Raw genomic sequence first — 915000 nt, forward strand, 5'->3', positions numbered from 1 at the left:
GTCCCTGAAAATTTCAAACATGCAGTAGTACAACCCCTGATTAAAAAACCTGCAGTTCTTGGAAATTTCAGGCCTATCTCCAAACTGCCTTTTCTTTCAAAAACCCTGGAGAAGATCATGCACAGTCAATTAATGGCCTTTCTGGAAGAACATAATATTCTAGAAGTTTTCCAATCCGGTTTTAAAACCCTGCACAGCACCGAATCAGCCCTTTTAAGAGTTTTAAATGATATTTTCTTAGCTACTGACCTTGGTGACTGTGTTATCCTTGTGCTTTTAGATTTGACTGCTGCTTTTGACACAGTGGATCATGAAATATTGATCTCACGTTTGAAGCAGTGGGTGGGTATCAGGGGCATAGCACTGGAGTGGTTCAGGTCGTACCTGGCTGATCGAACTTTCTGTGTCAGCCTTGGGGACTCTGTATCCTCCTCTGCTCCTCTCTCGTGTGGGGTCCCACAGGGCTCAGTTCTTGGCCCTCTCATCTTCTCTCTCTATTTGCTCCCACTTGGTTCCATACTTAGGAAGCACGGAATTTCATTCCACTTTTATGCAGACGACAGTCAGATTTATGTGCCTCTTAAAAAGAAGGATGGACACTCTGTCAGACTGTTACTTGAGTGTCTCAACGACATAAAGGCCTGGATGGCTCTGAACTTTTTTAATTTAAATGATAAAAAGACGGAAGTAATGGTTTTTGGTGGCACCACTGTGGCCCCCCCTGTAGATCTGGGCTCAATGGCCCAGTATATCAAACCAAGCATCAAAAACCTAGGGGTTAAAGTGGACCCTGAGCTTAAATTTGACAGTCAGATCAAGGCTGTTGTTAAATCAAACTTTTTCCATTTGAGGCAGCTGGCCAAAATAAAGCCAATTCTGTCAAGGCAGCACTTTGAGACGGTAATCCACGCCTTTGTTACCACTCGGCTGGATTACTGCAATGCACTGTATGTGGGGGTTAGTGGGTCCTCCATCGCCCGTCTCCAGATGGTACAGAATGCAGCTGTACGTCTTTTAACTGGCACACGTAAACATGAGCACATTTCGCACATTTTAGCCTCACTCCATTGGTTGCCTATTCAGTTTAGGATCCATTTTAAAATTCTTTTATTTGCTTTTAAATCCCTGAACGGTCTTGCCCCGCCCTATCTATCTGAGCTTCTACACCCTTATACACCCGCCCGCTCTCTCAGGTCAGATAATCAGCTGCTCCTGAGTGGGCCTAAAACTAAGCTGAAGCTCAGAGGGGACCGTGCCTTTGCTGTGTCGGCACCCAAATTATGGAACAATCTGCCTCTCCACATTAAACAGGCCTCTTCTCTGTCTGTTTTTAAATCACTTCTTAAAACCCATCTCTTCTCCGTGGCCTTTGATACCCAGTACGATGTCGACTTTATTTACTTGATTTAATTTCTTATTTTGATTGCTTTTATTGCGTGGCTATTATTTTTACTCATGTTTTATGTCTTTTAATTTATTGTTGTATTTCATATGTAATTTATGCGCCTCATGTGAGCTGTTATGTTGTCTGTTTATGATGTCTTGTTTATTCTTCTGTACAGCACTTTGGTCAACATTGGTTGTTTTAAAGAAATTAAACAAATAAAGTTGGATTGGATTGGACAGACAAATTTACAAACTCTTTACAACAAATGCATTTCATTTTCTATAAACATTCATTTCAAAGACAATAGAGACAATTTTGCAAACTCTTTACAACAAATACTAAAATGCCAAGTAACTTCAGACCATGGTAAACAAAATACATATCAATTGGCTGAAAAAGCACATGGAGGGGACTCACCGTGGAGTAGAGCCGCAGCTCAGAGAACCGTGACCTTTTTGCTTCGTGGGTCCGGCAGAGAATGACTGGGGCAGGACACTTCCGGGTTTTATAGTCCCTCCCTCCCCCCTGCCGCCAGCAGGGGCAGCAGAGAGAATGGGGAATTTTGTAAAAACATTTATATCTCTGTCATTTTTCATCGACGGGAAAGATCCTCGGCACACATGCGGCGGAGGGGGGCTCTGAGCGAGGTGGCCAAAAATGACGGCCCTAGGTGGTGGCGTTCTCTCGGAAATCGCAGCACAGTCGGCCAAAAGCGGTCAAGAACAAGATTTAGTAATATAGATATCTATTTGTAATTTCAAAATCAGGAGAGAAAATCTCAAGATTTTTTAAACACTAATAAGTCTTTTATTTTTCATCGGTGGGAAAAATCCTCGGGGCCTGCGCAGCGAAGGAGGACTCTGAGTAAGATGGCCAAAAAAATCACAGCCATATGTGGTAGCGTTTTTTCTAAAATCAAACAAACCACAGTGCAAACAGGAAGTGGTCAAGATGACACTTTTAATTATATAGATAGTTTGTGAAAACATGGTGCATTGTAAAGAGATTAAAATACACTGAAAATATTCCAGTAATTTTCTGGGGTTCTGGCTTGCATTTAACTGGATTGCACTCCTCAGGGGCGGTGATGGCACAGAGGTAGAGTTGGTGCCTTACAGCGCCAGAGACCTGGGTTCGATCCTGACCACAGGTCCTGTCTGTACGGAGTTTATATGTTCTCCCCGTGACCTGCATGGGTTTACTCCGAGATCTTCTGTTTCCTCCCACATTCTAAAGACGCACAGGTTTGTAGGTTAATTGGCACGGTATAAATGTTTTACCTTCTCCCCAAAATCCATAAACACAACTGCCCTGGCAGAACCATTGTTTCTACCTGCTCCTACCCCACTGAAATAATTTCCATGTACCTCGACACCATCCTATACCCCCCCCCCCCCCCCCCCCCCCCCCCCCACTGGTCCAATCCCTCCCAACCTGTCCAAGATATCTCACACCCCCTTAGTCTCTTTAATGACTTCCATTTTCCAGACCCTCATTCCCTTGTCTTTATTCAGGATGTTCAGTCACTTTACACCTTCATCCCCCATCGGGAAGGGTTTAAAGCCCGGCCCTGTCCCCAAACTCTATCTCTGCTACATTGACGACTGCATCAGTGATATCTCCTGCACCCACGCAGAACTCATGGACTTTATTAACTTCACTACCAATCTCCATTCTGCACATAAATTCAATTGGACCATCTCCGACACCTCCCTTCCCTTTCCATCCCGTCCCATCACAGGAGATAGAGTATCGAATGACGTTTATTATAAACCTATTGACTCCCACAACTATCTAGACTACACTTCCTCCCACCCTGCCTCCTGCAAAGACTCTATCTCCTATTCCCAATTTCTTCTTCTGCCGCATCTGCGTCCAAGATTAGGTGTTCCATAACGGGACACCCAAGATGTTCTTATTCTTTAAGGAACAGGGGTTCCCCTCTTCCATCATTGATGAGGCCCTCACACGTGTCTCCTCGGTCCCCACAGCTCTCCTCTTGCTCCCCCTCCCCTCAGTCACAACAGGGACAGAGTCCCCCTAGTCCTTACCTTCCACTCCATCAGCCGTCGCATACAACACATAATCCTCCGACCTCCTCATGAACTCCAATGGGATCACATCTTCCCATCTCCAACCCTTTCTTTCCGCTTTCCACAGAGACTGTTCTCTCTGCAACTCCCTGGTTGACTCCCACCCAAACATCAGATACACCAGACACCAGAAGGAAAACTGTGACTTGTGCTGCCAGCTAGCTTCAATCATTTGATTTTGAGAAGCTGGTTAAGCCTTTAGATTTTGACAAGTTTTCAAAATGAGAGATCACTGCATTAGGGTTTAGAGTTTTCCTGGTTGCCACATGGTGAAACAAGTTGCTCAATGTTCTACTTGTCCGAGTTATGGGCAAAATTAATCCCATCTATTTGAATACCTACCCCCTTTCTGACTATTCTACCTAATTTTAAGCAAAGGCTATGCCGCTCCGTTTTCATAAAGCCCAAGAGGATTAAGTCAAAAAGAGAAAACATTGGCCACATTTAGAATATCGTGTATGATTCTGGTCACCGCATTGCAGGAAGAATGTGTAGGCTTTGGAGATGGAAAGATAGATCAGCCATGATTGAATGGCGGAGTAGACATGATGGGCGATTGACCTAATTCTGCTCCTATGACATGAACATATGACCTTTGTTTTGGAGGTTCCTTGATGACTTTGGCCTGCATCTATCATGGACATACTCTTTCTTCTGTTCATACCACCCCATTTCTGCAACTTTAAACACATTTTTTCCAGCCCTATCCACTTGGCCACTGACCTGTAATGGTGACTTTATTTCTCTCTGTCTAGATGCTACCCGATCTGTTGAGTGCTGCTGCTCCTGTTTTGGATTTTCAGTATTTGCAGGTTCTTGCACCACTTACTGTGTTCCTGTGTACCAGGTACTAGAATATACCCGTCTGAAGAAGGGTCTCGACCACAATCGTCACCTATCCCTTTTCTCCAGAGATGCTGTCTGACCCGCTGAATTACTCCAGCCTTTTGTGTCTATCTTCGGTTTAAACCAGCATCTGTAGTTCCTTCCTACACACTAGAATATAGGCTTTTGGTTTCATGTTGGAAGAGAAACGGATAAGGTGCAGGGAAGTATTTCACCAATTCCCTGCCCCTACATGCATACTTGCAAAGATTTTCCACAACCACTGTCAGACCAGGAGCAGGGAATCTGGCAATGCAATCTTCTCTTTGTGATAAAAGGGACTGTTCCCTGTGTTGCTGCATCAAATGTATGGAGGGATGAGATCACCAATTGAAAGCTCTGCTGCAAAGTGTTGATAAAAATTGCCCTGAATATTTAATCACCAACTAAGTTTTAAATGATTTTATAAAATTGAATTTTCTGTCAATTTCTTCAGCTTATAACTATGTACTCCAACTCTCCACTCTAAATTTAAATAAACCATAACTCTATGTTTTCTTTATGAAGCCACAGGAGGCATTGAAAGAGTCTGGCCTTCAAAATAATACCCTTAGGAAGTGCTTCTTTATTACTTATGTGTTGTGCTCATTATTATGTTGAAATATTAGAGGGTCTGCCAAGGCAGACCTGAATCTCCTTGTTTTAGTATTATTTATCATATTCTGTTAGGAGGTACAGATCACAAACTATTTCTCAACCATGAAATTAAAACATTAATACATGAGAAATGATTTGTGATTTACATAACAATTGTTAATAGTGAACAGAATCGTGAGGAAAATGTGGAAAATAGTTGGTATTGATTCACGTTGATGCAAATTAGATATGCATAATCTTTAAATTAGTAATTTATAATGAGCTAAACACATCACTTGTTGCAGTACATATAGTAAAATATGTGGGGGGAGAAAATAACGGGACCAAATCTCTCCAATGCTGTTTTTCTCTTTACATTCTGGGCATGGGGCAAAGGGAAAGATAAAGTCTGCTCCATCGGTACATCAATTTTAAGAATAGCATGCATATTAAACTCTTCCCCATGGAACATAATGAGCCTGAATATAACCGAGAAATATCTGCAGTGAACCAGTCTAAATGTTGAACTACAGTACCATTATTAAAGATAAATAGCATATTTATAAATCCAGCTGTGTAATACTTTACATACCTTCACTCCTTCAAATTAAACTATTTAACAATACCAATAATTTTAGATGGCAAGCTGCTCTCTGGCATCTTCAGGAATGGAGTATGGGAGGATGTGTTTACTTATTCCGGTGTAAATAATTTCTGCTGTATTTATTTACATTCTAATTATATTGTGGATAGTATTTTATTCAAAATATGCTGATGCATTAAGAATTCTGTCAGCAGGCTGCAAAATGAGTCCACAGTGGCTTCATCAGCAGAAATATATTGTAAACTAGTAATACCTGTGTAAATATTTGCACAGGTTATTTGAATGATAAAATAATACCTCTCTTGGAAAAAGTGAGCAAAGAAAAAAATCTGTGACCATTGATTGGAAGACGTGCATCTTGGTCAAACAAAGTTTATCACAATGTCTCAGTGCATGTGATAATAATAAACTAACACAAAAAATCACCGATTAGATGCAATAGTGCAGGGGAGTTGGACAAGAGAAAGCATTCCCATTTCATCGGTCACAGAGAGAACTTAAATTGAACCAGAATGGGGTTATTTTGCCAAAGGACCATGTGGGTGCACTGATGTCCAACACAAAAGATAGACACAAAATGCTGGAGTAACTCAGCGGGATAGGCAGCATCTCTGGAGAGAAGGAATAGGTGACGTAAATAGGTTTCGGGCCACGACCCTTATTCAGCACTACATTGTCTCACCTGGGCTAGGAAAGCCCTCACTGCACAGCTCTTGCATCACAATCCAGCATCCACAATCCAGCCCTCTGAAAAGCTGCTATAGATTCACTTCCAGGCTAAGACTGCATTGGTGCAATAGCTTGTATATTTTATAGGCTAATATGCAATTTTTTTTAATGTATTTTTGTATCTTCTTGTTTTTCTGTTTGATGTGTTATATGGACCCGTGTCTGTAATAAAGCTTTAATAATAATTGCTGGACCTTGAAAGAATTGCCAAGTGAGCAAGTGATACTTCAACGAGGAAGAGAAACGGAATTTCTGGGAGGACCTTGGGGTAGCTCCGCTGGTAAGGAATGAAATTCAGCCCTTAGCAAGGGATGACATAGATGTTGCATCCTATTGGGTAGAATTAAGACACTGCAGGGGTAAAAATGGAGTTACATATGGGCCTCTGAACAGTAGCCAGGATGCTGGGAACAAATTACATCAGGAGATACAATCGGCATGTAAGGAAGGCCATGCTGCAGTGGTCATGGGGGATTTTAATGTGAAGGTAGACTGGGAAAAATCAGGTTTGTACTGGATTCCAATAAAATGAATTTGTAGAATGAGATGGCTTCTTAAAGTAGCTTATAGTGGAGCCTACTAGGGAAAAGGCAATTCTGGATTTGGTATTGTGTAACGAACTGGATTTGATTAAAGGAACCTCTAGGACAGGGGTCGGCAACCTTGTTCTGCATAGGGGCCAGGATGCATGTCTGTGAGCGGATGGTGGGCCACATCTATTACGTGTACACATGGATCCCGCCCCGGATGGCAGGCACTAAATCACGTATTCATATAGATCCCGCCCCTTCTAGGACGCCACCCGGAGCACTGGCCCCTAGTTACGATTGCTCATGAAAATGGCGTACCTACGGACACTCACACTCACTTGTCCTGGCCTAATGACAACCCCGATCCAGACAGTGAAGCGCAGATACAGAAGGTGCGCGGCCGTGCCGGTGGCTTTGCGCAGGATGCGGTACAGCCAGAGCTTGGCGCTGCTCGGCGGCTCCGCCATTGCGGCCGCCAGCGCAGGACGTCTTGCGTCCTTATGTCACCGCGCCTGGGCGCCGTGGCTTTGGGCCCGGGAGGTGCCGGAGATGATGGAAGTCTGCAGGCCGGATGATTATGGAAAAAATACGCCTGCGGGCCGGATGATTTCGGGTTACGGGCCGCATTCGGCCCGGGGGCCGTAGGTTGCCGACCCTTGCTCTAGGATGTAGTGACCATGATATGTTAACATTCAAACCTGCAGTTTGAGAGGGAGAAGATGAAATTAGATGTGTCGTTATTACTGTTGAGTAAAGTCGACTACAGAGACATGAGGGAGGAGCTGGCTAAAGTTGAGCACAAGGAACCCTAGCAGGAATAACGGCAGAAGAGCAATGGCAGCAGATTCTGGGAATCATTTGGAAGATGCAGGATCTTTTCATCCCAAAGAGGAGGAAAGATTCCAAGGAGAGAATGTGGTGACTGTGGCTGACAAGGGAAGTCAAAGGCAGCATAAAAATAAAAGAGAAGGCATCATGGGGGTATGGTTGGAGGTCAGACAGGTTCTGCATTTATTAATGAATCTTTCACTCAAATCTAATGGGAAGCTTATCTGCAGCTAAAACCAGCAATGTTAGGACTACAGATTGGCAGGAATGGAGCTGTGTTTTTTTTTAGTATTTCCCTATAGCCACAGAGTTTGGAAGGGCTGTGCAACTAATTATTTTCCTGATCTTATCAGTCATATAGCTACTCCCCCCCCCCACCCCCAAGATTCTGGCTATTAAATAAAGTAGTTCAACAAATCTTATTTCTCCAAAATGTCTGTAATCTCCCAATTGAAAGATTGGTATCAGAGGGGTAACCCACAAAATGAGTTTGGTACTGTTTGGTACTGGATCCACAGAAAGCGATTAGTACTTAGCCACAGGTTTTGATGTTCATTAGACTGCCTAATGTAATCAATTTATAGATCCTCTCGTCAATGTGGAACTCAAGAAAACTTGGGATTGCATTTATATGTAGTTGAGAGAAAAGGGGCTGTCCCACTTGGGCAACCTAATCCGCCAGTTAAGAAGAGTGTCTTCGACCTTCAAGCTCGAGGGCATTCGCCTGAAAAGCCTTGAGCTGGATCGACTGTCCGTGTTGAAACCGTGAGCTAGATCGACCGACCGCGCGCACACACACACAAACACATCGCAAAGGCGGGGGCCAGGGAAAGCAGGGGAGCGCTGTCTGAAATACACACCCGCGATGAACAGACGGCTGCACAATGTACGGTAAGTCCTTTAGAGAGTGGGGGGGGTGGGGGGAGCGAGAAGGGGAGAGAAGGGGAGAGAAGGGGAGAGAAGGGGAGAGAAGGAGTGGAGACACTTTTAAGAAGTATAATAAAGTTTAGCGGGCATTTTACCTGCCAGTAGGTTTTCCTTAGTCCTGAAAACTCCAATGAGCCAATCAAAATGCCCGGTCAGCGAAGGAGATTGCCCTCAACTGCCTGTAACTGAATAGCGACCCCACTCCACTGAACTACGAGTTAAAAAGAACCATGCCGACCAAATTTTACTCACGGAAAATTTTCCGTGACCTTGCTGAGGCTTAAGTATTCGGGAACTTCCCTCGAGCATGAAGGAGTTCCAGCAACCTCATAGGACCACGTGTCGACCATGCTGCGAGTTTGGAGATCGAAGACACTCTTCTAAATTCACAGATTAGGTTGCCCAAGTGGGACAGCCCCTTCATTGTGTGCTGGCACAGAGGAGTGTAGCAAAGGCAAATTTTGTGAAGAAGTCTCCTCACAATTTGTTATAGTTGAAGACTCAAACATTTACCTCTGCTTCTGCAGGTTTATAATTGTACTCAAATTTACATTATTTTAAACCATGGCACTCAAAACTCAAATAATTCCCCTCTTTTCTGGAAAAAAGCTTAAACCTGGAAAGTCGACTGTTTTTACACAATTTGGAAAATGTGTTGATCTACGCAACATCGCCAAGTTTGCGGATGACACGGAGCTGGGTGGCAGTATGAGTTGCAAGGAGGCTGCAGGGTGACTTGGATAGGTTAGGGGAGTGGACAGATACATGGCAAATATAGTATAATGTGGATAAATGTGAGGTTATCCACTTTGGTGGCAAGAATAAGAAGGCAAATTATTATCTGAATGGTGTCAGATTAGGAAAAGGGGAGGTGCAACGAGACCTGGGTGTCCTTGTACATCAGTCACTGAAAGTCAGCATGCAGGTACAGCAGGCAGTGAAGAAAGCAAATGGCATGTTGGCCTTCATAGCGAGAGGATTTGACTACAGGAGCAAAGCGGTCCTACTGCAGTTGTACAGAGCCCTGGTGAGACCACACCTGGAGTATTGTGTATAGTTTTGGTCTCCTAATATGAGGAAGGACATTCTTACTATTGAGGGAGTGCAGCATAGGTTCACCAGGTTAATTGCCGGATGGTGGGACTGACATATGATGAAAAAATGGATCGACTGGGCTTATATTCACGGGAATTTAGAAGGATGAGAGGGCATCTTATAGAAACATAAAATTCTTAAGGGATTGGGCAGGCTAGATGCAGGAAAAATGTTCAGATGTTGGGGGAGTCTAGAATCAGGGGTCACAGTTTAAGAATAAGGGGTAGGCCATTTAGGACTGAGATGAGGAAAATCCTTTTTCTCCCAGAGAGTTGTGAATCTGTGGAATACTCTGCCACAGAAGGCAGTGGAGGCCAATTCACTGGATGTATTCAAGAGAGAGTTAGATATAGCTATTAGGGCTAACGGAATCAAGGGATAAGGGGAGAAAGCAGGAACGGGGTACTGATTTTGGACAATCAGCCATGATTTTATAAGAACACCGCATTCCATTTTAGGTTTGGGTTTTTCACAATTAATCATTATTATTCATTCCTTAAAGAATCTTGTTGCCGAGTGTCAGTTACCATGCCTCCAAATTCACCTTCAATATTGTTCCTGAAGAGTGTAAATCAACAAAGTATGTGACCAGTTCCTAGCTTTTACACTCTTTCTATAATAATAATATACTTTATTACACTCAAGGTCCAGACAAGGGGCAACATTACATTAAAAATGCATTGCATATCAAATATCATAAATACATATAAAATCTTGGTATATCACTTATGAAAACATCATAATTTATATATATTTAAAAAAAAAACACAATACATAAGTTAAAAATCCAGATTAAAAGATGATCAATGTCCTACAACGAGACAACAATACCAGTGTCTCCACAGCTGGGATTCGTAGCGTGTAGTGCTAACCCTTGTGCTTGACAAGGCCACAATAAGCACATTTTTCGAGTCATTTATCCTGCAAATGAATTTATACATGTGGTGTCTTACGATAGCTTCTAAAGTACTGACTCCTGCAGCCACAAACATATTACTGGCACTACACCATCTAGGTTGCCTTAGCAGTGTTCTCATGGCATCATTATATGCCACCTTTAGTCTCTGCATACAAGTCTTAAATAGTTCGACCACAGGTGCGCAGTGTAGAGTGGTGTGCAGTATGCTCTAAATAGCAACATCTTCAGCACATCTGCACCAAATTTACGCAAGAGAATATTCGCCTGTACATACAGCATGTGTCGTTGCCTATAAATATCCTCATCATCTGTCATTTGTTCTGTAATAATATGCCCTAGATATTTTATCTTATTACAGACACTGAGATTATTGTCAGACAATTTAAAATCAGGATATTTTAGACATTTATCCTCTTTGGTTCTACAGACCATAACAGCACTCTTACTAGCATTATATTTAATGTCATGTTCCACACCATACACAGAACATATAGTAAGGAGCTGCTGGAGACCAGCGCTAGATGGACTTAAGACCACAAGATCATCTGCATACATAATATGGTTCACTAAAATATTACCAATCACGCACCCAGTGTTACAGGCTTTCAATTGTTTAGACAGATCATCAATATAAAGATTAAAAAGGAATGGGGACAAAATTCCCCTTGTCTAACACCATTGCTAACCCCAAAAGGGGCTGAGACCCTATTGCCCCATTTTATTTGCATAGTCTGGTGGGCATACCAGTAGGCCAGAATTCTAACAATGTATTCAGGCACCCCTCTTTGACTCATTTTACCAAACAGCTTTCTGTGATTAACGCGGTCAAAGGCTTTGGAAGCATCAATAAAGCACATAAGGATTGAAGAGTTTTTGCCTCTATATTTGTTTACAATCTCCTTTAGGGCATATATGCATAAGTCAGTGCCATGTTTAGCTTTAAAGCCAAACTGGTTATCTGTGGAGTTAACAAACTCATTTATTCTATCCAGCAGAACTCTTTCTAAAACTTTTGACAATATGCTGGCTAAAGCTATGGGCCTGTAATTATTTAGGCTGCCTACTTTACCAGCTTTGTCCTTAATGACCGGCACTAACAGAATAGACAACATTGAGTCTGGTAACAAGCCATGAATCATAAAGCCAGTAAAACAAATAGCTAGGAGAGGAGCTATCCTCATTAGATTAGATTAGATTAGACTTTATTAATCCCCTTATTCAGGGGAAATTCAGATGTCCTTGCAGCACACTAATAAAAAATACAACATAGCATTCAAGAAGAAGTTCAACACCAAAACACAAAAACATCCCCCCACAGTGGTTCCCACTGTGGGGGAAGGCACAAAGTCCAGTCCCCATCCTCTTGTCCACCCAAAGTCGGGCCTATTGAGGCCTCCACAGTCGCCGCCACGGCGCCCGATGTTCTCGCCGGGTGATGGTGCTCCGGCGTCTCATGCTCGCATACTTAAGATGTTCAGCAGAGATATGATCCAAGCCACTTGCTTTGTTGTTGGACAGCTTGTTCATGGCATGATACACCTCATGTGACATAATCACCATCGAGTCATTACTCTCAATATTTTCCACCCTACACAAGTCACCTTGGACACAGTTGAATAAAGTGCTATAATGTTGTCGCCATAACTCCACGATATTAGCTGTTCCGGAGATTCCATCTACAGTACATGGTAGAGATGTTTTGCAACTGCTAAGAGCTCTCGCTGCCTTCCAAAAATCTGTAGCATTGTTACTTAGGAGCTTCTTAGCCATGGAATCAGCCCTCATAGCTTGCTCATTTTTACAGATGAAGCGAACAGCATACTTATACCTTGCATTAGTGAGCTTCTTGTGCTCAAACACAGGCCCCTGTCTGGGTCTACCTGCCATAGCCCATGATTTGGTGGCTTCACGGGCTTCAGTATGATACTCAGCTACATACTTATTCCAGCCAGGTCTGATGTTATGTGTCTTATTTTTATGCTTGCAGTAGGGCTTACTGCCTACATATAAAGCGCTTACTATATCATTATACATGGAGCAGATATCTCTCCTATGCTTCATATCTTTACAATTAACATTACTACATATTATTACATCTTTAGGTAGATGAATATTGCTTAAGGATTTATCTGTATGGGCATAATAGTCTAGGATGACTTCCTTTGTAAACGTTGACCAGTCCAGTTTTTCTGTATTAAAGCTATTTCTATCTCTGGATACCACAGGTATGTGTTCAACATTTATTGTCATAGCAACAGGTATATGATCAGTCATTGCTGCCCCATACAGAATGCTCATACACCCCAATGAGGCATGCGCATCAGCTGTACTAATACAGTGGTCCAGCCATGATGTGATTGTCTATAATTGTCAGCTGCCATAATTATGGTGTAACGCATGTTTTCAAAGATATGGTGGTAGATAGAATAATCTTTAAGTTTAACTTCATTGCAGGTGTGATGCTGAAAACTATACTGAAGTCAAAAACAGCAATTAAGTCATTCCCAGACTGGCAATTATACCCAAATCCAACAGTAGCTATTAGTATGGTTTGTCAAATTTTACAGTTTGCAGTCAATGAGCTCACAAGCCATATTTCCTGCAAATAATTGTCCAAATGAGTAGATCAGTTAAAATGACGGAAGGAGACTCGAAACATTTGACACTCGCTGCTCTTATCTAACCCCATACCCATATTTATGTGCAAACAAATGCTTATGTCATGTACCTCTACATTTTATCTACCTATTGGAGCATTGGCCTGTTTTATTATCTGGCTGTCAATGACTTTTGATTTGCAACACACATAGCTAATTATCAGAACTAAGTTTGTTAACAACTTAAAGAATTTAAGAAAGCTCATTGTAAATGGCAAGTCAGTAGACATTCTCTACTTTCAGAACTTTTTTTTTAAATTAGTTTATAGATAAGCGTGGAAACAGGCCCTTTGCCCACCAAGTGTGTGGTGTTGCATTTTGGGACATCGACCAAGGGCAGGTGCCGCAGGACCTACACAGTGAATGGTAGGCCTCTGTGGAGTGTTGTAAAGCAGAGGGATCTCGAAGTGTAGGTGCATAGTGCCTTGAAGGTCGAGTAGCAGGTAGATAAAGTGGTCAAAAAGGCTTTTGGCACATTGGCCTTCATCAGTCAGAGTATTGAGCATAGAAATTGGGAGGTCATGTTGCAGTTGTATAAGACGTTGGTGAGAGCACATTTAGAATATTGTGTTCAGTTCTCGGGCGCCATGTTATGGAAAATATGTTGTCTAGCTTGAAAGGGTTCAGAAAAGATTAATGAGGTGTTGCCAGGACTAGAGGGTGTGAGCTATAGGGAGAGGTTGAGCAGGCTGGGTCTCTATTCCTTGGAGCACAGGAGGATGAGGGGTGATCTTATAGAGGTGTACAAAATCATGAGAGGAATAGATCGGGTAGATGCACAGAGTCTTTTGTCCAGAGTAGGGGAATCGAGGACTGGAGAACATAGGTTCAAGGTGAAGGGGAAAGAATTTAATTGGAATCCGAGGGGTAATCTTTTCACACAAAGGGTGGTGGGTGTATGGAACAAGCTCCCAGAGGAGGTTGTTAAGGCTGGGACTATCCCATAATTTAAGAAACATTTAGACAGGTACATGGATAGCACATGTTTAGAGGGATGTGGACTACGCGCATGCAGGTGGGACTAGTGTAATAATAATAATAATAAATTTTATTTTTATAGCGCTTTTCTAAGACTCAAAGTCGCTTTACAATAGTAACAGACAATAGCAAACGGAGAAGCGGCGAACAAACAGCGCCAGCGTCCTCTCCGTGCAGCACATAAAGAAAGAATACAGACATAACAATAATAGACAATTAATCGGAATAACATATAATCGGAATATAACAAATAATAAAGACATCACAGAGACACAAATTAAAAACAGAATTCAATCCAAAAACAGAAAATCAAAAACATAGTGTGTAGCTGGGGCATTGTTGGCTGAAGGGCTTTTTCCACACTGTATCACTCTATGACTATAAATCTATGACCGCGCCGACCAGTGGTCATCCCGTACACTAGCATTATCCTACACACTAGGAACAATTTACAATTCTTACCGAAGCCAATTAACCTACATTCCTGCACATTTTTGGAATGTGGGAGGAAACCGGCACACCCATAGAAAACCCAGGTAGTCACAGAGAGAACGTACAAATTCCACACAAACAGCACCTGTATTCAGGATCGAGCCTAGGTCTCTGGCACTGGAAGGCTGCAACTCTATCGATGCGTCACCGTATTGTATTGCATTGAATTGTTTCATATTGAATGTGCAATTCTAGTGATGTGTGAAATAAATTCAAAACCGAAATACAGTATGTCAGTATGAATTTGTGAAGGCAGATTATGCCATTGTACATGAATCCTTCAATGAAAATCTAATAATTCTTTAAATTGTTAAAAAAAACATTAAATTCTGCAAATAAATGTTATGTAAAGGATTATGTCTTACTTTCACAGGCAAGTCACAAAGGTGACACTAATACCTGGATGGCATCCAAAAATGAAACTTGCACCACTAAACCTAAAGGTTGTGCCTTTAAATTCAACAAAGAAACCTTGAATAATGTGCACCTGCATATTTGGGACACTAGACGTTCATTGAGTCCCTTGAACATATATGCAATGCATTGAGCTCCACTAAGTCTCCATTAAACTAAGGCAGGAAATCATCAGTATCATTACTCAGAATGCCTCAGATTCCTGATCAGTTCTGAATCTCAGCGGATTGTGGAAAGTAGCGAGTTGGAGAGCTTAAAGAGAGTAATGAAACTGGCACTCTGGACAGTTTCAGGAATGTTTTGTACCCAAGACGCTGCAGTTTCAATGAATGGAGAAACATCACCAGATGAGCCAAAGGCCAACCCATCTAACTGTACATTTTTTCTCATACAAAATCTATATGGTTTTCATAGAAACAGAAGGCATTGCTAGTATGTAAATTAAAATATAAAACTGTGTGACTCCAGAGTTGTTAAATATAGATGAAATCAAAGAGGGTCCAACTTGTATTAAACAAATGTTTTATAGGAAAGTCATAAGTTTTCATGCTCATTTTTTTTCTTTCTAAATAATCATATCAATTCCAACCCTCCGTGATAAAGCTACGGTTGTGCAGGGCACCAGAAATTATCTTTGAATTAAAATTATGTTGGAATATAAATTTACCTTTTGATATATTACTAAGAATGGAATGTCTGTTAATCTTTGATATGTATTGCTCTCTTGTCTATGTCATTATGTAATGAAATAATCTGTAAATCTGATGGACTCAGGCTCTTTAAAGTCACAATGGAACTAAATAATTGAATCCATTTGTAGTAGCAATCAGTGAGAACCAAAATAATTTGCTGCCTTTGATCAAATTACTAGTGGAAAGCAATTGGACTGTTCACAGATTAAATAAAAGATACAAAACTACTCATTTACTTGCAATTGATGGAATTGAGAGATGTCCAGTGTTGAATGGTTATGAATTGCACACATTAGATCAGTGTCGACAAAAGCAGTGCTGTTTAAGCAAGATCAAAGGGGGAGTGGATACGATAAATAAACCAGAAGTTGCCATTCAGCCCCTTGTATCTTCCCAGTCATTCAATAAGATTGTGGCTGACCAACTTCACTTTCCTGCAACTATGTCCCTCACTTCCCATTATATTCATAAAGATGATCTCTTTCATTACTCTCAACTACATCTTGTTGGAAAAATTCTGAAATTCAGAGTGAAGTGTTTTCTCGTCTTGGTCCTGACTGGCTGTGCCCTTTGAACCTCACCCAGTGAAATGAAATCAAGTCGTCAAGAGAGTTTTTTGTCATGTGTCCCTGATAGGACAATGACATTTTTGCTTACTGCAGCACAACAGAATATTGTAACCATAATACAGAACAGTTCAGTATGTCTATATACAGTGGCTTGCAAAAGTATTCATACCCCTTGAACTTTTCCACATTTTGTCACGTTACAACCACAAACGTAAATGTATTTTATTGGGATTTTATGTGATAGACCAACACAAAGTGGCACATAATTGTGAAGTGGAAGGAAAATGATACATGGTTTTCAAATTTTTTTACAAATAAAAAACTGAAAAGTGTAGCGTGCAAAAGTATTCAGCCCCCTTTACTCTGATACCCATAAATAAAATCCAGTGCAACCAATTGCCTTCAGAAATCACCTAATTAGTAAATAGAGTCCACTTGTGTGTAATCTAATCTCAGTATATATACAGCTGTTCTGTGAAGGCCTCAGAGGTTTGTTAGAGAGCATTAGTGAACAAACAGCATCATGAAGCCCAAGGAACACACAAGACAGGTCATGGATAAAGTTGTGGAGAAGTTTAAAGCAGGGTTAGGTTATAAAAAAATATCCCAAGCTTTGAACATCTCACGGAGCACTGTTCAATCCATCATGCGAAAATGGAAAGAGTATGGCACAACTGCAAACCTACCAAGACATGGCCGTCCACCTAAACTGACAGGCCGGGCAAGGAGAGCATTGATCAGAGAAGCAGCCAAGAGGCCCATGGTAACTTTGGAGGAGCTGCAGAGATCCACAGCTCAGGTGGGAGAATCTGTCCACAGGACAACTATTAGTCGTGCACTCCACAAATCGGGCCTTTATGGAAGAGTGGCAAGAAGAAAGCCATTGTTGAAAAAAAGCCATAAGAAGTCCCGTTTGCAGTTTGCCACTAGCCATGTGGGGGACACAGCAAACATGTGGAAGAAGGTGCTCTGGTCAGATGAGGCCAAAATGGAAGTTTTTGGCCTAAATGCAAAACGCTATGTGTGGCGGAAAACTTACACTGCACATCACCCTGAACACACCATCCCCACTGTGAAACATGGTGGTGGCAGCATCATGCTGTGGGGATGCTTTTCTTCAGCAGGGACAGGGAAGCTGGTCAGAGTTGATGGGAAGATGGATGGAGCCAAATACAGGGCAATCTTGGAAGAAAACCTGTTAGAGTCTATAAAAGACTTGAGACTGGGGCGGAGGTTCACCTTCCAGCAGGACAACGACCCTAAACATACAGCCAGAGCTACAATGGAATGGTTTAGATCAAAGCATATTCATGTGTTAGAATGGCCCAGTCAAAGTCCAGACCTAAATCCAATTGAGAATCTCTGGCAAGACTTGAAAATTGCTGTTCACAGACGCTCTCCATCCAATCTGACTGAGTTTGAGCTATTTTGCAAAGAAGAATGGGCAAAATTTCAGTCTCTAGATGTGCAAAGCTGGTAGAGACATACCCCGAAAGACTTGAAGCTGTAATTGCAGCGAAAGGTGGTTCTACAAAGTATTGACTCAGGGGGGCTGAATACTTTTGCACGCCACACTTTCCTGTTTTTTATTTGAAAAAAAATTTGAAAATCATGTATCATTTTCCTTCCACTTCACAATTATGCACCACTTTGTGTTGGTCTATCACATAAAATCCCAATAAAATACATTTACGTTTGTGGTTGTAACGTGACAAAATGTGGAAAAGTTCAAGGGGTATGAATACTTTTGCAAGCCACTGTACCATAGACCACATATATACACACATAAATAAACAGATAAAGTGCAATAGGCTGTTATAGTTCAGAGTTTGTTTGATGTTGTGTTTAATAGCCTGATGGCAGTGGGGAAGAAGCTGTTCCTGAACCTGGATGTTCCAGATTTCAAGCTCCTGTACCTTCTTCCCGATGGCAACGGAGAAATGAGTGTGTGGCCAGGATGGTGTGGGTCTTTGATGATGTTGGCAGCATTTTTGAGGCAGCGACTGCAATAGATCCCTTCGATGGTGGGGAGGTCAGAGCCAATGATGGTCAGTGGACTGGTCAGTGGTCACAACTTTCTGCATTATTTTCCGCTCATGGATGTTCAAGTTGCCGAACCATGCCACGATGCAACCAGTCAGCATGCTCTCTAATGTGCACCTGTAGAAGTTCGAGAGAGTCCTCCTTGACATACCGACTCTCTGTAATCTTCTCATGAAGTAGAGGTGCTAATGTGCCTTCTTTATAATTGCATCTGTGTGCTGGGACCAGGAAAGATCTTTGGAAATATGCACGCCCAGGAATTTGAAGTTCTTGACCCTTTCCACCATCGTCCCGTTGATATACACGGGATTGTGGGTACCTATCCTACCTCTCCCAAAGTCCACAATCAGTTCCTTGGTTTTGCTGGTGTTGAGAGCCAGGTTGTTGTGCTGGCACCATTTGGTCAATCGGTCGATCTCACTTCTATACTCTGACTCATCACCATGAGTGATTCATCCCACAACAGAGGTGTTGTCAGTGAACTTGATGATGGAGTTTGCACGATGTCAGGCTACGCAGTCATGAGTATAGAGTGAGTACAGCAGGGGGCTGAGCACGCAGCCTTGAGGTGCTCCCGTGCTGATTGTTATCGAGGATGACACATTTCCACCAATACGGACAGACTGTGGTCTGTGGATGAGGAAGTCGAGGATCCAATTGCAGAGAGTTGCGCAGAGACCCAGATCTGAGAGCTTGGTAACCAGCTTGGAGGGGATGATGGTATTAAACGCTGAGCTGTAGTCAATGAATAACAGCCTAACATATGAGTTTTTGTTGTCCAAGTGGTCCAGAGCGGAGTGGAGAGCCAGTGAGATCGCATCCACCGTTGATCTGTTGTGGCGGTAAGCGAACTGCAGTGGGTCGAGGTTGGAGTTGATATGTGCCAAAATCAACCTCTCACAGCGCTTCATCACCACAGACATTAGTGCCACTGGTCGATAGTAATTGAAATTCAGAGCGAAGTGAATCACAACATCTACCTCTCAAGTCTAACAATGTTGTGCCTTTCGATAAGATTGCCTTTCACTCCTAAACTGTTGACTTCAGATTTTTCCATGTTATATTCGATCTGCCATTTCCTTGCCCATTTGCTTAGCCTATCTAAATTGTCTGAAGCTTTCTCACAACCCACACCACCATAGCTTTGGCAAAGTTGAATACAAACATACACTTGTTCCCCTCATCCATATCTTTGAACAGATGGGATCTGTGTCACCAATCCCTACAGCACCTCCAGATGATGGAAAGCCGTCACCCTTACCCAATCGAGCCTGCACATGACCCCAAGTCTGTCAAATTTTGTTGACTCCCAAATGGCCTCTGAAATGACCTAGCAAGCCACTTCACAAGCACATTTAGCCACATGCCAAATATTCAATATGGCTTCTTCCCGAGATTGCCAGCATAACAGAAGCAAAACCATGTAATTCAATCCATTCCATATGAAGTCAAGTAATGGCTCAGAGCACAAAACACAATAAAGGCTAAGGGGTGGGAGATTGCGATCTTCATGTGGTCCACCCTGTTTCGACTAATGTAATCAACCCAACATGCACAAACAAATAGATCAAGTTGACCTACAACTTTAGGCTGTGCACGCCATACGCAAGATGAAGAAGTAAAGGCTTAGGCACAAGATATCTCAGCAGTTGTAGTAAAGGCCTGCACCACAGTACTAGCTTTGTCTCTAACCAAGCTGTTCCTGTAGTTATGATAATGAGATCTGCCTGACAATGTGGAAAATGACTCAGATAAATCTTGTTCACAAAAGGTTGAACAAATTCATTCTTGTTAATTGCTATCTATTCAGCACACTCTCAATTATAAGCCGTGATGGAAGCTGGGGTTGATAGTGATATCACAGGGAAATTACTCACCAATTATATTGGACAATAGGTGCAGGAGTAGGCTATTCGGCCCTTCGAGCCAGCACCGCCATTCAATGTGATCATGGCTGATCATCCCCAATCAGTACCCCATTCCTGCCTTCTCCCCATATGACTCCGCTATCTTTAAGGGCCCTATCTAGCTCTCTCTTGAAAGTATCCAGAGAACCGGCCTCCACCGCCCTCTGAGGCAGAGAATTCCACAGACTCACAACTCTCTGTGAGAAAACGTGTTTTCTCGTCTCCGTTCTAAATGGCTTACCCCTTATTCTTAAACAGTGGCCCCTGGTTCTGGACACCCCCAACATCGGGAACATATTTCCTGCCTCTAGTGTGTCCAAACCCTTAATAATCTTATATGCCAAATAAACGGTATTGTATTATATTGTATTGTATTGTATTGTATTGTATTGTATTGTATGTTTCAATAAGATTCCCACTCATCCTTCTAAACTCCAGAATATACAAGCCCAGCCGCTCCATTCTCTCAACGTATGACAGCGAATCCCGGGAATTAACCTTGTAAACCTACGCTGCACTCCCTCAATGGCAAGAATGTCCTTCCTCAAATTAGGGGACCAAAACTGCACACAATACTCCAGGTGTGGTCTCACTAGGGCCCTATACAACTGCAGGAGCTCTTTGCTCCTATACTCAACTAGGCCAATATGCCATTCGCTTTCTTCACTGCCTGCTGTACCTGCATGCTTACTTTCATTGACTGATGAACAAGGACCCCCAGAACCCGTTGTACTTCCCCTTTTCCCAACTTGACACCATTTAGATAGTAATCTGCCTTCCTGTTTTTGCTATCAAAGTGGATAACCTCACATTTATCCACAATAAACTGCATCTGCCATGCATCTGCCCACTCACCCAACCTTCCAAGTCACCCTGCATTCTCATAGCATCCTCCTCACAGTTCACACTGCCACCCAGCTTTGTGTCATCTGCAAATTTGCTAATGTTACTTTGAATCCTTTCATCTAAATCATTGATGTATATTGTAAATAGCTGTGGTCCCAGCACCGAGCCTTGCGATACCCCACTAGTCACTGCCTGCCATTTTGAAAGGGTCCCGTTAATCCCTACTCTTTGTTTCCTGTCTGCCAACCAATTTTCTATCCATGTCAGCACTCTACCCCCAATACCATGTGCCCCAATTGTGCCCACTTATCTCCTATGTGGGACCTTATCAAATGCTTTCTGAAAGTCCAGGTACACTACATCCACTGGCTCTCACTTGTCCATTTTCCTAGTTACATCCTCAAAAAGTTCCAGAAGATTAATCAGGAATATGATTTCCCCTTCATAAATCCATGCTGACTCGGACCGATCCTGTTACTGCTAACCAAATGTGCCGCTATTTCATCTTTTATAATTGACTCCAGCATCTTCCCCACCACTGATGTCAGGCTAACTGGTCTATAATTCCCTGTTTTCTCTCTCCCGCCATTCTTAAAAAGTGGGATAACATTAGCTACCCTCCAATCCACAGAAACTGATCCTGAATATATACAACATTGGAAAATGATCACCAAAGCATCCACGATTTCTAGAGCTACTTCCTTAAATACCCTGGGGTGCAGCCCATCAGACCCTGGGGATTTATCTGCCTTCAGTTCCATCAGTCTACCCAACACCATTTCCTGCCTAATGTGGATTTCCTTCCATTCTTCCGCCACCCCAGATCCTCTGGCCACTAGTATATCAGGATTGTTTGTGTCCTCCTTAGTGAAGACGGATCCAAAGTACCTGTTCAACTCACCTGCCATTTCCTTGTTCCCCATAATAAATTCACCTGTTTCTATCTTCAAGGGTCCAGCTTTGGTCTTAACTAATTTTTGCTCTTTACATACCTAAAGAAGCTTTTACTATCCTCCTTTATATTCTTGTCTAGCTTACCTTCGTACCTCATCTTTTCTCCCCGTATTGCCTTTAGTTATCTTCTGTTGCTCTTTAAACATTATCCAATCCTCTTGCTTCCCGCTCATCTTTGCTACGTTGTACTTCTCTTTTATTTTTATACTGTCCCTGACGTCTCTTGTTAGCCACGGTCGCCCCTTGGAATCTTTCCTCCTCTTTGGAATGAACTGATCCTGCACCTTCTGTATTATTCCCAGAAATACCTGCCATTGTTGTTCAACTGTCACCCCTGCTAGGGTATCTTTCCAGTCAACTTTGGCCAGCTCCTCCCTCATGGCTCCATCGTCCCCTTTATTCAACTGTAACACCGACACCTCCAATTTACTCTTCTCCCTCTACAATTGTAGATTAAACTTCACCATATTATTGTCACTACCTCCTAATGGCTCATTAACCTCAAGTTCCTTTATCAAATCCGGTTCATTACATAACACTAAATCCAGAATTGCCTAGTCCCTGGTAGGCTCCAATACAAACTGCTCAAAGAATACATCACAGAGGCACTCCACAAACTCCCTTTCTTGGGGTCCAGTACCAACCTGATTTTCCCAGTCTACCTGCATGTTGAAATCTCCCATAACAACCGTAGCATTATCTTTACTACATGCCAATTTTAACTCCTGATTCAACTTGCACCCTGTAAAGGAGTGATTACTGACACACTGTAAGCTTTACTGTGAGTTTAATATAGCACATGGCACACACGTCCCAGCACTGACTGCATCCAGCCTTCAGGCGTACTGGAACCTAGTGGGAGGAACAAAGGGAGGATACTACAGTTATACTAATATGATGGGGCGTGGTTAGTGGTGATGAGGTAACTACATTATAGGTTGCATGCATAACCCATCTACACACCCTATATCCAGGCTACTGTTTTGGGGCCTGTAGAGGGTCCCATTAGGGTATTTTTACCCTTACAATTCCTTAGTTCTATCCACACTGACCACGTCTCCTGTTTCAATGTCACCCCTTACAAGGGACTGAATTTCATTCCTCACCAACAGAGCTACCCCATCCCCTTTGCCCACCTGTCTGTCTTTTCGATAGGAGGTATACCCTTGAATATTCAGTTCCCAGCCCTGGCCCTCTTGCAGCCATGTCTCTGTAATTCCCACATCAACTTCGCACATTCATTTTCAACACTTTGACCTAAGTTTTCACCTCCCCTCTCGCACCGCTCACAATTGGCCCTGACCTTACTCTCTTATCCCTTCTCGAACTTTCTTTCCCATTAATTTGAGTCTTTTGTAACTTTTCCTGTACTCACTTCCCCTTCAACTCCATCTTTATACGCCCAATTTGTCAAACTTCCCCCACTATTTAGTTTAAACCCATACGTGTAGTCCTAGCAAACCTGCCTGCCAAAATGTCGGTCCTCCTCCAGTTAAGGTGTAACCCGTCCCTTTTGTACAGGTCACCCCTACCCCAGAAGAGATCCCAGTGGTCTATAAATCTAAATCCTTGCTCCCTGCTCCAGCCCCTCAGCCACACATTCAGATCCCCTATTTCCCTGTTCCTGTCCTCATTAGCACGAGGTACTGGAAGCAATCCAGAGATATCCACCCGAGAAGTCCTGCTTTTCAGTCTTCTTCCTAACTCTCTGAACTCATGTTGCAGAAACTCCTACCACTTCTTCCCGATGTTGTTTGTGCCCACGTGCACAACTACTGCCGGCTGTTCACCTTCCCTCTCGAGGATGTTCTGAATTCGGCTTGTGACACCTTGAACCCTGGCACCAGGGAGGCAATAGACTATCCACGCGTCTCGTCTGCCACCACAGTATCTCCTGTTCGCTCCTCGGACATTGGAACCACCCACCACTATGGCTCTGCCCGACCTCGGTCTCACTGGTTGAGTCCCATCTCTCGGATTGGAGCCAACGACGTGTCCGCCGCTCGGACTGGAAGCGTCGTCTCCTCCAACAGTTCCTAAGAGGGCGTACCTGTTTTCATTAGTCACAGCCACCTCGGTCTCCTGCACTCCACGGTTACCACCCTTTCTCTCAGTCACACACCTTTGTTCTTCCCGTATCCTCAGCGTGACAACTTCACTGTAGGTCCTGTCCAGGAAACTCTTGTTTTCCTGGATGGCATGAGGTCATCCAGCTGCTTCTCCAGTGCCCCGACATGGTCCTTCAGGAGCAGAACCTGGACGCACTTGCCACAGTTGTCGCAGGCAGAGGCTCCAACCGTGTCCCTGGGCTCCCATATCCTGCAAGCATCACATTGTCTCACCTTACCCGTCATGTGTTCACCGCATCCCGACCTCTACAGCTTTTTGCGTGGTCTCCTCTCCTAAGACTCTCAAGCCAAAGACTCACACTTTACTCACAAGGCCACTCCCTCACTGCCGCTCCCCTAGAGCAGCCTTGCTTATTGACTGATAAATTGCCTAATTTGCCAATTTACAAATCAAATTCCTCAGTTTTAAACTGTTTTTCCCCTCTGACTCACCTTTCCCCCCGGGTTTCAGCCAATAAGATCTTCTCGCTGCTTCTCTTTGATTGCTGCTTCTCCGAGATCCACTAATTGCCTACTCACTAATGCCCAATTTGTGTTTTTCCACAGCTCCAGACCTGTTCATACCCTTGGGTCTTAAACCCCTGTCTCACGGTGCGAGTCCACCCACGTGTGATCCCGAGTTTAAAACAAATCAAACTCGTGGTAATCACATAGAGTTAACGTAGCGGGAACGTAGGAACTCGTGGACGTAACTTAGCGACTCGTAATGCTAACGGCAGGTACTCGGGAAACTTGTTAACTCGTGAAAAATTTTCAACATGATGAAAGATTTCCACGAGTCAAATTTACTCTTGAAGTAAAAAATTTAAATTCATTGTAAGAACGTAGTAGCCCGTGAGTTTACCGTAGTGACTCGTGAGTCCACCGTGGGCGAAATTGTTCCTGCCGTCCAAAGTATTTAATTGGTTGGAATGGGTCCTGAGGTCAAGCAAGATGCTTTTAAATAAATATTATTTTTTTTGTTTGTGACATTAAAAGATGGAGACATGGAGATATTCTCGACCCGAAACTTCACCCATTCCTTCTCGCCAGATATACAGCCTGGCCCGCCGAGTTACTCCAGCATTTTGTGTCTATCTTTGGAGATATGTGAACTGTTTCAGGGGTTTTGACAAACGTGTCGATCTAGTTAGTGAAAACAATGTTTAGCAAGAGATAAACACAAAATGCTGGAGTAACTCAAACTGAACTCAAATGCTTCAGTAACTCAAACTGAAGAAGGGTCTCGGCCCAAAACGTCACCCATTCCTTCTCTCCAGAGATGTTGCTGTCCCACTGAGTTACTCCAGCATTTTGTGTCTATGTTCGGTTTAAACCAGCCTCTGCAGTTCCTTCCTGCACATAATGTTCAGCAGGGTGTGGTCGGAGGGTGTTGATGGAGGGAGATGCAGTGCACAATGAGATCAAACCTGCCAACCTGCTCTAGCTGAACTTCAGCGTCGAGAATCCCCCCCTTACAAGGGAAAATAACCGTGCACAAAATGTGTTAAACCCCCTGAATAAGATTAAAAAACAATGGCGGGCAATGTTATCAGAAACACAATAAATAAATCGCTCAGCACTGGCATAAATGTAAAACCTAGATCCAAACAACAGCAAAAAAACTAATAAGATTGCCAGAAGATATTCCCATTCAATCTCGCTTCTTTTAATCATTTATTTTTATTAAACATTGATGAAAGTCTTCGCTTCAGAGGCGGGGGTCTGTCTGTTCCTAAAATCGACGATAAATGAAGATTGGTGTGCATCAAGTATTTTTTTAATCAAATATCTGGCGTTAGATATCTGACAGCTTGTTTCTGGTGATTGTATTAACGTGACTCCAACCTCTTGCAGGCGGAGGAGTGACCAGGGCAGCGCTGAACAGCTTTATCCCCGTAGAAAGAAAGAACTGCGGATGCTGGTTTGTACCAATGTTAGAAGGGTCCCGACCCGAAACGTCACCCATCCCTTATCTCCAAAGATGCTTCCTGACCCACTGAGTTACTCCAGCACTTCGTGTCTAACTCTAGCACCGTCGTATCTGAACCGACGGATGGGCTGACTCAATGAGGAAAATGGAGGCACAAGGAAGGAACTGCAGTTGCTGGAATCTTGAGCAAAACACAAGGCGCTGGAAAATCTGAAGAAGTGTCCCGACCCGAGTCGTCTTCTGTCGATTCCCTCCACAGATGCTGCCAGATCCGCTGGGTTCCTCTAGCACTTTGAGTTTCCTCCAGAACTTGCAGTTTTGCTAGATCAATCACCTCAGGCCAAACTTAACGAAGATGGAATATATATAGACAATATCTTATCTATATTACTAAAAGTCTGTTCTTGACCGGTTTTGGCCATCTTTGCTGCGATTTCCGAGAGAACGCCGCCACCTACGGCCGTCATTTTTGGCCACCTTGCTCAGAGCCCCCCTCCGCCGCATGTGTACCGAGGATTTTTCCCGTCAATTAAAAATGACAGAGATATTAATGTTTTTACAAAATTCCCCATTCTCTCTGCTGCCCCCGCTGGCGGCAGGGGGGGAGGGACTATAAAACCAGGAAGTGGTGTGCCACACAGTCTCTTCAAGATGGAGGAAGGCAGAGGGTCACGTTTCTCTGAGCTGTGAATAACACTGAACACATGTCTACTCAAATGTAAATGCCCTTAGTGGTTCTAAAATGCTTGCAGAATGTGTCTATTGGTTCTAAAGCTTGCAAAAAGTGTCTATTGGTTCTAAAGCTTGCAAAAAGTGTCTCTATTGGTTCTAAAGCTTGCAAAAAGTGTCTCTATTGGTTCTAAAGCTTGCAAAAAGTGTCTCTATTGGTTCTAAAGGCTTGAAGTTGAAAGACACCACTTACTGCAAATGGTGGCTTGGGAGCTTTGAAGTTGAAAGTCACTACTTACTGCAAATGATGGCTTGGGTGTGGCTTGAAGTTGAAATACACCACTTACTGCAAATGATGGCGGGTGTGGCTTGAAGTTGAAAGACACCACACTGCAAATGGTGGCATGAAGTTGAAGGGCACTACTTACTGCAAATGGTGGCTTGGAAGCTTTGGCTTGAAGTTGAAAGGCACTATTACTGCAAATGGTGGCTTGGTTGCTTTGGCTTGAAGTTGAAAGGCACTACTTACTGCAAATGGTGGCTTGGTTGCTTTGGCTTGAAGTTGAAAGGCACTACTTACTGCAAATGGTGGCTTGTTGCTTTGGCTGGAAGTTGAAAGGCACTACTTACTGCAAATGGTGGCTTGGTTGTGGCTTGAAGTTGAAAGACACCACTTACTGCAAATGGTGGCATGAAGTTGAAAGGCACTACTTACTGCAAATGGTGGATTGGTTGCTTTGGCTTGAAGTTGAAAGGCACTACTTACTGCAAATGGTGGCTTGGGAGCTTTCACTTGAAGTTGAAAGGCACTATGTCCTGCAAATGATGGCTTGGGTGTGGCTTGAAGTTGAAAGGCACTACTTACTGCAAATGGGGTGCGTGGGTGCATTGGCTTGAAGTTGAAAGGCACTACTTACTGCAAATTGTGGCTTGAAGTTGAAAGGCACTACTTACTGCAAATGGTGGCATGAAGTTGAAAGGCACTACTTACTGCAAATTGTGGCTTGAAGTTGAAAGGCACTACTTACTGCAAATGGTGGCATGAAGTTGAAAGGCACTACTTACTGCAAATGGTGGCATGCAGTTGAAAGGCACTACTTACTGCAAATGGTGGCTTGGGTGCTTTGGCTTGCAGTTGAAAGGCAGTACTTACTGCAAATGGTGGCTTGGGTGCAATGGCTTGAAGTTGAAAGGCATTACTTACTGCAAATGGTGGCATGAAGTTGAAAGGCACTACTTACTGCAAATGGTGGCTTGGGTGTGGCATGGGTGTGGCTTGAAGTTGAAAGACACCACTTACTGCAAATGATGGCTTGGGTGTGGCTTGAAGTTGAAAGACACCACTTACTGCAAATGGTGGCTTGGGAGCTTTGAAGTTGAAAGGCACTACTTACTGCAAATGATGGTTTGGGTGTGGCTTGAAGTTGAAAGACACCACTTACTGCAAATGGTGGCATGAAGTTGAAGGGCACTACTTACTGCAAATGGTGGCATGCAGTTGAAAGGCACTACTTACTGCAAATGGTGGCTTGGTTGCTTTGGCTTGAAGTTGAAAGGCACTACTTACTGCAGATGGTGGCTTGGGTGCAATGGCTTGAAGTTAAAATGCATTACTTACTGCAAATGGGGGCGTGGGTGCATTGGCTTGAAGTTGAAAGGCACTACTTACTGCAAATTGTGGCTTGCAGTTGAAAGGCACTACTTATTGCAAATTGTAGCTTGGGTGCTTTGGCATTAAGTTGAAAGGCATTGCTTACTGCAAGTGTAGGCTTGGGAGCTTTGGTTTGAAGGTGAAAGGCACTAACTGCAAATGGTGGCTTGGGAGCATAGGCTTGAAGTTGACAGGCACTACTTACTGCAAATGGTGGCTTGGGTGCATTGGCTTGAAGTTGAAAGGCACTATTTACTGCTAATGGTAGCATGAAGTTGAAAGGCACTATTACTGCAAATGGTGGCTTGGTTGCTTTGGCTTGAAGTTGAAAGGCACTACTTACTGCAAATGGTGGCTTGGGAGCTTTGACTTGAAGTTGAAAGGCAACTCTTACTGCTAATGGTGGCTTGGGTGTGGTTTGAAGTTGAAAGCCACTACTTACTGCAAATGGTGGCTTGGATGCATTGGCTTGAAGTTGAAAGGCACCACTTACTGCAAATGGTGGCATGGTGTTGAAATGCACTACTTACTGCAAACGGTGGCTTGGGTGCTTTGGCTTGAAGTTGAAAGGCACCACTTACTGCAAATGGTGGCATGAAGTTGAAATGCACTACTTACTGCAAATGGTGGCTTGGGTGCTTTGGCTTGAAGTTAAAAGGCACTACTGTAAATGCACTTACTTCCTGTTTGCACTGTATATTGATTTTAGATAAAACGTTACCACTTACAGCTGTGATTTTTGGCCATCTTACTCAGTCCCCCTCCGCTGAGCAGGTGCAGAGAATTCTTCCCATCAATGTAAAAATAAAAGTGTTATTAGTTTTTTTTTTAAATGTTGAGAATCTCTCTCCTGTCAATCACTCCATGAAAGCCACACCTTTTCCGGTGGGGGGGGGAGGGGTTATAAAACCCGGAAATGTGGGTGTGGCTCAGTCTCTGCAAGATGGAGGAGGGAGAGGTCACGACCCGCTGTCTTTAGTGGCTTTGCACCCTACTTCAAATGGTATGAAACTGCACTTGAATTTGGTGGCCTTGCACCCTGCTAGAAGTGGTAAGAAACTGCACTTGAATTTGGTGGCCTTATACCCTGCTTAAAATAGAATTTCAAGGATTAGCCGTGAGTCAACTGCCAGCCCACCAGCCGTGAGTGAGTGAGTTGCCAGCACAACAGGCTTGATTGACTGAGACGCCAGCCCAATAATCCATTTGGCGCACAATTTGCATACTAGCCCTCTGGAAACCAGTCACTTCAGCCCACAACACCCATACTAGCGCTCCAGAAAGCCCCCCCCAACTGGCCACCAATATTAGAATTGGTGGAGAGGTGGAATATTGCGTTGGATGACCAGCCCTCCTGTGTGATGCTGGGACCCAACGGGTCCCACTTAGTCTAGTATATGTATAAATATAACAGTCCATATATGTATATAAGATTTTTTTTAAATTGTGTGCTTGCGTGTGTGAGGTTAGGGCTGAGAATGCGAGCTGTGGAGCAATTAACCCTGGAAAGGGGGGAGACTTCTCGCCGAGTTGGACCCAGGAAACTGAAGCAGGCTCACGTAGACTTAATATTTTCTTGAGGTTATTAACGACAGATAAATGGGAAGGGTTTTGAGGGCTATGGGCCACATGCAAGCAAATAGGACTACCCCAAGACGCCAACTTGGACGGCACGGCCAAGCTGGGCCAAAGGACCTGTTTCCGTGTTGTACAGCACCATGACTAAGGCCTATCCAGTGGGATTGACATGTTTTGTATTTTTCCTTTCTAAAGATGCAGTGTATTTTGGTGACTATTGCACACTGCAGACCAGAAGCGCCTTCAATATCCAGATATACCAGATCCACACAAAATCTTTTTTTGTGGCAACTGTTTATAATGCTCTCTGCATTATGAAGTCCTCGAAGTGAACCCCATGGGCAATCACTACCAAAGTGTCTGCCCAGTCAGTACACCTCTCCTACACTTGTCTCTCGTACTAAGTCACTCCAACCCCCCCCCCCTCCTCCCCCCCCACCCCCCCATCATCATGTTGAAAAATGTTCACGAGTTAACAAGTTTCCCGAGTACCTGCCGTTAGCGTTACGAGTTGCTAAGTTACGTCCACGAGTTCCGACGTTCCCGCTACGTTAATTCTACTTGATTACCACGAGTTTGGTTTGCTTTAAACTCGGGATCACTCGTGGGTGGACTCGCACCATGAGACAGGGCCATTAGTATGGAACAAAGTGAATTCCAGAGGTGAGGTGAAAGTGGCATGAAGTCTGCATCTGATCGAGTGTGCCATCAAGGAGCCCTATAAAACTGAACTCAAGGGGAAAATACTCCAATGTTTGGAGTCTTACCGTGCACAAAGGATGTTGGAGATCAATCATCCCAGCCCAGGACATCATTCAGCAATTCAGTGTCCTGAGCCAGACCAGCACTAGATCAGAAAGGGAATGTGTGCTGGTGATTGCATCCCCTCAGTAAACAAAACAGTATACACCTGCATTTAGCAAAACCTAGACAACATTCATTAATGGATGGTAAGTGCAGGTGATATTTGCATCACAGGAGTGTCAATAAGCATTTCAAACAAGAGAGACCATAACTACTTACCCATGGCATCCAATAGCCTTGCCACCACCGAGCTCCCCGCTATCAATGTCCTGCGGGTCACCATTTGTTTTAAAATCCACTGAGGCAATTCAACCAAGAACAGGTCTGAGGCTAGAACACGTCACCTCCTGACTTCCAAAGCTTTTCTTGCGCCTACTAGTTTCAAATCAGAAACTTATAACCATTCAGGACCAAGAAGCCTGATTGATTGGCACACTCATTCTCTCAAACTCCAGTGCACACTGTCTGTGATGTAGATACCTACAAAATGAACTGAAGTTACTCATATAAGTCATTCTTGGAGACTCCCAAACCTGCGACTCCTACTACCAAAGACAAGGCCAGCGGGTGCCTATGAACACCACCACTGTCAGTACATCTTCAAGTTACATACCATCCTCTACCAACCATACCATAAGGGCGGCATGGTTGCGCAGTGGTAGAGTTGCTGCCTTACAGCACCGGAAACCCAGGTTCGATCCCGACTACGGGTGTTGTCTGTACAGAGTTTGTACGTTCTCCCTGTGACCACGTGGGTTTTGTCCGAGATCTTCGGTTTCCTCCCACACTCCAAAGACGTACAAGTTTGTAGGTTAATTGGCTTGGTTAGAGTGTAAAAATTGTCCCTAGTGTGTATAGGATAGTGTTAATGTGCGAGGTTCGCTGGTCGGTGCAGACTTGGAGGGCCTTTTTCCGCGCTGTGTCTCTAAACTAAACTAAACATCCAGCCTTGGAAATGTAACTCCCTCCCAAACAGAAGTGTGGGGGGCATCTTAACCAGTAGAAGGGATCTCATCATTTTCTTGCGATAATTAGGTTTCTCCAGGAAATGCTGGCCTTCCCAGTTCTGGGATGCACAGATCTCAGAACATGTACTTTTTTTTTTTAACTCACTCCTTCCTAACCTTCAAATAAATCACTAACTTTTTTCTGCATATTAATTAAACCTCAATGGCATTTGTACTGATATGTTACTGGACCTTTTCAGTGACATAAATAAATTCAGGTCAGTTCAGTAAACAGTGGGTAGTGACAATCAAACATCACCTTTAAAGAGTGTTGTGATGTACAAGGAATGAGGAAATACTGCAGTAGAACTTGGAACTTTATCTAACCTCAAACAAGGTCATCTTCTTATTGATTAATTCTGAATTATATCATCTGCAATGAGAAGAGATGGCAAGGATGGTTTTTAACTTAATTAGATAATTTGAAAAATTAAAGCATCCCTATGGAAATTTACTGTGACATTCCAATCATTTTTTCTTCAACACACATCTGATTACACTACTTTCCTTCACGGTTATTTTTGAATTGAATTATTTTTCAACAGTGATTTGGTATATTTTGGATTTCTGGATTATTGCGTTTGCTTTCCATGATTTTCAAAGCAAATTATTTAATTTTCTTCTTTCTCTTAGAATATTTTCAATGTGAAAAATCTTCCAATTTGGTTGAGAATTATTATTCAACCTTGCTAAGTGACATTTTTGGATGATAATGTTGTACATCTGCCAAAGAATGAAAAAAAGAGCTGAATTTACAATAAAAATACAACAGAATATGCAGCAAGACTTGGACTTCATTCAGTGACCATGCATCTACAGTATCTCTCCCCTCCCTCTCTACCCACATCCTAAACAATTCCCACCTTGTCAAACCTTTAGCTACTCAATTTACATCTCTGTAATCCTTGTTTTACACCTTGTGTGCGTTCTTCTCTGGCCTTCATCCACTACCTGCTTATTCACCACCCCTTTCCCCCCCTTCCTCACCTGTGTTTGCTTATGCTTTGTCCTGCCCCTCCACTCTTCTGGCTTTCTTTTTCTTCCCCATTCCACAATCAGTTTTATATAATCTCGTTGGATTTTCCTTAATAATATCTGCCAGAGTTAACTCCTGCCCCCCTTTTTCCCTCCTTATTTCCTTCTTAAATATGCTCCTCAGTTCCCAAAACTCCTCCAGGGATACACTTGATCCAAGATGCCTGTACCTGTCCCATGCCTCCTTTTTCCTGACCAGAGCCTTAATCTTTCTCGATATCAAAGCGTCCTTACTCCCACTTGCCTTGCTCATCACCCTAATGGAAACATGCACACCCTGAACTCTTGTCAGCCCACTGATAAAAGGGTCCAATTTGATTGCAAACAACCTACACTCAACTTTACCAAGGTCCTGTCTAATACCATGCAAGTAGGCCTTGCCCCAAATCAACATTTCAACTTGTGGGCCCACCCTCTCTTTATCCATAAATATTTTAAAGCTGAGAGAGCCTTGGTATCTGGTCCCAAAAGGCTCGCCCTCCAATACTTTAGTCATTTGCCCTTTCCAATTTCCTGAGAATAGACCAAGCATTTCCTCCCCCTTGTAGGCCCATCTTCATATTGCCTGAGGAAACTTTCCTGAACACATTTGAGAAATTCCACCACGTCTAAGCCCTTAGCACTATGACAGTCCTAGTCTTTATTGGCAAAGTTAAAATCCTCTAATGTAACCTTATTTGTATTGCAGCTGCCTGCAATATTTGCTCTTCTAACCTGTTGACTATTTGGGGGCCTCTTGAACACTCCCAACAAGGAGACCATCTTCTTTTTATTTCTCAGCTCCACCATATAGCCTTACTGGACAAACCATCAGTCATGTCATTGCGGACTACTGCTGTGATATTCTTTTACCTCCACCTCTATCTTTCTGTAGCATCTTCACTGTGGAACACTAAACTATCAGTCTGGATCCCTTCTCAGCCACTTTTCTGTAATGGCTACAAGTCCCAGTCGCATGTAACTATTCACACCCTGAGTTCACTTACCTTACCCGTAGGTCCCCTTGCCATAAAATAAATGCAAAAAATGCACCAGTCCTTCCTCCTCCCTGCCATTATGTCAACTGAATTATGTTTCAACATCTTCCATACTAACCTTGAGCCTTTTGTCTGCTTCAGTTCTGCATTGGATTCCGCCGCCCCCGACAATCTAGTTTAAACCAACTTGTGTAGCAATAGCAAATCTACCTGCTAGTCAGGATATTGGTTTCTCTCCAGTTTTCGTGCAACAAACTTCTAGATCGAGTAGGCGTTGTACTTGCAGCATAATGGGTGTGCAGGAGGTAGAGCAATGGACTAGGCACACAATCCTGAGAGGCACCAGTGTTGAGGGTCAGGGATTGTGTAGAAAGGGCACATTGCTGATTCTGTGTCATGATTATAATAATGCTTGTAGTTGTGCCAGAGTCCATAAGGTTTACTCAATACTATTATTTTTGTTCCTAATATTGATTTTTAAATGCACGCTTATGAAGCAGTTTACATTATGATATATGTTATCAGAAGCAGCACCAGAAACATTATAAGGAAAATTGTTTATTACTGAGAAAGAAAATTCAAAATAAAATTTCATTTTAGCAAAGAACTGGTGCTTTATCTAGGACCTTCACCAATCATTTTCCTGCTCCATAGGAACATCATTATATTGCAGAACAGTGTATCTATTCTGCAGAGAATTATTAGCATAACTAACTAAAACTGAACACACATTAATTAATGAATATGGTCCTACCTGTTTATTCTACTGCTGCTTAAATAATTTGCTATTCCTGCAAAGGTTGGTTCTTGATTTTATTTTGTAAGATGTGGTTGTAGAAATGCTGTTCACAAATCCTATTGGCTTAAAGCAGCTGCAAGCAAATCTAAATGATTTTTTAAAAATCTTCCTGCAACTTTACCCACCCACCAGTTAGGTCAGCATGAACCACAAACTTCAGAACAGGAGGAGCTCAGAATGGTTAATGTGACTCTTCAACACCTCAGCCTCACAGGTTGAGAGCGACCAGTAATTCCATATCAAATCCTGTACCAACAAGTACCCAATGATTGATAGAGTTTGAGTTTAGTTTATTGTCATGTGTACCGAGACACAGTGAAAAGCTTTTGTTGCATGCTAACCAGTCAGCGGAAAGACAATACATGATTACAATCGAGCCATCCAGTGTACATGATAAAGGGAATAACGTGAATTACGCCTAGTGCAAGATAAAGCCTGTAAAGTCTGATCAAAGATATCCAGACTCAAACTAAACTCAAACTCAAAATTTCCTGGGCAGCCACAGATGGTATTGTGTGTGAAGCGCTCTCTTGCAGGACATGTCCCTCCGTCCCAAAATCATAATTTGCTTACATCTACAGTTGTTGGTGGTGATCCCTCGGGTTTGTGTAATTCTTAGCCTATTTTGCTTACATTTAACCTTAGCATTGGTTTCAAAGCATGGTCCAAGTGACAATCATGGTGCGATGCATAAGCACATTTAATATTTGTTTTATTTAAGTTTCTAGCAAGGCCATGGTGCTTTAAAGATGCGGGATGAGGTATAATTAGTAGGTCAGAAGTGCATTGTTGTTTCATTAGTATGTGACCTCTGTCGGTCCGGCAATATGGATAACCCGGCAAGGCTCTGGAACCAAAAGGTGTCGTAAAATCGGTGGCGGATCTGTAGTTCTATAAAGGTGCCTTGCTATGTTATAGGTGCAAGTTCAAAGACATCTGGAGAAAGTTAATTTAATTTCTCCTGTTTCCAAATCCAGGAGGTGGAATATTTTGTTCGTAACCGTAGAGTTCGCCATTTCCTGATGGGCTTAAAAGCAATGCTGCATTCCCAAACTGCATTGATGTAGTACCTTTCACATTCTCAAGAATCATAAACTTCAGTCACTTGTGGAAGACAGTAATAACATGTTAATCCTTTAGAACTGTGGACACGCCACACTTTGAGTTGCCAAATGTAAGATCACTTTTTAAGTCTTTCCACTGTTTAATTTCCAGTGACATTTTAGCACCACCGCAGCAAAATACAACTCTTGTCCTTTCCCTTGTTTTAATTAGGACATTCTTCTCTTGCAATGGTTTTAAATGATTTTGCATCATACAACCAGGCTGTATCGATTCCTTTTCCAGATTCATGAACAGAAATCCAGCTGGGGAATGGAAAGCGACAGGCTACAATTTTGGCATCGTCTTTCAGCTCTTTCTGTAGTTTCTTCTCTAAGGACTCCATCTGGAACAACAGTAAACCCAGATGTAAACTTCAAAGCATAGCCTGTTCCTAATTTCAAATTAAAATCTTCTAAATTCAGAGCTCACAGCTCAGGGAAAAAAAGATTGAATTAATGCTATTTTGCCATCACAAGCCATTCTTGGACACAGGGCAAAACGATTCAACCAAATCCTGATTTTTAATAGAAAATTATACTTTTCATGCCAATCCTTGCACCAAGAACACAAAATTCTTCAGATACTAATTACACCTGTCTGTGTGCCTTGAAAAAATATTTGCCTACTGATGGTGGATCTAAGATTAATATTTGTGTTAAAAGGAACTGCAGATGCTGGTTTAAACCGAAGATAGGCACAAAAAGGCTGGAGTAACTCAGCAGGACAGGCAGCATCTCTTGAAGATCTCAACCCGAAACGTCACCCATTCCTTCTCCCCAGAGATGCTGCCTGTCCCGCTGAGTTAATATTTCTGTTTATTATAATATCTGAAAACACTAATTAGTGTTTTTTACCATCTGCCACACCAGCATAAACTTTGCTTTTATCCATCCATAAACCTTGACTGCAAGATGAACAGCAGTTGTGTGTTACAAACCTGTGTCCACCAGGTACTAGGTCAGGCAGGTGAACTGATTTCAATTAAGACTCTTACAATTTGACTGAGACCCAACATACTGGTCTAGATTTAAACTCAAAATTCAAGGTGCAAAAAGTGTACTAATCCACTTCGAACCTTATCATTAAACTCAACCTCAAATATATGGAGTTTACCTCAATTTTTTTCAGTTCTAATCTAACAAACTTTATACATTTTTGGAAACTTTCATAAAAATGTGTTCGATGTATATTCATAGCATACTCGGTGCTGCCCTGGGAGTAGAGTGATGCACTATTTACCAGCAAACAATCAGCAGTTTGTTTTTAACTCACCATCTGGGGAACTCCAAATATAACAACATTATTAAATTCGGAGAAATTCACCTGAAAGTATAGGACAAAAAAAAATTATCCTCTGCATTAAATAAATATAATTCGAAAATATATTGAATGGAATTGTCTGTGTGAATGATGCAAAAGCATCTGTACCTTCCAAATGTCAGAGATATAAAACCTGGCATTGTGGTGCACTCCTTGCTGCCTTGCTCTGTATCTGGAATACCAAACCAGCCAAGGGTTCAGTTCATAACCAACGGCTCGAAAACCTTGCTTTGCTGCTGCAATTACCTATGATTAAAATACAGGTAAAACAACAAAAGTTTAAAAGTCATAGAGTTATAGTGATACAGTGTGGAAACAGGCCCTTCAGCCCAACTTGCCCACATCGCCCAACATGTCCCAGCTACACTAGTCCCAGCTGCACCAGTCCCACCTGCATTGGTCCATATCCCTCCAAACCTGTCCTGTCCACATCCCAGTCTAATTGTTTCTTAAATGTTGCAATAGTCCCTGCCTCAACTACCTCCTCTGGCAGCTTTTTCCATGCGCCGCCACCCTTTGTTTGAAAAAGTTACCCATCAGATTCCTATTAGTATATTAATATATAATCCGACAAACAGTTACTTAGTTTATAATTCTCTATCAACCTTTTGTAGAATAATTTCAACGTTACAAATTAACTTTGATGCTTCCACATTACTATAAAAGTTGCTTTGCAAATTTGTTTTTGATGTGAACAGTATACCCACATTTCCTTACAAAACAATCCAAAGAAAAAGTTAGAAATAAAATAGTCTATATTTACTATTGTAATATTCCAACTTGAACATTCCAGCTGTCAAGATGCATCAAGTTTCTATCTGGTGAAAAGCTCTCACTTCTACAACACTATTTAGTATGTTGTATCCAAGAACTATATTTAGCTAGCAAATCTCTACAGCAGGATTTGCCAACAAATCAAATATGTAGTGCAATATAGATTGGTTTCTCATTGAATAGCACAGGACCCAATATTGTGTGATGCCATGAGAAAGCACTGTTTTCAGTTGTTTATTCACTGTAATTTTTGCATTTTTATTAGAAATTCCTACATCCACATTTATGCAAACTCAGCACGTAGTTAAAACCTTCTCAAGTTATTAGATTTTTATGATCTTTGGGAATGTGCGAGATACAGTACAAATAAAGGATCATTCTTTCCATCCACCTTATTGTTAATAGATATTTAAGGAAACAAAATAGCTAGTGTTTCTCTTTAGCTTTTGCTTTTTTTCCTTAATCATCCGATTAAATCATTGATATGTATTCATTCTCATCTATCACTTGTATGCATGTTTCAAGAAAGTTCAGAAGTGGCTTACTCAAACCTCATTAAACACTAATTCACAATTATTTACAGCATTCTGATATTTTCCGGAACTCACAGCTGTATTTCCTTGCACAAGGACCAGAGAATGTATGCTTACTGCAATTAATACCCGTTTTAATAGAATCCTAAATACACATCAATGCAAAAATCAATAAAATCAAATAATTTTACCCTTAAACTTAGATGCCAATTCTAACTTTTGCTACTGAATAGCATTTTTCTAAAAATGATCACCACTGTATTTTGGATAGTTATAACCACTTTGCTAAAATTGGATGAAGAAATTCAACCTTCCCCTTCCATTTTGACATCTAATCTTCAATGCTTCTCTTGTTAATGGGTGTGAATTATGCCTGCAGTATAGGGGGGTTGCACGTAAGGTCGCTGGGTCATAGGGCTTGATGCACGGAGCCGCTCAATCCATCTGGAGGACATCCGTAACTTCCGGTATATGTTACTAATGCAAGAAACGCGTACTTTCCTACCTGTTAAAAACTGCCAAAATGTTGAATTTTTGCGCTGTAAAAAATTGTGGAAATCGGGGTAAGCGTGAGAGACATGTACCCAACTTCAGAATTCCAAAAGTGAAGCGAAATGAGGGTAAAGAGAAGCGAGAGCTGAAGGGACAACAACAGCTAAAGTGGTTGGCGAACATTGGCCGTGCAGATATCGGAATTGAAAATATTGGGAATGATCGCGTTTGCTCACTGCATTTCATCAACAGTAAGGCATTATTTGTGTTTTTTCTTGATTCCTTTGGTATCTAAAAAGTCTCAGATGCCAAAGGAATCAAGAAAAAACACAATGTCTTACTGTTGATGAAATGCAGTGAGCAAACGGCCAATGTTCGCCAAGCACTCTGGCTGTTGTTGTCCCTTCGCTCTCGCTTCTATCTACCGTCATTTCTCCTCACTTTTGGAATTCTGAAGTAGGCTAAATGTCTCTCACGCTTATCCCGATTTCCATAATTATTTACAGCGCAGAAATTGACCATTTCGGCGTTTTTTAACGGGCCTGCTACGCTGGAAACAATGGTCAGTGCTTACCTGCAGTTCATCGCGTGTACTCCACTTGGCGCAGCGTAGCAACAGTACGGGTCATGGGTCGTGACCCGACTGCCGTGAAACCTCCCTATCCAAGAAGTGACGCTAGAAAGTTTAGTATCTTTCTGCTCTTAGAAAAGTCATAATTCTTATTTATGTACAGGACTCTGTGTCCAAATTGTCGTACTGTTTGCTGGATATATAATTGAAGAAAGCAATTATCTCCAACTAAATGTGGGGAACTCTGATATGCTCCCTTGCCATTAACTCTTCCTCAGACTCTATCCCATGCTCCAACAATTGTCTGATACTTCTTCTTATCGAGTCCACACACAAGATTAGAGGTTGTTCAGCCACAGCTGAACACACTTCTCGGCATCTGCATACAATGGTGTCTGTCTTGTCGCTTCTTGAGCGTGGTGGTGAAAAGATTGGTGGAAACAGGGCCGTGACGTGAACGCTCTTTCTTTGACCCCTATCTGATACTGAACCAAGTAATTTGCAACCTTTGCATCAATTTCTATTTGCTACGGTTGTTATAGGAGATTTCAACATGCAGGCAGACTGGGAAGGCAGTGGATGCCGATTCACTGGATGCAGTCAAAAGAGAGTTAGATAGAGCAAGTAGCATGGCTAGCGGAATCAAGGGATATGGGGAGAAGGCAGGAACGGGGTACTGATTGTGGACGATTAGCCATGGCGGTGCTTGCTCGAAGAGCCGAATGGCTTACTCCTGCACTTATTTGTCTATGTATCTTAAGGTCATAAGTGATAGGAGTATAATTAGGCCATTTGGCTGATCGAGTCTACTTCGCCACTCAATCATGGCTGATCTATCTCTCCCTCTTAATCCCATTCTCCTGCCTTCTCCCCATAACCCCTATAGGGAGGTTTCACGGCAGTCGGGTCACGACCCATGACCCGTACTATTGCTAGGCTACTCCAAATGGATTACACGCGATGTACTGCAGGTAGGCACTTACCATTGTTTCCAGCGTAGCGGGCCCGTTAAAACCCGCTGAAATTGTCCATTTTCGCGCTATAAATAATTATGGAAATCTGGATAAGCATGTGAGACATTTAGCCCACTTCAGAATTCCAAAAGTGAGGAGAAATGACGGTAGATAAAATCGAGAGCTGAAGGGACAACAACAGCCAGAGTGCTTGGCGAACATTGGCCGTTTGCTCACTGCATTTCATCAACAGTAAGGCATTATTTGTGTTTTTTCTTGATTCCTTTGGCATCTAAAAAGTTTCAGAAGTGATAAATCTGGCTGTAATTTTTTTAAATCTCCCACGGTTCTCGTGGGTTTTTACATACAAAATGAAAACGCCTCTGAAGAAAAATTTACAGCCAGATTTATCACTTCTGAGAATTTTTAGATACCAAAGGAATCAAGAAAAAACACAAATAATGCCTTACTTGATGAAATGCAGTGAGCAAACGCGATAATTCCCAATATTTTCAATGTTTACCAAGCACTTTAGCTGCTGTAGTCCCTTCAGTTCTCGCTTCTCTATACCTTCATTTCGCTTCACGTTTGGAATTATAAAGTTGTGTACATGTCTCTCACACTTACCCCGACTCCCACAATTTTTTTCAGCGCAAAAATTCAACATTTTGGCGGTTTTTAACAGGTGGGAAAGTACGCGTTTCTACGGAAGGGACGGATGTCTTCCAGTTGGATTTAGCGGCTCCGTGCATCGAGCCCTATGACCCAGTGACCTTTCGTGCAACCACCCTATACTAATCAACTATCTATCTATCAGTCTGAAGAAGGGTTTCGGCCCGAAACGTTACCTATTTCCTTCGCTCCATAGATGCTGCTGCACCCGCTGAGTTTCTCCAGCATTTTTGTGTACCCTATCTATCTATCTATCTATCTATCTCTGCCTCAAAAACATCCACTGCCTTGGCCTCTACAGCCTTCTGTGGCAAAGACTCTACAGATTCAGACTAAATAAATTCTTCCTCATCTCCTTCCTAGACTCTCCCACTCGTGGAAACATCCTCTCCACCAAAGATACTGGAGGAGCTATCTTTGCTCTCCACATCCACTCCATCCAAGGACCTTCTCCAGGTCGGTCTTCTCCCCTCCCTTGGTCTCCACCATGGCCACATCTACCCAGCCCATCTCCATCACCACCACCACCTGCTGAGCCCCAGAGACTCACGATTCTGCCGTCGCCGCTGCCGATGTCCACCAGCGGCCCCCGGCGGCCGCTCAGCAGCTGCAGCACATTCCCCACCTGGGCCGGAGTGGCCGGGACGAAGGGTAGACAGACCCGCCTCAGCGCAGGAGCCACAAAGGGAGCGGCCACCGCGTACAGAGCAAGGACAGCGCCGCCCGCAGCGCCCAGCAGCACCAGCCCCCAGCGCGGCCGGGTCGGCCTCGGTCCCCTCCCTACCCCGGGGGCCGGGTCGTGAGCCGCGGTGCCCGCCGACATCCAGCAGGGCCGGGCCGTGCCGGCCAGCCGGGTAATTTACCGCGACGGAACGCTTGCACCGAGATGGTGCCACAGGGAATGCGGTCCGGCGCTGCAAAGCAGATCCTCTGTCCCGGGAGAGAAAATAAACCTCAAAATATATATACCGTGGCCCACATTTCCTTCTCAACACCATGTCGACGAGGCTGTGACATGTGGAGGGGAAACCGAGGTTGCCGACTTGCCAACCTAACATTTAAAAACGGGGGGCTTTTCTTAAAGCAATCTCTTCCCGCTGTGTTAATCTTGCACTGCTGTTTGCAATCGGCAGCCCATGGGTTTAACGTTGTTTCTATTGAGGCCATACAGGCCCTGGAGTCTGATTGTCATCCTGCTTGGAAACGATTGTGAATGGCCGGATTGGTGTCCTCAACTGTTCGCATTCATCGATGTTTCCGACTAGTTTAAAAGCAATCTGTGCCGTTCACATCATTAATGACTCGGTATCTACAGCTGTCTGGGGATGAAAGTTCCAAAGGTCTATAAACCTCATTGAGGGGTAAAAAATATCCTTCACTTCTGAATTAAATGGGTGACTTTTTCGTACGATTATACTTCCTATACCTATGTTCATCTACCATAGTAAACAACTCAGCATCCAACCTATCTATCCACCATCAGGACAATATGTTTCAATAAGAAGATCTCATTCTTTGAAAGAAGCGAATAAAAGCCACATCTATACAATCCTTCATTAGGCAACTGGTTCAACTCAGGATTCAATCCAATGAACCTTATCATCCCAAATAAGACCAAAACTGTACACAGTCCTTCAAATGTGATCTCTTCAATTCCCTTGACGGCTGTAGCAATTTACAACGAAGCCCACAATTCAATTGAATGAATGAATGAATGAATGAATGAATGAATGAATGAATGAATGAATGAATACGTTTATTGTCATTGCACAATACTGTGCAACGAAATTCCATTGCATCTCCTCCGGTTAAAAAAATACAAACACGACAACCATTGACACATATGTACACTTATTAGCAAAATAATAAATAAGTATTTAAAAAGAATTAAAAAGAATTTGGCGGCATTTCTTGGAATTACATTTTGCTTCCCCAGTGTTCTCTGATGGAATTAAGCTCTTTTATCGCACATGGGTAGAAACTATTTTTTAGTCTACCTTTTCAGAGACCTGAATCGCCTCCCAGAGGGTAGCAGAGTGAAAAGGTGGTTGGCAGGGTGGGATGTGTCCTGCTTGATATTTGTGGCCCGGCGCAAGCATCGGGCCCTATATATATCATCCAAGGAGGGCAGTTGAGCGTTTGTAATGCTCTGTGCAGTTTTTATAATTCCCTGCAGCACCCTCCTCTCCGCCACAGTACAGCTAGCAAACCACACCAGGATTCCATAGGAGAGGATACTTTCCACGGCGCATCGGTAGAAGGACAGCAGCAGCGGCTGTGAGACGTTTGCTCTCCGCAGAGACCTCAGGAAATACAGCCGCTGATGTGACTTCTTCACGAGAGTGACGGTGTTCATTTGCCATTTGAGGTCCTGGGAGATGTTTATTCCCAGGAACTTAAAGCCAGTGACTCTCTCCACCATGTCTCCTTTGATGTATAAGGGAGCAGGTTCCTCTCTCCTCTTCCTCCTGAAGTCGACGACCAGTTCTTTTGTCTTTGATGGGTTGAGTACCAGGTTGTTTTTGGTACACCAGACAGTCAGTTTTTGGACTTCATCCCTGTAGGCAGACTCGTCGTTGTTGTTTATCAGTCCCACCACAGTCGTGTCGTCCGCAAACTTGATGATCCTGTTTGTACTGTGTGTTGGTATACAGTCATAAGTGTATATTGTATACAAGATGGGACTCAGCACACAACCTTGTGGCGCTCCTGTGCTGAGCGTCAGGACTGGGGAGTAATTGGACCCCATCCTGACAGTCTGTGGTCGGTCTGTTAAAAAGTCCTTAATCCATCCGCATGTGTTTGCATTAACACCCAGATCAGACAGTTTGTCCACCATTCTGCTGGGGATGATGGAATTAAATGCAGAACTAAAATCTACAAATAACATCCTCACATATGAGCCAGGACGCTCCAGATGTGTCAGTGCAGAATGTAGAGCTATGTTGATGGCATCCTCCATTGACCTATTAGCTCTATATGCAAACTGATGCTGATCCAGGGTGGATGGGAGTGAGGACTTAATGTGGGCCAGGACCAGCCATTCAAAACACTTCATCACCGTTGAAGTGAGAGCAACAGGTCTATAGTCATTCAAGCTGGTAATGCATGTTTTTTTGGGTACAGGCACGATGGTAGCAGTCTTAAAGCATTTAGGGACAGTGCACGTTGACAGAGAGAGGTTAAAGATGTCGCTAAAAACCTCCGCTAACTGGTCTGCACAGTCCCGCAATACTCTCCCTGGGATGCCATCTGGGCCAGCAGCCTTCCTGGGGTTGACCCTGCGGAGTGTTCTTCTGACGTCCTCCGTACTCACAGTGAGTGGTACAGTGAGTGCCAGGTCGTCAGTGCTGGGTGCGGCTGCAGGTGCAGGCTCCGCCTCATTCAGCTCAAAACGGGCGAAAAAGTGGTTGAGCTCCTCAGCTAGCGAGTTGTTACTGCTGCTGATGATCGGCCCCCCCTTGCCCTTGTAGTTTGTGAGTCGCTGAATGCCCTGCCAGACACGCCGAGGGTCCCTCTCATTGGGTCTGGAGAATAATGCAATGGTCCTTTTCATGTTTCATCCCAAGCAGATCTGCAACTGAGGACTCTCTGATTTACGGTCTGTTCCTGGGGACACATTTGGAGACAGACATCAACTGGAATATCATCAACTCGGTGAAAAATATTCTTGGTCTGCCTGAAAGTTGCTGGTCTCCCAGCATGGCGACATTTCCATCAGAGAATATTCAAGACTGCAAGAGTACATGTTGAGGGACTTACTGAAGCTTGGTGCAGTCAAAGCTAAAGCTCTGTGGGGAAGAACCACAGTGTAGGGTCCTTCCATTGGCCGAAATTAAAGGGCAGAGTGTGGTGGGGAACCATGGGAAGGAATATCACTCCCGGGAGCCACATGAGAGGCAAGGGTGCTTGGTTTAAAGGTAGTTGTTTTTTGAACATGACTCTAATTAATGTATAGATGCTGAGAATGTCTGAGGAGTTATTGCACAGTTCTTGTGTATCATAATTTTTATTCCGCTTAAACTTTAATTTTGAAATGAAAATCAATTGCCTTCTTAATCACTTGCTGCACATATGTGCTAACCTTCTGTCATTTTTGTACACGCAAACTGACATTTTTAGTCATAGAGTCATACAGTGCGGAAGCAGGTTCTTCAGTCCGACTCGTTCATACCAACCAAGATGCCACAACAATGTACTATGATCTGCTGTTTTATTATATTCTCCATTTCCCTTCTGTTCATTGTACAGGCCCTTTGATCCACAATGTCTGTGCCAAACATGATGTCAGATTAAACTAATCTCCCCTACCTGCACATAACTCTATCCCTCCAGTCCCTGCAAATCCATGTGCCTATCTAAAAGACTCTTAAATGCCACTATCGTATCTGACTCCAACACCACCCTTAACAGCGTGTTCCATGGAAACTTCACACTCTGCGTAAAAAAGATAGATACAAATTGCTGGAGTAACTCAGTGGCAGCATCTCGAGAAAAAGGATGGGTGACGTTTCGGGTCGGGACACTTCTTCAGACTGCAACTAGGGAGTGGGGGTGAAATGCTGGGGACGAGGAAAGACCAAGACCAATCTGGGTTGCCCACAGAGTGGTGCCTGGTAGGCCCATTGTTGCCTAGGGAGGGTGTGTGTAAGGAGAGTTAGATAGAAGTTACTTAAAATTAGAGAATTCAATGTTTATACCACTGGGTTGTAAGCTACCCAAGCAAAATATGAGGTGCTGTTCCTCCAATTTGTGTGTGACCTCATTCTGGTAATGGAGGAGGTCCAGAACAGAAAGAGCAGTTTGTGAATGGGTGTTGAAATGGTTGGCAACCAGGAGATCACGTAGGCCAAGCCAGACCGAGCGTAAGTGTTCAGCAAAACGGTCGCCAGGGCTACGTTTTGTCTTGCCGATGTCCAGGAACATCAGGTGCAGTAACTGAGGTTAGAGGAGGTACCTCTACCGGAAAGGACTATTGGGGTCCGTGAATAGTTGAGAGATCGAGAGAATAGTCGTCTTTAAACTAGAACGGTTGGGGGGAGGAACTCAAATTGGGAAAGCTAGCAGTCAGTGTGTGAGGCAGGAGGCAGTGAATGGTAGCACTCAGACCCAAAATGTAGGGGAGAAAGAAGAAAAAGACAATAAACAGAGAATAAGAGGGGGTGGGTTTCTTAAATGTGTATAATTTAATGCTAGGAGCATTGTAAGAAAGGTGGATGAGCTTAGAGCCTGGATTGACACCTGGAAGTATGATGTGGCGATCAGTGAAACATGGTTGCAGGGGGGCTGTGATTGGAAACTAAATATTCCAGGATTTTGTTGCTTCAGGTGTGATAGAATTGGAGGGGCAAGAGGTGGAGGTGTTGCATTGCTTGACAGGGAAGATATTACAGCAGTGCTTTGGCAGGATAGATTAGAAGGCTCGTCTAGGGAGGCTATTTGGGTGGAACAGAGAAATGGGAAAGGGGTAGCAACACTTATAGGGGTGTATTATAGACCGCCAAATGGGGAGCGAGAATTGGAAGAGCAAATATGTAAGGAGATCGCAGATATTAGTAGTAAGCACAAGGTAGTGATTGTGGGAGATTTCAATTTTCCACACTTAGACTGGGAAACACATTCTGTAAATGGGCTGGATGGTTTTGAGTTTGTAAAATGTGTGCAGGATAGTTTTTTGCAGCAATACTTAGAGGTACCTACTAGAGAAGGGGCGGTGCTGGACCTCCTGTTAGGAAATGAGACAGGTCAGGTGGCAGGGGTATGTGTTGGGGAACAGTTATGGTCCAGTGATCACAATACCATTAGTTTCAATATAATTATGGAGAGGGTCAGAACTGGACCTAGGGTTGAGATTTTTGATTGGAGAAAGGCTAACTTTGAGGAGATGCGAAAGGATTTAAAGGAGTGAATTGGAACATTTTGTTTTATGGGAAAGATGTGGAAGAGAAATGGAGGACATTTAAAGGTGAAATTTTAAGAGTACAGAATCTTTATGTCCCTGTTCGGTTGAAAGGAAAAAGTAAAAATTGGAAAGAGCCATGGTTTTCAAGGGAAATTGGACACTTGGTTCGGAAAAAGAGAGAGATCTACAATAATTACTAGACTAAGTGGGACCCGTTGGGTCCCAGCATCACACAGGAGGGCTGGTCATCCAACGCAATATTCCACCTCTCCACCAATTCTAATATTGGTGGCCAGTTGGGGGGGGGGGGGGGGGGGGGGGCTTTCTGGAGCGCTAGTATGGGTGTTGTGGGCTGAAGGGACTGGTTTCCAGAGGGCTAGTATGCAAATTGTGCGCCAAATGGATTCTTGGGCTGGCGTCTCATTCAATCAAGCCTGTTGTGCTGGCAACTCACTCACTCACGGCTGGTGGGCTGGCAGTTGACTCACGGCTAATCCTTGAAATTCTATTTCAAGCAGGGTATAAGGCCACCAAATTCAAGTGCAGATTCTTACCACTTCTAGCAGGGTGCAAGGCCACCAAATTCAAGTGCAGTTTCATACCATTTGAAGTAGGGTGCAAAGCCACTAAAGACAGCGGGTCGTGACCTCTCCCTCCTCCATCTTGCAACGACTGAGCCACACCCACATTTCCGGGTTTTATAACCCCTCCCCCCCACCGGAAAAGGTGTGGCTTTAATGGAGTGATTGACAGGAGAGAGATTCTCAACATTTTTTTAAAAAATTAATAACACTTTTATTTTTACATTGATCGGAAGAATTCTCTGCACCTGCTCAGCGGATTTACAGTAGTGCCTTTTAACTTCAAGCCAAAGCACCCAAGCCACCATTTGCAGTAAGTAGTGCATTTCAACTTCATGCCACCATTTGCAGTAAGTGGTGCCTTTCAACTGCAAGCCAAAGCACCCAAGCCACCATTTGCAGTAAGTAGTGCATTTCAACTTCATGCCACCATTTGCAGTAAGTGGTGCCTTTCAACTTCAAGTCAATGCATCCAAGCCACCATTTGCAGTAAGTAGTGGCTTTCAACTTCAAACCACACCCAAGCCACCATTAGCAGTAAGAGTTGCCTTTCAACTTCAAGTCAAAGCTCCCAAGCCACCATTTGCAGTAAGTAGTGCCTTTCAACTTCAAGCCAAAGCAACCAAGCCACTATTTGCAGTAATAGTGCCTTTCAACTTCAAGCCAAAGCAACCAAGCCACCATTTGCAGTAAGTAGTGCATTTCAACTTCAAAGCTCCCAAGCCACCATTTGCAGTAAGTGGTGTCTTTCAACTTCAAGCCACACCCAAGCCATCATTTGCAGTAAGTGGTGTCTTTCAACTTCAAGCCACACCCATGCCACCATTTGCAGTAAGTAGTGCCTTTCAACTTCAAGCCAAAGCAACCAAGCCACCATTTGCAGTAATAGTGCCTTTCAACTTCAAGCCAATGCACCCAAGCCACCATTTGCAGTAAGTAGTGCCTGTCAACCTCATGCCACCATTTGCAGTAAGTAGTGCCTGTCAACCTCATGCTACCATTTGCAGTAAGTAGTGCCTTTCAACTTCAAGCCAAAGCAACCAATCCACCATGTGCAGTAAGTAGTGCCTTTCAACTTCATGCCACCATTTGCAGTAAGTGGTGTCTTTCAACTTCAAGCCACACCCAAGCCACCATTTGCAGTAAGTAGTGCCTTTCAACGTCAAGCCAAAGCAACCAAGCCACCATTTGCAGTAAGTAGTGCCTTTCAACTTCAAGCTGGCTTTCTGGAGCGCTAGTATGAACCATTTTAGAACCAATAAACATTTTATTTGCAAGCTTTAGAACCAATAGACATTTTTTTGCAAGCTTTAGAACCAATAGACATTGTTTGCAAGGTTTAGAACCAATTGACATTGTTTTGCAAGGTTTAGAACCAATAGGCATTGTTTTGCAAGCTTTAGAACCAATAGACATTGTTTGCAAGGTTTAGAACCAATAGGCATTGTTTTGCAAGCTTTAGAACCAATAGACATTGTTTTGCAAGCTTTAGAACCAATAGACATTGTTTTGCAAGCTTTAGAACCAATAGAGACACATTTTGCAAGCTTTAGAACCAATATACATTTTGCAAGCTTTAGAACCAATAGACATTTTTTGCAAGCTTTAGAACCAATAGACATTTTTTTGCCAGCTTTAGAACCAATAGACTTTTTTTGCCAGCTTTAGAACCAATAGACATTTTTTTGCCAGCTTTAGAACCAATAGACATTTTTTTACAAGCTTTAGAACCAATAGACATTTTTTTTGCAAGCTTTAGAACCAATAGACATTTTTTTGCCAGCTTTAGAACCAATAGACATTTTTTTGCCAGCTTTAGAACCAATAGATACTTTTTGCAAGCTTTAGAACCAATAGACACATTCTGCAAGCATTTTAGAACCACTAAGGGCACTTACATTTGAGTAGACATGTGTTCAGTGTTATTCACAGCTCAGAGAAACGTGACCCTCTGCCTTCCTCCATCTTGAAGAGACTGTGTGGCACATCACTTCCTGGTTTTATAGTCCCTCCCCCCCTGCTGCCAGCCGGGGCAGCAGAGAGAATGGGGAATTTTGTAAAAACATTAATATCTCTGTCATTTTTAATCGACGGGGACAATCCTCGGCACACATGCGGCGGAGGGGGGCTCTGGGCAAGGTGGCCAAAATTGACGGCCGTAGGTGGCGGCGTTTTCTCGGAAATCGCAGCACAGATGGCCAAAACCGGTCAAGAACAGACTTTTAGTAATATAGAAGAAGATAGGCAGCATGGAGTAAATGAGGTGCTTGAGGTGCTCGACCGCCAGCCTGCGGCCTACACCAGCCTGAAGCCGCGGTCTCCGGTGGGGAAGAGCCGATCCTAGACTTACCTTGACTTTTCCCTTGTCCTTTTATCATCTGGACGCCCGCAGCGACGGCTGCGGAGGGTTGATGTCCCGACCACGGGGGAAAATGGAGGAGGACTGGCCAATTTCTGTGCCTTCCACCACAGTGATGAATGCTGTGGTGGATGTTTGTGTTAAATTTTTATTGTGTTTGTGTGTTCTTTATCATTGTACCGCTGCTGACAAATTCATTTCACTTGCACTTTATGTGCAATGTGACGAATAAAACTGATTGATTGATTGATTGATAAAGAATGTAAAAAGAATCTTAAGAAAGAAATTAGAAAAGCTAAAGGAAGATATGAGGTTGCTTTGGCAAGTAAGGTGAAAGTAAATCCAAAGGGTTTCTACAGCTATATTAATAGCAAAAGGATAACGAGGGATAAAATTGGTCCATTAGAGAGTCAGAGTGGACAGCTATCTGCAGAGCCAAAAGAGATGGGGGAGATATTGAACAATTTATTTTCTTCGGTATTCACCAAGGAGAAGGATATTGAATTATGTGAGGTAAGGGAACAAGTAGAGTAGCTATGGAAACTATGAGATTCAAAGAAGAGGACGTACTGACACTTTTGAAAAATATAAAAGTGGATAAGTCTCCAGGTCCGGACAGGATATTCCCATGGACATATTGGGAAGTTAGTGTAGAAATAGCAGGGGCTATGACAGAAATATTTCAAATGTCATTAGAAACGGGAATATTGCCGGAGGATTGGCGTACTGCGCATGTTGTTCCATTGTTTGAAAAGGGTTCTAAGAGTAAACCTAGCAATTATAGACCTGTTAGTTTGACGTCAGTGGTGGGCAAATTAATGGAAAGGATACTTAGAGATAATATATATAAGCATCTGGATAAACAGGGTCTGATTAGGAACAGTCAACATGGATTTGTGCCTGGAAGGTCATGTTTGACTAATCTTCTTGAATTTTTTGAAGAGGTTACTCAGGAAATTGATGAGGGTAAAGCAGTGGATGTTGTATATATGGACTTCAGTAAGGCCTTTGACAAGGTTCCTCATGGAAGGTTGGTTAAGAAGGTTCAATTGTTGGTTATTAATGGTGGAGTAGCAAGATGGATTCAACAGTGGCTGAATGGGAGATGCCAGAGAGTAATGGTGGATGGCTGTTTGTCAGGTTGGAGGCCAGTGACTAGTGGGGTGCCAAGGGATCTGTGTTGGGTCCACTGTTGTTTGTCATGTACATCAATGATCTGGATGATGGTGTGGTAAATTGGAATAGTAAGTATGCAGATGATACTAAGATAGGTGGTGTTGTGGATAATGAAGTAGATTTTCAAAGTCTACAGAGAGATTTAGGCCAGTTGGAAGAGTGGGCTGAAAGATGGCAGGTGGAGTTTAATGCTGATAAGTGTGAGGTGCTACATCTTGGCAGGACAAATCAATGTGTCGTACATGGTAAAGGGTAGGGAATTGAGGAATGCAGTTGAACAGAGGGATCTAGGAATAACTGTGCACAGTTCCCTGAAGGTGGAATCTCATGCAGATAGGGTGGTAAAGAAAGCTTTTGGTGTGCTGGCCTTTATAAATCAGAGCATTGAGTATAGAAGTTGGGATGTAATGTTAAAATTGTACAAGGCATTGGTGAGGCCAATTCTGGAGTATGGTGTACAATTTTGGTCGCCTAATTATAGGAAGGATGTCAACAAAATAGAGAGAGTACAGAGGAGATTTACTAGAATGTTGCCTGGGTTTCAGCAGACTGAGGGTCAGTCGTTACAGATCGGAAGCTTTTACCGACCACCTGACATGAAAACGGAGCCTTTTTTAGATCGTGGATCAAACATCTCCAAAATTAATGCCTCATCACGCTCTCCACTTATCATCCTGGGGGGCGATTTCAATGTCCCGGGTGTAGTTGGTCTGATGGCATACAAAGCGAACCAAAAGGGGCTCTCCAGGAAGCCCTAGCTGACCTTACTCTGGAAAATCACCTGTCCCAAAAAGTCTCTTTCCCTACCAGGCGTGATGAGACAAGTGGCACCGAAAATACTTTAGATTTACTGTTCACTTCACACCCAGATTTAATCTCGGAAGTTTCATCGTGTGCAGGAATTAGCGATCATTATATTATCCAAGCAAAACTGCACTTAAAGCTTAAAGTTCCTTCAAAACCACCGCAAAAAAATTCTCTCTGGATAAAAGTGAACAGCGAGGAATTTAAAGGCCTAGCAAAAAAACTGGCAAAAGATTTCTTCAACCTGCAAACAGATAAAAGATCCGTAGAAGACAACTGGGTGTGGCTGAAAAACTCTTTAAATAATATTGTCACAAATCATGTTCCTCAAAAACTAATCAAGGGCCGTATGCGTCCTCCTTGGTTTTCGGCAAAACTGAAACGTCTCTGCAGTAAGAAAGAGAAGTTTTATATCCGTGCCAAAAAAGGGTGTACAAAATTGGACTGGGACAATTTTACTAGTGTGCGAAAGCAAGTCGATCGTGCAATTAGGAGTGCTCATAGACAACATGTTTCCTCTATTCTTGGGGGAGAGCAACCCAAGGCTTTTTGGAGATATGTGAAATCCAGACAGACAGACAACACTGGTGTCCAGATGCTTAAAGTGAACAACTGGCTGATCACTGAGGACCAGGCGAAAGCAGAAGCTCTTGCAAACCAATTTCAACACGTTTTCACCCGGGAAGATGTGGAGCCTTCATCATTTCCAGTCCTTCCGCCCAGCCCATATGCTGATATGCCTGCTATTAAAATTGAGGTTGAAGGTGTCAAGAAGTTATTGCTCAACATTAATACCACAAAAGCAATTGGACCAGATCAGATACAGAATCAAGCCCTCAAGATCGCAGCCGAAGAACTGGCTCCAGTTTTGCAGTTCATTTTTCAACAATCGCTTGACTCGGGCGATGTTCTGCTGGATTGGAGGAAGGCCAACATCACTCCTCTCTTTAAGAAGGGTTCAATCACCAACCCAGCGAATTATCATCCTGTTTCACTAACAAGTACTTGCTGCAAATTGCTGGAGCATATCATTGATAGTAATCTGATGCGTCACGTGAGCAAACATAATATTCTGGCCGACAACCAACATGCATATAGGAGGCATAGATCATGCGAGTCTCAGCTTATCCTGACGACAAATGACCTGGCCAAGCACCTTGACAGTAACGTCATCATGGATATAGTTGTGCTGGACTTTTCTAAAGCATTTGATGTCATCCCACACCAGAGACTGCTTCGGAAGCTTGACCTCAATGGTATTCGTTCCAACACGAAACGATGGATTTCCAGTTTCCTGACAAAACGTCTTCAGCGTGTGTGTGTGAACGGAAAGAGCTCCAATTGGCATCCAGTGTTGAGTGGTACACAGTACTTGGCCCACACCTATTTTTGCTTTACATAAATGACATCCATGAAAAAGTCGCAAGTACGACCAGACTATTTGCTGATGATTGTTTGCTGTACCGTCCAATTAAGTCAACTGATGATGAAGATGCTCTCCAAAAGGATCTCGATACTATGGTCGAGTGGTCACAACAATGGGGGCATGCAGTTCAACCCTTCCAAATGTGAAACCATGCGTGTCACCAGAAAGAGGAATCCAGGCGTCACATCCTACAACATACTTGGTGTCACCCTTGAAGAATCCAAACAAACCAAGTATCTTGGCATCAAATTGCAAAATGATCTGCGTTGGAATGGTCAGACTCATCATGCAACAGTGAAAGCAACAGGTGTCCTAAACTTCCTGAGGCGCAACTTTCATCGTTGTTCAGCTTCTGTCAAGGAGAAGCTGTATTTCACCCTCGTTCGACCTCATTTGGACTACGCAGTTGCAGCTTGGGATCCATACACAGATAAAAACATTTCATCCATCGAACGTGTCCAAAGACAGGCCGCTCGATTTGTTACTAACACCTATGAGAGAGAAGGGGGTGTCACCAAACTTCTGAATTCTTTGGGGTGGAACCATCTCCAAGACAGACGTGAAGCTCACCGTTTGACCTGTTTTTACAAAATGTTAAATGGTCAGCTAGACATAGATCACAAGACCTACACCAACCCCAAACCAATTAGGAGCAGACGAGGGCATTCGATCCAATTTGTGATCCCAGCTACAAAGACAGATGTGTACAGCAATTCGTTCTTCCCACGCACAATTAAAGCATGGAATAATCTCCACCAAACTATAGTTACCCAACCAGATGCAACTAAATTTAAAGTAGCACTTTCTTCCCAATAACCCTTTCTGGCTTAATCCCTCCCTTCACCACCTCCAGTTTAAATTCCAGTTGGAATATTTTGGAGGACCAAGTAACCAAGAACCAAGAACTAAGTTACAGAGAAAGGTTGAACAAGTTAGGTCTTTATTCTTTGGAACGCAGAAAGTTAAGGGGGGACTTGATAGAGGTCTTTAAAATGATGAGAGGGATAGACAGAGTTGACGTGGATAAGCTTTTCCCACTGAGAGTAGGGAAGATTCAAACAAGAGGACATGACTTGAGAATTAAGGGACAGAAGTTTAGGGGTAACATGAGGGGGAACTTCTTTACTCAGAGAGTGGTAGCTGTGTGGAATGAGCTTCCAGTGAAGGTGGTGGAGGCAGGTTCGATTTTATCATTTAAAAATAAATTGGATAGTTATATGGACGGGAAAGGAATGGAGGGTTATGGTCTGAGTGCAGGTAGATGGGACTAGGGGAGAATACGTGTTCGGCCCGGACTAGAAGGGCCAAGATGGCCTGTTTCCGTGCTGTAATTGTTATATGGTTCTATAAGGAGGTATGAGGGCAGGTGGTTTGGGTGGGAAGGGATGAGTGAACCAAGGAGTTGCGATGGGAGTGGTCCTGCAGAGAGTGGAAAGGGGTGGAGATGGGAAGATGTGATTAGCGATGGGATCCTATAGGAGTTGTTGGAAATGTCAGAGGATAGTGTGTTGGATGCGAAGGCTGGTGGGGTGAAAGGTGAGGACCAGGGGAACACTGCCCTTGTTGCATCTGTGGGTGGAGGGGAGGGGGGAGTGAGAGCGAGAGCGAGAGCAATACTATTGTACACAGTGGAGACATGGGTGAGGGCCTCATCTATGACAGAGGAGGGGTGGATGCAACTTGTGCAAACACCAGAACCTTTTCTGCATTCACGTCGGTGAAAATGAGGATATATGAATGCACTTCTTCCTGTCACTTCACCAAATATGCTTTCTCAGTTTCAGTCAGATGCTTGATATGGTAGGGATGCCAAACTAATATTTTCTTTCATAATTAGGATATGCTTCCATTGAAGGCCAACATGTCTTGCTGTGAGAGTCAACGATAAATGAACACTCTATACAATACAATATTTATTGTAATTTGAACCTCAGTGAGGCTCAAACGAAACTCTGTTTCTACAGCCATACAATCAAAAAACGATTCCTACTAGACACACAACCAATTTAATTCACACAAACATCCATCACAGTGAACCTCCTCCTCACCGTGATGGAAGGCAAAGTCTTTTCTCTCCCCTACTCTCCATTTTTCTCCCGATGTTGAAGTCCAATGTTGAAGCCCCAGGCGGGCGATGGTAAGTCCCACGGCCATTAAAGCCAGGTCCAGGTCTAAATGTCACAAAGTTGGAGCTCCCGGTTCGAATGTCCCGCGGCCATTAAAGCCGCGCCGGGCGATGCACGGCCCCGCTCCGGGTCGTTCCAACCCCGCGACACGGGCTGGAGAAGTCGCATTGCGGGAGCTCCGGAAAGCAGTCTCCCACCCGGACCCGCGAGCTCCCGATATCCCAGTCCACCGGACATGCGGCTGCAGCTGGAGCCTCCGAACTCCGGAGTCAGGCCGCAGCAGCGAGCCACCACCGCTCCCCATGCTCCGAGGCCGGCCAGCCCCACGATGGTGAGTAGTTCGCAGCTCCGCAAACTCCGCGACTGGAGCCCCCAGGTCGTTCCGGCTGGAGGCCGCTCCTCGGTGCTAGGCCCCAACGACAACGGAGACCCGACAGGAAAAAGGTAGAGTCTCCTGTGCAGGGAAGAGATTTTTAAAGTTTCCCCCGCCCCCCCCCCCCCCAGCGAAAAAGCTCGATTAGATACTGAAGCGTATATTTTACGTTAGCCGTGGTACAGTATGAAAGCAGTGGGATGTTGTTTAGATGCATGGATAGCTTCAAGGTCAAGTATCAGCTCCTTGATACAGTTATATAATTAGTATCATTGTCCAACTTTTGAACTTAATCCTATAATTATTTTCCTTTCAGTACTTGTTGTCCACAATACACCAAACTGTGCCCCACTGCAGACATACCATCATACCTCCTACAGTCACATGTAAGTTGTATATCACAAAGAACAATGGGCCCAGCAATAATCCCTGTGGTATAACCTGGTGACCATTTTCAAGTTTCATTCAATGTGCAACTTTTTGAATATAGATGCAACTTCATTTGCCAAGTAATTAGGGACAACAGGCCATTAGATTAATGATGGACTGCATTTTGCACAATATAAATATGAACACTATTCAAATATTTTCAATAATTGGGCACAAAACACTGACAATATATATATATATATATATTGTCTTCAGATTCTTGTTGGAATATGAATTCAGTTTGTTGGTTGTATCATCTGTTTTTCGAGATATTAAACCTGGAACTCCCAGGTGTCATCAATCCTAGTAGCAACCAGCTCAACCTGCTTAATTGGGTTCTCATGGGGAACACAATGAAATTTACACAAATTATGCATCAGCCTTATTAGAAATAAAACAGGAACAAGAAGAAATATAGCATTAGCTAATTTACTGAAAAATCATTGTCCCTATAATAACAAAACCATCAAATTTCTGTTTTTAGTTCAGTTCATTACACTTTGATGTTGTCAACATCAATGAGCTGACAATTTATCTAAGATCAAACTCTCACATAGTTATCAGCAGCCAAGATTCCACCAAGATTCCACTGAAGCAATTATCCAGCGAATGGAGGGCAGGTCTTTTGAATATAAACCAAAGCAAAAACATCAGGTTATGCTGCAAGTTTATTTGAAAGTGGCCAAGCACAACACAAAACCAAGTTCCAAGATCAATGATGGAGGTTTAATTATCGTAAGAAGAAAATATATTGTTTGTTAATTTGGAACCAGAAGTAAAAAGCCTACAAAAAGCAATGTGCAGGTATTGTGAAGGAGATAGACTTGGCAATCAGTACTGTCTGGGTTCACAAAAAAACCCCGACAAACTACCAGAAGAGTAATTAAATCCCTGCTTGGTTATATTTTTTCTCCTCACTCAAGTGTTGTTCTACACAACAAGAAATCAAAAGTCAGTTCATTTACACCTCCCTGCATCAGGGTGTCAATAATGCACATGTAGTAGGTAATCTACCTTCACGTGCAAAAGATTAATTATTCGAAATTGAAAGTAGAGGCAATAGGATGTCCTAAATGACTGGGGTTTTAATCACATAGATCATTAAGGTACTATTTAAAACGTTTGCAATCAAAAGAACCATTTGAATATTTTCCATTTTGTCTCAGGTGCAAAGATATGCTGCAGATATGCTGCAACTATAAACAATATTGATTAGATCACACCAGGAATAAAGTGTGCAGTTCTGGCCTCTGCTCCTTAGGAAAGATATTTGGAAAAAGTGTGGCTTAGATTTAGCAGAATAGTGATTGGGTTCCTTTTCTATGTTAACAATAACATACTGATACCTAGGATGGCATTAGCTATACCTGAATGAAAATATGTGAATGTATGCCTCTGGTAACAAATCTATTGAATTTAAGGTACATATTGTTGTGGTGGTGTTCCTAAGAAACCTAGTGTTAAGAACATCTCGTTATAAAAACAATTATGCCAATGGAAAAAGAGGGGTTAGGGGCTGGAGATTTTCTGACTCACAATAATTATACTATTTCCTGGAGGACTTTCAAAACTAAAGGTCTTCTATAATAGCTACAAGATTTTTTTAGCTACTGCAAGTTAAAACTAATGAAGGCCATGTTACATTTTTAAAGTTCAAAGTTAAAGCACGTTCAAAAGTGATAGGAGCAGAATTAGGCCATTCGGGCCTAACAAGTCTACTCCGTCATTCAATCATGGCTGATCTATCTTTCCCTCTCAACCCCATTTTCCTGCCTTCTCCCCAAGTATCAATAGAAATGATTGCTTGTCAATTTCAGTGGCCACTCGCACTAAAAGTAACAACTATGTTCTTAGGAGACAATGTTTGATCACGCTGGGGAGGTTACATTGAAACAGTTTATTTTCGAAGGTGGCTTTTTTTTCTATTTGTCAATTTCCAAGTGGTTCTCTACAAACAAAATTGCATTATAACCAATTTGACCTGCGTAACACAAGCTGTATTTCCTCATTCATCAATCGTGTTACATCCAATTTGTGTTATGGGAACACACATTACAGCAGAACTACCTGAAAATACAGGGTTACTTACAAAAACTATACTTGTAAGAGAATAGCAAATGAAATAGGTGCTTATGGGATCTTGCGTCTTTCCTGTTATAAAATAGCATTTAGTGATGGGCACAAAGCATTGATTATTATTGTTTATTCAGACATAGGTTGGTAGTCTGGCTATAGACTGTGATGTTGTTAAATTACATGCCACACTGCTATCAGCTCAGCATTATTATTTTTTTAAATCCACAATGTTCAGTACCGATGTGGCAAATTCCTTGTGACAGATATCTACTTAATCTTGTTAGAGTTTATTATTACCATCTGGTCACTAGTACAACATAAAGCTGTGCAGAGAAACAGAAAGGAGATTACAACATCAATAAAACATTGATAATTGTCTTTTTATTCCCACAGTATGTTTGCCACAGGAGGTTTAATTAACAACAAATGCCAACATTAATTCTATGGTGCAAAACGTTTGGAAATGTACCTAGGATTGTTTTAAAATTATCCAGAAATTAGAAATGTAATCTACTGGGCCATGCTGCAGGAATACAGGAGTAAAATTGTGACTTGTAAACCACCATTGAATACGCCAGCGCATTCCATTCTCTAGGCCCTCACCCCCTCATCTTCACCATGGACGTCCAGTCACTCTACACCTCCATCCCCCACCAGGATGGCCTCAAAGCCCTCCGGTTCTTCCTCGACCAGAGTATTAGATTAGATTAGATATAATTTATTGCCACACAGCCAGGCTGGTGGAAATTTGGGTTGTCTGCAGCGATACAATAATAAAGAACACACAACCACAATAAAACTGTAACACAAACATCCACCACAGCATTCATCACTGTGGTGGAAGGCACAAAATTTGGCCAGTCCTCCTCCATTTCCCCCCCGTGGTCAGGACCAGAGTCCAGAGTCAGTCCAGGATCGGCTCTTCCTCACCGGAGACCGCGGCTTTAAGTTGTTGTAGGCCGCAGACCGGCGGTCAAGATTTAAGTCCCCGCCACAGCCAGAAGCACCGTAGACTGCAGGGCCGGCGGTCGAAGTTCCCCTCCAGGGGTGATGGTAAGTCCATGCCGGACCCGCGGTAGAAGTCGGCCGCGGGCCGGCAGTGATGGCTTCTTCTTCCCCCGGGTCCCCAACGTGAGATCCCGGGCTGTAGACGCCGCACCAGCTGGAGCTGTGCAGACCGCGGCTTCAGGCTGCCGGCTGCCCCGGGCCAGCAAAACGGAGCGCTCCCCTCCGAAACGGAGCGCTCCCCTCCAGCGAGGGCTCACCCGCTCCACGCCGAGAGTCCACGCTGCACCCGTCGCTGAAGCCCCGGGCGCGTCTCCGGGAAAGGCCGCGTCGATCCTTGATGTTAGGCCACGGGGGAGGCGACCTGGAAAAACTCGCCTCTCCGTGGAGCAACCTATACCCAGCCACTCACACTCTCCTCCGCCTAGCAGAGCTGGTCCTTACCCTCAATAACTTCACGTTTGACTCCTCCCATTTCCTCCAAGTACAAGGCGTAGCTATGGGCGCGCGCATGGGCCCCAGCTACGTCTGCCTCTTTGTCGGGTACGTCGAACAATCCTTGTTCAATACGTACCAGGGCCCCATCCCCGACCTCTACCTCCGTTACATCGACGACTGCTTTGGGACAACTGACTGACTTCATCCACTTCACCACCAACTTACATCTGGAACTCAAATACACCTGGACTATTTCCGACACTTCCCTACCATTCCTTGACCTCACTATCTCCATCGCAGGTGATAGACTTCTGACCGACATCCACTATAAACCCACTGAGTCCCATGGCTATCTGGACTACACTTCTTCCCACCCTGCTTCCTGTAAGGACTCCATCCCCTACTCCCAATTCCTCCGCCTACGCCGCATCTGCTCCCAGGACGAGGCGTTCCACACCAGGGCATCAGAAATGTCCTCATTCTTCAGGGAACGGGGGTTCCCCTCCTCCACCATAGATGAGGCTCGCACCAGGGTCTCTTCCATACCCCGCAACACTGCTCTCTCTCCCCATCCCCGCACTCGCAACAAGGGCAGAGTCCCCCTAGTCCTCACCTTTCACCCCACCAGCCGTCACATACAACAAATAATCCTCCGTCATTTCCGCCACCTCCAACGTGACCCCACCACTCGCCACATCTTCCCATCTCCCCCCATGTCTGCCTTCCGCAAAGACCGCTCCCTCCGCAACTCCCTCGTAAATTCTTCCCTTCTCTCCCGTACCACCCCCTCCCCGGGCACTTTCCGTTGCAACCGCAAGAAATGCAACATCTGTCCTTTTACCTCCCCCCTCGACTCCATTCAAGGACCCAAGCAGTCGTTCCAGGTGCGACAGAGGTTCACCTGTATCTCCTCCAACCTCATCTACTGCATCCGCTGCTCTAGATGTCAGCTGATCTACATCGGTGAGACCTAGCGGAGGTTGGACGATCATTTCGCCGAACACCTCCGCTCGGTCCGCAAGAACCTACCTGACCTCCCGGTGGCTCAGCACTTCAACTCCCCCTCCCACTCCGAATCCGACCTCTCTGGCTGGGCCAGAGCGAGCAACACCGGACATTGGAGGAACAGCACCTTATATCCCGCTTGGGAGTCTGCAGCCTGCGGGCTTGAACATTGAATTCTCCCAATTTTGTTAGTCCTTGCTGTCTCCTCCCCTTTCTTAGCCCTCGGGCTGTCTCCTCCCATCCCCCAGCCCTCGGGCTCCTCCTCCTCCTTTTTCATTCCTTCTCCCCGCCACCCCCTATCAGTCTGAAGAAGGGTTTCGGCCCGAAACGTTGCCTATTTCCTTCGCTCCATAGATGCTGCTGCACCTGCTGAGTTTCTCCAGCTTTTTTGTGTACCTTCCATTGAATACTTTATTGTTAACTAGACTAAGTGGGACCCGTTGGGTCTCAGCTTCACACGGGAGGGGTGGTCCCCCAAACAAAACATTCCACCTCTCCACCAATTCCAATATACACACTCACACACAGACTCACACACACACAGACTCACACACACACACATAAACACTCACACACATACGCTCACTCACACACACTCACACACACTCACTCAGACTCACACTCACATATACTCTCACACACACTCACACATACACTAACACACACACATACACTTACACACACATACTCACACACATACACTCACATACTCACACACATACACTCACACACATCCACTCCAGGCCCGTACAAAGCTTTTCAAAAAGGGGGGTGGCATATACAATACAATACAATACAATTTATTTGTCATTTGAACCCCATTGAGGTTCAAACTAAATGTTGTTTCTGCAGTCATACACACAAGAAAGAACCAAGACACAACACAATTTACACAACATCCATCACAGCGCATCTTCTCCTCGCTGTGATGGAAGGCAAAAACTTATCTCTTCCCTGCACTCCCCATTCCCCTCCCGATGACAGAGTCAAAGCCCCCGGTGGGCGATGGTAATTGTCCCGCGGCCATTAACGCCGCGCCGTGTGATGCAAGGCCGCGTTCCGGGTCTTGTTGTTGGAGCCCCCGGCGTGCGCTAGCCGGGCGATGATGTAAGGCCCCGCTCCAGGTACTCTTCAACCCCGCAACTCGGGCGGGTGAAGTCGCCGTTGCGGAAGCCCCGAAAAGCGGTCTCCCAGCAGGGACCTGCGGGCTCCCGGTGTTACTGTCCACCAGACCTGCGGTAAGCCTCTGAATCTCCGGGGTCAGGTCGCAGCCGAGCGCCACCACAGCTCCATCCGCTCCGAACTCGGCCAGCTCCACGATGGTGAGTAGGTCCGCAGCTCCGTGACTGGAGCCCCAGGTCGTTCCTGCTGGAGGCCGCTCCACGGTGCTAGGCCCCAACGACAACAGAGACCCGACAGAGAAAAGGTCGGGTTCTCCGTGCAGGGGATAGATTTTAAAAGTTTCCCCCACCCCCCGCCCCCCACACACATACCCACACACATACACAAAAAAAAATAATAAAAACTACATTCAAACGAGACAAAAAATAATTAAAAGACAGACGGACTGCAGAGGCCACTGCGACGTGAGTCGCGCCGCCCACCGACGACATCACGAGTGGGAAGCGTGAAGTCCCTCGATGCCGAGGTCCAGGGCCCGCTTAAGGGCCCTGGAAGTTCAGGGGTTTTAGATGCTCTCTGATGCCTTATTTTGGAGCATTTTTGCATCAAATTTATGACCAATATTTCAGAAATTAACAGGAATCTGAGAGGTAGTTTTTTCACACAAAGAGTGGTGGGTATATGGAACAAGCTGCCAGAGGAGGTAGTTAAGGCTGGGACTATCCTACTGTTTAAGAGACGTTTGGACACGTACATGGATAGGACAGATTTAGATGGATATGGGCCAAACGTGTGAGAGTGGGACTAGTTTTCAGGGTGGAGAACTGTGGAATTCATTGCCACACTCAGCTGTGGTCAAATCAATGGACATTTTTCAGGAGGAGATTGATAGATTCTTGATTAATACGGGTGTCAGAGGTAATGGGGGAGAAGGCAGGAAAATGGGTTTGAGTGGGAAAGATAGATAGTCATAGTGAAACAGTGTGTAATCAGGCCCTTCGGCCCAGCATGTCGCATCTACACTAGTCCCACCTGCCCACGTTTGATCCATATCCCTCCGAACCTGTCCTATCTGTTTCTTAAATTTTGCGATAGTCCCTGCCTCAACTACCTACTCTGGCAGCTTGTTCCATACACCGACCACCCTTTGTGTGAAAAATATACCCCTCAAATTCCTATTAAATCTTTTGCCCTTCACCTTAAATTTATGTTCTCTGCTCCTCAATTCACCTACTCTGGGCAAAAGACTCAACCATATCCATTCAAATCATGATTTTATACACCTCTAATAGATCATCCCTCATCCTCCTGTGCTCCATGAAATAGTCCCAGCCTACTCTACCTCTCCCTATAGCGCTGGCCCTCCAGTCCTGGCAACATCCTCGTAAATCTTCACTGTACCCTTTCCAGTTTTATGACATCTTTCCTATAACATGGTGCCCAGAACTGAATACAATACTCTGAATGCGGCCTCACCAACTTCTTATGCAACTGCAACATGACCTCCCAACTTCTATACTCAGCCTGACCCGCTGAGTTACTCCAGCACTCTATGAAACGTTACAGAACAGGGCAAGATTAGCAAGTTTGCTGATACAGGTGTGAGTGGTTTTGCAAATAGTGTAGATGGTTGTGAATGATTGCAACAGGATCTGGATCAATTAGCCAGGTGGGCAGAGGAATGGTTGACGGTTGCATGGTTCCTTGAAGGTCGAGTCGCAGGTATATCAGGTGGTCAAAAAGTATTTTGGTACTTTGGCCTTCATCAGTCAGAGTATTGAGTATAGAAGTTGTGAGGTCATGTTGCAGTTGAATAAGACATTGGTGAGACCGCATTTAGAATATTGTGTTCAGTTCTTGGCACCATGTTATAGGAAAGAAGTCAAACTGAAACGAGTACAGAGATCCCCATCCTGGATCAGTCCAATCAGGATTGTGTCGTCCGCAAACTTGAGAAGCTTGACAGAGGTGTCTGTGGAGGTGCAGTCATTGGTGTGGTTAGAGTAGAGGAGAGGGGAGAGTACGCATCTTGCGGTGCTCCAATGCTGAGCGTTTGCGGGTCCGAGATATGCTTTCCCGTCTCACATGCTGCTTCCTGTCTGTCAGAAAGCTGGTGATCCACCGACAGAGGGGTTCAGGCACAGTCAACTTAGAAAGTTGGGAGCGTAGTAGCTATGGCACAATGGTGTTGAATGCAGAGCTAAAATCAACAAACAAATTCCTCGCATATGTCCCCTGGTGGTCTAGATGCTGGAGGATGAAGTGCAGGTCCAGATTGACTGCGTCATCCACAGATCTATTGGCCCAATTTGGAAAATGCAGAGGATCCAGCAGGGGGGTTGTAATATTTTCCAGCACAAGCCTTTCAAGGGTCTTCATTTTTTTCCCCAAAATGTCTTCATGACTACAGAGGTCAGTGCGACAAGCCTGTAGTCATTAAGACCAGTAATCCTTGCTTTTTTGGATACAGGGACAATAGTTGAGAATTTGAAGCAGGCAGGGACAGTACGTCTTTGCACGAACTGATTAAAAATGAGTAATTGGGTGTGAAGTGGTGATTGGAGTGGGTTGGGTGTAGAAGGGCCCTTTGCAGACTGAGGTCAGGCTGTGAGTGGGTGTGAAGTGTTGGTGGGGGTGGGAAAGGGACCACTCTTTTCATACTGGAGTCTTGCCTTAAGTAGGTGTGAAGTGGTGAATGGGAAGGAGGGTGTAGGGTCCATTCTTTGCAGACTGGCTGTGTTTGTTGGGGAGGGGGTTTCAGGGTTACGTTTCTGATTTTCAAACCTGCAGTAACATGGAAAATAGGTGCAGGAGTAGGCCATTCGGCCCTTCGAGCCTGCACCGCCATTCAATATGATCATGGCTGATCATCCAACTCAGTATCCTGTACCTGCCTTCTCTCCATACCCCCTGATCCCTTTAGCCACAAGGGCCACATCTAACTCCCTCTTAAATATAGCCAATGAACTGGCCTCAACTACCTTCTGTGGCAGAGAATTCCACAGATTCACCACTCTCTGTGTGAAAAATGTTTTCCTCATCTCGGTCCTAAAAGATTTCCCCCTTATCCTTAAACTGTGACCCCTTGTTCTGGACTTCCCCAACATCGGGAACAATCTTCCTGCATCTAGCCTGTCCAACCCCTTAAGAATTTTGTAAGTTTCTATAAGACCCCCCCTCAATCTTCTAAATTCTAGCGAGTACAAACCGAGTTCATCCAGTCTTTTTTCATATGAAAGTCCTGACATCCCAGGAATCAGTCTGGTGAACCTTCTCTGTACTCCCTCTATGGCAAGAATGTCCTTCCTCAGATTAGGAGACCAAAACTGTACGCAATACTCCAGGTGTGGTCTCACCAAGACCCTGTACAACTGCAGTAGAACCTCTCTGCTCCTATACTCAAATCCTTTTGCTATGAATGCTAACATACCATTCGCCTTCTTCACTGCCTGCTGCACCTGCATGCCTACTTTCAATGACTGGTGTACCACCCAGGTCTCGTTGCATCTCCCCCTTTCCTAATCGGCCACCATTCAGATGTAATCTACTTTCCTGTTTTTGCCACCTAAGTGGATAACCTCACATTTATCCACATTATACTGCATCTGCCATGCATTTGCCCACTCACCCAGCCTATCCAAGTCATCTTGCAGCCTCCTAGCATCCTCCACACAGCTAACACTGCCCCCCAGCTTCATGTCATCCGCAAATTTGGAGATGTTGCATTCAATTCCCTCGCCCAAATCATTAATATATATCATAAATAGCTGGGGTCCCAGCACTGAGCCTTGCGGTACCCCACTAGTCACTGCCTGCCATTGTGAAAAGGACCCGTTTACTCCTACTCTTTGCTTCCTGTCTGCCAGCCAGTTCTCTATCCATATCAATAATGAACACCCAATACCGTGTGCTTTAAGTTTGTATACTAATCTCTTATGTGGGACCTTGTCGAAAGCCTTCTGAAAGTCCAGTAATAACACATCCACTGGTTCTCCCTTATCTACTCTACTAGTTACATCCTCGAAAAATTCTATAAGATTCGTCAGACATGATTTACCTTTCATAAATCCATGCTGACATTGTCCAATGATTTCACCACTTTCCAAATGTGCTGCTATCCCATCTTTAATAACTGATTCTAGCAGTTTTCCCACTACCGACGTTAGACTCACTGGTCTGTAATTCCCCGTTTTCTCTCTCCCTCCCTTTTTAAAAAGTGGGGTTACATTAGCTATCCTCCAATCCTCAGGAACTACTCCAGAATCTAAAGAGTTTTGAAAAATTATCACTAATGCATCCACTATTTCTGGGGCTACTTCCTTAAGTACTCTGGGATGCAGCCTATCTGGCCCTGGGGATTTATCGGCCTTTAATCTATTCAATTTACCTAACACCACTTCCCGGCTAACCTGGATTTCACTCAGTTCCTCCATCTCATTTGACCCCCGGTCCCCTGCTATTTCCGGCAGATTATTTATGTCTTCCTTAGTGAAGACAGAACCAAAGTAGTTTTTCAATTGGTCTGCCATGTCCTTGTTACCCATGATCAATTCACCTGTTTCTGACTGCAAGGGACCTACATTTGTTTTAACTAATCTTTTTCTCTTCACATATCTATAAAAGCTTTTGCAGTCAGTTTTTATGTTCCCTGCCAGTTTTCTTTCATAATCTATTTTCCCTTTCCTAATTAAACCCTTTGTCCTCCTCTGCTGGACTCTGAATTTCTCCCAGTCCTCTGGTAGGCTGCTTTTTCTGGCTAATTTGTACGCTTCATCTTTTGTTTTGATACTATCCCTGATTTCCCTTATTATCCACGGATGCACTACCTTCCCTGATTTATTTTTTTGCCAAACTGGGATGAACAATTATTGTAGTTCATCCATGCAGTCTTTAAATGCCCTCCATTGCATATCCACCGTCAACCCATTAAGAATCAATTGCCAGTCTATCTTGGCCAATTCACGTCTCATACCCTCAAAGTTACCTTTCTTTAAGTTCAGGACCCTTGTTTCTGAATTAACAATGTCACTCTCCATCCTAATGAAGAACTCAACCATATTATGGTCACTCTTGCCCAAGGGGCCACGCACAACAAGACTGCTAACTAACCCTTCCTCATTACTCAATACCCAATCTAGAATAGCCTTCTCTCTCGTTGGTTCCTCTACATGAATCTCGTTGGTTCCTCTACATCATGAATCAGTACAACTCATTCAGGTCGTTCATCAGCTGACGATTGTCCAAAGAGCAGGGGGCTTTCCTTTTATAGCTGGTGATTTCTTGCATGCCCTTCCAAATTGAAGAAGAGTCACTAGCTGAGAACTTGCTCCTCATTTCATTTCCTTGGCATTCCTCTTCTCAGCTCTTTTTCGATCAGACTATCTTTTAACTCTTTAACAATTAGGCTATCGGCTTGGCGCATATGTGCCCCCTCCTCAGCAGCAACATCATCAACGGACTACTACGGACAGATCCATGATGACCCTGAAAACATGCAGATTTTTGTAATATTCAAATTATATTAAAAATATGCTGCAAAAAGAGTCAAAAACTTTCATATTTTTCAGTATTATTATCAAGGCAAAGAAAGCAGTTCCAATTGTTTTGTATTATTTGATATTATTCATGAGGAAAAAATATAATAGCTTTAAAACCTACCTCAATTTTACAATCTCATTAAAGATATTCCCCCCTCCCCCATCTCTCTCTCTCCCCCTTCCCTTCCCCTCTCTCTCTCCCTCCCTCTCACATCCCCCCCTCTTTCTGGCGTGGGGGGGGTGCGAAGATGAAGGTGGCTGGGCCGGCGTGGGCCCGGCGTGGGTCAGCGTGGGCCCAGCAGGGATGGCTTGGGCCCCGGCGGCAGGGGGAGGCGAGGGCAGCGGGCCCAAGCTGGGGTTGGGGTTACAGCCGCTCCCGCCCGGCGACGGGAGGAAGGTCTCCTGGTCGCCAGGCTGGCCGGTGGCGAGGCTCTGATGCCGCGGATGGAAACGCTAGACCGTGCGGGCGGGCGGGCAGACACCACATCCCCCCGAGGATGGAAACACTGGACCAGGCACACCGCACCGCACCCCCCACCCCCGCCGCCGCAGCAGCCGCGGATGGAAACGCTGGACCCGGCGGGCGGGTGGCCTGGCAGACATCGCACCCCCCCCCCTCCCACTACTTACCTGGAGTAGACACAAGGCATCAAGCTCAATGGCTGAAGTCCAACTGGTAGTCTGATCCCGCCCCGGGCCCACTGCGCACGCGTGGATAGACAGCGCCATTTTGCATTGCTTCCCCAATTGCGCAGGCGCGGATGGGCGCATTTGTTTCTCCCCCAGCGGCCGGAACCACAATTTCGGGCGATTTCCAACAAAGTGGAAACGCTGATTGTGCTCCGATTTCAAAAAAAAAAATTCTGGGGATTTTTTCTTACTCTGGGGGGAAAAAGGGGGGTGCGGTCGCACCCAGCGCACCCCCCCTTCGGACGGCCATGCACTCACGTACATACACACACACTGACTCACTGACAAAAAGTTATGAGTGTTAAAAAAATCTTGAGATCAGCTGATTGGTTCTCTCGCCTGTCAATCACCATGATGAAGGTAACGCCCCTTCCGGGGGGTGGGGGCAGGATTGTAAAACCGCGGATGCCTGGACGTGAGTCAGTCACTCTGAAAGATCGCAAGGGAGAGTCCACAACAATGATTCTAAGCTGTGAATCAACTGAACTGTGAGTATGCAATGTTCTTGCAATAAATGATTTGTTAGCCCTTAATGGCAATGCAATGAGTTGTTTGGTCTGCCCTGTGCTTGAGACTGCAATGCAAAATGGAAATGAAATGACAATGCCATGAGTTGTTACGCCTGCCCTGTGCTTGAGACTGCAATGCAAAATAGAAATGAAATGACAATGCCATGAGTTGTTTGGCCTGCCCTGTGCTTGAAATGGCAATGCAAAATGGAAATGGAAATGAAATGAAATGAGTTGTTTGGCCTGCCCTGTGCTTGAAATGGAAATTAAATGAGTTGTTTGGCCTGCCTGAAACCACTAATTTCGGCCCACAAGACCCCTATTAACTGAGAAACCAGTCCCTTTTGCCCAAAATGCCCGTATAAGCCCAGGAGGAACATTTTGGCCCAAAAGGCCCATGTCAGGCCAGGAAAGGTCCAGAAAAAGTGCCTTTCACTGAGATTTGTTTTAAAGAGTCCCTTCGGCCCATCAGTAAGTATTCCCCCTGCAAGTATTAAACCTCACCCCAGTATTTTTCTCCCTCCCTTCATTGGCTCCCTGTGAGATCTAGGCCAGGATAGACTTTCCTCCTTCATTGCTGTGATCTACAGAAAAATATGAAAAATTTCTAAAATTGATTCTCCACCCTCTCCCCCATCTCTCTCATATAGTCTCTCACCTGTTTTGGGCAGAATTTCTGGTAGTTTCTGAGCTGCCAGCCCACCAGACCTGAGTGACTGAGCTGCCAGCACACCAGGCCTGAGTGACTGAGCTGCAAGGCCACCAGGCCTGAGTGACTGAGCTGCCAGCTCACCAGGCCTGAGTGACTGAGCTGCCAGCCCATCAGGCCTGAGTGACTGAGCAGCCAGCCCAAGAATCCATGTCCATACTAGCCTTCTGGAAACCAGTCCCTTTGGCCCAATATTGGAATTGGTGGAGAGGTGGAATGTTGCATTGGGGGAACGGCCCTCCCGTGTGAACATGGGACCCAACGGGTCCCACTTTGTCTAGTAGATAATAAAAACATTGGAGATGATGAATGGTTTTGCAGTTAAACATATGATGTCATGTTATAAATGTTAAGAAATATATCCATCCAGAATTAACACTATATATGACACTCACATGTTGTTACTGGACAGTTTTGATGTGGTGTGCTTTGGAGAGTGAATAATTGATTTTTCCAACAAAATTTTTTTTCGTTATTATAGGTGAGAATGAACTTCAAGATATTAACAGTTTCTTGTTCATGGAACAGGTTCAACATTATGGCAGAATTGTATTTGAGATTTCTGCAAGTTAGCTAGAATAACACCATTGTGAACTGTATCATTCAGGCAGCAAGCTGTTTTCTATAACTTGACAAAGCATAGCCTTGGCTTTCCATCACCACTCAACTTCCTCTTCCTCCTCCAGATGGAGTCCTCAGTAAATGTTACATTGTAGGGCATACAGCAAGTTATTAAATCTCTTCACACTCTAGTACTCATGCTTTGAAAAATGTTTTGAACTAGTGATTATTCACTGTAACCATAATCATCTAGCAGGCATTCACGCATCCGAGTACATAGAAACATAGAAACATAGAAATTAGGTGCAGGAGTAGGCCATTCGGCCCTTCGAGCCTGCACCGCCATTCAACATGATCATGGCTGATCATCCAACTCAGCATCCCGTACCCGCCTTCTCTCCATACCCTCTGATCCCCTTAGCCACAAGGGCCACATCTAACTCCCTCTTAAATATAGCCAATGAACTGGCCTCGACTACCCTCTGTGGCAGGGAGTTCCAGAGATTCACCACTCTGGAACTCAGTACGTGGTGAAAACAGTTATAGAATAATGGATTGCCAAAACAAGTCAGTGTAGTTCCAATGAATAATGAGAATGAGAGCTTGGATTATTGTACACAAATGTTATATACTGAGCATGGAAACCCATCCTATATTACGATACGATAGAACTATAGAATACGATAGAATTATACATAGGATAACAATATTTCTTCCTCAGAAAGTTAATGGAATTCAGTAAAGGATCACATTTTTCATTTTGCATGCAGTCATGGACACTATGAACATCTACCCCCCCTGATGTTCAACGTTCAAAAAGAAATATATTAACTTGCTAGTCAAAGTAAATAATGTATTGATTATTTGCTTATTGCATTAATGAAAAACAGATTGGCTGATGAACTTAGTGTCCCTCATTGCACTATAAAGGAATGATTCTAGATCTGGGCAAGCAATTCATGTGCCTCTTATAGTCTTTTGGTCTACTGTCATCTTGGGTCTTGCTTATTGTTGAGTTTGTAATAGGTACATCTAAATTTGTACTTGGAGATGGGTGGGACCACTGGTTACAGGCAAAGGGGCCACAAATACCTTATTTGTCATCCTGTAGATTTGTTCTCTGGATTTTGATATTCCTCAAGCAGAGTTCCTGTACAGTTACAACAGTGACATCTACTGACAATGAGGAACATGGCACAGCTACATCTTATTTACAAAAAGCACGACAATAGGTGCAGGAGTAGGCCATTTGGCCCTGCGAGCCAACACCGCCATTCAATGTGATCATCCCCAATCAGTACCCCTTTCCTGCCTTCCCCCCCATATCCCCTGACTCCACTATCGTTAAGAGCCCTATCTAGCTCTCTCTTGAAAGTATCCAGAGAACCGCCCTCTGAGGCAGAGAATTCCAGACTCACAACTCTCCGTGTGAAAAAGTGTTTCCTCATCTCCATTCTAAATGGCTTACCCCTTATTTCTTAAACAGTGGCCCCTGGTTCTGGACTCCCCCAACATCGGGAACATGTTTCCTGCCTCTAACGTGTCCAAACAATAATCTTATGTTTCAATAAGATACCCTCTCATCCTTCTAAACTCCAGAGTATACAAGCCCAGCCGCTCCATTCTATCAGCATATGACAGTCCCGCCATCCCGGGAATTAACCTATGCTGCACTCCCTCAATAGCAAGAATGTCCTTCCTCAAATTAGGGGACCAAAACTGCACACAATACTCCAGGTGTGGTCTCACTTGGGCAAAGCCAACCTGGCTAATTACTGCCCAACAATCTGTCTTAATCATCAAAGTAACAAAAGATCAATTGTCATTCATCAATTGTTATCTAGAAATAGGGAACTGCAGATGTCAGTCTGATGGATACCGACCATAAATATCACCTATCCATGTTCTAGAGATGTTGCCTAACCCAATGAGTTACCCCATCACTTTCTGACCCTTAAATGTAATCTAGAGCTAACCTTGCTTGCTGTGTACCTGCTTTGCAGACCAGGAAATCTTGTTGGGAGTACTATGCTTGGATTTTGCACTAATGTCTTATTATTTGCAGTGTTTTTTTCTGTCTTGCAGAATTTTGTACGTAATTCATATCTAATTTATGGTTTTGTGTGCTTGTTTTAAAAGTCTGTGTAAATGTTCTCCGGTTTTTTTACATGTGGGGGGAGGGGGTCGGGGAAGCTTTTTTTCAGTTTCTTACCTTGCCGGAGATGCAATTTTTATCGCAGGTCGCATCTTCGGTCGCTCTGCGGCCTACCATCGATGGAGCTGGAGGCCTCCTCGGACTGACCTTGAGCCCCACTGTAGGGCGTGGACTTAACATCGGAGTCGATCCCTTGCCTGGGATCGCTCCAACCACGGCCGGCGGACTTTACAAGCGCGAGCTCGCAGTCTCGGGAGAGGCTAGTTGGGAAGCTCCAACGATGGTTCGACCAGCCCCGACGTGGGATTTGATCGTCCGCCGCCAGGGAAGCTGACATTCCCCCGATGCAGGAGCTGATCGCCCTTGAGGGCCCAAACACCGCTGGCTACGGGAATCAAGATCGTCCCGTCAACGGAGAGATCGAGGCCCCCGACCGCGGGAGAACAAGGAAGAGAAGAGATTGAACTTTTTTTCACCTTCCATCACAGTGAGGAAGGTGGAGGAGTCACTGTGGTGGATGTTTATGTTAAAATGTGTTTTGTTGCTTTTTATTTGTGTGACTGACTTGGCAAATGAAATTCCTCGTACATTGGAAAACATACTTGACTAATAAAATATTATTGTGATTGTGATTATATGTGGCTGTGATTGCTTCATAGCAACTGTACCTCGCTCCACTTGTGCATATAATAAACTTGACATGAATTGTTGATGTGCATTTTGCTTAATTTATTGTGTAATTATTAATTTGTGTTGATGTTAATATTTGTAGTAAAGCAAGGGTTTGATCCATACAATTAGACTGATATGAGGCAATGAGATGGCAGCTACAGGACCAGAAGTAAGGATTACATGTTGAGGATACGTGGAATGTATCAGGCGATGTGATCTTGCTTTCCATGACACATGCAGCCACACGTGGTGGATGTTTATGCTGCTCCTTATGAGCGACTGGAGATGCGACCCGCTAAAAAAAAAAATTGCATCTCTGGCAAGGTAAGAAACTGAAAAAACAATTCAACATGGAAAGCCTCGCTTGAACAGTCAAACAATGGAAATCAGGTTAAATCACTTTTGGTTGACGGTGGTGTGGTTAACAATATGACCAAGTTTGGAAGGAATGTCTCAACACAAAGCAAAAATATATTTTCCACTTTCTCACAAAGCATAATATGTTTTGATAATACTGCTGAAATTATTTGCTCTTCTTTAATAGATAACTTATCCACTTTATTTGAAACACTGGAGCGCCAATGACGTGGTACCTTATCATAATACTAAAGTCTCAGCCAAGATTATGCATATGGGTTGAGATTACAAACTACAGACAGAGACAACCATTTTACTAATTTACAAGCATATAATCTATTTTGTTTTGGCTGTGCCGTCAGAGTTAGATATAGCTCTTAGGGCTAATGGAATCAATGGATATGGGGGATAAAGGAAGAACGGGGTACTGATTCTGGATGATCAGCCATGATCATATTGAATGGTGGTGCTGGCTCAAAGGGTCAAATGGCCTCCTCCTGCACCTGTTTTCTATGTTTCTATAACACTTTGTGTATTCAAATTGATATGAGCATCATTCTTACTGAGAAGTATAGGATATCATCTGTAGTGGTGTAGACAAATTTATTTTTCAATGGGTTTAAAGCAAAAGTTGGAAAATAACAGGTGAATAAAGTAGCGACAGTAGACTCAGTATGAAGAATTTGGAACAGCTACCTAGAAAAAGAAAGGTACAAGAATTCAGATCAAAGTGTTGCTATTGATAATGCAAACAAGATCTCAAACCACTTGATATCAACAGCAATGCGATGTCCCTTTTACAATACAATAGAACTTTATTTATTCCAGGAGGGAAATTGGTCTGCCAAGTCATAAAAACACAAAATACACAAAACATGAAATTAAAGTGACGAGTGGAAATGCTTGGGGGATGTGTACCCCACGACAGAATGGGGAGAGGTTGTAAAGTTTGATAGCCACAGGGAAGAAGGATCTCCTGTGGCATTCTGTCCTGCATCTTGGTGGAACCAGTCTGTTGCTGAAGATGTTCCTCAGGTTGACCAGTGTGTCATGGAGGGGGTGAGCTGTATTGTCCAGGATGCTCCACAGTTTGAGGAGCATCCTCTCCTCCAAGACCACCTCCCATGAATCCAAGTCCACTCCCAGGACAGAGCCAACTTTCCTGATGAGTTGATCCTATTAGTGTCCGCAGCCTTTGCCCTGCTGTCCCAGTGCACGGCAGCGAAGATGATGGCAATGGCTTCCACCAATTGGTAGAACATAGGCAGCGTCCTATTGCAGACGTTGAAGGAGCAGAGCCTTCTCAAAAAGTACAGCCGGCTCTGTCCCTTGTACAGGGCCTCAGCATTCCTGGACCAGCCCAGTTTACTGTCCAGGTACACTCCAAGATATTTGTACTCCCTGGTAAACTGCACATCCATACCATTGATGGAGAGAGGGGTATTCCTCTCCTCCTAAAGAGTAGAGTAAGTATTATAATACTAACTTAAAGCTACAAGGTACTGCCAGGAATGATGGAATGATAAAACCTGGATTGCTCGGAATCAAGGACGTGCAAAGTTTATGGAAGGTTGTTGAACTAGTGATTAGAGACACTGTTGAGGGAATGGAAGGAAGTGAGGATAATTAAAAACAAATTAAAACACTTAAACAGGAAACAGAATTTTTGATAACCTTCTTCACTGTGTACGATGCCAACTTCAAAATGATTGGTTGGTTAGTTTGATTACTGGACAGGGATCTTGGAGAACTGATGCTTGAGAATTGACATTGGTTTGTATTGTCATGTGTACCGAGTTAAAGTGAAAAGTAAAATCATACCATACATGAATGCAATGAAGTCATACACAAGTATAACAGATGGGTCCAGAACATAGTGCTACAGCATTACAGCTACAGAGAAAGCAGATAAAACAACAAATAACACGGCTGCAATGAGGTAGATTGAGAGATCAAGACTATACCCATTTTTACAAGAGGTCTGTTCAGTAGTCTGATGATAGGAGGGAAGGGGGAATCGTGACAGAGATCGCAAGGTATGTTTGTAAATATTTCACTGCTGTCAATCAAATCTAGACATAAAGTTCTTTTTCCAACAGGGTTGGGAAACAGTGATAGGGGATTCAGTAACAAGTTTCTTGCCATTCCCATATTTCAACTGAACACATTTTAAAAATTCTTATAAAAACTCAGCACAGCTCTATGTGATAGCTGACCTATGATTGGATATTTCTACATTAGAAATGGTTGAAGTAGAATGATGGAACTTGGCTTTCAAGGCTGAATTTTGCACTTTGTGCTGAAATTATGTTCTAGATAATTCATGTGCCATGTATGCCCCCTACTGTCAGGGTGTTTTATCAACTGAAACAGTGCAGGATTTCCTTCTGAATTATCACCCAATCTGATGCGAATTGATAGATTATTGCCTCCAGTAAACTATTTGTAAACTTAATTCCTCTTCATTTTCATGCCAAAAACCCTACCTTACCTTTTAGTACCCATCAATCTCATCACCTTCAAATTATACCATTCAGGTTTGACTAATGCTCATCACATAACAATCTTAAATATATTTCTCAGTGAAATCTGTTGTATGATGAATAAAACGGAAATAAATTATACTGAATATTTCATTGAAATTGCTATTAACATTCAAAATATTTTAAATTCAGATGTACCTCAGAACAACACAGTTCATTTGCTTAATGTTCTGCAGGAATCAGGTAGAAAGTACTCCTCAGGTTGACCAGTGTGTCATGGAGGGGGTGAGCTGTATTGTCCAGGATGCACCGCAGTTTGAGGAGCATCCTCCCCTCCAAGACCACCTCAACATTAGTAACAATTGCTTATATAGAGCTATCAAGATGTTTTCTTTAGATCCTTTTTTCTAGGAAGAATGCTAGCCAATTTTGGCAAGTGTACCTGTCTAAATTTTCTTTAATGTTGTGATAGTACCCGCCTCAACTACCTCCTCCGACAGCTCGTTCAATACCCCTACTACCCTTTGTGTAAAAAACGTTATCCCTGAGGTTTCTATTAAATCTTTCCCCCCACCTTAAACCTAGGTATTTGGTTCTCAATTCCTCTACTCCAGGCAAGACTCTTTTTTAATTGTTTAAGAAGGAACTGCAGATGTTGGAAAATCGAAGGTACACAAAAATGCTGGAGAAACTCAGCGGGTGCAGCAGCATCTATGGAGCGAAGGAGAAGGGTTGAAGAAGGGTTTCGGCCCAAAACGTTGCCTATCTCCTTCGCTCCATAAATGCTGCTGCACCCGCTGAGTTTCTCCAGCATTTTTGTGTACTCTTTTTTAATTGTTTACTTCACCCAACATTTGCACTTTTGGGGCACCTTTTCCTCTCTGTGCTCCTTTAAATACATGCGATGTGTACTTCTTGTCGTCCGGTTAAACATATAGTAGTTTTATTTACTTTCCCTCCCCTTTCCCTTCATTTTCTTCCATTTTTAATGTTGGACATTGACAATGTCCTCAGAATTTATAAATAATCCCATTCACAAAGTCAGTTTCCTTGGTCTCTCAAAAGGTGCTCCATGGATAGCTAAATAATATTTCACTTTCATTCAGAAAGTGACCCACAATTTGCACTACTTTTATTTCTTATGTTTTATTTTATTTATCCAACGTTATCCAACTTTTCTTTTGGTGTTGTTTGGCAAATTTCAGTCCAACGTAACATTCCCCTTAAAATACAGTGAAATGCCATGCACCTGAACAGTTCGGTCTTTCTTCTGAATCTTTACAAAAATCTTCTATTCCTTGATAATATGCGAGTTCACAATGGCACTTTATAATCACATGTGCCTAGGTGCAGCAAAATTACTTTTTGCGTACAGTTCTGTAAAATCTCTAAGGATCTCTAAAATCAGTAAGGATTCAGTAAATCCCAGCAGCGCGCCGGGAGTGTCCTGGCAAGCAGCGGCCAATCCCACCAGCAGGCCCGGCTCGCCACTGCGGACTGAAGACAGAGGACCCGTCCTCTGAACTCGGCCACAAGCCATCGGCATTGATGGGATCCTCGTCACCGAGAGCAAGGAGGATCCATCGAGAGTGAGGCGGACTGTCGAGAGTGTAGGGGGACACGTATCGCTGAGTTATCTGGTGGAAGGGGGGACTCGGCGAAGGCTGCCGAGAATGATGGGGAATCCGGCGGGGCGGTGCCGGGAATGATGGGGAGACTCTGCGTGGGGTCACCTGCGGCAACGTGCAGCTGCAGAGAAGATGGGACTGTTCAGTGAACATCTGTTAACAATGTTACAAAATTTTGAGATTTTAAATATCAAGTCTGCAATTTATCCCATCAGATAAAGCATAAAAGAAGTTTAATTTGACACCTAATTCACTTTCATATCTTCAGTATTTAAAAAGTTATGGCCATTTTCATACTCGGAAATTAGCACCTTGTTCCCTATTGCTTTTCCATTGACTTAACTCAAAAGCTGTGATCGAGGACAGTCAAAAGTCCATAACTTTCTTAAAAATTAAGAGAACTGAATGAAATTTTCAGTTATTAGATTGAAGCATTCTGAAACAAATATGAAACAATCTTACTTGGATGACCTGAAATTAAAGCATATAATTAGTTAGTTACCTAATTGTAGCTAATTACAAAATTGACCGTTGTGACGGAAATAGTAATAGACACCCAGACTGCTTTGAAAATTCAAAAATGTGATATTCTCAAGATCAGAACTTTAATATTATTGTATTATATGCTGTAAGTCTGTTATAGATAGGTAAATAATTTACAATTTCTAGCAAAAGACCAAGTCTTTATGGAGAAGATCAGCTGCTAGCTGGTACATTGGTAAATCAAAATCAGTAGCATCATCATACTCCTCAGATTGCAACCAATAAGCAACTCTGGACACCTTGTTTTTCCTCAACTTTCAATTTTGGCATTGTAAACTACAAATTTCTGCTCTTCAAACCACGCATGACATGCCTTTCTGCCCACTACTTTCCCATTAAGAATGTCCTGTAGATCATCACATTTGGAGTAGTCCAAATTTGGATCATCTCTGCGAATGCTGTTTAAATCAGTCTCTTTCAATTTTCCCCCTAGTTTTTTCCTCTTTTTCGTGTCCCGAGCATGCTCCTTGCCTTTCTGTCACTTGATGATTTCTGCTCTCAATTCCTTATGTTTTTTCTTCAGTCTGTCCTCTGTACTCTCCCCCATGTCACTGCCTTACAGAGCACCTCCTCCCTATGATGCTCCTCGAGATTATCAAGGTAATTGACTGTTCTATTCTTGCAGGCCCGCATCCTACGTGACAAATAACACATGGTGGCATTGGGAGATTTCTGTATCGATGAGCTAAACATCCCCATTATCTCCTCCACATCAATGTTGTGTGATCTTGCTGATGCAACCTCCTCCTTCAGTTTCTCAGTTACATCAAGTTCAAAGTATTTACTATACTGCCTCTCCAACACAGTGATGACAGCTTGAAGACGGCTCCTCATCTTTGAACTGAACTGTGGATGTACTGGTAGCTCCTGAAGTTTTGTCAATGTGGCATCAAGATGTACCTCCTCACTGAAGAAATCTTCCCTTGCCAATATCAAGTTGTCTGGATTTTCTGTGGCTTCCTTTAGAGCAGCAATCACCCCTTTAACCACTTTGATGCCATCAACATGGTTGATCTGATACTGGCTTGAAGTGTAGAAGCGCTTCATCCAAGGCCCAGTCAGATATTTGCCAAGTAAGCCTAATATCTGAAGTTCTACTTTTGCTTCAGCCTGGGTGAAGTCATGGAGGATGGCGCTTTTCAACCCCCCACAGGATGTTCCACTATTCAGCAGGGCAACAAAGTCATCATAATGTTCTATGAGCTTGCCACTAATATGAAACAGTATGTGCAATCTGTTGCCACGGTACCGTGGGAGGACACCTCGGGGGATGTTCCTGTCATCCAAAAATGCGACAAATCCTTTTGGGGTCCCCTTTTCCATTCTTGTACCGAAGTTTGCTCATCTGCAGTATGGCATTTATTGCTAGACAGTCTTTCCCAAACAAGAATTTTCCTCTGGATTGTTTCTGCATTTTGAGGGCTGAGCGAACTGATGTTGCAATGGAGTCAAGAGGATGCAAGTGGCAGTAGAGGTCATTCAAAGATTTACCCCAATCACTGTTCACAATCCTAATAGCAGCATGATTAGCTGCACACCTGTCACTCATTGTGTTTGAAATGTTGTCGATTATCTTTTGCCTGGTATCTTGAAAATCTGCATGCTCATTGAAATAAGTGTAAGTTTTACACAAATTGTCAACTGTTTCGCAAATATGTTGTGCATTGTCCTCAGCAGTCCCACCAGCCAATTCATCGACTGCTGCAGAAAGACATTTGTCTGTGGTGGTGAAGTATACACTGTTAATGTGGTCTCTTCCTGGGTGGTTGCATCAAAACCCACAGTCAAACCCTTTGTTGCTAGGATCATCTCTGCTGTTTGCAACTCAGTAATAGCTCCCATTTCTCGGGCCATAACTTCAACTGCACTGCGTAGAGGAACATGATCCAGATGAAGTTCACTCCGGTTGTAGAACTGGCTTATCAGGATTGGCATGTTTGCTGTGGGAGTTTTGTTTACAATACAGTCAAACACATGCATCCTTGTTGTTGAGGAGTAAGTTTTCTGGCCCACCTTTGAGTTGACAATACTGGCAGACTGCAGAGTTCCGATTGTTTCTTTGAGGACAAGATTGTCATATTCGAGGCGTCTCACATCCTCTTCCCTGTCCTTTAAATTTCATGAACTTTTCTGTACTGGTGCTTTGAAACAGCTTTCCTCTTTTTCTTACTGCCACGAAACATCAGCAATTGTGTGTGTGCTTTTTTAAGTCTCAAAAGCTCTGCCTTGGTTTCAGCAAGCTCTCGTGCTAAAGTTTTCCCACGTAATTTGGTTTTGAGTTCCTGAATCTTTCTGTCCTTTAAATCTATTTGGTTTTGGTTTCTCTTTAAGGCTTTATTAACTACACGTTTGGGAGTTCAAGTTCAAGTGAGTTTATTGTTATGTGTCCCTGTATAGGACAATGAAATTCTTGCTTTGCTTAAGCACACAGAAAATAGTAGGCATTTACTACAAAACAGATAAATGTGTCCATATACCATGATATAAATATATACACACATGAATAAATAAACTGATAAAGTGCAAATAGCAGAAAGTGGTTATTAATAATCAGAGTTTTGTCCGAGCCAGGTTTAATAGCCTGATGGCTGTGGGGAAGTAGCTATTCCTGAACCTGGTTGTTGCAGTCTTCAGGCTCCTGTACCTTCTACCTGAAGGTAGCAGGGAGATGAGTGTGTGGCCAGGATGGTGTGGGTCTTTGATGATACTGACAGCCTTTTTGAGGCAGCGACTGCGATAAATCCCCTCGATGGAAGGAAGGTCAGAGCCGATGATGGACTGGGCAGTGTTTACTACTTTTTGTAGTCTTTTCCTCTCCAGGGCGCTCAAATTGCCGAACCAAGCCACGATGCAACCGGTCAGCATGCTCTCTACTGTGCACCTGTAGAAGTTAGAGAGAGTCTTCCTTGACAAACCGACACTCCGTAATCTTCTCAGGAAGTAGAGGCACTGATGAGCTTTTTTGATAATTGCGTTAGTGTTCTCGGACCAGGAAAGATCTTCAGAGATGTGCACGCCCAGGAATTTGAAGTTCTTGACCTTTTCAACCATCGACCCGTTGATATAAATGGGGCTGTGGGTCCCCCTCCTACTCCTTCCAAAGTCCACAATCAGTTCCTTGGTTTTGCTGGTGTTGAGGGCCATGTTATTGCGCTGGCACCATATGGACAGTTGCTCGATCTCTCTTCTGTACTCTGACTCATCCCCATCAGTGATACGTCCCACAACAGTGGTGTCGTCAGCTCCCGTGCTGATTGTTATCGAGGCTGACACATTTCCACCAATACGAACAGACTGTGGTCTGTGGATGAGGAAGTCGAGGATCCAGTTGCAGAGGGATGCGCAGAGACCCAGTTCTGCGAGTTTGGTAACCAGTTTGGAGGGGATAATTGTGTTGAATGCCGAGCTGTAATCGATGAATAACAGCCTGACATATGAGTTTTTGTTGTCCAAGTGGTCCAGTGCTGAGTGGAGGGCCAGCGAGATCGCATCCACCGTTGATCTGTTGTGGCGGTAAGCGAACTGCAGTGGGTCCAGGTTTTTGTCGAGGTAGGAGTTGATTTGCTCCATGATCAGCCTCTCAAAGCACTTCATCACCACCGGCGTTAGTGCCACTGGTCGATAGTCATTGAGGCACGTCACCTTGGGCACCGGTATAATTGATGCCCTTTTAAAGCAGGTGGGGACCTCAGACCTCAGAAGTGAGAGGTTGAAAATGTCCGTAAAACCTCCCGCCAGTTGGTCCGCACAGGTTTTTAGAACACGATAGTTTTCAACTGTGCCCTAAGTTCACTGATCTTTGTGCGATACTTTAGTGCAAGAGCGACCTTTGATGTGGACAGAAAGTTTAGTCTTTTCTTCAATTTCTGTTTCCTTGGTGAAAGACTTAGAAATTCTCTGCTACATCTTGTTGAAACACTAGATGTCGATGGCATTGGTTCAGGTGAGGCAGCAGCGGTCGTTGGCGTTGCTAGATTCAGTGGAGGATGCAGACTAGGACTGTCATCGCCCATGTCCTCAGTGTCTTGAAATATGGGCACTTGGCTTTCAGGTGATGTCAAGGATTCAGGATCTTGAGCACCAGGCGGTGGAATGTCATCTAAAAAAATGTGTTGACTGCCTTCTGGAAGTTTAAAAGTTTCATCACAAATTTTCATAAATGCTCCAAGTTCCTTGGGATTGGTGAGTTTTTAAAACTTAAGCAAAGTCCGGTTAACGAGAGCCTTCACTCTTAACTTAACAGCAGCAAATGAATAGCCTTCTGCATCCGTCAGAGAGAACTGTGAACTCAGCAATTTCTGTTTCAGACAGACTTTTTCCAAACGAGGTATACAAGTACAAGATATGTCCATTTTTTAAGATCCCTCTTAGACTCGGGTATGACAGAGAAATTCACTTCAAGTTGAACTCTAGCTATGCCTGTCTGGGCTTTTGGATTGACAATTTTGCATTTCTTCTTCGGGGACATCTGTTTATAATGTAAATTTAAAAAAACACTGAACAGCATTAACAGAAACAAGTTATTATTTGCAGTTTTAGAAAAAAATGGTAGAAATGATAAAGTTAAACGCTTAAACAAATAAATACCCAACAAGAAATTCAGATTCATCAGTTTCATCTAAATTCAATTACTAGATCTAATCATCTATCCATTTCTTAAGAAAAGGTTAACATTTTTAAATAGCCTAAGTGTCCAAATAACATTCACACAAGAATTCACAATATAACATGATTTTAAAATCTCATTGTCATGAATTTATAGGCCAAATGGAAGGAATTTAATGTTTAATTCGCGTAAATCAATGGGCATTTAAATTATCTTGCGAGTGGGTTTTTGTGGAACACGATCAATTGGAACGTTGTGGTTGTGGTGAATTTGAACCCCATATCGGCAGGAAAAACACTGCCGGTTCGTATGGGGCCAAAATCACATTTTCGCAAAGTAAATTTTGATTAAAGTCATCCCAAGAAGCAAGTTTGTAACATCGCTATATCTGTAACTTTGTCGGCGCCAGACATGTGGCTGACTAGGTGAGGTCTGCTGTATGATTTTACCCAGTTGTATAGACAACAAAGTAGGTACATGTGACAATAAAGTATCATTGAATTCATTCATTGAATGGTACTATACACGAGTACTAAGAATTGTAGATTACACTGATGAAGTACACAAGAGTCGCCACATTTCTGGTGCCATGTACCCTTCAAGATCAAAGCTGTTAAAAAAAGTAGAATGTTAACTTTGCCTCAAAGGCCTGTTGCCCTGGAAGAGTTCCTTTCCCGAGAACTGTCCAAATTACCCCTTTCTCCAACATTCCTTCTCCTCTTGGAATCTCCTGGACGCCAATCTACGCGCCTGGACCTTTTTTTTAAATCTCTAACTGCTGTCTTGACTTTTCTACACCCCTTACCTACTCTAATCTCGCCCCCTCCGAACGCCAAGCCCTCCGCTGGCTTTGGAACTATCCAGAAATTATCATCAGACCCTCCGACAAGGGTGCTGTTGTAGTCTGGCGGGCTGACCACTACCGTGCTGATGCTAAATGCCAACTCGGATGCCTCCTCTTACCGACCCCTCGACCATGACCCCACAGATCAGCCATTATCTCCAAGACTATCTCTGATTTCATCACCTCTGGCAATCTGCCTTCTATTGAAGCCCTGCACGGCCTGCTTCTACCTCCTCCCAAAAATCCACAAGCAGAATTGCCATGGCCTGGTTTCTGCCTGCTCCTGCCCACTGAGCTTATCTCCACCTACCTCAATTCTTTCATTTCTCCCCCCCCCCCCTTGTCAAATCCCTTCCCACCTATGTCCAGGATACCTCCAGTGCCCTTCAACTCTTTACCAACTTTCAGTTTCCAGGCCCCTCATCTTTACCATCAGTCCTCACCCTCAACAACTTCTCCTTTGACTTCTTCCACTTTCTCCAAATCAAAGTCATAGCCATGGGCACTCACATGGGACCACGCTATGCCTGCCTTTTGCCAGGTACATCGAACAGTCCTTATTCCAGGTGTACACCAGCCTTAACTCTTTCTGTGCTACATCAATGACTGCTAACTCCTATACCAGTGGACTTTAACTTTACCACTAAATACCGCCTTGTGCACCTCTCTCTCATTTCTCAATCTCCCAGTCTCCAACATAGATTATCATATATTACAAACCTACCGGCTTCCACAGCCATCGGGGCTACACTTCCTCCCAACCTTCCTCTTGTAAAGGCGCTATTCCCTACTCTCAATTCCTGTCTTCGCCGCATCTGCTCCCAAGATGAGTTGTTCCATACTACGACATCTGTGATGTCCTCATTCTTCAGTGAATATGGATTTTCCCTCTCCGTCATAGATGAGGCCCTCATTTATATCTCCTCTCTGTCCTGTTGTTCTACTCTAGCTACCCCCCAGCCGCAACATGGACAAGTGTTCCCCTGGTCCTCACCTTTCACCTCAGCATCCAACACATTATCCTCCAACATTTCCATCATCTCCTAAGGAATTCCACCACTAATCACATCTTCCCATCTACACTCCTTTCCACCTTCCACAGGGACCACTCCCTTTGCAGCTCCTTGGTTTACTCAATCCTTTCCACCCAAACTACCAATAAGGACAATTTGCATTTTTTTACCAAAGCCAATTAACCTACAAATCTGCATGTCTTTGGAGTGTGGGAGGAAACGACAGCACCCGGAGAAAACCCGTGCGTTCATAGGGCGAACATACAAACTTCATACAGACAGCACCCATCTTCAGGATCGAACATTTGAGTGTCTGCACTGTAAGGCAGCAACTCTACCACTGCACCCCTCTCCCCATTGTTTACATCTTGAGATCACGCCTTCCTAATCGCGCGCACGGTCTGCACAGCTCCAGCTGGCGCGGCGTCTACAGCCCGGGATCCTTCGTGGGGGACCCGGGGGAAGAAGAAGCCATCACTGCCGGCCCGCGGCCAACTTCTACCGCGGGCCCGGCGTGAACTTACCATCACCCCTGTAGGGAGGTTCGACCTCCGACCCTGCAGTCTGCAGTGCTTCTGTCTGCGGCGCGGCGGGGACTTTAAATCTTCGACCGGCGGCCTACACCAACTTAAAGCCGCGGTCTCCGGTGGGGAAGAGCCGACTCTGGACTTACCTGGACTTGTACCTTGTCCTTTTACCATCTGGACGCCCGCAGCAACGGCTGCGGAGGGTTGAGGTCCCGACCACGGGGGAAAATGGAGGACTGGCCAAATTGTGTGCCTTCCACCACAGTGATGAATGCTGTGGTGGATGTTTATGTTAAATTTTTATTGTGTTTTTGTGTGTGTTCTTTATAATTGTACCGCTGCTGACATATTCATTTCACTTGCACTTATGTGCAATGTGACAAATAAACCGTATTGTATTGTAAACAATGAGCTTACCCTGCCTGAGGCTATTTGTGGCCGGCACTGCATGCTCTTCGCCTCCAGCTCCTCAATCCCCCCTTCACGTTCACTCTGAAGAAAGGGTTTCAACCTGAACCATCATCCATCTCCTTTTCTTCCTGAGATGCTGCCTAACGCTCTGAGTTACGCCAGCACTTTGCCTCTATCTTTTATGTCTTCATTAATACAGGTATCCGCGGTTATGGGGAGAAGGCAGGAGAATGGGGTTAGGAGGGAGAGATAGATCAGCCATGATTGAATGGCGGGGTAGACTTGATGGGCCGAATGGCCTTATGACAGGGACTGACTTCAACCTCGGCTCGAAAGATAGACACAAAATGCTGGAGTAACTCAGTGGGACGGGCAGCATCTCTGGAGGGAAGGAATGGATGAAGACCCGTCTTCAGACCTTCAGCTCGATGTTTTATACAGCAAGAGGTGATGCAGCCGCGCCTGGGCCCGGGTTCCATCAGCCGCGCGCTGCGACATGTCCATCCTGTTCAACCTGAGGCGCCGCCGTTATTTTGGCGGGAGGCGATCCAACCGACGTCACCTCTGCACGTCACTTGCGTCACAGGCAGCCTTGGGCGAACCGCCGCATCTCGTGATATCACGTGACCTCGGACCGGACCAAACCAATACAGACACACACAGCCTTCACCAGTTACATTTAACAATTGTCTTAATCAGATCATTAACCATTAAACTTGCTGTAAAATATATTTCCTGTTATGCAGCAAAAATATAGGGATATTGGGGATTTGATCGTGGTTTTTATTCGGCTGTAGGACGGGGTGACCTTCCCTTCCTCCCCTCCTGGGACGAGGCAGTGGTGCAGTCAGACAGACGCTTCCAGAAGCCCGTGTCCCGCCTCCCTCCCTCCCTCCCTCATCGCCATCGCCATCGAGCGCGACCGACGCACCGCCGACATGTCCGCTATCGGGACGCTCGCTTTCGATGAATATGGTCGACCCTTCATCATTATCAAAGACCAGGACAGCAAGACCCGTCTGACGGGGCTGGAGGCGCTGAAGGTAAGCGGAACAAAGCCGCATTCGGCGGAGCGTTGCTCGCTCCCATGTGCTGCCGGCTAGCCGGTCGGTGGCCGCCGCCGCATGGTCGCCGTTGGCCGGGTGAGCGGAGGCAGTGAAGGAGGGGGGGGAGGAGGAGGGGGGGGGAGATGTGGCTGCAGTCACAATGCCCGAGTCGCAGATAGATCCACGGCCCCACAGATATAATCTGCCTCATGTCGCCCCGGGCCCGAGTGAAGGCGGTTTACACCGCCCTGGGTCTCTAGCGGATGTAATGGGGAGCACGTTGAAAATGGAGTAGAGGGAGGGGGACACGGTGTGGTCCATGAGTGAGCTGAACATTTCACCCCGCAACACTGCTGGGTCCATGAGTGAGCTGAACATTTCACCCCGCAACACTGCTGGGTCCATGAGTGAGCTGAACATTTCACCCCGCAACACTGCTGGGCATAGGCTCAGCTGACCACGCTTTCTATCGGCGGAGGGTCCGAGCCGGCTAAGATGTCGCCGGTTCATCGATCCGCAGGCCGAAACAAGACCTGAAAATGGAGAGATCAAACGTGCTAATGGCTGGAATATTTAGTTACAATGGGTTTCAGTGCGTCTTTCTTTCATGTTTTTTTTTAAATCATTGATTTGGACGATTCATCAGCATAGTTAACGACGAGTGAAAAATGGAGCCGCATACAGTAGCCGTTAACAGATCTAAAATATAGTGATTGAAATTATATCCAGAAGTGAGAGGAGGCATAGTTGGTGGCACCATTATGCCATGTCTAACTAACGTAACTGCATTAAAAAAAAAACATAATCATCATTTTGGAGAAACTCAGCGGACGAGGCAGCATCTATGGAGCGAAGGAAATAGACAACGTTTCGGGTCGCGACCTTTCTTCTGACTGAAGAACCAGAAACGTTGCCTATTTCCTTCGCTCCATAGATGCTGCCTCACCCGCTGAGTTTCTCCAGCATTTTTGTCCAGCTTCGATTTTCTAGCATCTGCAGTCCTTTCTTAAACATAATCCTAATTTTGTTCACCAGTGGATCAAACATTCTGATTCTGTCGTTAGTGGATATTTATCCAGAAAATTGACAAGAACCAAATCTTTTGGCTCATTGAGTCTTTGTTATTTTGGTGGTATAGGGTGGTTGCACGAAAGGTCACTGGGTCATAGGGCTCGATGCACGGAGCCGCTAAATCCAACTGGAAGACATCCGTCCCTTCCGTAGAAACGCGTACTTTCCCACCTGTTAAAAACCGCCAAAATGTTGAATTTTTGCGCTGAAAAAAATTGTGGGAGTCGGGGTAAGTGTGAGAGACATGTACCCAACTTTATAATTCCAAACGTGAAGCGAAATGAAGGTATAGAGAAGCGAGAACTGAAGGGACTACAGCAGCTAAAGTGCTTGGTAAACATTGAAAATATTGGGAATTATCGCGTTTGCTCACTGCATTTCATCAAGTAAGGCATTATTTGTGTTTTTTCTTGATTCCTTTGGTATCTAAAAATTCTCAGAAGTGATAAATCTGGCTGTATTTTGTATGTAAACACCCACGAGAAAATTGGGCGATTAAAAAAAATTACAGCCACATTTATCACTTCTGAAACTTTTTAGATGCCAAAGGAATCAAGAAAAAACACAAATAATGCCTTACTGTTGATGAAATGCAGTGAGCAAACGGCCAATGTTCGCCAAGCACTCTGGCTGTTGTTGTCCCTTCAGATCTCGATTTTATCCGCCGTAATTTCTCCTCACTTTTGGAATTCTGAAGTATGCTAAATGTCTCACATGCTTATCACGATTTCCATAATTATTTACAGTGCATAAATTGACAATTTCAGCGGGTTTTAACGGGCCCGCTACGTTGGAAACAATGGTAAGTGCCTACCTGCAGTACATCGCGTGTAATCCATTTGGAGTAGCCTAGCAACAGTACGGGTCATGGGTCGTGACCCGACTGCCGTGAAACCTCCCTATACCTGATTTTTAATGGTATTTTTTTCCTGAGAGTGCCTATCCAGTTTACTTTTGGAAGCCCTGATTAAGTTTTTACCGTGCATGCATTAAAAAAAACAAGTTTTCCCTGCTCAAACTGTTTATAATGTCCCGTTCCCTGAAAGATTTTCTAATGGGAACAGTTTCACTCAGAAGGGTCTCGACCTGAAACGTCACCCATTCCTTCTCCAAAGATGTTGCCTGTCCCGCTGAGTTACTCCAGCTTTTTGTGTCTATCTTAAATCTTCTCTGAATCAAAGGGGAATAACCTCGAACCAGAAATCTGCAGAAATTAGAATTTTAAAATTAAAACAGAAAAAAGTGGAAATATTCAATTCGAGTAGCATCCATGAGGAGAGTGAATATTTCAGGTGAAGACCATTCTTTGGATCCATTCCAGCTGCTTCAATCGACTATGTTGGCTATATCCTTTACACCTGCAACCATTATAATATTTAATCTATATTTTTTTCCAGGTCATTCACATCCTTGCCATTATTAATAACCCCCAGATAATTAATATAATATGCACAATTCTCTTTGCAGCCAGTTCTAGGTAATGATTGCAAATGGAAATAAAGGCACACTTTATTTTTACCCTTTGAGAATAATTGCTGCTGAGATTAGCCGTCTTGGTATAATACTAATGTACATGTTATTATCACAGGGATGTGTATTTGCAGAAAAGGGTCTGAAGAAGAATATCCAGCCCAAACGTCTGTCCATTCCCTCCTCAGATGCTGCTTGACCTGCTGAGTTACTCCAGCACTTAGCGTTTTGCTTAAGCTCCCAGCATTTGCAGTTTCTTGTGATTCCTGAGGAACTGTATCTCATTTTTAATTTTTTGATGGTGTGGTGCTTGGAACTGAAAATACTTTTCGAAGTAAAATACACATCTTTGTTTATCATGAATCAATTTTCCCGCACCCAATAGAAACAAAACTATAAGAAAGATTTAAACATGTCATACGGCAAAGAAACAGTCGTCTTTCTTACAGTTTGGCTTTCTTCCCAACCAATTGTTCAAGCGCTTTGATTGCAACATGCGCCTTAATTTAGTTCAACAAAGAAACTGACAAGTTACTAAAGAACCTTTAGTTCTTAAGACCGCCTTGAAAATACTATCAAATACTGATTTAATCGTAATCCATTTACCAGCACTTAGTCTGACCCTTTTATGCGTTGGGTAGGCAAGTACACATCCAGATACTTTCATAAATGTGAATTACTGCCTCGGGCAATATATACAGATGCAACCATCATCTGGGGTTGGGGGGGGGGGGAAAGAGGTGGACACCTGAAATCCTCTAACCCTGTTGCTCCTGTAAACCTTTGGCACCTGCTTTTTGACACCTCCATTGTGGGGGGCTGGGAAGGGAAATTCTCGTTATTCAGTCTATCTTTTTCACTGTATCTCAGTGTACCAACACATGATGGTATTATTATATGATTATATTTAAGAGGGAGTTAGATGTGGCCCTTGTGGCTAAAGGGATCAGGGGGTATGGAGAGAAGGCAGGTACAGGGTACTGAGTTGGATGACCAGCCATGATCATATTGAATGGCGGTGCAGGCTCGAAGGGCCGAATGGGCTATTCCTGCATCTATTTTCTATGTTTCTATGGTAATAAATCAACAAAATAAACCAATATATGACTCATAATTTTGTATATTGCTACCTAGTCTTACCCCGCCACCTCCCAGACCTCCTCTGCTCCAAGGAATACAAACACAACCTATTTGGTCTCGTCATAAATTAAATGATCCATCCAAAACAACAGCTTAGTGAATTACCCCTTCTGCCCAATACAATTAAGCTTTCTCTATAGTGTGGTAACTGGAACTGCATACAAATACTTCAGCTGTAGGCTAACCAGAATTTTATAAAGTTGTATAGCTTCTCTTCCATTATATTGTGTTCTATGTCCTGGCAAATGGCCAGCATCTCGTAGACTTTCTTCACTGCCTTATCTACTTCTCATCGCCACCTTAAGGAATCCTGGCCCTTTATTGTTCAATGGTCGAGGGTCCTGATGTTTATGATGTACGTCCTGCCGTTGTTGGATCTGCAAATTACTTCAATTTACATTTGCCAGGATTAAATTCCATCTCTTATGCTCTTTCCTTCGACTGCCTCTGACCACCTACGAGTAAAAAGTATCTTTTTTTTCCATGTCAACTTTTTTTACCCGTGGACATTTTTTATCAGGCTAGAAAAAACGCCGCGACCTACCTGATGCCACAAGTACCTACGAGTAGCATCACGACCTGCTCCGACCTCGTGGTGACCATGCTGCGAGTATGAGTCAAATGCAAACTCGGCAGAGGTCGTGAAAGTGGGACCTAATGTGTCAAGGAGGACTCTCTCTAACTTCTACAGGTGCACAGTAGAGAGCATGCTGACCGGTTGCATTGTGGCTTGGTTCGGCAACTTGAGTGCCCAGGAGCGGAAAAGACTACAAAAAGTAGTAAACACTGCCCAGTCCATCATCAGCGCTGACCTCCATACCATCGAGGGGATCTATCGCAGTCGCGGCCTCAAAAGGGCTGGCAGCATCATCAAGGACCCACACCATCCTGGCCACACACTCATCTCCCTGCTACCTTCAAGTAGAAGGTACAGGAGCCTGAAGACTGCAACATCCATGTTCAGGAATAGCTACTTCTCCACGACCATCAGGCTATTAAACTCAACTCAAACAAAACTCGGAACATTAATAGCCAATTATCTGTTTACTTGCACTTTATCTGTTTATTTATTCATGTGTATATATTTATATAATGGTATATGGACACACGGATCTGTTCTGTATTCATGCCTACCATATTCTGTTGTGCTGAAGCAAAGCAAGAATTTCATTGTCCTATCTGGGACACATGACAATAAACTCTCTTGAATCTTGACAGGGGTTTAAGACTTTATAAGGCACTGGGCAGACCATATTTGGAGTATTGTGAGCAGTTTTGGGCCCCGTATCAGCTGGTGTTGAAGAGGGTCCAGAGGATGTTTACGAGAATTTGTACTTTGCGTTCTGCTCAAAATGTCCTTTTGCTTTGTGCTATTAACAAAGGTTTTCCAGTTGGTCCATTTGGATATTAGCATGAACAACGTTTTTTAATAAACACATGATAATTGAGAAATCTGGGTAATCAATGTGATAAGTTGAATTGATCTTAAAATAAAAAACTGCAATTTTCGTTTTGCATCCAGGATTATATTTCAAATAGAAAAGCTTTAATAAGTATTTCATAATCAAAATTCTAATAGTGTTGTTATTGCTTGTTGCAGTCGCATATCATGGCAGCAAAAGCAGTGTCAAATACACTGAGAACATCCCTTGGACCAAAAGGTAAGCTGCTTTTTTTTTTTTTTAAGACATGAGATGGCTTCAGATCTTGATGAAATAAGATTTGATGATTCACTTGTGTACCATTCAGCCAAGATGAGATCATTGTGGACCTGTAATGTAATTACATTTACCTTAAACCTATCAATATACCTTGGGCTGTTAACCTTGGATAAAATATTATTTTATACCCTTATTAATTCAATTTGACATTTAGAAAGAGCATATTACAGGCACTCACCACTTTCTGAGTGCGCCCGTGTGCAAATACAAACTTGCCCCACACATCTCCCTTAAATTTTGCCCATCTTATTTTAAAGCTATGCCCTCTAATATTTGATTGTCTGTCATGCATCATACTTTTATATATGTCTAATCAGATCTCCCCGCAATTCAATGCCTCTCATAATTTAATATACTTCCAATCAGATTTCCCTGCAACCTCCAGCATTCCAGAGAAAGGATTCCATGTCTGTCCAACCTCTCCCTGTAGCTAACACCCTCTAATCCAGGCATAATTTTGGTAAACTGAATAATTTGAGTCTGAAGAAGGGTTTCGGCCCGAAACGTTGCCTATTTCCTTCGCTCCATTGATGCTGCTGTACCTGCTGAGTTTCTCCAACATTTTTGTGTACCTATAATTTTGGTAAACCTCCTCTACTCTTTTCAAAGCCTCAACATCTTTCATGTAATGGGGCAACTAGAACTGTATGCAATACAATAAATGCGGCCTAACCAAAATCCAATAACGCTGCATCATGTCCTCCTGACATTTATACTTGGTGCCCTGACCAATGAAATCTTATGTTTTCAAATGTTGTGGAAGAGTTCCATGTTTCTTTATCCCTTTCGTGTGAATAACTGTTTCCTAATTTCTCTCTTTTGTAGAATATTTCAAGAGTCTCCATTAATTCAAAATTTGCAAATAATCAATTATCAAGTTCCTTTTATAATTCTTTGGGCCTCATAACATTTTGGTAAAACTGTTGCTTACAGTTTCCAAAGCTGATATGTTCTGTGGTACAGTTCCTATTATCAAGAAACAAAATCACTTCCCTTTTTATTTTATCGTTCTAGTTATAAAAACTAACATTCTATATGTTAATAATCTATCTAATCTGTATAAATATATGTATATGTAGACCCCATTTTCTCTTTATCTTAATTGGTGCAAACTATTCAAAGCTCTTATTCCAGTTTGCTTATTTGTCTAAATATTTTTTGGTGTATTTTAACTTCTAGTGATCACAAAGCCTTTTAAACTATATTTGAAGGGCCTCCATTACGCGATTTTTTTCGGCGACTTGCCGGCACCCGTCATAGTTGCAGCGGTTTGCCGAAAAGTTTCAACGCTGAAAATTTTCGGCAACCTGCTGCGACTGACGGGTGCCGGCAAGTCGCCGAAAAAAATCGCGTAATGGAGGCCCTTCAAATATAGTTTAAAAGGCTTTGTGATCACTAGAAGTTAAAATACACCAAAAAATATTTAGACAAATAAGCAAACTGGAATAAGAGCTTTGAATAGTTTGCACCAATTAAGATAAAGAGAAAATGGGGTCTACATATACATATATTTATACAGATTAGATAGATTATGTTTCATCAAATACATTAAGTTTTAACGTTGAAAATTTTTGGCAACCTGCTGCGACTGACGGGTGCCGACAAGTCGAATAAAAATTCTAGTAAGTGGGACAGGCCCTTTAGTCCCCAATTCTTTTAATTTAGTCTTTAAATCATGTGTGCTAATATATTAAGGTTCTGTTTGGTGTTTGAAACTCTTTAATGTTGTGACCTGATGTTCTTTTACATAATGCTGCACTGCAACAACCTGCGACAAATGACAGTTGGCTATAAACACACTCTCTGGTTTATCAAAATGAAAAATTGTTTAAATGGGTAGAGATGAGCTATCTTGGCAATATTCAATTGACCCTTTTGCTTTAGAAACGAGTCATTACACATTTACCATTTCTCTACTTCAGGGCTTGACAAAATGATGGTGGACAAGGATGGAGAAGTGACGGTCACCAATGATGGTGCCACCATTTTAAGTATGATGGATGTAGAGCATCAAGTTGCTAAATTGATGGTGGAGCTTTCAAAGTCTCAGGATGATGAAATTGGCGATGGTACCACAGGTGTGGTTGGTAAGTTGTATATGTTTTACATTTATTTATATTAATATATGTTTTGAGTTTCTAACGCTTGTCATCTACAAAACATTTGATGTAAAATACTATCCTGGCCAAATAATTAATGCAATGGAAATCTATTTGTATGAACCACACTTCTAGAATCTTAAATTGGCAATTTTTTTTCAGTTCTTGCTGGTGCCCTGTTGGAACAAGCTGAACAATTATTGGATCGTGGTATTCATCCTATACGCGTAGCTGATGGTTATGAATTGGCTGCCCGCATTGCTATGGAACAACTGGACAAGATCAGTGACCGCTTTCCTGTGGATCCAAACAACAAAGAGCCCCTGATTCAAACAGCTATGACTGCACTTGGCTCTAAAGTGTGAGTATAAATTGCATGTATTGTATCATGTAAGGCCATTCGGCCCTTCGAGCAGTTACTGAAGGTGCTAAAAGTTTAAAATGATTAAAGTAATTTGAAATTGTGATAACTTAAAAGGCATGTGATAGCAAGGTACATTACCATATACAGTGCATTCAGAAAGTCTTCAGACCCCTTCACTTTTTCCATATTTTGTTACGTTAAAGCCTTTTTTTAAATGGATTAAAATATTTTTTTTATCATCAATCTACACACAAGACCCCAGAATGAAGAAGCGAAAACCGGTGTTTAGAAATTTTTGCAATATATCTAAATGTGATATTTCAGTTATTTATTTTTAATTACTTTGCAAAAAATTCTAACCCCCTATTTTCGCTTTTTTATTATGGGGTATTGTGGGTAGATTGATGATTTAAAAAAAAAAGAATTTAATCTATTTTAGAATAACAAAATGTGGAAGAAGTGAAGGGGTCTGAATACTTTCTGAATGCACTGTATATGGTTTGATTGATCTTTTCTGGCACAGTTGTGAATTATTTATTGGCTCATTCAAGAACGTGTTTGGAGTTGCCCACAAATGATTTTGTTACTTAGTTTCTGGTTGTGGAGTGACTTGGCGTCAAAGTCAAATTTATTTGTCACATGCACCCGAAGGTAGAGTGAAATGAATTTGCCAACAGCAATACACTTTAAAAAAAAAAAAAACACACAACACACAATAGAATTTAACACAAGCATCCACCACAGCATTCTTCACTGTGGTGGAAGCCAATGAAGTTCAGCTAGTCCTCCTTTGTTCATCATTGGTCGGGGCCATAAACCCTCCATAGTTGCTGCTACGGACGGCCAGATGTATAGGCTCTCTTGTCGGGATGATCTAAACTCCGACGTCGGGACGGTCGTACACACTCCGAGGCTTGGATGGCAAGTCCACTCGATGCCTGCGGCTAGAAGCTCCGCAGACCACAGCCCCATGATGTCAAAGTCACCAGGCCAGCGATCGGAGCACTCCTTTCTGGCGACTGGGGCAAGGGTTCGCTCCCGCTCCACTATGGTAAAAGTCCACGCTGCGCCCGCAGCTGATGCACTGGGCTCGACACCAGGAAATGCCGCTTCAATCCGTGCCGTTAGGCCACGAAAGGGGAGACAGAGAAGCAACATGGAAAAAGTCGCCTCTGTCGAGTGTGACTGAAGAATGGTTTCCCGGTTTTTCTCCCCCACACCACCCCCACATAAGACACACCGAGAAACATCCATGTACATATTCCTTAAATAATTACATGTACATAGTCCTTAAATAATTCTCTTCTACTCCAGTCAGTTCCTCATTCTGAGCATTGATCACTTTTGCATAAAAAAGGATAAGGGGATCTTTGTACATTTTTCTCCACATAACTATCTTATCTATTTCATTACACCACCTCTCAAAAAATCTCAAACCTCTCACCATGTTTACCTTTTCCAGAATGAAAGTTTTGTTTCTCTACTTATAATTCATACATTTTTGACATCAATGATTAGCCTGTTCGGTCTTTCGCATTGAGTGCTTTCTAATTGCTAGCTCAGGTGACCACTTCATATGTGTGGTGACAAATTCTTCTGACTTGAAATTTATTATTTTGGTTTTATAGGTTTATCATTCTGTTGCTATCGATCACTAAATTCCAACCTGGTCATTTGAGTTGATCTGTTATTTTAGACATACTTGTGTGTGTGCACATGTCTGTAGTGGGTTTAGAATAGAAAGTTATCTATTGGGAAGCTGGACACTGAAGAAGTACGAGATGTAGAGAAGGTCATGAAGGTACAATAACCTTACATTTGTTTGTCTTGGTCTGTACAGTACCAACTTCAACGACGGGGTAGGACTGCCAGGATAATGAGCAGACAACTTCTTCATTAAGAGGGCTATTCAAGGGCTGAAGAGTAGAATATAAATGCCAGTAATGAATTCACAAATGATTCATTACAGTTGCTTTGCCCAAGTATAACCAGATAACTTGGGCAAACTGTGGTGGATGTTAATTTGTGTTTATTGTGTGTTTTTGTCATTTTTACTATATGTAGGACTGCAAGGCAACAAAATTCTGTTCCGACCGCAAGGTCTGAATGACAATAAAGGCTACTTTTACTTTGATAAGATGGAAATGGACAGAAAATGCTGGAGTAACTCAGCGGTTCAGGCAGCATCTCTGGAGAGAAGGAATGGGTGACGTTTTGGGTCAAGGCCCTTCAGTCTGAAGAAGGGTCTCGACCCGAAACGTCACACATTCCTTCTCTCCAGAGATACTGCCTGACCCGCTGAGTTACTCCAGCATTTTGTGTCTACCTTCGAACTGGGGGTATCTGCAGTTCTTTCCTACACAGGGAAATGGATGTAGCAGACAAAGAATTTGGAAAAAAATATATCCAGCTTCTTGGGTAGGAACAGAGAGCACATCTGCCACATTAAACATCCATTTCTCAGCTACCAATGACCTGTGACTGGAATGTGCAAACCACAAAATCCATTGTGCTAAATGCAGGCCACGGGTGACAGCACCTCTTACTTACGTAAGAATGCTGTTCATCGATTACAGCTCGGCATTCAACACCATTATACCATCAAAACTGATCACCAAACTCGGTAACCTGGGCATCGACCCCTCCCTCTGCAACTGGATACTGGACTTTCTAACCAACAGACCCCAGTCTATTAGGTTAGATAAGCACACCTCTTCAACCCTCACCCTGAACACCGGCGTTCCACAGGGCTGTGTGCTGAGCCCCCTCCTCTACTCCCTCTTCACCTATGACTGCACACCTGTACATGGTACTAACACCATCATCAAGTATGCAGATGATACAACGGTGATTGGCCTCATCAGCAACAACGATGAGTTGGCCTACAGGGAGGAGGTCCAGCACTTAACAGCATGGTGCGCTGACAACAACCTGGCCCTTAACTCCAAGAAGACCAAGGAGCTCATTGTAGACTTCAGGAAGTCCAGGGGCGGCACGCACACCCCCATCCACATTAACGGGACGGAGGTGGAACGTGTTTCTAGCTTCAGGTTCCTGGGAGTCAACATCTCCGATGACCTCTCTTGGACCCACAACACCTCAACTCTGATCAAGAAGGCTCACCAGTGTCTCTTCTTCCTGAGGAGACTGAAGAAGGTCCATCTGTCTCCTCAGATCCTGGTGAACTTCTACCGCTGCACCATCGAGAGCATCCTTACCAACTGCATCACAGTATGGTATGGCAACTGCTCTGTCTCCGACCGGAAGGCATTGCAGAGGGTGGTGAAAATTGCCTAACGCATCACCGGTTCCTCGCTCCCCTCCATTGAGTCTGTCCAAAGCAAGCGTTGTCTGCGGAGGGCGCTCAGCATCGCCAAGGACTGCTCTCACCCCAACCATGGACTGTTTACCCTCCTACCATCCGGGAGGCACTACAGGTCTCTCCGTTGCCGAACCAGCAGGTCCAGGAACAGCTTCTTCCCGGCGGCTGTCGCTCTACTCAACAACGTACCTCGGTGACTGCCAATCACCCCCCCGCCCCCCGGACTTATTATTATTTATTCAAATCATTTGCTATGTCGCTCTTCCAGGGAGATGCTAAATGCATTTCGTTGTCTCTGTACTGTACACTGACAATGACAATTAAAATTGAATCTGAATCTGAATCTTGAGACTTCCGCCATTAAACAGGATGAGGGTAGCAGGTGCATGGAAACAGCACCACCACCAGCACTCTGTTATTTGCCATACTAATCTGGAAGTGTGTTGTTGTTACTGGATCTAAATCCAGGAGCGTCTTCTCCAAAAAGTCTGTTTGTAGTTGTTGGTTCACCAGCATCTCGATGATTGCTAGGTTTGTGAGTTAAATGGTGACATTGTCAAAATTTCTGCCATTTCAGATTTTTACGCAGCTTTCATTTGAAAGCTGAATCTGCTGGAAATTGGTATCCTAATGGTCATCATTTTATATGTACTCAAAACTGAATACCGAAACTGAGAACTCAAGATTGTTCAACCTCAATGGTGCAGCTGGTAGCTGCTGCCTCAGTGCCAGAGCCCTGGGTTCTATTCTGACCGTGGGTGCTGTCGGTGTGGAGTTTGCACATCTGCCCTGTAATGTGGGTTTCCTCTGGGTGTTCTAGTTTCCTCCGCCATACCAAATGCTTGAGGGTTAGTGGGTTATTTGGCCTCTGTAAATTGCCCCTTGTCTGCAGGGAGTAGATATGAAAGTACGATAACATAACTAGTGTGAACATTGATGATCGGCTTGAACGAGGTGGGCTGAAGGCCTGATTCCATCCTGTTTATTTCAATGAATTAATCTTGCTGTTTTCCCTATGCTCAAAAAATCTTCTCCCTTTTGCAGTATTAATCGTTGCCATAGACAAATGGCAGAAATAGCCGTGGATGCAGTCCTATCTGTTGCTGATATGGAGCGCAAGGATGTTGATTTTGAGTTGATGAAGGTGGAAGGTAAAGTTGGTGGAAAACTTGAGGACACACAGTTAATTAAAGGAGTTGTGGTGGACAAAGAATTTAGCCATCCACAAATGCCAAAGGTATGACATTTCTGCATTGTAAAAGTGAGGCATGCACACTTCATAACTATTTGCATAACCTAAATTTGTCATTATGTTACCATCTTTTTGGAAATGCTTTAGAAATAACTTGTGCAGATTAAAATGTATTTCAGTTGTAGCCTTGAAATAATAACAAGCCTTTATAAATGTTGTAGCTTTGCTTATTACTGCCAAAAAAGATGTATATTTAAATTATACCTTGTTTCCTAGGTGGTAAAAGATGCAAAGCTTGCAATTTTGACTTGTCCATTTGAACCACCAAAACCAAAAACCAAGCATAAGCTTGATGTGACCTGTGTGGAAGATTACAAAGCCTTGCAAAAATATGAAAAGGATAAATTCGCAGAAATGATCAATCAGGTCAGTTAACGCATCCGTGATTGGACTAAAGTTTTGTGATAAACCTTGTACACTAATTCCAGGCATTATATTTTATTTATAAGGTAAAAAATACCGGTGCCAATCTAGCTATTTGCCAGTGGGGGTTTGATGATGAAGCAAACCATTTGCTCCTCCAGAATAAGCTTCCGGCTATACGTTGGGTTGGTGGGCCTGAAATTGAGGTGAGTACAGTCGCTTCACATTTTAGTAGAGTGCTAGTGTTTACAGCACAGAGTCTGTACCATTAACACTTTTTTTGTGTTACAGCTTATAGCTATTGCCACTGGGGGGCGCATTGTTCCTCGGTTTTCAGAACTTACACCTGAAAAGCTCGGCAGTGCTGGTATCGTAAAAGAATTATCTTTTGGAACTACTAAGGACAGGATGCTTGTGATTGAAGAGTGCCAGAACTCAAGGGCAGTGACTATCTTCATCAGAGGTGGAAATAAAATGGTATGTGGGATAGACATAAGAAGCTGCAGGTGCTTGAATCTTGAACTAAAAACTCACTGGGTCAGGCAGCATCTGTGGTGTCTGAAGAAGGGTCCTGATCTAAAACATTACCTGTCCTTTCATCCACGGACACTGCTTGATCCACTGGGTTCCTCCAGCACTTTCTATTTGGTATGTGTAGTATTTTAGAACATTACATTTGAATTATCCTTTCAGTTCATATAGTTTTTTTTCAAATCAGTTATTTATATTTTTGTTTTGCAGAGGATGTTAGTGATAATGAAATTTTAGATATTTATCAGTGCTTTGAACTTGTATTACAAAACAAGGCTTTCTATATGGATATGTGCAATAATATTGGTTATGGTGGCTTATTTTGGGTTATGGTGGGACCTATTTTGCAATTACAATAAGTTTGACATGTTTTTTCATATCCACAAGTATAGATTAATTGTAAAAGGTGTGTGCTTGCTTTTTGAGTAAACCAGCTTTGGGAATGTTTGATTTTGGCATTTGTGCCTCCTGTTATGTTGTGTTTTAACTTTATTGAATACACTTTGTTTTAGAGGTAATTTATCTTTCTCGCATAGCTTTTTACTGTCAAAATAATTGCCACTGTGCCATATTTCAAGATTGTTGAACCAGAATATATTTCAACGTGGAATTGTTGTTGTGATTTAATTTGCATTGATTTAATTATGACTACAATTTGTTCCAGATAATTGAAGAGGCAAAAAGAGCACTTCATGATGCATTGTGTGTAATTCGAAATCTTGTGAAAGATAATCGTGTTGTATATGGTGGTGGTGCTGCAGAGATCGCCTGTGCTTTAGCTGTAAATGAGGCAGCTGACAAGGTAAAATGCTAATTGAATGAAATATTTTTAAAAATCAGTTTCTTGTGTGATTCTATTTTCTTGTCTTCAAGGAACAAGATTTTCATTTGCTGTGACTATTTTTGTTCTTTGGTATATATGCCAAGTGTCTTCAAGAATTGTTGATTAACCTAGAGAGAATATTCCACATTTTTTTTCTGATCATTGTCTATAATACTGGTAGTTGCATTTCAGTATTTTTGTGTTCTGTCTCTCTTGTTATACAGTGTCCTACTTTCGAACAATATGCTATGAGAGCTTTTGCTGATGCCCTAGAAGTCATTCCAATGTCATTGGCAGAAAACAGTGGTTACAACCCGATCCAGACAATGACAGAAGTTCGAGCCAAACAGGTGAAGGAGAACAACCCTGCACTGGGGATAGATTGTTTACACAAGGAGACAAATGGTATGAACCTTTTAACAACTGCATATAAGGATAAATGGCTTACAATTTAGCCAATATGTATTATGGATCTTTTATTTGTTATTGTTGATGTTTTGTATTGAGATGCACCTCAATCAAAGTTGCAATGATTTAAATTGATTTAGGACCATTAACAAGGATTAACAGTTCAAAAAGCTTCAAAGGAAAATATAGATAAATGTAAATGAATTTCAGATGACCTAGTTGATAGTGTGAAATATAGGAAGAAAGTTAACAGTTATTTCCAAAGAGTCTGTTCCAAAAAGGATGAATGTGGCAGGAGCTAAAACTGACGATTAAAGTAAACTGGCAATGAAGAAGTGAAAGTGGACAGTCTTTGTAGGGATCCATAACACTAAAATTATATCAACATTACCGTATATGGGAGCATTGTGTGCAAATTACCTGCTTTGCTTTTTATCAGGTAAATATTACCCAAAAAGCTCAGTTCCGGATCGAATAGGACACTTGGTTATCATCCCGTCTGTCTAAGACGTTGCACATTGTCATAATTAGAAGCAGTTATAAGACAAAATAGTTCAGTTTTCCCATTACTTAGATGGAGCAAATCATGGCTTTCCATGTTTGGACATCCTTATGAAAACTGAGACCATGGAGTGGTCAGGATCAGCAGGTATGATAAGATTTGAGTACATGTGGAACCTGGTATTCTGGCAGATTGTCATTGAATGGCAATGTATAGTTGAGAAGCAGATGGGAGGCAGTGTCTGGTATTCTAAATTCTAAATAAATTAATGGAAGTGTTTCAGTACTAACATGGGCAAGAGAGGAAGATGGTGTGGATGACTAAAAGATTCTAAAGAGGTTTGGAGAGGATGAGAATGAGAAGTACGGCCACAATGTGTATTGTTTGATTTGATTGGACAATGTAAAGGACATGCCACGCTCTGTTGAAGGAGTTACCAATATAGTTGCAATAAAGATTGAAAATGTTCGGTGGCCAATATAGTTGAGCATTTTGGATTAAGGAAAGTCAGCAATGCATTTGACCAGCTGACCAATTGTTTTTTCATGAAGTTTTAGCTTAAATGGTGTATTGGCAAATGAAAACATCTGAGTAATTGGTACCATTTAAAATGGAATAGAAACTAGAGCGACAAATAGGATTGTCAGTCAATTTGGATAGTGTGTATTGCTGTAATATGAAAATGGGCTCTACTCAATAGTGAAAATGTAAAGCTCGAGGGAGAGGGATGGGTGGAGTGGGTTGGGGGAGATGGCGGAGAGAGGAGAAAGGGGCAGGATAGTGGGATGCAAGTGCACTGGGGTAGGGAAGATGCAAGTGCACTGGGGTAGGGAAGATGCACAGGAAAGGGGGGGGAGGGAGGGGAACAGTGGGTATAACTTAAATAGAGAATTAAATGTTCATACTGTTGAGTTGTAAGATACCCACGCTTCTCGCAAGGAGGTGTAGAGACTGGTATTACATTTCCTATGGTTGCAGGAGGAAGTACCTGGGGAGGGGGCAGTTGGGTGTGAAGGGAAGAGTCAACAAAGGAGTTGCGGAGGCAATGATCTGGAAAGAGGTATGAATGGGAATATGTGACTGGTGGTGGGAATGTTGGAGAATGATGTGTTGGATATGGAAGCCGGTACGGTAAAATGCAAGGACCAGAACACATTCCTTGTTGCGTCTGGGGGAAAGGGGAAGCAAGAGTTGAACTGCGGGACTCGGGATACATGAGTGACGGATTCATCCACAACAGCACGGGGACATGCCACATTTACTGAAGTAAAAAAGGCATCTCTGATGTCCTAGAATAGACAGCCTTATCTTGGGAGCAGATGCTTAGAAATTGAGAGTAAGAATTGTCATCCTTGCAAGAGACACGATGGGAGGATGTGTAGTCAAGGTAACTGGGACTTGGAGGGAGGGGTGTAATAGCAGTCAGTCACTCGTCTGTTCCCTATGATGGAGGCAGATTGTAAAAGTGAGAGAGGTTTCAGAGCTAGCTCAAGTGAAGACAAGTTGGGAGTGAAATTGATTAACTTAATGAGTTCTATAACACTAGGTTGCTTAGGAATGCAATTGCCTTGAATAAGTGTTGGCTTATTGTTGTCTACTGTTGATGTACAATGAAAATTAAAATGTGTATGTGACTGAGGTATTATGCATTGACTATTAATTCTTGCCTACAAATGCCAGTGAATCATTTTCATAGAAGATACATGAAAAAGAGTGAAGTATTGTGCAATAAATTATTTGCAATTATTTTCACTCAAACCAGTAATTGCTTTACTATTCGTTCTAGATATGAAAAAACAGCATGTCGTAGAGACTCTAATTGGAAAGAAGCAACAAATTTCTTTGGCTACCCAAGTGGTGAAAATGATATTAAAAATTGATGATATTCGATGCCCTGGAGAAATGCAGGAATAGAAGTACTTTTCCACTGCTGACAGGATGTGCTACAACTGGTGACCACCATTTACTGATCAGTTATTTATTTTTGCTTAACAATGTAAGCTATTTGCATTTGATCAAAAGAATTGAATAAAAGCTTCTGTACCATCTCAAGACTTTTCCTTTTGATTTTTAAATACATCGGTGGTTTCTAAGATGCTTTATTTATCTAAGATGCTTTGCACAGAATGTGTGGCACAGTGGTGCTACTGGCAGAGCTGCAACCTCACCGCGCCAAAGATCGTGACTTGGGTGTTGTCAGTGTGTCCTTATGCTACAGAGAATTTGGAACAATAAGGGAATCGAGGGCTATGGAAACGCAGGAAAATGAGAGAGGAGACTAAAGATCAAATCGGCTTAAATTTTATTACATGTTGGAGAACCAATTTAAAAGCTGATACAACCTTAATGTGAAACACTATTTCATTGTTAAACGGGTGAGAGGCGGCGCATATCTGTCCGCACTCCAGGCCAGTAGCAATCGGCACTTCACGCCAAACCGCCGCCGCGTGGACGGCGGCCAGTTATCCCAGGCCAACCAGCGAGCTGTGGCGCTAGGGGTTTGGCTCGAGGGATGACTTTCAAAATTCTTAAGGGGTTGGACAGGCTAGATGCAGGAAGATAGTTCCCAATGTTGGGGAAGTCCAGAACAAGGGGTCACAGTTTAAGGATAAGGGGGAAATCTTTTAGGACCGAGATGAGAAAAACTTTTTCACACAGAGTGGTGAATCTCTGGAATTCTCTGCCACAGAAGGTAGTTGAGGCCAGTTCATTGGCTATAAGAGAGAGTTAGGCTAAAGGGATTAATGGAGGTTTGGCTTTGCCAAATTTCTTATTTTATTTTTGGGCAGTCCATATTAAAAACATTAATTTCTGGCTGGAAGAAATGGATCGACAACCAGATTGGTTAATGATGGAAAAGGAAGACTGTCTACCTTTTGAAATAGGTCCGATCATATTTGCCCCCACAAAACTGCACAAAAAAACCTATAAAGAAAACCCCATAATACATAGTGGAATACGAATTTGGAAACAAATAAAAAAGGATTTAAAATTGAATAATATACCACTATGCCTTCCCATTGTAAATAATCCTTCATTCAAATCATCCTTTATGGACAAAGGTTTCACACAATGGAAAAATTATGGAATCAAAAATATTGGACATCTTTATGGGAAAGGCACTTTTCTTTCATTTCAAGAGTTACAACAGAATTATGGACTGCACTCAAATAATTTCTTCAGATATCTACAAATTAGAGATTATGTTAAATCTAATACACAAGTCTACAGGAGTAGGGAATCAGAAATTCTTGATGAATGTTTGAACAAGCATCCTAATACTGAAAAGCTAATAGCTTATATTTATAACACCCTACTAAACAACGAGGTACCACCGACCGAACCATATAGATACAAATGGGAAAATGAAATAGGTCACCCTATAACGAAAGATATGTGGGCCGAAAGTTTACAACAAATACATCAATGTTCATTAAATGTCAGACATACTTTAATACAATTCAAGGTATTACATAGACTACACTACTCTAAAATAAAACTAAATAGAATCTTCCCACAAATCTCTCCTATTTGTGATAAATGTCTACATCTAGAGGCTAATTTAACACATACGTTTGCAAACTGTATAAAACTTAAACATTTCTGGACTGATATTTTTGAAATAACTTCAGACGTTATTAATACAAAACTGGACCCAAACACAAAATTAATAATACTTGGAATATCAGAACAAAGTTTAACACTCACAACAAACCAAAACAACAAACCAAAGAAATTTCCTCGACTACAGTACAATAATTGGGAAAAGATTAATATTAAAAATTTGGAAAGGCCCTACAACCCCCACAATTAATATGTGGATTACAGAAATGTCGGAGACCCTATACTTAGAAAGAATTAGACTTGTCTTAATGGCCAAACAAGATATTTTCGATAAAATCTGGGCTCCATTCATTAACTATCTGAAGGGATAGATTGGCACAGTACGAGGACCCAACTGAAACTTGAACTCAGGATCAGATGAAAAGCTATACTTTATAATCTACGAACCTATCTCCATTGACGTATTACAAGTAACCCATTCCACCTCTGTTTTTCTGTTTTGTTTTAATTTGTAACTTTCTACCCTCTTTTTCTCTCTATAAAAAATAAAAACACTAGAAGCAGAAGTAATTGATAATTGAAAATTTTAATAATGTATGATTGATGTATATGAAAAGTCTTTTTACTATAATATGTAACTATACTTTATAATACGTCTACTAATAAAAATATTTAAAAAAAAATTTAAAAAAAGAGAGGCTAAAGGGATCAGGGGGTATGGAGAGAAGGCAGGTACAGGATACTGAGTTGGATGATCAGCCATGATCATATTGAATGGCGGTGCAGGCTCGAAGGGCCGAATGGCCTACTCCACCTATTTTCTATGTTTCTTGTTGCGTAATCCCAACCGTTTGCAAGTCTAAAATGCATCAAATCCTATATGCTCATTTGTATGTACGGATTGCACACTAGTTTAGTTTTGTACACTGGGAAGACCCTGGAATCTGATAGAACCTTCTCCAAATTAGGGGAGTTTTGAAAAATTGACTGATGCATTAACTATTGCATTAATTATTTATTTTAAAACCCCAGGGTGAAGTTCACCACAACTTGTCAGCTCATGCTTTTAAGAGAGAGCTAGATAGGCTCTTAAAAATAGCAGAGTCAGGGGATATGGGGAGAAGGCAGGAATGGGGTACTGATTGGGGATGATCAACCATGATCACATTGAATGGCAGTGCTGGCTCGAAGGGCCAAATGGCCTACTCCTGCATCTATTGTCTATAATTTGCTCACTGTAACAATGGAATGTTATTTTCCAGAGTTCATCCTTCCAATTCCTGGTTTGCAACTACTACTCGGATACCTGTATTCTCCATAGTGAAGTTTGATGTAAAATGCCTGCTTTCATTTGTCATCTTGTTTTCCATTAATTCCCCAGACGCTATCAATGGGACTAACACTGTACTTTAACTCTGTACTTTAAAAAAGTACATATACAAATGACCTGGAACTTTTAATTTATCTTTTTTGTAATATTCTGTCTTACCTGCCACTTATCTCTGTGCTTTTGCTCAAATTTGATACCATCTTTAACTTTACTTAATGGATGATGGGTCCTAACCCTGGAATGCTTTATCGATAAGTTGTGTATTTGATAGAGATATTTAGACGTCTGTCACCCCATGATCTAACTTGCCAATCCATTTTTGCCATCTTTCCTTTCATCCCTTAATTGCCGATACTTCAGTTCAAAATACTAGACTTAGAACATTCTTGTTTTACTCAAAGTGAACGTAAAACTGATTGCAGCTATTCTGTGGTGCCCTTATGACTAAGCTATGAATTCATCCCATCTTAATGTGCAATTTCTGATTTTATGGAGGCAGCACATCAGAATATACTGTTCTAAGAAACTACCCAAAATACTCTTATGAACTTGTACAACTGATTATTCCAGACGATAGACACAATGCTGGAGTAACTCAGTGGTACAGGAAGCATCTCTGGAGAGAAGGATTGGGTGAAGTTTTGGGTCGAGACTTCTTCGGAATATATGTAGATTAAAATCCCTGTGATTTCTGACAAGGTTCCACTAATATTTACTTTGTCCTATCATGTCCTTGCTATGAGAGCAGCACAGTGATGTAGTCAGAGACCCGGGTTCGATCCTGACTACGCATGCCCCCTCTACAAAATTTGACGTTCTCCCTGTGACCGCATGGATTTTCTCTGGGTGCTCTGGTTTCCTCCCACACTCCAAAGATACAGGTTTGTAGAATTAGTGGGGAGCATGCTCAAACTGTGGACCATCTTGGTCACGGTCAACCTGAGGAGTACCTTCAGTAACACTGGTTCCACCAAGATGTACTACAGAATGGCAAAGGAGATCCTTATTCCTGTGGCTATCAAACTACAACTCCCCCTTCTGTTGTGTGGTAGTCTGACTCCTCCCCCCTCCCCCCCCCCCCAAATCTCTGCACATACGTAACAATCACTGTTCATGGAGTACACTGGCCCAATCCCGAACTCTATCTCTGTTACATTAACGACTGCATTGGTGCTACCTCCTGCAAATGTGCAAAACTCACTGACTTAACCAACTTCACGACTAATTTCCATCCTGCACTCAAATTCACTTGGACCATCTCCGACATTTCCCTTCCAATTTAGATCCCGCCGTCTCCATCGCAGGAGACAGACTATTGACATATCTATTACAAACCCACTTGCTCCCACAGCTATTAGACTACACATCTTCTCACCCTGCTTCTGTAAAGACTATCCACTCCTCCCAATTCCTCTGTCTACGCCGCATCTGTGTCCAGGATGTGTTCCATACTAGGTCATTGGAGATGTCCTAATTTCTTAGGGAACGGTGGGGGGGTGTTCCCCTCTTCCATTATAGATGAGGCTCTCATTAGGGTTTCATTGATAGCAGCTCCGCTCTTGCTCCCCCCCCCCCCCCCCCATTCATAACAAAGACTGAGTCCTCCATGTCCCCATCAGCCGTCGCATACAGCACATAATCCTCTGACATTTTCACCACGGCCCCATCCGACACTAGCATTCTTTATGAACTTGGGTCAGTCCTCTCCAAATGTAGAAATAAAGAATTTCAGATGCTGGTTAATACACAAACGTGTAACGTGCTGGAGTAACTCAACAGGTCAGTCAGCATCTCTGCAGAACATGGATAGGTGATGTTTTGGGTCGAGACCCTATCCATTGTTTCCTACCTTCCACTGTTGTCTTAATCTCATCCTGTAGCTATGTCATTGTATTAGCTTTCAGATCGTACTGATTAATTTCTATTTGTAATCTATTTATCTTTATAACATTCTATGTTCATTATATGCATTCATAAATGAGGGAGATTTGTCAGATTGTTTCATCAAATTAGTTACAGAATAATGTACACATTAGAATTGGTCACAGGTAAAGTGGTAGGATTAATAATTTATGTTATTGCCCCCCGCCCCCCCAGTGCATAGTTATCCCAACTGTATAGTTTAAAGGTGAATACCAAGGGTTCATAGCCAATGTCCTCATCTTAAATAAGGGCAATCTTAATGGTATTAAGGTGATGTGTTCTGGAATGAGCTGGGTAAATAGGCCAAGGGATAAGTGAATGAGCAGTGGCAGATATTTAAACTAGTTCTTACGTTTTGAAACTGAAATGAATCCCAATGAGAGGAATCCCAGGAGAAAGGTCAACAAACTAAACAAGGTCAATGAAAATAGGAGGATACAAATTGGTGTTACTGATGAAGCAGAAGACAGAATTCCACAAGAACCATCAACAAGTGTCTTAAAGTTAACAAGGAAGTAGAAAATTGCTTCGAAGGAGAAAATGCCAATAATTAGCACGGGTTTAAATGGATATGTTAAAAGAAAGGTAGTTAGGATGTGTGGGTCCTCGAGAGCAAGAATGGAAATTAATTGGAAACAAGGAAAACGCAGGCACGTTAAATCATTCTTCAGTGTCTCAAAGACATCTGATGGGCTGTTTTAAAACAGTATGGAATAATTTTTAACAGTAGCATAAGACAGGGTATTATGGAAAAAGGTTCAGACAAGTCACCAAGTCCCAATGGACTGTATCTGAGGGTGTGAAAGTAAGCAGCTGTAGATTACCCATGATTGAAATAAACACACTAAAGGGCCTGTCCCACGAGCATGCGACTCGATGCGGCAAGCGCGACCTAAAGGGCCTGTCCCACGAGCATACGACTGCATGCGGCAAACGCGACCAAACCAGAAGCGGGGGTCGCGCGGAGGTCAAGTGAGTGACATGAAGTTCTAGCGAAGTTCGCGCGTGACGTACGGTGGCGAGGCGGCTGCGGGCCGGCAGGCCGTTGCCGCGTGGAATTTTTGAACACGGTCAGTTTTTCGGAGCCCTGCGCGATGTCGGGACCAGCTCCACACAACTCCATACGGCTCCGGCGATCAAAGTGGGACCGACCCCGCGAGGCCATACGGCTCAAGCGACCACGTTAGGTCACGCTTGCCGCATGGAGTCGCATGCTCGTGGGACAGGCCCTTTACTCATAAATCTCAGCATGTCCATTAACCTGACCCTTTACTTCCTTTCCGACACGTCACAACCTCAAACATCCCACTACACCCACCACTTGCTAACACGCACTGGTTCCCATCTCTCTGCCATGCCAGTTTAAAGCCCCTCAAGTAACCCTAGCAACAACCAAAGCGGTCCTGAGTTACTATCTAGCTCCTTGGAGATCCTCAGACCATCTTTAATCAGACGAGGGATGGGCCTCGCACAGATGACGCGTAGCATATCGGTTAGCTGGACATTGCTGCACCATCTGTCCTTCGTGGAAAGGTTCTTGCAGACCAACACCTTTGACTACAAGTCCATCAGGCAGGGAACATCCTGCAGGCATTGCGGAAAATGGACGCAATGGATCCTGTGGCGTGATCCTGTGTCTGGCAAAATGTCTCATCGCTAGAGTTCACTCACGAGCACCAAGACCTCATTTGGCTGGCGGTGAGGGGGGCCCTCCAAGTCAGATCCTTCCTGCACCTTTGGAATCTTACTACCAGTGCACGCTGCCCTTGGGATGACTACTACGGAGAGGAGACAGTTGCTCACCTTTTTCGCAGAGTGTGGACTTGCGAATAGAGTCTGGAGAATAATGCAAGTGCCCTTGTCACGGTTTATCCCAAACAGCTCCGTAAAAGAGGAGACTCTGATATATGGACTGTTCCCAGAGACACATTTGGAGATGGACAAGTGCTGCTGGAAGATTATCAACTCGGTGAAAGATGCTCTTTGGTCTGCATGAAAGTTGTTGATCTCCCAGCAGAGCGAGATGTCGATCAGGGAATGTCGTCCACAGGCCCATTCCAGACTGCAAGTTCCTGATTGGTCCTGGTCATTTCTTGCCTCCAGCACCTCACTCCCCCCTCCACTCCCCCTTCAGTCTGAAGAAGGTCCCTACCCGAAACGTCACCCATCCTTTTTCTCCAGATTTGATGCCTAACCAACTCAGTTACTCCACCACTTTTCTCTATTTTTTGTATAAACAGCATCTGCAGTTCTTTGTTTTTCTATATATCTTGGGTAATTTTGTATTAACTCCGAAAGTGCAGGCAGGATCTGCAAAGCAAAGGATTTCACTGTGACTTGTCACATGATAATAAAGTATCTATCTAAACAGTTATTCTCAAATAAATTAGAAACTACAAATAACTAAATCAAAATTACAGGATTTTAAAAATTCACCCCTTTACTGTACATCCTCCACAGTTTTCATTTCTGTTGCCTGGTGGAAAGCACTTTTGTCGGAAATAGACAATTTTGCTGGAGTAACTCAGTGGGACAGGCAGCATCTTTGGAGAAAAGGAATAGGTGACGTTTGAGGTCGAGACCGTTCTTCAGATTGAGAGTCAGGGGAAAGGGAATTTAGAGAAATTGAATGGTAAAGTGTGAAAAAGAAAACGACAGATCAAAGCAGACACAGGTCGAGAAATTGTCGGCGGTGCGGGGTGGCAACCAAACATACATTCAGTAAAATTAGTCAGGACCATGGAACTAGTAGGACAACTAGGGTGGGGGAGGGAATGCGAGGGTTACTTGAAGTTAGAGAAATCAATATTCATACCGCTGGGTTGTAAGCTGCTTAAGTGAAATGTGAGGTGCTGTTCCTCCAATTTGCCGCTGGCCTCACTCTGACGGTAGTGGAGGACAAAGATCCTATAGTGGAGGACAAATATCCTATAGTGGAGGAGGCCCAGGACAGAAAGGCTTTATCTTCCGTTACTCCAGCCTTTTTGTGTCGATCTTCGGTTTAAATCAAAGATCATAGCAAAGATCCTATATAGGATCTCCGGGGAATCACTATATAAGATCTTTGGATCAGAGAGCGGAGCGGTTTAAATCAGCATCTGCAGCTCCTTCCTCTGCAGATGGGATCTTTGACAGCGAGATCCTCACTCTAGGGTCTTTGGTTGTTGGCATCATTGGCTCGAGGAGGAAGTGACGGTCGGAGGAAAGCGGAAGAGGCTTCGTGATTCCCCGGAGAGACGGTTGGGAATTTGTCGGCTTGGTGTTAGTGTCGGCGTTGGTGTTGGCGTTGGTCTTGGTGTCGGCTTGGTGTTAGTGTCGGTGTCGGTGTTAATGTCGGCGTTGGTCTTGGTGTCGGCTTGGTGTTAGTGTCGGTGTTGGCGTTTGCGGCGGCGGGTCGGTGACCGACCGCGAGGTTATTCCTCACCGGCAGCGAGAGAAAACGTGAGGAAGCGTGGCGCAGCCCTTGCGTTAAGTCTGAAGAAGGGTCTCGACCCGATACATCACCTATCCCTTTTCTCCAGAGACGCTGCCTGTCCCGTTGAGTTGACTCCAGCATGTTGTGTCGATCTTCGGTTTAAACCAGCGTCTGCGGTTTCTTCCTACACACTTTGCCTTGCCGTGGGGCGGAGGTCGAGGCAGGTAGCACTACTGGATCCCGATCCTTGCTGCGCACTGTTGCCTGTTGACCGATCACATTAAACCGCCCATCCTACCCTCGTGGGTCTTGCGTGACCCCGACCTGACCTCCCTGCAATTTAAATTACACCACGAAATGAAAAAAGAAAAGCCGCTAAGAAGGCGACTTTCTCCACACCCACAACATAAACAAAGACCCGCTTGTATTTTTTCTCCAGAGTTAATGCTTTGCAATAGTATTAGAATTTGACTGAGTTATACTTTAAGTGTCCACAGTTTAAAAAATCCTTTTAATTTTTGTTATAGGTTTATCATTGAAACATGAGTGATGGAGATGAAATTGTTCATGCTCTCAAAGAAGGAGACACATTTAAGAATGATGCAAGTGACGAGCCAACTAATGATGATGAAGAAGAGATTGCAACTAAAGATTCACCTGACCTGCAACATCAAGATAATAGTGAATGTTTTGAGAACCTTGAAAGCCAAGTCCAAACTCAGTTACTGAGTGGGCAAAATGAAGTAAAGACTATTTCGGGTCAACACCAAGCTCAAGCTAGTGGTAATGGACAACAGGAGAGTGAGAGTAGCATAGAAAAAGCCCAAACTGAAGCTAACAATGGAACAAGTAATAAAGCAATGGACCAGGTGCATATTCAGGATGACACTAGTGTGGAAGACAAAGTTGGGAATAATGTGGATGAAATCCAACCTCAAAATAATAATGGTGAAAGTGATATGGCTAAGAGTGAGATTGGGCAAATCCAATTTCAAGCTTCTGATGATGGACAAGGTGAAGCTCGGAGTGAGGCAGACCAAATAAACAGAGATGTACAAGATGAAGCTCTAAGTATACCAGGTGATGTTGAAGGTCGATCCACCTATTGTGAACATACCAAAGCTCTGAGTGAGTCAAGACAAATAGTGGGTCAACCTACTTTTGGTCAAAAAGATGAAGCTCTGAATGAGTTGAACCAAAATGAATATCAGCTTGCCAGTTGTGGACATGATAAAGCTTACAGTGATTTGGAGCAAGTTGAAGATGAGCTTATCAATAAAAAAAATAAAGATCTGTGTGATTTGGATAAAGTTGAAAATCATTCTACCAATGGACAAGATGAAGCTCAGAGTGAGAAAAAACAAGGGCAGGATCAGGCTGATAGGTTGGGACAAGGTGAGGTTCAGTGTGAATCAGGCCAAGATCAAATTTATAATGATAAAGAAGGTGACACTAACAGTGGCACAAGCCAAGATCAACCTGTGACCCATGATATTAACAAAGTAAATGCTGAAGGTGCCGTGTGTGAAATGGAATCACAGCCGATGATAGGAAGAGCCGGTCTGCTTGCAGGAACAAAATCCTCAACGTCTACAGAAAAAAAGAGAACATGTACAATAAAAAAAAGTTCTGGCACACTACCTAAAACGCAAACAATAAGTACTCCAGGCCAAGCTAAGGTTAAGAATGCACCCTTCAAAACCAAATTCCAAACTAAAAGTATTGAAAATGTAAAGTTAAATGCTCCAGTGGCAGCAAAAGTTGAATCTGAGCCAGTTGGGGACAAAAAATGTTTGAGTGCTGAACCGATCAACAGTATAAATAACCCTCAAAACACTGCAACTGTGAAAACAAGTGTGAATGATAAAGACCAATTCTCAGCAAACAGAGATGTGTCTACTGTGAGCGGTGGGCCTCCTGCAAGTGATAAGACTTGGGCTACTAAAGTGGATAAACGGGTGATGATGTTTTGGTGTGATGTAAGTAGTATATCTCTTGATAAACGATTACTCCCGTTTTCTATGTCACTTGATATTTTTGATCTGGTAAATTTTGTATTGCAATATTTTAGGGTTACACCAGGCTTTTTTCATCAACTGAAATGAACAGTATAGTTATTAAGTGAATTATTTCAGTTTCTAAATATGTTCAGCTGGTTGTACGTTCTGTGTAATATTGACATGATTGCAGTATCCTTCCAACATTGTAATAGCCAATGTTCAGATTATCGGTAATATTATGATATATGATGTTAATATTAGGACTAATTCCCACTGTCTTTTTAATTGTCTTTCCCTTAACAACCAAACTCCTAGATTTAGACACCTCCATCCCTTTGGGTGTAGATATGCATGCATAGTAAAATAAAGCAAAGGAAAAGAAAGTAAATGATTAACAGAGACCTTAAAGTGTTCAGACCATGTTGGGGTGAAATTAAGAAAAATTGGAAAATTGGGAATTTAGCTAAAACCACGAAAAATCCAAGTTTATTTGTAAATAAGTGACAGGAAAGAAGATTATAAAGGAAAGAAAAATAAACCAGAATGATATCGTGGGTGTGCAGGTATAAAACATAGATATGATTCAAAAGCGTGCTTATTTTTGTCCTGTATTGTAGACAATGACATTAAGTAGGAAGAGTGTGAAATATTGATTATGTTAAACATTGTAAATATTAGGAGTCTAGCATCTTCAAAAATAGATAAATCGTTGGGATAGAATGCATTACATTCTCTCAAAAGAAGCCAGAAGAAGAAATTGTAAAGCCTCTAAGCAGAACACTCCACTGGCTGGGAGAGAGTTGGGAGCCCTGTTCACAAAATTTGTTTCGCAGCCTAAGAAACAAAATAACTGATCTAGATGCAATTAGGATGGTTACTTTGCTTTTAAACTCTTCATAAACTTGAAATCAAGTAAATCTTTGATATCAGTGGCCATACTTGCATGAAGACTTGTTTATCATTATCCAGGTTGTTAATCTCATGTTGGATTTAAATGTAGTAACAAGGAACTGCAGATGCTGGTTTACAAAAGAAAACACAAAAGTAGCAGGTCAGACAGCATCTCAGGATAACATGGATAGGTTTTAAATGTATTTGTTCATTCCATTGGCAATTATACCCCCACTTTACCAAGGCCTAAGCTCTACAATTATTTTTCTAAATCTCTTCACCTGCCCACTTTTTTTAACAAATTAAAATAAAAATACTCTTTAATAATCAGTATCTTTATTATTTCTAATATGTGGTTAATATAAAATGTTGTTTGATGATGATCCCATAAAGTCCCTTTGATGTTTTGTTATTTTAAAATTGCTACCAAATGCAAGTTGTTTAATGTGCAGTCTATTTTTATTTGAAAGACCCCTGATATAGCAATGTCAATTATTAACTTTGCAGCAATGGATAATATTTAGTTCTTTTATCCAAATCTGGTAAAACCCAATGCTCACATGTAGAAGCTTTTAGTGTAATTCATTTACATTTTCATGCTTAAAGATTTTAATTTTTCAATAATAATTTTGATGATTGAAGAAAATATTTTAATTCTAGATTTGTAAAGTATTTTGCACCTCTGCCCTGCATCTGCAAATGCATTTCCTTGGCAATAAACATAAAAAGGTAAGAAATAAATCATTCTTCTCTGTGATGTGACCACTTTACTCCTTTATTCCAGCACTGAATTCCCCCTTGGAAACAGGAGAAATATATTAATGGTCAATGGTACTTTATTGTCATGTGTACCTAAGTACAGTGAAATTCATTTTTGCATGCCGTTCAGTGACAATCTTACTATACATTAGATACAATCATTGTAAGGATAAGAGTCAGTACACAATAATTGTCACGTTTCCCGCGCCATCTAGTACCCTTCATGTACAAACGTTAAAAAAATATTAGTCTTAACTTGACCATAATATTCATAATATTTATACATAAACAGTGGTACATTAATTATTCATAATTCTTGGTTAAATCTTAATAAAGAGATGTAAACAGAGTGGCTAGGGTTGCAATAGATCTTAAGACCAATTGGGGTTGCTGGAATATCTGCTAATGATAAAACCTTTCATTCAGATTGAAAAATCAATCTTAGGTTAAAATCAGAAATAAAATTGACAGCAAATGTCCTGTTTACACTTATCAGAATTATTTTCTTCTGTTCTTCACTGTTAATTAAAATTATATTAATCTAAAGCAATCAGATAGCACTGGAATAATTTTATGCATTTGTGTGAATGGAAAACACTTGCTCATGATTAGGCGAGCAACCAACAGAGATGACTTGTTGGAACCATTAACATTTTGTTGAACAACTTTTAATAGAGTAGCAGCACTTAAGACTCAAATATGTGCTACTAAACCAGCAGTAGGTTTTTGTCAACGTGGCATGCTTGAGGTTTCATTGTACTCACTGTGCAAAACTAAATTGGTGCATTTTATAAATCTCAAAGTTTAATATAAATCTCAGGTTTCTGCTTGGATTTTTATTGAAGTTGATCAACAAAATTCTATATAATCTGTTTTCCTTTAACTTTTTATAATTTTCCAAGACAAACTGTTTAGTACTGCAAGTATTAATGTATCTGCTTTCAGATAACTAATTTATTGGAATATTTTATTGAAGAAATCTCTGGTACAGAACTAAGTAAAATAAAAATTTTGAAAATAAATCAATTATAATTTCTTCGTAGCTCCTATTGCATTATACCTCAAAAACAGACTAGATTAAATTACATCCTGACCAAGAATATTGGTGATCTTTGTTACATAAACTTTTTTAATTAATTATTTTGGCCTGGTTAGGTTTTGCTGTGCATTAAAATTAGGGGAGTAGAGTGCTTTATCAATGAAAAGGGCATTCTTGGGTTTGAGTCGTCTCTCCGTTTTACAGATTTGGTTGTGTATATCACAACTTTTAACCTTAGATCATGCTGAATATTAAATGTTAAGAATAAGATCGCCATGTATTGTATTTGTGGATTAGTTTTAGCTTCTATTGCACACATTAAGTCTAAATGTTGGGAGCTTTGTTTTTCTGTTATGTGGTTAGTACATTCTTTCATGACATTCATTGCAGTAAACTTTAGTAAATGTTATTATGGCATTGCTGTTCATTACCTAAATCAGGGGTCGGCAACCTACGGCCCACGGGCCGGATTCGGCCTGTAATCCAAAATCATCCGGCCCGCAGCCGTATTTTTTTTCAATTAGTTTTTGCGACTTGGGAACTGCGGCCAGTCCCGGGTCATGCAGGCGACCTGGGAACTGCAGCTAGTCCCAGGGACGTGAGCTGACCTGGGAACTGCAGCCAGTCGCGGGGCAGGCAGGCGACCTGGGAACTGCAGCCAATCCCGGGTCAGGTGAGCCGAACTGGGAACTGCAGCTAGTCCCAGGGACGTGAGCTGACCTGGGAACTGCAGCCAGTCAAGCAGCACGCAGGCGACCTGAGAACTGCAGCCAGTCCCGGGGCACACAGGCGACCTGAGAACTGCAGCCAGTTCCGGGGACGCGATGGATCTGGGAACTGCAGCCGGTACCGGGGCAGGCGAGCCGACCTGGGAACTGCAGCCAGTCCCAGGGCACGCAGGTGACCTGGGAACTGCAGCCAGTCCCGGGGACGGGAGCCGACCTGGGAACTGCAGTCAATCGCGGGGACGCGAGCCGACCTGGGAACTGCAGCCAGTCCCGAGGCACGCGAGCTGACCTGGGAACTGCAGCCAGTCCCAAGGCACGCGAGGGATCTGGGAACTGCAGTTAGTCCTGGGGCACGAAGGCAACCTGGGTGCTACAGCCAGTCCCGGGGCAGGCAAGGGATCTTGGAACGGCAGAAAACTAATTGAAAACACGTGAAAACTAATGCGAAAAACAACACCACGTGTCACACTAGTTAGCATGTATTATTAGTATGTATTATTACTAATTTATGTATTATTAGTATGTACCATTAATAATTACTAATTTAGTTAGTATGTATTATTATCACCTCCATTTATGAACTATGGCGATAGATGTGGCCCGTCATCCGCTCACAGACATCGGTCCTGGCCCCTATGCAGAACAAGGTTGCTGACCCCTGACCTAAATGGAGCTTTCTGATTGTTAAATTTTAACTAACAATTACTTTACATTTTTTTTAATGTTTGTTTAACCACTGTTGGTTATTCAAATGAAAACAACCTGTTTAAACATGATTGTGATTTTTGCTAATTTACGTGGAAATTTACTTTTTTTTTAATGGTTGCTGTCCACGGTGTTACTCTTGAGAGTATGTTTCAACATCGTCACCTAATTTCCAAGTTTAAAAAGATTGCAAATCATTGCTTTTATTTTATAGTTTGTAAACTTGCAATACACGTTTTTCTTGGTGCACCATTACACCATTTTGTGCATATGAATGGCCACGTAAAATGGTCATACCATTGAAAGCTGGACTGGCAGCTATGCCATCACTATCACAACGGATTTAGAGGTCTGAACGGATTGCACCATGGTTGCATAAAACAACGTAACCACCCAGATTTAAATACCCTTTTAACAGATGCTCACTCTCAGACTTCCTTCACACATCAGTTTTTGCCAACCTTCTTGAATTGTCAGCAGAAGTAGGAATCCACTGAGGGAGTTATCACCTAGCTCCTTGATGTGCCTTTTAGTTGGTTGATCAAGGAGTGGTGATAAAAGCATATGTGAAGATCTTTGTGGATAGACCATTGTACTTTCTATGCATTATGGATCATAGGGTGGAATAAAAGAAGAGGAGCTTCTGGACTCTCTCCACGAGGGCTGGATTTTCCTTGACATGCACAACAACCAGTATTGGAATCGATGATTGTTAGGTTTATTTATTGACAGAAAATAGTGCTGATAGTTTTGCATCTGTTAACTACAAGAAAGTTAAAATGTTGAATGTCAATAATGGCAGAGACTTTCCTGGGGAAAATCAAAATATGGTAGCTCACATGTATTTTTGTGTAAAATTTGTCAAAACATTTTATTTTTGAATTTGTATGAGAATTCTAAAATAACCTAGGTACTAATCCCATTTTTATTCTGAAACAAAAGTAAATACGGATTAGCCCTTTTGACCAAAATCCTTCTGCAGATTGAAGATCTTTTTGAATTTAATTAAACTGGCCTAACTATGCAGTACATATAATGATTTTAAGGAACAATGTCAATGATTTTAAGCTCTTGAGAGTTAGTATTCTCAACAAAACTACTTGGCATTTTGACTTAACGAGGATGAAATTAGAATTTGTGGTCTGAAAACTGTATTTTGGAGCTACTGCTGTGCATTCTCCTTCAGATGGTTTATCATGCTTAGTCAATTATACCTTTTCGTAGGTCAGTCTATTGCATTCATTTCAGGGTGAATGGAGATGAACTTTATTTTTTGGACTTTTAAGTAAAAGATCCTTGTGGAAATATTCACACCTTATGGCTCACTAAAAATATTTTTCATTCATAAATTTGAAGCTGCAAAGTCCCACTGATGTTGGAATATAGTTTTAAAGTTGGTCCATCTTACCTGACCCTAAATTACTTAATGCTGCATTATTATTTAAATGCAATGAAGTCACAATAAGTAAGAAAAGGTTAAATCTATACATAAATAACTAAAACTCTCATCTTGTTATCTTCTGGTTTGCGTTGTTTTTACATTTGCGCAAAAATGATACACGATAGCGCTACGATATTTCGCCACCTTACTCCCCATTCTCATGTGCTGGAAGTGCAACAAGTTTTGTTCCGATAGGTGGTATATATAAAAAGTTATTGAGGTTTTAAAATCTTTTTTTTTAAACGCACATGCGCAGATTGGTATCCTCCCCTGTCAGTCACCGCCAGGAGGGGGGGATTGAGGGACAGTAGGGGGTAGGGAGGGAGAGGGGAAACATGGGGGAGGTGAGGAGGGAGACGGGGATTGAGGGAGGGGGTAGGGAGGGAGAGGAAGGGGAAAGTGGGGAGGTATGGAGGGAGATGTGGGGGAGGAGGGGGATAGAGGAAGAGAAGGGGGGTAGGGAGGGTAGAGGAGTTATGGAGGGGGTGACTTGGTAGGGGAAAGGAGGTGAGGGACGGAATGGGGAAGGGTAGGAGGAGAGGAAGGGGGATTGGGGGAGGTAGGGAATGGGGAATAGAGGGCACTGGGGGAGGAGCGGAGGGATAGTGGGTGGATAGGGGAAGGTGGGGGACAGAGGGTTAGGAGGGGGTAGGGAGGGGAGAGGTTATGGAGGGTGGGAGTGATTGAGGGTAGGGGAAAGGAGAGGTGAGGGAGGGATTGGGTGAGGCGAGGAGGAGAGGGGAAAGATGAAGGAGGGTGAAGAGGAAGGGGAGAGAGTGCTGGGGATGCGTGGAAATGAGCCGTGTCTGCGCAGTTGGGGGCTATGGGTGAGTGGTAGAATATTGCATTGGGGGAACGGGTTGCATTGGGGGACTGTGTGACAGGGACCCAACGGGTCCCACTTAGTCCATTGTTAAATAAATCCACAATACTGCGTGGCATTTAATGGAATTTTGGATAGGCACGTACATTTGCAGGGAATAGAGGGATATGGTTTAAGTGCAAGCAGATAAAAGTTAGTCTTGGCTTCATGTTTGGCATGGACATTGTGGCCGAAAGGCCTTTTCCTGTGCTGTACTGTTCTATGTGTAAGAAAGAACTGCAGATGCCGGTCCAAATCGAAGGTGGACACAAAATGCTGGAGTTACTCAGCGGGCGAGGCAGCATCTTTGGAGAGAAGGAATGGGCGACTGTCTGAAGAAGGGTCTCGACCTGAAACGTCGCCCATTCCTCCTGAACTGTTTTATGTTCTGTAACCTTGATTTCCTCAGTGGAAGAAATTGATATGCATCTGTTGTATCAAATTCTAATTCAAATTCATTGATTGAATTAAAAGATACAGCATGGAGATTCAGCTCACCGAGTCCAAGCCGACTATCGATCAACCTATTCACATTAGTTCTATGTTATCGCACTTTCACAGCCACTCCCTACATACTTGTGCAAAACCGACAAAGATGCTTGTCTTTGGGTTTAACATAGCGTGACTCTCTCAGGTCAATCCTCAATCTTCCATTTTCAAGGGAACAAAAAACAAATTTAGACCAACTGACTTAATGGTATTGGAACCAACCATTCAAGTGAATCATTTTTACGCCTTTTCCAAAGGTGCAGTCCTAAAATCGAACACATTACTCCAGGTAGAGTCTGACCATGGCTCAGGAAAATGGAAGCATTTCTTCTTTATTACTGTGTATCCCCTCCTTGCGAATTTTGAGAAATCAATTATATCCATAGATTTTTACGAATTTATGTATACAAAATGCTTTCATTTTCTAGGGTTTTCGTTTAATATTTCTCTATAAAAAAAATGTGGGTAAAAAGGAAGATCTCCCCTTTGCTAACTGAATTTCATTTGTTGTAAGAAACTGCTCTCTTGTGTTACTTGCTCTCCTTTCTAATTAAATTTTTTTTTCACCTTGAATATAAAACTCTGTCCCTTCATTCAAATCACCTATAAAAATAAAAGGTAGAGAGCACACCTCATGGGTGGTAAATCACACATTCTGTCAATCAATATTTATTATTTTCCTTACAACCAATTTCAAAACCAAATTCAATTTTATTTTTGATCCAATCCAATCCAACTTTATTTGTTAAGCACTTTAAGACAACCAATGTTGACCAAAGTGCTGTACAGAAGAAAAAACAAGACATCATAAACAGACAACATAACAGAACATAACATAACAGCTCACATAAGGCGCATAAATCACATATGAAATACAACAATAAATCAAAAGACATAAAACATGAGTAAAAATAATAGCCATGCAATAAGCAAACAAAATAAGAAACCAATCAAGCAAATAAAGTCGACATCTTACTGGGTATCAAAGGCCACGGAGAAGAGATGGGTTTTAAGAAGAGATTTAAAAACAAACAGAGAAGAGGCCTGTTTAATGTGGAGAGGCAGATCGTTCCATAATTTGGGTGCCGACACAGCAAAGGCACGGTCCCCTCTGAGCTTCCGCTTAGTTTTAGGCCCACTCAGGAGCAGCTGATTATCTGACCTGAGAGAGCGGGCGGGTGTATAAGGGTGTAGAAGCTCAGATAGGTAGGGCGGGGCAAGACCATTTATGGATTTAAAAGCAAATAAAAGAATTTTAAAATGGATCCTAAACTGAATAGGCAACCAGTGGAGTGAGGCTAAAATGTGCGAAATGTGCTCATGTTTACGTGTGCCAGTTAAAAGACGTACAGCTGCATTCTGTACCATCTGGAGACGGGCGATGGAGGACCCACTAACCCCCACATACAGTGCATTGCAGTAATCCAGCCGAGTGGTAACAAAGGCGTGGATTACCGTCTCAAAGTGCTGCCTTGACAGAATTGGCTTTATTTTGGCCAGCTGCCTCAAATGGAAAAAGCTTGATTTAACAACAGCCTTGATCTGACTGTCAAATTTAAGCTCAGGGTCCAATTTAACCCCTAGGTTTGTGATGCTTGGTTTGATATACTGGGCCAGGGAGCCCAGATCTACAGGGGGGGCCCCAGTGTATGATCACTTTAATGCAAATTTATCGAATTCCAATTGAAGGTCCCCTATTGAGTCTGTAGATGCTTCCATAGCTATCATGGTTGTTTCTTGCTTATTCTCCTTAAACAGTGTAAAGAATACTGAGAGTGAACCTTTTGCACTCAATACACATGGTAAAAAATTAATAATACATAATAGTAATACACGTGGTGAAAATGTAATCAGTTGTCGTTTATTACAGTCATCGTTCATTCCAATGGCTGTTCATTGTTGGTTAAATTCATCCACTGAAAATTATTGCAATTAATTAATCAATTTGGTGAAGTGATGTTGAGATACGATGGAAATAATCTCTGCTGTGACTTTTGATTTAAATTTTGTCTCAGCTGAGTGAGAGGCAAATGGGCTTTGCTAGTGAGAGAGTTATTTGAGATGGCTGTGGATGGCTACAGGCACCTTGCGATTTATGCGTGTTCATTTGCATTTCAGAAATAAGGCGCTTGTTTCTTTAAGGATTTTTATGCTGGTAGTTTTGGAATAATGAGCTCAAATTTATAGCGGACAGCTTAGAAGCATATATGTTTAATTTTTGAATTGCATGCTGCTTTTCAAGCGCACGACCCTCGTGAAATATGTATTATGAGAATTTTGTAGAACGTAATAATCAAATTTGTTGGTTAAGGATTTCATTGAGGTTGCACTGTGATGCAGCTTGTGGAGCTGCTGCCTTACACCTCCAGTGACCCGGTTCAGTGCTGCCCTCCGGACTTTGCATGTTCTTCCTGTGATCATGGATTTCTTCAAATATCCCAAAGACATGTAGGATGATAAATTATTGGCCACTGTAAATTATCCCTAATAGGAAGGTGAGTGGGAGAACCTGGGGGATGTTGATGGGAATGTAATTTGGTTTAAAGAAAACCCCACGGCCTTGTAAAAATACAATAAGCGAGGGTAATCAAGGAGAAGGTACGACCGCTTAAGGATAAAGGAGGGAATTTATGTTTGGAGTCAGAAGATTTACATGAGGTACTCAATGAATAGTAAACATCTGTATTTACCAAGGAAAGGGCATGGAGAACAGTGAGATCAGTGTGGGGAATACTGATATGCTAAGGCAGTTTGAGATCAAGAAGTAGGGGATATTGGGGGTTTTGTGAAGCATTAAGGTGGATGTCAACAGGGCCTGATGGGATCATTACTACGTTAATGAGGAGGCAAGAGAGGAGATTGCAGGGATCTTGACAAATATGTTTTTTTTCCTTCACTAGCCACAGGAGAGGTACCGGAGAATTGGGGAGTAGCCAAAGTTGTTCCAATGTTAAAGAAGGAAGGTAGAGATAATACATTAAATTATTAGCCAGTGAGCCTCACGGCAGTGGTTGGGAAGTTACTGGAGAGGATTCTTTGGAGTAGAATTTGCTCTCATTTGGAAGAGGATGGGCTAAACTGGCTCAATCGAAATAGCTTTGTCCACAGCAGGCTATGCCTTATGAATGATTGAGTTTGATTGATTAGTGTAGGAATGTGGATGTGGTCTACATGGATTTAGTAAGGCATATGATAATTCCTTCACTATAGGCTGATCCAGAAGATTAAGATACATCGAATATATAGTGACTTGGTCATGTAGGATTCCGAATTGGCTTACGCATAGAAAGCAGAGGGTTGTCGTGAAAGGGTGTCATTCTGGCTCCAGGTCTCTGAACAGTGGAGTTCTGCAGGGATCTGTGCTGGGACCCCTGTTTGTGATATATTTGACGAATTAGGGATAAATGTAGATGGTTTGGTTAGTGAAGTTCTGAGAGAAGTATGTAAAATTGTGAGAGGCATAGATAGAGTAGACAGAACCTTTTTTCCCCCATGGTCCTTGACATTTCCACTTAGAAAAAAAGATTCTGACTGTCTACCTCTCTGTGCCTCTTATGATTTTACATACTTCTATCAGATCTTGAGTAACCAAACCATTTATATTTATTTACAAGGGTCTGATCCTGTGCTATCCTGTTCTATGTAGTATGTGTGCAGAACAGGTTGCCGGGGAAATCAATGGGCAAATGGGATTGTTCCATTAGTCACCCTGGAGTTAGTGGACTGAAGAGACTTCCTATGTTGTAAGGAGATGGAAAATTGCATCACTCAAAGTAAAATTAAATGATTTTAATTAATGTTAATTGATGTTTTAATTAATATCATTGTATAAAGTATTATTGACACTGTCATAAACTTCATAATATGTACATTAACAAGAATGCATACAGGAACTATATACAGGTACTGTAGGCTCGAAGTCATAATTTAAACTGAAAGCATGGTTGCTCACATTCCACACGATGGCGTGGTGGAAATCCGACATGGATTACGGATCGGGTCAGCAATAGCAAAACCAGACATGGATCAAATCAGCAATAGTAATTGATCTACATCCTACTTCTTAGGCTTTTGCCCATACAAAGCATGCAAAGACATAATATATAAGGATATAAAGTTAACTATCATCTACAGCGAAGCGGCGGAGGATGCAATATGAGTAATGTCAGTTATAGTTAGTTAGAGTCCAGGATCTGCCACTAGACAAAGTCTTTGTATCTTATCACAGGCTTGCAGACGCGTTCGGTACAGCTCCTCAGCAGTACTCTTTACAGGTGATGCCACCAGGTGATGCCGCCATAGATACAGCCTTCACAGGGAGTTTCTTCGCAAGCGATGACTCAACCAGCACAGGTTTCACGGGGGACTTCTCCACAGGCCTTACAGAAGATTTTACCATCAGCACCGGCCCCACTAGCGGTTCTTTCACAGGTGTAGAGACAAAGTCCTGATCCCAGAACTGCTCACGGCCTGCTGTCACAAGCCCACCGTTTAAACAATCGTATCCATCCTCTGTCCATAGCACTTCATCTGGGTCATCCGCACAATCTTATCGAACTTGCTGTGATGGCACCGGCTCGTTCACTGGTAGAATATGTCTTTGGTTACGTCTGTAGAGATCTCCATCTGATTGAAGCAAATGGGACCTTGGTTCTGGGCACACCTCTTTTCTGTGTCTGTTATTGGACAGTCTGTCCCTCCGTCAGAGGTTGGAGTGGACGGCTGGAACAGTCGTAGTACACCTTTTGCGTCAGTCTTCTATGTTGCAGCTGTGCCTGAAATACTTGAGGCTCGTAGACTTGTGGCTGAAGCACGTGCCATGAGATGGGAAGGGTGGTTCGGGTTTGTCTGGACATAAGTCGCAGAGCCGGTGAAACGAGCGTGGGATCGCGTGGAATATTGAGAAGATCTAAAAATATGTCAGACCCGGCTCTGCTGGACTTCTCCATAACTGCCTTAGCACTGCGGACAGCATGCTCAGCCAGTTCATTCGATTGGGGATTCTCCGGAATGTCGGTGATGTGCTTAAAGTCCCATTCTCTCGCAAAGTTCTTAAAAAACGCTGGCTAGTGAATTGTCCACCATTATCGGACAAGAGGGAGCTAGGCGCCCCATGGACTGAGAAGTGTCTTGCAAGTTTCTTGATGGTCGGTGGGGGCGTTGCGAACCGGCTGCCCTTCCAGCAGCTTGTAAGTCATTTTCTACTTTTGTTTTAGTATGTCCCAATGTGTGTTTTTAATGTTTCTTGGTGTGTCTTGTGTGGGGGGGTGGTGTGGGGGAATAAGGGGGAAAGCGCTTCAGTCACCTCCTCCACGAAGAGGTGACTTTTTCCATGTCTCCTCCGTCGCGGCCTAACACAAAGGATCAGTGCGGCCTTTTCCCGGAGATGGGCCTGGAGCTTCAGCAGCGGGCGCAGCTAGGACTTTTTCAACGTGGAGCGTGCGAGCCCTCGCCGGGGGTCGCCAGAAGGGAGTGCTCCGATCGCTGGCCAGCTGCAGCCTGAAGCCGCGGTTGGCGGAGCTTCCAGCTGGAGGGGCGTCCGGAGCTTGGGGTCTCTTGTTGGGGACCCCGGAGGAGAAGAGCTCCGACCGCCGGCCCACGGCCTACACCAGCCTGGGGCCGCGGCGTCCGGAACCTGGGATCCCTCGTTGGGGACCCCGGAGGAGAAGTGCTCCGACCGCCGGCCCGCGGCCTACATCAGCTTGAAGCCGCGGTCTGCGGTGCTCTAACGGCGGGTGTGGCAGGGACTTATCATCCGGTCGAAATGATCCGATCACCAAATCTACAGCTTCCAGCAGCTTTTTTGATCGCACACACAAATGATTCAATAGATTCTCACCCTCATTCTGGTTTTGTGAGAACTTCACCCGCTGGATGAGAGGAATGGCCTGAGGTTCACACAGCTGTTGAAACTTTATTTTGAGACATTCCGAGTTGTCGGGTGATTCAGCAGGGGTAACGACTGCAGCTGCACCATCGACAGTTTGATGAGTTATTTCATCTTCATACACAAACTGTAGTGTGCGTTCGTGAGCTTCATCTCCTGCGAGGTTGAGGAACATGTTAGCACGGGCCGCAGCCGGTTTATCATAGTAAGATGCAGCAATGAAGACATTATATTGTCGCTCAAAGAAACGCCATCGCTTTCCGATTCTGCTATCGATGGCGAGAGGTTCCGGTTTTTGGAAAGCTTCAGCCATCTCTGAGAGTGTAAAAACCCGTAAAAATAGCAGCCAAAGTTGATCCGAAGTTCACTTCTGACACCATGTATAAAGTACAATTGACACTGTCATAAAACGTCATAATATATACTTTAATAAGAACATATACAGGAACCATATAAATAGGCTCAAAGTTGTAGTTTAAACTGAAAGCATGGTTGCTCACATTCCATAAGATGGCATGGTGGAAACCCGACATGGATTACGGATCGGTTCAGCAATAGCAAAACCAAACATGGATCAAATCAGCAATAGTGATTGACAATTATTTTTCTTTGAAGAAGCATCATATGCATGATTATCCTGGTAACTGACTGATATACACGTACTAAAAAAAAAATGTCTTTTGAAACGGTCTGATATTGGCATGACCATTTCAATTAAATATGTCTACATTTATTTTCATGATAAAGCAACCTTTGTTACAAATGGTTCCAGAACCTTTAATAATGACGAAGACTTACAATTATGTAGTCAATAATTTGTCATAAAATAATTTGTAAATATGCAGAACATTTCAACATTTTCAAATAATACTGTCGAAAAAATAAACTAAATGCCCTGAAATAGAAAATATTTATTCTGAAAGGACACTTTTCATGTTTTTGCTAGATCAAAAAATTTCCAGCTACAATTGTGGTTGGCAGCAACTTTTTAATTAATTGCAATTTGGAGCACAAAATGGTCACTTCCACAAAACAGTATTGATTGATATTAAATAATGTAGAAGCATTGCAGCGAATGGTTTCCTAGTTTGTAGCTCTAACGTCCAGCCTTTTCTACAGTCTTTAATGTTCACTAGACTAAGTGCAGACCCGTTCCCCCAACGCAACCCGTTCCCTCAATGCAATATTCCACCACTCACGCATAGCCCCCAACTGCGCAGGCGTAGCCCTTTTCCACTCATCCCCAGCACTCCCTACCCCTCCTCTTCACCCTCCCTCTTCTTTCCCCTTTCCTCCTCCCCATTCCCTCTCTCATCTCTCCATCCCTCTTCTTTCCCCTCTCCTCCTCCCCATTCCCTCCCTCACCTCTCCATCCCTCTCCTTTCCCTACCCTCAATCACTCTCTCTCTCTCTCCATAACTCCTCTCCCCACCCTGCCCCACTCTATCCCCCACTCCTCACATCCCCCTATCCCCCCCCACTATCCCACCTGACCTCCCCCACTTCCCTCCTCTCCCTCTATTCCCCACTCTCTAACTCCCCCACTCCCCCCCTCATTTCCCTCTATTCCCCCTCCTCCCCCACTCTCCCGCATCACCTCCCCCACTTTCCCCTCCCCCCCCCCACCCACTCCCTCAATCCTCCCACTCTCCCTCCTCACCTTCCCAGGATCTATCCCCTCTCTTCCCCTCCCCAATCCCTCCCTCACCTCTTCCTCCCTCCCTCTCCTTTCCCCTACCCTCAGTCACTCCCTCCCTCCATAAAAAGCAGCACCTGCAGTTCCTTCCTCCATTCATTGGTAGCTGTGGTTTAGATCCCGTTGACTTGACGATTGGACCAGTTTGTATCTTGTGTGATTGTGTGCGTTACTCAAATTCCGTGCAAACTGCTCGGTCATCCTGCAACCCGACCCTCCCTCCCTCTGCCCCCTCCAGCTCAGCCGCCGCCCTTCCCCGCCCACCTTCTGCTGCCACTCGGCTGTCCCCGCCCTGCCCACCTGCCTGCCTGCCCGCTGCCGCGGGTGGGCCGGCCGGATCGGGTAACGGGTGGGAGTGGGGCGGGGTATGGATTCGGTGTTCGTCACGGTGGGACGATCTTCGAGAGGGCCGTGAGGGTGATTTACTGTGGCGGCGGTGGAGGAGACAAGGTCGCAGCCATTCACCCAGGCGACGGATTGACGGGACCGCCATTGCTGCAGAGGGCGGGCGGGGGAGAGGGGTGAGAAGGAGAGAGACAGGACCAGGTCGGGGGGGACAGTAGACAGGTTATTGTAAGGAGGGGAGAGAGGAGTTTGTGAGTGAGGCGGGAGAGGCCGCTGTGCAGGAAGGGGCGTCGCCGTTCCGGCCGTGGCGTTGACTGACAGGAGGGGAGACCAATCTGCGTGGTGCTGACTGATAGGAGAAGAGACCAATCTGCGCATGCGCGGTTTTATAGATTTTTTAACCTAAATAACTTTTTAAATGTACCATCAATCGGAACAAAACTTGTTGCACTTGCAGCACATGAGAATGGTGAGTAAGGTGGCGGAAAATGGTAGCGCTATCGTGTACCGCTTTTGCACAAATACAAATACCATGCAAACCTTAAGAGCACAAGATCAGAGTTTTAGTTATGTATTATTATTCTATGTATAGATTTGGTCTATGCATTTAGCTGTATGTGAACGTTCACTATATTCCTGCTTTTGTATAGATCAGCCACAAGGTTTTTTTTTAACTTAAAAAAGTGACAAAATGGCCCACAGATCAAAATTTGCAAAAGGGGCATTTTTAATGAAATATTTCAGTTTTATGTCCCAACAGAAACAATTTCGCTAACATTTTCTGTTCCCTTTCCTGGTTGATTCTCTCCAAACATCATTATGGCAGATTGAAGCAGCCTTAAAGTTGAATGGTAAGTATCGTAGGATTCGTTTTGGCTCCTGTTCCCATCTCTACAGATATTACACATGTAAAATCTTCATAATGTTTTGAGGCTTCAGTTTCAACTATTGCTGTTTATTATAACTAATGTGTTCATTAAGTTTTATTTTAACAGTTCTAATAAAGTGATAGACCAGCAAAAAATACAATAATTAGGACTTCTAGTTCTACTGCACAAGTCTGAAAGAAAATTAATTTCCCCAAAATTCTGCGTGGTCAATTCTTGAAATTGCTAAGATGAAATACAATGGTTTAACATTGCTCTCCACTCATACTGGCGCATTGCTTCCAATATGCAACTATTCGAGGGTAATGAAAGTTATGGTTATATTATAATGTATCTTTTTTTTTGCTTCTCAGTCGCAATTAAATTTATGAAGGAATTAAGTAAAAATTAGAAAAGGCATTTGTGATCTTTTGGGCAACCCATCAAGGCATAGGGATGCCATGTAGTAAAAACAACAATCATGGACATTTCAGAGCTTCTAATATTTAGATGAAGAAATCGTTTTTGAACTGTGAAGCACAACTATGCCCGATTCAGCCTCGATTGTTCTGCATTATTTTTTGTTATCATGCTCTTTGGTAGTCCTTTTTTCCCCAATATTCCTTAGGTAGATTAAAATTCCTTTTTTTAATATTACTAAAAGAGATGCTGCATTCCAAAAGCAGACTGGAGTAACTCTAAACAAATATGTCTAATAGAGGAATAGATATGTTAGGAAAATTATTCTGAATCTATCATGTCATTTCGTGTTTTCAGCAGTAGCAAAAATAGATAAAATATGATCACAGTATTTTAGAATTTATTCAAGAAGGAACTGCAGATGCTGGAAAATCGAAGGTACACAAAAAAGCTGTAGAAACTCAGCGGGTGCAGCAGCATCTATGGAGCGAAGGAAATAGGCAACGTTTCGGGCCGAAACCCTTCCTCAGAATTTTTGAATTTATGTTGTATTCTTTCAATTTAAAAATCACGTGGAACTAAATCTGTATCCTAATTTTTAGAAGAGTGAACTAATCTTTTGTCACTTGGACAATTGTGCTGGTTGGATTTTGTTGTTTCAGTGTGTGTTTTGAGCTACACTGAATCCCAGCTATGCTTTAAAATATTGAGGGAATTTTTTTAATCAGAAAAAAATTTGTATTTTAGGAAAGTACCCCAAATAAATTAATTTTACCGTACATTTATAAATGTAAATTCTTAAACATTTGTCAAACTATTTCTTTTTGTGGAAACTGGAAAATATTTAATTCAAATCTTCAAAAATAAATTAAAAATTGCACAGTCCTCTTCTGCAAAAGAATAAATTATCAAGTATGGTATTTTTCGTTTACAAAATGTGTTACTCAGCTATGCTAAACTTGCTAATATGCGATCAAATCCTGCTCACACCTTGAAATATTATTATTAGCTTTAAATATAGTGCAGGTTTAGAGTGTAATTAGTTTGCCTTGTAATAAACTGAATAAATAAAATTCTAAAATATTGATTAACTTTTTGTGTAGATCATAGTTGAATTCTGACAAATATAGCTAAACAAAATGTTGTGTTTCTTGTTTCTAAATTGAACACCCATTACATGGTAAAATGAACACAATGTCTGAGGAAAGTAATCTTGGATAGTTTCAAGAAACTTTCCATTGATCATCTTCCTTGTTTGGGGTGGTATCTAGTTGGGGCCGTGGTGGCAGCATACCACATGTTTGATAATATTTCTCATTTGAATCATAAAATCAAATCCATTACAGCCCATCTGCTCTCGTATATATAATTCGAACAAACGCATAAACACTTTCAAGCAAACACCTCAACAACCTCTGTTTTTTTAGCTCAAGTTTTGATGGCCCAATTCAACTTCTGATGTACCGCAGACGGCTCAGATAAAGGAAATGCATTAGGATTTAAGAAACAGACTATTTCTATAAATGAAGACATCGAGGTCAGCACTTTGGTCTTCGGCTTCATGTGGTTAAAGCTAAACTTATTTGGGTTTCTGATGTTCACAATGTTTTCTCAAGTGAACTTAAGAAGAAACCTAAAATATCAAATGGTTTAGATTTCATTGAAGCTGGCTTCCTGGTGTGCGTCCCTTTGAGTGTTGGATGCAATGTCATGTTTGGCATAGCTTAGAATTTCTAAGTTGCTGCCACTATTACTGCATTCACAGCATTCTCTCTGTGTGTGAGGAAAGTTACTGCTATGAACAAAAAAAAGTGATCACTTCAACTTCCGCAGCAAACCATTTTGCAAGCATAAAAATCATCATCAAACGCAATTATGTTTCTCTGAGCAGTTTCCTAAGCCTTAATAAGGGATTGCGCCTGAAGAGGTGGAAACCAACTTCTACAGCATATGTTGAATTGTGCTATTCACAGTGGCTCTTAAAGGGTTTCTCAGCACTTGTCCATCAAACAAGGGCTCATACATTTGCTTGACTTTACATTAATGACTACCTAATGAGGAAGGAAGAAGAGGTAGTAAACATCTTTTGAGGATTAATTTGTTCAGGTGACATGCTTGGTGATAAGAGATTGAAACTTAGTAGATCGTTTTTGGAAAATTAAGTATTCAATCCTTTTGCCAGGCAGGTCCATAGCATGATGGATGAGTCACTAACCGGCTTTACTTATTGAAAAGACTTGGTGGAATAAACCCAGGTGCTGTGATTCTTCCCATTCAGTTCCAGATAACCTTGCAAACAAATATCCTAATGGATTGAACATTAACCAGGTCGACCAATCAGCGGAGTGATTGCCATTACATATTGCTGCGCTGTTTTCGCTACCTGCATTCGAGCAAAATCATACATACACTTGAGCAGTCTCATGGGCCTGTCCCACTTAGGCGACTTTTCTGGCGACAGCCAGCGACTAGGACAATGGAAGTCACCAAAGTCAGCACCGGCGACAACCTATGTCACCTGACGACAACCTACGCTAACATGGCAACAACCTACGCTAACATGGCAACAACCTACGCTAACATGGCAACAACCTACGCTAACATGGCAACAACCTACGACAGCACCTACGACAACTTACGACAGCCGAATTATCACCATTGGTAGTCGTCTAAAAAATCGTCTAAGTGGGACAGGCCCATTAAGCTTGACACTCCCCAGTCCATGATTAATTCCTCTTTCACAGGTAGGTTGTTTGTAACCATTTAGGAAGTGTCATTATCTATACCATGAAACAGACAATATATCCCAACGTCTATATGTACAATAAATAAATACATGTGTAGGAAGGAACTACAGATGCTGACTTACACCGAAGATCGCCTATTGTTTTCTGGATTATTTTTGGAATTTAAAAAAAATTGGCAAGTTTTACATGGTACTATAAATATAGAATTTTAGCGCTAAAAATCTTTACAATCTGAAAAAATACTCTTTTATTCCCTTTTCACTGGCCTTTAAAGTTGAACTGCTAGATGTGATTAAAAATTTACCAAAACAATATCAGAAGAAGGTCAGAAATTGCTGCAAGAGATAAATCTCTTGTTCGTTTTTAAATTTACGATCATTATCAACACTTTAGGAGAAGTCTGATATTGACAACTTTTTGAAGCAAGTATTTTATTCCTAATCTAGAAGTAAATTGTATATTTTCAGTTATTACTTTTCTTATTTAATTGTACTTTTGCAATAGTATATCAAAAATTGCTACTTAAATGATTAAATCTGATATCTCATATTGCTCCTGTTAAATGCAGTGGCATATCACAGAATCCAAATGTGAATACATTCAGATAACTTAAAGGAAACATTATTGTGGGGATGTGTGCAATTACCCCTTCATAAATGTATAACTTTACTGATTGAGGGAAACGTTATTCGTAATAACAATGCTACAAATCCTTGGGATCAATTAAATGAAAACCATGCTCTGTTGGACGATAAGGGATATACTGATTTTCTCAATTGTTAATTTATTTATTAATCAGTTTAAAATATTAGATTTTTAGGAAACAAATGAGTTTGGTTTTATTGCTTTTATACTTTAGGGAAACATAGCAAGACATTCTGATAAAATTTTAATAGAATATATATCCAATTATGTTTTTGAAACTACTGCACAATGATATGCAGCGGGAAAAAAAGTTATTGGACATCATCAGTCATAGAACATTAGCAACAGTAATAATCCTAAATTGGTAGTGTCACTTGATTGTTCATGCTTTGGGTGTTATGTTGTAAAATGATGGCATGAAGAAAAAATTGTACAAAAATGCATGGTTAATTACATATGGTTAATCACAGTGTGCTAATTGTCTTTAGGTTATCCTCTGGTATGTTGTGTTCCTGTAATTTATGATATACTCCAATGGTGTATTTGTGAGTGTGTGTGTGTGAAAGAGTGAGTGTTGGAATGGGGAGTAGAACTGAAATAATTATATTGATGTTGTATTTATCTTGTCGACTGGTTATTGAATGCTATGTTTAGCAGTCTAAATACAACTTCAAGCTTTTCCAGTGCGTAGTTGGTTTATCCAGTGACTAACACACTAGAAATATTAGTTGTGAGGTTTTTAAGGAGAGTCCTAAGACAAAGAGGTGGAGGAACTTAGATGAATTCAAGTTAGAGGCTAATTCAGTGTGATGCCCATCGTTGATTATTTGAGGCATTTATGTTATAAACTGCCTGGCTCTTGCGAAGATTAAAAGGACCTAAGGGTCTACACAAGGATGTTTTTTAAACACATTTTGACATTGGGATACATAAAGAGTTAGTTACAGTTGGGAACATTTTAGATAAGCTCCCATTTATGGAAGTTATGAGTTGGGAGGCATGGGAGAACTGGAATAGAAATAAGAAAATAGAGGAATAAAGGCATTGAAAGAGATGATACATGGGTAGAATTAGGAGTCCTCTGTCTTTATATAATTAGGAGTATTCTGTGTTTAAATTGATTGAAGAGATCAATGTCTGAGCAGATATAACAAATTGAGGTTTTAAGGCTAAGCTGTTAGGAATGTATAAAAGTATTGATAGTAACTGGAGTTATTTTCTTATTCTTGGAACAAATGATGGTGATGAATGTATTTGAATTTATATGTGCCTCTCACAACTTTGGATGTCCCAAAGCATTGGGCTAGACATTTGCTAGATATTCCCCACTGCCCAGGGTCATCATGTGATATCCAATCACCCCTTGAACTTGTATGAGATGTGAAAGATTGAACTCTTTAGTCCCAGGTGATGATGTCCAGACAGTGACTAGGTTTTGGAAGCTATATTGTTAAAGCCTGCCCCTGGAATGCATTCCAACTTGGTTAGGGAGGAAGGTAGGGAGTGTAGGATTGTGGTGGTGGGGCACTGGTGCTTGAGGGTGTAGTTGAAGAGTGCTGGGTGCGTAGATGGGCTACGAGAAGGTGATGTTGTCAAAGCTCAATTATTAAAGATGTAATAACTGCGCATTTGGAAAGCAGTGACAGGATCGATCAAAGTCAACATAGATTTATGAAGGGGAAATCATGCTTAACTAATCTTCTGGAATATTTTGAGGATGTAACAAGTAGAACATATAAGGGAGAGCCAGTGGATGTGGTGTATCCAGACTTTCAAAAAGCCTTTGACAAGGCTCCACACGGGATCAGTGTGCAAAATTACAGCATATGGTATTGGGTATTGACATGGATAGAGAACTGGTTGGCAGACAGGAAGCAAAGAGTAGGAATTAACAGGTTATTTTCCAAATGGCAGGCAGTGACTAGTGTGGTGCCGCAAGGCTTGGTGCTGGACCCCAGTTATTTACAATGTATATTAATAATTTCGACAAAGGAATTATATGGAACATCTCCAAGTTTGCGGATGACACAAGTTGGGTGGCAATGTGAGCTGCGTGGAGGATGCTATGAGGCTGCAAGGTGACAAATAGGTTGGATGAGTGAGCAGATGCATGACAAATGCAGTATAATGTGGAGAAATGTGAGGTTATCCATTTTGGTGACAAGAGCAAAGAGGTAGATTATTATCTGAATGGTATCAGATTTTAAAAAACGGGAGTTGCAACGAGACCTGGTTGTCCTTGGGCATCAGTCACTGAAAGTATGCATGCAGATGAAGCAGGCAGTGAAGAAAGCAAATGGCATGTTGGCCTTCATAGCGAGAGGATTTGAGTTTAGGAGCAAGGAGGTCCTACTGCAGTTGTACAGGGCCCTGGTGAGATGGCACCTGAAGTTTTGTGTGCAGTTTTGGTCTCTTAATTTGAGGATGGACATTCTTGCTATTGAGGGGGTGCAGTGTTGGTTCACCAGGTTAATTCCCAGGATGGCGGGTCCGACATATGATGAAACAATGGGTCGACTGAGCTTTAAAATTTAGAAGGATGAGAGGGAATCTTATAGAGACATTTAAATTCTTAAGGGATTGAACAAGCTAGATGCAGGGAAAATGTTCCTGATGTTGGGGGTGTCCAGAACCGGGGGTCACAGTTTAAGAATAAGGGGTAGGCCATTTAGGACAGATTAGGAAAAACATTTTCAACCAGAAAGTTGTGAATCTGTGGAATTCTCTGCCTCAGAAGGCAGTGGAGGCCACTTCACTGGACATTTTCAAGAGAGAGTTAGATTTAGCACTCAGGGCTAAAAAAACCTAGGGTTATGGGGAAAAAGCAGGAACAGGGTACTGATTTTAGATGATCAGCCATGATCATATTGAATGACGATGCTGGGTCAAAGGGCCGAATGGCCTACTCCTGCACCTATTTTTCTATGTTTCAATGTTTTTATGAATGGTTCAAAGTGGCGAATGGCCTACTCAAGCATCTATTTTCTATGTTTCTATGCTACTTTACCATTTTAAATAGTTTTTCGAATGTTTGACTTTCAGACAGTGAAAAACTACTTTGCTTTGTGTAAAAAAAAAAAAAATTTAAAAGAGAAATTAAAACAATTAAAAACTCATTGAAGTTCTTGGAAATTAAAATCATTGAAGTAAGTTATATAAAAATGATTGTATTTAGCTGGCCAAATATCTCCATCAATACAAAGTGCCCAAGGAACTCAGTAGGTCAGACAACATCTGTGGTGGGAATGGATAGATGATGTTTTGGGTCAGGACCCTTCTTCAGACTTTAAATCTACCCAAGCTAGCACATGGATTCTTGGTGTAACTTCTTACTCTTTCAGCATCAAGATTAAGTACTCTGGAAATGTAACTCGACATGGGAGTAAAAGTATTAACACTGAGCCAAGGCTGACAGTGCTCATGTAGCTTTAAATAATCAGTGATAAGGAAATTACAGAATAGGAGGAAATCATTGAGAATGTTTATGGAGAAATCTGAGAAATTGTTTGAAGGAACATGTAATTTTGAAGAATGGAAAAAGTGGTAAGGTGTGGTGCTCGGAGATAATGAAGAAAATAACGGATAATTAACTTGGCATCATGTTCAGTGCAAACATTGGGGGCGAAGGGCCTGTCCCTTTGCCGTACTCTTCGATGTTCTATGAGTGACCTGGTGGAAAAGAAATCTTGATGAAAGTCATTGAATAATAGGGATTAATGGTACACCGGATTACTTAACTCATTCCATCTGTATATGAGCGTATTATTGAAAGTATGTCCAAATGAAAAGTCTACTAAATACATTTTTGTGTCAGCCAGGATGTTGATACATTATTCCTCTTGAGTTGATAGGCAAGATGTCAGAGATCACCCAGAGAATCTTATCCCAGCACGGAGTTCATGATTTTATGGGGGAAGAAAATAAATGGTGAAGAGCATTTATGGTGAAAATAAATGATGAATGGCGGGGGAAGCATTGCTGGTGTACAATGTTCTAATGATTTACTGATTGAGAACGTTTTGAATGTATGGCTGTTTAAATTAATGTAGAAGTTGAGATTTATAAGATTATTATTATTCTGCAGTTTCTAAGTTGTGATCCAAAAGTATGAAAATGTAAGATTTGGTCATACAGATTTTAGAGCATTAGATTGGATTTTAAGTAATAGTGTCTGTAATGTTTATCATGCGCCCGAGTTCATCTTGGCTATGTTTTAAATCTACGTAATACATAGCAGATCTAATAACGTACAAATTTTGGGTTCCAGTCAACGAAGCCAAAAAAGTTATTAAAGATAAATTTCAAGCTCCTGCGGAGGCAAGGACTGTGGAAGATCTTCTCAGTAAAATGAAGCTAAATAAAGCTGTACTAGGTATGCTGTTCAGTGCTATGTTTCTTTGTGTTTGTGTATATATACAGTATTTCTTGGTGTATCTTATGAAAACCTACACGTGTCAATTATGAAGATAATTAAAGCAACAAAATCCCATTTTTGAATTTAGTAAATAAGCTACTTAGTTTGTGGCAGACATTCAATTTGTTGGAAAACTTTAACATGATTTGCTGTAACGTTTCCTCATTTAATTTCAGAATGTAGAATTTAAAAATACTAAACCAATATTTTGTTTTCATTTTACGGAGCTCTATAACAACACATCTCATGAAGAATAAATTCTAGTCAACTGCGAGCCATCAGGCAGTTACCAATAACTAATTACTATTGAAAATGTTTAATTAAATTTTAGTTGATTATATTGATCGGTTGAATCGTGAATACTTGAAAATTGAAAGAAAATAACTGAAAGAAAATGGAATTCATTGCCACAGACGGCTGTAGAGATTGCAGGTTCTTGAGTAGTAATTTCATATATCCCAGCCTTGCTCATTCAAGTACCTGTCCAGTTGTGTCTTGAATGTTGTTACAGTTTCTGCCTCTATCGTCTCCTCTAGCAGCTCATTGCAGATGCCAACTATTCTTTGAAAATTTACTTCTCTGATCCCCTTTAAACCTCCTTCCTCTCACCCTGAACCCACACTTAGTTTTACACATTCCCATCATGAAAAGCAAACTCTGGCTATCTACCCTATCTTGGTTCTCATAATCATATATATCTCTATCATATAATCTTAGCCTCCTTTGCTCTGTGGTAAACACGCCCAATCTCTCCTTATAACTCAAACCTCCAATCCAGGCAACCTTGTGAATCTTTCCTATACCCTTCAAACTTAATCACACCTTTCCTGTGGTGTGGCGACTGGAACTGCACACAGTGGTCCACTTATGGGCTAACCAACCTTTTTTTGTTATTGTAACATGATATCCCAATTCTGGTTCCTGATGAGGAAGGCATAGAAACAGAAACGTAGAAAATGGGTGCAGGAGTAGGCCATTCGGCCATTCAATATGATCATGGCTGATCATCCAACTCAGTATCCTGTACCTGCCTTCTCTCCATACCCCCTGATCCCCTTAGCCACAAGAGCCACATCTAACTCCCTCTTAAATATAGCCAATGAACTGACCTCAACTACCTTCTGTGGCAGAGAATTCCAGAGATTCACCACTCTCTGTGTGAAAAATGGTTTTCTCATCTCGGTCCTAAAAGACTTCCCCCTTATCCTTAAACTGTGACCCCCTTGTTCTGGACTTCCCCAACATCGGGAACAATCTTCCTGCATCTAGTCTGTCCAACCCCTTAAGAATTTTGTAAGTTTCTATAAGATCCCCCCTCAATCTTCTAAATTCTAGCGAGTACAAGCCGAGTCTATCCAGTCTTTCTTCATATGAAAGTCCTGACATCCCAGGAATCAGTCTGGTGAACCTTCTCTGTACTCCCTCTATGGCAAGAATGTCTTTCCTCAGATTAGGAGACCAAAACTGTACGCAATACTCCAGATGTGGTCTCACCAAGACCCTGTACAACTGCAGTAGAACCTCCCTGCTCCTATACTCAAATCCTTTTGCTATGAATGCTACATGCCATTCGCTTTCTTCACTGCCTGCTGCACCTGCATGCCTACTTTCAATGACTGGTGTACCATGACACCCAGGTCTCATTGCATCTCCCCTTTTCCTAATCGGCCACCATTCAGATAATAGTCTACTTTCCTGTTTTTGCCACCAAAGTGGATAACCTCACATTTATCCACATTATACTGCATCTGCCATGCATTTGCCCACTCACCCATCCTATCCAAGTCACCTTGCAGCCTCCTAGCATCCTCCTCACAGCTAACACTGCCCCCCAGCTTCGTGTCATCCGCAAACTTGGAGATGTTGCATTCAATCCCCTCTTCCAAATCATTAATATATATTGTAAATAGCTGGGGTCCCAGCACTGAGCCTTGCGGTACCCCACTAGTCACTGCCTGCCATTGTGAAAAGGACCCGTTTACTCCTACTCTTTGCTTCCTGTCTGCCAGCCAGCTCTCTATCCACATCAATACTGAATCCCCAATACCGTGTGCTTTAAGTTTGCATACTAATCTCTGTGGGACCTTGTCGAAAGCCTGCATGTCTGCATGTCATGTGCAACCTTCAACTCTGTACTTATGTTTTGCCACTTTCAGAGGTTATGTACTTGTATCTTAAGATCTCTGTTCCAACACACTCCCCAGGGCCCTGCCATTTACTATACTGCCCAGGTTTATCTTCTCAAAATAAATCACTTCATACTTGTCTGAATATTTTGAAGTGTTATAGGTAAATTCCATCTACTGTTCCCTTTTCCCACTTTCACAGTTATATTTGTTGTAATCTTCGACAACATTCTTCACTGTCTACAATATCACTAACTGTAGTGTCATCTGCAAACTTTCTAATAATACCACCTCCATTCTTAATCCATATCAGTATATGTGACAAATATCAGTGGACCCAGCACTGATCTCTGTGTCACACCACTGGTCGCAGGCCTCCAATCTGGGAAAATAACCTGCCACTAGCCTCTTCTGCCTCAAACTATGCTAGATTGCAACCTTCCGGACCAGTTTACCATGCAGGACCCTGTCAAAGACCTCGCCAAAGTCCATGTTGATCATGTCTAAAACTCTGCTCCGTTCAATCTTCTTGGTCATACTTTCAAAATACTCAAATCAAATTTGTAGGATGTAATGCACAGCGTGATTTCCCATGTTGACTATCCCTAATCAGTCCTCTGCCTTTCTAAATAAAAATAAATCCTTTCTCTTTGAGTCCCTTCCAAGAACCCCCACCACTGAAGTAGTTCCCTGGCTTATCTTTGCTGTCCACCTTAAATAAAGGCACAATATTAGCTCTCCTCCAGTCTTCCAGTACCTCACCTGCGGCTAACAGACATATAAAAATCCCTGCCTCGGCCCCAGCAATCTTTTGCTTCCACTGACATCCTACAATATACTTGACCAGACTCTGGAGATTCAGCGACTTTTATGCATTTCACCTCTAAAATCTCCTCCTCCACAATGTGAACGTCACTGTTTTCTCCCCTGAGCTCGCCAAGTTTCTTGCCCTTCGCTGCAGTAAATGCAGATGAAAAGTATTAATTTAACATCACCCATGCACATATGGCTTACTACCAAATCCTTAAGGAGAACCTACTCTTTTGCCAGCTAACCTATTATTCTTAGTATACAATGCAAATCTTTCAGAATTTTTCTTTACCTTATCTGCAAAGGATATTTCATGACCCCTTTTTTGGCCCTCCTTATTTCCTACTTAAGTGTATTTCTACGTTCCTTGTACTCCCGTGGCTCTATGACTTAAAGGTATACTCCTCAAAAGGATGTTCAGGGATATTTCTTAGGGGACGTTTTTATAGGGCCTATATAGAGAACAGGAGGGCCCACCGAATCCAAGCCAGCCATCGATCCCCCGTTATCACTAGTGTTACGTATTCTATTTCTCATCCACTCCCTACACACTAGGGAAAATTTAAAGATGTCAATTAACGCACAAATCCGCATGTCTTTGGATTGGGAGTAAATCAGAGCCCTCAGAAGAAATCCATGCAGTCACAGGGAGAATATGCAAACTCCACTTCTGATTGTTATATTTAAATCCGCAGGTCTTGACTATGCGATTGAATATCGTTATGACCAAAAGAAAAATTCACACTTTATTTGTAAACTGTGCCAGTCTAAATCGGACCTCAACTGGTTTTTCTCCCACCTCCTGGGAACAAAACACATGACAAGTTATCTGGCAAGTATAAAAAAAGTTTGTGGTGTAATTGCTTTAAATATTGTGTATAAGAGTAAAAAATAGCTACTATGTGAATTTCGTTTGGTTTCATACGAACCACTTGCTCAACTGGCTATTTTAAATAAAATGTCCATGATCTATAAAGTTCCTTTCAAACTTTTCAGTTCAAATTTATTTACTTGTGCACACGAATCATGTATTTAAGTTGAGCCAACAATTTAACAGGAAACAGAATTGTTTGAGCATCCAAAATTTTGTTGCCAATGTCCTAATTTACATTCAGTCCTAATCACCCAGCACATGGTAATCTAGGTCTCCTTAATACTAAGATTCTTATCCTTGTTTTGAAATATCATCTCTACCTCAGTTTCCCATAGAATACCCTTCAGTGCAACAATGCTTTGAGATCGTACTGCTCCTCAGGCCTTCACTAACATCATTGCCATTCCCATGCTTTGAAATCCAGTCCTAGGACTCCAGCTCTTATCATTTAACCATTCCTTTGACCACATTTTTGGTCGTCTGCCGTAGCATTGGTCATGTCAAACTCTGCTTGGTTGTGCATTTGCTGAGCAACTTGAATGACTACAAGGGAAAAGGTGCAATGCAAAGTGTTGACCTGTACTTTGCCTAATCATACAGTGCCAAGCCTCGCGCTTGATGAAAGCTTTATAAAGAATAGTGAATTGTACTCAATTGCATGAGGAGAAACATTTTTCTTTATCAGTACTGTAATGAAACAGTCTTTAGTTAGTTGGCATTTGATGATCTGGTGGTTCTTTCCAGGAAAAGCATTATCCAGGTATTCTCAGTAATGATAGAGGAAAACTAAAGCCCTTTGAATGGAAAGAATTTGTGAACAAGAAAGCACTAGAAATTGAAAAAAAAGATGGAAGAGGTAAAGTAACTGTAAGTACAAAGTATACTTTGTGATAATTAATTTACAAATTATTCTGATACACGTGCGATTGTTCTAAGATTTTGCATAAGTTGTATACATTCGCAGCAGGGACCATAGGGGCAGTTCAAATTTTTAAAGTGCTCAGATAAAACTTACAACTATTTTCTATAGCTGAATATCAGTGTTCACAAACTGTTTAGTCTGCATTGCTTTATTGTGGGAAATTATATCTCATGATATAATTGATCGATGATTGTTTTTCAGATTGTAGACCTGTAGCGAGTGGTCTGCCATGTGATTAGTGCTACACTAACTGTTGTTCATTACTTAAAGTAATGATTTGGTTGTCAATGTAGGTGGCATGGTTAGTATGTTAACGGATGACACAAGAATTTGTGGCGTAATGGACAGTGAAGAATGTTATCCAAGATTACAGCAGGATCAAAATGAACTGGGGAAGTTGGCCAATGAATGGCAAATGAAGTTAATAGAACATAGACCAGTACTGCACAGAAACAGGCCCTACAGCCAACATGATGCCAAATTACATTAATCTCCTCTGTCTGCACGTGATCCATATTTTTGTAGATTATTTGCTTTGGGGTAATTGTGAAGTGTCCTTAGTGTGTGTAGGATAGCATTAGTGTGTGGGGATTGCTGGCAGGCATGGACTCCGTGGGTCGAAGGCGCCCTTTCCGGCTGAGATTTATGTACCTGTTTTGAAGAGGTGCAGCTACTGGGGTCTCCTCCATTCCACGTCTAATTTCCTTCCTCATGGTCACCCATGTTCTCTCTTCCTGGACTTCGGTATGACAACCTCGCTGTACATTCTGTCCAAGAAGCTCACATTTTCCCAGATGGTCGTGAGGTTATGGTCACTTCAGATTCTGGATTCTGAATGATTAATTGCCAAAGATCCAAGACTGTTGTCCATTGTTCAGTTCAAAATAATCCCTCCTGATGCTTAATATTGATTACTTTGTTAAAAGTAGCAAACTATTTGTTAATCTGTTTGTTTAGTTTGCTTTCACGGGTTTATGTTAATATAACCTGAAAACAATCATTGCTGGCTACCTGTCAGGAGAAAAGAAAGTTGCGAATCCACTTCCCGATGAAGAGTAAAGTGGCTTTTTCACGGGGTGACTTGACGCAAGAGTGAACCAGAGTTTAACATCGTGGGAACCTCGTGCGATAACAGTACGGCATTCGTGGACCACCGTGGCGCTAATGGCAGGTAATCGTGTAACTTGGTCACTCGGGAGAAAATTCAAGAAAGTTTGAATTTCTCCAAGAGTGACTTGTACACTTGTGGTTGAGCATTGCAACATTGTATGAACATAGTGGCCAGTGCGATATCCGTGCGATATCCGTAATATCTCTTGCGGGTACCGTGGGAACTCCTGCGAACGGTGAGTAACAGAGCAGTTTGATTGTCAGTGCTTGTTTTACCTCGTTAAATAAATATATTTTTTACTATCAGATTGATGTCTGCAATTCTTCATTAACACATCACTACAAGATGAATGTCTCTAATGTTATAATCCCTCTCATGCTGAAACACAAAATAGTTGAAGGGAGGTGAAATAATCACATTTTCATTCTTTTTCATTTTTGAGTGTGCAGGTACCTCACTTGCTGAGCTATTTTACTCCAGCAGTTTGTGTCTCTTTTTGTCTAAATCAGTTTCTAAGACTGTAGGAACTCCGCGGGCCAGGCAGCAACTACGGAGGGAAATGGACAGGCGACACTTTCTTCAGGCTGCCTTATCTCTCTCTCTCTCCCCCCCCCCTTCCCCCCTACTCCCACCCACACACACAAATGCTGGAGAAACTCAGCGGGTGCAGCAGCATCTATGGAACGAAGGAAATAGGCAACGTTTCGGCCCGAAACGTTGCCTACTTCCTTCGCTCCATAGATGCTGCTGCACCCGCTGAGTTTCTCCAGCATTATTGTGTACCTTCGATTTTCCAGCATCTGCAGTTCCTTCTTAAACACAAATGCACCGAGTTCCTCCAGCATTTCGTGTTTTGCTCAGTATTCCAACATCTGCTGTCTCCCGCGTCTCCAATAAAACAAAACTACTGTCAAAAGGGTGAAGAATAGGGGCAGAGATGGATACATTCCTGATTAGTGCGGCTGTCAGGAGGTTATGGGGAGAAGGCAAGAGAATGTGGTTGAGAGGGAGAGATAGATCAGCCACGATTGAATGGCGGAGTGGACTTAATGGACCAAATGGCCTAATTTTGCTCCTATAACTAACAAAGATAGTAATTGTTAGGGAAATGTAGTTATTAAAGACGAGGGGGAGCAGAAATGGGCAGCCTGGGATGGCTCGCGAGATACTTGCATAGAGGCACAAAAGTTAAAGAAAGGGCAGATAAACAGAGAGGAGGGGGGGGGACTTCCCTCAGTGCCCATCTGTTACCATTAATTGGACAGTTCGGTCTGTGAAACGCAACACGCCAGCCCCGACATCCAGCCCGGTGGTCAGTCCTTTGAAGATAGACACCAGTTGCTTGGAGCAACTCAGCCGGACAGGCAGCAACTCTGGAGTGAAGGAACGGGTGGCGTTTCGGGTCGAGAGCCTTCTTCAGACTGAGGTCAATCCCCTGCATGGATAACAGGAGTCCCAGCCAACACGACAATCGCCCGCTGCACAGTCTCGGAGCTTCCACTGCGAAAACGGTGCCTACATTTGAGCACTTATGTAACTGAACCATCCTAACACCAACCACAGAGCATTCCTGAACTACTACCTACCTCATTCGAGACCCTCGGACTATCTTAGATCGTATACTCACTGGCTTTATCGAGTTACAGTGTGGAAACCGGCCCTTCGGCTCAACTTGCCCATACCGGCCAAAATGTCCCATCGAAACTAGTCCCATCTGCCTGCGTCTGGTCCATATCCCTCCCAACCTGTCTTATCCATGTACCTGTCTAAATGTTTCTTAAATGTAGGGATGGACCCAGCCTCAACTACCTCCTCTGGCAGCTTGTTCCATACACCCACCACCCTTTGTGCGAAAATGTTACCCCTCACTCAGATTCCTATTAGATCTTCCCCCCTCACCTTGAACCTATGCCATCTGGTCCTCGAATCCCCTCTGTGGGCAAAGGACATATATTACCCTGGACTCTGTCTATTTCCCTGCCTGTTCGTCTCATGGTTTTGTACACCTCTCAGCCTCTGTCCCCAGTGTGGAGTTAAGGGCTTGTTTATGGGCGCCCTGGGCTGAGAACTCTGGAGGATGGGTTTTAGACTTTATCGGGAATCGAGATAGACCCCGTAATGCAGGAGCAAAGAATCGCAGACGCTAATCTGCATTGGAAAGACACAATATGCGGGAGTAACTCAGCGCTGAAGAAGAGTCCCGACCCGAAACATCATCTATCCATGTTGTCTAGCGATGCTGCCTGACCCGCTGAGTTGCTCCAGCGCTTTGTGTCTTTCCACTAGACGACAGATGGCACAATGGGCTAGGTGTTCGGCTGGCAACCGGAAGGTAGCTGGTTCGAATCCCGCTTGGAGTGCATACTGTCGTTGTGTCCTTGGGCAAGACACTTCACCCACCTTTGCCTGTGTGTGTCCTTGGGCAAGACACTTCACCCACCTTTGCCTGTGTGTGTCCTTGGGCAAGACACTTCACCCACCTTTGCCTGTGTGTGTGAATGTAATTATGTGAAGCACTTTGGGGTCAATGCAAGTTGACTAAAAATGTGCTATATAAATAAAGAAATTTAATTTAAATTTAAATTTAAATTTAAATTTTAGACCTGTAATAAGTCTCGGCTGGGTGTTTACTGGGATCTCTGGTGTTTAATAGACGTCCTGGTGTTGTTTTTGATCGGGTTTACTACTGACAGTATTTAATCAGATCCATATTAAATCATTTCCCCTTCACCTTAAACCTATGTAATCTGGTCCTCGATTCGCCTACTCTGGGCAAGAGACTGGGCATCTACCCGATCGATTCCTCGCATGATTTTAAACATTATCTTGCACACAGCGTTGTTCCCTTCACCTTGTATACACCATTTATGGCTCGATTGTTACTATTTATTGTCTGTCTACTGACTGGTTAAACGTTTGAAAGTTTCACCTCAGTAGATAATAAAATAAGACAACCATTACGGTCAATGTGAGACAAAGTCTTTATTCCTATTTGACAAAATAAAAAGACGACTTCTTGCACATATTGAGAGAAGGTGCATCACACCAAACAACATTTGTCTAAAAAAAAACCAGATTATTCTTCAGCTCATTAAAGAGCTCAGGTGAAATTCTGACAAAGTTTGTGAATGCACTTTTATCCTCTTCGCACAGCACATTAAGCAGTTGCTCATATTGTCCAAATTGAGGTCTCCGTTGAAAGATGGGCTTCACCCAGTGAGACTTCCTCTTAATTCTCTTTTTAATTAATCTCACCCTTCTGCCTTCACGCAAGCGTTCTCGATGCACATAGTGGGCTGCTGCATACAGCGCGTCAATGAAAATAACCACCATCCTGTACTCGAAAATACTTAGTATAGGCATGTCTCCAAATGAGCCAATTCAACCAAGGGAGGAATATAGTGTGTGAAAAAAAACAATATAGTGTGTGAAAACAAAGTAACATCATTTGTGCCACGTGATTAACAACACTACAGTTCACGATGTTCATTCAAGATTAACGGGAAAGCTCGGGAGACGGACAAGTCACTCGCACAAATAACAGAAATGCCGAGTACCGTGGGAACTCTTTATCTACCCCCCGTTATATCGTGCGAGACTCGTGCTGGACCACGACCACTTCACTCTGGTGACATCTTGCGTCAACTCGCCCCGTGAAAAAGCCGCTTAAAAGATGTTACCAAAATCTTTATTTCAGACAGCACTGTAGAAAAAAAGATTAGCTGATTATTTGTTACTTGTGAGATCGTGTTGTGCATTAATCGAATAGCTTTATGTATTGGCTACAAAAATAATAAGTGGTGTGAAAAAAATGGTGATATCTTGAAGATAAAAAACAAATTATTTCAAATGTTTTATTACTTTGTTGATTCCATCATGATATTCTAAATGGAATATTTATAATTCCTGTCATTTTATTCTCAGAGCTTGTTCATTTGTAAAGTCTTTGTCATTAAAGTATAAGGCATCATATAATATGTTGCAGAAATGTGGGGAGTAGAAGAAACGTCATATTCTGGAGAACTGTGATTAGTAAAAGCATTGTAGGCATTCTAAATATTTTTAAGCTAAATTCAGAACTATTACACTCTTCGTTATATTTTTAATTTCAGGTTGTCTTCAAGAAAATAGGCCCAAAGGCCAATGAAAAATCATCTGGTGTAAAAATAGTTGGTGATCAACGTAAGTTACCAGCAGCCTTCCATCAAAAACCCTATCCTGGCATTTTTTCATATTTATTTTTATTTTTATAAACTGCTTTGATTTTTTTCTATGCAAGGAATACATTTATTTCAAGCAAATTATTTTCTGTTTACTCTTTTAACACCAAGTTTAAATTCAACCTGAAATGGTTTTCTGTACACTAGCAGGATATGTTCAATTAATCCCCATTTTGACATTGATCAACATTCAAAAATTAATTAAAAAATAATGATTTTAAGCTCATCACATTTGTGAAAATGGGTTGTTACAAAGTAAAATTTCAGCATCAAAAGAGCTCCTAAAATATGACCTTAATTATTTTGAAATTACCTACATTTCATTCATAAATTTTTATTCACCCCAAGTAAAATCCTTTATTTAAGATTCATATTATCTACTCCCACCTTGTCAAATGATGCAGTTTGTGAACTTTGCCATGGCAGCGAGGAACCTTGAAAGGTTTGCAGCTGATGCGTAGTTGAATGGAGATGAATATCTTTCAGTCCGCACTGACTCATTTGAAGAACAATTCAGCTAGTTCCTAATTCCTGTTTAGTTTAGTTTAGAGATACAGCGTGGAAACTGGCCCTTCGGCCCATCGGGTCCGCACCGGCCAGTGATCCCCGCATATTAACACTATCCTACACACACTAGGGACAATTTTTACATTTACCAAGCCAATTAACCTCCAAACCTATACGTCTTTGGATTGTGGGAGGAAACCAACGCTATTGGAGAAAACCCATGCAGGTCACGGGGAGAACGTACAAACTCCGTACAGACAGCCCGTGGTTGGGATCGAACCTGGGTCTCTGGTGCTGCAAGCACTGTAAGGCAGCAACTCTATCGATGGATTATTTTTGTATATTCTAGCATGTTTTTTGCAACAGCTCAATTTTTAGGTCTATTAATTTAATTTATGTCCAGCCCCCAACTTGACAAATTAATAATGTTCACGTACATGTATTGGGTGCAGAATAAGGAGACTGACTATATGTATTCATTTGAGATTGCTGATATATTGGTAGGATGGATCTTGATGGATCATGAAAGAGTTAAATGGATAGTTAACACATAAAGGGATTATAGATTTACGATGAATCTGCATTAAATATTTCAAGGTGATCTATATGAACAGGAAAATATTTCTGTAAGATAAGACATATTATCAGAATCCTGCTTTTACCTTAAATCTTGTATTTACCTGTATTGGTTTATTATTGTAATGTGGACATTGGAAAACTTTGCATGCTATCCAGTCAAACTTCATGAGTACAATCACACCATATGTATGGGTACAACAGGTAGTGCACAGAAAAGTCGCAGAGTGCAGAATATGGTATTACGGCATTATAATATTACAATCACAAAATATAGATTAAAAAGTGCAATGTCTATTTTGAGGTAGGTTGGGAGATCGGCATAATATCTTATGGGAGGGCAATTCAGGAATCTGAATGCAGCAGGGAAAATGCTATTCCTTAATATGGTAACACTTGCTTTCAAGTGCTTGTATCTTCTGCCAGAGAGGTGAAGAGGGAATGACCGTGGTAAAATGGTCCATGATTATGTTGATCAGAATCGATGGAGGCATGCTTGAACTTCCTTCATCTTTTGAGGCATTGGTGTGCTTTGTAGGCCATGGCTTCAGTGTGGTTGGCCTGGGACAAATTGTTGGAATTTTAAGCTCTAGACTGTCTCCACTTCAGTACCAATGATGTTGCCTGACACATGTACACCTCATTATTTCCCAAAGTCAATGACTAGATAATTCATCTTGCTGACATTGAGGGAAAGGTTGTTGATTTGACAGCCTGTTGCTCAGCTCTCTTTCTCATTCCTGTACTCCGTCTCATCATTGATCAAGATTTGGTGCACTACAGTGGTGACACCTGCAACTTCATAAAATGAGAAAAGTTTTGCTGAGAGCGTATAGTGAGCATAATAAGGGGCTGAGAACAAGTGTTGAAAAATATTGTTGAGTATGTTTTCTCACCTTTCCTCACTGATAGTGGACTGTGTGTTAGGAAGTGGAGCATCCAGTTGAAGAGTTGGTAGCTGAGTCCCAGATTCTGAAGGGTCTCAATCCAAAACATTCCGATTCCCTTTCTCCAGAGTCATTCCCTGACCTGCTGAGTTTTGTGTCAATTCCCAGATTCAGGATTTTGGAGATGAGTTTGTTTACGATCATGGTGTTAAAGGCGGAGCTATCTTTAATAAGTAAGAGTGTGGTGTGGGTGGCCTTGTGATCCAGATGACTAGGGGCTGGGAGATGACATCTGCTATTGATCTGTTGCAATGGTATGCGAACTGCAGTGTATGAGCAACCTAAAGTCTAGTTTCCACAGATAAAGTCATTAGTGTGCAGCAGTGTCTACTGAAATATGTATTCTGATATCAATATCAATATTCTGAAGCTAGATGTGAAGTGATAGGGCACATCTGTATGATGCTAGGGAAGCTCACATTGTTAACAGATGCACCAAACTAAGAATAAGAATATGGAAGAAAGACCCACTGCAGTAAATTCTATCCATTCGAAGATCGGAGAATGCTAGGTTCTTTCCAACCAAATTACTTTCTTTGTCAAAAGCTCTTTGCCAGATGTTCTCTGGGTCTATTTTTCAGCTGTTGTGGAACTCGAGTGTAAACGGCAAGAAACCAAAGCTACTTCAGGTATGGTTATTGCCCCTATTAAAGGTGATCTTTGGTTACATTGCGTTTTCTTTCTGTTGTCAACTCTTCCAGCAATTCAAACGTCTCTTCTTCCACTCCTGAAAGATATATTGCGTTCCAATTTAACTCTTTCACTCTCCCTCCCTCTCTTTTGTTTTCTTTCTCTTGACGCTGCTCAAATTCCTCACACCAGGTTTCTTTCAAGAACAAGAAATACAGACATTGTCCCGTCAAGACCCAGATAGTCATCGCGACTGAACTTATGGTGCTTTCTACCTTCACATTCAATGGAATGTCTGCAGGGAATAAGATGATTGGTCATGTCCATTGCCAACTTTAACCTGACACAATCAATTCCGTAATGTCTAAGGACAATGTTTTGCTCTAACTTTCCTTAAAAACTCCAATTTTTCAGTTGAACCTTGGAAAGATGAAGGGAAATTTTCAGCTTACATTTAAAACATAGTGACTCTTCCAAGCTTCCTTTCCTCAATATATATATTTCAAGACTTGCAAATGATTTGTGATGTGCCATAAAATACTTTGGCTTAATGTGACTGCTATTTTCTATGAGAGGATCGCTGGTAAGGCCATGATTGATTATCCATCCCTAATCGCCCTACAGATTGTGGTTGCAAGTTGTCATCTTGTTGCAGTCTGGTAAATTTTGTTAAAGCCGATAGTCTTGCCAGATCATTTCAGTAAAATGTTAATTCTCCATATCACTGAAGGTTTGTAGTTAATAGAGACCAGTAGATTCCTTTAGTTATTGGAAATCAAGATGGATTTTTCATAATGATCATTTAGCTTCTTTAATATAATAATTGATGTTGCCTATTAATTATGTATTTCTTTATTTACTTACATAGATTTAAATTTATAACTATATTTCCCCATCATTATTCCAGCCTCTGGACTTTTAGTCCAGACAAATCAAGGTCATTCTGAATCAATTGCAGTGCATTATTATTTAGCAGTGCTTAGATTCAACCTTTTAATAATTTCATGAACTTCTTGTGCCTACTTTATCGTTGAAAGATGTCATCAGCTAGTACTGATGCAGCTGTTACAAATTAAAAACATATCCTACTGACTAGAGGTTTAAGCATATTCTTATATTCAAACAAGGCCGCTTGAAGCTTTCAAATTTAATTCCATAGAGCATAGAAGTTGACTTGAATCATATCAGTAATTTTTTTTATGAGTTTTCAGTTCATCTGGGATATTAAAGATGATGAGATGATATTTAAAACAATCTTACGGGAGAATTACAGTGAAGCGGATAATTTACTTGGCCAAGAGAATATTGAATGTTAAAATGCAGCAGATATCCAAAAGGGAAGATAGTCTTAGATTAGAGGCTGAAGATTGTGCAAGTGGAAGATTATGAAGAATGAGGAACGGGATCTGTTTCCATGATATATATCGAAAAAAATATTCAATCCTTCCCATCTCGCCTTAAATGTATGCCCTCTTGTTATTGAGTGCCCTATCTGAGAAAAAGACTGCATTGATATCCCAATTATTTTTATTCACTTCTATGAGATCACTCCTCTGTCTGAGGAGCCTTGATGAATTGCTAAAGTGTTTCTTGTAGTTGCGGTTGCTGGAGGAGAGTCTAAAGGAAGATTGTGAATGAGGATGAAGATTGTGCAATGTAGAAGTTAGAGGAAACACAAGTAAAGGAAATAAAAACTGCAAAATGCAGAGCTGCATTAAATCATCGGGTCTAATAACTAAATCAAAAGGCTCATTATAAGTTCTTTCAGCATTATTTTCTTGATTGAATGAATGTAAGCTTTGGAGACTGAGCCAACATTTAATTTCCCATCCATAAATGCTACCGTGTAACTTGTAGATGGTATAAACTGCTGTTATGCTAACGTGTAACTTGTACAAATGCTAACGTGTAAATTGATGAATTGCTAACGTGTAACTTGTAGATGGTATAAACTGCTATTACTAGGGTGGCGGAATGAGTGTTTGGTTATGGATGGGGTGCATATCAAGCAGGCTGCATGGTGTTGAGCTTCTTGAGTGTTCTTGAAGTTTTACTCATCCAGGCAAGTGGAGAGTATTCCATCTCACTCCTGACTTCAGCCTCGTAGATGGTGGACAGGCTTTTGGGAGTTAGGAGGTCAAGTTGAGTCAAGAGAGCTTTATTGTCATGTGTCTCAGATAGAACAATGAAATTCTTGCTTGCTGCAGCACAACAGAATATGTAAGCATAATACAGAACAGGAGATAAAAGTTCAATGTGTCTATATACCATAGACCATATATATGTACACAATAAAATAAAGTGCAGTAGGCTGTTATTGTTCAGAGGTACACAAAATTGCTGGGGAAACTCAGCGGGTGCAGCAGCATCTATGGAGCGAAGGAAATAGGCGACGTTTCGGGCCGAAACCCTTCTTCAGACTGATAGGGGGTGGGGAAAGAAAGAAGGACAAAGGGAGGAGGAGGAGGAGCCTGAGGGCGGGCGGATGGGAGGGTGGGAGGAGACAGCTAGAGGGTGAAGGAAGGGGAGGAGACAGCACGGGCTAGCCAAATTGGGAGAATTCAATGTTGATGCCATAGGGACGCAAGGACCCCAGACGGAATATGAGGTGCTGTTCCTCCAATTTCCGCTGTTGCTCACTCTGGCAATGGAGGAGACCCAGGACAGAGAGGTCGGATTGGGAATGGGAGGGGGAGTTGAAGTGCTGAGCCACCGGGAGGTCAGGTAGGTTATTGCGGACTGAGCGGAGGTGTTCGGCGAAACGGTCGCCCAACCTACGCTTGGTCTCACCGATGTAAATCAGCTATCTAGAGCAGCGGATGCAGTTATTGTTCAGAGTTTGTTTGATGGCGAGTTTAATAGTCTGATGGCTGTGGGGAAGCAGCTGTTCCTGAACCTGGATGTTCCAGATTTCAAGCTCCTGTACCTTCTTCCCGATGGCAATGGAGAGATGAGTGTGTGGCCAGGATGGTGTGGGTCTTTGATGATGTTGGTTGATTATTAATGCAGGTGGGAACCTCAGACCTCAGATGTGAGAGGTTGAAAATGTCTGTAAAAACTCCAGCCAGGTGGTCCGCACAGGTTTTTAGAACAGGACCGGGTATTACTTCAGGTCCAGGCGCTTTCCGAGGGTTCATCCCCCTGAAGGAGTGAATTTGCCACAGGATACCTCGTCTCTGACCTGCTGTTAGAGCCACATTGTCTCGACCCAAAACATCACCCATTCCTTCTCTCCAGAGATGCTGCCTGTTCCTCTGAGTTTTGTGTCTATGGTTTAAACCAGCATCTGCAGATCCTTCCTTCACATTGTGTATAAGGCTGATGCAGGATATTGACAGTGAGGGATTCAGTGATGGTAACGTTCAGAATTGCTTTTGAAGCTTTTTTACTTGTGCTTTATTTTAACTCTAGAAACAATTAAACAGCCCATGCCTGCTTCCGATGAAGATACCAAGCCAAAGTCTGAAGTAGAACCCATCTCCTCTTCAGGTATAGTTATTGATATAATGAATGGTTTTGATTTGTTCTAAATGTTATCACTTTTTATCTAAAGATTACATGGTTGGAGAACATATGTTTTATTTGAAGTAATTGCAAAAGAGGTGAACTGGGGTGGTAACTGGGGAAGCTGTTGAAAGTCCAAGGGGGCGCCGGAGGAGGGAGATGGCAGCCCTGCCGGCGGCCTGTTTGTTTTTTTCATCCTTTTGTTATTTTTAGCGTTTGTTTAAAGTTTGTTTTAATGGTCTTCTGTTTGTTTTATGTGGGGGGGGGGTCGGGTGAAACTTTTTTTTACCTTCCCGGAGAGTTGATCATTTTTCGGATCACATTCTCCGGGCTCTGCGGCCTACCATCGCTGGAGCTGGGAGCCGCCTCGGACTGTCGTGAGCCCCACCGCGGGGCTCGGACTTACCATTGGAGCAGATCCCTTGCCTGGGATCGCTCCCACTGCGATCACCATGGACTTACCAGCTAGGGCTCGCACTCGGGAGAGGCAAGTCGGGAGCTCCAACGCCGCAGAAGGTTCGTCCAACCCCGACGCAAGGTTGGATCTCCCGGCGCGGGGGTGCTGACAACCCCCCGATGCGGGAGCAGAACACCTCGACGCGGAAGGCCCGAACGCCGCCGGCTATGGGAGTCAAGACCGTCCTGTCAATGGGGGGGCATGAGGCCCCCGACCAAGGAAGAACAACAAGGGAAGGACTTGGAACTTTATTTAGCCTTCCATCACAGTGGGAAATGTGTAGGAGTCACTGTGATGGATGTTTATGTTAAAATGTCTTTTTTGAGTCTGTTGCTTTTTTAAATTGTATGGCTGACCTGGCCAGTGAATTTCACTAAACCAATTGGTGTATGTGACAATAAATGAACTTGTGATCTTGTGAAGTCCAAATGAACAATTTGAAATAATACAAATTGTTGTAATATTGATTTTGTTTTTAAATGGGAAAAACTCAATTCTTTGTGGAAGTCTCTCACATTACTTTCTCCCCCTCCTCTTCCACGACTAACTTCTGACAAAATAAACCACAATTTTGTGCCCTAGACATGTTTTCCTCTTCAGACTTTCAATCCAGTATTCTGTCACCTATTCAAGTTGTCTATGTGCAATTATCAATTTTCAAGTGAAAATTTAAAATTCTGTATTCGGAGATTCTCAGTAATTTTTCTTGATATCTTTAGTGCTCTTGAGTTGGCAGTTTTGTTCAGTTTGAAAATATTGATGTTTTTTTGGCTACTTTTCTCATTGGAAACATACTGGGGTAGAATCTAAATCCTAATGAAAAACTTTTGACTGTTTCTCACACCCCTTCCCATAAACATATTTAAATGTAAAATGTTTTGGTGATCCAAATTTCCTTTACTTTACAGTCATAGATTCATAGGATGGAAACAGGTGCTTTGGCTCAACTTGCCCACACCGACTAACATGTCCCATCTACACTCGTCCCACCTGCCTGCATTTGCCTCATATCCCTCTAAACCTATCCTATCATTGTATCTGTCTACATGTTTCTTGAATGTTGCAATTGTACCTGCCTCAACTACCTCCTCCAGCAGCTCGTTCCATGCACCCGCCACATTTTGTGTAAAAAAATAAAAAGTTAGTCCTCAGGTTCGTATTAAATCTTTCCCACCTCACCTTAAATCTATGTCCTCTGATTCTCGATTCCCCTACTCTGGGCAAGTAACTGTATGTTTACTCAATCTATTCCTTTCATTGTACACCTCTATAAGATCACCCATCATACTCCTGCCCGCCAAGCAATAGATTCCTAGTTTGCTAAACCTCTCCCTATAGCTTAAGTCCTAGAGTCCTGGCAACATGAATATTCCCTGCACCCTTTCCAGCTAGGCAACATCTTTCCTATCACATGCTGCCCAAAACTGAACACAATACTCTAAACGTGGCCTCACCAACAACTAATATAACTGCAACATGACCTCCCAACTGTATATACTCAATACTCTTGACTGATAAAGGCCATCGTGCTGAAAGCCTTTCTGAACACCCTATCGACCTGTGACCCCACTGTCAAGGAACTATATACTTACACTCCCAGGTCCCAATACTCTACAACATTCCCCAGAGCCATATCATTACACTGTGTAGATGATACCCATGATAGACTTCCAAAAATGCAGCACCTCACATTTCTCTGTATTAAGTACCATCAACCATTCCTCAGCTCACCTGCCCAACTGATCAAGATCCTGGTGCAATTTTTCACAACCATCTTCACTATCTACAATACCACTCACTTTTCTGTCATCTGCAAACTTGCAAATCATGCCATGCACGTTCTCATCCAAATCATTGATATAGATGACATCAACAAAGGGCCCAGCATCTCTCCTTGGATTCCAAAGCTTTCTTTAGTTAATTTCTCTCCGTGTAGGTAATATAATAAAATTTATCGTTCCTCTTTATTATTCATTATTTTTGTTTTCTACTGGCTCCTTTATTCTTCCTCATTTATTATCCATCTATGTATCTTAATCTTATTTCCCTTTCCATAATTCTAATAATTTATTTTGTTGTAAATGTTATATTCTTTGTCATATTACTGAATTGTGCATTTTCATTTTAAAGTCTGTAAGATCACTGGAGATGAGACTTCGACTGAGATGTATCTCTACCCAGATGGTCTTCCCATCACTCGCCAGTTGCATAAAAAAATGGTGTCCAAATCAGTGCGTGCACCTGAGGGAACCTCTGCAAAGCATGACGGTGAGGAAAAAAAAAAAAATATTATCATGAGATGGAAGAAGCCTCAAAAACTGAAAGCCTTGAGAGAATGAAAGAACTTAGAAACTGTTGTGGGCATTAGTTATGGCATCTTGGCCACTCCTGAGTTGGTGGTATAGTTTCTGAAATTCTGACTAACTGAATTTAACCAACAATATACCAGCATTTAATTTACTTAGCATAGAAGTTGAACAAGATGGATCATGTGGTTCATTCATTGTATTTAAAGAGTTGGATACATTTCGATCTTATTTGAAACTAAGACATTTTCTTATGATACTTTGTTTCAGCTATTGTATTTAGAAGAACAATTAAATTAATTTGCAAAATATACTTAATATTGAATCTGAACAGTGATTCTAGGCAAGAAAGGTTGCCATGTTGACACAGCTCTGCAATCAAGACAACATTTGGCCTCAATTTCCATCACTTTAGAAAAGAGGTCTTTGCAATTAATCCATGACTTTCCTTGAAAAGTGAATGCCAGATTATGACTGGCTTAGTGACTGCCAACTTCAGTTGTATCCTTGCATATGAAGGGTGTCTTATTGAGAGAGGTATCAATATGTTGCCTACACTTAGCATTATTGCTCCTGGGATTAATCCACTCCTGCAAGAGGGGAAGGAAAATTAGAGGGGGTGGGGTTATTTGTACTCACTCTTATGTGCCTATTATTTTTTAAACAGCTGGGACAGCAAATAACTTGCAAGGTTCATTAGGATCTAAAGTTCTAGAAGATCACATCAAACAATTGGATTTTAACGAGACAATAATAGGTTTGTGTTTTTTAATATATTTATTGTTTAATTTCTGCACAGTTTATTATGTGCTGTTTGAGTATTTTATTGAATTATGTTTATTCCAAATAATCCTCAAACTAATGTTTCAGGTTCTTAGATATCATGATAGGTTTTTTTTGATTGGTACTGAAAGTCTGTTCTTGTTCTCCTTAGAGTGGAGAAGGTGAGGAAGAGATTTAATGGAGGACTTTGAATTTATAAAGTGATTATATAGTGTAAATAAGGTGACAAAGTTCCTAAAGTGGTTTGATAGCGAGAAGTTAAAATGGCTGGAAAGGATGTAGAAAAAGCATGAATATTTTTAATGCAATGTCTGATTAGAATTTAACAAACACAACTTGAGTGTGTGGTGGGATCAGACCAGCTAAGGGTGTGATGGAAATGTAATCAGAGGCCAAAAGGTTGGTGGAAAATGTTCAGAGATTTAGAAAGTGATGGATAAGATGTGACAGTATTTTCCAAAAAATCTTTTCAATATTAGAAATAGAAGGAACAGTGGAATGTGGGGAGTGACACAATAGACAATAGGTGCAGGAGTAGGCCTTTCGGCCCTTCGAGCCAGCACCGCCATTCAATGTGATCATGGCTGATCATCCCAAATGAGTACCCCGTTCCTGCCTTCTCCCCATATCCCCTGACTCCGCTATTTTTAAGTCCTATCTTGCTCTCTCTTGAAAGCATCCAGAGAATCTGCCTCCACCGCCCTCTGAGGCAGAAAATTCCACAGACTCGCCACTCTCTGTGAGAAAAAGTGTTTCCTCATCTCCATTCTAAATGGCTTACTCCTTATTCTTAAACTTAAACTGTGGCCCCTGGTTCTGGACTCCCCCAACATCGGGAACTTGTTTCCTGCCTCTAGCGTGTCCAAACCTTTAACAATCTTATATGTTTCAATGAGATATCCTCTCATCCTTCTAAACTCCAGGCTGTAGAAGCCCAGCTGCTCCATTCTCTCAGATACCTGAAGGATTTCTCGTAAAAAGAGCCAGTGCAAAACCTTTGGTAGGGCTGGGTGAGCGGGGGTACGGAAGGGTAGTTGGATATATCTCTGCTTCTTTTACACCTTCGTTAGTTCCAGGGTTTTTTTCTTCTTTACCCATTTTTTTTCTTTTTCTTTCTTCTTTCTTTTTCTTTGTCCTTTCTTCTTTCTTTCTCTTTTCCTTTTTCTCTTTTTTCTATCTAGTTATTAGATAATAAAATGTTAAAACTGAAGCTGTATGAAAATTGTATAACTGTTATGTCGATCATTTTTTTTTGTGCAATTGGTTCTAACAAAAACTAAAAAAAAAAAAAGAACCAGTGCAGACAAAGTTAGCCAAATTACAGTCTTAAGAGCTGAAATGCCTTGTGTCTTTTTATTTAGAGACCCCTATGCAAATTTGGGATTACACTAATGAGAGTGGGAAATTATGTGTAAATGAAGATTAAAGGATGGGGAGTCATAAGACTCGAAGATTACTGGTGTTGATGCTGTCATGATTAGTTAACTATTCTGCAAACCTTTAGTTATTTTAACATTGTTACGGTATTTTTGCTTTACTTTTCAGGGCTAGATTTTTTGACTGAATATAATTATAAAGGAAAAACCGAACCATTGTATTATTGTGAGCTGTGCAATTGTGAATCGCCCCTTCGGTGTATTTTGGCACATATGTTTGGACTTAAACACAAGACGAATTATGTAGTAAGTAGACAAAATGGCAAATACATTTAAATATAATTACACTATATCAGTTGAAAAGTTGGTCTGAAATGCATTCATGTTTTTCTCTGTGCTGTTAGTGTGCATTATAAACGTCAGAATTCTCCATGTGAAACATTTAATATCTTAATTATTATTGAAAATAATTTAGCAAATAAGTAAAATGAACAATATTTTTTTGAAAAAGGCAATATATTTGACAAAGGAGCGTGACAAAGAGGCTCACAACACCAGGGAATGGGTTCAATCCTGAATTTGGGTGTTATTTTAGTGGAATTTGCATTAGCGCCCACGAACAAATGCCCTTTTTTTTGTCATAATAAGGAAGAAATACAGTTTAATATATTATACAAATTGTGATTTATATTTGCACTGTGGATTAAACTATTTAAACTATGTAATCAATAGAGCCAGGATTTTCCATAAATGCCTTTTCATGCCTTTTTTTGATGATAAGGCCTTTTTCACGATCGCGTGCCTAAATCAGCCTTTTCTTTGCCGTTTTGCTAAAAGGTCGTGCTATTTTCTCAAGTGGTACCGTGATTACAATGGCATTTTCCATGTTAACATGTTAATATTAATGTTATTATTAACGTGTTAACATAGTATAACTTACAAGAAAACTTCCACCACCGGGGCAAAACCGGGGGCGCCACTGTCGTACATTCATTCGTTTGTGCCGCTGCCCGCTGGTTCAGTCTTTTCCAAGATGTATTTAAGAAAGAACTGTAGATGCTGGAAAAATCGAAGGTAGACAAAAAATGCTGGAGAAGCTCAGTGAGTGAGGCAGCATCTATGGAGAGAAGGCATAGGCGACGTTTTGGGTCGAGACCCTTTTTCAGATTGATGTGGGGGGGCGGGAAAAAGAAAGTAAGAGGCGGAGACAGAAGGACTAGAAGGAGAGCCTGGAAGGGTAGGGGGAGGATGGAGAAGACAAGGGTTATCTAAAACTACCCAAGCAAAATACCCAAGCTTGTCTCCTCACTATATTTACTGCTGGCTCCAGTCGCAAATCTGAGTTTGAGTGATCAATGCAAGGCATTAATTGATGCTGGAATTCCACTGTGGAGATTGGATAATAAACCTCTCAGAGGTTTTTTAGAGAAATACACAGAGGAACCAAGCGAGTCATCATTACGGAAAAATGATGTTGACAGAAACTTCAACATTATTGTGCAGAAAATTAGAGATGAACTTGCATGCAACAAAATATGGATCTCAATAGATGAGACAACCAATGCTGTGGGGAGTTATGTTGCCAATGTGGTCATCGGTACACTGGAGGCAGGTCAACCATCAAAGGAGTATTTGTTTACATCGGAGGTGTTGGAGAAGTCAAACAGCTCAACTATTGCTTTGTTGTTTACATCTTCACTTGATGTACTTTGGCCAGAAGGTATAAAACATGAGAATGTTCTTCGGTTTGTGACTTAAAGTTTTATTCCCCAAAATGTTGCATTTGACATGCTTAGCTGAAGGACTTCATAGAATTGCCAAACACATATGTAGCTTGTTTCCAAATGTCGATTCCCTAGTTTCCAATGTCAAGAAAATCATCCTCAAAGCACCGTCACGTGTGCAATTGTTCAAGGAAATGGCAAGCTAAATTCCGCTACCTCCTCAGCCCATTTTGACTGGATGGGGTATATGGCTCTCTGCTGTACTCTTTATGCTGCACATTTTGAAAAGTTAAAATAAATCGTCAACAGTTTTGAAGAAGAAGAATCTGCTGCAGTCAGGATCGTCAGTGAAGTCATGCAGAAAATGTCCCTTCACCGCGATCTGGTGTTTATTGCTTCCAATTTTGCAAATTTCCCAAAAGCTATCACTTCCCTTGAGAAACATGGCAAAACATTAGTGAATAACTTGCAGGTTTTCAACAAAGTAACTGACGATATTCGTAAAGTTCCTGGCGATGTAGGTAAAGACATACAAGGAAAATGTGAGAGTGATTTTAGCTAGCAAAGATCTTGAAGATATAGAAAACATAGCTAAAGTTCTTGAAGGTAGTTGTAATGCACAAGATATCAACATGAATATAGAGTCTGTAGCTTGTTTCGGGTATGCACCAGTGACCTCAGCTGAGGTAAAAATAGGTTTTTCACAACTGAAACATATTCTGTCTGACCGACGGCATAGTTTAACACCAGATAATTTGAAAGAAATGCTAGTAATTATGTGCAACCAAGCAACTTTGATCATTTAATGTAGTATACATTTATATTATCATTTTAAACCATATTTTGGTGGTGGAAATAAATGCCTTTTTATGCCTTTTTGTCATAAGGCTTTTTCATGCCTTTTTTGTAATTTTATTATACCTTTTTGTCTGCCTATTTCGGAGTGTTTTAGTAATCAATATGTAATCAACTGATCACAATTGTGAGTTCCTTCTTATATAATAAAAAGTGTGAAGGAGATCCAGATACCTTAACCTTTTCCTACATCCAATTCTCATGCTTGCTTGATGAATCTGAGACAGCAAAATTCAAGCTGGAGATACCGACAATTGAAATGTTTGCTTGTGCATTACTGGGTGTCCACAAAGCTGCATTTTCTGCAATCCAGAAGTGCAGCTTGCTCTCCTGTAACATGCTCTATATTTGTTACATTCCAATTCTGTTACTTTTTAAGAAACACACAGACTTGCACTAATCACTGAAACAGTAGACAAGGTTTTAAAAAAGAAATTTACAATACTTCATAGTCATGAAGTCATAGTCATAGAAATGCCAACATCTCCCTATCAGCACTGATTTTCCCTCTGATTAACTTCTAAAATTTTCATTCAATACTCATTTGTTATACTTATTTGTTGCAGCTTAATAAAACTTTGGTTAGGCCAAGTTTGCAGTACTTTATGCACTTCTGGATGCCCCATTACAGGAAGAATGTGGAGGCTTTGAAAGGGTGCAGAAGAGGTTTACAAGGATACTGCCTGGATTAGAGAGATTTAGCTATCAGGAGAGGTTGGTCAAACTTGAATTTGTTTTCTCTGAAGTATCGGAGGCTGAAAGGAGACCTAATAGAAGTTTATAAAATTGTGTGACTCATAATGCATCGATTGAGTAGACAGTCACAATCTTGTTTCCAGGTTGGAAATATCAAATACCAGAGGGCATAGCTTTAATGTGAGAGGGATAAAGTTTAAATGAGATGTGTTGGGCAAGAATTTTACAGAGAGAGTGGTAGGTGCTTAAAACCCGCTTCCAGGGCTGTTGGCGGAGGTAGATACAACTGTGGCATGTACAAAACATTTAGATCTGGACCAGAATAAGTAGGGAATGGATGGATTTAGATGATGTGACTGCAGAAGGGATTTGTTTAATTGGGCATCATGTTCAGAACAGACATTATGGGTTGTAGGGCCTGTTCCTGTGCTGTACTGTTCTGTACTGTTCCATGTTTTGTGGGGGTGGTGTTGGATGTTGGGATACGATGGAAAAAGTGCTGTAAGTTTGTAGAAGATCCTTTCTCAAATTTTGGAGGTTTATGTGTTCATTTGAGCTGTGAATGGGGCCTCCAAGAACGATTGGAGATAGTTATATTTTGTGGAATCATATTATTTCTCATGAGACCACTCCGATTCAAAGATTGATCTATTGATTGGAGATAGGGCTGTGTGCTGAGCCCCCTCCTCTACTCCCTCTTCACCTATGACTGCACACCTGTACATGGTACTAACACCATCATCAAGTATGCAGATGATACAACGGTGATTGGCCTCATCAGCAACAACGATGAGTCGGCCTACAGGGAGGAGGTCCAGCACTTAACAGCATGGTGCGCTGACAACAACCTGGCCCTTAACTCCAAGAAGATCAAGGAGCTCATTGTAGACTTCAGGAAGTCCATGGGCGGCACGCACACCCCCATCCACATTAACGGGACGGAGGTGGAACGTGTTTCTAGCTTCAGGTTCCTGGGAGTCAACATCTCCGATGACCTCTCTTGGACCCACAATACCTCAACTCTGATCAAGAAGGCTCTTCTTCCTGAGGAGACTGAAGAAGGTCCATCTGTCTCCCCAGATCCTGGTGAACTTCTACCGCTGCACCATCGAGAGCATCCTTACCAACTGCATCACAGTATGGTATGGCAACTGCTCTGTCTCCGACCGGAAGGCATTGCAGAGGGTGGTGAAAATTGCCCAACGCATCACCGGTTCCTCGCTCCCCTCCATTGAGTCTGTCCAAAGCAAGCGTTGTCTGCGGAGGGCGCTCAGCATCGCCAAGGACTGCTCTCACCCCAACCATGGACTGTTTACCCTCCTACCATCCGGGAGGCGCTACAGGTCTCTCCGTTGCCGAACCAGCAGGTCCAGGAACAGCTTCTTCCCGGCGGCTGTCACTCTACTCAACAACGTACCTCGGTGACTGCCAATCACCCCCCCCCCCCCCCCCCCCCCGGAAACTTATTATTATTTATTCAAATCATTTGCTATGTCGCTCTTCCAGGGAGATGCTAAATGCATTTCGTTGTCTCTGTACTGTACACTGACAATGACAATTAAAATTGAATCTGAATCTGAATCTGATGCTGATGGCTTTCACAGTGTTGGTGGAAACAAATTTAGGTAATGAATTTGTAGTTTAGAAAATAAAAACATTTCAACTGGAGTATGATCTCTGTTCTTAGCAGCCTTGTCCCATTTCTACTTGCCAGGCCATCCGTGATTGATGACTGAGGTGAGTATCTGCAGAGTGGCACCCTCTGCCGTGCAAGCCGAACTTCCCGAGGTAATCAACCATGACCAGATATCTCTGCAGGCTGGCAACATCTGTTGGCGCTGACATCTCGCTGATAGCTGTAGTCTTGGAAGGATCTGCCTTGAGGCCGTCACTTGTGAAAACATGCCCCACGTAGCTCACCTGATTAACACGGAACCAACACATGTGGGGATTAAGTTTCAAATTCACTTCCCTGGCACACTAGAGCACTTTCTTTAAATTAGCATCATGCTGTTCCAAGTCTTTGCCGGTAACAATAATGTCGTCTACGATGATTGTACAAGGGAATCTATCAGTGAGTTGCTCCATAGAATGCTGAAACACCTCACTGGCTGAAATGATACCGAACGGGGAATCCCCGTTCCCCGTCCTCGTTCTTCAGGGAATGGGGATTCCCCTCCGCCACCATAGATGAGGCTCACACCAGGGTCTCATCCATACCCCGTAACACTGCTCTCTCTCCCCATCCCCGCACACGCAACAAGGGCAGAGTCCCTCTGGTCCTCACCTTTCACCCCACCAGCCGGCAAATACAACACATAATCCTCCACCATTTCCGCCACCTCCAACGTGACCCCACCACTCGCCACATCTTCCCATCTCCCCCCATGTCTGCCTTCCGCAAAGACCGCTCCCTCCGCAACTCCCTCGTCAAGTCTTCCCTTCCCTCCCGCACCACCCCCTCCCCGGGCACTTTCCGTTGCAACCGCAAGAAATGCAACACCTGTCCCTTCACCTCCCCCCTCGACTCCATTCAAGGTCCCAAGCAGTCGTTCCAGGTGCGACAAAGGTTCACCTGTATCTCCTCCAACCTCATCTACTGCATCCGCTGCTCTAGATGTCAGCTAATTTACATCGGTGAGACCAAGCGTAGGTTGGGCGACCGTTTCGCCGAACACCTCCGCTCAGTCCGCAATAACCTACCTGATCTCCCGGTGGCTCAGCACTTCAACTCCCCCTCCCATTCCCAATCCGACCTCTCTGTCCTGGGTCTCCTCCATTGCCAGAGTGAGCAACAGCGGAAATTGGAGGAACAGCACCTCATATTCCGTCTGGGGTCCTTGCGCCCTTACGGCATCAACATTGAATTCCCCCAATTTGGCTAGCCTGTGCTGTCCCCTCCCCTTCCTTCACCCTCTAGCTGTCTCCTCCCACCCTCCCATCCGCCCGCCCTCGGGCTCCTCCTCCACCTCCCTTTTTCCTTCTTTCTTTCCCCACCCCCCATCAGTCTGAAGAAGGGTTTCGGCCCGAAACGTCGCCTATTTCCTTCGCTCCATAGATGCTGCTGCACCCGCTGAGTTCCTCCAGCAATTTTGTGTACCTTCGATATTCCAGCATCTGCAGTTCCCTTTTGAACACTCCTCTAAGGTACGCATGGGGTGATGGGGCCTTTTAACTACAGTGTTTAGGTCCCTCAGATTAATACGTATGCGAATATCCTGTTTATACTTCTTTGTAGCAGCCACCATCGAGGACACCCAGAGGGTTCTGAAGGGTTCTCAGAGGGTTCTGAAGGACACTCAGAGGGTTCTGAAACAGGTGTGATAACTCCCAATGTCACCATTCTGTCCAGTTTGTCTTTGACCCGGTCCCGCATGCCAATGGGTACACGGTGAGCAGGACGAACCACGGGTCGTACCTCTGGGTCTAAAGTCATAGAGTAGGTTATTGGTAGCTTGCCTAGCTCCTCAGTGAAAGGATGCTGGTAATCCGTAAGGATACATTGTGTCGAATCAGCAATTGGAGTTAGTTGATGCACATGCCAGTCCCATAACTTTGCAGACATCATAGCCCTAAAGTGGTACGACCTTGCTGTCGACGACATAAAACTCCAACTTGTATGATTGATACAATCGGGTTAAGTTCACTCCCATCATATGCCACGAAACTAGTACTGCACGTTTTTAATTACTCTGCATTCCGAACATGTGAAACAAAACATTACATTTCGCTTCAGTGTCAATCTTCACTTCAATCGCATTGTTGTTTACCTTCACAGTGGCCATGGGTTTACTCTTTTGCACATTTTGTCTTGCAATGGAATGAGTTTGCCGAATCATTCCATCCACTTTAGGCTTATCATCGCTGCCTCTATCAGATAAATCAGACAAATGCTCGGCCTGTAGCAAATTCACGGATTGTTTTGTCTTCTCTCTGCTGGGCCGAGATCTGCAACATTTCCAGAAAATGTTGCGCCTTTTGCATCCATGGCAAATCTGGCCAAACGTGGGACATTTCTCCTTTTTTGTAATGAGCATCGCCACAGTTATTACATTGAGTAATAAACCGTGCCACAGGCTTATCAAACTGTGCTTGCATTGTTATCTCTTGCTTCGGTCGTCTAGGAAACGAAGCCTGGAAACTCTCAATTCCTATGGTGGAATGCTGTGCCTCTGTTAGCGTTCTGGCGTGACGAACAGACAGCTCGTAATGTTCGCGGCGACATCCCTATCCAAAGTTTTTTTCGCAGCGACATCCCTATCCAAGTTTTTTTTTGACAGATGGCGTCTGCCTGTGCCGACATTTTGCCAGCAGCTCAACGGAAGAGAATTATTTATACCTTCAATCAACTCGCCTGCATCAGAAAAACGGCAGAAGTCGGCGCCGTAGTGGACAAGCTGCTAGTGCACTTGAATGCACAAGCGATATCATGATCTCCCACAGCTGCTGGAGCCCCCGACTGCAAGCGTTCCCTCGATCGCTGGAGAACACCCTGCCCTACTGGGGATCACAGGTTCTGCACCTGGAAACACCGGGAAGACCTCCGGAGCCGACGGGCAGGATCACCCAGCAGCAACGGAGCTGGAGCTGCCGACTGTGAGGGAATCCCCGATCGCAACGGAGCTGGAGCTGCCGTCTGCAAGGGAATACCCATTCGTAGAAACAGCAGGTAGAGTAGGAACAGTACCTGGAAACAACGGAGAGGCCTCCATTGTGTCCGGAAACATGGCCGAGGGCAGGACTTCAAGTCAGACTGAAGCACAGGGGACTTCGACCCCCTCTCCCTACCAGGCAGGAAACATGTTCCCGATGTTGGGGGAGTCCAGAACCAGGGGCCACAGTTTAAGAATAAGGAGTAAGCCATTTAGAACGGAGACGAGGAAACACTTTTTCTCACAGAGAATGGTGAGTCTGTGGAATTCTCTGCCTCAGAGGGCGGTGGAGACAGGTTCTCTGGATGCGTTCAAGAGAGAGCTAGATAAGGTTCTTAAAAATAGTGGAGTCAGAAGATATGGGGCGAAGGCAGGAACGGGGTACTGATTGGGGATGATCAGCCATGATCACATTGAATGGCGGTGCTGGCTTGAAGGGCCAAATGGCCTACTCCTGCACCTATTGTCTAACCAGAAGCCTTGGATGAACCATGAGATTCGCACTCTTCTGAAGTCGAGATCCCATGCATTCAGGTTTGGAGATACAGAGGTCTACAAGAAGTCCTGATACGACCTTGGTAAGGCCATCAAAAAGGCTCAAAGGCAATTCTGCTCTAAGCTGGAGGATGAGACGGATGTTCGGCAACTGTGGCAGGGTTTGAATGCCATCAAGGCAAAATCAATCAAAAAGGCAGCAAAGCAACACTCCCTGATGAGCTCAATGCGTTTTACGCACGCTTTGATAGGGAGAACGCTGATGTGCTTTCCCCAGCCCCCATTCGATGTGATGTTATTTCAATCAGAGTCTCAGTGGCCGACGACAGAAGATCCTTCAGAGGGGTGAACCCTCGGAAAGCGCCTGGACCTGATGGCATACTTGGTCCTGTTCTAAAAACCTGTGCAGACCAACTGGCTGGAGTTTTTAACTGACATTTTCAACCTCTCACTTCTGAGCTCTGAGGTTCCCACCTGCCTTAAAAGGGCTTTAAAAATAATACCGGTGCCCAAGAAGAGCAAGTGCCTCAATGACTTCTGACCAGCGGCACTAATGTCTGTGGTGATGAAGTGCTTTGAGAGGTTGATTTTGGCGCATATCATCTCCTACCTCGACAAGAACCTCGACCCACTGCAGTTTGCATACCGCCATAACAGGTGGATGTAATCTCACTGGCTCTCCACTCCGCATTGGACCACTTGGACAACAAAAACTCATATGTCATGCTGTTATTCATTGACTAAAGCGTGGCATTTTATACATTCATCCCCTCCAAGCTCTCAGATCTGGGTCTTTGCGCATCCCTCTGCAATTGGATCCTCGACTTCCTCATTCACAGACCATGGATGTCCGTATTGTTGGAAATGTGTCATCCTCGATAACAATCAGCACGGAAGCATCTCAAGGCTGCGTGCTCAGCCCTCTGCTTTACTCACTCTATACTCATGACTGCCCAGCCGGACATAGTGCGAACTCCATCATCAAGTTCGCCGACCACACCACTGTTGTGGGACGAATCACTGATGGGGACAAGTCAGAGTATAGAAGCGAGATCGACCGATTGACCAAATGGTGCCAGCACAATAACCTGACTCTCAACACCAGTAAAACCAAGGAATTGATTGTGGACTTTGGAAGGGGTAGGATAGGGACCCACAATCCCGTTTATATCAACGGGACGATGGTGGAAAGAGTCAAGAACTTCAAATTCCTGGGCGTGCACATTTCCGAAGATCTTTCCTGGTCCCAGTACACTGATGCAATTATAATGAAAGCATATCAGGGCCTCTACTTCCTGAGAAGATTACGGAGATTCGGTATGTCAAGGAGGACTCTCTCGAACTTCTACAGGTGCACAGTAGAGAGCATGCTGACTGGTTGCATCGTGGCTTCGTTCGGCAACTTGAGCGTCCAGGAGCGGAAAAGAATGCCCAGTTCATCATTGCCCAGTCCATCATTGACCCGGACCTCCCCACCATCGAAGGGATCTATCGCAGTCGCTGCCTCAAAAAGGCTGCCAACATCATCAAGGATCCACACCATCCTGGGCACGCACTCATCTCTCCGCCACCATCGGGTAGAGGTGCAGGAGCCTGAAATCTGGTACAACCAGGTTCAGGACCAGCTTCTTCCCCACAGAGGTCAGGCTATTAAACTCGCCAACAAACAGACTCTGAACTGTAACAGCCTATTGCACTTCATCTGTATATTTATGTGCATATGTGTGGGCTATGCTATATAGACACATTGAACTGTTTTATATTTATGCTTACAATATTCTGTTGTGCTGCAGCAAGCAAGAATTTCAGTGTCCTATCTGGGACACATGACAATAAACTCTCTTGACTTGACTCTTGACTTGACAAAGTTATGGCAGGGTCACGGACAAGCTTTTTTCTTAGTTGGTCGTTAATAAGACCGCACACTAATCTGTCTCTAATAAATTCAACCCGAAGATCACCAAATCTACAGCCTCCAGCAGTTTTTTTGATCGCACACCCAAATGATTCAATAGATACAGTTGTACAGGGTCTTGGTGAGACCACACCTGGAGTATTGCGTACAGTTTTGGTCTCCTAATCTGAGGAAGGACATTCTTGCCATAGAGGGAGTACAGAGAAGGTTCACCAGACTGATTCCTGGGATGTATGGACCTTCATATGAAGAAAGACTGGATAGACTCGGCTTGTACTCGCTAGAATTTAGAAGATTGAGGGGGGACCTTATAGAAACTTACAAAATTCGTAAGGGGTTGGACAGGCTAGATGCAGGAAGATTGTTCCCAATGTTGGGGAAGTCCAGAACAAGGGGTCACAGTTTAAGGATAAGGGGGAAATCTTTTAAGACCGAGATGAAGAAAACATTTTTCACACAGAGAGTGGTGAATCTCTGGAATTCTCTGCCAGAGAAGGTAGTTGAGGCCAGTTCATTGGCTATATTTAAGAGGGAGTTAGATGTGGCCCTTGTGGCAAAAGGGATTAGGGGGTATGGAGAGAAGGCAGGTACAGGATACCGAGTTGGATGATCAGCCATGATCATATTGAATGGCGGTGCAGGCTCGAAGGGCCGAATGGCCTACTCCTGCACCTATTTTCTAAGTTTCTATGTTTCTATTCTCACCCTCATTCTGGTTTTGTGAGAAGAACTTCATCCGCTCGATGGGAGGATTGGCCTGAGGGTCACACAGCTGTCGAAACTTTATTTCACGACATTCCGGGTCGTCGGGTGATTCAGCAGGGGTAACGACCACAGCTGCACCATTAACAGGTTGATGAGTTATTTCATCTGCATACACAAACTGTAGTGTGCGTTCGTGAGCTTCATCTCCTGCGAGGTTGAGGAGCATGTTAGCACGGGCCACAGCCTGCTTATCATAGTAAGATGCAGCAATGAAGACATTATTCTGTCACTCAAAAATACGCCATCGCTCTCTGATTATGCTATCGAAGACGAGTGGGTCCAGATTTTTGGAAAGCTTCAGCCATACTTGAGAATAAAAAGTCGTATAAACAGCAGCTAAAGTTGAACCGAAGTATTACTTCTGACACCATGTATAAAGTACTATTGACACTCATAAAACTTCATAATAAGTACTTTAATAAGAATACATACAGGAACCATATATATAGGTACTGTAGGCTCGAAGTCGTAGATTAAACTGAAAGCATAGCTGCTCGCATTCCACAAGATGGCATGGTGGAAACCCGACATGGATTAGGGATTGGGTCAGCAATAGCACAACCAGGCATGGATCAAGTCAGTAAGAGTGATTGATCTGCAGCAACCTTCTCCAGCATTCTTTGCTCAAGATTCCAGTTTCTTGTGCCTTCAAGGATTTAGGTAAATGTGGGCCATGTTTGAATGCCTAACCTTTGTCACCAGCTGTGATTTTCCATTCACAGAGTACATTGTGTTTTCCAGAAATGGAAACATCCATATTTATTGGAAACAACTGTTGGAAAATACAAACAAATTGTCGAGGAAAAAGCAGCAGAAATTGAAAAGATTGATGGAAGAGGAACAGTGAAGGTAAATGTACAATATTAAATGCACATTATTACACAAGAAATGGTAGGCAATGCACCTGGTGTATTATTTAATGTTTATCTTTTTACAGTGCCACTTTGCAGTATTGGCCCAATGTCGCATTGTTTCTGTAACATTCAAAAATGTCTCCATATCTTGAATATACCGTATTTCCCGGCAATGAAGATGCTATTTTTTACCAAAAAATAAAGCACGAACATTTTCCTGTGTCTTGGAGGCCGCATTTTAAGTTGTTAGCCAAGAAAGATAGACTTGGCTATCCCTCAGTACAGCAACATCAAGAACAATGTTGCTGTACTGAGGGATAGCCAAGTCTACCCCTCATTGCTGACAGCTGATGGGAAGTGGCTGTAAAGTGGGAAGCGGGTGTAAAAGGACAGTGCGGGTGGGGGGGGGGCCTTTCACAATGTGAGGGGAATCTGGCCCGGGGAGGGAAGTAGCTCGTGTGTCTGCGAGCGGCCGCTGAAACCGGACAGCGGAACCGGCTGCCACCAAAGCGCCTAATGCCGGCCCGCACATCTCTGGCAGTGCCCTCCGTCTGAACACCTCTCTCCTACCGCTCGCTGGCCTCGCTCATGTCAGCCGCTTCCCGCAAATCCTTTAATTACGACTGCCGCCAGGGAGGGAAGTAGCTCGGGTGGCTGCGAGTGTCGTGATTACCGATACTCAAAATTAAGTCAGGCGACGCGGCGAATTCTTCAAGAAGTTCAAACCTTTATTTGCAAATCAAGGCTGGAACACTCAAAGAGTAAATTGCGTGAATGCCCGCCCCAGACAAAGAGTTGTTTCTTTTTATGGCATGTTTAACTCTGTAAGTCCCATCCCCGGTACATTTTCATACCCAATCACTTGCAGACATTCTCTTATCGATAACCAATCACTTGCAGCCATTCCCTTTCATTAACCAATTACCTGCATCCAGTTTTTCCCCTCCTTCCCCAGTTATTTTCCATTCCGTAATCCTTATTTAAACCACATGACTTCTCCTATCTTGGGCCTTCTTATCTCTTTCAGCTAGGGTTTGATACAGAGTTACAAAGGTTATATATCTGTCACAATTGATTTACGCTAATTGCTGCAAGAGAAGAACCCAAAGTTTACTCCCCTAGCTTTGACCTCCCTTATCTCTTGGTCATCCCAGCTAGGGTTGTTACAGTGTTACAAAGGTCATATAACTGTCACAATTGATTTATGCTAACTGCTGCCAGAGAAGAACCCAAACGCCTACACACACACGGTTTATATGAATAAACAAATGCACACAAAGGCGAACACAAATGGCTAATCTCAACATGGCAAAACTAATCCAAACATGCAGAGCAAAAGCTAAATCCAAACATGCAGGTCAAAACCTAAATACAAATTATAATAGATAAAGGATAATAGTTAAGTATCTCAAGCATTACTAAGAATATAAAAATATAAAGGATAATATACTCCCATACGAGCGGCTGCCGGGACTGGACAGCGAAAACGGCCGCCACCTCAACGCCTTCTGCCAGCCCGGAGATGCTGTCCAGTCCCGGCGGCAGCTCCCGTTTTGGCACTACTAATCCTTATGTTTGAATTTCCTAGTTCCTTAGCGATCCTGTTTTTACCACCATCTCTCTACCTGCCGTCACCCTCCACCTCCCACCCATTCAGTCATTCAGAATGGAGAAGATCTGGAAGTCTTGGGGAAATTAAATTGTGACTCTCGTTATCTCAATTTATTTATTTATTTATTTATTTATTTATTGCGCTCAACGTTTATTAACGAGACAAAATACACACACAAACAAGATATACAAGTCACACAGCAGCTGTCAGTAACACATCAAATCATCCTAGAGTTCTTTCGCATAAGCATCAGATTCACAGGCACCCACGCAAGCTCATCATAATTAATCCTACTTAATATATAGTCACCAGTTATGTTAAACCAGACACTTGTATGCCATTTGAAGAATTTATTATGTCTCTGATCACCCCTATGTTTGGACTTATACACAGTCACAATCATGTCTGTACATATGGTTCCAAATACGCGTATACAGTACCAATCGAACTCCTCCCCTCCAATGGGGCTATGGAGAAATCATGTCCTTAATCAGTCTTGGCAGTTGTAGTAATACCAGTGTCCACATAATGTTGAAAGCATCAGTCCTTAACTGGAGTTTAGCTGTTATACTTTCCATCAAATATACACTTTTCAATCTTTCCTTCCACTGTTGAACATTTGGTGGCTTTACATTTCTCCATGACATTGTAATCATCTTCTTTGCAATCAACAGCAACACCCCAAGCAAGTATGTCTGATTTTTGGTATCTATATTTTCTGGAGTCTCTCCTAGTATGAAGCATGCCGGCTCCAGAGGTAGATCCACCACCAAAATTAGCTTAATCTCCACCTGAATATCTCTCCAATATTGATACAATTTGGGACAATCCCAAAAAATATGGGTATGATCACCAATTTTCCCGCATTGTCTCCAGCATAAATCTGAGGTGTTGCTGTATCTTGGTAACATAAGAGGAGTCTTAAATACTCTAATTCTAGTTTTCCATTCAAACTCCCTCCAGGCTGGGCTGTTTGTTAACTTATGACCCAAAAGACTTTTGTCTTTTCCCACGTTTCGTCAGTAATAATAATATTCATTTCCAATTCCTATTTCTGTTTCATTTCTATAGTGTTTCCTTTTCCATATTATTGAAGTCCTTTATATGTAGGATATCAGATTATTTTTTATCGCTCCCTCCATAGTCAACAGGAAGATCTTTTACAAATTAGGAGGTAATTTACATATCTGCTCCCAATCTACGTGTGTCTGCAGGTAATGCCGTATTTGGAGAAATTTAAAAAAGTTTGTCCCTGACAAACCAAATTCTTTCTGAAGATGCTCAAATGATTTCAAAACTTCTCCACAAAAAAAACGATCCACAGTAGTGAGCCCTTTGTCCGCCAAATTTCCGAAACCATTGTCAATTTTGCTGGGTAAAAAATCAGGAATTTTTATTTTTTATTCTTTATTTTTTTGAGCGTCAGAAATTCTATGTCCCTCCTGCCTTTTTTCAAAATTTAGCAACTCAAAATGGGTGTGCGTCTTCGACGCAGGTGGGTCTTCATTACCGGGAAATACGGTACTTAACTAGTGAACCTCCATAGCTCTCTTGGGTAGAGAATTCAAAACATTTGGATGAAGAAAACATTCATATCTCAGCCCTGGGCACAGTGGCGCAGTGTTGTGAACATATTGTATTGTAAATGCACAGAGTCTTTTACGCAGAGTAGGGGAATCAAGAACCAGAGGGCATAGATTTAAGGTGTGGGTGGAAAGATCTAATAGGAACCTGAGAGGCAATTTTTTTACACAAAGGGTAGTAGATATATGGAACAAGCTGCCAGTGGACGTATTGAGGCAGGTTCTATCACAATGTTTAAAAAACATTTGGACAGTTACATGGCAAGGATGGATTTAGAGGGATATGTGCCAAGCACAGGCAGGTGGAACTAGTGCAATTGGGGCATGTTGGTCGGCGGGGGCAAGTTGGGCTGATGGCCAGTTTCCATGCTGTATGACTCATTCCACAGAACACAGCCAGATAGCTTAGTTTCCAAGGAGAAGGTTGTGAAGGTAAATAGAGTTCCATAGCATTGAAACAGGCCATTTGGCCCATCATATTCACTCTTGCCATTAGGCACTATTATTAAATCCATCTTCCAATTCTTGGTCTATAGCCTTGCATGCCTCGGAGAAGTAAGTGCTCATCCAGATACTTCTCAATTGCTGTCATGACAATATTCAATATTACATATTTATTAATGGTCATTCCCCATATTTGTAAATTGTGGAGTATCTTTTGAAGAAGATTTTGCTGATGAACCATGAACAATTGAATTTGTACCAACTAAATTGTTATGACATCTCTGCCAAGGCAGTGCATCTTGGCTATGCAGAAAGGCAGGAAGTGATAGATGAATGTTGCCAAATGATTTCTATAAAATTGATATTTTAATAACATTGCTTCCTCTTCAAAAGGATTTTCTTTTTAATTTTCAGATGATCCGAGATCATTATGGACTTCAACTTAGCTGAAAGGCTAGCTGGAACTTTGTTGATTCCATCATGATATTCAAAATGGAGTATTTATAATTCCAGTCATTTTATTCTCAGAGCTTGTTTATTTGTAAAGTCTTTGTCATTAAAATGTGGGTAGTAGAAGAAACGTCATATTCTGGAGAACTGTGATTAGTAAAAGCATTGTAGGCATTCTAAATACTTTTTAAGCTAAATTCAGAACTATTACACTCTTCGTTTTATTTTACATTTCAGGTTGTTTTTGACAAAATAAGCCCAATGGCCATTGAAAAATCATCTGGTGTAAAAAGAGTTGGTGATCAACGTAAGTTCCACGCAAGCAGCCTTCCATCAAAAACACTATCCTGGCATTTTTTCATATTTATTTTTATTTTTAGAAACTGCTTTGAAGTTTTTCTATGCAAGGATTAAATTTATTTAAAGCAAATTATTTTCTGTTTACTCTTAGAACACCAAGTTCAACCTGAAATGGTTTTCTGTACACTATTGATATTTTCAATTAATCCCTATATTAACATTGATCAACATTCAAAAAATAATTGAAAAATAATGATTTTAAGCTCATCACATTTGTGAAAATGGGTTAGTACTCTATTGTTACGAAGTAAAATTTCTGCATCAAAATACATTTAGAGCTAAAATATGGATTTAATTTATGGATCTACATTTAATTCATAAATTTTTATTCTCTCCAAGTAAAATCCTTTATTTAAGATTCATATTATCTACTCCCACCTTGTCAAATGATGCAGTTTGTGAACTTTGCCATGGCAGCAGGAACCTTGAAAGGTTTGCAGCTGATGTGTAGTTGAATCCTGTTCAAGGAAGAGAATGGGATAGTGTCATGGAATTGCAGAGTGCAGGTGAATATCTTTCAGTCCGCACTGACTCTTTTGAAGAACAATTCAGCTAGTTCCTAATTCCTGGTTAGTTTAGTTTATAGATACAGCATGGAAACAGGCCCATCGGGTCCGCACCGACCAGCGATCTCCGCATTTTAACACTATCCTACACACACTAGGGACAACTTTTACATTTACCAAGCCAATTAACTTACATACCTATATGTCTTTGTAGTGTGGGAGGAAACCAAAGTTATCGGAGAAAACCCACGCAGGTCACGGGTAGAATGTACAAACGCCGTACAGACAGCACCCTTGGTTGGGATCGAACCCGGGTCTCCGGTGCTGCAAACACTGTAAGGCAGCAACTCTACCGCTTGGTTCGTTTTGCATATTCCAGCATGTTTTTTGCAACAGCTCAATTTTTAGGTCTATTAATTTAATCTATGTCCAGCCCCCAACTTGACAAATTAATAATGTTCACGTACATGTATTGGGTGCAGAATAAGGAGACTGACTATATGTATTCATTTGAGGTTGCTGATATATTGGTAGGATGGATCTTGGTGGATCAAGAATGAGTTAAATGAGTAGTTAACCCATAAAGGGATTATAGATGTATGATGAATCTGCACTAAATATTTAAAGGTGATCTATTTGAAAAGGAAAATATTTCTGTAAGATAAGACATCAGAATCTTGCTTTTACCTTGAATCTTGTATTTACCTGTATTGGTTTATTATTGTAATTGGAAAACATTGCATGCTATCCAGTCAAACTTCATGAGTACAATCACACCATATGTATGGGTACAACAGGTAGTGCACAAAAAAGTCGCAGAGTGCAGAATATGGTATTACGGCATTATAATGTTACAATCACAGAGTACAGATTAAAAAAGTGCAAGGTCCATTCTTATGGGAGGGCCATTCAGGAATCTGAATACAGCAGGATTAAATGCTATTCCTTAATATGGTAATACTAGCTTTCAAGTGCTTGTATCTTCTGCCAGAGAGGCGAAGAGGGAATGACCGTGGTAAAATGGTCCATGATTATGTTGATCAGAATCGATGGATCCATGCTGAACTTCCTTCATCTTTTGAGGCATTGGTGTGCTTTGTAGGCCATGGCTTCAGTGTGGTTGGTCTGGGACAAATTGCTGGAATTTTAAGCTCTAGACTGTCTCCACTTCAGTACCACTGATGTTGCCTGACACATGTACAGCTCATTATTTCCCAAAGTCAATGACTAGATAATTCATCTTGCTGACATTGAGGGAAAGGTTGTTGATTTGACAGCCTGTTGCTCAGCTCTCTTTCTCCTTCCTGTACTCCGTCTCATCATTGATCAAGATTTGGTGCACTACAGTGGTGACACCTGCAACTTCATAAAATGAGAAAAGTTTTGCTGTGAGCGTATAGTGAGCATAATAAGGGGCTGAGAATAAGTGTTGGAAAATATCGTTGAGTATGTTTTCTTGCCTTTCCTCACTGATTGTGGTCTTTGCGTTAGGAAGTGGGCATCCAGTTGAAGAGTGGGTAGCTGAGTCCCAGATTCTGAAGATGGGTCTCAATCCAAAACATCCCGATTCCCTTTCTCCAGAATCAGTCACACTCCGGAAGTGGCGGCGCTGCCTGGCAGCTGCGGCTCGCCTGCAGTCCGTCTGTTTTTTCTTTTTTTGTTGTTTACTTTTGTCTGTTTTAGTTAATTTTAGTTTATTAGGTGTATGTGTGGGTGGGAGAAACACGGTTTTAGTCTCTTCCTTCGGAGGTTGCGACTTTTTCTTGTCGTGTCCCCCGTCTCAGTCTCCGTCTGCGCTGAGGCCTAATGGCGAAGCTGGCGGCCTTGGGGTTGTGGCGCCGTTCCGACGTTCAGGTGGTGGACCCGACTTCGGAGCAGTGGCGGCGTTCCGGCTGCGGTGGCGGCTCGACTTCGGGGCTGTGGCGGCGTTCCGGCGGCTGCGGCACGACATCGTCGGGAGCTCGCAGGTCACAGGTTGGTGACCTGTTTTTCCGGAGCTCCCGCAACAACAGCTTCGTCCGCTGGACTGGAGGGCGGCAGCTTCGACCGCCTTGGGCCGTGGAGTTTGAACCGGCCTGTTCGCGGAGCTCAGGTTCAGCCGCGGGACTTACTTACCATCACCCGGCGGGGTCACAACATCGGAGGCCTGGATCGTCTCAGCGCAGAGGGAGAACAAGGAGGGAAAAGACAAAGACTTTAAGACTTTTGCCTTCCATCACAGTGAGGAGGTGCCTGGTGAACTCACTGTGGTGGATGTTAAATTTGTGTTTATTGTGTGTTTCTGTTATTTTAAATATATGTATGACTGCAAGGCAACAAAATTTTGTTCAGACTGATAAAGGATACTTTGACTTTGACCTTTGACTTTGACCTGCTGAGTTTTGTGTCAATTCCCAGATTCAGGATTTTGGAGATGAGTTTGTTTGGGATCATGGTGTTGAAGGCGGAGCTATCTTTAATAAATAAGAGTGTGATGTGGGTGACCTTGTGATGCAGATGACTAGGGGCTGGGAGAATATATCTGCTATTAATCTGTTGCAATGGTATGCGAACTGCAGTGTATGAGCAACCTAAAGTCTAGTTTCCACAGCTAATGTCATTAGTGTGCAGCAGTGTCTACTGAAATATGTATTCTGATATCAATATCAATATTCTGAAGCTAGATGTGAAGTGATAGGGCACATCTGTATGATGCTAGGGAAGCTCACATTGTTAACAGATGCACCAAACTAACAATAAGAATATGGAAGAAAGACCCACTGCAGTAAATTCTGTCCATTGGAAGATTGGAGAATGCTAGGTTCTTTCCAACCAAATTACTTTCTTTGTCAAAAGCTCTTTGCCTGATGTTCTCTGGGTCTATTTTTCAGCTGTTGTGGAACTCGAGTGTAAGAAAACCAAAGCTACTTCAGGTATGGTTATTGACCCTATTAAAGGTGATCTTTGGTTACATTGCGTTTTCTTTCTGTTGTCAACTCTTCCAGCAATTCAAACGTCTCTTCTTCCACTCCTGAAAGATATATTGCGTTCCAATTTAACTCTTTCACTCTCCCTCCCTCTCTTTTGTTTTCTTTCTCTTGACGCTGCTCAAATTCCTCACACCAGGTTTCTTTCAAGAACAAGAAATACAGACATTGTCCCGTCAAGACCCAGATAGTCATCGCGACTGAACTTATGGTGCTTTCTACCTTCACATTCAATGGAATGTCTGCAGGGAATAAGATGATTGGTCATGTCCATTGCCAACTTTAACCTGACACAATCAATTCCGTAATGTCTAAGGACAATGTTTTGCTCTAACTTTCCTTAAAAACTCAAATTTTTCAGTTGAACCTTGGGAAGATGAAGGGAAATTTTCAGCTTACATTTAAAACATAGTGACTCTTCTAAGCTCCCTGTCCTCAATATATATTTTTCAAGACTTGCAAATGATTTGTGATGTGCCATAAAATACTTTGGCTTAATGTGACTGCTATTTTCTATGAGAGGATCACTGGTAAGGCCATGATTGATTATCCATCCCTAATCGCCCTACAGATTGTGGTTGCAAGTTGTCATCTTGTTGCAGTCTGGTACATTTTGTTAAAGCCGATAGTCTTGCCAGGTCATTTCAGTAAAATGTTAATTATCCACATTACTGAAGGTTTGTAGTTAATAGAGACCAGTGGATTCCTTTAGTTATTGGAAATCAAGATGGATTTTTCATGATGATCATTTAGCTTCTTTAATATAATAATTGATGTTATCTATTAATTATGTGTTTATTTATTTACCAACATGGATTTAAATTTATTAACTATGTTTCCCCATCATTATTCCAGCCTCTGGACCTTTAGTCCAGACAAATCAAAGTCATTCTGCAGTGCATTATTGTTTAACGGTAGACAAAAATGCTGGAGAAACTCAACGGGTGAGGCAGCATCTATGGAACGAAGGAAATAGGCAATGTTTTGGGTCGAAACCATTCTTCAAATTGATGTGAGGGGGGGGGAGAAGAAATTAAGAGGTGGAGCCAGTGGGCTGAGGGAGAGCTTAGAAGGGGAGAAGAAAGTTGGGACTACCTGAAATTAGAGAAGTCAATGTTCATACCACTGGGGTGCAAACTCCAATTTACGGTTGTCCTCACTCTGGCCATGGAGGAGGCCCAGGACAGAGAGGTCGGATTTGGAATGGGAGGGGAGTTGAAGTGCTGAGCCACCGGGAGATCAGGTTGGTTATTGCGAACTGAGCGAAGGTGTTCAGCGAAGCGATCGCCAAGCCTACGCTTGGTCTCACTGATGTAGAGCAGCTGACATCTAGGGCAGCGGATGCAATAGATGAGGTTGGAGGTGGTGCAGGTGAACCTCTGCCGCACCTGGAACGACTGCTTGCATCCTTGAATGTGGTCAAGTGGGGAGGTAAAGCGACAAATGTAGCATTTCCTGCGGTTGCAAGGGAAAGTGCCTGGAGAGGGATGAATTAACCAGGGAGTTACGGAGGGAGCGGTCTCTGTGGAAAGCAGACAAGGGAGGAGATGGGAAGAAGTGGCAAGTAGTGGGATCACGTTATAGGTGGTGAAAATGTCAGAGGATTATTTGTTGTATGTGACGTCTGGTAGGGTGGTAGGTTAAGGACAAGGGGGACTCTGCCCTTGTTACGAGTGGGGGGATGGGGAATGAGAGCAGAGTCACGGCGTATAGAAGAGACCCTGGTGAGATCCTCATCTATAGTAGAAGAGGGGAACCCCCGTTCCATGAAGAATGAGGGCATTTCTGATGCCCTGGTGTGGAACACCTCCTCCTGGGTGCAGATGCGGCGTAGACGGAAGAATTGGGAGTAGGGGATGGAGTCCTTACAGGAAGCAGGGTGGGAAGAAGTGTAGTCTAGATAGCCATGGGATTCAGTGGGTTTATATTGTTTAATGGTGCTTAGATTCAACCTTTTGATAATTTCTTGAACTTCCTGTGCCTACTTTATCGTTGAAAGATGTTATCAGCTAGTACTGATGCAGCTGTTACAAATTAAAAACATATTCTACTCACTGGAGGTGTAAGCATATTCTTATATTCAAACAAGGCAGCTTGAAGCTTTCTAATTTAATTCCATAGAGCATAGAAGTTGACGAATCATATCAGTAATTTTTTTATGGGTTTTCAGTTCATCTGGGATATTAAAGATGATGAGATGATATTTAAAACAATCTTACAGGAGAATTACAGTGAAGGGGATAATATACTTGGCCAAGGGAATATTGAATGTTAAAATGCAGCAGATGTCCAAAAGGGAAGATAGCGTTAGATTAGAGGCTGAAGATTGTGCAAGTGGAAGATTATAAAGAATGAGGAACGGGATCTGTTTCCATAATATATATCGAAAAAATATTCAATCCTTCCCATCTCGCCTTAAATGTATTCCCTCTTGTTATTGAGTGCCCAATCTGAGAAAAAGACTGCATTGATATCCCAATGATTTTTATTCACTTCTATGAGATCACTCCTGTCTGGGGAATCTTGATGAATTGCTAAAGTGTTTCTTGTCATTGCGGTTGCTGGAGGAGAGTCTAAAGGAAGATTGTGAATGAGGATGAAGATTGTGCAATGTAGAAGTTAGAGAGGAAACACAAGTATAGGAAATAAAAGTTGCAAAATGCACAGCTGCATTAAATCATAGGCTCTAATAACTAAATCAAAAGGCTCATTATGTTATTTTAGCATTAATTTTATGATTGAATGAATGTAAGCTTTGGAGACTGAGCCAGCATTTAATTTCCCATCCATAAATGCCCTTCAGAAAGCTGCTTTCTTGAACAATTGAACTGCTGCCTGACCCACTGAGTTACTCCAGCACTTTGTGTCTTTTTCTTCTTCTTCTTGAGATGTGCTATCCTTAAAGTGTGGGTGTCCCTACAACGGTGTTGGGGAGAGTTCCAGGATTTCGACTAAGCGATGGTGAAGGGGCGGTCATAGGATAGTGCATGGCTTAAATTCCAACTTTGAGATGGTGGTGTTCCCATACCTTTGCTGACCTTGTCCTTTGTGTTATTGAACCATACAGCATGGAAACGGGCCCTTCAGCCAAACATATTTACGCCAACCAAGATGCCCATCTTTGCTGGTCCCATTTGCCTGTACCTTTCCTATCCATGTACTATCTAAATGTCATTTAAATGTTATTATTGTATAGACCCACCACCGATTTTCCAGCACCCTTGGTTCCAGAGCCTTTCTGGATTATCCCTTTTGTGGGACCAACAGAGGTCATAGCCTTCAAGAGGAGTCCAGCAGTACCCGAATGGTCTGCCAAGGCCACCCAGGGGCCAAGATAGCGGCCTGCAAATTCGACATCAGAAGTCGGCTATGGGAATGAATCTGGCGTTCCAGAGCCCCAGCCGCAGGGGCCGAATTTGAGCCGCCGATCATCGAGGAAGTCCTGATGTGGTCAACATCAGCCGCCTAAGCTCCACATTTTCGGGGTGACTTCCGGGGGAGGATTTCAAGTGCATATTAACAGAGGTGCCCTAGCACCAGTTGCCGGAAAGTCAGTGGTAGCTGCCTCAACCACTTCCTCTGGCAGCTCATTCTCCATATATCACCCTCTGTGTGACATAATTGCCCTTTTGGTTCTTATTATTTAGGGCAGCACAGTGGCATAGTTGGTACAGCTGCAGTCTCACAGCGCCAAATACCCGAGTTCGATCTGGACCTCAGATGCTAGGTTTGGAGTTTGCACATTCGCCCTGTGATGCATTGGTTTCCTCCGGGTGCTCTTGTTTCCTCCAAGATCCCGAAGATGTGCAGATTTGTAGGCTAATTTGCCTCATTAAAATTGCTCATATTATGCAGGGAATGGATGAGAAAATGGGATAACATAGAACTCGTGTGAATAGGTGATTGATGGTTGTTATGGACTTGGTGGGTTGAAGGATCTATTTCCATCTTTAAAAAAAACTAAATGTATGCCCTCTTGTTATTGAGTGCCCAATTCTGGGGAAAAAAGACTGCTATGTTGCCCCTCTTTTTTAAGCTTCTATGAGATCACAACTCTGTTCAAGGAGTCTTGATGAATTGCTAACGTGTAAATTGTAGATGGTATAAACTGCTATTACTAGGGTGGCAGAATGAGTGTTTGGTTATGGATGGGGTGCATATCAAGCAGGCTGCATGGTGTTGAGCTTCTTGAGTGTTATTGAAGTTGTACTCATCCAGGCAAGTAGAGATCACACTCCTGACTTCATCCTTGTAGATGGTAAACTGGCTTTTGGGTGTTAGGAGGTCAAGTCGAGTCAAGAGAGTTTTATTGTCATGTGTCCCAGATAGGACAATGAAATTCTTGCTTGCTGCAGCACAACAGAATATGTAAACACAATACAGAACAGGAGATAAAAGTTCAGTGTCTCTATACCATAGACCATATATATACACAATGAATAAACAGATGAAGTGCAATAGGCTGTTATTGTTCAGAGTTTGGTTGATGTCGTGTTTAATAGCCTGATGGCCGTGGGGAAGAAGCTGTTCCTGAACCTGGATGTTCCAGATTTCAAGCTCCTGTACCTTCTTCCTGATGGCAACGGAGAGATGAGTGTGTGACTAGGATGGTGTGGGTTTTTGATGATGTTGGCAGCCTTTTGGAGGCAGCAACTGCGATAGATCCCTTTGATGGTGGGGAGGTCAGAGCTGATGATGGACTGGGCAGTGGTCACAACATTCTGCAATCTTTTCCGCTCCTGGACGTTCAAGTTACCGAACCAATCCACGATGCAACCAGTCAGTATGCTCTCTACTGTGCAACTGTAGAAGTTTGAGAGAGTCCTCCTTGACATACCGATTCTCCGTAATCTTTTCAAGAAATAGAGGCACTGATGTGCCTTCTTTATGATTGCATCAATGTGCTGGGACCAGGAAAGATCTTTGGAAATATGCACATCCACGAATTTGAAGTTCTTGACCCTTTCCACCATTGTTGATATAAACTGGATTGTGGGTACCTATCCTACCCCTTCGTAAGTCCACAATCAGTTCCTTGGTTTTGCTGGTGTTGAGTGCCAGGTTGTTGTGCTGGCACCATTTAGTCAGTCGATCGATCTCACTTCTATAATCTGACTCATCACCATCAGTGATTCGTCCCACAACAGTAGTGTCGTCAGCGAACTTGATGATGGAGTTTGCACTATGTCTGGCTACGCAGTCATGAATATAGAGTGGGTACAGCAGGGGGCTGAGACCCAGATCTGAGAGCTTGGTAACCAGCTTGGAGGGGATGATGGTATTAAACGCCGAGCTGTAGTCTATGAATAACAGCCTGACATATGAGTTTTTGTTGTCCAAGTGGTCCAGAGCGGAGTGGAGAGCCAGTGAGATTGCATCCAAGCGAACTGCAGTGGGTCGAGGTTCTTGTCGAGGTAGTTGATATGCGCCATAATCAACCTCTCAAAGCACTTCATCACCACAGACATTAGTGCCACTGGTCGATAGTCATTGAGGCACGTCACCTTGCTCTTCTTGGGCACCGGTATTATTGATGCCCTTGTAAAACAGGTGGGAACCCCAGACCTCAGAAGTGAGAGGTTGAAAATGTCCGTAAAAACTCCAGCCAGGTGGTCCGCACAGGTTTTTAGAACAGGACCGGGTATTACTTCAGGTCCAGGCGCTTTCCGAGGGTTCATCCCCCTGAAGGAGTGAATTTGCCACAGGATACCTCGTCTCTGACCTGCTGTTGGAGCCACATTGTCTCGACCCAAAACATCACCCATTCCTTCTCTCCAGAGATGCTGCCTGTTCCTCTGAGTTTTGTGTCTATGGTTTAAACCAGCATCTGCAGATCCTTCCTACACATTGTGTATAAGGCTGATCCAGGATATTGATATTGAGGGATTCAGTGATGGTAATGTTCAGAAATGCTTTTGAAGCTTTTTACTTGTGCTTTATTTTAACTCTAGAAAAAACTAAACAGCCCACGCCTACTTGAATGGTTTTGATTTGTTCTAAATGTTATCACTGACTTTTTAGCTAAAGATTACATGGTTGGGGGACATATGTTTTCTTTGAGGTAATTGCTAAAGAGGTGATAACTGGGACGTTATTGAAAGTCCAAATGAACAAATTGAAATAAAATTGTTGTAATATTGATTTTGTTTTTAAATGGGAAAAGCTCAATTCTTTGTGGAAGTCTCTCGCATTACTTTCTCCCCCTCGTCTTCCACGACTAGCTGTCTGCTTCTGACAAAATAAACCACAATTTTGTGACCTAGGCATGTTTTCCTCTTCAGACTTTCAATCCAGTATTTTGTCACCTATTCAAGTTGTCTATGTGCAACCAATAAATGTTCAAGTGAAAATTTAAAATTTTGTATTCGGAGATTCTCAGCAATTTTTCTTAACATCTTTAGTGCTCTTGAGTTGACAGCTTTGTTCAGTTTGAAGATATTGATGTTTTTTTGGCTACTTTTCTAATTGGAAACATATTGGGGTAGAATCTAAATCCTAATGAAAAACTTTTGACTGTTTCTCACACCCCCTCCCATAAACCTATTTAAATGTAAAATGTATTATTATGCAGTCTTGAGATGAATTAGGCTGTTTTGATGATCCAAAATTCCTTTATTTTGCAAAGTCATAGATTCATAGGATGGAAACAGGTCCTTTGGCTCAACTTGCCCACACCATTTAACGTCCCATCTGCACTCATCCCACCTGCCTGCATTTGCCTCATATCCGTCTAAACCCATCCTATCATTGTACCTGTCTACATGTTTCTTAAATGTGGCAATTGTACCTGCCTCAACTACCTCCTCCAGCAGCTTGTTCCATGCACCCGCCACATTTTGTGTAAAAAATGAAATAAAATAAAAAGTTACTCCTCAGGTTCGTATTAAATTTTTTCCTCCTCACCTTAAATCTATGTCCTCTGATTCTCGATTCCCCTACTCTGGGCAAGTAACTGTACGTTTATTCAATCTATTCCTTTCATGAATTGTACACCTCTATAAGATCACCCCTCATACTCCTGCCCTCCAAGCAATAGATTCCTAGTTTGCTAAACCTCTCCCTATAGCTTAAGTCCTCAAGTCCTGGCAACATCCTTATGAATCTTCCCTGCACCCTTTCCAGCTTGACACCATCTTTCCTATAACATGCTGCCCAAAACTGAACACAATACTCTAAACGTGGCCTCGCCAACAACTAATATAACTGCAACATGACCTCCCAACTGTATATACTCAATACTCTGACTGATGAAGGCTAACGTGCTGAAAGCCTTTTTGAACACCCTATCGACCTGTGAGCCCACTGTCAAGGAACTATGTACCTACACTCCCAGGTCCCACTACAACATTCCCCAGAGCCATACCATTACACTGTGTAGGTGCTGCCCATGTTAGACTTCCCAAAATGCAACACCTCACATTACTCTGTATTAAATTCCATCAACCGTCCTCAGCCCACCTGCCCAACTGATCAAGGTGCAATTTTTGACAACCATCTTCACTATCTACAATACCACTCACTTTTGTATCATCTGCAAACTTGCAAATCATGCCATGCACATTCTCATCCAAATCATTGATTATAGATGACATCAACAAAGGGCCCAGCACCAAACACTGAGTCACACCACTAATCCAGTCCCTAAAGCAACCTTCCACCACCCTCTGCTTCCTTCTGTGATGCCAATTTTATATGCATTCAGCATCTCTCTTCGATCCCAAAGCTTTCTTTAGTTAATTTCTCTCCGTGTTGGCAACATAATAAAATGTATCTTTCCTCTTTATTATTCATTATTTTCTACTGGCCCCTTTATTCTTCCTCATTTATTATCCATCTATGTATGTTAATCTTATTTCCCTTTGCATAATTCTCATAATTTACTTTGTCTCCTGCTGTAAATGTTATATTCTTTGTCATATTACTGAATTGTGCATTTTCATTTTAAAGTCCGTAAGACAACTGGAGATAAGATGTATCTCTACCCAGATGGTCTTCCCATCACTCGCCAGCTGCATAAAAAACTGGTGTCCAAATCAGTGCGTGCACCTGAGGGAACCTCTGCAAAGCATGACGGTGAGGAAAAAAATATCAATATTATCATGAGAGGAAGGAAGCCTCAAAAACTGAAAGCCTTGAGAGAATGAAAGAACTTAGAAATTGTTGTGGGCATTAGTTATGGCATCTTGGCCACTCCTGAGTTGGTGGTATAGTTTCTGAAATTCTGACTAACTGAATTTAACCAACAATATTAGGCTGTGGGCCGAGCAGCAAAAATGTGTCTCGAAATCCATTTTTGTGACCCGCTTCACGGAACTACATGATATTTTCCACAAGTTTAGATTAAATATAATTAAGAAGGATGTCATAACTCTTCAGTGCCAAAAGTTGCACATTACTTAATTAAACTAATTAGAAAATGAGATTGGGAAAGTAAGCGCCATCTAGTGGCCAATGCCCATATTACACCATGGGCAGCCTATTTCCATGTTGCAGTCCATTTAAACTATATTATTATACCTATATATTAATATATATATGACTTGTAAATATGACTGTAATCATATATAATTAAGTATAATTATATTATATAAAGATAATATGATGAATATAATTGTGAGTGTTTTTTTAATGACACTGTCGCAGAGGTCCTGCTCCTGAAGCAGCCTAATTAATGGGTGAGGGCAGTTCTTGTGGGTTCCTCCCTTTACTGAACCCCACTGACTGCCAGTGTGCAGAGTGGGGGTCACGGCCATAGTGGGACTGGGGCAGTGCCAGGCTGGGGGACAGACCTGTAAGAGACCTGTCTTATTTCTGATGTAAATGTCACAAGAATCGAATGCTCTGATGTTTACTCGATGAGTATTCATTTTAAGCTACAATGAGCCTATATTTATGTTAGAGACTTTGCAAATGAGGGATATTACCTTTAACCTAAAATAACCCTAAAAGTGTTGCATTGTTTGAGTATCTGTAGTTTGTGTGTGTGTCTGTGTATACCTGTCAAACGTGTATCTGTGGATGTGTGGATGTAAGTGTGTATGTATGTGTGGATGGATGTATGTGTGAATGGATGGATGTGTGCATGTATGTGTGGATATATGTGTGTGGATGTGTACATGTATGTCTGTGTGCGGATGGATGTGTGTATGTGTGTGCGGATGTATGTGTGCATGTATGTATGTGTGTGCATGCATGGAAGTGTGCGTACGGATGGATGTGTGTGTGGATGTATGTATGTGTGGATGGGTGGGCTGTCGCACTCATTCACCAGCACGCCATTATCATAACTAATTCACTCATTGTTTAAATAATTTGACCAAATAAATAGTGAAACGATCGACATTAAAATAAAACTTTATATAATCATTTATTTCCCCAATTTATTTGTTTACATTACATCTGATCTTCATCTGAATATTCTTCATCAGATTCCAAGTCTTTTGATAAGTTTTGATAAGTCCATTGATAATTTAGTTCAAGTTCAAATTGAGGGTCAGGCAGAGGCTACAAAAAACCCCATCTCATTGCATGGACTTCAATTCTGCATGGACTTCAATTCATAAAATTTCAACCTCTTCTTAATGTTAATGAGAATAACACTGTTACTACCATAGATAAATTAGTTCAAGTTCACATACACCAATTCATTTCTACATAAACATCAACCATTTCTGACCATTTCTCGATGGAAGCCTATAAAGCACCGTCAACATTCCTCCGTTGTTCTCCCGTGGTCGGGGCCTGGACACGGCCGCTACAGACAGCACTATGTACAGCCTCCCCCCCACCGTGATGATCCAAACACACACCACGGCTCCGCGTTCGCGAATCGGCCGCTTCTTAATTGAGACCGCGGCTTCACTATGTTAAGTACATAGGCCCCGCGGTCGGAGCACTTTTTCCCTGTAAGTGATCGCAGGCAGCTCCGAGATTAGATGTTAATGACTTATTAGACTACAACAAGCTGGCATTAGTGAAAATGTATAATTTACTTTGTTATGGATACACACAGTTTAGGCCCTCAACTTCATGAATGAATGAATGAGTCAATGAATGATTGTGTGACTGAATGAGTGACTGAATGAGTGAATGAACAGCCTCCAAATCTAATTTTTTCACATTATAAAAGGGTGCAATTAAATTAATTAAAGTCCATACAGATTAATTTTCATAAATTCAGACTTTAGATCTTACCTTTCAGCTCCAGTTGATTCACAATGCTTCACTGGTTTCACAACTTGGCTGTCTTGTTTGTGTTGCAGCACCTCAGCAGCGACTTTGCTTTCAAGGCTTTGTTCCACTTCTATCCACTTAGCTGCACATTCTTCAGACTTCTTAATGCTTTTCTCACTAAATTCAAATACCCTGCTGCGTTTCCACGACATGTATTCCACAGAACAACAAAGAACCTTCATCGGAATCTCCAGTAAAACAGGCATCAGTAGAAGCACTCTCAGCCATGATGTGTGCACTCTCAGCCTAGCTAGCCTGAAACAAAGCGCGTGATTGGCCAACTGGCGTCCGACTCAATGTTAAACGTGCTTTGATTGGACTAAAAATACCCGATATTTTCCAGTTTTTTCTCGAATTTAATAAAAATGTGCAAGTTTTGTTCTTGACGAGTTTCAGGGATTATTTATATAACATTTTTACACAATATGTGAAAATTTCATGTAGTTCCGTGAGTTGGGTCACAAAACTGCACAAAAAAGCTCCTCAGCCCACAGCCTATATACCAGCATTTGATTTACTTAGCATAGAAGTTGAACAAGATGGATCATGTGATTCATTCATTGGTATTTAAATAGTTGGATACATTTTGATCTCATTTGAAACTAAGACATTTTCTTATGATACTTTGTTTCAGCTATTGTATTTAGAAGAACAAATTAAATTGCAAAATATACTTAATATTGAATCTGAACAGTGATTCTAGGTGATTCTAGGCAAGAAAGGTTGCCATGTTGACACAGAGCTCTGCAATCAGAACAACATTTGGCCTCAATTTCCATCACTTTGGAAAAGAGGTCTTTGCAAATAATAATTAGAGGGGGTGTGGTTATTTGTACTCTTATGTGCCTATTATTTTTTAAACAGCTGGAATAGCGAATAACTTGCAAGGTTCATTAGGATCTAAAGTTCTTGACGATCACATCAAACAATCAGATTTTGACAAGACAATAATAGGTTTGTGTATTTTAAATATTTTTATTGTTTAATTTCTGCACGATTTCCTATGCTGCGTGCGTCTCTTTTATTGAATTATGTTTATTCCAAATAATCCCCAAACTAATGTTTCAGGTTCTTAGAAATCATGATAGGTTAATTTTGATTAGTACTGAAAGTCTGTTCTTGTTCTCCTTAGAGTGGAGAAGGTGAGGAAGAGATTTAATGGAGGACTTTCAAATCATAAAGTGATTAGATAGTGTAAATAAGGTGACAAAGTTCCTAAAGTGATTTGATACCGAGAAGGGGCAAGTTAAGATGGGTGGCAAAGGATGTAGAAAAAGCATGAATATTTTTAATGCAATGTCTGATTAGAATTTAGAAAACACAACTTGTATATGTGGTGGGAACAGACCAGCTAAGGGTGTGATGAAAATTGAATCAGAGGCCAAAAGCTTGTTGGAAAATGATCAGAGATTTAGAGAGTGATGGATAAGATGTGACAGTATTTTCAATATTGGAAATAGAAGGAACAGTGGAATGTGAGGAGTGACACTGGAAGGATTTCTCTAAAAAAGAGCCAGTGCAGAGAAAGTTAGCCAAATTACAGTCTTAAGAACTGAAATGTATTGTGTCTTTTTATTTAGAGACCCCTATGCAAATTTGGGATTACACTAATGAGAGTGGGAAATTATGTGTAAGATTAAAGGATGGGGAGTCATGAGTCTCGAAGATTCTCACGAACGGCACCAACTAGACAGGATTGTGAAGACCGCCAGCAGGATTATTGGTGCTCCACTCCCTTTCCTGCTGGACATATACAGGAAGAGATGTATCAGCAAGGCCATCTCCATCATCAAAGACCCCTACCACCCATCGCATCACATATTCTCCATCCTGCCATCTGGGAAGAGGTACAGGAGCATTAGCTGCAAAACCAGCAGGATGCTCTTCAGCTTCTTCCCGCAGGCTATAAGACTGATAAACGGACTTTGCCCCCTGCCAAAGTATCGCACACCAACCACCAACCTGGACACTGCAGCAGAGCCACTGTCGTGCCGCTGCCGATCGGAACGCCTGTTGATGTTTAGTAGAGAGTAGAGTGTTTAATTTGTTCATGATATATGTATTTTTATTTCTATTTATTTTTTACTGCACACTGAATGGACACTGGTTGAGCAACGTTTTTTTGTTTCCTCTGGGTATGTGAGTACTCAGGAAAATGACAATAAATATATACTTGATACTTGATTACTGGTGTTGATGCTGTCATGATTAGTTAACTATTCTGCAAACCTTTAGTTGTTTTAACATTGTTAAGGTATTTATGCTTTACTTTTCAGGGCTAGATTTTTTGACTGAATATCATTATAAAGGAAAAACGGAACCATTGTATTATTGTGAATTGTGCAATTGTGAATTGCCTCTTCGGTGTATTTTGGCACATATCTTTGGACTTAAACACAAGTCGAATTATGTAGTAAGTATAAAAAATGGCAAATACATTTAAATATAATTACACTATATCAGTTGAAAAGTTGGTCTGAAATGCCTTCATGGTTTAACAAACATGAATTAACTACAAATGCTGTTTTTCTGTGTTGTTCGTGTGCATTATAAACATCAGAATTTTCCATGTGAAACATTTGATATCTTAATTATTATTGAAAATAATTCAGCAAATAAGTGAACTTAATTTTTTAAACAGAAGGCAATATATTTGACATAGGAGTGTGACAAAGAGGCTCACGATACTCGAGAATGGGTTCAATCCTGAATTTGGGTGCTCATTTATTGGAATTTGCATAATCTCTCACAACCAAATGACCTTTTTTGTCATAATAAGGAAGAAAGAAAGTTTTCTATATTATACAATTTGTGATTTCTATTTGAACTGTGGATTAAACTATTTAAACTGTGTAATCAACATGTAATCAACTGATCACAATTGTGAGTTCCTTCTTATATAATAAAAGTGTGAAGGAGATCCAGATACCTTATCCTTTTCCTACATTCAATTCTCATGCTTCCTTGATGAATCTGAGACAGCAAAATTCAAACTGGAGACACCGACAATTGAAATGTTTGTTTGTGGGTTTCTGGGTGCTCACAATGCTGTATTTTTTGCAATCCAGAAATGCAGCTTGCTCTCCTGTAACGTACTCTATATTTATATTCCAATTCTGTTACTTTTTAAGCAACACACAGACTTGCACTAATCACTGAAACATTAGACAAGGTTTTAAAAACTTAATTTACAATAGTCATTGAAATGCCAACATCTTCCTTTCAGCACTGAATTTCCCTCTGCTTAATAAAATTTGTTGCAGCTCAATAAAACTTTGGTTAGGCTAGGTTTGGAGTACTTTATGCACTTCTGGATGCCCCATTGCACGAAGAATGTGGAGTCTTTGAAAGGGTGCAGAAGAGGTTTACAAAGAGGTTGGTCAAACTTGAATTTGTTTTCTCTGAAGTATCGGAGAATGAAAGGAGACCTAATAGAAGTTTATAAAATTGTGTGACTCATAATGCATCGATTGAGTAGACAGTCACAATCTTTTTTCCAAGGTGGAAATGTCAAATACCAGAGGGCATAGCTTTAATGTGAGAGGGATAAAGTTTAAATGAGATGTGTCGGGCAAGAGTTTTACACAAAGAGTGGTAGATGCTTCAAACCCGCTTCCAGGGCTGTTGGCGGAGGTAGATACACCTGTGGCATGTACAAAACATTTAGATCAGGACCAGAATAAGTAGGGAATGGATGGATATGGATGATGTGACTGCAGAATGGATTTGTTTAATTGGGCATCATGTTCAGAACAGACATGGGTTGCACGGCCTGTTCCTGTGCTGTAATGTTCCATGTTTTGTGGGGGTAGTGTTGGATGTTGGGATACGATGGTACAAGTGCTATAAGTTTGTAGAAGATCCTATCTCAAATTTTAAAGGTTTATGTGTTCATTTAGAATAGAATAAAATGCCTTTTATTGTCATTCAAACAGCTTGGTTTGAACGAAATTGCATTTTCTGCAGTCTTATGCCCCTGTCCCACTTAGGAAACCTGAATGGAAACCTCTGGAGACTTTGCGCCTCACCCAAGGTTTCCGTGCGGTTCCTGGAGGTTGCAGGTGGTTGCCGGAGGTTGCAGGTAGTGGAAGCAGATAGGGAGACTGACAAAAACCTCTGGGAACCTCCGGGAACCGCACGGAAACCTTGGGTGGGGCGCAAAGTCTCCAGAGGTTTCTATTCAGGTTTCCTAAGTGGGACAGGGGCATAACATTACAAAAAAAACAAAGACCCACACTTAACACAGTTTACACAAACATCCATCACAGTGAATCTCCAACACCTCCTCACTGTGATGGAAGGCAAAAGTCTTATCTCTTCCCTTTGTTCTTCTCCCGCGGTCCAGCAGTCCAACTGCAGCGTCGAGGCGAACTGGGGCTCCCGATGTTAAAGCCCCTGGCGGGCGATGGTAAGTCCCGTGGCCGTTTAAGCCACGCCGGGCGATGTTAGGCCCCGCTCCGAGTCCTTTAAACCCCGCGATTCCAGCGGGAGAAGCTGCCATTGCGGGAGCTCCGAAAAGCGGTCCCCCACAAGGGACCTGCGAGCTCCCGATGTTCCTGTCCACCGGGCCTGCGGCCGGAGCCTCCGAAGCTCCGAAGTCGGGTCGCAGCCGCGCGCCACCACAGCTCCTCCCGTTCAAAAGCACGTTGCTGTTGTTCGTGCCACGTCCAGGCAGTGTCTTTGTGAGTAAGCTGCCGTAGGGGAGCCGACAGCTCGTTGAAGTTGGGGGTGAACTTCCCGAGGTAATCAACCATGCCCAGATATCTCTACAGGCTGGCAACATCTGTTGGCGCTGACATCTCGCTGATAGCTGTAGTCTTGGAAGGATCTGCCTTTAGGCCGTTACTTGTGAAAGCATGCCCCACGTAGCTCACCTGGTTAACACGGAACCAACACATGTGGGGATTAAGTTTCAAATTCACTTCCCTGGCACACTAGAGCACTTTCTTTAAATTAGCATCATGCTGTTCCAAGTCTTTGCCGGTAACAATAATGTCGTCTACGATGATTGTACAAGGGAATCTATCAAAGAGTTGCTCCATTGAACGTTGAAACACCTCACTGGCTGAAATGATACCGAACGGTATCCGCAAGGATCTGTAGCGGCCTAAAGCAGTGCTGAAGGTGGTAAGGATAGATGATGCATGATCCAGGGGGATTTGCCAGAATGAGCTCTTGGTATCTAACACGGAGAACACTGCTGCCTTACCCATGTGGGCAGCTACTTCCTCCACGGTACGCAAAGGGTGATGGGGCCTTTTAACTGCGGTGTTTAGGTCCCTCGGATTAATACATATGCGAATCTCCTGTTTATACTTCTTTGCAGCAGCCACCATCGAGGACACCCAATCGGTGGGTTCTGAAACAGGTGTGATAACTCCCAATGTCACTATTCTGTCCAGTTTGTCTTTGACTTGGTTCCGCATGTCAATGGGTACACGGTGAGCAGGATGAACCAAGGGTCGTACCTCTGGGTCTAAAGTCATAGAGTAGGTTGTTGGTAGCTTGCCTAGCTCCTTAGTGAAAGGATGCTGGTAATCCGTAAGAATACATTGTGTCGAATCGGGAATTGGAGTTAGTTGATGCACAGCCTTGCTGAAGGAAACCAGTCCCATAACTTTGCAGGCATCAAGGCCCAAAAGTGGTACGACCTTTCTGTCGACGACATAAAACTCCAGTTTGTATGGTTGATACAATCGAGTTCACTCCCACCATACGCCACGGTAGTACTGCAAGTTTTTAATTACTCTGCATTCCGAACATGCCTCGCGAGAGAAAATATTACATTTCGCTCCAGTCGATCTTCATTTCAATCGCATTGTTGTTTAGCTTCACAGTGGCCACTGACGTAATGACGTAAGGTGACGTGCCTCAATGACTTATCGACCAGTGGCACTAACACCGGTGGTGATGAAGTGCTTTGAGAGGTTGATCATGGAGCAAATCAACTCCTACCTCGACAAAAACCTGGACCCACTGCAGTTCGCTTACCGCCACAACAGATCAACGGTGGATGCGATCTCGCTGGCCCTCCACTCCGCACTGGACCACTTGAACAACAAAAACTCATATGTCAGGCTGTTATTCATTGATTACAGCTTCGCATTTAACACAATCATCCCCTCCAAACTGGTTACCAAACTCGCAGAACTGGGTCTCTGCGCATCCCTCTGCAACTGGATCCTCGACTTCCTCATCCACAGACCACAGTCTGTTCGTATTGGTGGAAATGTGTCAGCCTCGATAACAATCAGCACGGGAGCACCTCAAGGCTGCGTGCTCAGCCCCCTGCTGTACTCACTCTATACCCATGACTGCGTAGCGAACCACAGTGCGAACTCCATCATCAAGTTCGCTGACGACACCACTATTGTGGGGCGTATCACTGATGGGGATGAGTCAGAATATAGAAGAGAGATCGAGCAACTGTCCATATGGTGCCAGCGCAATAACCTGGCCCTCAACACCAGCAAAACCAAGGAACTGATTGTGGACTTTGGAAGGAGTAGGAGGGGGACCCACAGCCCCATTTATATCAACGGGTCGATGGTTGAAAGGGTCAAGAACTTCAAATTCCTGGGCGTGCACATCTCTGAAGATCTTTCCTGGTCCGAGAACACTAACGCAATTAGCAAAAAAGCTCATCAGCGCCTCTACTTCCTGAGAAGATTACGGAGAGTCGGATTGTCAAGGAAGACTCTCTCTAACTTCTACAGGTGCACAGTCGAGAGCATACTGACCAGTTGCATCGTGGCTTGGTTCGGCAATTTGAGCACCCTGGAGAGGAAAAGACTACAAAAAGTAGTAAACACTGCCCAGTCCATCATCAGCTCTGACCTTCCTTCCATCGAGGGGATTTATCACAGTCGCTGCCTCAAAAAGGCTGGCAGTATCATCAAAGACCCACACCATCCTGGCCACACACTCCTCTCCCTGCTACCTTCAGGTAGAAGGTACAGGGGCCTGAAGACTGCAACAACCAGGTTCAGGAATAGCTACTTCCCCACAGCCATCAGGCTATTAAACCTGGCTCGGACAAAACTCTGATTATTAATAACCACTTTCTGTTATTTGCACTTTACCAGTTTATTTATTCATGTGTGTATATATTTATATCATGGTATATGGACACATTTATCTGTTTTGGGGTAAATGCCTACTATTTTCTGTGTGCTTAAGCAAAGCAAGAATTTCATTGTCCTATACAGGGACACATGACAATAAACTCACTTCAACTTGAACTTGATTTTGTCTTGTAATGAAATGTGTTTGCAGAATCACGCCATCCACTTTAGGCTTATCATCAATGTCTCTATCATATAAAGCAGGCAAAGGCTCAGCCTGTAGCAGATTCACGGATTGTTTTGTATTCACTCTGCTGGGCCGAGATCTGCAACATCTCCAGAAATGGTTGCGCCTTTTGCATCCATGGCAGATCTGGCCAAACGCGGGACATTTCTCCATTTTTGCAATGTGAGCACCGCCACAGTTATTGCATTGAGTAATAGATCTTGTCACAGGCTTATCAAACTGTGCTTGCATTGTTATCTCTTGCTTCGGTCGTCTAGGAAAGGAAGCCTGGACACTATCAATTCCCATGGTGGAATGCTGTGCCTCTGTTAGCGTTCTAGCGTGACGAACAGACAGCCCGGAATTTTCGCCAACAGTGACAGCCCTATCCAAAGTTATGGCAGGGTCACGGACAAGCTTTCTTCTTAGTTGGTCGTTTTTTTCATCCTTTTTGTTATTTTTAGCGTTTGTTCAAAGTTTGTTTTAATGTTCTTCTGTTTGTTTTATGTGGGGGGGTTGGGGGAAACTTTTATTTCAGGTTCTTACGTTCCTGGAGAGGTGATCATTTTTCGGATCACATTCTCCGGGCTCTGCGGCCTACCATCGCTGGAGCTGGAAGCCACCTCGGACTGTCGTGAGCCCCACCGCGGCCTGCGGACTTACCATCAAGAGCTCGCAGTCTCGGGAGAGGCAAGTCTGGAGCTCCAACGCCGCGGAACGAAGGTCCAGCCCCGACGCGAGGTTTGATCACCCGGCGCAGGGAGCTGACAACCCTCCGATGCGGGAGTTGATCGCCTCGACGCGGAGGGCCCGAACGCCGCCGGCTATGGGAATCAATCCGTCCCGTCAACAGAGGGCTCGAGGCTCCCGACCAAAGAAGAACAACAAGGGAAGGACTTGGAACTTTATTTTCACCTTCCATCACAGTGAGGAATGTGTAGTAGTCACTGTGATGGATGTTTAAGTTAAAATGTTTTTTTTTGAGTCTGTTGCTTTTTAAAATTGTATGACTGACCTGGCCAGTGAATTTCACTACACCAATTGGTGTATGTGACAATAAATGAACTTAATAAGACCGCACAATAATCTGTCTCTTATAAATTGAACCCGAAGAACTTCACCCGCTTGATGAGAGGATTGGCCTGAGGGTCACACAGCTATCGAAACTTTATTTTGAAACATTCCGGGTCGTCGGGTGATTCAGCAGGGGTAACGACCACAGCTGCACCATTGACAGGTTGATGAGTTATTTCATCTGCATACACAAACTAGTGCGCGTTCGTAAGCTTCAACTCCTGCAAGGTTGAGCATCTTAGCACTGGCTTATTATAGTAAGATACAGCAATGAAGACATTATACTGTCGCTCAAAGATATGGCATCGCTCTCTGATTCTGCTTGATCCAGGGATCAAGCAGGATCTGCTTGATCCCTGGGATGGCTGGACTGTCATATGAGGAACGATTGAAAAGACTAGGCTTGTATTCACTGGAGTTTAGAAGGATGAGTGGGAATCTTATAGAAACATATAAAATTATAAAAGGACTGGACAAACTAGATGCAGGAAAAATGTTCCCAATGTTGGGCGAGTCCAGAACCAGGGGCCACAGCCTTAGAATAAAGGGGAGGCCATTTTAGACTGAGGTGAGAAACAACTTTTTCACCCAGAGAGTTGTGAATTTGTGGAATTCCCTGCCACTGAGGGCAGTGGAGGCCAAATCACTGGATGGATTTAAGAGAGAGTTATATAGAGCTCTAGGGGCTAGTGGAATCAAGGGATATGGGGAGAAGGCAGGCACGGGTTATTGATTGGGGACGATCAGCCATGAACACAATGAATGGCGGTGCTGGCTCGAAGGGCCGAATTGCCTCCTCCTGTACCTATTTTCTATGCTATCGAAGACGAGTGGGTCTGGTTTTCGGAAAGCTTCAGCCATACTTGAGACTGTAAAAAGTCGTATAAACAGCAGCCAAAGTCAATCCGAAGTATTACTTCTGACACCATGTATAAAGTACTATTGACACTGAGTCATAAAACCTCATAATAAGTACTTTAATAATACATACCGGAACCATATACATAGGTACTGTAGGCTCGAAGTTGTAGATAAAACTGAAAGCATGGCTGCTCGCATTCCACAAGATGGCATGGTGGAAACCCGACATGGATTACGGATTGGGTCAGCAATAGTAAAACCAGACATGGATCAAGTCAGTAGTGACTGATCTACAGCAACCTTCTCCAGCAACTCATTCTTTGCTCAAGATTCCAGTTTCTTGTGCCTTCAAAGATTTTGGCAAAGGTGGACTATGTTTGAATGCCTAACCTTTGTCACCAGCTGTGATTTTCCATTCACAGAGTACATTATGTTTTCCAGAAAAGGAAACACCCAGATTTATTGAAAGCAACTGGAGGAAAATACAAACAACTTGTCAAGGAAAAAACAGCAGAAATGGAAAAGATTGATGGAAGAGGAACAGTGAAGGTAAATATACAACATTAAATGTTCATTATTACACAAGAAATGGTAGGCGATTCAAAGTCTTGCACCTGGCCTATTATTTAATGTTTATCTTTTTATAGTGCCACTTTGCAGTATTCACCCAATGTCTCTTTGTTTCTGTAACATTCAAAAATATCTCCATATCTTGAATATATGAAGAAGCTATTTTTTACCAAAAAATAAGGCACGAAAATTTACCTGTGTCTTGGAAGCCAAAGGTTAGGTTGTTAGCCAAGAAAGATAGACTTGGCTATCCCTCAGTACAGCAACATCAAGAACAATGTTGCTGTACTGAGGGATAGCCAAGTCTACCCCTCATTGCTGACAGCTGATGGGAAGCGGCTGTAAATTGGGAAGTGGCTGTAAAAGGACAGCTCCGCTGGGGGGGGAAAGAGTTCCTTTCACAGCGTGTGGGGAGTCTGGTTTGGGGAGGGAAGTCGCTTGTGTGGCTGCGAGCGGCCGCTGGGACCGAACAGCGGAACCGGCCGCCACCTCACCGCCTTCTGCCGGCCCGGGGATGCTGTCCGGTCTCGGCGGCCGATCCCGATTTGGCACTTCTTATCCTTGTGTTTGAATTTCCTAATTTCTTAGCGCTATCCTTTTTCCCACCATCTCTCCACCTGCCGTCACCCTCCACTCCCCACCCATTCAGTCATTCAGAATGGAGGAGATCTGTAAACCTTGGGCAAATTGAATTGTCACTTTCTTCATTATTTATTTATTTATTAGTTTATTTATTTTTGAGTGTGAAAAATTCTATGTCCCACCAGCCTTTATTCAAAAATTATCAACTCAAAATGGGTGTGCGTCTTCGACGCAGGTGCGTCTTCATTGCCGGGAAATACGGTACTTAACTAGTGAACCTCCATAGCTCTCTTGGGTAGAGAATTCAAAACATTTGGATGAAGAAAACATTCATATCTCAGCCCTGGGCACAGTTGCGCAGTGTTGTGAACATATTGTATTGTAAATGCACAGGGTCTTTTACGCAGAGTAGGGGAATCAAGAACCAGAGGGCATAGGTTTAAGGTGTGGGTGGAAAGATCTAATAGGAACCTGAGAGCCAACTTTTTTACACAAAGGGTAGTAGATATATGGAACGAGCTGCCAGTGGACGTAGTTGAGACAAGTACTATCACAATGTTCAAAAACATTTGGACAATTACCTGGCTAGGATAGATTTAGAGGGATATGTGCCAAGCACAGGCAGGTGGAACTAGTGCACCTGCGAGCGGCCGCTGGGACCGAACAGCGACCCCGGCATGTTGGTCGGCTGGGGCAAGTTGGGCTGATGGCCAGTTTCTATGCTGTATGACTCATTCCACAGAACACAGCCACATAGCTTAGTTTCCAAGGACAAGGTTGTGAAGGTGAAAAGAGTTCCACAGCATTGAAACAGGCCTTTTGGCCCTTCATATTCACTCTTGCCATTAGGCACTCTTTATTATTAAATCCATCTTCCAACTCTTGGTCTATAGCCTTGCATGCCTAGGAAACGTAGGTATTCATCTAGATACTTCTCAATTGCTGTCATGACAATATTCAATATTAAATATTTAATAATGGTCATTCCCCATATTTGTAAATTGTGAAGTATCTTTTGAAGAAGATTTTGCTGATGAACGATGAACCATGAACAATTGAATTTGTACCTACTAAATTGTTATGACATCTCTGCCAAGGCGATGCATCTTGGTTATGCAGAAAGGCAGGAAGTGATAGATGAATGTTACAAAATGATTTCTATAAAATTGATATTTTAATAACATTGCTTCCTCTTCAAAATTATTTGCTTTTTAATTTTCAGGTGGTCCGAGATCATTATGGAATTCCACTTAGTGAAAGGCGAGCTGGAACAAAATATGGTAAAATACACATACTTGCTGTTTTAGCTTAGGACAGTAAAAAAAATGTGCACAACAATATAAGAGTGTCTGAATGTTCCTTTATTTGAAAGATACTCCTGTTCTCATGACCCCTTAGAGGATATGCCATTTCTATGTCCCAAATTCCTTGAATTTTTCAATATATTTAAGAATAATCAGAATAAATAGGAAGGATTTGCAGAAGCTGGTTTACACCACAAAATGCTCCAGTATTTCAGTGGGACAGGCAGCATCTCTAGATAGAATGTAAGAGATTGTCATCTCTTTTGATCTCTTACGCTTCCTTATCTCTGTAACTAACTCTCCCCTGATGCTCGGTATGAAGAAGGGTCTTGACCCGAAACGTCACCCATCCCTTCTATCTAGAGATGCTGCCTGCCCGCTGAGTTACTCCAGCATTTGATGTCTAACAAATGGAATAATCTATGTTACTTTTATGAACATGTGCTTTTCTGGGTTCTTGGTGTGAAATTGTCGTCTGGGAGGAGGAAGTGCAGCACTGCACAGACAGTAAATATAATGGTAGCCTATTCTTGTACATCAATTATTTTTGCATCTGCAGTTAGACAGTAGCCAGCCCTAGTTCCATTAATTTAGCAAACTAGATGTATCTGCTTAATTTTGTCTGCTAATATTGCTACTTGAAGCTGCCATGTTTCAGTTGGTATATACATTTTTGAAAGATTAAGTTTTAATGATTTGAAAGCATGTGCCCTCTTTTTAGTTTTAGGAAATCAGCTGCCTGACACAGAATACAGTAGCTTTGACCAAGATCAGTGCACGAACATGGAAACCTCTCAGTCTTCAGATCCGAGAAATAGAAAGCCATATGCCAGTATAAGTTCCAAACCTTCTGGCAGTGTAACTTCCTCAAGAGGTAGGTTTCTTCATTTTAATATCAACTGACCCCAAGATGAAATTAAAAAAATACATTGTGCAGGTTGTTCTGAAGTGAGTTCTCTATCTTTGCTTACATAGTGCAAACCTGAAAATTCCATCCAGGTTTATTTTCGTACATGCTTGAAAATGTTTTAAACAATACTGATCAATTCAGCAATTCCTTGCTTGTCTCAATGATTGGATAAAGATAAATAAATTAAGAATGCTAAATAATTTGTCTTGGTTTGGATAGGTAACTTCTGGGTGAAATAAAGATAGAACATGATGGAAAAGCTGTTTCTCTTTTCACAGGTGCTGCTTGGCGTGTTGCGTTGTTCCAACATTTACTGCTTCTGTTTCAAATTTCCAACATCTACAGTTTCTAAGAATTGTTATTTCTGGGTGAAAATAGTCCCAATGCTTTAGCCTTGTCTGTAACGCTGGATTATCTTTACTTTGAAGCCAAGATTCTCATTGAACCACTTTTTCTTGTTATGTTTTTAATTGTCTATCACCATACACACCGACATTTCAAAGGGTCAAATAGCTTTGATCTCAGGGATTGTGTAAATCCGTTTGCAGCACGGTGTTGCAAACGGATTTATCACGGTATGCTCATTCTGCCGAGCATACGTGCTATGCTGAGGTTTCACAGCGTTGATGCCTCATTTTTAGGTGCTCCTGGTTTTCGTGGCGTGTTCCTCTAAACTCATTGAACTAAAGTCAGTCCTTTCACATGATGGCAACGATATATGTATTTTCAGGTTAGCAGGACATGTTAAAATATTGTTGAAGATTGCTGTAGTGTAACTATATTTTGTCTTGTCGTTATTATATTGATCCCCACTTGATAGTTTATTTGTCTTAAATATAAAACTGTCCACTCTCCTGCTTGTGATAACTGGCAATAACATGTCTATAAAGCTGTAGGAAACTTATGAAATAAGAATAATTTTAAAATATACAAAATAAAAAGGCATATAATTTTACAGGTGTGAGAAATAATCAAAATATGCAAAAAATGAGCTCTCATGAAGGCATATTTAACTTGAATTACCCAAGTTAATGTTGTCATAAAAAGCCCTGATTAACAGATCAACAAACATTCTCCACTTCCACATTGTATGTTGGATTCTTAGTTAACTTTGGTATCCCAGAATCTTTTCATCTATGCTTATGCATTAGGGTATTGCAGTCTGAACAAAGTTCACATACCCATCATTCACACCTTCACAGATCCTTGTTGGCAATTGCCCACCAATTTATTAACATTTAATATTTGACTTTGTCTCCCATCTAACTTGATAGTTTTCTTTGGGTTAGTCTTGCAGCATCACAGCTGAATTTTGTAGCTACCTCTATTCAAGACTGCTATTCCATTTTCAGCCTCTATTGGCAGCGCCATTAATATCAGAACCTCATCCTTCAAGTTCTGAGTTCCAGAATAATTTTCTTAAATTTGTGATACTGATGGCAATGAGAAATGCAGATGCTCGAAATCTTAAATAAAAACAGGAAATGCCAGAAAGTCTCAGTAAATCAGGCAATATCTGTGGAAAGGGAAAGTTAATGTTTCAGATCCGGGACCCTTGGTGGTAGATTTAACAATCAGTCTCTGAAACGTTAACATTATTTTTCCATATATGGCAGCTGGAATATCATGTGTGTGTCTAGTTGTTGCATTAAACAAAGGTGGTTGCACTGTAGAAGGTGCAGAGGAGACTCATCAGGATGTTGCCTGGATGGAATATATCAATTAAGAGGAGACAGTTGGAGAGGCTGGATTGTTGTTTTCCTTGCAGCAGGTATTATATATATGAAAGGTAGAGATAGGGTAAATAGAAAAAAACTATTCCTCGTGGCAGAGGTGTCTTAAGATCAGAGGGTTTAAGTGAGGTGTGCAAGGTTAGAAAGAATCATATGGTTCTGAATGATACTTTGCTTGCAACCCATCTCTTTCCCATAATCTGTTTTGGTATTCTTCAGGTTTACAAAATGAGATGCATTCAAATAATGAACATCTAATGCATCCATTAGGCACGTAAATGGCATAAGACTGAGCTAATGAATGAAATGGGATTAAACGATTTTAGATGAGAGGAAGACGGAGAGGTGATTGAAAAACAACAAAATACTGTAAATTATATCCAGGAAATGTTGTAGATAACCAGGAGGTCAGAGAAACTGTTAACTTTTCTGTTTATTAGGTGAATTGATGCTTAAAAAGAAAGATGTAAAGGATGGAGTTTGCATGTTCTCCCAGTGATTGTGTAAGTTTCTTCTGGTTGTCCCGGTTTTTTTCCACATCTCAAAGACATACAGGTTTGTAGTTTAATTGGCCTCTGTAAATTGCCCCTAGTGTGTAAGGTGTGGATGAGAAAATGGGATACCATAAAATTAGTGTGAATGAGTGATTGATGGTTGGTGTGAGCTCAGTGGACGGAAGGACCGGTTCATGCTGTATCTTTATACTAAACAAATGTAAACTCCAAAGTCTGTGTGCTTATAGATGGTGAGTAAATAGTTTTAACATGGGATAGGATATGAGCAGCAGAGCAGAAATTTGTAGCAGGTGGAAAAAATGGTGCCTCATGCAAGGCTTGATGAATTGCAATACACATAATGTGTATTATTTTAAAATGCAGGATGCTAACCACTTTTCACAACAATTAATTTGATTTCAGCTGTACCTTGGTCAGATCCCAAATATTCTCAACATGAATCCTCAACTAAATGTGAATTGACTGGGAAAAGAGACTTTAAAGGTAGTACAAATTTAATTACTATGATTGTTGATATTGTCAGATATTTAAATACCTGTATTGCCAAATTGTTTAGGAGTTAATTGATATATCTTCAAAAGTACAGTTACCCTGGTGGGATATATGTGTGTTGTTCTGTTATAAGACTATAGAGCACTTGCAAACCATTATTACCATATGGAGGGAGTAGAAAAGATATTTTTGTGTATCTCTTAGCTGGGGAATTACATGTTTGTCTCAGCCTTAATCGGTATCATCTGAATCTTGTACATATTTGGCAGGATAAATAGCCTTCTGTGCTGCACCATTTCAGTGATTATTCCAGTAGTTTATTCCAAGCATAAAATGGATATCTTAAATGTTCTATGCATGTGTTTTGTAAAAATTATGCTTCAAATGGATATTTACCTTCTAAAAAATGTTTTTGAAGACATCAGACATTCTGGAGAAGATTGGCGAGATGAATTGGAACAAACTATTAAACGGTCAAAATTACATGGGGATGATGAAAGAGAAAGAGAAAAATCTAAATATTCTGCTATAGAGAGAGACAAGTGGCAAGAAAGCAAATGTGGTTCGAGAGATGACTACATAAAAAGTGACAAATCCAGGTAATCCATTGTGTGAAAAATGACCTAGGATTCGTAATGTATAAGATAGGCCTTTTTGGCCCATCTCTTCTGTGCCGACTGCAATCTATGTATGCTAATTCATTTGCCTCCATTAGTTCTGTATACTTCTTTGCCATTCCTATCCAAGTATCTACAAATCCCTCCTGAACTTTTCAAATAGTATCTACATCTACCACCATCTCCAGCAGCTCAATCCAGATAACGACCTCGCTCAGTGTGAAAGACGTACCCTTCAGATCTCCTTTCATTTTCTCCCTGTATACTTCCAAGCTCCCCTGCAGTGGGGAAAAACCTATTCCATCGATGCCCCTCATAATTTTATAAACCCGTAGACGGTCACCCTCTCAGTCTCCTACATTCCTGTGAGAACAAACCCAACCTATTAATCTCTCCTTATAACTGTAGCCCCCCCCCCCCCACCCACCATCTTGGTGAATTTATTTTGCTCCCATTTTATTGGTACCACATCCTTGCTGCAGTTGGGCAACAGAACTGTACACAAATATGCTTTATACAGCTGCAACATAACACCACAACTATTTTACCCAAAGAAACAAACTAAAAGCCTCCTTCATTACCTCATCCATCCTTGTCGCCAATTTCAGGAATCTATTAAAATTGAGGTGTTGCCCAAATGTTATTCCGTATGGGTGATGACTGTAAGGGATTTCTTTTTTCCAAATTAAGAAAAGGGATGTTTGAATGATTTCAGGGTAAATGAGGGTATTCCAGAAATACAATGAAATGGTCAAAAGTGGAAGTCATGGATGAATGTTAAGCAGCTGATGAAGTGAGGCTGTGATGGTGTTATGAGATACTATGAGTGTGGAAGTAAATTAACTCATTAATGGTGTGGATATACTATCTGGTGCTCATGCCAGGTTCAACTGTGACTCGAAGATTGTGAGCAGTTGACAGGGTGAGGTATGGAGCTATTGCCTAATGAGCAGATGATAGCTTTGGTCTTCCTGATGGTCGGATAATGCTTTTGCTCAATGAACATCAGACAAGCTGTCTGACAATTTAGAGCAGTTATGGAGTAGTCTAGAGATGAGAGAAAGCACTAGGTTTCATAGCGTACATGTAAAAACCAAAGCCTTGCATGTTAATAGGTTGTTGAACAGTATCATGTAGGATGCAACACAAAATGCTGGAGTAACTCAGCGAGTCAGGCAGCATCTCTGGAGAAAAGGAATAGGTGATGTTTCGGGACCCTTCATCAGACTGGTATTATTTAGGATACTGTTAATCAAACATCGGAGAGGAGGCCAAAGATAGATTATTGTGTGGCACTAGCAGTAGAAGAGTGGTAAGGGGATAAGAAGCCTTTACTGTTGGTTATGTTTAGATAGAAAGATGTGGAACACAGGCAAGAGTGCTCCCAATGAACTGGACTATGGTTTATTAGCATTGCAAAAACCAGGTGTGATTACATTTAAAAAAAATTTGATGAATGCCTTGTTTTCATATCTCCACGATTTAGCTGGCAGATGGTCACTGAGCGGTAGTTTGTACTCCCTTGTTTAAGTACAGAGAGAAAAAAATATATGTAAAATTCTAATGGAAGTAATCATCTAGTTGATTTTTTGGAAAATAGTGTCTATGAGTTCTTTATGCTCTGCTTCAACCCAATATTGATAAATTGAGAACCTGAAAATGAATTTGCTTTTCTTAATAGGAGCTATCGAGACAATGATCACCAAGAACATGATGCTAGTTATTGTGCTCCAAAAAAGGTAAGTTAAACAATGAAGAAACATTCTAGTAATGCTATTATGCATTATCTTCACAAATTCTTGTAACTGGATGTTTCATTGAAAAAAACGTTTGGATTTTAATAAAATAAGTCGTCAAGTTATTTTTATGACAAGCTAATCTGCAGTTGACTCTTTCCATCTTTTAACAATCACAGCGCAGTTTTCTGCCACATATTCTACTTCATGCTTTAGTATTACTGATAATTTAGGAACTGGGAAGTAAACTGCAATAAAGAGAAAAATTACCAATTAAAATATAATGCTTGACATATTCAACATGCTAGGCTGTGCCCAGAGAAAGTGAAATATCATTTCACGTTAATGACCTTTTATCAGCATTAAAAACAATTAGAAATCAGATATGTTTTAAGATGCAAATTAAACCATGTTTGACATTAATTTAGTTCTGTTGAAAGGTCATTGATCTGAAATATTACCTCTGCTTCTCTCTCTAAAGATGCTGCCTGACTTGCTGAGTATTTTCACAATTTCCTATTTAAAATTCAATAATCTGTTTTTTCTTAGTATTTCTGCAGCTTTTTTAAAGTTAAGCTTTGTTCCACTTAGGTGGATATGACACTGGATCTCAAATGAGTTAAATTACCAAAGGGCCTGCTCCATTTGGTGATTTTTTTTCGGCGACTGCCGGCGTCATTGACTGACGTATCATGGTCGCCGAAAGATTTTGAATCTTTCAAAATCCAGTGGCGACAAATAAATGTTGCAACACTTGAGGAGACACCGCGCGTCAAGATGTCGTCACGCCGCTTCACCTCCACATCACGACGCAACTTTTTCGGTGGTCTGATACATCGGACAATAATGTTGACAGTCGGTGAAAAAAATCGCCAAGTGGGACAGGCCCTCAAATTTGTCATGTAGTGTCACCTGATATGACATTCTGAAATCACTATAACTGATTCCTTCGGATTCCCTATCCTTTTCTGTTACGGCCGGCATACTACTGCAGAACTAACCTTGTTAACCCGTTTGCCAGTCAACACATCCCAATGCATTACATTGTATTCCTTGATCAAATTGCTCTTCATCTGCCAACTCCATTTCAGTGTGGACTCTGACTTTGATTCCTCTAGTCGAGTAACTTGTAACAACATTTTGGTAGATTCTTTGTTCTTTTTCTATTTATTTACTCGCTATCCCCATGAAATCTATCTTTTACCTTTTTTTAATGTTCCTATAAAGTAATTCAGTCATTTTCTTGCATCTGACTCCACACACCCCTTATGAGTTTTGTTGATCAAAAACCTGCTGAAAGGTTGTTTTTTTCACACTATAAATCAAAATCAGAAATGAACATGTGACTCGAGACCATCTTTTGATGGATGCGAGCAGCCCAGCTCAGGGCCAAATACATGTCATGGTGGCAGCTGCCAGAATGTGTTGTACTCAGATAAACCTGTTTGTGGCACATCATGGAAGGAGTGATATGCCCAGGTTCATTTTATTTAGATTTCTGTTTTAAGCTGTCCGTATAAGGTCAAAATAATGTTAGGAGAAAAAAAACATGCATCAAAGAAAGTTTGCCAGTACTTGTGTAGTTCTCATTTAGCATCAAATTTGTCCATAACACTGGTCTTTACACCCACAGCAATAAAAAACTTTCTTTGTATTTTGCAGTATGTTCCATTGAGACCTGAAGATATAGCAAAGAAGGACATTTTGGGATTTTTGGTATGTTTAAACTATTTAACTTTTGATTTTCTTGTAAAATAAGTACTGCTTAAAATCCAAACATTTTATCTAGAGTGAATCAAGGAATTTTGTTTCATTTTAGATAAGTGAGAGTAGAAAAATATTCTACACAAATTTCCTCAATCTTGCACGATGTTGCGGGACATTTTTTAATAGCTTTCATGTTCTCTTATTGCATGTCAGGAAGTGTAGGACCCCATGAATCTGTATAATGAAACTCCTTTCACCAACTTTACTGCCCGTTAATGAGAACTATGGTTTTCACTCCGCTGCTCTTAGCTATGGGTGCTGGAAGATTTAGATATTACTGTAGCATTTACATGCTCCTCATTATGAGAAGATTCTGCTAGCACTAAGATCTACCGCATAAACAACATCAACTTACATTTATACCTCCACTCTAATGTAGTAAAACATCCAAGATGATTAACAAGTGCATGATCAAATCAAATTTGCCAACAAAGAAGTAGGTTTTCTGGAGTGACTTAAAAGGAGATAGAGATATTTGATATTGATGACATATCTACATTCTTCCGATAGTTAATTTAAAGAACCTATCCTCATTTGGCTCTGAATGTTGATCAAACAAATTGAAGACTGAAAGGGTTGATGGCAAGAAAGAACTGTTTCACTGGCTGATATATAGAACCTCACATTGTTTTTGATGAGAAATAGTTTGGATGGGTGGGAGAGGGAGGGATTAAGGAACTGAACAGGGCCATATTGGCTGAAAACTAGGAAATTCAAATGCAAAAGCTGCAACACAAAATGTAGCAGGTGAGTTCCTGGCCACGACTAGTTGGAGATGAACAGGACCAAGGAGGAACAGCCTCACCCAAGTTTGTGAGGGTGGAGTCGTCAAAAGTGGTTATTATTTTGATATGGTGACAAGGAAGAGAGATTGAGTAGTTGACCATTTAATAAAATTGTCAAGGTGAAGAATCTTGTTTCATGGACAAGATGACCAGTGGGACCTTGTTCAGATGTAGATTTATAGATTTGTAAATGTACACATTTCATTTTGAGGTCCAATAATATTTGGGAAAGTAGTTTGATAAGTACCAATTTTTGGTTTGGAAATAATCTATCCTATGTTTTCAGGCCAATCTTGAGGTTCTTAATGATACAGATGCCAGATACGTCAAAGGGATCATGTACAAGCTCAGCAACCGACTCCTGCAATTTGGTCAAAGAGCTATGCAGTTGAGGGTAAATATTTAAAAGAAAAGTTTTACTTTGTGTTATCATTATTCTTTTCCAATTTCCATGCATTTCCCTTTTTGAGGCAGTGGCCTAGGTCAAGAAACCATAGGTACACCAAACTCCATGATAGAAAGCAGAGAGTGGCGGTGGTTGTTTTTCAGATTGGAGGCCTGTGACTAATGGTGTGCCTCAGATAGTTGCTTGGCTCATTGGTGTTTCCAGATGACACTAAAATAGGTGGTATTGAAGACAGTTATCAAGAATTACAGCGGGTTTTTCGCTTATATTCCTTACTTTCAATCAGAAGGGTCCCGACCTGAAACATCACAAATCCTTTTTCTCCAGAGTTGCTGCCTGACCCGCTGAGTTACTTCAGCACTTTATGTCTATCTTTGTGATTAGCTGTGCAAGTGGGCTGAGGAATGGCTAATTGAATTGAATTTTGCTAAGTATGAGGTGTTATATTTTGGGAAGTAAAACCAGGGCAGGACTTTCACCGTGCCCCGGAGAGTTTTATGGATTAGAGGGATGTAGAAGTACATAGTTCCCCGAAAGTGGTATCACAGTGGCAGTGACAAAGACCTTCATCAGTCAGGGAATTCAATGTAGTGGTTGCAATGTTATATTGCAGTTTTCTAAGATGTGAGTTCAGACATGGAGTATTGTGTTCAGTTTTGGTTATCCTGCTATAAGAAAGATGCCACCAAGCTGGAAAGAGTACAAGCTGGAAGATTTACTAGGATGTTGTCAGGGCTCGAAAGCCTAAGCGACAGGGAGGGCTATGGCAGGCTAGGACTTTATTCCTAAGAGGCACTGATCCCTGAGGGGATAGGTCTTTTTGCCAGGGTAGAGGAATCAAAAGCTAGAGAGTTTATGGTGAGAGAAAAGATTTAATAGGCACCTGAGGGGCAAATCTTTCTTACACAAAATTATGCACATATAGAATGAGTTGCCAGAGGACGTAATTCAGGCAGGTACAATATCACTGACCTAACAATATATAAATTTATGAGGGGGCATTTATTAGGCAGATAGTCTTCTTCCCCAGTGTCCAAATGTCAAATACTGGAGATCACAGGTTCAAGGTGATAGTTTAAAGCAGATGTGCAAGGCAGGTCTTTTTTACACAGTTGTAAATGCCTGGAATGTGCTTCCAGGAGAGATGGTAGAATAAGACACAATAGCAATATTTAAGAGTTATTTAGTCAGACACATGAACAGCCAGGAAACGGAAGGATACTTACCATATGCAGGCAAATGGGGTTAGTTTGATTGACATTGTGGTCAGACTTTTTGGGTTGAAGGGCCTGTTCTTGTGCTGTACTGTTTTGTGTACCGTGTACCAAGTTGATGAGGAAAATATTCAAGGTTATGCCTAAAGCCGCATTGAAGAAATACAACTCTACTGATTCCATAATAGCTCTGGCCCAAAGTCCAGAAGGAGCATTAAGAATGGTACTGAGAAGCAGCTTGAGTTGTATGGAGAGGCTGGATAAGCTGGGACTCTTCTTTGGAACTTAGGAGCCTGAGAGGGGATCTTATTGGGGTGTACAAGATCATGAGATTTATGGATAAAACTAATCCTCAATCTTTTTCCCAGGGTAGAGGAATTTAAAACTAGAAGGAATAGGCTTAAGATGAGAGGGGAGAGATTTAAGAGGGACCTCAGGAACAATTATTTCTCTCAGAGGGTATGCCAGCTAGCCTGATATGCCAGTTTGATCAGCATGGATGAGGTAGGCCAAAGGGCCTGTTTCCGTGCTGTACAGCACGATCGCTGCATAACCTTGAGTGTACATCAGGAGCACACATAAGCCTCACACAATACTCACCTGACTTTCACTTTAGAACTTAGAAAACCAGATTCAAATCTTATGAATAATCCTTTGACATGTGGAGCAACATTGAGCTGTTCTGTTTGCAGGTCGGGGTGAGTTCCTACCACCACGGGTACCATGTAATCCCGTGTTACCTGCTCCGGGTTCGGATAGTCGGCGACTAAACCATCTCCCCCACCTGGTTTGCCAGGTGAGGAGGGGGGCTGTGGACCCCCAGCAAGACCAAAAATAAGACCTGTCAAAGGGCTGATGAAGTCCTAGTGAGCCAACGGCCACCCACACTTCAGTAGAAGTTGCGATCACTGTCGTACATAGCATTGTAAGGCACCGCGCCCGTTGATGTTTTCAACGATGATGATGTTTGCTGAGCTGTTAGGCCCTATACCTTTTTGATCATATTTTGTATCCCTTCATCCTAATACAAATACAGATTTTTTGGCAAAATCTTATTTATTTGGCTTTCAGCTCTTCATAATCTCTCCCCCCCTCCCCCCCAAATGTAGTCTGGAAGACCACATTGAAAACTCTGAATGCAGAAAGAAATGCAGGTGAATTGTTTCAGATGAAATAACTGGGCCCTTAGATGGTGAGAAGAGATGAAGTCTGTTTCAGTCGTCCATCTGTAATGTACAGATAAAAGAGTACTTTGGGTCTGTTTTCCAACAAGGAGAAGGACAGCGAGATCAATGCAGAGAATGCTAACATGCAAGGGAAATTTGACATTAAGAGAGGTGTAGCGGATCTGGAAGAGCACCAAGGTGGACAAATCCCCAGGACTTGATGGGATTTATGCCAGATTATTGAAAGAGGCAGGAGAGATGATTGTGGGAGCCTTGACAAATATTTTCTCTAGCTACAGGCAATGTCCCGGATAACTGGAGAGTAGCTAATGTTGTTCCTTTATTTAAGAAGGTCAGTAGAGAAAATACAGGGAATTACAGGTGAGCCTCATGTCAGTAATAGGAGAACTATAGGAGAGAATTATTCAGAATAGGATTTATTCGCATTTAAAAGAGATTGGGTTAATTAGGGATGGTCAGTATGGCAGGTCGTGTCTTACTAACTTGATCGAGTTTTTTGAGATGATGAAGGTAGGGCGGTCGCTGTTATCTACTTGGATTTTAGTAAACCATTTGATAAAGGTCCCCATGGTAAAATGATCCTGAAATTAAGATGCATGGGAATAATAGTGACTTGGTCATATGCGTTCAAAACTGGTTTACTGATAGAGGGTTGTGGTAGAAGGACAATATTCATGCTGGAGGTCTGTGACCAATGGAATCCGCAGAGATCTTGTGATATATATTAATGACTTGGACTTAAATGTAGACCGATTCGATAGTAAGTTTGCAGGTATCACCAAGGTTGCTGCGGCCGCAGACTGTGAGGAAGGTTGTCAAATACACAACATGATATGAATCGGCCTCTGAAATGGGCGGAGAAATGACAGGTGGAATTTAATCCGAGCAAGTGTGAGGTGTTGCACTTTCGCAGGTCAAATGCAAGGGGAAAATATATAATTAATTGCATCACCTTTAACACCATTGATGTTCAGAGGTAACTTGTGGTCCAAGTCCATAACTCCTTGAAAGTAGCAACAGAAGTAGAGAAGGCATATGATTTGCTTGCTTCGTAGGTCAGAGGATTTAGAAAAGTAAGGAAGCTGTAATGCTGCTTTATAGGATGAATGTGGAGAGGGTGGAAAAGGGTGCAGACAAGTTTACCCAAATTATGCCTGGATTGGAGAATATTAACTCCAGGGAGAGATTGGATAGACTTGGCTTTTCGCTGACAGTAGTATATACAATTATGAGACATAGATAGTGCAGTCAGAATCTTTTTCTCAGGATGGTAAAATCAAATACTAGACAGCAGCTTTAAGGCCGACAGTGCTGGTAGAAGCAGATACGTTAGTGGTATTTAAAATACTTTTGTATGGGTATCTGGCTATGCAGGAAATGAATGGATATGGGTTATTTGTAGGTGATAAGTGATGGCCAAGGCATTTTGGGCTGAAGGACCTGTTCTTGTGTTTTACTGTCCTATGTAGTATTAGGTCAACTCGTTCTTTTTCCTTTCCTAAATCTTTTGCTCTGCATTTCGCAACTTCCACATTCTTTTGTCTATGTTCCCTCTCTCTATCTGCTCCCGTTCATTAATTAACTAGATAACCTTGTTTATAGCTTATCCCATAGTCTGCCTGATTTAACTATAGGACTCTCCTTGCAGCTTTATAAGCTGTTTTGGTGTTCATTTCACTTCTGATGAAAGGTTTCTGACCTGAAATGTTGACTCTGTTGCTCGTCCCGTAGAAGCAGCTTGACCTGCTTAGTATTTCCATAATTTTCTGTTGAGATTTGAGATTTCTTGCTTCTGCAGTTTTTCCCACTTCTTGATCATGTGAGTATAGCCATGTTATTATTGTTCTGGTTGCTAGTTAGTTTGTATGGGTCGTTTCTATTTACATTTTGTGTGACATATGTACATATTAGAATCCAAAATACATCTGATAAAGAATAGACTTCTTTGTGTTTAGGGTTCTGCTGAGAAATTAAGTGAACAAATGAAAAAGCCCAGTTTGGCAGATCAACATTCCAGATATGAATGTCAAGGGGCAAGAACTTTGGTGAATTACTCAGGTAATTTGAGTTTCAAGTTCATGGAAATTAGTTTACTGAGGGTTTTTAATTGGACTTCGCAGTTAATTATCAATAAATATAATGACGTCCCAAGGATCATGAATGCATTGCTATTAGTATCACAGTCTGTACTAAGCTGAAACGTGCTAATCTCTTTTGACTGGGAAAATCAAGTTGGTACTAGACCCCAAGAAAGGGAGTGCCTTCGTGATGGATTCTTAGAGCAGCTTGTATTGGAGCCTACCAGGGAGAAGGCAATTCTGGATTTAGTGTTATGTAATGAACCGGATTTGATAAAGGAACTTGAGGTTAAGGAGCCATTAGGAGGTAGTGACCATAATATGGTCAGGTTTAATCTACAATTGGAGAGGGAGAAGGGTAGATCGGAGGTGTCAGTGTTACGGTTGAATAAAGAGGACTAGGGAGCCATGAGGGAGGAGCTGGCCAAAGTTGATACCAGGAGACAAGAGACATTTATTGTCACATGCACCAATTGGTACAGTGAAATTTGTGGTCACCATACAGCTATACGAATAAAAAAAAACACAGAACACGATAATCTTTAACATAAACATCCCCACACAGCAGAATCAAAGTTTCCCACTAAAGTGAAGCAGAAGGCCCAACACTCCGATGCTTCAAACGACGATCCAAGTAAGGCATCACCCGCTCCTCGATGTATCCAGCGCTGCGCCACCGCTGAAGCTCTGGTCGGTCACCGGCAGGAAAGGCCGCGCCAATCCAGTTGGTAGGCCGCGAGAGGGGGGCGAGGACGCGACTTGGAGAATAGTCGCATCCTTGCCAGGAAGTGACTGGGAAACGGTTTCCCCCTTACCCTACCCCCCTCCCCCACATAGAAATACTAATGAAATTCTCCAAAACATACTTTTCAAAAAAAAAAAAAAAAAAATCCAGACTGTAGGCAGAGGCTGCCGTCATGCGGTGCCTCTAGTGGCCAAGGAGGGATGACAGTGGAACAACAATGGCAGGTATTTCTAGGAATCATACAGAAGGTGCAGGATCCGTTCATTCCAAAGAGGAAGAAAGATTCCAAGGCGACTGGCTGTCAGGGACAGTATAAAAATAAAAGAGAAGTACAACGTAGCAAAGATGAGCGGGAAGCAAGAGGATTGGGTAATGTTTAACGAGCAACAGAAGATAACTAAAAAGACAATACGGGGAGAAAAGATGAGGTACGAAGGTAAGCTAGCCAAGAATATAAAGGAGGATAGTAAAAGCTTCTTTATGTATGTGAAGAGGAAAATATTTGTTAAGACCAAAGTTGGACCCTTGAAGACAGAAAAAGGTGAATTTATTATGGGGAACAAGGAAATGGCAGATGAGTTGAACAGGTCCGTCTTCACTAATAGGGATGACACAAACAATCTTCCTGATATAGCAGTGGCCAGAGGATCTGCGTGACAGAAGAACTGAAGGAATTCCATATTAGGCAGGAAATGGTGTTGGGTAGACTGATGGGACTGAAGGCTGATAAATCCCCAGGGCCTGATGGTCTGCATCCCAGGGTACTTAAGGAAGTGGCTCTAGAAATTGTGGATGCATTGGTGATAATTTTCCAATGTTCTATAGATTCAGGATCAGTTCCAGTGAATCGGAGGGTAGCTAATGTTATCCCACGTTTTAAGAATGGCGGGAGAGAGAAAACAAGGAATTATAGACCAGTTAGCCTGACATCGGTGGTGGGGAATCAGAATCAGAATCACACTTTATTCGCCAAGTATGTTTTGCAACATACAAGGAATTTTATTGGCCAGTTCAGTGAAACAATTAAAAGCAACAGATCACTCATAAACACATTTTAACATGAACATCCACCACAGTGACTCCGAAGATGCTGGAGTCAATTATAAAAGATGAGATAGCCGAACATTTGAATAGCAGTAACAGGATCGGTCAGAGTCAGCATGGATTTACGAAGGAGAAATCATGCTTGACTAATCTTCTGGAATTTTTTGAGGATGTAACTAGGAAAATGGGCGAGGGAGAGCCAGTGGATGTAGTGTACCTGGACTTTCAGAAAGCATTTGATAAGGTCCCACATAGGAGATTAGTGGGCAAAATTAGGGCACATGGTATTGGGGGTAGAGTGTTGACATGGATAGAAACTTGGTTGGTAGACAGGAAACAAAGAGTAGGGATTAACGGGTCCCTTTCAGAATGACAGGCAGTGACCGCAAGGCTCGGTGCTAGAACCGCAGCTATTTACAATATACTTCAATGATTTGGATGAAGGAATTCAAAGTAACATTAGCAAATTTGCAGATGGCACAAAGCTGGGTGGCAGTGTGAACTGTGAGGAGGATGCTATGAGAATGCAGGGTGACTTGGACAGGTTGGGGGAGTGGGCAGATGAAGTTTAATTTGGATAAATGTGAGGTTATCCACTTTGGTATCAAAAAACAGGAAGGCAGATTACTATCTAAATGGCGTCAAGTTGGGAAAAGGGGAAGTACAATGGGATCTGGGGGTCCTTGTTCATCAGTCAATGAAAGTAAGCATGCAGGTACAGCAGGCAGTGAAGAAAGCAAATGGCATGTTGGCCTTTAAAACAAGAGGAGTCGAGTGTAGGAGCAGAGTTGTACAGGGCCCTAGTGAGACCACGCCTGGAGTATTGTGTGCAGTTTTGGTCCCCTAATTTGAGGAAGGACATTCTTGCTATTGAGGGAGTTCAGCGTAGGCTTACAAGGTTAATTCCCGGGATGGCAGGACTGTCATATGCTGAGAGAATGGAGTGGCTGGGCTTGTACACTCTGGAGTTTAGATGGATGAGGGGATATCTTATTGAAACATATAAGATTGTTAATGGTTTGCACACGCTAGAGGCAGGAAACATGTTCCCGATGTTGGGGGTCCAGAACCAGGGGCCACAGTTTAAGAATAAGGGGTAAGCCATTTAGAACGGAGACGAGGAAACACTTTCGCAGAGAGTTGTGAGTCTGTGGAATTCTCTGCCTCAGGTGGAGGCAAGTTCTCTGGATACTTTCAAGAGAGAGCTAGATAGGGCTCTTAAAGATAGTCTGGGGATATGGAGAGAAGGCAGGAATGGGGTACTGATTGGGGATGATCAGCCATGATCACATTGAATGGCGGTGCTGGCTTGAAGGGCAGAATGGCCTACTCCTGCACCTATTATCATAGACTTCCTTTACATGCTTTGCTTTATTGGAAATAGCCCTATGCTTTAGAATTGAACATGCTATACAGTCGGTGCAGGTCATTTAGCCATCAGCACCATAATTGAATTCCATCTGCACCTGTTATCTCATGGTCTAGCATATCCCTCATTGAATTCAGCCAGGTGATTGTTCATGAACTTCTTAAGGATGACATACCGAAAAACCTGCCTAACGGTGTAATAAATATTGTGTGTCTTATACAGTAAAGTGCAGCATCTATCAGACGGAAGTAAGCAAATTTACATTCTATAGAAAATATCTAAATTATCCTTTGTACTCTAAACCAGTTAATCTTACATTACAGATCAACCTGCAAGACAAAATTCTGCTGCATCAATGTCATTGATACGAAACAATCTTTTGACTCCATCGTTACTGAATTCCATCCGTGGAATGGATGTGAACACAGTTACCAGTACTCTCACACGGTTGGCTGCCAACAACCCTGAATTTGAAGGTAAGCTGCCTTTTAAACTGCATTAATTAAAAATAGAACAGCAATTTTTAAGGTGTATTCATTTACAAGTGCCTTACAATCTATTGTTACGGAGAAAAGTATAATACGGTTCCACAAAGAGCAGTTAAATAAATGACCAGTGGTGCTAATTGAGGAATGAAAGTGCTCTGATGCAAGAATGTTATTTTAAATTGTTCAACCTATGTTTGTCTATCTATATTCTATAATTCAGGATATGATAAAATCACATGCAATAAAAATAGAAAATGCTGGAAAATTCACAATCAATGAATGTAACAGATGAATGATGTTTTGACCAAAGGTATTCAACCTGAAATAAGAACTCTTTCTCTTTCTACATGGGCTGCCTGATCAACGTTTCCAGCATTTTCTAGTTTCTCATTTTTTAAAATTTTCAATGGTTATATGTAATAACTGTATTCTAAGCTTTCTAACAGTAGTAATGATAGGATTTTTAAAATTTGGAATACATTTGTTATTCAGTAGTTAATGATCAGCATAATTAACAACTTGCTGTTTTATTTCTAGGCATCAGGATTTCAACCTTGGTTACAGTATTGATGGAGACCGGTGTTCTCGGCCAAAGGCCAAATTAAGATATTCTACAAGTGTCATTTTACCTGGTGATCCACAAGAAAATATGGAAATGTTGGGAAATATCGATGATTTAATTTAATAAAAATTTAAAACATTGTTCATAAGCCTAGATTAAAGAAAAAAATTGTTAGCTGCATTCCAAGATGTTGAAATGGCAGTTAAAAAGATGTAGAGCAAAATTACCTTAAATATTGTTGGTTTACAACTTTGATGCAAGTCTTTCAATTCTAACTGCAACAAAATTCTTATCACTTTCAGAATTAGCTGAAATCATTATGATTCCAAGGATAGGATAGGATTCAACAACATTTTTTTAATAGAACTGAATAATCCCATGGTTGCTTATATATTTTTTTAAATCCCATTCACTTGATTCGAATGGGGGTAAAATGAACAATCTTTGTTGCTACTGTTTTAAGTAAAATTGGGAAAAGTGGCTGGAAATATTGTTACCAGTTTTCAGAGAGATTTGAGGAGGACTAGACCAGATTGGGCCAGTGTTGTTTGTGCTGAAGCATTTTCTCAAGAGCTTTTCCACTTACATTGATTACCCTTAAGGCATTACTGAGCCAGTGACAAGTGCAGCCACTAAGTCTGAAAGTAAAGCCAAATTACCTTTTTGTGTCTGAAAACAGTTTTCAAAGCTCATTTTAATTTTTGACAGCATTTACCTTTAATAAATAATGCCCTTGTTTTTCAAATGTCACAAAAAATGACTTTCAAAACGTGGTTTATTTGTTCTGATGGTGTATTTTTACTTTGCTAATGAGTATAATAAATGACATGACTATTTCCTGTAAAGTCTATTTTCCTTTTTCTTATTGTTGAGGGTGGGAAGAGTAAGGAATGGAATATAGAAATATTTGTAGAATGAACACAAAATACATTATTGCAGGGATGCCAAGCCGGGGTGGAAGATTGCAACCTTCACATGGACCACCCTAATGCAATCAACCCAACATGCACAAACAAATAGATGTAGTGTTATCGTGCCTACAACTTTAGGCTGTGCACGCCATACACAAGAAGAAGAGAGCCAAACCATGCAATAACAAAATGCAGAGGCAGAGAATCTCAACTTGGTTTTTTTTCAGTCAGTGTCTGAGATGAATAAAGAGCAACGACAAGAGTAGTTTGAAGAAAAGGTTCATGACAGAAAGAGTGGATTTTATTCCTTGATTATGCCAGAATGCAATGTCAAATCAGAAGATAAAGCACGGCATGGTTAAAACAGAAATGGTAAATGTAAATAAACTGAGACCAATTGAATAGTGAAGCCGCGCGGCACACTGCAAAGGGGTGTTTGGTCAGAGGATCAATAAGATGAATGAGTAACAATTTATAAACAAATTAAGTAGTTGTAGAGAATGAAGAATGGTTCGTCTCCAGTTTAAATTATTTGGATATGCCTGGTAATTTTCATCATTAGAATTATTTTGTCCAAATGCATAATCTTCAGCATTAATTTCACAAAATCAAGTTTATGAAATCGCTGAAAGAAAATGTGCACACAAATTGTGTGTCATGCTTTCAGTGACGGGGTGAATAATATAATGATTCTTGGTAGAAAGTAAACCAGGTGCCTTTGCTGGATCCAAAGTTCCATTATAAATCACTGCTAACCATAATTTGATAAACAAATACATTTACAAACAGTTCACAATAAGCAAATTAATGTTAAATGTTACTAGACCAAGGGCAGACCCGCTGGGTCTGTTCCCCCCAACGTGCGGTTGGGGGGGGGGGGTGGGGTGCTGCGGCTTCACACGCACACTAACCACCCCCCACACACACCGGGCGAGGGGAGGGAGGAGAGACCATTGGGTCCCATTCCCTCAACGTGCAGTTGCGGGGGGGTGGGGGGCGCTGCGGCTTCACACTAACCACCTGCCATACACACAGGGTGGGAGAGGAGGAGAGGGAGAAAGGAAGAGAGGAGGAGGAGAGAAGGGGACAGAGTAGAGGGGAGAGAGGAGGTGGGGAGAGGTAGTGGGAGGGAAAGAGGGGGGGGGAGAGGGGTAGAGGTGAGGGGAGAGGGGGTTGGAGGAGGGGAGAGGGGGATGGAGGAGGGGAGAGAGGAAGGGTGGAGATGGGGGATTGGGGAAGAGGTGGGGGAGGGGATGTGAGTGGTGGGGGGGGGGGGTGGAGAGGGGATGGGGAGAGAGGGAAGGGAGTGGGGAGGGTGAGACGGGTAGGGGAAGGGGGGTGGTAGAGGGGGGAGGAAGGGCAGGGGAGAGGGTAGAGAGGGGGGGGGTAGAGGGGAGGGGAAGAGGAGAGGGGGAGGGGAGAGAGAGAGGGGGAGAGAGAGGAGGGGGAGAGAGAGGAGGGGGGAGAGAGAAGGGGGGAGAGAGAAGGGGGAGAGAGAGAAGGGGAGAGAGAGAAGGGGGAGGAGCGAGAGAGAAGGAGAGGGTGGGGGAAAGGCAGGGGGTCTGCGGGAGGGAGGGGTAGAGAGAGATTAGAGGGGAGAGAGATAGATGAGGGAGAGAGAGTCGAGGGGGGAGGGAGTGGAGAGAGAGATTTGAGGGAAGAGAGAGATAGATGAGGGAGAGAGAGTAGAGGGGGGAGGGAGGAGAGAAGGGGGAGTGGGGGAAAGGGAGGGGGGTGGGGGAAGAGAGGGGAGAGGTGCAGAGAGATTGGATGGGGAAAGAGAGGAGGGGAGAGAGGAGGGGTGAGAGAGAAGGGAGAAAGACATGGAGGTGGAAGGGAGGGACGGATGGGGAGAGAGTAGATGGGAGAGGGGGAGAGTTAGAGGGGGAGAGTTGGAGGGTGGAGAGAAGAGGAGAGGGAGAGGTGGAGGGGTGAGGTGGGGAGAGAAGAGGGGGAGAGGTGGAGAATAGGAGGTGGAGGGGGGTAGAGGGAGAAAGGTGGGAGGAGAGGGTGGGGGGGAGAGTGGAGGGGGAGAGAGGAAAGGGGAGAGTGGAGGGGGAGGGGGGAAGGCATAGGGAGGGAGGGGAAGAGAGAGAATAGAGGGGAGGGAGAGCATACAGGGGAGAGGGGGAGGAGAGAGAGGAGGGTGTGAGGGGGTTGGAGATGGGAGGTAGAGAGAAGAGGGTGGAGTTGGAGGGGGGAGAGAAGAGGAGGGGAGAGGTGGAGGGGAGAGAGATGAGGAGGGGGAGAGGTGGAGGGGGGTGAAAACAGGAGGGGATGTAGGAGAGGATAGGAGGGGTCGAGGTGGAGGAGTGGATGGGGTGTAGAGGGAAGGGGTTAAAGGGCCTTTTCACGGGGCGAGTTGACGCAAGATGTCACCAGAGTGAAGAGGTCGTGGTCCAGCACGAGTCTCGCACGATATAACGGCAGTAGATAAAGAGTTCCCACGGTACTCGGCATTTATGTTATTCGTGCGAGTGACTTGGCCGTTTCCCGAGCTGTCGCGTTAAATCTTGAATGAACATCGTGAACTACACGTGACACAAATGATGTAACTTTTTTTTTCACACTATATATATCCTCCCTTGGTTGAATCGGCTCATTTGGAGACATGCCTTTACGAAATAATTTCGAGTACAGGATGTTGGTTTTTTTCATTGACGCGCTGCATGCAGCTGCCCACTATGTGCATCGAAAACGCTTGCTTGAAGGCAGAAGGGAGAGATTAATTAAAAAGAGAATTAAGAGGAAGTCTCACTGGGTGAAGCCCATCTTTCAACGGAGAGCTCAATTTGGACAATATGAGCAACTGCTTAATGTGCTGTGCGAAGAGGATACAAGTGCATTCAAAAACTTTGTCAGAATTTTACCCGAGCTCTTTAATGAGTTAAAGAATAATTTGGGACCTCTGCTGAAGAAGACTGACACTGTAATGAGAAAAGCACTGGAACCAGGGTTGCGCATAGCAATCACCCTCCGCTACTTGGCCTCAGGCGATTCTTATACTGCGACTTTTTTACTTTGCAGCTGCAGGGCAGACAGACAGACTTATAAGAGAAGTTTAAGTTAACTGCAAACACAGCACTTTTACATCAATAGCAATGTATGTTTTTAAATCTTGGATAACATTAAATGGTTCTCCTCTTGATGAACTTATATATCGTTATATAAACTCACATGAGCACTCGGGAAACTCGGCAGCCTTCGTCTCCAGCAGGTTCCTTTTTCTCTCCCTGTTTCTATAATCCTCTCTGGATTTATCGTACAGAATCTCGTTAAATTGGAACCATTCTACAAGTTCCCCCTCTTGTTCCCTGGTGAAGTTATATGACTTTACCTTCTGCCATCTTCCCTTTACGTCTGTAGAGGCTATTCCTACAACGGCTACTGGGGAGGCAATCTGAATTGCACCTTGCTCACCCTCTCCCTGCTCCAAGGAGCCCACAGGCAATGTTATCTGTGGCATCTCCTGTTGCCTCTCCACCTGTCTCTCTTGCTGCGTCTCCTCCTCATTCTCCTGCATGGCAAAAACATCTCTGACCCGCTTTACCCCCTTCCTTTGAGATTTTCTGGGAGCCATCTCTGCAAGTGTTCCTGTTAAAAAGATTATCCAACAATGACAATTAGGTGGGACGTCCTCGAAGGACACATGTTCCCATGTGTCCTTTTGAGACCACCTTTTTTAGTCACCCTCTGTCCAGCTTCCGGGTTTACCGTTCGCAGGAGTTCCCACGCGCTATATCTCTAAAATCTGAAGTTATGTAATGTCTAAAGGAACTGCAGACGCTGGTTAATGCTGGTTAATATGCACAGAAGGACACAAAATGTTGGTGTAACTCAGCAGGTAAGTCAGATCTGGGAAGAAAAGCATAAAAAGCTGGAGTAAGTCAGCGGGTCAGGCATCATCTCTGGAGAAAAAGAATAGGTGACGATTCGAATCGGAGCCCTTCTTCAGACATCCTAATCGGAATTGAGTCTGAAGATGTGTCTCGTCCCGAAACATCAGCTTTTTTTCTCCAGAGATGCTGCTTGACTCGCTGAGTTACTCCAGCTTTTTGTGTCTGTCTTCGGTTTAAACCAGCATGTGCAGTTCACTCCTTACACGGGTCTCTGCACAACATTGATTGGTAGCGTTCCGGACCCCTGGACCCGAGGACTCCGACCTGTATCTCTCAAAGAAGTACATGTGAAAAATATCTCACGGACCATAAAAATGCGTAACCTTTCAGTAAAGTCCCTTTTAAAGATTATAGTTATTTTCTTGAATCTCATTAACATAACTCATGAATAAGTTGATGTCCATATGCGGATGTAAATCTTTATTTTTATTTATTTTTTAAATTCAATCCCACTGAAGATAATTTTTAATCACCTTCTGTCCCCTCTGTCCAGCTTCCGGGTTCACCGTTCGCAGGAGTTCCCACGGTACCCGCAAGAGTTATTACGGATATCGCACTGGCCACTACGTTCATATAATGTTGCAATACTCAACCACAAGTGTACAAGTCACTCTTGGAGAAATTCAAATTTTCTTGAATTTTCTCCCGAGTGACCAAGTTACACGATGACCTGCCGTTAGCGCTACGGTGGTCCACGAATGCCGTACTGTTATCGCACGAGGTTCCCACGATGTTGAACTCTGGTTAACTCTTGCGTCAAGTCGCCCCGTGTAAAAGCCGCATTAGAGAGGGAGGGGGTAGATAGGGAGAGTGGTTGGACAACTTGCTCTATTTGATTGTGCACGCCAGGTTGATTGCATTCGTGGGATCACGTGAAGGTTCCAATCACCCGCAACTGTCCCAATGAGATCCATTGTGATTAGACATCTGTGAGATGGCTCTGAGTCATGCAGCTGCTTGATTTTAGTGGGCTCACGTGAAGGTTCCAATCTCCCAGCCCTGTCCCATTGTGACGTAATATCATAGGTAAATGAGATCCATTGTGATTGGACATCTGTGAGATGGCCTTGTGACATGCAACAGTTTGATTTTAGTTGTTTTTTTTGTTGTTTTTTACTAAAAAAGCAGGGAAATTAATAACCAAATGCTCTAATTTTCAAAACTAAATGTGGAGTAGGAAAAACTCTACAGGAATATGTAAATATTTCTCCTATGGCAAAGGGTGGAGGAGTAAATTCACAAACAGCTTAAATGAATTTTCGCGAAATAGAACCCGTTACAAACAAACCAACGAACGAGTTTTAATAGCTACTAGACCAAGTGCAGACCCGTTGGGTCTGTTCCCGCAAAGCACGGTTGCAAGGGTAGGGGGCGGCCTGACATCATCGGGCAACGCCACGCGCTAGGCGTACGCTGTCAAGAGGCTGCGTACGACGTCGAGACGCTGCGTACGCCCTCAATGCGCCTGCGGGCCGACAGGCCGTTGACACGCGGGATTTTCGGACAATGCAAGCCTGCGAGCCGCCAGCGAGGACGGCAAAAAGCAGCGGGGAAGAGCCGATCTTTGGCTTCGGCCAGCGTGAAAATATGACATACACACATACATACACACACAGAGTTTTAATAGTATATAGATAAGATTGCACAAAATCAGAAGCAGTGGTTACCTATTCAAAATCAACATAAGTAGCAAATCAATAAAAACATTTCAAAAGCCATTTAATCACAACTGTAATATTGAGGCATTATAATAAAAGGCTAAATACTTAAACGAGATTTTCTTTAAAATAGCACTTTTCAAAGTGTACCGAACAATGCAACATTACATGAATTCCAATCAGCTTTTGATCTAATTAGGTCTGGTGTAACATTAGGATGCGTTTACATTAGCTGATCAATTACTGTAGACTTAAAATAGGATCTTATTGCAACTGAAGAAGGGTTTTGACCCGAAACGTTATTTATTTCCTTCGCCCCACAGATGCTGCTGCACCCGCTGAGTTTCTCCAGCACTTTTGTCTACCATCTTATTGCAACAAATGTCTACAAATTTGGATAACTCTCCATAACCATAGAATTATTACTGCACAAATTTCAATAATGCAAAATTTAGAATAGTGGCAATACCACAGTAATTTTTACCAGAGTTCTGACCTTGAAGGTTTGGTTTACAGAAGAGTAAAACGTTCTAAACGTGAAATTTATCTACTCTAAATATTAGACCATTAACCACTTCTAATCAAATAGATGTTCCTTTGACCAAATGAACAATAAACTAAGATACAACATACACAGTTATTCAAAGCTTTGTGGTACAGTATTTGCATACATATCAAATAATGTGATTGGCTGAAAAAATATTAAGATTTGCAATAAAACCTGATATTTAATCAATTTTAATAAATCTTCACCCAAAAATATGAAAGCAATCAAGGTTTTTTTTCTAACAATCTTTTCTTACTTTAGTAATGTACAGCAAATGAGAATTTCAGTGGTTAACTACAACAGAAGAGCAGCCTGAAGAAAAAGTAATGGCTTGCAACTAGCAGAACTCGACCGTTATTACAGTTGTTAATATTCTCTAGAATACACCAACTTTGGGTAATCATCGAAGGTCCTCAATCCTGAGCATGTGTCAGCATACCAGCCTCCACCAGCACATCAACCAAGGAGGAGACCTTCAAACCTAAAAACAAAACCAAGCAAAATAGAAGTTAAATGTGTGAATTTCTCAAAAATAAATGGAAAGCATTTAAATCAAATTCACCCATAATAAAAATGCAAAGACGGTCCTTGTTCTGGTAAACCAAATGCAAAAATTATAGGTGCCAGTGGACAGCATGACGGCAAAGAGGAGTATGGGTAGCGCAGCAGTAGAGTTGCTGCCTTACAGCACCAGACCAGAGTTCGATCCTGACTACGGGTACTGCCTGTACGGAGTTTGTACATTCTCCGAGATCTTCGGTTTCCTCCCACACTTCAAAGACGTACAGATTCTCACGAAGGGAACAAAGACTTGCATCACAGCAGGAGATCGCAAAGTTGGTAGGGGTGAGGCAAGCTTGTCACCAGCATTGTCAAGCAAGAATCCACAACTGGATTTTCCTGCTCACGATGGGCAGGTGCAGCCGCAAAAGGAAGACGACTCCAAGAAATGAGGCCTTGCAGATTTGGGAAAATAAGAAGGATCCGAGAAAGCCAAGTGATGCCCTGAAGAAAGATTTGAAGGCAGTGGGAGTCTCAACAAGCTAAAGCACTGTGCGCTAATTGAAGCCAATCATATAGCCAGAAGACCCGTGAAAAAAGTATTTCTAGGTGCAGCGATGAAGAAGAAACAAAACCAGTGGCCTTAAAATGTAAAGATTGGATATATGATGCCTGGAGAATGTTATTCATGATGAAAGTCATTTTCTGGTTCAGGGCCAACGTAGCCAACATGTTTGGAGATCAGTCGGTGAGAAAATCCACATTAACCAATTTGTCAAGCATCCTGAAAAGACGATGTTCTGCGGTTGTTTAAGTTACCATGGTGTTGGTCCAATGCACCCAGTTGATGGAGTGATGAGATCGCCGCAATATATTAATGGATTGCATAGAGTGGTACAGTGGTGCAGCTGGTAGAGCCGCTGCATCACAGCACCAGAGATCTGGGTTCCCTCCTGACCTCAGATGCTGTCTGTGTTTGAATGTTCCTCCTGTGACAGTGCATGTTTCCTCCACGTGCTCTGGTTTCCTCCCACATCCTATAGACATGCAGGATTGTAGATTAACTGGCCTCCGTAGATTGCCCCTAGTGTGTAGGGAGTAGATGAGAAAGTGCGAATGGGCGATCAATGGCCAGCGTGGACACAGTGGGCCAAACGCCCTGTTTCCATGCTGAATCTCTAAACGAAAGAAGATTGACGCCGGGGAGAGACGGAAAGGAAAGTCAAGGACCGTACGATGAAACAGAAGCTCGTCAAGGCCATAATTCAGCTGTGGTAAAGAGATGAAAAAATCCTCAAAATCTGGACAATTTCATGACAAATCGTGTCAATGGCTTGATAAAGAACCGTGGTAGACATATAATCTACTAAATACATAATGGTGTGATGGTAATGAATAAAAGGCAGCCCTGCAACTTTGATATCCGAGTGTAAGTTTGATTCAAATTATTTTCATACATCCTTAACCCAGTATTAAACATCAGAACAGAAAAGTTAAAATCCTATTGCAGTTATTATCTAGCAGCAATGATACCACATTAAACCTTTGTTTTAACACTCTTTTATAATGGATTTTAGTTATAGCAGACAACCACCCAAGGCTAGCACCGTCTCCCCAGCTGCTTAGAACCCTGGCTTCCGACTCCATTCCTGACTCGCTAGGTGCACAGGCGAGCCCTTCACCCACTGCAGTTGACGTGGCCGTTGTTGTGGCTCACGTTGTAGCCCCTGGGAACAGCGCTTTCTTTGGACCGTTGCCATCGACAGGACATGCCCGGTCAACGTGGGGCTCTGCTCTCACCAGATGCTGATTCTTCCTGTCAGCTTGTCGCGTTGCCCACATCCCACTCAACCCTCACTGCCTCCTTCTTCCATCGCTCCGTCCCATCAGCCTCTTACCTGCCCCCCACCCCCACCAGCTCTTCCCCCTTCTCCCCCAGTTGCCGACATAATCCACCTTGGAAGTGGCAGCAGGTGAAAGGGGAGGGAGGCCGAGTGTGTCGTGTCAGTGGCAGCGACCTGAAGAAGCGCTACCAGTCAGGAGCTACAACATGAGCCGCAACAACAGCCATGGCAACCAGATTGGGCAGCAGTTGGTGAAGAAGGGCTCACTGGTGCAAACCAGCAGCATCGGCGCCTCGTTTCAAGGTGAAACGATACAAAGTGCTGGAGTAATTCAGCAGACTGATTCAATCTGAAGAATTGGGTCCCAATTTCACCTATCTTTGTTATCCAGTGATGCTGCCTGACCCATTGAGTTACTCCAGCATTTTGTGCCCTTTTATGTATTAACCACCATCTGCAGTTCTTGGTTTCAACTATATATAATAAATAGTTTACTTGGTGGTAGTGGACAATCGGTAATAACGGACATCATCCCCCCTCCCCCCCCCAACGGTCCTTTATAACAAGGGTTCACTGTATTTTAGACTAAAGACGTGGTTAAATGCCATTCTATTTTTATGTACAAAAAAAACACCTTTTAATGATGGATTGATTTTTGATAGTTTAGTCAGTGTTTTTGTGGCCTGATTAATATCCATTCCACGAATATCCTTATGCAGGTGTGGGGTCAGATTAGGACTGCCTTTTGACTTTGTCACTCCTGTATCGCACGGTGCGGGTCTAATATTTTTACGATTTGGCGGGAAAATTTTATTTTTTCTATTTGCTTTAAACTGCAATCCAACTGCTTTCTTCCAGGTAACACCACCTGCAAAAAAAAGTACAAAGGCAATTTGATGGGTTACATTAATATATTGCTAGTGCAGCCTGTGCCATTCACAAGATAATAAATACATTTTCAACAGCACATAAGCATGACTTGAATAATTGGTGTTTAGCCAATGAAACTCTTGTACAGTCACTCTTCCATTCATAACATCCTACTCCCTTTTTAGTTATTCCCCTACCATTATTTTCGTTATTTTAATCACCTTTTGTGCAACAGTGTTAAACACGTTTTGAATTTTGTTTTCATTTACCATCTCCCTTTCAGGCCTATAATCCTTTAAGGAAGCAAATAGGATAAATGAGGTCAACTCCTTAACCATCTCTTTACACTATATAATTAGAGCATTTTTAATTATAATTCATTACTGTTTTGCTTGGGATTATTCTCAAGTTCTGTTCTGTTTTTTTCTGTTACATTTTTGTAGTTGGTGGTCAAAAATGACATTAGTCCTTCATTCGAGACTTGAAAGGAATTGCCAAAATACCAAGTGTTTAAGAAAGAACTGCAGATGCTGGAAAATTTCGCCGACCTGACCTGACCTCCCGGTGGCTCAACACTTCAACTCCCCCTCCCACTCTGTATCCGACCTCTCTGTCCTGGGTCTCCTCCATTGCCAGAGCGAGCAACACCGGAAATTGGAGGAACAGCACCTCATATTCCTCTTGGGGAGTCTGCGTCCTGGGGGCATGAACATTGAATTCTCCCAATTTTGTTAGTCCTTCCTGTCTCCTCCCCTTCCTCAGCCCTCCTGCTGTCTCCTCCCATCCCCCAGCCTTCGAGCTCCTCCTCCTTTTTCCTTTCTTCTCCCCGCCCCCCCACCCCCGATCAGTCTGAAGAAGGGTTTCGGCCCGAAACGTTGCCTTTTTCCTTTGCTCCATAGATGCTGCTGCACCCGCTGAGTTTCTCCAGCTTTTTTGTGTACCTGCCAAAATACCAAGACCGGGTGATTATGAACACCAAAACCTTTGGCATGGACCAATCACTTTGTATTTATTGTAATTTTATTCCCAAACATTTTGATTATTGCAAAATATTTTAAACAGATCAGTAGTGATTTTCAGCTAACAATTCTTTGCCCAATTATATAGCTGATTTACCAAATATTGTCTTAATGTCTGAATTAGATGCCAAAACAAGGCTTTTGGATCCTTGTATCTAGTCCACCATTCACGATCATGGTGAAAACCCTACCTGAACATCGTTTTCCTCTATTAATTCCATATGCCTGGATTCCATTACAATTCACTCAACAACTGATCTCTGCCTTGAATATACTTGCATTTGCATTCTGTTGTAGAAAGATTTGTAGCAGCTATCTAGGAATTCCAGTTTTTATTCCATTTACCTTTATATTTAGGTCCATAACCAGCGGAATTACCAGTATATCTTGGAAATCTCTGACGTGATTCTTTTGCAACTGAACGTGATTCATATCCAGAACGATAATCTATTGCACCATAGGGTTTTCTTATTCCGTCATCCATTATACCAAATGGTCGTCTTAATCCTTCATCCATTATACCAGAGGGTGATCTTCTTTCTCCATCCATTATTCCAGAGGGTGGTCTTCTGTCTCCATCCATTATTCCAGAGGGTCGTCTTATTCCTCTATCTGGTATACCAGTGGGTCTTCTTATTTCTTCATGCAATGGAGGCCTTTTCTCTTCATTCTGACAAGAAGAAAAAAAACAAAAATATGAATTCTGTAAAGTAATATTTTAAATTATAAAATTAAGTGACTTAAATCCTCTGAATAATATCCATCTGCCAAAAAAAAGAAGCATTTACCATTTCGTGCAACGAGTGAGTGCATGTGAGGCACTGAAGGCAGTCGTTCAACCTATCTTGCCCATACTGACTTAAAGTGGCGCACTTTCCAGATTTGGTCCATGGCACACCCCAAGTTCTCAAAGTTCCTGCATCTTCAATTGGAAAGCTTGAAATTGCTCACCACCAGATTAAAGAACAGTTTCTTCTACAGTTATCAGGCTTCTGAACAGTCCTTCCATGTGCAATGTACAATTCGCCTCTATTGTGAACATTACATTTTCTATGTGGAACTGATGCTCTATAATGCTGAGAACTAAATATTGTACTCGGATTAGAATTTGCTCTAATTATTGTACTTGAGTTTGACTGATTCTATTTATGTATGGTATATATGATCTGCTTGGATAGCATGCAAAATGAAGCTTTTCACTGTTCTTTGGCACACATGACAATATTATACCTAAACTCTAACAGTAATTAGAACCTAGGGAAATCATCTTAAAAGTAGTTTTATGTAGCAGATAAGAATTTGTACATTTTTGCTACAAAATAGCAATCCATTTGATCTATTAAAAGCGATATATATCGATCCCTTCAGCTGAATAGACTGTAGATGTAAACGGCAACTAAAATAAAGAATTATAAAATTCCTCACCAGAGATGAAAATATTGTTTTACTTTTTCTTATTTATAAAATGTTTCTTCTCATTTGGATTGGAACTTGAGAGAAAAAATTACAGGGCCATTGGGAATGCAAATGAAGGGATTGCTCTACTAGGAACTAATAGATTTGCCCAATGTAATGATTCTGAGAGAACTTGATGACCACATTAAGTTGATGACTTCAACCTGGTCCTGTACTTTAACTTGCATGTGAACCGTCCAAAACCAGACATTCAACCCTTTATCTCCATAAAACAAATTGCCATCTATGTTGCCATTCTATAATTTAAAAAAATAATGACTTTGTAGGCCCAACAACATTTAAAATTAATTTGCCGGTACATAACAAACATTTAAAAGTCATTTGTTCAAGTATATGGAAAGGAAAGGTTAAAAGGAATATGGGGCAAATGAGACTTTGTTAAATGAGGCACCTTGGTTGTTATGGACGAGTTGGGCAGAAGGGCCTGTTTCCATGCTGTATAAATCTATGAGGAATTTCATCACAATCAAAATACATCATCAATAGCATATTACAGTCCTTTAAAGCCTGCCATTTCACTGGTACTCCTTTCCTCAGTGAGTTTTTGCAGTGAAAGTGTTATACAAATTAGAGTGAAGATTCCCCTGCATGTAAAAAAAGATAGAAATGTATCCAATTAAAATGATATCCAATACTTACAGTGCTTGTCTTTTGGCGATATTCCATTAATCTGTCCATGAGACTCTGTATAATCTTCAAAACAAAACTTGCATCGCTATCATTGAAAATCTCAAAATCCTGCTGAAATATAAAAACATGGGGTTTTTTTTAATATTAATTATAACCTACAAGATAGGTTTTTCAAAAAGTATATATTTGAAAATTAGTAAATAAATCAAGCTAAAAATAAATTACACAATAGATTGTTATTGAGAATTATATTTTCTGGATGCTGGACAATGTCAAATCGCGTTCTCAAATGGAAAGCTCACATCTCCAGGCAATCGGATATATAGTTGGATATATAGTAAAGAATTTGCTGACAAATTAAAGTCCTCTTGAATATCTCCAACAATCTTAATCATGAATGGGGGAGAATGGGAATATGGTATTTAGATGATCAACCACGATTGTAGTGGACAACAGAGCAGACCTCAAAGGTTGAATGGTCCATTCCAGTGCTTATTTTCTAATCTATTAATAATCTATTTCAAACTAATTAACCAAAACTGTAACCAAGTAGTTGTATTGCAGCAAAATACCACAAAGGCTGATGCGCATTACTGATGCAATATGTAAATTGAATGTTATTCAAACTACTTTACTCATTGAGTAAATTCTGGAGTAAAGTATATTGGATAATGGATAAACAAATTTGATTGTGACAAACCTTTATCTCTAGTATAGTTTATTGTCACACATATCGAGGTACTGTGATAAACATTTTTGTTGTGTGCTATCCAGTCAGAGGAAAGGCTATACATGATTACAATCAAGTCGCCTACAGTGTACTGATACAGGATAAAGGGAATAACGCCTAATGCAAGATAAAGTCCAGTAAAGATAGTCCAAGGGTCTCCAATGTGGTAGATGGTAGCTCAAGACTGCTCTCGAGTGGGGGATAGGATGTTCAGTTGCCTGATAATAGCTGGGAAGAACCTGTCCCTGAATCTAGAGGTGTGAGATTTCACACTTCTGTACCTCTTGCCTGATGGGAGAGGGGAGATGAGGAAGTGGCCGGCGTGAGACTTGTCCTTGATTTTGCTGGTGGCCTTGCCCAGGCAGCGTGAAGTGTAGATGGAGTCAATGGAAGGGAGATTGGTTTGCGTGATGGCCTGGGCTGCATCCACAATTCTCTTCAATCTCATGTGTTTTTGGATAAAGCTGTTCCTTAACCATGCTGTGATAAATCCTGATGAAATGCTTTCTATGGCACATCTGTAGAAGTTCGTGAGAGTTGTTGAGTACATACCAAACTTTCAAAGCTTTCTAATGAAGTAGAGGAGTTGGTGTGCTTTAATGGCCATTACTAGTCCACATGATTATTGTATATCCATGGAGTACCTTTCATAACTCTGAATGAGTTGATAGACTGGAGAATTATTCTGGATAGGCCGACCCTGAATTAACCTATCAAACTCCTCCTCAAAATTCAATAGATTCACTTGCTCCACCTCCTTTGCTGATATTCCATTCTCATATAAGATTCTTTACCAATCCTACTCCCTCACCATCTCCATTGTAATTTCTTAAAATCTGTTTGGATCAATTCCTTCATTTTAAGTATGACAACTACAGTGCCCTCCATAATGTTTGGGACAAAGACCCATCATTTATTTATTTGCCTCTGTACTCCACAATTTGAGATTTGTAATAGAAAACAATCATATGTGGGTAAAGTGCACTTTACCAGATTTTAATAAAGGCCATTTTTATACATTAGGTTTTCAACATGTAGCAATATTTATAGAAAGTCCCCCCATTTCAGGGCACCATAATGTTTGGGACACAGCAATGTCATGTGAATGAAAGTAGTCATGTTTAGTATTTTGTTGCATATCCTTTGCATGCAATGACTGCTTTAAGTCTGCGATTCATAGACATCACCAGTTGCTGGGTGTCTCCTCGGGTGATGTTCTGCCGGGCCTGTATTGCAGTCATCTTTAGCTTCTGCTTGTTTTGGGGGCTAGTCCCCTTCAGTTTTCTCTTCAGCATATAAAAGGCATGCTCAATTGGGTTCAGATCGGGTGATTGACTTGGCCACTCAAGAATTAACCATTTTTTAGCTTTGAAAAACTCCTTTGTTGCTTTAGCAGTATGTTTGGGATCATTGTCTTGCTGTAGAATGAACTGCCGGCCAGTGAGTTTTGAGGCATTTGTTTGAACTTGAGCAGATAGGATGTGTCTGTACACTTCATAATTCATTATGCTATGCTGAGAGCTCTTTTACACCTGCATTAAGGAGGCAATTAAACACACCTGAGCAATTACAAACACCCGTGAAGCCATGTGTCCCAAACATTACGGTGCCCTGAAATGGGGGACTATGTATAAACACAGCTGTAATTTCTACATGGTAAAACCAAAATGTATAAAACTGGCGTTTATTAAAATCTGACAATGCACTTTAACCACATGTGATTTTTCTATTACCAATCTCAAATTGTGAAGTTCAGAGGCAAATGAATGAATTAAGGGTCTTTGTCCTAAACATTATAGAGGGCACTGTACATCCCCTTTGGCCTTTATACTTTGAAAACTTTTGTCAATTCTTTAATGGTGTAGCTGTTCATTTTAAGCCATCCAGCAAAAACATATCTTATCAGTAATAATTTTACAATCCGTCGTCCCTCCAGTGACAAATTTGCTTGTAACATGATCTCTCTAGCTTGCATTATCCCCTTTCGTGGTTTTTATTTCCAGAACTGTGGTTGCTCTTTTAAAGCTCTTCTTTAAGGTTTTTATTTATTTATTTTTAATTTAGGGAACTCAGATTTTAGTTTTAGTTTAGTTTAGAAATAGAGCGCAGAAACAGGCCTTTCGGTCTACTGAGTCCACACCAACCAGCGATCCTCACACACTAACACTATCCTACACCCAGGAACAATTTACAATTTTACCAAGCCAATTAATCTACAAACCTGTACGTCTTTGGAGTGTGGGAGGAAACCGAATATCTCAGAAAAAACCCACACGGTCATGGGGAGAAGGTACAAACTCCGTACAGATAGCACCCATTGTTGGGATCGAACCCGGCTTTCAAGCGCTGTAAGGCAGCAACTCTACCACTGCGCCATCTTGCCGCCCCTTTATAGGCACAACATTTAAAAAACCTCAAGATCTGCTCGAACATATCCAATGCTTTACAATGCAAACAAAATAGTGTGGATACTGAAATAAAAACTGAAATTCAATCATGGCTAATCCATCTTTCCCTTTCAACCCCATTCTCCCTTTTCCCCATAACCCACCCTTACTAATCAAGAATGTGTCAATCTCCGCCTCAAACATATCCATTGACTTGGTCTCCACAGCTGTCTGTGGCAATGAATTCCATAGATTCATCACCCTCTGATGAAAGAAATTCTTCCTCAGCTATCAAAAGGTATGTCCTTTTATTTTGAGACTATGGCCTCTGGTCCTACATTCCCACTGCTGGGATCATCCTCTCCACATCCGTTATATCTGGGCCTTTCACTATTTGGTAAATTTCAATGTCTCTCTCATCCTTCTAACTCCAGCGAATACAGGCCCAGTGCCATCAAACGCTCATCATCGGTTAACCCAATCATTCCTGGGCTCATTCTCATAAACCTCCGTTGGACCCTCTCTAACACCAGCACATCTTCCTCAGATTAGAGGCCCAAAACTGCTCACAATACTCCAAATAGGGTTTGACCAGTACCCTATAAAGCCTCAGCATTATATACTTGTTTTTTTTAATAATCTAGTCCTTTCGAAACAAATGCTTTTTGCCTTATTTTGCCTTACTACCAATTTGACTTGCAAATTAACTTTTTGGGAATCCTGCACCACTCCCAAGTCCCTTTGTACCTCCGGTTTCTGAATTCTCAATCCATTTACAAAATCGTCTACGCCTTTATTCCTACTACACAAAATACATGACTCCACCCCTTGTTATGCTGTATTCCCTCTGCCACTTATTTGTCCCCTCTGCTGCCATTTTTGTCTAGAGCCTAGATAAGAGCTGCACGAAGAGAATGGAAACATCTGCAGATCCTGACAATTAGGTGCAAATTGCATGGAATGGATTGGATGAATGCAAACCAGACATTCACATTGTATATAATGTTGCAAAGCTTTACTTTGCTGGATGTTGATTGGATTAAGTATTAAGCCTTGCCTGGTTTTCTTGCATACCAAAGCACATGTTGTGATGTTCGTTTCCTTTGAGAAGCATCGTTTGAATACATTGTATTTGTCACTGTATTGTTGGGTTAGGGAAATGTCTATCATATACTGTGTTAATCGATATGTGTTATTGGACTGTATAGAGACCACCCCTATGTGGTTCGGCCCCTCTAGGTTTGGGGACCTATAAAAGACCGCTCCCATGAGGTCCTGTGTCGATCTTCTGGGAGAACGCTTAAGACTGCGTGACCTTCTGGAGTGTGCTTGAGCAAGGCAAAAGAAGGCTTGATCAGGCAGAAACGAGGATCGAACCCGCGGTGGTTAGGTATAGTAGTGGAACTGTAATTGTGTTTTGTCAAAATAAAGTTTTGATGCGCAAATGCTTGGCTCAGTGATTTTTGACTGAAACTGGAATGGAGGGGGGGGGGGGGGAAGCATTTTAGTGTCAGCTGCAAACCTGGCCATAAAGCCTTCACCCCTCATCTAAATCATTAATATATATCATGAAGAATAGCGGCCCAGCACCGACCCCTGCAGAACACCGCAAGTCAATAGCAGCCAACCAGGGAAAGCCCTCTTGATTAACATTCTTTGCCTTCCGCCATTCAGCCAACCTGCTATACATGCAGGAATCTTCCCTCAGATGCCATGAGCTCTCACCTCCTTCAGCAGCCTCATGTGCAGCACAGTATCAAAGGCCTTGTGAAAATCCAGGTAAACAACATCCACCGACTCTGCTTTGTCTATCCTGCTATTTACTTCCTCAAATAATTCCAACAGGTTCGTCAGGCAAGATCTGCCTTTCACAAAACCATGCTGACTTCGGCCTTTTTTATTATGTGATTTTAATTACTTAGAAACCTCATCCTTTATAATGGACTAAAATCTTAACAACCACTGAAGTCAGGATAACTGGCCTATAGTTTCAATTCTTCTACTTCGCTCCCTTCTTAAACAGTGGAGTAATATTTGGAATTTTCCAATTGTCTGGACCCACTCCTGACACTGCTGCAGATGATGGTGTTCCCAGGTACTTGTTAATCTTATCCTTCATGCTGGTAGCTGTCAGTTACTTGGTCAAGAAAATGCGAGTAGATGATATACACTCAAGTCACAGTGCACTAGTTATGGAGGAGGAAATTAATGTAATTGCTAGAGTGCCAATCAAACAGGTTGGTTTGTTCTGGACGGTGATGATTCATACAGTAGGAATGGAGTTAAGAGACCCATGCTGCATCTCCTGCACTTGCATGGGAAGTTGCTGAATGGAGGGTGGAGGGGATAACAGTGGTGGGTTGGATCACGAACAATGATGAGACGGAATACAGGAAAGGAACTTAGTAGCATAGTGCCAGGACAATACGATACGATACGATACAATTTATTTGTCATTTGGACCCCTTGAGGTCCAAACGAAATGACGTTTCTGCAGCCATACATTACAAACAAATAGACCCAAGACACAACATAATTTACATAAACATCCATCACATCACTGTGATGGAAGGCCAAAAAAACTTATCTCTCCACTGCACTCCCCCCCCCCCCGATGTCAGAGTCAAAGTCAAAGCCCCCGGCGAGCGATGGCGAATTGTCCCGCGGCCATTAAAGCCACGCCGGGTGATGCAAGGTCGCACACCGGGTTCTTGGTGTTAGAGTCCTGCGGCCATTCCAAGCCACGCGGGGCGATGATGTAATGCCCCACTCCAGGAGCTCTTCAACCCCGCAACTCGGGCGGGAGAAGTCGCCGTTGCGGGAGCCCTGAAAAGCGGTCTCCCTCCAGGGACCCGCGGGCTCCCAGTGCCGCCGTCCGCCAGACCCGCAGTTGCAGCCTCCGAAACGCCGGAGGTCGGGCCGCAGCAGCGCTCCACCACCGCTCCACCCGCTCTGGACTTGGCCAGCTCCGCGACGGTGAGGTGAGTAGTCGGCACCAGAGCCCCCGGTCTTCCTGTTGGAGGCCGCTCCTCGTTGCAGCCCCAACGACAACGGAGACCCGACAAAGAAAAGGTCGGGTCTCCCGTGCAGGGAGAGATTTAAAAGTTACCCCCTCCCTCCCACCCCACCCCCACCCACGCACATACATACCCCAACAAAAATAACAAAAACTACATAAAAACATAGACATAAAATAATAAAAACGCAGACGGACTGCAGAGGCCGCTGCTGACGAGAGTCGCGCCGCCCACCAATAATCTGTCCCACAATGTCAGCAAGATGAAGGTGCTAGTTAATGACTTCAGGAAGCATCATGGACTACATGCCCCAATCAGCATCAATGGTGCTGAAGTGGAAATGGATAAGGGACTAGAGTTCCTTGCGTTAATATCAGCAATGATCTGTCATGGGCCAACCACATTGAAACGACAACCAAGAAGGCACACCAATGCCTCTACTTCCTTAGGAGACTGTGGAAATTCAGAATGTCTGTAAACTGCTACAGACACACCATAGAAAGTATACGGTTGTTTTTGCATCACAAGGTTGGTTTGGGAACAGCTTTGCCCAAGAGTGCGAGTCGTGGGTGTAGCCCAGCCCATCACATAGACCAGACTCCCCACCATTGACTGCATCTACACATCACCACTGCCTCGAAAAAACAGCCAACACAATAAAAGACTTGTCGCACCTTGTCATTCCTCCTTCTCCCTGCTTCTGTCCTGCAGAAGCTTGAGAGCACACTACCAGACTCAGGAACAGCTTCTTCCCCGCATTATTAGCCTTCTGAAGTCCCATAAGCAAGGGTACTATCCAATTCACCTCTACTACATTGTAGACAGGACTTTTTCACTGAAGCTGGTGCTCTACAATACAGAGAACTGTATTCTGCACTTTATCTTCCTTTTTGCTCTAACTATTGTACTTGAGTTTGATTTGATTGTCTTTATGTATCTTGTATCTGATCTGATTGGATGGCATGCAAAACAAAGCTTTTCACTCTCCCTCGGTGCACGTGCCAATAATAAACCTAAACCAGAAAAACAGTGATAAAGGGGAATGCTGGAGTGAAAAAATTGAGTTAATGGTAAAAGTCAGAACTGGCCCGTTTAGATATAAACAACAAGGTTGATTATCCAGAAATGTGCCCAGTCCGAAAACGAGATGCTTTTCCTTAATTTTATGTTGGGATTTGTTGGAAGAATACAAGAAGCCAAAGACAGGATTCAAAGTCTCCTTAGTATCTTTCAACCTTGAGACTTCTACTAACCCAAACAAATCACCTTGGCTAAATCTTCAAACTTCCTATTAAGGTTCACCGTTCAACCCAAATACTTAATCTAGTTATTATATCATTATATTAAAAAACAGCAAAATCAATGACACGTACAGATCAATTTAATACCAGATCTCAGTTTCGCATATCCATGTCTGTTGCAGAGAAATTCCTCCAGGGAATATTTTGGATGTAGTCACAATTTTAACAACTAGTCCTTTCTTTCAACAGTTAAAACTATTTTGTTGTTTTGAAGGCAGTATTTAGCACACATTAACAGATTACAAACAGAAAACAATCGTACTCACCAAATATTTAAAGAGCTCCTCATTTAAACGGGCAAATGCGGTAGCTTCCATTCTATCTGTTTCATACTGAAATTTACAAAAAAAAATTAAGGAAAGGCTGCAAAGGAAATTACATAAACCAAATTCACAAATTGCATCAGAAATCTCTTTCTTTGACTAGAATAAATTCACCTACAAAATCGCTAATTTGAGGCTCTGTGCCTGTACTCACAGGAGGTTAGAAGGTAGACTGTAGATCCCATTGAAACCTACTGAATGATGAAAGGCATAGATAGAGTGGACATGGAAAGGATGTTTTCATTAATGGGACCAGAAGGCATAGCCTTGGAATAAAAGGATGTACCTTCAAAATGGAGATGAGGACAACCAAGAGAATTGTATCCTTATTCTGAAGATAGATACAAAATGCTGGAGTAACTCAGCAGGATAGGCAGCATCTCTGGATAGAAGGAATGGGTGATGTTTCAGGTTGAGTCATGTTTGATGTATTTTGTGTTGTTATGACTGTTGGCAGATCAACTTCCAACCTGGGATAAATAAAGTTCTATCGTATCATACCAGACCCTTCTTCAGACTGAACTGATAGAATCTGAAGAAAAGCCTCAACCCGAAACGTCACCAATTCCTTCCATCCAGAACTGCTGCCTGTCAAGCTGAGTTACACCGTATTTTGTGTCTAACTTCGGTGTATATCAGCATCTGCAGTTCCTTCCTACATATGTATCCTTGTTCTGTGTGTGGAGAGGGGGAACGAGAGCAGAACCACTGGACAGAGGAGAGGTATCTATCTGACAGAAGAGAGGTTTATGTTTATTAAAGAAAAAGGTTCTCAATGTCCTAGAATGGAGAGCCTCATCTTGGGAGCAGATACAGTAGAGATGGAGGAATTGTGTAGGGAATAGCGCCTTTGCAAGAGGCAGAGTAGTGAATAGCGCCTTTGCAAGAGGCACGGTGGGAGGAAGTGTATCCAGATAACAGTGGGAATCAGGAGATTTGTAGTAGACATCAGTCAACAGCTTATCCCCTGTGATGGAGACAGGTCAAGAAAGAGGAGAGAGGTGTCAGAGATAGTCCTGGTGAATTTCAAGGCACGGTGGAAGATTCTGGTAAACTAAATGCAATCAACGAGTTGTGCTTGGGTGCCCCGATGCAGTCGTTGATGTAGCTGAGAAATATTCGGGGTGGTGCCAGTATACGCTTGATACAAGGGCTGTTTGACTTGCGATTCGAGTACTCATGGCTACACCTTTAACTTAGAGAAAGTGAGAGGAGTCAAAAGAGAAGTTGGTGAGGGCGTGGCCAAGTACCAGCAGGTGGAGGAGTGTTAATAGAGGGAAATTGTTTGGGTCTCTGTGTGAAGAAGATCCTGAGGGCCTTGAAACATAGAAAAATAGGTGCAGGAATAAACCATTCGGCCCTTCGAGCCAGCACCGCCATTCAATATGATCATGGCTGATCATCTAAAATCAGTATCCCGTTCCTGCTTTTTCCTCATATCCCTTGATTCCTTTAGCCCTAAGAGCTAAATCTAACTCTCTCTTGAAAACATACAGTGAATTGGCCTCCACTCCCTTCTGTGGCAGAGATTTCCACAAATTCACAACTCTGTGTGAAAAAATGTTTTCTCATCTCAGTTCTAAATGGCCTACCCCTTATTATTAAACTGAGACCCCCTGGTTCGGGACTCCCCCAACATCGGGAACATTTTTTCTGCATCTAGCCTGTCCAATCCTTTAAGAATTCTATATGTTTCTACAAGATTCCCTCTCATCCTTCTAAATTCCAGTGAATACACGACCAGTCGACACATTCTTTCATCATATGTCAGTCCCGCCATCCCGGGAATTAACCTGGTGAACCTCCGCTGCCCTCCCTCAATAGCAATAATGTCCTTCCTCAAATTAGGAGACCAAAATTGCACACAATACTCCAGGTGCGGTTTCACCAGGGCCCTGTACAACTGCAGTAGGACCTCCTTGCTCCTAAACTCAAATCCTCTTGCAATGAAGGCCAACTTCTTCATTGGCTTTCTTCATTGTCTGCTGTACCTACATGCTTACTTTCAGTGACTGATTACAAGCACAAGCACGCCTCATTGCACCTCTGCTTTTCCTAAACTGACACCACTCAGGTAATAATCTGCCTTCCTGTTCTTGCCACCAAAGTGGATAACCTCACATTTAACCACATTATACTGCTTCTGCCATGCACCTGCTCACTTACCCAAACCTATCCAAGTCACCCTGCAGCCTCATAGCATCCTCATCGCAGCTCACACTGCCCCCCAGCTTTGTGCCATCTGCAAACTTGGAGGTCACATGTAATTCCCTCGTCTAATTCGTTAATATGTACAGTAAATATCTGGGGTCCCAGCACCGAGCCTTGCGGCACCCCACTAGTCACTGTCTGCCATTCCGACAAGGACCCGTTAATTCCTACTCTTTGCTTCCTGTCTGCCAACCAGTTCTCTATCCATGTCAATACACTACCCCCAATACCATGTGCTCTAATTTTGTACACTAATCTCGTGTGGGACCTTGTCAAAGGCTTTTTAAAAGTCAAGATACACCACATCCATTGGCTCTCCCTTATCCATTCTACTTGTTACATCCTCAAAAAATTCCAGAAGACTAGTCAAGCATGATTTCCCCATCATAAATCCATGCTGACTTTGACCGATCTTGTCACTACTTTCCAAACGTGCTGCTATAACATCTTTAACAATCGACTCAAGCATCTTCCCCACTACCGATGTAAGGCAAACTGGTCTATAATTCTGCGTTTTCACTCTCCCTCCTTTCTTAAAAAGTGGAGTTACATTGGCTACCCTCCAGTCCACAGGAAATGATCCAGTCAAGAGAGCTTTGGAAAATGATCACCAATGCATCCACGATTTTTAGGGCCACCTCCTTGAGTTCTCTGGGGTGCAGACCTTCAGGCCCTGGGGATTTATCTGCCTTCAGTCCCAACAGTTTACCTAACACCATTTCCTGACTAATGTGGATTCCCTTTACTTCCTCCCTCCCACTAGATCCTCAGACCCCTAGTATTTCTGGGAGATTGTTTGTGTCTTCCTTAGTGAAGACAGACCAAAGTACTCGTTTAAATGTTTTGCCATTTCTTTGTTTCCCATTATAAATTCACCTGTCTCTGATTGTAAGGGACCCACATTTGTCTTCACCAATCTTTTCCTTTTTACATATCTAAAGAAGCTTTTAGAGTCAGTTTTTATATTCCCCGCCAGCATTCTTTCTACCCCTCTTAATGAACCCCTTTGTCCTCCTCTGTTGAGTTCTAAATTTCTCCCAGTACTCCAGTTTGCCGCTTCCTCTGGCCAATTTATGTGCCTTTTCCTTGGATTTAACACGATCCTTGATTTCCCTCATTAGCCATGGTTGAGCCGCCTTCCCAGTTTCATTTTTTCGCCAGACAGGGATGAACAATATTTGGAGTTCATCCATGCGGTCTTTAAATCTTTTCCATTGCATCTCCACCGTCAACAACTTAAGTATCATTTGCCAGTCTATCCTAGCCAATTCCCGTCTCATACCTTCAAAGCCTCCTTTCTTTAAGTCCAGGACCCTAGTCTCTGAATTAACCGTGTCACTCTCCATCCAAATGTAGAATTCCACCATATTATGGTCACAGTTGTCCAAGAGGCGCTGCACAACAAGATCGCTAACTAATCCTTCCTCATTACACAATACCCAGTTTAGGATAGCCTGTCCTCTAGTCGGTTCTTCTACATATTGGTTTAAATAACCATCTCGTATACATTCCAGGAAATCCTCCTCCTCAGCACTGCTACCAATTTGGTTGGCCCAATCTATATGTAGATTAAAGTCACCCATGATAACCGCTGCACCTTTGCTCCACGCCTCCCTAATTTTCTGCTTGATGCTATCCCCAACCTCCCTGCAGTTTGGTGGGACCCACCTTCCTAGTGGAGAGATAAAGGGACTGGATGGGGGATGGAGGTGTAAAGGGACTGGGCTAAATGTCAGAGGGTTACCAACATTCTGAAAGTTAGCAGATTGTGTGGGGAATGCATATTTTTTGCCACAGTTCCGAAACGAGCTGCACAATATACCAATCTATAAAGGCTCAACAAAATGCTTAATCACAGATCTTAATTAACTTCAATTCAGTTTGTGACGGGGTGCTGGGGAAGAATTTCCCGTATTTTCTTTTCCCACGAGATACTCAAGTTTTTTTCCGCAAATCTTTAAAAAAATCTCTTAAACTGCATTCCTGCTTGCAGAAATTAACGCTGGTAACTATGACAGCTACCTTTTTGAGGACGCGACAATCTTTCATTGTGAAGATTTTTTACATACACATGCTGGAATGTTAATGTTCCAAATCCATACCAATTTAAAAGTTCGAATGCTTATTGAAAGTACCCCTTTAGCTCACCTACTACCAACTTATAAATTCAAATGTCATACATAGCAAATTTCTAGCTGCTAGCTCATGGATAACACCCTGCTGCAGGAAAATATGATTGCGCTCCAAAGTTCTCCATAATGTGCTGATTGACACCATAGAAATATGTGAGGTCGAGCATAAATCTAAAGAAAACTGTGGAAGCTTCTATTCATTATGTCTGTACAGGATTCTACTGTAAACACAAAATGCTGGAGTAACTCAGCTCGATTGGCAGCATCTCTAGAGAGAATGAATGGGTGATGTTTTGGGTCGAGACCCTTCTTCAGACTTCAGGATTCTACTTACAGGCTTATTTTACTTTCTTTTTGTCATCTAAATTTCTGACAAAACATACATACCCAAAAGTGCTCAAGTATGGTGTTTACCAATATCAAGTGAGAACAGCTTCTGATACCATTCACTATTAACTCGATAGCAATCACCATCACAAAAGGCTGGGCACTTTATTTGTATACTGAAGGATTGTCTTTATCCCAGGATAACCATCAGCTTCAGGAATTATGGCGAGGGCAAGACATGGAAAAAAATACACTTATCATCCAAGAGGATAGGAACGGACTTCCTATAAATATCATGCTTTCTCCTTTATGTCCAATACACTTCCCAAATAGATATAAATATACCTTAATATTCCAAAAAGCAACAACCGGCATTCATAAACATATTAAAGCATTTGAATACTTAAGTGACTTTGAAAGTACTTACATACTTAAAAAAATAATTTAGATAACAAACTACTTTGGCTGAAAATACTGAAACTTATCAATGGTGACAGGTTTTCTAATCAAAAGGTGCAGCTATATAAACAAAGTATGTTCTCTATTAGAGCAACTCACAGCAGGGAGTCACTTGACACAAGTGGTCAGTAAACTGTGCCACAACTTGCCTCATTACGCATCCAACGATGATCCACGGCAGACGTCTCACTATCATTTTTTGGGAAGTCCCTAGGCAAGAAGCAAACATTATATTTCATTGCCATGATTAGGATTTTTGTTTAGAATTTTTTTTTGTTGTTGATATAAATCAACCAAATAGATATCTATATACTATTCAACTTCTATAAAAGCAGCCAGAAATAAATGTACTTGTAAATACATGGAACTGTAGATGCTGGCTTACAAAGAGAGACAAAAAAAGACTGGAGTAACTCAGCAGGTCAGGAAGGATCTCTGAAGAACATGGAAGGGTGACGATATCAGATCAGGACCCTTCTTCAGAATGATTATGCTAGAGAAGGGAAAGCTTGAGGAAAGATGGGTGCATGTCGAAGCCTTGGAAATTTTAAGTCGATATAGTTGAGGGGGAGTTTTGACAGGCAGATGTTTGGACAAATGACAGAGATGAAAAGACAAAATATGTGAGATAAGGATATAAGGGATGTGAAGTATGGGAAGTCAGAGGAAGGAATATAGAAAGGGAGGGGGAGAAATGGGTGAGTGTCCAGGTGGGGCACAGGGAAGAGGGCTGGGAGGAAGGAAGGGTGTTAGAAACATAGAAACTGTGAAAGTGGTGTTAGGTTTGTTACCTAAAATTTGTTACCTAAAATTGTTACCTAAAATTGGTGAATTAAATGTTCATACTGTTAGGTTGTAAGCTACCCTGATAGAAACATAGACATAGAAAATAGGTGCAGGAGTAGGCCATTCGGCCCTTCGAGCCTGCACCGCCATTCAATATGATCATGGCTGATCATCCAACTCAGTATCCCGTACCTGCCTTCTCTCCATACCCCCTGATCCCTTTAGCCACAAGGGCCACATCTAACTCCCTCTTAAATATAGTCAATTAACTGGCCTCAACTACCTTCTGTGGCAGAGAGTTCCAGAGATTCACCACTCTCTGTGTGATAAAGCATCTTTAATGAACAGAATAACCAAAGGTGCTTCACAAATGGTTACACAGAACATAGATTGCCACCCTACCAGCAGGCAAAGATTTAAAAGGTGCCACGAAGGAAGTTATTAAGAATTACAGTGGGATCTTGATCATCTGGGCAAGTGGGCTCATGAATTGCTAATAGAATTTAATTCCGTTAAGTGCGAAATGTGGCATTTTTGGAAGTCAAACCAGTGTAGGACCTTCACAGTGAACGGTAGAGTCCTGCGGAGTGTTGTAGAGAGATCTAGGAGTACAGGTAAATAGTTCCCTGAAAGTGGCATCACAGGTAGGAAGGCATTTGGCACATGGGCCTTCATCAGTCAGGAATTGTGTATAAACGTTAGGATGTAATGTTAAAGAAATTGTACAAGATTCAGAGAAGATTTACTGGATTTTGCCAGGACTTAAGGCCCTAAACTATAGGAAGAAGTTGGGACTTTATTCCTTGGAGTGCAGGAGGCCGAGAGATGATCTTATCGGGTGTATAAAATCATGTAGGCATTTTAAGATTCATAAATTATAAAATAGGGCACAGAGCATAATGGATGTACACATAATCTTTTTCTCAGGGGAAGGGAAATCAAGAACTAGAGTGCATAAGTTTCAGTTGAGAGGGGAAAGATTTAGTAGGAACCCGTGGGGCAGTTTTTTCACAAAAAGGGTGCTGTGTACATGGAACAAGTAGCCAGAGGAAATAGTTGAGGCAGGTACAAGAAAAACAGTTTTAAGATCTGGACAGGTACATGGATAGGAAAGGTTTAGAGGAATATGGACCAAGTGTGGATACATAGGACTAGTTTAGATAGGGCAACATGGATGAGTTGGGCCTTAACTTTAAGAGATAATAAGAGAAAATGCCAGAAGAATCCAGTTGGTCAGGCAGCATCTGTGGAAAGTGAGTTAGCATTTCAGGTTGAAGAACTTTACTGGAAATGGGGAACAAAGCAATAGGTTAAAGTTGCAACAGGGATACATGATGGTAACCCATACATGATGGTTGAATAAGGCAAACTGGACATCTATGAGATCCAAGCTGCTGTTGTGATAACCTGTAGATTTCATCTGATGAAATGTTTTTGACCAGAAATATTAACTTTGTTTATTTTTCCACAGATGTTGCCTGACGATGAGCATTTTGCATTTTATTGTGATTATTCAAGATATCATCATATTCTTCAACAAACAATATTGCCCCTAAACCTAATTTACCTCTTCAGATCTCTTCTTCTGGACTCATCATCAAAGTTACGTGTATTGTCAGAGCTCCAATCCATATCTGGCACTTCAGATTTTGCATCTTTTCTCCAACTGTCTTGCGAAACATCAGCAGAGGATCTGCAATCTTAAAAAATACAAGGGGAATGCAATTTGGAGAGAATATGGCAAGCTAACTAATTGTATACATTAATTGGAGGAAGAAGCAGAGAAAATATGCTCAGCCACATGAATGCTGGGCAAGATTGGGCAAAGTGTTGGGTAAATTAGAACATCTTCTCAATTTTGCTTATATAAATTAATGAAATATTTTTTGGACAAGTAGTATCAGACAACGTTAACCTGTTGCCAGAAGCCCAGTTACTAAAGGATCGAGCAATGTTTTTTTTAAATGTAGAAAAAGGGGTAGTTGATCAAATCTCTTGTCCAGTAATGTGATATTAGGAAAAGGGGATATGCAACGAGACCTGGGTGTCATGGTACACCAGTCATTGAAAGTAGGCATGTGATATACAACATTTTGTTGTAGTTACCCATCCAGTCTGTCTAGTCCTGTCAGAATTTTGTACATTTTAATTCAATTTAATTTCATGCTACACTATAATGCATACAAGGATACATAAGGGACTGCAGATAGAAACATAGAAAATAGGTGCAGGAGTAGGCCATTCGGCCCTTCGAGCCTGCACCGCCATTCAATATGATCATGGCTGATCATCCAACTCAGTATCCCGTACCTGCCTTCTCTCCATACCCCCTGATCCCCTTAGCCACAAGGGCCACATCTAACTCCCTCTTAAATATAGCCAATGAACTGGCCTCAACTACCTTCTGTGGCAGAGAATTCCAGAGATTCACCACTCTCTGTGTGAAAATTTATTTTCTCATCTCGGTCTTAAAAGACTTCCCCCTTATCCTTAAGCTGTGACCCCTTGTTCTGGATTTCCCCAACATCGGGAACAATCTTCCTGCATCTAGCCTGTCCAACCCCTTAAGAATTTTGTAAGTTTCTATAAGATCCCCCCTCAACCTTCTAAATTTTAGCGAGTACAAGCCGAGTCTATCCAGTCTTTTTTCATATGAAAGTCATGACATCCCAGGAATCAGTCTGGTGAACCTTCTCTGTACTCCCTCTATGGCAAGAATGTCTTTCCTCAGATTAGGAGACCAAAACTGTACGCAATATTCCAGGTGTGGTCTCACCAAGACCCTGTACAACTGCAGTAGAACCTCCCTGCTCCTATACACAAATCCTTTTGCTATGAATGCTAACATACCATTCGCTTTCTTCACTGCCTGCTGCAACTGCATGCCTACTTTCAATGACTGGTGTACCATGACACCCAGGTCTCGTTGCATCTCCCCTTTTCCTAATCGGCCACCATTAAGATAATAGTCTACTTTCCTGTTTTTGCCACCAAAGTGGATAACCTCACATTTATCCACATTATACTGCATCTGCCATGCATTTTCCCACTCACCCAGCCTATCCAAGTCACCTTGCAGCCTCCTAGCATCCTCCTCACAGCTAACATTGCCCCCCAGCTTCGTGTCATCCGCAAACTTGGAGATGTTGCATTCAATTCCCTCGTCCAAATCATTAATATATATTGTAAATAGCTGGGGTCCCAGCACCGAGCCTTGCGGTACCCCACTAATCACTGCCTGCCATTCTGAAAAGGACCCGTTTACTCCTACTCTTTGCTTCCTGTCTGCCAGCCAGTTCTCTATCCACATCAATACTGAACCCCCAATACCGTGTGCTTTAAGTTTGCATACTAATCTCTTATGTGGGACCTCGCTGAAAAATTCTATAAGATTAGTCAGACATGATTTACCTTTCATAAATCCATGCTGACTTTGTCCAATGATTTCACCACTTTCCAAATGTGCTGCTATCCCATCTTTAATAACTGACTCTAGCAGTTTCCCCACTACCGATGTTAGACTAACTGGTCTGTAATTCCCCGTTTTCTCTCTCCCTCCCTTTTTTAAAAAGTGGGGTTACATTAGCTACCCTCCAATCCTCAGGAACTACTCCAGAATCTAAAGAGTTTTGAAAAATTATCACTAATGCATCCACTATTTCTGGGGCTACTTCCTTAAGTACTCTGGGATGCAGCCTATCTGGCCCTGGGGATTTATCGGCCTTTAATCCATTCAATTTAGCTAACACCACTTCCCGGCTAACCTGGATTTCACTCAGTTCCTCCATCTCATTTGACCCCCGGTCCCCTGCTATTTCCGGCAGATTATTTATGTTTTCCTTAGTGAAGACATAACCAAAGTAGTTATTCAATTGGTCTGCCATGTCATTGTTCCCCATGATCAATTCACCTATTTCTGACTGCAAGGGACCTACATTTGTTTTAACTAAGCTTTTTCTCTTCACATATCTATAAAAACTTTTGCAGTCAGTTTTTATGTTCCCTGCCATTTTCTTTCATAATATATTTTCCTTTCCTAATTAAGCCCTTTGTCCTCCTCTGCTGGACTGAATTTCTCCCAGTCCTCTGGTAGGCTGCTTTTTCTGGCTATTTTGTATGCTTCGTCTTTTGTTTTGATACTATCCCTGATTTCCCTTGTTATCCACAGATGCACTACCTTCCCTGATTTATTATTTTGCCAAACTGGGATGAACAATTGTTGTAGTTCATCCATGCAGTCTTTAAATGCCTTCCATTGCCTATCCACCATCAACCCTTTAAGAATCAATTGCCAGTCTATCTTCGTGAATTCACTTCTCATACCCTCAAAGTTACCTTTCTTTAAGTTCAGAACCCTTGTTTCTGAATTAATTAAGTCACTCTCCATCCTAATGATGGCAGAATCTGGAGCACAAAACACTCTGCTGAAGGAACTCAGTTGTTCCTGCAGCATTCACTGTATAATGATCTAATCGCTTCTCATATTTCCAGTCCCATTATGCCAGCAATCAGTCCAGTAAGCCTATGTAACCCTCTCTGGCATTTACATCCTTCCTTCGATAGGGAGACCAGAATTGCAATATTTCAGGTGTAGTCTCACCAAGGTTCTCTCTATAATTTTGTTTGTGCACGTAAATTCTCTTGCTATGGGGGCCAACATACACTCTTAATGAATTGCATGTTTATTTTCATTGACAGGTTTACAAATACATTCAAGTCTCTGTTCACCATACTTCCTAATATAAAACCATTTAAACAATACACTGCCCTTCCGTTTCCCTGATTTTATATTTATCCATGTTACAGGGGGGACACAGTGGCGCGGTGGTCAAGTTGCTGCCTTTTTGCAACTGAGACCCAGGTTCGATCCTGTCTACGGGTGCTGTTTATGTGGGGTTTGTACATTCTCCCTGTGACTGCGTGCGTTTTCTCCGGGTGCTCCGGTTTCCTTCCACACTCCAAAGACATACAGGTTGGTATGTTAACTGGCTTTGTTTTGGCTACAAATGTAAAGTGTCCCTCGTATGTTGGATAGTGCTGGTGTACAGGGTGTACAGGGTGATCGTTGGTCAACGTGGACTCGGTGGAATAAAGGCACTGTATCTCTAAAGTCTACATTATACATGGCATGTATTGCCCACTCACTCAAACTGTCCAAGTTCCCTTGACGCCTCTTTGCATTCTCCTCACAATTCACAAACCCATCTAGTTTAGTATCAGCAGTCAGCAAATTCGAAATATTACATTATCCATCCTTCCGTTTGTGCATATATACTGAGGCCCAAGAACTCGACTGTTACAGTCTGCCATTCTAAAAAAAAAATCTAATTTGCTGCTCTGCTTTCCCTTTGGCAACTAATTTTCAATCCATGCCAATACATTATACTCAATACATAAACTTCAATTTTACATACTATCTATTTACTGTAGAATTTTATCACTTTCTGTAAATCTAAGTATTTTATCAGTTATATCGTCAGTAGGTTAGATAAATCCAGGTATTGCCTCCCAGAAATCCATCTAGGCTATTGTAATCCTTTACAATTGCATTTTCTCCACTACTGATGCAAAACTAAGTGGTCTGCAATTTCCCATTTTCACATATTAAGGAAAAAACATTTAATATCCAGGAACGGTTCTATGATTTATAACATTTCGTACTGTACTAAACCATCCACTATTTCCACTACTACTTTTAATATTCTGGGGTGGAAACTATCAAGCTCGAGTGATTTATCTACATTTAGTGTTATTTATTTCTCCACCACTATTTCCTTAAACCTGATCTTCATTAGATTATCCTTTGCTTTCATTGTGATTAACATTTCAGGAAAAAGCATCAGAAATGGAGCATTTACATCTTCAAAGAGCAAATCAAGGAGCAAGTCATCCTAACCTAGCATATTTACCGCAGTCCACATCAATGAAAACCTCATTTAATTGTGCACCATTTCCCTATTCCCTGTTATGAACTGTCCTGTTTCTGACTGTAGGGTACCTATACTTAACTTCTCTAGTCTTTTTCGTTTTACCAATTTGTAGAAGCTTTTGCAGTCCACTTCAAAACTTCCTGCAAGTTCATCCCTGTACTGTTCTTCGTTCCCCAAATCTATTCATTTGGGGGAAGATATAGAATTGCAGAAAGGAATTAAATATAGTGCGGCACTTTCCAGTTCAGTTGACGAAAAAAAGTCAAGGAGCAAGTAGTCCTAACCTAGTGTATTTTCCCCACCTAGAGATGATTTTGATTACTAATTAGAGGTATGATCTATTAGGTCCAACTGCAATAAAATCTTATATCAATGTAATCTTTAAATATGTAATCAGTCATATGCCGTTCTGAAATATCATTATTCTACCTTGAGAATATGGCCCTCTTGATTCATAGGAATTGGAATGTCCCCTGTTAAGATGACTGCCATAATTAGTTCCAAAGTTCTCATGTCTTGAAAACTTATTTTCCGACTGCCCATCTGTGGGACCGAACATAGAAAACAATTAATTACTTGCACCAACCAATTCCAACAAAAATTATTCAAAGAAAATCTTTAAACATCGTTGACAAACATGCCTTGTCGTCGCTTTCTTGCATCATAAGAATTTTCCATATCACCATGGAAACTACTTCTATAGTTTTCTCGTGGTGAAAAGTCAGCATCAAAAGGGGCATCTGAAACAATAAAAGCAGAATGTGCAGAAAAAAACTTTACTTCTGGAAGACCATGAGCTTTTTTTCTCTACATGTTAAAAAGTCTTCCCCTTGTGATCGTGATTTTCTCGACTCATAGGAATTTGAACTTGCAGTATTCCTGCTCTGTCCAAATTTATTTACGAACTTCTCACTGCATGAAAATTTGGAATATGACTGACCGTCTGAAATACACAAAGTTCATTTGATTACATGCTTTGAAAATGCCAATCCTGCTCCACTCCTTATATCATGCCTCAAAAGTATACCTTCTTCCACTGATAATTTAACTTTTTTTAATTTGCTTGGCTATATCTTCTCTAATTCGTATGTCCAAAATGGTCCCTGACATTTGTGGATCATTTCACTAAGATGCTAAAGAACTGTTGGGATAATTTGGCTTGATCTACACAAGAGTCTCTTTTTATATCACTTAATGCTTTAGTAGTTTTCTTTACAGCAGACAGAAACCGACTTGACATGTCCAAGAATCCAGTGTTGTGACAAATTTGAAAGATCAAACAAGTTACATTTTTTCCTTTAGTTTATTATTGTCACGTGTACTTATGTTTGCGTGCTATCCAGTCAGAGAAAAACTATACATGATTGAGTATGCATTTTCAAACCTTTGTACCTCTTGCCTGATGGGAGGGGAAAAGAGGGAGTGACTGGGGTGAGACTGGTCCTTGATTATGTTGGTGGCCTTGCCGAGGTAGGGTGAAGTGTACATAGAGTCAATGGAAGGGAGGCTGGTTTGTGCGATGTTCTGGTATTTGCATAATGGTTCAAATAAATAATAGATTTTCTTATGCGTTAAGAAAGTTATTCTTTCCATTCAATCAAGGGAATCAAGCATTTAGATGTGGAGAAAATAAAGTTAAATGAAGTCTTCCCAGGTAACTTACGGGTATCTGACACTCTTTTAGTAGCAGTGTTCCCACCTGGCATTTCATCAAGGACGACCTGAAATTCATACAATTGAATGTGTTAGAAGAATCATATGCACTCCGGAAAGTCCGAGAAGCAATGATCAAAACAATCTGGCTTACAGATGTGCCTTGATTTCTATCAGGCTTTAAGGGCCTGTCCCACTTGGCTGTCATTTGGGTGTAAGTTACTCGTCACAACGCGCGCGTCGTGACACGCATGGTGCGCGATGACATAGGCAGTGACGCGCGGCGTCGCTGGATTTTGTGATGTACAAAATCTTTGCGCGCCATCTGCGTGACGCACAAATGACGGCCAAGTGGGACAGGCCCTTAAAGGCCCTGTACCACTTACGTGTCCTTGGCACGCAAATTACGCGACCTTATCGTCGCGTTGAGGCGCACGGGCATCGTGTGGCCGCGCGGGGCCGGTCCCACTGAGAAGCGTGGAGGGGTATGGAGTTGTGCGCAGTATCGCGCGGCGACCCGAAATTTTGTAGCGAACGAAATTTTCGCGCGCCACCCGCCTGTCGCGTAACTGACGGCCAAAGTGGGATAGGCCCAAGACCCTGGCGCAACGCAATGTCTCACCTCCAACAGCAGCAGAAGCAGGCAAACAATCGCCGAGCTTGGCCTGGGGCTCACGTCCGTTGCGGTCCTGATCCGCCCCCACTTCTACTCCCAGAGCGGGGCCAAGAAAATTGAAGAGACACAAAATGCTGGAGTAACTCAGCGGGACCGGCAGCATCTCTGAAGAGAAGGAATGGATGAAGTTTCGGATCAAAACCCTTCTTTCAGACTGAAGAAGGGTCTCGACCCGAAACATCATCCATTGCTTCTCTCCAGAGATGCTGCCGGTCCCACTGAGTTACTCCTGCATTTTGTGTCCATCTTCAAATGACGTCACGCTCTCCAGACGGCTGTGCGGACGCATGAAGTCGCGCACGACCTTCGCGGGACCGTCGCGCCTCAACGCGACCACGAGGTCGTGTAATTAGCATGCCAAGGACACGTAAGTGAGACAGGGGCTTTACTCTACTCTACACCTCAGTTTAGTCTTTTGTCTTTGCTATCACCTCAAAAATCTCTCCTTTGCTTCCTATAGGGAAGGGAGCTCTGTTTTTTTTCGTCACAGAACTACAGTCTGAAAGATAGGTGTATATGACGTTGCAAAGATTAGTGTAGAGGCCAGAAGGGAAGCAAGGAAAATATGATGACAATAAAATAAACTGAGAGCATGCCTTCAAAACAAATTATAAAAACATCTACATTTACTATGGAGCACCTACATCTAATGTTCTTCCCATTGAGGATGAAATTGGGTAATTAATTGGTGCCCATATGTCAGATCGAGAATTTGTCAGAACTCACTTTTTAATCATGTTCAGAGTTCGTTGATGATTTTCAAAGTTTATTATTCACAGCTGACAGTTGTTACATATTCATGAGAGAGAAGTCAAGACTAACTAAAAGACCTGTAGAACACAGCCAAAGGTCTATAAATGATTAGGCTACCAATCGCTGTGGTGCTTCTTACTGGCTTAAAACCAGTCAACCCATGTTGTGTCCCTTCCTTACTGATCCTGACCCAGGGGACAGGTTGGCATTACCTTTGTCCTGAGAAGGGGTTGTTGTTCACAGTTGTATCTAAGCTTTTATCAATTATAACCTTGAGATCACAGCTGCTCTTTATCTCTGTGCTCAAATTTACAAACTGTTCTTTATCAAGGAGTCAGAAGTTTGTAACAAATTCACTCCAGCAATTCTTTGCAAACACCATCAATTTTTGGTGAATCCCTACACCAGCACAAAGGAAATTCAATAATGAGCATCTTATCTATTGCCTCTGGAGATTTACAATCATTGGCAGCATTTTGAATTTCAACAATTTTAAATATAAGCATCACTTTCATTTTCTTGTCAACAGGAGCTAAAAATAGTTCTAATACCATTTACATCTCTTGGAACACAATTGTTGCTGTACTCTAAAAAGCTTTTTAATGTGAATATATGAAATCCTTTTGTTTCATCTGTTCGTCAGAGAATATAGTTACTCTCAATAGTAATTATATTCATCATATAATTACTGTTGTACTCTCATTCATTACAGACTTTCTATTTTACTCTGTTTGTCCATCAGATGAAAGTTTTAATCCCATTATTATTGTGGCTGTAGGATTTAAATTCAAGTTGTAAAAGGCTAGTTCCTGGCATCATCATACTCAGTATAATGGTGACTACAAAACGATTTAATTACCATAAATACCCATCTGGTTTACTACGTTGTTTAGGCTGAGGATTCCATTTATGTCATCCAGTTGCATTGGATATGGCAGCTTAAGTGCCAGGTGTGAAGTCTTTTTAGCCTTCTGCTTCAAACCATTTGGATTCCATTGAGAGTTTGGAGAAGAGCAACAGATAAGTTGCATTAATATCTGGCCGTCAGCATATTCGAGAAATTCACATCATAATGTGCAGGCATTGAACATACTGACTGGTGTATTGTATCTAGCTAGTGGCTTACCATGGATAATCTGTTTGCCAGTTCCCACTGCAGTAATGGTATTTTGATATTCAAAAGAAATATATACAGTTTTGACCAAAATAAATATACACAAGAAAGCTTCTAAATATATTTACCTTAACTTTACCCCTTCCTTCAATCTTTTCAACATCTCCTGCTTTTTCTTTAACGAATGCATTCCATTCTGGATATTTTAACTTTGGTCCATCACGTTGTAGTATGTCTGGATGCATCTTTGACTGAAAGATTTATATAATGATGAATAAATGAATGGAATGACACACTTATATAATAACTCCCACAGAGCCAATGCATACCTGTGCAAGAAAATGAGGTGTAGGGCATTCAATCCTTCTAGCCTATCAGAATAATCATGACTAATCTGCCCAGGAACTCATCTCCTCCTCTGTGCGAGTTCCTCCTTGCCCTCAATTCCCTGATTCTTCAAAAAAGTATCCTCTTCCTCTTCAAACACACCTTCACTCAGCCTCCACAACTCTCCAGAATTCCAAAGATTCACTACTCTTTAGGAAAAATACCTCAGATTTGAATAACCACCCTCCTATATTGTAATTTTGCCCCCTTGTCGTGATTCTCCTACACTTCAACATCTACATTATCATGCCCACTTCAAGATTTTGTGCACCAATATGATCACCCTGATTCTTTTAATGCCAAAGAATATAAATCTGATTTTTTAGCTATTCATGAAAACGCAGACCTTTCACTCCTTTATCCTAGTAAACATAGACACAAAATGCTAGAGTAACTCAGTGAGACAGTAAATCGCTGAAGGTAGACACAAAATGCTGGAGTAACTCAGCGAGACAGGCAGCATCTCTGGAGAGGAATGTGTGATGTTTTGGGTCGATTCTGAAGAAGGATCTAGACCCGAAAGGTCACATTCCTTCTCTCTGGAGATGCTGTCTGTCCCAATGACTTATGGGCCTGTCCCACTTAGGCGCCTTTTTAGGCAACTGCAGGAGACTATGCTGTCGTCACATGTTCGCGGGGTAGTCGCCTTCATGGTTCGTGAGGCGTTCCCGCATTTTGGGAACCTTGAAAAATTAGCGGCGACCAGAATGAAGCCGCCATGGAGAGGAGCGAGAATTCTCGTGCCGTAGGTGCAGTGGTAGTGGGTCGCCAGGAGGTCGTAGGTTGTAGTCGGCGCTGACTGGTAAATTTAATTGGATCATTGGGTAAAAAAAATGTAAGCAGTAGTTTTCAGAACCAAAGATAACCATGTTAATAATAATAATAATAATAAATTTTATTTATGGGCGCCTTTCAAGAGTCTCAAGGACACCGTACAAAAATTTAGCAGGTAGAGGAAAAACATGTAAGGGGAATGAAATAAATAGTAGAGACATGACTAGTACACAAAGTAAAGACAGAATTCAATTCAAAACACAATATGAGACAATTAATGAACAGATGAAAAGGGAGGGGGACGTGGGGCTAAGGATAGGCAGAGGTGAAAAGATGGGTCTTGAGGCGGGACTGGAAGATGGTGAGGGACACGGAATTGCGGATCAGTTGGGGGAGGGAGTTTCAGAGCCTGGGAGCTGCCCTGGAGAAGGCTCTGTCCCCAAAACTGCGGAGGTTGGACTTGTGGATGGAGAGGAGACCGGCTGATGTGGATCTGAGGGCCCGTGAGGGTTGGTAGGGGGAGAGGAGATCAGTGAGATATGGGGGGGGGCCAGATGGTGGAGGGCTTTGTAGGTGAGGACCAGGATTTTGTAGGTGATCCGGTGGGAGATGGGAAGCCAGTGAAGTTGTTTGAGGACTGGAGTGATGTGATGCCAGGATTTGGTGTGGGTGATGAGTCGGGCGGCTCCGTTCTGGACCAGTTGGAGTCGGTTGATGTAGGTGAAGCTGATGCCAAGGAGAAGTGAGTTGCAATAGTCCAGTCGGGAGGAGATGAAGGCATGGATGAGTCTTTCAGCAGCGGGAGGTGTGAGAGAGGGTCTGAGTTTGGCGATGTTGCGGAGATGAAAGAAGGAGGTTTTAATGACATGGCGGATGTGAGGCTCAAGGGAGAGGGTGGAATCAAAGATCACGCCAAGGTTGCGGGCCTGGGGAGATGGGGAGATGGGGAGACAGTGGTGCCGTCGATGGTGAGAGTGGGGTTATTGATTTTGCTGAGTGTGGATTTGGAGCCTATGAGGAGGAATTCTGTCTTATCGCTGTTGAGTTTGAGGAAGTTATGTTGCATCCAGGTTTTTATAGCTGACAAACAGGAGTTGATATGGGAGAGGGGGGGGACTTTGTGGGGGGATTTGGTGCCGAGGTAGATCTGGGTGTCATCGGCGTAACAGTGGAAGTCCAGGTTGAAGTGGCGGAGTATCTGACCAAGGGGGAGGATGTAGATGATGAAGAGGAGGGGCCGAGTACAGAGCCTTGGGGAACGCCTTGAGTGACTGTGGCTGTAGCAGAGGTGTGGTTGTGGAGAGAGATGAAGTGGGATCTGTTGGAAAGGTAGGAACGGAGCCAGCTGAGTGCAGAGCCTTCAATGCCGAGGTCTTTGAGTCTGGTGAGCAGGATGTTATGGTTCACTGTATCGAAGGCTGCGCTCAGGTCGAGGAGGATGAGGATGTCCGCCGAGCTTCACAGCCGTATATCTCTGGCTTCTTAAAAGTTGTCTCCACTCCTTCTTCCCCCCCCCCCCCCCCCTTTTAAAGGACTTGTGTCCCCCACCTGCATAACGGACGGGTGAAGGAAGAGATGTGTGTGTGTGTTCCACTCTGACAGTCGCCGTTCCAGTCGCAAGTTTTTCAGGCGACTGCTGGCGACTTGATAGTCGCCTGAAAAATCGCCTAAGTGGGACAGGCCCATTACTCCAGCATTTGTCTATCAGTAAATCTCTTTGGCAGTCTTCAGTGCCAGTTTATCCTTTCTTAGATAACAAGATCAAAACCCTGCAGTCCTAGCCTCATCATACTATAGTAAAGATCAATATGCCATTTGGCTTCTTAACCACTTATACTTGTCTACAATTTGTTTTCAATTCGTGAACTAGAACAATGAGATCCTTCTGTACTTCACATTTCTACGATCTTCCTTAATTTAGATAATCAGAATGCAGAATCTTACACCTTCCCACATAAATCCATGTCAGGTTTTTATCCACTCACTCAATTTGCATCCTGTTGCAAAATCCTACTATCTTCATCACAACATCATCTCACCCATTACAGTGCCCTCAATAATGTTTGGGACAAAGACCCATCATTTATTTATTTGCCGCTGCACTCCACAATTTGAGATTTGTAAAAGAAAAAAAATCACATTTCTTTGGACATTTTAATGTAAATGAAGAACACAGATTAGTTATAAACTCAGTCAGATGATTAAAAACAAATTAAATCAGACAAAGATGTAAGAATGTCCTGAGCGTTGATTAAATCAGCATCCATATTACATATTTTAATTATCAAGTTCAAAGTATCCACATAAACTCTTTGAGCTTCTTCTGTCTCTTGTTAAGGCCAGATTGCATCTAAATGACACTCATCTCAATTTCCAAAACTCTTTTGTTCCAAGTTGTGTAAACATATGTCAGCTGATATTTAAAATTATTAACCAAACTTAGACAAGTGCTGGATCCATTGCTGCAAGACTTCCTCGATGCCTATCCATATTCTCCAGAGATAATGAATGAATGAATGAATCTCTTTATTGTCATTGCACATGGTACAACAAAATTTAAAAGTCAATCCAACGGTGCGATTCACAAGAACAATTTTAAATATATAAGAAAAGGTAAAAATATATACATATTAAAAAATTACAGATAGATAACAATAGCAGCTGAGGTATTCGGTGTTATATACAGTTATATAGTTGTGCAAATGGTTAAGTACATTCAGGATGTTTTTAAGGTGCTTGTGAGCAAGAACCATTCAGTTGAATGTGAGTGTTATTTCTTATTTTGCATTGTTAAGTTCACGTATGGCTATGGGGTAGAAGCTGTCTCTGAGTCTGTTTGTGCGAGTTTTGAAAGACCTGTACCGTCTGCCAGAGGGCAGCAGGTGGAACAGGTTGTGTCCAGGGTGGGAAGGGTCCTTCAGGATGTTGGCTGTCCTGCCAAGGCAGCGAGAGCTGAAGATGTCCTTCAGGGAGGGCAGTGGGCAGCCAGTGATTTTTTGTGCGGTGTTGATGACCCTTTAAAGGGCTCTCCTGTCCGCTGCAGAGCAGCTGGCATACCATGTGGTTATACAGTATGCCAGCACACTCTCGATGGAGCAGCGGTAGAAGGACACCAGCAGCTTCTCCTCCAGGTTGTTTTTCCTGAGGATCCTCAGAAAGTAGAGTCGCTGCTGGGCCTTCTTGACTGCTGTGGCGGTGTTTGTAGTCCAGGAGAGATCCTCCGTAATTTGTGTGCCCAGGAATCTGAAGTCTGAGACCCTTTCCACACAGTCCCCATTGATGAATAGGGGTTTGGGGGCTGCACTGTTCTTACGGAAGTCTATGATAATTTCCTTTGTTTTTGTGGTGTTTAGGATGAGGTTGTTGTCTGAACACCACGCTGCCAGTCTTTGGACTTCCTCCCTGTAGGTTGTCTCATCTCCTCCTGAGATACGTCCAACCAGTCGTGTCGTCCGCAAACCTGACGATGGTGTTGGTGGAGTGGGCTGGGGCACAATCGTGGGTGTAGAGGGTGTAGAGGAGGGGGCTCAACACACAGCCCTGTGGGGAGCCGGTGCTGAGTGTGATGGGGGTGGAGAGGTGATGGCCCAGTCTGACGGTCTGGGGGCGGTTAGACAGAAAGTCCTTGATCCAGAGGCAGATGGGTTGGGAGAGTCCTAAATCCATGAGTTTGGTGACCAGTCTGCTGGGGATGATGGTATTGAAGGCGGAGCTAAAGTCAATGAAAAGCATCCTCACATAGCTCCCCTGGTGTTCGAGGTGGGTGAGTGCAGTGTGAAGAGCAGTGGCGATGGCATCCTCAGTGGACCTATTTGCTCTGTAGGCAAACTGGTGTGGATCGAAGGTGGGCGGGAGGCTGGCTTTGATGTGCTGCTGGACCAGCCTCTCGAAACACTTCATGATGACTGGTGTGAGAGCGACCGGTCGGTAGTCGTTAAGGCCGCTGATAACAGGCTTTTTTGGTAGTGGGATGATTGTGGCAGACTTCAGGCACGGTGGGATGATGGATTTGGACAGGGACAGGTGGAAGATTTTCGTGACGACCTTGGAGAGCTGGTGTGCACATTCCTTCAGAACCCTTCCTGTCACGCCATCCGGGCCCGCAGCCTTCCTCGGGTTCACCGCCCTGAGCACCCGCCTCACTTCATGCTCCTGCACAGTGAGGGTGTAGTTGTTGTTGTTAGGGGCTGGTGGGAGAATGGTGACGAGCTCTTCTGGTTCTGCCTCGAAGCGAGCAAAGAAGCAGTTCAGCTCCTCTGCCAGTGAGGCGTCGCCGTCGGCCGTCGTGCTGTTGCTGGGCTTGTAGTTGGTGATGTGCTGGATGCCCTGCCACACCCGCCGTGGATCGTTGTTGTTAAAGTGGTCCTCTATCTTCCTCTTGTGGGCCGCTTTGGCATCCCTGATGCCTTTCTTCAGGTTGGCTCTAGCAGCGCTGTACAGGGCTCTGTCGCCAGACCTGAAGGCGGTGTTGCGGTCCTTGAGGAGAGTTTGGACCTCTTTTGTCATCCACGGCTTCTGGTTGGGGTACACCCGGATGCGTTTGTCGACGGTGACGTTGTCAACACAGTTCTGGATGTAAAAGAGTACCGTGGATGTGTACTCCTCCAAGTCCTGATTTCCAAAAATGTCCCAGTTTGTCCTTTCAAAGCAGTCCTGTAGCTGTGAGGAAGCTCCTTCAGGCCAAGTTTTAACAGTCCTGGTGGTGGGTTGAGCTTTTCTCCTGAGGGGGGTGTATGCTGGTGCTAAGTGAATGGATAGGTGATCCGACTGGCCTAAGTGGTGTGCCTGACCCTCTGAGTTACTCCAGGACTTCATGTTTTTTTTCCATTCATACTTTTCCCTGTATTCATCACAGCATTCATCATTTATTTTCTCCTCCTTTCAAATACGTTACCTCAAACAGATACATGTGCTAGTCACTTGCAAATGGTGTGCAAGTACTTTTGTAGTTCCCTAGTACTGCACTTCTCCAACTGAAACCAAATACAGGCATTTCCTGACTTACCTAATAGGTGACTTGAGTAAACTCACACATATGTAAACAATTCACTTTTGGTGGTCCCGATTCCAGAATGACCTGTGTTATTGCAACTGGAGGTTGGCAAGGGCTTCCTGTCAGCTCCATAGAAAATAAAGGCATTCCATGTGCTCGCTACTCTTCCAGTTTCAGCTACCGTCAATGCAACACTGGAAAGGAGAGTGAAAATGAGGGAAGCCGTGACCCGCTACTCCCGGCTGAGTCGTCGACATCTTCCACAAGATGCACCAGCGAACACATCTTCGCCAACTGCCGGTTGACACTGCTGTTGTTATGGCTTACATTGTCGTCCCTGGCAAAAACCTCATCCTTCAGGCCGACGCCACTGACCGAACTCGCTCAGTCACCGTGGGGCTCCCACCCTTTCACCATCTGCCGCTTCTTCCTGACAACCACCACTTGGTCCACTTCCTCGTCCACCGTTGCCTTCTCCTCCTCATCCTATCGCTTTGGTCCATCATCTCCAAGGACCTTAAGTGGGGGGCTACCATCAACTCCACAGTCAAAAAGGCACAACAGAGGATGTACTTCCTGCAGCAGCTGAGGAAGCACAATCTACCACAGGCAATGATGGTCCAATTCTATACGGCCATCGTAGAGTCTGTTCTCACCTTCTCCATCATGGTCTGGTTTGGCTCAACCACCAAGCACGACACCCGGAGGCAGCAGCAAATCGTTCGATCAGCTGAGAAAGTTATTGGCTGCAACCTTCCCTCCATTGACAAACTGTACACTGCAAGGGCGAGGAAGCGAGCGGGTAAGATCATCTCTGACTCCCCTCACCTTGGCCACAAACTCTTTGAATCACTTCCCTCTGGAAGGCAACTCCGAACTGTCAAAGCTGCCACAGCCAGACATAAAAACAGTTTTGTTCCACGAGTAGTAGCTCTACTCAATAACCAAAAATCTGTAGCCTCCTTTTGCTCTGGTATTTTATTTAATTCACGTTTAATCAATAATGTTTTATTATTAATGTTTAATGTTTTATGTACCATTCTTAACTGTCACCGTATGTCATGTTGTCACTTGTGGGCAGAGCACCAAGGCAAATTCCTTGTATGTGAATACTTGGCCAATAAACGTATTTAGCTTGACTTATTCAGCTCAGCTTCAGCTTGATCAGCTTCAGCTTGTCTACTTTGCCACTTCACCCTCCACTGGCGACTCTCCCTCATTCTCCCCGAGTCGTCAATATATTCCAAGGGCTACAAAGTGATCCATAAGAACATCCGCGTTAACTGTAAGGTGCGGCAGCTGGTGAAGAAGGGTGCAGACCAGCGCCAAGTTTTAAGATGAAATTAAACAAAGTGCTGGAGTAACTCAGCCAGTCAGGCAGCATCTCTTTGTGTCTGCATGTTGTTATGTGTAACCAGTATCTGCAGTTCTTTGTTTCTATCTAATTTTAATGTGGTTAATTTGTGTAAAACAAGAGTTTATGGAACATAACCCTTACACAAGTTGGGGAGTGTCTGTAATAGCTTCAGATTGCAGGCCACATCATGGCCCTGGTGTTTTCAAGTTACTACTTATCATTTGTAAATTGAAGGATTATAGATTTAAAGCATTTTAATGTGATTCCATAAATAAAAACTTACTATATAAGTCAACCTGTGCTTCAACCCAAATATGTGCGAAACGAAAAGTGAAAATTCTCCATGACACTTGCAAAGTTGACAAAAGAACATTGGATCTGGTGACACTTCAGATTGATATTCAATCACGTCGTTTAATCCTGTATAAAAACACACAGACAAGCTCAAAACTCATTTTCAATAACAACAATCACTACATAATAGTAATGGTTAAGGCAAATTTTAAACCCAAGTAGCATCTTAGCGACATCTTGAATAAATGTCCTCTTCTGGTATGTTCATATTTAGTCCCACATCTAAAGGTTGCTTCTGATCATAATTAGGCATAACCTACCACACCCAGTCAGCAGTAACTATGAAATTTCAATTTCTATATGATTAAAAATATTAAATGTTTAAGGGTGCCAAAATAAAAAAGTCAATGGAGTAACAATCTCGGACACCGCAAAATTCATGATCTCAGTGCACCACTACAGAAGCAGACAAAAAGAAGGCTCAACATTCTACAACAAAGAAAATTAAGTACTCTCAGTACCTTGTTTCAATCTGCAAACAGTATTAAGCCTATAGATCTAAAGGAATGCAATGCCCATTCCTAACCAAATGTGCCTGGTGACAGAAAACATTTCATTATCTACCCTGTGGCTTCTCCCATGATAAATGGATAGAAACAAACATGCCTAAGTCAAAAATGCAAACACAGTCCACTCTACCAAGATGATCTCCAGAGCAAGGGAACACAAATAACTTTTTTTTTCCCCAAGTGGAAAAATATTCCTAAACAGAGCTGGTTGATAAAAATATACTTTTTGGTTACCATGGGAAAAAACAAAGAGTATAATTTTTCTATCACCTAGATTTCTGCGTAAACAAGAAATTCACATTATTATGTGCAGACATTGAACATACTGACTGGTGTATTGTTTCTAGCTAGTGGCTTACCATGGATTATCTGTTATCCAGTACCGACTACAGTAATGGTATTTTGATATTCAAAAGAAATTGATACTTTTTTGACCAAAATAAATATACATGAGAAAGCTGCTAAATCTGAAATCTGAAGAAGGGTCTCAACGCAAAACGTCACCCATTCCTACTCTCCAGAGATGCTGTCTGTCCCTCTGATGTCTAGTTTTCCAGCATATTGTGGCTATCATCAGTTTAAACCAGCATCTGCAGTTCCTTCCTACACGTATCTTCCATGATATATTGAACATGACCATGGGGTGCACAGAGTACATCCAGGAATTACAATTTAATTCCTGGATGAAATCACATCTGATCAGAAACATGAATTTCAATATGCATTGCGAGTGGGAATGTAGAACATTACAGGAACAGGCCCATCGATTCACAATGTCTGAACCAAACAGATGCCAAGTAAACTAATATGCTCTGCCTGCCTGAGATCCACATTCTTCCATTTCCATGTGCTATAATGACACTCCTAGTCTCCACTAGATTAACTGGCTAATAAGATTTTATCATCAAATTCAGCAAAATATCAAACTTATATCCTGATTAGATACATTTTATACCGACTAATTCCATTGATCAGTTGCAATACATGTTTGGCAGCATTAATGTTGTACTCTTTGCTCATTCCCAAAATAAAATAAACACATGCAATAGAAAGTATAATTCTTAATTTAAAAGAATATTACATGGCATAAACAATGTCAATAGAAACTGAGAAATAACATACCAATTATAGGATCTTGTATATCCGCAACTCTTAAATGTTGTTCCAAAGCAGATGACCCATGGAGAAGTCGTACATCATTGGTCAGTACATTTCTTTTTACTATACAGAATACAAAATTAAATTCTGCGTAATTATAAATGAATATAGCAGCTGACAAGCATTTATCTGTTGCGGCAATTGCATTAAAATATACTCGTGCCTCACTTCATGTTCAGGATGAATTTGGTACACAATGCCACCTGCTTAGCGATACTGGAGTTTAGCTAAATATAGTTGAGTACTCTTGCTCCAGGAGTTTGAACACACGGAGGTATATTCCTCGTTTAACTTTAATAAACAACTGTGCTGTGTATCTCAGGATAGAGTGAACCATTGAATCAATGTGCAGCGGCTGCCTGTGAGGGTTAGTGTCAAGTGGGCTGAGGCCTGTGATGTGAACATTCAACAACACAAAGTGGGCTTGGTGCAACCAGCCCAAAGGCACGTGGGTGGTATGATTGAAGATGGGATCTAGGTAGTTGATTAATGTTTGGAGCAGCAATGGCCCACATGCATCATGCCATTTAGAATGCAACCCTGCGTTCTGCATTTCAGTGCTGTGGAATCACATTTCTATGTATGTACTATGATAGTGCCTTCGTTTAGTAACATTTTCATTGAACTAAATGTAAAAAAGGAATTTAATTTGGTACATGTGACAATAGCATTGAACCATTGCCGCCGAGATGTATGAGAGGGAGTCAGCTGAATTTGGGGTGATGTGCTTTGTTTCCCTCTCAAAATGGACACTAGACATATCCAGTGGAGATGTGTTGTTGCCAGAAACTGCCCATGATTTCAACATGATGCATGATGGTATTCAGGCCCTGCTACAGTGCCTAGTATCTGCTTGATCGAAAGGAGCTCTAGCTTATTTTCCAATTCTTGCTTGGCATCCCAGATAGCTTTGTGGAAATAACACTTGGTTTTCTTGTATGGTGCAGGATACACACTGTAATAATAAATACAACAAAACAGTAGAATGGTGCAAAATCCGAGTCAGGCTAAATAACATTAAAGCATAATAACAGAATAACTGAATGAGGTAGCTATGAGTAAGAGTACATGGCAGCATGGGAAACGGGTATAAAAGAGGCGATCGGTTCAGGTCGGAAGAGCAGTGGGGATGAAGCTATTCTTAAGTCTGAACATCTAGGCTTTCGAAAGGCTCCATCTTCTCCCGGAAGGTAGAAGAGAAAAAAGGGAATGGCTAGTATCCTTGACCATGCTTCTAGCTTTCCAATGGCAATGCACAATGAAGATGGACCATATGGAAGGAAGTGACAAGCCTTTGATAGAGTGGGCAGTATTCACCACTCTGCATGTTCAAGTGGTCAAGAGGAGAGTTGCTCCTACCAGGCTGAGATGCATCTTGTCAGAGATAGCATGTAGGGCTTAGAGAGAATCATGTCAAATATTCTCAGATGTGTGTATATCCATAACTACATAGCTAAGTATACCACCAACTTGATCTTCAAGTTTGCCGATGATACAACTTGTGGGTCAGACCAACTGTGATGATGCGAAGTACGGACAAGAGATCGAGAACCTACCACTCATGTCAGCAAAAATTAAGAGTTAGTTGTTGACCTAAGCAAGCAGTGGGAGGGGATGTGTGAACACAATTCTGTTTTCAGCACCAGAGCATTGTAAAGATGGTGATCAGCTTCAAGTTCCTCATCATCCATATCATCAGCAATATCATCTGCTGAGTGACTCCAGCACTTTGTCACTCCTTTTTGTAAACTAGCACCTTCAGTTCCTTTTTTCTACTTCTTCACCAGCAATCTAAACTGGTTCCCTCACACTGATACAGTAATCAAGGAAGTGGATCAGTGTATGTACTCTCTTGGGTGTCTGAAAAGATTTGAACCTTTACAAATGCGCTATAGAAAACATTGTGATAGGATGCATTTCAGTCTGGTTATAGCCTGGTGCACCACTCTCTGCCTGAAACTGCAGATGGGGTGGGAGAGGGGTGGAGTATCAGGGGTCAAGTTTGGAGAAGGGGCTCTTGATCATCCAAACGTGCAGAGAGTGGCAAGTCAAAGACAGGCTCATTCCTTCCATCCATTACAACGTTACAGTGTGTTGTGTCAAGAAGGCTGGAAGTATCGTTGAAGATGCCTGTCAGCACAGCCATTGCCTTTTCTCTCTCCGACGTTTTGAGAGAAGACACACGAGCTTGAAATAACATATGTCCTCAAGTAAGAATATATTTTTACCCATTGGTATAAGACTACCTAACCAGACACCTCTCTAACACCCCACTCCTATAGATGCTGGCAGGTACTCTTAACTCAACCTCCTGCAGTTATTCTGTTGTTGTACTTTAATATTCTTTTGCATTATTCCCACTGCACACCAACTTGCATCATTTGTGTTCAAGAAGGAACTGCAGATGCTGGGAAATCGAAGGTACACATAAATGCTGGAGAAACTCAGCGGGTGCAGCAGCATCTATGGAGCGAAGGAAATATCCATAGATGCTGCTGCACCCGCTAAGTTTCTCCAGCATTTTTGTGTAACTTGCATCATTTTACGGTTTTGCACCTGACACTTGTATTTATTATTACTGTAAATGGTCTGCATGTGGAAAGGGAATTTTGTTGCATGCTGGTATATATGACACTAACTTAAATTTGAATATAGTGCAACCATATCCATTATGCTTCCCAACTCCAGTCAAATAAATTCTGTCCATGCTCCCTTGAGGACATTCTCATTTTGCAATACAGCAACGATTTTCCTAATCATTACCAATATCCCCTTCTTTCTTCTTGGTGTCAGAATTATAAAGCGCAGAAACAGGCCCTTTAGCCTAACTCTTCAATATCACCCAAGATGCCCTAGCCCACTTTCCGGCCGTTTTATTAATGAGTTCTGAATGAATGCAGAACTTTCCCATCCATATTAATTAATATCCTGTATAAAATCAATCTGTGCTGTATTTTCTACATGCCGAAGGGCTGTATACCAGGCCGGGCCGTCTTAACGCATGGGCACGCAGGGCAGTTGCCCGAGCATAGGGGCCCCATGCTAATCTATGTATTGTAGAATGTTATTGTAGAACATGAAAAGGGAGAAGAACATTGCAAGTGCACGACGGCATATTTGATTCGGCATAAAGAAACTGGAAGTGTAGGGGCCCCAGTGCACTGCTTGCCCGGGGGCCTATAATGCTGTTAAGACGGCCCTGGTACCAGGGTACAATCAGGTGAAAACTGGTACACTTGAACTGTGAAAACTCAATTGGTTACAAGTAAAGCACCCATATCTATGACCTGACATGTGACATTAATAATTAATGCTTGAGACAGCAGGATTCACCTAGACAGTGAAAACATTAATAGGTAGTTTGTGGCATATTTAATTACATAATTAATTTTGCACTCCAGCTTTTGCGATTGCTTAGTTGTACAAGTTATTGGTGAGGTCACACTTGGATATTGTGTTCAGTTTTAGTCGCCCTGTTGTAGGGAAGATGCCACTAAGCTGGAAAGTATACAGAGAAGCTTTATGAAGAGGTTCCCAGGATTTGAAGTCCTGAGTTACAGGGTCAGGGTGGGCATGATGGGACTTTCCTCCTTGGAGCACAGAACAGTGATCTTATGCAGTGAAATAAAATCATGGAGTAGATCATAATTCACTGGAATTTAAAGGGATGAGAGGGAATCTTATAGAAACATATAAAATTCTTAAAGGATTGGACAGGCCAGATGCAGGAAAAATGTTCTCGATGTTGGAGGAGTCCAGAACCAGGGGTCACAGTTTATGAATAAGGGGTAGGCCATTTAGGACTGAGATGAGGGAAAAACGTTTTCACCCAGAAAGTTGTGAATCTGTGGAATTCTCTGCCACAGAAGGCAGTGGAGACCAATTAACTGGATGTTTGCAAGAGAGTTAGAATTAGCTCTTAGGGCTAAAGTAATCAAGGAATATGGGGGAAAAGCAGGAACGGGGTACCGACTTTAGATCAGCCATGATCATATTGAATGGCGGTGCTGGTTCGAAGGGCCGAATGGCCTACTGCTTCTATATTTCTATGTGGAGGCCAAATCACTGGATCGATTTAAGAGAGTTAGAGCTCTAGGGCTAGTGGAGTCAAGGGATATGGGGAGAAGGCAGGCACGGGTTATTGATAGGGGACGATCAGCCATGATCACAATGAATGGTGGTGCTGGCTCGAAGGGCCGAAAGGCCTCCTCCTGCACATATTTTCTATGTTTCTATATCATCAATTCTTCAAATAGTTGCTATTTTCACATTTGTAGTCACAATCTCAGAAGAAATTGCATTTGTGAAGATGTTAAATGGAGATAGTATCAATCTTTTTCTTTGGTCTACAATCCAAAGGAATTGCTATCAGAGTTGATTCAAAATAATGCAAGAAACATCATCCATTTAAAATATAATTTCCATTAAAAATAAGCAGAAAAGACATACCAAAATTAATAGTCTTTTTCCCCATGATTTTGTACTCTCCTTTTTGTCTAGGAGCTGGGAAAGAAAATCCTAAATTGAAGATAGAATGCAAATTAACAATGTTGTTTTCAACTTACAACTTGTATTCAATTTGCAAGTTGAGAGGGGCTAGAATTGGGGGTATACACATCCATGTATGGAAAGCATCCCATCTCCAACTGTAAATTGAACTATATGTAGATTGGATAGAGTGCACTATAGCCTCTTACACATGTAAATGTGGTTCCAAACATAGAAACATAGAAAAATGGGTGAAGTAGGCTATTTGGCCCTTCGAGCCAGCACTGCCATTCAATATGATCAGCTGATCATCTAAAATCAGTATCCTGTTCCTGCTTTTCCCCCAATATCCCTTGATTTTTTTAGCCCATAGAGCCAAATCTAACTCTCTCTTGAAAACATCCAGTGAATTGACCTCCACTGCATTCTGTGGCAGAGAATTCCACAGATTCACAACTCTCTGGAAGAAAAAAGTTTTTCCTCATCTCAGTCCTAAATGGCCTACCCCTTATTCTTAACGGTGACACCTGGTTCTGGACTCCCCCAACATTGGGAACACATTTCCTGCATCTTGCCTGTCCAATCCTTTAAGAAATGTATATGTTTCTATAAGATCCCATCTCATCTTTCTAAACTCCAGTGCATATAAGCCCAGTCGACCCATTCTTTCATCATATGTCAGACCCACCATCCCGGGAATTAACCTACGCTCCACTCCCTCAACAGCAAAAATGTCCTTCCTCAAATTAGGAGACCAAAATTGCACACAATACTCCAGGTGCAGTCTCATCAGGGCCCTGTACAACTACAGTAGGACCTCCTTGCTCCAAAACTCAAATCCTCCCATAATGGCCAACATGCCAACGTCTGAAGAAGGATCTCGACCTGAAATGTCACCCATTTCCTCTCTCCAGAGATGCTGCCTGTCCTGCTGAGTTACTCCAGTTTTTTGTGTCTATCTTCGGTTTAAACCAGCATCTGCAGTTCTTTCTTACACATGCTATTATCTTTCTTCACTGCCTGCTGTACCGGCATGCTTACTTTCAGTGACTGATGTACAAGCACACTCAGGCTTCGTTGCACCTCCCCTTTTCCTAATCTGACACCATTCAGATAATAATCTGCTTTCCTGTTCTTGCCACCAAACTGCATAACCTCACATTTATCCACATTATATTGCATCTGCCATGTATCTGCCAACTCACCCAACTATCCAAGTTACCCTGCAGCCTCATAGCCTCCTCCTCGCAGCTCACTGTCAACCAGCTTTGTGTCTGATTGTGGATCAGCCATGATCACATTGAATGGCGGTGCTGGCTCGAAGGGCCGAATGGCCTACTCCTGCACCTATTGTATCACCCGCAAACTTGGAGATGTTACATTTAATTCCCTCATCTAAATCGTTAATATACATTGTAAATACCTGCGGAACCAGCACTGAGCCTTGCGGCACCCCAGTAGTCATTGCCTGCCGTTCTGAAAAGGACCCGTTAATTGCTACTCTTTGCTTCCTGTCTGTCAACCAGTTCTTTATCCATGTCAATACCCTACCCCCGATACTATGTGCTCTAATTTTGCATACTACTCTCGTGTTGGACCTTATCAAAGGCTTTTTAAAAGTCCAGATACACCACATCCACGGGCTCTCCATTATCCATTCTACTTGGTACATCCTCAAAAAATTCCAGAGGATTAGTCAAGCATGATTTCCCCATCATAAATCAATGCTAACTTTGACCCCGATACTGTCACTGCTTTCCAAATGCGCTGCTGCATCATTACTAATCGACTCAAGCATCTTCCCCACTACCGGTGTAAGGCTAACTGGTGTATATTTCCCTGTTTTCTCTCTCCCCCCCTTTTAAAAAAAGTTTAGTTACGTTAGCTATCCTTCAGTCCACAGGAACTGATCCAGAGTCTCTAGAACATTGGAAAATGATCACCAATGCATCCACGATTTCTAGGGCCACCTCCTTGAGTACTCTGGGATGCACACCATCAGGCCCTGAGGATTTATCTACCATCAGTCCCAACAGTTTACCCAACACCATTTCCTGACTAATGTGGATTCCCTTCAGTTCCTCCCTTCCACTAGATTGTTTTGATATGTGATTATACTTATGATATAGATAAAACTAGCACATATTAGACGGAAAAAGATGGCTCCACACACACTCGTGTTGGGATCAAAAGCCAGAAATGATTTATTTCCAAGTTAAAGGTCACTGACCGATTTACATAATTATATGCGCGAGTCTGAGCTTGTGCGAGAATGAGTACAGCTCATATGCATAAATTACATGGATATTGTCACATTCTTTCCTTTTTGACATTTTGGGATTACATTTCCAACGATCCAAAACAAAGCAAACCTAAACACTTTTCATAGTATTACACTGCAGTAATATGGCTTAACTTAACTGAATAAAACAACTGTTCTGTTTTATTTCACAATTTCAACCATGGCCACACTTGTGATTTGTTTCAATAACACAAAATAATGTTCACATGCTTTCTTCTCATAAGCATGCAGGTACATGACGACAAACTACCTTATTTCTTGTCATACTCGCCGTATCTTTCCGGCGGTCTGACATCTCTTCCTGCCCTAGTCTTTGTGATGGTGTATCTTTCAGAAGTGTCTTTCTTTTCAGTGTGTCCATTCTATCCATCACTTCTAGTTTCTTCTCTTGTGTCACTTTGATTTTGTTTAGTTTTCTCTGTGTTATGAGTTTCACGAGTTGCATCTTTTTCTGGTGATGCATGTTGTGTTGGTTTTTCCTGTGTCAGCTGAGGTTGCAAAGGTGTCTCAGTCTTCTCCACGTCTGGTGGTTTCACTGGAGTTATGTGTGGGGGTAGTTCTTCTTCAGATCCACTCGATTACGTCGGATTAGAAGTCCTGATTCTGTCTCGACTTCATATGATCTCTCATCCAGTAGTTTCTGAACTGTTGCTCTCTGCCATCTGGTATCTCCTAGTTTATAGGGTTTGAGTCTTAATAATAATAATAATAAATTTTATTTTTATAGCGCTTTTCTAAGACTCAAAGTCGCTTTACAATAGTAACAGACAATAGCAAACGGAGAAGCGGCGAACAAACAGCGCCAGCGTCCTCTCCGTGCAGGACATAAAGAAAGAATACAGACATAACAATAATAGACATTTAATCGGAATAACATATAATCGGAATATAACAAATAATAAAGACATCACAGAGACACAAATTAAAAACAGAATTCAATCCAAAAACAGAAAATCAAAAACACAGTGTGAAGAGAGAGCAGCGGCAACCAATTCGTGCCAGCGTCCACTCTCTCTTCACGGCAGCCATCTTGGACACAGACCTACAAGACTACAGTTAGACAAAAAAAATCATCCCCCCACAGTGGATAGCACTATGGGGGAAGGCACAATGTCCAGTCCCCACCCCATGTTCACCCCAAAGTCAGGCCTATTGAGGCCACCGCAATTGCCTCTACGGAGGCCCGATGTCCCTGGCCGTTCTCACCGGGTGGTCTTGCCCCGGCGTCGGGAGAGTCCTTTCGGCGGCTGGGCCACCTGGAACGGCCGCTTCCTGGTTGGAGCCCGCGGCTGCCGAAGCCGACAAGGCCGCGCCGGTTTGGAGCTCCCAGGCTCCCGATGAAAAAGTCGGCGACCGCCTCTCCGCAGCCCACAGCCCGGAGTTGTTGCTCTCGGCGGTCCAGCTCGCCAGAGCTCCAGCGCGTCGCTCCAGCGCGGCGACCCAGGCAAGGCATCGCCCGCTCCGCTCCAGCGCTCCAATGCCGTGCCGCCGCCGAGGCCGAGGTGCTGGGCGTTTCCCGCCAGGAAACGGCGCTCCAAGCCCGCAGGTAGGCCACGAGGACGGATCGACGGGCAGCCCGGAGAAGAAGCTGCCACACCGACCAGGTAGGGACCTAGAAATTAGGTTTACACCTACCCCCCACATTAAAAAGACCATATCCCCTACAAACAAAAAACAGAACTCAGTAAAAACTATAAAAAAAACGGATTTAAAACGGACGGCTGCTGGCTAGCAGCCGTTCACCAAGATGGCTCCTCCTCCTCTTACGACATCACCTTCTTCCAGGATTCACAGATACTTGGCTTGTTGGTTGTAGATTTTTGACTATTTTCCTCGCAAATCCTTCATCCTTTTCCTCTCTTCCGTGAGTATCTCAGTACCACGTGGTTGGAGGAGGTTTGATGTAGTTGGAAGTGTCATTCTTGTTCTCCTTCCATGTAGTCTTTGTACAGGACTACTGTTCACTCCTTGCGCATGGGGTGTTGTGCAATTCCAGCATTGCCAAGTAGACATCGGTCTTGGAGTGAGTGGTTTTCTTCAGTACTCGCTTGGCTGCCTTGACTGTCGATTCCACCGTTGCCATTAGCTTGGCTATGTCTTGGAGAAATTGTGTAGTGGTCAAATTTCCATTTCCTGGCAAATTTGGCGAACTCCTCTGATGAGAAATGTGTCCCGTTGTCGCATACCAGTGCTGGGAATTCCTTATCTTGCGAAGCGGTTCTTGAGTTTCACAATGACTGTCCTGCTGCTCAGGTCATACAATCAGTCTATTTCCCAGAAATAAGATAGATAGTCAACTGTGATTAAATAATGCTTTCCCACAAGTTCAAACATATCGGTTCCCACTTTTTCCCATGAACGATCTGGGAGGTCATGGGGCATCAGAGTTTCTTTCTGATTCTGTTGTTCGTACGTCCTGCAGGCTTCAGTTTAAAATGAACTGCTTCCCATCGGAGTTCATTCTGGGCCAGAAATTCTCTAGCACGTCTGAGGGTTCCTTCTACTCCTAGTTGAGAGGCGTGGAGTGTCTCCGACATATCTTTGCGTAGAGTAATAGGGATTATAACTTTCTCTCCTCTGAATATTAGGCCGTCTTGCACATGCAACTCGTCTCTGACGTTGAAGTAAGGTTGTGCTGCCTCTGGGACTTCTACTTTGTAATCTGGCCATCCATTTTGGATTACTTTCTTAACGGTCTGTAGTTATTCGACTTCTCTTTACCCATTTGATCTCAATGTCATAGTGTAGCATCCTCATCATCATGCCCTGAAGACGTCTTGGTACTCTATGCAGAGGCTTTTTGATGATGACTTCCAATAGTTTGTAGTCACTCGCACTCCCAACAATCATTCTTTGAACATCGGCCTGAACATCGGGCCGCCGTAGTGGCGACTGCAGAGGGTTCAAAGGCCCCGACCACCAGTGAACAAAGAGGAAGATGACTGAATTTTATTGCCTCCCTCACAGTGGGAAACGATGGTCATGTTAAATTCTATCATATATTGTGTTCTTTTTATTCATATGGCTGTATGGTAACTCAAATCTCACTGTGCCAATTGGTGCATGTGACAATAAATATAACTTGAACTTGAACTGTCCGTAGGTGTACTGATGAAAACGCTCGAAGGCAAACACTATTGCTAGTGCCTCCTTCTCAATCTGAGCATATCTCTGCTTGGCGGCGTCAATACTCGACTCACATAGGACAGTGGTTGCCCTTTCTGCATAAGTGTTGCACCTAGACCTGCCTTGCTTGCATCACATTGTATGGTCAGCTGATCATCTGATGTGTAGTACACCAGGATAGGTGCCGTTGTCAACAGCTCCTTGATCTTCTGATATTGCCTAGTCATGTTCTGATGACCATTCCCACTCTGCTTCCTTGTGGGTCAATCTCCTCAAAGGCTCGAATGTGTCCAACAACATTGGCAGGAATCTTGGCAAGCAGTTTACACTGCCTTGTAATCTTTAGATTTCTGTTCAATTGCTTGTGTTGGGCATCTCTAGGATAGCCTGGATCTTCTTTGGATCCAGTTTCAGGCCACGATTTGTAACTACATGTCCTAGAAATGTGATACAAGTAGTTTTCACTGCCGACTTCTTCCGGTTCAGCTTGATGCCTTTGTCTCTGCATCGCTGAAGAAGATCTTGCAGTCTTGCATTGCAATTCCTTTCTGCATCTTACCTGGTGTCTCCTACAACGAATAGGATGATGTCTTCTGCAACACATTCTACTCCCTCTAATCCTTCTTGGGCGTGTTGCAGCTTCTTCCGTAAGATCTCTGCACTTACTTTCAGTCCAAATGGCAACCTCTTCCAGCGATAGCTCCCAAAAGGGGTGTTCATGGTTGTTAAGAAACTGCTCTCCTCATCTAATGGCCTTTAGTAAAATCTGACTGTGCACTTTAATTTACTTTGCTAGTTGGTGCAAGATTCAATTGGCTGGACAGAACATCTAAATATATTTACAAAGAGGAAACTCACATTCTTCCCTCATATTCCCTTCCAACTATGAGTCCATACTGCCCTCAGAGCATTCCCATCAGTCCCATTCCTCCACTTATTTCCCTATATCCTATTCATCAATTATTCATCATCCATATCTCATGAACGACCCCCCGAATTCTTCTGCCATTCATTAGCACTGGAATAGTTAAGGTAGCCATTTAACCTAACAACCAGCACATCTTAGGAAAGTAGTAGAAAACTGAAGAACCAGGAGGAAAAATATGCAGTCAAAGATGAGGAAGAACTTCTTCACCCAGAGGGTGGTTAGTTTGTGGAATTCACTGCCCCAGGGAGCAGTGGAAGCAGAAACGTTAAATATATTTAAGTCAAAAATAGATGGTTTTTTAGCTGCCAAGGGGATAAGGGGCTACGGGGAGAGGGCAGGGATATGGACCTAGGTATGGTTAGTATAGTAGACCTGAGTGATCTCCTGGACAAGTGTCGATCGCCTGGATTGGGGTCGGAGAGGAATTTCCCGGATTTTTTTCCCGAATTGGACCTGGGTTTTTATCCGGTTTTTTGCCTCCCCCAGGAGATCACGCGGTTCTTGGGGTGGAGAGGGGTGATAGCGGTATAAAGGGGAGGGTAGTGTCTTGTGTTCTGTGTCTTGTGTCTACTGTTTGTGGGTAAGTGTGTCTGTTTGGTGTTCAGCCATGAGTGAATGGCGGTGCGGGCTCGACGGACCTGGTGGTCTACTCTCGCACCTACTTTCTATGATTCTATGATTCTAAAGGGAGAAAATCCAACTCCACAAAGGCATCACAAATAGGTCAGAATCAAACCCATGTGTTGTGCAGCACTGATGCTTGCAGAACAAAACCAAATTAAAAACTCAAAATGTGCTCCACTGCATCATCATCTTTTATCAAAGATTCACTCCTGTGCTGCCAGGACACTACCAAGATCAGGCTTTTCAGAGATGTAAAACTTGCAAGATGGTGCCAGAATATTTTTGTGTGGTGTCACAGAAGAGGATCTATTTATAACTAGAGTAAGTGGGACCCGTTGGGTCCCAGCATCACACGGGAGGGCTGGTCACCAACGCAATATTCCACCTCTCCATCAATTCCAATACTGCTCGCCAGTGGGGGGGGGGGGTGACTGTCTGTTGCACTAGTATGGGTGTTGCGGGCTGAAGGTACTGGTTTCCAGAGGGCTAGTATAGACATTGTGGGCCTTATGGATGCTTGGGCAGGCATCCAACTGTTGCAACGATTGTAAAAGCCAAGCCAAGGCAAACAATAGGGCTGCAGCCACCCGACAACCAAAATTCATTTTGTGAGCACAAACTTGTTAAAAAGGCGAGGCAAACAATTGGGCTGCAGACACCCGACAACCAAAATTCATTTTGTGAACACAAACTTCTTAAAAAAGGAGAGGCAAACAATTCGGTTGCAGACACCCGACAACCAAAATTCATTTTGTGAACACAAACTTTGAAAAAAAAGGGCTGCAGCCACTTTACAGCCGCATCGAGGGGACTCACCGTGGAGTAGATGTGCGTTCAGTGTTATTCGCAGCTCAGAGAGCCGTGACCTTCTCGCTTCCTGGGTCTGGCAGAGACTGAGTGAGGCACGACATTTCCTGGTTTTATAGTCCCTCCCCCAGAGAGAATGGGGAATTTTGTAAAAACATTAATCTCTCTCTCATTTCTCATAGATGGAAAAAATCCTCCGCACTCATACGGCGGAGGGGGGCTCTAAGCGAGGTGGCCAAAAATGACGACCGTAGGTGGCGGCGTTCTCTCGGAAATCGCAGCACAGTCGGCCAAGATCAGCGGTCAAGATCAGAGATTTAGTAATATAGATGGTTTCACTCCTTTACTTGTATCGGATTGTACTTAGTATGATTTTACTGCATAACATGCAAAATAAGCTGTTCATTGTATCTTGGTGCATGTGAAATACTAAACTAGTTAATCAGCCATTTACCACAGACCCCAATTATCTGAAGCTGAAAAATCAATGATTGTCTCTCCATTACAAAAAATGGAAATGGGGATACTTAACAATGGAAGAGCATTCAGTTTTCTTTGCATAGAAGATTAGTTTAAGGAGACAGTTGGTAAATGAGTGAAAGCCAGCTATTATTTTGGGTCTCCATTGATAAAGTGACAGATGACATGACAGGAATTAATATCAACTGATAAAATCTCTGTCAAAGGGAAGAACAAAACTGGAGATGCCACGACTCTATTCCAAGGTCTTAAACCAGACAAAAATTTCTACAAAACCTGCCCAGAGCTGTACTTGTCTCAACTACTATAAAAAAGCAAATTAGACAGTGGATTTGGGTAGTTAGAATTGGCAATTTAATCTCTTTTAAGTCCTCCGGAGACCCCCTGTCTGGCATGGCGACCCTGTTTATAGAAGAAGAGGAATGAGGAACTAAGTCGGGTATAGTGTAGACCACCTCCTCCATATAAGATCCCATAGGGAGAGGGGAGTCTGGCACCCCTGCAGGGAAGGGCACCCCCAGAAGAAAATGATAGCGACTCGGAGACTGAAAAGGATGATAAAGAGGAAGGGAAAGGGCTGATGCCAAAAAAGAAGAGCAGTATTGAATTCAGCAGTGAGACTTAAACAACGCAGAGCACCAGAGAAACAGCAGATAAATCAAGGAAAACTGGAAAATGAAAAAAAAAAGCATGAATCAAAGCTGTCAAGAACTTTAACATTTAAGCAGCAACAGCTTGTACAGTTTAAAACAAACTTGAAAGTTTGAAAGCCAATTGTGAAAGTTTCAGACCTTATGTCTGTAGGAGAAAGATAAGGAGAGGGATAATGAGAGATAAGCAGAGGGAGAGAGAGAGAGTGAGGGAGAGAGAGAGGGAGGGAGGGAGAGAGGGAGGGAGGGAGAGAGAGACTCGACGGGTGTGGGGTGTGGCGAGACCCTGAATGACAGGGAGTCTGGCCAATCACAACCTGGATCACTGTCCAATCACAGCACCCAGGATCCTAGCCGCCCTGCATCACACCTAGCCGCCCACTCCTCGCAGATGAGGGCTTTTCTGGGCTTGGTTAATCCTTTTTCAATTTAATTCTCTCATTCCAACAAGAAGACTTTCACAACTGAAAGACATGTGGGGGTGAGTTTCAAATGTGCCTCCCTGGCACGATCGAGCATCTTTCTCAAATATAGTAATTATATTTTTTGCATGCGAAAACCACCGGCAATAACTCTTTCTCGATTTGTGCATATCGCGTCTCGGTCATAGTCCTCAAGGCATAAGCAATAGGCTGGTCTTCTCCCTGCAGGCACGCTGCGCTGAGGCCGTACTGGGATGCACTACAGATCTGTGAAACTGGTTGATTGACGTAAAAATATGACAGAGTGGGAGGGCACAACGTCTGCTGCCTGACAGTGTCAAAAGCTCGTTACTGCTACTCATGCCACATCCAGGCAGTGTTCTTATGAAGAAGTTTCATAGTGGAGCTGAGAGTTCGCTAAAGTTCAGAATGAACTTGCCAAGATAGTTTACCATGCCCAGAAACCTCTGCAGGCTGGTGACATCAGTCGGCACTGCCATCTTGCTGATGGCTGCCGTCTTCGCAGGATCAGCTATGAGGCAGTCGCTGATGAAAACATGTCCCGCATAGTTCACCTTGTTGACACGAAACTTGCACTTATGGAGGTTGAGTTTCAAATGTACCTCCCTGTTACGATCGAGCATCTTTCTCAAATTGTCATCATGCTCCTGCATGTCCTTACCCGCCACAATAATGTCATCAATGTGATGATGGTGTCTGAATGCAGTCCCTCAGGTTATACATATACGTATCTCCTGCTTGTTCTTCTTGGTACCGGCTACCATCGAGGACACCCAGTCGGTGGGCTCCGTGACAGGAGTAATAACCCTCAGAGCTTCCATCCTGTCGAGCTCTGCCTTAACTTGGTCTCACATGGCAACCGGGATCCGATGAGCAGGACGGACCACGGGTCTCAAATCCGGATCTATAATCATCGAGTACATGACAGGCAGCTTGCCAAGTTCGTCAATGAAAAGATCATTGTAATTCGCAAAGATACGCTGTGTAGAATCGGGGACCAGTGCAAGCTGATGCATGGCCTTGCAAAATGAAACCAGTCCCATGTCTAAGCAGGCATCTATACCAAGGAGAGATACGACTGTGCCTTTAACTATGAAAATTTGTAATTTATATGATCGTGGCGCCAGATGGCACTGCAGCTCCACCACTCCAATAGGAAGCACTTCGCTACCTACATATGCTAGAAGGGTTCCATTACTTGTTTTTAATTTCTCTGCATTCTCAGGAATGTTTACAGAAGCACCATCAGATAAGTGGTATGGAAGCTCAGAGTGTAGGAAGTACACAGCTGGTTTTGTCTTGTTCTTGCTTGAACGCGGTCTGCAGCAACTCCAGTAATGGTTTCTACTTTTGCAACCATGACAAATCTGTCCGAAGTCTGGGCATTTCTCCTGTTTGAGAGTTTCCACAATTACTACCATCGTTAATAAATCTCATGCCAGGCCTAACAGACTGGGCTTTTGTCGCTTCATTCGGTCGACGTTCCCTTCTGAAATACGGTCCTGAAATACGGTCAATGCTGAATGCAGACTGCGGCGTGGTGCTCAAAGTCTTTGTGTGAGCATCCGTCATTTCATGAATCCATGTTGCTGATCGCTTTAGCCAAAGTCAGGTCATAATCACGCAAAAGATCCCTCTTCAATTTATCATCAATTATGCCACACACAAGCCTGTCTCTTATAAGTTCGGTGCCGAGATCACCAAATCTACAGCACTTTGCTACATGCTTTAACAAATTTATATAAGTTTCAATTGACTCACCTGGTTTCTGGTTGCATGCGAATAATTTGTGCCGTTCCATGATGAGGTTAGTCTGTGGATCGCACAACTGTCAACATTTATTCTTGAGACATACCAGGTCATGTATTGTCTCAGTGGGTATGACGCCTGCATCATTTGCGTCCAGTATAGCCTCCGCAGAGACAAGCAACTTCACCCGTCGAATTGCTTCCAATCCTGCCAGATTGAGAATAGATGCATGTACGTGGGGAGTCTTGTCGTGGTGTACAGCATCCATGTAGACATAATACTCCTCCTCGAAGATACACCATCATTCTCCGATATCGCCTTCAAAGACAAGTGGGTCGGGCTTTCGAATAGATTCAACCATGGCCAAGACTGTCAAAAGTCATTAAAAAAAGCCGCTGATGTTGATCCGAAGTCACTTCCGTACTTCTGACATCATGTACGAAGTTGCATAAACACCGAGTCGTTCAGCTTCGTATATAAGTTCTTTACTAGCAGAACACAGAGCGAATACACACAGCTATCGTAGGTTCAAGCTCCTAGATAAATCTGAAGAATAGCCGAACCGGCCTATTGGATTACAGATCGGGTGTACAACAGTAAAACCAGACATGGATCAAATCATCTAATAGTGATTCATCTACACTATAATATCTGATGACTCTGATCTCAGTCTTTGAGGCCATTGTCAGAGCATCCTTCACGCGAGAATATCCATACAAAGCATCCAGTCGAGTTTGCATACCTACTATCTTGGGACAGTCAAGGGAAGTGTCTAGACGGCAGTCAGTGTTACAGTCGATTCAATGACGAAAGTCCCAAAGCATGTAAATGTAGAGAAATTACCCAGACGTGATCAGTTATATCCAAGTACATTGTGGGAGGTGAGAGGAAATTGCAGGTGTCCTGGCTGAGAATTATGGGTCATTAAACATGGGCGAGGGGCAACTTTTTCCCCTACAAAGTATATGGAACGAACTGCCGGAGGAGATAGTTGAGGCAGGTGCTATAACAACATTTGAGAACCATTTTAGGAGGTACATAGATTGGATAAATGTAGAGGGATGTTGGCCAAATGCAAGCAGGTTGGACTAGTGTGGACGCATGTTGGTCAGCGAGGGCAAGTTGGGCTAAAGGGCCTGTTTAGTTTAGTTTAGAGATACAGCTCGGAAACAGGCCCTTCGGCCCACCGAGTCCACGCCGACTAGCGATCCCTGCACACTCACACTATCCTACATACACTAGGGACAATGTACATTTATACCAAGCCAATTAATATATAAACTTGTGTCGGAAAGAACTGCAGATGAAGGGTCTTGACCCGAAACGTCGGCCATTCCTTCTCTCCAGGAATGCTGCCTGACCAGCTGAGTTACTCCAACATACAAACTTGTGCGTCTTTGGGGTGTGGGAGGGAACCGAAGTACTCGGAGAAAACCCACGTAGGTCACAATGCGAACATACAAACTCCATACAGACAAGTCTCTGGCACTGTAAGACACTAGCTCTACCACGAGTCACCATGTTTCTACACTGTATGATCCTATGACTATCAGATAAAGACCTGTGTAGAACACCTGGTTGGAGTATTCATGGAAATCTTCAACCTCTCACTTCTAGAGTTTAAGATTCCAACCTGCTTCAAAGGGCATCCATTGTACCATTGCCAAAGAGCATACACACGTACACCATAATGCATGATGATTTGTCTCAGAAATGTCCTGGATCCACTTCAATTTATCTAGCGCTACAACAGATCACCAGCAGATGCCATGTCACTGGCTCATCACCCTGCTCTGCACCACTGCATACTAGGAACCTGTACATCAGGCTGCTATTCATCAATTACGACTCAGTGTTCAACACAATCTTCCCCGCCAAACTGATTGCCAAACTTCAAGACCTGGGCCTCCATTGCTCCCATTTCAATTGGATCTTTGACTTCCACATGAGTGGACCTCAATCAGTGCGGATAGATGATAACACCTCACCTCAACAAATCCTCAACACTGGTGCTCCGCAAGGATGCATTTTCAGCTCTCTTCTTTACACAATGTCCACCCACGACTGTGCAGCCATGTACAAATCTAATTCAATTTACAAATTTGCAGACGACACACACCATTGTGGGCCTGATAACAAATATTAATGAGATGGAGTAGAGACAACAATCTTTCTCCCAATGTCAGCAAGACAAAGGAGATAGTGATCGACTTCAGGAAGTGATGCAGTACACATACCCCAGTTTGCAATGACGGCGCCGAAGTAGAGATGGTTGAAAGCTTCAAATTCCTTGGAGTCAATATCACCAACAAATTGTCCTGGATCATAGTGAAGCAATGCCTAAGAAAGCATACCAACGCCTCTGCTTCATTCAAAGGCTCAGGAGGTTCGGCATGTCCCCAACAACTCTCACATAATCTTCACTGCGCAACCCTCCCACCACAGAAAGCATCTACATGTGGTGCTGCTTCAAGAAGGCAGCATCTATCATCAAAGATCTGCACCATCCGGATCAGGCTGCGTTCCCTCAATTTGTATCAGGTGGGAAGTAGAGAAACTACACCATCAGGTCTAGAACAGCTACTTTCCTACAACTTTCAGGTTTTTGAAGTGACCCGGTCAACCCGAATACTTACCATCTACAGAACTCTACAGATCACCATTTGCACTATCAGAGTTTTTTTTCTTTTATAATTGTTTCACTAATGTCTTTTTTTGTAATTTTTTTCTTGTAGAATTGATGTAGAATTTGTGTGTGGTCTGATTCTATGCACCTGCCAGCCAGATTTCCATTGTACTTGTGCTTTTTTCTACTTGTGCATATGACAATAAGGTTAACTTAATTTGAGAGTGATTTCAGTTGTTTTGATTGTTAATATTGTTCCAAAAGCTCTCCTCAAATTCTCCAACTCTAACAGAGCAGTTAGTCTTGGATCACAGAACAACCATGCTGAAAATATGACTAATGATTTATAAAATTTTAGTCAACATACTTCAGCAAAAAATCTATTGCTGCATGGTGTTCCAGGATTTTGATTTACAATATTTATACTGTAAGTATTGAAAAATAATACCAAAAGTAGCCAAAATCCAGAAAGAATATGCGAAACATGTAAGTTTTGCTGCAACATTTGCATTACTGGGTGCTAGAACTTGACGGGAGAAGTCCACAACTTCATTGTCTTTCATCACATATATCTAAACAAGTTCAAATGGTTCAAAATAGGAATTGTTAAAATAATAGACCAAATAACATGAGGATTTGGGCAAAGATTTAACTTTGTTTTTGATGCAGTACTGTTATTTCTTGTTTAAAATAGGACAAGATTTTGAAAACCCAGTTGCAAACCTCTATCACTTATCTATGAGCCAGTAGTTAAGACTTGACCATGGTCAATGAACATTTTGATAGCAAGATATTTCTTGCTGAACTTTACCACTCATGGTATTCAAAATGTTATGTGACCTACTTTTTTATGAATAGGGCACACGCCCTGCCCACGTTTCTGTGCACTTTGGGACTTATTTCTTCTCCCAATAGAAGGAACCATCCAGAAAAGGGCACTACTTAACATCTGTCATTGAATAGTGAATTTTATGTATTTGCAACTGGATCTATTTATTTTAAAGCCCTGAATAATGTCACATCAACGCATAAACATTTAAGAAATGTGGGTGAAGTTGACGTCACAGCATTCTCCAGCATTTCTGGTAACAGAACAGAACAGTATTGCATTTTAATAGAATCCCATGGACTTAAATTTGGTATCAAGTCCAGATAGATATTAGTGACCTAAATTCACAATACCAGTGATAGTGGTGTTGTATTTTGAACCATGTGTAAAACCACAGCTTGCTATATCACTGGTGACATAAATTGTTATCTCAACATTGAATTTAAAAAATGATTTATTTCCCTTCACCATCAGTACTCTTAAACTGAAAGTGGAGAGGGATAAAAACATTAACACATGAAAAACCAAAGTATAACATTGTTTATTTTCAAACTTGGATAAGATTGGGATAAGGAGTAAAGTTTGGAACTATAAGACTACCTTGTGGCTTAGCTATAAACGGAGACATAAATGTTCAGTTACTCTACATGGCCAAAAATTATTAACAATATACACCACTGCATTTTCAACTAAAAGTTAACTTGCCGGGGTGCGTCATTCAGTTTATAATGAAGATTAGAAAAATCAGACTTTCTATATTGTCTGAAAAAAAGATAAGATTCTTCAAGAGTTGTGCAGTACTTACCATTTTTACGGGCTTCCTTACACTGCCATACGACGTTTGAGATGAACCATCGAAAAAATGAATAGAAAAAAAAATTAGCGGTGCTTCTGTTGGGACACAAAACTGAAAGATTTCATTAACAATGATATTTGCAGATTGTCTTTTTCTCCAGAAGAAATCATTTCTTCAACATAGGAAAAGTAACCATTGTGGACATATTCTGCAAAAATTTAAATGAGCCTTTTATATTTCAGGCCACAGCAGAAAATAAAACAAGAACATTAATTTTAAAAGTGTCCAGAAAATGGACTCTTGTATTTCAGAAAACTGATTCAGTAAAATTACTAGCATTAGTAATTACTAACATTAGTGATTTTACTATATTTTAATAACAATTTGAGCACAATTAACAGACTGAGAATTGTTAATTGCTAGATGCTGAACAAACTTCCTTACACAATTGAAGCTTAGAGGACAGTGTGGTACTAAATAGCAGCACTCCTCGGAATGGACCTCTTTGCTCAGTTAAACTCTTCACTGCATTTTGAGAATGGATGAATTGTTTGGTCTATTTGGAGGCATAGGGGGAATTGTAGTTCGGTCCAATTTGGGCCAGGAAGAAAAATTAGTGTGGACGTTTGCAAATTAAGCCAGCAACGGTTACTAGGCGAACACATCGGTGCACTAAACAGTACACCGTTAGAGTCGTGGCCATCGCTAACATTTTGCCTGTGATAGAGCAGTTGAAAGAAATGGGTGTTCTTTCTAAAACGCATTGTTCTAACACCCAGTACGGCCAGTTGGAAACCAAATGCACCTCGCAATTAACCATCGGCTATTGGAAAGCAAATCAGTATATTGATCACATGGGTCCATTAATGGCAGAACCCACTACAATCATTTCTGCACTTACATCAGAATATTGGTGACATGGCCAACAGATTTTGGTCGGTGCAATTGGCCCCAGAGGTGCAGCTTTCATAGTAAACCAACAGCAATATACCTGGACTCGACTTCCGCAGGTATTCCACAGTAGCCCAAGGTCTTCCACTTGGCATTACAGACCCATCTATGGGACTTGCCCCATATCCAATACACCATCATGCAGTATGTTGATGGTATTCTCCTTGTTTCAGTGACTGAGCGTTCACGTCGCGGCCCTGTTTCCACTAATCTTTCCACCAAGTCAAGTCAACTTTATTTGTCACATACACATACAAGATGTACAGTGAAATGAAAGTGGCAGTGCTTGCAGGATTGTGCAAAACAACAGAACAGAACGGAACCAGTATTTACATTAAAAAAAGACGCAACAGTATTTACACCCTGATGAGATCAGAGTTTACAGTCCTGATGGCCTGTACGAAGAAACTCCGTCTCAGGCAGCGGAGGCGCTTGCCTGACCGTAGCAGCTGGAACAGTCCATTGCTCGAGTGGTAGAGGTCCTTCATGATCTTGCTGGCTCTGGATCTGCATCTCCTGGTGTATAGGTCCTGCAGGAGGAGTGGGGGGGGGGTAGAAGGATTGAAGGATCTGAATTTCCTCAGCTGCCTGAGGTGGTAAAGGCGCTGCCTTGCCTTTCTCACCAGTGCGGCAGTGTGTGTTGTTCATGTCAGATCCTCTGTGATGTGGACTCCCAGGTATTTAAAGCTGCTCACCCTATCCACAGCAGTCTCATTAATCCCCAGTGGCGTGTACGTCCTTGGTTGTTCTGTCATTCTAAAGTCCACAATCAGCTCCTTATTTTTTGTGACATTTAAGAGGAGGCTGTTATACTGACACCAGAGTGCCAGGTCAGCCACCTCCTCCAGGTAGGCCTTCTCACCGTTATCGGAGATCAGGCCCAACACCACTGTGCCATCAGCAAACTTAATGATGGAGTTGGAGCTGAACCTGGCCACAGTCATGTGTCCACATGGAGTACAGTAGGGGGCTGAGGACGCAACCCTGGGGGGATCCTGTGTTCAGGGTGAGGGGGTTGGAGGTATGTCTACCCATCTTGACCACCTAGGGCCTGGCGGTCAGAAAGTCCAGGACCCAGGCACACAGGGGAGAGTTCAGCCCCAGTTCCAGCAGCTTATCAACATGTCTGGTTGGGACTATGGTGTTGAAAGCTGAAATGAACCACCATGCCCAAAAGCCAAAATTGTACAAGAAGTTATTTACCTGGGAGAAAGAAAACTCCCAGTGGAGGAGAGAGCTTACTAAGGATCAGACTGCTGCCATCCAAGAGGTGAAAAGGCCCATTACTATCCAGGAACATAGGTCCTTTCTAGGCCCATGCAACTTTAATCAGCAGTGGATTGATGCATAAACTCAGTTGGCACAGCCTCTAAATTACTTCTCGACAGGAAAACGGGTATCATGAGAAAAGATCTCCATTATTGAAAGACAACAGGACGCATTCACTTCCCTTAAGGAGGTCTTTTGCTCCACACCAGTTTCCTGATAATGGTAAACCTTTTACCTTGTACACAGGAAAGATGGATATATGACAGCAGCTCTCACTCAGGAGCACGGAAACCAATAAAGATTAATTGGCCACTATTCCACTAAATAGGATAACGTTGGACTGGGGAAGCTGTCTGCGAAGTGTTGAAGCTACTTGCCGTACTGTCATGACAACCATCAGTCTGGTACTGTATCAGAAAATAACTGTTGAGTGCCCCCACTCAGTACACATTTTGCGCTCCATGAACAGTCTCACATGTGACTGCTGCTTGTTGGACAAGATGGACGGCAGTACTGGAAGCCCCATACCTCTGCATTGTCCATTCTTGTCCAGTCAAACCATCAACTATGATCACGATTTGCGAGAAGCAAAGGGGGAAGGGAGTGGGCATGAATGAGTTAAAATTTTGGAAGAAATCGAAAAATTCAGCCGAGCAGCAGAGAAAGCGCTGGAAAATCTCGACCTGATTCTCAATACTAATGGCTCTTCCTTTGTGGATTATGGTGTCCAAAATGCAAGATAGGCAGTTACAAGCCAGCATGAGATAATAGCAAAAGGTTGTCTACCAGAGGGCATTTAAAGCAGAATTATGAGCATTAGACAAAGCATATTGGATAGAAGGAAGAACAGTCAACACCCACACCGATTCCAGATATTCCTTTGCAGTTGTCCACGACTTTGCATAGTTGTGGTGGAAACGAGCTTGCCTCACAGCAGTGTCTATCCGAATAGCAGCCAATCCTAAATGGGAAGGAAGTACAGTATCTTCTGAAAGCTATTTGCCTACCACAAGAAGTTGCTTTTTCTTAAATGCAAGCCACATAAAAAAGATGATACTCTCGAGGGCTATTAAAATGTAATGGTTGATCAAGCGACTCAGGAAGCTGCCCCTTTACTTTCCCATACTACAAGATTGAGAATCCAGATGTAGGTCGAGACTTGAAAGAAATGTGTCGAGAAAAGTAGACTTGGATTGAATTTGTTAAAGTGTGCCCCGATGGCTTACGGAGTCATGAAGAGACCGGACGACCAGTTGCTCCACAGCATTAATGCCTTATTTGGCTCACCAAATTCAATCCTGTGGACATCTGATAAATCCGTTATAAATGGTAACCCGGTTCCAAACATGCTGGTGGGGTCGTGGATTCTGAAAATATGGCCAGCAGGTCTATTTCTCCTGTGTGGCTTACCAAATGTCTAAAACAGGACCAATTTTGGCCTGCCCCCATTATGAACTCCTGCCCCAGCATGGCTTTCCCAGCATTTACATGTTGACTATATTTCTCTTCCTAAGTGCCTTGGGGAGTTTGACGTCTTGGTCATTTTCGACAGATTTGTGACCCATTCAGACGGGATACAGCCTCAAACACTGCTAAAGTGCTGTGTAAAGACTTTAGCCGACTGGGGTATCCCCTCTAACGCTGACTCTTGTCAGGGCACACACTTTACCAGTACAGTTTAAGGAAGTGTACAGACTCCTAAATATTACCTGGGATTTACACTGCACTCTTCAGCTGCAGTCTTCTGCTCTGGTTGAATGCATGAATCACACAATTACAGTACCCTCCATAATGTTTGGGACAAACACCCATCATTTATTTATTTGTCTCTGTACTCCACAATTTAAGATTTGTAATAGAAAAAAAAATCACATGTGGTTAAAGTGCACATTGTCAGATTTTATTAAAGGCCATTTTCAAAGGTTCAAAGGCTATTTATTGGCCACATACACCATAGATGTAGTGAAATGCTTATTGCCAATGTAACACATAAAAAGAATACAGACATAACAATAATAAAGAGATTTAAACATAAAAAAACATCCCCCCACAATGGTTCCCATTATGAGGGAAGGCACAATGTCCAGTCCCCATCCCATGTCCACCCATCGTCGGGCCTATTATGGCCTCCGCAGTCGCCTTTTACGGAGGCCCGATGTTCCAGGCCATTCTCGCCGGATAATGGTGCTCCGGGGTTGGGTGATTCCTCACAGCGGCATGGGAAACCTGGAACGGCTGCTTCCGAAGCCGGCAGGCCGCGCTGGATGGAGCTCCACCACTCGGCGAGAGATCCCAGGCTCCCGATGTAAAGTTCAGTGCCGCCGCCCGCGGCTGGCCGCTCCGCAATGTTTTTCTCGGCGGTCTCAGCCCACCGGAGTTCCAGCGCGGCGACCCGGGCAAGGCATCGCCTGCTCTGTGATAGTGCTCCAGCGCTGTGCTGCCGCCAAAGCCGAGGTTCTGGCCGGTCCTGACAGGAAACGCCGCTCCAGGCCTGCTGGTAGGCCGCGAGGACGGGTCGAAGACGCTGCCTCTCCGACCAGGTAGGGACCCTGAAAAGTAGTTTCCCCCTTCCCCCCCCCCCCCCCACATAATAAAGACAAGTTCAAACAAATGCCTCGAAATTCATTGGTCGTCGGTTCATTCTACAGGATCCCAAACATACTGCTAAAGCAGCAAAGGAGTTTTTCAAAGCTTAAAAATGGTCAATTCATGACTGGCCAAGTCAATCACCCGATCAGCAGAGAGTTGATGAGGTTAGTTTATTGCTTAAACTAAAAAACGTTAATTGCTTGAAATAGGTGCCAAAGAACAACTTGTCAACTCAAGGTCACCTCATAATAAAAGCCTAGACAGAGTTGTGAACAATAATTTTGCAATGGTAGTAAGGGACTTTACACATCGTAATCATCCTACAGGGAAGCCTGTTGTTCAGCAGTGTGTTCTGTTTGAAAGTATTTAGTTGAATGGCCAGCATCTTTTGTCTGTTAGTCATGTTCAGTCTTATAGTTGCAACTTTTTTTTAAACGTTGTTAACAGCTCTTAGTTAAGGTCTGCAGATCTTTTAATGCTTTGCTCTGATACTATATGACCATTGTGCCTGAATAAAAACTTTGAAAACCACATATATTGCAAATTTAGAGACCCTACACACCAAATGTCTTGGACCTTTGTCTCGTGCCTCCTCCATAGCCAGAGTGAGGCCACACACAAACAGCTCCACATATTCTGCTTGTGTACTCATAACCCAATGATATGAACATTGAATTCTCCAATTAATAGCAACTAACCAACAACAACCCCTCTTTCCCTGTGCCCAACCTGGATTCGCATCCATTTCTCCCACTATTCCACGCCCTCCTGATATTCCTTCCCCTGACTACATGTCTCGTGCATCTTCTCTCCTTATTTCACAGGCTTTCGCCTTCTTTCCATCTCTGGCCCTTGTCCACCCAACTCTAGTCTGAAGGTCCCGACCTGGAACGTCACTTATCCATGTTCCCCAGAGATGCTACCTGACTTGCTGAGTTAAGCCCGACCCACTTTCACGACCTAATTCACGACCTCTGCCAAGTTTGCCCTTTGCTCATACTCGCAGCATGGTCGCCACGAGGTCGTAGGTAGGTCGTGATGCTAGTCATAGGTACTCGTGGTATCAAGTACGTTGCGGCGTTTTTTCTAGCATGATAAAATATGTCCACAAGTTAAAAAAAGGCTGGCATGGAAAAAATCGATACTTTTTACTCGTAGGTAGTCATAGGTAATAACTCCGGGGTGAAAAAAGGTCAATATGAAAAAAAGGTTATTTAAACAGCAGAACGTCACCTCTGTCACTCCAAGGCATGTTCATTCATAGCTGGAGAGTTTTTTGGAGAGGAGACTTGTGTTTTAGAGATGGCACCAAAAAGGCAGCAGCACAGGGGGAGGGCACAACCCAACAAAAAAAAAATGGCCATGCAGGTGTTGCCCACCCAGGAGGAGGAGTGGCAGGAGGTGATGCCACAGGAGATGATAGTGCAGGAGGAGGTAGCCCTGCATGAGAGACCCCTGGAGGAGACCAGGGTAGTAGTATATGTCCCCACCACCACCCCATCCTTCACTGCCTCATTTGAAGGCCGCAAAGCTGTCTGACACAGCATCAGAGGCAGATGTCCCATTGGTGGTGAGGGAGGGCTGGAGGAAGGTTATGCCCTGCACCTTCACCAGGCAGCAGGAGGGGGACCTTGAGGAATGGTTCCAGCAGAATGTCATCTTGTACGAAAAGGATAATGAGGGGTACAGGGACAGGAATGGCATGCTTGCCATCCACTGCCCCACATGTGTGCTTAAAGTTCCATCTTTTGTCAAAGCCCAGCGCCACTCTCTTCCAGTCATCTGGTGTACTGGGACAGTCCATCACATCATCTCTATTCACCCATTGAGACCCCTTCTTGTGCTTCCTCTTCACCCTTGCTCTTCCCCTTCTGCCTTTCTTAAAAGGCTGCTGAAGCAAAAGGGCTACTGCAAACAGCAGTAAAACGTACATTGTCAAAGCCAGTCTTCAACAAAGTCGAAGGAGGTCTTCTTCATAGTCGTGGGAGGTTTTCAACATAATCGTAGGAGGTCGTAGACATAGTCGTGGAAGGTCGTAGCTTTACGCGACCGTGATATTTTTTTAGGTCGTCAGAGGTCATGAATTAGGTCGTGAAAGTGGGACAGGGGCTTTACTCCAGCACTTTGTGTCCTTTTGTGTAAACCAGTATCTGCAGTTCCTTGGTTCTGAAGACTGGGCAAATATTATAACCTGTTCAAGAAGGAACTGCAGATGCTGGAAGATCGAAGGTACACAAAAATGCTGGAGAAACTCAGCGGGTGCAGCAGCATCTATGGAGCGAAGGAAATAGGCGACGTTTCGGGCCGAAACCCTTCTTCAGACTGATAGGGGGTGGGGGGGGGGAAGAAGGAAGGAAAAAGGGAGGAGGAGGAGCCCGAGGGCGGGAGGATGGGAGGAGACAGCTCGAGGGTTAAGGAAGGGGAGGAGACAGCAAGGGCTAGCAAAACTGGGAGAATTCAACGTTCATGCCATCGGGACGCAAACAACCCAGGCGGAATATGAGGTGCTGTTCCTCCAATTTCCGGTGTTGCTCACTCTGGCAATGGAGGAGACCCAGGACAGAGAGGTCGGATTGGGAATGGGAGGGGGAGTTGAAGTGCTGAGCCATCGGGAGTTCAGGTAGGTTATTGCGGACTGAGCGGAGGTGTTCGGCGAAACGATCGCCCAACCTCCGCTCAGTCTCCCCGATGTAAATCAGCTGACATCTAGAGCAGCGGATGCAGTAATAATAATAATAATAATAATACTTTATTGATCCCCTCAGGGAAATTCAGATGTCCAGAAGCCCCCAACCAACAAACCCACAGATTCAAAACGAATGCAGACAGAAAATACATAGAATACAATGTGGACACTACCTGAGAGCAATAAATACTTAAAAAAGACCAATAATTAACAATTAAAAATTGCAAAATGCATCCCCCTACAGCCTAGCGGTCCGAATTATAAAATCTAATGGCTGCAGGGGTGAAGGATCTCCTGAACCGCTCCGTTCTACAGGGCAGGGAGAGGAGCCGGTTGTTGTTCCGAATGATCTTTTGACTCTCCAGAATTACATGGAGAGGATGCCCGGGGTTTTTCAGGATGACCTGCACCTTGTGCCTCATACGCCTCTCAAGCACATCCATCCCAGAGTCTACTCTCCCCTCCAGCACTGAGCTAGCTCGTTTAACCAGTTTGACCAGCTTCTTGTTGTTTTTTGCACTAATGCTGTTGCCCCAGCAGACAACAGCGTAGAAAATAACACTTGCAACCACAGTGTTGTAAAACATGTGCAGCATATCATTACACACTTTGAAGGATTTGAGCCTTCTGAGGAAAAAGAGTCTGCTCTGGCCTTTTTTGTAGAGGGAGTCAGAGTTGACAGACCAGTCCAGTTTGTTATCGAGGTGCACTCCAAGGTATTTATATGTCTGCACCACCTCAATGTCAGCCCCTGCAGCGTTGACCGGCTGAAGGGGGAGCTTGGACCTGCCAAAGATAACCACCATCTTCACTCCAGGCACAAAAGGAACTGGTCAAGTTCCTGTATTCCTCCTCCTGCCCGTTCCTTACACATGCCACATGCAGTAGACGAGGTTGGAGATACAGGTGAACCTTTGTCGCACCTGGAACGACTGCTTGGGTCCTTGAATGGAGTCGAGGGGGGAGGTGAAGGGACAGGTGTTGCATTTCTTGCGATTGCAACGGAAAGTGCCCGGGGAGGGGGTGGTACGGGAGGGAAGGGAAGAATTGACAAGGGAGTTGCGGAGGGAGCGGTCTTTGCGGAAGGCAGACATAGGGGGAGATGGGAAGATGTGGCTAGTGGTGGGGTCACGTTGGAGGTGGCGGAAGTGGCGGAGGATTATGTGTTGTATTTGCCGGCTGGTGGGGTGAAAGGTGAGGACTAGGGGGACTCTGCCCTTGTTGCGAGTGCGGGGATGGGGAGAGAGAGCAGTGTTGCGGGTATGGATGAGACCCTGGTGCGATCCTCATCTATGGTGGCGGAGGGGAATCCCCGTTCCCTGAAGAACGAGGACATTTCCGATGCCCTGGTGTGGAACATCTCATCCTGGGAGCAGATGCGGCGTAGGCGGAGGAATTGGGAGTAGGGGATGGAGTCTTTACAGGGGGCAGGGTGGGAAGACGTGTAGTCCAGATAACCATGTGAGTCAGTTGGTTTGTAGTGTATGTCGGTCAGAAGTCTGTCCCCTGCGATGGAGATGGTGAGGTCAAGGAATGGTAGGGAAGTGTCGGAAATGGTCCAGGTGTATTGGAGTGCCGGATGGAAGTTGATGGTGAAGTGGATGAAGTCAGTCAGTTGTGTGTGGGTGCAGGAGGTGGCCCCAAAGCAGTCGTCAATGTAACGGAGGTAGAGGTCAGGGATGGGGCCCTGGTACGTCTCGAACAAGGATTGTTCAAGGTACCCGACAAAGAGGCAGGCGTAGCTGGGGCCCATGCGTGTGCCCATAGCTACGCCTTGTGTTTGGAGGAAATGGGAGGAGTCAAACGTAAAGTTGTTGAGGGTGAGGACCAACTCCGCTAGGCGGAGGAGGGTGTCAGTGGCTGGGTATAGGTTGCTCCTCTGGTCGAGGAAGAACCGGAGGGCTTTGAGGCCATCGTGGTGGGGGATGGAGGTGTAGAGTGACTGGACATCCATGGTGAAGATGATGGGGTGAGGGCCTAGAGAGTGGAATGCGCGGAGGCGGTGGAGGGTGTCTGAGGTGTCTAGAACATAGGTGGGAAGGGATTTTACCAGGGGGGATAGTATGGAGTCAAGGTATGTGGAGATGAGTTCGGTAATATATAAATATTATAACCTACCGTTAGTAGAAGTAAATTTCATGTGAAGTGATTCATGTCTCACGATTGAAACCTGTAAGTTTCTGCACAAGAATAATATGGTCACGATTTTTGTTTCCTTGGTTAAAATGCTGGTTTTATTGTGGAGGATTATGGCAGGTTTTTTTTAATGACCTTCAACTAACAATTGTATTGGTGTATTTCTTAAGAAATCTTAAGAAATTTGATAGCACCCAGTTCCTTGTTTCTACTGTGACAATAAAGTAACAATTGAACTATTAACAAAGATTTTGCATCCAACAAGAATCCCAGGTTAGCTTGCACCTTTCAGCTCTGTCAAAAGAGGCTGCAGTTAATCTTTATCATGAAGCATTCAACTTGATGGTGGTAACAGATTTATTCCAGTAAGTATCAAACTGAGACCATATTCTTCAGCTTCAATCACAATGCACAACTTTGTTTATGAAAGTGTTTATTGATCAATTTATTCCGTTGTCATGCGTCCGTGGTTAGATTTGAGTGATGAAATGTTCAAATTATTCTTATTTTATTAGGTAACTCACTGGTCAATAATCTATTCATAACTTCTGTACTTAACTAAAAGTCTGATCTTGTTATCTTCCGGTTTACCGGTCTTTCTATTTGCGCAAAAACGGTTCGCGATAACGCTACGATTTTTCGCCAGTTCACTCACCGTTCTCCTCTGCTGAGTCCACCAAGTTTTGTTCCGATTGGTTGAAAGTTGGCGAGGTTTAAAAATCTTAAAAACCGCGCGTGCGCAGATCGATCTCTTCTCTTGCCAGTCAGCGCTGCACTGGTTAGTATCTTCACAGTCATTCCCTGGGACAGTCCGCACCTTTCTGATACATCGCATTTTTACTGGAGCCGACGGAGGTTTCCAGCTGGACCTTCGGAGGGACCCTCGCAGCCCCGCCCCACGCAGCCGTCCTGCCCCACCAGCCCCGAGCAGCCGCACCACCCACACACCCACCCCCACCCCTCTCCCCCAGTGAAAACCTCCCGCCCACACACCCCTCCTGCCCGCCCACACACCCCTCCTGCCCATATACACACCTCACCCCCACCCGACACCCCCCTCCCCACCACCCTCTCCTCCCCTCCTACACCTCCCCATCCACACACACCCCTCCTCCCCTCCCACCCCTCGCCACACACCCCACTTCCCTCCCTCCCTTCCCCTCCCACACATGAAGAAAAGTGGTAGGGAGTGCTCGGGGATGAGGGGAAATGAGCCACGCCTGCGCAGTTCGGGGCTATGGGTGAGTGGTGGAATATTGTGTTGGGAGAACGGGTTGCATTGGGGGAACGGGTGAGGGGTGGAATATTGCGTTAGGGAATGGGTTGGGTTGGGGGACCAGGCCTCCAACGGGTCCTACTTAGCCTAGTCTGTGATAACCTAGACATGGCAATTCCAAAAAATAATTTTGCAATAATGATTTAACTTTCAGAACAGGAAAAAAGGATGCCAGAGAGCCTCAGCAATAGAGGCTGAAGGTATGCCCCATCATAAATCAAAACTGTAAATTATGTTCATAAATAGAAGTAAATATAGAAGCAAATGCATCAGTTTCAAGTACCATGAACTGTACTTAGAATCAGCAAATCTATTACTTTCTATATTAAACCATAAGTGCACAAAAACAAAATAACACCTTGTCTCAGACATTATTCCCTACCATTGTTAATATTACACTTCAGATAGAGCAAAGCAAATTGCAATCAATTTAGGTACAATGTATAATAGCTTCTAAGGTACACATTTTAGTTACTTACCCTTTGGTGCTTCGCTCCAACAAAATGCATCTTAAGATTTACTGCCGATGTACACCGAATATCGCAGATCTAAAATTAAAATACAGATCTAAGGTATTTAAGCATGAAACACTAGAACAGTGCCATTCAATGGATAACCCTCAGGTCAAAACGTTTGGAAATGTTATTATTTTATAATTTGAAGCTTTTTTAATATTACAAAAATATTGTTTTATTCTTATGTGTAGCAAACATCTTCGATGATGTTGGTAAGCCTCTGGGAATATGTCAATGTCTTGAGGTCTTCAACACATGAAGTCAAAAATATATTTCACTTTAAAACCATTTGGGCAAGGAAGCCGCCCAATGGATGGTATGAAGAGCAGTTCGTCTTTATCTGCATGTTCCTTAACATTACATTGACAGACATAATCCACAATTCTGCCATCTATGTCAGTGAAATTTGTTTTATTTTCAACTTGAACTCTAAAAAGGTTTATTAGATTAGTATACACACGATTTCTATACAAATATTCAAGATTCCGGATCACAGCATGTAAAAATGAGATCTTTCACTGCCTCAAATTTCCCCCAAATCACTTAAATCTATCTGATTACATACCTATTTGCCAGCCTTTGTTATGTCAAGCATTGCCATTAAATTTACTCAATCATTATTCAAAGGAAGACATTTTATTTCTCCACTCTCATTATAATTTTAACTCCTAATCCCTGCTAGAATTCGAATACATTTTTACATCGGAAGTCTTTTGGGTTTCCTCTCCAGATTTTTAACAAATCGACGTCCAAGGCTTTGCCACTTTTTAATATGTAGTGTCAAAATGGACTCACCCAATGATCTATTCTACATTTTCCTTGAACCTCACCCCATTTGATCTCTCATTTTCATACCTTACCCTTCCAAATCTCGTTTCCCTAATTATATGCTTTAATTTCAGGTCATCCAAGTAAGATTGTGTCATATTTGTTTCAGAATGCTTCAATCTATAATAACTGAAAATGTCTTTCAGTTCTCTTAATTTTTAAGAAAGTTATGGGCTTTTGACTGTCCTCGATCACAGCTTTTGTGTTAAGTCAATGGAAAAACAATAGGGAACAAGATGTTCAAATTTATTTAGATGCTAATTAAATAATCAAAATTAACAAGATGCTAATTTCCGAGTATGAAAATGGCCATAACTTTTTTAATACTAAAGATATGAAAGTGAATTAGGTGTCAAATTAAACTTATTTTTATGCTTTATCTGATGGGATAAATTGCAGACTTCATTTTTAAAATCTCAAAATTGTGTAACATTGCTTCTTAATGCGCACCTTACAGTAGAACGATTTGGCCCAAACCTTTTGGACCTTACGAATCGGCCTGACTGGTTGTTGAGGTCCGTCGCCCATCTTTTCCGTTTCCAGCTCCAGGGCAAATTCAGCAAGAGGGCTCGGCCTTCGAGACTCAACGGAGGGGGAGGGGAACAGAACGCGTTTGTTTACACGTCGTCTGTCAATCCGATGGCTTTAACCGCACATAGAACGGATTCAATCCTCACGACAAAAGATTTTAAAAAACTGCCCGCAATAAAATGGAGGTTTTGTCTCCACTTGCCCAGCGCCACACGGCACGAACTGGCGGACCGTCACCGTCACCGTCACCGTGGTCTTCAAACGGGCTGCGTCACCGCACGGAACATCCGGGGGAAACGGAACTCGACGTCATCGCGCTTCCAGCGTAACTCGTCACCGACTAATGGAGGCGCTCGATGAATGATCCCCGCAAGTGAAGGTTCTCGATCTCCCAAAGCTGTAAGAACCAAGAACGCAATCGCCCTTTCGACAGATGATACTTTACTTGTTTTGTCCAAGAGCCAAGTTTACATAAGATTGACCTAAACAATCCTACGCGTCACTAGAGGCGAGGTAAATGATGTAAAGCCGCGCCGGGGATAATAATGCGATGAAGCCACCGGTTCACAAATAGTTTCTAGTGTGGAGGTGGCGGTTACCGATCATCGCCCGCATTGTGATCAGACGTTTTAGTGAACGTTTCGTAGTTTACTACAGTGGTGAGTGAAATGATGGCAAACAGAGGAGAGGGACAAAGCGCGTGTATTTGTTGTTGGAGAAACAGGGCCTGCCATCTTTCGGAATGACCCGACAGTGATATGTTGAACTGCCAATGCTGCATTGTGGGGAAACAACCGTGTCGTCAACATTTTGGTCCCGCAAAATATTAAGTTTTTTTTTTGTCTGCTTTGGAATTCCCTTAAAATTAACTCTATATTTGACGTTTAAGTCGCTTTTAGGTTGGCGCATGCACATGAAAAGAATGGAGGGATATGTAACATGTGCACGGAAATGAGATTGGGTTAACTTGGCATCGTGTTCGGCACAGACATTGTGGGCCGAAAGGACTGTTCCTGTACTGTTCTGTTATATATTAGCTCCAATAAATATAGTTACTCGAAATATTCCTGGATAGATATTAGATAGATAATTCCGAAGATTCATTACAGGTGCCTGCAACATACTGCCAACGGAGATAGATGGTTGAAGCAGATACAACAGCAAAAGTTAAGAGGCATTTTGACAGAAAGGGTTAGGGGTATGATCTTTAGAGAGGATAAAAGGAGGGAGAGAGAAAACATGGAATTATAGACCAGTTAGCATTAGGTCGGTAGTGGGGAAGATGCTGGAGTCGATTATTAAATAAATTAAAAAATTAGATGTTATAGCAGCGCATTTGGAAAGCAATGACGGGATCGGTCAAAGTCAGCATGGATTTATGAAGGGGAAATCATGCTTGACTAATCTTTTGGAATTTTTTGAGGATGTAACAATCAGAATGGATAATGGGAGAACTAGTGGATGTGGTGTATCTGGACTTTCAAAAAGCCTTTGACAAGGTCCCACAAGGGATTAGTATGCAAAATTAGAGCACATGGTATTGGGGGTAGAGTATTGACATGGATAGAGAACTGGTTGGCAGACAGGAAGCAAAGAGTAGGAATAAATGGGTCCTTTTCAGAATGGCAGGCAGTGACTAGTGGGGTGCCACAAGGCTTGGTGCTGGGACCCCAGTTGTTTACAATATATATTAATGATTTAGACGAGGGAATTAAATGTAACATCTCTAAATTTGCGGATGACACAAAGCTGGGTGGTAGTGTGAGCTGCGAGGACGATGCTATGAGGCTGCAGGGCGAGTTGAATAGGTTGGCTATGAACTATTTCAATGATGGAACAAACTTGAATGGATGAATGTGAGCATAAAACACAAAGTGCTGGAGTAACTTGGGTCATGCAGCATCTCCAGAGAAATGCTGCCTGACCTGCTGAATTACTCCCAACACATTTTTTTTGCTCAAGATTCCAGCATTTGCAGTTCCTTGTGTCTATGGCATTCACGAAGATAAATAGCAATAATGTTCCCATATTATTATAGCCGATCTTGGGACATGTGCATGGAGTGTATTGAAACTATTTAAAAGGCAAGGGTTGAGCAGATGAATGTGTGTTCAGTGACATTGACATCTGCGAACTTTAGGAAAATGAAATGGAGTGTGAGAAGATGAAAGATCAAGGATTCTTTGACTGGAGTTTTGTGATTAATTCAATTTTGAACTGTTAGGAACCTGAGCAGGACCTAATTCACGTTGGGGGGGAAAAGGGAATTGGAGAAGCAATAATCCTAGATTAGTAGAATGGCTTGAATATTGGCCATGTGGGATGTTGAGATCCAAATATGGCAGTAGAAGAATAAGCTACTTCAGCAGTGGGAGTACTCCACATCATATGGGCATCTAAAGTTGGATCATAAAATATCTTATATGTGAAAGTGGTGAAAATCAGTTCTTTAATATTCCTGCAATCATTACAGCCTTTTTCAGCCAGAGTTCTGATTGACAAGCTCTACTCTTCTGTGTGAATTTTCTTAAGCACCTGTTTTATTGTACCTATCAACATGTGACAATAAAGTATCATTGAAATCTTATTCCCGTCCATAATTGCAGTTTGAGAATTATAATGTAATTATTTCAATTTTCTGTCCAAAGAAATCAAACTTTTTGTTTTTGTTTTCATCATGCCCGTGGAATATTCTTGGCATGTATCTTAACAGGTTGAACACATTTTCCAAGAAACTTTAGGTGAGTATAATTGGGATCTTTAGTTGGGATATTAAAATCAATCAGTGCTTTTATAAAATAGAAAAAAACTTAAGCAACATTAAATCTCCGATCAAGATGTTTGATTTTTCAGCATTAAAGAATTTTTGGATAGATCCATAGTATATCTGGCAGGTTTCTTTCATTCATTAAATGTCATATTTTAAGATTCTGTTAATATCAGATTTTTTACTAATATTCAGGAAAACCAAAACTTGTTTGCTTTATATGACTACGGTAATCTTGATTTTATTAGTCTTGTTTCAAAATAAAATAGCTATTACAGTTTTTTGTGACTATTTAAATTGCAGGTAATAAATTGGACAATCCTTTAGATCCTGAAATGACCAGTACTAATGCACAGACCCTTGATGAGTACATTATGAATTGGAATACAGATGAACCCTTAATTGGTGAGTGTTTTTCCTTTGGAGGAGTAGATTTATGAATAAACAAATATCACCACGTGTTAGCATGATTGAAAGCTGCTCGATGAATAGTAATTTTTTTTTTTTTTTTAATCCTTAATGAATATTTAAACATCAACGATATTAGGTTTTTATCACTGGAATTAAATGAAAGTGGAATATAAATTCAGGGTATCTTTCTTTGGGGCCGTAACAAGGAAACAACAACAATAAGTAAGATTGAAATGAGAAAATCAATGTCTTTGACATAGCAAAATGCTGCGTAGAAGCTAATGGATTGCTAATTACTTGTTCTTGGGTTTGCATTATTAAAGAGGCAAACTCTTCGTCTATTCTAATCCCTGAGCTTCTGTTAGGACACTGAGGTTACAGTTTGACAGGTGTACAGCTTTGCCCATTTCCTCATTTGCCACTGTCTCCAGAGCTTGGATTTTATTCTGTGAAAGTAGATAATATAGAACGCCGTCTGGATGGCTGTGGCACTGGAACATAGAATTATGTTACATCTTTTTGGATCAAAATAAAATTAATGGCTAATCCTATCTCTATTTACGGGATAATGCACATTGTTCTGGTTTAAATATTCTTTAAGGAAGGGATTTTTAAAAATCCAATAACTGTTTATCCTGGTTGTTTATTGCATTCAGGCCATTAATCAGGCCGACTGGCACAATCATTATCCATATGTTGCCATTTCAAGAAAATGTTCAACTTTCAAGTGTCTCTTGAGAGTCATATTAGCACTGTTTATAACAAGGGCTGGCAACCTTGTTCTGCATAGGGGCCAGGACGCATGTCTGTGAGCGGGTGGTAGGCCACATCTATAACGTGTCCTGAAGGCGGTGGCTCAAATACTCACACACTCATCCCTGGCCTATTGACAACCCCGATCCCGACAGTGAAGCCCAGACACTGAAGGTGCGCGGCCGTGCCAGCAGCTTTGCGCAGAATGCGATACAGCGAGAGCTCGGCGCTGCTCCGCCAGCGCAGGCCTCCTTGTGTCCTGACGTCACCGCCCTTGGGCGCCACGGCCTCAGGCCCGGGAGGTACCGGAGATGACAGAAGTCTGTTGGCCGGATAATTACTGGGGAAAACAATACGCCTGTGGGCCGGATGATTTCGGGGTATGGGCCACATTTGGCCCGGGGACCGTAGGTTGCCGTCTCCTGGTTTATAACATTCCACCCAAATTACTTTGAATTCAGGAACAAGCAGTCATAGAAACATAGAAAATAGGTGCAGGAGTAGGCCATTCGGCCCTTCGAGCCTGCACCGCCATTCAATATGATCATGGCTGATCATCCAACTCAGTATCCTGTACCTGCCTTCTCTCCATACCCCCTGATCCCTTTAGCCACAAGGGCCACATCTAACTCCCTCTTAAATATAGCCAATGAACTGACCTCAACTACCCTCTGCGGCAGAGAATTCCAGAGATTCACCACTCTCTGTGATGAAAAATGTTTTTCTCATCTCAGTCCTAAAAGATTTCCCTCTTATCCTTAAACTGTGACCCCTTATGGACTTCCCCAACATCGGGAACAATCTTCCTGCATCTAACCCCTTAAGAATTTTGTAAGTTTCTATAAGATCCCCCCTCAATCTTCTAAATTCTAGTGAGTACAAGCCGAGTCTATCCAGTCTTTCTTTATATGAAAGTCCTGACATCCCAGGAATCAGTCTGGTGAACCTTCTCTGTACTCCCTCTATGGCAAGAATGTCTTTCCTCAGATTAGGAGACCAAAACTGTACGCAATACTCCAGGTGTCGTCTCACCAAGACCCTGTACAACTGCAGTAGAACCTCCCTGCTCCTATACTCAAATCCTTTTGCTATGAATGCTAACATACCATTCGCTTTCTTCACTGCCTGCTGCACCTGCATGCCTACTTTCAATGACTGGTGTACCATGACACCCAGGTCTCGTTGCATCTCCCCTTTTCCTAATCGGCCACCATTCAGATAATCGTCTATTTTCCTGTTTTTGCCACCAAAGTGGATAACCTCACATTTATCCACATTATACTGCATCTGCCATGCATTTGCCCACTCACCCAGCCTATCCAAGTCACCTTGCAGCCTCCTAGCATCCTCCTCACGACTAACACTGCCCCCAGCTTCGTGTCATCCGCAAACTTGGAGATGTTGCATTCAATTCCCTCGTCCAAATCATTAATATATATTGTAAATAGCTGGGCTCCCAGCACTGAGCCTTGCGGTACCCCACTAGTCACTGCCTGCCATTATGAAAAGGACCCGTTTACTCCTACTCTTTGCTTCCTGTCTGCCAGCTAGTTCTCTATCCACATCAATACTGAACCCCCAATACCGTGTGCTTTAAGTTTGCATACTAATCTTTTATGTGGGACCTTGTCGAAAGCCTTCTGAAAGTCCAGATATAACACATCCACTGATTCTCCCTTATCCACTCTACTAGTTACATCCTCGAAAAATTCTATAAGATTCGTCAGACATGATTTACCTTTCATAAATCCATGCTGACTGCCCAATGATTTCACCACTTTCCAAATGTGCTGCTATCCCATCTTTAATAACTGACTAGCAGTTTCCCCACTACCGATGTTAGACTAACTGGTCTGTAATTCCTCGTTTTCTCTCCCCTTTTTAAAAAGTGGGGTTACTGTCATAATTGACAGTTTTCAGCTTGGAACATGATTAAAGGGGCTGTCCCACTTGGGCGACCTAATTGGCGAGTTTAGTAGAGTTTGAAAAAATGTCATGTTGAAGACCTCCTTCGACTATGTTGAAGACTAGCTTCGACTAGCCACGACTAACTTCGGGAAAATTGGACACCGAATAGTGGAGAGTGAAGACTACCTCCTTCGATCTACTTCGACGTCCCTTCGACTATGATGAAGACTATCTACGACTACCTTAGACTACCCTTGATTACCGACGACTAACATTGATTTTTTTCCATGTCAACCTATTTTTACTCGCGGGCATTTTTCAACGTATTGAAAAATACGCCGAGACCTAGCTGAGGCCTCGAATCGAGTACATGGGGACTACTCTCGAGCATGAAGGATAGTTACAAAGATCTCCTACGACCTTGTGTCAACCATGCTGCGAGTATGAGTCGAGGACAAACTCGCCAGAACTCGTGGATTAGGTCGCCCAAGTGGGACAGCGCCTTTACTGTTACACTAATTTCCTCATCTGGTCTTTCCAACTCTTCTAACCCTTATAACCATATAACAATTACAGCACGGAAACAGGCCATCTCGACCGTTCTAGTCCGTGCCGAACACGTATTCACCCCTAGTCCCATATACCTGCGCTCAGACCATAACCCTCCATTCCTTTCCCGTCCATATAACTATCCAATTTATTTTTAAATGATAAAAACGAACCTGCCTCCACCACCTTCACTGGAAGCTCATTCCACACAGCCACCACTCTCTGAGTAAAGAAGTTCCCCCTCATGTTACCCCTAAACTTCAGTCCCTTAATTCTCAAGTCATGTCCCCTTGTTTGAATCTTCCCTACTCTCAGTGGGAAAAACTTATCCATGTCAACTCTGTCTATCCTTCTCATCATTTTAAAGACCTCTATCAAGTCCCCCCTTAACCTTCTGCGCTCCAAAGAATAAAGCCCTAACTTGTTCAACCTTTCTCTGTAACTTAGTTGCTGAAACCCAGGCAACATTCTAGTAAATCTCCTCTGTACTCTCTCTATTTTGTTGACATCCTTCCTATAATTAAGCGACCAAAATTGTACACCATACTCCAGGATTGGCCTCACCAATGCCTTGTACAATTTGAACATTACATCCCAACTTCTATACTCAATGCTCTGATTTATAAAGGCCAGCACACCAAAAGCTTTCTTTACTACCCTATCTACATGAGATTCTACTTTCAGGGAACTGTGCACAGTTATTCCCAGATCCCTCTGTTCACCTGCATTCTTCAATTCCCTACCATTTACCATGCACGTCCTATTTTGATTTGTCCTGCCAAGATGTAGCACCTCACACTTATCAGCATTAAACTCCATCTGCCATCTTTCAGTCCACTCTTCCAACTGGCATAAATCTCTCTGTAGACTTTGAAAATCTACTTCATTATCCACAACCCCACCTATCTTAGTATCATCTGCATACTTACTAATCCAATTTACCACACCATCATCCAGATCATTGATGTACATGACAAACAACAGTGGACCCAACACAGATCCCTGTGGCACCCCACTAGTCACTGGCCTCCAACCTGACAAACAACCATCAACCATTACTCTCTGGCATCTCCCATTCAGCCACTGTTGAATCCATCTTGCTACTCCACCATTAATACCCAACCATTGAACCTTCTTAACCAACTTTCCATGAGGAACCTTGTCAAAGGCCTTACTGAAGTCCATATATACAACATCCACTGCTTTACCCTCATCAATTTCCCGAGTAACCTCTTCAAAAAATTCAAGAAGATTAGTCAAACATGACCTTCCAGGCACAAATCCATGTTGATTGTTCCTAATCAGACCCTGTTTATCCAGATGCTTATATATATTATCTCTAAGTATCCTTTCCATTAATTTGCCCACCAAACTAACAGGTCTATAATTGCTAGGTTTACTCTTAGACCCCTTTTTAAACAATGGAACAACATGCGCAGTACGCCAATCCTCCGGTACTATTCCCGTTTCTAATGACATTTTAAATATTTCTGTCATAGCCCCTGCTATTTCTACACTAACTTCCCTCAATGTCCTAGGGAATATCCTGTCCGGACCTGGAGACTTATCCACTTTTATATTTCTCAAAAGTGTCAGTACTTCCTCTTCTTTGAATCTCATAGTTTCCATAGCTACTCTACTTGTTTCCCTTACCTCACATAATTCAATATCAAAAGAGAGCTGGGATAATCACTTACTACAGGTGCATAAATGTTCGATCAACGTACGACATACTCTCATCCAATTCAAAACATTACATAGACTATATTATTAAAAAACTAAAATAAATAAACTCTTCCCTAATGTCTCACCCATCTGTGATAAATGTCTGTGTCAAGAAGCTACCATAGCGCATTCTGGTATGAAATATTTGATATCTTTACAAAATTAATCAAAATAAAACTGGTACCAAAACCAGAATGGATCATTTTTGGAATATCGGAAGGTAACCCTGAACTAAACGTGTTTCAGAAGAAGTTACTCAATTACGGGCTAATAATGGGGAAAAAAGCTCATACTTAAATTCTGGAAAAATGCGCCCACACCAACAATAAAAATGTGGATATCAAATATGTTTGAAACACTACATCTGGAAGAGATGAGATTCCTCTTAGCAGGCAAAGCAGACCAATTCCAAAAGACGTGCTCTACGTTTTTGGAACTATTACAAGCATGAGGTGCAATAGTAATTTTAAAAATAAATAAATGGTGCCAGGATCAACAAACAGCAGAACAGCAAAAACAGACTTGGTTGGTAGTCCCCTTTCTGCGGAGTTTAATGTTATAATAGAGCGATTGTTTCTCCTTTCTTTTTCCTTCTTTTCTAGGGTCTACTTTCTTTCTTTACTTCCTTCTCTAACTTCTTTTCTAAGGGACTTTCTTTTCTCAACACTCTTGCACCTTCACGACTCTTGCGCACTTTCCTTACTTCCTTTACTTCTATCTTTTTCTTAAAGCTCACAAAATGAAGCGGTACAAAAAAATATATTAAGACATATGTGTTGTGTATTATTGTAACTTCTAATAAAAATAATAAAAAATTTAAAAAAAAATTTAAAAAATCCAATATCCTTCTCCTTGGTGAATACCGAAAAAAAAAATGTGTTCAATATCTCCCCCATCTCTTTTGGCTCGGCAGATAGCTGTCCACTCTGACTCTCTAATGGACCAATTTTATCCCTCGTTATCCTTTTGCTATTAATATAGCTGTAGAAACCCTTTGGATTTACTTTCACCTTACTTGCCAAAGCAACCTCGTATCTTATTTTTCCTTTCAACCGAACAGGGACATAAAGATTCTGTACTCTTAAAATTTCACCTTTAAATGTACTTTAAATGTACTCCATTTCTCTTCCACATCTTTCCCATAAAACAAACTGTCATAATTTACTCCTTTTAAATCCTTTCGCATCTCCTCAAAGTTAGCCTTTCTCCAATCAAAAATCTCAACCCTAGGTCCAGTTCTGACCCTCTCCATATTTATATTGAAACTAATGGTATTGTGATCACTGGTCCCGAACTGTTCCCCAACGCATACCTCTGCCACCTGACCCGTCTCATTTCCTAACAGGAGGTCCAGCACCGCCCCTTCTCTAGTAGGTACTTCTATGTATTGCTGCTAAAAACTATCCTGCACACATTTTACAAACTCCAACCCATCCAGCCCATTTACAGAATGTGTTTCCCAGTCTATGTGTGGAAAATTGAAATCTCCCACAATCACTACCTTGTGCTTACTACTAATATCTGCAATCTCCTTACATATTTGCTCTTCCAATTCTCGCTCCCCATTTGGCGGTCTATAAGTGTTGTTACCCCTTTCCCATTTCTCAGTTCCACCCAAATAGCCTCCCTAGACGAGCCCTCTAATCTATCCTGCCAAAGCACTGCTGTAATATCTTCCCTGATAAGCAATGCAACACCTCCACCTCTTGCCCCTCCAATTCTATCACACCTGAAGCAACGAAATCCTGGAATATTTAGTTTCCAATCACAGCCCTCCTGCAACCATGTTTCACTGATCGCTACAACATCATACTTCCAGGTGTCAATCCAGGCTCTAACTTCATCCACCTTTCTTACAATGCTCCTAGCATTAAAATATACACATTTAAGAAAACAAACCCTCTCTTATTCTCTGTTTATTGTCTTTTTCTTCTCTCTCCCCTACATTTTGGGTCAGAGTGCTACCATTCTCTGCCTCCTGCCTCACACACTGACTGCTAGCTTTCCCAATTTGAGTCCCTCCCCCCAACCATACTAGTTTAAAGTCTCCCCAGTAGCCTTTGCAAATCTCCCCGCCAGAATATTGGTCCCCCTCGAGTTCATGTGCAACCCGTCCTTTCTGTACAGGTCGCACCTTCCCCAAAAGAGGTCCCAACGATCCAGAAACTTGAATCCATACCCACTGCACCAGTCCCTCATCCACGCATTTATTCTCCACCTCGCTCCATTCCTACTCTCACTGTCGCGTGGCACAGGCAGTATTCCTGAGATTGTTTCCTTTGCAGTCCTTCTCCTTAACTCTCTACCTAACTCCCTAAATTCTTCTTTCAGGACCTCTTCTCTTTTTTTACCTATGTCGTTGGTACCTATATGTACCACAACCTCAGGCTCCTCTCCCTCCCATTTCAGGATTTCTTGGACACGTTCAGACACATCCCTGATCCTGGCACCAGGGAGGCAAACTACCATCCGGGTCTCCTGTCTGCGTCCACAGAATCGCCTATCCGACCCCCTGACTAAAAGAAGAGGAGGGCAATTGTAATAGGGGACTCTATAGTCCCCTATTACAATTGCCCTCCTCTTCTTTTCCTTACCCTTCTGAGCAACAGGACTGGTCTTTGTGCCAGAGGCCCGGCCGCTGTCGCTGCCCCCAGGTAGGCTGTCTCCCCCACCCTTACTCAAACATGAGTACTTATTTTCAAGGTGTACAGGCACCGGGGCACTCACCAGTCCCTGCCTCTGCCCGTTGCCCTTCCTAACTGTGACCCAGTTTTCTGTCTCCCGTGGTCTTGGAGTGACCACCTCCCTGTAACTCCTTTCTATGACCTCCTCGCTCTCCCTGAGCAGACAGAGGTCATCGAGTTGCTGTTCCAGGTTCCTAACACGGTCCCTTAGGGGCCCCATCTCGACGCACCTGGCGCAGATGTGGACGTCTGGAGGGCACTCAGACTCCATGACCTCCCACATCTGACATCCAGAACAGTAAACTGCCCTGGCCCTCATTCTCCCCCTTATCCGAATACAATAAAGCCTTACCCGGGATACAAGCCAATCAGCTGCTTCCACTAGTCCGTTCGACCAATCAGAGGCTTCCACCAGCCCCATTAATTTGAAGTGTGATCTGCGAATGGAACGTTGCCGATTTTGGTTCCTCCCTCTGTAACGGCTGCTGGGCCTCTGTTGAAACAAGCCCCGCGATGGGTTTTTTAACTCACCGCACGGAGGTCGCTCCTCCCTCACCATCGGCTCCTGGGCCTCTGTTGAAACAAGCCCCGCAATGGGGTTTTTAACTCACCGCATGGAAGTCGCTCCTCCCTCACCAACGGTTCCTGGGCCTCTGTTGAAACAAGCCCCGCGATGGGTTTTTTAACTCACCGCACGGAGGTCGCTCCTCCCTCACCAACGGCTCCTGGGCCTCTGCTGAAACAAGCCCCGCGCTGGGTTTTTTAACTCACCGCACGGAGGTCGCTCCTCCCTCACCAACGGTTCCTGGGCCTCTGTTGAAACAAGCCCCACGCTGGGTTTTTTAACTCACCGCACGGATGTCGCTCCTCCCTCACCAACGGCTCCTGGGCCTCTGCTGAAACAAGCCCCGCGATGGGTTTTTTAACTCACCGCACGAAGGTCGCTCCTCCCTCACCAACGGCTCCTGGGCCTCTGCTGAAACAAGCCCCGCTGTGGGTTTTTTAACTCACCGCACGGAGGTCGCTCCTCCCTCACCAACGGCTCCTGGGCCTCTGCTGAAACAAGCCCCGCGATGGGTTTTTTAACTCACCGCACAGAGGTCGCTCCTCCCTCACCAACGGCTCCCTTCATGAATAAACTATTTTTAATATTAAAAATGTCATCCCAGGTATATTAAACTTTTTTTCATGTGTTCAACCACAAGCCACAGAGAAGAAGGTTAAAAATAAAAACAGAAAATGCAAAAAAAGTTAGTGGGTCAGGCATCATTTATAGAAACGGGTAACATTTCAGGTCCAGGATCCTTCCTCCGAACAGACAAAAGAAATATGAAGGTAGATTCCAGAAGAGCTCAGTCAAAGAGGTAGGCTTTAAAAATAGCAGAGAATAGAATCTCCAGAAATTATTATTTTGGCAAATGTGAAGCAATTCACTGGTGTTCAAATGACTGGAACTGGAGGAGAACAGATTTTCCAAATTTTATGAGCTTGTGGAAATTATGGTGCTGACATTTGGCATGGCTATATTAATGCATTTAAGAGAAGAATGAGATAGTTGGCTGACTGGCACATTTTGTAAATCAGTAAATCTGGGAATGAACAGGGCCTGCGGTCTATTTTGAACGACCCAAGTTAATATAGAATGAGGCAGAATGTCCAGAGGTCCAATTAAATAGTCAAGTCTAATTCCACTTGTAAATGTATGTAGATGCTCTGATAAGATGCAGTATTTTGATGTTTCCCAAAAGTGTTCATGTTCTGCACCAATTGTCGGGCAATGGATGAGAATTGTTGAAATATGTGATGATGTATACTCTCTTAAACAATATTAATACAAATAAGTAACCTTTGATGAATACTAACTTAAAATCTTGTTGCTTTGTGATCACTCAGGACTCAATTTTGTAATTGAATACCAACGTGAAGAAGGAAGAGAGCCAATTTATGAATGTATGTTATGTGAATTTACAGGACACCTGCACATATTTGTTTTACACCTTTCTAGTTTCAAGCACAGAATGAATTATATGGTAAGAACATGGAATGAAGTTTGGTTTGCATGCATGCAGCTATATTACTAAGATGGGGTGAAAGAGACAAGAAGAATGGAGAGATGAGACAAACTAAAGGAGGAAGACACAAAGAGCTAGTCAGCAGGTCAGGCAGCATCTCTGAAAGACATGGATAGGTTACGTTTCAGGTCGGGAACCTTATTTAGACACAACATTTCATCCATCCTTCTCTCCGGAGATGTTGCTGACCTACTGAGTTACGCCAGCACTTTCTCTTTTTTGAAAACATCTGCAGTTCCTTGTGTCTAACCTAAATTATGTATACTGGTAATAGACACAAAAAGCTGGAGTAACCTAGCGAGACAGGCAGCATCTCTGGAGAGAAGGAATGAGTGACGTTTCAGGTCGAGACCCTTCTTCAGACTGGTTTGGGATAAGGGAAACAAGAGATATAGATGGTGATGTGGAGAGATAAAGAACAATGAATGAAAGATATGCAAAAAAGTAACGATGATAAAGGAAACAGGCTATTGTAAGCTGTTTGTAGGGTGAAAATAAGAGCTAGTGCGACTTGGATGGGGGAGGGATAGAGAGAGGGAATGCCAGGGTTACCTGAAGTGAGAGAAATCAATATTCATACCACTGGCCGTAGCGGTGCCTCACTTAACATGCAGAGTATGTTTCCAGACAAAGTGTATTAATGAAATTGATAACACTATTGTACCAGAATCTTGGTGTGAATTGTGCACAGCTCAGTGTGAAATGGCTCGAGTTAGATAGAGCTCTTAAAGATAGCGGAGTCAGGATATGGGAGAAGGCAGGAACGGGTTACTGAATGTGGATGATCAGCCATGATCACAGTGAATGGCGGTGCTGGCTCGAAGGGCCGAATGGCCTATTCGTGCACCTATTGTCTATTGGCTGCTCGGACGACTGGACCTGAGTGGCTGATGGGGGCAGCACCGATCCTTGTGTTGACAGACGGCCCGATTCTTCTGTCAACACAAGGACATTATTAGCCCAGTCTGAAGAAGAGACCCAAAACGTCTCCTACTGTTTTTTTCCAGAGATGCTGCCCGTTCCACTGTGTTAATCCAGCATTTTGTGTCTATCTTCGGTGTAAACCAGCATCTGCAGTTCCTTCCTACATTTCATTATCACCTGTTGGATATCATGGACGCTGCTGCATTTGCACTGATCTGCCCAAATCATGAGCTCTCTGTGATAACAAATGTAAGGGCCAGCATCAACCGTTGGACATGTTACCACGGGGAAATATGTTAACACATGAAATAGGTAGAAGCAAGGAACTGCAGGTGCTGGTTTACACAAAAGGCCACAAAGTGCTGGAGTAACTCAGTTGGTCAGGCAGCATCTCTGGAGAACATAGAATGGTGATATTGTGGGTCAATCCGAAGAGGGATCCTGACCTGAAACACCACCTTTATTTGTCCTCCAGAGATGCTCGTTGATCAGTTGTGTTACTTCAGCACCTTATGTCCTTTTACATGAAACGGTTATTCTGGTCACCAGCAATTTCCTGCACTCACGCACTCGGAGCCTCACATTTTAGCAGGCCACTGACCCAGCCTCATGGTCACTCTCAGACCAAGCTGTGCAGCGATTTATTGATGGATAAAGATGAGGATTAGTACCGTTGGTTTTTGGCTTAGCAGTAGACAGTGGGACCACACCAGATTCCTGGTACGACAATGTGCTTCCTGAGCAGATGTGTTTTTTAAACGACAGGGCTGCATTTTGACCGAAGGACCAAGATCCCCAAAACAAATTAACAGTCAACGAGGCAGTGGGTATTAATGGCAAAGGAATGTAAAGAAATGTTTAAAAATAAAGTAAACATTATTCTATTTTGGAAAGTGAGATAAGAAACCAGTCCTTCCTGGTATTGCAGAGATTTGTGTACACATTCTCCATTCTCATCCACCACATTGGTGTATAATTGATGATACAATTAATGATAAATAGCTCTAAAGTAGGTCAAGGAAAAGTTGATAATGCAGAGCCAGTGTGTTGTAGTGGAAGGGAAATCTGACAAATGTATTGGAATTCTTTAATGATGGGATGTGGGACTAGTGTAAATGGGGCAGTTATTTGGAAAATAGAAGATCACATTGAATGTAATATGTCCAACAGGGTGAAAATATCTTGGTGATTAATGGTGGATCTGTGGCTCTTTATAATATATTAATCTCGGGTGAAGAGATTGATTGTAATGAATCCCAAATTTACTGACAATGTCAAATTAGGTGTGAAAAATGATGTAAGGAGACCTAGGGTCTGCAAGGAAACATAGACAAGTTAGGTAAGCACATATGTGACAGAAGGAGTATGATATGAGGTGAGGGCAGATTAACCACCTGACAAGCTGGAGGGGTTGGTAGTAAACATATTTTTAGATTTTGGTGACAAAGAAAGGCCAGTTAAGAATTGTGTTACTTAGAACGAACCTGCAAGCGGCAATGTTCCTGGGTCCTCCTAGCATTGTTTTTGGTGGTAAGTTTTCTGAATTTTGTTGATCTGGTGGAGAAAGCTAGGTGAATAATTGCATTGAATTTTATAAGAATTGGCCATGGTGGATTCCACACTACAGCCAGAGTACCCCAGTGGTGGAGGGAATTAATGTCCAGGTTAGTGGGTGTGATCAAAATCAAGCAGGCTGCTGTGTCCTGGATGGCGTTACCTTCAACATTTGTAAGAGCTGCACTCATCCAGGCAAATATTTAATATTTCATTATACCTCTAACCTGTGGCCTGTAGATGGTGGATAGTCTTGAGGATGCTAGGTGATGAACTGTTCACACCCGGATGCCTGGCCCCTAACCTGTTCTTGCAGGCAGTTTTTTATGTGCAGCAAGATAAGCTTCTACCATAGATATTTCAGTTGAGTCGATACTGATTCCCATGATGTTGATTAACAATGAGGAACTGATCGAAGGTACTGCCTCTGACTATCAATGGTCATTGGACAGGTTGTCATAAGTTATAAATGGTTGATATCTTGCATTTTTTATTTTATGCCAAACTTGATAGTTGACTGAAAAATTCAGCTCCCCATGAAATCCATGGTTTTACTGGATTATCAGAATTTTCTGAAGGGGACGGCACAGTGGCGCAGTGTCTTACAGCTCCAGAGACTCTGGCTCGATACTGACCTTGGGTGCTGTCTGTATGGGATTTCTACGTTCTCTGAATGTGTTGGTTTTCCCTGGGTTCTCCGGTTTCGTCCAACACTCTAAAACGTACAGATTTGTAGGTTAATTGGTTTTAGTAAAATTGTAAGTTGTCACTAGTGTGTAGGATAGAGCTAGTGTACGGGGTGATCGCTGGTCGGCGCGGACTCAGTGGTCCAAAGGGCCTAATTCCGTGCTGTAATCTCTTAATCTGAATCTAGTGCTGCTCTTTTTCAACCAATGAGCCAAATTGCTGTTACAGTTGTTGGTGTTTATCCATTCGCATTGAATTGGGCCTGGAGTTCTTCAGTTACAGCTCTGCTGTAAGTCCAGGACTCATTGAATGAAAGATGCAGCCACATTCGTTACCGCTCTGCTGCTTTAGCCTGGTCTTGGTTGGATTCTCCACATTCAGCCTGGAGACTCCATTCATTTGAAATTCTTGGCCTCTTGAAATGTGAGATGGTTTGTTTTTAGTATTTTACTTTGTGTTAATATTTTAATGATTTTTAGGGAATTTTATCATTATAAATATTTATAGAACTTTCTTTTCTATTTTAACTTTATCTTATTCATTATTTATATGAAGTATAATAGTTTTTAAATGCCTCCAATTGTCAGAGATTTGGAAATATACATTCCTTGATATTTTGGACACTGCCCTACTTCTGCCCTCAAATTTCTGCCTTCTGTCAATGTTGGGTATATTCCAAGAACTGGGCCTTGAAATTTCAACATCTTACACCTTTTTGTGGCGATGTTGTGTTTTGGTCCATTATTTCTTTCATCTGTGTATGCTACAATTATATTTTGTTTTAATAAAGCCCATAATAACAAGTTTTTGCTCTGATTATAAAATTATGTTTACCATCTTGATGGAACATGGAGATTAAGAGTTAATAAGTACCATTATTGTAATAATCATCTTTACTGTCATTTTTATCTAAGACAAAAGAATATCCAGAAATTATGAAGTTGGATGCAAGTAAACTAAAGCACGAGGAATTGTGTGATATTATTAAAGAAAGAGCTGCGATTATTCAGAAATTGGAAGGAAAGAAGAGCATACAGGTAAATTATATTACAATAGTTCATTGACAATGATTATTAACTTCATTTTACGGGTATTATTTAGTTAAGTATAGTTGAACAACTGAATTATATTTTAATTATTAAATAATATTTACACATAAGATGTAGGCAAACAAATTTAACAGTTTAACTACCTTTCCAATCCTATACCAACTTTTCTGTTCAGGACCTCCTCCATTTCCAGAGTGAGGCCACATGCAAACTGCAGGAACAGCACTTTGTATTTCACTTGGGTTGAACATTAAATTCTCACATTTTAGGTAATAAATCATCTCCCTTCCCCCCCCTTCCCTGTGCCCCACCCACGTGCACAACATTTCTCTGATCATACCGACCCCGTTCTCGCTCTCGCTCTCGCTCCCTCCCTCATCCACCTACATCCCTTTGTCTAGCTTTACATTTCATTCCTCCTCACCTTATCTTAGTTTAACGATACAGCGCGGAAATAGGCCCCTCGACCCACCGTGTCCATGCCGATCAGCAATCCTTCACAATAGGGACAATTTGCAACTTTTACCAAAGCCAATTGACCTACAAACCTGTACGTCTTGGGAGTGTGGGAGGAAACCGGAGCACTCGGAGAAAGCACATGCGGTCACGAGGAGAACATAAAACTCCCTACAGACTGCACCTGTAGTCAGGATCGAACCCGGGTCTCTGCCCCTGTAAGTCCAACCTTTTAGAAATCCTGCACTAGCACTCTCAAGTCTCTTTACACCTCAGATTTCAGAATCCTCTCTCCATTTAAAAATAGACCATGTCTTTATTCCTACGAGCACAGTGCACGACCGTACACTTTGCTGTGCTGCATTCCATTTCCTACTTCCCTACCCAACCTGTCAAAATCTTTCTGCAGCCTTCCTGCTTCAACAACATTACCTGCCCCATCACCTATCTTTGCATCATCCGCAAACTTAGCCACAAAGCTTTCAATTCCCTCATCTAGATCGTGAATATAACGTGAAAAGTAATGAACCCAACACTGATTCCTAGGGAATACCACTTGCCAATGGCAGCCAACCAGAAAGAGCCCCCTTTATTCCCACTCTTTGCGTCTGTCACTCAGCCGATATTCTACCCATGCTTGTACTTTGCCTCTCATACTATGTGCCATCTTGTATAGCAGTCACACATGTGGTACCTTATCAAAGGTTTTCTGAAAATCCAAGTTTGTAAATCCAATCCAATCTGACTGCCAAATTAATTTCCTGGCATCTTTTGGCCATTCTAATCGCCTGCTGAGTTCTGTCCGTTTTCTTTATATTCCTCAAAGGCCCTGTCTGATTGCATCCTCTTAAACCTTGCATGTGCTTTATTTTTCTTTTTGACCAAATTTACAACCTCTGGTCATCTGAGGTTCCCTTCCTTTGCCATCCTTATCCCTCCCCCTTACTGGAACATGCCAGTTCTGAACTTCGATCAACTGGCCTTTAAACAAGCCCCTACATGTCAGATGAGGAGTTACCCAATAACAACTGCACCCTCCCGAGTTCCTGGCTAATAGCATTGCAGTTTGTATTACTCTAATTTAGTACCTTCCCACAAGGTCCAGCCTTCTCCCTATACAAATCAATCTAAATAATTATGGAGTTGTAATCACCATCCTCAAAATGCTCTTCCACTGAAACACTGAGAAACTCCCTTGGTTACGCCTCACAAATTCTGCCCTATCTCAGCCTTTGACACTGATCAAGTCCCAGTCAATATTGGTGAAAGTGAAGTTGAAGTTGCCGGCTAGGAAACTATTAAGACCTGTTGCCTTGGAATCTTTCAATAATCTGTCTACTTATCTGTTCCTCTATATCCCGCTAGCTTTTTGGGGGGGGGGGGGTGATAGAACCCAATGGAAATTCGTAGACCTTTGCCACAAATATTGTCTAACCTGTTGAGTATTTCCACCATTTTCTGTTGTTGCATTATAGTTTCATGTTGCTTGCTCCCAGGAATGATTTGACATTTTAAAACAATTAAGATAATTCTAATATTTTTGCAGTTGTAACCCATCAGCTGTTTTTCTCCAACATATTAACTGCGATAGGCATACAGTAAAAAACAGAAAAATGCAATGGGTCAACTATTTTGTTCAGTTGAATTGATTTCTGGATATTTGGTAAATACTAGGTTGTCAGAGGACACAATCCGCCCTGCACTATTAGTATGGTTGAAAGAGTTCCATTTCAAAGCAACAGTAAGTAAGCATCATCATATTGTTTTCAATATCTACCAAAATCTTATTGATAAGAAGAAATAAGTTGCGATGTTAGGATAGCAAAAATTTGAACAGAAACATTTAGTGAAATCTAGATGATTTAACAGCAATTTACATTTTAGTTAATTCTTTATATTCTTAATTGTATGTTTTCAGCACAATTTATGTATTCATTTAATGTCAAATGTAATATCAGTGACTATGAAGCCAATCGACACAGGAAATCTCTTTAACACTTGATTCCCATTGTTCGCGATCAATTTACTGTTTTTGTTGCATCGGAAAATTGCTTTGACAATTTATTTATTTTAGAAAACAAGAAGAATAGGCTGTCTAGTGCTCTGTGTCTGCTCTGCCTGACAATACAATTATGGTTGATTGTCTATGTAAATGGCATATTCTAAGCTTCCAAAGTCCTTTTTTTTCGTATAGAAATTGTCTTGTTCCTTCTTAAATATATTCAGAAATCTTCACTGACTTCTATGGTAGAGAATTCTACAGGTTCACTATCGTATGAGAGAAAACATTTCCCATCATCTCTGTTGTAAATGTCTTGCCATGTATCCTGAAATTGTCACCCTTGGTTTTCGACTTCCTGTCAGAATTGTATACGTTTTTATGAGATCTCTCTAATCTAAACTCTAATGAAACCAATTGACGTAATCTCTTCTCGTGACTAGAAATCAATCCGGTGAGCCTTCCTTGTGTGCAGCCCTAGCATTTCTTGGTCAAGAAATAAATCTACCATTTCCATAGCTTCTACATCAAGTACTCTGGGATGCAGATTATCAGGATATACCAGTTTTCAGTGCCATTTATTTCTCCAGCACTTTTTTGTACCAATACTATTTCATGACAATAAACTCACTTGAACTTGAACTTGAACTTGCAACTCATCTTTCTCATCAGAATCCTGGTTTCTTAACGATTTAGTAAGTTACTCCAAATGGCATTTAATTAATTTGGTTCTAGCTTGTTTTCTTTTACTTTATCTTGAGTTAGTCTTTTTGACAGCCAATCCCTTTGATATTGCCTCCAATCCACCGATTGTATAACTCATGGAGCAGTTAATTGCAGTTACCCGACAAATTTGGGTAGTTGTATAGCAGCATGCATTTTTTTAAAGCACCACTTGGAGCAATTGTTATTACTGAGAACTACTCTAAAAGGAGGATCTTGGAATAGCCTTGCAGATGAGGCAATGTGATCAGATAAAACATTGTTAAGATTTTAATATTACAGATATAACTATGCAGTGAAACTGGCCAGTTCAGCTGGTATCAAGAATATGTTACCTGACATTTTTGAATTTGTTAGTGAATCCTGAAGATTGCAACATTCCCAAATAGAAGACAAGACATTGATTTTTAAGCTGATGTTGGGCATCGACAAGCCAGGGTGAGAATGGAATTGAGAATTAAAGTGACAGATAATTGGAAGCTCAGGGTTGCCCTTGTGAACTGAGTTCTATGTTTAGTTTCTCTGTTTTAGAGGAGACCATCTCATGAGTTCTGAAAGTGAAGAAAGAGCAATTATTCACTGCACCACCTGTGTCCTGGATTTTGGGAAGGGACGAGATAAAGGGTTGAATGATTCCTGCACTCATGTGGAATTCAAATATTACTTTTGTTGACAATTTCCACTATGCTCTCACCTTTACTTGGTCCATCTCTGATTTTTTTTTTGTATCTCTGTCTCCATCCCAGGGAAATGATAGGCTCCCTCAGGATTCTACTCTAGCATTACGTATATTTCGTCCTATCCTGCCTCCTGAAAGAAACTCTTTTAATTCTCCCACTGCCTTAATTAATTTACCAACTCGAGGATTTGTACATGCAATTTTCATGGCAACCCTGGTCTCGCCTATCAGATATTCCCATTGTCCTATACATCCCTCCTCCATCTCCACAACTTATAACTAACTTGTTCTCTATTTTCCAGTTCTTATGAAGTATCTTCAATCAGAAATTGTAACTTTGTTGCTCTTTCCACAGATGCTGCCTGTCCTGCCGAGTGTTTCCAGTTTCCAGTATCTCTGAATTTATAAAATATAATTTTGATTTTTTATTATATCCATCTTTACATGTATTTTTTTTTTAAATTACATGCTATTTGTTGTGTATTTGGATGCTTGGAACAGACTTAAATAAGGCTCAGACACGGGAGTAATCTTACAAGCTTCTTTATTCCAGGACGCCACCTTGAGTCTCCCCCGCACATGCGTACTTGCACAAGACATCACAAGACTAATTACATATGCTAATTATCACATACCTAACAATATTTATGAGAAAATCTCTTCCAATAAGATGTTCTGATTTGAAGCTTTTCAAAAATTATCTTGGATATGCTGCTAAATTTATTAATTGTTGCTTAAAATTTTAGTAGGTGTCTCACTTTAGTAAGCTAAGGAAAAATTGTAAAGTGCCAAAAAGAGGGAGACTTTCAGGAGAGCCAGAATAGCATTAGAATAACCTAGACTATTAATCAATAATCATAGTAACTGAATTTTCAGTTTTATTGAAACATCATTTGACTGCTGTTTATTTTTTTGGATAAGGTTGGCAGCAGGAATGGGAGAAAAACCCTGTAAAAATGGAACAAAATTTGATGGAAGGTATAAGAAACCTAAGAGAGCAATCGGTGAGAAATGAGATAATGTTTTCAACTCCAAGAGATGGTGGACAGTATGGAGCAGATGTCAGAACTTCCGATACATATTCTGATTTGAGAAGGGATGGTAGAGACGTGCGTGAAGAAAATATGGGAGCTACTGTCAGATTTACATATAACAGAACGCAATACAGAGGAACAGTTTCAAGTGGTTCCACTGACTGGGATAGAGACAAAAAAGAACAATATGTAGAATCCACTGTAGGTTATGATAAATATTCTAACAAACGAATATGTGATGACAGAAGAGGACCACAGGAAGATCACGTACAAGAAGCATCTGGATATGATGATTGGAAAAACGTCCACCAACGGGAATCTGAAAATGAATTCAGAAGTTCAGATAGGTATTCGAATGTAAGAAAAAATGAGCAGCCTCAATATCAAGGTGATGGTAGAGGCACTAACTACAGGAAAGATGACCGAAAATATGAGGATGAATACAGTGCAAGAGAACAAACTGGGTAGGTTACTACTGTTCCAATCCCCTTTGTTAAAAATAAAAGAAAAGGGTATGAGCTTGTTTTACTACATTGCAGCTATTGCAAACTCTATGTTCTTTCATTAGCATGCACCTCCAGGCAATTTGTGAGAACTTAGCATTGATTGGGGAACTGAAATTGATCAGTATTGTACTTCATAAATTTGAAAATCGGATAGCTGTAAAATGACTATAAAAGTTACTGAGATTTTTAATTTTATTTCAAGAGCTGACTAGTTGAATCCAGGTAAAATGTTTTCCCTGGCTGAGCAGTCTCACAACAGTAATAGGTCTTTTAGGATTGAGATGAGGGAAAATGTATTCATGCAGAGTATGGTGAAGCTTTTCAAATTCTCTACTCCATTGCTCAGTTGTTGGGTTTGCTCAAAGATTGATCGATATCTGAATATTAAGGGAATCAAACCAAAGCAAGAAATGATGCTGAGGCGGATAATTAGCCATGATTTTGCTGATGGCAGGTTAGGCAAATGGTATTTTCCTGCTCCTGATAGAAACAAGGAACTGCAGATGCCGATTTATTTTTGTCCCCACAACCTTCCCCAACTTCATTGCCACTGAATTCTGGTATGATTCTGGAACTCTCAATGCATGCAACTACAAACCACTTAGCATATTTAGCATATATATTGTATATGCATAATTAGCATATACAAGTTTATTTGATGTACTACAGGTCCTGCTCTCAATCTGATTAACATCTTCAGCCGATATAAGACTCTAACGATAGGCACAGAATGCTGGAGTAAATCAGCGGGTCAGGCAGCATCTTTGGAGAAAAGGAATGTGATATTTTGGGATGATCTTGCAGATTGCAGTCAAGGAAGAGGGAAAGTAGAGGTATGAAAAGGTATAGAACAAATCATCCGGCACAGATGGCCAAGGAGCCCACAATGCTTCATTGTTGGCGGTAGAGGAGGTGATAACGAAGGGATATTAACTGAAACGGGATGACTAGGGTGGTAAAGGGATGAAGAGGGAATGCAAGATTTATTTAAAATTGGAGCAATTCAAACCACTGGGTTGTAAGTTGCCCAAGCGAAATATGAAGTGTTGTTCCTCCAATTTGCATGTGGCCTCACTCTGACATGGAGGAGGCCCACGACAGAACGGTCAGTTTGGGAATGTGTAGGGGAATTTAAATGTTTGGCAACCGGGAGATCGCCTAGGCCAAGGCAAATTGAGTGTAGGTGTTCAGCAAAACGATCGCCCAGTCGGCGCTTGGTCTCGCTGATATATATATATGAGTCCACGCTGAGAACAACGGATACGGTAGATGAGGTTGGAGGAGTTGCAAGTGAACCTCTGCCTCGCCTGAAAGGACTGTCGGGATTCTTGGATATAGTCGAGGGAGGAGACGGGTGTTGCATCTCCAGTGGTTGCGGGGGAAAGTAGAAGTGGGGATGGTTTGGGTGGGAAGGGATAAACAGGGAGTTCATGAGGAAACTATCTCTGTGGAAAGCGGTGAAGATGGAAAGATGTAGTAGTAGTAGTGGGATCCCGTTGGAGGTGGCGAAAATGCCAGAGGATATGTGATGGCTGATGGGGTAAAATATGAAGACCAGGGGGACTCTGTCCCAGTTGTGACTGGGGGGGGGGGGAGGGGAGCTGAACTACGGGATACTGAGGAGATGTGTGTGAGGGCCTCATCTATGATAGAAGTGGGGAACCCCCATTCAGGAAAGAATGAGGACACCTCGGGTGTCCTGGTATGGAACACCTCATCTTGGGAGCAAATGTAGTGGAGATGGAAAACGGGGAGTTGGAGCAGGAGGCAGGGTGGGAAGCAGTGTAGTCTAGATAGCTGTGGGAGTCAGGTGGTTTATAATAGACATCAGTTGATAGGCTATCAGCTGTGATGGAGACAACGATATCAATAAAGAAGAAGGAGGTTGGAGGTGGTCCAAGTGAATTTGAATGCAGGATGGAAATATTTGCTTCTTTTATGTGATAGATTCTGGGATTTATCAAGAATATTGTTTATACTATCAGTATTCAATGACAATTTTCAACTATTCTAATTGTAATCAAACTTTGGTCACTCTTATAATCAGCAATATATTTTCATTTTTGTTGTAAAATAATTTTCAAACATGATATTCTGTTGTATGCTCAAATTAATTAAATCTTCCAAATGTATGAATGTTGCTCAACATTTAATATTTATATTGCAGGAAAGTAGACTACTGCATGGAGCAGAAGGTAAGTCACAGTATAAATGGATCTAAGTGGTCTGAGTTTTCGGAAACTGTAATTATATAAGTTTGTTTATTGGGTTATAGCTGCATATCGCACAGAGTAGCCATTAGGACCATTGTTTCTATGCTTGCTTCGTTTAAAAAGCCACCCAAAATTTGTCCTTGTCTGCATTTTTCAACACATTCCTGGAACTCCCAATGTAACTACAAAGCACGTGAGTCACTCACTCATACACCTTGTTAATATAGAAAATGTGAAATCTCCCATTCAATACTCTTTGCATGTTTCATAAACTGTTAATGTTAATGAGCAACCCATTCTTTTGCTCATTGTTTAGTTGATCTATGATCTATCAGTTCAGTCTTGCATGGTCGATATATTGACAGCACATTGTTTTCTGCTCTGGCTTTGTTTCTCAATTGATGACGGCTCATAAATTTGATTGTTGCTGTTGTTTCCTATGACCTACCAACATTGCCACTAAGATTGGTAGTCTATTTGTAACCAGCTAGCGTCAGAAGGTCACTTTTTCTGCTATTATCTCAAATCAATGGAATTGCTCCTTGAAGCATATTGTCCTTTTCTTTAACATCATTTTTGATCACTTACATTTCATACTTGCCTTTTTTGTTTGCTCTGAATATATTTGAATTAAATGTTGTTTGAATTCCAGTCTTTGTCTGACCAAGGCCTTTTGAATTTGCACTACTTTTCTACTGTTGTTTGCCATGCTTATTTGCAGAAGCAAATCTTGTCACTTGTCTTGATCTGCTTTGCATTTTTCTGATCAGTCTTTTTCTCAACATATTTTTAATGTAATATGTCATTCTGCAATTTGTTTCTTCTTTCTTGCGCCTCATCTTTGACCACTTCTGCCAAATGTATTTAAATGCAGCCCAGGCCTTTGCTTATACATTCTGTTTAGCATAACTTGACCAGCATTTTAGAAACTTTTTTGATCAAATCAAACCAAAAGAGGTTAAGGCATTAAGTGGACACATTGAAAAAAGTAATTGTATAACATATTTAAACCGAATAATAAAGATTACTTGGTACCTGGAGAATTCTGGGGTTTTTTAACTTCATGTTAGGAACTGTCACATTTTCTCATTTTGTGAATCTACTGTCTATGTCAAGGTCTCTCAATAAATATTTCTCCTTGTTAATTTTCCTTGGTTTTGGTTTTGCAGTCCAATGCACAAGACATTAAAATCTATTTTTTCTGTTTTATAGATATATAGCCTTGTAATGCATCAACAGTAAAACATACTATTTAGATCGTGGAGATACAGCACGGAAACAGGCCTTTCGGCCCATAGAGTCCACGTCAACCAGTGATCCCCCGTACAGTAACTATCCTACACACAAGGGACAATTTTACAATGTTTCACAAGCCAGTTAACTTACAAACCTGCACGTCAATGGAGTGTGGGAGAAAACCAGAGCACCCAGAGAAAACCCACATGGTCACATGGAGAACGTACAAACTTCCTACAGCACAGTAGAATTGCAGATAGCACCCATAGTCAGGATTGAACCCGGGTCTTTGGTGCTGTAAGGCAACAACTGTACCACAGCACAACTGCGCTATTCTTGCACTTGAATGTACGCTTTTGTACTTGGAGGACATTTTTATATCTTGAGATGGTTGGAAGTAATATTGAAAAAAGATGACCTCGGAATACAAAAGTTAATATATTAATTTTTTTACTATAATTTTATGAAAATCCGTTCATAGTGCATTGAAGAACACAAAGAATTGTTGACTTAGCATTGTCAGAAGATCATGCCTCTGCGTTTGGGGTCCAAGCTCTCTCTGTTTTCAAATCTATTTTTATATGTAACTATTTTTGTTGATGTGGCGCATTGTCATTTATGTTGAATATATTATGAAGATATCTGGTGTAAACAAAATGTCATCTTTAAATTTTTTTTTTTCCTTCCAATTTGTAGAGTGATTTTGCCCAACCACAGATTTTTTCAGATGTGGTCGATCTTAAAAGAAAGAAACTATATGACTATTTGGTAAGCATAAATTAATGTTGCTATTGCCAGCAAAGTAATGAAACTGGGAACTGAGTTTAATCTGTTGGAATTCAAAGTATGCATATTATGCATTGCTAATTGATTGGAGGTAGAAAGTTGAATTATATTGTTTGGTCACTTTTAGCCAGATTAAGATGTGTTCTTCCCAGTAATCTCTGGTCCTTGACAATCAATCCCTCAAGCCACCGGCCTACAGTCCGATTATAATTGATCCATATCTCAACTCTGACTTGGTTCAGTACCCTTAATATACAAGGCTATCCCACTGTCCACAATAGAGCTACCTCATAAGATGCTTCGACCGCCCCGATCGCAGGAGCTCCGGCCGTGGGGGCTTCGATCTCTCCGATGCAGGAGCTTCTACCGCCCCGACTGCGGATGGTTCGATTGCCCCGACTGCGGGAGAATAAAGAGGAAGAGGAATTGACTTTATTGCCTTCCATCACAGTGAGGAATGTGGGGAATCTGCTGTGGTGGATGTTTATGTTAACTTTTATGTAGTTGTGTGTCTTTTTTTTAGTATGGCTGTATGGTAATACCACTGTACTTTAATTGAAACCTTTGTTTAAGACCTCTGTCAGCACTAAAAGTCTGCTGGGTTTTTTATGAGATGGTGGTTCTGCATGTTGAAATTCAAGTGCACTCTACCACCTAGTGGTAGATCGTGGATCTTTCATTGTCAGAAAAATAATTAGTCTGTTCTGTGAGAACTGGTGAGAATTTGTTGCAGGAATTATTTCTGGGCTTCCAGTTATTTTAAGGTTATTGTAGTTAGTTTTGCTGGCAATATGAAGATAGGTTGGAAAGCAAGCAAGAGGTATTGAGTAGGTTAAACATTTGAAATAAATATAAATTGTGGGGAAATGTGACCATGACTACTTACATCGAGAATAGTTAATGCTTATCATGTACAGATGTTAACAAGATAACTTTCTTTTGGCCATCGAGTCATGACTTGGTATTTGTCAGAATTCATGTATAAAATCAGTCCATGTTTGAACACAATGGTGTATAACTCTTGATAAAAAAAAGTACATCTCTTGATGCTCCTGAACACATCATCAGTGATGTAACCTGGGGTCATTGGGTGTTTTGGGTCTTTCAACGTCTGACACCCTCACCCAGGCAACCCAACCGTGGTTGATCAGACCACGACTTGTATTCAGGTGCCATTCGCTCCTCCATGGACCTCCTCTCTGATACAGAGCCATCTCAAGGCTTTCTCCGCTGCCTCTGTGGTGTTCTTGATGGCTCTTCTCCCCTCCATTCCGTTGATGCCCAGCGTGCTCAAGGCTTTGTAGAGCGATTGCCCTGCAAAACCTCTGCAGCCAACCTCGATGGACATACACCTCGCCTTCCAGCCATGCTTACCAGCTCTTCATACTTGCTCGTCTTCCTCTCGTGAGCCTCCTCCAGATGGTACTCCCACGGCACTGTCGGTTCCAATAAGGCAATGTTTTTGGTCGCTTCTGAGACCAGGAGGATGTCTGGCCTCACACTGGTTGTGGCAATGTGCTGTGGGAACTTCAGCTGTTTCACCAGGTCTACAGAAAGCTGCCAGTCCTGCGCAGTCGCCAGGATTCCTGACTGATTCCTGGCTGCTGTGGTCCTTGGCAGCTGCACTCCTGCCTTCACGAAGGTGATCATCTGGGTGGTGGGCAGCGCTCGTCTACAGCTGCTGATTCCCATGCTGATGGCATCTGGAATGGGTTTAAGAACCTGGTTGTGATGCCAGGTGTACCGGCCCTGCCCAAGAGCCTTTGGGCAGCAGTTCAGGATGTGTTCCAGCGTCCCCTTGTCTGACCATTGCGGGCTATCCGGAGATTCCGCTTTGCCCCAGATGAAGAGGTTCAATGGGCTGGGCAGGACATCATACACTGCCTGGACCAGGAACTTGATGCGCTGTGGTTCAGCCTGCCAGAGCTCAGTCCATGTTACTTTTCAATCCATGGCCTGCCCCCACCTTGTCCAGGCTCCCTGCTCCCTACTGCCTCAAGCCAAGCGCTCTGGTAGACCTCTCCTCCTCCACTGTTGCCCTCACTTCCTCCTGGACCAGCCTGCACCTCTCCTTCCCCTTGGCCTTGTCAAACTGGGGAGTTGGGAAGATTCCCAGGCCAGCTCTTCCCCGAGTCACTGCTCCCACCAGGACTCTGTGGCGTATCCGAGACTCCGCTTGCAGCACGGCTTCTCTGGCTCTCCACTTCCTCCCAGTTTTCATCTCTCCTCCCCCCCCCCCCCCCCCCCCCCCTGCCAGAGCCACCTTGGGGTTGCTGGAGTCCCTGTACAGCATCACCTCTCTGGCACGAGTCACCTTAAACTCCTCCTCCAGGGACTTCAGGGGCAGCTAGAGCTTGGTGTTATTTCCGTAAAGGGCGATGCTGCTAAGGCTCCTGGGCAGTCCCAGCCACCTCCTGAGAAAGCTGCTGACTTTCCTCTCCAATCTCTCTACGATGGATATTGGGACTTAGTAGACAAGCAGTGGCCAGAGTATCCTTGGCAGGATACCATGCTGGTAAATCCATGCCTTGAGCTTGCCGGGAAGCCCCGACCGGTCCACCGCTCTCAACCAGCTCTCCAGCTCCTGACAGGTTGCCTGGACAGATGCTGTATCCTTCAGGCTGCTGTTAAACACCTTGCCAAGACTCTTCACTGGCCTTTCGGAGATAGTTTGGATTGGTGTCCCTTTGATGCTGAAGTGGAACCTGTCCATGACTTTGCCCTTCTTCAGCACCAGTGACCTTGAATTTCCTGGCTTAAACCTCATCCTTGCCCATCCAATCAGTTTCTCCAACCCCTGCAGAATCCACCTGCCTCCTGGCACTGACTCAGTGGTGACAGTCAGGTCGTCCATGAAGGCTCTGATTGGTGGTTGGCACATTCCTGACTTGGTCCGAGGGCCCCGGCACTCTGGCTCAGCAGACTTGATGATCATGTTCATCGCCAAGGCAAAAAGGATCACAGAGATGGTACAGCCTATGATGATCCCAACTTCCAGTCTGTGCCACTCTAATGTTACTAACCCTGATGAGACTCTCATGCTGAACTGGTTGTAATAATCCAGGATGAGATTTGCCACGGCCCAGCACATGATGCTTGGCCATGACTCTGGATCAGCTTGTGCAGGATGGAGCCGTAGGCGTTGGCCAGGTCAAGCCAGAGCACTATCAGGTCACCCTTGTTCTCCCTGGCTTCTCTGATGAGCTGGGTCACCACTCCCGTGTGCTCTGGACACCCCAGCACTCCAGATAAGCCTCTCTTTTGCACTGAGCTGTCGATGTAGCCATTCATGGAGAGGAAGTTGGTCAGCCGCCTCGCCACGATGCTGATGAAGATCTTACCTTCAAACGCTTAACAAGGAGATGATCCTGAACTGATCGATCTTCTTGGAATCTTCTTCCTTTGGGATCCAGACTCCTTCAGCGAATCGCCACTGCTGCGCCAATTTCCCTCTCCTCCAGATGACTTTTAGGATCTTCCACAGCCGTTTCAGCAACAAGGGGCAGTTCTTGTAGACCTAGTAGGGGACTCTGCTCGGGCTAGGGGTTGAGCCAGATCGTGCTCTCTTCAGGAGTGGCCCTCTATTATCAAACTCCTTGATGGGTGGAGGTGGTTTTATCAGGGTGTGACGGGGTCACTGTAGGTCGTCTGGATGTGCCGGTCGATCACCTCCTTGGAGCAAGCCAAACTCCCACTGCGCTTCTGCCCTAGCAGTTGTTTGGTGAAGCCAAAGGGGATGTCTATGAAGGATGCTCGCTTCCTGGCTCTTTCCTTCTGGCATCTTCGGTGCCACTCAGCTCTACGGAGAGTCAGCAGCTTGTTCCTCAGGATGGTTTGCAGCTCAGCCAAGGGGGAACGTTGCTCTTCCCTGGCCTCTTTATACTACTTCTTGAGGGACTTAACCTCCTGCCGGATCTTGTGGATCTTTGTTGCTCGTTGGTTCATGGTGAAAGGTGTTCTGGCCGGCTTCTTCTCCACTGCTCCAAACCTTTCCACAGCTAGGCTGACGATAATTGTCGTCATCGTCCGCAGCCTTCGATCCATGTCTCCCTTCGCAGTTGCTTCTAGCACCTTGTCGACGTCCTCGTCGAACTGATGTCAGACTGCCGTCTTGCAGGCCTGTGGCCATTTGACTCGAACCTTCTACGGAGGTCTGTTCTGAGGGACTAGTTGCACCACTTGGAGGCTTCGGGCTCTATGGGGTGCTTCCGTGCCCAGCTCCTGCTGCATCTCACCAGATAAAATGCCTGTGCGATGTGACACTCCCTCTCCCTCCAAACACTTCATCCTGGTCTGGTGAATCTTCAGGCCTCGGCTGTTCTTGCAGACCTTTCCACATCTGCATTTGATACATAGTCGTTTGTCCATTGCCATTAGTCGTTAGCCTTTGATCCGTCAAATTAGGGTGCTCACCCTCCCCCCCCCCCCCCCCTTCTCGGTCACTCCTGGGGGTATTTTTCCATGTTTTTCTGTAGTGTGACTTGGGTCTCCTCCTCTCAGAGGATGCGGTTTGGACTGCCAACCCGCCTCGCCCCGGTTGCCGTCTTTCCGAGCTGTCCACTGTCTCTCCAGTTGTCGCCACCCTATTCTTGGTTGTCAACCAGTCTATTCCTGGTTGCCACTGGTTTCGCCAGCACAGTGATTGATAAAAAATACATCTATTGATGCTCCTGAACACATCAGTGATGTAACCTGGGGTCATTGGGTGTAAATCAATTATTAAGATTTAATTTGGATGATTCTGGCAAGTTGTGGTCAATGGAATTTCAGATCATTCATGACATTTTTTCAACTGACATTTAATAATTTATTTTCAGTTTGAAAATGTAACTATTTATTTGCAGCAAAGCTTTAAGATAAAAAGTGAAGCTGATGCCAGTTTTGTTCTGAAAGTCACAAAAGCTTTCAAGGATGCTTTAATCCGTTACTATCAAAGAAAAGGACATGTGAGTATTAAAATTATTTTACAGAATGATCCATGGGTATACATATGGTTGTGTCACAATTGTTACTTTGGAACTAGTTGCAAAATATAGTCAATCCCTGGTTGAAGAGGACATAATTGTTTTACCATTTTCATTCTACACGTACTATGAATATCTTTGAGAAATCAGAAACATATGTTTTGGTTAATGGAATGTGTACATGACATTTGAGTTGTTGAACTTCCTGTTTTATATCTGCAATTTATCCTTATTTATTAATTGTTATCTCTTTCTTTAAACCTAAACGAATAACATAAATATTTCCAATTGAGTAAATATACAAATCTTTATGGACATAAATGTGCTTTCAGTTGTGAGTTTTATGAATTTTACACTTTGGCAGAGCATCCTATAAATAGAATGGATCTTTGAAAAAGATATTTGATGTTTGATATTGCAGTTGAATTTAATATTTGAACAAATTATTAATGATAAATGGATAATATGTTAATATTTTGTAATTACTATTGCCTTTCCAAATGAAGAACATGGAAATTGTAAACCAAAAATATGAAACGCCGAAATAAACCTGAAAATATAGTCAAGCAGCATATGTGGAAAAAGAAACAGAGTGAATGTTTCGGGTCACAACCCCCACCAAAACTGGAACATGGGAAGCCAAGTTGGTTTCAAGATGAAGAGTGGATGAGGATTGATAGGACATAGGGTTTATCCCTGGTAGGGTGAGACTGGGGTTGCCATGGTGATGAACTGTTGGTTATCCATCTCGTTAGCCATCTGGTTAATAGATTAAGAAGTGAAGTGTGAGAGAGAAAATAGTGTCCGTGCAGAATTCACACCTAACTTTTCATCAGAGACACTCCAATCACAATCAGGTAATTATTTTCCCTGCGAGTGGGAAATCTGATTTTAATGACCCCACTAAATTTTGCATGTTATATATACTTGCACCAAGGCATTCGGAAAATGGAAAGATAATACAACAAAGCTGGCAAGAAGAATGAGTAGATTTGAATTTGCTGCGATGAGCGTCTTCTCCAGAGAGGGTAGCAATGCCATCAATTGTAGTGACTCATTGAGATGGTTACTGATTCCCTGTCTCTGTTACAAAGAACAAACTATTTTCCTGTGTTTCTGATAAAAAATTTGTTGAATGGTACAATATATTAGACTTAACTGTGATAATACAATATCATAAGCAGACATTATTTACTAAAGTTTAATTTTTGCAGAACCACCAAGTTGAGATGTGTGTGTGTACGGATATGTGTTACATTCTCTTGATGAAAATGGGACCTATTATTATAGTAGAGTTGCACCAAGATGTGGGTACAACCTTTACCATCTCTGCCAAGGAAAACACTCACACTTAGTTTTTCCAAAATAAAGCAAATTGCTGTTGAATGGATTATCTGTTCATTATATCTTGCAAAATTTATCAGCAATAAAGTTTTGACATTAATTCTTGGTACAGTATTCAATAAGTGGAAATCTGCCACTAAATTGAATCCTTCCTTCTGTACCATCTAGACCTAATATTTAAATTTGGAGAATACTCTTTTTTTTTTTTTGTTGTCTTGAATGGATGCTACTATTTTATTTAATTCTATATTTATTTTTTGGTTTAGATTGGTGTGAACTGCCAACATCCTTTCCCTGTTCTGACATCTTCAGAAACCTGTGCAAATGACTATTCACAATAGGTACTGCGCAGATTTCATCCTACTGCATCAATACTTGGATGGTTTTATAACTAATACGTTTTTTGAAAATCCAACCAGCCTTGAAAGCTTTTAATCAATACTATTTGATTAAGTTCAGTTTTTTGTGGAAACTTAAGAGAAAAGTATTTATTGATTAGTGTAGTTTCTGTCTTGGCGACAGTGGTGCAGCTGTAGAGCTGCTGCTGCCTTGTAACGCCAGAGACCTGGGTTTGACCCTGACTACGGATGCTGTTTGTACGGAGTTTGTATGTTCTCCCTCTGACCGCATTACTTTTCTCTGGTTTCTTTCCACACCCCAAAGATATATCGGTTTGTAGGTTTATTGGCTTTGGTCTTTTCCTTGCGTATGGCGTGCACAGCCTAAGGTTGTAGGACAACTTGTTCTATTTGATCTTATTTGATTGTGCACGCCAGGTTGATTGCATTCATTGAAACAGGGTGGACCACGTGACGGTTGCAATCTTCCACCCCATTGACTTTGGTAAAATTGTTAATTGTCCCGAGTGTGGAGGAGTGTATGGCGGGTCAGCACGGACTTGGTGTGCTGAAGGGTCTGTTTCTGCGCTGTATCTCTAAAGTCTTCTGGGGAACAGCACACGCATTGCTCTTTTTCTCATGGTGCATCAAAAATAAATTCATCGTCTTAATCCTGTTTGGGTAGGATAAAATCGCTTCCAAATTTTATTTTACACTACACTGCACTCGAGTTCTGTTCTGCAGACAACATCTTGTGTTATAAACATAGCTCTTCTGCTCAATTCAAATAGCAAATACGTGGCTTCAAGATAAAAGTTTCTTATGTTGATGTTATCCATTATGATCGCTTGATTCCACATGAGAAAAATGTCTCAACCTATGTTATTCCTAGTTTGAGTCATCGATGGGCACTAGTCCCAGTGGCACTGTAATCACAGTTGTCATGGCCGATGTCGGAAGATCCTTCATGAGGATGAATCCTCGGAAAGTGTCTGGTCCCAACGGTATACCAGGTCGCATTCAACCAACTGGCAAGAGCTTTTGCTGACATCGTCAACTGCTCATTACCAAGGTGTGAGGCTCCGCATTAAAAGGACATCCATAAAATCGATGTCCAAGAAGAGCAAGGTGACATGCCTCAAAGGCAACCAACAGGTGATACTGATGTCCGTGGTGATGAAGTACTTCCAGTGGTTGGTTATGACGCATATCAACTTCTGCCTGAGTAAGGACCTGGACTCTCACAATTTGCCTATCAACAGATGTGATATAGATGGCTCTCCATTCTGCACTAGACCACTTAGACAATAAGAGCACATATCTAAGGCTGTTGTTCATTGACTATGGCTCTGTGTTTAACACCATCATCACTTCTAAACTTATCATCAAACTCTGGGAATTGGATCCTCGGCTTCTTCATTGGAAAGCCACCATTACTAATTTGCAACAACACTCCTCGATGACCATCAACACAGGAAAACCTTAAGGTTGTGTGCTCAGCCACCTGCTCTTTTTTTTTCTATCCCATGACTGTGTAGACAGACACAGTTTTAACATTATCTTTAAATCCACTGACAATGCCTGAAAAGTTGAATGAATAATGGGCAACAATAAGTCTGAAGAAGGGTCTCGACCCAAAACGTCACCCATTCCTTCTCTCCAGGGATGCTGCCTGTCCTGCTGAGTTACTCCAGCATTTTGTGTCTACCTATGGTCAACAATGAGTCGGAGTACAGGAAGGAGATACAAAATCTAATTGAATGGTACCTGAATGACAATGTTGCTCTCAATGTTAGCAAGACGAAAGAGCTGATGTCTTCAGGGGAGGAAGGGGGGAGAGGATTTATGAACCTGCCTTCAATGTTGGGATGTTAAATGGAGAGACAACAACAAATATGTTTGGTGTACATATCTCTGAAGGACTATCCTGGGCACAGGACATGCAATCACAAAAAACCTCATCAATACCTTTACTTCCTTAGTGGTTTGAGGAGATTTGGTATGCCACCGAATGCTCTATCAAACTTCTACAGGTAGAAGTTGGTATGGTAGAGAGCATACTGACTCATTGCATCACAGCCTGGTTCTGTAACACAAAAGCCCAGGAACGAAGGAGATTACAGAGAGTGGTTGACACTGCCTGGCTTATCAAAGATACTCACCACCCCACCATCAAAAGTATCTGTAGATGGCGCTGCCTCAAAAAGGCAGCTAATGTCATTAATGATCCACATCACACTCGGGCTACACTCTTATTTCACTGCTATTATTGAAAATAATAGCCTGAGACTAGCGAGTTCCAGGTTCAAGAACAGCTTATTCTCTATGAACATCAGATTCTTGAACACTGCACAACGCTAAACACATCTCAGCAACTGTGATCTACTGTAGACATTATTTTGGTTGCACTAAACTTCAGTTATGTACTATTGTGGTCTGGTTACTGACTAATCGGCGATGACCCGGTGATATCCTGTATCGCTAAACTAAACTAAAAAAACATCTCAAACAGTTTTAACTGTTTTGTCTTCATTCAAATGATTGACTGACAGAGTGCAAATATTACCCTTTGGCCTTTCGGTTTGTTTCTTAACTGAGTTTCTTTGATTACAGAAGATTATATCCTTATGATCTAAATCCAATCATAATTTTGGTGGGTAGAGTTGAATATTTTGTCTAGTAAAGATTTCAAGCATTCTTTTTTTTTCTCGTGTTAATGGTTTCACACCAAGATCATTAAAGTAATGTCAATCATTACTTTACACAATCATGCTGCATAATCAACATAATCAAGAACCACCATGGTCATTCTCTCTTTTCCTCTCTCCCATCGGAAGGAAGATACAAAAGCGCAAACCACCAGATTCATGAACAGCTTCTTTTCCCGCTATCAGACTTTTGAAAGGACCTCATTTGCTAAGGATGTATTCCTTGATATCCCAATTTACCTCATTGTGGCCCTTGCAATTTTTTATTGCCACTTCTCTGTAACTACAACATTATATTCTACACCCTGTTTCTCTTTTCTGCACTACCTGTTGTACTTGTGTATTGAATTATCTGCTTGGATAGCATGCAAAACAATGTTTTCCAATGTACAAGTGACAATAATAAACCAATATCAATATTACTACAACTGAATAATCCATTAACCTTTTGTCTAACATGATGAAAAATGTGAAAAGAAATATAGTCTGTAAGCCAGTTTAGACTTCTGAAGAATATTCTTTGGTGTTAATTTCATCAACTTCTCTGTTGATGTTTTGCCCTGTCTCAGCCTTTCTTATAAAGAAGGGCCTTCTTAAAGAAGATTCCTGACTCAAAACATCACCCATACATCTTATCCAGAGATGCTGCCTGACCTGCTGAGTTACTCCAGCACTTTCTGTCTCTTTCTGTAAATGAGCATCTGCAGTTCCTTCTTTCTACAAATCTTTAAAAGAAGCTAGGTTGTGTGAGTGTAATGGGAATTTGTACTACCTGCTGAGTCTTTCAAAGACAACATTGTTTAAACAGAACAAAACATAGTTTTAAAGTTTTAATTTCAGAATTTCATGTTTTCAGTTAATTTCAGGTTTGCCTTTTTTCTCAATCAAACATAGTTATTGAATATAGTTTGAAAATCAATATCATTGTGCATCTGCTTTTCCTGAAAACTCAAATACCTTACTCTAATCTTATTGATTACCATAGGTACATGATGGACAATGGAAAAAAATATTGATTTACTATAAGTCTATCATGCCTTGAATATCTTAAGTTGTAATAAATAAGCTATAAACTGGATTTTTTTCTTTAGAAAAAAATTGTGCCGTGTTTTTAACCAAGCAGTGTCTACATATAGTTCTTGCTGTATCCCATTTCAAACATGTTTTCCCTTGCCCAACCTCAAAGGACCCAGCCATAATGGCAACATTTGATCAGAGAACTACAGGATCCAGATCCATCGGTGCACAGGGCGGCTATTCCAGATATAATCCTGATGTGTCAGCTTCAGCGACGCGAGACTCAGAAAGCTCCAGAGGTAATTCAGATTTCAACATTATCACCAGCATCTCTATTTACAAATGACACCATACAAATCATGTTACCTGTTAGCATATTGATGGTCTTTCCATTGACTTCAGTTGATCACTCCGGATCTTCTGAAGTCAATTTGGATTTTCTGGTAAGTAGGATGACAGGAATTGTATTCGGACAATACCCAAAGCCATGTTTCTTTAAAAAAAAAAAAAAACAATCAACGACAAACCTTCAGATTACGTCAATGTGCTTTGGCGTGATCTGGTTTGTCGTCCTGTTTCAGAAATTGTTACTAAGATGTACCCTTCTGTATCCAAGCTTCTATTCGTCTTACAAGTATCGCTGTAGTTTTGAAGATCAAGGATCAACTAGTTGATTCCAGACATCATAAGAGACATTTGCCGCTAGCTACATCATCTTGTTGTTGCAGCTTTAGCAACCCTGGATACATTCCTAGCTCACGTGGATCCACAAAGGTTTATTGATTTATTGAAAGATACAGCAAGATACATACGGAAACAAGCCTTTCGGCCCACTGAGTCCACAATCATCTGTTCATATTAGTTCTATGTTATTCCACTTTCGTATCCACATGCTAGGGGCAATTTACAATTAACCTTCAAACCCATGCATCCTTGAGGAAACCTACACAGTCACAGGGGGAATGTGCAAACCCAGCACAAAACAGCATTCGGGGTCAGTTTTGAATGCAGATCTCTGGTGCTGTGAGGCAGCAGCTCTACCAGCTATGCCACTGTCCTGTACCAGGGGACATTGGTAGATTTGGAACTGAATTTCCAGCTGCAAAATTTGCCTTTCCATCTATGGATTTAAGTTTTAAGAATGAACTATTTAATCTTTACCTTCAGGCAATGCTAGTTGTTGGAGAAACACCACCATCAACTTTAGGCATTTGCAGTTACTTTGATCCTGATGTTCAAAGAACTCCTTAAGATCAGGCTTTGCTTAACTGATCTTTGATACCTCAACAGTTGCTCAAGATATATATATATATATATATATGCTAGCATTGTCAAACCTTGGGAATCATTCAAATGAGGAGATTGTTTTGGAGTGCATAATATTCCACTCAAACCTGTGTCTTTTCTCTGTCACTTCATTCTACTTTCCTCGATCAAGGACCCAGAAATGAATGTCACAATCTGCAAAAATCATCTGAAGTAAGTTGGCATAAGGCCCTCTTACCAGGTGCTGTTGCAGTTTAGCTGACTCTCTATGCACCCACACCCTGCACAACATTTGAAATACCTGGGGAATGGCTTCAGTCTGAAGAAGGGTCTCGACCCAAAATGTCACCCATTCCTTCTCTCCAGAGACGCTGCCTGCCCCGCTGAGTTACTCCAGCTTTTTGTGTCTGAATGGTTTCTGTTGGTGGATTTGAAGCTGTGTTCCCAGCTGCAAAATCTGGCCACTGCTTAAATTGGAATCCATAGATTTTTTTATAGATCAAAAGTTCCGAGGCTAAATTACTTTACCCATATAGGCAACATTAGCTGTTGTAGAGCGTCATTGCCATAATTGAGATCGATATGAATGCAGTTGCCCAATATCCAGACAGTCTTGAGATAGAAAATACCAGAATACTTTATTCTATGTCAAGGAAGAAAACTATCTTTTTCTATAATATAGAACATCTGTTCCATATCAGATTTGTTTAGCTTTCTTGAACATATATTCTCAACCTTGCATCAGGAAAGTCCTGTCAACAGGGTATTCCAAGTGTTTATAGTATTCTGTAATGTTGAGGAACTGACAATTGGAAATTCAAGGTTTGTGATTTTCTTCAATTGCCATTCAAATTGATGGATCAAACTAATTGAAGTAATTGGAATCCCATTCCTTCTGACTCGGATTGTGTGGCTGCACTATTTGAGTTAAAAAAAATCATTGCAGGTTTCAATTTCAGTTGCATGAAGATTTTCAAAAGATTATAAGTATAAAAGTCCTTTACAAAAGAAAATGCTGATTGGAAAAAAGTTCCTGTGCTTTTCTCCATTTGCTGAGGCATGGCTGTCAAAATCCTCCATCTCTTGGAAGAGGACAAGTTTGACCAATTCTTCTCAGTCTTGAGATTTATGCATAAGATTGAAGTTTAACATCTATCTGAGGAACATCAGCAAATGCCATTTGCTTAATGCTGTCAGCAGCATTTATCATCTTGTCCATGGTACAAGCACTTTGAGAAAAGTAATTGGGATTCGGTTACCTGGTAGCATTAAGCTAGTGGAACAAATTTTCCAAAATGGTTCGCAAGTTCATATCATGTTGCCAATTTGTTTCTCAACTGGGAGATTGGTGAAGTCTGGAAATGGGTTCGATTTGTGCACTTCGATTTACCCTTGCAAATTGTGCACAGAAGCAATTATTATCTCTGGTAGTGTTACCAGTGATCATTTCAGGATGAGATTACACACAATGGTATACCAGCCAGGGCATTTCTGTGTGCAGTTTTCCTTATGGATGTCGTTTACGTCGTAGAAACCATGCACATAATGATTCCGGGCAACGGAATCATCCTACCACAACCAGAGATCAGTGCTGAACTACTATCTACTTATTTGGTGACCCTCGGACTATCCTTCATCGAACCTGGCTGGCTTTCCATTGCACTAAACATTATCCCCTTATCATGTATCTACACACTGTAAATCATGTATTGCCTTTCTGCCGACTGGATAGCATGCAACAAAAAGCTTTTCACTGTACCTCTGTACATGTGACAATAAACTAATGTCACAGGTTGTATAAAGCACATTTCCCACATAGCTGGAATAAATTGGAGCTTTTGGGTACAACCTTTGACCTTCATTGATTACTTGTTGGATAATAAGAAGCACATGCAAGGATCGACAATGATATGTCAATTAAAGGATCTGCATCTTGAGATGGGTATTGTTGCACACAGCATCTATTAGCCTCTGTTTGTACTGATCTGGATAATAAAATCTGCATCAGTGGCAGCCATTTCATTGTTTGCAACCTTTCATGTGCAAAGCCTTTGCAATCTGCATGTGTTATTTATGCCTGAACCTCTCAGTGGGACAGTCCACTTGTGGCACAGCACTTGCCCAGGGCACACCATAGGGTGGGCAGAGTGCTCAGACTAAGTGAGTGCCCCCTGTTCCCCATGCTTTCCTCCACCTCAAAGGCAGAAGTTTAGACAGTTCTATACTTGCCCTGGTGGGAGTTGGTTCCTTTATGCTGTGATGCTCTTCCTGGTGAACAGCATGGCAGTGATCAGCATAGCAGTATAGCAATTATAAATTCTCCATTCATCTGCATTGGTCACTGCACCATAACCCTCATTTTTATTTATTTTTCCCCAAAATCTACAAATTTTGCAGAACATCCAATTGATATTAACACTGTATCCCATTTCAAAGCACATTCTCTTGTATTCTCTTCTCGTTCATGTGTCAGTTGACCAAAATGCAATTGAAAGTGTTGCTCAATGAAAACCCTAATTATGTTTGGGTTTTTTGACCACCTCAACCAATCTTAAGGAAAATTCTCCATGTGGAAATTCTTGCAGTCATTTCATCCATAGGAGCAGGGCTGCAGTTACCATTCTCTCATGCTAACTAAATGAGCAAGGATTTTGTTTAGATTCCAATAAATGTCAGTGTAAAGACATTTATTTTCATCACATTCTTCATATAGTATATATTAAATAGATATCCTTAATTCAAATTGGATCTCCCAGACCTGTGTGTGGATATAAGATACTTTATGTAAGTGGAACCACATTCTTATGGTAACTTTCTCAATCTACCCAACTAATAGACTTGTGTCCTCAAAGAGTTTTAAATGGCAGAGAAAGAGTGAAGATGACTAACTTGATTCTTAAGATGTTTGTTTAAAAACATACTTTTTTTACCATTGTTTTGATCACAACACTTCAGATAATTTTTGTAATGATGATGTTCATGCATAATAATTATTGGAAATGGTGTAATATAGGGTGGCACCAGTATTGGCTGCCTCGCTAACAGTATGTCCTTTCGTTTGTGTTTTAATTGTATGTGTTAACTGTATGTTTTTAGTGTTCTTTAGCTTGTTTTATGTGGGGTGTGGGGGGGGTTTGGGGGAAACTTTTTCTAATCTCTTACCTCGACGGAAATGCGATTTAAAAAAAATAAAAAAATTACGTATCGTATCTCCATCCGCACTGCGGCCTAACATTGAGGGGTTGGCGGCATTTGCTGGAGACCAACTTTTGAAAGCTCCACTGCGGTCGCCTGCGGACTTACCATCGCAGAGCTTGCGATCCCTTTGCTAGAGGTCGACCTCGGAGCTCCCAGGGGGGGTGCTTGCGAATAACATTACGGAGCCCACGTTCTCTGGTCAGATCCTACTTCGGGAACTCCAAAGCGCTGGAGTTTTGATCTCCCCGACGCTGGGGCTTCAACCACCGGCTGCGGGCGCTTCGATTGCCCGATGGATGGTATGACTGCCCCAACCGAGGGAGAATAAACAGAAAGATTAGACTTCTTTGCCTTCCATCAGTGAGGAATGTGGGGAATCCGCTGTGGTGGATGTTTACGTTAACTTTTATGTGTCTTGTTGCTTTTTTTTTTTCGTATGGCTGTATGGTAATTCGCATATCACTGTACCTTAATTGGTACGTGACAATAAAAGGTCTTTGAAACCTTTGAAATAATATATTTGCCTTGGCTCAAATTCAACTGTACACATTGTCTATGGAGGTGAAAATGCAATTTGTGGCAATTGATACTGTCTTACATTGCTTAATTAATGATAGGTGTTGGAAATTTTCAGACCTAGAATCAAAGTCCATTTATTTTGTTATAACCAAACCAGCACATGTTGTTTTTCTCTTTTTCAGGTGTTTACGATTGGAAACAGGATTCTTTGCCAACAAACTTGAGCCAATCACATGATTCCACTTTGTACCAATCTTCTACCACTCCTGCTTTGTATTCTTCAAACAAGGGATATTCAACAGATTATAAATCCAATCTAAACCGGGGACCAAATGCAAGCAATGCCTATTCTCGTCGTTAAGTTCATGTCAAGGGTATATAAAGGGAATAATGGAAGGATGGGAATGTTGAATTTAAATTTTGCACTGCTGCATTACATCACTAGTAATGAGAACCAAGTACATATTTTCCTTTGATTTGTTTTAATTTTTAACATCTGCATGCTGTTTTTGATTTACCTTAAAGCCTCAGTACCTATAACCTAAATGAGTTGTAATCCATATGTAATGGTCTTCGTTATTTTGTTTAATTACATACAATCGAGCTGGTGAAATTAAACAATATATTTTCTCATTTCCCCTCTCCCTGCTAACCCCACCTCCTGACCAAAAACCCCAAACACAAATATACTTGATGAAACCCACATGATCCATCAACAGATAAGCCATAGTCATGACTGAAGCTAATAATTTCTCCACTTTTGATTTTCTGTATTTATTCCGATGCTCCTTTTTTTCTGTTTAGTCTCAGGAGAACAAATCTTCAGGCATCAATATTCCTTCAATCTAACTGGCATGTAGACATTTAAATGCTGGTGTGCATTCCATTTTCCCTCAAATGGTATCATAAAATATATTTGTATTGGGTATTATTGGTGACATTCAAAGCAGGACTCCTGCCTGCCTTTCTCTTTCTCTTCTCCCTTCTCCAACTCCTATCTTCCTTAACCAGCACCACACAGGTCACTGCTTTGTGAGCGAAAATCAACCAACTTTGCTTTTACTGGGCCGGCGAATCTTTCTGGTGTTATCATGAGTGTAGGGTAATGAGAGTTGCACAAATCTGCATTTTGAAGTCCAACTTGAGGCTGCCCATTACAATTAACAATTGGTGGGTGAAAGCCAAAGGAAAGATCAATTATAATGCATTCAAACAATTAGACATTTTCTAAACAAATCAATCATAAATCTGTTAAGTAGCTTCATGTACTGTTTTCAATATGTGATAGGGAGCAGACAAATTTTTTTTTTTCAACAATCTTATTTATTCCAATATATCAAAAATGCAGCCCTCTTCCAGTTTAAATTGAAGACACACCTGTGTCATTCCTTCAGACATACTTGCTCTGGCGCGCAATATGCTAATTAGATGTAACGTTCAGAAAAGGTAGCCAAAACCAATGATATATTGACTTGAATTATCTTGACATTGGGAGAAAGGTTCCCTATATGCAAATTTGTGAGAAGCTTGGAAAACCAGCAATAATGTATAATTAAACAAGAATGCTAAATTCTCCCAAGGCTCTGTTGGTCATGGTAATCTTAGAAAGTTACACACCCAAGCTTACTGGTGATGCATACAATTAAACATATATGATTTGATGGCTGTAAAAGGTTTATACAATTTTATATGGTTTCATGATAATAATGGAAACATTCAAATGTAATGCTTCTAAAGCAGTTCAAATAGCCATCTAGTCATATTACTTGCTTGTTTCTACACCTGAATATTTTAACATTTATTATATTATGTACTGGCATGGTTTTCTTTCTCTTGAACGATGTGGAAATGCCAGTTGTTTACCTGAATATGGAAGATAAGACTATTTTGGAAAACATCATGAAAACAGTCATTTAAAAACATGATTGTTTCATAACTGTTTAAAAGCGATTGCTTGAGAGCGATTTGTATTTCTGTGATATACAAATCTAGGTTGCATAAGTCATTTTCTGCATGGCATACACACAATGGTGCTCCTTTTATTTAGTTAATGTTGCTTTAATTAGCCTGAATGCATTGATTAACAAAATTAATTTCCAAAATATGGGGACATATGTACCCAAATGTAAGAATCCTAATGCTAATAGTTATTTTTGTGTAAATGTTACCTGATTGTTTGAGTATTGGATTTTCCTTGCGACTTTTAAATGGAACAAGTTTTTTGTCAGTTATATCTGTGTATATTAATTCTGCAGGAAATATTTCATATCAGAAAAGATAAATAGGGATATATGCATGATCATAAATCATTCTACAATTGGACTTCTACAGTTGGACGCAGGTATTGCGAATTTAGACTATTTAGACTAAGTTACAACATATATTTCAATTGTTTTAGTCTCTGATTTGCAGCTGCGATTATTTTCGGAGCTATAACTTGGTTCACACTCAATCAATTTATGTAGATGTGCATATGTGTCTTTTTACAATACTGGAGAGATTTTGAGGAGATTATTATTCCGTTTTTTACACCAATACACTGTTCTTAACAAAAATCTAAGGTTCATTTATTGTCACGTACACCATTAAAGTGTATGTGACCATTTATTGTCACGTACACTTATTAAATACCGTTTGATCACGCAACTTAATGTCCTGTCTAATTCTTGGCTGGACTCCTGCGTGTCCCCTCTACATTGGTGATCCTGACATCCAGAAGTGTAATTCGGGAGGAGATAATTTCTGAGAAAAATTTCAACCCGCCGTTGTCGCCGACGAGGCCCAACTCAACGCGGTCGCCCTGAAGCTGCCTACATTCTGGACCTCGCAGCCGCAGGTATGGTTCCGACAGGCCGAGTCACAGTTTCACATCCATGGCGTAATGGTCGACGAGACCCGTTACCACTACATGGTGAGCGCTCTCGACCTGCAAAGAGCCGGTTGGGTCGTGCCTTACCTGGACAATCATAAGGTTCATTTGTTGTCACATACACCAATTGGTGTAGTGAAATTTCACAGGCCAGGTCAGTCATACAATTAAAAAAACAACACTCAAAAAAGACATTTCGACATAAACATCCATCACAGTGACTCCTACACACTCCTCACTGTGATGGAAGGCGAAATAAAGTTCAAGTCCTTCCCTTTTTGTTCTTCCTTGGTCGGGGGCCTCGAGTCTTGAGTCCCGTAGCCGGTGGTGTTCGGGCGCGCCGCGGCGATCAGCTCCTGTATCGGGGGGATGTTAGCTCCCCCGCACCAAGCGATCGAACCTCGTGTCGGGGCTGGACGAACCTTCTGCCCCATTGGAGCTCCCGACTAGCCTCACCCGAGACAGCGAGTCCTGGATGGTAAGTCCGCAGGCCGCGGTGGGAGCGATCCCAGGCAAGGGATCCGCTCCGATGGTAAGTCCACGGTGGGGCTCACAACAGTCCGAGGCAGCTTTTCAACTCCATCGATGGTAGGCCGCAGAGCCCGGAGAATGTGATCCGAAACTTGATCACCTCTCCGGGAAGGTGAGAACCTGAAAAAAAAAAGTTTCCCCCGACCGCCCCCCCCCCCCCCCCACATAAAACAAACAGAAGAACATTAAAACAAACTTTAAACAAATGCTAAAAATACCAAAAAGGATGAAAAAACGAACAGACTGCTGGCATGGCTGCCATCTCCCTCCTCCGCCGGCGGAGAGAAAATACATAGGCCTCAAGAAGCTGCTGCTCCGGATTTCGGGCTGAGCCGCCTGGAGCGGGCGGGCTCGGCGACCAGAAGCCCTCTGCCCTCATGGGTGAGATGCTCGCGCTCATGGGCGACCACCGGCCCTGCCTACTCTTTGAGTATACCTTTCTGCAGCAAATGCCGCACGACATCTGCCTGCAGCTCTCGGGGGAGAGCTTTGAAGATCCTCTGAATCTAGCGGCACGCGCCGACGAGCTGTGGCTGGCCGACCAGCAGGAAGTGTGTGTGCTGGATCGCATCAACACAGCACAGCACCGCGGAAGGCACAGCGGTCTAGGACCACGCCCACCAGAGGCTCTGCGGAGCTGTTGGAGCCAGGAAAAAGGATGTGTTTCTTCCACCTATGCTCGGGTTCAGCGGCCCACCAATGCCACCAGCCATGTTTGTTTCTAGGAAACACCGAAGCCGGCCGCCGATAGTTACCGCGGTGGTCGGCAGATCCATCGTCTATATGTCTGGGACTAGCGCTCGGGGCTCAGGTTCTTTGCGGACATCGGAGCGGAGGATAACCGTTTTGCCCCCCTCCCGAGTAGACACGCGTGCTGGTAAGCGGGGCCTCCCTTTAACCGCTGCGAACGGCAGTTCTATTCGCATGTATGGCGTCCGCACTATTCCAATCATCTTTGGCGCGTGCCACTTCACCTGGCCATTCATTATTGCGGGGAGTTTGTCCCGGCTGCTGATGGGTCCCGGGAACCGCCGTCATCTGTGTTGGTGCGCTTGCAGGAGAAGGAACCCGGTAAGGCGCCCTGTCTCCCGTTCTGACGTCTCGTCATGGGGTGGCCCCATTCCATGTGCCACTGGCGCTGGTGGACTCTTCGAACGTCTTTCTGCGCTGCGACTCCCACAGATCACTCTTGTAGTGCCTTTATAAAGGTACCTTTCGGGTGCTGCGGCACGGGCCCACGATATTTGTTTTGGACATGGATGCCCGGCAAAAAACTTGTGGCTCGATTAAAGCTGGTATTTGAGGTCGGGTAACGTCCGTGCCCAGAGAGGAGTAGGGAGCAGGACTGTTAACTTATTAAATACCGTTTGATCACGCAACTTCATGTCCTGTCTAATTCTTGGCTAGAATCCTGCGAGTCCCCGCTACAGGGTAATGTACCGTTTAGATTACATGGTGAAAATGTTTGGTTTTCGCTAATAATGTGCCAACCAGGTCACTGGTGGACACCACGCAACAACCGTCCCACAAAATGTATTTGTGTATTCAGATACCTTTTTCGGAAACTTGCCATCAACATGCTATCATTTCTTATATTTTTTGTTGATACTATGTAAGTCATGAAACCAGTAAAGTGCTTGTCAACTTTTTTGAAGGAATTTTAAATTTGACCCCTTGTCACATTTTTGTGCAGTATTGTAAAAAGACACATATATTTGTAAATGCATATTTTAAGGTTTTATATATAAAATAACCATCTTTAAACTTCAGAGTTACAGCATAGAAATAGGCCCTTCGAGTCTGCGGCAACCAGCGATCATCCCATTTACTAATACTATCCAACATACAAGAGACAATTTACAATTTTTACCGAAGCCAATTAACCTACAAACCTGTTCGTCTGTGAGATGTGGGCGGAAACACATGAGGTCACTGGGAAAAACTAGAGACTCCATACAGACAGCACCCATAGTCAGGATTGAAACTGGGTCACTGGCTCTAAGGCAGCAACTCTACCACTGCCGTCTTTATTTTTTAGTGCAAAATAACTTAAATAAGATCGTTTCCAATATTGAAAGGAGATGTTATTTTAAACCAAATGACTTCTTGATCCTGCAATTAAGTGCAAGGACAAAGGTTGTCATGCTTTTCAAAGAGGTATTCAAATTTATTGCTGAATTGACAAAAAAAATTAAGGGGCTCCTTATAATGACCCGTTTTCCCACCATTATAGAACATCTAGTTTTGTTCATTTACCAGTCAGTATTGACACTGAAATTAAGGAACCTGGTCGCAACACCCATCATAGGGAGAGGCAATATTGGTTGGGCCTCCTAGCCTGGGTTACGATTCAGCAAATCCTTTTGTAAATTCTTGCTTGTCAATATTAGATAATAGACAATAGGTGCAGGAGTAGGCCATTCGGCCCTTTGAGCCAGCTCCGCCATTCACTGTGACCATGACTGATCATTCGCACTCGGTACCCCGTTCCTGCCTTTTCCCCATATCCCCTGAATCCGCTATCTTTCAGAGCTCTATCCAACTCTCTCTTAAAAGCATACAGAGAATTGGCCTCCACTGGCAGAGAATTCCACAGATTCACAACCATCTGTGTGAAAAAGTTTTTCCTCATCTCTATGCTAAATGGCTTACCCCTTATTCTTAAACTGTGGCCCCTGGTTCTGGACTCTCCCAACATCGGGAACATGTTTCCTGCGTCTAGCGTGCCCAAACCCTTAATAATCATATTCAATAAGAAACCCTCTCATCCTAAATTCTAGAGTACACAAGCCCACCCGCTCTATTCCATCAACATATGGCCAACTCTGGAATTAATCTTGCTGCACTCCCTCAATAGCAAGAATGTCCTTCCTCAAATTTGGAGACCAAAACTGCACACAATACTCCAGGTGTGGTCTCACTAGTGCCCTGTACAACTGCAAAAGGACCTCTTTGCTCCTATACTCAACTACTCTTGTTTTGAAGGCCAACATGCCATTTGGCTTTCTTCACTGCCTACTGTACCTGCATGATTGCTTTCAGTGACTGATGAACAAGGACCCCCCAGATCTCGTTGTACTTCCCTTTTTCCCCACTTGACACCATTCAGATGATAATCTGCCATCCTGTTTTTGCATGCAAAGTGGATAACCTCACATTTATCCACATTAACCTGCATCTGCCCACGTACCCAACCTGTCCAAGTCACCCAACCTGTCCAAGTCACCCTGCATCCTCATTGCATCCTCCTCACAGTTCACACTGCCACCCAGCATTGTGTCATCTGCAAATTTGCTAATGTTACTTTTAATCCCTTCATCTAAATCATTGATGTTTATTGTAATTCGCTGCGGTCGCAGCACCGGGTCTTGCGGTACCCCACTAGTCACTGCCTGCCATTCTGAAAGGGACCTGTTAATACCTACATTTTGTTTCCTGTCTGCCATCCAATGTTCTATCCATGTCAGTGCCCTACCCCCAATACCAAGTGCTCTAATTTTACCCACTAATCTCCTATGTGGGACCTTATCAAATGCTTTCTGAAAGTCCAGGTACACTACATCCACTGGCTCTCCCTTGTCCATTTTCCTAGTTACATCCTCAAAAAATTCCAGAAGATTAGTCAAACATGATTTCCCCTTCGTAAATCCATGCTGACTCAGACCGATCCTGTTACTGCCATCCAAATGTGCCGCAATTTCATCTTTTATAATTGACTCCAGCATCTTCACCACCACCGATGTCAGGCTAACTGGTCTATAATTCCCTGTTTTCCCTCTCCCGCCCTTCTTAAAAAGTGGGAAGACATTAGCTACCCTCCAATCCACAGGAACTGATCCTGAATCTATAGAACATTGGAAAATGATCACCAATGCGTCCATGATTTCTAGAGCCACTTCCTTAAGTACCCTGGAATGCAGACCATCATGCCCTGGGGATTTATCAGCCTTCAGTCCCATCAGTCTACCCAACACCATTTCTTGCCTAATTTTGAGTTGCAATGGGATTAATCTCAACTAGAGTATCTCCCTGCAGCTAACCCATTAAAAAAAAAAAAAAAAGATCCTGATACACCTACCTGCCAAATATTTACACTCTTTGGTCACTGGAACTCATACAAAGTGACAAGGACATGTGAAAATTGGTAAGAAGTTAAAATCTGCAGGTTTTCACCCCCTGGACTATTGTTTAAAAATGCAAACATGAAGAAAAGGAAGGATTACTGAATTTAAGTGCTGCCAACAGCTTGTGTTTGTAAATAGTAGGGAATATTTTTTTTCCTTATTCCACTGTAGTTTTATTTTAGTATACTTTATCACAGAGAAGGGGCATAAATGTAGGTATCTCAGATAACTTGTGAAAAGTCCAAATCAGATTCTTTCATCTGAACTGGAGTCTGGTAACCCCATTGAGTTAAGGAAAGTAATCCGTGAACCTTTAATTGTTTGTACGTTAAAATGGTGATGAAATGACAATACTTTAATAAATATAAGATCTCATGATCATATCTGTCATCTAAATTGGTAAAATATACAAACTTGTATTAAAGGCTCAAATTGTAGTGATTTGTATTTCTGACAAGGATATTTTTTACAGAATTTGGAATATTTTCTTGTTTATTTTGGATTATTTTACCGTTGAGCATCAGTTTTGTGCATCTCAAACCAAACTTGATAGTCACCAGATTTAATGGGGGGCATTGCCATCCCGAATTCAGCAAGCAGCTGTTGCTTTTACTGAATAAATCTGTTGAATAATGTGTATAAAATATCCCTGATTATCTTTTGGGTTAAGGTTAGTGGTAATTTCCACATTCAAAATGTCACTGAAACATTTTTTTTCAACTCTGTATTTACAGGTCCTCCCCAGGTTGCGACAGAGAGCTGTTTATAACCTGAACAGTTCGCAAGTCAGAATCGCAGCCATGAACCAAGTTCCCAAAAGGCAAAAGATGCCTGCATCCCCACAACTTGTATGTACAGGCTGCCCAGATATTGGGCATTCGTAACCCAGGGAGGACCTGCACATGACTGAACAAATAAAATTTAAAGTATAAAGAATATAATTTTGATGGTGAAAATAGTTTTAAAACATAGTAGATGTATAGCAATAATTTGATGTTTAAAATGTTACCCCGCTGCGAAAATGATCTCTATTCTGAAGTTTTTTTTTTAATAGTTCAGACTTGTTTTATCACTGCTACTTATTTTTTTGTGATGTATAAGAACCAAAATAAATAAATTCAACATTGTACAAGATATTCTCTTTTCAGTCATTACCTGAGAATAAAAAAAACAGGTGAATTTGTGGCTGAGGAGTTGGTGCAGAGGCAGAGACACAGATTTTTGAATCATTGTCACCTCTGCCCCAAAAGAGGCCCCCAGTTCAAAATGGATGGGTGCACCTGAACTGGAGGGGAACCGATATCTTGGTGGACAGGTTTGCTCGTGCTACTTGGGAGCAAAGATCCTATAGCAATCAAAATAGATCACTCCTTCTAAATGCAATGGGCTGACATGTAGAACGGAGCGGGACGTGGGCCTTTTTTTCATCCATTTCAGTAACCCGACCCGAGTCGCAGTGTAATCAGCGTTGCGGGGGAACAGTTTATAATTCTGAAAATGAGGAGAAGATTTTTCCCAAATAACTTTTATTTTTACGAGGATGTTTCCGTAACTGGCTTCCGTCTCTGCACTAGTATCCTATGGGATCTTTGGTGCGGAGACGGAAGCCGGTTACGGAAATGGGGCCGAATATTACTCATGAATCTGCCCATGACTGTGCTACATCTTTTTCGTCGAGTGATCTATCTTGCTTGCTATAGGATCTTTGCTTGGGAGGATTCAGTGAAGTAGTGAGGCAGGTAGAAGGATGAAAGTAGGTACAGAAAGCGATGAAAGCAATTTAATCGGCAGGGTTGGCAGAAACATTTCAGGGAGCGAGGCAGGGGGGGTGGGTGGGGGGAGTCAAAGAGGAGGTGGGGTTGCTTGAATGATTAAAAAGAATGTCACAACAAGTGGTTCCAGATGGCATCACAGATGGTTTGGCTAGTGAGGCTATATGGGAGAAAGTGAGAAATATAGAGGGGATGATCACCTTGTTGGAAGTGTATTATCGGTCTGCAAATAGTCAATGAGAATTAGAAGAACAAATATGCCAGAAGATTACAGGCAGCTGCAAGACTAATAGGGTTGTCGTAGTAGGGTTTTTTTAACTTTCCAAATATAGATTGGGACTGTTATAGTGCCAACGACTTAAACGAGGTGAAATATGTCTCGTGCTCAGGAAAGTTTCTTTAGGCAATGTGTAGCAAGCCTGACAAGAGAGGGCAAAACTCGAAGGTTAAGTGACTGTGTCAGTGGGTGAGCCTTAAAATAGTTATGGGTAAGGGCAGGGCAGGCTCACAGGTTAAAGTTCTGAATTGAAGCAAGGCCAACTTTGATCGTATGAGATAGGAACTTGCTCAATTTGATTGGAGTAGGACGTTTGCAGGCAAAGGGACATTTGGAATTTGAGATGTTTTTAAAAGAGTGATGGTAAGAGTTCAAGGCATACATGTTCCTATTAGAGTAAAGAGCAAGGCAGCTGGGAGTAATAAACCCTGGATGATAAGAGAAATTGAATCCCTGGTTATGAAAAAAGAGGCATGTGTCAGGTATACGTAGTTGGGGGTATCCCTGGAGGAGTTTAGACTGAGGAGCAAACTTAAAAAGGAAAGTAAAAATTAAGAAAACTCCAAAGAGATTTCATAAATATATTAAGAGAAAAAGGGTAACTAGTGAGAAAATAGGGCCCTTCCGAAACCAAAGTGGGCATCTATATGTGGAACTGTAAGAGATAGACAAGGACTTCAATTTTCCTTTTTTTTTATCATGGAGAAACACATGAGGGTAGTACTAGTGAGAATAGGAACAGGATAATAGGGAAGATGAATGTGTGGCTGAGAAGTTGGTGCAGGGGGCAGGGATTCAGATTTCTAGAACATTGGAATATCTTCTGGGGCAGTGGTGATCTGTACAAAAGGGATGGGTTGTCCCTTAAATGGAGGGGGACTGATATCCTGGCAGGCAGGTTCCCTAGTACTACATCGGTAGGTTTAAACTAGATTGGCAGGTGGGTGGGATCCTATACAGGACTGAGGCAGATGAGAGGTAAGAAGTTGGTTCGGAGGGTGATGAGAGAAAGTTTAGTGGACAGAATAGGCAGGAGAAAGGCAGGGAGTGAGGAAGAAATGCTGGTGCACTTTTAGTGCAAGAGGCCGGATGGATAAATTCAGATGAACTTAGGGCATGGATAGGTCATGCGACTGGGAAGTTGTAGTCATTATGGAAAACCGGGACAGAACTGGCAGCTTAATGTTCCAGGGTACAGATGCTTCAGGAGAGAGATGGGGATAAAAGAGGAGGGGGTGTATGTTATTAACGAGGATGTCACGACAGTGGTCAGAGGTGACATTATGGATGGTTTGTCCAGTGAGGTTATTTAAGGAGCTGAGGAACAAGAAAGGGATGATCACCTTGTTGGGAGTGATACTACAGGCCCCCAAATCGTCAACATGAATTAGAAGAGCAAATATGCCAGGTGTTTGCAGACAGCTGTAGTCGTAGTGGTTTTAACTTTCCCAATATGGACGGGGAATGTCATGGTGCAAAAGGTTTAGACAGAGTGGAATTTGTCAAATGTGTTTGGTAAAGTTTCCTCCGGCAATATATAGAGGGCCCTGCATGGGACAGTGCCACCCTTGAACTAGTCCTGGGAAATTGGGCGGGGGGGCGGGGGGGGGGGGGGGGGGGGGGGGGGGGGGGGGGTGCAAAGTGGATAGGGTGTTTATGGATGAGCCTTTTGGGAACAGCGACCACTGTTCTCTAAGGTGTAAGATAGTTATGGATAGAGACAGGGTGGGCCCATGAGTTAAAATTCTAAACTGGGGCAAGGCCAACTTTAAAGGTATAAGGCAGGAATTTGTTCAAGTTGATTCAAGCAGGTTGTTTAATGGTTAAAGAATGCCCAGAAAGTGGGGTGTATTTTTTAAAGTGTGCTGACAAGAGTCCAGGACATGCATGTCCCTGTTAAGAGTGAAGGGCAAGGCAGGTGAGCACAAGGAAACCTGGATGATGAGGGAAATTGACACTGGTCAATAGTAAGGAGGCCTGGGGCAAGTAAAAGTAGCTGGGATCAAGTGTATACCTGGAGGAGTTTCGGAAACTGTGGAGCAAGCTAAAAAACAAAATGAGAGCAAAAAGGGGCCATGAGATGGCTCTGGCAGATAATATTAAGGATCATCCCAAGAGATTTTATGTAAAGGGAAAAAGGTTGACAAGAGAGAATTAAACCCCTTAGGAATCAATATGGTCAACTCTGTGAAGCCACAGGAGATGAACAAATTCCTCAATGAGTATTTCTCGAGTATCGAAAGACATGATGACTGGGGAACTTAGGGTAGTCAATGGAAGTGTCTTGAGAGCAGTCAGTATTGCGGTCGAGTAGTTGCTGAAGGTCCTGGTGCACATGAAGGTAGACAAATCTCTTGATCAGATAAATCCGAGGACACTGGGAAGCTAGAGAGGAAATTGCAGGTGTCTTGACTGAGATTTACAAGTCGTCATTAAATACAGGTGCTGGAAGACTGGAGGGTGGCAAATGAGCCTTTATTCAAAAATGGCTGCAGGGAAAAGCCTTGGAACTACTGGCCAGTGAGCCTAACATCTGTGGTTGGAAAGTTACTAGAGTATTCTGATGGATAATACATGCATTTAGATGAACAAGAGTTGATTAGGGATAGTCAGCATGTGTGTGTATGTGGGAGATAGTGTATCATGAATCTGATTTCGTGTTTAAAGATGTGACCAAAACAGTTGAAGGGGGGCAGAGCTGTAGGCATATATATGATTTCTGCAAGGATTTGACAAGATTCCACAAGGTAGGCTGTTTTAGTTTAGTTTAGACTAGTCAGAAGGGTCTCGACACGAAACGTCATCCATTCCTTCTCTCCAGAGATGCTGCCTGTCCCGCTGAGTTACTCCATCTTTTTGTGTCTATCTTTAGTTTAGTTTAGATATACAGCACGGAAACAGGCCCTTCAGCCCACCGGGTCCGTGCCGACCAGTGATCCACGCACACTAACACTATCCTACACACACAAGGGACATTTTTTATATTTACCAAGCCAATTAGCCTACATACCTGTACGTCTTTGGTGTGTGGGAGGAAACTGAAGATCTCGTAGAAAACCCACACAGGTCATGGGGAGAACATGCAAACTCTGTAAGGGTGCTGAGAAGATTTTGAGGGTATTCCCATGACTCGAAGGCCTGAGCTACAGGGAGAGTTTGAGCAGGTTAGGACTTTATTCCTTGGAGCGCAGGAGCATGAGGGATGATTCATGAGAAGAATAGATCAGGTAAGCGCACAGAGTTTTCGCATTGAGAACCAAAGGACAGAAGGAAGAGGTTCTCCGCAAGAACTCCCCGCCACTTGGAGAATTCCTCCTCCCCCTTCCCTCCCTCCCCTTGCCCCGGACTGGAGGGAGGGACTGGGATACATTGCCCGTCTCTCTCCCTCGCCTCTCACCGTCTCTCCAACTCGCATCTACCCAAAGATATAATCTTTGCATCTGCCCCCCCCCCCCTCTCCCTCAATTCAATTTCAATTTAAAAACTTTATTGGCATGATAAAATACATCGTTATATTGCCAAAGTATAAAACATGACATACATATTTAAAATGCATAAGTATAAATACAAGTATACAGTGTATGGAAAGATATGTCCCTGTACATAAACTCGCAATATGCCTATAGCCCTTTATTGATTGCTACACGTTCTTGCAGCTGTAAGCAGTACAACACAATAGCAAGTTTAGCTTTCTCTTTCTCGCTGTTACTTTTTTCTTTCGCGAATGACCTTTGACAAATCCCATGATACCGAACTCGTTTATTACTCCAGCCTTGTGTGAGTCTGTCTTCAGTGTAACCTGGAGTTGCTTCCTCCACGCTGGTCTGCTGCTGCTGCTGCTGCTGCTAGTGGGGGAGACAGAGCTGGTCAAACGCGACACAAGACTACATTTCCCAGGTAACCCACTCGAAAGGACCCAGGTTTTAATTTTTTTTTTTAACTAAGTGCTGGGATCAGGTTAATTGGCCGCGGTTTTATCAGCACAAGCGAATGGACGGGAAACTGTGTTTTGTTTTCCTTTATTAAAACACAAGTTGCATTGGGAGTACAGGAGGGAGGCGGCCAGCTCCAGTGCATGTGGGTTGGTGGAGGGAGGGAGGCTGGTGCGGTGCTGGTGCTGTGCTGCCGGCGGCTGAAGGAAGAGGTGGAGACCAAAGATTATAGAGGAGCTCCTCTAGTATCTTTGGTGGAGACGGCGCTGCCTCCGGTAAGAGGGAGAACCAAAGGTCGATATAGGATCTTTGGGGAGGACGGGGCTGGCCCGGCTAATGCGGGGAGGACGGGGCTGGCCCGGCTAATGCGGGGAGGAGGTCTGAGGTCTGAGCTCGACTGAGGGGTGAGTGAGGCGTCTCCGGGAGCAGAGGAATAGGATCGAGTTGGCCCGGAGTTGGAGTGCGGGTCTATTGCAAAGAAGCGAGGAGGTTGTTCGAGACTGAGGGGGGAGGGATGGAGAAGGAGTGGGGTGGAGGGGTATCCCGGGGAGCTGGCGCCATGTGAGAGAAGGAGGCGGTAGTAACTGTGAGTGCAAGGCCCGAGTGAAGGGGGGAAGGGGAGGGGGGTGGGTGCAGGGAAGTGGAGTCGTGATGAGAGAAAATAAGGCAAGGCAAGGCAACTTTATTTATATAGCACATTTCATACACGAGGCAGACTCAAAGTGCTTCACATAAAAACATGTCATACAATAAATGAAATAATACAATGAAATAAAATAGAAGAACGAAAAGAAAAGAAAAGCAAAATTAAAAATGCATTATAAAAAGTGCAAAAGTTAAAAGTGCAATGTAGTTAAGATTTAGCTGAAAGCTAAAACAAATAAGCAAAAACAAATAAGGAAGAACAGGGGTAGTAGGTCGTCCAGTCGTTCGGATTTACTCCACCATTTATTAAGATCGTTGTCTATTACCTATGCATAATTTTCCAACACAAAAACCCACGTTCCTCGATTCACTTAATGTGCAAAAATATATCAGTCTATGTTTTGAATGAAAGCAATATCTGATATTCCTCAAACCTCTGTACTAGGGAATTCCAAAAATTTATCGCCCTCTGTGCAAAGAAGTTTCTCCTCACCTGTGTCCCAAATGGCTATTTAGTTTGAAACCATGATTTGTGGTACAGGCTCTTCAATTTGGGTCAGTGGCAGATTTCAATCTCCCTGTAAGATCGAAATAATACACAGTACTCTTGGAGTGTTCTCACCTATATGACTTAATTTCTCTAGCATTCAAATCCTCTTGTAATAAAGACTAACATACTATTTTAACTCTTTATCACTTGCTGCACACTATTGGCCTTCAGCAAATTGTGTATAAGCACAAGCACGTCGAGGACCCTTTGATTGTCAACACTGACAAATATTTTGCCATTTAACAACTGTGCACCAAAATGGATGTTTTATTTTGCATTATATTCCACATGCTATACTCACTCTTTCCCGCAACGTTTCATAATTTCCTAAGGAACCTCTTTGCGTTCTTTTCTGTACTCACTACTGCATTTAGATTAGTATCTTTAGCAAACGACATATGGCATTTGGTATGCTCAGCCAATTATTGAACTAGAAAAACTTGGAGTAACAGCATTGATTCCTGTTGGTCCCCACTAGTCACAGTTTTTTGTCTGATAACTCATTTTCAATCCATGCTAATTGGACCTTACTAATTCCATCATCAATTGCCTTAGAGCACACTTTGACCATTTCAAAGATTAGACATTCACTCATGTCTGTCCTTTTGCATGTTCTTGCTCCTTAATAAATTGAGCACTTTAAGGATACTTAGTTGTCCAATACTTAATTATAGACTAGAGATTCTGAACAACAGAATCTAATCTATAAATCCCTGTTTTTTGTTTAATATTATTCTTAAATGGCTTGATGTTGTGTAATTTTGCAATCTAAAGTTATGATTCTTCTATGGAGAATTCAGAAAATTGTAATAACCGCAAGTCTCTTGCCGCCATACCTTTACATCTGTATAGAATTCATACAGTATTGGAGATTTGACCATCTTTAAAGCCATCATTTATTTTCTTGAATCTTTGTTTTGCTTGTTTGTTTGTTTGTCTCCATCGCTGATTCAGATAGTTTTTTGGGGATGTTATGGTTCACCATCTTATTTTCAGATATAATTATCCAATATATGTATACATTTTGAAAAGCTTATATTGGTCCTTAACAGCCTCCTTAAAATACAAATCCATTAGAAAATTGTTGATTGTGTTACATATTTCTTTTCAGATTCCCTTTTTGTAGCTCTTATTACATCAACACTGCTCTTCTTTCCATTTAATGTGATTTGCACTTTTTTTATTTTTGTAAACATTTTCGTTTAGTTATGTTGCCCTTTGCTGCTTTAGTTATCCGTAAGTATATATTTTTCTGAAGTTGGTGCATTTCTCTACAGAGGTGGAAGCTGGTTCTGTATTAGTAATGTAACAAAGGTTTCCCACTGCTCTGCTTTGATTTTTTACTCTAGTCCGGATTTATCTACTTTACGGTAAATGGTCTCTGTAGCCATGCCTGGAAGTCAACATTACCCACATGTTTCCTGCTTCTCCCTTTCAAACATATGAAACACAATTAATTATAAATGCTGTTGGATAAATGTACTAGCACCATTAAAAAATAGCCTGGCACAACAGAAGTTTAGCCATGTATTTTGCAGATTTTTGTTTGGTGATTCCGATTTCAAAAAAATAATTCCATGAGTTCCTTTTCTAAGTTAATTTAATGTAGTCTGCTTACTGCAGGTGTATTAAAGCTTATAGTACTTTAAATCAGGCAATTGACACGTATGTATGTATCCTAAGATGACCCGTGCTATTTTAAAGTTTATAAAAAAAACATGAATTATTTTACATGTTCATTATCTTGAGTAGTTAAGAATACACGTTCTTTAATGCAGGGTAAAACAAGATGACGAAGAAACGCAAACGTCAAGATGACTTTCAAAAGATTAAATTAAAAGTTGGCAAAATAAAACCAAGGGCAGATAATGCAACCAACACAAGCTTCAAAACACGTGCCATCCATGTTCCAGAGCAACTGAAGAGCGATGCATTACTGCCAACAAATTACCGCAAACTTAACGTAAAGGTAAATTTCGCAATTAGCTGTGTTTGGCAGCCTAGGGTGGAATAGCATGCTGCATATATCACTTTATTAATCTTTATTTTCTTTTTCCTGAAGGCATTTTGCCTTGGGTGTTGATCACCCATGTGCTAGTTATGTGTTGCAAAGAATGGGAGTATGATCAGGCAATTTGCACTGTATTGAGCATGTACTTGTGCTAAATCCTGGTCTTAATTCTGACTTAATTATGTGTATTTCCCTTGATCAAATCTGATTTCCTTTAGGCGTGCCAGGTCAGCTATTTTGCCCCATTTGTTTCCTTGACTGACATTGATTAAATTAGTATATTGCATGCTTTAATTTTCTTTCTCTTGTGCATGTCACTCTGAGTGTATGATGTAATTTATTTCCAATAAATGTTTATGAAAAATCAACATGGATTTGAAAAAGATGATTCATTAATTGTTTGGAGAAAGCGTTGTCCAGAGATATTATTTATGGGGCTTCCAGAATATATTGATAATACAGTTTCCCTTATAAATTAGGAGGCGGCCTTTTGGCCCATCAAATCTATGCTAGCTCTCACAGCAATTCCCATTCGAAACTTATCTCCCTGTAGCTATTCTCTTTAATGCCCATTACAACCCCCACTGTTCAGGTGGGCTAAAGTAAAGTCACTAAGTTTGAACGTCAAAAGGATAGAACAGTTTGAATGGTCATAAAAGCTAGACTGGTCTCGAGATACTTAAACGTCCAGTGTACAGGGCTCAGGAAAATGGGTTGTTGGAAATCTCTGCAAATGGGAATTAATATTAGAATTTCTAATTTTAATTTGGGTTTATTGATTTTTTCAGGGGGGGGGTGGGGAGGACCTATGATATTAAATTATATGAAGCAAAGCAAGGTATGTGGAGCTGGGTCACCAATCATCACTGATTGCTTTGAACAGTGAAGCTGGCATGAGGGACTAAATGTCATGTTCCTGTTCCTTTGTTCTCAAAATATTGAGCCTTTTGATTATGGTGGGCAATGATGGCCCAGCACAATATTGGCAGAGGTTTGAATAAGAGGTGGATATTCTTTTTAATCTATCATAAATGAACGGGATTGTGCCTTTCAGTAATAAGAAGCATGTGCATAATGCTGTAAGGCTCACTTTGATATCGTTGGATAGCAAGATGTTACAAATTTGAAGCAGAGTCTGTTGACTGAGAGATAATAGACACAATGGGAATAAGGGTTGTTCTCTGGCAGGGCATCACCAATAGTATTTCCCCAGAACCTGTAGAGGTCCTGGCTTTTTAATGGAAATGTTGTTTGGACAAAGAAATAACAGTTGTATATTAAAATTTTTGAATTAAACTGCAATTTGGAGCAGGAAATTGAAAAGGGACTAGACATATCTAAACTGATGGCTTCTACTTTGATGTCACAAACTGAAGAGACATGTTGGGCATGAAGTGCCAAAGAATTGCATTGAGAGCAAGTGGCCATGAAATTGACTTGCACTTTGTTGAATTAGCATATTTAGTGGGAATCTAATCAATATTAAACATTTGAGTAAGTTGGTTTCGAGGAACTTTTACTTCCATTGGGCATATTCTGAAGAAGGAGCATAATCATAAAATTAAAACTAGGAATGAGGTACGGAAATATTTTACGTTATTCAAAAGGTAACAAAATACTTTTGTTTCGGACTCGCTCCCCAAGAAGTATTCTGCAAAGTCATTTGAAATTTTCATTGATGGTGTGGAACAAAGACTGGTAAATGAAGCCATGTTACAGATCAGCCATTATCCACCAAATAGACTGGAGGGTCTTAATTGTCTATTATTGTTTCTGTGCTCTCTTTGAGTCATAGTCATAGAGTCATGCAGCATGGAAACGGGCCCTTCAGCCCAACTTTCCCATATCCACACCAGTCCCACCTGCCAATGCTTGGCCCATAAACCTCTAAACACATCCTGTACCTGTCCAAATGTCTCATGAAATAGTATCTGTGCATTTACCTGATCTATTTGTCTCATGATCTTCTACACCTCTATAAGATCATTCCTTATCCTCCTGTGCTCCAAGGAATAAAGTCCTAGCCTGCTCAACGTCTCCCTGTAGCTCAAGCCCCCGTGTCCTGGCAACATCCTCGTAAATCTCTGCACTCTTTCCAGCTTGGCAACATCTATCCTATAACATGGTGACTAAAAATGAACACAATACTCTAAATGTGGCCTCACCAATGTCTTACATAACTTAGATGTCCTATATAACAATGTCTTATATAACTGTAATATAACCTCTCCCAAATTCTATACTCATGCCACATGACCTGACCACTTCTATATATGGTGTTGTTATCTTGCAAGACTGATACAGTCTTGATGCTATCTCCCTGGCCATTCAGAGAGACCTGGTTAAGAAATACACCCCTATCAGACTTCTATTCATAGACTACAGCTCTGCCTTTAACTCCATTATCCCATCCAAGCTCGTCTCCAAACATGTGGAACTTGGAGTCAGCAGTTACCTCTGCAACTGGATCCTCAACATCCTGACCAACAGACAGCAATCAGTGAGGATAGGGGACAAATCATCCTCTTTGATAATCCTCAACACTGGTGCTCTGCAAGGATGCGTTCTCAGCCCCCTTCTTTACTCCTTGTACACCAATGACTGTGCAGCCAAGTACAAATCCAACTCAATTTTACAAATTTGTGGACGATGCCACCATTGCGGGCCAGATATCAAATAATGGTGAAGCGGAGTACAGGAAAGAGATTGAGAACTTTGGGACCTGGTGTCAAGACAACAACCTTTCCCTCAATGTCAGAAAGGCAAGGAAATTGTGATCGACTTCAGGAAGCGAAGTGGTACACATACCCCAGTATACATTGACGGGGCCAAAGTAATGGTTCAAACCTTCAAGTTCCCAGGAGTAAATATCACCAGCAACTTGCCCTGGACTAGCCATATCGAAGCAACGGCCAAGAAAGCACACCAATACCTCTACTTCGTTCGAACGCTTAGGAAGTTCGGCATGTCCTCAACAACTCTCGCCAACCTCTACAGATGTGCCGTCTAAGGCACTTTATTGGGATGAATCACAGCATGGTTTGGGAACAGCTCCACACAAGGCTGCAAGAAATTGTGGATGCAGCCCAGACCATCACGCAAACCAACCTCCCTTCCATTGATTCCATCTGCACTTCATGCTGCCTAGGCAACACTGCCAGAATAGTCAAGGATGACTCTCGCCCTGGACACTCTCTCTCTTCTCCCCTTTTCCATGAGCCAAGAGGTACAGAAGTTTGAAAACGCATTCCTCCAGATTCAGGGTCAGTTTCTTCCCGGCTGTTATCAGGTAACTTAACCATCCTGTCTCGTGTCACGGTCCTGAACTACCATTTACCTCATTGGAGACTCTCGGATGACCTTAATTGGTCTTTACTGGACATTATCTTGCACTAAATGTTATTCCCTTTATCCTGTATCTATACACTGTGGAGGGATTGATTGTAATCCTGTATAGTTTCATCACTGACTGGATAGCATGCAATAAAACAGCTTTCTGCTGTACCTTGGTACATGTGACAATAAATTCTGGAGAAAGTAGTTTGGAAAAAATGGTGATAATCACAATACTTTATTAGCCAAGTATGTTTTGCAACATACGAGGAATTTTATTTGCCAAGTCAGTCATACAAATAACAAGCAACGGAATACACAAAATACATTTTAACATAAACATCCACCACAGTGACTCACTGTGATGGAAGGCGAAAAAAAGTTCAAATCTCTTCCCTTAGTTCTCCCGTGGTCGGTGGCCTCAAGCCCTCCGTTGACGGGACGATTTTTACTCTCGTAGCCAGCGGCGTTTGGGCCCTCAGCATTGGGGCGATCATCTCCTGCATCGGGGGGGGATGTTGGCTTCCCCGCACCGGCGATCGAACATCAGGTCGTGCCTGGTCGAGCCTTCCCGCGACGTTGGAGCTCCCGACTAGGCCTCTCCCAAGACTGCGAGCTCGCGATGATAAAGTCTGCAGGCTGCGGTTGGAACGATTCCAGGCAAGGGATCGAGTCAGATGTTAAGCCCACGCTCGCGGTGGGGCTCAAGGTTAGTCCGAGGAGGCCTCCAGCTCCGCCGATGGTAGGCCGCACAGCGACCAGAGTTGCGATCCGGGGGAAAATCGCATCTCCGGCAAGGTAAGAAACTGAAAAAAAAGTTTCCCTCCCCCCACATAAACAAACCAGAGAACACTTCCACAAATGTTTAACACACTAAAAATAAAAAAAGACGAAAAAAACAAACAGACTGTTGACAGGGCTGCCAATCGTGCAGCGCCCCTGAAAGCTTTACATAACTGTTTCTCAGCGTATCCATGACCTTTTTTTTTTTTTAAATTCTGCTCTTAGCCTTATTATAAAATGTAAGCTGGCATATATTTTGAAAATGTATGCAATATATGAACATGTAGCCATTAAACCAGAGTACAGGCAGCATCTCTGAAGAACATGGATAGGTGATGTTTTGGGTTGGGGTTCTTTTTCACACTGATTGTAGTGGGGGTGAGAAAGGGCTGTGGGGCAGGACATAGCCTGGCAAGCGTGGATATGTGGATACAGGTGAGTGAGGGTGGTTTTATTGGTAGAAGGTTGGACAAAGACCAGAGACGAAAATACAAAGTGTGACATAAGGATAGAAGACTTGTGAATTGTGAAGTCAGAGGAAGGAATATAGGGGGAAGGGAAGAAATGGGTGTGAATCCTGATGGGACAAAGGGAAGAGAGGGATAGAGCTGTTTGTAGGTTAATTACTAAAAATTTGATAATTCAAAGTTCAAAATTAAAGATTCATATCAATCTCATGGTTCATTTATTGTCACAAAGATTGTCTAAAGATGAGAAATTAGTATTCTGTGTTGTCTCAAATCCCCTCCTCACCAAATTTGATAGGTTCGTCTTCAGAGAGGTTAAGAAACATTTAGGTGAAAGTTTAATTTATAGTGGTGTTAGTATGCTGACAATAACCTAGCTTTTTATTCCTCAATAGGATCTGTTGACACAGTTGCACCATTATAGTTCTGGAATTAAACAGGGTGCTCTAAATGGCCTCAAAGATCTTGTTTCCCAGCATCCATCTGTGATTGCATCACATCTCTCTAATATTCTCAGTGATTCAGCACCCATGTTCACAGACAAAGACCCCATGGTCAGATCAGCAGCTATCCAGCTTTTACAATTTATTACTCCAAAAATTTCCAGTGATCAGATGGCTCCTTTTTTCCCTTTGGTTAGTGCACACCTCTCCAGTGCAATGACTCACATTCTTGAGGGAATACAGGAGGATGCCTTGAAGATATTAGACATTTTGTTGGAACATTATCCTGAGCTTCTTACGGACTGTTGCAACATCCTGTTGAAGAATTTTCTGGAGCTCATTTCCCACCAGAGATTGACAAAGGGATTGAAAACTGGTGGGAAGATGCCTTCTTGGATGCTGTCTGTCAACCTGAACCGCCGCGTTACATCTCAGCTATGGCGGCTTAACGTACTAAGCAGGTTGAGAAAATTTCTACGGGCAGTTGTTGAAGGTTCAACCCAGTCAGTGGAAAATGAAGCTACTTTTGAGAGTGATGCCAGGACTGGATCTGAACGCGTGACTACATTGCAAGTCAAATGGGATAATTATGTAACTGGACAACAGCACATACAATTATATGAGCACTCTGGATCCCAGCCTATGACTGTAATTCCATTCCGGCTGAGGTAAGACATTCTGAGTTTGGTATTTGGGCCAATGTATATATTTGGGATGTTTCTTTCCTTCCCTCACTTCCAAATTCCCCTTAAGAATTGTTAAATGAATACATTTTAACTTAAACTGAGTAGGAGGAAGAATTTTCTTTCCAGCCTGGTTATCTCTTCCCAATACAGGGCTCAGAATAGACAGTCAGTTTTGAGAGTCTGGTGTCAGGTCTGCTTATCTTGAGTCTGCCCAGCATAGCTGGCTGTGAGTAACTTGGGCTTCAGTGCTGTGCAATTTAGCCTTCTGTGCAATGTGAGCTTGTCCACTTTGGTGGAGAGGTGAATTATTTTGTGAATGGCATGTAATTGAAAGCTGCTGATATTCAGAGGGGCCTGGCGGGTTTTCAGAATGCACCACACAAGATACTCGTGAGGGGTCATTTACTGTGTATATTCAAGACTGAAATCAATAGATTTTTAGATATATTGGTAAACAAGGGATGTGAAATTAGTGTGTGAAAGTTGCACTGTGGTTAAAAACCTGCTGTGGTCGTATTGAATGGCGGAATTAATTAAGCGATTGAATGGCCTCGTACTGGTTTATTGTGTGTTCTGATGATGATGAGCATCAATTCATTATTTTTTCATTAATTTACACCAGGCCTTCACTTGGTGTCGAAGAAGGTTTGGCTTCAGTGGAGAATCTGAAAGGCTTCATTCAAATCCTAATACCCCTTCTATTGGAGTGTTGGGTGGAAGCCTCTCCGGGTCAGCTTACTGGACCTACTCCAAGTAGTCTACTTGAACCGGAAGCCATGCAGCTTAAGCTGCAGGTCCTTAACATTATCCAACTGTTGTGGAAATTAATGCAGCACCGAGACGAGACTGAGAAACTGGTAAGGAGGGATACACAAGTTTGTTTTTACTTAGTTTACTTTAGTTACCTTCTGTTGCCACTTAATGGTTTGTTTCTGGTGGTGAAGGGCATAGTGGAATTGGAAAAAATATTTATTTTTTCGCCTTGTCTGAAGAAGGGCCTCAACCCGAAACGTCACCCATTCCTTCTCTCCAGAGATGCTGCCTGTCCTGCTGAGTTACTCCAGCATTTTGTGTCGCCCTTCTATTATTTTTGCCTTTATCTCCAACATTCCACCACATTATTGATCTTCCCTATTGTTCTCTTCCATTTCACCATTGTGCATCAAAACACTTGTATAAGTAAGTGTTTCCATTGAAATGATAATTTATCTCTCTGTTTGCGCAGATGGTGCTTGACTTGTTTAGCAGTTTCTTCTTTTGATTTCTAGTACAGGTGCACAACCTTTTATCCGAAAGCCTTGGGACCAGACACTTCTCGGATTTCGGAATTTTTCGGATTTCCCAATGGAATATTTTTAGCGTAGATTAGGTAGGTAGCGCGGGCGGCTTGAAAAGTCTGGAGCGACTGCCTCCTCCCCGGAGACCGGGGAATCATTGTAAATCAGTGCTTAAATGTTAGTCAGTTAGTTTGGAGGGATTTTATGTGGGGGGGGGGGGGGGTTGAAGGGGGAAACTTTAATTCTTAGTCCCCTACCTGGTCGGAGAGGCGGGGAGCGGGCAATGCCTTACCGGGTCGCCGTGCAGTAAGCTCCGGAGCGCTGTGGCCGCTGACTCCCAACATCGCGGAGCTGGGGCTGCGGGCGTCCGGCGGCGGGCATCGCCGGTTGGAGCTCCGACCCCGGCCCGGCGGCGGGCGGCGCCGGTTGGAGCTCCGACCCCGGCAACTCTACCCCTGGCCGGACGCCCGCAGCCCCAGCTCCGCGATGTTGGGAGTCGGCGGCCACAGCGTTCCGGAGCTTACTGCACGGCGACCCGGTAAGGCATTGCCCGCTCCCCGCCTCTCCGACCAGGTAGGGGACTAAGAATTAAAGTTTCCCCCTTCACCCCCCTCCCCCCCCTTCACCCCCCTCCCCCCCTTCACATAAAAGCCCTCCAAACTAACTGACTAACATTTAAGCAATGATTTACAGATGTTTAAGTGTCTCCCCGGTCTCCGGGGAGGAGGCAGCCGCTACAGTAGTACAGACCTGGGTTGACCGTGGGTCGTTTTGGGTCAAGTTTGGCGCCAAACGCGAGCTTTGGTGTGCAGACGACACCCTGGAAAAAATGTCCGGTTTTCGGAGCTTTTCGGTTTCCGGAACTCCGGATAAAAGGTTGTGCACCTGTATTGAAATAATTAGATTTGACCTACATAAGGAAATCCCTTTCCAAACTCTTTTCAACTTCATCTTTAACTTTTTTTTAGAATTTAGTGACTATGTTGATAGCTTTTTTTTGTTAGATGTCCATTTATATGAATGGATTCATGCACAAGTGCTGTTAATGTGAACATAGCTTCCCCCTGACTGTCATAGATGGATCTCTAACCCATAACTCTTCTGTGTCTCAGAGATCATGTCATCGGATCAGAATTAGGCCATTTGGCCCATTGAGTCTACTCTGCCATTCAATCATGGCTGATCTATCTTTCCCACTCAACCCCATTCTCCTGCTTTCTCCCCATAACTCTTGACACCCTTACCAATCAAGAATCTGTCAATCTCCACCTTAAAAACATCCAATGTCTTGGCCTCCACAGCCGTCTGTGACAATAAATTCCACAGATTCACTACCCTCCCCATCTCCTTTCTAAAGGTACGTCCTTTAATTCTGGGGCTATGCCATCTAGTCCGAGACTCTCCCATTAATGGAAACATCCCCTCCACATCCAATCTATCCAAGCCTTTCACTATTCGGTAAGTTTCAATGTGGTCCCCACAAATCCTAAATTCCAGCGAGGACAGTTCCAGTGCTGTCAAACACTCAACATATGTTATACCCATTCATTCCAGAGATTATTTTCAGAAACCTCCTCTAGACCTTTCCCAACGCCAACTCATTCTTCCTCAGATATGGGGCCAAAAACTGCTCACAATACCCTCAAATGCAGTCTGACCAGTGCCTTATAAAGCCTTAGCATTACATCCCTGTTTTTATACCCTAGTCCCATTGAAATAAATGTTTAAATTGCATTTGCCGTCCTTGCTACTGATTCGACTTACAAATTAGCTTCATGGGAATCCTGCACCAACATTTCCAAGTCCCTTTGCACCTCCGATTTCTGGATTATCTCCCCATGTGGAAAATAGTCTACGCCTTTATTCCTACTACCAACGTTCATGACTCCACACTTTGCTACACTACATTCTATCTGCACTTCTCGCCCAACCTGTCCGAGTCCGTCTGTAGAGTCCCTGCTCTCTCTACATTACCTGCCGCTCCACCTTTCTTCATATCATGCACAAACATGACCACAAAGCCTTCAATTCCCTCATTCAAATCAGTGATATACAACATGAAGTGTAACGGCTCCAGCACCAACCCCTGCAGAACACGGCTAGTCAATGGCAGCCAACCCAAAAAAAACTTTTATTCCCACTCTGCCTTCTGCCATTCAGCCAACCTTCTATCCATACTAGTATCTCCCCTCGAATACCATGGGCTCTCATTTTCTTTAGCAGCCACATGTGCAGCACCTTACCAAAGGCCTTCATAAAATCCAGGTAAGCAATATCACTGACTTTCCATGTTTTTCAGGAATTCTGGCTACGAAACCACTATCTTGGTGACTTTAAAGATAATTTCATGAAACATTTTCCTTACTCTATGTTGGAGACACTTAGACACAGAAAGAAAGATTGGGATAAAAAGTAAGTAAACAACAGATCTTGCTTAAACTTGTTTTTCTATCTTGCAAGTAGCTAATGTTAAAAGATAGGTGTACCACAGTTTAGCGTCCTGTTTTCATTTACAATTTAACCCCAAAGTGATGAGGCAAACATCGAAGCATTGGCCAAGAAAGTGTACCAACGCCTCTACTTCCTTAGAAGGCTTATGAAATTTGGCATGTCCCCAGCAACCCTCACCAACTTCTTCAGGATGCAGCACAGCATGGTTTGGGAAATATGGTTTGGCATACAAGACCGCAAGAAATTGCTGCGAGTGTGGACATAGTCCAGACCATCATGCAAACCAACCTCCCTTCCATTGACTCCATCTACACTTCACCCTGCCTCGGCAAAGCCACTAGGATAACATACCTGCCAACTAGTCCGATTTTCTCGTATTTGTTCCGATTTTTAAGTTAAAGTGCAAAAAATCGAAACAGTACGATTTTGAAATGAGGGGGAAAAAACATCCAATCAGCCGCTGTCTCCAAGGTTATTGTGTCCAATCACATAATGCACCGGCCACTCGGCGGCCAATCACACGCTGTCTCCGAGGGGCGTTGCGGGCAGTCACCGACCAGCTTCCCTTACTGAAGCAGAAGATGGATGCAGCCAATATGTTTTCTCTGCTCCGAGGAAGAAACTGCAGATGCAGTTGTCTTTGCAATACGCCATATGATTCCGGGAATGCCGAGGTGAGAGAGAGAGAGATGAGAGAGATTCCAGCCTCTTAACGTTCCCCCAGGCCATGGGGAAACGTTGCTACCAAATGACTTTCAATGATAAACTTCTGGACAAATGCAAGAAAGCAGCTTTGACATACACAATAAACAAGTTATGCATTCTTGTACTCTTACATGGTTATGACCCCACCCGTAATGGTAATCCGTCAACCCGCACACTCGGAGTAAGATTTTTCATTTTCAAATGTTAGCAGGTATGGGATAATTAAGGACCAGTCTCATCCTGGCCACTCCCTCTTCTCCTATCAGGCAAGAGGTGCAGAAGTTTAAAATTGCACACCTCCAGATTCAGGGACAGTTTCTTCGAAGCTGTAGTAGTACACTTCTATGCAGTACAAGATATCCATTGCTGCCTGCGTAGTTTGCCTTCTCTTCCTGTTTCTATGTGGTTATCCCCAGATGCTTGGGTTTCTTCCAATGTCCCAAAGTCATTTTGCTTGTAGTTTACTTCCCTACTGTAAATTATCACTGGTGTGGAAATCAGGTTGCTATTGTCCATGTGTGAGAGAATAGATTACATGGAGTCAGCGTACACTCAATGGGCCTTATGGTCTCCTCATGATTGACTCCCCTTCCCACCACTCCCCAATCTTTGAACATCCACAATCCTGGACTTTTCACTCATCACTTTAATTTCATATTTCATGTTGTATTTGTTGTATTTTATGACTGTTAGCGGAACAATTTCCCTCCTGGGATAAATAAAGTTCCATTATATTGTATCATTATGAGGAAATATGAAATTGATTGATTTCATTATCAGACAGTTGGTAGTTTTGGATAAGAGCATCTGAATATCTTTCCTTTGTTTAAAAACAGTAAGCATATTAATTTGGCTGAAGGTATAAAGATTTTATTAATGAAGTTATTTTTACTCTGCATTAAGTGTGAAGCATTAAGACGAAGAATATGATTAAAATGTTATCCCTTATTTTCAGGGACAAGCAAGCGCCAACATTTATGAACATTGCAGATCATTCTCTTGCATTGAATCTGGCGTTGTGTCAAGTCATGGTGTCTCTCACCAATTCTGTAACAGTCCATCAGGATTCTGACTGGTTAGATCAAATCCGAAAATTTGTGACAGAAAATTTGTCAGATGGCAGGAAATTGGCCTGTCAGCAGCTGAGTGGGATTCTGGTGTTGGTGTGGAGACTTGTACTGATACAGCACAACAGAGGTGAGGAAGTACTGGATAAAACGTTCATTTTATCGGTAAAATTCAGCATTATGTTTCCAAAGTCTTGTGTATTATGCATTTTTGCAAATCTGCTGGGTCTGTGCAATCAACCTGTGCAATCACAATGCCTGTGATATTCAGACATGGAACATCCATAAACTAACCATTTCTTAAACAGATTTATGCCTTACACACTGAACCCTGTTTATTATTTTAAAAAAACATGTTTTTGTTTTGAAGTTAAAAGTAATTTTTAAAGAAATGGGCTGCATGAATATATTTGTTAAAGCATTCCTTTCAAAAAAGGAAAATAGGAAGAAAGGGAAATGATTTTCAATTGTTTCCTTTTTTTCACAGTCAATATTTGGTTCTGCAATGTTATTGGGTACTTTGCTGACATGCCCATCCATGTGCACAAAGCTAGATGGGCATCAACAGACATTTAGCTATCTGCATTTTTTTTACATGTAGCTTTGTCCCATCTAAATACCATGGGACATTCACATGGACATGTTTTCATAGCAGGGATTGGGTGAGAGAGGGCCTGTCAGATTATTAAAGTTCTATAATGCTGGATATTTGGGGCTAGTTGTCTTGCTTTGAATGAAATTAGCAACATGCATCTTGTGAAATCTTGGAGAGTTTGGATCTTTTAGTGGCTTGTTTTTCTTGAAGTGTTTATTTTCCTCACTTTATAATCCAGGTGCTACAGAGGAATTATTGAGGGCAGTTTACACACAGTATCAACAACAGGGTCTCTCTCTTTCTATTCGCACCATGTTGCTCAACTTCTTTAGTGGCCTTTATTTGAGAGAGAAAACATCTAATCTTCAGATTGCTAGGTAATGTATGGAGTTCCTAACTTTTCCCTTTCGGATTTTATCATTTGATTTCGAAAATTACTTATCTGTCCATTGCGCGACTAGTTATAGTTCTGACATGTAATAACAGACTGACAAATATGCTTGGACGGTTTTTAATTACAAATAGATTCTTTAAAAAAAATTGAAAATATAAAAATATGACTGTACAATTGGGTCTGTATCCTTGGTCAAGATTTTCCTTATATGTGACAATGTCTACACTGATTGATTTCCCCTTGTACAACACCAATCTATCACCTCCCACCTTCCGTTTTAGATAAGCTTTCAGACCAGGCTCACTGAGTTCCTCCAGCAGTTTATTTTTTTCAACACAACCCCTGATTCATTGTTGCTGTTCTTGGTTTAAGTGATAAGTAACAGAGGTTACTTATAAGTTGTTCTGATCTGTTGCGTTGGGATCACTTAGTGCTGTTCATAGGTTGCTATTTTTTAATTAATATGCAGGCAGCATTGGTTTGATTAATATAATGTTTATTTTAGGCATTGGTGTAGAGACCGGTGTTTATTGCTTGTAGCTCATTGCTATTTAAGTAGTGATTAGTTACACAACAGCTGCAGTGTACCAAATGAAGTTGTTGCCATGGTCTATTCTACTTTTGTTTCAATTAAAAGTCTTTCTAGAACAGTGGAGCAGTGGTAGAGTTGCTACCTTACTGCGCCAGAGACCCGGATTCAATCCTAACTACTGGTGCTGTCTGTGAGGGGTTTGCACGTTCTCCTTGTGGCTTTTCTTTCGGTGCTCCGGTTTCCTCCCAATTTCCAAAGATGTGCAAGATTGTAGGTTAATTGTCCCTTGTGTAATTGTGTAAGATAGAACTAGTGTATTGATGATCATTCGTCGGCGTGAACCTGGTGGTTGGTAATCAGTCATATTATTGTGGGTCTGGAGTCATATTTGGGTCAGACCAGTTAAGCAAGCCTTCTTTATTCATGCCAATCCAATTGCTAGTTCATCATTTTTATTCAAGATTTTCTTAAATAATTGATTTTTAAATTAGCCAGTCACTGTGATGGAATTTGAACTCTTATTTCTGTATTCAGTCCAGATCTCAGTTACTGGCGGAATGATATAGAACAGTACAGTACAGCACAGGAACAGGCTCTTTTGGACCTGCACATAATCCATATCCATGCATTCTCCTCCAATGGTGTCATCATACTATTTGCCATTGATTTTATATCTTCAGCAGCTTTGAGAAAATGATACTTTTAATGATAAATATTTTGCAGCTAAATCTAATTGGATACACTTCAGAAAGTAAACTTTTTTTCTATTGTTGAGTATTGCCAAAGAGAAAATATCTAATTGTTACAAGCATGCTGCCCAGAATTCCCTAGCTGCAATCAATCCTTTCTATAGTGTGTCTTCCTGTAAAGTCTGGTTGAAACGCACAGAAACACAACTAAATTTTTACTAAAACTAAATTGGTGATTTCTTAGTGCATATATAATGCCATAAGTTTGTTCAACAGTAGGAGTTTTTATGAAGTTCACATTTCAAATAAAGGTCACTGATATGAAACATTTTTATATTGCATGTCTCCTGGTAGTGGATGAAGAGTTTTGTATTTAAGTAGACCAAATGGGACCCGTTGGGTCCCTGTCACACCGGAGGCCTGGTCCCCAAACGAAATATTTGATACTGATGTATACCCTCCATGGCAGGCTTGGTTCCCCCAACACAACCGGTTCCCCAACGCAATATTCCACCGCTCACCTGTTCCCCCAATGCAATCTTCCACCACTCACTCTTAGCCCCGAACTAATTTCCACTTATTTACCCTCCCTCATTTTAAACTTTAAAAAAATGCAATTGCACTTGCTGGGGCTGCCAGGACTCGGTGTACTGGGATCGCAACGTTGTAGTGGGCAGGGCTACAATCCCATTGTGACGTCATAGCTGTAACTGCCAGTGCAGCATTTTCACGCTATTGTGTACCTTTTTGGCATAGTTCCTTGGTCTCACAGACAGGCAGGACAAGACTTTTAATCGTATATAGATATATATGGTTTATTTCATTTCTTTAGTTTAAAATTGGATTTTGTACAGCTCCTTTACATATGCTTCTCTAATTCAATGAATATCAACAATTTCTTATTGAAATGCTCTGCTTTTTGTTGATGACTGATTTTTTTTGTTTAGAAGTAAAGTGTTATCGCGTTGGCTGGCTGGATTACCATTACAACTAGCACAACTTGGTTCAAAGAATCCACTTCTTTCAGCACAACTTATTGATGTAATACATGTGGCAGCTGCCCATTCAAACAAAGAGCTACTTCAGAGTCTTCAAAGTAATGTCTACAGGTTATATGGTAAGGCATCTCCTGTTTCAGATGGAATTGAGCACATCAAATAATGTTCATTTATAGGTAAAACAAATATTCTCATGGTTAGAATTCTAAATTTATACTCTGCTGCTAAATGGTACTGCTTTTCATAGTTAATGATTTAAATTATTTTAACTCTTCATAGTTAAGTATTTGAATTTGTAAATGTTATGTTTTTAAATTTCATGCAATTTTTTATGTTGTCGTAAAATATGTTGGAAATACTCAGCATGTTAGGATAGTTATAGTGTAAAGAACAACATTCAGCATTGAGAGTCAGCATCAATAGAATTGGAGAAAACAAGTTTGATTACACAAAAGGGGAAGGATGGAGAGAGGAAAGAATATTTGTGTTAGGGTTGACAATACTTTTGGCACTGTCTGGGTAGTGAATGAACAGGTGTAGGGGGGAGGGGGGACGGGAATTAAAAAGAAACATGCTGGAACTGTGAGAGATAAATGGCGGCAGCTACTGGAAACCTGAAACAAAGATAATGCTGGAAATATCCAGTACAAACATCCCCTGATTTACGTAAGGGTTATGTTCCGTAAACCTTTACGTAAGTTGGAATCATCTTAAAATTACGTAAAGGTAAAGAACTACACTTAATACAAAAAAAAACATGAATAGGTGCTGTTTCGGGTTGGCATCCCTCTTCTGACTGTATCAGTCTACAGAAGGGACCGAAGACGAAACATTACCAATCCTTATTCTCCAGAGATGCTGCCTGACCTGCTGAGTTACTTCAGCGCTTTGGATGGGAAGTCCTTGCCTTCCTCCTGGTGCAGTAACACAGGTCATTGAGAAAACGGAGCTACTTATAGTGAATTATTTGTTTATGTAAGTGTGGTTTATGCAAGTTGCCTGTTGCGTACGTAATTCATCAAATACTAGACGGCACCAATAGCATAACGTCACCTGGATGGCACTCAAACGTACATGTTCCCTTTTTCTTTCTCTGCACCACATTTGTTTTCTCGCCTTTTTTCAATTCTCGTGAAAAGACAAATTTTTTAAACTTGTGAAATGTCAATTTTGTTTCTTTCTCAGGAGTCTTGCCCAACCAGCTGAATGCTTCTAGTATTTTGGGGTTTAATTTCAGATTTCTAATGCCTGCATGTATTAGATTTGTCTTGATCATTCATGTTTGAAAATGAAGGAAAGAGAAAAACTGTCAGCTCACTTGTTAATGTAAAACTGGATGGAAATAGTAGGGATGCAACGAAATATCAGGACAACAGCCATTGAATCCTTACATAATATGAAAACCTGGGATATTAGAAAAAACTAGACCAAGGGGCACCAGTTGGGTCCCGTTCCCTCAATGCGCGGTTGCGGGGGGGGGGGGGAAGGGGAGGGCGGCCTGCGGCACCACGCACGCACGCATGCACGCACGCACACCACACCACACCACACACACACACACACACACACAACTTCCTTGATATTATATTAATATTATCCATTGGCTCATTTTACCCCATCCCTGCCCTCGAGGGGCAGAGAAAGGGAGGAGGGGAGGGGGAGGGAGAGGGCGGACTTGAACTCGGCAAGCGGGCTGCGAGGACGGGGTCGATTACGAGTGGGTGGTGGGCCTCGGCAGCTCTTGGGACCTCTCGCGACCACTGCTGGGCTGCGGACGGTGCGGGACGGTGAAGAATGTTCTGGAAATGAAAGCTCGGCATCACTCGGGTTCCCTCGGGAAACCCCAGTCGAGGCGCGAGCGTACTGCGTGTTCATCGGTTTCAATCCAGAGAACTGGGAGGGGGGGGCTGTGGGCGGGGCGCTGCGCTGCGGACATCCGGCCAAGTGCATGTCGACTGAGTCGGGAGACGACAAAATGACTGCGAGTCGGGGGGGGGGGGGGTTAACGTAACTCGTCAGCGGCTTCAATCCAGAACCCGAGAGACGGAGGGCAGCTGGGCTGTGGACGGCCGGTCGACTGTGAGCAAGACACGACAAAATGACTGCGAGGCGGGGGGGTTAACAGAGCTGCCAAGTAGTACGGATTTTCCATATTTTGTACTGAAATGCGTTCAGAATACGGATGTATGGATTTGTTTTGTAAAATACTGATTTTTTTTTAAATCTGCCCGACTTCCTGTTTCATCTTTCTGCTTAAAAAATGCAAGGATATAAAAAGTCATACTGTACCTCTAAAAATTATAGCAGATTAAATCTTTTAGTATTTTAAATTTCAAGATCTGGATGATTAATTTTGTAAGCTTTGATCTGCCTGACCTGCTACAGGTTTAAACAGCGCTGTCAGTTTAACGCGTGGGAATTGAACAGCGCTATGGGATCTTTAAAAATAATGCTCCCAGCCACAGCGCTATTGCCTTTATACATCGCGCTATGGGTTTACACAGGGAGGGGATAAGAGAGGGAGGGAGAAAAAAATGAAGGAGGGAGGAAGGGTGGGGGAGTAAGAGAGAGACAGAGGGAGGGTGGGAGGGAGAGGGAGGGAGGGAAAGAGAGGAAGGAGGCAGAGCGAGGGAGGGAGAGGGAGGCTTCCAAAATACCTTTTACATCATCATCTGGTGCTTAAAGCAGGAAGCAGCCATTCAAACAGCAGTTTACAAAGATATGGCAATGAATGCACTCTCAAGTAAGGTGCGTAGAAGACACGTCAATTGGTAGCAAAGTTATGCATTCTTGTAATCTTACATGGGTATGACTGCACATAAAAAATAATTTTTCTTTTCAGCGAAATGGAACAGCATAAAAATACTGATTTCCTCAGCAAAATACTGATTTTCGGGTTTTAGAATACTGAAATGCTCTGACAAAACTTGGCAGCTCTGGGTTAACGTAACACGTCAGTGGCTTCAATCCAGAGCCGGGGGGGAGGGGGGGGGGGGGGGCGGCGGGGCTGCGGACGGCCGGCCTGTCGACTGAGCGAGAGGAGCCATTGTGACATCATCAGCTCGTTAGATTTAAAAAAGATCTCAGATTTGTGAAGAATTTGAAGAAATAACTCGGGGGAAATAATGAACCAAATTTTCAGATGAGGTGATTTTTGACATGAGGTAAATCTCTACCGGAATATGTAAAATTTTCACCGTTAGCGCGTCGGGTTTTCGAGGAGATGTGAATCACAGAAAAAGACACAAGCAAACACAAATACATCCACATCCAAGATCAGAGTTTTATAATAATACAGATTATACTGCCATATATAAATATTTGATAGAAAAAGTACAGTTTCATTCAAAATCAGGCATTTTATTGAGCAAATTGAATTTTGCATTTTGAAAATAATTCTGATTGTTGAGTATGCAAGAAGCTAGTGTATAACTAAGCAGGGGTTTTCAAGATCAATCCACTTCCTTGGGGAAATGATTTTTGAGAAATAAAAGAAGCATTCCATTTGACCCTCACATTTATAGCTGTTTTTAGTCTGGAAAGTATTTAAAAGTGATGTCATTCAGAAATGAAAAACAGCCGTATTTGTTATGATTTACATCGAAAATTCAATGTGTATATAATATTTTTTGCTTTCCCAAATACCTCAAAGTAAACATTTTAAAACTGGATTTTTCTTTGTTATAAGAATTCATAATTGCCTACATGTTTCCTTTTGATGTAGAAGTTGCCTAGTAATGGGTAGGGTGACAGGAACAAGAAAGGTGCAAATCAGTGAGGAAACCAGAACAGTTTATTTTTAGAAAGCAAATTACCCAGATATGACATGGTCTGAATAAGGGTCTCGACCCAAAACGTCACCCATTCTTTCTCTCCAGAGATGCTATCAGTCCCGCTGAGTTACTCCAACATTTTGTGCCTGACCCAGATATTTCCTTTGTTTGTACCCTAGAGCAACCAATTTTAATTGGTTATGTCTTCAAATATTATTGGAGCCTTTTTCATAATTTGTTCGTTATTGATTTATGAAACTAGCCTCTGTCTTAATGATGGAATATCCCAAGATATCTAATTGATATTGTAATCTTTGTTTAGATCCACAAGATGGCACTTTAGTGCTGCTTCCATCTGAAACTCAACATTCGTTGGTACAACTTGTATATTTCTTGCCACGTATTTCATCAGAGTTGCTGTCCTGTCTGAGTCGTTGTTGCACTATGGGAAGGTTATCCACCAAACTTGCTATTAATCTAATCCGAATACTGCACACAAGGTAGGTTTCCAAATTTTTATTTATTAAAATTTGCGTTTTCTTCTGAACCACAGAGGCAAAATAATGCTCTTATCTAGAATGTAATACATGTAATCTTGTTAAGTATAATAGAAATGTTTATTTTTGAGTTTCTACTTATTGTCCACAACAAGGCTGTAAAATTATTCAAATTTACAAGTTATAGAGTCGTACAGTACGATTCTTTGACTCTACTTTGACAATCAAATACCCATTTACATATTTATATATGTTCGCAATGCAAGTTAGTAATTTAACTTGGCACGGTGGTGCAGCAGTAGAGTTGCTACCTTACAGCACCAAAGACCTGTGTTTGTTTTTGACTATGGGTGCTGTCGTACGGAGTCTGTACTTTCTCCACATGACCTGCGTGGGTTTTCTCCGGAATCTCTGGTTTCCTCCCACATTCCAAAGACTACAGATTTGTAGGTTAATTGGCTCCGGTAAGTTGTAAAATTGTCCCTAGTATGTAGGATAGTGTTAGTGTAAAAATTGCTGGTCTGCACGGACTTGGTGGACCAAAGGGCCTGTTTCCTCGCTATGTCTCTAAACTAAACTAATCTAGGATATTTTTTTGCTATAATTGAACTAGAGTTGTAACAGGTAAAAATAAAGGTACCCATGTGGAAGAAAATACATTTAAACAGACTCAGCACTTCAACTTCCCCTCCCATTCCGTATCCGACCTTTCTGTTCTGGGCCTCCTCCATGGCCAGAGTGAGTCGCACTGCAAAATGGAGGAGCAGCACCCCATATTTCGCTTGGGTAGTTTACACCCCAGCGGTTTGAACATTGACCTCCAATTTCAGGTAGTCCTTGCTTTATCCCTCCTTACCCTCCCCTTCCCAGCTCTCCCAGGGCCCATTGTCTCCACCTCTTCCTTACTTCATCCCGCCCCCCCCACCCCACATCAGTCTGAAACCCGAAACGTCACCTATTCCTTCGCTCCATAGATGCTGCCTCACCCATTGAGCTTCTCAAGTATTTTTGTCTACCTTTAAACAGAACAACGATGAGTTCGGATAAATTTGTGTTGGCAGTACACAATAATGGGAATTTTTCAATCTAATTTATTATGGCACAGATTATATTTATTCTCACACAGGAACAGAAAACTCTTGAAGTAAATGTCTTAGACTAAAAGCGCATGTTCAATTGTACAGTGGCGCAGCTGGTAGAGCCGCTGCTTCACTGCAGTTTGCCTACCACCACAACAGATCCACAGCTGATGCCATCTTCCTGGCTCTACACCCATCCATGGAACACTTGGATGAGAAAAACATCTATGTCACGACTCCTAGCCATAGACTACAGCTCTGCTTTCAATACCATTTATGCCATCCAATCTCATCTCCAAACCCGTGAAACTTCAGCACTCCCCTCTACAATTGGATTTTCGACTTCCTGAACCAACGGTCCACAATCAGTGAGGATAGATGACATATCATCCTCTACAATAATTCTCAACACTGGTGCCCCTCAAGGATGAGTTCTCGGCTCTCCATTACACTCCTCATGACTGCAACCAAATACCAACTAAATTTACAAGTTGTGTAGGAAGGAACGGCAGATGCTGGTTTAAACTGAGGATAGACACAAAAGGAATAACTAAGCGGGTCTTCAGTCTGAAGAAGGGTCTCGACTTGAAGTGTCATCTATTCCTTTTCTCCAGAAATGGTGTCTAAGCTGCTGAGTTACTCCAGCTTTTTGTATCTATCTTCACTTTACAAGTTTGCAGGCGGCACCACCCTAGTGGGCCGGATACCATATAATGACTAGACAGAGTACCGAAGGAGATTGAGAACCTTGTATCCCGGTGCCAAGATAACAATTAATTGTTAGCAAGACAAAGGAGATTGGTGTGGGCTTCAGGAAGTGAAGTGGTACATGTATCCCGGAATACATCAAAGTAGCGATGAATGAAACCTTCTAGATCTTAAGAATAAATATCACCAACAATTAGCCCTGGACCAGCCACATCGAAGCAATGGCCACGAAAGCACATCAACACCTCTACTTCCTTAGAAGGGTTAGGAAGGTCGGCATGTCCCCAACAACTTTCACAAACTTCTAAATATCTGCCGCAGAAAGCATTTTATCGGGATGCATCACAGCATAGTTTGGGAACATCTCCATCTATGGCTGCAAGAAATTACAAAGAATTGTGGACATAGCCCAGACCATTACGCAAACCAACCTCCTTTCCATTGATTCCATTTGAAGTTCACATTGCCTCGGCAAGGCCACCAGCATAATCGAGGACAAGTCTCACCCCGATTTCTCCCCCTTCCCATTAGGCAAGACGTACAGATGTTTGAAAATGCATACTTCCTGATTCGGGGACAGTTTCTTCACAGCTTTATCAGGCAACTGAACTGTCCTATCACCAACTAGAGAGCAGCCTTGACCTAACATTTACCTCATTGGAGACCTCCGAACTATTGGACTTTGCTGGACTTTATCTTGCATTAAACATTATGCTCTTATTCCTGAATCTGTACACCGTGGACAACTTGATTGTTAGCAAAGTATTTTCGCTGACTGGTTAGCATGCAACAAAAGAGCTTTTTACTGTATCGTGGTACATGTGACACTAATAATAAATTAAACTAAACGATGGAAACAAAAAAGAAACTGTTCGAGGAATTCGGCATATATGATAGAAATAAACAGTCGACATTTCAGGTGAGACCTTTCATTTGGACTATGTCCAGATGAAGGGTCTCTACCTGAAACGTGATTGTCCATTTCTCTCCACGGATGCTGCCTTACCTGCTGAGTTCCTCCAGCAGTTTTTTATTTGCTTTTAAAACCAGCCATTTGTTCTGATTTAACTGATAATTTAATTTAATTAAGCCATTGTGTGCTTTCTTGTTTGATTCAAAGAATATGAAAGGGCTGGGTCATACAGGAGCCAATTTCAGTTGAGATTGTAGAAGTGGTTTGTTAAAAATCTATCAAGATATGGAGCATTGAAAGGAAAGGTTATGGGTTCAATCTCATTCTTGTCAGTCATTTAAAAGAAAATATCCTGTCTGTCTGGATGAACTTCTCCAGCTTCCGTGCTATTTTCAAGGACAATACAATAGACATAACCTTTAAAATTGCCCTTTTTTTCCTCAAAGTGACAATTATGTCATCTCAGTAGATGGTGGCTTTTGACTTTCTGTTTGTGAGCTGGTGAAAGAAATGTGGCAGCAGCTATTCATTTCCCAAATGGGAATTCCTTCTGCCTCCATGGAGAAGAATTTGAGGAGGATGGGGAGTGGATAAAAATAAAGTGAAGGACAGCAGTAAGGTCTATCTTTGATTTTACTTTTGTACCAAAGTTATAAATATATAAATTTACTGCATGTTTTCTTTCTGAACAAAACCAAGAGTAGATAGTAGGATATTTTTGAGTAAAAGAGTAGAATGCAGCATATTTTACAGTTTAGATTTTTTTTTTTTAACAACATGTTTTGTTTATAGTTGATGTTAGGTTTTTCCAGTGCTGTTGACAATGTAATGTTAAAACAATAACATAGCTATTGTATAGGCTATTGGGAAATTGGGTGAATGTTTAGACAATGGAGAAATTTATTGTGATAATCTCTGGAATGGGAGGCTTCAATTATGGGCAGAAATGGGCAGGGCCTTACATCGCTCAGCGCGGCTTTAAGTGGCCGTGGGATTTGCTAGCGCCCGCCGGGGGCTTTGACTTTGACTTCGGGAGAGGAATGGAGAGCAGGAGAGAGACAAGACTTTGCCTTCCATCACAGTGAGGAGAAGATTCACTGTGATGGATGTTTGTGTAAATTGTGTTGGGTGTGTCTTGGTTCTTTTCTTGTATGGCTGCAGAAACCAAATTTCGTTTGAACTTCATGTGGTTCAAATGACAAATAAATGGTATTGTATTGTATTGTAAATGGGAAAAGCAGTTTGATACAAAGATACAATAAGTGGGATTTACTGTTGTTTAAAACTAACTTAGAGTTAAGCTAAATCTAAATGGCGTCAAGTTGGGAAAAGGGGAAGTACAACGGGATCTGGGGATCCTTGTACATCAGTCTATGAAAGTAAGCATGCAGGTACAGCAGGCAGTGAAGAAAGCGAATGGCATGTTGGCCTTTATAACAAGAGGAATCGAATATAGGAGCAAAGAGGTCCTTCTGCAGTTGTACAGAGCCCTAGTGAGACAACACCTGGAGTATTGTGTGCAGTTTTGGTCCCCTAATTTGAGGAAGGACATTCTTGCTATTGAGGGAGTGCAGCGTAGGTTTACAAGGTTAATTCCCGGGATGGCGGGACTGTCATATGCTGAGAGAATGGAGCAGCTGGGCTTGTACACTCTGGAGTTTAGAAGGATGAGAGGGTATCTCATTGAAACATATAAGATTGTTAAGGGCTTGGACACACTAGAGGCAGGAAACATGATCCCAATGCTGGGGGGGTCCAGAGCCAGGGGCCACAGTTTAAGAATAAGGAGTAAGCCATTTAGAACGGAGACGAGGAAACACTTTTTCCCACAGAGAGTGGTGAGTCTGGAATTCTCTGCCTCAGAGGGCGGTGGAGGCAGGTTCTCTGGATACTTTCAAGAGAGAGCTAGATAGGGCTCTTAAAAATAGCAGCGTCAGGGGATATGGGGAGAAGGCAGGAACGGGGTACTGATTTGGGATGATCAGCCATGATCATATTGAATGGTGGTGCTGGCTCGAAGGCCTCCCTGACCTACCCCTGCACCTATTGTCTATTGTAATTGATGGAAAAAGATCCTAGTTTAGTCAAATGGCATGGGTGGGGTGCAGTCTAGATTGCTGAGCAAGGTGGGGGAGATTGTGGATGGGCATGACATAACTTTCCAATCCTTTTTACAAGGGAACTTTGCAGGACTAGTGAGGACAGGAACAGGAAGATAGGACATGCATAGCTGAGGAGTTGGTGCACGGGCAGGGATTCAGTGTTTTGGACCATTGGGATTTCTTCTGGGGCAGAGGTGACCTGTATAAGAGGGGTGGGTTACACTTGAACTATAAGGGAACCAATATCCTGTTGGCAGGTTTGCTAGTACTACTTGGGTAGGTTTAAACTAGATTGGCAGAGTGGCAGGATCCAATGCAAGATTGAGGCAGGCGAGAGGCTGGAACTCAGTATGGAAGGTGATGAAAGAAAGTTCAGTGGACAGGATGGGAAGGAGCATGGCAGGGAGCCGATTGAATTGGATTTATTTAAATGCGAGAGACCTGACGGGAAAGGCGGATGAACTCGGGGTGTGTATAGGTACGTATGACTGGGAGGTTGTAGACATTATGGAAACTTGAGTAAGAGAGGGACAGGACTGGCAGCTTAATGTTCCAGGGTACAGTGGCAGGGATGAGATAGCGGTGAGGGTAAAAGAGGAGGGTGTGTTGCTTTATTCATTAAGGTGAATGTCATGGCAGTAGTCCGAGGTCACATGATCGATGGCTCGTCCAGTGAGGCTATACGGGAGGAACTGAGTAAGAAAAAGGGGATGATTACCTTGTTGGGAGTGTACTGCAGGCTCTCAAATAGTTAACAGGAATTAGGATAATATACCTGGAGATTGCAGGCTAGATGCAAGACTAGTGCAAGAGTGAGAAACATTGACCATTGTATTTTTGGAGATGTTCCTCTGTTATACAGTTTATCGTCAGGGAAGTATTGGTTTAAACCATGCAAGAAGGCACAGTATCACATCAAATAACTTTGAAGGTATTTTGTTTGGATAGTCTGAGAGAAAATCGATAACCAATTAGAATAAGTATGACATTCACAGTAGAATGCACTACTAGAGAATGTGGTAGAATGAGATACAACTATAATAACAAATATGCCGACACAATTCTGATACTGAAAACCTATCAGAGCACAAAGCCAGGACTTTGCACTGCGTTCTTTGTGCTCTGATGGCTTGACTGCTCAATTAGAACTGTAGAAAATTTGGCGTGCTGATAAGTGGTATTTTTGTTCTTGAAATCATTATACAATTGTGTCGCATTCAACAGCGTACTTGCATATTGAAATACAAGACATGTATTTGTAATTTCCTTTGAACTGTGATCTAAAATCTGATGGTTTCTAATTAACCCAGTCATAGAAATTAATTTAAAATGCATTATAACATTTTACCCTGTAGGTGGTAGTATTTTATTCAGCAGCTTTCTTGTCCAACGGGTATTGTGGACAGATTTTCGTGGTTTCCCCCACACAAATCATGAAAGTGAGATCATATTTAAAAGGACAATTTTCTGAGGTTCAAAAAGAGTCTGATGATATCTAAAAGCATGTTTGATCATTTCTGGCAGCTATTTTAATAGCATTGTTTATGCTAACAAGGGACTGGATGTCTTTTCAGCATCCATTTGAGGAACAATGATGACTGGTTCTGCTCAAGGTTTCCTACTGTGATTTGGATACAGGGTTAGGTTATTAACCCAATGTTGGACAGAGGTTGTGCAGGTGTAGTAGTTTGCCGGCCTAATTATAATCAGATAAACTATGCACCAATTAAACTGTGCACTAATTATAATCAGATAAACTATGCACCATCTATCCGCCACAGTGGCTTTTTTCTTGTCAACTTGAGGCTAAATTCATAAGATGTATTTGAGTTTCCTAGACCAATATATTGCGATCATGTGTATTAAGTGTATCATATGTATGTCGACAAGGATGAGGGGGCCAGTTTCCATTCAGATTGACTCTAGGCCTCTGATACGGGTCATCATTTTCAATAAATGTTTTTTTTTTTTTAAATGAAAGATTTCTTAGAAAAAGTGGTCCATCCAGGTCTAACTAAAGAAGTTTAGGATCGTGAAAGAAAAATCTTGTGAAAATGCCTGATTGGAAGAATTTTGGATTATAATGTCTCAAAATATTGATAAAGACAAAGAAAACACTAAATGTGAATAAAGGTGGACGCTATATAAAAAGATTGCGAGCATGACACGAATGCTATGAGAAAGTCCTGACAGATACTGAGAGAAGAGAATTGATAATGGAGAATTAGAAAATTCAATAGACTTTAAACATTTTGTTTCTATCCTCATAATAGAAGGTGCAAAAATCATAACAAAACAATAGGTGACTAAGCGAGTGAAGGAGGTAAAACAATTGAAGAAGTGATCACAGAAAATTATAACTGTGTTTTGCTCAAGATTTCAGCATCTGCCATTCCTTGTGGGTTTTATGTACCTCTGTCATGTTGATACCAAATGTCATGCCAAATAGATGCACACATGAAAAACGCTACATCATGGAACGTATAAAGCCTGGAAAGCTAGAGCACAACACTCTTCATAAGGCCTTTGCCCTTAGTTTAGTTTATTGTTTAGTTTATTGTCACATGTACTGAGGTACAGTGACAAATGTTGTGTGCTTTCCAGCTATACATGATTACAGTCTAGCCATCCACAGTGTACAGATACAGGATAAAGGGAATAACGTTTAATGCAAGATAAATTCTGTTTAAAGAATTCTGTTCAAAGATAATCCGAGGATCTCCAATGAGGTAGATGGTAGCTCAGGACCGCTCTCTGGATGCTGATGGAATGGTTCAGTTGTCTGATAACAGCAGGCAAGGAACTGTCCTTGAATCTGGCGGTGGGTGTTTTTACACTTCTGTACTTCTTGCCTGTTGGGATATGGGGAGAAGATGGACTTTCCGGGGTGAGACTCGTCCTTGATTGTGCTGGTGGCCTTACCGAGGCAACAAGAATTGTAGATGGAGTCAATGGATGGAAGGGTTTTTTTTAAATAAAAAAATGTATTAAATTATTTAAAATAATATTTACTATACAATAAAACAAAACAGAACCCGCCACCATAATACAAGGCAAACAAATATACTAAATAAACTACTATACACCTATGTTACAATCCTTGCCAAGTATGCATTCAACTTGTGCCCAACGCAGTGCCCAGTGGTCCCAGAAAGCTCCCAGGGTGCCCAATGGAAGGAAGGTTGGAGGGGATGATACTATTGAACGGCAAGTTCGAGTCTATAAACAACAGCCTGACGTATGAGCTCTCATATTTAAAGACACTAATGTAATAGTGTCCTAACTCGATGGTTCAATGGTCCTTTATTGCCACGTGTACAGAGGTACAGTGAAATTTGATTTTCCATACATTCATACCAAAAAAGCAACAAGATGCAAAATAACATAAAGATTAAACATAAACAGCCACCACAGCGAGGTGTGAGAATGCCTAGGGCATGCAGCATAAGCGGAGACCCACAGCCCACAGTTCAATGTCCATGTCCACACGCTCCTTCACCGTGATGTGACCAGAGTTTTACCGACCGCTGTCACTCTCTCTGCAATCCCTGTCTGCCCGAACAGTCAGAAAGTCATCCACACTCGCACCAGGCTCCAGGATGTTCTCAAGGAGCGATGTTCCTGCAAACTCCGAGATCACTGCACTCACGGCACTCCCTCCCAGGCAGCACGTCCATCTTGTTTTTTGGCGACCTCACATTCCCCACTGTGATGGAAGGCGAATAACTTTGACCTTCTTCCTCCTTTTCTCCCGCGGTCGGGGCGATCGAAGCCCCCGCATCGGGGCGATCGAGGCTCCCGCGACTGGGGCAGTCGAAGCTCCTGTGGTTGGAGCTCCCGAAGTCGACCCCTTACAAAGGGACCGCCAGCTCCACGATGTTAAGGCCGCAGTGAGGATGGAGATTCGATATGGAAAAAAATCACATCTCCGTGAGGGGAGGAGATTTAAAAAAAGTTTCCCTCAACCCCCCCACACCCCACATAAATATCAAACTAAAGATACATTAAAACATCCAAATAAAAATAGACTAAAAACAACAAAAGAAGAAAAGTACGAGACAGGCTGTTGGCAAGGCTGCCACTTATGGCGTCACCCGGATTCATGGATTCATGTGACAAGTCTCCCTAACTCTTTCTATGTAAAGAAATATAATTACTAGATGGAATTATAAGAATAAAGGCTATAACTTTATGATCATATTTTTTAAATGGATCCATTTTAATTTGGGGGCACTCTCAATTCGTTTCAATCTCAATCACTCTTTATTTTTCAAATATACTTTGAATTGTTTTCTCTTTACTCATCAAAACTACAAGATTAAGGAAAATATATCTGAATACATAGATTTGTAAGTATTTATGTGGAGAATTAAAAAATACAAAGTATTTTATGTCAATTATTTAATTTTAGGTCCTATTTTGGTGGATGGGGTCCTTCACTTCCCAACAGCTTGGTCACTGATGTGGATTACTTCAGTTTTCTGTTTTCTACATTGACAGGTGTGAACAATTTAAATTTATTCTTTTGCATTTAATATTAAAAGTCTTTGTTTCCATTCAAGCGTTCTTCTGCAGTTGCAGACAGAAGAGACTGCAGATGCTGGAATCTTGACAAAAACACACAGTACTGGAGTAACTCAATGGATCAGGTAACATTGGGAAGGGAATGGACATTGGACAAATAAACGGTATTGTATATTGGACATGTTATTCTGGTCGGGGCTCTTCAGATTGAAGAAGGGTCCTGCCTTGAAAAGATGTCCTCCATAGATGTTGCCTGACCATATCTCTCCCCACCCCCAGCATTTTGTGCTTTTCTTTAGTGACTTATTTAAAAAAAAAAAGTATTATTGTTATTATTATTATTATTAAAGCCTCAGTGGTCCAAAAGGATAGAAGTAATTTATGGGTGATCGTTGGTCGGTACAAAATTGTTGGGCAGAAGAGCCTTTTTCCAAGCTGTATCTCTAAACTGGGCAACACAGTGGCGCAGCGGTGGAGTTGCTGCCTTACACCCATTCCTTCTCTCCAGAGATGCTGCCTGTCTTGCTGAGTTACTCCAGCATTTTGTGTCTATCTTTGAAGTTATTTGGAGATGAGTTCTGTGGGGCATAAATAATGGGCCTACCAGGGTCACCTTGTTTGTGAATTTTGGACAGGAGATAGAAGCAGATGGTATGGGGTTGGGGAACGATAAGTTTGGAGGCTGTCGAGGGAAGATGGCCAGAGGTGGTGATATCGGAGAAAATTTAGATATGAGTTAACTTTGGGATACTGTTAGATTCTTTCTAGTGACTGACTTGGAGCTAACAAGGAACTTTTAGTCAAGAAACTATTTATCCTAGTATTGATAATATATGCGTTCAAGAAGGAACTGCAGATGCTGGAAAATCGAAGGTACACAAAAATGCTGGAGAAACTCAACGGGTGCAGCAGCATCTATGGAGCGAAAACGTTGCCTATTTCCTTCGCTCCATAGATGCTGCTGCACCCGCTGAGTTTCTCCAGCATTTTTGTGTACCTTTAATAAATATATGCTCCTGATTCAAGAAAATTGTACTTGAAATTTAGGTGAGGGCTGGTAAGAGTCAAATCTTAAAACTCGAATAAGTGTAAGAATGAAGCCTGCTAAAGTGTAAAATAGTCAAGCAATTCCAACCTATCCATGGCATCAACAATGTGATTAGAAATTCCACAAGATCTGGCTTAATGAGCAGGTTAGAGGCTGGATGTCTTGCATGAATAAATTCCCAAATAACTTGCCAAAATCTTTCCTCCATTAACAAGGCAGTGATCAGGAATTATGTGGACTGGACTTGACTTAACTGGATGAATGTAGATCCAATAACACTCAAGAAATACAAACACCATGCAAGATAAAGCAGCCTGCTTGACGGGCACTACATTCACCTTTCAAAACACTCACTCCTTCCAAAGGATGGCCTTGACTGCAGTGGGTATATGTGCAAAATCCATGATCAGGTTTTACGATTGGAGAGCTAAAGGAATTCTATGCTCAAATATTGCATCATAGAGTTATTTCCCTTGTTTTATTATGGTTATTGATATTTTCATGATGTTAAATTGACTTTGCTTTAATACAGATGTCAAGAATCAAATGTTGAATTGTCATATGTACTGACAAATGGAACAATGACATTCTAGCAGCAGCCTAACAGGCCTGTAAACAACACACAGATAATATATAACAAATAAAAAATCAATAAATTAATAACACCAGTACAAGTACAAAAGTAAACCCGTCGTCCTTGGAGCAACCAAAGACAATCCATAGTTCATAGTTGAGGTTAGTGTTATGCAGAGTTCAAGAGCATGATGGTCATTGGAAGAACAATTTATTGAACCTAGTGGTCATGGTTTTGGATTTGTTTACCACCTTTCTGATAGTAGGAATGAAATGAGAATGTAGGCAGGGTGGTGTGGGCCTTTGATACTGGTAGTCTTCTTGTGGCAGCGCCTCTTATAGATTCCATCAATGGTAGGGATGTCAGCACTTGTGATGGACTGGTCGGTGTCTAACCTCCTTCGTTCCTGCGTGATTGAGTTGCTGAATCAACCCTTGATGCTCACTACTGTATGTATACCTGTAGAGGTTTACGACAGTATTCGTCAACATACCGAGCCTCCTCAATCTTGTAAGGAAGTAGAGGCTCTTAAAGTTGATGAGTTTCTTTTATGATTGCATCATTGTCCTATGCATAAGAGTTTGCTAAATGCAACCACCGTGAGAATTTTGAAGTCTATTTTTAACTTAATTTTCTGCATGATACATCAGAGATAGCATCAGAACAGTCACATTTTATAAATGTGTTTTACTGAGAAGTTTGGTTTACCATGTTTTTCTTTTCTGAACATTTTTATGCATTGCAGGATTCTCAGGAGAAGAGTTGACTTGGCTTCAGAACAGCAGCAGTAATCCTCATATAAGTCAGTCCCAATTTTCATCAATCCATCTTTATGCGACTGACCTAGACCAGTTTGTCCACCACTGGGAGATAACTGAGGTAATGTATTACATTTGCAGTGACGCCTACAGTGGATGACAGCTGTCGGTCTGGATATTGTTGATGTTAAGAGTTGCCATATGGACACTAAAATGTACTGTACATTTATTCAGCAAATTGCATTATACATTATATTATGAACAGTTTGTGTTCTTAAAAAGTTTTGAAGTGATATTTCCTCTGAATCGTGCATGGACTTTTGTCCCCACAATAATCTGTTTTTATCTTGATAAATAATAACATCCTGTAACGTGCATAAATAATTTCTTTAGAACCTGAGCATTTTAAAATAAAATTCATGTTTATATAAATATTGTGTGAATCTTGTAAGATAGGTAAGTGATTTTGAAATTTGATTTTTTTTTTTGCTCAATTAGCAAATGTCCTGAATTTTAACTTTTTATTTTCTTTGCATTAATAATTATGCAATGTGCCACTATGCTGTCTAGCTGTGCTTAATTTTCCCTATTAATTTACTGTACCACTATTATATACGGTGTTATGTGGAGCACTGGTATTTATCCTTCCTCATTTTCTTTTACTCACTCCCTCCCCTGCTTCTGTATCCTGGTGCACCTTTCCTCTACCTAAAATGCTCAAACCAACCATACTACAACCCTTCAAACAGGCATGAACATTGATATATAAGACAGTCAGGAAGTTTATTTGCTTGTTGTTGTTTTGATTGGATTGAACTTAATGTGCTGTGGAGTTAATGCTGAGTATTCCACAGCCTGGGCTGCCAGCTCTGGATTGAACCTCCTGGTTAGGATACACACAGGAATTATGGGTTATTGAGTGGTTGGTATGATTTTGTGCTTGTATCTATGACCATTGTTTGGTTACTCTTTGCGATAACTCTTTCAGTTTTGACATATCCCTAAATGTTGTTGAAGAAGTTATAGTAGCTTCAGATAGATACAAAGTGCTGGATTAACTCAGTGGGTCAACCAGCATCTTTGCACAAAGAGAACGGATGATGTTTCTGGTCAGGACCCTCTTTCAGACTGAAAGTAGAGGGGAGGGAACTGGAAGTAATAAAAGGCCAGAACAAAACAGATGACTAAGATAGGGGGGAGTCCATAATGGCCTATTGTTGACTGGGGAAGAGGTGATAGCCAAGAGATACAAGGAGAAGAGTGGAACTATTAGGCTTCTTTATGAGTTGTCTTGTGTCCACAAAATCTTTACATTTCTGTTTTCAAGACATCACTTTGTAGAGAACAGAACTCCAATCTTAGTGTTCTGTGGAACAGTGCATAACTGTTCTTAACATTTTTGCAATTTTTCTGTTTTAGTCCATTAAACAAACTTTGTGCGTCTTTATTTGCTAAATGAAATGATAGGATTTATTTGGCCACTACGATTGCAAGCAAAAAGTAAAATGTCAATTGAAATTATTTATATGAATATTTCAAGATCTAAGAAGCCCAAATAAATCAAGTAGTGAGAAATATTCTCATTGATAATTAAATATCCGAACCATGACATTCATTTGTTGAATGGCTTACTGAGATAGAGCTTTCCAATTGCAGTCCACATATATTCTTGGCAGCAAAGGCATCTCCAACCAGCACAGCCTGTATTGGAAATTGATTTGCCTTGTGAATGCAAAATAACTGTAACAATAGATTTTTTAAACGTTGCCAGAAAAGTAATGTACTTATTGTTTCTATTTTTAATTTTATGATTGTGAGGAAAAGATCTTTCCTTTGTGCATCAGCCTGTATTACTCTAGCATATACGTGACTGCCAATCAATAGCAATATGGTTAACTCTAAATCAGAACATAAATTGCACACTGAAAAAGCCCTTCTAGCCTGTCAGTTTTGTCAAAACCGCTACAATAGTCTTAATGGATTACTGACCTGAATACATGATTCAGTCATGACAAAGCATATTTTCCAGCAAGGGAAGGTTTGTTTGTTTACTCTGGACAATATACAGGCAATGTCAGATATCAGTATTATAACTTTACAGTCAGGGATTTATAGAACAAAAAATAGGTCATTTGGCTCAGTCGATCATGCCAATCTTTAGATTTATGTTTATTAATGTCACATGAACCATTGTACAGTGAAAAACTTTGTTCTGCATGTTATCTGAACAGAGTAGATATACAATACATAGTGACAACCATTTATTGTTTCATTGGAGGTTGCGGGGTTAAAAGTACATTTTGGTTTTGGTGCACATTTCATATATTTATATTTAGTCTTACAGGGTCTAACCTTGACTAATGATTAGTCCTAAATCGGAGTTGGCTGCCTATGTATAATTTCGATTTTATATTTGGGAAAATAACTTGCATTCATAATGCCATTGTCTACGAGTCCCTTATTTGTTATTTAGTGCATTGATGCTTTATCTTTCAGGTGGCATGCCAATGTTTATCATCAGTACCTTCCAGAATCCAGTGCTGTGATATCCTACAAAGTGCTATCTGCAAACATCTAGTGAGTCTGGGAATTGGTTGAATTATTATGGATGAATAATTGTTTGAGAATGTGTGTGTTTTTTTTTAAGGTGAAGGCCTGAAGAGCATTGTTCTCTTTAGTTCACTGCTGCATCAGACAAGAAGTTTTTTTGTTTTTTTGAATGATGCAATCGCTCAATATTCATTCAATATTAATGTAAAATACTGTTTTTTCTAGCCATCCAAGTATAAAAGAGATATAATGCTGTAACAAGGCAGTTCACACCAGATATCAAGAAAGTCCACACAAGATACTTTTAACAAACGCTGAACATTTTGGGGGCTGGGGGGGGGGGGGGGGGGGGGGGGGGGGGTGAGGGAGTTGCCACAAACTTAATGGATGGCCAAAGACATGCCATGAAAGACAGGAAAGCAAAGGTGAATGGTCAACATGGGAAATGGCTGAAGTTCAATGAACTGTAATGTAAAGAAAACCTAGACCATAGGTAGGAATGTTACAAAATTTTGAGATTTAAAAAATCAAGCCTGTAATTTATCCCATCGGATAATGCATAAAAAGAACTTTAATTTGACACCTAATTCACTTTCATATCTTCAGTATTAAAAAGGTTATGGACATGTTCATACTTGCAAATTAGCATCTTGTTCCCTATTGCTTTTCCATTGACTTAACACAAAAGCTGTGATCGAGGACAGTCAAAAGCCCATAACTGTCTTAAAAATTAAGAGAACTGAATGAAATTTTTAGTTATTATAGATTGAAGTATTCTGAAACAAATATAAAACATCTTACTTGGATGACCTGAAATTAAAGCATATAATTAGTTAGTTACCTAATTGTAGCTAATTACAAAATTGACCGTTGTGACGGAACTAGTAATAAACACCCAGACTGCCTTGAAAATTCAAAAATGTGATATTCTCAAGATCAGAACTTTAATATTATTGTTTTATATGCTGTAAGTCTGTAACAGATAGGTAAATAAATTACAATTTCTAGCAATAGACCAAGTCTTTATGGAGAATATCAGTTGCTAGCTGGTACATTGGCATATCATAATCAGTAGCATCATCATACTCCTCAGATTGTAACCAATAAGCAACTCTGTGCACCTTGTTTTTCCTCAATTTTTCAATTTTGGCATTGTGAACTACGTTTTTGCTCTTCCAACCACGCATGACATGCCTTTCTGCCCACTACTTTCCCATTAAGAATGTCCTGTAGATCATCACATTTGGAGTAGTCCAAATTCGGATAATCTCTGTGAATGCTGTCTAAATCATTCTCTTTTGTTGGGCATTTGGATTGACAATTTTGTATTTCTTCTTCGGAGACATCTGTTTAAAATGTAAAGGAAAAAAAACACTGAACAGCATTAACAGAAACAAGTTATTATTTGCAGTTTTAGAAAAAAGGTAGAAATGATAAAGTTAAACACTATAACAAATAGTAAATGCCCAACAAAAAATTCATTTTCATCAGTTTCATCAAATCAATACATTTCTTAAGAAAAGGCAAAGTTTTTTTAAATAGCCTAAGTATCCAAATAACAAACTAATCCCATTCACACAAGAATTCACAATATAACATGATTTTTAAATCTCACTGTCATGCCAAATGGAATGAATTTAATGTTTAATTCCCATAAATTAATCTAGAAACATCCACTCTCAATATAATCAAAATTATTATTTTTTGCACAATACATGTGACAAAAACTGTTGTGGATATTTAGTATAAAAATATTGATTATGGATAAACAATTACACAAAATATAGACGATTTAGATGCTCTTATGACATGATTGTCCAAAAAAAAAGAATTTAAATCATCTTGCGAGTGGGTGTTTCTGGAATGCGATCGATTGGAACGTTGCCGTTGCCGTGAATTTTAACAATCGACTAGCAGCCCAAGGAAAGACGTGGCCGAATCGTTTGGGGACTAAATAACATTTTCGCATCGTATTATATGTGAAAATCACGACTTACCCTTTGTTTTGTTTCGGCCACTAGGGGGCGCCGCACTGAAGGCAGCCTCTGCCTACAGTCTGTCGTTTTTTTTAAATTTTAGTTTGTCTTAAGTGTGTTTTGGAGTTTCTTTACTTTTTCTATGTGGGGGAGGGGGATAGGGTAAGGGGGAAACCGCTTCCCAGTCGCTTCCTGGCGAGGACGTGACTATTCTCCGAGTAGTGTCCTCGCCCCCCTCCTCGCGGCCTACCATCCCGATTGGAAGGGCCTTTCCTGCCGGGGACCAGACCAAAGCTTCAGCAGCTGAGTCTGGTCCCCTTCAGCAGCTGAGCTGGATTCACCGCGAAGTGGAGCGATGCCTACCTGGATCGCCGTTTGAAGCTCCGGAGTGCTGGGCCCGCTGCTACAACATCGCGGAGCTGAGGTTTGAAGAGCTCCCAATGCGGACGGCGCTGACCTCAACATTGCGGAGTCCCTGGGACCCTTTGCCGAGGGCCGCCAGTGTGAAACTCCGCCCAGCGCGGCCTGTGGACTCTAGGAGCCGCGGAATCCGGTAGGAGGCGGCCGATTCGGAGGTCCAAGCCGCGGAGGTTGTTCTCCCGTTTCGACGTGGGAGTTCCATCATCCCGGCGGGCGGGCCTGAATATCGGGCCGCCCGTAGCGGCGCCTGCGGAGGGCTCGGGAGGCCCCGACCACGGGTGAACATTGAGAACAACAGAGGAAGAGGACTGACTTTGGTGCCTTCCCTCATAGTGGGAAACTTTGATTCTGCTGTGTGGGGATGTTTTATGTTGGACTCTATCGTGTGTTATGTTCTTTATTTTATTTGTATGGCAAAACAAATTTCAGAGTTGCTCTGACAATAAAGTAATATCGTATCCTATATTGCGATCCGTCACGTTGAGGGCGTTCGAAGTGGCTTTACTTTAATCCAACTATTAAATTGTACAGCGATTTATATAAAAACATTTTTTTTTTAAACGGGAATGGAAGTCCGATCGATTTTTCTTCATCGACTAGCAGCCCAAGGAAATCCCTCTCCGACAAGCGATACAAACCTGCATTTTAATCCCGCCCCCCCTCAAAAGCACCGGAGTCGCACACACAGCCAGTGGCGGATCTGCAGCGCCGCTGAAGGTAGGTTTTGTAACATCGCTATCATAGGACTTATTTTGATTTAGAAAGGGAATTTCCGTTTTCTTCAACACTCAAAGTTGCTTGAATTTCACAGGCAGTTTGGGTTGATAGTATAAAGCATAATGGTCATCTATGTATCTGTATTGATGGCACAGTGACACAGCGGTAGAGTTGCTGCCTTATACCACCAGAGACCCGGGTCCAATCCCTACTACGGGTGCAGTCTGTACGGATCCTTCACATTCTCCCTTTGACCGCGTGGGTTTTCTCCCGGTACTCTGGTTTCCTCCCACACTACAAAGATGTGCAAGTTTGTAAGTTAATTGGCTTCTGTAAATTGTCCCTGGTGCTGCGTGGACTCAGTGGCACAAAGGTCCGGTTTTCACGCTGTATCTCTAAGCCTCTTACCCTTCACTTGAACTGAGAGAGGCTAGCTGAGCCACATGAGAGAGTAGTTAAGAGTCAACAACACAACATAAACAGGAAACAAAAATAGCAAATTTACTATCCTGAAGTATTTTGGTGAACTGTATGTAAAAACAAAACCTTTTTTTGATATTGGTATCAGTTTATTATTGTCACAAGTACCGTTAAGGTTTTTATGATACAGTGAAAATCTTTGTTTGCAAATGCAAAAGGGAAAATAAACAGAGTGCAGAATGTAATGTTGCAGCTTCAGAGAAAGTGCAGATGAAACAAAGGGCCGCACTGAGGTAGATTGATAAATCTTGTGCAAGGTCTATTCAAGACTTTGATAACAGTGGGGAAGAATCCGTTCTTGAATCTGGTGGTGTGTGATTTCAAACCTTTGTATCTTTTGCGCCACAGGAGAAGGAAGAAAAAAAGACTGACTGGCACATGAGTTGTCCTTGATCAGTCTGAAGAAGGGTCCCGACCCAAATCGTCGCCTATGCTGCCTGACTCGCTGAGTTACTGCAGCATTTTGTGTGTGTCTGGTTTAAAACCAGCATCTGCAGTTCCTTATTAATGCGTTGTGCTGGATTATGTTGGCTGCTTTCCCAAAACAGTGTGAAGCATAGATGACGGGATGGGGGTATTAGTTGGTTTGATGGACTAAACTGCCTTCACAACACTGCAATTTCTTGCTGTCTTGGCCAGAGCAGTTGCTATGCTGATCTGTGATGTGCTGGATAGGATGCTTTTTATGGTGTGTCTGCAGAAATTGTTAAGCGTCTATGGAGACATGCTGAATTTCCTTAGTCTGAGATAGTCGGGGCATTGGTGTGCTTTCTTGACCGTATCCTCTATATGATTGGGTTATGTCAAATTGTCTGTGAAATTTATACCTAGGAGCTTGAAATTCTCAACCATCTCCATTTTAACACCATTGATGCAGACAAGGGCATGTAATCCACCCCATGTACTGAAGTCAATGACCAGCTCCTTTGTTTTGCTGACATTGAGGAAGAGGTATTGTCTTGAAAATATGCTCCTCTGCTCTGTCTCCTGTCTGTACTTCATTGTGTGAGATCCAGCTTAGATTCAGGTGGTGTCATCTACAAATTTATAAATGGACAAGGAAAGAATTTGGCAGCACAGTCTGGAGTATAGTAAGAGGCGGAGAACTCAGCTATGTGGAGCACTAGTGTTGAGAATTATCGTGGACGATGCTTACTGTGTGCGGTCTATGGATCAAGATGTAAAGGATCCAATTCCAGAGGAGGGTACTGAGTCATAGGTCTACGAGTTATAGTCAACAATTACGAGTCTGATGAAGGTGTCCTTGTTATCCAGGAGAATGTCTGGTCTAAGGAAACTTTTTTTTGCCCTTCTGTTTCCACTTCCGGTGATGGTTTGCATTTGGCTCTGGCCGTTTGAGTCCCTAAACTTGAAGACAATCTTTCCATTGTGTTATTTGCACACTTATCATGTGTAGACCATGTATATATATATTTTCTCAAGGAAGTACTAAATTACTCTCCAATTTTCTTTGCTCTATTCATATTGTACCAGAAACCTGCTTTGTTCAATTTTAGTTTCCTATTTCTGACTATTTATGACAAACTTGTTCTATTTAGCACATAGAAAAAGAAATGGCTGCTGGTTTTATTGAAACTATTTTTTTAAATGATGTACTATGCCTACTTTAAAGAGGGAACCTCTAGTCCCTCAAAGCAACATAACAAATGATACAAGACAAGTGAAAATCTTCTTAAAGTAAGGTAGATAAAAATGCTGGAGAAACTCAGCGGGTGAGGCAGCATCTATGGAGCGATGGAATAGGTGACGTTTTGGGTCGAGACCCTTCTTCAGACAAATTATCGTGTTACAATTTGAGAATATTTTTTGTTAAAATTCATTTTGAAACAAATTTGGCAATTCATATTTTTGCTCTTAATTCTTTTTCAAATGTAATTAAATATTATTATTTTATTTATAGACTATATATCACATCTAATTTTAGATTACCGCAGGCAAATGCTTAAATTAAAAAAGGCTTATTGCAAATTTGTTATCCATTTCTAAAATTATTCAATCAAATTTTTGACCAGGAACTGTAATTAATAGATGTAATGACACTAATAAAATTTTTATTGAGTTATGTTTAGGGCAATTCATTATTAGTGAAAGATAAATGTTTCCACTGTCTTGCATGGAATTCCATTTTTTTATGTTTACTATGAGGTACAACATGTCCTTGTTATTTTAATAGCCAAGTTATAATTCCCTGTAGCTGAAAAAGTATTGAGCGAATAACGTGGAAGGGATAGCCTCAAGCAGAAAGTTGGAGATTTGGATATAATGTAAAAGCAGCTTTCTTAAAGCTTTATCTCCAAAAAACAAACTGTTAAAGTTGTTACAAATTCGAATTCCTATTTGAATGATTTGAAAGTCGTTTAAAAAGTCGATTATTTGGTTATTAAACCTCCACGAATTACGTTCAATGTCCAAAGCATGGCTTGCCTTTAAGATCATACACAGCTCATCTTTTCAAAGCTTCACAGTATTATGAGCAAGAAGTCAGAGCATTGCTTCTTTTTGCTTTCTGAATAAAGTGGAGCTAATTATCTATTTTTCATCACAGTAGAAACTTTTCCGCATAATGAAGAAGCCAGATTCGGAGGCACAGTGCATTTGAGTGTGCAAATTCCACATATAACCTAATCCATTTGTGGCACGGATAGTGTATCTGACCAAAACAAGAGTCTTAAATAGTAGTGGGTGGTGGATTTGGTGTTGTTTGTTGTACCATTTTACTTTTTAAAAACATGCATCGTGAAAATTAAAGTTCCAAAGTATTTCTTCACATTTTTCTTGAATGTTAACTCTGCCAGCTTACCATTACGGCCATCTCGGGTATTAATCAAGTCCGCATTTAATTCTTTCAGCATTTTATTTCTGTTAACATAAAATTAGTTAAGACCAAAGTTGGACCTTTGAAGACCGAAAAAGGTGAATTTATTATGGGGAACAAGGAAATAGCAGATGAGTTGAACAGGTACTTTGGATCTGTCTTCACTAAGGAGGACACAAACAATCTTCCTGATATAGTAGTGCCCAGAGGATCTGGGGTGGCAGAGGAACTGAAGGAAATCCACATTAGGCAGGAAATGGTGTTGGATAGACCAATGGGACTGAAGGCTGATAAATCCCCAGGGCCTGATGGTCTGCATCCCAGGGTACTTAAGGAAGTGGCTCTAGAAATCGCGGATACATTGGTGATAATTGTCCAATGTTCTATAGACTCAGGATCAGTTCCTGTGGATTGGAGGGAGAGAAAATGGGGAATTATAGACCAGTTAGCCTGACATCGGTGGTGGGGAAGATGCTGGAGTCAATTATCAAAGATGAGATAGCCGCACATTTGGATAGCAGTAACAGGATCGGTCTGAGCAGCACGGATTTACGAAGGGAAATCATGCTTAACTAATCTTCTGGAATTTTTTGAAGATGTAACTCAGAAAATGGACAAGGGAGCGCCAGTGGATGTAGTGTACCTGGACTTTCAGAAAGAATTTGATAAGGTCCCACATAGGAGATTAGTGGGCAAAATTAGGGCACATGGTATTGGGGGTAGAGTGCTGACATGGATAGAGAAGTGGTTGGCAGACAGGAAACAAAGAGTGGGGATTAACGGGTCCCTTTCAGAATGGCAGGCAGTGACTAGTGGGGTTCCGCAAGGCTCGGTGCTGGGACAGCAGCTATTTACAATATACATCAATGATTTGGATGAAGTGATTCAAAGTAACATTAGCATATTTGCAGATGGCACAAAGCTGCGTGGCAGTGTGAACTGTGAGGGGGATGCTATGAGAATGCAGGGTGACTTGGACAGGTTGGGGGAGTGGGCAGATGCATGGCAGATGAAATTTAATGCGGATAAATGTGAGGTTATCCACTTTGGTAGCAAAAACAGGAAGGCAGATTACTATCTAAATGGCGTCAAGTTGGGAAAAGGGGAAGTACAACGGGATCTGGGGGTCCTTGTACATCAGTCTATGAAAGTAAGCATGCAGGTACAGCAGGCAGTGAAGAAAGCGAATGGCATGTTGGCCTTTATAACAAGAGGAATCGAATATAGGAGCAAAGAGGTCCTTCTGCAGTTGTACAGAGCCCTAGTGAGACCACACCTGGAGTATTGTGTGCAGTTTTGGTCCCCTAATTTGAGGAAGGACATTCTTGCTATTGAGGGAGTGCAGCATAGGTTTACAAGGTTAATTCCCGGGATGGTGGGACTGTCATGTGCTGAGAGAATGGAGCAGCTGGGCTTGTACACTCTGGAGTTTAGAAGGATGAGAGGGGAATCTCATTGAAACATATGATTGTTAAGGGCTTGGACACACTAGAGGCAGGAAACATTTTCCCGATGTTGGGGGAGTCCAGAACCAGGGGACACAGTTTAAGAATAAGGAGTAAGCCATTTAGAACGGAGACGAGGAAACACTTTTTCCTCACAGAGAGTGGTGAGACGGTGGAATTCTCTGCCTCAGAGAGCGGCGGAGGCAGGTTCTCTGGATGCTTTCAAGAGAGAGCTAGATAGGGCTCTTAAAAATAGCGGAGTCGGGGGATATGGGGAGAAGGCAGGAACGGGGTACTGACTGGGGATGATCAGCCATGATCACATTGAATGGCGGTGCTGGCTCGAAAGGCCAAATGGCCTACTCCTGCACCTATTGTCTATTTATGCTCAGACAATCCACTAAAGGATCTTGGGGTTTATTTGAAACATCCTTAAGAGTGGTCATGCACCAAAACGAACTTTGGAGCATGTATGATTACAACAATACTTTTTCTTTGCTAAATCAACCTGATGGATGGTAAAATAGGGCATTCTTCTGGAAATCTAAGACCAGCTCCTCCTTCCCAGTATCTGTTGCTAGCAGAGCCTTGCACCAGCAATGATATCAGAATACTAGAGCTTTGCAAGTTAGTTATTATCAACTGTAAGAAAGTAAATTAATAAGCATTTCTTATTTTTATGTTCTGATTGGACTTCGAGCAGGTGTTTGGTTTAGCTGTGGATTTTCATTGCTAAGTAGTCATTTGTTTTGTAATATGAACTGTGTTTTCTCACCTCAGGTGGGTGTGAATCTTTTGCCAGACAGCACAGCAGGGTCAATCCTAAAAACTGTTGGCCAACTCATCGATCCAGCCTTTATTCCCAATGATTGTTTGTTGAATTTCCTTGTCGGGAGTTGCTACAGCCTCCTTTACTTCATCCTAACCTCGGAAAAGAACAGAGGAAATGTACAGAAAAGGTAATTAAAATGACTTTAGAATATTTTGCTCTCATTTCTCTAGATTCACTCATTTGTCGTTGATTGCCAGGAAGGTCAGTTTCTATGACAATGTGCTTTTACCAGCGGTAACTCATGCTTCACATACATACAAGTTATGTAATTTGCAACTTCGTAATCAATATCCCACAACCCTAAATTTCATGAGTGTTTTTATGGCTTTTCCCATTTTTTAATTGGATGTAGAACAATAGAACAAAGCCTCAAATAATGAAAAAATACTATGAATGGCGAGAACTAACAATCACAAAGTGTATGGATTAAATAAACTGTACATCACTAGTAAAATATGGTTAGATAATGTAAAACCTTAAGTTACCAGATTTAAAGAAAAGTCAAACAAATGCAAATGACAGTTGAAATGATACTGATCAACAAACAAATGCCGAAATATGAAAGAATGCAGGGGGAAAAAAACTAACTGCAAGTGCAACACAAAATAATTGTAAGATACCTTCTATTTAGCAGTTTATGGATTATTTGTATCTTTTTGTTTATTTCATTCCTTACTTTTTTTTAACCAAGCCTCACCAAGACATCTAGCTTGTCATCACATTTTAATATCATGTGGTTCTGCATCGTTTTATATTTGATCTATGAAACACTTTAGGTTGTTTACTTTGTAAATGTTTATGTTCAGAAAAAATATTATTTTACCATGAGACCAATTGTTTTTTGGTTACTTATCTCTACACCCTACATTGCACTCCCCATAATCACCAACAATTCCACACATCTTGTCAGCAATTTCTGTTGGATGGATGTGAGAGAGAAAATAAAGGGATAGGTATTACATCTCCTGCTGTACCAGGGAAAGTACCTGGGGAGGGAGCTGATTTTCCAACTTTAATTGTCATTAATATATTTTAATGAAGTCATCCTTATAATATTTTTGTAGGTGGCCGATATTTTGGAGTCTGTCTCATAATCATTTATCTGCCCTTTGTGCAAGGCTATATATTACATATACAGTGGCTTGCAAAAGTTTTCATACCCCTTGAACTTTTCCACATTTTGTCACGTTACAACCACAAACGTAAATTTATTTTATTGGGATTTTATGTGATAGACCAACACAAAGTGGCGCATAATTGTGAAGTGGAAGGAAAATGATACATGGTTTTCAAATTTTTTTACAAATAAAAAACTGAAAAGTGTGGTGTGCAAAAGTATTCAGCCCCCTTTACTCTGATACCCCTAAATAAAATCCAGTGCAACCAATTGCCTTCAGAAGTCACCTAATTAGTAAATAGAGTCCACTTGTGTGTAATCTAATCTCAGTATAAATACAGCTGTTCTGTGAAGGCCTCAGAGGTTTGTTAGAGAACATTAGTGAACAAACAGCATCATGAAGCCCAAGGAACACACCAGACAGGTCAGGGATAAAGTTGTGGAGAAGTTTAAAGCAGGGTTAGGTTATAAAAAAAATATCCCAAGCTTTGAACATCTCACGGAGCACTGTTCAATCCATCATCCGAAAATGGAAAGAGTATGGCACAACTGCAAACCTACCAAGACATGGCCGTCCACCTAAACTGACAGGCCGGGCAAGGAGAGCATTGATCAGAGAAGCAGCCAAGAGGCCCATGGTAACTCTGGAGGAGCTGCTGAGATCCACAGCTCAGGTGGGAGAATCTGTCCACAGGACAACTATTAGTCGTGCACTCCACAAATCGGGCCTTTATGGAAGAGTGGCAAGAAGAAAGCCATTGTTGAAAAAAAGCCATAAGAAGTCCCGTTTGCCACAAGCCATGTGGGGGACACAGCAAACATGTGGAGGAAGGTGCTCTGGTCAGATGAGACCAAAATTGAAGTTTTTGGCCTAAATGCAAAACGCTATGTGTGGCGGAAAACTAACACTGCACATCACCCTGAACACACCATCCCCACTGTGAAACATGGTGGTGGCAGCATCATGCTGTGGGGATGCTTTTCTTCAGCAGGGACAGGGAAGCTGGTCAGAGTTGATGGGAAGATGGATGGAGCCAAATACAGGGCAATCTTGGAAGAAAACCTGTTAGAGTCTGCAAAAGACTTGAGACTGGCACGGAGGTTCACCTTCCAGCAGGACAACGACCCTAAACATACAGCCAGAGCTACAATGGAATGGTTTAGATCAAAGCATATTCATGTGTTAGAATGGCCCAGTCAAAGTCCAGACCTAAATCCAATTGAGAATCTCTGGCAAGACTTGAAAATTGCTGTTCACAGACACTCTCCATCCAATCTGACTGAGCTTGAGCTATTTTGCAAAGAAGAATGGGCAAAAATTTCAGTCTCTAGATGTGCAAAGCTGGTAGAGACATACCCCAAAAGACTTGCAGCTGTAATTGCAGCGAAAGGTGGTTCTACAAAGTATTGACTCAGGGGGGCTGAATACTTTTGCACGCCACACTTTTCAGTTTTTTATTGATGAAAGCCTGATCTTTAACCTGTAAAATTGCCCACAATTGCAGCATTGTCCAGAATATTTATTGCATATTAAGTGATTTAAAAATGTGAATAATTATGTTGTTTTTGCTATGACCTGTTTTCTCTGGTGGTGATGAAAGGATTATGTTTTGAAAATATTTTTTGCAGAGAATTTCTGTGGGGAGCATGCCTAACAGCACTGGCCCGCATCCCACGCTTGCTTCGACTGATGCTGCAGAATCTGCGAGTGAACGGTGCCTGCCAGGGGGAGCTTCCTGTTATTGCACAGATCCTTCGCCTTCTGCTTCAGCAAACTCAGCTTAGACAACACATGGTGGCAAATGCAGCAATGGTGCAACAGGTCATTCGGGATATCACGGTATTGCTGCCTTTCTGCACAATATTCCAAGAGTATTATCATCTTGTGCTTTCATGAATATATACCGCCATTTATTATCTTGCAGCTTTGGGTATACATTTCTCCATTTTAGCTTGGCATCTGTGAAGTGTTCCTCTCTGATCAACAAACCACTATTTAAGGGGGGGGGGTTCTGGGGAAAATGTCCTGCTTTTGTTGGGTGAAATCTCTGCAGTTTCTATTCTCCACTCGCTAAATACAGTTTTGTGTGTAAATTTACGGGAATGGTCCCAGAGAGCTTTCCACTACAGGTGCACAACCTTTTATCCGGAGTTCCGGAAACCGAAAAGCTCCGAAAACCGGACATTTTTTCCAGGATGTCGTCTGCACACCAAAGCTCGCGTTTGGCACCAAACTTGACCCGAAACGACCCACGGTCAACCCAGGTCTGTACTACTGTAGCGGCTGCCTCCTCCCCGGAGACCGGGGAGACACTTAAACATCTGTAAATCATTGTTTAAATGTTAGTCAGTTAGTTTGGAGGGCTTTTATGTGAAGGGTGGGGGGGGGGGGGGTGAAGGGGGAAACTTTAATTCTTAGTCTTCTACCTGGTCGGAGAGGCGGGGAGCGGGCAATGCCTTACCGGGTCGCCGTGCAGTAAGCTCCGGAGCGCTGTGGCCGCCGACTCCCAACATCCCAACTACCCCAGGCTGCGGGCGCCCGGCCGCGGGCGGCGCTGGTTGTAGCTCCGACCCCGGCAACTCTACCCCTGGCTGCGCGGCGCTCCAAATCCAGTGCCGCCCGCAGCCCCGCAATGTTGGGAGTCGGCGGCCACAGCGCTCCGGAGCTTACCGCACGGCGACCCGGTAAGGCATTGCCCGCTCCCCGCTGGTATCCCAGTGCTGTGGCCGCCGACTCCCAACATCGCGGAGCTGGGGCTGCGGGCGTCCGGCCGCGCTGGATTTGGAGCGCCGCGCAGCCAGGGGTAGAGTTCGCCGGGGTTGGAGCTCCAACCGGCGCCGCCCGCGGCCGGACTCCCGCAGTCCCAGCTCCGCGATGTTGGGAGTCGGCGGCCACAGCGCTCCGGAGCTTACTGCACGGCGACCCGGTAAGGCATTGCCCGCTCCCCGTCTCTCCGACCAGGTAGGGGACTAAGAATTAAAGTTTCCCCCTTCACCCCCCCACCACATAAAATCCCTCCAAACTAACTGACTAACATTTAAGCAATGATTTACAATGATTCCCCGGTCTCCGGGGAGGAGGCAGCCGCTCCAGACTTTTCAAGCCGCCCGCGCTACCTACCTAATCTACGTTAAAAATCTTCCATTCCAAAATTCGAGAAGTGTCTGGTCTCAAGGCTTTCGGATAAAAGGTTGTGTACCTGTATACGGTTACATTACGTTGTACTTGAAGCAAAGAGAATTGAGAGGAGATTTGCTCGAAGTACACAAGATAGTGAGTTTTATTTCAATAGTTTTATGAACTCTAATGCGAGGTCGTCAACTGACACGTGCTTTTGGCCACAGAAATTAGCTGTTAACAAAAAGTCACTGAATTTTTATCAGAATTATACAAAATAACCAGTTGGAGCTTAATTGGACATGTTTAAAATTCACTTTTCTCTTTCTTTATGGAAACTAGGGAAGCCGGAATAATATGAATATTCCAAACTATATATAATGTTTAATTTTAGAAGTCAGAATTTAAGATCTAGTGATTTATGAAATTATCATGTACCTCCTAATTTGTCCACATTGACTTGCATGTAAATTGTCAAACGCCACTCCACAATAGACTCGATATTTCTTTTGCGGCAATTGAGTTTTTTAACCCTTTTGCTGCAGTAGTTTTATGGTGCATTATTGAATATAGAAACAAAGTAACTTTCACTTATCTTCAAATTGTTTTTGCTGAGACAATGAGAACTCCACCAATAAAACATATACTCATGACAAAATTACTAAGATAGAGAATATTGCACTATTATTGTATTGCTTTCATGTTTGACATTAAATGTTTATTGGTACCTTGTATGTACAAGTTGAAATGCATTTACCAACATTTAAAATGGCTAGTCAGATCTATACGGGAATTATATATATATATATAATTGAACATTACTTTTAATTCCTCTTTTATGATTTGTCGGTGTTAGGTGATGTAGTTGGCAGTGGATCACTGTGTGATCTTACAGATGGATTCAATTTCATCCAGACAGTGGAAATGCATGATTTTGTTTTCAGCAACTATTGCTGATCACATTTGCCTTGTATTTCAGGATATAAGATGTTTGAATTATGTTGCCCTTTAGTAAATTTGTTTATTTATATTTGTTTTCTCAGAACTTCAAGACTGATGATTTCCAAGAGCAATGGTTAACTGATCTCCATTACTACTTCAGAATCTACCTAGCAGCCAGTATCCCAGTTACCTATTAAAGAATGAAATCCAGGAAAATTATAATAACAGCTCTTTAAGTGCTTGCATCAATCAAAACATGGGTATAGAGGATTTACATCTCGATAGTTATAGAACAATGTTTACAAATATATAGAATAAGATGGAAGTCTTGTTTCTCAGTTGTTCCTTGGGACAAATGTGTTTATCTTTAAATACTTCAGGATAAGAAATGATAAGAAGTTAAACATGTCCATTGGTTGAGGGTGATGTAACGTGTATCAATAATAATACACTCCTTATTTTGTTGCATAATTTTCTTTGCATGTATTCAACGTGTTTGCTGAGAATCTGTTTAAAATAATAACTTCAAGGTTTTGCTCAGTGAAGGTCTAAGATTTTAATAAACTTGTATAAGTGTTCTCTTATTCCAATGTCTTAATCAACTACACCAATGCTTATTGCTGTACAGCAACTTTAAAATTAGTTTCTGTTTTCATCATATACGTTTAGGGAAATATCCCCATGCTTTTTATAAACCAAGTTTTCAAACATGAATCTTAATTATGTATCATGCCACCCGTTGAACCAATTTCTGTTTAATTTCAAGATTTGTTTGTAATCGTCTACCTTGTTACACTTGTAAACAATAATAATTTAAAACTTTATTGACATGTATATACATTTAATAAAAATTACAAAAATAACGTCTAATATGACATTTTTGATTCAAAACCTTGTTTAAGTGGATAACAATATGTTTTTCTCCACGTTGTTAAGCTGAGATGAAATGGAGCATGAACACAGAATAAATCTGGTACGATGTGCAATGTACTTTTGCTGTTTGCTGCATCATAACCAATTTTCTATATTTGGATTTCTTTCCACAAACATGAAAGTTATAGCTGGTGCTTGATAGTGAATTATTTAGTTTATATTATGTGATACATATAAAAATCCCATTCTATCTCATTTGGCAGTACATTATCGAACCATATTGATAATGTACATGGAATTGGGTCTGAGTATTTCTTTGTTGTTATTGCAGTGAGCTCATGTAGTTTCCCCATAATGTTATGTATTCTGTAATGGCTTGCACACTCTAAACAGTCTTCCCTAAAGAGGGATGTAGACACATTTCTGAAATCATTTAAATGGGATGGGAGAAGAGCAGGATAATGGGAATAGATAGGTATATCAGATTGTTTTCACAGGAACAATGGAATGAATGGCTGACTTCTGTGGCTCCAACCAGTTGATCTATGAAAATGGCAGTTTTTGTTTTCTTACGTATAATTGGTAATTTATATCCTAAACGTGGAGTTTCCTTAAACATGTCTCCCGAAATACAGTCTTTATATTAGCAAGCTTCTGAGAAAAGTCCAGAAAAGCATGTTTCGTATCTTATTTTTCTTTAGGAATATCCATGCAGTTAAAAGAGTTGAAATGGCCATTCTCACAGCATCTGCTATGTTAGCAATCCTGCATTGCCACATTATTCTTCAGATCGTGTTCGATGTGCCACACTTGATGTGTGCGGTCGCATGTTGTAGGAGAACTGTTTAGAATTTCTAGTGTTTCCCAGGAGCTGAACACTTTGAAATGTACTCACTGTGGATAAAAGCAGACAAGATTATATCAGAACTGTTAGAAATAATTCCTGAATAACAGATTATTTATATCTTAACTTCTGAAAGTACAAAAATTGTCCTTTATTTTGTTTTGATTATTAGGTGCAGTTCAATAGGTAACCTGCTTCTATCCTTCTGTAGTAACCATTGCACTGTTGGAAGATATGTGGATGAAGGGGAAACACTTTTAGAGATGTTACAATATTTATGCTCACAGCTTGAGGTAATGTAGCCCAATACAGAGTCTGATCAAAGGGGTTCTTCTGGATTGGTCTCAATGATAAATCTGATAATCCAACAGATTACAGCAAAGTAGTCTATGATGATCCAGTTTGATAGTTGCAGATTCTGCAACATATCTTCTAACTAAGCGTGCACATTTTCTTTCAAAACCTGCAAAGGAGTAAAAGAAGAAACTGCTCATCCAAGAAATCACTTTGCAAAGTAACCAAATCTTGGGTTTATTTTTCTAAGACTGGTAAACTTTTGAAGTACATTGTTCAACAAATGGTGGTATGAGTCCACAACTCACTGTCTGAAATGTTGATCGAGGCAGAAGCCCTTATTACCTTTTAGAGTCATAGGAAACAGGCACTTCGGCCTACACCGGTCAACAATGTCCCAGCAACACTAGTCATACTTGCCAGCGCTTGGTCCATATCCCTCCAAACCTGTCCTATACATGTACATGTCTAAATGTTTCTTAAACGATGGGATAGTCCGAGCTTCAACTACCTCTGGTAGTTTGTTCCATACACCCACCACTCTTTGGGTGAAAAGGTTACCCCTTGGATTCCTATTAAATCTTTTCCCCTTCACCTTGAACCTATGTCCTCGATTCCCCTATGGGCAAAAGACTCTGCATCTACCCAATCTATTCCTCTCAAAGATCTCCACTCATCCTCCTGCACTCCATGGAATAGAGACCCAGCCTACTCAACCTCTCCCTATAGCTCACACCCTCTAGTCTTGGCAACATCCTTGTAAATCTTTTATGAACCCTTTCAAGCTTAACAATATCTTTCCTATAACATGGTGCCCAGAAATGAACACAATATTCTAAATGCTGTCTCACCAACATCTTATATAACTGCAACATGACTTCCCAACTTCTATACTCTGACTAATGAAGGCCAAAAGCCTTTTTGACCACCTTATTTACCTTCAAGGAACCATGCACCTGTACTCCTAGATACCTCTGCTCTACAACACTACCCAGAGACATACCATTTACGGTCTAGGTCCTGCCCTTGTTCGACGTCTCAAAATACAACACCTCACACTTTTCTGTATTAAATTTCCTCCGCCCACCTGGCTAATGATCCAGATCCTGCTGCAATCATTCACAACCATCTTCACTATCTGCAAAACCACTAACTTTTGTATCATCAGCAAACTTGCTAATCTTGCCCTGTATGTTCATTGATGTAGATGACAAAACAGTAACAGTCCCAACCCTGAGGCACACCACTAGTCACAGGTCGAGAAGCAACCTTCCACCATCACCCTCTGCTTCCTTCTATGGAGCCAATTTGCTATCCATTTAGCTATCTCTCCTTGGATCCCATGCGATCTAACCTTCCAGAGAAGCCTACCATGCGGAACCTTGTCGATTGCTTTACTGAAGTCCATGTACACAACATCTACAGCTCTGCCCTCATCAACCTTTTTGGTCACGTCTTCAAAAAAATCAATCAGATTTGTGAGATGACTTCCCACGTACAAAACCATGCTGACTGCGCCTAATCAACCCTTGCCCATCCAAATGCCTGTATAATCTATTCTCAGAATACTCTCCAGTAATTTACTAACTCTAGATGTCAAGCTCACCGGCCTATATCTCCCAACATTTTCCCTGCAGCCCTTCTTGAAAAGAGGCATAACATTTGCCACCCTCCAATCTTCCAGCACCTCTCCTGTATTGAAGGACGACTCGTAAATTTCAACCAGGGCTCCTGCAATGTCCTCGGATTTATCTGATCAGGCCCTGGAGATTTGTCTACTTTCAAACACGACAGCACCTTCAGTACTTATTCGGCGGCAACACTGGCTGCTCTCAAGACACTTCCAGTAACTGCTCCAATTTCCTCTGTCCTAATGTCTTTCTCATCGGTAAATACAGAGGAGAAATACTCTTTTAGGACCTTGCCCATCTCCTGTGGCTCCACACAGAGGTGACCACTTTGATTCCAGAGAGGTCTCTCTGGAACCACTCTCTCTCTGGTTACCCTTTTCCCCCTTATGTATTCATAAAATATTTTGGGATTGTCTTTAATGCTACCCGCCAGAGCTATCTCCTGGCCCCTTTTTGCCCTTCTGATTTCCTTTTTTAGTTTACTCCGTAGTTCCCGAAACTCCTCCAGGGATGCAATTGATCCCAGCTGCCTATACCTGTCCCATGCATCTTTCTTGTTTTTGACTAACGTCTCAATTTCCCTCGTCAGCCAAGCTTCCTCACGTAGTTGCCTTTCACTCTAACGGGGATGAACACAGCCTGAGCTTTCTTCAGTACACTTTGAAAAACATCCCACTTGGCTAATGTTCCTTTTCCCTCAAATAACCTGCTCCAGTCAACTTGAATGAGACCTTCTCTCATACCCTCAAAGTTGGCCTTACCCCAATTGAGCATTTTAACACGTGGACCCCCTCCGTCCCTATCCATAATTATCTTAAACCTAATTAAACTGGTCACAAAAGGCTCATCCACACACACTTCATTAACTTGCCCGTCCCAATTTCCCAATACTAGATCCAGCATTGCCCTCTCACATGTGGGGGCCTCCACATATTGCTTTAGAAAACTCTCCTGAACACCTTTGAGGAATTGCACCCCATCTGAACCCTTCATGCTATGATTTTCCCAGTCTATATTGGAAAGTTAAAATCCCCTACTACAACAACCTTATTTGACCTGCAGCTGTCTGCAATCTCCTGCCACATTTGTTCTTCTAATTCCCAGTGAATCTACTCAAATCCTTTAAAATTATTCCACTTACCTGTGTCCCTGAATTGTAGATTCTCCTTCCCTGGGAAGACGATTGACTATCTAGCCTAACTATGCCCCTTACAATTATATCAACCGCTACGGTTACTGCTCTGGCTGATTTATGTTCTCCTGCTGTATCTTTTGGACAACTGTCTTCACTATCTACAACTTCATCAATTTTTGTAACCTTACCTTCCACATTTTCATATATCACAAACAAGAATATCACAAACCAGCACCGATTCCCTACCGTAAGACAATGGTTTACAAATTCACCACTATCCTCTGTATCCTGCCATTCAGCGAATTCTGAATCCTGTTTGCCAATTTGACTTGGGAGCCCTTGCGCCTTAATTCTTTGGAGCCTACCATGTGAGATCTGGTCAAAGGTCTTACTGGAATTCATGTAAACCATGTCTACTGTTGTGCCTTCATCAATTTTCTCAGTTACCTCCTCACAATACAATCATATTAATGAGACGTGATCTCCACTGCACAAAAGCACGTAAACTCTTAATCAGTCCCTGCCTTTCCAACTGAATATAAATCCAGTCCCTCAGAGTCTTTCCCAACATTAGAGATCCTCCAGACCTCTGCTACCTCTCCTGTGGCTAAAGGAGATGCAAAAATATCCATCCAAATCCGGCAATCCAGCCCACTGTCTCCGCCTCTTCCTTTCTTGGCCCCCCCCCCCCCCCCCCCCCCGCGCACATCAGTCTGAAAAAGGGTCTCACCTATTCCTTCGCTCCATAGATGCTGGCTCACCCTGCTGAGTTTCTCCAGCATTTTTTTCTACCTTCGATTTTTCCAGCATCTGCAGTTCTTTCTTAAACATTTTGTCTACTGCACTGCAAAATCTCCTCAAGGTATGCCTACTTTGAAGAAGTTCTCCTCCTCTCTCTGAAGCCCACTGCCTCCGCCTCTTCCTTTCTTCTTCCCGCCCCCCCCACATCAATCTGAAGACGGGTCTCGACCCGAAACGTCACCTATTCCTTCGCTCCATAGATGCTGCCTCACCCGCTGAGTTTCTCCAGCCTAGTCAATATGATAAGATTCAGGGCAGAGGAAGAAAAGAGTATTTGGATACAGAAAAAACAGGTCAATCTAGTTTGTCTTCTGTCTACATTGTCAGAGATGTTGGAATTGCTGACTATTGCAAATTCTTTATCAACAAGTTTACAAAGAAAGAATTTTAAAAAACTCCAATGGAAAATCTAAAATTCCATGCTCTTTTCAAGCATGATATGTTTTATTATGTCATGTCACAAAATACTCCAAAAACTGAAGATAATGTTTAGACACAAAATGCTGGAGTAACTCAGCAGGACAGGCAGTTGCTCTGGAGAGAAGGAATGGGTGATATTTCGGGTTGAGACCATTCAGACTGAGAGTCTCGACCTGAAACGTCACCCATTCCTTCTATCCAGAGATGCTGCTTGTCCCATTGAGCTACTACAGTAGTTTGTGTCTATCTTCGGTGTAAACCAGCATCCATAGTTCCTTCCTACACCAGATAATGATTTGGATGTTTTCTGAAGTAAGAACCTTGCTAGGCATAATCACCAAGGATAGGGAGAAGAGCAGGCATCTGTGATGTGAATTCACAGAACCACATGCTCGAATTGAAGAAGAGAGACAAGCAACAATGCAATTCTGCCATTGCTACATAACGATCTGTGCCTTATAATTTGATATTGGCGACTCTCTTTCTGATTTGCTCAATACATATCACATATGACAGGTTTTCAAAACCAACAACAAATCACATAACCTCGTTTCTTTCTACAGATGTTGCCTGCTGAATGTTGCCAGCTTTTTCTGTTATTATTATGAAAGTAGGTAGCTTTATGAGGACATGACAAGTCTCTAGTCCAGAAGCTTGATGAAAGATGAATTGAATGTTAAAACTAAAGATAATCAGATTCAGCTTAAAAAATTGAAGGGGGGTGGAGTCAGTGAGAAATGTGAGAGTTCTAAGTGTTGTAGGTGCACCCAATCAGCCGTGTAATGCATATTCCAAAGGTGAAGTGTTTATAGGATCAAAAATTCATCATCCAGCTGGAGTCTCTCAGTACCAACCCCTTCATCATTTTAAAACCACATGCAAAGCGACTATTCTATTCTAAAAAGTAAATCGGTTGAAATCCTGGAGAATGTTCACGTTATTATCAGCCCATAGACTCAGAAAATATCTGATATCCACCTTCTATGACCAGAGTTCTAAATATGCGTTGCTTTGTATGGCTACCAAAAAATAACCCTAAAGATGTTTTCATCCAAAAATCAGTACTTACAGTAGGAATTCCCACTGAAGGAAGTCAAGCCAAACATAACCTGGGAATGATTCCTGGAACTGAGGGATGTACTGCATGCTGATCTGACTCTTCGAAACACACCTTTCACAGGGGGCCCAGCTGTACAGTACAAGGTGAGGATTTGATCAAATTCTATTCTCATCATACATTTAACTTTTTCTCTTTCCCCAATAACTAAACAAATATTTACACCTGTAAATATTGTAAAACATTTAGATTTTCGAATCATTCATATTTTTACTTTATAAATTAACGCTATCCTGAATCTAATCTTCCTATGATAACAGCAATAGTAATTTATAGCTTTTATAAGCTTCGAGTCAATAATAGAAAATCAAAAAATGATATTGTTAATACAGAATAGTACTTATTTACATAATACTTCTGTAGGAACAATAATATTCCTTTACATTTTGAATGTTAAAAGAATTAAGACAAGAATAGAAGCTCTAAGACATCCTATTACATTAGCATCCTCATGCAGAAACTCAAAAAATTATAACAGGTCTGTCAAACACCTTATAGCCCACACTCACTCCTATTTCTTTTGTACAACAGGCCAGGCAGAATTTTCTCACAGTCATACAGCACGGAAACAGGCCCTTCACCCCAATTCAGGTCCAGGATACTAAGTTGGATGATCAGCCATGATCATATTGAATGGCGGTGCAGGCTCGAAGGGCCGAATGGCCTACTCCTGCACCTATTTTCTATGTTTCTATGTAATTCATCCACTCTGACCCAGAGTGCATCTAAACTACTCCCATTTGCATGCGTTTGGCTCATATCCCTCCAAACCTTTCTTTTCCATGCACCTGTCCAAGTGTCTTTTAAATGCTGTCATACAGGACTGCCAACATTGGGTGAGAGTAAAAAGTAAGAAATTGCAATGAAGCACTGCGACCAAGCCCGAGTGTAGTGACCCGGGGGGGGGGGGGGGTGTCGGGGGTGTCACCGCTCCCACGGTAGGGAGCTTTTGCATTTTTCAACTTGAAATTGTGCAATCTGGTGCATACTGTAGCAAGTCTTTTAACTTACACTTATGCTTTAAATTGGATTAGGTATGAATAAGTTTAGGCTAAATTACATTACTAATTACATTCCATAGTAGAGCCAGGATCTAACAAGTGCAGCACATGAATGACCTTAGTATATTCATGTATGGAAATCAGATTATAATTCATGCTGCTATGCATATATATATATAGAGAAAAAACAGTTACAAGGCAAGTGTCGGACTTCCAACACTGTTCTGGTTGTTGATTCCTCCCCTCCCTGGGGAAAAGACTCCGCATACACCCTATCCCCCTCACGATTTTATACACCCATCGTGCATTCCATGAAATAGTCCAATTTTCCTAGCTCAGACCTCGATTTCTGGCAATCTCCTAATAAATCTTCTGTGCACTAATTTCAGCTTAGTGACATCCTTCCTATAGCAGGGAGACCAAAACTGAACAGAGTACTCCACATGCACCCTCACCAACATCATGTACAACTGTAACATAACGTCCCAATTTCCATACTCAATATACTAACTAATGAAGGCCTATGTACCAAAAGGTCGTCTTCATCACCGTATCTGTGATGCCACTATCCGGGAACTACATCATTGTCCTCCTAGAACCCTCTGTTTTACAACACCCGCCAGGGCCTTGCCATTTATTGTGCAGATCCTGCCTTGATTTGACTTCCCAAAATGCAACACCTATGCAATTACCTGCATTAAACTCCATTAGACATTCCTCAGTCCACCTGTACCGCTGATTAAGATCCTGCTGGCAATTTTTGATATGTCTACAATACCACCTACTTCGGTGTCATCTGCAATTTACTAATCATGCCTTTTACATTTCCATCCAAACTGTTGATATAAATCACAATCGGCAATGGGCCCAGCATCACTGCTCGCAGGTCTCCAGTCCCAAAAACATACTTCCACCATCACCCTCTGCTTGCTTCCATGAAGCTAATTCTCTGTCCTGTCAGCTAGCTTTCCCTGAGTCCCGCACAATCTAAACTTCCAGAGCAGCCTAGCAATGGAGTCTTATTAAAGGCCATATAGACAACGAGTATGGCCTTGCCTTTGACAACTTTCTTGGTTATGTCTTCAAAAAACACAATCTCCCACAGACATAAATATGCTGACTATTCTGAATTAGCCCGTCTCTCCAAATGCATATATCACTCCCTAGAATTCTCTCGTAACTTATCTACCACAGATGTTAGGCTCACTGGTCTATAATTCGTAGGCTTTTCCTTGCACCCTTAGACAGAGGTACAACATTAGCTCCAGTCATCCAGCACCTCACCCATGTCTATTGGTCTTTCATATATCTCAGCAAGTGCTCTCATAATTTCTTCTCTATCTTCCCACAGCATCCTGGATATAGCTGATCAGGCCCGGAAGATGTATCTATCTTCATATACCATAGCACTCCCAGCACCTCCTCAATCATAACACAGGCTGTCCTCAAGACATCTCCATTAACTGTCCCAAGTTCCCTCGCCTTCATGCTTTTCTTCACAGTAAAAACACAGTAAAAACAGATGCTGTTTTGCCTTCTGAACAAGTCCTATTTTAGTTCAGATTGCTAGCATATGGAGTATTTTATCTTTGTTATGGGACTGCAGAATTTTGAAACTAATTAAATTGACTGATCTATCAACCCAGAAATGTTTTTAGCAGGAAGCATGCCCACAATTAAGTTACCAAAACAAAATGTCAAGGTACCATCTCCCACGTGATAAACAAATATGACACAAGTTGTACTTTGCTGCTTTCAGTTACACAAACTTAAAACACTACCCATTTAAAACAAATAGTTGGATAGCATTCTTCCCCTTTAGCACTTACATGCAAAGTAATAATTAATCATAAATTGGACTTATGAATCAACTAATCTGATTTGTTGCCCCAGTGCATCGAGGGAATATGTTTCAATCCTAGCAGCAGTATCAATTGAACGGCAAAGGGAAAGCGATCGCCAGGACACCCTGGGGGGTTTGAAACCGTTAAGCAGAAATGAGAAAATCTAATTGCTGTATAAATGGCATCTGCTATTAAATACAATGTGTAGCTTCTCTTTAGTCTTTCATTAGTGGCCTTATTAACACCTGAAGGTAATGACAGCTTGGTGCAGAGCAGAGCAGATTAGCTTGCCCTTATATTTTCTAATACCTGTACTGCAAACTGATTATTATTGAATGTTTCACTATTTAAATCAAATATTTAAAGCCCAACTGAATCAGAATGAAATCAAAATTTTCCTTTGTGGAACGGTGAATATGTATTAGGAAACAAGTACAAAACTTCCCAGTATAAATATTGAGCAAGTAAATATTAAATTAGTGATCTCAGTGTCTGCTTGTTGGCCATTGAAAACAACAGTAAGAATTTCATTTTAAACATAGCAAATAGGCGCAGGAGGAGGCCATTCAGCCCTTTGAGCCAGCCAGCACTGCCATTCAACATGATCATGGCTGATCATCCTAAATCAGTGCCCCGTTCCTACTTTCTCCCCATATCCCTCGATTTTGTTAGCCCAAAGAGCTATATCTAACTCTCTTTTGAAAACATCCAGTGAATTGGCCTCCACTGCCTTCTGTGGCAGAGAATTCAACAAATTCACAACTTTCTGGGTGAAAACGTTTTTCCTCATCTCAGTCCTAAATGGCCTACCCCTTATTCTTAAACTGTGACCCCTGGTTCTGGACTCCCCCAACATCGGGAACATTTTTCCTGCATCTAGCCTGTCCAATCCCTTAAGAATATTATATGTTTCTATGAGATCCTTTTTAATTTTCAAATTGCAGTGATATAGAATGATATAGAACGATATAGAATGTTGCCACTTTCACCCAACTGAAATATATTTCCTCCGAAATGTTATGTTCAGAGCGATCTGGAATTTTTTTGGAGTTGTATTTAAATAGACGGTGAATGATGATTTGGATGCAAAAGTTGAAAAGCCTAGCTACAATTATTTAGGCCCTGCTGAGACCACATGCAGAATATTACGCTCCAATTTGATCTTTCTACCGAAGGAATGAAAAGCTTGCAATAGAGGGAATACAGCTTTGATTCACGAGATATTCTTGGAAAAGCAGGTTGGTCACATAAAAAGAAATTAAGCAATGCTCAGAGAAATGTTCCCATTGAAATATGCAATTTCCTTCTGGGTTTGACAGAGTAAATGTGGAATTGATTTTTATCCAGGCTGGGAGGTCTGGAAACAGGGGGTGAGTCTCAAACTAAAAGGTTAGCTATTCAGAATAGAGGTAAGAAGACGTTTCTTCAAACAGAAAATGTTCATTTATTGGTATGCTCTAGTGTAGAAGGCGGTGGAGACTCTGTTGCGGAGTATATACAAGATACGGCAATGGATTTTTAAACATGCAAGGCGTGAAGGGATTATGCAGTTAGTGCAGAAAATGGCACAGACCTAAAAGATCGGTCTTGATCTAACTCAAAAACCCTGCAAGTGGCGGATCGGCCTCCTTCTCCTCTTAACAATGATCATTTAATCACAAAATCCGTGGAGTGCTATGCCTAATTACATCGATCTCCTCTGCAATTTCCTTTCTTGCTTCCCAAAGTCCTTGGATATATCTAGTCAGGACTGGGAGATTTCATATGCGTTCGAACTTCGGACCTTCAGCATTTCCTCGACCGTAATACTGAATGCCCTCAAGAAACATCCATAGACTGCCCACAGTTTACTGGTCGTCATGTTTTTCTCCACAGAACAAAAGAGTACTCATTAAGGACCTTGCCCAAATACTGTGGATTCACACATGTATTAATAGTCAGGGGCCCCATTCTCTCTCTTTTTCCCATTAATATATTTATAAAATCTCTTGGGATTATCCTTAATATTATCTGTCAGAGCTATCTCCTGTCCCATTTTCGCCCACCTGATTTATCTTAAGGAAGAAAGATTCTAAGGGAAGTAGGAGGCAACCGTGGCTAACAAGAGAAGTTAGGGATAGAATAATACTAAAAGAAAAGATGTATAACACAGCAAAGAGTAGCCGGAAGCCAGAGGATTGGGAAACTTTCATAGGACAACAGAAGGAAACAAAACGAGCAATACGGGCTGAAAAGATGAAGTATGAGGGGAAGCTGGCCAGGAATATAAAGAAGGACAGTAAAAGCTTCTTTAGATATGTTAAGGGAAAATGAATAGCAAAGTCAAATGTGGGTCCCTTGAAGGCAGACATGGGTGAAATTATTATGGGGAACAAGGAAATGGCAGAAGAGTTGAATAGGTACTTCGGATCTGTCTTCACTAGGGAAGACACAAACAATCTCCCAGAAACATAGAAAATAGGTGCAGGAGTAGGCCATTCGGCCCTTCGAGCCTCCACCGCCATTCGATATGATCATGGCTGATTATCCAACTCAGTATCCCATCCCTGCCTTCTCTCCACACCCCCTGAACCCTTTAGCCACAAGGGCCACATCTAACTCTCTCTTAAATATAGCCAATGAACTGGCCTCAACTACCTTCTGTGGCAGAGAATTCCAGAGATTCACCACTCTCTGTGTAAAAAAATATTTTCTCATCTCGGTCCTAAAAGACTTCCCTCTTATCCTTAAACTGTGACCCCTAGTTCTGGACTTCCCCAACATCAGGAATAATCTTCCTGCATCTAGCCTGTCCAACCCCTTAAGAATTTTGTAAGTTTCTATAAGATCCCCCCTCAATCTTCTAAATTCTAGCGTGTACAAGCCGAGTCTATCCAGTCTTTCTTCATATGAAAGTCCTGCCATCCCAGGAATCAGTCTGGTGAACCTTCTCTGTACTCCCTCTATGGCAAGAATGTCTTTCCTCAGATTAGGAGACCAAAACTGTACGCAATACTCCAGGTGTGGTCTCACCAAGACCCTGTACAACTGCAGTAGAACCTCCCTGCTCCTATACTCAAATCCTTTTGCTATGAATGCTAACAGAAGTACTAGAGGACAGAGGATCTAAGGGGATCGAGAAACTGAAATACATTTTCATTAGGCGAGAAATAGTATTGGGTAGGCTAATGGGACTGAAGGAAGATAAATCCTCTGGGCCTGATGGTCTGCATCCCAGGGTCCTCAGGGAGGTGGCTCTAGAAATAGTGGACGCATTGGTGATCATTTTCCAATGTTCAATAGATTCAGGATCGGTTCCTGTGGATTGGAGGTTAGATAATGTTATCCCACTTCTCAAGAAAGGAGCGAGAGAGAAAACGGGAAATTACAGACCAGTTAGCCTGACTTCGGTGGTGGGAAAGATGCTGGAGTCAATTATTAAAGAGGTAATAATGGGGCATTTGGATAGCAGTAAAAGGATTAGTCCAAGTCAGCATGGATTTATGAAAGGGAAATCATGCTTGACTAATCTTCTGGAATTTTTTGAGGATGTGACAAGTAAAATGGATGAAGGGGTGCCAGTGGATGTAGTGTATCTAGACTTTCAGAAAGCCTTTGATAAGGACCCGCACAGGAGACTGGTGACTAAAATTAGAGCACATGGTATTGGGGATAGGGTGTTGACATGGATAGAAAATTGGTTGGCAAACCGGAAGCAAAGAGTAGGAGTGAACGGATCCTTTTCAGAATGGCAGGCAGTGGCGAGTGGAGTGCTGCAAGGTTCGGTGTTGGGGCCGCAACTGTTTACCATATATATTAATGATTTTGAAGAGAGAATTAGGAGCAACACTAGCAAGTTTGTGGATGACACAAAGCTGGGTGGCAGTGTGAACTGTGAAGAGGATGTTAGGTGGTTGCAGGGTGACCTGGACAGGTTGAGTGAGTGGGCAGATGCGTGGCAGATGCAATATAATATAGATAAATGTGAGGTTATCCACTTTGGTGGCAAAAGCAAGGGGGCAGATTATTATCTCAATGGGGTTAGGTTAGGTAAGGGGGAGGTACAGCGAGACCTGGGTGTCCTTGTACACCGGTCACTGAAAGTTGGTGTGCAGGTACAGCAGGCAGTGAAGAAAGCTAATGGAATGTTGGCCTTCATAACAAGAGGGTTTCAGTATAGGAGTCAAGAGGTTCTTCTGCAGTTGTATAGGGCTCTGGTAAGACCACATCTGGACCATTAGTTTTGGTCTCCTAATTTGAGGAAGGACATCCATGTGATTGAGGCAGTGCAGCGTAGGTTCACGAGATTGATCCCTCGGATGGCGGGACTGTCATATGAGGAAAGATTGAAAAGACTAGGCTTGTATTCACTGGAGTTTAGAAGGATGAGGGGGATCTTATAGAAACATATAAAATTATAAAAGGACTGGTCAAGCTAGATGCAGGAAAAATGTTCCCAATGTTGGGTGAATCCAGAACCAGGGGCCACAGTCTTAGAATAAAGGGGAGGCCATTTAAGACTGAGGTGAGAAAAAACCTTTTCACCCAGAGAGTTGTGAATTTATGGAATTCCCTGCCACAGAGGGCAGTGGAGGCCAAATCACTGGATGGATTTAAGAGAGAGTTAGATAGAACTCTATGGGCTAGTGTAGTCAAGGGATATGGGAAGAAGGCAGGCACGGGTTATTGATTGGGGATGATCAGCCATGATCACAATGAATGGCAGTGCTGGCTCGAAGGGCAGAACGGCCTCCTCCTGCACCCATTTCTATGTTTCTATGTTTATGGCTTGCTCAGTTCCCCAACCACCTCCAGGGATACACCTGATCCCAGCAGCCTATATTTGCCCCATGCTTCCTTCTTATCCTTGACCAGATCCTTTGTCATCCACGCTTCCCTACACCCACCAGCTTTGCCCTTCACTCTAACAAGAGCATGCAGGTTCCAGACTCTGGTCAGAACACTCTTTAAAAAACCCCACTTTCCGGAAGTTCCTTTTTCTTCAAACAAACTGCTCCAATCAACTTGAGCAAATCCCTGTATAATGCCTGTCTTATAGACATCTCAATTCTTCCACTCAAATTCTCGTGCAAAAGAAACTAACAAAGTGTTTACCTTCCCCATTGTTGCTGAATTTGCATTTGACTTTTAAAGATTTATCCATATTAACCAGGTCTCCCTGAACAGCAGCCCCTTCCAATCGGTCACCATTTAAAAAAAAAATATTCCACCTATCTTTATGTCCCTACCAAACTTGAAGATATCACAATTTCCCCAAATTATATTCGACCCACCATATCCTTGCCTATTTGTTTAGCCTTTCAATTTCCACTGCAGCCTCCCTGCATCTCCTCACAGCCCATATGTTACCATCTTTAGCTAACCTGGATAAAGTGATCTGATTCTTTATCCACATAAATACACAGTGAACTGTCACATTTCATACGCTATACTATTTATTGACTCGATATGGCAGAGGTGGTTTCAGTTCATTAATAAACTCCTACATCTGGGTCATACAGTTGTGGGTTCTGGTCTCACCTCAAGACAGGAACATGTTATATTGGTGCTATATTGAGAGTTGAGGTTGGCATCACTCCAATGATATAATAAACTGGTTTAATAACACATATAATTTCATTGCACTTGAAAGAAAAGCAGAGGATTTCCTACCAAAGAAACTACATTTCATCTGCTGGTTAATGATCTGGTGCATCATGATCCTGAAAGGCACCAGGTATCACCACAATATGGAAGGCCATGCACCAAATGCAGGTAAATGGGATCAGCATGGAATAGTACAATGATCTGCACAGCATGATGGGTGGAAACTTCTGTATCTCTGCTGTACAACTCTGACTCTGTGTCAGTAAATAATGCAATGAAAATAAAAAATGTTGCAAATATTCAGGAGGTCAGGCAGTAACAGTGGGGTTAACATTTCCCAGTCAATGATCTTTCATCAAATCTTATGATCAACCCAAATCATGAAATCTGTTCTTCTCTCACCCAATGCTGCCTGGCCTGCTGAATATTTCCAGCATTATTGTTATTTTTTATCATCCGCAGCATTTTGTTTTTGTATTAATACTGGTGTCATGACAAAACAATTAATTTATCAGGATAGATTTTTTGCAATATCTTCTGATTAAAACTAACTGATACCAATCACCAATGTTTGATGCAGATTTTCACTTTGGATTAGTGGCTGCCATGATTCCACAATATAAATATTTTCACTCTTGCTATTTATTCAAAGGTAGTGTTGCTGAAGTGGCTGGCAATCCAAAATATCGTTCAGTACTTACAGGCTCTCCGGACAGATACTTGACTGTTTCTAAGAGGGAACGATCGTTGTGAATTGTGTCCTTTTTCTTCCCGAGGTTTCCCTGATAATTAACCAGAAACAAATAATTAATTCCTTGTGTAATCCCCACAAGCTTTATAAATAGCATGCACTACATTACAATAATTAACAATGCTACTCAGGTCAATATTAATTTATGCATGACATAAGATCAATATGTCTGCGTGTAGCTGTTGCTTAATTTTCAGGATGTTATTCGTCGTCCAATAGGAATACTGATAATACTTTAACGAGATTCAATCTGTCCTTTTTAATCCCTCTTTCTATCGCACGCATAAACAAACCTTATTAGGAAGATATTGAAAACGAGTTACCATAAATTTGCTTTAATACTGATTGCTGCTTCGTTGTCCTAACACTTGAATTCCCGGGGCTAAATGTTTGGTGGCTTTTGCAGGAAATAACATTCTGGATACTGCCACTGAGAAACCTCCTCCAGGCTACTTGGATGGTGAAGGCAGCCATCTCCTGCTTCCATATCTCATCAACATTGTCCCCATTCTGACGTCGCCAATGAAAGAGCAGGAGCAACCCCTTACGTATCCTGTAACTAATTTAAAAAAGCACAATCTTCAGAACATAGGGCAGTACATTTTATGAAAATACTTTGACATCCAAAAGGTAGTTACTAAAGATTAATATCCTATTTTTACCATTCTCTCTGAAATGTAATCAATTCTCCCTTGTTCTTCCACAAAACCTAAAATTCTTGCACTTTCTTCCATATTTTACGCGTTGTATGCAAGGTTGTTAGGAGTGCAATACTCACCTCATAGAGTCAAGGTATTATACAGCATGGAAACAGGCACTTTGGCTCAGCTTGTACATGCTGACCAAGGTGCCCCATCTGCCCATAGCCCACAAAACCTTTCCTATCCACGTATCTGTACAAATGTCTTTTAAAATATTGTTATCATTTGCTGCCTCCCTTCCTCCTCTAACTAATTCCACATACCCATTAACCTCTGTGTGAAAAGGTTGCTCCTCAGATTCGTAGCAGTGGATTTGCTGCCTCACAGCGCCAGAGACCCAGGTGCTGTCTCCATGGAGTTTATATGTTCTCCCTGTGACCATGTGAGTTTTATCCAGGTGTTCTGGTTTCCACCCACATTCCAAAGGCATGCAGGTTAATTGCCTTCTGTACATTGTTGCTTGTGTGCAGAATAGCACTAGTGATCATTGATCAGTGCAGGAGGTGGGTCGAGGGGTCTGTTTCCGCGCTGTTTCAACCAAAATTTAGATTTATAAATTTTGTTGCAATTACACGTTGAGAAAGGAATTATTCAATTTAATTGCATGTTTTTAGTCTACATATTTCGATATCATGGTTTGTTTTCCTACAACATCAATAAAGTTTCACATCTTCACATAACATTTTAAGAAGTACATTGGTTCACAAATTTAGCAAATTATTTTCCGATACAAAATGAACTACATCTCGAAATGTACATCAACCATGATTTTCAGTGAACAAAAAGATAATTTCCTCTCAGGGTTAGCAATTAGGGTCTATCTCACTTTCAAATTAGGTTACTTTTTTTATTGTTCTCTCCAAAAGTGATTATCCCAATCTTAAGTTTAAAAGTGGAATTTCATTTTCAAACTTTTCTTCACCGTCAAAATTATTAGTACAACTAATTCACCTTGCCAGGTATTGTACCCACTTCAAAGATTAGGGCAGCACAGTGGCGGAGCAGTAGAGTTGCGGCCTAATGGGCCTGTCCCACAGGCGATTTTTCAAGCGGCTGCTGGCAACTATCAAGTCGTAGCAGGTCGCTGAAAAAACGGCGACTGGAATGGCGACTGTCACAATGGAACACACATACACACACACACACACACACACACACACACACACACACACACACACACACACATAGCTTCCTTCACCAGCCAGTTGTGCAGGCGGGGGACAGGGCAAGCGGGGGGGGGGTGAGAGGGAGAGCACTGTCTGAGTGAGATTCACATGGTGCAAAGCCAATGTGATACAGACACACACCACGATGAACAGGAAGGTTGGTGCTGTAATTAAGACGGTGAAAGCACAGTGTACGGGAAGGGTCACTTAAGTCCTTTAAAAGAGGGGAGGAGGGAAAGGGGAGACGGGGTCGGCAGAAGAAGCCAAAGATACACGGCTGTGCAGCTTGGCGGACATTAACATTACCGGTGGGTTATCCTCGGTTTTGAAAACTACTGTTTACGTTTTTTTTTCCCAATGAGCCAATGAAATTCAGCAAATGGTGTCAGCACCGGCAACAACCTATGACCCCCTGGCGACCCACTACCACTGCACCTACGTCACGAGAATTCTCCCTACACTCCATGGCGTCAAAATTCTGGTCGCTGCTAATTTTTCAACATGTTAGAAACGAGGATAACACGTTGAAAAATTAGTGGCGACCCGAATGAAGCCGCAACTATTTACGAGAATACGGGAACGACTCACCACCATGCAGGCGACACCGCGGCAACCTCATAGTCTCCTGTAGTCGCCTAAAAAAATCGTGTAAGTGGGACAGGCCAGTGACACTAACGTCTGAGGTGATGAAGAGAGGTTGATTATGGCGCATATCAACTCCTACCTCGACAAGAACCTCGACCCACTGCAGTTCGCATACTGCCACAACAGGTCAACGGTGGATGCTATCTCACGGGCTCTCCGCTCTGAACCACTTGGACAACAAAAACTCATATGTCAGGCTGTTATTCAATTACTACAGCTCGGCATTTAACACCATCATCCCCTCCAAGCTGGTTACCAAGCTCTCAGATCTGGGTCTCTCTGCATCCCTCTGCAATTGGATCCTCGACATCCACAGACCCCAGTCTGTCTGTATTGGTGGAAATGTGTCATCCTCGATAACAATCAGCACGGGAGCACCTCAAGGCTGCGTGTTCAGCCCCCGGCTGTACTCATTCTATATTCATGACTGCGTAGCCGGACATAGTGCGAACTCCATCATCAAGTTCGCCGATGACACCACTGTTGTGGGACGAATCACTGATGGTTACGAGTCAGAGTATAGAAGTGAGATCGACGATTGACCAAATGGTGCCAGCACAACAACCTGGCTCTCAACACCAGCAAAACCAAGGAACGGATTGTGGACTTTGGAAGGGGTATGATAGGGACCCACAATCCCGTTTATATCAACGCTGGTGGAAAGGGTCAAGAAATTCAAATTCCTGGACGTGCATATTTCCGAAGATCTTTCCTGGTCCCCGCACACTGATGCAATTATAAAGAAAGTGAATCAGCGCCTCAACTTCCTGAGAAGATTACGGAGAGTCGGTATGTCAAGGTGGACTCTCTCGAACTTCTACAGGTGCACAGTAGAGAGCATACTGACTGGTTACATCGTGGCTTGGTTCGGCAACTTGAACGTCCAGGAGCGGAAAAGAATGCAGAAAGTTGTGACCACTGCCCAGTCCATCATCAGCTCTGACCTCCCCACCATCGAAGGGATCTATCGCAGTCGCTGCCTCAAAAAGGCCGCCAACATCATCAAAGACCCACACCATCCTGGCCACACACTCATCTCTCCATTGCCATCGGGAAGAAGGTACAGGAGCTTGAAATCTGGAACATCCAGGTTCAGGAACAGCTTCTTCCCCACGGCCGTCAGGCTATTAAACACGACATCAAACAAACTCTGAACAATAACAGCCTATTGCACTTTATTTATTTATGTGTATATACATGGTCTATGGTATGTAGACACACTGAACATTTACCTCCCGTTCTGTATTATGTTTACATATTCTGTTGTGCTGCAGCAAGCAAGAATTTCATTGTCCTATCTGGGACACATGACAATAAAACTCTCTTGACTTGACTTGACTTGACATGACATGACAGGCCCATTACAGCACCAGGGACCCAGGTTAGATCCTGACTACGGGTGCTGTCTATATGGAGTTTGTACTTTCTCCCTGTGACCATGTGGGTTTGCTCCGGGTGATCTGGTTTCCTCTCACATTCCAGACACGTGCAGGTTTGTAGGTTCATTGTCCCTAGTGTGTAGGATAGCACTAGTGTACAGGTGATCATTGGTCGGTGCTGACTCGGTGGGCCAAAGGGTCTGTTTCCATGCTGTGTCTCTGAGCTAAACTGAACAGTAATACACAAAATTACACTATTTGACATTTGAATCCTTGACCAACTATGACATATGTTGTTTTTCTAAACACCGTAAAGAAAAATCAGCAATGATAGAGCTTAAGCAGAATTGATAATTTTGAGATGAAGTAAATACTTTTAGCAGCAAAATAATAACCTCACGAACGATAACATGACAGGACAGTTTCTAATGTATATAACATGCTTGAAAGTTTTAGCCCAAAGAGATCAAACAACATATAACAGGATCTCCCTGGAGCTGTCCGGTATGAAATAAATATCCACTTCAATCATTTCCCTTGTGTTGCTTGCTACTAATCTAAAAATATGAATTGAAAAGCACAGCCGTTGTACTGTGATTTTGAAACAAATGTCCAGAAATCTCTGCAGACATTTATCAATGGGTAATAATGAATCCTTTTTTTTACATCTGGCTACAACATAATAACTGAATAAGACCCGCTTCCATTCCTCAACTGTTCTTGTCTTTATTTCCCATCCGATTTGCACATCATTTAGATGTAACATACAGAAAGTTACATCTAATATTATAATATCCAAGCATGAGCACAATTCCCATATTCTTAGATGTACATAAACCAAAATGTATTCTGGCAGTTTGAGTTTGCAAATGTTTTCCAATAAAATCAGTTGTAAGACATAGCCTTCCCTGCACAAATCAAAGCTGACTATCTCTAATAAGTCAAAATGTAATAACAAACCTGATGCTGGTTTACCAAATTCTTTGGAGAGGATGCCAGTGATATCCTTGGATTATTGATATGGGAGATAAGCATGAACATCACTACTAAGCCTATGCTTTTCCAGATGTGAATAAATCCTTTCCCCAAGAACCTTCTTGTATAATTTCCCCACCACTTATTATAGGCTATTCTTATGCTCTTTATAAGCAAAGGAACTGATACTAAAGACACAAGGGAGTGCAGATGCTGGAATCTAGTGTAAAACAGAAAGTGCTGGTGTGACTCGGGGGACTTGTGGAGGGAATGAATGGGCAACACTTCAGATTGGGATCCTTCTTCAAGCTGGGAGATCCTGATACTGAATGGCTTCATTCGTCCATATTTAGCCATATTCAAAGTGAGCATTTTATATCCTAAGTCTCCCCGAAAAATAATCTTACACAGCATGGAAACAGGCTCTTCAGCCCACCAAGACCACACCGACGATTCACACTAGTTTATGCTATCCCACTTTCACATCCACCCCCTACACATTATGGCAATTTACAGGGAGCCAATTAATCCACAAACCCGCACATCTTTAGGATGTGGGAGGAAACTGGAGAACCCAGAGGAATCCCATGTAGTCGCAGGAAGAACATGTAAACTCCTCACAGACAGCACTTGAGGTCAGGATTGAACCCAGATCTCTGGCACTGTAAGGCAGCACATCTATTAGCTGTGCCACTGTGCATCCTTTTAATCAAGCGTTTTGGTCATCTGATTTAAAACAAATTTAAAAAAAACATACACACACACACACATAGAAGACTAACAGAGACAGGAGAGAGACCACACGAGAAGAGAACACACAGATAAAGAGAGATAGAGAGAGAGATAGAGAAGGAGATGAAGATGAGAGAAAGAGAGAGAGAGGATAGAGAATATAGATAAATACACAATAGACAGAGAGAGAGATAGAGATAGACACAGAGATAGAGAGAAGAGAGGACACAGATAGAGAGACCGAGAGAGAGACAAGAGAGTAAGACACAACAGAGAGACAACAGAAGACAAAAGAGAAGAACATACCAAAAAACACAGAATATACATACATACAGACAGAAACACATAATATAAAATAAACATATATACATATATATACATATATATACACATATATATACATATATATACACACACACATATATATACATATATATATACACACACACACACATATATATATATATACACACACACATTTTGTATCTACATATATATATATATATTAGCTTCTTCCTAACAACCATCAGGTAATTAAAGACTACAACCTCCAAATAATCTCCAAACTACATAGAGTTGGGAGGCAATAATTTTGTCTTTGCGCTATTATTGTGTTTTGTATATATATACATATATATATACACATCTATATATGTGTAGATACAAAACACAATAATAGCGCAAAGACAAAGACATTGCCTCCCAAGTCTATGTAGTTTGGAGATTATTTGGAGGTTGTAGTCTTTAATTACCTGATGGTTGTTAGGAAGAAGCTGTTCCTGTACCTGAACTTTACAGTACACCGGCTCCTATACCTTCCTACACTTACTAATCAAGAATCTATCAATCTCTGCTTTAAAAACACCCAATGACCTCCACAGCCATCTGTCGCAATGAATTCCTCAGATTCAACACCCCCTGGCTAAGTGACTTCCTCCTCATCTTCATTCTGAAGGTATATCCTTTTATTCTGTCTTTAGTTCTAGACTCTCCCATTACTGGAAACATCCTTTCCACATCCACTATAACTAGACCTTTCATTATCCGGTTTCAATGAGATCCCCCCCCCCTCATCTCTGTTGATATCTCCACCCTTCCCTCGCTGGCTGGGAAATGAATTCCCTGAATGCTGATCGACCATGCACCTATTTGCATTGGTTGGATAGCGGTGGAAAGAGTCACTAGCTTTAAGTTTCTAGGCTTACACATCTCTGATGATCTGTTCTAGACCAAGCACTTTGGTGCAAAAGATTGGTTCAGTAATTTGATCAATCAGGAATGAAGGAGGCTGCAGAAAGTGGTGGATGTTGCCTGCTCCATCACGGGTACTGACCTCCCAACCATTGAAGGGATCTACAGGAAGCATTGACTCAAGGCAGCATCCAAGATTATCAAAGATACACATCACTCTGGCCATGCTCTCTTCACATTGCTACCATCGGGAATAAGGTACAAGACCCTGAAAGCATTACCTCCATGTTAAATATCAGCTTTTTCCCATCAATCATCTGGTTCTTGAACGGCACTGCACAACTTTAACCATAACCCTACCTCAACACCGAACCACTACAGACTTTGCACTACGATGGCTGTTCCACATATTTTGGTATTTCCACAATAATGGTGTGAATTAATTGGAAAATCTAATAACTTATTGTGTAACTTCTACTACTATCATCATTTATAAAGCATCTTTAACGTACAAAATATTCCAAATTCTTTGAAAGGAGTCCATCAGGGCAAATCACCACAGGCTTGTTCCAACCAGTTAGTTCTAATGGTAGATCCTAAGTAGGATACTGTTAGGAGGACAAAGATGGTTAAGGTAGGAATTCCTACCAGCGCTTAGGACCATGGCAGCTGAGAGCAAAACCGACAAAGTGAAGTGATGAAGTTTGGGAGCAGTTGAAAGGCCAGAATTGGAGGGGTGCTGATTTCACAAGATGGTGTTGGAGGATAAATAATTAATAAGATGGGGCAGGCCTAGTTCAAGGAAAGATTGGAAAATGTGGGCAAGTATTCTAAAACTGAGCGAACCCCCTTCGCAATGAGTTTAAAAGGGGTGTGGATAATGGGGCCCAATCTTTTTCAAAACAGCATAGCAAATGGGACCTAAGTATGTTTAAAGGAGGAAAACAGGGTCCTGGCAAATTAGATTAGAGTCCAAAAAGCAGAGCCTCTTTAAAGGGAGTGTGAGAATCGGAATCTGGTGAGCCTGATATCAATTCTGAACAACGGAATAGCAGATAATTGGAGTTATATATTTGAAAACATCCATTGTGACTTGCGATGCAGTCTGAATTTTGATCATGCAGTCATTATTTTGATTTATAATTCTCCCAATTGCCCTCTTCAGCAGAATATAATTATTGAACAGTTGCATGCTTTCCTCTTAATTCTATTAGTATGTATGTATGTATGTAAGTAATTTTTATTTATATAGCACATTTAAATCAACTCCTGTTGAAACCAAAGTGCTGTACATAGAAGAAATTGGATTTCCATACATCCATACAAAATAAAAAAGAAAAGACACAACACAACACACTATAGAATTGAACATGAACGTCCCCCCACAGCAGAATCACATTTCCCACTGTGAGGGAAGGCAGTAAAAAGTTCAGTCCATAGCTTCTATTGCTATTAATTGTCATGGTTAGACTATAGTGCTTGTAAAAAAATGAAATCCAACTTAAATATTGCCAAAGATAGATACAAAATGCTGGAGCAACTCAGTGAGTCAGACAGCATCTCTGGAAAAAAGGAACAGGTGATGTTTCGGGTCGGAACCCTTATTCAGACTTAAATATTGCCATCATCTGTAATAATTTTTTACTCAGGAAAACAGGAAGAACAAAGGAAGGAGAGAAATAAAACAATTATTCGGCAACTCCTAAACATTTACTGTATCAGTTGATCAATAAAACTTTAAATGTCTATATTTTTAAGGAATTTTACAGAAGGAATTAAATAAAATATACAAATACGAATATAATGGTATGTTAAATTTGCTGCACATGCTGTTCATCAGCTTTATGGTGCCTCATCACTCCTACAGTTAACCATTTCTACCTCTGGATGCTGCTGCTCAACTTCATAGATTCATCTCAATAAATAGAGAAAGAATATACAGACAACACTGTAGCTGCAAGGACATTCCCAACTTTCATATTGCACACCAAAGTCTAGAACACTTTCCTCCTCTCATGCTACAGTGGTCCTTCACAATGTTTAAATAAATACTTCCACGTAAATTTGTTGAGTGATGTGCCATATGAGAGATTGATCCTGGAGATTGTTTTGCCATCTCCATGCCTTTTGGGATCTATTCCTCCACCAAGGACTTCCTAGGCTATTTCAACTCAGCGCCCTTTGAATTGCTTTCGCCACCATGATTTATATTCTTAAAACTTCTTGACTGTTTTGGCAACTTACCACATTTTTCCTCTTTTGAAGATCAATTTTGAAAGCTATTCCTGTCAACCTCTTCCTTCCCCACTGGGCAGTTCCATTCTCTGGAGCTTCCTGCTGACTGAATCGTTTTTTAAATGCTTTCCTGCCATGATTTCTATTTTTTATAAATGTCCTAATCCTTTTCAGCAACCTGCTGTTTTTTGTTCCCTTTTGGAGATCAATTATGCTATATGAATGACTCCTCCCCTCACACAAGACACAAATTCCACTCCTCAGGGCTTTCTCTAATTGTCTTTTAGCATGCTTTCCTTGCCATTGAAACTGATTTTGGCAGTCTGCTTAGAGATCAATTCTGCAGGCTGCTCTTAGCAACATATTTCCAGATGTAGAAGCTGCAGGCTTCTATATCAATAATTATTTATGATTATCTTCCGCATTCAAGAATGACTACTCCTGTTACTGGCAATCAGTTTCCACATGTACAGTTTGGGAAATATGAAGGGTTTGGTCTGCAATCTTTAGCCAAGGCAGCATAATGATGTTCTGGGTGTCTTTCTGTTGCTTATTTTGCTTTCTAGCGTGCATTGAGCAGTGTGACAAGCTTGCCTATCATGGACCATACCTTACAAGGCCACTGTGATTAAAGTTACATTTGTTCATTCCCAAGTTCTTATTTTTTAAACCAGTGGTCAGGGAAACAGCAGGGAACAGAAAAGAAAATCAACCAGTGACCTTAAACAAGTAGCTCAACCACTTTATTAATAAAGCCCTAGATGGCTACATTTATAATTAACCAAAAGAGAGGCTAAAATAAACTTCCTAAATGTACAATATGAGATATGAAACATGCTGTGCAGTGCTATTATACACACCAGCTCGATGACACTCATTAGTCCTATGTTTCCGATGTTGGGGGAGTCCAGAACCAGGGGCCACTGTTTAAGAATAAGTGGTAAGCCATTTAGAACCGAGATGAGGAAACACTTTTTCACACAGAGCCACTGAGTCTGTGGAATTCTCTGCTTCAGAGGGCGGTGGAGGCCGGTTCTCTGGATACTTTCAAGAGAGAGCTAGATAGGGCTCTTAAAGATAGCAGAGTCAGCAGATATGGGGAGAAGGCAGGAACGGGGGGTACTGATTGGGGATGATCAGCCATGATCACATTGAATGGCCGAATGGCGGTGCTGGCTCGAAGGGCCGAATAGAAACATAGAAAATAGGTGCAGGAGGAGGCCATTCGGCCCTTTGAGCCAGCACCGCCATTCATTGTGATCATGGCTGATCGTCCCCAATCAATAACCCGTGCCTGCCTTCTCCCCATATCCCTTGATTCCACTAGCCCCGAGAGCTCTATCTGACTCTCTCTTAAATTGCCTACTCCTGCACCTATTGTCTGCAGGGGCATACAAATGTAAACACCTTCATCCAATCCTTCCAGTGGGCTATGAAAAAGCCAAACCCTCTTACTAGTTTTTCATCTTCATATCTACTATTTGTACGTCTAATAATATTAATGCACTGTGGAGGATAATGACCTTTTCCAACATACCACACTCAACATGACAGGTTCCATTGTGAATTAATAAAAGACTTCAATATAAAACTGCCTCAAGTCAAGGCAAACGCCAGTGTTCTTTAGTAAAACTGAAAGAAACACAATCTTTTAGCGGAGAGTCATGAAGCAGCCCCGGGCCATCATGCAAACCAGCCTCTCCCCCATCGATTCCATGTACACTTCAAGCTGCCTTTGGAAAGTATCCAGAATAATCAAGGACCACTCGTTATTTTCTCTTCTCTCCTTTTCAGTCAGGCAGAAGATACAAAAGCTTGAACGCATGTACCATCAAATTGATAACAGCATTTTCCCCAGTTATCAGACTTATGAATGGACCTCTCATATGCTAAGGATGTAGTCCTGATCTTCCAATCTATCTCACTGCAGCCATTGAACTTTTTTAAACTTGCGTTTACACTGTAGCCCAATATTCTGCACTCTGTTTATTTTCCATTTTGCTCTACTTGTTGTACTCATGTACTGTATGATTTGCAGTCACAAGGAACTGCAGATGCTGGTTTACAAAACTCAGTGGGTCAGGCAGCATCTTTGGAGAACACAGATAGGCGATTTTTTGGATCGGGACCTATCAGCAGTCTGAAGAAGAGCTCCGACTTGAAGATCCTGCTGCAATTTTTGACGACCATCTTCACTCTCTGCAATACCACCCACTTTAGTGTCATCTGCAAACTTGCAAATCATGCCTTGTATGTTCTCATCCAAATCATTGATATAAATGATAAACAGCAATGGGCCCAACGCCGAACCCTGAGGCACACTACTGGTCACAGGCCTCCAGTCTGAAAAATATCCTTCCACCATCACCCTCTGCTTCCTTCCATGAAGTCAAATTTCTATCCAGACAGCTAGCTCTCCCTGGATCCTATGCAATCTAACCTTCCAGAACAGCCTTAATTTAATCCATATATACATCTACAGCTTTGCCCTCATCAACCTGTTTGGTTACATCTTCAAAAAACCTCAATCAGATTTGTGCGACATGTTCTCCGTGTGCAATGTCTACAGCTCTGCCCTTTCCGGTAGGCGGCGCGACTCCCGTCAGCAGCGGCCTCTGCAGTCCGTCTGCGTTTTTATTATTTTATGTCTATGTTTTTATGTAGTTTTTGTTATTTTTGTTGGGGTATGTGTGTGGGGGGGGTGGGGGTGGTGTGGGTGGGGGGGGTTGGGGGTAACTTTTAAATCTCTCCCTGCACGGGAGACCCGACCTTTTCTTTGTCGGGTCTCCGTTGTCGTTGGGGCTGCAACGAGGAGCGGCCTCCAACAGGAAGACCGGGGGCTGTGGTGCCGACTACTCACCTCACCGTCGCGGAGCTGGCCGAGTCCAGAGCGGGTGGAGCTGTGGTGGACGCTGCTGCGACCCGACCCCCGGAGTTTCGGTGGCTGCAACTGCGGGTTTGGCGGACGGCACCGGGAGCCCGCGGGTCCCTGGAGGGAGACCGCTTTTCGGGGCTTCCGCAGCGGCGACTTCTCCCGCCCGAGTTGCGGGGTTGAAGAGCACCTGGAGCGGGGCCTTACACCATCGCCCCGCGCGGCTTGGAATGGTCGCGGGGTTGCGAGCGCGCGCCGGGGGCTCTAACACCAAGACCCGGTGCGCGACCTTGCATCACCCGGCGTGGCTTTAATGGCCACGGGACAATCGCCATCGCCCGCCGGGGGCTTTGACTTTGACTTTGACCCTGACATCGGGGGGGAGAGTGCAGTGGAGAGAGAAGTTTTTTTGGCCTTCCATCACAGCAATGTGATGGATGTTTATGTAAATTATGTTGTGTCTTGGGTCTATTTGTTTGTAATGTATGGCTGCAGAAACGGCATTTCGTTTGGACCTCAAGGGGTCCAAATGACAATAAATTGAATTGTATTGTATTGTATTGTATCAACCTGCAACTCTGCTCTCATCAAACATCAACAATTCAGCAACCATGTCTTCGATTCCTTCAGCCAAGACTTTTAGAGATACAGTGCGGAAACAGGCCCTTTGGCCCACCTAGTCCACGCCGACCAGCAATCATCTCATACACTACACACTAGGGACAATTTATAGTTTTATCAAAGCCAATTAACCAACAATGTCTTTTTGAGTGTGGGAGGAAACAAAAGCACCCGGAGAAAACCCAAGCAGTCACAGGGAGTATGTACACACTCCATACAGACAGCACTTATAGTGAAGATTGAACCCAGGTTTCTGGCGCTGTAAGGCCGGTACCACTGTGCCACCCCATAAAAGAAGAATTGAAGGGGGGGGACAAATTGCAGTCTATAAAATGATAAACTCTTTTGATACAGAGTCAGTGTTTTCATTTATGGAGAAAGCATTAGTAGAAGTTATCAAGATAAGTATGTTATCTTGATAACCTCTTAAAATAAACTTGTTTCCCCAAGGAGTGGTTGAGAATGTGGAGTTCACTATCATAGCCAATGCTTGAAGTGAATAGTGTGCACTTTAATGGGAGGCTGGGCAAGCGTGTCGAGGCAATGGGATTGGTTTATAATGAGGCATTTAGACAAGAACTGACAGAAGGAGGTTTGAGTGCATAAATTCCTACATGGGATGAATGGCCTATTTTGAAACTCTGCATTGAATGAAATTACAAAATAAGCGGAAAGAATTTTTGATTTGGTAAGCTCACTTTTATTTTACTCCATATCAAAATTTGTCCAAGGTCATCCCATTTTTTAATTAACATTTCCCTTTACCCAGATGTTAATAAAAGCATGATAAAATATATCATACTTCCTTCATACCTCTCGGGTGAAAACGTTGAGACACCCTATTTGCTTGTGGCTGTAATTTCCCCAAGGCTGAATGTAAGATAACAGTTCCTACTCAAACCATTTTGCAATGTGCATTAAATGTTCGACTTGCCAGCAACATCCACACCCACTTGTAAATAAAACTGACTGCTTACAAAATGTTCTAATTTTGAGTAATGGCTCTTTTATCCTCTTTCTCTTACGCTGGTCGAGAATGGACATCATCAGGTAACTTTGTTTATAACTCAATATAAAGTACATTTAAAAAAAAAACAAGTGCTGGAGTAACAGGCAACATTTCTGGATATATCATGTTTTGGGTCTGAAGAAGGGCTCTAACCTAAAACACTACCTCTATATATGTTCTTCAGAGATGCTGCCTGACCTGCTGAGTTACTCCTACACTTTGTGTGTTGTTTTTGCAAACACATATCAATTATACAGTCAGGTTACAAGCAATGAAAGTCTACTTTCATTTACAAAAATAAGATTCCTATCTTCACAACTTGAAAACATACCTTACAAGCAGAAAAGAGGAATTTGTTGCACATTAATTGAACATTGCAGCATCCAAAGAAGGATGCAAGAAAACAGTCTCTGCCTTTCAACACCTATCACTTGCTAGCATTGTTCCTCCCCCAACTAACTTTTCCAGCTCCACCCCCCCCCCCCAGTTTCCGTGTATAATCTGCCGAGTCAGCGCTACTTCTTCATCAACTCCCTCCATCCTTCTATTTCTTCAATGCCGTTACAATGCTTGTGTCACTTATAGGTTTGAATGGACTACTGTTTCAAGTATCAATAACATACCGGGAATATACCGTAGAAGTTAACATCAATTAATTAGTCACGTTTGCCGTTGATTCCATACCCATTCCTAGCTAATCGGGATGACCAGGCTGTTCATGACCTTATTCTCCCTTTAGATCCTGAATTAAATTTGCCTATTCTCCTTACTGCCAAAAAAATGTTTAATTCTACAGATAATGTTGGCTGTCCATCAGTCCCTCAACCAACCAAGTTGCTGAAAATCTTATCCATGCATTTATTTCAATACTTGGCTAACTTTCCAAACTCTATGGTCTGAAAACCTAAAGTCATCCAATGTTTTACTACCTGTATCATATCTCTAACTAAATGCTTAAGCTTCACTTCTTCATTTAGTGATGTACACTGGCTCACAGAATACATTGACATTTAAATTCTGGCCCTTATGTTGATGCCTTGGTTTCATCCCTCTGCTTGCCTGTAAAGCTCTCAAGCCCTTTCTCTGTTCCTCATCCCTCTGGTGTCTAATGCATCCCTGCTTCTCTTTGCCTTATGATTGGAGTTTGTGTTAGCAGCAATCTAAGTCAGACATTCAGGAGTTTTCTTCCTAAACCATTCCAATTCAAACCCGTCTTCCTCCATCAAAACAATCCATAAAACCCAGCTCTTTAACTATTAAGAATGGTCAATCAAAATCATTGACCATTATAGCAGATTATACACGGAAACTGGGGGGGGGGGGGGGGGGGGAGCTGGAAAAGTTAGTTGGGGGAGGAACAATGCTAGCAAGTGATAGGTGTTGAAAGGCAGAGACTGTTTTCTTGCATCCTTCTTTGGATGCTGCAATGATCAATTAATGTGCAACAAAATCATATGTTATTCCGTCTGGGGACCTTGCGTCCTTATGGTATTAACATAGAATTCTCCCAATTTGGCTAGCCCTTGCTGTCTCCTCCCCTTCCTTAACCCTCTAGCTATCTCCTCCCACCCTCCCATCCGCCCGCCCTCGGGCTCCTCCTCCTCCTCCCCTTTTCCTTCTTTCTTTCCCCCACCCCCCATCAGTCTGAAGAAGGGTTTCGGCCCGAAACGTCGCCTATTTCCTTCGCTCCATAGATGCTGCTGCACCCGCTGAGTTTCCCCAGCAATTTTGTGTACAATCAAAATCATAGCCTGAATGTGGTGGGCCAAAGGGCTCATTTCTGTACTGTGACTGTATGACTGTATAACCACTGCCAGAATCTTGCACTTCTAGTCTATATCTATTTTTGTCTCATTAAGTCTCTGTAAAACATCATATGATATTTTTCTAAGTTCAAAGTAGTGTATTGTGAAAACAGATCAATCCTCACAGTGCAGCAGGTCAAGATAACAAAGGGCTCCTACCTTCTCCAGGCTCGCTGGATTACTGTTGCTGCACTATTCTTCTTTCGAAAAAGCTCTTTCCTGAGTCTTTCCTTTTCCACTATTTGTACTCGGATTTCCAATGGAATAAGAAGAATATCAGAACTTTGATGACTCCTGGGAGTGCATGAACAGTTTTCAGAGCTAGGAGATCGAGGAATTCCAGTCGTGTCCTGAGGTGCCTTTTCAATAGTATTATGTTTTCCAGCTGTTGCTAAAGAATTGGTAATTTTAGATTTCGGGGAATTTGGAGGAAGCAAAACAGGAGTGATGCTCTCAGGGACATGGCTGCCAATATGGCCAGTTTTATCAATATTGCTTACAATAGGTTTGGCACTTCCAGGTCGGCTTGAGCCAGCAGGTGAGAATCGACCACTCTTCAGTCCTCGTCCTGTCTCCTCACTGTCAGATTTAATTTTATGATGTCTGCTGCAAAGTAATAGAGATGCAGTCTGCTGCTTCATTAGGTTTTTGGTTGTACTGGTTGAGCGAAGGACAGCAGGCTTTGACTGACCGCCACTGATTCCGTTGTTTATTTCAGGAATCTTTTTATCAATGTCAGTTCTATCATCTCTTTCTGAAGGCACGAGTTGTCTGGAAGCATGTAGTTCACCTGAGGCACTTTCTTCACTGAACTGCAGTTGATCGCTGTGGTTATTATTTTTGGAATTTTTTCTGTTAAGATCTGAGATGGTGAAATTGTATTACTTTATAAGACATTTTAATAAAAACATTTATCAATAATAGCATCATATATTGGAAGCAATCTATAAATTCTAAAGTTCAGCAATTTTTAAGTTTACGATAGTGAGAGGTCTGATGGAATAATATACACTCATTTATTGCACACATTGTTTGGTCATTTGCAGGTCACTTTAGTAATCGATAGAATTAACCTCTGACTCCAGAATGTCTGTTAACCTGAAGAAGTCAACCTCTGTTATGTTGTACAACATTATAATTTCTAAAAGTTTTGAATGAAACAGTTATGCAATAAATAGACAAATAGAGAATTTACTCTTCAAGCTGATGACCTTTTATCAATGTGAAACATTAACTTTGAACAAAACACAAAGTGCTGGAGGAAATGAGTGGGTCTGTCAGCATCTGTGGAAGGAAAGACTTTAGCAACTGTATTTGCAGTCTGATGAAGTATCCAGAACTGAAACGTCACCTGTCCATTCCTTCCACAGATGCTGCCTGACCCACAGAGATGCGCTAGCACTTTGTGTTTTGTTCAAGATTCCAGCATCTGCAGTTTCTTGCATCTCCAAGAAATATTAACTTTTTTTTTACAAAGATACTCCCCATCTGTGTTTTTAATTCCAGAATCTACAGTATATTTTTTCTTTTGCTTAAATGGGGATAGTATTTCTTTATAAAACATTTTCACAGGAACCAATATGAGCCTTACAATCTGCTGAATAGGATTATATTTATATTATATTGAAATGATAAAAGATTCCTAACTGAGACATGAATCAACTTATTAGTCCATACAGAAAATTACATTAACATCGATTTGTAAATGCATTGCTCATCTGTAAATACCACATCTCACATAAATACCGTGATGCAACCTCAAAATTTAAATATTAAGTAACTTTATTTCTGAAATCACCACACAATTTTTCTTGGATATTCGCACCTTTGGAATGTTTGACATTTGCTAAAGTGATTTCATTTCGATGAATAAGGGGCCAGAATCTTACGACATGACTCCTAGCATATATTAGTGTGGAAACAGGCCCTTAAGCCCAACTTGGGCTGACCAACATGTACCATCTACACCAGTCCCACCTGCCTGTGTTTGGTCCATATCCCTCTAAACCTATCATATCCATGTACCTGTCTAAATATTTATTGAACGTTGTGATAGTACCTGCCTCAACTACCTCCTCAGGCAGCTTGTTCTATATATCTACCACCCTTTGTGTAAAACAAAAGTTGCCCCTCCCATTAAATATTTCCACCTCATTTTATTCTTTTTTCTCTGGTTCTTGATTCCCCTACTCTGGGTAAAAGACTGTGCATTTACCCTATCTGTTCCTCTCATGAACTTATACACCTCATAAGATCACCCTTCATCCTTCTGCTCTCCAAGGAAGAGTCCAAACCTACTCAACTTCTCCTTATAGCTCAGGCCCTTGAGTACTGGCAACATCCTCATGAATCTTTTCTGCACCCTTTCCAGCTTAACAACATCTTTCCTATAACCTGGTGACTAAAACTGAACGCAATATTCTAAATGTGGCCTCTCCAATGTCCTGTATAACTGTAACATAACCTCTCAACGTCTGTACTCAATGCCCTGACTGATGGACAATGTGATAAAAGCCTTGACTACCCTATCTACCTGTGACATCACTTTCAAGGGGCTATGTATTTGCATTGCTAGATCCCTCTGCTCTACAAATCTCCTCAGCCCTACCATTCACTGTGTAGGTCCAGCTCTGGTGTGACCTCCCAAAATGCAACACCTCGCACTTCGCTGTATTAAACGCCATCGACCATTCCGTTGCCCACCTGATCAAGATCCTGCTGCAATTTTTGACAACTATCTTCACGATCTACAATGCTACCCACTTTAGTGTCACGTGCAAACTTACTAATCATGCCTTGTACATTCTCATCCAAATCATTAATATAGATGACAAACAGCACTGAATCCTGAGGCACACCACTAGTCACAGGCCTCCAGTCTGAAAGCAACCTTCCACCATCAAACTTCTGCTTCCTCCTTGAAGCCAATTCTCTATCCAGTTCTCTTTGGATCCCAAGCAATCTAACCTTCCAGAGTAGCCTACCATATGGAACCTTGTCAAATGCCTTGCTGAAATCTATATTCTATCTGAAACTCCTGAAACAGTGTCTACAGCTCTGCCTTCATCAACCCTTTTGATCACATCTTCAAAAACACACACTGAGAATCGGAAATTAATAAACGATGCATAATCTTACGTAACATCTCATGTATTCTGATTAACTGAGCCATACTTTGAAAGACCCACTATCATCTATAACAATGAAACCATTAGAATATTAAATAATGGTTCTCCAAGAATAAATATGTGCATAAACAATGTACTGCTTTACCCGAAAGGTCACTCATTCCTTCGCTCCATAGATGCTGCCTCACCCGCTGAGTTTCTCCAGCATTTTTGTCTACTGCTTTACCTTTTCTCCTTTTAAGCTGTCTTTTTCCAGTTCCAGTAGGTGGAGGGAGACTCTGAATGGTGTCTATATTCCTCCAAAGTTTCTCTTCAGATCTGCTTTTACATGGCCTTCTCGAATCCTCACTAACTTTCTGCTCCACTTGGTCCTCTGAAATGGTGGCTGTGGCAGAGCATGCTTCATTTGTTGAATATACATCTTCAATATGACAATTAAATTTTCCAATTTTTTGTTGTACATTTAACTCGGATTCCAGTTTCTTTTCCTTTTGAAACTCTGCTTCCCTCCTTTTATTCTCTTCCTCACGTTTCCTACAATTGATTAGATAGAAAATAAGCAAATGGACTAAGATGAATAGATACATACAAAATGTTTTTCATTGTACCTATATCTCACTGTACTTATGCTTTTCACGATAAACTCAACATAACTTGCTAAGGCACAATTGGAGTATTGTGTGCAGTGCAAGTCACTATACTATTGGTCGGACATGAATGCACTGGTGGTGATAGAGGAAATTCACCAGAATGTTGTCTAAAATTGAACATTTTATATATGAGGAGAGACTGGATAGGCCAGGTTGTCTTCCTTGGAGCAGAGGAGGTTCAGATAGAACCTGATGGAAATATACAATGTTAAGAGAGGCACAGATAGCGTGGATAGGATAAACCTTTCCCCATAACATAGTCCTCTAAACCCACAGGGTAATAGCTTCAGATGAAAAGTAAGAGGGTTAGGAAGGATCTGAAGATTTATTTTTCACCCTGAGAGTGGTTGCAATCTGTTACACATTGATTGAGAGGATGGTGGAGGTTCACACAATGTTAACAAGTATTTGGACCAAGTCATTTGAGTTGGATGAGAACTGGAGACTATTACTGCATAACTAATTAAAACAAATACTTAAAAAGCAAGAGAGCTGTAAACATTATGATTGATTGTGCAATCAATGGCAGTGAAAGAGGTTAAACATGCATACTATACCCTCAGGGTTAATATTGACTATACATTGTACACTGGGGAGGATCTCAATGACCGTGAAGGGAGGAACCTGATAAACAGCTTGATCATGTGTTATTTCTACAATAAAACTTCAATTACCCTCAAAACAAGATAAGCTAATAATCAATGTAATTTTGGCAGGTGAACCAATATCAAATTGGAAAGAAAAGTCTGCCAAATTATTTGAATGAAATTCTGTCATGGTTACATCATTGGGTGCGTAATGTTGACACAAAGATATCATGAATATTTGAATATGTTGCCTCACATTACAATCAATAATTCATAATGAAAACCAACAGGACTAAATTAACATGCAAAGGAGTTACGCATCACAGATGCAGCACTCAATCTAAATCATGCCGATTTGGTTTGGGTCACACCAGGCTCAACGTATAATCTGCACATCACAAGTTACACAGACATATGTGGAACAATGTTTTTCAAATGTAACCCGGGGCATTATATTTCAAGAACTCTGCTGCGTCTGTTATTTGCAATTCATCAATAGAATGCTTACAGACAGCAAATGTTGAATTCTGTTCTGCTGGTGAGTTATTGATTAATGTTAGTACAGGAAAATGTGACTGTCAACACATTAGCAGAAACTCCTGCAAACGACAAGCTACTTATGTAATGTGTCATTATCATTTTCCAAGATCCATGCCAATGACAACTGATGTCTATTCAGGGCTACCTGTCAAGGTAAATTCCAAACCTTATTTATCATTGTTCTCTGGCCGTATTTGTTCCACAGAGGGAACTAATTAAAGCCAATCCCTTGCATCAAATTAATTGATTTTAACCTTGGGTGTTTGGCAGGTAATGCACAACAGCATTCCCTGTGGCTCTAATCAGAATGTCTACAGTTAAATAGAAGTATTGTCACAATAGAAAGACTGTAATTCTTCTTTCTCAGTGAAATGGGGAATAGATTCATGCACTTAACTCCTCGTGTCTATCAGTAAAATCTATCCCCACGGCTTATAAAAGGCTTAAATCATGACAAGAAAAAAATGAAGTCTGGAATTAAACAGATAGCCTATACTAAACAACAAGGCCACTTTATCTTTATTTCATGGAAGCTTGAACTAAGAATAGTCATGAAAGTTAATTATCCAGAATTAGTGCCAACATTGTGCTTCACAAATCAGAGAACAAAATTACAATCTGATATAATTCTTTGATCTTTACTCAGAAAATGTGGTCAAAGCAATAAAGTCCCTCATTATCTCTAATTAAATTAAATTGCACAGGGTGGCTCTGTGCAGCAGATAACATTAGGATGAAGGTACTATTTTGCTCTGGCTCTTTCCCACTCAATAAAAAATCACTAATTATCCCAAGCTGGAAGGTGTAGAGGCAGAGGGAGGCATAAGGGGAAGAGACTACTAAAGATTATGACCAAAGCTCGGTAGTACCATCGAGCTATAATCTGCAATATTGACCATCTGGAAGGGATATAATTAGAGTTAGGATGTTTAGGCACTAAAAAAAATGAAATAGGCAGGCAAAAAGGCATAATAAAATTACCAAAAAAGCACGAAAAAGGTATTTATTGACATAAAAAGGCATGTATTTCCACCACCAAAATATGGTTAAAAAAGATAATATAAAGGTATACGACATTAAATGACCAAAGTTGCCTGGTTGCACATAATTACGAGCATTTCTTTCAAATTATCTGGTGTCATGCACCGAGATACCACTATGTCATCTGTCAGAAAGAATATGCTTCAGTGGCCCAAAGACTCTCAGCATTTTTGCAGAGCAACAACTTCATTTTTTAAATTTATTTATTTACTTATTAGTTATTTACATTGACACGTCAGTGCGGAAAACAGGGGTATGTGGTTTCTCAGGATGCCTGGAACATGCAAACATCATCTGGCACCAGATACAAACTGCCAAGAAGGAAAAGAGAGATCTGCATGTGGTTTTCTTAGATCTTGCCAATGCCTTTGGTTCAGTGCCCCATGAGACTCTTTGGGCAGCTTTTAATTTCTTCCAGGTCCCAGTGGTCATCACAAAGCTGGTAAAAGCTTACTTCCAGGGCCTCCAGTTCGGCGTCACAACACAGGACAACACCACCGCCTGACAGCACCTTGAGGTAGGCATAATGGCAGGCTGTACCATTTCTCCTCTGGTTTTCATCATGGCAATGGAGCTCATCATTCGAGCATCACGATGGGTGGTCGGAGGGGAACAATTGAAGAGTGGGCTGCGTCTTCCTCCAATCAGGACGTACATGGATGACATGACCACAATAACAACAACGAGACAATACCAACTGTCCTGGTGAAGCCTGTCAAAAGCCTCGGGCAATGGTATACCGCATACCTCAAGGATGCAGAGCAGGTGGAACAACTCAGGCAGGATACAATCAGTGGCCTCAAGCAAATCAACAACACTGCTCTCCCAGGGAAGCTGGATCTTTGGTGCCTTCAATTCAGTCTACTGCCGCGACTCATGTGGCCAATTACCATCTACAAGGTCACTTTATCCCATGTCAACCAGCTGGAGAGACTGGTGAACTCACAAGTGAGGAAGTGGCTTGGGCTACCGAGATGCCTCAGCAGCATAGGGTTCTATGGGAATGGAGCCCTCTCACTGCCAGTCTCAAGCCTGGTGGAGGAATACAAATGTGCCAAAGTGAGGCTGGACATGACACTAACAGAATCCCAGGACCCAATAATAAGAGGTGTCACTCCAACCCTAGCAACAGGGAAGAAATGGACTCCAGTAGCAGTGGTACTGGGCCCAAAATCCGCCCTCCAACACCGGGACATAGTGGGCCATGTCCAACAAGGCCGAGGGGGCTTTGGCCTGGGAGCAATGAAACCTACCTGGCAAAAGGCTACTCCAGCTGAACGTTGGCACCTGGTGGTGGAGGAGGTGCGCCACCAGGAAGAAGCAGCCAGGTGTTCCAAAGCCATATCCCAAGCCAAACAAGGCTGCTGGATGACGCGGAATGGCGTTGAGAGGAGGAAGATCACATGGAGAGAGCTGTGGACCATGGAGTCAAATAAGTTGAGCTTCATTAGAGCCACATATGACGTCCTTCCCTCGCCACAAACCTAAATCTTTGGCTGGGAGAGGATCCAGCCTGCCCCCTGTGGCAATTCCAGCAAACCTCAAGCACATCCTGGTCGGTTGTATGACCAGCCTAACACAAGGCGGATACACCTGGTGACACAACCAGGTGCTGAGGTGTTTGGCCGCTGAACTCGAGTGCAAGAGAGTTACCACCAACGCCATGCCTATCAATGCCCAGATAACATTCCCGCAAATACCATCCTTCATCCGGGAAGGAGAGAAACGGAGTACTAACCCCTCGCCTCTCAACTCATGCCCACTGAATGCAGCCAGGGACTGGGAAATGCGTGTTGACCTAGGCCAGAGGCTTTCGTTCCCAATTGAAATCGCAGTTACCAACCTGCGACCCAACCTCGTTCTTTGGTCCAACTCCTGTCGGCGTGTTTTCATCATTGAGCTTGACGGTCCCATGGGAGGAGGCGGTGGACGAGGCTTATGAAAGGAAAAAGCTTTGATATTCAAACCTTGCAGCAGAGGCAGAGGAGAGAGGTTGGAGGGTAAGGGTGTGTCCAGTGGAGGTGGGGTGCAGGGGCTTTGTAGCCAGTTCCACCGCAAGGCTCCTAAGGGAAGTAGGAGTCAAAGGGCAGACACAAAGAAGGGTAATAAAAGAACTTGCCAATGCCGCCAAATGGAGTAGTCACTGGCTGTGGCTGTCTGGGCTGCCACGTGACCATCTAGAGGCTAACAATAAGACACACACCCAGGTCTGATCAACCTGCGGTGGGCCAGCCTCGAATGAGGGTGTCTTGTGATAAAAGGCCGAAACACCCAGTGACGTTGAGGTACACAATTGAAGATGTGTCTGATTGTTAGCAAATTCACAGTGGTCATAACCAAGAATGTCAATTGTAGTGAAATCTTAGGGATTGTAACACCCAGTCCTACTAATCAATCAATCAGTTGCGAAAAACTTCTTTCTACCTCAGCTGAGGTCACTGGTGCATACCCAAAACAAGCTACATACTCTATGTTCATGTCGATATCTTGTGCATTACAACTACCTTTGACAACTTTAGCTATGTTTTGTATTTCTTCAAGATCTTTGTTCGCTAAAATCACTCTCACATTTTCCTTGTATGTCTTTACCTACATCGCCAGGAACTTTACGAATATCATCAGTTACTTTGTTGAAAACCTGCAAGTTATTCACTAATGTTTCGTCACATTTCTCAAGGGAAGTGATAGTGGGAACTTTGCAAAATTGGAAGCAATAAAAACAAGATCGCGGTGGAGGGACATTTTCTGCATGATTTCACAGACGATCCTGACTGCAACAGATTCTTCTTCTTCAAAACAGTTGACGGTTTATTTTATCTTTTCAAAATTTGCAGCACAGTAGAGTACAGCAGAGAGCCATGTACCCCACCTAGTCAAAACGGGCTCAGGAGGTAACGGAATCTCGGGTGCCATTTTACTTCGGAGTCACGTGAGTGACTACGTGAAGAACCCCGCCAGGACGCATGCGTGTCATATCGCTTTCACGCTTGTGAAACGACAGGCGGTGCGGAGCGTTCCCCCGCAGCGGTAAGTTTGAAACCGCGACCTGCAGGTAAGTGATTTACTCTGCGGTAGTTTTTGTCCCCGCGCTGTTTTTACACAGGGGGGGGGGGAAGCTGGACAAAATAGTGTCCACAAGTGCTGCGAATGAAGCTGGCTGGGGAGGACCGCAAAGTTGCGGGAGCCAGCAGCAGCTGAAGGCACAAGCCCTGTAAGGGATCAGCTGTGCCGACTTTTGGTCACGCGCCGGCCAGAACACCACGGCTGGGCGGGAGACTATTCAGATGGGCCGTCGACTTTTGACAAGTCGAAAACGGCAGGAGGCGGGGTGGAACAACGTTCCCCCGTAGCGACAATTTAAACCAGGACCTGCAGGTAAGAGCTGCGGTCTTTTTGTGTTTTCCCATGCTGATTACAGGTGGAGAAACCAACGGGCTGCGACAAAGCTGGTGGGCTAGCAGCGGCCAGCGGCACTTGAATCACCTATAATGGGATCAACTGTGCCCGATGTCGCCTCCGCACCAGCCAGATCCACTCCGCGGCCGGGCGGTAACGCAAGACAAAAAACCATCAAAGTCGTGGACTCAGAGGAGTCCGACTTTGAGCAGCCGCGGGCGGCCAGCGACCGTGAGCGCTGGAGCCGGATGGAGCGGTGTGTGGAGCATTTGCTCCAACGTGACAGGCTCCGGGAGATGGAGTCGAGTCACTGTGGGCTCTATGTAAAACCCACAGCAGCACCTCTTGTAGGGCTGCACAGTGCTTCTCCCTTGTCAGAGGGGAGTACTGGGGGTCAGTTCTGGGCTGATCCTGAAGATGGGTTTGCAGAACAGAAATCAAGTGTGCAGGGGGTGCAGGAACGTGAAAATCTACTGGACATGGTGTCCAACTTCATACAGCCAGACCAGACTGGCCAAAACCTGGAGGACACCTGACACCGGGTAACTGTATATCCCGGAATGTTTCCTGTAGTAAATAATTGTATATGGAAACTCCTAAACAGCGGGGATAACAGCTTTCACCCGCACAGTGGATGAGAAGGACATGTCGCAGGACCAACAGGATGCACTGGCACTGCTTTGCAACACACGGCCATAGACAGCACCCTTACGCACCCACCAGTAGAACAAGACCGACTGGTGAAAGCTCGAAGGTCCGATACACCAAACATGAGTCTTTCTTAGGCCATGGCCCAGACCGGCCTTCTTGGAAGATACGCAAACCTCCAACTTCAACCAAACCACAAACCCAGACACCGACGCCTCAACATCAACGAAGGATTTACAAAAAGAAGTAAACCTGCCACTGGTAACTATGGAGGTAGGTGGGTCTGGTTCCCTACAAATTGCAGGGAGCATGGAGGTTGGGGGGGGGGGGGAGATTACTCTCCTTTCTGGATGCATGGAGTATGTTAACTACCGATACTTATATTTAAGCAGTATCCAGGGATATACAATAGAATTATACACAAGTACAGCCCTCCAGATCAACATATACCGAACCGAATGTTCGTACTTTCCGGTAAAGAAAAATCAGAAGCTCAGGCTGAACTGGAACGGCCTTACGCAAAAGGGGTAATTGAAAAATCCCAACATGAACCGCTAGAATTCGTGTCCAATATCTTTACCAAAATCAAAAAAGATGGTGGTTGTCGCATCATCATAGATCTGACCAAATTGAATACATTTGTACAATATATTCATTTTAAAATGGAAACCTTTGTTACTGCTAAACAATTGATTTCCAAAGGTTACTTCATGGCTAGCATCGATTAAAAAATGCTTACTATTCAGTGCCTGTACGAGGTGACCACAGATGTTACTTAAAATTCAACTGAATGGGACAGCTCTGGCAATATAGAGCGCTGCCAAATGAGTTAACATCAGCCCCCAGGCTGTTCACTACAATTTTGAAACCAGCCCTAGCGTTTCTACGGAAATGAAAACACATGGTCATGGCATATCTAGATGACATACTTATTGTGGGCAAAACTTTGGAATTGGCCAAACAAACTGTAACAGCCACAAAACAGTTATTTGAAAAACTGGGGTTTATTATCCATCCAGTTAAATCTAAATTAACGCCTTCCACTACTATGGACTATTTGGGGTACACCATTGACTCAGTTCACATGTCGGTGACTTTGCCAAAGGGAAAGGCTATAGACTTAATAGAGGCTTGCAATAACCTCATTGACATCAGTAACCGTCCATCAGATTGGTAGCAAAAGTAATTGGCAAAATGGTGGCTGCTTTTCCAGCCACACAATTTTGGCCTTTACATTACCAAAATTTACAGAGAGCAAAAAAATACAAGCACTCAAAATCAATGCTGGTCATTTTGACGGACCAATGAACCTACCAATCAAAGCTATAATGGAACTAAAATGGTGGATAGATAACATTTGGCTTTGTTTCAATCCAATCATTATCAGCAACCCTTCTATGGTGCTACAAACTGATGCCAGTGCACTTGGTTGGGGTGCCACCAATTCCATCTCCAGCTGTGGAGGTAGATGGACTGCTCAGGAGGCATCATTATTACTAACACTGGGCATAAACTACCTGGAAATGTTGTGTGCATTCTATGGCCTAAAGTCATATTGTACTGGGTCATATCACCAGCATGTTAGACTACAGATTGACAATACCACCGTGGTAGCATACATTAACCACATGGGTGGAAACAAATCGACATCATGTGACAATCTGGCTAATACAATTTGGCAGTGGTGTATCCAGAGAGATATTTGGATATCAGCCACTTACCTACCAGGTAAACTAAATTTAGTGGCAGACACCAGGTCACGCAAATTTAATGAAAACACCGAATGGATGTTGAATAAAAAGTATTTGCTGATATTACAGCACGATATGGAACACCAGATATCGATCTATTCGCATCCAGGCTTAATCACCAGTTATCAAATTATGTTTCATGGGGACCAGACCCTGGGGCAGCGGCGACAGATGCATTTTCGCTGCATTGGGGGGAAATTGTTTATTTATGCATTCCCTCCTTTCTGCCTCATCAGTCGGGTATTAAGGAAAATACAGCAGGACTCTGCGTCTGGTATTTTGGTAGTACCCGATTGGCCTACGCAACCATGGTTCCCAGTGATAATGAACATGGTATTAGAACCATTTATCACCATCCCGAATAGACCAGACTTGTTGGTTCATCCTGTAACAAGGGATAGCCACCCATGCCATAACTATTTGAATTTATTAATTTGTAGAGTTTAAAAATACTTCTACTACAGCTGGGACTGACGGACCGAACAGTGAATATGATTTCGGCGGCCCAAAGACAGTCCACCAAAAAAACAAAACAGTATCTGGTCTATATCAGGAAGTGGGAGATGTATTGTAACAAAAACAGCATCACCTACAGAGATATGAACATCCCGTCTGTTCTGGAATACCTGGCAGGCCTCCATTATGATGAGACCCTCAGTTATAGTGCCATCAACTGCGCCAGAAGTGCCTTATCGACTTATCTATGGCAAGGAACAGAGCGTCACTCTGTTGGAACTCACCCACTGGTAACAAAACTTATGAGGGGAATTTTTAATACCAATCCAAGAACCAGGTACTCCCAAATATGGGATGTGAGTATTGTCCTGAAGATGCTCAGGAATTGGTCTCCAGCAACAGCTCTGTCCCTACATAGACTGACATTAAAAACAGTCATGCTAATGGCATTGGTCAGGGCACAAAGGGTACAGTCATTACATAAATTAAGACTGGACAACATGACTTCTTCATCTGAAAACATTACGTTTCATATTTATGAAATAGTGAACCAGAGCAGACAGGGATCAGCGGGCCTCAATATCGAATTTAGGTCTTACCTAACAGATGATCGTCTCTGTATAGTAAAACATTTGTCGTTATATAAATGAGAAAACGAAAATCATCAGAGGCAATGAGAAGGCACTTTTAGTCAGCCATAAGCAACCACACAAAAAAGTGTCGGTCCAGACCATCTCAAGATGGCTGAAACAGGTTCTAACACAGGCTGGGGTGGATACTAATATTTTAAATCTCATTCCACCAGGGCTGCAGCTACATCGGCAGCTATGCAGTTGGATGTACCAATGGACCAAATCCTCAAGGCAGCAGGATGGTCAGGGGAAAAAACACTCCAACTATTTTATCATAAACCAGTCATTAAACCTGGAACATTTACAGAAACAATTTAAGTTCTGTAATTTAATTACCCCATAAATAGGGATATAATTTGTGTTAATCAATTCATGGATTTCAATATCGGATTCATGTCTAAAATATGTTGACACAATTCCTCCTACAGTCATTAAGGCAGATGTGATGCATGGACTCGTTTCCACGGCATGAAATCACAGAGCTTTGAAATCTTCACGTAGTCACTCACGTGACTCCGAAGTAAAATAGTAAGATTAAACGAGAACTTACCAGTTCGAAGTTTGATCATTATTTTATGAGGAGTACGTTGAGGGAATACGTGCCCTCCGCTCCCACCCATGATCATATACTCAACTGGTATTTCTTTCTCTAATCTTACTATGTTTAAGTCATTACAGTTATCTGTGATTTCACACCGCTGCTTTGAAGAATGAAACGCATGCGTCCTGGTGGGGTTCTTCATGTATTCCCTCAACGTACTCCTCATAAAATAATGATCAAACTTCGAACTGGTAAGTTCTCGTTTAATCTTACTATTTCCTTGAACAACTGCACACGTGACGGTGCTTCGAGGAAGATTCTCTTGACATTTGAAACTAGGCGATCGACATTTGGAAACAAGCTACGTATGTGCTTAGCAATTCTATGAAGTCCTTGAACCATGTCAAATGCAACATTTTGGGGAATAAAACTTTAAGAGCCAGAGCAGCTTTTATCATGTACGGAGCTGCATCAGTCACAAACAGAAGAACATTTGTGTTTTATACCTTCTGGCCAAAGTACAGCAAGTGAAGATATAAACAACTGAGCAATAGTTAAGCTGTTTGACTTCCCCAATACTTCCGATGTCAACAAATACTAATTTGATGGTTGACCTGCCTCCAGTGTACCGATGACCACATTGGCAACATATCTCCCACAGCATCGGTTGTCTCGTCTATTGAATCCATATTTTGTTGCATGCAACTTCATCTCTAATTTTCTGCACAACAATGTTGAAGTTGCTGTCAACATAATTTTTCCATAATGATGACTCGCTCGGTATATGTTCCTCTGTGTATTTTTCTAAAAAACCTTTGAGAGATTTGTTTTCCAATTTCCACAGTGGTATTCCAGCATCAATGAATGTCTTGCACAGATCACTAGATAACTCAGATTTGCGACTGGAGCCAGCAGTAAATGTAGTGAGAAGACAAGCTTGGGTATTTCGCTTGAGTAGTGTACACCCCAGCGGTATCAACATTGACTTCTCCAATTTTAGATACCCCTTGTCTTCTCCCTCCTCCCCCTTCCCAGCTTCCTTCTAGTCCTACTGTCTCCGCCTCTTCCTTTCGTTTCCCCGCCCCCCCTCCCCACATCAGTCTGAAGAAGGGTCTTGACCCGAAACGTTGCCTATTCCTTCTCTCCATAGATGCTGCCTCACCCGTTGAGTTTCTCCAGAATTTTTTGTCTATCTTCGATTTTTCCAGCATCTTCAGTTCTTTCTTAAATAGATCTTGGATAAGACTGAATCAGCAGGCAGTGGCACGAGCGAATGAACGACCGACGGTGGCGACCCCCGTTTCGCCCCGGTGGTGGAAATTTTCTTGTAAGTTATACTATGTTAACACGTTAATAATAACATTAATATTAACGTGTTAACATAGAAAACGTCATTGTAATCACTAGAGAAACTAGCACGACCTTTAAGCAAAACGGCAAAAAAAGGCTGATTTAGGCACTCGATCGTGAAAAAAGCATTATCCTGGTGAAATCATCATAAAAGGCATGAAAAGGCACTCATGGCATTTATGGCAAAATCCTGGCTCTAGATATAATAAACTAGAGACGTGGAACTAAAAACGAGTGCAGCACAAAGAGGTGCAGCACACACTTGTGCAGTTAGTGGAGAAACAATGAAGGATGGCACAATATGAGAGAGTCGACTGCAAGCTTTACGGACACTGGGCTGGGTGGCACTGTAGAGGAGAGACACAAAATAGAGTAGATGTTTGCATCTATAGAGGTCAGGAGATCCTCCAGACAACTGCTATAGTCAATGCTAAGAATATAGCCAAAGCATCTGATCTTGCTGGTGTGTTAATGATCTCAAAACAGGAATAGGTGGTCAAAGTTAATGAATATATTTTCAAATGTCATATATCATTGAGCTCAATGCTCCAACCATCCAACCATCCATCAATCAATCAATCAATCAATCACCTACTACAGGTGCACAACCTTTTATCCGGAGTTCCGGAAACCGAAAAGCTCCGAAAACCGGACATTTTTTCCAGGATGTCGTCTGCACACCAAAGCTCGCGTTTGGCGCCAAACTTGACCCGAAACGACCCACGGTCAACCCAGGTCTGTACTACTGTAGCGGCTGCCTCCTCCCCGGAGACCAGGGAGACATTTAAACATCTGTAAATCATTGCTTAAATGTTAGTCAGTTAGTTTGGAGGGCTTTTATGTGAAGGGGGGGGGGGTGAAGAGGGAAACTTTAATTCTTAGTCCCTTACCTGGTCGGAGAGGCGGGGAGCGGGCAATGCCTTAACGGGTCGCCGTGCAGTAAGCTCCGGAGCGCTGTGGCCACCGACTCCCAACATCGCGGAGCTGGGGCTGCGGGCGCCAGGCCGCGGGCGGCGCTGGTTGTAGCTCCGACCCCGGCAACTCTACCCCTGGCTGCGCGGCTCTCCAAATCCAGCGCCGCCCGCGGCCGGACGCCCGCAGCCCCAGCTCCGCGATGTTGGGAGTCGGCAGCCACAGCGCTCCAGAGCTTACCGCACTGCGACCCGGTAAGGCATTGCCCACTCCCCGCTGGTATCCCAGCGCTGTGGCCGCCGACTCCCAACATCGCGGAGCTGGGGCTGCGGGCGTCCGACCGCGGGCCGCGCAGGATTTGGAGCGCCGCGCAGCCAGGGGTAGAGTTCGCCGGGGTCGGAGCTCCAACCGGCGCCAACTACCTAATCTACGCTAAAAATCTTCCATTCCGAAATCCGAAAAATTCCGAAATCCGAGAAGTGTCTGGTCCCAAGGCTGTCAGATAAAAGGTTGTGTACCTGTAATAATATCCATCAATCAGGCAGACTCAATGTGTAGGAAGGAACTGCAGATGCTGATTTAAACTGAAGATAAACACAAAAAGCTGGAATAACTCAGCAGGACAGGCAGCATGTATGGAGAGAAGGAATGGGTGATTTTTCTGGTCGGGACCCTTCTGGCCTAATTGGGACAGTGTGGGTGGGTCTGAGTAGGTTTGCCGGACAATATGTGTCAAATGAATTCTGACACATTTCTGCATCAATGTGTTCGGATGGTCCACAATCAACTAGGCTACGGGTGGCAGCTAATGGGCACCTACATGATATTCTGTATGTATATGTTAATGTATCAGAAAGCTTGTTTTTGATTTCAAGGAGCATGGAGCACTGGTGTGCACGCTTTCAAACCTTTGTTGCTTCTGACTTAAAAACTAAAAATCTTTATGCGTTTTCCATCTGAATATAAATAAAACATTTTAGAATTTTAGAAACAACCATTCAAGCACAATTTAATGGCATTAGGATTAGTATGAAACAACCCTAAGATATTGTAGCACAAAAAAAAACATAGAACATAAAACAGAGATTTTAAGGCAGAGATCGATAAATTCTTGATTAGTATGGGTGTCAGAGGTTATGGGGAGAAGGAGGAGAATGGGATTAGGATGGAGAAATAGATCTCTCTATTGATTGTATGACGGAATACACTTGATGGGAGGAATGGCCTAATTCTACACCTTTTCCTTATGACCTTATGAGCCCAAGAACGGGTCCATCAGCCTACAATGTCTGTGCCTAACATGATGCCAAGACCATTTCTTATCTACAGGCAAATAATCCATATCTCTTCATTCCCTGCACATCCGCATGCTTTCCCAAAAGCCTCTTAAATGCCACTGTCATATCTGCCTTAACCACCAACCCTAGCAGTGCTTTCCATGCACACAACAGCCTCCATGTAAAAATGTTGTCCACAGATCTCACTTAAACTTTGCCCCAATCACCTTAAAGTTATGCCCTCTAGTATTTTCCATCCTGAGAAATTTTGAGAGAATTACAAATTTTAAACATTACACATACTAGGAAAGATATTTGTACTGTAATATAACACAGAAAATGGCCTGGATGTTGAGATTTTTAAAAAGTGATTTTTTTGTAGAGTTCCACTTTTAATTTTGCCTCTGTAGAGAGTTAAATGTGCATTCTTTCCATTTAATATTATTTGCAGTTTCATGCCTCAAAAATAATTTGTCAATCTGATTAGTCAACACAAAAAAACAGGAGCAGGAGTAGGTCACCTGGCTTCTCAAGCCTGTGCCACCAAAGAGCCTTCCTTTGCTTTACCTGTTTAGTGACACCAGGTGACCTGGTAGGGAATATAGAGACACTTTCAGATGGAATATTGTTAATATAGGAATTACCGATGGAAGCAAAGATACCATCTAGACATCTAGATGACTTCTACTGGACTAATTGTTTTTTAAGATTACATGGTGCAGCTGCATATGGTAAGATCACTCTATGAGAAACAACAACTGCATAGTCACAGCTGGCAACCAAGTTAATGGTTTAGAAACGGATCACCATTTCTATAAGAGGATAATTGGCTCCTTCATGTGTACATGCAAGGGAATACATTTGTTCAGTGTTGGGACAGAACAAATAAGACATGACCATTAGAGACACAAGGAATTTCAGATGCAGGAATATTGATTAAAACACAAAGTGCCGGAGTAACTCCACGAGTCAGGCAGCAATTGTAGAGGGGATGGATAGGCGGGAGTTTCAGGTCATTCCCTTCTTCAGACCATGACCTTCAGACCATGACCACGTAGCAATCAGGAAATAAGACAGCCAATATTAGAAGGGGAGAGAGTGGATGATGTGGAAACAGACGAGACAAAGGCCTAAATTAGCCGACTCCTTGAGAAACACATTGAAAACCCCAAGCCATGACCCACTGTTGAGATCAGACTCTGGTGAAAAAATAAAGCAGATGATTGAGACGATAGATGAATGATGCAGGCATTAACAACCATTGGACAGGTACTTGGCACCATTGAAACGCAAATGCCTTCTGCCTCAAATTTATGCAGATGACGTGGGGGGTTCTAGATAGCTGCGGCTATCACAATTTTAGCAAAAATGAGAGCAATCAGTATCTCTGCTGCCCAATATTAAAAAATATATTGTTGGTTATTTGAATGATTAAAAATATTTATTGACTTCTCTGATAAGCCACATGTAGATCAGATTGTTAAAATGGAAGATTGTTGTCTCTGAAGCACATTAGTAAACTAGATTTCTCTTTTACAACAATCCAGTCATTCCATGTCTACCATTACTGTGACAAGCTCCATTGGGGGCGCCACCGCAGTGGCTGCCTCGCCAACAGTCTGTCAGCCCCCTCTCTGTTTTTATTATTTTAAGGATGTTTTAAAAGTATGATTTAGTGTTTCTTGGTTTGTTTTATGTGGAGGGTGGGAAATCCGGGAAACCTTTTTCAGTCACTTACCTCGATGGAGATGAGATTTTTCTCCGTGTCGCAACTCCGTTCCCCCCTGCGGCCTACAACGTGGAGTGGTGCGACCTTTCCTGGAGACCGGCCCGGATCTTCAAGCCGCGGGCGCGGCGCGGACTTTAACATCGGGAGCTGCGGTCTCCGGTAAGAAAAGCCGACTCAGGAGCTCCATGCCGCAGAGTGTTCCGATCCATCCCGACGCCGGAGTTTCGATCATCCTGACTAGAGGGCTTGAACATCGGACCATCGGTAGCGGCAAGTGCAGAGGGTTCAAAGGCCCTGACCATGGGTGAACAAAGGAGGAAGATGACTGAACGTAATTGCCTTCCATCACAGTTAGGAATGTGGATTCCATTGTGGTGGATGTTTACGTTCAATTTTATTTTATGCGGCTGAATTGTGTATTGTTGCTTTTCACTTAGAATGGCTGTATGGTAACTCAAATTTCACTGTACCTTAAATGGTTAAGTGACAATAAACGTGAACTTGATCTTTAAATTCCACATTTATATAACTACTTGTCTTTAAATAATTCAGCTGCTAGAGTGGGATTCAAACTCATGTCCTTGGATCAATTGGTGAGAACTCTGAATGTTAGTCCATTAAACTAATTCATGATGCTAATATACCTCCATGTATTTCCACCTTTGCTTCCTTGTGCTGATATATGTCTATCTATATCTATACTATTACTAAAACTCTCATGTTTTTATTTTTTAATGTTAAACTTCTTCTTTTATGTTGTATTTTTATTAGTGTGCTGCAAGGACATCTGAAATTCCCCAGAAAAGGGGATTAATAAAGTATTTATTATTATTATTATTATTATCTGCATTGTTTTTAAATTTGCACAAAAACAGTACCCTATATCGCTAGGATTTTTTCGCCACATTCACCATTCTCCTCTGCTCCAAGTGCACCGTTTTATTCCGATCGGTGGAATTAGAAAAGTTATGAAGGTTTAAAAAATCGTGAGATCAGCAGATTGGTCTTCTCGCCTGTCAGTCACCATGAAGGTAACATCCCTTCCGGGGGTGAGGAGAATAAAGCCCTGGAGGCCGGGTGTGAGTCAGTCAGCTCAGAAGCCGTGAATGAGAGTTGAGTCCAGAACTGTAAGTCCACAAGCCGTGAGTGACTGAACTGTGAGTCCACGTCGTTAGTGAGTGAACTGTGAGTCCACGTCGTTAGTGAGTGAACTGTGAGTCCACAAGCCATGAGTGACTGAACTGTGAGTCCACAAGCCGTGAGTGACTGAACTGTGAGTCCACAAGCCGTGCTAAGTCCGGAAGTCGCGTTGAGTCCGGAAGTCGCGCTGGAGTCTGGAAGCCGCACTGGAGTCCGGAAGTCGCGCTGCAGTCCAGAGGTCCACAAGCTGTGAGTGACTGAACTGTGAGTCCACAAGCCGTGAGTGAGCGAACTGTGAGTCCACAGGCCGTGAGTGAGCGAACTGTGTCCACAAGCCGTGAGTGAGTGAACTGAGAGTCCATAAGCCGTGAATGAGCAAACTGAGTCCACAAGCCATGAATGAGCGAACTGTGAGTCCACCAGTCGTGAGTGAGTGAACTGCGAGTCCAACAGCCGTGTGAGTGAACTGTGAGTCCACCAGCTGTGAGTGAGTGAACTGTGAGTCCACCAGCCGTGAGTGAGTGAACTGTGAGTCCACCAGCCGTGAGTGAGTGAACTGTGAGTCCACCAGCCGTTATGAGTGAACTGTGAGTCCACCAGCCGTGAGTGAGTGAACTGTGAGTCCACCAGCCGTGAGTGAGTGAACTGTGAGTCCACCAGCCATGAGTGAGTGAATTGTGAGTCCACCAGCCGTGAGTGAACTGTGTCCACCAGCCGTGAGTGAGTCCAAGAATCCATTTGGCCCACAATGTCCATACTAGCCCTCTGGAAACCAGTCCCTTCGGCCCACAACACCCATACTAGCTCTCCAGAATCTAGTACATTTTTAAATACTGACAGCATGAATTTGATTTTGTAATTCTTGAGACCTAATACTTACTTGGCAGCATCTTTTCGAAGTTGTTCATGTTTCATGAGAAGATTCTTTCTTTCCTGGAAAGCCTTACGAACCATGTAACCTTTATAAACAGCCTGGACTTTGGAAGCAGCAATGTCCTGAATTGCAGCAATAGACAGTGCTCCATGTTCCATCATATACTGGATTACCTCTTGATGTTCTCCAAGCAAGGCATAGTCAAGTGGAGTGAACCTGAAACACCAAATAAGAAATGTACAACAAAGTTTGTTAATTTGGGCTTGCAATATACTTCCTTAAAATTACAGCAAACTTTTATCAAACTTTAAAATGTTTTATGTAGCCAGATAAGTGAGTGCAGGCTCTTCTAGCAAATGCCACCCGCAGTGCTGGTTGAGGTTGTTTATTTTCCAGACCTACTGTCAGGACTAATTAATGTTCTTCAAATAGAAACTGAACTCCTCTGAACTGAATTACTCTGAGCATTTACTGAGATTGTAACCACTGCTCCGTTATTTGAAGTGCTTTCCTCGAACTTCTAGCTTATGAGAATTCTGTTCAGAGACTGAAAAAGTGGGGAAGAATCTGTTCCTCAATCTGGTGATATATTCTTTCAAGCTTTTGTATCATCTGCCCAGCGGGAGAGCGGAGGAAAGAGAATGATTATGGTGTAAATGGTCCTGGATTATGCTGGCTGCTCTCCAGAGGCAGCGTGAAGTGTCTGTGTGACGGACTGGACTACATTCAAAACTCTGCAATTGCTTGCCATCTTGAGCAGAGATGTTGCCAAAACGAGTTGTGAAGCACGTCACAGGATGATTTCTGAAATGGTTCTGTCGAGATTGGTAAGAGACGTTGGAGACATGCCAAACTTCCTTAGACTTCTGAGGAAGTTGTGGTGTTGGTGTGCTTTCTTGGCTGTAATATAAAATCTTGTTTTCTCACTTTCCTGGTTCTGCAAGAGTCATTGATTTAATACACTACTGATTTCTCTACCTGCAAATCTTATTGTACCTTCAATCTTATTGACCTGCTGAGTGCTTCCATCATTTTCAGGTTTTGTTTTCAAATTTCCAGAATCTGTATTGTTTTGCTCCAAATTCTATTGTAGTCATTTTGTTGTTGTACTTCTACAGATGGTGAATCTATTTGGGGTTAAACCCACCCTGTATTCAATGCACAATAGCAAGCTAAGGCCCTTCGGCCCATCGAGTCCACGCTGACGAGCGATCACCCTGTACACTAACTCTAACCTACACACTAGGGACAATTTACAATTTTACAGAAGCTAATTAACCTAGAAACCCGTGCATCTTTGGAGTGTGGGAGGAAACTGGAGCACTGGAGAAAACCCACACGGTCATAGTGAGAATGTACATACGCCTTACGAACAGCACGTGTAGGCAGGATCAAACTCGGGTCTCTGGCGCTGTATGGCAGTAGCTCCATGGCTACGCCACTGTGCCGCCCCAGGAGAGTTTGTTGATTAATGTAGCCACTATAAGCACAATCTATGTTTGCTGATATTGAAGTAAAAGGTTTGTAAATATGGTACTCATTTCTTCAAAAATGAGTACCACATTCATTACATAGGCTGTGGGCCGAGTTGCTTTATTCTGCAGTTTCGTGACCCAAGTCACCAAACTACATGAAATTTTCACATATTGTGTAAAAATATTTATATAAATCACCCCTGAAACTTGATATGAAGAAGACTTGCACATTTTTATTAAATTAGAGAAAAACAGGAAAAATGACGGGTATTTTTTAGTCCAATCAAAGCACGTTTAGCATTGAGTTGTCTGTCAGTTGGCCAATCACGCGCTTTGTTTCAGGCTAGCACGCAAAATGGCTGAGGGGGCTTCACAGATGCCTGTTTTACTGGAGATTCCGATTTATTGTTCTGTGGAATAGATGTCGTGGAAGCTTGCAGCAGGTAATTGTATTTAGTGGGAAAAGCATTAAAAAGGCTGAAGAAAGTGCTGCGGTGGATTAAAGTGCAAGAAAGCCTTCAAAGTCCCTGCTGATGCGCTGGAACACAAAGAAGGCCCCCATGAATCAACTCTAACTAAAAGGTAAGACTAAAGTCTGAATTTATGAAAATCTATCTGTATGGACTTTAATTAATTTAATTGCATCCGTTTATAATGTGAATAAATTCATTAATTCATTCATTCCTTATTCATTCATTCATTCATTCATTCATTCATTCATTCATTCATTCATTCATTCATTCATTCATTCATTCATGAAATTGAGGGCCTAAACTATAACACAGTCAATTAAACATTTTCACTAATGCCAGCTTGTAGTAGAGTAATAAGTCTTTAACAGCTAATCTCGGAGCTGCCTGCGAAAACTTACCGGGAAAAAGTGCTCCGATCGCGGGACCTAGGTACTCGCGGTAAATAGCGATCGATATCCCACCGTTTTTCTCCCGTTATCGGGGTTTGAAAACGACCGCTACAGACTATGTACAGCCTCCCCCCACCCATCCCCCCCCGCCCGCGGAGATGATCCGCGGCTCCGCGATCGCGAATCGGCCGCTTATTAATTGAGACCGCGGCTTCACTTTACCGCGAGTACCTCCCCGCGATCGGTGCACTTTTTCCCGGAAAGTTTTCGCAGGCAGCTCCGAGATTAGCTGTTAAAGACTTATTACTCTACTACAAGCTGGCATTAGTGACAATGTTTAATTGACTGTGTTATAGTTTAGGCCCTCAATTTCATGAATGAATGAATGAATGAATGAATGAATGAATGAATGAATGAATGAATGAATGAATGAATGAATGAATGAATGAATGAATGAATGAATGAATGAATAAGTGAGTGAGTGAGTGAATGAATGAATAAGGAATGAATGAATTTATTCACATTATAAACGGGTGCAATTAAATTAATTAAAGTCCATACAGATAGATTTTCATAAATTCAGACTTTAGTCTTACCTTTCAGTTAGAGTTGATTCATGGGGCCTTCTTTGTGTTCCAGCACATCAGCAGGGACGTTGAAGGCTTTCTTGCACTTTAATCCACTTCGCAGCACTTTCTTCAGCCTTTTTAATGCTTTTCCCACTAAATACAATTACCTGCTGCAAGTTTCCACGACATTTATTCCACAGAACAACACATCGGAATTTCCAGTAAAACAGGCATCTGTGAAGCCCCCTCAGCCATTTTGTGTGCTAGCCTGAAACAAAGCGCGTGATTGGCCAACTGGCAGACAACTCAATGTTAAATGTGCTTTGATTGGACTAAAAAATTCCCGAAATTTTTCCGGTTTTTCTCAAATTTAATAAAAATGTGCAAGTCTTCTTCATATCGAGTTTCAGGGGTGATTTATATAAAAAAAATTACACAATATGTGAAAATTACATGTAGTTTGGTGACTTGGGTCACGAAATCCTATTTCTAGACACATTTTTGATGCTCGGCCCACAGCCTAACAGGGCAGCACAATGACACATCAGTAGAGTTGCTGTCTTACAGCATCAGACACTCATGCTGGATCCTGACTATGGGTGCCGTCTGTATGGAGTTCATACGTTCTCCCTGTGACTATATGGGTTTGGTCTGGGTGCTCCGGTTTCCTCACACATTCCAAAGACATGCAGGTATTGGAGGGTAATTGGCTTCTGTAAATTATCCTTAGCGTTTAAGATAGAATTCGTGTATGCGTGAACTCTTGTAAGCATGGACTCGAAGGGATTATTTCCACAGCTGTATCTCCAAAAAAAACATAATAAAGGGGAGCCCATCACACTTACTTAAGTATCATTACAAACTTTCATTGTGCTGTAACTTTGCATTATTTCTATGGGTAAGGAAATCAAGTGTGAGACAAAAAAAAATGCCCAGACTTCTTGATTGAGATATTTCTCTAATATTCGGACGTTCTACAATGGAATCAGCAGTATGTGATGCAGAGGCTTGCATCCGCATGATTTTCTTCACTTTCCACCAATGCAGGCACTGATTAGTTTGAGAATACAAGCATTATCTGCACTGGCCCTGTACTCGCTGGAATTTTGGAAAAATGAGGGCAGACCTCACTGAAACATACAGAATAGTGAAAGGCTTGGATAGAATGGATTTGGAGAGGATGTTTCCACTAGTGGGAGAGTCTAGGTCAAAGCCTCAGAATTAACAGACGTTCTTTTAGGAAGGAGATGAGGAATACTATGGAGGCCGCTAGAGGGCTAAGGAGGCCTTCAGTGAATATTGTTAAGGCAGAGATAGATAGATTCTTGATTAGTACGAGTGTCAGAGGTTATGAGGAGAAGGCAGGAGAATGGGGTTAGGTTAGGAGAGAGCCATGATTGAATGCAGAGTAGACTTGATGGGCCGAATGGCCTCATTCTACTCCTATCACTAATGACCTTAAGATTTCAACAAACCTGGCTTTGTTCGCCTTGGAGTAAAGGAGGTTGAGAGTAGATCAGATAAATCATGACAGGCTTAGATGGAGTGAACAATGAGAGGCTGTTCCTTTTAGCAGATGGCTCAAGGACTTGAGACACAAATTCAAGGTGATGGTTAAATTAATTGCAAGCAAATACTTTTTAGTTATACAAAGAGTGGTGACGAATTGGTACTCACTGACTTTGGGTATAGTAGAAACAGAATTAGGTAGTGAATCCGAAAAGTATTTAGCATAGCATTTATGGGGAAATTATTTTACAACGACAGAGCAGGAGACCAGGGTAAAAATGATTACACTACACAAGCCAGCAGGTCTCAAATGGCAGAATGGTCTTCCTTTGTACCATGATTCCATGACAAACACATAAAGAAAAGGGTCCAGTGTTTTTTCATGAACCTCTTCCTCATCTAAATCATGCAGATCATTTCGAACATCCAATGGACTTATCATCCATAGCACTCTGAATGATGCAATTTAAATTACTCCAGCAATCATATGCAAGAAAAATTTGCTGGCAGGAATAAAATAAAGTGCAAAACTGGCTGATAACCAGGCAAACCAAATCAATTTATGAAGAAAAATCTAACTGATGGAAAACCACACTAAAATATCAACCATCAAACGATAGTTGCCATATAAATCACCTACTTCAGACAATCAAAACTTCCATTGTATATGGGTTTAGTACTGCAGGCCCCAAAATTATGAGAGTCAGCAAAGCCTCAAATACTGTATTAGAGAGAAGAAATTTGTCTTCCATTGCCTGCACGAAACTTGAAGTTAACGCAGCTGAATTTCAGAAGCAAAAGAGTATGTGCACTTGCTCCTATATCACAAATTTAGCCCATGGACTAACACTGAATTTCTATCCCTTATCCTTAACTGCCATGTGCAATTCTCATGCAGGTAGTTACCAAACAGATTATAGGCACAGTGAAAGTCGGGGCTTTGAAAGCTTCATTCTGATTATGGGACAGTGGTCTCCAATCCCAGGCACTGTTCCCCGCTATTAAGGAGTAACACACCCAGCTGCTGATATGTAGCAGATGTTAGATATACAGTATTAATCTATGAAATGCACAATAAATAAAATGCATTAACGATAAAGGTTTTAATTCAACAAATACTTTATCATAATCTAATTTAATGTGTTTTATTCTGCTCACATAAAAACCTGCCATCTTCTCTCCTCCTGCTACCTACATTAATTAAGAAAGAGGCAGCGGATAATTACGTAGTCAAACCAGCCATGTGGACTGGCAGGCAGTGCTACTTACAGATGCTTAAAGGCTTAGTTGTTGTTGATGGTGTAGGTGTAAACATGACTTTGATATCCTGCTTTAAGAGACAGTGCTAATATTGGCAGCTTCCAAAACATGCCAAAGGATACGGTTAATGAGAGAATTGTGAATTTTTCAGGCAGTTTGAAAGATCAGGTACATTGATTGATTCCACTAAGCGTGGTAACTAAAAACTAGAACAAAACCAAAGAAGTAGAAAATCAATACATGCCAGTTTTCTATGTGAAATGGGCAGCTCAAGGTAAAGACATGGCCAAAGACACGGCCTGCAGCTCAATTTAAATTGAGCCCAGGCTGTCACTTGCACAAACCCAATGAGCTGTGAATACCAATTGATCATCCCAATACGAACACCAGTTGTGCTCTTGACCCCTTTTATCATTGACACAAGCTTCTGGTTCTACAAAGTCTTACTCAGCTCCCAAATGAGACATTTTAATATCTGACTGTAATATACCCCTATTAGACCTTGTGACATTATGTTTTGTGTAAATGGATTCTCTAAATTAAAATTCTCTAAAGTAACAAACTTAGGAATAGTTTTATGTTGTGATAATGTACACCTTAAAATAGATTAAAAATACTTCAAAGTCGTTTCACAGATTACTTTGCCAACCAACAGATGTAGGACGCATTTATCCTGCAATCATTATGTGGATTTACACATTTGTTATGAATTAACAGAAAGTGACGTAATAATGAAACATAATGTGATATGAGAATTTGTCTAACTCTCCAAAAGTGCAATAAACTAGGAATCAATGAGATTTTGGTTACTTTAAAAATGATAGAATCATTAAGTAAACAGGGAGCAAGAATGTCAAGATATTTCGGATATTATAAATCCATAAATCATTGGAGAAGAATTAGGCCATTCAGCCCATCGAGTATAATCTACCATTCTCTCCAATGCGGGCACATCCCTCCTCAGATATGGGGCCCAAAACTGCTCACAATACTCTAAATGCGGTCTGACCAGTGCCTTATAAAGCCTCAGCATCACATCCTTGTTTTTTATATTCTAGTCCTCTCAAAAGAAATGCTAACATATTACCTTTCTTCATTTGTCTCCATGTGATTAGGAAATGCATTATAGCCCAACAAAAGCTTAACGGCATCCAGATAACCATTGTTGCAAGACCAATGTAGCGCCGTTCGTCCCTGAAATTAAGGACAAACGTTGCATGTTATTTATGCAACATAGGCACCGCTTTGAGCTGAAGAATGAAAAACAGTGGTAAAGAAGTATTGGAGATGAATACGTATCAATGCATTTTTAAAAATGTCTCAGGTACTTTGAAGGATTTCTGAAAATCACATGGCATGAACTGGCAAAAAGAGGCAAAGAGGCCCTTCCTCTCACTTACATATTCCTGCACTTGAGGGCAATCAAATAATCCTTGCTGATGTTGATAACCCGAATTACAACTCACCGTCTCTGTTGTTATTCCAATACTAATGCAAAGTTCCACAGCCCTGTAAGTGTGAATGCACAAAAGCTATGCCAATCAAGTGTACCTTTTTCTCTCATGTGTAATTTCTAAGAAACTTAGAAAGGAATATTCATCTTATTACCTCAATTTGGAAGTGGTATTCTGATCTGTTATCAAATGAAACCTCACTAACTTATGAACCACTCACTCGACCACATTGAACCTATGGCCAAGAAAGCACACCAAGACCTCTCCTTGCTCAGAGGGCAAAGGAAGTTGTGCATGTTTCCAACAAGTCCTGCCAACTTCTAAAGATGCACTGTAAGAAGCATTCTATATGGATTTATCACAGTTTGATGCCAAAGACTGCAAGAAAATTCAGAGGGTTGTGGATATAGCCCAGTCCATCACACAGACTGGCCTCCGCACAAGTGACTCGATCAACACTTCACGTTGCCTCAGGAATGCTGCCAACATAATCAAGGGTCTTTTTCAGCTGAGTCACTCCCTCTTCTCCCCTCTCCCGTTGGGAAAAATATACAAAAACATGATGGCACGTTCCACCGTACTCAAGAACAGATTCTTCCCTTCTGTTATCTGACTACTGAATGATCCACATGCTAGGGTGTTGGCCCCAACTTCCAAACTACCTCATTGCCAGAGCTGAAATAGGTTTACCTACAAGCAATAGCTGCAAACTGGGCATTGAGGGAATTGAGATCACAGAGATAAATAATTAAATACATTGATTGAACAGCATTCCTTAAAAAAAATTTCAATGCTATGCTTTTGTTTTAAATCACTTTTGATGATTTTGACAAAAAAAAAACGATGAAATATTAATGCATCTGACCCTCTTCCTATTTTCCAACCATACTGAAAACACAAGCATAGAATCATAAGCATAAAAGGTGCCCATGCACTCCAAGTCTCCACTGGCTCCATGTCAGATCAATCCAGTTAAAACTATTCTTTGGTGTCTCCTCATGCCATGGCAATTTTTTATACTTCATTAATCCATTTCTTTAAAAATATATCTTTCTGAATCCATTTTTAACAAAATGTCAGGAAAATCACTTGAAATTTCATTCCATAAGGTGTATTTATCTTCCTGTATTGAGGAAAAGTCATCAATAATCTTTCTTTCCATTATAACACATGCCAATGTACAAGTTTAATATTTCGTTCGTTAATAAGCTGCTGCATGTTTTAAATTTCACGTTTTCTGCCTAACAGTGCTTATTGCCTACTTTATACAGATATGATGTATTCTTAGCAATAATGAGGTGATAATTGGGTGTACTCTAAAATATGAAATAATCACATAATTTCATTCCTTTCCATTTTTAAGATGATATTTCCAATGCTAGTTTACAATTGAAAATTGGTAAAGGAGATAATTGGAGATCTGGTGTAATGGATTTCTTGACAGCGAGAGACAGATCATAAATCAGGCAGAAGAGACAGGAAAAAAAAATACCTTTACGATATCCTAGACAAACATAGTCAGGTTATGCCTATTTATCTCAAGCGAGAAAAAGTCAGTGTTCACTTTGGTAATGATTGCAGATTACATCAATTTAATTGTTAATCTTTCAACAGAAAAACAACGTATGTTAATACAGTGTATGTTAATGTAATGTTCAATATTTGAATTACATTTACAAAGCAATTTTACTTCAAATGACAATTGGAATTATAATTTGAATTAACTTGTTGGCTGTTGGCTGTTGCAGAGCAACATAGTTCAGCTTGGTTTATCTTTCATTTATTGAAAAAATATTTAACTTTCACCCCATTTTGAGACCTCACCATGACCTCCTTCGGTCTATGTTGCCCTGCAATAGGAAGTGAAACTGCAGCCACAATTGTAACTTGTCAATTATTCCATTCTCAGGTTAGACTCAAACTGCCAAAATCCCAATGGAGAAGCTATAACAGAAAATGGACATCCCTATAAAAAATAATCCAATTGAGGACCCTAGCCTACCATCTACCGGTTATCCACGATTCAGAAGGTTCACATCCCATTAAGACCTTAAAGAAAAGCTGACAAAATCAAAATATATGTAAATAAATCAACACAAATTAGAGTCTTACAGCACAGGAACAGGCCCTTTAGCCCAACTTACCCATGCTGATCAAGATGCCCCATCTATGCTAATCCAACCTGCCTGCGTTTGGCTCATATCCCTCTAAACTTTACCTATCTATGTACCTTAATCCTCAGGGTTAAGAGGCTATTTGATATAATTGCGTTATTCTTTCGTTCAAATGGTATTTTCTTAAGGACCCTCTTTAGTACGATACCTCTTTGTCTTGTATATTGGGATCAGCTTTGTTTTCCATGAGCACCGCTATACAGTTGATGTAGCCTCCATATGCAGCACACTGCAAAGGGGTTCTCCCAGCAAAATCTTGCACATTAGGGTTGATCTGATTCTGAATCAGGATCTGACATACATCTGCATTTCCTCCAAGGGCAGCCCAGTGTAAAGGGCTGTGTCCATCTTGGTCAATCAAATCCATTCTGCCACCTCCTATAATAATATAAACAAAAATAGGAGACTTTGTCAATATTAAGAAAAATAAATGTAATACATTTCTAATTATTTCTAACGTGGATATCAAGGTCATTAATATACCACATGACTTGTGCCACTTGTGTACCACGCCATTTCAATCACCCGTTTACCCGTTACACCTACGCCAACATTTCGTAAAATCTATTTAATGAATCCCACAATTTTGCTTTTTCCTCTGCAAGAATTCACTTTAAGTATATTCCAATACCTTTGAAAATGTGCTACTTGATAATTTTTCCATCACCTTCATAAGTGCTGTATTCACATATAAGTCATAGGAGCTTCACTCTGTGTATATGTGCTTTGGTGAATTATAATCAAGCAGCATGGGACAGATTCAAAACCATAATCCCAACCAAAATTACCTAAAAATTCCTGGAATTAGGAGTCTGCACCCCATTCTGCAACTGAATCTTCGACTTCCTGACCCATAGACCGCAATCAGTCAAAATATCCTAAACAATAATTCTCAATATAAGTGCCTCATACAGATGTGTTCTCAGCCCCTTACTGTACTCCTTATGTGCTCACATCTGTGTGGCCAAATTCTGCTGTAATTCCATTTACTACTTTGCATATGACGCTACGAGAAAAGGAAAAAGATAGAGAGCTTAGTAACACGGTATCAAGGCATCTTCTCCCTCAATACAAAGGAGCTTGTTATTGACTTCAGGAAGCGAGGTGGTGTACACGTCCCAGTCATCATCAATGGTGCCAAAGTCAAGATGGTCGAGAGCTTTAAGTTGTCAGGTGTAAATATCACCAACAATTTATCTGGACCTACCACATTGAAGCTATGATTCAAGAAACCAAGCAAACACCTCTATTGGCTCGGAAGTCTAAGGAAGCTGGACATGTCTCCAACGACTCTTACCAACGTCCATAGTTGCATCTTAGAAAGCATCCTATTGAGATGCATCATAGCTTGGTTCATCAACAACTCTGCCTAAATCCACAAGAAGTCGTAGAGTGCATTCTGCAAAGCCTTTTTACATTTTCCTCTTAATTTCTCTTGCATTGACCTAACCTGTGCAGTGCAAAACACATGATTTGATTTACCTATTGAATTAAAAGGGCAATTTAAATTTATATTAACAGTACAACTATCTTGAAATATGCCTCTTACACAGATAAAGAAGGACGGTCAGATTAGACTATTATCCACATACTAAGCAATTGAGAATTTGAAAGCACACTTAATGGATATTCTCCCAATAGACATGGTACACTCAAGTGAGGTCAAGTGGATATGCTGACAAAAAGAAGAGAAGGTATTCATAAATATACCTGCACTCACAAGTATTATTCTGTTGCAGCACTTACAGCAATAACAAATAAACCTAACCTTCAATGAGTGTCTGGATCACCTCTTTATGGCCCATCTCACAAGCCCGGAAAAGTGGTGTGTGTTTCATCACATCCATGGCATCTACCTGTGCCCCATATTCCAACAACAGCTTCACTGTGCTGACATGACCCGCAAGGACTGCGGCGTGCAGAGCTAGACGTAGAAAATAAAAACACCAAACATTTTCAAATGGAATTTCAACTTTTGATCAGGACCATATTGACAAATATACATAGATAGATTAACCCTTCCAATTTAATTTCTAACTTTTACAATGCACATTATATCTATTCATGGCCAATAAATACCATTAAGTACAGTTCTTAAAATACGTTGGGTATGTTATCAAAGAAAAGTTAATGAGTCTATGTTAATTGTCCACTTTCAATCAGCAGTGCAGGCCAAGTGCAGGGTTTTAATCTGATCTATAAGGTTATGACGCTATTTAACTCTACATGTAGCATGCTTCTACCGTGGTCCTGTGTTCTCATTGATATCTTATTTTTAGCAACAATTTGTGCCTTTCTTCACAATCAGAATGCCAAGTAACATGCTCGGCTATGATGAATAAAATTCTGCTGCTGTTGCTGCTGTTTCCCCATGGTGCTTCATGAATATGCATTTCTGAGCCACTGCATTCATTTTCATATGATCATAATTGTAGTGCCGCACGATACAGGTGATATCCACCAAGTGATGTTGAATTTTTTTTCCCCCTAAATGTGTAGATGATAATTTCTTTCAATACCATCCTTGCTTACTCCCCGCAACACTTGCCATAGGATCTGTCTGCCAACATCAACAACTTGGTCAATGATGGTGTTCGTAAACTCTACTTGGTGAAGGGCAAGGAAACTCTCTGCCCAGTGTACACTATATCATTGTTACTCTCGGATGAATCTCTGGTATTGTCTTCTCTGGAAAGCTGTGGGAGCTAGATCATTGGAAGTATTTAAAGAGAGGGCAGACTCTTTTGAAAGAGTTTGGAATGGGGAACTGAGTAACTGGCTTAGATGAGCATCTAATTAGTGATGATCATATTAAATGGAGCATCAAACTTCAGGAACTGAATGGCCAACTCCTACTCTTATTTTCTTATGTTGCTTGATGATCTTCCAAGAGCTTTAAGAATGAGGGAGTACTTATTCATCAGCTGAGAGAAGACAGTGAGTGGTAATGAGCAAAAGGTTTATGATTGTTTTTGAACGGGTGTCTGTAAATTTCATGGGATCTAATGTTGAGGACTCTTTGGGACACCCATGTCTGACTTTACCACTCTGCCACTACCTATAGTAGGTCCACCCTGGCATTGTCAAGAAATACTCTAGATAGGCTGAGTCTAGAGGACTGATATCCTAAAGGAACAAAGTTTTTCCGTCAATGTCAACTTTAGATGTTGAATAATTTCTCCCAATGTGAGTAGATTCCTGATCTTTGTAAGCAGCACTCTGCTATTCGACTGGGTTTGATGGCTTTGAGTCATCTTGAGCAATTCCAGGTGATTTTCAATTTAATCTTTTGTTTGCTCATTTTAAACGGCTGTTCCGAATCAACCAAAATGCCGTGGCCAGATTATGTAAGGATAGTAGATTTCTTTCCCTGAAGGATTTTAATAAAACTAGTGAACCTTTAACATTTATCCTCGCACCTACTTTGTTGGCTCAAATGATTTCATTTCAATTTTGGAATCCTGTACATGCAAGAATATAACATAAATCTGAAATAAACATACACATTTTGTGTAGTCTTCCCTGATTATATATTGGAAACAATAATAATTGTAGAGGTAAAACAAATAATGGTAAACCAATGAAACATTTGATTGCTCTAGAGGATTGCAGGAAATAATGATCTGTGGCAAAAAAAATAACAACGTGTGGCAAAATAGTTAGGATTTTTGGATTAACTTCACAAAGTTAGAAAGTATTATTTTCTGGTCAAGAGTAAGAAAGAGGCATGGAGCAGGCATAAGCAACTGGGATCGTGTGTATCCGTGGGGAGTTTCAGGAACTGAAGAACAAGCTAAAACAAGAATTCAGGAGGGTAAAAAGGGAACAAGTGATGGCTCTGGCCATCCCAGGACATTTCCCAATATATTTTATGTAGCTGAAGAGGAAAATGGTAACCAGAGAGAATTGGACCCTTTAGGAATTAATATGTAGGAAGGAACTGCAGAAGCTGGTTCACACCATAGACACAAAATGCTGGAGTGACTCAGCGGGTCAGGCAGCATCTCTGGAGAATATGCATAGGTGACGTTTCGAGTCAAGACCCTTCTTCAGACGGAGTGTCAGGGGAGAGGGAAACATGAGGTATGAAAAGGTAGAGATTTGAAACTTGAGACGTCAATATTCAGACCACTGGGTTGTACGCTGCCCAAAAAATATGAGGTGCTATTCCTCTTATTTTCATGTGGCCTTACTCTGACAGTTGTGAAGGCTCAGGACAGAAAGGTCAGTATGGGAATGGGTAGGGAAGTTGATATGTTTGGCAACTGGGAGATCGCGTAGGCCAAGGCGGACCGAGTGTAGGTGTTCAGTGAAATAATCGCCCAGTTTGCGATTGGTGTCGCCGATATATAGGAGTCCACACCGAGAACATTGGATACAGTAGATGAGGTTGGAGGAGGTGCAAGTGAACCATTGCAGGCCTTGACTAAAGGTGTGTTAAACTGGTTAGCAACCAGCAGGCATCGGTGGACCCAAGCAAAATCTTCAGCGAAACAGTTGCCTCGTCTGCACTCCGTTGCTTTGATGCAAGCGATGTCATCTCGGGGGCACCGGATGCAGAAGACAAAGTTTAAAGAGGTCTCTTAACCTTTGTCACATTACTCCCCATTGCCAACCTCCTGATCACCTGTATCCACCTATCACTTACCAAGCTCTGTCTTGCCCCCCAACCCTCATATCCAGCTTTCCACACACCCTCCAATCAGAAGGGTCTCAACCCAATGCGCCGCCTGTCCATTTATTCCCCACATGCACCCATTCCACTGAGGTCTTCCAGCACTTTATATATTTTCTTAATACAGTGCAAATTCTAGATTTATACTCATGTGCTAACTATTCTAAGAAATATCAGCCAGATGGTCTATGGTAGACAAAAATGCTGGAGAAACTCAGCGGGTCTATCTTTGATGGTCTATCTTTGCTTTAGATTTAGAGATAAAGATACAGCGTGGGAACAGGCCCTTAGGCTCACTGAGTCTGCTTCGACCAGTGATCACCCCATACACTAACACTATCCTGCACTCTAGGGACAATTTACAATTTAACCAAAGCAAATGAACCTACAAACCTTTACTTCTTTGCAGTGTGGGAGGAAACCGAAGCACTCGATGAAAACCTACGCGGTAACAGAAAGAATATACAAACTCCGTACAGACAGCACCCATGGTCAGGATCAAACTCAGGCTCTACCGCTATGCCTCTGTGACGCCCTAGGATAACAAAAGCATTTCTGAACACACTGATTGTTCTTCTGCAGATGCTTAAACATCATTCATTATCATTCCAACTAGGGCATCGATACGGAGAATGTTGGCCTGGGAGAGGACAATGACATTTATTGATTTATCCTTCCATGAATTGGAGGGCACTGTTGGGACAATGTTGGGAGCATTGAAAATAGTGGTGAATTTCATCACTGATGTTTGTATTTAGTGAGAGGTGGCACCCAAAATATGAGAAGTGGTCCACGTTTCCAGGGTCTTGTGATATACCTTTATTGTGGACTATATTCCCACATTAGCCTTATCAGGTGCCTCAAAACCCCCAAAACAAGAGTTGAAGCAAATTACCTTTAAGCCCCAGGAACTGCTTAAGATGAATACTATCCTAAATGGGTATTTTCAAGTGAAATAAGCCTTCGGAAGTATTATGAATTGATTTATGTTTCATTAAAACAGAATCTAAGGACTCACACAATTTTCAAGCAGGAGCTTAATATCCACATCAAGAGCACAATAGAAAATGCTTGTCAGCGTAAAAGGGTGAGAAAAATTGACCACAGCAAATTGAAAAGACTATTTTATCGCTTTTCCCTTTCTGAATGTTCGTGTGAAATATTAAATCCCAAGCCTTTAATTATACATCTTCTAAAAGGGTAGAGAGGGTAAATGTACCTCTTCCCATGACAAAACCATGTTGAGCCAAGATACACAAAAGACTGCATGCAGGCACAAGTATGTAACTCATATATCACCCTATTTTATAGCATTTCTTTTGTTCATGAAATGTAATGGTCACAATTTTAATAGAGATTAAAGGTTTGGCAGAGTGATGTAGATGAAAACTGTTTTGATAGCGCATTGGGAAGTGTAAATACTTCTATGAAGGAACCTCGTAATATTTTTTTGAGACGCCTTTTCTATTTGCTCACGCATTCACAGTCTTTTATTGTCACGGTAAAGAACAAAACATCACAACTAATCGTATAGCTGTGGATTTATGTCAAATGCTCAACAAGCTCTAAAACTGCTAAGGAGTAAAGAATTAGAAAAGCAATCTCTTGCTATTCAGAAGATTTGGCTCATTCATGCCTTTTGCTGGCAAGTTCTGACCTTTCTGATCTCAATTCTGTTTAATGCTCTTCCACTTATGAAATGGTTATTGTTAATCTGTTAAACAAGTAGCGTATGGGATGCCCATAATGGCACAACAATAAAGAGCTGCTGTGTCAGCATGGCCTGCTTTTTTCCAATATCAGTCACTCTGATGTTGTTTGCTTGTTTCCCACTCCAAGTACACAAGTCGTCTTGTAATCCCAATTTTCAATGATGGAGTCACAGTGACCAGGAGGATTCTCGGGCCAGGCAAATACAAAAAGGGCTTTGTTTGAACAGCTAGCTCAGCTACCGTCATGTCCAGTAACTGACGACAAGCACTGTAGAGCAGTTTCTGCAAATGTGTTACTTGTTTCCGACACTAAGGAGGAGGAATTTCACTTTCACCATTAAGCTAGACAATGAAAAGCTTTCAGTGCTGTCAGTGTCTATGGATAGACAGATGGATTGAATTTCGTATGGCACAGTATTCATTTGTCACCATGGAGCTAAGCAATGCTAGACAACACTGGCAATGAACACACCCTGAGTTCAGTGCTGCAGCACTACTTATGTGAGAAGCTAAAGCCACAGTCTACAGCAATCATGGCAGTGCCTGTGGTTACTAAAGGGGGCACCCTAACTCTTCTTTAATTCAACGTGCAAGCAGCCTAATGGCTTGAATGAGTGATGCTACTGAATAAAAACCTGATTATATACTTTACAAAATAGCTATTAGTTGTAGGTTTAGCACCCAGAACATGTACCACAAAATAATACTGGTTAAGGTTTCCCGATTGAAAACTGTGAACCTATCCTGTCGTATCCTTTTCTGGGCAATCATATTTGTCTCCTGGAGATTTCCGAAAACATATAATCTAGTGCTTTCTAACTTTAAATATTAGGTGATTTGTAATGATCCACATTTGAGTGTTCCTGCATATTCTCTCCCTGTACATTATCCATACAGATGGTTATGGTTATAGATAGACACAAAATGCTGGAGTAACTCAGCGGGACAGGCAGCATCTCTGGAATGGGTGACTTTTCTGGTTAAGACCCTTCTTCAGACCCGAGTCTCGACCTGAAACGTCACCCATTCCTTCTCTCCAGACATGCTGCCTATCCCGCTGAGTTACTCCTGCATTTTGTGTCTATCTTTGGTTTAAACCAGCATCTGCAGTTCCTTCATACACATGGTTATTGTTTCATAACTAATAATATTTGTGGCTTCAATACAATTTGCTGCATATCTCCCTCCAACTATCTTTTTATTTTCTGTGGAGTTATAGGCTTAATTTGTTCCCTTCATTTGAGAGACGGAGTACGCCTTCCTCTATGGAAGGTAGGATTTGAATTTCCACAAATATTCTTCTTGTAGTCTGCTGTAACTTGGTGCTGCAGAAACCCCATTTTTTCACAACATAATTACCTCATATCAGCAGGACACAGTCCATTGAAATGTATCTTCATGGCTGTTTCCAGTTTACATAGGTGTATGCATGACATTTCTCTGTACCTCAGTTTCTTTCAAAAAGTGGAGTTATTTTACTTATTTCACATTTCTATTTCTAGTCTCAAAATAGCCCTCTGACTATTAGAGGGATATGTACTGTATTGCATCTTTCCACAACAATCATACATTTAACTCTAACCATGCATAAATTGTATTAAATTGTGTTTCATTTTGTACCCTTATTCCGTGGGCATGCAAATTGCCTGGTATTCTGAAGGTCACATCCTTCACTCCAAACTCCACATATTCATGGACTGATTATTTTTCCCAAGATTTAGAATCCTCAGGTTATAATGCGTGCAGTTATGCGTTCCAAGCAGGTTTTTCACGTGAAATGATAGCAATAACTTAACTTTATGCTGTACGTTTAGTGTAAAATCATTTGAAGGAGAGGTGAAATTAAACTGAGATCAAAGGAATAAAGCCAAAACATAATTTTTTGCGGGAAGAATGTGGACAGGAAAAATATTTTGAAAGGTAGAGTGATAAATGAAGATCTGGAAGTGGGGAGAATGTTATATCCAATAGGAAACTGCAAGACAGGCAAGGGTACTGCCAGTGATGCAGAGATGATTTCCAGGCTCAGGAACAAGGAGGAAGTGGGAACCGTTTTGGGATGATACTTGTGGAATGAAAAGCTGCAAATGTGACTCTCTTGTTCAAAATGGAAAATAAAAAGCTGGTAACTTTGTCCCGTTAACTTAATTTCTGTGGTTGGCAAAATGCTAGAGTCTATACGCATAGACAACATGGCGAGTCATTTAGAGAAGCTTAATGCAAGCAAACCGTCAATGTGGTTCAAAGAATGGAAAATCAAATTTGATAAATTTGATAAATGTTCTAAAATTCTACTTCTTCTTTCGTGTGGCGTGCACAGCCTAAAGTTGTTGGACAATTTGTTCTATTTGATCTTCCATTTGTGCACGTCGAGTTGATTGCATTAGTCGAAACAGGGCGGACCACGTGAAGGTTGCAATCTTCCCCTAAAATTCTACAAGGATAAATCAAGCAGAGTTAATAAAGGGGAACTGTAGATGTGGTGTATTTTAGATTTAAGAAAACATTTGATAAGGTGAAAAATAAAAGGCCGATGTGCAAGATAACCTCACACTGTTGCATGGAGTATGTTTACATAAATTGATGAATAAATGTCACAGCGGAGTCCGAATCAATGGCTGTTTTTTAAGCAAAAGGGATACAACTAATGGAATGCCCCAAGGATCAGTTCTTGGCCTTCAATTATTTACAATATATATTAATGACATGGAGGAGGGAGTGTGAGACAACCAGGTTTTCTGATGTCACAAAAATAGATGGGAGGGAATCAAGATTTCTGCAACAATTAATATGCTGAGTGAAAACTTGGAAAATGAGGGGAAAAGTGGGGACATCTGAGGACAAACCGCAAGGCTCAGTGCTGGGACCCCAGCTATTTACAATATATATTAATGATTTGGACGAGGGAATTGAATGCAACATCTCCAAGTTTGCGGATGACACGAAGCTGGGGGGCAGTGTTAGCTGTGAGGAGGATGCTAGGAGGCTGCAAGATGACTTGGATAGGCTGGGTGAGTGGGCAAATGCATGGTAGATTCAGTATAATGTGGATAAACGTGAGGTTATCCACTTTGGTGGCAAAAACAGGAAAGTAGACTATTATCTGAATGGTGGCCGATTAGGAAAAGGGGAGATGCAACGAGACCTAGGTGTCATGGTACACCAGTCATTGAAAGTAGGCATGCAGGTGCAGCAGGCAGTGAAGAAAGCGAATGGTATGTTAGCATTCATAGCAAAAGGATTTGAGTATAGGAGCAGGGAGGTTCTACTGCAGTTGTACAGGGTCTTGGTGAGACCACACCTGGAGTATTGCGTCCAGTTTTGGTCTCCTAATCTGAGGAAGGACATTCTTGCCATAGAGGGAGTACAGAGAAGGTTCACCAGACTGATTCCTGGGATGTCAGGACTTTCATATGAAGAAAGACTGGATAGACACGGCTTGTATTCGCTAGAATTTAGAAGATTGAGCGGGGATCTTATAGAAACTTACAAAATTCTTAAGGGGTTGGACAGGCTAGATGCAGGAAGATTGTTCCCGATGTTGGGGAAGTCCAGAACAAGGGGTCACAGTTTAAGGATAAAGGGGAAATCTTTTAGGACTGAGATGAGAATTTTTTTTTTTTTACACAGAATCTGTGAATCTCTGGAATTCTCTGCCACAGAATGTAGTCGAGGCCAGTTCATTGACTATATTTAAGAGGGAGTTAGATGTGGCCCTTGTGGCGAAAGGGATCAGGGGGTATGGAGAGAAAGCAGGTACAGGATACTGAGTTGGATGATCAGCCATGATCATATTGAATGGCGGTGCAGGCTCAAAGGGCCGAATGGCCTACTCCTGCACCTATTTTCTATGTTTCTATGTTTCTATGTCATGCTCTTCTGTAGAAGGAATCAAAAGGCACACCTTTATTGAAATGGAAAGATAGCAAATAAGTAAATTAAAGTGGATTCAAGTTGTTGTTGTGCATGGAACATAAAAGCTGGCAAGCAGATGCAGAAAACAATTAAGACAAATCACAAATTGTGCTTTTTTGTTTGGATTTTGAAATGATTAAATAGAGAAGTATTGTTACAAATGTACAGAAAGTTGGTGTAAATTGGACCACACAAGGTGTAAGATTTTGGCTCTCTTATTTAAGAAAGAATATACAAGCATTGTTAGTAAAGTCAGAAGAGATGTACAAAGCTAATTTTTGAATGAACAGATTGCGCTCTCACGATGTTAGGTCAGTATTCCTTGGAGCTTACAGGAGGGATGACTTTACTGAAATAGAGAAGATCCTAAGGAGGAAGGGGGGAAATGACAGGGCATGTCACGATGGGTTCACCCGAGAGGGACTATTGGATGAGCAGACATAGTAACAGGATTATTTGGTGGGTTGGGTGGTGGTCATTTAAAACTCAGATGTTTAGGAATTAATTTTCGCAGATGCTGGTGAATCCCTAGAATTCTCTATCCCATAGATTTGTGGAAGCTTGAGTCGTAGAGTCATACAGTGTGGAAATAGGCCCTTCGGCCAAACTTGCCCACACCGGTTAACGTCCCATCTACACGAGCCTGCATTTGGCCCATATTCCTCTAAGCCTATCCTATCCATATACCTGTCTAATTGCTTCTTAAATGTTGCGATAACTATCTGCCTCAACTATCTCCTCTGGCAGCTTGTTCCATACACCCACCACCCTTTGGGTGAAAAATCTTTACCCTTTCACCTTAAACCTATGCCCTCTGATTCTCAATTCTCCCACTCTGGGCAAGAGACATTGTGCGTCCACCCAATCTATTCCTCTCCTGATTTTATACACCCCTCATCCTCATCGCCATAGAATAGAGTCCGAGACTGTCAATTCCCCATAGCTCAGACTCTTGAGTCCTGGCAACATCTTTGAAAATCTTCTCTGCACCCTTTCCAACTTCTCCATCTTTCCTGTAACATGGTGTTCAGAGCTGAACACAATACACTAAATGCAGCCTCACTAACGTCTTCTATAACTGCACCATGACCTCCCAATTTTTATACTCAATACGCTGACTAATGAAGGCAATGTGCCAAAAGCCTTCTTGACCCCCCATCCACCTGTGATGCCTGTACCTGCTCTACCACCATTACCAGAACACTACCATTCACTGTGTAGGTCCTGCCCACATTAGACTTTCCAAAATGTACCACCTCATATTTCTCTGTATTAAATTCCATCAACCATTCCTCAGCCCACCTCGCCAACCGATCAAGATCCTGCTGCAATTTTTGACAACCAATTTTTGACTGCAGCAGGTATTTAAAGAGGAGATTCTGTGGAAGTGGCACAGAAGGGGTGCTGAGGCCTTTGATGGTTCTGCTATGGCAGGATGATGGGGCCAAGTGGCTTAGATTTAGGTTTATTACTGCCTTGTACAGTGAAAAGTTTTGTTTTTACATGCTATCCAATTAGATCAGAGCATACTCAATCAAGTCAATCTCACATACAATATATTAGGGCGGCACAGTGGTGCGGCGCTAAAGCTAAGGCTCCTGTCTGTGTGGAGTTTGTACGTTCTCCCTATGACCGCGTGGGTTTCCGCCGTATCCTCCCACAAAGATGTGCAGGTTTGTAGGTTAATTGGCTTCTGTAAACTGTCCCATGTGTGTAGGATGTGAAAATGGGATAACATGGTACTAGTGTGCCTGTGATCAATAGTCACTGTGGACTTGGTGGGTCGAAAGGCACGTTTCCACCTGTATCTCAAAAATAAACTAAAGATAGAGCAAAGGAGATGATACAGTGCAGAAATAGTTCTCACCTACGTCTGATCCTATTTTCTTGTGTTCTTGGATTATTTAATGTTGCAATCCTGAATAAACTGAATTAATTCCTTCCCCATATACATTTTACAAGAGATGAGAGGAATACTTTGCCTAAGTACCAACAAAGTTGTACTTATTTCGACTCTGTTATTTGTGCAAATCCATTAATATTTATTCTTCCACAAGTACAATATCTACCTCAAATGTTTGCTATTTCTATTGTACTTGTCCCTCAGAACACCAAAAAATATGCTTTAGAATTTCCCTAGTGTAAACTGACAATCCACTTTCTAAGTCCCCGATACATCAAACCATATTGCAAGTTTCCAAAATTGCCAGTGAAGTACTATACTCAGAGTTAAAACTTCCTTACAACATCTGGAGCACAAGAAAATGTGGATCATATTACATAAATAGATAGACACAAAAAGATGGAGTAACTCAGCGGGACGGGCAGCAGATGTCTAAAGAAGGGTCTAGACCCGAAACATCACCCATTGCTTCTCTCCAGAGATGCTGCCTGTCCCACTGAGTTACTCCAGCTTTTTGTGTCTATCTTTGGTTTAAACCATCTTCTGCAGTTTCTTCCTATCCATTTCAGAAAGGCAAGCAGCTGGGAAAGGTTGATCTAGAGCAGTGGTGTCAGACTCCCGGTCCGCGGGTCTCTCCCAGCTGCTTGCCTTTCTGAATCGGGCTGCGTTTGCGTGTGCACGACGCGATCTGGCGCGCATGATAACAAAGTGCCTTAAATTAATGAAATATAATTGATGTGTTATCTGTTATTTTTGGGAAAAATATCAGTCTTTTGCCAAAACTGCTGGAATCATATGGGTGCAATTTTTACCTCAATAACTATGAGCATAAATAATTACATGGCCTGGGTTTACAGCCTTCTTTGGACCAAAACCTATTTTTTTTCAACTGATAACGTTAAATTAATGGAAATATTAGACAATCTTTATTAAAACATGCTGTCTTCTCTTCAATGAGGTGACTATTTATGCTAAGGTGCAACATGGTTAGACCTGCCTAAAATATTTGCCCATGCAACAGCAGTTTACCACATTAATAATAATAATAATACATTTTATTTGTTGGGCGCCTTTCAGACATCTCAAGGACACCTTACATAGATTAACAGGAATATAAACATATAATTGTGCGCAGTTAGTTATTTTTCACAATTTTGGTTGTATTTATGCACTATAAATCATGATCAAGTACTAATAAAATTCATTTTTGGATAGTTTTTATTGAATTAGATGACAGTTGAGCATGAAAAATAGTTTATCAATCTATAAAAATGTCAGCAAAACTGAGACTAAAGCTGAAATTATCTTGGTTGCTGATTTTTCTCACTGTAAATTTCAATTACTGCGTCAGTGTCTTGTAACTAAACAGATGAAATTGTCCAATTGCCCATTGGCTAGTATTCAGAACAATCATTTTAAACATGAGTGGTGTACATGTAGCTGGCAGAGCTGTTGCCTCACAGCACCAGAGGCGTAGGTTTGATCCTGACCTCAGATGCTGCCTGTGTGGAGTTTGCACGTTCTCCCCGTGATTATGCGGGTTTCCTCTGGGTGTTCCGGTTTCCTCCCGCATCACAAAGATGTACTGGTTTGAGGGTTAAATGGCCTTTTGCCCTGAGTTTAGGGAGAAGGTGCAAAAGTGGAATAACTGAGAACTAGTGTGAATGATTGATCGATTTTGAGCGTGGACTTGATGGACCAAACGGCCTGTTTCCATGCTATATTTCTGAATGAAAGTGTTCGTTGTTCACGTTTTTCACTGGAACCTCCTGCTGATCTGTTTTGAATTTACTCTCCTCCCACACTCTCTAGATCAGGGGTGTCAAACACATTTTAACACAATTTAGGTCACGGGCAAATTAATTTAAGGCACTTTATCATACTGAAAAAGACGTGAAAAGCGCCATGTCAATGTAAATCCATCTTCAAAGTATGAGGAAAGTAATACAAAGGCCTTGTGGAGCACCAACTTCGGTTATTACCAACAAGGATAACAATCTTTCTCCTTATTGCAAGTCTCGGAACTCGCACCTACTTTTTCGGGAAGGAATAGAAAAGAATCCTGAGTATTTTGCTCAAATGCTAAGTTTACCACATTACAATCCATTAAAAAGCAACCAACCAAAAGATCTCAACCTGGTAAAGCTACAAATAAGCAACATTGTATAAAAGGGAGCTATGAATTTTCACAACAGATAACAGTATATCAGTTCTATAGTGCACTGATTTCTAGTCAACATCGGGAGCCTCGATCGCCTCGATGTGGCCCTGACCACGGGGCGAGAGAAGATTCTGCGACCAATTTTAAGCCGCGCCGGGCGATGAAAGGCCCCGCGAAAGGGCCGATTCAGTCCTTAGAAAGCAACTGATACCCGCTTGAATCTTTCAAAAGTTACAATGTGATAAATAACACTTAAACAAATAAAACTGAAGCAAATAAATGCAAACAGAAGAGAGAGGGAGAGAAGGGGGGAGAGAGAGGTTGAGAGGGGGAGAGGGTGAGAGAGAGAGAGGGGGAGAAAGAGAGAGGGGGAGAAAGAGAGAGGGGGAGTGAGAGAGAGAGGGGGAGTGGAGGGTAGGGGGATATGAGAGAAGATCATTCCGAGCTATCCTCTATACTCTCTCGATCTCTTCTTAGAGCTCACGCTCTTCATCTCTAGCTTTTCTCTTTTTTCTCTACTCATCCTCTCTTTTACTGCTTACTGCTTTACTTTTTTCCCCCAATGAGCCAATGAAATTCACCCGTCAGCACCGGCTACAACCTACGAAAACATACAAGAACTTTCGACCTCCTGGCAACCTACAAGGATCTCCTGGCAACCCACTTACGGCACGAGAATTCTTGCTCCACTCCAATGGCGGCTTCATTCTGGTCGCCGCTAATTTTTCAACCGCGACTAGTTCCCAGAATACGGGAACTCCTCACGACCATGAAGGCGACTCCCCGGCAACCACCTGCGATCATGTGACGACCATGTGCCGACTGCATAGTCTTCTGCAGTCGCCTAAAAAGTCGCCTAAGTGGGACAGGCCCATAAGGCTACGTTGATAAATGGTAAGTTATACTGTATGTTATAAATTGAATTGGACCTAATATTGTTTCAATAAAAAGCTGTTTGGAGGCTGGCTGTTCTATGCCAGGTATCATACCTACTGATTCCCTAAAGTCTTTCCACTGTGCACAAAGCAGAATACAATGAAATATTGTTCACTTGCTTAAATGAGTACAAGTACAGCAACATAAAACAACACCCAACATCATCCAGGACAAAACAATAGATATTTAATACTTCTGTCACACAAATGCCATGATCTACAGTGTGCAGCATCTACATGGTGTCCTGCAGCAACTCAACAGGGATACTTTCACAGTTCATCCTAAACTTACAACCTCTGCTGCCTAGAAGAACAAGCATGCACATACGGAACACCACCATTTTAATTTGCACACCATTTTGAAGTACACCTCTAATTCTTCTTCATCTCTAGATCAAATCCTGGAATCCCTACCCAACTGCAGAGTAGGCATCCCTTCAACACATGGACTGCACTACCACTTTCCAATGGACAACTGTGGTGGGTATTATCCAAGATAACCATCCCTCCAACAAAAAAGTAACATCATTTTAGATTAAAAACAGCAGAGATTATATCTTGTTGCATTAATTATGCTCTCTAGAGTACAAAATAATCCACCAATATTAATTGGAAGACTGACCTGTTCCACCATATTTATCTGCCATGTTGATGTCAATGTCCGATTTAACTCTTAGCATGGTTTGGAGCACATTGTCACTGCCTTTTCCAGCAGCCCACATAAATGCAGTGCGCCCTTCCAAATCTGGGTCATCTTTCACAGATGGATGGTTCAAGAATACTTCGACGGTCTCCTACACAACAAAGTAGTTGAAATCAGTTCATATAGTTTGCATACAATATATTAACAATCTATCTTTCAGTAATCCATCTGTCTTGATTTTGTTTCAGACAACATCTACTAGCAATGATTTGCTGTTGCCATTCGCAGTTTGTCCAGATATACCTTCTTGTTTCTTTTCTTGTTCAGTTGCCTTTCACCACGATCCCACTGTTCATTTAATCTCTTGTACCTTCCAGTAACAGATGTTTGATACTCTCCTCCCACTTCTGTTTCCCCTCAATACTAACCTGTTACAGCTCCAGATTTTCTGATGTAACTGCTTTGCTCCCCACAAATACTGCTTCTACTGATTTCCTGAGCCAGCATTTTTATTTTTATTCCATTCCAGCATCAACAGCATTTTACTTATACTTGCACAAGATCCATCTATTTCTTTCAAGCCCCAGAAAATCACTGTCCTCTCTCTAATTATTTTGTCAAAACTCCACTGTAAATTTGTGACGTAAATCACACACAAAAACAAAAACCCTTCAAAGCAGCTCAGCTCTTCTTAGTTTTACATAAAATGTAGAAGAGTCACTCAACACAGACTCTCCACAATGCATTGAACTCCTGGGAAATAGATTCCAAAATCCTTGCTAAACCTCCCCATCAACATTTTTAATTTTACCCAGTGTACCATTTACCTTTCTAGATAAGACTTTAGTCATTTATTTTATTAAAAAATATAAATATAGAAAAAACAAATGTTCCCCTTTTTCTGCCAAGGTGATACCTTTGAGAATATTCCTTAGTAATTATCCATTTTTGTGAAGATTCTCTGTGCAAATGTTTCAAAAAATAAAATATGTGGTGCTGATAACTAGCAACTATGGTCTAACCGATTAAAAGAATAATTGCCACAAATTATTGTTGTCACACAGGTCAGAACCAGTTATTACCCTAGTGTGCAATCATTACTGCAACTTATTCACACTCACGTTCTTATGTTTATTATTCGTAACCACTCTTTAGATCTTCTAAACTTTGCTGGCATTTATTAAAGGACGCAAATCCCAGCTATTTATTATCTATTTACTATTATTTATTAAACTGCTACATCTTCCCTGTTCTCGCACACAAGAATAAATTACCACGAGTACTCCTCGGGAGAACTGGGAAATAATCAAATCAAAGGGAAATGTGGCAAGGGGGGAAATGTGGGGTGAAGAGATGAACATGAGAATGATGAAGATGAAAGGAAGAAAGATGGAATAAAAGGGACTGGCTATGGGGTAGGCAAAGGAGGAACTAGTACAATGGAAATGTGCAAGAGATAAAAGGACAAGGAGAAGAATAGTCAGTAAAATCTGAAAGGATGAAAGAGAATAAGTGTGGCCTAGTAGTGCAGGTGATATAGCTGCTGCTTCACAGCTCCAGACTCAGGTTCAAGCTTGACCTCTGCTGCTGCCTATGAGCAGTTTGAATGTTCGCTCTGTGACCAAGCGGGTTCCCTCCAGGTGCTCTAGTTCCTACACACATCCCAGTGCAGTTGGTCAATTGTAAATCGCAACTTGTGTAATTGAGCAGCAGAATCTGTCGAGGGTTAATGGGAATATGGGGAGGATGAAAATGTGATATTTTGATAGGATTAGTGAAAAAATAGGCGCTTAATGGCTGGTGCAGACTTGGTAGGCCAAAGGACTGTTTCTGTATTGAATGACTCTTATGGATAATGGTGGCATGAGAAAGCAAGAGAACTAGAAAGGGTAATAGATGGTGGAGAAATTCCTGTCCCGTTGCCAATTTATACCTCTGGTTGGCTGTTATCAAATGATTATACCTCGTGGGGTGAGGCATGTACTAGTAGGAAAATGGCAGTCAGACTTTCAGACACTGGTTGAAATCAGGCTGTTAGAATCCTTGAGCCAGATTTTACTGTAATTTTTCAATTATTTGGGTGGCTGGATTAAAAGTAGACTTACTTATTACCATTATGGTAAGGGCATGATTCCAGTTTTATGCAGTTGCCAGAGCACTTTTGGTATCATCCCTAACCTTGATTTTTAGTTTCAAATTCCTCCTGTTTTTTAGATGGTTTCATCCTACATGGCTCTTTATTTAAACATTCTTTATTTTTACCACATGTGGCTTTTCAATATTTTTAAAACTCGTCAAAAAATATCCTCCATAAACATTGCTAAATTGGATTGGACAAGATTGTATAGCAGGAGCTGTAAAGGTAGACAAGTAAATTTCATGATGGATCTAAAGTAGTAACGGGAAATTGTTCTTCTAGTACTTCAATACAGTCCTTAACTGTGATACTATTCTTTACATTGAGTGGTCTCAACACCATTCAACAGAAGTCTATATGGTCTAGCATTGCCATTGTTCTTGACTGAAAAGCAGTTAAAAAAAGCCACATGCCAACTCAAAATCGAGGCCTCCGGAATAGACAGTATCCCTTCTGAAGTTCTGAAACCTGTTGTGAGGAGCTTTATTCATAATGTTACCACCTCAGAAAATCATAATCGCCTTCATGAAAGATGACACATCAGACTATGGTAAGCACATACGTCATAGAATATAGAGCCGTCTAGTACAAGACCAGGTCCTTAGTTCATGTCTGCACTAACCATGATGCCATGTTAAACTAATCATATGTGCCTACACAGGGTCTAAATGCCCCTTGAATGTAGTCTTCGTATGTGCCTCCACCACTTCCCCTGGCAGCTCCTTCCAGGCACCTACTGGTCTGTGTAAAAAAAAATAGCCGTACAAACCTCATTGATATTTTCCTTTCTCAACTCTCAGGTAGTATTCTAGTATTTACCATTTTCACACCGAAAGACTCTGATTATCTGCCAAATCTACGCCTCATAATTTTATATACTTCTATCATGTCGCCCCTTAGCCTCCAATGCTGCAGAGAAAACAATCCAAGTTGTTCCAATCTCTCCTACCGCTCTTTAACCCAGGCAGTATTGTGATGAACTTCTTTTGCACCCTCTCCAAAACCTTTGCATCCTTCCTGTAATGAGATGGCCAGAACTGCACACAATGCCTCAAATGTGGTCTAACTAGTTTTATATAGCTGCAACACGACTTCCTAAATTTTCAACTCAATGCCCTGATCAATAAAGACAAGTATTCTGTACAATCTCTTTACCACCCTATCCACTTGCATGGCCACTTTCAGGGAGCAATGGATTTGCATTCCAAGACCTTCCTCCTGCCATTCACTGTATATTTTCCTCTTCCATTTGAATGCCCAAAGTGCAACATCTTTGCTGTTGTCTGGATTAAACTCCATCTGCCATTTCTCTGCCCAGATTTCCAATTGATCTGTCTCCAGCTGTATCCTTTGACAACTTTCCTCGTTTTCCACAATTCCACCAACTTGTGTGACATCTACAAACTTACTAATCAGCCTGTCACGAGGGATCATTTTGAATGCTTTACTGAAGTGCATCGACAACATCCATTCCCCTCCATCATTAATCATCTTCATCAAGATTTCACCAGAACAAATTCATGCTTTCAATTCCTAATAAGCCCATGCTTTTCTCAATGTGAGTAAATCCTATATTTAGCTTTCTTCTCCAATAATTTCCCTACCACTGATGGAGGGCTGATGGTTAAACAAGATTCAAAGATCTTTGCCAAGGTTTCTCTCTTCTCTCGTCTCTTTCAGGCACTGGAAATGTATCAATCTTAATGTTCTTCAAAAGACCTAATACCTCCTCCTTTTTGCAAGCAACATGCCCTGAAGTAACAATATACCCCTTCCTGACCATGCCTCACTCTATGTGCTTCTTCTTGGTGAATAATGATGTAAAGTACTCATTTTGCATCTCGCTAATTTCTTCTGGCTCCAGGAATAAATGACCATCTTTGGCCTCGTGTAGTCCTAGTTTTTATAGATATAATGAAGGTCCAAAATGCCTTGGGATCCAGCGAGGGGGGGAGGGTGTCGCGAGCATGGGGGTCCGTCGAGAGCGTGGGTGGGCCGAGAGCGTGCGTGGGTGGCACATCGAGAGTGTGGGTGGCCCGTGTAGAGTGTGGGTGGCCCGTGGAGAGCGTGGGTGGGTCGTGGAGAGCGTGGGTGGGTCGTGGAGAGCGTGGGTGGCCTATCGAGAGTGAGGGTGGCCTGTCGAGAGTGAGGGTGGCCTGTCGAGAGTGAGGGTGGTTCATCGAGAGCTACCCACTTGAGGGCCAGCAAGAACGAAGGGGGAACCGGCGGGAGACCACCTGCTGCAAAGTGCGACATGGGAGAGGATAGGAAAGTTCGGTGAACTTTTGCAACTTTCTCAGAAACATGGCGACACTTGTACACTACCTAGGTGAGATCTGCTACAAGATTTTACTGGGTTGTTTGCAAAACAAAGCATTTCACTGTACCAATGTACATGTGACAATAAAGTATCATTGATTGATTAATTGCCTTTTGTAAATTGTCCCTAGTGTGTGGGATAGAACTAGCGTATGGGTGATCGTGGTTGGCATGGTGGGCAGAATGGCCTGTTTGCACCCTGCATCTCTGAACTAAACTAAACATGGAACTGAGAATCTCAAGTCCACACATTGAGAGTCCATGGAAAATAAGTCTGAGTAGTGGAAGGTGTGCAGTAAGCTGTCCAGCACCTCGAGCCTCATCTGCAGTGCTGGCTCGAAGGGCCGAATAGCCTACTCCTGCACCTATTGTCTATTGACCTGAAGTTCTCACATCAGTCTCATTAATCATATTAGAATTTACAGAACTTGGGTGAAACAAGTGATCCTGAATCCCAAGGGACTAGCTAGAGTTAGATTAAGGAATATTTGGTGGATCCGATCTATGGCATGGCATCACAGAGTTTAATCAATACAACAAAGATGATATTGAATGAAGATGACAGATTAGAGAAGCACAAACTGATGTACTAAAATTGAATTTGTTCTTGTTAGATCTTGCCTTGAATTTAAAGTACAATATTGATCACTAAACCAAAGGAATTAAAGCCACAGAAGTATGTAGCAAAACACTACAAACTCTAGAATCAGACACATTAGTTCAAACAGAAAATTAGCAGAATACTGTAAATATAGCAAGCTGAAGGCAAGAACTTAAATAAATATATATGCCAACCTCCCTGATATCCTCGCAGTTGCATCAGTTAAAAGCTTATATGTAAAGAATGTGCCCAATTTCACACATGAATGTGCCTAATGTGCCCTGGGATTCTGGAGGTTTTCTTCTACCTCGAGAAGCTGAAGACAGAGTGGGAGAGCAGCCATCTTGCTAGAGAAAAAAAATCAACTTTTAAAAAATGGTGGGAAAAAGTGGAAGAATGTTGTTTTTTCTTTGAGTTCAGTTTGTTAGTAATCGAGGAGGCAGGACCTGGATGAAAGCAGGCGTCCGATTGGCTGAGGCAAGAGACAGCGCAGTGAATAAAAAGAAAGCAAAGTTCAGCCTAGCAGCCTGTTGGGAGCGACCGTGTGGAGGTGAAGTGCAAATTGAGGCTTTGGCTCAAGAGATTTCAGAGAGAAGGGCTGGCGAGAGGAGTGTTGACCTGCCAAGCCCAGAGCAGAGCAGCAGTAAGCGGGAAGCCTACAACAAGTTGGAAACACAAAAGGGAGGCAGACAGGGTCATGAGATGTGCTCTTTTGTAAATTGCAGTCATGGTGGGGCATTTGCACAAACAGCTACATCAGTTTAATGCAGGGGAATAGCTCTGGGGAATTTTGCAATAGCTGGGTAGTGCAGCAATTTGATAGGTTATTGATTTGATAGGTCATCAGATTTGATAGGTTATCGATTTAGAAGCACAACTTACCCCAAAATTGCTCTGAGCAGCATAATGCAGCGGGGTGGCTCCTTGGCTGTCTGATGGAATGGTACCCGACTTATTTCTTTCCAATAGAAGATATCCTATTTGTGCATGACCTAAATACAGGTATAAAATCGATGATTAAATTAGAGAATTACAAGGATGACATCAGCAAATAATGCAGTCAGCCAGCAAAGTGAATTACTGGTGTAGCATTCTTTTAAAGTATACTGGATAGGCTGTAATTCAAAGATTTGCAAAACAAAATGTAATTATGAACAAAAAGCAGAAGTCACGTACTTCAAATGATCAAGAGCAAAGTGCATAATAGAATATTGCTCGCTGATTGACCATCATTTATATATTTCAGTTCATTTCTCATCAAAACATATTTCTCGGGATAACAGGCTGATATGAGAAACTCAAGCGTAAAACAAACTGCTGAAAGCACTCAGCAGGTCCACTGAGTTTCTCCAAAAGTTGGTTTTCTGCTTAAGATTCCAGCATCTGCAGTCTATTGTGTATATGAAACGCTGATATGAAAGTACAGTAGTATGAAACACTTTCTCTAATCTACATGTAAAGATTTCTGATGTGGAATAAATTCTTATACAGGAGCTGCACCAAATTGGGAATAATGATCCTTGACATCTCGTATCAACAAAATCACAGATACAAATCTCGTTTTTGACAATGGACTCAGCCTCAGCCACAGGACAGCTGCATTATATTCATTGTTTTGAGTGCAGGTGCAGGGGCTTGCAGGGAATTGATGGGATTAGTGTCAGGCAAAGAACTGATGGTGTTAGTGTAAAATTGATGGGATTAGTTTATTTAAAAAGGCATTAACTGCTTGAGAATGGAACTGCTGTACACAGCGACAAAAAAAAGGTAGTGCTCAAATCTTCAACTGATAAAAAGCCAGACTGTACTGTGAACACAAATCCCTTATTAGTATGAAGGTGCTAAATACATCTTGCTCACCCAAAATAGCTAAGGAATCCTGTTTGTCAACAGTGTGTTTGGGTGAAATTTGTTAGTTGAACGTCTAATATCTTATGTCTGATAGTTATGTTCAGTCTTTAGTCTTTTGGTTGTAATTCCATAGTTTATTGTTTCGTCAGATATGATATGTTCAGTTTTAGTTAATGTCTGAAGATATTTTAATGCTTGGCTCGGAAGCTGTATGACCATTGTGCATAAATAAACACTTTTAAACACTGCTACTGGACTCAAGAAATGATTAAGAATTCAGAGATTCTATTCAGGTGACAAGAAAACCAGCATGATTTTATACATGGGTTTACACTTGTCGAAAGGGGATCCAGGAGAAATAGATAGAAAGATAAGGGTCTAGAAATTCTTTCACATAGTGCCACTTGTTTGCATACCGCATGAAAATTGATTGCATTTGTGCAGATGCTGGTTCCTTGCTGTGTTTATGCTTTTGGGGATGGAATCATCCAGAATATGCAGTGACAAATACCCCTGAGCTTTATGTCTCATTGCTGAGCAGTCTCACTGCTCATCCTAGACTGGCCAACACCAGCCCTCACAGGCAGCCATACTCATACTCATACTTACTTTATCAGCCAAGTATGTTTTGCAACATACGAGGAATTTGATTTGCCATACAGTCATACTAATAAAAAGCAACAGAACACAGAAAATACATTTTAACATGAACATCCACCACAGTGACTCCTCCACATTCCTCATTGTGATGGAAGGCAAAAAAAAGTTCAATCTCTTCCCTTCTTTGTCCTCCAGCTGTCGGGGGCCTCGAGCCTTCCGTTGACGGGACGATCTTACTCCCGTAGCCAGCAGAGGGCCTCCTCTTCGTGGAGATCAAGTTCCTGCATCGGGGGGGAAATCTCAGCTCCCCCGCGCCGGGCGATCTACCTTGGGTCGATGGTAAGTCCACGCCCCGTGGTGGGGCTCAAAGTCAGTCCCGAGCAAGGCCTCCAGCTCCACGATGTCAGGTTGCAGAATTACCAGAGATACGACCCGGAAAACAATCGCATCTCCGGTAAGGTAAGAGATTGAAAAAAATGTGTTCCACAGACATTGCTTGACCTGCTGAGATTCTTCCAGCGCTTTTCTCCCTCAAGATTTCAGCATCTGCAGCTACTAGTGCCTTCATTCTACCGTTTGTAACTTGCCAAAAAGGAAACAATACCAGCAATCATTCAGCCACTGTTATGCTGATTTTTTTTTTTAATCTATCACCCTCTCTCTTTCCCCAGAAACCATATAGGCTGTTTTTCCTGCTTGACCTTATCAACTGTTTATTGAGAAATTTAGTTCAACTGAAAAAGTATAACACGTCTCACTTATTTTGCCTTCTCTTAATTCAGACTATCTTCCATTTGACTTTAAAACATGAATGAAATGGATCGAATAGAGACAAATAAAACACAGACACACTCATCCATGCTGACCAAGGTACCCTCTTGAGCAAGTCCAATTTGACAGCGTTAGGCCTATATCATTATTTTCTATCCAGGTACCTGTCTAATCATCTTTTAAACATTGTAATTGTGTCCATCTCTACCACTGACTGGCAGTTCATTCAAAATACCAACCACCCTATCTGTGAATAAAAGTGCTTCTCACGTCACCTTTAAATCTTTTCTCAGTCAGCAGAAAGACTTGATTACAATTGAGCCATTCACAGTGTGTATGATAAGGGAATAACGTTTAGTGCAAGAATAAGCCAGTAAAGTTCGATCGAAGATCATCCGAGGGCCACCAAAGAGGAAGATAGTAGTCAGGACTGCTCTCGCACTTCTATATTTTCACACTTCTGTACCATAAAGCATCATATTCAGAAAGGGAAGTAAGAGAGAATGAAATAAAATCAAAAGATGTCTTATGCTCAATTTCTTAGTTGCCTCCTTCAAGCTCATATTTTACAAATGATCAAATGATCTTTCAGTCTGACTTTCTTAGATCTATTTCAAAATGATCTGGTTTCCATTTTGCCTCTCCTCATTTTTCCCTTTCTAAATTAGTCCCAACAAATTAATTGTTAGAAATGACTGTAACCATTTCAATTATTTTATTCAAGTTGAAATTCAACTGTAAAATACATTATGATTTAAAAAAAAAGAAAATGTAAAGCACAACAAATGTTTGTGCTGTAGCCAAATTTCCTCGCCCAGAGTATAAAACTAATAATAACAGATAGTATTAAATCTGGCCTGGATCTGTGTACATACAATAATAATAACGTGATTTGCTGAACATGTCATCAGCTTACTTTTAGTATTACTTACCCAATAAAGCTGCCCAGTGTAGAGGAGTTCGAAATAAATTATCGTAAGATGTTATATTGCATCCTTCATACAACGTCAATACATCAACCACAGCTTCATTTCCTTCAGCAACAGCAAAGTGTAGTGGTGTTCGCCCTTCATAATCCTGCCAGTTCAGCAATGATTCAGTGGGAGCAGCCTCCTATCAGATGGGTAGAAAAAATAGTAGCTTGCAATATATTTTGGCAACATATTTAAAATTAGAAAATTACTCAATCTAAAATTTAAAGTTTAAAATAATCAGACTTCAAAAGATTCAGTCATAGTCCTCAGTTTCAAATTATATACCCAGGTTCATAAAGCAATTTTACAAAATAGATTATCCTCCCACCTAGACACCACAGAGGATTCAAACAGACCAGCCAGATAAGTATCTCGGTGGAAACAATTAAGTATATGAGACAAAGAGATTATGATTATTCTGCTGTCCCAAAATCTATTAAAGCTATTAAACGTTCATCTTGTGAGTAAAATTAACCAGAAAGCTAAATGTTATCCGAATATTTTAAATCATTAATACTTTATATGTTCAAATATGATCGCTCTGTTTACAAATGAGAAGTTGATTATCATCCCACTAGCACCAAAGCCCTCACAACCAATTTGCAACCCAAAACAATTTCTAAGTATCAATGCTAGTCAGGCATGAAGTCCAAAATTGATTTTTCATGAGCTCTCTATTTGTCCCACATATGTAAGTGAAGCTCCAAGCCCAATTTCGGACATTGTTTGGGCAAAGAAGATGGGCTATGTTTAAAGTAGATCCAGAAGCAAATCTACCTCAGTATGGGTAAAATGGTAGGTGTCTGAGTGTCTTTAAGAAAAATACATATTACCATCAACGAAAGAGAAAATGCAGGAGTAACTCAGTGGGTCAGACAGCTTCTCTGGAAAAACATTGATAGGTGACGTTTCGGATCGGGACCCTTCTTCCGACAGACTGCCCAGGGGGCGTGTGAAAGAAAGTTGGAATAGACGAGGGGCAGGAGAGCGTGGTGGATAAGAGGTGCAGGGTGTTTTCTGATAAGCAGATTGTTAGACAAAGACCAGATGAAAAGACAGGTGTTAGTCCAAAAGGGATAAAGAGTTTCAAACTGTAAAACTAGTGGCTAGAAAATTTGTGAATTGTGTAGCCAGTGGAAGGAATGTCCTGTCCTCCAACCACACCCCCCCCCCCCCAAATCCCCACCCTCTTTTCCAGCTTTCTTTCCTGCCAACCCTTGCAATCAGTCTGAAGGGTCCAGACCCAAAACGTCACCTATCCATGTTCTCCAGAGATGCTGCTTGACCCACTGACCTACTCCAGCATTTTGTGTCTTTCTATGATATAACCAGCATCTGCAGTTCCTTGTTATTACATATTAATATAACCCAGAATGTTTAGATAATCCATGTCAACAAATCTGAAGCTAATCCCCTCCACTAATTATCCCCCAATTTAAAATCTGAAGAACCCTTTATTTCATATTGTAAAATTAATTGATTTGGAACTGAATTAAAAATAAATCCAGAATGTAAAAACAAGGAACTGCAAATGCTGGTTTACAAAACAAGGACACATCCCTGGAGAACATGGATAGGTGATGTTTCAGGTTGGGAAACTTCAGTTTGCGGAAGGGTCCCGACCCGAAATGTCACCTATCCATGTTCTTCAGGGATGCTGCCTTGACCTGCTGCATCCTTACCAACTGTATCACAGTATGGTATGGCAACTGCTCTGTCTCCGACCGGAAAGCACTGCAGAGGGTGGTGAAAATTGCCCAACGCATCACCAGTTCCTCGCTCCCCTCCATTGAGTCTGTCCAAAGCAAGCGTTGTCTGCAAAGGGCGCTCAGCATCGCCAAGGACTGCTCTCACCCCAACCATGGACTGTTTACCCTCCTACCATCCGGGAGGCGCTACAGGTCTCTCCGTTGCCGGACCAGCAGGTCCAGGAACAGCTTCTTCCCTGCGGCTGTCACACTACTCAACAATGTACCTCGGTGACTGCCAATCACCCCCCCCCCCCCCGGACACTCCTCCCACAGGAAAAACACTATGACTGTATGCATGTAAATAGTTTTATTTATTGAAATCATATTCTATGTCGCTCTTCCAGGGAGATGCTAACTGCATTTCGTTGTCTCTGTACTGTCCACTGACAATGACAATTAAAGTTGAATCTGATTAAAATTAAAATCAAAATATCATTTGATTCCACTTGTTTAATTGTATACAGCACAAATGACTTTAACTATTAATGGACTGAAGTTGCGATAGAGCAGCACAATCCTCTATTTCTTTCAATCTCACAAACTATAGACTGTAATGTCTTCAGTCACAGGATGGGGTGGGAAATTGCAACCTTCACGTAGGTATGTTGCAAAACGTACCTGAAGCGTCGCTGAAAATCTGTCCCAGCCCGTGTGCGCGATTTTGGCGCCGTTTAGAGGGGGGCGGGTTTAAAACGCGATTTTCTCTAGGCTGTTCAAATCGAGGATGTTCAGCCTAGTTAATTATTAACGAAAATTCGCTGGCAGATTCCGTCGCTTGAGCTATTATTAGTTTTAAAAGCTTTATTTAATTGTTATAGTAGTTTAAAAATTAACCTCTAAACCCCCGACGGTCGACAACGGCCAGATCTCATACAGGGGACAACAGGAGGTAGGCTGTTTATTTTTACATTAAAAAGGGCTTCTTAAGATCCCTTTATACAAAGTTTTATGTTGCGAGTAGCTAATTTTGGGCCCATTATATCCCGCAGTATTTTTCTGGGCATTTGAGGGCACAAATCTACCGCAATGTGAACGTTCTAAACCAGCGCGTTCACAGGATCCCACTAGAAAGCTGATTTAAATGGACTTTAATTTACAGCAATTGAACACTAAATTCCTTCCATTTGGCCTATAAATTAATGTAAATGAGATTTAAAAATCATGTTTTATTGTGAATTATTTGTGAATGTTATTTGGACACTTAGGCTATTTAAAAATGTTAATCATTTATTAAGAAATGGATAGATGTTTAGATCTAGTAATTGAAGTTTGAAATTAGCTACAATTGGGTAACTAACTAATTATATGCTTTAATTTCAGGTCATCCAAGTAAGATTATTTTATATTTGTTTCAGAATGGTTCAATCTATGATAACTGAAAATTTCATTCAGTTCTCTTATTTTTTAAGAAAGTTATGGGCTTTGACTGTCCACGATCACAGCTTTTTTGTTATGTCCATAGAAAATCAATAGGGAACAAGATGCTAATTTCCGAGTATGAAAATGGCCATAACTTTTTAAATACTTGAGATATGAAAGTGAATTAGGTGTCAAATTAAACTTCTTTTTATGCTTTATCTGATGGGATAAATTTCAGACTTGATTTTTTAAATCTCAAAATTTTGTAACATTGCTACTTCACGTGGTCCAACCTGTTTCGACGAATGCAATCAATCTGGTGTGCACAATCAAATAAGATCAAATAGAACAAGTTGTCCTACAACTTTAGACTGTGCACACCATACACAAGAAGAAGAAGTCACAGGAGGAGTATTTAAACCATCATGCTTACCAGAATGCATTTCACTGTATGAATGGCTGTGGTTTCTTTGTTGCTGGCAGCCCAATGAAGTGGTATTTTGCCTTCAATATCGGGAATGCCTATATTGGAATCATGCTTTATCAGCAACTTCACATGCTCTGGATGATTGTAGTAGGCACTCCAGTGTAGTGCTGTTTGCTGCAAAAATTAACAAAGCTAATCAAAAACAGGCTATATCAGATTAGGTACTAGGTGATTATGTTTATTAGTTAATAAAAATGAAAACAATTAACAATAGGGTTAATTCTCTACAGCAAATTGTTAATTATAGTTCTTGTTTTTGGCTGTAAATAATTGCTAAACACCCAATGCTCCTTTACAGGAAGAGTTAAAATCACCTAATTTCAAGCAGATGCATTTCCCAGCAATTAAAGCAAAAATGGCCTGGATGTTGATTAACCATCTAGGAAATATTTACATGATAGATAGGGATAAGGCTAGAAAGAGAATAGAAAATATGAATATGTTATTTGGAATTAGAAGGATTTTTATTATCAATAATGTTAATTGACAGAAAATTATTTTCATGACCAACACTTGTGGTTTTCTTTGATTCCACGTTCATTACAAATTATAACTACAGACTCATTAAAGGGAAATTAATTATTTTGATTCTGCTCAATATTTTGTACTTACATTATCTAAATAAACAGATGACAGTTATCTCAAGATTTTTACACTGCTGCTCTAGCTTGGAATACAAATCTCTGCAGGAAATACAAATAACGTTGTAACAACCTTTTATTTCACTTTATAGCAGGAGCCAGTATCAAGAGAGAATGTTTTGCTGTATTAAAATATTATGTAACAGATAACTTATTTTGAATATACTTTTGACAATATTATTGTGCGAATTTAGACATATCAACAGGAAGATGCATGTTTGGTAGACCTTTTGATGTATCATTCAATCACTTTTGCATTCAATCATAAGAAATATTTCCTAGAAAGCCAAGTTAAACACGTTACAAACTCAAATCAATTAAACATTTTGAACACATGAAATATCCGATATAAGATTTTATTTCCACAGATTCTAGATTCTGTATCTAGATTCCCTATACCAATTTTTCTTTCAACTGTATTTTCTTAGTGGAAGTTGACAGTACTAATTATTCCAAATTGAGTCCTCCATTCAGCACTATATCACCATTTGCAGATATACAAGTTTCTTGTATCTTTATTTTAATCCATGAACAATGATTTGAAAACACATGATTGGATTGCTACCTTAACCCTTTCACTTTAACCATGCTTCGATCATTTGTGCTCCTGTTTCCTTTCGTGGTTTGTCAAATTTTGTTTGATTGTGCTTCTGTGATGTACATTTGAATATTTTACCATGTTAGAGGTAATGTTTAAACACAAGCAACTGTTGTTGAACAAATTGTAAGCTCACAGTTCCGAATACATTTTGTGATGGCAGTTATTTAAAAATCAATCTTCACAAGCTTAAAATAAATGGCCCAACTTCAGTGCTGCATGAGGAAGGCAGACAAATTATTAAAGAAAATTCAGTAGGATTCAACAAGATTTTGGTTAATCTTCTATCTGCAACTCCTTGTGCTTCCTGTGCAACACCTGTGCCCCTGGTGCTTGAACCATCTACTAATAGGAGTGGTTTTCTTATTTACTTAATCTAATCCAGCTATAATGCACACCCCTGCATTAAAGCTCTTCTCAATCTAAACCGGTTAAGGAGAATCAACAGTCTCCAGGAAACTTTGGCCCAGCTATGGTGTTACCAACCCTTCAATTCCATGGTCTCCGCTCTGTCAACATCTTGTGCTTGGAACTTTATCAAAAGCTTTCATTCATTTTATCAAACTTCTCTGCTCTCCCTTCTAAAAAAATAACGTTAATCAAATACATTGTGCCTTTGATAAATATATGCTGCCTCTCCTTAGTTAGCCCTTTTATTCTCCTGCATTTTATTTTCCTTTCATGATTATGTTTTCAAAAGCTTCCCTACAGCTGAGCTTCAAGGTGAATGGCCTGCAGTAACCATTTTATCCTTCCTGGAATAATGGGGTTATATTTGTCACTCCCAGTGCCTTGGCACCTCCCCTGTATTTAGCCAAGATTAAAAGATTATGGCAACCTTATAAACAATTTCTGTCCCTACTACTCCTTATGTTAATCCCTTTATTTTAAATGTTATTCCCTTTATCCTGTATCTGTACACGGCTTTATTGCAATCATGTATAGTCATTCCGCTGGCCGGATAGCATGCAACAAAAAAGCTTTTCACTGTACTTTGGTACACATGACAATAAACAAAACTATGAAAACTCTGAGCATCATGTGAAAAAATAATTTTATTGCACCCTAATCTAATCTGGGTTACATCAAATTACAGACCATGCAATTTGTTTGCTTTAAGAAAAAACAGCCGTTCCAGAATCTCCTCCTCATCAATTTTAATCCCAGTGCAAAGGAAACAGTCTTTTGTCTAGAAAATGGAGACTAGCTTTTTTAATATGCTGAAAAGGCAAGGCATGTTGTTCTAGCACCTAACTGGATGGTCTGCAAGAAAGAAAATCAGAAGAATGCCAAAAAGCCTGGTTAACAAATCACAAAGGTGGACACCCCCCTGAATCACATGTAACATTTTGATCTGTGTTTCTGAATGGCAGTGCCATTTTCATGGTTCTGCCAACCTCTGAGGCGAACGAGTCAGACCTTAAAAGAACATTTACAATGGATGTCACTGCAACAATAAAAGCTGCCATGGGAAAAAGGGAATTGGTAAAGTCCAGCTCAAACTTGTACATCTGGAAAACCACATACAATTCAATGGTCAATCAGCCTCCATGCTGTGAGCATTCCCAAATCAGTTAGTTAGCCCCCTAGTCATTGTCAGAGTCTAACATCTGTGGTCGGGGAGTTACTAGGGAGTACTAGAGACAGGGGCGGAATAGAATAGAATAGAATGCCTTTTATTGTCATTCAAAGAGACAAGGTTTGAACGAAATTTCATTCCTAGTCATTAAATTACAAAATAAACCAAGACACACACTTAACACAATTTACACAAACATCCATCACAGTGAATCTCCAACACCTCCTCACTGTGATGGAAGGCAAAAGTCTTATCTCTTCCCTTTGTTCTTCTCCCGCGGTCCAGCAGTCCAACTGCAGCGTCGAGGCGACTGGGGCTCACGATGTTAAAGCCCTCGGCGGGCGATGGTAAGTCCCGTGGCCGTTTAAGCCGCGCCGGGCGATGTTAGGCCCCGCTCCGAGTCATTTAACCCCCGCGATTCCGGCGGGAGAAGTTGCCATTGCGGGAGCTCCGAAAAGCGGTCTTCCACCAGGGACCTGCGAGCTCCCGATGTTCCTGTCCACCGAGCCTGTGGCCGGAGCCTCCGAAGCTCCGAAGTCGGGTTGCAGTCTCGCGCCAAAACAGCTCTCCCCGCTCCGAAGTCGGCCACCTCCGCGATGGCAAATCCGCAGGCTCCGCGACTGGAGCCCTCAGGTTGGTTCCGGTTGGAGGCCGCCGGCTCCACAATGTTAGGCCCAATGACACCGGAGACCCGACAGGGAAAAAGTCGGATCCCCGTACAGGGAAGAGATTAAACGGTTTCCCCCACCCCCCCACCCCCCCACATATACACAGCTAAAAAATAATAAAAATTAGAACCAAAAACATACATCTAACGGGACAAAAATTAAAAAAAAAGACAGATGGACTGCAGTCGGGATGAATAGGGATAGTCAGCATGGTATCACACATCTGATTGCGTTTTTTGAACATGTGGCCAAAAAGGTTGATGAGGGAAGAGCTGTAGATGTGTATATGGATTTCAACAAAGCATTTGACAAGTTTCTGCACAGTAGGCTGCTCTGGAAGGTTTGATCGCATGGGATCCAAGGAGAACTAGCTGACTGGATAGAAAATTGGCTTCATGGAAGGAAGCAGAGTGTGATGGTGGAAGGTTGTTTTTCAGACTGGAGGCCTGCAACTAGTGATGTGCCTCAGGGATCAGTGCCGGGTCCATTGCAGTTTGTCATCTATATCATTGATTTGGATGAAAACATACAAGGCATGTCAGGACCTACACAGTGAATGTCAAGGCTCTGGGAAGTGTTATAGAGCAGTGAGATCTAAGAGATAGGGTAATCAAGAATGTTTTTGGCACATTGGCCATCAGTCAGAGTATTGAGTATAGAGGTTGAGAGGTTACTTTGTACAATACATTGGAAAGGCCACATTTAAGAGTATTGTGTTCAGTTTTGGTCACCCTGTTATAGGAAATATGTTGTTAAGGTGGAAAGGGTGCAGAAAAGATTTATGAGAGTGTAGCCAGGACTTGAGGGCCTGAGCTACAGGGAGAAGTTGAACAGGCTAGGAGTTAATTTCTTGCAGGAGGATGAGGGGTGATCCTACAATGGTGTATAAGATCATGAGAGAAATTAATAGGGTACATGCACAGAGTAGGGGAATCCAGAAGCAGCACCAAAACATGATCATTCTTGCATATAGGCTTTGCAGGCTGTTTCTCTGCATTATGTACTAATCCAGGGATTGTACTTATGTATGGCAATGATCTTACTGATCTGTACGTAAAAAAAGAATCTCACTGTATCTTGGTGTACGTTATAATAAAGGAATAATTGAGAACTATAGATTTAAGGTGAGGGGGAAAAGATTTTATAGGAACCTATGGGGCAACTTTTTTTACACACGCGGTTGTAGGTATATGGAACAAGCTGCCAGATGAGGTAGTTGATGCAGGTACGATTACAACATTTAAGAAACATTTCGGCAGGTACATAGATAGGATAGGTTTAGAGGGATATGGGCCAAACGCGTGTAGATGGGGTAAGTAGGGCCGAAGGGCCTGTTTCCACAATGTATGACTCTGACACTAGGCTCTTGAAGATGAAAGTCATAGCGCCTTCCGGTATTTAGATACACAACCATGCCTTTTATGTATTCAAAAACAGGCTCGCTTTCACAATTTTCTGATTCTAAAGGTAGAATACCATGACCAACCTGACTGAATAATTCAAATTTACATTTTGACTTCTTTCAAGAAGCACCACCTGCAGAATCAGAAATAGGATCATTGTGCAACCAAAAGCAAGATAATAATTTGAAGAAAACACGTTCTTCGAAGAGCTTTTCTCGACAGTATAGTCAGAATTTAGTACTTTAAATGGTTATTTTTTTAATAAACTTCACTCCTATCATTACATTTCCAATACCTTGTTTTTATCTTGGGTGTCCACTTCTCCTGGGGCCATAAATTTAAGCAGCAAAGCCAAACACTTGGGATTTTTGTGCCGAGTAGCTAAATGAAGTGGAGTCATCTCCTCAAGATCCTTCTGCATCCAATTTGCACGCCGTCCAAGTAATAACTTCATAAAGCGATAATTTCCCTGGCCAAAGAGAAAAATATTCTTCTTTGAAATACTTTCCCTTTTATTTCGCATAGAAATTAACAGTTACAATAAAATGTATACATTATTAAATGGTTGTCATATTATTGAATAACTTGAATTGAAAAACATCTAAATCATCAGAAATAAAATAAATTGTGATTTCTTTGGAAGTCTTCATCTGTTCCTCAGTGGCTGCAGCTTGTTTTCCATTAAACACGACTGCTAACCACTGAACAAATAAACTCTGACACCCCATTCAAATGATATTTCTGCACTACATGTTGGATCTGATACGCCAAATAAACATGCACATTCTGGTTAGATATTTAAACATTACGTTTCCCCCACCACCTTGTCCCACCCAAAGTATAGCAGCAGACCAGGGCATGTTATAAATTAAAAGTTAGAGGAAGGAGTCTTTGCCTATAACAAAATTTCATAAATTCCTGCCTCCTTCCAACTGGATTTCACAATTGATATTTGTTTATTATTATCACATGTATTGAGATACATTGAAAAATGTTGTTACCGTTCAATCCAGTGAAATCATACTAAACATGTGTAAATCAAGACATACACATACAATATGTAAATGGAAAAATCAAGACATGCACAAGTATAATATGTTAAGAGAAAAATATCTGAATGCAGAATTTTATAGTACAGGTACAGAGAAAGTTTTATTTAAATGCAAGGCCTGCAATGAGGTAGGTAGGGTGATTGGAACTACATCCTTACCTTATGAAAGGACTGTTCAGTAGTATGAATACAGCGGGAAAGAGGCTATTTCTTAATCTGATGCCACGTGCTTTCAAGCTTTTGTATCTTTTGCCCGAAAGGGGAGAAGAGGGGATGGTCACGCTGTAAATAATCCTAGATTATATTGCTTGCTTTCTCAAGGTAATGAAGTGTAGGTGGAATTGAAGGGTGGGTGGGGGAAGGCTGGCTTGTGTGATGAACTGAACTACATCCATAGCTCTATGTTTCTGGATTCTAGGAAACATCCTGCAAGCTAATTAACCTATATGCAAAAATGAGTCTACCCATGGGGTCACTAATGTCATAATTAATCTCTGGCTGACTTTCTACAATTAGTCTGCTATATACCTGAAAACTGTTGTGAACCCAGGCTGTGCTGTAGGTTCCCATTTTGCAAGTTCAAATATGTGCATAGAAATGTCTATTGGGAGATGTTCTGCTCTAACTTTCTATTTTCAATGGAAGCATTAATGAAACATGTTTGCTGAGTAATTCCAGCAGTATTGTTTTTATTTCCCAGTTCCAATCTTTCCTCAGACAGTGCATTCAGAAAGTATTCAGACCCCTTCACTTTTTCCACATTTTGTTACGTTACGGCCTTATTTTAAAATGGATTACATTCTTTTTTTTTTATCATCAATCTACACATAATACCCCAGAATGAAGAAGCAAAAACAGGTGTTTAGAAATTTTTGCAAGGTAATTAAAAATAAATAACTGAAATATCACATTTACATAAGTATTCAGACCCTTTGCTATGACACTCAAAATTGAACAAAATTGTCCGTAGACCTCCGAGACAGGATTGTGTCGAGTCACAGATCTGGGGAAGGGTATAAAACCATTTCTGCGGCATTGCAGGTCCCGAAGAGCACAGTGGCCTCCGTCATTCTTAAATGGAAGAACTTTGGAATCACCAGGATTCTTCATAGAGCTAGCCACCCGGCCAAATTGAACAATCAAGGGAGAAGGGCTTTGGTCAGGGAGGTCATTCTGACAGAGATGAGTTCCTCTGTGGAGATGGGAGAACCTTCCAGAAGGACAACTATATCTGCAACTGCACCAATCAGGCCTTTATGGTAGAGTGGCCAGATGGAAGCCACTCCTCAGTAAAAGGCACATGACAGCCCATTTGGAGTTTGCCAAAAGGCACTTAAAGGACTCTTAGACCATGAGAAACAAGATTCTTTGGTCTGATGAAACCAAGATTGAACTCTTTGGCCTGAATGCCAAGCGTCACGGCTGGAGGAAACCAGGCACCGCTCATCCCCTGGCCAATACCATACCTACGGTGAAGCATGGTGGTGGCAGCATCATGCTGTGGGGATGTTTTTCAGCGGCAGGAACTGGGAGACAAGTCAGGATCGAGCGAAAGATGAACGGAGCAAATTACAGAGAGATCCTTGATAAAAACCTGCTCCAGAGCGTTCTGGACCTCAGACTGGGGCAAAGGTTCACCTTCCAACAAGACAACGACCCTAAGCACACAGCCAAGACAACGCAGGAGTGGCTTCGTGACAAGTCTGTGGATGTCCTTGAGTGGCCCAGCCAGAGCCCGCACTTGAACCCGATCGAACATCTCTGGAGGGACCTGAAAATAGCTGTGCGTCAATGCTCCCCATCCAACCTGACAGAGCTAGAGCGGATCTGCAGAGAAGAATGGGAGAAATTACCCAAATACAGGTGTGCCAAGCTTGTAGCGTCATACCCAAGAAGACTTGAGGTTGTAATCGCTGCCAAAGGTGCCTCAAGAAAGTACTAAGTAAAGGGTCTGAATACGTATGTAAATGTAATATTTCAGTTATTTCTTTTTAATTACTTTGCAAAAAATTTTAAACACCTGTTTTTGCTTTTTTATATGGGGTATTGTGTGTAGATTGATCATTAAAAAAAAGAATTTAATCCATTTTAGAATAAGGCTGTAACGTAACAAAATGTGTAAAAGTGAAGGGGTCTGAATACTTTCTGAATGCACTGTACCTATAATTTTCCAGCTGTGGTAGCATCTTTGTAAATCTGCTCCGCATCCTTTCGACTTCAACTACATAATTCCAGAAAAGTGATGGCCAAAAGGGTACAGTATTCAAACAGTGGCTGAGTTAGTGTTGTATTCCACCTGGAATCATTCAGATTCATTCAGTATCATTCACCCTTTGAGGATAGATAAAGAAAATTAAACACATCCTCCATCCCCACACACAAATTCCCTTTTTGGCACTAAATAGGGTATTGCTCTTTCTTTAGTTATCCTCTTGCTCTTTGTGCACTTATCATTGGATTTCCTTTTATTTTATCTGACAGTTTTCTTTACACATCATTATTTTCCAAAATTCCTTTCTCATTTCACTCCTATAATTTCAATGACCAATGGGCAATGGTTCTTTATTATCATGTACAAACATACAGTGAAATTCCTTTTTTGCATCCAGTTCAGTCAAGTACTGCCATACTTAAGGGCCTGTCCCACTTAGGCGACTGCAGGTGACTATGCAGTCGCCACATGATCACATGTTGCCGGGAATTGCCTTCATGGTCGTGAGGAGTTCCCGCATTCTGGGTACTAGTCGCGGCCTCATTATGGTCGCCGTGAATTTTTCAACATGTTGAAAAATTAGCGGTGACCAGAATGAAGCCGCCATGGAGAGTGGCGAGAATTCTCGTGCCGCAGGTGGGTCGTCAGGAGATCCTAGAGGGTTGCCAGGTTGAAGGTTCTCGTAGGGTGTAGCCTCTCCGACCAGGTAGGGGACTAAGAAATAAAGTTTCCCCCTTCCCCTCCTCCACCTACCACATAAAAGACCTCCAACAAACATTTTGATTTTTAACAGGACTAAAAAATAAAATAAAAAAGGGTGAAAGGGTGAAAGGGCGGACTGCAGGCATACACAACGGCGCCCCACTCCTGCAGTCCACCATCTTGGTTACATTCTGTGGTAACCTATCTATCTACCTAAAATCTAAAAAAAGTCACTTATCGTCATGTTTATTGTCGCATAAAAATATCAACAACAATTAGATCCAAATTAAAATTAACCTTTTCTGTAATTTCTTATATACCGATTTCCACTACTTAATGCAAATGCAACATCTATTCCTGATTGATCCCATTAACACAGAGATGTTCTACAAATACAAAAGCAGTGATAATTGTTGAAGATTAATCATAATGATGAATCGTTCAGTTGTTAATAAATTACTGTAAGTTCCAAAGATGTCAATTAAAATGAATAAAGTTCCAGAACAAAGAATAGTGTTCATACTGGGATAAACAAATATCCATTTTTTCAGCTTTTAATTGCCGTCATTTACACGATATGTTTGTTTGAAATTATTTACCGAGGCCATGGATTTGCTTCATCATTTCAAACAATTGAGCACCGTGAGCATATACCGTGAGGTAAAGTTAGTTTCTTTTGGATTCCCAATAGTGAATAATTTATCTCATTCAATTTGCCCACAAATTATCAGTCACACAGAGAAATTAAAATAATATTTCATCGTCAGCAACTGAGTAATCCCTGTATCTGATCCGTATCCTGCAGTAATATCTGCAATTCAGGTAAACGCATTTTGACTTTTTCTTGATCAGTCTTGACACCTTGTTTAATAGACATTTTGAGAGAAAATCATTAAACTTCTTAAGTTTCAGGTTTTCTTTACAATGGTTTGTGATGGAAAGGTCTCCTATAAATTAACTAAATACCTGACTAGTGTCTTGGAACACTGTTGCCTACAAATGCCAAGCAATGAAAATTGACAAATACATTATTCGTTGAAAAGATTGCCATCTGGATCAAGCATTTTCCTTTACTTTGTTATCTAAATCACCTTGACTACATCATGACTGGTTACAATATAATATATTTATAAAGCCATGAATAGATCTTGATCCTCACTCTATAGTGGGCACAATTATCTCTCTCTCTCTCTCTCTGCTACTATTAAAATGTCACCTTTTCACTTTAGTGTTACAAAGTACATTACATTGTACTGGCTTAACTGCACATTTATTTAATAATGAATGAAATAGGTAATCACACAAATCTTTGATCATAATTTTCTTTTTTTTTTATAAATAGGAACATTTAATAGCCTTCTAAAATAATTCCAATCTTTTGTATATGGAAATAGCAAAATAAATCTTTGCACAACTGTGGAGGGATGCAGGTAGATGGGACTAGGGGAGAATAAGTGTTCGGCACGGACTAGAAGGGCCTGTTTCCGTGCTGTAATTGTTATATGGTTATATGGATTCAATTACTTTCAAACAGTGCTCTAGTAGATATTTTTTTCACTCAAAATACCAAAAAATGATCTCATATTGATATCTAGAAAAGAGACACTACGCATTGACATTGTTTCATTTATTGTGCAATTTTTCAAATTAATGCACCATAATATGTAATTATTTCGGGAGTCCCATGAAGAAGTTGAAAAGTGTTGTTGTAATCATGCCTGCATCACTTAAAGGGAGAGTGCTTACGAATACAACCACTATGGAAATCCATGCACATATTGATGAGCAGTCAAGTTCAAGTGAGTTTATTGTCATGTGTCCCTGTATAGGACAATGAAATTCTTGCTTTGCTTAAGCACACAGAAAATAGTAGGCATTTACTACAAAACAGATAAATGTGTCCATATACCATGATATAAATATATACACACATGAATAAATAAACTGATAGTGCAAATAACAGAAAGTGGTTGGTAATAATCAGAGTTTTGTCCGAGCCAGGTTTAATAGCCTGATGGCTGAGGGGAAGTAACTATTCCTGAACCTGGTTGTTGCAGTCTTCAGGCTCCTGTACCTTCTACCTGAAGGTAGCAGGGAGATGAGTGTGTGGCCAGGATGGTGTAGGTCTTTCATGATACTGCCAGCCTTTTTGAGGCAGCGACTGCGATAAATCCCCTCGATGGAAGGAAGGTCAGAGCCGATGATGGACTGGGCAGTGTTTACTACTTTTTGTAGTCTTTTCCTTTCCAGGGCGCTCAAATTGCCGAACCAAGCCACGATGCAACCGGTCAGCATGCTCTCGACTGTGCACCTGTAGAAGTTAGAGAGAGTCTTCCTTGACAATCCGACTCTCCGTAATCTTCTCAGGAAGTAGAGGCGCTGATGTGCTTTTTTGATGATTGCATTAGTGTTCTCGGACCAGGAAAGATCTTCAGAGATGTGCACGCCCAGGAATTTGAAGCTCTTGACCCTTTCAACCATCCACCCGTTGATATAAATGGGGCTGTGGGTCCCCCTCCTACTCCTTCCAAAGTCCACAATCAGTTCCTTGGTTTTGCTGGTGTTGAGGGCCAGGTTATTGCGCTGGCACCATATGGACAGTTGCTCGATCTCTCTTCTGTACTCTGACTCATCCCCATCAGTGATACGCCCCACAATAGTGGTGTCGTCAGCGAACTTGATGATGGAGTTCGCACTGTGGTTCGCTACGCAGTCATGGGTATAGAGTGAGTACAGCAGGGGGCTGAGCACGCAGCCTTGAGGTGCTCCCGTGCTGATTGTTATTGAGGCTGACACATTTCCACCAATACGAACAGACTGTGGTCTGTGGACGAGGAAGTCAAGGATCCAGTTGCAGAGGGATGCGCAGAGACCCAGTTCTGCGAGTTTGGTAACCAGTTTGGAGGGGATGATTGTGTTAAATGCCGAGCTGTAATCAATGAATAACAGCCTGACATATGACATAGCAAAAGGCAAGCATTTCACAGTCTTGTGTAAACTCATAGGTCAAAACTCTGAAGGAAAATCCTGCACATTGGGGTACTAGGATGCCGAACAGGATAGAAGTCAAGAGGCAATGTGGTGAATAGAACTGCACACGATAGTCCACAAATATATTCATGCCCTCCTAATTGTCCATGCCCTCCAACTTGAGCTGCATTCTCCAGTCCAACTAGCAGTGTGCTTGAGGGATCTGTGCTAGGGAAGTGGCCCAAGGAATGGCAGGTGGAATTTAACTCTGATAAGTACATGCATTTTGGTAAGTCAAACCAGGCAGGACTTCCTCAAAAAATGGTAGGGGCCCGGAAAATGTTGCAGAACAGAGACTTAAGCTCTCCCTTAATGTCAGCAAGACAAAGGAGATTATGATGGACTTCAGGAAGCAGACACACACACTACATCCATTGATGGCGCAAAACTAGAGCTTCCCAGAAGATCCCAGGAATAAATATCACCAGCAATTTGTCCTGGACCAACCACATCGAAGCTATGACCCAGAAAGCACACCAACACCTCTCGTTACTTAGAAGGCATAGGAGGTTTGGCATGTCCCTAACAACCCTCACCAACTTCTACAGATGCTGTGTAGAAAGTAAAAAGCATTTTATCGGGATGTTTCACAGCCAGGTTTTGGACCATGCTCTTTAAAGACCGCAATACATTGCAGAGAGTTGTGGATGTAGCCCAGACCATCACGCAAACAACCTCCCTTCCATTGACTCAATCTACACTTCAGAAGTTTGAAAACGCATACCTCCAGATTATGGACAGTTTCTTCCCAGCTGTAATCTGGCAACTGAACGATCCTCTCATCGGCTGGAGTGTGGTCCTGAACTCCCATCTACCTCATTGGAGACCTTTGAACTGTCTTTAATTGGACTTCATCAGACGTTATCTTGCATTAGATTTTGTACCCTTTATTCGTGCACTGTGGAGAGCTTTATTGTATTCATGTATAGTTTTTTCTCTGACTGGGTAGCATGCAAACAAAACCTTGTCACGATAACTCAGTACATGTGACAATAATGAACTAAACCAAACTAATCTTAAGAGTACCGATACCTAGTTCCATGCTTGCCTTTGTCAGTAAGGGTATTCATTAGAAGAGTTCGGACATCATGCTAGAGTCGTACATGATGTTGGCGAGACTACATTTTGGAGTACTTTGTGCAGTTCTGATCACCCAGCTATTGAAAGGATGTCATTAAGATGGAAAAGGTGCAGAAAATATTCACCAGTATTTTACCAGGTCTCCAGGGCTTAAGTTATATGGAGAGGTTGGATAAGGAATGGCTTTATGCCCTGGAGCACAAAAGGCAGGGGAATGACTTTATAGAGGGATACAAAGTCATGATAGGCATAGGTAAGGTGAATGGTCACAGTCTTTTTCCCAAGGTAGAACAGTTCAAAATAAGAGGGTGTGGAGCCACCCGGTGGTTAGGCCACTTACTATGCGAACCCTTGGCAGTCAGGGGTGGGGTCACGTGACTGGGTAATGGCGGGAAGGAGTTGATACGAGGTTTGGGGGTGTGCCCTAGTATAAGTATTGAGCCCCAGGTCAGCCATCCCCCATTCGCGTGTGAGTTGTTCTCTTTACTTCAACAATAAAGATCTCTTTGATTCACCACACGTGGCTTGCTTATTCGCCTGCCATATGGGCATACTTTTAAGATGAGAGGGGAAAGATTTAGGAGACTTCAGGGGCAATTTTTTCCACACAGAGGGTGGTGTGTATATGCAATGGACTGTCAGTGGAGGCTGGAGAGGTAGGTACAATGCTGATGTTCAAAAGACATTTAGACAGGTAAATGGATAAGAACCGTGAGAGTGATATAGGACAAATCCCTCAGGCAAATGGGGGTAGCTCAGTTATAAAACCTGGTCATGAGTTGGATGTTGCTTTTTTTTGCCCTATCTTGTGCCATCTGGATATAACACTTTGCAGACCTACAGACCGCATCCACTCATACTTTATTTCCATGCTATTCAATTTTTTCTATCCAAACCAATCCATATTGCTATCCTTTGTATCTATATCATTATTCAGTTATATTTATTGATATATTTAAACACTGATCCAACCCCTTTCCATTTTTACATATTCCCTGGAAACATCAAACAAGAATAGCGAGTTACCTGGTCAGACTTCAACCCAGTCTCTGTAATAGCTATTAAATCAAACTCATTTGTTTCTATTTGTGTCATCAACTCATCTATCTTGTTACAAATGCTACATGCATTCAGACAAAGAGCCCTAAGCTGTGATTTCTTACAAATTTTAATTACTTTCTCTGGATTCACTTTCTACTGCACATTTTATTTATATTTTCTGTCCTTTCTGTTATGCTTTTATGCATTTGACATTTCAGGTAATAATCTCACTCCTGTGTTTCTGTTTTGAATTTTCCCCAAAGTGCTCATAATTTCTCTGCAAAATTTCCTTCCCAGTTCTACCCATGCATTTAGTGTCTATATGAACCAAAATAACTGATCCTGCCACTCCAAGTTATTTTCCAGCCCCAAAGAGTTGCCTTTAACCCTGGCAATGAGCTAGATAGGGCTCTTAAAGATAGCGGAGTCACGGGATATGAGGAGAAGGCAGGAAGGGGGTACTGATTGGGGATGATCAGCCATGATCACATTGAATGGCTCGAAGGGCCGAATGGCCTATTCCTGCACCTATTGTCTATTGTCTATAATGGGCAGGTGGCAAGGCTTCCAGACATTCTATCTTTGTTCCAGTGAATTGTGTGTTTCACTAAATGTATCTATCATTATAGTTATTGTATTATAACTACTACATTTCTCTCTTCAATCCCCACTTGAATGACCCGCTCTTACATGTGATCTCCCAAAGTGCTACACCTCACACTTGCCTGGATTAAACTCCATCTGCCATTTCTCTATTTAAAATTTCAACTAATCTACATCCTGCTGTATCCTTTGCCAATTTTCCTCACTATCCACAACTCCATCAATTGTCTCCGTCAGCAACCCATCTATATTTCTGTCCAAATTATTTTACATATTTTACAAACAGCATAGGTCCAACCAATGATCTCTGTGGAACACCACTAGCCACTGGCATCCAGTCAGAATAACACCCCTCCATGACTGGCATAGATAGGGTAGTGAGTGAGAATCTATTCCCCAGGATGGAAATGTCACATACTTGAGGACATAACTACAAAGTCAAAGGGAGAAAGTTTAACGATGATGTGCAGGGCAGATTTTGTTTACACGGAGAGTGGGAGGTGCCAGAAATGCGCTGCTAGTGGCGATGGAGGAAGCAGGTACCAAAATGGCATTTAATAGACTTTTAGATAAGACCCATAAATCTACAAGAAATGGAGTTTCATGCAGCATGTGTCGGCAAAAGGAATTAATTTAAGTGTACATCATGTTCGACACAAAAATGGCCTTCCTGTGCTGCATAGCAATATGTTCTGTACTACCCTCTGTCTTCTATGACCCAGCCCATTTTGAAACAAATCTACCAAGTCTTCCTGGATCCCATGTGCCACAACCTTCTGCATCTGCCTTCCATGAGAGATCTTGTCAAATGCTTTAATGAAGTAAAAATAGACAACATGGAGAACCAGCATATTCCATAAGGAAGAGAGGTAAGGGTGGCAAAGTAAGGGAACATTGTATGACCAAAGAGGTTGTACATTGAGTCAAAAAGAAAAAAGGTTTAGAGGAGAATGGAATCAGACAAGGTCTTTGAGGAATATATGGAAAGGAGGAAAGAAATCAAGCGGGCGATTAGAAGGGCCAAAAGATGCCACACTGGGACCTTGGCTGTTTGTAATACATAACAATTATGTAAATGTTGACGGGTTGCTTGCTAAGTGTGCAGATAACACAAAGATTGTTGAGGTCACAGAATTTGAAGAAGGGTGGCAAACTACACAGCAAGCTACAGTGTAGTTCCTCAAACACAATCGTCACTATCATCAGTAGCCTTGAAACAACAGGCTTTGTTCACAATGGCCAGGGTCTTCAATCAGGCCAACCTCAGGAGAGCGCTGCAAAAATACTGTCAACATATCCCCTGCCCAACCAAAAACACATACACCCAGGTGATGTCTAAAGGCCCTGTCCCACTTTCCCGAGTTACTCACGAATTCTCCCGAGTTTTCCCCTTGATTCAAACTCGGAGATGCCAACCGTAGGTACTCGGGGATATATTTTTTACTCGTGCACATTTTTCAACATGCTGAAAAAACGTCCCGACTTACCTGATTCCCCGAGTACTTACGGCTGGCATTATAAGCCGTTACGAAATATCTACGGACTCGCTACGGACATTCTCCAAATTTGAATCAAGAGAAAAACTCGGGAGAATTTGTGAGTAACTCGGGAAAGTGGGACAGGGCCTTAAGTCTGTAGCATTCAAGACCTCCACCACACAAGGTCATTGCTGACTATCTCTAAAAACTCTACGCTTTTCCAAATATATATTCATCCTATCCCTCAGAAATTAAAGAAAATAAGGAGGGAGAAATTTGATTATGAGAAAAGCAACCTGGCTAGTTACATCAACACAAACAACAAATATTCAAAAGATTATATAAAATGGAGAAGCAAGCTAGAATAAGCATGGGATGTTTGGAGAGTGAGATTGGGGAATTAACAGCAGGAAACAAGGAAAAGATAGATAATTTAAACCAATACTTTGCATTAGAATCTATAGTGGAGGATATTGCAAATATCCCCAATATATTTTTGTGTAACTGGTAGAACTTAAAAGGCTGGTGCACAAAATACGAGCTCACAGTGCTAAGTAAATGTAAATGGATTGAAGACTGATTATCACACAGAAGACAGTGTCAAAATAAATGGGTCTTTTTCATACTGAAAGGATGTAAGTGGAAAAAATATGGGACTCTTCTTGTAGATGACATGTGCATGTACCTTTAAAATAGTGACCTCACCACTACTAACCACTCCCCATATCACAAGTATAATTACAACCTTCCCACCCATTGATCTCTCTCTCTAGTTCCGGTGACAGACCACGAACAGCTAGGGCAGCAACGTATGTGTATCATGAATAAACAGTAGTAAAGACACAGTGTGTTATGACACTCTTTACATGGTGTCAGAAGTGGGATTCGAACCCACGCCTCCAGTTGGAGACCAGAATGACTGCCACCCCTGCGACACAGGCTTCTCTGCTTCTCAACCTGGCTGGTCCCGATGCCCTGGAACGGTCTGAGTCGTTTGTCCATGGTGCAGATGAAGATGCTCGGGACCCGGTATGTCTTATGGCTAAGTTTACCGCTATGTGCGACATCCCCACTAACTGCATCTTAGAGCGTTTTAATATGTTCACCCGGCGTCAGATCCCTGGAGAGTCAATCGATAACTATATCGCCGCGTTGCGGCACCTGGCCAGGCGTTGCCGCCTGGACGCGCTGACCCCCGATCAACTGACCCGGGACATTCTAGTGTATGGCCTTCAGGATGCAAAGCTAAGGGCTGAACTTCTGCGGAAGCACGACCTGTCTTTGGACGAGGCTCTGCACGCCTCCCGCATGGCTGAGGCTGTCGCCTCGGCAGTGTCGCCTGCTGATCATGACATTAGCTTTACCAGTGTTGCTGGCTGCCGGCGGTACGCTGGCCCGCAACGGCAATGGGGTTCCCCTGCACCCGGGGGTAGCAGCCCACAGCGTTGCCCCAACTGCAACTTTGCCTCCCATCGATTTAATGTGTGCCCTGCATTGGGTAAGACGTGTAACTTTTGCAGGAAATTAAACCATTTCTCTGCCGTTTGCCGCTCCCATGGGAAGCCAGTTCCTGCTCCACGGCGAATGTTAAATAACCTTGCTCAAGCTGATAGCGCGCTTGGTTCCCAGTACCAGCCTGACGAACTCCCTTTGTCTGATACTAGTTCCTCCCAGGGGAGACCAGCATATTTTCACTGTTGGATGCACCTGCACTGATAACGGACCCTTCGGTTCGCGTTACTGTCAACGGCTCGACCTTCACCGCAAAAATCGACACGGGGGCCGTGGCAAATGTAATGTCAACAAGCCTCTTCAGGAAGATAAGGACTGATGAGAAAGTTACTCCCGACAACTCCCTTTTGCATGCCTACGGGGAAGGCGTGCTCGTTCCTGTGGTGAGGGCTACCCTGCACTGCAAGGTACTGCAGGCCTTTCGGCCCCTCACTTTTTATCTGCTGGATACAAACAACATCACCCTGTTGGGCGCCCGGGCGTGCCAGGACCTCGGCTTGGTCTCTTTCCACCGTGATATCCACCAGGTGCGAACCCTTATGGACCCCCTGCACGATTACCCTGACCGCTTTGATGACAAACTGGGCAAGCTGCCCTGCAGCTACAAGATCGTTGTCGACCTCGGTGTTGAACCTGTGATCCGTCCACCACACCGCGTCTCCTTCGCCATGAAGGACAAGGTGGAGTCAACGCTGCTCAACATGGTTACCATGGGCATCCTGAAGGAGGTGAGCGATCCCACCCGGTGGGTCTCCACCGTGGTTGTTGCTGCGAAAAAGGACAAAAGTGAAATTCGCATTTGCATCAACCCCAAGGACCTGAACCTTGCCATCAAACGCCCGCACTACCCCATGCGAACAGTGGAGGACGTCGCTGCACAAGTTGGCCCGGCCACTGTCTTCTCGGTTCTCGATGCCAAGAGCTCCTTCTGGCAGATACCGCTGGACGAGCGGTCCTCTTACCTGACTACCTTCAGCACGCCCTTCGGCAGGTTCCGATTCCTCCGCATGCCATTCGGGATCAACTCTGCCAGCGAGGTCTTCCAGCGGACGATGGAGCAGCTGTTCGCCGGTCTGCCGTGTGCCATCATCGTTGACGACATCCTGGTCTACGGTAAGGACGTTGCTGAGCACGACCTCCACCTCCGTCAAGTCCTGGAACGGGCCCGTGAAATCAACCTCAAGCTCAACCCAAAGAAGTGCCGTTTCCGCGTCCCGGAGGTCACCTATGTGGGCCACGTCTTTACTGCCTCGGGGCTGAAGCCTGACCCGCAAAAGACGGCTGCGGTCTCCGAGATGTCTTCACCCACCGACGTGCCCAGCCTGCAGCGTTTCCTGGGCATGGTTAATTACCTGGGGAAGTTCATCCCCGACCTCAGCGAGCTGAGCGCGCCCCTGAGGGAGTTGATCAAGAAGGACACTGCCTGGGCCTGGTTCCCGCATCACCAGAAAGCTTTTGACGTCCTGAAGTCCAGGCTGGTCAGTACCCCCACTCTCAAATTCTTCGATCTGCAGCGTCCCATTGTTCTCACCTGCGACGCCTCCAAGTTCGGTCTTGGTGCTGCTTGCCTGCAGCTCCACGATGGCCTGCAGCTGCCTGTTTCCTACGCGTCCCGCACCATGACCCCTGCCGAGCAGCGCTATGCTCAGATAGAGAAGGAGCTGCTTGCTGTGGTGTTTGCCTGCTCCAAGTTCAAGGACTATATTCTGGGCAACAGCTTCACGATCGAGACCGACCACCAGCCGCTGGTCTCTATCCTCAACAAGCCAATCCACGTTGCCTCGTCCCGTTTGCAGCGCATGATGCTGCAGCTCCAGCGTTTTACGTTCAGAATTGTATATCGCAAGGGCAAGGACATGTTCGTGGCCGACACGCTGTCTCGCGCACCGCTAACGTCCACCGATCGCCATCCATATGAATCGTCTGACCTGATGGTACTTAACGTTTAGATTGTGCCTTCACAGCAAATGCAGTCCCTGGTCAGCAACACTGCCAAGGATCCTGCCCTGCAGCAGCTTGCCGACATCATCCGGCAGGGCTGGCCAGACCGTCGTTCATCCTTGCCGGCTGGTGCCGTGCCCTACTTCCTGGTCCGTGACGAGCTCGTGCTGCACGACGGCGTGGTCGTGAAGGGACACAAGGTCGTTGTGCCTGCTGCGCTGCGAGACCACTACTTTCAGACCGCCCACCGCGGTCATCTTGGGGCCGAGGCCACTCTCTCAGGCCCAGAGTCAGTTCTACTGGCCCGGCATGGCCCAAGACATCCGGGAGAGGGTCTCCACCTGCTCTACCTGCAATAGCCTCGCTCCCCATCAGCAACGGCAGCCGCTTCTGCAACAGCATGCCCCCGAGCTGCCCTGGATGGCCGTCGCCACTGACCTTTTCGAGTGGCGTGGCAAGCACTTCTTGGTTCTTGTTGACTCGTACTCCAGCTGGTTCGAGGTTGACCAGCTGCACTCCCTCACCTCTTCGGCCGTTATCGGGAAGCTGCGCCGCCACTTCGCAACCTTTGGCTCCCCGGCAAGTCTTCAATCGGACTACGGCAGCCAGTTCTCAAGTGCCGAATTTCGGAGTTTCGCTGCCAGCTGGAACTTCCGACACTATACCGGCAGCCCAGAGTACCCGCAAAGCAACGGCCTGGCAGAGCGCGCTGTCCTCAGTGCTAAGGACTTGCTGGAACATTGTAGACTGTCCCATTCTGACTTTTACCTGGCCCTCCTCAACCTTCGAAACATCTCCCGCGACCCTGCCTTGGGCTCGCCAGCACAGCGGCTGATGTCTCGCACTACGAGACCTCTGATCCCGGTGACCCAGCGGTCCCTCGTGCCCTCTGTTCTCCAGCCCGCTGCCGTCCAGGAGCGCATTGCCCTCAAGCAAGAAATCCAAAAGCGCTCCCACGACAAGTCCTGCCGTCCCCTCCCGCGTCTGTTCCCTGGCCAAGTCGTCCGGATGCAGTCCCCCTCCGGTCACTCCAGGCTTGCCATCGTCGTCAATACTGCTGGTTCGCCGCAGTCCTATCTGGTCGACCATGACGGTACCATTTACCGCCGGTCCCGCCAACATCTGCGGCTTGTCAACGAGCCCCCACCACCGCCTTCCGACCCCTTTCCCCCCCCCGCTGTCTGCCACGTTGCCTGCCGCTCCACGCATGCCTCGGTCCCTGCCTTCTCAGCTCTATCAGCCCCGCTCTCCAACAGCCAATCCTCCCTCGCCTGCCCGTCTTCCCGCTGCTGCGCCTGCACCCCCTCCTCCGTCTCCGTCTTCTCCTTCTCCTCCCGGGTCCCCGGTTCGCTCACCTGCACCTGCTCCTGCTCCTGTTCTTCCTGCAGAGGGGGGAGATGGCGAGCTGCGTACCCGGTCCGGGCAGGTGGTCAAGCCGCCTGTCCGTTATGGTGATTTTGCTTAACTGTTTGCTTACCTGCTCGTAGCGTATGAGACGTGGTCGCCCTGTCACCACTGTATTGCTTTTCATTTCCAAGGGGAAGGATGTAGATGACATGTGCATGTACCTTTAACATAGTGACCTCACCACTACTAACCACTCCCCATATCACAAGTATAATTACAACCTTCCCACCCATTGATCTCAATCTCTAGTTCCGGTGACAGACCACGAACAGCTAGGGCAACAACGTATGTGTATCATGAATAAACAGTAGTAAAGACACAGTGTGTTATGACTCCTCTTTACACTGCTTAAGAGAGGGCAGGCTTTGCTGAATGTTTCCAACACCAACACTGCTCAAATAATAACATTTGTATTCTTTGGAGTTTAGAATAATGAGAGGTGATCTTACTGAGAGATCCTTAGTGAACTTCACAGGGTAGATACTGAGCAGCTTTCAATACAGTGGATGTCTCAAACAAAGGGAGGAAAAAACAAGGGAGCAGACAGATAAAATTGAGGTGCATAGGAATTTCTTCCTGCAGTGGCTGGAGAGTCTCTGGAATTTTCTATCCTGGAGGCTTGTGGGGGTTAAATTAATGGAGGTATTTAAAGTAGTTGATAAATTTCTGAAAAGTGGGGAGTTAAGGCTATGTGGAAATTGAAAAGAGTTGTGGCCAAAAGCAGATAGGCCATGATCATGTTGAATGGTGGGAGGGATTCGAGGGATTAAATTACCTTTCTAGTGTACATGTGAGTGATGCCCCAAGGACATGGATCAGTGCAGAAAGAAGTTTAATGGTCTCATATGAATTGCAGATACTTCAACAATTTCCATCCACTGGCGACAGCAGAATTACAATCAGATTCCACATTTGAATTGATAATTATTTCTATTATTTGTGAATTGCTAACTCACAGTCGTATGTTGCAACATAGACATCCTTGCCACTACTATACTACTTTCCCATATATCTCATATCTTAACTACATTTCCTGATATTTACCCATGAAAGGCAAATTGCAAATAGAAATCCCATTTGAGACTAATAAAATCTGGTGTCAAGCGGTTCTTTGGAAACCTAACCAGACATTGGTGAACATAATTGGTGAATAAATGTTATCTAATAGTACTGACAACAACAACTTCCTTCAATTTACTGATGATTGAGAGTAAAGAGGTCTGCTGGAAATAGTGAGCCAATCAGCAGCAATGTGGAAAGAGAAATAGAATAAATGCTTCATATCTTCCATCAGATCTGAAAATCCTGCTTTTATTTCCCAATGCCAGCACACACGGTATTTTGCTTTACTCCAGAAATTTTAAAAAATGATGGCAAATGATATATAATTTACAACTACAAAGAAAATAAAAGGTAATTGTATTGTGAGGTTTAATTCCTATTTCTTAAGTTCCACTGCCTTCTCCCAGAGTTACTGGTTTAGTTGATGCTCTTGTACATGTAGTTGTAAGAGGCAATTTCTAGTAATACAGAAGTATTAGATTTAAATAAATCAGACACAGAGGAGTCAATGCTACAATATCTTTGGAAGCCTCAATTACTAATTGGGAACATGAAGATGTTAAGTGATATTATTCCTATTCAAATAGTTGTACTAACCATTTTTTTAAATTATTTGTGAAAGAAATATTAATCTCTTTATCAAAATAGCCAATGTATTAATAGCATTACTATGAAGTGATCTATCGAGAGGATGGATTAAACTCTTATTTTCATTGATATGCTGAAACATTTACTGTTTTATCCACATAACGATTTTGTACAAACATTGAGAACACTATAAATCAATTTCAAAATTCAAGAAAGCAGGCCCAAGAAATGGCTAAAAAAAAATAAAGTGCAACATGATCATGGATCAGAGAGAATGATAGAAATGCAGTTAAAGAACTTCAATAGTTAGGTTAATTGGAAAAGATTAGCAAAAGTTAATGTTCTTTACTGACTGAGACATATCGTGATGCAAGGAAATGGCAGAGAAATTAAACAAGCCTATCTTCATGGAAGACAAAGAATATCTCCTGCAAATAATAACGTAAATGAGGAAATCAAATAAAAAGGTATTCATAAAAAAGTAATGGGACTAAATGTCCCCAAATCTCTAGAATCTAGGGGTTTAAAGGAGGTGGTAGAGGAATTGGTGGATGCAATGGTTGTCAACTTTAAAAATGTCAACCTAGAATGAGTCCCATAAATTGTAAAGTAGCAAATCACACTCATTATTTGAGCAAAGAAATATAGATTCATAAAGGAGAAAATCATGTTTGACATATCTGTTGGAATATTTTTCACGTAACTAACAGAATAGATGAAGACAAACAAGTAGCTGTGATATATTTGGTCTTTTGGAAGGACTTCAATAATGTGCCATATGAGATAAATAATTTTAACCACATGCTATTTGGGATAACACTGCAAATTAGCAATTCATTAACAGAATGGAGAATAGGAATCAATAGGTCATTTTCAGGTTGGAATGCTAAGACACACAATCCAGTACAACACTAACCCTAACCTTGACAATGGACCAACACAGTCCACCTCTTACATTTTGTTCCCTCAAGGTGTCCTCAAATGTTGAGTGTGCCCCAACTTACGTTTTCACGTAAAAATCCATTCTAAGCCATTCCAGCAACCCTTGATCACTCGTTAGTCTCATCATAATAGATACACACATTTATACAAATATACAAAATTAGGCACTGATAGAATCTTACATGATTAGTGAGTCTGAAGAAGGGTTCCAACCCAAAACATCACCTATTCCTTTTCTCCAGAGATGCTGCCGACTCACCGAGTTACTCCAGTATTTTGTGTCTATCCTCTCACATGATTAAAATTTTATTTTTCAGAATTTAATGCATTATTCACCGTTTTACAGACTGTGCTGTTTGTTTACGACTGTGGTGTAGCACATCTCAATTCGTATTGTGTACTTCTTTGTCAATATTTTGGAAAGTAAGCTAGGAAGTAGCATAGGCAAGGAAATTAGGTCATATGGTCATAATTGATACAAGCAGAATTAGGCCAGTCGGCCCAATAAGTCCACCCCACCATTCAATCGTGGTTGATCCATCTCTCCCTCCTAACCCCATTCTCTGGCCTTCTCCCCATAACCCCTGACAACCATACTAATCAAGAATCTATCTATCTATCTATCTATCTATCTCTGCCTTAAAAAATATCAATTGACTTGACCTCCACAGCCTTCTGTGGCAAAGAATTCCACAGATTCACCACCCTCTGACTAAAGAAATTCCTCCTCATCTTTCTAAAGGAACATCCTTTAATTCTGAGTATGACCTCTAGTCCTAGACTCTCCCACTAGTGGAACCATCCTCTCCACATCGATTCTATCCAGGCCTTTCACTATTCGGTAAATGAGGGTCCCACAATGCTTACTTCCTTGTTTGATTGTGAATATGTTAGGAACATGACACGATATAGAAATTACATCATTTGTAATGGCTACGCTGACAATATTTGTCAAGGATGAAAGACATTACTGAGACTTAAAAAAATCACAATTGTTTTGTTAGAGAGCAAGATCACAATCACTGATAAGTGTCTTTCTTCACCTTGAAAAAGTTTGACCAAATATGTACGATTCTCACTTTGAAAAATTCGCTCCAACATTTAACCATTTGGACATTCAGTTATTGATGGAATTCCCAAAATTCTGAGAAACCTTTACCTTTATTTCCGAGTTCCTGTCCGATAATCAGCCAGCCATCCATATTGGGCAGGAAAGCCTGCAGCTGATGATCACACTAAAGGAGTAGGTGGAGATGCAAAGACAAACTAGCATTGGAATGAAGGAAGGTACACAAAATTGCTGGGGAAACTCAGCGGGTGCAGCAGCATCTATGGAGCGAAGGAAATAGGCGACGTTTCGGGCCGAAACCCTTCTTCAGACTGGGAGCCATTGGAATGAAGGAACTGGTTTATGCTGATGACAAAGACATGGTGATCATAATGGCTGTGAGTGTGGGCCAAAGGGCCTGTTTCAGTGTTCTAAATAATAAACAGTAGAGTAAATAATAACGAGTACTAAATATCCAGTGACATTGGTTAAGAGATCCATTTTGGCCACAGCACTGGGCACAACACCGCTTTGGTTTTAAATAGTGTTCCTGCAATTTTTCATGCCCACGAACAAACAGACCTAAAACTGGGCCTCCATCAACATAACCCATAATACTGCATTGGACTATCAATGCAGAATTTTGCATTCAAGCCTCTCGAGTGGAGAACCACTAACAAATGAAATGTTTATTTATAGAAACAGAAAATAAGTGCAGGAGTAGGCCATTCGAGCCAGCACCACCATTCAACTCTCTCTTGAATACATGAATTTTCTATCAGCTTATATCTTTCCTACCAAATGTTGCACTGTGGTCCCGTTTTCATCAAGGCTTCATATGGCTCGACTTCTGCCCTTGCATCTGCAACAAATAGTTGTCCTAGAGACTTCTGTTTTGAGCCTATTTATATCTTCACAGCCTGTTTCCTGGTTATCTTCCTACATTCAGTATATTGTTTCCCTTCAGTTCTCCTGTCTGCCTCCAAGACAGATACTACAAACCACAAAATAAATGAGGCAGCACAGGTTTCCTTGTCTGTAAATTTATTGATATAGTTACATACCCTGCTGCCCTATTAAGTTATTATTTTATTGGTGCCTGCTCCTCTGTACATTTTTCAATACATTATTGCCTACTGCTTTATGAATTTTTGATTTACTAGGTTTCACTTTTCAATTAATTCGTCAATTCTCTGATGTATGCTGCTGTATTAATGATTTTAACACCAGCAATGAATCTAAATCATTTATGCTGTTTCTCATTTAATTTATTAATTTCTTCCTGTTTGTATTTTTTTTTATTATTGATTGATCTAGCTGTGGCCAGCATACAATTAATTCACTGGTATCTGCTTCACTTTGCAGCAGTGTTGATCAATTTACTTTCATAGTTGTGTATTGCTGATTGTCATTGTGATTTTTACTAGTTTTTGTATGTTTAGATGATCTGCTGATTTAACTTGTCTCCTTTCATGGAATCATACAGCATACGGCTCTTCGGCCCACCATGTCGTTGCTGACCAGGAAATACATATCAGTACTAATCTTATGATAACCATCCCTATATTCATGTGCTTATCGAAAAGCCTCCAAGAAGGACCGTGTCCTCTATGCCTTCCCTCTTTAAATGTATCAATGCTTTTTAAATGTAATAATTGCATCTGATTCCACCACTTTGTCTGGCAGCATGCTTTCCCCTCAAATTCTAACCATCTACCACATCTGGCCTTATTACATTTTTATATACTTGCACCTCAGCTCCTTTGGTCCAGGGAAAACAAGCTCAGCCAATCCAATCTCTTCCCATAACTGAAGTCCTCCAATACAGGCAACATCCTGGTACATACCTTTTGCACTTCTCCAGGAACAACCACAACCTTTCGCTGACAAAGTGCTGGAGTAACTCAAAGGTTCAAGCAGTAACATCGGAGAACATGGATTGGTGGCGTTTGGGGTTGAGACCCTGCTTCAGACTGATTGTAGTGGTAGGGAGGTGGTGGGGAGAAGAAAGCTGGAAAAGAGGAGGGGCAGCACAAAGCCATTCACCAGACTTTGTCCTATCCCTCCTCTCTTTCACCTCCCTCTTCCCCCCTCCCCCCCACAAATTAGTCTGAAGAAGGGAAGAAGGGTCCCAGCCCGAAACGTCCATAGATCGCCCGATTGCCTCCATGTACTTGAAAATGCAAGAGTTAAGAGCAATGATAACCTCTTTGTTAAAAGAGGCCAGATTTAAAAAAAGCCTCCTGGACTGAATCTGTGAACTCAGTTGTCCACTGACATGCAATTGGTACATGGAGAATTCCAAGAGTTAAGAGCAATGATAACCTCTTTGTTAAAAGAGGCCAGATTTAAAAAAAGCCTCCTGGACTGAATCTGTGAACTCAGTTATCCACTGACCCAAATCATTCCAAAGCTGATTCCACTGTCCCTCATTATTTTCTTGGTGTTTCTAGCAAATTTGGATAGATATACGGATAGGAAGGGATTAGAGGAATATGGCCCAAATACAGGAAAATTAGACAAACTGATTGTCACCTGGTCAGCATGAACAAGTTGGGCTGAAGGGCCTATTTCATGCTGTATGGCTCTAGGATTATAAATATGTAAATGATATATTAACAAATGTATTTATCCAATACAGCTGGGCCCAATGTCTCCAATCACATTGATTATTTTATTAACTACATAACCATACTAAAAGAACATGCTCAGAAAATACCATAGATCCACTCTGAAAGTTCAGTTTTTTGATATATGATTAACCGGCCTACCCGGAACAGAAAGCATTTAATTAACCACCAAGGTACTTACTTCAATAAATAAAGAAAGCAAGAAGAAAAAGGAATAGAAGTCAGAATACGTTGGCTAAATTACCAAATGTGCCATTATAAAAACAAAGGAGTTACTCCTGTAGCACAAATGTTTCATGTTACCAGGAAACATTAGAAGAACATAATGGCCAGTTTCTATGAATGAATACGGACTGAAGAAACTCCGTTTGTTTCTTTTACAGCAGAGAAAGTGGAGATGCAATTTTATATGCATTCAAAAGCACGATTGCAAAAAAATGAAACAAAATGCAAGATAACGATACAGATATTGGCAGCACGTCGAGAAATCCAAAAGACACAGATGTCAGGTGTTTTCAAAAGGAAAATAATTTTAATGCAATTAGTAGACATATGGAAACACTGTCTGAAACAACAGTGGTATTATTGCATTTCCTGTTATTGAACTGCTGGTTATATCTTTCTGATTTATTGCAGACCTTTCAAAGATCTACATTTAAAAGAATCTGATATATCATGAATAATCAAGAGTGCTTTGAAAGTATTATCTATTGTACAATAATGTTGTGCACTTAAATCTTTGCATAAATTTCAAGTATACTTTATGCCATTTTTTAGGGCAGCACATCTAGAAATCACTTTGTTTTGCTGGATGGAGATACAGAGAAGGCACTCATACAATGTACGAGGTGTGAACATTTTGCAATGTGGAAATACGTTAACCAGCTTTTGTTAAAGTTTGTCATGCCAATAATTTATTTAGTGAAGATGTACATACAAAAGTTGTGCAGTATAAAATGTTGTAAAAATGATTAATAACTAAAACAAAATGGAAAATTACCACCAACTTTTCTAGGAGTTTACTTTGTTGACCTCCCATGCCTTTCGCCTCTCCACACTCCTACTCCTTCGAGTTGACACAGGGAGCATCAGTAAGAGTGAGATCTCTTAACAGACCAGGCAGTGACGCATCACGTGAAGGTTAAGATCTTTCCTAAGGCATCAAAGGTTGATTGCCATGCTTTTCTTCCTGTCCTGAAGTAACCCTTGATAGCAGGAGATGCTGTGCAGAACAGTTTGTCGCAGTTTCATTGAACAGCACTGCTGTGCTCTCAGTCAAGTTCATTTTCTGGGAAAGCCTCTTATGACCATCATCTCCAGTTCTCAGACAGAAACTTGACCCTGAGGGTTCTCTCAGAAGTGCTTCTGCAGTCACATCTGCAAATCGCTGCTGTGCCAGCTCATGCAATGCTTTGTTAGTCAGTTTCTCTACATGATAAACATCTGCAATTATTTCTTAAAGTCCTGCCCTTGGGGCAATGTCATAGGTCGCTGTTGGCATCTCTTCCACCAAACAGACAAAATAATTGACACTCCCTATCATGCCTTCCATCAAACACCATTTGTAGAAGTGGTTATAAATTCTTCCTGTATCTTTGAAATTGCCTTTGTTTTATTACATGTCCATCTGATGTCCATCATTCAGCTCCACCAACTAGAAGGTCTATGGTAATATGTCTTGAAAATAATAATATAATAATAATAATAATATATCTTTTATTGTCATTGCACGTCAGTGCAACGAGATTTAGTGTGCAGCTCCACTGATGTACAAGAAAGGTAAATAAATACAATACATAAATAAGCAAGCTGAATTGATTGACGTGACCATCTGAGGGAGACTGTCCAAAGGGGGTGGGTGGGGGGGGCACTCATTAGGGCCGGTTCAGAGCCGCTATAGCTCTTGGGATAAAACTGTTCCTGAGTCTAGAGGTTCGGGCGTAGAAGGCCTTGTAACGTCTGCCGGAGGGAAGTAGTTGAAACAGACCGTGGCAGGGGTGTGATGAGTCCTTATGGATGCTGAGGGCCTTCCTGAGGCACCGCGTGTGGTAGATACCCTCCAAGGCTGGTAGCTCTGTCCCGATGATCCGCTGCGCTCTGTTGACGACGCGCTGAAGAGCTCTCCTCTCCGCCTCCGTGCAGCTGAGATACCACACAGAGATGCCATACGTTAGTATGCTCTCTGTGGTGCAGCGGTAAAACGTTGTCAGCAGCTGTTGGGGCAGACCAGTCTTTTTTAATGTCCTCAGGAAGAACAGTCATTGCTGTGCCTTCTTGACCAGCGCGGCGGTGTTTGTGGACCATGTGAGGTCTTCTGAAATGTGAGTGCCCAGAAACTTAAAGCTGGACACTCTCTCCACACTTTCCCCGTAAATGGAGATTGGGGCGTATTCTCCAGAATGGGACCTCCTGAAGTCAATAATCAGCTCCTTGGTCTTGGAGGTGATGGCTTAACACTGATCCATAGGTGTGGAGAGGGGATAGTCATGCTATAGTAAGAGAAGTGTGGAATCAGCTGAGGATCTTCACATGTCTTTTAAACCAACCTCAATTATTCACAAACATCTCCTCAGATGAACTCTTGCCTTTCTTTGTCTTTAAGCAGTTGTACATACTCTTCACCAAAGACCATAGAGCGGATCTTTGCTCTTCACTTTCCCCATGATGATTGTTCAGCAAAATTATATCTAATACTGCCTGGTCCTCAATACATACATATCGCAGGATCACCACTCTCTTCAATTAAACTACACCTTCTGCGTGATACTCTAAATCTTACCTGATTGATTCCAAACATCATTTTAGACGAATGGAGCCAAGGCTTACAAACACCTCAGATCACACTTCATCCCACTCACCCCCTCACACATTAAAACTTCAATTTTCACATACGACAAAAGTTTTTGACTTTTGCCATAATTTTAACACTTTCACTGAAAGGCCGGAATTCTGGACTATTAATTTACTTAATAAACAAATAAAGGACCAAAAACTCTTATTAACAAGACATGGCTGAATGACGATGAATGGAGAAGGTGATTAATGAAACTCTCCACTGATTTGCTGATAACAAATATAAACAAACATGCCATTTGTCATGCATACATATCTAGTACTGCTATTATGCTCACGACTTCCACTGCCACATTTTCTTTGTCTAAAAATCAAAGTAAATGGTAAAGAAGGCTCCAGAGCCGACTTCCTAATTATTTTTCATTAAGGTATAATATAATAAGAAAGTTCTCTTGTCACTGCATTTCTTTTTGTATTTGTGGCTTTCAAAAAGAAATTTACAAAACACTCGAAGGAAAAAAAAGCAAGAATTCAAAAACAATCGCATCCAGAAAATGGCTCCTGATTTAATAACTTTTAAGTTAGTGATATTAGGAGCACTTCATACTAAGATTTAAACACAAGCAAAAAATCTTTGGTGTCCATCCATTCAATTTAAAAAAAAGTCCTTTTATGATGAGTTACAATTGGGACTACAAAAGGATGTCAGTTGCATCAATTATGTGAAATACAGAGACAAAAGATCAAATATCAATCCTGCAGTAGCAGTTACGAGAATAAAACTCCGCAATGAAGTTGCAATCAACCTTGCTTTAGACTGAGCTTCTCAAAATGAACAAATAACTAACTTCTCAAATGACTACATGCATAATAAATCTGGTAATAAAGGCTTTATCTGGTGATTATAACAGTTAAGGATGTAAATATTACACATTTCCATCACCTACATTGAAACAGTATTCTGAATCCTCAACCCTGTTTGAAACCTATGTCGCACTCGAGAGTCATTTGTATGATTTAACCATCCTAAACACAGGCAATATTTTCAAAGTATATTGCAGGGAATTCTTATTTTATTAACACGAACTGTTCAGACTACTTTACAGATTTTTTGCTGAATACTTGCATCACTTGATACACATTTAAAAACTATTCTGACACATTCTTATTCAGAATAACAAAGAGATAATCAGAGGTTCTATAATAACAATAATTTGGCTCTTCAAAAATGATTGTCATGCACTTTTTTACACATTTCGTAATTACAGTGCCCTCCATAATGTTTGGGACAAAGACCCATCATTTATTTATTTGCCGCTGTACTCCACAATTTGAGATTTGTAATAGAAAAAATCACATGTGGTTAAAGTGCACATTGTCAGATTTTATTAAAGGGTATTTTTATACATTTTGGTTTCACCATGTAGAAATTACAGCTGTGTTTATACATAGTCCCCCATTTTAGGGCACCATCATGTTTGGGACACATGGCTTCACAGGTGTTTGTAATTGCTCAGGTTGGTTTAATTACCTCCTTAATGCAGGTATAAGAGAGCTCTCAGCACCTTGTCTTTCCTCCAGTCTTTCCATCACCTTTGGAAACTTTTATTGCTGTTTATCAACATGAGGACCAAAGTGGTGCCAATGAAAGTCAAAGAAGCCATTATGAGACTGAGAAACAAGAATAAAACAGTTAGAGACATCAGCCAAACCTAGGCTTACCAAAATCAACTGTTTGGAACATCATTAGAAGAAAGAGAGCACTGGTAAGCTTACTAATCGCAAAGGGACTGGCAGACCAAGGAAGACCTCCACAGCTGATGACAGACGAATTCCTCTATAATAAAGAAAAATCCCCAAACACCTGTCCGACAGATCAGAAACACTCTTCAAGAGTCAGGTGTGGATTTGTCAATGACCACTGTTCGCAGAAGACTTCATGAACAAAAATCCAGAGGCTACACTGCACGATGCAAACCACTGGTTAGTTGCAAAAATAGGATGGCCAGGTTAAAATTTGCCAAGAAGTACTTAAAAGAACAACCACAGTTCTGGAAAAAGGTCTTATTATGGACAGATGAGACAAAGATTAACTTATATGAGGGTGATGGCAAGGGCAAAGTGTGGAGGAGAGAAGAAACTGCCCAACATCCAAAGCATACCACCTCATCTGTGAAACACGGCGGTGGGAGTGCTATGGCCTGGGCATGTTGGGCCGCTGAAGGTACTGGCTCACTTATCTTCATTGATGATACAACTGCTGATGGTAATAGCATAATTAATTCTGTAGTGTATAGACACATCCTATCTGCTCAAGTTCAAACAAATGCCTCAAAACCCATTGGCCAGCTGTTCATTCTACAGCAAGACATTGATCCCAAACATACTGCGAAAGCAACAAAGAAGTTTTTCAAAGCTAAAAAATGGTAAATTCTTGAGTGGCCAAGTCAATCACCCAATTGAGCATGCCTTTTATATGCTGAAGAGAAAAATGAAGGAGACTAGCCCCCAAAACCAGCATAAGCTGAAGATGGCAGCAATACAGGCCTGGCAGAGCATCACTAGAGAAGACACCCAGCAACTGGTGATGTCCATGAATCGCAGAATTCAAGCATTCATTGCATGCAAAGGATATGCAACAAAACACTAAACATGACTAGTTTCATTTACATGACATTGCTGTGTCCCAAACATTGTAGTGCCCTGAAATGGGGAGACTATGTATAAACACAGCTGTAATTTCTACATGGTGAAACCAAAATGTATAAAAAATACCCTTTAATAAAATCTGACAATGTGCACTTTAACCACATGTAATTTTTTCTATTACAAATCTCAAATTGTGGAGTACAGAGGCAAATAAATAAATGATGTGTCTTTGTCCCAAACAATATGGAGGGCACTGTATATTTTGAACTGCATGCAAAATGCTTTGTAAGTCTTTGATCGTTCTTTAGACCACTGCTTCTCTCTTTGTGTAAGGATGACAACTGACAGTTGCACGACACTGACAAGATGGAGAAACAGCCCACCTTCCCTATTCTCAATCCAATTAGACCTCTAATCCGCTAGATGAGAGGCCCAACTACACATGTTCCACATGACAAGGACAGGTATTGATTATTTGTCTTGACGGTTAACATTGCCCCTGCTGAGGCCATTCTGAAAGAAGCAAACTTCTTAAATTAGACAGCATTTCAGCTGTTCCGAAGGCCAAATGGCAAAACAATTGAAAGCTAATAAAAGGTATAGAAATGAACAAATCATAACATTATGACAGGTTGATTGTTGACAGCAGTACAGATGGTATGCTTTACCAGACTAGTAATATAATTGCTCCTCCTCTTTTTCCTATAGTGCAGTTCCAGCTTTGACTAAATGAAAGGCCAGAACAATTAAAGAATTTGACCAGTGAAGCTAAGCCTGGAAAGCAACTATCATCAAGGGACACAATGTCAATACCAGGTTGCATTCGTCAATAGCAGCCTACATGACAGGCATTTGTCTCGACCAAATCTCCAAAGATGCTCTCTGCCTTCAAGTTGTGTTTCAATTTCTGGTTTAAGATACATTTTATTGGCCTGGCCTCTATAAATAGTAAAGTACTTAATCTGTGCAAAGTGGCAAATTAAATTAATATCTTAAAGTTTAACATATTTAAAGACGGAACACTGCTAAAATTGTTCCAAAGATGCTGCTTAACCTAACGCATCCTTCCAGCATTTTCTGCTATTTTAAATAGGTAGTAGGCTCTGAAATGTGATTACAATTATTCAAAACACAAAAACTAATGCTTGTGGGGTTAAGAAGCCAATCAGCTTGAGTAAGTGCCTATGGTAAATTAAGTGCTCTCTGCCACAAAATGATTTTAAACAGAGGCTAGACTGTTCGACTGGCATGAGTGTTAAATATTCCTAAAGTAACCGTTTATTTAAGGAAATGCACAAAACCATTTCATAAAGTACATTATGTCGCAATAAAAATGCTGGAATTCAATAATTGAATATATCAGACAATAATAGTGATTTAATAAGCAACTGTGATTTTAGCACATAATTGTATCCATGCAGCTGCATACAGTACCCTGCACTTTTGGTGAACAAAAATCAATGTTGTGCTTTTAGCCATGTATGGAAATTCATATTAGAGCATATATAACAGATTGATGCTTCAATGCAGAGCTGAAGAAATGTTCCTTTCCCATCTCTTCTTATATGTCACTTTGATTTGATGCAAAATACTCTGTGGTCTCATTCAGAGAAGAACAGTAATCTGTACAAATATCCTAACCAAAATGATGCTCCATTGAAAATAGTTATCTGATTTTCTTGGATGATTAAATGCAAATTAGAATGCAAATATTTTGCCGAGTGGTATAATTTCAAAATTAATGAATTGGTTACTATAAGCTCTACCCTGGGCCCAGCACGTTGATGCAATCTTAAAGAAGGCCCATCAATGTCTCCATTCCCTCAGATGTTTGAGAAGACTCAGTACATGGATGAATACTCCATCAAACATCTACAGATGTATGGTAGAGAGCAGGTTGACTGGTTGCATCACAACCTGGATCAGCAACTGGAGGCAAAGATCACAGTAAATTTGAGAGTTCTGGGTGCCACGGAGATTCCTGTCAAAGACAGCATAGAAAGCATTGAGCTTGTCTGGAAGTTATGTGTTGCTGCCATTTGAGCTACTTGGTTTCACCTTGTGGGAAGTGATGACGTGCAAGGCCTGCCACAATTGCCAAAGGTCCGCCTGAGTCTCTAGTTTAGTCCCAAAGTATATCTTTACGTTCACAATGGCCTTCTGAAGGTCACACTTGGACTTTTCATAGAATTCTGGATCGCCTGACTTGAACAGCACAGATCATTGCAGATCGCCTAGTTCATCAAAGACCTCTTGTTGTGGAACACTCAGATCATCGTGGTAGGAACACACTCCTCGTTACATTTCCATTTGAAGTCAGTAACAACCATCACATATTCATTCAGGTTCATTGCTGAGTGCTTGAACATCATCCAGTCAACCATCCAAATAAAACATTTGCAAAGTCACTTCCCTGCCTTCCCTAACCAGCTTTGTACAATCCGCTTCACCGGAGATGCATTTCAACAAGAAGAAAGAGCAGAGCCAGGCGGTCGATTTTCCAACATGCAGGCAAGGGCTGGAGCGACAGACACCTCTGAAAGATGAAATACCGTCAACACTGGTACTCTCATAATCAGTGTTGCATGAGACATATGGTAGTTTGTAAGTATCTTCATCGAGCATTGGGGTACATCGCCTTGTGTTCACTGACCACGGCGTATTGTTCCTCAAGTGCGAGCGAACGTCAGTTTGAGGTGGGATGTAGACTGCGGGCATGATGGAGTTGAATTCCCTTGGGAGGTAGAAGGGATTAACTTTCATGCTGAATGTTCCAGGTCGAGGGAGAAGTTGTACAAGCCGGCCAAATCCATGCACCATGAAGAGTTAACCATTGATTCATGGTTTCAAACCACTATCTCTCACTTTCTTCAATAACGTCATCCAGTCTATGAAATGGATTGAGAAATCTTCGTTCTGGAAGGCAGAGTCTGGAGAGCTGGGGGTGAGGCATGTCTCTATTACTCAGTATCACAGCATCTTTCCATGTTCCTTCAGTAAAACAATCTTGACCTTCAGATAATCTTATTTTCTAGGGAATGTACATAGGCCAAGAGGATGCTAGGGAAGGAGGTTGGACAGTAGGCCCCACACTTCATTTTTACTTGCAGGTTGTCCTGGTGACACATTTATGGGCACAATGAAGGCCTCCCTGGATGCTGCCAGATACTGTATTGACTGTGCCTAAATATCTTAGGGTTAGAATCTGTGTCGACGGGCAAATGCAAGATTGCTAATTCATTTAAATAATCCTAGGTATGTTACAATACTTACCTTCAGTAGCGCTGCAATTCTGCCACTGGCCGTGTGCGCGATTTTGGCGCGTTTGAGGCGGGTCGGGATTAAAACAGGGTTTTTTCCCGACCTGGTCCTGAATTATATTTTGTTGGAGTGCAAGATGTTGCTAAAGAATCGTTCCTACGGCCGTTCTGTGTGTTTTAAAAAAAAATTCACCCGACAAGTTAATCGCTGGAATGATTTTAAAATCAGCTTCTGAAGCCTTCAATGCCGACAACGGGGACGGATTTTATGGAGGACCAGGTAAAAGAAAGTAGTTTCTTTTTATGTATAAAAGTGTTTCTTAAGATGTATTTAATTCACATTTTAAGTTGCGAAACGGTGATTTTTCCCCCCGAAGAACCGGCAGTGTATTTGCTGCCGATATGGGGGACTAAATTCACCGCAACCTCAACTTTCCAAATGGTCCCGTTCCAGAAAATCCCACTCGCAAGCTGATTTAAATGGCCATTAATCTACATGTATTAAACATTAAATTCCTACCATTTGGCCTATAAACCCATGACAATGAGATTTAAAAATTATGTTATATTCTGAATTCTTGTGTGAATGTTATTTGGACACTTAGGCTATTTAAAAATGTTAATCTATTCTTAAGAAATGGATAGATGTTTAGATCTAGTAATTGAATTTTGTAATTAGCTACAATTAGGTAACTAACTAATTATATGCTTTAATTTTAAGTAATCTAAGTAAGATTGTTTCATATTTGTTTCAGAATGCTTCAATCCATAATAACTGAAAATGTATTTCAGTTCTCTTAAATTTTAAGAAAGTTATCGGCTTTTAAATGTTCTCGATCACAGCTTTTGTGTTAAGTCAATGAAAAAGATGCCAATTTCCGAGTATGAAAATGGCCATAACTTTTTTAATACTGAAGATATGAAAGTGAATTAGGTGTCAAATTAAACTTATTTTTATGCTTTATCTGGTGGGATAAATTAAAGACTTGATTTTTAAAATCTCAAAATTTTGTAACTTTGCTAATAATCCAGATATCCGTTAGTAATCTGTTCGTTACCGCACTGATTAGTGCCGTTCTTACAGTTAGTAATTTTAAATGGGTATATTTTAGATTATCCTGCCCTGCTGCTAGCAAAATGCCACCATACACCAGTGCCATTTAAAAAAAAACTATTTTTTTAATATCAAGAATAGTGATCTTTATTTATATCAGAAGTTGACAGAATAATACTATACACGACAATGACAAAACCTTCAACTTACAAACAAATCTATTGAATAGTAAACAAAAGTGAAAAGTACCAATCATTCAATATGGATTTTACTGGAACTAATAAACTCAGATTTGACCTGGGAACTCAGATTTGACCTGGAACTTTTAACTGCAGCACTTACATATCACTTATTTATCTTTTTTTGCCACCCATAAAAATCAGCTGGCTGGACCATCCTTTCCAGAAAGCTTTCAGACAAGCAAATTGATTTGACCCGACCAAACTTTATCCCCACTCCCAAAGTGGGCAAAAACAAACAGATAAAATATCTGCCTGTATGGTTCTTTGAAAAGGCTTGAATACATATCTACATATTTCAACAAATGTAACCTATCAGGAATAATACCTATCATGAAAGCAGTTTCAATGCCATGTTGCCCAAATGTTTTTTTGCTTATTGAAAGCTCTTTCCCTGATCTAACCCCACCATCCAAAATTTCATGTAACAACTCTTGAGTACAACTCTCAGGAGCATATACAATATTTTTCATTTCAACTGAATAACAATGAATTCAGCTCCTCCATTGGACACAAGAAATGTCAAGGGATAAGACCAGTGAGTGGGAATATGGAATTTAGATAAGGGGTCAGTCATGATTGTATGGAAGGCAGAACATGCTATATGGTCTACTCATGCTCCTATTTTCCAGCGAAAGACTAAATTTCTAAAATTTGAGACATTATATGACAATTTTAGAAATAGCTTTATGTGATATGTTAGTAAAAATGTGGGATAACTGGATAAATCCTGAGAGTTTTTAGGATTCTTTATTGGCATTGGTATATTATTGTAACGAGATATAGTGAAAACGTTGTTTTGCATGTTATCCAGGCAAATCATACCATAGATGAAAACACCAGGTAGTACAAAAAAATATAAACAGAGTGCAGATAGTACTGCAGCTAGAGTGAAAGTGCAGATATAAAATGTGCAAGTGCCGCAACAAGGTAGGTTGGAAGATCGAGAAATTCCTCCATAACATGAGAGGTCTGATCAAGAGAGGAACAGGTAGAAAAATAGATCTATAACAATAAATACCATCAGGTAAAATGCCTTTTCACTTTTTTGATATGGGTCTCATAAATCGTACTCACCTTTTGTGCTGCAAGATGCAAAGCTGTCCTCTGGCTGCGATCTGCTTTGTTGACATTAGCTCCAGCCTTAAGGAGTGCTTCAGCACAGTCCAATCTGTCAGCAAGCACACAATACATCAGTGGAGTCCGGCCAAACTGGTCCTCTGTCTCCTTTAAGCCTGGATTTGCTGGATTAAAAAATTTGGGAGAAGGAACAAATTAATTTGTTTTAAATGTCAGATTAGACAATTTAATTATTTCACTGAAACAAATTGTTATAACTGAAAATGAGCTTGAATAGATTTAGGCTACAGAAAAGTTGGAGCACTGTGAAATTTTGATGACATTAATCTTGAGTAAGAATTTGAGAACAATTTACTTCCATTTATCTTTTGTTAAACCTTGCTTCTGTGAATCCAATGCAAATCTCACCTCACATTTGGCTGAGTAACCACAATAAACTATTAAGTGAAGGAAAGCCTTTGTCGAGTGTTTTACCTTGGTGATGGTCATCGTAACCACTTAGCAACTGGGCAAAATGAAAACTCATCATTGGATATTCTCATTTTTTTTTATCTAACTACCTGTACAGACCATCCATTTGCAGTGGATGGGATTCTGTCCCCTTACAAAGACCTGTACAGCAACTAATAAGATCAGGATCTAGCATGTCCAATGCTAGCCTAAATTTAGACCCCTCCTGAATAACATTTGCAGATTTTTAATTCCTACTCCTCTATTTAGCTTAACCTCCCCAATTGCATCTTTTCAAAAACTTCTTCACAGCTTTATAGGTTTTCCAACTGATATTCATCTCTGCAGTTATTTGCTATACCGTGCAGGCAGATGTGGCAATCAATTTGCACAAACCATTGTATCATCAGCAGCAAATTAATCGATAAGCAGATAATCTTTTGAAGAAGGACTATTACCCATCTCTTCTTTCAGTACAGAGGAAATACTAATCAAGGCCTTATATCATTTTAAAGATATTGGAAGCTCCTGATCAGGTCTCAAGCCAATGCCATAAACACATGATCACGTTTTGTTCTGTGACACAGTGCTAGTCCTGCCCCCATTCTTCATCTTCCTCTCAGTACTTCATAACCAAGCATTTCTTTGACCAACATACTGAAATCCAATAGCCCTCCATTGAAAGGAGATTCACTCAGAACCGAGCATGTCAAGTACAAGGGGTGACTGGATCGGCTGGATTTTGGAACAATGTATGCTGAGGGATGATCAAACTTGTTCACAGGTGTTCAAACTTCTGATGGGGTAGATGGTGAGAAACATTTCCCCTTATCAGACAGTGCTTAGGTTTAAGATAATGGATAAGAGATTTAGAGGAATTTTACATAGAATTCCTTTTTTCAAACACTGAGGCAGTTTGAAAATAGGAGCATGCTGCCTTATGGAGTGGTGGAAGCAGGTAGTCTCACTACATTTAATGCATAATATAAAGTCTACATGTAAGTATACTAGATGTATACAGAAGGCTATAGGTCAAGTGATGGAAAACAGGGTTAGTATACATAGGTACCCATGGACATGGTAGGGCAAAATGCCTTTGTCAGGCTCTTTGACTCAATTACTCTCTATAAAACACACCATTGCTAAAATATATCAATATACGACAAATCCCTTGCATTCCTCCAATATTCTGAGTGTTCTGAAATTAATTTTAAAAATATGAAATTGTTTACAAAGATACATAATCATTATTGATTAGATAGACTCGGCTTGTACTCGCTAGAATTTAGAAGATTGAGAGGGGATCTTATAGAAACTTACAAAATTCTTAAGGGGTTGGACAGGTTAGATGCAGAAAGATTGTTCCCGATGTTGGGGAAGTCCAGAACAAGGGGTCACAGTTTAAGGATAAGGGGGAAAGCTTTTAGGACCAAGATGAGAAAAACATTTTTCACACAGAGATTGGTGAATCTGTGGAATTCTCTGCCACAGAAGGTAGTTGAGGCCAGTTCATTGGCTATATTTAAGAGGGAGTTAGATGTGGCCCTTGTGGCTAAAGGTATCAGGGGGTATGGAGAGAAGGCAGGTACAGGATACTGAGTTGGATGATCAGCCATGATCATATTGAATGGCGGTGCAGGCTCGAAGGGACGAATGGCCTACTCCTGCACCTAATTTCTATGTTTCTATGTTTCATATAAAACATGGACACCATAAAAGCTTTAAAACACAAATGTTTCTCTATTATTTTGAAGAATAAATTTAATTCTCGTCAATCACAGACTATAAAATATTAAACATTATTTTACAATAAACTACTTGTATTCTGGGACATCATGTGTAATAAAGCGGATGATCCATAAACATACTTTTCAGTAGCTTCTCACCAGCACTCTTGATCTCTCAGCACAGTATCTAATTTTTTCTCTCAATCCTAGTATCCAGCCTTTTCAATTTGCCACATGGCTCAAATCATCACAGGGATTTTTATTTTAAACATACTGGTATAAATAAGATCACCGAACAGAAAATATGTGTTTTGCACAAACAGAAACTAGTTCTAATTATTTTGTATCTCTGTTGGCAAAAGTAGGTGTTTATCCCGAATTAGTTATTTGAAAATCATTGCATTTCTAATTGTTGTGTTATATATCTTAAGAAACAGTGATATCAAACAAAATGTAACTGTATTTTCCATATTGCAGTAGGTAACTGGATTAAACATATCTTGTGTAGGAAGGAATGGCAGATTGTTCCTTATCTTGACTGATAAGAAGTGAGGACCTTTAGAAACAACAATAACTGCTGTTAATGTTGTGGATGTCAATTAATTTTCTGTACAATTGATTTAAAAAAAATAATTTTCCACAAAAAGAACAATTTGATATTTGATTGTTAACCTATTGTTTTTAAATTAATTGACACTATTGATTTCTTGACTTCCCCGTAACTCAAAATAGAAAGTAAATAACCAAAATACATTAAAAATTCTAGAATTTAGTCCACATTTTGCACGGTGTACCCATTAGTTTTGTCCTTAATAAAACCATTTTGTGCCAAAACATTTCTATCTAACTAAATGATCACATTTAATGTTTATTGATGTTAAATACAAATGTCATGTTTCAAAAGCCATGCTCATTTCCATCATTATTTCATTTTGCAACCAATGGCAATCCAAAATATTTCACTATTTCACCAGTACAAACTCATTTTGATCATTATATGTTTTAAAAGACTGTTCAGAAGTCAATATATCATTTCAATAAAAAATATGCAATCTTTTCCTTTCAGAATTAATGAAATACAAATACAATGGATGCCACTCAGAAGCATTCTTCTACCAACTAAGATGAGGATGACGAGCTGGAGTTCTACTGCACAATATTTCAGCTGCAAATTCTAAATTACAGTGTAGGTTTGGCAAGAGACCAAATTCTCAGAGTGTGCCCCTGAGCTTAGGCATACCATTAAGGGAGTGACAGATGGATTACAGACATCAGCCTGTTTTTTTTTCAAGGTGGGGGGAGGGGGTAATAAAATACAATTTACATTATGCCTAAACAATGGTTACAGAAAATTATCCTCTCAAAAATAACATACGAGAAACTTTATGAACAAAGTGTACAATTGAGAAATCACATTTGCTGAAAACATTTATTATTTTAAGGACACTTTACATCTGATAATTTGCCAATTGCATTCTGCAAGTGGGGAAATCCAGCCATCTGAAAATCTCACCTACATAGATGGGCAAAGGCCACATGAAAGGATGTGAAATGTGGACATGTACGAACAGTACATTTGTTATTCAAGAAAATAAGACTCTCATTTAGAAACATGATCACCCATGACCAAATGTTGCCTAAAAGATATCATTAAATAGAAGTTCAGTTTCGGGATCAAGGATTACAGGCTTCCACTCCAATCCGTTTGCATGTTAATTGCTTTAAAAATGTGGCCTCTGCTCTCCAACTACAACATGGAGTGGAAAAGGAGAAGTTTTGGCCCAGTCACAAAAAGGCCCATGACAACGGAAACCAGGCTCTGCTGCACACTTAGCATATGAATATTTATGAATGCATGCATAATTTCAGATCATACAGGCACACAACCAATTTTTTTTTCTCAGCCCTCATCCTTAGCACACCACATCCTGATCCCCTGCCTCCTTTAGTTCTTCCCGCATCTTCCCATAGCTATGTTCAGTATCTCTAACTCACATGTGCAGAAAAGAACTACAGATGCTGGTTTAAATCGAAGGTAGACACAAAATGCTGGAGTAACTCCGCAGGTGACGTTGCGGGTCGAGAACTTTCTTCAGTCTTCTTCTTCAGTCTCGACCCGAAACATCACCCATTCCTTCTCTCCAGAGATGCTGCCTGTCCTGCTGAATTACTCTAGCATTTTGTGTCTACCCTCTCTTACTCACATTATTACTTCAACTCAATTCCCTTATCTTTCACTCACTTTTTCACCTCTCAGCCCCTTGCTTTTTTTCCCCCGTTCTATTCCTCCACTCTCACTCTTCCTGCATTCCCAGCCTCTCGCTCTCCAGAATTTAACTGATCTCTGTCCAAAAGCAAAGCTGGCCTCTTCAGGGCCAATCCACCATCGGTGATCACCTATTTCCTGCCCCCCAATTCCCAGACCCAGCAGCCTGTCTGCCCAAATCATCCAGCCTTGTCTAGAACTATAGGACATCCTCTGAGGAATCTTCAACCCCCTTCACACAGTACTAAATGGTGTCATTAATTGTGATCTCCTGGAACTCTGTGAGCAGGTTGTTGAATTCAGAGATGTTTTATTGACTTATATAGGTGAATTTATCCTGCAGGAACACATTTGGTTGCCATCAGTTATACAGCATAGAAACAGATCTTTTGGCCCATCATTTCCATGTCAATCATTTTGCCCATTTAGACTATTGGCATTGGTTCATTATTGTCACGTGTATCAAGAAACAGTGAAAAACCGTGTTTACGTGCTATCCAGTCAAATCACACAATGCACAAGGACAATCAAGCCATACATAAGTAGTAGAAAGAGAAAATACCAGTGCAAAATATAATGTTATAGCATTAAAGCTTTTCAGCTACAGAAAAGTAATCAAAGGTTTGCAATGTGGCAGGTTGGAAGATCGGTGCCTACACCCAAGCTTATGGGAGAACTGTTCCGTTGTCTGATAACAGCAGGGAAGACCTGCTCCTGAATCTCGTGGTACGTCCTTTCAAGCTTTTGCATCTTCTGCCCAATGGGAAAGGGGAGACGTGGGAATGATTGGGGTGAAAATGGTCCTAACTACTTTCACTGCTTTTCCAAGGCAATGTGTCGTTTAGATGGAGTTGATGGTTGGGAGGCTTGACTGTCTGATGGACTGATCTATATCCAGAGCTTTCTGCAATTTCTTACAGTCTTAGGCAGAGATGCTGCCAAACCATCAGATGCTTATCTTACTGCGACGTCCAAATCAGGCGATCACAATCCTACAACACTCAAGGTATGACCTTACAAAAGGCCATCGAGATTGCAAAGACACTTCCAGACTAAACTAGGGGCTCACTGGGATACTCGACAATTGTGGCAGGGTCTGCAAGCCATCACATCCCACAAGGTGAAACAAGTAGACCAAGTGACAGTGAGGTGTTACTCCCGGATGAGCTCAATGAGAAAATCGATGGACCTTAACAGGCCCCACCCACAACCTCAGTGACACCATGATCTCAGTTTCCAAGGCCAACATTGAAGATACATTGAGGGAGAACCTTTGATAGCAGCTGGTCCTAATGAGTACCTGACCGTGTTCTCAAAATCTGTGCAGACCAACTGGCTGGAGACATTCTCAATCTCTCACTACAATCAGAGGTATCCACTGGATTTAAAAAGACATAATGCCACTGCCCAAGAAGAGCAAGGTGACATGCCTCAAAGCCTACTGACTGGTGGTACTCACATCTACCGTGATGAAGAGCTTCATCTCAAACCTCCCCTTTCTTTCAAAAACCCTGGAGCGTATCGTTGCGTCGCAACTTCATTCCCACCTCCTTGCGTATAACCTACTTGAACCCCTCCAATCTGGCTTTCGCCCCCTCCATAGCACAGAAACTGCTCTCCTCAAAGTCCTCAACGACCTACTCACCTCTGCTGACACTGGTTCCCTCAACATCCTCATCCTCCTCGACCTGAGCGCAGCTTTCGATACAGTGAACCATAACATCCTGCCCACCAGACTCAAAGACCTCGGCATTGAAGGCTCTGCACTCAGCTGGCTCCGTTCCTACCTTTACAACAGATCCCACTTCATCTCTCTCCACAACCACACCTCTGCTACAGCCGCAGTCACTCAAGGCGTTCCCCAAGGCTCCGTACTCGGCCCCCTCCTCTTCATCATCTACATCCTCCCCCTTGGTCAGATACTCCGCCACTTCAATCTGGACTTCCACTGTTACGCTGATGACACCCAGATTTACCTTGGCACCAAATCCCCCCACAACCCCCCCCTCTCCCATATCAACTCCTGTTTGTCAGCTATAAAAACCTGGATGCAACATAATTTCCTCAAACTCAACAGCGATAAGACAGAATTCCTCCTCATAGGCTCCAAAGCCACACTCCGCAAAATCAATAACCCCACTCTCACCATCGACGGCACCACTGTCTCCCCATCTCCCCAGGCCCGCAACCTTGGCGTGATCTTTGATTCCACCCTCTCCCTTGAGCCTCACATCCGCCATGTCATTAAAACCTCCTTCTTTCATCTCCGCAACATCGCCAAACTCAGACCCTCTCTCACACCGCCCGCTGCTGAAAGACTCATCCATGCCTTCATCTCCTCCCGACTGGACTTTTGCAACTCACTTCTCCTTGGCATCAGCTCCACCTACATCAACCGACTCCAACTGGTCCAGAACGCAGCCGCCCGACTCATCACCCACACCAAATCCTGGCATCACATCACTCCAGTCCTCAAAAAACTTCACTGGCTTCCCATCTCCCACCGGATCACCTACAAAATCCTGGTCCTCACCTACAAAGCCCTCCACCATCTGGCCCCCCCATATCTCACTGACCTCCTCTCCCCCTACCAACCCTCACGGTCCCTCAGATCCACATCAGCCGGTCTCCTCTCCATCCACAAGTCCAACCTCCGCAGTTTTGGGGACAGAGCCTTCTCCAGGGCAGCTCCCAGGCTCTGGAACTCCCTCCCCCAACTGATCCGCAATTCCGTGTCCCTCACCATCTTCCAGTCCCGCCTCAAGACCCATCTCTTCACCTCTGCCTATCCTTAGCCCCACGTCCCCGTCCCATTTCATCTGTGCATTAATTGCCCCATACTGTGTTTTGTATTGAATTCTGTCTTTACTTTGTGTACTAGTCATGTCTCTACTATTTATTTCATTCCCCTTACATGCTTTTCCTCTACATGCTCAATTTTTGTAAGGTGTCCTTGAGACTCTTGAAAGGCGCCCATAAATAAAATGTATTATTATTATTATTAAGGAGGTTGGCTATGACGTGTCAACCCTGCACCAGTGATTACCTGGACCCACTTCAAATTGCTATCCACCAGATCAACAGTGATCAACAGATCAAGAATGGATGCATTCTTCCTGCCTCTACTCTGTGCGGGAACATTTGGACATTAGGGGGAAAAAAATTCACCTCCAAAAATTAGAAAATCACCTCAGGAAGCATTGTCTCAAGGCAGCTAATATCACCAAATATCTATACCATATTGGCCAGGCTCTCTTCTCAATGCCCCCACTAGGAAGGTTGTATAGAAGAACCATTACCTCCAGGTTCCAGAAAGTTTCCTCCAACAAATGTCAGGTTCTTAAACTACCCTGAACAACCCTACCTCAGCACCAAACCGCTGCAGACTTCGCACTACCACAATTGGTATATTCCACATTCCAAACTGCATACTTTGGTTTTTCAGATGATAGCCTGGTTTACTTAGAAATCTGCAGCAGGTGAGAATTTCATTGTTTTAGTTCATATCCAGTGCATAAGGCACATAACCAATCTCAAACTTGAACTTCATTTGTCTGCATTAGATCCATATATTTTATGTCTTGCAATTCAGATGCCTGTCTGAATGCCTCTTAAACATATTTATAGGCCAATAGGACAGTGGGAGCTTTGAGTCCAACAAGCATGCATGCCTTCTTTATCCTATAGAGTATATCCTGATGGTTGGAACCACAGAGATCTAGTGAAAGCTCATCATTCTGAAATATTAACCCTGTATCTTTTTCCCCCAGATGTTTTAAATTCTTCACATGCTCTGCTTCTTAGATTGGTCAAGAAAGATCCATATGGTATGCTTCTCTGGAAGGTTAAGAGTCCATGGATTCCAGAGAAAGATAGCGAACTAGATATGGAATTGGCTTCATAGAAGGAAGCAGAGGGTAGTGTTGTGGAAGGTTGTTGATCATACTAGAGGTTTGTGACTGGTGGTGTGTCTCACATATCCATGCTTGGTCCATGGCTGTTTGTCATCTACATCAACAATTTAATTGCGAATGTACAAGGCATGATTAATAAGTTTACAGATGACACTGTTATAGATGGTAGTGTAGACAGTGAAGATAGTTCCAAACCAGGAAAGGACCTTCAAGGTGAACAATAGGGCACTGGGGAGTGTTGTAGAGCAGCGTGATCTGGGAGTACAAGCACTGTGCCCTCCATAATGTTTGGGACAAATATCCATCATTTCAGGCACGTGCCATGAGTAATTACTCAGGGTAGGCAGTCAGTCGACTTTTTAAAAATCTTGAAAACCACGCATGCGCAGATTGTTCTCCTCTCCGGTAAGTTATGTCGCATTTTATGAAGTAATTTGTCTTCAAAAGCCATATCTCTTCATAAAGTACCGTATTTCCCGGCAATGAAGACGCACCCACATTTTGAGTTGCAAAATTTTGAAAAAAGGCTGGCGGGACATAGAATCTCTCTCGCCCAAAAAATAAATAAATAAATAAATAGATAAAGTGCCAATTCAATTTGCCCAAGGCTTCCAAATCTGAATTACTGAATGGGTGGGGGGTGGAGGGTGACGGCAGGTGGAGAGATGGTGGGAAAAACGGGAGCACACTGAGACAAGTTGAATCAGTTGTGATCTAATTGAATGACAATACTAGTTCAAGGGACCTATTGGGGGGAGAGTTCCTTTCACAGCGTGTGGGGAGTCTGGCCCGGGTCAGCACGGGCAGGAGCATTGAGAAGGAGGGGGTCGGGGATCATGCCAGCAACTCTCACTGCAGCCGCAGCACTCCTGGCACGGAGCCACCACATCGTGGCTGGGGAGGGAAGTAGCTCGGGTGGCTGCGAGCGGCCGCCGGGACCTCAGCACCTTCTGCCAGCCCGCTCACCTCTGGCAGTGCTCTCCGTCTGAACCTCTCTCCTGCCGCTCGCCGGCCTCGCTCATGTCAGCCGCTTACCGTAAATCTTTAAATACCGACTGCCGCCAGGAGCAGGACATGGCCTCGCTTGCTGCGCTGGGTGACACAGCATGGCATTCACTGCCCGGTCCGTGTCTTTCAATGTAGACCAGACAATGAGAGGACCAGCTCAAGATCTGGTCAGCGGGCGATGGATAACAGGACAGCGGGCAGTGGAGCTTACTCCTGTGTCAGCACGATCAAGGGATCAATTGACGTTACTCGCGCTGACAGGAGTAAGCTCCACCGGCTGCTGTCCTGTTATCCATCGCCCGCTGACCCGCTCCGCTCTATGATCTTTGCTCTTGAGCTGGTGCGCTCACTGTCCGGTCTACATTGAAAGACACGGACCAGGCAGTGACCGGGCCAAAATGCGGTGGCTTCGCGCCTGGAGCGTCGCGGCAGCGGTGAGTGAGTGAATTGCTGGCATGATCCCCGACACCCTCCTTATCAACGTTCCTGCACGTGCTGACCAGGGTCTGACTCCCCACATGCTGTGAAAGAAACTCTTCCCCACCCCCAGCTGCGCTGTCTTTTTATAACCACTTTCGACTTTACAGCCGCTTCCCATCAGCTACCAGCAATGAGGGATAGACTTGGCTACCCCTCAGTACAGCAACATCGCTCTTGATAGCCAAGTCTATCTTTCTTGGATAACAACCTAACCTTCGGCCTCCAAGACGCGGGTACATTTTCGTGCCATTTTTGGGTTAAAAAAAAAAAAGCGTCTTAATTGCCAGGAAATTCGGTATTTGAAAACATATCTCAAAGAAATTTACTTACCACATTATTTATACACAAACTCCATTCTTCTCTCTTTGTTTCTTAAGATACTCTTAAGATAATGACAATCCAGGATTGAAAAACCTGCCAAGAAACTTGCGCTGCGCTGCGCTGCGCTGCGCATGCACAGTATGCTGCTGTGCAGCACATGCACACAGTCCACAGTGCAAAAGCAGAATTTCACGTTCAAGTGATTTTATTGTCAAAACAGATAAGTGTGTCCATATACCATAATATAAATATATACACACATGAATAAATAAACTGATAAAGTGCAAATAACAGAAAGTGGTTATTAATAATCAGAGTTTTGTCCAAGCCAGGTTTAATAGCCTGATGGCTGTGGGGAAGTAGTTATTCCTGAACCTGGTTGTTGCAGTCTTCAGGCTCCTGTACCTTCTACCTGAAGGTAGCAGGGAGTTGAGTGTGTGTGGCCAGGATGGTGTGGGTCTTTGATGATACTGCCAGACTTTTTGAGGCAGCGACTATGATAAATCCCCTCGATGGAAGGAAGGTCAGAGCCGATGATGGACTGGGCAGTGTTTACTACTTTTTGTAGTCTTTTCCTCTCCTGCCTTTATAGACCGTTGTCTACGTTAGTTGCACATACTTTCGCGTATTACATGTACTGCGGATGAAAGGCACGGGAGAATTATGCCGACCGAAGAGATCGATCTCTATATTGCCTACCCTGACTGCATCATTTATTTATTTGTCTCTGTACTCCACAATTTGAGATTTGTACTAGAAAAAAAATCACATGTGGTTAAAGTGCACATTGTCAGATTTTATTAAAGGGTATTTTTATACATTTTGGTTTCACCGTGTAGAAATTAGATCTGTGTTTATACATAGTCCCCTCATTTGTCTACCTTCATACGCTTCAGGACCTTCAGCAGTTCCTCGACTGTAACACTGACTGCCTTCAAGACACTTCCATTGTCCCTTACGTCTTCCTCCATGGTAAAAACAGAGGAGAAATACTAATTGAGGACCTCGCCCATCATCCGTGACTCCGCACAGTTGAATCCTTTGCTTCCTGAGGGGTCCCATTCTCCCTCTGGTTACCCTTTTCCCCCCATTGTGTTGAATGGTATAGCTATGGGATTTGCATGGACTGAAGCTACATCTTTCTCTTTGTGAGATATGTCGACAATCTTTGCTTCAGTCCTAATTAATTCCTCTTTCAACTCTTTCAGTGCATCGAATGTTGATGCTTCTTCTTCAACTCATACAGAACTCAAAATGGCATTGAATTTCATGTCAAATTTCCATCCTGTCCTCGCCTTCACAAGGTCCATCTCCGACACTTTCCTTCCTTTAAAGGACACAAATTGTTAGAGTAACTCAGCGGGTCAGGCAGTATCTCTGGAGAACATGTATAGGTGACGTTTTCCTTCTTCATACTGGACTATCAAAGCTGTTACAGCCGCCAGGCCGCACATTTTATTTTTCCTCACTCACCCACTCCCTTCCCTTGTGGCCTCATCACTGTCTCAGAGGATAGGTCAGTGGGGAACATCAATTTATTGTCATGAGGATCCCACAACTATCTAGACTATACTTCAACCCACTCTTCTTCTAAGTACTCAGTTGCATTCTTTGAGTTTATCCAGCTTTGTCCTATTTGCTCTGATGACGAGACTTTCCATGCACATAATGCCTCTGAAATGTCTTCCTTCTTCCATGCTCCACCAGGACATTTCTGGATTGGAGTGTATTAGTTATAAAGGGAAGTTAGGCAAACCTGGACTGTTTTATTCTGGATATTGATTTGAAGATTGAGTGACAATCTGGTAGAAGTATATAAAGTTATGGAAGGCATCGATAGGGTAGTGGGACAGAGTCAGGGAGGGAAAGTGTAAAGATGATTTTATGACAAAGGCTTTTGGTTTTATTCAGTAAGCGGTAGGTGTCTGGAATGCATTGCCAGGTGGGAGAATCAGAAATAATAACAACATTAAATAGGCCTTTCATTTAAACCTATTAGAAATAAAAATGTATCATGCATTCTTTTAGCACTGTACTATTGATAATGTTGCTCACCTGCTATGAGCTTGTGCAGTGCACACTTGTCTCCATTGACTGCAGCTGCGTGCAACTGGGAGGTCAGCATTGTGGCATTTGGTACCCAGCTCTCTGTACCACTTGCACTTCTGTCAGGACGAAGCAAAGATCCAGCCTGGAGAAACAACATGATCACAGAATAGTGTGTCGTTTTATCAGAGCTGTCAAACTTTAATCTTAACAATCTTAAATAAAAAAGGAAATACAGGTTGAACACTGATTTTGTGGTACCCTCGGTTGCACAGTCTTTCTGGATTATCCGTTTTTCCTGACCGACAGAGGTCAAATGAAATGCCAATATACACCTTGCCCACTAATGACACCACTCCCATCTCTAAAGCACCATGGAGTGCCAGAAAATTAAATAAAACATATAGTAAAAGGAAAACTGAATGTGAATGGAATTACCTGCCGACTCATCCCCGGCTCGCACCGTCTCCACGGCCACTTAGAGCCCCAATTCCATTGCCACTTCTGTCTCTCAAAGTGCACCAGAGAAACTCTTCTTAACGCATTGAAAGGACACAAAGTGCTGGAGTAATTCAGCGGGTTAAGATCGGCAAAAATCGGGACCCTTCCTCAGACTGATTCAGTCGGCCGAGTTACTCCAGCACTTTGTGTTATTTCCCCTTGAAACTAGGCGCCGATGTCATGCCTTTCTTCACTGATTTACACGGCTGTTTTAGTTTTTGTTCTTCAGTGTGCCCCTTCGGTCAGCATGGGACCCCCTCCCCTCTCACCTACTGTCGCTTCCAAGGTGGAGTATGTCGGCAAGTCCGGAGTGAAACGACACAAAATGCTTAAGTAACTCAGCTAACTGAACCAGTCTGAGGAAAAGTTTCAATGTCTCCTATCCGTGTTCTCCAGTGATCCTGACCCACTGAATTACTCCAGTTCTTTGTGTCTTTCGGTGGGTGAAGAAGGGCTCGCTGGGGCAACGCGAGTCGGGTGTGGCGTTGGAAACCACGCCTCTAAACTAGTGGGGAGAGTGCGAGCCGGGGATGAGTCGGCAGGTCCGTCCACCATATCCAACATCTGTTATAAGGGTTTGTTAAAACTAGGGTTTACTGTATTGTCTTTGCAAAACAGTTAAGAGAGAAGATTGCAAGCATGGGTAATTCTTTCACAATGTAGGAACACGACCTGATAGATTCTTCATTAGTACAGATGTCAGAGGTTATGGGGAGAAGGCAGGAGAATGGAGTTTGGAGGGAGAGATAGATCACCCATGATTGAATGGCAGAGTAGAATTCTTGGGCCGAATGGCTTAATTCTACTCCTCTCTCTTATGACCTTATGACCATATGACCCTAAAGAGCGCTGGCCACATGTAATGCCATCTGTGGCCACCCAGGGAATTTCAGCTGAGCTCACGTAATTTTGACTGGATTATAAATGTGGGGGGTGGGGGAGAGGGGCATCATTTACCGGTGAATTAGTGTACAACCTGTAGTGGAGATACTCAAACCAGCAGGCAGAATCTCAGGGGAGGGAACAAGCCTGCACTACCATTCAATATGATCATGGCTGAGCTGGCACAAGCCTCATATCCTCAAGCGGGGAAGTGGGACGGTGACCGGTGCGGGTGCATGGGGTGGAGGGTGGACGGTTGTTCGGTTGGGGGTGGGGTGGGCAGGATCTCCCTCGCTCTTCACCCACCGCCTCTCCCTGCGCGCGCACGTCCTCTAGTTACTAATTTGACACATCTTAATAAATGCCACTGAAAGCGAGTCAGGTTTCAACAAGTATTGTGACAATCTCAAATAATTTTTTTAAATATTCAAAAATGTTCTCCTTTCATATGTGCTATACCAAAGACAGCTTTTGGAGCTTAAGATTCTGCTATTTAATCTTCTGTAACCATTGGGAAACACGCAAAGTTTCCGTTCCTTTTAAAGCATAATGGCATTCATGAGAATTCCACAAGTGGTCATTTATTGAAGAAATCCACATTTTTGGCGGTATTTGAACTCTTGTAATTTTGCGTCTTCTCCAACAAGCGTCACAGAGTCAACCATATTATTACCAAACCATTCACTGCTCAGCACACTTGCGTGATAGGAACTCAATTACTAAGCCTCCCTCCCACAGACTGGACTCTTAGCAACTGCATCGGAATGCATCAAGACTTCACATGAAAGATGAGGAGCATGCCTGTGCCAACATTTTTAAGGGTAAACACGATGATTTCTGCAACTGTTGCACATATTAAGTTATTAAGCTGCTTGGAAGATATTTTATAACTGTTATTAAAGCTTCCAACTTCTCCAAACCTTTTCCTGTAACAAAGCTTAGTTAATATATCTGTGAAAACAACAAACGTAATTTTGGGAGAACACATGAACTTTCTGGACTGTGAATCATACATGACACTTAGTATTGGAGCTCAACATTATAAAGTGCAGATTTTAAGCTAGCATTTTCATTCCCTCAAATTCTTCCATCCCCTCTAAATTAACACTTCATGTAACCAAAACCCAAGATTAAATTCCCACCAAATAAAAAACAGAAACATTCACTCTTTCCTAAATATAGCAAAGGTTCCCTTTCATGTCAATTCAGCAAGCAGTCATATCTTAGTCACATCAAATATTTAGCTTCACAATCTGGTGCTAATATTTTAGATCACCAATTAGAGGATCTATCTTGTAATTCTAATGTGACAATCATGTTAAAGAACATACAAATATTTTAAAACTTCAGCCTGTCCATTTATGTTCTGAGATCCAATTTCCAGTTGAAAGCTGCCTCCACAAATTTATGATGAACCTTCATAACAGTTATAAATTTGTAATTTTTGTAATTTATTTGTAATTTATTTATTTAGGGACAGTGCATATTAATAAACATTTACATGTAATACGCAAGATTGTAGTAAAATTTCCATCTTTAGTCCCTCTGGTAAACAAGGTAAACACATCACAACACAATCAATCAATAAGAAAAGAGACAAAACAAAAGACAAAAACAAAACAAAACAAACAATAAAGTAAAAAAGTAACAATAAAAGAGTACCATAGGATAATTTTAAGGTAGATTATGATTGCAGTTTTGATTTTGCAGTAACCATGATTTTAGATGGTTTAGCCTGCAGTCATAACATAGAATAAATAACAAACACTCAACACAGTTTAAGTCCCAAAGTCATTGTCTCTTCCCTCCTTGCTCTCCCTCTGCGCTGAGGCAATCCAAGCCTCCGATGTTGTGACCCCGCCGGGTCATGGTAGGTAAGTCCCGCGGCTGAATCCGAGCTCCGCAAACGGGCCGGTTCAAACTTCGCGGCCCGGGGTGGTCGAAGCTGCCGAAGCTGCCGTCCTCCAGTCCAGCGGACGCAACTGTAGTTGCGGGAGCTACGGAAAACAGAACTCGAGCTCCCGATGATGTTGTCCACTGGCCCGCGGCCGAGCCTCCGAGGCTCCAAAGTCGGTTCGGAAATTGGGTCGCACCGCAACCACAGCCCCGAAGTCGGCCAGCCTCGCGTTGGTAAGTCCTGGCTCTGCCTCCGCAGCCTTGAGGTCGGTCGCAGTTGGAAGCTGCCAGCACCGCGATAGGCCTCAGCGCAGACAGACACGGAGACGGGGGATACGGCAGGAAAGGTCGCATCCCCCCCCCCCCCCCGAAGGAAGAGTCAAAAAACATGTTACACCCACCCCCCCCCCCCCCCCCCCCCCACACAGCTAAATAAACCGAAATAAACTGTAAAAACGGGACAAAAGAGAACAAAAAACAGAAAAGACAAACGGACTGCAGGCGAGCCGCAGCTGCAAGGCAGCGCCGCCCCTTCCGGTACAAAGAGGTAGATAGTAGGAAAAATCCATCTCTGATAAAATGTTTTGTTCTTTTGGTTAAGTAAGTCTAATATAAATGCATTGGAAAGATAGTTGGCAGAGTCACAAACAGTCTCCAATACCAAATTCAAAATCCCTATTTTTTTTCATTTAACATCCCTACCTCTTGATCAACCTTAGCTTCTGACATCTTGTTGAGCAGCACCCCAATTGTAAGCTTCTTATGTAAGAAAAAACTGCAGATGCTGGTTTAAATCGAAGGTAGATACAAAATGCTGGAGTAACTCAGCGGGTGAGGCAGCAGAATGGGCAATGTTTCGGGTCGAGACCCTTCTTATCCTTGGTTACAATTTCTTCATACCTTTCCAACTTCCCATCACCTTTCATCCAAGAACCATTAAGAGTGCTGTCCTATTCCAACAGTCCTAATTAACCAGATTACTAATTGGTAATCAGAACGTCCACTGTGAAAGTCCTGATCTCTGCCATTACTACCTTAAAGTTTATTTTCTTTCATAACATGCACAATAAAACAACCTGTTTGGCCAAAGCACAATGTGCTGGGGGAAATCAACGAGTCAGGAAGTATCTGCAAATGTTTTAGGTTAGGACACCTCTTCAGATCTTAGAAGGGGGGTGGGGGAGGAATGGGGATAGTAGGTTGGAAAGAAAGGTGGGGGCATAAAGCTTGATAGATGATAGGTGGATACAGGTGAGGGAGTTTTGATTGGCACAGGTTCCACTCGTTGTCACTTTAAGGGAGCTATGTTCTTGGAACCCGAGATCCCTCTGTACATTTAGGAGTTTATCAAATTGAGTCTTAAACATAGTAATTGTATCAGATTCCAGCACTTTCCAGTTATCAACCAATCTGTACTTAAAAAGTACCCTGAATATTCCCATAAAATCTCCTTCACTTTAAAATGATGATCTATTGTTTTTTTATAAGCTTTAAAGGAAAGATAATTTGACCATCTACTCTATCAATGCTTCCCATAATCATATACACTTGCACCAGGTCACCCCTTAGCCTCCTACACCAAGACAAAATAGGTCCAATTAATCAAGATTATAGTCATAGAGTTATAGTTATAGAGTCATAAAGCACAGACAACTTGCCCATGCCAACCAAGATATCCCACCTACACTATTCCCACCTGCCCATGTTTGGCCCATATCCCTCTAAACCTTTTCTATCCATATAATTGTCCAAGTGTCTTTTAAAAGCTGTTATAGTAACAGCCTCAATTGCCGCCTCTGGCAGCATGTTAGAAACACGCACCAATGTGTGAAAAAGTTGCCCCTCAGGTTCCTATTGAATCTTTCCCTTCTCAATTTTAATCGATGGCCCCTGGTTTTTGATTCCCCTACTCTGGGTAAAAGATTGTGCATTTATCCTATGTAATCCCCTTATGATCTTATACACCTCCATAAGATCACCCCTCATCCTCCTGCACTCCAAGGAATAGAGTCCTAGCCTGCCCAACCACTCCCTCTAGTGCAATCCTTCAAGTCCTGGTAATATCCACAGAAATCCTCTTTGCCCTCTTTCCAGCTTCCTATAACAGTGTGAAGGAAACTGAAGGAAACTGAAGGAAACAGGCCGAGTGGACAGATCGACGAGAGGAGGAGGAGGTGGCGGCAACGGTAGGGTGGAGGAGAAAGGCCGAGTGGACAAAGCGACGGCTGACCAGAAGAAGCAGCAGCAGGTGGGAGCGGAGGGAGCCACATGGTGACTGAATGCGTCCTGCAGGTGGTGACGGCCCAAAAAAGCTCTATCCCCTCCGGCTACGATGTGAGCTGCAACAACTGCAACATCAACCGGACCATGCGGTGGGTGAAGAAGGGCTCGCTGGTGCACCTTGCGAGTCGGGGTAAATGGGACTACTGTGGATAGAGTGAGCAGCTTTAAATACCTGGGAGTCCACATCACAGAGGATCTTTCATGGACAACACACACTGCCGCAAGAAAGGCAAGGCAGCACCTTTACCATCTCAGGCAGCTGAGGAAATTCAGAGTCTCTCTGAGGATCCTTCAATCCTTCTACTGTGGTGCTGTGGAAAGTATCCTGACCGGAAGCATCTCTTTCTGGTTTGGCAGAAACGCACCACAGCAACTACACACACTTCCCTCCCCCCTGCAGGACCTATACACCAGGAGGCGCAGATCCAGAGCCAGCAAGATAATGAAGGACCCCTACCACCCCAGCAACGGCCTGTTCCAGCTACTAAGGTCAGGCTAGCGTCTCCGCTGTCACGCTGCGAAACAGAGAGGATGAGACAGAGTTTCTTCCCACAAGCCATCAGGACTGTAAACTCTGATCTCACCAGGGCGTAAATACAATCAACAATCAGTTTTATACATAAAGTGCAAGTGAAATGAATTTGCCAGCAGCGGTACAATACTGTTGTGTCTTCTTTTTTTTTTAAATGTAAATACTGGTTCTGTTCTGTTCTGTTGTTTTGCATAATCCCGCAAGCACTGCCACTTTCATTTCACTGTACATCTTGTATGTGTATGTGACAAATAAAGTAGACTTGACTTGGGGGGAGCGTCAGAAGACTGGGCTCTAAGTGGCCAGGGAGACATTCAGTATCGCGGAATAGGAATAGAACTCAGTACAGGAGGTAGCTATTTACCAGGTCAAGTCTTTACTATCCCTATTTAAAAGTAGCACAGAATGTCTCACCTTCATACTCCTGCTCCACAGCCTTGTAATCTCTTCTTCGGATGCACATCCAGCTTCCTTTCACACACTGCCTCCACCACTACCCATAACAATGCACTTCAGTCTCCAAAGGTTTTCTGGGTAAAATTATATCTTCGTAGTATCATTTCTAAATTTTGCGTTATTTGGAAAAATTAAAAATATGTCCTGTATATATCCAATACCATATTATTCATTTATTTTGAGAAAAGCCATAACTCTATTATTGATTCCAGGGGATCTCCACTATTCACTTGTCTTCAGTCCAAATAAATAGCCTTTTACTGCTCCCCTTTATCTCCCTGTTATTTAGCCAATTTTCTACACCTGCTACTTCAGTTCATTTTGTGCAATGGCCAATCTTAATTACAAGCTTATTGTGTGGCATTTTATCAAGTACCATTTAGAGGTCAATTTATGTCACATCAGCTGCATCTCCCTGAACAATATTCTCAGTTATATCACCAAAAAATTCCATGGACTCTTTATGTCAATTGTCTATTATGTAGTCTAAAACCAGTGTCTTCAAATTGCTTCCATTAACTTTTGATCTGTTCCTATTGATGCTGTCATCTCTCTAACCATTGCCAAAGACTGAACTTTTTTTTTGCAGCTCTGACATTCTTTTTGACCTTAACTTGAATATTATCAAGACGGTCCACTTCTATCTTTCGTTACATTCCATCATCTGTATCCCAGCTTTAATTCATCTGGGCGGCACGGTGGTGTAGCGGTCGAGTTGCTGCCCTACAGCACTAGAGGCCCAGATTCGATCCTGACTACAGGCGCTTGTCTGTACAGAATTTGTACATTCTCTGGGCGTGACCTGTGTGGGTTTTCTCAGAGATTTTCAGTTTTCAGGGGGGATAGAGAGGAGGGGGAGAGAGGGGAGGGGGGAGAGAGAGGAGGGGGGGAAAGAGAGAAGGAGAGAGATAGAGGAGGGGACAGAGAGAGAGGAGGGGACAGAGAGAGGGGGGGGAGAGAGAGAGAGGAGGGGGAGAGAGAGAGAGGAGGGGGGGAGAGAGAGAGGGGGGAGGGGGGAGGGGGGAAAGAGAGAAGGAGAGAGAGATAGAGGAGGGGGGAAGCGGGACGGCAGCTTGTGGGGAGCAGCAGCTCGCGGGTGGCGGCAGCATCCCCACCTGGCGCCAGGCCAGGCCCGGAGCGATCTGAGCACTGTCAAAAGCAGCGGAGGACCAGCTGATCGTGGCTTCCGCGAGGGGAAGCCCTCCCACCAGCGTGACAGACGATCGGACAGGGGAGACGGAGAGGAGGTCGTCCCCTGTGACGGCCGCCATGGCAACTTTTCCACGGCGCTTACCCGCACCCGCGCTACGATAACGACCGCCGCAGCCATGCTGCACAACTTCAAGGAGCCCAGCGGAGCGCGCAGCACGACTTGCGCACATGTTTAGCGGCTTCAATACAGAGCCCTGGGGGGGCAGCTGGGCCACATAACTCGCAGCTCGTGGAAAACAGTGGCCAGCAGGCTGCGTTTGAAAACTCTGCGCAGCTGGACGCGAGGAACAGAGACATTGTGAAGTCATCCAGCTCGCTTCAGCTCGTTAGATTTAAAAAAGATGTCAGATTGGTGAACAATTTTAGTAAAGTACTCGGGAAATAATTGTTCACATTTTTAAATGAGGCGATTTTCGAGATCATGAGGTAAATAGGTAAAAATTTCACCATTAGCGCGTCGGGTTTTCGAGGAGATGTGAATCAAAGAAAAAGACTCAAGTAAACAAGCACATAAGTAAACATCCAAGATCAGAGTTTTTTATTATAATAGATGATCTATTCCAATAACGCCTTATACATACATTTTTCATGCAAATGTTCCTCAGACTTCTCTGGATACTTAGCATTGTTGAATGCATTATACAAATAGATACAAATTAGCAATAATTACAACCATAGGTTTGCTATGGAAAAGCTGATTGGAAAGCAGACATTAAATTCAAACCTAGTTGATTGTCTTCATGTTAAGATTTCTCAGACAAGTCCATAACATATATGACAATCTTCCTTGACCAAGCAAATAAACAAGTTCCAAATAAATAAATTAATAGAATCCAAATAGGTATAACTGAGAAAAAGGCCTTTCAATAAGGAGCTTCATTCATAGAGTCATATAGCACCGGAACAGGCCCTTTGGCCCAACTTGCCTTTGCTAACCAAGACATCCCATCGACATTACTCCCACCCTCCTGCGTTTGTCCCATATTCCTCTTTTCTGTCTATGCACCTGCCCAAATGCCTTGCCAAGATACTTGCCTCAATTACCTCCTCTGGCACCTTGTTACATAAACATCAACATTAAATAAACATTTTAATGATTCCACTGTAATTAAACAATGAACTGCACTAGAACAATATCTTGATATGCAATACAAAAGATGGTGTTTTCGACAATAACCCAAGCTGCAAACTGAAATCATACAGAATAAAATGTGATGCACTGCAGAACACTGCTCACAGTCCAATTCAGCAAAGAGTTGAAATTCTGTTCAGTATACTCTTGTCTCCGTTTTGTGTAATCAACCACTAGATGGAGGTGATGTGTTAATTTTCTTTCTACTGTATTCAACAGCGTCTTCAAAAATATGTGACATTCTCAATATGGCACATGGAAAAATTGATACAGGACTCGGGGTGTTAAATAATCGAATGTATTGTATTGTAATTAATTTATTAGCCGAGTATGCAAAAACATACAAGGAATTTGATTTGCCATACAGTCATACCAAAAAAGCAACAAGACACACAACTACATAAAAGTTAACATAAACATTCACCATAGCGGCACCCCCACATTCCTCACTGTGATGGAAGGCAATAAAGTCTTATCTTCTTTCCTCCTTATTCTCCCGCGGACGGGGCAGTTGAACCATCCTCAGTCGGGGCGATTGATGCTCCCGCAGCCGGCGATCGAATTTCCCGCGTCGGGGCGATTGAAGTTCCCGCAATCGGGGCGGTCAAAGATCCTGCGGCTTGGAGCTCCCAAGGTCAAGTCCCTAGCCAAGGGACCGCGAGCTCCACAATATTTAGTCCGCAGGCTCCCAAAGTCGATCCCTGACAAAGGGATTGCAAGCTCTGTGATGTTAAGTCCGCAGGCTCCCACAGTTTGTGACAGTGATCCCAGAATTCAGTCACGATGTAATTTATACCTAGATATTTATAACTTAAGTTTGTTATTGTCACATGTATCGAGGTAGAGCAAAAAGCTTTGTTTTGCATGCTATCCAAACAGATCAAATATAAAATCAGTTCAAACTCATATGATAGAGCGACAGGGAAGATTTAGAGGGCAGAATATAGTTTTCAGCAATGTAGCACATCAACCCCATAGAGAAAGTCCATGTCCTCAATGGGATAGACTTGAATCAGGCAGCACACTAGCTCATGGAAGAATTGTTCAGAAGACTGATAACAAGAGGGGAAGAAGAGTTCCTGTGTCTGCTGGTGCGCAGTTTCAACCTTCTGTACATTCTCGAGCAGGGAGCAGGGAGAAGGAGGAATGACCGAGGTGGGACAAGTCTTTGATTATATTGGCAGCAGTAAAGTTTAGATGGAGTAAATTACAGTAAGTTTGGTCTGTGTGATGAACTGGGCTAATCTACAACTCTCTGCAATTTATTGTAGTCTTGGGCCAAGCTGTTCCCAAACCAAGCTGTGATGCAACCAAACAGTATTCTTTCTATAGAATAGAAGTTTGTAGAAGTTTGCAAGAATCACTAGAGAAATCTGTAGAAGTTTGCAAGAATCACTAGAGAAATCTGTAAAAGTTTGCAAGAATCACTAAACATGCCGAATTTCCTCATTCTCCTCAGTAGGTAGAGGCATTGATGTGCTTTCTTGGCTGTCGCATCAATGTGGTTGCTCCACGAAAGCTCATTGTCGAGTCTCTTTTACATTGGAGAAACCAAATGCAAATTGTGCAATTCCTTTGTGGAGCATTTGTGCTCGGTCCACAGAATAGACTGAGTTTTTAATTCGCCACTGCACTTCCGTTTTCACCTGTTCAGTTTAGTTTATTGTCACATGTGCAGTGAAATGCTTTTGTGGCGTGCTAACCAGCCAGTGTTCAGCAACCGGGAGATCACACCTGAGCCTACACGATCTCCCGCTTGCTAAACACTTTAACTTCCCTTCCCATTCCCATACTGACCTTTCTGTCCTGGACCTCCACTTTAAGAGTATGGCCCAATGCAAATTGGAGGAACAACACCTCATATTTCACTTGGGCAGCTTACAACCCTGCGGTATAATTATTGACTTCTCTAACTTCCATTAACCCTTAGTTTCCCTCTCTCTCCATCCCTCCCCATCCTAGTTCTCTGACCAGTCTGATTGTCCTGATTTTTATCTTAGTATGCTTTGTTGTCACCTTCCACCAGAAACAAATGAAATTCTTTTTTGATACAAATGAGACACCAGGCATTTCACCATCTTTATTATGGGAAACTTTTAAGGCATTTATACGTGGAGTTATAATCTCATATCAAAGTTACCAAAATAAAAAGAACTCCATAGAACAAGAGACTTTAGAAAAGGAAATTAAAATATTAGAATTAGATAACGCAAAAGACCCAACTATAGATAAACATAATAAGATCACATTATTGAAATTTAAACTTAATCGAATATTATCGGCAAGAGTAATAAGATTATTTCAGATCACAAAACAGGCACAGTTTTAATTTGGTGATAAACCACATAAACTTCTGGATAGACAATAGAAGAAACAGGAGAATGAAAAGACGATTACTAAAATCAAATCAGAGAATGGGGAACTATTAACGTTACCCCAGGATATTAATAAAAGGTTTGCCCAATTTTATCAAAACTTGTATACGCCTAAAACTAAAATAGAAGACAATAGTAGATTTTTTAGATAATTGTAATCTGCCAAAATTGGATATTTTGGAACAAGAGGAATTAGGAGCACAGATCACAAGGGAAGAAATGTGAAACAATAAAAGAGCTGAAAAATGGGGAAAACGCCAAGACCAGATGGTGTTAATAATGAATTCTATAAAGGTTTCCAGGAGTTAATGGTACAGGTGCACAACCTTTTATCCGAAAGCCTTGGGACCAGACACTTTTCGGAATTTGTCGGCCTTCGGAATGGAAATTTTTTTGCGTAGATTTTAATGGCTGGCTCAGTGGTAGAGTGCTCGGCTCATATCCGCAAGGTCGCGCCTTGATCCCGGCAGTTCCTCGGTCGCGAGTTTGAGACTTCAATGTAGTTTTTTCTTGCAGAATACATGTCTGTATGAAATGCAGTGTGTTGAATGAATTCCTGAATTTGTAAATGTGACCGCAGCATTAAATCACCTCTCGCACTCATGTCACCCTAGCGGGACTACATGCCCTTAGGCGGCCTAAGGCGACATTTTCACACTTTTATATCCGTGTGCAGCAGAGGCGACGTGCGTTTGGCGCCAAACGTGAGCTTTGGCATGCCATGTTTAGCGCCAAACGTGAGCTTTGGTGAGCTTTGGTGTGCAGACGACATCCTGGAAAAAATGTCCGGTTTCTTCCAGGTAGGCGATATACCCTCCCGGGCAATATACCCTCCACTTCTCTTTTATGAAGGGGATTTAGTTCCCCTTTCTTCCAGGACCGACCGGAGGTTCCGCTGTCACTTCTGCGGGCCACCCTCGGTGAACGCTCACTCAACTTTGTCTTGGGATTCCTACTCTCCCGCGCAATGTACCCTCACCTTCTCTTTTATGAATGGGGATTTAGTTCCCCTTTCTTCGAGGACCGACCGGAGGTTCCGCTGTCACCTCTGTGGGCCACCCTCGGTGAACGTTTTCAAGGACCTTTCTTCAAGGACTGAAAAAATGTCCGCTATTCGGAGGTTTTCGTTATTTGGATCTTCGGATAAAAGGTTGTGCACCTGTACCACGGTTATTTAAGTTATATAAATATGCCTTTACCGAAAATAAATTACCAGAAACATTAGCCGAATCCACAATTACGTTAATACCTAAAAAAGATAAGGACTTAGAAGAACCGGGCTCATATAGAGCCATATCACTCCTAAATACAGATCAGAAAATTTTAGCAAGAACTTTAGCAAGAAGATTGAGTAAATATATTAATAAATTGATAAATCCGGACAAACGGGGTTTATACCTAAAAGACAATCATCTAACAATTTGAGACGCCTTTTTAATATAATGTATTCATACAAAACGAAAAAGGAAGACTTGTCAGTTATATCTCTGGATGCAGAGAAAGCATTTGATCAGGTAGAATGGCAGTATTTATACAAAGTACTCCAAAAATTTAATATGGGAGAGAATTTTATCAGATGGGTTAAATTACTATATGATAAACCAATGGCAAGAATACTAACTAATAATATATTATCTTCAAAATTTCAATTATCAAGGGGCAATAGGCAGGGCTGTGTTTTATCACCCCTGCTATTTGCACTTATGATAGAGCCGCTTGCTGAAAGGATAAAAAGGCATCCGGATATTCAGGAATATAATACTAAGGATACTATTAATAAAATATCACTATATGCAGATGATATACTTTTATATATTACAAACTCCCAAACGAGCATCCCGAATTTATTAAATCTAATAGAGGAATTTGGCCCTTTCTCCGGTTATAGAATAAATTGGAATAAAAGTGAAATTATGTCATTAAAACCCCAGAAAGCAAATCACCTATTAAAATTTCCATTTAAAATCGTAACGGAAAAATTTAAGTATTTGGGTATTCAAGTTACTAGAAGATATAAATCATTATTTAATGCTAATTTTATACCATTATTAAATACATTTGATTCACTGATTAAATTTTGGAGAACGCTCCCACTTTCACTAATCGGCAGAATAAACGCTATAAAAATGATAGCGCTACCACAAATAATATATTTATTCCAATCTATACCGATATATATACCAAAACACTTTAAAAAAAAATTAGACTCGAATATTTTAAATTTTATTTGGGATTATAAAGCACATAGAATTAAAATAAATCACTTGTGCAAACCCAAAGAGGTGGGGGGGTTTGCATTACCTAATTTTCTATACTATTATTGGGCAGTACATATTAAAAATATAATTTATTGGTTGGACAGTTCTGCTCAACAGTTGGAATGGATAAGAATGGAGAAAGAGGATTGCGCCCCCTACGATCTAGGAGCGATCATTTTTTCCCCAATAAAGCTGAATAATATGTTATATAAGAAGAATCCAATTATACAAAATACAATACGAATCTGGAAACAAATAAAATTAACTTTAAAATTAAGAAATTCACCAATAGTGAATAACCCAGTATTTAAACCATCTGGTATGGATAAAACATATAAACAATGGGAAAAAGTGGGAATTAAAAAGGTAGGTGATTTGTATGATTTGGGAAATTTATTATCATTTCAACAACTAAAATCAAAATTTAAATTGAATAACAATCAATATTTTAAATACCTACAGGTATGTGACTTTATGAAGAAATATATACCAAGATTCCAAAGTATAATTTTAGACCCACTGGAAGAAGTAATGAATATCAATGCGAAGTCAACAAAATTAATATCATACTTGTATAACAGTATTTTAAATATAGAATTACCATCAACAGAGGCAATTAGAGAAGACTGGGAAAAAGAATTAATGATAAAAATCTCAAAAGAAACATGGGAAAAATATTTGATACATATACATAAATGTTCGATCAATGCTAGACATAACTTAATTCAATTTAAAATATTACATAGATTATATTATTCCAAAACTAGGTTGAATAAATTTTATCCAAATATTTCTCCCATTTGTGATAAATGTCTTTCTCAAAATGCCAATATTACGCACTCATTTGTCTCTTGTTCAAAACTTTATAAATTTTGGTGTGATATATTTGATATATTCTCAAAGCTATTTAAGACAAAAATGGAACCTAACACTGAAATGATTATATTTGGAGTAAGTGGAGATGGGAACAAATTAAATACACACCAAAACTCATTTTTCAATTATGGGTTAATAACAGCAAAAAAACTTATACTTAAATTTTGGAAAAATGCTAATATACCAACATTTAAAATGTGGATCAGTAATATGTTAGACACAGCACATTTGGAAGATATTAGACTCCTCCTAATAGACAAACAAGACCTATTCTTAAGGAGTTGGTCCCCATTTATTGATTTCTTGGATTCATGTGATGACATAGTATCATGAAAACCAACAGTTTCAGGTATGGGTGAAAGATGATTTAGAATATTTTAAAAAAAACATCTCACTGTGGCAATGGAATAATCTCCCTCCTGCTTTCCTTCTTCACTTATTCCTTCTCTTTCACTTTTTCTTTATTGGTTTTTCACCCACGCTCACTAATCTATTCTTCACTTTTCACAACCTCTTTTTCTTCTCTCCTTTCTCACTTCACTCTTTAAAAAAAAAAGGGAAATTGTACAGAGAATGTAATATGTTAACATCATTTTTGTACCAATGCATTGTACTCACTTCTAATAAATAAAATATTAAAAAAAAAACAAAAAAAAAACACCTCATATTTCGCTTGGGCAGCTTACAACCCTGCGGTATAAATATTGACTTCTCTAACTTCCATTAACCCTTAGTTTCCCTCTCTCTCCATCCCTCCCCATCCTAGTTCTCTGACCAGTCTGATTGTCCTGATTTTTATCTTAGTATGCTTTGTTGTCACCTTCCGCCAGCTAACAATGATCTATTCTACATTCTGCTGGATTTTCGTTCCATCTTGTTTTCACACCTCCCATATCTCTGCGCCACCCTCTCCCAACTCTCAGTCTGAAGAAGGGACACAACCCAAAATTTCACCTATTCCTCCTCTCCAGATATGCTGCCTGTCCCGCTGAGTTACTCCAGCACTTTGTGTCTATCTTCGGTGTAAACCAGCATCTGCAGTTCCTTCCAACACAATTTTGTATCAAAGATGCCTTCTCATCATTCGGCTCAATTATTTTCTTTTTCTACTAGTTGTTAACAATGCATTACACAGACAAAAAAGCATAATGTGCTTACAGCTGCCACTATCAAGTGCTGCGTTAACCCATTTGGTGTCACCATATCAGGGATATTCTCTTTATTCTATTATTTTGAAGATTTTTCTGAAGTAGTCACCAAAAGGATTAACACGGGCAAGGGCATAGACGTTGTGTATATGGACTTCAACAAGGCCTTCGATGGGGTTTTGTATGGTAGGCTACATTGGAAGCTTAGATTTAACATGGCCTCCCAACTTCTATACTCAATACTCTGACTGATGTAATCAATGTGTCGAACGCCTTTTCGACCATCCTCTCTGTCTGTAGTGCCTCTTTCAACAAATTATGTACCTGCACTCCTAGATCCCTGTGCTCTACAACATTCCCCAAAGCCCTACCCATGGGATCTAATCTTCCAGAGCAGCCGACCACAGAGAACCTTGTTGAATGCCTTGCTGAGACCCATATATGCAATGTCTGCAGCTCTGCCCTCATCAACCTTTTTGGGCATCAAAATCCTCAATCAGATTCGTAGACACATAAAACCATGCTAACCATCCCTAATCAGCCCTTGCCCATCTAAATGCATATATATCCTGTCCCTCAGAATACTCTCTGGTAATTTTCCAACCAGAGATGTTAGGGTCACTGACCTGTGGTTCCCAGCCTTTTCCCTGCAGCCCTTCTTGAATTAGAGGCACAACATTTGCCACCCTCCAGTCTTCCAGCACCTCGCCTGTATTTAATGACGACTCTCAAATCTCAGCCAAGGACTCCTGCAATTTCCTCTTTAGTTTCCCCACAGTGTCCCCGATATATCTGATCAGGCCTGGGAAATTAGTCTACCTTCATACGTGTCAGGACCTCCAGCATCTCCTTGACTGTAATACTGACGGCCCTCAAGACGCTTCTGGTGCCCCAAGTTCAGTCTGAAGAAGGTCTCAACCCGAAATGCCTATTCCTTCTCTCCATAGATGCTGCCTCACCCGCTGAGTTTCTCCAGCTTTTTTGTCTAGCCCCATGTTCCTCAGTCTTCCCGTCTTTCTCCACGGTAATAACAGAAGAGAAATACTTGGTGAGGACCAGGACTATCTCCTGTGGTTCCACAAAGACTAGATCATTTTGATTCCTGAGGGGTCCCACTGTCTCTAATTACCCTTTCTCCCCTTAAAATCTCTTGGGGTTATCCTTAGTGCTATCTGCCAGATTTATCACCTGTCCCTTCCGATTTCCTTTTATTGATTGCTCCTCAGTTCCCAAAACTCTTTCAGGGATACACTTGATCCCAGTTGCGCCATGCCTCCTACTTACTCCTGACCAAAGCCTAACTCTCCCTTGTCATCCAAGCTTCCTTAGATTTGGCAGCCTTGCCCTTCACTCGACCAGGGACGTGCATGTCCTGAACACTTGTCAGCATACTTTTAAAAACATCCCCGAAACTCCTTCAAATAAACTACTCCAATCATTTTTTAGAGTGTTTCTGGCTCATACCCTCAAAGTTCGCCTTGACCAATTTCGCATTTTAACATGCCCCTATCACTATAACTATCTTAAACCTGATAGAACTGTGGTTACTTGTCCCAAAAGGCTCATCCATGAACACTTTACCCCTTCCAATTACTCAAGACAAGATTAAACGTTGTCCTCTCCCTACATATTGCTGGAGGAAACTCTCCTAAGCATATTTGACAAATTCCCCTCCGTCTAAACCTTTCATGCTGGTAATCTCAGTCAATATTGGGAAAGTGAATATCCCCCACTACAACAATCTTATTAGACCATGCAGCTTCCTGCAATTTCCTGGCACATTTGTTCTTCTAATTCCCATCGACTATTTAGCGACCTGTAGTACACTCCCTACAAAGAGATCGTCACTTTCTTGTTCCTCAGCTCCACCGATTTTGCCTCACTAGACAAACCATCCGTAATGTCACCTCAGACCACTGCTGTGACATCCTCGTTAACCAATAGCATAACCCCCCCCCCCCCCTCCTCTTTTACCTTCACCTCTGTCTCTCCTGAAGCACCTTTACCCTGTCAATTGGCATTGCTTAAACCATGCTGCTGGATACCAAGATAAGGAGGGCTAATGAAATTGTCCTTTTGCATCCAGATAGTCAGGTTAACACCCAGATAGCAATTCCACTCAGTTGCGGGCAACCATCTACTGGCCAGCATGATCTGACCCGCTGTTTTAAACTTCCAACCAGAAAGAGTAGATCTGCTAAATAATAAAATGTCATTGGGACGAGGGAATACTCAGCACATTGGATGCGAGCTGCTTACTGAGTGTGATTGTGAGCTAATAAATAGGTTCTAATTACCATCTTTTCTTAAAACTGCTGGCATCCCAAATTCCTCCATCACTCCAATGAAAGAAATGCAAGATTATAAAATAAAAATCACTAAAAAGCGCATAAATATTTATTCATGTTCTATTGACAAAATTAACTGGGCAGAATTATTCTATTATATTATTTGTTATTTCACACTTGTACCCTTACCCTATTTCAATTTCCATTGCCTTTCATTAGTTTTTTGACCCTATGCACAGTTCAAATCTAAGATCACGAATGCTGGTAGAATAGTAGTCATGGTCACCAGGATACTATTCCAACTAATATCAAGAAACTATTCTCAGTGAACCACCACATTTTCACAATGAATGGCAATTTTCTAAGTGTCTGGCAATACGGCGGATTATTGACACCCAAAAAAAGTCCATACTGCTTTCATAGTAAACTCAAGTGCACTGAATATGCCTTAATTTCTACTTTCATGACGACCCACCTATGTCCAGCCTAAATGAGGGTTACCATGTATATTTCAGATTATTGAGTGATCTGACATAGCTTTCTAATCAAACACAATATTATCAAACAACTGAAGAACATTAAAAAAAAAACACAATAAATGGAGTTCACGTCAAATGTATACATTAGATAAATTAAGTGCAGAGTCCAAATACTGTGGTCACTGAAACCAATCATTTTCAGTCTGAAGAAGGGGTTCGGCCCGAAACGTTGCCTATTTCCTTCGCTCCATAGATGCTGCTGCACCCGCTGAGTTTCTCCAGCTTTTTTGTGTACCTTTGATTTTCCAGCATCTGCAGTTCCTTCTTAAACATTTTGAGTGTGATATCTAATGCTCAGACACACTGGTGACCGGATATCGATTGCACAGTGACCTGTGGTTTATTCAATCATTTATAATCCTCCGACACAAAGGTGGCGCTATTACATCTCCTCCCACCTTAATGAAAAAGTTATCATGTTGACATTTTTGAATATAATAAAATGGTATGGATTTATTACAATCTTGTCTGATAGTTTATTTGTGTATATAACCTGAATAAAATGAGGGCATCATGCATATATGTTGCAAATAAAATGATATGTGCATTTCACAAAATAAACTTCACAAATTAAACTTAACCACTGGGTTTCTCCTTTCTGGATATCTTCCCTGACCAAAAGTTTCTGACTGTTTAGAATCACGTGGACTCATTTTTGATCGAGTCAAGCCTTCCTTTTGTCTGAAGAAGGGTTTCGGCCCGAAACGTCGCCTATTTCCTTCGCTCCATAGATGCTGCTGCACCCGCTGAGTTTCCCCAGCAATTGTGTGTACCTTCCTTTTGACCTACCATTCATAGATTCCAGTCCATCAGTCAATTTTGTTTGACTGTCAACTACACTTGAACCTCCAATTTCAGGCTGGTTCAAACTCTCACTATCTTCTTGTACCATGTCTGGTTCATCCGTTGGTACCTGTACTTGAGTGGTAACCAAATTATCTGACGTCTAATTGATCAGGTTGCAAACCTGTCTGTGCTTGCATAGGCATGACATGGTCAATGTGTACTTTTCTCACCTTCCCACTTCCAAACATCTTGACCAAGTACGTCCGTGGTCCGCACTTTCTCACTGCTCTTCCAGGTAACCATTTTACCCACTTGTGATGATGGTTTTTCACCGTTACCTTCTGATTCAACTCAACTCTCCTTTCCTTTACTCTACTTCTGTCATGATATGCTTTTTGTTTCTCCCGTTTCTCTTCTACTGTTTGAGCCAAGTTTGGTTGCCTGGCGGTGTTGCACTTGAGAGGTCAAATACGAGAAAATATATAATAAATGGCATGACCCATGACAACATTGATGTACAGAGGGATCATGGGATCCAAATCCATATCCCTGACAATGGCAACATAAGTTGATAAAATGGTAAAGAAGGCACGTAGTCTGCTCGATTTCATTGAGTGTAAGAGTCCGGAAGTCATCCTGCAAATTTATAGGAGTTTTGGTTAGCCTCCCCTCATCGTTAGACCCCCTCCAGTTTGCCTATCGCCCCAACCGTTCTACAGAGGATGCCATCTCTACCACGCTGCACACAGTACTCACGCATCTGGAAAACAATAACACATACGCCAGAATCCTGTACATTGACTTCAGCTCAGCGTTTAACACCATCATCCCACAGAGACTTGTGGAGAAACTAACCCTGCTGGGCCTCAACACCACCCTGTGTCACTGGATCTTGGACTTTCTGACAGAGAGACCACAGTGAGTCCGTGTTGGCAAGAACACTTCAGGCTCGATCACGCTGAGCACCGGCTCCCCTCAAGGCTGTGTGCTCAGCCCGCTGTTGTTCACATTGCTCACACATGACTGTGCTGCCAGATTCAGGGACAATAAGATCATAAAATTCGCGGATGACACAACAGTGGTGGGACTCATCAGCGGAGATGACGAGTCAATGTACAGGGAGGAAGTGGAACAACTACTGGACTGGTGCGGCAAAAACAATCTAGAATTAAATGTCGACAAAACGAAGGAGATGGTTGTCGACTTCAGGAAGGCGCAGCCAAAGCATACACCCCTCAACATCAGTGGCACTGCAGTGGAGAGAGTGGAGAGCAAAAAGTTCCTCGGTGTGCAAATTACAGACAGCCTCACCTGGTCCAGGAACACCACTGGGACCGTCAAACAGGCCCATCAGCGACTGCACTTCCTGAGGAAACTAAAACAGGCCTCACTCCCCACCAACATCCTCAGGACTTTCTACAGGGGTACGGTGGAGTCTGTACTCACGTACTGCATAAATACGTGGTACTCCACCTGCAACTGCTCGGACAGGAAGGCTCTGCAGAGGGTAGTGAGGGGAGCAGAGAGGATCATTGGCGTCTCCCTACCCTCGGTACAAGAACTGTTCCAGAGCCGCTGTCTGAAAAAAGCTCAGAGAATTGCTATGGACAAACTGCACCCCCTCCACATACACCTGGATCTCCTGCCATCAGGCAAGAGATATCGAAGCATCAAAGCCCGGACTACAAGACTGCTAAACAGCTTCCTACCACAGGCTGTGAGGCTGCTAAACAGTCACTCTGTACTCACAGTCACTTGATTCTGCGGCTGGCACGGACACTTTAATAACTGGCACTGGCCACTCAAATCAGCTGCCCCGAACATTTTTATGATTGGTTTATTGTATTTTAACGTTGTGTTTTACCTGCTTTTAACTATTTATTTATACTGTTCCATCAGGGACTGGATTGTTTTTAGTGTTATTATGTGTGAAACGTTTTAAATTTCATGTGCGATGCTCCGCTATTCCCTGGGAAACGTCTTTTCATTTTGCACTGTACAACTGTTGCTTGCAAGATGACAATAAAGGTTGATTTGATTTGATTTGATTTGATTTGGAGTATTGCAGACAGTGGGTTTATAATAGATGTCAGTCAATGGTCTGTCTCCTGTGATGGAGACAGTGACATCTAGAAACGGTTGGGAGATGTCGGAGATGGTTCAAGTATAATGTCGGAGATGGTCCAAGTCTCCCTACCGTTTTTAGATCTCACCGTCTCCATCACATGAAAGACTCTATCCCCTACTCACAATTCCTCCCTCTACGCTGCATCTCATCCAAGATGAGGTTTTCCATACCAGGTCATCGGAGATGTCCTCTTTCTTTAGGGAACAGGGGTTCCCCTCATCCATCATAGATGAGGCTCTCACTAGGGTGTCCATTATATCCCGCAGCTCTGCTTTTGCTCACCCTTCCCCCATTCGTAACAAGGACAGAGACCCCCTTGTCCTCACCTTCCACCCCATCAGCCATTGCATACAGCACATAATCCTCCAACATTTCTGCCAACTCCAACGGGATCCCACTACTAGCCACATTTTCCCATCTCCACCCTTTTCCGCAGAGACTGTTCCCTCCGCAACTCTCTGGTCAACTCGTCCCTTCCCACCCAAACCACCCCCTCCCCAGGTACTTTCCCCTGCAACCGCAGGAGATGCAACACCCGTCCCTATACCTCCCCCCTTGACTCCATCCAAGGACCCCAACAGTCTTTTCAGGTGAGGCAGAGGTTCACTTGCACCTCCTCCAACCTCATCTACTGTATCCGCTATTCCAAGTGTGGACTCCTGTATATCGGCAAGACCAAGCCCAGGCTCGGCAATCGTTTTGCTGAACACCTCCGCTCTGTCCGCCTAAACCTACCTGATCTCCCGGTTGCTCAACACTTTAACTCCCCCTCCCATTCGCACACTGACCTTTCTGTCCTGGGTCTCCTCCATTGTCAGAGTGAGGCCCAGCACCTCATATTTTGCTTGGGTAGCTCACACCCCAGTGGTATGAACATTGACTTCTCTAACTTCGTAGCCCTTGCTTTCCTTCTCTCTCCATCCCCTCCCCCTTCCCAGTTCTCCAACCAGTCTGACTGTCTTTGTCCACATTTTATCTCTGTACTGCCCATTCCCCAGATATCAGTCTGAAGAAGGGTCTCGATCCGAAACATCACCCATTCCTTCTCTCTAGAGATCTGCCTGACCCGCTGAGTTACTCCAGCATTTTGTCTATCTTAACTACATCTATAGTCTATTTATAAAAATAGTAATCGCCCTGTGTTTCCAAGATCAAAAAGGTTTCGTTATGGTGCTGCACTGGCAACTTTTTTTAAAAACCCACAATTATTATTAGGAAAGCAAATGCTTAAATTTGTTTAAAATGCTTAAATCATTTCTCATCTGCACATCATTGAATAAACCAACATGGACCATCTGGGGGAATTACTAATTTTGATGAAAGATTTTCCCTATAAAACATACAAGATTTTACGTCCAAGAATATTCTGTGAAAAAAGCCAACGATTTTTAATCTTGATCGCCAAAAGTTTTAAAGTGAATACATATAGGATCCCAAATAACCATTGCATGCACGTTTTAAAGTGAATACCTATAGCTACCCAAATAACCAGTGCATGCAAGTTAAGCAACTTTTCAAGTCCACCTCAAAATAAGTCAATTAAACAGAAATCAGCATAACATTTTTCATTCAGTTCATATAATTTGTAAAAGCACATCTTTTGCATAATAGATGCATAAAATAAGATCTTCTGTACAAAAATGAAGAGGGGCAAATGAACGAGATGCAAGAAGGAAAAAAAGATAGCTGGAATGCTTTACCATCCCTATAGTAACTCATCTCCACATATCCTGAGGCAAACGAGAGAGTGGTTAATTAAAACTTGTTGCCTTTTTTTTTAAACCTAATCTGACTGTCCATTCCAATTTTTGATGGTTTAGATCCAAAGAAAAATGCTAATTTTTATGGCTTTAGGCCTCCCATAAAAAATACATAGTGCAAACCAATTTTTTTTTAAATGACTCAATCCAAGCACTAGAAATTTTATTTGCCATGGCTTATTAGATAATGTTTGTTTTGTAGATTTTGCACAACTGTGACATTCCATCTGTTACTGTGTGATTAATTGTATGGATATTAAGACCCAAAGGGCTAGCTAACATCATTAATCATATCTATTCTCAACAGCAGTCTGAAATTTCATGTAAGATGCGACCTCTTGTGCATTTCAAAATGGGATTGTGTATGTGTGTAGGGCAATTCTAGAGCTATGTAGATGGTTTTAGTTGGAAATGTGAGGGAAATAACACTGGTAAAATGAGCAAAAAAGTAATTTAAATAAGAATTAATAACACTTAAAATAAAAATACAATCCCCGAGACAAGTGTTCAATAGATGATGATAGTGTAGATTTTATTTCCTCTCTGAGCTCCATGTGCTCCATGTTTGAAGTGGGTAGATAGGTTCACGTAGCTGGAGTAGGAAAATTGAGGTAGTTCATGTCACACTGAGGGCCTAGAGAATGGAATGCGCGGAGGCGGCGGAGAGTGTCTGAGGTGTCTAGAACATAGGTGGGGAGGGATTTGACCAAGGGGGATAGGATGGAGTCAAGGTATGTGGAGATGAGTTCGGTGGGGCACGAACAGGCAGAGACAATGGGTCTACCGGGACAGTCAGGTTTGTGGATTTTGGGGAGAAGGTAAAAACGGGCCGTGTGGGGCTGGGGAACGATGAGGTTGGAGGCTCGGTCGGGCAGGGCGTGGGAGTTGATGAAGTCGGTGATGGTGCTAGAGATGGTGGCCTGGTGCTCGTCAGTGGGGTCATGGTCCAGGGGTAAGTATGCGGAAGGCAGACATGGGGGGAGATGGGAAGATGTGGATGAGTAAGATGTAGATCCAGGTGAAGAGGGGTTGATGGGCAGATGAGTTAAGTGGGGGAGAGACGGTGGAAACAGTAACCAAGGCTGGAGTTGGAGAAAACAAAAAGGGTGCAAATGGTGGAAAGGAGACAAGGTTGGGAACGAGATGCAGAACCAGGGGAGTGATGGTGGGTAAAAGAGAATGGTGGGGAGGGAGTGCTGAAAATGGGAGACCCAGGGTAGGGAGATGAGCAGATGGAGGAATTTAAGGAAAGGAAAGAAACTGAGTGATGGGAATGGGGGAGTAGAAAGACGGGTGTGCAAGTGGGAATGCTGGGTGGTTCTCTTCCTACCAATACTTGCAACACTCCCGAAACCACCACTTTCATGGTTTCCAATTTTCTGACACCAAATGGCTCACTTCAGTCTTCAGTCATCTGTCTCACAGGTGCTGCCTGGTCCGCTGAATTTCTATTGCGATTTGGGTTTTTTTAAACTCACGATTCCAGCATCTGCAATGTCGTGTCTCCAACTCTTTCACGTTCCGTTACCAAAGTTGCTGCCATATATTTGACTCTTAACTTTATCTCATTCAGTTATTCCAATGTTGCACTTTAGTTTGCATGTTCTCTGGCGATGTTGCCTAGCCTGTGGAGTTACTCCAGCATTTTGTGTCTTTCTTTCTTTCTAGCATCTGCAGTTTCTTGTCATTGCACTACTTCAGGCTGTTTGAAATCTTTGCACCATTCTGCCGTTTTGCGTTAATTGTCGTATTTATTGGTGTGTCTTTCATTGTTTTTTTCTTCAAGCCTCATGTAAACAAGAAATCCAATATACCCTGATGTATATGACAGTAAACTAATCTGGATCTGATCAGTTTTATAGATGGTGAAGGTTTCCACCCAGTGGTAATGAAGAACTAGGAAAATACTTCCATATCATGATGTTGTGTAAATTGGAGAGAAACCCAAACTTGTATTCCAATGCATCTATTGTAATTGTCATTTTTGACGCCAGCGAATGCAACATAGAAACATAGAAAATAGGTGCAGGAGTAGGCCATTCGGCCCTTAGAGCCTGCACCGCCATTCAATATGATCATGGCTGATCATCCAACTCAGTATCCTGTACCTGCCTTCTCTCCATACCCCCTGATCCCTTTAGCCACAAGGGCCACATCTAACTCCCTCTTAAATATAGCCAATGAACTGGTCTCAACTACCCTCTGTGGCAGGGAGTTCCAGAGATTCACCACTCTCTGTGTGAAAAAAGTTTTCCTCATCTCAGTCCTAAAAGATTTCCCCCTTATCCTTAAACTGTGACCCCTTGTTCTGGACTTCCCCAACATTGGGAACAATCTTCCTGCATCTAGCCTGTCCAACCCCTTAAGAATTTTGTAAGTTTCTATAACATTGGATCATTTGTGGCATTAATGAGTCCTAGTAACATTGAATTCACTGGTTCAAGTCATACGAGGCACAAAAACTGTGATTATTGGAGACCAATCCCCTCACCACTAGGACATTGCAGCAAGATTTCTCAGGCCAGTGCATAAGACTCAATCATCTTTAATAGATTTATCAAAAACAACCTCTTGAACACGATTTGAAAAGTGAAAATGTTATTTGAGGTTTCATAGGTACACAAATAGTATTCTGAAAATGTAATAACTTAATAATAAGTCCCACTACTAGATAAAAAAAGAAATAGTAATGGACATGAAATTGACCCTGAATAACATCAATGTAAACCACAAGTGTCAAAAACTTCCATCCATTTCCCTTTTCCTGTTATTGTTTAAATTTTGTGTCCATGTTATTCCGCTACTTTCCACTTAGTTTGCTATCTTCCACTTTCTTTATAATTAGATATGTCCAGCAAAAGAATATTATAAAAATAATTATACCACGTAGCTGGATCATCCATCACTGTTAGCTCAACAAACCCAGATCAAGTCCACAAAATACTATTTTCCTGCAAGTTTCACTCACCTATTCTATTTCAAATAATAGTTCTCTGTCCCTAATTATAGTTGATTCTCCATCCCCAGCATTTGCAATTTGTCTCTCTCCAGTTTAATTTGCCCCTCTCCTTTTCCTCTCAATGTACTCTTAACACCAATTCACTTGTTTCAGAAGACGAAAGTTTAATAATTTTACATTTTATATTTCTTTAAAAATGTTTTGGGTCCCAGTTTAATGTTAACTGCTTATACAATTCTTAAGCTACTTTTCATTATCTGCATTATTTTTTTCAATTCCTTCTGTGTTTTCCATAACCTTTCTTTTCATTAACCAAACGTTGCCTCTACCATTTGTAATGTGCCTTTGTTTCCTTCATCATCCATGGAGTATTAGCTTTGAACACTATTTTTTATTTTCAAAATTCCCCCCGCCACGGGTACCATGTAATCCCGTGCTACCTGCTCGGTGGTCGGATAGTCGGCGACTAAACCGTCTCCCCCACCTGGTTTGCCAGGTGAGGAGGGAGCTGTGGACTCCCAGCAGGATCAAAAACAAGAACTGTCAAAGGGCAGATGAGCTCCTAGCTGTCGTACATAGCATTGTAAGGAATTGTGATCGTTGATAGTTTTCAACGATGATGATAATGAAAATCAATATCTGGCTTTAACCTGTACACCGATATTTCCCATTCTTCAGTGCTTTAATACTGCTTTCTCTTCCAAATTGCTTTTCAATATTCTTTGCTTAAATAACCAAAAAAAAGTAATTCTCCATTCAGCATTCTTACTATTGATGTTTCATGGCCTACAATAAATATAGTAAACTGTTCTTTTGTGGTCATAATGGACAGCTAGGTTGATCTTCTACACTACAGCACCCCATTCCAGTTGTCCTTCATTTCCAAGTACAATGTTAACTGTTTTAATGTTAACTACACCACTTCAGACAACTTGTTTGAGAAGATTTTTATATCAGCTGCCAGAAATTCTGAACATTACCACGTTAATCAACCTTCTGATATTACTATTCCACTTTCCCTTAAAAGGGTCGGAGATTTGATTTCCTACCTCCACGGTCGGAGATTTGATTTCCTACCTCCACGTAAAACCCTCTGCAATATAACGACTTCCCCTCACAATTCAAACTAGAGATTTAGATTCAGAACCATCTTGTATATGATTTTAACTAAATACCGTATCTTCAACCAATAGGTCTACATCCTCAACTTCTCTGTCAATCCTAAACTTGAGCGATAAGTTGCCAATGCTGCCCTTCTTTCAATTACTATCTCTCCACAGTAATCCTATGCCTCAATTTGTACTTAGAGCTCAGCAATTTTGTTAGCTGTCCCACGGGCATTGATATACACACCAATCAACATATCTTCATAATTTGTTAAAATTTTATTTTGTCTTGAGAATTTGGAGAATATTTCGAATCATACTGCTGTTTACATCTAATTTGAATAAAGTTTTAAGCTTGCAAAGCAGTATTTATTTTTTCTGTGCAAATTCCTTTTTTTCCCCAATCACAATTTTTTTTAAAGGCCTCAAGATATTCAAATTTACAAAAATAATGAACGATATTTTCATTTACGCAACACAGCTATCAGCATATCAGTCCATGAAGTGATGCAAATGTTCTTATGCAAATAAGATGCGAATGTAGTTCTTTAGACTGTGGCTTTATACCCCAGGACAGGTTGAACAGGTTGTGGCTCTATCCTGCAAAATGACTGAGTAATTACCTTAAAACTTCCGTAAGCCATGGATTTCTTGGCAAACCATAGGCTTGATAAAACAGTTTTTTTTTAAATTGACTAGAAATGCATCACCACATTTTGATTTAATAAATATGTTGTGTGCGAAACATTCATGCCCACTCCTACCTATCACAAAATTGGCAATTCTTACATGTAATGTAGGATGCACATTTAATGCAAATCATGTTCGGAAACAGGATCTTAACAGTTCCCACCAGGATCTCTATGCTGACTGCTGGAAGCAAATTAGTACTTAAAGAAGTCTTTCCACTGCATCCACAGTAAAGCGCTAGAAATGGAAGCAAGGGAAAACAGATAGGGAGGGAGGAGGATGGGTAGGGAGGAGAAGGAAGCAACATAGCTCTCTGCCGTCTGTATGAGCATGTCACCCTCCATCCCTATGCAGTGAGCTAGCCCTTTCAACTTCTGCTTCACATGATTCCAAGCCACTGTGAGAAGGTAGCTAATAAACAGGTCAATAATTGCTACACGCAGGTCACAAGGGATTGAGATTGCTCAAGGACGTTGTAAGGCAGTTAGAACACATTGTCCAGGCCATTAGCAGGACAGTGAAGAAGCTTAAATTGACATCTCATTTGTAAGCATTGTGCAATGAACTCTAATTTCTTCTGTGTATGTTTTTCCAAAAACTCCAATTTCTTATCGCAGTGGAGGAAATACGTGTTGCATGAACTGCACCAACATTAACTTAACAATGTCAAGTAAACATCAGCAGCACTGAAGTCAAATCATACACTGACATGAATGCTACAAGACTGAGTAATTACCTAAAAACGTCTGTAATTTTTCTAATGGTTCTTCACTCGTGGTTACTGATGTGATCGATTGTGCACAATTAGCTCAAAAAAATATCAGAATAATTATCAAGCTATTGCTTTATTTGCAGTAGACATGCAAAACAGTTTAACAATTCCAATAAGGAATGCCTGCAAAGTTACTTTGTCCACAGAGATGATTAGAAGAAATATACATTAGCATATACTGATGACATTAGATGTACAGGCGCAGCAGGCAATTTGTGCAGAGCATCAACACAGACAAAGGCACTAGGCCAAATAGCCTGTAAATACTTCTCAAATAAACCAATGGTGGCTGTTATTTCAAGTCTCTTCAGATTAAGTACACCAAGTACCTTTCTAACCAAGTTATAGATTTGTGCTTATAGTACAGGTGCACAACCTTTTATCCGAAAGCCTTGGGACCAGGCACTTGTCGGATTTCGGAATTTTTCGGATTTCCGAATGGAAGATTTTTAGCGTAGATTAGGTAGGTAGCGCGGGCGGCTTGAAAAGTCTGGAGCGGCTGCCTCCTCCCCGGAGAATCATTGCATAAATGTTAGTCAGTTAGTTTGGAGGAATTTTATGTGGTGGGGGGGGTGAAGGGGGAAACTTTAATTCTTAGTCCCCTACCTGGTCGGAGAGGCGGGGAGCGGGCAATGCCTTACCGGGTCGCCGTGCAGAAAGCTCCGGAGTGCTGTGGCCGCCGACTCCCAACATCGCGGAGCTGGGGGCTGCGGGCGTCCGGCCGCAGGCGGCGCCGGTTGGAGCTCCGACCCCGGCAACTCTACCTCTGGCTGCGCGGCGCTCCAAATCCAGCGCCGCCCGCGGCTGGACGCCCGCAGCCCCAGCGCCGCGATGTTGGGAGTCGGCGGCGTCGCAGCGCTGGGATACCAGCGGGGAGCGGGCAATGCCTTACCGGGTCGCCGTGCGGTAAGCTTCGGAGCGCTGAGGCCGCCGACACACAACATGTCGGCGGCCACAACGGTGTTGGGGCTGCGGGCGTCCGTCCGCGGGCGGCGCTGGATTTGGAGCGCCGCGCAGCCAGGGGTAGAGTTGCCGGGGTCGGAGCTACAACCGGCGCCGCCCGCGGCCGGACGCTCGCAGCCCCCAGCTGGGAGTCGGCGGCCACAGCGCTCCGGAGCTTACTGCACAGCGACCCGGTAAGGCATTGACCGCTCCCCGCCTCTCCGACCAGGTAGGGGACTAAGAATTAAAGTTTCCCCCTTCACCCCCCTCCCTTCACATAAAAGCCCTCCAAACTAACTGACTAACATTTAAGCAATGATTTACAGATGTTTAAGTGTCTTCCCGGTCTCCGGGTAGGAGGCAGCCGCTACAGTAGTACAGACCTGGGTTGACCGTGGGTCGTTTCGGGTCAAGTTTGGCGCCAAACGCGAGCTTTGGTGTGCAGACGACATCCTGGAAAAAAATGGCCGGTTTTCGGAGTTTTTCGGTTTCCGGAACTCCGGATAAAAGGTTGTGCACCTGTATCACCTTACCCAAGTAACAATGGGTCTTGCAAATAGACCGTAGAAACAAGGAACTGCAGATGCTGGTTTACATAAAAGAACACATAGTGCTTGAGTAATTCAGCAGTTCTGACAGCATCTTTGGAGAATATGGATAGGTGACGTTTGAGGTCAGGACATTTTTAGCCTCTCCTTTCACCTTCGGCTCATCATGCAGCACCTAGAAGGCCACCTCACACCTTGATATTTCCTATACTGAGTACTGTATCCAGGGTAATCCCAGAAACTGGATTTCAGCACACCAAATGTGTAAGAAGGAACTGCAGATGCTGGGCTGGTTTACACCGAAGATAGACATAAAATGCTGGAGTAACTCATCTCTGGAGAGAAGGAATTGGTGATGTTTTAGGTCAAAACACGTCATTGTATCAATACTTCATAATTTTCAACACCACCAAAAAGCACCAAACCTTTGATCAATTGCAACATTATTCATTAGAAATTAATCAAAAATAACCTTACGATAGTGCTGTGGAACACTCTCCTGGCGAATCTGTGTTTGGTTGTGCAAGATTAAGAGTGTGTTCTAGTGTCAAAATGGGACACCGGCATTAAATAACCCTTGTACATCAACAGGCATTACAATCCGTCTGCCCTACATACATTTGTTGATTATGTAACAAATGCATACTCATGCCTCAAATGCCATTTCGAACGGTACAACATACATAAATATACAAAAATCATACACTGTGAAAATGTATTGGATGCCCATGCAAATATACATATTCAATTAGAGCTATATTGCTTCAATATAGCAGCATTTCGTCATAAAAGTGCAATAATTGACTTTTTACATAAATAACATAAAACAAAGAATGATAAGAATGATGGGCTTACCATGGCTGGTATATCTTTTATCTATCCAACTGAAAGCATTTGATGCTTGATGATCGTCCAGAAGGTGCTGTCACCAATCTTTAAAACTGTTTTAAATAATTTTGAAAAAACATTTCAACATTTTAACAACAATATATAAATAATGGACCATTAATGACAGTAAAAAAAGAAAAATTGCAATGTACATTTAACACATATATAAAACATGATCAATCACCAGCATACAATTTTCATTGCCTTTCTCCCATGTGATGATCCTTGCTCACACAAGACACAAAAATCTACCGAAAAGAATTATTCTGCTGCCAAAACATCTAATTAATAATTAAAACTAATCAGGTTCATGTGGGTCTAATGAAATATATTTCATATCGTTAGTAAATTTGTACATCCTATATGTCATTTTACTTTTTAACAATGTAAATTTTCATTAAATACTCCACCTTTCACTCATCATTAATCTTTGTTTTATTTTCCAAATATGAACAGGAGAAGAATTTGTCATACAAGGATGCCATTAAATTGCAATTTTAAAAAATTGAGTAGCTTGCTAAAAAATAACAGCTGATCATATTTTAACTGTCCAATTTGTTTGGCGTTTTGGGAAAAAACTCTGTGAATGAACGGAAGCCAATCTTTTACCTCAATCTTGAAGTTTAATGCTAATTCATGCAACCTGCATGTTCAGATCGAACAACTATCCAACCAAAGCCTAATTTTTTTTTTAACAAATCAACTAATTAGGGCCAAAACCTGAATGAGAGGCAATTTACAAGGCCGGGCCTCGAGAGCCTGAGCTATAGGGGAGAGGTTGGGCAGGCTCGGACTTTATTCCTTGGAGAATGAGGGGTGATCTTATAGAGGTGTATAAGATTATGAGAGGAATAGATGGGATAAATGCACAAAGTCTTTTATCCAGAGGAGGGGAATCAATTAGGTTTAGGTTTATTATTGTCACGTGCACTGAGGTTCAGTGAAAAGCTTTGTTTTGCATGCTATCCAAACAACGCAGGTTTTCTCCAGGTGCTCTGGGTTCCTCCCAAAGCAAAGACTTGCAGGCTTGTGGGTTAATTGGGTTCTGTAAATTATCCCTAGTGTGTAGGATAGAATTAGTGTACCGGCATCGCTTGTCAGTGCAGACTTGGTGGACGAAAGGGCCTGTTTCCACACTGTATCTTTAAACTAAGATTAGATCATACTATACATGAATACGATCAAGACAAACTCAAGTACGATAGAGCAAAGGGGATGACACAGATTGTGTCAAACTAAACTAAATGAAACTGAAATGTAAACGTTAGTCACTCCTCTCTGGGAAGGAGTCGTCGTTGTCATCCGTCCAGCTGCGAGAGATAATGGTGCAGCTTTCACGTTGTTCTGCTTGGAGAGAGGAATGTTACATTTCTTGCTGCGGCTGCTGAGGCCTTTCCTTGACAGGCAGACCCTCCCACAGCTTCCACAGGCGACGTTGTCTCTGGCTGTTGGATTTGGAAGTGTGTTACTGTTGCTACTGATAATTTTGTGGCGTTGGTGCCTGGCCTGCAGGCTGTCATTGTGCTTCATACCAGCCTCGAAGCCCTTTCTCCACCTCCCCCGTTTCTCAGCAGATGCTTTCCAGTTGTCACTGTCAATGTTAATATTTGTCATATCTCTTTTAATTATATCCCTGTAACGAAGATCTTGGCTGCCATGCATTGGCGACCTCCCCGGATGCGTCCATTTTCCATCCTGTGTACATGTCTAAGCCAAGGAATGGGTGACGTTTCGTTGTCTGAAGAAGGGTCTTGACCCGAAACATCACCCATTCCTTCTCTCGAGAGATGCTGCCTGCCCCGCTGAATTACTCCAGCATTTTGTGTCTATCCCAGTTACCGTGTGCGCCACAGGGAACAATAGAATACTTGAGAAATGAAAGCAGCTTCTTAAACTTGTGACAAGAGCTATTCCCAACATTATCCTAACCTTGCATTTCTTCAAGGAAGAACTTTTTTTGAGCACTTTTTTTTTTTTAAACTTCTTCCCGCAACAACGGTTGCAGCAGAGTATCTAGGCAAGGATCACCTCATGATAGACCAGGCATAAAGCTAATGATCTAACTCCCAATCTTCAATTTTTCTTTCTTAATTGACCACAAATTACACATATCTAGAAGACAACAATGTGATTAAAGACCAAATAATTCAATGTTCGTTCCTTTGGATTATAGGATTCACAAGTGGAATACGAGGAAGTTGTTCTTCCAGTTTGCATGTGTTGCAGTGGTAGAGTTGCTGCCTTACACTGCGTTAGATCCTGACTACGGGTGCTGTCTGCACAGAGTTTGTATGTTCTCCCTGTGACCGCAAGGGTTTCCTCCGAGTGCTCAGGTTTTCTACAACATTCTAAATACGTGCAAGCTTGTCATTTAATTGGTCTCTGTAAATTGTCCTTAATGAGTTGGACTAGAACTAGTGTACGGGTGATCGTGGGTTAGCACGAACTCAGTGAGCCAAAAGGCCTGTTTCTACGCTGTATCTCTAACCTAAATTAAAACCAGATTATACTGACGCATTCAAGGTGAATTTCATCGTCAATATTTGCCTTAGCAAATGATGGCTCTCAATATATGGGAAATGTCTACAATATTTGATTCCACATACTGCATTTCCCGATCCAACACATATTCACCGGCAATTCCGCCAGCTCCAATGCGATCCCACCAGCAGACAAATTTTGCTCCCTCCACCTCTTTCTGCATTCAGCATAAACCATTCTCTCCATGACTCCTGGATTGCTCATCCATCACCACCTTTCCCCAGGCACTTTCTCCAGCATCCGCAGGAGGTGCAAAACCTGTTCCTATATCACTTTCCACATCTCCATTCAGGGAGCTAAACAGCCCTTCCAGTTCACTAAGTGGGTGAACCTGTTCACAAGAGGTACAACACCCGGGGACGTTTGCATTCCATGCTTCCCTCCCTTTCTCACTGTCTCCCACCTTCTCTCTTCCAGTACCTTAGGTGTAACAATCTTACTGTAGGACTTGTCGAGGAACGACTCCGTTTCTCGGACGAACCTGAGGAATTCTCTGGTCTTTAATCACATTGTTGTCTTCTAGATGTGTGTAATTTGGCTGCTGTGTTTTCTACACAGAGCAGTTGCTGAGCAAGGATGCTGTCTGCGCGGAGATTGAAAGTTCTCCTGTGACGGCGTGGGCTTTCTCAGTGTGCTCCGGTTTTCTCACACATCCCAAAGATACATAGGTTTGTAGGTTAATTGGCTTCTGTAAATTGCTGCTATTGTGTCGGACATAGAGCTGGTGTACAGGTGATCGATGGTGAGTGTGGACTTTTTGGGCCGAGTGTTCTATTTCCATGCTGCATCTCTAAACTGAACTAAACTAAAACTACATTTTGTATAGTTTTTTGTTGTCATGTATACTGAGGTACGGTTTTTTTGTTGCATGCTATCCAGTCAGCAGAAAGACTGCACATGATAACAATCAAGCTGTCCACAGTGCACAGATAAAGGGAATAACATTTAGTGCAAAATAAAGTCCAGTAAAGTCCGATTAGAGATAGTCCAGGGGTCTCCAATGAGAGGATGGTTCAGTTGGATGATAACACTGGGAAGAAACTGTCCCTGAAACAGGAGGTATAAGTTTCCCCATCTTACCTCTTGCCTGATGGGAGAGGGGAGAAGAAGGAATGTCAGAGGAGAGACTCGTCCTTGATTATGCTGGTGGACTTGCCAAGGTAATGTGAAATGTAGATGTAGTCAATGGAAGAAAGATTGTTTTGCGTGATGGTCTGGTCTTCGTTCACAACTCTCTGCAATTTGTTCCAGTCTTGGATTGAGCTGTTCCCAAACCATGATGTGATGCATCCTGATAATTGTTTTCTACAGCGCATCTGTAGAGGTTGGTGAGAGTTGTTGGAGACATGCTGAACTTCCTAAGCCTTCTAAGGAAGTTGAGGCATTGGCGTGCTTTCTTGGTCATTGCACCAAGCAAGAAATTAATTGATCTACAGGAAGATTTGCTCCAAAATTAAAATCCCCAGCCATCTTGCTCCTTCTGATCTTCCCAGCTCTTTCAAGCACACCCTGTTCTTTCACTCAGCATCAGCCAGGTCCTTTCTACTCAGCCAGAGAGATGAACTCGAGCAAGAAATGGTACACCCACATCCTCTAACTTCATCTACTGGATTTGATGCTCCAAAAGTGTCTTCATTTACATCGTCGGTTCACTGAACATTTGCACACTGTCCACATAGCCCTGCTGGATCTTCAGGTTGCTAATCATTTTCTCTCCCCTTCCCATTCCAGCCTTTTTGGTCATTCCATTGCCAAAGTAATGCCACACACAAAAAGGAGGAATAGCACCTCAAAATCCATTTGGGTAGATTACAACCCAACTGTGCAAGACATTGAATTCTCAATTTTTAGATATCAATCCCGCTCCCCCCCCCCCCCCCAACCTCCCTTTCTACACTGTGCCCCAATGGGTGCGTGACAATTTCTCCCAATATTCCGCCCACTCTCCCCCACCCCATTCCACCTATATCCCTTCCTCTAGCTTCACATTTCATTCCTCTTCTCTAATTATCTTACACCCTTTTCATGTCCTTTTCATCTTTATCCTTTGTCCACCCATTTGCCAATTAAAATGCCCCCTCACCCATATCCACCTATCACCTAGATAGTCGCAAAACGCTGAAGAAATTCAGCAGGCCAGGCAGCGTCTTGAGAGAAAAAGAATGGGTGATGTTTTGTGTTGTAACCTTTCTTCAGACTGAAAGTAGGGGTGGATGTGAAGAGTTAGGGATGAGAGAAGACCAGGACCAATCAGGGCCAGCCCCAAATGAACTAGAGTGGAGGAATGTGCATGGGGGGGGGGGGGGGGGGGGGGGAGAGTAAAGGCAGAAGTTAGAGAATGAGTTGGATGTGGATCACTTATCCCACCCAAATCACCCCCTCTCTAGCTATTTTCTCCAGCCAATAACCTACCCCCCCCCCCCCCTCCCTTTGTCCCACCCCATTTTTCTTTCCCAGCTTTGTACCCCCTTCTTTAATCAGCCTGAAGAAGGGTCCAGACACAAAACATCACATCTATTTCCCTCCACAGATACTGCCTGACCAGCTGAGTTCTTCCAGCAGATTGGGCTTTGCTTAAAATTCCAACATCTGCAGTTTCTCGTGTCTCCATGATTTTATGAAAGTGCAAAAATGTTTGGCAAAATGAGTAGACTTTGGTGACTATTTTCATCAGTGCTGAAAATAGGGAACCAACAATTTGAATTTCTACAAAAGCATTCAATGAGGTGCCATCTAATTTATTGACCAAAGGGTAATGGCAAGGGATTGGTTAAATGACAAAAACAAATTTGATTTGAAAAGCGTTAAACAGCAGAGTGCTGCTAGAATTACTGCTCAGCCTTATAACATATACATTAATATCTACTCATGGGGTGTACTGTTTTGAAGTTTACTAACAAGTATAGCAAACTGTGAGCAAGATCAAAGAACTTGCAAAGAGGAATTGAACTGGTGAGCTAGCTAAAAAGATGATAGATAAGCACGATGTGGAGATATTTAAGCACTCGTTTTAATGGACCACCTTATCATGGGTTTTAGTTATAGGGCACAGACCTCGGCTCGCACCACCTCCCTGGCCTCTTACAGCCACACCGTCTGGTTGACACGGCTCACTCACATTGTTGCCCCTGGGGGCACCACTTTCTTCTGGACGCTGCCATCGACAGAGCGGGTTCAGTCACCATGGGGCTCCCTCCCCTCTCATCAGCTTCCTCCTCTCTTTCTGTTAGCTATTGTTTTTTCCGCTCCCAACTCCACTGCTGCCGCCTCCTCCTCCTCCCGTCGCTTTGACCACTCCTCTGCTGCCTGCTCCTCCTTCTACCCCAGATTCACCAACATCTTCCAAGGTGGAGTATGTCAGTGACTCCAGGGGATAAGGAGAAAGAGGAGGCGGCGGTGGTGGGGGAAGGAGAGAAGGAGGAGGAGACAATGGTGGAGCAGACAAAGCGATGGCCGACAGGAAGAAGTGACAGCTGGTGAGAGGGGAGGGAGCCCCATGGTGAGTGACCCCGTCCTGTCGACAACCCAAAGAAAGTGCTGCCGGCCAGGGGCTACAAGGTGAGGAGCGGCAACAACAACCGTATCAAGTGGACTGTGCAGCAGCTGGTGAAGAAGGGCTTGCTGGTGCTGGAAGGACCCGACCTAAAATGTCACCTATTCATGTTTACCAGAGGGCTTACTGCACTTAGTAGGAAAAGTAAAAAAATAACTAAGTGATGTGTAACTATTAAATGCTGATAGTCAATGAGTCCTGGGTGACCTCATGTACACGGCAAAGTTAGCCTGCAGATAGTTTATATTGAAATAAAGGGCGTTGCCCTTTATTGCTAAGAGGAAGGAACAGAAAATTAGAGAATTTGGCTCTTAATGTCCAAGTCTTTAGTGAGTCCATACCCTGCATGCTATGTGTAGGAGGGAATTGCAGATACTGGTTTAAACTGTAGACACAAAAAGCTGGAGTAACTCAGCGTTCAGGCAGCATCTCTTTAGAAAAAGAATAAGTGACGTTTCAGGTCGAGACACTTCTTCAGACCGAGTCTGGGGAAAGGGAAATGAGAGATATAGACGGTGATATAGAGAGATAGAGAACAAATGAATGAAAGATATGAAAAAGTGATGATGATCAAGGAGAGCTGGAACCCACAATGGTCCATTGTTGGCTGGGGGCTAGGTGATAACGAGCTTATACAGACAGTGAAACTAAACAGGATGACAGTGAAACTAGTACAACGACAAGGGTGGGGGAGGGACGGAGAGAGAGAGAGAGAGAGAGGGATGCAAGGGTTACTTGAAGTTAGATTAAAATTGTCATACCACTGGGTTGTAAGCCGCCCAAGCGAAATATGATGTGCTGTTCCTCCAATTTGCATTTAGCCTCACTATGACAATGGAGGCAGTCCAGGACAGAAAAATCAGTGTGGGAATAAGTTAATAATAATAATAATATATTTTATTGTCATTGCACATCAGTGCAACGAGATTTAGTATGCAGCTTCCAACCGATGTAAAAGAAAAGTAAAATAAATAAATAAGATGTGTGACGTGACCATCCGAGGGAGACAGTCCAGGGGGATGGGGGGCAGTGTTTGGCAACTGGGAGATCACGTAAGCCAAGGTGGATTGAGCGAAGGTGTTCAGCGAAATGATCGCCCAGGCTGTGCTTGGTCTCACCAATATATATGAATCCACACCTGGAACAGCGGATACGGTAATTGGAGGAAGCGCAAGTGAACATCTGCCTCACCTGAGAGGACCGTCATGGTCTCTGGACAGAGTCGAGGTAGGAGATACAGGGACTGGTGTTGCATCTCCTGTGGTTACAGGGCTACATACCTGGGAGGCGGTGATTTGGGTGGGATGGGATGCGTTAACCAGGGAGTTACGGAGGGATGGGTCTCTGTGGAAAGCGGAAAGGGGTGGAGATGGGAAGATGTGACTAAACATTGGAGGATTATGTGTTGTATGCGACGACTGATGGGGTGAAAGGTGAGGACTAGGGGGACTGTTCCTGTTGCAACTAGGAGGGAGATTGAGCAAGAGCTGTGGGAATCTGAGGAGCCACGTAAGAGGGCCTCATCTATGATAGAAGAGGAGAATCCCCGTTCCCTACAGAATAATGAAATCTCGGATGTCCCGGTATGGAATACCTCACCTTGGGCGCAGATGCAATGTAGACGGAGGAATTGGAAGTATGAGATAAGAGTCTTTGCAGGAGGCAGGGTGGGAATACCATGTACAGTTCTGGTCTCGTTACTTTGGGACTGCCTTTCAGCAGTGCAGAAGTTGTTCAGTAGATCATTTTTTCATAATGAAAGGAGTCACAAGAAACTGCAGATGCCAAAATCTTGAGCAAAAGAAAAGTGTTGGTGGAATTCAGTGGATCAGACGGCACCTGTGGAGGAAAGGAACAGGTGGTGTTTCATCAGGTCCCTTCTTCAGACTAATAGGAGTAGGAAGGAGAAATCTGGAAAATCCCTGGTCCTGGATTAGACCACTTGTAACAGCACCAGCTCAACAATTTCCAGGTCAAAGCAGCACAATTTAGCAACAATCCTCCAACTACTACTACCCTCAAAGCTGGTTATTAGTTACCGCATATGCACCATCTAGAAAATGTTTCACAGTTATCAACTTTGGTAACTCAGAGAATGTCTCAAACGCACAACCTCTACCATCTCGAAGACAAGGGCAGCAAGTGCATCAGAAAATCACCAACTAAAGAATCCTCCCCGATGCAGACATTATACGTCCATGTTACAATATCACTGCTCCTTCATCGTGGCGGAATCTAAATCATGGAACTCCCCATCTATTACATCTTTTCACTGCTCTTCAGTAAGGCAAGTGAACAGGATAGAGCTTCTAACCCTATTTCCATTAATGATATTTACACCACTTACCTATTTACTCATTAATGGTACACAGTTCTTAAAGAAAAAGCAACAGCCAATATACTACCTATAGGTTAGTTTGTCAAATCCAGGGCAATTTGATTCCAAAATTTGCTCGGTAATAGAAGCAAAGAATGTTGGTGGAGTGTTGTTTTGGGGACTGGAAGGGTGTGACCTGTGAGGCACCACTGGGATCAGTGGACCCTTACAGTGTATAGTATACATCGATAATGTTGATAGGATTTTAAGAAGTTTGCAGGTGACAGTGAAAAAAAATGTTGGTGGTGGCGACAATGAGAAGAGTCCAAGACCACAGCAACATACAGAAGGGTTGATATGATCGGCAAAATAACAGCAGATGGTATGTAACCCTGGAATTTTTTGAGGATGTAACAAGAAGAATGGATAAGGGAGAACCAGTGGATGTGGTGTATCTGGACTTTCTAAAAGCCTTTGACAAGGTCCCACACAAGAGATTAGTGTACAAAATTAGAGCACATGGTATTGGGGGTAGGGTATTGACATGGATAGAGAACTGGTTGGCAGACAGGAAGCAAAGAGTAGGAATTAACGGGTCCTTTTCAGAATAGCAGGCAGTGACTAGTGGGGTGCCGCAAGGCTCAGTGCTGGGACCCCAGTTATTTACAATATATATTAACGATTTAAACAAGGGAATTAAATGTGACATCTCCAAGTTTGCGGATGACACAAAGCTGGGTGGCAGTGTGAGCTGCAATACGGATGCTATGAGGCTGCAGGGTGATATGGATAGGTTGGGTGAGTGGGCAGATGCAGTATAATGTGAATAAATGTGAGGTTATCCACTTTGGTGCCAAGAACAGGAAAGCAGATTACTATCTGAATGGTGTCAGATTAGGAAAAGGGGAGGTGCAATGAGACCTGGGTGTGATGGTACACCAGCCACTGAAAGTAAGCATGCAGGTACAGCAGGCAGTGAAGAAAGCTAATGGCATGTTGGCCTTCATTGCGAGAGGATGCGAGTTTTGGAGCAAGGAGGTCCTACTACAGTTCTACAGGGTCCTGGTGAGACCGCACCAGGAGTATTGTATGCAATTTAGGTCTCCTAATTTGAGGAAGGACATTTTTGCTATTGAGGGAGTGCAGCGTAGGTTCACCAGGTTAATTCCCGGGATGGTGGGACTGACATATAATGAAAGAATGGGTCGACTGGACTTGGATTCACTGGAATTTTAGAAGGATGAAAGGATATCTTATAGAAACATATAAAATTCTTAAAGGATTGGATAGACGAGATGCAGGAAAAATGTTCCCGATGTTGGGGGAGTCCAGAACCAGGGATCACAGTTTAAGACTAAGGGTTAGGCCATTTAGGAAACATTTTTTCATCCAGAGAGTTGTGAATCTGTGGAATTCTCTGCCACAGAAGGCAGTGGAGGCCAATTCACTGGATGTTTTCAAGAGAGAGATTAGCTCTTATCTGGTATTTTGTTGGTTCACTTGCTTGATTAATGTTTTTTTATCATTAATGTTTTATTATTATTAATGTTTAGTGTTTTCGGAGTCATTCGTAACTGTCACTGTATGTCATGCTGTTACTTATGGGCGGAGCACCAAGGCAAATTCCTTGTTTGTGAATACTTGACCAATAAACTTACTTACTTACAGCTAAAGGAATTGAGGGATATGAGGAAAGAGCAGGAACAGTGTACTGATTTTAGATAATCAGCCATGATCATATTGAACGGCAGTGCTGGCTTGAAGGGCTGAATGGCCTATTTTTCTATGATGTGCGAGGTGAAGAACTTTGAGGTCTACTAAGGGCAGAACATTCAAATGAACGTTAGTGCCTTTGGTCTGAAGAAGGATCTCGACTCGAAATGTCACTCATTCCTTCTATCCAGAGATGCTGCCTGTCCCGCTGACTTACTCCAGTATTTTATGTCTATCTTCGGTGCCTTAGGAAACATTGAAACTAAATGGAACACTGATGTAAAAGTCTAAAGAACCTTGAAAGTGGTGCATCAATAGGTATGGTGGTTAAGGTCTGAGGGACAGTTATCTTCATTAGCACAGGCATAGAATACAAGAGCAGAGAGGTTGTGGTACAACTCTATAAAGCAATGGATAGGCAGCAGCTGGGCTACTGTGTGCGCAGTTCTGGTCAAAGATCTTATAGCAGAGCTAAGATCTTTGGTTCTGGTCAAAGATCTTATAGCGGTAATTATGTGATTGCTCCGGATATGGTGGTAGAATCTCCAGAAGGCCTCAGTAAAGTAATGACTTCCAACATCATCGCTGGAGTACCTTCTCCAGCAAGTCAGTAGATATTTAAGAGCAATGCTACCATCAGGGAAATTAGGGACGTAACGCCGTTTACCGATAGATTTTTAATATGCAAAACAACTCTACACGTCGAATATAAGTTATTATGGTCAGTATATGCAGAATATTCCTAATTAGCACTGCTGGGCTTACTTATTCGCAAACGTTACTCTTCGCTGAATTGAACAGGCCTTTTGTTGTTGGTAGTTTTAATATGAGCTAGCTTTTCCAAACTCACAATAAACATGATTTTAAACAAAATGATGCAAAGTCAATCGGAATGACAAATTATTTTAGAATTAAAAAGACACGGTGCCGTTAATCGTCTTGGTCACACTTTATATTATTGGTCCGTCGTTGTTTACACAAATCAAAAGGCCCAGGCAAAACATTTGAAGCTAATTTTACAACTTCGAGCTCTATTTTCTTCACTCATGCGACAACACAGGCAACACGTCCGAAATAAATAAATCAACTCACTACTTTACAGTCTGGCAGGAGACTCCGGTTGGAAATTAAGCCCCATTTATTTTTCACACCAACAACTATATTACCTTTCTCCTTAACTCCCCCTCTTGTGCAGCCTCTGCGCGCTGCATTGTGGCTCTTGTAGTCCTGGCGCATCCTGTGCATCACATCCACCACCACCGAGGGCAGAGGGCTGGCACTACAACCCCCAGCATGCTGTGCTGTACTGTGCACCCCGCCGGAAGAGCTTTGCTCCGCTGGGTCCCACCAGCGTCGGGCCGCGGGTTCCAGTAGTTCCAGTTCCGGGGTTGCTTGGGGAGCGGTGAAGCAGTGTGGAGTGGAGCGCGGTCAGCACCAAACACCGACATCAATACCATGACACTGTCGGCGCCTCTGCTGCACAGCGACTCCATCGGACACATCCTCCTTCTGCTGGTGAGCCTCGCGTCCCTTTTCTATCTCTCGGTTCGGTGCCCGAGCTCGGAGCGGGGCCTCGGCCTCGGCCTAGCGCCGGTCCGGGGAGAAGTGGAGATGAGCCGGAGCCGGACTCGGAGCCGCTGCCTCAGCGAGCAGATGCAGAGGTCTCGGCTTCGATCTGCGCCACACACACCCTGTGCTCCGCTTCATTGTCTGACCGGCCTTAACTGCAACTCGGGCAGTGCCATGTCCTGCAGGTCCAAGCACCAGGACACAGTCTCTTCTTCTCTCCCATCCTACAGGGATATCAAAAATAGTGTCATTAAATGTCTGCGTTATCATCCCGCCAGCAGCCATCAACGATATTTAACCCGCTTTCGGTCTCTCCCGGAACCTGTGTGTTAAACCGACTGGCCGGTTGTTGTGTCCGCCTTTCATAGGCTGATATTTTGGTTCAGGCACCCGGAAACGGGGTGTGTGTGTGTGATTGTTCTCTTAGCCACACCAACGTTGATCTATGGCATGTAGAGGCTTCTATGAAAGGTTTATTGAAATTACTTGATCCTTTTAATCCCCCTTAAATGTTCTGCCATCCAGTAAAATCATCCCGCTTAATCCGCATATCCTTCAATTGTATTAATGTGGGGAAATCTATCCCCTTTCGTTTAGAAAACGATCACACCAGATAATTGAATTGATATGACACCAAACAATCGCAGCGAAAGTATTCGGACAAAAAGGACTAAAGAACAAAAAGATTGGATGAAAAGATGATTTAAGGGAGAAGGAATGCATGTGGATGGGGATTATTATGAAAATAATTCCAAGATAAATCACAAGCTTGCTGTTGGAAGTGTGGAAAATTGGGTACAAGAAAAAAAAACGCAGAGGAAATTAAGTTGGTACACAAAAATGCTGGAGAAACTCAGCGGGTGCAGCAGCATCTATGGAGCGAAGGAAATAGGTAACGTTTCAGGCCGAAACCCTTCTTCAGACTACAGGTTTCTGGAACTACATAACAAGTGCTGGTGTACACAAGTTCAATAACTAAATCCTAGAGCTCAAATGGAATTAACTGCCCTTACGATCTGGTCAGCACTTGACTGAATATGGCACCAATAAATCCTGGATAAAAACTGCCATCAATTGAGAGATCTCAACAGGCTAACTTCCTATTTGGCAAAAGGTTGAAGACAGTTCCCTTGTTCCACAACCTCTGGGATCATATAGCTCAGGAACTATTATGTATTTAACACAACAAGTCCATTAAGCATCCATTTACACTCTCTCTTTATTCTCTCACATTCCCATCGATTTCCCCCAATTTCTACCACATATTTGCATACTTGGGACAATTTTTCTGAGGCAAATTAACCTACCAACCTGTACATCTTTGGGAAGTATGAGGAAACCACTTGAGGAACATTCATGGTCACAGGAAAGATGTGCTTCCACAATCTCTAAAGCCACCTTCTTCAGAACCCAAGGGCACAGTCCATCTGTTCCAGATGACCGATCCACATTCAGACCTTTCAGCCTCCCAAGCACCTTCTCAGTAAAAGCCACCACTCACTTCCACCCCCTCATTCTCATGAATTTTAGGCACGTTGCTGGTGTCTTCCACTGTGAAGACTGATGCAAAAAACTTATTTAACTCCTCTGCCATTTCTTTATTCCCCATTATCACTTCTCCAGCATAATTTTCCAGTGGTTCAATGTCCACTCTTGTTTCTTTCTTACTCTATATCTGAATAAACTTTTTCTATCCTCTTTTATATTATTGGGTTGCTTACTTTCATAATTTATCTTTTCTCCCCATATTGCTTTTTAGTTACCTTCTGTTGTTTTTTGAAAGCTTCCAAATCTTCTAGCTACCCACTAATCTTTGCAATGTTATATGCCTTCTCTTTTAGTTTTATGCTGTCTTTGACTTCCCTTGTCAGCCACGGTCGCTTCATTCTCACCCCAGAATTTTTCTTGCTCTTTGGAGTGAAAAGATCCAACATTTTCTGAATAGTTCCCAGAAATTCCTGCCATTGCTGTACCAGGGTTAATCCCGCTTGGGTCCCTTTCCAATCAACTTTAGCTAGCTACTCCCTTGTGCCTCTGTGGGCACCTTTGCTCAGCTGTAACATTGCTACTTTCAATGTCATCTTCCCCTATCAAGTTGCAGGTTGAATTTTATCATATTATAGTCACTACCTGTTAGTGGTTCCTTTACCTTAAGCCCCCTAATCAAATCTGGTTCATTACACAAAACTAATTCCAGAATTCCACCATTTTCTTCCCCGGCTGTTTCAAAGCTTGAAGCACTCTTTTATGCCACTTTAGGGGCTTCCTCCATTCTGTTTTTTTTCTGTCAAAATGTTGCTCCATTCCCCTCTGCAACCCCATCTCGTACATCTTTCTTTGAGACTCGCAATCATTCCATTCATTTTCTTTTTAAATATTTTACCGTTTGTAGAAAGAAAATAGATGACGAGATTAAAATTTGCAATTGAATTAAATAACATATAGCTATTATGGAGCAGGAAAGTGTCAGCTAACTTCAGAATAACAATCAACAACATAAACTAGCTATTGAACCTATACACACACAAAAAGCTGGAGTAAATCAGTGGGACAGGCAGCATCTCTGGAGAGAAGGAATGGGTGACATTTTGGGTCGAGACCCTTCTTCAGATATATGTTGTGTTGACAAATGCATCTTGTGGGAGACAGAGTTTGTATGTTTTTGGAGTAGTCTTTAACATTTAGCAAAGAGTAAATTTAGATATGTCACTTGGAAAGCAGCATTACTGATGGTACAGCCATAACTTATTATTGCGCTTAAATTATACACTCAGTTTTGGATTTAAGTCACCAGAGTGGGATGTGAACCCAGATTCTACTGACCCCATTGCGTGTGAGCTTGAGTCTACATTATGTTGAGCTTCAACATCAAGTGCACCCTAACTGGTTGTGAATGTGGCTTTATGTTGGAACTCTGTGTTCTGGAACACATTGATCTATTTTTGATAGTAACTCTGATTCAGCTTTTTACGATGGGTTCAAAACATAGAATTGGTGTGATGACACCAGCACTGCTTGACAACCAGCATGGGATTGTAAATAGGAAGTGATGTCTGTTAAATTTAATTGGTGTTATTAAGGCCAAAGTGACTCTTCAGTGAAGAATATTTGGCGAATGCTATGCAAATAGATTTCAAAAGTTGCATGTGTCCAGCAAGCAATATGGATGATATTGAAGGAAATTGACAGTAGTAATAGATGAATAAAAGACAGATGAGTCGAAAACAATGAATGATGTTTGCCCACACGTCCTCCATGTATTGTTTACTTTTCCTTTTTATATTATGTTTCCCATGGGTGAAATTTGGACTTGGGCATAGAGGAAACATCATAGGTATTTCATGGTACACAAAAATGCTGGAGAAACTCAGCGGGTGCAGCAGCATCTATGGAGCGAAGGAAATGGGCAACGTTTCGGGCCGAAACTCTTCTTCATAGGTATTTCATGTACGCCTTGATAAATCTCTTATGGCGAATCTTGAGGGTTGTAAGAGTCTCGAGAATATAGGTAGGTTAATAAGTTAGACAAATCAGTACTTTCCAATACTTATTTGAGAAATATGAGATGATACATTTGGGGCGAATTAATAAAAGATTTATATTACGATACTAAAGGTGAGAATTTAGTTTTGAAGGGAGATTAAAGAACTCGGACTCTTCCAAATAGAAGAAAATGAGATCTGATGTATGTGAGGGAGCGAAAGATGCTGGAGATACTCAAATTAGGCAGCCTCTGTGGAGAGGGAAGCAGTTAATGACTCAAGTCGATGACCTTTCATTAGTTGTTACCATAAGGAATGTCTAAGAAAAGCACTAGTAGACAATTGATTATGGCCTTTCAGGGAGAAGGGGATAAATATTTGCAAAAGAGAAATTCAATTGGAACAAAAGTCAATAAATCTTTTGGAGAACTGGCATTTTGGTTGGTACACAAAATTGCTGGGGAAACTCAGCGGGTGCAGCAGCATCTATGGAGCGAAGGAAATAGGCGACGTTTCGGGCCGAAACCTGTTTAATGCTATAAATTTGTGCATTTCAACAATATTCTTTCACTTTAATTGTAATCTGGCATGCTTTCCATATTGAAGTTTAGTATTTGAACACAAGCTAAATTGCCTTCTAGCCAGTTGACCATGCATATTATGAACATCCTGCATTTTAAGGATGTTGCCATGAACAAATAGCACCTGAAAATCTTTGCCAAAATTAATAAATTACTACTTCCTATTATTGCAAACTGCATTCATGTCTGCTTAAAATGTATTGTTGACTTTCACCTTGGTGTTTATGATAATGATTGAATGGATGGCAAATTATTTCACAAAGTATGTCTGCTAACAAATTTTGCTTGAAAGTCATATATAAGATTATATTATAATCGCTGGCTGCCATTGATTGATTGATTGATTGATACTTTATTGTCACGTGTACTTGGTACAGGGAAATTACTTGTTTTGTATACAGTAGACAAGTGTGCAAAGAGGCCGACTAAGGTTACAAAAGTATTCAATATAGTCCCTCTTCTCCACCACCCTACCCCCCACACCCTGAATTCCTCATTGATCTCACAGACCCCCCCCCACCCCCACCCCCACGTCTAGTGTGACCTCTTTGTTCACTCTCGGACGACAACTCGCCGACGTCCCTCCACACTCGCCGACAGCCCTCCACGTTCATCCATTTTTGTAAAACTTTATCTCACATTGCAGATTCCAGGCCTCTCTCCATGCTATATCTCTAAACTAAACTGAATCAAATGCAAATAACTCAAGCTAGGTGAAAATTGGCAGCAGTGAAGATGACATTTTCAAGTTCAAGCTTGAGAAGTTTAGAAAGCCCACTGTCTTCTGCAGTAATCTGTGAGCAACAGAGTGGTACAGCTGGTCAAGCTGCTTTTTCAGAGCACCAGCGACCCGTGTGGAATACTAATCTCTGCTGTTTAGAGGGGGGTATCTCCCATGACCATATTGCATTCGTCTGAGTGCTCTAATTTTTTCCCACGTCCCAAAAATGTGCATGTTGTGAGGTTAATTAGCCACTGTAAATTGTGACTAGTAGAATTTGAGGGATGGGAGGCAGCGGGGAGAGTTGTAGGTAAGTTTGAAGAACAATTTACAGGGAGAACACGTTAGCAAACCTGTGAGGGAATGCGAATGATCTGAACAATCATGAATGACCCCTCTCCCCTTACTATGTCGCAAGGAAACATGAAAATTGACTATACTCGTACCTCGCTGGTGGGAAGGTCTCCATTCCATGCTTCCATTTTCTTTCTCCATGGCATTTGCGTGATGTGACCTATCACACTATTGCAGCCAATGTGTCTTTTCTTCAACAGAGAAAAACCTCCATCATTATTGAGGGGGCCCCTCAAGTGTGGTTGTTTAGTTTATAGTTTAGTTGCCACATATACTGAAGTACAGTGAAAAGCTTCTTGTTGCATGCTATCCAGTCGACGAAAAGACTGCATTTTTACAATCAAGCTGTCCACAGTGTTACAAATGCAGAAGGGTAAAGGGTATAACGTTTAATGTAAGATAATGTCCAATAACGTCTGATTAAAGATAGTTCGAAGGTCTCCAATGAAGCAAATGGCAGATCAGGACCACTCTCTAGCTGGTGAGAGGACTGTTCAGTTGCCTGATAACAGCTGTGAAGAAACTTCCCTGAATGTGGAGGTGTGTGTTTTTAAACTTCTGTACCTCTTGCCTAATGGGAGAGGGGAGAAGAGGGAGTGAGCAGTTAGATTGTTCCTTGATTATGCTGGAGGCCTAGCTGTGGCAGCATTTACTGTAGACGGAGTCAATGGAAGGGAGGTTGGTTTCTGAGATAGTCCGGGCATCATCCATTATTCTCAGCTATTTCTTGCGGTCCTAGATGGAGCTTTCCCAAACCATGATTCACCCGATAAAATGCTTTCTATGGCGCATCTGTGTAAGTTGGTGTGGTTTGTTGGGTCATGCCGAACTTCCTAAGCTTTCTAAGGAAGTAGAGTGTGCTTTCTTGGCCATTGCTTCGACGTCCAAGACAAATTACTTGTGATGTTTATTCTGAAGAACTTGAAGCTTTCAACCATCTCTACTTCGGCGCCAACAATGTGTACCACGGTGTGTGCACCACTTCGCATCCTGAAGTTGATCAGAATCCCTTTTGTCATGCTGACTTTGGTCAAGGCTAACAGCATAATCAAGCCCCATTCTCGCCCTGATCGCTCCTCCTCTCCTCTCCCGTCAGGCGAGAGGTACAGGTGTTTGAATATGCATACTTCCAGATTCGGGGACAGTTTCTTCACAGCTGTTATCAGGCAACTGAACCATCCTCTCATCGGCTAGAGAGTAGTCCTGGCCTCCCATCTACCGCATTGGTGACCCTTTGAAATATCTTTAATTGAACTTTATTTTTCACTAAATGCTTTAACTGTACACTGTGCTCAGCTTGATTATAATTCCCTTCCCTTTCAGCCTTCTGCAGAGACCGCTCCCTCCACAACTCTTTGGTTCACTCATCCCTTCCTACCCAAACTAATCCCTCCCCTGATACTTTCCATTGCAATTGCAGGAGCTGTAACACCGGTCCCTATATCTCCTCCCTCTCTTCCGTCCATGGGTGCCAGCTGTCCTTCCAGGTGAGCCAGAGATTCACCTGCACCTCGTCTAACCTCATCTACTGCATTCGGTGTTCCCGATGTGGTATCCTGTACATCGGTGAGACCAAGCGTAGACTCAGTGACCATTTCGCCAAACACTTGCTCCCAGTCTGCCAAATCCTGCAGGATTTCCTGGTTGCTATCCATTTTGTGTGATGGAGGTGGGAGTGTTGGGTAGTCTAGTGTTGGGCATGCTGATCAGAAAAGACAGCGTGTAATTCAGCTCTCAATACTAAAGAAATTGACCAAGAAGTGGATGCTGACAGTTTCTAACTCTGTTGGTACTTTTGTAAGATTTTATGAAGGCAATGTCAACAGTATTATTACAATTTCAGTACATTGAGATACTTTTTAGAAAAGAACTGCAGATACTGGTTTAAATCAAAGGTAGACACAAAATGCTGGAGTAACTCAGCAGGACAGGCAGCATCTCTGGAGAGAAGGAATGGGTGATGTTTTGGGGTCGAGACCCTTCTTCAGACTGATGTCAGGGGAGTGAGCGGTATAGAAATAAAATGTAGTCGGAGACAGTAAGACTGGTGGGAGAACTGGGAGGGGGCAGGGGATGGTGAGAGGGTAAGCAAGGGCTACTTGAAGTTAGAGAAGTCAATGTTCATACTGCTGGGGCATGAGCACTGAATTAATTTCCACATATCTCAACTCCATCCTATCTCCCCCCCCCCCCCCCCCCCCATAGTCCAATCCCTCCTTACCTATGTCCAAGCCACCTCGCACGCCCTTCGTCTCTTCAATAACTTCTGTTTTCCAGGCCCCCACACCCTCATCTTTACTATGTATGTCCAGTCATTCTACACCTCAATCCCCCACCAGCCGTTCGTTTCTTCCTCGACCGCAGAACCAGCCAATTTCCTTCTACTAACACTCTCCCCCACCTAGCAGAGCTGGTTCTTACCCGTAACAACTTCTACTTCGACTACTCCCATTTCCTCCAAATCCTAGGCGTAGCCTTGGGCACTCACATGGGCCCCAGCTATGCCTGCCTCTTTGTAGGGTACGTCAAATAATCATTGTTCCAGGCGTACACTGGCCCAATCCCCGACCTCTACCTCTGCTACATTGACGATTGCATCGGTGCTACCTCCTGCACCCATACAGAACTCACCGACTTCATCAACTTCACGGCTAATTTCCATCCTGCACTCAAATTCACTTGGACCATCTACGACAACTCCCTACCATTTCTAGATCTCACCGTCTCCATCACAGGAGACAGACTATTGACTGACATCTATTACAAACCCACTGACTCCCATAGCGATCTAGACTACACTTAAAAATAGCGTAGTCAAGGGATATGGGGAGAAAGCAGGAACGGTTGGGGATGATCAGCCATGATCACATTGAATGGCGGTGCTGGCTCGAATACTCCTCCACCTATTGTCTATTGTCTACTTCTTCCCACCCTGCTTCCTGTAAACACTCTCTCCCTTACTCCCAATTCCTCCGTCTACGCTGCATCTGCGCCCAGGTTGAGGTTTTCCATACCAGGTAATCATAGATGTCCTCATTCTTTCAGGAGCGGGGGTTCTCCTCTTCCATTATAGATGAGGCTCTCACTAGGGTCTCATCGATATCCTGCAGCTCCGCTCTTGCTCCCCCTCCCCCCCATTCATAACAAAGACAGAGTCTGCCTTGTCCTCACCTTCCACCCCATCAGCCGTCGCATACAGCATATAATCCTCCAACATGTTCGCCACCTCCAACGGTATCCCACTACTGGCCACATCTTACCATCCCCACTCCTTTCTGCTTTCCGCAGAGACTGTTCCCTCCGCAACTCCCTGGTCAACTCGTCCCTTCCCACCCAAACCACCCCTCCCCAGGTATTTTCCCCAGCAAGCACAGGAGATGCAACACTTGTCCTTTTACCTCCCCCCTCGACTCCATCCAAGGTCCTTGACAGTCTTTTCAGTTGAGGCAGAGGTTCACTTGCATCTCCTCCAACCTCATCTACTGTAGGGCTGTTCCAGGTGTCAACTCCTGTATATCGGCAAGACCAAGCGCAGGCTCGGTGATCGTTTAGCTGAACATCTCCGCTCAATTCGCCTAAACCTACCTGATCTCTCGGTTACTCAGCATTTTAACTCCCCCTCCCATACCCAAATTGACCTTTCTGTCCTGGGTCCCCTCCATTGTCAGAGTGAGGCCCTGTGCAAATTGGAGGAACAGCACCTCATATTTTGCTTGGGTAGCTTACACCCCAGCGGTATGAACATTGACTTTTCTAACTTCAAGTAGACCTTGCTTTCCCTCTCTCCATCCTCTCCCCCTTCTCAGTTCTCCCACCAGTCTTACTATCTCCAACTATGTTTTATCTCTGTACCGCCCACTCCCGACATCAGTCTGAAGAAGGGTCTCGACCTGAAATGTCACCCATTCCTTCTCTCCAGAGATGCTGCCTGTACCTGAGTTACTCCAACATTTTGTGTCTACCTTGAGATACTTGTAGAAAATACATGTGTCAAATTTGGCTACTGCAGGAATTCTCCACTTTGTATCTTTCATAATGGAACGTAAACCTTGATTTTGGCTAAAGGATTCACAACAGATAGAGAGTGGAACCTCTCAGGAATCAAAGCGGTCAATTCTGTGTGGAGCTACAGGAGCTGGGCAAGGTCCTCAATTAGTATGTCTCCTCTTTTTACCATGGAGAAAGACAGGAGGACTGAGGAATTTGGGGCAGTCAATGGAAGTGTCTTGAGAGCAGTCAGTATTGCGGTCGAAGAGGTGCTGAAGGTCCTGATGCATATACAGGTAGACAAATTTCCAGGGTGGGAGAGCATCCGAGGACACTGGGAAGCACTGAGAGGAAATTGTGGGAGCACTGGCTGAAATTTACGTCATTAATTACAGACGAAGTGTCGGATGACTGGAGGGTGGTAAATGTTGTGCCTCTATTCAAGAAGGGCTGCAGGGAAAGGGCTGGGAACAATAGGCCTGTGAGCTAAACATCTGTAGTCGGAAGGTTACTGGAGAGTATTCTCCGGGATAGGATATACATGCATGTAGATGGACAATGGCTGATTAGGATTAGGCAGCATGGTCTTGTACATGGGACTAGTGTCGATGGACATGTTGGTCTGTGTGGCGAGTTGGGCCGAAGGGCCTGTTTTCACACTGTATGACTCTATGACCCTCTAACATACATAGAGAGGATGAATGCACAGGGTTTTCCCCAGCGGTGGGGAATCAAGAACTAGAGGACATTAGTTTAAGCTATTCATTATTGTCATGCATACTGAGATACAGTGAAATACTTAGCATGCTATACAGACAAATTGTTCTATGTATGGGTGCAATCAAGCCAGGTGCAAGGAGGCAAACCAGGTAGATTGGGAGATCGGGACCCTTACCTTTGTTTGCGAGGTCCGTTCAATAGTCTGATAGCAGTGATGAAGAAGTTGGTACGTACTTTGAAGCTTTTGTATCTGCTGCCCAACGGGAAAGGGGAGAAGAGGGAATGGCAGGTGTGTGAATGGTCTTTGATTGGTTTGGCTGATTTCCTGGGGCTGTGTGAAGTGCAAATGAAGTAGTTTGAAAGACATTTAGTCAGGTAATGCAAAAACAGGTTTTGGAGAGGTATGAGTCAAACACAGGCGAATGGTACATGTTTAGATGAGGCATCTCGATCGGCACAGGCGGGTTGAGCCAATGGGTCTGTTTCTGTGTTGTATGACTTTACAACAGACCAATTCTCAGTTTAAACCATTGTCAAGCAAGGATGTGTGATTACCACAAAGCTTTTCCTCCATTTCTCTCTTTGCAGTGCTGTACCTTTTATCCAACAAAACTACCTGCTTGGAGGTCATCATAATTCTTTGCAATCTCTGACACCTACAAAATATCATCGGCATCAATTATAATTTCCTCCCCTTGTTCTCTTCAGGATTCTGTGGTTTGCTCTTGTGTTTGCACTGAAACCCGCTCTTCTTCTCGGGACACCTTCCGGCCCTCCCCCCCCCCCCCCCCCCCCCCCCCGCCTTTCCACTGTCCAGCAATGTTAATGTTGTAGATTGGCTGAAGGCATTGTAGAAAATGTCACTTTGCAGCAGTGGGCCTGAGCTTGCAGTCAGTGTCATTCGTCATCCGCTCTAGTCCCTGTTCATGGGGCACACGATGTACCAACTAAGCTCTGTATAAACTTAAAAACAAAATCCATTCTGATAAAGCACACTATTTCTAGACTCTGTTGAATTCACTATTTTCATACAATCACCATTTTGGTTTCAGATTTTTTAATATTCAGTTTTCTGCTAATTTGGGGTGATTTAAAAAAAATAAATCCTATTTGCATTTTCTTCGGGCTTTTGTTCCCTTTAAGTAACTTTTTCATGTCTTATTGCCACTTTTTTTACTTGACGCTACTTGTTATTTGACATGGTTCGGCACAGTGGCACAGCGGTAGAGCTACTGCCTTACAGCGCACTGAGACCCTGGTTCAATCCTGACCTATCTGGGTGCTTTTCTGTACGGAGTTTGTTTATTCTGCATGGGTTTTCTCCGAGATCTTTGGTATCCTCCCACACTCCAAAGACATACAGGTTTGTAGGTTAATTGGCTTGGTGTAAATGTAAATTGTCCCTGGTGTTTGTAGGATAGTGTTAGTGTGCAGGGATTGCTACTCGGTGGGCTGAAAGGCCTGTTTCCACGCTGTAGCTCTGAACTAAACTAAGCTATCATCATCATCATCTTCTTTCTCATTTAATCATAAGACAATAGCAGCAGTCATTCGGGTCTGAAAAGACTCATTTACTCTGATTCTGAGTTCTATGTTCACAAGTTATAGGTGTTTGAATATGCATACTTCCAGATTTGGCCCAACGAGTCTACTCCACCATTCAACCATGGGTGATCTCTACCTCCTAATCATATTTTCCTGCCTTCTCCCCATAACCCTTGACACCCATTCTAATCAAGAATTTGTGTATCTCGGCTGTAAAAATATCCACTGACTTGGCCCCCAAAGCCCTCTGGCAACAAATTCCACAGATTAACTACCCTCTGATTAAAGAAGGGTCGCATCATGTATAACAAAACGGGAGAGACGTGATAATGTGATTATGTGATAACTAGTGGTGCAGCTGGTAGCGTTGCTGCCTCATTGGCCCGCCATTTGATATGATCAGGCGTCGCCAACAAATCATTACCCATTGTAACAATGTTATATATGTTTAAACTTTAACCGGCTGGCAATTCAAGGCATTATACCATTTGCCACCTCAATTACTCGCTGTACCTGTCTGTTAACTTTGTGTCTCGGGAACAAGAACACCTCGATCACTCTGTTCTCCACTTATTCACTTCTCCTCCCCCTACGATGCACTGCGCCATTATCATTTACTTGCAGTACAGTGACACCATCCTCGATTAACAATATTACCCCATATCATTTCTTTTTTTTCCCCTAAACGTTTGGAACTTCAATCTGGAACACTGAGTTCCCAGACTTGGTTCCCTTGCAACCAAATCACTGTCATGGGTATGAAGTTCATGTTATTTGTTTCTATTTGTTGTCGTCTCTTCCGTTTTGTTACACATGCTACATGCATTCAGACAGGGAGCATTAAGCTATGAGCATTAAGCAGTTTTTACTTTGGATTTGAATACTGATGGACACTTGTATTTTCTGCCCCTTTCTGTCATGCTTGGATTTTCATTCTTCCCCTCGCTTTGCCCTGCCACTGCTTTCTCATTTCTCTTTAATTGATGACATTTCTTATCACTTGAACTCTTTTCTTCCCTTGCCTCTCTCCTTCTAATTAGTTTAAAGCCTTGCCTGTAACATAGGTAATGCAGACACAAGAGACTTCTGATACTAGAATTTACAGCAAAAAAACAAACTGCTGGAGGAGTCAAAATGTAGAAACAAGGAACCGCAGATGCTGGTTTACAAAAGAGGATATAAAGTACTCGAGTAACTCAGCAGATCAGGCAGCAGTATCCCTGGAGAACATGGATAGGTGCTATTTCAGGTCGGGACCTTTCTGTCTGAGTTGTATAGAAGGAAGAAAGCTGGAAAAGAGGAGTGGGATACAATTTAGCAAGTAATCCATGGTTGTGGGTGAGGGGGTGGGAGTGATTATCAGATGGGTGAAGTGACAAAGTGCTAGATGTAACAAAGGGTACAAAATTCATTCATCATCGTTGAAAACATTAGCGACGCAGTGGTGCTGGTTTCGGACGGGCACGGTGACGGATGCACCACACATCTCTGTCCTCCATGCAGCTGGAAGCTCCTCTTTTGTCTCTACACATGCGTCTTCCATCAGCGTCTTCAGCATCGTCTTGATTGGCCGTCCCGGGTCACATCTTCCATGGGTGGGTTCCCAAAGCACAACCTTGTTTGCTGGCATTTCTGGGTGGTGGTGGCAGTGACCAACGAGCCTCATCCTTCTCACCCTGATCTTGGTCAATGGTGGATTCTCCCCATAGAGCTGGGCGTTGGTGATGTGGTCCCTCCAACTGACATTTTTAACTTTTCTGAGCATTCGGGTGCAGGTACCATCGAGAGACTTGGACAGTGCTCGAGTGAGAGTCTATGCCTCACACCCGTACAATAATATGGTCTCTACAGTTGCATGGAAGAATGCAACTGTGGAGAAACTGTAAAAGAGTGTCAGATAAGGAAAAGGGAAGAATGAAATGTAAAATCGCAAGGAGTGATATGGGTGGAAGGGAGAGGGAGAATAAAATGGAAATGGTGAATTCTGGGATGGAACATGAACGTACGAAGGTAAGCAGCGAGATGATTGGAGTGGTGGGGAAAATATATGTATTATACCAGTATTAATTTTCTTAGAAGAGAGTCCTTAGCAAGGTATAACTGTACAAATAATTTGTCAAAACTTTAAAAGTGAACAGGACAGAAAGCGAGGACAAAAATATTGATTTAAAATAAGATGACAAAAATAATTTTAATGGGACATTGGTTCCAAAGGTGGAAGGGCCAAGAAATAAAGATTTGATCCAAGCTAATTTACTAACTATAAATTATAATTGTAGCGTCAGAACTTGTTTAAAACAAATGCTGGAAGACTGGACGGAGGCAACTGTTGTGCCTCTATTTAAGAAGGGTTGCAGGGAAAGCGTTGGGAAATACAGGCCACTGGGTTTAACATCTGCGGTCGGAAAGTTACAAGAGAGTATTCTGAGGGATATGATACACATGCGCTTAGATGGACATGGACTGCTTAGGGATAATCAACATGGTTTGGTACGTGGGAGATCATGTCTCGCGAACCTGATTGAGTTTTTAGAGGATGTGACCGAAAAGATAGATGAAGGCAGAGCTGTAGATGTTGTATTCATGGATTCCATTGAGGCATTTGACATGATTCCGCAGGGTAGGCTGCTCTGGAAGGTTGGATCCTATGGGATTCCAGGAAAGATAGCCGAATGAATAGAAAATTAGCTTCATGGAAGGAAGCAGAGGGTGATGGTGGAAGGTTGCTTTTCGGACTGAAGTCCTGAAGGCCTGTGACTAGCGGTGTACCTTAGGGTTTCGTGCTGGGCCCATTGCTGTTTGCCATTTAAATCAATGATTTGGATGGGAACGTACATGGCATGGTTAGCAAGTTTGCAGGTGATATGAAAGTGGGTGGTATTGCAGATAGTGAAGATGGTTGTCAAAAATTGCAGCAGGATCGGTTGGCCAGGTGGGCTGAGTAATAGTTGATGGCATTTAATACAGAAAAAAGTGAGGTGTTGAATTTTGGGATCACAAACATGGGCAGAACCTACACAGTGAACAGTAGGGCTCTGGGGAGTGTAGAGCAGATGGATCTAGATTTACAGGTACATAGTTCGTTGAGAGTGGCATCACAGATAGATAGGATGATCAAAAAGGCTGTTGGCACATTGGCCTTCGTTAGTCAGAACATTGAGTATTGAAGCTGGGAGGTAATGTTGCAGTGAGATAAGATATTGGTGATGTTAGAGTATTGTGTTCCGTCTTGGGCACCATGTTATAGGAAAGATGTTGTTAAGCTGGAAAGGGTGCAGAAAAGATTTGCAAGGGTGTTGCCAGGACTCGAGGGCCTGAGCTATAGGGAGAGGTTGAGCAAGGACTATTCCTTGGAGCACAGGAGAATGAGGGTTGATCTTGTAGAGGTGTACAAAATCATGAGAGGAATAGTTCGGGTAGATGCACAGATTCTCTTACCCAGAGTAAGGGAATCAAGAACCAGAGGACATAGGTTTAGGTTGAGGGGGGGAAATTTAATAGGAACCTGAGGAGTCACTTTTTCACACAAAGGGTGGTGGCTATATGGAACTAGCTGCCGAAGAAGGTAGTTGAGGCAGGGATTATTGCAATGTTTAACAAACCTTTGGACATGTCATGGATAGGGCAGGTTGAGGGGGATATGGGCCAAACTCTGGCTGGTGGGACTAGTGTAGGGGGGGGCATGTTGGCCGGTACGGGAAAGTTAGGCCGAAAATTTGACAGTAAGACTTTATGACTCTTTAAATGTTATGATTTGATCTTGTTGAATTTAACCTGAGCCCGGAAGATCATATAACACCGTATCAAATTATAATCTTCTGTTGAATTTCCAAATAACTCTTTTGAAGGATAATGGTGTGATGCCTTATTATACACCATATCACTTCTGATTAATTATACGATGATGTTACAAGCCCTGTTGGCACATCCATAATAAATCTTCTGGAGGAACAATGGCAAACCAATGGTTGACGTTTTAGTCTTAGGCCGTACATCACTAGGCCTGATTCAAGGTTTCGACCTGAAGCATCCACTTTCCCTTTGCCTTTTCTTAAGCGACTTGAGCAGTTGAGTTCCTCCAGCAGTATGTCTTTTACCCTAGTGTAGGCATTCACCTGGGCACTACTACAAGCAAGGTTCAAACAAAGCCCGTCCCAACAGAATAGCTCTTACCACTGTACTGGTGCTAGTGTTCCATGAATCAGAATCCATTTCTCCCACACCAATCTTTAAACCACACATTTACTTCACTAATTGTGAATTCCCTCTGTCACTTTACACATGGTTCATGTGACAATATGGGGACTTAATTTTGTGGCTTTGCTTTTCAATTTTGCCCTGACCTTTTTGTACTCTGTCCTTTCGAGAGAAACATTGCATGTTCCCCAACTAGGTCATTCTTTTTGACTATTGCTATTCCTACCCCTACCCCATGCCAAGGACATTTTGCTGTCCCCACCCTCATACATAAAGAGAGTAAAACCTTGCAGTAGCTGAGTATCCTACAGAGCTACCCTCTGGATCCCTTTACTAGCTTTTGCAGTTGCCTCTCTTTTCTCATCATATTCAAGATAATTAGCCTGAAGGGTGTAGGAAGGAACTGCAGATGCTGGTATAAACTGAAGATACATATAAAATACTGCAGTAACTCAACGGGACAGGCAGCATCCCTGGATAGAAGGAATGGGTGATGTTTCAGGTCTAGACCCTTCTTTAGACTCAACCAGAGGGGAATGGCTGCCTCTCTTTTCACAGTAACCAAATAGCTTGAAATTATGTCAATGCCTGAAAGTTGTATTAGTCATAGAGTGATAGTGTGGAAACACGCCCTTCGGCCCAACTCGCTCACACCAGCCAACAATGTCCCAGCTACACTAGTCCCACTTGCCTGCTCTTGGTCCATATCCCTCCAAACCTGTCCTATCCATGTACCTGTCTAACTGTTTCTTAAACGATGGGATAGTCCCAGCCTCAACTACCTCCTCTGGCAGCTTGTTCCTTACACCCACCACCCTTTGTGTGAAAAAATTATCCCTCGGATTCCTATTAAATCTTTTCCCCTTCACCTTGAACCTATGTTCTCTGGTCCTCGATTCCCCTACTCAGGGCAAAATACTCTGCATCTACCCGATCTATTCCTCTCATGATTTTGTATACCTCTATAAGATCTCCCCTCATCCTCCTGCGCTCCATGGAATAGAGACCCAGCCTACTCATCCTCTCCCTATAGCTCACACCCTCTAGTCCTGGCAACATCCTCGTAAATCTTTTCTGAACCCTTTCAAGCTTGACAATATATTTCCTATAACATGGTGCCCAGAACTGAACACAATATTTCTAAATGCAGTCTCACCAACGTCTTATACAACTGCAACATGACCTCCCAACTTCTATACTCGATACTCTGACTGATGAAAGCCAAAGTGCCAAAAGCCTTTTTGACCACTTTATCTACCTGCGAGTCGACCTTCAAGGAACCATGCACCTGTACTCCCAGATCCCTCTGCTCTACAACACTACCCAGAGACTTACCATTTACTGTGTAGGTCCTGCCCTTGTTCAACGTCAAAAATGCAACACCTCACACTTCTCTGTGTTAAATTCTGTCAACCATTCCACTGCCCACCTGGCCAATCGATCTAGACCCTGCTGCAATCGTTCATAACCATCTTCACTATCTGCAAAACCACTAACTTTTGTATCATCAGTAAACTTGCTAATCTTTCCCTGTATGTTCTCATCCAAATCATTGATGTAGATGACAAACAGTAACGGGCCCAGCACCGAACCCTGAAGGTCCTATCCCACTTGCCGAATTTTTCGGCGACTGCCGGCATCATTGTCTGACGTATCAGGGTCGCCGAAAGATGAACATTTCAAAATCCAGCGGCGACAAAAAAAATGTTGCGACACTTGAGGAAACACTGCGCATCAATACGTCATCACGCCGCGACTTTTTCGGTGACCTGATGCGTCAGTCAACGATGCCACCAGTCGGCAAAAAAACCCCAAGTGGGACAGGCCCTTGAGGCACACCACTAGTCACAGGCCTCCAGTCTGAGAAGCAACCTTCCACCGTTACTCTCTGCTTCCTTCCATGGAGCCAATGTACTATCCATTCAGCTATCTCTCCTTGGATCCCATGCGATCTAACCTTCCAGCATGCTTAAACATCCAAAACATTCTGCAGATGTGGTCACTGTGAATCACTGTGAAATCAGCAGATGCCAAATGTTGTAACTACAGTACATTACCTGTCCAGCTATATCTGCCCAACTTATTGAAACCCACACTCCTTAACTGCACTAATGCCCCCGATTTAAATCTCTTGGCCACATCAGAAGAGACTAAGAAGAAATATGATTATCATTAATTTGAAACATTACATTTTCCTTTTGGATACCGTCCTACTTGTCAATTCTCTAATTTTGTTTGCAATTTCCAATGTTTAATTATTGTGTCATACTTTAATCCACTAATGTTTCCCTTGTTTGATTTGGAGCCTGATCCTTTTGTTTTACTCGGCTTATACAATCACCAATTTCATCTTTTCATTTCAATTTCTGCTTTCTCAACTTAACTTGTTTTGGTACTTCTTCCAAGCAACCACTTCTAGACATGTTTATGTTATACCCAGTTTTGCTGAAATTTGCTTTACTGATTTGTTAACCTGTTGCCTTCCTGCTTAGCTGGCATCATGTTCCTCTTGCCTTCCATAATTCTGCCTTTTCCATATAACAGTGCCGTCATCTTGGGCACATGCTTTCCTATTTATAAATTGATTCTAATTGTTAAAATGACTTTTTCTCATGCTTTCCTATTTTTAAATTGATTCTAATTGTTAAAATGACTTTTTCTCAAACCTGTACAAATTCCAGCTGTGTTTCTGGCATCATTTTTGCATTGGAAAATGTACGATGCATCATGGTAGCAACCCTGTTCTGTTCTTTTACTTCTAATTGGTTTCTGCTGTTAGTCCCTAATTCACATTGTTGTTGCCCAGCAACCACCTTCCTCCAGCTTTAACTGGGTCACAATTGTTTAAAGGTAAGTATTTATTAGATAGTAAAAAAAAAAGCAACCTGCTGTCAGATCTTAGTGGGCCAGCCAGACTTTGTCACGACCACCACCCCCCCCCCATCTCTTCCAGCTTTTTCCCCTACTACAGTTTGTAGAAGAGTTCCGAACTGAAACATCACCTACCCATGTTCTGCTGAGATGCTGCCAGACCCACTGAGTTATTCCAGTATTTTGTGTCTTTTTTTTGCCAAAGAGAGTAATCTCTCTTTGCAATACATTTCCCCCAGTCAACCTTGCCAAAAGCTAGCTTCAGGGTTGGAAGTGGCTCGCTATGTTTGGCCTTTAATTTTTCTTTAGATTTATAAGAGAACTTTTATTCTCTCCTCTCTCAGGATACCCAGGGCTGCCAACATTGGGTGAGAGTTGTGAGCGAGAAATTGCGAGAAACCAAGCCTGAGGGAGCCTAGTGACTGAGGGGGAGGGGGAGGGGACGTGGGTGTGGGAGGGGGGTGTCCCCCTACCATTGGTACGGAGCTTTTGCATTTTTCAGCTTGAAATTGTGCAATCTGGTGCATACTGTAGCGAGCCTTTTAACTTACACTTGAATGCAATATTTATGCTTTAAATTGGATTAGCTATGAATAAGGTTAGGCTAAATTACATTCCTAATTATATTCCACAGTAGAGCCAGGCTCTGATCAACAGGTGCAGCACATGAATGATCTTAGTGTATTCATGTATGGAAATCAGATTATAATCAAGCACTTGGCCCATGTTGACCAACCTGGGTCTCACTGCTCACCTGGTACTACTCCTGACCCTGAATCCAGTTGCATACCTTCTGAAGAAGGGTTTCGGCCCGAAACGTCGCCTATTTCCTTCGCTCCATAGATGCTGCTGCACCCGCTGAGTTTCCCCAGCAATTTTGTGTACCTTCTCTCATTCCTGATCCTGAGTCCAGCCTTACACCTGGCCCCCTATTCTACCCTGATCATAGCTGCTTACCTGCTTAGGTTCCCAGTGCTGAACACTCCCATTGTCCCAGCTTTGACTGCACACCTAGTATTATTCCAGACCTTGACTCTGGATGTACACTTGGCCTTGCTCCTAGCCCCTCTGCACTGACAATATATCTGGCGCTTACATGAAGCCCCATATCTGACCCCCTGGACTTAACCTATTACGTTCAAGTCCACAGGCGCTTATCTAATGCAATAATCTTTTATGGGGCACTTCACAGACCAAATTATGTATAACATAATTTGCTACATCCATTGGTTTCCTTGTTATCCAACATGCTAGTTACTTTGTCAAATAAGCCATCAATTGGTTGAACACAATTTCTCATTCTTAAAATTATACCCACTCAGCTGTATAAGTATTCTGTTACCATTTCCTTCATTTTCCTAACAAACTGTCCTGGTCATTTTCACCCCCAATATTTTCAGTATTTTGCTGTCTTCCTCTCAGCTGGACTTTTCTGAAATGCAAAGTCCAATAACTATATATTTAAGCAATAATATTCTATTCAATGTGATCTTGAGAATACATAATATTTTATGTGGTATTCATAACGCAACAATGATAAAAAGATCTTTGTTTTGATTGCATCTACCAACACCATACATTATTATATTACAGTTAATATGTACCGAGGGCAAATTTTTGTTCCAATGCTCCCCATTCCCAATTACTTTTACATTGAAGTGATTGAAATCCAAGTGAAGTTTAAATGGCATCAGGAAAATAAAACCTCCGGAATGGATGATATTCATTACGTGGTTGGTTGGAGTCAGTATCAGCACAATTACTATATTAAAATTTGAATCTTCAGATGTCCTGGTTCAAGCTAAAACTAAAGTTTTAGTTTTACTGCTCATCTCGTGTGTGTATGTGACAAATTTCACTGCACATCTCGTATGTGTATGTGACAAATAAAATAAACTTGACTTGAACTTGACCTCCTCACACATTCCCCTGCAAGTACCTCTGACACTCCTTTAAAATATGCCCCTTCTTTGAACAAGCTTTAAACGTTGCATCTGAATCAGTTTCTATCTGATTACACTCCTTGAGGATGTTCATCTACGTGTTCAATTAATAAAACAACAAGATTGGGGACATTTCTATTCACCCTGTCAAAGGAATTTAGAGGGGGGGGGGGGTTTAGAAATAGTCAGTGAGGTAAACAAACATAATAGTTGAGTGGCAAATGACAATATTGCTACCTTCCCAATATTAACTGAAGGAAATAATGGGTCTGTATGTTGTGACAGACAGCCTGACACCTTGCATGTCATTTTAATATTACACTTATCCCATCCCCCTGGATATTCCGGATTAATAAATTAAGGTTTTGTCAACTAATTACAAATCAGGCTAATTACAAATCAATGCCATTAGCCAACTCTGAAACACGAAGCGCTGAGCATTGGGATCCAGACATCACCATCTGAACCAGGGGCCGCGGAGCGTTTTTGAAAGTTGGGGGGCAGAGCGATGACTGATCACTTGCCTTGGGGGTACCCGGCGAGGGGGTGGAGCAACCGAGTGGGGGGGTGGTGTGGGAGGGGCGAGACATTTTTGAAATTTGATGTATTCAAATCATGTTTTAGTGCATTGTAGAAGTATGATTTAAATGTTTTTTGTTTGAAGTATTTTTAAGAGGTGGCTTTTTCCACTCAAAAGGTGGTGGGTATTTGGAACAAGCTGCCAGAGGAGGGACTATCCCAACATTTAAGAAACAGTTAGACTGATACATGGATAGGACAGATTTGGAGGGATATGGACCAAAAGCAGGTAGTGTAGCTGGGACATGTTGGCGGGTGTGGGCAAATTGGGCCGAAGGGCCTGTTTTCACACTATATCACTCTATGTCTACATTATACCTCCATGCATGAATGCTTCAAAATCAAGTGGTCGGGTTTTATTGCCATGTACTCAAGCATAGAAACATAGAAAATAGGTGCAGGAATAGGCCATTCGGCCCTTCGAGCCAGCACTGGCATTCCATATGATCATGGCTGTTCATCTAAAATCAGTACCTCTTTCCTGTTTTTTCCCCATATCCCTTGATTCCGTTAGTCTCAAGAGCTAAATGTAACTCTCTTGAAAACATCCAGTGAATTGGCCTCCACTGCCTTATGTGGCAGAGAATTCCACAGATTCACAACTCTCTGGGTGAAGAAAGTTTGTCCTCATCTCAGTCCTTAATGGCCTACCCCTTATTCTTAAACTGTGACCCCTGGTTCTGAACTCCCCCAACATCGGGAACATTTTTCCTGCAGTTACGGTAAGGGAAAATCTAGCAGGCAAGCAGGATGCTTTCTCCAACCACCCCCTATTTAACGGCCATTATCTTCCACTGCTTCTACCCATTGCTTGGTACCTACTTCCAGCAGCCACTGGTTGTCCTCCAGGATGCATGGAGCCGCAGCCTGATCCATGCCGGTCACCAGGGCGAATTCGACACAGTGTCTCTCACGGCAGTGGCGCAACGCCTCCGACGGCCCGGAACTCTTGCACTGAGGCTGCTCCATGGCCGGAGCTGCAGCGAGCGACTCGCCAGCCCGGCAAACACTCGCCAACCCTGGCTCCCCGTCCGCATCTGCCCCCGCCGCTGCTTCTGCTTCCATTCCTCCCTCCGCCCCGGGCTCTCCAACACTCGCGGCCCATGCAGTTGATATGAGTTTTGAAATTCTCGTTGATCACAGAATTTCTCACGACAGCGTGAGAAATTTGTGATCAGCGTGATAATTTGGCGAAATCCGTGATTCTCACGCTCAATGCGTGAGAGTTGGCAGCCCTGGGATACCCCTCTTTCCTGACTGGAATTTGCACCCTACACCTTGAAATACATCCGCATCATTATTTGACAATAATGGGCAAATGAAGCTGACATGTCAAATTGGAGGAGCCTGCTGCTCCTGTGTCCGAACAGCACTGCTTTCTTTATCCTGTTGCCACCGAAGATTTAAAATGGAAGTAAACAACTTAGTTTGTGTGGTCCTTTGCCACAGTCCTTTCAGAATTGTTTCATATAGTTTTTGCAGACAAAGTGGCTGACTTCAGTTTACTGATGCGGTAACTCGTCTCAGCATTGTTTGGTCGATTTGCTATTCTGTAATGAAAAGATAATTGGTATGTTATTTGTACCCGATGTACTAATCTATCCTCTTTTAGTCCCTTCCAAATCTAGCTTAACATCATTCCATATATCCTATTTCCAACTGGTAAGCATTACTTTGTATTAAATTCCATTTGCAAATATTACCTAGGCCATCGTTAATTGAAGTTTACTGCCTAGTTCTCCTGAATTTCAACATAATTTGCAAATTTCATTTACAACAATTTGATTCATTAATGCAAATCAGACAATGTAAAAGCTGCAGAATTTATTCTGGGACTACATGTCTTTAGTTTATTATCATGTGTATCGAGGTGTAGTGAACAGCTTTTGTTGCTGGCTATCCAGTCAAAGAAAAGTCCATACTTGATTACATTCAAGCCGTCCACAGGGTACAGATAAAGAATAAAGGGTACAACATTTAGTGCAAGATAAAGTCTGATTAAAGATAGTTGAAAGGTCTCCTCCAATGAGGTAAATGGACGGTAGTTAGTGAGAGGGCGGTTCACTGACAGCTGGGAAGAAACTGTCTCTGAATCTGGAGATACACTTTTTCACACTTCTGTACCCCTTGCCTGAGGGGAGAAGAGGGAATAACTTGGGCTGCCGCTGAGAAGCTGGAGCCTCGCGGGCCGGAACCTCGCGAGTCGGAGGTGGGCCCCACGGGTTGGAGACTGGGCATCGCGGGCCGGCGGTGGAACCTCATGGGTCAACGGAGCCCGCGGCCATCGGTGTCTGAGTCGATGGAACCCGCAGCTGGGGCCTGGTTCAGCGCCACGAAGGTGTCCAGGGAGGACCCAGCAGTGTTAGTGGAGAGATTGGTGCGGCAGTCATTGATGGCGCCGACCAACGGACGAGGACGGACATGTGGAAGTGAGGATGTCGCTGCCGAGGGAAGGAACAAAGGAGGACCCGTGAGGAGGGGGGGAAGGGTGAAACAATGGACAATTGGGACTTGGTGTGGGGGGGGACCACCGCGAAGGAGAGGGGAGTTGGGGAAGTATAAGGGGAAACTGGGGATTTGTAAGTGCCCTTTGTGGGCGGCTATTTGCACACCTTGGCATGGAATGCAAGCAAAGAATTTCACTGTGAGGTGAACATTTTCACTGTGAACATTACTTTAATAGTTTCTCGTATCGTTTTGTATCCTATTGGAAGCAGAGGCCCTCCAAGATTTGGCTTGTAAAATAACACAATTTCTGGTTTCTGCAGGAGCGAGAGTTTGGCCCAAAATTGCTCTGGCTCTCCAGCCACCTTGATGTTTAACACCTCTAACACGAGCCTCTGGATTACTGAAATATTATTCGTTATCAAATCTGGCGAGGTGCTTCTGGGCATGCACGAGGTCGTACTCTATTTAAATGCCTGGCCATTGGAAAAAGACTGTTTTGTTGACTTGCCACCAATTTATAATTTCCTTTCAAATTGTGTTTGTCTTTAATGCACATTATGCTTAGATTTTTTTTCTACTTTGGTTTGAATCTCTTCTGCCAAGTCTCCATGCCATTGTGCCAATGCACGGTGCTTATCCAACATAAATCATATCTTGAAGATATCTAGCTTAGGATGTTTCTTGACAACGGCAGTCTCCAGTTATTGTAAATGTCAGGTTCTTTTTCACAACTACTTTTTTTTAAACACCAGTCCAAACAAAAACCTAACATGTATATGTTGCAGGTAGGCACAAAATGCTGGAGTAATTCAGTGGGACAGGCAGCATCTCTGGAGAAAAGGAATGGGTGACGTTTCAGGTCGAGACCCTTCTTCAGACTGATGTCAGGAGAGTGGGCGGGACAAAGATAGAATGTAGTAGGTGACACTAACACTGGTAGGAGAACTGGGAAGGGGGAGGGGATAGAGAGGGAAAGCAAGGGCTATTTGAAGTTAGAGAAGTCAATGTTCATACGCTAGGGTGTAAACTACCCAAGTGAAATATGAGATGCTGTTCCTCCAATTTGTGCTGGGCCTCAGTCTGACAATGGGGGAGGCCCAGGACAGAAAGGTCAGATTGGGGATGGGCGAGAGAATTGAAGTATTGAGCAACTAGGAAATCAGGTAAGTTAAGACAGACTGAGTGGGGGTGTTCAGTGAAACGATCGCCGAGCCTGTGCTTGGTCTCGCCGATGTAGAGAAGTTGACACCTGGAACAGCGGATACAGTAGATGAGGTTGGAGGAGGTGCAAGTGAACCACTGCCTCACCTGGAAAGACTGTTTGGGTCCTTGGATGGAGTCGAAGGGAGAGGTAAAGGGACAGGTGTTGCATCTCCTGCGGTTGCAGGGGAAAGGGGGGTGGTTTGGGTGGGAAGGGACGAGTTGACCAGGTAGTTTCAGAGGGAACGGTCTCTGTGGAAGATGTGGCCAGTAGTGGGATCACGTTGGATATCTTATGTTGTTTATGTTGCAGTTGAACAACATATTTTACATAAAATATTGTGTCAATAAATGTTCATTAGAAGAGTTAATAGGCAACACAAGGGAATAGCAGTGCAGATGTCCGTGGTTAAGTCATTCAAGCTACTTAGCAGTTGATGGGCAAGAATTCTCAAAATTTATGTGCCTTTTTGTTAAAACCTGCTGTTTGTCGGAATGCTGTAGGGAATCCCAGAGCTTTGCATGTTGATTGATGACATTCAGACAAAATTCCGGGGTGGTTGTACCATAATTTACTCTAGGGTCTATTGCATAAAACTGGGAGACAACAATAGAATGCAAGTCTATTACCCAGCTCTTGAGGGTAGATGCTCAATCTCCAAGCACAACAAGATAAGCATGCATGGCAGATCAAGAGCATCAGGGACTAGAGTGATCCGTGGACACCTGTGTGCTTGTACCTCAAGGCGCTATCTTCAACGTGTCAATCTGGATTAGGATTGAGGAAGATAACTGAAGGGCTTTTAAAATTTTAAGGAAATATTCATTAGAACAGTTTGTACTTTGGATCTCTAGCATCTCCCTGCAGAAAGAAAGTCAGAGAAAACAGATTTGCTGGAAATTAGTTAAGCAATCAAACTATGCTGGGAACCAAATGTAATGCTAATTAGAAAAGCCACTGCTGGAGGGAGAGTGGATTACTAATATCCCCTTGGCACAATGCATTAGAGGTGAAACCTTCATTACATGATATACATTTTTATATGCTCTGAACCACTGGAAAGCCTGTCACTACTCTGTTACTGACAGCACAGTGTGGCAAGCCACTTTAAAAGGCTAAGCATATCGGAGAAAAAGCAATGGTGTTTCCAGGAATTAAACCAGGCTTTCTACAATGGTACTGACTAAAATCTTTTGGCTTTTGTGCAGCTTATTTTAATTAAACTGGAATTGAAAACAAATGGGGCATTAAGTGGCATTTTATAATAATAATTCCCTATTTTCTTTTATTTATTGAATAAATTGCGGAGGAAAGGCAGTACACGTGCAAATTGCATTAGATGGCTGCAATGCTAAGCCAATGCCTGGGGAGGGGGCTTACAAATATAATTAATATAATGTAATCTGTAGTTACAGAGTGACACTACTACATGCTAGAGGGGATGATTTAAGATTTTTTCATATATGTAAATTTAATGCCATTGCAATAAGTGTCAATTTCTGCTTCTGCAGACGTCAAGAGCACTGTCAACAGGAAAACCAAAATAATTTGGTTTAAATACAATTCAGTTGGGTATGATATATTTTTAATTTCTGCAATGAGAAAAAGGTGCAATTTAAATCCATTTTCATTAGTTTAAATTAGTATTAGCTACGAGATGGGGAGCACGATGTGGGTGGCATGTAGAGAGAGAGAGATAATGGTTCCATGTAATTTAACTGTTTGACTTAAGTGGAAAATGTAATTCTTGTGGTGATGGCAAAGAAAGATTTGTAGGCAATCCATTTTCATTTGCATGTAAGGTGCACAATATAACTATTTTCATAACACAATTTTAAAAACTTCTGATGGACAGCGGTAGAGTTGCTGCTACCTTACAACACCGGAGACCCGGGTTCGATCCTGCTATGTGTGCTTGTCTGAAGTGTGTATGTTCTCCCCATAACGTGCGTGGGTTTTCTCTGGGATCAGTGGTTTTCTCCCACACTCCAAAAACGTACAGGTTTTGTAGGCTATTTGGCTTGGTAAAAGTGTAATTTATTCCTAGTAAGATAGGAAGTGTGCAGGGAACGCTAGTCACACTGACTCGGTGGGCCGAAGGGCCTGCTTCCGCGCTGTATCTCTGAACTAAACTAAAATAAAAGGTTTAAAAGTATTTTCACAATTTACCAAGTGTGGTAAGCATTCAAGGTGATAGACCTTGACACCGTCTGTTGGAATGGGCAGGTGATGTTTTACCTGTTTTCCTCGGTTTAATAAGAGCAAAAATTAATTTTGACAGGAAGATTGATGAGGTATTGTTTCATTTAAAGGATACCATACTAATGGGACTGTAGATCAGAAAAGCCTGTGAAGATAAATCTTTGCATGTGACAGGACAGGTCGATATATAAAAAACATATGGAATCCTGGTTTTATTTATTGGTCATAGAATACAAAAGTAAAGAAACTTTGTTCAACCTCAACACAGTTTGATTACTTGGATATATACTGGAAAAGCTGCAATTGGATGAGGGGTGGTTAACAGGTCATTTGATGTCTTCAAAATTAGAGGCTTTAGATTTTGTGTATGAAGAAAACTTAGTATTAGCGGAATGGTCATGAACCCGAGGGCAAGATTAAGGAGAATTGGCAAAATAACCTAAGATGACAGGTAACGATTTATTTTAAACTAGGTAATTACGATCTTGCTGCTGAAGGAGCAAGAGTCAGCCATGGGTTATGAAAAGGAATTGAAAAATTATATACGAAAAATGGCAAGACTATGGGAGAAAACCCATGGATTGTGCCTTACTGTTCTTGCAAAAAGTCAGCACTGGCACAATGAACTCGAAGCTTGTGTTCTGTGGTGTGAAAATTCACTGGTTCCATAGAAACTAAGATTGTGTATCAGTATTGGAAGCATTGTGTATCATGTATCTCTAAAGTCTAAAGTAGAGGTTTGAATGAAGACTTTGCATTTAATCAATCTAGTTTTGTGAACCAATGAGACATGATCCACTTTAGATCTGCAGTCAGTATAGCAATCTAACAACACCTGTAACTTGAAAGTTTTTTCAGACCGCACCTGGAGTATTGTGTGCAGTTTTGGTCACATAATTTGAGGAAGGACATTATTGCTATTGAGGGAGTGCAGCGAAGGTTCACCAGGTTAATTCCTGGGATGGTGGGATTGACATATTGTATGATGAAAGAATGGGACGACTGGGCTTGTATTCACTGGAATTTAGAAGGATGAGAAGGAATCTTATAGAAACATATAAAATTCTTAAATGACTTGACAGGTTAGATGCAGGAAAAATGTTCCCAGACTGTGGCAAATATCTGGAATACTCTGCCTGGGAGATTGATGGAAATGTTCCTGATGTTGGGAGACTTCAGAACCAGGGGTCACATTTTAAGAATAAGGGGCAGGCCATTTAGGAACTGAGATGAGGAAAAACTTCTTCACCCAGAGAGTTGTGAATCTGTGGAATTCACTGCAACAGAAGGCAGTGGAGGCCAATTCACTGGATGTTTACAAGAGAGAGATTTAGCTCTTAGGGCTAAAGGAATCAAGGGATATGGGGAAAAAGCAGGAACAGGGTACTGATTTTAGATGATCAGCCATGATTATACTGAATGGCGGTGCTGGCTCGAAGGGCCGAATGGCCTACTCCTGCAACTATTTTTCTATGTTTCTAAATGTATTACATGATTTGGGCATTTCACCCCTCAAGCCTACTCCACCATTCACCTAGAGTAAGATGATCTATACTTCAATTCCATTTGACTGCCTTGGCTCTATATCTTTTGATGGTATTGTAGTCTTAAAATCTCAAGTCACCACTGATATGGAAGACAAAAAATCTTGATTTTTTTTTTAAATCACAAATTAATCTGTTATTATAAAACTAAACGCACGGTCCATTGAATGCTTTAGTAATTGAAAGGATGTCACATATGTTGGAATATTTTTTTTATTCTATTGCACCTTGTTTCAATGAAAATAGATTTTAAAAGCCAAAAGCTTACTCGAAAGCAGGGTTTGGATTTGTTTTGTAGTGAGTTAAATAAATGCAGTTCTCTTAACCAGTGGCAGAAATGTTAATAGGATTTTGTTTTTATATCAAGCAGTGAAGCACTTTTCTCTGCTGTTTTTGGTGTGGCAGCTGAGCTAACTACAGCTGCAAATTTCCTCCCACCTACAACCAGAACCCTTGGGATAACGACGTATTAAATGTTCTTATTGTGTCATGGTCATTATATCTGATTATATCAGTACTTGCTAATAAGGGTCCTAATGGTGAATGTATTATTGGTAGGAAGGAATGCATGTTGAGTCCTGGTCAGTTCATGTGGATCACAAGAGGGAAACTATTTTAAAAAGGAAGATTAATCCTTGTTTTCCACCTACCAAGTTAGTCATAAGATGCTAATCTAAAACAGATGGTGATAAAATTGAGCAAAAAATAAAGTCTGGAGGAAGTGAGTTGGCCAGGCAGCAACTGTGGAGGAAAATGGGCAGACGATGTTTCTGGTTGGGACCTTTCTTCTGACTGGTGTAGTGGAGGGGAGGTGCTGATTGGCAGATGGGTGGGAATAGTGATAAAAGCTGGAGTTAAATGTAAAGTCAGAGGGAGGGATGTAAGGGACAGAGGGCAGGGAAAGGGGTATATAAGGGAAATGCATGACTTAGAGAAGGGAGGGGTGGCATCAGAAGAAGTGGGGAGAAAGGAACAATGTGATAAGGGTAGACAAAAATGCTGGAGAAACTCAGCGGGTGAGGCAGCATCTATGGAGCGAAGGAATAGGTGACGTTTCGGATCGAGCCCCTTCTTCAGACTGATGTGGGGGCGGGGGGCGGGAAGAAGAAAGGAAGAGGTGTAGACAGTGGGCTGTGGGAGAGCTGGGGAGGGGAAGGAGGGATAAAGCAAGGACTCTCTGAAATTGGAGAAGTCAATGTTCATACCGCTGGGGTGTAAACTTCCTAAGCAAAATATGAGATGCTGCTCCTCCAATTTGCGGTGGGACTCACTCTGGCCATGGAGGAGGCCCAGGACAGAAAGGTCGGATTCGGAATGGGAGGGGGAGTTGAAGTGCTGAGCCACCGGGAGATCAGGTTGGTTAATGCAAACTGTGCGGAGGTGTTGGGCGAAGCGATCACCAAGCCTGTGCTTGGTCTCACCGATGTAGAGCAGTTGGCACCTAGAGCAGCAGATGCAATAGATGAGATTGGAGGAGATGTAGGTGAACCTCTGCCTCACCTGGAAAGACTGCTTAGGTCCTTGGATGGAGTCAAGGGGGGAGGTAAAGCGACAAGTGTAGCATTTCCTGCGGTTGCAGGGGAAAGTACCGGGGAGGGGGTGGTTTGGGTTGAAAGGGACAAATTGACCAGGCAGTTACGGAGGGAGCGGTCTCTGCGGAAAACCGAAAGGGGAGGAGATGGGAAGATGCGGCCAGTGGTGGGATCCTGTTAGAGGTGGCGAAAATGTCGGACGATTATCTGTTGTGTGTGACAGCTGGTAGGGTGGAAGGCGAGGCAAGTGGGAATCTGTCCTTGTTACGAGTGGGGGGGATAGAGAGTGAGAGCGGATCTACGGGATATAGAAGAGACCCTGGTGAGAGCAGGCTTGGCAATCGCTTCGCCCAATACCTCCACACAGTTGGCATTAACCAACCTGATCTCCTGGTGACTCAGCACTTCAACTCCCCCTCCCATTCCGAATCCGACCTTTCTGTCCTGGGCCTCCTCCATGACTAGAGTGAGTCCCACCGTAAATTGGAGGAGCAGCGCCTCATATTTTGCTTGGGTAGTTTACACCCCAGCGGTATGAACATTGACTTCTCCAATTTCAGGTAGTCCCTGTTTTCTCCCTCCTTCCCCTCCCCTTCCCAGGTCTCCCACAGCCCACTGTCTCCGCCTTTTCCTTTTTTCTTCCCACCCCCCCCCCCCCAACCACATCAGTCTGAAGAAGGGTCTCGACTTGAAACGTCGCCTATTCCTTCGCTCCATAGATGCTACCTCACCCGCTGAGTTTCTCCAGCATTTTTGTTTACCTTCGATTTTTCCAGCATCTGCAGATCTTTCTTAAACAATGTGATATGGGTGAGAGGAGAAAGATTTGCATTTTGGGGAATGGGATGAGAAGGGGGTTGTGCAGTTTACTTGAAATTGAAGAGTTTATGCAGCTGGGTTGTAGGCTACCCTAGAGGAGCAGGAGGTGCTGTTCTTCCAGTTTGCACATGGTCACACTCTGGCAGTGGAGGAGGCAGAGGACAACGGTTGGTATAGGAATGCGAAGGAGAGTTAAAATGGCCGGCAACCAGGAGCTCTAGCAGTCTGTGGTGGACAGAAATTATAAAATTACCTTTGTTTTAAAATTAAGGTAAGAACTGGTTTTACTTTTAAATGGTCTCAAGCTCACAAAACACCACATGGATATATATGACAAATCTTGGAAAGCGTACTTGTTTGAACCGTTGTATAGCATCCATAAAATGTTGATCTGGAAAGCATGTTCTACAGCTCAACTACAACTGTGCTTGTCTCTGGCTAACCAAATGAAAAGTGGTCAAGGGCTAAAGGAAAGTTGAGTATTGCTTCTAATGCAAAGTCTGAGATTGAAGGCCCAAGACGGCTTTTGTGGAAGTAAGCAAGCACAAGTTGAACTACGATCGATTTAACTTCCACTGAATCACACTTTTTACAAGATACCTCGTATCTTTACCCATAATACAACCCAGTTTTCTTTAGTTTCTTGGCTTGATGTTTCATTCAGCCCTGGTAACAAGTGCTGTTCATTACATAAATATAAATTAATTATTAGTGAAATTTGTGTTGCTTTATCCAGCAACCCAAAATATCATCTGGAGTAAGATTTTTTCATTGCCCTGATCCACTGGCTATATAAATATATATATTTCTGGGCCTGCTTTATTTGTACCTTAAAGGACCTGTCCCACTTGGGTGTCATTTGCGCGTCACACAGATGGCGTGCAAAGATTTTATACATCCCAAAATCCTGGGGCGCCGCCCGCAACCGCGCGTCACTGTCTACGTCACCACGCACCATGCGTGCGTAATGCGCGCATCACGCATCGTGACGCGTAAATGATGTCGCGTAAATTACGCGCAAATGACGCCCAATTGGGACAGACCCTTAACGGTTGCTCCTTACCTGCATTGCCATAGATGAATTAATTTAGAGTACAATTCTGATGTAATGGCAGGTTTCTGACATGGGAAAAACTCCATCATATGTTTATTTGTGGCAATTGTAGAGGCTAAGGCATGATTAGTAAGAAATAAACTTTTTACTGATTTTACAACCCATGAAAGGTTGTCTTCAAAATATCGATCATACCCCTATGTGTGGAGGCACAGGAGATGGGTAAAGTGTTAATTGAATATTTCTTATCTGTTTTTACTGTGATAAAAGACATGGATGCTTGGGAACTCGTTAATGGTGATCTCTTGTCTAAAGAAGGATCTTGACCAGAAAAGTCACCTATGCGTGTTCTACAGAGAACCTGTCTGACCTGCTGAAAAACTTTGTGTCTTTTTTCTATCTTTTGAAGAGTGTGCATATTACAAAAGAGGAGGTGCTGGAAATCTTAAAAAGCATTGAGGGCAATAAATCAAAGGACCTGGGCTAAATCCAAGAAGTTAGGGAAGAAAGTATAGGGCCACTGGCAAGGATATTTGAATCATTAATTGGCCATGGTTAAGGTGCCAGAAGACTAGATGGTAGCTAACGATGTGCCTCTATTTAAGAAAGGTTGCAGGGAAAATCCTGGTTACAATGAGCCTCATATCATTGGTGGGTAACGCGTTGGAAGAGATGCTGTGAGACAGGACCTGCCTGCATTTAGAAAGGCAGTAACTGATTGGCGATAGTCAGCATAACTTTGTGTATGGGAAATTGTGTCCCGCCAATTTGATTGAGTTTTTTTTTTAACATGGTATATGGTTCCATGAAAGTGGCAGCACAAGTGGATAGGGTGGAAAAGAAGGTGTTTGGCATCCTTGCCTTCATCAGTCAGGGCACTGAGTCCAGGAGTTGGGGCGTCATGCTGACCATCAGATGTCATGTTAACTAAGTGATGATCGTGGGATGTATGCTGTCGTAAGATATGGGTTAGACCACATTTGGAGTACTGTGTACAATTTTGGTTGTACTGTTATTTGAAGGATTTCATTGAACTGGAAAGGATGCAAAAAACATTTACAAGGATATTGCTGGCTAGAATTATAAGGAGAAGCTGGGTTTCCTTTGTCCTCGAGTGTTGGAGGATGAGAGATGATCCAATAGTGGTGAATAAAATCATGAGGTACATAAATAAGGTGAATAGTCTTTTTTTTTCTCCAGGGTTGGGGATTCTAGAACTAGAAGGCATAGGTTTAAAGTGAAAAAAAAAGAGAGACTTGAGGAGCAACATTTATTCAAAGGGTGGTGCATACATGGAACAAGTGGTAAAGGCAATAGAGGCAGGTATGATTACAACATTTAAATGGCACTTGGACAGGTATCTTGATAGGAAAGTTTTAGAGGATATGCGCTTGGTGCAAGTAAGTTGGACCAAGCTCAGTTTTTGTTCCCTTTTTTTTGAAAAACATTAGGAATATCCCTAAACAAATTAAAATGAAATTTTTTAAAATACATTTCCAAAACAACCAGAACAAAGAGTAGGCATGGGGAGAAAGGAGGAAAAAAGCAGTGAACAATCAGACATTATGTTTCCATTTGAAATATTTTGGCTAATAAAGCGAGAGTAATCTTAGCTAAGAAGTTATTGAAGGGAAAATCTTGCTATCTTTTGAAATATGATGTACAGAGAATCACAAACTGAAACAAATTGACGGATGTGATTCTCTTTGGGTTCAAAATTAGACTTAAGCACCATTTATACTTTCTGTTCTTTGCCGATTGTTAACTGCTGTGAATGATCTGTCTTTGGCTGCTATCAAATAAATAAAACAAAAACGTTATTATAAAGAAACTTTAATTTCTATTTATTTCAGGCCGTGTGGTTTGGTACTTCAGAACACAGTGAAATAATAAGTCTTGATAGTGGAAATATTGATGAAATCTTAGGTAAGTACTTTCACATAATTTCATGTAGGGTTTTCTTACGGGTAATTGTGGGGATTGGAATTAAAATTGATTTGGATCCATGCAATCTATCCTGCCCAAGGTTATATATTTGAAAGTATATGGGAAAATCTCCAGGGAATTAAAATCTGTTTCATAGATTCATGATGGCAAAGTGGACTGAATAGCCTTTTCTTCGCAGTGAAATTCTAGGAGAAATTGCATTCTGACATAGCCTCTTTACCACTTTATCAGGCCTCTCCATTGCACTGTTTAATGGTTTTTTAGGTTTCTAGTAGTGTTTATTTTTCATCATCTACCCATCTCTGTTAGATAAAGTTAGTAATGATATAACAGAATGATAGTTTTCAAATCTTATGATTTTCATATGTAATCAATATCCCAGTTTTTTCCACTTTGAACTTGTTGATAATGATTTGAAGCACTTTTACCATTATGAACATTTCATTTTGTAATCTGACTTAAATATTGTATGATAGTGAAGGTATTAAACATAAGATATAATTCAAAAATAACATTCCTATCTATAGAGTGTGTAACATCTGAATTTCTGGAGAGAAGGAATGGGTGACGTTTCGGATCGAAACTCTTCCACCGCCTATCCATGTACCTGTCTAATTGCTGCTTAAATGTTGCGATAGTCTCTGCCTCAAATACTGTACCTTTTCCGGCAGCTCATTCCATACACCCACCACCCTATGCGTGAAAAAGTTACCTATCGGATTCTGTAAAATCTTTCCACCTCACCTTAAACCTATGTCCTCTGGTTCTCGATTCCCCTAATCTGGGCAAGAGCTGTGCATCCACCCGTAGATAAATGTAAAATAACCATCTTACGTATAAGTAGTATGGAAGCTGCAACTAAACTGAATTTTGTTTTCACGTTCTGCACTATTAACACCACTATATTTAACATGGTTTGTGCAAATAATATCTGTGTATGTTAACACAATGTATTGACCAATGTCTTTAAAATTTTTTAATCTGACTTGTTTGATTGCGTAGAAATTTTAACTTGTATTTTTTTTAAATTCCTTTTCTTTTCCACTCTGGTTACCGCACCTCAGGAAATGCAGATGTTGCTCTAGTCAATTTTTATGCAGATTGGTAAGTGCGGCATTTGAAAGCATGTTTTAAATAATATAATATTTGCTTTTAGTATACTCGTTTCAATCTCTTTATAGTCCAGAGGAGTGTGCTTTCTCGTGCAACCTTTTAAGATCTAATGGCACTGTGCATCCGCATATTAGATGGTAAACTGGAAATTATAAACCCCATATAATAACAAAATGAAACTGCAAAATAATGGTTTTCTCGTGCCCTGTCTGTTCTTTTGCTTTCTAAGAGGTAGAGGAAAGAATTGTCAAAGTCACCATGACATGTGTATGCGTATCCTGCCCATTGTCTAATTGCAAGTAATTAATACTAACTGAACGATACCAAATATTTTTTTCAAGCAAAAAGATTCTAAATTCTTGAAAATTAAATATAAGATTGAGTCACAGCTTCATCTCCAGTCTTGACTTTTTTTTCCCTTCGAGGTCTCCACGCATGCATGTGCTGCTCTTGACAATTTTACAATCCAGTTAGTGAAAATAGTGATTTCTGGTAAGTTGACAAAATTGGGGCACCTTTCAATTCTATTTGGCAGATTTTTATTTGTATCAAGTTTAAAAAAAAAAAAAAAACATTCCCATACAGAGCGTTGTCCTTATCAGTGTCCATTTTTAAAATTAGATTATTTTGGGGAAATTTCCAAGATTGAAAGTGTTAATGATTTTGCTGGAACTGTCTGAAGTTAGATGCATAAAGTATCCAGTTGCTTAACCCTCTTTGTTGATTTTGAGGTTAATCACACATAATTTATAAGACTAGATATTTATTGTACATCATCTAGTTGTAAAACAAGTGGGGAAGGGTGTGTGGTGATAGTGGTTTGAGTGCAGAATTGAAGCATTCATCCTACCATCATGGGTCAGTACCTAGTCAAATTATTTTTTTTTCAAATGAATAATAGGTTAATTAACATTTTTGGAGGGAGCAGCAGATATAATAATTTTTCCAAAATGAAAATGTCATGCAAATGGGTGTATTAATATAATCAGAAAAAATAATGGTGTGTTACATTAAATATATAAGGAGTGTAGTTGAGTACTAAATGAGAATCTTAATCAATTGACAGCAAAATAAGAATGCTTGAAGGAAATTATTTCACTTTTGATATCAGAATTTTGTCTTTTTCCCCTTTCCCCTTTTTCTGATTATGTTAAAGTGACTTTATTTTTGGAAGAAGGAAAATAGTGACCACATAGGTGCGCAAGTGAGTTCATGAATTACAGAAAGATACATCAAGGAGGCAAATTAAATTTTGGCCTTTGTTGCAAAAGGGTTGGAGTTTAAGAATAAAAAGGTTTTGTTAGAGTTGTAACAGGTGTGGATGAGGCCTGTTACTGCTTTCATAGGTTAAGGCATTAAGAAGGTTTTCCAGTTAAGAGAGGCAAAACAGTTTGTGTCTATAATCCCTGGAGTTAGAAGAATGAGGGGTAACCTTATTCAAACAAACAAGATCCTCGGGGAGGGTTTGATCTCAAATAGTTCTCACTCTGGAAGAGTCCTGAATGAGGGGCTGGCCATTTAGTTTATTTCAGCGATACAGCGCAGAAATAGGCACTTTGGCCCACTGAGCCCATGCAAGCTAACACTATCCTACACCCACCAGAGACAATTAACAATATTTACCAAGCCAATTAACCTACAAACTTGTCCGCCTTTGGAATGTGGGAGGAAACCGGAGCACCCAAAGAACAACCCGTGCAGGTCACGGGGCGAAAGTACATACTCTGTACAGGCAACATTCATAGTTAGGATCGAACCCTGCTCTCTGGCACTGTAGGCAGCAACACTACTGCTGCGCCACTAAAAAATAGTCTGTAAATAAAAAAAATAGTGGAGGCCAAGACATTAGATATATTTAAGGTAGGGATAGATAAATATTTGAAAGTGCAGGGATTTGAGGGTTATGGGAAACTGCCACAAAAGAGTAACTGAGATCTGACTCTGTCAGCCATGATCATATTGATTAATAAGGCTAGTTTAAGGGTACAAGCGGCCTATTTGTGCTGCTATCTTCTGTCCTTGCGATAATCTGTTCTCTACAAGTAAGGTCTCTTGCGTTTCCAACAATGTTGTTTTCTGCCTGCAAATACATTCATCAGTGCTTTATTTTTCAAAATATGCTCCCTCGATTCAACTAAACGTAATCCTGAGAAAATGTAGATGTGGTGCTTAAAAATTAGATTGTATAGAACAATTTATTTCAGTTCCATGCAATATAAAATATAGTTGCAATAAAGTGAAATGCATTAACAGATATTTCTACGTCATTTCATGTCAATCCCGAGGTTGGAGCTTGGGAATATTGTCCTCCTTCTTTCTCTATCAAATGCACATCCAATTACATCATTCACCTGTATAAATCTCCTTTAATACTCCCTGGGCAAGTAAATCTTCAAAGTAGATCAGTACCAGACTGGGACCCCATCCAAATCTTTACATGCTTAAACTGACAGCCAACCATTTGCCTGAATACAGACATAAAACCGGTTTGGCCTGTAATACATTGTTTCCCCTTGTGTATTCATAGAAAACTTCTCAACGATCCCTATGCCCCACCTGAATTTGCACATACTTCCCCTCTCCCCTTCCATCTACATTCCTTCCCATATAACCATATAACAATTACAGCACGGAAACAGGCCATCTCGGCCCTACAAGTCCGTGCCGAACAACTTTTTTCCCTTAGTCCCACCTGCCTGCATTCGTACCATAATCCTCCATTCCCTTCTCATCCATATGCCTATCCAATTTATTTTTAAATGATACCAACGAACCTGCCGCCACCACTTCCACTGGAAGCTCATTCCACACCGCCTACACTCTCTGAGTAAAGAAGTTCCCCCTCATGTTACCCCTAAACTTCTGTCCCTTAATTCTGAAGTCATGTCCTCTTGTTTGAATCTTCCCTATTCTCAAAGGGAAAAGCTTGTCCACATCAACTCTGTCTATCCCTCTCATCATTTTAAAGACCTCTATCAAGTCCCCCCTTAACCTTCTGCGCTCCAGAGAATAAAGACCTAACTTATTCAACCTATCTCTGTAACTTAGTTGTTGAAACCCAGGCAACATTCTAGTAAATCTCCTCTGTACTCTCTCTATTTTATTGACATCCTTCCTATAATTGGGCGACCAAAATTGTACACCATACTCCAGATTTGGTCTCACCAATGCCTTGTACAATTTTAACATTACATCCTAGCTTCTATACTCAATGCTCTGATTTATAAAGGCTAGCATACCAAAAGCTTTCTTTACCACCCTATCTATATGAGATTCCACCTTCAAGGAACTATGCACGGTTATTCCCAGATCCCTCTGTTCAACTGTATTCTTCAATTCCCTACCATTTACCATGTACGTCCTATTTTGATTTGTCCTGCCAAGGTGTAGCACCTCACATTTATCAGCATTAAACTCCATCTGCCATCTTTCAGCCCATTTTTCCAAATGGCCTAAATCACTCTGTAGACTTTGGAAATCCTCTTCATTATCCACAACACCCCCTATCTTGGTATCATCTGCATACTTACTAATCCAATTTACCACCCCTTCATCCAGATCATTGATGTACATGACAAACAACAAAGGACCCAACACAGATCCCTGCGGCACCCCACTAGTCACCTGCCTCCAACCCGACAAACAGCCATCCACCATTACCCTCTGGCTTCTCCCATTCAGCTACTGTTGAATCCATCTTGCTATTCCTGCATTTATACCCAACAGTTGAATCTTCTTAACCAACCTTCCATGAGGAACCTTGTCAAAGGCCTTACTAAAGTCCATATAGACAACATCCACTGCTTTACCCTCGTCAATTTCCCTAGTAACCTCTTCAAAAAATTCAAGAAGATTAGTCAAACATGACCTTCCAGGCACAAATCCATGTTGACTGTTCCTAATCAGACCCTGTTTATCCAGATGCTTATATATATTATCTCTAAGTATCTTTTCCATTAATTTGCCCACCACTGAAGTCAAACTAACAGGTCTATAATTGCTAAGTTTACTCTTAGAACCCTTTTTAAACAATGGAACAACATGCAACATTCCCCTAGCTTCATAATTCACAACTCTTCTATCTGTATCTCACACCTCTTGTCTTTTCATATCTGGCTTTTGTCTAGCCTTTTACATATCAGAAACCTTTCTTGTCTGTACCCACCCATCAATTGCCAAGATTTATCCTGCCCCCCACTTCTAGCTTTCGGTCCCCACCCCCACCACCGCAATCAGTCTGAAGAAGGGTCCCAGCCCGAAACATCCCCTATCCAGGTTCACCAGAGATGCTGCCTACCTTAAAGGTGTTTGTAAGAGATCCATTACAAAGTTTAGAGTAGACCTCTTAATAAAAGTGTTTTATTAAGATTTCAAGGAGAGAGCATCATACACAGCTGTGCATATCGGATCAGCTTGCGTTCTAAAACCGCAGTAACAAAACGACAGGCTGTCAAGTGTACAGCACTCATGATGCCCAAAACCCGGACTGGATTGCTAGGTGGAATGTGTAGCACGCATAATATGTGTTGTGGAGATTATATAGGCATGGATTAATATGGTTAATCTACAAAAAGTAAGATAGAACTCAAAATAATGAGTAATAAGAAAAACGTGTTGCTTTTGACTGTGGAATATACTTTTGTATCATTAGGTGTAGATTCAGTCAAATGCTACATCCGATCTTTGAAGAGGCCTCTACAGTTGTAAAAGAGGAATTTCCAGATCAAAAGCACGTGGTCTTTGCTCGGGTTGATTGTGACCAACATGGTGAGTAACCAAACAATATAAATCGACGAGGTTGAATATAAAATGTGAAAATATCTAAACAATTGTCTGAAGAAGGGTCTCAACCCAAAACATTACCCATTCCTTCTCCAGAGATTTTTCCAGCATTTTGTGTCTATCGTCGGTTTAAACCAGCATCTGAAGTTCCTTCCTAAACAATAGTCTCTGTTTACTATGTGGTATCAAACAATAATATATTTTTTTAACCACCATTCTATTTTAAAGGTTGCCAAATGTCACAGGCCGATTACCTTTATGTCCATATTGTCACTGTTATTGAATTTTCAATGAGAATTTTGGTGATTGGATACCACATGCGTGCTTATTCTCTGTTTGTTTATTCACTCTTGTATATAAGGGCCACAATAAAATAGTTTGTAGCTGATACCAAAATTGACAAAGTCTTTGTTAATAAGTAAAAAAAGGTCTAGCTGAGAGGAAGAAATGAATGGGCTATCGAGGTGTGCACGACTGAAATTAACAGGGCAGGTAGATAAAGAAGGTGGGTAAAGTGGTGAATGGGATATTTGCAATAAACTGTAATGGGTAAACCCGTAATTTATGAATTTATTTGAAGAAGCTCGCTGTTACACAATGTCAATTTTTTTTTTCACGGCACTCTAAATGATACAGCTATATGACTGTACAATTTTGGTCATTGCATTACAGATAATATCCAGGCTGGAGATTTGTGACAAGTGGTCCTGCGGGGATCTATGCTGGGACCTCTGATGTTGTGAGATATATATATATATATATATATATATATATATATATATATATATATATATATATATATATATATATATATATATATATATATATATATATATATATATATATATATATATATATATATATATATATATATATATATATATATATATATATATATATATATATATTGGTGACTTGGATGTAAATTTAGACGAGTTTGCAGAAAATCAAAATTGCTGGGGTTGCGGACAGTGAAGACAACTGTCAAAGTATACAGTGAGATGTAGATCAGCGAAAGATGTGCTGCACTTTGAGGTGAATTATAAGGGGAAAATATATAATTGATGGCATGACTCTTAATAGCATTGATATACAGAGGGATCTTGGAGTCCAAGTCCATAATCCTGTAAGTAGCAACACAATGCGATAGAGTGGTAAAGAAGGTATATAGTATGCTTGCTTTCATAAGTTAGGGCATTAAGAGTATACGTCAGGATGTTATGATGCAGTTTTATAGTATTATGTAGTACTTTTGTTAGGCTGCATTTGGTGTATTGCGTGCAGTACTGGTCACCACGTTACAGGGAGGATGTAGAGGCTTTGGAAATGGTGTAGAGGAATGATGTCTGGATGAGGGGGTGTGGGCTCTAGTGGGCAGTTGCACAGACTTGGATTGTTCCAACCAAAGGTTACGGGGAGACCTGATATATAACTGTATGAGAGGCATAGATAGGATAGGTAACCAGAACTGTTTTTCCCTTGGATGAAAAATCAAATACTAGAGGGCATTGCTGTGAGGTGAGAAGAGCAAAGTTTAAAGGAGATATGCGGGGCAAGTTTTGTTTTTTTAGATGGCGGTGAGTGTGTGGAATGCGCTGCCATGGATTATGGTGAGGTAGATACAATAGTGTAATTTAAGTGACATTTGGGTAGGCATATGGAAATGCAGGGAATGGAGGGATATGGAGTATGTGCAGGCAGATAAGAATTGGCTTTGGCATCATGTTCCATATAGACATTGTGGGCTGATGGACCTTTTCTTGTGCCATACTATTCTAGAGTAACTTTCTTGTGCCATACTGTTGTCTAGAGTAACTAAATATGCAACATTAATGGAGCAGTTGTAGTATAAGAAAATAATGTTTTGATGCAATATTATTTCTGAACATTAAATAATCCAGAAACTATGGCTATACTGTATTATTACTTCTAACCACCCTAAATTCCCAGTAATTAATTACAAATCGAGTCTTGTTCCTGGACATAAGCAAAGTTTTGGTGAAAGGGAGGTCCCTACCTTATGTATTCTCTGAAATTGAGATTTAGTGCTCATCTGCAAGTTCGGTGTTTTAGAAGCTCCAATTGTATTGTACATAATTTTTGAATCCAGCTCTTCCATGAACAAAATAATCTGAATTAGTTATGGTAACTTGTCAGGGTGCTTCAATCATTTTGTGTAGGAAGGAACTGCAGATGCTGGTTTAAACTGAAGATACACACAAAAAACTGGAGTAACTCAGCAGGACAGACAGCATCTCCGATGAAAAGGAATAGGTTACGTTTCGGGTGTGAAAAAGGTTCCCAACCCGAAATTTCACCTATTCCTTTTCTCCAGAAACGCTGTCAGACCCGCTGAGTTTCTCCAGCTTTTTGTGTATATCCTTTGCTGCAATCATTATTTCATTATTGTGTACAAGGCAAGGCCATGCTACATGTCACACCAAAGAGGGGATATTTCTGACACTGACAATGTCATTCTGTTAGTTCACGTGCTTAATTTTGGACTTCTCATATTGGGCCTATTGTAAGCCAATAGAAATTATGGCAGTTCTGTTCCAATGTCATGTAACTATCAAAATGGTACACAAAATCAACAAACTAGATTGACTTCACTAAACTGTATTCAACCAGTTTAGTTAATGTGAAATGTTTCCTGAAATTCTCAGAGTTGAAGTAAAGAGACTTTTCAGAATTGGGACAAATTAATCTCATGTACTACTTGGAGAATGTCTGTTAAAAGTTAAATGGGAATAAAATGTTTTCTTGCAGTAAGGCAATCCACAAACACTTAACAGCAGTTGGAGACTCTTCTATCTGCTAACCTGGATTTATATTTGTACTTTTTAATTTACTCAGTTTACAAAGGGTATATTTAATTATTTTAATACAACTACCATTAGTTACTGGTAAGAACTATTTCGAATTTTAGATGAACTGCAGAACAAGGCCATATACAGACCTTGGCAATCATTAAAAATTGGAAAATAATTTGTTTATTATGCCCTGTTTTAAGTGTATTATTTAAATTTAATTAGATATTTAAGCATGTGGACTGCATGTAGTCAACCTTAGAGCCAGTTTACTGACTTTATTTCCCTTTTGAGCAGACTGGTTTTATGTCTAGGAAGTGGGCTTCTTAGACATAGATGGGCAGAAAGGGGCAACATGTTGGTGGGGACAAGAGCTGTATGACTCCTTCTGAAATCATGATGCTTCATTTTATGTCTGTTAAATTAATTTTACTTTTCTTTTCTGATACCTTTTTGCAGCGGATATAGCACAAAGATATCGAATAAGTAAGTACCCAACATTGAAATTATTCAGGAATGGAATGATGATGAAGAGAGAATACAGAGGTCAAAGATCGGTGAGCGCACTTGCAGATTTTGTCAAGCAACAGAAAAATGATCCTGTTCAAGAGATTCTGAACCTGAATGAAATGGAAACACTTGACGTAAGTTTACATACCGCAACGGAGGAACTTTATCTGAACTCAAAAGTTTTCTCGGGCAGGTTGATTTTTTTCATGTTACGAATTAATGATCCAAATTTTTCCCCCCAAAAGTGATTTTTTTTAGTTGTCACTTCAGTCATGATAAAAACAAATAATAGTTAATTCCAACAGTTTGTTCAATTAGTTTTAGACCTAATTTGTACTTTACAGCATAGGACAGTACAGCAAGGGAGTAGACTCTTCGTCCCACAGAATCTGTGCTGAACATAATATCGTTAAACTAATCTCTGCCTGCATGTTATCTAAAAAAACTGTCAACAATTTTTTTTAAATGCAAGAAGTTACCGATCATAATCACTTATAACCCCCCATTTTTGATGAGAATAAAAAATGGCTGACCATTCCTGTATTTCGGTTGTTCATGGTACTGGATATAGTAAAACGCCAGGGTACGAGGAATCAACTCTTCAGGAAGGATGCAATCTGGTCAATTCAAGTTTCCAATCGAGTACAAGAAATATTAGGCCTAATCCAAACAGACCAGATATGTATTCTGCAGTCCATTTAGTTGAATTGGGGAAGGGGATTGTAAGAATATTTGCAGATGCTCAGATTATCAACCAAATCAGGACATCATTCAATTTATTACTATTTATATGGCTTTAATTTGCCATGTATTGCACACCATAATTATACAATAATGGTCTCGTCTGGGAGGGAATATCTTTAGCCAGAGGGTGGTGAATCAGTGGAATTCATTGCCACAGACAACAGTGGAGACCAAAATGTTGGGTATTTTTAAAGCGGAGATTGCTAAATTCTTGAATAGCAAGGGCATTATACTTTACAGGAAGAAGGCAGAGGAATTGGGTAGATAGACGAAAAATAAGGAACAATAGATCAGCCAGGATAGAATGGCAGAATACACTTGATGGGCTGATTGGCCTAATTCTGCTCCTATGTCTTAAGAAAGGTACAGCATAGAAGGAAACATTTTAACCCGTTGCATTTACTCAATTTTTAAAATACAAGCTTATTTCAGATAGTGCAAGTGCAGGCTTGGATTCTCAAGAACTAAGACTTAACATAATGGCTTTGTGTGCAGGAAATTATGTCTCTCAAATATGATTTTTGTTTTGTGGAAAAGATTGGATGAGGGTAAGGCGGTGGACATTGTCTATATGGACTTTAGCAAGGCCTTTGACGATCCCGATTGGTAGGCTTGCCTGGAATCCAAGGCGAACTAGTCTATTGAATTTAAAATTGATTGGGAGGAATGAGTCAAAGTGTAGATGTGGAGGGTTATTTTTCTGAATGGAGGCATGTGACCAGTGGTCAGAACTGGGTCCCCTGCTGTCTGTTATGATTTGATGACAATGCAGTTAATATTGTTAATAAATTTGCAGATAACCCCAAATATGGTGGTGTAGTGGACATTGAGGAAGGATATCCAAGTTTACAACAAGATCTAGATCTGTGGGGAAGATGGATCAAGGAAGGGTGAATGGAATTTAACCCTTAACAAATGTAAGGTGTTGCACTTTGGTATGTCAGACCAGGTCAGGACTTGAACATAGAAAAGGTAGAACCCTGAAGAGTGTTGAAACATAGAAAATAGGTGCAGGAGTAGGCCATTCGGCCCTTCGAGCCGGCACCGCCATTCAATATGATCATGGCTGATCATAGAAACATAGAAAATAGGTGCAGGAGTAGGCCATTCGGCCCTTCGAGCCTGCACCGCCATTTGATATGATCATGGCTGATCATCCAACTCAGTATCCCATCCCTGCCTTCTCTCCATACCCCCTGATCCCTTTAGCCACAAGGGCCACATCTAACTCCCTCTTAAATATAGCCAATGAACTGGCCTCAACTACCTTCTGTGGCAGAGAATTCCACAGATTCACCACTCTCTGTGTAAAAAATGATTTCCTCATCCCGGTCCTAAAAGTCTTCCCTCTTATCCTTAAACTGTGACCCCTAGTTCTGGACTTCCCCAACATCGGGAATAATCTTCCTGCATCTAGCCTGTCCAACCCCTTAAGAATTTTGTAAGTTTCTATAAGATCCCCCCTCAGTCTTCTGAATTCCAACGTGTACAAGCCGAGTCTATCCAGTCTTTCCTCATATGAAAGTCCTGCCATCCCAGGAATCAGTCTGGTGAACCTTCTCTGTACTCCCTCTATGGCAAGAATGTCTTTCCTCAGATTAGGAGACCAAAACTGTACGCAATACTCCAGGTGTGGTCTCACCAAGACCCTGTACAACTGCAGTAGAACCTTCCTGCTCTTATACTCAAATCCTTTTGCTATGAATGCTAACATACCATTTGCTTTCTTCACTGCCTGCTGCACCTGCATTCCTACTTTCAATGACTGGTGTACCATGACACCCAGGTCTCGTTGCATCTCCCCTTTTCCTAATCGGCCACCATTCAGATAATAGTCTACTTTCCTGTTTTTGCCACCAAAGTGGATAACCTCACATTTATCCACATTATACTGCATCTGCCATGCCTTTGCCCACTCACCCAACCTATCCAAGTCACCTTGCAGCCTCCTAGCATCCTCCTCACAGCTAACACAGCCCCCCAGCTTCATCCGCAAACTTGGAGATGTTGCATTCAATTCCCTCATCCAGATCATTAATATATATTGTAAATAGCTGGGGTCCCAGCACTGAGCCTTGCGGTACCCCACTAGTCACTGCCTGCCATTCTGAAAAGGACCCGTTTACTCCTACTCTTTGCTTCCTGTCTGCCAGCCAGTTCTCTATCCACATCAATACTGAACCCCCAATACCATGTGCTTTAAGTTTGTATGCTAATCTCTTATGTGGGACCTTGTCAAAAGCCTTCTGAAAGTCCAGATATAACACATCCACTGGTTCTCCCTTATCCACTCTGCTAGTTACATCCTCGAAAAATTCTATAAGATTCGTCAGACATGATTTACCTTTCATAAATCCATGCTGACTTTGTCCAATGAACTCACCACTTTCCAAATGTGCTGCTATCCCATCTTTAATAACTGACTCCAGAATTTTCTCCACCACCGATGCTAGACTAATTGGTCTGTAATTCCCCGTTTTCTCTCTCCCTCCCTTTTTAAAAAGTGGGGTTACATTAGCTACCCTCCAGTCCTCAGGAACTACTCCAGAATCTAAAGAGTTTTGAAAAATTATCACTAATGCATCCACTATTTCTGCGGCTACTTCCTTAAGTACCCTGGGATGCAACTTATCCGGCCCTGGGGATTTATCGGCCTTTAATCCATTCAATTTACCTAACACCACTTCCCGGCTAACCTGGATTTCACTCAGTTCCTCCATCTCATTTAACCCCCGGTACCTTGCTATTTCCGGCAGATTATTTATGTCTTCCTTGGTGAAGACAGAACCGAAGTAATTATTCAATTGGTCTGCCATGTCCTTGTTCCCCATGATCAATTCACCTGTTTCAGACTGCAAGGGACCTACATTTGTTTTAACTAATCTTTTCCTCTTGACATATCTATAAAAACTTTTGCAGTCAGTTTTTATGTTCCCTGCCAGTTTTCTTTCATAATCTATTTTCCCTTTCCTAATTAAGCCTTTTGTCCTCCTCTGCTGGACTCTGAATTTCTCCCAGTCCTCTGGTAGGCTGCTTTTTCTGGCTAATTTGTAGGCTTCCTCTTTTGTTTTGATACTATCCCTGATTTCCCTTGTTATCCACGGATGCACTACCTTCCCTGATTTATTCTTTTGCCAAACTGGGATGAACACTTGTTGTAGTTCATCCATGCAGTTTTTAAATGCCTTCCATTGCATATCCACCGTCAACCCTTTAAGAATCATTGGCCAGTCTATCTTGGCCAATTCACATCTCATACCCTCAAAGTCACCTTTCTTTAAGTTCAGGACCCTTGTTTCTGAATTAACAATGTCACTCTCCATCCTAATGAAGAACTCAACCATATTATGGTCACTCTTGCCCAAGGGGCCACGTACAACAAGACTGCTAACTAACCCTTCCTCATTACTCAATACTTTCCTCATTACTCAATTACTCATCCAACTCAGTATCCTGTACCTGCCTTCTCTCCATACCCCCTGATCCCTTTACCCACAAGGGCCACATCTAACTCCCTCTTAAATATAAAGAACAAAGAGATCTGTACAAGAACTAAAAAGGATACGGTTCCTTATAAGTGGTGAGTCATGTGGACACTGTGTTAAAGAAGGCGTTTGGCACGCCTGCCTTCATTGCGAAAAGTATTAAATTCAGGACAATATGATGCAAATGTACAAGTCATTGGTGAGACCACACTTGGAGTAGTGCATGCAGATTTGGTTGCTCAGTTACAGGAAGGATGTCAAGTTAGAAAGGGTGCAGAAGAGATTCTACGGATGTTAACAGGGCTTTCAGGCTCGAGTTATAGGGAGAGGTTTTTTTCAGGAGGCTGAGGGTATACTTCTGGAGATGTACAAGACTATGAGGGACATGAATGAATAAAGTGAAGGCTTATAGTATTTTTCTCAGGATAGAGGATTCTAAAACTAGAGGCCATAGGCTTGAGGTGAGAGGAGAGAGATTTCAGAGGGACCTCTGAGGCAATGATTTCACTCGGAGTGTATTTGGAATGAGTTGCCAGAGGAAGCCATAGAAGCAGATGCAATTATGACTTTAAAAAAAATCATTTGGACAGATATATAGATAGTGCCAAATCCATTCAAATGCGACTAGTTCAATGGGCCAATTTGAACATTGGACAAAGTAGGCCTGTTTTCTTGCTGCACAACTCTGACTATAACAGGAAAACCTTTTTTTTTACACATTATTTTCAAATAATTCCCATGCACAGCATGTTCCAAGACTCAAAACCATAGGCTGTCTTCTCCTTAGACTCCAATTTGGGGGTCAGGGGCACGCATATTCTCACTAATTTCTCATTGTTCCGAGTGCTTCTCTGCTCTCGACTCCCTTTCTTGAACATTGTAATTTAATGTATTTCATTTCTCGATACATTCATTCAGGGACTGTAGGCATCGTATATCCCCCATCATCAATTCCTCTTTAAACATGATAGTGAGCCTCAGCTAGTACTGCTACTGTATTTCTGGTGAAGCTGCTCTCAGGGTTGGGGAGAAAATTCCAGGGTTTAGAATTGATGGTGATGAAGGAATGGTGATTATCTTTCCAAATGAAGGGAGTTCCAAGTGTGCAATTGAGGCAAGCAAAGGCATAAAATTCAAACCCAATCTAACCATAGTTTTTTTTCCTTATGTGACATGACTTGGAGCAACTTGGAGAATATTCCACTTGGACACAGCCACCAAGTCAGACCTGACACCAATAAAAGCCATTCCAAGCCCAAGATGTGTACTTGCCTGACCATGGCATCAAGGCAAGCTGGAAGCCAACATTTATGAAAGCACATTCTGAGCTGATGTCTGATGCTGTCAGTCTTGAAATTGATACTTTAAAACTCACTCTGCCCCCCTGGCATTAACACAGTTAAGCTGACGTAGATAACATAGCAGGTCGTACCAGAATGTCCCAAACTAATCCAAACCATTTTCACATCAACTAAAATAAGCACAAAATGATTCCGGCACATAGTTGAGTTCTCGTTTCCATTCATCTGCATCTGTTCCTTCAAGATAGTAGATATTGCTAGTTTTGGGACTGCTTTTGAGATGGGTACGATGAGTCGAGTACCATCGGAAGAAGCAATGGATGTTAGGCACATAAAAGTGTTGCCAGTCAAACTAGTATATGTGAACTTGAAGGTGTATTTTTGAGAGTTGATGGAGTTGCACGCATCTAAGCAAGTGGGATTTGCTCCATCGCAGTCCTGATTTGTACAGTCGAAATAGTGGAGAGAATTTTAGGAGATTCAGAAACAGAATTGTAGAGCATAATTTAGAAGTAAGTGTGGCCCATTTAAGTTGAAAAAAAGACTTCTTATCTCTGAGCCCTGAACCTTTGCAATTTTGTAAACTAGAGCATTGTGGAGACAAAATGCTGGAATATTTTCTAGGCAAACCTGGCCACACACCCCTCCCCAATCCTCACCATGAAACTTAGCAATGTACTTGGAGGAAAATTGCCATTAAGGTGGTAAAGCTGTTATATGTCAAGAATAGATGGCGAGACATTTGTTGGCAACGGTCTTTAGAGTCATAGAGTCATACAGCGTGGAAACAGCCCAACTTGCCCACATGTCCCAGTTACACTAGTCCTACCTGCCTGCGTTTGGTCCATATCCCTCCAAACCTGTCCTATCCATGCACCTGTCTAACTGTATCTTAAATGTTTGGATAGTCCCTGCCTCAACTACCTCCTCTGGCAGCTTGTTCCATACCCCCAACACCCTCTATGGAAAAAGTTACCCCTCATATTCCTATTAAATCCAACATACTGGCAGGTTTTACAACATATATGCAGAGGCTTTTCATTTTGTGATATTTCTATCTAAGGTGGGCCTTGCTTTATCCAAAGCTCTGAGCTTTTTCTTGATGTGAAGTAGAGTGAGTAAACTTTGTTAAACACCTGTCCCATGATGCTGGTGATCTTTGGAAGAAGGCAGGTTGGATCATCACTTGGTACTTCTAGTTGAAAATGCATGTAATTACTTCAGCCTTATCATGTAAGATGGACATGTTGAATCATGGCGTTTCGGAGACTGGGAGAAAATTTCAATTCTGCCTCTTCCGCCGGTCCAACTTGCACATAGATGCCCAGCTTTGAGTTGCCATGTCCATTCTGAATAGATACCACGCAATATGTTAGTGCCAGGCAATATATCCTCTGTGTGAAGCTACTGGTTTGTCTCCATGAATACCGTGTGACTGGTACACTTGCAAATACTCTCTTGTTTCAACTAGTTCTTGGTTTCCTGGTCCTCCAAAATATTCCAAATGGAATTTTAACTGGAGTTAGGTTAGTTTGGGTTAAATAGGTTTATTTATGATTCCAAACAAAGCAAGTCTAGCAATCATAATGTGATGCATCCCGATAACATGCTTTGTGAACAGCTCCATCCAAGGCTGCAAGTTGCAGAGAATTGTGAACGCAGTCTAGACCCTCAGACAAACCAATCTCCCTTCCATTGATTCCATCTACACGCCATGCGGCCTTGGCAAGGCCACCAGCATAATCAAGGACGAGTCTCACCCTGGATACTCCTCTTCTCTTCTTTTGTGCCAGGCAACAGGTACAAAACTTTGAAAACGCACACCTGCAGATTCAGGGACAGTTTCTTCCCAGCTGTTATCAGGCAACTGAACCATCCAGCTAACAACTGGAGAGCGGTCCTGAGCTACTATCTACCTCATTGGCACCCCCTAGGGTTATCTATAATTGGATTTTACTGGACTTTATCTTGCACCACACATTATTCCCTTTGTCCTGTATCTGTACATTGTGAGCTCGATTGTAATCTTTCCGCTGACTGTGAGCAACAAAAAGCTTTTCGTAAAACCTTGGTGCTCATGACAATAAATCAAATCAAACTAAACTAAACAACGAAGATCTCATCGACTTAGGCAACACTGGTGCATATTTCCAACTAATGTCATAGCAGAGAAATAGGTCATTGGTTGAGGGAGAAGAGTAAGTGTTAATTCAGTCGCAGTTTCCACACCAGTATTTGAGTTGATGTCCGTCATTGTATGACTACTCTGGAACAAGTCTTTCACTTTTGACATCAGTCCTCGGGCTCTTATGAAACAGATTTTGCAAGATTCCCAGACCAAAAGCAACTCATCCATGTCCCAATCTGGTGCCGGGTTGTTGCCAGGTAGTTTATCTAGGTTTATTTTTGTTGTTTTTAAATATTATAGTTTTTCATAGCTTGCCAGAGGTCACTTCGGAGGAGAACCAGGATTGTGTCCTGTTACTGCCGGTAATGTACCTGAATCAGAGTGGGTAACGGCACCAAGTGTTCTCCCTGGAGAAAGTTTGTACTGTATTACTAAATGAGACTTTATAATATTCTGGTAGTTTTACAATCGCCACTCACCAGCTAGATTTTTTTTCCCTCTAAATTCCTCTAAAATTGATATTCTCCATTTGTGTGTTGGAATTTGAAGTTGTGCTTCTGATTGTTCGCCTTAGCCACTAGATTACTACTTCAGTAATTTAACCATTATGACACCATTTTGTTTTAACGGGAAGCATCAGAGAAAATAAGCAAAATGTACAGACAAAGGTGGACGTATTTGCACTGAAGAACACTGGGCAAAAGGTCGTAGGTGTGCACGAGTCTGACTTCATCTTCCCCTCACTGTCAGTATTTACTGTCATGGTAGTTTCTTGTTCCTCTATCTTTTCAATAACAATTTTCTTCTATTCTGGTGAATATGCAGGAAAAAGGGAAGAAACTGACAGAACCAGAAGCATTTTCTAGTTGATATCATATTGGTGCTTTAGGGTTAGTTCACTAGCCTTTATCACGGTGTCTCCCGTTTCCCATCTGCCAAAACAAGAGAACTGTGCATCCCATGAAATCTTTGATCTTCTGAGTGTAAAATCTACTAGTGGATAGTCTGCAGCCATATCTTCTACAAATTGACGGATAGCAGAATCCAATGCCCTCCATAATATTTGGGACAAAGACCCATCATTTATTTATTTGCCTCTGTGCGATTTGTAATAGAAAAAAAATCACATGTAGTTTTGCACATTGTGCACATTGTCAGATTTTAATAAAGGCGATTTTTATACATTTTTGTTTCACCATGTAGAAATTACAGCAGTGTTCATACACAGTCCCCCCATTTCAGGGCACCATAATGTTTGGGACACAGCAATGTCATGTAAATGAAAGTGGTCATGTTTAGTATTTTGTTGCATATCCTTTGCATGCAATGACTGCTTGAAGTCTGCGATTCATGGACATCACCAGTTGCTGGGTGTCTTCTCTGGTGATTCTCTGCCAGGCCTGTATTGCAGCCATCTTTAGTTTATGCTTGTTTTGGGGACTAATCCCCTTCAGATTTCTCTTCAGCATATAAAAGGCATGCTCAATTGGGTTCAGAGTGGGTGAATAACTTGGCCACTCAAGAATTGACCATTTTTTAACTTTGGAAAAACTCCTTTGTTGCTTTGGCAGTATGTTTGGGATCATTGTCTTGCGGCCGATGAGTTTTGAGCCATTTGTTTGAACTTGAGCAGATAGGATGTGTCTATACATTTCAGAATTCATTATGCTGCTACCATCAGCAGTTGTATCATCAATGAAGATAAGTGAGCCAGTACCTTCAGCAGCCATACATGCCCAGGCCATAACACCCCCACCACTGTGTTTCACAGATGATGTGGTATGCTTTGGATCTTGGGTAGTTCCTTCTCTCCTCCATACTTTGCTCTTGCCATCACTCTGACATAAGTTAATATTCATCTCATCTGTCCACGAGACCTTTTTCCAGAACTGTGGTTGCTCTTTTAAGTACTTCTTGGCAAACTGTAACCCAGCCATCCTATTTATGCGTCTAACTAATGCATCTTGAAGTGTAGCCTCTGTGTTTCTGTTCATGAAGTCTTCTGCAAACAGTGGCCATTGACAATTCCGCTCCTGAAGAGTGTTTCTGATCTGTCGGACAAGTGTTTGGAGGTTTTTCTTTATTATAGAGAGAATTCTTCTGTCATCAGCTGTGGAGGTCTTCATTGGCCTGCCAGTCCCTTTGCGATTAGTAAGCTCACCAGTGCTCTCTTTCTTCTCAATGATGTTGCAAACAGTTGATTTTGGTAAGCCTAAGGTTTGGCTGATGTCTCTAACAGTTTTATTCTTGTTTCTCAGTCTCATTATGGCTTCTTTGACTTTCATTGGCACAACTTTGGTCCTCATGTTGATAAACAGCAATAAAAGTTTCCAAAGGTGATGGAAAGAGTAGGTGCTGAGACCTTTTCTACCTGCATTAAGGAGGCAATTAATCACATCTGACCCATTACAAACGCCTGTAAAGCCCTGTGTCCCAAACATTATGGTGCCCTGAAATGGGGAGACTATGTATAAAAACAGCTGTAATTTCTACATGGTGAAACCAAAATGTATAAAAATATCCATTACTAAATCTGACAATGTGCACTCTAACCACATGTGATTTTTTTTCTATTACAAATCTCAAATTGTGAAGTACAGAGGTAAATAAATGAATGATGGAGGGCACTGTATCTGTCAAATGGAATAGGATAACAGAAGTAGGAGATTAGAACATGAAGGTGTTAAAGAAGCATTTTTTGTATTATGTGCATCAGCAAATGCTATTGAAGGGCATCATTAATTACAACGCAGAATCCACAATAAGGGAGTAATGTAGTTGGAATGCATTGTAAATAATTACGCATTGGTGCTCCACTGTGGAAATAAAGTTCTCAGAAAATGCATGATTCATGTGTAACTTCACCAATGAAGAGACAATTGAACTTCCTGTGAACCAATTTGCCATGCCAGTGCTAAAGAAGTTGCATCTTTCCACAATAAATGTATCCTAGATTACTAGTATCCTAGACCCCTCCAATCTGGCTTTCGCCCCCTCCATAGCACAGAAACTGCTCTCCTCAAAGGCCTCAACGACCTCCTCACCTCTGCTGACACTGGTTCCCTCAACATCCTCATCCTCCTCGACCTGAGTGCAGCCTTCGATACAGTGAACCATAACATCCTGCTTACCAGACTTGGGGACCTTGGCATTGAAGGTTCTGCACTCAGCTGGCTCTGTTCCTACCTTTCCAACAGATCCCACTTCATCTCTCTCCATAACCACACCTCTGCTACAGCCACAGTCACTCAAGGCGTTCCCCAAGGCTCCGTACTCAGCCCCCTCCTCTTCATCATCTACATCCTCCCCCTTGGTCAGATACTCCGCCACTTCCACTGTTACGCCGATGACACCCAGATCTACCTCGGCACCAAATCCCCACACAACCCCCCCCCCCCCCCCCCTCTCCCATATCAACTGTTTGTCAGCTATAAAAACCTGGATGCAACATAACTTCCTCAAACTCAACAGCGATAAAACAGAATTCCTCCTCATAGGCTCCATATCCACACTCAGCAAAATCAATAACCCCACTCTCACCATCGACGGCACCACTGTCTCCCCATCTCCCCAGGCCCGCAACCTTGGCGTGATCTTTGATTCCACCCTCTCCCTTGAGCCTCACATCCGCCATGTCATTAAAACCTCCTTCTTTCACCTCCGCAACATCGCCAAAATCAGACCCTCTCTCACACCTCCCGCTGCTGAAAGACTCATCCATGCCTTCATCTCCTCCCGACTGGACTATTGCAACTCACTTCTCCTTGGCATCAGCTCCACCTACATCAACCGACTCCAACTGGTCCAGAACGCAGCCGCCCGACTCATCACCCACACCAAATCCTGGCATCACATCACTCCAGTCCTCAAACAACTTCACTGGCTTACCATCTTCCACCGGATCACCTACAAAATCCTGGTCCTCACCTACAAAGCCCTCCACCATCTGCCCCCCCCCATATCTCACTGGCCTCCTCTCCCCCTACCAAACCTCACAGTCCCTCAGATCCATATCAGCCGGTCTCCTCTCCATCCACAAGTCCAACCTCCGCAGTTTTGGGGGCAGTGCCTTCTCCAGGGCTGCTTCCAGGCTCTGGAACTCTCTCCCCCAACTGATCCGCGATTCCGTGTCCCTCAACATCTTCCAGTCCCGCCTCAAGACTTATCTCTTCACCTCTGCCTATCCATAGCCCCACGTCCCCCTCCCTTTTCATCTGTGCTTGAATTGCCTCATATTGTGTTTTGAATTGAATTCTGTCTTTAATTTGTGTACTAGTCATGTCTCTACTATTTATTTCATTCCGCTTACATGTTTTTCCTCTAATTGCTAAATTTTTGTAAGGTGTCCTTGAGACTCTTGAAAGGCGCCCATAAGTAAAGTTTATTATTATTATTATTATTACTGTACAAGCTTTTTTAGATATGAGAGTGGTACACACAGGAAAATGTTTGTTGGCTAATATTTAAGTTGAATGTTAGAATGTTTGAGTGTGAGGCAGTTACAAACATGTTCCTTACAAACTTGGCGAATTTAGAACAGCAATGCCAGTTAATCCCTCTAAAATCATTCTTGTCTTCCTGAACCGCAATCCTATCCATGACCTTAAAAGCAACCAAGCATTTCTGCATCTGATCAGTGAAATGTAACAGTTGTTGAACTTCAGTAATTGATAGTCTTTTGCAATCGAATACTTTATGTAAATTGAAATAAGGTCAGAATTTCATCAACATATCACTAACAAAGTGACCAGAGATCAATGTATAGTATTGCTATCCGAACATATTCTTGCATAGAACATTAATTATTATTTTATTGCAATAGAATTTCACTCATATTCCACGTCTTGCCACATAAGGTGTTTGCCCTTGCAATATTGATAACAATTACGGAACATCGTTGGGGTCACCACTTTATTCCTACTTTGGGGTTCGCTTGTCAACCCCAGATAGTAGCGAGGCAATTTGTCATTTGTGTCATTTTGAACAAAAAAGCAGTTTTGCATGATGGCATGACAGAGGTATTTAATTGATTAGTTGTTCTGCTAAGTAGGTAATTTGCATTATGTTTCTTCGAACAGCTGAAATGGAAGTCAAAGTTTGGTTGCCACCCTAGAGTAACATTAATGCCTAACCTGTTAAGTATTAGCAGTTTTGGCATGCTGAATTAGGATAGTGGTACAAGGGAGGCAAGGAGGAATTAATAGTCTTGTATGGAAAGGCACTCCAGAAATTCTTTAAATTAATTTAATGTCAAATCCCAAATTATTAGGCTGTTTTGGTTAATTCACAAAATAAACATTTGTCTTCTGGAATTTGTGTTTACCTTGGTTGTGAATCATTTTACTGATCCACTGCCTTTAAAACAATACCAAATTGTTCAACTTGTATATCTATTTGGCTGTTATATTTTACAGCGCAGCAAGCGAAACATCATTGGATTTTTTGAGCAGAAAGATTCAGACAACTACAGAGTCTATGAGAAAGTGTCCAATATTTTACGTGATGATTGCGTCTTTTTGGCTGCGTTTGGGTAAGAATTAGTTAAACGTTCCAATAATTGTCTTTTTTGAGAGTTTGAGGAATTTATTATCCTACACATTTCATGGACCATACAGTGTCATAGCATGAGAACTTAGACGTTTAGCCTGCATCAAAGTCTTTACTAGAACTTCTCTGTTACAGTGCAAGATCACTTTACTGTTTACTTCCCCCAACCATCTTGTGGGTGTTCCCGGTGTTGTGTTAGGGCAACCTGTCATCTCAGATCTTCAACTTAATTAATGGTGCTTTGTGAAATCACACCACATCACCACCAATACTACAAATTTAGTGTAGTATGATAAGATTCACTGCGCTGAAATATCGCGTACTTTGGTTTATACAATGACATGAGAAAAGATATTCTTAAAGCATATTATGTGACAAGAATGTAAATGAATTCTGAAGCAACCTATTCAGTACACACAGCAAAAAGATAATTTATTCTCTCAACTTGTTTAAAACAATCAGTGAAATTCCAAATTTTGTGGAGAAAATATTATACAGACAAATATGAATTACAGATGTAGTGATCAATGTCAGTCTGACTATATCCGCTTAAAAAGAGAACAGACAGTTGAATATGCTGTTATCAGGCACGGGTTAAGCATTTGAATAAATAATGATTCAAATAAAAGCTTGCATCTCTTCAAGCTACATAGACACAGTGGGATTTGTGACAACTAATAATGCTCTTCACTTAACTGATAATTAAGTGTTGTTTGCAGCTGTTGTACACTTATCAAGAGCAAAAATTGGACTGTTTTTGTCAGGAAAATAACTTGCTTAACATATAATCCTGTAATATGACATGCGAATTTACATAGGGGTTGCCAGCATATGTCACACAGTAATACCTAAGGAATTGTGCTCTCTCAGCCGTGTTATGACAGATACTGAGCCTGCCTTTAAAAATCATCAGGATACCTCTGTGCAAAAAGTAGTATCCATATCAGTGCAGCACTGATATTATTTGTACTCTGTGTATTTATAAACACTCCCATGCGATTTATTGTAAATTGTATTATAAAATGAAGTTGCAGGGTGAGAAAATATATTTTTAAAAGAATTTCAATTTGCATTTCTGAGCTTTTATATTCTGTGGGAAGAGTCCATAAATAATGATGCAGGAAGCCATTCGCCAGTTTCACCCTCTCAATACTGTCTTCATGCATCACTGGATAAATATACCTCGTGCTCCCGATTGTACTTTGTTTTCATGGAAATGGCATTAGTGCCCTCCTATTTCAGCTTTATTCTGGTAATTTATCAGTCTTAGAATGGATTGAATTAGATTGCTCTAAGATCATTAGAAAATTTAACCTTGATGAGGCCATTTGGAGTTTCATGTCTGCTCTGTTGATCACTAAGATCTTGGATGGTCTTTTGCACCAGTGCCACTTTCCTGCATTAATCCCATATCCTTTGATACTTTATAGCATCAACAATGATTATTTTGTATTTTTCATTTGTTTTTGCTAAGACAAATGTGGTTTTAATAGTGAAAATATAAAATAGCTTCTACACTAAAGTTGTATTTAAGTCGAGTTAAAGATGCTCACTGCTGTTAAAAGGAGTGATTCTAAATAAGCCTTTGTCGCAATATTTTTCAACTAGGTTAAAAGGGTTTAGGTATAGAGAGAAACTGTTAAACTGTTTAGACTGTTAAAAGCACTGCTATGGATAGTGGAGCAAAGTCAGGGAAGTTCACAAGAATGGGGAAAGAGTTTAAGAGGTGGTCTGGCATTGGAGGCGGTTCCACGCGAGGTTATAGGGAAAGGCAAAGAGAAATACGTACTCAAGCGTAATTGGGTTTAAACGCAAGTGTGGGTGGATAAGGTCAATGCGAATTAGCACCAGAAAGCTACCCGACCTGGACATCCTCCTCTGCCTTTTATAAGACCGTGGCTGGTTTCAACTCCATATACTATTTGTGATAACTCTTCATCCCCAATATCTATATACCTCAGCTTTAATACTCAAGGTTTCTGCTTCAATCAATCTATGGGAAAGGAAGTTCCAAAGACCAACCCTTTGTGAAAGAAACTTGTCCTAAATAGGCGATCTTTTAATTTTAAATAATTTTAGGTTTTCCCACAGAAGGAAACGTCCTCTCCACATCCCAAAAATGTGTTTTCTAAAGAAAAACCTGAACTATAAATCTAGAGAACTGTCACTGGAGAAGAATGCCTAATACCATTGAAGACTCGTGGCAGATAAAGGGAAAAGTGAAGTTAGAAATGCTCACTGTAGGAGAGATAATTCAAAATAAGCATTTGTCACGATGGTGGAACTTAAAGTTTGATCTTTGACTTTTTGGTTTTGGCTCCTTTTGGGTTTTAGTTCTTCAACATGTATCTGGATGCTGCAAAAACCTGAAATAAAAACAAAGTGCTGAAGATACTTAGTGGGTCTGGTAGCATCTGTGATGATAGGCACTGAATATATGCAGCATTTTTTTTGTTTTTAATCGATAGTTTAAATAATATTAGTGTGTAAAATATCGAGAGGTTTACAGAACTGAGATTGTATAAATCTTGAAAAATCAAAAAAACAGAAGACTGAAGATGGCCCTAGTACACGTGTTTAAAGTTATGAATGGTATTGGTAAAAGTAGTTTTGTTCTGGGGGGGATACTCTCCAGAGGGTGATAAAAACTGCCCAGGGTATCATTGGACTCCCCCTGCCCACTCTGGAGGACATTTACCACTCCAGATGCCGCAGCAGGACCTGCAATATCGTGAAAGACATTACACATCCTTGTCACCACCTTTTCACACTGCTGCCCTCAGGAAAAAGGTACAGGTCGCTAAAGTCACGCACTGCCAGACTCAAGAACAGCTTTTACCCATCAGCAATCTTGGAACTGAACTCTGTCTCGGGAACGGGTTATGGGGAAGGAGGGGGGGTGGGAGACAGTGTTAATTTATGTAAATGTGAATCCATGGGTGGGTTTGGGGAGGGAGGGAGTGTAAAAAGTATGAGAATGTGAATGTTTGAAGTTCTTTTAAATGGAGAGACACAGTAATCTCGTTGTATGTGACACATGCAATGACAATAAAGCATTCTGATTCTGATTCTGATTCTGATACCCAAAATCTCAAACCTCTGCAAATAAATCCTGGAGTAGATTTGGGCAAAAACACAGTAAGTGGTCAGATGTGGAACTTGCTACCACAAGGAATAGCAGAAGCTAAAATAAGTAACATTTGGGGAAGTCAGAAAAGCACGTGCAGAAAGGAACAGAGGAATATACAATTGAGACTAGATCTGAAGGAGGCACGTGTGGAGCTTGAATCCATCTTTGTGCAAACCATGCATCAGAACAGCTTGGTTCAGATGACTTTAAATGCTAAATAATACAACCTAGCACCTGATGCACGGGTAGACACAAAATGCCCGAGTAACTCAGCAAAACAGCCAGCATCACTGGAGAGAGGGAATGGGTGATGTTTCGGGTCGAGACCCTTCTTCAGTCTGGCATTTTGTGGCATTTGTGTCTACCTTCGATTTAAACCAGCATCTGCAGTTCTTTCCAACACCTGGTGCACTGGGATTGGCCTTCACTGTCACAGATTGTTTGCTTAGTTGTGCATCTCCACCGTTAAGATTCCCTGAGCAGACTGTCAAAGAGTTTTGGCAGAATCCCTTGTCATCAGCAGTCCCAATTTAGCACCAAGACCTTGCTTAGTTGGTGAGAGGGTTCTCCCAATCGAAGTTGGAGTTTCCATCCCACTATATGTTGCTCTCGGGGTGGATGTGATGCACATAATATGACCATCCGCCTTCATATGGACTGTCTGTTTGCCAAGAAGATCCGTAAAGGAAAGCAGTGGTCTCTGTCAAGCTTTGTCGTGTGCAGCTGCAGAAAGGACTGTGTTCTGTAGGCTGTTCACAGGGACATACAGAGACTGTGTAGGAAGGGACTGCAGATGCTGGTTTACACTGAAGATAGACACAAAATGCTGGAGTAATTCAGCAGCATCTGTGGGTCACATTTTGGGTCTGACCCAAAACGTCACCCATTCTTTCTCTCCAGAGATGCTGCCTGTCCCGCAGAGTTACTCCAGCATTTTGTGACAAACATCAACTGCCGCTGGAAGATCATCAACTCAAGGAAAGATACACTTATAAACCCTGAGGTTTATTGGCCTTTTAGATGTCCGTGAATTAATGTTGCCGACTGGCAAGTTCCCACTTGCAGGATTATGTGCTGAGGGATGTGATAATGTCTCATACACCCACAATAGCAGCTCTGAGAAGAAAGACCATATTGGGGTTCCAGCCACCTTGGACTTTCAAATCCTCTTGGATCAAACGATGAATGACATGCAACTGCTCTCTATCTCTCTCCGCCATTGCTAAGGCTGTGTTTTGGGATATGTTGTTTGACTAATGGCAGTAGTAAATGTTGTGTCAGGCAGCATCCAAAGAGAAACAATTAAAGATCACGGACTATAATTGATTATAATTGACAAGCGATAGAGATGAAACTGGTGCAGAGTCTGTAACATGAAGGTGGCAAAGAAAGAATATGTCTGCAAACGAACAGAAGGAAGGACAGGATAAATGATGAAAGACAATAGTACAAGGTGAAAGATGGCAGCAATGATACCAGACAAGGACAAGTCTTGCATTGCCTCCACTTGTATAGGAAACTAATGAAGGAAAGTACAGGTCTGTTTAGGCTGATTCAGTGGTTCAGGGGATCGCAGAGGTACCTTAACTATGCTGGGAGAGGGGGGGGAATAGATATTTAATGGTGACCTCATTGGAAGTGTAGTTATCACAGAACTTGATCAATGAGTGTTGAAGCTGGTGGGACACAATCTAGTTGGCGACAGTCCCATGTTGATTAGCCATCTTATAAATAAATACATTGATTGTCCCTTTTAGGATTGTTGCCATGTCGTATCTGAGTTTAATAATTCGGTCAACACATGTTCAAAGACTGATATCTTCAAATCCGTGATTATGTGAAAACGTACACACAAGACTCGTTTTATGGGTCCAGATATAGTAGACGATTGTTTGAATAGACATGCCGACACAAGTAAATTAATATCTTACATTTATAACACTCTCTTAAATGTGGATATCCCACCTTCTGAGATGTATAGGCGAGCATGGGAAGACGAGTTGGTTTATTAATTTCAAAAGATATATGGGAGGAAAGCCTAATTTACATACTACTGCTCTCTCAATGTCAGGCACTCCCTGCAATACTACTAAAATACTGCACAGGCTATACTATTCAAAGACTAAATTGAATAAGATCTTCCCAACTGTCTCCCCTATCTGTGATAAATGCCACCTCCAAGAAGCGACCTTAACCCATTCCTTTGCATCCTGTATAAAGATATAAAAATTCTGGATGGGAATATTCGATATTTTCTCTAAAACACTTAAAATTAAGTATTCAGATACAAAACTAATAACTTTTGGTATGTCAGAGGCCTGTTCTAAGTTAACGATACTTCAAAGATGCTTCCTTGACTACGGCCTAATAACTGCGAAAAAACTCTTACTGAAATTCTGGAAAAAGACAACAGTTCCCACAGTGAAGATGTGGATTACTGACATGTCCAAGACATTACATTTAGAAAACATAGGTTTGTTTTGGCTGAAAAAGCAGACCAATTCTTCAAAACATTCTTTGGTAGTTTAGGGGTCTTTTCTTCTCTCTCTCTTTTGCATTTTTCTTCTTTTTCTTCATTCTTTCCTTTATTCTCTTTTTTTGATTTATGTATTAATGTTAAAAATGAAGCTGTACGAAATTTGTATAACTTTCATGTCGATTGCTTTATTCTTGTACAATTGCCTCTAATAATATAAAATTCCCCCAAAAAAATACCCAATGACTTGGCTTCCACAGCCGTCTGTGGCAATGAATTCCACCTGGCCCCTTGATGAGCCTGTCCCTTGTGAAGGCTTGTGACCTCTCAAATCGTAGTCTCCCATCAGAGCAGACTGACGTACCCTAGTTTCCTCGCCTTCCATTGCCTTTCCCTGTTTTAGCTCATCTTCACGTCATCCTCACTGTACCACTGTTGCTGCAGAGTGTGTTTTCTTTTATGAGCCCCGCTAGTTTCCAGCAGTCGGCACAGCAAAGTCATAGCAGCCGTGAACTCTGTACGCAGCAACTGTCAGGAAAAGCACAAGTATAGTTTTTGCAGGGGTTTCCACATAAAAATCACCCTAATGTTTATCTAAACTTAGTTTCTGCCATTTCCATGATTTATTTTCGATTGGGTGCCATCACTAACATTGCACCTGTTTAGCAAATGTTCAAAACAGAATGAATTCCACATGTGAGACAATTCAGTTTAAATTGTGGGCTGTATCGCTCTCAGCAGAACTCTGCACCTTCATACAGTGTCCCAGAAATTCAGCAGAATGATGCTCGGAACGTGACACTTTGTTTTCTGAAAGAAAACCAAAGAAGTGTTATTTGTAAGGAAATCAGAAATGATTAAAAAATCTTTTATAGGATTTGGTGAGGTGAATGAGGAATATTTGTTTTCAGTGTAATTACTGTAATGGGTGGCCATAACTGTCTCACTTTGAAATGAACGAAGCTGTTAGGTTTTTTAACCTCATAGTTATTAGGATGTGGATTAACCTACCCACAAACTAGGGGTTCATAATTTATAATTTTAGAAGGGAAATGGGTAAATATTTGTCAATTACCTTTAGTCCCTTAAACCCTAAGCATCTATCTCCTTGAAGGGTCAGGGAGATAGATTGGACACTGCCGTACAGGGGATAATTCATTTGTTCACTACACGTTACCCGTGACTAATTCTAAGTAAAGCACTACTTGCTTTGAACTACTGTGCATGATATATGTCCTGATTGCTCTAATTCGTTTTTGTTTTAGGAGCGTTGCAAAACCAGAGAGGTATAGTGGAGACAACATAATTTACAAGCCACTTGGGGTATGTTCATAACTCACTTTGTCAGTAATTACTCTTAGTACGCAATTTATGTTCACCACAAAATTCACCCTTTTCTTCATATTTTGATAAACATTAAGATGGAGTTTCTTGCAGCTGTGACACGGTTGAATGTTTCAGTATAACACTTTATTTTTTTCTAATTTCATGTCCACATGTTACTCTGTTCTGTAGATGAATACGCCTGATATGGTATACTTAGGTTCGTTAACCAACTTTGACCTGGCATTTGCCTGGACTCAGGATAAATGTGTTCCACTGGTTAGAGAAATAACGTTTGAGAATGGAGAGGTAAGCATGGATTTAATCTGCATGTATAGGACTTCAACAAAATATCGACTTTGGTTTAAGTTTAAATTTCAGCGGGATTCATTGCTTAGCCCAAAGAACACTATATTTGGGCATATTTTTTTTAACTTTAAGGGCAAACCATCCACCTTATTATGAATATGCATCAAAGTTACCGTAACTTGTATCTTTTTTAAACTGCTCTTTTGATAATCTCTTGAAAAGCCAGCAAGCATGGTCACAAGGTAGTTCACATTTGATTAGTTTCACAATGGTACCAATCCAGATGTAACGATGCAATAACGAGTGTTGCCCATGTTCAACTAATATTTCGGAAATATATTTCCTCTTTGCTCTCAAATAGTGAATGTTATAATTCTATCCTTCCACCATTCAATATGTCTTTCAAGATTGGAGAGGAGTAGCCTAGAACTGGGTCACATTTTCAAAATAAGGTATTAGTCATACCTTTCTTCATCCAGGCAATGATGAATGAGGATATTTAGGATGGAATTTTCTTTTTTGGATATCACCGGATCTGTGATCAGTACGGGACAGTGGCACTTGAAATAAGAGATCAATGTTATCTTATTAAATGGTGCAACTGGCATGAAGGCAAATGGTACATTTCTGCTTTTATTTCTTGTATTTTTATCATGGCCAGGAATGACTACAGACATATTTTACAACAGTAAGACTGCAGACATATTTTAAAACATTTTACAGTAATGACTTGCTGGCAATCACTCCATTTGTAGAATGTACGGAAAAGCTCTCACAATGTATACTGTGAATAACAATCCTTTTCAAATGAATAATACAAATGGCAACTGTACTCAGTAATAAATATTTGGAAGAATCTTCCACACATTCGCTGGTTGAAAATGCAATTGGTTTTCTTAACAATATGGCTAAGGTAGAAGTGGGGGGTAACCCCACTGACTAAATGTTCTTGCTTTGGGCTTTCATTATAAAGTCTTGCTTGTTTTAATAGCTGTCAAAATAGAATAGCTGTCCAAAGCGAGTACAAGACTCGGCTTGTACTCGCTAGAATTTAGAAGATTGAGGGGGGATCTTATAGAAACTTACAAAATTCTTAAGGGGTTGGACAGGCTAGATGCAGGAAGATTGTTCCCGATGTTGGGGAAGTCCAGAACAAGGGGTCACAGTTTAAGGATAAGGGGGAAATCTTTTAGGACCGAGATAAGAAAAACATTTTTCACACAGAGAGTGGTGAATCTCTGGAATTCTCTGCCACAGAAGGTAGTTGAGGCCAGTTCATTGGCTATATTTAAGAGGGAGTTAGATGTGGCCCTTGTGGCTAAACGGATCGGGGGTATGGAGAGAAGGCAGGTACAGGATACTGAGTTGGATGATCAGCCATGATCATATTGAATGGCGGTGCAGGCTCGAAGGGCCGAATGGCCTACTCCTGCACCTAATTTCTATGTTTCTAACTGATCTTAAATGCATTTGAGGACTGATTATTTTAGACTGAATATTCTTAATGATTTATTTTACATTTTAGGAGTTGACGGAAGAGGGCCTGCCATTCCTCATTCTGTTCCACATGAAAGAGGACAATGAAAGCCTGGAAAAATTCCAGCATGAAACTGCACGTCAGTTGATCAGTGAAAAAGGTGATTCTGCGGTACTACTTAATTAATTTCTCTGACTACATACGGTATATTTAATTACTTGGTTAAATCTGTAAACCATATGTTCACTTAAGCAATGATTGCCCCAACCACATGGCAGCTTAAAAATATAAAACCTCTGAAGCCCCTCTTTGGATCATTATCATACAAACTTTAACACCAGAAGTTAATTGAAATGATCAAATGCATGGTCAGAGATGGATCCAGGGGAATATTTCCACGGAGAAAGTAGGTGGAGAGGCAGAATTTTTAAAGAGAAACTTCCAGAATTTAAACTTCAGCAGCTGGGCACATCAGCCATTTCTGAGGCAATTAAAACTGGTAGTGCTCAATAGGTCAGAATGACAAGTGGAATAACAAGCAGGATTTTAGAGATAGAATGGATTAAGGGCAACATCACAAAGCAAGGAAGAGAATTTGCTTGTCAATGTCATCACCATTTCCAGCGCCTCTTCCTTTTCTGGATTTCTCTGGGAGGCTATTCATTGACCTTAACTGCAAACTCACTGATTCCCAACGCTACCTCCCTCATCCTGTCACTTGTAAGGATGCCATCCTTTTCTCCCAATTTCTTCATTTCAGCCGCATCTACTTTCAAGACGCACCCTTGCATTCCAAGACATATTGAATGTCATCCTTTTACAGAGCTGCCAAGTAGTTCTGATTTTCCATATTTTGTACGGAAATGCGATTAGAATACTGATGTACGGTTTTGTGTGGTTAAATACAGATTTTAAATACGGAGTTCAGTTCAGTCTAAAGAAGGGTCTCAACCAGAAATGTCACCCATTCCTTTTCTCCAGAGTCGCTGCCTGTCTGCTCCAGGTTTAAACAGAGTGCTGTCAGTTTAACGCGTAGGAATTTTAACGAAGAGTTGTGTGTTCTAAATATAGTGCTACCGGCTGGAGCGCTGTGGGCTTTAAACATAGCGCTATGGCCACAGCTCTATGGGTCACAGACTGTTCAGGAAAATTCTCGCATAACAACGAGTCTTTGGAATTCTCTTTCTCAGTGGAAGTTGAGCCTTTGATTATTTTTCAGGCAGTGGTAGAATTCTGAATAAGCCTAGTGGTGAAAGGTTACCAGTGGGATTGCAGTTACATTGGGATTGGCCTTGATTTTACAGAACGGTGAGTGGGCTCAAGGGGGAGAGAGGGAGGGGTGGAGAGAGGGAGAGGATGGAGAGGAGAGGGGAGGGAGAAGGAGGGAGAGGGAGAGAAAAAGGGAGTGAGGGAGAAAAAAGGAAGGGGGGGAGGACGAGAGAGGAAGGGTGGGAGGGAAAGAGGAGAGGGAGGAAGGGAGGAAGAGAGGGAGAGAGGAAGGAGGGAGAGAGAGAGAGAGAGGGAAGGAGATGGCTTCTACATCATCATCTGGTGCTAAAAGCAGGAAACAGCCGTTCAAACAGCAGTATACAAAGAGATGGCAATGAATGCACTGTCAAGTAAGGTGCGTAGAAGACACGTCAATTGGTAGCAAAGTTATGCATTCTTGTACTCTTACATGGGTATGACTGCACATAAAAAATAATTTTCCTTTTCAGCAAAATGATTTCCTCAGCAAAATACTGGAATGCTCTGACAAAACTTGGCAGCTCTGCTTTTAAGGAAATATTGCTTATCTTCTCCTGTGTTTGATAGAGCTCTCTCTCTTCATGAATGAAAAATATTGGAATTAAAAGATTCCATATAAAAAATAAAGGTAGAAAAATCATTGCACCATTAGAAAAATCAAAGGCACCATTATCCAAGCTAAACTTTACAGCCCCGGCTACTAATTGAGATCATATGCCATTCTTTTTACTTTATGAAAACATTGTATCAGTTTTTTTGCTTATTTACATTTTTTTTGTCGTGCGGCCCTTCTTTAGACTGATTGTAGTAAGGAGACGTGGTCTCTTTGAAGAAGGGTCCCGACCCAAAACATCACCTATCTATTTTCTGCAGAGATGCTGCCTGGCCCGCTGAGTTACTCCAGCATTTTGTGTCTAGCTTTTATTGGAATGTTTAAATGAATATCATCTGACTGTCAATGCACTGTTAGTTCAACTAAAGAACCTCAATGTTTACGATGTTAACCCATGATTAAATCATCCAGGTACAATAAACTTCCTACATGCTGACTGTGACAAGTTTCGTCATCCTCTCCTGCATATACACAAGACGCCAGAAGACTGTCCAGTTATCGCTATTGACAGTTTTAGGCATATGTATGTCTTTCCAGATTATAAAGACATAGCGTAAGTATAACTTTTCCTTGTGCAACCTAATATGTTGAGGAAACATATTCACTGGTGCTTCTCAATGTCTTGCAGATCTTAAGTATCATTGCTCAATTACAATATTACATTTTGGTTTACAATCCCTGTTATCCCATGACTGCAAAAAAAAATAATTTCCAAATTCACTATTTCCCAGGGTGGAAATGTCAAAAAATAGAGGGCATGGCCTTAACATCAAAGGGGCAACGTTTAAAGGTGAGGTGTGATTTAAGAGCTTTTTGGATAGGCACATGGATGTGCAGTGGATGGAGGGGCATGGATCATGTGCAGGAAGAGGAGATTAGTTTGATTTACACTCTGTTTGGAACAGACATTGTGGGCGACAGTCTATGTTAAGGTAGTTCAGCTAATGGAAATTCACCCTTACAGAAGTCACAAATCACTCAAAATATCTGGGATTTTTAATAAAAATGTGTTCTTCCAAAATTAACATGGAAACATCGTAAATAGAAGCCAATTGTTTTCAACTCTCATCGCTTGATGCAAGTGCAGAAGGCCTGGTTTTGTGTTATGCAAGGTCACAATATGAATTTCAATTTGCAACTTCCCCTCCCTCAGGTAATGCGAGTGTCTATTTAATTGGAGAAATTGAACTCGGACTGGGTGACAGTTTTGCAGAATGCTTTCATTCTGTTCACAAGAGTGACCCTGAATTTCCAGCTGCCTGTCTCTTTAATTCTCAATCCCAGTCGCATTCTTATCTGTCTTTGGTCTCTTGCAAAGTTTCGATGAAACTCAATGTAACCTTGAGGGCTTTTAATACATCATGATGTTGCACTTTATAATGACTTTGTTCGGAGTATTGCGTGTTGTTGTGGTTGCCCCATCAGATGAACGATATGTAGGCTTTGGAGAGGGTTTAGGAGAGTTTTACCAGAATGCTGCCTCAATAAGAGGGTATTAGCTACAAGAAGAGATTGGACAAACATGGAATGTTATCTCTGGGGATTTGCAGGGTGAAGGGAGACCTGCTAAAAGTGTATAAGATTATGTGAGGCATGGATAGGTTAGGCAATCAGAACTTTATCCCAGGGTGAAAATGCCAAAAACTAGAGGCCATAGCTTCAAGGTGAAAGGGGCAAGGTTTAAAGGAGGAATGTGGGGCATTTTATTTTATATAGAGTCGTGGGTTGTCTGGGGGGGGAAGGTGGAGGCATTTACAATAATTGTGTTTAAAAGGCTTTTCGATAGCTACGTGGACATGCAAGGAATGGAGTGTATTGGACCATGTGCAGGCAGAGGAGATTAGTTTATTTTGGCATCATGTTCAATACACACATTGTGCCCAAAGGGTCAGTTCCTGCACGGTATGGTCCTTAAAGGTATCTCATCTTGTATCTATCACACTACAGCCCTCAGGACTGAACACTGAATTGAACAATTTCAGATTACCAGACTTTCGAGTTTGGGTTAGATCTGAGGTAAAATCATCGACCTGTAACACAAACTGTTTTTCTATCCATAGAAGCTGTCTGACTGCCTCGGCATTCCCAGCACTGCTTTTTATTTCAGTGTTCCATCAACTATTGTTTTCTGGTAAATTCTATTCATAGTTCCAGTCTTGCTTTTATCTTTTGTATTTATTTCCATCCCTCCATTCCAATTTCCCCCAGGCAGATAAACAAGTGATCAACACACTCTCTCAGCCAACAGCAATTGGTGCATCATACATCTTTCTTTGATCACAGACATTCTCTTTGTACTCTCCATCTCTTTCCACATCTTGAAAGCATAAAACAAGACTGTTTTCTAACTTTTTCTTTCTCTGAAGGGAGATTGTTCGAATGGAACACTAACTCTTTCTCTCTCCAACGGTTATTTGCAGCATTTTCTTCATTGCAGATGCTGGAGATCTGAAATATGTAAAATAAAACAAAACATGCTGAAAATGCTCAGCTGGTGAAGTAGCATCTTTGGAGAATCCGGTTGCAATGAAAGGTCATCATCCTGAAATTTTAACTCTGTCTCTACTTCCAGAGAAGTCACCAGACCTGCATTTTCCATTTTTATTCCATCTTCACTGTGTTTACTTTCGGCATGCTATGTAACGCACGGGTGACTTCAGAAACTTTTTTATATTTAATTGAATCGTTAGCAACTTTTTCTGTGACTTTTCTAATGGCAATGTTAGGTATAAGTCATCTCCCTATTTACACCTCATCCAGATCGAGCAGAGCTTTATTCACTCACCCTTACCTCCCTCATTCATTGGCACCAATAACACTTGACACTTAAAAATAAAGACAAGTGTGCTGGAAAAACTCTGCTAATCAGGCAGCATCTCTGGAGACCATGAATATGTGATGTTTCAGATCTGGGCCCTTCATACTGATTGTGATGGTGTGGTGGAGGGGGATGGCAGAGTGCTGGAAAGATAGAGGGGCAAGACAAAGCCTGGCGTGTTATACGTGGATACAGGTGAGGGGGAGGGGCAGGTTTGACAGGCAGGTGGTTGGACGAAGACCAGCGATGAAAAGACAGTGGCGCAGCGGTAGAGTTGCTGCCTTACAGCGCTTGCAGAGCCAGAGACCTGGGTTTGATCACGACTACGGGTGCTATCTGTACGGAGTTTGTACGTTCTCCCCATGACCCCATGGGTTTTCTCGGAGATCTTCGGTTTCCTCCCACATTCCAAAGACATACAGGTTTTTAGGTTAATTTACTTGGTATAAGTATAAATTGTCCCTAATGTGTGTAGGATAGTGTAAGTGTGCGGGGGTCGCTGGTTGGTGCGGGCTTAGGTGAGCCGAATGCTGTATCTCTAAACTAAACAGAACAAAAGGTGTGCGATAGGATAGCAGTGTGAATTGGAAGCCAGAGGAAGGAATATAGGTGGGAGGGGTATGGGAGAAATGGGCATGCTTCATTTAAAACACAACCTAACGTTTCCTCGTCCTTTCAGAATATAATTGATGTGAAATGTTATTGTATTGAACTCCACTAATGCTACATTAAATATTTGGGTCAATATATACTATGATATTCAAGTCGTCAAGAGAGTTTATTGTCATGTGTCCCAGATAGGACAATGAAATTCTTGCTTGCTGCAGCACAACAGAGTATTGTAAACAAAAATACAGAACAGTTCAGTTCAATATACACATAAACAAGCAGATAAAGTGCAATAGGCTGTTACAGTTCAGAGTCTGTTTGTTGGCAAGTTAATAGCCTGGTGGCTGTGGGGAAGTTGCTGTTCCTGAACCTGGATGTAGAATTTCAGGCTGTTTTAGGATGTGCGTAAAAATTTACTGCAGTAAGATGCATATTTTTTTTAAGCAATTCCTGTGCCTTCTCATGTGATGTTCAGAACATCCATAAAATACAATTAGTAGCTTAACGGAGTCCCACTGTATAAGATGCATTTTTCAGAGCTGTGGGGCCCAACTAACAGCAGTCCAAGATTGTGGCAAATTTGACATTTTATAGATAAAATTGATCTGCTTTTTAGCACTTTGTAGTAAGTGACAATAGATGATCTAAGATGAAATTTAAATTGATCTTCATGCAGCATTTATCTCTGGTATGAATGCAATTACTCCACACCAGAGGACCATTTGAAAGCATTCAGTCAATACCAACTACCTGACTGGAGTTTGTATTTGTAAACTCGGTGTTCGACACATGCTGCTGGCTTTTTGGGCTGTTACACAGAAAGGCTGTTGCAGGTGCTATGCACTGTGGGAGTTATTATTGGCCCATCAATAGACTGTCATTGCCGTGTGTCCTCAGGGGTGGGGGAAGAAGATTCCTAAAATCCAGGTATCTAGACTGCTGCTCATCTTGTATATCCCTTTCAATTAAATAGCCTCTGACAAACAAAAAAGGATCAATTGAAATTGACTTTTTTTAAAGAGCAAAAGAAAACCGATGGAGGAAATCAGCAGGTCAGGCAGCATCTGTAGAGGAAAATAGACAGATGGCATTTCGGGTCAGGACATTTCTTCAGATGCTGCCCAGATCTGCTGAGTTCCTTTAGCAGTTTCTTTTATTGCTCAAGATTCCATAATCTGCACTCTTGTGTCACTGACTTTTTAATTTATTTCCCTTTTCATGCTCTGTACTTTACACAAATATGTGTCTTTCTTTATTTTAATTTTAGCACCCCAGGTACACTGAAGCAATTTGTATTGGACCTGCACTCTGGCAAATTACACAGGGAATTTCACCATGGTCCAGATCCCACTGATGTAATTCCTGGACAGGTAAGAAATAAATAACTTAAAATATATAAGTAACATTTGTAAGTTTTAAAGTTCCACAGAAATTGGAACTGTAAATATATAATTTTTGTCCAATTTATGCAGAACAGGTTTCCATGAAAAGAAGTTAATCCGGTCTCAGAGCTGTGTAATTATTTAGTAATTAATAAACAGATACAAGTGGCCAAAAGTTATTTGGAGAGAAAACAGCAGTTTTAACAAAATAAATGCAGCAGCCAGGCTAACTTGCATTTATACTTTGTACGGCATCACTTAATTTGTAGAGCACAGAATATTTTGAAATCATTGAAAATACCACAAACCCAGTTGTTAAGTTTAAGACTGATAAAAGGCTTCAATTATGTTAGAACATTGTCATATAATTACCAATTTTAAATAAGAAAATCTTTATTGGCTTATTGCTTTGTAGCCCTTGTTCCTGATGTTGGGGGAGTCCAGAACTAGGGGCCACAGTTTAAGAATAAGGGGTAAGCTATTTAGAACGGAGACGAGGGAACACTTTTTCACACAAAGAGTTGTGAGTCTGTGGAATACTCTGCCTCAGAGGGCGGTGGAGGCAGGTTCTCTGGATACTTCTAAGAGAGCTAGATAGGGCTCTTAAAGATAGCGGAGTCAGGGGATTTGGGGAGAAGGCAGGACCGGGGTACTGATTGGGAATGATCAGCCATGATCACATTGAATGGCGGTGCTGGCTCAAAGGGCTTAATGGCCTACTCCTGCACCTATTGTCTATTGTCAATCTGAATAGAATCAATGTTGGTATTAAACTCACTTCATGTGAAAATACAATATCTCCATGTGAAATTAAAAATATCAGCATGTTTACATAAATAAAAGCTTAATGTATGTGGCCTTTAGCAGTAATTTTGTGGTCTGTCTGCACTCCCTGCAGAAAAATAAACTGTCCTGTGCGATCGGATAACAACTTACAACATTGCTGTTGTCTGAGTAATACCCATTTATCCTAAATTTGTTTTATTTTAGTAGTACTTGTGAGGTTTCTGAGTACTTAGAAGCACATGATAAAATAGGCCGAAGTCAGCATGGTTTTGTGAAAGGGAGATCTCTTGCCTGACAAACCTGTTGGAATTCTTTGAGGAAGTAAATAGCAGGACAGACAAAGGAGTCAGGGGTATGTGGTTTACCTGGATTTTCAGAAGGCCTTTGATAAGGTGCCACAGATGAGGCTGCTAAAGGAGATGAGAGCCCATGGCATCAGAGGGAAGATACTAGCATGTATAGCAGGTTGGCTGCAAGGCAGAAGGGAAAGGGTGACAATAAAGGGGGCTTTGTCTGGTTAGCTGCCAGTGACTAGTGGAGTTCCGCAGGAGCCACTACTCTTCACGTTGTATATCAATGATTTGGATGAAGGAATTGAAGGCTATGTGGCCAGATTTGCAGCTGATATGAAGATAGGTGGAGTGGCAGGTAGTGTAGAAGAAGAATGGACTCTGCAGAAGGGCTTGGCACTTGAGAGATTGGGTTGAGAAGTGACAGATGGAATACAGCGCAGCAAAGTGCAGAGTCATGCATTTTGGTAGTCGGAATGAAAGCGTAGACTATTTTCTAACTGGGGTTTAGAGTTCAGAAATTGGAGGTGCAAAGGGACTTGAGAGTGTTGGTTCAGGGTTCACAAAAAGTTAATTTGCAAGTCTAATCGGTAGTAAGGAAGGCGAATGCATTGCAAGCATGTATTTCAAGGGCTAGAATACAAAAACAGGGATGTAATGCTGAGGCTATATAAGGCACTGGTCAGACTGCATTTGGAGTATTGTGAGCAGTTTTGGGCCCCATATCTGAGGAAGGATGTGCTGGCATTGGAGAGGGTCCAAAGGAGGTTTATGAGAATTATGCCAATTATGCTAGGGATGATTGGGTTAACATATGATGAGCGTTTGACGGCACTGGGCCTGTACTCACTGGAGTTTGGAAGAATGAGGGGGGGAACTCATTGAATCTATCAAACAGTGAAAGGCCTGGAGTGAATGTGGAGAGGATGTCCAGGAGAGTCCAGGATCAGAGGCCATAGCCTCATAATAAAAGGACGTACCTTTAGAAAAGAGATGAGGAGGAATTTATTTTTCGCCAGAGGGTGGTGAATCTGTGGAATTCATTGCCACGGACGGCTGTGGGGGCCAAGTCAATAGATATTTTTAAGCCGGAGATTGGCAGATTCGTGATTAGTAAGGGTGTCGGGTAACGGGGAGAAGGCAGGAGAATGGGGATGAGAAGGACAGATAGGTCAGCCATGAGTAGACTTGATGTGCCGAATGGCCTAATTCTGCTCCTAGAATTTATGGACATGAGCGATTACAACATGGGCAGGGACTATTCAGCCCATTTAGTTGATGTTTATGCTTATTCCTATATTGATGAACGGTTTTAGCCACGTGTATCTTCTAGTCCTTTATTCCTTCATTGAACAACTTAAAAATCAATTAATTACAAAACGCAATTTGTCAAACGCATCTTTTGCAAATCTATCTGTGAAACCTGCCAAGAGACCAATAGGCCCATCATGTAACGATAGCAGGTCATTGATAATGAGGATTTAAATGTCACTAATTTTAGTTGTCTGTATTAAGGTGTCAGACTATTCTATAAAGTTTATTTCTGCCTCAATTCATATGCACACCCTTGTTTTCATTTGAACACCTAGCCAAGTGATGAAGTTGCAAGCAGCCCCCCAGAAAGCTCATTCCAGAAATTGGCTCCAAGTGAACACAGATATACCATTCTCAAGAGAGAGAGAGACGAATTGTAGATCTATGAAGGAACTGTACAAGACCAGAAATCAAAGAGACGGCAGAATACGGCAGAAATACTAAGCCTATATTTTCATAAGTCTGTGTGTACAGTTTTTATTTTGGATAAAACTGAAAATAAATGTAAGGCAAATTGTGGGGTTTTGTTTTCCTTTGCTTTCCTGGCTTGTGAATATGTTGATGTACTGTGGTTATTCATTGTAGTAGATTTTAATAAGATCGTTAAATGTACAAATGCCAGAAAACACCAATTGGTTGGAGATCCTAACTTTTTCTAATAAAAGGCCATATTCTGTATTTGTCAGTGTGGAATTGCCAGGAGTAACTTTGCTACATATTTGCAATGCCCCATTAAAAAGGGAGTCATTTTTGGGGTTCTGTTTCCACATTTTGTTGATTACAGTTTTCTTTAAATGAGGAGCAAGTGTTCATGTACAACTTGCGATGTGGGAGTGGCTTGAGGTGTTACTTTTTGTGTCCATTATCGAGAGAATGCGTTGAACTCTAATTTGAGGAAAAAAATAAAATAAGTGGCCTACCATGATGGGTTGAGAGATTTTGTTGAAGCAATCATTAGACAATTTTCATTCCGATTACTTATTAGATAGTAAATATTTTATTAATGCACCTAAAAATATTTTTTAAAAATCAACATTTAAACATCAACATTTCATAAAGTGTTCAAAACAACTGATCGTCGAATAGGCTGATTGCCTGTTGGATAATGAATATTGTTGACAGTTTACGTTTTGTTTACAAAAAAGTATATAATTTGCTCATTTTTTCTGCAAGAGTCAATGTCTTAGTCAACTCAGCTAGATTTTTTTTCAGCTTTAGTGTTCAGCTCTGGGCAGCTGGAAGAAAGTGCCAGTTCTTGATCTATCTTCTGCTGCCGTTTCTTCAGCAACATTCTGCCTCCTGTGAAGCCCAGTATCCCTCCTCCAACTGCAGCTGCAGCCCCTGCCACTTTGAAGCCTGCCAGGAGACCAATAGGCCCTCCAATCACACCACCAATGAGAGCACCTGCCACAGGCAACATTGCAAGTTTATATTTAGCGGCCTGAAAAATCAATGAGAAACAGATTTAACAAAGACACAAACTAGATTGTCAGTTACTGTGTGATTTCTTGCTGTCTTAAGAGCAGGTCCCAATCCATCAGTGTAAAGTCTTTCTTTAGTGCAGCTGTTCCATGGATGATTACTATGTACAAGGCAGTGCTAGTTGCTTTCACTGCACAAAACCATCACAATACAGATTGATTTTTTTTTTGACAAGCAGTGTGTCACTTCTCCCTTATTTTCTTAATTGCTATTTCCCTCAACATTAGAAAGCCCAGATCAATCAATTGGGTTAATTTTGTGTATTGCTGGCAGGCACTGTGCCATTGATTACACAGCAGGCAGAGATCCCTACCTTCGCCAGGTTCTTGGTTCCCTCTTCAACATTCTCAGCAGCAGTACTGACATGGTCTTCAATGCTGTCAATCTTCTCCTGTTGGGTCTAGATTCAAAGGAATCACACTGGCACTCCAGCTGGGAAGCAGCAGTCAACCAATACATACAATTATAATTCCTATAGTTTTCTGAATCTTTCATCTCTGGTCAATACATGTACAATTTCTTAACAGTATTGCATGGTAAATAGTTAACACAATTTGCTGAACGTTTAAATATTTATCAACAACTCCATGCATTTTAAAATAATTATTGAGTTATATTATTTAAATCCATACACACTGGATATTTGCTGTTACTCTATAAATTATATTCCCCTCTCTCACATTCCATGAAGTAGAATATCACAGGGGCAAGATAAAACCAACACACAGACGCATGCGGCTTCTTTTATCAGCTGTGCCCTGGTGGAGACAGGGAAATTGAAGTTCAGACCCCCTGCTGCACTTAAAGCTGAAGGGGTCCGGAGGGCTGGTAAAAGCTGTCAACGACTTGAGAAGTAAATTTCAATACTTAAATTGTCACGTATTACAAAATGAGTTCAAAATATATTGCTGGTAAAGAATGTTCTTAGCGTTATAAGTGGTAGCAAAGGGTTGGTCAAACTTGTTACTGTACTCTGTCACAGTTAGACTTCAAGTGTACAAGGAGATACATTTCCACCCAGGGTGGAAAGGGTATTTTCTAAGATTTTACAAATCCACAGTCATTTATGCAATAACATTATCAGAAAGATGTTCCTATAGGTTTAAAATTTATGTAAAATAACATTTTGTAATATCAATTCAATATTGGTACAGTGATGCAGTGGGTAGAACAGCTGTCTCACAGTTCCAGAGGACCTGGTTTCAATACTTATCCCTGGTAATGGTCTATGTGGTGTTTGCAAGTTCCTCCGCATGGGCTTCGTCTGGATGTTCTGGTTTCCTCGCACTCCCCAAGACTTGCGGGTTTGTAGGTTAATTGGCTTCTGTAAATTGTCCCTTAAGTGTGTAAGGAATTGGTTAAGAAAGCGGGATAACATAGAACTAGTGTGAGGGGGTGATTGATGGTCAGCTTGGGCTGCAGGGCCTGTTTTCACACTGCATCTCAACTAAACTAAATATCTGCTGCTGTTCTTTAATTTGTTATAGGCAGTTAAAGATGTATAAAAGGAGAAGTTTTCACATGGGTACCTTTTATTTAATCTATGCATGTTTTTTTGGGGATAAGCAGCGAGTTCAAAGGCTGCTGCCACAATGCTCTGGTCACACAATGTACTCCTAGTCCAGTTTCAGCCATGTTCACTTTGGTGCTGCCACATGACAGCTGTTAACCATTATACTGTAAAATAGTGCTGATGTAAATTATCAAGCGTTAATGCGTCAGATTATGGCTTTTTGATCTACCTCATTGGAGACCCTGAGACTATCTTTGATCGGACGTTACTGGCTTTATCTTGCACTAAACGTTATTCACTTTAGTCCCTTTATAATGTATCTGTACACTGTGGATGGCTCGATTGTAATCATGTACTGTCTTTCCGCTGACTGGATAGCACGCAACAAAAGCTTTACGCTGTACCTCAGTACATGTGACAATAAACTAAACTAAACTTTTGGAGAGAAAGAAATCTTGCACAGGTGAGTTTAGCACTCCATTTGCATGGTAGTGTAGAGTGTGGTATTGTTCCAATTCTTTCCCAAATTCCCTCTGAGATCACAAATGTAAATATAAAACTTTGAAACTGACAGTTGTGCTAGATTTTAGTTTTTCAGATTGTCAGTATAACAATCCCAAGGAGCATTTTGAAGCTAATTTGACATTAAGGACAGATGGAGGTAGGCTATTTTTAAGACACATCTTGAAGGAGGAAGCAATGGTAGAGGCTCGTAGGTCCTCAGCAGCTAATTGGCCAGCAGTTGTGGAGCAATTTAAAGTGGGGATACCGAGGCGGCTGGCGTCGTTCACACACACACTAAAAAATGATGTCGGGGCTGCAGATTACAAGATGCTAACGGATTTGAAAGTAAGGATAAGATTAAAGCATTTACGTTTAATGCAAAATTTGGGGGAAATGAGTCACCCTGAAACAAAATGCCCTTGATTACCTACTGTTACATATGGTGGGGCAGAGAAAAGGGTATTTTCTAAGTTTTTATATCAAAGCAGAAAGTTAACCACATTTATTAAAAATGTAATTGAATGGTATTTAATTAAATGTTATGATTTTAATGGATGCATATCACCAATTTAATCTTTAAAGTAAGCAAATAAAACCAAATGCCATCTGACTGATACAAATCTAAAGACCATACTGGTCTTGACTTGCTTAACTGGAATCACCACTGTTGGACACACAAGGAAAACATTTGGCGAAAGCTAATCTATGCATCTTAGCAGCACCATTCCAGAAAGTGTACAAATATCAATTAATGAGAACCCTCAGGAAGTATCAGATACTTTAAAATTACCTTCATCACGAGTTAAAATCAGAGCAAAATATTTAATGCCCGCTTCTAATCCAAATGTACAACTTTTAAACCTCTTTATTGCTCTGCATTGATGAACTGCTGGATGTCCATGCTTTTGTTTAAATATTATTTTACAAAATAAATGTACCAAAATAAATGTGTTTTGATTCTTCAAAAGTATCTTTACAAAAAATAAATATTTAGGAATTGGAGACTTCAAATGAGACATCTCTGCTTCAAATAATCACAATTTACATAACACCAGTTGCTTATTTAATAAAGCTGTAAATGCAATATTATGAAACATCCAACAGTTCCTACACTTTGGATTGGCAAAATATCGCAACATATGGGTAATTGAAATAGGTTTAAGCTAAAGTAAATCACTTTAAAGGTTCCAACAACTAGGAAAATTAATTGGAGGAATTATGTACATAAATAAAAAATTTAGAATGGGCAGAGGGTTTATCAGGGAAATTGAAATTGACGAATTAAGGGAAAACAATGGCGTAACTGCTGCCTCACAGCGCCAGAGACCCGGGTTCATTCCTGACCTCGGGTGCTGACTGTGTGGAGTTCGCACATTCGCCCTGCGACCACATGGGTTTCCACCCAAAGACGAATGAGTTTGTAGGTGAATGTGCCTCTGTACAATTCCTCTTAATATGTCAGGAGCGGATGAGAAAGTGGTTAACAATGAACATGTGAACGGGTCAGTGTGGGCTCAGTGGGCCGAAGGGCCTGTTTACCTGTTGTATCTCAAAACTAAACTAATAGAAAATGCTAATTCCAATATAAATTTGTTTAGTGACAAAATTGTTACCGGCACTCCTCGACTTACGTAACTAAACTCATTATGTATGCAATTCTTTACACCCATTGCTCTATTTCTGAGTTGTGCGTCTCAGTAGCCTCGGTATCAGTGCCCTACAGCGTAAGCGGCTACTTCCACAAGCCAGTCTGCTGTTCTGTGGTCTCTGTGTCAGACCTCCAACGTGGTCAAAATTTAACAAGTAGGAAATGCAGATGCTGGTTTACACCAAAGATAGATACAAAATGCTGAAGCAAATAAGCGGGTCAGGCAGTATCTCCAGAGACCGGTGACGCCTTGGGTCGGAACCCCTCCCCAGACTCTCAGACTGGGGAAAGATCCCGATCCGAGGCGTTGCATGTCCATCTTCTCCGGAGATGTTGCCTGACCTGCTGAGTTGCTCCAACCGTTTGTGTCGTATGGCGCATGTGGTTTCTGCATCAAATATAAAAATTAAATTTCCGATATGCGTAACATCTGTTATACGCAAGGGTCCATGGGATGTTACCTTTCGTAAATCGGGGAGTGCCTAGAAGAGCGTTTGCAGTTCTACAGCTCAAATGTTGTTCATCTCCCGTAAAAAATAAACTCAACAGATGTGTGGTCACATTTAATTTGGCACTGGAGATCTCCATGCTAACATAACTGGTCTAAAATCTAAGTTCTCTCAAACCAAATGTTCAGCTGAAATACATGTCAAAATAGAACATGTGTGTTAATTTATAAAATTAAATACAACTATCTGGGCATAGTATATTGCAGATCCTAAACTTGGTAACCCTAAATAAATTAATATTTCCCTTATTCCATACACCAAATAACTAGGATAAATACTTACATGAAGCTAGGATAAATACTTACATGAAGCTGCTGGGAAAATTCAGTCACCAAGTTACTAAGATCAATTAAGTTCTGCAAAATAATTATGTAAATTAACATTGCAAATCACTCAAACTCCTGAGAAAATTAGTTAAATATGTATGTCAATAATAATAATAATAATGGATGGGATTTATATAGCGCCTTTCTAATACTCAAGGCGCTTTACATAGCATTATTCATTCACTCCTCAGTCACACTCAGTGGTGGTAAGCTACTTCTGTAGCCACAGCTACCCTGGGGCAGACTGACGGAAGCGTGGCTGCCAATCTGCGCCTACGGCCCCTCCGACCACCACCAATCACTCACACACAGGCAAAGGTGGGTGAAGTGTCTTGCCCAAGGACACAACGACAGTATGCACTCCAAGCAGGATTCGAACCGGCTACCTTCCGGTTGCCAGCCGAACACGTAGCCCATTGCGCCATCTGTCGTCCCAACATGTCAAGGTGTCTTCATTAACCCGAATAATTCTTAACAATTAAAATTAAACTCCCTTTTATGTTATCAGAACACATTATAGACTCTTAACAGATTTGAAATGGAAACTAAATATAATGCACACACGGGTAATATTCCAAATCTGTGATATTAAAAATAATTCTTCATTATGTCTTCTTTATATTTGCTCATTTTGTAGGGGTGTGGGTCTCATTGGAAGCTCAACATTTATGCCTGTGTCTGTTGACCTTATGGTAGTGTTGGGCTGCCGATGAGGAAGTCAAGGATCGGTAGCAAAGGGTGATTGCCCGAGATCTTAGATGATTGCATTGAATGCCAAGCTGTAATTGATGAACAGTCTAGCCTGGGTTCCTGTTATCCAGATGGTTCAGAGCAGAGTGAAGAGCCATTGAGATGGCATCTGCTGTTACCTATGATCGCAATAGGCCAGTCAAAGTGGATCCTGGACATTTCAGAGGCAGGAGTTGATTCGGGCTTTAACCAACCTCTCGAGCCACTTAATTACAGTGGCCGCAAGTGTTCCTAGATAGTAGTAGTCAAAAACCAAGGAACTAATTGTTGACTTTAGAAAGGGGAGGTTGGGGGACCACTTGCCAGTTTTCATTAGCGGGTCAGCGGTGGAGAGAATTAACAGCTTCAAGTTCCCCTCTTGGATGACTTGTCCTGGGCTCAACACACAGATGTCAAACACAGAAGGCGCGCCTGTGGACTTGCAACACGAGGTCTCGCTGTACATCAATGCTTCAAACATCCCAGCCATTTATTTCATCAGGAAGAAAGCATGCCAGTGCCTCTACTTTGAGAAATTTGAAGAGATGGGCATGTCACAAACATTTCCAGATGCATTGTACAAAGTATCCTGATTTGTTGCATCATGGTCTGGTATGGCAATTCCAAGGACAGCATAAAAGGTGGGCTCAGCACAGGCACAGCACTCCACACCACTGAAAGCATCTGCATTATGCACTGCCTCTAGAAGGTGGCATCTATCACCAAAGATCTTTGCCATCTGGGCAATGCCCTTTTCTGACTGCTACAGAAGCCTGTACTGCACCAGATTCAGGAACAGCTACTCTCATTCCAACCACCAGATTCTTGAACCAAACTGAACCTACCTTGGCAACCAAAAACTGCAGACCATCTCTTGTTCTACAGAATGCGGTTTGCACTAATGTCTGGATTTTTGCACTTTTTCTTTTACAGTCTTGCAGAATTATCAATAATTTACTTATAATTTATGCTTTATTTGTCATCTGAGTCTAAGTGCCTGAGATGCTGCTGCAAGTAAAGCTTTCATTGTACCTGTACCTCACCGTATTTGTGCAAATGACACGAAACCCACCTTGACTTGAGGCAGGTCACAATGGTCTTCTTGGATACAGGTACTATGGGTGCCCTTTTGAAGCAGGTGGTAAACTCAGACCACAGAAACAAGGAAATATCCTTGAAATGAAAATGTCTTTGAATACTCCAGCTAGTTGATCCGCACAGGTCTTTGCTACTCAGCCAGGTTCAGCATCCACGCTGGACACTCTCAGATACTCAGATGTCAACCTTGGAGACTGAGATTACAGGGTTGTCAGAGGCTGTAGGAATGTAATTGTTCTGCCTTTCACAGCATGAAGCGCATTGACCTCATCCAGGACAGATGCATTGTTGCCACTGATGCTACCAGTTTGACCTTGAGGGAAAGCGATAGCAGGCAAGCCCTGCCACAACTGTCGAGCATCTAATTGTGACTGGAGCCGAGTCAGGAATTGTCTCTTTGTGCTCATGATGGCTTTCTGTAGGTCCTACATGGACTTTTTCTATGGCTCTGGATCACCAATCCTAAATGTCGCAGTTCTATCCCACGCCGACCTACATGCCCCATCTACACCAGTCCCATTTGCTTGTATTTGGCCCATATCCCTCTAAACCTATTCTATCCAAGGAATAACGTCTTATCCTGCTCAGCTTCTCCCTACTGCATCCTTTCCAGCTTAACATCACTTTTCCTATAACAGAGTGACCAAGACTGAACACGATACTCTAAATGAGCCTCACCAATGTCTTGTATAAGTGTAACATGACGTCCTAACTTCTATACTCAATACACTGCCTGATGGCCAATGTGTTGAGAGCCTTCTTGACCACCCTGACTACCTGTGACAACACTTTCAAGGTACTTGATGCCACTGTTGACAATACCTATTGCTTTCATAATGTAGGTATGTTACAAAACTTACCTTCAGCGGCGCTGCAGTTCTGCCACTGGCCGTGTGCGCGACTTTGGCGCCTTTGAGGGGGGGGGGGGCGGGGTTAAAATCCAGTTTTCTCCTGACTGTCCGAATTATATTTTCTGCGGGTGCTAGCTAATGCTGAAGAATTGTTCCGAATGCCGTTCTGTTAATTTTTTTTTAAACTCAGGGACAATTTCAGCGCTGGAGTAAAATAAAAATCCGCTTCTAATGCCTTCAACGCCGACAACGGGACTGATTTCACGTATGGGACAGCTAAAGGTAAGCCGTTTATTTTACATATAAACTTGCTTCTTAGGATTACCTTAATCTAAATTTTACGTAGCGAAAAGGTGATTTAGGCCCCATACGAACTGGCAGTGTTTTTTCTGCCGATATGGGGTTTAAAGTCACCGCAACGTTCCAAACGGTCGCGTTCCACAAAATCCCACTCGCAAGATGATTTAAATGGTCATTAATTTACGGGAATTAAACACTAAATTCCTTCCATTTGGCCTATAAATTCATGACAATGAGATTTAAAAATCATGTTATATTGTGAATTCTTGTGTGAATGTTATTTGGACACTTAGGCTAATTAAAAATGGTAATCTTTTCTTAAGAAATGGATAGATGTTTAGATCTAGTAATTGAATTTTGTAATTAGCTACAATTAGGTAACAAACTAATTATATGCTTTAATTTCAGGTCATCCAAGTAAGAATGTTTCATATTTGTTTCAAAATGCTTCAATCTATAATAACTGAAAATTTATTTCAGTTCTCTTAATTTTTAAGAAAGTTATGGGCTTTTGACTGTCCTTGATCACAGCTTTTATGTTAAGTCAATGGAAAAGCAATAGGGAACAAGATGCTAATTTCCGAGTATGAAAATGGCCATAACCTTTTTAATACTGAAGATAAGAAAGTGAATTAGGTGTCAAATTAAACTTCTTTTTATGCTTTATCTGATGGGATAAATTGCAGACTTGATTTTTTAAATCTCAAAATTTTGTAACATTGCCACATAATGACAGAGTAGACCGATTACACACACTGGATTTCCTACTTTTGTCAACCTGACCAATCCCCTACATTATGTTGGCTGGAGATGCCTTTTGGAGCACATCATCAATACCATAATCAGGCTATCAAATTCAATGTTCTATCCAGTGCTCTCAGATGTTACTCGATATCATGTGGGGTAAATTAAATTAGCTGATGACTAGCTTCTGTGATACACTTCTTGCCAATTATCAGCCCATGCCTGAATGGTATCCAGGTCTTGCTGCATGCAAGCCTAGGGTCCGTCATATGCTCAGGAGATGCAGATGGAATTGAACATTATGCAGTCATCTAAATGACTCAAGAGTCAAGACTGTTTGTCCCTCCATAATGTTTGGGACAAAGACCCATCATTTATTTATTTGCCTCTGTACTCCACAATTTGAGATTTGTAATAGAAACAAATCACATGTTGTTAAAGTGCACATTGTGAGATTTTAATAAGGGCCATTTTTATACATTTTGGTTTCACCATGTAGAAATTACAGCAGTGTTTATACATAATCCCCCCATTTCAGGGCAGCATAATGTTTGTGACACAGCAATGTCATGTAAATGAAAGTACCTGTAGTCATGTTTAGTATTTTGTTGCATATCCTTTGCATGCAATGACTGCTTGAAGTCTGCGATTCATGGACATCACTAGTTGCTGGGTGTCTTCTCTGGTGATGCTCTGCCAGGCCTGTATTGCAGACATCTTTAGCTTATGCTTGTTTAGGGGACTAGTCCCCTTCAGTTTTCTCTTCAGCATATAAAAGACGTGCTCAATTGGGTTCAGATCGGGTGATTGACTTGGCCATCAAGAATTGACCATTTTATAGCTTTGAAAAACTCCTTTGTTGCTTTAGCAGTATGTTTGGGATAATTGTCTTGCTGTAGAGTGAACCAGCGGCCAATGAGTTTTGAGGCATTTGTTTGAACTTGAGCAGATAGGATGTGTCTATACACTTCAGAATTCATTATGCTACTACCATCAGTTGTATCATCAATGAAGATAAGTGAGCCAGTATCTTCAGCAGCCATACATGCCCAGGCCATAACACCCCCATTTCACAGATGAGATGGTATGCTTTGGATCTTGATCAGTTCCTTCTCTCTTCCATACTTTGCTCTTGCCATCACTCTGATATAAATTAATCTTCATCTCATCTGTCCACAAGACTTTTTCCAGAACTGTGGTTGCTCTTTTAAGTACTTCTTGGCAAACTGTAACCCGGCCATCCTATTATTGCAGCTAACCAGTGGTTTGCATCTTGCAGTGTAGCCTCTGTATTTCTGTTCATGAAGTCTTCTGCGGACAGTGGTCATTGACAAATCCACACCTGACTCCTGAAGAGTGTTTCTGATCTGTCGGACAGGTGTTTGGGGATTTTTCTTTATTATAGATAATTTTTCTGTCATCAGCTGTGGAGGTCTTCCTTGGCCTGCCAGTCCCTTTGCGATTAGTGAGCTCACTAGTGCTCGCTTTCTTCTTAATGATGTTTCAAACATTTGGTTTTGGTAAGCCTAAGATTTGGCTGATGTCTCTAACAGTTTTATTCTTGTATCTCAGTCTCATAATGGCTTCTTTGACTTTCATTGGCACAACTTTGGTCCTCATTTTGATAAACAGCAATAAAAGTTTCTAAATGTGATGGAAAGACTGGAGGAAAGACAAGGTGCTGAGAGCTCCCTTATACAAACCTAATTAAACACACCTGAGGAATCACAAACACCTGTGAAGCCATGTGTCCCCAAACATTACGGTGCCCTGAAATGGGGGGACTATGTATAAACACGGCTGTAATTTCTACATGGTAAAACCAAAATGTATAAAAATACCCTTTAATAACATCTGACAATGTGCACTTTAACCACATGTGATTTTTTTTCTATTACAAATCTCAAATTGTGGAGTACAGAGGCAAGTCAATAAATGATGGATCTTTGTCCCAAACATTATGGAGGGCACTGTAGATTGGGCCAACCAAATTGGTAGCAGCGCCGACGAGGAGGATTCCTTGGAATGTATACGGGATGGATTTTTAAACCAATATGTGGAAGAACCGATTAGAGGACAGGGTATCCTAGACTGGGTATTGTGTAATGAGGAAGGATTAGTTAGCGATTTTATTGTGCGGAGCCCCTTGGGCAACAGTGACCATAATATGGTGGAATTCTACATTAGGATGGAGAGCGACACAGTTAATTCAGAGACTAGGGTCCTGAACTTAAAGAAAGGAGGCTTTGAAGGTATGAGACAGGAATTGACTCGGATATTTAAGATAAATGATACTTAAGTTGTTGACGGTGGAGATGCAATGGCAAAGATATAAAGACCGCATGGACCAACTCCTAAAATTGTTCATCCCTGTCCAGCGAAAAAATAAAACGGGGAAGGTGGCTCAACCATGGCTAATGAGGGAAATCAAGGATAGTGATCAATCCAAGGAAACTGGCCAGAGGAAGCAGCAAATTTAATTTAATGGGAGAAATTTAAACAGAAGTGGACAAAGGGGTTAATTAAGAGGGGGGGGGGGGCGGGGGGGGAAGACCATGAAAGAATGCTGGCGGGGAATATAAAAACTGACTCTAAAAGCTTCTTTAAATATGTAAAAAGGAAAAGATTTGTGAAGACAAATGTAGGTCCCTTACAATCAGAGACAGGAGAAATTATAATGGGAAACAAGGAAATGGCAGAACAGTTAAGCGCGTACTTTGGTTCTGTCTTCACTAAAGAAGCCACAAACAATTTCCCAGAAATACTAGGGGACAGAGGATCTAGTGGGAGGGAGGAACTGAAGAGAATCCACATTAGTCACGAAATGGTGTTAGGTAAACTGTTGGACCTGAAGGCAGATAGATCCCCAGGGCCTGATGGTCTGCATCCCAGAGAACTCAAGGAGGTGGCCCTAGAAACCGTGGATGCATTGGTGATCATTTTTCAATGTTATCTTCACACTGGATCAGTTCCTGTGGACTGGAGGGTAGCCAATGTAACCCCACTTTTTAAGAAAGGAGGGAGAGAGAAAAAGGGGAATTATAGACCAGTTAACCTTACATCGGTAGTGGGGAAGATTGTTAAAGATGTTATAGCAGCGCATTTGGAAAGCTGTGACAGTATCGGTCAGTCAGCATGGATTTATGAAGGGGAAATAATGCTTGACTAACCTTTTAGAATTTTTTGAGGATGTAACAAGTAAAATGGATAAGGGAGAGCCAGTGGATGTGGTGTACCTGGACTTTCAAAAAGCTTTTGACAAGGTCCCACACAAGAGATTAGAGTTCAAAATTAGAGCCCATAGTATTAGAGGTAGGATTTTGACATGGATAGAGAACTGGTTGGCAGACAGGAAGCAAAGAGTAGGAATTAACGGGTCCTTTTCAGAATAGCAGGCAGTGACTAGTGGGGTGCCGCAAGGCTCGGTCCTGGGACCCGTTATTTACAATATATATTAACGATTTAGACAAGTGAATTAAATGTGACATCTCCAACTTTGCAGATGACACAAAGCTGGGTGGCAGTGTGAGCTGCGATGAAGATGCTATGAGGCTGCAGGGTGACGGATAGGTTGGGTAAGTGGGCAGGTATAATGTGGATAAATGTGAGGTTATCCACTTTAGTGGCAAGAACAGGAAGGCAGATTATTATCTGAATGGTGTCAGATTAGGAAAAGGGGAGATGCAACAAGACCTGGGTGTGCTTGTACATCAGTCACTGAAAGTAAGCATGCAGGTACAGCAGGCAGTGAAGAAAGCTAATGGCATGTTGGCATTCATAACGAAAGGAGCAAGGAGGTCCTACTGCAGTTGTACAGGGCCCTGGTGAGACCGCACTTGGAGTATTGTGTGCAATTTTGGTCTCTTAATTTGAGGAAGGACATTATTGCTATTGAGGGAGTGCAGCGTAGGTTCACCAGGTTAATTCCCGGGATGGCGGGACTGGCATATGATGAAAGAATGGGAAGACAGGGCTTGTATTCACTGGAATTTAGGATGAGAGGGGATTTTATAGAAACATATATAATTCTTAAAGGATTGGACAGTCTAGACCAGGGGTCACAGATTAAGAATAAGGGGTAGGCTGTTTCGGACTGAGATGAGGAAAAACATTTCACCCAGAGAATTGTGAACCTGTGGAATTCTCTGCCACAGAAGGCAGAAGAGGCCAATTCACCGGATGTTTTCAAGAGAGAGTTACATTTCGCTCTTAGGACTTAAGGAATCAAGGGATTTGGGGAAAAAGCAGGAACTGGGTACTGATTTTAGATTATCAGCCATGATCATATTGAATGGTGGTAGACACAAAATGCTGGAGTAACTCAGCAGGACAGGTAGCATCTCTGGAGAGAAGAATGGGTGACGTTTTGGGTCGAGACCCTTCTTCATTCCCCGAATGGCGGTGCTGGATCGAAGGGCCGAATGGCCTATTTCTGCACCTATTTTTCTATGGTTTCTATGTTTCCGACAAGCTGGATCTTCCATGAACAATGAAGCTGGAGCTGCCGACATTGAAGATACCCCCGTTTGTTACGGAGCTGGAGCTGCCGTCTGTGAAGGAATCCTCATTCCAGCACAGGTTCGTAGAAACAGCAGGTACAGTAAACACAGTACCTGGAAACAAAGGGGAGGCCTCCATTGTGTCCGGAAATGTGGCCGACGGGCAGGACTTCAGGTCAGACTGAAGCGCAGGGGACTTCGGCCCCCTCTCCCTACCATCGGCATTCATGTCCGATGGTACAGTGGTCTACAAGAAGTCCAGATACGACCTTGGTAAGGCCATCAAAAAGGCCAATGTACAGTCCCTTGGGAATAAAGTAGAGGACTTAAGGGCAAGGCTGCTTTATCAAAGGGAGCTGAGGGAATGCCCTGTGTTCTGTTTCACCGAGACATGGCTCACCCCCAGCTCCCCAGACTCAGCGGTCCAGCCTGAAGGTTTCTCCATCCACCGTATGGACCGTACGCAGGCATCTGGGAAAGGGAGAGGAAGGGGCGTCTGCCTCATGGTCAACTCTGCATGGTGCTCAGACGTGGCAGTCCTGTCCAACTCCTGCTCTCCACACCTCGAACATCTGGCAATGAAGTGCCGCCCCTTCTATCTCCCAAGGGAATTCACCTCCATCATCCTGGCCACGGTCTACATCCCACCCCAGGCAGACGTCCGTCTGGCACTGGAGGAGCTGCACGCCGTGGTCAACAAACACCAGACGTCTTACCCCGAGGCGTTCACCACCATAGCTGGGGACTTCAATAAAGCCAACCTGAAGAAATCGCTCCCAAACTTCCACCAACATATCTTCTGCTGCACCAGAGGACCAAACACCCTCGACCACTGCTACACCACAATCAAGGATGCCTATCGCACTATCCCTCGGCCTCACCGGTAAATCCGACCATACCGCGGTGCTGCTTCTTCCTGCCTACAGGCAGCAATTGAAGAGTGCACCCCCAGAGGTGAGGACAGTACAGAGCTGGTCGGGGGGAGTGGGGGTTGGGGGGCCAGAAGAGCAACTCCAGGACTGTTTGGAGCCTGTAGACTGGGCAATGTTCAGGGACTCGGCAATGGACCTGAACGAATACTCCACAGTCGTTACAGACTTCATAAAGAAATGTGTGGAGGACTGCATCCCAACAAAAACCTTCCAAGTGTTTCCCAATCAGAAGCCTTGGATGAACTTTGAGATCCGCACTCTTCTGAAGACCAGACAACTGGGCATTCATGTCCGATGGTACAGTGGTCTACAATAAGTCCAGATACGACCTTGGTAAGGCCATCAAAAAAGCCAAAAGGGACTTCTGCTCCAAACTGGAGGATGAGACAGATGTTCAACAGCTGTGGCGGGGCCTGAATGCAATCACCTCCTACAAGGCGAAACCAGTAGGCAGCTCGAATGTCGGCGAAACATCACTCCCTGACGAGCTCAATGCGTTTTATGCACGCTTTGATAGGGAGAACACTGATGTGCCTTTTCACAATGGCAGGCAGTGACTAGTGGGGTACCGCAAGGCTCAGTGCTGGGACCCCAGCTATTTACAATATATATTAATGATCTGGATGAGGGAATTGAAGGCAATATCTCCAAGTTTGCGGATGACACTAAGCTGGGGGGCAGTGTTAGCTGTGAGGAGGATGCTAGGAGACTGCAAGGTGACTTGGATAGGCTGGGTGAGTGGGCAAATGTTTGGCAGATGCAGTATAATGTGGATAAATGTGAGGTTATCCATTTTGGTGGCAAAAACAGGAAAGCAGACTATTATCTAAATGGTGGCCGACTAGGAAAAGGGGAGATGCAGCGAGACCTGGGTGTCATGGTACACCAGTCATTGAAAGTGGGCATGCAGGTGCAGCAGGCAGTGAAGAAAGCGAATGGTATGTTAGCTTTCATAGCAAAAGGATTTGAGTATAGGAGCAGGGAGGTTCTACTGCAGTTGTACAGGGTCTTGGTGAGACCACACCTGGAGTATTGCGTACAGTTTTGGTCTCCAAATCTGAGGAAGGACATTATTGCCATAGAGGGAGTGCAGAGAAGGTTCACCAGACTGATTCCTGGGATGTCAGGACTGTCTTATGAAGAAAGACTGGATAGACTTGGTTTATACTCTCTAGAATTTAGGAGATTGAGAGGGGATCTTATAGAAACTTACAAAATTCTTAAGGGGTTGGACAGGCTAGATGCAGGAAGATTGCTCCCGATGTTGGGGAAGTCCAGGACAAGGGGTCACAGCTTAAGGATAAGGGGGAAATCCTTTAAAACCGAGATGAGAAGAACTTTTTTCACACAGAGAGTGGTGAATCTCTGGAACTCCCTGCCACAGAGGGTAGTCGAGGCCAGTTCATTGGCTATATTTAAGAGGGAGTTAGATGTGGCCCTTGTGGCTAAGGGGATCAGAGGGTATGGAGAGAAGGCAGGTACGGGATACTGAGTTGGATGATCAGCCATGATCATATTGAATGGCGGTGCAGGCTCGAAGGGCCGAATGGCCTACTCCTGCACCTAATTTCTATGTTTCTATGTTTCTATGTGCCTTCTCGCGCCCCCATTCGCTGTGATGGTATTTCAGTCACAGTCACAGAGGCCGACGTCAGGAAATCCTTCAGAGGGGTGAACCCTCGAAAAGCGCCTGGACCTGATGGTATACCCGGTCGTGTTCTAAAAACCTGTGCAGACCAAATGGCTGGAGTTTTTACGGACATTTTCAACCGCTCACTTCTGAGGTCTGAGGTTCCCACCTGCTTTAAAAGGGCATCAATTATACTGGTGCCCAAGAAGAGTAAGGTGACGTGCCTCAATGACTATCGACCAGTGGCACTAACGTCTGTGGTGATGAAATGCTTTGAGAGGTTGATCATGGCGCAAATCAACTCCTACCTCGACAAAAACCTGCACCCTCTACAGTTCGCTTACCGCCACAACAGATCAACGGTGGATGCGATCTCGCTGGCTCTCCACTCCGCTCTGGACCACTTGGACAACAAAAACTCATATGTCAGGCTGCTATTCATTGATTACAGCTCGGCATTTAATACAATCATCCCCTCCAAGCTGGTTACCAAACTCGCAGAACTGGGTCTCTGAGCATCCCTCTGCAATTGGATCCTCGACTTCCTCATTCACAGACCACAGTCAGTTCGTATTGGTGGAAATGTGTCAGCCTCGATAACAATCAGCACAGGAGCACCTCAAGGCTGCATGCTTAGCCCCCTGCTGTACTCACTCTATACTCATGATTGCGTAGCCGGTCATAGTGCGAACTCCATCATCAAGTTCGCTGACGATACCACTGTTGTGGGGCGTATCACTGATGGGGACGAGTCAGAGTACAGAAGTGAGATCGACCGACTGACCAAATGGTGCCAGCACAATAACCTGGCCCTCAACACCAGCAAAACCAAGGAACTGATTGTGGACTTTGGAAAGGGGAGGATGGGGACCCACAGTCCCGTTTATATCAATGGGTCGATGGTGGAAAGGGTCAAGAGCTTCAAATTCCTGGGCGTGCATATCTCTGAAGATCTTTCATGGTCCGAGGACACTGATGCAATCATAAAGAAAGCACATCAGCGCCTCTACTTCCTGAGAAGATTGCAGAGTCGGTATGTCAAGGAGGACTCTCTCTAACTTCTACAGGTGCACAGTAGAGAGCATGCTGACCGGTTGCATCGTGGCTTGGTTCGGCAACTTGAGTGCCCTGGAGCGGAAAAGACTACAAAAGTAGTAAACACTGCCCAGTCCATCATCGGCTCTGACCTCCGGTCCATCGAGGGGATCTATCACAGTCGCTGCTGTGACATCCATCAATTATGATAAGGAGAAAATAAAATATGATTATTCCTCAATTTGCTTCCCCCACTATCTCCTGCATTCACAACGTGACACCAAGGTATGATCATACCAAGTTGCTCCTGGTGATGGTTAACATGTCCAAATTCAGTGCCTCGGTCAATGCTGGGTGATATCCCCTTTCCCTCTCAAGGTAGCAGTTAGGAAACAACTAGTCCATTTAGAACAAACACCTTTCTTTAGGTATGGAGTCATATATTAGGGTGTCGCGTGCACAACGCGAGGCTCTGCGTCTCCGTAGTTTTTGCAATTTAGTTTTTTTTCTGTTAATAATTATCTTAGTTTTCGCCCGGAGCACCCGAGCGAAGACTCTATACGGCCGTCAGGAGCTACTGGAGCTCGGCCATCTCTACACGACAAGCCCCAGAAGCGACTTTCAACTGCCGCCGGAGATCGCCAGGACACCGTGGTCTAGCGGGCCAGCTCCCCCGACAGGAAGTGCCCGGAGGCGGCGCAGGGACCGCAAACAAAGACGTGGGAAGCAGGGAGGCTATCGAGCTAGGCTGAAATCAAACCCGCACCAGCCAGCTCTGCCAAGCATATTCCTCGCGAATGTCCGGTCCCTGGTGAGTAAAATCGACGAACTACGGCTGCGGATCACCACACATAGACGGATCGCCGACTGCAACGCCATGTTCTTCACCGAAACATGGCTCAACGACAACATCCCGGACAACGCCATCGAGCTGGAGGGGCGCACTGTCTTCAGGGCCGACAGAACAGCGGAGGACTCCGGTAAGGCCAAAGGCGGCGGACTGTGCATTTATGTGAACAACTCATGGTGTTAGGATTGGTAGTCACTGCTCTGCTGACCTGGAATACCTGATGATAAAGTGCAGGCCCTTCTATCTGCCCAGGGAATTTACATCGATTGTTATCACTGCAGTCTATGTACCCCCGGACGCTAATGCCAGGCTAGCAATGGAAGAGCTGCAAGCTGCTATCAGCAAACAACTAACTGCACACCCAGAGGGGGCTTTTATTGTTGCGGGTGATTTTAACCACTCCAACCTTAAAACTGTACTCCACAGATTCCACCAGCATGTCTCCTGCCCAACCAGAGGAAACAATATTCTGGACTTAGTATATACTAATATTACTGAAGCCTACAAAGCCCTCCCCCTCCCCCACCTGGGACAGTCTGACCACCTCTCTCTGTTCCTGCTCCCCAAATACACACCTCTGATCAGACGTGCGAAACCTACCTTGAGGACAGTGAAGGTTTGGCCTGCGGGGGCTGTCTCTGTTTTACAGGAACAGTTTCAGCAAACAGACTGGAGTCTGTTTGCCACCCAGGCCACCTTTAACTCCCAAGTGGACATCAACTCGTACACCTCAACAGTTATGGACTATATAAAAATCTGCACTGACAACGTCACTACCCACAAGGAGATAAAGACCTTCCTTAACCAGAAGCCGTGGATGAGCAGGGAGGTCAGACTCCTGCTGAAGGCTCGCGATGCCGCTTTCAGATCTGGCAACGCTGAGGGATACAGCTCATCCAGGGCCAATCTGAAAAAGGGAATTAGGAATGCTAAACTCAATCACAAACGGCGGATCGAGGAGCATTTCCAAAACAACTCCGACCCCAGGCGCAAGTGGCAAGGAATCAAATCCATTGCCGATTACCATAAAGTTAACACCCCCCCCCCCCAGACAACGCCTCCCTTCCTGACGAGCTAAACCACTTCTATGCTCGCTTTGACCGGGACAACAAAACTCCAGCCATCAAAGTTGCTCCACCCCCGAACGAACAACCCCTCAGTCTCTCCACCTCTGCTGTACAAGATGCACTGAGCAAGGTGAATGAGCACAAAGCTGCCGGCCCCGATGGCATCCCCGGGCGGGTGCTCAGGGCATGTGCTGGACAACTATCCCTGGTCCTCACTGACATTTTCAATCTGTCACTGGCCCAGGGTGTTGTCCCCACTTGCCTCAAGACATCAACCATTGTGCCAGTGCCCAAACAATCAGCTACAGGGAGTCTCAACGACTTCCGCCCAGTGGCACTCACCCCTGTCATTGCAAAGTGCTTTGAGCGGCTGATCCTGGCTCACCTCAAAGCCAGCCTCCCCCCCACACTGGACCCCCATCAGTTTGCCTACCGGACCAACAGGTCTACAGAGGACGCCATATCGGCGGCCCTACACTCTGCCCTGACCCACCTGGACAGCAATAACACCTACATCAGGTTGCTGTTCATCGATTTCAGCTCCGCCTTTAACACTGTCATCCCCGCTAGATTGATCACCAAACTCAGCGGACTTGGCATCTCCACCTCCCTCTGCAATTGGACACTGGATTTCCTCACCAACAGACCACAGTCTGTTAGGGTCAACAACCTCACCTCCTCCACTATAACACTGAACACCGGCGTGCCACAGGGCTGTGTGCTCAGCCCTCTCCTCTACTCCCTCTTCACCCATGACTGCATCCCTAAGAATGGCTCCAACGCCATCATAAAATTTGCCGACGCCACCACGGTGGTAGGACTGATCAGTGACAATGACGAGTCAGCCTACAGGGAGGAGGTCCAGCACCTGGCAGCCTGGTGTGCCAACAATAACTTCGTCCTCAACTCCAAGAAGACGAAGGGAATTATTGTTGACTTCAGGAAGAACAGAGGGGGCAGACATACCCCCATCCATATAAACGGGACTGAGGTGGAGCACGTCTCCAACTACAAATTCCTCGGGGTACACATCTCAGAGGATCTGTCCTGGTCCCTCAATACCTCCAAACTGATCAAAAAGGCGCAGCAGCGCCTTTACTTCCTGAGGAGGCTCAAGAAAGCTCACCTGTCCCCCCAGATCCTGACCAACTTTTACCGCTGTACCATCGAAAGCATCCTGACCACCTGCTTCACGGTATGGTACAGCATTTGCACCGTAGCAGACAGGAAGGCACTACAACGGGTGGTGAAAACCGCTCAGTACATCATCGGTGCCCCGCTCCCTGCCATGGATGCCCTCCACCGAAAATGATGTCTGAGACGGGCCGGGAAGATCATCAAGGACCCCTCCCACCCTAACCATGGACTGTTTGCCCTCCTCCCATCAGGGAGGCAGTACAGGAGCCTCAGGTCTCGTACAAGTAGTATGAGGAACAGCTTCTTCAACAACACTATCACATTGCTGAACTCGGAGTCCCGCCGATAGATTTCTCCAGTCTCTCCATCCACATTGTTTGCTTATTCTGTATTTTTATTTCTATATTGCACTATTACTACGTACAGACGCTAAACTGCATTTTGTTGTACCCATACTTGTATCTGTGCAATGACAATAAAGTTGAAATGAATTGAATTGAATTGAATATATTAGGCAGACTGGTTATGTACAGTGGATTTCCTCCTCCAAACTGAACAGGGTGAATGTTAACAACATCCGGCAGCTTGTGATTATAAAATAAATTGGAGTTAAAAAAAAACAGATTCAAGGACAGATATTTCCAGCTGTTATCAGGCAATTGAATCATCCTACCATATCCAGAGAGCAGTGTTGAACTACTATCTACCTCTTTGGTGACCCTCGGACTATCCTTGATCAGACTTTGCTGGCTTTACCTTGCACTACACGTTATTCCCACATCATGTATCTGTACATTGTAAATGGTTCAATAGTAATCATGTATTGTGTTTCTACTGACTGGATAGCACACAACAAAAGCTTTCCACTGTACCTCGGCACACGTGACAATAAACTAAATGATCTAATCTGCGATTGGGATTTGAACTGGTTTATTAGTGAACATCTCTGGATTTAATTTCTGTGCCACCACCATACCAACAATTACTCATTGTTGCCTTACATTTAAGTCAGAAGTACTTGCCTCTTCAAGGTTTTCCCATGATTCAGCTGCGTCATGATCTTGGGGAATCTGTGGCAGGGGCAGACTGAGCTGAACTGAATGTTGGGGCAGTGATGTGCCAGAGTCTTGGATACTCGCGAATGTCCCTACAGGAATAAAAGCAGGTCAGAGCCCGAAATCAACAATATTTAGTCACACAATTAAGTCTTATCCCTCAAAGATCCATAAAGGACTAGAGCAGGGGTGGGGAACCTGCGGCCTTCTAGGCCATTAAGTGCGGCCTTTTGAATGAATCCAAATTTTGTAGAACAAATTCTTTTATTTTTATTAATATGTTTTTGTTCGTCTTTTATTATTTTAATTTTAATCTTAAAATGAACATATTTAAAATACCAAAGAGTAAAAGAAGATTCAACGAAATAATCCTCCCCGACTGATGGCCACAATTAAAACATTAGTAAGTCACGAGGACTATTTTAACAAAATAATGTACATTTTGTAGTGTATATAATTGAAGTTTCTTGGATGCGGCCTTATTAGATTACAGCTAACTTAATGCGGCATTCCAACATGAAAAGGTTCCCCACCCCTGGACTAGAGTAACTCAGCAGATCAGGTAGCCTCTCTGGAGAACTTGATAGATCAGCGTTTCTCAACCGGAGCTCCCCGGAACGCTAGGGTTTCCCGAGAGGTCGCTAAGGGTTCCGAGAGAAATTGTGAAAAACTAGACCAGGGGTGTCAAACTACCGGCCCACGGGCCGCATCTGGCCCGTGAAGGGGTCCAATACGGCCTGCGGGATGATTTCCCCAATGCCATAGTGGGCTGCAGCTGCCCCCGGTGCCAGATCAGGGATGTCACCGGTGCCTGGTCGTCTGGGCTCCCCCTGAGCCGCTGCTCGTGCACGTGACCCACCTCCAATAGGAGAAGGAACCGCCCTCTGGACAGTCAGCTGTGGCCAATGAGGATGGAGGGGGAGGACAATGAGCGGGGTTAGGTTGCGTGGTGTGGAGCGGCCGGGTGCTGGGTTCGAATGCTGCGAGGAAAAAACAACAACATTGTGGCGGTGCGGGCTGCGCGGTGGATACTTTCTCTCTTTACACTGTGTGGAGCAGCATGGTGGAGGAGAGAGCTCAGCCGACCACAAAGCGTCTCTGTTCTAGGCACTTCCCAGTCTCCCGATCGTCCCAGAAACCCGCACTGACCTGGTGGGCCACAACCCGGAGTCTCTCTTGGATGCCAGCGCTAAAAAGGTGGCGGAGAAGTAGACCTAACGAAACAATTTGTTTTGTTAGGTCTACATTTGTGTCTGCTAATGTTCAATTTCAAATGGTTTATTAATGGAAAGGGTGTGGCTCCTAAAACAATCGTAGCCAAAACAGCATCGTTTTTTCTCTCTCTCATCACAACCTTCTTGTAGCCTACGACTGTAAGTTAATACCAATCATAAAAGTAATGCTTGCTAGGCAATCTTCTTCATAAGAAACAACATTCGTAAAGTGAAACACTTTGTAGTTATAGCAGAGACTGAGACACATGAGAGCAGGTTGAAAAAACAAAGGCAACGAAAGCTGTGGGAGCATGTGACCGTGCGTTCGCGTGTGCACAACTGCTCCACCTATACACAACGCTGGATGTTAAAATGGCGATACCGGCCCGGCAATCCTCCCTCAACTGCACAGGCATGGCTGACGGGTCCCCGTTGTGACGCCAGAGATCGCTGTTGTGACGCGAGTCAAAATGGTGATCTCAAAATGGCGGCAGGCCCACCCACCCCCAACGCAGGGGTTCCCTGAGACATGAAAATTATTTCAAGCGTTCCACAAGGGTAAAACGGTTGAGAAACGCTGTGATAGACAATGTTTCAGGTCAGGACCCTTCATCAAACTGGTTATGCTGAGGGGGAGGGGGGGGAAGCTGAAGAAAGCTGGAAGAGAGGAAAAGAAGAGCCTGGCAAGTGATAGGTGGATATAGATGGGGGAGGGGGGGGGGGGGGGCGGTTAGGCAGACGATTAGACAAAGGCCAGGAATGAAAGATAAAAAGTGTGAGATATGGATAGAAGAGGTGTGAATTGTGAAACCATGATTACTGCCTGACCCGCTGAGTAATTTTGTGTCTTTGTTTGTAACCAGTCTGCTGTTCCTTGAAACAACATCCTATCCCACTCTGGTTTCCCTGCTACCAATGCCACCAAAAAGTAATGTTGAAATATTATTTTGTTATGATATTTCCTTTTAGAATTGAATCAAAGTAGTTTGATTGCATCTGTAATTATATTTATACTTTGAAAATTATTATTATTATAGATAGATAGAGCTCATAGGGCTAGCGGAATCAAGTGGTATGGGGAGAAGGCAGGAACAGGGTATTGATTGTGGATGAGCAGCCATGGTCACATTGAATGGCGGTGCTGGCTCGAAGGGCCGAATGGCCTATTCTGGCACCTATAGTCTACGTATCTATGTATATCTGATCACATGGATGATCCATTTGGTTAAACTGGGTTGCCTAAAAATGATTGGAAAATTTTGCTCCAGAATATTCCAAGAATAGATCTTGTCACGCTTCCTTTTCTTTTAAATGTACTATCCTGCATTGAATGCATAATCATGCAGTGATTCTTTACATAGTGAGGATTCCAGTTCTACCGACTCTGATTCCTACTGCCTACCTGATGCCAAACCAGTGTGTTTCAATGTTCTTCAACCCCTTACCAACAGCACCTTCCCTCACTCCTCAGCTACTAAAACAGAATAAACTGCAGCACATGAACCTGTTTTCTTGTTAGTACCCAAAGTTAATATCAAACCTAACATCCAAACCATCCCAATTACATATATTTTTTAATTGAGTCTGAAGAAGGGTCTCGACCCGAAACGTCGCCCATTCCTTCTCTCCAGAGAGGCTGCTTCACCCGCTGAGTTACTCCAGCATTTTGTGTCTACCGACATATTTTTCAATCTCATATCAGTAATCTCCACTCAGAACCCCTCTCCCTTAATTTAGTCTGAATCCTGCACCTTTGCTTCGATCAGGGGTCGGCAACCTTGTTCTGCATAGGGGCCAGGACCCATGTCTGTGAGCGGATGGCGGGCCACATCTATCGCCATAGTTAATAAATGGATGTAGTAATAATATATACACTAACTAAACTTTGACATATTTATATATATATATATTAGCAATATTATGTCTACTGAACATAGCAGGTAGTTTTAGACACTGCTATTGAAATTACCCTCACCCCTCTCTGTTCTAAACTTCATGCAGATCCTTTGTTACCCTCTCTCCCCCTCCTCCGCATCTCTCCTACCCCTCCTCCCCCTCTCTCTTCCTACTCTCTCCTCCTCTCCGCCACCCTCTGCCCTCCACCTCTCTCTTCCCCCTCCACCCCCTCTCTCCACCTCTCCTCCCCTCTATCTCCTCCCCTTCCCCCATTCCCTCTCCACCTCTCCCTCTCTCTCTCTCTCCCTTTCCCCCAACCCTCCCTCCCCCCTCCCTCTCCCTCCTCTCCAAGGTCCAATACCGTCAAGTTACCGCTGGATTCCTGTCTGCCGCGTCCACAAGAACCAACGGCCAGCAGCATGCCATCTTTGAGGAGGGCCACTCTGACTCTGACTCCAACCCTCCCCCTCCCCCTTCCCCAGGTGAAGCACAGGGACAGATGGTTACGGGGCGCACTGAGCACCAAGCACCGCAGCCATTGCAACTGCAACTGCACTTTTATATCAGTGGAACCGCGTCCAGCAATCCAACTAACCTTTTGCCCAGTTCATGGGATTATATCAGTTCCGATTTTTTGTAAAGAAGTGTAGATGACGGAAAAAAAACGCCTGCAGGCCAGGATATCGGGTTATGGGCCGGATCCGGCCCATGGGCCGTGGGTTGCCGCCCCCTGGCTTAGATGATCTGAACATTACAACAAATATCCTCTTTGCTGTTCCTCAAACTGACCAATATACTTGCTCATCATCCTTTTCTATCCAGTACAAAATTAAATTTAACATTTGCAATTTCTATTCCTTTCACACCCAGGGCAGGTCTCTTCATCTGCAATTTTCTTCAGCTTTACACCCTCATTCGTTAACTCAATTTGCTAAATTCTCCATGTTCTGTTTGCCATCACCTCTTATAGGGTTTTCAACCTCCGTTTGAAACTTCTCCAGACATAATACATTTTTCCTTAATCCATTCAAAACACTGATCAAATTTTCAACCACCTTCCCTCTCCTAGCTCACCCTTATTGGCCAAGCCTCTGTTCCTTAACTTATTGCAGCCACTTTGCAATGCGACTTTGGTGATTTTATTCATTAAAGCCATTAAGTAAATGCAAATTATTGTTCAGGGAAGGGCCAATCATTTAATCAAATACTAACATCCTTTAGGAATTGTTAAACATGCTTAGTCCTAATCACATTATTGACTTGCCTTACTTAAATTGATGAGCTTTTTTTGAAGCCCTTGATTAGTGACAGCCTGCATGGTATCCACAAACCTCGAGTAAAATGTCTGTGGAAAAGCTTACAGATGTTGGGATTACTTTCTAATTACAATGTTATGATATCATTACTGCATGCTTACTTTATTAATGTTTATTCTATAGCGGTTGAAAACTGCACAAAATCTACTGCAGTTATCATGCCAAACATTCATAGAAAAGTCATATGAGATCACAGTATGAAGTAAATCGAAGAGGATTCTGTCGAGCATTAACTGAACATACAATGGATTCATCCAGATATCCAGACAACTGAAAACTCTGTAATTCAGAAAGGTTTTATTAGAATTCAGAAAGGTTTTAAGGCTCACTGCCAGAGCGCACTACAATGCGGTAATGCCAAATTGAAAATGCTGTGTAACTCTTTCTCCCCATGACTTCCATTAACAAAATGGCAGGATTATCAAGGTTCATTGCTATTATGGCATTTCAGTCAGAAACTTCCAGATTTGCCTTATGCTTATATTACGAACATTTTTTTTTTTTAATTTAAAATATTTTTTGTTTGGACTCATCACTATTATCCTGTCCTTTGTAAAAATCAAAATAAGAGATTTTGCAGTTGGCACTCATGAAGGAGAGCATGTTCATTCTACAGCAAGACAATAATCCCAAACAACAAAGGAAATTTTCAAAGCTAAAAAATTGTAAATTCTTGGGTGGCCCGATCTGAACCCAATTGAGCATGCCTTTTATATGCTGAAGAGAAAACTGAAGGGGACTAGCCCCCAAAACAAGCATAAGCTAAAGATGGCTGCAATACAGGCCTGGCAGAGCATCACCAGAGAAGACACCCAGCAACTGGTGATGTTCATGAATCGCAGACTTCAAGCAGTCATTCATTGCATGCAAAGGATATGCAACAAAATACTAAACATGACTACTTTCATTTACATGACATTGCTGTGTCGCAAACATTATGGTGCCCTGAAATGGGGGGACTATGTATAAACACTGCTGTAATTTCTACATGTTGAAACCAAAATGTATAAAAATACCCTTTATTAAAATCTGACAATGTGCACTTTAACCACATGTGATTTTTTTCTATTACAAATCTCAAATTGTGGAGTACAGAGACAAATAAATAAATGATGGGTCTTTGTCCCAAACATTATGGGGGCACTGTAGATGGACTAGGGCTGATTAGAGATCGTTAGCATGGTTTAGTAGGTGGGAGATCGTGTCTCACAAATCTGATTGAGTGTTTTGAAGATGTGACCAAACAGGTTGATAAAGGCAGAGCTGCAGACATTGTATATATGGAATTCAGCAAGGTGTCTGACAAGGTTCCGCATTTTTCGAGTGGTGGCGCCATCGAGTGTGGCTGCCTAGCTTGCAGCTGTCTTCATTCTTTTTGTTATTTTTAGTCTGTTTTAGTTTGTTTTTGGAGGTCTTTTAGTCTTTTTTATTTGCGGGGAGAGGGGGGGAGGGGGAAACTGTTTTCTTAGTCACTTCCTGGGCGAGGATGCGACTATTCTCCGAGCCGCATCTTCGTCCCCCCTCCTTGCGGCCTACCACCTGGATCGGCGCAGCCTTTCCTGCCGGAGACCGGCCAGAGCCTCAGCAGCAGCGGCGCAGCACTGGATTCCATCACGGAGCGAGCGATGCCTTACCAGGGTCACCGTATTGGAGCTCCGGAGTGCTGGGACTGCCGACTTTGACACCGTGGAGCTGTGGTCGGCGGAGCTTTCAGCCGCTGGCGTGCTGACTTTCCAGCCGCAGGCGGCGCTGACTTTCCAGCCACTGGCGGTGCAGACTTTCCAGCTGCGGGTGGCGCTGACTTTAACATCGCGGAGCCCTGGGATCTCTCGCCAACTTTGAATCTCCGCCCAGCTCGGCCTGTGGACTTCGGAAGCCGTGGTCTCCGGTAGGTAGCGGCTGATTCGGAGGCTCTGGGCCGCTGAGAGTGTTCTTCCGTTCGAGGGTCTGAAACATCGGGCCCGTGGCGGTGACTGCGGAGGCCTCAATTAGGCCCCGACCACGGGTGAACAGAGGAAGAGGACTAAACTTTGGTGCCTTCCCTCACAGTGGGAAAACGTTGATTCCGCTGTGGGGGGGGATGTATTTTCTGTTTTATGTTAAATTCTAAAGTGTTGCGTTTATCTTATTTGTGTGCTGCATGGTAACTCAAATTTCACTGCACCAATTGGTGCATGTGACAATAAATGTCCTTTGTCCTTTGCCCTTTGGTAGGCTGCTCTGGAATGTTAGATAGCATGGAATCCAAGCATAGATAGCTGAATGGATAGGAATTTGACTTCATAGAAGGTAGCAGAGGGTGATGATGGAAGGTTGCTTTTCGGATTGGAGGCTTGTGACTAGTGGTGTGCCTCATGGTTCGGTGCTGATCCCATTGTTGTTTCTTACCTATATCAATGATTTGGATGACTGGGCATGACTAGCAAGTTTGCAGATACCACTAAAGTGGGTGGTATAGTAGATAGTGGAGATGGTTGTCAAAAATTGAAGCAGAATCTTGATCAGTTGGGCAGGTCTGCTGAAGAATGGTTGATGGAATTTAATACAGTGAAATGAGAGGTATTGCATTTTGGGAAGTGAATGGTAGGGCTGTGGGGAATGTTGTAGTGCTGAGGGATTCAGGAGTGCAGGTACATAGTTTTTTGAAAGTGGCATCACAGATAGGGTGGTCAAATCGGCATCAGCACAAAAGCCTTCATCAGAGTATTGAATTTAGACATTTGAGGTCATTTTACAGTTGTTCAAGACATTGGTGAGGCCACTTTTCGAGTATTGTGTTCAGTTTTGGTCACCCTGTTATAGAATGGGTGCAAAGAAGATTCATGAGGATGTTGCTAGGACTCAAGGACCTGAGCTATACGGAGAGTGAGCAAGCTAGGACTTTATTTCTAGGAGCGCAGGAGGATGAGGGGTGATCTTACAGAGGTGTGCAAAATCACGACAGGAATAGATCAGATACATGCACAAAATCTATTGCCCAGAGTAGAGGAATCGAGAACCAGAGGACATAGGTTTAAGGTGTGGGAGGAAAGATTTAATAGGGACCTGAGGGGTAACTTTTATAAACAAAGGGTGGTGTGTGTGTGTACGGAATGAACTGCCAGAGGAGATAGTTGAGACGGGTACCATCATAACATTTCAGAGACATTTAGACAGGTACATGGAAAGGATAGGTTTAGAGGGTTCTGGGCTAACCGCAGGCAGTTGCGACTAGTGTAGATGGGACATGTTGGTTGGCGTGGGCAAGTTGGGCTGAAGAGCTTATTTCTAAGAATATATTACCTGCTATAGTTTGGGACCGCAGTAGAGATGAGTGTGGGTCCTGTGAATTCTCTGTACGTCCATGGTTACTGGACACATCTGAACACTGTGAATGGACTTTCAGGAACTCCTCCACTGCTGCTGCAGCCCGTTCCTTTAAAGGACTTATTATCGTCTCCAAAGTTTGGGAATCTTCATCTCTTACTCGAAGGCATATTGTTTCCATTTCCCTCATGTTAGCTCGTAGTTGCTGTGAGACGAAATGAGGAAAAGTCAGAGTCTGCAGTTAATTAGCTTTAAGTAGTTATTTTATCTTTTGGTAAACTTTTAGAATCATAAAAACGATAAACATACTGCTGTAGCACCTATCCAGTATCATTATCAACAACTCTCAGCTGATGCACACTAATGCCAGAGGCAGAGTAATCCTTTTTCACTATGCCCAACAAATTGCCTTGACCTCCAACGCAGAAAAAATATCAACCCATATAAATAGAAATCTCACCATAAAACATTTGGTTTTAATTCCAGACCTTTTTAAATAGTTGAAGCAAATCTTGACATTAAGTTAATGCGCATTTGAATTCCCTGACAATCATCACAATGTCCTCTGGCAGAGTAAAACAACTTTTGGCTGTGTCTGATAAGTCTAGAAGGTGATACCAGTTGGAATGATCTGTTGTATGCATTTTACTTTTATTTATCCATTAACACTTATTCGCTAAACTTCCTTTGAAATGTATTCTCATTGAGTTATTATTAGTTTAGAACAATTCCACCAACCTCACTATAAGGCTTAAATTTAGAATACCGACCTCACATTCCAGTTACCACCAAAAGAAAGTCACTTTCTTTTAAAGTCAGAAGGTCATTCAGAAAATTCCACAGATACAAAGTTAGTGGTATACCTTCAGTACCTTGAGATGCCCACTGCAGAAGCAAATAGGACAGGGATCATACTGCTCAATATTCTGAGTTTTGTGGCCACTTTGAGGCCCTGAACTATGAACGTCCTTTTCCTGAGTTACTCAAAAGGATACTCGAGCCCACCAAAGCTGATGAGAAGCTCATTATTAATGTCTGCCTATGCTGAGAGATTGCTGCAACAAAAAGAAGCTTCATCTGCATACTGCAGCTTCTACTTTTTGCAAAATGACATGCACCACAATAAGAAAAACATTAGCATCTCGAAGGATAAAGCACTTTTTTGATCACTTTGCTAGTAATTTTTATCTTTAAAAATTCATATTTAGTACATTTTTTTAATTCAGAAGCCCTGCCTGGCAAATGGTTTCCCAAGCAAAAAAAAGTTCCCTTTTTGTTGAATGTGCACTGAAAATGCACGTTTAGTTTGCCCAACATGTTCTTGGTGCTTCTTATTCATTATTCATAAAGAAAAATAGGAATTCAAATCCAGCAAACTCTCACTGTTTACGATCGTGCTTCAATTAAGAACAGAACCAATTTACAAAACTGGCCACCACGGGATGAATTTTGCAACATTTTTGGCTCATAGTCCTCTCTTCTGATATAATAATTTCAATGATGTAATTAAATTGCTTACTGTTCAGCACAAAAGGTTAATTTTACATTTTATACCCAAACTACTCAGCATTTATGTACAGTAAGTACACTTTGCATTTTAGCCTGCAGCTACTGTTACTCAGAAGTTCTGTGTCCCAAGAACAAAAGTATGAATGAGGCGACAGACGTTTACTCAGAAATCACTAAAGATTAACTACTACAAAAAGAAAGTGTTTTAGCACAAATTAAGTTCTTACAATTCACTACGGGAAGCAAGACCTACAGAGAAGTAAAAGCTTTTTTAATAAAAGGTAGCCTGCAGTGAACCAAAACCACTAATTGCAGGTGAAAGCTGATCCTGCTTAAAACCGTTATCGTGGCACATGGTTCCACATTGGCATTAAGACAAAATGAAATGACTAAATGCCTCCAAAAAGAGAACATATTTAGAAATAAACACATTTTTAATGAGAAAAATATGTTGAATAAACTTAATGGGTTATTTGAAGCTGCAACAGATATAAACGGGTAATTACAATAGATGACAGATATATGACATTTCTGAAAGTATTCAACATAATACAGGAGATGAGTTATTACTAGATGATTAAGGAGAACAGAATTGGGGAACTTTTTGCAAATTATATCAAACTATATCAGGGGGCAGAGGAAAAGGATTTACAATAGACTATTGATAATTTGAAGTACTGGAGATATCAGTCTGCATTCATTTCAGCATTGTTTCTATGCACTGTTCATATATAATTTAGACAAAGGAATGGTGTCCATATATGCTAACAATATTAAGCTAACAAGCATAGTGATTAGCTCCAATGATAATGAGAAACTCCAAGGACTGCCTATGAAAGCAGAACATATAGAAAAGTGGCCAATCGGAATCAATGTCAGCAAATGTCCAGCTCAATAAGTTAGTAACACATTGAAAATAAAGTGAAGCAAAGCTGAGAATTTTGATTTTTTTCATTCAATCACAGGATATGGGTATTACTGGTTAGACCAGAGAAAAAAAAAGGACATTTCAGCTTTTCTTTTTTTTGGTCTTATACACCTCTATAAGATCACCCCTCATCCTCCTGCGCTCCAAGGAATAAAGTCCTCACCTGCCCATCCTCTCTTTATAGCTCAAGCTCTCAAGTCCTGGCAACATCCTCATAACCCAAACACAGCGTAATTTTGAGCTATTGTGCAGTTTAGCATTTTGCAAAACAGATTTATTGCAAAATTGAAAACATAGAACAGTACAGCAGAGGAAGAGGTCCTTCAATCTACAATGTATGAGCTGAACATGAGCCAAGTTAATCTCCTCTGTCTGTACGTGATCCATATCCCTCCATTCCCTGTATATCCATGTGCCTATGTGCCTATTTAAAACCACCCTAGGCAGTGGGTTCCAAGTCCAAAACTATCTTTTTTTTTAAACTTACCCCGCACGATGTAAGCTTACCCCCCCCCCCCGATCTTAAAGCTTAAGGCGACATTTCCGGCCGGGACCCTCCTTCAGACCTATCTATATAATGGCTCAAAAACTCTCCTGGATGAACTTTACAAATTCAACCCCATCCAAGCCCCTTGCAATAAGGCAGTTGCAGTCAATATGGGGAAGTTAAAATCTCCCACTATGACAACTCTTGTGTTCTTACACCTTCAGTGAATTATATTGCTTCTCGAATTTGTAGTTCTCTGCTGATGGTACTCCCATGATACTCTCGATTTTGACTCCGGACAATGAAGGAATGATGAGTTATATCCAAATCGGAATGGATTGCAACTTGGTGAAGAACCTGTAGATGGTGATGTTCTCATGCACCTGCTGTGCTTGTCATTCTTGGTGACACAAGATGTAGATTTGAAGAATCAGTAGTCTAGGCAAGCAACTGCAGTACATTTTGTAAACATCACTTATTGCAACCACTCTTCACTAACAGCAGAGACATTTTAAGTTTAGGGTGGTAGAAGTTTAGGGTGTGTGATTCAAGCAATTTGCTTTATATTGGATGGTCATATAGTCACAGAAACGCCCTTCAACCCAACTCGAACATGCAAAACTAGATTCCCATCTAAGCTAGTCCCATTTGTCTATATTAGCCCATAGCCGGTATCCCTTCAAATCATTTCTATCCATGTACCTGTCCAAATGTCTTTGAAATGTCGTTACTGTATCTGATGCCACTACTTTCTTTGGCAGCTAATTATATATTGTTATGGATAAAGATGAGTCAGAGTACCCATATCCTCTTCGTGAAGAAGTTGTCCCTCGGGTTTTTTTTAAAAATCATTATCCCAACCCTCACCTTAAGGTTATGCCCTCTAATTTTTCATTCTGTTTTCCTGGGAAAAAGACTATGTGCATTCACCTTACCTGTGCCCCTCATGATGCTCTGGTTTGGATTCCCAAAATGCAACACCTCGCACTTATCTGAGTTGAATGGCATTTGTCATTCCTCTGCCCACTAACCCAGCTAATCAAGATCCCACTGCAATTCTTGATAACCATCTTCACTGTCTATCACCTAATTAAGTGTCATCTGCAAACTTACCTTGCACATTCTTATCCAAATTGTTGATATACTCTTGCAAATCATATATTATCAAATCACACAAAATAAGTCTCCTGAAAATAGTTATAAAACAATGTATTTTGGCCTGAATAATATTCTACACTGACTATTATTTGTAAATATAATTTTGCACAATATAAATCCCCTGGTATATATATATTTTAATTTACATAATCTAACAGCATATATATTTTACAGATAAATGGTGTATGACTGTTATGCAAAATATAGTCTCAAAATCTGTCACTTGTAATAATCATCATCTCTGTGGTTTTGGTTCTATTCGTGAAAACAACATTGCAACAGTTAATCAATTAGAAATGTCAGCAAATTGACTTAAATCTTCTCATTCCCCAGCCCACCACAAATGATGTTGGTAAAAACTGTGTGATTTCTTTCTAAAATATAGACAAAAATGTCAGTAGATATATGAAGATGTCATGATAAGGTACAAGTCCAATTTTCACCCCAATTAATTAAGTGAACTCTTTTGTAGCCCATTTTAATTGTTAATGAAACTGTTACCATAATATTAAAAACAAAAATGTAATCAAAAGAAACTTCAGTGTGTTCGATAAGTAAAGGATTTAGAACTTTGATAAAATAGTTAACAATTTCTACAGGTCAAAGATATGATTTGGCTGCATAATTATTGCTCGTAAATTTAACTTTGATAATTAACAACCACCAATGTAACTACCCATCAGACTGCAAATGAAATTTCAAAAATTTTAAATTAATGGTTAAAGCTGAGAATTGATCCCCAATTACAGTAATTTGAAATTAAATGTTTAATTTTTTTTGCAGAAGGAACTATTTACTTCCCTGATTCCAGTTATTCAACTACTCATCAACAGAACATAATCAGTACAAAATGACAACACATCTTCCTCGGGAACCATTAGCACAGGGGCACCTCAAGGCTGTGTGCTCAGACCACTGCTCTGCTCACTCTGTAGCCAGACATAGTTCCAACGCCATGTTTAAATTCGCTGAAGACAACATTGTTGTTGGACAAATTATGGATAAAGATGAGTCAGAGTACAGGATGGAGGACAATGGTCTTGATTGAATGGTGCTAGAACAACAACCTTGCTCTCATCTATACTATTACTAAAAGTCTCATCTTGACCACTTCCGGCCTACGTTGTAAATACATTTTAGCAAAAACGCTACCCTATATCGCTATGATTTTTTCGCCATCTTACTCATCGTCCTCCTCTCCTCCAAGCACCCCAAGATTTTTTCCGATCGGTGAAATAATAAAAAAGTAATGAATGTTAAAAAAATCGTGAGATCAGCAGATTGGTCTTCTCGCCTGTCAGTCACCATGGTGAAGGTAACGCCCCTTCCGGTGGGTCAGGAGAATAAAGCCCCGGAGGCCGTACGCGAGTCAGTCAGCCCGGAAGACCGTGAGTGAGAGTTGAGTCCAGAACTGTGAGTCTATGCCGTGAGTGAACTGAACTGTGAGTCTGCACCATGAGTGAACTGAACTGTTAGTCTCTACTGTGAGTGAACTGAACTGTTAGTCTACACTGTGAGTGAACTGAATATGAGTCTGCACTCTACTGGGATCTTCGGCCGAACGGCTCATGTCACGGCGAACCCGTTCCACCCTGCCTATGGCCAAGCAACTACTAGAACCACAAGTTCGTGCACTGTCAGTGATCCAATCCCAGCTCCAACACTGCCGCGACATACAAAGAAATTACTACCAGATAAAAGCAGCTCTCTGCTTCAACCGCTCAACAAGGGACAGGTTGTCCGCTTACGGTCACTCCAAGGTTACGACCGCCTCGGTGATATTCTGGGGTCAACCACAGAGCCACGCTCATACCTGGTTGGTGTGGACAATGGCATCTACCTACGCGCCCGCCAACACCTCCTCCCCGTTAATGAACCGACACCTTCCCGTCCTTACCCTGACCAGCCAGTCGATTTTCCCCCACGCTCCACAAATGCCACTACAGCAATTCCTCTACCTGTGCCAGCGTCATCCCTGCCTTCCCCAGTGCCCCCATCTCCACTGGTGCCTTCTACTCCACGAGAGCCCGTGGGGGGGGGGGGTGGATGGGGGATAGAGAGCTCCTGGGGAGGGGGGGATAGAGAGCCCATGGGGGAATAGAGAACCCAGGGGGAGAGAGAACCGGGGAGGGGGGGATAGAGAGCCTGGGAGCCGAGAGACAGAGAGACAGCCCCGAGAGAAAGCGATGCCCGAGCGTCTTTTGAATAACAGGGAAGGGAGGGGGGGGGGGGGGGAGGGAGGGATGGGGGGGAGACTGGCGGAGCAGGGGGGGGGGGATGGGGGGAGCAGACATCAACCAAAGGACTGCGAGTTCGGCGGAGGTGGGTGACGTCACTCGCAGCGCTTGGAACACAGAACAGGCCGCACGCAGCAGACCCATTGTGATGTCATCAGCGAGACCATCTCGTTTATTTTCCAAGTTTTATCGGATTTGTTAAAATTTTCATAAATAACTCGAGAAATAAAGCATTAATTTTTCAGATAAGGCGATTTTGGACTCCACGGGGTAAATCTCTATCGGAATATGTAAATATTTTACCGTTAGCGCGTCATTTTTTTCAAGAAGATGTGATTATACACAAACAAATAAATTCACACATCCAAGATCTGAGTTTTATAATTATAGAGATATGATTGAATCAAAATCAAGAATTATAAATTCACATTTCAAAAATGGTTTCACAATTCAGTAGTATTGATTTTCAGTATTTGAGAATACATGAAGTTGCATGCAAAATACTGATTTTTAAAAATCCAGTTTCTGTGTAGTACGTTCTATTGCATTTATGTGAGAAATACCAATTTCCCCAACAAAATACTGATTTTCAGCCATCAAAATATGTAAATGCTCGGTGAAACTTGGCAGCTCTGCAATTATTCACAATCACATTGTGTTTGAGAATTCAAAATGTGCTTTGTGATCTTGTTTATGAGTCATCATGGAACTAGAATTTATAATAGTATGACAGTAAAATAGGTTAGTTTGAAAGCGATCATAGTAATGTAAATGCACCATTTAGTTTGACTTCAGTTTTTGAGATGGAAATTGAAGTCGAACTAAATGTTGTATTCACATCACTATTCCATGTTGAAATTGCTGTGATTTAAAGTTGTTAGGTCAGGAGGACCAGTAAAGGAGCACTGCACACACTAACACAGTCTAACAGTAACAATCAATCAAATCAACACACAAACCATTTTGTAAAAAAAGGGTTTCTTTACTGCAAAAACGTACAGTATTTTATTTGCAGTTTTTGCATGCTCTTATAACATTTTGCAACAGTACAACTTGATTATTAAAACAAGGACAACTTACATTCTTGATTTAAAAAAATGTATACAGCAATGACCCCAATTATCCCATTCCACCCATTCATTACTCTTGACTCAACCAAAATTATTTCTGAAATATTGGTCATACATTTGGTGCACAAATGCTCCAAAATAAGGCTCAGAATGCACCAGAGAGCATCTAAAAACCCAGAGCTTCCAGGGCCCTTAAGTGGGTCCTGGACCCCGGCCACAAAGGGCTTCGCGAACGTAATGTGCACTGCCTGTACATTATTTCACATAACATTTTTGTAATCCTGTCATGCCACCCCCCTTTTTGAAAAGCTTCATATGGGCCTGAATATAAAGGTTCAATCCTGGTTTATTGAAAGACGTAGCAGGCACAAGAGATGACATGGCCTATTTCTGTCTGAGAAGTCATATTTAACAGCTAAATGTGAAACATGCAAGAGGCATTTGAGACATGTTAAACTATGGCACTTCATGACTTCAAGATTTTTTTAACACTTTTAGCTTTTAAATAAAAGGGAAAATGGAGGGCTTGGGTAAAAATCGATTAAGTTTTATTTATTTATTCCAACCAGAATTAGTTTATCTTCAATCATATAATATTATTATGCCAGAACTGCCTTGAAAATAAATCAGCTCAGCTAACTGAGCTCACATTCCAAAATAGGATTCCCAAATGGCAGATTAAAATGAATATAGAATTCAGCATACAACTTTCTAATTAAATAACTGTGCTCCAGAAAATATGCTTAATCATACTTAAATAATTTACTTTAAAATTTCTAAGAATGTTGGAATGATGAAGTGAACCATTTTCAACTTCATCAAGTATGTTATAAAGGAACTTTAAACAAGATGAAACATCTCAATTTCATAGACACTGCTGGAGTAAGTAACTCAGTGGGCCACGCAGCATTTCTGGAGTAAACGGATAGGTAACGTTTCAGGTCGTGACACTTCTTCAGATTCAAAGTATGGGGTGCGGGGAGAGAAGCGATAAAAGACCAGGCCAAATCAGGGCTGGCAAAAAATCTCAGGCAGGCCCTGGTTGGCCAATTGTTGGCTAGGGAAGATGTGTTCTCAAGAGGGTTACAATATGGTGAACTGTGTAAACGACTAAGGTAGAGGAAGGGGGCAAGGGGAGAGGAGTATTAGTAGAAGTTACTTAAGTTAGAGAATCCAATATTCATACCACTGATATTTCATAACACTTTTCATTAAGTCAGGAGTATCCCGGCAAACCGTGAGCAGCAGGGGTATCCCGGTATGTCGTGCATGGCAGGGGTATCCCGTCAAGCCGTGGCCAGACCCACCAGCAGGCCCGGACTGTCCGCCGAGGTTAGTAGACCAAGGACCTGTCTGGAAGGTCCAACTCGTCCACTGCGGAACGAGGAACGAGGACTCGAATGGAAAGTCCGGCTCGCATACTGGAGACCGGATTCTCGCCGCAGTGGACAGAAGACCAGCCCGACTCGCCCACCACGGAGATGGGAGCCCATGTCACAGACCGGTACCCACCCAGAACACACGGCTCACTCGTCGCAGGCCTGGGACTCGCCCACCATGGAGGAAGGGCCCACCCAGTGGGGTCGACTCGCCCACCGTGGATCGAGGACCCGCAAACTGGGTACCCACCTGGAAGGCCCGGCTCACCCATCCAGAGAGGAAGAAGTCGGATGGCGGGCCGGCAAGCAGACCCTGCAGGAAAAACTGCAGTGCCTCGATGGTGGAGTAGGTTGCTGGAGGTCCTGCGACAGCCTGGGACTAGAAGGCAGGCGCATGAACTGGACATGGCTTACAGAGGTGGAGCAGCAGCGGAGGACACCACGGCTATGCTTGGCCAGGCCGACCATGCAACACCACCAGGACAACGGGCCTTCATAGTCAGGTCAAGAAACCTGCACTTACAACAACTGGGAAATGGTGCCAAACTGGCGACATTGTATACTGTCTCAGTGTACTACTGTTATACACTTGTATTGTATCTGAGATGCTTATCCAACATTTATCTCTTATGTATAGTGCTACTTGTACTGAGCTGTACACAAAAATAAATTTCACTGTACCTCGGTACATGTGACAAATAAAGTACCATACCAAATAAAGATTCATTGGAAACACATGGGAGCAAACATAAAAAAGAGAAAATTATTTGCTAAAACAGTCATCGTGTGCAACATATGGTACATTATAACCTAGCAATAAAGTATACAAACAGTATTTACCTGAACAGTACGGCTTGCGTTAATGTGCTCCTGGTGCAGCTTGTCCCATTTACTGAATCGCTGATACTATAATGCAAAATGAAGAGATACATCAGGGCGCTATTCTGAAGAAAAGAAATATAACTCAATAACACTGACACTGTTAAGAATTGCAATATTCAAGATTCTACAATTCACTCATTTATATTTATCATATTCTGAAAGTGCCCAATCTGTATTTTTTTCAAATGCTACACAGAGTATCAGAATATATTTCATAATCATTATATCAGGGATGATGAGTTTGGAGAGGATGATAGTGTTGAATGCCGAGCTTCTTCTTCTTCTTCTTCTTCTTCACATGTCAGCAGTCCGACGTGCTTTCCTGTATCCAGATGGTGGGGCTCATGTTGTCGACCTCCCCGTGGTGAGCCCTGTCAACTGACCTTAGTCAGGCGAACGACAACAAACAGATACAGCAGCAGAGATAATGCAACCTCAGTCGCCGCAGCTTGCAGCCCTAATGCAACATCAGTCGCCGCGGCTTGGCGCCAACCCGGAGCATGCGCCCTTTTTAGGGCGGGCACCTACGGATGTCGAACCGGATGGCATCACCCTGCTGCAGCTGAATGCGGAAGGCCTAACTGGCTACAGCGCCTGGAGGGTGTTATATAACTTCTGCTGCCTCAAACGTAAGAAGAAGAAGATCCAGGTGGTCCAGAGCAGGAGCCAGAGAGATAGAATCTGCTGCTGACCTTTTGTGGTGATATTAGCTGACATTAACTAATTTTGTCTGCGGGAAGTTTGTATGTATGTTGCTATATTACAACTGCAATACCATTTGTCGTAAATCGTAATCTAAACTACATTTCAATATATAAAAACAATTACGACTTTAATATTCCAAAAAGAATCAAAACAGCAAAATTGAAAAATTAATTCATACACAAAGAGTGGACCACAGCTACGCAGGGACTCTGCACTGACTGAATTACTTTGTTAAATTGTGTTTGGTAATCTCTAACAGTTGCAGTTAACTAAACAAAAAGTTAAATTTACACCCATATATTGAATTTCCATTTTTAGATCCAGATTAGATGCAACTTACTTCAAACTATCTGTATAATTGATTTATAAATTCACACTCTTTCAAGTACAAGTTTCAGACAGTGAAGATATGAGTAACTGAAACCCAAACATTGACTTAGGCAGGATAGGTTCTACAAAAAAAAATCTATCTACTTCTTAGAGGCTATGGAAACTAATTGACAATTGTTCTATATTTGGAACTTTTACAACCAGCTCATGCACCAGTTTTTTGGGTGCATATTTTACAAGGCCTCCATCATCAAACTCACTGGCCTGGGTTTTCCCCAGTCTGTTCTCACCACTCCAATAATTAAAATGTCAACTGGATGGTTTTGGCAGAGTCCAGTAGTGGAGTGCCATCAGGAAATTATTGGCCGAACTTAGTCAACGGAATTGGGATTCTACACTCACGCAGGAATCCCAAAACATGCAAGTGTTAATAAGCACCAGTGATTTCAGATTAGTTTAATTTATTATTGTCATGTATACCGAGGTGCAGTGAAAAACGTTTGTTTGCGTGATATCCAGTCAAATAAAAGACTATACATGAATACAATCAAGCTATCCATAGTAGATAAAGATTAAAGGGTACAACATTTAGTGCAAGATGAAGTCCAATAAAGTCAGATTAAAGATAGCTCAGGTCTCCAATGAGGTAGATGGGAGGTCAGGACAACACTCTAGCAAATGAGAGGATCGTTCAGTTGCCTGATTATAGCTGGGAAGAAACCATCTCTGAATCTGGAGGTATATGTTTTCAGACTTCTGTACATCTTGCCGAATAAGAGAAGGGAGAAGAGGGAGTGACCGAGGTGAGACAAGCCCTTGATTATGCTGATGGCATGGCTGAGGTAGCATGAAATGAAGATGGAGTCAATGGAAGGGAGGTTCGTTTGCATGATGGTCTGGGCTATGTCCACAACTCTGCAATTTCGTTCAGTTTTGGTTGGAGCTGTTCCAAAACCAGGTTACGATGCATCCCAAGAAAATGCTTTCGACAGTGTAAAAGTTGGTGAGGGTTGTTGGGGTCATGCTGAACTTCCTAAGCCTTCTTTGTATTTTATGTGTGACTGCCAGCAAAAAAACAGCAAAATTCATGCCATTACTATTTAGAAAATAATTCATCTATGATAAATCTAATAATTTAAAGGTATCAATGTATGAATATTCTACAGCTTTGAAGTACGACTTTCTACCATGATGAACATTTTTCAAAGGAAATATGAAAGTGAAATTGAAAACAAGAAATGCATCTTCTGTAAGATTGCCTGCTCTGCACAACAAAAATTTGAATTTTAACATTGTATGTGGCATTTTTCAGCATAGTGTCATTCTGTACAAACTCATTACATTTGGTTAAGGTACAAGAGGTGCGAGGCAAAATAGATCCAAATTGGTTTGATAAATAACAAGTAAAGGTCAGTGGTAGATAGGTATTTTTCTAACTGGAAGTTTATACAACGTTGGGGGGGGTGGGTGATATGCTGTAGATAGCTTGGATGGTGGGGATGTCAGCATCCATTATGTCCACCACTTACTGCAGCCTCTTTCATTCCTGTGCATTTGAATTGCAAAACCAGGCCATGATGCAACCAGTCAGCTTGCTCTCTACCATACACATGTAGAAGTTCTATAGAGTATTCGTGACATATCTAATCTCCTCAATCATCTATAGAAATAGAGGCGTTGATTAACTTTATTTTAGATTGCATCAATGTGCTTGGCTAAAGATTGATCTTCAGAGATATGCATGCTCAGGAACTTGAAGCCATTGAATCTCCCCACCGAGATCCCATCAATGAAGGTAGGTTCATGGATCCTCGACTTTCCCTTCCTAAAGTCTTACTAACGTTGAGAGCAAGGTCATTGTTCTGGCCTCAAGAAGATTATCCATCTCCCTCCTGTACTCCGACTCATCGTTACCCTTTATTTGTCCATAAATGTAAAGATGGCATAGGAGGCGTGTTTGGGTACACAGTTATGGGCATAGAGAGTAGAGCAAGGGACTGAACACCCAACCTTGAGGTGGTCCTGTGTTGATGGTCATTGATTAGGAAGTGTGGTTGCCAATCCTTACTGATTGTGGTCTACTTACGAGGAGATCGAGGATCCAATTGCATGGAGACCAGCAGAGACCCAGTTCCCCGAGTTTGATGTATATATTCAGAGGGAATGATGGTGTTAAGAACTGAGATGAACAACAGCCTGTATACATGTTCTTATTGTCCTAGTAGTCCAATGCATAGTGAAGAGGCAGTGAGATTGCATCCACTGTTGATCGGTTGTGACAGTAAGCAAATTGTAGAGCTCCTTACCCAGGCAGGTGTTGATATGTGTCATAATCAACCTGTCAGAAGCACTTCAGCCCCATGGGTGTCAGTCCCACTGGTCAGTAGTTATTGATGGTTATTCTTTTAAAGTAGGTGGGGACCTCGGACGACAGCACTGAGAGGTTGAACTCTAGCCAGTTGGTCCGAGAAAGTTTTAAGACCACGGCCTTGTACACCATGGAGGATGGAGGCTTTCTGAGGTGGTCAACGCAGTGAAGGATCTTCTGACATTGACTTCAATGACTGAGATGACAGTCGTCAGAGGCTCTGGGGGCCCATGAAACGAGCATAGAAAGCATTGAGCTTGGCCAGGCGAGATGCATTGCTGCAACTTCCTATCAATGGAAATATTTATTTTGTATCTACCCATCTCATAGTCTTTGATCTTTAACGCTTTAATCGAAGGGAAATCTTTTTTTTTCAATCGTGAGATGCAAGCCAAGTAGTCTTTTTTAATTATTTAATTGATTTTAAGGACGTAAACATTGATTGCAACGTTTGTTTGTAACATTTATTACATAATTTTAATTGTCCCTGATGAGGAGGCGAGATACCACGCTCTTGAACTGCTGCAGTCCTTCTGGTAAAAATATTCCCATATGCTGCTGGTCAAGAGGACAAAGATTGAGACCTAATGAGCATGAAAGAATGGTAATATATTTCCAATTTAAAAGGGCACGTGACTTGGAGGGTAACTTGCAGTGGAGATGTTCTCGTGTACTTCCTGCCTGCTTGCTGGTAGAAGGTGTGGTGTGGGAAGTACTATTAATGCAGCCTAGGCATGTCATGGCAATACATTTTGTAGATGGTATGCAGTGCAGACATGGTGTATCAGTCTTGGAGCAAATGAATGCTTACGGTGGTACATAGAGCATTGGATGGTGTTGGGGTTGAAGCAAATGAGCAATATTTTCATCTTGCTCTTGATGTGCTTTGAAGATGGTGGCTTAGGTGTCAAATGGTAGGATGCTACAATAGAAGAAAAGCCATGTCAATGTGTATCCACTGACATTTACCGTAACTCCATGGTTTCCCACAGCTGCCTTAACTGCACTCTTCTCACCTACTCTCTTTTAAGGATGCCATCCTTTTCTTCCTGTTTCTACATCTCCACAATTTATCTCTCAAAATGAAACCTTCTACTTCAGAACCTCTAAAATGTCCTTTTTCAGGAATTTCCTTTTTCAGGTTTCCATTCTCTTGCAGTTTATTGGAGCCCACTCTTCATTTCATCTCTCCCGGACTTTTGCTCTCATCTCACACCTCCTTCTTGACAGAACAGAAATAACGTTGCCCTAGTCATAATTTTTCATCCTATTAGCCTTTGCATTCAGAGCATTATCCTTCATCGTTTCCATCAGCTGCAAGAAGAACCCACCACCGGCCATATTTTCCCCTCCCAAGCAGTTCCACCTTCCACAGGGACCACTTCCTTTGTGACTCCTTGGACTGCTCTTCCCTCCACACCCACATCTCTCTCACCCCCTGCACTTTCCTCTGCAACCGCAGGAGGTACAACTGGTGCTCTTACGCCTCTTGTCCCTTCAGCGCTATTCAGGGACCTAAACAGTATTTCCTGGTGAGGCAAAGATTCACAGGCTTCTCCTCGAGCCTCAATTACTGCATTCGGTGGTCCCAATGTAGCTTCCTTAATGAGAAAGACCAGTGCCCCTTTTCTCTTTATACTTGGCTAGACCATGCACAGACTGATCTGCAGACCCATGCTCTGTCTGCAATGATCATTCCAAGCTCATATTTGTGTGGCAATTCAATTCCCCTTTTCGAAATACATCAACTGGTCTATCCTCTATTTTCTCCATTGCCAGAATGAGGCCCAACACAAACTGAACACCCAATGCCTCATATTAGTTGTACAGGGTCTTGGTGAGACCACACCTGGAGTTGTACAGGGTCTTGGTGAGACCACACCTGGAGTATTGCGTACAGTTTTGGTCTCCAAATCTGAGGAAGGACATTATTGCCATAGAGGGAGTGCAGAGAAGGTTCACCAGACTGATTCCTGGGATGTCAGGACTGTCTTATGAAGAAAGACTGGATAGACTTGGTTTATATTCTCTAGAATTTAGGAGATTGAGAGGGGATCTTATAGAAACTTACAAAATTCTTAAGGGGTTGGACAGGCTAGATGCAGGAAGATTGCTCCCGATGTTGGGGAAGTCCAGGACAAGGGGTCACAGCTTAAGGATAAGGGGGAAATCCTTTAAAACCGAGATGAGAAGAACTTTTTTCACACAGAGAGTGGTGAATCTCTGGAACTCCCTGCCGCAGAGGGCTGTCGAGGCCAGTTCATTGGCTATATTTAAGAGGGAGTTAGATGTGGCCCTGGTGGCTAAGGGGATCAGAGGGTATGGAGAGAAGGCAGGTACGGGATACTGAGTTGGATGATCAGCCATGATCATATTGAATGGCGGTGCAGGCTCGAAGGGCCGAATGGCCTACTCCTGCACCTAATTTCTATGTTTCTATATTATTCCCGGGTAGCCAACAATCCAGTGGCCTGAACATTTTATGTAAGCCTTTACTACAGTGTTCCCCTCTCTCCCTCCCTTCAGATCTGCCTCCAGTCTCCCCACTTTTGTCTCCTCTCCCATACCCATCTCTCCGGCCTCGCCGGCACTCTTTACAGTTGCCACCCTCTTCTGTTTCTACCAAACTATTAAAAATACAGTTCACCAACAGGCTCCCCTCCCTCCTCCATATGGTTCAGGTTCCACCAGCCATTTTCCACACGCTAATAATTTCCATTGTCACCCCCTATCCCCCGTTTCTCTTTATACTAGCTCTCTCCCTTCTCAGTCCTGATGTAGGGTTTTGACCTGAAACATCAATGATTCCTTCCCCCCACACCCCCCACCCCCCCAAATGCTGCTTGACCCTCCAGCAGATTGTATCATGTAAACTAATTTCTTATGTTTTGCACATCTCACACCAAGTGTTGTAGTTATTCAGTGTGTTTTTGATGTTATTAATAGTCCAATATAAATACATACCACAAACTGAAAATATATATAGCACAAAAACATTTCCATAATTCCACAAACCTTCTCAATATTTATCTGGTGTTTTTGTAACCGCTCCAAGTCCGTTGGGATTGCAACTTTAATAAATTTCAGGATAGTTGGTTCTAACCGTCGATATCTCAATTTTGTAGGACGTTCTGCCATGCTGTTTTCAAACAGTAATTTGGGTCTTTTGATTGAAGATACATCAGGACCTTAATTCAAGATTTAAAACATGGGTTCAAGGGTAAACATGACATGGGCAGAGTGTTTTACAAACTCTACTTTTCATCTTAATAAGTCTAGTCAGTAAATTGGAGTCAAATTATGATTTTTTTCAAATAGTGCAAAAGACTTATTTGACAAAATATCACTAGATTTCCAAGATACTGGATTTTTAAACATTCTTAAATTCTTGCAGGAAATGTAATTTATTGTTGAGGTAAAATGCTAAAATCACCTCAAATATAGGTCAAAGTATGTCTTTGATAATTCATTTAGATAACATACAGATCTCATTCAACATACAAAGTAGTAAATTAGAAGCAGGAGTAGGCCATTCCACTGCTCACATCGCTCGACCAGTCAATAAGATCGTGACTGATTTGATTGTAACATTCTTCCTAGTCGCCCCCACACCCTATAATTTTTCTCCCCTTGCTTATCTAGCCTTATATTTGCCTTAAAAATATCCAAAAATGTGCTTCCATCACATTGGGGAATTACAAAATTAGAGTATATATTAACTATTTCACGACCCACTTTAAAAAAAATGCTCGTATGAAGTTCATCAGGACCCATAGACTAGTCAGCAAGCAGTTCCAACAATTTGCTCAGCAACTGTTCCCTGGTATTTGTGAATTCCTATTTCTTGGATGTTACTTGAATCCTACAGTAAAAACTGATGCAAATACCTGTTGAATCCACCTGCCATTTCTTTATTTAGTATTATTAATTCCTGACACATTTCCTGAGGAAGACCAACATTCACATAACTTCTTGTTAAATCTCATTGGAAACTCTCAGTTCACATGTTTCTACATTTTTGGCTAGCTTTACTCATGCTCAAATACAACAAGGTTCCACATGGTAGGCTTCTCTGGAAGGTTAGATCGCATGGGATCCAAGGTGAGATAGCTGAATGGATAGAAATTTGACTTCATGGAAGGAAGCAGAGGGTGATGGTGGAAGGTTGCATCTTGGATTGGAGGCCTGTGACTAGTATTGTGCCTCAGGGTTCGGTGCTGGGCCCATTGCTGTTTGTCATCTAAATCAGTTTTGGATGAGAATGTACATGGCAAGATTAGCAAGTTTGCAGATGATACAAAAGTGAGTGGTATTGTAGATAGTGAAGATGGTTGTCAAACATTGCAGCAGCATTTTGGCCAGGTGGGCTGAGGAATGGTTGATGGAATTTAATACAGAGAAATATGAGGTGTTGCATTTTGGAAAGTCCAACATGGGCAGGTCCAACACAGTGAATGGTCGGGTTCTGGGAAGAATTGTAGAGCAGCGGGATCTAGGAGTGCAGGTAGACACAAAATGCTGGAGTAACTCAGTGGGTGAGGCAGCATCTATGGAGAGAAGGAATTGACGATGTTTTGGGTCGAGACCCTTCTCAACCCGAAACGTCGCCAATTCCTTCTCTCCATAGATGCTGCCTCACCTGCTGAGTGACATTTTGTGTCTACCTTCGATTTACCAGCATCTGCAGTTCGTTCTTAAACGTAGGAGTCCAGGTACATAGTTGCTTGAAGGGGGTGTCACAGGTAGATGGGGTGGTCAAAAAGGGTTTTGGCATATTGGCCTTCAGTAGTCAGAGTACTGAGTATAGAAGTTGGGAGTTCATGTTGCAGTTATATAAGACATAGGTGCGGCCGCATTTAGAGCATTATGTTCAGTTCTAGGCACCATGCTATAGGAAAGGAGTTGTTAAGTTGGAAAGGGTGCAGTGAAGATTTACAAGGATGTTGCCAGGACTCAAGGGTCTGAGCAATAAGGAGGGGTTGAGCAGGCTGGGACTCTACTCTCTGGAACACAGGAGGATGAGGGGTGGTCAACACATCTATGTGTATATAATGGAAAAGATTGAGTAGATGCACGGTCTCTTGCCCAGAGTAGGGGACTCAAGAACCAGAGGGCATAGGTTGAAAGCGAAGGGGGAACAATTTAATAGGAATCTGAGGGGTAACTTATTCACACCAAGAGTGGTGGGTGTATAGAACAAGCTGCCTGAGGAGATACACAAAATTGCTGGAGGAACTCAGCGGGTGCAGCAGCATCTATGGAGCGAAGGAAATAGGCGACGTTTCGGGCCGAAACCCTTCTTCAGAGGAGATAGTTGAGGCAGAGACTATCGAAACGTTTAAGAAGCAATTAGTCAGGTACCTGGATAGGACAGATTTATGGGCCAAACACAGGCGAAGTGGGACTAGTGTAGATGGTATATGCTGGTCGGTGTGGGCAGGTTGGACCGAAGGGCCTGTTTCCACACTGTATGATTCTATGATTCAAAAGTTTCCATATTAATTTTCCTTAATAATTAGTTATTCCATCCAATCTTCTGACCTACCATCCATTTTGTACAATTAGGATCAATTAGGTATGAAAAAGAAATGAAAAAAACAATGTTAAATTGAAAATTAATATGCACGCAATAATGTTAAACAACTAAACATTATTGTTGCATTAAGACATACTCAACTGTTGATAACATCAGCTTGAGGTATTTTTTATATTAAATTTATTTGTGATAAAAGAATTGTAAATTCTATTTGTGTACGTCAAAAAGTAAATTCAGTAAATTTGTTCTATCAAGGTGATCGGCGTATAGTTATTCTGCCTAAGCAGAGGTGGTACCATGGTAAATGTGGTAAACCACACCCCATGAACTGAACTACACATAGGCAATGCAATGGGTTTTTAATTATTTGCATTGACCTAGAAACATATTTACACAGACAGTTGCTGGTTTGAATATAGTCTTACCTAGCTCTGAAAATAATCCAATTTTTTTTAAAAGTTGCATATCATAACTTTAAACTTATGGAATGATTTTTTTTTAGAAGGTCTTGGAGCAGTGTTTGTTTAATTTTATCATTTCCAGTAATCTATTATTTTAAATCAGGTGGTTTGTTACTTCCAAAGCTTTGCTGTAGTATCTGAAATTAGGACTGTTTGTGCACCTATTGTGCCTTAAATTCACCATCAACATACAGTATCAGTTAATCTAGAGCCCAAGGTAAGCTATATGTTCGTTCTATGCATGAAGATGATTTTTTAGGAGAATCTAACCAATACTGATGATGCAAAATTAAGGATCGACAACAATAAATATTTTGTGATTCATAATGAAGTCATAAGAAAGTCGCATTACCATATAATAACCATATAACAATTACAGCACGGAAACAGGCCATCTCGACCATTCTAGTCCGTGCCGAACACGTATTCTCCCCTAGTCCCATATACCTGCGCTCAGACCATAACCCTCCATTCCTTTCCCGTCCATATAACTATCCAATTTATTTTTAAATGATAAAAACGAACCTGCCTCCACCACCTTCACTGGAAGCTCATTCCACACAGCCACCACTCTCTGAGTAAAGAAGTTCCCCCTCATGTTACCCCTAAACTTCAGTCCCTTAATTCTCAAGTCATGTCCCCTTGTTTGAATCTTCCCTACTCTCAGTGGGAAAAACTTATCCACGTCAACTCTGTCTTTCCCTCGCATCATTTTAAAGACCTCTATCAAGTCCCCCCTTAACCTTCTGCGCTCCAAAGAATAAAGCCCTAACTTGTTCAACCTTTCTCTGTAACTTAGTTGCTGAAACCCAGGCAACATTCTAGTAAATCTCCTCTATACTCTCTCTATTTTGTTGACATCCTTCCTATAATTAAGCGACCAAAATTGTACACCATACTCCAGAATTGGCCTCACCAATGCCTTGTACAATTTTAACATTACATTCCAACTTCTACACTCAATGCTCTGATTTATAAAGGCCAGCACACCAAAAGCTTTCTTTACCACCCTATCTACATGAGATTCCACTTTCAAGGAACTGCGCACAGTTATTCCCAGATCCCTCTGTTCAGCATTAAAAAATAACTAAAATTTAAAGCAGATCTAGAAGAGTAAATGTTAAAAAAATTATTACAAATCAATAGAAAAGTGATTTTGTTCCTTTCTGCTCTAAATTTTGTATTTAATTTTATACCCACTTTCGGACCATCTAAATTCATGAAAATCCCGTGCAGACCCAAATACTTAACGATGGGGCTATTATACTAAGGTTAATATCATACTTAGTATTATATGTAAGGATTAACAAACAGATATCAAAGAAAGGGGAAATGTGAGCAAGACATAACTATGTGCAAGCACACGTGCCCTGAAACTGCTTGGAATTTTATAACAAGTATTAATGTCCAATTATGCACATATTTAGATGCAATTACCCAAGAAATTTGAGATCAGCTATCATTTGAAATGTTCACAAACCAGCCCAACCAAGATCGTTAACTTTCCAGACAAAGAATCGTGGGTGTAAACTCATATTAATTCTCTGTGATTCAGCTCGTCAACACACCAACGCAGTATAACGCTGGTCGGACATTTGTACCATGCCTTTAAACAAATCCTGTAGAATTGCATGCATGGAGAGTAGGTTGTGGTCTGCGTTTTCTCCCACATAAAGTTTCCATCTTATCAGAGGGGAATCCCCTGCTTGCACTCTACTTTCAGTTGCTTGAATCACATAGAAGCCAGGATGTAACAAAGTATTGCTGAATATCATGTATGGTGTCAATATATATATTTTTCAATTTAATTGTGGACTTTCAATAGTCGTAGAGTCATGCAACACAGGAACGAGCTCTTAGGCCCACCACAACAATACTAACTATTTTCCACAACTACACTAAACACATTTGTCCACATTCCTTCCATGCCCTATCTCTTCAAATGCCTCACAGGCATCACAAAGTCCATCACAGGCAAGACCTTCCCCCATCATAAAAGTATCTATTTGAGATACTCTAGAAGGAGTCATCTATCATCAAAGATGATCAATAACTAGGTCATGACCTCTTCTCGCTGCTACCATTGGGCAGGAGTTACAAAAAACAGACGTCCCGCACCATCAAGTTCATAACAGATACCTTCCTACAACCATCAGGTTCTAAAACCAATCCTACCTTAGTAAAGGAGCACTACGGACTTCCTCTGGCACTACCATGGACTTGTTCGCTAATTGTGTATTTTTACACTCGAACCTGTAGAACATAGAACAGTACAGATGTTTTTCGCACAGTATTTTTCTTTTCACTGTCTTGTGGAATTCATATATAATTAATGTTTTTGTATTTTGTCTTTGTGCCTGTGATGCTGCTGCAAGCAAGATTTTCATTGTATCTGTATCTCACCAGACTTGTGCATATGAAAATAAACACAACTTGACTTAATGTAGTCATGTATCTGACTCTTCTGATAGTGCATTCCAGATATCAATCATTCTGTATGTTAAAAAATATTTTACTCCAGATCCCCTTCAAAATTCCTTCCTCGCAACTTAACTTATGCCCTCTCACTGCATGGATATCAAAATATGTTGTATAAAAGAAGATGGCTGTCATTACTGATACCTATCATCTCAGCTCTAGAACAAGCGTAAGTTCACAAGGTTAATCCCCGGGATGGCGGGACTGTCATATGAGGAAAGATTGGAAAGATGGGCTTGTATTCACTGGAATTTAGAAGCATGAGAGGGGATCTTATAGAAATGTGTAAAATTATAAAAGGACTGGACAAGCTAGATGCAGGAAATATTTTCCCCATGTTGGGGGAGTCCAGAACCAGGGGCCACAGTCTAAGAATAAAGGGGAGGCCATTTAAAACAGAGATGAGAAAAAACCTTTTCACTCAGAGAGTTGTGAATTTATGGAATTCTCTGCCACAGAAGGTAATAGCGGCCAATTCACTGGATGAATTTAAAAGAGAGTTAGATAGAGCTCTAGGGGTAGCGGAATCAAGGGATATGGGGAGAAGGCAGGCACGGGTTACTGATTGTGGATGATCAGCCATGATCACAATGAATGCCGGTGCTGGCTTGAAGGGCCAAATGGCCTCCTCCTACACCTATTTTCTGTTTCTATGACTGCACGATTTCCCCAGAACAGCATCTTATGCTCAACCATCTTCATCTGCTTTATCAATGACCCTTTTCTTTTATAAGATCAGCATTTGTGACATTCGCTGATTAATGTTAAATGTTCAATTCTATATAAAACACTTCAGCAAATGAAGCAGCTCATGCCTATATTCAGCAAGACCTGGATAACATTTGAACACGAGCTAATAAGCAGCAGGTAATGTTCATCCCACAAAAGTGCAAATCGGTTACATCTATAACAAGAGATCTAATAAGCAATAGTATAACTGTTGTATTGCCCTCTATCAAGATTCTGGGATCATCTTTAACCAGAAACTCAATTGGACCACAATTTAAATACCGTGACAACAAGAGAAAGCCAGAGATTGGAAATCCAGCCGCAACTGACTCAACTCCTTATACGCACATTTTTTTTCACCATTTGCAAGGTAGATCTGGAACATGATGGAATACTCTCTGCTTGCTTGAATTAGTGGATATATCTATGAGTTTATATACTTATAGATGTTCTGTATCCTCAATCATTAACTTTCTGATGGTAATCATAATATCAATGCGCAATAACTAGTCAGTAAAACAATGTAATTCATTCATTTTGTTGTTGACTATTATTAGTGACTAGAAATTAGGAATTAGCAACTTCACTCATAACACTCACTTCAAATATCATTCACAAGGATGCAAATAAAGAAAACTGGACAAAATTTAAACCTCTCATTGGGGAGGTAATTAAAAGCTGGGTGAAAGAGGAAGGTGTTATAAAAAAAGAAATGGGTAAATAGAACTCCAATGAACAGACTAGAGAACATTGAATGCACATCCATCATTGGGAAAAGCAAGGGCGATGCACAGAAAGTCAAATGCCAGCTAATTGAAAACATGAGAGAAGATTTAGGATACAAGACAATTACAAAAAATAAAAAGAAAGGCAATAAAGGATTTTAGAAATAATGGGAAAACGTGAAGAATCTGGAGTCAAGAACCAGAAGTCAAGAAAAACAAGAATGACAACATAGCAGGAGACACTAGTAATGTTTTGAAGAAACTAGCCTGAAGTTCATGGAGTAAAGGACTGGACAGGCTGGAAGTGACAAAGGCAATGATGAAAATAGGCTGGCTCAGAATGGGATAAAGTATAGTCATATGATAAAGTAGATAAATAATGATGGCAAGATGTTTTAGGCTGTCAAGATCAACTAGAACACAAAAGGTCAAGATGCAGCACAGATCTGGTGGTAAGGGTACAGCATTTGTAATGAGAACAGAAAAGAAAGGCTTTCATATTTCCAAATCTGGGCCAGATAGAATGGGCTTGTTCAAGACTGGAAATTGTAATTGAGAGCCGATATCCTTGCTTTCAAGAACTCCTCAAAATAAAGAGTGTTCGGTATTTCAGAAAAGTTTCACAAGTTTCAACAGTCTCTTTCACACTGTTAACCCTGAATAGTTTCTGTTTCCTTACCTACCTTTGATATGTTTCTGAATAATATCCACTTCCTTGGCCACATTTCATTCATAGAAACATAGAAATTAGGTGCAGGAGTAGGCCATTCGGCCCTTCGAGCCTCAGCAAATGTCTCTGCCTCCAGTCCAACGTGATCCCACCACGATTCACATCATTTTCCCTTTCTGCATTGTGTAGGGACTGCTCACTTTGTTACTCCATTGTCTGCCCTTCCATCCCCACCCACCACTCCCCGCATTAAAACATCTTTCAAGGCACCCTAAGGAGATGCAACACTTGTCCATTCACCTCTTCCCTTCCCACTATAATGGGAACCAAACAATCATGACAGGTAAAGCAGCGATTCATTTGCATTTCTTCCAATTTACTCTACTACAGTGCCCTCCATAATGTTTGGGACAAAGACCTATCATTTATTTATTTGCCTCTGTATTCCATAATTTGAGATTTGTAATAGAAAAAAATCACATGTGGTTAAAGTGCACATTGTCAGATTTTAATAAAGGCCATTTTTATACATTTTGGTTTCACTATGTAGAATTTACAGCAGTGTCATGTAAATGAAAGTAGTCATGTTTAGTATTTTGTTGCATATCCTTTGCATGCAATGACTGCTTGAAGTCTGCGATTCATGGACATCACCAGTTGCTGGGTGCCTTCTCTGGTGATGCTCTGCCAGGCCTGTATTGCAGCCATCTTTAGCTTATGCTTGTTTTGGGAGCTAGTCCCCTTCAGTTTTCTCTTCAGCATATAAAAGGCATGCTCAATTCGGTTCAGATCGGGTGATTGTCTTGGCTACTCAAGAATTGACCATTTTTTAGCTTTGAAAAACTCATTTGTTGCTTTAGCAGTATGTTTGGGATCATTGTCTCACTGTAGAATGAACCGCCGGCCAATGAGTTTTGAGGCATTTGTTTGAACTTGAGCAGATAGGATGTGTCTATACACTTTAGAATTCATTATGCTACTACAGTACTATCAGCAGTTGTATCATCAATGTAGATAAGTGGGCCAGTACCTTCAGCAGCCATACATGCCCAGGCCATAACACCCCCATCGCCGTGTTTCACAGATGAGGTGGTATGCTTTGGATCTTGGGCAGTTCCTTCTCTCCTCCATACTTTGCTCTTGTCATCACTCTGATATGTTAATCTTCGTCTCATCTGTCCATAAGACCTTTTTCCAGAATGTGGTTGCTCTTTTAAGTACTTCTTGGCAAACTGTAACCCGGCCATCCTATTATTGCAGCTCACCAGTGGTTTGCATCTTGCAGTGTAGCCTCTGTATATCCGTTCATGAAGTCTTCTGTGGACAGTGGTCATTGGCAAATCCACACCTGACTGCTGAAGAGTGTTTCTGATCTGTCAGACAGGTGTTTGTGGATTTTTCTTTATTATAGAGAGAATTCTTCTGTCATCAGCTGTGGAGGTCTTCCTTGGCCTGCCAGTCCCATTGCGATTAGTAAGCTTACCAGTGCTCTCTTTCTTGTTAATGATGTTCCAAACAAGTTGATTTTGGTAAGCCTGAGGTTTGGCTGATGTCTCTAACAGTTTTATCCTTGTTTTTCATAATGTTTTATTTGACTTTCATTGGCAGAACTTTGGTCCTCATATAGATAAACAGCAATAAAAGTTTCCAAAGGTGATGGAAAGACTGGAGGAAAGACTAGATGCTGAGAGCTCTCTTATACCTGCATTAATGAGGCAAATAAACACACCTGAGAAATTACAAACGCATGTAAAGCCATGTGTCCCAAACATTATGGTGCCCTGAAATGCAGGGGGGACTATGTATAAACACAGCTGTAAATTCTACATGGTGAAACCAAAATGTATAAAAATGGCCTTTAATAAAATCTGACTGTGTGCACTTTAACTACATGTGATTTTTTCTAGTACAAATCTCAAATTGTGGAATACAGAGGCAAATAAATAAATGATGGGTCTTTGTCCCAAACATTATGGAGGGCACTGTATATTTGGTGTTCACCTGTTTGATAGATTGGAGAAATGACGCTTAAATTTGCACTTTATCTGCAGGGATGATCATGAGTTTCCTGTTGCATGGCATTTCAATTCTCAATCCCATTCCTTATTATTTGTGGTCTCCTCCATTGCCATAGTAGGCCCAACATAAGCCACATCTTCCATCTGGGCAATGTGCGGCCTGAGGTATGAACATTAGATTTTCCCAGTAAATCTCTCATGGTTTCCCATTGCCATGCTAATGTCTCTCTCTTATCCCATTTCTTTAAAATGCCTCCCCAATGGTCAGTACTCATGCTTGTTATCATATTATCTGACGAGTAATCTCCATATAGTCTTTAGTACTACACCTTGCTTTAAACAAGTGAATTTCAACCTTGTTGTTCAGGTTTAAATTACCCCTTCGGTGAGGTTCAAACTGGTCATGTCTATGTATATTCCCAGATGCCTCATTTCTTTTGTGCCCCTCAAGCTGAGGAATGATACTCACAGGCAATAGAATTATTCCTCATTTGGGATTCCAAATCAGCAACAGGTACTCCCAAAGCTATCTCAACTACATTTCCTCCTACCCTGTCTCCTGGAAGGATTCTGTTCCATCCTTCCAGTTCCACCGTGCCTGTGATCACTTGTTAAAACATTCACACAGGGTGCATCTGAAACGTCTTCCTTATTCCTGAACCATGGCTTCTCTATGTAGTAGATGGAGCCCTGGATTGCATGTGATCAATTCCCTCCAACTCTGCTCTTAACCATTCTCCAGTGGATAGCAATAGTAGAGATCCCCCTTCAATGGATCATGCTTCACAATTTCTGCCATGTGCAAGAATCTACCACTAGAAGCACTTTCTCCTCCTCTTTCGGCATTTTGAAGGAATCAGTCATTTCACAACTGCCTGGTCCACTCAGCTGTCCCCACCTTCAACTCCCCATCACTTTGACACTTCCTGCATACAATTGCATGAAATGCAAATCTGTTATTTCACTTCTTCCATTCCCTCTGTCCTGGAACTCAAATAATTTTTTGAGGTTAAGCAGCATTTAACTCACACTATGTCCAGTCTAATGTCTAGAGATGCAGATTGGGTGACCGCTTTGCAGAGCATTTTGCATTGATAAATTTTCCCAGGGTGGAAATATCAAAGAGAGGGCATAGCTTTAAGATGAGGGGCAAAATTTAAAAGAGATGTGCGGGTCAAATTTTATTTACAGTGTCTGTATGGGTGTCTGGGCCTCACTGCCAGGGATGGTGGTGCAGGCCTATATAATAGTGGCATTTAAGAAGTCTTTCGATAGGCACATGGATATGAAGTGAATGGTGGGATATGGATCATGTTCAGGCAGAGGTTAGTTTAATCTGACATCAGGATTCTGTCAATGTTCCTGTAAATCTACTAATTCCACGAGTCCACCCATTATTGTGAGTTAATGCTTTCCACAACGTAAACATCCAGGGTGGGTGGGATCTTTAAGGCCTAACCGTCTGCCGATCTGTCATGTTTAGAGCTGTCATATTCTTCTGGATGACCAACAATGCCCGTCTTTATGTCGCTCTCTACTACAAGATCTCAAACTAGGAATCTGTTGGTTTAATTGGAAGGCAAGTGTTGTAGTTTTGGGGGGGGGGGGGGGGGCAGTTGTGTTTTATTACTGGCACCGACCAAGCAAGGGAGTGTTGCAAGATGTTTTTGGTGGCATCCAGTTACTCATCTAGGCCAGGACCGTGTGACCGAAGATAGACACAAAAAAGCTGGAGTAACTCAGCTGGTGAAATGGCAAGGTAAACATGCTGGAGTAACTCAGCTGGCCAGGCAGCATCTCTGGAGAGAAGGAATGGGTGAAGTTTGGGGTGGAGACCACACCGAGTCCACTGGTTCCCTGCGACGCCAGCAGCGGCCCCGAACCCGGACATTGCAGCAGCTTTTGATTCTGGGGCAACTAAAACCAGACACTACAGCAGTTCCGGGGGCTGCTTGACACGCATGTGATGGGCAACGTGGCACAAACAACTCTGTGTCAAGAGGCATGGACTGAAAGAGCGTACCTCCCGGCGCTGCCCGGCCTCCTCCTCCTCCTCCACCTCCCGGCGCTGCCCGGCCTCCTCCTCCACCTCCTCCTCCCGGCGCTGCCCGGCCTCCTCCTCCTCCTCCACCTCCACCTCCCGGCGCTGCCCGGCCTCCTCCTCCACCTCCTCCTCCTCCGCCTCCGCCTCCACCTCCTCCACCTCCACCTCCGCCGCTTCCAACCCACACAAACGGCGCTCGCCGATCACCGATCACCACCACTTACTTGACAACACATCCGCTACCGGTGTCATCTCATAACAACGCCCCCGAGAGCCGGAAGCGCCTTCGTCTGGGCCCCGGGTTGCCAGTGGAGACAGGCTGCAGATTCTGAGATTGGTAACCCGAGTCTACTCTCTGCCGGTACACAAAATTGCTGGAGGAACTCAGCGGGTGCAGCAGCATCTATGGAGCGAAGGAAATAGGCGACGTTTCGGGCCGAAACCCTTCTTCAGATGTGATCCCCCCTACTCTCTGCCTAACGCGTTGTTTACATAAATGATACAACGTAAATACACCCCTCCACTCATTTTACCTTGAAAAGTGTTTACATTTAGAAGGTTGTTTAAGCCAAAATTCAAAATCCATCAAAATCCATGGACACACTGCAGCAGCTGTCGATCGGAACGCCTGTTGATGTTTAGTAGAGAGTAGAGTGTTTAATTTAATTTGTTCATGATATATGTTTTTTATTTCTAGTTATTTGTTGTTATTTGTACTGCACACTGAATGGACACTGGTTGAGCAACGTTTTTTTGTTTCCTCTGGGTATGTGAGTACTCAGGAAAATGACAATAAAGATATACTGATACTGATACTGATTTATATTTAAGTTACTGTATTGAAATAACCTAGACAACAGCAAAGATAATCCAACAGTAATGTTCATGTTGAACTGTGTGAGGGTGTCATGCATTGTGTAATTTATCTGCACCATATTTATCAATTTTGACATTTTACCTTTCCTCTTACAGAATTTCAATCTCAAGCACAATCTTCTCAGAAAATCCGTGTATGCGAATCTCTGTACTCTTCCAATTAAGTCAAACTCATTTGCTAGGTGCTATCCTTATGCTTAGCATGAGCAGTATGTTTATTTTTGCACACTGCGATGGAAGTCAGCAATTTTCTCCCAATTCCTGGACGCCAACACCAGCATTAAATTGAATATCAGCAATTTGACTGCCACAGTTAGACACAAAAAGCTGCAGTAACTCAGCGGGTCACACAACATATCTGGAGAAAGGGAATATGTGACGTTTCGTGTCGAGACCTTTCAAGATTACTCTAGCTTTTTGTGTCTATCTTCGGTTTAAACAGGCATCTGCAGTTCCTTCCTCCACGTTTGTTTGGCATAGTGTTGGTTATTATTGTTTTAAGTGCTCACTAATGCATCGATCTAAATTTGCAAAGGAAGAACTAACCCTATATCAGTTTCAGGTTCAAACCATAATGTGTGAGGAAACACTTCAAGTTACAAATTGCTTTCTTGTTTCTACAGTTTTAATAAAATGTAAAAAATGATTTAAGTACTAGCCTGTTTGCCTTGGCTCAGAATTGTGCAACCTGAGAAACTGACAGGAGCAGTGTGCTTGCTACTATTGGCAACAAATATAATCCAAGTAGAGCCAGTTTTGAAGGCAAGAACACATTTTTACACCCAGTTCACAGATGTTTCTCCTTCACTAAAATAACTGCAACCAGAACTGCAACCAGAATTTCACATAACCAAATATAATTGCTATGTATTAGTTTAACGTTATGATAATGTAAATTTCAAAATTAACAGCAAATTCAATAAAAGAGCTGTATCCCTTTGTGAAAATTTGTTGTGACATGCAATGGTTAAGGTGTGATATTAATCTGAAACTGTTGTGGCATTTAATTTATTGCAAAAATGTGTTCAAAACTTTTGAAACCCACAATTATAGTGAAAAAGGCTTATCTGCTTTAAGATCTTGTAGGTGGAAAGCATGCATATGTTTTCAAATAAAGATGATTTAGACTGCTGAAACTTTAGAGCTATTTGTATAAATTGAAATGTAATTTTATTAATCTTTTAGAGAGCAGTTGTAACAAGACAAAATGTAATTTGTTGAAAAGGAAATAATGTTTGCCTTTCACATTTTTTAACTTTTCCTTTAATATTTTCCTTAAATATTCGAGTTAGAGCTCTGGGGGCTAGCGGAATCAAGGGATATGGTGACAAGACAGGCACGGGTTACTAATTGTGGATGATCAGCCATGATCACAATGAATGGCGGTGCAGGCTCGAAGGGCCAAATGGCCTCCTTCTGCACCTATTTTCTATGTTTCCATTGCCACCCACTGTTCCCTAGTTGTGAGGGCAGGCAGGCAGAAGACTTGAATGAGTGTGCCTGTAATGTTTTAGACAAGCCTAAATACCTTGATGCTAATATGATCTGTCAGTGAGCGATGCCTGCCTAACATCAGATTGCGTACATTTATAATCCAGCATGGTGCTTGTGACAGTTATCCAGATGATAAATGTCAAAATTGCTCAGTTACCCAAATATAAATAAAAGATTGGCTAGATTGAAACAAGCAGACAAAAATATCTGTTTCCCAGTTTGCATTTGCTTCTATTCAAACACATACCACCTCCCTAAGCCAAGGCTGGCCATCAAATAAATTCATAAATTGTTCTCAGCCATTGATTATTTTATATAACGCTTTCTTTTCCATACTTGCAAATTAACAGACTAACCTAAAAGACAGACTCCACAATTGGTCTTAAAACCCAACATCTATAAAGCTGTACTTCACACCTATTTTGAATATCAAGAGTCAACAAAAGGTCACTCGTCGAATAGCAGTTGCAAGGATGAAAGCTGCACAAAAAGTGCTTAGGATCCAGGAAAATACCTGGCACTTTCCAGTGATTATTTTTTGTTTTTGTCGCTGCAACATCACAAATAATTTTGGGCCGGTAAAAAAAAAGAGATTGCTGACAGAATCTCAAGAGGAGCCCTCAACTAGAAGTTAAATGGGACCTCTGGTAGGCACAATTTATGCTGCTCAGTCAGTGTTTGTGCTGCATTCATCCTGAAGTCTGTGTTTATTCTGCAATAATTGGGTTGGGCTGTGTAAATTTTCATTGGGAACATTCCTTTCCCACAGCCCAACCTACTTTAGTGTCAGGGGCCATGTTTAAAAATGAAACCCTACTTATTCAACATGTCTTATATTGGATTCCAGAATCACATTAATGTGGCCCTGTGCTCTCTGCAATGATTCAGCGAGTCACACGGATGTATCAAACCACATAATGAAAACACACAAAAATTCCATACAGTCAGCGGTGAAACTGATTCAGATACAACAAAGATAGACTCAGTGGACCTCAGAATAGAAAATGATTAATATCCAGACACTAGTGATTAATTTTAAATAGGTGCTCACAGAAAGGTAATGCAACAGCTTTATATAATCATTCCCATAGAACAATCCCTTTCAGCCAATATTCCTGAGCCCATTACAGTTCCTAGGTGTACTCTGTCAGCTGAGGTCAGGCCTATTTGAATGCAGCACAGTGGTGGGCAATCAGGAGGTAGTGGCTTTGGGCATCCTCAGCACTGACATTTGTCCTATTTAATGTTGTGGCCTCAGGTCAAACATGGGTAAAGAAGCTTACTGAAGACAAGAATTACAAAATGAATTTCAATACATTTTAGATAGAAGAAAATCCATTGATAAATATTAGTGGTCATTATATGTTCTGTATTTCAATTCTGATCAACCAAGTGACTGAAATGGTGCTTGCTGGTTTTGCATTTATTCCTAAGGTGTATCTGTTGTTTCAAATTTACTACAATATTGTGATGATCATTGATAACCTGTAATATCGATGCACACAAACCATTAAAATACCGGCCCAGTAATTGCAGATGGTGAATTTAAAGAAACAGAATACCACAAATCATACTATTCTGGTTGACAGTAACATATGCCATCTATTTATACCAACAAGTCAATATCATTTAATTCCAACGGCAATAATGAATAGATAAAGCAGCCACTCACACAGACATGTTTTGCTTTTTGTTATGTTACTGAGTTAGTTCAGTGGTGAAAATGTAAAATAGGAAAATAATAACCTACATTTTGTCAAACAGTTGAAAAATATTCTTGTGCGGAATAATGGATTTCTCTACTCATATCTGAATATGATGGGAGATGTGTGGGAAACTGTGGTATATATTTTACTTTTAAATCTCCAGGCTAGACGCTATTATTCAAAATATCAAGGTAACTGAGGGCAGAGTGGAAAACAACAAGAACAAGTTAAATGAAAGGTTAAGTATCTGGCAGTAGTGTAATCAGTAGCCACAATATTATTAATTCATATTAAAATATAATGAATGAAGAACTGAAAATGATTTAATTTGGTTATAGTAATGTTCAGGTTTGTTTGTCTGCAATTATTTTGAATGCCACTGAAATTGGTGGATGTAAATATGTACATTAATATCTCAGCCTAGAGACCATTATAAATGTGAGGTTATCCATTTTGGTGGCAAAAACAGGAAAGCAGACTATTATCTAAATGGTGGCCGACTAGGAAAAGGGGAGATGCAGCGAGACCTGGGTGTCATGGTACACCAGTCATTGAAAGTGGGCATGCAGGTGCAGCAGGCAGTGAAGAAAGCGAATGGTATGTTAGCTTTCATAGCAAAAGGATTTGCGTATAGGAGCAGGGAGGTTCTACTGCAGTTGTACAGGGTCTTGGTGAGACCACACCTGGAGTATTGCGTACAGTTTTGGTCTCCAAATCTGAGGAAGGACATTATTGCCATAGAGGGAGTGCAGAGAAGGTTCACCAGACTGATTCCTGGGATGTCAGGACTGTCTTATGAAGAAAGACTGGATAGACTTGGTTTATACTCTCTAGAATTTAGGAGATTGAGAGGGGATCTTATAGAAACTTACAAAATTCTTAAGGGGTTGGACAGGCTAGATGCAGGAAGATTGCTCCCGATGTTGGGGAAGTCCAGGACAAGGGGTCACAGCTTAAGGATAAGGGGGAAATCCTTTAAAACCGAGATGAGAAGAACTTTTTTCACACAGAGAGTGGTGAATCTCTGGAACTCCCTGCCACAGAGGGTAGTCGAGGCCAGTTCATTGGCTATATTTAAGAGGGAGTTAGATGTGGCCCTTGTGGCTAAGGGGATCCTACGGTATGGAGAGAAGGCAGGTACGGGATACTGAGTTGGATGATCAGCCATGATCATATTGAATGGCGGTGCAGGCTCGAAGGGCCAAATGGCCTGCTCCTGCACCTATTTTCTATGTTTCTATGTTTCTATTATTAACAATCATTCTTTATTTTATATTTTCGGCTTTTTTCATAACGTTAGCACAGGAACAGGGCTTTTAGATGTTTCCACTAATGGGAAAGTCTAGGTCCAGAGGCCATAGCCTCAGAATAAAAGGATGTAACTTTAGAAAGGAGATGAGGAGGTATTTATTTAGTCAGAGGGTGGTAAATCTGTGGAATTCATTGCCACAGACAGCTTTGGAGGCCAAGTCCTAAGGTATTTTTAAGGTGCAGATTGAAAGATTCTTGAATTGTAAGGGTGTTAGGGGTTATGGAGAGAAGGCAGGAGAATGGGTTGAGAGGGAGATAGATCAGCCACGATTGAATGACGGAGTAGACTTAATGGGCTGAATGGCCAATTTCTGCTCTGAAAACTTATGAGCGGATTGAATTCATCCATGTTGACCAAGAAACTTATCTATGCAAATCCTACATGTGACTGTCTGCATTTGGCCCAGATATCTCCAAACCTTTCCTATTTATGTTCTGGTCCAAATGTAATTGCACCTGCCTCAACTACTTCCTCTAACAACTCATTACATATACCCATCACCATCTGTGTGACAAAATTGCCCCTCAGATTCCTTTACAACTTTGCCCTTAAACATATGCCATCCAGTTTTACTCTGGCTTGGGGGAAAAGACTGTGATTATCTATCCTGAATACACCACACAATATTATAAGAATCGTTAAGATCATCCGTCAGTCTCCTACATTCCAGGGAAAACAGTCCCAGTCTATCCAATCTCTCCTCATAACTCAGGCCCACCAGTCGAACCAACATCCATGTGAATCTTTTCTGCATCTTCTCTAACTTAATCACATCCTTCCTATAACTTGTGGTCCAGAACTACACATGATACTTTCAGTGCAGCCTAGTTGATGATTTATATACCTGTAACATGATGGCCCAACTCTTATAATCCCTCAGCCATTGAAGACAATCATGCAATATGCCTTCTTCACCAACAAGGGTATGTGTCGCAGAATTTATGGAGGGTTCAAGACTGGGGAAATAAATTTTGACATTTATTTTGCAAAAGTAATGTGTAAATTTATGAAGGCACTGTTTTCTTCCATTAAGTCAAACAAAATTGAACTGGTTGGCAGCTAAGACTGTGGGAAAGTAGTGAGGCCCACAGTCAATTCCTTACCCCATCTCACCTTCCCACGTACTTATCCTGACCAAAATGCAGATGGCCACTTTCTCCTCACATGCCACATGCAACAGTCGGTAGATCGTAGTGCCACTGATCCCAAAATATTCCCATTCACTTCTCTTCCATCTGCTCCCTTTAACTGACCTGACAAAAGTTCTTGTATGTTTAACGTATTGATTGAAAGTTCTTTGCGGCTGGTGTCCTATAATTCCAAAGAAATCTCAAGGTTTAGTTTAGTTTATAGATACAGCGCGGAAATGGGCCTTTCACCTCACCGAGTCCGTGCCGACCAGCAATCCCCACTCATTAACACTATCCTACACACACTATTACTAGGGGATCCCCAACCTCTAGGCTATGTCATCTTCTCACTCCTGCCATCGGACAGGAGATACAGAAACCTGAAGTTCCACATACCAGGTTCAGGGACAGCTACTTTCCTGCATCTATCAGGTTCTTGAACCCTACTCCCTACATCAGCAACAGAGCACTACCAACCACATCTTGCACTACAATGAACATTTTCTCTAATTGTGTATTTTTCCACTAATGTCTTGTCTTTCCTTTTCACCGCCTTGTGTAAATTATGTGTATTTCTGCATAATTTGTGTATAATTTCTGTTTTTAAATGTTATCTGAATCTATGTGCCTGTGCTGCTGCATGCAAATTTTTTTATTGTGTCTACATTGTGAACAAGACAATAAACTCAACTGGACGTCTTAACCTCCTCAGAGTTCAGGAGGGTGTATAAATCTATTCAAAGGCTCTTTCATGATATTCACAGCCCTGCAGCCATGTGTGAGTCCACAAAATAATATTGGCAGCCAGATTTGCAACATAATTAAGGCATTAACACTGCTGGTTATAATATATCAATCCACCACCCACTGAATGGAAATCATTGCTCTTCATTTGTCCTTTGGTGTGTTGGTAACTGCAGATGGAAACTTTCCAACACTTGTAACACTGCTGCATTATTTTATGCTGCTCTTTCCTTTTTCAAAGGACAATTGTTTTGAAGTACAGTATTTTCTGTCAACTGATTGAGTTATGATGATTGGATCAAATTCACCGCCATTCAATGTGATCATGGCTGATCATCCCTAATCAGTACCCCGTTCCTGCCTTCTCCCCATATCCCCCTGACTCCGCTATCTTTAAGAGCCCTATCTAGCTCTCTCTTGAAAGTATCCAGAGAACCGGCCTCCATCGCACTCTGAGGCAGAGAATTCCACAGACTCACCACTCTCTGTGTGAAGAAGTGTTTCCTCGTCTCCGTTCTATGGCTTACCCCTTATTCTTAAACTGTGGCCCCTGGTTCTGGACTCCCCCAACATCGGGAACATGTTTCTTGTCTCTAGTGTCTCCAAACCCTTAATGATCTTAATGATCTTATATGTTTCAATAAGACGCCCTCTCATCCTTCTGAATTCCAGAGTATACAAGCTCCATTCTCTCAGCATATGACACTCCCACCATCCCGAAAATTAACCTTGTAAACCTACGCTGCACTCCCTCAATAGCAAGAATGTCCTTCCTCAAATTAGGGGACCAAAACTGCACACAATACTCCAGGTGTGGTCTCACTAGGGCCCTGTACAACTGCAGAAGGACCTCTTTGCTCCTATACTCAACACTTTGTTTTCTATCAACACTTTGGTTCCAGGTTTTCAGGTGCTTGAGTTCCCTAAATAAAGAAATCCACCCTGTGTGTTATCATTTCCTCTCAATTCTTTACTGATTTATTTATTTTATAATCCACCAATCTGGTGGTTTAGGAGTTACTTGGCTCGTTGCCATGTTCACTCCTTCAATGATTTAGTAAGCAAACCTATTTTGAGCTGAAGGGTTCTGCACTCAGCCTGACTAATGGCTGATGCGATCAGACATTGTCCCACAGCCAATTTTGGCCAACAACTTTCACCTGGAATGCACTTCCTCCTGCTGTTTGGAAGGAAAGAGAATACTGGCACCTGGTGGCCTGTGGGCAAGTGTTGTGGATAGATTTAGATTCTTTTTTACTGGCAATTCCTTCCCTGTGTTACAATAATGCACCTCACATTGGACGTATGAAAGTCATGAGTCTTCTACTAATTAAGTGACTTGCTCGCTACTTACTAGGGGATAACTTTCAGGCCTGTCATTTTTCATTAATAATTTAAACCTTTTTTTCCAAAACACAATTTGCAAACCATAACATTCTTAATGCTTTCCTATTAGCACTTTAGGAAGCTAAAGAAAAAAGCAGGCTATGCTGTGGGCAAAAATAAATTTGATTTTCTCTCTGAGTCCCTATGGTTAGCTGCTGGGAAAATACTGTATTACTTACACAGGTTGAGAAACTGTGTCATTGCCTTTTACATCATCTGTGATGGCTTAATGTCACCTTATGCCCAGAGGTGGTTCTTGAGAAACCACATGGTCCATATTTTCTAGGGTCAACCTTTATTGTAGGATGGCAGTCCAGTTTTACCAGGGCAGGTTGGTAAAGGACCGTGGTCTTGCCCATGTTGAGTACAATGCAAAACCTCTTGAGAGAATCATTGGAAGAGTTGACAATGCCATGGAGTTTTGTCTCCCAGAGTACAGCATTCACCTTAAGAAACTTATTTTCTCATCCCGAGCCTTTGTTCCTCATCCACCATTCCTCATCCTAGGAAAACTTTCTCAGTTTCGTGACTGTTTAGTGCTACCAGAATTTTACTTGACCCAATGAGATCTGCTCTCATTCTTCAAAACTCCTGGGAATTTGCACAAGAAACATACAGAAAAAAGATGAAGAGTAGGCCACCTGGCTCCTTATGGCTCCTACTGTGCCATTGAATGTAATCATGGCTGATTTCCCCCAAGCCTGAATTTCTCCCCTGTGCCAAAATTTTCAAATTTTCTAATTTTCCCAGTTCTCACTTCCACGATCTTCCAAAACTTTATCTACTTCCACTTTAAAGATGTAACATCATCCCCTCCATAGCGGTACGGTGGCACAGCAGTAGAATTGCTGCCTTACAGCACCAGGGACCCAGGTTCAAACATGACTACGTGTGGTTGTCTGTACATAGTTTGCATATTCTCCCTGTGACTTGCGTGGGTTTTCTCCGAGATCTTCGGTTTCCTCCCACACACCAAAGACGTGCAGGTTTGTAGGTTAATTCACTTAGTATAAATGTAAAAATGGTCCCTAGTGGGTAGGATAGTGTTAGTGTGCGGGGATTGCTGGTCGGTGCGGATTTGGTGGGCCATAGGGCCTTTTTCCACGCTGTATCTCTGAACTAAACTCAACTAAACATCCACTGGGGTACAGAATTGCAGAGTTTCACCACCTTTTGTAAGAAGAAATTCCTATGCACCTCAGTTTAAAAGACATATGCAGGGCAAGTTTTATATGTAAGGAACAGAGGGATACGAGAACATGTGCATGCAGAGGAGATTAGATTAACTTGGCATCATGTTCGGGATAGGCATTGTGGGCCAAAGGGCTTTTCCCCTGTGCTGTCTTGTTCTATATTCAGTTATAATGAGCTTCTCCTCATCTTGTAACTTTGTCCCCTTGTTCTCCCACTCATGGAAACATTACATCATGTACTCAGTCATGCCCCTTAGAGACCAATATATTTCAGAAAGATCAGGCCACATTTTCCTAAACTCTTCTAAAGAATACAGATCCACTTCTTTAGCCTCTCAAGACAGGACAACACCCTCAACCATAGCATTAGCTTAATGAATATCTTCTGGACTGTCTCCAATGCTAGGATATATCCATTTTTAAACAATGAGACCAAAACTGCCCAGTAAGCCCAAGTGTAGTTTCACCAACATCTTATACAATTGAAACAATACGTCCCTATTTCTAAATGTAACCCTCTTGCAACAAAACCCATTGTACCGTTTACCTTCCGAAGTATTTGCCTCCCTTGCTGCTAATGTTTGGGATTCATACACAAAAGCAAATAGATCCCTCTGTACGACACTCATTTTCAGAAAGACAAAAAGACAACAATCTGCCTTTCAGTTCTTCTTGCTGAAGTGCATGACCTCACACCTTCAACCACTAACTCCACTCGTCACGTTTCGTCCCATCACTGAACTTATCTATACCCTTTTGCAGAATCCTAATATCCTCATTGCAACATGCCCTCTCACCTACTTTTATATTATCAGCAAACTTGGCTGCCTTTCCCTCCACTCCCACTTCAGATTAGTAGTATAAATAATAAAAATAATGGAAGGACAAGCACAGATGCGTGGGGCACTCCACTAGTTATATCCTTCCCTCCTGAAAAATACTTATTTACAGTGAGCCTGTTTTCTATGTAACAGCCAATCTTCGATCCATACTAACATACACCTCACAATACAAACTAGTTGACATAACATTACCTCATACAACAGCCCTGCCAGCCAAGAAATCAATCTGATATACCTTTGACACACTTCCCTCGAAGCAAGTATATCCCTTCCTAAGCAAGGAGATCAAAAGTGCACATTTACGCCAGGTGTGGTCTCATAGGTACAGACTCCTCTATGAATAAGTTGAGCCAGTGCGTTAGACAGATACTAAATTTTTAAACAGGGTGATATTCATATGCTTTTTATCACATATTATCAGAAATACCATGTTTAAGAAAGAACTGCAGATGCTGGAAAAATCGAAGGTAGACAAAAATGCTGGAGAAACTCAGCGTGTGAGGCAGCATCTATGGAGCGAAGGAATAAGTGACGTTTTGGGTCGAGGTCTGAAGAAGGGTCTCGACCCGGAACGTCACCTATTCCTTCGCTCCATAGATGCTGCCTCACCCGCTGAGTTCCTCCAGCATTTTTGTCTACATCAGAAATACCATAGTCAGTTGCGAATGTGAGATATTAAAAATATTGTGGGAATCTCAAAAAAACCCCACTAACTTTATGGAATGTGTAACCTGATTCCATCAGTGCAAGACAAGGAAGAGCAAAGGATAAAGAATAATAAAGTAAATACAAAATTAAAACAATTTTAACATGAATTTCACTTGACAAGCTGTGTATCATGACCTTTATATTCCATATATTGCCCTGTATGATATAACGTTCATTTAAAATTTTATAAATGAATACAATAATAGAAAGTGATAAAGCACAGATCAGGTAATACTTAGTAATAAAATATTTCACAGTGCAGTGTTTAGAATGAAGTTGTTAAAAATAGAAATACCAGCAGGCCCGTAGTTCAATTTAAATAATAATAATAATCAATCATTTATTGCTCTGAAATTGTTGGCCACCTGCCCTTGGGCCACGCTGCTTGTCCATTGTGGCCTCTGGCACAATTTCTGGCATCCAGCGCACTGGCAGAGGTGGTGACAGTGCAGGCAGCCTGTTGACCATACAGAACATGTGTGGCAGCTGGTGAGGTGCCACTTTGAGTTTAGTTTAGTTTAGAGACTATAATTATACTAAAATTTATGGAATGCACCCCATCTGTTGTATTTACGTTAAGATATTCAGAACACAAAGTTCTAGTCTGTGAGATCCTGCAAGACACATTTCTACCAGCAGTCAAGCATCAGTGAACTAATTGAGTTACCCTCATAAATCTTAGATACCTCATTGGCTACTTTTATATTACATCTTGTGTTTATTGGTGAACGTTCCTGGTGAAGGGACATCTGTAGTCAGAGGTAATAGAGAAATAACGTATTGAAGGTGACTAAACTAATTAATAACGTTGAACATGTTTTGTTCATTGACGTGACTTTTGTTCAAATAAAAACTAAAATATAAGTTAAGAGATAGGTGTAAAGTACCATAATCAGAAATGATGCATAAATTGTGCACACAAGATAAATTTCAGAGAATCTTCCAAAGTCAAGTGTCTTATGATAAAATGTTATTCAATTTAATGTTTTAATTTACATATCTATGTACAATGTACTCAACATTTGAAAACACACAGGTTAACACAATAGAACACTATAGGATGCTAAGGGAGCACAGAGATGGTTTGTGAATTCACTCTGTTGTCAAAAGCAAGGCACTGCCCCTTTAACAGCTAAGGTTCCTGAATTCAGCCTGCAGAGTTACTCTGAGCAACCAGCAATCGTCGCAATAAATACAAGCAAAAGCCATTACAATAACATGCATATAATCTTTATAGAAAAAGACATTATGCAACAAAAGTATTTTTGTATTAGTATATGGCATCAACAGTATAAACATCATACAAAAAAAACTTTTACAAACACGGAATGTTTAATGCAGCTGACTGCATCCTACTAGCACCTACATTCTTACAACTACAGTATTCAGTAGGACCTGCTGGATTTGTAAAGTCGGCTGGTGGAACAACTAATTCTGACTTGGTAGATCTGGTCTTTCCTTTATTTTGATATCCTTCTGTCCAAACTGTACACAATCATCCTTAAAACACTTTGTTAAAGATTGTAAAAGTTAAAATGGGTTTCCCACACGCACCCACTCCTGACTCCCATATATATATACTTTATATATATATATATATATGCTCTTCTGGTACACAAAGTGTCCCTGCAACATTTGTACTTTTAAATTGGTACACATTATCACTATAAATCAAGTTCAGGTAACTTTGTCAGTAAAGTTAGTGCCAATAGTTTCTTGTATTTCATCAAATTCCTTTAGTATTACAATAAATTAGAGTTTGAAAAAACAAAACCATCAAAATAAACTTCTTGAAGTTTCTAGCACTTTCAAAAGAATTGCACTTGGACAGGTGAGCCTACAGGCTTTCATAACTGCATTCTAAAAACAGAACTCTTCATCAGACGTGACTCCTCGCACCACCGCTTGCTGTTTCTATGACACATCAGGAGCTATACTAAAGGCATCAATCACAATAAAAAGCATACTATCCTTGTAACAACTTTTTTGTTAACATTTTTTAAAATGTTATATCAGTCACCCAAGAATTTTGGGAAGATACGTTTGCAGATTGAAAGAAAAAGTCAGATAAACCATTTCAATCAGGTTTCGTTCCCAAGGAGCTGTGCTAGCATTCCCAAAAGCAGCAAGCAGACCGTTTAACGTATAGGATCCTCCAGAATAAAGAGCCAGGAAATATTCTTGGGTATGGACATTAAGAGCTGCTTTGTTGGGTACAGAGGCCAGAGCACCAGCTGTTTACCCCCCGCCCGCCCCCCCTCCCCCCCAAACACAATCCACTTGGTTACAGAAATGTGTATTTGTCAAGAAAAACAAAAGAGGCAACACATCTCAAAAAGGCAGTGTATCCAGAAACAGTTTGTCGATGATGGCTGGGGGTGGCACCAGGTCCTCCAGTTTTAGGTAGAAAATGCGTTGGAGCCCCTGCATGCAGAGAGAGCGCAGCTGAGGTATGATCCCCACTATCTTGGATAACGGCTGCCCTTTGCTTTCTCCAGGGCTACAAAACATGTGTTCCTTCAAGCAACCAATGATTTGGGATTGCAACTCTTCCACTTTCTTTGGTTCTTTTAACCCATGGCGATCTGTGCAGACAAAACAGATAATATTACTGTCAAGATGCTAAATATTTTGCTCTCATAATAGATATGCAATATCCGCATGGTTTGCATTTAATTTCTGACTTTTTCAAAATATTCAATCCTAATTATACCATTTTATGGATACAATCAATTAGCAAGTTATTAGTTTTGGAACCTCGATTTTAGTTCCAGATCTGGTCCTGGTGTTAAGAGGCCAGCCTCTTATCATGAGATCAAATCCATAGTTCTAGACTCTGCAGTCAAAGGAAACAGCCACTCAGCATCCAACATTATCAAATCGTTCAATGAGATCACCTTTCATTCTCCTAATGTCCGCGAAAGTATTGGTGACTCGTAACCTCTCCTGTAGACATAGCCCTTTATCAATCTGCTTGATGATCAATTTCTTGATTAGTACGGGTGTCAGAGGTTATGGGGGGGGGGGCAGAAGAACGGGGTTAGGAGGGAGAGATAGATCAGCCTTAAATCCCAAATCACCACGTTCCAAAAGGTCTTGTCCTGTTCCTCCCAAGGGGGTTCAATATAAATTATTTAATTGATAATGCTCCTTTAAAATACCTTAGGATTTCATGCTACATCAATGATGCTACAGAGCTGATTTCAGTTCAATATGTTGCCTCCCTGGTGCAAGGTCAAGGATATCACTGACTGAATGCAGAAAACTTGAGGACGAGGGTGAATGTCAAAAGGTCAAGGTCAAAATTAATACCGCAGATGTTGGTTGATGAAAGGACGAGATGAGATTAGTTTATGTTGGCATCATGTCTGGTACAGAGATTATGGGCTGAGGGGCCTGTTCCTGTGCAGTCCTTTTCTATGTAATGGGTAGGAGGACATATTATGACCCAGAATTTGGGAAGAGCCTGGAATTCACTACCTGAAAGAATAATAGAGGTAGAACCGCCTGTCACAAGTAAGTAATGTGTGAATTTGTCCTGGACCCAGCGCATTGATGCAAACACTAACTGTGCAAAGTCAAAGATAATGGCCCCAAGTCTATGTAGTTCAGAGCTTATTTGGAGTTTGTAATGTTTAATAGTCTAACGGTTGTAGGGAAGAAGCTGTTGTGCTGCTGCAAGAAATAATTTCATTGTTCCGTTTCGGGACATATGACAATGAAACCCCCCTGACTGTTGAATCTTGAGACAATGGGAAGACTGATGGACATAATGAATAGAAGATGGTGTAAATGAGAGACTGTGGGATTTGCTGTGGGCATTACATTCAGAATCCTACAAGTGAAAGTTTCAAAACTTCCAAATTGGAATACTTTGAATTAATTTAACATAATACAGTCTGTGGCATCAGGGGAACGACGTGGGGGTTCGAGAGTGACCACACTGACATTCACACTAGGGTGAACCCACATGGTTTATTCCATTTACAGTGGTAAGAAAGTCCAGGGCCACATGGGGGCGCTGTCCCTCACTGTCAGATCACATGTGCAATGATGTTGGCTATCTCGGGCTTGTCCCAGCAGCTTAGTTTTGGTCTGTGAAGGTGGAGGCGTGCCAATCTCAGGCTTCTTCCTGCAGTTTGCCTCGAATGGAGTGGCTGATGGTACATATAGACTTCATGGCAGCTCAGCTTTGGGCTTGGAGAGGTGCTGATGGCCATCTCTGGATTATCTTAGCGGCCTGTCATTGCCTCTGTGTGTGTGTGTGTGTGTGTGTGAGCATAGTCCCTCATTGTCTTGAGCAGGAAGAGGTTCTGGCATCTCAGGCTTGCCCTGGCTACTCAGACTCATGCCCCTGTCCCACTTAGGAAACCCGAACGGAAACCTCTGGAGACTTTACGCCCCACCCAAGGTTTCCGTGCGGTTCCCGGAGGTTGCAGGTAGCGGAAGCAGGTAGGGAGACTGACAAAAACCTCCGGGAACCTCTGGGAACCGCACGGAAAACTTGGGTGGGTAGCAATGTCTCCAAAGGTTTCCGTTCAGGTTTCCTAAGTGGGACAGGGGCATTAGCCTCAGGTAGAGGCGCTGGCAGTAGGGCTTCTTCCCAGGTTGTCTAGTCTTGACCACATGGTGGCACTGGTGGTCTTGGTCTGTCCCAGTGGCTCAGTCTACCTTGGATCTGTGACAGGGGAACACATCCAGGAGGGATCCAACCCATTTTATCTCCCTTGCTTGCTCTCCTCCAGTCTATTTCTTTGACTCGATTGCCTAGGTTTTATAGAATGTAGGCTGACCAAGTTCAAGTGGCCAACCAATAGTAATAATGCTGGGAATTGGCCACTTCTGGCATGCGACCAGTTAAAGGGATCAGAGCGACATCCAAAGGGAGAAGGTGCTGTCACAGGTCATTGAGTCATACAGCACAGAAACAGGCCCCTTGGTCCATGCTGACCAAGATGTCCCATCTAATCTGGTTCTATGTGCCCACATCCCTCTAAACATTTCCTATCCATGTATCTGTGCAAACGTCTTTTAAATGCTCTAATAATACCTGTCTCAACTACCGCACCTGGCAGTTCGTTCCATATAGCCACCACCCATTGAATACAATTTAAAAATATATAATCTCAAAACATCAGAAAATTGTTGAATCTAAAGTTATGTTTAAGAAAAATTTAGGATTGATTTTTACTGTGTGAACCAAGACTTTTTAATAACAAAATGAAGCCGTCTTTTACAGGCATCGAGTCATACAGCACAGAAACAGATCCTTTAATCCACCAAATCTGTGGCAACTATCAATTTACATGAATATCCTGTATAAACCCGATATCTCACTTCAATCGTAAGAACTGACTAATTTCCCCCTCCCCACACAGAATCTATCACTCATCCACTCACTGGGGGCAATTTACAGTGGCCACTTAACCCACCCATCTGCACACCTTTGGGATGTGGCAAGCTGGGGGGGGGGGGGGGGGTAACTGGAGCACCAGGAAGAAACCAATTTGGTCACAAGTAAAACATGCAAAGTCCACACATACAGCACAGGAGATAGTGAGGCAGCACTTCTATCAATTGTGACACTATGCTGCCCAACGTTTAGTATACTTGCTGCCCTTTCAGCCTGCACCGCCATTCAATATGATCATGGCTGATCATCCAACTCAGTATCCTGTACCTGCCTTCTCTCCATACCCCCTGATACCTTTAGCCACAAGGGTCACATCTAACTCCTTCTTAAATATAGCCAATGAACTGGCCTCAACTACCTGTGGCAGAGAATTCCAGAGATTCACCACTCTCTGTGTGAAAAATGTTTTTCTCATCTCGGTCCTAAAAGATTTCCCCCTTATCCTTAAACTGTGACCCCTTGTTCTGGACTTTCCCAACATCGGGAACAATCTTCCTGCATCTAGCCTGTCCAATCCCTTAAGAATATTGTAAGATTTCCCATTCCTTATCTTACTAAATTTGTTGTAAAGCTGATAAGATGGAAAGATCCATCATAGGCACATCCTTGACTATTAGGATAATTTCACATCGCCTAATTTTCTGCAAAATATTTATTAGTTGACACAGCAATTTAAAATAGAGACAGCTGCATCTCTTAAAGAAAAAACATGATAATTGGTTTGAAGCAGAGATAGGGAGAGAACAGGATAGTGGAATTAATTCCAAATTGTTCCAAAGATCCTATACAAATAGAAATAATATTCTTACATCAATCAGTGTTTAATGTATACTGTAAGCCACATTGGAGTTTAATTTTGAGACTATAACAGAGAATTATTTCTGAGTAATATTGCAAATTGTTTATTTTTGCACTTACTGTCCTACCTGAACTGTAATGTCATGAGAAAAAAATAATTTGAATGCTTCCCATATGTATGTAGTTTCAATTTCAAAATTAGTAAGTTTAGAGACTGGCCTGGTGAATAAAGTATCTGGTGCTACACAGCATCTTAAATTTAGGATGGTACAACAACAACAACAACAACAACACTTAAGATATCTACCCTACTCTGGCAAGGAAATTTGTCTTGATCTGACATTTGTAAGAAGCTAGGCTGAGGCCTAATCATGAGAATGCGCTGGGAAGGAGTTTTCAATTCTGAAGGAAAAGCTAAATCCATGTGGACCCTACATGCCTTCTGTTAGCTGAATGCAAGGCCATTCTGGTAAAGATATTGAACCTGCTCAATCGAACTTCTACAGACATCAAACACGAACAGTAATATATAATATAAACTTAGAATATAAAATTATTCCTAAAATAGGTACATAAAATCCCAAACCTATGATTAGCAAGGATAGCATCAGTTACTATGAGATCAGCATGCAGTATAGCTGATAATAATACAAACACTCAATCTAGGATTCCTTACGAGGACTTGTATGATCTAAGAATTAACCCAAAATAGCCAATAGTTTTTTTTCTCCTGCTTAGTCATCTTCACCTAGCTTGCTTTCAGTTGTGTCTAAAACATTGCAATGTGGGCTTATAAAATAGATTCATGCAGATGCAGTAAATGAATATCACAAGGGGCATGGAGTAATGAAGCAAATGTTTAAAGAGTGTCCTGAGCAAATGAACGGCAGGAAATCTGAACTGGCCAACTTAATATGAAAAAAAAAATGCAAACAAAACCACAGTTAGCTGAAATATATTTAAAAGGCCACAAGAATAAATCATAAAGCCAGCAAAAAAAAATAAAAAAATTGATATTGCATCAGATATCAAAGTAAAAAATAAATCAAAATACTGATTTTTACAACTTTAACATTTAACTTAAGATAGAGAGAGAGAGAGAGAGAGAGATGAGACTGACAACTGGTATGATAATCAATGGAAAATCCTGGTAAAAAGTTGGAAATTCCTACCTGTAATCATAACTAGAACTGCTAGACATGCAAATGTTGAAACATCAAAATTAAGGCTTTGCAAATTTGTAGAGAATTCCTTGATTGTATCAAGCCATTCACCAAATCCACGAAGGCACTGAAGTCGATGCAAAACAAGTCCATTACAGAACATAAACTTATCCTCTGCTGGGGCAGATCTGTAAATAATGATTAAAATTACAGGATTATAATTTTGGAGTTCATTATCTGACCATTTTAGCGAATATAATCATACATTCCACATTCTGCACCAGTACGGAAACCATTAAAACATGTACTCGACCAATATAATAGCTGTTACAATTCTTGTTTGGTTACAACACATTGATGTACATTACATTTAGTACATGTTATATCTATAGGAATGGACAGGGACAGAGTATTGGCAAATGAGCTATGAAAAAGGCCTGATTTCTAATCCTGGAGAATAGCAGTGCTGTTAGATTGTTCTGCAGCATCCACTTCCTGAATTATTCAACATCTAATTGCCTTAGATAGAAACTATAATGCACATTTCACAAAATTTGAAACCATGATTTGGTTTAATTCGAAAAACACTTCCTTAGTTAATTATTTGTTGCCTAATTTATTTTGTTTTGCTTTCACTTTGCTTGCCACAGGGACCCATTTCAAGCCACCGTTGATTAAAACAAGCGACAAAGTACGAAGCAAAGAGAAACTCCAGAGTAAAATTTTGTTCAATATCTGCCACACAACACAAAGAGGAAAGGAATGATAAAATCTTTTGAGTAATCTCCAAATTTACAACAGAAAATAAAATTGGTTAAATGAGATGACTGTCTCACATGTTCTCAAGACAATTAACATTGGAAATGTTTATTATAGCTGATAATCTTCATAACTTTACAAGGAGATTGGAAGAAATTCCATTATGTGTACAAGTAAAATTACTGCAACAATTTCAGTAACGCAATGTACTAAAGTTGAAGCAATAAAAGAGACATCTGATCTATTTTCCTTACCTGCTAAATGATTTACTGCACATTTCCAATACAGTAAACCCTCATTTTAATGGATCCCTTTATAACAGATTTTGGTTGTAGCGGACGGACCTGCTGACGTCACCCCCAGGCTCGCACAGCTTCCACAGCCGCTTACAGGCCCGTCTTCGGATGCCACCTCTGGCTCACAAGGTTCGCCAGCGAGCCTTTCTTCATTCACCGCACAGTCCGGTGAATGCTGCTGTTGTTGTGGCTCACATTGTAGCCCCTGAGAACAGCGCTCTCTTCAGGCCACCGCCACCTGTCACTGTGGGGTTCCCTCTCACCAGCTGCCACTTTTTCCTGTCAGCAGTAGCTTTGTCCGCTGCCCCCTCCACTGCTCCTCCTCCCGTCGATCTAGCCACTCGGCATCTCCCCCTCCACAGTCAACGCCTCTTCCTTCTCCGATGGATTCGCCGACATACTCCACCTTGGAAGATGTTGGTGACTGTTTGGGAGAGGGAGGAAGAGGTGGCGACGGTGGAGCAGGGAGCAGACAAAGTGACGGCCAACAGGAAGTAGCAGCAGCTGGTGAGAGGGGAGAGGGCCCCTTGGTGACCGAGCACATCTTGCCGTTGGCAGCAGCCTAAACAAAGAGTTGATGGCCAGGAGCTACAATGTGTGCCGCAACAACAGCTGCATCAACCAGACGTTGTGATAGCTGGTGAAGAAGGCATGGGCGCCTCATTTTCAGGTGAAACAACACAAAATGCTGGAGTAACTCGGCAGACTGAATCAGTCTGATGAAGGGTCACAACGTCACCTATCCATGTTCTCCAGACGCTGAGTTACTTGAGCAGTTTGTGTCCTTTTGTGTATTGACCCTCATCTGCAGTTCTTGTTCCACCTACTTACAATGATAATACCCTTACTCGGTTATAGCAGACAATCGACAATAATGGACACCATTCCCAAACCCCTTCTATGGTCCATTATAACAAGGGTTTACTGTATATCAAAACCTTATATCTTTTAAAAATATCTTCCATATACCACTGATTAGTTGCAGATTATTATTTCCAGCAGGAGGGGCATCAATAAATTATGCATTATCATTTAAAGGATATATTCTAATCTGATTTTGTGAAAAAACTCTTAAAAATATAAATTTACGCTTGGAAACCATCAAATTTACCTGTGAGAAAGTCTCAGTACAAAGAGTTCGAGGAAGGCAGATTCAATGAGGAAAGTCTTATCTTCCTTCGGAAGTTCACTGAATCCAGGTAATTTTTCAGCCCAATTCTGAGTGACCTCCATCGAGGTAGCAAGGAGTTCATAGAACTGACGCACATACTCAGCATCATTTCCAGTTGTTGGCTGTTCAGTAGCACAGAACTGCAGGGAAGGAATAACACATCAGTCAAAGTCATGAAAGCAAATTTAATTTTCCAAATAGCAAAATTGCAATAAGTAATAAAGAGATTCACAAGGTTTTTGAAATGTGATATTATTGAGCAAAAAGGGTTTGAGCTACAAAACATTATTTTTCTCTATAGAATGATTGAGTTTATTTTCAATATTATTAGAAATCCTTTTTCTAATAATAGAAATTTAATTCTATTATTTAGTTTTTCAAGGAGATCATTTTCAATATTATTAGAAATCAGTTTTGGGTACATCATAAAGCATTATTGTAGGGCATAAATAACAATGAATCATATCTAAATTGTATTTAAGAAAACAGTTATCAGTTGTTAACGATAATTGAACAAACTTATTGAATTTAAATAATCTCCAGAAGCATGTGACAATCATATATATTCACATAGACATTGCTCGTCTACTCAGATGCAAAAGACGCTTCAATGCTACTGATTTGAGCAAACAATATTCTAGGAAATTATCAGAATGTCCAAATTATATTAAATCGAAATATTCTGTAAACTTTAAATTGTCGATAAGACTATTGATGAAATGATAAAATATCTCTGAAGAAATATGTTTTAAAGATGATACCATACACCACCAAGCAAAGTTTTGAAGAGCATTGAACCGATTCTGAGCTTCCATTTCAAAATACCTTAAAAATTCCAACATTAAAAAAAAAATCTAAAATCCATTTGTACTAATTGCAAGTTTTATTGTTGGTATAAAACTAACCTAATTTGTCAGACATAGGTTTAATTACTGGAACAACTTTGTTCCTTCATTGCGAGGGTAAAGGTTTTTTTTTACTATTAAAATACAAAAATCACGGGTTTCTGTCTTTGAAAACAATTAACAATGAGCGACTCTGCAAATAATTGTTCTTTTTCTTGCAAATAAAATAAACTGAAGATATCAAATGTGGAAAATGGTACAACCTCAGCGGCAAAGAATAGAAATATTGATACTTTTAGATGTATTTGCAGGGAATGTCATTGTTAAAGAACTTCAACCATCTATTTCCCCTCTGATCATTTAATTGAAATCTTAAATCTTTTATGATAAAACTCCTGCTAACCGGAGAAAATGTTTGTCTATAAACTTGGGATCATATGGATGTGTGTACCATTTGCTTCATTACAGAACCATGACTTTCTAATTAATAAATAGCAGTGCAAGGCTTAACCTTGCATTAAACTTTATTCCCTTATCATGTACCAATACACCATAATGACTCAATTGTAATCATGTATTCTCTTTCTGCTGACTGGATAATATGCAACAAAAGCTTTTCACTGTACCTCTGTACTCGTGACAATAAACTGAAGTGAAACTGAAGCTATTAGATACCATAACATTTACCAAATGGCCCAGGAACAATTACCACTTTTTCATAAAAATGAATATTCATTCAGTTCTACAATGCAACGTAAGACGACACAGTTGTATTTCTAAATCGGAAGTACAGAGTTTTAAGGATTTTGATAGAAGATTACACAATTAGATGTACTAAAGTATATGTCTAGCAATTATCAATTAATTTAAAAAGTAATGGAATGCACTTCTCGTTTCACAATGGCAGCTTTGTTGCCCATGGTATTAGATGCTATGTACTTCTCTCACTATGTTGACATTTGTACAGATCGTTGCTTACCTGGGAGTAATTGTGACTGTTGGGGGTGGAGTCCACAAGTGCCCGCACAAGGGCATTCATAAAACTGATTGGAGGAGAGGGTGGGGATGGCTCCTGGAGAGGGCTCTTTGGTTTGGAAGGCAGACGACCCCTTCTCCCTTTTAAACTATCGGTACGGACCACTGGAGAAAGAGAGACCAAGTCAAAAAAGTTCCAATTTCCAACATACAAATCACACGTCATAAAGATTGAGAATGAAATAACTGAAATATAATTACAAAATATCATTTTCTGTATTAGCATTCACATTGTTTAGAATGTGGGTTAAATTTGTTGCAATTATATTTTATGCTGCACAGTGTAATTTTTTTGTAAAGCCTTTTTGAATCTAGGGATCTTTAATTTGATAAAACATGAAAGTTATGTTGCCTTTGATATATAAGCAGAATGAATTGTGGTTTTTCTATTTGTTATTTGGGTTTCCTCACTGGTACATTCCGAATAGCCTATATTACCTTCCTGGCCCACTAGCTATTTGCAGCATGCTTTTGAAGATGTTTAAAAAAAAACAGGAAATGTACAGAGTAGACTGTTAAAACCTGTAGATTGGTATTATCCTGTTTAATCAATCTGTTACTATAAATCGCCATTAGCACACCCATTCAGAACACTGGCAAATCATCGGCAAGCAATTAAGCAAATGTTAACCCCCACGGTCTGACCTTTAGTGTTTCATTACAATGAGAGGGTAGAGTGGATTAGATCGGCATGGGAGGCTGGTGTTGTACTCTGACAGTTGACAGCACTCACCTTCTTTAACCATCCCTACGCTGAGACATTTCTGGAACCTGCAGTACTGGCATCGATTACGCCGCCTCTTGTCCACAGGACAATTTTTATTCGCTAGGCAAACATATTTTGCATTTTTTTGCACCGTCCTCTGCAAAAAGAAAAACAAATGTTAATACAGAATGTTTCCTGAGCAAAATTTAGCTGACAAAGCCGACTCTAATTATGATATGAAATGCGCCAAAGCTACTCGGATAATTAGATAAAATTAATTTCCTAACACGTTAGCCTGCAGGAAAACAATTTTACTGGTGTTAGCTCCTGACAATGAGAATCAGTCAGATTCGTGGTGGAGAAACTCTCAAGAGACAGGCAGCTTTAAATGATAGAATTATTTCTGAAATTACCGGGTCATCACATTATACCGTCGAGCATAATATCCCTCTCTTCTAATATACCTTTGGGGATCATTTTCCACTTGACTTATTCCCGGGGTGATTACTGGCCTTATTAAAGAAATTTGAAATGGTAGGTAGTAGCTTTTCTTTAACTAGCAGAGCTTTAAAATAAGAATTAAACTAGCTTGGATTTCGCTAATCAAGACTGATCAGTACATTTCAAATCACATTCAGTGTCAAATTTTAATTAAATACTATACATCTTTTTACAAAAAGCAAGATATAGCTAGATAATTACTAACGGGTTAAGCTGTACGGATAATTGCTAACGGGTTAGTTGTACGGAATTTAAACCTGCTTCTGGGCAGAGAATAGACTTTTTGTTTACATAGTCTGGAATTAGGGAATCTCCATTTTGCTTGTTTACACAGGATTATTGATCAGGCTGAAAAAATGCTGAATCACTGTGTCTGTACAAACAAAACAATTCTGTAATAAATGTAGGAAGAAAAGCTAAATTGACAAATTAAGCTAATTAATTCCTGGCAACAATGAACTGCTTGGGATATGTTTTTCATTGTATTAAGTCCGAAGATGAAACATCTGATTCACACTTTTGAAAGCGAGACTCGGCCCTTGCACCACAGTTGAGATATTATTCCAGCCAGTCTGAAGTTACAGCGCAGCTGTTTAGTGCATTTCATATCCTATTAGACTTAATTCTGGCTGTGATAAGTGCAAATATGAAGAATAAGATAGATTTCCAAATACGTTGTTCAGGTGTAATGTTACAGGTTAGCAGAAGACACAGTATCTACAATAAGGTGGAGAAACGCTGTATGGCATTTTACTATTTTAGTGGTACTCGTTTATTTCTGATATTTCATTTCCAATTATATTAGTGTTTTAGCATGATCATCTTAGCAACTCATTTTGTTATAACTAAGTGTTCTTTCCAGGTCTTAAATTCCTGTGAAATATTTTCACTTTCCAGACCGCAGCTGTCATTTGTCATATTATTCATGAAGTGGTTTTTCATAAAGCATAGAGAATGCTTGCAGCACAGGAAACTATTCTACCCATCATGCTGGTGCCTGCTGTACCAGATCAACCCACAGGCCTTTTCTCCATGTCCTTGCTGACTTTGCCATTGCCATAACCTATATCTGTCTAGTTCCACAATGGAACTTTCCTCCACCACATCTGCAGACAGTGCATTTCAGATTTTAACATATGCTGCCTACAAAGGTTTGTCCTCATGTACTCTTAATTTTCCATCCCCCTTCCCCTAATTTAAACCTAGTCCACGACCCTTCCAGCAATGGTAACAGCCTTCCACTATTCATTATGTCCAGACATCTCGTCACATCTCCCATAGGCATTCTCTTCAAAGAAAGTAGCCCCAGCTTGTCCTGGTAACTCTGCTCCTCAAGCCAAGAACCATTCTCATGGTACTTTCTGGATCCTTTCAAATGCCTTCACAGCCTTTCTACAAGGTGGCCCTAAATTGATCGCCAATGGGGAATTGCTCAGCTAGTTTTTGTCAAACACTTTCCTGCTTTGGTAGTGATGGTTGGTGTACAATGAACCTCAACCTCGTCAACAAATGTGTTTTCTCCCTAAACATTTCATATATAGAACATGTAATAGGCCATTCGACCCACAATGTCTGTGCTGAACATGAAGCCAACATAAACTACTCCCATCTGCCTCATATGGTCCATATCCTTCCATTCCCTGCTTATCCATATGCCTGTCTAAACGCCTCTTAAACATTGTTCATTTCCTGGAATGTATTTGGATTCGATAAGATGACAAGCAGCAATAAAAGTGTACAATTCCAGCATGATGTATCTAAAAATTACTTGAATAATGAAGGGTCGATTTAATTTTAGCAGTCACAAAGCGCCCAACAACATGCTATTAGCCTTGAGATTCTTCTCGTTGCAACTTACACTGAGGACTTGTTACCACTTCTAAAAGCACCGGGGTGCAATCGGTTCACCAAAGTAAACAAGTTCAACTTATCTTAAAATGTCAGCATTCGAATGGTATGTATATCACAGCAGTATGACGTTATTTTGCCTACAAGCTGTGTTGGGCTTTTGTAATATATTGTTTACCTTTGCAAGCAACTACAAAGTTTAAAAATAAAACTTCCTTTGCAAAATGCGTGATTGAGGGATGTACTGTATTTGACAACATTAAGAAACGCGGTACCTTGAAGAACCCCTTGCATCCCTCGCAGGTCCTGACTCCATAATGCTGACAGGCTGCATTGTCTCCACAGACAGCACACATCCCCTCTGCAGAAGATGACCCTCTGTTCGGGGGAGAGGGTAGGCTTTGACTACTCTGGCCAACAGCCATTGGGTGGAAGCCCAAACCGGACCCCTTGACTAAGTGTAGCGGGTATTGATGAGTGTCCATGACGGACTGTGCTGACGCACTCTCGGCTCCTATAGGCATGTTCAGTGTGGGCTCGTAACACATGTGGCTGCTGGAGGCCGGAGTGTGTGGCGGAGACTGCTTGAAGGTGAACACTGGAAACCGCGGTGGTGCGTTCTTCAGAGATGAGGCATCCAACATATGACCCGAGCCCATGCAGGTCTGGACCACTGGAGGCAACGTGTGAGACTCATCCCATATGGACGGCTGCGAAGTTGTGAACTGCGGCGTTGTTGGAGTTGACGGGGGAGACTGCTTGAAGTAAATGGAGGTCGACGGCATGATATCCTCCGTTTGATGTTGAATCGATGGCTGGTAGCTGTGATGGGAGGCATCCTCCAGTTTAATGAGGGGTCTGTGCGAGGAAGAAGAGTGCATTTGATACACGCACGATGGTTTGAACTCGTAACTGCCCGAGTAGCCAGTCTCCATGAAGGTACTGAAACTGGGCAAGGACGTCGTGGCTGTGATTTCAGTGCTGCCCATGTCCATGCCAAACTTCATGTAGGGGGATTCAGTGTGCACAAAGTCAGAGCTGTAATCCCCACCATAAGCATAACTCTGAGCTGCAAAGCTGGCACCTTGTGGCGACGAGCTGTACTGAGTCTGCACACAGGGCATGTCTGAGGAGAAACAAACATTCTGAAATTAATAAAAGGTGGGAACACTGAGATTTAATTTGCTATAATCTCTTACATTCGTTTTGTTTTGGATAATTAGCATCTACACTGCTTGCTTTGTATACATTCACACTGTTGAAGAAAAGAATCGTTATTCTATCAAAACTAACCCGACAGATCAGGTGTATATTACTAACTTTAACTAAGATAATTGCATCTCACTGGCACATTTTCCTCTTGTAGTTAATCCTCATTTATGGAATTCATCCATCCATTAAAAGTTAAAATTCAGTTCAGGAGCCGACGCCTATCCATGTTCTCCAGAGATGCTGCCCGAACCGCTGAGTTACTCCAGCACTTTGTGGGGGTTTTGTAAACCGACATCTGCAGTTCCTTGTATTCAAAGGTTAAAATTCTCCGCATTCATTTGGTAGTAAGTGATATATAACTCTTCATGGCCTCCACTTTGACCGAGCTTATTCTTAAATACACAACTGCGGATAACTGCATCTATGACACTGCACTTTGCACATGTGTAGCCTGGTGCATAACCCTACGTATGTTCTCTGCTTTCAGAAAACTTGCGGGAAAAAATGTAGTAGAAAATACCTGCGCGTGTCCGGCTTTGGGGGAAGGGGCATTATTGCTCACTGTACAAACATTTATATAAAGTAAATTATCTTCTCCGTAATATTGCCAGATCACTTCAATATTTCCGTTTAGTGATGAGATAAGCTGCTCACACAGCCAGACGTCGGAAACGTGCAATGATTTTTGAAATTCGTTACAAAGACGCCGATTTGATTGGTACCGGTGTCAGGGGTTATTGGGAGAAGGCCGGAGAATGGGGTTAGGAGGTATAGGAGAGATAGATCAGCCATGATTGAATGGCGGAGTAGACTTGATGGGCCGAATGGCCTAATTCTGTTCCTATCATCTATGCCCTTATGAGTTTTGCCCCCCTGTTAACCAACCCGTTCGCAGGGTGTGACTAAACAGAAGTCATATTGTTTTATCAATAGATTGTTCGAAATATTCCTGACAGAAGCGAAATCACCAACCAAGTGTAGCTAAGGGCAAAGAGGATTTCCAGCAAGAAATGCGCAATAGAACATGTCGTATTTCGACGAGATATTTATCGAAATCTACTTCTAGTTTCCACTATAAAAGAGACAGCGTATATCCGACAATTCCGGTACTAGCTAGGAATGAATAGATTATACCAGTTAGAACGATGCACAAAGAACAAATAACTGGAGATGGGTCTGTAGAGTAGATAAACAATTATAGATAAATTGATTTAACAAGATAATCCAGACATTCAGGCTAGAAGGAATGGTCAAGCCGAAACGTCACCCATTCCTTCTCTCCAGAGACGCTACCTGTCCAGCTGAGTTACTCCAGCACTTTGTGTCTACCGTCGGTGTAAACCAGCATCTGCAGTTCCATCCTACACCAGCCATTATTAAGGTTTATGTTACAGTAGATTCATTCGCCTTTATCGACACATGATCGGTGCATAAAGTCTGTCTGTGCACATTCCTCTACATGCATTTGTTATATTCAGCTAAAGGGACTACTGCGCATTTAGCTTTGTATATTCCTCTGCTGTTTCTTGTGACATTTAGACTCCTGAAGGGTGTATCTGTCTAAGTATTTTTGAATAGTTCTGTATAAATAGAGCTATGTACGACACAGTCCATAGATGCACAAAGTCCATAGATACATAAAATCCTTCATACACCGATATGAAAATCCTTCATACATATGCTACCTGACCCCCTGAGTTACTCCAGCTTTTTGTGTCATAGATACATAGACAATAGGTGCAGGTGGAGGCCATTCGACGCTTCGAGCCAGCACCGCCATTCAATGTGATCATGGCTGATCATCCACAATCAGTACCCCGTTCCTGCCTTCTCCCGATACCACTTGATTCCGCTCGCCCTAAGAGCTCTATCTAGCTCGCTTTTGAATGCATCCAGTGAATCGGCCTCCACTGCCTTCTGAGGCAGAGAATTCCACAGATTCACAACTCTCTGGGTGAAAAAGTGTGTCCTAATCTCAGTTCTAAATGGCCTATCGCTTATTCTTAAACTGTGGTCCCTGGTTCTGGACTCCCCCAACATCGGGAACATGTTTCCTGCATCTAGCGTGTCCAATCCTTAATAATGTTTCATGTTTCTATAAGATCCCATCTCATCCTTCTAAATTCCAGTGAATACAAGTCCAGTCGCTCCATTCTTTCATCATATGACAGTCCCACCATTGTCTATGTATCTGACCCCTGGATATAATAGGCAAGTTTCTACTTTTTTAGTTTAATACAAGGGCCCTGTCTGCATACGTGCTTGTTTCTACATGGAGGGATGGCGATTATTTTCAGGATACTTTTGTTCTCTTTTCTTGGTCAGATTTTAGGATATGTCGAACCCTAACCAACTCATCTCCCGGATCTCTAGATTTAAGGCCAGAAAATCCAAAGACTCTCAGTATGTTACCACATTTCCAAGTGATCCACTGAGAAATGACATTAAAGTGGAAATGGGGAAAACAGAAGAATGAATGCAAGACAAGAAAGTAAACAGCCGAGAAATAACCGAATGCCACGAGAACGAAAAATAAAGTGATGTGCCCGTGAACACCTGTTTCCACCCCCTCACTCCCCACAACAAGGCACTTGGACACTCTCCTGATTCTTCACGTGTGTGATACACTTGTGGGTGTATTGTGCTGTTTACATACAAGCATGTAGCCTCCAGTGTGTACCTGTGTGTGCTGAGGGAGGGAGATATGTGGCTCGCTGAATGTTGGCTCGGTGGACTGCCAGAGGCTCGGCCGCTGTCGATGCGTAGTCTCTGGATTGGCCGCTCTCGGCACTTCGAAGCACTGAGTCGGCGCTCGGACTCGCTGGGGGAAGTTCTTGCGAACCAAGATCTGCAGAGAATAACAAGGCGTCAGAGTTGGAGGAATTGTGAAATGTCCAGACCAGTGAAAGGACATCGGAGAATGGGATCCCTGACAAAAGATCACACAATATCAACAGTTCAATAGAAACACCAGGAAAACAATTCTCTAAAAACTGACCAAAGATAGACACAGAATGCTGGAGTAACTCAGTGGGACAGGCGACATATGTGGAGAGAAGGAATGGGTGACGTTTCGGGTCGAGACCCTTCTTCAGACGGTTTAAAAATCCGCAGTTCCTTCCTATACTCTAAAATTGACCACCTACATGAGAACGAACGTAGGATATATTCTAAAATGTTTGTCAAGAAAATATACTGCCTCAAATTGACTGCATTTTGCACAAACTTAAAATACCAGCCCCTCTTCACAAATGTATGGACGTCGATTCAGCATAGCGGAAACTTAGGTGAATAGAAACTCAACTCAGACGAAGCGAGCACCCCACTCTCGGTTGGTGCAGTGACCACGGCGAAATAGGTTATCTCCCTCGGTTAGAGTTGGACAGCGATGGTCAGCTACTCTTGTGCTTCCTGCCTTCGCCTAGATGTCAGAGTGGCCCAGTCTCTGGTATCTAGGGTTAAGCGCCAGTGTTGCTGCACACATACTCTCAATGTAATGTGTCGCTATGGGAAGAAACACGACTGTCCGACATGCCTGCTGATCACCGAGTATTTTACTAAGTCAATGGGTTGAAACATTCACAGAAACGCCCACGGCGATATTAAACGGGCACCATTTAACCTTTGCCACCGTTTGTCCTACTCGTCGCCAGGAATCGATCTCGGTTAGTGGAGTTGTAGCGCCCCCTCTCAATTTATTTAACGTGACGTCCGTCTCAAAACTTTCCAAAGTTGAAGAGATATCTTTATTTTATCTTTATGGTAAGTTTAACAAGGACATAACGCGGTAACATTTTAATTTAACAAACATCTACCGCTTAGCTGGCCAAAACAGTGCCAATCAACATACTCCTTTATATGAGTAGGAAGGAACTGCAGATGCTGGTTCACAAAATCTTGGAGTAACTCGGCGAGACAGGCAACATCTCTGGAGAGAAGGAATGGGTGACGTTTCGGGTCGAGAAGGGTGTTGAAGGGTCTCGACCCGAAACGTCACCCATTCCTTCTCTCCAGAGATGCTGCCTGTCCCGCTGAATTACTCCAGCATTTTGTGTCTACTCCTTTATATGACCAAGGCTAAGAGTTTAGTGTCAGATACAGTGACAACCATAAAGCACCCATAATATAAACCAATTAGAGATCCTAATTGAAGTAACTGCCCAAAAGCCGTTCTCTTCCATACGTTTTTCCCATCTCTTGAAAAATGTAATTCTTCCCTATCAGATTGTCCGGGTATTTAGATAATCGGATAACAGTTCCATGAGCAGTTTAATACTGGGCCAGGTACGAAATCGCACCTAGGCGCTTTCGTGCAAATTTTATCCCTGCCATCCTCCCACCCGCCGTCACCTGCGCGTCTCCAGGAAACCCTCCCTGGAAATGGGAAAGGACATCCCGTAATCAGGGTTACTATGTTGTCTTTAATCTTTTACATTCACGTTAAAGGGAATTCGTTTTTTCCCCCAGACCGCTCTCTCCTTAACTTCTTGAAATGTTCTTAATAGTTTGCAATTGAGTTTAAACGTAAACTCAATTCCGTCAAGACTATATTTAACGATATATTGGTTGACTCTTTTGCACATTATGTCTCTCTCAGAGGAATGCTCTAAATCAGCTGGTTACCTAGAGAACTGGCAAGCTCTCTTTAAACATTCTTCTCGTTACCAGCTGCCCCCTTCTCCCATACAGCAGCCGGGCCATAATACAAACCGCGGGGATATCTTAATTTAGCGTAAATTATGTGCGAGTGCGAGTATGAGTGTGAGAGAAAACCTATTGCAAAAAGACCAATACACAAGCTTCGCTGGGCGTCAGCCAACCGCCCGTGGCAGGGAAGTATAATTAACAATTATGAGAAATTAAATGCTATAAACGTATGAAATACAACCAAATTGAATAAGCGTAACGCCCTTGGAGCATGAGGTTTTCATAGCTGAGTGGCCATACTTGTAACACAATTACAAGTCACCTAGTTGCGGAAAGCATGTCCCAGAAAATTATTAAAGTCTCCCAATCCGCTATCTTACTTCCAGCAGATACAATACACTGAACATTCCTGTCCTTTCAATTTCAAACAAACCTGTCAAGATATCCACCAGGATATCCACCAATGCCACAATGGAAGATATAGTTACCGTGTGGTTATAGGGACTGGGTAATGATGTTTGATTGCTGATCTCCCAATTAATATATTCTATGGCACTAAATACGATGGTCAGTCCCCGTTTAATGACTTTCTGACAGTGTCGTGCCATGGCTGGCCTTCGCTGAAATATGACATTTGCAGTCAGTCATCTGTCAATTGAAGATTTGGACTGTTGAATCGTCCGCTCGCAACCTTACACTTTCTAATCTCGTTAATAAGAATACATTTCAATATTCCAGTACTGGAACGTCCAATTTAAATACCTAATCTACACACTTATACAAGAAGCGTGCTTATCTTACTGCTGCAAAATATTACTCAACTAAAAGTAAAAGTTAAGTAGACGCACTTCTGAAAGCGAAACTATTAATAAAATACATAACCATTTGAAGATAAAACTTAGACCAGATCCATAGATGATCACACGTGTCGGATCAAGAGTCTACAATTAGGAGGCGTCGTTTCTTAACTGAAACTTTGAATATTTAGGACCATGTCAAAAACCAACGTGCGGAATAATAATCAGTATTAATTCTGTTCCAGTGCATTACATATCAGCTTTATAAACAAACCGGCACGATAACCTCTTCAGAATACGTTTGCAGTGGAATCAAATAGACACTAAATAACCATACACTTTCACGAGAACTATTTATATGCATAGAAAAGTGTAAGGCAAATCGAAGCAATTCACAACATCATACCAAACACCCAGCCTGCAGCATTACATTACCATGACAACTACCAGGAATACCTTAATACCCGCCGATCTCCGATTGTCACACACGCCAAAGCAGTTGATTAACCCATAAATTCTCAAGACACAGGGGACGGCATAAAAGGACAAGTTCCAGGGTATATTCCAATCAGCGTTAACAAAGCAAAATCATGACATCTCTTTGAATTACTCGTCCTACAGCATATCCTTTCAAACTTTTATGATGTCCAGTTAGTAACTTATTGATACGTACTTGCTTGCTGTGACGGTTCCGTCTTTACATGTAATCAAATAGCCTTCCAAGTTGCGAGTAGATGTCCAAGCTTAATCATGGGTATTATCCAGAAACAGTTGTCTTTAAAATATCACATCCAATGAATGATTTAGTTCTGGTGCAGATCCGGAGTCTTCTTCTCCTTCACGCGAGTTCATCAGTGGATAAAAGTGCTTGAAACTGCTGCTCTGCCCCCTTTTCTCGTGTGTTGTGAACGCTGCTCCGATTGCAATGTGCCTTTGTTTATGTGCAGACAGATATCAGTACAATTCCCTCACTTTGTCAGCGTCATTTATGTTTGAGGAGGGGGCGGGGGCTGCAGGAGCTGCTCGCCGATTGGACGAACGCCGGTATCTCCATAAGAGCGGCTGGAATGCAGCCGACGTCAATCGTGACGTCTCCGTGCCGTACACGTCACGGCGTGGCGCGACACGTCAGCTGCCCTCTGTTCTCCATTGTGTATGTGTGTCGTTGGAATTCGGCCCCGCGTGAGCGAGCGAGCGCGCGCGCGAGAGAGAGAGAGAGAGAGTGTGCGTGCACGCGCCGGGGCGATGACGAGAGCCGCTGAAAAGGGGGAGCGCTCCTCTATTATCATTGATGCAAATCCCCCTCTCCACCCCACCCCCCTCCGCACGCGCCATCCCCCGCGGGTGGGGGCGGGGGGGGGGGTTCCAATGGAGGGGTGCCGGGCGGACGATCCATGGAACGCCGACCGCCCCTCCCCCCCCTCCGGCCGCGCCCACACCTTCCGGACTCTCCGGCCAATGGAGGCTGCAGACGTCGGGCGCGGCGGGGAGGGCGGTCTGGAGCTCGTGCGCGTGAGCGCCCCGCTGACGCACGCCATTGACGCACGCTGCTGCTAAATTTAGCAACACCGGGCCAATCAGTCGATTGGAGATAGCGCAGATCTCATTCATTTCTGGGGCGTACCGTTTATTTTAGGAACTATTTTGTGATCCAGTGAAACCAAATATAGTTGTGGATCGCTATTTTTAGTCGTAGCCATCTCTTTTTGTCGATGTTCAGAAATACTGTTTCTCTCTTTACACAGTTTAATTTCAGATGATACTAATGAAATTATTATTACGTTTATTCTTTATAATGCCTTAATCCGCTTGTGTGCAGTTTTCCACTCTTCTTGGATAAATACAGTTATACTGTTTACAGTCAGTTATACACTTTTAATTGCAGTGCCTATAATAATAATTGTAAATAATAATAATATATTATGCAGTGCCTAAAAATAATATCTACATTTTCATATTTGTTTCAACGTGGGTATGGTATTTTGGAAGAGAGGATGCAAAAGCTATAATTTATCGCAATTACAAATAAAACACAGGAGTTGGAATAAATGAAGCATTGGGAAATGTATTCCATCGAAAAGAATTTGAATTCCACCCTTGTGTTTAAACAATCGGAACATTCTTGTAATTTTGCCAACACGCCTTTGCTTTTACAAATTCACTACGCACTTACGTATTTTTTTTTAAATAATAAAAAAAAAGTTATGCAAAGTTATTGCTTCATGGGACGTTCCGATGTTGTGTTACTCGGAAGCTTTTGAGACGAGGGGTGGGGGGAGGTGAATGTTTTAATTCCATCATTGCGTTTTGGCGGTTGACCAGTTCGAGGAGAATCTTATGTTGGAAATGTTGCGGTTTGGCAGCGTATGCAACTACTGTGCCCGAGGCTTTTGGCAGGTGAGGGAGGTGGTGAACCCTTGTTCCATTTTATAAATAGGCAGACGGAAGGGAACGTTCCTATTACGCACGCATGCAGATTATGACCAAGGAACGTGGTCACACGCAAGAGACGTATGCTGACGCAGGACGCAGCGCAGGCACCACGAGGTTAACTTCCGGGTAGGATTCCAATTACACATTTTAACCATCACTTTGTCGATCAGATTTTACAGAACTGAAAACATTGTGCAGATTTAACCTCGATATTCAAAAACTATTTCCACAAAATGATAGATAATTACTTCATTGCTCCATGGGAAGAAATTGTATCTGCTTGTTCAAAGCGGTTTTAGTGTATTTGCTTTCTGTGGCAAGTATAATGCATGTTTTGTTTTTATGTTAAAGCTTGTTAAAGACAGTTAAAATGTTTTGTTTTCCTTTTATTCAATTTTGTAACGCACCGTGTTTTTGTTGAAATCGTCGCGTTTGAAAAACATTTTAAAGGGGATTTGATATTTTCCGACAGAAATCTTCTATAACGGCCAGTTTACTCAGAGCAAAAATTAATTTACTTTAGTGGCATGATTAATGATTGTTATAAAGAGGTTTAATAAATAATTGTTTCATTTAGATGACGCTTATTATATCAAAATGTTAAAGCCAATAACGGTCAATGTAAATATGCAGCTTTCCCCTGTTCAACCTATTTCACCAGCTTGATGCAATGGGCAATAAAACTACCAGATTTTTCTGCCCCAAAATAACAATCGTTAAAAAAGCACCGAAAAGGCGTTGATTAATATAATCGGCAGTTTAATTTCCATTGGAATACGTGATGGAAAAGATAAAAATAATCTCCAATTCCAGTCACAAGAAACATTGTTGTGATTGTCGTAGGAGGGTATCCTTTCATTAACGTGATCGTTAAAAGTCAATTTACTCTTTTTATTACAAATTCAGAGATAGTATTTGAAGACGTGGGAGGATCCGCCAGGATATAATTACACGGAGCGGTTCAAATGATATCACAAATCGTGACTAACCGTCCAGCGGGTTATAACGGAGTAATAAAACCGGATATGTGTATTTCTTGGTTTAAATATTTTGCAGATTTATTTCGCATTTTTTAACTGTTATACGGCCGACTTCAGCATGTCGGTAAAAATAGATTTATATGTGGCATGCCTTCGTACTATGAAAAGTATATTACGTAACCCTTGCAGAATAGAATTTGTGGCCGACGTGTGAAAAGTTTTATCAGTTCAAAGTGATATGTTGCCGTTCTGTTACCGTGTGAATATGAGTTCTCTTTTAACATTGTACACATCCTGAACATAATTGGTCCCCAGAACCCCTTGGAGCAACTGATGTTTGATTGTTTTATAATGTAGAAAGATGTTCTATGACCAATATAGATTCCGTACAAATGGTTTCATTTGTGATTAGCTATAAAAGTGAGAGTTGAAGTTAATCGGAATTCCAATAATGGAGCCAAACCAGAAAATTCTAGAAGTATTTAAAGAGACCAACACACTTATGAAATGAAGACAGGCACAAAATGCTGGAGTAAGTCAGCGAGTCAGGCAGCATCTCTGGAGAAAATTAAAGGGTGATGTTTCAGGTCGGGATCCTTCAGTCTGAGAGCCAGGGGAAAGGGAAACGAGAGATATAGACGGTGATATAGAGCGATGTAGAACAAATGAATGAACTATATGCAAAAAGTAACAATGATGAAGGAAACGGGCATCGTTAGCTGTGGGGAAGGTGAAAACGAGTTATAGGCAATGAGACTCAACAGGACAACTTTGAAAGGAATGTTTTCACTATAAATTCGTCTTTCCCCATTCAATGGAGGCCTGACCTATGTGCTTATTTGATTTTAAAAAACAATATATAAAATCATAGAGTCATACAGCTGGGAAAAAGGCACTTCTGTCCAGCTCATCCATGCCGACCAAGATGCCCCATCCAATCTAGGATGTTTACGATTATTTTGATTTCTTGACAGAGCGTTTGCTGACAATAGATACATAGTGTGTCGCATCATATTGATGGTTTGTGGTAGTATTATTGGCAGCATGAAGTCTTATGTCTTGGAGTTCCCCTATCATCAATACAGGACCATATTCGTTCTTCAGGATTGTCAAGGATTACTCGCAGTTATGGAGCGTCCACGTAAAACTGTACAGTACGAACATATTAATTCTAAAAAGTCTTACCACCAACAGACAGATGTTCTTTCGGAAATCTTTTATCCATAAAAGTGAGTTGTTCCGGTTAATTTCTGAGTCACCACAATCTGCTTACATTTCTAACAGAAATATTTAGCATTACGCAAATCCATTACAAATAATGAAATGTGCATTTGGAGCCAAAACGTTTTGAAAATATACAAGCCCAGACATCTACTATTCAAAGAACTGAATCAGCATTCTTTCTCTTGGCTAAGTTAGAAAGTTGGTTGACGAAACTCTTTCGAATGTGTTTATTTTAATGAATCGTATTACTGCAGTTGACCTTAAGGGACACAAGGAATTGCAGATGCTGGTTTACAACAGTGTTAGAGTAATACAGCAGGGCAGGCAGCATCTCTGGAGATGACGGATCAGGCCTTGTTTGGGATCGGGACTCTTCTTCAGACATATAATCTGGCAGCCTGATATGTCAAAAGACCATTATTGCAAAAATGGATTCTAACCAGTTCAGCAAAAATTAACGAGCCTAATCATTTGGTGCTTTTAAGAATTAGACTGTTAACTGCTTTGCTATCTTCTGAATCTCAAACAAACTTAATTTCCCATAAGGATTAAAGTTAAATATTTAAACTTTTATTTCTATTTAGATTAGAAATTTATAGCGTGTCAAAACTCAAGGCACACAGTGAAGTGCTTTTTGAGTTAAAATTATTTAAAATAGAACAAACCGACTACAGACATTTAAAAAGCTGTAATGGATTTAACACGTTGCTAATTTAAAAAAAAATGGAAATAGGAGAGTGGAATAAAGCATTAATTACACTTTCCATGCCTTCCCACTTTTGCTGATGGAGACACGTAATGCAACGCCATGGCACAATTTCAACAGTGGTCTAATTATAGTAATTGCAGGCCACAAAACAATTTCATGACACCGAACCCTTGATAAAGTTCAAGTTCAAGTTCAAATTTTATTTGGTCACATACACCTTTAGGTGTAGTGAAATTCTTTTTGCCATGCAGCACATAAAAAAAAGAATACAACATGACAGTAATAGATAGTTTCAACATCAAAACATCCCCCCACAATGGTTCCCATTGTGGGGAAAGGCACAAAGTCCAGTCCCATCCCCATGTCCACACATAGTCGGGCCTCCTTACTCGAGACCGTGGCTTCCAGAGCCGACAGGCCGCGCCGAATGGAGCTCAACTGGCGATCTCATCAAGAGATCCCAGGCTCCCGATGGAAAGTTCAGCGCCGCCGCCCGCAGCCGCTCCACAGACCCGCAGCTCTGCAACGGACCCAGCTCCAGTTACCGGAGTTTCAGCGAAGTCACTGCCAGCCCCGCAATGGCGCTCCAGCGCTGCACCGCCGTCCTCCGACCCGCAGCTCTGCCGATGCCGAGCCGGTACCGGTGCCGCCGCCGCTGGCGCCGCCGCTGCTGAGCCGGTGCCGCCACTGCTGAGCTGGTGCCGCCTCTGAGCCGGTGCCGCCGCCGCCACTGCTGAGTCGGTGCCACCGCCACTGAGCCGGTGCCGCCGCTGGTGCCGCCGATGCCGAAGCTCCAGGCGGTCCCCTCAGGAGACGCCGCTCCAGGCCCGCTGGTAGGCCGCGGGGACGGGTCGAAGCTGCAGCCCGGAGAAAAGCTGCATCTCCGACCAGGTAGGGACCCTGAAAATTTTTTCCCCCCCCCCCCCCCTCCCCCACACATAAAAAAGCTAGAACTCCTCAAAACAAAACACTAAACTAACTAAAAATAAGAAAAAGAGATGAAAAAAAACAGACAGCTGCAGGCTAGGCAGCCATACCCCCTACAGGACGGCGCCAACAACTTGATAAAACTAATTTGAAAGGAGTGAAAGGGATCCCCAAGTTCAGATCAGAGAACTCGAAAACAAAAGTACTCCCTTTCGCCCAGGTACTGAGGCAGAAATTTCTTCGACGTCAAGGAAAAACAAACGCAAGAGTTGTGTACATGTTTCGGGTCAGCAGGGAGGCGGGAGAGGTTGGCGTAAATCGGCGCAGACAACAGGAAAGATATTCACACCATCGTAAATAACCCCAAAAGTTAAACGCGACTTCTGAAAATCCCGCTTTGTTAACTCTTTGAAGAAGGACAACCTTACTTCCTGCAGTATTATAGTTCAGCTGGTTATTTGAGGGAAAAGGAACATCGGCCAAGTGGGATGTTTTTAAAAGTGTGCCGACGAAAGCTCAGGATGTGTATGTCCCCGTTAGAATGAAGGGCAAAGCAGGCAAACGTAAGGAAGCTTGGCTGACGAGGGAAATTGAGGTGTTGGTCAAAACCAAGAAGGATGCATGGAACATGTATAGGCAGCTGGGATCAAGTGCATCCCGGGAGGAGTTTCGGGAACTAAGGAGTAAACTGAAAAAGGAGATCAGAAGGGCAAAAAGGGGCCAGGGGATAGCTCTGGTGGGTAGCATTAAGGACAATCCCAAAATATTTTATAAATACATAAGGGGGAAAAGTGTAACTAGAGAGAGTGTGAGATCTCCCAGGAATCAAAGTGGTCATCTCTGTGTGGAGCCACAGGAGATGGGCAAGGTTCTAAATGAGTATTTCTCCTCTGTATTTATCGAGGAGAAAGACAGTAGGACGGAGGAACTTGGGGCAGTCAATGGAAGTGTCTTGAGAGCAGTCAGTATTGCTGTCGAAGAAGTACTGAAGATTATGTCGTGTATGAAGGTAGACAAATCTCCAGGGCCTGATCAGATATAACCGAGGACATTGCAGGAAACTAGAGAGGAAATTACGGTAGCCCTGGGTGAAATTTACAAGTCGTCCTTAAATATAGGAGAGGTGCCGGAAGATTGGAGGGTGGCAAAAGTTTTCAAGAAGGGCTCCAGATAAATACTGGGAACTATAGGCTGGTAAGCTAAACATCTGTAGTTGGAAAGTTACTAGAGAGTACTCTGATGGATATGTTATCCAGGCATTTGGGTGGGCAAGGGCTGATTAGGGATAGTCAGCATGGTTTTGTACGTGGGAGGTAGTGTCTTACAAATCTGATTGATTTTTTTGAAGACATGATCAAAAAGGTTGATGAGGGCAGAGCTGTAGATGTTGTGTACACGGATTTCAGTAAGGCGTTCGACCAGGTTCCGCATGGTAGGCTCCTCTGGAAGATTAGGTCGCAAGGGATCCAAGGAGAGATAGATGAATGGATAGCAAATTGGCTCCATGGAAGGAAGCATAGGGTGATGGTGGAAGGTTGTTTCTCGGACTGGAGGCCTGTGACTAGTGGTGTGCTTCAGGGTTCGATGCTAGGCCCGTTACTGTTTGTCATCTACATCAATGATTTGGATGAGAACATACAGGACAAGTTTGATGATGATACAAAAGTGAGTGGTTTTGCAGATAGTGAAGTTGGTTGTGAATGATTGCAGCAGGATCTGGATCGATTGGCCAGTTGGGCGGAGGAATGGTTGAAGGAATTTAATACAGAGAAGTGTGAGGTGTTGCATTTTGGGACGTCGAACAATGGCAGGACAACACAGTAAATGGTAGGCCTCTGGGTAGTGTTGTAGAGTAGAGGGATCTAGGACTACAGGTGCATGGTTCCTTGAAGGTCGGGTCGCTGGTAGATAAAGTGAACAAGAAGGCTTTTGGCACTTTGGCCTTCATCAGTCAGAGTATTGAGTGTAAAAGTTGGGAGGTCATGTTGCAGTTGTATAAGACGTTGGTGAGACCGCATTTAGAATATTGTGTTCAGTTCTGGGCACCATGTTATAGGAAAGATATTGTCAAGCTTGAAAGGGTTCAGACTGGTTTTATGAGGATGTTGCCAGGACTAGAGGGTGTGAGCTATAGGGAGAGGTTGAGTAGGCTGGTTCTCTATTCCATGGAACACAGAAGGATGAGGGGGTATCTTATAGCGGTGTACAAAATCATGAGAGTAATCTATTGGGTAGATGCACAGAGTCTTGCCCTGAGTAGGGGAATCGAGGGCCAGAGGACATAGGTTTACGGTGAAGGGGAAAAGATTTAATAGGAATCTGAGGGGGAACTTTTTCACACAACGGGTGGTGGGTGTATGGAACTAGCTGCCAGAGGAGGTAGTTGGGGCAGGGACTATCCCATCGTTTAAGAAACAGTTAGACAGGTACATGGATAGGACAGGTTTGGAGGGATATGGACCAAGCACAGACAAGTGGGACTGTTGGTCGGTGGGACATTGTTGGCCGGTGTGGGTGAGTTGAGCCGAAGGGCCTGTTTCCACACTGTAAGATTCAATGCTTTTCATTTTAATGATCAGATATATTGGTAACAATGAGGATATAAAACAAAGTTCAAATTAACAATTAAATGGATTGCAAATAGTACAGAAGGCTAATTTCTTAAATGATCAATGTTTCCAGTGTAAATAATGTTTTAGTTGCAGTGTATATTTATGCCAATGTAGTTCGGTATTTTTCCATTTGTTACTGCAGATGCAAAACCAAGGATCAACATTGAGTTAACTGCCCAAATGCAGAAGAAATCTAGAGCATAATCTTCTAGACCAATCGTATGAGGTTGGTCAATTTCCATCAATAATTTTGATCATAAAATGAAATGCAATGAACGACTAAGGATAGGTTATACAAGCATTTGGATGGGCAAGGGCTGATTAGGGATAGTCAGCATGGTTTTGTACATGGGAGGACGCGTCTCACAAATCTGATTTTTTTTTTTTAAAGACGTGACCAAAAAGTTTGATGAGGGCAGGGCTGTAGATGTTGTACACATGGATTTCAGTTATGCCCGTCCCACTTAGGAAACCTGAACGTAAATCTCTGGAAACTTTGCGCCCCACCCAAGGTTTCCGTGCGGTTCCCACTGGTTTTTGTCAGTCTCCCTACCTGCTTCCACTACCTGCAACCTCCGGTAACCATCTGCAACCTCTGGGAAGCGCACAGAAACCTTGGGTGGGGCGCAAAGTCTCCAGAGGTTTTCAGTTCAGGTTTCCTAAGTGGGACAGGGGCATATGGCATTCGACAAGGTTCCGCATGATAGGCTGCTCTGGAAGGTTAGATCGCATGGGATCCAAGGAGAGGTAGCTGAATGGATAGCAAATTGGCTCCATGGAAGGAAGCAGAGGGTGCTTCTCAAACTGGAGGCCTGTGACTAGTGGTGTGCCTCAGGGTTCGGTGCTGGGCCCGTTACTGTTTGTCATCAACATCAATGATTTGGACATACAGGGCAAGATAAGCAAGTTTGCTGATGATAAAAAAGTTAGTGGTTTTGCAGATAGTGAAGATGGATGTGAACAATTGCAGCAGGATCTGGATCGATTGGCCAGGTGGGCGGAAGAATGGTTGATGAAATTTAATACATAAGTGTGAGGTGTTGCATTTTGGGACGTCGAACAAGGGCAGGACCTACACAGTAAATGGTAGGCCTCTGGACAGTGTTGTAGAGCAGAGGGATCTCGGAGTACATGTGCAAGGTTCCTTGAAGGTTGAGTCGCTGGTAGATAAGGTGGTCAAAAAGGCTGTTGGCACTTTGGCCTTCATCAGTCTGAGTATTGAGTATAAAAGTTGGGAGGTCATGTTGCAGTTGTATAAGACGTTGGTGAGACTGCATTTAGAATATTGTGTTCGGTTCTGGGCACCATGTTATAGGAAAGATATTGTCAAGCTTGAAAGGGTTCAGATAAGATTTACTAGGATGTTGCCAGAACTAGAGAGTGTGAGGTACAGGGAGAGGTTGAGTAGGCTGGGTCTCTATTCCATGGAGCGCAGGAAGATGAGGGGAGATCTTATAGAGGTATACAAAATCATGAGAGGAATAGATCAGATCAGGAATAGCACAGAGTCTTTTGCCCAGAGTAGGGGATTCGAGGACCAGAGGACATAGGTTCCAGGTGAAGGGGAAAAGATTTAATAGGAATCCGAGGGGTAACGTTTTCACACAAAGGGTGGTGGGTGTATGGAACAAGCTGCCAGAGGAGGTAGTTGCGGCTGGGACCATCCCATCGTTTAATAAATAGTTAGGCAGGTACATGGATAGGACAGGTTTGGAGGGATATGGACCAAGCACAGGCAAGTGGGAGTGTGGTGTAGCTGGGACATTGTTGACCGGTGTGGGCAAGTTGAGCCGAAGGGCCTGTTTCCACACTGTATCACTCTATGACTCTATGACTAAAAGAATGTGTCATTCAGAATGAAACTATAACAATTGACAAGTCAGGAACTAAGTTTTAACAGGGATTGAATATATAGTATATTCTAAGAGGATTACATAATCCTGGACTAATGGGCTGGGTGTACTGAAATGAATGTCCGTGAGCCAAATTTAATTCAGGATAATTATTTTAGAAGAGATTAGGATTACCTTGAAGCCACCCTAAAAGCAGGGGACAGACTTCTGACCGACATACACTACAAACCAACGGACTCACATGGCTATCTGGACTACACGTCTTCCCACCCTGCCCCCTGTAAAGACTCCATCCCCTACTCCCAATTCCTCCGCCTACACCGCATCTGCTCCCAGGATGAGACGTTCCACACCAGGGCATCGGAAATGTCCTTGTTCTTCAGGGAACGGGGATTCCCCTCCGCCACCATAGATGAGGCTCGCACCAGGGTCTCATCCATACCCCGCAACACTGCTCTCTCTCCCCATCCCCGCACTCACAACAAGGGCAGAGTCCCCCTAGTCCTCACCTTTCACCCCACCAGCCGGCAAATACAACAAATAATCCTCCGCCATTTCCGCCACCTCCAACGTGACCCCACCACTCGCCACATTTTCCCATCTTCCCCTATGTCTGCCTTCCGCAAAGACCGCTCCCTCCGCAACTCCCTTGTCAATTCTTCCCTTCCCTCCCGTACCACCCCCTCCCCGGGCACTTTCCGTTGCAATCGCAAGAAATGCAACACCTGTCCCTTCACCTCCCCCCTCGACTCCATTCAAGGACCCAAGCAGTCGTTCCAGGTGCGACAAAGGTTCACCTGTATCTCCTCCAACCTCATCTACTGCATCCGCTGCTCTAGATGTCAGCTGATTTACATCGGGGAGACTAAGCGGAGGTTGGGCGATCGTTTCGCCGAACACCTCCGCTCAGTCCGCAATAACCTACCTGAACTCCCGGTGGCTCAGCACTTCAATTCCCCCTCCCATTCCCAATCCGACCTCTCTGTCCTGGGTCTCGTCCATTGCCAGAGTGAGCAACTCCGGAAATTGGAGGAACAGCACCTCATATTCCGCCTGGGTCGCTTGCGTCCGTATGGCATGAACGTTGAATTCTCCCAGTTTTGCTAGCCCTTGCTGTCTCCTCCCCTTCCTTAACCCTCGCCATGCTGCCTGTTAATATTAATGACTGTCATCCTTTCATTGATAATCACAGGGCAATAGTTCGCACCAGTTAGTTCTAGATTTCTCTGCTGTACGTCCATTGTATGTGGCGCTCCTTCCCAGCATGTATCTTGCTTACCAGCACTTCAGCATTTCCTTCTCGGAGAATCTTCTCACGTCTGCATCTCGAAATGGGAATGTTTATTTGTCAAGAATCGAATTTCAACTTTCTTGTGTGATTGTATCTTAATGATTGGAAGGATCAACGTCCAACGTGCAGCTTAATTGCTGAAAAGGGGGATTTTGACCCGTTCTGGTAGTGTGTAGTAAAACAAAATTGTGTGGCTTTCCCAGTAATCTGGTGCTCTGAAACTAAACGGCAAAACCGCCTGCAAGGAAGTGCACAATATCCATTAAAAATACAATGCGGAAGACTAATTACTTCATATCAAAAAGAGTGCCTTGCAATCCAGCTTCTAGACGATAGTAGTTGGAGCAGATGCTGCCAAGGAAACAGTGAAAAGTGATGATAGACACAATAGACATGAAGAAGAGTCTCGACCCGAAACCTCTCTCCAGAGATGCTGCCTGGCCCGCTGAGTTACTCCAGCTTTTTGTGTCTATCTTAGTAAAAAGTGATGCAGCATGAGAGAGGGCTGGTTGGGAAGATTTGTATGCTGCATTGCACGTGTTAGTGGAAGGAATGTGGAGGAGAGCTATCCACTATTTATATAGAACTACCTTGATAGAAAACAGTGGAAACAGAGCTGCATATGAATGTGCTATTAAAGAACCGGATGTAATAATGCAAGACATTGAATTATTTTGCCTACAGTATATGGTGAAGGTCAATGAAAGCACTTTCAAATGCCATATCCTGCTAACTACTATTAACCTCAGACAATACACATTGATACTTACCAATATCATCAATCGGGATTCTATCCTAACATGTGGTTTACCCCAAATTGCATGGCTACAGGTCCCAAACTCGCACGTCACAATTTTCACTACACTCGCTGCACAATCACGATAGCCACATCACCCAAACATCTTACAAAATATTTAAAGACACATTTCCCTCTCTGAAGGGCAGGATGATGACAACAAGAACCTACTTAAGCAAAGTAAGAGCATCACCATGTTTTAGTCCCTAAGGAGGGGTAGTTGCTGGATAACAAAGAGATGACCAATGCTAGATTTTAATTAATGATGTGCTTTAAAACATGAAAAATTATGCAGATCCCCTGCTCTTTTCAATATCTCCTCTTTAATCTATACTCTTCAGATTTGCAAACTGCCAACAGTAGAAATGGACACCTCCATTTTTCTCTCTGTTCCCTGCGCTACAATTTAAATCTTTTGGCTTTCTTTAGGTAATGTTCTTTAATATGCTACCTAAATTAATGTTGTAGAACCTCATCCTCTTTACTCATGTTATTGGTATTGACATTTATCGCACCACTGGTTGTTCAATCACCCCCTTCAGAAAGTCCTATAACTTCTCTGAGACACCTGTGGCCTGGCACTGGAGAGGCAAACTATCTGAGAGTGTTGCTCGCCATCCACAAATATATCAGCTATTCTTCTCTTTCAATCAAGTCCTGTATCACTGTAACTCTTATAGTCTTTTTCCTCCGCTGCAGTGCAGCAGAGCCCACCATGTACCGCAAACTTGCCATTTGCTGTTTTTCCTTGTCAACAGTGCTCAACACCGTATACGAGGATTATGGCCACAATGACTCCTGCACTACCTGTCCGAGGCCTTCAGTAGAGTTTTAGAGTGCCAAAGTGCCATACCTGAGCAAGTTTTGAAACACATGTGTCATATGCAATATTGGTTGTGAACAATCATTGACAATAGACAATAGGTGCAGGAGTAGGCCATTCGGCCCTTCGAGCCAGCACCAACATTCAATGTGTTCATGGCTGATCATCCACAATCAGTACCCCGTTCCTGCCTTCTCTCCATAGTCCTTAACTCCACTATCCATAAGAGCTCCATCTAAGTCTCTCTTGAAAGCATCCAGAGAACCAGCCTCCACCGCCGTCTGAGGCAGAGAATTCCACACACTCACAACTCTCTGTGTGAAAAAGTTTTTCCTCATCTCCGTTCTAAATGGCTTACTCCTTATTCTTAAACTGTGGCCCCTGGTTCTGGACTCCCCCAACATTGGGAACATGTTTCCTGCCTCTAGCGTGTCCAAATCCTTAATAATCGTATATGTTTCAATAAAATCTCCTCTCATCCTTCTAAATTCCAGAGTATACAAGCCCAGCCGTTCCAACCTATCAACATATGACAGTCCCGCCATCCTGGGAATTAACCTCGTGAACCTACGCTGCACTCCCTCAATAGCAAGAATGTCCGTCCTCAAGTTTGGAGACCAAAATTGCACACAATACTCCAGGTGTGGTCTCACTCGTGCCCTGTACAACTGCAGAAGGACCTCTTTGTTCCTATACTCAAATCCTCTTGTTATGAAGGCCAACATGCCATTCGCTTTCTTCACTGCCTGCTGTACCTGCAAATCTTACTTTCAGTGACTGATGAACAAGGACCCCCCAGATCCCGTACTTCCCCTTTTCCCAACTTAACACCATTTACATAATAATCTGCATTCCTGTTTTTGCCACCAAAATGGATAACCTCACATTTATCCACATTAAACTGCATCTGCCCATTCACCCAACCTATCCAAGTCACCCTACATCCTCATAGCATCCTCCTCACAGTTCACACTGCCACCCAGCTTTGTGTCATCTGCAAATTTGCTGATGTTACTTTTAATCCTTTCATCCAAATCATTAATATATATTGTAAATAGCTGCGGTCCCGTCACCGAGCCTTGCGGTACCCCACTAGTCACTGCCTGCCATTCTGAAAGGGACCCGTTAATTCCTACCCTTTGTTTCCTGTCTGCCAACCAATTTTCTATCCATGTCAGCACCCTACCCCCAATACCATGTGCTCTAATTTTGCCCACTAATCTCCTATGTGGGACCTTCTCAAATGCTTTCTGAAAGTCCAGGTAAACTACATCCACTGCAAGGCTCTCCCTTGTCCATTATCCTAGTTACATCCTCAAAAAATTCCAGAAGATTAGTCAAGCAAGATTTCCCCTTTGTAAATCCATGCTGACTCGGACCGATCCTGTTACTGCTATCCAAATGTGCCTCTATTTCATCTTTTATTATTGACTCCAGCGTATTCCCAATCACCAATGTCAAGCTAACTGGTCTATAATTCCCTGTTTTCTCTCTGCCGCCCTTCTTAAAGAGTGGGACAACATTAGTTAACCTCCAATCCACAGGAACTGATCCTGAATCTATAGAACATTGGGAAAATGATCACCAATGCGTCCACAATTTCTAGAGCCACTTCCTTAAGTACCCAGGGATGCAGACCATCAGGCCCTGGGGATTTATCAGCCTTCAGTCCCATCAGTCTACCCAACACAATTTCCTGCCTAATGTGAATCTCCTTCAGTTCCTCTACACCCTAGATCCTCTGGTTACTCGTACATCAGGAAGATTGTTTGTGTCCTCCTTAGTGAAGACAGATCCAAAGTACCTGTTCAACTCGTCTGCCATTTCCTTGTTCCCCATAATAAATTCCCCTTTTCAGTCTTCAAGGGTCCAACTTTGGCCTTAACTAGTTTTTCCTCTTCACATACCTAAAGAAGCTTTTACTATCCTCCTTTATATTCTTGTCTAGCTTACCTTCGTACCTCATCTTTTCTCCCCGTATTGTCTTTTTAGTTATCTTCTGTTGCTCTTTAAAAGTTACCCAATCCTCTGGCTTCCCGCTCATCTTTGCTATGTTATATTTCTTCTCTTTTATTTTTATACTCTCCCTGACTTCCCTTGTCACCCTTACTCCCCTTGGAATATTTATTCTTCTTTGGAATGGACTGATCCTGCACCTTCTGTATTATTCCCAGAAATACCTGCCATTGTTGTTCCACTGTCATTCCTCTTTCCAGTCAACTTTGGCTAGCTCCTCCCTCATGGCTCCATAGTCCCCATTGCTCAATACCGACACCTCCGATTTACCCTTCTCCCGCTCAAATTGTAGATTAAAACTTATCATATTATGGCCACTACCTCCTGATGGTTCCTTTACCTCGAGTTCCTTTATCAAATCCAGTTCATTGCACAACACTAAATCCAGAATTCCAGTACAAGCTGCTCTAAGAATCCATCACAGAGGCACGCCACAAACTCACTTTGTTGGGATCCAGTTACAACCTGTTTTTCCCAGTCTACCCGCATGTTGAAATCTCCCACAACAACCATAGTATTACCTTTGCGACATGACAATTTTAACTCTTGATTCACCTTGATTGATTATCGATTTGATTATACCTTTAATAATCCTTTACAGGAAATTACAGTGCCACGACAGCTTCAAGACAGACATAACACCACACATTTCCTCAAATGGCTTCCATACTTAACAAGCTAAAATACAAGTTAAAATACAAGTTAAAATACAATTAATTAAAAAAAAAGTGCAGTTATTTATGCGCATTATATAATCTTATAGCAGCTGGTAAACAGGACTTCCTATGTCTCTCAGTTTTGCACATTGGTGCAATCAGCCTCTGACTGAAGATGCTGCTCTTGATCACCTTCAGGGCATGGAGTGGGTGAGTGGGGTTGGTCATTATAGAACCTAGTTTGTTCAGAGTTCTGGCCTCTGCCACCTGCTGGACCGTTCGTTGCTCAGCCCCGACCACTGAGCCGGCCTTCCTGATTAGCTTGTCCAGTCTGTTTTTATCCGCTATACGGGCGCCATCTCCCCAACAGGCCACAGCAAAAAACAGAGCACTGGCAACCACTGAATGGTAGACACTGCACAGTAGGGGTTGGCAGATGTTAAATGACCTCAGCCTCCTTAAAACATTTGCCTCCTTGCACCCTATATCCAGGCTACTGTTTGGGGGCCTGTAGATAACTCCCATTAGGGTCTTCTTAACATTACAATTCCTCAGTTCTATTCATACTGACTTCACATCTCCTGATTCTGCGTCACCCCTTGATATCTTAAGGCTTTACCACTTCAAGGAGTATATCACGTGACTGCTGTGGGTTGCAACTTTGCAGGGTGTGGAATTCTTCAGCTGTATGTCTCCGGGGAACCAAGCCTTAGAAAATAAATTATTGTCTTGACACTGTAAGCTTTAATTTTATTTTTTAATAAAGTACCCTTGATGTTAATTTGAATTGCTGACTCTTTTTCAAGTATCTAAGGAGATGTGCTGTTGAAAATACTGGTTGATGGATACTGATACTAAAGATCAGACATGATCCCTCACAATTGGGTTAATGTGGAAATACATGGAGTGATAGTAAGTTGTAGTATTCAATTGAGATAGTACATGGTGGAATAAATAAAGATACCCGAGCCAGTAAGTAAGCAATGTGCTTAAAGAATGAACAACAATGAAAGAAAATGTTTACATTCAGTCTGAAGAAGAGTCTTAACCCGAAGTGCCACCCATTCCTTCTCTCCAGAGATGCTGCCTGAGTTACTCCAGCATTTTGTGTCTACCTTCAATTTCTGCATCTGCAGTTCTTTCCTACACATGTTTACATAGTGTTTAGTTTTAGTTTAAAGTGTTTAGAGATACAGCGTGAAAGCAGGCCCACCGAGTCCGCACGGACCTGCGATCCCCGGACATTCACACTATCCTACACACTCTAGGGACAATTTACACATATACCAAGCCAATTAACCTACAAACCTGTATGTCTTTGAAATGTGGGAGGAAACCGAAGATCTCAGAGAAAACCCATATGGTCATGGGGAGAACGTAAACCTCCGTACAGACAACACTCGTAGTCAGGATCGAACCCAGGTCTCTGGTGCTGCAAGGCAGCAACTCTACAGCTGCACCACCGTGCCACACTTACTGCTGTGCCGCCTTTGAACTGCTTACAAATGATTATCTTTAAAAGTGTTTTTGGAAATAGACTTTGTAGTGAATACCCATTCATCTGCAGTAATTTGCAAGTTCAAAGAATGGTTTCTTTGCATGGCATACCCGAGGTCCTGACCACAAATAATGAGCATAGTTTGCAGCAGATGCCTTTGAGTTTTTCTAATGACTGTTAGTTTGGTCACCAGACAAAATCATCTCACTTTCTATTGAGAAATTGGAAAATAGTGAATGATGTTAAAGAAGTCCAATCATCACAATCATACCCCTATTTTAGCATCTCAGTCTTCAGCAATACCCAAGTGACGACCAGTCTTGACACCAATTTCTGGGCAGATGAGCTGGAATTCTACCCCCAAGAACAGAAAAGCAGGTAGGACTAGAGGCATGAATGAATGTGGAAAAATCACCATGCTACCACCTCCCTCTTAACCACTCCTCTGAGGGATGGTGTCATTACCATATTTGTCTCCCTCCTGAGGGCACCGGGTCTAGCCCACCACACCCTCGAGGTCTGCTGCAGGAGGTGTCCCGGGGGGCAAAAGTGGACAAGCAAGGAGAGCGATCTCGGTTCACAGATCGACCCACATGTGTAAAGGAAGGTGATGGCTGGAGGCCTGCAGCTTCCCTGGAACGGGCACCGCTCATAACAATTAGAGCTTGGACTGGACTTTGAAAATAGTGCCAAAACATGTTGCTTCACGTTTTTCCACTCTGCCTCTTGCAAAGACTGTTTCCTACTCCCAATTCCTCCATCTACGTTGCATCTGCTCTCAAGATGAGGTGTTCCATATGAGGACATCCAAGATGTCCTCATATTTTAGGGAATAGGGGTTCCCCCCCCTTCTATCATAGATGAGGTCCTCACACACGTCTCCTCGGTATCCCATAGTTATGCTCTTGCTCCCCCTCCCCCCAGGTGTAACAAGGACAGAATCTCCCTATTCGTTGCCTTTCACCCCATCAGCCTTCGCATACCACATATCATCCTATGACATTTTTGTCACCTCCACTAGGACCAGTGCTACCACTAGTCACATCTTCCCCTCTCTGCTTTCGACACAGACAGTTCCCTCTGCAACTCCCCGGTTCATTCATCCCTTACCGCCCAAACCACCCCCTTCCAAGGGACTTTGCCCAACATCTGTCCTTATATCTCCTCCCTCGACTTCATCCAGAGACCTCAACAGTCCTTTCAGATGAAACACGGGTTTATTTGCACCTCCTCCAACCTCATCTATTGTATCCGGTGCTCCCGCTGTGGGCTCCTACATATTGGCAATTGTTATTCTGAATACTTATACTCAGTCTGCCTTCGCCGACGTGATCTCCTGGTTGCTAAACATTTAAACTCTCTTTCCCATTCCCCCACGGAGCTCTCTGTCCTGGGTCTCCTTCACTGTCAGAGTAAGGCCACATACAAATTGGAGGAACACCTTTCAGTCTGAAGAAGGGTTCCAACCCAAAACATCACCTATTCCTTTTCTCCAAAGATGCTGCCTGACCCGCTGAGTTACTCCAGCAGTTTGTATCTATCTTTGGCTCTGATCATTTTATGATTTTGTATTTGACTAAAATTCAATCAGTGCATTATCAAGTTGGATTAAAGTCAAAGCCTGAACAGCAGATCCAAGTGCAAGGAATAATATTTGAAAAGGGAGGCATTAGCTCACTGCATACTCATTCTTCTGTGCACTTAAGACAAACGGTCTATTGATCTAATAGACTAAGTGGGACCTGTTGGGTCCTAGCATCACACGGTCCCCCAACGCAATATTCCACCTCTCCACCAATTCCAATATTGGCGGCCAGTGGGGGATGGGGGGGGCAGGGGGGGAGCTTTCTGGAGCGCTAGTATGCATGTTGTGGGCTGAAGAGACTGATTTCCAGAGGGTTAGTATGGACATTGTGGATTCTTGGGCTGGCGGCTCAGTCACTCAAGCCTGTTGTGCTGGCAGCTCACTCACGACTGGTGGGCTGGCAGTTGACTCACGGTTATTCCTTGAAATTCCATTTCAAGCAGGGTGCAAGGCCACCAAATTCAAGTGCAGTTTCTTACCACTTCAAGCAGGGTGCAAGGCTACCAAATTCAAGTGCAGTTTCATACCATTTCATGCAGGGTGTAAGGCCACTAAAGACAGCGAGTCGTGACCGCTCCATCCTCCATCTTGCAGAGACTGAGCCACGCCCACACTTCTGGGTTTATAGTCCCTCCCCCTCTCCCACCAGAAGGGGCATGGCCTTAATGGCGTGATTGACAGGAGAGATAATCTCAACATTTTTTAAACACGAATAACTTATTTTTCATCGATGGGAAAAATCCTCGGTACCTGATGAGGGGAAGGGGACTGAGTAAGATGGCCAAAAATCACAGCCGTACGTGGTAGCGTTTTTCCTAAAATCAATATACAGCACAAACAGGAAGTGGTCAAGACAAGGCAACTTTAGCATTCTCAAACCAACTTTTCATTTAGTCAAGGCATTCTCAAACCAACCTTTCAATTAGGCAAGGCAACTTTAGCATTCTCAAACCAACTTTTCAATTAGGCAAGGTAACTTTAATTAGGCAACACAGCTTTAGCATTTCTAAACCAAAGGCAACACAGCTTTAGCATTTCCAAACTAAAGGCAACACACCTTTAGCATTTTCAAACTATATTTTCAAACCACATTAAGGGCACTGACAGGTCAGTAAAACCACTCACAGTTTAGTAGACATGTGTTCAGTGTTATTCACAGCTCAGACTGAGAGACGTGACCCTCTCGCTCCCCCATCTTGCAGAGACTGACTGAGGCACTCAACACTTCCGGCTTTTATAGTTCCTCCGGAAGGGGCGTGGCCTTCTGAAGAGAGAATTTCAAAACATTTTAAACACTAATAACTTTTATTTTTCATCGATGCAAAAAATCCTCTTGTCCTGCGCAGCGGAGGGGGACTCTGAGTACTTTTTAAAATAAAATCAATATACAGAACAACAGGAAGTGGTCAAGATCAGACTTTTAGTAATATAGGTTATACTCCACAAATAGTAATAATAGCCTGGAATTTGCTAATAAATGCCAGTGATTTCAAACAACATCACCAGCATCTTCTTACTTCAATGGACTAAGCCATGGACTTCTCGTGTGGCAAAACGTCCTGAACTTCTGAACGGATTTACAATGCTGGGGCGGCACGGTGGCAGAGACCCGGGTTCAATGCTGTCTGCATGGAGTTTGTATGTTCTGCTGCGTGAGTTTTCTCCGGGTGCTACGGTTTCCTCCCACACTCCAAAGACGTACAGGTTTATAGGCTAATTAGCTTGGAAAAAGAGCTCAGACCTGATTGATCAATCAATCAATCAATCAATTAATTAATCAATTAATTAATTGATTGATTAATTAGTTAAGCAATTAACCAGACAGAAACTTGAGACTTCTGAACACGGGCTGAAAAACAGGCTTCTGCTCCAGTTAGGTATCGGCAGTTCTCTGCACTGGCAGATACTTCATGGAGTCCGGTTCAGCAGTGCATACTTCATATTTCCCAGTTGTTAGGCTGGGAAAGCCTCCTGCTAAATCTGTGCCAAATTAGACCAGGCACACATACAACGATTGGGGGAAATTGTCTGTCCACAGTACAATGATTCATATTCAGATTAGCATGTCAAATACACCAGAGTGAAATGAACTTCCTTGTTCGTTCCTATAAGGAACACAGTATGCACAACATTGAGAGATGCAAGAAATACAAAACAGCAGAATGGTGCAACAATTGCAATGTAATCCGAAGTACAAAATAACTAATATGCATGAATGGAATAATCAAATGAAATAAATTGAAGGCCAGGATTACGTGGCACCACATCAAGGAAGGGAGTGTGAAAAAGATGATGGTTCAGGAGGGAGATGGACTGGATGGAAGGAAGTGAGGATCCTGTGTAGAAAGGAACTGCACATGCCGGTTTATACCGAAGATAGACACAAAGTGCTGGAGTAATGTAGTGGGTCAGGCAGCATTTCTGGAGAAAATGGATGGGTGACGTTTTGGTTCAGACCCCTTCAGACTGAAAGTAGGGTGGTGGAGGGGAACTGTAGGTAGGAAAAGGCCAGAACAATCCAGGGCCGGCAACAGATAACCAAGGAAGGGTGGTGCCCGTAATGGCTCATTGTTGGCTGGGGAAGAGGTAATGGGGGGGGGTGAATGAAAGAGAGCCTTCGCAAACGACATGGAACATTGTCAAATGCCTTGCTGAAATCCATATATACAGTACGTCTACAGTTCTGCCCTTATCAACCTTTTTGATCACATCTGCATTAAACAATCAAATTTGTGAGACACAATCTCCCACATACAAATCCATGCTGGCTATCCCTAATCACCCCTGTCCATCTATATACACGTATATCTTATCCCTCAGCATACCCTCTAGTAACAGTCTAACCACAGATGTTAGAGTCACCGGCCTTTAGTTCCCAGGCTAAAGTTTAGTTTCCCTGCAGCCCTTCTTAAATAGAGGCACAACATTTGCCACCCTCCAGTCTTCCGGCACCTCACCCACACTTAATGATGACTCATAAATCTCAGCCAGGGCACCTGGCATTTCCTCTTTACCTTCCCACAGTGTTCTCGGATATATTTGGTTGACCAAAATGTCTGTCAATCTGTGATAGCCTGGATGTTCCAGCACTCATGCAGACAAAAGATTGGATTGAATTAGAAAAGTGAGAAATGTCATGATCATGGTGAGATACAGAAGGTAAGTGTGGACCGGCCCACCAAGTCCACACTCAACCATCCATGTACACTAATCCTATGTTAATCCCATATTTTATTATATTTTATTCATATCAATTCTCCCATAAATCATAAAACTCATCTGCACACTCGGGACATTTTTACTGTTGTCAATTAATGTACCAACCCATAGGGATAGTCCCGCTGAGTACTCCAGCATTCTGCGTTTATCTCGGGATAAAGTGCAAAATCTACACATACATCTCTGTGGATCAGGATTACATCTGGGCCTCTGGCGCTGTGAGGCAATAGCTCCTCCAGCTGTTTCATTGTGTATATAAGATACCCACATCTTCAAAATAATATTTCTCCTACTTGTGTTGGAAGGAACTGCAGATGCTAGCTTAGAAACATAGAAACATAGCTTAAACTGAAGATAGACACAAAAAGCTGGAGTAAGTCAGCGGGTCTTTCTCCTATTTGTTTTCAGTCAGTTGCCTCAAAGATGAAAAATTCACTTAAAGGAATTATTTTAAATGCAATCTAATAAAGAAATGTCTTTATAATTGTAAATGATTTATTTAGTAATAAAAGCTGCACTATAAGATAGACATTAGGAAGTTGTGGTCTCAGTATTCAATCGGTATCAGAAACATTTATTTAGCCAGACCAAAAGTTATTAATTTTAATATCTAACCAAACAAGTTATTCTCATATTGGAATTTACTTTTCACACAAACACACATTCAGGCAGTGGCACTCTCTTTCTTGTCACAAGTTATGGGTGCTGCTGGCAAAGGCAGCATTTATTAGCCAGCACCCATTCCCTTTTGGGAGTTTGGTGTTGACCTGACTTCCTGAACTTCTGCAGTCTTTATGATGATGCTACTCTCAATATTTTGTTACATGTGGCATAGCACGATCTTGACGCAGGAACATTAATGTATTGGTAATATATATTTATAAGTTGGCACAGTGTGTGACTTGGTACTGGTGGTTTCCTTGTACCATTTGGCTCTTTCTGTTTAATTGGTTGCAGGTTAAAAGATAATCAAGCCTTGCATTTTGATGAACTGCTGCAGTGCGTTTTGCAAATAATATGCACTGCAGCAATATAATTTTGGTGGTTGAGTTAATTAATACAGTGGTGGGATGCTGATTAAATGAACTGCATTGTTTGGACCGTGTTGAGTTTCCAGGGTGTTGTTGGCAATGCAGTCATGCAGACATGTGTAGATGGTTACATAATACTCATGACTTGATGTGTGGGTGGTTTTGTGAAATCAGAGAATGAGTCAAATCACTTGAGCATGTTGCTTTTGCAACTATTGCATTTATGTAGCTGGGTCAGTTCTGATTTATGGTGACCCTTCAGAATATTTCTCTTAGGTAGACCTGAGAATGCCTTGCTTCCCGTGCAGTTTTGTTGGCTGAGGAATGCCATGCAGGAGCAGCAGACGGCTACAGGAGGAGCAATCGAGCCTGGAAGGTTGGTACTTGCACGTACGTATGTTATGCTTCTGCTACCTATACATGGCAACGCAGGTAGACCGTGTGGTGAAGAAGGCATCTGGTCTGTCTGCCTTCATTGGTCAGTGTATTGACTACATGAGTTGGGGCATCATGTATCATAGAATCATAGAATCATAGAAATTAGGTGCAGGAGTAGGCCATTCGGCCCTTCGAGCCTGCACCGCCATTCAATATGATCATGGCTGATCATCCAACTCAGTATCCCGTACCTGCCTTCTCTCCATACCCTCTGATCCCCTTAGCCACAAGGGCCACATCTAACTCCCTCTTAAATATAGCCAATGAACTGGCCTCGACTACCCTCTGTGGCAGAGAGTTCCAGAGATTCACCACTCTCTGTGTGAAAAAAGTTCTTCTCATCTCGGTTTTAAAGGATTTCCCCCTTATCCTTAAGCTGTGACCCCTTGTCCTGGACTTCCCCAACATCGGGAGCAATCTTCCTGCATCTAGCCTGTCCAACCCCTTAAGAATTTTATAAGTTTCTATAAGATCCCCTCTCAATCTCCTAAATTCTAGAGAGTATAAACCAAGTCTATCCAGTCTTTCTTCATAAGACAGTCCTGACATCCCAGGAATCAGTCTGGTGAACCTTCTCTGCACTCCCTCTGTGGCAATAATGTCCTTCCTCAGATTTGGAGACCAAAACTGTACGCAATACTCCAGGTGTGGTCTCACCAAGACCCTGTACAACTGCAGTAGAACCTCCCTGCTCCTATACTCAAATCCTTTTGCTATGAAAGCTAACATACCATTCGCTTTCTTCACTGCCTGCTGCACCTGCATGCCTACTTTCAATGACTGGTGTACCATGACACCCAGGTCTCGCTGCATCTCCCCTTTTCCTAGTCGGCCACCATTTAGATAATATATGTAACACCTTATAAGGCCATATTTTTTTTTTAAGAGATGCAGTGCGGAAACAGGCCCTTCGGCCCACCGAGTCCACGCTGACCAGCGATCACCCTGTACACTAGCACTATCCTACACGCTAGGGATAATTCACAATTTTGGAATGTGGGAGGAAACCGGATAAAACTCACTCGGTCACAGGGAGAACGTACAAACTCCATGCAGTCAGCACCCACAGTGAGGATTGAACCCGGGTCTCAGGCGCTGTAACGCAGCAACTCTACCACTGCGCTACTGTGCTGCCCTTCAATTGGAAATCTTACATGTGGATATTTATTTTAATCGCTGAGAAGTTAAATACTCTGACTATTGTACACTGATCTTCATTTTCAGTTCTTTCATATTTGATCATGTTGAACCTTGCTTTGCTTTGTTAAATGTGCTTAGATTTGTTATTGTATGTACTTTTCCTCTGCATTGCATTGTCCCTATATTAAAGCAGAGAATTGGTCACTGAACAAAAGTATATATTTCCAGGATGCTGAAATTACATATCACCCTCATGCTTCCCTTGACCTCTTTAGGCCTCAACAATCTAAGTTGTATTAATATGATCATTATTTTCTGATTTACTTCTGCTTCTCTAATTTTTTCACCTAGAACTCTAGTAGCTTGGTTTAGTCATTTCCTCTGCTTTTGCAGCGTTATTTTCTTTATTAGTCCCTTTATTTTTCCTTTCTGTGGTCCATGAAAATAATTGGCATCTCCGGAGCATGGTCAATGTCAAACCTTAATGGCGAAAGATGCATTCCCCCCCCCTCTCTCCTCACACATTAACTCAGGTATCTCAACTTAATAATTAAGCATTTTAAATAGGTGCTTAATAAACATTAGTAATACTCGAGAGTTTTGAACTATTGGATTAGTTTTAAAGATCCAGAGACCTTTTCAAGCCCATTTCATTTCATTGTTTGATTAACACCTACAGGTGGATTAGGTTCCAATGACATTGATATGCTTGTGAAACTGGAAGAACTCTCATCTCTTGGCACCAATTGTAATTTCTCCGAGTTCCTGGCAGACATGCAGCACAATCTAGCAGACATCCCTGGTGACAGATCTAATTTGTGTTCTTTAGTTGAAAGAAGTGCTGATGCAATTGAGAGATTCAATATAAGGTCAAGAAGGTATAATCTTCTACCAATTTGTCTTGCAGCCAATGTTTCTGCTCTGGATTATTGTTACTTGTTGAAACTTCATGAAAAGCAGACGTGATATTGGTAAGTCATTCTGAAAACTATCACAACCTTGCTTGTAGAATAGCAATGCAAGTCTCAGCCAGTAAAAACAGCTCTTTGAAGATAGACACAAAAAGCTGGAGTAACTCAGCGGGTCGGACAGCATCTCTGGGGGAAAAAGGAATAGGTGAGAAATAGGTTTTGGGTCGAGACCCTTCTTCAGACTCTTCCCTGGGTTCTTGTAGTCAAAAATGAGTGCATGACATAATCCATACCTCCTTTGAGCATCATCAGAATTTCAAGGTGTGGCAGGGACAGGCACCATATCTTTGCTGCTTTCTTATGGGGCACACTTCAATCCAACTGGGTCTAATGACTTAAGTAACACAAAGTGATGGGAACTGTTGGCATAAGAGGTTGTGGATTCTGTGTGTTTGTTTGTTTGTTGAAGATATGATAAAGGACCAAGAATGGTGGCACCAGTTGAGGGTACAGTTACATTTACTGGTACGTCCTTCATTGTGTGTTGAATACCTTGCTATCACTGACTGTTGGCTGTTTGTGGCATTACATTCATGATTGCTGAAGAAGGTTTGAAAGTCTGTGTGATCTACTTCTGCTCCTGTTTCTTATGTACTTCTTTCACATTTGAGGACTAGCATACTGAACAAGTCTTCAGACTTCAGACCAATGCGACTAGTCTGAAGAAGGTTCTCGACCGGAAACGTCATTCATTCCTTCTATCCAGAGATGCTGCCTGTCCCGCTGAGTTACTCCAGCATTTTGTGTCTTAAGACAATCTGAGTGTTCCCCAACCAGAAATCATGGATGAACTGTGAGATCCATTCCTAGACTGCTGCGTACAAGTCAAATGATCCCAAAATTTCGCGATTGAGACATTGGACCAGGAGGAAGCCTTGGGCCCTTTGACCTTACTCAACTCGTCACTAGGGTCATGATTGATCGTCTACCTCAGTGTATTTTGCAGCACCAGCCCCATAACACTTGGCTTGGTTAATGCCCAGAAATCTTTCAATCACAGTTTTCAAATGAACGAGCCTTGAGCCTTAAAGGCGAAAGAGTCATCAGCCTCTGACTGCAGAATCTTCTCTTCTTCGCAGTTCTAACTGAGAAGAAGAGAGGATTCTTATTCTGAAACTGAGCTTCATTGTTCTAGATCATGGGAAATGAATCAACAGGTTCATGGATAGGAAAGATTTGGGAGGATATAAGCCAAATACAGGCAAATGGGACAGGAATACAACTTGGTTTGCATGGACAAGTAGGGCTGAAGGGCATTTCCCTGTTGTATAACTCTCTGACCTTATGACTGCCCGGTCAGGGGAAATATTTCCCTTGCATCTTACCCAATAAACGTTTTGTACATTTTACTGAGATCTCTTTTCATTCTGCTAAACTCTACAGTGTAGCAGTTAACTAAATCTCTTCTCATCTGGCACTCCCACATACTAGAAACCAGTCTAGTGAGTCTTTGTTTTATCCCTGCAGAGCAAATATATCCACATAGATAAAGAGACCAAAGCTGCGCATTATACTCGAGGTGCGGCATCACCAAGGTCCTGTATATGGTAAAAGCTTATTAGATGAAAAAAGGATCACAAACTCAATCTATGCTCTCCACCAGCCAAAGCCCTAATGTTCTGTTTCTTCTGGTTATTTATCCTTCTTAAATTAAACCCAGAACCTTCCCTCTACCATACTCCCCTATGGGTCCTCAACTCTGTTTTCCTTAGTTTAGAGATACAGCACGAATGCTGCTTGCACATTAACACGCTATACTACACATACTAGGGACAATTTACTATTTTTACCAAATCAATTAGCCTGCAGTCCTGTACGTCTTTGGAGTGTGGGAGGAAAACGGAGCTCCCAGGGAACACCCACGCAGGCCACGGGGAGAACACACAAACTCCGTACAGTTAGCACCCATAGTCAGGATCGACCCAGAGTCTCCGGCGTTGTAAGGCAGTAATTCTACCGCTACGCCACCGTGCAGCCTGCTACTTGTCTGTAATCATGTGTAAGGCAGAAATATGACTAAATTAAAGTAAGATTTAAAAATGACACCCTCACTATAAAACCTACTTGTTTTATGGGCAAATAGGAACCACATCCAATCCACCCCGCACCCAACACCACTTCAATATTTGAACCTGCATGTCTTGCTCTTTAGTCGAGCAGGAAGATGGGAGGAACAACGCTATGATGTACCCTAGAAAACAGACTAAGAGCTCAAAGATACTCCAGTTTATAACTAAATGGCATGCCGTTGACTTTGTTCTGCAATAAATAACATTGAAATAAAAACATGATTTATCCTCTATTATTACAGGCAAAATTATAGAAAAATTATGTAATTCTGCCCCTGTAACTTTTTGGAAGAATAATCATATTTCTGATGTGAAACAGTTATTACATGGAAATTATTATTCTCTGGCTGCAACTTTATCTACAGAATCATGTATGAAACCAAAATCAAAACCAATTCAAGATGTCAACATACAATGTTTGGGTGATCACATTTTATTTTCCAGGATGAAGTGAGTAAGTGTATTTAAATCCATTAGTTGATGTTCATTTGAAATATTGTATAACTTAAAACATTATATCTGAGCAAAGTACAGTATTTTCCAATCTACTCTTATTACAGATTTTCTACTATAAAATTGTCATTTAGAAGCATACTGTCAATTGCAATTGTGTAAAATGTTTTCCACATGAGATCTTAACGCCTTCATGTAATAAATAATGAATGGGCAACATTACTCTCAGCACATTTTCTACAATGTGTTGTTGCAAGAATTGAACATCATAATATTATCCCAATGACTGTTCTATCAAAATGTCTCCAGCCTTCAAACTAGGACTTTAAAACAGGAAAATAGGCATAAAGAACTAATCATGTAAATATTTATTTTCATGTTCCATCCAATGCCTTTAACCCTTTTCTGCTTCATACCAAGGAACAGTTTCAAAGCACTGACATTTTTTTAAAGCTATATTTCTGCTTTCTTTTCAACTTTAAGGACCATGTGCCCATGACATTGAAGAGGCTTGACAGGTGTGGCACTATGTCCATTAGATTTAGGATAAGAAATGTTAGAGTACAGCTCCTCATTGGAGCATTCACAAAATAAAACCAACTATTTATCATTGTTTTGAAATTACCAGGTTTCTGTAAAAATAATCTGAATAATAATAATTTTGTTAACTGTAGTGAATGTTAGATGTGCTAAATAGGTCACTATCACACATTTCTGCACCCCTCATCCTTCTAAACTCCAGCCCAGAGCCATCAAACTCTCCTCGCATGTTAACCCAATCATGCCCGGAATCATTCTTGTAAGCATCCTCTCTAATTACCCTCTCTAATGCCTGCACATCCTTTCTCAGATATTGGGCCCAAAACTACTCACAATTACATAACAATAATTTCTTGTATAAGAACTATTAAAATAGCTGGGATGTCACAATTGTATAGCCAGAAAATCACCACAATGAATTTGCTGACACTTGATAAACATCAGATCAAGATGTGTGTAGGAAGGAACAGCAGATGCTGGTTTACATGAAGATAGACACAAATGCTGGAGTAATTCAGCAGGACAGGTTGCATCTCTGGATAGAAGGAATGGGTGACATTTCGGGTCTAGACACTTCTTCAGTCTGAGTCAGTCTGAAGAAGGGTCTCGACCCGAAACATCACCCATTCCTTCTATCCATATCTGAGGCTAATCTTTTATGTTTCACATAGATCTGATTATAAAGTATTATTGCTTCATTTATTATCATGTTTTATTCCTTGCCATATGTCAAATCTGATTTTGTAGCTTTGGAAAGACACCTAAATATCTGATTTGTACTGTCAGAGTGTTAAAGACTCTTAGCTGATAATATCAACTCTAAAGATCCCAACAAAACTAAATTCTTGGAGGGAGTGCGGCACTGATGTATCAGACAGTTCGCTGAATGCCAAGGGTTGCATTTTGAGGAACAGTTTAATTAAACTAAAGTTCTGTTGTCTGGAATTTAGAGGGTTGAGTGTTGAGTTGAATTAGGTTTTCAAGATATTAAGGAAAACTGATAAAACAGGCAGAGAGGACCTATTTCTGCTGATTGGGAAAGTTCTGATGTACAGCACTTTGGTCAACGTGAGTTGTTTTTAAATGTGCTATACAAATAAAATTGATTGACTGAAGCCTTTCTGAAGTGGATTTATAAAAATAAGATATAGATGTTTTGTATTCTCTTCCACAACAGCAATTGATACCTCATCAATTAAGCATTTTAATTCTAAAACCTATAGAGTTGTTCACTAAAATATAGGGAAAATGTAAGCATGTTGAGTTAGGTTACAGATCTAATAAAATCTCATTGAATTGCAGAACATGCTTGTGGAACCAAATAGTCTACTTGTGTTTCTCTGTTTCTACATTCTTTGATGTACTTAATTTCTGTATTACTCTTTTATTCATCCTGCTTCCATTTTTTCACCACAATTTTTTTTACTGCTTGTAAAGTTAATGGTGCGTCCTCTTAAAATTTTTCTGAAATCGAATGCTAGTTTCTGCAAAACCCCCCCTTTCCCTGACTACAGCTTGACTGGCACCCACTGGAGCAGATACCGGTCTCAAACTGCTTTTGTACCTGCAGCATAACTGGGTCATTAATTATGCTATCTGAGGCTAATCAGCATGTGACCATTAAGAGGATTACAGAGTAAATAATTCAGGATCCACGGGGCATGCAAAAATAATCATTTAAGCTATTATGGACAGCATAATTAACAATGGTGATTATACATGGAAATTATTATTAAAAATAAACTTTCACCTACAATCTTAAATCTGTAAATTCTGCACTACAGTGATCAATAGTATTGTAATATTTCCCAGCTGACCAGTTAAACAGTGCTAGGGCAATAACCCTGGGCTAGAACAGTGTCAGCCATCTACGAAGGCAAAGATAAGAAATGTCTGTACCTTTCGAACTTTGAAAGTTGCATTTATTAGTCCCTTTGCATAGCTTTAGCATTTCCCAATGTGCTTTACAGCCAAACTACTTCCTGAAGTGTAGTCAACGTTGTCACATTAAAATCACTGAGCATCAATCCCCTCTCTGCCTATTGTTAGCTCTTTTCACCCATGATATTAATGATCATTTGCAATGTCAGAGAACAGTCAGATGTTATGACTGTCCTGCCACCCATCTTTGCCACTTCAAACTTTCTGATGTCAGCTAAAAATAAATCTTACTCTTAATACAATTGATTACCCTAAGTGAGGCATTCTGATACCAGAAACGGAAGTTTTTTTTTGCATAAATAAAACTCAAATGTTGAGATTCGTGCTGGAGCATAGCCTCTACTCTACCTACCAGACCAGACTTCCTCTGTGTGCATTGACATAGTTTTGACTATTGGCTGATGTCAGTCACAAACTACAATGTGGTACAATATCTCCGTATGAAAGTCCAATCCTTTAAAAAAACAAACCTGGATCACAGTTAGCTGTTTGAGAAGGAGCAGAAAAGATGCAGCTATTTGCTACTAATTGAAACAGAGGGCAAGCTCTGCATGTGACTGGGGTTATGTCAGTCAAATTGCCGTTCTTATCAATAATTCTTGCTCTAATCCTTAACTGGAATCGTTGAACAGATTCACAAGTGTAAATTATTGGGTTTTGCAGTAGTACACTACTTCCGTCTTTAACAAACCGCAAAGGGGGATCTGCCGTTTAGTTTCAAAATGACTGGAAGAATGAACAGGGATCATACAGAGCAGGGCAAGCTGCTCAGAGAGATAGGACGATGAAATTGAGAAGCATTTCAGCAGGAGGGCGTTTCAGCCCAAGGTGTTCAACGCCGCCGTTTTCTACAAATACCTAAGAGACAACTAACATTTGAGCCATCTGTTCCCTAAAAGAGTTCTTCACTGAAATTAGTTAAGTGCTGCTGCCAAACACTATCCTCAGAAGGTAATCACGGTCATGCATTTTTACTTCTTAAGTTTCTTCAAGGCTGACGATTGGCGAGGTTAGATTCTCTAGATTACTGTTGCTGTTGCCCAAGGGAGATTGCTGAGGCTATCTATTCAAAGAGAAACACTACTTTCATTATGTCTTGCCAGAAACAACTGATGGGCCTGTCCCACTTACGCAACTTTTTCGGCGACTGCCGGCACCTGTCATAGGTCGTTGCAGGCCGCCGAAAAATTTCAATGTGTTGAAAATCCAGCGGCGACCAGAATAAGGTCCAACTCTTGGGGCGACTACTCATGATCACACAGGCTTCACCCCACGACATGTCACCGGGATATCGTCTTTATGGTCGTGAGTAGTCTCCTCAGTCGCCCAAAGAGTCGTAGTGTCTTTCTGGTCGCCGCTGGCTTTTCAACATGTTGAACATTTTCAGCGACCTGCAACGACCTATGACGGGTGTTGGCAGTCGCCGAAAAAGTTGCGTAAGTGGGACAGGCCCATAAGTGATGCAAGAGTTAAGAGTTAAGAGTATTATATTATCATATATCCCGGATGGGACAATGAAATTCTTACTTGCTGCAGCACAACAGAATATGTTAATATAATACATAACGGGGGGAGAGGAAAAAAAGAAAAAGTTTAATAAATAACAAATTAGTGCAATGATAATATCGTCTTTTGCAGTTCAGAGCTTATTCGTGGTTGCGTTTAATAGCCTGATGGCTGTAGGGAAGAAGCTGTTCATGAACCTGGACGTTACAGTTTTCAGGCTCCTGTACCTTCTTCCTGATGGCAATGGTGAAATTAATGTTTGGACAGGATGGTGTGGGTCCTTGATGATTTTGGCTGCCTGAGGCAGTGACTACGGTAGATCCCTTCGACAGTGGGGAGGTCAAAGCCGGTGATGGACTGGGCAGTGGTCACAACTTTTTATAGTCTTTTTCGCTCCTGGATGTTCAAGTTGCCGAACCAGGCCACGATGCAACCAGTCAGAATGCTCTCTACCGTGCACCTATAAAAGTTTAGGAGAATATTTTTCGACATGCCGAATCTCCGTAATCTTCTCAGGAAGTAGAGTCGCTGATGTACCTTCTTTATAATTGCATCGGTGTGCTGGGTCCAGGAAAGATCTTCGGAAATACACACGCCCAGGAATTTGAAGTTATTGACCCTCTCCACCATCGTCCAATTGATGTGAACAGGATTGTGGGTCCTCATCCTTCCCCTACCAAAGTCCACAATCGGTTCCTTGGTCTTACTGATGTTGAGAGCAAGGTTGTTGTGCTGGCACCATTTGGTCAGTCGGTCGATCTCACTCACCAGGGACTAACTCTACTGAACGTTTTTCCTTCCATTATTTATTATGTAAAAGAATATGTGTGTTATGATTGTGTTTATAGTTTGTTTGGTTGTTTGGTTGTTTGCCTTTTTGCACAAAAGTCCGCGAGCATTGCCACTTTCATTTCACTGCACATCTCGTATGTGTATGTGACAAATAAACTTGACTTGACTTGACTTCTATACGCTGACTATGCAAAGATAGCGGTTTAAAACTACGGTGGCTTCCCTCTGTTTCGTGATGCCATTAATAGCGACTTTGTTGCTCATGGCACTGCATCTCCACTCAGTTGATATTGCTAACCACCACCTTGACTCAAAATTGGAAATTCAAGGTGGTCTTTAGCAATATCGCACGTATTGCACGTATTCTGATGGTAGCCATCTTGCCACAGTGCCAGTGCCTCTGGTATTTTAATCAACATGACAAACAAAGCAAGATAGTTATCTGATGGCCATGTGAATTATGATTTCAGTTTACAATCTGTGCGAACAGGAGCAGCATCTGTGCAATGAGACATATGCTTCCAGAAAAAAAACGGGATTGAGCAAACTAATGGGATGCTCAAGTGGCAGTTCCATTCCAATCAGTAGGATCAATGAAGAATTTTGCATCAGGGCTTCTCAAAATACAAGATGATGCAAGGTGCTGCAGACTGCTACATCCTCTTGAAGAGGTAACCCAACCAGATAAGAACGTGACCAGTAAGAGGAAGGGCGGAGGAAGAAAAGGAGGAAGAGGAAGGGCGGTTAAAATCTAGACACCTTTACTTTCCAGAAGCTTGATGAAGAACTGATTCATTTGTGTTATCAGCAACCTCAGTGTTAATTACCAGCAATTCCACTTCTTCCCTTATCACTAATCGTCCTGTCGTACTCCCCGTTACAAAGGAAACTTAGAAATGAAATCACAGATGAAACGGATGTTGTTCTGGCATACTTCTATCCTTGATGTTGACTTTCTGTCAGGCTTGCCAATTCATGATGCTTATTGTTGTACATAGTCATAAATGGATTCAGTGCGAAAACAGGCCCTTCGGCCCAACTTGCCCACACCGGCCACCATGTCCTAGCTACACTAGTCCTGCCTGCCGGTCCATATCCCTCCAAACTTGCCCTATCCATGTACCTGTCTAACTGCTCGATTCACCTACTCTGGGCAAGATACTCTGTGCATCTGAGATTCTGTACATACTTAACTTGCCTTAACTACACACTGGCTTAATAAAGTGGAATTGTGACGTGAAAAATAGGGAGAATAGCCTCATTTCAATGAATTCAGTTTAATTGCTGACCATGGTTTTGGCTCCATCAGAGCATACCATCGGGTCTCTTCCCCATGGTTGGTTCCTGGTGCCTGTGGGTGCATCCCACTTCCTGCAGCTGAGAGAGAAAAGTATTTGCTTGATTGTACATGCTAGCAATTCAACCTGTGTGTCTAAGTTGTGGTTGTGAGCCCCGCAGAACCACTGTGTGCGTTGGTACGGTTGAATGTTGGAGTCCAAAACAATTATGTCATTTTATTTATAGATGCAGGACAAACTTTGCATGACCATGATGGGAAGACTGCCCAGTGCAAGAAACTGTTAGTATTAACTGAGTGTCACTGATTCCTTTCTTGCCTTCTCATTGTTGTTAGAAAGCCTTGAGTTTAATGAGCAATTAATTTTAACTACCTTTTCCATATGCCAAAGAATTAATGGATTGGATTTTTAAATTTAATTTTCTCCAGTTGCTTGTGGTCTGTCACTGAGGCTTGGGTTCTCCCCAAGATGAACTATATTTGCATGTTGTCTGAGCCGGGACAGTCCCTTTAACCACAGAGGCACAACAAGACCATGAAATGGAGGAGATGCATTGCAATTTTCAAATATTTTTTCAATGTGGTATCAAAACAGGGCGGAAATAAAATGTTCTCTTTTACTTCAAAGTTGTAAAAGAAAGCCTTGCATTGTGAGAACAAATCCTACCTCTGCTTTAGATACAATTTCATTTTATTAAAAAATGCACATGGTTCAAAATACTTAACCATTTCCTGTGTAGGTAGATATATGTACATTCTGCTTTCCTTCTTCTTTCATCTGGCGGTGTAGTCATGGGCACTTCACGGACCTGTATCTTCTCGCATCATGGCACAATATGTTGAAGCAGCAATGCACCACACCCTTAAGCCTTCACATTGCCTTTTTATTGGAAGAGAATATTGCAACATTTTTTTAAATGAGTGTTCAATTTCAATTTCCCATGGCCTTTAAATTAATAAATTTATAATTTGTCACAAGTACAGTCTGAACCTTTACAAGCTGAATCTTGTTTGAGTTTCATGCTTTAGATCAAAGTCAATGGAGTTGAATATCAGAAAGTGGGTGCAACAGGCTAAATCATTTCTAAAAAGAATTTGCTTTGGAGCCTGGTGGAACATGCTAGGTTTAGTTTACATCCGTTCCTGTGATAAATGACACCTCCAGTATGACTTGTGTCATTTGAAAGGCTAAAAAAGGCAACTCAGCTTCAATTTGATTTTTTTTTAATTAACCTGAAAGGGAAAATTGATTGATAAATCAAAATGACCAGACAATACTCCCAGCACTCAGCTGTGGTATTCTGAAAATCAGATCAGGTTTACGAATTTTTAGCGATGTTTATGTTTAGTAATATATTAATAAAATTACGAGAAGCCGAGAACAGGAAGAACTTCCCTCGAGAGAAAGCTACAGGGCATACAGTCTGCTGTTGGGCCGTTTCTTCCCACACGCAAAATCAAGTTGTTGATCTCTAACTGTAATTTAGTTTGCTTTGAAATTATTTTGTTCTATTTTACTACTATTTTTATTGAGGGAAAATTAAAGTAGATTAATTATATCAATGCTGTGAGATATTATAAATACATTCATTTTTGTATTTTGAAGTCATTGCTGTTCTACTAAATTCCATTATTGGTAAACTACAAATAGAAATTAGTTTGCTCACATATAATAGTTGACAACCAAGCAAGATTTAGTTCAATTTTATAGGCGGACAGATAATTCATAATGCTTGGGATTTTTTCCTGCTTTATTAAAGGTTAGTTTGGGAATGCTGCAGCACTTGTGCCTCAATTTTGTTGGTCTGTGTCTTGCTCTGCTCAATTTAAACTGCCTTTCCAATGACACTTAAGAATGAATAAGGAACATCTGAACTATAAAGTAGCACGGTAAATGTACTTTTGTAACGGCGAGATAACCACAGCTTTTTTGAATCCATTTGAGTAATACCTTACCTGGAGAGTACCCTTTAGTGTCCCGTGCATTCAGCTAACTGTGTGGCTTGATGTATTCAAGATCATTTATGGTTTTACATTAGAAAGTGGTCACACAGCCCCATAGTCAGCAATTAATCCTTAGTAAAAGTATAATTGCTTCAGGAAATTGTCTGGCACGTGGCAGGTGAGGGAGGCTTCATTGTCAGATGGGTGAAGCAAGTAACAAATGATAGAGGTGAAAAGGAAACAGAGTGGAGAGGAGTGAAATGTAAAGCCAGAGGGTGATATGTGGGTCGGAAAGCTTGGACATTTGGGGAAAAGTACTTGTCTCGGTGGTGACTCAGAGCCCAAAGTACCACGTGGCTGACCCACGCAGTATTTGATAAGGATTTTTATAACATTTAGAAGAAATAGTCCAAATTTTGATTTCTTAAAGCTGCAGTAAAATGATTGACTTGAAGAATCCAGTGTAGCTTACAAAGATGCATGAATGAAGATTGGGTTAAGTGGGTCAAAGCAGATTAGGTATACAATTGTATTACAATAGTGTTAAAATACTCATGAGATTTGGTTGTTCTGAGGTGCTGAAACTTAAATTCAGACATTCATAAATATTGAGGCATATTAGAGAGGTGGAGACTTTTGTGGTTTGCTTTTTACTCTGAATTGCAGTCAAGGGAAGGAAACAGAAACTCTTTGCTTAACGGTTTTCCTCCCCAGTGTGAACTGAAAATGTGCATCACCGAATGTAAGCAGAATATTACAAAGTTCTGTTTTATTTGATCTGTTCTTGCAATCTTCAATGGTTTTTCAGGAGTTTAAAATTTTAGTATTCATACACCTCAAGAATTTCATCAAGTTTGCAACAAGTTTAACTATTAGAATGTTTGTCTACATAATTCTCCATTTATATTATTTAAAAAATGCAAGAGTAATAATTGTACCTTCCATGTCTGAGGATCAACCAAGATATAAATGTGTCCTGGGCAACAACTTGTGCTGGACCACCTATATTGAAGCAATGTCCAAGAAAGTACACCAACATCTTTACTTCCTGAGAAGGCTTAAGAAATTTGGAATGTGCTCAACAACTCTCACCAACTTCTATTTGTAGTTTACCAATAATGGAAAGCATTTTATTGGGATGCATCACAGCATTGTTTGGGAACAGTTCCAAGACCGTAAGAAATTGCAGAGAATTGTGGACGCAACCCAAACCATCACACAAACCAATCTACTTTCCAGTGGCATCAGCAAGGCCACCAACATAATCAAGACACATCGCACCCTGGCCACTCCATCTTCTCCCCTCTCTCATCAGTCAAGAAGTATAGAAGTGTGAAATGCACACCTCAAAATTCAGGGACAGCTTCTTCCTGGCTATTATCAAGCAACTGAACCATCCTACCAACAACCAGAGAGCCATCCTGAGCTACTATCTACCTCATTGGAGACCCTCAGACTATCTTTGACCAAATGTTACTGGACTTTATCTTGCACTAAACTTTATTCACGTTATTCTCTTTATCTTGTATCAGTAAATTGTGGATCGCTTGATTGTAATCATGTATTTTCTTTCCACCGACTGGATAGCATGCAACAAAAGCTTTTCACTGTACCTTGGTACACGTGACAATAAATTAAACTAAACTAAACTAAACTAACTAAGCTGGCACGACCTTCATCAAAACTGAGAGCAGAGCAGACAGGTAAATGGAAGAGTTCACACCAGGCAGAGCCAGTGTTTAATATCTGTCCATAAATCAGTCAGTATAGTAGGAAAGGCTTAGAAAGTTTAAATTATGGGAATTTACCAAAACAGAATAGTGAGGTGCAATCAGGGAAGATAGCAAACTATATTTAAAATTGCTCAGGAGGAAACTGTATAGGACAAAAGAACCGCTTTGCATACTCATAAATGTAGTTTGTGACTAATGGAATCTGCCACACTTTGTTTCTGAAACTACTCTTTCTAACTGGATATCTTCTGAGGTTGAGGTTACCAACGTGGGAACTGCAAATTCTTCCACAGATGCATCAGACATACCTGATGGAGAGGGTGGTGAGTGGTAGTTTGCATATATGCAGGGATTGTGCGCTGCTAGTACATGGTCTGCAGGCTGTCAGTACCAATTCCTAATGCTCCCTGTGTAGCAGTAAATTCGATTGTGGCGTTTCTCAAAAAGACTCTGAAGATATCCTTGGAAATTTTCCTTTATCTGCTTGGTAATCTCTGCCTGTGACAGAGCTCAGAATAGTGTGTCTGCTTTGGAAGAGTGGTATCAGAAATGTGAAGGGCATGACTTGCCCAACTGAGTTGACTAAGAGTAGGATGAACCATAATGCTTGGGGGAGCTAGCCTGGGAGGAGGTAATGGCTTGTTTATCATTCCAGTGGATTTGGGAGATTTTGCAGAGAAAGCATTGATGACATATTTGTAGTAGATTGGGGAGGCCTGCCCTAAGCAGTGTAGGTCTTAGATTTGAATATAGTCCTTAGGGAGCCAGAGCATATGGTACTCAGAGGCAGAACTCTCAGATAGTATCAAATACAAGGGAAGAGTTAATTATTTAGAAGAACAAAAGTCAACAAAGTGGTATTAAAATGACGGGAGATTGTCTGAAATGACTAAAAGATAGGAGACAGAATTCAGTTCGGTATAAGGTGATACATTTTGGTTCAGATGAAAACAATAGTGTTCGTACTCTGAACAGAACAAAGTTTGGTGAAATGGACTCATGATGGAATTTGGTGAGTGCTTTTAGGGATGCAGGTTCATGGGATATGAAAAACTTGAATTAACAAGGCTATTTCAAATCTCCATGTTAATGTTAGGTTTTATCACCAAAAGGTAAAAAGTATGAAAACCTTAAGTTAATGATGAGGATCTCTATAAAACGTCAAGATTTCAGTAGATTATAAGAATGATGTTCAGGGTTTAATATATGTAACGTATACCTGAATGCTAGAATAGTGGCACTCTGGTCGAGTTATTGGGACAAGCAGCTAATTGGGATTATTTATCCACAAACATGTTCAATTCCAACTTGGCACCTGGGGATTTGAAATTCAAGTAATTAAATAAATCTGGAATTTAAAGGAAATAGTTAGTCTCAATAAATGTAACCTTAAAACTAGGGGATTTTTGAGAAAAAGAACCATCAGATTTACTAATGCTCTCTGGTCTATAAGTAAATCCAGGCAACAGATCCAATTGATTCTTCACTGCTTCCTCATCTTCAGGGCAATAAGTGCTGGCATTGCAGCCTTGTCTACTTTCTATGATTGAATAAATAAAAGAATGAAATATAAAACATGAACAAGTTGGTTCTTATTTGGCAGAACTGAGTAATTCTACTTCGGAGTCACGTAAGTGACTACGTGAAGAGCCCGCTCAGCATGCATGCGCGGCATTGCATTCAGCAGTGCAACAGCGGCCGCATCGGGAGTCAGGCACTCCCGCTACAGGGTGAAAGAACGGGCCGTCAGGTAAGTACCCTGAGGTCGGTTTTCTTTCACAGGAGAGCCTTCTGCTTCGTTTTACAGGCAGAGAACAAAGGCTCTTGAACAAACCTGTCCCCCGCTCGACTCCAACGGAGGAGCGTTCCATCTGGGGGGGGGCAGCAACAGGCGGTAGGACCGCTTACCGGGCGCTCCGCCATCCCCGACACCGTTCCGAGCCCAGTCCCGCTAGCGCCTGAGCAGCGGGCTGGATGTAAAGCTACCGAAGAAGCGTCCGGCCGGTGGCTTCCGACTTGTCGGACGGGGACGTCTCTCCACCCGCACGGGGGAGAGACAGCCGCCTGAGCCGCATGGAGCTGCTCCTGGAGCAGATGCTCCAGCGAGACACGCTGCGTGAGGGGCGTTCTCGCAGGGGGAGTTCAGGCACTCCCTCCACAGTGCCTTGTGCACTGGCCATCGCTTCCTCCTTACCCGAGGGTAGCTTTGGTGACCAGGACTGGGCTGGTCAGGAAGAGGCGACGCTGGCTGAAGAAGTCGGGAGTATGCAAGGGGTGCAGGACCAGGAAGAGCTGCTAGGTGTGGTGGACCGCTATGTGACAGCCCCATGTGCAGGAAGGCAATTAGAGCCAAACTAGCGGCCAGCATCAACCACCTCTCCAACAGGCCCCTACAGGAGCAGGTGGTTAATGAGGCCTTAAAAATGTACACAGCTCCAGAAAATTGTGAGTCCTTCAAAGTGCCGGCTGTCAACAGCCAAATCTGGGCGCACGTCGGGACAAATATTCAGAACCAGGAGCTGATACTGCAGCGGATCCTCAGGCTCCTGACGTCAGCCATCACATCATTGCTCGTTCTGTGGACAATACGGAGATGACCACAAACCAACAAGACACTCTCGCACTGTTGTACAAACACGCAGTTCGAGATAAATAACCTCCGTAAGTAAATCATAAGACCTGCCCTAAATCCAAAATTCGCGGGGTTGTGCAAAACCCCAGCCACTGAGCCAGACACACTGCTCTTTGGCAAAAACCTCACGAAAAAAGTAAAAAATATGGAAGAGGCCTCTAAAACCTTTGGTCTCATGAGGGCAGGCCCCGGGACGAGCAAACCCAAAACAACAATACCCAAGCGGCAGCACCCCATCGCGTCCACCAGTCGACGTCTACCATATGGGACTGGTGAAAGCTCGGGGTCCGCATTTTATCACCCAAAGTCTTTTTTAGACCAAGGCCCAGAGTGGACCCCATGGAAAATGCGCCACCCCCCAACATCACCGCCACGTCAGACAACGCGCAAGACTCGCTGGTCTGGGAAGAGACAGAAGAAACACCCATAACCATGGAGGTAGGTGGGTCTGGTTCCTACCAGCATATAGAAAATAGGGGCGCAATACTAATGGAGGAAGTTACAGCTGTTTAAGGAACCATAGGAGTCTATCACGAGTGACAAGTATATACTCAATAGCATTAGTGAATACAAAATACAATTTATACTAGAAAAATTGCCACCAGTTCAACGTTCACCCCAGAGGGTCTTTTCCCTCTCAGTTAAAGAGAAACGAGAGGGACAAGCTGAACTGGTGAGACTAATCACTAAGGGTGTCATGGGAAAAAACAAAACATGAACCCTTGGAATTTGTGTCAAATATATTCACTAAAACTAAAAAAGATGGTGGGTGTCGCATCATCATTGACTTAACTTCACTAAATATGTTTTGTTAAGTATGTACATTTCAAAATGGAAACGTTTGTTACTGCCAAACAATTGATTTCCAAAGGATACTTCATGGCAAGCATTGACCTCAAAGATGCTTACTATTCAGTACCCATTCACAAGGATCATCGCAGATACCTGAAATTTACCTGGATGGGGCAGCTATGGCAGTTTAAAGCATTACCCGATGGGTTAACATCAGCCCCAAGATTATTCACCAAGATATTAAAACCAGCCCTGGCAATATTAATAAGACAAAAACATATGGTCATGGCATATCTTGATGATATCTTAATAGTAGGCAAGACCATGGAATGGCATGTCAGCTGTGCCAGCTACCAAACAGTTGTTCGAAACCTTGGGATTTGTCTTACATCCAGATAAATTTAAGTTGAAGCCATCCACAACCATGGACTACTTGGGCTTCACAATTAACTCAGCCCACATGTCTGTGAATTTGCCAAAAGACAAAACAACTGAATTGGCACAATCATGCAACAATTTAATGGTCAACGAGCGACCAACTATTCGACAAGTAGCAAGAGTAATTGGGGAAATGGTAGCAGCATTTCCGGCTACACAATTTGGACCTTTGCACTATCAAAACTTACAAAGAGCAAAGGTACAGGCACTAAATCGACATGCAGGTCATGACCGGATCATGAAATTACCCACTGAAGCAATATCAGAACTACAGTGGTGGGCAGAAAACGTTTGGCATAGTTTCAGCCCTATCATCATCATTAACCCTACTTTAGCTATCCAAACAGATGCCAGTACTCAAGGCTGGGGAGCGACTAACTCCATATCCAGCACAGGTGGTAGATGGACTTACCTAGAGTCATCATTACTACTTACACTGGGCATTAACTATCTAGAGATGTTGGGTGCCTTTTATGGTTTTAAAAGCATATGCATCGAATATGCATCACTTGCATGTACGGTTACAAATAGACAATACTACGGTGGTGGCCTACATTAACCATATGGGCGGCATAAAATCGATATCATGCAACAAATTGGTCAACACAATTTGGCAATGGTGTGTCGAAAGACATATTTGGCTATCAGCAACTTACCTGCCAGGTAAGCTAAATACAGTGGCAGACACCAGGTCACGCAAATTTAATGACAACACCGAATGGATGTTAAACCCCAAAGTGTTAGCAAAGATTATTAAACAAAATGGCACGCCAGATATCGACTTATTTGCATTAAGGCTAAATCACCAGGCACCTATGTATGTCGCTTGGGAACCAGACCTGAGGCAGCAGCGGTAGATGCGTTCGCGCTGGATTGGGGAAATTTCTTCTTCTATGCATTTCTTCCCTCTGCCTCATCAGCCGTGTACTACGCACAATACAAATGGACTCTGCTTCAGGTATTTTGATAGTACCCGACTGGCCTACACAGCCATGGTTCCCATTACTCCACGACATCCCTCCAAACATCCACAAGAAAACAGTACTTGTCCAGCATCAAAAAATGGGAGAAGTACTGCTTGGATACAGGGACCACCTACTCAACCGCTACAGTTACCAACGTACTGGAATTCAAGGCGATCCTTCACCACGATGAAGGACTCCGCTACAGTGCCATCAACACAGCTAGAAGTGCCATGTCTGTCTATTTAAAACAAGCTCCAGGACAACAGGCCATGGGGTCCCACCCGCTGGTGGTCAAACTAATGAAGGGTATTTACAACTCTAACCCCCTAGACCAAGGTACACCCATATATGGGATGTCAGTGTGGTCCTGACATACCTCAGGGGATTGCCACCAGCCAGATCCCTCAACCTGGAACAATCTATGCTCAAAACACTCATGTTGATGGCACTTGTATCTGCACAGAGGGTCCAGTCACTACACCTATTGTGACTGGACAGCATGCTCACAGCTCCAGACCAGATCTCTGTCATTATCCAGGGACTGATCAAACAGAGCAGACCAGGAACACCTAATCCAGTCGTGGAATTCCGGGCTTACCTGCCAGAACCACGGTTATGTGCCATGAATCACCTACTGTCCTACATAGACACAACCAAAAATATTCGAGGGAGTGAAAAAGCCTTATGGGTCAGTCATAAAAAACCTTATGGTCGGGTGACGAGCCAAACCATTTCGAGATGGCTCAAGCAGGTGCTAAAAGCTGCTGGGATAAACACTAACATGTACAAATCTCACTCCACCAGGGCAGCATCCACGTCGACGGCCAAAAGAATGGACGTGCCTATAGACCACATCCTGGCTACAGCAGGATGGTCGGGGGAAAGAACGTTCAGAACTTTTTATAATAAGCCGTTGGCAAACCCTGCTTTAATTGCAGAACATTTTTTACAGACTGCAAATATTTATTTTAAGCCCAGGGGAGCAATTTAATTTCTTTGTTGTTATTGTTAAAAAATACCATTGTGTTTTTCTACAAACAGATTCATTGGTTGATTACGATAACACACTTCCTCCCTCAAGGACTTCGGCAGTGAGTGAAGTAATAACTGTTACACGGTTTGAAATCACAGAGCTTTAAAATCTTCACGTAGTCACTCACGTGACTCCGAAGTAAAATAGTAAGATTAAACGAGAACTTACCAGTTTGAAGTTTGATCTGTATTTTATGAGGAGTTACGATGAGGGATTACGTGCCCTCCGCTCCCACCCTCAATAATATGGGTCAAACTGATAATTGATGTCTCCTTTTCTTTACTATGTTTATTTCAATAACTGTGTCTATCTGTGATTCCACACCGCTGCTTTGAAGTATGCCGCGCATGCATGCTGAGCGGGCTCTTCACGTAATCCCTCATCGTAACTCCTCATAAAATACAGATCAAACTTCAAACTGGTAAGTTCTCGTTTAATCTTACTATTATGCTCTAGTAACCTTTCACCTGTTGGCTTATCAAATATTCATCCAAGTTTGCTTTAAAAAAATATTCCATCACCCTTTTGCAAGAGAGAATTCCAAAAACTCACAGCCATCTGAGAGATAATTTTGTTTAACGCATTGCTATTTTAAATTTTACTTTGAAACATTCATCCAAAGATCCACCCACAAGGGAAAACATCCTTTCCATGTCAACCTTGTCATGCCAAAAGTGGTTATAGTGCAGAATCTGCACCGTGGTCTGGTACAACAATTGCAATGTGCAGGAATATTAGAGACTGGTGGACTCAGTTTGGTTCATCATGGGCACAGTAGTCCTCCACACATGGAAAGCATCTACATGAGTCACGGCCTCAAGAAGGCGACATCTGTCATCAAGGATTCCCACCATACAGGACATGTTCTCTTCTCGCTGATACCATTGGACAAGAGGATCAAGCCTGAAGGCCTACACCATCAGTTTAGGAACTGCTACTTTCCTACAACCATCAGGTACCGGAAGGGAACACCATGGATCATCCAGACTATTATCTAAATGGTGGCCGACTAGGAAAAGGGGAGATGCAGCGAGACCTGGGTGTCATGGTACACCAGTCATTGAAAGTGGGCATGCAGGTGCAGCAGGCAGTGAAGAAAGCGAATGGTATGTTAGCTTTCATAGCAAAAGGATTTGAGTATAGGAGCAGGGAGGTTCTACTGCAGTTGTACAGGGTCTTGGTGAGACCACACCTGGAGTATTGCGTACAGTTTTGGTCTCCAAATCTGAGGAAGGACATTATTGCCATAGAGGGAGTGCAGAGAAGGTTCACCAGACTGATTCCTGGGATGTCAGGACTGTCTTATGAAGAAAGACTGGATAGACTTGGTTTATACTCTCTAGAATTTAGGAGATTGAGAGGGGATCTTATAGAAACTTACAAAATTCTTAAGGGGTTGGACAGGCTAGATGCAGGAAGATTGCTCCCGATGTTGGGGAAGTCCAGGACAAGGGGTCACAGCTTAAGGATAAGGGGGAAATCCTTTAAAACCGAGATGAGAAGAACTTTTTTCACACAGAGAGTGGTGAATCTCTGGAACTCCCTGCCACAGAGGGTAGTCGAGGCCGGTTCATTGGCTATATTTAAGAGGGAGTTAGATGTGGCCCTTGTGGCTAAGGGGATCAGAGGGTATGGAGAGAAGGCAGGTACGGGATACTGAGTTGGATGATCAGCCATGATCATATTGAATGGCGGTGCAGGCTCGAAGGGCCGAATGGCCTCCTCCTGCACCTAATTTCTATGTTTCTATGTTTCTATGTTTACACTACCATACATGCTTCCTAATTGTGTCTTGCACTAATATCTTGTTTGTGTGCAGTCCTTTATAAAAATACGTAACATTTCTGTATAAGATATGTTTGTGTATTGTCTGAGTCTATGTGCATGTGGATGCTGCTGCAAGCGAGAGTTTCTTTATACCTACAACTCACTCTACATATGACATTAAACTTGACTTGACTTGAGCATCTGTAGTTTTCGAAGGGCTATAAAATGAAGAAGAGGAATTATCTGAAATTATCAGAGCTCTATTCTATGAATAAGGGAAACGTGAAGTATTTTGCCCTGTTTGCAATTGTTGAGTGCCTGGAATGCATAGCACTGAGTGCAGAGCAGACCACTTCCTTCCTCTTCCTCTCTCAAAGCCATTTGTAGTTTCAAGTTAAGTTACTAAATGTCCAAATGTACGTTTACAATTCCTTTCGCTGGCCATGTCCCATTCCATTTGTAGATTCGGGCTCTTCTTTTATCACTGAATGAAATTATTGCGCAAGGCTATGTAACTGCAATGGAATATCCAGGGTGGGTTGTACAAGGCTGTAGTAGCTGTACACACAGCTCTCAATGGCGGGACAAAGGAAAACAAACAGTGGCAAGAGGTCTTTATTGGCGAATAGCACAAGATTGTGGAAATGGAGGAGATTGGTGGCAGGTAATTGTAGCTTTTCATTTCCATGGCAACTGCAGAATATGGTGATTGCAATCAGTGGGTGGATGGGTCTGATTATTGCCATTGGAAGACAGTTTCATTGGTTGCGGGAGGGCATGTGTGGTTGGGGTTGGGCAAGGAAGTGGAGATGAAGGAGCTCTGGGCAGTGCTGCATTCCTTCTCTTGCGGGCAGTGCTGCAAAGCCATTTTGCTGAGCGATCCAGCTTTTATCCCTCAACCCCACAAGGAAAATCCCAAGAGATTCTACTGGTATAAATAGAGTAAAAGGTCAGCTGGAGAAAGAATAGGTCGCATTTTAAAATTAGCGATGACAAGCCAGGTTGATAGTGTAGTGAAAGAAGTCCGTTGGCATGGAAGGACAAAAAATACTTGAGTAACTCAGCGGGTCAGGCAGCATCCTGGACAACATGGATAGGTGACGTTCGGGTTCTTCAGACTTGGGTGATGTTTCGGGTTTTGTTTCCACAAGGCCTTTGGCATGCCAGCCTTCATTGTTCATTGCAAAAGTGGGAACATCATGATGCAGCTGTACTAGTCATTGATGAGACCACATTTGGGGTACTCTGTGCATTTCTGATTGCCCAGATATAGGAATATTGTGATTAAGTTGGTGAGGGCGCGGAGGAGATTCACCTGGATGTTTCCTGTGCTTGAAAGCTGTAGAAGTTGGAAAGGCTTCTTTCCAACCTGTAGAAGTTGGAATTTCTACAGGTGCACAGCAGAGAGCATGCTGACCGGTTGCATAGTGGCTTGGTTTGGCGCCCTGGAAAGGAAAAGATTACAAAAAGTAGTAAACACTGCCCAGTCCATCATCGGCTCTGACCTTCCTTCCATCGAGGGGAGTTATCGCAGTCAAAAAGGCTGGCAGTATCATCAAAGACCCACACCATCCTGGCCACACACTCAGGTAGAAGGTACAGGAGCCTGAAGACTGCAACAACCAGGTTCAGGAATAGGTACTTCCCCACAGCCATCAGGCTATTAAACCTGGCTCGGACAAAACTTTGATTATTAATAACCAATTATCTGTTATTTGCACTTTATCATTTTATTTATTCATGTGTGTATATATTTATATTACGGTATATGGACACATTGATCTGAAAGCAAAGCAAGAATTTCATTGTCCTATCAGGGACACATGACAATAAACTCACTTGAACTTGAACTTGGCTGGGACATTGTTCTTAGGAGCATAGTAGGCTGTGGGGTGACCTTACTGAGTTGAGGTGTGCAAGATCATGGATGGAGTCTGACAGTCTTTTTCCTCAAGCTTTCTTGAAGAGCATTTCCCAATTACCAATTGACCTACAAACATATCCCAGTGTCCACACAGCTGTAGCCTGTGGCTCAGCCAAAACCATCCAACACCCACAAGCCTCTCTTAGCAAACCTCTTAGCAGATGACAGGGAACTTAATGGTACACAAAAATGCTGGAGAAACTCAGCGGGTGCAGCAGCATCTATGGAGTGAAGGAAATAGGCAACGTTTCGGGCCGAAACCCTTCTTCAGTTTCTCCAGCATTTTTGTGTACCTTCGATTTTCCAGCATCTGCAGTTCCTTCTTAAACACAGGGAACTTAATGTTTAGTTTTATTTAGTTCACAGATACAGCAATGGAAACAGGCTCTTCAGCCCGCCGATACCACACTGACCATCTATCACCCATTCACACTAGTTCTATGTTATCCCACCTTCTCACACATTCACTGCACATTAGGGCCCATTTACAGAGGCCAATTAACCTGTAAGTCTTTGGAATGCAGGAGGAAATCGGAGCACCCAGAGGTAACCCACACGTTTGCAGGGAGAACGTGCAAACTCCACACAGACAGCAGCGGAGGTCAGGATAGAACTCGGATCTCTGATGCTGTGAGGCAACGGCTCTACCGGCTGCACCACTGTGTCACTGATAAGAAGACTACGACTTCCATTCTGAGGAATGTTACCAAAACAGGATTGTTATTTCCTCCACTCCAGCAGCATTCCTTGTCAATATACTCCTCCTCTTGGACAGAAAAAAATGTAAGTTTTTCCTAATTAAATGACTGGTGAAACCAGAATGTTTTTGTAATCTGGAAGGCTTGGATGAGTTCAAGTTTACGTTTATTGTCAAATGTGTAAATGTGTTGAAATATGCCCAATGAAAACTCTTGCTTGTAGAAGCATCATAGGCACATAGACGCAAAGAAACACACAAATTGCACGTAAAATTCTAAAAGAAAGAATATTATACAAAAAACAAGATATTCGTACAAAAACAGAATTAGAAAACGAGGTACATTATTGAAGGGCCGTATCGAGGCAGGATGAAAGTTCCTGTGTCGAGAGGATTATTACAACAACACTGGGTAGACATCTGCGAGTCAATATTTACTGTAACATCCTCATGGGATCTTCAGACATTTTGAACTATCCCCACATTCCACTATGACCCTTTCTTAAAATATACAACTCAGTCAGTTCATAATTCAGGTCATTCAGCAAGACTGCACACAGTTAAAACCTTGTGAACATAACTCTCTGCCAGAACTGGCACAGACAGACATGTTCTGCAGTAATATTGTCATCACCGTCATCAATTATAATTACCTTGCCGCACCACTCCTTGCTGACCTTTTGCCTGCTATCTTATCTCTGGATTTTTGTAATGACAGCACCATTGTTCTGATGCTCTGGTGAACAGGCCTTTCCCATGCGACCCAAGCAGATTGCAGAGCTTCCATCAGAACTGCTCGCTGTCAATGATTGCATACATTTCCATAGTTGAAAATTCTAAATCACTGTCTGGCTGATGTTCTTGTCTTGGTCTGCTCGGCAGTATATAAAAGAGAGGCGAGCTCTTGTGGGAGTGGCCATTTTGAAAGGAGCTGTCTTGAAGTGGAAGTGCTGCCGTTGAGGTCAAAGTGTGGGTATTGGTGAGATTTGGGCTTTAGTGACACAGTTGTTTTTTATCCCTCTTTCTTACTGCCTTGGACAAAATGTGTAATCATAATTGTTTTGCAGCTAGAGAGAGCAGTGGTGTGCTTCTCCTGCAGGGGGTGGGAAATTGTGGATATTTTCAAAGATCCTGATGACTATACCTGCAGGAAGTGTTTCCAGCTGCTGCAGCTCATGGCCGATCACTTCGAGTGGTTGGAGCCGAAGGAGGATTTGATGAGGAGCACCCAAGACACGAAGCATGTGGTAGAGAGTAACTTTAGTGAGCTTGCCACTGTGCAGGTACAGAAAGAGAGAAGGTGGGTGACCACCAGGAAAGGCAATTAGGACAGGCAAGTCGTGCAGGAGTTCCTTGTGGGTCATTCTGCTCTTTAACAAGTATATGGTGTTGTTGTCCACTGTGGACGGGGATGGTCCCAGAGGAGAAGGGCAGCAACAGTCCTTTTGTAGCACCACTGTGGTGTTGCTGTAGAATAGAGAACAGGATTGGGAGAACGATTGAGAAGGAGATTCTCGGGGGAAGATACACGTATCCCTAGCTGCAATAGAGACTCCTGGTTGGTATGTTGCCTCCCTAGTGCGAGGGCCCAGGATGTCAGGAGGGTGAGCAGCCTGAAGGAGTGATGCATGTAAGTACCAATGACAAGAAAAGGGGAAGGAATGAGGACCTGCAGCATGAATGTAGATAGCCAGGTCACCAATTAAAGAGCAGGGCCTCAAAGGATGTAATCTCTGGACTGCTTCTGGTGTCACAAGTCCTTGTGAGTGCAGGAAAATGAGGACAGGTCTGATAGATGTGTGGCTGAAAGGATGTTGCAGGAATATGGACTTTAGGATCCTGTATTATTGGGTCTGCTTCTGGAGAAGGTGAGACCTGTACCAGAGTGGGACAATGTCCTTACTTGGAGGTTTGCTGGTATTGGTGGGCAAAGATTAAACGGAGGTAACAGGCAGAGGGGATTTGTAGTATTTAGTGAAGTAGTGTTAGTGGGGTATATTTTTGGAAATAATGATTGGAACATTTAAAGAGATAATGGAACAGGATAGGGATGGATCAATAACATAGGTGTTAAATTGGGTGAAGGCCAATTATTATCATAAGGAACGGTGTTGTAAATGTAGTTTCGGACCATCAATTTGCAGGTAATTGCGCATCTGGGCAATGGGAGGTTCAAGGCCAATACGTTACTGTAAATGAAATGTCAGATTAATATGGGTTAGATCAAAAGAAAAAAAGAAAGTGTATGACAGGTGTAGGGAACTAATATTGAGAGAGACAAGGAATTGTAGATCATGGATTCTTGAGCAAAACACAACATACTGAAAGAACTCAGTGGGTCAGGCAGTATCTGTGAAGGGAATGGACAAGGGACGGCTTTGGGATTCTCCTGGACTATTTCAACATGACGCCAAGATTTCAAGATGGCGGCGCTGACTTAACAGCTGCGGCCCACCTGCAGTCCGTCTGTTTTTTTTCTTTCTTTTTGTTCCTTTGTCATGTTTTAGTTAATTTTGTTTTATTACGTTGTGTATGTGTGTGGGTGGGGTGGGAGAAACATGTTTTGGTCTCTTCCTTCGGGGGATGCGACTTTTTTTCTGTCGTATTCCCCGTCCCCGTCTCCGTCTGCGCCGAGGCCTAATGGCGGTCTCGGAGCTGTGGCGGTGGCAACAGCAGTGGCAGCGGAGACCCGACTCGGCCTCAGAGCTGTGGCGGCGGCGGCAGTGGCAGCGGCAGTGGCAGCGGCAGCGGCAGCGGAGACCAGACTTGGCCCTGGAACCGTGGCAGTGGCGACCCGACTCGGCCTCGGAGCTGTGGCGGCGGCAGCGACTACCCGCGGAGTTTGAACCAGCCCGTTCGCGGAGCACGGTTGAGCCGCGGGATTTACCATCACCCGGTGGGGTCACAACATCTGGAGCCTGGATCGTCTCGGCGCAGAGAGAGAACAAAGAGGGAAGAGACAGAGACTTTAAGATTTTGCCTTCCATCACAGTGAGGAGGTGTTTGGTGAACTCACTGTGGTGGATGTTAAATTTGTGTTGATTCTGTGTTTTTGTAATTTTTTATTATATGTATGACTGCAGAGAAATGAAATTTCGTTCAGACTGAAAGGTCTGAATGACAAATAAATTCAATTCAATTCAATGTCGAAACAATGAAGTGCAGATATTGGTTTACGCGAAAGGACATGAAGTGAAATAGTAACACAGTGGGTCAGGCAGCATCTCTGCAGAGCATGGATAGCTGATATTTTGGGTCGGGATCCTTGTACATGCTGGTCTGGCAAATAACTCTGGCAAATGCCTAACTCTGGAGAAATAGCAGAAGATGGTAAATATAGCGTTGCTTCACCAAGTCCTGCTAATCCTGCAGGAAACATACAAATCAGGAGAGGAGGCCAGCAGATCCACACCCCTGGTGTACTATTGGCAAGTTTGAATTGTGTAATTTGGAAATTCTTACTTCCCGTCCTCATTCCATGAGGTCAGGATAAAGTCTGATGACATGATGTTTGCAAAATCACTACACAAACACAAGGTTTATCGGCATTGCTCTTCAATTGCAGTCAATAGATGGAGGTTGAATGGATGAAGCAAAATGTTTGAACTTTGTCTCTGGTGAGATATTTGTTAGGGAAATAAAGGAACAATATTTGATGCCTACATTCATTGTGTTTGGATATGTAGCTGGAAAGGTCAGAAAGGAACCCCACTGCATCATGTGATCAAGAAGGTTTTCGGCACATTGCCTTTCATCAGTCAGAGTATTCACACAATGTGCTGAAGTAATTCAAGGGGTCAGGCAGCTTCTGTGGAGAACATGGATTGGCCACAGTTTGGGTCAGAACCCTTCTTCAAGCTGATTGTAGTAGGGGGGTGAACACTGGAAACGAGGTGGTGGTGGGACCAAGCCAGGCAAGTGATAGGTGGATAGACACAACATGCTGGAGTAACAGCGAGACAGGCAGCATCTCTGGAGAGAAGGAATGGGTGATGTTTCGGGTCAAGACCTTTCTTCAGATAGGTGATAGGTGGATACAGGTGAGAGGGGATTTCATTGGCAGATGGGTGACAAGGGTTAGAGATGGAAAGAAGACAAAGGCTGTGAGACAAGAATAGGAAAGGCATGAATTGTGAGGCCAGAGGAAGATGTGCCGGTGAAAGGGAACAGGAGGAAGAGCAAAGGGGCCGGGCTAGTAGAAGCAATGGGTGTACATCCAGGTGGGGTATAGGGAAGGGTGGGGAAGGAAAAAGATGCAGGGGAGAGGGGGTAGGTGGGGGTTTGGGCGAGGATTGATGGTTCGTTGCCTAAGATTGGAGATCTTAATGTTCAACCATGGGCTTATAAGCTACTCAAGTGAAGTGAGTGGTGCTATTCCTCCAGTTTGCGTGTGGCCTCACTCACTGGCCTCAATGCAGGTGGCCCAGTGAGTGTAAAAGCAGCAGCATCAGGGCTGCCAACTCTCACGCTTTGAGCGTGATACTCACGCCCTCAAGCAAACTCTCACGCCCTCACGCTCATCAGAAATTTCTCGTGCTCAGTGGTGAGAAATTTTGTCATCATGTGATCAAGATAGAAGAGAGAGGGGGAGGAGGGGGGTGAGAGGAGAGAGACGGGGGGAGTGGATGGAGAGAGAGAAGAGGGAGGGGGGGGGAGTGAGAGAGGAATGAGAGGGAAGAGAGAGGGGGTGGAGAGGGAGGAGAGGTTCATAGCTAATGTTGATTACGGGGAAGAGTGGGTTGTGGTAAAGAGTAGAGGGGGAAAATATAGGGGGCAGAAAAGTGCTCACTGTTCGAGTTTCCTCGTAATCGGGGTTCCCTTTCCTCGGCTCTTTCGCCCGCGGCTTTCTCTTCTTGCCCTGTCCGCTCTTTCTTCTTTTCCCTTTGTCCTCCTTCTTCTCTCTGTTTCCGTCTCGCTGTCTTTCTCCCTCTCTTCTGTTTCCCTCGCGGGGGCGCCGTGTTTTATCTTGAGCACGCTGCTTGGCCCTCTCTCTGGTTCTCTGTTTGTTCCCTGCCGAGTAGGTCGCGCTTCGCTCTTCCTCCCTTGTGCTGCTGCGCGTTCGTGGCCCTCTCGGAGTCGCGCCGCGTTCGGGGGCCCTCGCGTTCATCGTCTGCTACGCGCTTGGCCCCTCTCGCTCGGCCTGCCTCTTTTCCTCCGCTTCCCGTGGCGTCCTCTATCGGTCCCTCTGTCTCTTTCGTCCGCTCTGGTGTCTTCCTCTCCGTGTTCGCTCTCCCCTTTGCCAGGGCGCGCGGTGCTCTTGTCGCCCTGGGCGCGCTCTTTTCTTACCGCCGCGCCTTCTTCCTGCGCTCGGCTCTCGCGCTGCTGGTGCCCTCTTCGTTCATTCTCGGTATCTTAAGCAGTTCCTCTTTTTCAGTCCCCGCCCTACCTGTTCGGGTTTGCCCTTCAGACGGAGTTGCGGTCAGGCTTCTCAGTCGAACACACGAGATTTGACCTGAACCCACGCAAGTTAGCAGCCCCCTCCTCTCCTTTCCCAGATGCCAGGGTATCCTGCGTGATGGAACCTCAGCTGGACGCTGGTCTCTGGGGTAGCCTGTCTCTGTGAAACAGAACACAAGCATTCCCTAGAGGGGGGAAAGGGGAGCGGATAGTAGAGTAGAGAGGAGAGAGAGCGGAAGAGAGAGGGGAGAGAGAGAGAGTCTCTGTGTCGAATTTGCCCAGGTGACTGGCATGGATCAGGCTGCGGCTCGGTGCATCCTGGAGGACAACCAGTGGCTGCTGGAAGTAAGTACAAAACACTGGGTAGAAACGGTGAAAGGTAGTGGACTTCAAATGGGGGTGGTTGGAGAAAGCATCCTGCTTGTCCGCTAGATTTTCACTTACTGTAACTGCAGGAAAAATGTTCCCGATGTTGGGGGCGTTCAGAACCATGGGTCACAGTTTAAGAATAAAGGGTGGGGGGGGGGAAGTTAGGACTGAGATGAGGACAAACTTTCTTCACGTAGAGAGTTGTGAATCTGTGGAATTCTCTGCCACAGAAGGCAGTGCAGGCCAATTCACAGGATGTTTTCAAAAGAGAGTTACATTTAGTTCTTGGGGCTAACGACATCAAGTGGTATGGAAAAAACAGGAAAGAGGTACTGATTTTAGATGAATAGCCATGATCATATTGAATGGCAGTGCTGGCTCGAGGGCCGAATGGCCTATTCCTGCACCTATTTTCTATGTTTCTATGCTTGAATATATGGCAATAAAACTCGATCACTTGATTTTGAAGCATTCATGCATGGTGGAGGTATAATGTAGTCATAGAGTGATACAGTGTGAAAACAGGCCTTTCGGCGCAACTTGCCCACATCCGCCAACATGTCCCAGCTACGCTACCTGCTTTTGGTCCATACCTCCAAACCTGTCCTATCCATGTATCAGTCTAACTTTTTCTTAAATGTTGGGATGGTCCCTGCCTCAACTACCTCCTCTGGCAGCTTGTTCCATACACCCATCACCCTTTGTGTGGAAAGTTACCCCTTAAAAAGTTACCTCTTAAAAATACTTCATACAAAAAACATTGAAATCATACTTCTACAGTGCACTAAAACATGATTTTAATACATCAAATTTCAAAAAGTTCCTACCCTTCTTCCACACCCTCTCCCCACTCGGTTGCTCCACTCCCTCACCGGGTACCCCCAAGGCCAATGATCAATGATCGCACAGCCTCCCCCCTTTCAAAAACGCTCCAATCCAATTTAAAGCATATATATTGCATTCAAGTGTAAGTTATAAGACTCGCTACAGTATGCACCATATTACACAATTTCAAGCTGAAAAATGCAAATGTTCCGCAAATGTTCCCACCCCCGATCACGATGCTCCCTCGGGCTTGGTCTCTCGCAAATTTCTCACTCCCAACTCTCACCCAATGTTGGCAGCCCTGGCAGCATTGTGGAGCAGGAGGTATCAAGGTCAAGGGATTTGCAATATCTACACAACATGTAAATATAAGAGTGCAAATGCAGAATGTCCAGGGATGGTTGTCTGCAGGTAAAGATGTCTTTAATTATTGTGATAATCCTTGTCTATTGACATGGAATACTTGGTTGTTAGGAACAGGAACTGCTGCCTGCTGCAGTCATCTGGCCACTACCAGTTAGAGATATGCTCAGCAGTCTATGGCTGCAGTCTGGATCCCCAGGAAGCATTAACAGAGTCCCTGGGGGTCTGCGATTATCCAGTTACTCCGGGCAACAATCCACATTATTGCTTCTCCTGCTCCATTGTTTTAATGTTGGAAAAATGCCAAACTTTTGGTTTGTTCAAGCTCATTCTCTAAAATATGGCCCTGGTGTTCAGGAAGCAGCTGATTTAATGCAGCAAGAAGAGAGATATTAAACCGGACAAATCCTCTTCTGCTCTTATAACAATCCACAACAGATCCCACTCACCAGACCAATGACTGACTCACCAGCTGGGTAACATCTTGATTTTAAAATTCTTGTCCTTTTGCTCAAACTGTTGCATTGGCTGAACCTCCTCACCTCTGTGATTGTCCCCTCTCCTGACATCTTTATACTCCTGTCTTCTTTTCCACCTTTTTTAGTTCTTTAGTCGGCTTCAATTAGCCAGAATCCTGCAACTTGAGTAATGCCCACTTAAATTTCCATTGCTCTACAATGAAACTCCCGAAAACTAACTTTTGAGATCCATGAACACCTCCCTACTTCCTCCCCCCCCCCCCCCCACACACACCGCCATCCCCCCAGTCACCAGCTCCTTTCCCCGCCTTCTACACTCATTGAGTCATAATTTTACAGCATGGAAACAGGCCCTTCGACCCAACCTGTCCACGCCGGCCAACATATCCCATCTACACTAGTCACACCTGTCAACTTGTCCACGCCGGCCAACATGTCCCATCTACACTAGTCACACCTGTCAACTTGTCCACGCCGGCCAACATGTCCCATCTACACTAGTCACACCTGTCTGCATTTGGTCAAAAACCCGAAACCTGTCCTATCCATGTACCTGTCTAAATATTTCTTAAATGTCACGATAGTGCCTGCCTCAACTACCTGCTCCGGCAGCACGTGCCATACACCCACCTTTGTGTGAAAAAAACCCCCTCAGGTTCCTAGGGTGACTCTGGCACTGCAGGTGGCCCAGTGAGTCTTTCCCCCCTCACCTTAAACCTATGTCCTCTGGTTCTCGATTCCCCTACTCTGGGAAAGAGACTCTTCGCATTTACCCGATCTATTCCTATCATGATTTTGTACACCTCTATAAGATCACTCCTCATCCTCCTGTGCTACAACGAATAACTCCTAACCTGCTCAACCTCTTCCAATAGCTCAGGCTCTCGAGTTCTGGCAACATCCTCGTAAATCGTCTCTGCACCCTTTCCAACATATTTTCTATAACATGGTGCCAAAACTGAACACAATACTCTAAGTGTGGCCTCACCAACATCTTATACAACTGCAACACAACTCCCTAACTTCTATACTCATGACTATGACTGATGAAGACAAATGTGCCAAAAGCCTGTTTAACCACCCTGTTTACCTGTGATGCCACTTTCAACTAACTATGTACCTGTACTCCTAGATCCCTCTGTTCTACAACACCGTTCACTGTCCCACCATTCACGATGTAGGTGCTGCCCACGTTAATGCTCCCAAAATACAACCCCATCGCATTTCTTGCATTAAATTCAATCGGCCAATTCTCAGTCCAACTGATCTAGATCCTCCTGCAATTTTTGACAACAATCTTGGCTGTGTGCAATACCACCCACTTTAGTGTCATCTGCAAACTTCCTAACCATGCCATGTACGTTCTCATCCAAATCATTGATGTAGATGACAAACGGCAATGGCCCCTGAGGCACACCATGAGTCGCAGGCCTCCAGTCGGTAAAGCAACCTTCCACCATCATCTTCTGTTTCCTACCATGAAGCCAATTGTATATCCATTCGGCTATCTCTCCTTGAATCCCATGGGATCTAATCATTAATCTCATCCCCCTTCCCTTATTTCCACTTTATACCCCTTATTTTCCCTGTCCCCCTTCCACCTATATCCCTCTTTCTGGCTTACATTCCATTACTCCCCTTCTAATCTGACACCCTTTGTCTACTTTTCAACCATAGAACATGTCACATACTCCATTCCATCTGTCAATAACTCCCCCTCCCCCCCCCCCCCCCCCCCCCCCCACCACCTGTATCCACCTAACACTCACCAGACTTTATTCTGCCCCAATCACTGTTTTCCAACTTTCTCCCCCCTACTACTATCAGTCTGACTTCATGGTTCCGTTTAGGGACGTATGAGAATAAAACCCCCTTGACCCTTGACTATTGAAGAAGGGTCCCAATCCAAAATGTTGCCTGTCTATTCCCTTTACAGATGTTGCCTGAACGGCATACTCCTGCACCTGTTTTTTATGTTTCTATGTAACATGCAAGGACTTTCTTTTTTTATTGCCACCACATTGAATGCACGCAGTGCTTGTTTGACTGGATCCTAACCACATTCCACAACACAACCTTTATTCACATAACATCTTTAAAGTGGTCAAACATTCCAAGACACTTCATGTCATTATTGCTAATTAGAATTTGACGGTGGCTCACATAAAGTTTCAGCAATACAGGTTCGCAAAAAAACAAAGTGCAGGAGGAACTCACTAACTCCTTCGTTCCAGAAGGCTTTCCTTTGCTTGTTACAAAAACAAACCTTTTGTTTTCTTTGACAATCAGTAAAAAACATAGAAAAAGTGGAAAATGATTAAACTGAATATAAGAAAAAAAGGATGGAAAATATTGTTTTGTTACCACTTTTTTAATTATGCCTAAATTCTAATGTGTAGGAAAGAACTGCAGATGCTGGATTAAATCGAATGCACAAAATGCTGGAGTAATTCAGCAGGACAGGCAGCATCTCTGGAGAGAAGGAATGGGTGACCAGAAAAGGTCTGAAGAAAGGTCTAGACCCGATACGTCACCCATTCCTTATCTCCAGAGATGCTGCCTGCCCCGCTCAGTCACGCCTGAATTATAATGATGTGAATATGATCTTCAAATGTAATATGATCCATATAGGTAATAAATCTGCAAGAGGTTTTCTTGACGGTATTTGTCCCGATGCCAAGTGAAGTTGTGGCATCTAGAGGCAAACTTTGCTGCACTGACCTGGTTAAAGTAGGAACTGTTTTGTTTGTTATATTAGATTAACAATTACAATTTAAATTATTACCAACAGTTGCACAAAGGAAATACAGAAATAGCTGTTGGTTATGACTTCATCATGTGTGGTGTAATGCAAGATCCTAATTTCCAAATCTTAGTCTGCACCTGAAAATATAGGAGGCACTACATCATTTCAATTATGCAATAGAAATCAGAAGATTTAGTCAGCTGAAATAAAGCAAACATGTCACGCTGATTTATGCATATCCTTTGTTCTGTTGGCAGAATTACACATCCAGCCGATATCAAACTTCCAGTGTAAAGTCAACAGCAAAAGTACTTGTTACTTTGTTGTCATTCCTCTTGCAGAACCACGTTTCCAACATTTATAATCCAGCGCACTGTTTTGGTGAATTGTGCACATATAAGTTTCAGGACATAGAACAAATGCAGAACATAGAACAGCACAGCACAGCAAGTCCCTTTGGCCCACAATATCACTGCTGAACATAATGCCAAGATAAATTAATCTCCTCTACCTGTACATGGTCCATATCCCTCCATTTCCTGCATATCCATGTGCCTTGCTAAAGCCTATCTTAAACACCACTATCATATCCACCTTCACCACCACCTCTGGCATCATGTTCCAGGCCTCCACCACACACTGTGTAAAATATTTGCCCCATACATCTCCTTTAAATTTCGCCCTCCTCACCTTAAAGCTATGCCTGTTAGTATTTCGGGACATATGACAATAAAACACTCTCTCACATTTACACCCTGGGCAAATACCCTGGAATGTCATTGCTGCAAGGTAAAGTATTTTGTCATTCCAGATCATAGGAGTTGGCATCAAATACTGGTGTAGAAGCCAAGGATAGAAGTAGTACTGGGAGGGTGAAGTCCTATTAGATCGACCTGGTAATGTCCTCCCTGTATCAAGGATGACTTGATTCTACTCCAGTTGTGTGAGTTGTTTGTGTCTAATGTGGGACCCACAGACCTGCAGACAGGGCGGCATGGTGGCACAGCAATAGAGTTGCTGCCTTACAGCGCCAGATATCCAGGATCGATGCCGACTACGGGTGCTGTCTGCATGGAGTTTGAATGTTCTCCCCGTGACCTGCGTGGGTTTTCTCCGAGATATTCGGTTTTCTCCCACAGTCCAAAGACGTGCAGGTTTGTAGTAGCAATGTTACAAAATTTTGAGATTTTAAAAATCAAGTCTGCAATTTATCCCATCAAATAAATCATAAAAATAAGTTTAATTTGACACCTAATTCACTTTCATATCTTCAGTATTAAAAACGTTATGGCCATTTTCATACTCTGAAATTAGCATCTTGTTCCCTATTGCTTTTCCATTCACAACTCAAAAGCTGTGATCAAGGACAGTCAAAAGCCAATAACTTCCTTAAAAATTAAGAGAACTGTATGAAATTTTCAGTTATTATAGATTGAAGCATTCTGAAACAAATATGAAACAATCTTACTTGGATGACCTGAAATTAAAGCATATAATTAGTTAGTTACCCAATTGTAGCTAATTACAAAATTCAATTACTAGATCTAAACATTTATCCATTTCTTAAGAAAAAGATAACATTTTTAAATAGCCTAAGTGTTCAAATAACATTCACACAATAATTCACAATATAACATGATTTTTAAATCTCATTGTCATTAATTTATAGGCCAAATGGAAGGAGTTTAGTATTTAATTCCCGTAAATTAATGGCCATTTTAATCATCTTGCGAGTGGGTTTTTGTGGAACGCGCTGGTTTAGAACGTTGCATTTGCGGTGAATTTAAACCTCATATCGGCAGGAAAAATACTGCTGGTTCGTATATTTACATAATGACATTTTCGCAACGTGAAATTTTGATTAAAGGCATCCTTAGAAGCAAGTTTATATATAAAATAAACGGCTTTCCTTTACCTGTCCCGTACATGAAATCCGTCCCCGTTGTCGGCGTTGACGGCTTTAGAAGATTATTTTTAATTTACTCCTGTTCGTAAAATATCCAGTGCAGTTTAAAAGAAACTTAATAAAACGGCAGTCGAAGCGATTATTCTTTAGCAGCTAAACAGCCTGACAGACATCGATTTGAATAGGCTGGAGAAACAAGGCATTTTAAACCCGCCCCTCTCTCAAAGGCGCCAAAGTCGCGCACACGGGCAGCGACAGATCCGCAGCGCCGCTGAAGGTAAGTTTGTAACATACCTATTTGTAGGTTAATTGGTTTGGTATAAATGTATGAATGTAAAATTGTCCCCAGTGTGTGTAGGGTAATGTTATTGTGCGGGGATCGCTGGTCGGTGCGAGCACGGTGGGCTAAAGAGCCTGTTTCCACGTTTTACATACATTTTTGATAATAGGTTGAAAAAAACAATTGATATCAATTGTTATTTTGAGCATATAATGCTTCCGATACGCAAAAGATAGAACACACAGTGATATTATTGTCTGTGGCTGGTTTCAGTAGTATGGGTTTGGAGAGATGTGACACTTGGCCGTCAACATTTCATGGGAATCCTGTATCTGTTTTGAGCATCTGTGAAAGAATAAAACCAGACATTTTTTTACATCAGAGATGTTAGAATATCTTTTATTTTGCTTTAAATTAACATTGCCATAATTCTAAACCTGACTAAAATAGTGAGTGAATAACTTTCCCCTATTTTCTGATCACACGCAGGAGCTGACCACTTAGACAACTGTGTAAGAGAGGCCATTCATCCTTTGTGTTCCCGACTAATAATTCTTCCTGTGCTAATATCCCTGAACAATCCCTTTAATTTCCATGTAGCTTTTATTAATATTTAATTGGCAATTCTCTTGAATATTAAGCCACACGTGCACATTTGACTCAAAATATTTTCATATTCAAAGAGACTGAAAAATCAAATAGTAAATGAACAATCATGGGACGTGTTGAGGAAGTGCCTGGTCAGTGCTGGAGTAAAATTTATCTTGCTGCTGTATTTTCTAGATTGCGTTATGGCTTTTTTAATGTCACCTTTCAACTATCTTCTTTTTCCATTCACAATTTCTGTTTAATCACCAGGCAAAATAGGTTCAATACTGAAATGTATATACATCAACTCAGGCTCAGTGCCACGTCACACTAAGCACCGACTCTTCAGTTAAGTGCTTCTGTAAAAAACCCATGGAATAGTTGGGTAACTATACAGATGCTCAGACCTTGGCTTCCGACTGAATATTTGCTAAGTAGAGGGATTGCTGTGTAGTGGAAGATAGTCTCTGCATGATGCCCCTTGTTAATGCTTTGTAAAAGTAGTGTAGCGGTCATGTTACTATATTAGTATTAGTATTAGTATTAGAATTAGTATTCCACAGATTACTGTACCAAAAAAATGGAAATAAAAGGCCAGTATCAGTAAAGGTAAAAATCATGCCCATGATGCCATTTGCATAGCAGTGTAGCTATCTTTAGTTTTTAAAGTTTTTTAGTTTTAGAGATACATTGTGGAAACAGGCCCTTCAGCTACCGAGTCCGCACCACCCAGAGATGCCCGCACATTAACACTGACCTACACACACTCGGGACAATTTTGCATTTTTACCAAGCCTACAAAGCTGTACGTCTTTGAAGTGGGGGAGGAAATCGAAGACCTCTGAGAAAACCCACGCAGGTCACGGGGAGAACGTATAAACTCCATACAGACAAGTGCTCGTAGTCAGGATCGAACCTGAGTCTCGTGCGCTGTAAGACGGTAGCCCTACTTCTCTGGCACTCTGTACACTGAAATTACCTAGAAAACCATTTAGCTATGTCAAAGGAAGTAATGTTGAGCTTTTATAATGTATTGTCAGGCCTCAACTCAAACACGGAGACCAAATGTGGTCACCACACTTTCAGGACCTCCACAGTGTTCCTAAAAATTGAAGAGATTTAATTGAATGATTCCAGAGAAGAGGAATTTCCATCTCAGGGTTGGACTGATGAAGCCAGAGTTACACACTATGGAGCAAAGAAGTTTGAGAGGAGACTCTTTTGAAGTGTACAAGATAACGGTTGATTTAGATGGGGGAAATAGAGTGAACCAGCAAACGCAATTTCTTGTGTCCCATTATTGGATGGCTCAAGGATCTAGGGATGCAGTTTCAAAATGAAGAAGGTAACATGGCAAGATATTTTTTTAATGTATTCATTTTTTAGGATGCAGATATCTCTGGTTAGGCCAGCAAATAATGGCTTTATTCCCTTTGCGAAGATGGTGGTGAGCATTTTCTTGAACTGCTGCAGTCCTGCTCGTGAAGGTTCTCACCCAGTGCTTTTGGGTAGGGAGTTCCAGGATTTAAATTCGGTGGTGATGATGGAATGTTTCCAAGTCACAATAGTTTGCAGAGGAATCTGTAGCTGGTCATGCGTAGGAAGGAACTGCAGATGCTAGTTTAAACCAAAGATTGACACAAAATGCTGGAGTAACTCAACAGGACAGGCAGCATCAGACTGAAGAAGGATCATGACCCGAAACATCACCCATTCCTTCTCTCCAGAGATGCTGTCTGTAGCTGTGCTGGTCATGTTCCATGTGCTTGCTGCCCTTGTCCATCTTGGCACTCCAGCCATGGAAGGTGCTGCTGGAATAGCCTAGGTGAGTAACAAAAGCACATTTTATCAATGATATACACTGCAGCCACAATGTGAGAGTAGTGGGGAGAATTAATGTTCAGAGCGATGGATGTGGCTTGGCCCGGATGGTATTGAACTTTTAAACTATGGTTGAAGCTGACAAAAGGATCATATTTTTACCCAGAGGTCGATTATAGGTGTGGAACTTGTCGCCAGACAGATTGGTAAAAACAGGGCCTTCAACAGGAAGTTGCATAGGCATGAGGGAAAAATTATTTAGAGGTAACAGGAAAAAAGGTGGGAGAATGGGATCCACAGGATGCTCAACAAAGAACTGGCTTGGAATCTATCAACTACATGATCTCAGTTACATTTCGGGAATTCAGTGAAATCGCTTCCAATGTTTGAGGTTGCAGGAATCGTGGAACAATTAAGGGTGGGTGTAAATGTGTGTCAGCAAAATGATCCAAGACTGTTATTTTGTGCCAGGGTTTCTTGATTCTCTCTGCCAACCATTTTATGATGCGACTCATACATGTCTGAAGTGAAATGCAATCTTGCATCTGTTCACAAGTCTTAGTAATGTTATTGTTTCAGAGCAGGAGTATTAAAGGCAGCATAAATAACACATGAAGTGCCTTAGCATTAGTCCATGCATGTTGCCAGCCATGCCCACATTTGCAGAATGATTAGAAAGGATCAGAACTCCACAATACTATAAATCATACGACAGACTTTTGTGCAGGTTTGAACAAAATTATATTTTGAAGGCAACAATATTCTCTCTCCCCCCCACCCCCACCCTGGGTTCCCAGCCCTCTTTTGCCGTTTCTAAGCACAAACATAAATGACTACTTTTTACATGAACCAGCTGCCATGACTAACTAATTTCCCTCTCTCACTATCCATTCCATTGCAGGATTGATTATGTAGTTTCAGACCTTCTAGTCACTGGGCCTGGCTGCTCGGAATGGTCTGAAATGTCAGAGGATCTGTACTGAATGAAGCTTTAGTGAAAACACAAAGTGCTGGAGTAATTCAGTGGGTCAGGCAGCATCTGTGGAGAGAATGGATAGGTGACATTTCAGTTTGGAATCCTTCTCCAGACTGATTGGAGGGGGGAGGGGGGAAGAGTGGCTCTCACAGAATTGCCTGGATGGGGATTAGAGGGATTCCCACCTTAACTGCAGTTGATGAAAAAAAAAGCTGAGCAGGTTTTAGTTTGACGCACAGCTGTAAGTCAAGCCTCCACTGTCAAGTTTGAAATCTGACCTAGATTTGACTGATCGGTCAGAGGATTCCTAAACTTGGACCTTACTCATTGGTATTGCTGGAGCAGGGAAGCCGCATGCAAATGAGTTGGCTGGGATGAGAAGCGCAGCGCTGGTGCTTCATGTGCGAGTGGGTGGGTGGGGAAGGGGGCCTCTGGGCACAGCCACTAGTTGGAGATCATCTGATTCTGTCTCGGCCAAACTCTCCCCGACAGGCAGCCGCAGCCAAACAAACAACATGAAGGATTGGTGGTGACTCACAGCGCTCCCGCTAATGGCCTCTGATGAACATACATAACACACAGCGCCGCAGCTGCCGCTTCGCAAGTGTGCGTGGGGTGAAGCAGATTAAAGTGAGCGTGTCAGCAAAATACTCCAAGCCCGTTGTTGTGTGCCAGGGCTGCTCCATCCCCCTCTGCCAACTGCTTTTTGATTACCGCTCATACATGTCTGAAAAATGCAATTACAAAAAAAATCCGAATAAAAATGATTTTTGAAATGAAAAATAAAATTCCGAATAAAGTTGATTTCTGAAATGAAGAAATTCAGGAGGAAATAGACACCCCTCCCTCCAACTGCTACTAAGGAAACAAAGTCATAGTCTGAAGAAGGGTCTCGACCTGAAACATCACCCATTCCTTGTCTCCAGAGATGTTGCCTGTCCCGCTGAGTTACTCCAGCATTTTGTGTCTCTCTTGTTTCTGTACACTGGCCTGAGTGATGTTGTTTATGAACAAGAGCATTGAAGGTAGTGTAAATAACTCATGACGTGCCCCAGCGTTACTCCCAAGTATGTGGTACTGCTACAATACTCCAGCTAGTGCGTATTTATCTGATGGTACCGCAAACACCCGAGGCTTCAAAACATTGTCATTAACATTCACTAAGAACTATTCTGCATCCTGTCACTTTTGAACTGAGTGCTGCGTATTCAGAGCTGTGTGATCTCCTGCAGCCTTCTTTGTAAACCTGCATTAGTTCAAGTTGTCATTTCCAAAAGGCAACCTGTAGCTGTGGAGATTGCACTTAAAACAGCGAGGAAGGTATGCGTTAGGGCCAAGCACGGAGCGGTTCTGCTGGATGGCCACCAGGCTAATTTAACTTGTATTTCTCGCTTTGTTCTGGCCAGAAGGAAAGCCGTTGAATGTGAAGTGTAGTTGGCAACACCTCAGTTACACTGTCGCCTATAAATCAGAGGCCAGTACCAAAGAGAGTGCTGCGTGCATGCTTACATGTGGGTGACTTTGTTTCCTTAGTGACACTTGGAAGGGTGTCGATTTCCTCCTGAATATTTTCATTTCAAAAATCAACTTTATTATTCGGAACAAAAAATCTGTACAAAACAAAAAAGTGTGCAAAAATACACGCGTGCGTGTGTGTCTGTGTGTGGAGAAGTTTTGTCACAGTTCAAAAATACCACAATGTCACAAATTGTCTTCAATTACATTAGATTACAGAGACACAAGGAACTGTAGATGCAGGAATCTTGAGCAAACACAAAATGCTGGAGGAACTTAGCGGGTCAGACAGCATCTCTGGTGGAAATGATTACCAATTTACCTGAAGAAGGGAGACACAAAATGCTGGAGTAACTCAGCGGGACAGGCAGCATCGCTGGAGAGATGGAATGGATGATGTTTCGGGTCTCTCCAGAGATGCTGTCTGTCCCGCTGACTTACTTCAGCTTTTTGTGTCTATCTTCGGTTTAAGCCAGCATCTGCAGTTCCTTCCTACACATTGCTTGTAGAAGGGTCCTGACTCGAGCCGTCCAATGACATTCCATCCACTGATGCTGCCCAACTTGCTAAGTTCTTCCAGCACCTTCTGTTATACATACAACTACAGATTTGTTTATTGTCATATACACCTGGGTGCAATGAAATTCCTTGTTCAGGTAAAGCCCATAGTGTAAGCAATGTACATGCTATCTGAAGACAGGTCTCGACCGGAAACGTCATCTGTCCCTGTTCTCCAGAGATGATGCCTGGACTGCTGAGTTCCTCCAGCACTTTGTGTCCTTTTACATTACATGCTGTCATGATAAATATAACAATACAAACAGCTGCTAATGCCATTCAGCAGATTGGCACATAATAATGGTTTAAAACTGAGCAGTGCAGAAGAATATTGAAGGAAACTAATGGATTAACTAATGATGTCGAGTTGAGAATAAGAGTACTTGGTAGCACCTCTGGGAATGGGATGTGGTAGAGGTGATTGGTTTTGGAGACAGATTGTAATGGGAAAGAAGCTACTCCTAAATCTGGATGTCTGGGCTTTCAAGCTCCTATATCTTGTTCCAGAACATGGAGTGGAGAAAAATGAATGTCCAGGCTGCCAGTGATCCTTGATGAAACCTTCAGCCTTCCAGATGCAAGGCACCATGAAGATGGACTGAATGGAAGGAATGGAAGGAAGTGAGGAGCCTGGGATGGACTGGGCTGCGTTCACCACTCTCTGCAGGGTTAGGCGGTCGAGAGCAAAGCAGTTGCTCTACCTGCGTGAGAAGCATTCGGTAAGAATACTTTCTACAGTGCATCTGTAGAAGTTTGAGAAAAGTCTTGTGGACATGCCATATCTTTACAGTTGTCTAAAGACTTTACAGCCACAATGGAAAACAAACTGTGCTAACAGGAGTGTGTTGCTACTCTATTTGTATTCAAGAACCACATGCATTAGCTCTGGTGTTGGAATGTGATATATGCTTGTTTCACAGTTTAAAAATGGCCTATTGCTCCTTCTTTCTGTACACTTTGTTGATCTTAAAATGTCCCCCCCCCCCTGCTTCTCATATTGTGAAATTAATACGCAGGTAGGTTGATTTGGGGGAAGAGGGTGAATGATACGGCCTTGTAATGAATTTCCTGGACCCTGCTACCATGAAGGCCAAACACCATCCCGGAGTTTCACTCGTGTCCACAGTAATGCCTGTCCGTCTGTCCCCAACTACCACCTCCCCTACCACCACCGCTCATCTACAATTGGACTTTCCTTGCTCTACTGCAGGTTCAATCACGGAGCCATTGATTTGGCTGTTGCTACTTTTCCCTCAGAGACCATCAACCCCCCCCACCCCAACAGTACCCAAAGTGTTGGAGAGTAGACTCCTGCACTGCTAGTCCCTCCTGGTGGTCACCCATCTTCCTTAAATGGACCTGTGTGACCACCTCCCTGAAGCTCCCACCTATAACACTCTCTGCCTCCTGCATGCTCCTTAGTTAATCCAACTGCCACCTCAACCGTGCAACATGAGAGCAACTGCATCTGGGCAGTTCCTGCAGACGTAGTCCCCAGGGACTTTTGAGTTCTCCTTGATCTCCTATATTTCACAGGAAGAGTGTACCATTCTGCTGACTGCCATCACTAACCCTCTAGCAAGGTACAAACTTCCCCTGTGTTACCTTCTCTGCCACTCAGCCTTCTTGCTGAAGCCTCCTGAAGCAGAGCCTCTGCACTTCGACCTCAGTCACTGCATTTCACTCTCAGAGGCAACTGGTCTCAGAATGAGCACCCCATGTGGCCTCTCTCACTAGACCCATCTCTTTTAATTTACCTCTTGTAGACCTTACCTTGCTCGTTCTTGCGTTATCTCATCAACTCTTCGATCCCATTAAACCAAGTGTCAGATGGTACGTGGGAAAATCCCACAGGAACGCTTATTGGCAATTTTCTGTCACTGGTTAGGAGAGACATTAACAAAAGACTGCAACTTTAATTTGGTGAGTGCTCATCTGGCATAGTTCTAGAGCTCTCTGGTGAAACCAAGATGAAAGTGTGGCAATACCGAACAGGAGGTGAAAGGATACAGCTACAAAACTAGGCAGGAAAACAATCCAGGCTTGGTTTCTCTGAAGTGCTGGAGGTTGAGGGGAGGCCTGACAGAAGTATATAAAGTGATGACAGGCATAAATATGGTAGACAGTCAGAACCTTTTTTCCCAGATGGGAATGTCAAAGACCAGAGGGTGTAGCTTTAGGGCGAGAGGGGTAAACCCTAAAGGAGATATGCGGGGCAAGTTTTATACACAGAGAGCGGTAGGTGCCTGGAATGTGCTGCCAGGGGTGGGTGGTGATGGAGGCAGATATGATAAGTGGCTTTTAGATAGACACATGAATGTGCAGGGAAAGGAGGGATGTGGATCATGTGCAGGCAGAATAAATTAATTCATCCTGGCACTGTGTTTAGCCCAGACACTGAAAGGCCTGTTCCTTTGCTGTGATGTTTTATATTCTGTGTTAAATACAGTTGCTTTCCCTGAAAACCTTTTATCACAGAGGTTATGTCAGGAGTTAGAAAACTCTGCAGGAAGTTTGTTAGAATTAATTTTTGTGAACTTCGACGGCTCCCTCTGAATCATTGGAGCTGCGCATTTGTTACCTTCCACATTGCAGCTATGCATAGTGTGTTGTTATTCAGATTCAGATTCAGATTCAATTTTAATTGTCATTGTCAGTGTACAGTACAGAGACAACGAAATGCATTCCATGGGATCCAGGAGTTCTCTGTGGCTATTCCTCTCTCTAACAGACAGACTATTTTGGATACTGATAGTGGAGGAAGGAGGAGGATTGCTTGATGACAAAGAACAATAACTCCTGCTCCTTACCAACCTGTGCAAGAGAGAGGTGATTTTCTGGGCGCCACCATCCCCAATCTTTTCACATATCCGGATAGGTCCCTTAACTGCCTGCTTGGAAACACCCTTGCAGGACACAACCAAAGAAGCTCAGGATAAAGCAATCAAACTCACTCGACACCGAGAATTCCCAAAGGGAATTGATTGGTCACGTGCCTTAACTGATGTGGTGAAAGACAAGAAGGAGAAGGAGGTGCTGCTGCTGCAGAATCATCATGGATGAGTTGGGCCGAAAGGCCTGTTTCTGTGCAGTATGACTCCAATGGGAGGTTTTGCTTCTGGTTGCTCGAGGTGCTGTGATGTTCATTTAGCTTTCATCCATCAATGTATCAGACATCTGGATAACAAAGGTAGACAAAAGTGCCGGAGAAACTCAGCGGGTGAGGCAGCATCTATGGAGCGAAGGAAATAGGCAACGTTTCGGGCTGAAACCCTTTTTCAGTCTGAGTGAGATGGACAGGGATAAGCTCCAAAGCAGCCCCGATGACACGCACTATGTAAATAATAGACTATTCAAGCAAAATTAAAAGGCACTTTTTTGGGTACAAATGGGACGAGCTCAGATGGGGCATCTTGGTTAACATGGACAAGTTGGGCTGAAGGACCTGTTTCTGTTCTGTGTGACTGTTTGACTTGATGACTCCATAAATTCACAGATATAATCTCAGTCCAAATAGAGCAAAGTCTTACTTCTCTCTTCTAATGACTACAAAAGTCCACCCTTCCCCCAGTTCATAAACCAAAGTGCAACCTGATGAATTTACCGTGTAGGTAGGAACTGCAGATGCTGATTCACACCAAAGATAGACACAAAATGCTGGAGTAACTCAGCGGGACAGGCAGCATCTCTGGATTGAAAGAATGGGTGACGTTGTGGGTTGAGACCCTTCTTCTGCTTGTCGGCCTGATGGATTTACTGACTGGGTGAGGGTTGTTTGGATGAAGGTGCTTGAGAAAATGGGACACTGTGAAGTCACAGAGCTTCAAGTGCCTCATTCATTTTTAATGAGACAGTATGCAACTCCTAAAAGAAGAGCATGAGTGGATTTGCAGCATATGTGGGAAGAAGGCTTTTATACAGCCGTGACACGAGCTGAAGTCTTCACAGCATCACAGATCTGCTATCGGCTGCGAAACAATGAGTCAGTGACTAACACACAATGCGGCCCTTGGAGTTCAGATGTCACACATGCTCCGAGTGACATCAGCATGTAGATCCGTTGTAATTTCATACTTTGTTACGTTGTTCCTGCCCTGCAGAGCTCCCCACCTGAAATCTAACAAAGGCATTGCTGGATGTTTGCACTCTGTTGATTTTCAAACAATGGAATTACTATGGTGACTGCGAAACACACAGAGCAGTTTTGTTCCTGTTGCAATACTTACAAGCGAATGTCCAATGTCTGTTTGTGGTGTTTGTAAAATGAATGCTATTCACCTCTCCAACAGGACACATGAGGCTTTCTGTAATCTCATGTGCTGTTAGACTACGACACCATGCATTTGCATTTAGCACAACACAAGGTTTTGTTGAGAGAAAACTGCTAAGTTTTACAAACCAGACCATTAAGACTTCCTACATAGAATATTTTACTTGTGTTGATTTAATTGCACTCAGTGAAATTCTACTTTGGTACTTTGTCATGGTGATGTTTTGTGGCATCTGATTACAGAAATAAAAATAATAGTTGCATTTAAATAGAGACATTTATTGTAATTTGATAACTATTCATTCCAGTCATTAAGTGCAGTTCACATCCAAAGTTGTTAACAATTGCAATCATCGTGCAGGGTTGAGTTGACCCCAAATATTTGTTTTTACATATTGTGTCCTACCAATTTCAAATGCTCTTTATTTTAGCACCGAAGATAGACACTAAAAACTGGAGTAACTCAGCGGGTCAGGCAGTATCTCTGGAGAAAAGGAATAGTTGAGGGTTCGGGTCAAGACCCTTCTTCAGACAGAGAGTCAGGGGAAAGGGAAATGAGAGATATATTTGGATATTTTGCCTCCACCACAGTGAGGAGGTGCTTGGAGGACTCACTGTGGTGGATGTTAATTTGTGTTTATTGTTGTTTATTATTGTATTATTATATGTATGACTGCAGGCACGAAATTTCGTTCAGACCGTAAGGTCTGAATGACAATAAATGAAATTCTAATTCTAATATAGCGAGATATAGAACAAATGAATTAAAGATATGCAAAAAGTGACAATGATCAAGGAAAGGTGGAGCCCACAATGGTCCATTGTTGATTGTGGGCAAGGTGAGAACGAATTATACAAACAGTGAAATTCAACAGGACGAAGGTGAAACTAATATGACGACTAGGGGGGGAGGGACGGAGAGAGATGGGATGCAAGGGTTACTTGAAGTTAGAGAAGTTAATATTCATACCGCTGGGTTGTAAGCTGCCCAAGCGAAATATAAGGTGCTGTTCCTCCAATTTGTGTTTAACCTCATTCTGACAATGGAGGAGGCCCAGGACCAAAAGATCAGTATGGGAATGGGACCGGGAGTTAAAGTGTTTGGCAACCAGGAGATCACGTAGGCCAAGGCGGACTGAGCGGAGGTATTCAGCGAATCAACTTACTGAGTAAATACTGACTTCTTCAGTTGTAGTGTAAAATTAAGAATATGAAGCCTCAAGCAAATAAAAACATCTTGCAAATTACAACGGTGTCAAATATATGTTAAGCATTGAAGAATTACACAACAATTTTTAAGGTAATCAACTCAGATTTGCGTTGCTGATGAAAAATGAATGTAAATACTGGTCAACTTTATTGAATAGGCTGCATAAAATCTTAAACCACAAGTGTGCACAGACGTGACGTTTCCCAATAAACTGCAATCATATGCAATAAACTGCAATAAATGGCAATCATATGGAATTAAAACTAAATATTATTATTCTATGTTGTGTTAGTCCTCCTTTTGTAACTCTTGTCAGAGGATGGAGAAAATAACTTGAAACCTGGTGTGTTGAGATGAGCTCCCAGTTAGTGTGCACCAATCAGTTTAGCTGACATTCGCTGACCCTCTGCCTTTTCCTCCTCTCCTATTGCTTGTAGGCAACCTTGCATCACAGAGTCCAGGGAGCATTTTACACCAGACCGCTTAAGAGCACAGAGAATCTATTTATCCCATTAGTTTATTTAATTTAGTTTAGTTTAGTTTAGTTTAGAGATACAGCGCGGAAACAGGCCCTTCGGCCCACCGAGCCCGCGCCAACCAGCGATCCCCGCACACTACCACTTTCCTAGACACACTAGGGACAATTTAGATTTTATACCAAGCCAATTAGCCTACAAACCTGCACGTCTTTGGAGTGTGGGAGGAAACCGAAGATCTCGGAGAAAACCTACGCAGGTCACGGGGAGAACGTACAAACTCCGTATAGACAAGCACCCGTGGTCAGGATCGAACCCGGGTCTCTGGCGCTGTAAGGCAGTAGCTCTCCTGTTACACCTCCGTGCTGCCCAGTTCATAAACACAGTTCATAAATGATGTGTCACATTTTTGTATTCATATTTGCTTTTGAAAGCAAGCATATTGTTTTGTAGGGCAGTGGCTGAACTGGATGCATTCACTTACCCACTATTCTAAAGGTATTGTAAAACTCACAGGAGCGTGGCTAACACCAATAGGATGTTGGGAATTGAGGGCAGATGCCCGTGACACAATCAAATAGATAGGCGCTAAAAATACTTTCCCAACGTATTGGCACGACAGTTCTAAAATAATAATTTTAAGACGTAGTAAATAATAACATGGTAGTGTGTATTGCCCATCCCTGGTTGCCAGGAGCATCAATTACACACCACATATATGAAACTAAAGCCACATGCAGGCGAAGGCAGGTAAGGCATATTACTAAGGAAATTAGCCATGCAATTATGACAATCTTTCTGACAATCTAAGAAGCATGCTGACAATCTGACGATCATGTTCATTTCCTGCTGGGATCAATTCATGAATTACTTGATTTGATGAATGCAGTTTCATAACAAGACATGATACGATTTAAATTCACAATCTGCGTTTTTTCTCACCCAGCACCGTAACCAGAGAACTACCTCACAGAGAATCGGAGGAACAGTAGGATGGTTTTGGATGGGATAGAATTGGAGAAGAAAGGTTAAACTTTCATCAGCAAATGATACCTAAAGGAAAGATAATAGACAATAGACAATAGGTGCAGGAGTAGGCCATTCGACCCTTAGAGCCAGCATGGCGATTCAATGTGATCATGGCTGATCATCCCCAATCAGTACCCCGTTCCTGCCTTCTCCCCATATCCCCTGACTCCGCTATTTTTAAGAGCCCTATTTAGCTCTCTCTTGAAAGCATCCAAAGAATCTGCCTCCACTGCCCTCTGAGGCAGAGAATTCCACAGACTCACCACTCTCTGTGAGAAAAAGTGTTTCCTCATCTCCGTTCTAAATGGCTTACTCCTTATTCTTAATCTGTGGCCCCTGGTTCTGGACTTCCCCAACATCGGGAACATGTTTCCTGCCTCTAGCGTGTCCAAACCCCTAACAATCTTAACAATCCTCTAGCATGTCCAAACCCTTAACAATCAATAATAATGTATAGTGATAGACAAAAATGCTGGAGAAATTAAGGTAGACAAAAATGCTGGAGAAACTCGAAGGTAGGCAAGAATGCTGGAGAAAATATCCAGCATCTGCAGTTCTTTCTTAAACATAATGTATAGCGATGATCATTCAGGTGGTTTGGGAACCTGGGGTGGGACAAAGAACATAGTTGGTGTCTTTACGATTTTTCCAGATGAGATGAAGAAGCAAATGCAATCTAGGATGGAAGGCATGGAGAATGGGGTATTGCAGAATTGGGAGCGGAACGGAAAAGATAGCAGTGTGGTTACACCTGGAAAGGCAGACTTTGGCTCCTGGATATAAGGATGGAAGCAACAGTGAGACAGACGATTTTGTTTGTCTCAGTTCAGTGCCATTTTGCAACACAGCACTTAAACTAAAGCCTCCTGATTTATCCTCTGCTCAGAAACTGTCATGCGTGTCCTCCATGGGGATCTCAAAATTTGAATACCCAATGTATCTTGTTACCATGACAACTGCCCCTTCACAACTCACACAATATCTTTCATTTGTATGCACTGCAGATTTTCTAATGTAGATAAATTATTTGATCTTTAGCCTCAATTAATTAACGTCCCTTAACACAGACGATAGAAACAAAAAGCTGGAGTAACTCAGCGAGTCAGGCAGCATCTCTGGAGAAAAGGAATAGGTAATGTTTCGGGTCGAGACCCTTCTTCAGACTGAGAGTCAGGGGAGAGGGAAACAAGAGATATGAAAATGTACATAGCACCAATGAATGAAAGATATGCAAAGGGACAAATCAAAGCCAGCAACATTGATCAAGGAAAGCTAGAGCCTACAATGAGTTAACACAGAGTTGACCACAAACAAAGCAAAAAAGGTATTTATATCAGAAAGTTTAGATCTGGGAGGTTATTGCAAATCCGAGGTGAGTCTCTCATCTGAAGAGCTGCCACTAGCTCTTCATGTCCCCAAATTAAATGTCTTGCCTTTATTACCTTTTCTCCACGGTTTCTCTTTCTCTATCTCAGCAACCTCCAACAAGGGGATATGCGGAGAAAGCAGGAACGGGGTACTGATTTTGCATGATCAGCCATGATTATATTGAATGGTGGTTCTGGCTCGAAGGGCTGATTGGCCTACTCCTGCACCTATTTTCTATGTTTCTATGTTTCCAACAGTCCTGGACTCCTTTGCAACCCCGTTGTGTTTCTTTTCATTCAACCACAGATGGTTCCGTAAATTGAACTGCTCTCCATTTTCCCCGTTGCATTATTACTCTTCTCCTTTTCTTTATAAATCACTTCAAACATACATTTTTCATCCATCATTGGAGGTTACTTGTGCCAGCGTTTTGGATAAACTAAATAACGAATCCCAGTCCTATGCCCCATCAGCCGAGACTGCAACAAATTTCCCTTCCAAATATTCAGAACTTTTTTGAAAGTTACATAGTCATAGAGTGATACAGTGTGGAGACAGCCCCTTGGGCCCACCTTGCCCACACCAGCCAACATGTCCCAACTACACTGGACCCACCTGCCTGCATTTGGTCCATATCCCTTCAAACCTATCCTATCCAAGGCCAATGTTACAAAAGCCTTTTTGACCACCTTATCTACCTGCACTCCACCTTCATGGAACCATGCACCTGCTCTCCTTGACCCCTCTACTCTACAACACTCCCCAGAGCCCTACCATTCACTGTGTAGGTCCGGCCCATGTTAGACATCCCAAAATGCAACACCTCGCATTTCTCTGTGTAAATTCCAGTTTAATTTCTTTTCAAAAAACAGGTTAAAATAACTTGATAGTTGAAAAATTAATCTCACTCTTTGCTCTAGTTCCCATTCCTCTTAGCCATAAGAAACAGCCTCACTTTATTTGTTGAAACAAAGAACTGCAGGTGCAGGTTAATGTATAAAAGGAAAGCTTTTTCCAGCTTTCTCTCCCTTTTCTCTCGACTGGAAGATGATCCATGTTCTCCAGAGATGCTGCTTGACCTGCTGAGTTGCTCCAGCACTTAGTGTCCTCACGTTACTTGTCCGATGCCCTGGTAGAACTGATAATTAATACGTATTATTGTTTACTGTATCTGTTGTGCTGTTGCATTAATGTGTTTGTAAAGCAGTGGCACGTAAAAATGTCATTGTTCTGGTCTCAGGGCATACAATAAATAAACGCTCGTGACTTGACCGCTGACTCTAGGTTTATGTTTATGAATGTTTGTGACATTGAAATATGCAGAATCATTCAAAATTCAATCATAAAATTAAAACTTCACTTTTTTAATAAATTAGAAATAATAAAAAAAATTCCAGGAACTTCAAAATAATTAAATATATAGTTGGTAACTCAACTAATTAAAATGTATATGACTTGTCTTATCTAGTCTTAATTTAGTTTTTCCCTCATTGCTGAACAATCATCGGATATAATGGGTCACGGTTTTATTGGGTAGTTATGCAGCTTAACTATTATCTAGTCATAGAGTCATAGAGCCAGCTGACCATGATGCCTCTTCATGCTAAACCCAATTGTCTGGGTTTAGCCTATACTATTGATTAATGCAACAAGGTTAATTAATAACCTAGGAGTTTAAAAAGTCTTTTGGGAAAAGTAAACATAAAATCTTTTTAGTGCATTATTTCTATGAAGATTGAAAGGTATTTGGCAGGCTTTTAAATCTAAATAAAAATAAAATATGAAGGTATGAGGATTGAGCTTAAGGGCCTGTCCCACGTATGTGACCTTTACAGGCGACTGCTGTTACTATATTACAGGCAACATGTTGAACATTCAGCGGCGACCAGAAAGACGCTACGACTCTTTGGAGACCTCTCACGACCATACTGGTGATCCCTGGCGACATGTCGCGGGTGACCTCTCACGACCATAGGAGACATGTATGGTCTTGAGAGGTCTCCTACGGTCGTGAGAGGTCTCCAAAGAGTCGTAGCGTCTTTCTGGTCACCGCTGCATTTTCAACGTTGAAAATTTTGGTGACCTATCACGTGTGCCGGCAGTCACCTGTAAAGGTTGCGTAAGTGGGACAGGCCCTTAAGAATGGTAGATTGGAAAGCTAAATGAAGCTAAAAGGATATGCCGGTAAATGAACAATTGAAAGAATTAACACAAGGGTAGCAGGTAAACACAGCAAATATATACCTTTTAAGATGCAAAAACCCGACAGGAAATGTGGTCCACTTGTGGCTAACAAGAGATCTTAAAGAGAGTATTAGATCAAAAGAAAAGGCATAACCACCTGAAAAAGCACTAAAAATGAGGATTAGGACATTTTCAGATTTTAACTAAGAGATGAAAAAGGAAAGCAGAAAACGAGAGCAATCTCGTGAGAATCATAATCACAAACGGTTAAATCTTTTATAGGCATGTAAAAAGAAAATGGCTTTCACATTAAAATGCGTCTTTTAAAGAATGAGAAAAGATAAATTATATTGACAGAATAAGAGAAAGAAAACTTATTGGAAGTTTTATGGTTATCAAAGAAACAAGACCTCGATCAGTTGGGCAAGTGTGATGTTGAATGCCGAATGGAGTTTAATTCAGATAAGTGCGAGGTGTTGGAATTCGGGGAGTTAAACCGTGGCAGCTCTTGCACATAAAATAGTAGGGCCATGGGGATTGTTGTAGAGCAGATAGATTTAGGAGTACAGGCATATAGTTCCCTGAAAGTCACTATATCCCTGACAGGTTAGATTGATTTAACTGTGGACTGAAGAGCCTGTTCCTGTTCTGTATTTTTCTGTGCGGTCGATGGATGGTGAAGAAGGCTTTAGGTATGGTGGTCTTTATCAGTCAGGGTTTTCCCTCTTTAACCATTATAAAAATTATTTTACCTCTACAGGGTGGAACGGACTTGACGACAAACTGACTTAAATTGTTGAAATTATCAGTTCAGATTCGGTTTTGCTTTGCTTTGTTTTTTTAATCTATTTTATTTTTCTTCGTATTTTATTATTATCAATGTTTCTTTTTTTTTCTTTCTTTAGTTTAGGGGGGTTTTGTTTTTTTCCTTTTTTCTTTTTCTTTTTGTCTTTTATCTTTGTGTTTTTTTTACATTTATGTTTCCTTTTAAAGATTTAACTATATTTACATAGAGACCGGCAGGTCTATATTCATTGTGTATTTTGACACTGGTCTCATATTAGGTTATACCTGTTATTAATGTAATCCTGATCCCTATGTATCAATACCAATGCTATGTTTATCATTATTCTTTTTGCTCTGTTTTTTATGTTTTCTTTTTCTTTTTTTGGAAAAAAAACAATAAAAAGATTTTAAAAGAAAGAAAGAAAGAAAGGGTTTTAAATGTAGAAGATTGGACATTATATCACAATTGCACAAGACATTGCTGAGGCAGCATCTGATTTTAGAGATACAGCATGGAAATAAGCCCTTCGACCCATCGAGTCCACACCGACCAGTGATCGCTAACATTAGCACACTACCACGTTCCTACACACCAGGGACAATCTGACAACTGACTGAAGCCAATTAATCTCCAAATCTGTATGTCTTTGGAGTGTGGGAGAAAACCAGAGCACCTGGCAAAAACCCTTGGTCACAGGGAGAGCGTACAAACTCCGTACAGATAACACCGGTAGTCAGGATTGAACCCTTGTCTCAGGCACCGTAAAGCAGCAACTCTACCGCTGCGCCACCTGGAGTACTGTGTTCAGTTTTGTTCACGTTGCCATAGGAAAAATGCCATTAAGCTGGAAAGGGTGCAAAGAAGATTTATGAAGATGCTGCTAGATCTAGAGAGCTTGTATTAGAGGGGGAGGTTGGGCAAGGCAGGATTTTATCCATTGGAGCACAGGCCACTGAGGGGTGAGCATATAGAGGTGTATAAAACCGTGAAGGCCATGGATAGGTTGAATGCTCAGTCTTGTTCTGAGGGTGGGGGAATCAAAAAACTGGAGGACATAAGTTTAAGCTGAGAGGGGAAAGATTTAATAGGAACCTGAGGTGTATTTTTTTCACATAGAGAAAGGTGGGTATATGAAATGAGCTGCCAGTTGAGGCAGGTTCAAAAACAACATTTAAAGACGTTTTGACAGGTACTTGGTAGGAAAGATGTAAAGGGATGTGGGCCAAATGTGGGCAAATGGGACTATCTTAGATGGGACATCTTGGTCGGCATGGATGAGTTGGGTCAAGTTTTCTCTGTGATGCTAGAACTCTATGGCATAAAGGAAAACAATAGTGCAGTGAATAAGCAGCGGAAAGTCATTAGCAGTAATACAAAGAAATAGAAACGTTTTCTCAGAACTGTGCACATTATGAAGAAAGACTCTGCTGACAGGCGACTGATATGAAATGTTAGCTCCGTTTCCCTTTCCTCTGATGCCACCTGAGCCACAGAGTCTTTCTGCTTTTATTTCACATGTAAAGTTCTGGAGTTATCACACTTCAACAAGAAGAGGAGTCTCAGCTTTGTGGCTGGTATTTCCACAGCAACTGGTTCACTATGACTGGTTCACTGTGACTGGTTCACTGTGACTGGTTCACTGTGACTGGTTCACTGTGACTGGTTCACTGTGACTGGTTCACTGTGACTGGTTCACTGTGACTGGTTCACTGTGCCTGTTCCTGAGAGGAAACAACATTGTCTTCCACTGTCCGAGGATGTTGAATGCTAACCCTGCTCACAGGGCTTTACTGATTTGTTTTAATCAGCACATGTCCACAGTGATGTCTATGAAAAAACCTTGCTCAATTACTGAGTAGTCCGGTGCAATTTCAATACGTTACACCATCCTGACAATTTACTTAATGGCATCATTGTTAACTTCCAATTCTCAGCCATGTTCTCTTTGCCTCTCGAGCTGCTGCCAGATATCAAATCTTATTATAATTATAACAGGAGGTGAATGGAAGCTGCATGCTTTCCATGACATCATTAACAGAGCCTCCTGTCAGTCGCAGTGATGACATGCGTGGTTTTCCAACCTCTCATGTTCCCCTGGTTAGCTGGTTTCCCACAAATGACTTGTTGCCCTAAATGATTGTGTGACAGAGAAGTCTGTCAGGGTTGATGTGAACAGTAGTGCCCCCTGTGTCTTTGCCCACCAACTTCACATTTGCAATTGAGCAGCGAGAGAAAGTTGACATTGGTGTGAAACTCGTTCAAGTTTCGAGTCTCTCTGTCAAAGCTACAGCTACAGTGCCCTCCATAATGTTTGGATCAAAGACCCATCATTTATTTATTTGCCTCTGTACTCCACAATTTGAGATTCCTAATAGAAAAAAAATCACATGTGGTTATAGTGCACATTGTCAGGTTTTAATAAAGGTCATTTTTATACATTTTGGTTTCACCATGTAGAAATTACAGCAGTGTTTATACATAGTCCCCCCATTTTAGGGCACCATAATATCATGTAAATGAAAGTAGTCATGTTTAGTATTTTGTTGCATTTCCTTTGCATGCAATGACTGTTTGAAGTCTGCGATTCATGGACATCACCAGTTGCTGGGTGTCTTCTCTGTTTTTCAAAGCTAAAAAGTGCTCTGCCGGGCCTGTATTGCAGCCATCTTTAGCTTATGCCTGTTTTGGGGGCTAGTCCCTTTCAGTTTTCCCTTCAGCATATAAAAGGCATGCTCAATTGGGTTCAGATCGGGTGATTGACTTGGCCACTCAAGAATTGACCACTTTTTAGCTTTGAAAAACTCCTTTGTTGCTTTAGCAGTATGTTTGGGATCAATAGACAATAGACAATACTTGCAGGAATAGGCCATTCGGCCCTTCGAGCCAGCACTGCCATTCACTGTGATTATGGCTGATCATCCACATTCAGTACCCCAATACTGCCTTTTCACCATATCCCCTGACTCCGCTATCTTTAAGAGCTCTATCTAACTCGCTCTTGAAAGCATCCAGAGAATTGGCCTCCACAGCCTTCTGAGGCAGAGAATTCCACAGATTCACAACTTTCAGGGTGAAGAAGTTTTTCCTCATCTCCGTTCTAAATGGCTCCTTTGTTGCTTTAGTAGTATGTTTGGGATCATTGTCTCACTGTAGAATGAACCGCCGGGCCAATGAGTTTGGAGGCATTTGTTTGAACGAGGAGATAGGATGTGTCTATACACCTCAGAATTCATTAGGCTACTACCATCAGCAGTTGTATCATCAATGAAGATAAATGAGCCAGTACCTTCAGCAGCCATACAAGCCCAGGCCATAACACCCCCACCGCCGTGTTTCACAGATGAAGTGGTTTGCTTTGGATCTTGGGCATTTCCTTCTCTCCTCTATATTTTGCTCTTGCCATTTATCCGATATAAGTTAATTTTTATCTCATCTGTCCACAAGACCTTTTTCCAGAACTGTGGGTGCTCTTTTAAGTACTTCTTGGCAAACTGTAACCCGGCCAACCTATTTTTGCAGCTAACCAGCATCTTGCAGTGTAGCCTCTGTATTTCTGTTCATGAAGTCTTCTGCAGACTGTGGTCATTGACAAATCCACACTGACTCCTGAAGAGTGTTTCTTATCTGTCGGACAGGTGTTTGGGAGGTTTTCTTTATTCTTCTGTCATCAGCTGTGGAGGTCTTCCTTGGCCTGCTAGTCCCTTTGTGAATAGTAAGTTCACCAGTGCTCTCTTTCTTGTTAATGATGTTCCAAACATTTGCTTTTGGTAAGCCTAAAGTTTGGCTGATGTCTCTAACAGTTTTATTCTTGTTTCTCAGTCTCATAATGGCTTCCTTGACTTTCATTGGCACAAGTTTGGTCCTCAAGTTGATAAACAGCAATAAAAGTTTCCAAAGGTGATGGAAAGACTGGAGGAAAGACTAGGTGCTGAGAGGGTGGGGGGGGGGGGGGGGGGGGACTATGTATAAACACAGCTGTAATTTCTACATGTTGAAACCAAAATGTGTAAAAATACCTTTTAATAAAATCTGACAATGTGCAATTTAACCACATGTGATTTTTTTCTATTACAGATCTCAAATTGTGGAGTACAGAGGCACAGAAATAAATGATGGGTCTTGGTCCCAAACATTATTGAGGGCACTGTCACAGCTACAGCTGCAGCGCTCTTTGCTTTCTCAAAACTACGGTCTTGTTTTATGGAGAATTTGGCCTGTGTTCTCACATCACATAACCCACACACAAATCTGTGCCTCAGTGTTCCATCTCGGAGCGTGCCAAGATTACATTAGCTAAATCCTCAATTTTCTCCTTCGCCATCTGGTAACGAGAACCAAAGTTGTGGCTCTGAAAGAGTTCAGATGGTTCAGAGTCAAAGTATTTTTTTAGCTTCTCAACAATCATCATCAGTTAAAGGATTGGAGAGTATATTAGAAAAGAGAAGATAGACACAAAATGATGGAATATCTCGGCAGATCAGGCAGCATCTATGGAGAAAAGGATTAGGTGGCAATTGTTCCCGATGTTGGGGAAGTCCAGAACAAGGGGTCACAGTTTAAGGATAAGAGGGAAATCTTTTAGGACCGAGATGAGAAAAACATTTTTTACACAGAGAGTGGTGAATCTCTGGAATTCTCTGCCACAGAAGGTAGTTGAGGCCAGTTCATTGGCTATATTTAAGAGGGAGTTAGATGTGGCCCTTGTGGCTAAAGGGATCAGGAGGTATGGAGAGAAGGCAGGTACAGGATACTGAGTTGGATGATCAGCCATGATCATATTGAATGGCGGTGCAGGCTCGAAGGGCCGAATGGCCTACTCCTGCACCTATTTTCTATGTTTCTATGTTTCTATGTTTGGGTCGAAAACCCTTCTTCAGACCCAAAACCTCATGACCTGAAATGTCACCTATTCCTTTTCTTCAGAGATGCTGTCTGACTCCAGTTACTGGAGTTACGCCATTCAGCCCTTCGAGCCAGCACCACCATTCAATGTGATCACGGCCGATTATCAACTAGCATTTGCAGTTCCTTCCTACACATATCAGAAAAAAGATTGGGAAAATCGAGTGGAGAATTTAATCACAAGGAAAGATTGGGTGTTAGGGATTGTGGCAAGGGAAAATGGATGGGAAGATGACCAGAAGAAGCTGAAGAGATGACTGATGAAGGGACAAGGAAAAATCTAAGACCCAAAGAGTTGTGGATACCAAAGAAGGCTGTCAAAGGATGCAGTGGGATCTAGTTGGTGATGGACAAAAATGCTGGAGAAACTCAGCGGGTGAGGCAGCATCTATGGAGCGAAGGAAATAGGCAAGTTCAAGTTCAAGTTCAAGTTAGTTCAAGTTAGTTTATTGTCATGTGTCCCTGTATAGGACAATGAAATTCTTGCTTTGCTTAAGCACACAGAAAATAGTAGGCATTTACTACAAAACAGATAAATGTGTCCATATACCATGATATAAATATATACACACATGAATAAATAAACTGATAGTGCAAATAACAGAAAGTGGTTGGTAATAATCAGAGTTTTGTCCGAGCCAGGTTTAATAGCCTGATGGCTGAGGGGAAGTAACTATTCCTGAACCTGGTTGTTGCAGTCTTCAGGCTCCTGTACCTTCTACCTGAAGGTAGCAGGGAGATGAGTGTGTGGCCAGGATGGTGAGGGTCTTTGATGATACTGCCAGCCTTTTTGAGGCAGCGACTGCGATAAATCCCCGCGATGGAAGGAAGGTCAGAGCCGATGATGGACTGGGCAGTGTTTACTACTTTTTGTAGTCTTTTCCTTTCCAGGGCGCTCAAATTGCCGAACCAAGCCACGATGCAACCGGTCAGCATGCTCTCGACTGTGCACCTGTAGAAGTTAGAGAGAGTCTTCCTTGACAATCCGACTTGGCAATGGTTTGAGACCCTTCTTCAGACTCTAGTTGGTGATGTGGGTGGAGAAATGGCTGAAGGAATTTAAGCTAGACAAGTGCAGGGCATTATACTTTCAGCAGTCAAATGTAAGGGAGAATATACAGTGAATAGTAGGACCCTGAGGAGCATTGATTTAACGCGAATATTGGAAATCAACATGACCATGACTTTTATACTCAATGCCTGAGTATGAAAGTCAGGAAGTCATGTTGCAATTGCACAAAACTTTGGCTGAGCCTTGTTGGAGTCCCATGACAGGGAGAATGTGAAGGCTGACTGGCAACTTAATAAAAGTACATAAAAAGATGAGGGGCATAGTTAGGGTAAATGGTCAGTTTTCTTCTCAGGGTGTAAAATGTCAAATATTAGTGGGCAACGCCTGAAAGTGAGAGGGAGGAAGTTTAAAGAAATGCGTGAGGCAACTTTTTAAAACAGTGTTAGGTGTCTGGAACAAGCTGCTGGTAGATGGGTGTTTGGTGAGCAGTTGTAGGAGGTGAGGTGGCATTGATGGATAGTATCTCATTTAAGAGGCATTGAACAGGCAGGGAATAGAGGGATACAGACCGTGTACAGCCAGATTAGGGGGGTGGGGGGGGGGGGGGGGAAAAACAAAGGGGGACCCGGTGCGGGAGGTACTTTGTAACTTATAAGCGCCCTTTATGTGGCGACTATTTGCATACCTTGGCAATGCAAGCAAAGAATTTCAGTGTGACTTGTCACCTATTACAATAAAGTATTCATTCATTCATTGATGCATATGTGACAAGCTTTCCTTGCATAGCCAAGGCATGCAAATAGTGAATGAATGAATGACATCATGCTGAACATGATGTCAAGATGAACTAGTCACATCTGCCTGCACATGGTCCATACACTTAATTCCCAGCATATTCATTCATCTATCATAAAGTACATTAACTGCTGCTATTGTTTGCCTCAACCACCACCTCGGGCAGTGCACTCTCTGTCTAATTATACCTGACCCGCACACTCCTATAATCTTTGCCATAATTTCCAACATTAGGCTGTACTTGATCCTTCAAGCAACTCTTGATCACCAATGTTCTTTTTGATGCGTATCGATAGAGTTTTCAAGTGCCAGCTCTTTTATTCGTTGTCTTTCTAAATGTGGCGAGTGTTAAGGTAAAGGCTATCAGTGGAGAATTAAACTTTCTTTTCTCTTATACTGGTAGAGAAAAATGCTGGAGAAACTCAGTGGGTGAAGCAGCATCTATGGAGTGAAGGAAATAGGCGAAGTTTCGGGTCGAGACCCTTCTTTAGACTGATGTGGGGATGGGGGGGGGGGGGGGGGGGGGGGGGGCGGAAGAAGACAGGACGAGGTGGAGACAGTCCCTTCCCTTCCCACCCAAACCATCCCCTCCCCTGGTACTTTCCCCTGCAACCGCAGGGAATGCTACACTTGTCGCTTTACATCCCCCCCTTGACTCCATCCAAGGACCCAAGCAGTCTTTCCAGGTACAGCAGAGGTTCACCTGCACCTCCTCCAACTTCATCTATTGCATCCGCTGCTCTAGGGGTCAGCTGCTCTACATCGGTGAGACCAAGCGTAGGATTGGCGATCGCTTCGCCCAACACCTCCGCACTGTTTGCATTAACCAACCTGATCTCCCGGTGGCTCAGCACTTCAACTCCCCCTTCCATTCCGAATCCGACCTTTCTGTCCTTGGCCTCCTCCATGGCCAAAGTGAGTCCCACCGTAAATTGGTGGAGCAGCACCTCATATTTTGCTTGGGTAGTTTACACCCCAACGGTATGAACATTGACATCTCCAATTTCAGGTAGTCCCTGCTTTCTCCTTCTTTCCCTTCCCCTTCCCAGTTCTCCCACAGCCCACTGTCTCCGCCTCTTCTTTTCTTCTTCCTGCCCCCACCCACGCGCATATGAAGAAGGGTCTTGACCCGAAACGTTTGTCCAGCATTTTTGTCCACCTTTCTCTTTGGCTGGGATCACTGATCAGTGTGGACTCGGTGGGCCGAAGGGCCTGTTTCTGTGCTGTATCTCTAAACAAAACTAAAATCAGGTGGTACACAAAAATGCTGGAGAAACTCAGCGGGTGCAGCAGCATCTATGGAGCGAAGGAAATAGGTAACGTTTTGGGCCGAAACCCTTCTTCAGACTGATGGGGGGTGGCGGGGAGAAGGAAGGAAAAAAGGAGGAGGAGGAGCCCGAGGGCTGGGGGATGGGAGGAGACAGCTCGAGGGCTAAGGAAGGGGAGGAGACAGCAAAGGCTAACAAAATTGGGAGAATTCAATGTTCATGCCCGCTGGATGCAGGCTCCCCAAGCGGAATATGAGGTGCTGTTCCTCCAATTTCCGGTGTTGCTCACTCTGGCAATGGAGGAGACCCAGGACAGAGAGGTCAGATTGGGAATGGGAGGGGGAGTTGAAGTGCTGAGCCACCGGGAGGTCAGGTAGGTTCTTGCGGACCGAGCGGAGGTGTTTGGCGAAACGATCGCCCAACCTCCACTTAGTCTCACCGATGTAGATCAGCTGACATCTGGAGCAGCGGATGCAGTAGATGAGGTTGGAGGAGATACAGGTGAACCTCTGTCGCACCTGGAACGACTGTTTGGGTCCTTGAATGGAGTCGAGGGGGGAGGTGAAGGGACAGGTGTTGCATTTCTTGCGGTTACAACGGAAAGTGCCCGGGGAGGGGGTGGTACGGAAGGGAAGGGAAAAATTGACAAGGGAGTTGCGGAGGGAGCTGTCCTTGCGGAAAGCAGACAGGGGGCGAGATGGGAAGATGTGGCGAGTGGTGGGGTCACGTTGGAGGTGGCGAAAATGACGTAGGATTATTTGTTGTATGTGACGGCTGGTGGGGTGAAAGGTGAGGATTAGGGGGACTCTGCCCTTGTTGCGAGTGCGGGGATGGGGAGAGAGAGCAGTGTTGCGGGGTATGGAAGAGACCCTGGTGCGAGCCTCATCTATGGTGGAGGAGGGGAATCCCCGTTCCCTGAAGAATGAGGACATTTCAGATGCCCAGGTGTGGAACGCCTCATCCTGGGAGCAGATGCGGCGTAGGCGGAGGAATTGGGAGTGGGGGATGGAGTCCTTACAGGGGGCAGGGTGGGTTATGTGCCTAACACCCTGTACAATCACTTGTCTATTCTGATTTCTTGAATTCCTTCCCTACATCATTTCCATTTCCTTCACTTCTTCCCTTTGTGCTATTTTTCATCTCCCTTTCTCATTTTGTTCCTATCATCACACATCTCTCTTGCTGTTTCTTCTGCATATTCTGGTTCTTACTCATATTTGCACAGTTCGTCATCCTCCCATTTCCTCTTTGTCCTTTAACTCTTGTGTTCAATTCTTAACTTAACTACATGAGCAATGATGCGCAGTCAAACAGGGAAGTTAGAGACAACAATAATAAATTTTATAATAATAAATTTTATTTATGGGCGCCTTTCAAGAGTCTCAAGGACACCTTACAAAATTTAGCAAATAGAGTAAAAACATGTAAGCGGAATGAAATAAATAGTAAAGACATCACCAGTACACAAATTAAAGACAGAATTCAATCCAAAGACAAAAATCAAAAACACAATATGAAGAGAGAGCAGCGGCAGCTAAAGCGCGCCAGCGTACACTCTCCCTTCCGGCAGCCATCTTGGACACAGAATAAAATAATAATTTACGGAGGCCGATGTTCCTGGCCGTTCTCGCCGGGTGGTATTGCTCCGGCGTCGGGAGAGTCCGCGCAGCGGCTGGGACGGTTGGAACGGCCGATTCCCTACCGGAGTCCGTGGCTTCCGAAGCCGACGTCGGTTGGTGCTCCGTCGGGCCGCGTCAGTTGGTGCTCCGAGGCTTCCGATGTTAAAGTCGGCGCCGCCGCCTGCGGCTGGCCGCTCCACAGTCCCGCAGCTCGACGGTGTTGATCACGGCGGTCTCAGCATATCGGAGCTCCAGCGCGGCGACCCAGCGCGGCGACCCAAGCAAGGCATTGCCCGCTCCGCTCCGCGACAGCGCTCCAGCGCTGTGCCGCCACCAAAGCTGAAGGTGCTGGGCGGTCCCCGCCAGGAAAACGCCGCTCCACTCCCGCTGGTAGGCCGCAAGGACGGGTCGACGGTGCAGCCCGGGGAAAAAACTGCCTCACCGACCAGGTAGGGACCTAGAAAATAGTTTCCCCCTTCCCCCCCACATAAAAAAGTCAAATTCCCCAACAAACATGGGACAAAATCCACTAAAAACGAATTAAAAAAATGAATTGAACGGACGGCTACTGGTTAGCAGCCGTTCCCCAAGATGGCTCCCCACAATGTTCCTTATGATCTTGAGTAGTAAGCCCTGGGAGTAATAGCCAATAGTAATGTGTGGAAAGGAATTGCAGATGCAGGTTTACACTGGATAGACATAAAATGCTGGGGTCTGAAGGGTCTCGACCCGAAACGACACCCATTCCTTCTATCCAGAGATGCTGCCTGTCCCGCTGAGTTACTCCAGCCTTTTGTGTCTATCTTCGGTTTAAACCAGCATCTGTAGTTCCTTCTTACACAAAGTTAGAGACAATATTACTATTGGTTAAAGATAGGCACAAAATGCGGGAATAATTCAGCAGGACAGGCATAAAAGGAATGGGTGTCATTTTGGGTCGAGACCCTTCAGACCCCAGCATTTTATGTCTATCCGGTGTAAAACAGCATCTGCTATTCCTTCCTACACATAACTTTTGGCTACTACTCCCAGGGCTTAGTACTCAAGATCATAAGGAACGTTGTGATGTATTTAGAGTGGAGCAAACTGTGTATATGCCTCTTGGCTAAAACACTGGAGGAGGTGCCTTTTGTTGTGGGAGATAGGCAAATATGTTGGCAAGCTGAGTTCAACAGAAGTGTGTGGGCCCCTTGTTACTTTTACATGGAAAAGCCGTGGCAAGTATGAATTTCTCTTCCTGATCTGCCTTACTCTGCCGTCAGTGGAAAACAAAATCTTGCAGGTTTCCTACACTGGTTTTGGGGGTGGAAAGATTGGAAGTTAAGTGTTGTAAAAGACAACTACTCATCTCAGTGAAATTTGCTGCAGACACAGCTGATCTGGATTGGAAAGTATTCCTCAAAAAGACACAAAGTGCTGGAGTACCTCAGCAGGTCAGGCAGCAACTTTGGAGAACATGGATAGGTGACATTTTGGGTCGAGACCCTTCTTCAGGTGAGTCACTTATCCAAAAATAGACACAAAATGCTGGAGTAACTCAGCGGGTCAGGCAGCATCTCTGGATAGAAGGAATGGGTGACGATTTGGGTTGAGACCCTTCTTCAGATGTCACCTACTCATGTGTCTTCTTTTGTAAACCAGCATCTGAAGTTCTTTGTTTCAATCTTAGTTTTTAATGTAATGCCCCTGTCCCACTTAGGAAACCTGAACGGAAACCTCTGGAGACTTTGTGCCCCACCCAAGGTTTCCGTGCGGTTCCTGGCGGTTGCAGGTGGTTGCCGGAGGTTGCAGGTAGTGGAAGCAGGTAGGGAGACTGACAAAAACCTCCGGGAATCTCCGGGAACCGCACAGAAACCTTGGGTGGGGCACAAAGTCTCCAGAGGTTTCTGTTCAGGTTTCCTAAGTGGGACGGGGGCATTAGGTTCTCTGATGCTGTCACCAAATCAACTCACAAAGTACCTGACCACAACAGCCCATGCTGCTGTGACTTCTTGACTCAACAACCCAATGCTCCCCTGCCTGACCCCACGTTGCATTCTGCTTAAACTTCTATCTTCTGTATATATTTATCTTGCTGGAGGCACCGGGGACAGCAGACTCTGGAACCCTGAGCATAACACAAAGTTGCTGGAGTACCTCAGCAGATCAGGCAGCATCTGTGGAGGGAATGGACAGGTGATGTTTCGGCTCATGACACTTCTTCTGAAGAAGGGTACCCACCTAAAATATCGCCTGTCCATTCCCGCCACAGATGCTGCCTGACCCCAGCACTTTGTGTCTAGCCAGTGGCAAACTCGAACAAAAAATGCAGCGGAAGAGCTTAACGTTGTGGCGTGGACTTACGAAAAGCAAATAATGTTTGACTGGATTACTGGAGTTCTTTGAGAACATGATTAGATAAGGGGGGGGTATCAATGGTTGTGTTATGTTTGGATCCACAGATTGCTCATGATAAAATTCCACACCAGGAGTTTGGTCAACAGGTTAGAGTGCAGGTAGTTGGAGGCACCACACAAACACGGTTTAAGAATTGTTTCACAGACAGAAATCAAGAGTGGGAATGTATCGATTATTTTCTGGATGGCAGGCGGTGACTACTAGGATCACATTTGTATTAATAACTGAGCAGAAAGGACCAAATGTCACATTTGTGAGGTTTTTGGTGATACCATCAAGGTTAGGACCGTGAGAGTGGATAGAGGATGTAACAAGGCCAAACTTCCCCTCCTCACCAGTATCCAGTGATCGCTAGCTCCTACCCCACCCCTTCCCCCCATCTCTTTGTACTGGCTACTTCCCTCTACTCATCAGACTGGAAGCGGGGTCTTGACCCAAGAAAACAATTATTAATTTCCCTCCACAGATGCTGCTTCACCCATTGAGTTCCTCCAACGGCTCTCCTTGTTTGTGCCATCCTCACAATGGCTGCTCTAAAGTCATCCTGCCAGAGCCTGTCTTCCTTGTATACCATTCCGGGGCCTGTGTAAAGGGAAGCATGGATTGGAACCTGGAGCAGTCAGAGAAAACCAGTCTGATTACTTTGATATATGCAATTCTTTCGCTACGGCCCAACTGATCAACTGCTTCTGATTATTTGAACCAATGTTTGCTTAGTTTAAATGCCTAGTGGTTGGGATTCAGTTTGCACGTCGGATTTGGATACAGAAATGACTTAATGGTGCTTAATGAAACCTAGCCCCACTCTCAGATTACCACGTTAGTGAGGCAGAACTTTACATCCCATTGAAATGAGCTTCTGCTGTCAAATCTGGATTTTTGCAAATTACAATTTTTTAAAATTTCACCCATGGTGGCAATACCTTAAACTCTAATCTTTGCAACTCTTTATCTGCTTCCTTCCCTCATTTTTTCCGTTTGCTCTTTTCTTCTAAGGTGCTATCCTATAGCCTCCAGTGCGTGTATTTTAGTTTAGTTTAGAGATGAAGCGCGGAAACAGGCCCTTCAGCCCACCGAGCCTGCGCCGACCAGCGACCCCCCCCCCCACACTAGCACTATCCCACACGCTGGGGACAATTTACAATAATACCAAGCCAATTAACCAAAACTTGAATGAATAATGGAATGAATCTCAGGGTGGCACAGCGGTGGAATTGCTGCCTCACCGGGCCAGAGATCCAGGTTCTGGAGTGTGGGAGGAAACCGGAGATCCTGGAGAAAACACATGCAGGTCATGGGGAGAACGTACAAACTCCGAATAGACGGCACTCGTAGTATGATCGAACCTGGGTCTTTGGCGCTGTGAGGCAACAACACAACCACTGTGCCACCGTGCCACCCTGAGATTTATTACATTACTAGACTAAGTGGGACCCCTTTGGCTGGTCCCCCAACGCAACCTGTTCCCCGAATGCATTATTCCACCACTCACCCATAGCCCCCAACTGCGCAGACACGGCTCATTTTCCCTCATCCCCAGCACTCTCTCCCTCCTCTTCACCCTCCCTCTTCGTTCCCCTCTCCTCCTCCCCTCCCCATCTCTCTCTCACCTCTCCCTCCCTCTCCATTTCCCTACCTTCAGTCACTCCCTCCATAACTCCTCTCCCCTCCCTACCCCCTTCTACCCCTCTATATCCCCACCTCTCCCACTCCTTACCTCCCGCTATCTCCCCCACTATCCTCCTCACCGAGTCCCCACTGCCTTCGCGTCTCCTCGTCATTTCCCCTACTCCCCTCCCACCTCTATTCCCCCTCCTCCCCACGCTCCCTAACTCCTCCTCTTCTTTCCCCTCTCCTCCTACCCTCCCCAAATCCCTCCCTCACCTCTCCATTCCCCTACCCTCAGTCACTCCTTCCCTCCTTCCATAACTCCTCTCCCCTCCCTATTCCCCTCCTCTCCATCTATCCCCCCTCCTCCCCATTCTCCATCCTGACCTCCCCCACTCTCCTCCCTCTCCCTCCCTACCCCTTCCTCTCCCACAGTTCCCCCCCCTCTCCCCAGGATCTCGAGGTTGCCGCTCCTCTGACTGGAGGTTGCCTTGATGGAGGTTGCTTTGATCGGAAGGCCACGGCGACCGACAGCGGCACCGGTCAACGCCGGGCAGAGGAGGGTGTCAACACTGACTGACAGTGGCCAATCAGTGCGGCAATGGTGCAGGAAGGGGCATCGCCGTCCTGGTGGCGACTGACAGGAGAGGAGACCAATCTGCGCATGCACAGTTTTTAAGATTTTTAAACCTTAATAACTTTTAAAGTATCCCATCGGTCGGTACAAAACATGTTGCAATTGCAGCACAGGGAAATAATAATAATAATGGATGGGATTTATATAGCGCCTTTCTAATACTCAAGGCGCTTTACATCGCATTCACTCCTCAGTCACACTCGGTGGTGAAAAGCTACTTCTGTAGCCACAGCTGCCCTGGGGCAGACTGACGGAAGCGTGGCTGCCATTCTGCGCCTACGGCCCCTCCGACCACCACCAATCACTCACACACATTCACACACAGGCAAAGGTGGGTGAAGTGTCTTGCCCAAGGACACAACGACAGTATGCACTCCAAGCGGGATTCGAACCGGCTACCTTCCGGTTGCCAGCCGAACACTTAGCCCATTGTGCCATCTGGTGAGCAAGGTGGCGAAATATCGTAGCGCTATCACATACCGTTTTTGCGCAAATAGAAAAACCATGCAAACCGGAAGAGCACGAGATCAGAGTTTATGTATAAATAGATAGAAGATAGAAGAAGATATATAGAAGATAGATAGATAAATAGATTCATTCCAGTTTTGTTTTATAGCCATGAACCTGCACACAATGGGTTGAGATTGTTAATTCACATTCTGCATTACATCAACGTGACTAAAATGTGGGTGTTTCACTACAGACAGTTCCAGCAACTGAGTCTGTCTGAAAAACTCCCTCATCGGAAGTCATTGCCCGTTGCATACTGATTTGTTCCATCCATGCTGTGGTGTAATTGTTCTCACTGCATGTTAAGTATCGAGTATTAGGGGAAGTTTGCACCTGCTATTTCCTACTACGAGAATAACTCCTTCAGTGGTGGGGCTGGTCACTTTCAGCCAACTTCTGCATCTTTTTTTAATCAAAAATATTTATTCAAATATTAATATATACAGTACAGTAAAAAAAACAACAGATCACCATAATACACGACAAATGATAAACTATTGTCCAACTATCTTACACTCCTTGTCAAGGATGCATTCAACCTCCTGCGGTGCCCAATGGTCTGGAAAATCCCCCAGGGCGCCCGTGGACAGCAGGTAGTCCCTCTCTAACACCACCCGGGCACGGACGTAACCACGGAAAAGGGGCAGGCAGCTGGCTCGGGCTGTGCCATCTTCCGTCTGGCGCCGTGACTCGAGGATGGCCAGCTTGGCCAGGCCCAGGTGCAACCCAACCAGGCCATCCTCGGCCCTATCCTCTCCCCTATGCACAGCGTGTCCAAAGATGGGGATGGTGGGTGAGAAATGCAGCCAGAAGGCAAGGAGCAGCCCGCTTTAGATATTGGAACAGGGGCTGCAACCTCACACACTCCATATACACGTGGTACACAGACTCTTCCAGCCCGCAAACGTGACAGGCGGCTGGCGAGCCTGTGAACCGTACCCTCCACCCCAGGTCCACGATGTAGAGGGGAAAATCCCTGAACTTCTGCATCTTGGCCTAAACCACCCACAGGAAATGTGCTTCAACAGGGCCGGTCAGTTTAACCATCTCCAAGAGATGCACAAGTGTACTTTACACAGACTACCCCAAAGCCCCTCGCGATTCCACTAATCCACTGCTCGCTGTATCCAATGCTGAGTTAACCTGGATATGAGTCAGGTCCAGGATTCAAATCTGTGGATAAGTCCACAATGAATCACCAGCTACGGTTGCCCATTTCAGCGCTACCTTTTTCATAGGTGGCGATCCCAGAGGGCTGGGGGTGAGGAGAGGATGGGGTGGGTTGGTGAATGGTGCTGAGGGGCTATTAGGGGCAATGTGTTGTTTCCACAAAATGAATCTTTGAATAAACGCACAATGGGAAACAGAAATCAGGAAAATAAACCATTTACTTTTCAAGGGGTTGGAGACTTTTTAAATTAATTGTAAAAGACCGTTTAGGGTGGAATAATAGTTGATAGCCATCTGTGTGAAAACCTCACTGGGTATGGAACCTGGTATTAATAACTTGCCATGCCGTCAGTGGGGAGCTCGGTTTGTGATCGGCACACAGCTGAATACACAGAAGACGATTATTTTCTTCAGTGAACGGAAAGTGATGCCCATGCCATGTGACACACTAATGTTATTTTCCGAGTTCCTCTAAAACCAAGGAATTGGAAGCAGCAGTGACGAGCGTAACCTGATGTCATTCTTTAATCTGTCCAGGCGGCGTTAAACCACTTCCTCTCTGTGTGTAGGCTGTGGGTCGTACGGCAGGCAAATGTATCCAATACCCAGCCTGGTGATGTCACAACCAAACCCTCAGCTCACAGTGCATTCGTTTACTGAATGAGGAAGATTGAGCAACTGTGAGAACTGATTCTCACTGAGCAAGCCGCTGTTCCATTATGATAGTAAAAGAATGCGTCAAGTAGTCTCAGGCTCAGGAAGGCCAGCGCACAAAGTTATGAAATTCATTCCATTTGCTTTAAATGTTAACCCTTCAGCACAAGAGTGTGCAAGATCGGTATTGTGAAGCAGGAAGTATGAGTGGTGTAAAAATACTGAAGTAGGAACCTACTATTAATAACTTGCCGTGCTGTCAGTGGGTCATATGAGTTATAACGTAGAGAGTTAAATGTAGCTGTAACTACCTCACTATTACTTAACATAGATCATTGATCAGTGTAGCACAGGAACAGGCCCTTTGGCCCACAATGCCTGTGCTGTACAAGATGTTAAATTAAACTAATCTCCTCTGCCTGCACATGATCCATACCTTGCAATTTCCAGCTTGTCCATGCACCTCTCCAAAAACTTCTCAAAATGCCATTATTGTATCTGTCTTATCTGCTACTTAACTGACAGAAACATAGTATTTATTGCCTTGTGATTCAGATATGGTCACCATTTTTTGAAATTAAAGAAACTTCTGTTGGAGAATGCAAAGATTTTTTGCTTGATGAGAAATGTTCAACTTTATTAACCCATCGATAAATAGTAGTTTGCGTTTTGTATTTCCACTCTTTCTTTCCAGGCACTGGTGTGCTGAGATCTGTTCCTTTAGCTCCTAGTGTCTCCAGTCTCGTGCCCAAGTAAATCACCATCTCATTACTGCCTTGACCATGAGCATCCAAGGGTAGTTAGAGGCTAAATTAGAGATGATGTCATTGAAACATATAAGATGCTAAGGGGCATGACAGGGTAGATATTGAGATGCTTTCATAAGCGGGAGAGTCTTGAATGAGGGCACTTTCATTTCAGGAGAATGGCTGGTCATTTAAAAAATATACAACTTTCTTTTTACAGAGGGTGGTGAATCTCTGGAATTCACCAGCTGACATTATGGAAGAGTTATGATAAAGAAAAGATAAATAGATTTAGTCAAGGAGTTACTGAGCTACACAGCACAGAAACAGACCTTCCTGCCCAACTTGTCCATGCCAATCAAGTTGTCAAATGAGCTATTCATTATTGCCTGCATTTGGCCTATATCCCTTCAAACCTTTCCTATCCATACACATGTCCTAGTGACTTTTAATTGTACCGTACGATCACAAGACCAGAAGACATTGAAGCAACAAAAGCTTTTCACTGTACCTCGGTTCATGTGACAATAAAGTAACCTCAAACTCAGAATTAGGCCATTCAGACCATCGCGTCTGCTAGGCTTTCATTTATTTATTTTATTTATTTAGCGAATGCAAAGTCCTTTAGCCAAGCAGTTGCCTCTTGATCTGCTGTATGAAGGGTGACAAGTCCTCCTTTGAGTCTTTGTTGAGGGCATGCTTCAATGATGTGTTGCATTGTTTGCTGCTCTCCACAAGCACACCATGGGGTTGGACTGCTGCCCCATTTGTGAAGGCTGGCCAAGCAGGGGCCATGTCCAGTCCTGAATCTATTCAGCGTCGTCCACTGCTTCCTTGGGAGATTGGTGCCAGGGACCGGTAGGGTGGGGTCTGACACCAGATGTTTATTTGGGACGTCCTTGGACTCCCATTCCCTTTTCCAAGCTGATTGGATGGTGAAATCAGCTGGTGGTGGGTTCTTCCAAATTGGTCGTCTAGATGGAAGTCGAGCAGTGGGTGGGTTGAAGATGTCCATGTGAATTGGCAGATGAGGGGAGTTTTTTGGTCTTTTGGAGCATCCTTTGAGTGAGGACTACTCGCCGGATGTGTGGAGGGGCTATGTTGGATAGGACAGGGAGCCAGGGGAGTGGTGTTGAGCGGATTGTTCCTGTGATGATCCTCATTGTTGAGTTCAATTGGGTGTCCACATGGTGTGTGTGGGATGACCTGGACCAAACAGGGGCACAATATTCGGCTGAAGAAAATGCAAGGGCTAGTGCTGAAATGCGCAGTGTGGGGGCTGCTGCCCCCAGTGTGGGGGCTTTCATCATTCGGTAGGTTTCAATGAGAAACCCACTCATCCTTCTAATCTCCAGCACATACAGGCCCAGAGCACTCAAACGCTCCTCATACGTTTACCCAATCATTCCCAGGATCATTCTCCTAAACATCCTAATATTCCAAATGTGGCCTTGCCAGCACCTTATAAAACTTCAAAATTACATTCTTCCTTTTATATTCTAATCCTTCTGAAATGAATGCGAATATTGCATTTACTGTTCTTACTACTGAGTCAAACTGCAAGTTAACCTTTTGGGAATCCTGCACCAGTACTCCTGATTTTTGAATCCTCTCTGGCTATGCCTTTATTCTTACTACTGTACCAAAATACACGATTGTACATTTTGCTACACTGTATTCCATCTGTCGCTTCTTTGCCCATTCTCCCAACCACCTCTACTACCTTCACTGGCATCTCGTTCAAAATACACACTACCCCCTGTGTGAAAACGTTGCCTTTCGGAAGCCTTTTAAATCTTTTCCACCTTACCTCAAGAAATTGCTGGTAAGGGAATTCCCATAATGTTACACAAGTTCTAGTAATATCAGGGGGCACATTAGCCCAAAATTATTTCCTACCTGACCCCAACTGTGGTTATTGTGGACACTGAGCCGAGGCTTAGTATTATCTGGACGCGGGCAATCTTATTGAAATATTTAAGGTTCTTAGGGGGCCGAACAGAGAAAATGCTGCAAAGATGTTTCTTCTCATGAAACATGAGACCGGAGGCCATGAAATCTGAATAAGGGGGTGCTAGTTCAGTCTGAAAAGAGGGAGAACACCATCTCTTAGAAGGAATTCCTTGCCTCAGAAAATGGTAGATGTTGAATCCTTGAATCACTTTGAAGCTGAGATAGAGAAGTTAGACAATAACTCTAACAGTAAAGTGAAACCTGAGGAAATTTGGTTCCTTGCAAAGTAGTGAAGCAGCTTTAAGGGACTGAATGGCCTATTCCTGTCCTTATTTATTATGATGTTATAAGCTTGAAGGAAGTGGAAATTGCAGCAGGAACCAAGAGTTCTGTTTGCGTTTTTGGTGTTGCAGCCCAGATTGATGAGATAAGATACGTCATATTTCTGCAGTAGAAAGTCCTTTTCTCTTTTTATGTTAAAGTAAAGGAAGTGTCACAGTATCTCAAGTTGTATTATATCTGACCAAATGTAAATGTACAAATCATTATTTTGACCATATTGAATTGCTATTGATCTTCTTTAAGAAAATACAATACCAATTTGCTTCCAATTATTTTGTTTCCATTTACTATTAAAATAATTCAGAGAATATCGGGAGACTGAAAGTGAAAAGTCACAGGTATATCTTTCCCCAGCTATGTCTATCTGCTTGCCTTCTTCATACTCTGATAATTGCTGGAATATTGGGTTTATTTTTGTTAGTTCCCCCTTGAGTCATAACATAAGTGGGAGCCCTGATGAGAGCTTCCCATGTCTACACTTTATTTAGTTTGGAGATACAGGCCCTTTGATCAACCAAGTCCACGCCGACTACCCATACACTAGTTCTATCCTACACGTTAGGGACAATTTACAGAAGCCAATTAACCTACAAAACCTGCTTGTCTTTGCAATGTGGGAGGAAACTAGAGTGCTCAGAGAAAACCCACGCGGTCACAGAGAGAACGTACAAACTCTATACACACAGAACTCATAGAAACATAGAAACATAGAAAATAGGTGCAGGAGAAGCCCATTCAGCCCTTTGAGCCAGCACCGCCATTCATTGTGATCATGGCTGATCGTCCCCTATCAATAAGCCGTGCCTGCCTTCTCCCCATATCCCTTGACTCCACTAGCCCCTAGAGCCCTATCTAACTCTCTCTTAAATCCATCCAGTGATTTGGCCTCCACTGCCCTCTGTGGCAGGGAATTCCATAAATTCACAACTCTCTGGGAGAAAAAAAAAATTCTCACCTCAGTCTTAAATGACCTCCCCTTTATTCTAAGACTGTGGCCCCCTGGTTCTGGACTCGCCCAACATTGGGAACATTTTTCCTGCATCTAGCTTGTCCAGTCCTTTTATAATTTTATATGTTTCTATAAGATCTCCCTCATCCTTCTAAACTCCAGTGAATACAAGCCTCGTCTTTTCAATCTTTCCTCATATGACAGGCCCGCCATCCCAAGGATCAATCTCGTGAACCTACACTGCACTGCCTCAATCACAAGGATGTCCTTCCTCAAATTAGGAGACCAAAACTGTACACAATACTCCAGATGTGGTCTCATACTCAGGATTGAACCTTGGACTCTGGCACTCCAAGGCAGCAACTCTACTGCTGCACCACTGTCCCACCTTAAGTAAAAATAAGTAGAACTCCTAAGTAAAATTCTCATTAAATATTGGTGATATGATTATGAATCTCACCTCAGTAGTTGCCTCAATTGCACACTAAATTTTCAGGTCAATAAGAATATCAGGATCTTTGTACTTGTCAACTCAAACATCTTTCCAGGCAATGGTGGAAATTTATTTTTTAAGAATAGTTCTATTGGTAATGTCGAGAATGATGGCAAAGTGAGGCATTAGATTGTGCAATTCTCAAATATATTTAACATCCTGAGGTTTTGTCCTGAGTACATTCAGTGTGAGTTTTCATGAAACAGTAGCACATAACACCCTAAACAATATTTTTATTGTTTGTCGCACTTCAGAATGTAAGTAAGATTTTAGAACTGCTTTTTACTGCCACTGGTTGAGAGTATAATTGTAAAAAAGTCTTGTGAACCATAAAGGAAACGTAAAATTTAGCTGGCACCAGTCAGAACAACTGCTAATATTAATAAATGTTATTGATCTCTCGCACACACAGACAGTGGCAAATCTGTTGGCTTAATGATAATGAGGAGTAATATTTCTCAGTGATTATAACAGACCCACTGTGGCTATGTGAGTGAATACCACTCACTTGTTTGCCCAGTCATTTGTTTAATCAGTCTCTATATTTAGAGCCCTTTGATTCCCTCTTTGAAAACATAACATGAAATGATGATGGCAAAGTAAGGTGAAGCTGACGCAGCCAGTGACTGGCAAAAAGACGAGATTGTGATTATGCTTTGCTGTAAATTCATAGTTATGCAAAAGTGCTGACATAATCTGTCACATCCATGCTTTTGCTGTTTATTTAACAGTAATGAATGGGCAGAAAGCCCACGTCTTAATGAAAAAGCATCAGTGGATCACCAGAGAGCACTGTTCTTTGTCATTGATTTTGTTTAAACAAGGTATATGAATTTAGCAGTTTTACAAATGCAATGGAATATATCACTGATGATTGACTGTGGACATCTTTTTACCTCATCGTTTGTTTTACTAACATCCATTGATGTGCAGCTTATTGCAAAGAGTTTTAGTTCGATATGTTAAATAGAAGCGTATGAGAAAATACTGATTTAAACCGTGGATCTGTGGAAAAAGCTCTCCAACCATCGGAAATAAATGAATTTTGCAACGGAGGAAAGTTCAGGAGGGATTTAGAAGGAATTTGCTGTCTTGAGTCTACTTCCCCTATTTGCTGCATGAAGGATTTTATGCAGCAAAATCTCTGACACAATGAATGTAACAATTAATTTAGAAATTTGTTTTGATGTAAACTGAAGTGGTGTGAGAGGGGCGGGAGAGGTCAGAACCAGGTGCTTTAGAGTGGAAAGATTGCCATTGCACACCTTGAGCTCCAGTCACCCCCTTGAAAATAAAGCGTTCAGTAACAATAAACCAGAGAAATTGCTGCCTGTACCCAGTAGATCAATCAGTATCTCACACAAACATATAGTCTGAATAATGGTCTCGACCCGAAACGTCACCTATTCCTTTTCTTCAGAGATGCTGCCTGACCCGCTGAGTTGCTCCAGCTTTTTGTGTCGGTTTTTAGTTTAATATTAGTCTGCATCAGAAATGCCATTAGCATAAAGCTCACAGAGAAAAGATAATTAGATATCAATAATAACCACTGTGACACCATTCACACTTTAATGAATAAAAGGAGTTATCTACTACAGGAACTCTTCATAGTCACTTAAGTCAATCTCACTCACAGAAGTTGATAAGTCAAAGCTGCAAGCTTTTCATCTTACTTACACACACTCCTCCTCCAAGCTTCAGGTTTTTAAAGCTCATGTTTGATGTCACCTCATCGCTCCATGATTCACTTCATCTTTTTAAACCCTGCAGTTTGTTTGCACGACAGGGGGCTGTCCCTTTATCCTGGGCTTTTCATGTTAAAAAATAAGCAGCACTCTGGATGCATGTTCATTGGATCTCTGCTTTGCCCAAATGCAGATGAGATCGGATAGAATACGAAGATAGACACAAAATGCTGGAGTAATGCCGGAGTAACTCAGGCAGCATCTCTGGATAGAAGGAATGGATTACGTTTCAGGTCGAGACCCTTCTTCAGACTGCCACAGGTTTCATTCACATGTCATATTGAGAAGCATAAAAATGGTTGAGTGGTACAAAGGAGTGAGAATTATGATGTGGTGTTTGCAATTTACAATCTAGAATTGTTAGTCTTGATTAAAAATTAGCGCAGGCAGGTACTGAGATGTGATTTTTACAAAGAGTCATAGAGTCATAAAGTATTACAGCGTGGAAACAAGCTCTTCGGTCCAACTTGGCCATACCGGATAACGTGTCCTATCTGTACTAGTCCCACCTACCTGCATTTGGCCCATATCCCTCTAAACCTGTCCTATCCATGTATCTGTCTAAATGTTTCTTAAATGTTACAATAGTACCTGCCTCAACTACCTTCTCTGGCAGCTTCGTTCCATACAGCTGCCACCCTTTGCATGAAAAAGTTCCCCCTCAAATTCCTATTAAATCTTTCTCCCCTCACTTTAAACGTATGTCCTCTGGTTCTCGATTCCCCTACTTCGGGCAAGAGACTCTGTTCATCTACCCAATCTATTCCTCCCATGATTTTATACATCGAGTAGGCAGTTGTAGCCTCAGGTTAGCCCTTCTGATAAAGCAGTACGGTGCAGATAGTCATTGTGGTCAGATCCATGGTGGATGTTAACACACCATGTTCTAACTTGGGGACATAAGGAGCTGCGGATGCAAAACACAAACAGCTGCAGTAACTCAGTGGGTCAGGCAGCATCTGTGGAGGGAATAGACAGGCGACGTTTTGGGTCAGGACCCTTCTTCAGACTGATCTTGTAGAGTGGAGAAAACTGGGAAAGAAGTGGGGGCGAGTAAAAACCTAGGAAGTGATAGGTGGATACGGGTGAGGGGGTTTTATTTGGTGGGCACACAAACACTGGAGATGAAAGAAGACAAAATGTTGTCAGATAAGGAGAGAAGCAGATAAAATGTAAAGCCAGAGGAGGGATATATATAGGTGGTAGGGAGATATGGGGAAAAAGGAACAGAATAATGGGAGAAATGGCTGCTTACCGCGGTGGGGGTTCAGGATAGAGAGAAAGGGGAAGTGGTGGGGGGGGGGGGGTGCTGTTACTTAAAATTGATGAACTTAATGCTCAATGCTTGGGTTGTATGTTATCCAGTATATAAGGAGGCCCAGGACAGAAAGTTCGATATTGGATTGGAAAGGGGTGTTAAAATGGTTAGCAACTGGAAGATCCAGCAGGCTGTGGTAGACTGAGCGCAAGTGTTTGGCGAAACGGTCTCCTAGTCTATGTTTGGCCGTGCCAATATTTATGAGCTTGGAACTGATATTCCCAGTAACTGAGGCAAATTATTACCAAATGCAGACCAGGCTTGAACCTACCATGTTGTGTGCACCAGATATTGCACTGATTAATGATACCTCTCTTTGCTAGCTGTAAAGCTCAGAAGTGAAGTAGGTTTGAGAGTCCAAATCACAGCACTAATCTGGCCTTAGTCAAAGAAGAAACGAGCAATTGCATTTAATGAAACCTCAGGAGAATCTACCTCAAAAGAGAGAACTAGTCTCCTTCTCTAGAAGTAAAAACCAGAAAAAGGAAAAAGAATCGTACAATTGTTGGTTTTATTTATTACATCGAATGCACTCCTCTCCTTTCTTTTCTGATATTGTATATTCTAGATGTTATTTTGCCCCAGAGTGTTCACCTACGTTGAGCTTCACATGAGAATCTTTGGGTGACAATCTATCTTTTGATTTTACTTACCCTTTTGGGAAAGCACCAAGACAGTGTAGTAAAGCAGTTGGTCGAGTGCTGCCTCACTGCACCAAAGACCTGGGTTCAATCCTGACCTTGCGGTTGCCTGTGTGGCGTTTGCAGGTTCTCCCTGTGAACACATGGGTTTTCTCCCGGTCCTCTGGTTTCCTTCCACACCCCAAAGACGTGTGGTTTAATTGGCCTCTGTAAAAAATTGCTGGTGAAAGTGGGATGATATAGAAGTAGTGTGAACGCAACAATGGATGGCCGGCCTGGCCTGCTCAGTAGGCCCAATGTGTTCTGTTTTCATGCCATATTACTAAACTAAAGCTTAAGCTAAAGCTGACCCTGTTACAATATTTACAACCAGTTACTGTTGAGTGCCACTGCTTCTGAGGATGATGTACCCAGTGGTCAGTACACATAGGGACCCGTGTTATAGCCACTGCATTCGCCACTGCTATCTCCTCCTGGGGTCTGGGTGCCAATGCAGATACATAAGGAAGGCAAAATAAGCTATGTGTAACTCTCTCCATATCAAGAGCAAAGGGTTAAATTATAAGGACAACCTGCGGTCCAGGCCTGTAATGACTTGCGTTTTTCTATTCATTGCCTGGGTGTGGGTATAGCTGTCAAGAGCCTACATTTATTGCCCTTCCCTAACTGCTTTTGCGGAGGTGGCGCCGAGTCATCACCTTCAGCCGCTGCATTCCTTGCAGTAAAGGCACTCCCACTGTTTTGCTGCACAGCAAGTTTGGCAAGGGTATTAAGGGAAGGAGCAATTAACATTGAGATTGCTCTCGGGCTGAAAGGCTTGCCCTGTTCCTATCAAACCAGATGGAGAGAAAAACTAGTGTTTAGCAGGTATAAAGTGCCCAGGGTTAAAATGGTTCATTAGATATATAACTATGTAACATTACATACAGCCATAAGTATCAAGGTTTAATATATGACGATATATATCAGGAAATGAGACCTAGGGTGGCGCAGTCAAGATCATATTGAATGGTGGGGCAGGCTTGTACAGCTGGCTAGCCTACTCCTACTCTTATTCTCTTATGTTATAATGTTCTTATTGTTTAAGATCAAGTATGAGTGTTGACGTAGTTTTGGCAATCCAGGAGTCATAGGGAACTGATAGCATGGGATGACTCATTAATGGGATCATCATGGGATGACTCGTCCGGAAGTGGCGGCGCTGGGAACGGCTGCGGCTCGCCTGCAGTCCGTTTGTCTTTTACTTTTTTGTGTTGTTTTTTTCGTTTTGTCTATTTACGTTTTTGGTTTTTAGGTCGTGTTTATGTGGGGGGGTGGGGGGGGGTGGGGCGTGAAACGGGGCTTGCTGTCTCTCCCTTCGGGGGAATACGACCTTTTTTGTCGTATCCCCCTTCTCTGCCTCCGTCTACGCTGAGGCCTAATGGCGGAGCTGGCGACCTCGGGACTCTGGAGGCAGCTGACAGGACTCGCCCTGAGCTAGCTCCCGTGAGGGTGGCCCAGCCCGGGGCTGGAACTGCGCTCTCGTGAGAGCGGCCTGGCGAGGGGCCGAGAGACTCTCCCGTGAGGGGCTGTGGCCCGTCGGAGTGGCCCAGCCCGAGGGAGAACGGGACTCCCGTCGGAGTGGCCCAGCCCGAGGGTGGAACGGCACTCCCGTCGGAGTGGCCCAGCCCGAGGGAGGAACGGCACTCCCGTCAGAGTGGCCCAGCCCGAGGGAGAACGGCACTCCCGTCGGAGTGGCCCAGTCCGAGGGTGGAACGGCACTCCCGTCGGAGTGGCCCAGTCCGAGGGTGGAACGGCACTCCCGTCAGAGTGGCCCAGCCCGAGGGAGAACGGCACTCCCGTTGGAGTGGCCCAGCCCGAGGGTGGAACGGCACTCCCGTCGGAGTGGCCCAGCCCGAGGGTCGAACGGCACTCCCGTCGGAGTGGCCCAGCCCAGGGAGAACGGCACTCCCGTCGGAGTGGCCCAGCCCGAGGGTGGAACGGCACTCCCGTCGGCGTGTGCTGGACTGGAGGGCGGCAGCTTCGACCACCCCGGGCCGCGGTGTTTGAACCGGCCCGTTTGCGGGGTTCGGTGAGCCGCGGGACTGTTTGTACCATCGCCCGGTGGGGAATCGCCTCAGCGCAGAGGGAGAAGAGGAGGGAAGAGACAGTAACCCTAAGATTTTTGCCTCCACCACAGTGAGGAGGTGCTTGGAGGATACACTGTGGTGGTGTTAATTTGTGTTTATTGTTGTTTATTATTGTATGATGTATGTATGACTGCAGGCACGAAATTTCGTTCAGACCGTAAGGTCTGAATGACAATAAAGGTATTCAATTCAATTCAATTCAATTCAATCAACTGGGCCAACAGGCTCCTGGCTTACCCCCTGCTTCCATTTGCTACAGTTTTACCACCTATTCCTTAACATGTATGTAAGCAAATTGATTGATTAATTCAGCGGTTCTTAACCTGGGGGCCGTGACACCCATGGGGGTCGTTTGAGGTTTTTCCGGGGATCATGAAGGGGTCACAAATAACATATCAATTTGTTGAGCCCATTTTTAGGAACCTACATACCACTCACAGTATTTTGTTCGCGTATGCACCTACGTAGACGCACACGAACTGTGTGTAGCCTGGATCATGTGCGATCGAGGCTCATGCTTGCCAACTGCCATGTGTTAGCGTTCGTGCATGGCCAAACTGTGAGTAGGCCTTACATTTACCCATTGTCACAATAATTTCACAATGGCACTTTAGTTCAGGTCACATAGAACAAATTTGTGTAATTCTCACAAATCACGGTCATTTTGAGGCCACGAGTGTGTGCTACATTGATGTTGTGAACTATGTCTGCCAAGAAGCGCGCGTATAGTGAACCATTTCTCAAGTTCGGCTTCACAAGCATTGTTCAAAAATCCATGGTCAAGCCGAAATGTGTTATCTGTGCCAAGGTTTTGTGCCACGAGAGCATGAAGCCCAGCAAACTGAAGATCCATTCGGAGTCTTGTCACAGCAACCTGGCGGGGAAGGGTGTAGACTATTTCAAAAGAAAAGAAGCCACACTCAAGGGTTCCCGCATCTATTCGACGGGTCACTGTGCTTGTCAAATTGAAGCAGCGCTGGAGGTTACATACCGGATTGCTTATCGAATCACACAGACTAAAGGGCCTGTCCCACTTAGGTGATTTTTCAGCGGACTGCCGGCGAGTGTCAAGAATGGAACACACACAAACACATCACAAAGGCGGGGGCCAGGTAAAGCGGGGTAGGGCTGTCTGAAATTCACACGGTGATACAGGCACACATCGCGATGAACAGGAAGGTTAAGACGGCTAGCACAGTGTACGGTAAGTCCTTTAAAAGAGCAGGGAGGGGGGGAGGGGAGAAGGGGGGGAGGGGCGGGGGAGAAGGGCGGAGAAGGGAAGAGAAAGAGCGGAGACACTTTTAAGAAGCCAGACACCTTTGAATAAGCCAGAGATACACAGCTGTGGTTTGATGGGCATTTAACATTACCGGTTGGTTTTCCTTGGTTCTGAAAACTCGTGCTTAAGTTTTTTTTCCCCCAATGAGCTAATGAAAATGCCCGGTCAGCAAAGGAGCTTAACTAAAATTACCTACAACTATCTCGACTACCTACAACTATATGGCGACCCCACTACAACTGCACCTACGACTACAAAAGTATCGACTTTCTCCATGGCGACCAATTTTTGGTTGCAGAAATTTTTTTAACATGTTGAAAGATTTGCTGCGACCATACTGAGGCCGCGACTAGTTCCCAGAATGCGGGAACTCCTCGCGACCACGAAGGAGACTCACCAGAGACCACCAGCGAACATGTGGCGACCATGTGGCGATCGGGCTGTTTCGGCGGTCACAGTACTGACCAAGAATGTCTGATGGGGTCATGGGGCCAAAAAGATTAAGAACCACTGGATTAATTGAAAGATATAGTGTGGAAACAGGTCCTTCAGCTCACCGCGTCCACACCGATCATCCATCTCCTGTTCACACTATGTTATCTGACTTTCAGATCCAATACCTAACCTGCAAACTCTCACATCTTTGGGATATGGGAGGAAACTGTAGCACCCGGAGGAAACCCACGTAGTTACATTAAGAACGTAAAACTCCAGAGAGTACCCGTAGGCCAGAATCAAACCCGGGTCTCTGCCAGGCAGCAGCTCTACCAATGCACCACTATGCTGCCAATATAAGTTCATGTTCATAAGTGATAGGAGCAGAATTAGGCCATTTGGCCTATCAAGTACGCAGTATTTAATCTGCCGCTTCTCTACCTACTCTCCCAACCCAACCTGAGTCCCTGCTTTCTCTACACTACCTGCCTCTCCGCCTATCATTGTATCATCTGCAAACTTGGCCACAGAGCATTCAATGCCCTCATCCAAATCATTAATATACAACGTAAAGAGTAGCCTGCCGAACTCTGCTAGTCACTGGCAGCCAACCAGAAAAAGCCCCCTTTAATAGGGTGATGCTTTTTCTTGTGAGGGGAGCTACAAGGAATATCTAAACTTCAAAAAGTAAACAACTTTACACAGAGAAACTACTTTAGAGAAAGTAAGATTATTTCAATACAATTCAAAAGCAATCTCTCTCTAATGAAAAGAAACAATGCTGTAGTTGCTAAAATTGAGTCTTGATGTAGGTCTAGGAGCTTGACTCAAAATGTTGATTCATACCTTCTGCCTCCTCCGATGCTGCAGATTCTTCCAGCATTCTGATTTTTGTTTTTTCTCCGATGAAACCTGAAGCTATTCAATTGTTTTGTTTAAAAAAAGTCACAAAGTGCTGGAGTAACTCCACAGGTCAGGCAGCATCTCTGGAGAACATGGATAGGTGATGTTTTTGATCGGGACCCTTCACCCACTCTGAAGAAGTGTACTGACCCGAATCGTTACCTATTCATGTTCTCCAGAGATGCTGCCTGACCTGCTGAGATACTACAGCACTCTGTGTCTTTTTTGTAATCCAGCATCTGTAGTTTCTTGTGTCTCCAATTATTATGTTAACTGAGACTGTATATATATCTATATTACTAAAAGTCTGATCTTGACCGCTTCCTGTTGTTTTGTATATTGATTTTAGAAATAACGCTGCCTTACGGCTGTGATTTTTGGCCATCTTACTCAGAGTCCCCCTCCGCTGCGCAGGACAAGAGGATTTTTCCCATCGATGAAAAATAAAATAGTTATTAGAGTTTAAAAAATGTTGAGATTCTCTCTCCTGAAGGCCACGTCCCTTCCGGAGGGACTATAAAACCCGGAAGTGTTGAGTGCCTCAGTCAGTCTCTGCAAATGCGGGGAAGCGAGAGGGTCACGTCTCTCAGTCTGAGCTGTGAATAACACTGAGCACATGTCTACTAAACTGTGAGTGGTTTTACTGACCTGTCAATGCCCTTAATGCAGTTTGAAAATATAGTTCGGAAATGCTAAAGCTGTGTTGCCTTTGGTTTGGTAATGCTAAAGCTGTGTTGCCTTTGGTTTGGAAATGCTGAAGCTATGTTGCCTTTGCTTTGGAAATGCTAAAACTTAGTTGCCTTTGGTTTGGAAATGCTAAAGCTGTGTTGCCTTTGGTTTGGAAATGCTAAAGCTGTGTTGCCTTTGGTTTAGAAATGCTAAAGCTGTGTTACCTTTGGTTTGGAAATGCTAAAGCTGTGTTGCTTAATTAAAGTTGCCTTGCCTAATTAAAGTTGCCTTGCCTAATTAAAGTTGCCTTGCCTAATTAAAGTTGCCTTGCCTAATTAAAGTTGCCTTATAATTAAAAGTCTAATCTTGACCACTTCCTGTTTGCGCTTTATATTGATTTTAGAAATAACGCTACCACGTACGGCTGTGATTTTTGGCCATATTACTCAGAGTCCCCCTCCGCTCATCAGGTGCCGAGGATTTTTCCCATCTATGAAAAATAAAAGATTTATTAGTGTTTAAAAAATGTTGAGATTCTCTCTCCTGTCAATCACGCCATGAAGGCCACGCCCCTTCTGGTGGGAGGGGGGGAGGGACTATAAAACCCAGAAGTGTGGGAGTGGCTCAGTCTCTGCAAGAAGGAGGAGGGAGAGGTCACGACTCGCTGTCTTTAGTGGCTTTGCACCCTGCTTGAAATGGTATGAAACTGCACTTGAATTTGGTGACCTTGCATCCTGCTTGAAGTGGTAAGAAACTGCACTTGAATTTGGCGACCTTGCTCCCTGCTTGAAATAGAATTTCAAGGAATAGCCGTGAGTCAACTACCAGCCGTGAGAGAGTGAGCTGCCAGCACAACAGGCTTGGTGACTGAGCTGCCGGCCCAAGAATCTATTTGGCCCACAATCTCCATACTAGCCCTCTGGAAACCAGTCCCTTCAACCCACAACATCCATACTTGCGTCCAGAAAGCCCCCCTCCCCCACTGGCCACCAATATTGGAATTGGTGGAGAGGTGGAATATTGCGTTGGGGGACCAGCCCTCCCGTGTGATGCTGGGACCCAACGGGACCCACTTAGTCTAGTATATATATAGACACACACAGAATTAATGATTCGTTTTAAGACTGTAGGAACAGGAGATAGCTCAGAAATAAATCAGGTTAGAGTGGATAATGGTATTACGTTAGGAGACAAGCGTATTCATAATACTATTTTCAGTTTAGCCCATGATCACCAGTTATCAGAAGAAGCAGAACTGTAAGCACTGTGCAATGTGATGACAGAACAGCCTGTGTGCTTGTAAGGCAACAATAGTTCTTTGTTTGTATTCTTCAGCTAAGAATTCAAAACAAACCAGTGAAAGATGTAAAAGCTCGGGACAGCTCTGATTTAAATAACTTGACTGCATCATTGACAACTAGAGATTTGTGGTTTTCCTTTGTAGCACTTCATCTATAAAATGTAAATATTATTCCATTGTATAACTAGAATCTTCCTCTCAGCTAATTATCCTTACAATTATGAACAATCACCTATGGCTGGACACACATTTTTTTCTCACGAGATATGAAATGATGTAGAAAATCTGGGCAATGTTAATCTATGCCAATGAAAGATAGGAACTTCATCTAAAGGGCCTGATACCTGTTTTCAGCTTATCTGAACACTGCTATTTATATTCAAATCCCACTCATTTGCCACCCACTTTCTTGCTCACCTACATTAGCTTTTTGTACAGCTAACACACAATTTTAAAGTGTTCCTTGAAGTCACATCGTGTCATGGTGTCACCTCCTTATATTGGTATTTTCCACAATGCCTACCATCCTTCCAAATCTCTGTGCTTGCAACTTCATTGCTTGGGAATGCCTTTTAAATATAATACGCCTATTTATTTAACTGGAGTTGCTGGGACTGCACTTGCTGGAATATTGGGCAAAAAACACAAATCACCGGACAATATCCCTGGTGAGCATTAATGGGACAATTTCAGGTCGGGACCTTCACACTATTTATTTACCAGCTTAACTTGTTTCACTCTACTCTGAGTTCAAAGGTTGTGATGTAACGTCCAATTCTGAAAGCAAAGTTCATGCTGTAGGCTGACTCTTCTGTGAGGGGCACACAGCACGGAGGTCCTGCCTTCAAACAAGAGCTCATTTACCATCTCAAATGAGGTAAGAGCCCACGTTATTTTCAAAGAAGTGCTAAAGACTATAGAGCATTACCCAGATTGCTGTCCTTCTTACGTTCTAAGGCAGTCCTTCAGGATTGAGGATTACTTGTTTCCTCTTTAGTTTTTTTACCCTGAAATCGCTGATGAGGCTGATGTGGGAATTGCTGTAAAGCTCTTAAGGGGCTGTCCCACTTGGGCGTCATTTGCGCATCATTTACGCGACATCATTTACCCTCACGACGCACGAAGGCAGCAACTCTACCACTGCGCCACCGTGACCGCAAAACAAAATATAGACAATTCCGAACAACTATGGAAGACTTTATAAAAGTTAATTCAAAGAATGAATTGTAAATGTTTTGGAGGCAGAGGCTAACCAGGAGAAACATCATTTAGCTGTGGAAAGTCCGCAACCCAATTTTGCAGAATGTACATTTGATGCTTGATCGAGTGAAGGAACAGTTTAACCCGCTGCGGTTCAAATGGTTGTTGCATTTGCATTAACCTGTGTAGTGGAATAATATATTGTAGGTGGATGTTACCCGAGTCATGATCGTGAAGTGGTGTCTGCATCAAATGCAAACTGGTGGAGCAATGAACAGGAAGGAGAGAAGCTTGTTAACATAGCACTGTTAACATCCCTTTCAGTAGGTCACAGAATATTTTACACCCCTTGAAATATTATGCAAATATCAACATTTCCAGACTCTACTTAGAGTCCAACACTTGAAATGAAAGCACTCTTTCTTCTGAGAGGAGCTCAGGCTGTTTCTAATGCCAGCGATCTTGCCTCTTAGGAATGGAAATGAAAACATTCAGCCAGCAGTTCGGAGTCACTTTAAAGAGTCAAACATGATTGATATCTTTCTCCCAGTCGGACTGTCTCACAATGAATTTGTATCGAATTCATTGAACCCAAGCACTCTGATAGGATTTCTATGACTGCTGTACATTTGTAAATCTTGGTATGCTCAGACCTTTGACCTGATTGCATGTTCATAAATTGTCCTAACCCAGTGACGACTTCCTCTATTTGCTTGCAAGCAAGGAAATAAATGACACAATGCCCACAGGAAGAACCAGGATTAAGTCAATATTTAGATCACAGCCTTAGTGTTGATGTGTGGAGGATTCCTTGTCTGGGTATCTATAAACAGCTATCAAACTCCATAGCCCACGTCTAGCACTGTTCAGATTTGTGAGCCATTTGCCATGACATAATTCATATGGTGTCTGTCCGAAGGAATCAGTTCATTACTTCAGCCCTGCTCCTTCCTGCTTTGCTGATGTGTAAATATTTGACAGCTCCTTTTCGAATCTATCACACAGTAACCACAAGTGAAAAAGCACAGAGACTTGGCATTCTAATGGAACCATGCATACCGTGTAAAATACTTGCTAATAACTTCATCAATAGCTCCTAAACTGTTGACACATACTTGTCAATAAGCACAGAACAGAACTCATTTTAGCCAGGGGTAGGTGTAGAAAGGAACTGCAGATGCTGGTTTAAACCAACGACAAACACAAAAAGCTGGAGTAACTCAGCGGGTCAGACAGCATCTCTGGAGAAAAGGAATAGGTGACGTTTCGGGTCGAGACCCTTCCAGGGTTATGCTTTACTTTGTTGCAACATGCTAATACTTTTATTTCCTTAAAGATGATATATTTCCAGTTTCATAAACCTCATATTTTTATAATCCATCTTTTCACAGCTTGACCTAAAATATTTTTGATGCAGTTTTGCTAATTAAGGCATGGGCTGCTATTAGTTCACAGGATTTTTCTTGAGTTCACATTCATGCCAGACTCAAGGATTCGTGGATTTGGATAGGAACACAAATGTTCCACAAAAATAGAAAACATTTGACTGACATACAAAGACATTAAAAGGAATACCAAAGGAGAAATGCTTTGGTTCAAAATATGTTCCTATCCCTGCATCTGTATTTATGGGGTAAAAATGTCATTGTTAATTAAGAAAAACAAATGGGTTCATTTTGTGCTTATATTTTAAACAAGATGGTATTGTATAATGTTAGGACGGAGGTGTAAGTTCTATTTCCTGTCTTCAGTAAACTGTTGTCGTGACATCACACCTGTTTACATTTTGCTTTAGAACAGCCTTCATTCCCTCCCTCAAGAGATGCACCAGCATCCTAATAACAAACCTTGTTTGCAGTGGAAAGGTCATCAAGCTGAAACATTTATTCTACTTCTCTCTTTCCAGACCTCTATTCTGATAGTGTATAGAAGACTCGACTCGAAACGTCACCCATTCCTTCTCTCCTGAGATGCTGCCTGTCCCGCCGAGTTACTCCAGCTTTTTGTGTCTCTATTCTGACCTGTTCAGTTAGAAGAAGAGAATCAACTGCAGTAACTTCTCATCACAGTGCTATACATTCTCTCCATTGGGAATTATGCTGGGCCTCTCTTATTTCCCATGCACTGTTCCTCAGCACCATCATTAGAAAACTATAACGTTCTATGTGTGTGCTGACAACACCCAGCTCAACCCCCAACTAAACTGATCTAAAACTTCTGTCCCTACCTTAATTTGTTTCAAGTCTCACTTAATCCTCACACCCATACACAGTGACCTACATTCGTTCCAAGGTTTACAAGATGATTACAAGGGTAGAACATGAAATGTTTGCCAAACTGGGAACCCGCAGCTCAGCTCCTGCTCTGCCTACCCCCAGTCGTGGCAGGGACAGAATCCTCCCTGGTTCTCACCTTTCACCCCATCAGCCGTTGAATACAGCACATAATCCTCCAACATTTTCCCCATCTCCAACGGGATCCCACTACTAGCCACGTCTTCACATCTACTTCCCTTTCCGCTTTCCGCATAGACCGTTCCATCAGCAACTCCCAGGTTAACTCATCTCATTCCACTCAAACCACCCCCTCCCCAGGTGACTAATTTCATTTAGTTTAGTTGTTTAAAGTAAATTAAACTAAACTAAACTAAATTAGTTCCCAAAATAGAAAAAGCTGGAGTAAAACAGGCAGCATCTCTGGAGAGAAGGAATGGGTGACATTTCGGGTCGAGACCCTTCTTCAGACTGGCTGGCATTAGGGAAACGAGAGATGTAGACAGTGATGTGGAGAGATAAAGAACAATGAATGAAAGATATGCAAAAAAGTGACAATGATAAAGGAAACAGGCCATTGTAAGCTGTTTGTAGAGTAAAAATGAGAAGCTAGTGCGACTTGGGTGGAGGGAGGAATAGAGAGAGAGGGAATGCCAGGGTTACCTGGTGAGATTAATCAATATTCATACCACTGGGCTGTAAGCTGCCCAAGCAAAATATGAGATGCTGTTCCTCCAATTTGCGTTTAGCCTCACGCTGACAATGGAGGAGACCGAGGACGGAAAGGTCTGTGTGGGAATGGGAAGGAGAATTAAAGTGGCCAGCAACAGGGAGATCAGGTAGGTTCAGGTGGGCTGAGCGAAGGTGTTCCACGAAACGATCGCACAGAGTGAGTTTGGTCTCGCCGATGTATAAGAGCCCACATCTTGAACAACGGATACAGTAGATGAGGTTGGAGGAGATGAAAGTGAACCTCTGCCGAACCTGAAAGGACTGTCGGGGTCCTTGGGCATAGTCGAGGGAGGAGGTATAGGGACAGGTGTTGCATCTTCTGCAGTTGCAGGGGAAGGTACCTGGGGAGGGGTGGTTTGGGTGGGAAGGGAGTTAACCAGGGAGTTGCGGAGGGAACAGTCTCTGCGGAAGGCGGAAAGGGGTGGAGATGGGAAAATGTGGCTCGTGGTGGGATCCCGTTGGAGGTGGCGAAAATTTCGGAAGATTATGTGTTTTATGTGACAGCTGATAAGGACTAGGGGAACTGTCCCTGTTGCGACTAGAGGGAGGGGGAGCAAGGGCGGACATGCGGGGTACCGAGGAGACACGAGTGAGGGACTCATCTATGATGGAAGAGGGGAACCCCCGTTCCCTAAAGAATGAGGACATCTCCAATGTTCTAGTATGGAACACCTCATCTTGGGCGCAGATGCGGTGTAGACGGAGGAATTGGGAGTAGGGGATAGAGTCTTTACAGGAAGCAGGGTGGGAAGAAGTGTAGTCAAGATAGTTGTGGGTCAGTGGGTTTGTAATAGACATCAGTCAATAGTCTATATCCTGTGATGGAGGCTGTGAGATCAAGAAAGGGGAAGGAGGTGTTGGAGATGGTCCAAGTAAATTTGAGTGCCGGATGAAAATTGGTGGTGAAGTTGATGAAGTCAGTGAGTTCTGCATGGGTGCAGGAGGTAGCACCCATGCAGTCATCAATGTAGCAGAGATAGAGTTCGGGGATAGGGCCAGTGTTAGCCTGGAACAGGGATTGTTCAACGTACCCTACAAAGAGGCAGGCATAGCTGGGGCCCATGCGGGTGCCCATAGCTACGCCTTGGACTTGGAGGAAGTGGGAGGAGTCAAAGGAGAAGTTGTTGAGGGTGAGGACCAGCTCCGCTAGGCGGAGTAGAATGTTAGTAGAGGGAAATTGGATGGTCCTGGGGTCGAGGAAGAAACGGGGGGCTTTAAGGTGGGGGATGGAGTTGTTGAACGTCCATAGTAAAGATGAGGGAGTGGGGGCTCGGAAAATGGAAGTTATTAAAGAGATGAATGGCATGTGGTACTAGTTAGTTCCCAGTTTGATAACATTTCAAGTTTTAACCTTTTCCACCTTGCTTTCACAATTCTCTAACACCATTAACCCTTTCTGTTATGCAGCTTTTTAACCCTTCAGTATCCCTACATTCCTCCAATTTGGCCTTTTGTACATATTAACTAATTACTTCCTCTTGCTTTCTACCATGTGTTCCGAGTTCTAGAATCCCTCACTATATCTCACTATTTCTCTCTCCTTTCCAATCCTCCTTCATATCTACTTTTGACCAAGCTTTTGGTCTTTGGTCCCAGTATCTCATCAGGTGACAAAATGACCAGTTTTGTTTGCTAATGTCCCTGTGAAGAATTACAGTACATAGTCCGATGGAAATCCAAGTTCTCATTGACACTGAATGGTGAGCCAAACCAGAGTTCTATATTTGAATGGATTCTGCAAAATAGACTGTGATTTGAGTCTCCCCCCTGCTGGCTAAAGTTGGAGAGGGAGCATCATACCACAGTCCAGGAGCTTCCAGGCCACAGTGGGTGGTTTGTGAAACTAATGGCTTACCTAACAGCAGATGAGTACTTCTGCCACAGTCAACACCTCAGACACCAGTGAGGAACAGTATGTGATATGAATTTACTTCAATCAGCAATGTTCTCATGTAGAAACATAGAACTGCAGATGCCGTTACAAAAAAGGTCACAAATTGACAATAGACAATAGGTGCAGGAGTAGGCCATTCGGCCCTTCGAGTAAGCACCGCCATTCAATGTGATCATGGCTGATCATCCCAATCAGTACCCCATTCCTGCCTTCTCCACATATCCCCTGACCGCTATTTTTAAGAGCCCTATCTAGCTCTCTCTTGAAAGCATCCAGAGAACCTGCCTCCACCACCCTCTGAGGCAGAGAATTCCACAGACTCACCACTCTCTGTGAGAAAAAGTGTTTCCTCGTCTCTGTTCTAAATGGCTTACTCCTTATTCTTAAACTGTGGCCCCTGGTTCTGGACTCACCCAACATCGGGAACATGTTTCCTGCCTCTAGTGTGTCCAAGCCCTTAACAATCTTATATGTTTCAATGAGATGCCCTCTCATCCTTCTAAACTCCAGAGTGTACAAGCCCAGCTGCTCCATTCTCTCAGCATATGACAGTCCCAGCATCCCGGGAATTAACCTTGTAAACCTACGCTGCACTCCCTCAATAGCAAGAATGTCCTTCCTCAAATTAGGGACCAAAACTGTACACAATACTCCAGGTGTTGTCTCACTAGGGTTCTGTACAACTGCAGAACTGCAAAGTGCTGGAGTAACCTAACGTATCAGACAGCAACCCTGGAGAACATGGATGGGTGATGTTTTGGGGCAAGACCCTTCTTCAGACTAAATATTTTCATTTGGGACCTGCAGCCTATGCAATTAATCCAGAGAGCATATTCAAAGGTATGGATAGACCCAGCACACTCATCTGCAGATTCTAGACCTCACATGAGTCATCATTCTAATCAGCCAGTACCTCATTGTCACAGGCCTTTCCGGATTGCAAGGTGACACCAGTTGGAAGAGCAGGTTCCATTTGTTCAAGAACGTTAATGAACCAGATACGTTTTTGCAACATCATAAAGGGGCTGTCCCACTGCGGCGACCTAATCTGCGAATTTAGACGAGTTTGCCCTCAACTCAAACTCGAAGCATGGTCGACATGTGGACCTAGGAGGTCCTATGAGGTCACTGGAACTCTCCTTCATGCTCGAGTGAAGTTCCCGAATACTCGTGGCCTCAGCTAAGTCGTGGAGAATTTTTCAGCATGTTGAAAATTTTTCCGCGTAAAATTTGGTCGGCATTGTTCTTTTTGACTCGTAGTGCAGTGGAGCGGGTTCGCTATTTAGTTACAGGCAATCGAGGGCAACCGTAGGCAATCTCCTTCACTGACCGGGCATTTTGATTGGCTCATTGGAGTTTTCAGGATCAGGGAAAACCGACCGGCAAGTAAAATGCCCGCTAAAGTTTATTATACTTCATAAAAGTGTCTCCACTCCTACTCCCCCCACTTTTCCCCCCTTCTCTCCCCTTCTATCCCCCTCTCTCCCATTCTCTCCCCCCCGCGCTCTCTAAAGGACTTACCATACACAATGGTAGCCGTTTACCTTCCTCTTCGTCGCGGGTCTGAATTTCAGACAGCGCTCCAGCGTGTGTGTGTGTGTGTGTGTGTGTGTGTGTGTGTGTGTGTGTGTGTGTGTGTGTGTGTGTGTGTGTGTGTGTGTGTGTGTGTGTGTGTGTGTGTGTGTGTGTGTGTGTGTGTGTGTGTGTGTGTGTGTGTGTGTGTGTGTGTGTGTGTGTGTGTGGTCAGTCGATCCAGCTCGAGGTTTTCCAGGCGAGTGCCCTCGAGCTTGAAGGACGAAGACACTCTTCTTAACTCGCGGATTAGGTCACCGCAGTGGGACAGCCCCTTAACTTAGAATAGCCTGATTCATTTAAAATTCCAGATCTCTTTAATTAATGGAATTTAATTATCAATGCAATAAATGCAATGGATTCAAACGTGTCTCTGATCAATGTTGCAGCTTTGGGAAATGAGCATGTGTTGATATTCAAACTTTGAGGCAATCAATTCAAAAATAGTCACGAGTAATGTAAAGAAGGTACAGCATTGGGAAGAAGGTATAGGGCTCTGAAAACTGTAACCACCAACTGTAAGAATAAGCATGCAGCTACAGCAGGCAGTGAAGAAAGCGGATGGCATGTTGGCCTTCATCACGAGAGGATTTGAGTTCAGGAGCAAGGAGGTCCTACTTGCAGTTATACAGGGCCCTGGTCAGACCGCACCTGGAGTATTGTGTGCAATTTTGGTCTCCTAATTTGAGGAAGGACATTATTGCTATTGAGGGAGTGCAGTGTTGGTTCACCAGGTTAATTCCCGGGATGGCAGGACTGACATATGATGAAAGAATGGGTTGACTGGGCTTGTATTCACTGGAATTTAGAAGGATGAGAGGTTATCTTATAGAAACATATACAATTCTTAAAGGATTGGACAGGCTAGATACAGGAAAATATTATCCCAATGTTGGTGGAGTCCAGACCAGGGATCACCTTTTAAGAATAAAGGGTAGGCCATTTAGAACTGAGATGAGGAAAAACTTTTTTACCCAGAGTGTTGTGAATCTGTGGAATTCTCTGCCACAGAAGGCAGTGGAGGTCGATTCATTGGATATTTTCAAGAGAGTTAGATTTAGCTCTTAGGGCTAATGGGATATGGGGGAAAAGCAGGAATGGGGTACTGATCATATGGAATGGTTCGAAGGGGCGAATGGCATAATCCTGCACCTATTTTCCTATGTTTCTTTGTTTCTTCCCAACCCATGAGATGCTTGAACACTACACAACACTAACTTCAATGAAGAACTTCTTTGGACTGCCTTTGGCTATCTGGGTTTTTCTGCACTATTGTGCTTATTAATTTATTCATTTTTTGTTTAAAATGTATTATGTGCACGTATTGTGTGTGCATGCTTTTCAAGCTGCTGCAAGTAAGACATTCATTGTTCTATTGTTGTTACAAATGACAATTAAATGCTCTTGACTCTTGACATGTTGTAGTTCCTTTATTATGGAAAACTATAATTGCTCAATTATTTACAGACTTGTCAGAAAGTAATTGGTGATAAAGAAAGATTGTCAGAAGAGCAATCTAGGCACTTGGACGTTCTGATCCGCTACCTGTACCATAAACTGTATTCATCTCTTTTCAGTGACGTCTCCTAGTACACTTCATGAAAACCAATAGCTCCATTCATTTTAGCCATGCTAAGTACATGGATGGAGATAGAGCGTAGATTTTCAAATTGGAGGCCTGTATTGGGTGGTGTAACACAAGGATTGATGCTGGGTCTACTGTCGTTCATTATTTATATTTATATAGGTGGGATGGTTAGTTAGTAACTTTGCAGATAGAAACATAGAATATAGGTGCAGGAGGAGGCCTTTCAACCCTTCGAGCCAGCACCACCATTCATTGTGATCATGGCTAATCATCCCCAATCAATAACCCATGCCTGCCCCATATCGCTTGATTCCACTAGCCCCTAGAGCTCTATCTAACTCTCTTAAATCCATCCAGTGATTTGGCCTCCATTGCCCTCTATGGCAGGGAATTCCACAAATTCACAACTCTCTGGGTGAAAACTTTTTTTCTCACCTCAGTCTTAAATGGCCTCCCCTAAAATCGGTGGTATAATGGTTATCTATGATTACAACTGAAACTTGAGCCAATGAGCTGGAGGATGGCAGATGGAGTTTAATCAAATAAATTGCAAATTGCAAATAAATTGCATTTGGGTAAGATAAACCCAGGCAGGACTTACAGAGTAGATGGTAGAGCTGTAGGGAGCATAAAAGAATAGCATATTCCAGGGGAGTTGGTATATGTTCCAGTGAAGGTGTGTGGGTGTACATGGTGGTGAAGTATGTGTTTGGCAAGCTAGGTATGGGTATTGTGTACAGAAGTTAGAACATCATATTACAGCTGTACAAATAATTGACAAAGCCACATTTGGAGTACCATGTACGGGTCTGGTTGCCCTGCCATAGAAGGGATGTCATTAAACTGGAATGAGTGCAAAATGATTCCCAAGGATGTTCCTGGGTCTGGAGGCTTTGAGCTATAAGGAGAGGCTGGGTCTTATGAGGCTGAGTGGTGACCTTATATACAATTGTGATGGCCATAGGTAAAGTGAACAACCACAGTCCTTTCCCCAGGGTAGGAGAGTCTAAAACTAGATGGCTTGGGTCTAAAACTAGGTAAAAGATTTTAAAGGAATCTGGGGCACTATTGTCATTCACATATATACATGAAACAAGCTGCCAGAGGAAGCGGGAGAGGGGTTACAATTATAACATATAAAACACACTTGGGCAGGTTAGGAACTATTTGGAGGGATATGGGCCAGGTGCAGGGAAGTGAGACTAGTTTGGTTGACCATAAGGCACAGGAGCAGATTTAGGCCATTTGGCCCATCGAGTTTACTCCAATAATAGATTATGGCTGATCTATTTTTTCCTCTCAACCCTATTCTCTTGCCTTCTCCCCATAACCCCTGACACCCTTACTAATCAAGAATCTGTCAGTCTCCATTTTACAAAATACCCAATGTCTTGGCCTCCACAGATTCATCACCGTCTGGTTAAAGAAATTCCTCCTCATCTCCATTCTAAAGATACATCCTTTTATTCTGAGGTTTTGCCCTCTGGTCCCAGACTCTCCCATTATTGGAAACATTCTTTCCACGTCCACTCTATCTAGGCCTTTCATTATCCAGTAGGCTTCAATGAGATACCCCCTCATCCTTCTAAAAGCAACTTGGTTGTCATGGATAGGTTGACTGAAGCACCTATTTCTATGTTGTATAGCTCTATAAATCTAACGCCATAGTGCACAGCTTCAATATCAGATGTTATCCCCGTTGCCTAGTTTCCAATATCCGGACAGTTATCCAGCAGTGAAAAACAATAAAATGACAAAACAAATTACGTAGATCATAATCTTGAGTCCAATTTTTTCAAGAATTTAAAATAATTCCAGATACATAAGATTTACATGTGGGGTTTTATTATTTCCTTCCTTTCACGATTCTGATGGCAGGAATGCCTTGCCCTTCATATCCTTGTGCAGGAGTGGCTATAACATGTAATTCGTGAAATCTTTTCTGACAGGTTGCTTCCAGTAAAATGGAGCTGCAGGGATACAATCCAATGGTCGGGATTAAGGATCTCTCGGGAGGCTGCTGCTAAGGCAGTGTGCAGGAGGTCTGTGCATTAGGTGCGGTAGACTTAGAGTGCTGCACACACCAGCCTAACACATTTACCGAACAAGTCATCTGGAAGGCTGCTTTCGCCCCTGAAAAAAAAGTTTCTGCTGAATTAACCCGGAACCTGTAGCTGAGGAGCTTCAGAGAATTCAGAGGATGATCAGTGACAGATTTAACAAGATTAATAATTGCTAAATCGCCTTTCTAAAATGTACCTTAATGAAGACTGAAGGTTTATATGGGCTTCTCATGTCCCCACGGCAACATCTTTTCTCACATGTTGCCATAGGGACAGTTAAGTCCTTAATAACCTCCAGTGTTAAAATACATACTCTCCCTTGAAGCAGCTACAATGATCTGTCTAAATACAACCTCGAAGAATAAGAATTAAGATGCAATCTTCTCCAAAAGAAATTAAAGAAAACAATCAAACAAATTTATACCAATGAATGATTGCAACTTTGGACTTGCAGGCTGTTTGTCATTTTAAAAGTGCACAGAGACGGCAACGTCTTATATTACATGTGGATAACATGCACGCAGTCAACATACAAAGAAGCGAACAGGGCTTTTATTTTTAACAGTACTATTGTTAGCCATTTCTGTGTTAGCATTTCTGGCGTTGTCATGCCACCGAAATGAACCATTTGATGAAATATGTATTTTCAAAGATCTTCAAATGACCACCTCCACCCAGCCCAATTGTTTTTTAATTGACAGGCTGGGAGTGGGAATCCCCATTGCAAGCCACAGGTTTGATCTGGCCCTTTCTTGAGATGAATGTTAAAATGGTAAACATAAAATACAAAACCTTCCATCATTGAACATTTTAGGTTTTCTTAAAGGGATGCTGGGAAATGCTGCAAGATCTTAGAAGTGACTCGACATACTGCATGATTTTTGCAGTTGTTTGGATTTCTTGTGATGTATATATTCACTCTCAGTTATTGGTGCAGCCCATTTGTGAATGTACATTTCATAGGATTCTGAATTTCAAACTCTCACCTCAGCAATTTGGTAATAATTAGTGGTTTGTTGATCTTTGCCTGCAAGTGCAGGTAGCAAGTCACTTCCAATAATTTGTCCTTTGCTTATTTATATTTCTTACATCAGCAGCCATAACCGAATCTCACCAGCGCATTTGAAGAAAGATGAAGCCATTTGATGTTATTGTATCAAATGTCTTTCAGAACCAGGCCTGGGTTTCATGTTTGAAACCGAATGATCATGGCTTGGATTCTGTCATCAGCAGAGGTGGAAGGATTTTCTATTCATTATGCCGATCACTGCTAGTGTTGGGCCTGGACACCTTTATGTTTTGTTGGCAGCCTGGCAGGGAACTGTCAGTGACATCCTCTTTATAGTGTGGTTAAGAAATACAACGTGGAAACAGGCCCTTCAGCCCTCCGCATCCACTCCGGCCATCGATCACCCATTCACACTCGTTCTATGTTATCCCATTTTTTCATCCACTCCCTACACAATTCATAAAGACCAATGCGAAAACAGAGAGGATGAGACGGAGTTTCATCCCACAGGCCATTAGGACTGTAAACTCTGATCTCACCAGGGACTCATTTACTGTTGTGTTATGTCTTTTTATTTTTCTAAAATGTAAATACTGGTTCTGTTCTGTTGTTCTGTTGTTTTGCACAATCTGCAGGCATTGCCACGTTCATTTCACTGCACATCTTGCATGTGTATGTGACAAATAAAGTTGACTTGACCAGACTTGACTTAACCTAACAACCCGCATGCTTTCAGGATGTGGGAGGAAATCGGAGCACCCTGAGAAAACCCACGCAGTCACAGGAAGAACGTGCAAACTCCACACAGACAGCACCCATGGTCAGGATGGAACCTGGGTCTCTGGAGCTGTGAGACAGAATCTCCACCAGCTGTGCCATTGTGCCGCATTATGGGCCAGTTCATTCCATGCAACACAACTAGGAAGTCAGGGCCAAGCTGGGATATTTCCATCCTCCCGTCTTGCTGCTACAGCCAAAGCAGGTCTAGAGTTGAGTTGGGAGCAGTCCACATCTGACCCCCTCAGCCTCAAAACAGTTCTGGCTGAACAAATACATTTGATTAGGGTCAGCCATCATGATTACAAAAGGTCAGTAATGGTAATTGAGCAAGACTCAACGTGCTGGAGGAACTCAGCAAGTCAGGCAACATCAGATGAAAATGGACAGATCACATTTTGGGTTGGGATCTTTCTTCTGATCGACTGTAGTGGGGGGAGAAAGCTGGAAAAGAGAGGTGGGAACAGCACAAAATCTGGCAAGTGATGGTTGGATAAGGAGGGGGGGGGGTGAGGGGCGGATGGGTGGAGTAATTGACAAAGACTAACAGTGAAAAGGAGACAAAAGGATATCAGAAAATGAGAGTAGAGGAATGAAATGGAAAGCCAGAGGGAGGGAAGATAGACAAAAACACCTGGAGTAACTCAGCGGGTCAGCCAGCCTATCTGGAGAAAAGGAATAGGCGTTGTTTCGGGTCAAGACCAGGGATATGGGAAGAAGGGGAAGGGAAGGGGATGAAAGGGAAATGAGGGATTGGGGAATGGGGATGAGTGTAGGAAGGTGGGGCAACTAGCCTTTCTTCTCCGTTCTCCTCCAGGTTTGAGTGTTCAATCCATTACCTTGCTCTTTGTTTAATCTATTCTCATCTGCAGCTAAGTCCTTATCCATGCTTTTGCTATCTCACCTGCATTAAATGCATCTTCATCAACAAAATACTCCACCATTGCATGCATTTCTGTCATCTCTATCAGTTCTATTTTGGCTACATGTGCATCTCTATTGCAGCTTAGCTCAAAGCTCCCTGCCTGAGCTTTTCCTCCTCTCAATCTTGTTTCCTTTCACATAGTCCAACTCCGTGAATCGCCCAACCTTAAATATATCCTTGTGTAAGAAGGAACTGCAGATGCTGGTTTAAACCGGAGATAGACACAAAAAGCTGGAGTAACTCAGCGGGACAGGCAGCATCCCTGGAGAGAAGGAATGGGTGACGTTTCGGGTCGAGACTCTTCTTCAGACCTTCTCTCCAGAGATGCTGCCTGTCCCGCTGAGTTACTCCAGGTTTTTATGTCTATCTGTCCAATATATTTCCTTCTTTGGCTGGGGGTCAGCTTTTGTCTCAATCATTAAAGAGACAGGGGACACAGTAAAAACTTGTTACTTATATACCAACGAGGATGTTAAACAAGTTATGGCCAACTATGGCTATTAAGCACGTTAAATGTGGTATTTCTAGAGTGGAATCAGTTTCCTGAGTTATACAGTACAAACACATGCCTATGCCCAAAATTGTCCATGCAACCAAATTGTCTAACTAAGATTGTCTAACTAACCCCATTTGCCACGGTTTGTCCCATATCTCTCGAGACTTTTTTTATCCATGTATTTATCCAAATGCCTTTTAAACTTTGTAATTGTACTCTCGTTTACTACTTTCTCTGGGAGCCTGTTTCACATGCCCACCGTCACCTGTGTAAAAAAGTTGCCCTTTGAATCCCCTTTAAATCTTTCCCCCTCTCACCTTAAAACTATGCTCTCTAATTTTATACTCCTCTATCTTGGGAAAAAGTGTGACTATTCACCTTATCTATAAACCTCTACAAGATCACCCCTCAGCTTCCTACGCTGCACGAAAAATAGTCCCATGCTATATAAATCAAGCCTTCTAGTCCCGATAACATCCTAGTGAATCTTTTCTGCACCCTCTCCAGTTTGATGGCATCCTTCTTATAGCTAGGTGACTAAAGGGCCTGTCCTACTTGGGCGACCTAATCCGCGAGTTCTGGTGAGTTTGCCCTTGACTCATACTCGCAGCATGGTCGACACAAGGGCATAGGAGGTCTTCATAACTCTCCTTCATGCTCGAGAGTGGTCTCCGCATACTCAAGGCCTCAGCTAGGTTGCGGCGGTTTTTTCAATATGTTAAAAAATGCCCGCGAGTAAAATAAGGTCGCCATGGAAAAAATCGATACTTTTTTTACTCATAGGTTTAGTCGTAGTAGGTCGTAGTAGGTTGGCATGTTAGTCGTGGGTAATCAAGGGTAGTCGAAGGTAGTCGTAGATAGTCTTCATCGAGGTCGAAGGAGATCGAAGGAGGTCGAAGGAGGTCGTCTTCACTCTCCACTATTCGGTGTCCAATTTTCCCGATGTTAGTCATAGCTAGTTGTAGCTAGTTGAAGCTAGTCTTCAACATAGTCGAAGGAGGTCGAAGGAGGTCTTCTACATAGTCGAAGGAGGTCTTCAACATGTCATTTTTTCAAACTCTTCTAAACTCGCCAATTAGGTCGCCCATGTGGGACAGCCCCTTAATACGCCAAGTGAGATCTTATTAACATCCTGCACATTTGTAACATGTCGTCTCAACTCTTGTGCTCAATGCCCTGACCGATGAGTGCAAGCATGCTAAACACCTTTTTCACCACACTCTCACTATTTTCGGGAAACTATGTATTTGTATTCCTTAGGTCTCTCTGTTCAATATATACTCTCCAAGGATCTTCCATTTACAGCGTAAGACCAGCCTTAGTTTAACTTACTAAAATGCAACACCTCACACTTGTCTGTGTTAACTTAATTTGCCATTCTATGTCCCACTTCCCCAGTTGTAATCTCATATTAGATTCAGTTGTAATCTGATATTAGTCTTCTTTACTGGGGTCAAGGAAAGAGCGTGCATGTCGCTGCCCTGTTTCCACCAATCTTTCCACCACCACGCACATGAAGCGACAAGTCAGACACCCATTGTATGCTGATGCTGAGAAGTGTGTTCATCTCTGGCTGAACAACGTCTAATCTTGTGTGTGGACTCGTTAAGAAGAAGTCTTCTGTTCTATCCATTACACCACCAATTTCGGTGTTTCGTTTAGTTTAGAGATATAGCACGGAAACTGGCCCTTTGGCCCACCGAGTCTGCGCCAACCAGCCAGCCCTGCACACTAACACTATCTTACACACACGGAGGGAAATTGGAACACCTGAAGAAAACCCACGCAGGTCACAGGAAGAACTTACCAACTCCGTACAGACAGCACCCGTAGTCAGGATCGAACCCGGGTCCCTGGCGCTGTAAGGCAGCAACTCTACCGCTGCGCCACTGTGCCCTGTTGTCGGCAACGTACGCCAACTACATTTTCATTCAAATCACTAATATAGATGATGTGACACAGTGGACACAACACAGGTCCCTGACACTGATTTTCCAGCTATCCAGTAGAAATTCAACATTGATGGATAGTCTAGTTTATCCACATCTTCCAGCTGTTTCCCCAAAATATATTTGTTATTTTATAAAATCAAACTATTGACCTTATTCATTGATATGGAATTCCAGTATTGAAAAGACACGGGCCTAAACGTTACATCGCAGGTCACCACTTATTTCAGAGTTACGTGACTAACAATATAATGCCCAAGCTGAACTCTGAAAACAACCACTTCCTGATCATCTTGTTTCAGAAATTCAACCCGTGCTTTCAGCTGTGAGTCATACCTACATGCTTCACACAATCTCCATCTCAGACACGTATCAATTGATCTCATGCCCCGTGTGATATTACTCTTGGAGTAATGATCACAGTGTCTCAGAATCATATATCATGGATGAAGCCCCTTTGGCTCAATGTGTCCGTGCCAGCCATCAAGGACCTATTTACCCCAATCCCATTGTACTCTCCCCAACTCCCCTCAGATTCACTCAGCACCAGCGGCAATTTGCCCGTGAAACCAGATTTCCCCAGAAGAAACTCAAGGCATCGTAGGGATCACATGGCAAACGCCACACAGTCAGCATCTGAGGTCAGGATTGAACCCAGATCACTGGCGCTGTGAGGCAGTAGCTCTGCCACCTATGTCACTGTGCAGTCCTGTGTTGTTTTTGGAGTAAATATTAGTGGCTATTTATGGGACAGTTAGGTCTCTTCAGCATGGCACTGCCTAAGACCACAATAAGGCAAGCCCCAAGACACAAGCTCTTTTGGGGCTTTCAACAACGACACTGTGCTCACCTCCCATTCACTAAATTTCACAATCTAATTGCTCAACCCTCAACCATCCTGTCCACCAGTTACCTCCTGACTAGCCCAGAATCCGATCTGCCCTCACACAACGATCTCTCCCTTGACATATTGGAGTTTTAGTCAACTGAATCTGTAAACCCATTCAGCTAAAGGATCATATAGTATCCATCGTTGGAAGCCCAAGTACGGGAAGGTCTTTGATGAGTAAAGAGCATGGCTGTGGGTGGGACTTGTCTTTGTATCCTACCCTGGGAGTTAAACCAGAGGAAAGCCTCAGTCACAAACTTCAAGCGATATTTCTCCATTTTGCTGGTGCTGAATTACACTTTCATGGGGCACTCAAAGAGCTATAAAAATGAAATGAAGCAGCACAGACCTCTTCCCAAGTTCACATGGCATGTACTCTTCCAGTTCTCATTGGCAGCCAGCAAATTCCCAAGCGGATCCGCATGAATGACGTCAAACAATTTGCAATTTCCAGTTCCAGGGCTGGATGTGAATCAATTTAAAAAAATCAATTTTGTTGCAACCATGAATATTGTTCCAGAGTGGGTCAAAGGTCAGTAGTCATTACCGGCGGAAAGTAATGCAAGTTAGAAGTTTCTGATTCTTGTTTCTGGATGATTTCCTTGTAAAAGTGTTCATTCCTTGATAATAAATGTAGTTTATTGGTTTTCTCTTCTTAGGCAGTCCCTTAGGTTCGAGGATGGTTTGTTTCCGTTCCAGTTCTGTGGAGTGAAGCATGATGTGCAAAATCCTTTCAACATGGAGCAGCCATTCATACCAGCACCCACACAGTCTTGGGCCATCGGCAAGGAGATTCAGGAAGACTGCAGATCAAGCTCTGGTTTATAACACACGCACACGTACACACGCATGTACTCACACGCGTGATGCACACACGCAAATGCACATGCAAATCCACGCAAATACAATCATAGAGCAACCTCACATGCACTCAAGAGAGACTCAAGAGCCAAGAGTGTGTAATTACAAGATACAAGACATTTATTTGTCACTGTGCCAATTGGCGCAGTGTATATTGTCGTATGTACTGACAACAGAACAATGACTTTCAGCACCATAACAGACCAATACACATAGAAAATGGCTGTCTGCCTGCCTGCCTGTCTGTCTGTCTGTCTGTCTGTCTGTCTGCCTGCCTGCCTGTCTGTCTGTCTGTCTGTCTGTCTGTCTGTCTGCCGTCTGTCTGTCTGTCTGTCTGTCTGTCTGTCTGCCTGTCTGTCTGTCTGTCTGTCTGTCTGTCTGTCTGTCTGTCTGTCTGTCTGTCTGTCTGTCTGCCTGTCTGCCTGTCTGCCTGTCTGTCTGCCTGCCTGTCTGTCTGTCTGCCGTCTGTCTGTCTGTCTGTCTGTCTGTCTGCCGCCTGTCTGTCTGTCTGTCTGTCTGTCTGTCTGTCTGTCTGTCTGTCTGTCTGTCTGTCTGTCTGTCTGCCGCCTGTCTGTCTCTCTAATCTCCATTCTGACTTCACTCATCGTCTTTCCGACTGACATACCCTGTGCAGAAATGTTCACCTTCCCTCAACACCCAGATGCGTGGGGATGTTGCTGACAAGACTGGCCTTTGTTGCCTGATTTTAAATATGCTTGACCCCGCCCCCCACCCAAGCTAATTAACTTCCCAGGTCATTTCAGAAGTCAGTTACCATATCACTTTTGTCCAGAGTCACAGATAGGCCAGATCAGTTAAGGATAGCAGATTCCTTTCTTGAATGACATGAACCAGATGGTTTTCTAAAAGCAGTCCAGTAGTTTATTTGCAGATTTATTTAATTACTTGAATTCACAAACAAAGAAAATAAACTGCTGGAAGAATCTGCAATAGGAAACAAATGCACGATTCATACATTTAAATTCACAAGGGTGGCACAGTGGTGCAGCGGTAGAGCTCCTGCCTCACAGCACCAGAGGCTCGGGTTCCATCCTGCCCTCGGGTGCTGTCTGTGAGGTTTGTAAATTCTCCTTGTGCCTGTGTGGTTTCACTCCGAACGCTCTGGTTTCCTCCCACATTCCAAAGACGTGCAGGTTAATCAGCCTCTGTAAATTGTCCCTAGTGTGTAGGATAGAACCAGTGTACAGGTGATCATTGGTCAGCACAAACTTGGTTGGCCGAGGTGCCTGTTTCCATGCTGTATCTCTAAACTAAACTAATCTAAATCAAATGTCTGTACATCTGACTAATGGCAAAAGTGACTACTCCTTGGTCCTAGAGGACGTTGTTTTATATTAGGTTGGTACTATTACTGGGTAAAGCAAGATAAACTAAAGGGAAATAAACCTATTAGCCTCAAAAGCTGGATTCATATGAGGCAATGGGCTACGAGCAGTAACATCATTTCTGTATATACCACTGCAATTTGTAACCACTTTGCTGGATTGGTGTTACTCCTAACAAATCTTGTTACCAGGGATGGCCTATTAGCGATGTGAGTCCATTAAAACTAACATACTACATGAGAGATAGTCCATGCCTTATTTTCCCCATTGGCACTGCCTAGTTCATAGTGTAAGCATTAATGTGAATTTTCCATTTTTTCTTGGCTTCTCATCAACTCCTCATCTGCTCACCCTCCATATGCTAGTTTAACACTACTACATAATTTTCTGTATTTCTGTATTGCTAATGATTCAATAGCATCACCATTATTTAAGAAGAGTGGAGAGGAAAAACGATTATTTGTTGTCTGCGTTGAGGTAATATTTTTGTTGGTGCCTGACCATCATTTTGGAGGAGGTGCGAATGGAAATAATGCACCTCAGTTCTTCAAAATATATAAATGATCTAGTGAGCCTGGGCACATTTTAACTATTGTGAAGGCCCTGTCTGTGTCTAGATTTCAGTTTATTTCTGTCTCAGTGCACAGAGGGGCAGACACAGAAACATTCCACGATGTGAAACTCAGCTTTATATTCTCTTCCTCGAGGAGTGAATCTACATCTCAACACTTCAGTTGGCGGGATGGCCCATCACTCAATAAGAAGAGAAAAAGAATCAGATGGAAATTTTCAATATGCAAACATGAAAGTTTTAAGTTTTAAATTGTCATTTTTGTTAAAATGTAAAATTGCATTTGATTTCATGAATGATAATACACATTTCACTGTGGTGCAGCGGTAGAGTTTCTGCTTTACAGCGCCAGAGACTCGGGTTCAATCCTGACTACAGGTACTGTCCTTACAAAATTTGTACATTCTCCTTGTGACCTGCGTGGGATTTTTCCCGGGATCACCGGTTTCCTCCCACAATCCAAAGACGTACAGGTTTGTTGGTTAATTGACTTGGTATAATTGTAAATTGTGTGTGTAATGTAGGATAGTGTTTGAATGCTGTGATCGCTGGTCGATGTGGACTCAGTGGGCTGAAGGGCCTGTTTCCGTGCTGTATCTCTAAACTAAACTAAACATTGCGATCCAATGCCAACAAACTAAAACTCATCCTTTTAAAAATGTAGAACAATTTTAGCAGTGAATCATATTAGTTGCTCTGATTAAATCAATGTAGGTTTCCCACTTTATTCACTTGGATGAATGGCAAATACTTCACTAGTTAGGCAGTTGGTAAATGACTTGAGAAGCATGAAATGACTATCAATATGAAGACTTTTATGATCGGGCAGATTTTATCAGCAAAATATCATAGAACTTGCAATCTGCAAATAAGCATTTGGTTGAGTAAATATGCTTCTTATAGTCAAACATTTTCTCCTGCTTCCTCCACCTTTGAATGATCCCTTTTCAATTCTTAAACATTTCTTAAAATGTACTTTGGTTCTTACAAAACATGCAACAAAATATCCCATCCAAACACATCAATAATCTTCCTTTACCTATGGAGTTTTCATGAGGGGATGGGGGTTGGGGGATATGTCACCCCACTTTTTGAGGTGGGGGATGGCCTGTATTATTAACCCCCTGTTTTTGGTGGTCGAGCAATAACAAAAATAATAATCTCCTGCTCCTATCTCTCATGCAGGCCCTACATTATCTTAAAAATACTTCAAACAAACATTGAAATCATACTTCCACAATGCACTAAAACATGATTTTGATACATCAAATTTCAAAAAGTCCCGGTGATCAATGATCGCTCGCCCACCCCCCCTCACTTTCAAAAACGCTCCGCGGCCCATATATATATAAAAATAAATATATAAATATATATATACACCATACTCAAAGAACAAATAATAGTGGTACAATAATAATAATAATAGTCTATCGAAGTTCAGAGCTTATTTGAGGTTGTAGTGTTTAACAGGCTGATGGCTAGAGCCAGGATTTTGCCATGAATGCCATACGTGCCTTTTCATGCCCTTTTTGATGATTTCAGGAAGATAATGCCTTTTTCACGATTGCCTAAATCAGCCTTTTTTGCCGTTTTAGCGTAATTTACAAGGAAATTTACACCACCGGGGCAAAACCCGGCTGGAAGTGGGTGTTAAGTGGTGATTGGAGAGGGGTGTGTGGGAAAGGGTCCAGTCTTTGCAGACTGGAGTCATGCTTTTAGTAGGTGATTGGGGAGGAGTAGGTGGGGGAGGGTCCAGTCTTTTCAAACTGGAGTCAAGCTGGGAGTAGGTGTGAAGTGTTGGTTGGGGTTACCAGGGTTAAGTTTCTGTTTATCGAAACTGCAGTAGAACTCGTTCAGGTTATTGGTCAGCTGGTCCAAGGAGGTGGGGGGGTTTCCTCTTGTAGCTTGTGATTTATTGCAAGCCCTTCCACACTGAAGAAGAGTCATTTGCTGAGAACTTGTTCCTCAACTTCACAGAGTATCTTTCCTTGGCAGCTCTGATTCCTCTTCTTAGCTTGTACTTGGCCTGCCTCCCTGCTCCTGTAGGATCTACCCCTGCAAGCGTCAAAATGCCTAAAGTCAAGTCAACGTCTTGTAAAAAATGGAACGATTTGGTGAGAGTGTACCGGAGTGATATATTCTCTACAGACAACTGTGTGCTGTTTTGCCAAGCATGTGAGAAAGCAGTGAATCATGAGAAAAAATATTTAATCTCCATGCATGTACAGCTAAACACAAGTCGACGGCAGAGAAACAGAAGGTAGGAAATACGCAAGCTTGTCTCCTCACAACATTTACTGCTGGCTCCAATTGCAAATCTGCGTTTTCGAGTGATCTGTGCAATGAATTCATTGATGCTGGAATTCCACTGTGGAAATTGGAAAACAAATCTCTCAGAGGTTTTTGAGGGAAATACACACAAGAACATATACCGAGCGAGTCATCATTACGGAAAAATTATGTTGACATCAACTTCAACATTGTTGTGCAGAAAATTAGAGATGAAGTTGCATGCAACAAAATATGAATCTCAATAGACGAGGTAACTGATGCTGTGGGGAGATTTGTTGCCAATGTGGTCATCACTACACTGGAGGCAGGTCAACCATCAAAGGAGAATTTCTTGACATCGGAAGTATTGGAGAAGTCAAAGAGCTGAACTATTGCTCAGTTGTTTACATCTTCACTTGCTGTACTTTGTACTTAAAGTTCCTGGCGATGTAGGTGAAGACATCCAAGGAAAATGTGAGAGGGTGATTTTAGCTAACAAAGATCTTGAAGAAATACAAAACATAGCTAAAGTTCTCAAAGGTAGTTGTAATGCACAAGATATAGACATGAATGTAGTTTGTAGCTTCTTTCAGGTATGCACCAGTGACCTCAGCTGGGGTAGAAATAAGTTTTTCACAACTGTAGCATATTCTGTCTGACAGACGGCATAGTTTAACACCAGATAATTTGAAAAAATGCAGGTAGCTATGTGCAACCAGGCAACTTTGGTCATTCAATGTAGTATACCTTCATAATTATCATTCTTAACCATATTTTGGTGATGGAAATAATGCATTTTTATGCCTTTTTTGTCAATAAATGCCTTTTTCATGCCTTTGTTGTAATTTTATTTTGCCTTTTTGCCTATTTCAGAGATTTTTAGCGCCTAAACATCCTGTCTGAAGAAGGGTTTCGGCCCGAAACGTCGCCTATTTCCTTCGCTCCATAGATGCTGCTGCACCCGCTGAGTTTCCCCAGCAATTTTGTGTACATCCTGGCTCTACTGATGGCTGTAGGGAAGAAGCTTTTCCTGAACCTGGATGTTACAGTTTTCAAGTTCTTCCCGATGGCAGGGGTGAAATGAGTGTGTGGCCAGGATGGTGTGGGTCTCTGATGATGCTCGCTGATTTTTTGAGGCAGCGAATCCAATAAATCCCTTTGATGGTGGGGAGGTCAGAGCCAAATGATTAGACTGGGCAGTGTTCACAACCTTTTGCAGTCTTTTCCGTTCTTGGGCGTTCAAGTTGCTGAACCAGGTCATGATGCAACCAGTCAATATGTCTACTGTACACCTGTAGAAGTTCAAGAGAATCCTCTCTGACATACCGAATCTCCGTAATCTTCTCAGGAAGCAGAGCGTTGTTGGGTCCAGGAAAGATCTTTGCAATATGCACGCCCAGGAATTTGACGTTTTTGACCCTCTCCACCATATAAACAGGATTGTGAGTCCTCATACTTCCTCTTCCAAAGTCCGCAATCAATTCCTTGGTTTTGCTGGTGTTGAGAGCCAGGTTGTGCTGGCACCATTTGGTCAATCGGTCGATCTCACTTCTATACTCTGACCGATCATCATCTGTAATTCGTCCAACAACAGTGGTGTCGTCGGCGAACTTGAAAATGGAGTTTGCACTATGTCTGGCTACACAGTCATGTGTTTAGAGTGAGTAGAGCAGGGGGCTGAGCACACAGCCTTGAGGTGCTCCCGTACTGATTGTTAATGAGGAACAACAAACTCATTTGCCACTGTGATTAAGTCTATCAAAGACGTGCGTTCTTTGTGGACATGAAAAACTGCCAAGTGTTGAAACGGCACTGGTTCATTGTGGATCTCAGCCATGTCTTTAACTGTCTCACCATTGAGAAAGACCTCTCTCCTACAGCATTGGTCGATGGATGGACGAGAATGAGTTTGATCAAGATGATCACTTCCGAGATAAGACATTTTTGAGCTTTATCATCTGTTGTAAATGTCGATGAAACAGTCAAATTGATGGTTACCAGAGTTTAACAACGTGCTCAAGAGAGACAGATGTGCTTTCAAAACTAGAATATTCATGTCGTCAGCATAGTTATGCGTCAAGTACTCTATCTCATCTGGGGTATCCTCTCCCCGAAGAGATTTAAGAAGAAGCTCTTCCATTTGACGATATGCCTTGAAGGTGGGCTGAACAAATCAACGGTAAATTGGATTGTTGGCCATGTCCAAAACTTCAAAGTACTGTCTCTTGTATAGTCTTTAGGCAAAGACGGGAAAGATGGTTCCCCACTTCCCACTTCAAAACGCTTGGGAGCTCTTCAATGTCTTGGCAACTGAGGTTCAGATATGTTAAGCTCCGTTGACATCCGAAGTACCTCTTCGTAAAGCTTGTCAAACTTGTCATCACTCCGCATCTTTTCCAAAACCTACGCCATCACTTTAGCATTGCGCTGACCGTGCGATGCTGATATGCATGTCCTTTGTAGTGTCATAGACAAGTTGTCAGCCAAGGAATAGACATTGACACCCAAATGAAGAGCACAAAGATAGTCACATTTCTCCATCTGTGACTTGACACCTATTATTCTGGCTCTCATCTCTGAGTCTAGGCATTCTTCAAGCATGCATCCCTTTCTAACAGGGCTTCATAATTCGTGATGATACGATCAAAGCTTTGTCCACGTATCCTCCAACGAATTGGACAAATTACCTTCTACCTGCTGCTTCCAAGTTGATGTCATTTTTTATTTCCTCAGCAAACCTTGGTGCTTTGGTGAAAATGTGACCACTTTGCAAATTTTGTACGTAACGCCCAAGGCATCTGAAAGCAGCTTTGACCCTTTTGTTGCACCACTTACGGCCAAATTCAAGGTGTGTCCATGACAATGTGTAAGGTGTGCCTTTGTGGGCCTCTTTAAGTATCTGCTGAGGAACCCCTTTTCTTGAACCAGCACTGGTTCATAGCACTGGCTGCGACAATTGGACAATGTCAAATTCATTCAAACTATTGCATCCTTGATGACTTCCACGATCGTGTCTGCCTTTATGTTGGGTATGTGGTGGAATCCTATGAACTCTTCATGTGGTTCCAGCTCATCGTCAATCCACCTGATGCAAAACGTTAATTGCTCTTTATTTGAGATGTCTGTGCATTCATCCGCTATTGAGAAGAAGACACCGTTCCTGATAGAGGATGCCACCTCCCGCAAAACCTGCAATGCCATTATTCCCAGTATTTCATTCTGAACATCATGTGAAACATATTTGTTGGTTTTCTTCTTTAACCACTGTAACATTCGAGTGTCATCTTTTGCACGGAGGTGATAGAGTTGAAGGAAATTAGACTCTTCGTCTTCCTTGCCTTGCAGGGCTAATCCTTGCCTAGCTAGGAACTGAATATTCTCGATGATCTTGGCCACGTTTCACTGACTTTCTTCCTTGTCTTCACTGACGCTTGTTTTCATCATCTCAGCAACATCAGGACATTGCTTAGGAAGAACCATCAGAACCACTATGGCCAATTTGTGACAGTGAGACAATTGATGTTCACAAAACTTTTCTGTTGTTTTTTTCCAGTTTGAAAAGCCATGAAGGATAAATGTGGTCTCTTTGTTTTTTGGCAACAAGAATTTTATTTTCTTGTTCAGCGATTACGCAAGTGTGGCAGAGAACAGAGTCACGGGAATTCATCAAACCACGCAGGTTGAAATGGTCACCTGAAATGCTTGTATTCCTTTTTTTGGAAACTGGAAGTTCCTTGGTTAATTTGGTCTAAGTGGGGTAATTGTTTCGTGATGCGATTTTTCATCCACAGGTTTGCTGGAAGATAGAAGGGCACCTTGTGGAGCTATCAATGGGCTTGTTACTGTAGACCCACCAGAGAAATCATCTGCATTTCTTTCATCAGGAATCAACGAAGATTTCTCTTGATCGGGGCAATTTAGGAATGCAGAACTTCTCGATGCTTGATTGTGCTTTTCTCTTTTTAGGAGGGGTCTTTCATACGGCCTATTAAAATATGAGAAGATTCAGGCTAGCTTTAAGTTTCTATAAAAAGATATATCCTACATTTATTGAAGGAATCAAATTTGAATAATAATCATCGACAAAGAAGTTTATATTTGTACAATTATTTGCTTTTATTACACTGTAATTAATTCATAAAGTGAAAACAATGAAAACGCATTTACGCAGAAACAGAGATTAATTCGAGGGATCGCAATTAGCCAGATAAATTTCACCTCGAGTGGCGCTATTATTTTTGTGACCATTAACTTCTTGGTGCTCTACATTCCATCTCCACCTCAAGCTATCTCTCTGTCGGTGTGAATTATGGATTCCAAAATGACAAAAAGTGGAGCTTGGGCAGCCCGCCCGCGCCAGTAGCCTGGCTATGATTCCGTATATGCGCACGTGCATGCAGAACGCGACGTATGTGGTACTTGTACAGTGCGTGCGTTAACTATAGGCTACGCATTATTAAACGTTTAGCCAAAAAAGTGGAGGGGGCTGCAGTCCCCCCAGCCCCCCCCCCCCCTCGGTACCGCAACCCATGATATATATGTGTACTTGTGGGTATGAGTATATATACACACGGAACATTTTTTCTCTCTCGTTTATCATATTGTTTACAGTGTACTATGTTTACATATTCTGTTGTGCTGCCGCAAGTAAGAATTTCATTGTTCTCTCTGGGACATATGACAATAAAACACTCTTGATTCTTGCTTCTGTCTCTACATTCCTTCCCCAACTTGGTTCCGTCTGCCCATTTGTTTTCCTATATCTGTCTCTACCTATTACCCATCAGCTAATGTCCCCTAAATCCGTCCTCCCCCCCCCCCCCCCTCACCTAGCTTCATCGGCTCATCATCTTTCCTCCGCACCTTGTTACACTTGTAGCCACCCCTGCCTCACCCCTTTATACTGGCTACCTTCCCTCTCCACTCAATCCTGATGCAAGATCTTGACTTGAAACGTTGACCATTCCTTTGCCTCAGCAGATGTTACCTGACCCGCTGAGTTCTCCCAGCAGTTTGATTTTTGCTGCAGATGAAATTTTTCATGGCTTTGAAAACATCCAGAAATGTCACACAAGCAAGACGGTGTAGGTACAACATTAGAAATGTGCAATGATTGAATGTCTGCCTTTCTACTCAATCCAACTCAGCTCAATAATCTGCAATACTGGGGGAGGTGCAGTCTTGCACTGAAGGCACTGTGCGTTAATCTCTGCCAGGTGCAAACTCACGCCTGCTGCATTATCATCTGGTTAGTGGATGTCAGTAGACAACCAGCAGGAAGCAAGGGTGCCAAGAAATCTAATGAGCACTTTGCTAGAAAGACACTAGCTTCAAACCCACTTACATTATTCTCATTAAGATCAGCCTGGAGCCCCAGGGATGCAGTTTTGTCATTGAAGAGCAGAAGGAGGTAGGTGTAAGGCCATTAAAAGAATATAAAGAGTCAAAAATTACATTCGATACTAAAGTGAGATTCACTTAAAAGTTCACACAAAGTGAAATCTTGTGGAAGGACAGGATCCAACGATATACAAAATGTACAGGTGATAGGAAATTAATGATGCTGAACTAGAATTTTTGACATTGATTTAATGGCCACATCTCTCCAATGTGCGAGTCATAACCTTTGTGTTAGAGAGAGCTTTAGTGCTATTGATTTTCTGAAAGGCAGGAACCCTGGGTCAAAGGCTGGCTGGGAATAATCTGTAACCCACCCTATAGTTTCCAGAAAAAAAAGACCAACCTTGAAATAAAACAACAGCTTGTTCACTGGAATCATTCGCTGGTGACACAGACAGCTTCAATTGTTTATTTTTAGTTTCCTCTTTCCAAGTTATTTGTTAAACCCAAAGTGTGAGCTTTGAGATTTGTGCAGTGGTTAAAGACAAGTTGAGATCTGGATATGTGAGGCAACCTGAGTGTGAATGTCAGGAGAGGGTGAGGTTTGAACTTTGGTCTCCTGCTCCATTACGCAGTGCACCAAAGTCTTGCTAAATTAGCTGTGTCACCCAGTTGGCACAAGACCACAAGCTATAAAATGTGCAAGTTTGTATTATCAACTTCCCCAAATTAATGGCATGGGAGATAAAACACTGACACATTGACCTGCAGAATCACACAAACTCAGGGTGCACTTTACAAAAATGTCTTGCAGTACAATCAACTTAATCTATGTAGCCAACAATAGCAATGGCCATCACTCGCAATGTCCCATTGCAGATACGGCAAGAAGCATGGGCTATTACAGAACTGTTGAGAAAGAAACTATTGATTTTAGCATGTTAATTTTCATCAGATAATTAAGTAGTCAGTAAATTATGTAGATCAACATGGACACATTTAAAAAACAACCAGAGCTGTTTATTATAGCTCTGAATGTATCTAAATACAGTAGGTAGCTGAACCAAACAGATGAGAAAGGGTTGTTTGATGCTACATAAGGAGTGTAAGAGGAAGTGGGGCATGGGGAAGAGTCAGGGAGTACAGCAAGTGTCATGGAGTCATAGATAGTCATCGAATGATACAGTGTGGAAACAGGCCCTTCAGCCCAACTTGCCCACACCGGCCAACCTGTCCCAGCTACACTAATCCCACCTGCCTGCGTTTGGTCCATATCCTTCCAAACTTGTCCTATCCATGTACCTGTCTAACTGTTTCTTAAATGTTGGCATAGTCCCAGCCTCAACTACCTCCTCTGGCAGCTTGTTCCAGACACCTACCACAGTTTGTGTGAAAAGGTTACCCCTCAGATTGCTATTAAATCTTTTCTGCTTCACCTTGAACCTGTGTCCTTTGGTCCTCGATTCCCCTACTCTGGGGATGTGTCAATCTCCTTGAGTTTCGGAAAGGGAAGCTAGAGGACATGTTCTGTTCTCTTCGCCCTCCAGCGATTACTGCTGATTGTAAGGTTTTGACCCAAAATGCCAACCATATCTTTCCCTCAACTGACCCGCTGAGTTCCTCAAGCACTCAAGATTCCAGCATCTTCAGTTCCTTGTGTGTCCATGAAAGTGGAAGTCATTGGGGGAGAGGTGGATTGCAGATGGAACCAGAACCAAATGGTGGGCGGGTGGGAGTTGAAGCCTGTGGGCGGAAGGAGTGGTAGAGGGGGAAGCAGAAGAAAAAAGCGAGGGAAGAAGGGAGAAAATGTGAGGCACCTCCCTGCTAGCTTTGCCCTGTTGCAGGATCGAGGAAGACTGAGGCACTGGGATAAACCCAGGACCACCAGCGCCTCCACTTAATCAAGACTGGACTGCCATAAGATGCCCTAAACAGCCAGTACCTCTCTACTAAGGCTAAGACTGAGTGATCGGGCAGGGCAAGCCTGAGACGCCAGTTCCTGCCCACACACACAGAGGTGACGACTGAACCACCAGGATAATCCAGAGACCGTCAGTGCTGCCTCTTCAAGCCCAGAGCTGAGTCGCCAGGATAAGCCTGAGGCAAGGGTGAAGTGCAGAGATCGCCACGCCTTCTCCTTCGAGATCATGACTGAATTGAATTGAATTGAATTGAATTTCCTTTATTGTCATTCAGAGCTTTCAGTCTGAACGAAATTTCGTGCCTGCACTCATACATACAATAATACAATAATAGACAACAGAACAGACAGTAAACACAAATTAACATCCACCACAGTGAGTCCACCAAGCACCTCCTCACTGTGATGGAGGCAAAAATCTTAGGGCTGCAGTCTCTTCCCTCCTCTTCTCCCTCTGCGCTGAGGCGATACCCCACCGGGCGATGGTAAATCAGTCCCGCGGCTCACCGAGCTCCGCGAACGGGCCGGTTCAAACTCCGCGGCCGGGGGTGGTCGAAGCTTCCGTCCTCCAGTCCAGTGGACGCAGCTGTTGACGACGTCATCCACTGGCCCGCGGCCGAACCCCGGACTCAGGCCGCCGACGCCAGAACGCCGTCTCAGCCACCGGAGCACCGTTCCAGCCCCGAGCCGGGTCGCCCTCACGTGAGCGTCTCAGCCCCGCGCCAGGCCGCCCTCATGGGAGCGCAGTTACCCTCGAGCTGGGCCGCCCCGACGGGAGCGCCGTTACCCTCGGGCTGGGCTGCCCTCATGGGAGCGCCATTTCCCTCGAGCTGGGCCGCCCCCACTGGAGCGCCGTTCCGCCCTCGAGCTGGGCCGCCCCGATGGGAGCGCCGTTCCACCCTCGAGCTGGGCCGCCCCGATGGGAGCGCCGTTTCTCTCGGGCTGGGCCGCCCACACGGGAGCGTCTCAGCCCCTCGCCAGGCCGCCCTCACGGGAGCGTCACAGGCCCTCACGGGAGCGCCGTTCCAGCCCCGAGCTGGGCCGCCCTCACGGGAGCGAGCCCAGGGCGAGTCCTGACAGGCTCTGCCTCCGGAGCCTCGAGGTCGCCACTCCGCCATTAGGCCTCAGCGCAGACGGAGGCAGAGAAGGGGGATACGACAAAATAGTCGCATTCCCCCGAAGGGAGAGACAGCAAGCCCTGTTTCAACTCCCACCCCCCCACACATAAACACAACCTAAAAAAACAAAAACTTAGCTAGACAAAATGAAAATAACAACACAAAAAAGTAAAAACAAACGGACTGCAGGCGAGCCGCAGCTGTTCACCAGCGCTGCCACTTCCGGACTGGGCTGTTGGGACAAGTCTAAGATCAACAGCGTTGCCACACATGTGCCCTGATGATGAGGGACAGTGCCCCATGGGGTCCTGGACATTCTTGTAGTGGTAAATAAATAAAACATATCACGTGAGTTCACCCCACTGCGGGTGGCGAACCCCAATACCAAAGTTAGTTATAATGATGATTATCTAATGTCTTAGAGTGAGATTGGCTTCTCCCAGCCCTACAGCATGCAGGAGCGGGAGAGGGAGAGCCTTGCAGGGTGTCAGAGGTTATGGGAAGAAGGCAGGAGAATGGCGTTAGGAGGGAGAGATAGATCAGCCAAGAGTGAATGGCGGAGTAGACTTGATGGGCCGAATGGCCTAATTCTATTCCTATCACTTATGATCTTATGCATTTAAGAAACCCATTATTTGATCAGTATTACTTTGCCCTTTGTGCATCTTGCTGTTGCTTCCAAATTTCTAACCTCTAAACATAATAAACCAGGAGCAGTCTTACAAAACTGAGCCAAAAAGAAAGAGACATAAAAAGGAGATGATAATGTACATGTGGCCAAGCTATGGAGAAGTCAAAGTGGACCAGAAGGGTAGGGACGTTATAGAGTGTGCCCGCTGGTTAGTTTTGTTTCATTTCTATGGTCGGCGTAGAAATATAATTGGAGAAGTGATCTAGGATCTAGGATCTAGGAGGAACACATAAATGGAATTTTAAAGCAAAAAAGACATATTTATTATAGCTTTTCTCCTCTTTCAGAATATCTCAACTTGCCTCAGAGCCAATGAAACAGTTTTGGGCTGAGGTTCCTTTTATAATGTTAGAAATCTGGAGGCAACAGCAAGATGGACAAAGGGCAAAGTAACGCTGATCGAATAATTTGTTTCTGAAATGCTGATTGAGGGATAAATGTAGGCCAAAGCAGCTGGGGAATGTTGAGTATTTTTTCATCCACCTAAGGAAGCAGTCTTGGTTTTCCAGAGACAACATTTTCTTCAACGCAGTTCTAATTTACAGCCTGAGGTTTTGTGCTCAAACCTTCGGAGAGATACGAAACTCCAACCTTCCAATTGCACGGTGAGAAGGCCGGTAACTGAGGCACAGTTACCCCTCAAGCAACAGAGATACAGGATCTACTGCCAGAGGTTTACTTTAGGTGCAGCAAAATTGAGGGCCGGAGTCAAAAAGAACTGCAGATGGTGGAATCTTGAGCAAAATACAAAGTACTGGAGGAACTTAGCAGATCAGGTTGCATCTGTAGAGGAAATGGATAGGTTACGTTTTGGGGTCAGGACATCGATCAGTCTGAAGAAGGGTCCCAACCTGAAACAACGTCTCTCCATTGCCTCCTTCCTCTGATGCTGCCTGGCCCACTGAGTTCCTCCAGCATTTTGTGCTTTTCTCAAGGATGGGGGCAGGATTACTTGGTGAAACAGGGTGGAGGCACCAATTTTCAAAGAAAGGTCAGCATTGCCCAACTAATAGAGGTTGGTTCTTGAGAGGGCTGAGATGGTAGGCTAGACAGTTAGAAATGACACTGAAAGACATCGCAAAATGAACTTGTTGAGGACAAGAGTGGATTTAGGAAAAAAACAAGAGAGGGCTGTAATAAACCACTGGAGATATCTATATTACTAAAACTCTGTTCTTGACCGCTTTTGGCGATCTGTGCTGTGATTTCCGAGAGAACGCCGCCACCTATGGCCGTCATTTTTGGCCACCTTGCTCAGAGCCCCCCTCCACCGCATGTGTGCCGAGGATTTTTCCAGTCGATGAAAAATGACAGAGATATTAATGATTTTACAAAATTCCCCATTCTCTCTGCTGCCCCCGCTGGCGGCAGGGAGGAGGGACTATAAAACCAGGAAGTGGTGTGCCTCACTCACTCTTCAAGATGGAGGAAAGCAGAGTGTCACGTTTCTCTGAGCTGTGAATAACACTGAACACATGTCTACTCAAATGTAAGTGCCCTTAGTGGTTCTAAAATGCTTGCAGAATGTGTCTATTGGTTCTAAAGCTTGCAATAAAAGTGTCTATTGGTTCTAAAGCTTGCAAAAAAATGTCTATTGGTTCTAAAGCTTTCAAAAAATGTCTATTGGTTCTAAAGCTTGCAAAAAAATGTCTATTGGTTCTAAAGCTTGCAAAAAATGTCTATTGGTTCTAAAGCTTGCAAAAAATGGCTCTTGGTTCTAAAGCTTTCAAAAAATGTCTATTGGTTCTAAAGCTTGCAAAAAAATGTCTATTGGTTCTAAAGCTTGCAAAAAAATGTCTATTGGTTCTAAAGCTTGCAAAAAAATGTCTATTGGTTCTAAAGCTTGCAAAAAATGTCTATTGGTTCTAAAGCTTGCAAAATGTGTGTCTATTGGTACGAAGGCTTGCAAAATGTGTGTCTATTGGTTCTAAAGCTTGCAAAAAAATGTCCATTGGTTCTAAAGCTTGCAAAAAATGTCTATTGGTTCTAAAGCTAGCAAAATGTGTGTCTATTGGTTCTAAAGCTTGCAAAAAAAATGTCTATTGGTTCTAAAGCTTGCAAAAAAATATCTATTGGTTCTAAAGCTTGCAAAAAGTGTCTCTTGGTTCTAAAGCTTGCAAAAAATGTGTATTGGTTCTAAAGCTTGCAAAAAAATGTCTATTGGTTCTAAAGCTTGCAAAAAATGTCTATTGGTTCTAAAGCTTGCAAAAAATGTCTATTGGTTCTAAAGCTTGCAAAAAAATGTCTATTGGTTCTAAAGCTTGCAAAATGTGTGTCTATTGGTTCTAAAGCTTGCAAAATGTGTGTCTTTTGGTTCTAAAGCTTGCAATAAAATGTCTATTGGTTCTAAAATGGTTCATACTAGCGCTCCAGAAAGCTTGAAGTTGAAAGGCATTACTTACTGCAAATGGTGGCTTAGGAGCTTTGGCTTGAAGTAGAAAAGGCACTACTTACTGCAAATGGTGGCTTAGGAACTTTGGCTTGAAGTTGAAAGGCACTACTTACTGCAAGTGGCGGCTTGGGTGCTCTGGCTTGAAGTTGAAAGGCACTACTTACTGCAAATGGTGGCATGAAGTTGAAAGGCACTACTTACTGCAAATGGTGGCATGAAGTTGAAAGGCACTACACTGCAAATGGTGGCTTGGGTGCTTTGGCTTGCAGTTGAAAGGCAATATTTACTGCAAATGGTGGCTTGGGTGTGGCTTGAGGTTGAAAGACACCACTTACTGCAAATGGTGGCATGAAGTTGAAAGGCACTACTTACTGCAAATGGTGGCTTGGGTGTGGCCTGAAGTTGAAAGGCACTACTTACTGTAGATGGTGGCTTGGGTGCAATGGCTTGAAGTTAAAATGTATTACTTACTGCAAATGGTGGCATGAAGTTGAAAGGCACTACTTACTGCAAATGGTGGCTTGGGAGCTTTGGTTTGAAGTTGAAAGGCACTACTTACTGCAAATGGTGGCTTGGTTGCTTTGGCTTGAAGTTGAATGGCACTACTTACTGCAAATTGTGGCTTGGGTGCTTTGGCTTGAAGTTGAAAGGCACTATTTACTGCTAATGGTGGCTTGGTTGCTTTGACTTGAAGTTGAAAGGCACCTCTTACTGCTAATGGTGGCTTGGGTGTGGCTTGGGTGTGGTTTGAAGTTGAAAGCCACTACTTACTGCAAATGGTGGAGTGGGTGCTTTGGCTTGAAGTTAAAAGGCTTCATTGATTGTATATTGATTTTAGATAAAACGCTACCACTTGCCGCTGTGATTTTTGGCCATCTTACTCAGTCCCCCACCGCTGAGCAGATGCAGAGAATTCTTCCCATCAATGAAAAATAAAAGTGTTATCAGTTTTTTAAAAAATGTTGAGAATCTCTCTCCTGTCAATCACTCCATGAAAGCCACACCTTTTCCGGTGGGGGGAGGGGTTATAAAACCCGGAAATGTGGGTGTGGCTCAGTCTCTGCAAGATGGAGGAGGGAGAGGTCACGACTCGCTGTCTTTAGTGGCTTTGCACGCTACTTCAAATGGTATGAAACTGCACTTGAATTTGGTGGCCTTGCACCCTGGCAGAAGTGGTAAGAAACTGCACTTGAATTTGGTGGCATTATACCCTGCTTGAAATAGAATTTCAAGGATTAGCCGTGAGTCAACTACCAGCCCACCAGCCGTGTGTGAGTGAGTTGCCAGCACAACAGGCTTGATTGACTGAGACGCCAGCCCAAGAATCCATTTGGCGCAGAATTTGCATACTAGCCCTCTGGAAACCAGTCCCTTCAGCCCACAACACCCATACTAGCACTCCAGAAAGCCCCCCCCAACTGGCCACCAACATTAGAATTGGTGGAGAGGTGGAATATTGCGTTGGATGACCAGCCCTCCTGTGTGATGCTGGGACCCAACGGGTCCCACTTAGTCTAGTAACTCTATAGACTTTAGAGATACAGCATGGAACCAGGTCTCATTCGCCCACTGAGTGCATGCCGACCAGCGACCATCCCATACACAAGCATTTTCCTACACACCTGTAGGTCTTTGGAGTATGGGGGGAAACTGGTGCACTCGGAGAAAACCCACGTGGTCACAGGGAAACTGTACTAACTCTGTACAGACAACACCCGTAATCAGGATTAAACTCGGGTCTCTGGTGCTATAAAGAAGCAAGAAAGGTAAATGGAAACTTAAGGGGCGTGGTATATAATGCTTTTTTAATGTACATTTGCTCATTATAAAATACGAGTAAATAGCATCACACAGAGATTATCTTAATTAGTAAGCAATCAAGAAAATGATCAGCCGCTTCTTATTCATTTTTAATGTCTATATAAAATTTGTACCTTGTTTCAGAGAAACATCAAGAGCGATAAACATTCATTAAGCAATCTAGTTGAAACTAAAAATGTGTTTTTTCCCTGAGATACTGCAGGAATAGAAGACTCCAGAGATGGTGTTTTCCAGATGTGTGCTGCTGTTAATAGATTAGGTAGTATTATGAAGTATCGGTGTGATTGCAGAACACAGCTCTGCATTTATTATCTTGGCCTCATTGAAATAATCTGCCAATTGAGGAAAAACAAAAACTTTAAAAGTACCTGAACGATTTATATACCATCATTGCAATGTTAATCATAATTATTCTTTATAACAGAAATGATGCCCAATTGTGTTAATTAGTCAGCTGCTTGCGACTCTGGCTGCTTTGTACTGCTTCAGACAAAGTAAAACATATGGTTGATGCTCTCCTGCTACATTTTGGTAGAAGTTATATGAACAACAGGCCTGAATTAAATGCAAAGGACTTCTCTAATGTGCTTTATTTCCTTTGCAAAGGTTGAGTAAAATAATTTGCCTTCCAGCTAATGGCTCTTGCATTAACCAGCGCAGGGCAATAGGATGAAGACTGATATTCAGCAGAAGTGAATGCTTTCACTCCACTCCCAACTTCCCCCTCTTCCACTGCAAAGATATTGAGGCCAATGGAGACCAAGGAGATAATAATAGACTTCAGGAAGAATAAAACGGACATGGTACCATTAATTATCAGAGGGGACTGTGTGGAGAGGGTGGCGGATTTCCGCTTCCTGGGAATCCATATTGAGGAGGACCTGACGTGGAGCGTGAACACCTCTGCGCTGCTGAAAAAGGTCCAGCAGAGACTGCACTTCCTGAGGGTGCTCAGGAAGAATAACATCACTCAGAGACTGCTGCTGTCCTTTTATCGGTGCTCCATTGAGAGCCTCCTAACATACTGTGTATGCGTATGGTACACCAGCTGCACAGCGGCTCAGAGGAAAGCGCTCCAGAGGGCCATTGACAACGCCCAGAGGATTGTTGGATGCCCTCTCCTTACCTTGGAGGACTTACACAGTTCCCGCTGCATCAAAAAATCCCAGAGTATTATAAAGGACATTTCCCACCCCGGACACTCCCTGTTTGAACTGTTACCGTCAGGCAGACGGTACAGATCTACAAGGACAAGGACAAACAGACTTAAAAACAGTTTTTACCCCACTGCTATAAAGGCACTAAATGTAGCCGCCAAGGAACGCAGGGGCGATACATACATACATGAAATCGACAGAAGGATGTAGGGCTGGGTGTTTATGCGTGCTATTTTTATGATATTTATTTTAGTTGTTTATCTTTTTAAATATTTTACTTTGTATGTATCGTTAGCTTTTAGAAATGTTTGAATGGTGCACTGACTGGCTGACATTTTACAATTTCGTTGTACATGGTTCATGTTACAATGACAATAAATAAACTATTCTATTCTATTCTAATATCTTTGGATAATACATTTGAGTGTGTGCTTTGTTAAAGAATGATAGCGTTAATCTGTGGGGATCACTGGTCGGTGCGGTCTCGCAGGGGCAAAGGGCCTTTTTCCGACCGTATCACTGAACTAAATAACATCCCCTTTTAGTCTTGCCATCTTCTTCAACTCCTCGCCCAGCTGTTGCATTTTCTGATTATTTTCCTGCCGCTCAAGTGTCTATTAAATCTTTCCCTTCTCACATTAAACCTATGTCCACTGGTTCTTGATTCTTCAACTCTGGGTGAACGACTGTGCATTCACTCTATCTATTCCCCTCATAACTTTATACAACTCTATAAGTCCCACGTGTGGGACCTTAGCGTTCTGTACCTCTTGCCTGATCGTAGTAGCAAGAAGACGGCTTGCCTGAATAGCAGGGATCCTTGATGATAGGTGCTGCCTTCTTGAGGCATGGCCTCTCGTAGATGCTTTCAATGGCAGAGAGGGATGTGCCATGATGGGTGGGCTGATCCACCAATGAAAACTAACATGCTGACATCCCCTTTCTGAAGTCAACAATTAATTCTTTCGTTTTGCTGACGTTGAGCGAGAGGTTGTGCAACATCACTCAACTGTTCTATCTCTCTCCCGTACACTGACTCATCACCACCTGTGCTTTATCCAAAGACAGTCGTGTCACTGGCAAATTTCTAAGTGGCATTGGAGCCACACAGTTGTGAGTATATAGAGCAGGTTGCTAAGCATGGCAACATTGATAATGAGCACCAACAAGGCACAAATAAACTTAAAGAAAAGGCAAGGCATTCAAGCTCACTGAACCTGCTCTATGTTGATAATTGCCTTCCAACTAGCCAATTTCTCACCATTCCACAGTCACTCCATGAAGGTGGCAACACAAGTAGATAACGTGGTAAAGAAGGCATATGGTATGCTTGCCTACATCGGGACATTGATTATAAGAGACAGAAAATCATGATAACATGAAACTAATCATGATAACATGAAACTAAATAACATGATATGTTACTGAACTTTTATCTTCCGTTTTGTATTATGTTTACATATTCTGTTGTGCTGCAGCAAGTAAGAATTTCATTGTCCTATCTGGGACATGACAATAAAACTCTCTTGATTTTATCATGGAATTTGGTTAGGCTTCATTTGGTGGGCTAAATGCAGCTCTATTTGGTGTGCTAAATGCAGATCTAGTCTCCCCAGTACAGGAAGAATGTGGAAGCTTTGGAAAGGTTGCAGAGTAGGTTCACCAGAATGTTGCCTGGATTAGAGGATACTATCTACAGGGATAAATTGGAAAGACTTGGATTATTTTCTCTTGAATGCCAGAGTATGAGGGGAGACCTAATAGAACTATATCAAATCAAGAGACACAGATAGCGTAGTCAGGCAAATCGTTTTTTGCAGGATGGAAATATCAAATACTAGAGAGCTAAATTTAAAGATATGTCGAGCATGTTTTTTTTACATAGTGTTCTATCTCACACATTCTGCTTTTATCTGTGGCCTCTGTTACAACCATCTGTCTATCAAAACTCGATTGCCTGTGTCCACCTAGTCCGTGTCACATTTTGTCCTGCCTCTCCTCTCTTCAATTTTACTTCCCTCCCCAAACAATCAGTCTGAAGAAGGGTCCCGACCCCAAACGTCACTTATCTATGTTCTCCAGCGACCTGCTGAATTACTCTGGCATTTTATGTCCTTTTATGTTTCATAATCTCATTCCGAAACAAAAAGATATTCTGAATTGATATTCCGAATTGCTTTCTAATCCCCCGTTTCCTCATTGTCAACTTAATCTTCCGACATTTGCAACCTTTGCCAAAAGGTGAACAATGTATCCACCTTAATTTGACCATAATGTTGAAAATTACAGTCAAACTTTATAGGAAAAAGAGACTGCAGATACTGGAATCTGGAACAAATGCCAGAAGGCTGGAAGATCTCAGCGGGTCAAGTGGCTGTTTTTTCTGAAATCCTACAATTAATGTGTTAATTCTAATTGCAATTCTAACTTCCATTGTACAAAATCACATTGCCAAATTGCATTTGTCAACTATCACCTTGAACAAGTGTCACTGACATCAGCCACAGCATCGTGAAAAATACAAATCTTAAAGTTTTATTTTGCTTGCAGGAAACATATTGAACACCAAATTGAATGCATAAAATAATATGATTCATGCTTAAAATTATTTTGTTCAAAAAATAAGTAGGTCTTAATATTGAATTCAGCTCTTACTACCATGACAACAATATGCCCATTGGCTTATTTCACATTTCCATTTGCCTGTGGACCCATGTTAGATCAGGGATTAAAACAATAAGAATAAATCTATTCATGTGACAGATGTACATAAGTCAGGAGAAAAAAAACACCTGTCATAATTCATATATCTTGCAGGAGGCATGGTTAGCATATCACCAACACTGTTTCCTTCTCAGCTTAGCCTGCATGATAGGCCCCCAAGCGAGGCTTGTTAATTGAATTATGAACGAGGATTAAGAAGGGCTCTGATTAGCTGAGAAGTGTTGTTTAAACGCTCAATGAACTGCTAAATCCTCCCTTCAAACCACGGAAGCATCCATTGTTCTGCAATGGAGCTGCTGCTTCTGTGGTCAAGAGAATCATAGCGAGCAGCTGAAAATAACTGAACAAAAATATAATTAAAAATAAATGGAAATGCATATCTATATTGACAGTCAACCGATAGCACAAGAATTCAAATAAGTTTGTTTATCTTGTTCAGAGCTTGCTTAAAAAAAAGCTGGAAATTCTCAGCAGGTGAGGCCACATCTGTGAGAAGAGAAATAGAGTTAACATTTCAGGTAGATGATTAAGAGTCAAGAGTGTTTAATTGTTGTGTGTACTGAACGATAAAATTCTTACTTGCAGGATAACAGGCCTGTAACACAGTACTCGTAGAATAATTAAAAAACAATTAAATTAATTAAAAACCACAATATTATTGTAGTTTGTAGTTTATAGATTCTTCATCAGAACCGGGAAGGAGAGAAAGGAAGCTTATTCCCTTACGAGTGTCAGGTGTTACGGGGAGAAGGCAGCAGAATGGGGTTAGGAGAGAGAGATAGATCAGCTACGATTGAATGGCAGAGTAGACTTCTTGTTCGGCATGGTCGGAGTAGACTTGATGGGCCAAATGGCCTAATTCTATCATTTCTGAATAAGGTCATAAGGTCATAAGTGTGGGGAAGGTGGGGGTAGGGCATGTCTCTGATTGGGTTAAAACCCAGGTGACCATGGGGATTAGCTGTAAAGAAGACTATCTGGTCAATGGAGCAGTTAAAGAATGAGAACAGAGATAAAAAACAGGAGTTGGGAAATGCAGAGGAGGAGGACCCCTGACATGTTCTCCATTTAGAGTCATTGAGTCATATAACAGGGAAACAGGCCTTTTGGCCTAACTTGCACACAATGCCCCATCTACAACTGACCCATCTGCCCATTTGGCCCATATCCATCTAAATCTCTCCTGTCCATGTACCTGTTTTCAATTTATCTTTTATAATCTTTTAAATTAGCAGAGTCAGCAATTCTAGAAATAAAATACATAGAACAAAAAATATAGAGAATAGTACAGCACAGGAACAGTCCCTTCGGCCCACAATGTCTGTGCCAAACATGATGCCAAGTTAAACTAATCTCCTTTGCCTGCACGTGTTCCATATCCCTCCATTCCCGAAATATCTAGATGCCTATCTAAAAGCCTCTTAAATGCCATTATATTATTTGCCTCCATCACCATCCCTGGCAATGCATTCCAGGCAGCCACCACCCTCTGTGTAAAAAGCTTGCCCCTCTCATCTCCTTTAAATTTTGCTTCTCTCACCTTAAAGAGATTCCACCACCAAAGATATTCTTCCGTTTCAGCATTTCACAAAGACTTCTCCCTTCAGGACTCCCTTCACTCTCTCGTTCCCACCCACCTCTCTCCTTCCTACTGCACTTCCCTTTGCAACCACAGGTGATGCAACACTGGTCCTTCCCTTCCGCTATCCAGGAACCCAAACATAAAGCAGCGGTTCATTAGCACTTCTGCCAGTTCTGTACTATTTTTTCGCTGTTCTAATTGTATACAATGTTCTCATTGTGGTCTCCTCTTCATTGCAGAAACCAAATGCAAACTTCATTTGCCACAAGATAGTGATTTTAGAAATAGGAAGAGAACAGCAGGGGGAGGTTTTTCAGAGAATTGGAATCTTTTCTGGGGTAGAGGTGTGTATTTCAGGCTGCATTTATGGAGAACCTGATACTCTGGCAGGGATATTCCCCAGTGGCTACTCAAGATGGTTTAAACTAGACACGTGGAAGATAGGGGGTGGGGGAATGACCCAAAATGACGATGTAGCAGGAAGGGAGAGAGAAGCATAAGTAGAAAAAGGAGCAGGCAGGTCTTATGGGGAGAACAACCAGAGATTGGCGAGAGAGCATAAGGGAGGTGACAGGCTTAACAATAGAAACTTCAATGCAAACAGATCTGCATGTGCGATGAATGAGGTGAGGTGTGGATTTGCGTGTAGGAGTATCATATTGTTGTAAATGCAGAAATGTGCCTGAGGGAAGGACAGGAATTGCAGCTCAATGTTTCCGGATATAGTATTTTCAAGTGTGACAAGAAAAGGGTTCCAAAAGGGGGAAGAAGAACAGCACTGTTGATCGTGGAGAATATTATAACAGTACTTGCGGAGTATATCTTTGCCCAATAAAGCTACGTGGAAAAGGCTTAGAAATAAGAAAAGGACAATCACTTTGCTTGGATTATAGTATAGGTCTCCAACTAGTCAGCAGATTTGGAAGGACAAATATGTAGACAAATATCAGTGGGATGTGAAAGCAATAGAGTTGTCGTAGTGGCTGATTTTATTTTCCCTGGGATTGCCTTGGGCTATGGAGCCTAGATGGAGAGGAATTTGTTCATTGCTTCTAGGAAGGGCTTTTAAAACATCATGTTGTGAGTTCTACTAGGGTGGGATCCGCCCTTGATCATAATCTAGGGAATGAGGATGGGTAAACGCTGGAAGTGTCTGAGGAGGAACACTTTGCAAACGGTGATCACAATTCAGTAAAGCTTTAAGGGTAATTATGGAAAAGGATGAGCTTGGATGTAAAGTTAAAGTCTTAAACTGGGGAAGGGCGACTTCGACAGTGGATTCATGATCTGCTGAAAGTAGATTTGGAGCAACTGCTTGAGGGAACAAAAAAACATCCAATACGTGTGAAGCATTTCAAAGCTAGATCGCAGGAGTTCAGAGTCAGCATTTCCCTGTTAAGGGTCTGTCCCACTTGGCGATTTTTTCGGTGACTGCCGGCATCATATCAGTGTCGGCAAAAGATTTCGATACTTTAAAAATCCAGCGGCGACAAAAAAAGTTGCGACACTTGAAAAAACACCGTGTGTCAATACGTCATCACGCCGCATCACCGCCGCGTCACGCCGCATCACCGCCGCGTCACGCCGCATCACCGCCGCGTCACGCCGCATCACCGCCGCATCACACCGCGTCACGCCGCATCACCGCCGCATCACACCGCGTCACGCCGCATCACGCCGCATCACCGCCGCGTCACGCCGCATCACCGCCACATCACCGCCGCATCACACCGCGTCACGCCGCATCACCGCCGCATCACACCGCGTCACGCCGCATCACGCCGCATCACCGCCGCGTCACGCCGCATCACCGCCACATCACTGCCGCATCACACCGCGTCACGCCGCATCACCGCCGCGTCACACCGCGTTACTCCACTAATGTTTCGGTGACCTGATACGTCAGTCAATGATGCCGGCAGTCGCCGAAAAAATTGCCAAGTGGGACAGGCCCTTAAGGGTAAGAAACACAATTGGTGGAATTTGGGCAGCTTGGTCAGCAAAGGAAATTGAGGGTTTGATCAGGAAGAAGAGGGAAGCATATGTCAGGTATAGGATATTGTTATCAAGTGGATCCTTTGAGGTTTACAGTGGATATGAGAGATTTTAAGATAGTCATCAGGAGCACAAAAAGTGAAAACATGAAACGGCCTGAGCCAACAGAATTAAAGCAAATGCAAAAACCTTGTATAGATATATTTTAGAAGGGTAAATAGGGAAAGAGTAGGTCCCGTCAGGAACCACAAGGCAAGTCTTTGTGTGGAGCCAAGGGATGTATGGTGCGCTGAATGAATACTTCATGCCAGCATTGATCAGGGTAAACGTTGGGGAGGATGGAGGGTTTGGAGAGGTGTACATTGACAGTGTGGAACATGTAGGTATCAGGTAACATGTTGAGATGGAGAAATCCTCAGAGCCCGGGGTAATCTATCCCAAGTTGTTGTGGGAAGCAAGGGAAGAGATTGCTGGTGCTCTGACGAAGGTTTCTGCATCATCTTTAGCCATGGCCGAGATACTGGAAAGATTAGAGGGTTGCTAACGCTGTTCCCATATTCAAAAAATGTGGTAGGGATAATAAGATAGCATAAGAAGATAGTTAAACTACAAGCCTTACTTACATCAGTAGTAGAAAAACTACAGTAAAAAATTGTAGCGATAGAATTCATAATCATTTGGAAAGATTGGGACTGATTGGGGGTGTGCGGGAAGGGGGTCTCAGTAGTTTTGTGCATGTGAAATGATGTACAAGACATTGGCTAGTCCAAACTTGGAATATTGTGTACAGGACTAGTCACATTCATTACTTTGGCCAATAAAGTACCATTGAACCATACACTCATTGAACAGGTAACCTTGTATTACTTGAGTAAAATACTCCGGTAGGGGGCGCTGCACTGGCAGCAGCCTGTCGGCAGCGTGTCCGTCTTTTTTTCAACTTTTTTTATTTTTTTAGTATGTTTAAAAGTGTGTTTTTAATGTTTCTTTGTGTGTTAAGTGTGGGGGGTGGTGTGGGGGGGTAAGGGGGAAACCGTTTCGGCCGCCTCTTCCATGGAGAGGCGACGTTTTCAGGCCGCCTCCCCTGTGGCCTAACAGCATGGATCGGCGCCGACTTTCCCGGAGACGCGCCCGGAGCTTCAGCGGCGGGCACAGCGTGGACTCTCGGCGCGGAGCGGGTGAGACCTCGCTGGAGGGGAGCGCTCCGTTACGCTGGCCCGCGGCAGCCGGCAGCCTGAAGCAGCGGTCTGCAGAACTCCAGCTGGTGCGGCGTCTACAGCCCGGGATCTCACGTTGGGGACCCGGGTGGAAGAAGCTTCCACCGCCGGCCCGCGGCCATCTTCTACCGCGGGCGTGGTATGGACTTAACATCACCCCAGGAGGGGAGCTTCGACCGCCGGCCCTGCAGACTGTGGTGCTTCCGGCTGCGGCACGGCAGGTACTTTAAAACTTTGACCGCCGGCCTGCGGCCTACACCAGCCTGAAGCCGCGGTCTCTGGTTGGGAAGAGCCGATCCTGGACTCACCTTGACTTTGACTTTGTCCCTTACCATCTGGACGCCCGCAGCAACGGCTGTGGAGGGTGGTGGTCCCGACCACGGGGGAAAATGGAGGAGGACTGGCCAAGCCACGTGCCTTCCACCACAGTGATGAATGCTGTGGTGGATGTTTGTGTAAAATTTTAATGTGGTTGTGTTCTTTATTATTGTACCGCTGCTGGCAACCCAAATACCACCGACCTTGGTTGTGTGGCAATAAAATTATTTCTATTCTATTCTATTCTATTGAGTAAAGTGCTGGAGCAACTCAAGAGATGGATGGAATGGACAGGTGAGACTTTAAATTGCAGCCCTTCTACAGACTCAAGAAGAGTCTGAAGAAAGGTCCTGATCTGAAACATCGCTAATCCATTCCCTCCACAGATGCTGCCTGAGCCATTGCATTCCTCCAGTACTTTGCATTTTGCTTACGATTCCAGCATCTGGAGATAGACACAAAAAGCTGGAGTAACTCAGCGGGACAGGCAGCATCTCTGGAGAGATTCTTCGGTTTAAATCAGCATCTGCAGTTCCTCTTACACATTTCGTCCAGCATCTGAAAATCATTGTGTCTCCCTCCCGGTTTTTGGTGTTACTTATCCCCATGGACACCTACTTTTACACTATCGGAGACATTCAATCCACCTTGGCTTCTTTTCTTTCCTCCCAGTCCTGACATAGATACATAGATACATAGATAATAAGTGCAGGAGTAGGTCATTCGGCCCTTCGAGCCAGCACCGCCATTCAATGTGATCATTGCTGATCATCCACAATCAGTACCCCATTCCCGCCTTCTCCCCATACCCCTTGATTCCTCTAGCCCTCAGAGCTCTATCTAGTTCTTTTGAATGCATCTAGTAAATCAGCCTCCACTGCCTTCTGAGACAGAGAATTCCACAAATTCACAACCCTCTGTGTGAAAAGGTTTTTCCTCATCTCAGTTATAAATGGCCTATCCCTTATTTTTAAACTGTGGCCCCTGGTTCTAGACTCCCCCAACATCGGTAACATGTTTCCTGCATCTAGTGTGTCCAATCCTTTAATAATTTAATATGTTTTTATAAGATCCCCTCCCATCCTAAATTCCAGTGAATACAAACCCAGTCACTCCATTCTTTCATCATATGCCAGTCCCGCCATCCCGGGAATTAAAAGTGTGAATCTACGCTGCACTCCCTCAATAGCAAGAATGTCCTTCCTCAAGTGGTCTTCTACCTGCCACCCGACCTACTGAGTATTACTAGCATTTTTTTCTCTTATTTTAGTTTAGATTTCCAGCATCTGTATTTATTTAATGTTCATTTACACCAAAGCCAGGGCTGCGGGGGGGGGGGGGGGGGGGGGGGGGGGGGGGGGGGGCAGGACTATAAAACCCCAGAAGCCTGGACGTGAGTCAGTCACTCTGGTAGATCACGAGGGATAGGTCACAACTAAGCTGTGAATCAACTGAACTGTGAGTCTGCAATGTACTTGCAATAAATGATTTGTTAGCCCTTAATGACAATGCAATGAGTTGTTTGGCCTGCCCTGCCTGTGCTTGAAACTGCAATACAAATTGGAAATGAAGGGACAATGCAATGAGTTGTTTGGCTTGCCCTGTGCTTGAAACGGCAATGCAATGAGGTCCAACTGTGTTTGGAAGGAATAAATGCTTTGTTAGGTCCGACTGTGTTTGGAAGGAATAAATGCTTTGTTAGGTCTGACTGTGTTTGGAGGAAATAATGCTTTGTTAGGTCCCACTGTGTTTGGAAGGAATAAACGCTTTGTTAGGTCCCACTGTGTTTAGTCCAAAGGTCACGCTCATTCCGTGACTTCCGCTTCGTGGACAGATTGCGCTGATTACGTAATTTCCGGTGCGTGCAGAGCTCATGCTGATTGCGTAAATTTCTGGTAGGTGCAGAGGTCTTTCGGATTGCAGAAGGTCCGCTGACTGCGGAAGCCCCACAGTGGAGAGGCCGCGTTCAGCCGTGTGAGTAGATACAAGAATGTTTCACTGTCATATATATGGTGTGTGAGTCAGTGTGTGTGAGTGTGAGTGTATGTGCATGTGTGAGTCTGTGCGTGTGTGTGTGGCTGTGTGTGAGTGTGTGTGAGTGTGTGTGGCTGTGTGTGAGTGTGTGTGGCTGTGTGTGTGTGTGTGTGTGAGTGAGTGAGTGTGAGTGAGTCTGTGTGTACGTGTGTTTGGTTGCCTGCACTCTGTTTGAAATGCTATGAAATTGAATTTGGTGGCCTGCACTCTGCTTGAAATGCTAGGAAATTGAATTTGGTGGCCTGCACTCTACTTGAAATGCTAGGAAATTGAATTTGGTGGCCTACACTCTGCTTGAAATGGAATTTCAAGGAATAGCCGTGAGTGACTGATCTGCCAGCCCACCAGCCATGAGTAACTGATCTGCCAGCCCACCAGCCCTGAGTGACTGAGCTGCCAGCCTACCAGCCCTGAGTGACTGAGCTGCCAGCCCACCAGCCCTGAGTGACTGAGCTGCCAGCCCACCAGCCCTGAGTGACTGAGCTGCCAGACCACCAGGCCTGAGTGACTGAGCTGCCAGCCTACCAGGCCTGAGTGATTGAGCTGCCAGCCCACCAGGCCTGAGTGACTGAGCCGCCAGCCCAAGAATCCATTCGGCCTCAATGTCCATACTAGCCCTCTGGAAACCAGTCCCCCAACGCAGGAATATAGTGTTGGGGGACCAGCCCTCCCGTGTGAACTTAGTCTTGTAACAGTTAAAAGCAACATGCAAGGAGTGAATTTATTTCAGGCCAGGCTTTCATCCCCACCACATCTCTTGGGGTTGCATTGGTGCAGCTTCCAATGAAAGATCAGTCACAATTACTTCCAGTTAAACGTTGGGAAGACTTCAGACCATCACAAATTCCACTCCCTTGCCTCCAAAGTAATTTTCTCCAGGTCCACAATTATTTTGATCTAATCTGTTTGCAATGTGAAGTTTAGTTTAGTTTAGAGATTTAGCGCCTAAACAGGCCCTTCGGCCCACCAAGTCCGCTTCGTCCAGTGATTCCCGCACATTAACACTACCCTACACGCACTAGGACAAATATTTACAAGCCAATTAACTCACAAACCTGTACGTCTTTGGAGTGTGGGAGGAAACCGAAGATCTCGGAGTAAACCCACGCGGTCACGGGGAGAACGTACAAACTCAATACAGACAGCACTCGTGGTCGGGATCAAACCCAGGTCTCTGGCGCTGCAAGCCCTGTAAGGCAGCAACTCTACTGCAGCGGAATGTTTTATTTTTTGTTTACAGTAGAGACACAGTATAAGTGTAAGATGTTTTGTTATACATTGGTGAAGAATTGCCTGATATGTTATGGATATCAGCAAATGTAGATTTAAATTTTTTTATTGACATGTAACACATCCATTTGCAAATTTCCGAAGCTTCTCTTGGGCTGTAGTTCTTTTCTTTAAGCTTGAGATCTCTTCATGTTAATGAAATATTGCTCTCAGAATAGTTCAGGTTATTCATATTATGACATATACCAACACTCACCTGAGACTTCCGATGACCAAATATTCTGATGTTTCATTAGTGACGAAACAAAAACCCTCTACAGTTTCAAGTGGCAAGAAATCATGGCTACACGACCCGTCACGGGATATCGGCCCAACATCACTAACTCCTGTTAAATGAATTAGCTTTTTACCCAATAAAATGTTCACAGGGGAACATTTTCAAAATTGCAATTTAACAAAATTGCTACATAATCTCTTGCATATATTCAATTTTAATGAAAACAATTCAATACCATGGGGTTTTAAGGGTTACATTCATTAAGATAATTTATTCATTTATTAGTCATTCACTCTGCAGTATTAAGATAGTTAATATTAGAATTAGTAATCACTTTATTGGGGCACATTGGCCAGTCTCACCCCATGGGTCTCATTATGGTCCTCCCATGCATGGGCTCCTAATGATGACCTCAGGTGAGGTCATGACCATGATGACCCCCAGCTAATAAGTGATTGCTTTATCCTGTGAAAAAATTAATATTTTTTATTTAGTGTCAGTGACAATAATTTTTGCAGCCCAGATCGTTCCCTTGGGTGCAAATTATTATTTTTCTTAAATCACCAAAGGTCCGAGGGGAATGATCGTTTACTGGTCCGCACCATGCAACATGTTGCAAAATGTCTTTGATCCTCATCAAGCAATGCCCCAGAGAATAAACGGACCAGTGGTGAAGTGGCCATGGGTGCTCTTTCACTTGTGACTGTAAGTCACTCATACATCTTGTGGTGCAGCATTTCCTGCCTTCAACTCCTATGTTTTAGTCTGCGACTTCAGCACAGTAGTTGAACCATGGTTTTGATGTTAGACGTGAAAAAGCTGAATAAGTTGCCAAATCAGCAGGTAGGAGGGATTGGGATGTGTGCGAATGAGCTGAGGGATTAGTTGGAACGCTCCATCATTTAATTATGCTCATCATGTCCTGGGCTGGAAACAAGAATATCAATTAATTGGCACATGCACCAGGGCCAGAACAATACAATTCTTACTTGCTGCAGCTTCACAGGTGCATTAACAAATGAGTGTGCATTGAATAATATTATGATAAATTATTAGTCGCGAAGACATAAGAACTACAAAAACTGGAATGTTGAGCAAAAATAATGTGCTAGAGGAACTGTGTATTAGGCAGAGGTTGAGCAGGCTAGGACTTATCTTCTCTGCATCCTTTCCAGCTTGACAACGTCTTTCCTATGACATGGTGCCCAGAACTGAGCACAATACTCTAAATGTGGCCTTACTAACATCTTATATAACTGCAACATGATCTCCCAACTTCTATAGTATTTTGACTAATGAAGGCTAATGTGCCAAAAGCCTTTTGACCACCATACCTACCTGTGATGCCACTTTCAATGAACTATATACTTGCACTCCTAGATCCTCTGTTCTACGATACTCCCCAGAGCCCTACCATTCACTGTGTAGGTCCTGCCCATGGTAGTCGTCCAAAAATACAGCATCTCGCATTTCTCTGTATTAAATTCCATCAAACATTCTTCAGCCCACCTGCCCAACCGATCAAGGTCCTCCCGATCAAGACATTTTTGACAACCATCTTCAAGATCTACAATGCCACCCACTTTTGTATCCTCTGCAAACTTGCTAATCTTGCCATGTATACTCTCATCCAATTCATTGATGACAAACAGCAATGGGCCCAGCACTGAACCCTGAGGCACACCACCAGTCACAAGCCTCCAGTCTGAAAAGCAACCCTCCACCATCACCCTCTCCTTCCTTCCATGAAGCCAATTTGCTATCCATTCAGCTATCTTTATGGGTAGAGCTTAGAAATAAGAAAGATGCAAGTACTCTAATGGAAATGTATCATATGTTCCCCATTAGCAAGTGGGAGATAGAGGAACAGTTAGCCTATCCCCATGACAGAAGGGGGAGGGGTTGTACAATTTGATAGCCACAGGGAAGTAGGATCTCCTGTGGCCTTTTGTACTATATCTTGGTGGAACCAGTCAAATAGAAGTAAGAATCACTTCTTACATTTTTCTGTCTTCCTCTTTTGGTGCTGACCTGCAGGCTGGTCCTGAAAAAAGAAGCAGCCCGCAGGTCATTTTCTGAGGTGAGCAAGCTTGCTGAGGAGATGTGTACGATACATCCCAGCTCAACGGTGTTGCTGGGATGAAGCTTAAAGCTGGCTCTGAGTGGCAGATCAGCTTCCCCACGGCCCCATAACATAAGTGTCCACGTCGCGGGGCTGGAAACTGGAAGTGTCCTAAGCTAATTCTGCTACCACCATCATCTATTGCGACAACTGATGGCTTCCACTGATTGTCGCCGGAAGCTTGCGTCCTTTTCAGGACGGACGATGCCAGCGAGGTCAACATTTGTAACAAGATGGACACGAAAAGAAGAAGCTTCCCAGCTAGTCTGTGCAAAGCCGAGTCTCCATCCCAGGATCTTTAAGTAAGGAAGGAGTTAAAGTTAAAGTAAAACAAAAACCCAAGGTAATTAAACAGAAAAGAGAGCAGCGATTTTTTTGTAATGATATGAACACCCGGGTGGCACGGTGGTACAGCGATGGAGTTGCTGCCATACAACCCCAGAGATCCTGGTTCGATCCTGACCATGGGTGCTGTCTGTATGGAGTTTGTACCTTCTCCCTGTGACCTGCGTGGGTTTTCTCCGGGTGCTCCGGTTTCCTCCCACACTCCAAAGACGTACTGGTTTGTAGGTTAATTGCCTTGGTAAAATTGTAAATTGTTCCTAGTGTGTGTATTGCGGGGTTAGTGTGCGGGGATCACTGGCCGGCACGGACTCGTGGGCCGAAGGGTCTGGTTCCATGCTTTATCACTAAACTAAACTAAACTAAACCTGTGGTGTGGTGTACTGGCACTTCTAAAATTTCAAATCTTTAGAATTTTCAAGATTACTTACATTTAAAAATAAAATGTGTTAATTAACTTGGACAGTCAGGCCCTTAAACAACTTAAGTAGCTAATAGGACAACCTTCCATAGGTAGCAACAGCAAGGAACGATATACGTCTGTATGATCTGCGTCTGTCTATGGCACCTTTCTACAAAAAGCGCACAGAAAAATAGCTTATATTTTAAACAGCGTACAACACGCTTTTTTAAAAGAGATAATCAGGGAAGCTGCTGCCATATTTTAATTATCTGCAAAGTACAGCTAACATACTCTTGTTCTACAGACAAATATATAAATGGCCCTATGTTTTTTGACAGCATTTCTTCTTAAATGCAAATTCACGGATTGGTACAAGTCTGAATGTAAAGAACAATGACAGGCAGTAAGACTGAGCTTGTTATTGTTTAGGTGGACATTAACACAAAATGACATCTTCAGATGGGGGATTCTGACTTTGTGTGATAGCAAAAATGGGTGAGGGTGAAGTGACAGCCCACCTTCCTTACATCACTCCTAATTCATATTCCCATTGAACTCAGCAACCTGCGCGATGTTGATCTTCTGTTCAGCCACTGACTGCACATGTGTAAAGGAGTATTCTTTCTTAGTCACCGCTCTTGGTTTGTGTTTTGTGTGCTTCGACAGCCATGTGTATACTCAATCATACATACCCTGCATGTCAGGGTATTCAGCTAACATGAAATGCCACAAGTCTCTTCTGCTGAGTCTTGTCCTACTGTTTACACTGGTGAAAGAGGCACTGGTCATCTGCTTTATACAGCAGCCAATTGTAGACTGTGAATTGTAGCTGATATACACTTTAACATGCCACAACAAAGTTCAGACCCTTTGTGACTTTGAAGACAACTAGAATGATGTGTGTTGCTGTGCCAATATGTATCAGATCTTAATATGGTGGTTGCAGAGACCTGCTCAAGCCTGGCTGGAAAAGTGTAGCTTCCTTCTTCTTACTGGGTGGGGTGTTGCAGATGGACTTTAATCACAACAGCACGCAAGTTGATGCATTTTTGTAAGTCAAAAAGGGATTGGATTTATACAGTAGAAAGAGTGGTGAAGAAGGCATATAGCATGCTTGTCTTCATAAATTTGGGCATAGGACCATTATTTTACAACTCGGAGTATTGCGTGTAATTCTGATCGCCACACTACAGGAAGCATGTGATTAAGCCCCAGAGAATGCAAAGGAAATTCACTTGCATGTTGCCTGGGTTAGAGAACTTCCAAACAGGGAGAGATTGGACAGGGTGAGTTTGTTTTTCCTGGTAGTGAAAGAGGCTGAGGGGGAGATCAGATTGAGATAACTTATTTTATAGGAGGCATAGATAGGGTAGATAGTCAAAATCATTTCCCCATGACGGGAGTATCAAAAAAAGGGTATAGATTTAAGGTGAAAGGAAGGACAATTAAAGATGTTCTGGAGGAATGTTTTTTACACAGAGACAACTGGAACTGACTGCCAGAGGAGGTGGTGGAATCAGATATGACCATTACATTTATGTGGCATTTAGACAAACTTTTGAGTAGGAAAGGCAGAGAATGATAAGGTCCGAATGCAGGCGAATAGATGCGTGTAAATTACATGGTGTGTGGCACCAGTCATTTGTTTTATGCAGCAGAGGATTGTGGATTCTGCAGCCAGGACAAAGTCCCTGGATGGGAAAGGACAAACAGAAATAGGAGGATGGGCAGCCAGAGGTCATAGCCCATGTTGGTTCAGATGACATAGGCAGGAAGAGAGATGAGGTTCTACAAAGAGAATTTACAGAGTTAGATAGAAAGTCAAAATAAACAGTATGCCCAGGTTTTATAATCCTAGGATTGCTCCCTGTGCCATGTGCTAGCAAGTCAAGCAAAAGGAAGATAGTACTAATGACTGGTGCAGGGGAGAGAGATTCAGGTACATGGAACATTGCGTTCTCTTCGAGAGTGGGTAGGACCAGTACAAGGAGGAGGAATTGCAGCTGAACTGGAGGGGAACGGATATCGTCACAGGTTTGGTCGCGGTGATATGGAGGGTTTAAACTAGCATGGCAGGGGATGGAAACCACATCAATAGGTCAGCAGGTGTAGGGATTGAGGGGAGGTAGGGTTGAGGCCAAGTTACTATGAAAGGTAGGACATAAAGAGACAGGTTAATGAACACAGTGGGACTGATGAGCGGAAGTGCATATATTCCAATGCAAGGTGTATTACAGGAAAGGCAGATGAACTTAGACCTTGGATTTGTACATGGAATAAAATGGTGATTGAAGATTATGTTTTTACTGATCCACACTGGTTGTAGTCTCCCAATGAGGAATCAAGGATCCAGTGCATAGGGAGTATTATTCTGACTGGAGGTCTTTGAGCTGTGGTGTTTCACAGGGATTGGAGCTATGGGAACTTTTGGACAAAATGTAAGTTGGCTGATTAGTAAGTGCGCAGGCAATACAAAAATGTCAGAGTTGTTGATAGTGAAGAAGGTTGCCAAAGGGTATAGATCAGTTGGTAATGTGTGTGGTGAAATGGCTGATGGAGTTTAACAAGTGTGATGTGTTGCTCTTTGGGAGGTCAAATGTAAGAGGAATATATGTTGTGAATACCAGGAATTTCAGGAGCATTGATGTACAGAGGGATATTAGGGTGCAAGTCTGTAGCTCCCGGAAAGTGGCAAGACAAGTGGTTAGGATGGTAAAGTAAACATATGGCACACCTACCTTCCATGGTTGGGGGACTGAGTATAAAAATTGGGGAGTCAAGTTGTAGTTGTATGAAAGTTTGGTTAGACCACATTTGGAGTATAGCGTGCATTTATGGCCTGCATTACAGGAAGGACACGGAGGCTTTGGAGAAGATGCTGAAGAGGTTTAGCATGATGCTGCCTGGATTAGAGAGTATTATCTCAAGGTTGAACAAAAATTGATCATTTTTTCTGTAGGGCAATAGGCTGAGGTGAGAAATGTGTAAAATTATGAGAGACATAGATAGAGTGATATCTATCCATGGTAATTGCAGCTTGGCTCAGAGGACAAAAGTTTGAAGGAGATTTAAGAGGCCTGGTCCTGCGTTGTATTGTCTGTGGATGAAGGATGAGAGGGCATCTTATTGAAACATATAAGATTGTTAAAGGTTTGGACACACTAGAGGCAGGAAACATGTTCCCGATGTTGGGGGAGTCCAGAACCAGGGGCCACAGTTTAAGAATTAAGAGTAAGCCATTTAGAACGGAGACGAGGAAACACATTTTCTCACAGAGAGTGGTGAGTGTGGAATTCTCTGCCTCAGAGGGCTGTGGAGGCAGGTTCTCGGGATGCTTTCAAGAGAGAGCTAGATAGGGCTCTTAAAAATAGCGGAGTCAGGGGATATGGGGAAAAGGCAGGAACGGGGTACTGATTGGGGATGATCAGCCATGATCACATTGAATGGCGGTGCTGGCTCCTGCACCTATTGTCTATTGTCTATTGTTTATGTTCTATATTTCAGATGAGCAAAAAGATTGGTATGGATTTGAGAGGGGTTGAAGGACCATTTCCGGTGCCGTACAGCTCTATGACTCCATTAGTCTATGCGCCATATATGCTTTTGAAACAGTGAGTCTTGCCTGTTGATCTCGTGGGTTGAGTGCAGTCTCCTGCAAATAGAACACAGACAATACAGCACAGGACCAGACTTTTCATCCCACAATATCTGTGCCGACATTGGTGCCAAATTAAACTATTCGCAGCTACCAGTCTGCATCCCTCCATTCCCTGACTGTGCATGTAGACCACTTGCTCTTTGCCTTCTAAGAGAAGCCTGTGGTGGTAATCATCAAGGTTTCTGTTGTTCTCTTGTCACTTTCTAGCTGAATGGTGATCCAAACTCAGGGCCTTGCCCAATGCGTCTTCTCCCCCTCAGCGCACATTGTTTCTGCACCTGGTCCATTACCCACTCATCCCGAGACCTCTCTTTGACACTTTAAAAATGTGTTACTTGAAAATAGGGTAGACACTAACCACAGACATCATTTTAGATTTTGGTTGAGAGTTCTGGCAGTTCTTCCAGGATGCAGGATGTCAAAGTAATATTTTTAAACTCCTATCAGGTGACCTTTCTCATCCAAAATGAGAAAGATGCATGAAAAGACCTGTTATCATCAGGAATTCGCTGTCAATCTCAAAGGGACAATAATGGGTTCATACA

General features: G+C 42.3%; 10 protein-coding genes and 2 long non-coding RNA genes across 20 annotated transcripts; 5 read left to right on the forward strand and 7 right to left on the reverse strand.

The window, feature by feature from the left end:
* Positions 1–34437: 34437 nt before the first annotated feature.
* atpsckmt (ATP synthase c subunit lysine N-methyltransferase) lies at positions 34438–42033 on the reverse strand. The gene is made up of 4 exons (XM_033042993.1): positions 41656–42033; positions 37219–37356; positions 37063–37113; positions 34438–36133 (listed from the first exon to the last, which is right to left on the reverse strand). The coding sequence occupies exons 1-4, from the start codon at positions 41926–41928 to the stop codon at positions 35954–35956; spliced, it is 642 nt and encodes a 213-aa protein (XP_032898884.1). The 5' UTR covers positions 41929–42033; the 3' UTR covers positions 34438–35953.
* Positions 42034–85787: 43754 nt separating this feature from the next.
* cct5 (chaperonin containing TCP1 subunit 5) lies at positions 85788–103336 on the forward strand. The gene is made up of 11 exons (XM_033042994.1): positions 85788–86215; positions 91500–91560; positions 93543–93707; positions 93882–94080; positions 98450–98642; positions 98874–99023; positions 99107–99226; positions 99312–99497; positions 100216–100353; positions 100599–100779; positions 103071–103336. Exons 1-11 carry the CDS (start codon positions 86111–86113, stop codon positions 103196–103198), a joined length of 1626 nt encoding a protein of 541 aa, XP_032898885.1. The 5' UTR covers positions 85788–86110; the 3' UTR covers positions 103199–103336.
* A 7981-nt stretch (positions 103337–111317) lies between these two features.
* LOC116987104 lies at positions 111318–218883 on the forward strand. 3 transcript variants are annotated; one of them, XM_033043002.1, is made up of 30 exons: positions 111318–111340; positions 112044–113495; positions 115068–115136; positions 129185–129209; positions 137304–137408; positions 141082–141218; positions 142005–142127; positions 147406–147475; positions 150125–150172; positions 153585–153662; positions 156265–156402; positions 157108–157197; positions 158769–158905; positions 170443–170550; positions 174882–174951; positions 178381–178422; positions 186424–186549; positions 189574–189663; positions 190986–191122; positions 198376–198483; positions 200309–200366; positions 201112–201264; positions 203951–204031; positions 204459–204639; positions 206339–206396; positions 208056–208109; positions 209232–209339; positions 213708–213810; positions 217312–217464; positions 218014–218883. In XM_033043002.1, exons 2-30 carry the CDS (start codon positions 112059–112061, stop codon positions 218079–218081), a joined length of 4155 nt encoding a protein of 1384 aa, XP_032898893.1. In that variant the 5' UTR covers positions 111318–111340; positions 112044–112058; the 3' UTR covers positions 218082–218883. The 3 variants fall into 3 exon arrangements, with proteins under 3 accessions (XP_032898893.1, XP_032898894.1, XP_032898896.1); XM_033043003.1 differs by lacking the exon at positions 111318–111340 and adding an exon at positions 111401–111638; XM_033043005.1 differs by lacking the exon at positions 111318–111340 and adding an exon at positions 111402–111538 and having other exon boundaries at positions 112045–113495; positions 201118–201264.
* On the reverse strand, positions 132098–132277 carry LOC116987156. Its single transcript, XR_004415654.1, has 2 exons — positions 132258–132277; positions 132098–132153 (listed from the first exon to the last, which is right to left on the reverse strand). It is a non-coding gene; the product is annotated as an uncharacterized LOC116987156 (long non-coding RNA).
* A 5566-nt stretch (positions 218884–224449) lies between the features above and the next one.
* LOC116987136 lies at positions 224450–297649 on the reverse strand. The gene is made up of 17 exons (XM_033043016.1): positions 297273–297649; positions 295959–296027; positions 284582–284603; positions 269174–269242; positions 264689–264787; positions 262987–263123; positions 255321–255443; positions 252660–252717; positions 251638–251736; positions 251426–251539; positions 246634–246766; positions 244430–244490; positions 239095–239160; positions 231403–231504; positions 229633–229957; positions 228033–228266; positions 224450–225534 (listed from the first exon to the last, which is right to left on the reverse strand). Exons 1-17 carry the CDS (start codon positions 297348–297350, stop codon positions 225467–225469), a joined length of 1857 nt encoding a protein of 618 aa, XP_032898907.1. The 5' UTR covers positions 297351–297649; the 3' UTR covers positions 224450–225466.
* Positions 286641–347989, forward strand: LOC116987146. Its single transcript, XM_033043026.1, has 14 exons — positions 286641–286647; positions 298883–298887; positions 300066–300094; positions 300424–300525; positions 310044–310180; positions 314302–314424; positions 316567–316633; positions 319215–319791; positions 322001–322028; positions 323979–324050; positions 328913–329014; positions 334609–334738; positions 339605–341763; positions 347681–347989. The coding sequence occupies exons 4-13, from the start codon at positions 300456–300458 to the stop codon at positions 339781–339783; spliced, it is 1485 nt and encodes a 494-aa protein (XP_032898917.1). The 5' UTR covers positions 286641–286647; positions 298883–298887; positions 300066–300094; positions 300424–300455; the 3' UTR covers positions 339784–341763; positions 347681–347989.
* Positions 347990–352780: 4791 nt separating this feature from the next.
* Positions 352781–403825, forward strand: tex10 (testis expressed 10). Of its 2 annotated transcripts, none has more exons than XM_033043068.1 (15): positions 352781–352892; positions 355901–356091; positions 361112–361827; positions 362468–362702; positions 365422–365534; positions 367234–367475; positions 368179–368317; positions 370503–370672; positions 374649–374826; positions 384037–384125; positions 386517–386650; positions 389026–389106; positions 397734–397912; positions 400532–400742; positions 403064–403825. In XM_033043068.1, exons 2-15 carry the CDS (start codon positions 355912–355914, stop codon positions 403157–403159), a joined length of 2763 nt encoding a protein of 920 aa, XP_032898959.1. In that variant the 5' UTR covers positions 352781–352892; positions 355901–355911; the 3' UTR covers positions 403160–403825. The 2 variants fall into 2 exon arrangements, with proteins under 2 accessions (XP_032898959.1, XP_032898958.1); XM_033043067.1 differs by lacking the exon at positions 352781–352892 and adding an exon at positions 353060–353202.
* Positions 372684–395248, reverse strand: LOC116987241. Its single transcript, XR_004415673.1, has 3 exons — positions 395237–395248; positions 387253–387260; positions 372684–372802 (listed from the first exon to the last, which is right to left on the reverse strand). It is a non-coding gene; the product is annotated as an uncharacterized LOC116987241 (long non-coding RNA).
* invs (inversin) lies at positions 403504–586277 on the reverse strand. 3 transcript variants are annotated; one of them, XM_033043058.1, is made up of 19 exons: positions 586016–586277; positions 574767–574852; positions 543852–543987; positions 531628–531721; positions 498524–498697; positions 493286–493453; positions 489701–489881; positions 486429–486538; positions 480469–480640; positions 466314–466469; positions 464694–464923; positions 462005–462111; positions 455249–455458; positions 437945–438252; positions 434750–435452; positions 419583–419818; positions 419210–419290; positions 410030–410149; positions 403504–404729 (listed from the first exon to the last, which is right to left on the reverse strand). In XM_033043058.1, exons 5-19 carry the CDS (start codon positions 498680–498682, stop codon positions 404614–404616), a joined length of 3057 nt encoding a protein of 1018 aa, XP_032898949.1. In that variant the 5' UTR covers positions 498683–498697; positions 531628–531721; positions 543852–543987; positions 574767–574852; positions 586016–586277; the 3' UTR covers positions 403504–404613. The 3 variants fall into 3 exon arrangements, with proteins under 3 accessions (XP_032898949.1, XP_032898934.1, XP_032898942.1); XM_033043043.1 differs by having other exon boundaries at positions 531628–531794; XM_033043051.1 differs by lacking the exon at positions 410030–410149 and having other exon boundaries at positions 531628–531794.
* A 5-nt stretch (positions 586278–586282) lies between these two features.
* erp44 (endoplasmic reticulum protein 44) lies at positions 586283–661317 on the forward strand. The gene is made up of 12 exons (XM_033043076.1): positions 586283–586438; positions 620126–620198; positions 621284–621323; positions 625984–626099; positions 629384–629568; positions 642507–642622; positions 649511–649568; positions 649761–649877; positions 651403–651514; positions 653627–653768; positions 657910–658012; positions 660690–661317. The coding sequence occupies exons 1-12, from the start codon at positions 586379–586381 to the stop codon at positions 660792–660794; spliced, it is 1227 nt and encodes a 408-aa protein (XP_032898967.1). The 5' UTR covers positions 586283–586378; the 3' UTR covers positions 660795–661317.
* A 65-nt stretch (positions 661318–661382) lies between these two features.
* stx17 (syntaxin 17) lies at positions 661383–717891 on the reverse strand. Of its 3 annotated transcripts, none has more exons than XM_033043105.1 (9): positions 717863–717891; positions 711281–711358; positions 706124–706296; positions 699664–699729; positions 690032–690260; positions 682291–682415; positions 666376–666426; positions 662210–662328; positions 661383–661855 (listed from the first exon to the last, which is right to left on the reverse strand). In XM_033043105.1, exons 3-9 carry the CDS (start codon positions 706244–706246, stop codon positions 661798–661800), a joined length of 771 nt encoding a protein of 256 aa, XP_032898996.1. In that variant the 5' UTR covers positions 706247–706296; positions 711281–711358; positions 717863–717891; the 3' UTR covers positions 661383–661797. The 3 variants fall into 3 exon arrangements, with proteins under 3 accessions (XP_032898996.1, XP_032898979.1, XP_032898988.1); XM_033043088.1 differs by having other exon boundaries at positions 661389–661855; positions 662210–662296; positions 717863–717888; XM_033043097.1 differs by lacking the exon at positions 717863–717891 and adding an exon at positions 717715–717733 and having other exon boundaries at positions 661389–661855; positions 662210–662296.
* A 12226-nt stretch (positions 717892–730117) lies between these two features.
* Positions 730118–751369, reverse strand: nr4a3 (nuclear receptor subfamily 4 group A member 3). Of its 2 annotated transcripts, XM_033043123.1 has the most exons (8): positions 751025–751369; positions 747588–747755; positions 743971–744821; positions 741374–741503; positions 740585–740745; positions 738701–738900; positions 736544–736722; positions 730118–731745 (listed from the first exon to the last, which is right to left on the reverse strand). In XM_033043123.1, the coding sequence occupies exons 3-8, from the start codon at positions 744817–744819 to the stop codon at positions 731492–731494; spliced, it is 1773 nt and encodes a 590-aa protein (XP_032899014.1). In that variant the 5' UTR covers positions 744820–744821; positions 747588–747755; positions 751025–751369; the 3' UTR covers positions 730118–731491. The 2 variants fall into 2 exon arrangements, with proteins under 2 accessions (XP_032899014.1, XP_032899019.1); XM_033043128.1 differs by lacking the exon at positions 747588–747755.
* Between the last annotated feature and the right edge of the window lie 163631 nt (positions 751370–915000).

This window comes from Amblyraja radiata, chromosome 2, assembly GCF_010909765.2.
Source record: "Amblyraja radiata isolate CabotCenter1 chromosome 2, sAmbRad1.1.pri, whole genome shotgun sequence".
In the NCBI taxonomy this organism is placed as follows: Eukaryota; Metazoa; Chordata; class Chondrichthyes; order Rajiformes; family Rajidae; genus Amblyraja; species Amblyraja radiata.

Coding starts and splice junctions, on each gene's coding strand:
- LOC116987136 (XM_033043016.1), bottom strand. CDS start 297,350: ATGGGCGACGGACCTCAACAACCAGTCAGGCCGATTCGTAAGGTCCAA. Junction 255,444..262,986: donor AGCACAGGTTGACTTATATA/GTAAGTTTTTAT, acceptor TAAATCTTTCAG/TCAAAGATGCATCCAGACAT. Junction 252,718..255,320: donor AAGGAAGGGGTAAAGTTAAG/GTAAATATATTT, acceptor TATGAATTTCAG/GTCGTCCTTGATGAAATGCC.
- LOC116987146 (XM_033043026.1), top strand. CDS start 300,456: ATGACCAGTACTAATGCACAGACCCTTGATGAGTACATTATGAATTGG. Junction 310,181..314,301: donor AGCACAGAATGAATTATATG/GTAAGAACATGG, acceptor TTTTTATCTAAG/ACAAAAGAATATCCAGAAAT. Junction 324,051..328,912: donor AGAAACTATATGACTATTTG/GTAAGCATAAAT, acceptor ATTTATTTGCAG/CAAAGCTTTAAGATAAAAAG.
- erp44 (XM_033043076.1), top strand. CDS start 586,379: ATGACACTGTCGGCGCCTCTGCTGCACAGCGACTCCATCGGACACATC. Junction 651,515..653,626: donor TCAGTTGATCAGTGAAAAAG/GTGATTCTGCGG, acceptor TAAATCATCCAG/GTACAATAAACTTCCTACAT. Junction 658,013..660,689: donor CTGATGTAATTCCTGGACAG/GTAAGAAATAAA, acceptor TTGAACACCTAG/CCAAGTGATGAAGTTGCAAG.
- atpsckmt (XM_033042993.1), bottom strand. CDS start 41,928: ATGTCGGCGGGCACCGCGGCTCACGACCCGGCCCCCGGGGTAGGGAGG. Junction 37,357..41,655: donor GCAGCGGCGACGGCAGAATC/GTGAGTCTCTGG, acceptor TTTTAATCATAG/GTAATTGCAGCAGCAAAGCA. Junction 36,134..37,062: donor TATTTGGAGTTCCCCAGATG/GTGAGTTAAAAA, acceptor CTGTTGTTCCAG/ATGGAGTCCTTAGAGAAGAA.
- tex10 (XM_033043068.1), top strand. CDS start 355,912: ATGACGAAGAAACGCAAACGTCAAGATGACTTTCAAAAGATTAAATTA. Junction 370,673..374,648: donor TAATGTCTACAGGTTATATG/GTAAGGCATCTC, acceptor ATCTTTGTTTAG/ATCCACAAGATGGCACTTTA. Junction 386,651..389,025: donor ACCACTGGGAGATAACTGAG/GTAATGTATTAC, acceptor TTTATCTTTCAG/GTGGCATGCCAATGTTTATC.
- cct5 (XM_033042994.1), top strand. CDS start 86,111: ATGTCCGCTATCGGGACGCTCGCTTTCGATGAATATGGTCGACCCTTC. Junction 93,708..93,881: donor TGGTACCACAGGTGTGGTTG/GTAAGTTGTATA, acceptor ATTTTTTTTCAG/TTCTTGCTGGTGCCCTGTTG. Junction 98,643..98,873: donor GCCATCCACAAATGCCAAAG/GTATGACATTTC, acceptor CTTGTTTCCTAG/GTGGTAAAAGATGCAAAGCT.
- stx17 (XM_033043088.1), bottom strand. CDS start 706,246: ATGGCAGAACGTCCTACAAAATTGAGATATCGACGGTTAGAACCAACT. Junction 666,427..682,290: donor CATGGGAAAACCTTGAAGAG/GCAAGTACTTCT, acceptor ATTATTTTGCAG/AACTTAATTGATCTTAGTAA. Junction 661,856..662,209: donor GAACCAAGAACCTGGCGAAG/GTAGGGATCTCT, acceptor TTGATTTTTCAG/GCCGCTAAATATAAACTTGC.
- invs (XM_033043043.1), bottom strand. Junction 435,453..437,944: donor ACAGCTTAAAAGGAGAAAAG/GTAAAGCAGTAG, acceptor TCACCATCTCAG/ATCTTAACAGAAAAAATTCC. Junction 419,819..434,749: donor ATCCAGCGAGCCTGGAGAAG/GTAGGAGCCCTT, acceptor TTTTTAAATTAG/TTACAGGATACGTAAGGGGT.
- LOC116987104 (XM_033043002.1), top strand. CDS start 112,059: ATGAGTGATGGAGATGAAATTGTTCATGCTCTCAAAGAAGGAGACACA. Junction 200,367..201,111: donor GCGAGCTGGAACAAAATATG/GTAAAATACACA, acceptor CCCTCTTTTTAG/TTTTAGGAAATCAGCTGCCT. Junction 204,032..204,458: donor TGGGAAAAGAGACTTTAAAG/GTAGTACAAATT, acceptor ATGTTTTTGAAG/ACATCAGACATTCTGGAGAA.
- nr4a3 (XM_033043128.1), bottom strand. CDS start 744,819: ATGCCCTGTGTGCAGACTCAGTACAGCTCGTCGCCACAAGGTGCCAGC. Junction 741,504..743,970: donor GATGCAAGGGGTTCTTCAAG/GTACCGCGTTTC, acceptor TTCTTTTTGCAG/AGGACGGTGCAAAAAAATGC. Junction 731,746..736,543: donor AGTTCTAGTTATGATTACAG/GTAGGAATTTCC, acceptor TTGTCTGCACAG/ATCGCCATGGGTTAAAAGAA.